Consider the following 1,009,147-nt stretch of genomic DNA (forward strand, 5'->3'; position numbering starts at 1 on the left):
ATCTCTACTAACAATACAAAAATTAGCCGGGCATGGTCGTGTGTGCCTGTAATCCCGGCTACTCAGGAGGCTGAGGTAGGAGAATCACTTGAACCCAGAAGGCGGAGGTGGCAGTGAACCGAGATTGCGCCACTGTACTCCAGCCTGGGTGACAGAGAGAGACTCTGTCTTGGAAAAAAAAAAAAAAAAAGAACATGCTGAGATTGAGGTGCCCATATCACTGTATACGTGTTTTGGTTCCATTTCCCCTCTTATTTCCTATCCAGTTTAGAGAAATATTATCCCAGTATGAAAATTGATAAGGCAATTATAGAATAGAAAAAATTTCCCTACTGTATGTATATCTGTAACTTGGGGAATTTTTTCTCTACCTACAATGTCTCTATTCTGATGATTCTTTCAGTGTAAGCAGCTAAAAAGGTGGTATTTTCCTACTTCTCTGCACCCCTCCCTGGGTGCAGGGAACTGGGGTGGCTTTGCCAGTGGACCACTTAGAAGTGAGGCCATGGCCCGTGAACCTTCCTGCTTCCTTCTTCTTGCCTGAGCCAGGCTGTCCCCAGAGAATATGTGTTCTCCGTTGTCCTTGATACAGTGTAAACTAAGCAAACTGAAGTCCTGGCTGTGTGGGAGACCTTTACTGGACCAGCCCTGCTGGTGACAGTGTAGGGAAGTCCATATAATCCCGGGGTCAGTATTAGAAAGCTCATTTACCTGGAGACACAGACCACCCTCTCCAGAGGGGGTAAGTGATGCAAGCATAGGACACAGGAGGTGGGGGAAGCTGGTTGCTCATCAGACGGAAGGATTCACCGGATACATTGAGTGAATTAAAGCAAAAGTGAAGTCAGGACAAGACCTGAGGATGTCTCCATTTCTGGCTGCTTACACCGTACTGCAGCTATGGCTAGCAAGAGCCTATGGAGTACAAATACTGTGCACGGACCTTCAGCACGCTCCCACACAAAAGACTTCCCCACTAAAAGCCAGCATGGCTGGCTCTGGAGCTGGTTTCCACATGAGGTTTTCTTTCCCCATCAGGGGATCTTGCAGTTATCATAACCCTCCCTTTCCCTTTTCTTACACTGCATACCACTGAGGTAACGCCCCTCAAGCAATTTCTTTTTTACGTGTACAAACACATCCTCTCCAATCCTCTTCGTCCTTGCCTGTTCTCCAGATCTTCTCCATTTACCACAGGAAAATCTCTCTTCTTCCTTCTTTCCCACTCATGAATTCTGACATGAGCCCCAAACCACTCTTAGACTGACAACCGTAAGAGGTGTGCACATGACATCTCAAGTGAAAGGCAAAGGAAGACTTACACTTTGTAGTAAAATTAGACACTACAAGTAACCAGTGTCGTCAGCCTCTTAAAGTCCTTGAAAATGCCCAGAAGTTACTTTAAGCAATTCTGCAAAAGTCTCATTCAATGTTTTTCTCAACTACTAATATGCCAGCTAGAAACTCAAACAAAAATATCACCCTACATATTACATTACTAGAGCATGTTTGACTATTTTTAATACAAACATACCAGGCTTCAGTTGTGGTATGGGGATAAGAGACATGAGAGAGCTGCGCTGGGTCTTTGGTTGCCATTGAAGCATTATCCAGCAAGCATGCCCCGAAATCCAAAGAACCAACTGAAAAACACCTGCAAACAACTCACTGCCAAGTTGCACATGTTTTGGGATCCTTTGAGAATTCCTCAAGATGTTCAATGGCTGGAGTTGAAAAGTGGAGATGTGCAAATTGATCATTTGGAAGAATGTTGAATCTCTTCTCAAAAAATGCTGATTTATTGAATTCTGTCAAATAATTTCTAAAAGTTTGGGTACCCATCCTGGAGGAGTCCTCCTTTTTTTTTTTTTTTTTTTTTGAAACAGAGTCTTGCTCTGCCTCCCAGGCTGGAGTGCAGTGGCATGATTTCAGTTCACTGCAACCTCTGCCTCCCAGGTTCAAGCGATTCTCTTGCCTCAGCCTCGCAAGTAGCTGGGACTACAGGTGCGTGCCACCATGCCCGGCTAATTTTTTTGTATTTTTAGTAGAGACAGAGTTTTGCCATGTTGGCCAGGCTGGTCTCGAACTCCTGACGTCAGGTGTTCCACCCACCTCGGCCTCCCAAAGTGCTGGAATTACAGGCATGAACCACTGCACCCAGCCCTCGGCTTTCCTTTTTAAGTCAGGGGCCAGGCCACATCCATCAGGCCCTCTGCAGGCCTGTTCTTCCATATCCATAGTCAGAGGAGTGGAATGGTAAATCCGCAACCATGGTTACTGCACACAATGAGTCCTTTTGTTGTCACACCTGTCATGCAACATGCAACAGGGCTCGAGACACAGCATGGAGTACAAAACAGAATTTTAAAGGAAAACTTACAATGTAAAAGTGAGTAGTAGAAAGCCTAAGGGCCAGTCTCATGCTTTTCCTAGGAGAGGCATATGAAAGCCAAGACATCCTGCAAAATTTGTCATGGGGTGCATGTTTCATTTTTAAAGGTCACATATTGAAGCATACTTGTGTAGGGGAACAGTGGACCGTATGCGTGCTAGGCTGTCTGGCTTTCATATGCCAGTGGGTTTAGATGTTTACAGGAGTTATGTGAAAGAGCCAAGTATCTGACACCTGCAAACCTTGGAATCACAGAAGGCTGAGTTCAGAAAGAGACCCCCTTATGTAGAAAAGGCCTCCTGCCAGGTCCCATCAGAAGCTGAATTTGGGTGCAGCCCCTCCTGCTGGGAAAAGCAGAGGTCTTTGATCCCAAAGAGGCAACTGTCCAGGCCACCAAGAATGAGTTCCCAGGGACATTTCTAGGTAATCATGCCTTTTGCACCAGAGTGGGACTCTGAAAGTTGTCAACAATGTGTCTGCATATCAATCTAATTGTTTGCCAGGCCCCGTGACTCCTCGTTTTTCAAAGTTACCTTTGAAAACCTGCTTTTTGAAAACCACTGTACCTGTCCTCCATCTTCCTGGCCACTGCCCTCCCTCGTGTGCCCATTATCTCTTGCTTGGTCTACTGCACCCTCTCCTAACAGTTCTTCCTGCCTCTATTCTCTCCTAAGGAAGCCTATTTTGCACACCAGAGTAAGCATAACACTCCTGAAGTACAAGCCTGGCCTTGCTCCTGGTATCGCTCAGAATAGGTTAGGCTGTGCTGCAGGAACAGGCAAATCCAACATTACCGTGGCTTAAAACAACAAAGGTTAATTTCTCACTCTCACTGCTTGTCCATTGTCTGGCAGCTGGGGATTCAGCTCCACATCATTATTGTCCTTACTCTAAGACCCAGGGTGATGGACTAACCACTCTCTGAAACATTGCCGAAGATGTAGAAGAGAGAAAAGAGAGCCCTGGAGGGTCTCACACTGATAAATAATGTTTGCCTGGAAGTGGAAGATGTCACTGCTGCTCACAGTTCATTGGTCAGAACTTGTTCATGGCCCCACTCACACGTGTCCAGGAAACAGAATCCTATCATGTACCCAGAAGATATGGACCCAGAAATATTCAGCAAACAGCATTTATGACTATTGTATTACTTCTTTGCTTAAAAAAGCAAGCAAGCAAACCAACTGATAGCTTCCCATGTTTTCCAAAATAAAGTCAAAATTCAAATGCCATCCCTTCCATGAAGCCACCTACAATTTCCCATTGGAACCAACCTCTTCTTAACTCCATACTTTTATAATTGCCCAATCTGTGCTGTTTATGGTACTTAACACAATTTATCTTCCTTTAAAATAAATAATATTTATAATTTAGTCACAAGGCTAAACAGAACTTAAAAGATCATCCAGCTCTTAAATCTTCCATATCTTGCCAAGTCTTCCGCAATCTCTTTAGAAATCCACAATTTGTGGGGAACGCCCTGCCTCTCAGGTAGTTCATTCTACTCTTCCAAACCTGAACAGTACTGGTGATTTAAAAAGCAAAAATGATAACACATTTTAAACCCTTCATCATATGAAGCTAGCACCTACATGCCCCATTTCCAAACAAGGAAACTGAGACACTATCAGCAGAATAAGAAATTTTATCTTAAGTAGCAAAGAAATTAGCAAAGAAAAGTTCCATTTTAGTTTATCTCACTGTGTTGCTCAGAAGCTTCTCTGCTTCTGGACTGTGATGTAGATAATCACCTAAGAGACTGCGAGGGATGGAAAGACACCAAGGCAACCACCCTGCCTTGTTTTCCAAAAAATGCAAGGGTGCCTTTTGCACAGCTGTGCTGAGTGGAAGTGTTTAGACAGAAGGCTGTGTGGTCCTGAACAGATGTGATGGTGCCGTGACTCACGGTTGGACTGTCAACCTGAACTGCTGGGAACACCCTACATCATGATCTGGGTGGCCCCTGAGCAGAGCAGTAGAGGCAACCTGCAAAGGAGTCTCCCTCATTATCAAGCAAACCCAAGAACAAAAGATTACCAAGCATGCTATGTGGCATTACTGACTTCTGACAGCAAATAACACCACCTCCGTCCAGAAGTGTCCTTAGAATTTTCTGATGCCTTCTTTAGTCATCCTGTGAACAGCTTTTAAAAGGAACACAGAATTTTTTTTTTTTTTTTTTGTGACAGAGTCTTGCTCTGTTGCCCAGGCTGGAGTGCAGTGGCGCCATCTGGACTCACTGCAACCTCTACCTCCTAGGTTCAAGAGATTCTCCTGCCTCAGCTTCCCAAGTAACTGGGACTACAGGTGTGTGCCACCACACCCAGATAAGTTTTTGTATTTTTGGTAGAGACGGGGTTTCTCCATGTTTGCCCAGGCTGGTCTCGAACTTCCTAAGTTCAAGTGATCCTCCTACCTCCGCATCTCAAAGTTCTGGGATTACAGGCATGAGCCACCACACCCGGCCAGAACACAGACTTTAGAATCATTGACACTCACTCACTATGTGACCCTGGAGAATTCACCTCAATGTCATGACAAGTGTAAAATGGAGCAAATGACACTTTCTCAAATTGAATAAGAATCAAGTAGTAGACAAAAAGTGTCCTGCCATGGCCTGGCTCAATAAATCATAGTTCCTTCTAGTCTTTCTTTTAGCCTAGACCTTGACCTGGAACTTGCACATTAAAGGCCCCAGTCCATCTCTCCCTGAGGTGTCCTCTTCTCTACTGGGTGAGGAGTCCACAGGGCCCAGGGAACATATTCACCCAGAGTCATGTTCAGCTTCTAGACCATCCTCTACAACCCAGGATTCCAGAATTCCCTGACCACATTTCCTCGAATCCACTCTTAGGGCTTTGCTTCTCCAGTCTGTCTTGCAGAGGACAAAACATGATTTTAGCGTGTGCACACTTAGGTCAAGGGGCAGCTGTGTGCCGGGTGTAGGGATGGGCAAGGGTGGGGACTGGGTTGTGGATGGATCTTGGGAGTGAGGCTGGAGCTCACATGCATGTCTGTGAGGTCATTACAAAGCAGAAGCAATTAGGAGTGGGGAAAGAAGCGGGCAAGCTATAGGCCAGGGCCTCATTTTATATACTTGCCTTGAACTTCACAATCATTAGGGGAAAACTTACTCCCTCTCTTGTATTTGTAATCCTAGTCTAATCTAATACATGATTCTAAAGATACAGCACTCCTTTCCTTCTTTTGACTAAATAATATTCCATTGTAGATGTACATCAGAATTTATTTATTCATTTGTTGATGGACATTTGGTTTTCTCCATCTTTTGACTATTGTGAATAATCCTGCTGTTAACATTGATGACGAATTAACTGTTGGAGTCCCTATTTTCAGCTTTTTGGGATATACACTTAGGAGTGGAATTGCTAGGTCATATGGTTATCCTGTTTAACTGTTTTTAAGGAGCCACCTAACTGTTTTCTGCATGGCTGAAAAATTTTACATTCCCACCAGCAATATATATATATATATATATTTTTTTTTTTTTTTTTTTTTTTTGAGATGGAGTCTCTCTCTGTCACTCAGGCTGGAGTGCAGTGGTGCATTCTCAGCTCACTGCAACCTGTGTCTCCCGGGTTCAAGTGATTATCACGCCTCAGCCTCCCGAGTAGCTGGGATTATAGGCATGTACCACCATGCCCAGCTAATTTTTGTATTTTTTAGTAGACATGGGGTTTCACCATGTTGGCCTGGCTGGTCTCGAACTCCTAACCTTAGGTGATTCACCCCCCTCGGCCTCCCAAAGTGCTGGGATTACAGGCATGAGCCAAGGTGCCTGGCCTCCACCAGAAATACATGAGGTTTTATTTTCTCCATATCCTTGCCAACACTTGCTGTTTTCTGGGTTGTTCGTTTTATTTTGTTTTTTATTATAGGCATTGTAGTGAGTGGGAAGTGGTACCACATTATGGTTTTGATTTGCATTTCTCTAGTGACTAATGATGTTGAGCATCTTTTCATGTGCTTGTTGCCCATTTGTGTATTGTCCATGGAGTAATTTCAGGGACAACTTTTAATGAGGTAACTGACATTCTAGTGAAAATGAGAAAGAAGTAAGGCCAAGAATAGCTTAAAACTACTACTAGTTCCCAGAGTACTACGTGTGTCCCTAACAGAGCACCCATCTTGCTTCTAGCCTGTCTTCTTGAGACCCGGGAGGCAAGCTCCACACCAGGAGAATCACTCCTGGCATCTCCACAACTTAGAGCTTGGACCCACAATATACCACTCACTACCCACAAGCTCCTGCACACTCCTCCCTCCCCATGCACCCACACTCACATAAACACACCCCATTCACATTTTCAGTCCCAGGATTACATAGCAGCTGGGACTTGGATTCCCTTTATGGAGATGTCCCAACTCTTGGCCTGCAGTATGGCCCAGGACCCCAGCAAAACTATTACATGGGAGTATACATTGCACACTCCCCAAAGTTTAGAATGCTCTGGGTTAAGGAAGTGAGGGGCAGACACACCTCATTCAGGTGGGCTGCTCCAGGCTCAGCTCTGCTCCTTCAGTCCTCCAAACATCACTTCCAGTACAGAGAAAGGAGCCATAGAGAAAAAAATGATCAATGCCACTCCTCTATTCATTTACCATATGGGGAAACTGAAACTCAAGGAATGAAACACTTGCTCACGGGTGCAGCCTGACACAGGCCTAGAGCTCAGGTCCTCAGCTTCCCAGATTTTGCTCCTGGAGCACAACAAGTGCTTAGCTTAGACATCCCTACACCAACACCACCAATTCAGGCCATGATTTGAGTCAAGATCAATTTATTATCGGCCTTGATTGTCTCATACAAAATGAGGCAGACAATAACTGCTCTTCCTTTCCCCCAGAAGAACTAATGACATATATATATATATATATATATATATATATATATATATATATGCTTTGAGCTCACTGGAAGGCAATAGCTATATAAATATATGTGTATGTTTGTACTTACACTTCTTTTCTTCATGACCTAGTTGAGGTGGAGAAAGATTTTGGGGATAGGTGAAAATGGCACATACTAATTCTACTCGTTTCTCTCTGCATGGTCTAGTCGAATGTTCCCAGGTAAAATGAGTGCCTTTAACTCTAAAAAGGGAGGAAGAGTCTGTGGGCAGGTGCATTTAAAGCCCCCAAGGCATAAGTCCATGGTTACTAGTTTACATTTGGGACTTTTGTTGTGAAAGTGACTTCTCGGGACAAGCAACCTGGTGGCCTGCCAAGACACCCCGGGACTGGCACGCAGGGTTCAGTGTTCAAGGACAGGCAGGTCTCTCAGGAGCTGGGATGAGACCTTGAACAGGTGACTCCCTTGTTCTGGGCCTCAGTTTTCCTATCAGTAAAATGAGGGAGCTTGGCTGAATGATCAGATTGCAATTTTTTAAACATCAAAATCCTTCTTAAAAATAAAATCTTATGTTGATCCCCAATGTATAAAAGCAGATAAAAATGAAACTGCTCTAACTGAAGGGCCGCTCCCCTTCCCACCTCGAGCCAGTTGTTCAGCCTCCAGCTCACTGGTGTGAAACTCTCCTAATTAAAATAATCTGTGGTTCTATATAATGAGATTAACCTGTTAGATCTAGAAAAAAATAAGAGGCTAAGTAGGGTAGCCAGATTGCAGGGGCAGGAGCCTTGGAGATGGGAGAGGGCTAGGTGGGGAGAAGGTGGAAAAGGTGTTTGTACTGATGGAGCTCTTAGCAGCCTGGTCTTTCACCTCAAATTCCCAAAGAAGAAACTGAGGCCAGACTGTTAAGATATGAACTTTGTAATTTTTTGACCCAGGAAGTTTTGAGAATCATAATAAGGAAATGATTATAGAGTGCTTTGAGCTCTTCAAAGACAAGTGGTATTTAAAATACAAGGTATTATTACCTCCATAGAGCTCTCTTTTGATTAGCACTGTGCTTGAAAATGTGGGCAGGCCACTTTTATTTTTCAAAACTCAGGTGTTTAAAAAAATATTCACACGTACGATCCCTATACTCAACTCTTATAAGCTAATTGTCAGCTTCCTTGTCACTGGATAATTTTAATGTTCAAAGAGGTATTATACTCACTTTATTAGCTAAATTGTCCGTGCCCCTGATAAAGACATTGATCCCTCCAGCTCACACTCTCTTGCCATTATTTGAAGGATGGTTAAATTTGAAATATTATATTTGAAATTTTAAGTGAAAATACCAAATATCATTCGACAGAGGTGCTAGGCAGGAACTGATCTCTAAAAGACCCTAAATAAATCAGGGCAGCCCTGGGTTAGTTGGTTTCTTGATACAGGGTTGGGTGTTGAAACTCAGAAGTCAACCGAAAACAATTTCAAACAATTTCAGGGTGTTTTTTATAACTGAGCTGCTCCAGCACTCAGCCTGCCCTGGGAGAGCAAAGTCAGAACTCAGAGTCAGAAGATGGGATTCGAGTCCCAGTTCTATTGCACATGGACTGGTCGACCTTAAAGAATTCTTTCACTTCTCTGGTCCTAGGTTTTCTCCTAGTAAATTGGGATCATTTCCTTGCCCTGCCTATTTCACAGGTCTCCTCTGAGGATCAAAAGCGAGTGATACAGAAAGCCGTGTGTGACTTTGTATGAATGGAGGCTAAGACTACATGCTCTGAATGGAATCAGACAGACCTGGGTTCAAATTTCGATACTGCTACTTAATAGCAGTGTACGTTGCTTATTTGCTCTGAATCATAGGTTCCTTATCAGGGATATGAGGTTATTAATAGTATTTTTCTCACCAGGATTTAGAGCACTGGCCCCTCCTAAAGGCTCAGTGGGTGTTGCCATTTATTAAAAAGCTGCAACAGTCCATGTGCCCAATAAGTTACTGTTGTTTTTTCATAGTTCTGCTTTCTGTGCACAACAGAGCTAAAGATAACCATGCATCTATTGTCTCTGAACTGCCTGACTACTCTTACTAGAACTAAAGAAAAAAGGAAATACACTGTGGCCCGGAATGGGGCTCCAGAGAAATCCAAAATGAGCTGTGGTCTAAAAGCGACTTCTCTCCAAGCCTATTTTTAACTGGCTGTGAACTTCTCTAATACGCAAAAAGTGATGCTGGGCTCTCTGAATAGCTTTGCTGACGAGCTGCTGCCTGCTTCTGCTACTATGTGAATTTATGGAGTCCTGGTCTCACACTTCATTAAGGAAATATACGATGGTGCTGAGACAGGGGGCCAGACACCAATAACTCGCGCCCCAATCTCCCAGTTATAAATCTTAGTGCCTCACTCACTGACAGAAGAGGAGTAACTGAAGAGATATTATCACCTGCTCCTTTGTCATGGGCTCTCCTTTTTAAGTTGTTTGCAACAGACAACTTTATTAAGAGACCACCGAACAAAAGTCCTGGCCAAAAGCAGACTCCCAAATTTGTTAGGAATATTTTCAGTTGCAGGTAACAGTAAAAGTGAACCACAGCGGCTTAAACACACTGAAATTTATTTTTTTCACATAAGATATTCAGAGACAGATTATTGCTGGTGCTAGTTCAGAAGCACAATACACTTGCTCCAACCCTATTCAGTGCAAACCCTCTGCACTTTTTCCTCATGATTATATCCTGGCTGCAGAAGCTCCAGTCATCATATATACAATCCAGTGAACAGAAAAAAAGAAAGAAAAACAGTGGTATCCATGTCAGGGAATTAAAATGTTACTCAGGATTCATCCCTGCAGTGGTTTTACCTTTTTACATAATTGGCTAGAATTGGGTCAAATGGCCATCCTTGTTTTGAAGGTGATTAGGAATAAGAAGTTTGGAAATGAGCATTAGATCAACCAAGAGTGTCTGCTATGCCTTCCAATAAAGGCCAACTGACTGAAGGAACAAAAGTGAGTGATTATGTAATGACTAAAGAAACAGATGAATGAATGCTTGACACAGAGTTCTACTCTTTGACTCAGCTCACATGCCATTTTTTTCTAATCCCCTATCCATCATACATCCCCTTGCTAGCCCACTAATACAGTCCCATAGTGCCATTAATCCTCCTATAATTGACTTCCTACTCACTTGTCTATCTTCTTGATTAGTGTTTAAGTCCCTTGATGGCAAACCACGTGTCTCATTCATAACTGTATTCTCTGCACCTAGCACAGTGCCTACAATATACTTGTTATAACACAGTGCCTGTTAACCTATAAATAACTGTTGCTATATTTGTTTAATAAGCTCTCAAGAAGAATTCTAAAAAATGTGACTTATTACCCAGCACACATATGTAAAGCTTTTCAAGTCCCTCTTTTGAGTTGGTCCATCTAAAAGACTAGAGCCAAAGTTGTTTAGGTGACATACCCAATTAAATATGAAAACATATTATTGTGATTTCTCTAAGGTAACCAAAAGAATTCACAAAAATCATTTTTATTTTGTTCAGTCTAATATATTACAGATTAATTTTCAACAAGTTAAATCTGTTACTGATTCTGAAGTCTTTGACCTAAAACAATAATAGTAAAACAAGGATTGATGTTAAATTAAAAAATCATAGGAAAAACATTATGGGTTGGGTGTTGGAGAAAATAGGGTACTCAGCGATAGGATAAGGAGGGGTCTTTAAACTGGTGATTGACTCACCTGCCTGTTTACCTTGCAATGGTTCTGATTGCCTGCCTGCAATTTCCTACTGACTCCATCTCCAAGCCTCAGGTTAGTGCCTTCTTTATGTTGGCTTTGGAAGATAAGTAGGGTTTGGACATGCATGCATATGATAGAAAGGGTGTCAGAAAAGTCAAGACATCAGGAAGGCCTAGAACCAGAGTGGTTATCTGGGATTAGAGTACATGAGATTAGAGGGTGTGTGAAAGATGAGCTAGTGTTGGGAAATCAGTTAAATAATGAACAAGGGCCTTAAACTTGGGGCTATTGCTCATAGCATGAGCAATAGGAGGCCATTTTTTTGTGGAGTATCACATGAACCAGGCTGCATTTTATAAATTTCCATCTGGTGAAACTCATGAGTATGGAATGGAGAGATGAAAATATGAAAGATGAGGATCTTTTAAAAGGCTACTGCAATTGGCTGGGCTCATGCCTATGGTCTCAGCACTTTGGGAGGCAGAGGCAGGTGGATCACATGAGGCCAGGAGTTGGAGACCAGCCTGGGAAATATGGCGAAACCCCGTCTCTACTAAAAATACAAAAACTAGCTAGGCATGGTGGCATGTTCCTGCAATCCCAGCTACTCTGGAGGTGGAGGCAAGAGAATCTCTTGAACCCAGGAGGCAGAGGTTGCAGTGAGCCGAGATCGCACCACTGCACTCCAACCTGGACAACAAAGCTAGACTCGGTCAAAAACAAACAAACAAACAAACAAAAAAGCCAGTCAAGAAATGAAGCAGACCTGGACTAATGAACTAAGGTAGTGGTAGCATGAATGTGGCTAGGGAGTCTAATGAAGGGCACACTGTGATGTTAAAATCAGATACACAGATAGTCACTCCACCAGGTAAGCAAACCAGAACAGCTGAAGTGCTGGCCTAGGGAGGAACGTCTAGAAAAAGTGGTTAAGAGCATAATTAATCTCAATCGTGGCCTCAAGATCATCTTGAAGCAGACTCTAACTGAACTTTTATTTCCCCTCATAAAAAAGAAGCGAGGCCATCTTGTTCTCACAGAGATGATTCCCTGTTGTAGTAATAGAACCAGTTATAATAAGAAGAACGAACTGATCTGCAGGGATGAATAACAGACGTTTGATACAGTCCACCCCTTGTACCAGAGCAGTTCCCCTTGACGTCACACAACTCTGTGGAGAGACTGGCAGTCTCTTGTTCACACTGCGCACCACTCACCTCCGACCACAGGCCTGCCTTATTAACACTGATGCAAGGCTGGGTCAGCATTCCTGAACACGAATGCACAAACTAGAAGGGATTTAACACCCTGTGGAGTAGACTTCTAATGATTGGGAAACAGAAATCAGGAGATAAGCTCCTTCTCTTTTCTCTCCCCTATCTCTATTAATGGGTGATCATTAGATGTGATTTTAAGGCTGCTTAGAGATATAGTTCCATTGATTGAGTAATCAGTATTATTTAACAATGATCAGCTCGATAACCATTTTTATATTGACTCTCCCTCCGTTCCTGTTTTGTTCACTCCTGTTGTCTGGGATGGGATTCCCAAATAATATAAAATGACATAATTCCTCTACCTTAGCTTTGACTTCTGGGAAACCCAGGCTTAAATAAAGGACAACAGAAAAGGTACCATTCACAAAGTACACTAGAGGGATGGTGAAGGATATTCACTGCAGGATTGACTGTAGTGTGAGGAAAAAAAAGAGAGGAGAAGATCAGCTAAGCATCAAATAATTCAATGACTGTAAATGCATGCAATGAAATACCATTCAACTGTTAAAAACAAATAAGTATGGCTGTGTGTGCAAGGTAGTTTGAGCAAGAATGCAAAGAGTATATCAAGGTGATCCTACTTGTTTAAATAAAATAAAGATATGTACTTTATTTATGTATTTATTTATTTGAGATAGAGTTTCACTCTTATTGCCCAGGCTGGAGTGCAATAGCATGGTCATGGCTCACCACAACCTCCGCCTCCCCAGTTCAAGTGATTCTCCTGCCTCAGCCTCCCAAGTAGCTGGGATTACAGGCATGCACCACCACAGCCAGCTAATTTTTGTATTTTTAGTAGAGACAGGGTTTCACCATGTTGGTCAGGATGGTCTTGAACTCCTGACCTCAGGTGATCCTCCTGCCTCTCTTTCCTAAAGTGCTGGGATTACAGGCACGAGCCACCGCGCCCAGCCAGGATATGTACTTTAAACAAATGCCACACCTGTGTGTATCTCTTCCAACTATGAGTGACCATGTGATAAAATTTGACCACTAGAATGTAAACAGAAGGTTGTGTAGCGTCTCCTGATAACATTGCTTAAAAGATAATGTGTGTACTCCTTTGACAGTTTTGTTATCCTGATATCTGGAATGCTACACATTACCACTGGAACTATAGTCACCATCTTGGATAATGAGTGTAAGGTCCACACTTCAGGGAAGACGGAGAGACAAGACTGACAGGAGACTGGTTTTGTTTGTTTGTTTGTTTGTTGAGATGGAGTTTCACTCTTGTTGCCCAGGCTGGAGTGCAATGGCGCAATCTTGGCTCACTGCAACGTCCGCCTCCCCGGTTCAAGCGATTCTCCTGCCTCAGCCTCCTGAGTAGCTGGGATTACAGGCATGCGTCACCACTCCCTGCTAATTTTGTGTTTTTAGTAGAGACTAAAATGTTGGCCAGGCTGGTCTCGAACTGCCGACCTCAGGTGATCCACCCGCCTCGGCCTCCCAAGGTGCTGGGACTACAGGCATGAGCCACTGCGCTCGGCCAGGAGACTGGTTCTTAAGCAATTTGTAAGATAGGACACCACATCAACTTTGGATTACTTTTCCCTGGATATTTTTAAGTAGAAAAATGTTTCTATCCTGTTCAAGCATCTTTATTTGCAGTCTTTGTGATTTGTAGCCAATTTCATACTAACTGTTACAAATGTACCTTTAAGAAAAAGAACTAGGGGAAAAGAGAAACTCTTTTCTCTTTTCTCTATCAGTTTTATACTATTTTTTAAATATTTAAATATTAAATCACGATTGTTATTTTATTTATTTATTTTTCAATTAACAGGGCTTTGAACTTGATTGAAAATTGAATACAGACTGGGAAGGCCAAGCGAATGAATTTGAAGATGACGCTAAGGTCTCTGGTACGAGTGACTAAGACTATACAGTGACCATCCCAGAAGCTGTGTTCTGAGGATGAACAGGCTTGGAAGAAAATACATGGTCACCTTTATGATTACAGTTTCCAAAGCTTCACTTTCTGTGATAGGCAGAATAATAGTGCCCATAGAGTCCCATGTTCTCAATCCCCCACCTTGTGGGTACATTACCTTAAATAGCAAAAGAGTCTTTGCAGATGTGACTCAGTAGAGGATCTTGAGGTGGGGAGACTCTTCTTGATTGGGCCTAGTGTAATCATAAGGGTTCTTATAAGAGGAAGGGAGGCAGAAGGTCAGCATCGGAAACAAAAGTGTGACAATAGAAGCCAAGGTCTGAGTAATGTGGGGCCAGAAGCCAAGAAATGGGGGCAGTCCCTAGAAGCTCAAGGCAAGTAGATTCTACCCTAGAGCCTCCAGAAGGAACACAGTCTTGCCTACCCAATTTAGACTTCTGGCCTCCTGGACTATATGATAATACGTGTTTGTTTGTTTGTTTGAGATGGAGTGTCACTTTTTTTGCCCAGGCTGGAGTGCAATGGCACAATCTCAGCTCACTGCAACCTCCACCTCCTGGGTTCAAGCGATTCTCCTGCCTCAGCCTCCCAAGTAGCTGGGATTACAGATGCGTGCCACCACGCCTGGCTAATTTTGTATTTTGGATTTTTAGTAGAGACGGGGGTTTCCCTGTGTTGGCCAGGCTGGTCTCAAACTCCTAAACTCGGGTGATCCACCTGCCTCGGCCTCCCAAAGTGTGGGGATTACAGGCGTGAGCCACCATGCCCAGCTGCATTTGTTGTTTTAAGCCACAAAATTTGTGGTAGTTTGTCACAGCAGCAATAGGATACAAATACACCTTAAAACAAGGATTTCAAATAATCCTAAAACAAGGATTTCCCTTCAGCTTGGTGGGTTCTGTCAAAAAGAATTTCCTGTAAGGACTACTTACTTCTTTCTTGCAGCAGAATCTGAATATTCCTTGTCTTTTTTTCCTAAATTCTGGGCACTTTCTTGGTGCTCAAACTGGGTTATGGGTATACACATTCCATGGATCCTTCTGCAGACTCCAGAATGCCACCTCCAGAGCTCCCCATCCAGCATCAGCAGTCCACACAAATACATCTTAAGAACAATTTCACGTGCTTCACATTACCAAGCCACTGCTCTGGCAATCAAAAAACAACAAAAAAAGGCCGATTCTGGTGGCTCATGCCTGTAATCTCAGCACTTTGGGAGGCTGAGGAGGGTGGATCACTTGAGGTCAGGAGTTCAAGACTGGCCCGGCCAACATGGTGAAATTCTGTCTGTGCTGAAAAATACAAAAATTAGCCAGGCGTGGTCGTGGCTGCCTGTGGTCCCAGCTACTTAGGAGGTTGAGGCACGAGAATCGCTTAAACCTGGGAGAGGGAGGTTGTGGTGAGCTGAGATCACATCACTGCACTCCAGCCTGGGCAACAGAGTGAGACTCTGTCTCAAAAACTAAACAAAACAAAATAACTCCAGGTTATTATGGATTTGTATTTTTAAATCAAGGTAAGGATTAATAGGGGAAAAAACCATGCCATCCTTGACAATAAAATTACGTTTTGATAACACAGGTTTCCCTTAAAGTGACACCCAAATGAAAGACAGAGTGTGTACGTTGTTTATTTAGGATATGAGTGTGTGTATATCTCCCTCCCAAGGGTTTTATAAAGACTAAATGAGATCGTGGATGTGAAACTCATATAACATAAAATTAACTGTATTAATGCAAACAACTTTAGTTGCATTTAGTACATTCACAGTATTGGGCAACCAACACTTCTATCTAGTTCCAAACATTTTCAAGACCCCAAAAGAAAACCCCAGACCCATCAAAATTTATACCCCGTCTCTCCTCCCCACAGTCCCTGTTAACTACCAATCTGCTTTCTAGTGGGTTTACTTGTCTAGTCTAGGTATATCATTTAAATGGAACCAAACAAAGCATGACCTTTTATGTCGGGCTTATTTTATTTAGCATAATCTGTTCATGGTTAATCCATGTCATATTGTGTATCAACACTTTATTGCTTTTTATGGCTGAATAGTACTCAGTTGCACGTACATGCCACAGTTTGTTTATTCGTTCATCCATCGATAGACTTTTGGGTTGTTTCTACTTTTTTTGTTGTTTTGTTTTTTGTTTTTTTGAGATGGAGTTTCACTTTTGCTGCCCAGACTGGAGTGCAGTGGTGCGGTCTCGGCTCACTACAACCTCTGCCTCCCAGGTTCAAGTGATTCTTCTGCCTCAGTCTCCTAATTAGCTGCGATTACAGGCGCCCGCCACCACGCCCAGCTAATTTTTGTATTTTTAGTGGAGACAGGGTTTCACCGTATTGGCCAGGCTGGTCTCGAACTGCTGAGCTCAGGTCATCAGCCCACCTCAGTCTCCCAAAGTGCTGGGATTACAGGCATGAGCCACTGCGCCCAGCCTGCTTCTACTTTTTTACTATTGTGAATAGTGTGAGTGCTAGCATATTCTTAAGGTGTGTTAGAGAAGAAAAAAACAGTAGATCACTGATTCCCATATCAGACTAATGATCAGGAATATCTAGAAACCTTTAAAGGTAAATAGGTTCTGGAACCCAACCGCAGATAAACTGACTAAAACCCAGACAGTGAGACCCTAGCATTCAAGCTTCCTGGGAGGTGGTGATACACACCAAAGTCTGAGGACAACAATTATTAAAATGCATGAACAAAAATGATCATTATTTTATGTGATATTATCTATGCAGGCAACTACCTTATATCGTATAATTTCCAAGTTAACACAAATAGCCCTGGTTCTTAATGATGAATGCCCAGAATCCCTTTAATAGGAGCCTTTCACCCCAAAAGAATGACAAGTCTTAGAGGGTAAATCTTTTGGGAGAGAGTCAATAATAAAAATTAATGTAGAGGTATAAATAACTAATATCAAATGAAAGCAGGCTTAGAGAGGGGGCTTAGACAAGATGAGATGAGGTGAGAAGGACATTTGGTTTCTGACAAACACTGAGAAGAGATAATTGGTGAGTTCGATAATGCTCACTTCCTCAGGCCTGGCGTTGCCCAGGAATACATACATATTGCACCAGGTGAAGGGCACAAGTGTTCAGAGAGCAAGGGTCTTGTCTAGAGAAAGCAGCCTGCATTCCAAATCATGAATTCATTTGCCTCTCTGCAGGCACTGGCTCCAGGGTTCACATATATGTGAAAGATGACTAGACATCAGGAATGACTACTGTAGGTTCACCAGTTAGTCTTTTCCAAATATGTGTCTTCTCTCTGCATCTTGAGTGGGATAGTCTTTCTTTTACATGACCAACATTTTTTTTTTTTAAGAGCTCATATTGGAGCTTTTACTCTTTGCTCATCTACAGATGGGGAGAAGTCATTCCAGACTTGGTATACGTCCATAGATGGGATAAAGAATCCTCCTAGGTTCTTCTGATAGTCCCTTGTTTCTGTTAGAGCTCTTCTGTGGTGTCTTTGCTAGAGCGGTGGTATGTCTGTGTGCTATGTATCTGTGGAGTGCATATACCTTTCCCTGGTCCAATATCTGCTAGAAGGAGTCATTTGTCTAGGGTGGGCACTGTGGTATGTTGAGGTAGAAACTCCTGCTCCCATTCCCTCATCATCTCTTCATGAAGAAGGGGAAATATTTGTTGTTCAACTAACATGATCTACACTTTTTCACGGACCAGCGTTTAAGTCCCAGTTTTAAACTAGATGTCTTTTCTTTTTGTCAATGTCTTAACAGAGAAAGGTCAAGAGTGGCCAGTAATTCATAGTGTGACCAGGGCCCCTGGATCAGATAATCACAATCCCTTTTGGCAGGACTTGAATTGCCTTTTAATTCAGTGTTACTCTCTGAGAGAGACAGAAAAAAAAATGAAGTTGAGATCAATGCGCCAATAGCCAAGCAGCTCTGAACCCAGTGTTCTTTCAACAAAAGGAAGCACAAAGATTACAGCTATGCTTTGTCCAAGTGAATGGATAAATTCTCACTCATCCTCTTAGAGGAAAATTGGTAACAAATGCTCCTTTCCAAGCCAGTTTTTTAAGACCCCAAGCCAGCTTTGGACCACGGCTTCAGTAGATGTTTGTGTGTGGATTTAGGATGATCCACTCTTAGCTGTCACTTGCTACAGTGTTGCTCTCCTCCCTGTCTTCGCTCAGTGTGTAGAACGGCAAGTTAACTACGATACTACCTCCACCTCTGTCCTGCATCCCCACAGCCTCAGCTTTAGACTACCGCGGCTCACCAGACTGATGCCAGAATCCGGTGGGAAGGAAAGCCTGGGAACCCTCTCTGTGATGCTAATTTGGGCAAAGAACTCCCCCACTCCTGCTGTAAGGTAGGTCACCTGCCCATCACCTACTCCACTTTCTGCTCCTCCTCAGAGCGGCAGGAAAGAAAGAGGTCGTGGCCCTCCTCAGCTAGTTCTAGCTAAAGAGATCAGAAACGCCTTTGGAAGCTGAGGGGCGGTGAAAAAAAAAAAAAGGCCAAGCTCTTTTCTTTGGAAGGATCCTCAGAGGAAATGCAGCTTGACGCTTGACATGGGAGTGTGGAGCAGTAATAAAGAGATGAAAGGTGAAATGATCAGTCCGGTCTTCAACTACATGCTTCATCTCTAGATCCAGTTCCCTCCAGTGGCAACCCAGCACTGTCTTTTTTTCTCCCCCTCATTTCTCTTTTTTTCCCTGAAACACATCTTAGAAAGAGAAAGACTTTCTAATGAGGCAAGACAAGCAGGACATTGGCCCCTAGCGCCAATTTTAGCAAAGGCAGTTGAAAGCATCCTAGTTAGTCAATGAATGCTACCTGCAGGGCCCATCTGCTTGCCTTTTGAAATGTTTGACCCTTGCTTTGAAACTTTTTAAAAATATAACCAAGTATTCTCTTTATCAAAAGGACTCTCTCTGGCAGAGGTAAGGGATTGAACTGTCTAAATATTCCAAAGCCAAGCTTGCTTTAGGCAAAGGAAGGCAACATTTCTTTCTTTCTTTCTTTCTTTTTTTAATTATACGTTAAGTTCTAAGGTACATGTGCACAACCTGCAGGTTTGTTACATAGGTGTACATGTGCCATGTTGGTTTGCTGCACCCATTAACTTGTCATTTACATTCGGTATTTCTCTTAATGCTATCCCTCCCCCGGCCCCCCACCCCACGACAGGCCCCCCTGTGTTCCCCGCCCTGTGTCCCAGTGTTCTCATTGTTCAGTTTCCACCTATGAGTGAGAACACGCGGTGTTTGGTTTTCTGTCCTTGTGATAGTTTGCTCAGAATGATGGTTTCCAGCTTCATCCATGTCCCTGCAAAGGACATGAACTCATCTTTTTTTATGGCTGCATAGTATTCCATGGTATATATGTGCCACATTTTCTTAATCTAGTCTGTCATTGATGGACATTTGGTTTGGTTACAAGTTTTTGCTATTGTGAATAGTGCCACAATGAACATATGTGTGCGTGTGTCTTTATAGTAGCATGATTTATAATCCTTCAGGTATATACCCAGCAATGGGATCACTGGGTCAAATGGTATTTCCAGTTCTAGATCATTGAGGAATTGCCACACTGTCTTCCACAATGGTTGAACTAGTTTACACTCCCACCAACAGTGTAAAAGCATTCCTATTTCTCCACATCCTCCTCAGCATCTGTTGTTTCCTGACTTTTTAATGATCACCATTCTAACTGGTGTGAGATGGTGTCTCATTGTGGTTTTGATTTGCATTTCTCTGCACCACTGATGATGAGCATTTTTTCATGTGTCTGACGGCTGCATAAATGTCTTCTTTTGAGAAGTGTCTGTTCATATCCTTTGCCCACTTTTTGATGAGGTTGTTTGTTTTTTTCTTGTAAATTTGTTTAAGTTCTTTGTAGATTCTGGATATTAGCCCTTTGTCAGATGGGTAGATTGCAAAAATTTTCTCCCATTCTGTAGAGGGAGAATGTTGCCTCTAGAGCATGGGACTAGAGGTCCCATGTAGGTTGCCTGTTCATTCAGGACATAGGCACGGGCAAGGACTTCATGACTAAAACACCAAAAGGAAGGCAACATTTTTTACATTTACAAGATGTCATAGCATTGACTTCATTCATTGTTTACTTCCTGAATTCATGATATGGTCAAAGTTAGGGGGGCATGAGTAGTGTGGCAGGATGGGTAGAGAAACAGATAAATTAGGTAAGGTCCAGTCCTTTAAGAGTTTAGTCTAGATTGCAGAGAGCCGCCCACATTCAAATAACTTTAATGAAACATAGAAAGTGAATACTGTAGCCCTCATCAGGGGTCAGGCTGAAGAAGTGGGGGTAAAAAAGCATTACTATTGGAATCATTTTAGCAGGTTTTCAAGATATTCTGAATTCCCCTTATGAGCTTTGTTTGGACACAAAACTCATGATTATACTAGGTCACAGACACTATGTCCTAGTCATACAACTGTGACCAAAAAAGACATGGTCAATGTCACTATGGAACTTACACGGGACTTGATGGAAGTAGACCATAGCCAAACAATTAGGCAACTAAATATACAGTTACAAGTAGAAAAATAAAATTTTGGGCTGGGAGTGGTGGCTTATGCCTGTAATCCCAGCACTTTGGGAGGCCGAGGCAGGCGGATCACCTGAGGTCAGGAGCTCAAGACAGGCCTGGCCAACATGGCGAAACTCTGTCTCTACTAAAAATACAAAAATTAGCCCGGCATGGTGGCATGCACCTGTAGTCTCAGCTACTGGGGAGGCTGAGGCAGGAGAATTGCTTGAACCTAGGAAGCAGAGGTTGCAGTGAGCTGAGATCGCGCCACTGCACTCCAGACTGGGTGAAAGAGCGAGACTCTTTCTCAAAAAAAAAAATAAAATGATTTTGGAGAGTCTAAGGGGAAGAGGAGGAATTGTTTCCAGCTTAGGTGTGGTGGGAAGATATCAAAGAAGATTTTATAGATAAAGAACCATTTGTGCTCAATGTTGAAAGTTGCATATGATTTGGATATTGAGTGGCAGTAGGGGAAGGGGATTCCATTTGAAGAGCACAGCGTGAACAAGGGCAACAAAGCAGGAAAGGGCAGGAGACGCACTCTGTTGTGAAGTCATGGCAGAGCCACTGAACTTTTCTGGGCAGTGGAATTATTAGCTACATATTTTAAAAAAGATTTGTTTAGCAGCGTTGCAGGAAGGAAGGAGGGAGGAAGAGAGAGAAGGAAGGTGGACCTTTGGGCAGCTACCAAAATATAAAATGGAAGAAGAGCAGTCAGTGGCAGAGGGGATGGCAAGAAGGAAGTGGATAGAGGAGGCATTGCTGGTTTGTAATCCTGAGAATTTGGCAATAACTAGATGACAGAGGGCAGAGTAAAGGGATGGGTGAGAAAGGGGAGAATAAAAGATAATTCCAATGTGTCTACCCTGGGAATACAGAAGTAGAGATCTTCGTGATAGTGGGGATGAGACAGGGGCTGGATTTATAGAGAAATTTCTTTTGGAAATCCCAGCATATTTACCCAGATACTAAGAATGAGGACGTTCACTTTCTAGTCACCCCTTCTCGTTTTCTATCTCTTCTTCTCCCATCCCTACCCTCTATGCTTAACAATCTATAGTAGTAGATTATAAATTACCACAATTTGGCCAGGCACGGTGGCTCACGCCTGTAATCCCAGCACTTTGTGAGGCCGAGGCTGGTGGATCATGAGGTCAGGAGATTCAGACTATCCTGGCCAACATGGTGAAACCCCATCTCTGCTAAAATCCAAAAAAAATTAGCTGGATGTGGTGGCGGGCGCCTGTAATCCCAGCTACTCTGGAGGCTAAGGCAGGGGAATCGCTTGAACCTGGCAGGAAGAGGTTGCAGTGAGTTGAGATCATGCCACTGCACTCCAGCCTGCCGACAGAGCAAGATTCTGTCTCAAAAAAAAAAAAAAAAAAAAAAAATTACCACAATTTTTGAGAAGTTAGAAAACTTCTCCCAGACTATCATCAGCAAATTCATTTCCATCAAGAGGTCCGGTTAGCAGTGGAAAGGGACTCTGGTAACATTAGACAGCCAACACACAGCCAAGCACCTTTCAACATTGCTACCCTACCATTTACCAGCTATGACCTTGGGCAAGTCATTCTGCCTCCCTAAGCTTCACATTCCTCATTTGGAAGAAATTAGGGTTAGGGAAACCTACTCCATCTACCTCAACAGAGTGCCAAATGCTTCAGAAAGAATCCAGATGAGAGGTCATGAGCTTCTGCCAGAACAAAGACAGTGGTGATCAAAGGAGAGAGTGATAAGCTCTCAAAGGCAGCCAAGTGGAGAGGAATGCCGACAATGGGATTAGGCCAAGGAAAAAGGGTTGGAAGATAAGTAAATGACACACAAATGAGTAAACGAGCATCTACGTGCTTTCTCATTGTGCATCAAAAGCAGATTTTGAGATTAGAACTTAGATCTTTAAAAACCTCTGTTTGGGCCGGGTGTGGTGGCTCACGCCTGTAATCCCAGCACTTTGGGAGGCCAAGGCAGGTGGATCATCTGAGGTCAGGAGTTTGAGACCAGCCTGGCCAACATGGTGAAATCCCATCTCTACTAAAAACAAAATTTAGCTGTGCGTTGTGGCGGGTGCCTGCAATCCCAGCTACTCCGAAGGTTGAGGCAGGAGAATCGCTTGAATCCGGGAGGCAGAGGTTACAGTGAGCCAAGATTGTGCCATTGCACTTCAGCCTGGGAGATAAGAGCAAAACTCTGTCTCGAAAACAGACAGACAAACAAACAACAAAGACAAAACAAAACAAACAAACAAACAAAAAACACTCTTGTTTGAAAGGGAGAGAGAAAGGGAGGGAGAAAGATTGTCATTACTTGCCAGAGTTGGCTCTCTGCCTCCCAACATCTACTCTCTGCTTCAGTTAACCATACTGGGTTTTGGCTGGGCACAAACCGTGTCAGCTAAAAGACTGGATTTCCTAGCTTTTGCAGTTTGGCGGGTGTATGTGACCAAGGCATGTTTAGTGAGAAATCAGCAGATACATGTGTGACTTTCAGAAACTGTTCTTAGGGAGAGACCTTCTCTTCTCTTCATCCTTTCATCTACTCCGACTGCAGATTGAATGGTTGAAGCTCCAGGAGCTATTTTTGTCCTCGAGGTGGCCTTGCAAATAGAAGTCACACAGTAGAACAATAAGAAAGAAGGAACATGGGTCTGCAGTTGATGGAACTGCAGCTACCTTCCTCAGGTTGCTTATCTCAGATGTCTTTTCGGCCATTGTATTACATGTTTATTATTGCTCTGAGAAATTACCACAAACTTAGTGGCTTAAAACAATAAAATTATTTTTTTTGTCTTGCAGTTCTATAGTACAGAATCCTGACAGGGATCTTACTGGGCTAAGATTCATGTATCCACAGGATGCATTCCTTTCTGGAGGCTATAGGGGAAAATATGTTTCCTTATTTTTTCCAGCTTCTAAAAACTGCCCACATTCTCAAATTATGGCCTTCTTCTTCTGTCTTCAAAGCTAACAACACAGACCCGATCTTTCTCACGCTACCATCACGGTCTCTCTTCAGATTCTCTCTTTCACTTTTAAGGACACTTGAGTTTACACTGGTCCCACCTAGAAAATTCAGGATAATCTCCTTAGGTTAAAGTCAGTTTATTAACAACCTTAATTCCATCTTCATCCTTATTTCCCCTTTGCCATGTAACATAACATTTTCGCAGGTTCTGGGGATTAGGGCTTACCTGTGAGGTCACAGTGGTAGAGAACTCTACCTCTATCTTGTCCAAGCCGTTATTTTTCAGGTCTTTGTTGCTCACAGCTGAACCTAATTCTAGCTAGTTCAATAAGGCATTCCTATAGCAGGCATTTGCTGCATATCTGCTGTTCTATCATGGTGATGCTTGTTGTGATCTGATAACAGTGGACTGTTCTGACACCCACAATTGTCCCTAGGCTGTGAGACCCCACTTTGTACAGCACCGGCCACATGTCCACTGTCTACAGTAAACTGATCCATTCACTGCCATAGGAGCAGAAAGAGACTGTCTACCTATAAACTAACCACATCTCCTGCTCCCCAATTCCCTCCAGACTTGCCTCAGCACAGAGAAGGCCCAGAGCTGGAAAGGACTTAACTAAATCCTATAGCAAGTTCACGGCATTGCCAGGATGGGAATCCAGGCCTCTGAATACCACTCCTGCATATCTTTCTTCCTTAAGCCATTATGGGCTTTTCAAGGAAGAATGTATTAAACATACTCTCACAGCTGCACGGCCCCAGGAACCCCAGTCACAAACTTTGGTATAGGCCAAAAACCATGTTTACCTTTGTCACAATGATTCTAATAATACCAAATGTTTAAAGCATCAGCTGGATTTTCTATATTCTCGTTCCAGCTCTGAAATCTGCATAGTAAAGTTATCTGGTGTGTGGACTACTGGTTTTCCTGCATCTTTCAGCCTAGGACTCTATTTCTCATATTTCTTAAATGAGGACCTTTTAAGGCTTCATAGTACTTATAGTAACATAGATATAAGGGGACAAAATTAAGGCCTCAGGGTGGGGAGTTTATGCATTCTAGTGCTATCTCTGACTTTGCCCTCATCTTGCTCAGTGTTAGCATTTCCATCTTAAAAATGGGGCAACAGCAAGTGTACCTCAAAATAATTGCAAGGAACAGCTAATAAAACACATTACCGCTATGCAAATTGTCATCTAACTACTAGTAATAAAACATTGAGCAACTAGGAATTTCACTTGTCCCAATCTTGCTTTGGCTGTGAGTCAGAGTGAAAGTAAGGGGAACTAGAACCAGCCCAGGCCACGAAGCCAGGAGGAAGATGCCTGATGGGGCAGCCAACCTAGTACAGAAGTGTGTTGGAGAGTTAATGGGCTGGTAAGACCTTGGCAAACCCCTCTGCCGAAACCTCTTGCTTTGATTTTCCTTCAAGATCTGATTTCCCAAGCTCTCTTTGACAACTGTTTCTGAGTTACACACCTCAGATAGTTGGAAAGGCCTCCTTAAGCAATTTTGTTTTTTGAGACAGAGTTTCACTCTTGTTGCCCAGGCTGGAGTGCAATGGCGCGATTTCAGCCCACTGCAACATTTGCCTCCCGGGTTCAAGTGATTCTCTTGCCTCAGCCCCCCGAGTAGCTAGGGTTACAGGCATGCGTCACCACACCCAGCTAATTTTTTTGTATTTTTAGTAGAGACGGGGTTTCACCATGTTGGTCAGGCTGGTCTTGAACTCCCGACCTCAGGTGATCCACCTGCCTTGGCCTCCCAAAGTGCTGGGATTACAGGCATGAGCCACCACGCCTGGCCTCAATTTAAGTCAGTTTGCTTTGGCTCTGTCTTCAGTGAAAATGGAAATATTCTATTCATACACACGCCAGCCTACCCCAACGCCTCCATACTCCCACCCATACAGGAATCACCTTTCTTATGTCTAATTTCCAGTATTAGATGTTCCATAGCTTTTCCCAATGCTCAATGCATTTCTTCATAAATGTAGTGTTTGTCATTGTTGCTGTTTTCATCTAAGAGTTTTATAGTAAGTTAAAATGCTAGAGTCAGAATTTTAAAGCTGAATAAAATCTTTGAGATCATTCTCCAAACATCTAGATCTTGTACCTGAGAAGACTGAGGCTCCAATATATCTGGTCTTGTTAGGTTACAGAGCTATGGTGTTAAGACAAAGAACAGTAAACAAGACCTAAGGAATTTTGATAATAATGTATTACTGAATAATACTGAACTTATGCTAATTTCTAATTTTTCATTCTCCACATAATATCACCTGATATTTGTATGGTACACTGATATTTATTTTGAGCATAAGCAGTCATCCTGCTTCTTGTATAATAGCTGTTTACTGTTCTTCTGTCAGATACATCATTTTTCCTCAATTAAGCATAATCCTTCACATTCACATCAACTTCCCTAACTGAAGGGGTCATACTGAATTCTAATTCTACCTCATTTCATCTAACATTTAAGAAGCAGCTCCTCCAAACCAGGCATTATCACATAAATACCTCATTTGAACCTCAAAACAGCTTTATGTTGAGGATATTATTATCTTTATCTTAGAGATGAAATAAAATGAGGCACAGGGCAGCTAAGCAGCCAACCCAAGATTGTTCACCTGCTGAGATCTAAGTCTTCTGTGCTCAAGACAGCATATTACCTATCATGTAGTATCAGCTATCCACTAATTTTCTTACAGCAGTAAGTCAAGGAATGATACTCCTTTTCCAATATCCCCACCATGGATGTAAATACTAAGTGGACTAATTAGCCCCACCATGGATGTAAATACTAAGTAGAATAATTAGCCCCATCGTGGGTGTAAATACTAAGTATAATAATTAGCCCCACCACGGATGTAAATATTATGTAGAAAAATTAGCTCTAACATGAATGCAAATATTAGACTCTGGACTCTGTTGCCCAGACTGTAGTGCAGTGGTGCAATCTCGGCTCACTGCAACCTCTGCTTCCCGGGTTCAAGCAATTCTCCCTGCCTCAGCCTCCCAAGTAGCTGAGATTACAGGCACCTGCCACCATGCCCAGCTAATTTTTGTATTTTTTTAGTAGAGGCAGGATTTTGCCATGTCGGCCAGGCTGGTCTTAAACTCCTGACCTCAGGTGATCTTCCCACCTTGGCCTCCCAAAGTGCTGGAATTACAGGCGTGAGCCACTGTGCTCGGCCAGAATGTAATATACTCTTCAAGTTGAAAGTGAATGATAATTTCAGTGCTCCCCAAAATGTAGGTTAATGAGAAGAAAGTATGAAATTTCCTTTCTATATATGGCCACAGATAGGTAAGCAAAGCAGAAAATGATGAGGGTAAATGGTAGAGCACGCCCAGAGTCTGAATAAAGAGGTTGTCATTTCTAATAGGGATCAGGAAGCTTGTCTTGGAAAAGTGACATGCCACCCAGGTTTCTATGGTTGGTAGGATTCAAAAAGGAAGATGTTGGGGGAGAGGCATTTGAGCCAGAGGTTAAAAGCAGAGACCCAGAAGGAGGAAGAGTTTAGGGAAAGGGGTAAAATGAGAAATACTCGCAGGAACTGGGAACAATTAACTGGAAAAAAAGATAAACCTGGGTTTCCATGTGTCTGAAGGGTGGTCAAATTAAAGGTAGATGAGTCTTGCTCTGTGAAGTTAAGATTCCAAAAGGTCAGTTCATTGGGCCTAAAGCCATGGAGTCAGTTAGTGGCAAAGAACCAAGACCATGGCAAAGAACTAGGTACATCTTTGCTAGCAACTAGACCTGCTCAATAATAGCAAAGGCTTTCCCTTGGAGAGCTGAGGAACTCATCAGGGAAAATATCAAGGTAGAGGCCAGGAGACCCTGAGCCCCATGAGCTGGGTTATAAAAGGTATTTCTGCACTCTGTGGGATGGGCTTAGATAAACTTTAAGGGCTCTACCATTTCTGAATTTTTTATTTTATTTTATTTTATTTATTTATTTGATACAGGGTCTTGCTCTGTCACCCAGACTGGAGTGCAGTGGTGCAATCTCTGCTCACTGAAACCTCCACCTACTAGGCTCAAGTGATCGATCCTCCTGCCACAGCCTCCTGAGTGGCTGGAACCACAGGCACAAGCCACCATGGCCAGCTAATTTTTGTATTTTTTTGTAGAGTCAGGGTTTAACCATGTTGCCCAGGCTGGTCTTGAACTCCTGAGCTCAGGTGATCTGCCTGCCTTGGCCTCCCAAAGCACTGGGATTACAGGTTTGATTCACCACACCTGGCCCCATTTCTGAATTTCTTTTTTTTATTTTTTATTTTTTATTTGAGACAGAGTCCCACTCTGTCACCAGGCTGGAGTACAGTGGCGTGATCTCGGCTCACTGCAACCTCCACCTCCCAGGTTCAAGCGATTCTCCTGCCTCAGCCTCCCGAGTAGCTGGTACTACAGGTGCGTGCCACCATGCCCAGTTAATTTTTTGTATTTTTAGTAGAGACAGTGTTTCACCATGTTGGCTAGGATGGTCTCGATCTCCTGACCTTGTGATCCACCCACCTCAGCCTCCCAAAGTGCTGGGATTACAGGTGTGAGCCACCACACCTGGCCCCGTTTCTGAATTTCTAACATTCCAAAAGTTGAAGGAGGCAGATTGTGGCTCCACCCAAGAAGGAACCTTTCAAACCTGTGAGGGAGACTGGGGCTCTTGGAGGACTGGGGCTCTATGCCAAGGATGCTCAGCCTCTGTGTGGAGAGGAGAATTTTCAAGGCATCTTCCAACCCTGAGATTTCAGTGATTTCTGTTAAACTAGACCTGGGAAGGGTGTTTTTGTAACTTATATTTTTTTATCCCCTGAAACATTCTTCAGAAAAAACCTTATCTTCCTTCCAATATTTCATTAGCGTTCAATTTCCTACATTTCTCTGATTGTTGCCCTCCAGGTAAATTTTGTGCTAAATATACGTGACCTGGCTAGTGCCTTGGTTGTATTTTTTTTTATTTGTTTGTTTGTTTTGAGACAAAGTCGCCCAGGCTGGAGTGCAGTGGCGTGATCTTGGCTCACTGCAACTTCCACCTCCCAGGTTCAAGCGATTCTCCTGCCTCAGCCTCTGGAATAGACGGGATCACAGGTGCATACCACCACACCCAGCTAATTTTGTATTTTTAGTAGAGACGGGGTTTTGCCATGTTGGCCAGGCTGGTATCAACCTCCTGACCTCAGGTGATCCACCTGCCTTGGCCTCCCAAAGCGCTGGGATCACAGGCGTGAGCCACCTCACACAGCTGCCTTGGTTGTATTTGGATTGAATGTACTCTGTGCTTATGTCTATTCAGTGCTCCAAACAGGGCTAAGTGTTTAAATAATCACACATAATCACTCACATTCTTGGAGTTTTATTATAGCCTTATTACATATCCATGTTTAATAGTTTAGTAATTATTTAATAATTGTGTAAGCCTATGATATAGATAGTAGCATCGCCACTTGGAGAATGAGGAGGGCAGGGATACAGTGAGCCCAAGGCTGGCTCCAGTGTGCCTCACACCCCACCATCAGCCTCCCAGGGTGACTTGGCACTGCAGCATTGCCACAGTTTTCTAAGGAAGAATCTAAGACACCCAACAGGCAGAGGATTGGGGCTAAGATTATAGAGTCTATGTGTAACAAGGCCATATCAGCTTTGAATATGTGTCTACAAAATCTTTATTTTTAAAAACCACCTTTAGCCACCCCAAGTCACTCATCTAGAAAGGCCTGGAAGACACAAAATGACTTGCCTATGTTCCTCATGATGCTCACCAAGTCCCCAATATGTCACTCTGAGAACTACAATAGATTTCTTACTATTAATAAAAAGTCAAAATATGAAAACCAAAATTCATTTCTCAAGAATATTATTACTTCTATACGGCTGTATGCTCCCCACCTGCAGATCACACTTTGCTGGATTATTAAATATTGACATCATCTTCCCAAGCACCTACTTTATAATCCTTTGTCCTTCAAATGAATACTGGGTAAGATTCTCCAGTAAAAATGATAAGGAAGTTACATTACCATTAAAGCAACTAAAAATCAAAACAAACTAATTCTACCTTTCTAGTTGCTTCTCTGAGATTTCCCAGGCTTCTGTGTTTCTGTGACATGGCTTACCTCCGTGCCCTAAAAATACCCCAAATTTCCCACTTACAAGCCTCTATTCACATCAATCTCTCAGCCTGGAATGCCCCCTCTCCCCATTCCCTGTTCGTCAAAGCCTTACTCATATTTTAAGGACCAGTTCACATGTCGCCCTGTATGAAGCCTTTCCTAATCCCCCCCAGTTGGGATTAATCTCTTCTTTCTCCAGCCCTCATTTCATTATGTCTTGTTAAATGGATTTTTTTTAATTACTTGCCTTTCTCCTACACTAGACTGTGACTTCTTGAAGACCCAAATCAGGTGGAATTCACATGGACCAGGTGCAGAGGCTCACAGTATGCACTTGACATATGTTTATTGAACGAATAAAATTAACGTCAAATGTCATGACCTATTTTTCCTTGTCTTATCAGACATTCAAAGATATTCAACTTCTCAAGTGTCTTCCTGCTTACAATCTGTACCTCCTTTCCTACAAATATTCCATGAAGGGTGAACAAGCTGCTACTGTTACGAAACATTTGCCAGGGATTTCTAGAAATGGTGCACAGTTTACCTGTTCAATTAAATCATAAGGATTTCCTTTCTTTCTTTCTTTTAATTATAATCCAGAATACTCTTTCTTCTTTTTGTTAAGCACTGAAACAAATGTTCACAAATCAGAAATCACTGAATATCAGAGCCAGAAGAAAAAATCTAGCAATCCAACCCCTCTCCTTTTATTAAGCAACAGGGAAACTGAGTCTTAGAAAGAGGAGGTTACCTGTTCACAGTCAAATAGCAAGTTCCTAGCATGCTGAGACAAGGTTGTGATCTCCTATCTTTCAGGCTGAAGCTCTTTCCAATACTGGTAATTTGTTAAAGGGTTTAACTTCCAAAGCAATGTTTGACCCAACCCTCCACTTCCCACTGTGAATTCTGCTACTTCATTTGAGAACTGCAAATCTCAGCTTTCTGATGCACCCTCAGTCACCTATTGTTCCCAGCCCTCCGTGAGCAGGTCTGGCCAGTCCCAACATCCTGCTGCCCCTTGCTCTTTGCAAGTATCTGATGTGGACAGGGCAGCTTCCAGCCTCCAGAACCATGTTTCTGCTCTTCTGTTACTAGGGAAGATCCAGTAAATTTCAGCTCTTCTTTCGCCATTATTTATTCATTAAAACAAACTTATGAGGTACGTAGCTGTATTGTCCCCATGTCCCAGAGGTACAAACAGGCTAAGTCACTTGCTCAAAGCCACATGGCTTAAAAGTGGCCAACCTGGCAAAATATGTCAGAAGGACTGGAAATGGGAGATGAGCCCAGGTCTTCTGTCCCGAGGTAGCCCCTGCTGTTTACATTCATTCCAGTCTCTCAGCAGGTGACATCACTAGTTTCCAAACTTTTTTTTTTCTCGAGTGCATTTGGGGAAATTAGTTTTTATCCCAGAGAGACACTTCCTGGGGGCAATTAAATATTAGTGGATTGGGTCTTCTGTTTGATAAAATTTTGCCTTCTAAAAATGGCAAACAGAGTCATGACTTTTTTTTTTTTTAAATCACATTTCCTCACTAGAAAAATTCACCTTTGGGGTAGAGTACTCGATGGAGAATTCCAGTGAGAAAGGAAAATTTCTCAAAGAGCGGTGAGCAATCACAAAGAAGAACTTTGAAATAGACAGGACAAGTATTTGGTACCCTCTAGCATTTGTTACTACAAATGCTGGGCCTTGCAGAGATAAGAATTTCCTAACAAATGAGGGTGTTAGTCAGACTTAAGAGGGATTTTGCACTGTCTTTGGGTATAGACATTCACAAAAAAAGTTGTGTTCTGAGATGGGCAAAAAAGCTGAAAGACAGAGTAAGGCATCCTTGCATTGCGGCTATATGTACAAGCTCTTAGAGTGTGGACATTCGTTCTTCAATTGATGAATACTGGCAGCCCTGAGTTGGAAAATTCAGGAGGAAAGGAAGAAAGATGAGGAAAAAGGAAATGAGAGAGCAAAAGTGGGAGGGAGGAAAGAAGGAGAAGAAAATTGCTAAACACTGTTTATCCCCTCACCTCATTAAAAAAAATCACTACTATGAGGTTACATTCTATTTTCCACCCATAACACTAACTCTGGGCTCAAGCGCACAAATACACACATGAAAATAGTTCAGGGAGGAATTAGCATGTAGAATTACCTGGAACAATGTTTAGTGTGTTCGTTTAGCAGTGTGAGTTGCAGCTTATAAAACACCTATGTTATGCTGTGTGTTTGGAGGATTCTTTGCATCCACAGTCACAGCAGTGCTGCACACTCTGCTGACGCCAGGCTCACAGAGAAGGTGGCACTGTGGCATAGAGGGGCAGATTTGGCCCCCTGTGAGCTCAGCTCCAGCCTCCCTGCATCCCAAAGCAGAGGGTATTTTCCCTAGTGGAAGAGATAGAAAGAACAGGTCCTCAGTGGAAAAGAGGAGATGAAACGTGTCAGCAGTAGGAACATCACACTGAGAGACAAGGGGCTGGGCTACAGTCTTGGCCATGCCATCTCTCACATAGTGATCTTAGTTAATCACTCCTTTTCTCAGGAAGATGAAGGGGTGTGGCCAGATGGGGCATGGCCTGAGGTTCTCTTGCAACTCTATTTGTTTTTTGTTTGTTTGTTTTTTTGAGACGATCTTGCTCTATTGCCCAGGCTGGAGTGCAGTGGCACGATCTCGGCTCACTGCAAACTCCGCTTCCTGGGTTCAAGCAATTCTCATGCCTCAGCCTCCCACAAGTAGCTGTGATCACAGGTATGTTCCACCGCATCCGACTACATTTTTTATTTTTAGTAGAGATGGGGTTTCACCATGTCAGCCAGGCTGGTCACGAACTCCTGGCCTCAAGTGATCCTCCCGCCTCGGCCTCCCAAAGTTCTGGGATTACAGGTGTGAGCCACTGTGCCTGGCCTCTAAGTCTAATTTTTAATGGTATTTATAATTTAAGTCACAGATTTCACTGTCTGTTTCCCTCTATAATGTGGCCAGGTTGGGCCAAATGATCTCTAAGTGATCTTTAAGTTGGCTCTAAGCTCTAGAAATCTGTAATTCTATGACTAAATCAAAGCTCACTAAACACATGTAAAAGGAGAGAGGCTGCGGTTCCCCAAAGCGTACAGGATATCAGGTTGCTCCCAATGTGCTAGCTAAGGCTAAGGTATGAGGTTCTCCAGTGCAGGTCACAGGGTAAAGGGGTGAAGCTCTCAGTCACTTGGGTGCAGAGTGGTAGCTTCCCACACCTGAGGCCATTCTATCCCACAACTCCTGCCTTCAGCCCTGCTGTTTCAGCAGCCCTAATCATCAGAAGGTTACATGGGTCCAGGTTGCACAACTCAGGGTCCCTTCTAAGACCTCTGAAGTCACCCACCCCAAATTCTTCCCCATCCATTCCTAGTAAATAGTTTTCCAGAATCTCCCTATAGGTAGCCTGTTTCATCTTTAGGGGACTTTGATGTTAAGAAATATTTTGGGTCGAGGTGTGGGCCCAAGGTATGTCTCCCTGTAACTTTTACCATTCGTCAAATTCTGTCCTCTGAGGCCTCCTGTGACAAGTCTGTCCTCTCTTCACTCTGGAAACCCACCAGGCCTTTGCTGACAACAGGCAAGGCCTTATGAAGTCTTCTTCTGGGTAAGGAAGTCTCTTTTTTCTGATGGCATGGTTTTCAGCTATCTTACTCTCCTGGCCTGTAAATTCTCCACATTGCCAAACACGACATGGGACTTGGGGGATAAGAGATGTAGGTTTGAGTAGTGTGTCCACCAACGGGCTCTATTGCATCAACACAGCTAAATTGAAGTTTTTATCTAGGGTGGATAAAATGTTGAATATGAACTTATAAATAATGAAGGGCTGCGTAAAAGATTGTTATTACTACTACTGCTACTCTATATTGCTACTAAAAATAACAATTACCTCTACTAAATCAAGAACACAATGCAGCTGTCTTCTGAAACTACAGAATAGGAAAGAGAGCTGTCTTTCGCTTCGGCATTGTACTCCTATGCCTTCAGCCTAACACCACTGTAGCTGTTTCAGTAAGCTGTATCTCAGAGTTGGTTCAGCCTGAGCTTACAGGCAACCAAATATTGAAGTTGCAGTTGTATTACACATGCTGCTGTCAGCCTAGGTTTTCCCAGTTCTTGTTATTGTAAAGTTAAGGGATTTACATTTGTCTCTGACATTTCATCGTGTTTGTTTCACCCTGTTCAGATACTTTTGGACTATGATTCAGCCATGAAAAACAGTGCTTTCCAATTTTGGCTTCATGTCAGAATCATCTTTGAAAATTTTCTTAGCATAAATACTCCTCCTAAACCCTAGTCTCAAGACTTTGATTCATTTATTGTAGGGTGGGACTCAGGAAGCCATAACTAAAACAAGCATTTTAGGTGGTTCTTATCAGTGAAAGCATGAGGTTCCATCAGCCTGAATTTGGAAATCCAGGGTATACCACAGCCTACTCTGCTCAGCGTCACCTGAACACTGGATAAACATGGCTTTTCTTTTAGGAAATCGTCTAAAGGGTAAGAAAATATCTACATCAAAGGTCAGGTGAAGACTGTCACAATGTTTGCATTCTGTTAATGTTGTACTTTCACAAGTCATTTGCTTCCTCATTCTCTAAAACAATGTAGATACAACAACCTACAGATGAGCAGGACATAGACACAATGCTCCCATATGCCAGTTTCTTTCCCACCAGGCAGAGTCGTGCCTCCTCATATCAGAAGTGTGCAATCTGGCCAAAAAGAGCATCCAGACTTAGAGTCCAGAGAAATTGACTGAGTAGGCATGTAAGTTGAAACCAATTTACCATTCCCTATTTTACCAACATTTCATCATTTCATTTTACTGAGAAGCCCCAGAGAGGTGCATTTACTTGCCAAGTTCACACGATTTCGTCTAAAGTGATACGGGAAGATTCTTTCTGGACTTGAAGGAGCCCTATGTCTTCCTTACTGACTTTGATGATTCATTCATTCAGCACACACATACAGAGAATTCTCTGTGTACTAGGGAAGCATTATGTGTGGGATGGAGTAGAAAGAAATGAGACATAGTCCTTTTTCCTTTATCTCATTCTTGAAGTCCAGTAAGACAAGACCTATACAAAAATAACTGCCCAAGGTGGGCAAGAATGACTGCCATAAAGTTCAAGAAAAGGAAGAATCACGTTTTCTTCCTTCTAAGGAACAGAGTTCTTTTGATCTTTCAGTTAAAAAAAAAAACAAAACACTAATTTCTCATTAAAAAAATATGCTGCATTAAATCCAAAATTGTGTCCATGTGATCCCTTCAAATGTCATCTCCCTCAGGGTACAGACCCTGCCATTTTTTTAATTATTTCAATAACACTTAGCATAATACAATGCACACCAAGGAACTCACCTCTACCTTCAGTCTAAATCTTTTTATTCTTAAGTCCTGGGCATTAGACAATTTTGTTACTAAAGACCTTTGAAAATGTCTTAGCTCTATGACTACTGAATTTCTTCATATGGATCTATTTTAAAAGACTTTCCCCACATTACTAAGGCTGTGGTCTAGTTCTTATATACCACTTGAACAAGAGCCTTCTTGTTACACAAATCCAGAGATCATTCCTCTAAGCCCCTGACTTGACTCATTGTTCTCACAGCTAGACATTTCTGAAAACAAGATGCCATTTTGTTTCTAGGGTCAGAGCTCAAATCTTTATTGCCTCTGGTGAGATGATATTCTGTTCGCTTTCCTCCATTTAAGTATATAACATACCCTAACGTATGTGCTAATTAATACATCTGTTTGTCTTACAAAGCAGTTGAAAAGCACGTATTTAAACTGTGATTCACATTTTCCCTTTCAGCCCGTCTGCAGATTTTTGTGCATGAGGAGCCTGATTACATTACTATTTTAAAAAGCCAATTAAAAAGTTCACTAAGTAACACTGGTGTGTTTTAGTGCAGGTAGTAGAAGCATAAAGCTCTATGTGGCATTAACAAGCTGAAAGATACAACTGGATTTGATGACAGAATTCATTCCTTCATCTTTCCAAAACAGTCTTCTGGAAAATAACTATGTATCTGTCCCAGAGGCAGGCAGTGGGCACCTAGTCTGCACAGGCACTATTAGGTTACAAAACAGTCAGCCATCTATGGATGCACTCAGAGAGTTCACTGGCAAAGTCTCTATGGCTACTCCTTTAGAAAAAGAAGGGCTGGGTTGGGCATGGTGGCTCATGCCTGTAATCCCAGCACTTTGGGAGGCTGGGATCACGAGGTCAGGAGATCGAGACCATCCTGGCCAACATGGTGAAATCCCGTCTCTACTAAAATACAAAAAATTATCCAGGTGTGGCAGTGTGTGCCTGTAGTCCCAGCTCCTCAGAAAGCTGAGGCAGGGGAATCACTTGAACCTGGGAGGCAGAGATTGCAGTGAGCTGAGATTGTGCCACTGCACTCCAGCCTGGTGACAGAGCAAGACTCCTGACCTGTACGTTTGCCAAGTCTGAAACACATGACCTGAGGTAGGCCAATCCCGTACTTCCTCCCAGGACTTTGATTCTTTAGAAAATGAGGTGCAGATGGAGGAAACATTTGCAGTTAAAGCAGATCAGAGCACTAACACATGGGCCAGACTGTTCCTGATACATGACTTTGACTATAGATCCTGTCTCCTACCCCAGCTCATGCTTTTAGTCTCCTAAGTCAGTTCTAAGATCATCACTTCAATATACAGATGCTCCTTGACTTACAATGGGTTTACGTCCTGATAAACCCATCATAAGTTGAAAATGTCATATGTCAAAAATGCATTTAATACATCAAACCCACCGAACATCTTAGGATAGTCTAGCCTACCTTAAGCACACTGATTACACTGACATCAGCATACAGTTTGGCAAAATCATCTGGCAACACTGCACACCGTAAAGTATGAGTTTCTTTAGCCTCGTGATTGGGTGGCTGAATGGGAGCTGGGGCTGGTTGCCTCTGCTCAGCATCGCAAGTGTATCCTAACACTTTTTACTGAATGTATATCACTTTTGTATCATTTTAAGTCAAAAAATTGTAAGTCAAGCCATAATTAAGTCCCTTTTCACATGAGATAACCACAGTCTGTTCCTGTTGCTTGTGGCCAACAATCCTGATTGGTTCTAAAAAAAGAAGATGATTCCTCTATTAGAAAGCTTGTCTCATGCCTGTAATCCCAGCACTTTGGGAGGCCGAGGTGGGCAGATCACATGAGGTCAGGAGTTTGAGACCAGCCTGGCCAACATGGTAAAACCCTGTCTGTACTCAAAATACAAAAAATAGCCAGGCATGGTGGCGCAGGCCTGTAGTCCCAGCTACTAGGAAGGCTGAGGCAGGCTGGGAGGTGGAGGTTGCAGTCAGCCGAGATCGCACCTCTGCACTCCAGCCTGAGCGACAGAGTGAGACTCCGTCTCTGAAAGAAAAAAAAAAAAAAGACATCCTTTACTCAGTTATGGAGAAACAACTATCTTGATATAACTTTCTAACTACTTGCTGTCTGAAAATGAAACAGGTTGCTGCACACAAGTGATAAATTCCCAGTTGCTTGAAAAGTTTAAATGAAGAAGGAACAACCATTTGACAGGAATGCTCTGGAAGGGATTTCTGGACTTGGCAGGAGAATAGACCAGAATCTAATCAAAAGGTTTAGTAAAAATGCTTTCCAAGTGCTAGAGACCAATGGTCTTTGTCCAGCTACCCTCTCAAATGGCTGTGAATCACTGAAAACTCAGACTAAGCACCAGTGGGATGGGCTGAGATCAGCCTCTGTCTTTGGTCTTCTTGAGACTCAGTTCTTAAATCTAAACCAATTATCTGATTGTGAGAGGCAGCAAGCCCCATTCTCAGTGGTGGGTGACCCATCTCCCCGTAGCCATTTTTGTCCAGTTTTAGATGTTTCCCAATTGGTTCTTTGCATATTGTCAAGCAATACCTTTCTGCATAAAGAGCAAGATATATTTCATTCCTGGGGTTGGAATCTTGAATCAGTTAATCCACAAAGTAGCTAATTTACAGACACATAGTCCCCAAGATAGACCAGACTAGTCCAAGATGATGTATGAGGTAGAAAGAGAGTCCAAAAGACACATTTTCTTATCCAGCTCTAAAGGACTGAAGTCTGTCAATCAACGAATAAAATTACATGGCCATGTAAGGGGCACCTTATTAGTTTCTTTAGCCTTCTGTAAGCCCAACTGCTTCCTTTTAGAGCTGAGAACCCAGAGGCCTAGAAAGACTGTGTGTTGACCGACCTCACACTCTGAGTTGGGCTGTGCACAAGAATGACATCTTGTGATGCTGAGCTCTTCCCAGCTGTCTCCTATCACATTCCCTGTCACCTCCGGCCCCACCTGGCAGGCTGCTATCTTTTCAGCAAAGGCTGAGCGAGGCTCTGCTCGCACCCCCTGTGAGAGGTGTCTGTGATGCTCATGTGTGGGGGGAAGCTCTTACAGCAGTTCCTGCTTATGCCAAAAACACCCCGGGAATAAATAAACGTCCCCGTTCCAACACCTTCTTCTCATACCGAGTATGCACGTGAAAAAAAGAAAAGAAAGAGATTAAAAATAAAACTCACAGAGATAGGAATTCTCTGCTATTGAGAGAAATTCCTTAACACACATTACTCAGGTAATGATTTCTTTGACTCCATGGAAAATTTTTAGAGCTAGAAATAGGGCCTAAGAAAGCAAGTAGTCCAAATCCTTTTATTTACAAGTAGGCAAACTGGACATCAGAGTGAAGTAAGTTTGGTCAACCCAGTGAATTTTTTGCTGAATCAGAACACTGTTTCTTTCACAGGGGCTTTCTTGAGGTGGTGAGGGTTTGCATGAATGACATAGATTAAGTGACTAAAGAATACTAATGCATCATTCTTTTGAATTCCAGTAAAGAAATTGAGCTGCTTTCATTAAAGCCTTTCTTTGAGGTCGCTGGGTAAAAGGTGGGGGCTTAGGCCAGGTATGGTGGCTCATGCCTGTAATCCCAGCACTTTGGGAGGCCGAGGCGGGTGGATCACTTGGGGTCAGGAGTTCAAGACCAGCCTGGCCAACATGGCAAAAACCCGTCTCTACCAAAAATACAAAAATTAGCCAGGCATGGTGGACTACAAACTGGTAGTAGTCCCAGCTACTAGGGAGGCTGAGGCAGGAGAATAGCTTGAATCTGGGAGGCAGAGGTTGCAGTGAGCTGAGATTGCACCACTGCACTCCAGGCTGGGCAACAGAGTGAGACTCCAACTCAAAAATAAAGAAAAAGAAAAAGGAAGGTGGGGGCTTTAGGATCAGCTAACTCTTTTTAGCAATGTGACTTTGGACAAGTTAATCTGTCAGAGCTTTGGTTTATCTGTCTGCAAAAATAGAGAGAATAAAACTAGCTGTCTCTCTAGTTGTTCTGAGGGTTAAAGAAATAACTTTCACAAAGTACCTAGTCCAGTATCTAGTATACCCTGAAGGATCAGTAAAAGTACATTTCCTTTTCTCTCTCCTCCCCACCTCAGTTCTCTCTACCTTGGTATGTGTGAAAGAACTCAAAAGACAAATAAAATAAGAGAATTTTATTCCTCTCATTAAGCCTGTCTGCACAATATGAAAGGCACTTGGCCAAGGATATTCAAGACTTTTGAAGACCATAAATATATTTTGTAAAATATTTTCACATATGAAGGACTGATGAATTTCAAGGGCCAGGCTAACTGAGCAGATCAAATGTTTTTTAAAGTTCTACAAGAGTCTTGAATAAAGCGTTCTTCAATGTTAGGGGAAACAATTGCAACAGACCTCCTTTATTTCGAGAGTCAATAAAAGCAGTAATACTCCCTTGAGAACAAGGATGTGAGCTTTTATGGACTTCCTTGCAAGACTCTTACATTTCAGATTATCCAGTCTCTTAATCAGCCCAGGAGTTCCATTTTTACCATTCTGTCTGGATGCTTTTAGGGACAGGAGTTTCCAGGTTTGTTTTTTGTTTTTGTTTTGTTTTAAAAAAAACTAGGTTTTTAAAAAAGGTATTTTTAAACTTCAGCTACAATATATCTCCTGCTACTTCCAACTTTTGTTTCTACCTCTATACCTCTTGGGTCACAAGGATAAATTTGTTTCTTTTTTTGTGGGTTGCTGTTGGAAGAAGGCCATTACTTTTCTAATATTAGGGCATTAAGCGTTTATACAAGAATATCAAAACACAGGTCATTTCAGTCTTTAAAAATTAACCATGAATCTTGGTTTATGGTGATTACAGCAACAAGTAGGCAATTATATATATAGTATATAATTTACCTGTGGTTGAGTTTTGACTCAACAGAGTTACAAGTTCCCAAACATCATTGGCAAGGGTGAAAGGTCTGAGTTTAGAATCAGTAGGCCTGTGTTAGAGCTTCACCCAGGCTGAGCGATCTGAAGCAAGTATCTGAGCCTAGGTTTCTCATATGTGGAAAGTGGAGATTCAATGGAGCTATAGAGATGGTGGTAAAGAAATTTTTTCTCTTTTTCTTTTTCTTTTCTTTTCTTTTCTTTTTTTTCTTTTTTCTTTTTTTTTTTTTTTTTTTGAGACAGTCTTGCTCTGTCACCCAGGCTGGAGTACAATGGCACAATCTTGGTTCACTGCAAACTCCACCTCCTGGATTCAAGTGATTCTCCTGCCTCAGCTTCCCGAGTAGCTGGGATTACAGGCAACTGCCACCATGCCTGGCTAATTTTTTGTATTTTTTTTAGTAGGGACAGGGTTTCACCATGTTGGCCAGGCTAGTCTCGAACTCCTGACCTTAGGCGATCCATCCGCCTCGGCCTCCCAAAGTGCTGGGATTACAGGCATGAGCACCATGCCCAGCCAAGAAATTTTTTTCTTCCCACCATTCTTCCCACCATGAAATCTGTGAACTTGAATTCATGTGTGTGTGTAGTGGGGAGAATGGGCTCATTAACTGATTTTAGTTTCTGTTTGTGAATGAATAGTTTGAGCCATGTATGTGTCATTTCCCACTGAATGATTTATTCAACTGGAATCTTAATTGGATCTTCCATATTTAAAAATAGATAACATGGAAGGTTGTGTTGACAGCTCCAAGATCGTTTCTAATTCTGTGATACCACGTTTGAAAACCCCTGAAGTTACGCCCTTGGGTGGCTCTAACAACTTTTTATTCCAAATCATAAGAAGCACTGACCCTTGAACAATGCAGGGGTTAGGGGAATCAACCCACCAGGTGGTCAAAAATCCATGCATAGCTTTTTTTTTTTTTCTTCTTTTTGAGGCGGAGTCTCACTCTGTCGCCCAGGGTGGAGTGCAGTGGTGCGATCTCAGCTCACTGCAAGCTCCGCCTCCCGGGTTCACGCCATTCTCCTGCCTCAGCCTCCTGAGCAGCTGGGACTACAGGTGCCCGCCACCATGCCCGGCTAATTTTTTGTATTTTTAGTAGAGATGGGGTTTCACCGTGTTAGCCAGGATGTTCTTGATCTCCTGACCTCTTAATCCCCCCGCCTCGGCCTCCCAAAGTGCTGGGATTACAGGTATGAGCCACCGTGCCTGGCTTTTTTTTTTTTTTTAAGAGATGAAAGTCTTGCTGTGTTGCCCAGGCTGGTCTCGAACTCTTGACCTCAAATGATCCTCCACCTCAGCCTCCCGAGAGCTGGGATTAGAGGCATGAGCCACCATACATGGCTCACGTATAACTTTTGACCTCCCAAAAATTAAGTACTAATAGCCTACTATTGACTAGAACCCTTACCAATAACACAATCAACACATATTTTATGTGTTACATATATTATACTATATTCTTACAAAAAGGTAAGCTAAAAAAAGAAAATATCATTAAGAAAATCATAAGGAAGAGAAAATATATTTACTATGTAGTAAGTGGAAGTGGATCTTAAGGTCTTTTTCCTTGTCGACTTCATTTTAGAGTAGACCAAGAAGGAGGAAAAGGAGAAGGGTCAGTCTTCCTGTCTCAGGGGTGACAGAGGTAGCAGAGGTGAAAGAGGTGGAAGGGGAAGTAGTAGAGGCAGGCATACTTGGTACAATTTTTATTTTTAAAAATCCATGTATGAGGCTAGGTGTGGTCTCACGCCTGTAATCCCAGCACTTTGGGAGGCCGAGGTAAGTGGATCACCTGAGGTTGGGAGTTCGAGAACAGACTGACCAATATGGAGAAACTCCTTCTCTACTAAAAATATAAAATTAGCCGGGCATGGTGGTGCATGCCTGTAATCCCAGCTGCTGGAGAGGCTGAGGCAAGAGAATAGCTTGAACCCCGGAGGCAGAGGTTGCAGTGAGCCGAGATCACACCACTGCACTCCAGCCTGGGCAACAAGAGTGAAACTTCTTCTCAAAAAAAAAAAAAAAAAAAAAAATTCCATGTATGAGTTGACTCATGAAGTTCAAATCTATTGTTCTAGAGTCAATTGTGGTAAACTATAAACTGGACTTAATATATAATGACTATTATGAATAATTTTACAAACTAGATTCATTATTGTCTTTGTTTATTTTGTACTGTTTTAAGAGAATACCTGAAACTGGGTAATTTAGAAAGAAAAGATGTTTATTTAGCTCACAGTTCTGCAGTCTGGAAAGTTTAAAAAGCATTGTATTGGGCCAGGTGTGTTCGTTCATGCCTATAATCCCAATACTTTTGGGAGGCCAAGGCCGGAGGATCGCCCAGGAGTTCAAGCAACATAGGAAGACCCCATCTTGACAAAAAAAAAATTAAAAATTAGTCTGGCATGGTGGCACGTGCATGTAGTCCCAGCTACTTCAGTGGCTGAGGTAGGAAGACTGCTTGAGCCTGGGAAGTCCAGGCTGCAGTGAGCTGTGATCACACAAGACCTTGTGTGAGCTGTGACACAGCAAGACCTTGTCTCAAAAAAAAAAAAAAGCATTGTGCTGGCATTTGCTTGGCTCCTGGTGAGGGCTTTTGTGCTGGGCCCAGATATGATGAATGATCAAAGAGGAGGCAGACACATGCAAAGAGGCAAGACCCAAGACGCTCCTGGCTGTGTAACAACCCACTCTCATGGGAACTAATCCATTCCTGCAAGAATTAATTCAGTGTTGCCAGAGTAAGAACTCAGTCACTACCACACAAGAACAGCACCAAGCCATTTGTGAGGGATTGTTCCCCCATAACCCAAACACCTCCTGCTAAGCCCCACCTCCCAAGACCACCACACTGGGGATCAAATTTCAACACGAGTTTTGGTGGAAGCAAATCAACAGTATCTAAACCATAGCAATTACAAATTCTGAGTATATAGTTACCTCATCTCGACAAAAAGCCTGTATTTCCGCCATGACAACTCTGTCTCTTGGAACCAACCATTAAGTATTTTTTCTCTATGGTGAGCTTGTGTCCACACTCTTATAATGGCCACTTTTATTTCAGACCGCTTTGTAAAGGCCAGGAGGCTTGTTAACTGCCCAAATACCTTCACTAAATTAAAGGGAAGCTTTTTCTTTCCACAGCATGCACTGTTTATTAGTCAGTCTTTGCTATGTAACAAACCAGTCCCAAATGTGGTGGTCTAAAATAGTCATTTATAGTGCACAATTCTCTAGGTCAGTAATTTGGATTGGATTCAGCTGAGTAGTCATTCTGACAAACTCACACTGGGACACCCATGCAGGTATAGTCAATTGGCAGGCTAGCTTGAAGCCAGTTGCTACTGATGGTCAACGATGCCATGTGTCTCCAGCATCTACCAGGCTAGCCTAGGCTTTTTCACGTGGAAGTTGAGATGTATACACAGCCAGAGAAGTTAAGAGCAGTAGCTGCAAGGCTTCTTAAGCCCTATGCTCAGAAGTTGCAAAACATCATTTCTGCCATAGTCTTCCATTGGTGAAAGCAAGTCACAAGGCTGGCCCAAATTCAAAGGGTAGGTGAGCAGACTCCACCTTTTTACGAGGGGAATAGCAAAGTTACATTGTGAAAGTGTGTGCATGAGAATCGGTAAGATTATTGTGGCCATCGTTGAAAATATGCTACTGCCCTGACCAATGACAGTTTTGGCTTAAAGATATTACATTTGATTTTCTTATTCTTTGATATGTAAGGAAGATACAGCATTTGAAAAATATAGTTTGGGCCAGGCGTGGTGGCTCATGCCTGTAATCTCAGCACTTTGGGAGGCCCAGGTGGGTGGATCACCTGAGGTCAGGAGTTCGAGACCAGCCTGGCCAACATGGTGAAACTCCGCCTCTATAAAAAATACAAAAATTAGCCAGGCGTGGTGGCGGGTGCCTGTGATCTCAGCTACTTGGGAGGCTGAGACAGGAGAATCACTTGAACCTGGGAGGTAGAAGTTGCAGTGAGCTGAGATCATGCCACTTCACTCCAGCCTGGGCAACAGAGCGAAATTCTGTCTCAAAAAAAAAAAAAAAAGAAAACAAAAAAAAAAGAAAAATAAAGTTTGGGAATCAAAATATCAAAATAGATACAAGCTGTAGAGAAAGGGAAAATAAATCTGAGTTATTCATTGATCTTTGCTAGTGTAAAGCTTAATCTCCTGCCCACAGCTTACTCATATGTACCCTATGCACTGACTTGGCCTTACTCAACTGAGACTTCTTTTAGGATTCCAGTCTCTCATGTGTCACTGGGAAATGACCCATGAAAGTTCTTTTGCTCGGGGATTCTTAAGTCAGGCCATTACACGGTCAGGCCAGTGAAGTCATCAGAGATGCACGGGTCTTGCTGCTTCCTGGCAATTACACGCTGCCTGAATGAAGTTTGCCGTAGAGAGAAAGTGGCCAGTTTTTATAAAAACCTAAAACAATGAGACAATGCATATACTAATATGGATGTTTTGTAAAGACCGTAGATAGCTCTGATTTCTTAACCTAAATCAATTTGTTTCCCTAAATCCTCTGAGCAGTTTGTAACACAAGTATATTATTCACGTAGTTGTGTTTCACAGCAATAGAAGTATGCGTATATCGTTTTCTATATTCAACCAAGCAGCTTCTGGATGCAGCTCTACACAGGGGACAATAACAGCTGACATACAGCACACACTAAGTGCCAGGCACTCCTAGTGCTTACAGATGTTGACTCATTTAAGCCCATGATAAGCCTATGAGACAGGCACTATTATCCCATGTACATATTTGAAGTTCACAGTGGTTAAGTGACTTGCCGAAAGCCTAAATTGTAAGTGTCAGAGCTGGGACATAAACCCAGGCAGTCAGTTATGTCAGTGCCTGGGTTCTTAACCACTATATTCCACAGTCTCTCGAGGGACATGGGACTTATATATGTGGTGCCTTCCCTGTCTGTGGAGCACAGATGTTCCTGGCTTCACATATGAACGACGAGGTTTTTATAATTACAAATAATCCTTGGAGTCTGATTCAGTCGGTCTAGGGCAGACATTCATAGACTAGTGAAGGATACAGAACATGGAATCAGCCTAAATGCTTATCAGTGGCAGACTGGATAAAGAAAATGTGGTATATATGTACCATGGAATACTATGCAGCCATAAAAAAGAAGGAGATCATGTCCTTTGCAGAAACATGCATGGAGTTGGAGGCCATTATCCTTAGAAAACTAAGACAGAAACAGAAAATCACATACCACATGTTCTCACTTATAAGTAGGGCTAAATAATAAAAACATATGAACACTTAGAGGGAAACAGCAGACACTGAGGCCTACTGGAGGGTGGAGGGTGGGAGGAGGGAGAGAATCAGGAAAAATAATGGGTACTATGCTTAGTACCAGGGTGATGAAATAATCTGTCCAACAAACTCCTGTTACATGAACTGACCTAAGTAACAAACCTACACATGTACCCCTGAACTTAAAATAAAAGTTAGAAAAAAATAAACAGAAGAAAAAAAGTGTAATAAAAAAATTGTTGTTTTTTTTTTTTTTTTGAAACGGAGTTTCGCTTTCGTTGCCTAGGGTGGAGTGTAATGGCGCCATCTTGGCGGCTCACTGCAACCTCCACCTCAGCCTCCCAAAGTGCTGGAATTACAGGCATGACCCACCATGCCCAGCTAAAAATTTTAAAAACCTAAAAATGAAAAAATCTAATAAATGAGTTATAGGAAAAGTGCTATAGGCATTCAGAAGAGAAAAGATATTTCTGTCTGGAGAGGTGGGGATCTACAAAGGCTTCATGGAGAAAGAAAAACCTGACTTGTTCTTGGGCTGTTGAGACAATATATAAATACACAGAGTGATCACCTGTGGTTGAATGAACAACATAGAATGGCCTCTACTCATATCTGTGCAGCAGGATTCACTACTGGACTCTGCACTGTGTTGACCACAGCAAAGCTGTAAAGAGCAAGCCTCTGTTGATGCTTCCTAACTATAACACATTGGAAACTCAACTTAACAATCATTGATATGAATTCCACAGGTACGTGGAAATTATTCATGAACAGTAAAATTGAAAACAAATGCTAGTTGTTTGTATTATGGCTCATTATATGTTCTATAACATCCACAGTTTACAAGGTATAACTATGTACCTAATAGATTATCATTAAAATTTCCACTGAATGTATTAAAAGTTGGTCATTTAATTGGAGCTGGGGATATACATTGAGAATAAAGTGGCACTTGCCTAACTTAGAACTAGCGTGCAAGAAAATTTAATTGTTGACTGTTTGTTGTGACAGTGGGCTCCTTCAGAAACTGGGATTGCTGAGTCTTGTGGGCCCATGCACTAGTGGCTAGGAGACAGGTTAACTGGGGCCAGCTGTGGCTGCAGAATGCATGCGTTCACTTTAGAAGGCAAACGGCTCAGAGAGAAAGCTTTTGGCTTTAAGTTGTTCTAGAAAGAAAACCTTATACTCTAAGAGATTGGATGATGTAAGAACCAAGAAAGAATCAGAATTAGCACTCGGTAAATAAGTATTACTAATTATTATGGTACTTAGACATTATAATATCTGAAACACAACAACTGAAATCCCTGAAAGCCAAATTTGGTTTTATCATCATTTAAGAATTATAGAAGGCTAGGTTTGGAAGGGGCCTTAGAGAGCTCTTAATCTAACCTTATTTTTTTCTAATTTTACAGCAAACAGTTCCTCTGGATCTGAGGAGGCAAGTTGCCCAAGGTAGGATAGTAAGTTGGTCTAAACAGAGATACAACATGTTCTTTTGGTGTTTTATGTTTTTAAAAAACCACTTAAGTATTTTCTACTGATATTGAAACTTGCTTGCTATATTAACCAAATGCAAAGAAATGCTACACAGCTGGTAGAAGAAGAGAGAATAAATGGCATGATGTTTCCATTCTCTTGCTCTTTTGGACCTGCCTCAAACCTTAGGACAAATTATTAGTTATTCACTTAGCAATTGCCTATTGATGCTTACTATAACCAAGGTGATTTCAAAACACTAAATGGCTTTGAAGAACTCTCAATACAGCAACACATTACAGCATTACTATCACTACTTTATGATTACTACTACTACTGCTAATATGAGATATGAAGTATTAGGTACCTGAAGAGACATATAGGAAACTGGAGGAGGGTTACAGTAACAATGGTTCAGCTGGGCGCAATGGCTCATGCCTCTAATCCCATCCCTTTGGGAGGCTGAGGTGGGTGGATCACCTGAGGTCAGGAGTTTGAGACCAGCCTGGCCAACATGGTGAAACCCCATCTCTATTAAAAATACAAAAATTAGCTGGGCGTGGTGGTGGTGCTTGTAATCCCAGCTACTTAGGAGGCTGAGGCAGGAGGATTGCTTGAACTCGGGAGGCGGAGGCTGCAGTGAGCCAAGGTCGCACCACTGCACTCCAGCCTGGGCGACCGAGCTCTCAGAAAAAATAAAAATAAATAAATAAATAAATAAACAAAAACAACAGTTCCACTATCAGGGGAGTCTTCAGGGAGAAGGTGTTGCCTGAACTAGATTTGAAGGACAGTAGGATTTGTATCACAGACATTTTAGGTAGGCCAGGAGAGGTGGATTTCCTAGCAATCAAAGATGGGGAGGTGGAAAAGCGTGAAGTAGGTCCACCAGAACACAGAGGGCAGTAAGGGGAACAGGGAGAGAGAATGCTGGAAAGGATGACTTAGGGATAATATGCCATAGAGGTTATTTATGATTTGTTTTCTTGCTTATGTATTCTCTTCATGATAGAAAACATTTTTAAAATATAAATTTATCTTTATAATCCATAATAGGTAACTCATTCAATAAAACTTGAAAAATATAGAGATTTCAAAACATAATACTTTTTATTACTTAATAACTTGCTCTACTTCTTTCCAGTATTTTTGTCACAGACATGGATATCTAGATTAAAAAAAAAAACTGTTCTAATCATACTTAATTGAGTTTCTCAAACCCATGTTAAATTTTCCATTGGAGATAGGTCCTTTAGGAGAAATTTATGTCCAATTACAGGATTAGTCTCCTAAGAGATAAAAAGGCTCAATGAAAGAGATAAAAAGGAAGCTTTTTGCTAGAAGCTAGTGCAGGAGGGCACTAATCTCTTCCTGTTCTTGCAGAGACAGATTTGTTCAATCATGGGTGATTTTAATCGGTGAGCATGTTCCTTCAGTACTTCCTGATGAGGTGGTGGCTGTCTATTGACCATCAGAGTGGTTTGCCAATCATACACACCATCACTCACTTCCCCATTCTTTTTTTTTTAATTTTATTTATTTATTTTTTTGAGATGGAGTCTCGCTCTGTCTCCCAGGCTGGAGTGCAGTGGTGCGATCTCAGCTCACTGCAACCTCTGCCTCCTGGGTTCAAGCAATTCTCCTGCCTCAGCCTCCCCAGTAGCTGGGACTACAGGCACACACCACCATCCCCAGCTGATTTTTTGTATTTTTAGCAGAGACTTCCCAGGCTCAAGCAATATTCCTACCTCTTTGTATTTTTAGTCTCAACTCCTGACCTTGTGATCCGCCTGCCTAGGTCTCCCAAAGTGCTGGGATTACAGGCGTGAGCCACCACACCCAGCCTCTCATTCTTAAGTTCTTAATTTTGGTTCCATTCTTGGTCCATAGAATATGTCTTAACCCAGTATTTCTCAGACTTTAATATGTGTAGGAATTACCAGGAAATCTGGTTAAAGTGCAGATCCTGATTCAGTAGGTCTAGGGTAGGCTGGAGATTTTGTCTTTTGTCTTCCTTCTTTTCTTTTCTTTCTTTTCTTTTCTTTCCTTTTCTTGCTTTCTTCCGGCGGAGTTTCACTCTTATTCTCCAGGCTGGAGTGCAGTGGCATGATCTCAGCTCACTGCAGCCTCCCTCCACCTCCCCAGCTCAAGCAATTCTCCTGCCTCAGCCTCCCGAGTAGCTAGGATTACAGGTGCCTGCCACCATGCCTGGCTAATTTTTTTGTAGTTTTAGTAGAGATGGGGTTTCACCATGTTGGCCAGGCTGGTCTCGAACTCCTGGCCTCAGGTGATCCACCCACCTCAGCCTCCCAAAGCACTGGGATTACAGGCATGAGCCACCGCGCCCAGACTGATATTTTGTATTTCTAACAAGCTTCCGGGGGATGCTCTTGCTACTGGTCCAGGGACCACGCTTTGAGAAGCAAGGTCTTAGGGTACTTTCTTTTTCAAACCTAATCTGTCTTTCTGTTGCTTTCACACAAGCAAAACAAATTAACTTGTTCACAGCCTTTCTTCTGCAAATCTATATAGATATCCCTTTAATTACTTTTGGCAATTTATCATTGCCGAAAAAGCTAAAACCACAGGAATTTTTATTCCTTTCTAGGTAAACGGTTTTTACCATTTGGATGCTTGGATGCTTAAAGGACTTGTTGCTGTTTTTCTTTACTCCTGATGGGTATAAGTATGAATAGCTTTTCTTTGATTGTGTTTTGAATGCTGTGGACCTTTGGGCTTGCATACTTATGTAAAACTGCAGCTCAGGAGAGTCTCTTTAATTATGCCCTCAACCATTGTTTCCAAACAATTATCCCGCTTTCTTCCTAAGGGGCTTCAATCATTCTCAGGTTGGATCTCTGATGCCTGTCTTACATAGATCATTCTCTCTTTCTATTTAATCTCTTTGTGCTATCCTCTGTAAGCTAGAAGACATTCTCAAGTTTACCCTCTATATTACAGACTAAATTTTCTCAGGTCATTTCTGCTTTTGGTTCTTTTCCCCAAAGTGAAAGTTAATTCTACTATTGCACTTTTATTTTCCTAAAGTACTTTTTTTCATTTTATTCATTTCCCATTTTAGTCTGAAATGTTGCCTGCTGTCTTTTCATGTCGAGCTTTCTTTTTATAATTCATGTTTTTGTTTCAAAAGGCAATGCCTTTAAGCTTTTAGAGAAAGAATGCCAAAGCATTCTTTATTATTTTCTTCTGGTTCCTCCAGCAAATCTTTTCTAGAAGGTTGTTCTCCCTTTGTAGCTTCAGGATGATGTTCTCTTTTCCCTTGTTCTGTAAGTGTAATGGACATTTGTCGTTATTTGCTCATCTCAGCATCTGTATCCCCTCCGCACACACCTTTCTATGTTTGGAGAATATTCCATTTTATGAAGGAAAGCTTGCCTTCCATATAGAAACTGAAAATACGAAAAACTCACTTTCTTTTTTTTTTTTTTTTTTTTGAGACAGAGTCTCGCTCTTTCACCCAGGCTGGACAGCAGTGGCGCGATCTCGGCTCACTGCAAGCTCCGCCTCCCGGGTTCACGCCATTCTCCTGCCTCAGCCCCCCAGAAAAACTCACTTTCTAAGTCTTCCTTGCAATTAGAATGCAGAGAGTAGGCACTGCCAGCCAGATGTGTATGTTCCAGGCATTGACTAACACAAGTGGTTCAAGGAAACAGAGCAGAACTGGCCACGTGCAGTTTCCAGACGCAACATGACAGCTGTTTTACAGGTAGCACCCAGTGTTAGGGATGCTTGTGGTGCAAGTAATGTCCATAACCAGTAGTTGCTTTAAGAGTGTCACCACTGGACTAAATAGTTTCATTTCTGGTATGGAGATTCTGAACCTGTTCTTTCATGTCAAATAGACTCTAGAAACTATTCAATATCTTTTTAGTAAATTATTTGCCACTTAGGTTGTCAGAGTCCAATTCACTACTTAAAACTGAGAATCCTGCCTGACACAATCAATGCATTTTAAATAGACCCCACCGTGGTCTTATTTTCTGCTTACTTTTCTTCAAGTGAGCTATAATCTGCTACTTTGATACAGTAGACCCTTGATTCCACTCTATCTACTTAGGCCCTTGCCAAATCCATCCCCAGAGGAGAGCTGGATGTCATACTCCATTTTTGGCTCAATTCTTGGTGTCCTCAGGCTTTTTCCCTGTGCGTGTCTGTTGGTTGGGGCTGAGATTTTCTAGCTCTGAAAAAGTAGAAATAAATGTCTAATGGTGAACGGGATAGCTAACCAGTACTCTGCTGGATACAGAGCTTGCCCAAAGGCCCAGAGTTTCTTCACTTATAGAATTAGAAGCCACATACATGTGCATACATGAAGATTGACCCCCAGGTGATAAGGCAGGCTAGGAGAGACCAGAGGCAAGAATTGAGCTCACACAAGGCCAGTCCCACTGTTTAGAACAACCATCCTGAGCACAGCTCTGGGCAGCCCATTGCTTGCTCAAGAATCCTCTGAGGACTTAAGTCCATATCCAGGATAGATTGCCTGCTGCTCTGCCATACCCCAGTGCTTTCTCTGTTCCTTTCTTTGAATAATCTCCTCCCTCCTTTGATCCAAATTTTGCCAGTTCTGTTGCCTCCTTCCTCATAAGCTCATCTTTTCTTATTCTCTCCATGCTATGCTCAAACCATAATGAACTATTTTTAATTCTCTTAGTTTACAACAATCTTGAAATATAATTCTGTCTTTGCATGTGCTGTATACTTTGGCTAGAGCACTCCTCATTACCCTACATTTCTTCACCTAGCTAACACTTAATCTTCTTTCAGGTCTCATTTTACCTGTTGCTTCTTTCTGCAAATCTTCTCTGCCCTCCTGCTCCTCAAGACCTGTGTGCACTTCCAATGGGCTTCCATAACACTCTGACTCATCCTTACCTTAACATAGATCACTCTACAGTAACTGAATATATACATATTTGTTTATATTTGGTTTTACTTGTTCATAACCTGAACTAGTGTGTTACACCTTCTTGGCCATTCTTATTATATGTTGTTTGTGGTATTCAGTTATGTACCTGTTTTATAGCAGGTACTTAAAAATAACTGTGAAAGGATAAAGGAACAAAAAGAATTCTACTCCTGTCTGTACACCCACCACATTTTAAAATACAATAAGTATATACTTTATGTGACGTATGTATATGCAGCTTATTAGCCTCTTTTATTCTCGTAGAGTAGGATCCATGACTGCTTCAAGTCAAGTAAGTATCATGTTCAGGAGCTTCTGCATTAACAGGTACTCAAGAAAGTTTATTTGAAGAAGTTCTATGCTATAGGGTAACCAAAATGTCAATCACCCAAATTGAGCGACTTTTGAGAGTAAAAGGCAATGCTATTAATAATTAGCCTAAGAAGGCCATGTGCGGTGGCTCACACCTGTAATCCCAGCACTTTGGGAGGCTGAGGTGGGTGGATCACTGGAGGTTGGGAGTTCGAAACCAGCCTGACCAACATGGAGAAACCCCACCTCTACTAAAAATACAAAATTAGCCAGGCGTGGTGGCGCATGCCTGTAATCCCAGCTACTCGGGAGGCTGAGGCAGGAGAATCACTTGAACCTAGGCGGCAGAGGTTGCGATGAGCCAAGATTGCGTCACTGCATTCCAGCCTGGGCAACAAGAGCGAAACTCCGTCTCAAAACAAATAAACAAATAAATAAATAAATAAATAAATAAAATTAGCCCAAGAAGATAGTCATGATTTAAGATTGTCCAGGGCAACATGGATATACAGTACCCTATTTAGATAGCAACACACCATTGCCAGATCATTAACAGTTGCTTTTTTGATTGTAAGACGGAAGGTGCTGGGCCAGGGGGAGTTTCTTGCATTACATTCACTAAAAGGTCAAACCGAGTATGAAAGATAATCATCTCATAGTCAAATATCAAGCAGTGAGTTAGTGACAGGCATAGATAAACTGCCCAGGATTCTTAATTCTCTTATTCTTCATCCCAATGACTGCTATTTGTCTTTTGATTAAGTGGGATGCATGCAATGGGAGACATCGAAATTTAGATTCTTTTTTGAACTGTAATAATTAGTCATTATAACATAGAAACAAAATCAAATCTGTTTCTTCTTCTTACATCTGCCACAGCAATCAGACATAATCCTTTAATGTAATCAGAGGTAGGAATAAAATGTCAAAGCCTTGTGCTTTAAAGAATTTAATTGGAATTCAGCCATCGCCCCAAAGCAGCAACCACTTGTCTTCCTTTTAAAGAAAAGCTCTCAGAGCATTTAGACATTAGTTCAGTAATCCTCAATTTCAGAGCTTGGTGCTGGAAAGTTATGTATATTCTACTCGGGGAAATTAAGGCTCAGTATATATTGAATTTAGGTCAGTTTGTGGTTTAGTAGATCCATTCTTAATAGGTTGACAAATTAAGGGTCAAATAGACCACAGAAGAACACTGGGGGTTCACTTTGAAAGCAGTGGGTGAAAAGATTGAGTGGGGATAGGAAAAGCAGTGTCAGGAATCATGAACTTCAACCAGAAATTCCATACATTTGCATAGTGTTTACAGTTTGTAACGTACTTTTACATTCATTGTTTTATCTGGTCCATGCCATAAAGATACAGAAGAAGGTGGGACAGGAATGAGGATCTTCATCCTGTAGATGAATGAAAGAAAGAAAGAAAGAAAAGAAAGAAAAGAAAGAGAGAGAAAGAAAGAAAGAAAAGAAAGAGAGAGAGAGAAAGACAGAAAGACAGAAAGAAAGAAAAAAGAAAGAAAGAAAAAGAAAGAAAGAAAAATGAATAAGGCTCAGGGAGAGGAAATGACTTATTCAGGATCATATGTTTATCACAGAGTTGGGACTACAGCCCAAGTCTCTTGCTTCCCAATCTGAGCATCCTCCCTGGGCTCAGTGATGCAGTTGAGGGCTTCATCTCAATCACATCTCCACAGGAAACCTAAAGAAATATGACCAGTCCTACTTGGAACTTATAAATGCCACCCAAACCATTCAAGCTGCTTGTATTTCTGCTCAGGAAATCTTAAAGGGCTTCAATTCTTTCCTGCCTATTATGCCATGTGTCATAGGCAAAGAGAAAGTTTATAATAAACTCATGTGCTGAAAGGAAGCCAGATCTTTTAGCCAGAGCCTTTTCAGTGCCTCAGCTTACAAGTGGTAGCCACCTGGGTGATCTGGAGCTAGAGCAAATCAGGATTGAGAGGTGAGATATTAAGGTAGTATGGTGTTCTGTGAGTTAGCCTGATAAATGAGGGAATACCATGTGCCTTAGTGGGACTTTGTAAGGTTCAAATGGAAGGTGAAAATACTGGAAGCTTTTTGGTTTAAAAAATCATGTATGCCTGGCGGGGTGGCTCACACCTGTAATCCCAACACTTTGGGAGGCTGAGGCCGGCAGATCACCTGAGGTCAATAGTTCGAGACCAGCCTGGCCAACACATAGTGAAACCCCACCTCTACTAAAAAAATACAAAAATTAGCTGGGTGTAGTGGTGCACATCTGTAATCCCAGCTACTTGGGAAGCTGAGGAAGGAGAATCACTTGAACCCAGGAGGTGGAGGTTGCAGTGAGCAACCGGGAGGTGGAGTTTGAGATTGCACCACTGCACTCCAGCCTGTGAGACAGAGAAAAAAAAATCATGTTAGGGCCACAAATATGAATTACTGCCCTACTATTCTCTATAGGTATCTATTTTTATTCCAGTTTGTTTATTTTAGCATTGTGCTAACACTGTATATTCAAACTACATTTGAATTTTCCTTGTGAACATACAGTGGAGTCCACCCTACTGTAAGTGTTGATGATTGAAATAAAATCACGTGGACATTTTTGCTTAAAATTATCCTTGAAAAATACTTAGGATACAATCCCCATTCCTCTAGCTTTGGGACTAATCACAGTTTATTGGTTGAGCACCAGAAGCAGCAACTGGCTTTTAACTGGGGCCATGCTGAATAAAATATAAGTATCTTTATTTATTTTATTATTATCTTTTGAGACACAGTCTCACTCTGTCACCCAGACTGGAGTGCAGTGGCACGATCTCACTGTAACCTCTGCCTCCCGGGTTCAAGTGATTCTCCTATCTCAGCCTCCTGAGTAGCTGGGATTACAGGCACCTGCCACCACGCCCAGCTAATTTTTGTATTTTTAGTAGAGACTGGGTTTTGCCATGTTGGCCTGGCTGGGCTTGAACTCTTGACCTCAAGTGATCCACCTGCCTCAGCCTCCCAAAGTGCTGGGATTACAGGTGTGAGCCACCACCCACCAGCCAAATATGGGTATCTTTAAACAGTAAAATCAACAAGGTAAGAGCACTCCATGAAAAGCAGGTAAAGATGTGAGAACTAGTGTGGGCCAGGAGGTTCAGGTCTTGCATCTCCACTCACAAGAATCCTGGTGGAGAGGATCACCATTTAAATTTAAATTGTTCCCTCTTGGGCCGGGAGCGGTGGCTCACCCCTCTTATCCCAGCTTTTTGGGAGTCTGAGGCAGTTGAATCACTTGTGGTAAGGAGTTTGAAACTAGCGTGGCCAATGTGGTGAAACCCTGTCTGTACTAAAAATACAAAAAAAAAATTAGCCAAGCGTGGCACACGCCTATAATCCTAGCTACTCGGCAGGCTGATGTGGGAGGATCACTTGAACCCGGGAGGCAGAGGTTGCAGTGAGCTGAGATTGTGCCACTGCACTCCAGCCTCCATGACAGAGCAAGACTCTGTTTCATAAATAAAGAAATAAAATTGTTGCCTCTCTTCTCTCCCTACCCATACATTGAATTTTGTGGGTAGAATCAGCCAGACTTGACCAGTGATTGGAATGAGGAGTTAGGGAGAGGGAAGTCAAGAATGACCACAGGTTGTGAGCATCCTCCTCACAAGAAGGCTGGGGTACCATGAATGGAGACAGGGAAGTGGGGAGAAGACAGAGCCCAGGTGAATTCAATTTTGAGCCATGTTGAGTTTGATGATTCTCAAATAAAGACTAGTTAACCTGTAAAAGTCTGCTAATTTTAGTCCACAAACTCAAAAGCAAAAATGTGAAAATTTTCTATAATTGGGAGTACGCAATTAAAATTAAGTTTATTCCACAAAGTAAAAGAAACCTAGTCTCCTTCAATTTGAGGTCTATTCCATCCCTGGGAATGCACTAACACAGACTGTCTTAGCTAGTTGGGTGAATAAAGAGCCAAGGTCTAGAAATACAGGTAAAGATCTAATTAAGTATTTCAAAATAATATTCCACCACAAACCATCTGGCATAGATTGCTGAGAAGATTCAAGGTCAAACAAAAGGGATCGCATTTCCCAAATATGTGCTTGCTTTTTTGTCTTAAAAAAGCTGTATTGTCTGTCTTATTACAGACACACAGGAAAATTTAAAAGTGACACATTTATTGAAAGAAAATTAGAAAATTTAGATAAGCAAAAAGAATAAATAATTCTACCACTTAAAAACAATCACTTTTATAACATTAAGCATACCCTTTCAAATCTTTTAAAAAATTACATCTGTGCTTTTTCTCCCACTTTAAAATATCATGTAACCAAAAGAAATGAAAATATATGTCCACATAAAAATATGTACCTGAATGGTCACAGCAGCTTCATTCATTGAAGCCCCCAAACGGAAATAAGCCAAATGTTCAGCAACTGATGAATGAGTAAAGAGAATATGGTATATCCATATAATTGAATATTATTTGGCCATAAAAAGAAAAAAAATATTAATACATTATGCTCCAACATTAATGAACCTTGAAAACATGGTAAGTGGAATAAATCAGATGCAAAAGTTCACACATTCTATGATTCCATTTACATGAAATGTCCAGGAAAAGCAAATCTTATAGAGACACAAAGTAGATTAGTAGATATTTGGGTCTGAAGATAAGAATAGGCAATGACTATAAATGGGTGCAAGGTTTCGTTTTGGGGTGATGGAACTGCTCTAATATTAGAATGCAGTGACGGTTATGCAATTCCATACATTTACTAAATTTACTAAAAACCACTTCTGCCTAAAGTGAATGAATTTTATGGTATGCAGATTATACCTCAATTAAACTGTGTATATATACATGTATATATAGAAGAGATATATATATATATATAGAATATATGTATATATAAAGATATATATATGTCATGGACTTCTTTCTATTCATCTAAAACTCACCTAATACCTGCCGTGATGCCCAGGGAGTCAGTGAGACTGTGGATTGCAGCCATGAATGAGGCAAAGCACATCCTAAAGCCTATTCCAGGTACGGAGCTCATCAAGAACCGGCAGACCTTCTTCAGCTCCATGCAACTCTCTAAAGGAACTAGTGAGGCCACCACATGAGGCCTTGCTGCATACATCAAACCCTTGGACATTATCCTTTACCTCCTGCTTCTGTTGTGTGAAGACAAAAATGTTCGTGCCATGTTTGTGTTTCCCCAGTGGGTCCTCGGTTGTGTCTCCAGGATCATCGTTGCCTGCCCCATCACCATCAAAGCAGCTTCTCAGCTGCGGTGGTGGATCCAGCCCATCCAGTGGTCCACCTGGGAGATCTCAGCCAAGCTATCTCAACACACTTCTCTGCTTGGAATTGGTATTATGTATTATCTTTGTTTTAGGATGTAGGGTAGGAACTGAATCTATTGTTTTTCTCAACACTGTATTCCCAGGCCTAATAAGGCTAGTAGGTGCAATAATAACCTGTTGTTAGAGCAAAAAAGATGGCATAAACTGTCTCCCTTGTTGTTTGAGCCTCTTTGAAACTTTTCATTGGTAGTGAGCACAAAAAGGATTAAAGCTCTGCCTACCAACATCTCTGCTACAAGAGACTGGCCCCCACTGTGAGAATGCTCTGCCTGATCTCTGAAGATTCACAGGCTTCCAGGCACGATCATATCTCTTCTAAGTCCTGCACTTACCTGAGGTCAAAAGCCGTTAGATTGGTACAGGTGGCCGAGTTGGGATACACCAAAATACATTCAGACAATCCGATCCCGTGATCTGGCAAAATGCAAATAGTGATAACACTATAGCCACTTACTAAAAACTGGGTAAAACTGGGCAGAAACCCAGGGGACAGATACAAATGATTGTTTGTCCATATTGATTTGACTCCTGTAAGCTAATGAAGAAATTAGCTTGTGACATCAAAGACCTAGTACTCAATAAAAAGAGAAAACATTCATTTAGGAAGTCTGATGATACATTCTTTTCATTTTACATTCACTTTCTTCCTTCATTCTACAATGAGATGTGAAGAAGAGAGAGTAAGCAAACCTTTTATAATCTGTTTTATTTTATTTTATTTTATTTTATTTTTTGAGAGGAAGTCTCACTCTGTCCCCCAGGCTGGCATGCAGTGGCACGATCTTGGCTCACTGCAACATCTGCCCACTGGGTTCAAGCGATTCTCCTGCCTCGGCCTCCCGAGTAGCTGGGATTACAGGTGCCCACCACCACACTTGGCTAATTTTTATATTTTAGTAGAGATGGGGTTTCACCTTGTTGGCCAGGCTGGTCTTGACCTCTTGACCTCAAGTGATCTGCCCGCCTCGACCTCCCAAAGTGCTGGAATTACAGGTGTGAGCCACCATGCCCAGTCTATAAACTGTTCTATTATCTTTAGTGTTGCATTCACTAAAAGCCTGCACTACTATTTACCATATTAAGTTTTTAACCGCTTTTCAAAAGGCTGATGCTCATTGGGCCGAGCTAGAGTCACTGTCACCCAGAGGACTTGTTTGTATACGACACTGGTACTATAATCTTGGAAAAGATCTATGTTCAACTATCGAAGAGGATACATAAAATATTAAAACTGTCACTTATGCTTAGTTATTTCTGAAAAAAGACGCCCTTAGGTATCTTTTTAAATTTTGTTTATATAAAGTTGCAAAATAACCATGGCTTTAATTTCATGTCTATTCTAATAGCAGAACGATGTTATCAGAAAATTTATACAATTTATGTATGGTAATCATTAGAAGGCCTAGAAAGTGCATACACAGCACATTGTAACAAATGACCAATATTAGTCCTGTCTCTTCCCCTTGCCCCTCCTGATGCCTGCTCAGAGTCATGGTCTAAAGAAGCATGACCAATCCTCCAGAGAGACAGCATCAATTGTGTTGCTTTTCTGTCTACATTGAGTGAAGGAGTGATTCACTCATTCACTCACTTACTGGATAACATTTGGTTATAAGTGCCAGGTACTGCCTTGGCTGCTGGGCAAGAGAAATGAACAAGACATGAAGACTACTATAAAGATTCCTATATTTGCATGGAGGAGATCAAACACACTGATGAAAAATTCTAATGCATTGGGATAATGAAATGGGTATCTTTTTGAGAAAACAGAGAAGTTATTTTCATATTAATGGAGGGAGTTTGGAAGGAATGGGCAATGGGGTAGAGATTCCATGAGAGGGGGTTGGCTGGACACGTAGAATCTGCAGTTTCAGAGATGGCCCTGGAAAGTCTTTTAGGTTCAAGAGGAGAAAACTAAACGTGCAAAAGCCCAGAGGCAGGAAGTAAAGGAAGTGGTGTGTGTGTGTGTGTGTGTGTGTGTGTGTGTGTGTATGTATGTGTGTGGTGGAGGAAGGGGTGTTGGAGGTACAACTTATAGTTGGAAAAGGCCATCAGGATTTGATCATGAAATGAGGAAGGGGAAGCTGCAGGGTATGAACTTAATTTGGTTGATATTATTGAACCCTATCAGTCCATTATCACACAGCTAATAAAGACATACTCAAGACTGGGAAATTTATAAAGGAAAAAAGTTTAATTGACTCACAGCTCAGCATGGCTGGGAGGCCTCAGGAAACTTACAATCATGGCAGAAGGGGAAGCAAACATGTCCTTCTTCATGTGGCAACAGGAGGCAGAAGAATGTGTGCCCAGTGAAGGGGAAAGACCTTTATAAAACCATCAGACCTCATGAGAACTAACTCACTATCACGAGAACAGGAAGGGGGAAATCGCCCCCATGGTTCAATTATCTCCACCTGGTCCCTCCCGTGACATGTGTGGATAGGAACTGCAATTCAAGATGAGATTTGGGTGGGGACACAGCCAAACCATATCAGGAACGTTTACAAGATTTGTGGTATGACATAGCATACTATGCTTCTGGAATATGAATTTGGTCACTGGGTAGAATGTAACATTAAACTGAAAAACTGGGAGAGTGTTAGAGACCACCAAATCTAAGAACCTGATTGAATAGATAAAGAAACTCAGAATAGAGAGGAAGTGACTTGCCAAAAGGTTGCACAGTAATTTAGGGTAAGGCAAGGACCATAAACATTTCTCTCTCGTGTCCCTCTCCGTGCTAGTTTGTTTGTTTGTTTGTTTTGTGAGACAGAGTCTTGCTCTGTCAACCAGGCTAGAGTGCATTTGGTTGTAAGTGCCAGGTACTGCCTTGGCTGCTGGGGAAGAGAAATGAACAAGACATGAAGACTACTATAAAGAATCCTATATTTACATGGAGGAGATCAAACACACTGATGAAAAATCAGTGATCTTCGCTCACTGGAACCACCACCTCCTGGGTTCAAGTGATACTTGTGCCCCAACCTCCTGAGTAGGTGGGATTATAGACATGTACCACCATGCCTGGCTAATTTTTGTAATTTTAGTAGAGATGAGGTTTCACATGTCGGCCGGGCTGGTCTCAAACTTCCAACCTCAGGTGATCCGCCTGCCTCGGCCTCCCAAAGTACTGGGATTACAGGCATGAGCCACCGCGCCCGGCCCCCATGCTAGTCTTGATTGCTACTTCCAAATGCCTGGGCTCCTCTCGTTGGTCTGCTTGCATTCAGGCCCCATCACTTGAAGTTATCTGAAAGAGAATGCTGAGGACTCCCGAAGGAAAAGGGAAGATATGCAAACAGAGATAAGCAGGGAGAGGTAAGATGTGCTTGGAAAACTACTAGAAGGAGGGTGGAGGGTGGGGGCACATAAAGGCCTGGAAGAAATGAGGCTGAAGGGACAAGTAGGTGCCAAATTATGAAGGTCCGTGCAAACCATACTAGAGGCATTTGGCCTGATAAGTTTTAGGCTCTCAGAGGCAACAGCAGATAGGTATTTACCTTCTATCATCCATGGCCCTCTTATTCTTATTATTTTTCTAATAGCCTCTTCAGAACTTTTCCTCTTGGTCAGCTGTAGGAGATCATAAGTTCCCTACGCTTGAGTGTTCAAACTGAGAGCAGATGGTCACTCAACAGTGGGTGAGCGAGGTGCCAGGTTGCCAGGGATCAGCGTGGAATCTTAGCTTACCTACCCTCAGCTGATAAGAGCTTACTCAGCCTGGGGCCGGGTGCAGTGGCTCACGCCTGTAATCCCAGCACTTTGGGAGGCCGAGGAGGGTGGATCACGAGGTCAGGAGATCGAGACCATCCTGGCTAACCTGGTGAAACCCCGTCTCTACTAAAAATACAAAAAAAAAAAAAAAAAATTAGCCATGCATGGTGGCGAATGCCTGTAGTCCCAGCTATTCAGGAGGCTGAGGCAGGAGAATGGTGTGAACCCAGGAGGTGGAGCTTGAAGTGAGCAGAGATTGTGTCACTGCACTCCAGCCTGGGCGACAGAGCAAGACTCCATCTCAAAAAAAAAAAAAAAAAAAGAGCTTACTCAGCTTTTAACACAGAGCTAGTACTTAAACTCCCTGGGCTTTAGTTTCTTCATGGATAAAGTAAAAAAATAATAATGCCAACCTCAGAAGAGGTCTTGTGAGAGTTAAGTGAAATGTATATGAAAACTCCTTAAAATATTGCCCAGCACGCCAAATAAGGACTGGCATGAGCTACACAAAGGCCATGTGTACAGGACTGTAATGGATGCAAATGAAAGGCAGGACCCAAGCCCAGTTTGCCTAAAAGTCTTTTATGCCATTACTGAACCCATGAAAATGCTGCTGGTAGCCTTTAGGCCACCAGTGTGCTATCCTTGGACCAAATGACCCCACACTACACCTGAAATTCTATGCTTTTTTTAGCCTCTGAATTGGTAAACCAGTATTTTTCTACCACTGAGTGCAAATTCATACAACCTTCCCATTTCATGCAAGCCCCTGCACATAGAAATTTGTAACAGGAGGTTGAGAAAAGTAACAGTACGAAAGAAACCGGAACAGTCAATGGGAATGAGGCTTTTGGTAGGGTTAGCAGTGACGACAACACCGTATGCAGTTCACTAAGCATCCAGATTATGACTTGGGTGGTTATACTCCTGGGAAGTTCCTCATGAGTCAGAATTATCTTTTGTAGTTAACTTTATATGATGTTCATGCTAACACCAAGCTCACCGTGAGCAATTCATAAAAATTTCAAGAGGAGAATCATAGTGATCTTCCCCAACACACCCATACAACAGTTTCAACATAATTAGTAGCATTTCTGGATCCAGCACAGTACTCTTATAATGTATATGATGGAAGAAATGAACAACTCTAATTACACCTTATTAAATCTTAATCCTCATTAGGACCCTATTATTCTTTATAAGTGGGTTACTGAAGGAAAAAAAAAAAGGAAATGCTGGTCAAGTCCCGTTATATTCCATGAAGACTGAGATAATCCATTTTTACTTCATGTAACACTGGAATTCTTTTTATTTATTTATTTATTTATTTATTTATTATTATTATACTTTAGGTTTTATGGTACATGTGCGCAATGTGCAGGTTAGTTACATATGTATACATGTGCCATGCTGGTGCGCTGCACCCACCAACTCGTCATCTAGCATTAGGTATATCTCCCAGTGCTATCCCTCCCTGCTCCCTCCACCCCACAACAGTCCCCAGAGTGTGATGTTCCCCTTCCTGTGTCCATGTGGAATTCTTTTCACACTAAACAGTAGTACTCAGAATGTGAGTATGCTGAAATGTTTGAGTGAGTGGATTGTGTTTTGATAGGATCTGACCTTTTCAAAACCCCAGAAAAAAATCTCTCCAAGAGCCCGTATCTCCCATTTCAAACTATGTTAGTTGCAAAGAGATAAATTCTTTATTATTCTGTGGAATGGGTGGTTATTCTCGACCTTACCTTTCTGTTACTGCCTTCATATATATATATACACACACATATATATACACATATATATATACACATATATATACACACATATATATATACACACATATATATACACACATACATACATACATATGTATGTATGTATGTGTATATATATGTGTGTATATATATATATATTTTTTGACAACAGTCTTGCTCTGTCCCACAGGCTGGAGTGCAGTGGTGCAATCTCGGCTCACTAAAACCTTTGCCTCCCGGGTTCAAGCAATTCTCCTGCCTCGGCTTCCGGAATACCTGGGATTATAGGGGCTCGCCACCACGCCCGGCGCCAATTTTTTGTATTTTTAGTAGAGACGGGGTTTTGCCATGTTGGGCAGGTTGGCTCGAGCTCCTGACCTCAGGTGATTTGCCCGCCTCGGCGTCCCCAAGTGCTGGAATTACAGGTGTAAGCCACCGCGCCCAGCCATGTTCATATTTTTGTATGTGTACATTAGACAGTTGAAGGGAACACAGAGGTTAAGTAGTCTTACCCCTGAAATGTCTGAATTCAAACACTTATTAAGCACAAGGAAGGTGCTTAATAAATCCAATAACATGTGTTTTTACATTATTTCCTTAATTCCTGTTCAAAAGAATCCCACTAAAATCCATCCTCAGAAGAACCAATTTTTGGAGTTTTTATGAATCAGTAGCTCATAGTGTACTCTCAACAGTTAGAATGGAATTAGGTCCTGCTAGAGGTCAGGGCCAGGTATGGAAAGATCAAGGGATTAGTCAGGAGACCTGGATGGGAGGAGGGGAAGACAGGTGCTTGGTCAGTCATTTTGTGTTGGGCGAGTAACGTTTCTTAAGTTTTTGCCTGAAGTGTAAAGGGGGGACTACGCTTTGTCCTATCTAACTCACCTGAAGATGCAATAGCCGGGTGAGAGACTGCTTTCATTATGTGCTAACGTGAGGGATTATTTTAGATATTAATAGGAGAGAAGTGCGAGGAAAGAAGTCTCAGGGTATGGAGTGCTTTCCAGGCCATGGCTGCTGCACGTCATAATCCCCTAACACAGTAAGTGGTGGTTCTCATCGTCGTTCACCCTTACAGATGTCAGAGGGGAAAGAAAAATCCAACTCAAAACTTCCAATAACAGGCTTGTCTGTATTCAAACCAGTTCATCTCGTTCGCAGACTTTTTTGAAGCTATAAGCACAGAGCAAGCTTTCTGGGCGGGGCTCAGAAGTAAACGTTAAACTCCAGGGATTCATTTATTTGAGCATAGGACAGAGGAAGTTGCCCTGAAGCAACTGATTGTCATTCATATTCAGGGCTCACTGTCAACCAGGACCTTCCAGGAACTGGCTCTGGGCCAAGAGCAGTAGAAATCACTGGGTGGTCCGCGCAGCCCGCGGACATCTAACCTGCTTCAAGGCTCAGGGCTAAAAGGGAGCCAGGGCCCTTCCTGGAGGCAGGAACCCAAGTGGGAGGCAGAGCGCCTGGGCCCGCTCCTCGATCTGTTGAGTGACGACCCTGTACAAGTCATTTCTCTTCCGAAAGCTTCAGTTTCCTCACGTGCCAAGCGGACGGGCTGGAAGTTGGTCTTTGCCAGCTCTGACACCTTGTAAGTTTTGAGTCTTGCTGGGAATCCAGGGCGGGGCTCACGAGGAAAATCTTGGAAGGGGTTTTCATGGTTGGATCTCTTCCACTCAAGCTCAGTGCCCTAATTTGACGCCTTAATAGTAGACGCCGGCTTTTCCATTTTCCAGGAGCCCCCCGACGCGGCCGCTTCCTCCTACGTCTCCTTCCTCTTCCTCTAGCAGGGGCAAAGTCTCCACATCTCCCTCTTTCCCTTCCTCCTTTGCAAGCTCCCTGCATTCCCGCATCTCCTCCTCTTCCTCCCAGGAAATGCAATACCCTCAGTGCGCCCACCTTTTGGCAAAGCCACTGCCGGCTGCGGGTTTCCCCTCCCCCGCCAGGCGAGCTCTGCGCGGCGGCTCCGCGGGCACACGCCTTCCCATACCTTACATGGACAAATGCGTGCAGGCAAAGTCAGGAATTCAGGCCCCTGACGTCAGCCTCCAGCGCTCAGGGCACCGCACGGGAGACCAAGGGGAGGGGGTGGGGACGGTGGGGAGGAAGGAGGGGGAAAGGCACCAACCAGCAGCCGCTCCAGCCCTGCCGAAGTTTCACTTTTTGTCTGTGGGTTCGTTCCCGGGTCCCGCGCGAGCTTTCCCGGGATAAGTAGCTTTAGCGATCGGGGGACAGCCGGGCGTTGCAAGGTAAGGGCTGGCTGCACGGCCCGGGGCGCTGGGCGCGGGGCGCGGGGCGCTGGGCGCGGGCGGCGCGCTGGAGAAGGCCAGTGTGGGGCGCGGGGCCGGGCCTGTCCGGGGCTGGGGACAATGGGAGGGGGAGTGCCCGGGCACCTCCTCCTCTGCCTCTGCCTCCGCCTCCAGCAGCCGCCGCCGCCGCCGCCGCCGCCGCCGCCGCCGCCACCGCCGCTGCCCCGGCTGCCTCCTCCCTGAGGTATTGTTGCAAATCCTTCCTTCCCCTCACCCTCCGCCCGCGGGCGCCTCGGGAACCCCCAGCCCTCCCCCGGCGCGAGCGCCTCCGGGGTGGCAGGAGCGCGGGGCGCGCGCCCTGCTCAGGCCTGGCCCGCTGTGCGGAAGTGCCGGCCGCGGCCCAATCACGGGGTGCACGCCATGGGGGAGGGGGACCCAGAGTTTTTCCGAAAGCGTCGACCCCAGGCTAGGCGGGGTTGGAGACTTGCGCGCCCCCTGCCCGGACTTTTCTGGGCGCCCAGGGGGCGGGGCCACGCCCATCCGCTTAGAGCTTTCGCGGAATCACAGTTGTCACAGCGGAAAGGGCCTAGACCCAGTCCTCCAAGTCCTCCCATTTTACAGTTGGGGCAGCTGAGGCCCAGAGAGAAGGAGGGTCGCCCGGAAGTTATTTACTAGAGGCCAAACCATAATTCAAATAGTTGGCTCCGGACTTCAGTTCCCTTTCTCTTAAGCATTTCTCTAGCACCCTGTGTGTGGCAGACACTGTGCTGGGTGTGTTGGACGTTGCCCTCAAGGAACTCAGTTGAACCTAGGAGTCAAACCTGGCCTAGGGTAGAAAATGCTAAGTGCTGGAGGAAAGGCATGGACAAAGTTAAAGGAAGTTCTAGGGAAGGGGTCTGATTTTCTGGTCCCTGGCACGGCCCTTTGGAGAATCCTGCACTGAATGGGGCTTTTGAAGGTTGAGGAGTTTCCTGAAGCCAGCTAGCGGCTTGGAGGAAAACATCTCTTCGAGAGAACCGTGGGCCAGAGAAGACTAAGTAGTGTGGGAAATGGAGATGAAAGTATATATTCTTTAGTTGGAGGGTTGGGGATGGGGGAGGTTGTGACATGAGATGAGCTAATCAGTGGAATTGTGCCTGGGTGCTTGGACAGGGCAGAGTCTTTGGAACCTCGGAGTCGTAGGAGAACTGAAAAATCTCTCTGGCTTCCCTTCCCTTAGAAGGGATCCACTGCTTTCCCTCCCCCAACACAAAACAACTAGCGAGAACTCAGGGTCTTCTCTGGGGCTTTTGCTAGTACCAAACTCACTTAACTGTGTTTCCAGTCCCCTTTCTCTATCCATTCCTTCCCCTTTTTCTAAATGTCTTGCCTTTCCTGTAAAATTCACTCTCACTAAGGTGTTAATGACTTAATGGCTTACCTTTCCCTGCACATGCGCATTTTAAGAAAGCCTAAAGTGAAGAAAGGGAAACTGTGGCTAGGCACCTTTAGAAAGCATCTAGCTCCCTCTTCCATCCTCCCCCTTCCTCAACTCTTACAGATAGAAGAATAGGTAAAGGTCCACAAAGGTGGGTGCTAGACCTAGAGCCTACGGTCAATAATGGTGGACAGTGGGGGGCTAGGACACCCAATACGGTTTTCTCCATTTCGTCACCAGGTTTTCTGCTTGCACAGTTCCTGCCAGCACCAGGGGGCAGTTAAAGGAAAAAGTGTGTGGGCCAGGCATGGTGGCTCACGCCTGTAATCCCAGCACTTTGGGAGGCCGAGGTGGGCGGATTGCCTGAGCAGGAGTTCGAAACCAGCCTGGGCAACATGGCAAAACCCTGTCTCTACTAAAAATACAAAAAATTAGCTGGGCGTGGTGGCGGGGCCTGTAGTCCCAGCTACTTGGGAGGCTGAGGCAGGAGAATCGCTTGAACCCGGGAGGCGGAGGTTGCAGTGAGTCGAGATCACACCACTGCACTCTAGCCTGGGTGACAGAGGGAGACTCCCTCTCAAAAAAACAAAAAACAACAACAAAAAAAGGAGAGTGTGTATTTTTGCATTTAATTTCTGCAATGCAGCCCCCAACCCCAACACTCCAACCTTTATAGTCTAGAATGTAGGCTTCAGAGGGGATTACTTAATCTGAATGGTAGGGATAAAAGCCTGGGGCCTTAGGGTCAGGCAGTCCCCCCAGAGGCAGGCTCTCTGTAAGCAGCGTGGGTCTAGAATTGGTTTTGAGTGTACCCAGAGGGAGGAGAAGCTGAGCTGATGAGTTGATTGCCATGGCTGGGACTTGAGTACGATCTTTCTTGGAGTGACACATTTCTAGTGAAGACACTTCCAGGAAATGATGGACAGGAGAGGAAACTTGGTTATAAAGGGCCTTAAAAATGCCAGGCTAAGGAGTTTGGATATATCTTAAAGTCATCATTTGAGGGTTTTGAGCAGGCTGAGACATGATTTAGAGGGGAGGTACTGGCATTGGGAAGCCTGCTGCCCAATTCCAATGAGAGAGGTAATAATTTGGCCTAAGAACATTATTGGCTGGGCGCGATGGCTCAAGCCTGTAATCCCAGCACTTTGGGAGGCTTGAGGTGGGCGGATCACCTGAGGTCAGGAGTTTAAGGCCAGCCTGGCCAACATTGTGAAACCCTGTCTCTACTAAAAATACAAAAATTAGCTGGGTGTGGTGGCATGTGCCTGTAGTACCAGCTGCTTGGGAGGCTGAGGCAGGAGAATTGCTTGAACCTGGGAGGAGGAGGTTGCAGTGAGCCGAGATTGTACCATTGCACTCCAGCCTGGGTGACAGAGTGAGACTCCATTTCCCCTGCCGTGCCCCCCCAAGAAAAATAATATTATCAATTGGTTCTTGTTCATTTACTTGACATAGGTTACTGAATACCTATTATGTGCCATTGGCAAATATGAAAATTTTATAGCAGATTCCTGTATTTTATTGAGACAAATACATTGTATCGAATCAATTCTAAAACACACTTTTTTCACATTTTAATATCACTGAAATGTGGTTGTCTTATTACAACGTACCATAGTTGTGCAGTTGTTTTTCATCCTAAGTTGGTAACGGCGCATCTTATAGTTGATGGCTTAAATTTGATAAAATTGTTAATCATGTCCTTTATGAATGTACAGTGCTTTGCACTTTATAAAACACTTTCCAATCAGATATTCCATTTGAATCTCAAAGGTCCCCTGAGAATGAGGCCTACTGCTGCTGTCACCTTTATTTTAACCCTTGCCCAAGGTCATATAGCTAATTAGAGATGTGCTCAAAATTACAACCCAGAACTTTTGCTTCTTGGGGACGACATGTGACTTTACCCTGCTGTGGAGCCAGTCTGGGTTAATTGGGAATGGGGCAAGAGTTAGATCGGATTTGATTTCAGAACTATGCTGAAGATGCTGGAATGATGGGGATTTTGTACACGGACAGAGTGTAACTCATGAGAACTGTGTAGCCCCCTTAGCGCAGATATTTGCTGCATTAAACAGAAAAAAGACAGGGAGATAGAAAATGGCAGCTAGCCTGTAAAACCAGGGGTTGGAGCCTGCTTATGGTGAACCAGAAACTGGCTAGGCTCTGAGCGTACAAAGATGAGGTGTACATGGTACCTGCCTTTGAGGAGCACACAAGTGTGTGGTGGGTGTGAGGGGGAGGGAAAAAGGTGGAGTGGGCCATGTCCGTGTATTAAGTGCTTTTACAGGGTAAGTTTTGGCTGCTCTTCACTGAGAAGGCTCACCCTCAGGGAAGCCATTATAGAGAGGGGGGTGTCTGAGCTGAACCTCTAGGAATGAGTAGGAGTTGTCCAGGTAGAAGAAGGACAGGTGAGAGAAGGACCTATTAACAAGATAGTAGCAGATGCAGAAGCAGGGAGAAGCTGCTTTATTCTCCAGGCTGTGTTTTGAAAGGCCAGCCATGAAGAGGACCATGGAAAATGGAGAAAGAAGAGGACCTTTACTTTTTAATAAGTAAGGTTTAAATTAATCTCGATAGGGGCTGTTAAGTGGTTCTGTAGAGATTCACAGGAGAATAAGGCTGGGCAGGGTCTCTAGAGTCGTCTCTGTGGGAGTAGTTATTTGGATGGTAATGCAGGAGGCATAGTACCACTTTTAGTCTGAGTGAACCTGGGACTTTGACCCTGGGCCACGATTAGAGGCTCCAAGCTGAGTATGTTCATTGGTGGGTGAGACTTTTCCTGGAATCTGGCTTTGGAGGGCTGTGCTTTGCTAGAAGAAACTTAGTAGAGGTGAGGAAGGGGAAGATATAATCATGTTGCTGCATGCAGGAAGCTAGTAGTATCTGGGTGAAAATCTGTTGGCTTGAGGGAGCATATGAGGTGGAGAACCTGAGGGCGGAAGGATTTCAAGTGTGTTGTGGAAGTCTGCTGTAGGCTGCCTGGAGGCTTGGAGAAAAAGGCCGGTGCATTCTAAATGTTGGTCACATCAGTGAGATTGGTAGGTGGATAGGTAGCTGTAGGTAGCTGTAGGGATTAATGTTTGGAAGCAGGTAAACCACAGAGTTGAGGCTAGAAAATGTTTACTTTCCTATCATTCTTTTTTAATAGTAATATAATTTTGAAATATTTTCAAATGCTTACCACCTGTTATGTAATTATCATATTAATTCATTAAAGTAGGTTTTTTGATTACCAGTTTCATTTTGCAGATGAGAAAATGAATTTGGTGAAATAAGGTTACACAACTACCAGGAGACATTCAAACTTCCGCCTGATTCTTATAGCCTCTTCACCACTCTTCTGTACCCACACGCATGAAAAGCTCAAATCGACATTGCTTGTCTGTGTTCTTCCCTGGAATTTAACTCAGCCCACATTCATGGGGACCTAGTGGGATCACAATTGAGGATTCACATGGACAAACGGGCTTCTCAGTCCCACACTGGTGCTGTTCTAGCCCCTTTTTCTCTCTTAAGATGCTACCTTGGGTGTCGTCTCTCCCCAAACCTAACTGGAAAGGACTAAGGCTCTCTAGCAAATCATCTGCCTCTTTCAACAGAGCTCCCTTCCCCAGTCCCTTGTTGTGATAAGGATGTGATTTATCCTCGTAGAGAGGCAGTTAGGGTCATAAAGTAACAGAGTGGGGAAGTGACAGTCTTGAACTCAGTCATTACCTTTCATCTTACGGCTCCTGTAACAGTGCTATATGTTCTCTGGTGCTGAACCATATAGCTTCTGCGTCCTCTAGGAAAGCTTTCTGGCTCAGGGCTCTGAGGGAACACCTACAATCCTTCCTATCACCTACCTGAGTCAGGTGGGTCATCTACATTTTGGCCACTCACAGATAAAGGCATTAATAATCTGTTTATTGTGTTGTGAGAGGAGACGGACCCCAGGATGTTCAGTAGCTGTTTGGTGAATGAACAATGTTTATGGACACAAATAAGCATACGTCACCACTTCATCTTACATATTTGTGTGTCTGCCTCCTCTCCACTTTAAAATAAGCTGCTTGAGGATTGCAGTGATGTCTGCTTGTTGATGGCTGTATTCCCAATGCCCAGAAGAATGCCTGACACATGGTAGGCACTCCAGAAATACTTGCTTGATGAAGAGAGGGAGTAAAATAGTTCACTGCAGCCACAGGATAGCAATCATGGGGGAGCGGGACTGTTTTTACTGCCCCAGAACCTTGAGCCGGTTGTTGCTGGCACAGGTGGCATTGGACAGTCCTGCCAGCAGAGTGAAGATTGGGGGACTGGGAGTGTAGAGCTGAGGTTTGTGAGATTAACTATGCTAAGGATAATTGTAGTTGCAACTGCTCTTTCACTTTTCCCTCACACAGACAGGTGGTCTTGAACATTCCTCTGTTTTCTTTTCTTTTGAGACGGAGTATTTTTTTGTTTGTTTGGTTTGTTTGTTTTGAGACGGAGTCACACTTTGTCACCCAGGCTGGAGTGCAGTGGCGCAATCTTGGCTCGCTGCAACCTCCACCCCATGGGTTCAAGTGATTCTCCTGCCTCAGCCTCCCAAGTAGCCGGGATTACAGGTGCCCGCCACCATGCCTGGCTAATTTTTGTATTTCTAATAGAGATGGAGTTTCACTATGTTGGCCAGGCTGGTCTTGAACTCCTGACCTCATGATCCACCTGCCTCTGCCTCCCAAAGTGCTGGGATTACAGGTGTGAGCCACCACACTCAGCCTTGAGATGGATTTTTACTCTTGTTGCCCAGGCTGTAGTGCAATGGCAATATCTTGGCTTACTGCAACCTCCGCCTCCCAGGTTCCAGCGATTCTTCTACCTCAGCCTCCCAAGTAGCTGGGATTACAGGTGCCTGCCGCCACGCCCGGCTAATTTTTGTATTTTTGTGGAGACGGGATTTCACCATGTTGGCCAGGCTGGTCTTGAACTCTTGACCTCAGGTGATCTGCTGGCCTTGGCCTCCCAAAGTGCTGGGATTACAGGAGTGAACCACTGTGCCCAGCCCTCTGTTTTCTTAATCCATGCCTTTTCTTATGCTGTTTTCTCTACCTGGAGTTTCCAGCCTTTTTGTCTCTGCCTGTTGTAAACCTGTGATTCTAGGATCAATATCAAAATCCACCTTGTGCCATGAAGCAATTTCCAGACTCCTTAACCCTTCCAACCCACACGTATCTGTGATCAGATACAACTCAATTTCATGTATTGAGTTCAGTACTTGTGTACAAAGCGATTACTGTATGCCAGGCAGAAATGCTAGATACTGGTTACAAAGAAAACTGAGATAGGCTCTGCCTTCCAGAGTCTTCCTTCTATCATAGGAAAGAAACTGAAAGAGAAGATGCTAAGGCTTCAATAAAGTAATAAGCAAAGGGCTAATGGGAACATGGAGAAAGGAGTGACCAATCATCTAGAAGAACTGGTGAATGCCTATGGAAAAGAAGACATTTGGTTGGATTTTGAGAAGTGAATAGGAGTTTACACGGTGGACAGCAGTGGAAGAGCTTTCTAGCCATAGGGACCTTGGTGTATGTGCACAGGCCTGAGGCCTAAAAGTATTTGAGGAATATAAATGTGTGTTTGGAGATCACTGTGAGAGATGGGGCTGGCTAGGGAGGGTTAGTTGATGAAGAGCTGATGAGCCAAGCTAAGGATGATGGCAGAGGTGGGAGGGAGCAGGAAGGCTTTTATCATAATTTTTTTTTGAGCAAAGGAGGGCCCTGTTGGATCTGTATTTCAAAGAGTTCTGGTGGCAGACTGAGGGCAGGTTAAGACCAGAGGCAGAGTCCCAGCTTAGAAGGCTGTTGAAGTGTTCCAGGACAGGAGAAATGGGCCCGTATCAGGTCAGCAGCGTACGGAGGGAAAAATGGATTCCAGAAACTGTTTGCTGCTAGAATAATATCAGGTAGCTTAATTCCTACTTTTGTCCTTCTGATTGTTTGACAGCTTATCAGTCTTGGCTGGGGAAAAGAATTTTTTAATGTACACCAAAGTTTGTAGTCAACAGGAGAAGCAGCAAGCTACCAGCCAAGCATGGACTGGGGCCTTCTTGGCCAGAGTGAGCTGATCCCTTGGTATACAGATGAGGAAACTGAGGCCCCAGAAAAGGGACAGAGTTGCTCAATCACATGCTTGTCAGCTGAAGTGGAGTTGGGCCACAGCCTTGACTCCCAGGCCAGCCCTGTTTCCAGGTATTTTTCTTTTTTTTTTTTTCTTATCACAAAAGTATATATTTTTATTTCTTTCTTTCTTTCTTTCTTTATTTATTTTAATTATTATTATTATTATACTTTAGGTAAACTATCGCAAGAACAAAAAACCAAACACCGCATATTCTCCAGGTATTTTTCATTCTCGATTTCTGCTGTACCTCACACATTCCTTCCCCACTCCACCCTCCACTAGGGGTTTCTCTGCTTTGGAGAATTTTGGGAGAGGATGTAACTTGGAGATTATCATATCTTAGGCTTGAAACTTGTGCTTCATACTTAGAAAGCAATCAGATTAAAATGGTTCAGTTTGAGTGTGTGTGGTCTGGCGATTTATTTATGTTACTGCCATGGATGGCTGCCACTGATGCTTGTTTGTGAGAACCAAGCTATGCTTCCATGCTAATACCAAGGTTCCTTGCTTTTGACAGCTCCCTGCCCCTGCTCTTTACCGTTCTCCATTAATATTTACTTATTTTTGCTTGCCTAAAGGTTTTTAGGCAATAGTTTTAGATCCATTACAAGGTAGATCCTCTTGTGTTTGCCTCGCCTATCGAACCTGCCCATCACAATATATCTCACAGAAACCATGAGTATTTCATAGCCTTCATAGCACTTTTAATGTAGCAAATGCGTTTTATAATCATTTTTATTAGTTTCTTCCCAATTATAATGCAAGAGACAAGTTGGCTAGATCAGTCTTATCTTGCAGATATTGGTCAAGAGTTCAAGGGTTATAAAACGTTCCTAACTGGGGTGCAGGGCCTTAAGTGGCAGAGTGAGAATCAAACCCCCACTCCAAAACTCCTGTCTTGTTCCTTAACTTTTGCAAATGAGCATAGTTGATGTGAACATCCCTGCAAGCCCTTTACACAGGTGAGAAGTAGTTATTATTACTTCATTAGTACTAATTAGTAGCATTAGCTGACTATATTCGAAGCTTTGGAAGGCAAGACTAAAAATCAGATTTGGGACCGGGGAGTTCAAAGATCTGGGCTTCACCATACTAGATTATTTTGGCAATACCGGTGATTTTTGGTGTAAGGAAAACAAAGACCTGTGTTTGGGCTAACCACAAGCCCTGTGATCTTGAACAAGTTCTGGAACATCCCTGAGCCTAAATTACCTTTCAATGGAGATCCTGTGATATATCACAATGCATTTGTGAGAATCAGGGGCATTTCTGTGACGGCGCTTTGTCAGGGGTAATGCAGTCTGTACATGTGTCCGATGCTGGGTGCCCAGCAGGGCATCTGGCACACAGTGATGACACCTTACTCTGCTTGTGGGGCTCAAGGGATTTAGACCTAGGCAACTCCTAGTTCAAGTCCTCACTGTGCTGTTTAATACAGGGTGCTCCCTGGGTGGTCACAGGCACTATTTGCTTTCTCCATGTATTCATTTTTAGATCTCTTATTAATGAGGTCACCACGGTTGAGTATAGTGTGCCCCCAAAAGTGGGATGAGTGCCACAGACATTCACGGGCATTTCCAGGTTGTGCACTGATTTGTCACCAGTGGATGGCTGTGCAGTGTCCCTTCTTCCACTGCCACCATCCCACCTTCTCTTGGGTTTTGTTTGCACTGTTTGTATCTGTTACCCATGGAGGGTCTGCTTCTACTGTTGTAACTGCTTGTGCTGTGACTTTGCATCATAGCTGGAGATCCCTCTGTAGTTCAAATGGAAAGCTGGTGTTGAAGGTGAAACCAGGTCTTCTTCAGAAACCTGTTTGGGAACCTTTCATGGGCTGGATAAGCATGAGGATCAGGACAGGTCAGGGTCACTGACCTTAATGGAGGATGCTTTGACCTGCCTCCAGCATGCACCCTTCCTGCTAAAGCCATTGTTAGTGTCCCTTAATTACTCAGGCCACCACCCAGCAGCACAACTGTCAACTTGCAGAGGACTTCAGTGGTATCAATAGTGTTCCTTTTTACTCTCATAGGTGTCCTGATTCGGAGGATACATTATATGGTCACCCTACTTATAGGTGAATATTGAGTGAGGTAGTGTAAATAATGTGCATAAGGCTAGGCATAAGGCAAGGACTCAACAAACATCCACTGTTTTTGTTAGAGGAGGTGCTAGGTGCTCAAGAAATGTCTGCTGAGTGGCCAGGAGTGATGGTTCATGCCTGTAGTCCCAGCACTTTGGGAGACTGAGGTGGGTGGATCACGTGAGGTCAGGAGTTCGAGACCAGCCTGGCCAACATGATTTAACCTCGTCTCTACTAAATATACAAAAAAAAAAAAAAAAGTTAGCCGGGTGTGGTGGTGGGCGCCTGTAATCCCAGCTACTCGGGAGGCTGAGGCAGGAGGATTGCTTGAACCCAGGAGGCAGAGGTTGCAGTGAGTCAGGATGGCACCACTGCACTTCAGCCTGGGCAACAGAGCAAGACTCTGTCTCCAAAAAAAAAAAAAAAGACAAAAAAAAGTCTGCTGAATAAACTACATTTGTAGAAGTGGAATTTAAGTCTGTTTGAAGGGTATGTCACGATCGTAAGCACTTACTGTTTATGAGGGTTGATAAAATCATGGTAATGTATATCTATAATATAAGAGAATGCCGTGGGAGGGGCACATGTGAAGGACTGATGGACTTGTGAATTGCTGGATCTTGTTGGAAGTGCTGAGCCTTCAGTTAGACATTGAAGGATGGGAAAGCTTAGACCAGGATGCAGCAGGCAGCTGAATTGCTCTGGCTACTGAGATTTAAGAAATAAGATTGGTTTTCTGTTCATGTGTGTACTTTAGCTGGGTCCCTGAATCTATTATTTTCCATCCAGTGGCCCATCTTGATAACGATCTCTAGCTGTAACCGTGGAAGCCTAATGCTCTACTAAACTCTGTGCCAAGAGGTCGCAGTGGAAATTCATTTCCATTATGCAGAGTCATCTGCACTTGTACTTCCTAGTGAATTTCCACTGAAGGTGGTTCTTGTTTAGTTCAAGGAAGAAAATAACTTCGTTGGCACCTGGAGCTTCTGTCTTGTTTGGTATGAAAACGAATCATTTTCAGGAAGTGCAATAAAGAGTTGCCACCCACAGGGCTGGGTGTGCCCTGACTCATGGGAAAGGCAAACTCTGCCGTGGCCAGGCAGGTAAGTGACACCTTTTCTTAGAATGAGGTGAAAGATAGGTCAGTTTTCCAGTAGGTGGTCATTGCCACCCTGGAAGTCTCTCTTCTTGGTCATAGTTTTACCTGGAGACTATCTAGGGTTCCAGTAGTGACAGCTAGACAGGACCCTAAAGATAACATTCTTCCCATAAATTTGACACATTTGTGTATTCATTTGATTATCATGTGTCAGGTGCATCTGTGAAAGAATTAGTGATATGTTACCCTGGGTTTCGACGATGGAAACATGAATGCAGTGTGGTCTCTGCTTCCAGGAGGTCACATAAATAATCAAGACAGTATGTAGAAGTATATGCAGAAAATATCTGAAGGGACTAGGTGCAGAGCTCACATTGTCATCCCGGTACTTTGGGAGGCCGAGGCAGGAGGATCACTTGAGGCCCGGAGTTCAAGACCATCCTGGGTAATATAGCAAGATCCCGTCTCTAAAAAAATAAAAATAAAAAAATTAGCCAGTGTGGTAGTGCATGCCTATAGTCCTAGCTGCTCAAGAGGCTGAGGCGGGAGGATCCCTTGAGCTCCAGAATTTGAGTTTGCAGTGAGCTATGATCATACCATTGCACTCCAGCTGGGGTTACAGAGTGAGACTCTGTCAGAAAAAAAAAAAAAAAAAAAAAGTCTGATGGCTCTAATTGGATGGTAACTCCCTAGGGACCTGGGGAAACTCAGATAAAGAGATTGTCATTTGATTGGGTATTGGGTAAGTGGGAATTTGTTTGGTGGGATAGAGGATATTTAAGTGGGAGAAATAACATGGATAGAGACATGCAGGTGAGAAAGTGCATGGTGCCTTGAAAAATTAGAGTCATGAAGGTGGACTGCATAGTAGAGAGGCTATGGAGATGGGTTAGGGTCTACACTAAGAGAAACCTTGATTGCTGTACTGAGAAGTTGAGACTGCATTCTGAAAGGAGCATCAAGTAGATCAATGAGATGACTGGATCTGTGCCTTAAGAAAATAATCAGCTATAGTGTGCTAGATGGATTGAAGGCAAGGGTGCTAGAGACAGCAGGAGCTGTCTGAGCTGCTACAACAGCCCAGGCAAATGATAAAGCAAAACTGAATTAGGGTTGAGGCAGTTGATATGAGAGATGACTCACAGAATAGAAGTCACAGAGTCTTCTCATTTTGCATAAGGGGAGATTCAGCCCCTAAGAAAATGACACGTGCAAAGTTCACAGCCCTGGTCCCAGCGTAACACTGAGGTGATCTCATCCTCTGCCCAGTGTCTTAGACGGGTGATGGAACATACGGCTTTTGAGAGAACTGCTTGTCAAGGAAGATCTCCACCCTTTTTTTTATCTTGTAAGGATTCCATGACATCTCTTAATCCTGAATGAGATGAGATTGGCTCTTTCTGGAGTTACTGAATCTCTAATCGCTGGAGATATTCAAGCAGTGGCTGACTGGACTGTTACTGTGAAAGTTCAGGCATTGGTTGAAAACTCCTCTACGAGGTCTTTAAGACCTATCAACCCTGATTTTTTTTTTCTTCTTTCTTCTTCTTTCTTTCTTTTTTTTTTTTAATTTAATTCCTGGGAAAAGAGACTTATAACAATCTTATCTGGGAGTGCTTTATCCATTTGGCTCCTCAGGATTATTTTAGACAAAAGGCAGAGAGAGTTAAAAATGGATGATTGAGCTCTAAGAATGGTGGCCTGTAGTTCATTCAGAGTAGTGATGGAACAACCATTTTGTTGCCAATAAATTAATGCTCACTCATCTGGGAGATGCTGGTAGGCTGGCTCAGCTTGCAGGATCCTGGTCAAAATGGAATCCATCCACATAGCATAATACTTATCTTGCTGTTGCCATTTCTTATAGGGCTTTACTGATAACCATGTGTTTTCCTACAGATTACAGGTAAATCATACCAGTAGTCCTGCGGATGGTTATTATTATTGTCCAAGTTTAATCAGGAGCTTGAGCCTGGGAAAGGTTAAATGATTTGCCCAGAACCCAAGCAAGTTAAACACTGAAGCTGGACTTAAGTTTTCTATTATTGCAATGCCAAATTCTTCCTGTTCCCTGCCTGTGCAGATCTGTAAGTCAGGCTCTAGCTTTTGTTCATATTCATATCCACAGCATCTGCTGCAAATCCTGGGATGTTATAAATAATTTAATGAATGTTTATTGAATGAACATATGAATGAGTGAATGAATGAATAATATATATCAAGTAATAAATGATGACTTGAGTTTTAAGAATAGCTTAAGAAATAAAAAAAACCCACCACCACCTAATTGAGTACCTTCTTGGCACTTTGACTTTTCCTTATAGTGGTTACAATTTTTGCGCCTTGCATTACATGCTTATCACTGAGGGATGTAGTAGAAACTACATGGATGGTTTGGAGAGTTAGAAGGTTTGGATTTAAATTATAGCTCTGCTAATTGTTAGCCATATAATCGTGTACTGGTTACTTAGCCTCTCTGAACCTCCAATTCCTCATCTGTAAAAGAGTGTAATGGTATCTTTTACATAACATGATTGTGGAAGGAATTCTATGGTCAGTCTGGTAAAGCCTCAAAGCCTGCCATGTTGGCCGGGCGCGGTGGCTCACGCCTGTAATCCTAGCACTTTGGGAGGCCGAGGTGGGCAGATCACCTGAGGTCAGGAGCTCGAGACCAACCTGGCCAACAAAGCAAAATGCTGTCTCTACTAAAAATACAAAAATTAGCTGGGCATGGTGGCATGTGCCTTTAGTCCCAGCTACTTGGGGAGCTGAGCTAGTAGAATTGCTTGAACCCAGGAGGCAGAGGTTGCAGTGAGCTGAGATTGTGCCACCACTGTACTCTAGCCTGGGCAATGGAGGGAGACTCCACCACCACCACAAAAAAAAAAAAAAAAAAAAAAGGCCTGCCATGCAGTGCCACTGAAAAATGTTATCTTTGTGTTTTTTTGTTTTGTTTTGTTTTAGGATTCTCTGTCAACCCACTAGCTAATAATGCACTCACTGTCTTTTTCCTTTTATTTCTCCAAATTATGACCTATGGTAGACCCAGCGTTTGCTGACTGGCTAAATAAGTTTTATATTCTTTCAGAGAAGAATTATAGCACAAGAGTCCCAACTATTTCTATGACTTTTCAGATCAGTTGCCAGTCAGCCTCCAGAAAGACTACTGACTTTCACAGTCATTAGCAATATGTGAATCTACTTGTTTCTCTGTGCACTTACCAGGATTTAATTTTATAACTTGCATTTGTCTATGCTAAATTAATATGTAAGAAATATCTTATTATTGTTTTAATTTGAATTTCTTTAATTACTAAAAAAATTTCCCAAGTAGTGGTTTATTGTTTGTGTTTCTCTTTGTATGGATTGTCAAATGACAATATTTAAAAATAGTCTGGGCTGAAGATGCTTGATATAAAAGGGCTAAAAATGTTTAATGTTTGGGTTGCTTAAATTTATTTATTTGTGAATTCATTCATTCTCTCAGTCTTTATTGAGCCACCTACTCCATGCCAGGCACGTGCTGCACATACTATGAAGAAAAAAATAAATGAATAAAGACAGTGACTTCCAACCTCTTCATTTAACATGTGTGATAGTTGAGGTCTAGAAAAGTGAGGTTAATTACCTAGGGCCATACAGCTTGTTCAGTAGCAGAGGCAACTATTTATTTGAACAGTAATGATTTTAAATGTTTTGTGTCTGTAGCCTTTTAAACCATGGCGACATCCTGGAAATTTCAGTATTGTGATGTTAAAGAACATCTCTAAACTGTGTCTATGTTGAAAAATCAGAGTTCTGATTTTTGGTTTAGAAAATATGGTCACCTGGTTCTTCAGTTATAAATATAATTCCTTCCTAGACCTCTCTAATGCTTAAGTCTAAATTCATTCTTAAGTGAATAAACTTAATATTAAAATAGGATCAGGAAATAAATCCCAAGCCAAGCATTTCGGACCAACTGTGAACCTCTTTTGACATGTTTTTGGTAAATGAGAAGAACCGATGACATATTTCCCTATCAAATAAAATAGACGATTTAGATTTAATAAGGCAGTTATCTTCAGGTAATAAAAATTCAACTAACTTGCCATAACTATCTTGTGTAAAGTCAATTAAGAGCCTCATATTTCTCACTTGCTGGGTAAAATTTAATAGAACTTCGGTTAAGCATTTATTGCTTATTTAATTCAAAATTAAGTTAATCACTACAGTTGGTAACAACCACTGAGTATTTAATTAACATTCAGCAAACTATCTTATTAAGTCTAAATTAGATACAGACAAGTCTTGTTTATCCCCATCAGTTTGCAAACACCACCTCCCCCACCTCCCATCCCAAGGGGCCTCTGGTTTTCCTACAGTTTTCCTTTTTTGATTCATCATTTTTATTTTCTTCGAGTTAAGACTTCACTTGGGTGAAAGAGGAGAAGAGGCAGCAGTCCATCATGTTATAGAAACTTTGGGCTTGTAGTATAACTGAGGAACTTTTTCAATCTTTTCTTTTTTCTTCAATCCCATTCTATTAACATTTCATTTTTCAAAAGGTATTGAGCACATTCTCTGTGTGAGGCTTCTTTTAAACCCTGAGGAAGCTATAAAAGAGGTCATTCTGACATATTTGGTTTTATTTTCTCATCCTAGAAATGAGAGGATTGGGTTTAGTTTATCCGTGTAACACATATTATTGGCTTGCAGTGTGTAAGGCACTTAGCTGAGTGTTTGGATACACCTTGATTCAGATAAGGCCCCTGCTCTTAAAAAGAGGACACAGTCCAGTGTGAAAGCTGCAAAGTTCTGCTGTAGGAGCACGAAGCTCCTTTAGAATGCTGTGATTCTGTAAGACAGTATTTCTCAAAGTGTTAAAGCTGTTCTGTTAAGAAAACGGTCCTGTAGCCAAGTAAGTTTGGAAAAGCCCAAGTTAAACAAAATTAAGGACATTTCAGTATTGCGTATCTTTACCATGGGATTTTCTGAGTTTTTAATAAACGAATGCACATCCTGACCTCCCAGAAGGTTTGTTTCCCAAAGTTATTTGATCATAGAACCCCTGCACCCCCCTACTACCCTTTTTACCAGAGCATTTCTTGGGTTCAGCGATGTAATATGCTTTGGGGAAAGCTGCTGTGGGCTGTGGACCCTGGCCACCAGCCTCCCACAGCCCAGAAGGGATACTCAGACATTCACCTTAGTAACTATGACACAGGGTCAGAATTCTACTTTGTCTGAAAGTTGTGCACATAAAGTGGGTGATTTTAGACATAGAGTCTTTTAACTGGAGTGGAGGGTATGTAACCAGGACAGCCTTTCCTCATGGAGGAGCGCTGGGTCTAGTGGGAGGTAGACTGTGTAGGCGGAGAGGCCTGGAGGGTTGCCAGAGAGTCATTGGGAACAGATTAACAGTGAAATTCTGACATGGCCGATTTGGTAGAGACTCTCTAACACATTGATATAACTTAGACCAATTTTTATTATAGCCTGAATATGGAGAGGTAAGAGGCAATGAATTTTTTGGCGCAGAACTTTCTGCCTTCGGCTTTGTTCCAACTGCGTGACTGCTCATCCGCAGAAGTGATTGTTGATTCACGTCTGTAAGATATTCTCATTCTCATGCTTTGTTTGGGGCAGAGCCTCTGCCTTGTGAATCACTCTTATGAGAGGGAGTCTCAGTTTCTTTTTTTTCTTTTTTTTTTTTTGAGAGGGAGTCTCGCTCCATTGCCCAGGCTGGAGTGCAGTGGTATGATTTCGGCTGACTGCAACCTCCGCCTCCCAGGCTCAAGCACTTCCACTGCCTCAGCCTTCTGAGTAGCTGGGATTACAGGCGTGTCCCACCATGCCCGGCTAATTTTTTTATATTTTTAGTAGAGACGGGGTTTCACCACGTTGGCCAGGCTGGTCACGAACTTCCAACCTTGTGATCTGCCTGCCTCGATCTCCCAAAGTGCTGGGATTACAGGTGTGAGCCACCACACCCAGCCGAGGGAGTCTCAGCTTCTTCATGAACAGTGTCATTCTAGTCAGTCTAGTTTCCGTTTACCTTGCCATCTACCACTTCTTCCACCTTACCTTCCCCCCAGCTTCTCTTATTCTGGTGAATCACCTGTGTCTTCATTTTTCATTCTTATTCATCTGAATCATCTTCTTCATCTAAGGCAAGGTACCCTTTTATATCTTCCTGGAAAGACATCTACTTCATTTAAAATAATGCTACCAATTTCCTCCCCTCTGGTAGCAACCAGCAGATGGAACGTGCTAGATGAGGTGGAGGATAATCTACAAATCTGGTCTGCCATATCATGGGAGATTTCATGTAACAGTGAATTCTTTCAGAGCCTCTCAGCAATACCTGCCTTGTTTTTCATATCTGTATGGAAAGGAACACTGGCAAAGAACTGGAAAGACCTGGGTTGTATTTCTCATTCCATTTTGGGCTTGAATTTTTCTGAGTCTGACTCTCAGTTTATCTGTGTATGAAACGTTAGGGTTACGCTGTGTGTACTCTCAGGGCCTTTTAACTAGAAAATATTGAATTTTAATGTTTACTAAGTCAACACAAGCTGCAGTCAACCTGGATTGCTTGATCCTCCATGTATTTTTGAGCCTGGCAGTATGAGGAAACGCCTGCAGTGAGCATAGTTCATGGCCCACACACAGTAGGCATTCCATGAATATTGGTTCTCTTCCATCCTGACTGCTTCTGGATTCATTTTCTTTTTATTGCCTGTTGCTTTTTAGTCACCCAAGCTTATCTCTTTCTTGTCTACACCCTCAATGCTATAAATCTTCCTTTCTCATTCTCCATCTGGATAGCTTTCTCTCCCCTCACCTTTTTCCCTTCTGGCTATGCCTATGGATGCTGTCCACTCTGAAACCTCCCAAAGACAAATGATAGCAATGGAGGCACAGATTGCCGGGTAGTGGTCCTGGCCAGCTACAAATCTTTCCAAGAGACTAGCACCATTTCTTTATGGAATCATATTGTTGTTCCATGCGTGAGACCAAGTCTTATCCTTGAGGATCCCATAATGGAGGTGAGATGCTTTCTTTTTGACACTTAGTGGAAACAACAGTCCATGAGGTATATTATAAATTGGAAAGGAGGGGTTTTTGCTTTCTAGGATTGGGCAATGCACTACTAGGTTCTCAGCATGGATTCTTGAGTATCTAGGAAAACCGGTCATGTGGAAAGCTTCAGCTTATTTTGCAGGCCTTGAAAAGACAGCCTGCGTGTTTCATTTCACTCTCTACCCAAACTGACACTTCAGGGATGAAAATGTCAGCAGGCAGCCAGCAAGTGGCCAACTAGAGGGCATGATGTGGGCTGGTGGTGCAACTCTTCAAGGATGATACGCCAGAGAGGGCAGAGCACAGTTAGGACAGGGCCAAGGATGTCGTTCCGATGTGGAGAGGCCACTGGTAACCTCGGCGAGGTTTGGTTCTTCTCCAGTAGAGATTTTCAGAAGCTAAGAATTCACCTTGAGAGTCCTTTTTGCTTCCTCTTCTTTTGTATTAAACAAACTACTCACCTCTCAGTCTTTGCCTTTAGTCCTTTGGCTGTTCCTAGTTAGATAGGCCCAATTCCAGAAGCATTTGGAAAGCTCCACTCTAAGTATGTAGTGCTTAAGGGCCAGAGCTCTGGAGCTACGCTGCCTGGATTTGCATTCCGGCCCTGCCAAAAATACCTCAACTTGTTGCTCAGTATTTTTAGGCCTCTGTTGCCTCATCCATAAAATAATAATAAGAAAATTACTTATTTCGTTGTGAGGATTAAATGAGTTAATACATACAAAGCCTTTAGAACAGAGCCTGACACGTGATAAGTGCCCATTAAATATTAGCCACTGTTATTATGTGTTACCCTTATTAAGTCACAAAATGGCGATTTGGAAAAGATAATAGAGATTATCTAAATGATTGTGGTTTTTTTTGTTATTGTTGTCTTTTTAAATAAACTTTTAATTTTGGAGTAATTTTAGGTTTATAGAAAAGTAAAAATTGTACAGGGAATTTCCATATACTACTCACCCACTTGTCCTCATTTTTGATGTCTTACATTACTATGGAACATTTGTCAAAACTAAGAAACTGATGTTGGTAACATTACTGTGAACTAAACTCCAAACTATTTAGATTTCACCAGCTTTTCCATTAACTTCCTCTTTCTGTTCCAAGATCTAGTCCAGGATACCCAGTTTAGGATCATTTTAAAACTTTCATCTTCTTTAATATTTATTTACTTATTTTTTTGAGACAAGGTCTTGCTCTATCCCCTAGGCTGGGGTTCCTCACTGGCGTGATCAGAGCTCAGTGCAGCTTTGACCTTCTGGGTTCAAGCAATCCTCCCACCTCAGCCTCTGCGGTAGCTGGGACAACAGGTGCATGCCACCACACCCAGCTAAATTTTTGTATTTTTTGTAGCGACAGGGTCTCGCTGTGTTGCCCAGGCTGGTTTCAAATCCTTGGGCTCAAGCCATCCTCCTGCCTAAGCCTTTCAAACTGCTGGGATTACAGGTGTGAGCCACCGCACCTGGCCCATATTACTTAATATTTAGAGAAGGGTTCCTTATAGAAAAGCCTATTACAGGCCAGGCGTGGTGGCTCACGCCTGTAATCCCAGCACTTTGGGAGGCCGAGGCAGGCAGGTCACCTGAGGTCAGGAGTTTGAGACCAGCCTGGCTAACATGGAGAAAGCCCATCTCTATTTAAAAAAATACAAAAATTAGCTGGGTATGGTGGCTCATGTCTGTAGTCCCAGCTACTCAGGAGGCTAAGGAAGGAAAATCACTTGAACCTGGGAGGCAGAGGTTTCAGTGAACTGAGATTGTGCCATTGCACTCCAGCCTGGGCAACAGAGTGACTCCGTCTCAAAAAAAAAAAAAAAAAAAAAAATCCAACTTGGGCAACAGAGTGATTCCATCTCAAAAAAAAAAGTAAGAAAGAAAAGCATACTACAACCTATAATGTTGTAATCATGTAATCTGGAGCAGCTGTGGACAAAGTCGAGCGGGATGGGACCCACCTTTTTTTCTTTCCCCTGATTTCTCTCCCTGAAGGGCTCCAGCAAAGCAGGGCTTAAAAGTCACTGCATTGAGTCTCCTTGTTCTTAGGGGAAGAGACTGAGGCCCCCAAAAGTGAAGTGACAATGCTGGGAGAAGCTGGAAGCCCAGAGAAGTTCAGAAAAGGATCTTCAGGATGCTTTGATCGTGTCGCTGTTGAATAAATGAGTGAGCAACCATCGGGGACTCCCAAAAATCTGGGTTTGGATCCAGGCTTCTCCACCTTTCCCCTCATTTTTCCTTATCTGTAAAGTGGGTTCAGCGATCAGTAATGTCTCACAGGACTTAACCCTCACAAAATGCCACAGTTTTACCTTGTGAAAGTTAAGCGAACCATGGTGCCCACTTTTAGCACAGCCCGGAACATAGTAGGTTCTCAATCAGTGTTTGAAAAAGAAGCCTTGAAAATCAGAAAATTCTCCCCTTAGAACTTATTTCAAGAAGATTGGGACAAGTTGATGCAAAACAAAGAAGAGTTATTCATGAGGAAATCTGTGACACTCAGGAATGGAACCAGTGTTTGAGTATCTGATAAGCGGGATATACTGTCTGTTTTTATTCTTGGAGGCTTTTATCATACAATACTACATTATGTTACAGTCTGACTTTCACACAAATTGGATCCCAAAACTTCTTACAGGAATTAAAAATACAAACTCGTGGGCAGTATGTGTTTTATAAATTACAGAAAACAGTAGTGTAAAGACATGGCATAGCAAGTGCAGCGAAGCGTGCGCAGGCATTGATACGCGGGGAACGCAGGCATGAGGCAGCAGGGAAGGCACAGCACGCTGGGTGAGGCAGCAGGTGCACAGTTCTGTCTCTGGAGCCTGGAGAGATGGGGGAGGAGGGACATCTCTAGCTGGGAGGCTGGGTGAAGGAGCTGAACCCTGGAGACATAAACACCCTGTATATCTTCCTTATCCTGCCACTTATGGTCTTATTGAAGGGGGCCAACTGACTTCTGGAACCTCATCTCCATTGCTTTCCCTCACTCTTGTCTTTGTTGCAGCACTTTCTCCATTTGGATTACCCTGCCCTGCCATCATTACCTGTTTGAATCCAATTGATCTTCAAGTTCCAGCATATTAATACCACCTCTTCCATGAAGCAAGCCTTGATTTCTGCCCATCCCCCCTAAGCAGGAAATAATCACTTCCTCTTATGGTTACATGGCCCTTTGTCTGTACTGCTTGCATGGCAGTGATCACTTCTTACCTTCTCTTGTAGTTATCAATATGCTTGTCTTATTTTGGGCTTTTTACTTCTTTGAGACCTTCCCGTCTGCCTGGAACTTGGCAAACAGTGAACATTTGTTGGATGGATGGACAAGTTTGACACTGCTGACACTAGACTCAAATTTAGTTTCTTTAGAGTAGAATTTTATTTTATTTTGTATTTTTTGAGGTAGAGTCTCGCTCTGTCGCTCAGCCTGGAGTGCAGTCATGGGTTCTTGGCTCACTGCAACTCCACCTCCCGCGTTCAGGCGATTCTCCTACCTCAGCCTCCCAAGTAGCTGGGATTACAGGTGCCTGCCACCATGCCTGGCTAGTTTTCTTTGTATTTTTAGTAGAGATGGCATTTTGCCATGTTGCCCAGGCTGGTGTGAAACCCCTGACCTCAAGTGAGCCACCTGCCTTGGCCTCCCAAAGTGCTGGGATTACAGGCGTCAGCCACCACACCCCGCCTAGAGTAGAATTTTAACTTGCTTATCTTTACATCTCCCATGCTGGCACTGAGAAGGTGCACATTCATTCATTTCACAATAAAGTTTCAGGCACTATTTCAGCTGTAAACAGTCTATTTGTTGATAGTTAACACAGAGAAAATAGTACGCATTGGGATGTGTTTTTATACTTGTAAGGTTGATCTGGATTTGTTTGTTTGTTTTGATATATAAGGGCCAAGAAAGAAAAGGTTTGCTAATCTACGAGTATTTCTGGTGTAGAATGCAAATGCTCTCTTATTCCTTTAACTGGCTTTATACTAGAAAGAGATCACTGGGCTCAGAAAGGCCCTATTTTTCAGATAATACAGCAGTTCCTTACTGACTTGCCTCAGGAGTAAACTCCCTTTCCAGTTTTTAAAAAGATAGTACCAGGATGCAACAGTACTCATAGTTGGGCTTTTTTGTACATGTTGATATATTTTTTTTAATATAGTGACAGAATGCATACCACTGAGGTGGTAAATGGAAAAAATAAGTGCAGTGGAGTATACTGTCTGTTTCTTGGGGCCTTTTCTATTAATCACAGGAGGAAGCATCAGACACGACCAGATGAGAGAGCCAGCTGACCCAAGTTCATGCCAGATCAAAATTAGAATGGAAAAATTAGGAGGAGTTGATGCTGTTGAATTGAGAAAGCATAAGGTTCTCAGAGTGATAGAGCTGGAAGGATCATAAAGGTCATCTAGTCTAATGGTTCTCAAACTCAAAGGAACATTAGGGTCATCCTGGAGAGTTTAGGGGGCTCCGTCTCAGAGGTTCTGATGCTGTAGATTGGGCGGGACCCCTGAATTTTCATTTCTAAGAAGCTCACAGGTGCTACTAATGTTGAAGATAACCTATGATCTAGTTCAACTTCTGGGATTTCTTGCTTTCTTTCTTTTGTAAAATAAATAAATAAATAAATAAATAAATAAATAAATAAAAGAGTTTTTGAAGACGGGGAAATGAGGCCTGGAAATAGAAAAGATTTGCCTAGAGTCACACACCCTGTCAGGTCAGGTAGAGTCAAAATCAGGCACCCCGACGCACAGACTGCTTCACATTGCCACCAGAGATTGTCCTGGAACAATATTATTTTTAGTTCTACTGCAGAATGATAACTGGATGTTACCCCCTTTGCCTGATCTGGCCACAAACTTGTTTTTCAGGTCTTTCCATTAGGCTCTCTTCAGCTAATTAAAAAAAAAAAAATCAGTTAACCCACATTTATTGACCAATGCTGTGTGTTCACAACTGTATTTAGACTAGTGGTATAGCCTTGCAGTAGTCTGAAAACATTTTCTCATCTGTAAACAAAGACAGTCATACCTCCTAGGACTGCAGGAAGTCACTGAACATATACCTGGCCCTTAGTGTACACATTACTAAAGAGAATAAGATGTGGTCTGCACCCTCTCATGCACCAGTGGCTTCTTGAGCAGTGTGATAGAGAGAGACAGCTGAGATTTAGTGGAAAAACACAAGGCTTAGAATTGGGAGAGCTGGGTTCAAGCCCCAGCTTTGCCACTAAATGGCTGTGTAGTGGCAGCCTGAACAAGTCACCTGCCCTCTCTGAGCTATAATTTGAAATAGACTCAGCTTAAGCAATAGGAAAGCAGTAATGAGCTAGAGGAAGGATAGAAATTGGGAAGAAGTAGAAATCTGCTTAGGAGGTGGCAAGTTTTGGGCTGAGGTGGAATTGATCTGAAGGGGAGGTCTGGTAGAAAGAGCTAGGTAGCATGAGGCTGAGTGTCTGAAAGGGTAGCAGGCCTGGGGGTGGTCCAGTGATGGTTGAATGGGTGGGCCAGCCCAGCGAGGGGATCGCCTGCAATCCAGTAGAGATGCCCTCATTTTCATGGCAGAGTCCCCCCGTGCCAGTAGACAGACCCAGGCCTGGGAAGGAGGGCTGGTTGAAGTGAGATGGATACCAGTCTTGGAGCATGGTTGGAGAATCTGGCCAGCGTGATGGCATCTGTTTTGGATTGGGGCCTTGAGGCACATTTTCAGTTCTGCTCCCTGGACCAGCATAGGAGGATGGCGGACAGTACAGTGATTTGAATGCAGGATTGATCCTGCCACCTTGATTTCTGCCTTTATTTAGTGGCAGAGACACTAGATCAGAAAAGTACTGGATGTGATTGCTGTAGTCTTTCATGATTGATTTAGGAGCTGGGAGAGGCCTGGCTAGGAGTTGGAGGACCCCTGGGAAGATGAAGATTAGGTCTTACATGAGCCTCAGCCCTCTCATCTGTAAAACGGGAGTAATGATGGTGATTATGCTGATCTTACCTATTCTGGCTGGAGTAAGGATTAAAGTACTTGTCTGCAGGAAGGCACTTCATGGTTAAAACATGAAAAGAGAAGTGCACAGTGTTCTTATTACAGGGAAACACCAAAGAGCTGGAAAGGAATGAGGGCTGGAGAGATGGAGCTGCCCTGAGGACTCTGGGAGGTCATCCTGGGGGCAGAACTTTGACAGTTGCTGCCTGAGGTGGGACAGGGATGCTGGGAAGATGTGATGATGTGCACCAGTGTGTCATGTTCAAGACGGTTCTAAGCCCTGGCCAATTCCATACATACTCTTTTCGTTTCTCATCCATAGAGATTTTGGCAAAGGCATACTTGGCAGCATTGATATAGCTGACACTGCAGCACCCTCAGTTTACAGGTGTGAGAAGAGTGAGGCTCCCACAGTCTCACTTGGACAGGTAGTCAGGGCTGTGATGGAGCTCCTGGAGTTTCTAGGTTCTCTGTCACTTGATAGTCAGTGCTGGGAGAGACCTCAGGGATTCAGCCAGTTTCACAGATGGGGAGAGTGAGGCATGTTGGGAAGTCTGGCCTCAGTGGAGGGCACCACATGCCCACAGGGAAGTGTCTTTCCCAGCCCCCTCCTCACGCTTCTCCTCTTTTCTGTCTGGAAGTCCTAGTTCTCCTCCTCACGCTGGGACCCAGTTAGGGTGATTGTCCATGTTTCTTCATTTATCTGTTTTTTTTTCTGTTGCCCAGGGACTACTCTAAGCACCATGCCGGTTGCTGACTGTTTGCTTTTGCAAGATCTTGGAATCTCTGTTTGTACACATCACAACTCAAGAGAATACGTTCTCATTCTCCCAATGTTTGTCTTCTGCCCATTGCATCAAATTGCTCTTCCTTGTTTGCAATTAAACGTCTAGCAATCGTTTACGTTTATGGTTCTCTTAACTTCAGGTCACACTGTTGTTTAGTCAATATGAGAATATTTCAGATGTTCTGCACTTTGCAAAAGGATATTCACAGCCAATGTGTGCAGCAGTGAAGGACACTTGTTGATTCCTTATTTACTGTCTGCTGTTCCAGGGACTGGGGACTAGAGGTGAATAAAGCCTCGTTTGGGCTTTCTAGGATGTTGTGATTGACACAGGAAACAGACGTGAATGCAAAATTGTGGCAGTGGGTGAAGTATTGTAATACTCGTCTCTGTTTATGATATATGGAAGAAGTTTCCTAGTAGCAGGGTGGTTGAGAGAGTCCATCATCATTGCAGATTGGTGCCTCTATGGACATGCAGATATGTTAGGCCAGAGGTGGGGGGTGGGAGAGAGAGGGAGAGAGAGAGTGCAACAAAGAGAGAGAGAGAGTGAGTGAGCAAGAGAGAGGGAGGGAGAGAGACAAAGAGAGAGAGAGAGGTTTTGAAAGCATTGATATGGGGTCTACGTATTCCCCCCGGCCCCCATTCCCTGTTATCATAGAAGCATGCTGCCCTCCAAGGCTTTTGAATTTGCCACCGTGAAGAGCTTGCATGGGATCTTCGGCTGTGGCCTTGCATTGCCCCCTGTCTTCACAGCGGAGCTTCTTTATCTGACCCGTGCATGTGCCTCTGATGAGCAGCCCTTCATCACAGCTCTGCAGCCTCCTTCTAGGCCCCCGCCTTCAGCTCTTCAGTTCATTTCCCGCCTTGTTCCCATTGCCACCTGCGGGCTTGGAGGGCCACCTGACATTCTCTCCTTTGGGTCCCCTGTGACTCCAGAGCTCCTTCCCTTCTGGGGCGCCCACATCTGCGACACACTTGTTTGCCCAGTGCATTTTCTACACTTAGAGTTCCTCTCGTGCTCTCGTATTTCCATTTAAAGCCCTCTCGAGAGGTCTGTCTCCTGCCAGCAGCATTCCTTCTAGTTTACTAGAACTCCATTTCTCATCCTGCCAGGAATCCAGCCGTAGAGTGAGCTTCAGCAAGCCTCTCTGCAGTCTCTTGTCTCCTCCAAAACTGTGGCCTCTGGTTGTGAGAAATGGGCATCCTGAGTCAGTGAGAGCAGTAGTTAGCTTGCAGCAGCTTCCCCTCTCCCCCTGAATGAGCCTTTCTTCCTCTTCCTCCTCTTTCACTCAGCCTCGTCCTGCCTTGGGTCCATTTGACAGATAATGGCACCTTCAGGCCTTGTCTTTTGCATGGCATCTGTGCCTGACTGGTCAGAAATTACTTGTGAAGCAACATAGGGGGTTGTTGGTTGGGTCCACTTTTAGGATGAGGTCAGAAGGGATCGTGAGTGATGCTTGGCCAATAAGAATATATTGATTTGATTTACTAATTAATTTCATTTCCAGACACCAATATATGCATAGCCTTGTTTGAAGAAAATTAAGGAGAACCATTTTGTAAATGGCAGAGTGTAAGACGCTTAACTATCTTCCTGCTCTTGCTGGCACGGGCTTCTGCGCTCCCTGACTCTGCTTTTATTAAAGGTGTCTGGGAAGGCATTTGTCCTTCGGCTTCCCAGCTGCCTCTTGCCTTCTCACTCACTGCCTCCCGTAGCCTGTGGGCAGAATCCCTCACCGTGCCCACCTTGCCCTGCTCTTGTCTGACCTCACCTCCGTTTCCAGGATTTGCTCTGGCTGTTCCCTGCCTGTCATGCTCTGTGCTTGCTACTCTGAGTGTGTCCCTGGTCCCACTCTCTTGCAGCCTCTGTGTCTTAGCACATGCTGCCCTGATGGCCCAAGGGCCCTTCCCCTTTGTTTCTGTCTGGGGAATGTTCTGTCTCCTCTTTCTTGAACCTCCTTATATTCCCTCAAGAAGACTTAAGGCAAAAACAAACCTGAACTTACTATCTGTGGTATTTTTCTGTTATAAGCGTAGGACCTACTCATAGTAACACATTTCAAAAATATGGAACCATATAAAGAAAATGAGCATCATTCATAAATCACTATTTAGACACAAGCATGTTTATGTTTCTAATATTCTTTCTTTAGTGGTGCTTTTCATGATTTTATGTGCATTTGCATTTTACTGACTAAATATTACTATATAAACATTTTCATATCTTGCCACTTCACCTAACAATACAGCATGAGCAGCTTCTCATGGCATTAAGAATTGTTTGTACATGTAATTTTGAATGGCTGTATGCTGTTTCATCTTACGAATATACCATAATTCTAATTTTTCGTCATTATAAATAGCACTGTGATGAACATCCTTCTTAACAAAATTCTTTGTCTGCACCTATGATTATTTTCTAAGGTAGATTATTAGAATGTGAAATGCCTTGCACAAAGGACAATAATTTTTTCACCCTTAGTTTCAGAGAGAACATGTTGTCTCTGGAGAAACATAGAAATATGGAAAAGCATAAAGAAGAAAATAGGCCTGGCGCGGTGGCTCATGCCTGTAATCTCAGCACTTTGGGACAAGGCCGAGGTGGGCGGATCACGAGGTCAGGGATTCAAGACCAGCCTGGCCAATATGGTGAAACCCCGTCTCTACTAAAAATACAAAGATTAGCTGGACTTGGTAGCGCATGCCTGTAATCCAAGCTACTTAGGAGGCTGAGACAGGAGAATTGCTTGAATGTGGGAGGCAGAGGTTGCAGTGAGCTGAGATTGTACCACTGCACTCCAGCCTGGGTGACAAAGTGAAATTCCGTCTCAAAAAAAAAAGAAGAAGAAAATAAAAACCACCTGCAGTCATTTGCAACAGCCAGTGTGAAATTGGCTACATAATTGTATCTGTGTATCTGTCTTTCTACCCTACAGGTTGCCAGACATTTTCTGTAAAGGACTAGGTGGTAAATATTTCAGGCTTTGCAGGCCATACATGGTCTCTGTCTCCTCTTCCTCTTGTTTCCGCTGCTGCTTTAAGATTCTTTTAACTATAGAAAAATTATTTCTCACTAGTAAGCTGTATAAATATCAGTTTGTCATTCTAACTGGTGTGAGATGGTATCTCATTGTGGTTTTGATTTGCATTTCTCTGGTGGCCAGTGATGGTGAGCATTTTTTCATGTGTTTTTTGGCTGCATAAATGTCTTCTTTTGAGAAGTGTCTGTTCATGTCCTTCAATCATGCTGCTATAAAGACACATGCACATGTATGTTTATTGCAGCATTATTCACAATAGCAAAGACTTGGAACCAACCCAAATGTCCAACAATGATAGACTAGATTAAGAAAATGTGGCACATATACACCATGGAATACTATGCAGCCATAAAAAATGATGAGTTCATGTCCTTTGTAGGGACATGGATGAAATTGGAAATCATCATTCTCAGTAAACTATCGCAAGAACAAAAAACCAAACACCACATATTCTCACTCATAGGTGGGAATTGAACAATGAGAACACATGGACACAGGAAGGGGAACATCACACTCTGGGGACTGTTGTGGGGTGGGGGGAGGGGGGAGGGATAGCATTGGGAGATATACCTAATGCTAGATGACGAGTTAGTGGGTGCAGCTCACCAGCATGGCACATGTATACATATGTAACTAACCTGCACATTGTGCACATGTACCATAAAACCTAAAGTATAATAATAATAAAGAAAGAAAGAAAGAAAGAAATAAAGAAAAAAAAAATAAAAAAAAAATATCAGTTTGCCAAGCTGGTTCTAGCCTCAAAAGTGGAGCAATTCTGTACATACTTTGAAAGCAATGTTTAAAAATTTATTTTATTTAATTAATTAAAAAATTAATTGATTCCTTTTTAGAGACAGGGTCACTCTCTGTTGCTCAGGCTGGAGCACAGTGGCATGAGCATAGCTCACTGCAGCCTTGGAAATCCTGGGCTCAATCAATTCTCCTGCCTCAGCCTCTTAAGTAGCTGGGACTACAGGTGCACGCCACTGCACCTGGCCACGTACATACTATTTTGTAATTGTCCTCTTCCACAATTTAACTACTTCATCAGCATCCTCATAGTTTTCTGTTTTAAGCAACCCAGATATAATTACTGGCTTTCTGCTGGGATGCCCACAGCACTTTGGCTAGGTCTCTGATATAGAATTTAAGGCATATTTTATTGCGAGTATTTGCTGAGATGTCTCTTTCTTAAGTCTAACTCCTCTTGCATCTTTCCAGTCTCAGCACATTTCCTGAGTGGTGCTTAATAGGTGCTCAGCAAATCTGTGTGGAACGATTGCCTTAGGCTGCAAGTTTATCCCTTCACAATGCCTACATTTAGATTGCAACTCCAGGCTTGCTCCTTGGGCCAGCAGCATCACTATCACTTAGCACTTGTTACCAGTGGAGGCTCTCAGCCTCACCCCAGAATCTATGTCTTTAGGTGTTGCTGAAAGTTTGAGAAGCATTACTCTAGAGCTCACCTCTGCTATATTCATCATATACTTATTTATAGTCCTCCCTACCTCATTCTTTTCATTGGTCGGAACTTCCTGTGACTAGACCATGGGTATTCCTTAATTGACTGACACAGTTTGTTTCACATACAGCACCAGCTGCCATCTTGCCTAGTGAGAGCTATGTGGCTGCCATTGCTTTTGGCTGGGAGTGGTTGTGATAGTGGAGGTAACAAATATTTAATTAGCACCTGCTGTGTGCCAAGTCCTGTGCCCAGCTCCTTACACACATTCTTCCAAGGGTGAGACATGGTGGTGTTTGCTGAAGGCAACACAGGGATCTTTAAGTCCAGTGATTCAATTCTTTTAACCAGCTAAAGAATTGAATATATATATAACATATGCACATATATGTACACATATGTGTACATATATAATATATGGTACATATAATATATACATATAATATGTACATATATAGTATATGTACATATAATATGTACATATATAATATATGGTACATATAATATATACACATATGTGTACATATATAATATATGGTACATATATACACATATGTGTACATATATAATATATGGTACATATATACACATATGTGTACATATATAATATATGGTACATATAATATATACACATATGTGTACATATATAATATATAGTACATATAATATATAATAATATATGTAATATAATATATGTACATATAATATACATACACACACATGCTCAGCCCTTACTCCAGTCTGGAATCAAAATCTCTGAGAAATAGACCTGGTCAAGAGTACTTAGAGAAAATTCCCTCAGTGTTTCCATTGCACATCGCTGGTTAAAAACCAATGATCTAGGCCAGCATCCTATTGTACAGATGAGAAAGGTGAGGCCCAAAGAGGTCAATGAGCATCCCAAGGGCACATAAGTTTAATAGCAAGGCCAGACCTAGAGTTTGTACCATCTGCCTGAGGACACACTTCACATCACCTGAGCTGCTTCTGACCTGCAGTGTTGGGGTGGAAGTAGAAGTGGGTGAAGAGGTTGAACTCTTGTCCTCAAATCTCTGAGCCTGATTGGGCAGCTGGGAGTGCAGAAAACAGGCACCAAGTCCTGGAGTATCCTTTCCATTCCCCCTCCACCTTTGCCCACCTTCCTTATGTCCTCTTTGGGGCTATGATTGAAGAGGCTTGAGACATTGAAGAGCATCAATATCTACTGCTCTAAGTGACCCAGGCAGCTGCTGTGACATCTGGTGTCTTCCTTTATCTTTGTAGAGTCATGGACAGCACCTGTAAAGGCAGGTGTGAAAGAAGCTTTGTTCTGATTATTTTTTCACTGTCCCCTCTGTATCGGACATTGTAATGGGAGCCCCGGTCAACTTCTTGCTTCCGGTTGTGCCCAGCCAGTGGCAAACAGAATGAGACGTCAGCTGAAGTTTTTCAAAGACATCCTATGGAAGGGCATACAGACCTCATGTAGAGGCCAAGGGTGTGATTAGCACTGATTACGTGGGAAACCGGAATAGAACTAATGACCATGATAGCTGCCATTTACCCAGTGCTGACTGTGCCGGGAACTGTGCCTGAATCATTTCCCTTAATCCTGTAACAGCCATGGGAGGGGGTGGGAGGGGAGGGGGTGTGCTGGGGAGGTTCTGTGGCCTCCCATAAGTGGCAAGCTGGGATGTGAACCCAGTTCTGCTTGATTTTAAAGTCCGTGACCTTAATTGTCATACTACACTGCTTTCCTAGCTGGCTATGTGCTTATACCTTCTAACCTGCCACTCCTAGGGATTTAAGCGAAAAGCCCATAGAGATAGACTGAACTAGTGTGTAAGGACCTATGGTAGCAGATATCAAAAATGGAGTGGACTGTATCAATTGGTATAAGATTTCCAGTTGCTGGAACTGTTCAGGCAGGGACCATGGTACCTCTTTGTGGGAGACTATCAGATGGAAGATTTGACTGGCCATCGCAATGCCCCTGGGATTCTAATTCACTGGGGCATTGCTTCCAAGATGTGAATTTGTTTGGAAGATTCTGTCATAGAGCAATAAAATGTACTTTGGGTAAAAATCTGTGGATAGGGCATTGGTGAGGCTCTGAAGGATTTGATTTTGCACGGCCTACTTCCAGCACCGAGAGTCCTGCTGCTGTGGTTTCTCAGTGCCTGCCATGTGCCCTGCACTGTTTGGCTCTGGATGGGCCCCAGATGTGAGAACTTTTCCAGCAGGAGCTCCCCATCCAGGAGGGAAGGGAGAGCATGCTCTCACTGAAAGATAAACTATCCAGTGCTGGGGAGTGTGGGGAAAAAGATAAGTGTGCGCCTGGGAAGCTTACACGAAGGATGCATTCAATGAATGAGGAAATTTGTTTTTTAAATATTGGATTTGAACTGGGCTTTGAAGGCTATATGGCATTCCTTTAGGTTGTAGGAAGGTGGCATCCAGTCACCATACTGAGCTGTGTGGTGGGAAAAGCAGGTCGGTCCCTAATGTGAGCCTTGAATAATAAGGAATTGAAGAGTGAGCCTCCTGGGCTTCTTTTTAAAGTGAATAGGGCTCCGGTAAACATTTGTTTTTTTAGGATAGTAGAGAGAGAGCAGGGGTACATTTTGTAATTCAGTAAGCATTTGCATTGAGGCCACTGTGACTGGAGCAAGCTGAGCCCACCTCTATTAATGACTAAGAGTTAGCCTGAAGGAGAGGTAGGTTGGGCAGGGCCTATCAGGGAGAGGGACTGGTTGGTGTAGGTAAAGGGGAAATGCAGTGTCAGTACCTAGGTTTCGAAAGGCTCTAAATGCTGAGATGGTGACAGGGTCTTGGACGTAACAAGAGAGAGCTGTTAAACACAGTCACAGGTACAGTGTGAAATTTTGGAAATCCCTAAAAATGAAGCCCATGGGAGTGCTGCTGTGAACTGTGACACGTTTGCACCTGGTCACTGGCATATCTTCTAGCTCTGATGGTAGAGGAGGAAAGGACTTGAGTCTTAGAGCCAAAGAAGCCTGGTTTTGAAATTGTCCTTTCTGTTAATTTACAGCTCTGTGACCTTGAGAATGTTGTTTCTCCTCCCTGAGTTGCAGACTCTTCATCTGCGAAATCGGGGAGCGGGCGAGGTGGGGGTGGGGGGAATATTCTTACCCTGTAGGGCACAGGTTGCAGGGAAGGAGAGAATATCCACTGAGTCCAGTAAAATGCGAGTCAGGGACATTAATCTTCACTCACCCTTGTTTTATCCAGAGTGGATAACTCTGTTTTCCCCCATATACCCCACAGTTTATAGCGTGGATAACTCTCTTTTCCCCTATATACCCTGGCTGACTTTGTGCCTTTACTCGTGTAATTTCTACCTTCCAGAAAGCTACTTTTTCTTAACATGTTTTAATCATTTCCATTTGTTTGGGTCAAGCCTCTGCATGGTTCCTTGGATACTCTCCCTAGGAATCCCAACGGGCAGCGGCTTCCCTTCTGTCCTTCTCTCATGGTGTGGGTAATTGTTGACCTAATGCTATGTGTTGTGTTTACACCCCTCTCACCTGTCAGCTGCCTGAAGTCAAGGTTCTGGTTCATGTCTCCCTTCTCTGCAGCACTCAGCATGAAGCCTGGCACATAGCAGGTGCCCATAAATGGGTCTTAAATGACTGAGAAAAAGAAGCGATCAGGCTGACAACTGGTATTCCCCTGGCTTTAGAAACCTGAGAGAAGAAAAGCTGGTGTAGGAAAGGAGTGTCAGGCCTGTGGCTTCCTATTTCCTCATTCGGGGCACAGGTTGGGCTTGCCTGGAGCCATAGTTCCTTGAGACTTAACCACCTCAGGCCTAAATCTGCCTTCTTTAATTACCTTCTTTCCAGGGAACAGGAGTCCTTGTTGTCTGCCCAGAGCTGCTAAATATAGCTCCAACCCCCAGGCCTTGGTGTGCTTCTGGGCCACAGCACTGCACAGCCTGAGATGTCTGTTGATTTTGGGGTTTCCTCAGGGATTCTTTACATTTTCAAGTTTTCATAAGGGACTGCTTCTTATTTTGAAGCCAGCAAAGAGACTTGAAGGGCACAGAGTATTGAAAATTTTATAGGAGGATGCTAGGAGAGAGTTAAAGAGCTTGGGTAGAGAAGGGGAAAGAGAAGTTCTTAAAAGAGGGCTAGGTGGCTTAAAAAGACGACCTGGTCATGCATTTAATGATCTTCAAAAGAGTGACATCTTGTAATGGTTTTCCCAGGAAAGCCCCTTCACATTTGACTTTTGTGACCTCTTGGTCCTACTGTTGGCAGTTAATCCTTTCTAGCTTGAAATAACTTTTTTCTGAGTTTTTTTTTTTTTTTAATTTAAAAGGTGCTATAATACATGCTTACAGTAAAAATAAAATAATACGGAAGTGTTTATAATAAAACTAATTTCCTGTCCCATCTCTTCCCAGACCAGTTCCATTACCCATAGTCAACCACTTGTAACTATTTTTTGTTTTTGAGTTTTTTTGGTGGTTACTATCATATTTCTAAATAATATGCTTCTGTCTCTCATGCTTGAGTTACTTGTTTTAGATATGCCTATTAAACTTTATTTTATGATAGGTAAGGACTATTTACTTATATCCAATTGGTCTTTCCCAGTTCTCTTCCCAAGTTTTGACAGTTACATTTCTACTTTTATTCTTTGTTGTTTCCTTTATGTTTACAGAATATGCATAAATCTCAGTCTTTTGCTATATCAACTTTTGAGTTTTGCCTCACTCACTATTTTGTAAGATGAAGATATTAGAATGTCCCTCCACTTTTCCTCTCCACATTTACCCTTCAACTTGTCAATAATGTTTTAGGTTACCTTTTGCATCTCAAGGGTTTATAATGGATACCTGCATATAGGCACATGTATATATTAATGGTTTTATACATATAGCTAAGTCATCTGTGCTCTGTGGTTTGATTGCAAAAGCTGAAAAAAATAATATTTACATTATGATTTCTAGGTAAATATTGCTTAATACAGGGCTAAGTCATGTGCTGTGGTTTCATTTCCTTTTCTGGGGTTCTGAGGTCACCACCTTTAAGCCACTTATAGGAGACTGAACTTTCCCTTAGCATCAAAATCTAATAGATGATTGTAATTTTTTTGTAGTTGTTCAGTCATTCTACATTTTGTTTATTTTATTTCTATAGTAAATAGATAATAAATAAGCTTCTTCTTATAATTTCTTCTCATTTCTTAGAATTTTGGGCTGTATTTTGTTTTTGTTGAGAGAAAAAATTAGCATTTTCTACCATATCTCTTATGTATTCTGTCTTTATTATTGTTCTTTTGTCTGCTTGGAGTCTGTTCTGTGTGTCTTCTTCAAGTTCCAGCAACGTTTTCTCTTATTTTGGACTGGTTTCTCCATATTTGGGCTATAATTTCTTATGCAGTTTCCCCCCCTTCCCTCCCACAAAGTTTCTAATTGCTTCCTTTTATTTAAACCCCTGTGTTTTTATTATGGTTTCAGATATTTCCAGGCTTTCATGGAGGCATTCTTCTGGAGCTCCTGAGTAATGTCATTATCTGTTAGTCATCATTATTAATATTCAGAAGCAGATATGTTATTCAAATATTATTCACCAATTTTTTAATACTAGGCAGTTTTGTTTGCTCTTTCTTTTTTTCTCTACTGAATATTCATAGACATTCTAGTTTATTTTTTAATTCCTATATATTTAATAGCCACTCTCCTATTCCACTGAGTAGATGTACTATTTTTAAAATTTAGCCATTTACATGTTGTTGAATAGGAGTTATTGCCAGTTATTTGCTCTTATAAATAATACTCTTTTGAACATTTTTATACATAAAGCCTTTTCATTAAATTATTTTATATGAATTCTTCGTAGGGGAAGAAAACTGGAAAGGCTGTGTCATCATCATCTTTGAGGACATATGCCAGTGACTACAATTGTGCTAGGTTTTAGTGGGGATCACTTGGCATTTCTTACTTAAGATCCTTTTTTTTCCTTTTGGAAAGGAGCAGTAGGAATTGGGAGAGGAGTACCACCTCTGAATCAGCACATTTAGTTTTCTTGGCAGCTTTTGGAAGATAGTATATATTGAGACTTATTGCAAAGTTGGTACTACCTAGTAGTTCACTGAGTATCACCCTCCTTAAAGGAGTCCCCAGGGGTCAGCCAACACTCCATGACTTAGGCCCATGATGCTCTTGTCACCTAAAATCTTTGTATAACAATTATTTGGCGAAGTGTTATTCAGCATGATCATCTCCATCTGGATCATCACTCTTATTCACTGGAATTGTTTCTCGGTGACTTTGGGAAAAACCAGATTCATTCTTAAAACTCAAAGAGGTATTCCCATTGAGAATATGCTACAAGATCTACAACTGCTTCTACACATGGTATATAAGGAAGGGTTTGAGGAATGGCAGGTTGTTAGAATGAATGGACTGCTGGGAAGAAATACATAGTGATGGGAAGCATGATAATGTATCGAAGATGCAGCATCATCGTTTGTCACCGTGCACCATAGTATTACTCTAAAACTTCATCAGGCTAGCAACATTTACTCTATGGTTATGGATGAGATCTGCGTCACATAATTACACAAAAATGGGATCCTCGTCTTTGAAAAGCTTAACAATTCATAGACAAACACTGATCATACTAAAAGAATGTATACCAGTTGCCCTATGGAAAAGACCTAAGCTTAATGACTCACAGTCTAATTATTTTGGTTAGTGGGTGATAATATATTGGAGGTGATGATGAGACACATACATCCAAAATCTCACAGCTTGGAGAGGATGTGGTCCAACAGTGCTATTTTATTTATCTCTTTATTTGAGACGGGGTCCCACTCTGTCACCCAGGCTGGAATGCACTGGCATGACTGAGGCTCACTGAAGCCTCAACCACTTCGGGCTCAGTTTGTCTTCCCACCTCAGCCTCCTGAGTAGCTGAGACTACAAGCATGTGCCAACATGCCCAGCTAAATTTTGTATTTTTTAATAGTGACAGGGTTTCACCATGTTTCCCAGGCTGGTCTCAAACTCCTGGGCTCAAGTAAGCCTCCTACCTTGGCCTCCCAAAGCGCTGGCATTACAGGCATGAACCACCACACTAGGCCCATAAGGAACAGTTTCTGAGATGTGCGAGAGTGATAGGCAGGCCAGGGCCCTTTCTCAGGATGTAACTGGGGCCACGCTGTGGTTTCTGATATTTGAGGAATTTGGAATTCTGATTTATTTTTGCCTAAGACACCTCATTCTCTGGAATACAAATTCCACGTCTATAAAATGATAGGGTTGCATCTGATGGCCTGGGCTTTGTAAACCCTTCTGTTCTGAGTTCCATAACTCTATGATTCTGGGTTCTGTCCCAAGTCCAAGATGATTTGAAAAGAAGAAAAAAAAAAAAAGACCTTGCTGAATCAGTACCAGCATCACCTGCTTCAGTCTGGCTGGGAAGTAGGTCAGAACTTGGCAGACATGAGAATGTGGTTGGCTCCAACTGTGAGCTCTGCCAGGGTCCTTTGTAGACACCTGCCTTAGAAAGGGTCTGTGAAAGAGGGGGTTGCTGACACTCAGAGGTGGGGAAGGGTTTATTTTTGGCTGTAGATGCTGCAAGCAAAGAGGGGTGATTAATGAGAGAAGGAGCTGTTGGGGGACAGGGAATGAAAGATTGAAAGAAGGAGAGGAGCAGGCACATATTGGGTGCATAACTTGTGTGGAGAAATGGCCAATATTTTTTTTACTCCTCCCACACACACTGTAACGTAGGTGGTAAGTGTCATTCTGTGGATTTTTTTTTTTTTTTTTTTTTTTTTTTTTGAGACGAAGTCTCGCTCTGTCACCCAGGCTGGAGTGCAGTGGCATGATCTTGGCTCACTGTAACCTCTGCCTCCCGGGTTCAAGCAATTCTCCCTGCCTCAGCATCCCGAGTAGCTGGGATTATAGGCATGGACCACCATGCCCGGTCAATTTTTGTATTTTTTAGTAGAGACGGAGTTTCACCGTGTTGGCCAGGCTGGTCTTGAACTCCTGACCTCATGTGATCCGCCCGCCTCGGCCTCCCAGAGTGCTGGGATTACAGGCGTGAGCCACCGTGCCTGGCCCATTCTTTGGATTTTAATTATGAGGAGACTGAGGCTTGGAGATGTTTAGGTACTTGTCCATGGCTAGGCTGCTGGTAAGTGAGGGAGAAGGAGTCAATATGGGGTCTGACTCCACGTCGCCTCTTCTTTTCACGCTCTAACTGTGCCATGCTCTGTTCTAGGCACTGGGGATATAGTGTTGAAGGAGGCAGGCAAAGTCCATGGTCTCATAAGTGCTTGCATTCTAGGAGGCAATACAGACAACAAAGTAAACAGGTGCATATTTCAGAGGGTGACAAGCACTAAGCAACAGAGTATGACAGCAGTAGAAGACAGGAGTGACAGAGTTGCACGTTGTGTTTTGATATCCTAGTCCATAAGATTGTGCACTGAGATGAGCTGATCTGAGGAAACCAACAGCTCTAGAGTAAGATTCTTGAGGTTAGAATTTAGCCCCGGCCATAATGTGAACCAACTGTGTAAGTTGAGCAAGTCACCTCTCCATCATTGTTAAAATGAAGGAAAATAATCCCTGTTCTTCTTATTTCACTAGATGATGAAAGAAGTGAACAAGTTTGATGTGCAACCATTTTTAAAACCCCAGTTGGGGCCAGGCGTGGTGGCTCACGCCTGTAATCCCAGCACTTTGGGGGCCGAGGCAGGTGGATCACCTGAGGACAAGAGTTCGAGACCAGCCTGGCCAACATGGTGAATCCCCATCTCTACTAAAAATACGAAAATTAGCTGGCTGTGGTATTGCATGCCTGTAATCCCAGCCACTTGAGAGGCTGAGATGTGAGAATCACTTGAACCCGGGAGGCCAAGGTCGCAGTGAGCTGAGATCGTGCCACTGCACTCTAGCCTGGGTGACAGAGCGAGACTTTGTCTCAAAACAGAAACAAAAACATAAACAAAAAACCCAGTTGGTTTTAAAAATACAAGGAGCTGTTTTTAGCTGTTTGGTGAACTTTTAAAGGATACCTTCTTATATTTATTTGCTACGCTTTGTGTGCTTGGAGGAAACAACTGTTTCTTCGGTTATTTCCTTATTCTTAGAATGAAGACCCCCTTTGCCATCTTCAGCAGAGTTTGGATTTGATTTGTGGGCATCAGAGGACCATTAAAGTTGTGGAGCTGAGAGCTGGCCTTTAGGTTTTGCCACTGGAAGTGGGTGAGGATGGAATGGAGGGGCAGCAGCCAGTGGTCAGAGAGATGGCTTGTGTAACTGTGGAAACTGCAATCAAATTCAGTCTGACCCCACAGTTTGATTCAACACAGCAGTTAGGTCAGCCAGTGAGCAAACACTCACTGAAGGTCCACTGTGAGCCAGGTGGTGGCTGAGGAGGGGAGGCATAGGAGACATTGAATCAACTCAGCCGTTGCTACGAGCTCACTGTAGCCGAGTGTTCTGGATGCTGGGGAGTCATGTGCTTCTGGACCTCAAGGAGCATCTTTTCCAGTAGTTAATATCTGTTCTGTTCCCAAAAGCATATAAATCAATATTGAGTTTAGTAGGCAAGTTATCCATGCAGACAGAGAGACGATATTTAAATATGTATAACACTGTATTGAAAGAACTCTAGGTCTGCCAGAGGGGAACTTTAGTTGCTGGATCTTGGGGAGGTTCAAGGGTTCCTAGGAGGGGAGTGGGAAAATTGGGGTGGTGTTAGGACAACTGGGAGCCTCAAAACATAAACTGTTTGGCAATGAGTAAGGGAATATTTAAATATTTTAGCAACCTGTGTTGCTATATCTCTGTGTACTGATGCAAGTCAGTTTCTCATGTGGTTATACCACTATCTTATAGCATCTTCAATGTAGTACTTGATGTGCACACAAGGCACAGAGGAGGTAGTGACTGGAAAGGCTTCATGGGGTAGGTGATGCTTGAGTTGGGTTTTGTAAGATGAATAGGAGTTTGGTAAAGAACTTTCTAGGAAGAAGAGAGATCATGGGCAAGAACACCAGTGTGTGAAACAGCACAGGACTTGACTGGACAGTTGAGGGGTTCAGGTCTAAGGGATTTTGTGCTCAGGTAATTGTGAGCACAGTTGTCCCATTAACAGCAGGTAAGAAAGGAGAAAGAGCAGCACATCCATTTCATCTCTCCCACAGGGTAGGGGGAATATCAAGATGAGACCATTTTTATTTTTATTTTAAATAATAGCTGTCACGTGCCAGGTGTTAGGCAGTTAGCAAACATTGTTTCTAATCTGACAGTAACTCCATGAAGTAGGAATTTTCATTCTTCGCTCATTCTACAGGTTAAGAAATCAAGAACTCAGCGTATTTAAGTGACTTGCACAAAGTCACACAATGGCAAGAACAGGGTTTGATCTCAGTCTCATCTGCAAAGTCTGAACGTTCCACTTTTCCACTGTGTGGCCTCTCTCTCCTGGGAATTTGTAGTGAGCGACATCCATGAGAAACAGGGCCCTTTTCTTGCCTAGAAATGTAACTTGTGACAAAAACTGGAGGTATCTGTATCCTCTCCTGCAGAACGAGGACAAGAGTTCTTGCTCCAGGCATCGGCAGTGCTCCGGGAAGACGAGGCCTCGGATCTACTGCTTTCCAGCACCTTCAGCAAGACCATTCTTGGGGAGATGTTTCTGTCCTTCTTTCCTTGCTGCCCCTGAGACTTTGACTTGACTTTTTACTCCTGTGAAACAGCCTCCTGATGGTGATAGAAAGAATAGGCTGGCCACATGGACACTTTGTGTTTATGGTATTGTGACAGGGCTTTCTTAGAGTAAATCAATAATATGTTCCTGGTTGAGATTTGGCCTGTCCTATAACTTGACTTTAGGGAGAGAATGTGCTGATTATGCCAAAGATGGCATGTCGGTTTGTGTGTCTTTCGTGTTTATTACTGTACGTGAAAAACTTGGCGTTCTGGTACCTCCCCTCCCTCAACCATTACAACAAGGAAAACAAAATCCACTGAGAGGCGGCATAGCATGGCAATGGAGAACATGGACTATGAGCTAGATTGCCCAGATTCAGTTCCCAGCTCTGTCACTGTCTAGATCTGTGTCTGTGTCTCAGTTTTCTTATCTGTAAAATGGGAATGATGATAATTGTAGCTACTGTACAAGGTTATTGGAAAGGTTAAATGAGTTAATATTTCTAAAGTATGTAAAAAATTGCCTGGCATACAACAAGTGCCATGTAAGTGTTTGTTAAGTGATGACAACAACAGAGTTTTATAAACTTGCCCTGCTTTCCACTGTTCCTTACAGGACATGATATTTGCACAAGTCTGACCTCTGTTGTGTGTGGTGAGGCACTGAAGGGTGACATGTTCACATGTGTGGTGTGGTGGACACTAGTTTTGATGACTGCTTTGCCATAAGAACTTCTTTGGCTATGGAAAATGTGTGGTTGAGAAACAGCAAGTAGAATGTTCTTTTTTTTTTTTTTTTCTGCTAATAGGATAGAGTTTGGGTTAAATGGCATTTGAGCTGAGTTTATCTATTTTTAAGTTTTTCCTGGAGTTACACTGTGCAACCTATGCATCAGTAGTTTTATCTGGCTAGATTAGTCAGTGGATAGTTTTTAATTTGACTTAAAAAATTGGGGGTCACATAAAGGGAACCAGCAAAAGATTTGGATTCTGATGGACAAGGTTTAAGGTTCAGCTCTGCCACTGACATGTTGTGTTACATGGGCAAGTCCCCACTCACCATCTTTGGTCCTTTATGTACTCTTCTGGTTCTCATTGTTTCTTCCATGATGAAATCAGGGTGCTGAATGGTCAGATGAGCTCACTATTCTCTGTTGGTGAGTGGCCCTCATTCCTGGTCAGTTAGCCATGCACTATTGTGGGAAGATTTTTTATGAAGTATATTGATGATGAATTTAGACAGTAAAAGAATCCAATTGATCATCTTAATTTTTTCCTCTGTACTTAGTAATTGTGCCAATAAGAGGTCCTCATTTTAGCTTTACACCTTTTCTAATTTCCAAGATATTTCTGTGTATCACCAGAAAGCAGAATGGATCCAAATAGTTATTACCACTCAGCTCTTAGAAGTTGTTTGGGCTGGAGAAATGTTTTCATTATTAGGACACTTTCTGGGTCCCCTCTCTAGAGAGGCCACTGAGCCTCAACCATACCATCTTCCAGGCTCACTCCGTCCTGCCCAATCTTTTTACATCTCTACTTTGTAGGCAAGCTCTATCCAGTTCTACAAACCTCAGTGCGATGACTCAGGGAAAACCTAGTTTCTTTTTCCTAGGAAAATCAGGTTGACCACAACTTCTGTACTTCTTGAGGGAAGAAGGGAAGTATAATGATGTTGGAAGTCAAAATATTGACATTAAGATAGTCAAGTGGAGTTTTATTATGTATGTATGCATGTAGACATGATTGAAATTTATATTACAAGCTCATATGACATACATTTATAATAGAGAGGTACCTGTGGATTCTACCTTACTTTTGTTAGTGTTTTCACTGTTTCATGTGAGTTTTACAATGAGCCTATGAGATTTGCAGACTTAAGAGTTATATACCCATCTATGGTAGAAAACACAAGTTCATTCAGAGGAGTAAAGTGGCTTGCTTGAGATCTGTGTGAGTGGTAGTCTTCTGACTAGTGTTTCACAGAGTTGTTTTGACCTAAGAAAATTAGAGGCTGGGCCAGACATGGTAGCTTACGCCTGTAATCCCAGCATTTTGGAAGGCCGAGGCAGGCGGATCACCTGAGATCAGGAGTTCAAGACCAGCCTGGCCAACGTGATGAAACCTCGTCTCTACTAAAAATACAAAAATTAGCTGGGGATGGTGGCTTGTGGCTATAATCCCAGCTACTCAGGAGGCTTAGGCAGGAGAATTGCTTGAACCTGGGAGGTGGAGGTTGCAATAAGCTGAGATTGCAACATTGCACTCCAGCCTGGGCAACAAGAGCGAGACTCTGTCAAAGAAAAGAAAGAAAAAAGACAGAGGCTGACAAAATTTGTGATTTTTGAAGCAACAGAGGAAATTTAGAAGGAATGAAACTTACACCATTAATATTAAGTTATACCAAGGCTCTACTCATAATATAACCCAAGACTAGAAACTTAAAGTACTGTATAGTTGATAAAGAGAACGAAGCCATAGAGAGTTTACTGAATTTCTCAATGAAGTGGCAAGCATCTATCCATCCTTCCATTCATTTTGTCATATTATTAGAAAAAAATACACAGCATGCCAGCTACCATGTTGAGCCTTGATTCATCAAAGTTAAATTAGAATGACATATGGCAGTTTAGCATTTAAAATGTGGCTAGTTCGAACTGAGATGTGCCGTTAAGTATAACACACCAGATTTCAAAGGCTTAGTATAAAAAGTAATGTAAAATATCTTATTAATAAATTATATGATGTCCATTACTTCTTGGAATGATAATATTTTGGATATATTGGGTTAAATTAAAATGAATTTCTCCTATGATTTCTTGCTTTTTAAAAATGTGGCTGCAGGAAATTAGCAATTTCATATGTGGCTTGCATCTTATTCCTTTTGGACAGCACTATTCTAGTTTGTGTCTAGTAGAGGAAGTAAGATTTATACGGACATGCTTTTCTGAAAGCATGCCATCTTGCTTCATTACTCCTCTGCCTTTATATTTGTCTCTACTGCTTCACCTTCTTTTGGCTTCTTAACCCATTCTGGTCTGATGGAAGTTGTTCTTGTCCGGGTCTAGGGGGCTCAGATGTATTCGTTTTTAGCAGTGCTCTTATTTGGCATTGGTGGTGCTGTTTGTGTTGACCACTCCCACTGTCTTTGGATGTTTTGTTATTCCTTTACCTCCCTAGCCTCTCCTCGGGGTTTCTTTGCAGGCTCTTGCTCTCTCTTGTATCCCATAAATACAAGCATTGCAGAGCTTTGTCTCATGACTGCTAGGTGTTTATCTCCAGTTGGGAACTCCTGAACTTCAGGCCCACACTCCTGCATGCCTTTTGGACACTCCAGTTGGAAATCCCAAAGTTGCATGGGGCTCACCGTGTCTTTCGGCATTGTTAGCTTGGTTAGTGACATCGCCCAATCCTGGAAACTGGGACTCATTCCGGATGGCTCCTCTCTGTCCCTCACTCTTGCCTCTGACTGTCCTCAGTCTTACAGAGTCAACCATGGTAACACGTCCTGCCCACTTCCCTCCTCCCTCTACCTTTGGAGCCTGTCCTCCATTCAGGCCCTCAGCATCTCTCTCCTGGAGTGCTTCAGCAGTCTCAGCTGGCCTTCTTTTTCTATTCTTACCCTCATCCATCCTATTCTCTCTTTTCTTCCTGAGTGATATTCCAAAAATGCAAATCTGTTCATGCTATGTCCCTGTTTTTAAAATCCTTCAATGCTTTCCTCATTCAGGGCAAATTAAGAATCCTTTGCATGAATTAAGGGACAGGAATGGAAAGAGGCAGGAAGTGATTTGACCCCTTCCTCTTTCTGTCCTCTTCTCACTAATCTCCAAGATGATCTTGTGCTCTAGGAATATACCTGGGATTCTCTGTAGCTCCCGTGACCTCACACACAGTGTTCCCTTGTCTGAAACAAGGGAACTGCCCGCTCTATCAGTCCTTTCAAGATTTTGCTCTGATACCACCTCTGCCTGGAATACTCCTCTGACCGCTATTGTCTCTGCTTCTTCCGTTTTAGGCCATTTGTTGAACTGGGCTGCATTTCCTTGAGGGCAAGGGTAATTCTTTTCATTTCTGTGTCTTCAAGTTAAAAATAGGTGTGCAAGTGATATTTGTTGAGCAAATAAATGCCGAATAATAAATTGTATAGATAAGACATTGTGGGAGTTGAGATAAAAATTCTAGCCAGGTAGGGATAGGAGCATGGAGGGTTCAAGGAATGGTGACATTTAAGATTGGCCTTCAATTCTGGTAGTATTGGGTGGGACAGTACAGAGGAGACCCCTATGGTCATGGTTATTGTGCCATGTTCTGCAGGACTGAAGGATATTGAATAGGCCCGTTCCCTGCTCAATATCATCAGCACCAGAGTAGAATAAGGATGGGAATCTCAGGAGTCCATTTGGGCTAGTGTCTGTCATTTGCTCCTGAGCTGGGTTATATAACTCAGCAGAGCTTTATTTCCCCAGTACACAGCTGGCATGGCAGGCAGGCACTCCGATCCTTGCTTGTGAGCTGCCTTGGAGGAAGCGAGTGCAGAATGGTTGCCTGCGTTTTCATCTTTACTTCTCCTTCACAGCCGCCTTTCTGTATAGCATAGAGGTGACCTCAGCACCAGAGACAGGAAAGAACACAATGAGTCATCTCAGGCCCTAATGAGGTGCATGAGGGACCCTACTTAAGAGTGAGGGTCAGGTGAGGTCGTACTATGCCTGGGGTGAGTTTTGCCTTGGGGCTCCAGGCGGCACTGGAGCAGAGCTGAGCTAATTTTACCCACAGGAGCTGACTGTGCTGAAGGGCAGGGCTTATGACATTGGCCTTATCATCCTGTGATACCCAGAAAGCTCCCAAGGTGCAACCCTGTTATGTCTGGGCTGTTTTCCCCCCTTCTAGTTAAATACATTTTTCCATTAGGCGTGCATATCGAAAAGCAGGATGCTGAGGTGCAAAGAGCTTTGGATTCGGGTGGAAGGCCACGGAGTTGGATTTGGATCTCACCCCTACCTTTGACCTTGCACAAGTTACATAATTCGAGTCTCAGTTTCCTCATTTGTAAAACCTCATTCGTATACCTGTGTCCTAAGATTGCTTCTAGGTTTACACACTTGGTGAAACGTAGCAAGCGATTGCTATGTGCTAGGCACTGTTCTAGCTGCTTTATTCATATTGTTTCACTTAATCCTCTAAAGAAACCTATGAGGATGGTGTTATTGTTAGCCTGTTTATAAATAGGGAAACAAATGCACAAGGAGCTTAGATAAGTTGCCCCAGGCCACCAGCCAGTGACAGAGCTGAATTCAGGCCAGGGGCTCCAGGGACCACACTCCTAAACACTATACCTTATCGTTTTGAAATGATAGAAGCTTTCCTTGCTATATAGCACAGGCTTAATGTTTTCTAACTACCTGCTATGTATAAGGGCCTGGGCTTGATGCTGGGTAAGAGAGCAGCATAGCTGTTGTGCTGTTCTGAAGACCTGAATCACATTTGCAGATGGAAGCCCTGGGTCAGCTGAAGGGTACGGTGGATAGACTTTGGTATCTGACATTGTAGGCACTGGGTGGAGTGCTCCTCACACGACCTCTCATCTCATCCTCATACCTTCTTCAATAGTCAGGCATCAGCATGCCCATCTTACAGATGAGGTAATAGAGAGGTAGCATCACCTTTTCACATTTACTCGGTAGATAGAGCGACTGGGGCTGTTGGGTCCCATGTTTATGTTGATTCATTTGCATTCCCCATGAACTGTGCAGTGTCTCAGAGCTATTATTGTTGCAGAACTCACCCCTGCCCTTCTGCCCACCACTGACAACCCTAGAGAAACTGGTGTCCATGAAAAACATGGGTCACCAGGTGAGAAAGTCACATCTGCATGGTCAGAGCAGGCACCAGGTGAAGGTAAAAGAAAGGGCTGGGCTTTGTTCCAATTGTTTATTACTGTGTAGCAAATTACCCCCAAACTCAGTGGTATACAACAGTCATTTACTATGCTCATGGATTATGTGGATCAGGAACTTGGACAGAGCAAAGGGGGAATGACGCTTCTGTGCTCCACAATGCCTGGGACCTCAGCTGGAAGACTCGAAGGCTGGGTGCTAGAGGTATATGGTTGCTCACTCACTCACATGACATCTGAGATGTTAACCAGGCCTGTTGGTCAGAATATCTACATGTGGTCTTTCCATGTGGCCTGGACTTCCTCACAGCCTGGTGGCTGCTTCCAAAGGGCAAGCCTTGAGAGGAAGGGAGAGAGGGAGAAAGACAGAGAGCGAGTGAGCACTAGCAGGTGCAGGAAGAAGCTGTAGATGCATCATCTCACCATACTTTATTGGTTGGAGTAGTCCCCAACTTGCTTAAATTCAAGGGGGGAGGCAATAGACTTTACATCTTGGTGGGGTGGCCAAGTTCTGGAAGAGCACGTGGGATGGAAAATTTGCTGGAGCCATTGTTGGAAAATAAAACGGAGGCTCCTTTTGGCCAAAAAGGAGGAACAGACATCTCTGTGGAGCTGCACAGAGGTAGAGCCACCAGGTGTGCAGCAGATGCACCTGTATGGTGCTGAGTATTCACTGGCAAGTCAGGAAAACAAAGGTAAAGCCAGGAATCCTCAGGAAAGGATCAGTAGTTACGCTATAACCATGCTTCATTGTATATGAATTAGCGTTTATATTGTCCATAAACTAGTTTGTGTAACTCTGATTTGCTGATTACATCTACTGCTTATGTAACCTTGGAGTTCTAGGTCTATTTGGATTTTTTTTTTTTTTTTCTGTGAGATGGGGTTTTGCTGTTGCTTAGGCTGGAGTTCAACAGTGTGATCTCGGCTCACCGCAACCTCCCCCTCCCAAGTTGAAGACATTCTCCTGCCTCAGCCTCCTGAGTAGCTGGGACTATAGGTACACACCACCATGCCCAGCTAATTTTTGTATTTTTGGTAGAGACGGGGTTTCACCATGTTGGCCAGGCTGGTCTCAAACTCCTGACCTCAGGTGATCCACCCGCCTTGGCCTCCCAAAGTGCTAGGATTACAGGCGTGAGCCACCGCGCCTGGCCCTATTTGGCTTCTTATACTAAAGTGAGATATTTTTTGTTCCTTCACAGAGGCAAGGGAGAAGCTTTTAGATATAGACAGACATAGGTCTTAGCCAAATAAATAAATAGAAGAATGAGTGATCAGTTAATATATCTATTTTTTTCCCTCCTGCATCTAACAAAGTTCAGGAAAGACATTCTGCATAATTTAACAGGAAAGAGATGCTAAAAAATTATTGAAAAGACTGATGTGGGATGCAGACTACATCTGGAGCTACTGGGTTTAAGAATTTTTTTTAATTTTATTTTTTCTGAGACGGGGTTTCACTCTTGTTGCCCAGGCTGGAGTGCAATGGTGCAATCTCGGCTCACCGCAACGTCTGCCTCCCAGGTTCCAGAGATTCTCCTGTCTCAGCCTCCTGAGTAGCTGAGGTTACAGGCGCATGCCATCATGCCCCACTAATTTTTGTGTTTTTAGTAGAGACGGGGTTTCATCATATTGGTCAGGTTGGTTAGCCACAATCCAGGGATAAGGAAGATGTGATTAGGAAGCTACTGCTGAGGCCTCAGAAACTTCTCTCAACATCTTAATAGTTTGTGATGGGGCACTGGATTGGCATATGGAGTGTCCTTTTGCCCTTCATGATTTCCTGGTATTGCTTGCCAGTAGAAATAGTAGCAGGAAGATTCAGCTTCACTTCCACCTTCCAGATCTCACACAAGGAAATCTTACTGGTGGAACCTAATTTACTAGCTTTGAGGAAGTATGGGGAATGTAATTTTTAAGTCGGCTTCTGTGATGCAGAAAGGCACCCTAGCTGGTGGAAACAGGCTCTGATTGAGCCAGCCAAGAGAATATATCTACCCCCAACTTATCCATTTAAAATCCCCAGGAGTTATTATTCTGAAATACTTAATATTTATAATTAATTATAACACTAATATAATTACACTATGAAATTATGTTTAATATTTGTTTATTTATGTAAAATATATAAACTTAATATAATTAATACCCTGAAAAAACAGGCCAGTTGCCCACTTTCAGTTTCTGAACTGAGTTCTTATTTTTGACAACAGCGGTTGATTTGCAATTTTCCAGTTCAGTTTAATCTCCTCCTGGGAGTCATACCCTAGGACAGTTGTCTTGTTTGCAAAATATGTTCACAAATGTTTATTAAACACTTACTATGGACCTGTCCCTGAGCTGGATTTGGCAATGTGGGGAGAGAGAAGTCAAGGATTCTTCCATTGGGAGCCAATACTGGGAAGGAAAATAAATCAGGCGCACAGTTAGAACAGGGCAAGGAAGATGTTGATCAATGCCCTAAATAGCAGGCTCAGCAAATCCAGGGAAGAGAGATTATTCTGACTGGGCTGAGAAGCAGAGAGTTTTACATAGTCTGTGATCCGGTGATTCTCTTTTGGGGGTAGTACCATCTCATTATGGGGCATTTAAAAATGTGACGGATGCCGGGCATGATGGCTCATGCCTGTAATCCCAGCACTTTGGGTGGCTAAGGCGGGCGGATCACTTGAGGTCAGGAGTTTGAGACCAGCCTGGCCAACATGGCAAAACCCCATCTCTACTAAAAATACAAAAATTAGCCAGGAGTGGTGGCGCATGCCTGTAATCCCAGCTATTCGGGAGGCTGAGGCAGGAGAGTGGCCTGAACCCAAGAACTGGAAGTTGCAGTGAGGTGAGATCATACCACTGCACTCCAGCCTGGGTGACAGAGTGAGATTCCATCTCAATAAGATGAAATAACAGCATAATGGGGTGTTTTCTGTTGTCCCAATGACTGGAGGTCAGGCTGCCATTGGCATGTAGTGGTTGGGGCCAGGGAAGTTAGACGTCCTTTAATACATGAAGACACCACAGATAAATAACTGTCTTTCTCCAAAGGGTCATCTCATTCCTGTTGAAGACTATGAGTGTGCTTGATGATGTGTAGGACGTGGATATTTAGTGTTGGGAGTGGAAGGATAGCAGGTCAAGCAGAGGGGACAAGGTGAGCCAAGAGTTGTTTGAATAAAGCAAAGAATGTATGTTGAGTGGCAATGGGAGAAAGTTTATGGTGGCAACAGAAGATTCGGTCCTGGTTATGGAGAAACTAGAGCTATTAGATAAAGCACTTGGACTTCCCCTGTTGCCACTGGGAAGCCATTTAAGATATTGGAGCAGGTCCTTGAGAGCAGAAACATAGCCTTGTCTTGGCACCATGCACCATGTAAACATCCGTAATGCTTTTTGAATGAAGGAATGCCTCAAACTGTAGTTTACAGGAGTTAGACTAGTGGGTACCTGAGTTTTGCCAGATTTAGGATCCTGTGGTTCTGGGAGGGCTCTGGCAGCCAGCATTTGGACTTTTAGAGAATACATGGAAAGGGCGCAGTGGCCTGCCACACAGATACTGTCTCCACATTGTGGTCAGGCAGCAGCTGTACTTGCTGACACCGAAGAGAGATGTGAAAGAGAGATTCTTGCATGGACTCCTGTGTGAGGCCCATAAGCCGTGAGGCATGTAGGGAGCAGACTGTGTCGTCTGCATCAATGCTCTTGCGTCTTGAGCTTTTAAAAAATTGCCATTCAAACCAGCAATTTGCTGACAAGGTTCACGTGCTTTGACCACGACTGCAGTTGATCCTGGGGAGTGGCTTGCTTGTCTGCCTAGGGATGGCAGCCGCGTGCGTTCCCTTCAGGGCCGCGGTGGCTTTCTGATGTTCAGGTTGGTCCCTTTTCCTTCTTTTTGGATGGGCTTTCGAGGTTGGGAGGGGAAGCTCAGGGAAGGAACTGACTAAACATATGTGAGATGTTTCCTTGTTCGCTGCTCATGAAGGTTTCATTTCTGAAGTCTTTCCTTGGGAGGGAAAAGGTTGTGTGGATGTATGAGGTGACTCTGGAACCCTCATTTTATGGATGAAGAAACTGTGATTCACAGAGGGAGAGTGATTTGTCCAGTGTTATGTGGTGAGCTGGCTGTGGAGCCAGACCTCCTGTACCTTTTATTGCAGGGTTTATTTTATGTATATTTGCTGGCAAAAAGAAGGAAAGAAAAACAATTTATATATTTTTATTTATAATAAAAATATTTATTAAAATATTTATTATAATTATATGATAATTAAATTATAATAAAATATTTATTTATAATAAAAATATAAAATGTATATCATATTATAATTATATATAATTATATTGTAATTAAATTGTATATAATTTTATATATATTATATATAATTATATTGTAATTAAATTATATATAATTTTATATATTATAATTAAATTACATATAATTTTATATATTATAATTAAAGTATATATAATTTTATATATTATAATTAAAGTATATATAATTTTATATATTATAATTAAAGTATATCTAATTTTATATATTATAATTAAATTACATATAATTTTATATATTATAATTACATTATATATAATTTTATATATTATAATTAAATTATAGTACAGCATATTATAATACAATATATTTTCTATTAATATAGTATAGTAAAATATATAATATATAATATAATTTCATTATAATAAAATATAATAAAAATATTAAAAATGTATTTTATATTTACATATATTTAAATATATACGTATAAAATATACGTATATATTTAAATATATATATACATATCAAATATGTATATATATATTTTCTCTTTTTTGTGGAGACAAGATCTCGCTATGTTGCCCAGGCTGGTCTCGAACTCCTGGGCTCAAGCAATCCTTCTGCCTTGGCCTCCCAAAGTGCTGGGATTACAGGCATGAGCCCCTGGCCTTATAGCAGGGTTTCAATTACACCCACTTTGGGGGAAGAGAGAGCGGTGTGCGCAGGCTTTGGTGCCAAAGGCTTGCACATGGTTACTGGCTCAGCCACTTACTATAAAATTTGTAAAATAGGCACCATGAACACATCTGATATTAAGCATTTAAAAAGAGGAGATGTGTGAAAAGTTTTGTTGACTACAAAGAGCTACAGACATCTTCCTTTTTATCTTGATGTGGATGTTCATGCACTGGGAATTGGTGGGGCCATCTTTAGAGACGGGGTGGGCCAGTGAAGACACTACTGACCATACCCCAATCACAAAACACTCCCAAGGGGCTCACTTCCCCACTGTGCAGTAAAGAGATTTTGCGCTCAGATTTGGAGGCACAGCACAAGGCGGGGAAAGCATGAGCAAAGTTTTGAGTCCTGCGGAATTGAGGGTGCACGCTTGCCTGGGGCCAGGGGTTCTTGTAGCAATATAAGGGGAGATGTGGCTAAAAACATAGATTGGGCTCATCCTGGAGGCCTTGAGGCTGGCCTGAGGGTGAGTGGATGCTATCGTTTGTGTTGTTTAGAACACTGGTGAGGAGTCAACTGGGAAAATCTCAATGAAATGCGTCTTTAGGATGTGCCGGGAATCTTGGCAGTAACTCAGGAGGGCAACAGGGAATCTTGCAATTGGAGTAGGGGGGGTGATTCTCAAGTTTTGGACACATTCGAAGTAACTTTTTGCAGTGCTTCAACTTTTTACTTGAGTTTATAATAACAATGACAATATTTTTTATAGTTGTAGAGCTATATGAAATATTTTTACACCTGTTGGCTTCATTGTTCATACAATATCATAGTGAGAGGGAAGGTAGGATTGTTCTTGTTCCTGTTTTATAGACAAGGAAATTGAGGCTCAGAGAGCAGATGGGATTTCTCTGGCCACTTGGCTGGTTGGTGTGGAAGTCAGGAGTGAGGATGCCAAGCTTCACACTTCTTCGTGTGCCAATGACCTGGAGGAGTGTTTTTCTCAAAACTCACATTTCTTTATCCTCCACAGTCTTGGGTGTCACTCTTGGAAGTGTAAGATGGTCATGAGTTTCAAAGATTTCAGAGATAAGCTGTTAAGATTTTCAAAGATGAATTATAGAGAATTTGGGACATAAAATGTGTTTCTTCCAGTAACTCTTGCTTGCTGTCATGTTGTTGGTTCAAATTGAACATGTTGATAAGTGCCAGGGAGGAAAGAAACGAGTTCCTGCTACTTATTGGGCACCTTTTTTGCCCTGAACTCAGTACTGCCTGCTTTTCCATTTGAGGATTTAGAAACATTTATGGATGGAGTGATTGTAATATTGTGCAATTCTGTCAACTAGTTTATTAGCTAATTCTTATAAAAGCCTTAGTAGGTAGATAAACAATATTATTTTCCATTTTACAGATGAGAAAACTGAGGTTTAGAGAGATGAAATAACTTGCTTATAACTTGCTTGAGAGAACACAGATCCTAAATAGATTATAATCTTTTTTTTTTTTCTTTTGGCAGAGTCTTGCTCTGTCATCCAGGCTGGAGTGCAATGGTGCAATCTTGGCTCACTGCAACCTCCGCATCGTTCAAGCGATTCTCCCGCTTCAGCCTCCCAGGTAGCTGGGATTACAGGTGTGCACCACCACGCCTGGCTAATTTTTGTATTTTTAGTAGAGACAGGGTTTCACTATGTTGGCCAGGCTGGTCTTGAACTCCTGACCTCAAGTGAACCACCCGCCTCGGCCTCCCAAAATGCTGGGATTACAGGCCTGAGCCACTGCACCTGCTGTAAGTAGAGTATAATCTAAGTTTTCTAATTTGAAACTTCTTTCTTCCTTGCTGCACCCCATCTACACCATGTATTGCCTGTCCCACTGGAGAAAATGCAGAGCTGCTTGCTAAGGAGGTATATGTCAGATCTTGGAATTTACTGGAATCAGACCTGGAAGGTACTGTGAAGAGCTCAGAAGGCTGGTGGTTTTCAAGCTGTGCTCTTCTGAGCCTGAGAGACTCCAGGAGTCATCTTGAGGGATATAGCATGGAGGGAGGTGAAAAGTGGTGGGAAGTGGAGGAAGGAAGGGGACCGCTAGAGCCAACCTGAGCCGCTCTGCTTTTCCCTACTTTGTAAGCTAAGCATCGTCAAAGCATCCATTTAAAGGAAAAGTTCTGCGGCTACATATAAACGTTAAAAAACCACTGTGTCTACCCTTCCTTTTGCTAACACTGAGAGGCAGAGTGGTTCAGCACAAGGAGACACAAAGTGGCTTAGCACGAGCCACGAGATGTGATGGGTCTGAGACCTCTCAGCCTAGAGCTCCCTTACCCCTGGGCCACTTTGTTAGACACACCTCCTTTAATTCAAATCCCCATTTCAGTGGGACATGGCTTTTTCGTTTTTTCAAGGAAATGTTTAATCTGTCCAGCTACCTGTGAAGATCTTGGCTCTTGGCCCACCTGCTGGAGGTTCAAGGTCCAGCAACCATGGAGTAGCTGCAGGACCTTCAGGATGTCCCGAGCACAAGGTCTTTGACCTGCATTTTGCAACCTGGTTGTGTCTCCCCTTTGGACTCTGGGAACCTTGCTGAGATTGGTACAATATCTGTGGTAAAAAGGTTTGAAATTATAGCCAGTATTGTGTTAGCTTCCTGGTCCAACCTTCACAGACATTGTCTGACTAAATATATATAACTCTTGAGTGTTCACTGTGTACACCGGCTCACAAGAAAGGCAAAGTTCCTGATCCCAAGGATCTAATGGAGAGACAGAAACAAATATAAACTTTTGTCAACTATTTCAGAGACAGTTATTTTTGTTATACAGGATTGTTACGCATGCTAGTTATGTGAAGAGGATTTCATCTCTTAGAAATGAGACGGGGAGAATCTGGGCGATGAGAAAGAAGACAAAAACTGGGGAGTACAGTCTAGAATTGCAAGGGGTTGAGTTTGCAATGTGAAGCAGTTAGTTTTGGCCTGTTGCACTTACTATTTCTGAGATTTGAGCATCTGACTTATCCTTTAAGCTTCTGTTTTCTCATTTGTAATATGGGAGTGAGAGTGCCTAGTTCACAGGGTCATTGCTGGGGTTAAATGAGATAATGTATGTAACCTGCTTAGTATAATACCTAGCACAAAGTAAACACTCATTAAATTTTAGTTGTTATTGTTGTTATTATTTGACAGTGAGGAGTCAAAAGAGCCTATTTTCTTAACCTCATCAATGGTGTAATCAGAGCTTTGCATCTCAAAATAAAGGAACACTCTGCTTTTATTATTTATTTATTTATTTTTCACTCTGCTTTTAGACATAGAATTCAATTGCCTTAGCCTACAACAAACTGGCTTCAGTCTACCTTTCTGAGTTAACTTCTGCTTATTTCTATCCATCTGCTCACTTCTCTCACTAGCAACCTACACGTTTTCTTTTTCTTTTTTTTTTCTTTTCTTTTTGGTTTTTTCTTGAGGTGGAGTCTCGCCCTGTTGCCCAGGCTTGAGTGCACTGGCATAATCTTAGCTGACTGCAACCTCCTCCTGCCAGGTTCGAGCAATTCTCCTGCTTCAGCCTCCCGAGTAGCTGGGATTACAGGCACACACCACCACGCCTGGTTAGTTTTTGTATTTTTAGTAGAGATGGGGTTTCACCATGTTGGCCACGCTGGTCTTGAACTCCTGACCTCAGGCGATCCACCTGCCTCGGCCTCTCAAAGTGCTGGGATTACAGGTGTGAGTCACCGTGCCCCACCCACATTTTCTAAGCTTGATTTTAACTTGCTGGTGTTTGTCATATCTTCTCAGTCATTGCTGGGGTTAAAATCTTTTCTTCTTCTTCTTTTTCTCTTCTTTCTTTTTTTTTTTTTTTTTTTTTAAAGATGGGAATCTCACTATGTTTCCCAGGCTGGTCTTGAAGTCCTGGGCTCAAGAATACTGCCTTGGCCTCCTGAGTAGCTGGGACCGTAGGCATATGCCACTGTGTCTGGCTTAAATATTTCCTTCTGCCTGGAATGCCCTTTGCTCCTTCATCTGTGCCCCCCTGCCCCTTCCTCTTTTAATTCCTAGCCCAAAAGTCTAATCCACCCATTGGGAGGGATTCTGCAGAACTCACAGAGTTTACAACATCTTGTCCTTCAATTGCAGTCAGTCTCTGTCTTGAACTGGATTTGTGAGCTCCTTGAAGTTGTTTGTATCTCACAGCTCTTTGCTGTAACATCCCTGGGGATTCAAGCATACACACATAGTAGATGCTCACACATCTATGCAATACATTACTTTAGTGCCTTTCTCAAATGATCAGCACAGGAAGCAAATGATAAAATGCAAACCAGAAAACAGCCCTCACTGGGCTCTGTGCTTGTCAGCCTTGGGAATGGATTTCTGGCGAAGATCCGGCCCCTCTACAAATGACAGAGATGACTTGGCTCTTTTCAGGAATTGAAGAGAATCCTGACAAGTGGCATATTGGGAAAGGCCTGAAGGAAGCCAGACCAGCTTGCTCTCAGAGCTCCTTGGGTCCCCTGCGGCCCCCAGGTGATCTTCAGCAAGACCTGGTATGTAAATGAGCCTCATCTGCTGGCTCAGCCTGCTGCCCACTGCTAGGGATGCTAGAATTCCAGGGTAAGCTTCTGTGAGCTGGGCTGGGAGGTTTAGTGGGTTGGAGATTACTAGCTTTTTGGTATCTGCAGCTTGAAATACCTTGTGCCCTTGATTAATTCATGCTTGGGAGCATCCTCAGTGCTCTCTGGAAAATAGCTCCTTACTGTATGTTTATTTCCCCACGGGCTTATTTCAGAGAGACTGGAGCCTGTGTTTCTAACAGCTTCTCCAAGGAAAACATCGCAGGCCACGTTTCCGGAACTGAGAATCTCAGGGGGTCTTTGAAACGTCCATCTCTATTACCTCCTTTTGGCCCAGCATTTGCTTTTCGCTGAAAAGGGAGATTTTCTCTTGAGCCTTCCTGTAGACATATGTGACTTGGAGTTTGAAAATCTGACAGCTGCTGCTGAGCTTTGAAGTGCAAGAGTGAGCAGCATATAGACATAACCCCATAGAACATCAAATCATTTTCCTTTAATTCCCAGAGCCTTAATGTTTCTTTGTCTTGCGAATGACCTCACTGCTTTTTGTATTTGTAATGGAATGCACAGTCATTTGTAAGTAATCACACAATAATCCCTTACACTTTTATAATGCCTTACCCTTTTCCATAGGGCTTTCACTCTCATTATCTCATATGATCCTTATAACTGCTGAGATATAAGCAGAGTGCCTATTTTAATCTCCAATTTTCAGGTGTAGAAACTGAGGTTTAGAATAAAGTTAGCCAGAATTAAAACAGTTAGAATGTAGCAGAATTGGAACGGGCGTCTACAGAATTGGAACTCCCAATTCTGGAGTTTCTTTTGCTGCTTATTGCTGGTGTGACCTTGGTTTCTTTTGCTACTTATTGCTGGTGTGACCTTGGGAATATACTTAACCTCTCTGAACCTCAGTTTTCCTATCACTAAATTGGGTATAATACTACCTCCTGTGACAGTTGTTGGAAGGGATTCAATGAGATTGGGAAATCATTTAATAAAAGGTAAAACATGCTAATAATGGGAGGCATCATTGTGCTTACTACATGGGCCTTGAAGGCAAACAGTGCCATCAGAACTGTGAAAGAAAATAACATTTTTTCTCTCTTTTTAGAAAGACACAGGTTTAGAATGGTGCTGTCAGGGATCACAAGCTCCCAGCCCTGTGATTAGCAAATTGACCCTGCTGCCCTGTCTGCTGGCTGCTTTCTTATTCTGAGAATTGTGTTGACAAGCCCCTCTTTTCCTAGAGAGCTCTCTCTTAATGTTGCTTCGAATAGCCTTGTGTCCTGGAGACAGTTTTAGGTCTGGCAGGATCTGAGAACAGGAGTGGGGATCTTGGAATGGGATCTGCATCCCTGAGCTTCATCCACAAAGGGTGGGAATGTGGCTTGGGCTGTGGGGTGGAGGTAGATGAACAGCTGGACTTGCAGATCTATCTTCTGTCGTTTCTCAATAAAGTAGACAAGTCCATCTGATGGGTGTTTAGTAGGGTATGACTTGTGAGTCCACAAGGCCAGCAGTATATATGCTGAATGGACTGCTTAGCAGTAACACACTGGAAAAATCCAAAAAGAATGGATTTCAAGTTGGCAAAAAATGCATTAGAAGTCAGCAGTGTGATGTGGTCAGGAGAACAACCAGAGTGACTGTGGGCTGAGGTCTTGGATAGCTTTGTTTCTATATACGGTCAGCCCTCTGTATCCATGGTTTCTGCATCCATGGATTCAACCAACCAAGGCTCGAAAATATTAAAAAATAAAATAAAATCCAACAATAAAAAAATACAAATAAAAAAACCAATATAATATAACAACTATTCACATAGCATTTGCATTGTTAGGTATTATAAGTAATCTAGAGATTATTTAAAGTATACAGGAGATAGTACATCATTTTATATAAAAGACTTGAGCATCTCTGGATTTCGGTATCTCAGGGGTCCTGGAACCAATTCCCCATGGATACTGAGGGAACGAGTGTACATATTCACCTATGAAAATTCCAAACCAATGAGACAGACATAGGTTGAAATATGGTCCTGAGAGGCAGAACGTGGAGCAAGGGATGGAAGGCCGGGGAGGAGCCAGATTTCAGTTCCGTGTAAGGAAGAACTTTCTGATGGAAAGATGGAATTTGCAGTGGCAGGAGATAATGATCTTTGCTTCACTGGAGACCTCAGGAATACCAATGGGGCAGGCATTGGGCTTAATGGCCTTTATGGCCACTTCTCATTTTGACATCACAGAGCTAGGAGGACGAGAGGCACACGTATGTTGAAGGAACTGAAGGTTCTCTATGTGGATGTGGAAACTGATCTCCAAATGTTTGCAAGATGGAGGGTCCGTTTAAAGTATTTCCTTCTGGTTTTCATATTGATCTCTGTGGCTGTCCCCTTGGTCTTCGGTTTTTAAAGCTTAAGACCATTCCCAGAAGCTCTTTTCCATGGAATAATCTCCTTTCTTTGCTGAAATGCCCCTGTTGGAATGCAGGAAGGGAATCTGAGCTCCTGACAGAATGAAGACCCCCCCCTTTTCGCTCTCCAGACCTAATTTTGACGTCCCACGCCCACCTGCTGAGGAGAGTTGCAATGGCAAGATCTCTGTCCTGAATTCTGGTTCTGGCATGAGTGGAAGGCCCTCTGATTCTGTTTCCTTACCTATTTTAATAGTAACTTATATTTGTGTTTCTTTATTAAATGTACAATAAATAATAAATGTTTGTTTACGTCATGCTTGTTAAGTGTAAAACAATCAAAATGAATGTGTAATGACCCTTTGAATAGACCAAGTAGAAGCTGCTTTTAGAGCACGATTGGACCATTTCTAGATATCTGCCTAATTTGTAAATGAAAAATATGTAAGCTACACAAGGAGCACTGACTCGTCTAAAATCTTAATGACTGACTGATTTGGGCTTGGGGTTTGGGGTTTGGGTCCCTGATCAGAGCTGTTTGTAGCTTGAAGACTTCCTGGGGGTGAGAACAAGCAACCTCTTGGTGCAGTCTAAAGCCAGGAGATGGGTGATGATTTTGAAAAAGGACTTATCTGACCTCCAGAAAGCCTTTACAACCAACAGTAGAACGAGATCACTAAGAAACAGAACTACCGGGAAGCCAAGATGTGGTACTTGGATTCCCATCTCGGAGCACCTCCTATATCCCGACATCTGCATTTCCCCTAGCATCTGATCTCTCTTTCTCCTCCTTTAATTCAGTCTGGAATCATTTTAGATCAGATTCGTTCCTGATTGGCTTCACTGCTCCAACTTAGTCATCACAGAACCTTAGGATTGGAATCCATGTTACAAGTTAAACTGAGCAATTCACCCCCACTTTTCCCGACAACAGTGTTCTCCTGAGAGTCTGGTTTTATTCTGAGTCTTCCAGCCCGGTGTCTGTGCCTATGAAGGACTCATGCCAAACTACATTCTCAGGAGGACTCCCAGACCAAGAGACTGTGGGCTTGGGGGCAAGAGACTTGGGGCTTTTTTTTTCTCTTCTTTTTTTTTTTTTTTTTTTTGTTGAGAAGAAGTTTCACTCTTATCGCCCAGACTGAGATGGAGTTTCACTCTTATTGCCCAGGCTGGAGTGCAATGGCACAGTCATGGCTCACTGCAACCTCCGCCTCCTGAGTTCAAGTGATACTCTTGCCTCAGCCTCCCAAGTAGCTGGGATTACAGGCACACACCACCATGCCTGGCTAATTTTTGTATTTTTAGTAGAGACCGGGTTTCACCATGTTGGCCAGGCTGGTCTTGAACTCCTGACCTCAGGTGATCCTCTTGCCTTGGTCTCCCAAAGTGCTGGGATTACAGGTGTGAGCCACTGTGCCCGGCCGAGAGGAGTTGTTTTAAGACTCACCTGCCATCATAGGAAACTTCGACTAAATTCTTGCAACCTTTTCAGGTGCATCTCCCAAAATATCTCCCCTCCACCAAATTAATGATTTATTTCATAAATTTAGTTGCATTCTGGATGGTCTCATTCTTAAGATGAGCTTAAAGCCTTTCAAACCAGTCACTTCCTTGTTTGGGGTGGAGGAGGTTTTTTCCTGGAATAGGACAGTGTATGGAAGGGTTGAGAATCCACTTCTTTAGCGGTTAATAATTTACTCCGAGTAAGGAATTCTGTCTTAAAGTGGGGCATGTTCTTCAAGTGCCAGAGAAGAGAGAAGGGTGATTTTTCTGACATCCTCCAGCCTGCTTCTCCATATTTGGAAATGTTTACCCACACGACTGATCTATTGGAAGAGAGGGAGGTGACTCAGGGTTTAGGAGAAGCAGGATTTGAATTCTTGTTTCCAGAAACAAAGTCGTCCCCCCACCCTGCCCCCACCCTTCCCCCTTCATTCCTCTGCCCCTTGTTCTGGAAGCTGAGGCGAGAATGTCTCAGTTCTGTTCCCTTCAGGCTTCGAGACCACCGCCTTGCTGTGTCCCGTAGTGGACTGAGGGCCTGCAAGAGGGAGTGAGGGCTAGTGGAGGGCCAGCTGCCTGTGGGGGCTGGACATCGCGTGAGTACATCATTACTGCCATTTCTGCTCACAGACCTGGGGCTTACAGCCTGTGGGCTGGCTCACTTGCATGGTGATGGGACACGTTGCTGGGAGTGCTGGTCACTTTAATTTGGGGGTGTGGACAACTGCTTTCCCAGGGGAGTACTTCTTACAGTGGGATTTCAAGACAAGATCGGCCTGAGGAAAAATTATATTTGTATATTTTTTAAAAAGTAGGTATTTCCTCTCATCTGAGGCCTAACTTGAGTTGGGTAGAAAGACAATTTGGGAGTGTTGTTGTCTGATTATTAAGGCTAAAGCTGGAAGGGATGTTGGGATGTCTGTGTGGGTAGTTTTAGCTTGAAAACAGTTATGGTGGGATTTAAGAGTATGCAAAATGTTGATGTGTAGCATTTGCACAGCATCCACAGTCTGGAATACATTGTGTGCAGGACACTGTGTAGATCTGATGAATTGTCAGAGTTAGAAGAGTCCTGCAGAGTTTTCAGCGCATCTATCTAATTTCACAGTGTGAGAAAATGGGCAGCAGAGACCCAGGCCCTGAAGACAGATGGCTCATTATGGGGGATTAGAACCCAGATCTTCTCTCTCAGTTCATTCTCCTTCCCCTAGACTTAAGCTGCCCCCTCTATTGCAAGATGAGGAAATTGGGAGACGTTAGAACTGTCCACACTTACTAATCTAGTTGGTGGGAAATTGAGGACTACAACCTACTTCTCCCAGTTCAGACCTCTTTCCATTAGGATATATGGGCTCAGTTGCCTGGATTTGTTGTTTTTGTATGAGGCTCTTTTCTTTTCTTTTTCTTCTTTGATTTTTACTTACCTTTCCCTTCTTTTGGTCATGTGAATGTTGTATGAATGCAACCTTCTGCTCTCCTTTGCTCCCTATATCTTTCTCTTTCATGAAAGGGAATGATCACTTGTCCAAAAGGCAGAATGAATAGTGTGGAACTTTATTTCTATCTGTGGAAGTGAAAATTATGCAATTTTCCCTGAGAGAAATTCAGCAAGGCTTCCCATCTGAGCCTCTACCACTATTCTTGAAGCTGTTAGAATTCTGGAATATTATGCCCATTCAAAGGTGAGACCTGATTCTGATTAGATTTTAAACACACACACACACACACACACACACACCACACACACACACTTTTTAAGCCTACCAAAGCAGGACAGAGACCCAGAAGACACCAGCCTATTACGTCACCTCAGATGTTTCACAGCCATCAGGAGTAACTCTTTGTAGTCAGCTCAGTTTCGGATCAACTTTTTTTTTTTCTTTTTTTCTTTTTTAGACAGAGTCTTGCTCAGTTGCCCAGGCTGGCTGGAATGCAACGGCGCGATCTTGGCTCACTGCAACCTCCGCCTCCTGGGTTCAAGCGATTCTCCTGCCTCAGCCTCCCGAGTAACTGGGATTACAGGCATGCACCACCCGGCCCGGCTAATTTTTGTATTTTTAGTAGAGACAGAGTTTCACCATGTTGGCCAGGCTGGTCTCAAACTCTTGACCTCTGGTGATCTGCCTGCCTTGGCCTCCCAAAGTGCTGGGATTACAGGCATGAGCTGCTGCACCTGGCCTCAGATCAACTTGAGGGCCTTATTTTCCAGTGCAGGGAAGATGGTAGAAATATGTTTTGGGGAAGCATTTTGTTACCAGTGTCATTAGGTGGCAGATGTAATAGAGCAGAGGAAGTGCTCTGAGACCTACGTTTGTTGTGGCCAGTTTTGAAGAGAGGGGAAGCAACTCTTTAATCTGCTTTGAAGCAAGTGGGAGGAGGGAAGTTGCACAAGACTCCCAGGAACCTGTACATAATCTGTCTCCTCCTCTGACCAGCTGAGGCTAGGCAGTGACTGTAAGCCCTGCTCATGAGACAGGAGGAGAGAGCCTTGAAGAAGGAAAGCCTGGGGTGTTTTTCTGTGGTGCTGAGGGACAGGGACAGTAAGAGGTTGGCGTTAATAATACCAGTATGAATACTAAGACTCTGAATAAGAACAGCTGACATGCGTTGGTTGCTTAATGGGTGCCAAGCACAGGGCTAAACACTTTACCTAAATTATTGCAGCACTGCCTTTGAGTAGGAACTATTTTTTAAAATATTATTTTTAATTTTGGTGTAATACATGTAACATAAAATTTGCCATCTTGATGGTTTTTAAGAGTACAGTTCAAGCCTGGGCATGGTGGCTCATGCCTGTAATCCCAGCACTTTGAGAGGCTGAGGTGGGCAGATCACTTGAGCCCAGGAATTCAAGACCAGCTTGGCCAACATGGTGAAACCCCACCTCTACTAAAAATACAAAAATTAGCTGGGCCTGGTGGTGTGCACCTGTGGTCCCAGCTACTCAGAAGGCAGGGATGAGAGGATTGCTTGAATCCAGGGAGTGGAGGTTGCAGTGGGTCGAGATTGCCCCACTGCACTTTAACCTGGGTGACAGACTGAGACTCTGTCTCAAAAAAAGAAAAACAAAAGAGCACAGTTCAGCAGTGTTAAATACATTCATATTGCTGTGTAATCAGTCTCCAGGCCTCTTTCATCTTGCATTCTGAAACTTTGTACCTATAAGCAACAGCTACCCATTCTCCTCTCCTCCAGCCTCTGGCATCCTCCATTCTACTTTCTTTCTCTATGAATATGACTACTCTAGGTTCCGTATCTAAGTGGAATCATACCATATTAGTCTTTTTGTGACTGGCTTATTTCGCTAAGCATAATGTCCTCAAGGTTCATCCATGTTGTAGCGTGGGTCAGAATTTCTTCTTTTTAAGGCTGAATAATATTCTGTGGTAATGAATATAGCACATTTTGTCTATCCATTTAGGTACTATATTTTAACCTCCATGTTACAGAAGAACAGCAACCAGAGACTTCAAAGGGTTAATTAAGTAAGTGGTCCAAAGTCACATAGTTAGTAGTGGAAACTAATTTTACGTAAGAATGGCATGTGAACAGGAGTAAGTAGATATTGGATTCTAATTGGCAAGAGTGTGACAAATCAGGGTGATTCTCAACTGGATGGTGACACCTCCTTACACCTTGCTATGGCATTTCAATAAAGCAAGTGTTCCAAAGGGCCGTACACAGCTATGCTTCCTTTCTTTTGTACTGGGCTCTAGGAAGCCCATAGCTAAATTTAAAGCTCACCTCTAGCAAATGGTATGAGACATCCAGCTCTTATTTTTTGTATCCCTTTCTCCTTTCTTTGCTTTATTCCCCCCCCTCCTTACCCATTTTCTCACTTAAATCATGAACTATTAGCATCTGTTGTCAGGTACCTCAGATCATTTCTGGAACAAGGCAGAATATACAGATACGTGGCATGATATCTAATATTTTAGTAATTGTTAGGCATGTGGAATAGTGGGCCAAAACTGGCCATGATTTTTCTGACTTGACTCTGCTCGACTTCTTCTTCTTTTTTTTTTTGATGGAGTCTCACTCTCTTGCCTAGGCTGGAGTGCAGGGTGCGATCTTGGCTCACTGCAACCTCTGCCTCATGGGTTCAAGCAATTCTCCTGCCTCAGCCTCCCGAGTAGCTAGGATTACAGGCACCTGCCACTACACCCCACTAATTTTTGTATTTTTAGTAGAGACGGGGTTTCACCATATTGACCAGGCTCGTTTTCAACTCCCAACCTCAGGTGATCTGCCTGCCTCGGCCTCCCAAAGTGATGGGATTACAGGCATGAGCTACTGCACCCCGCCTAACTCTGCTCTTAATGCAGTGTTTCACCTGGGCAATGCCCTGCTCCTTTCTGAGTCTCACTTTTCTCACCTGAAAGAGGAGGTTGCTGCTGATAACAGTGAACATTTAGGCTGTGCTGAGTTCTCCACTAAACATCCTGTCTCTAACTCTCCCAACACTCCCACAAGGCAGGTGCTATTATCCCCATTTTACTTTTGAGAAAATTAAGGCCTAAAGAAGTGAGAAAGCTTGCTCAAACCCCTATAGCTCTTGTGTATTTGCATTAGTGACCAATGTGTATTTGACTGCAAAGCCCAGGATGTTAGCCACAGTGCAGGGCTACTTTCCTTTTATACAATCTGTCAGGCTTCTTCCATCCGTGGCATATATTCATCTAATTTTATTAAATCTTTATTGAGTTTCCACTTAGGTGCCTTGCAGTGTTCTGGGCATTATCCCAGTACTCGATTTAAAGCAAAGAGTAAGACGCACACAACAACGATCCCTTGGCGCTTACACGCTGCTGCAGGTGTGTGAAGGAGGCAGATAAAGGAACACTTAAATAAGAGGGAATGATAAGTAACCCAAGGGAGGAGTCACAAAGGGCATTCTGACTGTGAGTGAGTGGGGAAGGACTCTGGGAGGTTATGTGTAAGCTGAGATCTGAGTGACAAGGAGGCCGCCTTGTAGAAGTTGGGAGAAGAGCACTGCAGGCAGTGGAGACGGTCAACACAGAGGTCAAGGCCGTGAAGTGGGAAGGAGTTTGTGTTTGAGGAACGGAAGGAGCCTGATGTGCTGGCAGGATGTGGGCTGCAGGGGAAGAAGCACGAGAAAAGAACAGGGACTAGCAGGTGGTGGTAAGTGAGAGACCTGAGCTTCTTAGACCTGAGTCCAGATGTGATGGGTTATGTGTTACAGGCATCTTTCCAGCTGCTGTGGAGGGAATCTGATAGTAAAAGGGAGGCAAGGGTAGAAGCAAGAAGGTTAGGCAGAGACTTTGACCATAATTCAGGCGAGATGTGGTGGTAACTTTGACTACGGCATAGAAGTTGGGCAGGAGAAGTAAGTTCGGGGCATGTTTGGGAGTGATCGTCTATAGGATCTCAAGTGTGATTTCCTTCAGAGAAATGCCAAACTAAATGGGCAGGAATCTGGGAGACTCAGAGGGAAATGAAAATAGGCACCCTGGGGTGTTGCCCAGATAAGCAGCTGGCGTTCCAAGACCAAAGAGTATCTGTTTCTCACCCCCCTCCCATTTAGTTTCTAACCTTGAGCTTTGGGCCAATGCACAGAGGACGGTGGCTTCCTGCCTTTGGCTTCCCAGCGGAGAGCTGTTGGAACGCCCCAAAATAAGCCCTGCAGAATGTGCAGCTTCCTTTGCTCTCCCTGGGTATTTTTGTAAAACATTCTTTCCCACCAAGAATGAGGAACGTTCAGAGTGATGCTGACTTTATGGGCTGTATTTAACATGCTGTTTTTTCATGATGTGTTGTCTGTTCATGCAGAGATTTCTGTCTCCTGTAAACTCCCTGGTAAGGAATCTTCAATCTCCATGTGAGATGGGTCTGGAAGGCTCAGTGGGAGCCCAGAAGAGCTGGGGTTTGAAAGCCTTTCCTTGTCTTGAGGACTGGACTGCAGTCCAAGGGCACCTACCAGCTCTCTTTTTTCATTTACATTTGAATTCACAGTTGCTGGCCTTTGGCAGTTCCCTGTAATTCCTTTTAACAGGCTGGGCTTTCCTGCAGATACTTCATTTTTCAGGTCTTGGAGAAGTTAGGTAGTGGCTGAATCAGGTAGAGAATCCAAAATTCTGACCAAGCCCTGTCCTCTAGCCACCAGGCCAAAGCAACTTAGCTTGTGACCTCATCCTCCTGGGTATCCCGTGGCAATCTTATACTATAATCAGCCTAAGCCCAGAGATGCTCAGAGATCATAAATTAAGTCATCTAAAACTCATTTCTGAGGCTTCTTCATGCACCCCTCTTGCAGTCTGTAGTTACCAGGTTTTCAAAAAATTAGCATAATCTCTTAAAAACAGTGTTTTGTTATTGTTCGTTCGAGTTTCTTCTAAAATTTCTTTTATATTACCTATTCATTGAGTCAGCAAACATTTATTGAGTTCTTACTGTATGCCAGGCATTGTGCTAGGTGCTGGGGATTGATTCAAAGATAATTTGGAGGCGTATGGAAGGGGAGTGGATAATTACAGCACAGTGAGATAAGTGCTATAATAGGGGGATATATAAAGAGCCAGAAATAGCACTATGAATAACATCTTTGAACAAATTGCCTTCTTTTTTCCTTTTGGATTATTCCCTTATGTATATTGCCCAAAGTGGGATTACTGGGTCATTTAAAAGATGAAAACAATTTGGCACAAAAAGATGTAATGACTTGCCTGGGGAATACAGCTCAATTTTCAACAGGGAAAGAAAAAATTGTTGACAAATCCAGATTTAGATCACTTTACCAGGAAGATCGGGCAGTTTTTACACCACCCTTTCAACATGGTGGCTTTTGGGGGTGGGGGGGATTTATTCTAAACATGTTAGGCTGCGTGTAGGAATCACACGTCGTCATATCTAATCTCACAACTTGATTGTTCTCACAAGAACCTAGCTCTATACGTATTATCGTTTCCATTTTACAAATGAAGAAACTGCACCCTTCATAAGAGGAAGTAAGTTGCTCAAAATTCCATAGTTAGTAAGTGTAGAATCCAAGGGTCAAGCACAGTTCCTTTTATTCTTTGACTCTATCCTGTTCTCCATGCTGTGTTTACCAATTGAGGGCACCTGTGCTCTAGCCAGGGCCCAGAATTTAATATGTAATGAGTCACAGAGGCTCTTAAGATGATGGTCAGGCTCTATGAAATAAGTGTAGATTTTGTTACCTCCGAAGTCATAGCCAGGGAACAATGTCCTTCTGTATATTGACCTGAAAGGACCCAGGGGCCCATTATTCCTGATTCTGGCTCAGGTGCTGAAAGGCTATTTGCGTAGCCCTACCATTAAAGCACAGAATCCCAAGTAAAGCTGAAACCACGCCACAGTTTTGCTGTGAAACATTTATTACTTTTCTAGTACTTAACAGTATTAAGTAAAAACTCCTGCCCCTGGTATCCAGGACCTGTCATAAATGGACACCAACATCGGTCCACTGTGGGTCCATGTGGGTCCCTGATGCTCCTGCTTACATATCTTTAAATCAAACACATTTCCCACCAACCCCCAGAAGTATCTTGCACTTTCTCACCCTCATGCCTTAGCACATGCCTTTCCTTTAGCCTGAGATAACCTCTCCAATCTTCATTCATAGAACTCCCAATCCTCCTGTAAACTTCTGCACAGACGCCATCTTGGGAAGGGAATAATCCTTGATCACCACCTGCTCTCCCATCCATTAGAAGTGATCTCTGTGTTCTCTGTTCTGCTAACTCAACCACAGTTAGCTGTGAGGCAATAGAGTACAAATGTATGCTGCTTATGAGCATGGGATCTTGATTCGAATCCCGGCTGTGATACTTCCTCACTGTCAGTTAACTTGCTTGAGCCTGAGTTTTCCCATCTGCCAGATGGGGGTGATAGAAGAGGTGCTCCCCCTGAAAGCCACCATCTTAACAGGAGTAGTATAAAAACGGTCTCATTCTCCCGCCGAAGTCACGGAAATCTGGAATCGTCAACATTTTTCCTTTCCTTTGTTGTCATGACATTTTTTTATGACATCACCTCATGTCACAGTGTGGTATAAAAATTTGCATTGTTACCCGTGCTTCTTCTGTGGCACTTGTCCTCCCTTACTTGATGTCTTATCTCTCCTTCTAGACTGGGAGCTCTTCAAGGGCAGGGAGGGCATTGCATCTTTGAAGGCCTTGACATATGGATAGTACTACAAAGGTTCCTTTAAGGGAAAGGAGGATTCCATACAACCTAAGTGGTGACATCAGCACAGGCTCATTACTAATCCCATGCCCCAGTCACGAGGTTTCAGGCCTGGCCGAGAACTCTGTGAGCTCTGTGATGTAGAGCTTCAGGCACATAGAGTACAAGCTGGATAGGCCTCTGGCTCCTGCTTAAGAGACAGGAGAAAGGCTGGATGGAGCCTCTCTCCAGACCAGCTTCTTCTGATTCAAGGAGTTGGGTGGGACTGGCAGTTCACTGAAGGCAGAGTGGTAGCCCTGCTTGGAACGTGAGACTTTGTTTCTTTCCCGGGCCTTCCAGTGGGTCTGTTATGTTGGTGAGAGTTTCAGACCTAGAGGAAAGGGTCATTGAAGGTATGGGTTAAGAGCAACTCTGAAAGCCACCTGCCCCCCGACTTCTCTGTTAGTGGGGCCACAGGGAGAAGATCCCTTCATAGGTAGCTCCCCTACCCTTGCTATGCTTGGAAACTGACCATGGAAGGGGATTCATTTCTTAAAGGGATAGGGCTACCATTTAACTTTCTACTGTGTCACTTCCCGAAACGCAACACCTATGGCTTAAGATCCAAGTGCTTTAGAACATGAGATACAAGGTCTTCCAGGCTCTGGCTGCAACATTTCTTTCCAGGCTTGTGTCCCACCACATTCCTCTGCATCCTCTGTCACTGGCCTCACCAGATTAGTCACTTTCTCTGAGAACACCCTGAACTCATCCTTCTCAAGGCCTTTGCACATCGTGTTCCCTGGGCCTATTTTTCTCCTTCTCATCCATGGAAATCCTCTTGGGTGTTCAGGCATCGTTTAGAAGTCACATCATCTGCAGAGAACTTTTAGACCCTCAAAAGGACGTTGCGTATACTTGTGCTTTTCTACGCTTTTCATTCTGTCTTGTGTGTTCCAGCGTGTACCCCATTGAGGCTCTTCAACACCCCTAGGCATGTCCAACTCAGCACCTACACCTGCTAGGTCCACACACTGCCTTATCCAAGACAGAAGGTGTTAGCAAACCTCTCTTTGGTGTGCCCCTGAATGCAAAACACGTGACATTCTGTTAACTAACAGTTGTGCCAGAGTGGTTTCCATAGCCCATACTGGGGTTCCCATGATTTGTTTGATCATGAGCCTGGCCATTTGAATTGTTTTTGAATTGGTCTGATATCAGCTAATTAATTGTTAACCCTTCTCAGTTCTGTTTCCCACATACCAGTAGAGGTCTGCTTAGTGCCAGGGTTCTGAGCTTTTTATTTCACTTAAGAATATAGCAGCAAGATAGAATTCAGGAAAGATTTACTTGCTGTTAACATGAACTTTTAAAAAAGTAGTTTGAAATGTAGGCTTTGTTTTTATCCCAAAGCTCCCTGAAATATGAAAATAGCAGGAGTTTTAAAGGTATATTTCCACCTCTAGCAGAAGAACTGTCCATATTATAGTTGTAATTATAAATTAATAAAGCCTGTGTCATGAAACTTGATTTTGAACACCTGTGTTCAAATCCTGGCTTTACCACTTACTAGCCTAGAGATATTGGGTGAGTGTCTAACTTTCCATTCCTCAGTTTCTTTAGTGTTCAACTGGCAAATTTTTCTTATAGGTTGATGGAAAGTTTAAATAAGGTTGTGGATGTGAAACTGGGATTTTATTAGTGTGTGTGTTTCAAAATGTGGATTTGGAGGCCATTTAAAAATAGCATTTCCAAAAAGTTTGCTTTTGAAGCAAAATACTTAGATATATAAATTTTTATGAATTTTTTTCATATGATAAAATAAATAAGTTTACAGTCAGGAGACATACAGTATCTAACAAACTTAGGGAATATGCTTGGCTTACAAGACGTGGTTTTAGTCCACATAAATTAGAATCACAGAACTATAGGCTTTGAGAAATTATAAAAGCCTTGGAAGGGGTGAACGTGAATTAGTGCATATTGTATGCAGGCTTTGTGCCATACGTGCTAGATATGGGATCCCAGGAAATGGTTACATACACCTTGTTGGGTAGATGATATTAACCCTGTTTTGCAGACAGAGAAGCCTGAGCTTTGAGAAGATCCTTTACACAAGTCCGATATCAAAGTCTGGAACTTCAAACTACACTCCTGATGGCTTCTAGAAATCCTTTCCATTTACAGATATGACAAGACTTGCTTTCACATTGTTGATTTTTTTTTTTATCCTCTCTTTCTCTGTCTCTGGGGGCAGCACTTATTCAGGGCCAGATAGAACTGTGAAAATCTGCAGTGTTGATGTCACATAACTTGTTTAATGAATCTAGATTAGCGTCTTGACTTTTCCTGCCAAGAATCTGCTCATAAAGTGTCTTGTTTCGAGCTCCTTTAACTGTACTCATTCATCAGCCTTTACTTATTTTCTTCTCTTTCGGAGAGATACTTGCCATTGCCCATAATGTTTGAGGTCAGGAGTATATTTGAAGAGGGCTTTATATTTTCTTAAAAAAAAAACACAGGTGGAAAATCAAGTTTATTGGCTATTTCATACCATCTTCTTCTGCCATTTATGGGCAACATGTGGAAGAGGTGGCAGGGGGCTGGGAGTTTGGAGTAATGTGTCTCATCTTGAATTTGTCGCTGACCAGGGAAAATACTTAGGGCCAACTCCATCATTCCCTTTTGGGAATTCAGTGTCTTCAGCTGTAAAGAGTTGAGGGCACTGCTAGGTGATTCCTAAGATTTTAAAATTCTGCATGTTTTGTGGTGTCAAAACCATCAATTTCTGGTGAGCTGCGCGGTCCTGCAGCTGTTTCTCTGATACTTTTCAATCTTTAGATTTAATCTAGTCAACAATGTTTAATTTTTTAAAGGGAAGCTTTTATAGATACTTCTGAAATATAATGGGGTGGAGGGGGGATAAATGGATGTTAAAAAATAGAAAACAACCAATTAAATAGTATATAGCATGTAATTCTCCTTGGAAACTTACCACGAAATTGAGAAGCACTTTAACAACTGGTAATTTAAATTGCATTTGAACTCTGCTAATGGTTTGTTTGCATGGGAACTTCAATCATTTCACAGCGGTTCTTTAGCAAAGCTGCTTGTTCTCTTTATGGAAAAGAAGAAAAAATTATTAAAAGAGAAGTTGGCTATGGAAAAGGGAGACCACTTTCATTTGTGCCTGGAGGGAAGCTGGAGAGTGTGAGTGAGAGTCCCTCAGGGCCAAGGGTGGAGAGCTCTTCCTTTCAGTGAAGTTTAAAAATCTGGGAAGTCAGATGCCCTTTGCTGCTGTTGTAGAAACTGTTGTGATTTCTATTTCTCTCTGCAAGGAGAAGCCTTTGGTTTTATGCAGCTTGCGGGTGAGGGTAGGGGCAACCTTTTTGGTTTGTTTTATGAAATTGCATTGTTCACAGGTCTAATGTTGGCTTCCTAACAACGCATTTCTCAGTAAGTTTGAAATTATGCCTCTCTCTCCTTTCAGTGGAAATGACTTTCAGAATTCCAATGTCCTCGAAGACCACTAGGTCTCAGGAAACTCCTTGCTTTTCTGGGCTGATCTTGATTATACTCCATTTTGCCTACTTAATTTCTGTCTGCTGTTGAGATTACTGGGAGAGCGCTGAAACAAGTGTTCGAGGCCTGGATTTGTAAGTCCTGGTTTGGCTCTAGGTGTGACTCATGTGACCAAGCACAAGTCCCTCTGCCCAGTGTGTTTTGTTGTCCTTTGTCAAAGCAAGCAGTCACTTGATCCAGTGGATCAAGTGGCTCCTTAAGCGGTCACCTCCTTACCCAGGCCACCGGGTTCTCTTGTCAGTTGGAAAAGTTGAGGTGGGTCATTTAAAAAATCCCTCCCAACTTTGAACTTTGAATTGTTTTGTACACAAAACAATTGTATGATTGGTTAGGTAATGTTTACAGTGACAACAATGAAATGGGCATGGTAGTTTCTCTGGTATGTGGATTTCTCCTGCATACATGAAAGACAAGTTTTATAACAGCCCTTGCCTTGGGATACTTGTCTGTTGGAATACATACTGTGTAATCATTAGCAAAACAGTAATAGTTTCTAATGAAATAAAACCTGTAATAAGGGCTGTATTAGGCTATTCTAGCATTGCTATAAAGAAATATCTGAGGCTTGGTAATCTATAAGAAAGAAGGTCTAATTGGGTCATGGTTCTGCAGGCTGTATAAGCACGGCACTGGCATCTGCTTGGCTTCTGGGAAGAACTCAGGGAGCTTTTACTCATGGCCAAAGGCAAAGGAGGAGCAGGTGTCTCACATGGCAAAAGCAGGAGCAAGAGAGGGAGTAGGCAGAGGAGTTGCCACACACTTTGAAATGACCAGATATCATGAGAACGCACTCGTGATCACGAGGACAGCACCAAGGGGATGGTGCTAAACCATTCATGAGAAATCCACCCCTACGATCCATTCACCTCCACAGGCCCCACCTCCAACAGCAGGTATTACAACTCAACATGAAATTTAGAGAGGACACATATCCAAATGATATCAAGGACGGCTTACTGGGAAATGTCAAGATTGTTTATCCCTCTGCTGCTCACTGATTCTCACTTTTTAGGCAAGGAAACTAAAGTTCAAAGGACACTAGGTCCTATAGTTAGAAATTTGTCTCCAAACTCATATTTCTTTTCTTTTTTTATTTGGTATAGTTTAGGTTTATCTGTTAATTTTTTTTCTTCCCTACAATGTGAGTATCTAACTGACTTACCTCTTTCACCTCCATTATTAAGATGAAGCTGTTTTCCCAGGAGAACTAGGAGAGCTGAGATGTGAACACTGAGGCATCAGCATTCTCTTTCCCCATCATTCTGAGTCAAATTAGTGAAATAAGAGTGCCAGGATCTGACTAGGAGTTTAGGAGGTATGGAAGTAAACCATGGCCCAGTCAGAGACTTTATAAACCTGGGAATTTCTGAAGCTGGTTAAGACCCTAGAGATACATAAGCAACACCCTTCTGTTTTTCATAGGTGGGAACTTTGAGGCTCAGAGACAGAGCAGAAGACAGAACCTGGTCATCTGATTCCCTGTATTCTGCTTTTTTCATTGTTCCACTGGACGCTCGTCAGAGGGAAGATCTTTCTCCTCAATTGGTGAGTCCCACACATAAAAAGAATACATTTGCCTTTTAAAATCAATGTATATGTTTTAATGAGTTTTAAACATCAGTGTTTTCCACTTAAAGTATGGGCATCGGTGACTAGGATGCATTAAGAATAAGAGAAGAACTGAAATGCCCTTCCTTCTTTCTTGAGTTGCTTTTATGGCAATAGACAATATATAATCATGCTAATAAAATGTGTGGCAAAACAAAGGCAGAGCTCAGCTCTTGGAAGGTGGCAGCATTGAAATTGGAGGAAAATTTGGAGTAACGATGATTTCAGGTTACCAGCAATCGTATTGCCTCCTTCTTTCTCATTTGGCATGGAAGAAAGTGTTCATGAAATGGAAAGACCGAAATGAAAATGTCACTGAACAGTGTTTGGGCATTTACAAGGAAAGAAAGCAATATTATTGAGTGTCTCTTGTTTACCCTTGTGCAAGGTGCTGCTTCTTTTGTGATCTCATTTCATTTTATTTATTTATTTTTTTGAGATGGAGTCTTGCTCTGTTGCCCATTCTGGGGTGCAGTGGTGCAATCTTGGCTCACTGCAACCTCCACCTCCCAGGTTCAAGTGATTCTCCTGCCTCAGCCTCCCTAGCAGCTGGGACTACAGGCACACACCACCATGCCTGGCTAATTTTTGTATTTTCAGTAGAGACGGGGTTTCACGATGATGGCCAGGCTGGTCTCGAACTCCTGACCTCAGGTAATCCACCCGCCTCAGCCTCCCAAATTGCTGGGATTATAGGTGTGAGCCACTGTGCCTGGCCTCATTTTATTTTTATAACAACCCTTTGGGGCAGGGCAGGCTAAATTTGCTTAGGCAAAGGGTGTGAGCCTTTGTTTTAAAGGGCCTGCTGGAGCTCCACCAGGATGTGAGTGCAAATCCTGTTATGTGCTCAGAAAGGAAAATTGTGACCAGGTAAGGTAAACTTTCCCTTGTGTTTTGGCGTACCTCTGTACTTAATGGGTAGAGTAGAACATTATGTTCTAAAAAATCGGGGTGGTAAAAAGAATCAACAGTGTGGAGTACCCTGGGCTCTAAGGAGAGCTGAGGAAATTAGTAAGGGAATTCTGGGTGTGACTTCCACTTAGGATCCTGATTCGATGGTCCCCATTGGCTGAGGCCAATTCATATATGCCCCCAGCATTGGCTTTGTACTGAGTAATTAATACACCTTGACATATTTGTGGTGTAGTTTTCCAAAACAGAGATGATGCCATTGTGGTTGAAAAAAATCTAACTTCATTTAAAAGTGTGACTGAGTTTATAGATGTGTTTTGTCTCTCTGTCTTTTCTTAATCAATGTATCTTAAAAGTACAACTGACTGTGTGCCTATTGATCTATATCACATAAAAGGCTGGAAACCACTGGTTTGATGCTTAAACCTTAGTGTCTGTTAAAATTTGAAACATGGTCTGGAATATATTCGCCCTAGCATACGTTTAAGTATCAAATGAAAAATCTTTGTCGCCCCCTCTATGTCTTGAGTTCTTGCAGTGTTTATAATTAAACTGTGATAAGTATGAAGCTTTGCACTTGGACTTAAAAAAATCAAGTGTGTAATGATAGAAAGGGAGAGATTTCCTTAACAGGAGCAAACTGGAAGAGACTTAGAAGTTTTTGTTGTTCATAAGCTAAATATGAGCCAACAGTGGCTTTTGTTGGGAGTGGCTTCTGAAATGCTGATGCAGTCTTCGCCTGGGTTTAATAGAGTATGGCATCTAGAATGAAGTGGGTGGGTGATTCTGCAAACCTAGAACACCTGGAAACTGGCAAGTCCAGAGGTCATGTGAGCCTCAGGCACAGTTTGAACAGGACTCTAGCTCTGTTTTTCTGCAGCGCTTCTTGCTCTGCCCTTTTTTGTGCCTGGGCTTCATCCTTGGAATGTTTTACCTCATGGGTCATGAGACGGCTGCCTGCTGAAACCCAAACTATAGATATCCCTCTTCCCATTTTGGGGAAAGAGCCTGGTTTGCTATATTCTCATAGGCTTGGCTGACTGTATGTTTCTGAACCAGTCATTGAAGCCAAGAGAATGGGATTATGCTAATATGAGCCAGTATTCTCCTGAAACGAATTTGGACATAGTCCCATCCAAACCTCATGGTACTTACACAGTGCAGAAGAGGTGGCCCCTCAAAGGAATATCTGGGTGCTGTTAGGAGAGGGAGAGAGGACTAGAAGCTCTGTGGGCAACCACAGGCCTTCTGCAAACCTCTTCAGCCCCCTGTCAGAGACCCTCTAGAGAGCCGGGCTTTAGTTCCTACCTCACCTTCTGAAAAGGCATGAGCCAGCTGGACTGTCTACACGAGGATGCTGAGAGGACCAGGAATGATGGCCAACCAAGAACTGTTACGGGAATGAGACCATGGATTCTGCTGCAAGATTCTGGGACACACGTGCTCATGGCCGTCAAGAACATAGAACCTGGGCAGGACAGGGACAGCATTGCTTGTTCATGTGTGTGTCTCCAGAGTCTGCTGGGGTCTCTGGCATGGGATAGGTGCTGTGTGCATTTTCATGGATAGAATAAATCTGAAGGTAGTGAGGGTCTCTTTCCCAGAGGGTGTTCTATCGGGCATTGGCTGGTTCTGTTAGGGAGTATAGGAATTGTAGCACAGATGAAGCCAGACTACATGGTTTAATGAGAATGAAACAAATGACTGGAGAGGCTGGGCATGGTGGCTCACATCTGTAATCCCAGCGCTTTGAGAAGCCACGGCAGGAAGATCGATTGAGGCCAGGATTTTGAGACCAGCCTGGGCAATGTGGCAAGACCCTGTCTCTACAACTAAACAAAGAAAATCCCAAATGACTAGACAGAAAGAGGCTTTTGACTTAAGAAGTTTGTGAGGGCATAAAAAGGCAATGAATATGGTGGGATGCCCTAACAGAAGTCCTGACAAGTATGAGATGTGCAAACCTAGAAAAACAACATCCCTTCACCCTTATTTTTTTGATCTGAGAATTAGGAACAATAATCCTTGCCCTGCCTACCTCTCATGTTTGCTTAGAGCAAGTGCGTTGTTAAATGTCAATCTGTTTTGTAAACTATAAAGTGTGGTTCCTATATGATAGGTTATTACAGTTGTCTTCTTCCTTAAAGACTCATCTTGAATATAAAGAAAAAGACAATGTAAGTTCAGTGCCCAGCACAGCATCGGGAACATTATACATGCTCAGTGTATGTCCTTCCTGCCAGCCTTGCACCTCTTCCTCCTCCGGGTTGGATGGGCACTAACTTGTCCTCAGTCCTGCAGCTAGATCTGCAACTTTGCTTAATGATGCAGGTTAAAATTGAAATAGAATTATGTATTATTATTTTTCACATTCATTTTTGCCTGAGACAGGAGGTGGAGGGTGGTAAATTCAGAAACCCGGGAAGCTCAGTGCTTGAGAGACCCCATAGAAGCTACAGTCTAGCCCATTTGGCTTCTTACTTTGTTAGATAATCACACCTGCTGCTCCAGGCGTGACTAGCCCAGTGGGAGTCAGGAAGGAAATTATTTCCCTCTGTTGATACCAGTTTACAATTGCCGACTGTCGCCAAGGGCTTTCAGTTTTAATATTTCCTCTTTGGTCCTCAGAAGTATCAGGTATTAGTCTCTGCCGGATGCAAAGAATTGGTCACTTCCGTCAGAGGTGAATGTCTTGGCTGTCTGTAATTGCTCAGTCAGGTGCTTTCTGTGCATGTGTGAGCATTTGCTCAGCTAGCTTTTATTGCTTTTATGTTATTTGCTTCAAAAATTACAAGAGGATTTGTCGGGTCTGAGCAGTGACCTATCCAGTCCCCTGAAACTCTATGGTTCTTCATGTAACCCAGGGATGTCTTGTAGAGGTATGTTTGCTGTCCACGAAAGTAAAACGTAGTGATATCTCTTTCTCTCTTTTGCTTCCTTCCTCCTAATTCCACATTCTCCTATTTCTTAGCTTCTGGCACAATGGAGATACCTCTACTCTACATTAGGCATGGCCTTAGGGGATCCGAATTCTCAGGTCTTCCTCAATGAGTTGCTGTGTGGTAGACAGCATCTGAAGTTTGAATGGATAGAGAGACCTTTGTAGATTGTGGCCAAATATTTACACCTGGTTCATAGAGTATGTGTTTGCTGCCCTGATCTCAGTGTTGGTCTGGGTGTTAGTGAACCTCATGATCTTTAGGAAACTATGTGAATTAGGCTTAGTCCCTGACCTTGAGAAGCTTATAGTTAGGGAAAAAGACAAACATATAAGAGAGAAATACACATTAGAAACATATTCTTTTTTTTTTTTTTTTTGAGATGGAGTCTCATTCTGTTGCCAGGCCAGAGTGCAGTGGTGCGATCTTGGCTCACTGCAACCTCTGCCTCCCGGATTCAAGAGATTCTCTTGCCTCAGCTTCCTGAGTAGCTGGGACTACAGGTGCGTGCCACCACGCCCAGCTAATTTTTTTATTTTTAGTAGAGATGGGGTTTCATCATATTGGCCAGAATGGTCTTGATCTCCTGACCTCATGATCCGCCCACCTTGGCCTCCCGAAGTGCTGGTATTACAAGAAACATATTCTTTATGGTACACATTTATTAATCACCAGATATGTTTCAGGCCTTACGCTAACTGCTTGGGAAATTGAGGTAAATTATAGTCTCAGTTCTCATGGGTCGTGGATGAAGGGTTGGGAGAAAGAAAAAAATAGGCCAGGCGTAGTGGCTTACGCCTGTAATCGCAGCACTTTGGGAGGCTGAGGCAGGCAGATCACCTGAGGTCGGGAGTTCAAGACCAGACTGACTAACATGGAGAAGCCTCATCTCTACTAAAAATACAAAATTAGCCGGGCATGGTGGTGCATGCCTCTAATCCCAGCTATTCGGGAGGCTGAGGCAGGAGAATTGCTTGAACCCAGGAGGCGGAGGTTGCAGTGAGCCGAGATCGCACCATTACACTCCAGCCTGGGCAACAACAGCAAAACTCTGTCTCAAAAAAAAAAAAGAAAAGAAAGCATTGATTAATATTATCTCACAGTTTCTGAAATTTGGGAGCAGCTTGGATAGGTGCCACAAGATCTCTCACCACATCTCAGTCCAGGTGTTGCTGGACCTGCAGTCTCACCAGAAGGCTGAACTCCGGGAAGATCTACTTGCTACCAAGCTCATCACATGATGGTTGGCAGGATTTGTTTCCCCATAGATTATTGAGCTGAGGACTTCAGTTTCTTGCCATGTAGGGCTCTCTATAGGGCAGCTCACATGGCAGCTGCCTTCCCTCAAAATGAGTGAGCAAGAGAGAGTCCCTGAGAGGCACATCACAGTCTTTTTATAAGTTCATCCTGGAGGTGACACATTGTTCCCTCTGCCTCATTCTCTTTACGAGAAGCGAGTCGCTAGATCCAGGCCACACTGAAGGGGAGGGGTGAATATGAGCACAAGGTTATTAATACCAGGAGGTGGAGTTACAAGGAACCATCTTAGGGGCTGCTTACCACAGATTCCCCAGGTTTACATGGGTGTGCTAAGGTGGAAGTGGACGTTGCCTGAAGCTATTGAATAAACCCAGCACACCTCTGTGGATCAATTTTACTTGAAGACATTTTTGGGGGAAAACTCCATTTAAAACTCTTAAGAGAAGCACTGATACATAATAGCACAGGATGTAAAATTGGCATGGCTTTTAAGAAGAAAAACACAAGTTTTCAATTCATGCCATGTTCCCTTACCTCTGTATTTTTGCCCTCCTCAACGGTTAGAGCTTTTTTGGTAGAAATGTCTAAAGGTTCTTGCTTGAGCCCTTTGCTGTATGCGTGAGACACCAAGACCTGGAAAGGGCACAGACTCTTCCAGGGCCACAGAGCCAGGAGTAGTCAAGGGAGGAACCATCTGCAGCTCCTCTCCGTGCCCTGCCTTCCACCGCTCCACACAGTCTCTGCTGCATAATGAGTCTGTGCAAGTTTTAGGATGTTTTCTCTTCTTTTCTCAAACTCTCTCCTGTCCCAGAAACAGATTAGGAAAAATAGGTCAAAAATTGGAATCTTGAGCTTTGATTTTGTCCCTTTAGTTAAATTTCAGGGGTCTGCGTCTCCTGGTGGGCCATGTTGTGTCCTGAAAAGTTGCATAAATCAATATTACATGGCTCAGACAGTGTGTCTCTGCAGTTATGAATAACATTTGTTTTAGGAACACAGAGCTGATATACAACATTACTTTGAGACTGACAAGACCAGACATAAAACCTCAGGCAATACCCTCTGTCTGGCAGGGAGTTTCTTTTCCAGAGCATCCTTCTCTCCCCCTGACCAAAGCAGTCCTTTTCAAAATCAAGCTCCGCAGTTTATTTTATAGAAGATGACAGGTTCCCTTAGAGTCCACCTTCGCATAACTAGAAAAATTAATGGAAATTGGAGCCTTAAAATTATGGTCAAGCTTATTAGTGACTTTACAGCCAAAATGAGGAACGCACAGCTTTGGTCACTGAGAATGTGGCTGGCCAGAATGTGAATTCTACTATCTGCTCCATAGTCCCTTTCAACTCTCAGCATTTTTTTTAATACTCATCACTCATCTTATTCTTTTTTTTTTTTTGAGATGGAGTCTCACTTTTGCCCAGGATGGAGTGCAATGTTACAGCTCACTGCAGCCTCTGCCTCCAAGGTTCAAGTGATTCTCCTGCCTTAGCTTCCCAAGTGGCTGGGATTACAGATGCATGCCACCACACCCGGCTATTTTTTTTTTTTTTTTTTTTGTATTTTTAGTAGAGAGGAGTTTTCACCATGTTGGTTAGGCTGGTCTTGAACTCTTGACCTCAAGTGATCCACCCTCCTTGGCCTCCAAAACTGCTGGGATTACAGGTGTGAGCCGCCATGCCTGGGCAACTCTTCTTGTTATTAAAGTGTTTCTTACCAATTATTTCATTTTTATTAAAAGTACATAGTAGGAAACAGAGTTTTAGTTGGACAAGGACAACATGGTAAAGAGGAATTTGGAGTAGGAAAACTATCACGTTAGTCACTGAATCCTACCTAGTTCACTTAGTTTTTTTAACCTGTTTTCACTTCTGCAAGTCATGGAGTGAATAGTGCCTACTTCAAAGAGTCTTTGGTGCTCTCAAAGCAGCGTAATGTCTATAAAGTGCCTATTGAGTGTGGTACTTCTTATGTAGTTGGCACACATTAAATGTTTAGTTTCTGATCACCTTAAGAGTCCATAACTCTTTGCTGGAGATCACCCTTAGTTCTTTTCTTTGTTAGGCCATTATCTCATGTCCTGTTTACACTGTCCCCTTGGATTGGCCTAGACCTGCAGCATTTGTGTATTTGTCACCCCACATTTCATGTTTCCTGAATAATTAATAGCCTCAACATTTCTAATTTTGCATAATGACTCCCAAGGCCTAACTACAAACATCATAATGTGCTCATGTTTTCTGATACCTGGAAATATAGTGGCTCTGGGAACAAAATCTTTATCCACTGTGTTTCATGGGGAAGGCTTATTGGGCATCACCACTGGAAAGTAAGTGTTGATTTTAATCACAAGACTGTCTAGTCCAGAGGGTGAACTCTACTCAGGTGCCATTAGCAACCTCTTCATCTGTAAATGGAAGTGTCTCTGGGACCTGCTCAGCTCTGACCTGCTTTGGGTTCTTTTTGGACTTCTTCAGGATGAGATCACCTCACCCTGGTTCAATGCCAACTGGTTTGAGTTATATCAGTTATTAAAAATGATCTAATATTTTCCTTTTAAATCTGAGGCCCTGGCTCATTCTATGATTAAGCCAGTGATTTATTTATAATATGGTGTGAGATGGCTGCAGCCACTCTATGATGTAATCTAAGAATGACATGAAAACAAAATAGGCTTTTACATAATGAAAGTATTCCTGTAATACGGTTTATAGCAAGGCTTTTTCCCCCCATTGAGAATGGAGATATATTCTTTTTTTTTTTTTTCTTTTTGAGACAGCGTCTTGCTCTGTTGCCCAGGCTGGAGTGCAGTGGTGCAATCTCAGCTCACTGCAACTGAGGATGGAGATATATTCTTTACTTTTCCTTCTACTCCTGTTTAAATCTTTTTTTTACCATTTATTACACTTAAGGCCTTTAAGTCAATTTTTAAAAATCAGCATTTACAACTCCACAAAGTCTCTGGTTACTCTTTTAATCTTGTCATTTTCTTCATTCCCCATCCCCACTGCCACCCTCCATGGCCTCTGTGTGTAGCTGCTGCTCATCCCCTGCTCAGCACTCCTGAGTCCTCACCATTCCTCTGCTTATGCTGTTTCTTCTGCTGGAATGCTCACCCCAATCCTAACTTTTCTTCTGCTAAAGTCATACTTCACTGGTTCCTACAAATAGCATCTTTCTATAGCCTGCTCAAGTGCACATCTTCCTTCAAGCCTCCTGTGCTGCTCCTTCCCCTTGTTAGAAACCCTTTATCTGCACCTCTTATGGAACTTAGTACAATAGCAAACCCCCACCCCTGCTCCAAGGGCTATTCACAGACTGTCAGAGTTAGGGAGGAGAAATGACTTAGAGGAATGGGGTAAGGGGTTTTGATAGTTCCTGGTCTGCTCCTAATAGTGAGACCCGGGCAGTCAGTCATGGCTCATCTTTGTGGTTTTTCTCAGCTAAGGAATGAGTGGTTTGGATTTTATTTCACATGGCCAAATGATGTGTTGGTAGTGGTTCCTTGAGGTGTTGTACTGTGCTGAGAAGGACTCTGAGGCTGCATCCTGACTCAGTTAATGGTCACTTAGGAATTTCGCCATGGGAGTGGAGAGTGAAAGCATACAAGAGGTATCTGGGCTGCTTTTGGACTAGGTGATTTAAATGTCTCTTTTTGTTCTACCTTCTGGATGGTTTGATTTATTGACTTGTAAAGTGTCTTGCCCAAGATCACATAGCCCATTAAGGTTTAGAAGCTGATTCTCTGACACAGAGATGGTTAAAAGCTACATATTTGACTCTCACATTCATACACATAGACTGGCTGTGGGAGATGAAAAGCTAGAATAAGAAGTTCTAGAAGATCCATGACTTATTGAAAACACAAGACTACTCAAATTCTGTATGTCTTTGAGGTTGGGTGAGGTCACCTTTCACCTCCTTGTCTTCTTTGCTTGCTAGGAGTTATGATGTCCGCACTATTCAAATTTATGTCAAAGATGGCAGTTCAAGATCAGGGTCAGAAAGGCAGGTGATCCTGCCAAGGTCTTAAATGGATCAGTCTTACCCCATGAATCCATTAGATCTCCTGTTCCCCTTCTTCCAACTCCAGACAAAATGCTTAGCTCTCTGCAAAAAGCCCAATTGCATGAGCAGTAGGTCAGCTCAACAACCAGGTGATTGAACACTGGGACGAGAATAAAGGAAGAAAAGGAAGAGGGCATTTTAGGATGGCTGAAGTTGCTGGAAACTTGAACCCTAGAGGAATGAAGAAGGAACTGGAAGTGCTTAGTGTAAAGAAGAAATAAAGGGGCAGGAGGAGGAGAGAGCAGAGCAGGCGGTGCTCTCCTGGGTCTCTGCTGTGGAAGGGGTGTGAACTCACTTTTTGGGACCTCTGGAAGAGTTCTGGCAGCAGTGGGTTGGAAGCAAGAGATAGATAGTGTGAGAATGTTGATGTTTTCTCAATGTTTATTGAAAATGTGTAATGTTTTAATATTAAGAGCAAACCAGAGAAGGAATGTGCGTTTCAGGAGGTCGAAGTTCACAATCACTGCAGATGTTTAGGTGGGGTTGATGCAGTTAGGTATTTTCTATTTTAGGTATTTTGTGGCGGGGATAAAATGTTGTACTTGATGACTTTTAAGGTCCTCCCTGTCTTAAGAGTCTAGAATTTGTTTAGACATGTTTTTGTGTACATTTAAATAATTTCCATTTTAAAATGAAGGCTCTTTGGAGTAAAGTGATTGTTCCTTTCTCCATAATCTTGGCACACATAAGTGCTGACTTACCTTGGGCAATCTCTTCTCCACTTAGCATTATTGAAGGAAAGGAGACTAACTGAGGATGTCTTAGAATTTTTTGTACTGAATGTCTTTTTGAAGATGATTTCTATGTTTCTTTTCAGGGTAGTTCCAGGGAAGTCTCTTCTTTAGGCCTCCTCCAACCACCATCCCCTATTGTCAATGATTTGCTGTTTTTATACTACCAGAATGCTTTGTTTATACATCCAATAAAGCATTCATGTCACTTCAGTCCGCCGTATAAGCCAGTTTTCACAATCTTTCTTCTCCTCCAGATTGTAGAATCTCCTTGAGGGCATGAATTATGTCTTTTTCCATAGGAAGTCCCATGTCATCTAGTATAATGGTTTGCAAATAGTAATAATGATGACTCATTAACTTGACTCTTTACTGAGCACCTACTATTTGCTAGACACTATTCCAGGTAATGGGACTAGAACAAATGTTAAAAAAAAAAGACAGAAAAATTAATGAGTAAATATGTAATATTTACATTGTGATCTATTAGGTTGGTGCAAAAGTAATTGCGATTTCTGCCATTACTTTTAATGGCAAAAGCCGCAATTACATTTACACCAACCTAAATATATTAAGAAGAAAAATAATTGAGGTTAAGGCATGAAGAGTAGGGAGGACACAAATGTAAATTCACTGGCCTGAGAAGATCTTGATGGTAAGAGTATATGTGAATGGAGACCTGAATGAAACGAGGTAGCAAGCCAGAGATGTGTGGGTGGGAGGGACTGGAGGAAGAGTGTGTAGAACTGACTGAAAGCAAATGCAAATAACCTGACCTGAAGCATGCTTGGGACATGCCGGAAAAGTGAAGAGGACAGTGTGGCTAGAGTGAAGTGTGTAAAAGTGGTCATGCATGCCAAATAAAAATAGTTGCAACAACCAGTAAGGCATATATCAGAGATATTGTGGGTTCAGTTGCAGACCACCACCGCAATAAAACACATATTGCAGTGAAGCGGGTCACACAAAATTCTTGGTTCCCAGTGTATATAAAATTTATGTTTACACTATACTGTAGTCTTTTAAGTGTGAAATAGCATTATGTCTAAAAATACAGTGTACATACCTTAATTAAAAAATTTATTGCTAAAATATGCTAGCAATTATCTGAACTTTCAGTGAGTCCTGCTTTTGCTGATGAAGGGTCTTGCCATGATGCTAATGGCTACTGACTGATCAGGGTGGTGGTTGGTGAAAGTTGGGGTGGCTGTGGCAATTTCTGAAAGTGAGACAACAATATAGTTTGCCACATTGATTGACTCTGCAGAGAAAGAGTGATATCAAGCTGTATCACTTCTCTGTAGCATGTGATAATGCGTAATATCATTTTACCTCCAAGAAAACTTCTTTCAAAATTGGAGTCAGGCCTCTCAAACTTTGGATCTGCTTTATCCATTAAGTTTATGAAATATTTGATATCCTTTGTTGTCATTCAACGATGTTCACAGCATCTTCACCAGGGGTAGGTTCCATCTCAAGAAACCATTTTCTCTGTTCATCCATAAGAAGCCCCTCCTTATCCGTTCAAGTTTAAACAAAGGATTACAGCAACACAGTTGCATCTTCATTCCACTTCTAATTCTAGTTCTCTTGCTATTTTCACCACATCTTCAGTTATTTCCTCTACTGGTCTTGAACCACTCAAAGTCACCCATGAGGATTGGAATAAATTTCTTCCAATCTCCTGTTAATGCTGATATTTTGACCTTCTCTTATGAATCACAAATGTTCTTAATGGCATCTAGAATGGTGAATCCTTTTTAGAAAGTTTTCAATTTACTTTGTCCGCATTCATCTGAGGAATCACTATCTATGGCAGCTAGAGCCATATGAAATGTATTTTTTTAAATAATCAGACTTGAAAGTTGAAATTACTCCTTGATCCATGGGCTGCAGAATGGGTGTTGTGTTAGCAGACAAGAAAACAACATTAATCTCTTTGTATATCTCCATCAGAGATCTTGTGTGACCAGGTATGAGCAGAAATATTTTGAAAGGAATCTTTTTTTTTCCTCTTTTCTGAGCAGTAGCTAACAGTGGGCTTAAAATATTCTGTAAACTGTGTTGGAAACAGATGTGCTTTCATCCAGGCTTTGTCATTCCATTTACAGAGCACAGGCAGAGTAGATTCAGCATAATTCTTAAGGACCCTAAGATTTTCAGAATGGTAAATGAGCATTTGCTTCGACTTAAAGTCACCAGCCACATTAGCCTCTAACAAGAGAGTTACCCTGTCCTTTGAAGCTTTGAAGCCAGGCATTGATTTCTTTTCTCTGCCTCTGAAGTCCTAGATGGCATCTTCTTTCAATATAAGCCTGTTTCACCTACACTGAAAATCTGTTGTTTAGTATTTACCTTCATCAATGATCTTAGCTAGATCTTCTGGATAACTTGCTGCAGCTTCACCATCAGCACTTACTGCTTTTCCTTGCACTTTTATGTTATGGAGACCTAGTTTTTCCTTAAACCTCAGGAACCAATCTCTGCTAGCTTCAGATTTTTCTTCTGTAGTTTCCTCACTTCTTTTTGCCTTCATAGAATTGAACAGAGTTAGGGCCTTGCTCTGGATTAGGCTTTGACTTAAAGGGAATTTTGTGGCTGGTTTGATCTTCTATCCAGATCACTCAAACTTTCTTCATCTCTGCAATAAGGTTGTTTCACTTTCTTATCATTCATGTGTTCACTGGAATAGCATTTTTAATTTCCTTTACGAACTTTTTTTTTTTTTTTTTGTATGCACATCTTGGCTGTTTGGCACAAGAGGCCTAGCTTTTGGCCTGTCTTGGCTTTTGACATGCCTTCCTCACTAAGCTTAACCATTTCTAGCTTTTGATTAAAGTGAGAGATGTGCTACCCTTCCTTTCACTTGAACACTTCGAGACCCTTGTAGGGTTATTAATTGGTCTAATTTCAGTATTAGTGTGGGAGATGGGAGAGTCCAAGGAGAGACATGGGAATGGCTGGTCAGTGGAGCAGTGAGAGCACACCTATTTATCGATTAAGTTTGCCATCTCATATGGCCATGATTTGTGATACCCCAAAGTAATTATGATAGTCACATCAAATATCACTAATCACAGATCACCATAATACGTATAGTAATAATGAAAAAGTTTGAAATATTGTGATAGTTACCAAAAGGTGACACAGAGCCATGAAGTGAGCACATGCTGTTGGAAAAATTGTACCTAAAGACTTGCTTGATACACAGCTGCCTCCACACGTCTTCCATTTGTAAAAAACACAATATTTGCCAACTACAATAAAGTGAAGTGCAATAAAACAAGATATGCCTTTATTTGTTAAGTACACATTGAAGATGCTCAGGAAAAAATAAATTGCTTTTGTGATTTAAAGAATCCACATAAATCTAACAAAAGAATGACAAAACCTATTTCTGCTTTTCAGCTCTAAGAGATGGGGGCACTGGATCCGGAGCAGGATGGTAGTGGTGGGTAGCTTAGAACAAGTCCGGTTGCCGTGGGGTTTCTCTCCATGGCGGAGGGCTCTCCACTCTGTTTCTCTGCCCCTGCAGCAGGCACACCTGCAGGGATGCTTGGGCCCTGGGTGCAGATGGGCAATCGTATGCCTAATCACCCATTCAGGCACACACTTACTTGTTTTCCACATGCAAATACGGGCTTTTTGCGGATGAATTTAATACAGTTGTTGCTTCCTTATTTTATTTAAAACAAAACAAATGGCCAACCATGTCAGTTGAGGGTAGCAAATAGAAACATGAGTATTACAGTCTTTGCTGTTTGTGTCGATTACACGGCTGAAAGGAATCCCAGGCAAATCAGTCTTTTCTGTGCTCAATTTTAGTTTTACTTTATAACACCTTTTCTTACTATCACTATTGGTTTTAACAAAATTTTTAAAGAGGACTATCACATTCCTTTCTCTTAATCATTTTATCAATATTTCAGGCTCCTTAGTTCTATTTTGTGGTTTCTACCTTTGACATTTTTAGTTTCTGAACTTGGGGCCCATTGTTCAAAAAAAGGCATTATGGAGTCTCCAAAAGCCATTGGCAGGTGGTGTCTGTGACTTCCTTAGCCTGGAAATAAACAAATAAACAAACACAAATTAGAAGTATTTGCCCTATTACTGCACTATTAGTATTGATTGCGCAACATCATGCAAAAAATCACTTTCATTTATCTGGCAGGTCCTATGTAAACACCAATACAGTCAAGAGGGCTTGGATGGGTATTTGCTTTCATTTCTAATGAAATTTCAGGCCTCTAGGATAGGATATCAAAATTGGTAGATCATTTGCAATTTATTTTATCCCAAACACCTCACTTTACAGTCAGAGAAACTGAGGCCCAGAGAGGTAAAATGAGTTGCTCAAGGTCTCAGAGAGCAAGAAGTAGAGATGGGACTTGAGCACCTAGATCTCTGGTATTGCTGTCCTCTAGTTCATGGAGCTGGCAGATGGATACCTCTGTGACCTGGGATGATGGAGAGACCACTGGACCCTTCAGAGGATCTCATCTCAAGGTGGGGTTTATGTGTAAATGATATCTGTGTGTTTCATTTTCCTTTCGTAAACTAATTTAAAAATCCTTTTGGTATCAAATTTTAAGCCAAAAAGTAGTGAGGGGGAACATGGGTAGGAATAGTTTACAGCTTGCCTAACAAGGTTGTTGACTGCATAGGAGTCAGGAGTTTTGGGTAAGAGTGTGTGTGTGTGTGTGTGTGTGTGTGTGTGTCTGTGTGTGTGAGAGAGGGAGAGAGAGACAGATAGAGAGAGGTAAAGAGGAACAAATGAAGAGGGAGAGGTCAGATTGTTTGACAGTAGCAACTTCATAGGCACAGAATTTCTGAGTTAGAAGGAAGTCTAATATGTACTGAATTTGACTGCTTTATTTTGTAGTGAAGGAAACTGATGTGCCTAGAGTAGTTGAGAACCTTACTCAAGGTCATTCCACTGTTATTGAATAGTTAGAATATTAGACCAGCAACATACTTGGGTAGAAACTTTCATATAAAAAAGCATAATCATAGCTATCCAATCATGTTAACTAGTAAGTCTGCTCAGATGGGATAACACATCAACCTTCTTTGGAATTCTTCCCTCAGACATGGTTTTGGTGGGAGGAGCATGGCAAGGGAGGAGCGAGCTCCAAATGCAGGGCTGCTCTGTCCTCAGCGACCTGAGCAGACACACGAGCAGAGATCAGAGACACTCTTAGCGAATGAACCTCCCTATTGGCTATATTAAAGTAATCCTCTGAAAAAGTTCCGTGTGGAGAGCAAGGCCAGTTAGGGAACATTTTGTGGATCTTTTATATGTCCTTAACTATATGATTCTTTTATTTTTAAATGAAAAATGTTAGGATGTTACGGGGTATGTATGCATAGTCTAAAGTGATGATTTTAGAGGTAGCAAGACAATGAGAATGTCCCTACGTGTGAAATGGGCACAATTTTATCAGGGAAGTGTCAATAGAGGGTTAATGTTCCATGTAGCGGCTGCAAGAATGATAAATGGTCGTGGGGATAGCCTGACACTCTAGGAGCAGAAGGTGGTGGGTATGGATAGGACTACTGATATAGCGTGAATCCAGCCTGCTGTTATCTGCACTGGCCTCTCTGCAGCTGTTTGCCCTGAAGTACATGCTGTATGTTTCTCCAGCTGATCCTGCATGACTGGATATAAATGCCTGTCCGCTGTGTGCTGGACAGCCCCAGACACCCTCGGCGGCCTGCTGTGTTTGTGTGAGACATGCTGTGTTAGGGATTTAAGCATCTCCCTGGCTTGTTCCTCATCTTTTTCTCTTCTCCTCCTTCTAATCTCCATTCATCTTTCCCTTTGGGGGAGAAAGTCATCAGAGTTGTTTGAAGGTTCATTTATGTTGATTTGTTTTTATTTTCAAGCTAATTTGTTTCCTGCTTGTATCTGTAACTGATGTACTTCATGTGAGACTGCGTTATAATATACTTGAGTTCTCTTTAGCCCTCTGATTTCTTTTCTTTTTTTCTTTTACTGAAAAATAAAAGATTTCCTTCTCTCTTCAGACCTACAGCTTTCTCATCTACATGGACAACCTATTTTTTAAAGAATCTTCAGAGAGTTACTGACGTTATTATAACTACTACTATATACGTAATTTCAGATGATAGAATTCAAAATTTAACTTGTTTTTCTAGAAACAGTTTATTTTCCCTATAACTTCAAAGAGTAATGGTGGGGAGTAGGACATTCTGAAAATAAGAAGAAACATGCCAAATGAATTTCTGACTTCCAGCTAGGCATATGGAATAAAGGTCTTTATTCCAGTGACCTCTGCTCATTGGAAAACTTTGGGCTGGTAGATTTTGTGATTCTGACGCTGTATGTCCTCGAGTTACAGTGAGTGATGAGGCCAAATCGCAGGGTGGATGGTGTGCTTTTTTTGGGCTAATGGGTGTTAAGGAGGCATGCTGTCCTTTGGCATTAAGACAGATCATTTCCTCAGTTGGGTAATGTTTAAGGAATCCACTAAATCCTTAAATATATGGCACACATAAGGAATGCAGAGCTTTTAGACACTCAGCCTTAACATGGGTTACTTTTTAGCATGGCTAATGGCTAAACTTCATTTCTACTGGGTTTGTTCAACCCATTTCTAACTTATAGGTAAAAGCCTGCTTTTTATCCTCTCTATCCTCATCACCTTTTTAGTTGTGTCTCTGCTTGATTCTTCTTGCATTCAGGTCTATATTGTATTATAAAAAGAAAGAGAGAGACAGAGAGAGAGAGATAAGAAGAAGAAGAAGGAAAAAAAAAACCACACATTGAATGGGAAGGCAGGAGAGTAGAGCTCTGACCCCAGCTCTGTCATAGCCACCTGTGTGACTATTTGCAAGCATTTTCATCCATTCAACAAATACACACCAGGTACCGGAGATACAAAACTGTGAAAGACACGGTTCTTACCCTCACCGCTTACAGTCAGGAGTAGAGAGTTAGGTACACAAATAGAATGTGAAATGACTTCTCCTTTCTGGGTCTTCATTTTACAAATGCAAGAGCCAGAACTGGGCCAGATGATCACCAAAGTCCCTTCTGAGGCTAACATGCCATCATTCATGCAAAATTCATTAAACATCTGATAATCGCTTACCTAAGTGAAAATTAGCAAACATTTCCCCTTTCTCCTTAGTTTGTAGGGGATGATATTGAAGATGAATGAGGCAATGTCTACAAAATGCTTTAACAAGCAAGTTGGAGAAAGAGATTATGTAAGTTTGAGGCATTATTATTAATGAAAAATGAAAACAAGGGCTGATGTTTTCAGAGAGAGAGCAGATGGTTCCTTTGTTTAGAATTTGAGTATAAAAAAGAGAGGAAAAAAAGATACTTGCCATATTGTTTAGGCCCTGAATGTGAGTAACTTTAAAGTGCCAAAACAATCTGGTTAGGAAAGTCCCATAGATTCAAAATAGCTCCTACGGTGATCAAACTATAATTAATATAACAAAAAAAATGACAGTAAGAAAAATACTAATAAGAAATGCCACAGTGACAACTGACACAACCTGACAAAAACTCCTATTTTTGCATCAACTCTAGAAACTCGATTTCTTCTGTTTTCAGGAGTTATACCACACTGTAAAACAAACTAGTGAGAACCGATTTAAAACTGTTTCTACCGTTCCCCCTACCCCTCAGGTTATTTTAGTTTCCCATGACTCATAAAGGAAATCTTCAGGATTCACAAGAAATTGGCAATTCTTTTCCATCTTTGCTGTTGAGTATTGATAGGAAAACAGCATAGTTTGGGGCAATTTAAGTAGAGAACAAACCTCCAGGGGCTTGGGGTGGTGTCTCAGAAGGCCGGATCTGGGAAGGGCCTTTGAAAAGCTTGCACGGAAAGCTGTGAAATAAATGGTTTCTTTCTCTCTTTCTTTACGTTCTAAAATCTCGTGATCTGTTTCTACAATACACAAGCTAATTAATGTTATCCTTTTGGCATGATTCTTGCTGTCCTGGGGTCTACCACTTGCAGGCTATGAGAATGAGGCCATAGGCCACCACGCTGGCAGCACTGAGCAAAAGGTGCTAGACCCTTCTGAATTCAGGTGCTGTGTAACTGGTGCTGTGATTGGACAGAGTGACTAACCTCAGTCTCTCTGGGCATAATTTCTTCACTGTGGAAAGAGAAGGCTATCTAGAAAGTTCATTCTGACACTAATCTGAGTTCAGGTCGACATCTTTTTTTTTAATTAATTATTTTATTTTTAAAATTTTTATTTTTTTGAGACAGAGTCTCGCTCTGTCACACAGGCTGGAGAGTAGAGGCACAATCTCTGCTCACCACAACCTCCACCTCCCGGGTTCAAGCGATTCTCCTGCCTCAGCCTCCTGAGTGCCCGTCACCACGCCCGGCTAATTTTTGTATTTTTAGTAGAGGTGGGGTTTCACCTTGTTGTGCAGGCTGGTCTGGAACTCCTGGCCTTAAGAGATCCACCTGCTTCGGCCTGCCAAAGTGCTGGGATTACAGAAGTGAGCCACTGCACCCGGCCCATATACAATTGTAGGAAGGCTGACAATGGCTTTTAATTTGGGAGCTTTTAAAAGCAAACATGCCTCTTCAAGACAACAGTAACAAAAAATTGACATCGTTGAGGTGGGAACTTCTTTAATGCTACCCGAGCCTCTTGCTGAAATGGTTCTGTGCAGTTGTGCATAGCTAGGAGTGGTAAGCTCATTCACAGACATGGAAGAGGCAGAGTGGGCTTAGGGAGAGGCACCAGTCTGGTGGTCCAACTTGGGTTCTGGGTTCCAGTCCTGCTTCTGCTACTAACCCCATGAGACCTTGGAATACCCATCTCTAAAGTTTCTTTCAGAGCTGAATCACTGTTTGGTCTGTGATTCATCAAAGCAATTAGAAGACTATGCCTCTCCTTCAAGACCAAGACTTTGCTCAGAATACTCCCTAGGGACTTTCTCAGTGTGTGTGTGGCACTTTTCTCTATTAGACACTTTATTCATTCTCCATTGTATTAGAGTCAAAACTGTGATTGTTTGTTGTAGAGGTGCCTTTTCCATGTCATCTCTGATAATCTACCCCTCTCTCCTCTGAGTAACCTATGCTTTTAAAGCACATCTCCTTTGGCTTAATCTCACTGCCTGGTGTCTACTCAGCATTATGTGTTTGTTGTCTGCCCTGAACTGTGAACTCAGCCATGTCCTGCTCATTTCTGAAGCCTCAGCATGTACATTGGTACCTGGTTCATGGTAGATTTTCAATGAATCTGAGTGAATGAATGATGGATGAATGATTTTGTATCTCCTCACTAGGCCATATGTTCCTTAAGGACATGGACCATGTCTAATGGGTGGCTACCTGGTGTCTCATTCTTGGTCCGTTGTTAGTGGTGATTTTTGCCTGCTTCTTTGCACTCATCATTCAAGGCTTGTATTAGGGTAAATTGTTAGCGTAATTCTGCCTTGTTTCCCACCCTGCCCCCCGCTTTTTTTTTTCTTTTGAAACAGAGTCTTGCTCTGTCACCCAGGCTGGAGTGCAGTGGCACAATCTTGGCTCACTGCAACCTCTGCCTCCTGGGTTCAAGCAATTCTCCTGCCTCAGCCTCCCAAGTAGCTGGGATTACAGGCACCCGCCACTACGCCTGACTAATTTTTGTATTTTTCATAGAGACAGGGTTTCATCATGTTGGTCATGCTGGTCTCGAACTTCTGACCTTGTGATCTGCCTGCCTCGGCCTCCCAAAGTGCTGGGATTACAGGCTTGTTTGCTTTTAAACAGTTTGTGGGCTGGGATGGTATTTTCTTATGATTCTGTTCCTCACAGATCCTGGCCCGGAGCCATTAGCAGAGAAGATTCTCAGTAGATGTTTGCTGACCTAAACTTCATTCCACCACCTTTGCCTTCCTTTTGCCTTTTCACCTCCTCTTAGAAGGCACCTTATATGATAATGTCACCTATGCAATAAAGACCACAAAGTAAATTTAATAAAATAGGAAGCATGCTTCCCTCTTTTCCAACCCCACACTTTTTTTTTTTTTTAAGATCAAAATAATGTTGCATTTTTGTGTGCCCTGCTTTTATTTATTTACTTCTTTTGTAGACACGAGGTCTCACTATGTTGCCCAGGCTCTCTCCAACTACTGAGCTCAGTGATCCTCCCACCTCGGCCTCCCAAAGTGCTAGGATTATAGGTGTGAGACAACACACCCAGCCCGGCCCTGCTTTCACAAAAAACAAAATAATGATGAATATACTGTACTACCCTCACTGTTTTCCTTTGTCTGTGAATGCTTCTTATTTTATCAGGAAAAGGAAAAGATTTCCGTTTCTTGAATGTAATTGTTGAAATGTATCTTCAAAGTTTTTTACTTTGTTTTTTGACTGATACCATAACATCGTGTGAAATGATGTGAGGATTTTCTAATGGAGAAATGACTTAGAATATCCCTTGGATGTCCTATCTGCTTTTTAATTGTTTTATCATCCCAGACATGTTTCTCTATTCCTGTCTATTCTTTTATCTATAAAATGAGGTTATTGAACTAGATGCTGTCTACAACTTTTTTTTTCTTTCATTAACATTAAATCTCTGGTACCTGAGAACATTGGGATCAGGCTGATATTTCTAGGTGTCTGTTTCATTGGTCTACCCTTCAAGTGGGAATGATGACCCATAAAATTTCTGTAATTATCAGCCTCAATAACTTTCTAAAGGCTTTAGGAAGCAGATACCCTGCAATTTATCTCACTAATTTGTTTGTGATTAACACTCTCTGCCCCTTCTCATATCCCAAGCTCAGTGTTTTGATATTTAATTACAGGGAATTCTTTCCTCTTCATAGATGATATAGCAATTGTATTTCATTTCTCTTATCTGAAATCTCTGCTGACTTTCCATGTCTTATGAATTTAAATAGTCTAAATAGGGCATGAGATCTTAAATATTCCTTCCAGTTTCTACATTTGCTATTCAGCAACAACATTTTCCCTGGAAAAGGGTGAAAGCCCGTGAGTCCCCCACAGGGCAGGAGCATTGAATACACCCACATTTTCCTACCATCTGCCATAGATGAGACACAAAGTAGGGACTCAGATAATTATTTAACTGAATCAACTGGATTCCTTAATTCTCACAATATTATCCTTCCTACTTTGTAAATAGGGAAATGGAGGCTTAGTCACACAAAATATCTTGTTCGAAGTTACTAATCAATTAAGTAACTTAATAATTTATTGACATCTGAGGCATTTCTCTCATTCTACAGCCTCAGACCAGAAATGATGGGATTTCAGCCTTCTTTACTTAGAGATTGGTGAGCCAAGACCTGGAGAGAGAACTCTGGTTGTCTTAAGTCACCCAGATGAACTATTAATAGAAAAAGAATTCTACTCAGTCAGTAGTTAAAAGCTTGACATGTTTGTGTGGAGACCTGTGTGTGACTGAGTTCAGATCACTCTAATTTCCTGGGCCTCACTTGACCCACCTGTGAAATGGGGTAATGAGCTCTTTTCTGCATGAAGGCAGGTAACTGTCCAGATGACCTCTGGAGAATTCTTCTTACCCTGATATCAAGGGTTCTGTGAGTAGTACAACTCACACCCAAAGTCTTAGTTGCAGGAGACTTTAGTGGAAAAAAAAACAAAACATTGAGGCTATTTTTAGAGCCTTCATCTGGTTATAGACTAGTTGGTAGGAGAGCAATATCTTTGAAAAGTTAGGGAATAGTTTTATACACTGTGTTAAGGATGTTGTCAAAACTAATACTCATGTATGCAAAGACTTTAACATTTATTAATAATTTTTTCTATAGATTGGTGAAATTGGTTTGTAATTTTTGTCATTTCTCTTTTGTGGAAATTGAGCAAAGGTGAGAGATAAAATGATGTGATCAGGCTGGGTGCATTGGCTCATGCCTGTAATCCCAGCATTTTGGGAGGCCAAGGTGGGCGCCTGAGGTCTGGAGTTTGAGACCAGCCTGGTCAACATAGTGAAACCCTGTTTCTACTAAAAATACAGAAATTAGCTGGGCGTGGTGGCACACGCCTGTAATCCTAGCTACTTGGGAGGCTGAAGCAGGAGAATCGCTTGAACCTGGGAGGTGGAGGTTGCAGTGAGCCGAGATTGTGCCATTGCACTCCAGCCTGTGCGACAGAGTGAAACTCCATCTCAGGAAAAAAAAAAAAAAAAGATGTGATCAATATCAATCTAAGGACACTGTAAAGCAGCAGAGGATTGAAGATTTTCCTAAGACTTAGTGAATGTAGAAGAGTTTAAAATATTCTAGCCTAGTGGTTTGCAAACTTGGCCACATATTAAAATCTTCAGAGGAACTTTATGCTACAATGCTCATCTCAATCACAGTGTCTGTGGGTGAGACCCAAGCTCAGTTACATTTTAAAGCTCCTGAGAGTTTAGAACCATTGATCTAATCTTGATTTCATATCAATTTCTCTGATGGTATCTTGCTTGACATCTTACTTACTGGGCTGCATTTTTGTGCTGTGTCTCCCTGACACCCAAGTGAAAACTGCTGGATGACCCCAAAATTCACCCAAACAACATGAATGTAATGGGAACTCTTGAAAAGGCTTACAAGCCTTGAAGTAAATGTTGGGCAAAGGGAGCGAAAGGGTTAGCGTTTTTTGCATTGGGACCTGCCTTCTTTTTATGCTTCTAGGAACGTTTAAAAATGAGAGCAAGGAATATATTTCATTGCTTTAATTGTTCAAGGTCTTTTAAAAGCGTGTGCAATAAAATGCCATTTAAAATAACTGACCTTTATATTTTAATGCTTTTTGGAAGGGAACAATACCTAGTGTTCAGCTGCAGTATAACTTTATATATATATATACAGTCAGCAGAGCTTGTTTTGGAATCAGAGGGCTGAGGGTTTTGCTGCCTTCCCAGATATTTTACCTGTTTCTGTTCCAACATCAAGTTCCATTCAGTTGATGTTTCTTGACCTCATAATGTCTAACCTTTGTATCTTTGTTTTCTCCCTTTCCAAACTTATCCAAGAAGGAGACTTCAAGGCCTGATTCATTAATTTTTCCTTCTGCTGGGAACTCAGGTGTGTGATGGAAGGCAGCACATGTGACCTAATCTATATTTTGACAAGGAAGAAAGCTCCCTGCCCTCCCCTGCACCAGTTTGTTTGGTAATTTTTAATCCCAAAGGCCACTGCTAGTACATTTTTAAAAATTGATGCTAGCTATTACATTGTTAGATAAAGCTCATCTTCCAACTCTAAACTTGCTCTTTCTAAAAGGGAAATAGTACTCAGGTTGCAAACATAGTGAACTGGAATTTCAGAGGCTTGAATTGACCTACAAAACTTGTAACTGTAGCTCTAGTTATACATCCACTGTGGTCTTGGACATGTGAGGTGTTGTCTACCCTCAGGAGTTTTAGAAGAAGAAATTTTATGGAATCGCTTTCCATATTAAGAAATTAAAATAGCCAGGTGCAGTGGATCACAACTGTAATCCCAGCACTTTGGAGGCTGAGGAGGGAGGACAGCTTGAGTCCAGGAGTTTCAGTGGAGTGGTCAACACAGCCGAGACCCCACATCTACAAAAAATTTAAAAATTAACTGGCATGGTGACTCATGCCTATAGTCTCAGCTACTCGGGAGGCTGAGGTGGGAGGATCGCTTGGGCCTGGGACGTCAAGCTGCCGTGAGCTGAGATTCTGCCACTGTATTCTAGCCTGGGTGACAGAGCAAGACTGTCTCAAAAAAAAGAAAGAAAGAAAGAAAAAAGGAAAGAAAATATACAAAATTATTTGTGTAGCTCTGAAATATATATATATGTATATAGTATATATATTATATGAAATAAAATTGCTTGTGCTTAATTTATTTTAAAATCATGTTTGAAAATAGAGCTAATTCTCAGTTACTACATTTTCCCCTCTCCTCTTTCTGATGGTTTTTTTCTTAACTTTTTATTGTAAATGATTTTAAACTTATTTAAAAAGTTGCAAAATAAGCATAGTCCAATATAGCCATATACTTTTACTCAGATTCATCTGTTGTTAACATTTTATCCCACTGGCTTTATCATCCTTCCCCTTCCTCCCTCCCTTCCTCTCTCTCTCTGTCTACACACACACACACACACACACACACATGCTCTCCCCCACCCCATATATATATTTTTTTTTTCCAGAAGTATTTCAGAGTAGGTCACTTATATCATTGCCTCTACCCCTAAGTACAGTGTGTATTTCTTAATAATAAAAAGAATAAGGATAGTCTCATATTCACAGTATGGTAATCAGCTTCTGTACATTTGACACTGATTCAATACTTCAATCTACTGTCTGTACTTCTCCTTTGTCAGGCGGCTCAGTTCTGTCCTTGAAGAAAACTGCTTTTTCCCATTCGGTGTACAGTCCAGCCTAAGGCCAGGTAGTGCATTTAGTTGTCAAGTCTCTTTAGTCTCCTTTGATTTGAAACATTTCCACAGCCTTTCTTTATCTTTTATGGCATTGACACTTTTGTTCTCCCCCTTTACAATTATAGTATTCCTCATTTTGTATTAGTCACTTGTTTCTTCATGTTTTGATTCAATTATGCATTCCCTGAAGGAATATTAACAAAGATGATGTGTCCCTCTCAGGTATCACATCTGGAGTCTTATGTGTCCATCTATCCATCATTGGGGATGTTAATTTTGAGCAACTGATCAAGGCATTGTCCAGTTTCTCCACAGTATAGGTATTCTTTCCTTTGCAATTATTAAGCTATCCAAGGGGAGACACTTTATTCTTGCTCCTTATCAAAATATTACCCTACATTTTTTCCTAAACCAGCATTTACTATGATTGGTGCAAAATTAGGATTCCATGTTACTACTCTCTTCACATCCATCATTCAGCATTCTGCATTCTACTATATGCGGGAGCCCCTTCCTTCTCCTCCCTCCCTCCCGCTCTCTCTTTCTCTTTCTCTCTTTCTTTCTTTTTCTTTCTTCCTTCCTTCCTTCCTTCCTTTCTTTCTTTCTTCCTTTCTCTCTTTCTTTTTCCTTCCTTCCTTCCTTCCTTCCTTCCTTTCCTTCCTTCCCTCCCTCCCTCCCTCCTTTCTTTCTTTTTTCTTTCTTTCTTTCTTTTCTTTCTTTCTTTCTCTTTCTTTCTTTCTTTCCTTTCTTTTTCTTTCTTTCTCTCTCTTTCTTTTTCCTTCCTTCCTTCCTTCCTTTCCTTCCTTCCTTTCCTTCCTTCCTTTCCTTCCTTCCTTTCCTTCCTTCCCTCCCTCCCTCCCTTCTTTCTTTCTTTCTTTTCTTTCTTTCTTTCTTTCTTTCTTTCTTTCTTTCTTTCTTTCTTTCTTTCTTTCTTTCTTTCTTTCTTCCTTTTTTTTCTCTCTCTCTCTTTCTTTCTTTCTCTCTCTCTCTTTCTTTCTCTCTGTCTTCCTCTTTCTTTCTTTCTTTTGGTTATGGTCTTCAAGATTTCTGTTTCAATCTTTCATAATTCATTCTTGCTATATAATTATTTTGGCCCTCAAATTATCCCAGATTTGGTCAGTGGGAGGTGCATCAAGTTGGCTCCTGTGTCCTTGAGACATGTCCCCATCATCTTTGTTGTTGTTAGCAATTGATTAATTGCTGGAATAAAAAGATGTTCTAGATTGGTCTTGTATATTCTCTGTCCCAGCCATGAAGTCAAACGTGTCTTCATTATATCCTCACTCTTTTGACATGGAGAAAGATGTTAGAGACCAATATCTGAGTGCTAGGTGTGCTCATTGCTACTCTGGTGCCTTCACTTGTAGGCTCTTTCAATGACTGGAGCTAGGAAATTTTATATATAAAAATATATATATGTAAACAAAACCTACATGTATATGTATATCTGTAAATATATGGATGCATATACGTATATGTATACACAAATACTACTACTATTAATTTGCTAATACCACTTACTACACAAAACAAATCTGTGAAAAAGAGTTGAGGATTTGCTTATGGTGCTCCTCCTTCAACTTAACCCTGCCGAATACTGAGGGTATATTGTCAAACGCTCTTCAGGGATTACCTGGGTTAGTTCTTTTTTCATGTCTGTTTCCCCTACATCCCAATGGTCATTATGTTCATTTAAAATACAGTTGGGTTAAATGCTTCAGTTTGCTATCAGTTTTAGTTTCCCTCCTTCCCATCCTAGTTCGTTTAATTTTATTTTTTGAATATGTAAAACATTAACATGCTTCCAGAAGCCAAAACTAAACCAGAAGAAGTGCCAGTCTCTCAGATATTTGTTCCATCTTGTTATTCCCCACACCTCTTGGAGGTTTTATTGGTTATCTTTCTGGTATTTCTTTTTAATCCTGATATATATATATCAGATTATAGCATCAGATTGTCTGTGCTTTCCCTCCTCTCATTAAAACCTGTAACGCCCCTTCTTCCCCAAACATGTATATATATATATATATATATGTTTTTATATTTCCTCTTCTTCCTTACACAAAAGATAGCATGTTGTATATCTTCTTTTGCACTCTGATTTTGTAAATTTTTTTCTTTTTTTTTTTTTACGCTCCCTCTCTTGTTTTCTTCTTCTCTCCCTCCCTCCCTTTCCTCCTTCTTCCGTTTTTTTTTTCTCTCTCTCCTGCTCAACCAATTTCCTATGCTTGGACAGTTGGATAGTTTTCTGCAATGAATAATATTATGCATATGTATTTCCATATCATTGGATATATTTTCGGGATATATTCTTAGAAATGGATATGCTGGGTTAAGAGTAAATGTTTTGTGAGGTGCTTTAGTTACCAAATTTCTCTCTGATGGAATGTCCCACTAGCATTCCCAACTACAGAATGTCTGTGAAGCTTATGAATTGTTGCCAATTTGATGGATGAGAAATGGTATCTCAGTATAGTTTTGATTTGCATGTGCCCTATTAGGAGTAAAGCTAAGCATCTTTATGTATTTAATGTCCATATGTATTCACTTTGTGAGTTTTTTGTGAGTTACCTGTTCATGTCTTTTGCCCATTTTTAAATTTTATAATTTTATTTTGGGACAGAGTCTCTCTCTGTTGCCCAGGCTGGAGTGCAGTGGCACGATCTCAACTCACTGCAATCTCCACCTCCCAGGTTCAAGTGATTCCCCTGCCTCAACCTCCCAAGTAGCTGGGATTGCAGGTGCGTGTCACCATACCCAGCTAATTTTTTGTATTTTTCACGGAGATGGGGTTTTGCCATGTTGGCCAGGCTGGTCTCGAACTCCTAACCTCAAGTGATCTGCCCACCTTGGCCTCCCAAAGTGCTGCGATTACAGGTGTGAGCCACTGCGCCCAGCCCTTTTTTTTTTTTAATTGGATTTTTGGTCTTTTTTTCTCAATTAGAAAAGTCTTCGGAAATTAGATATATTGGCCTTTCATCTATGAAGTATATTACACATATCTCTCCCAATTTGTTTATCTTTTGAGTTTGATTACAGTGTTTTTTTTTTTTCTTTTCAGTCATATAAAATTTTTATACTTACAGAGACAAATTTAAGAATCATTTCTTTTATTGCTTCTGGACTTTGTTCGTAGTTAGAGAGCATTTCTTAACACCCATGTTATCTGCATGTTATCTTCCAGTACCTGTATAGTTTCATTTTTCACACTTAGATCTTTAATTCATCTGCAGTTTATTTGTGTGTAACGTAATGAATGGATCTAATTTTACTTTTTTCGAAATGGTTATCTGGTGTCCCAACACCATTTAGTATGAAAATATCTTCTCATACCTCCCGTGTGATTTGAGATTGGTGGTTACTTTTTAACCTACACCATGACTAGGTGTGAAGGAGAATGATGGTAAACAGTGGAACAGGGTAGTTAGAAGAAAATGAGGTCCCAGGTAGATAATGACAGAAACTCGATAAGAACCTACATATTTTTTGACTTCAACATAGAACTCTTTACCTTTTACAAGTCATCCTCTCTGGTCCATTTCTTTTGTCAAAAATTAACATATTTAATAGAGAAGGTGTTTAAAACAAAAGGAGGGTTTAGAGATTATCTGTGCTTTCCCTCCTCTCAGTAAAACCTGTAATGCCCCTTCTTCCCCAAATAAATTATGAGAATGGGGCTGCATAAATTTTTTGTGAGCACATGTGACTATGTTTCCTCTGGTTCCTCGCCGCATGGTGATTACTCTGTGCCCTCTCCTGCAAACTGCCCATGTTTCACTGCTTGTAGGTCAAAGCTGTATTGAGTGAGAAGTGAATCTGGGAAGTTTTGTAAGTAAAGTGCTACCTGAGTCAGTGACTGTGTCTTAATTCACCTTTTTGCTTCCAGGTTCTTGCTCAGGGCCATCTGTGCACATGGTTTTCACTCAACAAGTGCCTCATGAATTTAAATGACTACACATTAAACTAAAACGAGGTCTGCCCACCTATTCTTAAGAAATTAAACTCTACAAATGATGTATTCCAAAACTACAAAAGAGAGTGAAAGCCAAAACAGATGAAGCTGTCCTTATATGGGCAGGAAAAACTCAGTAAGATTTTATCAGTGCAGTAGGTGTTGCATATGGTGAGTTGGAACTGTCTGCCAGTTCCAAGATAGCCTTACTTTATTGTGTGGTCAGTACAGTTTGTATCTAGTCCTCGTCAGGTTAGGCCTGGAACTCCCCAACCCCTGTTAAAAACAGCAAATCAGGGTTTCTGTGGTGGAATGGGGAGGAAACTGGCTTGGATTAATTGATGTATAAGGTAGCCCATGATAAACTCAATGCCACTTTTATACACATCTGGGAGCAAGAGCTTTTGGTTAATTGGCTTGCCTATGTTTTTGCTCTGCCTTGGATGCTACAGAAATGGAATTGTTCGTTAGAGTCGTTGCATGGTGAAGCAAAAATCAGAGCCAAGGTTTTGAAGGACCTAAGGGAGAACATTCTGTGTTCTGCAGGCGTCTTCCTCCTTGGGACACAAACAGCCCCCTGCCTACCACACACAGTGGGTAGGATTCCTTCAATGCCTCTCCTCAGGTGAAAGATGTGGCATGTGGAAATGAATGATCAAAATCACTGGGGCAACTGTATGGGCGCCCTCCTGCAGTGTAACATCCTAACAGGACTTTTGACAGGAATGAATACCTAAATATTTAGACTCCTGGAGGCCTCGTCTGTCTCAACCGTACTTACCAATCACCACAGTGTCTCCTTTCTCTGTGTAGTACTGGATAAATACAGATAGATTCTATGCCCTGACTTACTCCTACCTCATGCAAGGAGGTTATAAAATGTGTGAGTAGCTTACTTAAGTATTATTCCTGCCATGGCTTCTTGACATGCCTTGATGGAGCTACGGAAAGCATCTTGGTTGCTTCAACACAAGGCTGTGAGTCGTTTCATAGGGCAGGGTACTAACTATAGTTTGCTGAGCTTATCCACTGTGTGGATTCATCTTGGGAAAGGAGCAGAGAAGGTACTGAGAATATCACATCTGCTGAAGACTGTGCCGGATGCTTTCTCCAGACATCTCATACAATCTTTTCAACACCCACTCAAGATATAGGAGCTGTTCCATTTCACAGATGAGGAAATGGAGGCTCAGAGACTTTATGTTAGTCTACCAGGTCATAAAGCTAGTGTTCACAGAACTGAGACTCAAAACCATGTCTGTATACCCATGAAATTGGTGCATTTCCTCTATGCCTGACACATGACACATCATACCAAGGCATCACCTTTTCTTGAATCTTGTTCATAGATTCTGGGCAAGCAGCCTCAGTTTGGTCCTATGAAACCTTTCCTGACCTCCTCCACATCCCCGCTACACACACTCTGTGAACATTGTAGTGGTTAGTTGTATACACAGTTGTTTCCAGTGCTGGACTGTGAGTTCTTCTAGATGTCTTCCTATAGTGTTTAATTCATAGCTGGCTTTTCATACGTATGTAATGAAAATTCTGGTTTTCTGCACCATACTGTGTTTCCATGCTGACACTAAAAATCTAGACATGCTTTCTTAGAATTAGGCAACCCATTTACCTTTAAGGATGTACTAACTTTGGTTTTTGCTTTAATATTTGGCCAAAACCTGCTCTTTGAGTTCGACCTCTGCTTTGCCTTTAGGAGGGCAAAGTAGCCAAATGCCTACCTCATTAACATTGTAGGCAACTCTGAAATTTTGCAGGATAATCATTGCATTGATGCGTACATCACACTGGTTACTGTCATACCATATCAGCATAAAAATGTTAGCAATGAATACGTATATTTTTCAAATTTGTTTTTAATAACCAGATATGTACTTTCAAATATAGTGAGCATTTTACTTATAACTTGGAATGAAAAACCTTCTTAAACTACGTTGTATGCTGAGACTCCACCAACTAATTGAAATATAAAGGAATATATTATATTAAGAGTAAGATGCTACAATATTTAATGATGACTGTGAAAGCTAATAATGTATGGGTTAAATAATTAGGAACTTTCAAATAGTTAAAAAAGTAGCGAAATTAGTTGGTAATTAATATAAAAATTAGATTAATTAAATCTTAGCTAATGAATATTAGCTAATTGAGGTTATTAAATCTTAGTTATTACAGTTTGTTAGCTAGAATAACTTCGGGTTGACCAACACATCTTTTTTCAGCTAACAAGCATTTATAATAATTTAAATTGTAATCTAAGTATTATTATAGAGCTAGATTATACAATAATTATAATTGTTCTAGGGTTGTTTGTGGAATGCATTTATAACACCAAACAGAATGAACATTAAGAACCATTTTTAACTTTTAGTTATTTAATTACACTTAAGGCCATCAGTCTTTCAAGAAAAAGCCTATTTAAGATTTTTTTCACATTTTCTGAAGGTAAATTAAAAGTAGAGTGTCTACACTGTCCTCTCAACATTTCCTGATCAGGAAAACCTCTCAAATCACGTATAGCAACATCAATGATAAATGATTTTTAACACAGAGAAATTTCATGTCTACTCTTATATCACAAAAATTCAGACGATGGTAATGAGAGATTTCAGTCTCAGCTTTGGCTTACTATTGATTTTAACATTCAGTCATTTGGCGCTTGGCCCAAGTGGGTAATGGGTGTAAATCTATCAGTGGCTCTTCACACATTTGTGCAGGGAGGTACACATGCATACATGTGGGTGTTTCAAAGTCTAACTGGAATAGGCCTCTCCGATTTATCTCCTATTAATTTGCAGATTGTTTCCATGGTCACCATCCAGAAATTTCCCAGTAATCCTTGAGGAAGTTAGGGAGTGTGATACCATTAGGGAGAGGGAATATGTGGCGTAGAGACATGATGGGCATTAGTTGTCTGAGGTTATGAGGTCATGGTGAAACCTGATCATGTGACCCCATCTCCAGACTAGACTCTATTCCCAGTGCTCCAGATCCCATAGATCTGGATCTTAGTTCTGGTGCTAGAACTGTCCCTGGCGCACATATAGTAAGACTTTAATTTCCATTTTCCCTGTCTTATGAAAAGAGGTGTTGATAAGCTCATTAATTAGCATTCTGCTCATAGCTTTTTTCTGACTGCTAATGACTTCTTGAGGATGGGCATGCTTTGATGAGCTGTGTGGTCCTGGGCAAACCTTGGTGTCCTCTTTTACCCGCACAGTGAGGGTGATGGTCGTGTTACCTTCTGAGGCCACCTTTCAGCTTTGCCATTCTGTCATTTGACAAAGACTGAATAGAGAAATGACAGGATTTAACGACTGTTAAAGTCCAAGCCAGTTTGTATTTGCTGAAAGACACAACCGAGGGAAAGAAACTGACATGTAGTTTAAACAGACTGGTTTTTTGTTGACATGGGAAGTGTGATAATACTTCTTCCTGGTTTATGAGATATGAAATTGGTTGTCTACCTTATCTGTTTCTCACTTTTGTCCTCAGTTCATAGTTTGGTCATGGAATGCAATTTTGAAGACAACTTCAAGTTGTTTTTTTGCTCAGTAATCATAGTAGTATTTACTGTTGTTCACTGGGCACCCAGTCTGTGTACACACATCATTCCTAATCTTAGAAGAAAAACAACGTGCAAGACATGTGTTCTCTTTCTCACTTTGCAAATAAGGAACTGGGGCTCAGAGAGATTAAAAGACTTACTTAAGTTCAATTAGAAAGTGACAGAGCCAGGATTCAAATGTTGGTTTGCCTAACTGCAAAGCCTATATCCACCTTCCACCCAGTGCTGCCACAGCATTAAAGGCTGTAAATTGAATTCCACATACTCCTACTTTCACCTGTACTATTACAGTGATAAGTAAAACCGGCACTGAACCCCACTAACAAGGTGTCTTTGATTTGTGTGCTGATGCTCATGACACTTCTGTGTGGCATCTGCTGACAGGCCCATGGGGCCCAGACGTTCCCACTACAAAGAGCTCATCCTGGACTCCCCAACCAGGGAAAGAGACCTGAAAAGGAACTGGTTTGTGATTAGGGATTATTGTGATGCTTGAAGTGAATGGTCAGTCAGTTCTTCTCATTTATTTGAGTTCTTACTTCCCTTCCCTTTGAACATTTTAGTCAAACTTCTAACAGTGACTTTCAACCCTGGCTGTGCATTAAAATCACTTGGGGAGGTTTTGTTTTGTTTTGTTTTGAGACAGCGTCTCCCTCTGTCATCCAGGCTGGAATGCAGTGCCATGATTATGGTTCACTGTAGCTGCAACCTTCTAGGCTCAATCAACCCTCCTGCTTCAGCCTTCTGAGTAGCTGGGAATACAGGGACATGCCACTATGCCCGGTTAATTTGTATATTTTGTAGAGACAGGGTTTCACTATGTTGCCCAGGCTGGTCTCGAACTCCTGGGCACAAGTGATCCTCCCACCTTGGCCTCCCAAAGTGCTGGAATCATGGAGCTTTTTGTTTGTAACCATGTCAGCCCTCACCTTCCAGAGATCTTGATTTGAATGGGCTAGGTTGGGGTTCTTGCTATTAGCGCTGAAAAAAAGTACTGCAGGGATTCTAAGATTCCTCTAGAGAAGATGATCACTGCATTAGGGGGCAGAAAGTCCACTTTTCATTGTTTTGTTGGTACAGTATACTTTTTTTCTGACTCTATAAACCCTCAATCTTATGATGTTACCATTCAGTTGAAGGGTGGGATTTATTCACTAAGAGCATTTATATTTTTTTGAGTTGTCTTAGGCTGTGGAGAGGGTGTTACAGGAATGGACACAGATGCTGAATTTAGTGGCCCCAGAGAAGGGGAATTAACCACTTTGGACTGGATTATTGGGAGCAACCAAAAGTCAGTGCTGTGGCTTTTGCTGTCTTCCCTTGTAATCTCTTCCCCTCACCAGATTTTCAACACAGAAGGGGTGTATTTTCTAGTTATGGGGTATTCACAATCACATCTAATAATTTTACTCCAGAACATACTATGGCTTGTATACTAGCTTGAATATTTGTAGTCTCTTTGATTTTTGTTTGCTAATTTAATTTACTATTACCTATAAAAGAATGGCTTCCATGGAGATAATCACCATGGCTCTCAGAGTGCATCCAGAGACACTTGCCTTGCTCCTGTGGAAATACACCCAAATTCCCCAGCATGACATTCAGTGTTCACCCCACACCTGACACCAGTCTCTCTCACTCTGATTAAGGCCACTCTTTACCATTCTTGGGCACCGGCCAGATGAACTATACCCTGGCCTGGGATCTGCCCAATCCTGCTGAGACATTAACTCTGTCCTGAAGCTGTTTGTCCTTCCAGCAGCTAGAAATAATCTTTCCTTTCCTAGAACTTCCACGCTGCGTTGAGCAGGAACACTTGTAGAACTTCTCACATTGTACCTCAAGCTATTCTTATTTATGCATGTATATAATTTCTCCCCTTCTACTACTGTAAGCTTCTGCAGGGTGGGGCAGCCTCTTCTTAATTTTGATATCTACTGCTGTGCCAAAAATATTATAGGCATTTCCTAAATTATTTTTCCCCCAATGTATGTGTTACTTTGTTCAATTCAGCAGTTGTCCAAAGCTAATCTCTTGAGCTATTGGTAGCTTTGGTGAACATTTGGAGAGGACTACTGTGATGGCGTAAAATCCGGTGACCTAGTTACGGAATATCCCCTGCAGGCTCAGTGGTAAGGAAGGCTCATGTTTAAACTCAGTGAAAGGAGAGCCTGGCTTATTTATGGTGGCGGTTGTTTACATGTCTTTAAATGACCTTCTTTTTTTTTTTTAATATAAAGGCAATATATTCTCATAGAAAATTTAGAAACTGTAAACAGGGTTAAAGAAGAAAATAAAAATCAACTCTATCACTTTCACCTATTTATTATTCTTATTTTATTTATTTATTTATTTTTGAGGCAGAGTCTCTTTCTGTCACCCAGGCAGTGGCACGATCTCGGCTGACGGCAACCCCTACCTCCCAGGTTCAAGCGATTCTCCTGCCTTAGCCTCCCAAGTAGCTAGGATTACAGGCATGCGCCACCACCAAGCCTGGCTAGTTTTTGTATTTTTAGTAGAGACAGGGTTTCACCATGTTGGCCAGACTGGTCTTGAACTCTTGACCTCAAGTGATCCGCCTGCCTCGGCCTCACAAAGTGCTGGGATTAGAGGCATGAGCCACTGTGCCTGGCCACTTCCACCTATTATTAATGAAACCTGTCCTATTTAACAAGAACGATAATGTGGGGTGTCTTGTGCTTGGAGCTTGGAGAAAGGAATTTGCCTCTGTTTTTTTAATGACTGATGGCAAGGCCAGTATGACCAGTAAGTGGGCTGTTTATTATTATTATTACTATTAATCACCATTGTCACTGAAGCCAAACCAAGATAGAAATTGTCACTATTGCTATAGCCCCAAGAAGGACCTCATGGCTGCATAATGATTAAGCACCTTATATTTACACAATGCTTGGTTGTCATTTTTTAAGGCAACTGTGACTCAACAACTGCTGTTTGAGAACAGCCCCATCCCAGATGAAATCGGAGGAACCGAAGTTTAAAAAGAAAGTGTTTCTGGGCTGGGCGTGGTGGTTCACGCCTGTAATCCTAGCACTTTGGGAGGCCGAGGTGGGCAGATGGTTTGAGGTCAGGAGTTTGAGAGCAGCCTGACCAACTTGGTGAAACCCCGTCTCTACTAAAAATACAAAAAAATTGGCAGGGCATGGTGGTGCATGCCTGTAGTCCCAGCTACTCAGGAGGCTGAGTCAGGAGAATCCTGTAGTCCCAGCTACTCAGGAGGCTGTCAAGAGAATCCCTTGAACCCGGGAGGCGGAGGTTGCAGTGAGCTGAGATAGTGTCACTGCACTCCAGCGTGGGCCACAGAGCGAGACTCCATGTTAAAAAAAAAAAAATGTGTCTGAGCACTAAAGACAATTTGAACAAGGCAGAAAAGTACAAATAGGAAAATAATAATCTTACTGGATTGTTTGTTTTTGAGACAGCGTCTCCCTTTGTCATCCAGGCTGGAATGCAGCAGCACGATTATGGCTCACTGTAGCTGCGAACTTCTGGGCTCAATCAACCCTCCCACCTCAGCCTTCTAAGTAGCTGGGACTATTCTGTAGCGATAATCCTTGCTAAAGTTTTGGAAAATACCTTTTTTAGAGTCTCTCTTTCTCTCTACACACACACACACACACACACACACACAGAGGCAACTTTTATGTGAATGATGGCATTTACAATTTACGTAAATTACTGCAGGTGCTATGATTTATTTTTTTGACTCAGCAATACGCCTTGAAACAATTTTAAGTCAATCAACATGCAGATATTTGTCATCTTCTAAACAGCTATAGATTTTCGCTCAGACTCACAAAGTCTAATTTTTTAAGAAGTGACTGTTACATTTTAAATCATATATAGCTTCATGATGAAAAAAAAGAAAAACAATTCTTGGGACCAGACATGGTGGCTCATGCCTGTAATTCCAGCAGTTTGGGAGACCAAAGTAGGAGAATTGCTTGAGGTCAAAGGTTTGAGACCAGCCTGGGCAACACAGTGAGACCCTGTCTCTACAAAGAAAAAAAAAATTAGCCAGATGTGGTGGCACACATCTGTAGTCCTACCCACTCAGGAAGCTGAGCAGGTGGGAGGATCGCTGGAACCCAGGAGTTTAAGGCTGCAGTGAGCTAGAACGGTGCCATTGCACATCAGCTTGGATCACAGAGTGCAACCCTTTCTCTATAAAACAAAGACAAAAGCACCACAGTTCATTAGATATAATTGAATATTATCTTCATTTCCTACTGTAGTGGTTCTTAGAAAGATTGTTTCTTAAGTTAGAAACTGTTGCCTAAGTATTTAGGATGTGGCAGGCACTGTGCTACGTGCTGGAGTTGACGAAGGCATGGGATTTGGCTCTCTCCCAGGCTGGTGGGAAGAGGACACATCTAGAAGCCAGGGTATACCCCGAAGGGGTTTGAGGCAGCGCAGAGTTGATGATGATGGTCTCCAGCCTGCCTTTCCTTCACAAAAATGAGGAGACTGCATCTCACATTGCCAGCGAGCTGCTTGACTCTACCGATATTCCCTACCAAGCACGTTTATGGGTATTCTTGAAATTCTTAATAATAAAATGGATATTGAAAATAGTGTTTTTTTTTTTTAACAGTGAAAGTGATATGTACTCATGTATAGGTTTTCAATATGCAGGAAACTATAAAATGAAAGGGATTGCACCTGTAATCCCACCCCTTACAGCTAACTACTGTGACATTTTATTTGTAGAAGTCCATTTTGCTATCAGACCCCAAGTTTTAAAATCTTAACTTACCCTCTGTAACCTAGTTCTCAGCTCTACTTTATATAACATTTTTAAAGGATTCAAGATTTAAAATAATCTTATCTCACCCCAAATGCACTTGTATATTTTTGACACCCCCTCATCTCTCTCTCTCATCTCTCTATCTCTTCTCTCTCTCTCACTCTCTCTATCTCAGTTCTCTTTCTCCTCGTCTCTCTCTCCTCTCTCCTCTCTCTCTCTCTCTCTCTGTCTCACACACACACACAAGGGGAAAAAAAATCACTCGAGTTGAGAATCAGTCTCTCATTTTACAGATAGGAAAACTGAAATCTAGAACTTGTCCGAAATAATGTTAAAAAAAAAAAAGTGGTAATCTGTGCTCGAACCCAGGTCTCCTGAATTTTTGTTCAGTGCTTTTTCCATTCTACAGTGATGCCTCCTTACTAGGTCATAGAAACAGTGGCAGAGGGAGAAAAGGAAAAATACGCCAGCTCTAAAGAGTGCAGTTTTTTTTTTTTCTGTGTCCTTTAGCTGAGCTATTTTTGTGACTATTCAGTACATGTACAATGCTGCCTCTTGGAGTGTTCCGGCTAGACTAAGAGGCCATTCACTGCTGACTGAAGCCATGCCATCCCTCCATGGAATCCTCGGCCCGGAAATCAGATGAGAACAAACTATTCCAATATAAAAATCAAATTTCAGAGTCTGAGTGTACACGCAAAAATTACTGGATATCCTGTTGGACTATGTACATAACAATGACACAGTGATTTATGAGGGTGTGATGGGGCAGAGGGTAGCGGGTGATGTTGGAGTTGATTCATCACGTAGGCTCTAATCCATTCACCGGCTCCAATCAGACTTCAACACAAATGCCAAATTATTCATCTTCCCTAAATCCAACCCTATTATTTTCTCTCTCAAAACCTTCAGTTGCTTCCTTTTGCATATGGAAGAGAGCATGGACTCCTCCATCTGGCATTTAAGGCTTTCTATGATCTGTCCTCCCAGACACTGATAGGCTGTGGAGGTACAGTAAGGTAGTTGTTATGAGCCACACCTTGCAGCCAGGCTGCTCCAGCACCAAGCAACACTTTCCCCGGGAGGTTGCTGCACCTCCCTGCTCCTCACTTTCCTCATTTGTGGAATAGGAATAGGGTCATTGTGAGAATTAAATAAGTTAATATTTGTAAAGGGTTTAACAGTGACTAGCTCATAATCCGTCATGTAGAAAGTTTTTTCTTAGCTCATTTAATAAGTACCTTTCTAACCCATCACTGATAGCATTTTTCTTTTGCACCAGACTTCTTTCTAGTCATTGCTGGGAGTGTCCTCTCATTTTCCTGCCTCCCTGTAGCTGTCACTCTCACTCCTAAACTGTTGGTGTTCTCATTTTGGCTTGCCCAAATCTTACTCATTAAGTCCATGTTCAAAAGAATCTTCATTTATTTTGTTCTTCATTCATCCCCTTAACAGACTTTTATGGAGGGTCTACTGTGTGCAAGGTGGATTATGTAGGAAGCCTTCGACAATTCCCAGAGCTAGGTGAGCTCTGTCATGTAGGCCTGTCTTGTACATATCACCTTTGACATTTCTGAGCAGTTTGTGTTGGACATGTTTGATCTCCTCCCCTAGAATATAAGCAGCTGGAGAGTAGGATGCTTATTAGTAGGTGCTTATTAAGCTTTCTTTAAAATGAGTAAGTGCACGTGCTACCTTTTATAGATTTGTTACCTTCTAATGAAGGCAAGAACAATAGGAACAAACATTAGTTGTGTGTGTGTGTGAGAGAGAGAGAGAGACAGAGAGAGAGAGAGAGAAAGAGAGAGAGAGATTTTGAATGGGAATAAGTATGAAGCCATGTCTGAGGGCAAATAACCACTTCCAAATTGAAGAAAGGCGAGGAGAAGACAGGAGTGAGAGGAGAGCTGTAGCAGTCAAAGGAAACGGGATGAGAATAGGTTATTCTCTGAATCATAAAGCATTTGCTCTGATAAATGTTTTTCCTTAAGTGGTATGAAATGTAAAATGAATTGGGTCTTAGTTTTCCTTTTCCTCTTTAGGAGGTTGGAGCTGATTTTTAAAATGAGGTGGGGGAGGGAGGTGGGGTTTGGAGAAAGAAAGTGAAAATTGTTTTCTGAAACTCTCTTTGCCAAATAACTCTCTGGAGAGAAAGTTCAGAGGGTGAGGGCCTGCCAAAGCTGACCAGCAGCACACAGGCCAAATCATTCTTTCGTCATTGTCCTGGTCACTTCCCCACCCCTGTTCTCCACCCCCAAACACCCTTTTCTCTCTCTCTCTCTCTGTGTGTCTCTTTCTCTCTTTCTTTTCTTTCCTTCTTTTTCTTTTTATAACATATGAATATTATAAGTAAGTAGCTGGAGAAAATAAAAAAAGCAAAACAAAACACAAAGTAAGCAGATGATTTCAACCTGCAATTATTTGTCAGGTCATAAAAATGATGTGTCTTAGATTTATTTACCTGATCTCCTTATCTGTTTTCCACTGGAAGCCTTCTGCTCGCATCACCCTTCTTCATTTAGTTCCCCAAACTTCCACCCACTTTCTGACTCAAAGCAGGAGAGAAGAATTGAACAAAACCACTGGATTTGGAGAAGAGAGAAAAGCAGCTTTTAAGAATTGACTTTAGAGGTTTAGCACGAATTAAATTCCTAGTCTTTTCCTTCTGCAGATTTTTCAGCTATTGTTGTTGTTGTTTGTTTTGTTTTGTTTTATGTTTTTTGAGTTTATCGCTAAAGATGCTTTTCCGTGGATGGCACAAAAGTTCAGCTATGGGCATGCGTTTACTGAAGGCCTATATGTGGAGGCATCACATTGGCTGGCCTTGAAGAAATCAAGATAGTGAAAAGAGGACCCCTGTCTGCAAAGAAAGAGCTCACGTTTGTGTGTGTGCTTATGCTGTGGGTGCTACAAGGAGACTGGTGTCTGGGGAAGGGAGGAAGGGTGGTGGTTACAGGTATAGGTAAATAAGTTTTCCAACAGTTAACAATACCTGGAGACAAGCTGCAGAGTGATCAATGCTAGAGTTAGGAGCGCTGTGAGAAGGCAAGGTGTTCTGTTTGTGCCATTGGGGAGGGCTTTGCTGTGGCGGTTGGGGGAAGGATATTGTTTTAGGCTTTGCTAGATGGCTAGGACTTTAACAAATAAGAAAGAAAGAGCTGAGTCTTTAAGACAGAGGGAATAACAGAGACATGAAAATATCTAGAGAGATTGGGAGTGGGAGGCTGAGTCTGGAGGTGAGACATCTGTATCCAATCAGAGAAGTTTCCTATGCCTTCCTGTAATGTTGGAGGCTCTTTTTTTTTTTTTTTTTTTTTTTTTTGGTAATCAGTAAGGAGCTGTCATGGGCTTTGTAAAAGGGCTGTGATAGGATTACTCTGGGGTGTGTGTGTGTGTGTGTGTGTGTGTGTGTGTTTTACTTTATACATTTCAGAGTCTTTTTAGGAACTCTTAGGCAACCTTAACTCTGGGATGTGTGCATTGCCTGCCTTTATATGTCTTTACTTCTCCGTTGCTGCCTGGTTCTGCTCCTTCTCATGCTTCTGTAACAAAGTGCGGCAATGCAGGCTCCTAGAAGGTGATGTGAAATCTCTGAGCAGACCATGTGTGTGTTCTTCCCATCCTTTTTTCCCCTCCCTTTCTCTTCCTCCTCCTCTTTCTATATCACCACCCCCACCAGCAGCAGCAGCGGCAGCACTCCCCTCCCTAAAATAAATAAACCAGTCACTCCAAAGGTTCCAAGCACATTAGTCACATATCCCAGAAGTTTAATACAGAATTATTTTGACAGCGAGAACAAGAAGTGTTTTCTAGTTGAACGCACAGAACTTGCTTATTCCAACTGGGCTTTCTGCCGCACAGACAGATGATACGTTTTTTAGATGGATCGGCCGCACAGCGCAGGAGACTGTCGCTTCCCTTGGATACACAGCAAACTGCTCACTACCAAAAGTGGCTGGGGAGAAGATGTGAAATGAGAGAGAGCGAGCGCGAGAGAGACAGAAAAGAGGAGAGGGGAGGGGAGGGGAGGAGAGGAGAGACGGGGAAGACAGAGAGAGAGAGAGAGAGAAAGGAAATCAAGTTCTTATTGTGTACATAACTTTCTCACTAATAGCTTCCATAAGTCACTGAGAGATTTCTGTGTGTTTATTTATTTATTTGGCTGCTTTGGAGCCATGAATCCTTTTTTAAACCCGGGTTTATGTCTGTTCTAAAAAATGAGGACAGATCGAGTTATTGCCATGCGTGTGGCTCTCCAAGCATTCCAGTTGCATAGCTCTTCCAGAAATATTTCTTGACTCACTTATTTAGCACTTTCTATTGCCGTTACTGAGCAGATTACAGAATCCTCCCGGCCCTTTCACCAAACCCGTCTGGAGCTGATATGGATCTGCTCGTGCCTATCTGTCAGATAGAAAGAGGAATGGGAAGGTGAAGTCCATTGTTACTCATGAAGGATTTTGACCAGTAACCTCAGAAGAGTCAGAAGAAGAGAAAAAGCATGTGCTCTCCTCTTTCCTGCTTTGCTTTTCTGCTTCCAAGTCCCTCCTCCTAGCAGGAAGATCTTTCCTGAGTAGCAGCGTACCTGGGTGTGAGGACCCAGAGTGAGTGTGGTGGAGAGACGTGAAGGGGTCAGTTCCTGGAACGTTCTGTTCCCTCTAGCTCCCATGATCATTGACTTCTTGCCTCTCAAGTCCTTCTAGGGATTTCCAGGCTTTTGAGAGGCTGAGCTGACCTTGCTCACTGCTGCGCAAGCTCTCTGGAGCTTTCTTGTCCTCTTTTGGTTGTTTCTTACTAGCCCCTCATTTCCAGGACTTTTTCTGAGGAATCTCTGTTAGTTCAGGTAATAACTGGCTGTGAAACCTACAATAGTAAGTTCTTTGGATGTCAGTGTTTTCAGATGTTTCTTCTTTGTGGAAACTCTTTATAAATTCCTCACAAAAAGGGATGTCAAATCTCAATATGTAAAATAATCAAAGTGCAGTTAAATGGTGGTGCTGTTGTTAAAAGGTGGAAGATCTAATAGGCCTCTAGCCAGGGCCGATTTATCTCCCCAGAAGAGCTCTGTGCCTCTGTGGACCCACTTAGTAAACCATTGTACTGGAGTTGCTTTAAGGCTCCGTATAGCCTTGATGACTGTGGTCTGCATTCTTTCAGCTTTCTGCCTCTTTTTATATCTTTCAAGCTTGAGAAAGATCCTCCGTAGATCAGGAAGATGTGCCCAGTAAGAGATTTGTCCTTTGCTGGTTTCTTGACATGGGCTTTGATGAAATCCTTTTAGCATGCTCACTTTGGATGATTCTTCTCAAGGGGGATGTCAGCCCCAGGACCCCCCAGACCTCCTTACCTAAGCCCGGGCTTGCATGTCTGGCAACCCAGGGCCAGCACTTGGTTCTTACACTGAGCTGGGTGGTGGTCCTGCCACCATTGCTGCGGCTCTGGGACTATAGCCTCTGCCTTAGGAACACTTATGAGAGGAATCGATGGAATAACAACTATTTTTAAGGATTTTTTTTTTTTGCTGAATTTGCACTGCAAGAGGAAGGTAGAGCACGGGCCATCTCTCCCTCCTCCACTTATATTTATTCTGCACCTACCTGCACATGACATTCTGCTATTCCTCAGAGAAGGTTCTGACCTTTGTGACCACACTTTACATTTTCACATTGCAAGGCAATTTCTAAAGAGCTTTTCCCAGCTAAGATCTCATTTGAGCCTCACAACAACTCTGGGGCAAAGGAGACTGTAAAACAAACAAAAACAAAAACAAAAAAAACAAAAACACAAAACCAAAACAAAAAACAACCCCCAAAAACCTTAGACAAATCTAATTCCACAGTTTAATTAAGCAAGGAACAATTCGTGAATTGGGCAGGCCCCAAACCAGATAATCTGGCACTGCCATTTGGTCGAAGAACATTTGTGGACGGAACAAAGAAGGTGACGGACAGAAAACGCAAGTGAGGTACAGAAACAGCTGGACTGGTTACAGCTTGGTGTTTTCCTTATTTGAATAGGTTTGAACAGTTGGCTGTCTTTGATTGTCTGAAACTCTGTGAATGGTACAAGAGTAGGTTGCATCCTGTTTACACATCCTGTTAGGACGGAGGAGGCAGCTTTAGGCTAAATGTAATTTAACAAGATTCAATGAGATTATACCTGTATGCTCAAGTTCACAGTTAGGTAGAGAAGGATTGTGGGGATTTGAAGCTTAGACTTACTGACTTATGCCATTGTGCCATATCATTCATTCTCCTCGTGGCAGGAATAATGAATGAATATTCTATTAACAGGTACTACCTATTAACTGCTTACATATATTTCAAATGTTACTAAGTAGATACTTTTTACAGGCCTATTTCATCTTCTCAACAACCCTATAAGGTAGAAATTATTATGTCCAGTTTGTTGATGAATGGCTAGAGATATAGAGAAGATAAATAACTTACTCAAGGTTATACTTCACAGAATTGATGGACCTCGAATTTTAATTAAGATTTCTGCCTCCAGGGGTCTGTCAGTATAGGATGTGATCTTTACCCATCCTGAGTCCTAGGAGATAAAAAACATGCTATTGAAATAACAAAGCTGGTTTGTGGGTGATCATATACTATAGTAAATACGACATACTGTTAAGGGTTAATAGGTGGCCGTTTTCTGTGTTTGTTCCTGGAGATCATGTCTTTATGCCGTTCCTTCTACTTCCTTTTTCAATTTTATGTGCTCCATGTTGAAATTATGAGTCCTTAACCCTATTGAACTGTGTGCCATTGGGCAAGTCATTTCTATTTCTGGGGTATTGATTTCCCCCTGTCTCAAAATAAGTATCTTTTCCTGCTCCGATCATTCTATCCTTTTAAGTATTACATGGCTGGTGAATGTTTGTATTGAATTCTCTTTGTACAATTCTTTTCAACAATATTGCTTGGAATTATAAAAACTTAATAATTGTTTGTTTTAAATTGAAATGACAATTGCAGGTTATTCTTGCCTTCAAAAAGATTTTGTTTCTGAAATGTAACTTGTTAAAGTTTGGAAATAAAGCATCACATGAAGAAATAAAGTTACATCAAGAAAGATGCCTAATACATGTTCTGATTGGCTAGCTGGTTGTGCCTTTTTTTGTGTGTGTGTGTGTATCCCTCTATCTCCCAGGCTGGAGTGCAGTGGTGTGATCTCGGCTCACTGCACCCTCCGCCTCCCGGGTTCAAGCGATTCTCCTGCCTCAGGCTTCCCAGTAGCTGGTACTACAGGCGCGTGCCACCAAGCCCTAATTTTTGTATTTTTAGTAGAGATGAGGTTTCACCATGTTGGCCAGGCTGGTCTTGAATTCTTGACCTCAAGTGATCCACCCGCCTTGGCCTCCCAAAGTGCTGGGATTACAGGTGTGAGCCACTGCACCTGGCCGTGCCTTGTTTTTTAGTATCAGTTTTTTTTTTCTTTTCTTTTCTTATCGTTTCTTTTCTTTTCTTTAGGGTATGATTCTATTTATTTGAAGTTCCAGAAAAAGCAAAACTGATCTGTGGTAATAGAAAATCAGAGTATAGCGGTTGTTCACAGGAAAGAGGTGGTATGAGATTGCCTGAGAATAGGCAAAAGAGGACTTTTCAGAGTGACAAAAGTGTTCTGCATCTTTGATAGGAGCATGGATTACTTAGATGCTTTCCTTTTTCTCAACTGACATAAGTTTTTTTTTTCTTTCGAATGCTTGTATAAGAACAACCTTCATCCCCAAACACACAGGCGTGTGTGTGGACACACACACACATACACACACACAATTCTTCAGAAAGAAAGCCTCTTACGTGTGTTAAACTTGCCACTTTTTTCTCAAAATCTGCTTTGTAATTCTTTGGGTGAGCAAAAGAAGAATCTTCCTCTTCTTCCCAAGTTCAGAGTTTGAATCAATTCTTCCTGTCTTTTGCATTTCAGTAAATGTTTCCTAGATGGATTCATCGGTTTTCCAGTAAAGACAAACAGCTCAGAAGCCAGATTACATTCATACCCAAGGCCTGAGTTCTGTGACCCAGGCATCAGAGCTCAGTGCCATATATGGCAAAAAGAGGAGCAGGAGCAGGAGTGGAGGGAGAATGCCAGACATGCAATGCATTCCTAAGAAATGTGCATTCATAACTGGCAAAACAGAACCCTTGCTAGTTTCCATCTTATGCAGAACATGAACTGTGAAGTTTTGAGAAAGAAGCTAATGTTCCAAGCATCTGCCACAGGGAACAGTTTATTTTCCCTTTTCTTTTTGGTCACATGTCGGTTTAATTTGGAGTCAGTGTTTAAGTCAATGCTGGCATGGGATGAAGACTAAGAAATTGTTCTTGCAGTCAGCAGACATGGGTTCTCAGCCCAACTCCACTGCCACCCAGCTGCAAAACTCTCCTTGGCTTGTTTTTATTCAATGGCAAAGTAGCAGGGTTGAATCTGATGATCTTCGAGATTTCTACTATTTCTGTTTTCTTTGGTTCTAATTTTGCCTGAGATTTTCCAGTTCCTGTGGAATTCCCCACTGAAAGCATTTTCTAATTCTTCCAAATACTTTCTGTGGCTTGAACTTAAAAAGACAAAAACAAAAATCCCAGTCTTGAATTTTTCTTTGTGATTTCCTGAAGTATGTTTTGGATACATTATGAATCTTCAACTGATAGATTCTTTCTTGCTCGGGGTAGAGAAGAATGCATTTCCTGCATCTTCATGGTCTTCTTTCACTTGTCCCGCTTATTGTGGGAGAAGAAATGGAGGTATGTTCAACACATAGTTGCAGGGACAGGTGTGCCCTAAGCAAATGCAGACTTTTAATGACCTTGATAGCTGTCTGCTTCTCTCATGCATTGAAGCCTTTTCTGTGGAAGAAGTGGGAGCAGCAGAAGGCAGATTCCACAGCTTCCTCACACCTCAAGATACGGAATTAGGGATGTGAGACTGAGGTGTTGGTTTCCCAGTCAGTAATTGGAAGAGACACTTGGTTGTCACAGATGTTAAGAAGGTTAACAAGAAACAGAATTGTAAAACTCTGGCCCTAAGGTGGACTACGGTCACTTTCACTTTGAGATAAGGCATGATTTTAAATGCTCCTATTGGTCTTTATGGGTTCTGTAGTCTATTTTCAACAGACTAAAATTGTCTTGTTGCAAAAGTTTGCAATTTTCTGCTTCTTTGGGAGAGGGTTCAAACCAAAGTTGACCTCTTCCCTTTCTCTTCTGAAAGCATGACGTTAGTTTCTCAGCTGAAATAAAGGAATGAGGAAGTTTCCTTTGGGTCTTAGGAAAATATTCCAGCATTGGGCTTTAATGGCAGCTGATGTCCCAAACTTGTGCACATTGGCTCCGAGAAGGCCATAGTGGTTTAGGAGGCACCTATAATAGTCCCTTTTATTCATGCTGAGAATGAAGAACCAGGGGCAACACTAAAGAAACCTGTACTTGGCTCTTCCTTGCTGCTTATGGTCCCTTTCCTGGAAGCTGCTATAACACAGTCACCAAGTCCTGGGAGGAAGATTAATTAATCCCCCTGGGAGGGGATTAATTCTTATGATGCAGGGGGATGGCTCCAGAGAGAGTGGAAGCAAAGACATCTGTGTTCTGATGACAGCTGTGCCATGAGTTTGCTCTGTGACTTGGTCAAGATGCTTTGCAATTTGAGGCCTTCATTTCTCCATCTGGCAAGTGGACATGCTAGTGGACCTTGAAGGCCTCTTCTAGTTCTTAAAAGCATGAATTTAATATATTTCCAGATTGTCTGTTTATGTTTCCTATGGCATGTACTTGGTATGTCCGGTGACACTGAGCTCATCAACTTGTAAAAAGACCATTATCTTTTTATCTTCTTTAGTGGCAAACAGAACAAAAACAGAATCATCTTTGTGGATGCCTGCTCACCGTAATATTAGGACCAAATTCTTTTGTGTAACACTCACCTCCTTTCTCAGTCTAGTTCCACCTAACGGTTCTAGTTTTTGGGAAGTGTTTGCTTCCATGTGTGACATTCATCTTTACTTTGAGCTCTCTGTGAGCCTTTTGCTACGGCAGAGGTATGTATGTGTTGAAAGAGAGGAAGCTGTACACGATGACACGGCAGAGTCATTGGGTCAGGAGTGGTGTTGAGAAGAATGAATCAGGATGCTGGGGTTCTGTGATAGACTCTACAAATAGTTTACAAGAAGATTTAGGGACAGTAAGCACATGCATCTTCTGCTTCAGTCAAAAGCATAAATTTTAATGGTTACAAATGCCTGGTGCTATTATGAGAAAACCACAGGAAAGACCATTATATAAACAGTAATAATTTATTGACTATGACTAATCCTTTGGGGAGTATGATATGTGACATAGGCGTATAAGGGCTTTATGTAGACAACCCCTTTAACACCTATTAACTTGTTAGACCGTGCTAATGGGTCCATGAGGGTGGCAGGCTAAGGAATGCTACCCTCTATTTACTAATGAGCAAAGCGATGCTGAAATACAGTGAAGTAGCTGTCCAGTGTCACATGGTGAAGAGATGGCATAACAGAGACTCGTTCAGTGCTTTTATGCCTGCGTCGTGTTTTCTGCCTTTCAAGGCTTCAGCCTACCCAGTAAAGCAGGATAAAAACACACAATAACTGCCCCCACCACCCACAGCCAGAAGATGGTAGAGGATGGGATTGAATTAGTCATGAATCATGTGAACCGTAGTATTTGGTGAATCAGTCTTGGTAATTGGTGGGGTGATATGTCAGTCAGTTTACTTTCACAACTGAATTATCAACTAGGGCACCAAGACGGAAAACAGAATTGAGAATTTCTACTTTCTTATTGTTCATTTGTACGTGCGTACTTTCACTTATTTAAGGCAATGAAGAACTAATAATACCTAATATGGTGCCAGGCCTTGTAGTAGGTGCTGACCTGTAGAAGTGAACCATAAACCGTAAGCCAAGGGCTATAAAATACTTTAAAATTCATGTAGAATCCTCTCTCAATCTTACCCCCCTTTCATTTTTCAGTGTGTTCTCTGATACTTTTGTATTTTTGCCAGGTGATAAGTCCACCTTGACTTGGCTATTTTATATCTTTTTTTTTTTTTGAGATGGAGTTTCACTCTTGTTGCCCAGGCTGGAGTTCAATGGCACGATCTCGGCTCACTGCAACCTCCACCTCCTGGGTTCAAGCGATTCTCATGCCCCAGCCTCCCGAGTAGCTGGGGCTACAGGTGCACGCCACCACACCCAGTTAATTTTTGTATTTTTAGTAGAGATGGGGTTTCACCATGTTGGCCAGACTGGTCTCAAACTCTTGACCTCAGGTGATCCACCTGCCTCGGCCTCCCAAAGTGCTGGGATTACAGGTGTGAGCCACCGTGCCCGGCCGGCTATTTTATATCTTATAGTAAAGGATGGTTGCTCCAAAGGCTATAAACGTCAATGTTTACAGATATATATGAAACTATTTGTAACTTCCTTCAATAGTAACTTTCAAATGCCACTCTTACATGGCTTTATGAAAAGTAAACCCTTGTCTTAAATGTCTGCTTTTTTCTTAGAGTAAGTTTTCTTGTGTTGGCTTTCTTTTCTCTCTTCTCTTTATCAGTGAATTCATTTATTCTAAATTTTTTCCTAATGCAATTTGGAACTTCCTAACTTAACAATGGAAATTGAAAATTGGAGAAGCTCATTCTGTATTCTTTCCTTTTTATTCCATTTTTGATACTGGATTATGTCGGTATAATTGCTCAAATTGTGAGTCATGTAGGAACACGCTATGTGTTTCCGCACATGATATTTAAAACCTATTTATGCTTTCTTAACCACAAAGGGGACCATAAATGTCCTGTCAAATAGTCCCAGACTATAAATTCCTTGAGGTCAAGAGCTGTGTCAAATTTATTTTTGGACCTCTTTCTACTACAGCTCCCAGCCCCTAGCCCAGTGCCAGGTAGCTCTGGCAAATGAGAGTGGGATTGACTTGGATTTCTCTTTCTGACCACTCTCTTGGTGCCTTTATCAACTTGTCCACCCCATTGGGAGGAGGGGCGTGGACCTGTCAAGTGTGATGAATTGGTAGATCATGGAGTTTTCCATCCTCCACTAGAACTTTAGCTGTGTTTAGACTTGAGAATGCTGAGTAACTAATAAAAAACGATTCCAAAGCACTCTGCAGATAGAAAGTGCTTCATGTGTAATAAATAATAATAGCCTCTTAAGATTAGGCACTGCCACACAAAGAAGTGCCAGTCTTGCAGGCCGCAAGAATTCCTGATAGACCTTATGGTTAGAGTGGATTGATTGAGACTGACTCCTGTCACTGTTTTGTAATAAGCAGTTTCACCTCCAAGTTACCACATATTTTCCATTATGGGAAAAGGGTAGTTTCTGAACTGTCTAGGAATTAATCCTTCCAATTATCATTAGGAGTCTGACTGAAGGAACACCATGAAAATTGACAGGCAAGCTTTCTAGGTAAGGCTAATTCAGTGCTTAAATTTAGTTCTAAATCCCGTCCTCTTCTCCAACTGTTATTTCTTTAAAGGAATTGGCAGTCACCTCTATTTTAGTTCTACAGCATGTGGTGGTCTTAAGAGGTGGAAACTGGCACCTTTTCCCAAAGCAGAGAGTGGAATGGCCAGAGCCCCTCCTGACTTTGGGTCATCGCTTTCAGATTAAAACATAACTGTACAGGGTACATTTCCCTTGATTCCCTGTTTCCACAGAGAGGCTTTTCCCCTTTAGGGTTTCATTGATGGGATGACTTCATTTCCTTAGTCCTAGAGTGTGGGTCAATCTGATTCAAATTTGGTGAATAAATGGTGCCTGCCCACCAGGAGCCGTAAACTGTGTTACCCACTTTATTTATTTATTTATTTACAAATAAGGTCTCCCCTCCCTCTGTTGCCCAGCCTGGAGTACAGTGGTGTGATCATAGCTCACCTCAGCCTGGAACTCCTGGGCTCAAGCAATTCTGCAATATCAGCCCCCTGAGTAGCTGGGACGGTGGGCGTGCACCACTGTGCCTGGCTCTCCACCTTATTAAAGCGAGTCAAGAGAAGCATAAACAGTGTTTTGCTATTCTTCTTGGTAACTTTAAATGACTCTTTCTTCTCAGCAATGATGGTCCAGTCTAACTGGGCATCATTCATTTAGTCATTATTTATTGAGCACCTGCTGTATTCCAGGAACTTTTTTTTTTTTTCTTTGAGACGGAGTCTCTGTTGCCCAGGCTGGAGTGCAATGGCACCATCTCAGCTCACTGCAACCTCCACTTCCCACGTTCAAGCGATTCTCCTGCCTCAGCCTCCTGAGTAGCTGGGATTATAGGCACGTGCTGCCACACCTGGCTAATTTTTGTGTTTTTAGTAGACATGGGGTTTCACCATATTGTCCAGGCTGATCTCGAACTCCTGACCTCGTGATCCTCCTGCCTCAGCCTCCCAAAGTGCTGGGATTACAGGCATGAGGTACCGCGCCCAGCCTCCAGGAACTTTTCTAGGTGCTGCTGGTCAGTGAAGAAAACAAAGCCTGCTGAAGTTACCATTTGAAAGACTGAACAGAAGTATGTCTTTAAAAAATGATTTGGCAAAAGTATGCTTTAAATAAATAAACACAGCAAACAAAAAACACAACAGCTCTTTCATTCTGTCCTTTCCTCTATTCTTTCTCTTGTCTCTCATTTTTTTTCCTGTGTATAACCTGACTCCACACCCTTTATTCTCTCACTCTGCTTATCAACACACCCATATTTGCTTCTCAGTCTTTTCTGTGTCTCTTTGTTGTGTCTGCTGTGCTTCATCATGTGGCGATGAAGTAGATGAAGGCTGTTGGTGGCCGGACCCCAACTTCATATTCCTTCCTTAGCTAGTTCCTTGATTGACCTCCAGACATGGAGTGGCAGGTAGGTGCTCTTGTTGTAAGTCACAGAACCTGGAGGAAAGAGTGGTTCGTGGCCCTGGGGCCTCTGGGGGCTGATGTAGTTTGGATATTTGTCCCCATCCAAATCTCATGTTCAATTCTAATCCCCATTGCTGGAGGTGGAGTCTGGTGGGAGGTGTTTGAGTCATAGGGTCGGATCCCTCATGACTTGATGATGTCTTTGTGATAGTGAGTTCTTGTGAAATCCTGTCATTTAAAAGTGTGTGGCAACCCCCACCCTCCAACTCTCTCTCTCTCTCTCTGTCCTCCTCTCCTGCTGTTGCCATGTGAAGTGCCTGCTCCCTTTTGTCTTCTGCCATGATGGGAAGCTTCCCGAACCTCCACAGAAGGAGATGCTGCTATCTTTCCTCTATAGCCTGTAGAACTGTGAGCCAATTCAACAATTCAACCACTTCTTTTCTTTTTTTTTTTTGAGATAGGTCTTACTCTGATGCCCAGGCTGGAGTATAGTGGCATGATCTTAGCTGACTGCAACCTCTGCTTCCTGGGTTCAAGTGATTCTTCTGCCTCAGGCTCCTAAGTGGCTGGGCTTATAGGCACGTACCACCATGCTCAGCTAATTTTTGCATTTTTAGTAGAGATGGGGTTTTGCCACCTTGGCCAGGCTGGTCTCGAACTCCTGACCTTAAGTGATCCACCCACCTCCGCCTCACAACGTGCTGGGATTACAGGCATGAGCCACTTCGCCTGGCCAACCTCTTTTCTTATAAATTACCCAGTCTTGGGTATTTCTTTATAGCAGGGCAAGAATGGTTTAATACAGGGGCCCATCCAGCAGCACTGCATTACCAGGATTCTGCTGAAGAAATGGACGTGGCCCCAAAAGACATAGCCTGGCTGCCAGGTGCCCCAGAGTATTGTCAACTCAAAGGAACATCTCTCAGGAAATATTCCTTGATCCTCTCTTCTCTATTAGTTTTTTAAATGCTCAGTTTTTTAAATATCCCAGAGGAGGTGCTGAGTAAATTTTAGTTTCTTTCCTTTTCTGGAAAGTCTCATGTCTCTTTATCTGAGTTTGACTTAAGAGAACTTAATAATAATTAAGAATAAAGAATAAAACCTGCTAATAATAAGATTTAACAGAACTTTCTGTTTAATTCCATGGTTATTATACCCATTTCTTAATCTCTCTAAGAGACATGGACTGAGTTAAAGTGTGTTTATGAACTGGTGGTCGAGGGTGCATTTCCCTCCTAAGAAAACTCATTCCTTGTTTTGGGATAAGGTTCTTGGAGCTACATTTAACACTCAGTCCTAGATTTTAGTGGCTCAAATGCAGAGACATGACCTCCATATTGACCACACGGTTGATCATGCTGACCACAGATTTCTGCTAAAGCTTGAGGTGCCTGACCATCCCTAGCTATTGCCATTCGCCCTAAACTAGCTGTTTGGGAATGGGGCCAGTGATGACTCTTCAGTAGCGCTAAGGCAGAGCTTGTGGAGGAAAAATCATTTCTTCTCCATTCCCATGATTTAGCCCTCTAACTTCATGCTTTTCTTTTTGCCCTTTTTCTTGTGCAGGATTTTAGCCCCCAGCCTCTCTTTCGATCATGCATGGAAAGCATGATAATTTGCATTTATTACACACGTACTGTGTTCCAGGCACTGGGTAAATTGCTTTCTATTGTTTATTTCATTTAATCCTCAAAGCCAGCCTATGCAGTAGATACTAGTTATCCATGTTGGATGGATGAGGTATGGATGGATTAGAAAGGTTTATGTAACTTACCCAATGTGGCACAACTTGTAATGGCAGGGTCAGACTTAGAAACTAAATCTCTCCGATACTAGCTTTTGATTTTATTTTTACCCTACTCACCCCTGATATTCGTCCCCTGGCCTTTTCTGCTTACCTGGCTTGGAGCAAGTCCTCATCTGCCAAAGACTATGTAGGTGGTTGGAAGGGGTGCTCTGTCCTCACCTCTTCCTTCCCTGGCACCTGCAGCCAGAGACCTCCTGTGTGTGCTATATACTCTTCTGACCTCTCTGATTCTGAATTGACTCTCAAGGCTGAATTGGCTTACACGCACCTTCTAATGGATTCATTGTTTTTCATGGTTTACTTGGTTTATGACAAGCTAGGGACAGCTTGACATTTGCTTTCCCGTCAGTGGTCTGGGGATGTGCACAGAGCTGCTTGTTTCAGATCTCCTCTCGGTGTGTCTCTACACTTAGTGAAGACTATATAACCATGGCTCTATTATAATACAATACGTTATAATAAGATCTAGGGGCATTCTCGAGAACTTGGGAGCAATCTAAGAAAGGAGAGTGAGGTTGGAGAGAGGCGTGTCCTTTGCATCTTCTGGTAGATGATGGTGGAGGCTGTGTAATAACACGCCAAAGCCTAGCCCACTTGAAAGCATCACACTCTCCAGGGAACTGCCTCAGCCTGGGGCACTTATATTATCTATGCTTAGCATTTTTGTATTACTTTACATTTGTGAAGTGCTTTCCCGTGATTTATTAGCTGTTCTTGTTTTTAAGAGCCCCCGGAGGTACACTGATATTCAGGCTTCTGAGAATGTAAATGCACAGGGAACGTTCATCTCATCAGATATTTTTGGATCTGGGTTCAGGACTCTGACCTCCTGGGATGAGGCCATTTGGGGTCACTGCCTTCCATGGATTAGTAGGAGATCAAGTGGACTTAACTTCAGCTCCTAAAGTCTCCAAGGCAGAGCCGTGGAATGACTGCAGCTATTTAAGGAAATGGCGTAGAAGCCGTTATCCAAAGAGCTGGATTCCAGTCTTGACTCTGCTGCCGACCAGCTTCACTGGCCTTGAGTAGTTGCTTTGCCTACCTATGTCTCAGACTCACCCTCTGTAAAACAAAGGTAACCTGTCAAGCCCCTTTAGACCCCCCATTGTATTAAATATAATTCTGTGACTTTGGACTGCTTCTCTGGAACCCCTTGGGTAGCCAATGACGTATATGACAGGGAACATGGGTATAGATATAACCCATTAGGGGACTTGAATTGAGAAGGTGCTCACCTTCCTTTTTCTAGGATTCAAGGACTAACTGACAATGATATGCTTTCAGATTCATTTTAAGAAGCACACAGTCCTCATTCACTATAAAAGTAAGATAGCGAGTGGAGCTGTTAGAGGAAAGTCAGACTGGAGCCAAGACCATCAATTCTGTATCTTCTGGGTGTTGTAGAAAGTAATTAGCAGGCTTGATTATCTCACTGGTTCAACACACATTTTAGGGATGTGATGTAATGTGAGGAAACATTTAGTTGTCAGATTTTAGGGCTGTATCAAATTTATTCTTGCAGGAAAAGTCTAGTTGTCCTGGCAACCTAAAATTGATTTTCTTTTTGCTCTTGTCAGCTGAAACTGGTCCCCTTTGAATCATTCCTCTAATTTAATATAGAGAACTGTGTGTCTCCACCTGGTGACCGAATCATTTTTAATGACAGGTAACTCCAGCAAATGGCTCCTCTTTCCTACCTGAGCCAGAAGCTATAGTTTATTACTACCTTCACCCTGTGTTGTTCTCTTTGTGGTTATTTATTTGTCTGTGGAGTGAGGTGTAGAAGTAAAGTGGCATTCAATTAATTAAGAGTTTAATCAGGCCTGTAGAGCAGTGACGTAATTGGCAGCCAATCAGTGCCTTTCGTTTTCAGTGACCTCCTAGACATGAGTGGGATTCGAATGGGCTCCGGAAGAGGGAGTCCTTTTGTGTGGATGTCTAGCATTTTTGTAACCCGAACAGGATGATGTAATGGCCCAGATGAAAGGAGAAAGCGGAGCTGCATGGCTGCTTTCTGCCTCTGTCAGTCATCTCTATCAAGGGGGTGGGTCATCTATGAAGGATGGAATCGACATCATTAGGGAGAAATTGATGCCCATGACAATTGAAGAGGTTGTGAGAGAGAATTCGCTTTCCTTAAATGGTTGCAAATTTTGTGGACCACACATACCGCATCTCAGGATACAGAAGAGAACTTCTGTTGGGGAACGGCTACCAGTAATTTTGAGGGAACCTAGAAATCAGCAGAAATGCCAGAAAGTGAGGAGACGAGGAAATAGGTAATATCAAAAAAGTCCAGCGCCCATCCCCCACCCCGCCCCCAAACGAAACAGGTATCCGGAGTCTAGAATCTGCTGATTTCATTGTGATTCCAGTTGTCGACGGTCCTATGTAGACAGGTGATTTGTGAGTCTTCGAAAGGAAGTAGTGTTCACCAAGAGCCAGAACAGGGTCTTAACCAGTTCCCGTTTTGTCTGGGTTAACCAACTGGTGGATTAACACGATGACACAGACATAGTGGGGAGAATGTGGGCTTTGGAGTTGGATTGTCTGGATTTAAATCCAGAGTCCTCTGGATTTAAACCCAGAGTCCAGGTCATTGTATACAAATGACCTTAGGCCAGTTGTTTAATTTTTGTGACTCAGCTTCTTCTTCATGTCAGTTCTATCCTGGGGCTAATGATAGGACTGACAAAGGAATTTTTTTTTTTTTTTTTTTAAGAGGGAATCTTGCTGTGTTGCCCAGGCTGGAGTGCAATGGCACAATATCTGCTCACTGCAACCTCTGCCTCCCGGGCTCAAGCGATTCTCCTGCCTCAGCCTCCCGAGTAGCTGAGATTACAGGCGACAAAGGAATTTTTGAAGACAAAATGAAATAATGCATGTGAAGAGCTTAAAACAATTTGCACAAATGAATTATTTAATAAATGTGGTTCTTACTACTGTTTGTAGGAAGACATTTGAATTTAGTAAAGCACATAAAAGTCTTTTACATATGTATGGATAAGACGGAGACATGTAAACTGGATTAGGACATAGTGAATTAATATATAGGTCTGTAAACAAATACACACTTATTAGTGATGTGCGTTAGAAAGAGTATATTTCTTGGTGGCAGAAGCTCCAAAGTCAGGCCGGGTGTGGTGGCTCACACCTGTAATCCCAGCATTTTGGGAGGCTGAGGCGGATGGATCACTTGAGGTCGGGAGTTTGAGAACAGCCTGGCCAACATAGCGAAACCCCGTCTCTAATAAAAATACAAAAATATTAGCCAAGCATGATGGCTCGTGCCTATAATCCCAGCTACTTGGGAGGCTGAGGCAGGAGAATCGCTTGAACCCAGGAGGCGGAGGTTTCAGTGAACCAAGATCACCCTACTGCACTCCAGCCTGGGCAACAGAGGAAGACTCTACCAAAAAAAAAAAAAAAAAAAAAAAAAGCTCCGAAGTCATATTGCAAGGATGAGGACATAGGTAGGGAAGGGGAAAATTTGTGACCATTTTTGCAACTTTCCAAACTCCTTTCCCCTCCCCCATCTTTCTTTCTTCCAAGAAGTTACCATCATTAGCAATTTGCCATGTGTCTAGTTTTTGTCTCACATTTACATACCTGTAAATATATGTTTATTTTTTGCTTTAAAAACCTCAACAGTTATTTGTATAAAATTTAAATTCTTTGTTCTTTCATGAAATATCATGACTACAAACACTGAAATAGTTACTCGGAACTACAGTCACATGTTTTACCTGTATATAATCATTCTTATAGGCAGAGGGATAACTGTAACCTTTTCCCTTCTTCTCACCTTGCCCTTTGGGAGACTTTTCTTCCCTTTTTTTTGTGTGTCTTTCTACCTTGTCCTTCTCCTCCCCTCCTCTCTCCTTGTTTTCCCTTCCCTTATGTTCTGTTTTCTTACCATTCATCCCCTTTTCTCTCTCCTTCCCTCCCTCCCTCCCTTGCGATACTTTCCTACCTTTCATACTTTCTTTATTATATTTTTAGTCTCTTGTCTTTAGCTTAATATGGGGCTCAGCGGCCAGGCATTTACCTGATATTGTGGGTCCTTGAAAAATCAGGTCTTGGACACCTAGTCTCAGCTCTGAATTGTCAGATTCCTGCTGATATACTTTCTTGGACCACTGTTGCTTTGTATTTAATACTGGAGGTTGTGATAACGTTGTCCAGCTTCAGGAGGCCATGGTAGGGCAGGAGGGATGCATGTGTTGTGTAGTTCCTTGTCTGGAATGCAGGGTGACAGGAGGTTGGCTTGTGTGCACATGTTCATCTCCTTGGGCTACTGGAGAGGGAGTCTTTATTTTAGTGGTGTGCCCCTAAGAGCAGTGAGCTCAGAGCCTCTGTCTTGAGACTTGCTGTGTGTTTTCTTGGCCTCCCAATGCTCCTGGCATAAGTGACATCCCTGCTTAGGACCCTACACTCATGATTTCAGGCAACCTTTCTGCCTTCCTTTGGACCCCTCCCTCTCCACCCCATGTTCATATTCTTCAACCCAGGTGCAGTGCCACCCTGCGTGGCTACCTCTGCCAGGCAGCATCCTTCATGCTTAGCTCCAATTCCACCTTCTCAGAAACATCTGACTTCACATTTGGTGTCAGTCTCTCTCCTCCTCCATTTCCCATCACACAGTTTGTACTTTCAGAGATACTTTCATACACCACCTTGTATTCGATGGGTGGTATCTATTTCTGAGTTCTGATCAGAGGGCAGATATCTCTGATCCTCTGGAGGCTAGCTCAGTAGCTGGCATTTATAGGCACTCCGTAACTGTTAAATTGAATTACTGAGGAGGCCTGAGGGGTTGGAAGGTTAAATGCAGTTAACCCAGGGAACTAGAAGGGCCCCTGGGAACTTGGTTTAGGAGCATGGCTTTTCTGAGCAGCTATCAGCTTTTCCCCAGGCTCCTTCTTCATCCTGTCTCTCTAGAGGCACAAGGAGAGGTGGTGTTTGCTTAAGATGCTGGTGGCATTCCTAGTGAAGTTAGGTCAGAATGTGCCATCTCTTCTTTAGCTCTCAACCTCTTAGAGTGTCAACCCTCCTCATATTGGAAAAGCTTAGCTTTTAAAACGGAGAAAGTGGTTTACATGATGACCTCTGAATTTCTGACTGATTATTAATCTTCTTGAAGAAGACTTTGCAGTTGCCCCTGTTACAAGGAAAGCAGACATGCCAAGTTGCTGCATTTGTGAAATTGAATGAAATTCCGGCTTCATTTTATGGCTCTAACCTTTGGGAACAGTCCAGGGTCAGACTGCTCACATGATGTGCTTGATAAATCCACCTCTCAACAGCACTGTTGAGATCTTAACTAGAATTGCTGCTTGCGAAACACCTTTTTCTGACTTGCAGTTCAGATTCTGCATGTACTGCTGAATACTGCTTGTAGTGGCTCATTCAGATAAGAATGCTATATATTAGGTAGAAAGAGGATGTGTGATACTAAAGAAAGAGAAAAAGAGCCAGCCCAGGACGCTTGGGTTCCAGTGCTAAATCTGCAAGAGACATGTTTGACATGGGGCCTTAGTTTTCAGATCTATAAAATGGAGATATTAATCATTATTAGGAAGGGTTGTTATATAAGCCAACTGAATTTACGTAGATGAAGCATCTAGCAGAGCAGCTGACACTCCAACAATAGAGTACCCCAATGAGGTTACGCAGACTTGCTTCTGAACCCGGGCGCCGGTAGCTGCTTGAATTTGGATGATTTACATAACTTCAGTGAGGCTGAGTTTCGAAACCCATTTGAGTCCCAGTTTAAGTGGTTTTAATTTGGGGTTAAATATACCTTGCATACTAATTTGTTAAGATTAGAGAATGTTTATAAAGGCCTAACGTAGTAGTGTTTTTCAACCCCTGACCTGGGGATTGACACTCACCAGCACCCCAAAGAGCCAGCCTCTCTGGAGTGGCAGATATGCTTATTGAAGTGGCCAGCCTCAGAGGCGTTGAGTGACGTTCTCCTGTACCTTAGTTTATCTTCAGAAACCAAACCCCTAGGTAAAGTAGACCCAGTTATGGAGATACTGATTTATTTATTTATTTATTTTTTTGTCGCCCAGGCTGGAGAGTGCAATGTTGCAATCTCGCTCACTGCAACCTCCACCTCCCGGGTTCAAGCGATTCTCTTGCCTCAGCCTCCTGAGTAGCTGGGATTATAGACATGAACCACCATGCCTGACTAATTTTTGTGATTTTAGTAGAGATGGAGTTTTGCCGTGTTGGCCAGGTTGGTCTCCAACTCCTGACCTCAGGTGATTTGACCGCCTTGGCCTCTCAAAGTGCTGGGATTATAGGCGTGAGCCACTGCATCCGGCCGAGATGCTGATTTTAGAAGGATATAAACCATATTGTGCCTAGAGAAGTACAGCCAGTTTGGTGGAGGATGTTTCCAGAGCTTTCATAGGAGGAGCTCTTTTTGTTTTATTTATTTATTTATTTTTTTTTTTGAGATGGAGTCTCGCTCTGTCACCCAGGCTGGAGTGCCGTGGTGCAGTCTCGGCTCACTGCAACCCCCACCTCCTGGGTTCAAGCGATTCTCCTGTCTCAGCCTCCTAAGTAGCTGGGATAACAGGCATGTACCACCACGCCTGGCTAATTTTTGTATTTTAGTAGAGATGGGCTTTCACCATGTTGGTCAGGCTAGTCTCGAACTCCTGACTTTGTGATCCGCCTGCCTCAGCCTCCCAAAGTTGTTGAGAATATAGATGTGAGCCACTGTGTCTGGCCAGGAGGAGCTCTTACAGAGCTGAAAGTATTTACTCAGAGAAAGATGGAGTTAGAAGGGAAGGTTGAGATTGAGAGACAAGTTAGTGTTTATTCAAGGTGGAGGTGCACAGGCCTAATCTAGGACAATGGCAAGTGGATTGGAGAAGAGGGGCTCACGGGAAGGATGGGCAGAAGAAACGGGATGGGACCCAAGAGGCCCAAGGGGGAGGTGGAGGATTCAAGTCAGAGCTTCAGATGCTGGGTCTGGAGACACTTTCTGAATGCCTAGGAGGTAGCTGTGGTGTTTTGCAGGGTAAGAAAGACAGAGGCTTTCTGAAGCTACCATCCTGCTAGATGAAATGAAGGGATGGTCTGGGATGTGTGTGTATGTGTGTATGTGTACCCACATACATGCATGTGTGCATGAGTGTGTATTGGTAACAGAACCAAGGAGATCAGGGACTTACCCAAGACCATACAGCTGGGAAACAGCTTTCATTTGATTACGGTGCTAAGTTTAGTAATGACTGCGAGAGACAAAAACGGGCAAGGGGAGCATGTAGGGAAAGGGCCTCGGCCCCATTTCCTGCCCTCTCAGGCAGGTAGTGAGTAGGAGTTTTAGGTTTCACTGTTTGATAGCATCACCTCCTCTGCTTTCCCAGAAATTATTCCTCGAAGTATGACTCGAATCATTCCTCTGTTGGGAGATGTATCGGTTCAGAGCTGACTTTCTGCTCTGGTTGTTTACTGAAAAATGGTAGCACTGGCAATTCAGAGGGGGCGTAAGCAAGTGAAGAAAAAAAAAAGAACAAACAGGACATGTGAGGTCAGGGGCCCTGGTTGTGAGTCCCAGCCCTGCTTTTAGAGACCCATGTGAATTGGGCGGGTCAATCAACTTCTTAGTGCCTCAGCTTTTTCCTCTGTAAATTAGAAGATAGTGATTTCTGCTTGATAAATTTATTGTGATAGTGCTTTGCAAGTTGCATTGTTGGTCGTAGGATAATAAAGATAAAGGGGTATACAGACTTGGATTCTGTTTCTATATATGTGAAGCATTAGAGAGAAGTGGTAAATTGTTTCTCTCCTGTGGGTTGTGCACATCTCTGATGTTATGGTAATCCCTATATCTTCTCCTTTTGCAGGGTGGGCTGTCTTGGACAGTATGGTTGCTGAATGTAGAATCTACTAACTCCTCTTTTTTATTTCCTGAGACTGGGTCTCACTGTGCTGCTGTCCAGGCTGGAGTGCAGTGGTGTGATCATGGCTCATTGCAGTCTTGAACTCCTGGGCTCAATCCTGAGTAGCTGGGATTACAGGTATGTGCCACCATGCCAGCTAATTAGAAAAGTTTTTCTTTGTTGAGATGGGGTCTCACTATGTTGCCCAGGCTGGCTTTGAATTCCTAAGCTCAAGTGGTCAGCCTGACTCGACCTCCCAAAGTGCTGGGATTACAAGCATGAGCCACTGTTTCTGGCCTCCTTTTTAATATTCTGCCCTGTGCAAAGCACCAGCACCAACAGCCTCCCTCCCACAACCCCCAACAGCTATGCATTAAGTATCACTTTGGTTTGAGGATTTCCTAGCTTGCTGTTTATCCTGGGAGAATTTCTGAGTTTCTTGGTCTTTTGTTTCTTTACCCGAAAGTTGGGGATAGTTCAGCTTTGTCTGCATTGTGGCCACTACCTCCAGAAAGCAATGGGAAGACCCTTTGTAAGCTGTACCAAACTCTTTGTATTTTTGGAGCACATTTTGTCTTTTTCCTCCATTCTTCTAGTGGCTGAGGGACCTCTTTGGTCTTGAAAAGACCCACTTATATGGAGGTGGAAATGGGCTTATAGAGGGAAGTGACTTTCCAAGGGCCTTGGAATGAATTGGCTTCTGAGATCTGTGCCCGTCCTTGTCACAACGTGTCAGATTCCATTATTTAGTGTGGGCCTGATTTGTCCATGCCTGGGACTTTCCCAGAGGAAGTCATACTTTCTGGAAACTCTCTGAGGTCTTGAAGGGGTGGGAGAAGTCTCTTTGACACAAGTGCTGCTGTGGGCATGGAGGCTTCCATTCCTCTCTCCTTGTGTTGAGCAGAGAATTGCTCCTTGGATATTTTAGGTTTGAATGACTCAACATGCTTGTGACCCAGAGGATGCTGTGGTGTGCTTGGCAGCATGCTGGAATTAGTCAGAAGGCAAAACTGCTTGTCCTGACCCCAGAACCCACTTACTCTATGTGGATGAGAAAGTCCTCTCGGATCCTCCATTTCCTAATTCATGGCAACTTCTGGAGAACAGTATTTTCTCTGTTACTGCTTTATGGGGTTTAGTGTGGAAATTAAAGAAGAGAACTTCTTAATTTTTGTAAATAATAATGCAATATTCAGATACTGTTAGTTTCTGACATTTAAAATAGGCATCTCACTTCTGTGTTCCCTCCCCAAGTAAATGTATTGATACTAAAAAAGAAAGCCAGCTAACTTTATGAGGATGGCTGGTAAATGAGCCATTCTGTTTTTGCTTGCTGTCCAAGGCCTCTAATATTAAGCCTGGACCATGTCAAGCATATATGGAGGATATATATTTCAAATATACATTGGGGTATATATTTCAAAATCGAGGACACATTAATAGTAAGAGGAGACCATGTAAGACAAAGCACAAGTTTATTTTTATTTTTATATACTTGTTTATTTTTTATATTTTTGAGATGGGATTTCTCTCTTGTTGCCCAGGCTGGAGTGCAATGGTGCTGTCTTGGCTCACTGCAACCTCCTCCTCCCGGCTTCAAGCAATTCTCCTGTCTCAGCCTCCCAAGTAGCTGGGATTACAGGCACCCATCACCACACCTGGCTAATTTTTGTATTTTTCTTAGAGATGGGGTTTCACCATGTTGGCCAGCCTGGTCTCAAACTCCTGACCTCAAGTGATCCTCCCACCTCAGCCTCCCAAAGTGCTGGGATTACAGGTGTGAGCCACTGCGCCCGGCCAAAGCACAAGTTTAAAAATTGCAAATTTCCACCAGCCTCATATCTCCCTTGGCTTATAATATTCAAGTATTCATGGATACTGGGGCTTGCGATCCCCCGCCCCTTTTGTTAATGCAGCCCATGGAGGCTTCTCATAGAGACATAAACAGTGGGCTCCAGAAGGTCTCTATTTAAGAAACTGAGATCTGGCAACGTCACACATTGAGGAAATGGCAAAATCAAGACTAAAAGCCAGCTCTTTGGATTCTCAATTCCCTGCTCTTTCTGACACATCACTCTTCTCTCCTGTCAGGTGAAGAGAGAAGCCAGATGGTTTGACAAATGGTTCTTGTTGCTGTCAAATCTGCCTTCTTTCTTTGCTCAGACAGACAGTTCTTACCTTCCCTTTTTCGGGGGACTGGCGGAGGTGGGGTGAGGAGAGAGGTAGGAAAGTGGATGAAGGAAAAAAAGAAGCATTTTATTGCTTCATTCTTTATGTAGTAGTGATGGCCAATAAGTTCTTTTTTTCTCTGGCAAGAAGCTAAGTAAAGGCAAGGAGTAATCGTCACCTTGAATTTAGAGCACATAGAGGCCTAGAAATGGCAGGCTGTATTAGGAGACAACATTGATTTCATATATATTCATCTCTGAAAAAACATGTTTAAGATGCCATATCCATAAATACTAATAAGGCTGTCTGATTCCAATTTTCAGGTGAGATTAGCATTTTATTGAGTATTTTATCTGTCAGATTCAATGCTGGATGTACCATCCTCCCAGGCTTATTAGCGTAATTGCTGTGCTTAAGCAACAATAAAAAAATCAGCAGTAAAATAGCATTTAGTGCAGGCAATTTGTTATCAAAAGCTTTTACTTAAGGACAGCTCCAGCCTGCATTTATTAGCAAGTTAGGGTTATAATTTATTTTTATTTTGAAAAACAAAAGTGGGAGAAAGATTTGGCTTTTTTGTTTTGGAAATAATAGAGAAATTAGAAAGCATTGCCTCTTTGGAAAATGGTCCACATCCCTTCTTCCTTTGCCGAAAGCAGGCTGTGATGGGAATAGATTCCACTTGTGAGCGACATTGGCTCAGACAAAAAGTTGCTCTCCTTGGCATTGGAACAAACGGGTAGTAACATCCCTTTATGCTTGTACAGACATTTCCAAAACACTTTCAGATCTCGTTTGTTGCTCAAATCTTACACCAGTCCCATGAGGTCTCCATTCTTAGAAATAGAAAACCAAGTTGAAATGACTTATTCCAGAAGAGGCAGTTGAGTGGCAAAGTGGAGGTGTAAAAACTAGTCTTCCAGCCTCCAGTCACGTCTCAGCATTGCTCCCCTTCACGTCGTTGTCCAGAGCTCCTGGTGGAGCCTTGGCCTTTTCCATATGTCCATGTGCACACACACACATACACACAGATCTGTGCATCTACACCTGTCTGTACACATACGTGCACACCTATGCACACACATCTATGCATACGTACATACTTTTTTTTTTTCCTAAAAGTTAACTATGTACTCTTGCATTTGTTTTTCATTTGATGTCCTGGTTGAAATACTTCTGCCACATGAACTTCTCTTGATGCCAAATAGCCTCTTAAAATCAACCTCTCTCTCTCTCTCTCCACAGCTCCCCCATTTCCCCCGCCCCGCCCCTCTAGCTAGCAACTGTATCAGGAAAGCACTTGTGATTACCATCTGTTAAGGACCCAGAACAAAATAAATGATGTTATAAGTTTTTGTAGGGAAGATAGAGATAAGATTTTAAAATGTGGAGATTGGGAAATCATTTTTCTTCCTTATTTCTTAGGAAATGTATCAGAAATAAATAACATTAAATTGATGCCTTTTAGTGGGTTTTAGGCTTCAATTGTGGGTAATAATTTTCAAATTGAGAATAAAGTTTTGAGTGAAAATGGACAACTGAAGCTTCTAAGCTTTGAGAGAAGTTATTTTAGCATTTTAGATTTTCTTTTCTCAGTAAATTCAAACAAAGATCATACAATCATTGAATCATAGCACGTCTAAAATCCAAGGCTCTGTGCTGGCCACTGTGTGGTTTACAGACTAGCTCAGACATGGCTATGAGCCCCAAGACATGTTTAAACTATTAGAGAGGATACTAACAATACATTAATAATGTTCTTGGTTTTGACTGAATATTCTAGAACAGGAACTCTAGTAGGATTTTTGCTTATGTTACGTCATTGAAATTTAAATTCACTCAATTATTTATTGACTAAATATTGGGCACTTATGTGATGTTCACTGTTGTATTTTACATACATCATCTCATGTAATTTTTATAACAATCATATGAAATATGATCTGAGATAGTAGTCAGTACTGTTATTATTGTTCTCATCATTAGATGAGGAAATTGAGACTAAGTAACTTGTCCAAATCATTCAGCTGGTAAGTGGTAGAACTGCTGTGGTCTCCCTGTAAACACATGTTCTTTTCACGGCACCACTTGGCAAAAAACGAATGAGCAGGTACATAAGTAGACAGATAGTGCTAATGATGATTAGAGAACCTCAGAACTCATGCAGAACCTGGATGTTTAGACAGAAAATGGAACTTGAAATCAGACAGGTGTTCAAACCCTACTATGCTCCTTAGTGTTTGTAAAATCCTCAATTTAAGGACCTCTTAGGATTTGGGTGTCTTCCTATGAATAAAACATTATAAAATCTTTCTCTCAATATCATAATGAGAATAAATTACAAAATGTATGTGAGTGTCTGCAAAGGTACTTAGTTCATGGTGGGAGTTCACCCTATGTTGGAAGTGCCCATAAACATGCAGGGGGTTTTTTTTGAGACAGAGTCTTACCCTGTCGCCCAGGGTGGAGTGCAGTGGCGCGATCTTGGCTCACTGCAACCTTGGCCTCCCGGGTTCAAGTGATTCTCCTTCCTCAGCCTCCCGAGTTGCTGGGACTATAGGCGCGTGCTACCATGCCCGACTAATTTATTTTGTATTTTTAATAGAGACGAGGTTTCACCATGTTGGGCAAGCTGGTCTCGAACTCCTGACTTCAAGCGATCTGACTGCCTTAGCCTCCCAAAGTGCTGGGATTACAGACGTGAGCCACCATGCCCGGTTCAACATGCAGGTTTTTGTACTGTTTAGGGACAGATGCCGAAGCCACATTGCTTGTGTTTTGATCCATCCTACCACATAATATCATGTGACCTTGAACAAACAACTTCACTTCTAGTGCTGTACTTTCTTCATCTGTAAAATGGGCTTACATCATAGGGTCCTTGTGAGGATTAACAAAGTTAGAATGTGTAGAGCATGTAGAACAATGTTTGGCACACAGCATGCCGTGCTTCAGTGGTAGCACTTACTATTCCATTATACTGCAGCCACCGAGAAGGACAGGTACACAGTGAATAGTTTAGGACTGTTCATGTTCCCGACCTCTTCACTCCAAGAGTGTCAACAAGTTTAGTTTAGAACACAGGAGTTGTATTTACACAGCTACTAATGACCTTGGAAACGTTCTTGGCTTCTCTATCCTTGACCTTTGTTTATCTGAAAGAGTAAACTTCAGATGACAGAGTGTGTGGGGAATGGAATGCATCCGCATCCTTGATAAGCTGCCCTGGTGGAATGTTGCCATGTGGCTACTGAGGGTCTATTCACTGGTCAAAGGTGGCCTGCTGGTTGGTATTTTTTCTGTGTCTTCCGGGCAAGTTCTGTCTTTCCTCAGTCTGCACATGCCTGGGTCTGTCCTCAGAGCTCTCTCCCATTTCCCTCTTCTCTAGAAAGCATTGATATAATGGGGCTACCTCTTCCTTGGACTGTTTCTCTAGCATCAGAAGGAGGTGGGTGGGAATTTTGGCATATCACTTTTTGAAAGGTAATACATTCTAACATATGTATTTCACCCACCTTCAAAGAGTAAGAATACACTGAATGATACTTAATTTTAAAGATGTGTTGCTGAGGTGAACTCTAAGATGAACAATTCTTCAGAATCTTACTTGCTTGGGCTTCTTGTCCCAAACAACAATTATCCTTATAAAGCCTGTGTGTGTATGTGTGTGTGTGTTTGTGAAACTTCCTGGAATTGGTAGTGTTGATTTTGAGATGTTTCTTTGGCTTATTCAAAATATAAACAGAAAGGCTAAAGTGTTTTTCATGTCATTAAGAATGTCTTTATAAGAAAGGACATTGGCCGGGCGTGGTGGCTCTCGCCTGTAATCCCAGCACTTTGGGAGGCCAAGGTGGGTGGATCACGAGGTCAGGAGATTGAGACCATCCTGGCTAACACGGTGAAACCCCGTCTCTACTAAAAATAGAAAAAAAAAAAAAAATTAGCCGGGCGTGGTGGCGGGCGCCTGTAGTTCCAGCTACTCGGGAGGCTGAGGTGGCAGAATTGTGTGAACCCAGGAGGCAGAGCTTGCAGTGAGCCGCGATCACACCACTGCACTCCAGCCTGGGCAACAGAGCGAGACTCTGTCTCAAAAAAAAAAAAAAAAGGAAGGACATTAAGATGATACGTTACATTGTGTGGGGGGCTTGTGGCTTTCAAAACACTTAAGTACCCATTTTCTTATGTGTGCTTTATGACATCTCTATGAGGTAGGCAAGGCAGGGTTTATCATTATTTCCCTTTTAGAAATGGTGGATCTGTGGTTCAGAGAAGTGAAATAAGTTTTCTTAAAGCAGTTCTGGATGAACATTTGACTCTAGGGTGCTTTCTGCTCCACCGCCCTGATTTGATTGTAAGGAGGTAATTCTTACCAAGTACTGTCAGATTGTATATAGTTGTAATATATCTTTAAAATGCCCATTTTAATTTTCCTGAAACAGATCAGTTAAAAAGTTAGCTGTGATTTGATACTATCTTGTTTCTCCCAAAGTTGAAACAGCAATGAGTCTCTAGGATCTTCCGTTAAACCAGCATGTGTTTTTCAAAAATCAAATGTCAAAGCATTTCCTGAACCTTGCTTTAATGAACAAGAGAAGTGAAGGTAAAATTCCTTTTTTGTATGAGGTAATTAGGAAACAGGATGTGCAAACTTGCTATATGAATTTAAAGAGGAGCACTTCTACTGATGTACAAACTGGATGGGCATATTACAGAGGGTTTCATGCTGGTAGAAATTTTAAGTGAAATAAGTTCTCATTAAGCATATCAATTATTTTTGGACTGTGTGAAAACTTAATCTGTTTCATGAGTTGGATCTAAGGTGGTCAATATCTCTACACTCCAAAAAACAGAAGCATGACTCAAACATCTAGTTCCGATTGCAGAGTGCCTTTATCTGGAAGACTGGACATGTCATCAGAATACAGAGCAAGAGGGATGGAATATGCTCTTAAGTTTCCTGATGACTTAAGGGTCTGTACTATACTTGCTTGGGAGGTGGGAAGGATTGAATTCTCTTTGGAAAATGCCTTCGAATCTCTTACACACACGGTACCCAATAAGCCTAGTGCTGTATTATTAGCATCATGTACTAGAGTATGGTTTACCTGACATAGGTTTTGGAAATCTATTTCTTTTATTTACACTACATGGTTTCTTAGGTGGCAATTCTCAGTGAATTACCAGCTTCCTGATAGTGTCTTGAAAAACATGCTTTATAAGGAGGCAGAAAGTGTTTCTCTTTTGACAGATGACCTCCTTGACCCCTTGACTTTCCATTTTTGATGGTTTCTTTTGAGGTCTACGTCATCTGGTAATTTTATTGGTGTGATTTATGCCCCCAGTAAAGATCAACTTGTATAGATTCTCCATCTTCATGGAAGTCTATGTACTGTCTCTACTGTGTAATAATTAGCTCCAACTCTACAAACAAGGTTAGAAATGAAATCACCAGCATTACAAGTGAGGCATAACAAGTGGGAGATTCCCTTCTCTGAGTTTGTCTCATACCCTTAATTTTATTTGAGCTGGCATTGACTTATTCTATATGTCTCTTCTGCTAGATTTTGAACTCTGGAGGACTGGTCTCATATCTTATTAATTATAATGGTGGCGCATAGCACATTATAGGTATTTATTACTAAGTGGTTGGGTTTAATATCTTAAGAAGCAGAAAATATGGTTTTTCTTGAGAGAGAGATGGTTTTGGATGTCATTCCTTTAGTATATTCTAAGCCTACCCGCCTGGGGCACTGTAACTATGGCTCCTAATGTGGGGAGCCCACAATCTAGCTGTATCATGTTAGCAAGAGCTCTTTGTATACTGAAACAATAAACTTACCATCTTGATGAATTTTAAATGTAGAATGGCTTAGGCTATAAGGTACTGCCACCTCATTCCACAGTTGAGAATTGTCTAATGCAAAGCTCACTTTTTAAACATGGATAATTGGACAGTCATGAGTGGATCATCGAAGGGATAAGCAAAATATCTGTCAAACTGAGAATTGATATCTATCAAAACATTTGCTATTATTTGGTAGATGGGAGGTTATTTTATTTTTAAGAAGTAGATTGGCTGAATGGATAAGCAAAATGTGGCATAAAATAAAATGGGATATTGTTCAGCAGTGAAAGGAATAAAGTACTGATATGTACTACAACATGGATGAACCTTGAAAATATTATGGCAAAGTGAAAGAAGCCAGTTACAAGGCCGGCCATCATGGCTTATGCTTGTAATCTCAGCACTTTGGGAGACCGAGGTAGGTGAATCACTTGAGGTCAGGAGTTCGAGACCAGCCTGGACAACATGGTGAAACCCCCGTCTCTACTAAAAATACAAAAATTAGTTGGGCGTAGTAGTGTGTGCCTGTAATCCCAGCTACTCGGGATGGTGAGGCAGGAGAATGGCTTGAACCTGGGAGGTGGAGGTTGCAGTGAGCCGAGATCTGCCCTCCAGCCTGGGTAACGGAGCCAAACTCTGTCAAAAAAAAAAAAAAGCCAGTTACGAAAGACCACATACTATATGATTCCATTTATGTGAAAAGCCCACAACAGGCAAATCTATAGAGTCTGTAGAGATAGAAAGTAGTAGTTGCCAGCAGGGTTGGGGTAGAGGATAGGTAGTGATTGCTAATAACTGTGAGTTTCTTTTTGGGATGCTGAAAATGTTCTTTATATGGTGGTGATGATTGCACAATGCTGTGAAATACTAAAAACAGAACCGTAAACTTTAAATGGGTGAATTGTATGTAAATTATATCTCAATAAACCTGTTTTAAAAAGTGGATTTCCCTTTAATCTATTCTGAGGATTGCTTCAGGGATTCAAAATAGTGCATAGTGCCAAGTTTTAAACTCATATTAATTTGTTTTTGGTAAATAAGTCATGCATGCTTAACAATGATGAACACACTTAAGGAAAAAGTGGTAACACAGCTAGAGCCACCAAACTGAAGCAAATATATTTCCACCTAACTTCATGCACAGTTTTTTCTCAGAAGCTTTAAAAATTTATACTTTCTCAAATGTTGATTAATGAGATATCTGATAAGAAATAACAGGGTACTGACAGTCCTGATTGTATAAATAGGTGTTAGGGATTGTGTTCATGGTTTGCTTGTCAGCACAAGAGAAATGTGTGATTATGTTGAATGATGGTTAATTTTCTTATCCACCCATTTTAAAAATAAAGATGTACAGCTAGAAAACAGGTGCCCAGGGAATAAAGACCTGCAGCTTTGATAATGAGCCCCAGAAAGAAACTAGAAGGAACAAGCTCCCGCTTAGGAGTTGCCGTTCCGAGTCCTGGCTAGTGTCTGACTGTAGCCGATGAGCTAGAGAACTGTGGCTGGCTTCTCACAAAGGATTTTTTCATTTACTCTTGTTTTGTGTTTGAGTATAGACAGCTTTTCCCATCCTCCATCAGGGTCATTGTCCCACCTTCTCTGACTCACTTATTGTGTCAACAGAATTAAAAGAGCAGCCGGTGGACGTGTGTAGAGGCTGAAGGAGAGCTGTGTTTCTAGCTTTGTATTTGAACAGTTCGTACACAAACAGTTCTCTTTGATTAAGTATCCGGTGAAACCAATTCACATGAACTCCAATTAAACTTTAATGAACAAGTGGGTGTATTAATATCAGCTGAGTAATGCAGGCAGCACAGATTCCAGTAAGTGACTCACTTCTCTGAGCAGCTCATTCCCCATGCACGGTTAGAGTTACTAGAAAGCTTCCAGCTATATTTGAGTGGATCTGGTCTGGGCCTTGTAATTCTAACAATCCTCTGGGCTTGCTATTCATCTAGTGACAAAACCACAGTCATCCAGACCTCTGTTTTCAGAGCAAAGATTGGAGATGAAGAGTTTTATTCACATTGAGCAATTAGGCTCTTTGTTGAGCAGTGACCATTTGGACTTTTATTTTCCCCATCTTCCTGTTTTTTTTTTTTGTTATTATTTTTTTTAGAGACAGGGTCTCACTCTGTAGCCCAGGCTGGAGTGCAGTGGTGTGATCACAGCTCACTGCAGCCTCAGCCTATTGGGCTCAAGCAATCCTCCCGCCTCAGCCTCCTGAGTAACCTGGAACAACAGGCATGCGCCACTGTGCCCACCTACAAAATTTTTGTAGAGATGGGGTCTTGCTATGTCGCCCAGCTTGGTGTTGAACTCCTAAGCTGAAGTGAGCCTCAGCCTCCCAAAGTGCTGGGATTATAGATATGAGCCCCGTGCCCAGCCTTAATTTTGTTTTTAAGTGAGAATTATTTTTTTCTTAAACCCAGGGGCAGTGTAGGTGAAGGTTAAGGCAGTGAAGATAGAACAGTCAGTTTTGAAATGCACATAGCCTTCCTGAGCCTCACTTTCACCACATCTGCCAGTCTGCCTCAAGTCTTTACGCTTCCCTACACCAGAGGCAGCAAGGTGTGCCTGGAATGATGAATTCCTTTGAGCACAGACCCTGTTCCATCTAGAGACTGATGACTGTACCTATTTCCTAGGAAAGGTTAAGCAAGATTGTGAATATAATGCTCTTCGTTTCATGCCCGGCACATAATAAGTTCCCACTAAATATTTAACTTGGTCCACTGGGAGAAGGATGAGAAGGAGGATTTGGAGATCAATGAGACTTGGCCCTTGACAGTTCAGGAGCTTGGAGTCTTACAGAGATTTGACTTAAAAATGTCTATGTAACTCCAGAGTGATAAAGACAAAAATGCTTGGAAAACGATAAGTGAGGATTCGGGGGATGGAGAAATCCCAGAGGTTGGCCACATCTGAGAAGGCTGGAGGTTAGGGTAGGAAGAGGTAAGGGTTTGGCAAGGTAGTTCTAGGCTGATCGAAGAGTGTGAGCAAAAGCAGAGGCAGGGATGTATCCAGGTATCAGATGGTACACATTTAGTGTGGTTACAGTAGATGATAATTTAGGAGGCTAATTGAAACTGAATTTAGCCTCTGCCTTAGTCACCAAGCCCTTTCCCAGCTCCATTTGCTGTTCTGTCTCTCGTTCTTTCCTACCTATATTGAAATCAGTTGAAAATAATGGAGTCAGACAGAGGCAGATGGCAATAATGTCCAAGTTGTGGAACATTAGCTCATTGGGCTTGCTAACGCAGCACCCATGAATGAAATTTACCCTCTTCCTCTCAGATAGCTCCTGCACTCAATAACTCCCATTTAGGGCACACTGTGCGTAAAGCTCCCAACCATGAAGAGCAGGGAGGATCTGCCTCCTAACAGTCAGGTAACTCACAAAGACTGGAAGGAAGTGACTGGGTTACACATGGCCAGTTTCTTCTCCAAACTCAATAATTGGGTAACTCTCTGCCTCCTCATCTGAGAACAAGGGAGTGGGAGGGAGGCAAACAAGAAAAGAGGAGAAGCAGTGGAGAAAGATGTTCTGCCAGTGCCAGGCTTCTTGCCCCCCACTCTTCCCAAATGTCAACATAGTTCCTTTAGGGGAAAAAAGTGGGAGGCTAGAATGGTAGGACAGGGCCACATTATGGAAGTGAAAAACCAGGGGCAGTTTCCTGAGCGGGGAATGATGTCATTCAGTCTATAATTCAGTCTGGTTAATCTACTTATGCAACACCAATTGAAGGACACACTTAAATAACTCAGCCTTGAGTCAACAAATCTTGTGTAACGCTGCCAAGGTCCATAGTGCAAGAATCAGCCCCCACTTCGGAAATAACAACCATCCCTCAGTGCCAAACTCTGGACATTGCTTGTGAATCTCAGACTCCTTCCCTCCAAGATACTGTTAGAGAATGTTGTAGGGTAAACAAATCCAAGGGGTAAAGACATAAATTCCATAGTACTACAATAGATGGGAGGCTCTTATCAAGTAGATAAATTCTATTTTTGGAATTGTGAATACAGCAGAAAGGATTCTTGGAAATCAGGAATTGAATAGATTGATGGTACAAATGAGAGACTATATGTTGCTTAAAGAAAACAAAGGATTGCCTATCAGGTTTTAAAATGTGAGTCACTAGTTTATATAGTGATTCAAGCTGAACAGCTATCTTGGTTATTAACTAAAATCTTTTCTTTCCACTTCCATTTTATATATGAAGAAACTATTAATACAAAGGTCATTATCAAAGGACACTGGGGCTAGGTTTCATTACCCAGCTTAATCCTTAATTTCATATTGAGCATTTTATATTGAAGTGAAACAATAAGGATATGTTTCTAGAGATTGATGAGACAACTAAATTGGACTTGGTTTTGACATTCAAAGGAATCAGGTAGAGATACTTAGTTGAGCTCACTACTTCATTTTGGCAAAAGACATATGTCATAGAAATTTAGTAGCCATGATGAATTATATATCTTTGAATTGGGAGCCTATGACATATTTTCTCCAACGGGAAGTTTCTTCAGAGCCTATCATTGTTTCAACAATAATTAAAGTCATTTACAGAGGATGTGCTCATCTACTTTTACCTACTGTTATCTTCTTTCCAAGTTAATAAACTGAATATATTGTATAGATTGGTTGATTAGCCTTCCTGAAATGAACATCCTTTGCAAACCTGTTTCTCCAAACCCAAATCCTGCCCAAATTTCCCAATTGCGTTAGCAAGCCCAGTGAGCTCCTGATAGGATCCTAATAGGATCCTCTTCTCTGGAAATCTTCGACAGATCACATTCCTCTTTTCTTGGGAACTGCTTTCTTTTTCCTTGTCCAGAGTGGACACCGCTCTGTTATCCTGGTCACTCTCTGGTCCCCATCCCTTTGTCCACCATGAGCACAGGCTACTCGCCACTGATCCTCCTGGGGGCACTAGCCTGGCTACCCCATTGCTTATTTTACCTTTGCTTCTCTTAAATACCATTGTTGGTGATTGCTCCACACAGCAATCGTTCTCACCTAAGTTTGTGGATAAGACTCACTTAGGGAGGTTTTACCAGAATTCAGCTCATCTCCCTAAATGTTTAGGTCTGGACTAGGGCACACACTTCTCATGAGGCACTTCTCATGAGTACCCCTTCTCAAACTTTACTGGTATCAATTTACTTATGGCCTGCAGTGCATAAAGTGAAAGCTTTCTGAAAAGACATTTAATCCATTGGTATGAGGATGAAAAAGACACACTCAGGGCATGAAAAGAGTGAGAAGGTCACAAAAAGGGTGTGGTCTCAGCTGGAGAGGAAGCTGAACAATCCTATAAAGGAACAAAAGCTCAGCGTCCTGACCATCTGTTTCTTTCTACCTGAGGCCCATTCCCATCATGAGTATATATTCTGCCCAGTGTGGGATCGGTTCTGTTCTAGAAGTTTGCATGAGCGGAGGGAAGCTTAGCCCCCTGAAGCCAGTCATGAGGCTCCATCTTATTCTATAGGCTTCAGCCTTTTTATGAAGACCCAGCTTCTCCTCTTGCCCCAGGCTCTAAGCAGGCCCAGACTTTTCCCATATACACACACTCTCTCTCTAACTTATCTGTCTTACACCTTAATAAGGCAGCAGATTGTATCAGAATCAGTTAACTCTTTATCAAAAAACCCAGAGCAGACAGACGGGTGAACTTGCTCATGGGCTGAACTGGAAGGGAGGCCAGTTTTCCTTCACACAGCCTCGGACTCTCCCTGGGCTTTTTTGTGTGTGCTGTGTGGAGACTATGTTCTAACATTTCAGTCATATCTTCCTTATTTTAAAACTACAGAATTGATCTTACCAACTTACTGGGGAGCACATCGTCAGTAAATTCTAATGGGAAAAACCTGTCTGATCAATGGGACAGGAAAGCGTCACAGCAATACCGGTGAGTCATTCCAAGACCAGGCACATTTGAGCTGTGTTGCTTCTTCGATGCTGACTATAATTCTCCCTGAGCATTACGTCGTCTTAAGCAGCTTTTGAATCTTCATCTCTGATTCCCTTTCTAGGTCAGACTGTGTCTTTTTTTAAATTGTGCCTGGATATCCCCTTAATAGGTTGGACAAGTCCCGTTAGGATAATTGGCTGTATGAATATGTGAAAATAGCAACAGTGAATTTTAAAGTTCTTGAATAGTCTCCCCGTCCCACTGTGAGGTGAGGCATCTGGGGTGGGCTATCTGTTTTTTGATTCTTGGTTCTTGTTTTTAAGAAAATAGGATGTTGGACCTTGGGATGAGAGGGAAGTAAAACAGTTTTGGAACCCTTTTAGAAAGCAAACTAAGACAAAACTCCTTTCTTGAGAAAAATGAACATTGTAAAGAAGACAATAGGGCACCAGGAAGCCTTGAGCCGGGTCTGCCTGTGTCACATTTCGAGTTATGAGCTTCACTGCTCTGCTGTCGCTGGCGATCATCATCAAACCCATTTCTCTGAGCTGTTGAATGGATCAGATAAGTTAATGCCTATGAAAATACTCTGTAAACAGAAAAATACCTTCCTATTTGTTATCTCAACAAAGGGACTTTTATCATCCCTAATATAGAACAGACATTTCTTTTTCAATTATGAAAGTTATATAGACTCTTTTTAAAAAGTTAAATGCACAAAAGTATGATGAAAATTAAAATAACCCTAATAAGTCCATCATCCAGGGACATCATTGTTCTAATTTAAACATTTGGGTAATCTGTTCTCTTTTTTTAAGAAGGGTTGTGTGTGTTTATTTTTTTTCTTTTTTCTTTTTGTGTGTGTGTTTGTGTATATGTATGTATATTTTTATTCTGTTTTCTTTACATAACACTGTATTGTAAACATTCCCAAAATGTAAATTTTAATCATTGCATAATATTGCATTATCTGATATATTCACATGCATTTTGAGATTTTGTGACAAACGATTGTGACTATTGTTTCCATAATTAAGGATTAGCTGCTTACCAAGAAAGGAACTTACTTTAAAACATGGCAGGCACACTTGGCCATTTTTTTTTTTTTTCTTGGCAGTAAAGGAATTTGAAGTATCCAATTTTTTAAATAAATTAATATGTATTGAATTGGAATTTAGCAGTACTTTTAGTTAAGATCTCAGTCAAGGTAAAAAGGTCAGACCTGTAGAGTTATTAATTTGTAGAAAATTCTGACTACAGCAAAACATATTAGCCCAAGTTCTCTTTATTAATATAACATTAGTTACAGAAATACTAAAAAATAGATTGGTTGGTCTCCTGAATGTTCTGCGTTAAATAAGTTGCCTTGTGCCGTCTGGAAGACTTTTTATTTTCTCTTCGTAGAAGGATACAATAGATTTGTTTTGCTCAAAGAGTTCATTTTCTGTTGCTGGGCACATATATAATACTGTAAACACATTTCTGGATATGATGATTTAATGATGAAGAGAGACCTTTGAATATTTTCTTAAATGGAGATTGAAGGAGTAGTAAGCTGTGAGAGGAGATTTTTCTACTGTTTCAGTCCTAAGATTGATCTTTTTTGTCATGGATTTATCCCTTTGACTCTATGCATTTCTGTGTGTCTGCTCAGCATCTTATCTTCTACATTTGCCCTAGTTCCATCCTTTCTTTTGTCCATGCTTGTTTTTCCATACACCTGCCCATCCACCCTCCTGCATCTCTATCCAGTCGTCCGTCTAACCATTTCTGGCGATTCTTACCTCCCTGTTTCATGTACATCTCTCCATTTTTACCTGTCATTTATATTTATCTATTTGCCTATCCATATCTACACCTGCCTGTCTGCTAACTGTCTATCTATAAAGTTAATGGAGATGATTTTGATGAAAACTTATGAATTTCTTTATTGCATTTTACACTGAGGGTTACAGGGGCCAAAGGCCATGTGGACCAGAAAGTGGAAATGACCAGAGCTCGGCCATTTTTGTTTCATTTCAAAATCAGGAGGGAAGGTCAGAACTAACCTGATTATCCTTTCTGTGATGCTAATCAGGATGTTCTTAGTATAATGCCTTTTGGAGAATGTTATTTTAAGGAATGTTTTGCTAAGAATCTGTTGCCAGGACATAGAATGAAGAGCTATTGTATAGCTTCAGAGTAGTTCTGTTTTAAGAAGGATATGATAAATTAAAAATAATTTTCTTGAGGTCAGACTAAGGAAAAGTCAAAGATATACAATTGCCATCTCTCCAAATTTATTGATTTTATCTATTTATATTTATTATTATTATTATTTGAGACAGAGTCTCACTTTGTTACCCAGGCTGGAGTGCAGTGGCACGATCATAATTCACTGCAGCCTCAACGTCCTGGAGTCACTGAAGCCTCTCAAGTACCTTGGACTACAGTTGTGTGCCACAATGCCTAGCTAATTTTTTTTGTACTTTTCTTAAAGACAGTATTTTGCCATGTTGCTCAGGCTGGTGTTGAACTCCCGGGCTCAAACTATCTGCTTGCCTTGGCCTCCCAAAGTGCTGGGATTGTTAAGTGTGAGCCATTGTACCTAGCCCAATTTGCTGACTTAAAAAAAATGAAAAAAAAAACAAAACCCAGAACATGTAACATTCTCAGGGAGTTTAGAGACAACATAATGAAGGCATTTTCAAGGTTTGGGGAGCTGCTTGGAACTTGATTTTGGACAAAATGGAAGGAAAACAACCATCCTTTACTGAAAACCATTTTTCTTCTGATTCTGAGAAAGCTGCTTTGCATTTACTCTCTCATTTGATTCTCCCATCCTTTCTTCAGTGTAATTTCTATTATCCCAATTTATAACTAAGAAACAGAGACTCAGAGAGGCTAAATGATTTGCCTAAGTTTACATGATTAATGAGTGCCACAGTTTTTGTGGAACAGAGACTTGTTTGAATCTAAAACTGTTACTCTTTGCAGTAAACCACAATGAAACGTTAGCTATATATCAGTTCTCCACTTTAAATTTTATGGTAACTCAACCTCTGAAAAGGATCCTGCAAATAGCACAGTTTTCAGTTCTTTTCTTGAGAGAAGGCAGGGCTTTCATATGGACATGATAAAGAAGACAGCTCTTAGGATATGGATATAAGATTGCATTTATGAACTTTACTTTAGTATTTGACAGAATGGGGTTTTCCTCACATGCTGCTGTGTGTTTTTGTTTAACCTAATCTGAGTCTCGTTAGTCAGCTTGATCCAGCAGACAGAAAGGTCTCCTCCACAAGATGCATCTTATAAAGCAAACAAACCAATGAAATGCAATAACTCTCTTCAAACTTTTGTAAGCTCTGGAAAGCCAGAAAAGACAGCTATTGTAATATATTTTGCCAGGCCAGCTGTTATGATCACAAACGATCCTGAAATAGCAATGACTTTTGAAATCACAGCACATTTATTTACTTCTTAACTTTTCCATAGGTTTGAAAGCTTGCTCCCTCCCTTTTTATCATGCTAAACCGTAGTTGCTAACAACATTCTATTCTGGGTGGGAATTAGCTTTGGCATAATTAAGAATGGAGATGGAGGCGGGTAAAAGAGTTTCTGCCATATGACTTGTCTTATATGATTTTATTCTTACTTTTGATCTTTGTTTTATTCTTTAAGCATTTATTAACTGCCTACTACATACTCAACACTGTGCTATGTGGGAAAAATATACTAGAACAAGGGTTGGCCAACTTTTTCTGTAAAGGGACAGATGGTACACAGCTTAGATTTGTGGTCCATAAGGTCTCTGTTGTAGCTCCTCACTCTGCTCTCAGACAATACATGAAACACTCAAGACTCTGCCATAAACAATACATAAATAATTGAGTGTGACTATGTTCCAATAAACTTCTATTCACAAAAACATGCAGTGAGCTGGATTTGGTCTGTGTGCCACAGCTTGCCAGCACCTGTGCTAAAATGTCGCTGAAAATAGAGAACTTTGTTTTGTTCATTGGCTGTGTCACCAGTGCCTAGAGTAGTACCTGGCATGGGATAGGTGACCAGTAAATATTTATTAAATGAATGAACTTATAAATGAATGAATGACTCAGACTCCTTCTCTGATCTCTTCTATTCTTAAAGGGAATACAAAGAACTGTGGGAGGTAAAAGGTACTTTCCTGGAAGAGAGAGTGTGGAGGGTCATGGAATCAGTTGGTATTTGAGCTGGACCCTGAAGGATAGGTAAGTATATGTCACCAGCGATGGTAGGAGAAGCACACTGCAGGTAGGAGAAACATGCAAACAGGATAAGAAGCAGGGCACTTGTGAATAATGAGGAGATCAGATGTTCTATAACAGGAGTTTCCTGACTTGCTTGATCTTCAGAATCACCTGTTATTAAAAATAGGTTCCCAGTACCTTCCCTTGAGATTCTGATTTTGTAAGACAGGGTTGGCCAATGATAATTTACAAAATAAATATTCGAAAAGGCATATGGCTTTGGAAAGTTATACTGGAACCATTTCTGATGGGAAATAAAGCTCTCACTTTTCTTAGAAAAAGGACTAGTATCAACTAGTAATCGCTGGACCTGTAATTACCCTATACCTTCTGTGCCACAGAATGGAGGAAGAGCCCTGGCGGAAATCTACCCTACTTAACTGCCTGTCTTCATATGTCCCCTGTTGATGTTGTAGTAGTACTCCAGCCTTCATGATGGAACAGCATGCAATTTAGTCAGTAAATTGTAGTCATATAAATTATAATAAATGTATCAAATTTGTAGCTACTAGCTTTGTTGCTTTTGAATTTCTGGGTTGGCAAACCGCTCAGAGGGCAAATAGATTTCAATGGCGTAATAGGAAATTTGCATTCTCTTGCTGTACCTCCAATTCAGAGTGTAGTTTAATGCCCAGATTTGTTTGTAGACTAAGATCACTGGAAGGGCTGTATAGTTTAAGACTCTTTTTTAATAATGGGGGGAAATCTGAAGCCTAAAAGGTGGGCAGGGACTTGCTCAAGTTCTGTCACCAAATTATTGGCAGAACCAGGAGTATAAGGCAAATGTTAAGTTACTAAATTTAGTTTTCTTTTCATGGTGTCATGCCACATGTATCAATAAAGTTCCTAATTTACATACTTTCTCTCCCCTTTAAATCTCAGAGCTTTTTGCTCATATACCTCTTCTATACTGCTTACCATAAAGTTATATCTTAATATCTTATCCTGAACGAGTAGCCCACTGTTATCCCAAATAAAGGCTGAGCTCTGTTTCCCTGGAGAGCTTAACGTATTTCCTGGCACTTAGCATGTGTTCAGCAAATAATTGTAGACTTGAAATATCTTGAGCATCTTTTCTTTTCCCATGTGTTTTGACTCAAGTTCCTTTGCAGTTATATTGTCAGAAAAGTCAAGCTCTTCCAGAATTGCTGAAATACAAAGATAATTTCTCTTAAGCTTCCTTAAAAAAGTTGAATTCCCTATTATGGCTGAGACCTTTCTTAACAGCTCTTCTGATAGTTAAATGTCAGTTGCTTCAAAAAAGAAATGTCATTAAATTATCAGGGAAATAAATTACATATTTATTTGGGCTGAAATATTTTAATTGACCACTTAAAATAAAGCTGATAGCAAAAGACTGATACATTTCCTAGCTTGCACATTTCTCTCAATTGCCAGGACTTTTTTTGTTTATATCTCTTAGGAGATTTCATTTTTATTTCTCCAGCATTATGGTTATATATGTGCTTTTGACTCTCCCAGTGGGTGATAAGTTCTTTGAAGTCAAAGTACTTAAAAAAATTAATCTCTACATCCCCACAAAGCCTAGCTCTGTAGGAGCTAAATACTAAATATATTTACTTTAAAAAAATTGTTAGGAAAAGGTCAGTGTTACCTTGATTTCCATGTTATTTTGCAGCCCTCAAGTCAACAACCATTTTACTGAACATCCAGCTTTGTGCCTTTCTGTGAGCTTAACATTGGTAGCAGGTGTGGATTGGGGCATAAAAAAGTAAATAAAACATAGTTATGTTGACATAACCCGTAAGTATAATGTGATATGGAAATCTGAGATAGGTACAAATAACCTGTATTAGAATCTGGAGGCAGGTTAATTCTGACAAGGTGAGTCCAGAGAGGCTCACAAAGTGTTAATATTTGAGATGAGTTTTACTGGGTCTAGGTCTTCTATTTCAGTTATTGGTTTTGAGTTTTCTCAACACAACACACACACAACACACAGATACACACACATACACGCAAAGTGATTTGTTTTCTTTTTATAATCTCTTTGACTATAGACTTAAGAGAACTGCCTTTATGTAAGATTAAAGGAAAAGAGGAGCAGGTTTTATTGTGTTATTTGAAGGTTTCTCGGAGTCTGAAACACACAGTGACCGAAAGTATTTGGGATGGATGATGCCAAGTAGTGTCATGAAACAAAGTACGCTGGCCAGAGAGAGACATATACTGTTCTAAATTAACGGTGTTCTTTTCCAAGGATTTTCTCATTTACCTGTTGTTGTCTTCAATAGTTTAATTACACTAAATATTCTCGTTGGTGCAGGGAGCATAGTATGGTGGAGAAAGTTTCAACTTTGAAGTCAGACAGTTCTGTTTCTGCACCTAACTTTTCACTTATTGTATATGTGACTGAAGGCTGTTGCTTATCCTCTCTAGGGTTGTTTCTTCATCCTTGAAAAATGTTGTTTTTTCTTTTTCTTTTTTTTTTTTTTTGAGACGTAGTCTCACTCTTTCACCTAGGTTAGAGTGCAGTGGCACGATCTCAGCTTACTGCAACCTGTGCCTCCTGAGTTCAAGCGATTCTCCTGCTTCAGCCTCCCAAGTAGCTGGGACTGCAGGCGTGCACCACCACGCCCAACTAATTTATTTTTATTTTTTTTATTTTTAGTAGAGACGGGGTTTCACCATGTTGGTCAGGCTGGGCTTGAACTCCTGACCTCAAATGATCCACCCACCATGCCCTCCCAAAGTGTTGGGATTACAGGTGTGAGCCACCGTGCCTGGCCTGAAAATTGTGATCATGGAAAGTACCTCACAGAATTGTGGGATGAATGGAGCTAATGTTTGCAAAGCTCCTATTTCAGTGTCCAGGATATGTTAGGCCATATGCCTACAGAGTCAGGCACATTTTCTTGAAACACAAAGCCCTTTATCTAGCTTAACCTCTTCCCACTTTAGAGTCGTGGGTGCAGGAAATATTTTGTTTTCCTTTTTACTGTAAGGAAAGTTACAGTGCTAGTGTGTTGTTGAAATGCCATGGTCTGGGCATGTGTTTGGGGAGAGAGATGCAGTGCATGGTGGGGAATGGGAGGTGCTCAAGAGGGCATCCTCTCTGAAAGGGGTGACAGCCGCTTGGCGCTAGGCTAATTATTGCCACGTGGAGATGCATCATTGCCAGATTTTTATGTAAACTCTTCAGTTTTTAAAATGTTGGCAGCTCATTCAAGTATTTTTAAAGCACTATGAGAGATACTTCCTCATGGAAGAAGAAAAATGCAACTTACAATCTTACTCAGTAGCATCAACTTTGGCTCAAAACAACAACAAAGCACGTTGTAAGTCCACACTGCAAATGGCAAACAGAACCCGTCTAAGGACCAGATTTGGCCTGCAGCCCTCAATTTGCATCTTCTGTGCATATTTTTAACTGGTAGAGATAACAGTAAATGATGGCAAACACTTACTGAGTCCTTTGCATGTGCTAGAAACTTTGCCATACTTTGCATATATCATTCAATTCTCACAATAACCCAAAGAGGTGTCTATTACTATTATTATCCCATTTTACAGATGTGAGCATTGAGGCTCAAAGAAATGAAGTATCTTTCTTGAGGTCACACAGATGCAATGTGACAGGTAGGTTTGAAAATCACACATACCAGTGGATCTCAGTCCTGGTGGTATTAAGTTAGAATGATTGGTGCGCCCTTAAAAACAGTGTTGTCTAAGTCCACCCCCAAGCTCATTAAATCAGAATATCTGTGGGTGGGACTCAGACATGGCTGTTTTTTCGAAAGCCTCAAATCAATGATTAGAACTAGCGGTAAGATAGATAAAATTTGTGCCTCCACATCTGGCACTACCTATCTCCTGTACTCTATTTTATTTTATTTTTGAGCATTTATTGTTCTCTGAAAATTATGTGCATCTTTACCTGTTTATGAATTTTCTACTTTTACCACAAGGGGATGTAAGCTCCGTGAGTGGCAGGATTTAGTCTTTTTCAGTTGTTTGTTGTATCTCCACCTAGGTCAGTGCCTGGCACATAATACATGCTCAGTAAGTATTTGCTCGAATGAATAATTGGTTCTTCATCACAGGGAGCTTACACTCTAGTGAGGGAGATAGATAATACATTCTTAGTCCTATGAGATAAGCTCATAACTGGGATGTTCAATATAACTTTATTAACACAGGGAATACAGCTGATTATCTCTTAGACGTTGTTAGGATAAATTGTTTCTACATGTATTGAATGGACTGTGGGGCATTTTTGGTCACCTGCATTACTACACTGGATCCATTCTGTGCTCTGGGGTATAAGTGTGTGTGTGTGTGTCTGTGCGTGTGTGTAACTTGGGGAACAGGTAACACACTCGTATTACCTCTGTTTGGACACAATTTTTTAGTGACAGAGCTAGGAATAACAAGTGGAACCTTCTAAGTTTTGTTGCTTAAATATCAGACCCCCTCAGAATTCAGGACTGATGGTAGAGGATTTATCAGTCTACAGGGAATGCAGATACTCTCTTCTCTTTCTAGGAAAGCCAAATTGTTGGTCATTCTGCCCCCAACATTTACAGAAGTAGTTTCTCAGCTTTATTTATCCAAGATTCTTATGATGGATAATGTTAATATCACAGCACACTATGGGCTGTGATATGCCTGTATCACAGAGAAGGCAGGCTGTGCTGAAGTGAATAAGTGAAAAACTGTCTATAACTCTGCTTCTAGATGCCCCACTTAAGCAAGTAAATGGGAATGTGAGTGACAATATCATAGAGATAACCTTGAAAGAGTGCTAGTTTTTAAACAAAAACAAATCATTTGGAACTTTAGGATTTAAACAGTTACTGGTAATAAATTGCTTGTGACACATCTGAAAATTGATGGATTGTAGTGATAGTGAAAATATTTAACAACTGCTATGGCCCAGGCACTGAACAATCAAAACCAACTCCAGTATAAACAGTGGTGCCATCAAGTACGCGCTGGTTGTCAGCCTTGCTGGTGGAGTCATTGTGTCATGATGAAGCAACTAAGAGCCAGCGCTGAACAAAGTATTGAGAGAAACAAACAAAATCCAGGGTGCTCCCCTTATGCGGAGTAGAGAGTAGATAGAGCCTTTTTCCAGAATGATAAAACTTTGGTCAAGGACTCGGTCTTCCCACTTATTGCTGGGGGCTCCAGGGCAAATCATTTGTTCTTTCTGAGCCTGAGTTGTTTCTTCTTCTTCTCCTTGTTCTTCTTCTCCTTCTCCTCCTTCTCCTTCTCTTTCCCCTTCTTCCTTCTTCCTTTCTCCCTTCTCCCTTCTCCTTTCTCCTTCTCGTCCTCCCTCCTCTCCTTCTCCTTCTTCTTCTTTTTTTTTTTTTGAGATGGAGTCTTACTCTGTTGCCCAGGCTGGAGTGTAGTGGTGCGATCCCTGCTCCTGCATCCTCTGCCTCCCAGGTTCAAGCGATTCTCCTGCCTCAGCCTCCTCAGTATCTGGGATTATAGGCATGCATGACCATGCCCAGCTAATTTTTGTATTTTTAGCAGAGACGGGGTTTCACCATATTGGCCAGGCTAGTCTTGAACGCCTGACCTCAGGTGATCCACCTGCCTTGCCCTCCCAAAGTGCTGGGATTACAGGCAGGAGCCACCACACCTGTTCAGAGCCTGCGTTTCTTCTAATATACAGTGGAGGAGAGTAATTTTTGCGTTACCTACTTTGCAGGCTCCGGAGGCAGATTGAGCACACTTGAAGCCAAGGTTAAAGACGATGGCTATGAGCATGATGACAGTAATTGTTCTTCTCTTGTTGGGGACTGATTGGTGATCCCTGATTTCTCTGTTTAAATGTTGCCAAAAACAAAGGTTGAGAGGTCCTTAGAGAAGAGGCGAGATAAGCGGAGGTAGGACTTGCCTTTCTTCTGTGCTTCTCCAGAATTAGTTGTGTCCTGTGGCATCCACAGACAAAAATTGAGCAATCTCCTTCACAGTTGAGATTGTATAATTCAATAAAATAGCTTTAAATAGCCTTATGCCTGTATAATATTCATGAAAAGTGTCATGAGCGAGGTGGCTTGCTTGTTTTGAAAATGGGCTGATTTTGACAAAGGGGAAAAATCGGGATTCATTTACTGTAAGTTGAAAGTAAGAAACAACAAAGTTGAATATTAGAAGAACTTGGCTATCGCAAAAACCACATACTTTCACATCAGTAAAACATGGAGTTCTGATCTGAGTGAAATGTGAAACTTCTTGCAGACCACAGAGAGTAAAAAGGAGTACTTTTGTTTCATTATTAATACCATTGTCCTTATTTCTTTAAATGAGAATTGATAATACCCATAACAGAATCTTTCACACAGGCCAAAAACAGAAAGAAAGATAAATTAAACAAAACAAACAAACACCCAAAACCTCACCACCACCACCACGACTGCCAACAAAACCCAGTGCTGTGAGGATGCATCACCTTTAAGATCCCTTTAAGTCACTGTGTTCTAGAGAAAGGGGTTCTTTATTTGTTTCTATCAGGATAGAGTGAGTTTTTGTTAAAGTTATCTTTCTTTCTTTTTTTTTTCTTCTTCTGGAAGACTGACGAAGTTGGCCTTTTGGTATATTACAAGAAAGATAACTTTGTCTTCCAATGTCTGCAGTGATATGAGGCAGGTGACTGTGTGTATTGTGTGGTGATCCATGTTCACAAGGAGAGACAGGCCAAGGATGCCTGGTTGATGAGTGCGCTATAGGTGCTTGGGAGTGAGAAGGCAACAAAGCAAAGTGAAGTTAAAAAATAGCTAGCCAGTGGAGTTAAGGGAGAGATGCTCATTCTTTGCCGACACATGAAATAATTGTTGAGGGAGAGATGCTCAATCTTTGCCAACACATTGAAATAATTGTGTTGAAGAGTCTATGAATAGGGGGTCAGTAGATTTGAGTTTTCATCACTTTGGCCACCACCTAATTATAGATGGCCTCCACTATGAAATGTGTGAGTTGAAATAGATTTTTTAAAAATTCATTCTCTGGACTGGCATTTAGAATTTGAGTTTATTCTATCCTTGCTTCTTGGGCAGTTAGGGTGTCAATGGCAATAGGAAGGGGAGCTGAGGCCAGAGTGGTGGGGGTAGATGTTGGGTGGAATGTGTGTGGTTGAGCAGAGCATTATTATTATTGCTATTATTATTTTTTAAAAGAATCCTTATAGTAAAGAGAGCCAACATTGATTGAATATATGTTCCTTGCCAGAACTTGGGCTAAGTGCTTTATTATAAGTTATATTATTTAATTTTCACAGAGACCTGTTGAAGTGTAAGTTTTAGCTTTCTGTTTCACAGCTGTGGAAACTGAGGTGCTGAAAGGATGAAGAACTTCCAAAAAGTCGAAGATGTTAAGCAGCTGTATTAGTCTTCAGATCCTGATATCTTTCTCATGGTTATTCTGATATGCCATATTAAGTTGCAGAATTGAGGCCGGGTGCAGTGGCCCCAATTTTTTTTTTAGTTATTCTTATTTTCTAATTATTTTATATGCTCGCGCTCTCTCTCTCTCTCTCTCTGTGTCTATTGTCAAATCCCAGCACTTTGGGAGGCTGCGGTGGGAGGATCTCTTGATGCCAGGAGTTTGAGACCAGATTGGGCAACATAGTGAAACCCCATTTCTACAAAAAAATGAAATAAAACAATTAGTTGGTCATGATGGTGTACACCTGTAGTCCTAGCTACTCAGGAGGCTGAGGCAGGAACATTGCTTGAGAGTTCAAGGCTGCAGTGAGCTATGATTGTGCCGCTATACTCCAGCTTGGATAATGGAGCGAGACCCTACCTCTAAACATAAAATAAAATAAAATAAGGTAAGATAAAATAAACTTACGGAGTTGGAACATTGCAGGCCATCTATCTGGCTTCCCTGCCCTGAATTCATCGTTCTCTTTGATGTGCTATTGTCCACCATTTCTTTTTTTCTGTTTTGAGACAGAGTCTTGCTGTCACCCAGGCTTGAGTGCAGTGGCCTGATGTTGGCTCACTGCAACCTCCATGTCCCGAATTCAAGTGATTCTCCTGCCTCAGCCTTCTGAGTAGCTGGGATTACAGGCACCCGCTGCCACGCCCGGCTAATTTTTGTATTTTTAGTAGAGACAGAGTTTCACCATATTGGCCAGGCTGGTCTGGAACTCCTGACCTCAGATGATTCTCCTGCCTTGACTTCCCAAAGTGCTGGGATTACAGGTGTGAGCCACCGCACCCGGCCTTTCCAACATTTCTTTAAAGAAACTAAAAATTAATTTGAGTAAGTAACACAAAAATATAGTTTAAACTATAGTATAAAATTCAAAACTATGCAATGACAAGTACATCTTTATTTTATCTCTCTACTTCTCCCACCCAGAGGAAAGTATAAGTTCTTTATATATCCTTTTAGAAATAAACTGGGTATAAATAAGCATGTGTATACACACACACAGAAACACACACACAAACACACACACACGTATATATTTATATTCCAGTGTATATAAATACATTTATATACATGCCATTTATATACACATTTGCATTTCTGTTATTAGCGACTCTAAACACCATTTGAAATTGGCCGTACCCATTTGTAATTCTGTTTTCTGAACTGTCCTTCACTTCCTTTTCTATTGGATTGCTGAATTTTTGCTTATTGATTTATTACAGTTAAGAAAATTAACTTGTAGTCTGTGACAGGAATTGTAATGCTTTACCATTTTGCATTTCTTTTTTAACTTGCAGATTAAAATAAAAAGTTTTATATAGTTAATCCTTTTTTGATTTTATGTTTCTTTGATTTTGTGTGATACTTAGAAATGCCTTCCCTACTTTGTGATATTTAAAAAGAAATTTCCAATTTTTCTTCTAGTTATTTCATCTGCTCTTTCTCAAATCTTTGAACCATTGAAATTTTATTTTGGTAAAAAATGTGAGGTTAGGATATATTTTGATATTTTTCTGGATCTGCAGTTCTAAACACTATTTATTGAGGAGTCCATCTCTTTCACACTGATTTGAAAAGCTACCTTTATTGTATATTAAATTTCTTAATACTTAAATATTTAATACTTAAGAACACCATGGAATACTGTGCAGCCATAAAAAAAGGATGAGTTCATGTCCTTTGTAGGGACATGGATGAACCTGGAAATCATCATTCTCAGCAAACTATCGCAAGGACAAAAAACCAAACACTGCATGTTCTCACTCATAGGTGGGAATTGAACAATGAGAATATTTGGACACAGGAAGGGGAACATCACACACCAGGGCCTGTCGTGGGGTGTGGGGAGTGGGGAGGGATAGCATGAGGAGATATACCTAATGTAAATGATGAGTTGATGGGTGCAGCAAACCAACATGGCACATGTATACATATGTAACAAATCTGCACGTTGTGCACATGTACCCCAGAACTTAAAATATAAAAAAAAAGAAAAAAAAAGAATTTGCATCTATTTTTAGACTTTCTGTTCTATTCATCTGTCACTTCATGTGTCATTATTATGCTTTCAATTATTGTAGCTTTATAATATGTTTTATTATCTGACAAAGATTCCCTATTCTTACTAGTTTCTCTTTTTCAGAAAATCTCTGGCTTTTAATGCTTGTTTTTCATTGAACTTTATAATGAACCTGCCTAGTCCAAAAAATAGTGTTCTGGCTGGGCATGGTGGCTCACGCCTGTAATCCCAGCACTTTGGGTGGCCGAGGTGGGCAGATCACTTGAGGTCAGAAGTTCAAGACCAGCCTGGCCAACATAGTGAAACCCTATCTACTAAGAATACAAAAATAGCCAAGTGTGGTGGCAGGCACCTGTAGTCCCAGCTACTGGGGAGGCTGAGGCAGGAGAATCGCTTGAACTGGGAGGTGGAGGTTGCAGTGAGCCAAGATCCCGCCACTGCACTCCAGCCTGGGTGACAGAGTGAGACTCCGTCTCAAAAAAAAAAAAAAAAAAAAAAAAGGAAAATAAAATAATATAAAAAAGTTCTGTTGATGTATTTATTAGGTTTGCTGGGTTTATTTATTAGCATTACATGCTATACATTGTAAAAGTGTTGATTCTTTTTCTTGGAATACTAATGCCTTTCCATTTGTTGAAACCTTCTTTGATGTTCCCAGGAGCACTGAAATTTTTCTTCAGGTAGACCATGCATGTTTCTAATAAGTTAATTTTTCTAGATATTTTCTGCTTGCTCTAGTTAATGTAATTATTTTCTATTTCATTTAATTATGTGTGTGTGTGCCTGTGTGTTTGGGGTCTGGATTTCAGTACATTGATTTTCTGCTCAGCCACTTTACTGAATTGTCTCATTATTTGAATAATTTTAGATAGATTTTTTTGAGTTTCTAGTTAAGAAAGTATATTATCTGTCAATAATTTATCCTTTCTTTCCAATTTTTACAACACTTATAGCTTTCTTCTTACTGTACTAATACCTCTAGAATAAGAAATATCAAATAACTGTGTTTGAGTAAATGTCCTACTTTTGTGCTGAGTTTAATGGGTATGCTCATAATGTTCCCTGTTACTAGTGACGTTGGCTTTCAATTTGAGAAATGTATTGTGTTGAAAAGTATCCACATTTATTTTGATAGTGTTGTTATTGTTGTTGTTTTAATTGAGGCTGGTTGTTAAATGGTTATCTAGCTTTTTTTTTAAAGAAACTTTGAAAGTAATCATATATTCTAAAAAAATTGTGTATTTTTCTCTTTTGTCCTGTAAATTTGCTGTAATATATGAATAAAATTTTCAAATATGAAATCCTGTTAGTATTCTTGCTAAAATAATTCTCAACTTGGTCATTTTTTCTATATTATGTATTTTTAGTGTTGCTAAATTCTAGAGATCATTAATATATTAATGATCTGTGCTTCAATTTTCACAAGTGGGATTATTTGAAAATTCTGTGTGTGTGTGTGTGTGTGTGTGTGTGTGATCGAGACCATCCTGACCAAAATAGTGAAACCTCGTCTCTAATAAAAATACAAAAATTAGCTGGGCATGGTGTTGTGTGCCTGTAGTCCCACCTACTCGGGATTGCTTGAACCCGGGAGGCAGAGTTTGCAGTGAGTGAGATTGCGCCCTTGACTCCAGCCTGGTGACAGAGCGAGACTCCATCGCAAAACAAACAAACAAACAAACAAACCAGGAAGTTTTTCTTTTTTCTTTATTTTGAAATAGTTTAACAACATTTACATGGGTTATTTCTTTAAAATATGATAGAATTCCCTTGTGAAATTATGTATTGCCTTTTTTGGAGTGAAGAACGTGTTTGCTCTTAAAAATTTTTTACATTTTTTCTGTAGTAATTGGACTAATTAGCTTTTACATCTATTCTGTGATTACCTTTGTTAAATTATAGTTTTTTTAGGGAAGTCACCTATTTCAAATTCATTTGCATGGTGTAAAATAATTTCTCATGATTATTTTCATTTCCTCTGTATTTATAGTTATATTTCACATATTATTTAAAGTTTTATGGATTTCTGCTATATGTATCCATCTTTCTGGCTAATGCATCAGAGTTTAATTTATTATTTATTTAAAAAATAGCTTTTGCATTTATGTATTGGCTCTACCACTTTGTAATTCTTTATTTTCTCTTTAAAATCTTCAATAATACCTTCTACTTTTTCTAGGTTTATTCTGTTGTTTTTCTCATTGTTTGAACTTGACTCTTAATTTCCATATTTTTATTTCTGCTTTTTTATTCATATCAATAAGATATAAATTTTCCTGTAAGAGATGCTTATTTGTATGCCTTAAGTTTTGCTGAAGAGTGTTTTTAATCTTGTTTTTTAGTTATTTGACTGTGCACAGGTTCTTAAAATCCCAGACCCATTAGAATGTAAGCTTTGTAGGGACAGGAACCTTGTCTGTTTATTTATTTTGGGTCTACCATAGTGTCTGTCATATATTTCTTAAGCACTTGCTAATGTGCTTAAGAAATGCTTTTGTATGAATAAATAAATCTCCAGGGAATTATTATGGAATTTGTGGCTGATTCAGTCCTGTAACTCTAGTTCATCTCTGCCTCATTTGGATATTCTCTCTAGGTATCTACTAATGTGTAGGAATAAGAACATATTAGACATGCTTCAAATTACCTTTTTAGGTCATGATATTAATAGATTTATTTTAAAAGTCTACAGAGTTTTTCTCAAATCAAGTATACCTGGGTAAAAATGTCTTTCTAAAGATTAGCCTGGCTGGGCGCGGTGGCTTACGCCTATAATCCCACCACTTTGGGAGGCCGAGGCAGGCAGATCACCTGAGGTCAGGAATTTAAGACCAGCCTGGCCAACATGGTGAAACCCCATCTCTACTAAAAAAATACAGAAAAATTAGCCAGGCATGGTGGCGGGCACCTGTAATCCCAGCTACTCCAGAGGCTGAGGCAGGAGAATCATTTGAACTCAGGAGGCGGAGGTTGCAGTGAGCCGGGATCGTGCCATTGCACTCCAGCCTGGACGACAAGAGTGAAACTCTGTCTTAAAAAAACAAAACAAAACAAAGAAAAGATTAGCCTAATCTATTTCTAGCTACTCGGGAGGTTGAGGCAGGAGGATCACTTGAGCCTAGAAGTTTGAGGTTACGGTGTGCTGTGATCATGCCACTTCACTCCAACCTGGGTGACTGACCAAGACCCTACTGGAAGAAAAAAAAAAAAAAAGAATTGCTCAAGAAAAAATACAGTTGAGTAGGATTAGAATGCTCGCACTGTTGCAATAGCAGAGATCACATGATGCCCATGATGTTTGTGACCTTGGACACTTTAGGCTACATTTTGCACAGAAGCCCAAGTCCAGGATAGAAATGATAACGATGAACCTGCTGTAGTGCAGGGAAATGTGCAGAGCTGGGGGGAAGCCCAAACCCCTACTGATGGCCACTTTTTCTTCTGACCTCTTCCTATGTCTCATTTAAAAACCAGTAGCTTTACTTCAAAAACTCAATTTTCAGATGAGAATGAAAACAAAAATGCAAAGAAGGCAAATGATTCATAAAAGTTGCTGAGTGAATTAGAACTATAATGTGGGACAAACACTCCGCCTTTCTGTCTCTGCAGCTAGTGGTATTTCCAGGTTCCCAGGGAGCCTCCTGTCCCTTGCTCCACTGTGCATTTTTAGATGGACCTGATATTTGGTTACCTCCCTTGGCAGGCCCAACAATCCTTGCTAAGGCACAGACTGTGTATTTGCTGATCCCTGAGGGGAAAGCTGTGATTCAGGCTCTGAAGTCTAAGAATTGCAGACTTAGTTTCTTGTCTCCCGATGAAACTGCTAATCTGGGTGCCAATGGTGTTTCTGCTACATGGACACCTGCCCACACAGCATGATTAGAAATTATAATGATGACGACGATGAGTCTTCCAGGACACCCACGTTCTTTGCAAGATATTTCTGCTAATCGTCTCTACCAGAATCAGTTAGAAAACTTTTTTTTTAAGTTTTTTTTTTTTTTCTCTGTATCTAAGTCAACCAAAAATGCTGGTCTAATTCAGGTATAGATTAAAAGTTTGTCCTCACCATTAATGGTGTGTTATTATTCATGCAGGGCATCCCAGAACCTTGGGCACATGGTGTAATGGAAAGCACGTTGGGCCAGAGAGATGTGGATTCAGGCTTGAGCAGCGCCAAAAATTTTCATTATGGCCTTGGTAAAGGTGCCTTCCCATCTCTGTGACTTTGTGTCCCCTTCTGTTAAATGGACATTCAAATCTTTTGTACCTAATTTATTAGGGCCCTGATAATCAAATGAGCCAATAAGTAAGAAAATGTTTTCTTAACCACACTGTAAATTAAGAAGATTCGTATTGAAATCACTTTTCCATTATTGCTATCTTAGCCTGCTAAAGTTATATTTAGTGTAGTGCAACTAAGCAGGGTTGTGAGAGCTGGGAAGGTAGACTGTTGTATTGGACAGGGTCAGGGCAGATAAAGGGCCAAAATAATGCCTGAAATGCTATATTAACATGCTCTACCTTGAACTGCTGTCTTGAATTGGGGGGAAAAAATGAACCTCTGAGGGGATGGTGCACAGGGAGAAAAGAGAGAATCTCAGGAACTGAAAGTCTCAATGGAGAAGTAAGAGGTGGGAGAAGAATAGGAGGCTAGAGTGAGGGCATGTGATCGTGGAGTACCGATCTGGAGACAAGAGAAGAAAGTAGAAAAATGCCAGCACTGTCTTTGGACCCTGTGTATCTGGAGTGTGGGAGGACAGGCAGACACAAATAGAGAGGCTCTAGGGAAAACAGCATTCTCATAGAAGATCCTTCTCCACAAAAAACCCTCCAAATGTCCTCCAGGAGGGTAGAAGCTGGTTTTAAAGCTCCTTAGGGTCAGGAAGATCCTTCTCTTATTTTTCTTTGCATCGTGCAGTTTAATTTAGCACAGAACTTTGCTCACAGCACTTAAAAAATTATTTTGGGCCTTGCTTTTTAATTTTAGGCCCAAATACCTGAAAAAATGTTCAGGAGGAATTCTGATAAGAAAGAGCTAACTTAGGCAATTCCATTTCTTTTTTTGGTTCACTGTTTCCCCATCTGAAAAGTGTTGGGCTCCATGACGTGGTTTCTATGACACTCAGTACCTTTGTTGAAGAGAAAACATTTTTCTAAAACTAGGATTTCCAAAAAAAAAAAAAAAAAAAAAAAAAAAAGAAAAACAAAACTCATGAATATGTGGATATTTTTGTGATAGTGATGAGGGTTTGGGAATGGAGTAGAATGTTTCCTAAAGTCCTTTTCTTTTAGCAGAAGACTTGAGTTTGTAAACTCGGCTCATATAATTTCAGTTTGCCTGTCTACCTTCCTTCCGTCTACCTACCTACCTACTTACATACGTACCTACTTATATATGGAGAACATGGTGGAATTTAATTTTTCTTATTCGTTTCGACTTTGGTTGGCTTGGTGAATCAAGTAAACTGTGTTGAAGAAAAACTAACTTTTGAGGGAAAAAATTGAAAAAAATTTATGATTCTTTGAAAAGGATTTTTCTCAGGTTAGTTTATATAGTTTCACAGACACTTGAGATAAGGATTAGAAAGTTCAGACACTGAATCTCCACAAACCCCTGTGAATGTGTTAGCTAAGCACCTTTTCTTCTCAGGAACACACACCGGAACAGACTTTCTTTGAGTAAAACAGGGCCAGTATAGTCTTTGAAACATCCAACGGTGGTTTGGGAAGAAGATTCTCTATATAATGCCTGTCCAAATATAGAATAAAAATTTTTAACAATTAGCAAAAATGTGGATTTTTCAGTTATCAATTCCTTATTTGGCACAGTTGGTCTTTCTCATCTTATTCATTCATTCATTTATTTCATTTTATTTATTTACTTTTAAAATTCTTGTTTAATTCACCTTTCTTGCTCCCATTGAGCCTTTTAACTAATCAAATGCATTTGAAATGCTATTAATTTATTATAACAGTAAGACCCAAGACATCACTTTATGTAATATCTTGTATTGTAGTTCATTGTTGTCAGCTCTTTTTCTGATGGGGTTTTGATTTAGCTGGAGGCAGTTTAAGGGTGTTCATCCCCCAATAATGTTTATCTGTTGAAGCTGGTGAGCTAGACTAACAGTACAAAGAGTTCCTGTGTACCCTTCACCCAGCTTTCCCTGATGTTAACATCTTATATAACCAAAGTATGTTTAAGCAAAGAAATGATCATTGGTGTAACATGACTAATGAAATGATATATCTTTTATTTGCGGTTTTCCAGTTTTTCCACTAATGCCTTTTGTTTTTTTGCTAGATCTAGTTTAGGATACTGCTGTGCATTTAGTCATCCTGTCTTTGTCTCCTCCTGACTGGCTATTTCTCAGCCTTTCCCTGTTTTTAGGACCTTGTCACTTTTTTAATGTAATGGTCAGGTATTTTGAAGAATGAATGTCTCGCAATTTGAGTCTGACTGATCCTTTCTCATGATTGGATTGGGGTTTTAGATTTCTGGGAAGACCACCACAGAGGTGAAGTACGCTTCTCATTGCTTCATATCACAGAGTTAATGTGAGTTAATGTGACATTAACTCACAGAGTTAATGTGACGTTAATGTGAGTTATTACTGGTGATGTTAATTGTGATAGTGGCCAGTTTTGTTTTATTTTATGTTTTAATAGAAGACCTGTTGTCCGGGACTATACACACTCCAAAACCTTTGCAAATTGGTGGCAATGATTATTGACTAGTCCTCAAACTACTAACTTCGTGATAATGGAAAGCCGAAACTCCAAAATCACATGGACCTCAAAGTTCAATTAGAAAATTCCGTTAGGACCTGAAGACAATGTTGCGATTTGCTACAGCCTGCCCTGCAGTCTCAACTCTGGGGCCCCCTCAGTGGTGAGCTCAGTCACAGTGCTGCTTTTGTGTATACTTACCCAGTAAACAACCCAGGCATTGGGGCCTGTCTCAGAAGCCACATCTCCAATAGAAAGGAGAACACTTGGGAAAGCAGGAAGGAGTAAGAAATGGAACTCACCCATTCCTGACAACTAATCCTTTTCCTTTCTAAGTATGGCTTAGTGGATGTCAGCCATTCACTGTTCAGGACAGGATAGGGATGAGGAGAGAATTCTTTTCCATTTGACAAGGACATTGAATTTTCCTTATCCATGGATCAAGACTAGAAGGTGTGGAGAGGAAAAGGGCCTCTCATCTCTTTCTTTCAGTAGCTTCATGCACTGATGCATTGTACTTACTGAATGTTTTACCTTCTCTGTGCTCTTCTCAGAGGATGCACAGAGGATTGGGAAGAGGAAGTATTGGTGACTAGATCTAGAAAAAAGAGCTTGTTTTAAGCCACAAAAAGTTTGAGGGTAAAATCTCAAGTCGTGTGTGTGATGACGTCAGTAGAAAAGGTATCCCAGTGGCCAGTGTGAGTAAACTGTCATATTTTCGGTAGTAATCCTTGGTCCTGTTTGATTTTCTTCATCCTCACATATAAGATGGAGCCATTTCTCCCTCTGGCGTTTGCCATCACAGTGTCCTGCAATCTCTTGGTCTTGAGATAGAAGGTTGAGAGAAACACTTGGCAGTACTGGGAGAACTGGGTCAGCCTGTGGGAGTACTTATATCCCAATCAATATTATAGAACTTGGCTCCTTGTCTCCAATAAATGTTTTGCTCTGTTCTCATCCTGGGAGTTGAAGGTTGAGGCGAGGTGGGAGATGTGCTGTATAATATGGCAGCCACTAACCACATGTGGCTGTTGAGCACTTGAAAGGTGGCTAGTGCCACATGTTGAAAAAATAATATTTTGGATATATTTGTAAAATAATTTTTTTCAATGATCCTTTTGAAATGTGGCTACTAGAAAATTTTAAATGGTGTATGTGGCTCCTATGATAATTCTATTGGATGGTGCTGGCTTAGAGCCTGGGAAGAACATGGATCAGAGTCAATTGACCTTGTGTTCTCCCCTGAGTTCTAATAATATTGGCATTAAAAGGAGAAGCTTCAACAGCCATAATTTTCATTTTAAAAAGTCTAATTCAGAAGAATTGGCTCATTTTATATTATTGCTTGGACTGGAGAAAAATCTGACATTTGGTATTTTCATAATTGAGAATATAACTTGCTGACTTAAAAAAAAATCACAACATTTTGTGCTTGGCCTTAGGTACCAGCCTTTGAACTCTTTGAAAATAGGGATTGGGTCTTTTTCTCTTTCTACCATCCTTTTTCCCCCAAAACCACACACTAACACATAGAAGATGGTTAACTGGCATTTGTTGAAAACCAGAATAACTTTAAATAGAGAAAACTTTGTGAAGCTACCTTGTATTTATGGTTGGAAGAGTGAAATACCTTTATAAGGCATCCCGTTTTCTTCAGATAGCCAGCAAAAATGAAGAACATTGATCCAAGTATTTATTTATTTATTGATTTAATTACCATTCTCATCAGGTGTTCCTGTCATCTCAGCTTATGGTAAGGAATCTTTTCAAAATGCTTAACCTCATCACTCTCTAGGTAAAGGGAGACAGAAAAGGATGCTGCTTACATATACGAATCCCCACCTTTGCTCAGATATTATATCTAAGGGCCTAAGGACTGGATAATTCTTATTTTTTCTGTGGCTTGATCCTTTCCAACATTTAATCTATGGAGGATGTGAGGATAATAATGAAAAGGCAAGTTTAAGCTTGGACTGTAGATACTTTTCACTGGGTGATTTTATTTTATTATGCTTCATTGTGAACCAGAGCCTCTGTAAACATATGACTTATAGGCCCTCAGGCTTCTACTGTGTCCCTTTCCCTGATTCGTCCTTCTTCACTGCATGCCCTGGTGTTGGGTGAGGGAGCAGGCTTTATGTGATGTCATTTTCTCAGAGCCCTGAGCTGGGAAATTCAAGAGTCTCCATGATTCCTAGTTAGGCATGGAAGAGACCCTAACTGAACCCTCAGGAACATGTTGGGTTGGTCAGAGGTAGCCCTTATAGAATCTATGATGGCTTAGTTGTTCACTCTTCCTAGAAAAGACCTCTTAAAACAGGCCTTTTGGTTATATACGGCCTGAGTTTTAAGTAATATTTGCAGTGTTGATTCTCTGGTAGAAGAGAATGAAAAGTTGTGAGTGCTCTTGGAAGTGTGCCGGACAGCTGTAGTGATGGGAAAAGTAGTGGCCTTGGAGTTAGACCTGTGTTTAATTCCTGGCTCTGCTATTTTCTAGTTGTATGACTCTATGCAAGTAACTTCTCATCTCTGAGCATTAATTTCTTCACCTGTTCAACATAGACAATGTCTGCCTCACAAAGTTGTGATATGTTAATGTATGTGGGATACCTATCTCAGGACCCAATACTTAGTCTTTATAAAACACTAAATGAATTGGTTTTCTCACATATGTCTTATGGTTTTGCTGGTGATGGACCAATAGTCATCTTCCCCCTTCACTTTAGAGGTGGGGGAAAAGGGCATTAGAGTGATTGTGTGGTAAAATCCACTCTATTTCTAGCTGTGAGAAAAAGAGCAGTGAAAATGTGGTAAGCAATTGCTTCTAAAAAGCTTGGACTAAAAGCGCTTGATGGATTTGTGCTGGCTTCCCGGTAGACTCATCTCTGTACTGCCTGCACAGCACAATTAATCGTTATTACTAGAGAAGGAACAAATAAAGAAAAGAGAGAGAGCAGATATAAAAACATCCTTTCATCTTTCTGAAGACAGTCCCCTTTGTCAGCTCAGTGGAGCTGTACCTGTGAATCACCTTGGGAAAGCACAGTGTGGGTAACTAGAAGGAAGATCTTGTGGCTCATTTTGTACCCACTTCCTGGGCTGGGGAAATATCTAAACTAACCTTTCTTACTTGTCAATATCTACTACCGTTCACCATGCATCTTCACAGATGAGGGCCTCTTTTTCACATCTTCACTCCAAACACATTACTGTGTAGACAGCTACTTATTTTCTGGGAAGAAAACTTTGCCAAGTAGTAGCAGAATAAAGTCGAGGGTAAACAGAGGCCATGGAAAAGCACTACAGTTTGAGTGCGGAGACATGAGTCTGAGCATGAGCAGTGAATAGCTCATGAAACACTCAAGTTGCATTCTCCTTATGTGGAAATAAAATAAGTCATGGTTCTTCTATGCACGTGGCACCTGGCCTTGGGTCCTTATTGCTATGCTGCTAGAGTCTATGAATCAAGATTTGCCAGTTGTGGTCTTGAAGTTTAGTCAGATTAAAAGGGACCTCTGACTTTGAGGGTGAATGCTCCAAGTGGGCATCTTATTCTCCTATGGATTCAGCTTGTTAGGCAGAATGGAAGTGGAGGTCATAGATTTTAGGGTTTTCTCCTGGGATTGAATCCAGCTGAAGCAGGAATGATGCTGGGTGAGCTATATAATGTCTCTGAGCATCAGTTTGTCATTTTCTTACATAGGAATAGAGTTATTGCCAGATTTGGAGATAGTACATATTGCAATGTGGTTGACACAGAATAAGCTTTCAATAAATGATTGGTATTGTTGTTGTTGTTATTGTCTATAACTACAATAATTTCCCTAGCCTTATTTTATAGGGATAGGTTGTGGCAACATGAAATGTTACTTGGGAAACTGAGTTGCACTAGATAGATAGAAACCATGTTTTTTCTATCTATATAATGAACAATGTCATTTAAGAAAGCTTAGAGGCAATTCCACCACTACCATCTTCTTTTTTATTTCCACTCCTATATTGTTTGCCTTCAAGTCTTGGGTAGTTTCTTTTTGCCACATCTCTTGAATGTTTTTTCTTTACTATATTCCATCTATTATTATCATAAGCCCAACGTTCATCACCTCCTGCTCCACTGTTGTTCCTGTCTCCTGGCTCTCCTAGAGCCTTGGTTCTCAAAGTGTCATTCACAGAGCAGCAGCATCACCCGAAATGCGTCATCTCAAGATATACCAAGACCTCCTGAAGCATGAGGCATGTTCACCCCTGTGTTGTAGGACCTCCATATAACTCAGTTAACTACTTCTCTTGCTCAGAGTACATGCTTGGCCAGTGCATGTTTGTTCTGCCTCCAGAATATTTCCTGACTCTGATTGCTATCATTACTTCTTTTGAATCTACCTAAATTCAAGTTACCATCCATTGCCATGACTATGGCAGTAGTCTCTGAAATTGTCTTCTACTTTTATGGTTTCCCCTTGTGGCCTTTTTCCACACCACCTGGAGAGATCTTCTAAAATTGTTGGTCAGATCATATCACACCCTTCCCCTTAAGGCATACGGTGGCTGCTGTAGTATCTGCAGAAGGTCCCTGACTTATGATGGTTTGACTTACAATTTGTCCACTTTACACTGAGTTTATCTGGGTGTAACCAACCCCATAGAAATCGAGGAGCATCTGTAGAAACGTTTGAAAGACCCTTTCATGGCCTGCAAAGCTCTGTGAGATGGCTCTATGTTCTCTCCTTTTTTTTTCTTTCTTTATTTTTTTTGAGATGGAGTCTCGCTCTTGTCTCCCAGGCTGGAGTACAATGGTGTGATCTCGGCTCACTGCAACCTCTGCCTTCTGGGTTCAAGCGATTCTCCTGCCTCAGCCTCCCGAGTAGCTGGGATTACAGGCACCTGCCATCAGGCTCGGGTAATTTTTGTATTTTCAGTAGAGATGGGTTTTCACCATGTTGGCCAGGCTGGTCTCGAACTCCTGACCTCAGGTGATCCACCCGCCTTGGCCTCCCAAAGTGCTGGAATTACAGGCATGAGCCAGTGCGCCTGGCCTCTCTGCTTTTTTCATACCACTCATCACTTTACACAGTAATCTGTAGATACACTGACCTTCCTTTAGCCCTCTGTATAAGCCAAACTTTTTCCCACTTGATCTTTCTCTGATTCTGTGCAAAACTTGAAGTATCTTTCAAGGCTTAGCTCAGATGTTATAGCCTTACCTAGCTCTTCCCCATTCTTTAGCTAAAGTAGCACACATACCCCCGTCCCCATCATTTTTCTGTCATTATCTTGCTTTATAGTCTACACAGCATGTATGGTTCTCTAAAAGAATGATTACCATGCTTTTGTTTTCTTTATGTACATTGCAAACTGTTTTGGTGAGAAATATTTTAGTAATAATAATAATGGTGAAGATTTAGTGAGTGTTTGCTATAGGCTAGGCACTGTGTATGGTAAATTAAATAATTTAATGGATCATTTTATTTGGATTATTTCATTCTATTTAGCTGATTATATATTTATATTTTTTTGTGTTCCTCTCATTTTAGGATATCAGCTTCTTGAGAGCAGGGTCCATGTTTGTTGCATCTATATCTCCGCCTGTAGAAGATTCTCTGGCGTAGGGATTTTTGTGCAGGAAACGTTTATTCAGGAACTGAATGGATCTCAGAAGATTATCATTTGGGAATAGATCTACATGACAAGAAAGAACAAAGAGTCTCTCTCATTCTTTTTCCCAGATATATCCCGGGAGAAAATACCCTCGACTTTTTCTTATCTTTAATCTGAGAAGGAAGCAGTTGTTGGAATCTGATTTAGGATTGGCTCTAGTGGCCCTGTGTGCAGACACAGATCTTGGGATTCATCTGACCATTTGGGGAGAGAGGTTCTTGAGGGGCACCTTGATGATAACGAGTCTTTCTAAAGCTTTAAGTTTGGCGTTTGAGGTGGTTGGAAATACCAGGTCTTCCGACTTTTACGTTCTTTGTGCGCACGCTGGTGATGTGCGTATGTGAACCTTTTATTATTATGGACTCAGCCAGCAGTAACCATGGTGAGTAGACCTATCACACAGCATTTTTCTGAGTCAGTTTAAAATGCTGACAATTAAATATACCGTACTCTTTTAAGCAATCCATCAGTCTCTCTTGTTGTCATGGTGACTGGAGTATATTTAGAAATGTGACAAGTACACTGAGTTCAATTGCACTTTTGCCAAAACATAGTTTTGCAGCTAAAATTGAATTTCCTGATTGAAGATCCAAGTGCTGTTAAGGGGGCATGATCATTTCTATACATTATTCTGGAAGTATAACTTACATTATTCTGTTAAATCCACAGTTACGAGTCTTATCAGGTATTGGTAGTTAAAGTGGTTGTACTTAAAGTTGATGAAATACAGTGAAATAAAAGTGACATGAAGCTTTTTCTATTGAAAATGAAACTGGGCCTTACTAATATAACTAGCTTAATGATTAGTTTCTTTATATATTTATAAAGACATTGTAGGTATGTACATGTTTGTTCTTCAGAATTATATTTCTAATTTAAAATAATGTATCATGGAGATCCTCCCCTCTTTCCTGCTTGTATTCTATTCTTAGTATTGTGAGGGCATTCTTTTTTTTTTGGGTCTGACCTCTGTTTGATAAGCATTCTTACTTTTCCTCAATCTCAATTCTTCTGGATTTTAAATGAAGTAAAGAGACACAATGAACATGACTTTTTGCCCAAACAAAGGAGAAACGAAACTCTTCTCTGTATTCAAGAACGTGGATTAAATTCTTACTTTCTTATCATCCTCTGTCTTGTCAGCATAGTGCTGAGAATGATGTTGTGTATCAACTCATTCGACCACATAAAGTTTAGGAATTAATGTAGTGGCTGGGTCATGATTACAACACTGATTTCATGCCTGGCCAAAGACTGATTCTTCTGCTCTTGAGGTGAGAAAAGCCAGTACTCCTGGATACTTTCGCTTCTCTATTTTTATCTAACTGAATGAGTCTGCAACTGGGATAGATTATGAGTCTCTAATAATATACGGTTAGACTACCATTATCTCTTTCATGAACATTGCCAACAGTGTTTTTTTGGTAAGAGATATCTTAGTTATAATAACAGTTTGTAGGATTTATGGAGTGTTTACTATATGCTAGGCACTGTATATAGTAAGCTCCTTAATGGATCCTTATATTGGATCTACACAGTAATCTTATGAGGTAGTTCCCATTGTATTCTTATTTTACGTTAAAGAAACAGGTTTGGAGAGATACTGTCTTTTGAAGAAGCATATAATTTGAGCAGTAGTGGAGTCTGAATTCTGATACAGGTGCCCTAGTAACCACTGCCTGTTCCATGGAAGGCACATAGTGAGTATTTTTTTTACTGACCAGTGGCCTCTTGTATGGTGACGTCGTACAGATGTTTCAGTGTTTCCAGAGGCTCATGAAAGTAGCAGTTACATAAAGATAGACAAGTAGCAGCATCTGAAAGTAGAGATGAGCTACTCTTTATCTTTCCTAATGGTTTAGAGCCAAAGTAGATTAGTGCTAGGGAGAGAGGGAGCATGAGTCCTATCTAGTTCAGTGGTTTCATCTCTGAACTTCTTTATGCTCTTAAAAATGAGCTTTTCTTTGCGTGCATTATGTATAATGATATCTACCGTATTTAAAAAAGTAGGAAATGAAACTACAATTTTAGTGAAAAATATTTGTATAAAAAATAAATATATTTGTGAAAAAATAGTGACAAAAGTGGGAGCTGGATTCTGCATTTAATTTGTTGTGAAATATTGTTTTGATTGATGTTTATGAAGAAAATCCAGCCTCTCACAGCTATGTATTTGAAAAAGGAAGGATAAAAAGTAATTGTGGATTTTCTTCTTTGATACTATACCAAAACTTGACAGTTTTAACATTACCTAAATTTAGTAGTTTCTTATAGGTTAATTTCAATGTGGAATCTGAAATCATATTAATGAACTTTTTATACCTTATTATATTAAAATCCATTGGTCAAATTTTCACTTTGATTGAGTCTCCTCCTATGATTTTGTAAAATCATGCATTGGTCATTTAGAAAGTTGTTGGTCATTCACTTACTTATTCAGTTTTTGCAAACACTGATACATTTCATTCTATAATATAAAAAGTCATCATTAATATCACTGCTCATTCATCAAAAAAGCATTTGAAATATTAGAAAGGTGTCAAGTGCACAGTAGTAGATGTAAGGTTTTCAAAATTCTGATTTTTACTTGAAAACATGAATTTTATTTTTGGCTACAAATACTGTTAGTTGTTTTCCTTGAAACGATAAGCTCTCTTGCTTTATTTCTGAGAAAATCTCCGGCAAAACCCATATTTAAAGAACCATAGTTTGTCAGTCATTGTTTCAAATAAAAATGATGTTCCATGAAAAAAGCGATTAGTTAGCAGCTGTCAATTTAAACAGTTACACAAAGTGCATTTCTTAGAGACAATCATCATAGTTTGATCTTCAGCAGGTGTTTCATGGTACTTCCCAGAGGTCACACAGAATGCAAAAAAGATGTGTACTCAAGAATATTAAAAATATGTCTACTTTTTGATGGTGCTAACATTTTATGTGATCAGGTTTTTTTAGTAAAACCTAGTCAGACAGTACTCAAGGACTGAGATTTAGTAAGATTGATACTTTTCAATGCATTAAAGAGAGTCTTAAGTGAAACTGGCTCCCTGTCCCGCTTATTGTATGTGTCTTGCAGTGAAATCACTCCCTTGATTCACTTTAAGACTCCAACAGTTTTTTTACCCACTGTTATTTTTGTACCATTAGTGTAAATTTCAACACAGGGAAAATGGCTTCTTAGTGTGATTATGAAAATAATTTTGAACTTGTGGACTCTTGAAAGGTCTAAAGGACTCCTGCACATGTGTGGGTCACACATTAACAGCCACTGATTGAGTCCAGTCCCTTCATTTGACAGGAGAGGAGAGTGGTGGAAAGAATGTGCCTAAGATGACAGCACAAGTTAGTGGTGGAGCTGGGACAAGAACCTAGTTGCTACTTAATTCTTCTTTCTTTTCTTTTGATTTCCTGCTCCAGTTTCAGGAATTTCAAGGTAACTCAAGGAATTCCATATTTCTTTGTCAGAGATGGTGATGACAAATATATATAGTTTGTATATCTGTTATCTGAAATGCTTGGGATCAAAAGTGTTTCAGATATCAGATTTTTCCTAATTTTGGAATATTTTCATTAAACTTACTGGTTAACATTCCTGATCAAAAAATGTGAAACCCAAAATGCTCCAGTGAGCTTTCAGCATCCTGTCTGGCTTAAAAACTTCTGGATTTTGGAGCATTTTGAATTTCGGATTTTGGGTTACGGATACAAAACCTGTATAATTATTGAACTTTTTGGGAATAATTCCATTTTTAAAAAAATGTTAAACCTTTTGCATGTTTTCCCTACTCTCCGCTCACCACTACTATCTCTTCTGCTTTTCAATGGTAACCACTCATGCCTTTTTAAGCAAAACATGTGTTGTATTTGCCAAGACACAGGGCAAGGAAAGTTAAAGGTGCAGTTGACTGTTCATTTTCTGAATAAGCTAGAATTCTAGCTTTGTGGGGAAGGAAGAATCAGTGAGTTTTAGTTGAAGGACCCATGCCATTCTTTACCTAAATTAAAGTAGTTAAAAGCCACAGGAAAGAAAACTGTGCAAGCAATTATCATCCTTTATATCACTATAACTCATCTGACTGGACAAACTGTGTCCTTTGCCCCCCAATTATTCTCTATTAAAGTTTCTTGCTCTCCCTCCCCATCCTTCTCTTCTCTCTTCCTGTCTCCTCCCCTTTCCTTCTGGAAAGAGGTTGCCCAATAAAACTTGCTCTTAACTTTGCTTTTGGTTATGTTGATATTTTATGTGACTTGCTTTCTTCACTAAACAGTAGTCAGTCAGTCTATGAGACTGTATTGAAGAATGCTGAGAAACTCAATAGAAGTGGACTTAGATACTACGTGTTCTTTTAAATATCTCTCTTATGTTATAGAGTAGCTTTTTGGGGAGCTAAGGTTTGCAGGCAATGCTGTGTGTGAACATATATGAGTAAATCTGATAAGCTGTGGAAGGAGGCTTGCAAACTTTCAAATGTATTGTGCTTTCATTTTCAAATTAATTGGATGTTCTTTTGCAAGGTCTTGTTTTTTTCCTAGTTCTCATCCACCATTCAGTTGCCTTCCCCCACCTATGAGCTTTTTGAGTCAAACTTTATTAGCTTTTTTTCCTGATTCTTCTTTCATGTCTTTCTTTCCTATCCCAAAGTATGATTTGATTAGACCTCAGTTTGCCTTGTGAATGAGCTCTTCCTCAATCCTAGGCCTGGCCAGGCATGATGCTTCATGCTTATAATCCCAGCAACATGGTAAAACCTTGTCTCTACAAAAAACACAAAAATTAGTTGGGCGTGGTGGCCCATGCCTGTAGCCCCAGCAACTCAGGAGGCTGAGGTGGGAATATCACTTGAGCCCGAGAGGCAGAGATTGCAGTGAGCTGATATTGTGCTATTGCATTACAGCCTGGGCAACAGAGGGAGATACTGCCTCAAAATAAGTAAGTCAGTTAGTCAGTAAGTAAATAAGTAAGTAAGTAAGTAAATAAATAAATAAATAAGAATCCTAGGCCTTGGTGACTTACTCTTTTTAATTTTTTTTCCCGCAAAATTGATGTGTTTTGTCCTTACTTTCACCAGAAGACCATTTAGTCTTCTTATTCTTTCTTCCTTAGACTTCTATATATGTTTTTTTCTAGCCATTTATATTATCAAATTATATTTATATAATTTGATATATCAAATATCATTTATATTATCAAATTGCATAGTGATAGCTGATTGACCTCTTCAAAATGTCTGTTTTCTGCCTCCTTGTCTCAGCTTCTTGAGGATGGTGCTATCTCATGCTTGGTGTATCATAGGAGCCCCATGGATGTGTTGAATAGATTTTGCTCAGGGGTCTCCTCTTTAGAGAGCATTCTTCACATTTTTATCTGGAGATCTGAGCTTTTATGTATCTCCCACTATTGGGCTGCTAAATCTCCCAAACCCAGAATTGCAATGTCCATCTTTTAATGCAGACTCCCGGCCACTGCCAGGATATCACATGTCTTCTCTGACGGATGGCTATGTAGCCTCCACTTGAACTTTTGCAGCTCTTTGCAAGGCAATTTGTTCTACTGCTGGACAGCTTCATGTTTAATGTTTTTCCTTGTATTACACTAAAACTGGTTTTCCCATTATTTTAATCCCTATATTTCTAGCATTGCATAATTTGAAAAAGTATAATATTGCTTACACATGACATGTCCCCAGACACTCAAAGATAGCTCTAATTCCCCCATCTGCCTCCTTTCCTCCTTCAGACCTTCTCTTGGTACTTACATCCCATAGAAGGCTTTGGATGCTCATCCTCTTGGTGCTTTCCCCATTTCTACATCACTTTCTAGATTTTGGTCCTGACATCCAACTCTGAGGGACTCCCTCAAGGCCACATTTTATCTCTGATGGTACTAGGAGCAGTATGAGTAAATGGTATGTGTATGAGCCTAAAAGCTGAGATATGAATTCTGGTGCTTATTAGATGTGTGAACTTGATTAGGTTACTTAATCTTTCTAAACCTCAGTTTCCCAAGATGCAAAATGAATATAATATTAAATTCCAAGACTTTTTTTTAAAGATTAAAGATATAAAATGCTTAGCTTAGTTACTAAAATATATTATTTTTAGCTTGATCAATTATTTTGTCTTTTATCTATCCAACAACTCCTTTTCTTTTTCACACACGTGCACTTGGTTTTAAAAATTATTTCAAGAGTTCTTCCCACCTCCTTTCCTTCTCTCTTGAAATTTTATAATGTATATACTCTTATAAAAGTTACCATCATGTTTAGATTTCCTTTTAAACTTTTATATCTAGAATTTAACATGAATTTCTTGACAAATTTTTTTCTTCTATGTGAATTTTCTCAGCTGCTGCTTACATTTCTACTCATGTGTTCAGCCTCTGTTAATCTTCCTGTGAAAATTGTGTCTTCATCCTGCCAATGGGTTAATGATGACTGGCTCATTGCATGTCACTTAACTCCTTGCTAAATGCTTCACTTAATCACTCAATAACTTTAAAATCATTTAGTTGTACAATACATTAAAAAAAATTAAATGTTCAATTAATTTCAATTTCATAAACACTTACTAATCCCATCTTATATAACATGCATTAAACTAGGTGTGTGTTATAGTAGTTGCATAGAACATTTTGTTCATTTGCTCATTCATTCATTCATTGAATGTTCTTTTGAGTACATACTAAAGACCAGATGCTAGATAGACTTCGGGTTCGGATTCAGGAAGCTGTGTTAGACAAAGGGCCTCTATTCAAGATGCATGATCAACTAAAAGTGATAAAACAATACGGTAATTTTAGTGATCCAGATATAAAACTAAGCATTATGGTAGTTTTAAGAAAGGCTGCTTCATCAAACCTTTTTTCATCAAGAAGCTTCTTATCGGGGAGACACTAAATGTTGAGTAGGGCCTCAGACTCTACTAGAAAGGTAAGACCCATATTAGGGCTTAGTTATGTTTGATTATAAAGCCATTTTGTGAGAATCAACCTCCAGGCTCCATGTGTTATCTTTGGCTCCCCACCTGCACCCCCACCCTCCCACCCCAGTTGCTTGCATGCCATATTTTTCCTTCTTTTCAATAAGGAAGCCTCAGAATCAACAGAACAACATAAAGATAGGTGTGGTGACATTATAGGCTCACTTTTGGGATGTCATTATTACATTAATTTTTCTATATTTCCAAGTAAGAATAACAATGTAAGTACATAAAAATAATCTCATGATAGTAGAACATATTGCAAAGTATTTCTCTAGTCATCATTTCCTTTACTTCTTGTAGAAAAGCTTAGTGCTTGTGGGTTTCCTTAAATAAGTGTCTTAAGCACTGTATCTGATCTGATAGATATTAGCACAACAATTGGCACTGAGTAATTATATTTGGAGAATTTGGAAGGAATTTTTTCTCTATTGCAAAGTGATCATGCTGTGTTGTCTGCTTTTATTTATATCACAAGACCAGATCTGCCCTTAACTAGATGTCCAGGAAAGAGTTCCTTTACTACTCTGTGCCTTAGCTTTGTCACTTGTCAAACGAGAATACACTAGGAACAGTTTCAATTTTGCCTCACTGAGCTGCAGTGAAGAATAAAATCATTTATCTGTGTGAAAGGACAATGCATACAGATGGTAACAATTGTAAACATTAAACTAAGCTTTTGAGTGACTAGATTGGCTACTTCTGTTAAAGTGAGTTCTGCTTAATTAGTTAATTCTTACTTATTGCCCCAAACTTTCTGAGATAGCTTCATGTTTTTTTCCTCCCTACCCTGAAGTGCCTGCTTGCAAGCACTATATATGCTCAATGAGCATTTGTTAAATGAATTTTTTTAAAAGTATTTACCTTTTTTGCTTTTATTATTATTTTAAATTAACACATAATTGTACATGTTTACGGGGTACAGTGTGATATTTTGATACATGTATACAATGTATAAAGATCAAATGAAGGTATTTAGCATATTCATCACCTCAAACATTTATTATTTCTTTGTGTTTGGAACATTCAAAAGCCACTCTTCTAGCTACTTGAAAATATACAATAAATTGTTGGTAATTATAGTCATTCTATATTGCTGTAGTACACTAGAACTGACTCCTCCAGTGTACTTTTGTATCCATATACCAACCTTTGGCTATCCTCCCCCTCCTGCTACTTTTCTCCACCTCTGGTGATCAGTATTTTACTCTCTATGTGATCAATTTCTTTTAGCTTCCACATATGAGAAAGGACATGTGACAAATAACTTTCTGTTTCTGGCTTATTTCACTTAACATGATGTCCTCCAGACTTATCCATGTTACTATGAATGACAAGATTTCATTCATTTTTTTATGGCTGAATAGTATTACATTGTAAATATATAACACATTTTCTTTGCCTGTTTATCTGTTGATGGATACTTAGATTGATTCCTTATCTTGGCTGTTATAATTAATGCTGCAATAAACATGGGAATGCAGATATCTTTTTGAAATATTGATTTTTTTTCCTTTGGATATATGACCAGTAGTGGGATTGCTGGATCTTAAGATATTTCTTTTTTGTTTGTTTGTTTTTTGAGACGGAGTTTCGCTGTGTCACCAGGCTGGAGTGCAGTGGTGCTATCTTGGCTCACTGCAAGCTCCGCCTCCTGGATTCAAGCGATTCTCCTGCCTCAGCCTCCCAAGTAGCTGGGACTACAGATGCGTGCCACCATGCCCGGCTAATTTTTGTATTTTTAGTAGAGACGGGGTTTCATCATATTGGCCAGGATGGTCTCCTTCTCTTGACCTCGTGATCCGCCCACCTTGGCCTCCCAAAGTGCTGGGATTACAGGCGTGAGCCACCATGCCCAGCTGATATTTCTTATTTTAGTGTTTTGAAGAACCTCTATACTATTTTCTATAATGGCTATACTAACTTACATTCTCACCCACAGTGTATGAATTCTCTTTTCTTTGCATCTTTGCCAGCGTTTCTTATTTTTTTTTTATGTCTCTGATAATAGCTATTCTAACTTGGGTTAGGTGATATCTCATGGTGGTTCCATTTTCTGTATATGGATGTCCAGTTTTCCCAGCACCATTTATTAAAGAGATTGTTCTTGTTTCCTTTGTTGAAAATCAGTTGGCTGTAAATACGTGGATTTATTTTTGGGTTCTCTGTTCTGTCCCATTTGTGTATACGCCTGTTCAAGAACTATCTTGAATAAAAGTGGTAAAAGTGAGCATCTTTGTCTTGTTCCAGAGCTTAAAAGAAACCTTTCAATTTGAACGTGTCCAGTATGTTGATGACTGTGGGTTTATCATGTGAAGTGTTTATTATGCTGAGATAAGGTATGTTTCTTTTATACCTGACTTGAGATATTATATCATGAAGGAATGTTGAACTTTATGAAATGCTTTTTCTGCATCTAATGAGATAATCATGGTTTTTGTACTTTGTTTTGTTGAGGTAATGTATCACGTTTATTGGTTTACCTATGTTAAATTATCCTTGTATCCCTAGGATAAATCCCACTTGATCGTAGTAAATGCTCCTTTAAGTGTATTTGTGGATTCAGTTTGCTAGTATTTTGTTGAGGATTTTTGCACCTATTTTCATCAGAGATCCTGACCTATAATTTTCTTTTTACATATTTGTCCTTGTCTGGTTTTGGTATGAGGGTAAGAATGCATTCATGAAATTCTTTATCTTTGAGATTTATTCTTTTTTATTATGTCTGTCTTTGTTGAATTTCTTCTTCATATTGTGAATTATTTTCCTGATTTAGTAAAATTGTCTATCTGTATTTTCTTGTGTCTCACTGAGTTTCCTTAAGATCATTATTTTGAATTCCTTTTCTGGCATTTTATTGATTTCTTTTTTACTGGAGTCTGAAACTAAAGAGCTACATTCCTTTGGTGGTGTCATATTTTATTGCTTTTTCATGTTTCTTGTGTCAGTGAGTTGATGTCTGTGCATCCAGTGGAACAATTACCTCTTCTATACAAACTTTCTGGAGTGGTTTTCATAAAAAAAGACTTCTGCTTGCAATTAGGGTTGGTGTTACAGTTGGGAGGGGTGTGATGACTTTGTTTCTGAATAGATGCAGTGATATGGTCTCCATGCAGCTTCTAAAGCTACGTTCAATGTCAGCAATAACTGTGGGCACCTCAGTAGCTTAAGTTGTAGAAGTTTGTGGCAGTGGTGGTGGTGGCATAGATTATTAATGTCCTCAGTGTCAAGGGCTTTTGAGTTCCTCCTATTATTTTTTTCATAATGGGGAGATTTAGCCAAGGGGACTGCTCTTCATGTCAGATATGACATGACCTACAAGCAAGTGCAGTGGTGCTGAGTTCTAGGTGCAGGTGCTCGAAGTGGCTGTGGGACCAGAGTCTTATGCCCAGGATCTTGCCAACCTATTGTGACACCTGGGTCTTGGGTTACAGGTTCACTCTCTGTGCTAGGGTTGGATGTAGGCTTCCCATAGAGCCAGGATTTGTGACTCTGAGACACTATTCTGCAAGCTCAGTCCCAGCTGTGAGTGGCTCAACTCCAGGAAAGAAGGAGTGCAGGGAAGTTTGGACCCAGAGAGCAGGATATGCCCTGATTTGGCAACATGAGCCAGTAGGGTTCAGTGGCAACTTGGATCCCAGGGGATGAGACACCATGTTGTAGTGATTCTTGGGACTCAGCAGTACCTTAGACTCTGTAAGACCACATGTAGTAGCAGTACCCCAGAATGGCAACATACAGCTGTTACTTGTGCCCTGAGTGGGAGCAGAGTACAGCACAGTGGTGGCTGTACGCCACAGGAAGAGGGGTATCTTAGCAGCTCTGACACTAAGCAGCTAGACCAGCTCCAGGGAAACAGCGTATTAGAGTTGTTTTCCCTTTAGGCTGGAGTGTCTCAGATCAGCCCAGCCACTGCTCAGTTTTCCAAGGATCAGCCCAGCCACTGCTCAGTTTTCCAAGGATGTGGGTTATCACATCAGCTCAGCTTTGGGATGTACAGCTGCTCAGCTGAGCGATGGCACCAATTCAGCAAGGGACAATATGCCACTTCAGCTCAGGCCTAGGGGACATGACTTTTCTAGGCAGCCCAGGTACCATTTCCCTGGGATGAAGGGTGCTACTTCAGATTAAGTACTGGGGTGTGTGACTGCTCTGAGTGGCCAATGTACTGTTTTCCCAGGAGGCAGGGTACTGCTTCAGCACTGGCCTGAAGGGGAGGGTGAAAGGTAGATGAAGTAACTCTACCTTCACATGGGCCCATGGGGAAGAGCAGAAGAGTTGCTGGCAGCTCGGCTTGGGGATGTTGGGCCACTGGGTTGGGGTGGTTCAATGGTGGCTTAGCCTTAGTGATGGAGTGTCATAGCTATGCACTCCCAAAGCAAGAGACACTCCAGCCAAAGTTCCATTTCCAAGACGGCATAGTGCAGTAGCTGGGCAGGCCACAGAGGGCAGGTCACATTGGTTGCTCTTTTTCTTGGGGAAGCACGGCTATGTGGACTTCAGGCAGGTCCCTCAGCTGGGACTTGGCTTCTGTGAGGACTGCATGAGACTCCATGGGTGAGGTCTGTAGCTGTTCAAGGTGTTGATGGGGCTTGCTGGGATCCTCTTGCTTACCATTCTACCCTAGAGAGAAGTTCCTCCCTGTTCCCAGCAGATCCCAAGTGGGTGATGGGTGGTAAAGACCAGGTGTTTTGTTTCTATTCTCTATGTGGTTATTCTGAGTTTCTTGCTATCCAGGTTTCTGTTACTTCTCTGATGCAGTCTGGTACTGCCTTAGTTATTATTTTTTCTTCTTCTGTTTTTAGTTCATCTTTTTGTTTTTTTCTATATAGCGATGGGGTTTCCCTATGTTGCCCAGGCTGCTCTCAAACTCCAGAGCGCAACAGATCCACTCACCTTGGCCTCCCAGAGTGCTGGGACTACAGGCACGAACCATCGTGCCTGGCCCAGTTATTTTTGTTAAAGTTTAGTTGTTGATTGTTGTTGTGGCTGTCTTTGTGAAAGAGACGAGAGCTAGGGGCTTCTGGTTGGCCATGCTACTGGTGTCACTCTTAAAGTACTTATCTTTAAAAGTCCGGTGCTGGAGATATGTAAGCTACTTATATTTCTGCTCAGAATTCCTAAAGTCTCTCATTTTATTTCTAGATTATACATTCCATTGATAGAGCCCTTATAAATATAACATTAAGAAGTTGAGCATTACCTTTAGGCCAAAGCAATTTACTTTTAAAAAATCTGATTAATTTCAACACAATCAACCAGATGTCAGAAGATTTCAGTGCCTCTGATAGATGCTGACAGGTGAGGAAATTAAAATCAGAGAGGGAAGCAATTAAATCCTGGCAAACATTACTTTAATGAGACAACCAAATCATAAGCTATGGAAGATCTTGTATTCTTGATAAGTATCTTAGGGTGGCATGAGAGTGCACTTTAAATTGTATGTGGTATTTGATGATTGGAGTGCAGGGCAGTCCATATTTGTCTTCTAATTCCTTTGGCCTGATTTAACATTTCAGTTGCTTCTGGAGACAGACTTCTATGTTTAAAACATTGTTTTATTTTAATAAATGTTAGTATAAGTAATCCTTTTACTACTACCTCTGTTGCCACATGAAACTTATGAAAATGACCAAATTATTATTGGCCCTTTCACAGTGGTTTTGGGATAACCATAGTCAAGAACCGTGAAAAGAGAAACACAGAATGTGTATTTTATGCAACTTCTAATAAAAAGATTTGATAATTACAGCACTAAAACCAGAACCCAGTTCCTCCATCCCCATTTCATTATTGTTTTCAATATGATTCCCCCTATTCAGAATGAATATCTGGGACGCCAGGGCAAAAGAGGTGCCAGTTTATTGACTTAGTGGGAGTTTTTATAAGATACTGTCATATTGCTTATTGGTACTAAAGCACTTACAAAATATCAAGTATTTTGAGTTAGCTTTACACTGGTTCAATACCACTTAGAATTTTTGTTCATAACACTAAGATAATCGTCTTAGGGATGGTTACATTTTGTTGTGGGGTGTGGTGGTAAATATAAAGGACACCATGGTTTGTGAAAAACCCATTGCAGCTGATCTCTGCACTTTTCATTTCCATGTCATTCCATTTTCTTCTGCTTTTTCTTTACCCCCTGTCGTTTTTCTTGCTTCTCTCTCTTTATTATCTTACCTTCGTTTACTCCATCCTGTTTTTCTCCAAAATATAGTTGCTTCTGTAAAATTGCTTCTGAGGGTGAGCATATTTTTGAGGGGAGAGAGGATGGATGGTTTGACAAAGGATGCAGACATGTCAAGTTCTGGGTCAGCAGTTAGTTATAAAATACACAGAGGCAGCCAAAGATAACTGGCTTCATTACCAAAAGGCTAGAGTGGGATTTGTCATTTGTCCCAGATGTCTGTATGGAATTATGGAAAACTCCATTGCATTATGAAATACTCAGGAGCTACTCAGGACACATGCCACTCAATCCACGTGAAGAGGGATGGTGAACTTCTTAGCTAGAAAGACTTCAGCTTTCCAATTGCTTAAAATGAAACTAATTGGTGAAGGATTTGTATTAGTCCATTCTCACGCTGCTATAAAGAACTGCCAGAGACCACGTAATTTATAAAGAAAGAGGTTTAATTGACTCACAGTTCCACATTGCTGGGGAGGCCTCAGGAAACTTATAATCATGGTGAAAGGCAAAGGAGGAACAGGCACCTTCTTCACACGGCGGCAGGAAAGAGTGACTGCCAGCAGGAGAAATGCCAGATGCTTATAAAACTATCAGATCTCGTGAGACTCACTCAGTATCATGAGAACAGCATGGGGGAAATTGCCCCCATGATCGGATTACTTTTACCTGGTATCACCCTTGACTCATGGGGTTTACAATTCAAAATGACATTTTCGGTGTGGACACAGTCAAACTGTGTCAGACTCTTCACAAAACCTCACTGGTACAGACTTGCGTATATGGCTTGTGCTTCAACACTTTGCCCAGGGATGTTGCATCTTGAAACTTCCCTGGTGAGATCTGAGAAAGTGTTTATGGTAACACTGCATCAAACACTCCTTTTGCCTTAGCTTAGTAATGTGTCACCTTCTGGTTAGACCACAGATGTGAAGTCTACTCTTTCTCCTTTCACTTGCTAATAAAGCAGAACTTAGAACTAAGTGTGTGTTAGTGCTTCAACAATTGAATTTTCTGTGCTATGCACTCGGTTTCCCTTTCCTGAAGTTATTTAGTTACCCTCTTCAAATAGCAATTGGGAGGCTACATCATGTAGTAGAAGGGTGCTTACTGATTTTGGTATCAAGATACAGTGTTACATTTTTATCTGCTCCATGTTAACCATGTGATCTTTGAAGTTTGATTTCTGTATTTGTAAAATTTGGGTAATAAGGTCTCATTGGAGTTATAAAGGGGATGGTTTGAGACATAATGGTCATTGTGATTTTTCAAGCTATAAAATAAAGTGTGATGTTAAAAGATGATTAATGTGTTCATTTGGTGGTAGATGACAAGTTTCTTGCAGGGCATCTGATCAATCATGCTCTTTTGTTTTTTTTGTTTTTTTTTTAAACTTTTATTTTAAGTTTAGGGGTATAGTTGCAGGATCCATGTTCTTTTCTTAGCCTGTTTTGAGTCCTTTATGTAAACGGGACATTTTATCAAAACTTCCTAAAAGTCTTATATTTATCAATAAATCCATCCATTCTATTAAAACAAATTTGCTTTGTTCTTAGAGTCTGGTGGAAACTCCAACTCTCTGAACCTAGGGCATGATTATAGGCACAAAGTTGAAAATGACGTGTGATTCATTAGCAGGTCTTTCAACTAAAGCAGTATCTGTTTTGCTTTTTAGGGGTCAAGGAAACATTTGATTTTAAAATCTTAAAAGTTTTTGAGCTGTCTCTTGTTAGATGAGGTCGTGTGAGAGTGACATAGATTAATATTTCGGTGTTTTAAAACTAGGAAACATAAGTCAAAGAGATATTATCTTGCCTAATGTGCTTATAATGTAATCTTTTGATCATATAAATGTGGATTTATGGGAAGAAATGTTATCACTGCTCTCTCTAACCATATACATGGAATAATGGAGAGAAATCTTATTTAAAAAGTTTAACTAAGAGCAGCTTTGGCTATGGAGTATATACCATAATCTTCATGTACATATGAAGAAATTGACACTTATGGAGTTTAAATAACTTGCCTAAGGCCATTGGTTAAAGGAAATCTGACTGGTTCGAAATCCTATGTACTTTTCCCATTCCCTCATTTCAATCAAATAGCTGGTTTTATTTCATTTTCTCTCTCCACCAAGCCTTGTGAATTAAGACAATGAGTTGCTGTTTGTTTTTGTCTTTCCCTAGCCTAATAACCTAGGAAGAACTAAAGTAGAAAGGAAGGATTACTGGACCAGCAGGCAGAAACTTTGGCTCCAAATTCATGCCCTGCCAGATACTAAACTGTATAATCTTGGGCAAATTACTTTCCTTTTGTGAACTTCAGTTTCTACTTCTGTAAAATGTGGACAATAATATTCATTTTGTATGGTTTCTGTGAAGTTAATCGTGAGGATGGTGTTAGTTCCCTTCTCATCCTTTCTGTCCCTCTTTGAGCTTCTGTTTCCTCACCTATGAAGTGAGTAGAATCATCCCTTCCTGCTTCTTCATCGGGTTCCTGTGGGGTGAAATGAATGTGACAATGTTTTGTAAAACAAGAAACCATTATGTAGATATGAGGTTATGACTATTAATGAATAAATATGGGTTTGGTGTCTGGAAGTAATTTTTACTTATTTCATTTGCAGATACTAGCATTGCAGTTGGCTGAACCTTGTGTCAACCATCCATTCCAGGAGCCAGCTATCTGAGGTAAGAGAGGAGGCGTGTCTTCATGTTTATGAAATACTAATAGGCATCTGAGCTGGTAATGTTGATTTTAGAAGAAATACAAAGAATAGAAGAAATACAAATGTACTTTATGAGGAAAAGAACTGAAAAATGGTCAAGAGAGTGAGCTGACCTCTCTTTTTATTTTTGTTTTTTTGATTTATTTTTACCCTTTTACTTCATAGCCCTTAAGGTTTAATACCAAAACCAAAAATCTGGGCCACACAGACGATTCAGATTTAATGTGTATGTATTTAAGTGTCCATAAAATGCAATGGAGTAGAATGTGCTTAACCATTATTTTATTGTATCCTCAACTAGTATGTGGCAGGAGGGCTTTTTACCTGGTTTCCTAACCCTTGATTGAGTGCATTTTTCACTACGCTATGCTGCCAGTGTTACCTGGCTCTGAAGGGGCCAAATATTTCTGGCTGGGTCAGTCACTCTCTCTTAGCTGCCAAACAAAATCATCTCAAAAAGCTAGAATCCAAAGCCACAACAGAAAAATCCTAAGAACACAGAAAATTGAGTTAGTCTTTTGAAACCTTGCATCCATTGTATCTGAATGCCACTCTCCTGGTGGAACACTGGGAATGACACCAATCCTTGGCAGAAGAATATCTTTGTCTTGAGTTTGCCAAGAAAATGGAGGCCAATGGAGAAAAAAAATTTAAAGGAAGCATCATAGTTGTAAAATTTACCAGATGTGATTTTTCTCCTGTAGTTAACCTGCTGAATCTGTACCTCATAAAGAGCTCTACTGCGTTTTATGTAATGTTTCAGAACTTAGCCAAAAAGAGGTGAAGTAGTCAATATGTAGAATAGTAACTTTGTAGAAGATTTGATATCGTTATTTAAAGTACTATACACATGTGTTCTGCTGAATATTTTGTTAATTCCTTTGGTATATTAGATCTATGACCTTGAAATGCAACCATGACTTTAGTCGCACAGACCTTTGAGAAGAATAAAATTGGTTGGTATTGCCCCAAATTTGTAGGACTTAGAAAATTTAGAATTGAGAGGATTAATTTCTCAATTCTAATTTAGAATTGAGAGGTGTTAGGTTTACATGATTTTCAAAGCTAATATCATATATATAATATATGATACATATAATATAATATATATAATATAAGATACATATAATATAATATATATAATATATAATATTATATATATAATATAATATGTATAATAAGAACACATGTGCAAACAAGGTGGGTTATGTATGGACTATGAAATTTCTATAATTAAACCAGACATAACAGCCACTGAAGTTATTTAGATTTTCTTCTCATTCCTACAAAAAAAGAACATTGTTCTTTAAAATAATAAATAATAAATAATAAATAATAAATAATAAATAATAAATAATAATAAATTATTTATTTTAAATAATTTATATTATTATATTTATATATTTATATATATATTTATATATATATTTATATTTATATTTATATTTATATTTATATATTATTTATTATAATAATTTATATTAAAAATAATAAATAATAAAAAAAATACTTTTTTATTTAAATAATTTATTTAAATAATTTATTAAATAAATAATAATAAAAAATACTTTTTTATTATTATTTATTTATTTATTTATTTTTCAAGTGGAATATAAGCTAGTTTACCCAGGAAGTTTTCTTTTTATTTATTTACTTATTATTTTACTTTAAGTTCTTGGATACATGTGCAGAACATGCAGGACTGTTACACAAGTATACGTGTGCCGTGGTGGTTGCTGCACCTATCAACCCATCATCCAGGTTTTAAACTCCGCATTCATTACGTGTTTGTCCTAATGCTCTCCCTCCCCGTGCCCTCCACTCCTCAGCAGGCCTCGATGTGTGATGTTCCCCTCCCTGTGTCCATGTGTTCTCGTTCAACTCCCACTTCTGAGTGAGAACACGCCGTGTTTGGAAGCCATCATTCTTTTTAAAAACATTGTTTTTAAAAAAGGTAGTGGCAAAAAATGTAAGAATGGCTCCTGTCCACCTTTTATTTCTTTTCTAGTCCACAAAATAACCCTGCAAAAACTTATTTCTAATGTTTTATTTTTATGGATAAATATATCAGAAAAGAATGTACTGTAGATACCTACTATCATAGTTTTTGACAGCTCTGTGAGGCAGAGATCTAACTTGTGCATTTAGAAACTGCAGTTATCACACTAACCTTCCCTCCAATGCCAATTGTTAAATATTAATAGAATAAGCTTTGAAAAGTAATTAACTGTATCCCCTGTCCCCACAGAAACCCATCTTGAAACGATCAAGGGAGTTTTAAGCAAGCCCTGAAAGGTTACAAAAATTACTCTCAAGAAAGAGGAATTTTCTCTCTTTCTCTTTTCGTTATATTTCGGAGGTGGGGAGTGATAGAGAGTAAATGATAGAAACCTCTCAAGTAACCTTTGGGAGGTGGAGAAGTAAATATTCTGGGAGCAAGCTGTAGAAATTTAAAATAATCTTGTGGCAATAATTGGTATCAGTGGCAGTAATGAAGAAAGAATAACAGTTTCAATAAATAATTAGACTTGACAGTAAATGTGTCAACAGGTACCCACTTAATGAGTGTAATCATTGTTTTCCTCTGCTCTCAACGTTGATCCACTGACTGCGGTGTGTTCTCTGTCCCATTTCCAAACCAAATCTATTTAAAGCTGCACTCCATGGAATCTGAGACAGTATACCCTGTTTACTATTTAGAGCTGATACCTAATGTTTTTTAATAGGCAAGATCTGTACTTGAACGAGAACAGGCTTCTGGCCTCTTGTAGACGGTTGATTATCCCTGTTTTCCACAGGGTGATTCATTAGCAAGGATGAATAATACCCAATTAAATCTCATGGACTTGTCTATATTGCCAGAGTGAATTGTTTATTATAATTTGGTGGAAACAGTCCTAGTCTGCTTTAAATAAAATTAATCAGTTACCGTTTTTTGAAGTGGAGGTAGAGGCAGTAGTTATAAGTGAAATTATCTCTGTAATAACCTGAATAGAATCACATTGTTTTTGGGAGCAAAGCAGTATGTTGTATGTTATGTGCACCAGAAGCCATGAGAATCCTTTTCTAATCTCAGCTGTAATGTCACCTGGCTGTGTCACCTAGGCAAGTCACCTTCCCTCTATGAGGTCTGTTTCATCATCTAATGACAAAGTTGGACCAGTTGATCATGGCATTACTTCTCGTTAAATGTTCTCTTATATATGATTTTATTTCCTAGCTAGTCCCTTCTCTCTCCTGGTGCCATGTTTCCAACATCACAGGACAGTCCTATGACTCTACTGCACAGCCAGTGTGGGAAAGTAGTTATTTTTCTGCTTAGCTTTTGCTTCTTTTACATACCAGACATGCAGTTAATGACTTTTATTATGTATACTGTAAGAATGGGCATTTATACACCGGTAGCGGTAGTCCCTTACTCCAGCAACTTGCAATTCCTTGTTAGGGAAGAAAAGCTGTCTTCCTCCACGTTTCTTTACTCTGTGACATTGTTCCCTGATCTGGGTCTTATGAGAGAATCTGGTAAACTTCCCCCCTATTAAGACTGTTAGGAAGAGGTGGATGCTTCTTCCATTATTTGATTTTTCCAGAGCAAATCATTGGATCTGTAAAGGAGATCAGAATGTCAAAGCCAGAGGGGACTTCACGAAGTAATCTGAACAAATTATTCATTTCACAGATGGAGATTTTAGTGTCTGGGAGGGAATCTGATTTGTCTAAAGTGTTTTTGACTGATCTTGGACTAGAATTCTTCTGACTCCATAGTTGTATCTTTAAGTAGAGAAATCTTTTTCTATAAACTATCCTCTCACTTCCTAGTTCTTAAAAGGCCATTATCTTCCAGGCAAAACCAATTTCATTTTCAGCATGGGGATGTGAGATGTCCTTAAAACATAAATGGACTCCAGGTATCTTCATTAATTTCATGAAGACGTGGCACAGAGTGTTCCGGCTACCTTCTGCTCTCCGTGTTTATTAAAAGACTGTGGATTCCCTTGCAGTTCTTCCTGTAAGAGGTTGTTTGACGCTGACATCATCACTCTCCTCCACCCGCCTCCTGCCCTTTTCTGAACCAGTGAATTATAGGAATCTGAGAATGAGCTCCTGTTTACTGCACATTGTTGGGGAACATTAAAAAAAAGAAGACAGATGAGGGATTTAATAAGCAAGAGGAGAGAAGAATAATAGCTAACACAATGAAGTCTAGTTCAAGGCCCGCAATTCCCAATTGCTGGGCTACACAGCATGAATAGCAGTGTCTCTCACCCTTTCAGACCCTTCTCTCTTATTTCAGACCCTTCTGCCTTATTCTTGTGGGAATGGGCTGGGACTGAGAAACAGCTAGTATAATCATTGCCAAAATGAAACTCACATGTACATGGGGGCTTCCAGGTCTGGAGAAGAATGTAGTAATTGTTACCCAACCGATAGAAGGTACTTAGAGACCACTGGACCTAAGCGCTTACCTTGAACCTCACAGTATAGAGGTTCAAAGAGTAGAAATCAGTTGACTGAGTCTGAGGTTCAAATCCTGGCTCTAATTAATTTGCCATGAGTTTAGTGAATGCCTAACTTTCCTCTGAGCTGCACTTTCTCCATCTGTGAGATGGGAGGAGGAGGGTGGCATAGATGATGTCAAAGGAACCCTCTGATTTTCATGAGTCTCAGATTTGCCCAAGGACCCGTAGCGAATTTGCAGACAAGCCAGGCCTTGAATTCAGAGCCCCTTTTTTCTGGTTTGAGATGGTCATCATTATAAGTTCCACTACCCATACTTTCTAAACAGTATGTTTGCAGCTTTCAGCCTTGTTTTATTAAATCTACTTTTTCTCTTTTATTTGACAGTCCCTTTCTGTCCAGGGACCTGCCTAAAGTAGCAATTCTTTTTTTTTTTTTTTTTTTGAAACGGCGTCTCGCTCTGTCACCCAGGCTGGAATGCAGTGGCACGATCTTGGTTCACTGCAGCCTCCGCCTCCCAGGTTCAAGCAATTCTCCTGTCTCAGCCTCCCAAGTAGCTGGGACTACAGGTGCACACCCCCACGCCCAGCTAATTTTTTTTTTTTAAGTAGAGATGGGGTTTCACCATATTGGTCAGGCTGGTCTCGAACTCCTGTCCTCAGGAGTCCACGCGCCTCGGCCTACCACAGTGCTGGGATTACAGGTGTGAGCCACTGTGCCTGCCCTAAGGTAGTAGTTCTTAATATACGTGTGTGTATGTGTATGCACACGTGCATACACATGATCTTGTGTTTGGGGCAGATGTGAGGATTATGGAATTTTCAGAAACTCAGATGAATTTATGAAATAGTTGGAAAATGCAGAACTTCAGAAAATGCTATCGACAGGTTTAGGACGTTTGTAGATGCTCTGAAGGCCATCCATGAGTTAAGCAAAAGTTTTCATTCTATGTGGGAAGTATGAGATGACATTTGAGAGCATACATTTCCTTTTGCTGTTGGATTTTCCCCGTAGTCACCTATTGTTATACTCTGAGTGTTAGGCTCGTTTTGTAGCATGACTCTTGGCATGTATGTATCTCAAACTAGTGAGTGATATTTTATTATTGAAACTCTTATTCTACTTCATTCATTCACTCATGCATTCGAATTCAGTTTTAATCCAGAATTTGCTAAATGCTAGACATCTCAATACATTATTGTATATAATCCTATGAAACAGAAAATGGGTAAGTGCTCAGAGAGGTTGAGTAATTTGCCCAAAGTTTTACAGCTAATAAATATAAAATCTGGATTTAAATCTGGATTTACTCCAAAATATGTGAATACCTCCAGAGATAACATTGAAGACAAATAGAGACAATGATGCAAGTTCATAAACCATGGAAATTTCTGGTAGAAAATGGTAGATGGGCCCCAGAGGAATACAGAGAATGTGTACTATGGGATTTTAGGAAGGGACAAGATCATACATTATGTATTACTTCATATCATAATTCATTAACTACATGTTTATCTGGCTCCTTAAGAAAGAATAAAAAAAGTTAGATAATCATATGAAACACATTATGCATAACTCAGTTTTTTTCTTGTTCTTCAAACTTCTGTCAGGTTAGTGCTCTCAATATCTTTATTTGGTAAGTGAGATGAGGAGATGAGGAGTAGTTAGGGTCATAGTGCCCTGATCATACTGAGTTTTCAACTAAATTGGAATTTCAGTGCTTTGGGGCATCTATTTTGTTCTCCTTCCCCCGGCCCGCCCCCCATTATATTGAGCATGAGACTTTTAACAGAGATAACTTCTGACTATGCACAGATCAGCACAAATGCAGATGTGAGCAGCTAGAATTTAGATGCTGCCAAGTTGTAATGACTGCCACATGTGTGAAGCTAAAACTTAGCACCTGATGACCCACTGTGAGTGTGTTGTGGGGGGCCAGAAGAGTGAAAGGCAGTGTCAGAGATGGAAGAGGCCTCAGAGTTTGCCAATGGCAGTAACTTCACCTTGCAGATGCAGAAATGGAGGTGGTTAGAAGGGGTAAGACTTATTAAAATTCACACAGCAGGTTAATGTCTCCCTGGGAATAATGGCAAAACAAGAACGAGGCTTTATACCAGCAATCTACAGTAGTATCTACTTTTATATCCTACCTTTCCATTGGCATATACTCATACTGATAGGCTTGACAGGCAGATAAACCTGTATTTGAAGGTCAGCAGGATTAGTTGTGTGGCCTTGGACAAGTTACTTGATTTACTTGGGTCTCAGGTTTGTTGTCTGTAGTAGAAACCATACCCTTTTTTTTTTTTTTTTTTTGAGATGGAGTTTTGCTCTTATTACTCAGGCTGGAGTGCAACGACATGACCTTGACTCACTGCAACCTCCGCCTCCTGGGTTCAAGCGATTCTCCTGCCTCAGCCTCTGTAGTAGCTGGGATTACAGGCATGAGCCACCATGCCCGGCTAATTTTTTGTATTTTTAGTAGAGACGAGGTTTCACCATGTTGGCCAGGCTGGTCTCGAACTCCTGACCTCAGGTGATCCACCTGCCTCGGCCTCCCAAAGTGCTGGGATTACAGGCGTGAGCCACTGTGCATGGCCGAAACCATACCCTTTTAACAGGACTGTACCAGTGTGCTGTTCAATATACAGAAATATTATCACCCATCTGATTAATAATCCTTATCACAGCCCAATGAGACAGGCACAGATGTTCTGCTTTTCAAGATTCTATTTCCTGACTTCATCTTGACAGTTGTAAGGCTCTTGCTTCTCAAAGTGTGGTTTGAGGACCAGAAGCATCAGCATTACCTGGAGTTTGTTAGAAATGCAAATCTCAGATCATACTCTAGAACTTCTGAATGAGAATCTCTATTTTAATAAGATCCCCAGGTAGTTCATATGCTTATTAGTGTTTGAGAAACATTCACTTAGGGCCTCGCCCTATTTCAAGGCTGTTGCCGTGGTGTGCTGACAATGACTGGCATGCTGCCAGCATTCTTGGGGCATGCTGTACCATGCCTTGAGATAGCGGGGTCCGGGGGGCGGGGATGCTGTGAAGTCACTCCTTGGGAATAATGGAAGACTGGGTTGAAGGGATCCAGCAGGCTTTATCTTTTTAACACCCTTCATTTCCTTAAAGTTACTATTCAGAAGGGGTCAAACTGGGATTGGATTCTAAGTCTTTCTGATCCAAAGTCCATGTTCTTTTCATTAAACCACGATGTCTCAGTCAAGAGGAATGCTGGGTTGTGGGTGATAACTGTTCATTCCCTGTAGTGTGAATATTTCCACACTGGCTGCTTTACCCTATTACTCAATTCCTAGAGGGGAAGAATTTTTTTAAAAAAATTTAAAAAGCCTGAGTTGAAAGCCAGGATCCTGCAGCTTAATCAGTTATTTTTGCTTTTTAATGAGGGTGACTATTGTGAAATAAGTAATTATTAATTACTCAAAACTAATGAAATATTTTAGTTTCCTTGCTAAAAAAGCATATGGATGCTAAAAGAAAGCATATGGGTGCTTTTTGGGAAGCATATTGGTGAATGGACAAATTGCAGTGGTGCCAATATGCCTTTGCTGTCTGGCTGGGGCCATCAAAACGTGTGCTGGCATCTGAGTCCTCATGTGTTTAAAGGGATTTTTAAAAATTCCCATTTGATAAGTGCCTGGGGTTGCCTCTGGAGTTACAAAGTGCTGTCTCATCAATCTTTCTGCCATGCTTTCACTCAGACATTACTGGCTGAGTATAAACTCGGTATAAACGTTTGCTGTAAGTAGCTTCTGTGGCTGTTTCTTTCCAGATGCCTCCTATCCTCTGCAGTTGGTTCAATGGGCCTGCCCCACTGATGGCAGGTATTGAGACTCTGTCTATACACCATTTTACCACAGTGGTGAAAGCAGTAGCTGAAAAGGTGGCAGCACTGAGACCTGTTTGCTCCATCAGGGACTCTGTATGAGGCCCTTGGCCAGCTGTTGAATTGCTGCACTGCAAATTTCTTACTTGTAAAACTGGAATGATAATACCAGTGCTCCTGAGCTCACAAGCATGCTGTTCATCCAATTTGCAGTCATGCCCTTTGCTCTTCCTCTCCTTTCCTTTATGCCTCTTCTCCTTTGCTGCATGTTCAGCTGGTCTAGTAAAAAGCTTGATGGATTTGGAGGTGGCTGAAACCATTTTGCTTGCTCTGGGGATTGCACACTTCTCGGCTTGTCGGAGGCAGGCAACATGGCATGTTTTAGAAGATACTTGGCTGAATGTCCACAAACTGTGGCTGTCAGACCAACGTGACTTAATAATCATTTACTCAACACCTACAAGCAAGGTAGCTTGCTAAGAAATTGAAGGAGGGAGCTGGCAGGTCTGTGGAGGTGAGTTTGATTCGAGGCCAGTCAAGACTTGGTGTGATGTGTGAGCTCAGTAATTATACTTTGAGAGAGACAGAATTTGGAGAACTCTTTCCTATTGGAGGTTTCTTATAGAACTAGGGACAAGAGCTGGCTTTGAAAGGTTATTAATTGGACTTTGATAAGATATTACAAGGATTTGAAGAGTAAGTCTCTGGCAGGCAAAAACCAGCTTGTAGCAGGACTCAGAAGCAGATAAATATCAGGCGTGTCTGAAGAACTGGGCATCAATCATAGACATGTGTAGTTGAGAGAAATCACTTCCTTTTGGTGAACCTTAGACTCTGTCTGCAAAATGTGAGCTTTGAACACATCCTTCTTGAGTTCTCAAGAGGCCTCAAGAACTCTAGCTGAAATTCTACAAAGTCTCTTATCACACAGCCAGGTTATCCACTTAGCAAAATCCTGGCACTAGAATAGCAGCAATGGAGCAAGGCCTGGGACCCAGGTGTCCTGTCCCTATTTTATATTCTTACTGTCCACAGAGCATTATGATGAAGATAGGTGGGGTGGACATTATTATTCTAGTTTTTTTTTTTTTTTTTTGGCACAGAGTTTCACACTCTCACCCAAGAGTGCAGTGGCGCCATCTCAGCTCACTGCAAGCTCCGCCTCCTGGGTTCACGCCATTCTCCTGCCCCAGCCTCCTGAGTAGCTGGGACTACAGGCGCCCACCACCAGGCCCGGCCAATTTTTTGTATTTTTAGTAGAGACGGGCTTTCACCATGTTAGCCAGGATGGTCTCGATCTCCTGACCTTGTGATCCGCCGCCTTGGCCTCCCAAAGTGCTGGGATTATAGGCGTGAGCCACCGCGCCCGGCCTAGTATTCTAGTGTTTAATGTATGAAACAGAGGATGTTAACGGAATCTAAGACATAAAACAATAAGAGATTTAACTATCCCAGGTATTGATCACTCCTCCACCACAGAGGGCCAGCTCTTATAAAATGCACCCCGTGCCATTTTGCCTTGCTTTGCTGCCTGAGGAACCAGCACGTACCCCTTCTCCCACACAAGTCATCCCTGTCCGCTCCTTGGCTCTGGAATTCAGCCTTAGCAATGGACTTTGTTTTATAATTAAACTTTATTTTGTATTGCCATCTTTCCATGTGTCCAGCCCCATCTCATCCCTCATACATATTTTAAAGGCTTTGAATTTAAGGATTACTTTCTGCTTCTCTGAGTTTCCTGTAGCTCCTGGCACAGGGCCCCAGACATAGTGCTCAGTAGAGAAGCAAATGACTATGTTCTCCAATAGTTTTTCTCTCTGCCTATTGCTTGTTTCTGAGATGGATATGAGACTTCTAGGCTTAAAGAATTTCCAAACTGGAAAGGAAGTTAAAACCTATCTAGTCCAGCTCCCCCACCCCAGGGAAGAAATGACTTACTTAAATTTGCCTGCATAGTTAGTGGGAGTTCTGCAAATCGTGCCCACATCTCACCAAGCATTGGAGAGATGGTTGGCACTTGAGTATCTTCTTAGGACTCTACAGGCTCTGTCTGGAGTCCTTGTTTCTGTGAAGACCACTAAGAATAAAGGTGATACAGGTGCTGCTGCTGCTGTATTAAACAGATGGAAAGAAGTAGACATTCATTGCACGTCTGTTATGTGACAGGCCTTGTGACAGGTGTTTTCACAAAGTTTAGCTTGGTCAGTCATCAAAAGCTAGAATTCCCATTCCTCCATGAGGGAGACAGATTGTTTCTAAATAGGACATTTAGCAGAAGCCCTTTCCTGTAAGCTCTGAAAGGCACTCGGTAGTGGATAGATGCTTCCCTCCTGGAACACGGGTGTAGGGCTCTGCAGAGTAGCATGCATGACCCTTCTAAGGGATATGGATTGTAGAGACTGTGAAAATAAGCAGAAGTTGTGATCAAAATTGGCGTCGGGGGACCTGTGGTCCCCGAGTGTACCAGAAGACTGAGCTCTTCCACTCTCCTTTCCACACATACATTTGAGTCTTTGGAGAGCTGCAACCTGGCGCCTTGTTCTTGAGTGTCTGTAGCATTGGCTTTTACTTGCACTTATTACATTTTACTCCTGCCTCTTCCCTAGCTAGCCTCGACCTCAATGTGTATTATTTTTCTCCCCCCTTGTCATTTTTTTTTCTATTACTTTTGCTTCTTCCCCTTCCTCCTTCTCCTGAGTTAACCTTGGGTGGCCTCAGATCTTAAGGCTCTGTGATGGCAGAGTCTTCTGTATTGGACTGTGAAGATTCTGGCAGGGAAGACAATACAAAAATCTGTTAAATACACAATAAAAATAGCTTATGATCTACGGGACTTGGTATTAAGCAAGATGATATTAATGAGGTTTGATTGCTGTTCTGAAATGTGGCAGCTGCACACACATATTGGCTGCTTTTCCTCCCCACCTTTGGCAGCTTGTGAGCGGTGTTGCCATGACACTCCTTGGGCTCTGTTTAGATCAGCTATTTTCTGAAGGAGTCGCTGACCCTTCCCCACAATAGAAGCCGTTGATGTGGTCACGTCAGTGCCTCTTCGGGAGCTGTGTGACTGGTGAGCCCCCAGTTGCCACTTGGAAATGGTTGGAAGCTGTAGATCAGGCACAGACATTGAATGTTTAGGAGCAAGAAGGGCTTATGAATATCCCGTACTCTCATTCGATGTGCGAGGCGAGTGAGGCGTGTTGTGTGGAGGTGAGTTGTTCAAGGCCACAGAGTGCATAGAGAGAAGGCTGGGAGAGGAGGTCAGGTCTCGTTTCCCTGCTTGGTGATGTTCCAGCTGTGCGGCACTGAGCCCTGCCTGAGCGTGCTCTTCAGTCCTGAAAGCTGCAGAGGGATGAGCTGGTGACACTGCCACGCCTAGGAGTGGGCAGAGAAGGTGAAGACACGGAGAGTAACTCAGTGCAGAGGCAGGGCCAGGAAAGTGAAGGGGAATAAGAAGCCCAGAGTAAATGGCCAAGGTGCCACTAAGCATATCCACCCACAGAAGCTTTTCTGGGGGAGAATGTTTCTTCTCAGATTTCACAGATGGGTTCCTCGAGAAGTGAGTGCTTAAAGGGGCTGGGAAAGATAATCATAGTGCCGTGTTCTCACTGCTCTGAACCCTTTTCTGACCTCACGTAAGACCTCACCTAAAATTTCCACAAGAGCCGTTCATTGTCAGTACCATGCTTTTTTTGCAGTACTTTATAATGTCAAGTATTTTTCCAATAGTTTATATGTGAAATGTGGTCTCCGCCACAAGATTACAGGGTCCTCGGGAGCAGAAATTGTGACTTAAATGGGCCTTTCTCCTTTTCACTTTTTATTCTTACCCTGCCTTTTAATCAGGCACCTGGAAGAGATCTAAACACAGGATGAGCATCCAGTAAGTTTTTGTTGAGTTGAACTTAGTTGGATTCAGATGACCTCTAAAAAATGTTTACTAATTGCTGGTGAAAATTGGCAGATGATGATTTTGTGGAAAAATGTTCTCACCAAATTAGATTTTGTTAAGAATTCATATGTGTGATTATTTTTCATAAACCCAATACACTGTCTATTATTATCTTCATTTTACAATGAAGAAAAAAAATTCAATTGGCTGCTCAAATTTACCTCTAGGAACAAGTGATGGAGATTTGATTTGCATTTAGATCTTTTGTCTCCAAATATTGTAATGTTACTTCTACTTTCCCCCACTACATACCGAAGAGGTCTTACTTCATTGACAGTGGTTCAGCCTTCTGCTGAGGAGTCTTCAGTCTTTTTATGTTGTAACCTACCTCCTTAAGAGTTTGGGAAAAGAATTACAGGGCCTCAGGTTTAAATGCCGTTATGCTTTGGGTAACACTTTAGCTTATTTGTTTTCAGTAAAGCCAGAAGGAAAACACCACATTTCTGTCTTCTTTAATTTCCTTAATTTGAAATAAGCCTTGAACTAGTTTTTAAGACTCCTTTAACTTTTAACAAATTTAGGCATATATATAATATGAAGAAAAAGGCACTCTGCCCTAAATGAATTGACTAATTAAGCTGGGAACAAAACTAGACCACTTTTTTTTTTTTTTTTTTGGTTTCAAAAAAAGGATGCAGGAATTTTTAAATGCTACAACTAAAACCCAGATTTTGTCTGATATTGATGTTCTGTAGGTTTTCTCAATATTTGCCATATTCATTAGATGATATTCATTATACTTTCCTAACTTTTATAGGATTTAAATGAGGTTTGTTGATAACATTCTACATTCTTTCTGAAAACACACACACACACACACACACACACAAATGTCGAGCAGTCTTCTTTTTTAAATGTATATTCTCAGGAAGAACACCATTGACTAATTTAAATTTCAGTACGGAGGCAAAGCTGATCTGTAGTGAATGTAACATCTTGTTAAATACAGGTTTCGTGCTTCTTTTTTGTACCTTTCCAGGCTTTTAAGGAGGAGAATAATTTGAATAATAATGGCATAATGTCCAGAGGGAAAGTTGAATACGTAAGACAAAGATGCATGTGGGCCTATTTCTGTACTTTGTATGCGTGTCTCTGTGTGGTGGCTTTATGATTTTTAAAATAAAGTTTTCTGTATTTTCAATGTATATAATAACTTTAGAATTACCAAAGAAAAGTTGATATTGAAACTTGGGTTTTTAGTGGGGAGGAATGGATGTTTTATCTTTTCTTTTACAGTTTTAGGCAAAGCGAAACTTTAGAAAATTATATTATTTGAAGTTAGATGGAAACCAAACACTATCCTTATAGTTTCTTTCAGAAGAAACTTTGTCTTAGGAATCTGGGCACTCTTGTAAACTTTCTAAATTTCTTCAGCCGTCATTGATACCCACACTTTGCTTAATTCAATTGAATCAGTTTACAGTGAACAACGTCCCTGGGAACATTAATCAATGAACACACACATGCGCGCGCGCGCACACACACACACAGAGAGAGAGAGAGAGAGGACAAAAAGGAAATAAAAGCATCACTTTGTACCTTCCTCAATTAAAACCTGTCTGCTTTCTTTAGAATTTCAGATGTATGTGTCTGTTTCTTCCAGTAGATTGGGAGCACCCTGAAGACAGAAGAGACATATACATATATATATATTTTTTTTTTTTCCTTTTTTTTTTTAGACAGTCTCGCTCTGTCACTAGGCTAGAGTGCAGTGACGTGCTCTCAGCTCACTGCAACCTCCACCTCCTGGGTTCAAGCAATTCTTCTGCCTCAGCCTCCCGAGTAGCTGGGACTACAGGCGCCCGCCACCACGCCTGGCTAATTTTTGTATTTTTAGTAGAGACAGAGTTTCACCATATTGGCCATGCTGGTCTCGAACTCCTGACCTTGTGATCTACCCACCTCGGCCTCCCAAAGTGCTGGGATTACAGGCGTGAGCCACCGCACCTGGCTAGAAGAGACATTTTATATACGATCATCATAATGATTTTGTGAACTCAGGTGTAGTAAGGTAAAACGCCCTGGTAAAATCACTTACCGGGAGTTTTCAGAATCTGTTTAGAAGTCATTTCATTACTCTTGAAATCCCTCTGCTTTATAGACTTTCTGAGAAATAAGGAAAGTCCATCTGCCTACTTGTCATAGAAATGGGTACTTTAGCAGTAAAATAGCCTGTTTACATACTGGCTCAAACTGTCAATGTAGGAAAAGGTTTCATATATTATAAAATGTTACAGAGCTAGAAAAAATATACACAAGTAATATATAGAGTGCATATATATGTACATATATATGATCTGTTCCTTGTCACAATATTTAACCCAAAGTGCTATTTACAGTAATGAATCAAAATGTCAGTCTTAAAAATATGAAGTGTCGAAGTGTTCCCACGTTGTAGAAAAGTTTGATGTGACAGTTTGTTAATCATATGACTATTCTATCAATGTGTCTCACAATGTCTTTTGCTCAACACTCTCGTAGGCTCCTCACACTTTTTTCATGAATTCCTAGCTTAAGTTACTAACCCAAGGAGCACATTTGAGTTGCGTGTCTCCCACACCTCACACAAAGGCGGCTATGTTTTGCTGTACTTAAAACTGAATGGATTTCACATTATTTTAGAGTGGTTTGATTTTGTGCCTGACACATTTATGGATAGTAGCTAAAAAAATTTCTGTAATTTTGCTGTTTTCACTGCAGAATCATCAAATGAAACTTTAACTTATAGCGCGGATGTTTTGTGTTTCTCCAAGTTAAGTTTCCCAAGATATTAGATGTCCTTATTTGCTAGTGCCCATTCGTTGAACTTGGACAAATTTTTGAATTTTTCTTGGTACATTGATGATCCCAGCTTCTTTTTCCTACTAAAAGAGCAGAGTCTTAGAACATAAATATTATATATATGGAAAAAGGCAACATAGTTTCTTTCGGGAGGATTTTTGGCCATGCTACTCACTAGTTCGTGGATCACACTTAATCTCTGTGCCTCAGTGTCTTCTGGAGAATTTTTAAGGGTGAAATTAGATTAGATCAGTGAATTTTTAAACTTATGCTCTAGAAGCCCTAGGGTTCTGGGTAGAAATGAAGCTCCAGTGATTGAGTGTGGGGTGGGCAGTGAGGACTCTGGGCCCTTCAAACCAAGCAGCTCTGCTATTGGCTTGTTAAAATTTAGAGTTTTATAAACTGTTTCACTTAAATAAAGGTTCTACTGCTTAACCTGCCTACCTATTGGCATCACTGTCTTAAGTGATCTAGAGTCAGTGGCTTATTTCCCACAAGGATTCAGTGGGCAACTGTGGCAATAGATCTTGGCTAACCTACCCACTATGGAAGTTCTTTCCGTGGAAAAGGATTCTCCATCCTTCAATTTGAGATAAGATTTACTAATTGAGACCTCATTTGTTTCTGATTTTAATCTTTGCATCATTTTAGTTTTAATAAACTTACTTTCCAACTTACCAGATTTTCGGGTTGACAAAGACCATTCTTTAGAGAAATGCAGGCAAAGGAAAGTCTAAAAGCTTTGGCTGGAATTTCAACTGCTTCTGGTCAAGGATATGAATTTTACTTCTTAAGGCCAAAGCGTTTCAACCATTCTGGGGAGGTGGGTGGATGTCCACAGCTTGGACTTTTCATTCCATTGCTTTCCATCCTCAAGTCTCTCCCTTCTTCTCCATACACCTGCAACAACCACCACCACCATGGTTCTCTTCGCATGGCCTGTGTATGTCCCCAGACATGGTGGAGCAGAAACGTAAAAAGATGTGATTTACAAACCGAGGTAGAGGCGGCAAGAAGGACAAAAATGATTAAGGGGCATGAGTTAGTGACACGAAGAAAAAGCCTTTATGTATCAACATAAAAAAATCAAATTGAAGAAAATATTTTTCATGGACAGAAAACCTATCCTAAAGACAGGAAAGAAGGTGAATGGCTATTTCACTAGATGCTGAAACATCATTTCCAAAGTTCCTCAGGAATCAAACTATGGTATTAGATTCAACTCTTTTAATAGCTGAAATCTAGAAGGGAGAGAGTGGTTAAGTCTATAGTTTTATGAATGATGCTGAACTCTTTCTCACAATAAAATGCTCTTCTACTAACAAATTTAAAGACTATGAACGCCCAGAAACAGCAGTTGCATGCCAAGTCAGGAATATTCTTTTTTTAAGTCACGTGTCAGCCACTGGGGATGCACCTGGGTTTAGGCTGGAGGTTGGAGAGGGTTCATCCAAAATCCATGTACAAGATATTTATATAAAATTCTGGAGTGATTCCTTGTTCATTCTCTGAAGAAATTGGTGAGATGAGGCAAGCATCCTAAACAAATGTTGAGCTCTAAAAATACAGTTTAAATAAAACAGAAAGCATTCTGAGTATAGTTTTGGCCAAAATAGAATAGTATAATAAATCATTTGGCTGGAGGGTATGACATGAGAATAAACAAAAAAACAGCATGTTTGCTATCTTTTCTGTTTATTTTACTTTTGCATCAACCCCCTTCTGCCTCCTTTTTCTCCTTGCTAGAGTGTGGAAGGATTTTGAATTCAGGGCCTTGTCTGTCTTGTTTTTCAGCTGACTGGAGTCACACCTGACTTATTTATGAGCTCAATAAACATTATGAATGGATGAGCAATTTTGAAAGATAACATATTGAAGGAAAAAAATGACATAAATCTGAAAAGTTCTGACATGGCCACTTCTAAACTCTCTGGGACTTGTACTAAATGCTTATAGATTTAGGTAGCATTCTGAGCATTACCTCACTTATTCCTTTCAACCAGCCTCTGAGGAAGGTACTGTTATTATCACCATTTCACAGAGGAAGAAGTGAGATCCAGAGATGTTACATAATTTGCCCAAAGTTACATAATAATAATATAATAGCTAAAGCCAGGATATGAACTCAGGTAGTCTGGCTCCAGCAGCTTCTCTCTTAACTATGAAGCTATATTGTTTCCACATGGTGATTATAATTATAACTGCCTGTTCTACTTTCCTGTACCTTGTGAGGCTGAGTTGAGGTGTGAAAGGATTAGGGAAGGAGTATATCAACTAGTGAAGGTGAGACAACACGCAAACAACTATAATTTAAAGTAGATAGAAACTTGCAGAGAAAGTTCAGAGAAGAAAAAAGAACTATTATTTCCACCGGGGTGAAGGGCAGGAGTCAAAGAAGGCTTCCTGGGGGAAGTGACTTAGGTTGGCCTTGAATGAGTAGAATTATAGTAAAGGGAGATGCTTTCCAAGTAAACAGAATAAACAGTGGAAGAGGTGCCAATCTGATGCTGTTGAGTTTAGTAGATTCTTTCCAAAAGAGTGTGCGCTGAGAAGTGGGGAGTGGAGAGGGCTTGTGGTGGAAGGAGGTGGAAGCCCTGAGAAGGGATCTGAGTGGGAAGATGCAAGCGTTCCAAAAGCATCTTCACAATCTCTCTGGAGGTCAACCCTGAGCAAAATCTTGCTTTTGTCATGCTTTAGCTCATTATTTTTTGATGCATTGTCCGCAAAGACTAGTCCAAGGAGGTACCACTCCAGAGAGTGGCCACACAAGTCTGGAAAATGCTGCACCCTCTGGTGCTCTCTTAGGTACTGACAGTGCGTGTTAACATGCCCAGTCTTGGAGGAAGTCCCGTGAGACAGCAATCACCTTGCTTTCTTTGACTTAGACCTGGTTTGTTGTTTTACTTTGAGCAAACCCCTGTTAATATCCCTCAGAAGACACACTTCAGGAGCTCTCTTCCAGCCAACCAGCTCGACTAATTTGTGTAAACTTTCCAGCAAGTTTTGTGCTTCTGCTGAACACAGGTCATCTCAGAGTAAAACTTGCTCCATTCTCAGGACAGCCAACAGTCCCCTTTTGAAAGAAGTTAGAGCACGTTTGCCTATAGAAATTGTTATGTGTCAGTTAGAAAGCAAGCTGCATCCCAGTTAACAAACTTGAGGAGCAGCAGCCCCTCTGACAAAGTAAAAGTGAGAAGCAGGAAGTGAAGGAGTCTCAGCTATTGAAATAGTATGTGCCTATGGGTGAGAGTTGCCAACCACAAGAACTCTAGGTGGCTGCCCTGAGAACATATTAGGAGAAACCATGGTTAAATTCGGCACCTGACCTATTAGCTGCAGGGACAGCTCATTATCTTTTTTATTCTTTCACCCTGCATTGGCCCGAAAGGGGAAGAGAGGCAGTAAGTGGACTGTAAAGAGTGCTTCTTCCACGCTGGGCAGGTCATTAGAATTGTCATGTCAAATTCCCTTCCTTAATCCCCTCAACTACCCAACAGAGTCAGGATTATTAATCTCTTCCTCTATATGTGAGGACAGTGAATCCAGAATGGCTTGCTGATGCTGAATAGATCACGTTGTTTTACAACTTGAGCATTTTCCTTGTTCCTTTCCCTATTTGTGTGCTGAACTCATCTGTCTCCAGGTTGTAAATGAGATTCTCCTCTGAAGAGCCTCTGAGCCCCCTGTAACTCTAGTCTTGTATTGCATGATGATACTCTTGTTCTTTAGGTTTATACCTCTTTCTCCCCTTAAGACCTAAAACTCGATCTGGGTTACTCTAGAGCCCACATCCTTACATTGCACTGCTATACCCACATTCCAGCCTTCTCCACTTTAACATATGACTTTATGATAGCTTTTTAGAGCCAGTCCCTCACAAGATACCTCTTTTTCAACCCATTATTTTAGACCTTCTTTGCTTGACATATTTTGAGTTTTCTGGATTCTAGGCTTCCTTATTGTTAGTGTCACTTTCCCCCACTTCTGTTACATGTCTGTTACCTTCTTGCTATTTGCTTAGGTCCTACCTTAACTTTGAAGGAACGCTTTTCAAACCCGGCCTGCATTGGAATTAGGAATCCCACCCTCAGAAGTTATGGTTTAGTAAACCTGAGAGAGTGTGGGAGAATTTGTATTACACTCCCAGATGATCCTGAAACTGCCATTCTGTGGGCTTATGTGTATTAGCACTTCTTTAAAGCATAGTTCAAGACCTCTGTTTTCCAGGATATTTAACTTACTATCTTAGTCCAAAGTCTTTCCTTTTTATTCCTTGCCTCCTTCTCTCTCTCCTCTTTGTCTTTTCTTCTTCTCTTCCTCCCTTCTTTCTCCCACCCTTCTCTCTCTTTCTTCTCATGAAGTCCATATGATATCCTGTCTGAATTACATAACTTTCTTTTTCTTTTTGTGGAGATGGGGTCTCACTATGTTGCCCAGGCTGGTCTTGAATTCCTAGGCTCAAGCAATCCTCCCATTGAAGCCTTCCAAAGTGCTGGGATTACAGTCATGAGCCACCACATCTGGCCTGAATTAGACAACTTCTTATTTATGTGAATCTCAGAGGCTCCATCATCCACTTCTTAAGCCTGGTAAACCCTTTTATTAGATAAGAGAGACAGCTTTGCATAAATGAACAAAAATCTAGATGAAAAGTTCTCAAATCCTGAATCACATCTTGCCATAACCTCTTACTAGCTGTGTGTTCTTGGGCATCTTATGGACTTGAGTTTCCTTGTCTCTAAAATAATTATTCCATTTCCTTGTACCGCAGAAGCTCATAAAAAAGGTCAAATGAGATAGCGGGTGTATAAAGTGCTACACAAATGCAGTGGTGCTAATAGCAAATTATTGTTGATATTTTCTTTGTTTCTGTACAGTTGACTCATTTGCTTTATCATTAATGATGAGGCATGAAAGAAATGCTGCTTGTTTTTAATGAACTATGGAAGAGTAGGTGGAGCTGACAGGATGTTGGGATTTCAGGAAAGCTCTTTTAGGTTTCTGGAAATGATTCTCATACCAATAGTTGTGAGCTTAGGTTGAAGAGCAATGTTATATTTATACTATAATTTTTCTTCAAATAAACTGTGATAAAGATTTTGAATATTACTTTCATATTCTGAACTTCTCATGTACACTTGAAAACAGCCATAAAATAGTAACGGTTGCCATTTATAGGGGTCGTAGGGTGTTGTTATGGTTAAATTTATAAATCCTTAAAATTATGTTTTCTATCACAAAAATGCCTAAAAAGGGCACATCCTCTAGGTTTTTTCCTTCTTTCCTTCTTTCCTTCCCTTTCTTCCCTCCCCTCCCTCCCTCCCTTCCTTCCTTCCTTCATTCCTTCCCTCCCTCTCTTCTCTTTTCTTTTCTTTTCTTTTTTTTCCCTCGCTCTCTTTCTCAGGCTACAGTGCAGTGGCACAATCTCAGCTGACTGCAACCTCCACCTCCCAGGTCCAAGCGATTCTGCTGCCTCAGCCTCCCAAGTAGCTGAGATTACAGGCGCCCTGCCACCACACCAGGATAATTTTTGTATTTTTAGTAGAGACGGGGTTTTGCCATGTTGGCAGGCTGGTCTCGAACTCCTGACCTCAAGTGATCTGCCCATTTGGGCTTCCCAAAGTGTTGGGATTACGGACGTGAGCCACTGTGCCCGGCCCCTCTAGGTTTTCTTAAGAAAACCTATCCATTCCTCAAGTGCTTACTCTGCAAAGCCTAGGTCTGCCACCAAGGAATAAAAATATGGCTAAATGTACTTCCTTTCCTCCCAGAGTTCACCGTTCAATAGGGGACACAAACACATAAATAACTAGCTCTTGCACCAAGCGAAATGTACAGTGCGACAAAGGAGAGGTACAGGTAGTAGGCTGTGGGCCCCACGGAGGGTTTCTGTGGGTGTGAGTATGAAGGAGGGGTTTCCTGAAGGAGGTGGTATTTGAACATTCCTTTTGAAGACTAAAAGGATGCCCGCAAATGAAATTTAGGGTAGAAACATGCCAGATAAAGGCACAGAGTGTTCAATACCCTAGGCATTTCTTAAACTATTTATAGCTGAGCTTATGGGAAAAGAGATACGTAGAAATATGAGAATATCTCCTCCAAAGATTCTATGCTGATATCCTGATCCATCTAACTATGCTTATTTGACTGCCTTTTGTGTTAGTCTTCTTCTTTACTGGATATCCTTTTTGCCACTTTCTTTCTGGAATTTTCTTTCCTGGCCATTAGCCTCTCTCTCCTACACCGTTGCCTCACTCTCACTGCCATACTCCTTTGGACGTCCTCCTTCTCTTGTTTCCTAATACTTTTACATCCCCCTCCATCCTTTACTCCTTAGCTTTTGTTTTTATTTGTAGCATTAAAGATAGCCTCTTTTTATTTCCCTGTAGTGATTAGATCGACGTGTTTACAATATGAACACACTGGTTTTCTCTTCTTCAGGCTCTGAATCATCAAGTTCACAATGCCATGTCTAGTCAGTACTTCTATGTGTATAGTGCCCATTATGGCTGAGTAGAGATAAGGTCACTGGGGAAGAAAATAAGTTGCTAAAATCTGTTGGAATACAATGTCAGCTTCCAGGTTTGTCTGAGGATGCAGTGGAAACCATGTTCTGTGGCCAGCATGTCAGTAGCTTTTGATGATCAGAGCCTTCCATTTTGATACTTTGAAATAATGTAATATAAGTTCACATCAACTGAATCCAGACAATTTCACCATCCACTACATTATTAATTCCAGATGGGAAAATTCATGAGGGCTCAAATTTTGTTTGAGGCCCAACTGTTTTTTAAATTATTATTACAATTATTATCTATTTATTTTATTTATTTTTTTTTTACAACTGATGGGAAGGGAAATTTAACAGCTGTGTGATTAGCAGGGCATGAAATTAAAAATGTTTTGCACAGAATCTAGAGGTTGTTTACTACAGAATTTGTCATCTGAGAATTAAGTGTCATTAAGACTGCCCACAGGATGATCTCTTTCACCATTCTAGCTTTGATTTCCGCACCCGGTTTTTTGCTAAAAGGCCTTTAACCTTTTCTGGAAGTAAAATGCATGTGGATTTATCACGAAGGTAGCATCAGCATTTCAAATGCTAATAGTCAAGCTAAGAACGACACTCTTGTCTCTCACAAAATTACAGTACAATTAGAGGTTCAGCCTCACTGCTCTCAGCAAAGAGTGAGTTCCAATTTGAGGAAATCAGGTAAATTAGAAAAGGATGCAGGCGGATTAGTGGCTTCACTCTTTCCCTCTAAAACTGTAAGATTTTCATATTTCCATCAAGGCAGCTCAGGTCCCTGGAGCATGATGTTTACCCTTACATTTTCTTAGGTGTACGGGCTCTTTACGTCTTTGGTCTCTTTGCAAATGCCCTCCTTCGACTGAGCTCTAGAAAGTACTGTGTCCTGGGCTGAGCGCAGTGGCTCACGCCTGTAATCCCAGCACTTTGGGAGGCCAAGGCAGGTGGATCACGAGGTCAGGAGTTCAAGACCAGCCTGGCCAACATGGTGAAACCCCATCTCTACTAAAAATACAAAAATTAGCCAGGCATGGTGGCGGGCTCCTGTAATCTCAACTACTAGGGAGGCCGAGGCAGAAGAATCGCTTGATCCTGGCGGGTGGAGGTTGCAGTGAGTTGAGAAGGCACCACTACACTCCAGCCTGGATGAAAGAGTGAAACTCCCTCTCAAAAAAAAAAAAAAAAAAGAAAAAGAAAAAAAAAATACTGTGTCCTTGTTCCTTTGGGCAGGATGTTGGCAGTTTTCTGCAGAAGCGTGGTCAAGCACGTTAGCTGGACTGTCTTGGTCGAGGTTTGAAGGCAATGCCATTTGCTTGGGCAAGTTACAGGGACTCTCTGCAGTTCATTTGCCTCATCATTCTACCTAATGAAGGTAATGACAGTACCTACCTCAAGGATTACTTTGGGGATTAAGAGTTATTACCAAAAATGTTTAAGGCCCTGCCCGACTCATTGTTTATGCTCAGTTAATGTTAGCTATCTCCATGCTTTTCAGTCAATATATTGCATTGTGTTTGGAGGTCTTCATATCTAGTTTCATACCTGACACAAACTTGCTTAACTTCTGCCCTGGAATCTTTTTTCTATCCCTGTCTTATCGTCTTTAATAGAGCCTTTCTTGTTTGATATTTATTTATATACTTGCCTTAGTTTGTTTTTTAGACAAATTTTATCTTCATATTTGTTGAATTAAACCAGAGCTTCTACGCTTACAGGGCTTCCTTTTTGGGAGAATGGGGCTGGTGACAATTAATGCAGAAAACTTTTATTGGAGATAGACATGCAAAAACACTCAGAGATAGAGTTGAGGAGTTTGTAGTCATTAGAGGAGAGAGATGTTAGTTTTGGCTGGGATTGGAGTTCAGTGGAGAGAAAATAAAGGAAGACTTTCTGGAGGAGGAGGGATTTGATCTGGAACCTGCACGCTCATTGGAATTGGAATTTGACCTGGCAGAAAAGGGGAAAAGACTTCCCAGGCTAAGTGAAGTTTTGGAGCTGCACATTTTATTTTATTTTTCATATTTGTTTCCTGCTGCCCTCTGGCCACCATTCAGACTGTTTGGAGGCCTGTTATTATAGGTGGGACCCAAGTTCCAGCACCAGTAGATGTGTGAGTGAGGCTTTTATAGTATCCATGTCTTGTATTTAAAATGAACAGAGGAGGAAGCCCTGGAGTCCATTCTAATAAATATATTTCAAAGGGGGCTTTCTTCTTTTGTCTGAGTGAGAGGCAGGCAGAATAGGAATGACAGAGGCAGCAAGTGTTGGATGTCTATAGAGGAATCATAGAGTTCTCTTTAGAGCACTAAACAGAGGGCTAATAAAGGGCTATTGAGCCCTCCTTATGTTTTTTTCCTCTCTCAGATGAGTTTTAACGGTAATAGAAGTGCTTTTTTTTTTTTCTGGTGATGTCTAAATTTTACTTTTCTCTCTTTATCTCTTTCTTTTCCTAGAAGCTAATATTAAAACCACTCTTGTCCTCTGCCATTAAAAATAAATCTGGGTAGGTTTCAGCAAGAGAGTATTTCCTGGAATGCATCGTATTTTGGGCAGTAGAAGTGTATGTTTAAATACTTTTCCTGTAGAAGGTCATTATGACAACAGGGGATGCCACCAGCAACCCTGAAGTACGTGGTGAATGTGTTTCCACACTGTGTCTGTCTTGCCTCTGCTCTCTGCCATGTCAAGCTGATTTTAAGTTTACTGTCACTTTTAGCATGTGACTTGATGAGGCACCATAATGTGGGTGTTGCTGGCCAAACATTACATGTCATGACTGTAGAATCATGAGACTGGAGTTTTAGCCTAGACCTTAGAACACTTACCTGCAAGAGGTAGTTATTCGCAGCAGTTTTTGTGAGACTGGAATTCAGGCACAGGGAACACTTGTTCCTAAGTTGCTGACGTTGCTCAAAACATCTTGGTAATGTCTTTCTTTCTTTTCTTCTTCGTCTTTTTTTTTTTACTCTGTTGAATGTTATCTTTTCTTTTGTTTTTATTAAAGAATCAATTTCCAGCTTTATCAGGATATAATTGATGAAACAAAAGTTATGTATAGTTAAGGTATACAGCATATTTTGATGTACATTACATTGTGAAATGATTACCCTAATCAAGCTAATTAACATAGGCATCACCTCACAGTTACCTTTCTGTGTATGTGGTGAGAACGTTTAAGATTTACTCTATTAGCAAATTTCAAGTGTACAATACAGTATTAACTACAGCCACCACACTGTGTATTAAATCTCCAGAATTATTCATTTGGTATCACTGGATGTCCCTTTGACCAAGAACCAAGATCTCCTCATTCCCCTGGTCCTGGTAGCCATCATTTTACTCTGCTTCTATGTGTTTGACTTCTTTAGTTTGCACATATCAGTGAGGTCACACAGTGTTTGTTTTTCTGTGCCTGGCTTATTTCCTTAAGCAACATTTCCTCCAGATTCATCCATCTTCTCGTAAATGACAGGATTTCCTTCTTTGTTAAGGCTGAATAACATTCCATGTGGTTATACACTGCATTTTCTTTATTCACTCTTCAAATGATGGACATTTAGGTCGATTCCACATCCTGGCTATTGTGAATAACGCAGCAGTGAACATGGGAGTGCAGGTGTCTCCTTGAGACACTGATTTTGCCTTAGAGGGGATTCTGGGGCTGGGCTCTGTGGTGAAGGGCACTCTCTTTCCCTCACCTGGAGGTTATGTCGGCGTGTGCTGGGGGTTGGGCAGGTCATGTTAAGCTGTCCTTCCTGCCTTCCTCAATGTGTTATTTCTTATTTCTATGTTCCACCCAGGTGCTGCACTCTCTCGTCTGAATTCCTTAACGTGTGTGAGGTATTTTGGTGTGTGGCTAGTTGTTTAGATGTTTCTGAGAGGGAATGAGTGCTGGAAACTCCTATTTTGTGATTTGCCAATGTAACCCCATGTTGGAATTATCTTCAGAGATAATGAAGAGCCACCGACAAAATCACAGAATCATGAGATGTGAGAGCGGGGAATCTGTTTAGCTCACATACATGTGAGGAAGCTGAGACCCTGAGACAAACATTGGCCTGTGCTGCAGAGTCTTTCAGTTACACAGGGACAGCATCAGTTCTCATTCCCTTGTTAGCTCTATGCCTGATGTCTTCTCACTGTTTTGCTGCATTATAAAAAACTGATTTTTTTTTTTTTTTGAGACGGAGTCTGGCTCTGTCGCCCAGGCTGGAGTGCAGTGGCGCGATCTCGGCTTACTGCAAGTTCCACCTCCCGGGTTCAAGCCATTCTCCTGCCTCAGCCTCCTCAATAGCTGGGACTACAGGCACCCGCCACGACGCCCAGCTAATTTTTTGTATTTTTAGTAGAGATGGGGTTTCACCATGTTAGCCAGTATGGTCTCGATCTCCTGACCTCATGATCCACCCACCTCGGCCTCCCAAAGTGCTGGGATTACAGGTGTGAGCCACTGTGCCCAGCCAGAAAATTGATTCTTAGTTGAGCTTATGAATAGTTAGAAAAAAGAAAAGAGAGGAGAGAAAGTTCCTCTTAGCATGGCCTATTGTCACAGGGTATGTTTGTAGCAGAGGGAGAACCCAGTCCTTATGGAGTGGGTTATGGCTTCTTCTACATTCCAAGAAACTCTCAAGAAGTAGAAATCACTCTGAGTGTCGAATATTTTAGTTGCCTATTGTCACATCTATTATAAAATAGATCTGGTATAGATAAAAATAGAGTTAAACATACTAGTTAATAGATATATCTGGTGTGGATAAAAATAGAGTTTAGCATACTAGTTAATATATAAATATGATGTCGATAAAAATAGAGTTAAATGTACAAGTTCCTAATTGGATTGTAGAACTTAACATTCAGGAGTAAGGATGCTGTCAAGTCTAAAGCTATGTCCTTGTCCTAGTCAGTTGTTATATTCATGGCAGCCTTTTCTAAAATGTGCTCCATGAAATACTAGGTTCATAAATGGTCAAATCACTGTGGGACTCTGGCTATTATTTCCACCCATTGTGGAGATTCTTGATGCATCCCCAACAAGTTTAACTCCGAGAAGTCCAGCAGGCAAAAGCAATAAGCACAACTTTCTTTTCTCTTATGTTAGATTCAGGTTTTGTCCAATTTATTTTATAATGGAACCATTTTGTGGATGATTTCCCAGACTTGTGTTCTGTAGAACATTCTTTGGATAGCATGATTTTATTGTTAAAATTCTTAAGGTTCACATCTGTCATCTTATAATAATCTTGTGTGAAATATAAAGTCATTTGGGCTAAACCGTAGACCTCCATCTGCCCTCCCTTCCCCACAGGAGAAATTACAGGTTTATTTAAGGATCAAACAGTTTTGAAATGAAATGTTGTTAGGAGAGAGAAATAAAAACCTTTCAGAGCCTAATAATTGCAGAAAGAAGACAGTGTTATACCAGCCAAACCAATTTTGTGAATTAGCACTTTAACTCAGAGAGTTGTTCCTGAAAATAGCTTGTTTTTAAGCAAAACTTTGTTGGCTTCTGGTGGTACACTTTTTCACCATCAAAGGCACAAATATGAGTGATTTTAAACTGTGGCATACTTTTTTTGCATTCAAAACCAAGGCTTGTGGAAGAAACAACACCCTTTTTTAACTTTTCAGAAACAGTTGGCTTGACCATCATGGCTTCTTTTTTTTTTCCTATTTCTTTAGGATATTAGCTTTTTGTTAAGCTGGAAGGCTCCTCAGAGATCTCGTCCAAGCCCACCCTTGACAGATGAAGAAATAGAGGGCCAGAAGGCTTTAGTAATCTTTCCAAGTCTTTTTATTAGTTACTGACAAAATCAGAACTAAAGTCAAGGTCTCTTACTTACCTGTCATTTACCTGTTCAATGCTTCTTTTGTTTGTACACTCTGTTAAAAAGAAAGAGGTTAACTGTTTCTTTTGGTTATAACCGTTATACTACAAACACACACATACACACACACACACAGAGAGAGAGAGAGAGAATGAGAGAGAGAGAGAGAATGAACAGATAAAAGCCATGATTAGGAACCTTTTATGCTCAAGGTGAGAAGAACCTCTATAGGACCTCGAATGTCTTCTTTTCTAAAGAACTTTGTCTACCTCGGGTCAGTCCTTTGATACTATTCACTTTGAAAACTGGTTTACCTTAAAGGAAGAGGTGTGTGTGAAAGAGAGGGTCACCTGCCACATTTTATCTCTCTGTCTTATTTCAGGCAGACAGATTCACTACATCAAGATGGTGTTTACAGTTATCGCCATGAGATGAACTAGCTCATCTCCAAGTGCTTAAGGGGTATTGCCTAGTTATAAATCATCATGTGATTCTCTCTCCTCCCACCCCCATTTACAGCTTCTTTCTTCTCTCTCCACTGCCCATGTCTAAACCTGGGGAACTATCTCACTACATAGACAGAAAAGGAAGGTCAGATCCAAGGTAGATCTTTCTTTCTGCTGGGTTTAACCTAGTGGTAGCAACAAAAACAGTTCTCATGCCTCTGCGTTTCTTGTTTTAGGCAGAAGCATTTGATAGGTTAGGGATCATAGGAAAGGTTTGTTTTTTAAATTCTCCATTAAGAAGATGCTATCTGTGGATAGCATCGTGTGAAGGCAAGTACATTAAGCTTAGTAATGGAAGATACGGGTTCTAAGCTGCACCTCTCTGCCAACTAGTAGTGAGATCCTGGGGAAATCAAACAATCGTTTGGAACCACGTGTGGCCTAATCTTTTCATTTGGACTTTAGGAGTCATGATTCTTGCCTTGTCAACCTCCTGGGATTGTTGTGAGGATTAAATGAGATAATGGATATGAAAAGGCTTTGTAAACTACAAAGCACCTCATACATATGTGTAAGGCATTGTTATTATTGATAATAATAGCAACCACACACTGCTGCCTTTGAGCTAGGTACTGTTTTAAGCGCTTTCCATCTATAAGCTCACTTAATTCTGACAGCAAGTCTAGCGTGCCAATGACCAGTGCTAGGCGCTGTGAATCAGCAGGACTGGCAGCTCACCCTGATTAGCTGGTGATTTCCTGTGTTCTTGGGCATGCCCTTTCCCTTCCCTAGGCCTGAATTTTACTCTTTGTAAAAGAATCACAGACTCAGGTTGGATGGAAGGATTCTTCTGTTCGGTCATTTGTGATTTTGTCAGGCAGTCATTGGCCCCACAGGCTAAGTCACTGATTATTTCTATTTATTTATTTATCTGAGACAGAGTCTCTCTCTGTTGCCCAGGCTGGAGTGCAGTGGCATGATCTCGGCTCACTGCAACCTCCACCTTTCGGATTCAAGCAATTCTCTGCCTCAGCCTCCTGAGTAGCTGGGATTACAGGTGCCTACCTCCACACCCAGCTAATTTTTGTGTTTTTAGTAGAGACAGGGTTTCACCATCTTGGTATGACTGGTCTTGAACTCCTGACCTCTTGATTCACCCGCCTCGGCCTCCCAAAGTGTTGGGATTACAGGCGTGAGTCAGCACACCTGGCCAGTCACTAATTATTAATCAGAGCCCACATTTAACTGAGTACAGTCATTATTTTCATTCTACAGCTATACAGAGAGCTCATGTAAATTCCTGAAGGCTGCACTGCCTACAAGTGGTGGGGCTGGAGTTCATACATTGCTCTTGTGCCCTGGAATGATGGCAGCGAGATAGACGTGGGTAACTCTCTAGCGATCCCAGGTGTGTTATGTTGTCAGCATCGTCATCTAATCAACATCATGATTATCATTGAGCCTTTTAGGTTTTCAGTTGTCGTTATCATTTAACTCCGCAATTAGATTCCCAGCATCTCGACGGTAGGTTTTCTGTACTGCAATGTGTATTGCCAGTGTTTTGTGCAAGATATGATGCAGGCTAGTGTCTCACAGTTTATGCAGTTTGTTTTCCGTCCATCCTTTTGATCCTTTGAGCCTCTCAAGGAAGCCTGGGTTGACATCTGCCCAACCGTGTTGGGCAGAATGGTTTTTTTCATGTTGCCTGACATGGGGCTGGGAAAGCCATTTGAGGAGGTTGCTGTGGCATGAATCTGGACAAGTCTTTCTATAGGGGAAACCTGTTTCAAGCTGTGGCTCTTTCATTTTCTACATGGCATATGGACCCTGATTTTTCTCACGCCTGCGTGACTCTACTGGTGTCTCTTGGCTGTTGCAGCTTTGTTTTGCTTTGCCATTGTTTTATTTTATTTTTTCTGAAGACTTGGTTTTCTTGTGCTCTGCTTATATATAACACAAAATTTGTAGACCATTTGCTTATGGGAAAGAGTCACACCCAAGGAAATTGGGAGAAAATTAATTCTTGGAGCCCAAAGAAACTGACATAAATCTTATACCACAAACATCTTCAATTTCTGACTTTGCCTTCCTTCTCTGTATGGTGCTGTTCCAAGATCTCTTATTGGCACCAGGTTTCATGGAGGGTTACCGGTAACTATTAACCCACTGAATGTACTTATTTTACCATTAACCTGTCATGAATAGCCTGTCCAATCCCCATTAAATGACCCACTATGGGGGTCATTAATTCATTCATTTATATATGAATTATCTACATTCATTTATATATGAATTATCAGATATTATCTACACTGAACCAGGCAAAATTGGGGATACCAAAATGAATTAGACACAGTTCCTGCTTTCAAAAACCTCATACTCTGAAGAGGGGAGATTTGTTAATTCTGTCAAGTAATCTTTGATGCTCACCATGACCAGGTATCAGACACGCCATTGGAACTGTGGACACCTGGCAGGTACAAGCCTATTCATCACAGGGTTTCAGGTCTAGGGAAGAAAAACATCATATTAATAATTTTACAAATAATTATGTAGTTACAGTTGTGATAGGTGCCACAGAGGAAAGACTGAATGTTGTGGGAATATATATATGTATATATACACATATATATGTATATATACATGTATATATATATACACATATATATGTGTATATATACATGTATATATATATACACACATATATGTGTATATATATATATACACACATATATATATTGTTTTTTGAGATGGAGACTTGCTCTTGTTGCCCAGGCTGGAGTGCAGTGGCGTGATCTCAGCTCACCACAACCTCTGCTTCCTGGGTTCAAATGATTCTCCTGCCTCAGCCTCCCAAGCAGCTGGGATTGCAGGTGTGCACCGCGACACCTGGCTAATTATTTTTGTATTTTTAGTAGAGATGGGGTTTCGCCATGTTGGCCAGGCTGGTCTTGAACTCCTGACCTCAAGTGATCCGCCTGTCTCGGCTTCCCAAAGTGCTGGGATTACAGACGTGAGCCACTATGCCTGGCCAGTTGTGGGAATTTTATAAGGGTTTTTTTTTTTCTTTTTTTTTTCTCCCTCTGGCCTAATTTGTGGGGAGAGGTATGTTTCCCCAAAGATGTGGAGTTAGCCTGTTGATGTAGGCATGGGAGAGTGAGCTTAGACAGAGATGCCTCTCATATAAGGTAGAAAGCCTTCTGTGCCCAACCCAAGTGTTGTAGAAGTTGAAAGGGGAAAAAACTTTTTCAAAATTGACTTGACAGCAAAATTCTTCTCAGTGTCTTCTTTTTTGTCCCCCTCTATAAATGGTAGGTTTTCGTAGTATCATGACCCTTTTTAGTAATTATAAATTAATATAAGATAAATTTATGTTTTTCCTTACTACATAGATTTGTTAAAATAATTCACGGTATTTCACATGTTCACATAAGCTCCTTGAATCCAATTAGTAAGAAAAACATTTCATGTCACTGTTAAATAACATGAAAATAAACAACTGGTTAAAAAACAAATCCCAAATACAAAGCGTTGAGCTTCCTACTGGAATCTGAATCTGGGAGTGTCTTGTTGTAAGAAATGTTTTCAGACCTATCATTTTCTTTTTTTTTTTTTTTCTAGACAGACTCTCGTCAGTTCTCTTCTGATTAGTGTTCCCCTGGGCTTTTCTTCCCAAAATAAACTTAAGTGCATTTAAGTTTCTAGGATCTTCTTTACATCCTTTTGAAAATGCAGAGTAAATATTATGTTGGCTTCTTTTTTCTTTTTTTTAAATTTTATTATTAATATACTTTAAGTTTTAGGGTACATGTGCACAACATGCAGGTTTGTTACATATGTATCCATGTGACATGTTAGTGTGCTGCACCCATTAACTCGTCATTTAGCATTAGGTATATCTCCTAATGCTATCCCTCCCCCCTCCCTCAACCCCACAACAGGCCCCAGTGTGTGATGTTCCCCTTCCTGTGTCCATGTGTTCTCATTGTTCAGTTCCCACCTGTGAGTGAGAATATGTGGTGTTTGGTTTTTTGTCCTTGCGATAGTTTGCAGAGAATGATGGTTTCCAGTTTCATCCATGTCCCTACAAAGGACATGAACTCATCCTTTTTTATGGCTGCATAGTATTCCATGGTGTATATGTGCCACATTTTCTCAATCCAGTCTATCACTGTTGGACATTTTGATTGGTTCCAAGTCTTTGCTATTGTGAATAGTGCCACAATAAACATACATGTGTATAAAACTGTTCCTATTTCTCCACATCCTCTCCAGCACCTGTTGTTTCCTGACTTTTTAATGATTGCCATTCTAACTGGTGTGACATGGTATCTCATTGTGGTTTTGATTTGCATTTCTCTGGTGGCCAGTGATGGTGAGCATTTTTTCATGTGTTTTTTGGCTGCATAAATGTCTTCTTTTGAGAAGTGTCTGTTCATATCCTTCTCCCACTTTTTGATGGGGTTGTTTGTTTTTTTCTTGTAAACTTGTTGGAGTTCATTGTAGATTCTGGATATTAGCCCTTTGTCAGATGAGTAGGTTGTGAAACTTTTCTCCCATTTTGTAGATTGCCTGTTCACTCTGATGGTAGTTTCTTTTGCTGTGCAGAAGCTCTTTAGTTTAATTAGATCCCATTTGTCAATTTTGGCTTTTGTTGCCATTGCTTTTGGTGTTTTAGACATGAAGTCCTTGCCCATGCCTATGTCCTGAATGGTATTGCCTAGGTTTTCTTCTAAGGTTTTTATGGTTTTAGGTCTAAGATGTAAGTCTTTAATCCATCTTGAATTAATTTTTGTATAAGGTGTAAGGAAGGGATCCAGTTTCAGCTTTCTACATATGGCTGGCCAGTTTTTTCAGCACCATTTATTAAATAGGGAATCCTTTCCCCATTGCTTGTTTTTCTCAGGTTTGTCAAAGATCAGATACTTGTAGATATGCGGCATTATTTCTGAGGGCTCTGTTCTGTTCCATTGGTCTATATCTCTGTTTTGGTACCAGTACCATGCTGTTTTGGTTACTGTAGCCTTGTAGTATAGTTTGAAGTCAGGTAGCGTGATGCCTCCGGCTTTGTTCTTTTGGCTTAGGATTGACTTGGCGATGCGGGCTCTTTTTTAGTTCCATATGAACTTTAAAGTAGTTTTTTCCAATTCTGTGAAGAAAGTCATTGGTAGCTTGATGGGGATGGCATTGAATCTATAAATTACCTTAGGCAGTATGGCCATTTTCACGATATTGATTCTTCCTACCCATGAGCATGGAATGTTCTTTCATTTGTTTGTATCCTCTTTTATTTCATTGAGCAGTGGTTTGTAGTTCTCCTTGAAGAGGTCTTTCATGTTCCTTGTAAGTTGGATTCCTAGGTATTTTATTCTCTTTGAAGCAATTGTGAATGGGAGTTCACTCATGATTTGGCTGTTTGTCTGTTATTGGTGTATAAGAATGCTTGTGATTTTTGTACATTGGTTTTGTATCCTGAGACTTTGCTGAAGCTGCTTATCAGCTTGAGGAGATTTTGGGCTGAGATGATGGGGTTTTCTAGATATACAATCATGTCATCTGCAAACAGGGACAATTTGACTTCCTCTTTTCCTAAGTGAATACCCTTTATTTCCTTCTGCCTGATTGCCCTGGCCAGAACTTCCAACACTATGTTGAATAGGAGTGGTGAGAGAGGGCATCCCTGTCTTGTGCCCATTTTCAAAGGGAATGCTTCCAGTTTTTGTCCATTCAGTATGATATTGGCTGTGGGTTTGTCATAGATAGCTCTTATTGTTTTGAGATACGTCCCATCAATACCTAATTCATTGAGAGTTTTTAGCATGAAGTGTTGAATTTTGTCAAAGGCCTTTTCTGCATCTATTGAGATAATCATGTGGTTTTTGTCTTCGGTTTTGTTTATATGCTGGATTACATTTATTGATTTGCATATATTGAACCAGCCTTGCATCCCAGGGATGAAGCCCACTTGATCATGGTGGATAAGCTTTTAGATGTGCTGCTGGATTCAGTTTGCCAGTATTTTACTGAGGATTTTTGCATCAATGTTCATCAAGTATATTGGTCTAAAATTCTCTTTTTTTGTTGTGTCTCTGCCAGGCTTTGGTATCAGGATGATGCTGGCCTCATAAAATGAGTTAGGGAGGATTCCCTTTTTTTCTGTTGATTGGAATAGTTTCAGAAGGAATGGTACCAGCTCCTCTTTGTACCTCTGGTAGAATTCGGTTGTGAATCCATCTGGTCCTGGACTTTTTTTGGTCGGTAAGCTATTGATTATTGCCTCAATTTCAGAGCCTTTTATTGGTCTATTCAGAGATTCAACTTCTTCCTGGTTTGGTCTTGGGAGGATGTATATGTCGAGGAATATATCCATTTCTTCTAGATTTTCTGGTTTAGTTTAGTAGAGGTGTATATAGTATTCTCTGATGGTAGTTTGTATTTCTGTGGGATCGGTGGTGATATCTCCTTTATCATTTTTTACTGCGTCTATTTGATTCTTCTCTCTTTTCTTGTTTATTAATCTTGCTAGCAGTCTATGAGTTTTGTTGATCTTTTCAAGAAACCAGCTCCTGGATTCATTAATTTTTTGAAGGGTTTTTTGTGTCTCTATTTCCTTCAGTTCTGCTCTGATCTTAATTATTTCTTGCCTTCTGCTAGCTTTTGAATGTGTTTCTAGTTCTTTTAATTGTGATGTTTGGGTGTCAATTTTAGATCTTTCCTGCTTTCTCTTGTGGGCATTTAGTGCTATAAATTTCCCTCTACACACTGCTTTGAATGTGTCCCAGAGATTCTGGTATGTTGTGTCTTTGTTCTCATTGGTTTCAAATAACATCTTTATTTCTGCCTTCATTTCCTTATTTACCTAGTAGTCATTCAGGAGCAGGTTGTTCAGTTTCCATGTAGTCGAGCAGTTTTGAGTGAGTTTCTTAATCCTGAATTCTAGTTTGATTGCACTGTGGTCTGAGAAACAGTTTGTTATAATTTCTGTTCTTTTACATTTGCTGAGGAGTGCTTTACTTCCAACTATGTGGTCAGTTTTGGAGTAGGTGTGGTGTGGTGCTGAAAAGAATGTATATTCTGTTGATATGGGGTGGAGAGTTCTGTAGATGTCTATTAGGTCCGCTTGGTGCAGAGCTGAGTTCAATTCCTGGGTATCCTTGTTAACTTTCTGTCTTGTCGATCTGTCTAATGTTGACAGTCGGGTGTTAAAGTCTCCCATTATTATTGTGTGGGAGTCTAAGTCTCTTTGTAGGTCACTCAGGACTTGCTTTATGAATCTGCGTGCTCCTGTATTGGGTGCATATATATTTAGGATAGTTAGCTCTTCTTGTTGAATTGATCCCTTTACCATTATGTAATGGCCTTCTTTGTCTCTTTTGATCTTTGTTGTTTTGAAGTCTGTTTTATCCGAGACTAGGATTGCAACCCCTGCCTTTTTTTGTTCTCCTTTTGCTTGGTAGATCTTCCTCCATCCTTTTATTTTGAGCCTGTGTGTGTCTCTGCATGTGAGATGGGTTTCCTGAATACAGCACACTGATGGGTCTTGACTCTTTATCCAATTTGCCAGTCTATGTCTTTTGATTGGAGCATTTAGCCCATTTACATTTAAAGTTAATATTATTATGTGTGAATTTGATCCTGTCATTATGATGTTAGCTGGTTATTTTGCTCGTTAGTTGATGCAGTTTCTTCCTAGCCTTGATGGTCTTTACAATTTGGCATGTTTTTGCTGTGGCTGGTACTGGTTGTTCCTTTCCATGTTTAGTGCTTCCTTCAGGAGCTCTTGTAAGGCAGGCCTGGTGATGACAAAATCTCTCAGCATTTGCTTGTCTGTAAAGTATTTTATTTCTCCTTCACTTATGAAGCTTAGTTTGGCAGGATATGAAATTCTCGGTTGAAAATTCTTTTCTTTAGGAATGTTGAATATTGGTCCCCACTCTCTTCTGGCTCGTAGAGTTTCTGCTGAGAGATCAACTGTTAGTCTGATGGGCTTCCCTTTGTGGGTAACCCGACCTTTCTCTCTGGCTGCCCTTAATGTTTTTTCCTTCATTTCAACTTTGGTGAATCTGACAATTATGTGTCTTGGAGTTGCTCTTCTAGAGGAGTATCTTTGTGGTGTTCTCTGTATTTCCTGAATTTGAATGTTGGCCGGCCTTGCTAGATTGGGGAAGTTCTCCTGGATAATATCCTGCAGTGTTTTCCAACTTGGTTCCATTCTCCCCGTCACTTTCAGGTACACCAATCAGACGTAGATTTGGTCTTTTCACATAGTCCCATATTTCTTGGAGGCTTTGTTCATTTCTTTTTATTCCTTTTTCTCTAAACTTCTCTTCTCGCTTCATTTCATTCATTTCGTCTTCCATCACTGATACCCTTTCTTCCAGTTGATCGCATCGGCTACTGAGGCTTCTGCATTCGTCACATAGCTCTCATGCCTTGGTTGTCTGCTCCATTAGGTCCTTTAAGGACTTCTCTGCATTGGTTATTCTAGTTATCCATTTGTCTAGTTTTTTTTCAAAGCTTTTAACTTCTTTGCCATTGGTTCGAATTTCCTCCTGTAGCTTGGAGTAGTTTGATTGTCTGAAGCCTTCTTCTCTCAACTCGTCAAAGTCATTCTCCGTCCAGCTTTGTTCCATTGCTGGTGAGGAGCTGCGTTCCTTTGAAGGATGAGAGGCACTCTGATTTTTAGAGTTTCCAGTTTTTCTGCTCTGTTTTTTTCCCATCTTTGTGGTTTTATGTACTTTTGGTCTTTGATGATGGTGACATACAGATGGGTTTTTGTTGTGGATGTCCTTTCTCTTTGTTAGTTTTCCTTCTAACAGACAGGACCCTCAGCTGTGGGTCTGTTGGAGTTTGCTAGAGGTCAACTCCAGTCCCTGTTTGTCTGGGTATCAGCAGCGGTGGCTGCAGAACAGTGGATATTGGTGAACCACAAATGCTGCTGCCTGATCATTCCTCTGGAAGTTTTGTCTCAGAGGAGTACCCGGCCATGTGAGGTGTCAGTCCACCCCTACTGGGTGGTGCCTCCCAGTTAGGCTACTCGGGGGTCAGGGACTCACTTGAGGAGGCAGTCTGCCTATACTCAGATCTCAAGCTGCATGCTGGGAGAACCACTACTCTCTTCAAAGCTGTCAGACAGGGACATTTAAGTCTGCAGAGGTTATTGCTGTCTTTTGTTTGTCTGTGCCCTGCCCCCAGAGGTGGAGCCTACAGAGGCAGGCAGGGCTCCCTGAGCTGTGATGGGCTCCACCCAGTTGGAGCTTCCTGGCGGCTTTGTTTACCTAATCAAGCAACTAACTCGGCATTGGCGGGCACCCCTCCCCCAGCCTCGCTGCTGCCTTGCAGTTTGATCTCCGACCTCTGTGCTAGCAATCAGTGAGACTCCGTGGGCGTTGGACCCTCCGAACCAGGTGGGGGATATAATCTCCTGGTGTGCCGTTTTTTAAGCCCATTGGAAAAGCGCAGTATTAGGGTGGGAGTGACCCGATTTTCCAGGTGCCGTCTGTCACCCCTTTCTTTGACTAGGAAAGGGAATTCCCTGACTCCTTGCGCTTCCCGGGTGAGGCAATGCCTCGCCCTGCTTTGGCTGGCGCACGGTGCGCTGCACCCACTGTCCTGCACCTACTGTTTGGCACTCCCCAGTGAGATGAACCCGGTACCTCAGTTGGAAATGCAGAAATCACCCGTCTTCTGGGTCGCTCACCCTGGGAGCTGTAGACCGGAGCTGTTCCTATTTGGCCATCTTGGCTCTTCCCCCCTATGTTCCAGACCTATCATTTTCATTCCACGTGTATTTCTTTGTTTATTGAGTGCCTTGATGTGTTAATTACTTTATTGGATTCCTGGAGGTGAGAAGGGGAAGGGTGTGGGCAGGGCCACTGCTTACAGCTGCTCAAGTTGTGCTTTCCTTGAGGGCAGGCGGGCAAGTGGGGCTGAAGTCCTGCCCTCCCCACTAGCCAGGCCAAGATGAGGACCATTTTCTTTCTTTTTTTTTTCTTTCTAATTTGCACAAAAGAAACTAATGATTAACAGAGATCCTGGTATGGAAACATAAGACACAAGTTTGGTTTTGTCTGAAAGCACTCATAGTTTAGTTGGTGAGGCAGCCATAAGAATAACCAAAAGTAATTATATTGCCAGCCACAATGAAATATATTAACCAGAGATACAAATGACATTCTGAGGGGGCTCGGTGGAAGTAGTTTAACCCTGATAGGGTGGGGAGAATCAATTCTCACAACTTTCGAAGAGACTAGTTGGATGGGCAAGTTTTCTTAATAGCTTTATTGAGACATAATTTAATTAATTAACTCAAAGAGTAGAATTCAGGTATTTTTAGTATATTCATAGAGTTACACAGCCGTCACCAAGATCAATTTTAGAATATGTCCATCACCAAAAAACAAACAAACAAAACCAAAACAACAACAACAACAAAAACACATAGTGGTCATTTCTTATTTCTCCCAAACCTCTTACATCCGGTACTAAGCAACCACGAATCTACTTTATAATCTGTGAAGTTGCCCATTCTGGACATTTTATATAAATGTCCATACATTTATATAAACATCATACAACATCATACAATATGCAGTCTTTTTAGTGTAATGTTTTCAAGATTCATCTATGTTGCAGCATGATAAGTAGGCTTTTGATTGGTGAAGAATAGAAGCAAGTTTACCCCAAAATGATGCATTAGGGAGAGCTAAGAGATTAACCTTTGTAAGAAACCATGGTCTGTGTTTGAAAGGTTGAAAGTAGACTATTGGGTCTGCTGACTAGGGCCTGTGGGGAATGTTACAGGGATTGAAGTTAGAAATATAACTTGGGAGCGGATCGTGGAGATTACGAATGCTTGGACTTTTTCTGAGATGCAAATGTTTTTGAGAGGGGAGTGATATGACTTGAGAAGTGTATTTTTCTCTCCCATAATAAGAAAAATTGATGAAGCTGTAAGGTGACCCAGGTTGGTAGTGGAGAACCAGGTGTGAAATCATAAACAACTCACTCCCAAGTACTTTTCCCTCATATTCCACTGCCTCTTACTTTTTATGTTTGTTAGCTGGAGCAAGTAGAAAAAGCACAGATGATTTGTTTTCTGTTATAATTATTTTTTAAACTACTAGAGGCATGGTGGAAAATTAAACTCGATAGATTATAGTTATAAATGTTGTTCTTTGGGCACTTGCCATGAGGCAGCATTTTCATGGCAAACCCTACTATGTATATTTTTATCATATTATGAGAAAGAGGCCCACTTCTGGGTCACTTGTTTGCCTCTGCAGGACTCTGACCTGTCATTTTAGATATTGAGTCTATCCTTGTTTTGATTTCCTTTGGACTCATGGCCTTGAGTATGTCCCTTGTGTTCATTTGACAGATTCCTGCCAATCAAATGGAAGACAAAGGTATCCCGAGGGTAGTTGGCCTGTGTTTGCATCTCTTGTAGCCAAGAGAAATCCCTCATTGCTTGTTTCTGAGCTACTCATGTCACAGACTTTTGCAAGAGGAAGGATTTTAGAGATTACATGGTTCAAAGGTTATTAAATTAAGGTTTAGTGGTCCATGAACCTCCTGAAATTGTTTGCAAAATTATCTTTAATTGTGTGGAGGTGTATTTTTCTCCCCCATAAAATTCTCAGATGGATTGCATCCTTGTAAGGGGGAAGAATCATTTATCCACCAACAATATTGAACTTTTATTGAGTATTTACACTATGCCTTGTACAAGACTTGTGTTATCTCATTTAGTGTTTACAGCCCATTCTCATGGATTAGGAAATTGAATCATACCGTAGTTCAGTTGACTTGCCCAAAGTCACAGAGCTAGTAGGTGACAGAACCTAGATTCAGACCCTGGACTCTAACCCCAGAACCTATGTCTTCATCCTTCTACATTTTCAACCTTCATGCCTGCTTTGCACTATTCTAGTTTACCTTTTATAGGCTCTGGAGTTGATGGAGTCTCCTTTAATAAATGGGTAGTGGAGGCCCAGAGAGAAGTGAAACATGATTAAGATGGTCCTGTGATTAAAGACACATAGCTGTTAACATGTGACATGAATGCAAACACGCCCAAAGTCAGATTATGAGGCTTTAACACATAATTTCTAAATTTAATTTAAAATGCTTCTTTTTGACCTTTACTTCTGCCATTGATTTTCATCTTTTCTCTTTTCTGCTTCTTATCCCCTTCTCTTCTTTCCTCTTCTGCTCTCCTTTCTTCCTTCTTTTCTTTTCTTTCTTCAGCAACCATTACTGGGCATTTACCTTATTGGAATTATTGGATTAGGTGGAATTATTGGTAATTGTGTGTTTTCATGTTACTAAAATGGACTGTCCAACTCTTCTGTGGCCAACATCTCTTTACCCTAGAAGGTTCTCAAAGGAGTTGCCACACATGAAACAAGGTTGGGGAAAGCAAAGTACCCGAAGCCAGTGCTTTACATTGGTACACAGGAGTAGGTGCCCACTTTCTGATTCAGGGGACTGGATTGTGTCATTCATTGAAATATGAAATAGTGAAGGAAGCTTCAGTTTTATGTTGGTTGGGGGTAGCATGAGAGTTGTTTAAGCTTTTCACTTTTGAGAGCTTTGCAAATGAATTGCCTTATAGTTAAAGCTGGAGATTAGAAGAAAGATCAAGACTAGGGAACTCTTTATTTAAATGTTAATATTTAATTGACAATTATTGTCAATTTAAATTAAATATATATATATATGTATAGAGTCTTGCTCTATTGCCCATGTTCCAGACTCAAGCTATCCTCTCACCTCAGCCTCCAGAGTAGCTGGGACTACAGGTGTGACCCAACACACCCAGCTATTTTTTTTTTTTTAGATTTTGTAGAGACAGGGGTCTTGCTATGTTGCTCAGGCTGGTCTCCAATTCCTGAGCTCAAGTGATCCTCCTGCCTCAGCCTCCCAGTGTGGTGGGATTACAGGCATAAGCCATCACGCTCAGCCAGGGAATATTTGAAGATAGAGAAAAAAGCCCTGCTTTCTCCATTCCTTCTACAGTTTGGCACCCAGTTCATATCCCATTTGCCCAGATACTCCCTTTTAATCTTTCCTAATATAGGCCATAGACATTGGTCTCAGAATTCTTGTAAGTCTACTTTTGTCACTCAATTGTGTGAATTGTGTGTTTGTACAAGTCTCCTGCATTTACTAAATGTAGTGGAAATCATATTTGTCTATAGATCAGTAGACCTGTGCATTGAATCTAGGCTTTGTTATTTGCTATTTGTGTGATTCATCGATTGATTTTCTTTCAGCATCAAATTCTAAGTTAATAAAATGAGATTAATAATGATATCTACCCTGTCTCTCTCACAGAATTGGTGTTCACTTTTTAACTGTGAATAATGGATGTGATGGCTCTTTAAAAAGAGCCTTTTAAAACAAAATGAATACTTTTTTCTATATTTACATGTGTAATTATGATGTTTGTTTGTTTGTTTTTTCCCACTCTCTGGGTTAACTCTAAACTCCTTTGGATTTTAAACTCCTTTGGACACTTTTCTTTTTAACCCTCCTTCATACCTAAAACAGTGCTATGTGTATTGACATTTAAATGTACAGGGCTAATTATGGTTTCGTTTCTTCACTTTGTTGTTGTTGTTGTTCCTTTTGTTACAGAATTTATTTTGAAGATTGTTTTTTCCTGGAAATTAGTGGGATGTTAACGTCTCCTTAAAGAACTCATTCTTTGTCTTTCCTGGTTCCCCCTCTTATCCTCTGTAACCTGTGACCTCCTCCCACCATCTGAGGTGGATGTCTCCTGAAGTTCTTACTCTGTCCCAGCAATGATGACCTTAGTGTGTCTACTGACTCTTAAAACCCCATAGGGACATAGGATCCAACTGCCTCATAGAAAACTAAGGCTGAGAGAGGGTTACTCCTGTATTTGGTTCAAGTCAATCTGGGTGCCGGTTTATAAACAATGCCTATTCAGTGCTCTGCACTAAGGCATACTGGTGTTATGCTTCTATTTTTGCCTTTATTATTTTTAAAGTTTTTTGGGTGAAATTACTGATGTTGATCACATATTAAAAATTTATGAGGAATCTATTTTTGGGTCCCATTCTATTTAATTCTAGCTGAAATTTGCTTCTCTTTTTTATCCTGTTGTGGTACATTTGTTCCTAGACATAATCAGGAATGACACCAGACACAGACTATATTTTGCTGTGTATTAGTGAGAAAATTTAGTATGTTTCTTTTTTCGTGTTGGATGTAGACACTATGGACAATGTTTAATTAATTTTAATTGATTTTTGTTGTTGTTATTATCTTTCTCAATTTTCTCTGCTTTCTTCTTACTTCCTTAGCATGGTATGCCACAGATAGGGAAACATTTCATCTAAAAGATATATACTATATATGGATGTCTTTGCAGTTTCTTCAGTACTTTTAATTACATAAAAATCTTAATAATATTAAAACAATTATGTAAATTTTCAAAAGAATTTCAAAAACAATGAAGAAGACCACTGTTCAGAACCTCAATTTCTGAACCTCTCCTTACTTTTCCTTTTTCCTTTTCAGCCAATCCTTGCTCAACTCTGAATATATTTTGACAATGTTTCAATTATAATATATGCAGAATAATTTACTTCTTTCACTTAACATTATTTTTAAATTTCAATGTTGCTACATATTCCAAATTTCTTTGGAATTCATTATATATTATTATTCTTTTATTTCCACTAGATTTATACTTAAGACAGAATCTCAAGAGTGGGATATTTGGGTCAAATAGCATTTACATTTTGGCTCTTGAAATAACTACCAGCATGTCATTTCCAAAGAGACGTTAATCATTGACACCACCAGCAGCAAATGTTCTCATTCATCAGATCACATTTGTTTTATACGTTCCTCTCCTTAGAAAGAGATAAGTATGGTTTCTTTTGTTTAGTTCTTGCTAATAGAATACCCAACATATTCAAAATGGTACTCCATTGTTTTAATTCACATCCTCTCTGACCATTAGAAATATTTTGCTCCATGTGTCTTTGACGAAGTTTATGTATTGTTTTATGAAGTGTAAGTTCGTGCCCTTGCCCATTTGATCTATTGAGTTTATGCCTTCTTTCTTTATTTGGGATCCAAAATATTTATTAACTCTCTGCCTGACCTATTTGTTCCAAACATTTTTTCCAAGTCTGTTTGCCTTTTTAGTTATGGTAGTGTATGTACGTGCGTGTGTGTGTGTGTGTGTGTGTGTGTATAGATCTATATGCATGTGTACACACTATATATATATGGCTTATAATGGGGACAGAATCACTTAGCACCTGGACAACCCTGATGATCCAGGTATTTACTAAGGGACTCAAACCATCTTCAGTTGTCTAGGTATTCAGAAGAAAAAAATTCAGAAGGCTGGGCGCAGTGGCTCACGCCTGTAATCCCAGCACTTTGGGAGGCTGAGGCGGGCAGATAACGAGGTCAGGAGATCGAGACCATCCTGGCCAACATGCTGAAACCCCGCCTCTACTAAAAATTCAAAAATTAGCCAGGCATGGTGGCACATGCCTGTAATCCCAGTTACTCGGGAGGCTGAGGCAGGAGAATCGCTTGAACCACGGAGTCGGAGGTTGCAGTGAGCTGAGATTGCGTCACTGCACTCCAGCCTGGCGACAGAGCAAGACTTTGTCTAAAAAAATTTCAGAAGTCCCAGAGTCCTTTCCATGATGCATTTGAAGGGCCAGAGAGATAGAGGCAAGCCCTATGTAGTACATCTTGCTGCTGTCCCTCATTTGTTTACCCTATGGTTCAAATGAGATGGTGTTGGAGCAATCGAAGGATACAGACCAGTACCCAGCCTTTCTTGTCAAGACTTTGCCTCTCCTTGGGATGTTCACACACACCTACCCCTATTTTCTTTAGGGAGCTAGTTGCTTACTTATTTTAGACAGTACATCCTTTATGGCCTTGCTGAAATGTACTCCTTGATGGAATCTCCTCTGGTTTCTTACTATCTGTCCACCTCAATTGAGAACTGATTTCTTTCCCCTGAACCGCTCACCTTCCCACAGTGCCTTAGCTGTAGCTTCTTTATTCAATGTTTCACTTTTTACTTTGGACCAGAGATATTTATGAACTTTACTAAATCTCTTTTAAGGCAGATATTTCAGTTCTCTTTGCATTAACACAGGACTTGTTGGATGATTGAGTAAGAGTGTTGCGGGGGGTGAAGAGAGGTTTCAGTTGTTCCTTCCTCGTGACAGAGCTGAGAGGGGAAGGGCCCTTGCTGGTGGTGGATGGACCCTGAGGGTTAATTGGGCTGAATGTGGCCACAAAGTGGAAAGACTTGCTGTGCTTTCTGAACTTACATAAGTTACAAACACTATTAAAATGTCACATACAAATAAATAAAGACAATGAAGACTGTACTTAGGTTCCATACTTGTGGTATGGAAAGCTATCTAAAATAAAATTAGCTGCATATCTCTGCAGATTTCTCTGATTCACTCTACAAAGAAGCAAGTGTTTAATCTAATTCTGCAAATATTTGAGACTCTTTACCAGGCGTTGTGGAACATGCTTTATGACTGGAAAAGATGATAAAGGCATAGTTTCTGCCCTAAGGAGCTGTTTGTGCATCTGTTGGAGGATATAGATATTTTAACAGGAAGGTTCTAACACTAGGTAGGCTGGGTCCTTTCTGATAAAGTCTGCATTAGGAATATGTGAGAAGAAAAGATTAACCTGAGTGCAGGCTCTCGTGAAGTTGCTAGTATACTCTTCTTTCTTTATGCATTTAACCCCAAAATTATCTCTACTGAGATGATTCTTCTTTTGTGTGTCAAATTTTACTTGGCTTCTCCCTCACCCTGACTCCTAGTCCCATCATTTTAATTTTATCATGATTTGAATAATATCACAAGGGAATGAAGAATTTATTCCTTTTTTCAATAGGTGAACAAAAAAAAGTATGAGAAATGATTGATGTGTATTTCAACATTGAGAAAACCCAAGGAATTAGGAAGAAAGTTCTCTGGCATATCAGGAAATAGGAAATGATCTCACCAATTGCTAGAAGTGGTTGCTCAGTCTCTTGGAAAGTGCACCTTCAATAGATAGTACTTAAGTCATAGCATACACACACACACACACACACACACACACAAACACACACACATAATCTCTCTGCCTTATTAGCCATTTATTCTCGACTGTCTTTCAGTAGATGATTTCTTTTACCTTGTTTCTTTCTAAATATTACCTCCACTGGGACCTAATTACAACCCCTCAAAATTCACATTACATTGGAATAGATGTGAGCTCCCAATGTTATCTTTAGGCATTACAGAATATTAGAAACTAACTGTGGTTATCCATCGTGTATGCAGGTATATAAACCTCTTTTGCCCAAATTGTCAGACTGCAGTGAGAAAAGTCAAGGAAATATTTCTTACTAGCTTCTGAATGTTGTATGAATTTTTCCTGAAGAGTGATAATAATGCAAGCTGAGACTTTTTATTTTCAAAAGTAAACATCCAAAGCCAGTTTTCCCCTTCTATTAAACGAACCTTTAACTGAGCTCTGAAATTGTGAGGAAGGACATAATTTGATGCCCACTATTCTGTTCAATAGCCATATTCAGAAGAGAAGTTTAATTCAAACTCCAGCCCATCAAAGCATTTTGCAGGGTTTTCAAAGCAGTTATTGTATTAGAGAGTAATTAAATATTACTGTTTTCAACTTCTTATTTATAATGTATGAAGACATTATAATGACCCCAAAGTTGGTTTGCCTTTAGAAAAATAAGGATACAAAATGCTGTGTAGAAAAGAATATGCTATCTTAAGTCTAGAGACCTGGGTTCTAGTCCCATTTCTGCTTGTGACTTAGTCTGTGGCCTTAGGAAAAGGCTTTTCTTATCATTGAGTCTCATTCTCCTGCCTTTAATGACAAAGAAATTACAAACCTTATATCTGCAAGGCACTTAATAATTTGTCCCCTCTTCTTAACCTTGTACAAGTGAAGTTACAACATTCTATCAAGTTCAGAACATGTAGACTGTAAAGTTGTCACCCATAAATCTATTACCCAGATACAGGTACAATCTATCATGATCATATTTGTGTATTCCTTTCAAGTCTTTAGCTATTAGCATAAATTACCCATCATGCTGTTTATCTCTTGACATCATACATTAAGCATTTTCCATATCACTGCATATTCTTCAATGATTACAATTTTAATAACTTTAATATTTCATTGAGTGATTATGCCATATCTTAATTGTTTCATGATTTTAAAATTTTGCGATGATTAACATTTATGCATAAATATAGCTTACTTCTTCAATAATCTTATATATGATGTCTGAGGGTTGAGATACGTGGGTCAGAGGTTAATTTTTTTTTCTTTTTTGAGGCAGAGTCTCACCCTGTCGCCCATGCTGGAGTGCAGTGGCATGATCTCAGCTCACTGCAACCTCCGCCTCCTGGGTTCAAGCAATTTTCTTGCCCCAGCCTCCCGAGTAGCTGGGATTACAGGTGTGCGCCACCACGCCCGGCTAATTTTTATATTTTTATTAGAGACAGGGTTTCATCATGCTGGTAAGGCTGGTCTTGAACTCCTGACCTTGTAATTCACCTGCCTTGGCCTCCCAAAGTGCTGGGATTACAGGCATGAGCCACCTTGCCCAGCCCAGAGGTGAATATTTTTATGGTTATTTCTATCTATTGATGACTTGTTTTGTGAAAGGAATTTTTTTTTTTTTTAGCTTTAGTAGGAATGTGTGAGTGAGTCAGCATCTCCCCTATCATGCTAGTATTAAATATGTTGGTTTTTTTGGTATTAGCATTTCTCTGGTTATTTGTAAATTTAGATATGTTTCCACATGTCTCATTTCCAGTTTTTTTTTTATTGCCTTTGAAGATGAGTACTTTCCAATCTTTAGGATCCCATTCACAGCAAATCAAAGAGGAAACATTTTAGTGAGAATTGTGCAACTGTGCATGTCTTGTAAAAGGTTCTAGAACATTTTTGACTCACATGAAGGACTGTTTGAATAAGTTGAGACATGCCTTATTCCTAAATGGAAACATAGAGGTTGTTAAGTAGTTGTTTTCCCTACATTTCATGCAATCACAGTTAGTACAACTCTCAGGTCAATTATTCTTGAATTTTAACCAAAAAATTCTAAATTGTCTTGACAATAAACAGGCAAAATAGGTAAAAGAAATCTGCAAAATAAGTGTAATGAGCAACTGGGACCATCCTAGCCAGATGCTGAGGTGCATTTGTAAGGCAACTCTGATTGAAGGAGGAGGTGGTGCTGGAATAGATGGGATGTCACAGCAGTAACAGAACCCACCCAGACATAAGGCAACTGCACGTGGAATTAATTGGCAATAAAAGAACCACCTTGATACATTCCGAAAAGGAAGGATTATTCTCATGGCGCTGGGATAATTGGTCAGCGTTAATGAAAAACTTACATCATGAGTATGCATCACAATAAACCCTGATATAAATTAGTGGTCATGTTAAAAAATAAAACTAGCAAAAGTCTTCAGGCAAAGAAGAAATTTGTTATATCTGTAGTAACTGGAAGCAGTAACTTTTTAAGTTTACACCTGAGGTCCTCAAACTTTTTCTGTAAAGGGCCAAGTAGTAAATATTTTAGGTTTTGTAGGCCAGATGGTCTCTGTCACAGGTCCTCAACTCTTTGTGCTGCAAAAGCATCAATAGACAATATGTAATATGTCTCATATATAAACAAATAGAGAATATGTATGTTTATAAGAAGAATCATAATATTATGAATGTTAATTTCCTGACAAATCCTGTCCCATGGTGAATTTTATGAATCTTTCATTTTTTTGGCAAACTGTTTGAAAAAGCATTTCATGGCTGTTTTAATTTATATTTCCCTGATTATTATTTAAGTTGTGTGTGTGTATGTATGTGTGTGTGTGTTTGGTATATTTGTGTGCCACTGCAGTCTCTTTTTATGTGAATTATAGGTAGGGTTAATTTATCTTACTTATTTCACCTCTCTGTCACCTGATGTCCCAATACCCTGGAGAGCTTTGTGATATCTACACCCCAATACAGACTAATAGGTCACTGTTTTGCTTCAGAACTAGAACTCCTCCTGTGCCTTTGTGCCCAAGGGCCTGGGACTTGACTTTTGGCTCAGTTCTACTTGTCTGCTAACCTGGCTGCTTGACAGTGGATTGAGGATTGAGGGCACTGAGCAGTTTTGGCTGTGCTTGACCTACTGCTTAGTCTCCCTCCATGGTCTCTTAGAAATCTGAGACTGGGCACGGTGGCTCACATCTGTAATCCCAACACTTTGGGAGGCCAAGGTGGGCGGATCACCTGAGGTCAGGAGTTCGAGACCAGCCTGGCCAACGTGGTGAAACGCCATCTGTACTAAAAATACTAAAGTTAGCCAGGTGTGGTGGCAGGAGCCTATAATCCTGGCTACTCAGGAGGCTGAGGCAGGAGAATCACTTGAACCTGGGAGGCAGAGGTTGCAGTGAGCCAAGATCGTGCCACTGTACTCTAGTCTGGGCAACAGAGTGGGACTCCGTCTCAAAAAAAAAAAAAGAAAATAAAAGAAGAAATCTGAGTGAGTTGTTGCCTGAATCTTGTCTGAACCTGCCTATCTCCTCTGGGTCCTGAAATCTAACTGTGGGTGAGATCTGCCTTTGCATTTCTGTTCATCCAGGTGAGCAAACGTGGAGTTTGGCCTCACTCTGTCCAATTGTGTTCCTTCCAAGAGATAAAACAGAGAAAGTGGTAAAGTCACTTGCATAAGCCACTTTCAGATCCTTAGAGGACCCACAGCATGAGATTCTGACTGTTATGATTACGGAGGTAGAAGCGTCATTTTCTTGGAGCTGTGTCTCCGTGTCTTTGGGTGCCACAGTCACAGGCCTGCTCCTGCCCCTCCCTGCAATCTTTCCATTGTTGTGTGTGGTACAGGAACTGAGACAATTATGACAGAGCCGAGCTGGTTTCTCTTCTCTTTTGGACATCATTGTTTGTCACAATTGTGATCACCATTTCTTCCCCTAGATCACAAAATTGTAAAATCACTGCTATATTTACATTTTCTTTTGCTGCCTGAGCTTAAAAAGGTACTATTTATAGCTTTCCTTTAAAATTCCTTTATTAATAGTCTTCCTTCATATGTACATCACTCTGCTGTTTACAAAATGCTCTTCCATTTAGTATTTCACTTGATCAGCATAAACACCTATGGGGTAGGCCAGGCAGGATTGTTGTCTCCATCTTACAGGTGAGGAAATTAAGGCTCAGTGAGGCCTGGAAGGCCCTGGCCTGCAGCCACGGCTGGAGCGGGTGCCAGAACTGGGTTTAGACGTTTTACTAGGTCTCTCTTGCTGTTTTTCTTTCTGTCGTCTATAAAAACTCCTTCTCGTTTATGAGTTTCAAAGATTTTCTTGTCTGACACATAAGGAAATTAGTGGCTTTTCTTGAGAGATCTAAGCATTACTGCATTTGACTGATATTTCTTTTACTATACCTATTGGTCTGAGTACTTTAAGAGAAGCCAGTGTATGTAAATAATCTTCCTTCTTGTCAGACATGGAGGCAGAAATTTTCCAAGAAGAGAGAGACCCTGAAGTCACCGTTTGTTCTCCGCTGTTCTTAACAAGTACTGCAACCACAATTTTGGATTTTTCTCCTCGAGGCTTTCTAGTTGTAGGCTGCCACAGAGTACTTGGGGGTCACAGATTCCTGTTCCCTTTTAAACTGTATCAGGCATGTGTGTTATGTGACCTTTGTGTTCTGACCTTCAGATTTAGGGAACTGAAGATTTAGGAAGTCTTGTTAGGACTTAAATCCAAGTAAATTCCCTCATGAGTACAAAGACTCATCTGTGGAGGTGTGGAATGTTGGAGAGAAAGGGACTTTCATTCATCTAGCCCCCTTGGTTAGAAAACAGGGCTGGTGAGTGATAGAGCTGAGGCTAGCATGCGGAGATCAGACTAGATTCGGCTTTCTGCTGGCTTCCTCCATATCACTGAGTACTTCTGGAGTTGTAGCATGCCTCTTCCCCCTGGACTGGGAGCTCTGAGAGGGACGGCACTGGGTGTGCTCTGTGCACGGCTCTTCTAGAGGTGATCCAAGTGCTTTGCATAGGCACTCAGGATTCATTCGCTTGATGAATTTGAACCTGTCTGTTGTTGATAAAATATCATTATTGCCCATCGGCAAAATTATAAGGATCCTGAGGGAGTTTCAGTCAGGGTTCACTATAGGAAACAAACCACTTTAGATATTTTAAGTGGAAGGTACTTAATACAGGGTGTTTCACAGAAGTAATTAGATGGACTGCATGGAGCAGAATTGGGGCTGTCTCCAGGAATGAATCGTAAAACTACACAAAATTATTCCATTTTCTACAATCAAGAAAGACAAAAATAGTGAAGCCACCATGGGAATTACTGAGTTCAGTGATACGTCACAAAACTTATGAAACAGAGATCAAAAGCCATAGTCAGAATGATGGTAGCTGGACACTGAGACATGAGTCCAGCTACTTACTCTTTTTGTCACGGCTGCTTTCTGACAGCCACCAAGCTGAAGACTCAGTATGAGAATGTGGATGCTGAAAAATCCCATGTCTGCATGACCATTCTTCTAACAGAAAACAGGGCAAACAGCAGAAACATGTCTTCCATCTTACTTTTGCCTTTCAAATATCAAGCCAATTACATATATTTTCGCAGAATTTCTTTTGCAAGCAAACCTTACCTGCAAGACAGCCCGTGCAATATGGGAAGTTTGAGTGTCGATCCACCATATCCACCACATTAAGGGTGATGGTTTTCATATTTCGGGCATGTCTTCCATAAGGCTTTGTGTGTAGTGGATATTAAGTTGGAGCCAGAGCAACAATTACGTTCTATTACATCTCTACTTGTCAGTGTAGTTAATTATATAACAGAATGGACTGCAACAGTTTTACTTTAGGGAATCCCTAAGGGGGAATTCCTATTTATCAGAAAAATGCCATAAGGAGGGAAGACCCTGAGGTGGGAGAGTATTCTAAACTGTTTTGGTTTCAAACATCTTGGAAAGTACTACATGGAGACATGCGATGTTATAACATATCAGTGCTTACCATGTCTGGGGGGAGTTCTGTCTTAAAAAAGCTTGCCAACCTTCTATGCTGTTGCTCCCTCGCTGCACTGTTTTGACCCCACTTTCCTCCTCACCAGCCAAATACAAATTTTGCAATGAGAATTAATGTAAAATGGTTTCTTTATAACAAACTAAATAGACTTATTCTTAAAAGGAAACATAGAGGTTGTTAAACAGTTGTTTTCCCTACATTTCATGCAATCACAGTACAACTCACAGGTCAGTTATTCTTGAATTTTAACCAAAAAATTCTAAATTGTCTTGACAATAAACAGGCAAAACAGGTAAAAGAAATTTCCAAAACAAGCAGAATGAGCAACTGGGACCATCCTGGCCAGATACTGAGGTGCATTTATAAGGCAACCCTGACTGAAAAAGGTGGTGGTGCTGGAATAGATGGGACATCACAGCAGTAACAAAACCCCACCAGACACAAGGCAACTGCATGTGGAATTAATAGGCCATAAAAGAACCACCTTGAAACATTCCGAAACGTTGAGCCTGCATTGAATTCTTCTGACTTCTCCCTCAACTCGGTGTAACCCCTATTTAGAAATGTGAAATAATTGTTAGTAATCCCTTCTACCTTTACACTGTACCCTAGTGAGTGCATTTGGATATATTTTAGACACATTTTTTTTTTCCCGCTCCAAATTAAGAATCAGGTAACACATTGTCCTTCTAGTACTTGTAACTAAGTATATATTATAAAACCACTGATAATCTCGTGTGTGGGGGGTCAGGTGTTAAAGATATAATTGAGGTAAATACTCTGATTTATTTTTATTTTTATTTTAAGAAAAAGTGACATTTTTGCTTCAGAAGAAAGAAGCTCAGTGAATAGGTTAGTTGATAATAGTTTCTGCTAGGTTTCTGCTATATCTTGCTTTTCTCCTGAAGATTCATTTTAGTACCTTCTTTCCTTCTTAAGAGCACATGCTCCTAAAGCAGGGAAGCCCCCAAAGCCTCCTCTACTTCCCATTGCTAATTGTTCTGGCCTCTTATCCACGCTGGTAATGAACTCAAAAGTATGGCAGGGCTTTAGCCATATGGAACTTCTGGGAGAGGACTTGACTGTATTCAGGATTCACTCGGACTAAATGACCAAAACATCATTATCACAGTTTTAAGTAGGTGATTATATGAGTTATCGTCAAAACTGGGACACTTTTGCAAAGGGGCACTGTTAATAATTACACCAGAACAGCAGGTATAAATTGGAGATGTATGGTCATCCTAATTATGCAGAGCCTTCAAGAACAGTGTTTGAAATGTGAATTAAAATGATTCAAAACCAGAGCTTAAGTCTTAATATTTTCATGGGTTTAAGTTTACCTTCTCTTTTATATAATAATCACTTGCTGAGCTTTGATGATGGGATATACTCAGTATTAGGTACTAGGAAAACATAGATAAAGAAGATACCAATTTTGTTTTTTTCTTCACTGACAGTATTGTAATATTTTAGACCAGTGGGTTTCCAGTCTGGCTCATAGCATACGGGGGATTCTAGGGCAATAATGCATTTTATGCTTCCCCCAAATTAAAGTATGTTCTGCCAAAGTATGACGATTTAAATGCCCCATAATGGTTTTATTAATTTGTCTATTTATACTTGGGGTTTTGTTTATGATTTGGCATGAAGAAACCATTTATTTTGCTAAGGAAAACTTTGAAAGCTACTGGTTTGGGACTTAAAAATTTATCTTTAATATTTGGTTATAAAGCTGTAAGGCTACTTTTTAAAAAGGGGAAGAACTACACTGATTAAAGTTGAAACACATAAAGATGTAAACTGAGTGGGAAACAAATAAATTACCTGAAATATATAAAAGTCTGCTGTGTATCAGAGGTTTTGTGATTCTAGAGGGCTTAGGTAGGACCAATAAGTGGTACTTATGGGAATACAGGCTTCAGCTGCAGAAAACTTTCTAGCAGTCATAACTTTCTGCCATGGAGGGGGCTGTCTTGTAAGGTAATGAGTTCCTTGTCATTGGACATGTACAAGTGAACTCACAGATGGTGGGTAAGCTTCATCTTGAGCTCCACATTAGATGACATGTCTTTATTAACAATTTTACACTTCAAGGATGTTAAACTTCTGTATTGGTGAATGTTGGGTCCTTTGCTACTTCCTTAAAAATATCTAAAGTGTGTGTGTGTGTGTGTGTGTGTGTGTGTGTGTGTATTTGTGTTTTATTTCCCCAGAACATTAGCTGAGTTTATTTTTCAAGCGTTTTATTTTATATTTTTACACAGTGGTCAATAATTGATAAAAATACAGAAGCTACTACAACAGTTCTCTCATCAAGAGAAACTTAAAAGGGATAATGTCCACAGATGTGATTCTGAAACTGATTTGAAACAGCCTGGTTCATTTTTACTCTGTTGCCATTGGTTAATGCTTAACCAGATTTTGTCTCTGTTTCAAAATCTTGAAATAAAAGTGGAACAACTTCCAACATGACTTAAGAAAAAGGTCCCCAGTTGGAAATGCTTCCAATTGTTTTGCTATTAAATGTGAAATTGCAAAACTAGCCTCTCTTACATAATTTAAACTAGTGAGAAGCTTGCCTGTTTTTCATACCATTTCAAATACTGAGAAATAATTTCTCTAGGCTCTTGGAATTGGAGTTAAATAAAAATTATATTTCAGAGTATAATGCATGAAGTTGGATTTCTTTGTTTTCTAAAACTGTATCTCATCGTCCTTGAAGGTTGATAATTTATATCTCTGGTGCCACTTTATTTTTCTATTATTTGTGGATTAAAAATTTTAAATTTAGCAATATACTTATATTTTGCTTTAGAATAAAGTTGATTTTTAAAAACTTATTTAGAGACAGGGTCTCATTCTATTGCCCAGGCTGGAGTGCAGTGGCACGATTGTGGCTCACTGTAACCTTGAACCCCTGGTCTCAAGTGATCCTTCCACCTCAGCCTCCCGAATAGCTGGGATTAGAGAGGCGAGCCACCATGCCCAGCTAATGTTTTTTAGAAATTATTATTATTATTTTTTTTCCAGAGACACATCTTGTTATGTTGCCCAGGCTGATCTCGTACTCCAGGCCTCAAGCAATCCAGGGTCTCTTCCCAAAGTGCTAGGATTATATGTGTGAGCCACTGCTCCCAGATGAGCTTTTTCTTAATAGATATTTAAGATGATATGTAATTAGAGAATCAGAGATTAAACTGGAAACTTTACAATAACGATAAAATATTAATTCAATAATAGTAATTTAAATTACAGGCCACGTGTGATGACTTTAATCTCAGCAGTTTGGGAGGCCAAGATGAGAGGACCACTTGAGCCCAGGAGTTCAAGACTAGCCTGGGCAACATAGTGAGACCCTGTCTTTACAAAAAAATTAAAAAATTTGCCAGACATTGTGGCACACCTATAGTCCCGGCTGCTTTGGAGAGGCTCAGGTGGGAGAAATACTTGAGTCTGGGAGTTGCAGGCTTCAGTGAGCCACGATGGTACCACTGCACTACAGCTTGGGCAACAGAGTGAGACCCTGTCTCTAAATAATAATAATGATAATAATAATATAAATAAACAAATAAATAAATTATAATGTCCAAACTCAATTCAAAAGCTCTAAGCTAATTTATAGTAGTTCTGATATAGGATACAAACAACACAGTTGACAGTTTTGTGAACAATATGATGTTCAAAAGGCTGAAGTATAATCGCTAACTCCCCATCTTGTTGCTATGATTACACTTAGCAGATTATGTGGCCTGAATAAACATTGCTTCACAGCCACAAGCAGTGTTATCAGATGTAAATATGTCTTAACATTCATCAATAGTAGACTCATATTCATCAAATAAAAAATTAAGAATTTCTACTTTTTCAAGTTATAACTAAAATTGCTTTTAAAATCTTCCTTATTTTATTGAGAAATCAAAATAAATATTCAATAACAGAAAAATACAAACAGAATCATTAAAAAATTAAGATAATTAGAACATCAATTAGAAAGTGGTAGCAAAATTTCATGGCCTGACTAATGGGCATGACAGACTTGTAAATGGATATCTAAAATGGAGTGTTTACATGTTTTAATACAAGTTTGAACAAGCTGTCAGGGAAACACAGCTAAGTGAGCCGCAGTTAACTTGCAGACTTACACAGTTACTGGTAGGTTTAGAAATAGAAGATGCTAGATAACCATTAAAGAGATTGCTAGGTCTCATTAGAGGTCATATTGGTGATTTTTCCTATCATCACTTTTTCCTCCTGGGTGAGGGGCAAAATCTTTATGAATTAGGCCCTTAGCATCTCACCTTTACAAATCCAGATTTCCCCCTTTAGAAGCAGATTTACTGAACTCAAAGAGGTGCAGGCTATTGTTGCCTCTTTTCTCTTGGCCTTGAACAGAAAAGCAGTCTATTAGAATCAAGGACTTACAAGAAACCTGCTAAAGAGCCCGTTTTTTTTGCCAGCACAGCACACTCCACAGACTAGCCATAACATTATGGATCATAAGAAGTTGTGGGAAGAGATTTTGAAGATCATCATTAGTTGCTTATTATTTTAAATCTGCAGAAACTGAGGTCCAGAGAGAATCCACATTTTCTTGGTTACTTTGCCACGTGGAACAATTGTTATCAACGTGACCTGGAATGCAAGGTTGGAGCCATTTATCTTCTGTGCTAATTTTCAGTGCCATGGTTGTGAACTTTCTTGGCAGAGAAATTGTTTACTTCTATGCCTTATTCCATTGCCTTTTACCTACCCCATCTAGTTATAATCTAGCAATCAATAGAGTTATAAGCTTGTTTAACCAAACTTTCCCACTGCAGATGCTCTTTGGAGACAGAACATTTGGGTTTAAACCCAGCCTCTGATGTGTTCTAGCTGCTCTATTACATTGGATAAGTTTCTTTAGTTTCTCTAAATCTCGGTATTTGAATACTCAAATTAGAAGACGTAAATTATTTCCTAAGATTTCTCCTAGCTGGGGCTCTCTATGACCTTTTAGCTCTTAAGTAGTCTGTCCTCACTATTGTCAACCATGTCTTTTTTTCCTTGATGATAGAAACTGTGGCAAACAAAAGGCCACTTAGTCAGTATTTGTTCCGTCCTTAACCTTCTCTCCTGAGAGTCCTGATCTTTCAGTGCTGTTGTTTCCCTGTCAGGGTTGATTGTTTCCTTTTCGAGTGCCATTCTGAATCTGAAGTGAAAGTGCAGTGTGGAGGCATGTCACTCTTCTGTCTCACTTCTTTTTCTTTTTTTTTTGAGATGGAGTTTCACCCTGTCTCCCAGGTTGGAGTGCAGTGGCGCAATCTCAGCTCACCGCAACCTCTGCCTCCCGGATTCAAGTGATTCTCCTGCCTCAGCCTCCCAAGTAGCTGGGACTACAGGTGTGCACCTCCATGCCTGGCTAATTTTTGTATTTGTAGTTGAGAAGGGGTTTCAACATGTTGGCCATGCTGATCTTGAACTCCTGACCTCAAACGATCTGCCTGCCTCGGCCTCCCGAAGTGCTGGGATTACAGATCTGAGCCACTGGGCCCGGCCCTGTCTAACTTCTTTATCTGAGACAATGTTTACTTGTCTAGACCTGATGCTTCTCTCCCTTGCTGCTTCGTAGTTCATTTGGATCCTGAAATGCTGCTGAGTTTTTCTTGTCACCTGCAGCACTGCCAAGAGCAAGGAGTGCACCATTAGTGTTAATTTATTTTTTTCTGGTTCTCTGTGCAAGGCAGATGGGCGTTTAATGTGCTGATTCCAACCCTACCTTCCCTCATCTACACTCCCTGGTCTCATAGGAGTTAAAACATAGTTTTCTAAGAAACCTTAGCTCCTTGAACTTGTGGACTTGTGGGAGAATCATGGAAACATGAGAGTTAGAGGGAATGGTAGTGGATATCTAATCTTTAGTGTACAGATAGGAAGGGTCACTGAGGTTCAAAGAGGTTAAGAACGAAAGTCATAGACCCAATTAGTGACTGAGCTAGATAGAAACTACGCCCAAGTCCTCTGCATCTAAGTCTAGTGCCTTTTCCAGTTTTTCCAAGTGTCTCTCAGATAGCCTATATAAAGGTTTGGCATTTCTGTAGCGTTGTTCTCTCGTTACCTCTTCTGAGCAATGCCAGCTGTCCATGCAGACAGTGGGGCACTTAGCCAGTGCTGGGCCAAAGCTGTCTGTAAGAAGAAGTTGAGTGAATACATTGACATTTTCAGCCCATGGTGGATCCTGCTTTGCCCTTCCGGCTCTATCTGACCTGATGCTTCAGAGGAAGAGTGAATACATTTGCTGTTCAACTAACAATTGTGTGTAATTTTCAGCCTGCCTTATTCTTCAATGCTGTCTTCCCACGCTTCCATCACATGCCACAGCATATCTGCTTCGCAATTACACTGGTAGGGACTTACCCCGTTTGGAAAAGGTTTGCCTAAATACTTATTTGCTTGTGCATAATACATCTTGATTGATACCTTGTTAATCTCTGAGATCAACCCAAGAATCCTTCCTTCAAGGGGGAGGATAGAAGAGTCAGGGAAACGGGTGACAGAAAAAGAGAAAAAGAGGACTGTGCTTCCTCACTGATGAGCAAAGAGGAGAATTACAGATGATATCAAAACAATGAGGAGAATCACGGATGATATCGAATCTGCTTTACTTGGCGTTGGCTACTTGTAAAGTCAAGATCTTTCATAGACTCATAAAAGCTTGTGAGCAGTGTAGTCATTTGTACCATCTAATTCCATCACTACATTTTTCGAGAAGGACACAAGATTTCAGAGATAATGGAAGTTACACAATAGGCTCATGGCAGAGCTAAGACTAGAAGCTGGTCTGAATTCTGAAGATCAGGCATCTTTTCACTAAATACTGAGATGTGAACAATAATGGAGAGCTGTATAGCCCAGAGGGGGAACCACATTGTACCAGTTTAGTGGATGATTAGGAAAGCAGTTTTGAAATTCCAGGAAGGTACTGACTTTTGTATAAAGAGAACGTTTAAAAAAAAAAAACCTTCAAAGTTATAGGAGAGTGTTATTTAAATTGTAACGGCTTGTTTAAATGAAGAAAATGTTGCTAAGGGACATGAATGCTAAACGTTAGTCTGCCATCAGCTACTTCTGATGTTTAAGTCAAATAGTCCCTCAATTCTGTGGTGTTAATGTATGTCCCTTTTCTAATATCATCCATTTATTCAGTGCACACTGACCAAGAGCTAGGCCTTGAGTTAGTTGCCAGGAAGATATAGGGACTAATACAATGTCATTTAAAGATTAATAGAAATGCTCTAAGTCAATTATTCTCAACCCTTGAATCAGAGTATATACGTAAAGATCCCCATATGAGGTTAGTGTGCAGACTGTTTTGATAAACACTACTCTAAGTTTATTGCACTGGATGTTAGATAATATGATGTAATGGTTGCTTGTTTTTCAGTTTTGGTGATCTATATAAATCTTTTTAGAAGAGTAGCATATTGATTTGGAGGAAAAAAAGGAAAATATGACCAAACACTACTTCTTTCTGTTTTTGTGGATGACAGTGACTTGGCATTCACATGGTATCCTGAGAGAGGCTTAGTAGCTTTGTTAATGTTAATTGTCAGTTTGCCTATGGCACTAAGTTTTCCCACCTATATGGGGTGGGTCCTGGTCATCACATAGCCTTTTGTAGTTATTTGCTTTCTGTTGTGCCTTGATTTTTTTTTTTTTTTCTGTTGACTATTGGCTTCATCGCTTTGTGGTCCTGTGGCTTATCATGATCAGATTTGAGGGTACAGAATAGAGAAAACATTATGGCAAGTAGAATTCAAGAGCTGGAATGGAAATAATAAGAGCAAAAACTACTGTTAAGTGCTGATTTCCTTTGAATTGTGGTGTTTTCCTTTCTTCTCCAAATAGGGAGGTAGTACAGAGTGAAGACCGGAGATTTGGAGTCAAAGATCTGTGTCCCAGCTTCAGCTTTGCTATTTGTTAGCTGTATATCCTTGAGCAAGTTATTCAACCTCTTACAGTCTTACTTTCTTGATTTGCTAGATGTGGGTAATGATAGTGCTACCTCATATGGCAGTCAGGATGACTGTGTGGCCATTGAAAATTTGCTAGACATATAATAAACCTTCAATAAACACTTGTTTATTGTCAGTCTCTAGTCTTCTTAGGACGGCTGGGGGAAAAGACAGAAGAGCAGCAGTGGAGTTGGTAAGTGAAACCTCTTAGGTTCTTCTTAATTGCTTGCATTTGACAATTTCTGAAAGAGCAATGCTGAGGAAGCAGCAGCTCCCCAGCTCCCTTCAGCAGTAGGCATCTTGCTTAGAGGAGGGCCATTGCTCTTGCTTTCCTGTCTGCTGATGGTGGTTGTGTATTCTCAGAGCCTCTCTGGGAATCTTCCCTTTCACTTCTTGCTTTCATGATGATTATGAACTTCGAGTGAAACCTATCTAGCATGAGGGGAAGTAAGAGCAGTGTAAATCTTGGTCCAGCAACACCAGTTCTCACCACTGCTTATCTTTGTGTTTACATGGGTCTCTCTTAGAAGCCAGGAAGCCCCAATGATATGTGCTAGTTCATCTGTTCATTAAACTTGTGAAGTTTCATCAAACCCATTTATCAAAATGAAGGGCTGTAATGAAGATTTGAGAGAAAGAAAGCACTCTAAAATATTAGAGCTGATTGGGACTTTACAGGTATTCATTTTGCAAATGAGTGTCATCTCTTGTTAAAGGTCACACTTGTATAGCTGAGACTAGAACTGGGGCCACAGGGACTCTATGTCTATACTATTGGATTTATCACTTTCCTTGGATCCATCCTACATGATTCAATTTTTAGTACCTGGAGTTTTCACTCTTGTTATCTTCCTATTCAAGGATAAAAGCTCTAGCTTCTTATCTTTATATAAGACCTTTAAAAGGCAGGACTCATGTTATCTTTTAAAACTTTCCCCTAACTATTCTCCCTGAATCCCTCATTTTGGTGCCACTGGTCTGATCCCTGTCCTACAGAAATGCCTTGCTTCATCCCCAAGCTCACAGTATTATTTCTAATCTTTGCCCTGCTTACTCCAGTTTTCTTTTATTTACTCAGCATTCAAAGTCCTGGTTAAGGGCTACCTCTGCCAAGCTAATGCTAGCTTTTCTGACATCCCCCAAGATTTTTCATGTGCTTTCTGTGTTGCTCTCTTTCTCTTTTCACATTTATAAATATTTCTTCCTCAAATAGTCTTTGAGCTCTTTGAGTAAAGAATAAGAATCTGATTCATCTATAGCTCCAGTGCCAGGCCAATAAATTCATTCATTCATTACATTAACAGACATTTTTATTGAATACCTATCATGTGGTAGCCCCTGGAATTATAAAATGATAAATATTTCCACTCTCAAGGATTTGCGAGTTTAGTTTGGGAAACAGGAAAGCAGATGGGCAGAGCACCATGTGATGAATATGTGACAACAGTATGTAGATGATGAATATGTGACAACAGTATGTACAACAGGATTGTACTATAAGGATATATAACTTGAACTGTAGGATATAGTGCAAGATTTGCCTTCAAGGACTAGTAGAAAGTAATGCTTATGATCTAAATTGATGCATAGTACGTTGGAAGTCATTTTTAGACAAGAAGTAGCTTGTTTAAGAGGGAGCAGAGATCAAACCTAGGAAAAAATGGTGAATTTCTATCAGAAAAGTACTGCAAAATGACCTCAGAATAAATAGAAAACTACTACTATTATCATAGAAGTTACTGGCAATATCATTAATGTCTGTTAAAAGAAGATATATTTAGATGACTTTATGCTGAATTTGGATAACCTTTAAAAAACCAGATAATTCCAATGTAGTTATTAAATAACCTAGACAGTAGAGGAGGGTGGAGAAAACTCCCATATCAAAACCTAATCATGATAAGTAAAACAAGCAGAAAAAAATGCTATAAAATGATCTTTATTATGATTATATGTACACAGATTATAAATAAAATAGCCTAGTTAATTCATTAATATATCAAAACACAAGTGTAACAAAGGATTTATTCTAGGCATGCAAAGATGGTTCAATATCTAGACTTTATCAACATATTTCATTACATCATCAAATTAAGGGAGGGAAAAAGAGTTGAATGTGTCAGTGGTTGCTAAAGAGGGCACTGCAGCTGTAACTAGATAGGATTTTATTCCACAAATGCAAAGATAGTTCAATATCTGGAAATCTATCAGCATGCTTCATTACATCACCAAATTAAGGGAAGAAAAAAGAAATGATTGTATCAGTGAATGCTATAGCAGTTCTAGAAAGATATGAGTAACTAAGAAAGAGTAACGTTCATTCATTCACCCATTTCTATGTAACATACTTGTGTAAGGGGCTTCCTGCCTAGGCATTGTGCCGGTATAGTGAGACTACTTGGAGTTTCCAACTTGTTGGGACATGTAGGCAGGTAAATAAATGGCTTTCTTGTGGATTGTTATAAGTATGCAGAAAGTACTAAAGAGCCCAAAAAAAGGAATTCAGCTACTCTTCTTTGGAGGAGTTAGGGAAATGTTCACAGAGTTAGAGACATTTGAGCTGAGACAATATAAAAATATAGGGCTTGGTAGAACGTGAACAGAGGGAAACGGCATTGTTGATGGTGAACACAGCATGAGCAAGGGTTCAGAATCATGAAAACTTATTATAAATCCTGGGAATGGGGTCACTGGGTCACTGCTGACATGCAGAAGAATGGTAAGAGAAGATACTGAGAAGGTCATCTGCAAACAAATGATTGGTCAGAAGATGGGCCTCTCAGGAGGAGCAGCTGGAGGTGCTTCTTCATGGAGGGCAGCATGCGGGTAATTTATGATGCTGGGGATAACTGAAATGACTGTGGAGCCAATGATTTGCATATTGATGCTTACATTTTATTTATACTCTCCCAGAAATTGCCTATTTCTTTATATCTATGCTATATCCAAAAAGCCAAGATTGTACAGTCAGTCAGTAACTTGGGATTACTATGAAAAATGTGAATCTTTGCTTAAGAAAATACTGCATCCTATATTAACCAATTTTTAAATGTTTTATTATAAAATGACTAGATTTATAGAGACCTTCCAAGGATAGTATTTAGCCATTTTAAAAATTATAATTAACATTTATACTACAAATGTGCATAATGCATTAAAAGTTTCAAACCTTTACTTGATCCCTTTTATTTCACACTTGTATTCACTTTAGTCATACTGAAAGCAAACCAGACACTTTTATCACTTTTATCCCAATTTAGTAGAAGACCAAGCCTCAATTAAAAGCAAAAGCAAAACCAAAATTGGTATTTCTCAGCCATGTGAGATGGGTTTGGTTTTGGTATTTAGAAAAAAAAAATCATCTCAAGTTATTCCAAATGTGCAGCTAAATTTAAAAACCATGAGTAAAACAGACATTCATTGGTTGTTTTTCTATATTGGTTTTGTGCTAGGCCTTAATGGTAGTTCATAAATGTGTAAAATATGGTCCCTACGCTTTTAAGGAACTCACAGTTTAGCAAGTATGTATGTGTCTTTGTGTGTGTGTATATATATACATGTATGTATGTGTGTGTGTATATGAATATGTAAAAGGTACAGGGGAAAAAAAAGAAAAGAAAGGCCCTGTAGCCAGCGTGAAAAGCCAGTACCATCACTGGCTTCAATAGCGTGTGTCCTGATTCCCAGTTTAGAGTCTTTGTCATTGATTCATGTTATCCTCGTCTTTTAAGAAAACTGTACATCAAGCTGTTCTTCCAAGCAAGATGGTCATAAAATTGCCATTGACTTTCTACAAGAATAGAGGCTTCTTTTTTTCTCACTTTGCGTAGCACTCTATACTATAAAAAGTACTTTAATGTCATCTCATTGGTTGCCATAAAAATTCTGAGAGTTAAGGAAGACAGAGGTTTATATGTTTGTTTGTTTTTTGAGAGAAGGTCTCCCTCTGTTGCCCAAGCTGGAGTACAGTGGTGCAATCACAGCTTACCACAGCCTCAATCTCCCAGGCTCAAGTGATCCTCTAACCTCAGCCTCTTGAGTAGCTGGAACAACAGGTGTGCACCATTATATCCCACTAATTTTTTAATTTTTTGTAGAGACCGAGTCTCATTCTATTGCCCAGGTTGGTCTCAAACTCCTGGCCTCAAGTGATCCTTCTGCCTTGGCCTCCAAAGTGCTCGGATTAGAGGCGTGAGCCATTGTGCTTGGCTGAGTCCTCTGAGACAGTGAAACTATCTGAGGCTCTAGAGGAGATGCTGTTCAAAGTCATGCCACTTGTTGGTGGTGTGGACTGATGTTAATATCCAGGCAACACTGTTTCCCAGCTCTCCCCTCCACCCTGTCTCTCTATTACTATGCCATGTACTGAGGCCTTTGATTTCTGCGTTCTGATGCTCTTTGTCTTTACAGACATCTGGAGGTAATCGTGTAGCCCTCTTAATTAATTCAGTTCAATTAATAAATTAGTAGTTGGCTTTTGGGCTGGGGGTGCATACAGGGTGCCTTCCGGGTGTCCCTGTGCTGGAGAGCTCTTGCAATCAGGCTTGGAGAGCCCTCCTCGGCAGCAGCCTCTGAGTCTCATCCCCAGCAGGCAGGCTGACTGGAGAGGTGATTGCTTACCCTGACAGAGGAGACATTTCCTCTCTTCAAATATTATATGCAATCTGATCAGAGCAGCATCTGGGCTGGGCTGATTGCTCCCCTCCTAGTTTAAGCGAGCTTTTCATGAAGGTCCAACATGGTATCAGCTCAACATACATGTTGATGGGCATTTCTTTGTTGTGCAGGGCTGACCTTCGCATTACATGTGTTGAATATTCTATCCTCTGGCCCTAAATTCTAATAATTGTCCCAGATGTTGTGGCAACCAATGTGCCCCTCTTCCCCTTTTCCACATACCCCTTGGTGGGGACCAGAGCTGCTCCTGCAGATGGATCATTTAAAAGTGTCCTGCCAGGTATCTGTTAAAACCCTGTTTCCAAAATAAACTTTCAGTGGTTCCTTAATGCCTGAAGAATAAATTTAAACTCAACTGTGGCTGCTGAGCTGTCTGTGCTTTGGTTTCAACCCACCTTTTAGTTCTTTTGCTTGCTACTTTCTGTTATTCGCCCTCCAAGCACACTAAACGTAAATGCTGTGTACTTTTCTGCCTATATAATTTTGCTAACATTTTTCAGGCTCAACCCTACTTAGCACTCAAACCCAGTCTGTATATCACCTCATCAATAAAATCTTGTTAATTCTGCCCCCACCAAGAAGTGAGCCTATCTTTTTCTGCATCTCAGCAACACTTGTTCTTAACCTCACTTAGGTAACTTAGCACTTCATTTAGGCATAACCATTTAATTGGTGAGATAATAAATTTAATAGATTATTAACAAAATTCAAGCTCTTTTCCATCCTCCTACCATAAAAACTCCTTCAAATTAGGAACCATTTCTTATTCATATCTATTTCCCAAGAGTGGCTAGGCACTAAAATAGGTAACTATTGGAAGGGAGATATTCAAGTTTGAGGCAATGTTCTCTTCCTGCTCCTCCTCTTTCTCTTTCTCTCTTTCTCCTTTTCCTCTCCTTCCTCCTCTTCCTCCTCCTCTTTCTACTCATGATTCCTTTGCCTCTTCATTTTTCCTTCTTCCATTTTCTTTCATCCTTCTTTCCGGAGAACTTTATCAAGATTCATTTAGTATGGATTAAGATGAAATAGCAATGAAATGAGGAGTATTGTCTTCGTTTTCATGCTTCTACAAAAACAGTGTTTGTTTCTTTTTCATTGCAGATTCCAACAATGTCTCACCCATCTTGGCTGCCACCCAAAAGCACTGGTGAGCCCCTTGGCCATGTGCCTGCACGGATGGAGACCACCCATTCCTTTGGGAACCCCATCATTTCAGTGTCTACACAACAGCCTCCCAAAAAGTTTGCCCCAGTAGTTGCTCCAAAACCTAAGTACAACCCATACAAACAACCTGGAGGTGAGGGTAAGTGCTGGGATTTCAGAGTTGGTTACTTGGAGTAGGAAAATTCAGTGTTACATAGGTGACTTGTAGTACAAAGTTGTGTCAGAAAAAGGTGGTTTGTGAATTCACGGCGTGGTTGTCATAGGCTACTAAAAGTAAAGGAGCCACCAAAAGTAGTCTAGACCAACCCCCTCTTTTAGGAAAAAGACTTTTTATGGGTTATATGGCTACGGTTACATAGTGAAATAGGGTTAGAGCTCAAACTAGAAATCTGGCCTCTTTAGTCACAGCTCAATGCCTTTCTACTGCATTATCTTCCACTTCCAGCTCATTCTCTTGTAGGGTTTTAGCTAACAGACAGTCATCCCTCCCTCTTGCCATTGGACAAATGTCCGCAAATGCTGCCAAGCAGTAGTCCAATCAGAAACTTATACAAAGTGAACCTAATAAAGGGCAAGGAATTGTTTACCTCCTCTGGCTGTTTTTCTTCCCTTAGGCTGCTGAAGGATAAAGTTATCTAGAGTGTTCTGTGAGATCTGCATTTGTTGAATCTCCCAGACAAATTTGAGTGAAGCCTAGTTTCAGGGGTTTTAATAACAATGCATTCAGTTTACATCAAGTAGAGTTTGAAGGTCTACGTGAGCTCTAGCTCTTATGTGTATGCATACACTCACACACGAAGCCTCAGAGGCAGTATAAATGGTACCACACTCTTTGGTTGAAAAGGTTCCATATTTTTACAATTGAATGTTAGCAGCTTATTCAAACTCAAGGAACAATAACTTAAAAAAAAAAAAACTGAAGAATATTAGACTTCTAGGAGCTGAGAGAGAAGAGGCAGTGAAAGGAGATTTAACTCCCTTTGTTTTCTGTCCCTGTCCCACCATTAAAAAAATTATTAATATCTTACCCCCTCCATGATGTTTCCAGTTGCTTCTTGGATGACATTAATGTTTGTTTTGTCAATATTGCATGCAAGTGTTTCACACTCTGTGATATAGTCCAGTCCTCCTCTTTTCTCTCCTGTCCTCTCCTGCGCCCAGGAAACACTTTACTAGTCTGTTAGTATTTTGGGTCTGATGCCAGAAGCCTAGTTCAGATGTCTAGCTTCTGTAAGGTGAACACCTGGGCTGGGTGGTAGAGAGGATCAGGCTTCAGCATGCATGGCTAAGCTGCAGCTGTGGATCTTTGGGTATCCTTTTCCTCAGAAAGTGCAAGAATGAGCCCCTCAGAAAGCTGCTCTTGAAAAACAATAAATGAAGCCTTTGGTGCTGTACTAATCTCTATAGCACTCCATGATGTTCTATTGCCTTAGAAAGAGACTGCATCTTTGCAGTTAATCAAGCACTTAGTGGAACTGGCTTTCTTTGACTTATCCTTCTTTAGTGATTTCAGGGCTTGGGAATGGGATGAATGGGATCTGGAAGAGAATCTCTCTTCATAGGGATGGGAGGAGCCATATGTTGGCTTCCTCATTTATTTTATTTATTTATTTATTTATTTTTTTGAGACAGAGTTTCACTCTTGTTGCCCAGGCTGGAGTGCAATGGCGTGATCTCGGCTCACTGCAACCTCCGCCTCCAGGGTTCAAGTGATTCTCAGCCTCAGCCTCCCATGTAGCTGGATTACAGGCATGCACTACGATGCTTGGCTAATTTTGTATTTTTGGTAGAGATGGCGTTTCTCCACTTTGGTCAGGCTGGTCTTGAACTCCTGACCTCAGGCGATCTGCCAGCCTCAGCTTCCCGAAGGGCTGGGATTACAGGCGTGAGCCACCGCACCTGGCCCTCATTTATGTTTTCAATGTTTCCCTTTGTCAGCTTACTAGGGGCATTGTTATTTTGTCTCCTAACTTTTGGGTAAAGCTTCAGTGGACCTCCCTCTAATCTGAACAGAATACAGACATGGCCAGTTATAGAGCAGAAGGCAAAGGTGTGAGGAAGTCTTTGTAGGTATGAGAGTTCTTATAGGCCTGAGCATTATGGTGAGGGCAGGTCCTATATTAAGTGGGCTAATAAATGGCATATATGAGATAGGGAGAAGAGAAGCATATAATGGCCTCCCTTTAGACTCCTTTAATGTGAATTTGACATGCCCTTCCTGTACTATGTGTGGTTCACCCACTGTCTTATTCTCTAGGAACACTGAAGTGATTTGTTTGCGTGCTCCGCAGCGCAGTCCTTGGTCCCCTCTCAACATGCCACCCCACACGTTTTTTGTTACCTGAAAATTCTATTTGTGTCACTTTCTCCAAAATGTCTAGGTGCAGCCTGGATCAGAATTAATCGCTCCTTTCCCCGAGTTTCCACGTCTTATTCTTTGACTTATCCAAATTTCTACTACTTTTGTTATTGCTCCTGCTTACATTCTGTCCCATATTGAACATGTAGTATATGCCAGGCTCTATGCTTTCTCATTATTATTTTATTGCCTTCTTATGTAACCCTGCAAAATGTTTTTTTTTTTTTTTCTTATAAAGAAATGGAAGCTTAAAGGAGGTGACATTCTCTATGATTTGCTTGGAGTATGTTTCTGGACTAAGGCTGCTGTCCATATCCAGCATGAGATACTGCCTGTCCTTCTATTCACAGCACATGTGGCAGCAAGCCCTATATTACAGTGATACGTCCCTGCATCCCTTATAAGAATATATATAAGCTTTGCTTCTTCATTGAAGCAACAAGACATGGTTTCTCACTCGTCCTTATGTTCCTCATAGCTCATATTATGCTACTGTGTTTTTAGTAGGAATGATTGCATATGGTCAAATGTATGTCTGTGTGTTCTTATGTATGCATATATATTTGGATGGCTGGCGGATGGCTGGCTGGGTGAGTGCACTGCTCAGTAATGCTTCTCCAAAGCAGTTTGGAATATGGTATAACTCAGTCTTTTGTTTTCTGAAATTTTGGTTCTCTCTTGCATTTCTGCCAATTCTCACTCTTTTTCTCTCTCCCCCTCTCTCTAAATATAATAACCTTTACCTTTTCTGAATATGCAAGAGAAGAAATTTTCCTTTAATATATAAGTTAAAGACAAATCTTGGGAACAGTTTATGGACATTCAGACTTTTTAAAATAGAAGCTACATTTCTGCATCTGCTGTATGAAACAAAGATGTACCCATGTATTTGTTGGAAGTAGATTTGCTTTTCTTTATATTTAATTTAAATGTTATCAGTGCATTCTGTTGCTCTGAACATTTTTGTAACTTACGTCTATTGTGTTTAAGTGTTTACACATTTTAAAAATTTATAACCATTCCGTTTCTTTTTTTCATTTAGAATGTTCTATACTCTCAGTGAAATTCCCAAGATAGTAGGTAGCACAGGTTTTATTTCCGGGATGCATTGGTGATACCAGCTTATGCTCTGTATTGCCTCAGCTCATGCTGTTTTTTGCTTTTAGCATGTACTTGTCCCCCAGTTTCCTGCTTCTACAATCTTTTAATTAATTGCTTAAAAGTTGACCTCCATGAAGCTCAACCACAAATGCAGAAAGTTAGAACTAATAGAAATCACACAATCCATCTTGTTCTGATGTAAATGTGAAAACTGCAGTCTAGAGAGTGTAAGTTATTTGTTCAGAGAAGCACAGCCTGCTCCCAGCCGAGTTGGCACTCAAGTCTTTTCCCTCTAAGTCTCGAGTTACCCAAGCCTTGTACTATATTCTAATGGCAAACTGTTCTTTACTACCCCATACCCTCATGCATTGCATACAATTCTTATGACAATGTGTTTTTTAATAGATTTGCTTGTATGTGCACCTGTCTTCTCTAGCGGAGTCTGAACTTTGAGAGTCAGGGGCTGCCTGACTCATGCCTTTTCCCTCAACAGTACCTAGCAGGATACCTGACACATACTAGGAACTCAATAGTGTTTGCAGAACTGAATTAATTGATAAAGCACAGTAATATAAACCTACTTCTCCAGACACATGTTCTAGGTTCTCAGCTACTTATTAGACACTGTGGTTCTGCAGTTTCAACCCACGTCTTTGCATTACTTTTCCTTCCTATGCCCATTCTTTGAACTTACATTTCTCACCTTGGTGTTACGTCTGTAATCTCTGGAGTTTGCTTTCCCATGTTTTAATTCTGACTGTGAAAGTAGAAAAATACCCACATGTTTTCCACATCAACTTATCTTTCTGGGGTACCCATGTTTATAATTTTCTTTTATAAGATATACTGATAATAACCATTTTCTAAAGGGCTTTGGCACACTGAAAAGTGGGGCATGCTTTTTTTCCCAGTTAGTAGCTCTTTAGATCTCAGGGTCCTTTTATTTTACTTCCATTGTTCTCATTTCTTTTCACTGATTTTGTAACAACTTGTGTTTTCATAGCTAACTTAGAATACCCCTACATTTCCAAATGCTTTCTCTGTGTTCAATGCTTTGTGCTTATGAACTCATACATATTTTTTAATTAAATTTGGTCTTCTAGAGTTTTTTTTTGTTCAGTAGCTTTTGGGGAACAGGTGGTTTTTGCTTACATGGAGAAGTTCTGTAGTGGTGATTTCTGAGATTTCGGTGTGCCCATTGCCCAAGCAGTGTACACTGTAGTCTTTTATCCCTCACATCCTTCCCATCCTTCACCCTGAGTCCCCAAAGTCCATTATATCATTCTTATGCTTTTGCATCCTCGTAGCTTAGCTCCCACTTATAAGTGAGAACATACAATATTTGATTTTCCATTCCTGAGTTATGTTTAGAATAATGGTCTCCAACTCTATCCAAGTTGCTGCAAATGCCATTATTTCATTCCGTTTTATGGCTGAGTAGTATCCCATAGTGTATATATACCACAATTTTTTATCCATTTGTTGGCTGATGGGTATTTAGAAGATATACAGACAATAATCATATGAAAAAATGCTCAACTCACTGTCCGGGAAATGCAAGTTAAAACCACATTGAGATACCACCTTTCTCCTGCAAGAATAGCCATAATTAAAAAAAAATGAATGTTGGCATAGATATGGTGAAAAGGGGACACTTTTACACTGTTGGTGGGAATGTAAACTAGTACAACTGCTATGGAAAACAATACGGAGATTCACTAAAGAACGAAAGTAGACATACCATTTGATACAGCAATCCCACTACTGGGTGTCTACCCAAAGGAAAAGAAATCATTACATGAAAAAGACACCTGTGCACACATGTTTATAGCAGCACAATTCTTAAAGATTTTATAATGTTAACTATTTCATTTTCTGTGAAATTGTTTTGGTGTGTATTTATGATGTTGTTCCATCACTTTCTGTTCTGTGTAACTGGTGACAATAAGATAAGATAATGCAATTTTTCTTCTGGTCTTTAAAATACTAGCCTTTAGTGTTGTTTGTCCTATAATCTGGGTTTTCACTCTGCTCCAGATCAAAAAATAAAAAGATACAACAAACAACAACCACCCCACCCCCAAAAATAAAACAACAACAGCAATTAAACTCAGTCTTAGACTTTGATGGCAGAACAGTATCGTTCTTTTTCTGTTTTTGGTAAATAGCAAAGCAAATGAACTTTCCTACTGTACTAATGTACTTTTTTAAAGATGGTTTTTGAAATTATCTTACTAATACACTCTGGGGATTAGTATTAGGTTGCCTTTAATGGCAAAAACCACGATTACTTTTGCACCAACTTAATAATTCTCTCTCTTTCTCTGTCTCTCTCTCTCTCTCTAATTTGGCTGAATGAAATTTGATAATACTTTTTATCCACCATTAAAATAGATAATCATTTGGAAAGATTTGGAAAGTTCACAAGTTTGTGGAGCTGGAGTTGTCTTGTGGCCTAGAATTCACTTTCTTTAATTTCTGAAATTCTTTTTAAAAAACATTTTTATGTTAGATTTTTGAAAAAACAAATTGGCACGACATGCCAGTTCTCAGTCCTTTTCTTTCTCCCTCTGTCTCTCTAAATGTAATAACCTTTACCTTTTCTGAATATAAAAGAGAAGACATTTTCTTTTAATATATAAATTAAAGACAAATATTGGGAACGGTTTGTGGCCATTCAGACTTTGGGTCTGCATTAGGTACCAATTCAACGTGATCATTTTGGTGGAATCCTTTTATACTGGTATACTCTTTTATAGTTTATTTAGCACTTGCATGTTCATTGTCTTTTCATTTCAGTAGAAAATTCTTACTGTTGCTCTCTGAGGTAGGTAGAACAGATTTTATTGTCATTTTGATGATTTGTAAGTAGTATAAGTGGAAGAGCTTAATAAGGAATCATGTAGCTAGTAAAAAAGCAGAGGGAGACCCTCACACCTAGGGCTCTTACGAATTTTAAATGCTTCCGTTTATTAAAGTGTGGCTAGACAGTCTGATGTCTCCTTTAACTTTATTATTTTATTATTTCATGATTCTTCTTTGAAATTAATTTCAAAATGGTGACCCTTTTTACAAACCAGCTTTGTGTATATTGGCTCACATAGACTTGTCGAGATAGATCAAGATAGGTGAGGTGAATTATATTAAATAGGGATTCTAAGCCTGGATTTTTTTTTTATGACATCTTTCTGTGCTTTCTGCTACCGTGAGGTTATGAATGTATTATTCCATGGAGGGGAAACAGTTATAGATGATTGCTAATCTACCCATGAGTTTGGGGCTGAATTGATCCAGAACCCAGGTTTCCTAAATGCACTCGTTCAGCTGTACCACTGTGGTTTATGGGAACCAGGCAAGTTTGGAGCTTGGTTCCTAGGAACTGATGAGTCCTGGATTACTGATGCTTGGTGGAGAATTAGCCATTAGTGATGTGAAGCCATGTATCCTGGTTAGGCAGGACACATTTGTTTTCTTAGCAGATAACTAACATGTGAGGGAAATGGATGTCCACTTATGGCATTATATTTAAAGGAATAATTTAGACTGGATTTTCCCCATTATTTTTGCTGCGAATGTATGGTCCTCACGGTATGCTTTTCTGTCTCTGGAGTCTTATTGTCCTTTTCCCCATGCAAAGAGAATCTTGCTCTAGCTTTGGAGATACAAATGGGAAACATCTTTTTTGGAGGTTTCAAATGGGAAACATCTTTTTGTAATCCTGACAGTCCTGTTAATTGCAATTAGAGACTGCAGTTGTAACATCTTGGACGTTTGTTATAAGTATGGCAATCCATGAGGATTGCCACAAATTCACGGAAACATCAGGAACTGTAATGAAGCTCGGGTTTGCCTGTCATGCCCCTTTTCTGGATGAGCGTAAGCATCTTGAGCCTCATCCATCACTGCATAGTGCAGTGCATGAGTTTTAATTTTCAGGTCCTCAGGGGCACAAAAGAACAAGCTGTGTATTCATTAAAGGATCGAATATTAATTGTATTAATTTGATCTTTACACTGCATCTTTCAGCAGAGAAATTAACTTGTAATTCTTGGAGTGACATCAGATCTTACCAAATATTCTTAGGCCTTATTGATGCTCAAAAGTGCCAAGATGCAGCCCTGGCTTGATGGTCAGTGCAGTTACCTTCAAGCTTCAGTTTCACCACTTGGCCTTGGGCATGATGCTTTTCTAATCCATATCCTCTTTAATTCATCAAATATTAGCTGGTACTAACCGCCTCACAAGATTGTTTTGAAAGCCAAATATGGTGATAAATGTGAAAATGTTTTTAAACCATAAAATACCTTATAACCCTAAGGAGTTACTATTATATGCTTATTCAGCAGTCATTTACTTAAAACAGATTTTGTGCCAGATACTCTTCTAGGGGCTGAAGTAATGGCAGTGAGTGAAACAGAGACTAGTTCCTGCCCTCTTGGGATGTATTTTCTTGCCATAATAAAAATAACATTATTAATAATAATTAATAGTGGTACATTTGTGAAATAAAATTTATTTAATAAATGCATTTTATAACCTTGTATATAATTACCAATAATTATTCAAAATTATAGAAAATACTTTAATATAGGTTAAGTAACTCTAATCCAAAAAATCTGAAATCTTAAATGTGAAAAAATCTGAAACTTTCTGAGTGCTAACACAATGCTCAAAGGAAATGCTCTCGGGAACATTTTGGATTTCAGAATTGTGGATTAGGATTGCTCAGCTGGTATGCGTAAATATTCCAAAAATCCAAAAAATCTGAAATTTGAAACACTTCGTGTCCCAGATGTTTTGTATATGGGATACTCCGTCTGTACTAATGAATATGTGATAATATAAATATAATAATAATTTAGCATGTTATCTGTAAGTACTGATGTCATTAGTTTCTAATAACAGTGATAGAGATCACAGTGCCTCAACACTATATAAACTGCAAAATTCTAGAACCAGGGTGAATCTTAAAAGTTATCTAATACAACCCCTTTCTTTCCTAGATGAGAATAGTTGAGAATGTATTCACTAATACATTTCAGGGAAGTACAGGTTCTTTGCCCAGGAGTGCTGTAAATAACCAGTGAAAATTCTTGAGTGCAGGCAACAATTTAATCTTCATTTCAGAGACTCAGAGAGGCAGGTGGCTTGTTCAGTATTGCAGATTAGTAAGTGGCGAAGCCAAGCCATGATCCTGGGGATTCCTTCTCTGGTTGCCATAGACACGTTCTGGGGGACTTGTCTAGAAGTTACAGTGATTGAACTAATATACCCTAACAAAGTGGATTAGATGTTTTAGAACAAGGAGAAGTCCGTGTATTGTTGACAGAAATCTCTTTTATTTTGTAACTTGTCAGCTTAATTAACTACTGAAATGAGTTCCTTAATAAGGTGATGGGTGTCTCCTAATTCTCGTATGGTTCAAAAACAATAATTAATGCTGATTTGTGTGGTGAGATACATATTAATCATCTTTATTTTTGAATTATACAAATATACAATACTATTGTCACTCCGTATTTTACATCTGAAGAGAATTTAATTGCTTTTTTGATAATAAAAATATACAGAGAGCCACAAAGAGATATCACCACACATGTATTAGAAAAGCTAAAATAAAAATTTGTACCATATGCTGCTGAGGATGTGGAGAAATTATCTCTCACAATGCTGGTAGGAATATGCAAAATTTTGTAGCCACTATGGAAAACTCTTTGGCGGTATTTTACAAAAGTAAACATGTACTAACCATATGACTCAGCAAATATACCCTTTGGCATTTAATCCAGAGAATCAAAATGTTATGTTCACAAAAAAACCTGTACATGGATGTTCATAGCAACTTTTTTTTTTTATCATAATGACAAAACAGTGGAAACAACCCAAATATCCTTTGATGGGCAAATGTTTCAGTGAAGTCTGGTACAGCCATACAATGGAATAATACCATTCAGCAGTAAAGAAGAATGAAGTATTGTTGGTATATGCAATAACCTGGACATGCTTAATGAAAAAACTGTCTTGAAAGGTTACATGTATTATATGATTTCATTTTAAGACAAAGCTCTAGAGATAAAGGACATATTCATGATTGCTAGGGGACAGAGACGGGTGGGTCGCGGGGGAGGGCAAGTACTGGTCATTCCTTCGAAGAGGATGTAGCAAGAGTCTTTGTGTGGGTGGAACAGTTCTGTACCTCAATTGGAGTGATGGTTACATGAATCTATACATGGGATAAAATTACATAGAACTGTATGCACACACAAATCAATGCAGGCTATAAAATGGTAAAAACTGAGTAAGGCCTAGTTAACAATAAGGTAACAATGTCAGTTTGCTGGATTTTGTGATGTATTACAGCTTTATGAGAGTTACCATTTGGGGAACCTGGGTAAAGTGTACATGGAAACTCTGTACTATTTTTGCAACTTTCTGTGAGTCTATATTTCAAAAAAGTTTAATAATAGTAAAATAAAGGAATGCATGTAGATATCTTAATGTATTCTTCTCTTACTCAAAGTGCTATCTTACATGCCATCTGAATTGCTTGCATGATACTTTGAAAGATCACTGCTATATGTATCCCTGCCAAAATGTATGGCTTAAACCAGTGGTTTTCAAAACTGGCCAGTCATCAGAAAGACTTGGAGAACATTTTTCAAAAGAAAAAAATTAAAGCAAGTCCTAGATCCCATCACAATTTTACACAATCAAAATATCTGGCCGTGGGGCCCAGGAATCTGCATTAAAACAAAGCAAAATAAAAAAGAAAACACAACTCCCCGGGAATTGTGATTGATGCTCAACCAAAGTTTGGGAACCACTCACTTATTTCATTAATTTCAGGGACCAGTGCCTTAATCTCCTTTGAACCTTCTCCAGGTCCTTAGAGTGTACTCTTCCTCCCGTAGTTAATGATGGTAGCTTTTGAAGTCTTAAGCATCTTTATCATGTGAACATTGTACAGATTCAGAGACCTAGAGCATCCTTCATGTTGCTGTTCTTTTCCCTCAGTGCTTTCATCATAGACACCAATCATTTGCATATGTTGTCCCAGGTCATTTTATTTGGGATCCAAAACCAGAAGATTTCAAACAACAAAAAAAATGGATTCTTCGAGAATGCCCAAGCCAAGCTTCTGCATTACAGAGCTCTTGCTATTGTGTTGCTTTGGGTAACAGTGCCTGAAATCTCAGCCAATTTTGGGTCACAGTAGGCCTATGTAAATTATCTAAAAATGGATTCATTATGGACATTATAAAAATAAATCTGACACCTGAGCCTTTGGGCAAATATACCATATAAAGAAATCATACCCTAGAAAAACAGTTGACCTAAAGAACTTAAAAAAAAATCAGTATGGTATTTTTATCATCCTTTCTTAAAATTACTGCATTCAGAGAGACCTCATGGCTGAGGACAGCACCTGGGGCAAGGAGTATAGGTCACAGGGGTGTAGCATCCTGAGCTTTCTAGCAGTTTGCTCTTCCAGCACTCTCCCTTATTATATGTTCTTTACATTGTTCTGTATGTTGCTGTCTTCAAACAGAATAGATGAGTCTACTAGTCAAGATAGACATATAACAGGCACCACATGCGCATAAAAATTGCATTGTGTAAATTTAGTGCCATAATATAATATGAAGGATGTCTTCTACGAGGAACTGGGGAAAGCATCACAGACGAGGACACATCTGATCTGAGTGTTGGAGAATGAGTTAGTTGTTTACCAAGCAGAAAAGGGTGGTGGACAGCATGGCATGCCAAGTAAAGGGAACAGCATGTGCAAAAGCAGAGAATGGCCCCCATCCTGACCCTTGTAATTTTGGCAGCTCTTTGCTGATGTCCTCAGGCAATGCATCTGGGCTCCTGGGAATAGCTTTGCAATGTGAGCAGAGTGACTTCACTATGGGTAGACCTAAATGTTCTAGCATGCTCTGAAACTTATCTCCAGAAATAGCTCCAGGAAGTTAGGTAGCTACAGAGAGGAAGGACCAAGAAATATGATCTTATACCACGGGCAAGAAGTACTTTCCTGGAGGTACTGGCCAGAAGTACTATTGCTATCTCTCTGCACTTGTCTGTTATATTTTAGAATGAAATGTGCCTGTGCATACAGATGCTAAGGCAAGAAAGAAAAAGCAAAAGGCAATTCTCTTTAAATCTCCTGAAATAATTTCAGGCAGCTTTTTTTACCTAGTCAAACACACACGCTTAAGAATGGAGTTGTAAGCTAACTTAATCATTTTTTGTTTTGTTTTGCTCTCTTACTTGTTCACACGTTGGGGTAATCCTGAGAAAACAGGAAGCAATGAAAGAAGGATTTTATTGTGAAATGTTCATTACAACTTGCAATTTTAAAATGTGTTTGTATGAGTGTGCATAAATGTGAATAAATTTTAGAGCACTTTCTCACATAATACCTAGTTTAATCACCAGAATATCCTGCAACGTTGATATAGTTCCTACATTATTATGGTTCCTAAAGACAAATGAAAAATCTGTGATTCAGAGACCATGGTTAGGCTAATAAATGTAGAAGTCACATTTGACCAAATTTTAGTATCTTCCCTTAAGTATTGGTAATGTACAATAAACACTATTTGGTAATAATGAATAATTACAATTACTAAAACAACTTATCTGGCAGAACAGTATCTTAACTATTTGAAAAATATTGTAGTAGATTTATTAGCCTCCATTGCATCTGAAGTCCACTTTGCTTTACTGGTTACCTTACCTTTCTAGCTACTCTGTAAAAAAGTTGTTATCACCCTCAATCTGCCGAGTACAATGTATGTAAAGTGAAATAACTAGCATATTGCAAAGCTGGGAATTGAACCCTTGTCTCCTAAATCCAAGTCTGTAACTGTTCCTCAGCAGTACACTGTATCTCATGTTAATGCCATTATTACTTTTATTAAATGATATAATTTTCCATCATTATTTTCCCAAATTATTACTATTCAGAGTGATTTGAAGGTTGAGATCATCCAAATAATGTGTGAAAATTGCTTAAAAATCAGTCACCTGTGCATGGATATCTATGATGTATACAAATATAAAACAGCCAAAGTAGTCTCAAGAAGTTATTACCAAGTTTCTCAAATAGTGTCTCAAGGAGACATTATTTGACAAGATCTTTGGAATAACCATTTGGAATTTTCCTTAGTTCAGTTGAATTATGTCATCTTGCTTAAACTTTTCAGATATCAGTGGTAGTTTTATTGACATTACAATGGAATTAAAATGACATTTTATTTTATTTTCTACCATTCTATAAAAATGGCATTTTAATTTGTCATTATTTTTATTATTGATCTGTTTATGTTGTAATGACTTGGGTTTTATTAAGTGCATCCTCTGTAAAAATTACCTCCTGGGAAAGAAATCCCCAAGTTCTGTGAGGTGTACCAGAAATACCACTTGAGGTGACAGTAAAGTGTCATGCATGCCACCCAATGTGATTCCTGGTGGACAAGATTTCACTGTTTCATATCTTGACATCTGCATTAAATTCCGTTCTTTTACTGGGGCCTATTCACTTCCATCTTGTGCCATTGTTACTTAACCAGGCTCCATAGTGGACAGGAAAAAGTGAAAACACGTCTTAGCCCTTAAACAGTTTATATTTTCATTAGAAATTCAACATATGAAAATGACCAGTTAACTAACAATGTAAAGCTTTACTGTACAGCTTCTATTTGTGAAGTGACTCTGTGGCTATCTCTATCAGAAGAAAGAGTTGGCTTGGAGCCAAGGTGGTATTGGAAGGTTACAGAGAAGAAAGACTCAGGGAGGCAGTGGTTAAGCATGTAGACTCTGGCATCAGATAGATCTGGGTTTCGAGTTTTGATTTTACCTCTTAATTCTCTGGAAACTTGGACTCACCAGGATAAGTGGCAACCTAAGTTCTTTCTGTTTTAAAATAGAGATAGTTATCCACTAGGCGTGGTGGCTCACGCCTGTAATCCAGCACTTTGGGAGGCCAAGGGTGGATCACCTGAGATCAGGATGAAGACCAGCCTGGCCAACATGGCGAAACCCTGTCTTACTAAAAATACAAAAATTAGCCAGGCGTGGTGGCACACACCTGTAATCCCAGCTACTTGGGAGGCTGAGGCAGGAGAATCACTTGAACACAGGAGGTGGAGGTTGCTGTAAGCCACTGCATTCCAGCCTAGGCGACAGAGTCAGACTCCATCTCAAATAAAGAAATAAATAAAAATAATAAATAAATATATAAATAAATGAAATAGAGATATTTGTATCTTAAAGAGTTGTTTTCAAAGTTAAATGAAGTCATGAGAAAATAATGACAAAATCAGTGGAAGCTGCAATCATTATTGTTGCTATTATTATTGAAATGAAAACATGAACATTAGCTCTGAGGGTTCTATCCATAGTTTTTTAAAAAAAAATTCTGATTATAAAATTTTAATTATAAAATCCCATATAGCTCATGCTGACCATTTAAAAAATAATCTTAGTTGTATCCTTGTTTCTTTTTGTATTTGCTAATAGAGATTTTAGAATTGGCTTGGTGTATGTTTGTCCTTGCTAGAATTATGATTCCGTTTTTGAATTTGCATTACACCTTTGTTAGAAGTAGAATTGCTTTACTTGAACTTTGTCAGTGTGGCAAAAAATGATTCATGTTTATATTATCTCTTTGAAAAGTAGTGTTTTTACTATTGAACTATAAGTACAGTTAAAATGTAAATGAACATTTCAGAAAGAAACTATTGATTTTTATTAATTAAAGAAATTAATTTTCCAAAATGTCAGTTGCTACAGAGAGATTTTAGGGATTATTAACTACACAATCTCAGAAAAATTAATTTAATTAGGGATTTTATTTTGGGTTCCATTCGTTTTCGAGATTCATATTTTGGATTAAGCCAGTCTCCTGAAATTGTATTTAAACTTAGTCTGCGTGTATGTCTTTTTTAGGGAAAGGGTTCACAACACCATCAGACCCTGGAAGAGATTCTTAACTTACCCATTAAGAAAAGTAACATCTCTGTCTAGGGGTCACCAGTCTCTCAAGCCAGTTATATTGTTGCTGCTTAAATAAACAAAACAGGTTTTTATTTCTGCTCTTACCAAATTTACTAGGCTGTGTTCGTAGTGAAAACCGAGTATGTGGTGGTGGTGGGGTTGTAGTAACTACAGTAGAAAGTATAACATGTACACAATTATATCATGATATATGGTTTCTAAACACATTTTATATATGTATATATTTAATTTATTCACACAACAAATATTTGCACATGTTGCCTGAGCTGTGCATATGTAAGGCAGGGCATAGAAATCAATAGGGCATGGGTTCTTTCTGCTGAATTAGATGGTACCCCCTCACCCCCCATTTTACTGTTGAAGAGAGGGAAGCTTGGTGGTGAGGTGACTTGCCCCAGACCGTACAGGTAAAAAGTAGTCCAGAGTAGATTCAGGCATAACTTGTTTGAACCAAATTGTGTTCTTTAGACTGCAACATGCTTTCTGTTCCTTAGCATGTAACTATTACCCATGTATTTTTATTTATTTTTCTTTTATGTGAATTTAAAATGTCATATTTGTTCTGCTTCCATTATTGCAGTCTTGAATGATGATTCATCAGTGCAGTGGCCTATTTTAGTGAACCACAATAGCTTGGGTAGAAAGAAAAAAGATCCAACATACACAGGAATGGAAAACAGCCATCTTTTTATAGCTAAAATTGCAAACATCTGGCAATTACTCTATTCTACCTCCCTTCAAAAAAGAAGAATTATCCCTTCAACTGGAGCCTGCCGCTGTGTTTAGTCAAGGCAGAAAGCAAGCCTTAAGGAGCAATAGGTTTTGATTCAAGGAGGCCATTGCCTAACTTAGTTGGCCAAAGTCTCTTCAGAAAGTACCCCATTTAGTGCTCCCCATAAGCTACTGGGTTATATAATGATAGTAATGGTAATATAGCAATTAATAACTGCAGAAATCCCCTTTTGTTTTTCTGCTGTTTCATTTGTGGTGGCTCTTATGGCAGCTTTTATATTATGAAAGTTACTTATTTTGGTCAATTTTGCCTGTCTCCATCTGCTTAAGCTTCTTGTATTCCTTAACAAAAGATTCAATCACATCGATACAACCAATAATTGCCAACTTGATTTCATTATAAACATGTCCAGTAAAATGCTGAAGGAACAAATAAATTTATTTTTAAAGCCTGGCAGTGATCTTACAGTCAAAAAGTGGTCCACCAAGGTTATGGCTCCTAAGTACCCCACCCTTATTTCTTATTGTGATAATTGTTTGTGAAACTAGTTCTTCCCTCACTGGCCAAAGTCAACACTGTTGGCAGGGGAAGTGAGAACAGCTGGTGGTTCACAATATATGCTGAGAATCAGAACTTCTGCATTTTTCTCATGAGGCTAGTACCAGCTTTTGCTCGGCCTTGACCAATGCATGTACCTTTCTCTTCCCCATTTACCTTTCTCTTCCTCTAGGTCTCCGAAGAGTAGAGGTGGATCTTTCCCTTCCCAGGTTGTGCCAACATTATTACCAATGTTCCCTTTTGTTGTAGAATATTTTGGTCAGTAATCATCAGTAATTGCTAGGTAACAGAAAATCCAAGGTTCAATAGTACGGTTTTCAAAAACAACCTCAAATACTATAAATAGTCTGTTTTCTAGTGTTAGCAGATTATGGTACTTGGAAATCATAAGCATTCAGTGGGGACCTTTGAGCTTACTTTAAATGCCTGCCTTTTGCTTTTATGTCTTTGCTAGAACTGTGTTCAATACCCAAAGACACAGCTTTTTCTTTGATATAATAATTTTTCTAGGCTGTCTTTCCTGCCAGTCTTCCCAAAATCCCAGTGAAGTTTGCAAACACCTCATTAAACTAAATGCAGTTTTGGGAGAGATGAGATTGTGACTAGGGAGTTTTCTGTTTTTTACAAAAAGAATAGAAAAAGAAAAAGAACAGGAACTCCTAACAACCTAAAATGCATGCCTTGTGCAATATAGTTATCCCATGCAGAGCTACATAGTGTAACGATCTCTGGAATCTCAAATGAATGTGCTCCCTTTTCTCTGTCTTCTTCCAGTTGGATAGTTCTGGTCTTCCTCTCTCACGTGCACATCTTCGAACTTGAAGTACTGTGTTACAGCCAGTGTTCTAACCTATATGCTTTTCTCTTTGGTGGCCCTGCTAATACAGAAAAGGTTAGGCTAATGTTCCTTACCGTATTTTTCTTTTTGGTGTCTTCTTGTGTGTGTGTGTGTGTGTGTGTTTAAATTATACTTTAACTTCTAGGATACATGTACAGAATGTGCAGGTTTGTTCTATAGGTATACACATGCCATGGTGGTTTGCTGCACCCATCAACCCGTCATGTACATTAGGTATTCCTCCTAATGCTATCCCTCCCCTAGGCCCCCACCCCCCGACAGGCCACAGTGTGTGATGTACCCCTCCCTGTGTCCATGTGTTCTCATTGTTCAGCTCCCACTTATGAGTGAGAACATGTGGTGTTTGGTTTTCTGTTCCTGTGTTAGTTTGCTGAGAATGATGGTTTCCAGCTTCATCCATGTCCCTGCAAAGGACATGAACTCATTTTTATGGCTGCATAGTATTCCATGGTGTATATGTGCCACATTTTCTTTATCTAGTCTGTCATTGTTGGGCATTTGGGTTGGTTCCAAATCTTTGCTATTGTGAATAGTGCTGCAATAAACATACGTGTACATGTGTCTTTATAGTAGAATGATTTATAATCCTTTGGTTGTATACCCAGTAATGGGATTGCTGGGTCAAATGGTATTTCTTGTTCTAGATCCTTGAGGAATTGCCACACTGTCGTCCACAATGGTCGAACTAATTTACACTCCCACAGTGTAAAAGCATTCTTATTTCTGTACGTCCTCTCCAGCATCTGTTGTTTCCTGACTTTTTAATGATCACCATTCTAACTGGCATGAGATGGTATCTCACTGTGGTTTTGATTTGCGTTGTTCTAATGACCAGTGATGATGAGGTGTTTTTCATATGTTTGTTGGCCACATAAATCTCTTGTTTTGAGAAGTGTCTGTTTATATCCTTCACCCATTTTTTGATGGTGTTGTTTGTTTTTTTCTTGCAAATTTGTTTAAGTTCTTGGTAGAATCTGGATATTAGCCCTTTGTCAGATGGATAGATTGCAAAATTGTTTTCCCATTCTGTAGGTTCCCTGTTCCCTCTGATGGTTTCTTTTGCTGTGCAGAAGCTCTTTAGTTTAATTAGATCCCATTTGTCAATTTTAGCTTTTATTGCCATTGCTTTTGGTGTTTTAGTCATAAAGTCTTTGTCCATTCCTATGTCCTGAATGGTATTGCCTAGGTTTTCTTCTAGGGTTTTTATGGTTTTAGGTCTCACATTTAAGTTTTTAATTCATCTTGAGTTAATTTTTGTATAAGGTGTAAGGAAGGGGTCCAGTTTCAGTTTTCTGCATATGGCTAGCCAGTTTTCCAAACAGCATTTATTAAATAGAGAATCTCTCTCCATTGCTTGTTTTTGTCAGATTTGTCAAAATCAGATGGTTGCAGATGTGCAGTGTTATTTCTGAGGCCTCTGTTCTGTTTCATTGGTCTATATATCTGTTTTGGTACCAGCACTATGCTGTTTTGGTTACTGTAGCCTTGTAGTATAGTTTGAAGTCAGGTAGCGTGATGCCTCCAGCTTTGTTCTTTTTGCTTAGGATTGTTGGTTCTATATGGGCTTTTTTTTGGTTCCATGTGAAATTTAAACTAGTTTTTTCTTCTTCTGTGAAGAATGTCAATGCTAGCTTGATGGGGATAGCATTGAATCTGTAAATTACATTGGGCAGTATGGCCATTTTCATGATATTGATTTTTATCCATGAGCATGGAATGTTTTTCCATTTGTTTGTGTCCTCTCTTATTTCCTTGAGTAGTGGTTTGTAGTTCTCCATGAAAGGGTCATTCACATCCCTTGTAAGTCATATTCCTAGGTATTTTATTTTCTTTATAGCAATTGTGAATGAGAGTTCACTCATGATTTGGCTGTCTGTCTATCATTGGTTTATAGGAATGCTTGTGATTTTTGTACATTGATTTTGTATCCTGAGACTTTGCTGAAGTTGCTTATCAGCTTAAGGAGATTTTGGGTTGAGACGATGGGATTTTCTAAATATACAATCATGTCATCTGCAAACAGAGACAATTTGACTTCCCCTCTTCCTATTTGAATATTCTCTATTTCCTTCTGTTGCCTGATTGCCCTGACCACAACTTCCAATACTATGTTCAATAGGAGTGGTGAGAGAGGGCATCTTGTCTTGTGCTGGTTTTCAAAGGGAAAGCTTCTAGCTTTTGCCCATTTAGTATGATATTGGCTGTGGGTTTGTCATAAATAGCTCTTATTATTTTGAGATATGTTCCATCAATACCTAGTTTATTGAGAGTTTTTAGCATGAGGTGGTGTTGAATTTTGTTGAAGGACTTTTCTGCATCTATTGAGATAATAGTGTGATTTTTGTCATTGGTTCTGTTTATGTGATGTATTGTGTTTATTGATTTGTGTATGTTGAATCAGCCTTGCATCCCAGGGATGCAGCTGACTTTTTTATAGTGGATAAGCTTTTTGATGTTCTGCAGGATTCAGTTTTCCAGTATTTTATTGAGGATTTTCACAATGATGTTCATCAGGGATATTGGCCTGAAATTTTCTTTTTTTGTTGTGTCTCTGCCAGGTTTTGGTAGCAGGATGATGCTGGCCTCATAAAATGAGTTAGGGAGGAGTCCCTCTTTTTCTATTGTTTGGAATAATTTCAGAAGGAACGGTAGCAAGCTCCTCTTTGTACCTCTCTTAGAATTTGGTTGTTAATCTGTCTGGTCCTGGGCCTTTTTTGGTCAATAGGCTATTAATTACTGCCTCAATTTCAGAACTTGTTATTGGTCTATTCAGGGATTTGAATTCTTCCTGGTTTCGTCTTGGGAGAGTGTATGTGTCACAGAATTTATCCATTTCTTCTAGATTTTCTAGTTTATTTGCGTAGAGGTGTTTATGGTATTATCTGTTGGTAGTTTGTATTTCTGTGGGATCATTGGTGATATCCCCTTTATCATTTTTTATTGTGTCTATTTGATTCTTCTCTCTTTTCTTCTTTATTAGCCTGGCTAGTGGTCTATCTATTTTGTTAATCTTTTCAAAACACCAGCTCCTGGATTCATTGATTTTTTTGAAGGGTTTCTCGTGTCTCTATCTCCTCCAGTTCTGCTCTGATCTTGGTTATTTCTTGTCTTCTGCTAGCTTTTGAATTTGTTTGCTCTTGCTTCTCTAGTTCTTTTAATTGCAAAGCTAGGGTGTCGACTTGAGATCTTTCCCGCTTTCTCTTGTGGGTATTTAGTGCTATAATTTCCCCTCTAAACACTGCTTTAGCTGTGTCCCAGAGATTCTGGCATGTTGTGTCTTTATTCTGATTGGTTTCAAAGAACTTATTTGTTTCTGTCTTCATTCTGTTATTTACCCAGTAGTCATTCAGGAGCAGGTTGTTCAGTTTCCGTGCAGTTGTGCGGTTTTGAGTGAGTTTCTGAATCCTGAGTTCTAATTTGATTGCACTGTGGACTGAGAAACTGTTTGTTATGATTTCTGTTCTTTTGCATTTGCTGAGGAGTGTTTTACTTCCAACTATGTTGTCAATTTTAAAGTAAATGTGTTGTGGTTCTTAGAAGAATATATATTCTGTTGATTTGGGATGGAGAGTTCTGTAGATGTCTATTAGGTCTGCTTAGTCTAGAGCTGAGTTGAAGTCCTTGATATCCTTGTTAACCTTCTGTCTCGTTGATCTGTCTAATATTGACAGTGGGGTGTTAAAGTCTCCCACTATTATTATGTAGGAGTCTTAGTCTCTTTGTAGGTCTCTAAGAACTTGCTTTATGGATCTGGGTGCTTCTGTATTGGGTGCATATATATTTAGGGTAGTTAGCCCTTTTTGTTGCGTTGCTCCCCTTACCATAATGTAATGGCCTTCTTTGTCTTTTTTGATCCTGTTGGTTTAATGTCTGTTTTATCAGAGACTAGGATTGCAACCCCCGCTTTTTTTTTGCTTTCCGTTTGCTTGGTAAATATTCCTCCATCCATTTATTTTGAGCCTGTATGTGTCTTTGCATGTGAGATGGGTCTCCCGAATACAGCACACTGATGGGTCTTGACCCTTTATCCAATTTGCCAGTCTGTGTCTTTTAATTGGGGCCTTTAGCCTGCTTACGTTTAAGGTTAATATTGTTATGTGTGAATTTTTTCCTGTCCATGATGCTAGCTGGTTATTTTGCCTGTTAGTTGATGCAGTTTCTTCATGGTGTCAATGGTCTTTACAAAGTGCTATGTTTTTGCAGTGACTAGTACTGTACTGGTTGTTCCTTTCCATGTTTAGTGCTTCCTTCAGGAGCTCTTGTAAGGCAGGCCTTGTGTTGAGAAAGCCTCTCAGCATTTGCTTATATGTAAAGGATTTTATTTCTCCTTCACTTATGAAGCTTAGTTTGACTGGATATGAAATTCTGGGTTGAAAATTCTTTTCTTTAAGAATGTTGAATATTGGCCCCCATTCTCTTCTGGCTTGTAGAGTTTCTGCAGAGAGATCTGCTGTTAGTCTGATGGTGTTCCCTTTGTAGGTAACTCGACCTTTCTCTCTGGCTGCCCTTAACATTTTTTCCTTCATTTCAACTTTGGTGAATCTGACAATTATGTATCTTGGGGTTGCTCTTCTCGAGGAGTATCTTTTTGGTGTTCTCTGTATTTCCTGAATTTGAATGTTGGCCTGTCTTCCTGGGTTGGGGAAGTTCTCCTTTCTTTCAGAGATGCCCTGCCCAGAGAGGAGGAATCTATAGAGGCAGTCTATCTACAGTGGCTTTGTGGCACTGTGGTGGGCTTTGCCCCATTCTAAACTCCTTGGGGCTTTGTTTACACTGTGATGGGAAAACCACCTACTGAAGCCTCAGTAATGGTGGACTCCCCTCCCTTCACCAAGCTGGAGCATCCCGGGTCAACTTCAGACTGCCGTGCTGGCAGCGAGAATCTCAAGCCAGTGGATCTTAGCTTGCTGGGCTCTGTGGGGGTGGGGTCCACTGAGCTAGAACACTTGGCTCCCTGGCTTCAGCCCCCTTTCCAGGGGAGTGAATGATTCTGTCTCGCTGGTGTTCCAGGAACCACTGGGGTATGAAGAAACAAACTCCTGCAGCTAGCTCGGTGTCTGCCCAAACGGCCACCCAGTTTTGTGCTTGAAACCCAGGGCCGTGGTGGTGTAGGCACCCGAGGGAATCTCCTGGTCTGTGGGAAAAGGGTAGTATCTGGGTCAGAGTGCACTGTTCATCATGGCACGGTCCCTCATGGCTTCTCTTGGCTAGGAGAGGGAATTCCCCAACCCCTCATGCTTCCAGTGTGAGGTGATGCTCCACCCTGCTTAGACTCACCCACTGTGGGCTGCATCCGTTGTCTAACTAGTCCCAATGAGATGAGCTGAGTGCTTCAGTTGGAAATGCAGAAATCACCCACCTTCTGAGTTGATCTCTCTGGGAGCTGCAGACTGGAGCTGTTCCTATTTGGCCATCTTCACCCTAAGTCCCATATTTTTCTTTTACTTTGGGACTTGGAATCTACAAATGTTCTGGAATACAGACAGTATTGTATTGCAGGGGACTTTACATGTCTATAGTGGTTCTCTATCCTCTTAACACTGGTAATAATCACCTGGGGAACTTCAAAAAATTTCCAGTCTTGGGGCTCACCCTCAGGTATTGTAATGTAATTGCTCTGGGATGGGCACTATATATATATATATTATATATATATAATATATATATATATTTTTTTTAACGCTATCCATTTTTAGAACTGCTAAGGTAGGCCAATCTCTCACTGATGCTTGAATTCATATAATCACTGTCAAGGTGTTTTTCAGGCTTATATTGAATATTTCTGGTGCAAGAAACTGAAAGAACACTTTCTGTCTTAAAGAAGTTCTGAGTTTTTAAGAGATCAGATTTATTCTTATTTAAATTCTGCTTTCATAACGTGAGATTATCTTTTGGTCTTATAAATTTATAATTTCTAGCCATGGAGCTTAGTTAGTACTTAAAATTGTAACTACCTGCCCTTCAAAAAAACAAAAACAAAACAAGAACAACCTGATCACGTCTTTGTAATTGTGACTCAATCCTCATCAGATAGGACCTTTCTCTTCTTCACTTATGAGTTATAAATCCTGGGGAAAGGAACAATGAGGAACAAGCAGACAAAGAAATAAAATAAGTACTTTCTATAGTGAGGCAGCACTAGAGTTACCTTGTTAACTAGACTGAGAGCTGGAACTCTAAGCTTTTCATCATTATATTGACAATGTGTAACATATGGTTAAGTTACAGAAGAAACATTCCATTATTGTTATTGAATAAGTAATAATTATGAGGTTTATTAAGAGGGTCCAGTTCAATTTATATGTGCAAAACTGATGCCCTTAATTGTAACAATACTTTAGAAATGATAGTGGAAGTAAGTTCCTTTTGCAGAGAAAATGCACCTTAAAATGCCTAGGCACAAATTTAATGAGAGATACATTGTTCTATATCCCAATAAAAACAAAGCCAAAGCCAAAATAATGACCTCAATCTATCTAGAAGGACATGAGGCTTAATAGTAACAGTCCCTGATGCAGTTGGGTCCTCTTAGGCAATCTTAGGCTTGCATTGGCCTTACTATATGGTGGAAGTGAGCGTATGTTTTATTCATCGCATCATCCATGTTACTTTAGATTGAAAGTATTTCCCCATATTTTGGTAAAACCTGCTGCTCCTGAAACCTACCTTTGCTCCTAGTCCTGCCCTTATAAATTGCAAAAAACAAAGCCAATTCATCTTGCTTATATGAGCCCGTCTTCCCTTTCATAATAGAGATATGTCCTTCATTCTGACTCGTCTTCTTTTCTTTAAGCGGAATAGTTCCACTGCAGAGTCTCTTAGTCATTTAATGTAGGACATCCGGAAAGACCTCATTTGTAAGGACCAAGAACTGAAAATATTGCTGTTGAATGCAGAAAGGGAATGGCAAGGTTCTCTCAGAGAATTCCTTTTCCTAAACAAAGGTGCAATTGCCAGGAAGCACCTTCGCATTTTTCTACACCATGTCAGGCTTCCTTATAGCACTGTTATATGTGGCCATATTATGGTTGACGTTAAAAAATGTGTGTATTTTTGAAAGAGCTACTTCCTTTATTTTAAATAGAAAAGAACACAGCATCTCTGAGAGTGGGAAGATCAAAAATAAGTCAAAAACCTTTCTTGTGATTAGATTAACCAGATTGATTAGGACAAATAGGGTTTATCTATAGCTTACTAAGTTATTATTTCCTCAAAATTTAGACTTACTAGGCCTAAAGGAGCATAGAGGTCTTTAGACTTAGTAAGTCTAAATTTTGAGGAAATAAGTTGGAAAAACTAGAGTTCAGAATGAGTAATAGTAAAGGCAAAACTAAGATTATTAAGAAAATTATCAGAATTTCCTACGTGATTTTTTTAACAACTTTCCCTGGCTTATATTGTACATGGGTTTAGGTTATCTTACAGCTCTTTAATTATTTTTTAAAGTAGGATAGCATGTTATCTTCCTTCTCTCTGTCTATATCAAGTGTTTGTTATTTGAGCATTACAGTTAGACACCACCACTATCTGGTTGTACCGTGACTGAAATATCAGTTAATTGGAAAAGTGAACAAAACTCTTTAAACTCAACCTATACAATTAAGATGATGAAGTGGCAGCAATCATTGCACTCTTTTACTTACCTGTGTGATTTGTTATATCATGTGTTTGTTTAGAATGTAAATAATGTGCAGTTAGAGTAATAGATGCAGATGATTGAACATCCTTAGACATCTGGAGAAGCAGCACTGGCAAGATTTTCTCTGAACATTTCTGAAAATCTTTTTGTTGCAACCTGAGAAGGCATAGACATAACTGAAAGCCCAATAGTAAGGCCAAGTTCAGTAAAGCTGAAAATGCTTTACACCATCACTGATGATATTGAGTCTTCCCCACCCAGCTCAACATTGAGATTTTTTTTTTGATATGTAGAATTTATTTGTTCCAGAATTTTTCTTTCAATTCATCGAATCATTACATAATTAACTTTCTTTTTCTTTTGTATTTCTTGGCTCTCAAATAATTTCACTCTTTTTAGAGTGCTACAGCCACAGTTTTCTTAAATACAGGGATTTTTGAGGTATCATATTTTGCTAATGGTAAGTTTATAGTATTCCTAAGCAGCTTATCTCGTGCAGTTTTCTCTATATTGAATATGGTTCAGATGAAAATTAACCTGCGTGAAAGTGTTGTCATCTGGAATGACTGCCTCTTACCCTAGAAAACAGTCAGTCCAAGGTTGAGAACACATCTGAGAAACTGTGCCTATTTTGAGAACTACCAAGAAATTTTTATTCACTGGAACAGCTGCCAGGAAACTTGTTGGTCATAGACCAGTGCCTTAGTTGGGCATTTTTTTCAGAAGTAGAGAAAGGCAAAGCTAGAGTCACCGAGGGACTGGAAGGATGAAGATGTGTAGTTGGAAGCTGGGCACCGTGGAAGACTGAAACACTCTTCAAACATTCTGTTTTCAAGAATAAACCCAACCCTAGGAGCACAAGACAGAGTACAAAGAGCCATGATTTTTAGCTAAGACCTCGCATTTATTTTAAAGTTTGATTTTGTTGTGAATATAATCTCAGAATTATGCAGGGATGGTCCATCAAAAAGGTCTGTCAGAGTCAAGCTGAGTTTATCTTAGCTATGCTGAAAAGTAGGTGGCAGTCAATCAAAATGGCAATTACTGAACAAGACAAGAGTTCACTGGAGGGAAGGGTGAATGGAAAGGACACTCCCTGCATTCTTGAGGCCTATGTAAATCAACACATGACTCTGGGTTAGTTTCCACAATTGTAAAACAATGTGATTGAACAATATTGTTTCTTCACTTCCTTCCTGCTCTAAGATTGTACGAAAGTATGATTCAACTACAGATATTGCATAAAATCGGTTACTCCTAAAGTGCATGGAGTAAAATTGTTCCCATAGAATATCATGAATTTAGTTAGGTTGTGACATGGGTCATAGTCTCCGCAGTCTGCATGCCCTCAGTATATTCCTCTGACAACCCCATGTCCTTTCATTCTAAGCTAATATCCTTACACATTTTTTTCTCTACACCTGAGCAAAATATACATTCATGTTCTTAAGTGCATGCAGTTAAGAGGAAGCTAAACTTAATTTGTTCCTGCTATATGCCGGGTATCTGGTATGTCATCTTCATAGCATTATTTGAAGTTTGGTACTAATATTTCCATTTTTCAAGTGATGAAATTAAGGCTCAGAGAGATAGTAAGTTGCCCAAGGCATCGTGACTTATAAATAATGGATCTTAGATTTGAACACAAATATCTCTAAATCCAAACTTCATGATTTTTCTACTGTATTTCATTTGCTCTCTTCCAAAGTCTATGCAAAAATATTTGTTAAATGTGCATGTACTGAGATACAGATATCTACTATATCTGTATATACAGCGATAGCTATCAAAAGGAGAGACATCATCTAAATCTTTGATAAAGGTATGTCAAAATGGAACCCTGCCAGAAGGACTTCATTTTTAATAGAAATCAGAGTATTAGCTGAAGGCACGAAGTTCTAAGATAAAAATGTAGCTATGAATCAGGGAGGATTCAGAGAGGTCTTTGTGTGTATGCTATAGGTGATCATGTGTGAATTTGGCCTATGGCAAGAAGAATTTTTTTTTTTTTTTTAAGGCTCTTCCAGGTTATCCTTGTGTTGGGGAGGAGGATAGAATAAAGAAATGAATGTCTTGCTGGTTCTTCCAAGTTGTATGAGGATAATATCACCCGGGGATGATATGCTAGATAAAGACCCAGGATCTTTATTACTTTTTTACATTTAGTTTTGTTGTTGCTTAAATTTCTAGTCTGTTTTGATGGCATTAGAACCTTTAAAAGGAACTTGTAACCTTTTCTTTTTACTTTTCCTGAAATGTGTGGATGGGAGGATTGGACAAGAGCCTCAAGGGATGGGAAGAAGAGCTCAGTGTGAACACACATTCATTTATTCATTTAGCAAACATCCATTAAGTGCTTAGGACCTTTAAGGTATTCTGCCAAGAGCTGTGCAGGATAGGAATGAACAAGGGATGACCTTTGCTTTGGCTATGTACACCAGAAAAAGGAGCAGGGGCTGGAGGACTCTTGCCAAGAAGCTATTTAGTGGTTCTCTTAGAGCCTTATCCCTATCTAGGCTGGAGATTAACTCAGAACATTTTTTTAGTCTGTTTATTTACCTCTAAAATTAAAAGAAATATATATTAAGAATAAGGAGGTGGCGTGGAGCTTTTACTGAATGTATTTCAATTGGAGTATTGACCGTTATGGTGATGGATACAGTTGATCCATCACAACCACCATTTCAAAGGAAGGTGGGGAAATCCTTTGTCGCTGTGTGAAAAATAACTTAGGAAATTTTGGTCTGACGGTTGTGAGAGGGTTAAGAAAGTCAATCATTTTGTAACCAGGCACAGCAATCTTGTATGAACCATGTCGGGATGTTGTCTGCATGCCGCCTTTGCTGATCACAGTAATCGGGTCATAAGAAAAAGGGAAGTAATAGAGTGTCTCTTAGCAACCAACCCCAGGAAAAAGAAAATTACTCAAACCCAGCCATCTAGCCAGAGAAGTAGAAAGAAAAAAATATTCTGATAGTCTGCTGAAAGAGCTCAGGGACTAGAGAGAGAGAAAGTGAGAGAAAGAGAGAGAGATAGAAAGTGAGAGAGAGAGAGGAGAAAGGAGAGAGAGAAGGAGGGAGAGAGGGGAAAGGGAGAGAGAGAGGAGAAAATAGGAAGGAGAGAGAGAGACAACGGAGAAGAGAGGCCAGAGAGAAAGAGGAAGGTATGGAGAGGCAGGAGGGAGAGAGAGAGAGAAAGAAAAGAAGGAAGGAAAAAAGCAGAAAGAAGTAAACAAAAAACTGAAACCTTTTATTTCTTTGTTTTCCTTTCTCTTGGTGTTATCTTTTTTTAAAATTTTTATTTCAGAAAGAAAGCAGCAAAGAGTAGGTGAGGACAAAAGAAACCCTGTCTTATAAAACAGGAACTTGATAGTCCACATCGTGAGAGAAAGTGGGGAGGGTGAATGGTAGTATAACTTCATCGTGTCCCGTGTTTCTCATTGTTTCCAGTTGCGATCTGGATTACTGTTCAGAAGTAATAGGAGGATGAAGTCTACAGGTGCTGTGATTAGTGTTCTAAGACCTGTTTTTGAATTCTCTGCTTGTTAATTGTGTAGCAGTCAGTTCTACAGCTCACTGCAGTCTTTATAGTAATGACTTTCGAACTTTGTTTTTTCTGACATAAATAGTGGTAAGAAATACATAGTACATTGACAAGAGCATATGTATGTACATGTCAATGTAATGTATATTGTCAATGTAATATTATGTTAAGTGAAATTTTTATATATAGATATATATATTTTTTCATATATAGGCTCTTTATGTGATGCATACTAATGTTTTCTATTCAATTTCATTACAAAAATTCTTTTGTATACCTGCTAAATTGATTGTGTGATGCTAATGAGTTACTTTCTTCCATTTGAAAACACCAGTCTAGGATCAGCACTTGCCTTACATTTTGATTTTACTAGAGTGGTGCCAGGCAGCAAGTTCAGTCTTCGTGAAGAGTCTTTGGCCAGCACTGTGATGTTCAGAGTAACAGCTATTTAAGCTAAATATTTTCTTGTCATCTGCCAAGTAGATGTATCCTAAGAGTCTGTCCTGCTTTGGAATTTAAGGGGATAAACCTGAGGCAATTCCCCTTGGACTATCTTCAGTTTAGAAAAGTGCCACAGTGTGTTCAAGAAGCACTGGACTGGACTCAGGAGACTTGGTTGCACTTGATGGCATCCTTTTCTCACTCTGAGCCTGGGGTCAATGATGGATTGAATTAGATGATGTCATAAATTCCTTCTGGCTGTATCATCTTGGAATTTATAGCTGGATGGGGCTCCAGACACCATCCTGTCTAATGTCTTTGTTTCCAAAATTTAGTTCTAGAAAAGGAGTGATAGACTTCTTACTTTCTTTAAAGTTCTGTGCTAGGAACAAGTATACATGAAAGATTGAAGCTTAGTACATAACTTCAAACATCGCAGTGTGGTATAGGAGTATACCATGCGCACATATAAACATAATTAGGAGAAAATACATAATTTGTTAAACACTACAGGTAGGGTAGAAGTAAAATATAAAAACTCAGAAAAATGATAATTTAATCTTACTGGGAAGATAATGGCTGAATGCTACACTAGTATGTAAGGAGGAAGGCTTTGCTATGGACTTTGAGGGAAGGAAAATATTGATAATAATAGGATGTTCCAGGTAGAATAAATGTTGTAGGTAATGAAAGAACAGAGTCTTAATTGTCTCCTTCAAGTTTTGTTTTTTGACGTCATTGAACTCACATGGGTTGACTTTTTACCACTAAATATTCCTATTATTTTATAGCTGTTTTTTCTTCCAATTTAACATGACTTTTTAATAATGATCCATTGTCCACATTTAGTGATAAGGTGAGGTTTGATTAAATAGTATTTGTACAGTACTACCTCCTACTAGGAGACACATGTTTATATAAACACAAGGTGTTATATAATTTGTTTCTCTGTTGGGGGGAGGGGGAAAGTAAATAAGGAAATATAAATTAATACCTGTTTTCTTTTCAGGATAAATAATATCTGAATATGTTTCTTTTTCTTTCTTTTTCTTAATGCAGACTTTATTTAGTTTGATTTTACCTTTAGAAATTTATAAACCATGGAAATACCCCACATTTTTGGGGATATTGGAAATAATCTCTGTGATGTCACTTTCTGAATCAGACTAAGGTCTGCTTATTACCTCAGTTCAGGAAATAAGTGTATAAACCAGAATTAATCTGAGGATGTTGTGTTTGTGATGTTGCTTCCATTTTGTGCCTTTCCTTGAAGCTTCAGGCACTTGCACATCTCACTCAACCTTCCTGTTCTCTACAGCTTTCCTGCTGTCCTAAAGAGACAAAAGGCATATGGCTTTCTCCAGCTGCATTTCCTAACCTGTTTCCTTGCCACAGATCACTGCTAAAGCAACATTCCCACCATTTGAACTTCCATTCTTCCTCTGTCCCAAACCTAATATTAACAATAACGGGAGCCAACACAATTCTTCATTATAATATGGTGTTTTACATTCATAGCACACACATTATTTGATCCTCAGAACTCATGGATATGTAAATGGCAAGAGTTACTCCTCCATTGTATAGATTACTAAAATGAGATATCTAGAGGTAATGTCACCTAGTACCACTGAATATAATGTTGTGATACCAATACCAGAATAACAGGGCTCCTGACTTCTGGCCCAAGGGAGATAAGGTGGATCATTTTAAGGTTATGTCTGATATACAGTTGACATTATCAGTTTTAGTAAATTTTATTTTACACGAAGAAACTGAGGCTAAAAGAAATGGAGCTACTAGTGCTTAGGGTGTCAACATCAGAATCAGATCTTTGATTCCCAGATTTAACATTTCCTAGATTCTGTGTTCTAATCATCTCAATGGACAGTGCAGATATTACTTGAGAAACATGTTTGCATTTTGTCAACAACTCCTGTTTATTTTCAATATTTTCTATGTATAAATAATGTTTGTGTAAGCATATATTTACTTAGGACTCGATATCTGTTCAGTACTGTTAATTGCCTTGGGAGAAAACAAAAGCAAAAATGTAAGGCCTGGGATTTCTATGCAAAAGGCTAAAAAGGGCTTTTGGTGAGATTTTAAAAATAGAAAACCAATTACAAAATAATTAGGTGTATAGTGGTAGGCCCAGACTTGAATTTCAGTATGAATTTTGAAAAATAATATATATTTTAAGGCCTACAAGGGCAAAAGTAGATGGGCTTTAAAGTTTGTGTAGGTATAGATTGTCTGTGGGTGAAGGATGGGTAGTGGGGTGGTGAGCAGGCAGAGTGGGGTTGGGGTGTGGGGTGGCACGGCCAGCTTTAATGGAGACAGGTGACTCCGATGGAGGGTAGGACATGAGGTGCATAGAGCAACAGATTTCAGAGGTGCAGTAGGGATGATCCAGAGGATCAGAGAGGAAAAGAGTAAAGACTCTGCCAACCTTTCAGCCTGGAGCCTAGAGCCACAGTGTGAGTTAAAGATGTAAATTCCTTGGAATTAAGAACCATACCTTATTTAGCCATTTATACAGCTGCTTACCATGGTAATAATTAGAAATTAAGATGATGATCTTTTATGTGAGCAACTTTCCTAAATAACACTTGATGCTGCTGATAAATGAGACTTAGGTACAGTGCTTTTTCTGTAGGATTCAGGCCTAAATGGATCTAGGAGGATACTAGAGCTTCCGTTCCAAAGTACGTGCATTTGAATGATATGCTAAGTAATGCCTTGTGTATCCTTCAACAGGAAAAGTTCCTGCTATTAGGATAATTTGATATGCACTTGATGTTTGCTAATATGTTTCAATCAAATAAATCCTTCTTGGATATTTTTGTTCTTTGTGGACTTCAGGTAAGTTTAAAAGTATTCCATACACTTAAATATGTACACAAACGACTTTATAACAAGAAAACAAATTTGTTTAAAAAACAAACCTACAATTCTGTCTCTCTAACACATCAACTCCATTTTCTCTGTACTCTTTTAGTCTTTGCCAATATATGTTTATAGATTTCATAATATGTAACTGAAGATAGACATAATTTTGCATTTTTTTCACTTAATATTACAGAATAAGAATTCCCCACCATCATATTTAGCAAATGGCATTATAGTTCTTGAAGTAAGCATCCCAGAATTTATTGAACTATTGCCATATTACTGGTCGTATGTGTTATTTCACTGCTTTAAGTGTTTTTATGTTAGAGAACATAATGAAGGTCTTCATGGGTATAGCTTTTTGAGAAGCTAGACATGTTGAAGAAATTGGGAGCATGCTATTACTAGCTTCTATGAATTGGTATTTACTATGCTATCCCTTTAATTAAATTCCATTCTGCAGTAAGTGTAATAGCTTTGCTGAAGTACTTGGGGGCCAAAAGGACATTTGTAACTGGTTAAGTTGGAAGATATTTATTTGCATGAGGTGGGTAGGGACAGGATAGACAGGCTATTTTTCTTGGCCACACTCACTGAATTTAAATAGGCAATGGAGATAAATCAGTTGTGGCCCAACTAGACTGCCTGGATATAATATTCTTTTGGACTGGATCATGTCGTTTCATTGTGGTCAGGATGGCTAAGCATGGTGATGGATCATAACTGAGCAAACAGACAGGTTGGTTAGAATGCATGACCAGTCATAGCTGTGTAACTGAGGAACTGATTATATTCCTGTGACTAATGAAAAAGCCCAATCTTAGAGTAACTGTGGTAATTATAATGAGAAAACTAGTAAAACATTTTAAGGTGTTAATTGTGTTTCAGACACTATTCCATGCATTTCATACACACACACACACACACACACACACACACACAAAATCTCATTTAATCCTCATAATATTATGAGGTAGTGCTGTTATTAATATCCATTTTCTGGATGAGGAAACTGAGGCCCCAACCAGTGAAATAACTTGCTTTGAGTCCCATATTAAGTAGTACTACTACCCAGGCAACCAGGCCACAGAGCTTACTTACACGTGTAGTGACTACACTGTTCTTCCCATTTATGAGGTGATTAAACTATGGAGGCAGGCATGGCATACCTGCAGAACAGGACTAAAATCTCATAGGTTTTTGAACTTATTAGGCAGACCTAAGGTTTTTTACACTTCATGAAGCTATAGAACAGAACTAATCTCTTAACCTTAATGTCACTATAACCTAAAAACCACGTGAAGAGAATTACGATGGTGAGCAGAGGTTAGGACACTTATTATAGTTGTTACCTCATTTATTTAGTTCTTTGTTTCTTAGAGAATAAGATTCTGGCACATAGCAGGTTCCCATTAAATACCTATTGATTTAAAGTTTAAAACAAGGAATGAATGGCTAAGTGAATCATTGAATGCATATGTCTATTTCTTGGAGGTCTAATCATGTTTTCAAAACTTTGATTCAACTGTAGTTAGCGCAGAGTATGTATGGTCATTCTGCTAGAGCAAAATCTTAGTGTAGGATTAAAGAACTCTGCAAATTGTTAAAATATGTAGGTACACTAGTTTCAAAATGTATTAGTTTGATTTATTATTGTCATTTTCTGATAAAGAAAGGGAGTAGTCTCCCCTAAAGTTTGGTGATTAAGTCACCAGCCACCTTTTCTATTTTGGTTGTTGTGGTAATTGGTGTTTCCTGGAAATTTTCCCTCTGTTCTATTAATAACGTCAAAGGGGGTTACAGCCATGACTCACTCCAGGAAGTCAACCATCATTCGCTTCCTCAATCTCACCAAACAGTCCCCATGTACAAAATCAACGACTTCTGCAAATGAGTTACTTTACAGTTCTCAAGAAAGTTCTAGAAAATACAGCTTTTGTGTTTCGCTCTGTGCTTCTTGCCTTGGCAGAGAGTAAAACAAACCTTCATGTTTTGCTCCTTGGTAGTCTCGAGATAATTGACCAGTTAGGTAACTAGTGTAGTCTCACTCAAGAGAAATCCCACTTGCTGTCTAACAAAAGTCCCTCGGCACTCAGATTTGCAAAGTTAAACCTGGGGACAGTTCATGAACTCCAGTGCAGTCTATACTTCTTTTATACCTGGCTTTATGTTTCTGTATTCATTATTTTGCTCACTGTTTAATTAAGTAATGAATACTTTAACTTGTTCAACATGTAACTCCATATGTCTTAGCACTGCTGTGTAGTAGACACCATCATAGGCACTGAGGATGCAGTACAGACATGGTAGCTGCCCTTGGGAACCTTCTATCCTAGTTATTGTTCACTATATTACCAAGTTAACCACAGGGAAAACAAGTTCAGAGAATACATAGGCTGTGGGCCTGTCCTAAAGGAATCAATCTGTAACCGACATGTCTAAAGTTGTGCAGGATAGGATTATTCCACTTAATTCTGTAATGTATTTTGTCCTGGAATTCATCTCATCTATGCCCCACCCTCACTCATACACATAAACACGGAGACGGAACTTAACTGCGCATTCTCGTGGTACTTAAAATTTTTTACCTTGGGTTATCAAAATTTTTGTTCATGTCCTAGCTTCTCTGCAAGTTTTTTGGTTAAAACCAGTGTGTGACACATCTCTGGATCAGAAATGTCTTCCTTTCTACCTTTCCCCTTCCCCAACCTTCCTAGTCTCCTAGCACAGTGCCAGATGAATGACAGCTGTTTAATATGTTTGGTAAATGCTAACTGCGTGTGATCTTAGAAAAGTTAGTGAACTTTGCTGATTTTCAGCGTCCTCTTTCATAAAAAAGAGAATAATAACCGTTTCTACTTCCTAGGTTGTTGTCAAGGTTAAGTATTATATTTAAAGGTTTTTTTTAGTAGTGACTAGCACTTAGTAAGCACTTACTGAATGTTATCATTAATAAATGATCTTACTGCTACTTATAAAGCAGTAGCATTTCCTTCTAGGATTTTTTTGTAGTCCTTCATGATTGATAGAGAAGAGACATGCAGTCTAGGATTTCACATCAACTTTTTAAATATAGGAAACCAGATGTAAATATGCTGCTTCAGTTATTTACATCTCACATTCTTGCATGATTGCTGACAAAACATTAAGTATAAATTATGCTACTCTTTCCCTTAGATGTCAATTCGTGGTCACATTAAAGTCACAAGATTTTTCCTGATACTTACTGCTGGTACCAATTTTACCACAGGTTATGTTAATTAGTATCATCACGCAGTGGTGCAGTTTGACCTTTGGGGTTTGATTCCAGTCCTTTGTTTATTCTGACTGTGAATGGAGGAGTCAGGCAGAATGACCTTTACATATCTTTACCTCCTTCTCCCATCTTCTGCTGGCATAGAAAACTTTGCATAAAGAAGGGCAACAGAGCAACTGCAAAATTGCTGTGATTAAAAAGAAAATTGTATTATAATCAGAAATCCAGTGTACTCTCTCTCTCTCTCCCTTAATATGTGTGTGTGTGTGTGTGTGTGTGTGCTTGTATACATCAGATACATGGATTGATTTCTTCTTGTTTATAAAAAATATTCCCTTTTCAAAATGTATTTATACTATGCTATCATTGAATTCTTACATATCAACCCTTTGTGGTTGACACTGCAGAGATGATGAGCTCCATTTTATAAAGATGGGGCAGTTTTACCTCAACAACTAGTGTGTTCTAGATCAAGGACTGATTCCAGATTTTCAAAGTCCTATGGCAGTAATCTTCACCACACTGTGTGTGTATGTGTGCGTATGTGTTTATCAGAATATATTAGAAGATAATTTGCAAGCAGGGATTGGTTACAGTTGAATGTTTACGTATTCTTTTGTAGTGTTGCTTACTTTTTAAATAAAAATAAAACTGCAGTGGATGTGCATTTGTCATCATTTAGAGGCCTTCAGACCCCAATTCTTAGTTTTTTCACAGTTGCCTCTATTTTCTGATTACTAGTCCCTGGAAGGTACAGTGTCAGAGTTGAAAGGATGTTCTCAAATCCCTCTAAAGTTTTCCATTGCAATACTCATTACAGTTTCTTTTTTTCTTTTCTTTCTTTTTTTTTTTTTTTTTTTTTTGAGACAGAGTCTCGCTCTGTCGCCCAGGCTGGAGTACAGTGGTGCGATCTCGGGTCACTGCAAGCTCTGCCTCCCGGGTTCACTCCATCCTCCCACCTCAGCCTCCTGAGTAGCTGGGACTACAGGCGCCTGCCACCACGCCCGGCTAATTTTGTTTTTGTATTTTTAGTAAAGACGGGGTTTCACCGTGTTAGCCAGGATGGTCTCCATCTCCTGACCTCGTGATCTGCCTGCCTTGGCCTCCCAAGTGCTGGGATTAGAGGCGTGAGCCACCGCACCCGGCCACAATACCCATTACAGTTTCTAATTGCGTATGTGTGTAAAAGAACACATAACTTCCTCACAGACTGAGCTGTACACTCTACAGGGGCATCGTTGCATCTTAAGGGTCTAGCCTAATGCCTGGTGGGCACTAGGTGCTTAGCAATAACTATTGAATGAATGAATGAAAAAATGAATAAGTGAATTCAACACAACTTTTATTTATTTGTTTATTTTTATTGTTATACTTTAAGTTCTAGGGTACATGTGCACAACGTGCAGGTTTGTTACATAGGTATACATGTGCCATGTTGGTTTGCTGCACCCATCAACTCGTCATTTACGTTAGGTATTTCTCCTAACGCTATCCCTCCCCCAGCCCCACACCCCCCAAGAGGCCCCGGTGTGTGATGTTCCCCTCCCTGTGTCCATGTGTTCTCATTGTTCAACTCCCACTTATGAGTGAGAACATGAGGTCAGCACAACTTTTAAAATCCAGAATGTCAGTACTAAAAGGAGCCTTTTAAGTATTAGAATTCACTTAACGAAATGTTGCTACGTATTTTCTCTGTTCTCATCACTGACATAGCTGCTTTGGAGCATCTATATCTGATATTTAGATAGTGGATGGCTTATTGCAAACACTTACATTGCTCACGTAGTAACGTAAACCAACAGATTGGTGGCCTGGGCAGCAACATATTTTCTATAATCTGTAGCATGAAGCCAACTGAGGTGTGACCGTGGTATTTCCTGAAGTAGCTTTCTTTTGCTTTTCTGTTTCGATTATTATGTGGCCATGGACTTAGTTCACACCATCACTGTGAAGAATTTTCGAGACTTAAGAATCAAGCTCTGTTTATACATTTTTAACATAAGCCCTTAATTACAGTCACTCCATGGGCCCAGTGATCTTACAGTTACATGTCAGATTGAGGGGTTTCGTCCTGAGAATGTCAGCTGGCTCTGTGAAGAGGAAGAAGAGCAGATATGTGAGTTACCCAGAGGAGTGCTGATTGAGTCCAGGAGTCTTTCTGTTTAAGAACACATTGAAAGAGTTTATGTGTCTATTTGTAAAACCATTTTGGAGATGATAAAAAGCACTCTAAGACATACAATTTTTTTTTTCTGTTTTCAAAGGCAAGATAGAGGCATGTGGACAGGTTGATGAAGGGATCATTGTAATCTTTTCTCTCAGAACTTGATTTTCATTACTTGAACTTTGTCTTCTATGCTTTTGTTACCAACACCTGTACACAAAGGTACACATAATACTTGCAAAAAAGAGAAGAAACTGTTTTCAGACTGGGGCTCTATTAAGTCTTCATTGACTACAATCTGCAACAACAAAAATGACAATTCCTGCTTGCCATTGAAAATAATGCAATTGAAAAGAAAGGGCGGAAGCAAGTTCTTGCCTGCTTAGCTTCAGTTTGATGCCATATTCTAGAGTGAAAACGTATTGGCTTGGTTTTGAGGCCTGACTTCATCACGTGAAGGCTCTGTGGCATGGCAGGGTTATCTTACGCTAATGAACCTCAGTTTCTCCATTTATCAAATAGAGATGGAAAGTATTGGCCTGCATTTATTTCTCCTTCAAATAACATATTGTGTAGAAGTGTATTGTAAGTTGTAAGTACTTAACAAACATGAAGGACTGTTATGATCTCACTTTCTGGGCTAAGGAGAAAATGGTGGGATGAGTTTCGTGTCCCTTTCTTTGTGGTTTTGACGCCAGCAGCTTCCAAACTACTTTTGCTGACGTTTCCTAATTAGCAATGCTGAATCTCGCATTGTGTCAATCCTCCCCATTCCTTAAGATGGAAACAAGTGTTGCAGTTATAGCTATACCATGTGCCTGACAGGAAAGAATTGGGTTGCCATCAGAACCTTAATTTATCAATCTCAGTGGCTTAAAATTTTGAATTTGCAGCTTAATATTATTCATTAACAAAGTATTTTTCATCCCATAGCTTTCCTCCAGGGAACAAAAGGAAATGGTACACACTAGCTCTTCTAACAAGCTCTCATTCAATAAAGGATGGTGTGCCCTTAATTTTGTTAGCATGTGTATAAAGAATGTACTTTTAGTGGAGATGCTTCACTTTGCAAATATAGTGCATAATTTTCAAATACATCTTTGAATCTGCCTCAAACCTGCTCAGAAGCTGTGTTTTTCCTCTCTTCATTCAAATGTTCCAACCCGGAAATTTTCTCTTTACAATTCAGATATTTTTCACTTCTTGGAAAGGGAATAACTAAATAATTTCAATACTTTAAACTACAAGGATGATGTATTTTTGTTCTGCACAGCATTGATATGGTGGAGCTGTATTCTTTTTCTAATAATACAAATAATATAGGGCTGTAAGGGTTTGTATCATTGCATATATATGTTAAGAGGATAAGAGGTATGTATAAAAGTAAATTTTGAGAAATTAGAAGTATGAACCAAAAAGTCTTATACCTTTAGCAATGCCTTTAAATCTTGAACTTGAAAGCAAAAAGTTATGCCCGACTCGTTGATTGTATATTAAATAGGAAAATACATTTGTTATACTTGAACTAGATTGTTCTTAGGATTTTGTGAAAGAAAATATATAAGCATGAATTTATTATAGAAAATAAAAATGACCCTAGAAGAAAACCTAGTCAATACCACTTAGGACATAGGCATGAGCAAAGACTTCATGACTAGAACACCAAAAGCAATGCCAACAAAAGCCAAAATTGACAAATGGGATCCAATTAAACTAAAGAGCTTCTACACAGCAAAAGAAACTATCATCAGAGTGAAGAGGCAACCTACGGAATGGGAGAAAATTTTTGCAATCTATCCATCTGACAAAGGGCTAATATCCAGAATCTACAAAGAACTTAAACAAATATACAAGAAATAAACAAATAACTCCATCAAAAAGTGGGCAAAGGATGTGAACAGGCACTTCTCAGAAGAAGACATTTATACGGCCAACAAACATATGCAAAGAAACCTCATTATCACTGGTCATTAGAGCAATGCAAATCAAAACCACAATGAGATACCATCTCACGCCAGTTAAAATGGTGGTCATTAAAATGTCAGGAAACAACAGATGCTGGAAAGCATGTGGAGAAATAAGAATGCTTTTACTATGTTGGTGAGAGTGTAAATTAGTTCAACCATTGTAGAAGACAGTGTGGCGATTCCTCAAGGATCTACAACCAGAAATACCATTTGACCCAACAATCCCATTACTGGGTGTATACCCAAAGGATTATAAACCATTCTACCATAAAGACACATGCACGCACATATGTTTATTGCAGCACTGTTCACAATAGCAAAGAATTGGAACCAACCCAAATGCCCATCAATGGTAGACTGGATAAAGAAAATGTGGCACATATACACCATGGAATACTATGCAGCCATAAAAAGGATGAGTTCATGTCCTTTGCAGGGACATAGATGAAGCTGGAAACCATCAATCTCAGCAAACTAACACAGGAACAGAAAACCAAACACTGTATGTTCTCACTCATAATTGGGAGTTGAACAATGAGAACACATGGACACAGGGAGGGGAACATCACACACCGGGGCCTCTTGGGCAGTGGGAAACTAGGGAGGGATAGTATTAGGAGAAATACCTAATGTAGATGACAGGCTGATGGATGCAGCAAACCACCGTGGCATATGTATACCTATGTAACAAACCTGCACGTTCTGCACATGTATCCCAGAACTTAAAGTATAATTAAATAAAAAAAGTAAAAAAGACATTGATTCATTCATTTATTTATTCAAGCAATGTTTGGGAACTCATGATGTGCCAGGCACTGTTTTAGGACTAGGAATAAGCAATGACCAAAGTATTTGCTCTCCCGATAGATTATAAACAAATAAATACATAATAGCTCAAGCTGTGAAAGTCACAGGCACACAGAGACACACACATCTCCAACATATGCAGCAAGGTAACGAGATAAAGAATTCCTGGTCATTTGTTGTGATACAGGATAGATGTAATGGTTTCCTATCAGTTTCATCATTTTTAAGGTCTCTCTTCTTAGAATAAATTATTTTATTTGTTTCTTCCATATGCCATTTAACAGGGAGCGGAAGTTTTCTGCCAGTTTTGCACCCACTGTTTTTCTTTTTCAGTAAGAGCTTTCTCATAGTCTGCTTGAAGGCAGTGGTCTTGCCACATGTGTTTTATGCATAATAATTTCAGGAGAGTCTTGTCCACAATGCTTAGTTGATTACGGCTTGTGTGACACCACTTAAAAGACTAGAAACAGCTCTCTTTAGTAAACACACTGGTGTTGTCCATCATTTTAAGTGAGCATGAGATCCCAGCTTCATTTTGCCGCTCCAATCTCACACAGCTTAGAAGAACTAGTGAAAGTAGCAGGTTGTGTTTGACTTTTAGTTTTTCTGAAATGTGTCTCTTTCTGCCACTCTCCAGTCGCCGTGCCAGTCAGGCCCTCAAGGTCAAAACATCATGAAATTGACCATAGATTATCTCAGCCTTTTCTTTTTAAAAGTGTCATTGTAACCTGTTGGTTACTGTGTATGTCATTTAACTTCTCTGTCTTTAGCTTCTGAAGTAACTGGTTTTACATTGCCATGAAAAGGCTTCTGTGGGTTTTTTTTTTGTTTGTTTTTATTTATTTGTAAACAATCTCCTTTTCTAAACTCATTTCCCCAAATTTCCTTAATTTTTCACGGACTGATGAAAATGTTTTGCTCATTCCAGAGCTTGTCAGCTTCTCTTTGTGGCATTGCTTTCTTTGTTGTTCTCCAAGTTCCCACTCAGCTCCTGCTTTCTTCAAAAAAACCCTTTGGTTTCTAACATCTGTGTTTTCAACATGGCAATGGAGTGAGTTGCCCAGGGAATGATTGGACCGTGATTGTTTTCATGGCTTTCTTTTGCCTTTTCTCCATGTCCTTTTTAGCTCTAAGCCTCATTTGTAAGCTTTCTAGAAATGTGGATTCTATTATAGAACTTCTGTTTTTCTCATCTTTGTAGTTGCTTTCTCAAGAGCAGGTGCTGGTGACCACAGGACGAGTGAGAGACGAGATGGTGTCTCTCCTTTAGCATTTGGCTTAATTAAGGAGGTTTTTTGAAGTGTATGGGCTTCAAAAAGTCTGACATGTGAGTTGTGGCCTGCGTGGTCTAACTCTGATTCCTTTGGATAGAGAACCTTAGAAAGCCTTGAGAAAAACCTCAGAGATCATCTATGCAATCAATTCTGGCTTTACCTGGAGGGAGTTTTATAAAACACAAATGCCAGGGCTTCAACTTGAGAGACTCTGATTTCATTGTTTTGCAGTGGGTCTGCACATTGGTAGCTTATAGAAGTTTCCCACATGATTTTGTGAAACCAGGGTTGAGAATCACTTGATTTTACAGGGCGTATATAAGGTCCAAAGCAAAAGTGACTCTTGGCTGCGTGTGTTGGCTCACACCTGTAATCCCAGTACTTTGGGAGGCCGAGGTGGGAGGATCATGAGGTCAGGAGATGGAGACCTGCCTGCCCAACATGGTGAAACCCCGTCTCTACTAAAAATACAAAAATTAGTCAGGCATGGTGGCAGGCACCTGTAATCCCAACTACTCAGGAAGCTGAGGCAGGAGAATTACTTGAATCCAGGAGGCAGAGGTTGCAGTGAGCAGAGATTGCACCATAGCAGTCCAGCCTGGGCGACAGAGTGAGGGTGTCTCAAAAAAAAAAAAAAAAAAAAATTAGCCTGTCATGGTGGCGTGTAATCCCAGCTACTCCAGAGGCTGATGCAGGAGAATCACTTAAAACCCGGGAAGTGGAGGTTGCAGTGAGCCAAGATCGCACCACTGCACTCCAGCCTGGGCGACAGAGCAAGACTCCATCTTAGAAGAAAAAAAAAAAAATTGACTCTCCAGGATTCTATAGCAGTATGGCCATAGAGTAGGGACAAGAACATATGCCTCCTCATTTACCATCAGTGCTATTTCTATTTTGTTTACTACCATTTACCCTCATTTGATTGTGTCAAATTATCTACTGTTGCACTGCAGGGCCAGAGTGGATTCCCAAGCCTGAACCACATAGAAGAGTAGATTGGAGGTTGTTTTCAAACTATTCAACATTATCAGTGGGTTGAATTTGTAAGCTATCAACTCAAAATATAAAGATAATTTTTATAACAGGGTCTACATTGAATTGTAAAAAGAGGGTCATAGGATTTGGATCTTTAGGGCTCTGTAATTCAAAATTTGGGATGTTCATTAGGACTATTTGTGTTATGTTGTAAAACAATTGTACTTGTTGGCAGACGTCTTGGGTTCAAGTTATGATTTTGCATTTATGAGGTTTGGGAAAGTGGACAAACTCCCTTTGAAGTTTTCCTTCACCCTGTCTTTGTAATGGAGATAATATTCTCATTTCCCTGGGTTTTTAGGAAGGTTACCTGAGATGACTCGTGCAAAAGCTAACACATAATAGATAATAATATCTATCTAAATAGATATTATTTAGATATCTAACTATATTTAGATATCTATATTTAGATGAAGATATCTATATTTGGATATCTATCTAAATAAATGTTAATTTATTCTGAAGTATGGTAAGTTTATCTAACATTTACTGTAGCAACCAAGGTGGGGCTAAATATGGGGACCAATCAGAAAGATGATCTCTGTCAGTTTTGCCTAGGACGTTCAGTAGGACTTGGGTAGGAGACTGTGGACTAATCTCACCTACTGAAATTTGTGTGGCCTGTGCTATAAATGAGAGGAACCAAGTAAGCCTGTATATACGGCAAATGGTAGTCCTCTCCCAAACAACATTTGTAAAGAAAATGCATTTTGCACTATTTCTTAGTGTGTCTGAGGCTTTTTATGTTCATAAAAATCTTAGTGAGTTCTTGAAACATGCTTTTCTGAAAAACTTTGGAATTTACCTGGTTTAGAATTAGAATCAGAAATGTGTCTTTTTAAACTGTGTTCTACCTTCTTAAATATTTTGCCTTCTGCAGCAACATGGAGCAACTCTGATACTTTTTCCCCTTGAGGGCCTTTCATAGTCAGAGATTATACTAAGATAGCAAAAACTAGAAAGTGACACACTAGTCAAGGTTGGTTTATTGTGTGTGGTAGGAAATCCAAAAGATGTTGGAAGCAACAACAATAGCTCTGAGGTCCTTGGAACCAGGAGTTTTGAAACTTTTACTTTATTGCATGTCTGTTGACATGATTCCATGAATATTTCTGCTCTTTCTCCCTTATGTATACCAGATCCACTGGGCTGAGTTAAATATAAGATCCCAAGCATGGTCAATTCTTATTAATAGTCCTTGAAGAGGCTCTCTCTTGTTTTTGATTGACTTTCTTTTTCTTTTTTTTTTTTTGCCTCATCCCTTCTCCTTCTTCCACTCTCCCTTCCACCTCATAGAAGCCTAATGGGCTTGGAATAGCACTTATAAATGCATGAATTTTTAGAAATATATACTATTGTTTCCATTTCCACAATAATCATGCCTAACATTTATCAGCCACTTCCCATATGCTAGGCTCTCTTTCAAGTCCTTTAAATGTAATAACTATAATAATCCTCACAACAAACTCTATGAGACAGGGACTGTTATCTAGTGTGTTTTATAGATTAGAAAACTGAGACACAAAGAAAGTAACTTTCCTAAGGTCACATACCTGGTGAGTCAGTAGCTGAGGCAAGATTTAAAATCAGGCAATCTGACTGTACATCTCACCCTTGGCTACTTTGTCCTTGTGCCTTTAGATCATGGTTTTGTGCTATTGATCTGATCTTATTTCTTACCCTTTTTACTACTGTTGTTGCTCAGCATAGTCTTCCCCCCTCAAAAATAAATAACATTTATATTGCTATTATTATTATTATTATTATTTTGAGACAGAGTCTCGTTCTGTCACCCAGGCTGGAGTGCAGTGGCGCAATCTCAGCTCACTGCCACCTCTGCCTCCCAGGTTCAAGCAATTCTCCTGCCTCAGCCTCCTGAGTAGCTGGGATTACAGGCATGCACCACCACACCTGGCTAATTTTTGTATTTTTAGTAGAGACAGGGTTTTACCATGTTGGTCAGGCTGGTCTTCAGCTCCTGACCTCGTGATCCACCCACCTTGGCCTCCCAAAATGCTGGGATTACAGGTGTGAACCACCATGCCCAACCTATATTATGAATTATAATACATAGATAACATGCGTAAATGTTTAATGTCACATATTATTCGTGTGAGTTAGATTTTTAAATTTGATTAGCACTGAGACATTGGTATTAGTTTTTTCTACAGATGAGAAAACAATTACATACTTTTACAAACAATACAAATATGTGTGAAATATATTTAATCACATACATGAATAATGCTCAGTGAGCAGGCATAGAATTGTCAGGACCCTTGCAGTATCTCCAATATATACCCTGCCCACAGATTAGGAACTATTGCTCTACTATTGCTCATCAGTTTAAATAATTATGTTAATTCACATTTATCTATATGATCAGCAGAATCTTTCAAAAATCTATTTACAGGCCTGGTGCGGCGGCTCACGCCTGTAATCCTAGCACTTTGGGAGGCTGAGGCAGGTGGATCATCTGAGGTCAGGAGTTCGAGACCAGCCTGACCAACATGGTGAAACTCCTTCTCTACTAAAAATACAAAAATTAGCTGGGCATGGTGGCAAGTGCCTGTAATCCCAGCTACTTGGGAGGCTGAGGCAGGAGAATTGCTTGAACCTGGGAAGCAGAGGTTGCAGTGAGCCGAGATCACACCACTGCACTCCAGCTTGGGTGACAGAGTGAGACTCTGTCTCAAAAAAAAAAAAATCTATTTACATTGCAGCTCCTTTAGGAGGTTTACTACTTGTAATACTGTAGAGTCTTCCAGAGTATGCATCCATTGTATTTCACTGATTGATTTCGTTAGTGATAAACCTCAAAGTGAGGTAGTCATATACCTCCAACTCTTGGTTCCCACAAATGTACTGTCATGAACATTTTGTATATGTGTTGTTAATGATTGGCAGAAGTTAGCTCAGGATTTGTGGCTATGGGGAGGGTGCTTGATCATAGTGCATTTTAATATTGAGTTTCACTAGGCTGTGCATTTTTTTTTTTTTTAAACATAAAGGCTACACTAGGGTTACTTTCCCCCAGTAAAGCATTAGGATTCTTGTTTTCTTCATGCCATCACCAGCACGGGGTATTGCATGACTTTATATTTTTTGCTAATATGATGGGTATAGAACTACTAATAACTCCTGGTTTCTGCTTCTTTTCCATGCGTAGTAAACAGATTCAGTCTCTCAAAATTACTGGGAAGAAAAGTGATTTGTTTCATAAGTGTTAAGTGTCTATTTCTGGTCATGGCTATCTCTGGGACTGTGGTCATAGAGAGGCATACTGGCTATTCAGCACGATTTTTGAGTGGGAAAAAAAAATCTCTTGAAAATGTGGTGTTGTCAAGGAAGGCCATTTTACTGATGTTACTTAAGGGCCCTTCTTTCATTCCTTCATATTTTTCAATATTTATTATATGGCAATTGCATTGTAGAAACTTTTCTAGGTACTTGGGAACAAAATTGTGAACAAAATAGACATGGCCTGTGGTTTCTCTGGAAACTTTAGTGTGGTCAAGGGGACAGGCATTAATCAAAATACTCAAGCAAACATTTAATTATAAACCATCATGAGTGCTACAAAGGGAAAGGAGAAGAGCTCTGGTATATAATAGGGGTAGATGATCTGTGTATGCTTATTTGATGCAAGTGTCTTTTGGGGATGCTATAAGACAGAAAATATAGAGGATAAGGTAAAATAGTAGGAGGAATATTCAGACAGAGAGAATAATGTGTTCAGGGATCCATAGGCAGGAGGGAATGTGGCATCCTCAAGGGATAGTGAAACCAGAGTTGTTTTGAGGACTTTTATTCATTTGTTCAACATATTTTTATTGAGTGCTTACTATGCTCTAGAATATGACAGTGAACAAGACAGAACACTAGGAGATGTTTGAGATGAGGCTGAAAAAATAGGTAAGGGGCTCACCCTATTTTACACTCATCTCCCTTGGTTTGTTTTTTTGTGTGTTTTCATAGAGAAACAGCCATACGTAACAATCTGGTTTCAGATTCTTTTAACCTTCTGTTTGCCTTTCTCTGAAGGTGCTACAGTTTGTTTGACACCCTCTTCAAGAGGGGCCAGTAGAACTAAGTATAAAATTTTTAAGTCTTCCCATCAAGAAATGTGTTGTTAACATTAATTAAGTTTCCTCACTGTTATCAATGAATATCCCTTCTCTTTCACTAGCTGAGCATTATATTATGTGTTGTTCAAGGGCAGATAGTCTGTGAAGAATTGCTTTAAAAACTGATAGCGTGTGGGCTCTGAGCATGTTGTGCGGCTGACTGACCCCCACCTCCTCTTGTTTTCTTTCTCCCCAGAAAGGCCTCACTTGCTGCATGACAAGTCAGGCTATTGTTTGCTCATTCGATATTGTCAGCTAAGATGCTTCACAATTCCTTAAGAATTTATTATTGTTGTTGTTTTTGTTGAGGGATGATAGAGTCCTCTTCTTCTCATTTAAGTGACGTGTATCGAAAAGGAAAAATGACAAATAAGAAAGGACCTGGGACAATTTCCTCCACTCCTGACTTCCAGACCTTGGAACTTAATGCTTTCCGTTCAGTACTTCTGCCCCCTAACCTTAAAATCTTGAGAGAAGAATGACTGGTGTTGAGAGGATGCTTGTTTACTGGCTTCTGCCTAATTTTTGAGGCATGAAGTGGCCATCTCATATAAAGCAAGTAGTTCACATCCTGGGACCGAGACTACAACCTGGTTTCTCCTTGTCTTGTTTTGATGGAGTTATTCTGTATCCTGTGAAGAATCTCTGTTTTGTCATTTTGTATTCCCTCTTTAAATCTTTTATATCTCTTTCTCATACTATTTTGCCCCTGATGCTGTTTCTTTCTTTATTTTAAGCTTCGGATTCACCTCCTAAGTTGTCAGCCCACATAGCCATACATGACCATGGTTCTTACTGGCGTGAAGAAAGCAGATTGTAGCTGGTTGTTTGAGATGCCTTCTTAGGTGGCCAACTCTCTCAGTTCTTTGGTTATATCTCTTGCTCTTCCTCCTGAATGTTTATGATACTTCCTGGTCATGTCATTTCTCTTTGACTCTTTCTTTCTTCCTTCCTTAGGTTCCAGATTCATACAGGTATGAATCTACTTCCCCATCTTTGCCAACCCTGGCATCATGCCCCTTGATTCCTTGGCTTTTCACAGGCTAGATGCTTAATGGACTCTGGAAGCCTTTATCTCTAGGACGCCTTTATCTCTAGGACTGGGCTTTTTTGTTTGTTTGAGACAGGGTCTCACTCCGATCACCCAGGCTGGAACGTAGACCTGGGGTTTCTAAACACTCTTCACCTTGTGCTCAGCTCCTTGTATGATACCGACCGGATCCTATCCATGGACAATAATGATCTTGAATGTGTTCACAATGCCTGGGGGAATAAGTCCCAATCCAGCCAGGAAATGCTGATCTCCTTCCAACGGGATCTGCTTGTCTCACTTCAGCACCCGTTGCTTCCCTTTACAATCTCTTTGCTGGCCAGGGTTAGACCATGTGCTAATTCTCTGAAAACACACCATACTTTCCTTCCTCTGTGTCTTTGCTTGAATGGTTCTCTCAGTCTAGAATACATTTTAAATATTTCTACTTCCACAAATCTATTCTATAGTATTTATCAAAATAGTACCTTCCCTATTAAGCCTCCTTTATTCTTTAGCTGAAAGTTATTTTGATCCTCCGAGTTCCTGTTACATTTTGTGGGTACTTCTGTTACGCTTCTTAGCATTCTACAGATAAGGAGATGGGACTTTGTTTAAACAGCTCTGGGCCACAAATATAGCATGTAGAACTGTGGAGATTCTAACTCACATTTTAACCTAAAATGCCATACTCTTTTTATCCGATTACATTCTTCTCATTCCATATATGTCTATCTTACATAGTATGATTGAAGGCAGGGTGCTTGAATAAGGTGTAATGTTTTTGAATACTTAGCATATTCTAGGCACTGTGTTACATATTTTGCATTTATTTAATTTGACAGTCATAAAATTTCTGCAAGACAGGTACAGTTACTATTCCCACTTTACGTATGAGGAAGTAAGGTATGGAAAGATTATGTAACTTGTCCAAGGTTAGGCAGCTAGCAGGTGACAGGCAGGACACCAGCTTAGGCAATGTGGCATCACAGCCTATGCTTGTAACTGCCATGCAATGCTGTAGGTAAGCAGGAGCTAACAATGTAAACCTGAAACTACTGGCTTTCTCAGTTGATGGTGTTTGTGAAGTGTGGTCTATGATATTCCTCAGTAACTTTCATCCATGGAAAACCAACATATCTCATTTCTATAGGTTTTAGGATTTAAATATTTGTAAGGACCTTTCTGTTGTAGACTTTAAATTTACTATTTGAGATAAACTGAATGCTAAATCTTTCTTGCTTGGGAAGAATTCAGATATAAAATTGTAATTTGTATTATTGGAAAACAACTCCAGTCTTATGCATTATATGTAAGGATGAGCTATGTATTAGTTCACTTTCACTCTGCTGATAAAGACATACCCGAGACTGGGAAGAAAAAGAGGGTTAATTTGACTTACAATTCCACATGGCTGGGGGAGGCTTCAGAATCATGATGGGAGGTGAAAGGTACATCTTACATGGAGGCAGCAAGAGAAAATGAGGAGGAAGCAAAAGCCGGAACCCCTGATAAACCCATCAGATCTCATGAAACTTATTCACTACCACGAGAACAGTATGGGGGGACCATCCCCATGATTCACATGATCTCCCACGGCATCTCTCCCACAACACGTGGGAATTACGGGAGTATAATTCAAGATGAGATTTGGGTGGGGACACAAAGCCATGACTAGAATAAACCATATCAAGTTACCTGCTTATCTAAAGTTCTAGAAGGTGTTCACAATGTTATTGGAAAGCCGACTTAGTGTAGTGAGCATTTGGAGAAGCATCCTTTATACAAGTGAGATGACATACATTGTTAATACGTGCTTTTATGTTTGTCTTTGCAAGATCTGAGCTAGAATAAAATCATAGCTCTAGGGCCAATTAGAGTGGGAGATAGTTTAATAGATAACACAGGTGCTATTTTGTCAAGTTGCATGGTTTCTGTACAGTTTACAGAGAAAAAATTTTTAGTTGAGAGCCTGATGAAGTCTCAAGACTATTATTAATAGTAATATTTGGGGACTAGCAAAGTGCTAACATAAAAAGCACCAACAAGGATAAAAAAAAAAAAGAAGGTACTGACCAGATTCACTGCCTTCTATTCCCAAAACGATTATTAAAAACTTCATATAAAATAGAATATGCACACACCCAGGAGAATGTGATTTTTTTAAGCTGAAGCCGAGGTTTTACACATCCCTGATAATAGGGTTTAATTAATGTTTGGAATGAATAAAACACACTCAGAAGAAGTGTAGTCATATCCTTAATTTCCTTGATTGGCAAAGTAATTGATATCATGTGTGACATTTGAGTCAGTGCTATTTTATCAGTCACTTGCTCTCTGTGAGACAGAGACTGTGATTGAAAACGGTAGGTATGGGTACTTGATTTTAAAATGAACTTTATCATAATATACTGATTGCAGAATCAGAAGGGCAATGTTGGTGAATATTTTTGGGCAAAAAATGACTGTAACCTATTCTAGATATGGTAAAACCAGCTCTCAGTACTTAACCTATAAAGAGGATATTGGTTTTTTTCAGAATTTTGCAGAGGGTCTTTTTACTTAGGGAACAAAGAGAACTGTAATTGACAAATGTGGTTGTAAACAGGTAAATCTATTTTTGTTCATGGCTCATTCATTCACTTGGCATTTAAAAAAAATTTTATTTATTTGTTTATTTTAGAGACAGGATTTTGCTGTCACCCAGGCTTGAGTGCACTAGTGCAGTCATAGCTTACTGCAAGCTCAAACTTCTGACCTTAAACAATCCTCCTGGCACAGCTTCTCGAGTAGCTGGGACTATTGGTGTGCCCCACCACACCTGGCTAATTTTCTGTTTTTTGTAGCGGTGGGATATTGCTATGTTGCCCGTGTTGGCACTGGGCTCAAAATGATTCTTTGCTTTCGCCTCCCCAACCACTGGGATTACAGGTGTGAGCCAATGGGCCTGACCTCATTTGGTGTTTATTGACACTATATTAGAAACCCTGTACTATGTATAAAGATTATTGGGGGAAACTTCTCAGCTATGCATGTGTGTACATGCATATGTGCTCATTAGATCTTGGTGTAAGTACAGTTTTTCTTCTAGTCGTGGTTTAAAATATCTGAAAGGATGCTATGGGGACACAGCACTTTACACCAACAGTGACCTTATAATTAAGTAGATCTGACTGTAAGATAGAGAGCGATAACGTTATAAAAGAAACACAGGTATGTTACTGTAAGAATGTGATGAACAAATCATTTGATAAAGATATCTGCAGAGGCTTAGTGTGGGAGATGCCTTTTGACTGGACTTGGGCATTTGGTTAACTCTCAATGGGGTTTGGGGTAGGGGAGTCAAGTGAGGACTGGTGTGTGTAGGTATGCCTAAAGGCATGAAAATATTTCCAAGAAGGATTGCATTTCTTTTTGCCACTGATGGCAGAGTCAATCTCGGCTTCTGAGTTTGAGAAGAGTGTGAGCACATCAAGCAAATAAGTCAGCTAAACAAATGGAGCTGAGGCATTAGAAAACGCCTGTCGATTTTTAAGAAAAAGAGCTCAACTCTAAGAGTGCAAGGAAAAATAAATGCATGGAGTGACAGGATAATAGTCTGTAATTACTTTTAAGATCGCTATATTGAGGCTGTGACAGTCACTTAGTTCCTGAGTCTTTTCAGGAAAGGGTAAGAGGTAACTAGCCAGAGCTGGAGTCACTCCTTGTAGAAGCTAGGCAGCTTTGATAGTGACATTAACTCTTCAGAAACTCCATGACTATTATTTGGTATCCAAAGCAGAAATTTATGAAAAAGTCACAGAATTTTACATCTGGAAGATAATCTTTTGAAAATAATTAGAAAGAATTCAGGTTTAGAATATACATGGGTGACAGACAGAGTAGTGAAAACATCTGCAGAATCTGGTCCTGCTCAAAAATGGAGCAGAGTTTCTTAGAATGCACTGACGTCTTCACATTGACCCTGCACAGTACCATCCCTGGGAGATCTGGCAAAGGAGACATTTCAGAAATGTGTGAGTTAGGTGCCATGGCATTAGGATCTTTTCCTACTGTACAACTTCCCATTTTAAAACTCACTATCTTGATGTACAGATAACTAATGTAATTTTCCAAAGTTTCTAGAGAAGATAACAACCTTACTGAGATACTAGGACATCTGGGTGCCAATCTAATTCCAGTTACATCTTACTTTTGAAAGAAAGGAAAATCCATTAAAATTAGAATTTGTCTAGGAAGCATCTCCCTCCCAGGAGCGGAGTACTAGCTCTTCACTATCATTGGTCTAAGCGCTTGAAATGCTCCCATGTTTGGAATCCCATTGTTTATGTGTCAGTTCTCCCAACACTTCCACACCTTAGGGGTATGATTTAAGAGTTAAGGCCAGGCACGTGGCTCACACCTGTAATCCAAGTACTTTGGGAGGTCGAGGGGGGCGGATCACGAGGTCAGGAGATTGAGATCATCCTGGCTAACATGATGAAACCCTGTCTCTACTAAAAAAAAAATATATATATATATATATATATATATATATACACATACATACATATATACGTATATATATGTACATATATATATATATACACACACACATATATATCCTTTGAGGTCACAGGATTGATGCTATACAAATAGTAATGATATTATTAATGATAGAAATGTGAAGCATATTGGTATTAAACTATGAGCTGATATATGGAGCAGCAGATATTGTATTTTTAGTTCATTTCCTTAGGCAAACTCAAATATTGTACTCGCACAGTTACCTCAGGCATTCGCAAGTTAGAGTTCCAGTGCAAACAGCTTGCAGCAAATATGAACCATAGTGGTACTATTAGTTTTGCATCCACTAGGCACATTTTCCAGCTTCTGAAGAGATAATTGAAGGAGAACTTGAATATGGGCTAAATTGTGTATATGGTTAAAAGATTCAGCAGGGATTTAAGCACTTTCAACCCACATGAAACATTAAATATTAGCTGAGACTCACTTGAAGATGGACTTCTTCTTGATTTTGAAGAGTTGTCTGCATTTTTATAAAACTAGATAAGCATAGTGCATTTTAACTAATAAAGGAAGTGAACATAGTTGAGATGCATTATCTTTCTTAGCCTTAGGATACTGGGTGTTACTATTATAATTTTTAAAAATGTATGCTTTTCAATATTTAAACAGTTTATTATGGAAATGTTTAAACATATACAAAGGGACGAGGTTACTATAATGTACCACCAGGAATATATTATCCAGCTTCAGCAATAATTGACTGATAGCCAGTCTTGCTTCACCTATACACCTATTCCTTTCCCTCACCCCAGATTATTTTGAAGATAGTCTCAGATATTATGTCAGTTAGTCACTTCTGCAAATGTTAGTCTTTAGTAGGTATGTCTAAAACATCTCTCAACCATAAATAACATGTCAGGAGAGCTCTTTTGCAAGATGTTTATTGATCTTGCGCCTTTTGCATGAGTATGGGAATGGCTACTGTTTTATGGAAAAGGAGATTAAAGAATGCAGTGTGGGTTTTTTCGTGGCTGATTTCTTTTCTTTCTTTCTTTCTTTCTTTCTTTTTTTCTGGAAGTAGGATTGGTTTGGGGCATGATGTGGGAATGTTATTGGGTAAGGGTTTAAACTCTATGTGGCTTCCGTGGTTTGGAGAGACCCCAGGTTGATCTGATCTATTATAGTTAACAAGTCAGATAAACTAGATTGTATTTGTAATCCTTTTGTACTGAAGCCCAAACAACGGCATTCTTAAATTAGCTGGAATATCACTTAGTATTCTATTTATAGAAGAGTTGTGGTTTTAATTTAAAAAATACTGTAAGTGGAGCTACTGAAATAGGCCCAAGTTTATTATAGCTAATACTTCATTACAGAGACTTCCACCATTACCCAAATCTAAGGAGGGGGTTGTTTGTACACCAAACATAGTAGATGTTTCTGTTTGACTAGATTACCTAGAAAATGGAACCTAGGGTAACAACTTATGTGCTTAATTTGAATGAACATGCCCAGCAAAACAGGAGAGAGGAAAAAAGAAAAGTAAGACAAAAGAGGAGGGAGAGCACACAGAGAGAGGTACATTATCAAGCTGTCCATAGCTTCCTGACAAGAGCAGCTGAGTTCTTGGTATCCCAGCACATCTTCACAAAGGCCTCATAAACTAGCGTGTCTCAGAACAGTTCATTAATAGGAGGGAGGAAGAAGAATTTACATAGCAGTTCCTGATTCTCATCATTCAAAGTACATATTTCCTTTTTAGTATTGACTTTTCCAGGAAACTTGTTTTATTAGTACTCCTACTTTCCAAAATAATTCTCTATGTATGGTTTTATTTTTTAAAATGAAAACTATAGGAAAGAAAATTCTTTGAATTCATTGTCATGGGCACTCATACTCAAAGAGTTGGATATGACAATTCTCAACACCAAACCTAGTTCTGAACCCCAATATCTGATTATTACCAATAGAATCAGATCAAGGGAATACTTATTTTCCTCTTAGCAATCTATGTTGATTATTCATGAGGGGGTTCTTTGTTCTGAGATCAGGAGAATGCCCTAGTTATATGTCCATGTGTGGTCTTAGTCAGTTTCTCATGTTTCTTATGTTCATGTATCTTTTGCTTAAAATTGGAAATGTTTACCTTCAAGGAAATACTGTGGAAGACATGGTTGACAATTTCATAGCAGCAGTTTGATGAAATCATTTTGCACACTGAGTAAATTAGTCAACTATGTAAAAATTTTTTCTGTAGTTTTGTCCACCTTATGATAAAAAATTTTGGAGGAAAACAACAGCTTTATTGATTTACAGACATCTTTCTATTTATCAGTACTAGCATCAGCTTTCTTGGACATGTCCACTTTCCTGTTTTTGAGTCTGAATGGATTCATAAACCTAATCTTGCTGCAATTGGAGTGCAGATATCAAGACTATTGCAGGGGTCTTCTCACACATTATCTGTGTGCCTTGAGAATGGGACCTCTACTTTAGATTCTATTTCATCCATCCTATACAAAGAGATTGAACAAGATAATCACATATTCTCTCTGCTTTGGCCTTTGAAGACTTTAAATGACATAGCTTGGTATTAAATATTTCATCCTGGAGAAGTTGGGACTTGAAAATCAGGCTTTGTCCCTTGCAGAAAACTTGACTGGTTCCAGGCGCAGTTACTGTTGGAACAGAATTCTCTTTAATCTTTTGCGGCCATTATCAACATTGATTTTATTCCTTGTGCAGGGCAGTAGAGTTCCAGCTTCTGTGTTATTACTTTTAAAACATAGTATAATTTTAGGAAACCGTTTTCTTTGTTTCTGAAGGTATATGTATAGGCTATGTTCTTCACATTAGATTTTTATTTTGAAAGAACATGGCAAAGTGTGGAAAACAAGGAACATAGTTAACATGATCAAGATGTCTGAAATTGTGTAATTAGTGATAGCTTCCTTGGATAAACTTGATATGAATAAGTAATATAGAGCAGGAAGTGTCCATGAATGGAGTGGAGTTAGCCTCATGTCAAAGTTTACTGTCCCCCAGCCAGACCTCAGCTTGTAGACTTAGTATTCAATTTGGTTACTCTACTGTGAAAGAGATACTCTCATCTGGAGAAGACCAGCCAAGATAGAGAGAGAGCTAGGCTATGTCTTAGGAGAAACTGTTGAAAGAGATTGTAAGGTGACTTTAAGAAGACGATAATCAGGGATACCAGAGTAAGACTTAGAGGACTCCAGAGGATAGAAATATGCCAGAATACAGAACTTACACAGAGGCAAATTTTCATTCAGTATAGAAAAAGAGTTTCTGACAAAGTGATCTGAAGGTAGAATAGGCTGTCCTGGGGGGTGGTGAGCTCCTTCCCACTGGAGGATTTTCGAGCCTTAGCCTAGTGACCCCTAAGGATATCAAGATGTACAAGGGTCAGTTTGTGGTTTAACAAGGTGACCTTCCCCTCCAACCTAAAGACATTTTTGTTGTCTGGCTAGACATCTTACTTCCCATAGTCTTTTAAAAAATAAAATTAAAAGGTAATAAAGAACTTTTGACAAAGGAAATATAAGCCATGTTCTCATCACCCAATAATGAATATATTGATATGGTTCTTTCAAGTAACTTTTAACCTTTTATAATATATGTATCAAATGCACATATCATAGGTGATGTGTTCAATAATTTTTGCAAGTTGTGCATTTTTGTTCAAAAAACACCCCAATCAAGAAATAGAACCTCACTAGTCACCCAGACTACTTCATCTCCCCATGAAAAACACCATTATGATGTCTAACAGCATAGATCAGTTTTGCTTATTTTTGTATCGTATGTAAAAGGAACCATACAGAATTTATTAAGTATTTTTAATTGTGGTTTTCATTTTTTGACTGAGGCTTAAATAGCTCTCTTTTTATTGTCCACAGATTTTTATATATGCCTGGTCTTGCAAAGTTATTGTAGGCAGCACCTTAATGAGGTTTTAAGGGAATGTTGCTATTCTAACACTGGAAAATTTAGGCTGTTTTCAGTTTTTATCTGTTAAAATCTTCGGGCTTGTAGCTTTCCTATCCCCTCTACACCCATTTCTTCACTCGTATTTCTCACAATATTTCAAATTGATTTCCATATGTGGAATTATTAGATCAAATGGTACAATGAAGTTTTAAAGTTTGATATTTACCAAATTTTAATCCAAAAGTTACCAAATTGTACTTGCATTAGTAATATTTAATAGTGCCTATTTATTCATATGCTTTAAGTTTTAAAAAATGTGCTAATTTTATGAGAGTGACTTTTTTTGAATTATTAATAGAGCAACACTTTTTTTCACGTTTGTAAACTAGTTATAGATTTGGTACATGTAGTCAGTCACTGTGCTAAATTTTCCTTAAGAATTACCTCTCTTTTTTTAAAAACTAACTTTTAAAATAGATGTTATTATTATTATTATTATTATTTTTAAGATGGGGTAACTGAGAAACAGAGATACTAAGTAATGTGGCCAATGAAGTGAAGCTAATTAGTGTCACATTTGGAGTTTACTCAAAATATGATATTCTTCAGTTTGATATTCTACTGCCTCTCATGTTATCTTTTTTAAAAAATATTTTTAAATTGATTGTATATTATTGCATTAGCATATTTAGCCAATTTATATGAGCTTCATATATATATACGTATGTGTGTGTTACCTTCCTGGTAACACACCAAATGGCTCATATAAATTTAGCCAATTTATATGAGCTTTATATATATATATATATGTGTGTGCGTGTGTATATATATGTGTGTGTGTGTGTGTGTGTGTGTGTGTGTGTTACTTCTTTGGGTGTTTATTTTTAATTTTGTTCCAATTTAGAAACATATAAAAGTTTGTTTCAATGTGTTTTTTAAATTATTCAAGTTTTAATCAAACTGAAACTAATTGTGGTCAAAGGTGAGGCTCTACATTGATTTTTAAATAATTTACCTGTTTTTCCAATTTCATTTAATAAATAATCTTTTCTAGCCGAGCATGGTGGGTCACGCCTGTAATTCCAGCACTTTGGGAGGCTGAGGCGGGCAGATCACCTGAGGTCAGGAATTTGTGACCAGCCTGGCCAACATAGTGAAACACTGTCTCTATTAAAAATACAAAATTAGCCGGGCATGGTGAGGAGCATTTGTAATCCTAGCTTCTTGGGAGGCTGAGGCAGGAGAATTGCTTGAACCGGGAGGCAGAGGCTGCAATGAGCTGAGATTGTGCCATTGCACTCCTGCCTGGGAGGCAGAGCAAGACTCTGTCTCCAAAAACAACAACAACAAAAATAAATAATGTTTCCTTCACTGATTAATTTGTGGTGTCTCTTTTACTGTGTACGTATGAACGTGTGGGGTGTGTGTGTATGTTTGTTTTAGACATAGGCTCTCACTCTGTTGCCCATGTAGGAGTGAGTGGCACAATCATAGCTCGCTCTAACCTTGAACTCTTGGGTGCAAGTGATCTTCCTGTCTCAACCTCCAGAGTAACTAGGACTATAGGTGTGTGTCATCATGCCTGACTAATTAAAAAAAAGAAAAGTTTAGAGATGAGGTCCTGCAATGTTGCCCAAGCTGGTCTTCAACTCCTGGCCTCAGGTTGATCCTCAAGTGATTAACCTAGACCTCCCATAGTGCTACAATATATTTGGCAATTACATCTGCGTGCAGGGTTTCTTCATTAATGTTGTCTTATTCCTGTGTAAATAACTTCCACTCCAGTTTCATTTTAGATTTTCTTAGCCATCTTTGCAATGTCTTCAAAAAGAAAGAAGACTTGCAAGAGTCCAATGCTGCATAATATTAATAAACTTAATTTTCTTAAATTTTCTTCTCTGTGGCAGAGACCATCAGCAGTATGATATTTAGTCATGCTAGGATAAGACTTGAGTAGAAATTGTACTAGCTATCCAGCTCTTTTGTTAATTTACTTTTGATGAGACAGAAAACAGTCATTTAACCAGCTTTTGTTCAGTGTCTGTTCAGTACTAGGATCTCCTGAGAAACCCTTGCAACCTTTATGTACTTGGTCCTCATAACATTCACACGAAGTATTCATGGCAGAGCCAGCACTGGCACCTGTGGCTTCTGTGTTGCTTTTTACCTTACATTATACCAATTCATACTAAGAAAATTGAAGTGTGCCCTAATCACAGTCTTTCATTTGTAAGTAGACTCAATACAGTATTGGATTTGGAGTTTTGAAAGAAAGTAAAACCTAATTTCCTTCCCCAAAGCTATTATTATTCTATTTAGATAAACGGAAAAGCAGCTATGTGTTGAGGTTTCTAGCTTTTAATCTACAGTGTTTAATAGGTTTTAAGTTATTTGTTATTGAAATCTTGAAGAAAACACATAAGTTAGATTTCTTGCTTTTATAGCAAAAAGTTTTTTGGAGGGCTTAGGGAGTCAAGTGAACTATTTTAAATACAGTATGACTAAATCTGAAAGGCCTGATATGGTAGCTGCTAGCCCCATGTGACCATTTGAAGTTGAATTTAAATCTGCATTAATTAAAATTAAATAAAACATTTGTAAAAAGTAGTCTCTCAGCCACTAGTCACATTTTGAGTGCTCAGTAGCCATACCTTGCAAGTATTAGGACAGTATGGAACATTCCCACCATTGCAGAAAGTTCTGTTGTGCAGTGTCCATGTAAATGATTCTACAAATGAAAGATTTAGGGGAAGAGGAGAATTAAGTAGTGAGATGTACCTAATTGGTTCTATAAGTTTTAGTACAAAGAACCCTTCCTTTAAAATATTGATATTTGGTGAAACATTCAGATATCATGTTTTAAAATGATTTCATGGACACTAATCAACAGAGCAGCAACATAGATATATCACTGGCTACAAGGATGGATCAATACTTGTTCTACCTGTTTCATAACTTAGAGGATTATAGGGTACTCTACAACACAGCACCTTAAGTATCAGAAAAATAAAGGCTGCAGGTGTTTGAATGAATTGTTGGATGTTCTGTTTTTATAAACACGTGGTCTTCTCATATTTACACCCCTTTTGTTTTGGGATAAATCTCCATTCTGAGTCCCTTAAATGTTAGGGAAGCTTAAGATAAGACCCTTTGGATTCCACACACCAATCTAATTTCAGACTCAATTTGAAGCTGAAAAAGGCTTACTATGGAAAAAAAAAAAAAAAGCCCTAGCCCCAAAACATACACACACAAAACAAAGTAGAACAGAAGGGGATACAATGATCTTTTTATCAAATTAGGATAATAGGATGATGTGGAATTCAGAAGACGGTGTGATACGCTCTGGGTATTTGTAATTTTATGAATATTCCTGACTGAAATTTAAATAAAAATAAAATCAGGAGTATACTTCCCCCTTTAGCAACAGATAGAAGTGACAACTTGTTGAATTCCATTTCTGGATTACTCTGTTTTTATTTTCATCTATTGGCACCTAGGACCTGGTGTTTGGTTTGTAACTATGATGAGTGGGTTGGGGTTAATATGAGAAATTCCACAGTGAGTAAGTCGGAACTATTTGGTGTTATGTCCAAGAAAGCTCACATGTCCTAGTTAAGGCTGTGTGAAGTGAATTGGACCATCCTGATGTGGTGGCCCCAAATAGTGGGCTTAATTCTCTGGTGTGACTGCTTTCACATGTCTTTTCAAGAGCCTAAGTACCATAAAATATTCTCACAAAAGCCTTCATTCCAAAGAATGTGTGTGTCGGCTCATGTCAAGAGCTTTTAGTGTAGAACAATGTGTCGAAAACCACAATCTAATAAACAAACAGATAATCTAGTTCAGTTTTGTCTAAGTAATATAATGTCTTTATCAAACTATTTCCTGCACCTTTAGCTCTATTCAGAAGGAGAAAGTTCTGCGTGGGAATGTGTGTATATTTACTCTTAATAGGAGGCCGTGTAGCTCCTGTGACTGGATGTCTTGTTTTTCTCTTCTGAGTAGCTCTTGTTTTTCATGGTGGGAATTTTCCGTCTTGGTAATTTGGTATTTTACTTGGTTTTCATTGTGAAGTGTGGAAGTGTGTACACCTTAGTTTAAGAAATGTTATTTTATCACCTGCATCTCAGTTATCAAAGGCCAAGTCAGAAAGTTCTCACGTGTTTTTAAGCCTTTCTACCAGACCTTGAACTACCCATTAAGTCAAAGGGGATAGGCTATTTCCATGAAGAAGGTTTAGGGATTCCTGGCAGGGCAGGAGGAAGGGGCAAGATTTGCGAGGATCAGAATCCTAGGTACTCTCCTTAGAGTGCCTGGTGACTACTCATTTGTCATATGGAAAATCTTGGCTCAATAGTTCAGTAGAATATAACTTTGTGGAAATTTCTGAATATTAAAAGCTTCCTTTTCAACATGGCAGTGAGATGGGAGAGTCAGGGTCATTCATTGGGATAGTCCACGTTACTGGTTGCTTTTTGTCTGATCTTGCCTGGAGAATTATTTTTAAGTAATGTGCTTGGAAAGTGCCTACTTACAGTTAGGTTAACTGCCATCTTATGGCATCAGGAGGAGCTTTCTGGCTATGCCTATTAAAGGAAGCTTTAGTCTCTTATTGCCATTAATTGACCCTTGCATTTTGAGTCGTAGAATCATAAACCATCAGTGTCGAGAGAGCTACTAAGCAGTTTCCTTGGATTAATAAAGCTTGTATCTTCTTTATAATATTCATGTCAAGTGGCCTTCTTGCCTCTACTTGAATACTTCCAGTTATTTGGCACTCTCACATCCTCAAACCAGGTAATTTCTATTTAATTTTTGCCCTTAATCTTCAGGGTTTATAAATACCTGTTGATAATACCTTTGTTAATATGGTGCTTTGAAACTCTTCACTTTTTCCCTAAATAAACTTGTAATTTTTCTTTCTATATCATAATGACAGTAGAGGCTCATATTTTTATGCCTTTTAGTCTCAGTTATATTTTTGTCTGAAGAGCTAAATATACTTGAAAAAAGTGGTTTCTGTCATCTCGGAATATATATATATATATATATATATATATATATATATGCTGTGTAAACTCCACCTGTTTGCTAATCATAACATTCATTTTTCTCAATGTGATGGATTTTATCACCACCCCCCCCCCGCCTTTATGGCATTGCTATGTAAATCATTGCAAAAACTGCACTAACATTTTTCATTCTATTTATAAGGTTCAAATAGAACAATTTTCTCTAGGCTTTAGCTCTGGTGTGTGTAATTCTGGTCAGGCTCCTAATCTTTTTGAGGGATAGTTTCCTTATCCATAAAATGGACCTAAGAAAAGCAATCCTGTGGGGACAATATAAAACTAGTTTAGCTGCAATCTTCACTCAGACTTGCTTCCTGAAATTCCTCAACCTAATGTTAAATAGGGTTTTTTTTTTTTTTTTTTAATGTGGTAGCAAGATTATAGTTACAAAAAGAATAGAACAATGTATTAAAAATAGAAGTATCTTAAATAATATGTTTAAACGTTTTTAAAATATGCTGAAATTATAAAGAAATTCTTAGAAAATCATGAGGAACTCTGGAAAATAGGTACCATGAATACCAGAACTTTTGCTCTTGTCTATACTTGTCCTTGCACTGATGTTCCTACTCTGAGTCTAGCACTATGTGCAGACTTCCCTTCTTATGGTATGTTGTGGTGGGCAGAATAACAGCCCTCAAAGTTGTCCACATGTTAATTTCTGGAATATGTGAATATGTTAGGGTACATGCCACAGGGAAATTAATGATGCAGATGGAACTAAGGTTGTTAATCAGCTAACCTAAGATAGTGAAATTATCCTGGAGTATAAGGATGGGCCCAACGCTATCACAAGTGTGATAGCAAATGGAAGAAGAGGACAGAGGAGGTCTTTGAAGTGATGTGATGTGAGAAAAACTTAACGTGTCTTTGCTGGCTTTGAAGATGGAGGTAGGGGCCACAAGCCAAAGAATGAGGAGCAGCTTTGAGAAGCTGGAAAAGACAAAGAAGTGGATTTTCTGGCGAGACTCCAGAAAGGAATGCTGCCCTACCAGCACCTTGATTTTAGTGCACTGATACACATGACTGATTTTTGATTTATAGAACTATAAGATAAATATATTTCTGTTCTTCTAAACAACCAAGCTTGTGGTACTTTGTTGTAGTAACAACAGAAAACTAATACACACAGTATCATGTTAAAATTATCTGTTTATATGTTTTTCTCCTTTCTAGGCAATGAATTCCTCAAGGGTAACAATGCTATCTTTGAAAAATCATTTTAGTCCATTTCCATATGAAAAGAATATGAAATGTCCTGTCAAACACTAGAGCTGGTATTTACTCAGTGTGTATGCACCATACCTGGCACTGCCCTGGGTATTTTGCTTTGAAAATTTTATTTCCTCTCTGTTTAACCCTACTAAATCTTAACTTTCTTATCTGTAATGTGAGTTCATGGACTAGATCAGGTTTGGCAAACTTTTCTGTAAATCTGGTAACTAAATATTTTAGGTTTTATAGGCCATATGGTATTTGTCACAACTATTCATTTCTGCCACTGGAATGCAAAAGCAGCCATAGATAATAAGTAAATGAATGACCTTGGCTATGTTCCAAAAGAACTTTATTTACAAAAACAGGAGATGGTCTGAATTTGGCCATTTGGCTGTTGCTTGCTGACCTATAGACTAGCAGACCTCTTTATCCTGTTCTAATTCCTGTCTAATATGATTATTCTGTCAGTTTATAACATTGCGCCGTTAGTGTCAGTTAAGCCAAGGAAGTGCCAGTAAGACCTGAAGAAGGAACTCAAGTGATTGGATGGGTCTGTTTATAAGAAGAAGCATAATATTGGAGACTCGAGTGCCAGGAGGGGGACTGTCACCATGTCCTTGGCAAATGGATCTGGGACAAATTCTCTTTAGGATGAGACATAAGGAGATCCTTGAATGCCAAGGCTGAGCTCACTGAACTTGAAACTCAGTGAACTGGAACTACTGCTGGAGGAATAAAAGGGAGCAATAAATCCTTTGCACTCCAGAATGAAAGACCTTCTGAGGCAGCTGGCCAAATGAAGCAGGAGGAGGGAACAAGTTCCTCACTCAGCTAAATTATGTCTTTGGGCCGGCCGACCTGGTCTGCTAAAATAACAAGGTGCCTGAACTTCTGCCCAGAACACATCACCAAATTTTGCAATTTGCGACTGTCTTCTATCACATGACTTCCTAATCTGAGGAAGTGAAGAAAGCAGAGTGAACGAAACCCAAGGATTGAATTTTTTATGGAGGGCCTCCTTAGAGACAAAAGTTGATTTTTCAAGAGAACCCTTTATATTGTGAAGTCTGTATTCTAATTCAAAAACTGTTAAGTTCTTGGATGAAGAACATCCAATGTATTTTGGAGGTCTTGTAAACTTTGCTCTTGATCTGGGACTTAACCATTGCAGATGTGGGACTGTGTGTTTATACATCAAAGTGGGTAAAGAAGAGCCCATCCAGAACTAGGCAGACAGAATTGGGATATGTTTGTTTGTCTGATTGCCTGGTTGTGGTGATGGTGGTTATTTTGACTTGGTTATATCATCGCATTTTTGAGGACAAAACTACCCTCTTTGATTGGTATGTTACAATAGCTTGTTTATGTCTTGTAAATTGTTCGAGAACAGTTTGTCCATTAAAGAAAAAAAGTGACCTAGTAATACTCCCCTACTCAGGGGAATGTCGGGTTAATCAGTTGCACAAGGGCTTGATGTGCCAAGTCAGTACTGCCCCGAGGCTCCTCATGCAGTTCCTTTCCAAGATTTTTAAACATTCTGGAGAGAACACAATATTTGTTTATTTGGCTTCTAGGACTTTGTTTTGTTATTGTTTTAGTTATGGTCTCATGCTTTTCTCTTACTCCCTCTCTTTCTTTTATCCCTATCTCTTTGGAACCCTGGTGTCCTAAGAGCCAAGTTAACAGTAAAGCATCTATTCAATAAACACTTAACTATATTTTATATTTGAGCTTCTAAATGTTTGTGAAGAATGTGTTTCTGGGCAAGTCACATAAAGAATAATCTCACAGTAAAAATAACTTATATTTATGTAGGACATTATAGTTTTTATGGCATTTCTAAATTCAGTAAAAGGCGAAAGATTTACCATCTGAAGAAAAACCAGGGTGTCGTATTTTTAAATTTAAATACTTTGGTCTACACAACCCTGGGTAGTATAAAAGGTAAGTGCTGTTGCTCTCATTTACAAACAAAAATATTAAGACTCAAAAGTTTCATGATTTCCCTAAGTTCACACCCATCTAGTAAATGGTTCCAAGTGGACAAAAACTTACACATTTTAATGTCACAGACATTATTTTATATATATATATATAACAAAAACCATATTTTTTAAATATATGTAAGTTACCTAACTGCAGCAGTGATTGCCGAGATCATCCCCATGGTGATGTTCAATTGAGTCTCCCTATTTCAATCTTTCAACCTCTCTTTTCTTCTCTCTCATACACACACACACACACGTATGCACACATAAACCACATACACACACATTTTGAAATTGGTAGTCACTCAGTTTCTCAATCTTCCTTTAAAGACTAATTTATTGGGCTAGGATTTATGGGTGTAGTTGTCAAAAATTCCTGCATATACCCACTCAGGAAATATTTTCCCAAATCCTCTCCATCTCAACTCTGTGAGGCATTGGAAGATGTGCTTTTAGGATAGAATGATGACTCATATATGATGTCTGCCCTCAAGGAGCACACAGTTTAGTGAGGTAAATGTCTCATGAATTTTCCACAAGATCCACCTTGATAAGTGCTCTAAAGTTACTATAGAGGGCTGAAGGTGGGAAGATGTTTTCGTCTGGTGGCAAAGGATAGTAGTGTAGGGTGACATGGTCCTCCAAGAATAGCTTGGGCTCAGATAGTGGAGAGGAAACTCTTAATGGAGACAGAGGTGTTAGCAAAGTCTTGGTGTCCAGGAAGCCAGAGGAAGCATTCTGGCAGATTACCAGGTATGTGGCTTAGCAAAAGTCATTATTCTGAAATATAAAATGTCCAGTTCTGCTGTTTGCAGTAGTAATCTCAAAGGATACATACTTACCAGTACATTCCAGAGTTTGTTGACAAACTTTGACAACAAAGCTTATCAAGTTCCTCTCCATTGCCTCATAAGATGCCCATCCAGTTAGAGGATTCCTCCTTTTCAGAATGAGGTCTTGTCGAATCTTGGGAGGCTCAGAACAGATGTTTACCAAGCTTCCAATAATACTCTCAAACCATAATTCTCTAAAACTTCAGCATAATTGCCATAAAATCAATTGACCATATATTAGAGAGTTTATTTCTGGGCTCTGTATTCTATTCCATTTGTCTCTATGTCTGTCCTTAAGCGAGGACCACACTGTTTTGATCACTGTAGCTTTGTGATAAGCTGTGAAATCAGGAAGTGAGTGTCCTCCAACTTGGTCCTTTTTTCAAGATTGCTTTGGCTATTCAAAGAGAGCCATGATATTTTTAATCTAGCAACAATTGTATCAAATACATTGGAAAAACCTAGGTTAGGAAGAATGTTGACTAGGCTATTTGTTTAGTCTAGATATGAGGTAACTATGCATTAGGTATTTTGGTGGCAAAGGAGATGCAGAGCAGTAAATGAATTAGAAAAATTTGGTGTAATTTAATATAGCTTGTTTGTATTCAGAGTGGGTGGTTAAGACAAAAAGGAAAAGGGTTTTCCGCCTTTGTTATGATGAGGTAAATAGAAAAATAGAGCACACAAGAGGAGGTTAGCAGGTCTGTGGGTTATCCTATCTGAATTCAGATTTGAGCACTGAGCTAAATTCAGATAGAGCACAGAGAACTGAATGATGCTCATTCAGCAATCAGAAATTCAGAGGTGAAATCAATGAGTACCACAATTATTCTGGGTCTTATTTTACTTATAAATGGTATATTTATTTAGAATTGCTTTTTTAATGTAATGCATTTATGGTTACCATGGCACAAGAGCCAGATACTGGGAAGCGGTTGGGGACAGCAGCAAAAATCAAGATCTGGATAAAGGCAGTTTCATGAGGCTTCTGTGCCTTACCTCAGCTAAGAGTAAACAGAGTGCTAGATGGCTGTTGACATGTGTTTTATTTTGAAGTGACTATTATTACTAGGGTCTGAAATCCTTAGCCTTGATCTCTTGGAGCCTAATGTTCCTGTTCTCCAGCTGAGAGAGACTAATTCACCATCTTGTGTTGTAAACACTCACTCATTTTAACTGATTACACCTCCAATGATTCTCAAATCACTAAAATTACTAATTGCTATTCCTTACACATCAAAGAGTGAATCCTGAATAATTAACCCCAAATAAAATTAGATGAATTGGCCCTTTTAATTAGAGTCCCTGCTGCTGTTTGTTCTGAGCTTCCTTTTCTTACTGTTAAGAGACTTTTAGAATGATTAAAACTGTTTAAGACTTAAACAGCCAGTGACCTTTTAATACAATATAAATCCATGAAAGCAATATTTCAGCTAGCAGGTGGTGAAGTAAATTTTTAGAGCAAGTACCTGTCAGCTCCAGTATTCCTTGGGAAAAAAAAAAATACATGCCAAAAAACAACCACCTTGAAATGAAATGAGTGTCTCTATTTGATTATTTTTAAAACATTTATGCATTTGCTAAGCTTCAGACTTGATGAAATAAATGTCAGGGTTGAAGGAGAGTGAGTAATGGTTGGCATCATTTTATATAAATAGTAACAAGAATTTCTTAGTGAGAAGAATTTGAAGTCATTTGTGCATAAAAGATGAATACTGGATAAATCACAGAAGGCCCCTGGCCTCATGTAGCCATCCTTGTCTTTGGGGATTCTCTTGAAGCAAGAGAATGAGCCCCAACATTGGGGAAAAGGAATTTTTATGGGGTTTAGTTGCTGCTGATCATCGAGGTAGGATTACCAGCCTAGCCATGCTGCATTCAGCCTGGATTTTGTTGGAGCTATTTTACATGTTCCTGCTCATCTATTCCAAGTCTCCTAAATAGTAAGAACCTCTTCTCTTCTTCATAGTCTTCTGAATTTGTAGGGGTATAGTGGGTTTTCTCACCATTCCCAAGAACTCTCAGTTTCTCACACTAAGTCTGCCATGTGTTGTGGTAAATGTGTCCTTAGCTAGAAGTTAAGATATTTGGGGTCACAGTGGGTTGCTTGGTGTGGTTCTACACTCTTTGACTATTTCTCTAATTTTTTTCCATGGTGGAAAATGTATTCATCTATAAAAAAATTATTGGACTAGTTCAATGACTTACTTTTTCCTTAAAATTTAAAACATAGATTTTGACTTTTCATTCTGAAATAATTTGAGACCCTAGAGAAAGGTTGAAAATAGTGTAAAGGATTCTCATTTAGTCATCACCCAGTTTTCCCAAGTATTGACATCTTACATAACCATGGTAGAGTTACCAAAGCCAGGTAAACACTGATATAATACTTCCTTCTAATACCTAAACCTTATTTAGATTTCATTGATTGTCCTAGTGATGTCTCTTTTCTGGTCTAGAATTATATCCAGAATCACATATTGCATTTCATTGCCTTGTCACCTTAGTCATCTTTAATTTCAGAGAGAGAGTTGTTCAATCTTTGTTTTTCCAGAAGGTCAATGATTCTTAACCAGCGCTATACACCAGAATCATTGAAGGAGTTTGCAAGGTCCTTGTCTGGGTCCCGACCCCAAAGATTCTGAATTAAGAATTCTAAAGTGAAGTCTGGGTGTATGCAGTGCGAGAAAGTGCCCCAGGAGATTCCGATACACACCACTGGTCAAAAGTCAGATGAGTTTCAACACCTGAGGCATAAGCATTTTGAAATTCTGTCTATGACATGTATCCTTCCCCTTCCCTCATTTCTCTGCTCTTTCTTCATCTCCATCTCTCTTTTATGGGATTAAAAAGAAAATTTAAATGTCTGTTTATACTCTGAGGGATATACATATACTGGGTAAGGCTTATCAACAGAGCTTTTATTAGAGGAGATCAATACAGTACAGGTGGTTGCAATATTTCTGGAGGCTAGGGTGCCCCCATAACCAGGTGGTGACTTAAGGATGAAGACTCTGTTCCTATACTTTGAAGACATACCCTCAGTAAGATAATGTGGAAACAAACAAACAAAAAACCTAGCTAGATGGCTACTTTAAGACAGGTTATTAACTGTCTAGCTGTTGGTATCATGAAGGACCTATGACCCACCAGTATAGTAGTACATTGTTGACCTTATGTCAATATTTGAAAAGTGGCAAAGTTGACCATGGGAAAAGCTCATGTGTTCATTCTCTCAGAGTTCTATTCAATTTAATATATGTAGTTTTGTACCAATAATAATTTATAGCAATAATATCGTTACTATTTACTGAGTATCTCATATGTGTTCTGTATGCTTTATGTAGAGATTATAAAACAGAGAGTCTGCCCTCAAGGAGCTGTTAGTGAGGTAGGGGAAACCAATAGTTATCCAATTAAGCTAACAAAGAGCAGAATATTGGCTGTAATAGAGCTAAAGCAGGAAGGAAGCCTGCATTGTCATTGACAATGAGGATGGTTCCCTCTATAGCCAAAGACAGCAGTGGTGAAATAAATTAAATGCCCTATTTAAAGTGTTTTTATTAGGAAACCATGATCCCTCAGGCACCATCATTGTCTTTGGAGGGGTCGTAAGCTTCTGGCCTCAATGACCACCACAGGGTAATGTCCCAATCCTAAGGGGAAAGGATGTTTTTGGACTATTCTGTCAGCACTCTGATATTTGTTTGCAAGCTTCTTTGTTTTTACTGGTAAATTAAGACTTTTTGTTGTTGTTTTCCTGGGATGTTGCCTCATTTTCTGTCCATCACATGAATTTTTAGATTTTTGTTTCATTTTTAAACCGAGGTAATTTTACTTTTTCTCATTGGAGCTAAAGATATCTCACTAGCTGATAGAAGACTTATGCATTAAGCTCAACTCATTGTCCTGTTTATTTTGACTGCTCATCTTTGGAAGTCAAAAATATATGGTGTGGTTTGTTTTCTGGATAGCGATTACTATGTTTTTGTAAAACAAATGATACTTGGTGGATTCAAAAGTGCTATTTGGTTCTAGTCGATTTGCAGAACTAGACTGTCGTCTTAATTTCATACTATTTGAAATCCATTTAATGTTTTCTACTGAGAAATTGAATTTGTTATCCAACCACTGCGTGATAGAGAATTATAGTATGCTTCTATCTCATGTAATACACTGAGGTGTCTCACATTTGTACAGGGTACTTATTTGTGATTATAAAAGAGGACTTTTAAAGTCTCAGATATATTCTGTATTAGCTAAATATGGAGTGAAACTGTCCAATTTAAAATCAGGGAGACGTCATCTACTTTAAAGATAATTCTTCTTGCTTTTTAATTTGAGAATCTCAAAGAGCATTTCAAGCTAAGTTATTTAGAAAGATGACAGGGACATTAAATTTTGGCTTGAGAACATATACTGATGCATTAAAATTAAACGCTGGGTTTGAGTAGATTCTGCGATTCATTTTAAAGTATCTTATTTTTGGTTTTTTTAAAAAATGCATGCCTATAATTCACTTATTGTATAATAATTAAGCCAAAAGGATAAAAATTTAAAAACAATGCTTAGCATCTCATGAGCTATAGACAACCCCTGTTAACATACCGGCCTATATAAAATTGGGACCATATTATAAGCACTATTCAATAACCTCCCTTGTTTCTTACATGATAAGATATGAAAAGCAGGCAGGGCATGGTGGCTCACGCCTATAATCCCAGCACTTTGGGAGGCTGAGGAGGGCAGATCACGAGATCAGGAGATTGAGACCATCCTGCCTAACACGGTGAAACCCCGTCTCTACTAAAAATACAAAAAATTAGCCAGGCGCAGTGGCTGGTGCCTGTAGTCCCAGCTACTCGGGAGGCTGAGGAAAGAGAATGGCCTGAACCCGGGAGGCGGAGCTTGCAGTGAGCCGAGATCGCACCACTGCACTGCAGCCTGGGCAACAGAGCGAAACTCCGTCTCAAAAACAAACAAACAAAAAAGATATGAAAAGCAATTTTTTATGTTCTTCCCCCAGATATGCCAATACTTACTCCCTTACTAGATTTAAATCTTTCCCCACATATCACCTTGGTGAGGCCATTTTCATTTTTTTTTCTTTAAAATTGCAACACCCACCACCACCCTCACAGTCCCAACCCCCTTCCTTGCCCTACATTTCATCATAGCCCTTCTCACCATTTGATATTCAGTACGTTTGATTTACTTTTTAAGCGTTCTTCTTCTGTTAGAGTATAAGTTCCATGGGGGTTCGTGGAGAAGCACACTTTGTTTGTTCTATTTGTTTGTTTGTTTGTTTTTCCCTGGGGTCTAGAATAATGTATGATATATAGATGGCACTCGATGAATAAATAGATGTAAGATGTAGATCAACATCATTATTTTGGTGACCACACAATTTCCCAGTGTATGATTGCAATTTATTTTTCAACCAGTACCGTGTTAATGAACATTCTGAGTTTTTGCATTACATTGCTTTGTGATGAAGTTTCCTTAACATGCTCCTCTGCATGTTAAGTTACTTCTTTGGTAGGATAATTTATTAAAAGTGATGTTGCTGAATTAAAGTTTATAAATATCTTTAAGGCTTTTGATTCCTCTTGCCAAATTTTCTTGAGAAAAGTTTAGTAGCAGTAGCATATGAGAATGCTGGTTTCCCTCTACTATTATCAATTCTGTGTTTCATCAATATTTTTAATCTTAGTCCTTTCTTTTAAATTAATTTGTTAGCAAATTGAGTATTCTCAAAATTAATAATAATGTTTTCTAGTTAAATAGCAGAAAATACAAATGGAAGAAAAATAGAAAGGTTAATTTTTCTAATGTATGAAAGGAACCTGAAGTTTAAGGATATCTAGCATGATAACTAAAAAATTAATGTTCCTCAGTCAAGGTCACATAGCTTATTTACAGAGGAAGATGTGTCACTGAAGGGAGAGATATTGTGCTATTTTGATGACAATGAGGACAGAGAACATGGAATGGCCAAGCCTTGCCCTGATAATTATCACTCTCTCAGAAGGTTCTCAAAGGAGTTTCACACTGTAGAAACGGGAGCAAAATGAGAATCCAGGTGCTGCTTCATTAATAGCTTCATAAGTGCTTGCTCTCCCTCTGGGACAGAGGTCTGTGATCCCACTGACATAGTGCAGAGGCTTTGGCTCTAGGAATAAGTAGAATTTTTATCCCGTATCTTCCTCACACCACTGTATCTTGGAAGTCAACATACTCAGCGAGCTGCAGCTCCTGAAGACCTGGCTTGACATTCTGATTCTTTGCTTTAGAGTCAAGAAGTACAACATTCCAGCTGGTCTGTCCTGGGAGCCAGATGCTCAGAGGAAGTTTAAGAAGGAGATTTCCTGGGTATTGCTTTCTAAAACTGAGACTTTCACAGTAGTAGCTGGGTCAGTCAAATTAATAACCCCTTCCTTGTCAGAGAGAAGGGCAGAGTGGGACAGGAAAAGAGCTTGAAAAGGTTTCATCTCTAATAGAAATAGCATGTTGAGCAAATCAGTGCAATTGCTTTCATATTGTTAGTTCCAACCAGTGCACTGTAAATAGGTTGAGAAGACCGAGAAGTGATGCATTAAATGGGATGTATCCTCAATTTTTCTCTTGGCCTTTGCCGTAATGCATTTCCTGGTGGTTTTTAAAACCTTACTCAGCTGAACATTTGGAGATGACACATTTTCAGGTACTGAAAATTTCTGTTTTGTGCATATGTGTTATTTAAAAATTATAAATGGGTAAAATAATGACAGGTTAAGAATTTGTATAATGGAGAGTATTTCCCTTCCACTTTCATTCCTCAGTTGCAAAATTTAGCTTCATAGAGGCAACTTGCTGTTATCAATAGTTTGGGACTCCATTTAAAAGATAGTCCGTGATAATACATACATATATGTATATACATTATTAAAGAAATGATAACGTTCTACATGCTGTCCTAGGCCTTGAATGCTTCATTTAAAAATATTTCACCTAAGGTGCTTTCTGGTACAGTTTTCTTGGTGGCACACGTATTTTGATGCAAATTGAAGATGGAGTTGAAGTTGAAATTGTAAGTGAAATCTTCCTTTATTTAGCTTCATAATAAATTGCCTGTAGTCTGTGGAGTGTACATTATAGCTGTGGCGTAATTCCATTGCCTTATGGAGATCATCACTGCTGTTACCTTTGTTTTATCCTCTCACTTTTTCTCTTTAAGGGACCTTGTTCAGGGAGCTTAGTCTCCTCTGAGTGATCAAGTTTAGATTCAGTTGCCCTCTTGTGCATAAGGGAAAAGAAAGCATTGTCATGTATAATGTAGACATTGTACTAATCACTTGCACGTAATGTAGCTCAGTTATGTTCAAAATGTAAATTGAGACCTATTTCTGGGTCACAGTCAATTTAGTGGGTCAGAACCAATTTTTTTTTTTAAATAACAGAACATTTCAATGTGTGTTTTATTTATATAGTAGGTATGGTTTCATGAACCCTTTTTTTCTAGTATACATGTACGTGTACGTATCTAGATAGCAATATTACCACATTATACAAAATATATTTTTTTAATCTAGGTTGTGGTCAAAAATTTCAGTTTCTGTGTTAGCTGCTTTGATCCACAGATTGACACTGTGAAGTAGCTGTGGTTATCCTCATTTCATAGGGGAGGAAAACTGGGTCTGGGACTATAGAATTGCCTTGCCTGAAGTAAAGGGTAGAGCTGGGGTTTGTGTTTTAAGTTTTTGGACTTAAAATTTCGTACTATTTTTCTTTCAAACATATATATTTTTTTCTGTATTAGTTACTATTTTGTTTTTTGTTTTGTTTTTTTTTGTTGTTGTTTGGAGATGGAGTCTTGCTCTGTCACCCATGCTGGAGTGCAGTGGCTCCATCTTGGCTCACTGCAACCTCCGCCTCCTGGTTCAAGCAATTCTCTGCCTCAGCCTGCTGAGTAGCTGGGATTACAGGCGCCCACTACCACGACTGGCTAATTTTTGTATTTTTAGTAGAGACTGGGTTTCACCCTGTTGCCCAGGCTGATCTTGAACTCCTGACCTCCTGATCCACTTGCCTCGACCTCCCAAAGTGCTGGGGTAACAGGCGTGAGCCATGCACCCGGGCAGTAGTTACTATTAATGGAAATGAATAACTGTCTTTACTTGACACTTATGCTTTGCTAACCATGATTTAAAAAGTGTTCACCCTGTGTGTGTGTGTGTGTGTGTGTATGTGTGTATGTGTGTGTATTCTAACCCAGTCTCTTTTGACTTCATAATTTAGAAAGTTAACTTGTGGAGTATCTACATGGTTTTATGTTTACCTTAATAGTTAGATTTTCCTCCAACAACCAAAAATTCTCCCCTCAACAAAGTGGGAGAAGCAATAGCTGCCAGCCAGCAGAAGCTAGAGACATGTCACTGCCAGTGCAGCCCGTGGGTCTATGTCAGCAACACCTGAGAGCATGTTGGAAGTGCAGAATCTCTGGCCCCAGTGTGGACCTGAATCAGAGTCTGCATTTGATCTAGATTCCCTGATGATTGGAACATTGACATTTGAGATGTACGGGTCAAAGACAGCAGGTCATTTATTAAAACATTAGTTAAGGAATTGAATGGGTTTTTATTTTTCAGTCTTGTGACCTACAGTTACTGAGGATGTTCTGGCCCAAACCTGTGACTAGAGATGGGCATATAAAGATAAATCATGAGTGGACTCTACTTGTAAGAAGCTGCAGTTCTAACCGGGAGGGAGTGATCATAACACACAAATACAATCAAGTATTACAGGTGCTCTGATAGAACTGTATATGAGGCACAAAAAGGGCTGCTATCTAAATCCTTGGATGTGTGTGTAGGTTTTATATGGGTATTTAGATGAAGAAGAGCGTGATGCTTTCTTTGTTTTCTTTTTGTACAACAGTAAATGAATCCAAACTTTGTTGATAGTCAGAGTTGAATTGTTCCCATGTATTTTTCTACCACAGTTACCCATAACTAGTAATTTACTTACTTTGCAGGTAAATTCTTGTTATCTTCACCCTCTGATGGGGGCCTTTGTTTCATAAAGGGATAAGCAAGCTCTGCGTTAGGTAGATGCCTTTCGTATCTGACGGACGCAAGTGTTAGGGTAACCACAGTGGGGAATAGCTCAGCTGGTCCTAGCTAACCATCCCTGCTTCTCACTGCCGCATCCTTTTTACCCCTAGACTAAAAGGGAGAGCTTGAGAAAATATGCATAGCTAGGTCCTTCGGAGTTTTTCCTCACTCCCTTTTCGAGTTAACAATATGCCTAACAGGCTGTTTTCTGAAGTAAATTGGCAGAAAGTAGTGTTTGGGAATCAGAGATGGAATACTTGATTTGTCCAACTCCTCATTTAACTGTTTCTTGCTGCTACCTCTTGCACACAGCAAAAACCTTTTGAATATTAGCTGAATGATTTGGGTTCGTATGGAGCAAATCAAGCAAGATACGTCTCAGCATCTCTCCAAGAGAGTGAGAATCCATTTCCTGCTCTGTATTTCACCAGCTATGTAACTTTGAATAAACCATTTTACATGAAAATTGAGGCATAAATATATTTTGTATGTAGGTAGGATTTGGAGGATGAGTGGAGGAGTATGGAGGGACCAGGTCTGAAGGCACGTGTCTATGACCACTCTACTGCTTCTAAAACTGGACATTTCCATTTTAGATTTGATATATCGCTGCCAATTGCCGGATGACATTTTGTTTTGTTTTGTTTAAAAGCTTGCCTGTACGTCTCAGAGTCTGGGAGGTGAGTTGCAATTTCCCTGTAGGTCACAGAATCTGGGAGGCAAGGCAGAGAGGACAGAGCATGCACTAATACGAAGGTCTACAGCTTAGCTGTGCTGGCTGGAAGGTACTGCATTTCATTTCATCCAGGGGCTTTCCTCCAAAAGGATCACCACCTAGGAATCAAAGCCCCATGCTCTTTCATTCTTTCACTGTTTTCAGAAATCTATTAGAATGGAGAAGACCTCCTTCCCCCTTCTTCTACTCATATAAATACAGTTCTTTTCATTTTCCCATTTTTCTTAAACATGATAATTCTGCCTTCTCTCTAAAGCTGAACTTATTTTCACAGCAACTTAGAGGCATTTTCCTTTATTTACTTGTCTATTAAAATGATGAGCTCTAAGTTAGAATTCTCTTAAACTTTTAGTCTGATTTAGGATAATTATTAGCAGTTTTTCATTGAAACCTTCCCAGTTAGTTTATGCCTCTCTCCAAGGGAGCCATTTCCTCTCCTTTTATCAGATTTGTATCTGTTTTTGAGACATTTGCCCGTTCCTCTACATCTTTTGAAAACGTGAGCTCCTCTCTAAGGAATGCAGTAAGGACCCTTTGATGGTTAAGCTTAAAGAACTGAAAACTTTGGTCTGACTTAATAATTGATCTAAATAAAGCAGATAATTATGTGTTTATCACAAGGGCTTTTAAACATCTGCCTTTTCATGCTTAGAATATAGAATCCATCTTTTCAAGTTGTTTCTTAAAAAACCAAAAACATTCCACTTTTCTTTTTTGTTCTTTTTGACCCTCCCAGGATTGTCATCAGCCTGTGCCTCACTATGTCTAAGTTCTATTAGACAAACAGAGTATAGAAGGATATATTTGGAAGGGACAGACAGTTGTACTTTTTAAGACTTATTTGTTGTGACATTTTGGACTTTTCATGTAGCTTCTTTATGACATAGTTTATTGAACCTTTCCAATCTTGTGGGTCTAAAGTAGGAATAACATGTTGTGGTTCTCAAAGTGTGATCTCAGACCCAATCACATCAATCACCCAGGGCCTCTGTTTGATAATATGATCTCCAAGATTTTGTTCAGTTCTGATACTGTCTGATGCTCTGAAAATTTCCCATGATGTAACAGAATCTGATGAAGTATAAGAGGGGACCCAGGATACTTTTATAAAGTGGGTATGAAGAAGACATAGTAATATGGCTTAGCTCTGTGTCCCCACCCAAATTTCGTCTTGAATTGTAATCCCAATGTGTCAAGGGAGGGATCTGGCGGGAGGGGATTGGATCATGGGGGTGGTTCCTCCATGCTGTTCTCGTGATAGTGAGTGTGTTCTCACAAGATCTGATGGTTTAAATGTGTATGGCAGCTCCCCCTTCATGCTCTCTCTTTCCTGCCACTATGTAAGACGTGCTTGCTTCCCCTTCACCTTCTGCCGTGATTGTAAGTTTCCTGAAGCCCTCTAGCTATGCTTCCTGTCAAGGCTGCAGAACTGTGAGTCAATTAAACCTCTTTTTCTTTATAAATTGCCCATTCTCAGGCAGTTATTCATAGCAGTGAGAGAACAGACTCATACAACATAGGTTCAGATTGAACATTTGAACCTGGAAATTAGGTTGTGAACAGCAACCTAAACCTTTTTTGCCTCATTGCCTAAGATCTCATTGTGAGCATTGTTTTCATACATATGACCTTTAAAGGCAGTAAAGAACTTCTTGACAGCTCTTTTTAATTAACAGGTATGAAATATTTTTTCATGCAGTCTGTGGCCAGATGAAAGTTTCTCAGTCCTGGCTGCAGGTTCGAATCTCTTAGGTTTTATAGGTGTCCTGGTGCCTGACCCCCTCACTCCCTGTCTTCTGTCCCCAAGATTCTGATTGGATTGCTGTGAGATGGAATTTGGACATCAGCATTTTCAAATGTGTTTCTTTGGTGATTCTGGTATTTAACCAATGTTTAAAACTACTGAATGGAATGCATACAGGTTTATGGGATTTATAATCGTCATAAGGATATGGACAAATTATTTTCCCAGATTTGTGCACCCAGAGAATAAGAGGAGTAGAAAATTTTCTTTATGATGTAAGTTATTGAACGTTTCTTATCCTGTGGGTCTAAAGTAGTAACAACATGCAGTGGTTATTAAAGTGTGCTGTCAGACCCAAAGGCATCAATCACACAGGGATTTATTAGAAATGAAAATTATTGGAGTTCTCCCCAGACCTACTGAATCAGAATCTCTGGATCCAAGACCCAAAAATCTGTATTTTAATAAGACATTCCAGAGATGTTGATGAACTCTAAAGTTTGAGAACCATCAGCATCGAAGGTTGTTGTATGATTCGGTGGCAGTGTATGAAAATCTTAGCACACTGCCTGGCATGGTGCGAGTCTAGTAAGCAGAGTACTCGAGAGATAGTGCTTGTGATTGCTTAGCAGTCTGAATTTGGCTTGGGGCTAGATCTGACAGTTCTTGGCTTAGCTACACTTTCAATTCTAAGACTGTTATTTATAAGGCAAATAGAGGCAAACTGAACCATTTCAAAGGTGTATCAGAACAACAAAACCTACTCACAGTCATTCTACTGTGCTCACTCTTCCATTCTTATACTTCTATTTCTCAGGGCCTAAACTGTGATGTTTTGATAATATCCAAAAGCAACTCACTTAATGATGGAGACTGCTGCCCTAACCCACAAAGTGTTGAGCAACTAAAATGCAAGGAAAAGCTACTCATCCATAAATAGAAAAGATCTCTTCTCCAACACATCAAAAACATTATTTTTAATAGGAAAATTACAAATAAAGAAAAGGTTAAAAGGTAGAAGTTTCTGTTTCCCCAATACAATTTTTTGCAGACTATTTAAAAATGTTTCATTCCAGGAACCATAAAGCTCTTGGATATATGTGTATAACTTAGATCACAGAGATTAGATTCACTCCCTCAATAACTCTAACAGCAGTGTGCTACTCTTGTTGGTAAGAGATGCTAGGTTTTTCTCAGTATCCCAAAGTCTCATTACTTCTTGCCTGGATTATGTATAGATTTCTAAATTGGGTGTTTCTTATTCATTTCTCCTAATCTGTCCTGCATGGACTTTTAAATTAGTCTTTAGTAAATTGTATTATAACCAAGTGTTTCTCAGAAATCCTTGGTGGATCCCTGCTGCATGCATGATAAAATTCAAACCCTTTTTTTGATGTGCAACATGTAAAAAGCTTAATTTTATCACATATCTAATTTTTATAACCCACTGGCATTATTTTACATTCCTGTGTCCCATGTTTTTCCTATGTCATGACTTGCTTTTTATTCTCTATGCTCTGAACTTTCTGCTCTCCATGCCTACATTCTCCTGTCTCTCTACCAAGGATGGACGTACTTTCTACATCACGTTTCAGGAAAATTATATGATCCACTGAGACTTCCATGATCCTCCACTTTATCTTAGTTTCCAGAGGTTATTCATGCATCTTCATAAATTGCACCTTGTATTATCTTTAGTTTTGTACAATTTTTTTTCCTCCTCTATTTGATTGAAAATGTATTGAGGGCAAGCACCAAGGTGTATAAAATTCAGTAACCCTATCTCCCACCCAAGCTTATTCTTTGCTTTGCTTAATATATTGACCCCTCTAGACTAGCTTTTCTACCATTTCTAAATATCAAGTCCAATACTCTTTCTTCTGAAAGTTAAGACTACTAATTAAGGCTACTAATTAAACTAAGATGGGGAATAATTGCTATACAACACAAAAAATTATGTGTCAAAGCCAATTATAAAGAAGTAAAATGCCAGCAAATATATCATGAGTACTATAACATTGCATCCTTATTAACTTCATGTTGTTTACTTCTTTTCTGTAGGTGACTTTCTTCCACCCCCACCTCCACCTCTAGATGATTCCAGTGCCCTTCCATCTATTTCTGGAAACTTTCCTCCTCCACCGCCTCTTGACGAAGAGGCTTTCAAAGTACAGGTAAGAGCTGAAGTTAAAGTCATGTTTATAAGCCATCCTAGGGAGCTCATGAATTTCATGATTGCTTCTGTGCTGGATAAACATTTATCCAGAGCCTATTGAGAGCTTTACAACTTACGAAGATCTAAGGTACTTTAATGCAACATACCCAACTCAAGCTTCCCAGAGTTCTGCTGGCTTACCCTCTGAAGCCCTCAAAATACTTTTGCCTACTAATTTTGTTTCAGATCCCAAAGCCATTTTTTTTTAGGAATACTATTTGAGAAGGCAACATTTCCTTGTTATTTTGGAGGACATACAGTCATGTCTTTTTATTGCCATGTTCTCTATCTACAAACATTGCATTCAAGTGAGTACGGCTGACATTTTAAGGCTGTAGTTGGTTAATGTGGATCCTTTTGGTCAGCAACATTTTTCTAGCAAAAGCAACATCAAATATCCTTAGGATTTTCTCTTCTGGGTAAGTTCAAGGGTGCACATTATACATATCAATTATATAGAACTCTTGGGTTGCAGAGAGTGGTAATTGCAAAGTAACTCGGGGCTGGAATCAGATGTGACATTAGAAGTGGTTCTCAGACTGTGATCATTGGTAACTGCTGAAAGCTGCCACCATTTAAGCCGAAGAAGTGCCTTATGTCAAGAAGAAAATCTAATAAAGTAATAGAATTATTGTTATAGTTTTAGGTGTGACTATGTTCGTATAGATATATTGAAGAAAAAAACGAGTCTTCTTTGTCTTTCAGAGAAACATTGGAAATATTTGTAGATAAAATGGAATAGTGTCTGGTAATTTTTTTCAAAATAATAAGGGTTGGAAACTACTGAGTGAGAACATGGGTGAAATAGGGTTGGTTATGCTTTGATAACTGTTGGGTGCATGGAAGTTTATTCTGTTATTCAGTCTACCTTTTAAAAAATACCTAATATCATTTGTGGAACATACAATATACTGAATTATTGCTCATTAATTTTATCATTTGTTTTACAGTATTTTTTTTTGTTTTAATTTTTGTAGCTACAAGTAGGTATATGTATTTATGGCATACATGAGATATTTTGATATGGGCATACAGTCTTTTAAACATATACCTTTGTATATGTTTAAAATATCCTATAATAAGAAGTGTAAAAGAGAAAAAGTCTTAGGGAACAACTGCTTAAATGGTTTGTTCTATTATTTGCCTTTCTCCTAAATTTGAGGTTGAAGGAGACAAAGAAAGAAATGATTCATTCACTCAACAAATATTCTGTATTCCTACGTGGGCATTATTCAAGCACTAGGAATGTTATAGCAAAAAAGACAGACACCACTCTGTCCTCAGGGAACGTAAAAGTTAGTGGGACTAGTGGAAATAAACAAGATACATACATTACAAAGTACATTAGAGTGGATAAGTGGGGAAACAGGGAGGAGGTCAAGGCTTACCTACTAGGATGGGCATCATCAATATGGCCCCACTGAGAAGGCGACACTTAAACGAGGGCTTGAAGAAGGAGAGGAGGGAATGAGCTCTAGAGATTTCTTGGGGAGTGTATTTTCATATAGTAGATATTAAGAAGTGGAAAAGGCTTTTGATATTATCTATCATTTGAAATCAGTAAATTGCAGTTGTAACCAGTAAGTACCAATTCAGTTTCTGGAGTCTAGATCTTTTAAGGCTATTGAAAAATATGTGTATTGCAAATATAGGCCATGAATTTCTTGCATTTTATTTTGGTGTATGCTAATAAAATCAACTATCAGATGCCAGTGATGAATGAGAGTCCTATAAAGTTTGCATTTATTTTATGCAACAGATAGAACCCTTGGCAAATAAAACCAATATGAGTGATTTTTCTTAGTTTTAGTCATTTTTTAATAAAATGAAGAAATCCTTAGCTTTGGCTTTAATATACCTTTGGTCTTACTTTGCTGAGGTTGGTTTTTTGCATATTGTTTAATATGTACAATTTTTAAAGTCACTGACTCTGTTTCCTCTCTTAGATTGTTGTAGAAACTATTTTGTTGCATTTTAAATCTTTAGTTCTCACAATGTTATTTGAAGTAGTGACAGAAGACTGGTGATTGAAAACTAGTTACATAGATTATTCTAGTTGTGTGATCTTGAGCAATGCATGCTGAGTCCCAGTTTTCTCTTCATTAGAAACAAAACAAATATATATACCTCTTACAATTAAATGAAATACAGATGGACTTGAAAGTATTAAACTGAAAGGGCTATACAAATATTTTGATGTTATATTAATAATCACTATTAATATGTAAGAAGAATAGTAAGGATTTTCCAGTGGGTTCCATTAAAAAATTCAAACATGGGGCTTTCAAAAGATAATGAAGAGTTGTTTTTGGGTGGACCTTGTTCTGTTAGATGTACTCAAGCCATGGCTTTGTTTTTGAAGAGGAAGGAAATAAACAAAACGCCTGTTGCCATGTTGGCTTATGTTCTCTGTAAAACAGAAGGGAGGAAGATAAAAAATAAAATACAGTTTGCCAAATGGAAAAGGACAAATCTGGTAGGGAGAGGCCTGTTATTTTTGAGATGCTTCGTATGGGAGATTGTTGATACGCTCAAAAGAAAATGAACATGCCCTCCCCTTGTGTAGAAGTGACTCAGATGTGATAGTGGCTTGGCCCTGCTCTGGCCCAGGTTTGTACCACCTATAGAAATGAGCCATGGTATAGCCTAAAGTAGCATGATCACTGGAGAAAATTCTGCACATTTTCCTCTCAGCTATGGTAAAACCTCATGTTGCCAAGTCCAAATTATAGCTGGTAAATGTGTGTTTTTATGTAGAAGACTGTTTATGTTTCCAGCCAGAGTTTCAGGTCAGAGCCAAAAGAACGTCTACTAAGAGTGATTATAAGAGTTGTAAGATTTTGAGAGCAGAAACGGACCTTAGAGATCATTTAGTCCAACTCTGGCGCCAGGCATCTAGTTACAGTCCTTTCAAGTATTTGCTAAATTAATTTCCCTTTTTTTTGGAAATGGGGAAACTGAGACCCAAGAAGGGATGGATCCTCTGGTTTCTGACAGAGGTCTTACTGAATTTGAAAAATCTTGACTCCTGGCCTTGATCTTCTTCCTGCTGTCCCAGATGACCCATGAACTTGGTTTTGCTTTAGTGTTCTATCAGACTGCAAGGCTCTGAGATTCATTGCAGTGGGTTACACGTTTTTATTTGGAAGGACCAGGTGATGCCGGAATTTTGCTTGACTGTGTGAATTTTTGATATATGCTATAAGCTTTTATTTCTTCAAAAAAGGCAAATAAATATTTAGCCTTAAGGATTCTTGGTTTAACAATTCTTGTTTTCATGTGGAAAGATGAAACTTGGAAAACAGGTGAGGGATTTGGTTTGCTTTTCTGTCAGGATCAACATGACCTCCATGCCTGTGATGTTTGTAGTGACACTTCAACAGTCACTTTATTAATTCATTTGTTCTTCATTCATTCAGTGTAAATTGAATGCTTCTTATAAGGAGACATATATGCTAGTGATTATAGCCTTAGAACTTGGCATCATAGGTTTAATGCTCTGAGTATCAGTCTTGGGACAGTCAGTTAGTTTTATTTATTTACTTATTTATTTATTTTGAGACAGAGTCTCACTCTGTCACCCAGGCTGCTGTGCAGTGGCCTGATCTTGGCTCACTGCAACCTACACCTCCCGGGTTCAAGCGATTCTCCTGCCTCAGCCTCCTGAGTAGCTGGGACTACAGGCACCCACCACCACGCCTGGCTAATTTTTTGTATTTTCAGTAGAAACGGGCTTTCACTATATTGGCCAGGTTGGTCTCAAACTCCTGACCTTGTGATCCACCCGCCTTGGCCTCCCAAAGTGCTGGAATTACAGGCATAAGCCACCGCGCCCAGCCAGTTAATTTTATTCTTATTTGACCCTACAGTTGGTAATTTCTTCCTCTTTTCAGCCAGGCCATAGGCAAGTATTAGTATTATATAACATTGCTCAGGGTAGTTACAAAGAAGATACGTGTCTCAGAATTTCGGACTTGGAAGAGAATTAGAGTTAATACATTCAAGTTCCTTTCTATTGTTTGAATCTAGTATAACAAAATGTTTATGGGTAATTATGATAGGTGAGGCAGTGCTGCAGGATAAGGAGATGGATAAGATACAGTACTCAGAATCACATTCGGAAGATGCATATATACAGTCATTTAAGTCGTTTTATGGTAAATTATGCTTTAGTCATCATACGTTGATCAGAAGCATAATCTAAGTCCTAAGTTAGTGGTGGAGAGTGAGGGAAGTGAATTAATTGTGACTGGAGAGAGGTAAGAAGGATTCATAGAAACAATTTAAATTGAACTGAACTTTGATGGCTGGGTGGGACCTTAATTTTCAGATAGAGGAGTGGATTTTTCAGCAATAAAATAAAAGAATTAAAGCACAGAGGAAGGAGAGCTCAAAGTAAGTGTGATAGGCCTTGTGTTTCTAGCTGTGGAACCTACTCTTTGTTCTGAAACCATTGACAATTTATTGTAGGGGCTTGTTATTATTTTAAATATAAGGGTGATATCCCCAGACCTGTTGTTGGATGCCAAGTGATACTGTTAACATAAATTAAGGCAAAACATGTTGCACTTGCAGGAAACCCCATGCAAACACTTCTGAGTTGTCTGGTAGACTTCCTTCAGATCCGTGGGGACTTACCTGCTGACATCTGATGGCTTTGAATTCAGGGGCTCAATGTTTAACTTCCTCTTTTTATGATATCTTTGTTTGTCTTTTCTTGGTGACTTCCAGTTGACAACTTCTAATTCTGCTTCTCTGTTTGTTTCCCAGTCCTGTGGCTTGCTTTTATTTGCCTACTATTCAGTATTTGCATACCTCTGGTTTTCATCTCTCCTTTTCTGTTTGGTCCTGCAAAATGGACAGGCTTGCTAATGTAACTCCAGTCCCTCCTCATTAGAAAACAGAAGGGTTTTGTGCATTGGTGATTACTTCAAATGTTAAACATTTCTCTTTGTTATTGAGTAGAAATGTGTCCCTTTATGATGTCCTCACATTGATTTTCTTTCCCCTTTTAAAAAATGATGCAAAGTCAGAGGAATGATCAGGCCAGGAGAGAGATAGGTGCTATATGTCTCAAGGAGTTGATGAGTAAAGCTACTGAAAGATGTTACTTTTCAAAGGAGTGAGTAAGCACAGAGTAACATGAGCTATGCCCAGAATTAGTGGAAAAGTAGAGAAATCTCTGAAATTGTTTATTTTAAAGTCAGCCTCCAAAAGCTCTTGAGCATCTATTCTTGTGAAAACAATTCAAGTCTCATATATGTGTATGATGAATACTGGCTTATAATCTTTTTTCTTTTTTTTTTGAGACAGAGTCTTGCTGTGTCTCCCAGCCTCTTCCTCCTGGGTTCAAGCGATTCTCCTGTCTCAGCCTACCGCGTAGCTGGGACTTTACAAGCATGCTCCACCATGCCTGGCTAATTTGTTGTATTTTTAGTAGAGATGGGGTTTCGCCACATAGGCCAGTCTGGTCTTGGACTCCTGACCTCGGGTGATCTGCCCACCTCAGCCCCATGAAGTGCTAGGATTACAGGTGTGAGCCACCATGCCCGGCCTCATTTTCCTACTTACTAATTTTATGTGTTTAGTTTAACGATGATAATTTGAAAATCAATTCAAGTTTTAGCAAAACTGGCACTAGAATTTTTTTTTTTTTTTGAGACGGAGTCTCGCTCTGTTGCCCAGGCTGGAGTGCAGTGCTGTGATCTCGGCTCACTGCAAGCTCTACTTCCTGGGTTCATGCCATGCTCCTGCCTTAGCCTCCTGAGTAGCTGGGACTGCAGACGCCCGCCACCATGCTCGGCTAATTTTTTTTATTTTTTTATTTTTAGTAGAGACGGGGTTTCACTGTGTTAGCTGGGATGGTCTCAATCTCCTGCCCTCGTGATCCTCCCGCCTCAGGATTACAGGCGTGAGCCACCGCGCATGGCCGGCACTGGAATTTTTGTCTTGTGATTCCATCTAGGACTATCATGATCTCAGGTATATAACAACAGGATTTTACTTTTAGACATAAAGAACTCAAACCCACAGTATGGCCACGTTCATTCATGAACTCACAGAAACAGGCAGCTGAACTGGCTTTACTGGGTTGGACCACCTTATCATAAAAGTCTGTCTTTCTGCTGCCGGTTACTGTGATAAAGGAGGAGGAGGCTGGGTATGAAAAGAGATCTCGGCTGTGGAGGTTAAGATTAGACGTAGTGGACAGTGTTGCCAAGGCAAAAACAAAATGGTCAGCAAAAGCTTTAATGTATTCTAAAATGCTTGTTTTCTATAGGGTGAGAATACAAGGATAACTTGATCCATGAAAACATACCAAAGAGATGATTGAGATGCTTATTTCTTCCTGGCCCTTTGCCTAGTTCCTTTTGGGTCAGCAAGCCCCAGTTGATTTGTAGCTTGTTTGTGGCCCTGACAGCAACAGTAGCAGCAGCAGCAGCAGCAGGAGCAGCTTGCTTTGCAATTATCTCCTACTTTTATGGTCCACATATGTAGGTCATTGTGTGTTTATGGCTGGGTAGGCTGTTAGGCATGTCACTGGCTCTGGTCATCTTGACTTTCTAGAAGCGAATGTCACAGTTTTCCTGGTTGCTTTTTGCTCTTAATCATCATCAGATTGGTTATTCAGATAAGAAGATGGACATTTTTGTTGTCTGGATTTGTAAAAACCCCGCTGACAGTAGCCGACCTAGAGTCCCGGGGAGTATTCCAATATTTCATTTAGCATTAGGAAACTTTTCATGGAATATCATAGTTTCTCTTCACTTTTTAAGAACTTAAAGAGGTAAAACTTTCCCCTGAGATTGATAGTGGAGTATGTGTATATATACACATACCCACCTACTCATCTATATCAACCTGATTACCACTGCCACCACTACCTTGAAATAATCTGAAATAATCTGTGACACATTTATACCCTCTGCAGTGAAAGATTGGTTAACTGCTGGACAAAAAAAAAAAAAAAAAAAAAAAAAAAAAAGTCTTGTGGGGAATTGATGGTGGTAGTTCTGTTGAATGTAGGGATAACCGATGAGGTTAGCTTTGCCTTAGCTCCTGAGTTTCTGTATAGGGAGTAATATACTACGCTTGCGTATTTCAGAAAATTTCCTTTGCTCAGAGTTAAGTGAAACTATATAGTTGGTTCTTTCTGAGTCAGTGAAAGTTTTATCCCAATTTGTCTATCCCATCAAGAGTCTTAGTGGTTTCTTCAAAGGTGAAATATACTTATTTTTTTTTTATTTTAACTTACAAAAAAGTAGTGGGTCTTTTTCTACTTATAAGAAAGTAATGTCAGCCGGGCATGGTGGCTCACACCTGTAATCCCAGTACTTTGGGAGGCTGAGGCAGGTGGATCACCTGAGGTCAAGGAGTTCGAGACCAGCCTGGCCAACATGATGAAACCCCATTGTTACTAAAAATACAAAAATTTGCTGTGTGTGGTTGTGTGTACCTGAATCCCAGCTACTCCAGAGGCTGATGCAGGAGAATTGCTTGAACCCGGTAGACAGAGGCTGCAGTGAGCTGAGATTGCACCATTGCCCTCCAGCCTGGGTGACAAAAGCAAAACTCTGTCTCAAAGAAACAAACAAACAAAAACAGTGACGTAAACAAATCAGACAATGTAGATTAGGTATTTTCAAATTTATTTCTCTATGAGGGAAAAATTATGATCTGCTTATACGTCCTGCTCCCAATAAACACGCCAAATGATGCTTGAACATTCTTTTCCTCCCTGCTCCATCCCACGTTTTATTAAAATAGTTTGTAGAATATGTTGTAACATTTTTAACTTTATAGCAAATCTCTTTTGAGAATTGTTTCTTGCATTAAATTTTATAACCACATTAGTAATAAACTGTAACTTTTACCTGTTTGCTGTGCTATTTTCTATTTACTATTTTTTTCTTGTATTCATCATCTTGATTCTTTTCTTTTTTGTTCCTTTTTTCTGCCATAGTACTTCATTAAGTAATTTTATGGGAAGGCTACATGCATGATGTATTTCCTGAGTCTTTGTATATCTAAAATGAGTTATTATTGCCTTCATATTTGAGTAAAAACTTGGCTATAAGTAGAATTCTCGGGTCAAATTTGCTTTACTTCAGTATTGTACCAAGATTTGCACACTATCATTTAGTATCATTTAGTATTCAGTGCAGCAGATGAGAAATCTGATGCCAGTCTGATTCTTTTTCCAGTTTAGTAAATTTTTCTTGTTTGGTCTATAGGCTTTATTTGTGGGATTCAGCAATTTTACTAAACTGTGTCTAGACACAGCTCACTTTTTACCTATTCTGCTATTTCTACTCAAGTCAAGGTTTTATCTAAATGAGATTTTCTTCTTTCTTTTCTTTTCCTTTTTTCCTTTCTTTCTTTCTTGAACTCCTGAGCTCAGGTGATCCTCCTGCCTCAACCTCCTAAGTAGCTGGGACTAAAGGGGTGTACCACCATGCCCAACTTATTTATTTATTTATTTATTTTTATTTTTTATTTTTGTAGAGACAGGGTCTTGCTATTTTGGCCAGGCTGATCTTGAACTCCTGGCCTCAAGCAGTTCTCGTGCCCTGATGCCTCTCAATGTTTACAGGTGTGAGCCACTGCTCCCAGTCAAGATTTTCTTATAATATGTTGAAAATATATTTTAATCTTTCATTCACCCTTTTCTTCTTTATGAACTCCTACTATATGGAATTGGATTTCTTCTCTATTCTTCATATTAGTTTTCTTTTTCCAATAGTTCTACTACATGGAGGGATTTCTGTTGCTTACTTCCCTTTTATATTCTCAATTTTTGTGGTGATAGTCTGCTTTTGACTTATAAATGCTCTATAAAACTGAATTTGGGGAGAATATTTGGTAGGAGTGGCTCTGGATATCTGTTGTTCAGGGTAGCTAGCTTGCACTTAAACCTTTATCTTTTATCTGAATTGGGAATATATAATTATTTAAATGCAGGGTGGCCATAGGGTATATACGTTCAGTCTTCAACCATACATGTAATTAGGGGATGCAGGCCAGCAGAAGAATTGCCCTTAGATGCACAGGTCAAGAGCAGACCAGCAAGGTTAATCTGGGTCCTCAAGGCTAATGGCTTGGGGGTTCATAGGCAGGTAGCAAAGCCCCTCCCTTACATGCCATACATGTATGCCAGGTGAGGGCTGCAGGAGCTGTGGCCAGCCCTTATGTGTATTGGTCTCTAGTTGAATTCTCAAGCCCCTTCGATTTCCTCCCTCATTGTGTTTTCATCGGTGACTTTGCTTCTCAATGACACACTGTCACCAGCAGTGCTGGGAATTGTGGCAGAGTCCTTTTTGTTAGAAAGCATAAACTCATTAAATCATTTCACTGCTCTTTTGATTGACTTTCATTAAATACCCCTAACATACATTCTAAAGAGCCTTGCCCCACCCCCTCACCCTTTTTGTTGTGGCAGTTCCTGGTATCCTGCTCAGGTCCTGGTATCTTTTGCTATGTATCTCAAGCTCACTTTGCTGCCCGTGAGGAGTTCGTCACAGAAAACGTGCTCTCTGATAGCATTATCTAAGCCAAAGAAAGCTTCAGAGACAGCACAATGCGATGGTTAACACTGCAAGTGCTCTTCCAGGCTTCCTGGGTTCACATCTGGCTTCCTGCTTACTAGCTGCATGACTGTAGTGTACTGCTCAACCTTTCTGTGGCCCACTTAAATCCTCTGTAAAATGGGTGATTGATTGTTGTGAGGTTTCAAAGACATAATGCACATAAAGAATATTTTATGTAATTGACATGTCCTAAAACTTAGTAAATATTTTCACTGTTGTGATATTTTGGGCTAGCAGGTCTCTGTGCTGGGTTTTGCCACAGTTGTTACTGACATTTGATTTGCACCATGCCTCCCCAGAGTTCACCCGTGATCCCATCCCTTGCTATTATAAGGTTCAGGATTATATATGTATATATATATTTTTTTTTTTTGCAGAAGAAATACTCCCACAAACTTCTTCTGTAAAATGAATGATTGAATTAAATAATCATGTAGATCTCTTACAGCTCTAAAATTCAATGCCTTGGTAATAAAATATCACTTCTTTGTAATTTCATGGTGATTTATAATTTGCAAAATATATTATAACAGCACAAGTATAATTTAACTAATGAAATGAAAATGAGGATCCAAGAGTTGAAGGAACTTGTTTAGATCTCACGATTGTCATGAAAGCAGTTACTTATTTTTAAATAGACAGCAACAAAATCATTCGGTGACTTTTTACAAATGAGAGAATGTAGATACTCTTAAATCCTCAAAAAGCAGCCAGTGTCATCAATAATATATGTTGATGTTTAGTAATCAGGAACCTCCAAGGTAGTTTTCTTTGTAATTCTTTAGTGGAAGATTAGCACATCTTCCATCCTGGCCTCTAGCAGATTTTCTGACAAACCCCTCATAGATTGTATCATATACCTTTTGTCCATGGATTTGGTAAGGAAGCCCTATTGGGCCCACAAATCTTTCAGTTCTTTTATAATTTACATAATCCAATCAACAAGGGCACAGAAACACCTTGTTCTGAAAGAAGGAGTGAAAGGGAGTAGAGGATGCCGACACCAAAAACCTAGGGCACTAACTCATATTTTATCTCTGAATATAGTACTTTGAAACTCTAATGTTTTAGAAAGGTTTTCTGTTCATAGCTGATTTTGCTCGATCCATTCAAAAGTCAAACATTTTTGTACTCTTACTATATAACTTAAAATGTATTATAGCATGGGGTGTTTATACCAATCCTTGAGGGGTTAAGCTATTATTATCATTATTTTATCATTAACTTTTGTGAGTTTGACTTGTACAGGGCCTCCTAGCCTGCAAATTCCAAAATTGACATCTTTTATTTTATTTTCTTTTTTTTTTTTTTGAGACAGGGTCTTGCTCTGTTGCCCAGGCTGGAGTGCAGTGGCATGATCTCCACTCACTGCAGCTTCCACCTCCAGGGTTCAAGCCATTCTCCCGCCTCAGCCTCCTGAGTAGCTGGGATTACAGGCACATGCCACCACACCTGGCTAATTTTTGTATTTTTTTAGTAGAGACAGGGTTTCACCATGTTGGCCAGGCTGGTCTCAAACACCTGACCTCGTGATCTGCCCACCTCGGCCTCCCAAAGTGCTGGGATTACAGGCGTGAGCCACTGCACCCAGCAAACATTGCTTTTTTTAATAAAAGACTTTCATATACTTTATCTCACTTGAACCTTTAGACAACTTCTGCAAAGGGAAAGGTAGGGAGGATTCTCCATCTTGTATCAGTGAAGTCTCTGGGGCTCTGGGGTTAAGCAGCATTCCAGGTTTCCGTGGCATTAACTGTCCCAGGCAGGGATGAAGCTCTCTGTCTGAGACGCGCCAGTCCATTTCTCTCTCCATTGCCATCGCTGCTGTATTGTTACTCTCCCTTTATATTCATTTTTAGTGAAGGAAACAAAACAGCAGTTGTCATTTTCCTTTCCCAGTAGTTTCGTTATTTGCTGTCACCAGTTCTGTTGCAGGTTGCAGGATCCTCTATTGTCTTCAGATTTTAAAAAATGTATCTCTACATATTGGAAGAAAGCACTGTGGTGAAAAATACAGGCAAACTGTGTACAGACCTGTTAAATGGAAATGTTTTCATAATTTTTAGTTAGTTTTATTTGTATTTTACCAATAAAATTGAGTAAAGATGTCAATGTCAATCTTTCTTACTATGGAAATAAGTAAAATTTCTCCAACTAGTGGGAAAAAAGTTTCTGTGGCAGTTTTTTTTAAAGGAATGTAGGATTGATAAAAGAATGAGAGCATTCATATTATAAGAATCATAAGTTTTCTGTTATTTTTTGAAATAAAAATTTGGTTTGTGAGAGCCTTAAAAAATGAATAAATTCCCTTCTTTCCTGATAGTTTCTGTCATTCCCTTGGGGATTAGAGTGTGAATCGATCCTACAGCCACTTCCTCTTTGAACTGTAGATGACACATCAGGATATGATTTGGGGTAGATCAAGCCTTAGAGTCGAATCTCAGTGTCTTTATCCATAGAAGTGGTATGATAGTATGATAATTCCACATGTCCTGTCTTCTGGGCTTTTTGACATTCATAGCATTTCTAAAGAAGTGAAGGATTTATCTTAAAAAATAAAATTTTAATATTTTTTTCATTATTCTTGAGCTTTAATTCTTTCCATTAGAAATTATGTCATCCCCATATTTAGAGCAATGAATAATTGCATAACTTTTAAATTGTGTATTTGATGGTATGGTGTATATTGAAAAGAGAATGAAAACTATCCCCTGAACAGAGATTTACTGATTCAAGCCATCACTTTCTATAATGTATGCACTTCAGAGTGAAGGTTCAGTGTCAGAACTTCATAGTGTCTGGCCAGCTAGAGTTAGGTATTTCATGAAGAGATGATCAAACAATCGAACAGAAAATACAGCAACCAGAAGAGTATTTCACTGTGCACATTCAGAAGACTTCATCATTTTTATTGTCATTTTATATCAAGCCATTTTATAAGTAGAGATGTGTCTAGAGGATTGTTTTCATTTCCTTTTAGCTCATTGAAAGTCATACAGTGTCACTTTAGTAATTCTCTTCTTGCCCAGTGGGGATAGAAACCAGTTTTGGGCCATGGCAACTATATAGAGTATTTTCACAGAGTTACAGATTCATTAAATGAGACCCTCTCTCCTCCCCTTCACACCCACTGTGTTTCTGTCTATAATGAGGATTTAAGCAACAGTCCCAACATGAACTAGCTCATTTCAGTACTAGGGAAATGGCTGTTGCATGGGTTTACCACCTCCTCTGACTCTGCAACAACTGTTCTTTTTCTGACAGCTTCTTCTACCTCTTTCAGGCAGGCATAACTCTTGATGACTTCAACCTCCTATGTTCTTTTTTTTTTTTTTTTTACCCAGCTTGTAAAATTATGGTAAAATACACATAATATAAAATTTACTATCTTCACCGTTTAATGTTCTGTTCAGTAGGAATATGATGAAGTACATTCATATTGTTGCAACTGTCACCAGTATCGATCTTCAGAACTCATTTCATCTTGCAAAACTGAACCTCTATACTGCTTCACCAATAACCCTCCATTCCACTCTCAGCCAGCCCCTGGAAACCACCATTCTGCTCTCTGTCTCTATGATTTTAACTTCACAAGCACACAGTAAAATTGTAATCATATTGTACTTGTCTTTGCAACTGGCTTATTTTACTTAACATAATGTCCTCAAAGTTTATCCATGTTGTAGCATATGTCATGCTACATATATGTCACGTTCTGCTTATCCATTCTTGTTAATAGACATTTGGGTTCTTTCCCCATTTTACCTACTGTGGGAATAATGCTGCTATAAGTATGGGTGTACAAATAACTCTTTTGAACCCTGCTTTCAGTTATTTTGAGTATATTCCCAGAAGTGAATTGCTAGATAACATGGTAGTTCTATTTTTAATATTTTAAGGAACACCCATACCATTTTCCATAGCAGCTGTACTGTTTACATTCCTCACAACAGCACACGAGTTCTGATCTCTCCACGTCCTTGCCGACACTGTTTTTTGTCTTGATAATAGCCATCCTAATGGGTGCGGAGTGGTAGCTCATTGTAGTTTTGATTTGCATTTCTCTAATGATTACTGATTTTGAGCATCTATTCATTTATGTATTAGCCATTTGTATATATATATCTTCTTTGGAGAAGTGTCTATTCAAGTTCTTTATTCATTTTGAATTGGACATTTTTTTCTTTTTGAGTTTTGTAAGTTCTCTATATATTCTGAATATTAATCCCTTATCAGATATGATTTGATAATACTTTCTCCCATTTTGAAGATTGCCTTTTTACTCCGTTGATACGTCTTTTGATATTTTTATGAAATTCAGTTTGTCTCTTGTGTTATTTGTGCCTTTTGTATCATATTAAGACATTCTTTGCCAAATTCAATGTCCTGATGCTTTTGCATACGTTTTATTCTAATCTACAATTTTAGGCGTTACCTTTAGGTCATGGATCCATTTCGAGTTAACTTTTATAATTATGCTAGGAAAGAGTCCACCCTTACTCTTTTGTGTGTGGATATTAAATTTTCCTGGCACCATTTGTTGAAAAGACTGTCCTTCCTGTATTAAATGATCTTGGTGCCCTTGTAGGCAGTTACTTGATATATCTGAGGGTTTATTTCTGGACTTTCTATTATGTGTTATTATGCCAATAGCACACTGTTTTGCTTACTTTAGCTTTGTATTAATTTTTGAAATCAGGAAGTGTCGATCCTCCACCTTTGTTCCTTTTTATTCAGGATTGTTCTGCCTATTTTAGGTCATTTGATATTCCATATGAATTTTAGGATAGGTTTTTCTACTTTTTAAAAAATGTCACTGGGATTTTGATCGGGACTGCATTAAGTCTGGATATCATGTTGGTTAATATTGACATCTTAGTTATACTAAGAGTCTTGCATTCTACGAACATGAGATGTCTACCATTTATTTATGTCTTCTTTAATTCGTTTCTGAAATGTATTCAAGTTTTTCATTGTTCAAGGCTTTTAACTATTTGTTCATGTTAATTTCTAAGTATTTTGTCTTTTATTTTTTGATGCTATTGTATATGGAATGATTTTCTTAATTTCCTTTTTGAATTGTTCATTGTTTGTTGATACAAATGTAAGTGATTTTTGTGTAGTAACTTTATATGCTGTAATTGGCTAAATTCACTATTTAGTTCTAATAGTTTTTGTGTCCAGTCTTTGGGGTTTTCTACCTATAAGATTATGTCATCTACAAGAAGAGATGATTTAATTCTTTCTTTTTAATTTTGACACCTTTATTTTTTTTTTCTTCCCTGATTACTCTGATGAGGACTTCCAGTATTACACTAAATTGTAATGGCAAAAGCTGGTATTCCTAATCTTAGAGGAAAAGCTTTCAGTCTTTTATCATTGAGTATGATTTTCTCTGTGGGTTTCCGTCTGTGACTTTTGCTATGTTGAGATAGTTTTCTTCTATTCCCAGTTTGTTGAATATTTTTCTTATGAAAGGATATTGAATTTTGTCAAATGCTTTTCTGTGTCAATTGAGAAGATAACTTTTTTTCATTCTGTTAATATAATATATAACCTTGATTTAATTTTGTTTGTTGAGTATCCGTTCATTACAATAATAAATTTCACTTGGCCATGATATATAAAACTTCTAATATGCTATTAAATTTGATTTGGGATATTCGATTGAGGATTTTGCATCAATGTTTATTAGGGATATTTTTCTGTAGTTTTCATGTAGTATCTTTGTCTGACTTTGATGTCACAGAATGAGTTAGGAAGTGTTTCCTTCTTTTTAATTTTTTGGAAAAATTTGAGGATAATTGTTGTTAGTTCATGTATCAATGTTTGGTAGAATTTACTAGTGAAGCCATTGGTTCCAGATTTTTTCTTACTCAGATTTGGGATACTGATTCAATCTTCTTAGTATTCATAGCATATTCAGATTTTTTATTTGTGGTTTAGTCTTGATGCATTTTGTGTTTCTTGGAAATTTCCCTGTCATCTGGGTTATCGAATTTATTGCCACACACTTGCTCATAGTACTCTCTTAAATTTTTTTTATTTCTGTAGAATTGTTAGTAATGCCCCTACTTTTATTTTTGTCTTTTGTAGTTTGAGTCTTCTCTCTCTCTGTCTCTCTCTCACTTCATCTAGCTAAAGGTTTGTCAATTTTGTTGATCTTTTTTAAGAACTATTGGATTTTGTTAGTATTCTCTGTTATTTTTCTATTCTCCATTCTACTTATTTCTACTCTTATCTTTATTATTTCTCCCCTTCTGGTAGATTTGGGTATAGTTTTCTTTTCTTTTTTTCCAAGTTTCACAATCTGTAGATTTAGGTTGTTGGTTTGACATCTTTCTTATCTTTAAATTTAATGGTGTATAGCTATAAATTGCCTTGTTAGCACTGTTTTCACTGTTTCCCATACGTTTGGTATGTTTTCTTTCATGTTCATTCATTTTTAAGTATTTTTCTATTTCCTTTGTGATTTCTCCTTTGATCCATTGTTTGTTTAAGAGCATATTATTGGCTGGATGCAGTGGCTCACATCTGTAATCTCAGCACTTTGGGAGGCCGAGGTGGGAGGATCATGAGGACAGGAGTTTAAGACTAGCCTGGCCAACATAGTGAAACCCCATCTCTACTAAAAAATACAAAATATTGGCCGGGCGTGGTGGCTCATGACTGTAATCACAGCACTTTGGGAGGCCGAGGCAGGTGGATCACGAGGTCAGGAGATGGAGACCATCCTGGCTAACATGGTGAAACCCTGTCTCTACTAAAATTACAAAAAGTTAGCCGGGTGTGATGGTGGGTGCCTGTAGTCCCAGCTACTCGGGAGGCTGAGGCAGGAGAATGGTGTGAACCCTGGAGGTGGAGGTTGCAGTGAGCCAAGATCACGCCACTGCACTCCAGCCTGGGCGACAGAGTGAGACTCCATGTCAAAAAAAAAACAAAACACAAAAAACAAAAAACAAAATATTAGCCGGGTGTGGTCACGGGCACCTGTAATCCCAGCTACTCGGGAGGCTGAGGCAGGAGAATCGCTTGAACCCAGGAGGCAGAGGTTGCAGTGAGCTGAGGTCGTGCCATTGCACTCCAGCCTGGGCAACAGTGCAAGACTCCATTAAAAAAAAAAAAAGAGTATATTATTTAATTACTGCAAATTTGTGAATTTTGCAGTTTTACTTATGTCTATTTATTTCTATTTCTATCCTATTGTACTCAGAGAAGATACCTTGTATATATGACATCTACTTTTTCAAATCTATTGACCCTTACTTAGTTTATGGGCTTATTCATGTTCTATCCTGGAACATGTCCCATGTGCACATGAGAAGAAGGTGTATTCAATTGTTGTTCAAGTCTTCTATTTCCTGACTTACCTACCGCTTGGTTGTTCTATCCATTGTTGAAAGTTGGATGTTGAAATCTCTATTATTATACAACTGTCTATTTCTTCCTTCAATTCTGCTGATTTTTGGTTTATATATTTTGATGATCTTTTATTAGGTGTGTATACGTTTATAATTGTTACATATTCTTGCTGTATTGAGCCTTTTATTAATATAACGTTCTTCTTCTCTTTTTTGTCTTTTAGCCTTTTTTGACTTAAAATCGATTTTCTCTGATAGTTTGCTAGTCTGCTTTTTGTGGGTTACGATTTGCATGAAATGGCTTTTTCTATCCTTTCACTTTTAAACTGTTTGTGTCTTTGGATATCAAGTGAGTCTCTTGTAGACAACATATATTTGGGTTATGTGTTTTAATTTATTCTGCCAATCTGTCTTTTGACCAGAGAATTTAATTCATTTACATTTAAAGTAATTATTGATAAGCAGAGAATTACTTCTTATTTTTCTACAGATGCTCTTTAAGTTGTGATGGGGTTATGTCCCACTAAAACTGTCTTAAGTTGAAATAATTGTAAATTTAAAATGCATTTAATATACCTAACATACCAAACATCATGGTTTAGCCTAACCTACTCTAAACATACTCAGGACACTTGCATTAGCAGACAGTTGGAAAAAATCACCTAATATAAAGCTTATTTCATAATAAAGCTTTAATTATCTTATGTAATTTATTGTATGTTCTACTGAAAGTGAAAGACAGAATGGATACTTCAAGTATTGTGTTTAATGAATGTGTATCACTTTTACACCATCATATGGTAAAAAAATTGTAAGTCAAACCATTATAAAATTTATAAGATTATAAAACCATTTATATTTATTTTCTATATGCTTTATAGTTTCTTTGTCCTTTATTTCCTATATAATTGTTTTTTGTGTATTCAGTTGATTTTTTGTAGTAAAATATTTAGATTCCTACCTGATTTTCTTTTGTGTATATTCTGTAGCTATTTTCTTTGTGGTTACAATGGGGGTTACATTTAACATCCTAACATTATAACACTCTAATTTGAAGTCATACCAGCTTGACTTAGATAACATACAAAATTCTGTTCCTTTTTCAGTTGTTGATGTAACAAAATTACATCTTTATGCATTGTGTACACAACAACATAAGCTAATAATTTAATACACTCATTTCTTAAATTGTAGAAAACAAAATTGGGCTTACCAATCAAATTACAATAATATGAGATTTTAAACTTGTAATTTAAAAAAATATTAGTTTCTTATATCATGTAGAAAACAAAAAGCAAAGTCACACATCATGATTACAATGATGTTAACTTTTATAAGTGTATATCTATTTGCCTTTTCTGACATCTGTATTTCTTTGTATGATTTTGAGTTACTCTGTAGTATCATTTCATTTCAACCTACAGGTTTCCTGTTAGCATTTCTTGCAGGAGAAGTCTAACAGTAATAAAGAACTCTCTTATCTCTTTTTTTTTTTTTTTTTTCCACGACTGGCATTTTGATTTTCTTTCTCACTTTTAAAATAAAATTTGGCCAGATGTAGGATTCGTGGTTAATAATTTTTTTTCCTTTTAGCACTTTGAATATATTGGCCCTCTGTTTTCTGGCATCTAAGGCTGCTGTAAGAAAACTGGATAATTTTATCGAGGATCCCTTGTATGTGATGAGTCACCTCTCTTGCAACTTTCAAAATTCTCTGGTTGTCTTTGTCTTTTGACAGTTTAATTATAAGGTGCCTCACTATTTGTCTGTTTGAGTTCATCTTACTTGTACTTTTTTGAGCTTCTTGGATGTTTATACTCTTGGCTGTGATCAAATTTGGGGGAGTTTTTGGTGATTATTTCTTCAAGTATTGTCCCTGCCTTTTCTCTCTGTTTCATCCTTCTGGGAATTCCATGCTGTATACTTTAGTATAGTTGATTGTGTCCCACAGGTATCTTAGGCTCAGTTCACCTGTCTTCAGTCTTTTTTCTTTCTAATTCTTAGACTAATTAATTTACTTTGACTTTTCTTCAAGTTTTCTGATTCTTTCTTTTGCCTATTAAATCTGTTTTTGAGTTCCTCTAGTGAATTTTTTGTTTCAGTTATTGTAATTTCATTTCCACAATTGCTTTTTTTTTCTTTTTCTGTGTTGATATTCCCATTTTACTCATGCATTGTTTTCTTAACTTTCTCCTTGCTTCCTTTCGTTCTTTCAGCGTGTTTAAACAGTAGTTTTAAAGTCTTTGTCAGGTAGATCCTCCATCAGGTATTTTTTAGAGACAGTTTCTGTTGGTTTATATTTTTGTTTTGAATAGACCGTGCTGTCTTGTTTCTTTGTATGTCTTTTGATTTTTTGTTGTTGTTGAAAAGTGCATATTTGAAACTAATAATGTAGAACCCTGGAAATCAGGTTTTTTCTCTTCCCCAAGGTTTACTGTTACTGTTTGTATTTTGTGGGGTTATTGTTGCCGGTCTCTGTGCTAAGTATTAGCTTTTTTTTGTTAACTTGTGGTCTTAAGTATTTTCTGAGCCTGCATGTTTCCCTGGTTATGTGCCATGACTTTCTCATTTCCTCTGTTGTTTTCAAATGCCCTGGTTATCAAGGTCTGTCTCCCAAAATGAGAAAAAGTAAAAAATAATGGAAGAAAAAAAAAAGGACTGGCCTTTTGAGTCCCATGGAAGTCACTTCAGCTGGAGTGAGAAGGACAACACTAATGATAGTTGCCCCTTTTTCTTTATGTGTGTGATTAAAAACAGCAATTAATGTTCAGTGCACAGATCCTTGATATATGGAAGACAGGTCCTTTTTGCCCAGCTTGGATCATGTAAGCTGTATGCAAGCTGCTTCAAGCACATGTGCTCAGATGCCTGCCAAGGATCTAAGAGGTGGGGTATAGGTAGTTGCTATTGTGCTAAGATGTAAACTTTACCTAAATTAACCACAACTTACCATCTAAAGCTTCCCTCCAGAAAGTAGACTCCTTTAATAGACTCTGGACTTCCAAAATAAGTTGTTCATATAGATGGTGACAGTGCAATGGTTGTCTAGGTGGAAAGACAGATTTCTGGTGCCTCTTGCTTTGCCATATTCTCAGAATCCCTTTCACTTCCTTCGATTTTTACTAAGCAGAACTAACTTCCTTGATTCCTCTGCTGTGCCTGCAACTATTCCTTTTCTCCCTTCTTTACCACCCCCTCCTCCTTTCTCCCTGTCTCTAAATTTAGGTGCCCACTCAGAGTTCTCAATTTGACCTTCTGTTTTCTCTCAGTAGATGTCACTACTCTAATAGGATCAACTTTGATTTTTCTTTATCTAATTATTTGAACTGCTTGTGACTTGGTACTGTGTTTTCCTTTGACAAGTTTTGTTTCATTTATCCATGAGATCTTTTCATAGATAACACCTGCCTTTTCACTTTCAATGTATCCCTAATTCTACTCATCATCTTGCTCAAAGGCTTACATTCTGTTAGACATACCATTATATTTTCTAGTCTTGCGAACTAAACTGTGTTCATTGATGATATATCTTGCTTTCTTTGTATATGTATCACCAAGGCTTACAGGATTATTTCAATCTCCTTATTTTCTTGCCCATCATCCTAGTTCATATCTTCTGGGTTACAACCTACTCATTGCCTTCATTCTATCTTTTTCACATTCCAACTGCATATCTATAACCACTTAGTGGTTACAAAAATATTATTTTCTTCCTCTGGCTTTTCCACATTAAATTTCTCCTCTTGGTTTATTTTTCAGAGTACTCTATGACCTACCTCATCCTATGTAACACACTGTATCTCCCACTGTGCTTTTTATACAGTCCTTGCTCTTTTGAGGCTCATATCCTCATTGTCAGCTTCATATGCCAAGCCAATTTTTCTTGTGTCTTTCTCAATACCTGATGAACCCTCGTATCCTCATTTTTAGAAGCCTAACTCTACTGTTTTACTGATTTGTGTCTGACAACTGGATCATCTTGATCTCTCTCTTCTCTGCATCCTCAGTCTTTTGATTGAGTCATGTGATGTGGTGACATGAGCCCAGGGTTTAGGGCTAAGAAGCCCTGCTCTGTTGCTTATCACTGCATTTCCCATCTTTACATGCAAAAATGAGGATATTAATAACAATTTTTAGAAGGTTATTTTGAGGACTAATTAAGATAATGAATGTAGGGTATCCAGCTACTGCTGGTTCAGAGTAAAGGCTACTATGAGTTAGTTAATGCTGTTTGATTTTTTCTGCCACTTAATATATACCCTTTTGTGGGGTAATGTAATCATTGCATGTACATTAATCTTGCCACCAAACTTTATTTTATAAAGCCAGAATCATAAAATAACATGGGAGACTTGTAGAAATTATTTAAAATCACAAATCATAGAGCACCAGATTTGACATGGTCCTAACCCCTCTGCCCTTTCTTGTGATGAGGAAACTGGAGCCTAAATTTGTTAAGTGAACTGTTCATGGTGACACAGTTACTAGGAGAGCTGGCCCTAACCACAATTAGAGTTTTCTGGACTCCCAGGCTTCTGCTCTTTCCATTACCTTCTTGTTCATTTATTTTAGCAACTTCCTGAAGGCAGGATCACAACCCATATTTCTGTATCACCCATAACCTTTATTTTAATTTAATTTTATTTTTTTTGAGATGGAGTCTTGCTCTGTCACCCAGGCTGGAGTGCAGTGGCACGATCCGGCTCACTGCAAGCTCCGCCTCCCGGGTTCACACCATTTTCCTGCCTCAGCCTCCTGAGTAGCTGGGACTACAGGTGCCCGCCACCATGCCTGGCTAATTTTTTTGTATTTTTAGTAGAGACAGTGTTTCACTGTGTTAGTCAGGATGGTCTTGATCTCCTGGCCTTGTGATCCACCCACCTCAGCCTCCCAAAGTGCTGGGATTACAGGCATGAGCCACCACGCCCGGCCCATAACCTTTATTTTATTGCGAGAAGATAGAGTAGCTACTTGATTGATATTTGTGGCTTGATTGATCTATTCTTTCTTCGACTGTGCAATAGGAATTCTCTGGGAAAGGACTATGAAGTCTGTGTACTTATCACCCTTTTGATGCTTTTGGGGCTGTTGTAAGCATGTAAAGGGTTCATTGTGCACTGCTTCTGTATACTGACTCAGGGTGGTGGGGAGAGGAAATGGGAGAGGAAGTTATATACATCTTGAGCAAATCAAGCTTTTCTATTTTTAGTCCTTGCTACTGTTTGGAAAGTACAGCCTCTGTTCATGGCAGTCTGGCATGTGTTTCCTTAGTGCCATTTCGAAAGGGGGAAAAAATAAATATGGGAATTTTTTTTTTGTAGTGAAAATAGTTACTCAGTGAAATCACATAAGTTTCCCGTTTTTCTCTTGATGAAACCTCAAACCCACTAGGCACAGATTCCTCAACCTCAACTATGCATGTGAAAGGCTCATGCAGAACAGGAGACCAGAGTCAGCAAAACCTTGTATAGCAAGATAAGCTGTGGTGCCCCAGAGAAACACGGGTGGGCGGCGGGGGTAGGGAAGGCAGGGAAGGGAATGGTGATGTTCTTTCATATTTAGTGGGGAACTTGGCCAACTACCAGATCGTTGCCCCCTGGAAAAGGCTGAAACCTGAACTAAGATAAAGAGACACATAGCTTTGCTGCTTTTTGCTTAAGCTGTTCCTTTTGCTTCAGTTTCTCTCCTTGGTAAAAGTTTCCCTGAGTGCTTTATAGCTACTCCCCCAAGTCAAATAAATAATTTTTCTTTAATAGTTGTGATGACATTTGGGGGATTTTTCCAATCTAAGTCTATATCATTAGGACACAATAAAGGGCCTTATGCTAGTAAATAAAATGATTTGATCTGTATTTAGATGGATTGCTGTAACATAGTGGTACTCAAGTGATCAGAAATGGTAATGACAGAATGTCTTGGAGTCACCTTCAAGGGTCCTTTGAAGCAGACAAGGACCTTAACCAAGGTGGGGGCCATGACCATGGGGAAGGGGAACAAGAATCAAAAGCAATTTGGAAAGAGGAGGCTTATGGGAAAGAGAAGAGTCCAGGATGCTTTGCAGGATTCTGACTTTCTTCAGGGAGAATACATATCCTTCCTGTCCTAGTATGTGGCAAATAGAAGAATCCTTTGGAAAAAAAATGAGGACTTTGAAGCAAGTGTGATGTGAATGTTACTAGAGGAAATGTTGTTACCAATGAGCAAATATTGCCCTTTGTTAATGAAAGGGACTATACAGTCTCCAGACATACACAGCTCTGCCTAGATAAAATTGTAGCAGTAGGGTGAGAATAATGCATTGCTGTAATTAATGCTAATTTGTGGATATTGCTGTATTGTTGTCATTGTTTTTTAATTGAATATGTATTAAGCTCCAACAGGGTGCTATGAATAATGCCAACTTATAGTTGATTTATGAGAACACTCAGAAGACTTTATTAACACCAATAAATGGAAACTCAGCACTCCTTCGAGGTGGTAAACGTCTTTGCCATTTCTACAAATGAGGAGAAGTGAAGTAGATTGTGTTTTCTCTGTTGGCACTGTAGGTGAGAACACAGAAACTGTCGAATGAGAGAAAAGTATTTTCCTTGTGCCCTGGAATTGGGTTAGAATACATTAGTAAAGAATTCTTTAATGTGTTCAGAGTTGTGGGATTTTAATTAAATTGTTCCAGGTATTGTTAGCACTTGGATTAGCAACTGGCAACCAAATTCTAGGCCAGCAGATTTCAAATTTAGCATGGACAAGAATTGGGGTGAGGCCGATGGGTTTGTTAAATGCCGATTACTAAGCCCTGTCTTCAAAGGTTTAGATTTGGTAAATCTAGGAGGGGGCTTAAGAAAATGTTATGTTCATGGATATCGAAGGTGCTTCTGTCCTCAAAGGTTGCTAGCTTCCTTTCAAAACTCCAGTATTTTCTTATTTTAGGACATATCTTTGGCCACCAAAATCTAGCTTCACCTGAGACCAAGGGCTTTTTATTTAATAGCTGCAAATTCTCCTATAACACACCAAGTATAATCCTGTAATCCTCTTTTATACAGAACATACCACCAGAAAACATGTGCAGAAGACTTACCGTATGCTTAGCATTCTGGTGGACACAAGATTTCTACTACCTTATTTCACCTGGTCTCCAAAATGTCCCTGTGGGGTTGGTATTATTACTCCCTTATTTCATAAGAAGACACTAAAACTGAGAGTATACAACTTGGTCAAACATCACATCCAGTTTAATCCTTTCTATCTTAACCTGGTTAGGCATATATTTTACTTTAAGGTTGAACAACAGGTGGGATTCTTTTTGGCACTGACAGAGTTTGCAGTTGACAGTAGAGCCTGTAAACTTGGCTTAAGTGGACCTATCCTGCAAAGAAAAACATTCACATTGGAACAAGGGAGAGGTGAAAAGGAAAGTTGGAAGTGAGTAATTCAACTTTTCATTATTTTTTTGTCTCATTTCTCCTTCCTTCCTTCCTTCCTTCCTTCCTTCCTTCCTTCCTTCCTTCCTTCCTTCCTTCCTTCCTTCCTACCTTCCTTCCTTCCTTCCTTTCTTTTCTTTCATCTTTCTGTCTTTCTTTCTCTTTTCTTTTCTTTTTTGGAGTCTCACTCTGTCGCCCAGGCTGGAGTGCAATGGCACGATCTCGGCTTACTGCAAACTCCGCCTCCTGGGTTCAAGCGATTTTCCTGTTTCAGCTTCCCAAGTAGCTGGGATTACAGGTGTGTGCCACCATGCCTGGCTAATTTTTTTTTTTTTTGCATCTTTAGTAGAGATGGGGTTTCACCATGTTGGCCAGGCTGGTCTCAAACTTCTGACCTCATGATCCGCCTGCCTCGGCCTCCCAAAGTGCTGGGATTAGAGGCGTGAGCCACTGCACCCAGCCTGTCTCATTTCTTTAATACGAGGTACTGAACTGTCACTGAGTAAATAGTAGACATTTGATTATTATTTGACTCTGAATATTTTTTGAAAAAAGGAACATTTCATAAGAAAGCTTGAAATGAGACATGAGCAGAATTCTGAGGTATAGAAATGATTTTTAAGTTGAGACAAGAATAGTGAAGCTTGAGACGACATTATTCCTTGCCTCCTTTAGACTTTCTTCAGCCTCCACCTAGCAAAGTAAAAGTCTTGTCATAGCAGTCTGTTGCATTGTATCCCCTGGGTCTAAGGCAGAAATGTGTGTGTGCTCCAATAACCCTTGTTTGTTGTGCTGTGGAATCACGTTCATTTCTGATTAAGATGAAATCAGTAGCTTTCTGATATGGTCTCTCACTCACTTTTTATCAATGGCAACCATTTTCGTAAAAATAGGAATTTCTGCTGGGAGTGTTTTAATATAAATTGTCTGTGCACAGCCTGAAATATGTGTGATTCATACCATGTGTTTGTTCCCACATCAACACTAAGTCCCAAGATACAATTACCCCTGCCCACTCTTTCCTTCGTCATGGGGAATGTGTTTATCCTTTAGATATCAGCACCTTGGGTGAGAGCCAAGCTCCTTATATGCCTAGGTTTGCACACCTGCATTATCTGACCACAGCTGACCCTTTGAGTCTGCTCTTACTCTATTTTTACCTTAAAGAACACTCGTGTTTGCCAAGTACACTTGCACATTGCAGTGTTCCTTCTATATCTTTATGCTCATGTTGTAAATATGTTAAATACTTGTTCTCCATTTAAGGCCTTCTCAATTCTGTCGCCATATAGCTCTCTCTGATTTCTCTATTCAGCTACTTTCTCTCTTTCCTCTCTCTCATTTTGCTTTTTTCTCGAATATCTTGTGTGTCTTACCTACATGTAGTCTGCCTTCTAATATGGATATTTGTGGATAAACTAGTTTCTTCAATGCAACTGTAAGCTCTTGGCAGAGAACCACTGATCCATTCTCTTTCCCTCCCTCCCCTTCCTTCTCCCTCTCCCTCCTTTCCTTTCTTTCTTCCCTCCCTGCCCCCCTCCCTCCTTCCTTCCCTCCTTCCTTCCTTCCTTCCTTCCTACCTGCCTCCCTCCCTCCCTCACTCCCTTCTCTCCCTTCCCTCCTTCCTTTCCCTCCCTTCCCTGGTTTCCTCCCTGCCTTCCTCCCTCCCCTCTCTCCCTCCCTCCCTCCCTCCCTTCTCCCTCTTGCCTGAACTTTATGTCAGTGTGTCTTGAATATTTGAAAAATATTTATGGGAAAGTGAATGAAACCTATCCTAAATGGAGAAGTAGATGGCAAAAAGGGGTATTAGAGCTTGGCTTTTCAATTGTAATTGTAGCCATGACCTAATTTTTGGTAATCTAATAGGCCCATATAATCTCTGCTTGGTGTTAGAAGGGAAGACCTTTCACCTTTTGTATTTTCTTCCTAATGTCATGCAAAGTGCTAGAGCTTTGGAGCACATGTTTGATTTCCAAATTCCAATTCTTCCATTTACTGCCTGAGTAACCCTAGAAAGTTCTCTTTTTCTCTCCGATCCTTGGGCTATCCTCTTTTGAAAATAGGAATAATAACATCTACTAATCTCTAGGATTGCTGGAATAGCTTGATGAGATCATATATATGAAAGTGCTTTTCTAAACCTGAGCACTTCTCTGTGATAATGGCAGTGCAGAGGGAGCTATGATTTTTTTTCCCCTTGTTTTCCCAGTAGTGACTATGTCCCAGGCTGTGTGCAGTGGACTGGGTAGCTGCCTAGTAATATTGCTGGCTTGTAGGATATTTCCTGTTTTATATGTTCTTAAGAAGATCAGTTGAAATGTACGAGATGTCGTTTTGGAAAAGATGTTTCACAGTGGGAGGTGTTAAAGTTTTAGTCCTACTTCAGCCCCTTCACTATACAAACTACCTTACCTTTTTGGGAGAATTGTATTATCTTTAAATGAAAATGATGGAATAGCGACATAAATTCCCCTTCTAGTTCTAATATTTTATGAGCCTTATTTCCTTTTTCTATGCTTATCAACTATAATCGATTCTCTTGCAGTTGTTCAAACATCTTTTATCTGCACATCCTCATCAATGGTATTTAACATATAGAATCAGAACCACAAATGTTGAAAGAAAATTCTTGGCCAGACATGTGGCTCACACCTGTAATCCCAGCACTTTGGGAGGTCTAGGCAGGTGGATTGCCTGAGGTCAGGAGTTCGAGACCAGCCTGGCTAACGTGATGAAACCGCATCTAAAAATACAAAATTAGCCGAGTGTGTTGGCACGCACTTGTAATCCTAGCTACTCGGTAGGCTTAGGCAGGAGAATTGCTTGAACCTGGGAGACGGAGGTTGCAATGAGCCGAGGTTGCAGTGAGCACCACTGAGCTCTAGTCTGGGCAACAAGAGCAAAACCAGCCTATAAATAAATAAATAAATAAATAAAGTTCCCACCCTCTGTACGTTTCCATGGCATGACCCTTTGCTTTATATCTCTGAGTACATGATATGGAATATGGGACATGGGAATTGAATACTTTTTTGTGGTTTCCAATTTTGGTAACATTTAAGGGGTCAAAAAAGAGTTCAAGAAAAAAAGACTTGAGAACGATGAGCTAATGTATAAAGTTAACATTACATTTCTAAGTATTTGAATTTTGGGGAATGTAAGAAAGTGGCTTTTGAAATGTATCATGCCTAAGCTTATTAAGCCTGTGTTATCAAAATGAAAAATAAGAAACATGTCTTCCTTGAGGTTTTAAAAAACAAAATCAATAGCAAAATTACCTGACAAGTTCTATTTGATTCATAAATCCACACAATTATTGCACATCTCCTCCAGCCCCTCACCACATATAAAAGTTTTCTTAATGTAAAAGTAAACATTTTCTCCCCTACCTCTAAAAACTTCTGTCTACCAATTTTATTATTTCATGTTATTTTGTTATGCAAAGGATTCCTGGAAAAATATCCATGCTCCTAGATGATCTTATAGATATCTTTATAGGTATTTCAATGTAGAAATTTCAAATATACGTATTTCCCTTTTATGCACAAACACAGAGTTCAGAAAAGACAGTTCATTTAGAGTTTGCTAAACTGTGTGTGTGGACTAACTGGTAAGGTGACGCTCTAGGATGGCACAGCTTGCCTAGATAATCTGTAGCAGTGGTTTTTAAACTATTAATTTCTTAGAATTGCTCCAGGAAATATTACTAAGGAGATGGGTGATAAAGCAGCTCTGTCTGTATATGTTTCATACAATGGGTTTCCGTGTCTGATTTCATTTTACCAGGGGCTCTGCTGCTTAAAAAGGGGGTGCCAAATATCTATTTTACTTATCTTATTGTGGTTATTCTTAGAGTTCTTGTTTTATTGCTGAATAGATAATATATGTATTGTTCCTTATTATTTTCTATGCAAATTGACCTTTATTTTAATTGTAAGGGGTTACTTTAAAAATATATTATTTATATTATTTTTATTTTATAAGGATTGGAATTCAGTAGAAATCATTCAACGAGTAGGTAAATATTGTGAAAAGTGAAGGGTTTTTGTTGCATATTTAGTTTTGCTTTCTTATTTGAATAGAACAGTGAACAGTGAGGCTACTTGTGTATACCCAAGTTCAGATCACTTTAACCATGACCCTGCCCTTACTTGTAAAAGAGTTGGCTTAAACTCGGAGTTGGCCTAACTCTTACGGGTTTAGTCTGATTGCTTTTGAAGAGCAAAGATAGTGACAGGCAAGTTGTCAAATGTCATTATAGATCTATGCAGTATTAGAGATTAAAAAAAGAGAAAAGGACCTGGAAGGTGCATATCCTCATTTTCATAGAGGTAAAACTTGAGTTCCAGAAAGTCAAAGAGACTGCTTGATAATATCAGCGGGACTTGGTCTCGGGTAGGCTGCTTCAGTAGGGCTGATTGTGTGAAACAGAGGCCCCCTGGAGTGGGACTTGGTCTTGTTTAGGCTGCTTCAGTAGGGCTGATTGTGTGAAACAGAGGCCCCCCTGGAGTAGCGTTGAATAATGGAGTTTATCTTAAGGATGGATCTGAATGAGATCTGATATCAGGAAGCTCAGGGTCAGGGCAGTTCTGTGGCTGAACTCTTGCCATCTTTTTTTCTTCTCATTGCTTTTTTCCCTCTCTCCCTTCCTCTTTCCCTCTCCACTCCATTCCTCTGCTTCTCTAGTGTTCGCATGTTCATTGTTTTCCTCCACCCAATGATAGACTTCCTACCTCCTCTTCTATGTTTGGATTGTTAATAATTAACCATGTACATCATCTTTTTGGTTGATCACAGCCATAGCTCATCCCTGTGGCAATTTTTATTTTTTATTTTATTTTTTTTGTTGTTTTTTGAGTTTCACTCTTGTTGCCCAGGCTGGAGTGCAGTGGTAAGATCTTGGCTCACTGCAACTTCTACCTCCCGGGCGGGTTCAAGCAATTCTTCTGCCTTCAGCCTCCCAAGTAGCTGGGATTACAGTTGCCTACCACCATGCCCGGCCAAATTTTGTATTTTTAGTAGAGACGGCGTTTCACCGTGTTGGCCAGGCTGGTCTTGAACTCCTGACCTCAGGTGATCCTCCCGCCTCAGCCTCCCAAGGTGTTGGGATTACATGCATGAGCCACCGTGCCTGGCGGCAGTTTTGTTACATGTTTTTCAGTCCAAACGCCTAAGAGAAGGAGATTTATTTGCCCATCTAATCTCCTTGTCACCGTCCAAAAGTTAGGTTCGCCAGCCTATTTATGGACCTCTGTGGGCCTCAGTGTTCTGAAATGGAGTCACGTGGTGGAAAACATGGCTGTTTTGGCAACAAAGGATGGGGGCAGGACCATTTCCTTTAAAGGAGATTTGGGTTGGCCAAACATTGCTAACGCTGGGTGAGTGTGTTAGGGCTGAAAAGGATGAAGTAATATAAATTGTGAGGAAAAAAAATTCAAGCATTTATCAAGCCTAGCATTTATGTTCTATGTTGAAGTTTGATACGGCTCGGATGTTTTATCCCTCCAAATCATGTCAGAATGTGATCTCCAATGTTGGAAGTGGGGCCTAATGGGAGATACTCGATCACAGAGGTGAATCTCTTAAGGGGGCTTAGTGCCATCCCCTTGGTGATGAGTGAGTTCTTCCTCTGGGTTCACGTGAGATCTGGTTGTTTAGAGAGTGTGGTACCTCTCCCCAAGCCTTGTTCCTCCTCTCGCCATATGACATGGTAGCTCCCTGTTGCCTTCATTCATGATTATAAGCTTCCTGAGGCTCTCATCAGAAACCAACTGGATATTGACACCATGCTTCTTATGTAGCCTGCATAGTCATGAGCCAATTTAACCTCTTTCCTTTATAAATTACCCAGCCTCAGCTAGTGTTTTATAGTGATGCAAAAATGGTGTAATATAACGTTTTTGTGCTTTATCATGAAAAACTCTTGTCTTCTGTTGTTACCTTATTTCTTGTTTATTTAGCGCTGTGTTTTCAGTTGTCAAGCCAGTATTGCACTTCAGATTATGAAAATGTATTCCCCCTTATGAATGCTCTAGTGTTTGCTCCCAAGACAGATTTTGCGACAACTTTTCCCACTGCCTTTAACATGGGGAGAAGATGTCCTTCTCAGATATTAATAAGACTTGAATTTAGGCCTGGTTTTGCATATTAGAAAAGTTGAGTTGTATTTCTGTTAACCATTAGATAAGAAGGATTTTAGGGAAGCGGACTGTTTTTGTTTTTAAATTTGTGTCTCTTCCACATAGTTTTACAAAGAGTATCAAAGAACATAGTGAATTTGATATCTCTAGGCAAAAGTGCAAGTGATATTTTTCAGTAGAATATATATAAACTCCTCAAGGTTGGGTATCATGGCTTTTTTACACTGCATACTACTTAGCATAAACTGTTTTCTAGAGCAGCATGGGAGAAAAGCCATCCATGCAAATCCATCATGAGAGTTATCCTATGAGCATTGGTGTCATGGAAAATTAGACAAAGAGGAGTCAGTTATCAAGTTAGTGGGTTATTTGTAAGTCCTCCTTCCTGGAGAGGGTGTATTTGGGGAGATAGATAGGTAAGGTTTTTAGAAAGGTAAACACTTCAACTGAATGAGTAGGAAAGAGGATACACATCCCAATAGGAATGCATTCATTTTTTCCCTAACTTACAACAGTTCGTATCTCATTCCATAAAATGACATTTCCATTAGATAAAATAGATCGTATTTTCTGCAATTCTCACTACTGAATACTGCCTGTCTCCACTGAACATTACCAGGATCTGTTTGGTGAGGCTGCTCATATTATATAGCATGAGAGATTATATTAAGTAGAAATGTTACTGTCTTCATTTTTATTTTTATCCAAATACCTCTTAGCTATTATTTGGTGTGTCAATTGGTATTTTCATGGCATCATTAACCATATATATGACATAATATATGTTGTTTTTAAGGGAAATAAACTATAAATTCACTCAGTACCCACCCTTACTCCCCCTGCCCCACACACTTAAATGTTCATTGTGTTAGAAATCCACTTAGAAAAGTCATTCTCAAAGTGAGAACACCTCACTTTGAGAATGACTCAGACCAGCACCATCACTGGGGATGTTGGGAACATCCCCATACCAGCACCATCACTAGCACCTACGAACTTAGTAGAAATGTAAGTTCTTGGGCCTCACCCAAGATGTACAGATAAGAAACTGTGGCAGGTACAGCCTGGTAATCTAAGGTTTAATAAGTCCTCCAGGTGGCTCCGTATAGGCTAATGATTGAAAAACACTGATCTAGGATTGTGTTCTTTATAGTTAATTCCTGGCACCCTTACACATGTTCAGATGCATAGAAGCCCCATCTACTGAAACCTCTCAGTAACTTAGTTTTACTTTTGATCAAGTACTTTTTAAAGTCACATACTCAATTGCCTGACTATTAACAGAAGCATTTATTTTGAGACTATTGTCAAAGTAACAATTAAATAACTAGCATTTATTGAATGCTTATTATGTGGATATCACTTGACATGCATGAACCTATTTAATTTTTACAACTGCATGAGGGACCCAGAGAGCTCAGGTGAATTGTTGAAGGTCACAAAGCCAGCAATTGGGAGATCCAGGTATTACAGCCTGACTCCAAAGCTTTCACCAGTATTCTTTTTTTATTAGGGATGCTTTGAGGAAATTACTTAATACAAATGATTACAGACAAATAAATATTGATTGTGTCCCCAGTTTCATCAAAGACAGATGATGGATAAAAGATTGATCTGACTTACAACAAAACGATTACACTTTCAAGAGAAACTAGATAGAAATAGTTTGGATATTTCTCCCCTCCAAATCTCATGTTGAAATTTAATCCCCAATATTGAGATGTGGCCTCGTGGGAGGTGTGTAGGTCCCTCATGAATGGCTTGGTGCCTGTATGAGTCTGTTTTCACACTACTAATAAAGACATCCCCGAATCTGGGAAGAAAAAGAGGTTTAATTGGACTTATAGTTCCACATGGCTGGGGAGGCCTCAGAATCATGGTAGGAGGTGAAAGGCACTTCTTACATGGCGGTGGTAAGAGAAAATGAGGGTGATGCAAAAGCAGAAACCCCTGATAAAACCATCAGATCTCATGAAACTTGTTCACTACCATGAGAACAGTATGGAGGAAACTGCCCCCATGGTTCAAATTATCTCCCCCTTGTTCCTTCCCATACCACGGGGAGTTATGGGAGTACAATTTAAGATGAGATTTGGATAGGGACACAGAGCAAAACTGTATCAGTGACCTCCCCATGGTACTGGTCATACAGAGTGAATTCTCTGTTAGTTCATAGGACAGCTGATTGTTTAAAAGAGTATGGCACCCCTCCTTGCTCTCTCTTCCACTCTCTCTCACCTTATGACACGCTGCCTCCCATTACCTTCCTCCATGAGTAAACGCTTTCTGAGGCCCTCACCAGAAGCAGATGCCAGCTCCATGCTTCCTGTACAGCCTGTGGAACCATGAGCCAAATAAACCTCTTTTCTTTATAAATTACCCAGCTTCAGGTTTTGCATTATAGCAATGCAAAACAGACTAACAAACATAGTGTGTTTTGTTACTTAAAAAGCACACACTTTCAAAATTCCTTTAGTTATCACCATTTTCCCCACTGATATTTGAAAGGAGAGTAATAAACATTACTGACTATAATAGAAAAAAATACAGTGAAATTCCTGTTGTATTATTAAATTTAAATGAAACTACCATTGAAAAGAAAAGTTGTATGTAAACACAATGTAATTTTTGTATTATTAGCCTCTTAGGTTTTACTAAATTAAGATAGTTTTATATTCCTAAGTTATCAGGGAAAGCTTTTCTAATTAATCACAAAAGGAAGCTCAAGCTTGGGTAGGGTCTGGGAACCCCTTTGTTTTCCATATGGGATCAGTGGTAAGACGTTCCTTGAGCTCTGTGAAGCACAATTGAAAAAATAGGATTATGTGGTTACTTTCTCAGGTCTGTAATTGAGCAGTCACATTCAAATTCTGGCTTTTTGAACTCACAAGCTGTAATGTGTCAGTATGGTTGTCTACCTCAGAGATTCTGAAGGTTGTTGAAGATTAGTTCATGGTCATGTATGTTTTGAGTGTGACGCTGGGCATTGGATCTAATTCTAGTATATAAACATCCAAGGGTGGAGACTGTTTCTTAATTAAATAAACCATTCCCCTTGGCCTTTTGTTTCCTTTAATATCCTGGATAAGATTTTCCTATGTAACAGTTTTTACTTGATGATTAAGTTTCTGATTTTCTTTTCATAACACAGGACTTTTCAGTTAGTCCTGCTCCCCTACCTTGAAACCGAAATGAATACTGAACAAATAAATAGTTAACGGGTTAGGCAAGATATGTTTATTTTCATCCCATTTCACAATCATTAAGGCCATAATTAGTTCAGGCAAAGATCATCCACGGACACTAAAACCACTGGGTGGGTGAAAGGTTTTTGACTAGTAGAATACTCACAGTGCCCCAAAGTATCACCTCACAGATTATTTTTAATTTAAAAATGATGCAGTCATGCTTGAAATGGTGAAATCTGGTACACACTACCTTAATCGAGTCATCAAACTCGGCATCACCAAACATGGGCCAAACTGACCCATGAGCTTCTTGATGGGATGCAGCAGAAAGGATGTGGCCTCATGCATGTGATATTCCTGCCTAACTTATTTAATCTGAATCCAATCATCAAGAAAAATCAGATTGGTGGACTTTTTATAAGACACCTGACCAGAATTATTTTTAAAGTGGGCTTTATAAAAATCAAAAATCAGCTAGGAGCCTGTTCTAAATTAAAAGAGAATAAAAAGACATATCATTTTATGATGTGATCCTTGGATTTGGGGTGGAAATTAACAGTAGATAAAAGAACACTACTGGCACCACTAGTGAAATGTGAGTATGGGTGATATTAGATAATACTGTTTCTATGTTAAATTTCTCCAGTGTGATAATGGTTTTGAAAAAATTAGAAATTCTTAGGAGATGCAAACTGAGGTTCATATGGGGGATGTCGGGGGGTGGTTTTGCAACATCTTACAGATGGTTCAATTGCAACAGCAAATCTAATTTATGTAGACAGAAAGCTAGTGTGATGAAATGGTGGCCACTGATGAATCTGGGTGAAGGATGGGTGAGAGGAGTTTATTTTAATAGTTGTTCAACTTCTCTGTGAATTTAAATTTTTTGGATATAAAGAATGAAAAAGTAAATAAATACAAATGAATGCTCTTTCACAACCAATTGCTGGTACTCCTCGTCTATCACCTGTAGTTAGTGGGTTAGTGATAGTTGGCCTAAAATATGACCCATTCAAAATCAGACTCTTGATAATGGCCTAAGTTTATTTCATTCACACGCTGTACATTTTGGTTCTGGGCTGTTTATTGGACTGTCTTTATGTACTTACAGTGGGGGAGTCATCATCCTATAATTCTGCTGGCAGCACTTACTATGTTGTCAAGTCATAATAAGTCCCAACTGTGGTTTGGTGAGCTTTTTATCACATATGTATTTAGATAATGCATAAAAATAAATATAAAAATAACATGTTCAAATGGTTTATTCATGGGATTTTTGTGGTCCTTGGTAAAGGGATGCTGTCACTAGACACCTTTGGTGCCCCACCTCGCATCTTCCGCTCCCACCTTCGTGTACCAGCAGCTGCTACAGCGATCAACTCTGCACAGGTGTGACCTGGTAGCACTTGGCTTCAACTGCAATACCTTTCACTCACTTTCTGTGCCGGGCCTTCTCTGCGTCCTTTTAACTTCTGAGACTTGTGAGACTTATTCACAACCAGGAGAACAGTATGGGAGAAAATGCCCCCATGATTCAATTATCTCCCACACGGTCCTGCCCACAACACATGGGGATTATGTGAACTACAATTCAAGACGAAATTTGGGTGGAGACTCAGCCAAACCATATCTCCTTCCTTCTCTGCTTAACTCTTTCTAGTCCCTCAGTACTGTTTCTCGGAATTGATTCCCAAAATAAATGGCCTACATGCGAGCTTTTCTCGCAGGCATTGTTTTTCTTGGCAGAACACAGACTAAGACGATGTAATCTTTGAAATCTCTCTAGTGATGGTTAAAGAGTGTGGGGATTGTTATAATTACATTAACTACTTTATAAAAGTTTGTGGTGCTAACTAGAAAAAGCATTAGTCAGGAGAATCTTCCTTGTTGCTGGCGTTGAGAAGGTCATTTACCAGTCAGGTAACTAGCACAGCTACAAGGATAGGGAGTTAGGAAGAAGACATGTTGGTAAGTCTATAGGATTCTGTTGCTTTGTTATAGGACTTTGGATCCTGGTATCTATTATAAGGGATTGAGAGTAGCAAGATCCCCTAAATCGAAAGGTAAATGAATATCTACAGATTCGTGGCAGGACTTGGGCAGGACAACAGTTATTTGAACTGAGATATAAAATTGAGACTCAAGAGTGAAAAAAAGGCCTGTTCTAATTCATAATGGGATTGAAATGTCGGAGTAAAGCTACTATAGTATTTGCACAATCTTCCCCCCTCTCACCCCACACTCCCCTATTATCCAGTTTTTGTGCAAAATCACACAGCGTTAGACTGGAACTTGTGATAAATTGCATCAGCCTAATTTGAGAAACTGACAATAGGGAGCAGTCTGAACTTAGAGGGTAGGGAGAATAAGGACCCTGGAAACTAACTGATGTCTTACAAGCACAGACTGGTTGCATATTATAATTACTTGTTTTATTATATAGTTCAGGGTAATTCCGTGACTTGTTGAGTCTCAGTGGTTAGATATTGCAGTGACTTCAGGCATAGGCAGTTGATGTACTTTCTGCTTCAGTAAAGTACAGATGTAGAAGACCTGATTAAATCCTGTCTCTTTACTAATACCCCAAGGGAACACTTAATGAATGATGCTTCCCTCAAGAAGAAGAATAATTAACAATAGCTATATTATTCATATTAATTTATAGTTACTGGTTGCTATAATTAATGCTATTTAGGAAAATCATCATAATTATAGCACTTTACAACTTACAGAGTATTTTCCCATCCATTTTCTTATCTAAATCTTATAACATCACCCTGGCTTAGGTAGAACATGTGATATTCTCTTCATTTTATAGATGAGAAAACTATGGCCCAGGGAAAGATTTAAGCAGACACCACTCACTCTACCACCCTTGCCAATATATTGGACTATCTAAGAGTATGTGGAAATACACTTACCAAATTTATGTCTGCTATAATATTTTATATCTGCACATAAGAGGATCAAGTTTACTCAGTTTTTAGTTGCGTTCCATAACAATAATGTCCTGCCTTTCCTTGTACCAGGACCCCCATTACCCAGAACGTTCACATGAATTTTAAATGTTAAATGGAATTTTTCTTAATAATACCACACTGTTTTATAGTTATTACTGCCCTTTGAGATAAACATGAAATCTCCTCTGATAGAGGGATTAGCACCTTGAAAACATCTGTTTCCAGTATGCAGACTGGCTGGCCTTAAATAGTTTAATCAGACTGGAAATTCAGACTCAGAAAAGTCTAAATTTCAACCAACCTGTCATGTCACTCTTTTTCTATTTTTGGCTATGACAAGAGAGTTGAAGAAAATCTCTCAATTTCACAAGGCTAGCCTTCAAATCTGGGCCGTCCAGCTTGATGATACACACATACTTACCAGTGTGAGCATGTGTGTGCACACACAGATGGACACTGAACCTCTTTGGTTCCCTTTTTATATCAAATTATAGAGTATCCACTGCTTACTGTTGTACTTCTAACTGTGTTTACCCAAAAGATAGTGCTATGAGAAAGGTTACTGCCTGTGTCACAGTCTGTCATTATTCATTGATTTATTTATTCAAAAATACTTACTGAACACTTATTTGGGCTAGATCTTGAAAGAGAGTCCAAGGAAACAGGAACAAAACAGACAAAGCTTCTCATTAAGCTTATATGTTCTAGGGAAGAGACTGAAAATAAACAGAAAAATACACATGGTGATATATATTATTAAAAAATAGATTTAAAAGGGTAGGGGAATAACATGACGTGATGTAGAGGGGTCATAATAATACATCCAGAAGGAGAAAATCATAAGGTGGCTGTTTTAGATAATGTGATAATGTGAAATATATATGTGTGTGTGTGTGTGTGTGTGTGTGTGTGTGTGTACGTGTGTGTATGTGTGTATATATATGTTTGAGACATATATATGTGTATATATATGTGTGTGTGTATATATATATATGTTTGAGACAGCGTCTCGCTCTGTCGTGTAGGCTGGAGTGCAGTGGTACAATCTTGGCTCACTGCAACCTCTGCCTCTAGGGCTCAAGCTATTCTCCTGCCTCAATCTCCCAAGTATCTGGGATTACAGGGGCCTGCCACCACGCCCAGCTAATTTTTGTATTTTTAGTAGAGACGGGTTTCACCATGTTGGCCAGGCTGGTCTTGAACTCCTGGCCTCGGATAATCCACTCGCCTCGGCCTTGAAACCTGCTGGGATTACAGGCATGAGCCACTGCGCCCGGCCTGAAATCCACGTTTAAAGAGGGCTCACAAACAAGGAAGCCAACTGCCTCTTGAAGTAGGTTTGGCTCCAAGGACCTGGGCCACAACTTCATAGACAGTTGATGTTATTGTGCTTGAGAGAGATCAGGCCCACGAAGGATTAACTCAAGCTGACTCTGTTCCCAAAAGAATGACCAAAACACCAGATACCTTTATGTTTCTTTTACACAGATAGTTAAATAAGCTCCAAGACTCAGGTAAGGTGGTTTGGTGTGTAAGCTACTAGGGCATACGGAACTAGTGGTCTTCACAGGCCATTACCCTTTACACTTGCTTCAACATATTCACTAAAATGACAGATTGACTTCAAGGGTTATAAGATTTAGTGCTAGCCTGTCATGGCACCCTACTTGTTGTTCTTACTGAAGATATTCTAGTTTCTTGGTTGGTTAATGCTTTTTCTAAACTCTTGTAGACACTAGATACTCTCTTGATATTTTACGTCCTTAGACAAGTCCAATAAAATTGATGAGATTATTGTAACTTTCCACTATTGTATTGCCATTGAGTCTTGCTGAAGATACACTTTGATCTCTTAATGAAGTTTTAAGAGCTTCTTCCATATTCATATATGATCATTATTAAATTGTCACTTTAAAAGGTTATTTTTTTACTTCACCCTGCCTCCAAATACTAGGGTCATCTCACTTTATACATCCTTGCTTTTAACTCTAGACAGATTCTTTGCTTCTTTTTCCCAAACCTGATTAGAATTCCTGGAAACACCCTGTGTCGATGTTATTGTCCTCTACTCTCCTGTTGATTCTGACTGCAGGTAATACAAGGCTCTGACATAGGAAATCCGGAGATCCTGACTTCATTGTCCATGCTCACTGCCACATGCTTCCTCTGCAGCCCCTTGGCAGAACCCTAAGAGGTCTCTTTGCAGTTCATGTTCTAGGTGCATCCGTTGGGTCTTGCCATCTCTCACACATATGCATACCTAATACCCCTGGACCTGAGACTTCCAAGCACTGTCATGCTCCAATGTCTTCAAGTGCTGATTCCTCTTTCTGGAATGTCAGTGTTCCTTCCCTGCTTCTTGCTACTCTAATAAATATTATTCTAGGCAGTGGTGTCTAAACACCAAGTGCTTGAGCTCTCTTCAGCTGGTTCTGTTCTTTAAGTGCAGGAATGGAGACATTTATTTTCCTTTACTTGTATACTTATTTTAAACAACAACAACAACGACAAAACTGCTAAATAAGTGTGTGACCTGAGAAAAATCATCTTTTATTTTTCAGTTTTCATATCTGTCACAAAGTAACAATTCTATCTCAGCCTACCTCACTGAGATTTTATGAAAGCTTAATTAAAGAAAAAAAGAGGTGCAGAAAAACTTGGACAAAGCCACATTATAACTTGAGAAATCTGAACTTATAGTGATATCAAGGGAAATTTCCTTTTTTAACATGTCTCTGTTGCTTCCAACAGGGAAATCCCGGAGGCAAGACACTTGAGGAGAGGCGCTCCAGCCTGGACGCTGAGATTGACTCCTTGACCAGCATCTTGGCTGACCTTGAGTGCAGCTCCCCCTATAAGCCTCGGCCTCCACAGGTTAGTGCAGCCCACAATCGTCTCCACACAGCTATTCCCAGATATTCTACTCTTATCAGAAAGAACATGCTGCATCTGAGAGCTCTTTTCCCCTTCCTTCCTTCCTTCCTTCCTTCCTTCCTTCCTTCCTTCCTTCCTTCCTTCCTTCCTTCCTTTCTTCCTTCCTTCCTTCCTCTCTTTCTTTCTTTCTCTCTCTTTTTTTTTTGATGGAGTCTTGCTCTGCCGCCCAGGCCGGAGTGCAGTGGCGCAATCTTGTCTCACTGCAACCTCCGCCTCCTGGGTTCAAGCAATTCTCCTGCATCAGCCTCCTGAGTAGCTGGGATTACAGGCGCCTGCCACCACACCTGGCTAATTTTTGTATTTTTAGTACAGACCGGGTTTCACCATGTTGGTCAGGCTGGTCTCGAACTCCTGACCCCGTGATCCGCCTGCCTCAGCCTCCCAAAGTGCTGGGATTATAGGCCTGAGCCACCATGCTTGGCCCTTTTATTCTTTCTTGATCCTCTTAGAGTCGATGATTTAAGTTGCCTTTTTATTTAATATCAACATGTGTTAGTCAACTGGCAGAAATTTCTTAAATCGACTCTTTGAGTACTTTCTTTAAAAATAACACAACTTCATACAAAAATGTTATATAAAAAAGTAAATCTCTTATTCCATTGCCTTGCTCTTCTTACAGCTTTGTCTATATGGATATTTTGTTACATGCTGTTATAGTTTTCACAAATATGACTTAGCTTGGCTATGCAAGTTTAAGGTGAAGGGCTATGTCTTTTGCAAGGAAATTGGTTTTGTTGGATATTAAGGTGATTTTCATTATTATTGTCATTGTTATAAATAATGCTACAAGGGACATATTTGTGTATATTTTCTTTAGGGTTATTTCCTGGCCTCAGATTTCTAGGAGTGGGGTTGCTACATTGATGAATGTGACCACTTTATTTACTTTTATTTCCTAAGGTTGTGAATTGTTTATACTGGTACCACCAGTTAGTTTGAATGTATCAGTTTCTCCTCAAGTTCACTAGAATTTGATGGTTGCAATTAATCTGTGTTTTGTAAGTGCAAATGGTGCCTTGTTAGTTTTTATTTGCTTTTTAATTTTTTTATTTTTGCCTACTTTGGAGCTTGGCTATTTTTCAGCATCTTCACTTAATATCTGCATTCCAGAAGCCGATCTTCCACTGCTAGTGATCATTCCCTGCCTCTCTAAAGTCTTGAAAGCGTTGTGGCAAATCTGTTTCAGGGCTTCCAGTTCCTCAGAAGACAGCCATCAGAACTGTAGTTGCAAATGTTGGACGAGCAGTGTTGTCACTGTGCTGTTTGACTCTTGCGTGACATTTGCTTGACTAAGTGAGAGTGCATAGAGCCTCTGAGCCTCACTCAAATTCTTGAATGGCAGCTTCTGTATTTACAGTGGTTCCTTTCTTACATTAAGAACCAGTCTTCTTTCTCTGCTGTCAGTTATTTCAATACTTAACTGCTCGTAAGGTGGCAGCACTTTCTTCTTCTTCTTCTTTTTTTTCTTTTATGAGATGGAGTCTCTCTCTGTTGCCGAGGCTGGAATGCAGTGGCGCAATCTCAGCTCACTGAAACCTCCACCTCCTGAGTTCAAGCAATTCTCCTGCCTCAGCCTCCCGAGTAGCTGGGATTCCAGGTGCTTGCCACCACGCGCAGCTAATTTTTGTATTTTAGTAGAGATGGAGTTTCACCATGTTGGCCAGGCTTGTCTGGAACTCCTGACCTCAAGCAATCTGCCCGCCTTGGCCTCCCAAAGTACTGGGATTACAGGCGTGAGCCACTGTGCATAGCTGCTGTCTTCTTTAGATACATTCCCTGTACCTTTTTAAACATATAACGGAATTGTTAGCCATGTGGGGATTCATGGCAAAATATACTACCACTTAGCTCTTCCTCACTGACCCTGCTCTTGGCTCTATCCATCCTGTGAGCAGTAAAAATATACTTTGTCCCTGTAAATGTGTACTGAGCTCCTCATCTGTAGAAGGCACTGTGGTCTTTTGGGGGAACCTATGAGGCAGAAAAGTGGATAGTTGAGAGTAAGAGAAATAGGACTCCATTGTAATCTTCTAATAGCCTGTAATGTTATATGTGAGGCTATGGCCCATACTGCAGGAGCACAAAGAAGATAGTGATATATTCTTTTGAAGGTGACGCAGTCTGATAATTCTTATCAAAAGACTTGCATTTTCATCTGGAGGGGTGAGTGGAATTGTATTGTTCGAGACAGCAGCAGGGAATAGCCTGAGCCACAGGGCTGCAAGCACCAAGGCTGCCTTTAGAGATCTGTAAGCAACCAGATGGCTGCAGATGAAGACTTTGAAGGCTTGTAGTAGAATATAGGTCTGGGACCAGCCTGGCCAACATGGTGAAACCCCATCTCTACTAAAAATACAAAAAATAGCTGTGCGTGGTGGCACCCACCTGTAGTCCCAGATATTCGGGAGGCTGAGGCAGGAGAATCGTTTGAACCCGGGAGGCAGAGGTTTCAGTGAGCCAAGATTGCGCCACTGCGCTCCCGTCTGGGGACAGAGGGAGACTCCGTCTCAAAAAAAAAAAAAGAGAGAGAATATAAGTCTGGTAGTTTCCTACAGACAGCGTGTAGACACGTTTAAATGTCAGATTATGATTTTAATCTGTCTTTTGTAGATAATGGGATTATTTGAAGGTTCTCAATCAGGGAAATCTAAAATTAATTCTGAAAAAGGAACATAGGAAGTAAGACCAACTCTAGAATAATGCAGGAGAATGAGCCCAGGTCAGAAAAATGTTCTCCAGCAAGCCACTCTTCATACTTTCTGACCGTTGCTTGATGTTCAGCAATTTTTTTGATTTCACCCAAGCAAATGCCCCAAATCTCATCTCATATCTGAAGACAGGAAGGCCACTGACTTTGCCGCTGGACTCAGCAGTATCATGCCCAAATGCTTTTTTGTGCTCCCTTTCCTTTTTTTTTTTTGTAATGGGTTTTCACTCTGTCGCCCAGGCTGAAGTGCAGTGGCGCGATCTCGGCTCACTGCAACCTCCACCTCCTGGGTTCAAGCCATTCTCCTACCTCCCGAATTTAGGGAGGATAGCAACAGTGTTTCTGGCTGCAGTAAATTTGGCGTAATGACTTTAGCTTACATCTACTTTATAAAAAATCCTCCATGGCACTGCATGGGTTTATGCAATTAAACTACCTTAATATTTGAAACTAAAATTTCTAAACATTTTAAATATGTTTGGCAGGAAGTAGTTTTAGAATAACAGATGTGAAAAGTTCAGACATATTCCCGTAGTGAATTGCAGATAAAATGTGAGCATAGAGTATCAGAGCTTTAGTGGGCCTTCCAGGTCATTTAGCCAAATTTACAGGTGTGTGCCGCCATGCCCGGCTAATCTTTTGTATTTTTAGTAGAGACGGGGTTTCACTATGTTGGCAAGGATGGTCTCAATCTCCTGATCTTGTGACTGACCCACTTCAGCCTCCCAAAGTGCTGGGGTTACAGGCATGAGCCACCGTGCCCCGCCCCTCCCCCCGGCTTTTTTTTTAAACGGAGTTTTCATTTAAATCTTTTTTTCCTCCCCTAAATCCTTATAACCTAATAGACACTGAGGAGATCATGCTTTGAGGTCTATTGTTTAATACAAGCTTCATTCTTGAAGCCTGTGTCTATACATGCCTCTCATAAACCATTGCATTTTAATAGGTTTATTCTGCAGCTACGTTTTGTTTGAGGAATCTTTGTGAGCACACAAATTCATCATCACTGATATTTGGACAGTACTGATTGTGAAGCACTTTCACATATATTCTCACTTGAGTGAGACATAGATATCTCGATTCTGAGATGTGCGTGATGTGCTTCTTTCAGGGTGATGAAACTAAGACTCACGAAGAAGATTAATGGTTTCTCCTTGGCCATATGTTTGAGCACTGTGTGAGCACAACTGGACTTTGAATTTTGGCTTGTGCTTGATTTTAAGTTCTAAACACCAGATTGAGGGTGTCAGGTTTTGTCTTCATTTTTGTAATGATTTTACCATCGATGAAAGCTGGCATCAGTCATCTGAGTGACACTGTCCCTTGAATGTGGCTCTCCCATAAAAAGAAAAACATTCAGAAGGTTAAAAAATTTAATTGTAATAGCCATTAAGTAGAATAAGTTCATAATTATGGTAAAACACTTTTGATGTGCCTGTTCCATTCAGAAATTAAAGGATGATCCATTCTAATTTTTTTTCTATTACCATGATTTAACAAAGCAAGAGTTAATTGAGAGATACATCTCATCCTTTTGAATTATCTTCCCTCTGGTGGAGCTGAATTAGATGTGTTAATATTTATTGGTTAACATAATTATAAGCTGTGAGAACAATAATCACACACTTAAAATATTAAAAGTATGTGCCAAGAGAAGATGATGTCTGTAGTAGACTGTGTTGTGTTATAATTAAAAGGTACTTGAAAACTCCTAGAAATGTAGACCGTTAATGCCCAACATTGATGTTTCTATTTTTGTTCAAAGCAAATTTCAAAACCTATAGAATCACCTGACTACTTAAAATAGGCTAGTAGGTCTGTGATTTCTCATTAGTCAAACATATGTTGTAAGCTTTTTTGAATCCATGTCTCTATCATCTTTGGAAGGCTGCTTTGACTCATGGTCTAGGAAAAATGATATGTATGTGGAATGTTTATATGGTAAGAGGTTCCAAGGAGCTCCATTCTCATAACAAGTCTGAAAAATGTCTGAGCTCTTGAAAATAGGTTTTGCTAAACCATTTTCTTCCTTTTATTCTAGGGAGTATTTTTCACTCCCAAATTTTCTGACTTTAGTTCTGTTCACCTACTAATCCCTATATTGATTTTTGGAAATTTGGCTTAATTCCACATATTCATTGATTCATTGATTCATTCACCTAACATTTGATGAGATCCTCCTCTGGATCAGTCATTGGAGATTTAAAGGTTAGTATCGACAGGTCTTTCCTTTAGAGTGATATTTAATCTTACAGAAGAGATAAGCCCGTAAGTAACCCAAAGGGACACAGAAGAAGGGCTTCAATGTGCTACTTAAATTGTCAAGTAAATCACCATGTGTCAAAATTATTGGGAGATAAAATACAGGAATACCAACATTGTACCTTATACCTTTCAGTGTCAGAGAGGACTGCATAGAGCAGGCAGTATTTGAGCTAACTTGGCTTAAAGTGTCATGGGAAGGGCATGGGATTCAAGGTCCAAGAATAACAAGAGTGAGAAAGTCAAGGAACGTGGAAAGTGAATATTATTTGAAGAATAAGTTTGTCTAATAGGGTATGTAAAGTGTAAATGGGATTACTGCTGAAAAACTCAAACTTACTTAGTAGTACCTAAGTAGCCCTTTTGATGCCCAAGGGCTTTCATAGTTAGAAAGAGAAATTTACGTGGGGACAGCAACAGTGTTACTGGCTGCAGTGATTTTGGGGTAATGACTTTAGCTTACATCTACTTTATAAAAAAATCCTCCATGACACTGCATGGATTTATGCAATCAAACTACATTAGTGTTTGAAACTAAAATTTCTAAACATTTTAAATGTGTTTGTCAGGGAGCAGTTTTAGAAGAACAGATGTGAAAAGTTCAGAGGTGATCCTGGAGTGAATTGCAGACAAAATGTGATCATAGAATATCAGAGCTTTAGTGGGCCTTTTAGGTCACTTAGCCAAACTCTTACTTTGTAGATGGAAAGCTTTTGCCCAGAGAAGGAAAGAACACGCTTAAGGAGGCTCATTTAGAGACAGTTTCAGTGATTCTTTGTATTTTCCCCGAACCATGACACAAAGGCCCAGCTTGATGATAACGACAACCAGGGGAGAGTTTGGCTTCCTTTAGTATCACAATTGGTTTATTCCAAAAAGTCTTTCTTTTATGGCACCTTCTTTAAAATATGTCTCAAACACATAACAAAGAATTAGGCATATCAAAGACATACTTCAAAGGTAAACAGAAAACTTAAGACACTGTAACATCTTTAAGCTAGTATATATCTAAACCCAATCCATTAGGTAGGCATGATTTGTTAGTATAAGTACACCTTGGCCTCTAGAAGCTATGCAGGGGTTGGAACGAAATTCTGTCTATTTCTTAGAAGACAAGAGATCAATCATGAACTTATGATTTTTGTGCTCCTTCTTTTATCAGAGTTAGGGTACAGTATTCATCTTCTAGTTTCTAGTACAGGGCTGTCTTTTTTTCCCCAAGTAAGTTTGGTAGGATTGGAGCTGATGACTAAGTGACTTGGAACACTTTTCAAATAAATTGTCTTACATTAATATTTCATGGTAGCTGGAGATTTAGTAATTTTTGAATCAAGTTGCTTTTGAATTGGTTAAATGGGCTTTCACTATCCTCATTTAGACTAGTGTGATACTGTGAAATAATAAGAAATAATATATAAATATATTTTTCTACTCCAATTTCTGAATCAGTGTTTGTAAATCCTTATAATTTCCTAGGTGATAGGGGTGCTGGTAGCATCTTTTGTTCTAATATTATTTTGTTATTGACCTTGGTTCCTGACTCAGAGCTACTGAATTCCGTGGAATTTCCTGAGTGATGGAAATATCCATTGTTTTGATGAGGCAACTCTTGGTGGGCTCCTGGATTTCGGCTGGTTACCAGAATGACCAAGCAATGATTTGATGCTTGGAACTTTAATCTCCACTTCCCATCCTCTGGGGATGAGAAAGGGGCTAGAGATTGAATGAATAACAAATCATGCCTATGTTTTGAAGTCTCTTTAAAAATCCCTGAAGTACAGAGGGGTTTCAGGTTGTTGAGCACATCTTTATGCCAGGAGGGTGGCATACCCCAACTCTAGGGTAACAGAAGTTCCTGTACCCAGGACCCTTTTGGATCTAGCCCTGTGTACTTCATCATCTGCCTGTCCATCTTTATCCTTTATCATATCCTCTATAATAAACAAGTAAACGTAAGTAAGCATTTCCCTGAGTTTCATGAGCAATTCTAGCATATTATCAAACTTGGGAAGGGGATAATGGCAAACCCCAATTTGAAGTCAAATCAGACAGAAGTCTGGGTAACTGGTGACCACCCCTACTCTGCCCCACCACCGCAGCTTGTGATTAACATATGAAGTGGAAACAGTCTTGTGGTACTTGAACCCTTAACCTGTGGGATCTGCAGTAACTCCAGGTAGATTGTGTCAGAACTGAATTGAGTCATAAGCCACCCATCTGATATCAGAAAATTGGTTAATGTATGAAAAAAAACCCCTCACATTTAGTGCCAGAAGTGAAGTGTTCTGGCCAGGCATGGTAGCTCACACCTGGAATCCCAGCACTTTGGGAGGCTGAGGTGGGTGGATTGCTTGAGGTCAGGAGTTCGAGACTAGCCTGGTAAATATGGTGAAACCCCAGCTCTACTAAAAACAAACAAACAAAACTTAGCTGGGGGTGGTGGCATGCGCCTGTAATCCCAGCAACTCGAGAGGCTGAGGCAGGAGAATTGCTTGAACCCGGGAGACAGAGGTTGCAGTGAGCTGAGATCGTGCCACTGCACTCCAGCCTGGGCAACAGAGCAAAACTCTTGTCTCAATCAGTATCAATCAATCAATCAATAGAAGTGAAGTGTTCTGTGAGTAGCATAGAGAAAAGAGGTGAGTTTTTCTTCTTCAACTAATATGAAAAATTTGGAGATATTTTGAAAATAAGAATATGGTGGGGCATACTTTGATGGCCTTGTCTCCAAGTTTGCCAGTGGGAAGAACACTAGCTTCTTGATTCCCTGAGGTCCCCTCTCTGAAAGGAGCTCCATTTGTGTGAAGCTGTTCACATTACCAGTTTGTGCCTCCTTCTTGTTATTTCAAAAATGGGCAGGGTAACTGTACTCCATTCCCCCTTTTCAAAAGATAGAATAGTGTTCTCAAGCTACAAGAAATAAGATGTTGGCTCAAAGCAACAGCTCACACAGTCATTCCCATTTCATTTTGGGATTGTTAGCTTGTGTCTGGAGTTTGTTTTAAAACTTCAGGCCTTTGAAGGTTGGGGTCTGGTCCTTTCTGAATGCTGTTCATCCTATAAATGATATATTTAATTCCTCACTTTAAAAACTATTCTAACTTCTTAGTCTATTTGGAAACTGAGTACTGAAATGCTGTGTGGTCATATGGACACATCGTTAGCTGCAGTCCCAGCACTCCCACACTGGGTTCCTTTCATAGAGCAATAATGTATGAGGCAACCTGAGAAATTATTTCAGGTATATGTGTGTTGTATTTACAGCTTTTTATAAGAATTCATGTGGTCTGAGGGCTTGGGTGCAGTGTAATCAGGGTGGAGTCTTGTGGTGCCCTGGATCTTCCCTTCTCATGTGTTCTGTGTTCTAGCTTGCAAACGCCATGAGGAGCTGCAGGGGAGATTAATTAGTAATTAAAATGTTTAATGCTTCATATTATTCAATGCAAGCCAAACATGTAGGCTACTGGGAGATGAAAGCTACAACATGCTGATACTGTGTGATGAGACATAGACTGTCCCTGCAGACTAGAGACTTTGCTGTTTCTGGCAAGGCTGCTTGGGACCTGAGATAGGAACTGGGTAATAAATACTCTGTTGAAAAAGAAAATAGGTCTGGATAGTGGCATCTTCCTCCTCCTATATTCTCTTAGGAAAAATTTAGGAGCTTTTCATGATTTGCTGAGAAATAGATTTGTCTGTGTATTGGCATTGTCTGCTTAATAATAACTTTCTTTGAGAGCTGTGGTAAAAGTTGAAACCTTGTAGAAACCTCTGATGTTAAGTGGAATACAGTAAAATAAAATTTGCAAAACACCATTTTAAAAGAGAAAGGGATCTTATTCTTCACAGTGCCCATGTTTTACTTAGAGGATCTGTGTTGTTTTAAATTAGCCTGTACCCGCCAGAAAACTTCAACAGTTAAATAACAATGATTTGGGAGTGGAGGAGTGGTTAGCTGACTCAGAGTTGCATGCCATGACTTTGATGACAGGCAATTAATTTTTAGATGGTATATAATTGCATTTCAATAACATTTATACCTCATCATTTTTTTAGAAGATGATGTGTTTGTGTCATATGTAATGAGCATAATCAACGTTAGCTTTAAATAAATTTTGTTTTGAGTGCCATGAAAATGTAACATTTTCAGAGTGGAAATTTAGCCTAAAAATCTACCTTGCATTGCACCTCTATAAAGCTTTTGCACAAAAATATTCATTTCACTTCTCCCAGTGTAAGAGCTGGCTGTGAATGTATCTTAGCTTCTAGTGGGGATAGGGGAGGGCAGCTGAGCAGATAGCCGCCGAGTGCCATGGGGTGTTCCTTCAGCTAAAGCATGGGAGGGGGTTGTCTTCTGTGGTTCTCTAGCCATGGTGCTTGTGGTAGCCTCTGTGATTTGTTTGTTTGACCTTGATGAGTCCTTGGCTCCGAGATGATTATGTTACATTACACCAAATCACTCAATCCAGCATTGGTTTGAAAAGAAACGAACAAAGCTGCCTGTTGAGTTTCTCTATTTCACAACAGTATCTTAGTGAAAATAATTAGTCCTATGTCTGTGCAGAAGCACACATCACATTTGCAAAATTAAAGAGTGTTCTTGTTAGGACTGGTTTCTCTATTTCTTTCTTCCTCTCCCACTGTTTAAATATCTATTTTGGTAGTAGTGTTAGTATGAAACCCCGTAGTTCCTTTCTTTTCTTTTTTGATTTAAAAAGCAAATAAACAAGAAAACACAAGTCTAGCTATTTTTTTTTAACTCAAGATGACTAGATATAACCATGGCAAATATGTAGGATTGTTGTGTTTTAAGAGAAAAAGCCGTGTCTCAGATAATCTGTAGTCATTGTGTTGTCCATTTTGACATCTACTTCTTTATATACTTTATAGCCAAACTAGAGTATAGTGATAATAAGGACGATCTCTACACAGAAAGTTGGAGGTGGTTAATAACTCATCCTACATATCACAGTTTTTCATGATGAGTAACTGGTTTGCCCTCCACACAAAATATCACATTGGAATGTAACTGCTAAGGTTCTTTTCACACTATGGAAAAATTACCGGTAAAGTTAAACACTGCCTTTCAGTGGATATATTAACTATAAAGACAAAACTATAGTTTGTGTTGCGTAATTTGAACATACATATTTCCTTATGAATCTGTAAGCTGGAACTATTGAAATGAAATATACAAGGCGAGCACGTATTGCTGTTGAGCCAGCAGTTACAGTTTTCGTTTACAAATGAGGACAGAACCATTTGTGCATTTTAGTCTCTCTGCTTTGGGTCCTGCACTCACACCCCAATATGCACCTAAGTTATGGGGTCATGTTGAGGTTCCAGACTACAGAAGGGGATCAAATTATGTTTCATTGTATTGAGTCACAAATATTTCAATGTAAAGTAAAAATTTTGGAAGTTTTACGTAACAGAGTATACTTTATAGGAACAGTAGAAAGGTATAAAATGACTTCAGTTTGAATAACAAAGAAATAATTGTGATAAGTACCAGACTGTGAAGTCCTTGAGGCAAGGTTATCATTTGTTTTCTGGCACATGAGAGGCATACAAATTTATTTTTGCTGAATAAATAAACATTGTCTTCAAATCTTTACATTTCCATTCTAGAAATATGCTAGAAAAGCCAATCTGTAATAGATATAGAGTTAGTGCATGACAAAGTTATAGCTGCTTTGTGATTTTTTTAAAAGAAAGAACATGTATTTGCATTAAGAAAAATAAGTGCGGCTGAAGTGAATTTTTTTTATAAGAGCAACCTAACGGTAACCAATGATTCATCAAAATTTTCAGCTTTACTCTTATATTGCCTTATACCACTTGATGACAAAGTATTTTGTTAAGAAGATGATGTTATCATGGGGTATAATTCAATATTATATCCATTCTGTTACTGTTGAGATAACATAAGAAGGAAATATCAAGTCTTTTTCTATATTCTCCACAGAACTGAAGAAAACAGAGGACCATTATGTTACTATTTCCTAAATAAAGACCAATATGATAAATTCCTTATATTCAGTGACAGGAAAGAAGTTACTTAGCTAATATACTGATATATGCTTCTTTTTTTCAGAAAACAACACCACCAACAAAAACACCTGTATTATTACATGAATTTTTTTTTTTTTTTTTTTTTTTTGATACGGAGTTTCGCTCTTGTTGCCCAGGCTGGAGTGCAATGGCATGATCTCAGCTCACCGCAGCCTCCGCCTCCCAGGTTCAAGAAATTCTCCCGCCTCAGCTCCCTGAGTAGCCGGGATTACAGGCATGTGCCACCATGCCTGGCTAATTTTTGTGTTTTTAGTAGAGACAGGTTTTCTCCATGTTGGTCAGGGTGGCCTCGAACTCCCGACCTCAGGTGATCTGCCCACTTCGGCCTCCCAAAGTGCTGGGATTACAGGCGGGAGCCACTGCACCTGGCCATATTACATGAATTTTTTGTGTTTACTGCCAGGAAGCTCTGCTTCATTTAAAGAAGCCTCTAAGATTCACCTCCTCCTTCCTTTACCAATTTATTTCTGATACCTCTTGACCCAGTATTTGAAATGTGATAAATATATGCCAATTATAAAGCATTTCAAAACTAATTAATTGTCTAAATCTAAGTCATGCTTTTTAAATGGAAATAAACTTTGTGTCCATACACATATATTTGCCTATAAACATCTTAAAAATATATCTAAACTTCGGACAATTTTAAAAAGAGAGTATTGAATTTTAAATGGATTCTTTGCTTATATTGATGGTAAACAATGGGTCCATTAAAGTAGCACATTCTGCTCCTGTAAATAAAATATAAGATTTAAAGTGGGTTAAAAAGATATAATATTTACTTGTTCCTTTTAAGAAACAAGTTGAAGAAACAATAAAGCTTGAAGCCTGTATAGTCAGACGTATGAACCCATAAAGTAAATCATTTGTGAAGTGTCTTGAACTCTTTCTAATTTCATCCTGATGTTGTACTGCTTATATGAAAATGCTGAAAAATGTTACTTCTTAGATACTGCTAGAGGTGCTAAGCTTCTTACCATTCAGGAATCTTCTTCCTGGCTCTCTCCATCACCCAGCCAACATAGAGTTATGTTTTGTTTCCCAAATGGCCAACTTATGTTAACTTGATGCTTACCAAGGTAGTCCAAGCCAGGAAACAATTTTTATAAACAGCATCCTGGATGACTTAATATTCTATGTAATATTAATTTTAGAGCTTTTTCTCCCATCGTCTACTCTAGCATAGCTAAAATTATGATGTTTAACTATGTTGATTCACAGTCACTTGTGAATGAGATCTCCCAACAAGGAAGGAAAGATAGGAAAATCAGAGTGGTCTGTTTGCAGCTGTGCTGGCACATGTTTCCTTGAGTGCCTTCTGAAGGAAGAGTGGATAGAGATGTATCTTTCAGGGCCATTGCCTTTCTAGCATTATTGATCGTATCACATGGGCAAAAGAAAAAGAAACAATAGATTTTATGACAAAAGTTATGTAAAAAAGGGCTGAAATCAGTATTTTGAAAGTGGTGACTAATTAACAGTGGCTTTTTGGAAGTGAGATGGGATTCAAGACAGTGGCCATTGTGTATGTATTTCCAAGAGACATCTGGATGCTCCTTTTTATTTATGATTTTGGCTTATTCACTCATTTATTCCTTTATTCACTGATTACTAATTGAATACAAAGTCTCTGTCGATTTGTTCAAAGATATTAAAGAAGTCCTAAATCCATGGAAAGACATCTTCTGTTGATTAGTTGCAAGATGTAATGTTGTTAAGTGGGATACTCCTCAATTTGATCGATAGATGCAAAGCAATCCCTATCAGAATCTAAGCTGGCTTCTTTGTAAGAATTGACAAACATCCTTAAATTCACGGATGTTCAAGAGACCCAGAATTGCCAAAATAATCTTGAAAAAGATGAGGAAGTTTCCGACACACACTTCCCAGTTTCAAAACTTTCTTTCAAAAGACAGAAATCAAGCAGTGTGTTATTGGCCTAAGATATACATAAAAATCAATGGGGTAGAATTGAGAGTCCAGAAATAAACCATTTTGTTTATGGAGAATTGATTTTCAAAAGGGTGTTGAGACATTCAAACAGGGAAAAAATAGTTTTCTCAACAAATGATGCCGGAACAACCAGATATCTACAAAGAGAAAAGCTGGACTCCCTACCTCATATCGTAAGACACAAATGTAAAGGATAAAACTATACAACTTGTAGAAGAAAATATAGAAGTGAGGTTCATGAAATTGAGTTAGTCAGTAGTTTCTTAAACATGACATCAAAGCACAAACAACTAAAGAAAAAATAGGTGAGTTGGACTTCATCAGAATTAACCAAATTTGTGCTTCAAATGACACCATCAAGAAAGTGAACAAACAATCCATGGAATTTGCAAATCATGTATCTGTTAAGGGGCTTATACCTGAAATATATTAAGATTCTTACAACTCATTAAGAAAAAGACAGCCCAATTAAGTAAGAAACAAAGTATCTGAATAGACATTTCCCCAAGGATATACAAGTGGATAATATGCCTAGGAAAAGATGCTGGACATATTTAGTGATCAAGGAAATGCAAGTCAAAACCACAATGAGATATCACTTCACGCTCACTAAGGTGGCTATAATAAAAAAAGACAAGATGTGTTGGCAATGTGGTAGAGAAATTGAAAACATCACACATTGCTGGTGGATTGTAAAATGGCATAGCCCTTTTGGAAGCAATCTGTCAATTCTTCAAAATTGGTCATAGTTACCACATGACCAAGCAATTATATTCCTATTTATGTATCCAAGGGAATTAAAATATATGACCACACAAAGACCTGTATAGAGATATTCATAGCAACATTATTCATAACAGCCTAAAAGTGGGAACAACCTAAATATCTATCCATTGGTGAATGGATAAACAAAATATGGTGTATCCATATCTATCAGTTGGTGAATGGATAAACAAAATGTGGTATATCCATACAGTTGAATATTACTCAGCCGTAAAAAGGAACAAAGCTCTGAAACGTGCTACAATATGGATGAACCTGGGAAACATTATGCTATACAAAAGAAACCAGACAAAACGACCACAGTTTATGATTCCATTTATATGAATGGGCAAATCCAGAGACCCAGAAACATTAGTGGTTGCCAGTGGCCAGGGGGAGGGGACAATACAGAGTGGCTACTAATGGGTACAGGATTTCTTTTGGAAATGTAATTAAAGTATTCTGGAATTTGCTGCACAATTCTTTGAATATACTAAGAATCACTAAATTGTGCATTTTAAAGGGCATGTTTTATGGTATGTGAATCATGTCTTAACTAAAAAATTTATTTTAAAAGGCTCTGTATTGAATAATTTGCCTAGAATACGCAGATGGCATTGGGAGTGGCCTCCACCCTGAATAAGCTTACAATCTATTGGGGAAAAATGCAATCTAACAGTTATAGTACTTAAGTATACATGGTAAGAAAGAAGCACATGGAGGGTGCTTATTGAACAGGAAAAGGAAGAAATCTACCTGGATGATCACAGAAGCTGTTTGGTGGATAAGGAGTATTTGCAAGAAGAAGAATCCGACTCTCGTGTAGCTTGAGAAAGCAGAATGAAAACCCGTATCTAGGAACTGAGGAAGGCAGTCAGCAATCTAAGGTCAATATTTTACCAAAAGTAATGGCAGCTGAAGTACAACTTAGGCTGCCTGAGAAGAGAGCAAGTTTTCCTTCATTGGAGCATTTGAAATGACACTCTGGTATTTACAAGGTGAATTATTCACACTCTTTAAATCTCAGTGTTCTGAGTTGATAACACATTTCAGAGTTGACATGAGGACCACAAGGAATAATAAGTGTGTGTTTAATGTGAAAATACAATATCTTGTACATAATAAACAGTTATTACTGTTGGTCTCACCACCAACATCATTATCAAATGAATTTTGGCAGTAATTCTGGGAAAGGAATTTAGGCAACAGATGGGAACTGATTTGAATGATGCTAGGATTTCATGGTACTCCCAATGTTGGTTACAGAACTCCAAGAACTCTCATTCTTGGAGTCTTCTGTTTCCTCATATAAAACTTGGAAGGAAGAACAGAAGACCTTCATTCTGTTCCAGGCCCTTAAATTGATTATTTCTGTGCCTAAAGCAAACTGCTCAGCCTCAATCATGACTTTGCACAATTCGCTGTGATACCTGGTATAGATGTTTCATTTGTTAAACTTGTTACTGACAAGAACCTCCAATGACCTTGGAACATGACCTGGCCCCTGTGGGTATCAGTAGAATTTTGGTGAACACTGAGAAGTCTCTGAGTTTCTTTCAATCTGGGCTTCTTTCAGTTGGTTTGCAAACTGTACTTGTGGAATTAGATGATCCCTCATGCCCATTCTAGCTTGAGTTGGTATTATTTTTGCCCCGTATTAAAGACAAACTATATTGATATTTCTTTCTTTGCTTTTGTTATTTCACTATAGAAAATTTTGTTTTACCATTTGGTTGGAGTTGATGATATGCAACCCAATTATATGGATTTGTTATATGCAAACATAAGGAAGTATTGACAAATTTAAAGACCAAGTTCATGTTGTTCGAGATAATTTGAACCCAAATTCATTGTGCTCAGGATAATTTGGAACTAATTTCATAGAGTTTAAGATATACTGTAATAATTAAAATCATGAATTTTGGGACCACACTCCCTTGACTCTAAATATGTGGCCTGGGATGTCACTTAAACTTTTTGTGCCTCAGTTCTTTTATCTCTATAATGAAGATAATTATAGTATCTATCTCCCAGGATTGTAATGAGGACTAAATGAGTTTCCATGTATAAAGCACTTGAAACAGTGTTTGACATATTTAGCACCATATGCATTAGAAGATCTTATTGTTAGCTGCGTGCTTATTCTTAAATTGTCTGAGTTACTGCTTTTATATAAGAAGATTGATTTATAAATTCGGCCCATGATGTCCCATCCAACTCTCTGAAATAGATTATCTACCTCTTTTCAGCTGGGCATCTTACTTATGGTATCTGAGGACATCTCTCTGTTCTTGTGCTTTGCCCAGCCCCTTTGGTTTCTAATGCATGGAGCCAAAAGCTAGAGCTAGAGCCATAATGGTCTTGTCCTACCATCATCTGAAAGACATGTTGATTGCTAGAATGTTTCTGTGTTTAACAAGATAATTCCTCTGATAAGTGAACAACCTTCACTTAAATGCAAAATTTATGACTCATAGATTATTAATTTGTCACAATTTACTAAACCTATCATTGGCCTATTGATGTAAGTTATTCTTGTCACGCTTCACCTACCCAGACACTAAAGCATGTAAAGCAATGGTTAAGTTTATTGTTCATCTGATTGACTTGGAGGGCTTGTTAAATGCCATTACTGGGCTCTACGTTATGTTTTCAATTCAGTAGGGCTAGAGTGAGGCTCAATAATTTGTATTTCAAATGTTGCTCTGGTGTGGACCACACTTTGTGAACCCTTTAAAGCTTCTTGTCAGTCACATGTTTGTAAGCAGCACTGTCTTCCTCCGTTCTCTCATTTCTATAGCTGCACACCCTTAAGGCTTGCTCTAGTGTCAAAAGTGGATGCTAGTTTTATGCCTTTTTTCTAGAGGAGGAAAAACCATAACCTAGAGAAGTATCTTTCCCTGCATACATAGTACATTGACAGAATCTGGAAGATGCCCTTAAAAAAAAAAAAAAGTAAAGATTTGTACCTGCCGTTCTTTCTTTCAAAATTGTAAATTTATTTTTATTGATATTAAATACGCCTGTAATCCCAGCACTTTGGGAAGCCAGGAAGGGTGGATCACCTGAGGTCAGGAGTCCAAGACCAGATTGGCCAACATGGTGAAATCCTCTTTCTACTAAAAATACAAAAATTAGCTGTGCATGGTGGCGGGCACCTGTAATCCCAGCTACTTAGGAGGCTGAGGCAGGAGAATTGCTTGAACTCAGGAGGTGGATGTTGCAGTGAGCCGAGATTGCACCACTGCACTCTAGCCTAGGTGACAAGAGCGAAACTCCATCACACACACAAAAAACAAAAACAAAACAAATAAAAATTGTATAGATTTATGGCGTAGAACATGATGTTTGATATATGTATACATCGTGAAATGGCTAAATCAAACTAATAAAAATATGCATTACCTCACATATTTATTTTTTGTGGTGAGAAAACTTAAAATCTCCCAACAAATTTATAATACACTTGAATCTGCAATTCTTGAAAGAACTATTAGGTTTGGAAAACTAGAATTCCGAATTCAGTTCTGCCATACCTAGAAACATGAGTGTTAACTGTTTGATCTCTCTGAACCTCATTTTCTTTCTCCATGATATTAATACCTTCTCTGCTTATCATATATGATGTTGTGACAAGTAAATGACACATTGTACATTAAAGTGCTTTGTAAACTATAAAGCCCTATACAAAGATTATTTTGCATTCTCATCCCAGTGATCACACACAATATCTTGTTAAACATCATCTGTTTTATGATAGGCACATCCTTCTCTCTCTCAGCTAGGGTAAATATTGACTTTTCTAACTGTTTTCAGGAAGGAAATAGTGCATTGTAAACTACTCGCCTTGTGCACAGAATCCTTTTATTTCCCTCCTGTGATTTTTTTTTTCTTCTCTAGTCTCTTGCTTTTTAAAGTAAACAATTAAAAAGCTAATTATTTAGCCATTTATGCATCTAAACACTTTTGTATATGTGAGATGTGGCCACAAACATAAACATATATTATGAATTTTTCTCATAACATCCTTTTATGCAAGACACCCTACACACCACATGTATTAAGAATGAAGTAAGTGAGTTGCTGTTTTGCCTGAAATGCATTATTTTTTGTTTTTGTTTTTGTTTTTGACATTTGACTTGGAAAAGGGAGTTGAGTTGAGCCAAGAGCAATGGGTCCTCTTCCCAGTTGTGTAACTAGCAGGTTGTGTTAGGTAAGTCAGCTCCTCTCTTGAAGCCTCAGGTACATTTGTACATAGATGGAAATCTAGTCTTTTCTCATGCCTTCCACTCTCAATGTCTGTGTTCTCAGCATTAAAAGGAAGTTTCAGAAGGTGACCTTCACCTTGATGAAGAAGTCCGAACGGAGTATCCCCATTTATCTGTCTCTATTCTGTTAAGATATTTTTCTTTTCTTGCCTCAGGTCTGACTGCTCTTTGCAATTCAGCCTGTTGCAGTGAAGCTCTGACATGTCTTTCCTTCAGGATGTGACTGGTCTTCGCTGGGACTCTTAATTTCTTAGGGCTTACGTTTGTGTTAGTATGATCGGAAATAGAAGAGGCCATGTCCTGCCTTTAATCCCCTGGGATAGAGATGTTGGCGGATTGGGGGATTGAGGGGTGGAGAGGCTTTTATATTTTTAGTGAGTCTTTCCCTTTAGTGATTTTCAGAGCATCTCCCTATTAGTGCACAGTAAGCAGTATTTGTTCTTTTTGCCATGCAACAAATTGCTTAAAAACCAAGCAGCTGAAAACACATATTTTCTCTTTGTTCTTGGTGAGACAGGAATCTGTATATGGCTTAGCTGGCCCATCAACTTCTTGGTCTCTCACAAGGCTGCAATCAAGGTTTTGACTCAGTCTGCACTTGTATCTGAAGGTTCACTGGGAGAACGATCAGCTTCCATGCTTAGGTGGTTTTTAACTTTTTTATACGGTTCGATTTCTTCCAGGCAGTTGCATAAAGTGCTTTAGTTTATATCTGGTTGTTGGCTGGAGTCTATCCTCAGTTACTTGTCATGGGAGCCTCTCCATGTGGCATCTCACTACATCAAAGCATGGAAGCTAAGCAAGCAATAGGTAGAGTTTGATTACAAGATGGAAGCCATAATCACTTGAAACCTAAATGTGGAGGGGACAGCCCATCACACTTACCATAGTCTGTTTGTTTGAAGTAAGTGACTAGGATTAGCCCACACTAAGAAAGAGGGCATTGTACAAGGATGTGAAGCCCAGGAAGTAAGAATACTGGGGAGAATCTTATAAACCTGCCGATCACAAAAGAGAGTGAGGTTAGACTTACTGTCCACAGGGATTTAGTGCAAATATAAGTTTATTTGTAGAATCTGTCAAGTCAGAAAGCAGAGGAGGCATGTGGGGTATCATGAGAAGAATAGAATCTGGAAGGAGTAACAGGTAATGAAAAGTACTAACAGATGTAGGAAGAACTCCAGAATTTAAGAAAGTTATACCTGAATGTGGTTTAGGAGGTCTTTTGATCTAACCGCCTCAATTTCTCAAGGAGTCCAAGGTGTATAGAGGGCCTTACTCAGGCCAGAAGTTGTAGCTGAACAATGAGTTGGAACAAAGTCCACAAACTCCTGACTTAGTACAGATTTTCAGCTTGATATAATGAATATAGCTCTGGATTTAGAGTGAAAAGATACACATGTTCAACTTTTGATTTGCCTCTGAGTGGCTGTGTCACCCTGAGCAAGTGATAAGTAAAGGAAGCTTGATATATGGTTACCTAGTTTATAACATGAAGCTATCATTATCATGTATATTCATTTCTGATGAACATATTAGCTTTTCTTTATGAAAGTTCTTTGTAAGCTATAAAATCCTTTAGAAAAAAAGTATGCTTTGTTTAAATTATTAATGTGTAGGTTGAGGCAAAACAAGCACTCCCTTTTGACAGAAGGGATAAGTACTAGTTCATATAAATACAATTTTATCTCCATCTGTATCTGTATCAGCCATTTATTTCTGCTTGATAAATTATCCCAAAGCTTAGTAATGTCTACTTTACTCACATATCTGCAATTTTGGTAGCACTCCATGAAAATAGCTTAACTCTGCTCTGTGAAATGAGCCCATGTGGCTTCATTTTGGTGCAGAGGATTCACTTTCAAGATGCTTTACTCATGGCTGCCAGGTTGGTGTTAGAAGCGCGACTAGAGTTGTGCATCAGGACCTTGGTTTCTCTTAATGTGAGTTCCTCTACAGGCTAATAGGGCTTTCTTACAGCGTGGTGGATGAATTCCAAGGCCAAGTATCACAAGAGAGAAAGGTAGAAATGCCAGCGTTGTTATGACTTAGTTTTAGAACTTACATAAAGTGTCCTTTCCACTATACACTGTTGATTGAGGTCCACCTGGGCTCAAGGACAGGGGGTTAGACTCCACCTTTTTTGTTGGGGTTGTAGTAAGGCTCCAGACAAGTTTGTGGGCAAGAGACACTGTCGTGACCATCTGTGGACAGTACAGCCTGCCATTATATTGTATTTTATTGCATTGTATCACATTTTACTACATCATATTTTAATGTTTTATGTTGTATTTGTTTCCATTTGTTGAGGACTTAATATCTGCCAGACATGTATATTCTGTATTAAAGCTGACTTAATTCTCACAACGACCCTGTGATGACGTGGTCCTTCTCATTTTCACCAACGTGAAAACCAAGCTACAAAGTTTTGCCTAAGGTTAAACCAGCTCATAAGTGGCAGAGTTCAGGTTCAAAACCAGGCAATCTTGTTCCGGATCCCATACTTTTCACCACTCTGCCAGATTGTTTCTATGTTGTTATTTATTTTTATATCTTAAATAATACTTACGCCATGCTGTTACTAATCACCATTTCCATCCCCGTCTCTGTATCTCAGTTAGAGAAAGTGGGTAGATAAGGACTGGATACCAGACTGGATAGGGAGGAAACATATGCAGGAGTATTATTACCTTTGAGAGAGGTGGGTCTGAGCTCGTCCCTAAGTGCTCCCGGACCAGTTCTAGGAGATCTCAAGAAAAGAAGCAACTTAACATTTCACTAGTTCCATACAGAGTTTATATTGGCCTTAATGATTTTGCCTTTAATTTAATAAGACATATGGGAGTCTACGGAATCTAGGGAAGGCAGCTGAGTAAGTAACGATATTTTTTTAAAAACTTGGAAATAGGGGCCAATATTTGAAGACTAATGAAATTCAGGGGCATCTATTCTTGTTCCACAAAAGTTTAGCTATCTGGTATTCCATCTGGTGATCTATTCAATCATTTAACTCTTCCATATTGGGATGTTTGTCAGAGTCCAGCTTACAAATTGAGGAAATCCACAGTCACTTGTGAGCTAGTTTGTATCAGTTATTAAAATTTACTTATTTATTGATAAACTTCATTGAACCAACAATTGTTAAGCCTCTACTGAATGCAGGACACTGCAGATTACAATCAAAGGGAACACAGTTTATACCCTTTCTCACACCACAAGGGACTTCTACTGTAAGAAAAAGATGTGTAAAGCCATAACAACAAGAATATGTGATAAATATGATAATGAATCTGTGAACAAGGCTGTATGGATGCCTAGTGGAAGGTGCTCCAATATTCTCCTGGAGAGGTCAGAGGAGGCTTTTCAGAGCATTTAAGCATGTATATTACAGGAACTGGAAATGTTCAGCCCAGTTGGAGCTTAGAAAATGTAGGGTAAGTGATAAGCCGGGAAAGGAAGGCACGTAGATATGTTTCTGCAAATGCATTCCCTCCTTCTGTGTTCCTGTCTGCCTTATATACACAATGATAACTCAGTACCAGGCATCTCAGGAAACAAACAACACACATGCGCAATATAAATTCCTCTACAATCCCTCTATTTATCCTCAGTGCAAAACCTCAATTAACTAATAGCTCATCTGAAACTGTCAGGACTAGAAAGTCCCATAACCCCTCAGGATAAAATCACACCAACCATAAGTTACTTAGGCTCTCCAAGGTCAGCCTTCTTTTATCTAGCATCCCTCTTTCTATAAAGCTGCGGGCCTGTCTCTAACAGGGTCATATGGTAAGATTCATGATTTGCAAGGGCTTTACTGCTACAAAACACATTTGCAATACACTGCCTCTTTTTTTTACTTGGCATTTGTGAATTAATTGTTAACCCACCTGATACATAGTGAAATTGTGGCCCAGAAATGTAAAATGACTGTTCTTAATTTTTACAAAAATAAAGCAAAATAATCTAATCCTTAAAGTCGTGTCTTCTTTTGCAAAATCCTAGTACATTTTTAGTACATCAGTTGTGTTCCATAGCTGGGGACTCTGTTCAAGTGGACTTAATAGGAAGTGTGATGTATAAAATGGCTGAGTTTGAGCTGTTCTGGCTGAAATAAGGAGTCTGGGCTCTGGATCGTGGCTGAGCATCTTCTTGCTCACTCCAGAAGCAGCCCTGAGGCTTCTTCATGTCTAGTGTTGTGAAAACCACTCAGCTGAGTGTGCTTATTACCTGTGTCTAACCTTGGAGCACTCAGAAAAGACCTAATGCTTATTTTACTGTCTGAAGTGGAAAGAGAGCCATTGTGTTAATGTGGGACCTCCCCTAGCATTCTCCTTCTGATCCTAGCCTAAATTCCTGTGAATCAAAGCCCAGCCCACGAGACAGTAACAGAGAGAATAAAAGAACAAGAAGATGGTGAAGGCGATATGGTGTGGTAGATGGAGCATGTGAATTCTTATCCTAGTTCTGCTTCTAACTCACTTTTTGATTTTTAGCAGGCAAGCTACTTCACTTCTCTTGTGCCATGGTTTCCATTCATAAACTAGGGAACTGGACTTCTTGTCTCCTCACGGTCTGATTAAAAACATTCCGTGGTGATTCCTTTTCTTGGTAAGACACATAGCTTAATCCACCTCAGGTCCCAAAAGGAGGATCAACCTTAGTGTTTTACGCTCTCTAATATGACCTCTTGTGGTGGAGGTTTTAGAGGTATCTATCATATTGCATGGATTGAGGGAGTTTGACCTGTTGAGCTGGGCGAGTTATCACCATGCAGCACTTCTGCTTACTCTGTTTTTATCCATGCATTGGTTCATTGGATTCAAACATTTCATTAGACTTCCTGCCTTCTTTTGGGGGGATATTTTGAATTTGGGGATAATAAATTTAGAAATCTTTGGGATGAAGAAGAGGAAAGAGAAGGCAGAAAAGGAGGGCCCTGACTATAACATTTATTAGCCACTGTGTCTCTTCCAGAAGAATCAGGATGGACTGGATTTGAATATAAAAGGTAGAAAGAGAGGCAAGGCAGAAACTGGGATAGGCCACAGATGGTAGTGATTGCAGATCCTTTATAAAATGCTGCATGTTTCAACTTTCCTCTGTCCAACACTATCAAGTGAGAAGGATCCTTGGAGGTGTTTGGGTCCAGTCCTCAAGGAAACAAAATTACATCTAGGTAGCAGGAATAGTTTCTAGTGTTCTATACCACGTGGGATAATTATAGTTAGCAATAATGTGTGACGTAGTTTCAAATAACCAGAAGGCAGATAGTTAATGTTTTCAACACAAAGGAAATGATAAATATTTGAGATGATGAATATGCTAATTACCCTGATTTGATCAATATACATTATATGTATGGAATTTCACTGTGTACCACATGAATAGGTATAATTATTATTTTTAGTTTTAAAAAAGCAGTTTCTCATGTAAGCTGGATGTTGCTGGATAGTTTAACAGAAGTCTGTATTGCCTTGTTGTATTTTAATCATTTTATCCTTTTTTTGGCCTGGAAAATATTAAGTTAGGATGGCTGTGCTGGAATACATCATCTCTACCTGTATATTAAAGCTCTGTGTTATTTAAAAATTTTTCTAAGAAACATATAAATTGATGGAGCCTCACTGTGGTGGTTCTACTTTTCTATTTTGTCTGTTTGTTTGTTTGTTTGTTTTTTGGTCTGGTGCCATTGAGCCACTGTCTATAGGAATAAAAGGATATTAGCATGACTGATAGTTCAGTGACCTGTAAGTAGCGATTTTAAAGAAAAATTTTATAGGTCTTTGTTAGTTCCAAATCTGACTACCTGTTAATTCTGCTTTATAGTCATGCTCTGGCTTTACCATGAAGGCTGTAGCATTGTGCTTTATCTCCTTGTCTCCAGAGTACAAGATCTTGGTTAGAGAAAAGAGTGATAAACCCAAAAAATACAAACTCAGTTTACCTGAGACTGAGTAGCACAGAGGCCTCCACTACCACTCATTTCCCTCTTCACACGACAATGGAACTTTTCATTAAAAATAAATTTTATTTACTCATGTATATTCTTATGCTAAACTGATACCCTTTTTCACAATGGATAAAACAACAATAAATGTTTGCAGCCTCGCACATCAATTCTCGAACCCTGTTCTGCAATTTCTGGCAATAAAAGGCCTTGCTTGGTGTGCATTAAAATCTTAGTTCTAAAGTCAATGTCTACTTTCATAGAAAGTAGAGTTTGTGACCTCTGTTACTATATTTTCACCAGCAATTTGCACACTTGTCATGAGGCTTTCTCTTTGTATGGGTCTTAGATAATGCAGTATCTTGACATGGTACTTCTATGGTAAGACAAAGAGGATGCTGTTTTTGTATTAATGCAACCAAAATACTTCAAAGCCAATCTTACAGAATCCCCCTATTGGACATCCCCCATAATTTTTTAATGGAACAAAACCCCTCTGTGAGAAATAACAATTTGTATACGATTTCAAAGGCATAATTCAAACTATAGCAGAATAAGAAAAATAATGCAGGATCTAACAAGGCAACACTTAATGAAAAATCAAGGGCCAGGCGCAGTGGCTCATGCCTGTAATCCAAGCACTTTGGGAGGCCGAGGCGGGTGGATCACAAGGTCAGGAGATCGAGACCATCCCGGCTAACATGGTGAAACCCCATCTCTACTAAAAATACAAAAAATTAGCTGAGTGTGGTGGCATGTGCCTGTAGTCATAGCTGCTGGGGAGGCTGCGGCAGGAGAATTGCTTGAACCTGAGAGGCGGGGGTTGCAGTGAGCCGAGATCACGCCACCGCACTCCAGCCTGGGTGACAGAGCAAGACTCTGTCTCAAAAAAAAAAAAAAAAAAAAAAAAAAAACGAACAAGTCTTTGGATATTAACCACAGTGATCATGCCCTAAGTATGTATTTATTTTAGGTAAATCTTAGTAAAGCAGGAATTAGCTGGTTAGCTGCACTTACTGGCTTTAGGTTGCTGGTTAGTTGACTGGAAAGGCTATTGGGCTAGAGGTGATACGACACATAGATTATGGTGTAAAAAGGTTGCAGGCCTTATTTCTAGAAGGTATTCAATGGTATCTCTGCTGCCTAACCCATAGGGTTATGTTTTAAACGAGATGATATAAATGTGTTATACTACATTTTGAAATGTTAGTTGGTGTCAGTATATCTTTTGGCAAAGAGTCTCCTTATGAACCTCAGGGAGCTTGTTTCTACAGAAGGAGTTTGGTGCATAAGACATTTTCCATAAGAATTATACAAATTTTTATATAAAAAAGTACTGTCCAAACTATTAACTCATGGAGAGAGATCAAATGCTGGTCTTTTAAAAATTAAGCTCTATTAGTCCATTTTCACACCGCTGATAAGGACATACCAGAGACTGGGAAGAAAAGGACATTTAATTGGGCTTACAGTTCCACATGGCTGGGGAGGCCTCAGAGTCACGGTGGGAGGCGAAAGGCACTTCTTACATGGCAGTGGTAAGAGAAAATGAGGACAATGCAAAAGCAGAAACCCCTGATAAAACCATCAGATCTCATGAGACTTATTCACTACCACGAGAACAGTATGGGGGAAACTGCCCCCATGATTCAAATTATCTCCCACTGGGTCTCTCCCTCAACGTGTGGGAATTATGCGGTAAAATTCAAAATGAGATTTGGGTGGGGACAGAGCCAAGCCATATCACAAGCTTAGTGAGAAACCTAGTTGCTTATGTATTATCTATTATTTTCAAATTCCTTTTAATATTTTGGATTCTTATCCAACTGAGAGATATAGGGAACAAATGCTGTAATTATCACCCATCTGTAAAATATGGACCTTCTCATAGGGAACTTACATTTTAGTAGGGAAAATATAACATATACACTAATAGAGATTACAGAGTAGGAGGTCTGTTCTGTAAAAGGAGAATGGAGATGTACAGTTTGGTGTGCATTGTGGGTTGAGGAAGATTGTGGGTTGCGGAAGATGGTGGCAGCTACTGACGAGTCGCTTTCTGCCGTAGAGATCAATTTTCCATTGGTCAACTGTGGACATTCACTAATGTAGGTTGGAGTGATGCTTCAGGAACAGACATGGCATAAACTATTCCAGGAAACCATAAGCAGCTTAGCTTTATCTTCAGAGTAGAGTGTGAAAAGGGAGAGACAAATGGTAAAAACCCAAATTAGAATGATGTGATGCCATCTTGGAGGCCCTTGTAAGTCAAGCAAAGGAGTTTGTGCAAAAAGTTTGAACATTAACAACAACAAACAAACAGAAAACAGAAAAAAGTATTGCATTGTGTCTGTGGGACCTTCTCATCCTTAGGTTTTAATTTTCCCCTCTGTCAAATGAGAGATTTTACTTGATAATCTCCAAAATTGTGACCAGCTCTAATGTTTTATAATTCCCGGAATTATTCCATCTTAACTTCTCCCTGAGAATTATTTACTGATCACATATTTATAGTAGAACTGAAGTGATTTCTACAGTAGCTCTATAGCACTATGTGCTAGAGGCTAGCAACCCAGCATTGGATAAACTCAAGGAATGAAAAATCTAGTGTGTACTGAAGTTGGGAGGGTAGTCATATATCACTGATTTAACTGTCATCTGGAAAACTTTATGGGAACTAAGTAGAGGATGCTGTAAGGACCATTAACTGCTCCTAAGATATGATGAGCAAAGGCTGGAGAATAGGAGTGGGCCTAGGCTACAGATTAGTTTTCTATTATTGCTGTAACAAGATACCACGAAATTGGTGTCTTAAAACATCACAAATTTCTTATCTTACAGTGCTGTAGGTCAGAATTCTAGTCCAGGACTCACTGGGTTAAGATGAAGGTGTCAGCAGAGCTTCGTTCTTTTCTGGAGGCTCTAGTCATAGTCATTACCTTTCCCAGCTTCTAGAGGCTGCCCATATTTCTTGGCTCTCGGACTCTGTCTTTCTAGTGACATTGCATTTCTCTGACCACTCCTTCATAGTCACGTCTGTCTGACCACAGCTGGGAAAGATTCTTTGCTTTTAAGAACTCATGTAATTAGATTAGGCTCACCTGGATAATTCAGGCTAATCTCCCTATCTCAAAATCTTTAACCTTAATCACATCTGCAAAGTCTTTGTAATCAACATGTTCACAAGTTTGAGGAATTAGAATGTGTACATTCTTGGCGGGGTGGGGAGGGCTGTTCTTATGCTTATCAGTCTGTTTTTAAGAAAGTAGATAATTTCACAACGTTAGTGCATGGAGGCTGAGATTGTAAGTGAGAAGAAATGAAGCAGCCAGTCATAAAGTGTGTTTTGTGCTTATGTAAAGAATTCTGAAGTTATTCTGATGGCCACAGAGAGCTATTCAATTCTACCTAGTAGAGGAATATTTAATCTATAATGACGTCAAACAATCGAAGTGAGTAGCTTGTGGTACCCAACCATCCTTCGCATTTTAAACATGGGAAAATGAAGACTATTTTTTGACTCAGTATACTTGGGACACATATTAGTGCCATGTACATATCATTATTTTCTCATTTATTTTTATCATGTGTTTTTCTACCCTTTCCTCCTACTTGTTTTTCCTCTAGCCTGCGAGAATGCCATTCATGATTTATAATGTTTTGGGTAAAAAGTTCAGGTAGATCTACATTGAGCAAAGGTAACTCAGATTTTGAAGACTGAAGCTTGGTAGCAGGGAGGGGGTTACTTAGGACAGAGAGATACCTTGGAATGGCCGCACATTGAGCTCGTGCATGTTCGAGCTGGCATTACCCATGTGAGGAGGTGGATGACCTCTTTATGTATTCAACCTAAGAGCAACACTAGCTTTTCTCTGAGATCCCCACAAAACAGACCTAGGAAATCTAATAAAGGAATTGTCCCTGCTACACTGTGTTTTTAACATAGGAACGGACAGTTAACTTGTGTGTTTGTTCAAGAATGGTTCATAATGCAGAAGATGAACTGGTGAATAGAAGAAGCCTAGTAAATTGGGAGATTCTCTTGATGAAACAGAGAAATTGAGATTTATTATTCAGTCAGTTCCAATTACACTGTTGTGTTGCAGAGGAAAGCAGCTAAACAGGATGTTGGCTGGTAACACCAGCAAAGTGGAATCAACCTCAAAGGAGATGGTGTCAGAGTGGTGTTCAATGCCTGAGCTTCTACCGAGTGAGTCACTTGTGTGAAAATGTCTTGACACAGATAGAACTGAGGTGCCCACACTATATCTGATCACAGAAATGTTAATGCAGAATAGCAAACTGGCTTTTATCTTCAAGGGATTGCAGGCTGGGGGATAAAAGGGGGTGCATTTTTAAAGGTCATCTCTATTACTTATGAGAAAACAATGTATCACATCCCATGCATCTGTGAGACTGCATATCAAGAATCAGAAATAAATACGTTTGAAGGAAAACTGCAAGTTGTTTTTCATGTGTGAATTTGATGCTTTTTTTTTTTAAGAAAAGAAAGTTTCTCTGGAAGAATTTAGCCTCCTGAAAATTTATTTCTTCTGTGTTGTAGTTGATAATATCTACCACCCACTGTGGTGCATGGAGAGGAAAAACCTTTTATCCCCTACTTTATGTGTTATTGATGTGACATAATTTTTCAGAATAGCCACACAATTTCAAATGTGACTTGTTTTCTAACTTGCAAATAGAGCTGACAACAGCGAAATATGTCCTGTAAGCAAACCCCAAAAGAGTATTTTTGAACAAGTTGTAGTTCAATTTATACCAGATTATGGAACACTAGAGATTTACAGTGATGCGTTCTTTGATTTAGATGGAATAGGAGAACCCATAGAGTTGAAACTGTTTGTCTGAAGGTTTGCAGCAGATCAGTGGCTCTGCCAAGCCTGCAACTATCATCACCTGACTCCAAGTTACTCTCTTTCTAGTCCAGCACAGCTGCCTCCCAAGTTTAATAGTCTATGACTCACAATCCAAATCTATGGTGACATATAATATTTTACTTTGATTCCAAATCAACAAGCCAGTTTTAGAAGTGCTTACACTGCTGCATTACTTTTTATACTATTGGGTTCTTCAAGTTGAGTCTTATTTCTAGAACTCCAATAAGAATAACCAGAGGAGTCATTTATTTTGTTATTATGACATATTTATTGAGCACTTATTGGGTGGCAAGCTGTCTTATAGAGGGTGAGGATACAGCTATGAATAAAACTGTGTATTTCTTAAAAGAGTGTATATTACTGTGGGAGAGGCATAATAAACATGTTAGGTCCTATAGAGAAAAATAAAGCAAGATAAAAGTGAAAGAGTGCTTTGGGTTGAGTGGAGTGATAGTTGCTATTCTGCACAAAGTGGTTAAGAAAAGCCTTAAAAGGAAGAGATATTTGAGGAGAGATCTCAAGGAGGTGAGGAAGTGAGCTCTGCAGATGTTTGGGATAAGCATGTTATAGACAGAGGGAAGCACAAGCGTGAAAAGTCTGAGAAGATCATGAGAGAAGATCATGGCTGGTATCTGGCATTTTTAAGAAAGAGTGAAGTAGCCAAGGGTGCCTGAAGCCAAGTGATCCCAAGGAAGTGAGGAAAAATAAGGTTAGGGAGGTAACAGGGGCCCTCATGATCACATAGAACCTCATAGGACTTCTTATTCTTAGTTTAAGTGAGATGGGGAGCATTCGGAGTCACATTATCAGGCTTATGTTAAGGATCACTCAGGCAGCTTTCTGTAGGCTATGTGGTAATCCAAACCAGAAGTGACAACACAAACTAGAAATTACAATCAAACTCAAAATGATAGTTGGTTGGACTTGGTAGGTATAGTTGGTGTTGGGGAGGGGATAAGAAGTAGTGGGATTCTGGATATATTTCAATTGTAGCCTCAACAACTATTGTGAGCAGATCAGATGTGGAATATAAGAGTAATAGAAGAGTCAAGAATGGCTCCTAGGTTTTTAGCCTGAACAAGGAGAAGAGTGGAATTGCTATTTAGTGAGATTTCTGGAGACAGGAAGAATAATTTTGCTTTTGTTTTTGTTGTTTAGAAGAGAAAGGAGAAAGGATGATCAGCAATTTGGCTTTGAATATATTATATTTGAGCTATCTTTTAGAGGTTCAAGTATTGGTTGAGTAGACAGCTGTATATTTGAGTCTGGGGTACAAGGGCAGGCTCTTGACTTGATATAGGTGTAGGTGTAGGTGTCAGCAGATATACATTTAAAGCTTTGAGCCTGGATCATATCACCTAAGGTAATGGAGGAAGCCATGAATATTTTGATGTCATGGAGAAAATAGAGGAACTATTAAAGAATGCTTGGAACAAGAAACACTGAAGTGGGAGGAGATGCAAAGGACAGTGGTGTCCAGAAATGAAGTGAAAAATGTGCTTCAAGAGTGAATGTGTGATCAAGGTATCCACACCATTGGATCAAATGCCATGAGGATTAAAAATTGGACCAATGGATCTAGATATTAGTTGAGGATTGCCTTGATAAGAACAGTTATCATCACTCTTCTGAGCTATTTGCTCACAGTTGCTTTACTTTTTGTCAAAGTCAAGGCCACTCTAAATAATGGTTAAATACAAGGGTTCTGGAGTTGCCCTGTCTGAGGTCAAACCCTAGTTTCATATTTACTAGTTGTTTGAGCTTGGAAAGTTTAATTAACCCTTCTCTGTGCTTCAGTTTTTTGTTTGTTTGTTTGTTTGTTTGTTTACTTTTGAAAGGAAAGAAATGATATGTTTTGTCTCATAGGTTTATTGGGAAGATTGCAAAAATTAAACATATACCATAGTATCTGTCATATAGTAAATTACCAATAATTGTTAGCTCTAGTGATTAAGAATAAAATGATCACTAACATCTACAAAATTACACCTGACTTATATTTCCTTCTTACTCTGAAAATCATACAAACTCTTTCTAGAGTTGTGCTTGAGTCGGTTGCACTATTTTCTGCCTTTTTGTTTTTTTGGTCTGATTTTTTTTCAATCAATTTTTTTTTATCATTACATGAATTAACCTCATTATGATCTAATTACTTCCACTTAGTTCTCCAGATTGTGAATGCTCTGCGAAACCATAGCTTGTTCGTATCTCAGAACCTTATGTAAGGGTTGGCACTTTTGGCACTTCAGGCTTGAAATTAAAATGGTTTCTGAATGCCCTGGTGATTGATTGACATTTCACCTTCAAGGTCATTCCAATACTCAATGTAGAAGTGATAGGGTAAGCTCTTAATTACTGGAATTACCTATAAATAAATAAATGACTTAAATTTCCTAAAATACTGGTTAGTGTCTTATTAATCTATGTTCCCTTTCTCTGTAAATTGTTTCACAGGCATGACCCTCTGTAATTTTCTCACCTTTTAAAGTGATCCTGAGGTATATAATGCAGGATAGTTGACCTTTGGGATTGGTGTTCTTGCCCTATGGTGGATACCTTTGTGAAGTCCTTCCTGCCTTTCTATTTCTGGGACCTAGAACTTAAAATGTGTTCTTGCCCTATGGTGGATACCTTTGTGAAGTCCTTCCTCCCTTTCTATTTCAGGGACCTAGAACTTAAAATGGCCTCTTATGTTGAATTCTTCTCATTCATATTTCTATAAACTCAAATAATGGTGCCTTTAACATCTTCAGACGTGCCTTCATGCACTACAAAAAAAAAGATAGTTTGATATTTGTTTCCTTTATCTTCTTTGAAATGCATGAATAAAGGTAACAATTTACAAACCTGAAAGAAAGCAAAACTGTGTTTATTAGATTCTTGAAAAGCGGTTTTGCAAATCTAAATCAAGCACCGGGCTAGGAGGACTACATTAAGCAACAACACCAGCAATGAGTGGTATATTTTAGGAACTGTGTCCATGGACAGAATGAGATATCATGAGCAAATATCTGTTGCAATTCCTGTGCCAATTCATAAATGGCAACAGCTGATTCTTGCCTTGCTCACATAGTTGTAGTCTGGATGGTAAAAGGTAATATTTTCAACTCCTTGGTTTACTTTGTCAGGAGTAATAAGTTTCTAATAAAGATGCTATATTTATACCTCTCACCCGGCCTCTCTCTATCTGCGTAGTCCATGCCACAAACACTGTTCATTGGCTCACACATTTGTCTGAGTAAGGGTGAGAGACAAGAAGAACATGAGGGAAACTAGAGGTTGTACAAGTAAATTCTATTGTTGCTAATGCCATAATTTATTCCAGATATTATCTAGTCCCCAGAATGTGCATATGAATGTTCTGGTGCTCTCTTTTCTGTACTTGTAATAAACAAGACATCAGAGGACACAAGAGCTGAGAGGGCCCAGTTTCAGTACCTCTTGTTATAAATCATCAAGCAGGTAGAGAGAAGATCCCTGATGTTATCAGTATTTTTGAGCAGAAAGCATGGATGTTATCAGTATTTTTGACCAGAAAGAGAATGGATGTTATCAATGTTTCTGAGCAGAAAGCATGCGTGTTTATACACCTTCTTGTTAACTCCACACAGGCACTCCGACAAAATTGTATCTCTACCTCAACCAGTAAGTTCCTTATCTGTCTCTGAGTTCTTTTGTCCTTTTACAGAAACAGGAGTGTTTCTCTTAAACTAACTGCCTCATTCTGGATAAACTGATATAATAAAAACACCAGAACGAAAACCCATGTATTCATACCATACTTTCCCACCTCACTGTGCTGTACTCTGTTGAGTTCATATCCTCTCTTCTTTTATGCCTCTTCAGTGAGCTCTATAATTTTCCAGCTCTTGGTCGTTTCTCTATTAGTATCATCTACCTGCAATGCCATTCATCACTTCCTACCTGCCCGTCTCACCCTTCATTTTTTACATGAGGAGCTGCCTCCTACCCTGTATGAGTTGCTGTACACGTTTCTTTTGACACTTGTCACGTATATACCCTGTTATGGTTATGGTCAGCTGTGTAGATTCAACTTCCTTGACTAGGCTGGAAAATTGTGAATTGTAGGAGGTGTGTTTGAGTGTGCTTCCGTTTCTGGGATTCCCGTTGTGTCTAACCCTGTGGTACCTGGGATGATTTAGGCAATCAACAAATGTTTGCTGAACAAATGAAAACAAATGGGTAAAAAACTCAAACCTTTAACATTCATTTTTTAAGAAAAATAGTAAATAGCATTACCAGGACTGACAGACCATAGTTAATTTGCCATTTCTACCTCCCACTTGCTGTTCTCAAAAAAAGTGGAATAAAACCACAGATTTGCCAATGGTCAAAAGATGAATCTAAAGGGCAATGATGTTACAACTGATTATTAACTTATTTCATTTCTGCCTACCAAGAAATGTGTATGACTCAGCTTTTGTCCAAGCAGCACTGCTTTTGTTCTATTTTGAATTCATGGTGGAAATGATGAGTTTTTGATAAAGATCTTGACTTTTTTGTATCAAATAGAGGATAGGACGGTATTATAGAGATTAGGTAATGAAATACATGGATTCTAATGCCTGCACTGCCTCTACCTCTGTCTAGCTATATGACCTTGAACATTTCCTTGCTTCTGGCTAGGCCTTAGTCTCCCCAGATGTAACATGAGGAAGCTGATGTAGTTAATTGTCAGTGGCTCTTGCAGCCAAGCATACTAGACTGGAATTCTAGGTGAGATTCAGAGTAATTCCTTGTGATGACATATGACTCAACCTTCAGCTGTTAACTGGTTCACCATCGTGACAACAGGCACCAGATTATTCACACATTTTTGAATATTTGAATTGCATAAGGCTGTTCAATGATGGTGAAAATTGGGTCCTAAATATTCTATCAGATATATATGTAATGTAACCTGTTCAGGATCTCGTGTGAGTGTAAAATGATGTGTGAAATATGCACCAAGCAAGAAACACTTTGAACATTATGATAAGACAGTAATACAGTTTGATTTTTATGAGTGAAAGATGATGGTACTATAAGAGCTCTAGTTATATGAAGCCTTGAACTATAGTATGTCTTAGTCTTTCTAGAAAGGAAAACAATTAAAAATGTTGTTTCTCACTGTTGTATTTCTGTGTTCGTAGAGTCAATAGTTTCACTCAAGGCAGGAAGACAAGACCTGATATTAGCCCCTCTGTCCAAGTCATTCAACACCTTACCCCCTCCAGTTATATTTATATTTATACATATTTTATTATTATTTTACTATGCCAGTACCACAATGGGAAATATGTTTACTTTTAAAAAGGTACCCAGAATCCTCCGATTTCTCATCTGAGAATATAAAAACACTTACCTCACATAAACTCACTTAAGAAAATGTGAATGTAACACTGTTCCCCCAAACCACTTTCTTCTTTGAATGCCAGCTTTTCACATAGCAGCTTTCCTGACCTCCTACTTCCAGGACCTCAGACCCCTCTGTCTGTGGGCTGGCACTTGGAATGTGGCTGTCCACTTGGCAAAGTGGAAAGAGCTTCTGTTCTCACTGTGGCATCTGGGGCCTCAATTCTGGTTCCACCACTCAGCAGCTCTGTGAATGCTGGGAGGATATTTCACTTCTCCAGATCCTAATCTCTTCACTGGTAAGAGAGGAATAATTATATTTACTTTTTGACATGGCTAGAATAATTAGAGAGAATGCATAGAGAGCATCTAACACAGAGACTGACAGGTAGTAGGTGCAGGTTTACTTCCCCTTCTGTAGATGGTCCAGGGTCTCTGACGCGTCTCTGCCTCTTCACTGGTTTATCTCTGTGCTATGCAACCACCAAGGAGTCGTCTATGCACAGATAAAGAGGGGAAAGTGGTGTGCAAGTCATCACTTGGGATTCCATCCGATTCAGTGAGGTCTCAAATCACTACTCAACAACCATTCAGCAGCAATGCGATGTCAATGTCCTTATCTGTTTCTCATGCTACTACTGTTTCATATCTCTTATGTAATGTAGTTTAGGAGAAAGAGTCATGAAGTGGGTTCCAGTAGTCCTGGCTTCCGGTCCTGACTCTCAGATGAACCTACTCATTGACCCATGCCAAGTCATATCCTTCTACATATTTAAAGGACAATCCTATACCTTAGTTCTCTCCAGAGATACATGGATTGTTCAGGCCTATGCACTTATGCTTTGATTTACTGGATATTCAAGTAATGAAGCCTATCTTTTTCTGTGTTTTCTTCTTTTTCTGGAATTCAAAGTCTATGTGTTCTTGCCATTGTCCCTGAAGTAGTAACATTTCTGAGCCTGGCTGATCTAGAACCTCTACAAAGGCTGTCCTTCCTTCTTGATAATAAGTCAGTGCATTTACCTAATATCTGGGAGTTTACAAAGTATCTTCATTTATTCATTAGTATTGAAGTCTCAGTAGTAACTCCTGAAGATGGGGATTCTTACCCACATTTTAGAGATTAGGAAACAGGATGGGAGATGAAAGGATGTTCTCAGGAGTCCCACAGTAGGTGTTACATAGCCTGGATTTCAAGCAGCATCCTTCTCCCAGTCCCAGGTCCTGGCCTGAATGTAAATGTGATTTCCAATCCAAGTTCGAATGTCTGTGCACTCATTAGTCCCTAGACAAATATGGTTTTTCTTGCATGAGAATGAAATTGAACTTTCAAACATTTTCTTAAGCCTGTAGGATCTACATTCTCTTCATTTTCTAATATACTTGTAACTTTAAATTCCTTATTAAGCCCGAAGGATATTTCACTTCATAGTAGAAAATTACCATTGCCATTGGCTTCTGCAAAGCTTGGCAGTGAATTTTTTTTAAAAAATGTGGCCATTGAGAGTGGTCCTCTTGATACTTGAGTGTGTATTGTCCCAAACATTGTCTCAATAGGTAGTTACTGTAGAAGAAAATGCCATAGTTTTAATGGCAGCCTTGAATTTTTCTCCTCTCTCCTTTAATGGAAATCCATTCTATACTTATTAATCCACTGAGCTTGTCAGTATACATCCCTGTCATTTCTCAAAAATGTAAGGAAACAGCATGGTATAGAACAAGCACTGGACTAAAAGTTAGAGGAGCAGATTTTAGATCTTCCTTTTCTACCAATTATTTGGAATGTGGCAAATCACTTTACTTCTGTGAACGTCTAGTTCATGTTTTATAAAACGTTGAACCAGATCATTTCTAAGGTTCTTTTCCACCCTATTTGGTAAATTCTCTAGCATGTTCTACTTCCTACTTGATTAAATTATTCTGCTTCATTTTTTTTAATTTTGCAAGGAAATACTCATTACATATAAGGATAGGAGACTTCACTTATTTCCACAGATATTTATTGAGCACTGACTATGTGAAACATAATTAAAGTGTAATGGACATTTGGAGGAGGGAGACATTCCAGAAGAGGAAACTGTTATGAGTAAAGATAAAGCAGTTTGAAAGTGCACTTTCTAATGAGAACTTGGAGATTCATGGAGAATTTGCAGTGCATGGACGTTTGAGCAGTTAGCGTTAAGGTTGAGAAGAGGGCAGTGTGGACTGAATGTGGAGGCTTCTACAGTGTGTACTATTTATAATCAAGTGTGCATGCGCACACACAGACACAAACACACACACAAACACACACACACTCATCCCTTTTCAGGGTCTCCTGATGACCTGTACTGCCTGTTGCTCTTTTTACCTCAGCCAGCAAAGAGATAAATTGCCAAGATAAAGTAGATCTGAACATTTGAGAAGGAGCTCCATAAAAAAGACAATGAAAATCAAGTGTATCAGCATCTTTGATTCATACAAGGATCATTTTCAGTTGTAACAGTTTATCTCCGTTGTTGGTTGTGACTTCCTGCAGGACGTGACTTTTGATATATTCATTCTTGAACTTCCACCAAGCACAGTTTCACCATAGTTGATGCTCAGTAATAGATCCTTGTTTGTTGGACTGAATTGCTGCCTACTGAAGTCAACCCTAGAAAGGAGAGAAGATAGCTTTTTTACATAGAAAAACTAGGAGGGGTTTTCTTCTTTTGAACGAGCTACCAATAACAAAATAAAACTTCAATGAAAGAATTGACAGCCTGGATCTGTAATCTGCCTGACCTGATAATTGTAAAAACTGATTACTGTGTCAGCCTGCCAGATGGATCTTCTCCTTGAAATGTAACGTGCGGCACTTCTGAATGTGATTCAAGTGCAAGCTTCCTTTTCTCTCCCCTTCATGTTTGTTAGTTTGGGAAAGAAGCAGTTTTATTTGAACTGAACCCACTCATTTCAAGTGTGTTTAATGACAGCAGTATGTGACACATAAAATAAAATCCTACGGCCTCGTTTGATGTTTAATTTCAGACCTTAGTGAAAGGAAATAGGATAAAACAATGTTGTTCAAAGGGAGAAGTTGAAACCAAATAATTTGTTATTACACACTTAGCCATATCTCTCCAGGGAAATTTGGGAAGTCAAATAATGTAAACAGTAATAATAGTAGTACTTGAGATTGGCGAAGTGCCTAGCAGTTTGTAGAGTGGCTTTATGTTCATTATCACATCAAGTCTAGGAGGTTGTCTGGCCAGAAATCATCATCCAGTATTACACACACGGTTGAGTGAGTTACGCTAAATACTACTTCTAACATGGTAGAACTGAGCCTCACTTTTGGTCCTGTTGATTTTGAATGGAATAGTTCCTCTAATTCTCTGTGCTGGCTCACCAACCAAACATGTGTGCAGTACATTGGACCACGTTGTGGAACCAGCCTGTTCCTTAACTTTACTGAAGCATATATATGCTGGCAATATACAAATAAATTCTTATCACAACAGATTTCAGCAGTGAGAAGTATATGGAGTTGAACATAACAGCCCTCCCTCAGTACCCATTCTATTTCTCCCCTGCCATCCCCAACTCTTTTTACAAAGAGTAATCACCATTGTCTTTTTGTTGTGCATCTTTCCAAGTATGTATCTATACATTTATGTATACATTTACGTGTGTGTGTGTGTGTGTGTGTGGTATATTATCTATTTTTTTCAGTTCTTTTCCTCTGGATGTTTTCATGTCAGTAAAAAGGATTTGCCGTACTATTTTTAACTCTGTATAGTGCTCCATAGTGTAAGGGTTCATCACTGAGTCTCTTTTATAGTGGAGAGCTTCAGCTTTTCTTTATTATAAACAATGTTAAGATGAGCTTCCTTGCATATGTGTCTTTGTGTACATGTGAATCCAGAATTGGAATTGCTTGTTTTTTTTTTTTGAGATTTATCAAAATTCAGTGTGGGCCATCATCCCAAATGTTAGAATCCTCATCTTAGCTCATGTTATCGACCTGGGTTTCCGCTTAGTTGCTTGGGGATGTGTTGTTCAGACCAAGCCAGACAGTTCTCTAAACAGACACTTGTGGCCAAGAGAGTAAATGTTGGGGAAGTTATTTTCCATGGCACTGTGGTTTGAATACAGGCACTCACCATGAAAGAAGAGTAGGGTATTCTTGTAACAGTCTTGTTTACTTAAAACAGCCACGACTCTTCGCTGAGATAGAATAAGGTACTTAACGCAATAAAAATATCTACCACAATTTAAAAATGCAAATGTAGCAATGCACTAAAAAATACCTTTAGCTTATTTTTTGTTAAGAAACAAGTGTTTTGCATAATCAGGCTTTAAAAAATATAATTGAATTCTCTATACTGATTCTATGATAGGAAGGTCCAGAGTCAGGTCTACCTTCCATGCCATACTCCTTCTTTCCACCATTCCCAGCTGGTCATATTGAGGGTAATTAGTAGGGGATAATATCTGAAAATGTAGGTATGTAAGAGAATAGAGCTAATCTGCCTAGCTTTTATGATATTACAGATTGCAGAGGAGCATCCTCACGGATAATTCCCAAATCACAGATAATGTGTTGTTGTGCTTTACAAGCAGAGAGACACAAAATAAACTCTCTCCCCTATCCTCTTTTATTTATTTATCTTCCTTCTGTTAATAGATGTAGTCATTTTTTAAAACCATAATATACCAGGATGAGCCAGAATTATGTGTGTCTAAGTTCTTTTAAAATAAAGAAATTGTTTCTTGGGTCTGTTTTAGTTAGGTCCTTTCAGGTTGCAGGAACCAAGATGTGCTTAAAGTTACCTCAGATGACTTTAGATGATGGGAATTTATGGTAATATACAGGGAGAAGGAAGGAAGTCCAAAAACCCATGTCAGCAACTAGACAACCAAGCCTCATGGAGGCTTGGAATATCATTGAGGACACAACAGCAGCTGATTTTGTCATTCCTCGGAAATAAACATCCAGTGTTTCCTTGTCCGGTGGGTCTTCGTTGGACACGGACTTAGCTTTCTTCCATTTTCCTTCTGTTTTCTGTGGCAGCTCCTGTTAGTGATTCTGTTTAGTCTTCTTCTAAACACTAGGATGTTCATTATATGATGTCCTGCTGCCTCATGGCCTCCTCATCCTATGCCGTGTGTCTCTGGCTTTTGCTCCATTCCATCTCTGCTCCCAGCTTTTCTTTTTCTGTATCCTTACATTGAAAAGCCTGAACCAACAGGACCATTATTTTAGCTGGTTCTTCTCCAGTACACATGGAGAAGGAATTCTTCCTCCAACACAGCTCCTGGGTATCTAGTCTGGTTTGGGTTCAATGTCTGATCCAATTAGCTGTGGCCAGAGTGCAGAATTACCTGTTACAAAACTGTGGCAATGTAGTTATTAAAACAAGCAACTTTTTGGGGCTTTTTGCTTAAACAGAGCGGTTGGTGTGGTAGAGACAACATTGTATGTACTTCTCTATCACAGAGAGAAATTTATGAAGTCAAGGCAAACCAAATATCTGAGGCTGGGACTTCACCCCAGATGTTTGCAAGTAAACAAGTTCTGGACCATAGAGATCCGCTCCTCTCACTTTCTGACTGCCTCTTGCTTTGGTCTGTAGACCAATGTTCCACTAGTATTTAGTTTTCATTCTGGTTTTAAAACTGTTCTGTAAAACTATAATTTAAACTTCTGATAAGCAAAACTAACATAGTAATGAGCCCACATGGCACATGTATACATATGTAACTTATCTGCACATTGCGCACATGTACCATAAAACCTAAAGTATAATAATAATAATAATAATAATAATAATAAAAGAAAAAAAAAAAAAGCCCATGGATCCGAAGTCACAGTGGGCGTTGCAAAAAAAAAAAAAAAAAAAGAACTAAGTAGTAAAAAAACAAATAAATAAAAGAAGAAAAAAAAAAAAAAGAAAGCAATTGTGAGATACTATTACACTTTGATAACTTTCAAGAAGCTTTATTCTATTTTTGCCCATTCAAAGCTAACATTTTTAGCAGTTTTAAAACTGAATGGGGTTTTTGTTTTTTCATAAATATGTTTGTCTGATGTATATTATATCTTATTATGGCAAAGAAACTTAAAGTACCAAATAGAATGAAGACATATTTGATATTAAAATAATGAAAAACATTCAATATTTGATAACTTCAGAGAGACTTTGACTAAGCTTCAAGGTTATTTTTATAAACATGTACTACTGGACAATGTATAGAAGTTTCTTAGCTCACAGATTTTCACTTTGGTAGATGTGGACTAATGTGTTTGCCAGAATGTGCACCTCTTGTTTATTTACCGTAAAGAGAGGTGTGGGTAGGAGATTGCACAGTGTCACTTAGGGCTTAGAGGCAGAGGGATTTTGGAATAGCTTTTAGTTTAACCTGCGTGTGAGAAAAGAAGGTTTCATTGTGTTGTTAATAGGAATTTTCATATGATAGGAAAATGGATTAACAAGATTTAACTTTATATTCTCAGTAACTTCCCAACTAACCAGTGTCTTTGATGAGGAAACATTTGAAAATTATACAGTTGTGTTTCTTTTCAATCTTCCCTTGCACTATTATAAGACGATGTAAAAGTGCTTACACTTTGATTGCTGTTCCTAATAACCATGTTAGAATTTCACAGGTGATCTGAAATATCATATCTTGACTTTCATATGTGGGAGCAAGAGTCAGCAAACAACCTTTCTGTGCTTAGAGATGATTTTATACATAAAATAATTTTGTTTTGAAAATGAACATTAATGGGAACTATGTCATATTTTCTGTATCATATTTCATGTTAGCTTTATTAGTTAGCTCTCATTACCTCACCAAATAACTCAGATTAAAAAATATGTATCTTAACTGTGATCAGCCTAAGGACTCTATTCAATGATCAAGTCATAGTCAAATCACAGTCTCATCTCTTAATGTGTTCCTTTGATCCTCCTCCCAACTCTCCCTCCAACATTCATACCAAATCCTTGGATGTTTCTGCTTAGTTCAAAAAGCCATGTTCTCTCACTATGTAAATTATACCAAGAATACCACTAATCATATACGAGAAGCTAACAATCTATGCTTGAGTTGTATCTTTTTTAATATCATGCTTTGGGATATGATGCCAAATTGGATCTCCATTTTGCTTTTAATTAGTCAGCAACACTTATTTAATGCCCACTAAGCTCAGAGCAAGGCTTGGAGGGTGGAGAAGGGGAGAAAGGAGATCGAAAAACAAATACACTATCATTTCCAGAATAGCTTACAGTATCTTTATGCATACAGAAAACAGATAAATGAAAGGATTAAGAAAACTTAAAAGCAAAATCCAAATGAGTGCAAATTGGTCTGATACAAACTGAGCTATATAAATGCAAAGAGGATGCAAATTATAAAAACTTGAAGTGTTTAAAATTGCTATCTTTCTACTTTTATTTTCATAATACTTTGCCATGAGAATTCTTAGATCTCAGAACACCATACCCTTCAGTGAGGAAAGTTTACTGGTTCAATTGTATCATTTAGAGAAACAAACCTAATTCTTAGCATTTTATGGGCTTCTGAGAGATGACGCTGTAAAACTTTGAGTCTCTGTTAAACTTTTCTCATCATTAAAGCTTTTATGTAACCTTGAACAAGTTCCTTAACCTCTCTGCACCTCAACTTCCACATCATTAAAATGGGGATGGTAATAGGACCCATCTCATAGGATTGCTAGGACTATTAAATGTATTATACTCTATTACTTGTATCCTATAAAGTATCTTTCTCACAGTTTAATTTCTTGAAAATTGAAACACATCCTATGATTGATGTGGTAAGAAACCATTGTAACACGTATTAAGTGACCCCAGTTGGTTCTTTGTTAGTAGATTAGTAGAAAAAAAAAAAAAAGATGCAGTCTATAGTCAAAGCCGTGTGTAAAGTGTGTCTAAAGTCCTTAAAACAAAGCCTGTCACACAATTGGTCTTATAGAATGATGCTGTTATCATCATTGCCTGAATACCATATTTGTGGTATGTAAAACATTTGTCTCTAATTTCACTGGCTTCTGTCCTATGAAGCAGATATAGTTCCTGGTCTTTTGAGTAAATAGAACCTAGAAGAATTATCAGATATTACACAACTGCCAAATAATGACTTACATCGAACCAAGAGTTTATTTATTCCTCTTCTCATGCATATCAACACCTGTTTAATCTGATCATGTTTTCAAAAACCCACTAGTTATCTATTTATTTCTAGATATAGCTTTCATCACCTGTATTTGGTGATTTGGTGCTGGCAGAGTCCATACTCATAATACTAAATCTGACTACTGTGATTACAACAGTCTTTCTAAGTTAAACACCACTAATGATGTTGATTAGGGAGAAGGCATTCTTTGTGATCCTATTTGCATGATCTTGGGTAATTCACTTACTGGACCCAATTGTTAGTTGTGAAATGTGAATGTTGAAAGCAGTGAATCTTCCAGCTGCTTGATTTGTAATATCACTATCAATTTACCTACTGAGGAGCTTCATATAAATTGGTCATTTGTAGAAAGTGGTTCAGTGGCTCAGAATCTGGCATAATATTTTATTTTTATGAAATTTCAGTAAACATTATTGAACAACTTGTAGGTTTCAGGCTCCATGATAGGGATGCAAGCATGTAAGACCTCTGTCCAGCAACTGAGAGGTAAAACTACAATAAGAAAGATAGACTAGTAATTCAGATTTATTTTTAAATAATAGCTTTTTGAGATATAATATACTTGCACTTCAATCCACTGACTGTGGTTTTAAAGGAGATGATTAATACATTCACTCAACAGATATTGAGCATCTGATATGTGCCAGAGACTTTCTATGTGCTAGGGTTATGGAGATTGACAATAGTTATACAAAACTGAGCCTGTCACAAAATGTGTATCGACAGACGGTTTTCCATTTGGTGCTATAGACCAGTACTCAGGGTCAGCAGAGGGTACTCTGGAAGCCTATTCAGGGACAAAGCAAACCTAGTCTTGGAAGATCTGAGGAGGTTTCCTATGATCATGTCTGTCTCCTGCCATAACACCCTGAATACATCCAATCTGAGCTAAACTGAGGTCTGACAAACTTGTAGGAGTTTGCGAGGTGAGTGGCTTGGGGAAAGTAGAGAGGAAGAAGTTTTTCTGGAAGAGAAAAGAAAATATGCTGTGGCTTTGAGGTGAATCACACATAATGCACAATAGCTTAGTATTGTGATAACATTTGGGACTGTGTGGGCAGACAGTGGCTGCAGGGCCTGAAGTGTGGAGAGGGGCAACTTATGCTTCAGTAGGGGTGTATATGTCTTATTACGAGGTCACAATGAAGATTGAGGTCAGCTAGAGGATGTGACATTCGGGTTGGGTCACAAAGGATGTACAGGAGTTTTTCAAGGCTGACCACAGTCTAGGCAGAAGAAATTGCAACTGTGAAAGGAAGATTTGCATGAAAGAATGGTGGTTTTGGCTGAGTGAGGAATTTGAAGTATCTGGAAAATGGAGTAAGTGGCACAGAGAAAGAAAACAGCCAAAATAATCATAATAATAATAAATTGGTGAGCGTTCGGAGAACAGCTTACAGTTGGATTCGGTACAATGCAATGACTTTGTATGTTCTGTACCTTGTCCTTGTAGGCAGTTGTTCTGTACCTTGTCCTTGTAGGCAGTTGCAGGCACTAGGGGCAGGAGTTTGGGGGAAGACAGGAGCATTGAAAGTTTGAGGAAAAAATGAGAAGCATGCTTTAGAAAGATAATCTGAACACACTTGAATTGGAGGGGCCCTGGATTGTGAATGAAAACTAGAAGTATGTCATCTGTATTGTGTAGGATAGTGCTTATCTACAAAGAATTTTATGTAGAATTCCCCGTCAGATTAACCCTTTGCAGCAATAGCCAATTATTTCTGATATTAAAAATTATAATTAAATAAAAGATATGGATTGGTAACTAAAGATTTATTGAGAAGTTACTGTATCACTTCCACATATCAATTCACTTGTTTTCCTTAGTAATCCAATGATGTAGCCTGTCATTTCTCCCATTTTTCAGCAGAGGAAATTGTGGTCCAGAAAGGTGTATGTAACTCATCGAGGCACTAAGTGGCAGAGGTCATGTTTCAGCCACGGCCATCTGGCTCCAAAGCCTAAATACATGAATTGGCCACTAAAGGCACAACTGAAAATACTAACAGTCTCTGTGTTAGTGAAGAGGGATATTTGGCAAAAAGTTTTTATTTTGCTTTTTTACAATTCAGTGATTTGTAATTTATTTACAGAGTCATGCAATCATTACCTCAATTTAATTTTAGAACATTTAAAAAGTCCATTCTCATTTGCTTCCCATTCTTACTCCAACCCTAGATAACCTCAAATCTACTTTAGTGGTAATCAGTTTGTATGAATGACAACTTCAGTTTAATGGCTTTTTTTTTTTTTTTTTGAGTAGTCACAGTCTGATAGCCTTAATCACTAATTCAGGAGAATAACATTGTTTGACCATATCATTTCTAACTTCTGCATGCAATTAGTGTACTCTATTCATAATTTGATGCAGAGAAGGGTAAAAGTGACAGGCCTTGTGGCAGTCATTGGTCAGAGGCATATGAGTAAGACTGCCTGAGACCCTACCCTGGAGTTCCGTCTTGCAGGTAAGACACATAGACAAACTATTAAGCAATATTGGAGAAAGAAATTATTGTAGAAATCCTGATGTTTTTGGTGAATGGCTTATGTTAAACTTCTCTCTGCTGGAAGCCATTGAATTGTTTTTAAAAACTTAGTATGTATGAAGCATTTGGAATGCTTGGCATTTTGAGAATAAAATCCACATCAATTTAAAATAAAATAAAACTCCCCATCCAGAATAGAGTAGTAATTGCAAGGCATAAAATAGCCCAGCTGTGGAGTGGCTTAAAGGACAATTGGTCTCAGGCAGAGAGTACCAAATAGGACATGCTACACAAATGACTGTAATGTCTGAATTAGTGTACCTATTGGGTAGCACATATATCTGAAATGGCTTAAAATAAAAATTGCAAATGCACCAGATTTAATCAATCTTAGTATTTCTCTTATGCTCTCAGTCCTTAATTAAAAATAAAATTTGCCTGCCTCATTCTCCTGTGTGCTAGCTAGCAGGATTAACTGGAGTTCTCAACAGGAAAGCAATAGATCTAGTAGACGACATTGTATGGTTGGTGAAAGCCCGGTAGAGATAATTATACAGTCACTCCCACTATATTACCCTTCAAAGAAACTGAGCCTAATATTCTCCTCCTAAGCAATTTAACCAACTTGTAAAAAAAAGTGTAAGATATTATTTAGAGAATGAAATAGCTACTGTATATAATCAGGAGGGAGAATTATAGCAAATTATACTCATTTGATAAGTATGTAAAGAGCTACGCTCAAAGCTTTGTATTGTACCTCCCAAATAATTGTTCAGTTGTGCTAACTGTCCTTAAAAAAGGAGAAGAGATAAAGAACTGCTAAAGAAAAAAAAATCAATCATTATACTTGTTCAAGAAGATTTTCCTTCTGGGCAAAGATTAAGTCTTATTTCATGCTCCATCAGGATCAAGCACACATTTAGCCTTCCCATGTTTAGTAGTGGTGATTTCTTTGCCTTTCTCACATTCATGTTCATGTATAAACATAGACACCAATGTGAAACTAAATGCAATAAAAGTGTGTTTTAAGATCTACCACATGTACATCCTAGCAGGTATAGATAGATGTTATATATCTGTGTTCACTGCACTTACATCCCAATATTTTCAGAAGATAGGACTGTATTTAAATGTTTCCAATGTCTCTTTCTAGGATCACAAAAAAAAGAGCCCCTGAGGTCTTTCTACTTGTTTGAAAAATGAGCTGGTAGGAATATTAGAGCCAATTTCCTTTTGATTTGCTTTATACAAAATGAACAGCCCATTATGTAAACTGTATAAGACTTAAGTGTTTGAGCACTTTCCTTAGAGTTTGTAAGTCTTATGCCCCCACCATCAAAAAGTAAACAAATTAATAATAAAAAGCCAATCTAATTGTTATTATGAGATGTCATACAGTGTATTTGCTAAGAGCAGCTCCTCTAAAGATGTCAGACTGCCTTAGATGGAACACTCTGTATCTCCACTTGCCAGCTGGGTAACATTCAACAGGAAGCTTAATCTCTCCATGCCTCGATTCTTGACTTCAAAATTATTGTAATAATACAATGCCTACTTCATACAGTTGCGGAGACATCAGTTATGCACTGTTCCTCTCACATATGTCATCAATTCTCAGACCGATTCACATGCTTAACATTTCTGACTAATTACTGTTACGTGGTAATCATGACATAGTGGTCATTGTCTGTACATGTACATCAAAATCTGCTGTCTATGGAGATTAGTGACTTGGAAGAAAATCCTGGAGTCAATAGTGGACCCCTTTTTTATTAAGACTCTTGATGGCCCAGAGGTCAGTATTATGAGGAAAACATAGAACTTCCATGATTTTGACTTGAAAAGTAATTCAAAGGGTTGAAATTTAAACTTAAAGACATTTTTGGAATGCTTTCATTTGTTGCACTTATATTTTCCTTTTTATATATGTAGAGGGGTGACATATGATAAAAAAACTATGGATAATTTTAAGCCATTTACTTCAACAAAAATGTAATATATATTCTAATGACAAAGCCCTATGTTATAATTTAAATGGCAGTAATTTTTGTTTCTGGTGTTGTAATAGCTAATGGTGTATTTTATAATCAGTAGCATCTTTGATTTGATGGGGTAGTATAGTAAGAACTCAATAAATGTTAGAGTCCTCATTGGGATTTGAGTAGAGGTTAATGTCGGTAGATACATTATTAGAGTTAAGGGTCCTAAGGCTTTTTAATGTGAGCAGAGTGCAATGAAATAATATTTTGGATTGACCAAAAGTCTAGAGAACCTGATTTGCAACAGTATCATTATGACTTACTGAACTTCATTCAGTAAATATTGCATGAAATTGAGCTGAAATTCATGTCTGCTAAATATGTATACTCTGCCCTTTTCTCTACATTATGAGGATTAAATTGAATGATAGGGGTGTAAGCACTTTGTAAATCCAAGTAAGAATTATTAGTTAGGATAGTTCAGGTAGTGCTGTAGTAACAAATACTATCCAAATCTCCATGCTGAAAACAAGGGTTTATTTCTTACTTATGCTACTTGTTCATCATAGGTCAGAAGGAGTTCTTTGCAGACTAATAGTTGTCATTTCCAACACTTTTGACCTCTATGCCAGAGTAAAAGAGCTCTGAGGGTCCCAAACTGGCAATTCCACACTTTGACCTGGATATAACACATGTCACTTCTTACAGCTCCTTAGCCAGAACTATTCACATGGCTCTACCTAGCCATAGGGTTGCCACAGAGCAGAGAGCTGGAAATATGTGGAGAACAGTGTCAATAACTTTGTAATAGTAATAATGGTTGACAATCATTGTGTGCTTCTTAGTACCAGGCACTGTTGTAAGTGCTTTAGATGGGTAGAGTCCTTCAGTCCTCATCAAGTGGGTATGATCATGATTCCCATCGTACAGATGAGAACCCAAGGTACAAAAGGGTAGACTAACCTGCACAGAAGAGACAGAGCAGGGATTTTGCTTGTGTGACATTGATGTGTGTCTCAAACTATAATGGATTTGAATGCATTTTTTAAAATGTAAAAGGAAGATACAAATATAGTTGAGAATCTTCTGTTCTGAAAAATAAGAGATGAGGTTTGGTGATCCCCAAGCCTCCCTAAAATTTCACCTGGATCAGCCCAAAATGACCTACACTTACAATGACTGCTGTGTTCTTTTGCCGCCTCATCTTCAGAAACCAGGGGCCCTCTCCTGGCCACTGACTTACGTCGTAGCTTAGCAGAGGGGCATTGTCCCAGCGTTTCAGTAGACACTTCCTCCTTTGACTTATTTAACCTTTCTATTTTGGGAGTTTTCTAACATGTAAAAGAACTACTGTGGAGTGGCCACAGTCTGCTCCATTATCAATGATCAATACACAATTACCAATACGTTCTCAATCTTGCTTGATTTCACTTTGCAAGTTAATCTGGCTGCTTGTCAAGCTGAGCTGTGAGTGTGTTCCTTGGGGTTGCGGGGTATAGAGCTCCTAAAACAGGAAGCCAGTGACCAGGGGAGAATCAGAGCGGACATGTGGAGGACAGAATTGAAGGGCTTCAACTGGAAAAGAGGGCGTCTCTAATCAATAGTTTAGACAAGTGTGCAAGTGGAAGATAAATGATATGACAATATTTAATCATTCATAGGACATTCTTGTAACGTAAGGGGGAAAAGGAGAAATATGCTGTTAATAGGGAGCCAAAATTATTACCTTTCTCCCTAGCTCTAACTGTAATCTTGCCTGCTATTGAAGTAGTTAATAAACGAAAGCCTGTGAGCTCTGTTCAATGGGACAGCAACCAGAGCGGCTTCTTTCCAAGCCCTCCTACCAGGCCAAGAAGCAGCTGAGCTGGATAGAAAGCACGCCTTCAGCACCCTAGGTTTCCTCTTCAGTGGCATCCAGAGGACCCTGGGTCACTTCACCTCTCTGTCTCTTTCTGAAAAACGTATATAATAACCGTCTGGGTGACTCACAAATCTATTATAGCATTTAATTAACAAATGTTCCTCAAGTGCTTTGAGCTCCCTGTTTGGATAGATGTGACTGAAATGTAAAATACCTTTCACTGCCTTATTTATTGCTCCAGCGAACACGCTATATGCTGGCACCATTTATCTTCATTTTAATTTTATCTCCCACAAATATAGGCATTAATTTAAATCACATACAGAACATAACAGTTTTTATAGAGGCAAACTTATTCCAGTGTGCTGCATTTTAATATCGCACTTTACCATCTTTTCTCACTTGATTCAAGAATAGTATCTCTTCCTGCCTCAGCATTTAATCTTAGGACAACAGAAACTTTTTTGTGTGTGCATGTTCTTGCTCTCAAACTTTCTCACTGCTTTGCTGCTTGTTGCCTGAAAGTTGGTCTGGCAGTGTGAGCACAGGTGTAAGTAATTCCATTTCTCTTTTGCCAGCTTAATTTCCTGTGTGTGTGTTGTGGGGGCTAAGGGGGGAGTGTAACATGATGGATTTTACAGCTGAAGCTTATACTCATTCATCTTCAGATATCTTTTCTAATAGAAATAAAGACAATAAAAGCGATACCCTCCTCCTGAAATTTACACATTAAAGACCCCTTCAAACTGCTCACTTTTTTTCTGCCTTTTTTTTTTCATTCAGAGGCAAAATTTCCCCCTTTTTTTCATCACTGTTACATTTGTGGCAGATGAGTCTCTTCCCTGAGGGGCATCATGGTAAATGGGCCTGCTGTATTTACAGCTATGAAACATTCCAGTTAGCTGTCACACCCTCAGTGAGGAAGGTTTCCCCATCCTTAATTTGCGGCCTGACAAGCTGTGGCTCTCCTCAATTAAGACTTTCCAAATTGCCTCTGACATGGCAGCGTATTCCCAGAAGTCAGGTCCTGGGAGGCAGTAATAACATGAACACTACTGTATAACAACGTAGTTTTACAAGCCATTTTGTGCTCTTTTCAGAAGCTTTCAGGATGCTTTTTCTCTGAAGTTGTAAATTAAAAAGAAAACAAAACTTATTTTGATTTTTTGTTTTTAGTTTTCCCAGTCTCTGAATGTCTAGGTTTAGGGACATCTGTCATAGTCTTATTTATTTATTTTGCGTCTAGTCTGGATTTAAAATGTACGAATTAATGTTTAAGTTCTCTGTTTTATTCCTGTAACAATCCTACAAGAACAGGTTCCATTATTATGTTCATCTTACAGATGAGGAAACAAGGCCTAGAGAAGTTAAATATTTTTTTCTGAAATGGTACAGCTAGTACGTGGCAGGGCTCAGATTTTGGATTTGGTCCACCTTAACTAAATATGCTTTTGATGTAGCTCTCTTCGGGCTGAATTCTTGACCTCTCATTTGATGCTGACTCTTCTCAAACCCTTAGTCTTTGTGCTACTAGGTAGATTTTATCTGTGGCAAGAACATGGTTACCCTGGAAACCCACTAGCTAGAATGGCAAGCCAATTATAGCACCACCGCTTTTTTTAAATTAAATTAGCGCTGCTGATGACGTGGACTTCTTGATTGAAGCATGCTGAGAAATGGGTTCTCACCAGTTGTTCCTGCCTCTTAGGATCATGTGGGATCATTCTCATCTATTCTATCAAGCCAAACAAGAAAATGCCTCTATGTGATTGACTGGATTTGAGGAATAAAATGCGATGATCTTTTAGGACCCTGAGCTTTCAGTAGTGACTAGAACATGTATGGAAATGTTTGGAAAGAAGCCCTATTGGAGAAGAAGCCTGTCATCTGAATACTTTCCACCCCCGAGCACACAAGGGTCCAATGATTTAAAGCCCTGCTCTTAACTACTGAGGCTAATGTTCCCTATTTTAGTATTTTTTATTTTATTTAAGGCCATTGGTTTAAATCCAGACTTGATTCAGGAAAGGTTGTAGCCCTTTGATATTCTTTGGTCTTTGCACACTTCTAATAGGGCAGGAATTTGCTTTGGTTCAAACCAATTGGTGAATTTCCTTTAAGTACACAGAATTTAAACAATTGAATTGATATAGCCACTGTTGAGCCGAGTGGTACCAGGTTGGAGGAAAGGACATTCATTATATAAGTTAGTGGGTTGTGGGCTCACTCTCTGAGATGGTAAATGGTAGGCTGGTAGAATGTTGAGTAGTTCGTTCTGCATAACACACATGGTGCCAGGCACATTACCTAGTACCTCTATGATTTTCATCAGCTTTATTTTCTATTTTGTAGAGTAGGTAAAGGTAACAAGATGGGCGTGCTCATTTGCGAGGCTGTTCTGTGATGCAGAGTTTTGAGTACAGGATTCCTTATTTGCAGTCCAGTGCTCTTCGCTTTATACCACCAAGTCACCACAGAGTCTCAGGGCCTGTCTTCTGTATTGTAGAAAACAAATCAAGGATTAGCAACACTGAATCTTAATTCTTGAAGTTCTAACAGGAAAATTATGTTAGTCTTGCTACATATCGTAGGCATATTTTGTCCAAAATGATAGTAATCAGGGAGGAGAAGAGGCTGCATCTTACTATGTGCTGATGGGTGACATTTCCATGACTATCTCCATCACCAGTGAGCAGATTTCCAGAAGTCATAGTTTGAAATGATGAAGAGAATTACACATTTTCAGGAAACATTGTACATTCTTTGTTAACTTTTCCACTTGTAAAATAATTTGTTTTCAGACATCCAAGTCCTTTCTCCATGATTTACTGGGTTGGTGACATTAATCAGCGTGGTTATCTTGGAGCCTCATTTCCCCTTGGGTAAAATGGAAGGATAACATTGGCAATCATACGGACGTGTTGTGTAGAAAGGAGTAAGAAGCATTTTGTAAGTGGCAAAGTGGCAATAATCCCCTGTAAGACAGTAGTTGTTTTTAAGATCACCGAGCTCTCAAACACTGGCTTTTTCTGCCTCACACTTTCTAGATTTATAAGACTTAATCTGAAAATATCTTTGATATTCATTATGTATAATTGTAGGGCTTTGGATTTAAAAAATCCTAATTCTGTTATTTCCCTGACAATAACAAACTATTCTCATCTAATTTTCTCTTATGTGAAATAAGACATACACCCTAGTTACTTCCCTGTCTAACATGATTGACAAGTCTGTATGTTATCTGAATTGTGAATATATTTTCCTACGTATAGAAGTACATGTGTGTATTTCTTGAAATCTAATGGTCAATATACACTAACCAGTTATTTCTGGGATTTGGGGAACAGGCTTCTTTCTATACTTCTCTACTTATCTTTAAATTTTCTCTAATGAGCCTACTTTGCTTTTGTTTTACATACAGTAATTAATATGTTTATAAATGTATGTATACTATATATTTTAATAAATTTATAAGTATATGTATGTATATACATATGTTTATATTATGTTTTGCAAGTAAAAAACCTTAGTAATAAATATCTACAAAGGCAAATTAAAAACTATTACATTTTTTCTCCCTCCCTTCCTTTCTACTGTTTCCCTCCTCTCCTGTCTTTGTTTTCCTTCCTTCCTTCCTTCCTTCCTTCTGTCCTTCCCTTCCCTCCTTCCCTCCCTCCCTCCTCCCCTCCCCTCCCCTTCCTTCTTCTCTCTTGCCCTTTCTTTCTCTCTCTCTCTTTTCCTCTCCCCCTTCTGTCTTCCTCTCCCACCTCCATCTCCCTCTCTCTCTCCTCCCTCCCTGCCGCCTTCCTTCTTTCCAGAAAGTCACTAACCAGAATCTTTCACGGAATAAACTGTGAAACCTAGATCTTAAATGTACTACAGTAGAAAAAGAGATGAGATTTTTGAAAGATGATGGCTTGTCCTTGTCTCTGTACTTGAATCTATCTCAAAACAAAGATATAACTATTGTTTTTAATAAAATTTCAATATAGAGTGACCCCCCTTGCCTACTACCCTGAAGAGAGAGAACATTTACACATAAGACTGGTGGTTGCAGTAAACCCCTTTCAAGTGGAGTGGTCATTATGGTCCTTCCTCTTCCTTTCCTTCCCTTCATTCCCTTGCCCTTTCTCCACTTTCCTTCTCTTCCTTTCCTTTTTTCTTTTAAGGTTCATAAAATCTTGATTGGCTTCCTTCCTAGCAGCCAGGAGTTCGGGTCCCTAATAGCTAAAGCTTATATACTTTATTTTCTTCTTTCTCCAGATGGCTGTGGTTATGAATTTTACTCCCCACCCCAGGACTACCCCTGCTATACTGACACTAATTTTCATTCTATAATATTGTCTTCATCAGTCCATGCTATGCTACTAGTTTTAGTTATTATAATATTAATTTAATCCACAATGAAGGTGACAGGTTTTTTTCTGTGTCTTTTAATTTTTAAAGGGGAAATATCTCTCACTTTAAGGAAACTAACTTTAGCAACTCATTCCCTCACTTTTTTTTTCTTTCAACTTGATTTGTTCAACTAAGGAGACCACATTTAGTACTTGCTAGCTGAGACTTCTGTTCTACAATTCTGAGTTAGTTCCTCATCTGTCCGACCCTCTCTCCCCATGGTGCACTGAGTCACAATGTGATCACCAGCTGCATGTGCTGCTATTACACACAACACATTGGCTAGCAGAGGAGCCAGGATTCAGCCTTGGAAGTACTTTCAGGCAAAGGTGCAGACCCTTTCCCCACTCTAAGCATCTTTCAGTAGTTTAGTGTAGCTGGTATTAATGTTATAAATGGTCATCCCTAATCCTGTCTCAGTTCCAGCCCAGATGGAGTTTTGATTTTAGAAAATCATTCAGTGAAATGTATTTCCTGTGCCTGGTAGTCATTGATCACTTACCAAAAAAAAGGGGGTAGTGGGAGACTAAAAATAAACTTATGATAATTCACATACACTTAACCTTTACTGACTAATACCAAAAAGGGAATGAAGCAGGCTCTGCTGACCAGCACTTGCAGATGGATTCCAGGAACGTGGCTAGAGCTGCCAAAGCCATCTCTGAATCCTACCAAAAGCATCCCAGGGGGTTTTACTAAGGGTGGGGAGAGCAGGGAACATGGAGGTGTGTGTGTGAATTTGCTTTAAAACTCTCTTACTCAATACTGAGCAGTGGGAAGAACACCGGGAAAAAAGGTCAGAAAGTGACATTCTAGACCGGGTTCCCAATCTCTATGACACTGGAAAAGTAATGTGCCCTCTTTGGAACTTCAGGTATCATGTGAACAATAAGGGTGTCATATTAAGGTCTTAACATGTTGAAATGTTAAAAACATTCTGTAATTACTTAAATTATTTCAAAACAGAAAGATCATACATGTTCATCATGTTTCTGTGTTAACTGGACAAAACTACACTAAAATTAAAGAGCAATAAAAGCGATCGTGTTAAAATTTTATTTTTAAATATAGTACTTCTAGTAACTGAATATCTAACTTTATTAACAATTCTAAATCTCATTTTTTTTTTTAAACTCCAATGAGGCTGGGCACTGTGGCTCACACCTGTAATCTGAGCTCTTTGGGATGCTGAGGCGGTATGATCCCATGAGCCCAGGAGTTTAAGACCAGCCTGGGCAACATAGTGAAATCCTGTCTCAACAAAAAATTTTTTAAATAGCCAGGATTAGCCAGGCATGATGGCATGCACTTGTTGTGTCAGCTGCTTTGTTGGGGGGTTAGGGGTGTGGGGGGTGGGCTGAGGTAGGAGGCTTGCTCAAGCCCAGGAGGTAGGAGGTCAAGGCTACAGTGAGCCATGATTGCACCACTGCACTCCAGCCTGAGCGACAGAGCAAGACCCTGCCTCTAATTAAATAAGTAAATACACACACACAACACACACATATAAAATAAAATAAAAACCCCAATGTGTTAAGATCTCAGGTTTATACCCTGGCTTATACAAACCATAGTACTACTGTGCAATAACTGAATTGACAAGGTACTAAGACCTATTTTAGCCAGAAAATAACATAATTGTGTTATATTTTCCATGAGAGTAATGCTCTTGAAATTAAGTATTTTCTCAATAGAATTGTTTCTCAATTAAAAAAAAAATACTCAAAACATTTAGTGTTTAATTATAATTATAGGCAGAGAAAATTTATTAAAGATTATCAGTAAGATCAAGAACCTCTGCCTCTTTAATCATGTTTTTCTCTACCTTTTGCTGGTCTCTTCCTGATTTTGGTGACCTCATTGTCTATATGAGTATTAAGACATTTGGGGTAGCTTTTTATGTTGTGTACTTTCTTTCCTCCTCCTTATGAGAATGGCTGACACCTTCTAAAGGATTCAGAAAGTTTCCATCTTATTGAAAGGTCCTTATGAAAATTCACTGGTAGTGTTCTCAGCTTGTACTAGGAAGGCATGTTTCTTCAGAAGCAGTATTTGTTGTATTTAGGGTGGGAATCATTATGTAGCAAGAGTGGTCTACATACTGGTCTTGCAGCAACATCAGCATGCCTTATGAATGGTTTGTTTCCCACCAAAAGTCAAAGATTAGCCTATATGATGGATGATGCCTACAGAAAATAGTGCCAGAAAAACAGAATCAGTAGAAGATATATATTAAGAGATTAATTGGGAAGGAGTAGTTTGCATGATTTTGTGGACTGGCTAAGCAATCTAACATCTACAGGTTAGGCAATTAGGAAGGGCAGGCTGTAACTCTGTGGCATGAGATGAAGCTACCCGCCACAACGAGAATTCCTTCTTCTTTAAGGAATCCTCAGCTCTACTTCCAAGACCTTTCAACTGATTGAATCAGGCTCAACCAGGTGATCTAGTGTACTCTTCATTACTTAAAAATCAACTGATTAGAGGCTTTAATCACATGTACAAAACACCTTCCCAGCCACATCTAGATTGGAGTTTGATTGAATAAATGGAGACTTTAGCCTGAAAAAATTCACACACAAATGGACCATCACAGAGGGGTAGCCTTTTTCTACAGAAGTTAAATCTGTGGTAGAGAAGAAACAGATACCTCAGGGCAAAAAAAAATCCAGGAAGAGCATAAAGGTTCAGGCAGAACCATGAGAATGCCAGCAATGTTGGAGATGGTGACTGGAAGTGATCATAGGCCTAGGGAACAGTAAATGTGGACAAACTGGCATTTTACCTCGGGCACACTTGGACCTGTATAGGCTTCACCAGTCTGCCCTGGAAACAGAAGCACAGTGGGTCAGACAGTCTTTTGTATTAGTTTTAAGTTACAAACAGCAGAGTTGCTTGTTTCTCTTGCATTGTTAACTTGCAATTTGGCACTGTTTATATTCTGCTGGAAGGTTAGAGACATTTGACTAAATACTCTTTTCTCCACATTGCTGTCATTCATTAACGTCCTGGTCCTGGACTTTACTCATTGACCACAGGACAAGTGGCTCAACTCTCTCCTGCCACTACCCAGGCTGTTAGTCCTGTTGGGAGGCTCAGGGCCCAACTTACTCATCTGTAACTCTCATCTCCATTCAGCTGCAGCCTCTACAGCCCCTGGTTATACCCTGGATCTTATCATTGCTTCGCTCTATTTTACCTCCTAAATCGTAAAAATTAAAACCAGCCTCGGAACACAACCCCCCATTCTTCCAGCACTCTCTCTCATTCAGGTAACTCCTATTCTACTTTTCTTCAGCATATTTACCTTCTATTACCTTTCTTTTTCCTCACCAGCCTCTTATATTTCCTTTATCATCCAGCTTACAGTCTGTGGTTCAATACTTCAGCCGACTCTTCCAACATGTGACCTTCTTTCAGTAGGCTTTTTTCAGAGTTTCCCTTTTTGTACTTGCCCTTATGTAAATCTGTGGCACGGTCAGGCCATCTTGCCAACTTTTCAAAGTTATTGCACATCACACTCTGTTGATTTTCTTCCTACCATTCTGAACAATTTCACTTCAGGGCTCTCCTTAGTGGCTCTTCGTCTCCCTCTCCTTGAATGTCATTTTACTTTTTTCTTTTTCTTCCTTTTTTTTTTTTTTGAGATGGACTCTCTTTCTGTCACCCAGGCTGGAGTGCAGTGGCGCAATTTCAGCTCACTGCAACCTCTGCCTCCCAGGTTCAAGCGATTCTCTTGCCTCAGCCTCCCGAGTAGCTGTGTCTACAGGTGTGCACCATGCCTGGCTAATTTTTTTTTCTTTTTTCTTTTTTCTTTTTATTAGAGATGGGGTTTCACCATGTTGGCCAGGCTTGTCTCGAACTCCTGACCTCAACTGATCCACCCATCTCGGCCTCCCAAAGTGCTGGGATTACAGGCATGAGCCACCGTGCCTGGGCTTAAATGTTGTTTTCCTTTGGTGGGGCTTGGGGAGGGGTGTCTTTCCTAGGGCCTGCTCTTGTTCCACTTCCCACATTTGGTTAAGAGAGCCTTTAACTACTATGGCCTCAACTATCAGCTCTATAATATGATATAAATTTTTTTCAGTAAACTTGCTCTTCAGATTCAATTGTTTCTAACTGCTTATCGCTCAGGTGCATTTGGATGTATTGCAGAAATCTCAGCCTCAATGTTTTCAAAATAAACTCATCCACTTCTCTCAGGAATTTTTTCTACTCCAATGTTGTTTCCATATGTGGCGTCACCATCTAACCAGTTTCCTAAGCCAGAAGTTTAGGTATTATTTCTAAGCCCTCTCTTTCCCTTATTATCAATTTTACCTCCTAAATATTTCACAAATCTTTCTACTTCTCCTCATTTCTGCTGCTGGTACGTGATTTCAGATCAGCGTCATCTTTCATGGACCATTGGTGATACCCTCCTAATGGGTTTCCTTGTATCCATTTCCCCACCATCGCCCCAATCTATCAACCAAGGCTTTCCTAAAATGCAAATCTGACTGTATTACTTTCCTGTCTAATATGTTATCTCCTTATTCCTGTAGTATAAGACAGTGATTAGGAAAACAGGCTCTGAAGTCAAATAGAAATGAGTTTGAATCTCATATAACTATGTGATCTTGGACAAAATAACCTATTTTGGTTTGTTTTCCACGTGTGAAATAGGAATAGTCATTGAACTTTTCTTTTTAGATGTTGCATACCTCTCCGGTATACATGAAGAAGATGTGTAGTATCTCATTCCCACCCCGCTTATGCACCATGCTGTAGCCACACACTGCCTTTGCTCTGATCCCCAGAGACATTGAGCCACTACTGGAGAGTCACGTGGTATTGTTTTCAGCCTGGAACATTGTTCACTACCTCAGTCTTTTATTGCCTTGTCTCAACGTAGATGCCATTTCCCTTAAGACATTTTCAGCACACTCCTCTGGTAGAATTTAGTTTAAATGTCCTTGCTGTGTTCTCCTGTGTCTTTCTCCTTGAACTTCCTAATCCCTACACCTTCCACCCTGCAAATGATCATTATCTCACTGCCTCTCCCAAATGATAACCTCTTTCCACCCATTTTAAGTTCCATGAGGACAATGACCATTGACCCGCACCGTCTTGTTAAACTTCTCAGTCTCAGGTGCCAAGAGCTTAGCACAGTGTCTAGCAGAGATCGGACACTCAGTAAATATTTGATGAATGTTTGTAGTGTGACTGTCTCGCCAGAGCACATACGACAAAGTGATCCCATCTTTCCTTCCGTGTCATAAAGTAGAATTTTCTTGCCTCTGTGATTTCTCCCTAGGAACCAGACTGCTTCTAGAGAGCTTCTCCACAAAATCAAATTTATTGGTATTTTACAAGGAGGGAAAGCCCCAGGACAAGTCCCTTCTCTTGACCACAAAGTTCTGTGTTTCTCGTCTTTCCTCTTGATGTCTTGGTTTCAGCAAAGCAACATTTCTATCCCTGCCCCCGGCTCCCCCATAATCCTACAAATGTACTATAGATATGTGTAAGTACTAAATCCCCAATCAAGTACAGCATTTGGCCTTGGGTGGGAGTCAAACAGCAAGCTTATTTTTAACATTACTTGGAAGAAATTTTCTAGGTATATAACTGACAAACATTCATGGAGAGCTACTTCATTTTTCTGTCAAGCTTTTGGGGGATTTTTTTTAATAGTTCTGCACTTTGAAAGAAAGTTCACAATTTTGAAAAGGAAACGTGGCCCTTTTCATTAGCTCCTTTTACCTCATGCTGACTCATGGATGAGAGAGAATTTGTAGGCGGTGAGCTGCAGGAAAAGTAATACTGTCATTTACACTTGTAGGCTGTTATGCTTTCCAGAAAACTTTTTCCGTAGGTTGCGAAAGTGATTAATCTGCTGTTAAAACTGACAAAGAAGGTTCTCTGATAAGAGAAAGAATTAAATGAGGAATTTTTCTTTAAAAAGTAAGGGCCTCTTTCCCATTTTAGATTAGAAAAATAAGTTTAAATGTTTCTTTTAATTTTAGTCGTATGTGTGTGTGTGTGTGTGTGTGTGTGTGTGTGTGTGTGTGTGTGTGTGTGAAGTTGGCCATGACTTAATACAATCTCAAGCCATTTTCTATTTAAATTATGTTTTTTTACTTATTGGCATGGCTTATTCCTCATGCTGTATATCTAAATTATTCATTTCTACATCCTGTTCCCTTGCTTGTCTCTCTCTCTTTTTTTTTTCCTTTCATTTTCTTTATTTGGGTCTTTTCAATATTTTCAACATCATCTTACTTCGGAGGCCCAGATCTCTTCTTTTCTACCAATCTTTTTTGAAACATTAAAACTGGTGAAGATGGCCTGAGTTCTCTCTGTGATATAAATTTATCCCTCCCTGAAAAATTCCATTCATGTGACATTTTTATAACACTTTTTAAAACTTGGATAAAAGTTTTTTCATGCAGTTGAAATGAATTTGAAATGAAACATCACTGCCTAAAGAGTTTAGAAATTTTTTTACTGTTGGTTTTAAGAAATTACTCTAGGATGTCCACTGAAGACTGGCAAGTATTGGTGAAGTTTGATCTTCTCTCAGGGCTTATGTTTCAGATGGCAACTTAAAGGGACAAATAAATAAGTCAATCACACGGCATAATCTAACTTTAATATGATTCTGCAGAGAACCAGTGACTCATTTAGAGAAATCAGAGTCCTCAAAAAGGTGGAAAACATATTAGAACTTATTAAGCTTGTTGCCTTTAGCATGTCAATGCCTTGTTTTTATAAGAAGATTCAATGGGTTTTTAAAATGCACTGTCTTAACCCTCTCCCCTTTGTATTTTTCTACTCTTAAGATGCATCATTTTATGTTGGGATCTATCAGTTTATTTTACTTTTTTTCCCTTCTTCCTCTCCTTATTTTGAAGGCTGACTTCTGAGCTTGAGCCATTTCCTTGGCAACTGAATGAATTCATGGGGAGTATAGTAGAAAAGATTTTCTCACAACTCTGGCAGCACTGCCCCCTAGTAAAAAAGGGAAGAGACAAAGAGAAATGGTCCCTTCTGGAACTGAAGGGACCAGCACAGGGGACTTGGCATTCTTCTTTTAGTCCTAAAGCTTAGACATACATACTGCTTTCGCCCCTGGGCTACAAATCCATGTTTTAAAATTCTGAAGTTGAAAACATCAAAACCATTTACAATGAAAAACCTGCTATTACTGTATATTTATACAGGTATTTCATAAGGGAAAAAGTAGAAAACATGTAAATGTATTTGTTTTGTGTCTGAAGTTCCAAGATTATTTCTGTTTCTTTACTGAATGTGTTTGAAATATATGCAAACACACATGTAAACATACCTGTATATTTATGTATAGATATAAGTCTACATGGAGAGCAGCATTTTTAGATAACACTGTTTTACAGGCTGTGCATCCATCTTTAAGGTGCTATAGCATAAGGTCTATGACTGCATCTTGTAATAAAAGATGGCAGGTTTTCTGGAAAGGGTCTCTTTGGGGTAGGAAGAGGTGTGAAGATCTTTTGCATTCTACTTTTAAAGTAGAACAAGTTAAATTGATACCAGATAAATTAGCTTTATGGAGGTTTGTTTCCATTCTTATAGCAAAATCGAATAACTTTTAAATCAGAGGAAAAAAATATTCTTTTATTGTTTTTATTTTTGTTGTTGAGATTGCCTGTTTTACGTTGAGTGCAGTGTTTTTCAGGTGGAAACATTTTGCTTTGACATTTTTAAGAGGAAAATGTTCTATACGTAATATGAAAGTCTTTTTCTTAACTAAATGCCAGCAACAAAATTTAAACCAAAAAATGTAGTAATGAAACAATGGTAATGAGATATGATTATAGTTTAGTGAGAGAAAAAAGCCCTGCAGGGAACCGTACAAGCACAGTAAATTATGAATTGCTACTAAATAGGCCTCATTAGTCCACTGTGGACCATGTTTAATTGATATTAGAAAGGAATCTAGAAAACTTTGGAAAGTACATGTAAGACAACTTGCTGTTAAACTAATAAAAGTCGTTAGAGTGTCTGTTTCAAAAATTAGTAATTATTAATTGTGTGTGAGGGTCCTCAGGCAGCACCCATTTTACTAAAACATGCTTAGAGAAAAGACATTTCTATGAGAAATGAAACTGCAGAATGCTGAGCAGTGTAATATGTGACAGTTACCTGGGAGTTTCTCCCTTCCTCGTAGGTATTTTTAACAAAATAGTCCTTAACCACTTTTTGTTGTTGTTTTTTGTTTGTTTGTTTGTTTGTTTTAAAGTTGGAGTCTCACTCTGTCGCCAGGCTGGAGTGCAGTGGCACAATCTTGGCTCACTGCAACCTCCACCTCCTGGGTTCCAACAATTCTCCGCCTCAGCCTCCCGAGTAGCTGGGACTACAGGCACGCACCACCACGCCCAGCTAATTTTTGTATTTTTTAGTAGAGACAGGGGTTTCACCGTATTGGCCAGGCTGGTCTCGAACTCCTGACCTCATAATCCTCCTGCCTCTGCCTCCCAAAGTGTTGGGATTACAGGCGTGAGCCACTGCGCTTGCCCCTTAAGTGTTGTTTTAAAGAAAGTTGGCGCTCTACTGAAGACTGGAGCCCAAGAGGACATTTATAGGGATTGTTTATTTTCATGTTGTTACTACACTCCATGGTCTGCAAAACCAGAGTGCCAGATGTTAAATTCTATCAGCATAATGCATCTTTAATTAAATATTATATATGCCATACAATTAATAATGTGGTCTGTTTCCAAAGCTTTATTAAGAAATTACCATAATTTTGTATAATAGGCTAATAAAAAGGCAGTGTACTTTGAAACAGCCTTTCTTAAAGTGGTTGTATGATTTGTATCTGTTGAATTTGGAATTTAGATTAAGAGATTGTGGGCCAGAATTATCTGATGCAATGTACTCAGGACTTTAAATAAGTTGGGAATCTTGTAGGGTCTACTATTACTTGGCTTCCTTTAAAATAAAATAGGTTTCTTATTTGTCGATGAGCTCACTCTTTAAGAGGTTTAGGGAATAATTTACCTACTTGCTTTGTGTCCCCCAACCCTACTTTGTAAAAACCTCAAACAATATAAAACATGATAATTCCAAATATACAGTACATTGGGCTATGATACTTCTTAATGAATGGAAGGTCATGCATCTGGTTCTGTGGTCATCATTGATGTTTTAATTTTCACAATGTGTTAACATGATACTTAAATTCCCCTAGTTGTCCTGTGAAGAAAGAATTTTAAATTCACATTTCACATGTAGACAAACTCTGATATTTAAAAATAATCGTTATCTTTTAAACTGAGATCCTATGTGGATATGGAATAGAGTATACAGCTCTGACAATAGGGCTTCAGTAAAATAACATTGTGCAAGCTGCGTTTTTCAAGACAAAATGTCACCCTCCGCTAAACAGAAGTAATTTGCATCAGAGGTGTGTGTGTCCTTACTCTTAATGAAAAAACGGTCCCCTCTCTTCAGAAAGTATTTGCTATCTCTACAATGTATTATTTTCATCACTGTGTCCCTCCCCTGCCCTTCTTATGCCTTAATATTTGTCCCTTCATTCTATTAAATTAGTTGTCAACTAAAATTAAAGGTAGATGTTATCCTTCACAATCTGTCCTGGTCTAATTTTTCAGTCTTGTTTCGTCTTGTTTACTTTATGGAGTGTAGAGGTGGCTAACAGAACAACTCTGGAGCCACAATGTGTAGATTCAGATACCAACAGTAGCTTATGCTGAAACCTGGGCCAAATTACTTAAGCTCACATACTTCAGTTTCCTTGTCTACAAAATGAGGATAATAATAGGTTCTTCCTCAGTTACATGTAAAGCATTTAAATAAGGACTAGTAGGTCGTATGTACCAGCTGTTATTAAATTCTGCCACATGGTTTGTTCTCCATACGCACCTTAGCCTTTTGTCTGTGTCTCTGTTCACATTGTTTGCTGGAAACAGGATCCACCCTTCTCCTCCAAGGCCAGTGTATGTATGTCCACAAACACACAGCCATCTATGTGTTGTGATTCCACGCGCCTCCAAAGATATGGCTCAGAGAGCCACCCTCTGCTTGCCAGATTGAGCATAGTTCATCTGGAACTTTCATACACTTCTCTGTGTTACTTAGCATTTGCAACTATACTTTATAGTTATTTTCAAGTTTATTTTGCCTCTTTTGCTGGTGTGTGAACTTCTTGAGTCCATGGACTTCCTGTGATACATTTCTCTCTGCTACAAAAAGCTCAGTACCTTGTGCTGAGCTGCTGTGCTTAGTAATAGATAGGGGAGAGGGTGATTTTTTTATATCTATATACATATATGTACATATATGTATTATATATGTACATATATATGTACACATAATTTGATACACTTTTGAGTGTACATGATGTGGTTCCTTATTTTTGCATTAAGCCTATCACTTCCGGGCATTGGCAAAGATCTGAAAATTAAAAGGAACCAAAATAAGAAATACATTTAGTCCATTTAAGCAACATGTGAGTTCCTCTTATTGAGTTTCTTCCCTAATTTAGATCTCAAGTTTTGCAAAAGAATGACAAATTCCTTTATTTAAAGAAAAATGAAAGCAGATCTGTTACCTTCTGTCCTATGAATGCCAATTCTCTATCCTGGATAATTAGATAAATAAGATATTTATAAGCGTATGGTTTATGCACATAGACATGAAGCTCTCAATGCCTGCAGTGATTTTTCTGTCATGCTCATGTGGGTTAAAGCCCAATAGATGTATTTTGAAAACTCGAATGCCAGTATGTCTTTAAAAAGATTATATCCTGAAATAAAGTTTTAACATCCTCTATCCTATGATAAAAGTTATTTTGCATTTTTTTCTTTACCACTGAAAACTTGCGAGGCTCAAAGTAGTTGAATTTTTATATATTGAAGCTACTCATTTGCCATATTTTAAAAACAAATCATAAAACATGGTAATTGGTAATTGCACAAGTTTTATCGGAATATTTTATTACTAGATTTTTAAAATAAAACCTGTAGATTTATTTAAAAAGCATATTTTGAACTAAAGACGTGAAATGTGTAGCTTGTGTAGCTCCATTTGAAAAGATGAAGGTTTTGCTGTTGTTTGCAACAGTTTTGCCTGATTTTTGTTTTCCCCTTTTGCTCTGTTTTTGTAGTTCAGTTTGTTGCAGCATTGTTGTCATGTCTAATTTTTGTTTACATTGCACTGCACAGCACTCTTTCATATACTTAAGTAAGCTTTCTTGTTCTTCACTGCTGAATGACAGCTCATTTATTCTAGGGTGGCAATTGCAGTGTAGCAGACCCAGGTGAGCAATGTAAAAAGTTGAAGCAGATAAAATGTATGATTTCTTTTATAATGGTATTGTGTGCTGTGTTCTCCTCATGTAGATGCTTTTTGTTTACATAGAGAATATCTAGGAACAATCTACATTTTCTTCAAGGTCTTTTAAAACAAATACTCTTTCATTTTTAAAAAAGATATATTCTTGGCCAGGTGCCGTGGCTCATGCCTGTAATCCCAGTATTTTGGGAGGCCGAGGCGGGTGGATCACTTGAGGTCAGGAGTTCACGACCAGCCTGGCCAACATGGTGAAACCCTGTCTCTACTAAAAATACAAAAATTAGCCGGGCATAATGGCACATGTCTGTAATCCCAGGTACTCAGGAGGCTGAGGCAGAGGTTGCAGCGAGCTGAGATCACATCACTGCAATCCATCCTAGACAACACAGCAAGACTGTGTTTAAAAAAATAAAAAGACATAATTGCAAAAGAAGTATTTCACTTCACCCTTTATTATAGGACAGACCACAGTGCAAGCAAGAAGATAAATGGTTAACTGACAACTGACCTCTGATTGGAGAATACTAGAGAGTGGTGAAGACTGTGGCAAGCAGGAGGGCTCACCAACCTCCCAGATTTAACCCAGGCTGCATATAGGAATGCAGACCCAGTGTTGCTAGGTCTCTGGAATTAAGTTATATTTAACTAGCCTGTCATCTCTAAGGCCTTCAATTATGAGGTTCAGCACCACTGGAAAACTGAGTCAGTTTAGTGCTTTATTTCACAAAGGCAAATTGATGGTCCTTTCTGACCCTAAATTCCCAGTTTTACTTAAACTATTTAGACAAATCTAAGAAGTGTGTGAAATAAATACAGTGGAGCTTGAGGATTTTTGTTGTTGATTTTCTGTCCTTTTATATTTCTTCCTTCCCTCTGAGGGTTCACATAGGAGCCTCCACAGCCAGATGATTACTTTCAGATTGGAGGCAAGATTATTTCTTGGAATTTTGGTCTGAGAAAAAATTATTTAGGTCACTTGGACACTTATGTTGTGCTTTCCCACAAAATTGTCTAGCATTTCCTTTAAGACATATACATGTCTACTGCCCAAACGAAATAAATCACCCTTTCTCTTAAAGGATCCAGACTATTAAATACGAAGAACATCAACTAATTTGACTAGCAGAATGTAGGCCTTCAGTGTTAACACAGCCTTTTTCTGTTATTGCATTTATCTGCCTTTGTTCTGAAGCCCCAGTCTAGTACCTTTCTTAATGCAGATCTCTTTGAGCATAATGTTTCCATTAAACCAGCCAGTGGATCTCATTTGCTCCATACATATTCATATTAGGAAGTATTATTGTACAAAGTAAAAGATGCTAGAAAAAGATATGCTGGAACAACACATCTGAAAGTATTTGTTCTGTAGTTTAATGCTCTAGGAGCCTTTTTCCTTCAAACTCTCTATTCCTAGTTAGGGCCTCATCATTTCTTGCCTGGATTATTGCAGTAGCTTCCAGGCTGGCTTCCTTTATGCCCTTCATAAGCATATGGCTGCCAGATTAATATTTTTTTCAACACAACCCTGATCCTGTCATTCTACAGTTGAGTTCCTCACAGTCCACCTGATACAGAGACAGAAGCAATGTGATAATACAAATAATAATGGTACTCACAACAACAATAAATGACTGCTGTTTGATATTTAATCTCTAATATCAATTGTCTTGAGACAACAAGGCTTTTTGAATTCAATATCAGAGGGTTTAACTGTGAGGTACTTGGCATGGGTCTGAATTGCGTGTATATTGTATGAGTGATTGAAAGAAGATTATCTGACACACATGAGAAGCGTGGAGGTGGGAGCTGACATTTTGTTAGAAGTGCATGCCTGGCATTTTGATATACTATTGCACCTCCTCAAACCTTTTTTATCAGAAACAAACTACTTTGTGATGATAGAATAGCATAATAGAGGACAGCGGAAAAATCTTAGTGCTTTTTGTTCTGGTTTTGATTTTGCAACTAAATATGTATGATAAATAGGAAATTACTGCATTGGAGCATATGCATCTGTTAAAGCAGATTGACTACTTGGTTATCATACTATAAACAACATTTTTGAAGAATTTTAAAATTTATAATCTCTGATATAATGTTAATGAAAAAATAAGATACAAAGCCACACATAAAGAGGGTTCACATTTAAGCACCATCACCTATACAAAACACACACGCACACAGTCACACACACATACACACAGTCACACACACACTTACACACAGATACAAGTATACATAGAAATACAAACCATGAAAATAAAATTACCAAAACAGTTGTTATCACTAAAGTTTTGAATGAGTGTTTTTAATTTCTTTATTAACCTTGTTAATACTTCTCATATTTTCTACAATGAGTACCACTGTTTTTGTTTTTGTTTTTGTTTTTTAAATGGAGTCTCACTCTGTCTCCCAGGCTGGAGTGCAGTGGTGCTATCTTAGCTCACTGCAACCTCCACCTCTCGGTTTCAAGCAATTCTCCTGCCTCAGCCTCCTGAGTAGCTGGGATTACAGGTGCCCACCACCCCGCCTGGCTAATTTTTATATTTTTAGTAGAGACAGGGTTTCACTATGTTGGCCAGGCTGATCGTGAACTCCTAACCAGGTCATCTGCCTGCCTCGGCCTCCCAAAGCGCCGGTATTACAGGTGTCAGCCACTGTACCTGGCGTATCATTGTTTTAATGAATACACTGTCCTACATGAGGGCTTGCCTAGCTCTCTCAAAAGTCTAAAAAACAATGAATAATATTATTTTATTTAAACATTATTTAAAAACATGAAAAGAGTGAATACAAAGTTGAACTCTCGTCTTACAATAATAAAAATTCTTCTTGAATAATTCTGTATCCTACTATTCCATGAATTGTATCCATGGAAAAGTGTATGTTTTTCTGATTCATTTATTTATTTGCTTCTAGGTTATTGAATGAAGAAATCTAGGAATAGAATGAATAACTGTATAGATTACACCTCTGATGCCTGGTGTGTGTGTGTGTGTATGTTTCTTTCTTCCCTTGTGATTTTCTCTCCTTTTCTTACCTAATAATGATGTAGCTGATCTGCTTATCATGTTGCTTTATTTCTATAGTGCCAATTGTTGTAGATCCCATGGAGGTGCTCACTCTTGCTCTCTCTCTCTCTCACACACACACACAGATTAAATAGAGAAAATTAAGTAAAGAGAAGAAAATGAGGAATAATTTCGTACTTTAATATATTCATTCGTTCATTGCTCTTTGATAATTTTTTTTCGTTTTTAATTTTATTTTTCCGTAAGTTATTGGGGTATAGGTGGTATTGGGTTACATTAGTAAGTTCTTTAGTGGACATTTGTGAGATCCTGGTGCACCCATCACCTGAGCAGTATATGCTGCACCATATTTGTTGTCTTTTTTCCCGTGCTCCCCTCCCACTCTTCCCCTCAAGTCCCCAAAGTCCATCGTATCATTCTTATGCCTTTGCGCCCTCATAGCTTAGTTCCCACATATCAGTGAGAACATACGATGTTTGGTTTCCCATTCCTGAGTTACTTCACTTAGAATAATACTCTCTAATCTCATCCAGGTCATTGCAAATGCTGTTAATTCATTCATTTTTATGGCTGAGCAGTATTCCACTGTATATATATACACCAGAGTTTCTTTATCCACTCATTGATTGATGGGCATTTGGGTTGGTTCCACGATTTGCTATTGTGAATTGTGCTGCTATAAACATACGTGTGCAAGTATCATTTTCGAATAATGACTTCTTTTCCTCTGGGTAGATACCCAGTAGTGGGATTGCTGGATCAAATGGTAAGTAGAGCTCTATGGTGTTTTGATACTCTTCTGTGACATAGTCTTAGTGCTCCCATGTTCTAAGTGTTATGAAAGGCTGAAGATAGGAATATTAGAACATGGCCTCCTTCCTGAGTTATATAGCTTAGAACAATGGTATTCAAACTTAAGAATGTGTAAGAATTACCTGGGCCATAGCACTTACACATGGAATACCAAGAGGGAGAACAGACTAGGAGAAGATGTTTGAATTCAGCTGCCCAAGTAAAGTATAAAGAATTATTTTTACCCAGAATCTTGAAGGGGAAGGAACTGAGTCACACAGACAAGAGTGTGCCTAAAGCCATTCAGCAGTTCAGAGTGGAATGAAAAGGACCCTGGTTCCCTGCTCTTACGCCAGTGTTCTTTAGCTGGCTAGAACTCAGCTCTCTGTTTAAAAAATGAATGGGTTGCAGTGGAGCGCTGTATTCCAAGTAGAATTTGTAAGACTTCTGGAAATCTAAAAAAATTCTACTGGTTTTCTGCCTGTTTCTCTGTCTATACTTGAATTAACTGAGGCCAAAAAATGGTAACTTTTTACCCAGTAGCTGACAACATTCCTGGTAATTAGAAAGTGATCAGTAAATGCTCGATGACTATCTGAATGATTGCATTTTTCAAAAAGAAATCTGAAGTCTAAATTTTGAGCCAACTAATTATCGTATTTCTTTGTTTTTGGGTGGTTTGGGAAAAATCCAATGTGTTCTCTGAAAGGAAAACATATTTGGAGATATGATTATTTTTTTCTGTAAATAAAGTTACTTTGTTGTAAATATAAATATACATGCTCATTTTATAAAAGAAAATGAAAGGAGAAAAAAGAGCAAAATATCTGTATTGACACCACTCATAATTACCACTCATAATTTTTGTTTTGTTTTTCTTATTCACATATAGGACTTTTATCATGATATATGTATGAATTTATGTCCTGTTATTTTTCTGAAACATGGCATAACGGGATTAAGCATCCTATTACCTATACAGTTCTTGATATTTATAAAGATAAATTATGAAAATAATGTTCGAATGAGAAAGGTTTTTCTGTTTATATGCTGTTCCAAAGAACCTTAGGTATCAGAATTTATCTGAGCCCAAAAACGTCCCTTAGCTACCTTAAGCTACCCAAATTCTTTGAATTCTTTCAATCAAATCCCCTAATTTTATAAAGAGGAAATTGAAACCCAAGAAACAATATAAGTGACTTTGTTTGAACCCAGGAATTTCAGTACTTGTTGTCCTAATTTAAAATTGTGTCCCAAAGAATATTTATCTTTGAATTTGTTGATGTTTGCTCTTTTAAAAAGGAAAGAAGAATAATAAACTAATTCCTCATTTTACCTTTAAAAGGAAGTTTCACTGGAGGAATAAGACCCAAATGAATGAACCCCCATCAGTCATTTGTATCCCCCAGCTGATGAGGATTTCAGCAGTTGTGCTGACACCTTGATCTTGGGCTAGCCACCATCCCCTTGCTCTGCCATGGAGCTTGGTCACCTTGTACCATGGTCAAAATGATGGTGCTCTCTTTCAAAAGCCATCCTCGGATTTCCAGTGAATAGTGTGTAGAAAAGAGAAAACATAATTTTTTAGTACCCCAAATTCTAGGTTATCTACTTCACTGAATGATCTAAAATATCAAGTAGGCGCTTTCAGCAAAGCTTTTAGAAATATAAATAGAAAAAATAGGAAAGATTATTTGTGGGACCATTCAAACTAAGACTGTTGTTGTTCTCGTTATTATTGTTGTTTTTAAAGAACACTGTCCATATATTGCAAGACACGTTGCCAACTGCCCTTCACCTATGGGATTATATAAACGCAATCCTATTTTTTAAATAGTTGTGCAGAAAATCGAGAAGGGAGCTACCTTAACTGTGTATTCAGTTCTTGAGTGACAAAGACAGGCGTGAGAGAGAGAGTCCCTTGCTTCCAAATCACCCCTCCTTTGCCTCACCCTTTTCAGGACAAACCAACTACCAGAAATGAATCTACCCCATGTGGCCACTACAGAATTTATCTGGGCATTTGCTGAACCTGCTCGCAATTTATTTTTATTTCTTCCGATAGACATGGATTTGGCACAGGAGAGCGAATTCTTTTTGAAACAGCAGATGTGCCTGGTACACCCGTTTGCTGTAACCATTTGTGCTGTGGTTGAAAAAAAAATTTTTAAGAGTGCAGAATTGTTGAAGGGGGAGGGTTAAAAAACCAGAGCCATTTTAGTGATTATGCAAAGTTAGAATGTGAGTAATTTTGCTGCAGTTAGTCATTATGTGCTTTCATAGCTTGTTTTACAGGGATAAAGGGATGTGTACAGGTTTGGTGAACAGAGCTCTTATTTGTCCCTAATAGTCACTCTTTATGAAAACATTTTCTACCGTTCCCCTACTCTGTGGCAAAAGTGCTCTCTCCTTGGAAATTATACCTTTCAGTGATCCATTCCTTTTATCCATCTGCAATAAGTGGACAGACAACTCCATTTTGGAGAACAAATATGTTAGAAGAAGAATGTTTTTCTCCTATACAATATATAGTGTAACTGATACACATTCAAATCATCATAATACAGTGATCATTATAAAATGAGAGTGTTTTCTGCAAAGAGGAAAAAAAACTGAGCAAACATCTAGTGACTTTGTTAGGAGCTTAACGTGCTCTAAATATGATGTCCTTCAAATATTTTATTTGAAATAGTTGATAGGTCTTAGCAAATTTTGTTCATGGAATTCTCTGGGAACTGTAACACACCACCTATTCCTTTTTCGCTTTGCTTTCGGTCACCCAAATTTTTTTAGAAATATGTGAACGAGGGTCTGTTTGTTTCCACTGAAGCAAATATAGCCACTTGCTCACACTGGTGGCTTCTTTTACTGAATTCCGTGAATATGTTAGAAACTCTTGTATGAAAATACAGCAACCCAATTTGTCCCTATTGAGCCTAATTTGTGATTTCCATGCACTGCTGCCTGGTGTGTATACACTGAGATCCACTTTTGTTAAAGAACAAAACTGGGTTTGTTACTTTCTTGTAGGCTTATTATTAAGTCTGACCATTCTGGTGTGATGGTAGGAACACTGGTTTCAGACTCTGGAAAACAGAGCTCTAATCCTGACCCTCTGAAGACCTTATCACTTTGGGCAAATCTTTCCTGAGCCTTGTTTCCTTGAGGAAAATGTATAAATGTATGATATTCACATTTCTTACACCCTACAATTATGTGAAGAATATTGTATGTTTCAGTTATGCACAAATAAATTAGTTATTTCTTCTCAAAGAATCCTCTGTTAAAAATTATTCCCCAAATAGCTCTTTTTGGACCCTCGTCTCAAAGTGGTCACATTTTAATTTCTACCACTGATACACAAATTTCAGCAATAAGAAACCCCTGAACGACTTGAAAGTTTCCTGAGAGATGGGATCCCACCCATTTTATTATTTTTTGTCTTTTTATGGCTTCTGAGTAGCAGTAAAAGATAGGAATGTTTGGTTCTATTACAGTAGTTGATTATAGCCAAAAACTAGTGAACCACACTCACCAAATGTCCTGCTACCTACAGCTAAGAAACCCAATGTTTGTAAACTAACTCAGAACTTTTAAAATTAGATTGAACTACAGAACCCTCTATCATACTTAAATCTTCTTAGATGAATGGCTCACAAAACTGATGGGGGATGGAAGTGTGGGCAATTTTGTTAGCCAACTATTTCCGTTATTGTTTTGTTTGATTAAACACTTGTCTCTTGTATGGAATTTGCCAATAATACATTATTGAAAAAACTGATTTCAATAATGTATTATTGAAGAAACTAATTTATTGAATAAAAACATATGGAAGAATCTCTTTGCTAGACCCTAAGGATGGAAAGCCCAAGTTTCTACCCACATGGAGTTTAGAGAGGAAAGGAACACTAAATAAGTAATTGCAAAACAAGGCGTAAGGGTTATCATAAGGATAATGCAATCTATTACAGAGACATTAATGGTGGGCACCTTGTCTAATTTTGGAGGATGCAGATTGGCTTCCTAAAGGAGGCATCATTTCATTTGAAATCTGAAGGATGAGTAACCAGTTAGAAGTTGCTAGGTGGAAGCAGATTGGAAAGTGTTCAAATCAGGGCAACAACAGGATAGCTGGAGTATTGACTCCTGTGTAGAGGAAAGTAAGAGAGGAGGCTAAGAAGATAAACAGTAGTTCTATCAGGAAAGAATTTGGACTTCATGGTAAGAGCAATGAGAACTTTTGAGAGATTTTAATACAGGAAGGCAATGATCATATATGAGTTTTTAAAATTTGATTGTAGAATAGAGTACGTACTAGAGGACAATAAGTGGTCAGTTTCTTTAAAAATACACTTATACGTGTGTGTGTATGTATTTGTTGCAGTAAGCTAGGTCACTAATCATAGTGGACTGGACTAGGGCACCAGTAAGTTAATAGAAATAGAAACATCGACGGTAACTAGTAGAGAGACTTAACAACCTTTACTGTATCAAGAGGAGAAAAAAATTGTGATCACATTTATAACATATAATCACATTGCTAAAATCTTTTAAATATCTGCTAACCTTGAAACATAACTGATTTACATAGTTTTTGTCAATATACATATGCACCATTATCTTACTTTTCTTTATAAACTGTTATTTTGAATTAATGTTTTCTGGCTTTCCAGCTGCATACCATTCCATTAGCTCAATGTTCTAGGATTTTCGCAACCATCCTCTGATTTTTCCTGTAATATAAACAAGTAAAATCACTTATGCGCGTTTTAATAGCTCTTCATTGCAAGTTTGTCCACCAAAAGAATTATTTCAATTTTCAGTGCCACCAGTCATATAAAAATGCACCTGTAATATTCCCACTGGGATTGAGTTTTATTATTTCTTGGCTAATTGGTTGAACTCTCAGTATTTTTCACTAAACCCCTAGCCTGATTGGAGAAAAGTGTCTGGTCCCTTGAGGAGATGCTTCAGCAAACGAGGTCGCTTGTTATGGAAATAGGCTCTTCTCTCACTACATTTCTAGATGATAGAACACACTCAGATTGATTTAACCTTCATCACAATGGCATTTCATCCAGTGCTGGACACATGCATGCTAGGAACTGAGTGTACTGTATGGGTATTTATAATACCCATATTCATTCTAGGAACTAATTATACATGGCTGGGTGTTTACATAAACAGGAGCCTTGGAGACCTCTCAAGTTCAAAACCGATGGCATTCTATCTCATTTGAAAGTCATTGGGGTGGGAGAGGACACTCCTTAAAATACTGGATTTCTTAGTTTTAATTTGATGATATGCTAGCTTTATGAAGATGTGAGTGCAGGCCCTCACCTGGATCGTTGCTTCTCTTTTTAATAGGAACTAGAAAATGAAGATTTTCAAGGTAGCATCTGGGTGCTCCTAATTGACTTGATTTTATGTTTGAGAAAACACCTTGACATACTGACATTGGGGTCTCTAGAAGTCCAGGGAGATGTTTTTCTTCACAGTGTCATATACCCTATCGTAAGTGTTGTGAGGATTAAATGGAAAAGCTTCTGGGACAAAAACTGCTCTCAAGTGCCACACCAGACTATACTGTTTTAACTATTTCTGGCTCTGAAGCTATTAAGAATAACCCATCACTAGCAGAGCACAAGGCTGTGAAATGAATAAGTGCTGATACATTTCAAAGAAGTAAGATATTTATGTGTGCATCTCTCTGGCAAAAACTATCGGGGACTCATTAGGGGTGTGTGTGTGTGTGTGTGTGTGTGTGTGTGTGTGGTGTGTGCTTTATGTGTTCATTGAGGACTAAAAATTAGTATTAGTAGTATATTGGCAGCAATGTTTTGAACTCGATGGCACCAACTAAAATTATGTGATTTTTATTTCGTGCATAATATTTGAGATTATTTTAACTCATCACCAGATTTCAGCTACTATTTATCCTCATTTATAAGGTTACTTTTTTTCTTTAATGTGGAAAATAAAAGAAACATAAAACAGAGAACAAAATTTTCTCTTCACTGCATCACCTAGTGTAAAACTGTAACCTTTTAAAATACATTTAAACCATTTTTAATTTTCTGCTATGCGCCTTCCTTTTTTTGTATGTACATACACATGGACGTTGGAATACCACAATATTTTAGAGTGTGTTTGCTTGGTTTTTAAAATAATGTATATATTTCTGATATATATTATGTTAAATATATATTTATTTTTATACATTTATATATAAGAAATGTATAATATATACTATGCCTATATATTTCTTCCTTTGAGTAAAAAATTAATATGTGGTAGACACTTAGCAAAATAGGAAAAGTATATAGAATACCCAAAAATAACCTCTTTAAAATAACCAATGTTATCAGTTGGTAATAAATCCTTCTAACCATATATGTATGTATATGTATATATGAGATATAGATAGATGCATTACTTATCAACAAGTATAAAACAGTGTTTTCTAACTGAATTTTAAAACAAATAAAAATTTTGATACATATTATTATTTTTATTATATAGTGGTAAAATATACATAATATAAAATTTAACATTCTAACCAATTTTAAGCGTATAATTCACTGGCACTAAGTAGATTTACATTGTTGTGCAACCATCACCACCAGAACCGTATCTACTCAAACTGAAATGACATATCCATTAAACAATAATGCGCTAGCTCTATTCTTCCTTCTCCCTTCCCACGGCAATCACCATTCTACTTTCTAGCTTTATAAATTTGACTCTTCTAGGGGCCTCCTATATTTAGAACCATATGGTATTTGTTTTTTGTTTTTTTTTTTTGTAACTGGCTTGTTTCTTCAAGCTTCAAGCTTAATCTCTTCAAGCTTCATCTATGTTGTAGCATGTGTCAGAATTTTCTTATTACATTGTGTGTGTATATATATACGTATAGATATATAGATAGATATAGATGCGTGTGTGTGTGTGTGTGTGTATATATATATATATATATCACATTTTATTTATCCATTCATCCATCAGTGGCCACTTGAATTGCTTGTTCCTTTGGCTATTGTGAATAATACTGCTATGAACATGTTACCATGATTGTACAAATAGCTGCATTCCTGCTTTTAGTTATTTTAGGTATCTACCCAGAAGTTGAATTGCTAGATGATTATTCTGAAATATTTTTATGGCATTGTTTTAATGGCTGTGTAGTATTCTATTATATGACTATACTGTAATGTATATAAACAATCCTCATGTATTGATTATTTAAGTTTTCCATTATCTTTTAGTTTTATAAAGTACACAATATTAACACGGAGTTTCTTGAAACTAAACGTTTATGCTCTCTGGTCATTTCCATAGGCTAAATTTTAAGAAATAAAACTATGGGTTTAAAAAGTATAAACTTTATTAGGGCTTTTGTTACATATCACAAAATTACACCACTGATTTCCCATAAAAATTTTATAGAAACAAACATTAACTTCGTCCCTAAATCTAAATTATATAATCAGTTTTCCTTCTAAGACAATTGGAGTCACACCATTATGTCACTCATAGCCCCTAACCCCAAATGGGATTTCTTGTTCGGCTTTAGCAACAGTATCTAAAAGTAGTTTTGAACTCTGGTTTTAACTGACAATCACCTGCCCCTTCCCTTTTGAATTTCCAGATTTCACTCTGTTGAGTGGGTTTATCTACAATAACTTGTATTTAAAAAGCCCTAAATGGTTCTGTTGTGCAGTCAGATTTAAGAAGTGCTTTTCTAAATGTGTAGTATTATGATTATACATCGCGCTCCTGGCCAGGTGTAGTGGCTCACGCCTATAATCCCAACATTTTGGGAGGCCAAGGCAGATGGATCACTTGAGGTCAGGAGTTCCAGACCAGCCTGGACAACACAGTGAAAAACCCGTCTTTACTAAAAACACAAAATGAGCCGGTGTGGTGGTAGGTGCCTATAATCCCAGCTATTTGGGAGGCTTCGACAGAAGAATTCCTTGAACACGCGAGGCAGAGGTTGCAGTGAGCTGAGATAGCGCCACTGCACTTCAGCCTGGGTGACAGGGCAAGATTCTATCTCAAATATATATATACACACATACATATATATAGCATTCTTAATCTCAAATATATATATATATATGACATTCTTTTATATATATATATATATATATGACATTCTTAATCTGTTAGGTTGTTTTCCAACTCATGGGGTCATCTATCAAGTGGATAGTGTAGGTGGCCTGGTTGGATGAGGTATGGAGATATGGGTACTTACCCTGAATTATGGCAGATAATTAGCGAGATGACTCGAGAAAGCAAAATTTTAGTTATTCCTCTAGTCATGGTTAGGAGAAAATGATGACGTAATTTTTGTATAGAGCCAAAAGAGGCAGCAAATTAGGGATTTCATTATAACTGAAATAGGTTAGCTGTGTTTGCATTTTTGCTCATTGTACAAATTCAGAAACCAATTACATTTATTTATCCAGCCATTATTTATTAAGTGCCTACCTGATATGGTGAATCCCTAATAATGAGACCAAGCTCTTCTTGGGCAATAAAACTCTGAATATTGCACATTTACTCTTGGAATCACTGGATTTTTGAAAGTCAGAATATCTTCTTTTATAGGTACCTCAACCCCAGTGAAGCTCTTTTTTTTTTCCTGAGTGATATACAAATATTTTTTTTATTTGCAGAGAAAGACTATTTATTAAAAAAAAAAAAAAAGGAGAAGAATAACTTAACATTTCCCCTCCTTTGTTGTTCAGATGAAGAGTCAGTCTAGAGAAGTCATGTGACTTTCCCAGTGTCACTAAATTCTAAACAGTGGTAAAGCTGGCACTTTTTTTCTCAGTCTCCCAAGTTCCAGTGCACAACTCTTCAATTGCATGCTTCCTAGTGATACTTACATTTGCCAGTATCCATAACTTAAACTGGGAATTGTAAAGTGCACCTCATGCACTACAGGTGACCTGCAGAAATTGTTTTATTTCTCTTCCTTGTGTTTGAAAAAATAACAATAATAATAATAATATGGAACACAACTTTAAAGTCAGAAGAGTAATATTGGATTTATATGCCACATGTCAGCAGTGAGCTGGCATGGGATAGCAGCTGCCTTTTTAACAGAGTAAACTCTTCAGTTTTACAGTTCACATCACTTTGTTGTTTCCTAGACACTGGCATTGTCATTTTCTGTTCATTCTCCAATTTATTCAGTTTTTCTTCTAGCAGAGAGATTTTCCAGTGTCTGCATTTTGATCACTTATCTCTTAAAAATAGGAAAACTGCAGATAGACTGATAAAGAATTTTGTTTTTGTTTTTTAACATGTCAACTATTATATTTCACTGTTTTATTACCTGAGAGAGGTGGATGGTTTTTAAAACCCCAAACTATGGAGCCAGGTGACCCAGGCTTGAACTTTTGATCTGCCACCTGCTAGTGATATGTCCTTGGGCAGTTACTTAATCTCTCGTCAATATCTTCTTCTGGAAAATGAGGATTGGTTTCCGTCTCAGGAGTAATTGTGAGGATTATATATAAATTATGTTCAACACAAAACGTTTACACCAAGTAATTTCTATATAAATGTTTGCTAATATTACACATTTTTAGGGTTATCAATAGGTGTTTTAGCTTGTGTTTTCTGCCACACGGATATCCAGACAAAGTAGATAACTGAAAGTGAAAAGCACTTGAGGTATTCTTCAAATAACTAAAATAATTATCACGAAAATATAATTGAAATGGAAATATTCATCATCTTAATCTTCTAGCAAGTCAACCATCCCCCTTTTGATATTTTATATATTCCTTGGCCATATGAAAATATTCTCTAAGGCCTCAACTGTATTGTACAAATGAATTCACATCATGTGTTTTTCATTTAAAATTTACATTTAAATTTTAAGCAGTTTCCCATGTCATGTAGCTGAAATTAAAATGTAATAAAATGATTTTGAATTTCGTGCTGCTGTTTAAATGTTGACCTTTTGCTTCTGTCTATTTTCTCCTTCTGTTACATTAGAAAATTTTCTAAGTAGAAATCATGTTTACTCATCACACTAAATTTTGCCCCAAATATTCTATAACTAAGAACTTTCTGAGTGCAATGAGTGTGACTTTGTCTCATAGTGAATCTAGTAAGCAGCTCAATGCCTGTTACATAGTAGACTTTCAATAAATTTCTATTGAATAAATAATTTGGATTGAATTTCTGGGATTTGTGGTATTGTGTTTACTTGGCAGTAAATTCAGAACGTACTTTGTTTTAGTACATGTTGTTAAATACCGTTTTTAAATGCATTCGTCTCTTTCCTTTCTTAGTAAGTTTATTTAAAAATTGCCCTTTATTTCCAGAGGGGATTTGAGTCAGCATCAAGTAAAACTTACACATATAATATGGCCATAAAAATGAAGACAAGTATCTCAAAGGCTTCTTGGAAAAATAATAGTATCAATACATTCCAAATTAAAATCATTAAACTATTTAGAGGTGGGGGGCACTAATGAGATGACTGTAATTAGGCATGCATTACACATTTTTACAGAATTTCTTGATTGTCAAGTCGATAAGGGAAATAAGATAGTTCATATTTTTGCATGGTCAGTTATAATCTGACCAAAGAAATGCATTTTTCTTGGGATATTAACCTTCATTCATTCATCAAATATTTGTTAAATGCCAGCTTATGGGCTATGATACGATGAAGCATAATGAGGAAGCAGCAGGGAATAAAAAGGACAGTCTCTACTAGTATAGAAGCAGACGTATACACATGTGATATGTACAGGGAGGGAGAAGTAAAGAGCACTCACTGTGCTGGAGGATTCAGGCAAAGTTTCACGGAGGAACCTGACATTCCGCTTGAGATGTAAGAGATTCCTAGGAATCAGCTAGATAATTCAAAGACGATGGAGAAGTGCATTGGTGTAGGTATCATCGCTGAGATGTGAGAGAGCTTGGCAGAATAGACATGAAAGAAGGTCAATGTATCTCAAAGAGAAGTAGAAGAGGTGGATTTGCATCCATCATTCCCCTAACCTGTTAAAGATTTTTGAGCAGGAAAGCAATATGATTAGATTTGCATTTGCAATAAATCACTCTGGCTACCAAATGAAGGACTCTTTGAAGGAGAACAGTCGACACTGGGAGACCAGTTTGGATGTTTTTGGAGAATTCATAATGAAAAATGGTGGAATCGTGGCATGGGATTATAGTAGTGGAAATGGTAAAATGTGGACATATTTGTGAGTTATGGAATTCCCTATTTAGAGAGTAGGATCAACAGGATTTAGTTCTTGAATGGGAAGTAGGCAGAGTCTCAGAAATGATTCCCAGTGTTCTCCTTTGAGCAACAACTGGGTGGATGAGAAAACCAAATGAAAAGCAGATCAGGGTAGATGACGAAATCTGTTTTTAATATATTGAGTCTGAAAAGCATATGAGACATTCAAGCAGACACATGAAATAGACAGTTGAGGATTTGGGCTTAGTATTCAGAATACAGATGAATTCTGGAGACAGAAATTCTAAAGTCTTCATAATATAGAAGGTATATCAAGTTGTGGCCATGGTCCTGGAGACAATAGAGAGACAAAAGCAGAGGTCTGGTGTCAAATAAAGGGAATCATTATTCACCGGCTATTGGGCAATATGTTGGCTATTGTCATTAGTAACAATTTCACAGAAAGATTTAAGAAGCATTTTATTTTTCATAAAACGAAATTCCATTTGATGCAGATAGATAGCTTTCTGGTGAACTAGGTTGATCCAGAGATAAAGATTAAAAAATTTCCAGGGACATTTGGTTAACATTTTACTTCCAATGGTTCTCAACTAGAGAGGAAACCACCTCCTGATGGGGAGTTTGGAAATGAATGGGCACATTTTTATAAACTGCCACAATGACTAGAGGACACTGTTATCATTTAATGGGTAGGGAGCAAAATACATTACTGTCAAACTCAAGAAGACCATAGTACTGTGTTGAGAGACACTGATAAACTCTTGTGCCACATGTTTCTCTGGCTTGCTGATTGTAAAGTTCCGAGCTGACTGTCAAGAACGGTCACAGACCCTCTCTAGATTTTCACCTCTACAGCACTCTCTTTGTCCTGAACCTAGAGGAGATGACGGCCTGCCTCCGCTAATTCCATATTATTTCCCTGTCCTTCGTGACTCCTCTGCAATTACATGGGGACATGTACATAATACCTGTATAAATCAGATCCTTGAGAAGACCTAGTTGGTGTGTGCTGTCATTTTTATTTGAATCCTGACTCTTATGGCTATCTTTTCCACATATCATTGTCTCAAATATAGTTTCCTAGGGATCTTATAATTCCAGATTTAGCTTCTTGTTAAGTTACAAGAAGCTCTTGGATAGAGTGGTATCTTTTTGTTTGGTTGATTTTCGTGTTTTGTTTTGTTCTGGTTTTTTTGGATATTAGTCTTTAAAAGGGCAAACTTGTCATTTACTTTTGTAATTTAAGCAGCCTAGATATTCTTGTCTTGTTGGTGGAAGGGCTTTACCTTTCTGCTTGAAGGTGGTCCCAATAGTACTAAATAGAAACATAGTTTCCTCATTAAGCAATTTATTAAAATATGTATGTTCAAGACATTCCTAAAAAATACTCAGTTAAGACGCCAACATTCTATTACAGAGGACATGGAAAAGGCATTTTGAACCTAGAAAAAATTTAAGGTCAGATTTTTCTTGTCAGTAATGCTAGTCATAAAAAAGTCAGTGTAGATGGGCATTGAATGAAAGAGGGAATAAAGCTTTTCTTTTCTTTGATGACTCAAGATCAGCAGAAACCCAGAGTTCCTATTTTGAACACTTTACAAACCCAACTATAAATGGAGACAGTGACTGAGCAACTGGGCTGATGACAGGCATGCTCTCTGCTGCAGCTGTAAAGTCTGCCCCAAGAAAACAGTTCAAAATTTGCATAGTTTGAAATTGAAAACCAATAACATTCATTAACAAAAAAGAATTAATATAGACCTAACTCCTTAAAAGTAACTTTTTTTTCATAAGTTTCTTCTTTCAGTCTCTTTCTTGGTGAAGACACACACACACACACACACACACACACACTATTTAAACATCCTAAAGTCTTTGAATTAAAGCAACAGGGCACAATTTCAGGAGCCATTGCTTTCTTCTAGGAAATATCTCACTACTAGAGCTCTCTTTGAAGATGAGAAGATTTTTCTCAACTTTATTATGAATTCCATTGTGTACATGTGAGCACTTTTCTGAATATTTTACATATTATAACTATATGTTTGAAAATAGAATATTTAGCTATATATATATATGTTTTTTCCTTTGCAGTTTTACGTGCCTTACATCATGGGAGCTGGAAGGGGTAAAGAATAGGAATTATTTTAAAGCATATTTATGTTCTTCATGGTTCAAGAGAGCTATGCCAACATTCTTCTGGCCCACATATTCAATTAAATACATAGTGAATCTTTTCTACTTACTGGATTATTTGGTGCTTCCAAGCGTTTATTTTTGGCATTTCATTTCGTTTTTGTTTTTGCAGGAATTTTTGAAGTTTTATTATGATTTAACATTTTTATTTTGAAAATCAAGCACATTTTAAAAATTACTCTGCTGCAGCTGTAGTCTGCCCCCAAAAACAGATACTTCAAAATTCACATATTTTGAAAATAAAAATGCAGGTATAGAAATTTACATATACAGATTACTTATTTATCTATGATTTGTTATGTGTATATAAATCTATTTATACAATCATCTATAAATACAGATATGCAAATATTGTTATTTTTTGAGACTTGAATGTCTGTAGCAATCCTTTTTTTATGTGGTATTTTTCCATTAGTCATTTTCTAAGCCTCTTCAACATGTAAAGCTCTGTGAGGTTAATGTGGGGAGAGTGGTGTCCTAGGATGAATAGTGTGTCTCTTCTTGTCCCCCAGTCTGGTAGAGAAGCTGTGCACAATAGATTAGACCAAATAGATTTCTACATTTTCAACCAGAATTAGCTGTGGCCAGGAGATAAGAACAGACAAAGTGCACCCCTGTGTGTCTGCCTTCTCTCTTGGAGCAGGCCCTCCACTTCCCCTTTTGTTTAAGTTAGGATAACATGTTACATTCTTTATGTCACTATTCTTCATGACCAATTGTCACAAAACTTTTCCTCTACGTTACTTCTTTTAGAAGTTTTAGTTTCAGGCCTCTCTCATCTTTAAATCGTTCACCCATTTTTAGTTAATGATGTCAGATAAGGGTCCAATATCATTCTTTTGTATGTGTATTTCTAGTTTCCCTAACATCATCTATTGAAGAAATTGTCCTTACCTATCATCTATTCTTTGCCCCCTCATCAAAAATCAATTGACTGTATACACATGGATATATTTCTGGGCTCTCTGTTCTGTTCTGTTGGTCTGTATATCTTGTTTTTTCATGCCAGTACCATACTGTTTTGATTACTGTAGCTTTGTAATATATTTTGAAATTAGGAATTGTAATGCCTCCGGCTTTGTTCTTGGCTTCAAGATTAATGTGGCTTTTTGTGGTCTTTTGTGATTCCATGTGAATTTTAGAATTGTGTATGTAAAACTTCCTTATGGTATTTAGATAGGGATCTCACTGCATCTATAGATAACTTTGGGTAGGATATACATTCTAACAATATCAAGTCTTTCAACCTATGAACACAGATGTTTATCCATTTGTGTCTTGTATAATTTCTTTCACTGATGTTTAATAGTTTTCAGTATATAATCTTTCTCCTCCTTAGATAACTTTTTCTAAGTTTTTTATGCTACTGTAAGTAGAATTTTTTCCTTTCTTTCCTTTTCTGCTGTTGGTCGGCAGTGCACAGATATACAACTGATTTTTGTGCTCATCTGTGAACACTTTGAAGGAAAGATCATGCCTTATTTGTGTTCTACATAGTAATACATAAATAATAATTAGCAGTTAGTAATACTTTTCATTGATTTATTTTTATTGAGTTTTGTTGGCAGTAATTTTTGCTTTCTTTCTTTCTTTTTTTTCCTATTCTTTTTAGAGCTCCACTTGTTCAACAGCCTCTCCTCCAGTTTCGACCCCAGTCACAGGACACAAGAGAATGGTCATCCCGAACCAACCCCCTCTAACAGCAACCAAAAAGTCTACATTGAAACCACAGCCTGCACCCCAGGCTGGACCCATCCCTGTGGCTCCAATCGGAACACTCAAACCCCAGCCTCAGCCAGTCCCAGCCTCCTACACCACGGCCTCCACTTCTTCAAGGCCTACCTTTAATGTGCAGGTGAAGTCAGCCCAGCCCAGCCCTCATTATATGGCTGCCCCGTCATCAGGACAAATGTATGGCTCAGGGCCCCAGGGCTATAACACTCAGCCAGTTCCCGTCTCTGGGCAGTGTCCACCTCCTTCAACACGGGGAGGCATGGATTATGCCTACATTCCACCACCAGGACTTCAGCCTGAGCCTGGGTATGGGTATGCCCCCAACCAGGGGCGCTATTATGAAGGCTACTATGCAGCAGGGCCAGGCTATGGGGGCAGAAATGACTCTGATCCTGCCTATGGTCAACAAGGTCACCCAAATACCTGGAAACGGGAACCAGGGTACACTCCTCCTGGAGCAGGGAACCAGAACCCTCCTGGGATGTATCCAGTCACTGGTCCCAAGAAGACCTATATCACAGATCCTGTTTCAGCCCCCTGTGCACCACCATTGCAGCCAAAGGTAAGAAACTCAGTAACATAATGAGGAGAATACAGGGGCGCCTATCTTAGTCTGCCTTCCCCAGGAAGCAAAGCCTAAGGCAAAAGTGTGTGTGTTACTTTTATTTCACTAACAAATACAATCCTGGGGAAGGATGAGTGAAGCCAGAGAGGAGAGAGAGACTACTTGGTATGTTACTAATATGGCCACTGTTTAGTATCTAATGGAATTGCTTGCTCAATGTCGAAGAATCATCTTCCAAAGGCCACAGAAACCATAGCATCTGAGGACAAAGTGTTCTGATGGAGAAAGAGAAAATAATTTATTTTTCACATCCTTCCCTATATAGGTTAAAGCTTCCCTCTATTGTGCAGAAACTTCCTCTACACCTTGCATTTGCTTGGACATTAAACAGGTCTGTAGCATCTCAAGCTTCAGCAAGGGTAGCGATCTATAGGTGAGACATGTGGAGGGCAAAACTGAGTGAACTGTTGTCAGGCTGTGGCCCTGTGAAGGCAATTATAACTCCCGCAATGTTGGTACCACAGCAGTTGCTGGGGCAGAACAAGTGGCCAAGGACCCAGGAGATGGGTGAGGCCAAGCAGGTCTAAGATAATGCAAATACCTTGGACAATTTCTCCTTTGAGAAGGGGCTGCAGTATAATGCGGCTTGTTTGTGACCCCTTGTTTATTCATTTTACTAATCCTCCAGAAAGAATCTTATTCTTCAGCCTTTAGCACTATTAAGCAATGTTTAAAAACTCCTTATGAGTGACAGTTACTCCTTATTTGATTAAATTGTCCGTATGTGGACCTTTTAAGTTAACACTCCCTATTACTTCGCCTGAATAGGTAGGGTATAATACTACACATGCCCACTCACCACAACTTGGATTTTTCATTAGTACTGAAACCAACATGATGTTGATTCCTCCCCTTATGACTAGAGGAACCAATGAGAATAACTTGGAACGGGTGAAAATAGAGGAACTGAGCCAGTTTCCAGCCATTTGGGTTGGAAGAGTGCCGTTGCTTCTTTTCAGTTAGAACTGTGAGAAATCAGAAATTTGAGACCCCTCAATTAGCTAGAAGATCAATGGTAGTTTTGGGGGATGAATTGGGTAGAAGTTTGGACTGTATTTTTAAAAATTCTTTCCACATTTTTAACAAGGTTGTCCATTTCAAGACAGATCTATTCACATGTTCAACATTGTATCAAAAATTTCCTTATAGGGTATTTACTAAACTCTTTTTCTTATATGAAAGCTTCTGCCGTATTAATGGTGTCCTATGTGAATTTCACATTCTATAGGGGAATAGAACTCTTCCTGACAGTGGGGACTGTGAAGAGCTGCAGAAATCCTATAGCCTTATGTGTGACCACTATATGAAACTGGCCAGCCATGATCCCTTTCTGATAGATTCCAAATTAGAATTTTAAATGACTTTAAACATTACTCAGTTTCTTAAGTCTCTCTATGAAAAGAAATGTTATTACAGTTTTTTATTTCTTTTTTAAATGAATTTGTCCAAAATAGCCAATCTGGACAGCCTTGCTCTTTGTTAATGTCACAGTATATTTGCACCAGTTCCTGCTGGCCCAGACAAGGGGAGTCTATTTTCAAAACAACCAGTTCAGAGAAACAGATTATTCAACTTAACCACAGTTTTTGTTTTCAACAATTGCAACAGATTTACCCAGGGAAGATTACAGTAAAATAAAATTTTAGGTCAGAACAATTGCTGTCAAGGTTTAAGTTCAAATAAATAGGCAATTTCGGCCTGCCCAAAACAGGGTGACTGAAAGGATGGCTGAGTGATGTTCCTGAAGGAATGACATGGTGTCTGCCTTGTTGGAGATTGTGTTATCCCACATCGGAACCAGACATGAGAGAAAGCAAAACTATGTGTCTTGATGAGACTCACCTGGTGAGGAGTACTGAGCTAGTCTTCAGGTGTTGTTTTCTCACTAAGTCACTGGGTACTCTGGCCAGCCTCTCTTCAGCATTTGGAACACATCCATTGGTGTAGGAAAAAGAATTAGCCCCCACTGCTAGAACTGGATCTAAAGTGCTGGGTCCAGCCACATCCCTAACATTTGGCCTGTCCTCACCAACCGACCCAAGGAGATGGAATGAATTTTTATAAACCACTCATCAGAAAACATGGAACTTTATTTTGCTTCTTATTTGAGCAAGGTAGTTATTCAAGATGATCTATTAGATGATTACAGATTTTGGATATCAGTAGATTTTATGTTATTTTTAAAATTTTTGATATATTTGTTTTTCAACAGTTTCACGTGTTTTCACATCATATTTGGTTGTGCATTTTAAAAATGAAAATCAAACCATGTACTTTTCACTGTGATTATTAAGAGTGGTTAGAGGTTGATATTTAGCCATCTGTCCTGTCTGTGCTTTGGGAAAGGGGGAAGAGGCTGATGAAGCTATGGATAAATTCTGGGCGCATTGTGAGGGCATTGGCTGATGAAAGGGTGGGTTCCTTCACAGTTGGCCTTTGAGCAAAACACTGCTGTAGTCTACTGCACCTGTGCACAGAGGACCTTATTGTCCTTGTATTGACTGTTTGGCTTAATTATGTGACTACGGACACGAGAAATGAGCTCCGAATTCTTATGCCAGTTCTTTCCTTGACATTCCTCTTCCAGTTTGAGGAAAACCTCTAGACTTCTTTATGTCACACTTCAAACCTCAGTAAAGTAGAACATCATCTTTACTAATTAATTAATGATTGCAAAAGGTTTGGAAATTTCCAAAGGCTGAGTAATTGCCAAGTGAAGACTGTTCAGCTTTCCACTGGCTTTCATTTATTTTTAATTTTTTTTAGTCACTGATAGAAAACTTACCCTCATGTCTGAAAACAATTATACTTTATTACATTGAGTGCTTCTGGGGAGTTTGGCTTTTAACCCACTGAGGAAAAAGTTTAAAAGATGAAATAAATAAATCTCCCTTATATTTGAGATGAGCTGCTTTAGTTTTCCTATATCAGGATAGTATAAAAAGAGGAATATGATATAGTAAAAAAGAGGAGAGACAGGATGGGGAAAGGGAGAAAGGAAAGAAAGAATGAAAAGGAAGAAATGAAGAAAGGAAAGAGGCAGAATGAGAACCTGCAAGGCTTAGAGGATCACGATTATACTTATGTTCCCATAATGTGCTGAGCAGTGAAATTGCATGCTACAGTGGGCCACACTGTATTTCCTATACCATCTGAGCTGAGTTCCTTGAAAAATACTGTTATAAATAAGTCTTTATAAGGCGGAAATGTTCTCTTCTCACTGGAAATCCTCTGAAAGATGCAGTGGAATCTCTTCTCTTTGCTGATTTATAAAAGCTAATGTTAGCTACATCTTGCCATGTAGTTCACAGAACTCGTGTCCTGTGCATTTTATATATATATATATATATATAAAAAATATCATTTTATATATATATGATTTTATATATATATAATTTTACATATATAATATATATATATATATATATCTCCCTGTGAGTTGGGATCCATGTTTTCTCCAGTATTTAGATAAGGTGGCTCAGCTTGAAAGTTCCAGAGCCAGGACCTGGAAGCTCGTCACAACTCTCAAGTCTAAAGTGACCAGGCAACTTTAGCCTCCAATTATCATAAAAACTCATCTCCGTCAGCCTCAGCTATTAAAGGGACAGGTATTTGCTACATAATGTGTGAAAGTGCTGGGGCTGTGCATTCCAGGGAAGTTGGAGAATCTTGTCCCAATTAGTGTAGAGGTTATGTGAAATTCTGAAACCATCTACTATTAAAATTTCCTTGGAAAATATTTTAGGAAGATGAGACCTTGGAGGTCAACTAACCATCTTTCAATAAATCTAAAAGTTTTTCTTTTCCAGAATTAGAACAGATTGTTGCTTTTCATTTGGATTTCGAGTTTGGGGCATATTTTATGGGTCAGAGAAGAGTGTAGAGGTAATGAACTGTTGTGGTCAGTGTTGAAGGGACTTTAAGATCTGTAATTTTTGTTAAGATTAAGAAAACAGAGAATGTTCATGCATTACCACTTTGAACATTCCAGTAGTATGAAAATATTTAAATTAATTTTATTTATTTATTTATTTATTTTTTGAGAGGGAGTCCCATTCTGTCGCCCAGGGTGGGGTGCAATGACGTGATCTCGGCTCACTGCAACCTCCGCCTCCCGGGTTCAAGTGATTCTCCTGCCTCAGCCTACCAAGTAGCTGGGATTACAGGCTCCCGCCAGCACGCCTGGCTAACTTTTTATATTTTTAGTAGAGACAGGTTTTCACCATGTTGGCCAGGCTGGTCTCAAACTCCTGACCTCAGGTGATCTACCCATCTCGACGTCCCAAAGTGCTGGGATTACAGGTGTGAGCCACCACGCCCAGCCTGTTTTAATTTTTGAAAAGAGAAAGTTATATACATTGGTTGCACTGTAAAGAATTGTTGGCATTTGGAGAGAGTTATCCATATGGTAATCCCTGTGTTAATTATCTCTCAATTCTAGGATCAGAGAAACAAAACGGAAGAGATGATTAGGGTGGGCAGAGGAATGAATGCAGATAGATCCCTCAAGTCAGTAGCTAACACCAGAATACATGTGAAGATGAGAATGGTAGATATTGCTTGAGGCCAGTGACTGTAATATTAGTAATTCCTCTTTGTACAGACTTTTTAGTTTCCAAAGCACTTTGTGGAGCTCACAAATCCATGATCATTAAGCCCAAGTAGAGGGCATTGTCTTTCCTTTTCTGATGAGGGTTCAAAAGCCCAGTGATGAGAGCCACTCACTTAACGCCATATGTCAAATTCATCAGAGAGCCACAGCTCGAAGTCAGGTCTTCTAAAGATTGTTCCCATGCTTTGACCATGGCAGGTGACTGAATGTTGGCATGCTTTGGACGGCAGGAGCTCCTCATCAGAACCAGTGTACATGGCTCCACTGTGACCCATATTACATGTAGAGATTAAAGTGGGCTTAGGCAGTCATCATGGTCTTTGGATAAAATCAGCAGTTGGAGGGGAAGCATCCATTAAATCCCTGCCCGGCACCCAAGCCTGGTGCCTTGGAGCTATACTTCCCCATCCCCATCACTCACATAAAATTTGTCCCGAGGTTCTTTCTACCTTCACTAAGTACTTACTATGGAGTTCAGTCATCCCCATTTCTCACTTGAACCATTGAAATGGCCTCTTACTACTTAGGGTTTCTTCCCACAGTCATCTCTGTACCCATACATCCTACATGTAATACCAGATTAATCTTTCTATGGTACCTTATCATTAATTGCCTTTTGCAAAAACCTTAACAAGTTCCCAACCAGTTGCAGGATACATTGAAACCCCAAACTGGATTTCTAGTTTTATCTCTCCCCAGTATCCTGGATTCCAGCTGATACGTTACATTTTTAGTTAATTCTCACCTCTATGGCTTTGCTCACCAAGTTCCTTCTTCCCAGTCCTTCCCCAAATAAAATCTACACATCTAAAAGTGACCCATTAAGACCCAGCTACAGTGTTAATTTCTCTCATAAGGTTTTCTCTTCTTCCTAAAAGCTAGTTGTGTGTTATTTCACCCTCTCTTTTAAATGTTTTCACTCTCTTACTGTACTAGAGTCATTTGTGTTCCTGTCTTCTATCAACCTATACCCAAGCATATATTAGACTAAGTTTTAGGAGAATATCCTATGTTTCTAGAAACATATGTATGTGGTAACTATATGCTTAGTTATTTAGCAGAGGTTTATTGAACATTGTGTTCGCTTTGAAGAATTTTGGTAGACACTCAGTAGGGCCCTATTAGTGTTTAAGACATTGTACAGCTCAGGTGCATTTTCCTTTAAGGATGCATTTAACCTGCTAGATGTCATCTCATTTTTAAGACCAGAGAAAAAGAGAGCAGCATCTGTTGTTTCTTGACTTTTTAATAATAGCCATTCTGACTGGCGTGAGAGATGGTATCTCATTGTTTTGATTTGCATTCCTCTAATGATCAGTGATGTTGAGCTTTTTTTCATATGTTTGTTGACCACGTAAATGTCTCATTTTGGGAAGTGTCTGTTCATATACTTTGCCCACTTTTTGATGAGGTTGTTTGTTTTTCTCTTGTAAATTTGTTTAAGTTCCTTGTATATTCTCAATATTAGACCTGTGTCAGATGGGTAGATTGCTAAAATTTTCTCCCATTCTGTAGGTTGCCTATTCACTCTGATGATAGTTTCTTTTGCAAAAGCTCTTTAGTTCAGTTAGATCCCATTTGTCAATTTCGGCTTTTGTTGCAATTGCTTTTGGTGTTTTCATCATGAAGCTGTTGCCCATGCCTGTGTCCTGAATGGTATTGCCTAGGTTTTCTTCTAGGGTTTTTATGCTTGCTTTTGGGTTTTACGTTTAAGTATTTAATCCATCTTGAGTTAACTTTTGTATAAGGTGTAAGGAAGTGGTCCAGTTTTAGTTTTCTGCATACAGTTAGCCAGTTTTTCTAGCACCATTTATTGAATAGGAAATCCTTTCCCCATTGCTTGTTTTTGTCAGGTTTGTCGAAGATCAGATGATTGTAGATGTATGGTGTAATTTCTGAGGTCTCTGTTCTGTTTCATTGGTCTATATGTCTGTTTTAGTATCAGTACCATGTTGTTTTGGTTACTGTAGCCTTGTAGTATAGTTTGAAGTCGGGTAGCATGATGCCTCCAGCTTTGTTCTTTCTGCTTGGGATTGCCTTGGCTATACAGGCTGTTTTTCATTTCTACAGGTTTTTTTCATTTCCATATACATTTTGGCATCAGTTTGTTGATGTCCACAAAATAGGCTGCTGTGATTTGGAGACTACCTTGAATCTTTAGATCAATTTGAAAAGAGCCGATACCTTAACAATACTGGGTTTTTCAATCCATGAAGATGGCCTATCTCTTAATTTATTTATGTCTTCTCTAATTTCTCTCACCTATGTATCATAGTTTTGCATATATTTTGGTAAACTTGTCCTTAAGCACTTCAAATATTGGATGCTATTGTAAATGGTATTTTAAAATTTCTTTATAATCATTTGTTATTGGCATGTAGAAATAACAATAGATTTTTATATACTGCCTTTGTATCCTATAAATTGTTAAATGTAATAGTTGTACTAGCTTCTTTAATAAGACTTCTTAGGCAATTCTACCTGATCATTTTATCTGAAAATTGTTGATGCAATTGTTTATTTCCTTTATGGATAAGCCTATTCATCAACATTTTATGTTTGAAAGATTTGCTCGCTGATTGAAAAAGAAACAGTGTGATACAACTTTAAAGGAAATAAGTTGGAAAAAATAAGAAACCTTTCCTCTCCACTTCCATAGGCTAGCCTATGTAAACCATCAGACATAGAAGCAATTTTCAGAATCATAGGTCGTAACCTCTTACATTTACAGATGAGAAAACTGAGGCTTGAAGAGTTATAATGACTTTCAGAGTTATGTAGTTAGTAAATGACCTCATGTGAATGCAAAATGTAACTCTTCTATTCTGCGATTCTTCTCTACATTGGTTAAGAATAGTTCAAGACAGAGGAGGTCAGAAGTAAGTGACCTTTAAGAGGTGTAATAATAACTATTGTCAGAATGATCTTATTTCCTATCTTTAGAACCCCATCATCAGTTTTGTAAGGCCACTTAATAATAGAAAATGGTTCCGATTCTAGTGCTCCCTATTTTGTCTCACAGCTGCTCCTGTGAAAACACTTGTTCATGGGCTCTGTGTAATTTTGACTCAGTCCATCATCTCTCTATCCTGATTTTAAAAGTTATCATCAGAATGGATGTGCTGGTATACTAAGAAACGTCTGTGAATATTATTTATTTATTTTACTTATCTAATCATTTTCATATATTTGATTGTTTAAAAATACCCCAGGTCTCAAATCCCTTTGGAAAGTTCAGCAAATCATTTTAACAGGTGATTCTGGCAATATGTAATTCTTTGTGTTTACAAAGTGAGAGAACTTCTATTTATCAGTGTTTTTTCTTTGTTTTGTTTTACTTCAGTTCTAAGCAAAGCAGTTATTTTGCTTACTGACATATTGATATATTCCTTTGGGAATCTCATTTCTTTCTTGGCCAGCTACAAACACTCATACTGTCCAATTTCAACAAGAGACTATAGTTATTCTCTTCTTCACCAAACAAAGAAATTTGAACCATTATTGATAAATAATTTCTGGTGAATTAAAGCTTTGAAATGTTTTGCACACAGAGTGTTAAGAAGTGTCTTATAGTGAAAGACACATACTCTTACTACTATAGTATCAAAAGTGCCATTGTCCCACATACAAAGACTTACTTGTTACCTTAGTTCTTTGATTTTCTGGAGTACAGCAACCCCAACTTTTAGAAATACTCTTAACAAATGATACAGTGTTTAATCTGTTTCATATTTGGACTTCAGAAAATGATCTTCAAATAATACAGTTTGGTTTATTTCAGAAGGTTGCTTCCCTAAAATAAAATTTTGAAAATATGAGATAATAACATTTAACGTTTTTTTTCAATCACTTGTAAAATTTACGAAATACTCTCATATAAGAAAAACTCTGTAAGTTGTTCAGAGGCAACTTCTTTAGTATCCTACCAATACTGAATACCTAAGGGAGGGTAAGAACTGATGTCGCCTCACTGCCAGCCCAGTGTTCTTTCCACTCTGTGAAACTTGCCTCCATTTGTAGCTGTCTGTGTTTGTATATATTAGCTCTATTTTGTGTAGAGTTGTCCAAACATAAAATATTTCTTTGGTGCAGAGTTTAGAGACTAAAACTTCTGAGTAGTATTTCTGGGACATAACATATAGTTAACATTATTTGAAACCCAAGATTCAGTCAACATTGCTATTAAGAGTTAAGGAGCTGAAACTGTGCACACCTAAATCTGAATTCAAGATAAGAGGTCCTTTGTTATTCAGTCTTTGTAAGTGTTTGATATATTTATGCCTCCTCAAATATGACACCCTCTTTTTTTAAATTCACATGTAGGGATGATTGTAAAACAAGAAGAATAAGGTATAAGTGTGGTAGTTGTTTTATTTATGGATTTATCAGTTAGCTGTTACTTATTTTTGTGGTTCATAATGCAATTTTAACATGTCTGAATAAGTTTACTATAGATGATATTACTAGGTTTTACCAGAGGAAACCACACTTTTTTATTTTTTTTCTTTTTCTTTGAGACAGAGTGTCACTCTGGTCACCCAGGCCGGAGTGCAGTGGTGCAATCTGGGCTCACTGCAACCTCTGCCTCCTGGGTTCAAGCGATTCTCCTACCTCAGCCTCCCAAGTAGCTGGGATTACAGGCGTCTGCCATCAGGCCCAGCTAATTTTTGTATTTTTGGTAGAGATGGAGTTTTACCATGTTGGCTAGGCTGGTCTCGAACTCCTGACCTCAGGTGATCCAATCACCTTGGCCTCCCAAAGTCCTGGGATTACAGATGTGAGCCACCGTGCCCGGCCAGAAACCATGCTTTTTAATCCTGCTACCCACCCCATCCAAAGCACACAAAATATTAGTTAAGTAAGCTACTAGAAGACAACTGAGGCTGGTGGTCTCTGCAGGGGCAGAAAAATGGGAACTGGAGAGGAGTTCAGGAAGGCAGCCCAGAGAATATGAAGCAGGACCCAGCACACGACAGCCTGTGGTCCGAATGTCACTTGCCACCTGATTTCGTAAATAATGTTTGCTTGAAGTACAGCCACACTCGCTTCATTCCATATTATCAATGGCCGCTCTCACACTACAACAGCAGAGCTGAGAAGATGCAATAGAGACCGTATGGCCTACAGATATTAAAACATTTTCTGTATATCCCTTTACAGAAAAACATTGTTGACTGCTGGTCAAAAATGTGAGAAGAACTTCATGAAATTTAGATTCTTATTAAAAGTTCTTGAACATCCCTGAACTATTTAATATTATTTCTTGTCCAGCAGATCCTGAATCTTAAATTAGAAGTTGTTGTGACAGTAAGTGGAAGTTTTCAGGGAAGGAAGAACAGAATATCAAAATCAAAAATTAACATGCTATATGCAGAATAGATTCTGTATCCCTCCTTTTTTTCCCACTCTGATAAACTCTTATTTAAACTTCAAGATCTATCTCTAGTATTAACTTCTTGGAGAAGTTTGACCATCCTTCCAGTTCCCACATATTATTAGTTTATCTTTCCTCTGAATTTTTTCTCATAGCATTTTTTCATTCATTTACTACAATATGCACCTCATTCAGTGTTTTTATATAATAACATTTTAAAGACCATTTGCATACAATATAATTCACCCATTTAAATACACAATTAAATTATTTTTCGTATATTCACAGTCTATTTTACTGTATTCTTAAATATAGTATATGTGCAATCATTATCACAATCAATTTCTTGACACCAGGAAGAAGAAATCCCATACCAATGAGCAGTGACTTTTCTTTTTCCCCAAACCCTCTAAGTCTAGGTAACCACGAATTTAATATCTGTATCTACAGATTTAACAATTTTGGACATTTGGAATAATACTATATATAGTCTTTTGTTACTGGATTCTTAGTATAATATTTTCAATTTCCATTCATGTTATAGCATATGTGATTGCTGTATTCCTTTTTATTGCTGAATAATATTCCATTGTATGAATATATCACTTTATATTTAAATTTTCATTAATTGATGGACATTTGAGGTTTTTCTATCTTTTGGCTATTATAAATAATGCTTCTATCAATATTTGAGTAGACATATGTTTTCAGTTTTCTTGGGTATACACCTAAAAGTGGGATTGCTGAGTCACATGGTAATTTAATGTTCAACATTTTGAGGAACTGCTGAAATGCTTTCCAGTGGGGCTACCCCATTTTCCATTCCCACCAGCAGCGTATGAGGATCTCATTTTCTCTGCAACCTCCCGCCGCATTTGATTTTATTCATATTATGTGTCTATCTCTCAAATACAAATCCATGTTCTTCAAGAGTAGAAACCATGTCTGTTTCAGTTTTGTTTCTGTATGCCTAACATAGCACATTGCATGTATCAGGCACTCATGAATAAATGAAAGAGTCAGCCGACAAGTGAAATAACATCTACTGAATTGACATGGAACCACGTAGAGTTCCTATTATCAAGAGTTGTTGGGTTGATGGGTGCAGAAAACCACCATGGCGCGTGTATACCTGTGTTAAGAAACCTGCACGTTCTTCACGTGTATCCCGGAACTTAAATTTTTTTAAAAAAGCAATTTTATTCCAAAAAAAAGAGTTGTTTATGTGGGCTTAAATAGCTGTGCTTTTATAAATGTTCTTTTTTTTTAATTTCAGCTTTTATTTTAGATACAGGGGATACGTGTGTGGGATTGCTACATGGGTAATTGGACCCAGGTGGTAAGCATAGTATCCAATAGGTAATTTTTCAGCCCATGCCCTCTCCCTTCCTCCCCATCTGGTAGTCTGTGGTGTCTGTTATTCCCAGGTTTATACCCATGTGTGCTCAGTGTTTAGCTCCCACTCGTAAGTGAGAACATGTGGTATTTGGCTTTCTGTCCCTGCGTCAATTTGCTTAGGATTACGGCCTCTAGCTCCATCTATGTTGCTGCAAAGGACATGATTTCATTTTTTTTTTGACTGCACAGTATTTCATAGTTTATATGTACCACTTTTTTTTAATCTAATCTACCATTTCCAGCTATGTTCTTCATCTTTCTACCATTCACATCCTAGTGTGTGTAACCAATAAATTAGTATTCATTTAGATGCACTCCATTTTTTTTTTTTTTTTTTTTTTTGAGATGGGGTCTCATTCTGTCACCCAGGCTGGATTGCAGTGGTGCAGTCTTGGCTTACTGTAACCTCCACCTCTGGGTTCAAGTGATTCTCCTGCCTCAGCCTCCTGAGTAGCTGGGATTATAGGCATGCACCACCACACCCAGCTAATTTTTGTATTTTTAGTAGAGATGGGGTTTCGCATTGTTAGCCAGGCTGGTCTCAAACTCCTGACCTCAGGTGATCCACCTGCTTTGGCCACCCAAAGTGCTGAGATTACAGGCTGGGATTACACCACTATTTTTTAATGGCATTTTAGCAGTTAACAACTGAATGCTCTAAAGTCAGGGGTGGCATGGGCACAGGTGAAAGATGAAAGTTTTATCTATTTCTGTTTCTATGATGAAATCAATTGGGTTAACAAGAGCATTCTTCTAAGCAGCTAGAGATTCTGTTGGTCTCATCCAGCCATCACCCAGATGACAATACAACCAGTAAAAGGCAGATAATGGTATCTGTTTTTGCAGACTTTGTGTTCACACCAATGTCACTCACCTTAACCTGGACGCTTCTCATCAGCTTGATATTTCCTCACTTTCCTCTTTCTCCCCTTTTCAGGTTATACCTGTGCCTTGAAATGATTTACCCAATACTCTGTATTCTCTTTGTGTTCATTAATAGGCTCATTTTCCAGAACTAATATTGTGGCATCTAAAGGACTTTTTACGTAGCACATGAGCTGCTTACAACATAATTCTGTCTAGTTGGGACATATGTCATTTAGCCACATTGTTTATGGCATTACCACAGCCAAGCATATATTAGTTTCATAGTAATTTCTAGGAAAAAAAATGTAGAGGAAATATGTGGTTTTTGTTATGCTTAAAATGTTACTATATTACTGCATTTTTTTTAAGTTTTGATTTCAATAAATACCTAACATATATTTTCAGATGCCAAAGGACATACAATGATGAACAAAAACTTAGCTCGTCCTCAAAATCAGATATGTATTATTGGTGATGCTGGACTCCACCCACTCATAGATGTTTTTCATTATTGTGAAATATTATTTTTTTGAAAAAGAGAGCTGGGCCAGGCACAGTGGCTCACACCTGTAATCCTAGCACGTTGGGAGACCGAGGCAGGCAGATCATGAGGTTAGGAGTTGGAGACCAGCCTGACCAACATGGTGAAACCCTGTCTCTACTAAAAATACAAAAATTAGCCAGGCGTGGTGGTGCATGCCTGTAATTCCAGCTACCCGGGAGGCTGAGGCAGGGGAATTGCTTGAACCTGAGAGGCGGAGGTTGCAGTGAGCCCAGATGGCACCACTGCACTCCAGCCTGGGTGACAGAGAGAGACTCCATCTCAAAAAAAAAAAAAAAAAAAAAAAGGGAGAGCTAACATCTTCACTTTTTAAGGAAATAGACATTGCCCCCATGATTAGATATGTATGGATGTACTAGATCATTTAAAACAAAAATTACATAAGGGTTTAAAGAGTGGCTCTTAAGTGTAAATGCTAGGAAGCACCCAATTAGTTATTATTTCCTGTATGTGTTGCCTTCATGTACATTGGTTCATATAGCCTCATAAAGTCTATGAAGATACTTTTTTTTTTTTTTTTTTTTTGAAAGAGAGTCTCACTCTGTCTCCCAGGCTGGGGTGCAGTGGTGCAATCTCAGCTCGCTTCAACCTCTGCCTCCCAGGTTCAGGTGATTCTCCTGCCTCAGCCTCCTGAGTAGCTGGGATTACAGGCATGTGCCACCATAACCAGCTAATTTTTGTATTTTTAATAGAGACAGGGTTTCACTATGTTGGCGAGGCAGGTCTCGAACTCCTAACTTCAAGTGACCCACCCGCCTTGGCCCCCCAAAGTGCTGGGATTACAGGCGTGAGCCATCATGCCTGGCTGAAGATACTATAAACATCTTGATTTTTTACTGAGTCAGAAACTGAGAAAGGGAAAAAATTACTTGCCGAAGACTGCATGCCCCAAGTTTATACCCATTATACTACACTGCCTCTTTGTGAAAGTATGTTTAAAAAATTATCGCTGCTGTGCAGCAACTCAACTTTAAGTCTTAAATCTAGTTATCTTTTATCTCAAGCAGGACATATATGTTAAGCTGCTGAGGATGCTCCTTAACATGAGGCCATTGGGCGGGTGTCTGCCAGACAATCCTCCTAGTTGTTTCTCTAATACAGAGCTTCAGATCATCTCTTCCTTTTTCATCTTCTAGCCTGCCCTGGCCAAGTACCTATGAATCAACCAGCAAGGGGTGTAATTGGTGAGCTATAGAGCAGAATTAAGCAGAATATCAAAAATTTTAGCCAATAACATTGAACCTCAAAGAGGAGAGTACGGCTGAGTTCTGATAGATGCAAGACAAGGTGAAGACCTCCTCAGCTCCATTGTTTTGCATCAACACAATATGTCCTAGCGAGAAGGAAAGACGTAGCAAAACTAAAAATGACCCATTTTTCAAGAGCAATGTCTTTTCACCCAAACTTGTGAACTGCTTGCCAAATGTTAGGAGTGACATTGTTTTGTACATTTGCATTAAAAGAAATTATATCACCGTTGAAGAGCTGATCAGCAAAAGGGTATAGGAAAAAGGAAATGTTCAAATAAGCTGTAAAATCCAGCCCATTTATATCTGGAGTTTAGAGGCAGTCTAACAAAATGAATGTTCCATTTACTAATCACATTTGCCATTTATTCAAAACAAACATGGCTTGAGAGAGGATTAAATAAACATCCAAAAACTGTCGTTCTTGAATCCTTTGGATAGAACACTGAGTTGCATTCCTGCAGGAGAAATGCCAAGTGAGTGAGTCTAGTCCAAGTTTGTTTAGAAAGCCATATTTGGGAGAACCATGGAAGTGCGAACCTGATCATGTGAAAAGCCCAGGACTGTTCAGCCTTCTGTGGCAGTTCTGTGAGTTCTAGTACCAGACTATTAATAGGGAGTCAAGTAGAAATATCCTTCCTTCCCCTCCCTCCCTCCTTCCCTTCCCTTCCCTTCCCTTCCCTTCCCTTCCTTCCTTCCTTCCTTCCTTCCTTCCTTCCTTCTCTCTTTCTCTGTTCTTTGGTGTGCTGAGAATAATCTGCAGACAGTGACTCTACAGATAAGGTTGCAAATATTTTCCCTTCCTTCCTTCCTTCCTTCCTTCCTTCCTTCCTTCCTTCCTTCCTTCCTCCTTCTCTTTATTTTTTAACCACATGATTTCTATTTCCTTTAGCAAGATGTTATCATGTGAGGGAAGTCTTAGGTTTCTATATCCCTTTATTCTTTGTGTTAACATTTCCTATTAAAGACAGATGTCTAGTTTTCTATTTTAAGGGTTAACTAATTTCAGTCATAAAAATATCCTAGAAATTAAGACATAACTTTGTCAATAATCTTCTAGGACATAATAGCTACCCCAAAACATTTGTTCAATGATAGGAAATTCATTGATATTTAGACCTTCAGAGATGAAATAAATATGTTGCCTTTGCTTTTTAAAGATGCCATCTTGCCCATTCATAAGAAAACTAAGACCCACGGAATGACTACCCAAGGCCTCACAGTGTAATTAGGACTTAAAAATAAATCCATAAAACCTCTGGTATTGCGATATTTAAGATAATACATTGATAGATACTTTATCACTGTCTTTGATAAAATAACAGTAAAACCATTTTAATGGGACACATTTTTATAACCCTTGTGAATTTGGTCCTCAAAAAAGAACTCATTGAGATGATGAGATAATGCATATTCATCCTCTTTTATAGATGATGAACCATTTCGGAGAAGGCAAGTCAGTTTTCCAATTTTTCGTACTATATAGATCATTGAATCTTTGTCCCTTGTATACAGAATCAACAATATGAAATACGTGGCACTTGAAATCATAGTTTCCAACTTTTCTGCCTATAGAATGCCCATTTCCAGTTGCTTAACATTTAGATTGATAAATATGAAATTCATTAAAGAGGAAACTGAATAAAAGTCCTGGGCTGATATTTAGGTATTAGTATTGCATCCAGGAAGTGTCTGCAGACAGTGACTCCATAGATGATAAGGCTGCACATATTTCAGAAGCCAAATAAATGTTGTGATTAAATGATTCAAGTCTGTTAACCATTTGGTAGTTATGATGTAAATGGCTGTTAAATGGAAAGCATTTGTAAATATGTATGTGCAAAAAGTAACGATTTCTAACAAAACAGAATGGGCCTTACCTATTTTAGTTAATACTCTCAATAATGAGCAGTGAGATTAATTTATAAGTATGTGTGTGTGTGTTAAGATATATTCACATTTTATGAGACCTGAAGCTTTGAAGCTTATCACTTTGGGAATAACTTCTGTATGCAAAAAAGTATTATATTATTTTGGTAGGACTGCTATAACAAAATACAGTCAGCCCTTCATATTCAAGTATCCTGCATTCAGAATTCAACCAACTGCCAATGGAAAGTGTTTCTAAAAAATAGCAAGTAACGATACAATATTAGAAAATACTCAAAATACGATATAACAACTATTTACATAGCATTTACATTGTATTAGGTATTTTAACTAATCTAGAGATGATTTAAACTATGTAAGAGGATATGTGTAGGTTATGTACAAATAGCATATCATATATATAAGGGACTTGAGCATCCATAGATTTTGGCATCTGCATGGAGTCCTAGAACTGATCCCCTTCAGATATGAAGGGACAACTGTACCACAAACTGAGTGACATAAACTACAGATTTTTTTTTCCTCACAATTCTAGAGGCTAGAAGTCTGAGATCAAGGTACTGACAAGGTTGCTTTCCTCTAAGAGCTTTCTCCTTGGATAAAAATGGCCACCTTCTCTCTGTGTCCTCACATGGTCTTCTCTCTGCTTCTCTGTGTCCTAGTCCCTCTTTTTATAAGGACAACTCCAGTCGTATTGGATTAAAGTCCACCCTACTGCTCTCATTTTAACTTAGTGGCCTCTTTAAAGGCCCTTTCTCCAAATATAGTCACAATCTGAGATTCTAGGGGTTAGGACTTCAACATATTAATTTGAAGGGAGACATGACTCAGCTCATAACAATTATGTAGGCAAATGAATATTTATTTTAAATGACAGAGGAAATGCAACATGTTATGAATTAATAAAAGCTATGAAATACCTCAAAAATCACATTAATAAAAGCTATGAAATACCTCAAAAATCACAAAAATCTTGAAAAATAACATTCTTATGAATTAAATTCCTGATTACTTTTTCTTACATTTTGTAGCAGCATATTCATTGATTAACTAACTGTACAACCTAATTTCATAATATTTTCTGCAGAGAGAATACAAAGATAATTTCAGGCTGAGAGTTTATTACTAGCAGACCTGCCTTACAACAGGTCCTTAAGGGAATGATAAGCATGAAAGACTGTTACCTACTTCTACAAGGACACATTTAAGTACATAGCCTGCTAACACTATAAAGCAACTATACCATCAAGTCTACATAAGAACCAGGTAACAACATGATGGCAAGATCAAATGCTTATATATCAGTATTAATCTTGAATTTATGTGGGCTAAATGCCCCACTTAAAAGACACAGAGTGTCAAATTGGATGAAGGAGCAAGGCCCAACTCTATGCTGTTTTCCAGAGTCCCATCTGACATGCAGTGACACCTTTAGGCTCAAAGTAAAGGGATGGAGAAAGATCTATCAAGCAAATGGAAAACAAAATAGAGCAGAGGTTGCTATTGTATTTCAGACAAAACAGACTGTAAACCAACAATGATTCAAAAGGACAAAAAAAGGGCATTACATAATGATAAAGGGTTCAATTCAACAAGAAGACTTAACAGTTCTAAGTACGTATGCACCCAACAAGGGAGCACCCAGATTTATAAAACAAATTATTAGAGAACTACAAAGGGACTAGATAATCACATAATAATAGTGGGAGACTTGAACACTCCACTGACATTTCCAGAGATCACTAAAGCAGAAAACCAACAAAGATATTTGGGACCCAACACTTGACCAAATGGACCTATGAGACATCTACAGAATATTTCACCCAACAACAACAGAATAAACATTCTTCTCATCTGCACATGACACATACTCTAAGATTGACTACACACCCATTCATAAAGCAATTCTCAAAGAATTCAAAATAACTGACATCATACCAACCACATTCTCAGACCACAGTGCAACAAAAATATAAATCAATACTAAGATCTCTCAAAACCATGCAATTACATGGAAATTAAACAACTAGTTCCTGAATGACTTTTGAGTAAAGAATGAAATTAAGGCAGAAATAAAAAAAATTCTTTGTAACTAATGAAAACAGATACAACATACCAGAGAACACAGCTAAAGCAGTATTAAGAAAAATGTTTGTAGAAACAAACACCTACATCTGTAAGTTAGAAAAATCTCAACAACCTAACATCACACCTAGAGGAACTAGAAAAACAAGACCAAACTAATTCCAAAGTTGACAGAAGAAAATTAATAATTAAAATCAGAGCTGAACTGAACAAAATTCTGATATGAAAACCATACAAAAGATCACTAAACCCAAAAGTTGTGTTTTTTTTTGAAAGAATAAATAAGATTGTCAGACTACTAGCTAGATTAATAAAGAACAAACAAAGAGAACCAAATAAACACACACAGAAATGACAAAAGGTACATTACCACCAACCCCACAGCAATACAAAAAACCCTCAGTGACTCTTATGAACAGCACTGTAGATATACATTAGAAAACCTAGAAGAAATGAATAAATTCCTGGAAACATAAAACCTCACAAGATTGAAGCAGGAAGACATTAAAATCCTGAATAGACCAATAATGAGTTCCAAAATTGAATCAGATATAAAAAACCTACCAACCAGTAAAAGTTCTGGATAGACCAGATGGATTCCCAGCTGAATTCTACCAGATGTATAAAGAATTGCTGGTACCAATCGTACTAAATAGTTTCCAAAAATCGAGGAGGAGGGACTCCTCCCTCAATCATTCTATAATGCCAGCATCATTCTGATACCAAAACCTGACAGAGATACAACAACCAAAAGTGAAAACTTCAGGCCAATATTCCTGATGAACGTAGACACTAAAATCTTCAACAAAATACTAGCAAATTGAATCCAGCAGCACATCAAAGAGCTAATTCAATCCAATCAAATAGGCTTTATCCCTGGGTTGCAAAGTTGGTTCACCATACACAAATCAATGAATGTGATTCATCACATAAAAGAACTAAAGACAAAAAACCACATGGTCATCTCAACAGATGCAAAAAAGGGTTTTGATAAAATTCAATATCCCTTCATGTTAAAAACCCTCAACAACTTGAAATTGAAGGAACATACTTCAAAATAATAACCATCTATGTCAAACCCTCAGCCTGCATCATACTGAACAGGCAAAAGCTGGAAGCACTCCCCTTGAGAACTGGAACGAGACAAGGATGCCCACTCCCACCACTCCTATTCAACATAGTACTGGAAATTCTAGAGCTCCAAATAGAAAGAGAGAAAGTCAAACTATTTCTGTTTGCAGATGATGTCATGGTATACCTAGAAAACCACATAGACTCTGCCCAAAAGCTCCTTGATCTGATAAACAACTTCAGCAAAGTTCTAGATAGAAAATCAGTGCACAAAAATCAGTAGCCTTTCTATACACCAATAATGTCCAAACTGAGACCCAAATTAGGAACACAATCCCATTCACAGTAGCCACAGAAAGAATAAAATACCTAGGAATACAGCTAACCAGTGAGGTGAAAGATCTCTATAATGAGGATTATAAAACACAGCTGAAATAAATCAGAGATGAAACAAAGATATGGAAAAACATTTCATGTTCCTGGGTAGGAAAAAAATCAGTATTGTTAAAATTATGGGCAGTCATACTGGCCGAAGCAATTTATAGATTCAATGGTATTCCTGTAAAACTACCAATATTATCTTTCACAGAATTAGGAAAAAAAAAAAAAAAACTATTGTAAAGTTTATATGGAACCACAAAGAGCCCAAATAGGCAAAGCAATGCTAAGCAGAAAGGACAAAGCCAGAGTCATCACAGTACCTGACTTTAAATTAAACTAAACTGCAAGGCTACAGTAACTAAAACTTCATGGTACTGGTACAAAAACAGACACATAAACCAATGAAAGAATTTAGAGAACCTAGTAATCATGCTGCACACCTACAACCATTGATATTCAACATTTGTCAACTCAAGATGCATTAAAGACTTAAACGTAAGACCTAAATCTATAAAAATCTTAGAAGAAAACCTAGGAAATTCTATTCTAGAAATACTATTCTAGGCCTTGGCAAAAATTTCATATGAGGTCTCCAAAAGCAATTGCACCAAAAACAAAAATTGACAAGTGAGACCTAATTAAAGAGCTTCTGCAGCACAGCAAAAGAAACTATCAACAGAGTAAACAGCCTATAGAATGAGAGAAAATATTTGTAAACTATGCATCTGACAAAAGTCTGATATTGAGACTCTATATGGAACTCAAATCAGCAAGCAAAAAAATCCCCATTTAAAAATGGGCAAAGGACATGAACAGACATTTCTAAAAGATGTGCAATTAACCAACAAGCATATGAAAAAATGCTCAACATCAGTAATCATTAGACAAATGCAAATCAAAAACACAATGAGATTCCTTCTGACACAACTCTCAGAATGGCTATTATTAAAAAGCCAAAATTAATAGATATTGGCAAGGTTGTGGTGAAAAGGGAATGCTTGTACACTCCTGTTGGGAATGTAAATTAGTTCAGTCTCACTGTGGAAAGCAGTTCAGGGATTTCTCAAAGAATGTAAACTAGAACTACCATTTGACCTAGCAATCCCATTACTGGGTATATACCTAAAGGAATATAAATTGTTCTATTAAGTTGGTGCAAAAGTAATTCTGCCATTACTTTTAATGGCAGAAACCTAATGGAAAGACAAATGCACTTGTATGTTCATTGCAGCACTATTCAAAATAGCGAAGACATGGGATCAATCTAAATGCCCATGAATAATAGACTGGGTAAAGAAAATGTGGTATGTATGCACCATGGAATACTATGCAGCCATGAAAATAACGAGATCATGTCCTTTGCAGGGACAAGGATGGAGCTGGAGGCCATTATTCTTAGCAAACTAACATGAATGGAAAACCAAATACCACATGTCTTCACTTGTAAGTGGGAGCTAAACACTGAATACACATGGTCACCAAGAGGGGAACAATAGACACTAGGACATACTTGGTGTGGAGGCTAGGAGAGGGCTGAGGGTCGAAAAATCATCTATTGGGTACTGTGTTCACTACCTGGGTGATGAAATAGTTTGTACACCAAACCCCTGGGACACACAACTTAGTGATGTAACAAACCTGCACATGTATCCCCTGAAACAAAAATAAAAGTTGAAAAAGAAAGAAAATAATGTTTATACTTAGAAAAAAAATTATCTTTCTTCTAGCCTGAGTGATAAATGTTTTTTATTATTATAGTTTTTAAAAGTTTGGAAAACTGTCTTTAATCTGCACAACTTTTATTAGTATTGTTGTTTGAAATTTAAGATAATCAAATTTGGGGACACTCCTATTAAGTTTCTTTTATTTGTGAGCTATTACAACACCCTTACTCTTACTGCAGGTTCATAGCTGATGAGTTCTATTTTGTGCAATTAGCATCAAAAAGAAAAATCAAGTCAACAGTGCATTTATAATTGTTTTCAGTGCATTACTAAGCACATTCCTAAAGAGAAAGTATCTCCATTTGCATCATCGAAAACCAAGTAGTACTCCACATGTATACTTTTACACATCTGAGTATTGGTTGAATTTCCAGCAGAGTCAATTTCTGTCTCTATGCATTTTACTCATATTTCTCTCCTCTACCAGTCTAATTTCCATGCTGGGTGTTGTAGGACACATTAATGACATGTGACTTCTGGTCCCACAAATCTGTGTCACAGAGCTAGGACAGTAATGGGCCCAGGGACATTGAAGCATTCCAGGAGCTCATTCCTATACAATGACGACGGGTGATGACTTAAGCACACACCATAGTGACTGCAGACCATGTAAATATATCCCACGACATTCAGCTAAATGTCTCCCTGACTCAACCTTTCTTAACCAGTCTCAAAGGTCACATGATGATTCTAACATTTCCCTACATGAGCGTACACAGAAGACAGAGTGGAAGAACCATAGTGAACATATAGCTTGGGCCCCTCCCAAGACCTTAGTAGGGGCCAGTGTACATGAGGGCCCCTGAAGCTTCATTTCCTTCCTCGTCAATGCATATTTATTTAAAAGTATTTATTTTACTCTGGATACTTCCTCAGAAATAGTTATTCCTTTCCTTTTTTCCCTCCCTCTCTCCTTACCTCTGTCTTTTCCTCAAACATTTATTTAGTGTATACTATATTCCACACCCCATGTTGAAGGATAAGATACATATGCTGATGTCTACAGCACTGGGTAGAAAGTAATGGGTAACCTAAGTGGTTAGAAATAAAATCTACTAGCTATCCTGGTGATTTAAAGGCCACCTTCAGCTGAATGTTCAGGAAAACCTTTATGAGGAAGTAGCATTTGATCTAACCTATAGGACCCATAGGATAGGGCCTGGGGAGACTGGGAGATGGAAAGGCATTCCAGTGTGCTGGTGCTGCACACGGTGGGACTTGTATCACATGTATTCTCTATCTGTAACAGTTAAAGTTTTTTTGGTTACTTGGCCTGGGTAATGGCAAAGCAAATGTACTAAAAGAAACTCTGGTTTTGTGGCTACCTCAGTTCCTTTGGAGAATGTCCTCTCTCAGCTCAAGGCTGAAAACATCCAATCACATTTCTGTTCTGGAACCCCTTAAGCCATTTCTGTGACAACATCTGAAAGAATTAAGCTTTATCCAAGTCACCAGAAAAGGGCTTACGTCAACTGTTTCACTAAGACTCTACGTTTCAATACTAACACTTATGGACAAGTGGAAGGTATTCTTCAGTTGTATTTGGTAGTTCTTTTGTAGCGCCCTTTTTGTCTTCCTCCATTTCTCTCTTGCTAGCCCTCAACTCTACCCCACGTTCGTTTTCATTATCTTTTTTCTCATCCCCCATTTGCTGCTTATTTGTTTATTCTGGTGACTCTTCTCTCTTTCATAGACGACACAGAAGCATGACCTTCTTTCTGAACTTTCCTTGACCCAGAGGGAGAAAAGTCTAACATACTATCTTATTGATGCAATCTGAGGAAAGTTGTTGGCCAGCCGTCACCCAATGTGACCTAGTGACAGAACCAGTAGGGATATCTGAGTGTTCAGTCTTTGAATGATTCTTCCAAGTCATATAGATGTGTTGATTACTTCAATCTTGAACAAGATATGTTGTCACTATCATACTGGGCTGTGAGTACTTGAGAACAGGGAACTGTGTAGTAAAATTCACCACATATGCTGGTAGTACACAGGCATCAACTGGTCTAAACATAACCCACCCAGGTCACCTCCCACGTCACTGCTAAGACACAGTTCTTTACACAGACCATGTAAATGCTGTTGTGTTGATTTTGTCAAGGCTTCTATCACTCTTCTTGCTGTAATTTGAGAAGCAAAAGCATTGATAACCAGTTACTTACATAACTGGTATTGTAAGGCTTACTGGTGGCAGACAGCATTCCTGTGAGCAGTATTAGCACACCTCTCTGATGAGAATGGCTGTGAACTACATTATTTGGAGTAACAATAAGAAAGACTATACAAACCCTGGTCCTCTGTCTACAGTGAATGAACACTCTCATCTTTTCTTCCCACAGTGATTTTTTCCAGATAATGTATTCTAATGGCATGAGTATATTAAAATAAAATCAGATAGGGTGAGGAGGGGCATGCTAACAAAAATAATCTGTCACTGTTGCCAAATGGAGGTAATGCAGTCACAACATTTACAAGTAAAATGGCAGGGATGTAATTGAAAGTACATCTATATATCATTCATATCATTCTTCAAGCTGTTATCACAGTTCCATCTTTGACTGATGCCTCTTCAATATGTTGTATAATGTACTATAGAGTTATTCCTTTTTACTCTTTTGCTCATGGAAATAATTTGAAGGCTTTTAACCTTCTGATCTCATTTTTCACTTTGTTCCAGACATGGCTTACTCTCTCTGCCATGGAACTATCAGATAAAATGCATAATTTGATTAGACCAAAACTGTACTACCATCAGTCTGTCGGTCAACACAAGATATATTTTAAGGGGATCTATACAAAAGTCTGCATGAAAATGTTCCATATAAAGAAGAGTTACATTAACCTTAATAAAAAGAAAATACTGGGAAGCACTTAGTGTCTCAGATTCTGGAATCAAAGCTCTTTCTTTTCGTTTCTTTTCTCAGTGATTCAAATGACCACTCTGATATTTTCTTTGCCAAATTAACTTTAGCATTGGAGGGGAGTTTATATAGTATCTGGTTTAAAGCCATTACTTTTCTCATTTGCTCTGCAGACATTTATTGATCACTTTCTATGTGCCAGGCCCTGTGATAGGAATGGAGGTAGAGAAGACACAATCCCTTGCCCTCAAAGGTTTCAGTGACAGAAGAAATAGATGAAGAGAATGAGGCCTGAAGTCATTTGCTCATGGTCCTACAGGTACAGAACAGGGGTGCCCAACCCCCAGGCCATGGACCTCTACCAGTCCATGACCTGTTAGAACCAGGCTGCACAGCAGGTGGTGAGTGGCGGGCAAGTGGGCGAAGCTTCATCTGTATTTACAGCCACTCCCCATTACTCACATTACCGCCTGAACTTCACCTCCTGTCAGATTGCAGCGGTATTGGATTCTCGTAGGAGCGTGAACCCTATTGTAAACTGCGCATGCGAGGCATCTATTTTGCATACTCCTTATGAGAATCTAATGCCTGATGATCTGTCACTGTCTCCCATCATCCCCAGATGGGACCATCTAGTTTTGGGAAAACAAGCTCAGGGCTCCCACTGATTCCACTAATGGTGAGTTGTATAATTACTTCATTATATATTACAATGTAATAGTAATAGAAATAACATGCACAATAAATGTAAAGTACTTGAATCAACCCGAAACTATCCCCGTGTCCCGATCTATGGAAAAATTGGAGACCACAAAGCTGGTCCCTGATGCCAAAAAGGTTGGGGACCACTGGCATCGAGGATAGAATAGGGACCAGAAATAGATGGTGCAACTGTCCTTCTAGATCTGGTTCTTGTCAACCACTCCATCTTCCTAATGTGGGACATGGCAGAAGAGTTACAACTAGAGTAAAATAATTCTTGTTCTGAGTTGCAAACTTTATAGGCTCCATGTTTAAATTATATTATTAAAATATGTATTTTGTGTTTGATATTAATCTCATAGACATTTAGGAGAAAGATTAGATTTCTGATGCCTCTAGGTGTTCAGAAGTCTCTAACTCACATGCTGCATTGTTTGAAAGGTTCTAGTTTGTGATAGTGCTTCTTGGGCATCAGTGGGGACAGTTTAGAAAGCTTGTCATTGCATCTAGATAAATACTGAGAGTTTGGATATGTTTCTAAGTTCCTTTCATTTGAACTGTGGAGCATAAATCTCACTAGACAGCTTGTTCTCAAGAGGTTACCAGTACGTTTGGTTCTAGTCTGTCCACAAATATTGTGAGAACAGGCTTATTCAGATTATTTTGACATGCTCAGACAAGGCGTTCTGAACCATGTGAGAACTGAACGTGTGTGTGCAAGGGAAATACACACAATGCTACTGAGCCTCTAAGAGGCTCCATTCCTCATGTTTTGAGGAGTGGAAATTGTCTCAAAAAATCAGCATCTCAGCTCTCATTCCTAATGTATCAGAATCTAGAAGTTCTGGTTTTGGAATTTGATATAGTGAGAAATCAGAGGATGTCCTGGGGTGTGGGAGAATGATATGTTCTTTAGTCGAGTTTAAATGAGTTTATTCCTTAACTTAGCACTTCCCCAGTGGCACAATAAGCACTCAGTAAATGTTTATTGAAGTGAATTCCAATTCCTGATTTGAATTTAGTATTGGAGAAATTCCAGTCACTGGGCTGATAAAAAGTGGTGTCAAATTACTGGAAAAAGGACTATGACGAGAAGCTGCTTGCAAGTAATAAACTTTTTGTGTTAGAGTCACCTGTTTTACCCAATGCCTAGCCTAGATCTTTGAAATGGAAATTGAAGGATGGTATTCAGATTAAGAAACAGATCCCTTTTGATATCCCATAAAAGTCACTTTAATTTATGAAAATCCAACCTATGCAATATGGGTATCTTTTTTACAATAGAAGTGATTTATGTGGGCTACTCTTCCCATAGCAAGAGTCTCATTGCCTTACCATATAGCTCTTTTGGAAATTTTTTTTTTTTTAAACTTGAATAGATCAGAATGACTGTAACTGGCCACTGGAGAAAAAGCTCTGACCTCAAGCCAAAGAGCAGTCTGTCTCCATGTCTATACCATGACAGTAATTATTGATAACACAACCGATTATTGTAATCACAACTTCCCATACAGAAATTACTATTTGTATTATTTTCCAAAAAATAAGGCCAAATGCCATAATGTGTTCTTTTAGAAAGAGTAGAACATACTGTTAAAATGATGTGAGTGCACATTCACTCTCATTCTAGTTTATTCTAAACGAGAATCTGAGATGAATGTTCCAAATCTCACCAATCACAAGGGAGGAGGGTACTTTTGCAGTGGATTTTTCTCAGAAGGTTAAATCTAAAGAAGTAATTAAGGCTCCACATTTCTGATTTGCAGGAAACAGTGTTATGCATTTCCCTTGGATGAAAATAAGTAAAGAGGATAAAGGAAGACTCTCAAATTGCAGTCTGTGTGACCTGTTTTTGAATAAATATAATCATATTCCGCAGTCAATTATCTCCAAAGTACAACGTGTTCTCCAGCCAGAGCAAGAGAGTGAGAGGAAGAATGTCAGTTAGAAGTGGTTAGAGAAGAGGACACATGCATAGAAGTGTACATCTTTCTATTGTCCTCTGAAAATTTTTATACGATTTGGGAGGGGGTAGTGGGGAGGATTATACAGTATTTTTATGTGATTTCATAAATATCAAATTGGAGTCATCAGTAAGAGAGACAAGCACAGGTAGGAAAACAAAATGAGGTATGTTATGTTCAGCACAGTAATAAGGCTCCTAATACCAAAGGAAAAACAAGTCAGTAGTTACAACTATTGAATAGTAGTGGTCTAATCAGAGCAGCAGGATGCGTATCCCATTTTATTATGGCTTCGTTATATGTTTTGCAAGACTCTTTGGCTTGCCATTAAAATAATTTTGTGCAGCAGCACTGTGAGGACTCAGAATCCAGGAGCATAACTATTATTTTCTTTTCTTCTTTGTTTTCTTTTTGAGGTGAAGTTGGCAGCAAAGGAAGGTTTCGGATGGACCAAGTACAGAGACAACACTTCTGTTAATTCACATGGGGACTAGGCAGCCTCCCACAATGGCTGTGACATTCAGCCTGTTCTGATAGAAACTCCCTTCTTTCTGTGTAGCCTGGGATTTGAATATGGAGGTCTTTGATCCTTAGCCTCTCCCGTGGCTGGTTACCGGATGGAACAGACCTGATCTTTCATTTCCCAAAGAAGGCCTATTACCATCAGAAGCAAACCGCATCCTTGCTTTTATAGCAGTTGCACTTGATAATTATTGGTGATACTGACATCTGCCCATGCTTACTTCATATTCATGAGCCTGAAGTGGTATTTTTTTTTAAGCTAGCATCCCCAGTTTTGGGGAATAGAGTATTTCCTCCAATGTTAAACCCTGAGGTTTATTTCAGAAAACCAGTAGTCAAGTACCCTTCTTCTCACTGAGCTAAGAAATCCTCATAAATTATTTATTTCCCATTTTAGACATTGGACAGTGACTCAGTGTGCCCTGGAAATATTATCACTGTATTAATTTTCTCATGTGGCTCAGCATAATGTTAGAGAAATGGGTAGTTACAGGTCCAGACACTATAAAGATGGAGCTAAATATTCTTCTAAAAATAGGATGTTTGGTTAACGTTTAGTAGTCAACAACTTTCCTGAAGCCACACACAGTGCCGGACTAAGAAATGGAATAAATGTCCTCATACAGTATTTGGTGAAGTCTCCCTTTAGGATATTAAGCTTTTAATGTTAAAGATTCAGAGTATTTTAGCTTTATCCCTGAGACTTATTATTTGACGTGATGACATCTTTTTTTTTATTTAATTTAATTTTATTATTTATACTTTAAGTTTTAGGGTACGTGTGCACAGTGTGCAGGTTTGTTACATATGTATACATGTGCCATGTTGGGGTGCTGCACCCATTAACTCGTCATTTAGCATTAGGTATATCTCCTAATGCTATCCCTCCCCCCTCCCCCCACCTCACAACAGTCCCCAGAGTGTGATGTTCCCCTTCCTGTGTCCATGTGTTCTCATTGTTCAATTCCCATCTATGAGTGAGAACATGTGGTGTTTGGTTTTTTGTCCTTGCGATAGTTTGCTGAGAATGATGGTTTCCAGTTTCATCCATGTCCGTACAAAGGACATGAACTCTTCATTTTTTATGGCTGCATAGTATTCCATGGTGTATATGTGCCACATTTTCTTAATCCACTCTATCATTGTTGGACATTTGGGTTGGTTCCAAGTCTTTGCTATTGTGAATAGTGCCGCAATAAACATACGTGTGCATGTGTCTTTATAGCAGCATGATTTACAGTCCTTTGGGTATATACCCAGTAATAGGATGGCTGGGTCAAATGGTATTTCTAGTTTTAGATCCCTGAGGAATCGCCACACTGACTTCCACAATGGTTGAACTAGTTTACAGTCCCACCAGCAGTATAAAACTGTTCCTATTTCTCCACATCCTCTCCAGCACCTGTTGTTTCCTGACTTTTTAATGATTGCCATTCTAACTGGTGTGACATGGTATCTCATTGTGGTTTTGATTTGCATTTCTCTGGTGGCTAGTGATGATGAGCATTTTTTCATGTGTTTTTTGGCTGCATAAATGTCTTTTTTTGAGAAGTGTCTGTTCATATCCTTCTCCCACTTTTTGATGGGGTTGTTTGTTTTTTTCTTGTAAACTTGTTGGAGTTCATTGTAGATTCTGGATATTAGCCCTTTGTCAGATGAGTAGGTTGTGAAACTTTTCTCCCATTTTGTAGATTGCCTGTTCACTCTGATGGTAGTTTCTTTTGCTGTGCAGAAGCTCTTTAGTTTAATTAGATCCCTTTTGTCAATTTTGGCTTTTGTTGCCATTGCTTTTGGTGTTTTAGACATGAAGTCTTTGCCCATGCCTATGTCCTGAATGGTACTGCCTAGGTTTTCTTCTAGGGTTTTTATGGTTTTAGGTCTATCTAACATGTAAGTCTTTAATCCATCTTGAATTAATTTTTGTATAAGGTGTAAGGAAGGGATCCAGTTTGAGCTTTCTACATATGGCTGGCCAGTTTTCCCAGCACCATTTATTAAATAAGGAATCCTTTCCCCATTGCTTGTTTTTGTCAGGTTTGTCAAAGATCAGATGGTTGTAGATATGCGGCATTATTTCTGAGGGCTCTGTTCTGTTCCATTGATCTATATCTCTGTTTTGGTACCAGTACCATGCTGTTTTGGTTACTGTAGCCTTGTAGTATAGTTTGAAGTCAGGTAGCGTGATGCCTCCAGCTTTGTTCTTTTGGCTTAGGATTGACTTGGCTATGTGGGCTCTTTTTTGGTTCCATATGAACTTTAAAGTAGTTTTTCCAATTCTGTGAAGAAAGTCATTGGTAGCTTGATGGGGATGGCATTGAATCTATAAATTACCTTGGGCAGTATGGCCATTTTCACGATATTGATTCTTCCATCCATGAGCATGGAATGTTCTTCCATTTGTTTGTATCCTCTTTTATTTCACTGAGCAGTGGTTTGTAGTTCTCCTTGAAGAGGTCCTTCACATCCCATGTAAGTTGGATTCCTAGGTATTTTATTCTCTTTGAAGCAATTGTGAATGGGAGTTCACTCATGATTTGGCTCTCTGTTTGTCTGTTATTGGTGTATAAGAATGCTTGTGATTTTTGTACATTGATTTTATATCCTGAGACTTTGCTGAAGTTGCTTATCAGCTTAAGAAGATTTTGGGCTGAGACAATGGGGTTTTCTAGATATACAATCATGTCATCTGCAAACAGGGACAATTTGACTTCCTCTTTTCCTAATTGAATGCCCTTTATTTCCTTCTCCTGCCTAATTGCCCTGGCCAGAACTTCCAACACTATGTTGAATAGGAGTGGTGAGAGAGGGCATCCCTGTCTTGTGCCAGTTTTCAAAGGGAATGCTTCCAGTTTTTGTCCATTCGGTATGATATTGGCTGTGGGTTTGTCATAGCTAGCTCTTATTATTTTGAGATACATCCCATCAATACCTAATTTATTGAGAGTTTTTAGCATGAAGGATTGTTGAATTTTGTCAAAGGCCTTTTCTGCATCTAGACATCTTTAACTCAAGAGGTCAACAATTGGGATAAAATGCCATGCTTGTGGGTGATGGATGCCATAAAAGTAACTTGATAATCTGTGAGGCGTGGTGGCTCACCCTTGTAATCCCAGCACCTTGGGAGGCCAAGGCAGGCAGATCACCTGAGGTCAGGAGTTTGAGACCAGCCTGAGCAACATAGAGAAACCCTGTCTCTACTAAAAATACAAAATTAGCCAGGTGTGGTGGCACGTCCTGTAATCCCAGCTACTCGGGAAGCTGAGGCAGGAGAATTGCTTGAACCCGGGAGGCAGAGGTTGCAGTAAGCTGAGATCGCGCCATTGCACTCTAGCCTGGGCAACAAGAGCAAAACTCCATCTCAGAAAAAAAAAAAAAAATTAACCTGACAATTGAGTTTTAGTCATAAAAGTGCCAAAATGCTAAAAGAACTTACAGTTTCTGACCACTGAAATATTTTGCTCTAGCCTGGGTATAAGAAGAAGCGAGTCTGAGACTAGGAATGAATGAGAGGAAACTTTTGATTCTTACTACATAGGTTCCTTTTAGAATTATGAATATTTAGAGCTAGAAATTGAATATTCATTATTCTAGCCCAGACATTTTACAGAGGAGAAAGTCAAAGTTTCAGAGATTAAAGTTGTACCCAGGGCCACACAGTTAGGTTGCTGCAAATATTAAGAGAACTTACTTCACTTAATTTGGTGCATTTTTATTCTTCTATTTATAGACGAGTAAAATGTGCTGAGACCAGTGCATTTTAAGCTCCAAGACTGTCACTTCTTCATTTTTCTTAGGCTTTTAGATTCAATTAAATAAGTAATGCACCTAAGGATTCATCAGCTGGGAATACTGTCTCACCACTGAATGACTTAAGAGAGATAATATTGCATTGCTGAAGACATATTATAAAAATCTGAGAATGAGCATGTGTGAAGCTCTCTGATACTCTTACAAGAAATGAAGTATAAGTAGTTGTGGATTCCTTCAAATGAAACAAAATTTTTCTGAACGCCTTTTTAGATACAGTATACACAACCTAGGAGTATAGATATGATGTCTCCTGTCCTGTGCTCAGGCAGGTTAGGATTCTGGCAGACCATGGGACACCCCTGAGCCATCAATTTAAAATGCCCCATATTTCAGTAGCTTCTATGTGCTAGGATTTCTGTTTGGGAGTACAAAAAGCAATCAGATTGTTTTTCTTGAGTTACCTGAAGTCTATTGGGAAGAACCCAGTGGTAACCCAAATAACTATGACACAAGGTAGAAAATAGTACCAAGGTAGATAGAGATAAAATCTTTGGATACTTAAAGGAAGACAGAATTACTCCTGACTGGGAATTTTAGAGGAATTTTCATGAACAAAGATCAGTAACATCATCCAATATCCATGAAATATTTAACTATAAGGCAGTTTTAGTACTGGGAAAGAAAAACTACATCATACCTACCAGTAAGAATCTCATGATCATCATATTTTAATAAAAGATGAAGAGATAAGACTGCTTATTCTGTGTTCCAAAGAAATTCCTGGAGGAGAAGGGATCTGAGCTAGACTTTAATAAATAGAGATGATTTGGATAGAAGAACAATTTAGAGCATCCTGGTTTGAAAGAACAAAAGGATCTAAGGCAGTAGCCCTGGGAATGTACTTCACAAGTTCAGGATCAATGAGTATCCAGTTTAGCTAAAGAAAACGATTCTAGTGAAAGAAGTAAACAAACATTTGGTAGGATGAAATGGTTCCATCTTATGGAGAAGCTTAAATATTGATCCAAGAATTTAGAACACCCTAGTGGACTTCAGGAGAACCTTGTCACTCTGAGCAAAGATAAAAATAAATTGATATGGGAAATGATGTTCCTTTCAGATTAGAGAAACTCCTGAATTAATCTCAAATTTGGAGGCCGCTTAGTATAACAAAAAAGTATATTTTCAATATTGCTGATATGTAATCTAAGAATGGTTCTCTCTTCCTGTCACTGAAATTCATCTATTATTTATTCCAAGCTTTAAAAAAAAGTACTAAAATAAAATTGTGTGATTGAGCATTGCAAAAGAGTGGGTTTTTATAATGTGGAAGCCAAAATTTTTTATCAGAAAAGAAAAGAGAAAAAAGAATCTATGCTGAGAGGAGATGGCCAACTACTACATAGATTTATTAACTCAACAAAAGGGTGAGCAGTTCTTCGAAACCTGGTATTTGTTGGTCATATCTATTACAAGGTAGCTGTGACTTGGTGCAGGGTGCAGACAAGAGAGGGAACAGGAAAAAAGAGATTAGTATAAACTGTGAAATCAGGCAAAGCTAGACTCAAATTTTGTCTCTGTTTTCTAGTAACTATGTGTGACCTTGAATTATTGAAGCTCTCTAAACTTCCACTTTCTTGTTTGCAAAATGGTGCAATGTCATCTACATATAGAATTATAGTAAAGAGTAAATGAGAAATATATGTAAATACCTAGCTGCTTCTGGAAAATAGTATGTACTTAGTTGCTGGTTATTTTTATTATTGTTGTAATTACTATTTCCAGTGATGTGATGCTTATTACCTTCCAAAGCAAGTACTTTTGTATTTGAAAGGTGAAAGCTCTTTCCCATTATTTCTAAACCCTTGTCCTACTTCTCAGTTCTAGAACTTTTTTTTTCCTTAATGGAAGGAAAGAAATAAGGAAGGGTTGGAGAGAGAGAGAGGAAAAGCACCTTTGTTTATATACTTTCTTTAGGTATGTTGAAGACAATACTCACAAAGCTCTTCAGTCGTCTCTCCATTTGGATGGCCATCCTCAGTGCTTAAGCAATTCTTCGTAAATATGATTTTCAGAAGCATCTGAAGCATCTGTATTCAGGGTCCTATCCTCATCCCGTTAAGAAATGTAAGGCTCAAAATCAGATGTTGTTATGTGAAGTGTGGTCTCGTACATGGAGTACAAGGTTAATTTTCATTAGGAGACAAATGCCCAGTAATACCTACAGTGTGGGAACATGGATCCCTTCTCTTTAACATCAGTTTTGCCAGTGCCCTCCTTTGTAACCCAGAGTAGCTTCAGATAAACCTACTGAGCCCTTCTTTTCTTGTTCATAGGAAAATATTTTTAAAGGCATAGTGCGTTTATAAGAAAATTTTTATATGCTTCTTTTACCCTGAGAGGATTGTAAAGTTTGTCATGCCCTGATTGACAACTATCAGTTCAAAAAAAAAAAAAAAACAGAAAATAAATTCCTTAAATAATTTATATCATACAAATGAATGTGTAACTAAGCAAAATTTTCAGGAAAAAAAATGTTTATAATCATTAGGTAAAAGTAGAATTCTGACCTTATCTTTATATTTTAAAGCTTTGCCTAGATATTCCAAGACTTGGCTTTCAGTTTTCCTAAATCTAAACAGAGAAATAGATGAAATCATGTCTAAGATTTCTTCCAATTTTGACATTGTTATATGTCCTTACCTGTAAAATGAAGAAAATATTTTTTCCTTATATCAGGGTTGTTGTTAGGAAGAAATGATATTGTAGATATTGTGTGGCAACCTGCTAGGAACAGAGACTTTCATAGCTTCATTCATTCACCCTAGGGTCCAAGTATCAACGTTTTCTTATTTTTCCTTCAGGATTTATTCCTTAGTCAGGGAGTGACCAAGGATGGTCAGCCAGAACCTCAGTTTGTCACCTGGAGCATAATATGATAAACAGAACCATAAACAAAGTTCTGTTTACTGAGGCAGTCCTGGCTACCAGTGAATGATCAGGAACCCTGTAAGCTAGCCCCTGGAAGAACAATAATGCTGATTTTATCTGTAAAATAATTCTTTGCATACAAAGTACTGTAAACTCAGTTGGTTCTCCCTGCAAATTTTTGAATGATTGTAGGCAGAGTTTTTGTTATCTGTTTTACTAATGATGCAACTGAGGCCCATAGGAGTCAGGTTGCCCATAAAGGCAGGGATGTGCATATAGAGTTACCCAAAGCAAACTGGTATTTTGTGGGGCACAACCTCAAAACCGCTGATATCTTGCTACATTTAAGTACAAAAAGCTCCTATATGCCACAGAATTGGAACATTACCAGATCTTAAATGTTCCTTAGAAATCACCTCAACTGATGCTCCACATTTGGCAGAAAGCCAAAAAGTTTCTCAGCCGGGAACAAAACACAAGTTCCCTTTCTATCACATGGTGCTGAAGCTTAGATGCATAAATCGAACAAATCATCAGGAAGCTATAAAAGGAACAAACAAATACAGTCTCTGGAATCATTGCAACCTCAATACACATCTCATTGCCACTTCCTGGACATTTGTGTCTAGCTAGGTTGCTTTCTCTGCCTGAGCCTTACTGTGAATATGTGCCAAGCAGAGTGTTGCTGTTAATTAAGCTAGATAACATACCAGTGTCTGGCCTAGTTCTTGGCCCATAATATGTATTCAACTAATATTTACTTCTTTTCATCCACTCACCCTTCTTCTTAACAGTTGGAACCCCTGTTTTGAGCTGTTCACTTCTACTCTGGATTTCCCTGCGTAAGCTCACTTGCAGAAGAGAGTGGAGGGGAACACACTGCATTTCCCACCATCCAGCCCCGACCTGGGCCCACCTTGTGCAGGACACTGCTGACTTTGGGATGCCAGCTGTGGTCCTCACACAGGGCTCACTGTATCAGGGGACCTGGCTTGATCCGGTAAAGAGCGTCTGCTGCAGTGCCTGATGGAAAGTGCCCGCTTAATTGGGAGATAGGGCTTCATGAATGGATCTTTCATTAGTTGAAAAAAAAATATTTGCCTGCAAGGACTGTAAACAGAAGACTTGATTCACTTGTTCCTTTTCTCCTGCCCTCTCTTGGGTTTTGTTTGACTTAGCGTGTTTATACCTCAGGACACAGCTGGTACTAATGCCTTTCCAAGGTTAAGAAACCTTTCCCTGCCATTCCCTATGGTCCCCTTTGTGTACTTTCAAGAGATAATAAAGGAGGTGTGGATGTGAGACAGTGAGTGCATTCACATTAGTCCTGGTTATTATGGGGACCTCAGAACAAGCATCACCTCCACCCTGTCTGCATGGATTTAAGAGAGAGCATCTGAGCACCTGAGCTTACCTCAAACACGTTCTTTGAAGAAGAGTCACTGCCGGTCATTTCCATAATGTATCACAGCTGTCCTGACCTGATCCTTCTCTGCTCTATCATGGCTACTTTAGCATATTTTTCTCAAAAAGTGTTCCTCTTTCATAATTAAAGGTGAGGGAAGACTGGATGAAAAAAGCTGTGGGATGTGGTCAGCACATAAGGCCTGTGGTCAAAGATGGGTCTTCAGTTAAATCATTTGGTCTTACTAAGCCTCAGTGTTTTCATTTGTAAATCTGGAATAATCATTAGACCTTTTTCACTCTGCTTGTTGTGAGGTTGAAACATGAGGCTCAAAGAAAAAGTACTTTTTGGACAAGAGAACACTATATAAATAGGAAAATTTTAATTGAACCTTCCTCATATTCCATTAATATGTTGGTGCTCTGTATTATAGTAGTACTTTAGTTGACTTGAGCACACGATGTAGTTGACTTTAGATTAAACTTTCACTAAGTATTACCTAGAAAAAATGAGCTGTCATGTGATTCTACAGTCTTTACAGGCTACATAGGGATGGTGAATTCTTTTCACCACTAGCAAAGGCTCCTAAAGGATCATGCCTTATTCCCACTCCATAGATAAAGACCTTAGGCTCCTGGGAATCCATTGAGCTCACAGAGGTTTACATAATGCCAAATCAGGATGGGAAGTTAGATCCTGCTTAGTGCTCATAACTGGCTTATGAGGTTTCCATTTCAGATAATGAATACTCATCTAGGAGAATTGGTGGGGAACCATGAGCTGTTCGTGTATACGCCTGCACTCACGTCCTATCCAGACACCCAGATATCATCTCTGGCCCACTGCAGTAAGATCTCTGTCTTCTGTTCTGTTGGTCTCCCCTTCATTCATTCCTTCATTTGCTCTCTCTAGTCTTCATACTTCTTGAATCACTTTCAGTATGGTACCCTTATTTTAAATAAATAGTACCCTCATTTGGGTATTTGTTTCCAGTGTTCCTGAGGCTGGGGAATTTCTCCAGAGTTTAATGATGACTCTGGTACTCAAGCACCAAGAAAATTTCCACTTGAGATGGATCTGGCACTGGAGGTTTATTTTTTCCCCTTTCTATTTTATTGTTGGCCAGTTTGGGCCAGCATGTTGCTAGGTTGTATTGGTTTCTTAGCTCTTGTAACCAAGCTAAGATGCACATGTCAAAAAATATTTTTTCTTCCTCTCTAAAAAGGTTTTTCCTCTTTTCTGTAATGCTTCAGGAAGGGAAAAGAGTGTTTGCTTGATTCTAATTCTGGCATATGAAGTGTTTGCTACAAAATGTTTTTATCACTGTGTTATCTTGTCAAAGTGCTATCGTCATTGTCATTTTCAGTTTAATAGCAGGAATGTTCTATTTTCACAAAGGATATTACATATTTTAAGTAAACTCAACAAAGGAAATTTCAAATGCAAAAAAAAAATTGATAGTGAGAAGCTAATTAGTTTTTTTATTTCTCAAAGCCCTACATTTAAAATAGCTTTAAGTTTCCAGTATGTCATGCTCTGACAGTAGCATTTACAGGTAAAGGATGACGCTTAACTAGGATTATGGTTACATTGTAAACACTCAAGCCAAAGAAAAATATATCCTTGGACAAAGGAGTTAAGATGATTTGCCAGAGTGGCCTCCAGGGTTTGGATGACAGCTACATCACTGTGATTTAATGCACCTTTAGTTTCAGGAGTTGTATCCAGACTAGTCCTCATCTCAGCCTCACAAAAGAGGACTGGACTTAACCACAATAGGAATCAGAGCTCCTGCAGTGACACCCAGTCCCTTTCCCTGTGGGAAGTGATAACCGCAGGTGAAACTCTGAGCTAGAGAAATACCATCTTGGTAGTCCTGAAGTGATAGCACTTACATTCTTTTGCCAGGCATCCAAAATCCTTTATTCTTCAAATAGCTGTGAAGGTTTTTTTTATTATTATATAAAGCCTTGCAGTGAGTCATAGAAGAAATGCACTGGGGTCTGAGACAGAGAGAGAGAGATGAAACAACTATAATTCCTGAGTCAACTATGATTCCTGTCTTCAAGAGTCTCATGATTAAGAAATGGAGACAAATGCGGAAATAACTAATTCCAACTTCCTAAGCTAAATGTCATAATGAACAAGGTACCAAGGAAGCACATAGAAGGCTTAGGTAAATTCTTCCTGAGGGAATTCCTCCGTTATAGGTAATAATTATTAAGCTTCCACCTTGTCCTGTTTCTGTGTCTCTATTATTATTTAATATTTACAGCTACAGCTATCTATCTGTCTATCCATCTGTCTGTCTAGAGTTCCTACCTAATGGTGTGTTTCAGATGAGGATAGATTTCTCACTTGAAACAGTCTGTCTGGTGCTTTGCATCCATCCATCCATTCATTCTACAAACTGTTATGCCCTCTATATGGCAAGCATTTTGCTATATCCTTACTACAGAATTCAATTAGGCACTAATATCTATTTTAATTGTGGAGACAAAAACAGCTGAGAAAATGTTATCACTCCATAGATGAGTTAAAGAAAAAAAAACAGGGAGAATTTCTTGAAGGTGATGTCAATATTATCATAAACTCAGGCAGTCCATCCTGAAAATGATTTTTTGTGAGCCGGAATCCCCTGTACTCATCATTTATTCCCTGATTTACTGTGTTTTATTCTGTATCAGATGATGTGCTAGCATAAAGCGGGGATATATCATCTTCTGATTTCATGAGACATTGTTTCTAAACCTCTTTTCTTGGTGATTAGACCTATGCTTGTGCCCTTCAGAGTCAAGGGTTGTGGACACTTGCTCCGCTGCTTGTTTTTTCTGCTATCTTCTGTCCTTTTTGATTGAATTCTAATGGACTTATACCAAGTGCTGTCAGAAGATGAGCATCTACAAATCAGATTGCACAAGGATTTTCACATATATTAAGTATTTGGTTGCAATTTAAAATTGGTTGGCAGAGCAATAGGGCATTTGATTATTAGGATTTCACATTATCTGTGTGACTTGGAAATAGAAAAAAAAGGGACTTATATTATATGTCCAGAAAAAAAGTCCAGCAAACTATAATCCATAGGCAAAATCCAGTGCACTGTGTTTGTAAATAAAGTTTTATTGGAATTCAGTCATGCCCATTTGCTTATATGTTGTCTATATCTGATTTCTGTCTACTTGGTAGCATTGACTAGTTTTGAGAAACCAAATGACCCACAAACTTTGCAATATTTACTGTCTCTTTATTGAAAAGGCTTGACTCGCTATAAAAATGAATTAATCCTGAAGGAGAGGAAAAAAAATTAGTGGCCCTAATCATATTTTTAAATTTATACAACATGCAGTTTTGAAACTCTCAGTCGATGTAGAACAACCAAAAAGGAAAAAAAACCTGGACTAAGATGATAGACAAATTCCCTTTCAACTTCAACCAGTTTGTTCTGAGGATATTGTGTGCTTCAGGAATTTCTGCCATATGCTGGGATATTCAGACATATATAACGCAGTCTGCCTTCCAGGAACCCTTAGTCTGTTAGTGGAGATGGACATAGAAAGCAGCAAATATTCCTTTGTGTAACTCATGCTGTATATGAGATAAGATAATGAGGCAGAGAAGAGTTGGAGAGTAGAGATGGCCTGGCTTTTGGGAATTTTGGAAAGATATCATAAAAGAGTAGAAACTTAAACTATGTTTGAAAGCATGAACTCATGATAGATGGGCAAGGGTAGAAACAAACGTTTTATTTCTAGAAGCTTCAACTCTATCTTGAAATAGTTTGTTGTGTATATTAGTCCGTTTTCACGCTGCTGATAAAGACATACCTGAGACTGGGCAATTTACAAAATAAAGAAGTTTCAATGAACTTAAGGTTCCACATGGCTGGGGAGGCCTCACAGTCATGGCAGAAGGTGAAAAGCACGTCTCACATGGCAACAGACAAGAGAAGAGAGCTTGTGCAGGAAAACTCCCATTTTCAAAACCATGGGATCTCACAAGACTTATTCACTATCATGAGAACAGCACGGGAAAGGCCTTCCCCCATGATTCAGTCACCTCCCACCAAGTCCTTCCCACAACACATGGGAATTAAAGATGAGATTTGGATGGGGACACAGCCAAACCTTATCAGTGTGTTTATAATGGCACCACAGTTTCTAAAGTATTATCCATTATCTTTTTGGTCTTTATAACAGAGGTTGGTTGTAATCATTATCTCCATTTTATTAGTATTTCTTAAAAGGCTTCATCAAAGCAGTTAAATGACTTTTTCAGGGTTTCACTGCTTATAAATGGTAAAAGTTACCTGACCCTACCTCTAACTCTAAAGCCACAGGACTGTCCCCTTAAATCAAACTTTCTGGCCTGAGTCTACAGGTATTCCCCAGAATTTCTAATTGATATGAAATGCAAGAGAAAAGAGGCTTTGCATTTTCCTGCACTGGAGCACCTGCCTTATTCCAGCCATTGCCAAGAAATTGTTTTTGCCACTCACATTGTTGCACATGCTGCCAGTGGAAGTAATAGTGATCTGGACTTCATATGCTTTCACTGAACATGCATATGGCTCTTCTTATTAGACTGTCATAGGGCTCCCTTACTTTCAACTTTCCTTGCAGGTTTCTCTATTTTCTGTCCTCTTTTCCTTTCCTTGTTTCTTATACCAGCCTATAGACCCTCTGTAACCAGTTGAGTTTCTTCATCACATGCTTTTCTCCTTCTCAGGTGGAGTTTTGGCCAGAGGGAGGAGAATCTGTTCAATTAAACAGATTCTGTACAACAGATTCTGTAGAATGCAAAACAGAACCGATTCTGTAAAATGCAAAGGACCCTTTTCTCTTGCATTTCAGATCAATTCTAAATTCTGGGGAATATCTGTAGACTTAGGCCAGAAAGTTTGACTTAAGGGGACAGCCCTGTAGCTTTAGAGTCAGAAGTAGGGTCAGGTAAGTTTTACCGTTTATAAGCAGTGAAACCTTGAACAAGACATTTAACTGCCTTGATGAAGCCTTTTAAGAAATAATAATTAAACATCCCCTGGTATTTGAGAAAAGAGGTATCCCAAATCCCACCATTTACCAGGTCCTATTACTCACAATGCTGGTAACCATAGGTCTCCATCCCTTATGCTCACTCCTCTTACCACGTCCTGTCTAGGAGCTACTTCTACTTTTATGTGCTCAGTCTTCTATCCAGAACCCTACCCCCAAATGTCTAAGCTCCTCACACCTCAGTTCTCTGTCTTGGGCCATGGAACCTCTAACACTGGTTTGGAAGTGTGTGTCTTTTTCCTCAGGCAGCTGGAGCAGAGACTGATTCCACTGCCAATTCTTGCCTCAACAAGAGTGGTCTTGAGACAATAGGTTGAAGCTTTCACTACATGTTCTTTTAGCAAAAAATTATAAAGCATAGAGGTTAAGAGATGGGCTGTAGAATCAGACTACAAAGATTCTGATCATACTGCTTCAATTATAAGCTCTGGATGTTGAGCACCTCTCCTAATCTCCCTGAGCATCATCTGTTGAAAGGAGGCATCAAAGGACTTCCCTCATTGAACTGTTGTAAGGATTAAATGAGCACATGTTAAGTTTCTGGCTGTGTAAGTTTTTGTTATTACTTTTCTTTTGTACTTGAACTTGTCATACCGTGTTTCTATTTTGGGTTCAGAAAATATGGTTAACATAATTATAGGTTTAATAGAAATTTTGGATTAGCCTGTGAACCTAACACACAATTATAGCACTGTTTTTTTAATGAGAGAATGAATTCCTGAGTTCTAAACAGATGAGTTACAAAGAAGCTCTTGGACTGAAGTCATCCGTATATAATAGATGGTCCAGTTGGGAATAGAAGAGTGACTGTGAAAGATAATTGAAAGTCTGCAAAAATATTTTTTACTAAATGCACTGTCTTTTTGAGCTTGCATTCATAGGCACGTCTAACGCACCTGCCCCAATGTAACCAATCAACATCATATACAGCCCTCAGTTACTAAGTTTATGTGGTAAATTTATTTTCCTTCTTGGTTTTTGTTTCTTTGCATTTTGATCTTTTTATGTCTTTGTTTATTAAATAAGAAATTAGAATCTCTGATCAGTAGATTGGCTAGGATCTGCTTATGAGTCTTCGATGCAAAACTGACAACTCCGTAATTGGTTGTGCCATCGTATCTGTCCTCAGGCTTGTCAGTAAAGCTCAGTTAGTGATTTGCCACCACTGGCATTGCTTGGTGGTAGAATGGGGTAAAGGATTATCATGTCAGCATCCCTTGTCCCCGGTGAGCTTAGTCTCAGTGAACACATTTTCTTGTGTGCTTTCTAAAATGCCCATGACCCTTATTTTACACTTAGAAAATAGAAGTCACAAAGATTTCCTGAGGATTATGTGGAGCTAGGAAAAGTACTGTGGTTTATAGTTCTGTGGTTTACACAAAGGGAAATCCAATTGATTTGCACAAATACGCAAAACAAAATATGTTTAAGTGCCATGAAGAGAAACGATGTTCTTTAGGAATTAAGAGGAGGTTCAGAAGGAAAATGGTGTTGACAGGATCTGACCAACTGAGTTTGGACAATCAGTGACCTCAGGGAAAGGAGTGTTAGGAAAGGGACTTTCCTGACGGAGGAAATAACATAAGTAGACAGGGAGGTAGAACACTCTGGAAACTGAATCTTTGTCAAAATGCCTTAAAAATGGTGCATCATTACAAATTTAGCGACATTTCACTTCAAGATTCTTACATACCTTAGGGTGAAAATCAACAAAGCCCTTAAAATGCAGACGATTAACTCTTTTTCTCTGTGTTGTGTGTGCGTGTGTTTGTGTGTACACACATATACTCCACATATCTCCACAAATCAATGACAATACCAAATGGAGCAATTTTCCACAATTTTCTCCAAGTAACTGCATGCTTAAGCACTGCACTCAGCAAAATGTTGTAAGTCCATCAATATTTCTCAGTCTTGCTGAGTTTCTGTGTGACCCCCAATAGCTTACCCAGTCTCTTCCTCTGTAAATAATGATTACAGATTCTACATATGCAAGTACAAGAATCCTTTCACAAATAAATTCCAGGGGACTCCAACCTGCGGTGTCTTTAGTGAGTCAGAAATTAGGAAGATAGCTTCAATTTGGTTATACCCAGCAGGAAGGAAACAATCCTAATCATACTAATACCAATAGAATATTGTAGTCCAGGAGTTTGATGGAGTTCGACCAGCATCCTTTAGAAAGGAAAATTGCATAAATTAAATAATTTATATGGAACAAACATATGTGTAATATGCATGTAAAATAAAATGGCACCAGTTATTAAACAGGTGAATGCATATATATCATAGAGAAGTCAACTATGACCAGAAGATACAAAATGAACTGTTCTTTAGTATCATGTTTTGTTTTGCAATAAAGGGCAGGATATTCTCTCTTCCTTTAGCCTTAACTGATCTGCTTCCATGTTCTAGTCACTTGAACATTGATATGCGTCTAAAATAGGCCCCTGTTCTTCCATTAACTAGAAAATAAAAAAGTGCCCAGAAGAGAAGTTTCCGTTTCTAGCAGCACGTAGAAAAGTGCCACAGTTTGATCAGGTATCAGGGTCAAGATGAGGGAAAGGACATCAGAAAAAAAAGTAGAATTATCCTGTTCACTTCAAGGAAGACACACAGCATAAGGTGGGTTTTAGAAAAGGATTAAGAGAAAATTGGCAGACAGAATTAGGGAGATTGCTTAATCAATATCACAATATAACGATGCTGGGTAGAAGATGCATGGAAGAAGCATGGATTATTTCAATGACTTTTATTTTGAAGATAGTGTGATTATCACCCCTGGGGAGGCTGGAACATTACACTGGGGATTTAGTCACCAGCTGAAGCAGATCTGTGGGTTGAATAGATCACCATGAATGTTGTTTCCAACCTTAAGTTTTCTTAAATTTCAGAGGTTCGATGAGTTCTTCTCCAAGGATCGAGGAGAATATCTACTAGAAATCTACTATAGAATAGAGAGAATTGGTCTATACACAAGTTTATTTAAATTAAATAATCCTGATACCGTTTTGAACTTTTCAGTCAAAACCTACCATACGCAGCTCTTACCAGTGACTTCAGTGCTTCCTTATACAAAGTGCAAGCGGTGCTAATATCACATTTAAAAAACACTTTGGGCTGGGTGTGGTGGCTCACAACTGTAATCCCAGCACTTTGGGAGGCCAAGGTGGGTGGATCACCTGAGGTCAGGAGTTTGAGACCAGCCTGACCAACATGGTGAAACCCCATCTCTACTAATAATACAAAAAAATTAGCCGGGCGTGGTGGTGCATGCCTGTAATCCTAGCTACTCGGGAGGCTGAGACAGGAGAATTGCTTGAACCCAGGAGGTTGCAGTGAGCCAAGATCGTGCCATTCCATTCCAGCCTGGGCAACAAGAGCAAAACTCAGTCTCCAAAAGGAAAAAAAAAAAAGAAATACTTTGATTTTAGAAAGAAGGTCTGTGCCCAAGCGCTCCCAGGTGCTGCCAGGCCTCAGAGGAAGGGTTCTGAAGACAAACCTGACTGCCTCCTTCCACATGCTACGCCTGCAAATATTGGCTGCCTTCAAGCTCACAGCCTGTGACAGCAAGTTGGTTTCATTTCTTAAAGTTGATCTTCAAAGCCGTGAAGCAATCGCAAACTGTTTGAGATCCCAAATCAAAGAACAGATTGTGTAGACTCAGAAAAAGCAAACAAACAATTACATTTAAAAACAAAGTGTTGGAAAAAACTAGCAACAACCTTTCTGCTCACCTGCCAAGGCCTTGTGGCTAAGCTTCTGTTTTTGCCAAATTGTAGCAAATCACATCAGACAGTGTCCTTCTTGTACTACTGACAGGTGACCCATTTCCTGGTGGTTAAATCTGGAGGGATTTGGGAGTTCTTGCTCTTAACATGACTTTCCCACCGACTGGATTTGTGATTGTAAGCAAATCACACTCATTTCCTCCATTTGAAATGCAGGTTCTATGAAGCCTCCTGGCTTGAAGATAGAATAGTGAGTAATACCTAACATTGGCATTGTACAGCATGCCACTGAGGGCTGCACGATAGCTCTGTGAAATAGATGAGGAAACAGGATTAGAGAAGGGACCAGCTCACAATCACAGGACTAGTAAATTATGAAATGAGAATTCAAGCTTTCCAATATCCCTTGTTCTTTCTACTACATGATACCACTTCTAGCTAACCACTCATTCAATAGCTCTTGAAAAGGATATTCTGTTACCTCCTTTGGAGATAATATTTGATCCCTGCTTTCTCACAGGGCTTTCCAAATAGAGTCCTCGTTGGCCCATTTCCATGGAACATTTTGCTGGTCTTTAGGTATTTTATTAATTGCTGAATTGTTTAGGGGTTTTGACTTGTCTAAGGAGACTATATCTGAATTCAATTATTTTTTTCCTCTTTCCCCTCGAGCATGCACATTCTTTGTAATACTGTAGTGATGTATAAGTTTTCAAGAGCTGTCAAGGTATATATATATATATATCTCCAAAAGCAGATAGTACAATACATTTACTACAGTTGTTTCACTTTGATATGGATAAAAAATGTTTAAAAAAGGCAAAGAATTGTGTGAGTGTCATTACAACTTTAATTTCAAAATTTTTGCCCTTATGTTATTTGCTATACTTGGTTTCCTCGACATTATAAATCATTGATCACAGGCTGGTATAAATTTAGCATTACCAGTGGATTCTGCATACTTGATATGCTCTTTTTATTTTGGTTTTGTCAGTTCGCTACTCATGAGTTTATCTTTGAACAACTTCCCATGGCTATAGGATTAGGTCTGTACTCCAGAGCCTGATATCTATGGGCCTTTTTTTCTTAGCCTTTCTAGTCTTTTTTACCCCATATTTCTTCATGATAGCCATAGTTTGTCCAACCTAAACAAAGAGCTAGTCCCCAAGCACACTAACCCATTACTTTCATCCCTCTGCTTTTAATACAATTGTTTCTCTGTAGAGAATGCCTTTAAAAAATATATAAGTTGGCTAAGCTCAAAAACACCGCTTCTATGATAATACTCTTACAGGTTCTTCCATTTGTAAATATGCACACTCATAGTACTCTTACAGCATTGGTCCTCTCATAACATTATGAGAGTAGGTACTGTAAACTGAAAAGTGACACATAAAAATACATAATGGTGCAGCTCAGATATGTGTTATCTTAATATTCCTATTAACCTTAGAACTTCATGACTGTGTTGGGATTACTTGACATATTTGTTTATCAATCAACACAGTGACAATGATGATGAATGAGTAACCAGTGTTTTGTTATTGAAACATTTGAAGAAGTGTTCCATATTTCTGAAGTTATTATTTTAGTTTGGTTTAGTTTAGTTAAGTTTTTACGATGGAGTCTTGCTCTGTTGCCCAGGCTGGAGTACAACAGCGTGATCTCAGCTCACTGCAACCTCTGCCTCCTGGGTTCAAGCAATTCTCCCTGCCTCAGCCTCCCAAGAAGCTGGGATTACAGGCACCTGCCACCATGCCCAGCTAAGTTTTTGTATTTTTAGTAGAGACGGAGTTTCGGCATGTTGACCAGGCTGGTCTCGAACTCCTAACCTCAGGTGATCTGCCCACCTTGGCCTCCTAACTGAAGTTATTTTTTAAATTAAACTAATACATGCGACTGGCTTAACAAACTAATAGGACTAATGAGTCTACAACAAATGACATCCCCTCCATGCTTCTCCTCTCTCCACTGTCAATCCTACTTCACGGAAGACACTCTTGGCTGCTTCTTCCTGGCATTTGCACAGCTTCATGTCTAAAACAGAAATGCATTTCTATCTTTGGAGGCATAAATCTTAGACATTATCTGTGGATTAATAACACAAAAGACACGGATATGCCATCCATATAAATGTTTGACTGTTTAGAGCTTCCTACTCTGGGGAGGATTTACCCATCTTCCTCCAAAATTGAGAAAAGGGACTTTCATTGGACATTATCTTCAAGTCCTTGCAGTGTTCCAGAAGGTGTGACAATCTGGTCCTTTGGCTGGCTTCATCACTGACCTGCTGACCTGCTGTTTTAGGTTGATTATATTTGCCTTTGAGCCAAAAGAGTTACTTGATGATCCTCCAGAGCCCCATTTCCACACAACACTTAGGTTTAAAAGCAGCGAGAATGGAATAAATGAAATAATGATGGAGTGATTTGAAGATTTTTCATGTCTTTCAGGAAACACAGGCTGCTCTTAGTGACCACAGAGCTGGCAGCCTCCCCTGCATCTCAACTTTATGTTTCCAAATATGGTCTAGATGCTTAGTAAGTGTTAAAAAACAATAGTGCATCTTGATGCATTCTTTATGGTATAAAATAACCTGTTAGGTATCAGGGATAATTTTTCTTCAGCATTAGATGGCTGTTTATGTATGATATAGTTCTCTGTGTCCCTGGGACCTAATGATCATTGAATACAGGTGAATAGAATGTTATACAGTAGATGGAACATGATTATCAAAGTCAGGAGACCTAGACTCAGTTGCTTTCTAGCAAGGCAGTCGTTACTTACATGTTACGTCTTTTATCAGAACCTCAGTTTGGATCTATAAAATAGGATTACTCATTTCCACCTTGGAACTGTTTTTATGTAACCATCAAGTAAGCCAGCAAATATAGTTATCTGTGTAGTTAACTAGCTGCTAACAAAGGCATCCAGGGTGGCCTTTAATATATGTTTGGAATATATTTATTCAACAAATGTTTCTTCAATTGTTTTCCAAGTTAGATTTATAAAAAACGAGAGCCTGGCAGGCAGGCAGGCAAGTTGGTAGCTTGGGATGGGATCCACTACAGCACAGAAGTGCAGCCAGAGACTTGCTCCTAACTCCCCACGGATTGCTACAAATCCTTGCTCCAACCCACAGCTTGGCAAGGGATCTTGCTATCAGCCTTCTCTTATGGAACCCATTGTACATATGAATATTTGATTAGCTTATTCCATTTTCATTTTATACTATTAGTTCTCCTTGTGGGGTTAGATCCTATGCACACACACATATACACACACACACAAACACACACACACACACCATTTAAGAATAGGAAACTATTTTGCAATCTTTATGCCCTCTGCTTTTAATTGTTACTGTTCCCAATCCATTTCCCCCTCATTCTTTGTCTCTCATCCAAATGGTTTTCATTTTATGTGTAACAGGAGTGAGCTTATTCTGAACTACATTGGTTAGGTCCTTTAAAGTGTAAGCAAGAGAGAATAAAGTGAATGGAATGGCACAAAGCACAGCTCACATATTTGTTTTTTAGTTTTACATTCTCATTTGCTTTTTAGTTTTACACATATTTATTACCCGTATTTCTCATAGATTTGCTTTTTGGTTTTACATTCTCTCCTTACTTTTGCCTTGGTTCTCCTGATCTGTGAAAATGCTCCTAAGGCCACCAATCACAGGATTGTGACTCCTTCCCCAGTTTTGTTTACCTACAATAATTGCAACAGCATGATACTGTTCAATGTTGGCATATGCAAACAGAAAACCTAAGATTTGGGGAGCCAATTCTTTGCAGAAGGCGCTTCAACCTATCTAAAAGCGAAAACATTTGATAATGTGTACAAGCTTTAAAGTGTGTGTAATATTTGTGTGTTCATTACGTTATTCTCAGGGTCACAAAACTCCTTTCAGGTAAATATTTGTTCCCATTCAATGCATGTAGAAATTAATGTTTAGAGGGGTTGTTAAATAGCTAGTTAAAATCAGAACCAAGAATCAAATTCATTATTTCTGTCTTAAACTTCTCTTTCAACTATTTTAGGCTCCAATAGTAAGCATCATATGACTTCTTGTCATCTCTAGTGTGAAATGGTTTTCCAAAGATCTGTGTGTGTGTGTGTGTGTGTGTGTGTGTGTGTGTGTGTGTGTGTTTTAAATAGGCATTTTACTTTTAAAAGCAAGGTTCACAGTAAAACTGAATAGAAAATACAAGCAACTTCCCATATACCCCCTATCCCCACAAATCCCACAAATGCATATTCTTTCCCACTATCAACATCTCCGACCAGAGCGGCACATTAGTTACAATTGATAAACCTACATTGTCACATCATTGTCACCCAAAGTCCATAGTTTACATTAGCATTCACTCGGTGTTGTAAATTTTATGGGCTTTGATGAATGTGTAACATTTATTTCCCATCATAGAATCATGCGGAATACTTTCACTGTGCCTAAAAATTATTTTTGCTCTGCCTATTCATTACTTTCTCCTCCAACCCCTGGTAACCCCTGAAATTTTTACTGGCTTCATAGTTTTGCCTTATCAGAATGTCTTATAGTTGGGATCCTACAGTATGCAGCCTTTGCACATTGCCATTTTACTGAATAATATACATTCAAGGTTCATCCATGTCTTTTCATGGCTTGATAACTCATTTCTTTCTAATGCTGGATAATATTTTATTATATAGATGTCCACAGTTTATTTATCCATTCACCTACTAAAGGACATCTTAGTTGTTTCCAAGTTTTGGCAATTATGAATAAAGTTGCTATAAACATCCATGTGCTGGTTTCTTTGTAGACATACATTTTCAGTTCATTTGGGTAAATACCAAGGAATGTGATTGCCGGATCGTATGGTAAGAGTATGTTTAGTTTTGTAAAAAACTGCCAAACTGCCTTCCAAAGTATCTGTACCATTTTGCAGTCCCACCTGCAATGAATGTGTGTTCCTGTTGCTACAACATTGTGGCCAGAATTTTATTGTCAGTATCAGTGTTGTCAGACATTTGGATTTTGCCTATGGTAGCAGGCTTATCTGCTTATTTGCCATCTGTATATCTTGTTTGGTGAGATGTCTGTTCAGGTCTTTTGCCCATTTTTAATGGTTGTTTTTCTTACTAAGTTTTGAGAGTTCTTTGGATATTTTCAATAATAATAGTCCTTTCTTAAACGTGTTGTTTGCAAATACTTTCTCCCACTCTGTGGCTTGTCTTCTCATAAAAGCTTGACAAAAATGCATTTTTGACATGCACCCTGCCTCATCTATAGCATATCTTCAAATAGGCTTAAGCGACTAACTTGAGGGAAGCTGATTTATCTTGGAGAATGAACTCCTAACTCATTTTTCTTTCATTCATTTAATAGGCAGCAGACTTGGGGATATAAAAGGAATATTCTGATGTTTAGTTAGTCTTAATTATTTTGCACTCTTAAGTAAAGCTTTTGACTGTTATTGCAGTGCACTTGCACAAACATGAACATTTCAACATCTGCTGTTAGTGTGACCAGAGAGAGAAGAGAAAGGAAAAGAGGGGAGAAATGTTGGCTCAATTCTGTCCTTATGTGAAACAATAAAAATATTTTAAAACTTTCTCTCAGTTATGCAGACATAGTGCTTTTTTATTTTTTCCTAAACTGGAAGCTCCCTAAGGGGAAAGGATGCATCTCATAGAATCTCAAGGTGCTGAGAAGGTAATATGCATTTGAGCAATGTTTCTTGAATTAAACTTGCTAGCCTTATTTATCCTGAAGTGATATAGCATCATTGGGCTGCTTCAAACTACCTTTATCCTAATGGGTTCAACTGGCACAAACAGTTATTAAGATTTGGGAGAGTCAGAGGGCCCATAGATACCATGGACTTTGCTACATCTCAGTTCTTCCATTGCATGCCTTTGGAAATCTTTCCTGCTGGTGAGGTTCTGTGAGTGACTGTGGCCTGATAGAATTTGTTTCATTTCTGTTTGTTTTTATTCTTTAGAAAGGCAGAGTAGAAAAAACAGTTTAATGAGATAACAAATAGAGGAAAATACTTTGGACTTACTGTTTAAATTTAAAGGTTGACTTTATGGTAGCTATTAATATTTCCAACATCTTGTTGAATACCCAAAGCTTAATTATGTAAAGAGCTTCTTATTTCCTCTCTCCTGCCCCTTTTCTTCTCCATCCCCTCGCAAAGCAGGCATAAAAATTAAAGCTATTTAGAGATATGTGAATCAGCATATTGCCTATATCTAATTTATCTTTGTGCAATGCACACATTCGTGAATTTCTCAAAGGCATGTGACTCTCCAGAAATCTTTAAATATGTAAATAATATTTTAAAGCCCCTTAGTGAATAGCAGATACAATGCATTATTCTAGGTGTCTGAGTAATGCGAAGAAAAGATCAAATTCCCTGTTGTACTACCTGTGTCACATGTTCCATTAATAAACATCAGTCAACTTGCAAGAATAGTATGTTATCTGAATTTAATGAACTTCTGAACTGAATGGAATGCATCTAATTGACAAACTGTCATCAAAGAGAACAGAAGACACTACAAAGTCCAAAGGGAAAGAAGAAACAAGTGGGAAGAAGAAAAAAAAAAAAACATAATGAACTGTGGGGGGTGGGATTAAAATCATTGGAAGGCATCTCTGTGTGAATGTGAGCCTGTGCAGTAACCTGCACATGTGTGGATGCCTTGTGGTCTTTCCATGTGAGACATCTTGGATCTGATTAAAGGGCCTTGTGGTGTCTGGCATTTACAGCTTTGTATTTCCCTTAATTGCATATACAGACTCAAGAAAGGGATGGGGGAGTGTCACATAAAAGATAATCCACAGCAAAGATCTCAAGCTGTTAGGTAAATGAGATGTTTCCACAGGAGGGTTTATTTTTGCCTTCAAAATCTCCTGGTACCTGATAAATTAAAGATAAAACTCTTTCAAACAAGTTTTTACTTTTCTTTTCTCCACCCCCCATTTTGTCATATTGAGTGTCAAGTACATTGCTACTTAAAACTCCAACGGGTAGAGTGGCTATTAAATTCAGTATGTATATACATGATATATATTATGCATATTTTCAGAACACATGCTGTGTTACCGTTTTCTGACCCAATGAGAAAAGCTGTAGTAAGGATTTTTTCAGGACTGTAATCGGGCAAATGACCTTGTAAGGCAGTGGTCTCCAACCTTTTTGGCACCAATGACCACTTTTCTGGAAGACAGTTTTTCCACGAACCCAGGGTTGGGGGGTAGGGATGGCTTCAGTATGAAACTCTTCCACCTCAGATTATCGGCATTAGATTCTCATAAGGAGCTTGCAAACTAGGTCCCTTACATGCGCTGTTCACAATAAGGTTCGCACCCCTATGAGAATCTAATGCCACCACCACTGATCTGACAGGAGGCGGAGCTCAGGCTATAATGCTGGCTTGCCTGCCACTCACCTGCTAGGAACAGGCCAAGGACCACTATCAGTCCATAGCCTGGGGATTGGGGACACCTGTTACAGAATTTATACTGTTAAATGTCACTTGATATGCACACTAAACCTGTTACAAACCACATATTGTCACTTGTCATAATTGGACAGAGCTGCAATGAGGTTTTGGTTTTAAGTGCCAACTCACCTCTAAGCTTTTTCAGATCCTTGAGCTAAAAGTGTCCTCTTTCTGAAATCCTATTACCATTTATTGTATATCTTTAATGAAAGTTTTAGTCTTTTCCTTCATATTAATGTTATTCATCGATTTGGCTTAGCACCCCTCTTAGAGATAAAGCTCTGTGAAGGTGTGTTTCTTATTGGTTCATTTTGGTATGCTGCTAAATGTGTAAAACCTAGAAGATATCCCATAGCCTTGTTTGAATAAATAAAGTTACACATGGTATTTCAAGTTCACCTATTTCTTTGACTACCAAAAAACTTCTGGTTTTAATAAAACAACTGTGAAGTTCAAGTCCTGTGTGTTCTAACACTTTGATTTACTCAGTGGCCTGATAGAAACTGTTTTTAAAAATTATATTTACCCTTAGCATTTTCCTGAGTATTGTCTTTAGCTATTGGTGGGGAAGATGGATATATGTGTATGTGTGTGTGTGTCTGTGTGTGTGTGTGTGTGTGTGTGTGAGAGAGAGAGAGAGAGAAGAGATACATGGACCCATTGCCACAATCTTTTAATTATGTGAAACAAAAAATATTTAAATAATGTTGAGGTCGTCCATATCTTCTGTATTATATTCTATGTTACTGATTTTTTTGGATCAAATAGTGATTTTTCATGAGCTAGGTATAAAAATATTACCAGGGACTAAAATTAGGGGAAACTGGGAGTAACTTAGAGTGTAGTTGGTTGTTTTTCTACTGGTGCTACTGGCATTGAAAGCAAGAGAGTTCCTCCCTGTGTGGGGATGGCCTGTACATCGCAGGACCTGAGTGTGCCAAGTCTCCAGCCTTTACACTTTGGTAGCATCTTCCCCACACACCCAGTGTAGTACACCCTCTAGAGGGATCCATTTCTTCAGTGACCACATCTTTGGAGAGCCACTGTCTAGATTTTTAGTGCACAAAAATGGAGTGTGATTAAGGGTTTTCTGAGGATGGTATATTGTTTTATCTTTTCTCTTGCTCCACTCAAATTCAAATTTTGCTGCCATTATGCCCTGTTAGACTTATCATTATAATGAAATTGAATGTTGGTAAATATTTTTGTAAAGTATATGCCCCTTTTCTGTGTTGAATGGGATACAGGCATTCAATACCCCATAATACCCAAAATATCATTAATTTCCAGAAAATGTAAAATTGTCACAAAATCTAAAAACTGGAATATTAGGAAAAAGGAAAGAATGGTTTCCATAAATCACTTTGTTTAACATAGTTTCTATGTGTTTGTCTGAGTAGTTGTTTTATTAGAAAATTGTAATTTCCTCTCTAAACATAGCAAACATATTCCTTCTTCTTCTTTTTTTTTTTTGAGACAGAGTTTTGCTCTTGTTGCCCAGGGTGGAGTGCAGTGGTGCAATCTCGGCTCACTGCAACCTCCACCTTCCAGTTTTAAGTGATTCTCCTGCCTCAGCCTCCTGAGGAGCTGGGATTACAGGCACCTGTCACCACACCAGGCTAATTTTTGTATTTTTTTTAGTAGAGATGGGGTTTCACCATGTTGGCCAGGCTGGTCTCAAACTCCTGACCTCATGATTCGCCTGCCTCAGCCTCCCAAAGTGCTGGGCTTACAGGCATGAGCCACCTCGCCTGGCCAGCTAACGTACTCTTTTGTTCCTAAATACAATTTTAAAAGCACATGTCTTGAGACCAACTTGTCCTTTCCTTTGTAACATCAATCAGTTTTGTTAAAAAAGTAAGTGAGGAACTATAAATTTTGCATTTTAGGAAAATTTTGCATTTAGTATATAATTTTATCTTAGCCTGTGCCTTATCTGGCAGGATCTGATCCATCCTATAATTCTACAATTAGTGTTTTAGTCAGAAATGCAGTCATTTACATTTATCCCTTTGACATTTTGCCATTCTTATTCATTTATCCAGTCATTCAATTTCAGAATACTAACTTTGCCAGATATTAATATCAAGGACTGGCCAATTCATTCATGAGCAGATGAATAACATAAGTGTCCTGACTCAAGGAGCTTGTAAACTAAGAATGGTAATGTTATAAACTATTTATATTTCTCTAGTATTTTACAAATTAACAAGCAAAATTGTGTGGTTCTGTTGGTAGTCAAGAGACCTCAGAAGCTATTCAGTCTTCACCATTTCCTAACTTATGACTTGATCTCATTCTAGCCAGTGACGCTCTACAGTATTATATTTATTATGTCATCCTTAACGGTGTGGAAGTTGAAGGACCAGAAAGATTCACACAGACTTGTCTTTGTTCACAGGAGTAGACCCATGCCTCTAGATTTAAAAGGTTCATCAAGGCAATATAACTTAGTAGAAAGAATAAGAAACTGTAAGTCTGGGGTGGGATCTGGCCTCAGGAATTCTCTGGCTATGTAAACTTAGGTAAGATGCTTAATTTTAAACACAATATATCCTTCTTTGGGAAATAGAATATACCTTACGGATTTCTTTATAACAATTATTTTTCAACAGGAAAGAAGGAAAGAGAAATGCTTGCATGGAGCCATCATTTATTCAACAGTCACTCATCAAATACTTGTTGAATGCTTACTCAGTGCCAATCACTTGTCCACACACTGGAAGTCAGGAGTAAATACAGTCATAAAAATTCCTGCCCTCTGGGTGCTTACATTTCTGGTTGTGTTATACTGCAGGGAGAAAGAGGAGATTTTCAAAGGTAATAGTACTTAATATCATCTGAAATCCTAAAACTTCTGCCTTACTGTCTTCCACCTACCATCCCCACTGGGGAAACCTTACTTTAGAGGAAGCCACTACATAGTGGATATATAATCATGTTTGTATTTTATATCTTTTATCACTGTTTTCTGCACAGAGTAAAACAGTGATAAAAGTTATCACTTTCTTAAGATTTTGAGGTTGCTGTACATTCTCATTTGTGAACAAAACTTTGCTCTGATTACGTAGGATTCATTTAAAATCCATGGAATCTTTTGAAACTGAAGTTAGAAGTTCATTTTATCAACAAGTGAAATAGTCTCAGGCACAAGGTGGAAGGATGTGAGTCCTGAAATCTTTGGTAGGAGTTGGCTGGGCTCAATGGCTCATGCCTGTAATCCCAGCACTTTGGGAGGCTGAGGCAGGCAGATCACGAGGTCAGGAGATCGAGACCATCCTGGCTAACACGGTGAAACCTCGTCTCTACTAAAAATACAAAAAATTAGCCGGGCGTGGTGGTGGGTGCCTGTAGTCCCAGCTACTCGGGAGGCTGAGGCAGGAGAATGGCGTGAACCCCAGAGGCGGAGCTTGCAGTGAGCTGAGATCACGCCACTGCACTCCAGCCTGGGCGACAGAGCGAGACTCCATCTCGAAAAAAAAAAAAAAAATCTTTGGTAGCAGTTTTACATAGATTCCCTTTTGACAGCTCCCACCCCAGCAACTCTGTACCATAGCTATTGGTAAGCACATCTTCCAGATGTGGGAACTGTGGCTTAAAATGCTATAGAGCCGGTTAGTAGAAGAGCTGAAATTAGAACTTAGTATTCTCAACCTCACCATCTAGTGTGCTAATCTTTTTTGTTTTTGTTTTTCCTCCTGGGACAGATACCATTTGTGACCTGTTGACTGAGACTGATTTAGTCCACTGTGTTAAGAGGAAAGTTGTTATAGTTTTTTTTTCTTCCGTATTGTTTTTAATGGCAATGTAAAGCATGTGAATCTGAAAAGAGAGGTTCTGAGAAATTTGTGCAGCTCATTTTTCCAAATGAAAGATAGATTTCTCTTGATGAAGCCTTGATGGTTGGAAATTAAGACAAGAACTGAAAGCAAAACAGCCTACTCAAGGTTAGACAGTGACTCGAGTCATTCCATGCACTTGAACAATATTTAGGATGACCCTATGTAAACTCACATTATCACTTAAAAGCCAGTATAAAAATACGACCCATCTGCTGTGCTAGTCCTGCTGTTGCTTGCCACATTTCTCTGACAAGCTGTTACCTCAGTATATAGAGAGAGTATACATTTTGGAATCCGGAGTTTCAGTTTGAAAAAAAAAAATGGTATCTGGTACATATGGACTAGATTCTGTTCTTCCAAATGTAGATTTGTAACCTCATTTATTCTTAAAGATGATGTGTTAAGTTAGCTTTTTTTCTTGACTCTGAAGATTGAAGCTCTTATAATTTTATGCCTGGACATGAACAATGTACAATAGGAAATCATTTAGTTTACACTCGCCATATGATATGCAAAGTGGGTGTTGGGAGGTGTTTATATCAAACACCGTAACTAAGTTCTAAACCACTCTCTGGAAGCTATGTAACTTTTCAGGTATTAAAGGTTTGGAAGATTCGTAGGTGCAGTATGTATAATTGCTTCCATACAAGTAATTTTTTAGTGCCAAAAAACTCTAATTCCATAATTTCCAGCGGCATTATAACAGCCAAGATGTAATCTTCCTTCTTAATAGGTATTTGAGCAGAAGAGGCAAGATTGAAAGTTAGATCCTCAGGCTTCTCTGATGCATCAATCTGTGGATAAAGCCTTTAGCTAGGAATTACAATCTGGCACAGACGTGCAAGATCACTGAGTCATTTGCTGTTTTTCCGTGGGACAATTACTTATTCTTTTTCTGCAGATTTCCTAGGAAATACTCCAAAGTAAAAAATATCAGGAGCAGCAGTATGTGATCTTCCTTGCTGCTTATTGTTCATACTCTTTATCGCTTCTCAGCTTTTTGGCTAAGACCAAGTGTATATTGTTTATACTGTCTCCATGATTTTCCTGGAAATCCTTTTTGGTGAATATAACCTTGTACATTACTTGAAAATGGGCATTTTAATCATTTTTTTCATTCCACTAATATTTATTGAATGATCATTATTTGTAAGATCTTAGGATACCTGTCAAAGACAAGCATGGGCTCATCAAAATCTTAAACTTGTGTATAGACTAGTAAAGAAGGAGCACCAAACATATAATTTTCAGAAAATTGAGAAGGGAAGTGAGTGGAGAGCCTTTTGAGACTGGACAGAAACAAGAGGACCATGACACTGAAGAGGACATTTTTAATTTCATGTTCACCCTGAGATTGGTAATCGAGAGTCTTATTTACCCAGAGCAAGCCGCATAAATCAAAACCACAATGAGATACCATCTCACACCAGTTAAAATGGCAATCATTAAAAAGTCAGGGCCAGGTGTGATGGCTCACACCTGTAATCCCAGCACTTTGGGAGGCCGAGGCGGGTGGATCACGAAGTCAGGAGATCGAGACCATCCTGACTAACATGATGAAACCCTATCTCTACTAAAAATACAAAAAATTAGCCGGGCGTGGTGGTGGACGCCTGTAGTCCCAGCTACTTGGGAGGCTGAAGCAGGAGAATGGCATGAACCTGGGAGGTGGAGCTTGCAGTGAGCCGAGATTGCACCACTGCACTCCAGCCTGGGCAACAGAGCAAGACTCCATCTCAAAAAAATAAAAATAAAAAATAAAAGTCAGGAAACAACAGGTGATGCAGGTGATGGAGAGGATGTGGAGAAATAGAAACACTTTTATACTGTCGGTGGGAGTTCAACCATTGTGGAAGATAGTGTGGCGATTCCTCAAGGATCTAGAATTAGAAATACCATTTGGCCCAGCCATCCCATTACTGGGTATATACCCAAAGGATTATAAATCATGCTACTATAAAGACACATGCACACGTATGTTTATTGCAGCACTATTCACAATAGCAAAGACTTGGAACCAACCCAAATGTCCATCAATGATAGACTGGATTAAGAAAATGTGGCACATATACACCATGGAATACTAAGCAGCCATAAAAAAGGATGAATTCATGTCCTTTGTAGCAACATGGATGAAGCTGGAAACCATCATTCTGAGCAAACTATCACTAGGACAGAAAACCAAACACCACATGTTCTCACTCATAGATGGGAATTGAACAATGAGAACACTTGGACACAGGGTGGGGAACATCACACACCGGGGCCTGTTGGTGGGTGGGGAGAGGAGGGAGGGATAGCATTAGGAGAAATACCTAATGTAGCTGATGAGTTAATGGGTGCAGCACACCAACATGGCACATGTATACATATGTAACAAACCTGCATGTTATGCATATGTACCCTAGAATGTAAAGTATAATAATAAAAAATAAATTAATTAGTTAATGAAAATAAAAAAGTCACACTATTAAAGTTAGAAGACATGCCCTGAATCTTCCAGTCAAAATTCCTTGTTTACAGATGGGAGAAAGAGTGAGGAAGGGTTTTGCCAATGGTCACATAGATGTCAAATATCATTTACTGAGAAAATCAGCATGAGAACCCAGGTCTCTCTTTTTTTTTTTAATCACTCAAGCCAGTAGTTTTTCCATCCTTTTAGTTCTGTTATTTGTCTCCTCCACTGTTATTCAAGGCTATCTTAGGCCAGAAGCAGAGGTTTGAACTCTTTTCAGATGACAGCATTTTGGAGACTGGGACCTCATGTTGAACTAAACTCACTTCCATGTTGGCACGCACGTTACTTCCTCTACCACTGTATAATTTTGCCATTGGATTAAACTCATGTGGTTGGTGCTAAGGCTTTGACCACAGGCACATTTGAAGATTATACTTATTTTTGGATACAACCTCCTTTGCCTCCAAACTGAAAGGTTGGAAGGATGAAGGGAACAAACTCAAGTCAAGGGATTCCAAATGGTCACATCTTATGACCACAGGCTTTATATTTGGAGCACTACCATGATTAATGTGTCCTCGTTGCCATCCTAAGACTTCCATCATTTTCTTCCATTGTCTTTCTGGCTTCAGCTCTGTTGCTACTTCTGGGCAGTTATAGGTTTCTAACCCAATAGGGCAATTTCAGTTTCCCCCGCATTTTTTACATAAGTTGTCCTTTCTCCACATATTTGTTTATTCAGTTTAACTCTTGCCAGATTGTTCTCTCTACCTTCTAAAATCTTTCCAATTTTGAAAGTCTTAGATCAAGTACTACGCAGCTGAAAATGGCTCTGCCTCTTTTATGGCATTTAATATCTACCTTGGATTATAGTTATTATACCGACCATAGATACTAAAACTTTGAAAAGAATAACAATTTGAATTCCTATGTCCTATCCCCATAGGACCTAGCATTGCCTCTTTCAATTAATAAATGTGTAAGGAATAAATTATTTTGGCATATTATCCCTTGTCTTTTAAAAGTTTCACAGGAGTCCCTTTGCAATCAAGTTAAAGGCTATAAAAATTTAACATGTAGTTGTGTTGGCAGAGTTGTCAGCATTTACTTCAGTTTATCAAACTTCAATATTTATTTAAATTGAAACCAATCAGCCATTTTTTTCTATGCAAATCACAAATCTCATTTATTAATGCCTTCCCCTCCCCCTTTCCCTTACTACATCAATAGGAAGATTACATCTTGACATGATAAAAGGAGACAAGCTTTCGCTAATGTTAAGAGTCTGCTCCATGGCCCCCTTTGCCCAGAAAGTCATGAATTCTGATAATCAAGGGGCAGTTGCCTATGTTTTTTTTTTAAGTTTCTAGTTAATTATTTGCTCTTCCTTATTGCATTTTGAGATGTAACAGTAGAGCAGTTTACCCATTCTCTCCTGAAAACAATGAGTCTGTTTCAGACAAATTACTATACTAGGCCCCTACTCTCCGTGGAGGTGCAGGAGACTCTAGGCCCGGAATGGGTGTAATACCAGAAGTTGCATTTGAATATAATATTGACTAATTAGCCAGAAATGAGAGCTCTAAACATGCTCTTTTTGTGTCATTTACTGCATTTGTGGAGCATCTAATTATAAAGAAAATAAGTATTCTTCATTGGTAGCTAGTAAAGCTGCCACAGAAGGGCAAAAAGACATATAGCAATCATTGTTTAAATAGAAGCGCTTGAAAATTTTCCATTAATTTTCGTGTTTGGATTTTGAATGCTTTCTTGCTCACACTTTAGGTATCAAAATGAACAAGTCTGAACTGAATGCATAAGAATTTAAGCAAGAACTGGGAGGGGTAGAAATGAGGAAGCTATTTGCATTCCTGGAAGACAAAACTCACGTTTATAATTTTTCTTGATACTAAGGCAGTTTGTTTCCCAAATGCTATTTATGGTGAGCTTTTTGTCTTCAAATGTTTGTTGTAAGACTCTTTTTTTTTTTTTTAATCATCCAGTGCAGAAGTTCATGAAAGAAAGTGAAAGTGCACCCATACCCCCATTCATTTTCCAGAGCTTACCCTGTTTGGTACATTATCTTGTTGGCTCGTGTTTTACTTGGTTTTGTTTATGCAACTTTTTCTTATTAATTTGTTGTTGTTGTTGGATGGAGTTAGGAAGGGTTAAAGGACCGGAGTAAAAATGCTATTTATCTTTACCCCTTCTTCACTTTCAGTGTGTGTACGTTGATGGAGGGGGTGGTGGGGATAGAGGGTGATTTTACCTGCTCCATTTTGTTTCTATTTGCTGCTACCAGCTTGCTTCTTAACCCTGGGCAGAGGCTGCCCTGCAGGCAGGAGCAGAATAAGCTGTCTGTGCCCTTCCTCTTCCTATACCTTTGAAGATTGGTGCCTTTCACTGTTCTCCAATCGCTTGTTCTTTCCATAAGCTCGTTCCCTTCTCTCCACTGCTTTGACAACACCTTTTAGAGTTGCTCCTGGAGCTGCTGCCAAGACAATAGCATGTTTTCTCTTTTAAAGGTCTAGACCCTGGGAGGAGAGGAACTGGAGGAATTGAGTCAATATAATATATGAATCACTTTATATTTTACTATCTATAATTTAGTTTTTGAATTCCATTTCCAAGGAAAAAATTGTTTTCTTTTCTTTTTTTTTTTTTCTGTTTCCATTCAGCACTCATGTACTGAGAATCCCTAAGCTATATTAAGTCCCGTTTGGGCCATTAATGTGCGTGCAACATGGTCTGTCTGTTCCAGTAGAGAAAAAAACATATAAATAACTTTCTTATCACTGGTTATATACTTTGAAAGAGTACAAATTAAACAACCTGTGGAAGTTCAAGTAAAAGAAAGCTTATTTCTAGTCACAAGAAGTTAAATGTGAGCTGGGCAGATTCATAATAGAGAAGTACCGTTTTTTTGTTTGTTTGTTTGTTTTAACTCTGAGGGCCCTGTGAGCTTGGTCAATTTACATCATCTCATGAATGACATAGGGCCCTATATGTGGAAACAAACAAACAGCAACAACAACAAACCACTGCAGAGTCATATCAAAGAAAAATGAAGGTGGTATTCATTCACATCAATATTAGGATAAATTATTAAATATTTATAAAACTCTTTGACAGTGTACAGCCTCTATAATTAATCAATGTAGCACTTTCTCAATACTTCCCCATTTTAATCAGTACCAAATCAATAATAATTAGGCTCATGCTTGTCTCTCTGAGACTTTTAAAACATCATGGGTAGGGGGCATTTTCAGGATTCAGGTATCAGCTAAGAGTTCATTTAGCCAGTAGATCATGACCATTCTTCCTCTCCCTGAAGCTATGATTCTGGGTACTGTGGCTCTTCCTGCTCCTCCAGACATAGAGAAAATGGACCAAGTTTCTCTTTCCCCATTTTGAGTGCATGATGGGAAAACTTAGCTTGTCCAGCCAAACTGGAGGAAGGAGAGGCGGGACTTATTGGAGTAACTGAAAAGAGAAAAATTGGAATATGAGCAGTACCAATACTCAGTCTCTTAAGGAAGGGTAGAGTCCCTTTCTTTCTCTCTCTGTAATTTTTTTCTTTTTTGTTTTTTCTTCAAAGAAGATTGAGTAAGATTCTGTCTCTCTAGGAGATGACTGATGAAATATACCCCCTGGGTCATTTGCATCTTACTCCTTTGTAGTGTAGGGAAGAACATTCCAAACCCATTATAAGCACTTACTGTTGTTGGGCATGTCATAACAAACACAATACCTTTCTGGAATATACTGCCGAGCCCTTGGCTTTTTGCTGAATTTGCCTAAAAGCCCTTCTGCCTATTGAGTGGCCACATTCTGAACTAGTTATACTTGGTTTAAGTTTTCACACAGTACACTCTGGGATACTGGGGCTGCAACAATTTAAAAAAGAACGTAGATGGAAGCTTTATATCTCAAAAGCGTCTACCTTTGACTTTCCTAATAATTTTTCCTTCTACTGCTCTTCAACTCAGTGTTTTCCAACTTCATTTTTGTGAACACTAAAAGTAAATTTTTTACCATTTTATGCCTAATTCCTCTTCTTTCTCTCTTCTCTTTTTATTCATAACAGGAATGTCTTAGCTTTCCTTCCTTCTGCAATCTGCCTTGGGTATAGAGTCACGCCTTTAAATCTTTTAGCATACCACAATGTAACTTACATAAGGAAATGTTTAATTTGTGAACCTCAATTGGTTTTGTTAACACTGCTGCACCCAAACTCTAGCTGAATTCACATAATCTCATGCTTTTAGTAAAGGTAACAAAGGAAAACTATTATATAAGTACCTATTTTTCAACAAACGTTGGGCTGGGTTTCTTCTTTACATTTTCTCATTTAATCTTCATAATAACCCTGCTAGATAAGGTTTACCATCTCATTTTGCAATGTGGAATCTGAAGCCCAGAGATATTAAATACCTTGTACGAGAGTAGGTGGCAAAGCTAAACTTTGAACCTAGGCATCTCTGACTTCAAAGTCTATGCTTTTTCCACCTCATAGAAAGACCATCCAGAAGATCAAGTGTTGGAACCTTCTGAGGCTGTGACATATTTATTACTTCAAAGTTTATTATCACAGGACATGCATGCTGCTTTAGCAACTAGAAGTGTGTGAATGAATATTACTATTGTGTTGCATAAGTCCTTGGCAATATTACTTTTTAGGTGCCATTCTAATCCTGGGCTGTTTGGAATAATTGTGATTACGAGGACATAGGAGTAATTCAGAAATTTTTTGAAGAAATTTCTCCACACAGTATTAGCCTTAGTTATGAGTATAATATAAAAGAAGAGGACCAGCCCTGCTGGAAGGTAAATGAAAAGATGGAGGAATTGAGCGATTACATAACAGCTGCTCAGACTTGTGGTACTGATTAGAGTCGTTTGTAGAGATGAAGCAATGTGTCAAGCCAGTGTGGGCTAGGGTATACTGGGAAGGTCTCACAGAGAGAATGAAGTAGGTTGCAGCAAGCCCTGAGGTATAGCAAAATCTGGACAGGTAGCCTGGATCTTCATTTTCATTAGTTGGCTTCCTTACCTGCCCAACAACTAGACCAAACAAACAAACCACGCATACACACAAAGGAAAGAAGTAAATAAAGAATGGTGGGGCTAAGACTGTGAATAGCTCCTAGCAAATTAGAGAAATAGCTTCAAGTATATGCCGTCTGGATGATTTATATTTGTGTATGAAGGACAACATGTCAAGGGGTGTTGGTAGTAATCTGTGCTAAGCTTAGAAGCCAGTATATCGTTGTTCTAGTTCTGTTTCTACTATCGAGTTGTTTTATAGCTTTAGATAAGTCATGTAACCGTTCAGGCCCCAGATGTCCTTCTGGAATTACAGGGATTGAACTGGATGAATAAAACGTTCTATTTCAACCCCAACATTTAATAATTCTAAAGTTCGCAGTGAGCTTTGATTGCTCATTTGCATTACATAGGCATATACTAACCATTTAAATATGCATCAGAAAAGGTATGTTCTTTTTCCTCAGAAATGTTGAAGCCTGACCTTGTTATAGAAAGCACCCGGGAATCATGTATTCAGAATTCCTAATTTTTAGTGTTTTCTTGTACTTTACTGCCCCGACTGCTGCAATCCTCTCTCTTACATTGGAATTCTGTTTTAAGTTTTGGTGATTGGAATCCTCTTTTTGATTTAAGAGAAAGAATCCTAGGGGTGAAAGATTACTATACTGGAAATGAAAGATTACTAGTCTCCAAATGAGAATTGGCTTTGGGCTGTAATAGATAAAAAGATAATATTTTTAAGGGAAAAACATTAGAAAAGAGAAAATGTTTAAAAAAAAAATAGGTAGCAGTCACCACTGTATTCTGGTGGAATTGAATTCTTGAAGATTAGATTTATGTATTCATGGAATAATCTAGATAAAATCCTGCCTTGCACATAGTGGGGGGAAATACTGAAACAGCTACACTGTATTCAGGTGAAGCTACATAGACGTAAATAAAGGGCAGCCAGTGGGTACAAGCTCTCAATTAAGTGTTTTCAATAGTCTACTCCATGTCGCCACATCTTAGGTGATTTAGATAGTTAGAAGACAGGTCATTAGCACTGAAGTTGAGAACACATTTGAACTCCAGAATGGGATTAATGCATCTCCAAAAAACGTGTATTTTCTAACCCTGTGCAAAAATTATATTTGAAAGGATTAAAACAAACAACAGTTTTCTTCGTTCTTTATTATATGTCTTTGTACTTGAAAAAGGTAAAATTCTGCATTACGTTTTAAACAAATCATGCCAGGGTAAAGGGTAAAATCTCCAACATCTAAAGGTCTTTCTTATTCAGAAAATGAAGGCCCCTCTCCTGCATTAAAAACCAATGTGCCCTTATAGATCCTTATACAGAGGGAACAAAATGACATTAGACAGACTCTAAGGTGCCCTCAATTATTCCCATGTGGTGGTATTCATGCCTTTGTGTAATTGCCTCCCACTGAGTGTGGGAAGGACCTATGACTGAATTCTATCCAATAGAAACAACAAAGGTTACATGTAGTCTTTGATGACTTGTGTGTGATTGTGTTACATAAGACTGTAACATTTGTTCTGTGAGGGGACTTTCACCCTTGTAGGCTTTAAAGAAACAGGCCGCCATGTTGTCAGCCGCCACCTGGAGAGGCCCATGTGGTAAAGAGTGAGGGCAGCTAGTAGCTGACAAGAAACTGACACCATCAGTTTAGCAGCCTGCAAGGAACCGACTGTTGACAACAATCATGCAAACTTGAAAGCAGATCCTTCCCCAGTCAATCCTCAGTTGAGACTGCCACCCTAGCCTAGCTTTGCTTGTAGACAATGAGACCCTGAGGCAGAGGACCCATCTAAACCATACCTGCACTTGTGACCCACAGAAACTGTGGGATAATAAATGTATGTTGTTTTACTCTGCCAAGTCTTTATTGTTTTATAGATAGCTAATACAATTATGTTACTTTTAGAGTCTAACATTTTCTTCACCTTTCGTTTTCTACATAATAGTTACTAAGTGAATGTGACTTGTTATCCCCATCCTCAAAATCATTAAGGGTCTTTCATTTAATATTTGATTTATTTGTGGCTTTGTGAAATTCATAAATCTGCTCCTCAGTTTCTGGCATCTCTTCAAGAGAGATGCCCTCTTACTCTACTGTATATGGAAGTTGAATAAGATTGAAACTGATAGAGAAATACTTGTTGAATCAAGTTGAATTACATGAAATGGGCTTCTTTAAAAGCTGTTTTTAAATCTTCCTGTGGCTGTCCTAGAGATGATATAGCAGAACTTCTGCTGGGAAATGGGAGAGGAGGAGGGAAGCATTCCATGAGCTGCTCTGTCATTTGCATGCCAGTGAAATTAAGTTTGAATTTACATTAAGAGGAGTTTTGAAATTTAGGATCCATCTTACCAAATCACAATTCAGCCTAACAAATGTTATGGAAGTACAACAGGAGCCCGGACTGTCCATTGTCATCTAAATGATGGATGTGTTTAAGGTGTTTACATCAGTGCTGTTTCTCCCACCCACCCTAGGTCTGGGTGGTTGCCTGGGATTGTTTACTCGAAGACAGTAGCTTGACGATTTGGAAATGACAGAGGATGCTGATACTAGAAATCAAACTGTAGCCCTGGAATAGCCCAAACATGGTCCCAGAGTGGTCTTGCTTCTGACTTATGTGGAAATGGCCAAATCTTCAACTACATTCTGTAGCTTTTCTTTATTCACCCAGCCAACTGGAAGATGAGTACCTATCTTAGAAATTTCCCAGAAGCAGCACTTCATACTTTCCTTATAACTCTTAAAACATTGCTTTATAGTTTCTGTTTCAATGCCAGCAAAGCCCCTCTTTGAAGACTCAGTTTCCATCATGCTGCTCTGTTACAACACACTTTCTTTGATTCTGAATGAATCAGCAGATGAGGATGCTCAAATGTTAGCATAACAAACCAATCTCTTCTTCTGTTGGGGGACATTACATTTAATGTAGCTTATTTCTATAGGTTAAGCATTTTGTTAAACTATTCCTAAAACACTTCTGAATGGGTCACCAGAAAGAATATGGAGCAATCAATTCTACTGTAACCTAGCCAGGCAAATATTGACTATTTCCTGATACCAGCATATGTTGTATATTTCTGCCTTACTAGTGAGCAGAAAATCTGTGAAGGCTTTTAGGAATTGCCTAAAGACACGCAGTTCACAAATGGCAGGAAGGAGAGTAAATCCTAGTCTTTCTGATTCCAAACTTTATATTTTTTCCATTAAATGAATACAGCATACTTACATACATACATAAGTAATACATACATTCATACATGTATTCAGCTGTGAACATTTTTTGGGCACCCTCAATGGCCCATGTGCTGTCTTGGATGTGATGAGGGATATGTAGATGAATAAGACCTAGATCTTGCCCTTATAGGGAAAAATAAGATTTAAATAGGTTAAATCCTAGTCTTGTGGGAAGATAGAAAACATGCACAAAACGAAAGCCAGACTCAAATGAGTAAAGTTAGATTATAAGTCTGCAGATGTAGGTAGGTAACCTGAGCTTTCCAAGAACTGTCTCCTCACTTGAAGAATGGCAGTTAATAATCTCTGCTTTATAGATTGGTTGAGTGGATTGAATGAGAACACATGGGAAGATGCTGGCATTTAATAGGCAACCCATAATAGAAATGTTAACATGTGCTCCGGGGTATCTTCAGAGGTACTGGGAGAGGAGTCCCTGCCTAAGGAAAAAGCAGTGCTGGGCAGAGGAAGGAATCTGGACTTGGAACTCAGTGGATCTGGTCTCCAGTTACCCAACAAGCCATGTGACTGTGGACCAACTACTAACTGCATAGACACTTTGGATTCCACAATTATAAAATGGACATCATTGGAAAGCCCTCCTCATGAAGTAATTAGAATAGATGCAGATAATAGCACAGGTGTGGTTGAAAATTGTGAACATTCATGGAAAAGTTCACTTGTTTGTTTTTGTTTTACTGTCAAGAATATAATAGGAGCCACTTAATTTATGACTGTGTCCTTTCACTTATTATTAAAATTATGGTATTCCTTTTGCCACTCCTATGGACAACATAGCCAAGCAAATGAGCATTTTAGTCTTTCTCGTCATCCTGTCTTAGTTTGTCAAAACTTTGAATACTCTGTGTGTGTGTGTGTGTGTGTGTGCGTGTGTGTGTGTGTGCGCGTGCACACACGCGCATGTTTAGTTGCTGTTGAAAACATTTGACCACTATGAGGAACTGGTAAATTTGCCTGTGCTCAGGAATGCGTTACGTGGATGCTCTGGTTAGTCACTTTGTACTTTACATCTGACTTTTCTTCCATCAGAGACAAAATTAATAATAAACAATTTTTAAGATTTTGGATAAAAACCTTATTAAAATGCATGGCATATTTTTCTTTTTTCTTATGGGGCTATTCTAAGCATTTGAAACCTTTTGATGACTTAAGGTCATCACCATGACCATCTATTGTTATGCTCTGCTGAAACTCAGTAATTTTTTCCTCATGTCCCCCCAGGCTGTCAGCGGCCATCTCTGCTGTCACTGTGCTGCCTTTCACAGTCTTTCCCACTACCTTCTAATGTTCATTGGTTTTAATCTCCTCTGGTATGAGGAAGAAACAGCAAAATAGTCATTAGAATCATTGGTGAATAGGAGTCAACAAACATTCACTAGTGGCCCAAAGGAGCACTTATCAGAGGAAAAATTGTTGTTTTATTTTGAAAAATTGCTATTTTATGAACCCAGAGCTGCTACTCCCCCTTCTTTTCTTCTCCCTTCTCTTTCTTCATCTTTTTCTTTTCTTTCCAACCTTCACGAAAGCTGGAAATATGGGCTATGACTTCATATGCTCTTACTTACCCTCTGCTGGGATTTTGTTCTGAAATTGTAACAATTAGAGGAGTGTTTCTAAATTGGATCACTTCAGATTGTCTCAGTTCTCTGTGACTTTAAGAACAAGCTGATTTGAAGCCACATACTGTTGGCAGCTTTCATCCATTTATTTGGACTATCAAGCAAGAATGCTCACAATCTTTCATATGAAAGAAGACATCTTTATTTCCAGTTCACACTCTTCATAATAAGAAGAGTATTTGAAATAAAGCCAAAAAGCATAACTTACTTCTCTAACTTCATATTTCAGATGCCTGCAATAGTGGGAGAACATTTTTTTACTACCCCACCTTACCCTCAAATCAGCAGCAGAAAATAACAGTGATGCATTCAGACAGCAAAAAGAGAAAATAATAATTTTATTAAGTTTACAGGAAAGGTCTCAGCTTTCTTAAAAGCCTGTCTTTAGGAAGTAAGTAACTGGAGCTGCACACCCAACAGAGGAAGATGACTTTACTTATCATTTACTTAGAAATTATCTTTGAAAGGATCATTGTGCTGTTGTTAGCAAAAAGGAGCTTCTGTAAATGTCACCTCAAACTTTGAAATTTGGGAAAATCTCATAATGAAACACAAGTTTTATGTTTCATACTCAGGGCTGGAGCACTGAGTATCCTTGCATTCACGAAGACTTTCTGGTACAGAGTAAATGGAGCTGGGAGCATAAGTGAGAATGCAGCTCCAGCTGACAGACCCCCAGCTCTATCTTCCCAGGTGCGTTTCCTTTTTTTCTTTTTTTTTTTTTTTTTTTTTTTTTTGTGAGACAGAGTCTCGCCCTGTCACCAGGCTGGAGTGCAGTGGCACGATCTCTGCTCACTGCAATCACCGCCTCCTGGGTTCAAGTGATTCTTCTGCCTCAGCCTCTCGAGTAGCTGGGACTACAGGTGTGCACCACCACACCCAGCTAATTTTGTATTTTTAGTAGAGATGGGGTTCACCATGTTGGCCAGGATGGTCTCGATCTCTTGACCTCGTGATCCACCCACCTTGGCCTCCCAAAGTGCTGGGATTACAGACGTGAGCCACTGCACCCGGCCGCATTTCCCTTTTGTACACTAGGAGCTACCCAGTGCCAGAAGTCTTTGTTAGGATGCACAGTTCTTTGCTCACTCTGCCTGGGACAGTGGCTCAACATCTCCAGTCCCCTTTGAGTTACCTCCAGAAGGTTCAGGAAGAGCCTTTCCCTCCAAAATGTTCATAGCATTTGATCTACCTTCTCTAAGATAAGCAGCTTTTGTCACATTGTACCTAGGGTAAAGATTTGTAACGCCTTATCTCTATGCCATCTGTATGCTTCCTGCGGACAGGATATGCTTCTAATTTATCAGATTCCCTTAAGAAACTACACCCTGATGCACTTCTCAAAGTATGCTCTTAACTAATATTTATGGGAGGAAAAAAGGAAAGAGAAGGAAAAGGAGGGAGGAAGGAAATCGTGTAATTGCAGAAAGTTTATGTCTGGGACCCTTGTGTAATAATGTTAAATAATACTTTTGACTTTTATGCCATTTTTCTATATACAAAATTCTTTCACATCTATTTTCATCACTATTCTGATATTGTTTGCATGATGTGTAGTATGTATGTTTTTAATGTGTGCGTATATTGTTTGTCTCTCACACATACAGCAGCCCCAACACCGACAAATCCAAATTCTATGAGTACATGGAGTTTGTTGTGTTCACTACTGTATCCCCAGCGCCTTGAACAGCGCCTTTCAAGGAGGAAGAACCTAATTGATGTTTGTTAGAAGAGTGAATGACAATATTGTCTTATTTGATCTTCACCATAATCCCGTGAAGTGAATACCGTATTCATACTGTACCCTACTTTTTTTGCAGATGGCAAAACTGAGGCCTTGAGACCTGCTCAGGTTTGCATAGCTAGTTTTTGGCCATGCCAAGATTTGAATTCAGGTTTTTCTATTTCCTTATTATCTCCTTTTTGTCTTCTGGGAATTTGCTGTATTAATAGCAAAGCAAGAAATGTCACACAAAGAAAAATTGTTTCCAATTTTAAATTCATGATGCATATGCAAGAAATTACTGACTTTTCAATCCAATGGTAACACAGATTGTGTGATTTTTAGGAGGAAGAGCCTTTCTTTTCCATCTCTTGCGTTTATTAGCATATGTGTCAGTGCACATACATCCACACCGTGCAGCTCTCACCTTGTACTTTTCCAGTCTGAATTCCTTTTGTAGGCTGTCCCTGCCCTGACTATCTCAGGTGCCTATCAGGGCTGTGTCTTGGTCAGGCTAAGGCCAAGCAACAGGCACCAGCATTTGTTATGGTTACCTTGGCAAGTGAATGGGGTTTGAGGGAAGCTGGAGAGCAGGCATTTCAGGAGTAGAACTAGGCTGGTTTGTTTTTGTAAAAAGTTGATATTCACCCTAATTGTAGCTCATGTTGGCAAGCGGAGTAAACACCCATGCAAATTACTAAGTTGTACTGAATGTCCAAGGATGTCAATAATCATCTTGAAATCCAAAGAAATATATTTTTTACTGAAATGGAAGCCAGGCACCACATGCAGTTTCTCTCCGTCACTGGAGACAGATTTGGCACATATGTATGAGACAAGGAAGGGCAACTCTTCAGGCCCTAATGCACACAGGAAACTAGGGATGTGTATATCATACTTGGCAGCAAAATAGAGGTGGGGCAGCCATCACTTTCTGTTCTCAAGCACCTCTCTTTTTTCCTGTATTTTAAAACAGGATGACCACAAAGAAGAATAAGGTATACAGTAACATAGGATCCTAAATTAAAGCATGAGGGAAAGCTAGCATTAGTTTTTCATCTAAAGCCCATATGGGTAGGAATGAGTCAGTGCAAAACTGTACAAAGGTGATCTTAAGTCACATGTTATGTTACCGACGCTGTGGCAATGGCTGTGAGTAGCCCAGGAACTCTCCAAGGCCTATTTTTAAATTCACTTAGACCAAGCATAATGAGGTAAAGGGATGTCTATACACATTCTCAAGTTTAGTTCTCTGACCGTGAGTCAGACTGTGGGCCATGGACTTGGGCTTCTCAGTGGTAGCAGGACTCATTTTTTCCCCTTTTCTTTCTCATAAATGACTTAGGAGACGCATTGGAGAGCCATATGTGCTTCTTTTACTGGAATTATCTTTTAAGGAAGTACTGATTTCACCTCCTGTACATGGTTTGCTGAGATGGCCTATTGGGGTTTCCCACCAGTCCACAACTGGAAGTTTCTATTTGCACATTTTGACTGCTAGTTCTATATTTAGTCAAAAGCCTGCCTTTTGCCTGGTTTCTTAGGGAAATAGTCTGTAGGAGTTGCTGTGTCCATTTGCCTTGTTCACTTGGGTATTTATTTGACTGTATACCCTGATTATTTCCTAAATTAACAAAAAGGCACAGGGCCCCAAATGAAGGAAGACCCCTTGTAATTTGTTAAAAAATAAGTTTATGAAAATGTGTGGTCAGGAAATCAGAGTTGTGTTGGGGGGTGGGGAGCATGGTATACGTTTGTGTTTGTATGTTTCTAATTGTCTACACATTTACGGCCTACTGTAACAAAGCCATTGTAAGTGTACAGTGGGAGGGTCAAGAAACCTTATTCTATGGATTCAAAGACATTATGCATACAATTTACACATAGGCACAAAAATATCCCTTCAAAGACCCTCCAATAAGCTATGGTATAGTTGAGGAAACACTAGACTTGAAGTTGGGAAACCGGAGTGTTGTCATTTTAATCTCAGGCTATATCTTTACATGAACAAGAGAACTTTGTGTTATTTTTCATATTCGAACCCTTTGTGCTGAAGATTCTGCAGTCAAACTGCAAGACACATACGCATTGGCTGATCAGAAATGACATAACCATTCTTACTGCACTGAGTTGATATTCAGTCAATAAACAGTCTAATCTCGGTTAAATGTTTGCATATTTTTAGACTTTTAAAAATTTGAAATCAACCTCTCAAGTTCCATTAGACAGTTTTATCACGGATACACCAAGTTCCATGTACAACAGGCTGAGAACCATTAAGCTACAAAATTTCTAAAATTTTCTCCAGGTTCTCAGTTGCTAAATTCTCTCTTGAACATTTTTGGGGATAAAAAACTGGCAGAGAAAAAGAAGAAAGTATACCTTTTTACGTTATGAAACACCTATGTTCACCTTATCCATGGAGTTATGCCAGTGAGTCTAATGCCTATTAAGTTCTTCCATGTTCCAAAGGTCTTTCTGTACTTGAGAACTCATAGGTGAGTCAGGTCCTTCACTGATAACTTATAGCTAAAAACCACTTGGGAGAGGGGCTGTCCAGGTCTTATGTCAAAACGTTGTCACATGCACTGTTAGTGTTAGAAACAGAGCTGTCAGCAAATAGAATCTGTTGTTTCATTTAATTACTTTTCAATATGCCATTACCAGAAATTTTTATGTAAATACATATTTTATTCCCTGAGGCTTGTCAATCTGAGACCAAAATTATACAACACTGAAAAAAAAAAAACAACAAAATTTTCTTTTTACTAGTTCTCTCCCTGTGTTACTGTGTCATCTCTCATGTATGGTATAGGATGATGATGGTGCTCAAACTTAGCCAAAGACTCTTTTGTTGGTATTCAATTTGCAGAATTAATGAAACAAATATTTTAAGATCCCTGATTATGTGCTAAAAGCATATAACTACACTACTGGCTAGTCAGTAATTGGTGCCTCAGAAAAGTTAGGTATTTATTCATTTACCAAATACTTATATGTCAAGCACTGTTCCATGTGCTTTTTTAACCCATGTCATTGTTAAAACAACCCTTTGAAATGTGGGTACTGTGATTATTTCCATTTTGCATTGAGGAAGCTGAGGCACAGAGAAAGTAAGGAACCTGCCCAAGGTCATACTATCAATTGTAGTGATGCAAGACAGCGGGCTCTGAAGTATGTTCTCTCTATGACGCCACTGTGCTCTGAGGGAGTGAGAGGAGGAAATTGTTTGGGGCCCAGTGAATTAATGAACAGGGTATCTGACTAGGATTTGAAGATTAGTAGAATTGACCCCACAGAGAATGTTTGGGAATGGCTGGCTGTTGGTGTTCATAGCTGTGAGCACAGTATGAGCCATAACCTTGGTGTGGAAAATGGTCTCTGTGGTTGAATTGAGAGAAGAGCAAGTGAACTGGTCTGGAAGGTCTGGAATAGGGTGTACACGTAAGTAGAAAATAAGATTGAAAACAAATTTAGTGCCAAAATCTGAGGGACCTTGAGCCCCATGCCAAAGAGTCTGTATACCTTGTCTAATTTGTTTAATTGGGCCACTAGGCAATTACGGGTCCGGGACCCGCATGGCAAGAATGCCTTCCATCCACAGCAGCCCTTGATGTGAGGTCAGAAAGCTAACTGTTAAACTTGCAGTCCTGAGAGAACACCCTCAAATGGATAAACCCAGCTAAGCAAGCTGGACCATTTCCTTGGGAATTATTCACCTCTCCATCAAAGAAGGAAGCTTCCCAAATTCAATCCATTTGCCTTAACGTTGTGTCCCATTGCCACGAATACTGAGTTGTATACATTCTTCCCTAGCTCCCTTGAACAAGCTTCTCTACTTTTCTTAAAGAAAATAATTACCCATTTATGACTTATTTATTATTTATCCCCTTCCTATAAGGGAATGTCCACTCATTGAGATCCTCATTCTTCCTCCATCATGATGATGTAATGATGTAGTCAAGGCACTTCCCTGGCCTAATGTGTATGAGAGCAGGCTTTGAAGTTTGACAGTCTTAAAGCTAGAGGGGTGTCATGCATTGCTCACGTCTCTAACCCTAGATTTCCTCCTCTGTATAATGGTATAACTACCTTTCCTGTGAACATTTTCAGATTTTTAAATATTAATAATTCATATGAAATACTCAGCCCAGAGCTCTGTACAAAATATGTTACTGCATAAATGTAGCCATTGATATTATTCATATTATTAAATATTGAGAATGAATTCTACCAAAGTGCATGGCACTTCCAGTGGCTGATTCTGTTTTATGTAGCCACAGGCCTTTACCAAAGGCAATGGCAATAAAGAGAGGGCACAGCAAGATCTAGACTCCTTTAAACTAAGGTGACCCACTTCAGTTTGTCCCCACAGCTTCTCTTGCAACTCTTACCCTATTAGCTGTTTCTGGGGAGAAATTTAATGGGCATGGATACTGGGTGGATGGACCATACCCCAGTGATACTCCAGAGAGTGAAAAAGAGAAGTTAACACAGGGCGTGTTCCTATGTTTAACTTGCAGTTCTTGTCTTACATTGCCCATCAGAATTATCTGTGGCATATTCTAACCATATTCTTCCTAGGCCTCACCCGTAGAGATACTGAATTAATTGTTCTTGTGGGTAGAGTCACTGTTACGCTTTAAGCTTCCCAAGTGATTCTGATGGGCAGCCGAGACTAAGAATCTATGATTTAGATAGAAGACGGGAAGCCGAGGGAGGCCATGAGAAAGCTCTGATGGTGAGTGTGGGAAGAATCAACATAAAACAAGCACTCAACAAGTGTGCATCTAGTTGAAGCCTTGCTTCTCCTGCATTTCTTATCTCAGTGTGCTATTTAAAAGCAGCAGAAAAAACAAGGAGTGAGGACCTTGATATCAAGGATGTGAAAGCTACTTCTAATCTTCAAACAGATATTAGGCAGGGGCTTTAAGATTTCAACTTGAGAGAAAAGCTAAGGCACCTGGTATGTGTGTGCTCAGGTGAAATATTTGAGCTGACTGAGGACTTCAATGTCAGGCTGTCTGAAAGCACACAATATCAACAGCTTTGCTGTGCTTGTGTATGAGTCTTTAAATGAATATATCTGGTTACAGCTTATCTCTTTTCTCCATGCTCCCTCATTTCCAATTTCCAAGTAATGGAGATCATCTAGTTCAGTTTCAGCTGCTTTATTTTGCAGATGAGCAAACCCAGTGATACCTGTGATCTAGATGGAGGCAGATTTCCTCTCTCCCCCACCCTGGTATACCATAGTCTGTTCTAATGCTGGGATCAAGGATGGAAGTGCTAATTTGGGAGTGTCCCCCACTTTCTTACTAGCTGCTATGGTTTGGCTTTGTCCCTACCCAAACCTCATCTTGAATTGTGATCCCCACGTGTCAAGGGAGGGAGGTGATTGGATCATGTGGGCCCTTCCCCCATGCTGTTCTCTTGATAGTGAGGGAGTTCTTATGAGATCTGAGATTTTTAAGGCAGTTTTCCTTGCTCTTGCTCGCTTCTCTCTCTGCTGCCACCTTGTGAAGAAGGTGCCTGCTTCCCCTTCTGCCATGATTTTAAGTTTCCTGAGGCCTCCCCTGCCATGCAGAACTGCGAGTCAGTTAAACCTCTTTAGAAATTACCCATTCTCAGGGAAGTTTTTTATAGCAGTGTGAAAATGGAGTAATTCACTGACCCTTTCTTACTGACTCATTGGTCTGATTTCTTGACCAAAGCTCTGAATATTCCCATGTCATCCTGGCTAACCAGGTGTCTTATTCTCTCTCTCTTTTTTTTTTTTGAGATGAAGTCTCGCTCTGTCGCCCAGGCTGGAGTGCAGTGGCACGACCTCGGCTCACTGCAACCTCCACCTCTCGGGTCCACGCCATTCTCCTGCCTCAGCCTCACGAGTAGCTGGGACTACAGGTGCCCACTGCCACGCCTGGCTAATTTTTTTGTATTTTTAGTAGAGACGGGATTTCACCATGTTGTCTTATTCTTAACAGTGTCTGAGATGTTTTTTTGAAAACACAATTCTTACCTTAACTGCCCCAGGCACCACTGCAGAAAAACCATGACCTTGCTGAGAGGCACTGCATGCCAAATGAGACTTAGTTTTTCCAAAGTACTTGGGAGAAGAAAAACAATAATCTATATGATGGGCTTTTGGCCTAAACCCATATCCTTTAGATGATGGAATTTGGCACAGCTCATATTCTGGTTTAAAGAAAAATGTTTTGTTATGATGTCATTTGCCTAATTAATAGCAAAAGAGGATTGAATTTTCCCTATGCAATGTCATCTAGCCTTTGAGATTTTAGAGTTAATGACTCAAATCAATTGTCCTGTCTTCTGTGAAACCTTCCTGATGCCTTCAGTTGGATAAATCTACCCTTGGTGTTCATAAGGCATTATACTGATGCCTCTGATGTTATGCAGATATATCCCTTCTTGGCTTTGTTTGTCCATTCAATGAACATTTGTTGAACACCACCCATATGCCAAGATAGTTGGAAGATGGAAGTGTGGTACCCAGAGGATGTGGAAGGGAATCATAGAAGATGAGACTATGAAGGCAGGCCCTTCAAGAACTTTCTAAGTAGTACTCAGGAGTTTGACAAAGAGGAGCTAGAAGAGGTTTGGGAAGTCAGATGAGTAATATAATTAGATTTATATTTTATGAAGGGCAACATCTAAATATGGCCTGTCTATTCAGCAAGCACTTATTAAGTGCCTTTTGCATGGTAGACAACATGCTTGATGCTGAAGATACAAGAAAAAATTTAAAATGGTCCTTGCCCTCAAGGAGCTCACAGTCTATTGAGTTACCTTTCTGATTTTCCCACTAGATTGTGAGCTCCTGGAGGGCAGGCACTTTTGTTCATCTGAAAAAGAGCTTAAATTTCAGTGTTAATCCTAGATTACAATCCTGCCTGTGTTATTTTAACTTTGTTCACATCTGTTAACTGCTCTGAAAATCAGAGCTAATACTGCCTACCTCACCAGGGAAAGATTAAACGAGAAAAGAATGAGATGTGATTGACACAGCAGGAGCTCTGTGTGTGCTATTTCCTCCTCTATCTGTGCCTGGTACGTGGTAAACATTCAGGACACTTCTGCTGCCTGCTTGGCTGCAGAGCCTGTCTGTGCAGCCTCAGTGTTGGGAGGATTTCAGCCTGGGGTGGGCCTGGCACCCAGCTATGGTAGTTAGCAAATCTATCCTCAGCTCAGTCAGTGATGAAATCACTGGCTCTAGGCTGTAAACTAACAGGGCCAGAATTGGGTTCTGGACTCTGAAGCCCAGGCATGCATATTGCAAAAGTCAGAACCAAAGTCATAGGAAAATGATGAAATTTCCTTTCTGGCCAGAATGCTATTATTTCACCAAGGGCAACAAATCTTCTTGGCAGGAAAAGTTGATTTGCTTGTGCTTTGTGTAATCAATTGTATTTGCAAGTGATGGAGTCCTTCTCACAGTGGCTTAGAGGAGGTGTTAACCACTATTCTACTGTCTACTTCCATGAGATCAACTTTTTTAGATTCCACACTTGAGTGAGATCATGCAATATTTATCTTTCTGTGCCTGGCTTATTTCACTCAACATAATGTCCTCCAGGTTTGTTTGACATTTCATTGTTTTCAGAGAATTTTCACAGTTCATTATCTCACTTCACAGTTCCTAATAGTCTCTCTGAGGTCCATATGGTAGGAATTAGTACCCTTTACTATATTTATTGAATCACAAGTGAGCAGAGGAGTGGGTACAGTTGAGACCCACAGAAGTGAAGTGACTTGCCCAAATCCATATAGCTTATTATGCTACCTGTTTGTTAGAGGTTTCCTGTTGTATCAGAAACTAGTGAGATAAATATTAGTAATTTTTGTCCCATTGACACATGATGGTATATCAGGAATTCTGAACTCATTTTTTTTTTTTTTTGGCTCAGTAAGTGACCTTAGAAAATCCAGAATGGGATTTTTAAGTTGAATATCCTTCTCTGACCTGTGAAATCACTGCATCTGTTTCCCTGACTTTATCACAAGGTAACCCAAGATATTGCCAATATTTACATGTGACAAACTCTGAAAGATTTGCATAATGCTCCCAAAGGTCATCATCTTCATACCTGCCTTGTAAAGTGCAGATGGAATTGACCTAGTCTAGAATAAGCAGGCGAGATGCAGACAGATTATGTGACATAGCTAGGTCATGTGACTAGTATGCAGCAGGCTTGGGGCGTAAATCCTGGTCCTCTGGCTCCCGAGTCCAGTGTTCATTACGCTACGTGACATGTCAGTATTGCTGTTTGCTCGGGGTTAGGCTTTTCCTTTGGAGGTTAGAGCTTGATAACTCTAAATTGATAAACTTCTTAGTATGCCACAGTAATGCTAGCAGAAAGTATTTGTTGAAGCAAAAAATATGTTGTTTCAAGGGGTCTGCTCCCTGAAAGATAAGTTTGTTTCTTTATTTGTGGTTTTACATCTAATTTTTCTAATGTTTCAAAAAACATTCTGTGTTCCTTTAATCTACAAGTTGGAATGAAGACGGTGCCCTAATTCTCGTGTTCCCTTTGAGCACAAGCAATAACACATTTTAAAGGATGATAAATAGCTGTGTAAAATGTAGATGGGTTCTATAAATACTTACCAAAATCCGTGTAGTCAGACCCTGGTAGAAGGAGAGAATAGTCAAAGTGTTCTCTCTTTCTACATTCTTCTTCTTCTTTTAGGAGTAGTTTGGTAGTTAAGAATACGGTTGCTAGACCCAGACAGACTCAGACTTGAGTCTCACCCTACCTGTACTACCTGTTAGATTTTAGGGAACTCCTTAAGTTTCATGGGCCTCTATTTGTAGAAGGATGCTAACAATATTATACGTAGTTTTTAGAACATTCATCTAGTATAATCCCTATACATTTTAAGTAGGTAATTGTGGGTTATCTCTCATGACCGTTTTTATCTTCATCTGAGACTGTTTCTTTCTTCCTTTAAGATACTTCTAGCCATATTTTTCCCTAGAGAGACACAGTATCAGCTACTCCTTCCTGTCAGTTTAAGCTACTGTGTCATGACTATTTTGCATTTCTAAGTTTATCCTTACCTTTATCATCAAAGTGCTGACTAATGCAGTATCTGCCACCTTGTGCCTGCTCAGTAAATACAATTTGGGTTAAACTTTATTCATTTTTAGTTAGGAGTGCAATATAATGACATAGCTAAAAGTTTGAAAGTAGAGAAGGGATAACAAACAGGTACGGATAATGCCACTCTTGTAATACTACATGTAGCTGACTGGTGAAGGCCATGGACTATAGAGTCATACTGGAATCCAGGCTTCAATGCCTTGAGAGCCCTACTTAGAAATCTGTGCTGTAATTTCCTTAGCACTGAATGAGGGCAATAAAAGTAACCACTTAATCAAGATGCAGGGTGGATGAAATACATCTGAAGCATTTGGAGTAAGGCCTGGCCCAAAGTTTAGCTGTAATAATAAAAAGGTGGATGGTGACGATGAAGATGATGATGGTTTGTGTGTCCCTTTAGTCATATTGCCATTCACAAATTACTTGAGTAGTCCTACTTCTCCTGTTTGGTTTATTTGTTGCAAGAAACACGTGCATTAGAAGACTGAAGATGATTGCGCCCACTTGAGGAAACCGGACCCAGAGAGGTGAAATGATTTCCTAAATAGCACCCAGAAAGTTTATGATAGAGAGGAACATAGAACTCTAGCAGTCGGGCTGCTCTATTCTTATTTTCTCTATACTTTTCTTGTTGGAAAAGGGCACTGTTGACTCCTACTTACCATCTAACATTGTGGTTCAAGCTACAGAGACAGGAAAGCACATTAAGTTCTTTCAGTCTGGCTTTTATGCTGGCTTTGTGTGACAGTGCCTCATATCCACTGAAACGTAGGTACTTAAGGAGTGGATGGGAAGTACTCCTGGAAACTCACAGCTAAGCTTTTATGTAAAGACAGCACATTAAAAAAACACTTTTCATAACTTTATGGAACCTGCAAAAAAATCTTGGCTTCCTTCATGATGCTTGCCCCTGGAGTGTCAGCATAGCCCTTGCAGAGAAACCCTAGAATACCTGTATTTCTCCACCCTGGCCTTCCTCTGAGCATTGAGTTGTTAGCGTCAAAAAATCACCACAGCCACGTTGATCCTCATTTTCTTCAGCCTCTATAGAGCCTGCTATGCCAGGGTCCTGGGTAATCTGCAGACAGCTGCTGTCATGCAGCCTCATATATGGGTTGACTTTACCAGCAAAGAATTCCCTCACCTTCGAGACATCACTGACATCTTCATGCACAGCACAGACAATGAAACAAACAAAAAAGAACAAAGAGGGACATAAAGGTTGGAGGTCATTTACATTTGCATTTACTTGAAAGGAAACATGCTAACTTGTTGGCTTGACTCACTTTATGTACCTTTTCGGGATTTCACTTGGAATCTTGTTCTTGCTAGATCTCTGGATATGCAAATCCCACCTTTGTCCAAGACCTAGTTCAAATGCCACCTTTTCTTGAGAGTGTCCCTTCATCTCCTGAGCTACAACCATCTCCCCTTTCTCTGTGCTCTGATAGCACATGATTAAAACATTTTACTTCGGATTGATGGACATTTTTGTGTGTCTAATATTTTCTACTATATCTTCTAGAGGGCAAGACCTACTTCTCAATTTCTTTAGCATGGCACTTACTAGGCACTCAGCAAGTGCACTTTGAATAAATGTATTATTTGCAATCATCTCTTCAGGTATATGTAGTTTTTGTGTTAGAAGCTTGCTAGGTTGCATCTTGCAAGAGAAACAATATGATCCTTCACATGTACTTGTTCTTCTCCAAATGACTTTCTATGCAAGAAGAACTGGAGGCTGAGTTCATACATTCAGCATTGTCAGCAGAACTGAGTCTTGAATGACCTGGGTCAGTCACTGCATTAGATGATTTGATTAGAAAAAAGAATAAAGCCAGTTATAACTTGTTTTCTGCCTATTACCCAGGATATTTAGAATGATGGAGATGCAGAAGCATTTAGAGTTTTTGATGATACTCATGGTGGTATCATGAAAATAACACCTTGTGTGTTTATGGCACATAATTACATGAAACTCATTTTATTCTCATTAGAGTGACACCTTGAATCCTGTTCTTTTTGGTCTTAATGTTTAGTGATTAGAACTTGGGAAGCAATTTCTAGAACCAGAATGGTCGGGTACAAATCCTAGCTCCTTCTCATACCAGCTCTGAGAACTTGGGCAGGTAATTTAACTTCATGCTGTCTCAATTTCCTAACCTGTAAAGTGGGGCAGCCAGAGTACTTATTTCATTGTAGTATTTGAGAAGTGGGAGGACATAGTGCATAGTGATTCTATAAATATTACTATTGCAACCACCAGGCTTTGCATAAGGCCCTAAGTCAAGAAAACTTTCACCATTTAACTGAGATGTTTCTCTCTGAAAGGCATGTTATTTGAGAAATAGTTGTTGAGATGAAAGGGGGGAGGCAAGATAGAGGCCAGCTTGATGAGGGCTTTGAACTCAGCCCTATCAACAAGAAGACCATAGGGCTGCATAGACTGAGTAGAAACACTCTTTGTTCGTCGAGGAAAAGGAAACTTGCAAAGGGATGGCACCAGCGCAGCCCGACAGAATTCTCTGTGGGCCACATCTGTTCATGCCAGCTGTTGTCAGTGTGTGTCGACTCGCCGAGAATAACAGCAATGATTTTCACTTTATAGCAACTTCCATCTTGGGATCTCAGAATGCTGCATAAATGTAGATTAGGGCTCCCAAAATTTTTGCCAAGAATGAGCATACTTTACAGAGCATCAAGAATGCGTCACTCTTCTGAGTGAATCTTTAATGGTGCAAAGAGAATTAAACGAATATTGAATTAGACCTTCTTTCCTGATGTGAGCTTCCTTCTTGATTTTACTCCTTATTTTCTAGATGACCTTGAATAACTCAGTTTCCCTCCTTGACGCTCAGTTTTCTTCTTATAAATGAAGGGATTCATGTACTACTAAATGGTCTCCAGTGTCTTTTCTGTTTCTGAAATTCACAGAAGGCAGGGAATCTAAAGTTGCCTCCCACATTTTAGAAAGGCCTAAGTTGTTGTAGAATTGAATATTTTCTTAGCATTTTATTCATGATATGGTAAAAACCCAGCAGAAAATTTTTCAGTTTGGTCACTGGAAAATGACACTGTCCTTTAGCTTCTAATGTGAAAGAATATAGTATTATTTACCTGTTTTTTCCTTTGCCCACCTTTAGGTACAGTGCTATTTATTATTTTATTTTACTATTTTATGATTTAACAATAATTCTCTAGCTTATATCTCAGATTGATAAGAGCAGTTCTACTTCTTTTGATGAGTCAAGTGAATGAATGAAGACATTAAAAATGACCATGTAGGCCGGGCATGGTGGCTCATGCCTGTAATCCCAGCACTTTGGGAGGCAGAGGCGGGTGGATCACCTGAGGTTGGGAGTTGGAGACCATCCTGACCAACATGGAGAAACCCCATCTCTACTAAAAATACAAAATTATCCGGGCATGGTGGCACATGCCTGTAATCCCAGCTACTCAGGAGGCTGAGGCAGGAGAATCACTGAATCCGGGAGGCAGAGGTTGCGGTGAGCCGAGATCTTGCCATTGCACACTGAGCAACAAGAGTGAAACTCCATCTCAAAAAAAAAAAAAAAAACAAAAAAACAAAAAAAAACCCATGTCTCTCAAAGCCTTGTACTCAGACCACCTGCATCAGAATTAGTTGGGGGTACTTGTAATGTTTTTAGTTTCCACCTTTGTACGCAGAGGGACTATATCATTAAAAAATGTTTGTCCCTAAGAAAGGTTCTTTTGATAGTTCAAGACTTTGTAATGTATGTGAAATTCCACTACAAATAAGTGGATGGGTTGTTAAATCTCACTGACAAAAGGCAGATGAGTTGAGAGACTGAGGCACTTTTGTTGCGGTTAAGCATCCCTTTCTGGAATTGATGACTGGATTCAAATCCCAGGTTCTCCACTTATTATCACGGCAATCTTTGTACTCCAGCTTTCTCATTTGTAAATTCAGAATAGAAGCCACCTAATGTGGTTGCACTGGTGATTAAATAAGTTACTCAATATAAAATATTTTGAACACCTACTAAGCACTCAGAATACCTTATTTATACTCTTGTAAATTATACATAAATAAATGCATAAATTAAATACTAATGTATTTCTAACTTTCAGAGTTTGTGGGAATGGATAAAAGATTCCTTCAATATGACTACTATTCTTTTAATCATGGTCAGTGATTGATTAGAAATATTAAATGTTGCTGGTCTTTAGATTCACTGTCAGAGCATGATCTTTCTTCCCCTCGGCTGCAGTGCTGATGAATAACACTGAGTCATTCATATTCTCTCATCCACCTTCCTGCCACATTTGAAAGACATCCATAGCTCATATTTGACAGACTGTGTGTGAACATCTAATACAAATAATCGTGCGCCACTGTCAAATATTAGCACATGCCATGTGTCTTCTTACGTATTACTCACAATGGCTCTCAGATGAAGGCATCTACCCTGCTCCTTTGCCTACTTTCCCAACTCCATTTACAGATGAAGACGCTAAGGGGGGGGAAAAAAACTTGTGAAATGTTATAGAAAACTGGAGGTATAATTTGGCATTTGAACCAGCTTATTCTGCCTCTAAAGCCCACGCTTTCTCCATTGTACCACAATCAATATTTCTGAAAGTAAAAAAGGCCACACTTGTCTCCAACTTCTGGTCTAATTAGCATCATACTTTAATCAGTGAGTTTGACTGTCTTGATTAACCTTTATGATAGACCATGTAAGTTTCATATTTCTAAATGAATATATAGAGATGGCTGTCAATTAGTGGAAAAAGACTAAGCTGGAATCAAAAGACTCATGCCCAACTCTTGGTTCTGCCACTTAATATGGGTATGATTTTGGCTAATCACTTAACAAACCACTAACTTGGTTTATACAAAAAGAAGAAATGATCTCATGCATTGGAAAATATTAAATAATCTAGTGTGTGTGTGTTGCACCCAAGTATCTTTTGACTGTAAAAGCGCATAGAAAGGTGAAGGAATTTTAATCCCATGGTTGATAGAGTAGAATGCCACCTCAGTTCCTCTGAATTCTGTCCCTCATTCAAGTCCTAATTCAAGCTCTTTAAGCACACAGTACTCTCTCTCTCTCTCTTTCTCTCTCTGTCTTTCTGTATCTGTATCATCCATTGATACACTTGAATAATATTTATACATCATAGTATATCTTGAAGGATGATATTAGTTTCTTAATTGGTGTAGGCTGGACCATCTCATTTAACTTATGGCTCATGCCTGTAATCCCAGCACTTTGGGATGCCGAGGCGGGCAGATCACTTGAGGTCAGGAGTTAGAGACCAGCCTGGGCAACACGGTGAAACCCCGTCTCTACTAAAAATACAAAAATTAGCCAGAAATTGCTTGAACCTGGGAGGCATAGGATGCAGTGAGCTGAGATTATGCCACTGCTCTCCAGCCTGCGCAACAGAGAGAGAATCCGTCTAAAACAACAACTCACAAAGTAAATTCTATTTACCCCATTTTATTTTTGAAATAACTAATACGTAGTAAAATTAAGCATCCTGTACTGGATCATACAATTAGTAAGTTGTGGATGTGGGATTTGAACCCAAGTAAGCAGACCCTAGAACCTGTATATCTAAGGCATACTGATTACTATCAACTTCAGTTTTTTGCTTTGTTCTTTTATTTCTCCTTCATATACCTTGATTTCCTGACTGGATTATAAATTCTGTGAACTGGTTGCATCTAACTCATTTTGATGACTGCTTTAATGCCTAATTAATTACTATTATTCGTGGATAATTTAATATAGATTTCATAGGAGGCTATAGTTTGCTACACTGCTCGTGTACTCTAGAAACAAGGACACTTGACTTTTTTCTCTTCTTTGGCTATAAGCTTATCTTCTCACCATGTTGAGATACTTTGATTTGATTTTCACTGGTCAAGCAAAAACACATGTTCCTGTTATTTTCACTTAGGCACTTTGTCTGCCTCCCTGCTGAGGCCCAAAAATTCAGTGTGATCGGTGTGTCTGTCAGAAGGTAGGATTGCTTGCCTAGGGTGGCATTGTTATTGAACAAAACACATGCCCTTTCTTTGCATCCTAAGTGTCTTGGATTGCTGAGCCAGAACCGCTCTGACTCAAATGAAAACCACCTTGTGTTAGGTGAAAGATGGGGAGTTAACCATTTGTTTGCTGGTTTGCATTTCCCACGAAAAACTCAAAAACAGAAATTTACCTCGCCATGGAAAGTGATGTGCCAAGCGTCATATTTGCATATTAAAACCGAAAACTGATTTGCATGTTATTTCAGTGTCTTGTGTCACGTTCAGGCATCTGTCAAGCCCACTAGACAGAAACAGCTTGTACAGTAGGAAAGTGTTTTTGTGCATATCAGACTGAAAATCTAGGTGCCTTATTTTTGTCGGTAACTTGTCCACACTTCGGGCTCTCCAATCTCTCCTAGCTTCATACCTGAAAATACTAAAGAAAAGTCTGGAACCCCATGTTTTATAAAGTATGTTTCCTGTTATTTTCTAAGAGCTATCCATTTTTATAGTATTCTGTTTAGATAATTTTAAAATTATAAAGAGAAAAACTCAAATTACTCATAATATCACAATCCTGACACAAGTCTTGTTAACATTTGGATATATTCACTTCTAGTAGCTGTTTGATAATACTTACATAGGCGAACATATACTGGCACTTTCGCATATATATTTTTATACATTTGTAATTATCAGATGTACTATTTTAATATCTTCTTATTTTTTGGTACTATAATGGCAAGAATTATGACAATCCAAGTATCTAAAATAACAGATTAATAAAATCTTATTTTGAGCAGACAGGGAATTAGAACCAGTCAGGGCTGGAGCCGTGGTAACAGAAACTCTGTGCTGTCTTTTTGATAGTGCTTTATTAAAACTGTAGCTTGTAATTGAGGATAGTTTTTCTATGGGACAATGCATAGAAAGCTGTGCATTGTGATAAAACCTTTTTTTTCCCAATGTTAGAGCAACTCGCCCATTGCATTCTTCCAGGCAACCAAATGGAGATGAAACGTGTGCCTGGAGTCACTGCCAGGCACGTGGGGCACAGCAAAGGCCAAAATACTGTTTTAGTTTGAAAACCCAACCTTGAATAATGGTTCATTCTATTCATCAAACTTTTATGTCATGGGTCTTGCCTAGGTGAAGCCATCCAATGGAAATAATGTCTTGGAACTCTCTTGCCTTTATTATGTCAAATCCCTAATGTATAACATCCATAAAGCCTAATTAATGGGAAAAACTGAGTGTATGTTTTAGCCATAACATTGTGGAAATAGGTTCTTTTAGCTTCACACAAATAGAGATCTTCTCACCCCACCGAGAAAACTCGCTTTCTCCTTTATGGAGGGCCCACATGGAGGTTTAGAGGGAAGGAACCCTGAAATGAGAACTGTGAATAAGGTTGGCAGGAGATCTTTGACCTAGATTCTCCTCGACTCTGAGGATTTGGCGCTTCTGCTCTGCGACTCGCTTTTCTTACTTCTTGCCTACCCGGCAGGATAACATCAGTGGTTGTACCTTGTCTGCTGAAGCCTAAGGGAGGCTGCTCTGCTCTAAATAGCCAAACATGAGCTTTACTTTACTATTTGTCTTTTGGTCCTAAAGGCGAGAATGTACAAGAATTAACAGTTGGAGAGGCAGCAAGGCATACGTTCACCAAATGTCATGAATTTCAAGATTTGTAGCTGAAAAGTACTCAGAGTAATTCCATCCCTTGCTAAAGCAACAATTAATGTGAAATTCGGGTACACTACACTGAAGTCTTTTATCAGCAGATAGGAAAGTGGAGAGTTACTGGAGAGATCTAATTCTGCAAACATTCTACTTCCAAGAAGAAAATTGTCTTTGTTAGTGGTTTCTAAGTTGTCCCTCCTGATAATTATAACTGACATTTATTTGATATTTAATATTTTACAAAGCTTCTTCATATGAATCAGATATTATTATCCTCCAGTTTATATATGAGAAAATCAACAATAGAAAAAGAAATCACTGGAGAACTTAAGTAGTATCTTAGACATCAGGCCTAAGAGCCAGATGCTCCAAGCCCAGGCACTATTATGGCTGCCTTGACACGTGGAGACGGAGAGAGGTGGGTGTGGAGAGACATCACTTTCCCCCAGCTCAGCCTAGATAAAACCCTTGCGTGCAGAGACCAGGGCCCCCTGACCGGACGCCCAGGCCTTTTCCCAGCTGCAGTAACTCTTCTAACAACTCCTCCTGTCTGTAATTCAGAATCATCCATCCTTGGCTATGACTCCAAATTTGGTTTAAGAAAAGGCATTTTATGGGCATCGATGCATGGCATGAGACAGGGAATATGAGGAAGTAGAGGTTTTAAGAAAATCAAGATTTCAAAAGTTGAAGATCAACTGGGATGAGTTTCAAAGCAAGAAATCAAACTTTTAAAGTCAAAATTTCTGGGTCTTCCTCTTTGTGTCCTTAAAATTCATTCTTCAATAAAATGGAACATAAGAATAGAAGAACCAAGAGCATGCTTTTCTAATCCCAAGGAGCTGTGAGGAGTGTTCATTTAGAAGATTTCAGTTAAGATAGTCAGGTATCCACCTTCCACTTCTTTCCTTCTCTGTGGCCATCACTTTTAACCTGAAACAGAAGAGGTATCCAGCAAATCATCTGCCCCTGGCCAGAAGGGGTGCTCCTTCCATTTAAGCAGCGAGATGTTGAGAGTAGAGTATAATTCAGTGAGAGTCAAAAAGTGGAAGCAGCCGCAGGAAACTGCAAACTGCAAACTTGACACAACTAACTAGAGGGGGGAGAAAGAACGAAAATATCAGAAATATATTTTTTCTGGCAGGCTTTCAGCTCTAAAACGGGGCTAATTCTACCTTTTGAAAAGAAGATAATTTCAATGTTTCTTTTTTTTCAAGAACACATAATTGAAGTTATTTTCCCTCTGAGGGAAGGAACCTCTTGTACATCACTACAAATGGACAAGAAAAATGAGCAGCTCTGGTACCCGGAGTGATAGAGTATTCATTATCATGTAATCTTTTCGAATATCTTGGCTGCCTTTTCCCGGTGTTTTATCCGCCTGAGCGGTGCTTTTCTGGTAAGGTTCAGATTTGCTGTAAATTTGAGTTATCTAACACTATGTAACAAAGAGATCAACAGCAGGTAAACACTCAAGAAAGAAAAATGATCATGCCAAGGTCAGCCCCAGAGGAACTCAGGGGGCTGACATTGTGACAGACAGTGGGTATCCATTTTGTAAAATGGATCCTTAGCACACAGGTTAAAGCAGGTAAATTGTAGTAACAAAGATGCAAGATGGTGTGGTGTTTTCCTGGGAGCCATTTGCACCTTAGTGCAGGCTGTTTCCCATGCTTCCTTTTTCCTTTAGAAAGGATGATGGATATTTTTCTTCTCCACTCAGAAAAGGGGCAGTGGGATGATAAGGTGATTAACCTTTGTGTGTTCTTGATTTCATGCCCCAAGTGTAGTGAAAGTTCAGTAGGCTGCAGAAACCCTGTGACCTGCCCATTGCTTACTCAGATTCAGAATGCTGAATGAAGTTCTGGATGTTTCAGGGGATGCTGACGACTGGCCTAAGTCCTCTCATAAATGGAAATCTCTGTCATAATGAGGTTTCCACTTACTCAGTGTGTCTATTTTTATAGACTACAAAGGATCTGTAAATATGAATATCTGTGATTTCACTCTAAAGATTGGTAATGATATGTGCCTTGCATACTATGGGCACAAATGGGCCCAAAAAAATGATAGAGTAGAACCAAAGGAAGCTTTGAAAATAACATGTTACACATAAAGAAACTGAGGCTCAGAAAATGGAAATGATTTGAGCAAAATCACTGGACAACTTAAAGGCAGAACTAAGATTAAAGATATTCTGAATGGTCAGGTCTTCTGTATTTATGGGTTTCTATGTAAATGTATAATCTAATACCATGAAGTGTTATACAAATATGACAGATACTGTTATGTATGTTATTCTTAATCTAGTGGAGTTTCCTTGTTCATCAAGGGTCTTATTCATGTTTATATTTTGCTTCAGAAGCAAGTCTTCATTGTTGCACAGTCCCACCCATAAGGTTTACCAGGGATTTAGACCCAGATTTGGCTGTAAATTTGGCTTCATATTAAATATTTTCTTGAATGACAATCACCTGGGCCCCTAGCAAGAAAAGAGGAATGGCAAAGAAGAACCAGTTTTAGATAACTTTCAGCTGAAAAAAAAAAATCTTTAAGAAAGGAAAATACAGAAGCATAGAAAGAATATAAAGCATTCACTTTCCCATGACTTTCAACGATTAACCTTTGAGCATATTGTATTGCGTAAGGCAGGTCAGCCTGGCCAGTGAGTGACTTATCTCCATGTGGTAGTTCAGGGCCCAGTCTCCATCCTTCCTGTGCCTCACAAGGCCACATCTAACTGCAAGGAGCATGGGAAATGTAGTCTGGCAGTGTGCCCAGCAAGAGGAGGAAATGGATTTTGGTGAGCAGTTAGCAGGCTCTGCCATGCTTCGTAAACATCAGTCCTTTTTAAAGCATAGTAGCCACTAAATTGCTCAGAATGCCACTATATCTGGCTGCATTTTTTTTGAAAGTGTCAATGGCCTTGGTGTTAGAAGATGTTTGCCAATACACTTACTTCAGAAGCATGACTTTAATAAAAACTCAGCTCCCATTTTTAAATCTCCTAATGACTTCCCATTACTTAAAACAGGCTTGGCATTGACCATATCTTACTTCTGTATTCTCATCCTAGTTCTGTTTTTTCCTTTTTTTTTTTGAGACAGAGTCTCGCTCTGTCACCTGGCCTGGAGTGCAATGATGTGATCTTGGCTCACTGCAACCTCCGCCTCCTGGGTTCAAGCAATTCTCCTGCCTCAGCCTCCAGAGTAGCTGGGACTACAGGCACCAGGCACCCGCCACCATGCCTGGCTAACTTTTTGTATTTTTAGTAGAGACGGGATTTCACCATGTAGCCAGGATGGTCTCGATTTCCTGACCTCGTGATCCGCCTCCCTCAGCCTCCCGAAGTGCTGGGATTACAGGCGTGAGCCACCGCACCCAGCCTTTCCTCTTAACAGTTTTTTAGATATACACGTTCCTCCTGGAATGCCTTTAACTTTCTTCCTTCTTTCTTTTCTTCTTCTTCTTTTTCTTTTTTTTTTTTCCGTCTGTTGTACGCAATTTATTCTTCAAGATCAAACTAACAGGTCATCTTTTTTTGGCAGCCTTCTTCCATCTCAGAGCTCTGAATTCATACCTGTGTTTTAGAGCTTAGACTTTATTGTAATTGCCTATTTTCATGTCTCTTTCTTCCCAAACTGTGAGTTGTTAGAGACAGGATCTCTGAATAATTTGTCTTTATACTTACAGTTCTTGGCACTTGGTAATCCCTTAGGAAATTTACGTTAAGACAATTTTGACAGAGTCCTCTAAAATCTGTCGCTCAGTAACTCACCTGTGGATCATACAACATTAATTTGCCTTTAGTAAGAGATTCGGGTATTTCAGAAACAAACATATTAGTGATTAAGATTGATACTTACAAGAATGTCTTTTTCTAAGAGAAAGGTTTGCTTCACAATGTCTTTGTTTTGCTATTTAGCAGCAAACCTCCACTCTGATAAAAGAATAGACTCTTTTCGATTATCTGATAGATAATAGACTCAGACTAAAATCCAAACTGCCGCACAGTAAGAGAGCTAGAAAGTCTTGGAGACAATGATATCAAAACCCTGAGAGGCATTGCAGTGTAGAAGTATGCCCAACTCAGCACACCCCAGTTTCAATGTTCTGCCGTTTTTAAGCAGCGGTACCTCTACAAGGTTGCTCACTTATCTTCTTAGGTCTCTACTTTCTCATCCAGAAATAGGATTACATGTCATACAGGGCTGTTGTGTAGGCATTTGAGATTTCATATCTGTGAAAGTAGGCACCTTGAAAAGGGTCTTGCAAATATGAGGAATTAATATGCTACAGTGAATATGTTGCTGATACAACTCACACTTCTACTTCTGAAGAAACGAGAAACAAAATAACACAAATTATTCCCTTTCAGCACCTCCCACCACAAATATTCAATCGTGCTTTATTACCCATACAATATGCTAGAAGTTGCTTATTAACAAATAAGTTGGACACAGTTGTTCATTTTTCTTAGGAGGTATTGAGCCCTAAACACTATTGAGAGAGCGGTATTACAGTAGGTCTCTGATTATGACAGTGAGAATAGTACTGGATTACTACTTCTAGGCTCGAACACTGAAAGTTTTAAGCTGTCTTCTTTGGTGTGAGAGACAACTCTTAACTGAGGAACGCTGTGTTTCTCCATTATGTATTCCACAGGTGTTAAGTATTCTGCACTGAGTTAGTGACAGCCATGGAGTGGAGGTGGAGGCTGTTCTCTAGCCAAATAAACTTCAGAAATACTGGAAGAAATGATCTCTCAGAATCTTTCATCATAAGAAAAAAAACAAGAATCCATAATTAGCATTAGATAAAAGAGTAGAATCTAACAGAAAATAGCCTTTCCAAGTGTTATTTCAGAAACAGCATAGCAAGCAAATAGAGTATTCAGAGAACAAAAAGAATGATACGTTTTTCTCAAAATCTGTGAAATATTGACAAGGTAAGTACTTTGAAATTAGATTTATACTTGAAATGTAAGTGCTAGGGGTAGAATCTAAATTTCTGGCTTAGATTTATAAAGGACAGGATCGGCCTTCTTGCTGCCTTGTTTATATTGAAAGGGAAACTGATATTAGGTTGAGACAATGATAAATTGTGTCTGTTCTCTGAGGGTCCACCCTAAGACTGAAGACAGGAATTATCAAGTTTTCTCTAAGAGTCGTTTGGCTTAATTAAAACAACTCGCACCATTATTATTAGAGGTAATATTTTGTACTTTTCTGGCACTTTCTATGGGAAGCATTGTTTGGTTGGGGAAAAAATGCTTGGCGCTTGGAGACAGGTGACACCATATTTTGGGCTCAAGGTCTCCCTGTATTGCAAGCCTGGAGAAAAGGTGTAGGTCACTTCCCAACCTCATTTTCAATTCCACTACCTGAACTGTAATAATCCACTCCCTCAGAGGCAGTTTGAGAGATTCAAAGAGATCCTCTTTGTTACAATTGTCTGAAAGTAGTTAAACTCTGTTTATCGTGGAATGTGGGTTATCTCACTTTAATTCTTACAGAGACTGTGAGGTACCACTGGCAAGTCCATTGATAGAAGAGAACCAGAAGTTATGAAAGGTTGATGATCTCACCTAAGGATGCCAAGTGAAGGCCATAGTCAACTCTCTGTTTCTAGCCATAATGATACTGCCATATAATGTATTCCTTTATTTCTGGCCACTAGTATATTAGATAAACTCACCATCTCATTTCAGTCTTGCTGCTCTCCCATTCACGCTCTACTTCAGAGGGAACTTTCTAAATATGATTAGAACACTCTTCTAAAAACACTTATCGTGGTTTCTAATGCCTGAATGTTCCTAATTGAGAACACGCAAATATATTCCCTGTGGTCTGTGAACTTCTTGAAATTGTAAGTAAATTTTGTGTACACTACAGATACCTGTTTTGTTGTTGTTGTTGTTGTTGTTTTGTCAAAAGACAGTTTAACACATTAGATTTTGAGACTTGTCCACGTTCTTACCCAAGGCCTGGAGCCCCTAGCTCACTGAGAAGCCCTAAACATGTCAGCATGGCATGGAAGCAGTAATTAACTGACCCTTCCTATTTTTCTACCTGTCCAGACCGAAATACTGAACCACTTGTAGTTTTTCCCACTCACACCAAACTACGTCTCAACTTTGAAACTGTGCTCCTCTCAGGGTCCTTCACTTGACCTGGGTTGGAAGCTCCAGGATAGCGGGTCATGTCCAGCATATCTTTATCACTTGAAGTCATCATGTTTAAAAATATTTATATTCATGGATTACAAAAGTAGAACTACTTGCTGTACAATAAAGAAACAAATGTAGAAAGTGGAAGTCCCCTAAGATTCCGCCTGCCAGAAAGAATCTCCTTCAACATTTCCGTACCCGGTCTTTATATAGATCTGTAAATAAACTGTAGTTACTCTATCCTATTCTGCAATTGTATTTGTTCTTTGTGAAACATGTCTTGTTCACCTTTGCAGGCTTGTTGCATAGATTTACAATGTATGTATCTGTCATTGTCTATTTAGGTGATTCTTTTGCTGGTTAGTTTACCTTGTTAGTCCTTGTTCCTCCTCTCAAATATGGCTCCTGTGACCAACCTTTGTCATTTAATTTTATTCACTTGTATGAGTACTTCTGCACAATTTTCTGGGAAGCAAGCCACATATATGCAATTTAAGGTTTAACAATATTGGCAACCATTCATCCAATATTCATGTTTATGCAAACACCTATCAATATACTATGCTATATATATTTTTTTTTAATTTTTCTTTTTGTGTGTGTGTGGGGGGGAATAGAATCTCCCTCTGTCATCAAGGTTGGAATGCAGTGGCACGATCTTGACTCAAACTCTACCATCCAGGTTCAAGCGATTTTCATGCCCCAGCCTCCCAAGTAGCTGGGATTACAGGTTTGCATTATCATACCTGGCTAATTTTTGTGTTTTTAGTAGATACGGGGTTTCACAGTTTTGGCCAAGCTGGTCTTGAACTTCTGGCCTCAAGTGATCTGCCAGCCTTGACTTCCCAAGATGCTGGAATTACTGATGTGAGCCACTGCGCCCGACCTGTGCTTTTTATAATTAATCATTTGTGCATGTTTCTTACCCCCCACTAGACTGCAAAACTCTCAAAAACAAAGGTTGTGTGTAATATATCTTCATGTCCCTCCTGGGTTCTTACAGAAGGTACACAGAATAAACCCTGTAAGAATGAGTGGATAAAACAATAAACAAAAGAATAACTGAATAATTCAGTAGCTCCTCTAATCCTCGTGTGACAGGTAATGTTTACAGTTTAGAGGAGGTCCTAAATTTAATCTTTAATGTTTGCTAATAAATAAGTCAGTCAAGGATGAGCTCTTGTCCTGACTTTATCAAAACTAGCCCTCCCTGATTTTTGGGGGGGGGGTCTCAGTTTCCCTGTCTCACAAAGAGGAGATTAGCATAATGGTTCTTCAGATCCAGGCAAGCAACTCAATTTTTTTGTCTGTAACCTGAGCATATGCCATAGTTTACTCATCACTGTCTCATCTCTAATCCAAATTGTTCAACAATGCAATAAAATCTCAGGCTAAGGTTAGTGACCAGCATAAAATGATTTTGGACTTTTCAGCCTTCTGCGTGTCTATACTTCAAATATCTGTATATTTTGGGAAACCAAAAAAAATGAAAATTATTTTAGAGAAAAGGCCAAATAGGTACCAATCAACCTTCTTGACTATGTTTAGAAGACATTTAACGCTTTAGACATCACACAAATGATTAATACCCATCTTGGAGTTGTTGTAGTAAATGTTGGGAATGATAGCATGTGTTCAGGGATTTGTACTTTACAGGATTTTCACATCCAAGAGCTAATTTGGTGTAGTGAAGATAATAGGAGAATGAATATGAAGCTTTAAGTTTTGTTGAACTTACTCTTATAAACATTCTGAAAAGAGAACCTTTTGGCCAACTATTTTAACAATGCATAAATATCAAGGCAAGAGCATTCCCAACCCACATCTCTGCCCATTACGCATGGCAGACATCATCATCAGTTCTAAATTTAAATAATAGCTTTTCTGTTTTTATAACACTTTTATTAAGAATGTTGGGGTGAAATATTAGAAATGGTCAAATTTATAGGCAATGGAAAATGTGATAAATTCCCTTTTAATCACATAGCACAAAGCTACTTTAAATCTAGTATATGGCCTTTATTCCTTTTTTACAAACTTTTTATTCTTCATTGATGATCTCAAGTATTCTGTCAATTGATATTTGATTATCTTACATTGCTATAATTCTGGCTTGCCCACCTATTTATTTTTTAATTATTTTTTTTTATTGCAGTATGTTTTGGGATACATGTGAGCTTTGGTTACATGGATGGGTTCTACAGTGGTGAATTCTGAGATTTTAGTGCACCCATCACCCAAGCAGTGTACACTGTACCCATAAGAGTGAAATGAAGGGGGAATAGACAAAGGCCCCAGTGGCCCTGCATGTCCCATATGGGTACAGGGGATGAGGGATAAAGAAACTATACATTTTATATGGAGTCTTTTATCCCTCACCCCCTGCCCAACCTGGCCGCGCCCAAGCCCCAAAGTCCATCATTTCACTCTGTATGTCTTCACATCCTCATAGCTTTGCTCTCACCCACCCATTTCAACACCAGCCCAGTGTCAATGCTACTGACTTATCATCGCTATTTGAAATCTGGCTGTTTGCAGTGCTGGAAAAATGAAATTACTCAACTTCCTTAACTGGAACAAAAGAACTAGAACCAAAATGTTCGCTTTCTGGACTCCTGTACTCGATAAGATTTATCTCATTTCCTATCTCAAAGTTTATATGTGGTCCCAAAGTACACAACTTCCACAAGCTCTTTATGCTGCTTGACTTTTTTCACCTGAGTGTGAGAAACTTCTACCTGTATGTTTTCTCCCTTTTAGCTGAATAAGGCCTAGCCTGCTCTGCTCCCTCTCTTCAGGAAGTCCATCGCGGGCTATGCGAGAGGTCCCACCTTATGCCCTTATTTTGCTCTTTCTGCAGCTGTTTTTCTTTAATTATTAATGTGCCTGTATCACTCACTTCACTTTAAGGTTCATAAGAAAGAAAGACTCAATTTATTTTTCTCATAAATGTATAACAGCAAATAGTGATTACTTAGCAATTGTTGAACAAAATAGATTCTTCCTATTGTAAACATGGATTTCTAAAGCCTGATAGATGACTCATCTAGATAAGGCAAATGAGTAAAGAGATGTGTCCAAGGTTAGCCACTGAATAAGTGATAAAACTAATTCTAAAACCCAGGTATCCTGACAGCCACGTCCAGTGCTTTTTCCTCTCCAGTGCAATCACTGCTTGTTTAGGCTGACTGCCTTGGTTGATGGTCTAGGTGGCAATTAAAGGACTGTGTGCTTTCTGCCTTTCAGGGTGGCCATACAGGGCAACTGGGGCCTTCGTCAGTTGCCCCTTCATTCCGCCCAGAGGATGAGCTTGAGCACCTGACCAAAAAGATGCTGTATGACATGGAAAATCCACCTGCTGACGAATACTTTGGTGAGTGGGGCCTAGAGCTGACTTCTGAAGTAACTATCTTGCTCTGATTTCCTTCCTTAGTAGTTGGAACTATTATCAGCTCCACTGGTAAAGTATTTGAGTCCAGATGCATGAGAGTTGATATACATCCCCGCACAACTAAGTAATTGTAGGATTTGCATTTGCAAGACTGCCATAAATGTGATGTCTACTTAGCTTATACTAAAATTTCAGTGGTCCTTAGAGTTTCCTTAGATACAAATTTTATTGTTGAGACTTATTTTTTACCAGCCTAGGCAACATGGGGAAACCCTGTCTCCATTAAAAATACAAAAATTAGCTGAGTGTGGTGGCATGTGCCTGTAGTCCCAGCTACTCAGAAGGCTGAGGCTGGAGAATCACCTGAGCCTGGGAGGTCGAGGCTGCAGTGAGCTGTGGCTGCAGTGAGCTGTGATTGTGCCACTGCACTCCAGACTGGACAACAGAGTGAGACCCTGTTTTTTTTGTTTGTTTGTTTTTTGTTTTAAAAAAGAAGACTTATTTTTTGACAACTTATTAGCTTCCCATTAAGCAGAAATAGGATTTCTTTGTATGTTCCCGTTTCTCACTGGTCTAAAGATTCAAGTAAAAAATGTGGAATTGGATATTGTCTAATATCCAGTTTCCAGATTGTAATCTTAATCTTTTTTTCTATCTCAGTTCGAGAAATGATGTTCTCTTTGTAGTTTTAATTTTCCCCTCTTCAAACTTGTTAATAACTAGGAATGGTTAATCCTTCCAGTCCATGAATATAATGCAAATTTATGAATTATATGCCGATTGTGAGGTTTTGTGGACACATAACCTGTCCTCAGTGAGGTTAAAATTGTTCAGGAAGAGGTGAGACAAGCATACAAATAATTACTAGTCTAGGTAGAAAGTGATAAAAGACATGAGAAGGCTTAGGTCAATAGTTGCAAATTTTATTTTATTTTTATTTTATTTTATTTTATTTTTGAGACAGAGTCTTGCTCTGTCACCCAGGCTAGAGTATACTGGCATGATCTTGGCTCACTGCAACTTCCACCTCTGGGTTTTAAGCGATTCTCCTTCCTCAGCCTCCCGAGTAGCTGGGATTACAGGTGCCCACTGCCACACCTGGCTAGTTTTTGTATTTTTAGTAGAGATGAGGTTTTGCCATGTTGGCCAGGCTGGTCTTGAACTCCTGACCTCAGGTGATCCACCCGCCTCAGCCTCCCAAAGTGCTGGGATTACAGGCGTGAGCCACCGCGCCCGGCCAGAAGTTTTAAAAGCTCCATTTATTAGGAGCATCAGGAATACTTTGGTAAAGAATTGGTGGCACTTGAATCTGAGCCCTTTAAACCAGTGCCTTTCACATTTTTTGTGGTAGAAGACCATTTTCCTCCCAATCTGTTGGAGACCAGTATTTTTGTTGAGTCAGTTAAAATTAATTACTAGGGAAATAAAAGTCGCAAAATAAAATGGAAGATGAAATTTTATCCTTATTAGAGTTAACTATTAACGAATTACTCTTTTGAATTTTTATAGTAGTTTCTAAATATTACTCCTTTGTTCCTGTATTTATCTCATCCAGGGTGATAAGCATTTCGTAGACACCCATCCATGGACCACTTTTTGAGTGGCACTGCTTCAAGGACAAATAGAGAAAGGACATTTGGGGAACAGTATTAGTAAAGGCACAAAGATGGGGAAATTGCACAGGATTTTTGCTTCTTCAAATATTTTCTATTTTCGTGTCTTTTTTGCTCCTATATGGGAATATGTAATGACAGGTCAACTGACCACACCAGTCCAAAAACACACAGTAGATGAAGTAGGAGGTATTAGGATATGAAAACCCTGGCTTTTATTTGTGTTCAGGTGGCAGTTTAGCTTAGCTAAAAGAGCACAGAGAGTGGGAATAAAACATCTGGTTGTGGTCTCTTCTCTATCCCTCGCTGGCCAAGCAATACTGGCATGTCACCCATCTGCCTGAGCCCCATTTCCCACCTCAGTATATAAACGGTTGGGGCAAATGTTCTCTAGCATTTCTTTCAACAGTAATAAGTTCAATGTACAAATATCCTTAATCTAAAGTATAACAATAAAGCTAAACATAAATTGATGGAGATTAACAACAGTGCATGGAGAACAGTAAAACAAAACATAGAAAATCCACAGTTTCTAGTTACATCAAAATACACAAAAAGTTTATTAATGCTCTTGTCATTGCCATGTGAGGAGGGTTTATAATGGGGTCTAAAATACATTTTTTAAAAGTGAGAAATAAGGTCTCTGTATTTAGGCCCTATTAAAAAGGAAAAGCTGACTTACCAAGTATATATGCTTCAAATATCATAGCAACAAAACATATTGCCATAAAAAAAATGGAACATAGATGCTAATTGAATGAATGAATATATATTGAACACTCTGGGAAACAGATATAAATTATTACCTTTCCCTTCAAGAATTGTCCAAGCCCTACTACTTAGTAGCTTAGAAAACTTGAACAAGTATTATTCCCTCTAAACCTTCATTTTGTTTTGTTTTATCTGTAATATGGGAATAATAACTAGCTTATACTGTTGTTATAAGAAATGAATGAAATATTTATACAAAGCACTTAGCCAAGTTCTTGGCATGTAGAATATGCTCGATACAATACTCAAGGTTCTCCCATGCTCTTGGGGCTTATACTTTATTTAAGACATAAGATATGCTCATTAAAAATCCATTAATAATGCTCAATTTAAATTTAAGTTCCTGCAACAGTAGAACGTATGTCATTGGTAAATAATCATTGCCAAATGGGAATGAATAACCATTTGAGAATTTGGAGAAATGGCTAACTTTTATTGAGTGCTTATGATACGGCAGCACTATATTTTATTTACATTATAGGAATTAACTCATTTCACTCCTACAGGAAAACATAACCCTGTGAAATAGATACTATTATCATTTTCAGATTTTGAAATTAAGGCACAGAAATATTAATTTGCCTAATGTCAACAGCTAATATATTGCAGAACTGAATTAGAATCCAGATCTGTACATTTAAACACCACACTGTAAAAGATGGGGAAAGCTAGCCAGGCTACATATTTAGAAGAGTGTTTATGGTGGAGATTAGCTTTGGACAGATGGGAAATAAGAGATGAGCATTCTCTTCTAAGTACACAGAATTAACAAAATATAAGTTGAGGCCAGGATTATTTAAAGAAAATTTACGTTATGTAGAAAACAAAAAAAAAAGTGCCTATGATAATATTTAGGCTGCTCTGCTAGGTGGTGGTGGGGGTAGATGTGGGTCTTACCTTTGAAGTTCTTATAGTCTAATAGGATATGTGTACAGAGTTATGATGTTATATTATAAGCACAAGGCAGAAAGTGACAAGTGACTTAATCAATGTTCACCAAGTGTTCTTTGAGAATTCAGAAAAAGGAAAGAGAAAATCAAGAGAGAGGAATGGAAAAGTATTTATGGAATAGTTAGCCTCTGAGTAAGTCTTTAAAATCGTGCTAATTGAGATTTGGAAGTAGGAAGATAGTAGAGAAGTGAAGTCATTTCTCATGAGGGGAGTTTTGACATAACAGGGAATGAAACCATTGTAGTTAAGTCTCCATGTGAGAAGTAGCAAATATTGGGAAATAAGTTTCAAGTAATAGGTTAGGACCAATCTAGGGAAGGCTTTCAACGTCCGGCTAAAGGCTAAGAACGTTATTGTCTATCATGAGTCCTTGCACATTGAGATCACATGCCATGGGAACTGCTCTATGGATAGTGGTTAAAAACATGCACTCCAGAGCCAGGATGCACTTCTTACCAGAAAGATGAAATCAAGAGGCAAAGGACTCGTGAAAAGAACTGTCCTTTATTGTTCCGCGCTTTAAACATTTCTCAAGCACCTTCTTTGTGCCTGCTACTGTGCTGGGTGTTTGGGACACCCAAATGCAGAGGCTCTGCCCTCATGGGGCTCACGGGTTCCTAGGAAGGACAAGAGAGTCACAGATGTCAAGGATTTCAGTGCAGATATCGGCACTGTGTTGGGTGTGACTGAGCTGCTATGTGAGAGTCCATAAGTCTGCCTGAGGATGAGCAGAAAGAATACATAGCAGTGTGTTTGCATCAGCAGGGCCTGACCCAAGAGCAATAGATAAAGTCTTCTTTTGCTTTCTGTCAGAGTTTTACCTTTGGCCTATTCTGGACTGAAAATAGCATTGCCAAGCACTTCCCTTAAATAACTTCTCTTTTTTGCAGGACTGTCCTCTCAGCCCTGCCAAAACTCCATCACCTACTCTTTCTTTACTACTTTGCCTATTTAATGCTGGAATTTTTATTTAAACTGTAGCTGATTTACTGAAGGTAATTAAGTGCTTTCATGTTGTAGATCTCCTGCTAGACTACAAGCTGTACTAGGGAGTGAGAGTGAACAAAATGTAAATAAATGATGTCAACAGAGTAGGTTCCTTTGTGGTCATGTTGCTTTGCTTCCAAGACACTCTTTTTTTTTTTTTTTATAAGTGGAATGATTCATGAATATGTTACTATAGTTATTGTTTCTTTGCGGAGCCCCTCATCACTCTTAACAGTTTTATTTATATTGAATTATAATTATCGTATGCTTAAAAGTATTGAGAGAGGTGCCAGAAGATCACCTCACAGATGACTTAAGTACAAAGGAGAAAAGGAACTCTTATAATGGAGAGGTCTCCTGGAAGCCGTCTTAAACCAAGTAATGAAATTTAACATCCTCAATAATGGGACAGACTGGCATGTGCCAACTGAATGTAGGAAGTCTGCAGCATCATCTAGGCAGTGGTCTTGCTAAAATATTTCAGCTCTATCCAACCATGAGGAAGTAAAAAATGCAGATGATGGGACATGCTTCAAGACACCTGTCCTGAATTCTGCAACACGGTCAATGTTATAAAACACTATTCTAGATTAAAGGAAATTGAAGAGACATGCCATTCAAATGCAAGGCATGTGTCTTGATTGAATTCTGGATGACAAAAAAAGCTGTAAAGGATTGGTAGCAAACTTAGAGAAATTTGAATATGAATGATACATTAGATAATACATCAATGTTAATTTCATGATGATATTAATGGCGTTGTGAATATGTAGGAAAATCTTATTTTTATGAGCTACTTGTTGCAGTATAAGGTGAGGTATGATTATGTCTACAGTTTTGTTTTGAAATAGTGATAGAGTGACAGAAATATAGACAGAGAGACAGAAAGAGAGAGAGGGATGATTGACAGATATATGTAGACAAACAGAGATAGAGATAAATGTGGGGAGGCAGAATCACCTCAGGTTAAAACAGCTAGAGATGCTCTAACTGCAACAACTATAAGGACTCCCCTCCTCTCTAAAAATGTACTGAAGCCTGTCACAAATGAATTACCTTAAGAATCCCTTCTTGGGTGGGTAGAGAGATTGACATTTCTGCACCTTCTCAACTTTCCTGTTTTAATGACTACAGTGGGTCTTTGAAATTTCCCATTATTGTTTTCTTTTTTTCTTGTTTTTTACCAGACATACACACCTTCTATTGCTGGTGAGATGAGGACAATTGTGGTAGTGATGACAAAAGCTGATATTTACCTAGAGCTCCATATGTTTAAAAAACCAAGTCACAGCCACAACGTGACTGGCAGACCTGGCGATGATGTCTTCATTTCATTTTTTGGATGGGGAAATAGAGATTCAGAGAGGCTCAATGAGTTGTTCAAGGTCACATGCTAATAATTTTGGAATTTGGCCTCACTCTTCTGATCTCATGTCTATTATAATACATTACCATTACAGAAAGGTATATAAATGCTGTTCCTGCTGATTGTCAGTAACTGGCTCTTTCTCTCCCATGTCATAACTTTTCCTTATGAAGTTATGATCTTCAAGTGAGAGATGGAGGGACTGCTTCTGCCCAAGATTACACGTTTGTAATCTGGACTTCAATGTCACTGATATGTTTCAACTATCTTAAACATCCTGAATTAACTGCTGTGACATGGCTGAGGTACATACACTAGGAAGACAGTCTACCTAATACCTACCTATCAGCCATTTTGCAGTCTGTAGTTCTTCTCTTGACCTTGGGAGAAGGCAAATCACTAATAGCCACAGTTCTTATTTTTTCAAGTCAGGTTTTTTATAAAATATAACAAGCAGGAACGCTTAACTATCTCACTGTTTTTTGTTTTTTTTTAATGATTTCTTCTGAAAAGGTGATAGTTTTAGTGTTTCCATGCCTTCTTATGTCCATGTTCATTATAACTTGTGATTATTGCATTACAGTATTAGGTAAATGCCACAGATGTTGAACTGTGATAAAGCAGTTGGATGAGTCTATGTCTCTAAAGGGAAGATACAGTCTCTGTACTGTGGGCATTTGCCATCTACTTGGACTTCAGTTTTGGCTATAACAGATTTCCTTACCATGGACATGTGTCTTTCCATTAACACTGGTGTCATTGAGAGGGCCTCTAAACACTGCTCTGTAGAGGAAAGGGAGGAAACATAGTAGAAAGTTGGGGGTAGGAGGAAATTCTTACCCAATTCAATAAACCAGACAGTGGGTGTTTAGCCCAGCTTATCTACAGGAAGCCTTGGTTCAAGTGCTTGCATTTTAGAGCAAATTTTTTTCCTGGACAACTAGAAAAATATGTTGATACTAAAGGAGGCTCTCAGTTCTAGTGATAGATGCTTAAAAAGAACATGGGGTGGCTCATGCCTGTAATCCCAGCACTTTGGGAGGCTGAGGTGGGCAGATCACGAGGTCAAGAGATCAAGACCATCCTGGCCAACATGGTGAAACCCCATCTCTACTAAAAATACAAAAATTAGCTGGGCATGGTGGCACGCACCTGTAGTCCCAGTTACTCAGGAGGCTGAGGCAGGAGAATCACTTGAACCCAGGAGGCAGAGATTACAGTGAGCCGAGATCGTGCCACTGCACTCCAGCCTGGTGACAGAGGGAGACTCCGTCTGAAAAAAGAAAAAAAAAAAAAAGGAACACGGGGCAATGAAGTAGCTGTAAATTATTATAATTTAGAGTAAATTCAGAGCTTATAATAGAAAATGGAAAACTTTTAAATTGAGTATTAAAATGAATAGGAGAGAAAAGTATTATTCTCAGAAAATTGGGGCATCTACAGGGCTAGTTGCCATTTTTAAAGTTTGGTTTTTCAAACAGTTTTAGGTAGCTAAAGAAAAGCAAAGTTGAGTTTTTCTCCGGATAACCTTGAGATAACTCTTTGAAATTGTCCAAGACTTTTCCATGTTGGTTGTTACACCCACAGCCTTAAGTAATACACCTAGAGCCTCTAAGTTTTATGCTTTCCTTCATTTTGTAAGAGAAAGCATGTTTGTATATGAAGCTTTTCATACATGTATGTCTCTGACTATGGCATAATTTTTTCCAAATAATAATATTCTGGCTGAGCAGCCCTTAAGGCTGAAGACAACACTATTGGAAGACAGTATCTCTGGAAATGGATGTTGTAATGCATCTAAGGATGGACTGGAAATATCTGACAGTATATTTTTAAGCATAGAGCTGTAATTATTTTGACATCATTTATATGATATTGTCTTATTCTTTCTTTAAAAAAAAGCAGAAGTATGTGAGCCTTAAAATTATTGAGTGAACTATTTGAAGAATCCTTCAGAGCATTGCCAGGTAAATTCTCTTCTCAGAACTTAGCATTTATCTAAGGAAACTTTTTGTTCATCTCTGAGTATTGTTAGTAGGAGTTGTTGAGAAATTTTGCAGAAAACCAGGAGTTTGTTCCAGTGGAATAGTCTTTCATTTTTCAAAGGACAGCTAGACAAAAGTAGAAGGCATGAGGCAGCAGGGAACTAGCACATGCTAAGCCTTGAGAGAAAAAAAGCATGAACATGAATAAAGTGCTATGATCGATCATTTTATTGGTTATGCCAGCTCATTGTATTTGGTGCCTTGGTATCTTCTCAATTAAGATGAAAATGGAGGGCCAATGAATGTTCATGAATAGAAACAGAACAAAAAAAAAACAATGAGGAGGATGGTCCATTTTCTTTCTGCACTAGTGGAACCAGTTGATAAGTGAGCTTGTCCAGAGGACTTGACTAAGATGCTTAGGAAATTAAAAACCATGATTTGAGGTGCAGTTGAAGGTATGGAGAAAGGAAAACCTAGAGCCCTCATTGCTATTGAGAGACTATCATGTAGAAAAGGAATTTGACTTAATATTTGTGATTCAAAAATTAACAACAAAGGCAAGTGAGGGGAGTCTGGCCAGTTCCCATTCAACGTAATGAAATCACTTTCTTAAGAGACAGAAGAAAGTCTTTGTCAAATTCTGGGTCAGAATCTAATAATCCCTTGTTGGTGAAAATAGTGATAGGTACTCAAGCAACTGATGGATGATTAGATTATACTTCATAAGTGCTGTCCGATTCTGACATTTTGTGACTTAGGCATCTAAACTTGTTTGGAAGTTAGCGTCTTGCATCCAACTTCTAGGTCTACCCCTAGATTATCATTATTATTATTACATGATTTCAACTAACATTTATATAATGCTTTTTAAAGCACTTTTCTACGTGTTATATCACTTGAGCAAGACAGCAGTCCTACAAAATAGACAGTGTGTTTATTTCCATTTGGGATATGAAGAAATGAAAGATTTCAGTGATTAAGGGACTCCCCATTCCCCAGGGCTCTCCACTACCCTCACAAGTCATAAAGCAGGTAAGTAGCAGAATTGCCCTGGAGCGCAGGCCTACAGACTTTAAATTCTTTTCGCTTTTCACCCCATTGTGCTGTTAACACCATGTTGCTGAATTGGTCATGGGCCATAAGATAGTTGAGTTAACATACTTAATGTTTTAGCTTTTTAATCTGTATAAGGAACGATGTGATTGCTTTGTAAAGTGCTTAGAGGATCTCAAATGAGAGGTGTAAACTAATTTGTATTTCATAGTTTGTGTTATTATGTGACAAGAAAATGGTTTCCAAAGTGCTCCTATCAATTACAAACTGGGAAATGACTCCAGGTGGGCAGCTACCTTTAGTGGATCTTTTTTTCACAAATAAATGACCTAATTAATGAAAAACCCCAAAACCACAATGGAAGAAAAATTAGACAATAAGTGGCTTAGAGAGAAGGTTGTATTGATTTGGGGGGAGAAAATGGGTTTCTTGGTTTTGTTTCTCTCCAACTTTTTGTTTAGGGTGTCTTTGAGTTGTGGGAATAGAATGTTTTCTAGTTAATGTGGCATATTAGATATATTTTATTTTGTGGTAGTGACTTCTGGTAATGTTTGTTCAGAGTAGTATATGTTTACAGCACTAAATAAATAATAATCCTGAGCATTTTATGTGTTCTATCTTAGCATACGTTAATTTTTTATTAATTTGGCTAGAGTGTTTGTTTGTTTGTTTGTTTGTTTGTTTTGTGTCAGAGTTTCACTCTTATTGCCCAGGTTGGAGTGCAATGGCTTGATCTCGGTGCACTGCAAACTCCACCTCCAAGGTTCAAGCGATTCTCCTGCCTCAGCCTCCCAGGTAGCTGGGATTACAGGCATATGCCACCATACCAGGCTAATTATTTTTGTATTTTTAGTAGAGACGAGGTTTCTCCATGTTGGTCGGGCTGATCTCAAACTCCTGACCTCAGGTGATCCTCCGGCCTCGGCCTCCCGAAAGTGCTGGGATTACAGGCGTGAGCCACTGCACCCGGCCTGGCTAGTATGTTTTTAAGCATTGATTTGGAATCCCAGACTTAGAGTAAAGAAGAATGTGATCTTAGAAATTATCTAGGAAAATCTTTCATTTTCTAGAAAACTGAATCCCAAATGACTTATCCAAAGCCATGCAACTAGATGTATTTTGAATTCTATGGTCAAAATTTTCTTTCTGAGTAATGGACAGTCTCCGATGGCAGGGCTATTTACAAAGGAGCAGACGTAGGCTGGGCCTGCTACTTTTGTGATCTCAGACCTTAGATCCACCTTATTCAAACATAAGAACACATTGCCCTTAAAAAGAATAAAATAAATAACTTTTAAGGAATTATGTGTATGTATTTTTCAAATACAAAGGAACCAAAGTTTTCTTATACAAAAGAACAAAAGAGATTCCCAATATCTTTTATCTCAGTGTCTTTATCCAATTTACTTGTAATATTTCCCATCTGTTTTCTCCACTAAATGTAAGTCTGCGTGAGGGCAACAATTTATGTTTAGTTCAGTGTTGTATTCCTATCATTCCTGGAGTAATGCCTGGCACATCAGACATGTTTAATAGGTGTTAATGAATTAATGAACTAATAAATGAAAACTGTGAGCAGACATTCACATTTCTGTGACAGGACATGGTGTATAGTAAACTGCAGGGAGGAAATACTTCATTCATTTAAGTTATATTTATTTAGCACCTTATAAAATCATAAAATGTTAGAGCTGGAGGGAATCTTAAGAGACTATCTAGGAAAACCTCTTCATTTTTAGAGATCATGAAAATGAGTGAGATTTTTAGGGTCACAAATTTGTTAGTGACAGAGCCACAGAGTATAACTCAGATTTTCTCATTCCTTTTTTTAAATTCACTTAAGGGCACTGGAGAATATATAAACTAGAGTAAGACATGGCTGCTACGTTTATTGAACTTAAATTTAAATTGGATTAACACCTTTGGACTTGATCTCTTTTGCGTGTATCTACTGTGAAATTTGAAGGTTCAACTGGTCAATGAAGAGAGTACCTGGTTAAGATTTTATTTTTAAGTACTGGGTCACATTTTCTCCACCTGTAGGTTTCATCTATAGTCTTTGGTTCCCAGGACCATTTCGTACCACCACAATTTTCTTCTGTTCTAATCTAATTGGATTGGATGGACAGGGCATCACATTGAAAGAAACATTCTTTTCTTGTGTTTACTTGAGTTGTCCATAGCAACCTGTCCTGAAAGATTGTCCATTTAAAGTAAGCCTCTTCAGGATTGTGAACCACCACCCAGGATTGGTGTTTCATACCATCTTGATACAAACAGCAGACATCCAGTCATTCAGCTGTATTAGGATCACTATCTCTTTATCAGGAGAAAGAAGAGAAAAGTAGAAGAGAGATTTCTACTTCATAATTGAATGTTCTTTGCTTATTAACTGTGGAAGCAAACTTGAAATTCTGGGAGAGAAAGCACTGATGGGGCACACATTGTATGTGGTGCAAAGAAAGTCTCAGTTTGGTACTGGTACCTGAACCTACAAGTGCTAATTATGCATCTTTTGGTATTAACACACAAACACAATTAACTGTGAACTCAGCTCCTTTTCCCTTTCAAACCACCATCATTCCCCCAACCTGTACTTTCCCCACCACTTTCTCTAAAACACACAGATAAGCATCTCTTTACAGACTTTGAAGTGACATTAGGATTGTCAGAAGGCATAATTAATTGACTGTCAGCAAAGCTATTGTTTGAACATCTGTGGAGTTGTACTTGGTAGGCATCTGGTTTTTTTGTTGTTGTTTTGTTTTGTTTGAGACATAGTCTTGCTCCATCGCCCAGGCTGGAATGCAGTGGCATGATCTTGGCTCACTGCAATCTCCACCTCCCGGGTTCAAGCTATGCTCCTTCCTCAGCCTCCCAAGTAGTTGGGACTACAGGCACGTGCTACCACGCCCAGCTAATTTTTGTATTTTTAGTAGAGATGGGTTTTTACCATATTGGTGAGGCTGGTCTTGAACTCTTAACCTCGTGATCTGCCAGCCTTGGCCTCCCGAAGTGCTGGGATTACAGGCGTGAGCCACCGCACCTGGCCCTGTTGTATTTTTAATTGACCAATTCATTCATCTACAAATATTTATTGAGTGCCTACTACTCACCAATTATTGTAGTGTATACTGTGGGAGATAATGGAAATGATATAATGGCCAAGGAGAGAAAGCATTTGTCAAATCCTCTAGGGCCAAGGGTTTTGATAGTGAACAGATTTCACAACTGGCAGTGGAAAATGTATTCTTTTCCATCCGGGTTCAGAGGATTTTGCCACTGTACTTGTGCTTATAAAATGCTGAAATAGTTCATGTGAAGAGGTACAGGCATACTTCTTCCTGGTGTGTGAAGATGAGTGGCAATGCACTGTCTGTGGTTAGAGTTCCCACCAAAAACGGTAAAATACTTAAAAAGAAAAAGCAAAAAATAACCAAGGCAATAAAAAAAAAAAAAAGAAATCACAGAAGCGGGTCCAAGTTAATGACCTTATCCCAATTCTCTTGCTAAGTCTGACTCTGATGTTAGTCATGTTGTATTTAATTCTTCCAGATTTCCTATAGTACTATACAGCTCTGATCTCAGTCCTCACTTGGTTCTAAGGTTTGCCCATCAAACTTTGAGCTTGTATGAGCCTTGAACTTGGCTCTACTCCTATCTGGCAGTGAGCATCATTTGTTAAAATTCAACAAGAGAAAACAGAAACAGTGTACACTAGTGACTTGCTGAAAGAGCCTAAGAAGATACAGTAGGCAGGAGTAATGGAAATGAGTTTTTAACCTCCACTGACTCACCCTTTGTTTCCTAGTCAGCCTTAGGGTCATGGCAAAGTTACAGAGGCATTTAGAAATCATCTCGCTTGAGAGCTTCCCTTTTTTCAGTCATTAGTGAGCATCTTCATAATTTTTTTTTTACCATATATGTAAACTCTCCATAGTATTATTTGCCTAATATTTTTATTTAAATCAATTAACTTTTTATCTGACTTTGTCTTCCTTCATGTCAATAACATCTATAATTTGATTCTGTGGGTTGAAATACTAAGTTGCTTCTTTCCTGTAAAGATATTAAGCTGAATACTATATTTAAATTTTAAAAATATGGCTGGAATTACAGATCGCATCTGTAATCCCAACACTTTGGGAGGCCGAGGCTGGAGAATTGCTTAGTCCAAAAGTTCGAGACCAACCCAGGCAACAGAGTGAGACCCCCATCTCTACAAAAAATGAAAAAAAAATACTAGGTATAGTGATGCACATCTGTGGTTCCAGCTACTCACGAGGCTGAGAAAGGAGGATCAATTAAGCACAGGAGGTCAACGGTGCAGTGAGCCATGACTGCACCACCGCACTCCAGCCTGAGTGACAGAGTAACAGTCTGTCTCAACAAAACAAAACAAAACAAAAAACAAAGTTCATTTCATGCACCAGCTAATGTTTGAAATATTGAGAAATGTGGATATCATTCAACAAGAAGAAAAATTGATAGGATACCATGGTGAAATGGTGTCCTCAAGCTTACCCATTAAGTGTATAAAGCATACTTTTTACTTTTTTCTTTTGCGTGTGGAGTCATCATGTTCTTGTGAAGGATCGTGTTATGTTAGATAGTGTTGTGTTAGATGTTGTTCCAGGCATCCAGCATGAGAGGCATTGCCAGCCTGATACTGTCCCACTGACTCATTGTGACATCTTAGGCCAGTTTCTTTTCCATAGGTCTCATCTCTCATATCACGAGATGAGAACACATGAACTATTGTGATCCTTTTGAACTTAATTCCTTTGCCTCAAACACTTTTCATATATTGTCCTGTCTACACTGTTAAAATGTAGGTGAGTAAGAAAAACAGCTGCCCCATGTAAAATTTCAGTGCTGCTTGCCTCAGAGTTCTGGAGAATTGTAAACAAACCCAATAATTATATTTCCTAGATCTCTTTATGCTCTGCTTCTTACTGTTACCCGTTTCCTGAGGTTTATAAGAGGGTCACTGCCTTGAAAGTAGCTTTCAGTGCCAGGTAATAAAAGTGGAATAGGATGTTGAATATGATGAAGAATATCATGCACTAAGTGTTGGGTACACTAGCAGCGTCACTCTGTTTCAGCATTTTCAGTAATGGTGTTCAGTCATGGTAATTGGCATACCGGCTCAGTAATGGTGTTTACTAATGGTAATTGGCATATGTAAGTGATACTGATATGGGTAACCATCAACGGAGCAATAGTCTAATGTAGATGATACAGCAGTGGTAAAAATGAATAATTCATCTTTTGTCAGATAGCTTAGTAAAGTGAGCGCTAGATTTGGAGTCAGGAAATCCAAGTGTAAGTCATCTTTTCTGGGTGACGTTAGTGACATGTGACATTTGTGCTCTCCTTAGAGTATTTTGTTATACATTCTTGAGAACTCTTCTTTTAGCAGCTTTAAAATGAGTGTTATTTTGCCAGAAAAACTAACATATCCATGGACAAGTTAGAAGTTAAAACCAACTTATTTCAGTTTTCTTGTTTAGATTAGCTCTTCTATAGAACCTCAGAGACTTCCTGAATTTCAGATATTTCACTTATTAAAAGGGTAATTATCCCTATCTATTTTATGTGCATATTGTGGGAATCAAATTAAATAAGTCGGTATGAAAAAGTTTTCTAAACCGTAGCAGAAGACCAAAAATTTAAGAGGTGTTAGTATCTCCACCTAGTGCAGCATCTGGCTTGATCTGTGCCATTTATGATTAGTGTGTAATAATCATTCCTCTAAATTGTTAACGTCAGTGTTTATCTGTTTGAATTAACACTTTGTATTTTCTTATGATGTTCTGTTGTAATTGGAATATCACTGGAGAATACAAAAAGTGTTTTTTAGTCATTGTGTGTGAGAAAGCAACACACCAAGATATACCACAATGTTCTTGTTTGCTGAGCAAACTACTCTTGCTTTTTAATGTGGAATGTAGAAGAACTAATTGAAAAGAGACAAAATGAATTTTGACTCAGATTGAACAGGATGAATCATAACCCACTTTCTCATCTGAGATGTGAAGAAGAAAATGTAAAGGAAACCAACCACCACACAGCTTTACTGTCAGTGTCAGCATAATCAATATAGAGTGTTTTTCAGCAGAATAAAGAATACATTTCTGCAAGGCTGAGAGTTGCAGGTAGTCGGAAACCTAGTTATTTTTGCTTTGTCTATAGTCTGCTAAAATTGTCTAGTTCTGCCTTGGTTAAAGCATTCTAATCAAGAGAGTTTGGGGCCCCTCAGTAATTGCTTCTCAAACCATTCAGAAATGTACATGTGATCTCTACTGAACAGAGGCCAATCAGAGACTGGACCCTCTATTGAACGTCTGGTCCCAGTGTCATTTTGTCAGATGGTCAAGAGCAGGGAGACAGCAAACATACAGAAACCTGGACAGGACTGAATTGCTGCTTCCCTGAAAATAACTTACTTGTGTTTATCGATGTGAATGATTAAACAAAAACACTTTGTCCTATTGGATTCTAGAATTTAGATGCATAATCTACTTAGCTTGTGAATGTAGCTTTAAAAAAAAAAAAGATTTTACACAAATAAAGAGGCGCTATAGCATATCCTAGGAAAAAAACTCTAAAAATTCCTAAGTCAAAATTTATTTCTAATTTTTGTTACTATTGTATTTGATTCATAACTCTTATGATCTTTATTTTCCTCGTGTGTGTTTATATATTTTCTATTTTACTGTAATATTACTAAGATGGGAGAGCACATCTTTCATGTCTTACTCTTCCTCTCTTCTCCAAAAAGAAAAATGAGAAGAGGAGATAGAGCTGGGTGACTTTTTTAAATCTCTTTGTATCACTCCATCAAGAGTTTTGCTTGCAATAGAGGTTCTCTAGCCTGATTTGATCCTAAACCATTCTCACTAATGGTTCTGCTTAAAATAAGACTAGTACATATTGAGCACTTACTATTTAATATGAGTTCTACATGCATTACTTATATCTGTACTATAACTCTAGGCAGTAGATACTGTTCTTTTACAATGAGAAAGCTGAAGCCAAGATAAGTTAAATAATTCTCCCAGAATCTAGTAATTAGAGTTGCAATTTGAACCCAGAACCCAGCTCTTAACCCCTGCATATACCATGCCTGTGACTATAGATTTCAGAAAATGAGCTAACCAAGGCCTGGAGAAAGATTAGGCTCACAGGATCTGTGCTCATTCCATGGCTTTTCTGGTAAATCCTATTCTATTTTTTCCTCTACTTTCCCTGGGGGATGTTTTTAGTATGATTTGATTTTCTCTGATTGAAGGGTCTCACCACAGATAAGGGAGCAATTAGAAATACAGATACACCGTCTCTTTGTTTGCATTGTACCAGATGTCTGCTGGGACAGTGTCCTTGCCCTCCTACATGGGTAGTAGTGCCCAGCTGGGCTGCTTAGTCCAGATAACAAAAGACGATTTCTGACCGTAATTTTGTTGTTGTTGTTGTTAATAACACTTGAAATATGCATCTTTATTCATCCATTCCTTCTTGGACTTGGAACCTGGTTATTATGATTGTAGCAATATTTATGCCCAGAAACTCTCTTCTCCCCACAATTTGCCTCAATCCAGTACTGCTTGCTTTCACACATGTAAATAGTTTTAACTTTTAATGATCCATCCCTATGGCATCTTCTAGTCTAGTGATCTGTAGAAAAGCCAGGCCCAGTCTCATTGCCCACGTGGAAATAAGAGAGAGCAAGGAAAAGGGGACTGATTTTGAAAATAAAGTCACCCTGTTGACATGTCATCAGTCAAAGGAGTTCAGTGCAATAACTAGCAATTGGCTCACTCAGTCGGAAGTTGATGCTATTTTAGGCCGACAGCGGCAGTGTCAATGTATCTGTGAATTTTGCCATTTTATTTCATTAAGATGGTTCAGGAAGTCAGACACTGATTAACTGATTCTTCGACTTAGTTCCCACTCCTAATTTTGGATGTGTGGTGTCTTTAGGAAGCTGCTGTGTCACCTTGATTCTAAACAAAGGTTTTGTTGTGCCTCTAGAGCAATCCGGGACAGTCTACCCTTGTATCTGATTATGCTGGGACCTGCTGTGTTCTACCTCTCTGGTCACAGGTGGTATGGGGATACTTTTGCTTCCGGTTCTCCTCTGGCAGATCAAGCAAATGCAATTCAAGTGCGTGCAGCCCGTTCCCATTCAAAATGTATCCGTCATAATAACAGCATTCTTGCTGACGCATTAGACTCAAGGTGGACTTAATTTGGAGATCACCTAAGAAGACATCTGTGGAAGGAATGGCCTCAGCATTGCAGTCACTTTCGAAGTCAAGAGGTATTCTAGACAGACCACACAGTATGTATAGGTAAGACTAGGAAAATTCTAAGTTTTGTGTTGTTGCTAAGGGCTTGGAATCTTATTTTATTTATAAACATGCTCTAAATAAGAAGGATAAGGATCTCTAGATAGGAAATATATGTTGTTCTTTGTTTCTCCATTTATTCAATAATTATTGAAGGCCTATGATATGCCAAACAATTGTTCCAGGCATTTCCATTAAACATTAGTCCAGAAAATATAGACAGAAGTGCTTACAAATAGCTCAATTACAATATGATATATTGCTGGAGTTAGGTGATATGGGAGGAAAGAAGTTAGAATGGCTTAGTATGAATGGAAAAGTGGAGAAAGATTTTCTGACATAGATGATGTTAAGACTGAATATTAATGGAATTTTTCAGGTAAGCCATGAATTCAAGGGCATTTCAGACAAACAATTCAGTAGGGACAAAGGTATAGAGACCAACACCAAAATAAGTGCAATATGACTGCCAAAGAATATTGGAAGGAGAAATGAGACAAAATGAATGATTAGTGGCCAGATCAAGAGGGCCTCTTATTTCTTACTAAAGAATCTAGAGTCTGTCCTGAAAGTGTGGAAACTCCATGAAGGGTTTCAACAAGGGAACCACAGGATATTGATTAAAGATCACTCCAGGTACTATTGTGGGGAGAGGTGTTCAATGGGACAAGATTTGGGGGATGAAGATCAGTCTGGGTGTCATTTGTACTTGTCTAAGGGGAATAAGGGCTGGAACCAAGGCAGTCATCTTGTGACAATTTAGAGAAGGGTTTCAAAGGGGAGTAAGAGGGATGGGTTGAGACTTATTCCTGGGCCTCTATCTTGGGTGGGTAATGACATCACTAAGTGATGTGAGAAAAAGAGAAGGAGTTCAGTAATGGTGGTGCCATCAGTCCACAGAGATCCTCTCTCTATCAATACTTATTGAGCACTTGCTGTGTGTACACACTGTTCTAGGCATTGGTGCTACAGCAGATGAAAAGCTTCTTTTATGGGGCTTACATTCCAGTGAGAAGAAAATGATGACACATAAATAAAATACATAGCAGGTCAGATAGCAGTATATCCTACTGAGAAAATTATGCAAGAGAAAGGGATAGTGAGTGATACAGTGGTATTGGGGTGGAAGTATATGGTGAACAGTGTGACTGCTATAATTGTGAGGTCTCTATTGTGGGTGAAATCTGGTCTGCCTAATTTTGTTTCTTTTCCATTTTTTGTTTGTTTGATGAATTATTATTTCTTCTAAACAAGGCAAATAAACAGCAATAGCAACATAAACATTTACAAGCACATAGATGTAGGCATAATAGTTTGTGTTGCCAACATAACACATGCCAGGAAAAACAAAAGAAAACAGCAGCTAAAAAAAGTAAATATCAAAAAAGGGAGCTTTCTCAGACACAAATTCTTGTTATTCAAAATGCTGTATAGTTTGAACTAGAAAGTCACAGAATGGGACCTTAGATTTAATCCAAATCTCTTAGTTTAGGCAGAGAAACCTTCAGCCGAGCAAGGAAGTCAGTTACTCAAGGACACACAGGTAGGTCTACAATTTAGGTTTTCTAACTTCATGTCTAAGGATCTTACCCTTATCACCATCCCAGAAAAGCCCAAAGTAGCTTGGGTCTAAATTTCCACTTTGCCACAGTAACCTTGAGCAAGTTTTGCTTCTGTTTGCAACAGTTTGCTCATTTGCAAGGTAGGGATGATTATAAAAGTGTCTGTGAGAGGGGGTTTTGGAGGATCAAATAAGTTAATAATACATACAAATTACTTACAGATGTGGGCTGACACACAGTTAATGTTCAGCAGTACTGAGAGTATTGAAACGTTATGATATAGGCTACTTAGGTTTTGTGTATTTGAACATAAACTTGAGACCAATTTCTGGTGATGACCACAAGTAAGATATTCTGTGTTTTAGTTAAGATGATTTCCAGTTAAGATGTTGAAATATTAAATACTTTTCTTGGGTCACTGAATAATTATAAAATATGTTAAAATAACTTTGATATTTATTTCATTCATAGAAGTTCTAGACAATCCAGTCTAGAGAAGAGTTATGTAAAATTCTACACCAGAAATAGAACCCTACCTAACCTTGAAAGACAGGGACACTTATTCATATATGTATGTCTAACACAAATGGGCCTCATAATTGTTGACAGCCACTTATTAAGCATCGACCATGTGCCAAGCAGCACGCTGAACACTTCACATAGCTGGTCTCACTTAACACTCACAACAGGTAGGCATTAATATCCGGATTTTTCAGATGAGAAAATTGAGTCTTAGGCAGTTCAGTACCTTGTCCAAGGTTATACAGATATCAAGAGCCTAGATCTTCATAAGCCAAGTCTCTGTTCCTGTTTGCTCAGCAAATACCTGTTTTTAATGAGGATGCTTTTCTCAACTAGCTACTATATTCTGCAACCAGTCTGCATTTTACACTGCTATCCTTTCTGCGTCATTCCTAGTACTCATTCATAGAATTATAAGATCATAGATTGTTAAGGCTGGAGGAAACCTGAGGAGTTTCTTGGTTCTCAGCATAAAGACTCAGAATCACCTGGGGGAGCTTTATCACATTCAAAACTACACACCCACACACACCTACCTTGTATTTACAATAAGACTCTGATCTACTGACATAACCCTAGATTCACTGAGAAAATATTATTACTCTGAGAAAATTTGGCTGATGGAGTGTGCCATACCCCACAGGTGATGAGATGACAAAAAAAGTTGACAATTACTGATCTAGTCCAATCTTACATCACAAACATGAAAACAGAATGAGAGAGTGACAATCACTTTCTAAAGATTTTTGAAATGTCACTTATAACATATCTGCAAAAGAACCGGGGTCTTTTGACTTATAATATTAAGTGATTTTCTTGTTTATTCCTTAAAACTGCCTTTGCAGAATGCACTATGTTGTTTGATGGTTCTGGAGTAATACAAAAGAAGAGAGTGATTAATTTGCCTGAGATCCTACAACAAACCAGTTGACCAAGAGATAATAAGCTTATTATATTATGCAGATCTATACCTATTCACTTGGTTTAGTTAAGAAACAGCTCATCAATATGGAATACACATTTTCATAGTAGATTTGTGGGTTGCATAGCTTTTTTGTGTCTGTTTTCAATTTCTGTTCCTTTGATAACTGAACAAATAACAGAGATGGTGAAACCCAGCAGGCGAATTGTCTTCCAGATTTTATGTGATCTCCCTTCTCTAGTGAGTTGGTATGTCTACTAATGACACAGTAGATTATAAGGTTATTTGGTTTAAGTAAATATTTATGCAGAGCCTATGATATGTCCATCTCTGTCTTAGTAAGCTGAATTAGAATTACTATAAGTGTTTTCTGAAAAAAAAAAAAAATGTACCATGAACAAATTTAGAGGTCTCTGCCCCCAAGAAGTCCATAGACCATTATAGGTTAGAGAATTAAAAATATATGATAATCCCTTTTTCCATGTGATAAATGTTTTAAAGGAGCTCTGTACCTATGATTATGAGAGAGAATGTTTGGGACCTCTAAGAAAAACCTCCCTAGGGAGATTAAGAGGTGGTATCTGATGTCTTCATGAAGGAATAAAATGTTTCCAAGTAGAGAAAGAGAAGAAAGATGTTACATACAGAAGAAACAGCATGTACAAAGGTATAGAGGTAGGAAAACATGGTATGTTGGGAACAGAAAGTTGTAACTTCATAACAGAACTTCTCTGTGGCTGAAGCCACATTGAGTTGAGGGACAAGTAATGGAACAAGGAAGGATAGAGAGTCTGGAGTTCAGTGATGAAAGATCTTGTGTGATATGTCATAGAAAGGATGTTTTGGACGTTTACCTGTGCAAAATGGGAAATTGTTGACTATTGTCAAACAATGGGTAACATCAGATTAGTGATTTATGTAAAACTGAAGGGATAACCATTTCTACTGCTGTATACCACTTGGATAACCTTATAAAGCCACTTAATAGGGAATAATGGGGCTGGAAATTTTATGGGAATAGATTTAAAGTGCTTGTGGGATAAGAAACATGATATTGCTCTCTTTTGTTCTCTTTCAGTTCAAAACAGGAAGTGCCTAGGTATGCAGAAATGCAAATCAAGCCAGCTATATTTTTGGTGTGTTTTGTGTGTGTTTAGATTTTCACACATCAGCAATACTGTAAGAACACTATGTGGCCAGGCACAGTGGCTCACGCTTATAATCCCAGCCCTTTGGGAGGCCAAGTTGGGAGGATTGCTTGAGCCCTGGGAGTTCAAGACCAGCCTGGGCAACATAGTAAGATCCTGTCTGTAGAAAAAGTAAAAAAAAAAATGGACGGGCATGATGGCATATGCTGTGGTTCCAGCTAATCTGGACATGGAGGTGGGAGGAGGATCACTTAAGTTCAGGAATTTTTGGTGGCTGCAGTGAGCTGTGATCATGCCGCTGCACTCCAGCTTGGGCAACAGAGCCATACCCTGTCTCCAAAAAAACAAAACTATTATGTGAATAATCCACCAGATTCAACTAAAAAATGGCCATGATATTTTAAAAGTACATATATATACACATATAGATTTAAAGATTACTTTCAACTTTCGAAGAAATTAGTAGATCTTTAGAAAATCATTGTGTGTATGTGCATATGTGCGTTGTTTGTGCTGGTCCCACCTTCAAGGAGAAAATATTTCAAGATCCTGATGCTTACTTAAGAGGTTGTATGTGTTTACCATGGAAAGGACCTTGGAAGTCATCTCCTAATTCTGACTTTATTATTTATTTATTTTGATGAAGCAAATGGTGCCCAGATTGAAACAGGAGTGTAAGCCACAGCCACCAAGTGCCAGTGCCCAGGCTAAAACTTTTCTCCCTTAACTCCGGAAACCTTATTTCCTTTTTGTACCACTTATTTACAGTGTTTGGTAGTTACGAATTGAGTGAATTATCCCAATGTTGGAGATATCTTGGTACTCACTTGTAAGTGGAGAAACACTAATAGGAAAATATTCTGGGAATCTGGTAAGGAAGTATGAGTGAATTTATCATATTTAAACTTTGTTCAAATCACCTTTGTCAAAGGGGGAGGGGCAGGGGATGTGTGGGCAAGATGTAAGAATACATTAAGCCCTTTCTTCCCTTTGTCATTCTCAAACTGGATCGATATGATAGGAGGAGAAATTTTATCAACTAAAAGGGGTTGTGTCAATAAGTGTTTATGATACCTCTAAACTTAGGCCTTAAAACAACATAATCTGTGATCTGACAGCTCTGTAGGTTAGATGTTCAACATGAGTCTCATCTGGCTAAAACCATCATGTTAGCAAAGCTGCATTTCTCTCTGAATGTTCTTTCTACGGGAGAATCCCCCTTGCTTTTTCTGACTTCTAAAGACTGACCACATTCCTTGACTTGTGGCCGGCTTTTGCCATCCTCAAAGCCTGTAACATAGCACCTCTAACCATTTTTTTCATAGTCATTCTGTGTCTGGCCCCAGCTGGGAAAAGTTCTCCAATTGGTAAGGACCTATGTGATTAGATATGACCCACCTGAATAACCTCGCATACTCTTCCTATCTCCAAACCCTTAACTTAATCCTATCTGCAAAGTCCGTTTTGTCATATACAGTAGCATATTCATAGGTTTCAAGCATTTGGACATGGTCATCTTTGGGAGGCATTATGCTGCCTATGACAGTGCTCTTCTGATAAATTTTCAGTGGTCTTCTAGACATAACAATCCTGGTCCTGGGAACATGCATGGCGGGGACCTAAATAAGTCTATTTTTTAAGAGGCCCTACCCTTTACATAGATTCTAATCTTGGGGTAAAGGAAAGTTTGAGATTTCACTCCACCTCTTTTTTTTGGTGCTGGTATTTCCACTGTGGGAAAGATCATTCTGATTTAACAACCACATGAAGCTTCTGGAGTATCTGGGGCATGTTTGCTGATTCCCAAGGAAGCTTGATCTTTTTGATGGGGCACTTAAGCTGGTAAGTTATTAGAAGCTGAGCTATGATTTTCCTTGGCATTGGTCATTTTTGTCTGATCTTTTATGTTTTCTAATTTAATTTTTTTTTTTTTTTTTTTTTTTTTTTTTGAGATGGAGTCTTAATGCGTCCCCCAGGCTGGAGTGCAGTGGTGCGATCTCGGCTCACTGCAACCTCCGCCTCCCAGGTTCAAGCAATTCTGCTGCCTAAGCCTTCAGAATAGCTAAGACTACAGGCATGCACTACCATGCCCGGCTAACTTTTTGTATTTTCAGTAGAGACAGGGTTTCACCATGCTGGCCAGGCTGATCTCGAACTCCTGACTTTGTGATCCACCCACCTCAGCCTCCAAAAGTGCTAGGATTACAGGCATGAGCCACTGCGCTTGGCCTGTCTAATCTTTTATTTAATGCATCCAGGCTCCTCCTTTCTTCCTTCGTGGTTTCCTTTTTCCTACTTCCCTATCTCGTTTTCTTTCCTTCTTTTCATTTACAGAGAAATGGTGTTAGAAATGAATGAGAGGAGTGAGCAAAGAAAGATGAGGGAAAAATAGATGTGTTAAGGAGTATATGGGTAAAGAAGAGAGGCCAGGAGGAAAAGCTGTCCACCCCGACTCCCATCGTAATCTTGCGTAGTCTTTTGTTTCCTAAGAATAGTTAGGTCAGAAGTTCCGGTAGAAACTTTCATGGAATACACAAAAGGGAATTAAGTAAGGAAACTTGTGGCCGATGCTATGGGAAAGGACATGTTTGTCAAAGCAATAGGTTCTTCCTGAGTTAGAGAACAATTATGGTTCCCCGCGGAAATGTTTATCTGACGCAATGAGAACCAAGTCAGACACAATTCAGAAATGAAATGAATAAAATTATTCTAAGATCTAGATGGGAGGAGACATGAGGGATTGTGTTTTGATCGTCTTAAGGGTGCACTTACATTTACATCCCCAAATTCCCTCTTCCATAAACCACTGTGCACTGTACATTGACACGTTAATGCCAACTGTGCCAATTAGATTAACTAATATTGGTCAAAAAATAATATCCTGGCTGGGCATGGTGGCTCACGCCTGTAATCCTAGCGCTTTGGGAGGCCGAGGTGGGTCACGGTGAAACCCTGTCTCTACTAAAAATACAACAATTAGCTGGGCGTGGTGGCGGGCGCCTGTAATCCCAGCTACTTGGGAGGCTGAGGCAGGAGAATCGCTTGAACCCATGAGGCGGAGGTTGCAGTGAGTCAAGATCACACCACTGTATTCCAGCCCTGGCGACAGAGTGAGACTATCACAAAAAAAAAAAAAAAAAAAAAAAGAATATCCTAATGAAGAGAAAAATGACAGAAATTTCTAAGATAACTGTTTCATATTTCTTCATTAAATTAAAATGAAAATACATCTTCTTAGAGTATTGGGGTATAAATTAAATTGAATAATATCAGTGAAAATGCCCTTTCAACTATAAAGTATTAGAGTTGAGAAAGTTCTTTTTGTTTGACTATTCATTCTGTCATTTCACCTTAGTGGTAATTTCTTCTGCTTGGACAATAGAGAAAAGTTGGGCCAGTACCACTTTGGCAATGGGCATCAAAGTCGAAGAATCCCATGTGCAGGTCGAACTCAGTAAAAAAGGGCTGGAACTGGCTGCTCCTGCCCACTTCCTGCCATAGTCAGGCCCATATTTGAACTTTGTTATTTCGGGGGTAATTACCTTGTGTAGTCGTAAATTTTAATCCAAGTCTCATGTGTGACTGTGGATGGGTACAGTCTAAAGGGAACATTTCTTTATTTCTCTGCTGCAGAGTGACTATGTCTATAGTCAAACGTTCTCAACCTATCTTAGGAATCTTACTTTACTTCACCAAAAACGTGTGTGTGTGTGTGTGTGTACACTTATATACCATACATGTACACACTCGTATGCTTTAGTTGAAATACAAAGCCTCTGTAGAAAACAGAAGAATTCTATAATACCCCTGAAAAATAATTTATTTTCTACACGCTGTCTCATAAATCTGTACTAAAATCAATTTTGAAAAATTAAGCTCCCTTTCTCTAACAGGGTACTCTCTCTCTCTCTCTTTATTTGTATTGTTTCATGCACTTTTACAATTATTTCTAGTTTCATTTCCTTTCATGATGACTTTATTCCAAGATAATTCCATTTTTGTTGCCACTGTGCAATCTTTTTGCTTGTTGCTGTTTATGTGTGGTTATTGCTAGTTTAAAGGAAACTCTTGACTTTGCTTGCTCATATCCAAACACTTTACCAAATTCAGTTGTTAACAAACTTTTATATTAGCAACCTTTTCAGGTTCTTCAGTAATTATTAGGCTACTGAAGTGTTTTTGTGGTTGTTTTGTTTTGTTTTACTTCTATTGGAATTCGTGTGGCTGTTTATATTTTGCTAGAAAATTATGCATTTTGTCAAGATTGTCTACTGTTGTTACTATGATATAGGCATATTACTCACTTATACTTTTTAAAATATCTGTCTTATCCATATTCATAGCTTCCTTTTGCTTTGACTGTTTTTCCTTTTTCCTCCTTGGTGGAACGTTCCTAAGAAGTGTGTATACGTGTGTGTGTGGAGTTTGTTTTCTAACTCATTACTTTTAATGTTTGCGTTATTATTTTATATATCCTTCTTTAAGTTTATTTAGTTATTCATTTTTGTAATATCTTACTCTGAATGTTCATTTATTTTTCTCTGTCTCTTCTGTTTACTAATAAAAAGCATTTAAATTTATGAAATGCCTCTCCTTGACTTTATCTGCATCCCATTTGGATATCTTTTAAAATTTATCATAAAGGTTTTATAATTCAGTCATTCTTCCACATAAGAATTATTTAGAAACTTATTTCCAAATTATTTGTATCAAAAAATGTTATTCTGTTTTTTAATTTGAAAGAATTTAAGCCTTGAAATTTATTAGTGACATGTAAATTCCTGACTGAGCGTTATGAAACTTGTTTAGTTCATTGCTGAATTTGGTATTTTGTCAGCTGGGAACACTAAATACCCCCACTTAACTTGATATTTGTGAAGCTCAGAGTAGCATTGGGGTTCCTGTACACTTTGGCAATTGCCCCATGGCTAATTTGGCCAACTTCCAATTCCTCAGGGAGAGACAAAGAGTTGTCTCATTGCCACCTGCTATTCACTAAATGCTTAGGATTCAGTGTCCTAGGGGTGACTGGGAGACATGGGAATGGATTATTGTAACAGCCTGTGGAACCTCCTTCCCTGGGGAATTTTGAGAACAGCAAAGAACCATCTGTCTGGGCTGGTTTTAGGAGCAGCCCTGCCTGAAGGCAGGTGCATGGATTAGATGACCTGTGAAGATTGTCATCCATCCCAGTGACTTCAATGGAAAGGATGCATTTGCTGAATTTGAAGAGAGTCCAGGAGGAACACTAATAGGTTTGGGGAGCATATGGTCAAGAGCCTGAGGGTATTGAGCCCTTCTTGAAATTGGAGACACTCAGTGTCACCCCATGCCCTGAATTCCAGAATGCCATAATCTACACGTGAACCCAGCAGTCATTCACCCTTGAAAATTATATGCAGATGTGGTTCACATTGGAGTATTCACATCTTTGTTGATCATAAGCAGAATTCCTTTTTAACACATAGCTCAACTGATCTATACCCAGAACATACTGTTGACCCTGATTCTTCTGGTTAAGCCGGATCTGCCTGTGTAATACATCATTTACTGACCCACTGAACTTGAGTTTTCTTAGCTTGTTTCTCAGTGGTTGTTCTGTGTTTGTTTCAGGCAATTAAATATCTTGATGCATATTTCAGAAGAGCTCTCCTAATTATATCAACAATAGCTTTATTATGGTTACAAAAGACAAAATGCTAAATGAATTAGCCGGGTTAAGTCACATTTATTGTGATCTAATTCTTACTAATTCTTACTGTATGCAGTGTAATATAAATAAAATAAAAATTTTATTTTACTATTTTTTTTTTTTGAGACGAAGTCTTGCTCTTGTCCCCCAGGCTGGAGTGCAATGGTGCGATCTCAGCTCACTGCAACCTCTGCCTCCTGGGTTCAAGCGATTCTCCTGCCTCAGCCTCCCGAGGAGCTGGGATTACAGGCGCCTGCCACTGTGCCCGGCTAATTTTTTTGTATTTTTATTAGAGACGGAGTTTCACCATGTTGCCAGGCTGGTCTCGAACTCCTGACCTCAGGTGATCCACCTGCCTCAGCCTCCCAAAGTACTGGGATTACAGGCGTGAGCCACTGTGCCCGGCCTGTAATAACATATTTTAAAGTTACAGAGAGGTGTTTGTAACATTCTCTGATGGTAGTTTGTATTTGTGTGGGATCGGTGGTGATATCCCCTTTTCATTTTTTATTGCATCTATTTGATTCTTCTCTCTTTTTTTCTTTATTAGTCTTGCTAGCAGTCTATCAATTTTGTTGATCCTTTCAAAAAACCAGCTCCTGGATTCATTAATTTTTTGAAGGGTTTTTTGTGTCTCTATTTCCTTCAGTTCTGCTCTGATTTTAGTTATTTCTTGCCTTCTGCTAGCTTTTGAATGTGTTTGCTCTTGCTTTTCTAGTTCTTTTAATTGTGATGTTAGGGTGTCAATTTTGGATCTTTCCTGCTTTCTCTTGTGGGCATTTAGTGCTATAAATTTCCCTCTACACACTGCTTTGAATGCATCTCAGAGATTCTGGTATGTTGTGTCTTGGTTCTCGTTGGTTTCAAAGAACATCTTTATTTCTGCCTTCATTTTGTTATGTACCCAGTAGTCATTCAGGAGCAGGTTGTTCAGTTTCCATGTGGTTGAGCGGTTTTGAGTGAGATTCTTAATCCTGAGTTCTAGCTTGATTGCACTGTGATCTGAGAGATAGTTTGTTATAATTTCTGTTCTTTTACATTTGCTAAGGAGAGCTTTACTTCCAAGTATGTGGTCAATTTTGGAATAGGTGTGGTGTGGTGCTGAAAAAAATGTATATTCTGCTGATTTGTGATGGAGACTTCTATGCAAATAAACTAGAAAATCTAGAAGAAATGGATAAATTCCTCGACACATACACTCTCCCAAGACTAAACCAGGAAGAAGTTGAATCTCTGAATAGACCAATAACAGGAGCTGAAATTGTGGCAATAATCAATAGCTTACCAACCAAAAAGAGTCCAGGACCAGATGGATTCACAGCCGAATTCTACCAGAGGTACAAGGAGGAACTGGTACCATTCCTTCTGAAACTATTCCAATCAATAGAAAAAGAGGGAATCCTCTCTAACTCATTTTATGAGGCCAGCATCATCCTGATACCAAAGCCGGCCAGAGACACAACCAAAAAAGAGAATTTTAGACCAATATCCTTGATGAACATTGATGCAAAAATCCTCAATAAAATACTGGCAAACTGAATCCAGCAGCACATCAAAAAGCTCATCCACCATGATCAAGTGGGCTTCATCCCTGGGATGCAAGGCTGGTTCAATATACGCAAATCAATAAATGTAATCTAGCATATAAACAGAACCAAAGACAAAAACCACATGATTATCTCAATAGATGCAGAAAAGGCCTTTGACAAAATTCAACAACGCTTCATGCTAAAAACTCTCAATAAATTAGGTATTGATGGGACGTATCTCAAAATGATAAGAGCTATCTATGACAAACCCAGAGCCAATATCATACTGAATGGACAAAAACTGGAAGCATTCCCTTTGAAAACTGGCACAAGACAGGGGTGCCCTCTCTCACCACTCCTATTCAACATAATGTTGGAAGTTCTGTCCAGGGCAATTAGGTAGGAGAAGGAAATAATGGGTATTCAATTAGGAAAAGAGGAAGTCAAATTGTCCCCTGTTTGCAGACGATGTGATGGTATATCTAGAAAACCCCATTGTCTCAGCCCAAAATCTCCTTAAGCTGATAAGCAACTTCAGCAAAGTCTCAGGATACAAAATCAATCTACAAAAATCACAAGCATTCTTATACACCAACAACAGACAAACAGAGAGCCAAATCATGAGTGAACTCCCATTCACAATTGCTTCAAAGAGAATAAAATACCTAGGAATCCAACTTACAAGGGATGTGAAGGACCTCTTCAAAGAGAACTACAAACCACTGCTCAAGGAAATAAAAGAGAATACAAACAAATGGAAGAACATTCCATGCTCATGGGTAGGAAGAATCAATATCATGAAAATGGCCACACTGCCCAAGGTAATTTACAGATTCAATGCCATCCCCATCAAGCTACCAATGACTTTCTTCACAGAATTGGAAAAAACTACTTTAAAGTTCATATGGAACCAAAAAAGAGCCCGCATCGCCAAGTCAATCCTAAGCCAAAAGAACAAAGCTGGAGGCACCACACTACCTCACTTCAAACTATACTACAAGGCTACAGTAACCAAAACAGCATGGTACTGGTACCAAAACAGAGATATAGATCAATGGAACAGAACAGAGCCCTCAGAAATAACACCGCATATCTATGACTATCTGATCTTTGACAAACCTGAGAAAAACAAGCAATGGGGAAAGGATTCCCTATTTAATAAATGGTGCTGGGAAAACTGGCTAGCCATATGTAGAAAGCTGAAACTGGATCCCTTCCTTACACCTTATACAAAAATCAATTCAAGATGGATTAAAGACTTAAACGTTAGACCTAAAACCATAAAAACCCTAGAAGAAAACCTAGGCATTACCATTCAGGACATAGGCATGGGCAAGGACTTCATGTCTAAAACACCAAAAGCAATGGCAACAAAAGCCAAAATTGACAAATGGGATCTAATTAAACTAAAGAGCTTCTGCACAGCAAAAGAAACTACCATCAGAGTGAACAGGCAACCTACAAAATGGGAGAAAATATTCGCAACCTACTCATCTGACAAAGGGCTAATATCCAGAATCTACAATGAACTCCAACAAATTTACAAGAAAAAAACAAACAACCCCATCAAAAAGTGGGCGAAGGACATGAACAGACACTTCTCAAAAGAAGACATTTATGCAGCCAAAAAACACATGAAAAAATGCTCACCATCACTGGCCATCAGAGAAATGCAAATCAAAACCACAATGAGATACCATCTCACACCAGTTAGAATGGCAATCATTAAAAAATCAGGAAACAACAGGTGCTGGAGAGGATGTGGAGAAATAGGAACACTTTTACACTGTTGGTGGGACTGTAAACTAGTTCAACCATTGTGGAAGTCAGTGTGGTGATTCCTCAGGGATCTAGAACTAGAAATACCATTTGACTCAGCCATCCCATTACTGGATATATACCCAAAGGACTGTAAATCATGCTGCTATAAAGACACATGCACACGTATGTTTATTGTGGCATTATTCACAATAGCAAAGGCTTGGAACCAACCCAAATGTCCAACAATGATAGAGTGGATTAAGAAAATGTGGCACATATACACCATGGAATACTATACAGCCATAAAAAATGATGAGTTCATGTCCTTTGTAGGGACATGGATGAAATTGGAAATCATCATTCTCAGTAAACTATCACAAGAACAAAAAACCAAACACTGCATATTCTCACTCATAGGTGGGAATTGAACAATGAGAACACGTGGACACAGGAAGGGGAACATCACACTCTGGGGAGTGTTGTGGGGTGGGAGGAGGGGGGAGGGATAGCATTGGGAGATATACCTAAAGTATCATAATAATAAATAAAAAAAAAGAAAGTTTTGAAAACTGTGCAAGCAAACAATTTTGAATTTCAAATTCTAAGTTAATATATTGTAGTGTAAAGCAAAATAAAGACATTTTCCGTCATAAAAAAATAATGAAAAAATAAAGTTACAGAGAAAGGGTAATGTCCCCAAAATATTTTCGTGATGATATGTCAACATATGGAGTTTCAAACTAACACTGTGGTAATTGTTGTGTGTCTAAACAAGTGACAACGGGCCTGGGCAGCAAAACTAGACATGGGAGAAGCCAACTGATCCATTGAGCTGTCCCAGCAGAGTTAGCAGAATTATGATTTATGAAAGACCTGTGTGGACAAGGTAGGAACAGAATGGAGGGAGTGAATTAATTAGAAGAATGAGACAGGACTAGCCACAAACTTCTCCTAGAAGTTTAAACTATTTTAAAAATAAGGGTTGTGGCTCATCAAAAAAGTAGTGTTTTCAAAAAACACAGCCCCTTCACTTATATGATATGCACAGTCCAGATAGACTGCAAAACTTAATGTTTAGAAACTAACAACTTTTTAAAAACTTTATTGATCTGATCTGTACTGAGAACAGATTTTCTCTGTGCTTTATAATAAAACATAAAGATCAATCACAAAATAATTTATCAATAAATTTTAAAACAAAAATTTTAAAGTGTATTTAAATATATAAAATTAAGAAAAAATAAGTAAGAATAATATTTGCAATGACTATGATAAGCAAAGGGTTAATAAACGTATGAAAATTTTCATGCAAATACAAATATCCCGACAGAGAAAGACAAGGAATGTAAATAATTCTTAAATAGATAAATACAAATGGATATTTAACTTAAAAAAATTTTATTCACATTAGTATGAAAAGAAAATAAAAATAATTGAAATCTAGTTTTTCACTTATGAAATTAGCAAAGAATTAGGAAAAGAAACTACTGTCATTTGCTGCTGGTAAGAACATAAATTGGCCCAAAACTTTTAGAAAGTTATTTTACAATATTCCTCAAGAACTTTAAACGTCTCATGTCTGTCAATCCAGACAGATAGATGGAGGGATGGATGGATGGATGGATGGATTTATCAGTAATAGATACATAGATGGATAGATAGATACATAGACATCTATAGAGATATGTTTCTATATAAATATATACCTATATTATCCTAAAGAAATATATATTTGAACAAAATCTATTTATGAAAATGTTCACTAACGCAAAACTTATAATGGCAAATAGAAAGGGAATCTGCTGAACAAAACATTATCAATCGCAAATAATGAGATATTGCCAAAACACTATATTTAAAGAACTTAAGTGATTTGGGAAAATATTAACTTGTGTGGACAAATACATTAAATTTGTATATTCAGTATTGCAAAATTTATATAAAAATGGGTAGAAAATCTTTTAAAAAACACCTTAAAATATAAACAGAGTATTTCCCAATAATCAGATTACATGTGATTTTATTTTCCCCCTAATTTTCCTTAATTTTCAAGTTCTGTACAATGAACATGTTATTTTTATAAGTATAAAAAGCTTTTTTATAAAAAGAAATATATAGAACTAATTAGCCAAACAGTAATGTTTCTAAGAACAAGGGAAGAAATTTGTGAATGGAGTGGTGAAGAGATCCTTGGATTGAGAGCTGGGCAATATGGATACTAGCCCTGGCTCTGTCACTAAGCAACAAGGAGACTTATTGAGGTTCTCTCTTCTGGCTCAAAGATTTTATGAGCCAGTAATTTATCAAAGAGCCCGTCCTAGTGTACCTATGGGCCTGTCAACCCTGGTAGACAGGTTAGTAGCCCAGATGAAATTTCCCGTGGATGAATTTTAGAATCCTCTCCATTGATCACCCTTTTTTGTTGTTGTTGTTCTTTTACCCTTCCGGAAGAGAGCTAAGAAACTGCTGATACCATCCCCCTTTCTCACTTGCCCTCAGCTGTGAGATGGAGGCAGCAGATATTCAGTGTGTTCCTTTTGGTCTTAAGTAGTTCTAGACTCAGATACCACTTCAGCACCAGGCTGAGTTTGGGCTGGCTTTGGCTACGGTTTGCCGCTGAATGTATCAGTGATGGACTTTTGAATGTTTAATAGCCTTAGGGAATGTGGCAGTGTCCCCTACATAGAGAACTGTAGATGCTTTAGTCCACCATTTCCAACCCTGTGATTTAGATTGTAATTATAAGCATCACAGGATGCCCTGAGTTGAGAAAAATCTGTGCTGTTTAAATGGTCTCTAAACAGCCTTTCCTTTCTCCTCTTTCTCAGCTCTATTCTGCTTAGGATATGGCTTATGCCACTTAATCAACATGCTATCATATGCTTTCTGCATTCCAGACATATATTGAAATATCTTGGTTGTTGTAGCCATCTTCTCCCACATACATCCCCTTTCTCTCTTCCCCTCTACATTTTTTTCTGTTACTTGTTATTTTTGGTACTGGTGTGCTTTTATTTGAGTAGGATATTGGAATGCAATTGTCTTCTTAGTCCACCATCCCCTGACCTGTCATTATTGAAAAATAAAATTCTGTAGCAAACGAGTCCCCGGAAGTGTTTTTTTTCAAATGATGATGATCGGTCATGTTGTGAATCTGTAGACTCCTTGGCGAAAACAACAATAAACACAGTATTATTTATGGTGGATATGCTAGGTACATCCAAAGCTCTTCGTATGTGTTGCCTTGTATAATTTCCTCGGCAACTCTAATTTAACAGATACTATTGTCCATGTATAGATGAGGTAGTTTATACCCAGATAGGTTATACAAACCTGTAACTAACAGAGCCAAATTTTAAAGGCAGACAATGTAACTGCAGAAACCTTGTTCCTAATTGTTTAATGGAATATGGTTTAGAATTCTGTGTGGAGAATCTTACTCTACCCTAGTGGTAAACTTAAAGCTCTTTAATTTGCTGTGGTTATATTATATGTGTGCAATGGATCCCTATTTTCAAACATAGTCATTTGATAAAGTATGGGCTGCTTTTAATCACAAATGTAAAAAGTCTCTTAGTTGCTACAACCAGCAACTAAGTGTCCTTTAATTCTTAACTTTGAACACTTAATTGGATCCCTGGTGCTACGTATATTTGATTTTTGTTGTGAAAGTTACATTCACTGTATTCCTTTATTTGATATCAGCAAGACATAATTTCTATAAACCAATTAATGATGCACCTTTCAACTCTTACTACGAGAATATTCGCTGGTGTAAATATCGGACTCCTTGTGAAGGATGACTCGCTATCTGATTGGTCTTTACAAAAATACTTCAGGAAATAATGGCTTGCCCCTGCATATACCGATTTGAAGTCTTTCTAATATCAGCCATTACCTGGGATCCACGTGGAGTACATAGACAAATGACCATAGTTTCTACTGTAAAAATGCCTCAAGTTCTTGTACGTGAGATTAGGCAATTAGATAAATGCCTATAGCACAAAATGAATTAACATGATTGCCTGAAAAGAATTAATCTCTGTAATAATTTGAAGGAGGAAGAAGTTATGTATGCTTTGGGGGGTATACAGAAAGGCTTTATAAAGAACCCTATGAAAAAATGGACCACAGTTTTAAACGGGCAATCCACAGAAGGGAAACACTGCAATATTCATTGGAAAAAGAAAAGGAAGGAAGGGAGTGACCAAGAGAAGAAACAAGGAAGGAAAGGACTGAAATCTTGTTTGCCTTCTTGGAGAAGGTAGCATTTGAAATGGGCCTTGGATAATAAGGTGTGATTGTGGTTGGTGGAAATGAGTTGCATCCAGAATGCAGAAATGACTCAAGCAAAGGCATAGAGATTGGAAAACATGGGGCAGGTAGAAAACAAGTCCAGAGTCTTTGCTGCTTCTTAGAAGATGTATAAGGGTTTTATTTTATAGTTTTATAATGGAGCTTTTAATTTCAAGTGATGAGTCAATGTATAATTCCTTAGGAGATAAAATTCCAGGGAAAAAGAGGATGGGTTATAAGATAAATCTAGAAATCTAACTCATAAAAATTAGTTCCCTTCCAGGGAGTTAGTTACTCCAAAAATATCTTTGATAAGCTAGCTCTGCATGGATATAACTGTGTTATCTGTGAGCTGGCTACAGACCAGAATTTGCAATTGTCTGTAGTTGCAGTCTTTGAGTTGCAGTCATTCTATCTCTGTCTACTGCTAAAAGCCAGAGTTTGGAAAGAGCCCTTATGCATGCTTGATAATGATACAATTTGACTGTCAGTAGTGCCATTTTATAATAATCTCTGAAAGTTACTTCCTTGGTCTACTGAATCTCATATTTTGTGAAGTTAAATGACCAATGACTGTCATTCATTGGCCGTGATTGTCTTGAGTTTGTTGATACTAAGGTATTATTTATAATGTGCCTTTTGTTTCTCAAGAACATGTTCACAGAAATCACCAGTAGTGTTATCCATGTGTATGGAAGGCCAGACTGTATCCCCTTATGTACTAACAGACTGTATGGCAAGAAGGGAGCCAGGTTGTCAATATGAGAGCTAATGTTGATATCAACACAGGCATCAGAAAGTCAATTACTCTGTTTCCCTAGTTTACTAAATGGTGCTTTTGCAATAGGGACCGTGTTGCCTAATGGGCTGTGAACTTTAATTTGTTCTAATAGTGCCAATGAGTAAATGGATCTACCTGTGGACTTTAGAGTGTACTTCTAGCATTTTAGGACTGCAAGAAAGTAGTGTGTTTTATCCTCTGATACATTCATATTCTCTATTGGAGCATACCTATCCAAGCCCAATATCCTACATCAATTTTAATAAAGAGAAATTACATTTAATTGTGTCTCTATCCTTTCATATTAATCCATTATGAATATTTTATTCCACAGTGTTAGAAAAATTACATTAACTTATTAGCGAAGAACATTCTTTTATAAGAAGTGCTTTATACTTCAGAACCTCATAACTTACTTTAAATATTTCAGGCACAATAACTGGTAAGAAATGAAAAATAAGCCTGAGCTCATAGGGTAAGGACCATTTAGAAGTCTTTTGTCTTCAGCTTGTGATTGTTCAGTTAAACTTATTTGATGTGCTCAGCAGGTTGTAAAATTCGTATCTTTCTGGAGTGATCCATAAGAGATTACTTCATAGTGAAACACTTAAGTTTGATTCTTATGAGTTGCAAGATGATTTTCCACCAGGAAAAATAAAGAGTATGGGTTCCATCAAAAGTCAGGCATGAATTCTCATCTCTTGATAAAATGTGAAATCTCTTTGCTGATCCTGTGCCTATTCTCAGTTTCCATGACCATGCACAATTATTATTTTTAGCAAATAAGCAAATTTGAGGCAAAAGCATTAATTTGATAAGATATCTGCAAATGCCTTTCTGGAGGAGAAAATAAATAAAAAAAGCATCAGTGTGTTTCACTGGTATGCACCATCCCCCACTTCTCACAAGAAATTAAAACACTAGTTTTTAATATCTTCAGAGAGAAAATGAGTAAAGTAAGCACAGTATTTTCCGAAACATGTTATTTAAACTAAAACCATGACATTTATGAAAAAAAAAAAAGTAGACCCTTCCTTGACACCTTTGGGACCACCGAGGTTCAAAGTTTCCTTTGAACTGTGGGGGGGAAGGGAGATTATGTAATTTAATTTTTAAACTTGTGTCTTTGTATCTATCCTTGTGCTGGTACTCCCCTATCTTGGTTGCTATAGTTTTAGAGCAAATCTTCATATCAGGTGGTCTAAGTTCTCCAACTTTGTTCCTCTTTTCCAAAATTAGTTGAACTATTGTGCATCCTTTATATTTCCATATAAATTTTAGATGTGGCTTGTCAATTTGTACCAATAAAGGATTCTGTTGTACATGTAAATCAAATTAGGGAGAACTGACACTAACAATATTGTCTTTCAATGCATGAACATGGTATATCTCTCCCTTTACTTCATTTTTTTTTTGTTCTCTCAGCAGTGTTTTTAATTATTATTGTAAAGGCCTTGCACATATTATGGAACACACACATATTATGGAACAAATAAATGTAAAAGCTAAATCTATAAAACTTTTCCAAGAAAAGAAAAGAATTCTTACAACCTTAGATAGGCAAATATTTCTTAAAGAGTATACAAAAAAACCCACAAACCATAAAGTTAAAAATGATAAATTTGATTTTATAAAAACTCTAAAACTTGTTTTTTAAAAGACACCATAACAAATGAAATAACAAGTCCCATACAAGGAGAAAATATGTGTAAAGTATGTGTATATGACAAAGATTTTATGCCAGAATATAGAAATAATTATTAAAACTCAAGAAGAAGACAAAGAATGCAATTTAAAAACAAGCAACAGATTTGAAAATAGGCAATAGATTTGAACAGGTACTTCTCTAAGAAAATACACAAATAACCAATAAGCAAATGAAAAATGCTCAATATATTTAGTCATTAAAGAAACAAAATAAAACTCTGTAAGGTACCTCTATACATTGATGAGAGTGGCTAAGACTAACAATACGAAGTATTAGCTAAAAGACAGAGCAGTTGAAATTCTCATACACTGCAGTTGAGGATGTAACATGGTACAGCCACTTTGGAAAACAGTTTGGTAGTGTCTTAAAAATAAAACGTGTTCAACATATGACCCAGCAATTCTCCTCCTTGACATTGACCCAAGTGAAATGAAACCTTTTTTTTACACGAAGGCTTGTACACAAATGTTCATAGCAACTATATTTATAATGGCCAAAAATTGGAAACAACCCAAATGTTCATTAACAGGTGAAAGGACAAATTATGCTATATTTATACAATGAAAGATCACTCATCAGTAATAAATAAATGATCTGCCAATATGCACAAATACATGAAAAAAATCTTAAAAATATGATGCTGAACAAAAGGAACCAGAGCTACCTCCACCCCTAAAAAAGACTGCCTACCTTAGAATTACATATTTACAAAATCCTGGAAAAGACAAAACTAATCTATACTGACACAAAGCAGTCAGTGGTTTGCTGAGGCTGGGAGTGGGGAAAGGATTGATTATAATGGGGACTGACAAAGAGGGAACTTTTTGGGGTGATGGAAATGTTCCAGATCCTGATAATGGAGGCAGTTACAAGGGCTTGTAAATGTACTGAAATTCATCAAAGTGTACACTTAAAATGGTTTTATTTATTGCATTTAGATTATACCTCAACAAAATTGGTTTTAATAAATAAACAAGAAAATGTGTTTTTCACCAATTCGTTTGAAATTCGGCCAAGGCATATCTGAGCTAGGGCTGTCAGCCTTGTATTTGTTGCAAATCATAGCGAGTATGTCCTAATGGATCCTCTACAAGGTCCAGGTTAGGTTTCTCTAAAGGACGGCAAGAACTTGAAACAGTGTGAGTGCAGAGAACAGTGAAACAGTGTGTGTACATACTGCTTTGATTTTTGTGCATTTTTTTGTCCTAATATTTTAAAGTTTGCTTAACCATACCTAATAGAACATTTACCTTCTTTTTCTGAGTGAAATATCTTTATAGAACTTTTCCAAAGCATTCTACATAGATTTTATTTTAAGAAATTAAAACATTTTATTTGTATTAATTTACATAATAATTGGTTAACTCGCATAATTACAATAAGATCATACAGTAGGAGCAGATTTGGGATCAAATGCAGCTGACTCTAATAGCAGGTGTAGCAGGAGGCACACAGCTGAGGGGACATTTGAGACGAAATTGAGGCCGGGTTCCACTTCACATTGTGTCCACCCAGAGGAAGAGAATCCTTAGGCCTGAAAGAGCAAAAGTGTACAGACATACTCAAGAGTAACAGAGTAGCCAGGAACACCAGCCAAGCCATAAACTCCAGTCTGTGTGTGTTAACAGATAAAATTAAGAGGGTAATCTAGGGAGTCTATTGTTAAATGAAGGGCACATTAAGTCTTAACAGTATTCCTATGATCAATCAACCAGCCAATGAAGTGTACAAGCAGAAGTGATTTGTCATGGAATTTCAGAGCCAGAAAGATCCTTAAAAAGGCAGCGTACTCCAACTTCCTCTGAAGTTTGTGTCCTACCTACAGAATTCCCAATCACTCTGCTTGAATGTCTCCAAAGGGGAAAAAATTTAGAAGAGAAGGCAAAGACAATTAATCACAAGATATGCAATGAATAGGCAAGTGGTAAGAGGCCAGTTTTCCCATCCTCATTTACTCTAAATTTGATTCGTAAATTATTGAGCCTCAGATATCTGTTTGCAATCTGGTCTGGTCAGTCTGGTTTGGCATGCGTCTTCTCTCTCTTTAGAGTTTGATGACGTTTTAGGCTGTGAGGGGCATTTGCGTTGTAGTAGAAATTGGATGATGTCAAACTTGCTTTATCACACTTTCTCTGTCAATAATCTTTTTTGGTGAGTTTGATATTCTACTTACAGCTGCTAAAGCTCCTTATAACCATACGCACAAACATACACTTCCATATAGTCATACATACTCACAAACATATATACACAGCCATTTACTTACACACGTGTACACAAAGGCATATATCCACACACTTACATGCACAATGAGAGATGCATAGTAAGAATTTTTCCACCACCCCTAGTTTAACTGGAAGCTGTAGAAAATCTGAACTTTATTATATTGATCTCTGGGATCATCCACAAAATTGCCCAAAATGGGAATGCAGAAGCTGTTTCTTACCTTTCATTTTCTCCACATCCAATGTGTCCTCTTCAACTGTGTATTTTGAAACAACTTTTGAATCTGTTCCCTTCCCCGCAACTGCACTGCCAACTGCTGATATCATTTTTTGCAAACAAGTGTAATGAAAAGAGCATATTCTTTAACATCAAGCAAACTAAGGTGAAAAAATTTTAGCTCTGCATGTATTCATTGTGTGATCTTGGACAAGTTATTTAACTATCCTGAGCCTCCTTGTCTTAATGTGCAGATAGAAGAAGATAATGCGTACCTGATAGGTGGCATAGGAAAAGGTCAAAAACATTATTTTCTACTCCCATTGCTCTCCTTGCCTGAAATATTACAATGGCCAAACAACTGGCCTCCCAACCTCCTTTCCCCTCTTCAGTCTTTCCTCTACATTATAGCTAGAGATTTTGCTAAAATGTATATATGGTCATCCCATTTTTTACTTGAAACTGGTATCTTCCTGCCTATAAAACACATTTTCTGTTTCTTAGTCTCACATAGGAAATCCTTTTTAGTCTGCCTTGGGCCCAGGACTCCAGTCCGATTTACCTGCCCTCTTGGTTTTGAATGTTCCACACAACTCCACTCCTTTCTTTGTTAATTGGCTTTTCCTTTACTTAGAATGCTTTGCCCCTTCCGGCTTCTCTACTCAGGTAAACTGTTCTCCCTATCCTTCATTGAGTCTCCTTTCTCTTTTCTAAAGTTTTTTCGTATCAGCATCCCTCCCCCAATTTGAGCTCATTTTCTAGAAAGAATTAATAGCTTTCTTATATGACTCTCAAGATATTTCTGTGTGGTTCTCTAACAGCCTTCATTTATTTTATATGTAATTATAGACGTCCATTTGTTCTAGGGAAGGCAGGTGTCAGGCCTTACTCATCTTTATATTCCTGGTTTGACATACAGTGCCTGATGTCTAGTAAGCACTTGATATCTGTTTATTTTAATGTTTATGCCCTACATTATCTATCACAAATATTAAAGATTGATAGGTGCTCTGTAAATGTTAAATTGAGTTAATTATTTTCAATCTTACAGGAAGTTACATAAGTCATTCCTGTAGTCACTTGTGAGTTTTTGACAATCCTGTATTAAGAGTTGCACTTAGAATGTGAGTTCCATGAGGGCAACAGCACTTCTGTCTTATTTCTCTGTCTGGTATGTTGGCCCATAATTAACCACTCAGTAAGGCTTTTGTGAAAACAACCTCAATGAGTCTTCTACCTCCAGTCTTTTGAATAGGAATGGATTTAAAGCTGACCCCTAATACATCTTTCAAACTTTAAGTCAGTAAATTTTTTACAAACTTTTTTAAGTTGATAAATCCCTCAGAAATTATTCTGAGGAAGCTGATGGGATAGAAATGAAACAGACTAAGGGGCTCTAGGCAATCACCACTCCCCCTTCATTCTCCTTCCTCTGTTGGTGGGGATCAATAGAGCAGGATCCTCAAAACTGTGGAGTTCTTTGGAGCATACTTTGAAAGCCTCTAATTCTTTTCCATGCTCTAATTTTCAAAAGAAGGAACTGAGGCCCATGGTGGTTAAATGCCCTTTCCAAGGTTACACAGCTATACATGGTAGAGCCGACCCACATCTTCTGACTCTCATCCCATTGCACTTACAACTAGCCTGCATGTTTCCCTTTTCCCATATCGCATGGATAGCATCTTACATGTCTAAGTTTTTTTCTTTAATAATGATCTTCCCTTTTCTTTAAGAGACACCATCACTCACAGTTGTACCACTTGCACCAGGCTAAATTATTCCTCAGTGTTTACCCCTTTCAGATATTCATAGACCATCATTATGGCACTCCCTAGTCACCTGTCAGCCTCCTAATATGTACATATATGGTTTCTTTAATCTTTCTGTACAGCCAGCTTCTCTAGTCCCTTAATCATTTGTACCATTCTCTCCCTAATGCCTATAAGGGAACTGTTTAAATATAGTCCATATGGGAAAAGTAACCTCAACATGTTGTAACAGGGGCAGAAAAACACGCTGAATAGATGAAAGGAACAATCTACAGGTTAATTAGTAGTATGGCCACAAATATGTGCACAGTTTTGTTTCAGAAATAAAGCAAGCTGTATTTGTTGTAACTATCCCTTCTTTGAACTTAACAGAATGCTGATAATGCCAAGCTGTGTTTACAGTCCAAATTTTTGCTAAAGACCTTCAACTTTGCACTCTCCCTGTGTGGTATCTCTTGCCCAAGACAGAACTTCAAATAAAATCACATAGGAGCTGATGCAAGAAACCGTTACTGAGCGTATCCATTTTTATGCAGTTTCTGAGGACTTACATGGTTTCTGGGAGCTCCCTATAAGCCTTAGTAAGGGAAAGCTCTTGACTTATCTCACTAGTTTTTAGGGATTTGGATATGTGTTTACTAAATTTGATAATCTAAATATGGAAACTACATTAGTACAAGAGGAATCACTCAGAAATACTCTACTGGCATAAATAAAACGTTACCTATTGCCCAGTTTTCTCATTTGTTTCATTTTATAGCTTTTATAATGTGTCAATAAGTTTGAGGTCTTGAAGGACTGCCCAGAAACCACCACAGAGTGGATTCTCCTTACCCTCAATCTGCCTTCATCAAAATTTAGTTTGTGTGTTTATCCTATAAAATTTCTATCATAATAAAAACTGAAGACTAGGACGGTCCTTAGAAAAACACTTGATTCGGTGTATTTATTTTATAAAAGGGAGTCACAGAGAGAAAATGTGGCCAGCTCAGGTACATGTCTTCCTAGGCAGTGTTCCATTTCCCAAAACTTTCATTGGTCCAGAAAGTGTACCTTCATTCCCAACCAAATCCTTCCTATAATGCTTTCCATGCCTTTCTTCTGCTGCTCTCTCTGATGATTTCACAGATCTATAAGCTCTTACAGGTAGAAATATAATTTCTTGCTGTGTTCTTATTATAAAGCATTGCCATGCAACTGAGAAGTTATGAGAGCCAGTGAATTTTATTAGAATGGAGTTTTAACTTTTCTACTTTAAAACCCAGTGATTCTGCTCATCTGGAGGTAGCAAAGAAGGATGACTATTTTCTCTCTCACACAAAGTAAGATTGTGAAGGGGCTTATTCTCTGAATGAAAAAGGAGAAGAGAAAAGTAAGAACCTTCTAATGTTTTATTCAAATGTTAACAAAGAAATTTGAGAAGCGTGTTTCCTTAAAATTGACACCATTTTTATCCCAAACATTCTGGTAAGTGATAGCAGATGACTGTGCAAGCTTCTATGGAGAGAGAGAGGAATTTTTGCAGGAGCATAGTCCAGTGGGAAGTATTACCTAAAAGTAATACACTAATCACTTTCAATCTTGCACATTTCCACATACTGTGTGCACACATATGTGTATTAATAACTGTTCCCTAGACGTCACTTCAGCACTCAGAGAGCTTAGTGTTGCTATGCAAGTGCTGGAGATGGAATCAGATGCAGACTACAGTTTAGCAATGAGAATTCTTCAGAGATACAAGAATGGAAATGGCCTTAGGTCCTGCCTCATGGGTCTCCCTCTGAGCTCCAGTGTAACATCAGGTGTCAAGTATTTGTGGCCCCATCTGCCCACTCCACTGAGAATCTAAATGGCATTGCCAGTATTTGTGAGGTACTCATATCTTAAAAATCAATCTACTCAAATCAGTCTTGCATTCTACCTAGTGGATTTTTTCATGGAAATTTTTTAGAATGTCATTGCTGATGGAAGCCCCAGATATATAAGTACATCTGCTCCATTGTACAGGTGATTTTTATTAATATTCATAAGAAAATTTATTTTACAACAGTATATTTTAGAAGAATTCTTTGCATTTTATTTGTATGTGTGTATACTTATATTACTGGCAGGATACACACACATACACACACACATATATATACACACACACACATACATATATACATATACATACATATATATATGAATGTATGTTTGTATCCTGTCAGTAATACTTTGAGGTACCTAGGGCTGAGATGACTATTTCTCTTCCACCTATGGCTCAAATGGGTAAAATAGCTTACTCAAAGTCACTGATCATACATATGGTGCAGCTAGAATCAAAACTCAATTCTTCTATCCACAGATTTACCACTACTTGAGTAGTCTGTGGTGTTTAAAAAAATAATAAACAACAGGCTGGGCACAGTGGCTCACACCTGTAATCCCAGCACTTTGGGAGGCTGAGGCAGGTGGATCACAAGGTCAGGAGTTCGAGATCAGCCTGGCTAACATAATGAAACCCCGTTTCTACTAAAAATACAAAAAATTAACTGGCCATGGTGACGTGCGCCTGTAATCCCAGCTACTCGGGAGGCTGAGGCAGGAGAATCACTTGAACCTGGGAGGCAGAGGTTGCTGTGAGCCAAGATTGTGCCATTGCACTCCAGCTTGGGCAACAAGAGCAAAACTCTGTCTCAAAATAATAATAATAATAAGTAACAAAGCCAAACTGGAAAGTTTCTGTTAAATGAATGTTCTACATAATACCAACATATAAAGCAATCATTTTATACCAGCTATGGTCAAACAGGGACTAGAGCCTTGACTTTTTTTGCCTCAACACAACTCTGCAGAACCCACTCAGTACCCCATGTCCTACTGCCATTCCTTTGGTTTCCAGAACATTGAGATGTGCAAATCCAAAACACCACAGTGTTTCAGAGAGAAATGGCATGACTCTACTGGTTGCAATTGTAATGGAGTTCACCTTGTTCTGGAGTCATACAGAAGCCATATTGTAGACTTAGTGTCCCACGCAATACTCCTAATTACAGTGAAAATCTACTGTTAGGTAGAAGGAGAAATTCCTCACAATCAGGCAACAGCGCCTACTAGTGGGAAGAAACTAATATTTGAGGTAGGGCACCTGGGAGATAGCTTTGTGCATCTTGAAAGAGTGCTATACTGAGAGCCCAAAGGCTGTCAGGTCTCATGTCTCCTGACAGCTTGCTATGACATCTTAATCAAGGAATTGCCTCTCTCTTACCCTTTGTTATTGATTCTGTAAATGAAGAGTTTGGAATGGCTACTTTCTAAATTTTCTACACATCCTATGACCCTTTAAATCCTCTTAACAATGTATTATGGATATTCTGCTACTACACGGTAAAACAGAATCCCGAGTAAGACGAATTGGCTTCCTAAGGAAGTAGTGTCAGGGGAGAATAGCACTATCTTTGGGGCCAGTTCCATTTATGCAGGTAATATGGTATGGTCCAGCTCAAAGATCAGTAGACTGGGCTGAGTTGCAACTCTGCTACCTACTTCTCAAGTCATGTACAAGGTTATTCCTATGTTAACTCATGTGTTAGGAAGATGATAATTGTCTCATTTAGCTTTTAGTTATTATAAGATTCATATGAGACTATAGAAATTATGGAGTTTTATGTGAATCTGCAAATTTATTCTCAGTCTTTATATACCACAATTTTAATTTAGGCTAATTATAATTTTTATTTCCCCCTTTTTGTTCCATATTCTAAATTCATATCTCCCATGGAGGCAGGTACTGTATGGACAAAATCTTTTATTAGTCACATATTGTTTTCATCCATTTTGTGCTGCTATAGCAGAATAACTGAGACTGGGTAATTTATAAAGAACGAAAATTTATTTTATCACGGTTCTAGAAGCTGGTAAGTCCAAGATCAAGGCACCAGCAGGCTTGGTTTTCTGGTGAGGGCTACTCTCTGTTTCCAGGATGGTGCTTTGTGCCACATCCTCACATGGCACACAGTGGAAGAGCAAGCCAGCAGAATGCCGCATGAAGCCTCTTTCACAAAGGGCTTTATCCCGTTCATGAGGGAGAAGCCCGTATGGCCCGATCAACACTTTTTAATAAAATCACAATATCTACTGCTGAATTTTGGAGGGAACCAATTCAAATCATAGCACACATCTTTTCTAAAATGGAAAGGGTAATATAATCATTGGAGAAATACTCATTCCTTTGCATATTGGTTTACTATCCAAGCCAGGTGTGGTGGTTCACGCTTGTAATTCCAGCACTTTGGGAGGCGGAGATGGGTGGATCACCTGAAGTCAGGAGTTTGAGACTAGCCTGGCCAACATGGTGAAACCCCATCTCTACTACAAATATCAAAAAATTAGCCAGGCATGGTGGCACACACCTGTAATCCCAGCTACTCAGGAGGCTGGGGCCAGATAATTGCTTGAACCTGGGAGGTAGAGGTTGCAGCAAGCCAAGATCGCACCACTGCACTCCAACCTGGGCAACAAGTGAGACTCCATCTCAAAAAAAAAAAAAAAAAGTATACTACCCAGAGAATCTCGTCCAGGTTAACGCTCTTTCTTGTCTGCTTTCTTCTTTTGTGAAAGAAGAAGGTAAGAGGGACACTGGAGAAAACCTAATGTTCTTTACAAAATGAGTCATAGTTCTCCATTTGCAAACTGTGGCTCCCATTTATGTCTTGGTGTCAATATGACTGTTACATGTTATGTACATGGATTCCACCTCATTTGCAACATAGTCTTCTGTCTGAGCTCTGTTTGTTGGATCTGATCTAACTTTACATGATCTTAAGTCACACATTGAACTCTTAAGTTCTGTAGGCTGCTAAGCCTTTTTAAGTTTTAGTATTTTCATCGTTAAAATGAGAGTGATTATAACCCTTGCTTTGCTGCCTCCAAATATTATTGAGGGATCAAATGCATTGATAAATAAGATAAAGCACTAAACAAATATAAGGGATGCTTGATGACTTCGCAGAGGGAAGATTATTCTGTTGCTGGCTGCTGAAATACAGTAGCTTTAGAAACACTCCTTTGGGTTCCCTTATTATCAGGTTTGGTCTCAAATAACCAGAATAAATTTGGAGATTTCCTACCACAAAAGCTAAAAGTACCTGGGCGAATTTACCCTTTGAGTGGACCTAAGGGAAATACAGATTCCCATGAGAGAGATCATGGAGCAGGTTCAAACCATAAGTCAAAAATAATTGTTGCAATAGCGGTTCTAATTGTACTAGTAAATATTGATTTTTCTGTTAGCAGATCAATCATGAAATGAATTCTAAATATAGAAGACTGGATAAAAAATTAAGACTGAGAATGTGAAAATGGTCATGTGTAAACATTAACTTAAAGAGAAACCTTGCTTTGGCCAAAAGAAATACTACTGTTTCTGTCAGGAATGTTCTGTGATTTAATCAAGTTTCCTGCCTGGCCAGATAATTTTAGGAATTGCGGACTTTTAAAGTAGTAAGTCAGTTTAGAAAACTGGTTAAGTGGATAGATGTAAAGTCAGACTGCCTAAGCCCCAATTCCAGCTTCAATATTTAACTCTGTGGTTGTGGGCAAGGCACGTAATCTCTTTATGCTGCCTTTTCATCAACTTTTATGGAGATGATGATAGAACCTACATCATAGAGTTGTTGGGGTGATTACATGAGATAATACAATTAAATACTTAACACCTGGCACATAAAAAGTGCTGAATAAATATTGACTATTATCATCACCCCGGGGTCTACAAATTTTTGTAGGATTAGGATTAGGATTGAAATTTCTACCAAAAAATTCCATCAGTAAAATATTGATAAATATAAATCTTAACTAACTGCCTCAGAGACATAGCGACCTCTATTTTCCACTCATTGACTGTCATCTTTAGAGAATAGTCCAAAGCATGTACCTTTCTGTTCTAGTTGTTATGAGCTCTTTATTTTGAAGTTGAACTATATACCTCCTATAGTTTGAAGGAGAAAGAAGTAGGTCTCATGCTGGACACCTTCTAGATGTTACCTTCTCCGAATTTCATAGCCAAGTATTTAAGGCAGTTATGATCATCTCCCTCTTAGAGAAGCCTAGGAAAGGTTACTGCAGTACTTGGCACAAAATGGAAGCTCAGCAAGTGCTTTTGTTGAGAGATTGACAGAATGGCTGGAAAGTGACTCAACTAAGACCACTTATCTAGTGAGTGCATCTACTCAGCTGCTTCTTTTGAAGACAAGGAAATTCGGGCTCAGAAAATTTAGGAAACTTGTCTAGGCTGCCAATAGCTGGTGACAAAGGCAAGAATTGCACATCTGATTTTCTTTACACCATGTTATACCTAACTGTTCAAAAGATACTATGTATTATACTCAAAAATGCAAAACAGGGTTGTTTTTTGTTTTGTTTGTTGTGGTGGTGGTGATGGTATTTTTGTTTTGTTTTTGCTACTTTTCCTGAGAGTGGAAGTTGTTATCAAAAAGTTACTGTCATGACTACTATGTGTATAGATGTTATTAGTTTCATCAAGGTTGGGAATAGGGTATATGTTGCTCAACTTGCTGCCCCTCTCCACCTCATATTAAAGTTCCAGTTTCTTAGAATATAGCTCCTGGGAGATTTGGCACTAGCCATCACTGCATTCTAATACCCCGGGACAAACTGCTGTTGGTGGAACACAGAAGCATACAGTCCTTGTTACAGCAATGGTTCTCAAACTCACATTCCTGACGGGAAGCTAGAGTTGAAGGGTCAACACCCAAGAGCTGCAGTGGAGGACCATCACCTGTCCTGATTTTGCCACCTGTGGTAGATCATGACTTTCACTAAGATCCCCTGAGGCTTATGGGGATGGAGAAGTGATGCTGGACTGGCCCTTCCTCTTTCCCTGCAGGTGTTAATGGGTTCTGCTCCTAAACAATACTGATATGGGTCAGAGTTATGATTGAATTATATACATAGAAACATGTGCTGATTGAGAAAATGGGCTTTACAAGTCAGACCTGGTTCCAGTCTCAGCTCCACTACATTCTGCCTTTGAGACTTTGGCCAGGTGATGGAACCTCAGGTTTCTTCTCTAAAAAGGAGAATAATTGGTTGGTAAGACTAAATGAAAAAATGTATGTGAAGTGCTTAGGACAGTGCTGAGCACAGATAAAAATGCACAATAATTTTCTATTTTTTGTTAGGCTCCTTCACAACACATATATTTACATCAGCGAAACATGCTTGCTTTTGCAACCTTCTGTGGGACTCCCCCTCCTAATTTACCACCTCACCTGAAGGTCTAAGCTAAGCAAATCTCTGTCTATAAATGAATCACATCGTGGTTAGACTTTATAACAACTTCCCCTTACCAAGAGATCACTCAGCCTTCACTTCATCTCATCTGGTTTGCTGCCCAGGCCTTTATCCACTCATTTCTGAACTACTCTCCCTGACAACCTTGGGGTTTTGGCTTGTTGTGTGTGTGTGTGTGTGTGTGTGTGTGTGTGTGTGTGTGTTTTGTTTGTTTTTTGTTTTTTGTTTTTTTTTTACTTTAGCTTAATTTCTCTTTTTGGACTAAGATGTTAAAATGTTTCTTAATGTGACTGTCTCCGAAAGTGTTTTGTGTCTACCACTCATCCTAGTGGCAGTCATTGATCTTTTTCTTGTTGCGAGTGTTTGAGTGTGGGCGTGTGTGAGTGTGTATATGTATTTGTAGAGGGAAAAACAAGAGAGAGGGAAACAGACATTGGAGTCACCTTTCCCCCACTATCCACGTACCTGTTGAACCTGCAAGCCTGTCTATAGAATCAGATATACACAAGCACAGTGACAGAACTACCTGTGTCCTACAGTCCAGCTTTTAAGATATGATAAAAACTCTTCTATTCACAGAGCTAAATGGCAATAACCATACGGGATTGGATATTGCTACATTATGTAAAGACAGAGTCCCAAGAAAATAGTGAGAACTCAGTTTGATGTATGATGTGATATGTGATATCTTACTTTACATGGCTAACAGTTGACATTCTTTGTGGATTCTGTATTGTCTAAGGCTACAGCAGAGCCATATGATAAATTCATCAGCAACCCAAAAGAAGCCTGTTCTATCGGAGTGCTTCCAATTAATATAAGTAAACCACTTTCTCTGGCTCAATGCTACCAAAATATTTTATGAGAAAATTTAGCTGATTCTGCTCATGTATATTTTCAATGGATGGAAAGCCATTGCAAACTTTTCAAACTAAAATATAAAGACAGCATTAGGGAGAATACTCTCTCTGGTGAAAAACAACATGTATTATGATGCCTTAGGAATTTCTTTTTTTCAGCCAACTCGTGGTTGAGCAGTCTGTCCCTAAACTGTTTTGCATGCGGACGAAACCTGTTTGGGCGATACTTGTCAGCTTTTCTTGTGACAAGCAGGACAGAAATAGGCACCCCCTGGAATGCTGAGTTTGACTTGACTCAACATAGAATCACCTGGAGAGTTTAAAAGTTTCTCTCCTGTAATATCCCACCCCCAGACCAACGAAATCAGAATCTGGAGTTGGGAACCAGGTATCAATATATTTTTTTAAGTTTCCCAGGTGATTGCAATATACAGGCAAGATTGAGAGTCACTGGCCTAGAATATAAGCAGTTTAAGAAACAAGTTGTCTATTATTACATGCCTCAATACTACAGAGTCCATGAAATAAAAGCTTTGGTGATAAGAAAATGCCACCATCCTAGAGCCTCCAGTTAACATCATATGGGCCTGTCATATAAAGAATGCAAACTCATTCTGTTATCTTTTTGGGCCTTCAGTGGAAGATAATTTTTAAATCAGCTTAATGGAAACTGTGCTTCAGGAAAATAACTTCAGTAGCCATATGTAGGATAAATTGGAGCAGGTTTTGTTTCTAGGAATATGTTGCCATCATTTCACTACCCTTATATAATCTTATTGATTCAACTTTTAGAACCAAGACTTTTTTCAGAATATATTGAAGAATGTGCTTAATGGGAATGCTGATATATCATACAATTGGCATATAGAGCTTCAGTTCATTATCATATTTAAAGGTACAATATTAATTTTGCTTGTGCTTAAAATGTCTATTATAATTCAAGTAGCAAGGAAGACATGAAGACAAATGTGACCTGGCTTGACATCTGCACATATTTAATACTTTACATTTGATGGTGAATAATGGGAAAGTTTGGGAGTATGTCATCCCCAGTCACCATGCATCAACTCCCAAAATGGCTATGGACAGCTTTGGTCCTGCCTCAAAACAAGCACTGCTTGCAAAAGAGGGTCTGTGGCTTATTTTTATCAGTTGTGTGGTGATAACAGGAAAAACATTTTAAATGAAAAGTTTATTTTGCCATCATGAAGGAAACAAATTCATATTATCAAAAGAGAAAATAAATATGACAACCCAGCCCGGTGCAGTGGTTCATGACTGTAATCCCGGCACTTCAGGAGGCCAAGATTGGAGGGTTGCATGAGCCCAGGAGCTCGAGACCAGCCTGGGAAGCACAGCAAGACCCTATCTGTACAGGAAAAAATTAAAAATTAGCTGGGCTTGGTGGCATATGCCTATAGTCCCAGCTACTGGTGGCAAGGGCTAAGGGAGGAGGATCACTTGAGCCCAGGAGTTCAAGGGTGTAGTGAACCATGATCGCACTACTGCGCTTCAGCCTAGGCGACAGAGTGAGATCCTGTCACAAAAATAAGAAAAAAAAAAAAACTTGAAAACCCATATCACGCTATGCCACTTCCCTTGTTCAACCTGTAGATTTCCCTGGAATGCCACTGTCCACCCATGCCATCCCCAAAAATGACTTGTCAAAATTCTAACTCTTCAGATTAGCTCCATTATTAAGACTTCTGTAAAGCCTTTCTGTTGGTAAGAGGAGGTAAATCAGAGATATCAGAACAATCAGGAAGCTATTGCAATAGCCCTTGAAAGGAAGCGTGATTAGGTAGTAGGCGTGTGGTAGCATTTCTGACACATTGCTGAGGTTGCTATAGATGGGAGAGCAGAGGTGAAGGATAAGAAGAATTGATGGCTGAATCTAGAGTCAGTACAAAGCAATGTATAAAATAAGTAATAATATATAAACACCATTTTTGGTTTTGTTTGGAAATCTTAATTCACTGACAAAGTTCCCCATCAGCTGCCGGCCCTCTGTCATCGGATCTTTTGATTGACTGTGCTCAGCATTGCCAGCAAGCTCTTCACACCAGCCCTGGGTCTGAGCTAATCAGCTGTGTTTCCTTCATGCTCTGATGCCTTGAAGTTTGGTACTATTCTCCTGGTTTCTCTTGTTTAAAAGTGCTGAGATACTTGTCTAAAAGATGGGCCTTAAGATTGTGGTGTGCTTTTAATAATGTGTGGTGTAAGTCCCTCTAGAGGCAAGCATGCACTATGCTTGACTAACTTTCTCTCCATTCTGAATCTCTCCCTAAAGGACATAGTTTGTAAATGTTTGCTCATGTGAAAAGGAAAGATTCGGGTACCTTTTCTGTCCTGCTGATGTGTGGGGCTATTTTTATGTTTTGTTCTTCGCTCTTTTTCTGTACTTGTGATTTAAAGGTGCCAGACTGGTTACCCTCAAGGCTAGTGTCCCCAGTGTATCCCAAGAATAGAAAAAATAATGAGAGGCAGCAAAACTGGCCTATGTCTGAGTCCAGCATATTAGGCTGACCCACTCTGGAGGAATATTCTCCAAAGCATAAAATAGAAGATCGTTCCTTAGGAATACAGTCCACCTGTTTTCATAGCTGAGAAGGCAATTCCGTGTCATGCCATCACGGAGCCACTGCAGTGTTTTGGTATCCAAGCCATAGTCACTCATTCTCTCTGTGAGGGAAAACTAGAATGTCTTTTCCTCTTCCACCCTTACCTTTCAAAATTCCATCCTTGAAGGCTGGGCTCAAATGCTTCTTTCTCCACAAAACCTTTCCTGAGCCCCCTGTGAATGTAGTTTTCCTTCCACATTCCGTAGCACTTTCTTCTAAGACGTGTTACATGCTTTGTCATGTGACTATTGCATGCAGGTTGTCTTGACTGTGAGAGGCACTGACATCCTCGAATTCATTTTTTTTTTTTTTTCGAGACGGAGTCTGGCTCTGCCACCCAGGCTGGAGCGCAGTGGCGCGATCTCTGCTCACTGCAAGCTCCGCCTCCCGGGTTCATGCCATTCTCCTGCCTCAGCCTCCCGAGTAGCTGGGACTACAGGCATCCGCCACCACGCCCGGCTAATTTTTTTTTTTTTTTTGTATTTTTAGTAGAGAAGGGGTTTCACCATGTTAGCCAGGTTGGTCTCGATCTCCTGACCTCGTGATCCGCCCGCCTCGGCCTCCCAAAGTGCTGGGATTACAGGCGTGAGCGAATTCATTTTTGTATATCACACAGAAGCAGAACATAGTCGTGGGCAAGAGTAGATACTTGAGGTTGAATACATGGACCTTTTCAGAGCTTATCTTTTCAGCCTGACCTTTAAGGCTTTGCTCTGGCCCTTCCCTCTAAATCAGTGATTGAAGTTTGCTGCCAGATCCTCATGGGCAGCTATCAAACTCTCCATAAGTCATGTAGGCTCAGGTTCTTGGATTCCAGGTATTACACTTTGGGCATCATAGTCTGAATCAAAATTGCTACTTTTAGCTCCTTAGTAGACTGCCATTACCAATAGTTTAATACTTAATGAGAACTACTTTTGGGGAGGGGGGGAAGTGTGGTCCACAGATACCTGATAGCCCTTCGTGTACTATGTAGTGAATCTGCTTGACATCTAGAAAAGGAAAGAGTAATATAGAAAAAGAATTTTATTGACCTGCCTGCATTTAACAAATGTAAAATGTAAAATTACAGCTTTCACAGGAATCTAATATGCTTTTAATAATCATATGGATTGGTAATCCATTTACTCCTAATCCCTAATTCGTTTTCTGCAATGAAATGTTGTCAAAGGGTGGCATGAAGCTGTTAGAATTTAAGCATAATTTTCAAACGTAGCACAGGTTTTTTTTGTGGTTTTTTTTTTTTCAGAATAATTACAAAAATAGTGCCATATGAAATAGCTTTGTTACTGTTGGCAGGAAAGTCCAAAATGTTATCTCATAATAAAAACAGGTACAAGTTCAGTCTTGGATAAAAACTTTTAAAGTCTGCCACAAACAAATACTATATAAATTTTTTTCATTAAATGTCAAGACTGTGGTATCAAGACTTTGTAATGATATCAACTGTAGTGGTGACAGCTTAGTTTCCAATACTTTAACTCTTTTTCCAGCACTTCATATTTCTTTTTGGTTTGAGATGGAGTCTCGCTCTGTCACCCAGCTGGAGTGCAGTGGCGCCATCTCAGCTCAGTGCACTGCCTCCCAGGTTCAAGCAATTCTCCTGCCTCAGCCTCCTGAGTAGCTGTGGTTACAGGCGCGCACCACTACCCCCAGCTAGTTTTTGTATTTTTCGTAGAGACAGCGTTTCACCATGTTGAGCAGGCTGGTCTTGAACTCCTGACCTCAGGTGATCCGCCCACCTCGGCCTCCCAAAGTGCTGGGATTGCAGGCATGAGCCACAGCACCCAGCCTTCATATTTCTTATTCCTTAGGAAAAAAACTAAGATGTATACTTTGGGTTATATTTAAAGTCACATTCAAATCCCACAACAGGATATAAAGAAATACTTTTCAGGGCCAAATACAACTGGAGAGAATTAGAAATAAATTTACCTTTTTTTCTCTCAAGTTGAAACATCTAGCCCTCCCATGTTTAAGTGTGAAATGGCTGTCAATCCAATGTGACGGAGTGCTGAAAGCGGTCTTCAGTGAGAAGTCTCTCCATAATGCTCCCTAACATCAGATCCATGTTAATCCTGATGCACAGAACTGGGAATAGGTAATATAGCATAGTGGTTAAGAGCATAGATGCTGAAGTTAGACTGCTTAGGCTGGAATTTAGTTAACCATTTGTGTGACTCAGTTTCCTCATCTGTAGAATAGGCGTAACAGTACCTGCATATAGATTGTTGTGAATATGAAATGAGTTAATATATCTAAAGCCCCTAGAAAAAGTCTGACATATGTGAAGCACTACATTTGCTATACCTTATCTATCAAAGTCTACAGCTTCTGGCTAACATTCCCAGTGTTCTATAATTATTAGATAGAATTTTTTTAACTTAGTAGAAACAAAGACTAAGAAGGGAAACTAGATGTGGACGTGACGTCTAGCTCAAGATTCCCATGATGGAGCCAGAGATATGGATGGCGACCAGCATAATGCCTCTCACTGACATAACTATTTGTCTGAATTCATATTTTATTGTTATTATTTAAAGCTTACTGCAAATTTTAAAAACTGAAACCTGATGTCCATATGTAGACCAGATGCCACATTAATCAATTTAAGAACGCTGGAGTTTTGCAGAATACTGCATGAACAACAAGAACCACGGCCCTGAAAGACTCAAAACCCTACAGTATATGAAACTATTGCAGGATGTGTGGATGTTCAAAGGAATAACAGACTTGGAAGCAATGCTTACTGAATTTTGATGTGTTAAAGGGTGTCCAGTCCAAGAGAGAGATAAGGTCTCAGAAGACAGAACTAGAACCATGGGGTAAGCAGTTAGAATGAGGAAGCACTATGGCTCAGTAGGAGAAAGAACCTTTTAGCCATCAAAGCGATCTAGAAATTAAAGGACTGCCTTGTGATCTGCCTGTCACTGAGAGCTGGCTGCAGAGGTTTTACAATCAGGGCTTTTGTAAAAGGAACTAAAATTTGAGTTTGGACCCAATTATCTTATTATATTCTAACTGAATGTGTAGAATCTCCAAGAAGAAAGGCTCTTCTGTACTGTTTTATAGATTGTGCCTTCCACTCCAAACATCCTGAGTCATTTTCCTTTTATACTTGCATGTGAGATGAGAGTCAGAGCACTGACCTCAAAGCCAGCAACCGGGTTCTACTGTTCCTTTCTGCAAGAACTTAGACTATGAGACTCAATCTCCTCAACTGATTAATGTAAAATCCCCTCCATGCCAATCTTGCAGAGGATAGGGGTGGCTGTACTGGTGATCTTGCTGGGGTAATGGGGTAATGGGGTAATAGTACTGGGGTAATGAGGCAGGAGTGGTGGTTCTATTGCCGCTGACGTAATGAACCTGCTTTCTCCTCCACTTTGGCTTTAGCAGGACTGAAGTACTCCTTGGTGTGTTCTTATCAAACCCTTTTTTTTCAGGCCGCTGTGCTCGCTGTGGAGAAAACGTAGTTGGGGAAGGTACAGGATGCACTGCCATGGATCAGGTCTTCCACGTGGATTGTTTTACCTGCATCATCTGCAACAACAAGCTCCGAGGGCAGCCTTTCTATGCTGTGGAAAAGAAAGCATACTGCGAGCCCTGCTACATTGTAAGTTCCAGATTTGTTCCTCAAGCGCTTTGCAAAGATGTCTTCTGTGGCTGAATGCCAGTCACTCCAGATAGAATATAGCCATCAGATCTTTGCTTCTTCCTAGACTTCAAAATGTGTGTGTGTGGGGGGGGTGTGTGTGTGTGTGTGTGTGTGTGTGTGTGTGTGTGTGTATGTGTGTGCGTAAATTAGCATATTGTAATCTTTTTCTACACATCCCCCATTCATATGCGGTCAGAAAGGTGTATTCGCGTGGGACTGCCATTCAGTTAGTGGTCTGCTGGGAAGATCATCAGCCTGTGGCTTTCAAGCATGTATGTACAAGCTAAAATTTTCTTTCTTAAAGCATCAGAAAGCTTTCCAAGTAGCTGAGTCACACCTCTTATAAGATCTCACCCTACATTTGAAGTGCCCAGTATTTTCAAGGAAACTTTACAGAATCTCTGGACTTGTCAGTCCTCTTCCAAAATACTGGGCCCCTTGAGTCAATTTTTATCTACCAAAATGTTTCTTCCCCCTCTTATCCAACAGGTTTTTAATGATGCAAACAGGGGAACTATTTATTATAAAGCACCTTAAAGAGAAATGAACAGTAATGCTGACTGAGCTAATCATTGTTTTCTTTTATTACAGAACACAAAAACTATATTTTAATAATATACCTGGGTAACTAAAAAATTCTCAGTCATGTTACCTTAGCGTTTTACAATGTTACTTAATCTACCTATTAAACTATTGTCTGTTAGAGTAATTTGATGAATGAACACAGACTTTTTTCATCTAATGTAAATTTCTTTGCTATCCTTCAGCATGATTTTAATCTTTGTTTAACACATGTTGATGGGAAAAGTTTGTTTGTTATGTAAACCCACAAAACAGTCAGGGTTTGTCCCTCAGTGCCCAGAGATTTCAATATAAAAGACACCTTGGTTTCTTTACCAAGGTATTGGGAGTCATACTTGGCTTTACAAGGTTCACATTTATTGAAGACATTTTTGGCCTGGTTGGTATTTTCCTATAACTTGGCAGCTCTAACCCATTGTAACCTTGGGATCTGTAGCACAGATCTGAAAGTTCATCAAAATTAAGGCTTTGTAGGATTAAATATGGCTTTGCATCTGTCTTAGGTTCAATTTTATTTCATTTTCTTGCCAAAGGTAACTTAAATACATGTAACATCATTTCTTTCCAAAGGTAACTTAAATACATGTAACATCATTTCTTTCCAAAGGTAACTTAAACGCATGTAGAGACATACAGTGGTAGAGTTGGAAAAAACAATCTTAAAATCATTTGCGTAATTACTCTCTTTAGCAATGAGAATGCCAAGACATATAGAAGAGGAAAGCGACTTCATATGACCTATCGTTAGTGTCAGAACCAAGGCTGCATTCCGTTTTTCACAGTCCACAGTCTTAGATTCTTTGCAGATGCTACATGGTTTTCATTTTCCTAAACATAAAGATAAACAAAGTAATGTACTGTTGATCTGGAAGGAGCAATTATGCATAAGGGAAAGTCTACTAAACAGAAGCTTACCTCTTTAGAATATAAGACTATTTCAAATATCACCCTTTGAAATCTTTATTGAAAAAAGAAAGGCATTACATAATTCCTTGCCTTTTTAAACAGACTAAACCGGGTGTCATTCACAATGGCTTGGCACCACGTCTATGAAATTATTTATTGCCATGAGCCCTAAGGTAGTGATGTTGGCAGAGTGTATAGAGGCACCCAGGGTTGTCCTTACACCAAGTAAACACATACTGCTGTGTTTTTCTATAGCTCCTGTGTCTATTTTTTATCCCTTTTTGACTCCATAGTTGATTTTAGCTACTTTAATGATGCTACTGTGGCAGCCTTCTTCAGTTGTTTTGTTTCAACCCTTGTTAGCTAGAAATCATATAGATAGTATTGGGAAACAATGTAACAGGGTGGGAAGAACATGAATTTGAATTTGGTTCTGTCACTTAGTGCTTCCCTCCTTGGGAAAATTATTTACTCTTTCTAAGTATCAGTTGCCTCGTCTATATAATGGGGACAATGGCAGTTATTTTCCCCAAAGGCTCATGAAGAAGAAATGAGACAATCCTTGTAAAGCCCACTGGGCCTCTTCAGGAAAAGTAGTGGAATAAATGTTATTCTGGGATTAACTTTAATGAAGTTTCTGGACCTGTTTAATATTTCTGAGTGTGGGAACCTTACATGTGCAGTGAAATTCACTGGGCTTTAGGAAATTATTATAACCTTTCAGACATACTCCTCCCATTTTTACATGTTCGCTTGCTTTTCTGAGTGTGTAACAAAACTGGAGAAAGTCTAATCTGACTAAATAATCGGTTTCTGTAGTGTGTGGGCTCAAGTTTCTATCTCCATTCCAGACATAGGATGGGTCTCTGTGATTCTGTAGGATGCCAGCCCCTTCTTCTTTGGTTTGTTGTTACTATACTATGCTTATGACAAGGAAAACTACCTGGGAGATATTTAATCACATACTTGGAAGAACTGGGTGAATTCAAATAATGGAAATTCTAACCATTTTTTTTTTTTTTTACTTCTTTCCCTCATAAGAACATTTATAATCAAGGTTTTTCTTTAATGACATCTATTCGTGGTGACTCTAAAATGTAATTTAATTCTTATCAGAATTCAGTTAAGCTTTACTCAAAGACCCTTGTTCAATATTGATTCGAGTTCAGCACAGCCCTCAAGCCCTCAGATGGATGTATCAGAACTTTAATTTCTTCTGAACTTTTCTGTGTCCAATAAGCTGCATACTAGAAGTGTAAGGAGGTTGAGGAAACTGGGCAAATGAAATAAAACAAGTTTGCTTTGAAGATAGTTTGCATTAAGGAGAATCCTAGAACTCTGCATCTCTCTTGGAACCAAAAGGCCTTAGAACAGGAAGCATTTTCTGTGTGATCCAGCAAAATTGCCTTTGGTTACACTGTTGAAAACTGATGTCTAAAAGGTATTCCATACAAACCAGAGCAAACCTAGCCCTTGGCCATCAGTCAGTGTGCCTGTCTTTTTTTTTTTTTTTTTTTATTGATGGAATGAGAATATTCAAGATAGTGGCTTAATTATTTTTGTATAAGGACCACCATGTTTGATACTCTGAGTTCAGGAATGAGACCAGTCTAATGTAAATTAAATTTACTTCTGCCTAAATTGGTTGTTGATCAACTTAAGATCCTATTAAAATTAAATATTTACATGATTTTGAGGGAAAATGCACCAGTAATGTCTGCAGCTTTGGTTCAGTGATTTTTAATATTTTCCTGTGGTTTATTGAGTTTGTTCTTAATCTTTGTGCTTGAGTAGTTATGATTCAACAGTCTGATTCAGTATAGCATTGTAATTCTCTTTAATCATTTTACATATTTTGTTTTCTATTTTTTATTTATTAACATAATACAAATGTTCATATAGTTTTGTATTGCTAGTGTTCATTTTTAGCTTTTTATCTGTTTAGTTTTACATTTAGATTACACACTTCATTTTAAAACCATTTGCCAGTCAAAAAGTATTGTGTGTTTTGCAATCCTTTAGAATTGTAAACAACATGCCTATAGATAGTTAATAAAAATTTTATTTTTTATTTTGAATTACATCCTTAGCATAAATGCTTTGATTTATATTACCATATCAAATTTAATCTGGCGGACTTTTGCGTTACCTTGCTAGATTTCTTTAGAAATATTTTTCTAATTTACAGAACCATCAACAATAATGAAACTGTATGTTAAAATGCAATCTATCCCCTATGGGAGAAGTTTATTTATATTTTCTGAACTAATTTAATAAGCACATTATGTCATAGTTATTTTAAATTTGTGTAATTATTAGCAAAATCAATGAGATGCTTTTCTTCTTTGGTGATATCTCTCTCGAAAGCCTAGTTTTGGTTATTCTTATAGATTTGAATATGTAAACAGATTAAAATAGAGATCACTAAAACTTTGTTAGGAAGTGATATAAATAGAATGTATTTATCCTAATTCTAGCTCTCCTGGTGTGACCTTGGGTAAATCATTTAGCTTCTGAGTATCAGTGTCCTCATTTATTAAAGGGAGATATTAATTTCTTCCGTGTCTTCACAGATAAGGAATAAGCAGTTGTGATATTTTGTATACATGAAATTATTTACTAATGTAAGTGCTTAATCTGATTAATAGAATTTTTATCATTGCTTTTTTTTCCCTTTAGTATAATGTGATACACTATAGAAACCCTCTAAATCTGGGGCAATTTCTTGGCTGTAGTTGCTATGGAAATACTGAAATAAATAAATGTCATGGAAGGAATATAAGGACACATATTAAAAGAAGAGGTTCATGCTTTGCTTAAGAAGATTTTTATGTAGGTATGAATATGAAGGGCAGCAACAATGCCTCCTGCTTATGTACCCTTCTGCACATAAAGAGACAGCCTTACTCATAAGTATAGTTTTAGAAAAAGAATTGCTGTTTTATTCCTAGCATTACCAAGGAGTCTGGGCCTAGGGACAAAGTGCATCAGAAATTCTCAGCAAAAGTCTGTTTATGAAGTGGCAGCCAAGGATCCTCCCCTAAACCAGTGCTTTTATTCACAGTGGATGGAATCCAGGTCCTAACTCTCCGACAGCAGAAGGTGGTACAGACATTTTTGCTAGAGTTGAAATCCAAATGACTAAAGGGCCTCTGGAAATAGGAGGCCAACTCCACAGGAGGCTAAACACTTTAAGGTACCTGAAACTTGGCGCATTAGTGACCAACCCACTAGCAGCCTTTTGCTCCCTTATGTCATCAAATGGCTACAGTTAGAACATTCTAACTTGTCAGCCTACATGAAGAGGTAGTTTTTGTACCTCTGCAGGAAAGCTGTTCTTTTACATACTCAATTCCTCTTAATAAAATGTTTTAAAAACACTTATGGCCAGTGCTTTATGTGGATGTTGGAAAAGGAAGCAAGAGTTTGGACTAAACCTGAAAAATCCACATGAACTTTCTTCCTTTTTTTCTAATTGCCTACCTCTGCTCTCTCACCTCCAAGGAGTGTTTGTCTGTGCCTCTTGTCTCTCTTTCTCTCTCACACAACACACACACACACACACACACACACACACACACACTTTCTTCTTGATGTTACATCATCATTTCACCAGAACTCTCCCAGGAAGGAGAAAAATGGTTCAAGAAAGAGAAGAATTTGTCAAGCACTCTCTTGGGAGGTTAAGCATGTTACCCACTGGGAATAGTTATCTCTTCCATTCATACAGCCCCTTATATTTTATAATGCTACCGAGCATCTGTTGTTGCATGCTGTCATACCTAGTAGAGCCTTGTGAAATACATAATGGGGAGATTATTAATCTCATTTTACAAATGTGGCTCTGATGTTTTCAAAGTAAATGACAAAACAAAGACTATGAACAGCTTTTATAATTTACACTTTTTTGCTTGGCCCATGCTAACATCCGTGCTAACATTGAGCAACTAATTTTTTTTTTTTTTTTTTTGAGATATGGTCTTGCTCTTGTTGCCCAGGCTGAACTCTAACTCCTGGGCTAAAATGATCTTCCTGCCTCAGCCTCACAAGTAGCTAGGACTACAGGCTTGCACCACCATGCGCAACGTGCAACTTTATGTTCAACTCTTTCTTTTTTTTTTTTTTTTTTTTTCTTTTTTGAGACAGGGTCTCTCTCTGTCACCCAGGCTGGAGTGCAGTGGTATGATCTTGGCTCACTGCAACCTCCACCTCCCGGATTCAAGCAATTCTCGTGCCTTAGCCTCCTGAGTAGCTGGGATTACAGGCGCCCACCACCACGTCTGGCTAATTTTTTTATTTTTTCATAGAGACGGGGTTTAACCATGTTGGCCAGGCTGGTCTCAAACTCCTGACCTCAAGTGAGCCCCTGCCTCGGCCTTCCAAAGTGCTGGGATTACAGGCGTGAGCCATCACACCCGGCCCATGTTAAACTTTCTACGTGAAGATCCTGACAGCCCCCAACTACTCAGATTTAAAATCAGGTATAATTATAGCCTTTTCCCAGAAAATTTTAATTGATAACCACCTGACTCATGCTTTCCAGTATTACAGAACCTGAAATGCTAAACTTCTACTGATGAAAAGCCATAAGCCCTTGTATTTTCTTGAGCATTTGAGGCCTTAAAAGGCAAAAAAAAAAAAAAAAAAAAAAAAGGTTAAAAATATTTATAACAACTGACATTGACATTAACATTTGCTCAGTGCTTTAACTTTTATGAAGCACTTTTCTTTTATCATATTACCCTCTAATGATCCTAGAAAATAGTTACAGTTATTTTTGCCTTCATTTCCAGTCCAAGAAACTGAATCTTAGAAAGTGTCAGCTTGCTTAGTTCCATAGAGTATGAGTGTCAGAGCTAATACTTGACCCTGGCCCTCTGATTCCCAAGTCCGGCTATCTCTACATCTAACAGAAAACACTGGAAATCCCATTTGCTGTTGCTAGGTTACCTTTTTTCTATGATGGTAATTCTTTTTTAAAATCCTAAGTTTTTCATTAATGTACGCCCATTAGAGAAAAATTAGCAAATAGAAGAAGAAAGGTATGTAATTCTCTCATCTCAATATAATAGTTCACATTTTATCATGCACTTCTTTTCTATTATGTTTACCTGTGGGTATGGAAGTGTGTATACAAATGTAACCACACATCTGTATACATGTGGTTACACACACACACACACACACACACAATGAGATCATACCTTAACTATTGGTTAGTACCTTGCTTTTGTTACATAACAGTATATCAAACTTTGCCTTCTATACAGTCCCTTTTAAACATTCTTGAACCACTGAAAAAGAATATATGTCACCTACATATCCTTTCTGAAGGTTGATTCAAGGAAATTTTCCAGAAGACAAATAAAGTAATCAAAATAATATGCGCAGGAGATGCATAGCAAATAAAAGGGTGAAAAGCAATGAAGTAATAAAACTACTGGTAAAAAAAATAAAGGGGCAAAGATGTAGTAGTAAATTTAGACCAAAATAAGATAATATTAATTACCTACTAACTACAATATTCATAGAAGACAAAGTGCCATTCAGTACAAAACTATCAAGCAGTCTGAAGAACATTACTTTTTGATAAATGTCACAGTTCCCAATGAAGAATAGCCCTGAGCTTTCCTTCATTAAATATCATTATATTGAAATGTATAATTTAAAAATACTGATGAAGTAAGAGATAAGAATGGTGAACATATTCTTTATAAAACCTTAACACATTGCTTTTAGTCTTTGACAAATCATAAAAAGGAGTTAAATAATATGATTGATAACTTTAATTTAATCTATGTACATTGATCTATGCAAACAAAGAGTTTCTATCTTCTGTCTAAATCTGCATGGGAGATTTAGAAAAACATTTATCATATCAAAGTCTAATAAGAAATTATAGACAGTTCCTACTGTGGCTGGCAGAATTACATGTAGCCATATAGTAAAACAAGAAATGAATAAATACATAAGCACACTCTTGGGTTGAAGAATCTTAGAAAGTAGTGATGATGCTAACACTGCATAGCAATGAGAAGGGGATGGAGCCAACATAGGATGCCAAGAAATACTAGTCTCATTAATTGCAACAGGAAACAGTGCATATGTATTAACTTAAAAAACTAGAACAGGACAAGAAAATCAACCTTAAAGAAATCCGTTAAAATAAAACATTGTTGATAAGTTGAAAAATACTGGAATGTTTAGATCTTGGGATGATTTTTTGAAAAGAGCAGTGAAATAAACATTTGGTTAAGATAACCAAGAAAGAAACAAAAACTACAGAAAATTAGGAATGAAAAAGACACTCAGCATAGATACAGATGACATTTTAAAATTATTGCACTTAAAATTTTATATGAGAGACTATGTTCTATGCAAATCTAAAATACAGGTGAAAGAAACTTTGAATAAACTCATAAAGACAGATGGAATGTGAAGCTACTACTTGCAAAAGAGCCAGAAAATTTCACTAATCAAAGTTTTCAGATCTCCAAAGAACAAATGATTTCTGTGCTATTTCAACTTTAGGAGCCTAGCAAAAAACGAGAAGCTTACCAAATCATTTTATAAAGCTAGCATGCATGCTCCCAGTAATAATACTTAACCTAGGTTACCCCCAGAAGACAATTCTGTGATAATCTAACTTTCATAAATGCAGAAATCCTAAGTGAAATATTAGCAAATTGAATACCACATAATAAAACATTCCAGTTATTCCATATTCAGTGCTAGAACAATTAGGAATCTTTTAGCATAATTTGCTATATTGATATATCAAAATTTTAAAAAACTAGTAATCTCCATAGATGCTTTTCATTAAAAGGGCATTCAATAAAATTTTTAATGCATTCATATTTAAAAACAAAAACAATGGCAATAATGCAAAATAAGCTCTAAGTAGTATTTACATATTTTGATTTATTATGCAACATTTCTAACATATATAAAGATATAAAGCATAATGACAAAGGTCCATGTACCTGTTATCCAATTTAAGAAATAAAACATTGAAAATTCAGTAGAAATCCCTTGGGTTCTGTTCCATGATCATGTTCCCCCAGAGAAAGCCACTATTCTAAATTTGTTTTTTACCATGTTATGCATTTCTTTAAACAATATGTAGTGTTGTTAGCACATAGTCTTCCTTAATTTTAAATAAATGGCATTATATTATTTGTATTAGTGGGAGACTTTTCCACTCAACATCTTAAGACTGTATGTACATACAGTCATATACAATGATTGATTATTCTTCTAGGGAACCTGAAAAATTTTAAATATTGGAATAACGAAAGTTTAGTAAGCTGACAAAATAAAAATGACAATTTTAGGTTTAGAAGACATAACAGAAAAGTGTCGTCATACAGAAGCAATAAAAAATATAAAATAGCTAGGTAAAACTTTAAAAAGTATAAATGATCTAAGTGAGGAATGCTAAAAACGTTTTGCATGAATAATTAACTCATGAGCAAAATGGGTATTTTGGAGATTGAATATGCTTTGGAAAGCCTCTCTGATTTTAACAGACATTCATATTATCACCCTTTATTATACAACAATGTTTTCTGTGGGGGGATGAATAGTTACTACACTCTCCTTTGCTAGTGGTATTCATTTAGCCCTTTCAACCAAATATCCCCCAGCCCTCTGCTTATCTTAGTTACTGCTCACCACATCCTTGCAGGTTCCAAGGCAGCCCTTACCTGGTAAGGAAAGAGAGGCACAGACCTGTAAGTGGATTGCCCTGAACAACAAAGAGGCCTAGCTGAACATAACCCTTTCTTCCCAGTTCCTGTTCCAAACCGTATTAACTGCTGTTGTCATAGAATTAGAATGCTTTTTAAAGGCCAGTAGGAACCTTAGAAATTCAATAATGCCATTTTATAGCTGAGAAAGCTAAATCCCAAGAAAGCTGAGTGTTTTGCCTGAGGTTATACGATTTATTAACGGCAGAGGTGGGACTAGAAACCATGAGTCTTCATGAGGCCTTCAAAGAACTAGTTTCTTTGGGACTGACATGAAGGGTTTAAACACTTGTGGCTACAGGTCCAGAGAGACATCCCTAGAAAATGCTGGTATTAGTAAGATTTTGGTTGGAGTGTGTAGAAATAGGACAGCATTTGCTTTCACCCTAACCAGAATGAAGGGTCTCAGATTTCCAGGTTAAATGCCTCTGAAACTTTATTCTAGAACCTTCCCACTGCACTAGTTTGTTTAAGTCATGCATGAACTCACCAATCAATGTTTGCCAGAGTTTGGATGAATGTCAGCATCAGGCTACTGTAATAATGGTTTAAGATTATTTAATCCCATTAGTTATACACTTCATTAGGCTGAGTGAATTGTTGGCAGTGGTTCAGTAAACTTCCTCCTTTAGAGATAAAAGGATGGAAAGAAAATAGGAAAGGAGCCTATTCCTCATTTTCTTTCATAGTTATCTTATAATTCTTTTTTTTTTTTTTTTTTTTTTTTTGAGACAGGGCCTTGCTCTGTCACCCAGGCTAGAGTGCAGTGGCACAATCTCGGCTCACTGCAAGCTCCACCTGCCGGGTTCACGCCATTCTCCTGCCTCAGCCTCCCGAGTAGTTGGGACTACGGGTGCCCACCACCACACCCGGCTATTTTTTTTTTTTTTTTTGTATTTTTAGTAGAGACAGAGTTTCACTGTGTTAGCCAGGATGGTCTCGATCTCCTGACCTTGTGATCTGCCTGTCTTGGCCTCCCAAAGTGCTGGGATTACAGGGGTGAGCCACTGCACCGGCCATAATTCTTAATGGATAAAGGAATGATAATTACCCAGCTGTAGCATGGACTCCATGTTAGTACGGTCTCCTAAACTACTCTGCATTCTCAGGAGAAAGAAATGTTTGTAACCTTATATTCTCTATTAGAAGAAAATGGACAGTGGCAGAGAAGAGAGTGTGTGTCTGTGTGATCAGGCCATAAAGTTAACCTTAAAAGTAAACCTGAAAATAAATTCAAAGATTCTAGGTATGAGAGTCTTTCACATAGTGGGATTGGTATGAGGCAGTAAATGATTTTAAAGAAAGAATATAAAATTTAAAGTGAGACCTGGTTCACACTCAGCCAGCTGCTATTCCGCATTCTTCCCTTTACTTTTAGCTTCAGTTTCCCCACACTTAGAATGAAAACAAACAATAAGAGCAAACCAGTTTGTTATATGTTCTCACATCTGACTTTGTAAAACAGTTTGAAAACGTTAGCATGGTCAGCTCCAGGATCATCCCATGCAGGTAATGACTGTTACATTTTTCCCTTCTTTGTAGTTTATTTTTGCCCAGATGGATCTGCATTCATTTGTACTATCTCTTACAATATTGTAGAATTCACTAATACTATTATATTGTAGAATTCACTAATTCTATTATATTGTAGAATCCACAAATTCTATAATGTTGTAGAATCCACTAATTATGTAATATTGTAGAATTCACTAATAATATTGTATAAGTCACTAATAATTCATAAAAGGAATAAATTCATTTGTGATCTTATTTAAAAAAAAAATTTTAAAAGAAAAAAGAGGCCAGGCACAGTAGCTCACGCCTGTAATCCCAGCACATTGGGAGGCCAAGGCGCACAGATCACTTGAGGTCAGGAGTTCGAGACCAGACTGGCTAACATAGTGAAACTCCATCTCTACTAAAAATACAAAAATTAGCTGAATGTGGTGGCACAAGCCTGTAATCCCAGCTACTCAGGAGGCTGAGACAGGAGAATCACTTGAACCCAGGAGGCGGAGGTTGCAGTGAGCTGGGATTTTGCCACTGCACTCCAGCCTGGGCAACAGAGTGAGACTCCATCTCAAAAAAAAAAAAAAAAAAAAAAAAAGAAAGGGAGAAAGAGAAGAAAGAGGCACTTGAATGAAAGTACTGTTTCTTGCCTCACACGGTTATAGGGTGGAATGAGGATTCGGAGAGGACAGGACTGAACAAAAATCAGTGTGGGGGCTTTGAGTAGTAAATAACTGTACCAGGGCTTAGCCCCAGTTAGACACATAAAAAATCTGCAAGGCAGAATTTTGCCTAACTTGAATCACCAAAGGACAACTATAAGTCAGCATTTCAGGCTCTGGAATATTACTTGCATACCTGCTTGGTTTGAGAACTTACGGAGTCTGAGAGATGGCAAGTCATGAGACTCTAGAAGCTTGGTTTTCTCAAAATGTGTCAGCGGTCACCTGCTTTGGGATCACTGTGAACTCCTCATTAAAAGGTAAAGTTCTGGACTCCTCCCCAGAATTTCTGTACAAGGAGACAGGAACTTTGCATCTTTTGCAAGGCTCCTGGGACAGCAGGGAGTTGGGAGGTAAATTTTTATGCACAGTCAAGTTTGAAATCCAATAGTCTGTACTTCCAGTCAAGCTCATGCAAAAATTGGTCCCAAAATATGTTTGCATTCTTATCTCCCATCAGCTCTCCTACACATTCTTTTTACAACACTTGCCCAAGGTGAGGGCTCTTCTCCTGGACATTGATATTGAGGTTTCTCTGTCTATTCCCATGCCATTGGTTGCCTGCCTTCTGCCTTTTCCCATCTCCAGCCTTAAAATGCTTTCCTGGAACTTAACCAACTAGATGTAACCATTTCTGAACGTGCAAGATTTTCAGTTCCACATCTCTCATAGGATTGATCCTCACCACAACTGGTATTATCAAGTCACTGGCATCCTTGACACACTCCTCTACTGATAGGAACCCCTTGAAGACTGTGCGGGGTACAGGGAGGTCACCCTTTTTTCTTTTTCTTTTTTTTTTTTTTGAGACGGAGTCTCACTCTGTAGCCCAGGCAGGAGTGCAGTGGCGCCATATTGGCTCACTGCAAGCTCCGCCTCCCGGGTTCAGGCCATTCTCCTGCCTCAGCTTCCCGAGTAGCTGGGACTACAGGCGCCCACCACCACACCCAGCTAATTTTTGTATTTTTAGTAGAGATGGGGTTTCACTGTGTTATCCAGGATGATCTCGATCTCCTGACCGCGGGGAGGTCACCTTTAATTCGTCTTTGTCTTTTCTGTAGTGCTTATCGTAATAGGTGAACCTATTGTTGCTCTGATAGTGAGGGGGATTTGGGGGGAACCTGTGTCACTCTAGCACTGTGTCTCCCCGCAGTCATTGACTCACATACCCTTTGCCTGCCCCGTGGTACACCTAGGACCTGAGACTATGTATGTATAAGAAGGAAGGAGAACTTGGCTCTGAGAGACTATGAACAGAGTCATTGCTGAAATGTAAATATCAAAGATTGAAGGGAAAGATGCGAGAGTGAAGCCAGCTGTCTAGCTTCCAGCCGTAGAATGATCATAAGATGATCATAAGAGCTACTGCACTCAAGGTCAAACACACAGACTCGCCTGTGAAAATTGCCAAGGAGTTTGAGTGGAAGTTCTCTGATATTCCAATGACTTTGAATGGGACACGATAATTCCTTCCCACAGCCAGGGCTTACTTAAAATAAGTAAATGAATAAATAAAGTCTACTCCCTGGATCTTTTTTTTGCTCTTGTCCCTGCAGAGTAAGGGGATGCCAGCCAAGGCTGACATCATCATTATAGCAAGACAGGTGCTTTTTTTGAATACTTCACAGTGACAAGGGCCTGGTATTATGTAGGTCTTCAAAGAATATATATATATATATATTTTTAATTCAGTCTCCTACATTTATAGTATGGGGAAATAAGACAAGAGTGAGGAATGCCTTGCTTGGAATATTGCAATTGGATGGCTTCACTGAGGACTATTTAAGCAACCTTAAAATCACAAACACACATCTGTGATGACTTTTTAATTATATCTGTCATTTTGGAAAAGATATTAAACATCTTCCTCAGAAGTTATTTTTACTTTACACACTCTTTAATAATGTTAAAAGATATTTGATGCAATTTATATTAATAAAGCTCGTGGGACGTGTTAGTAAAAATAAAATTGAATCTTCTAAAATATATTCCTTTAAAAATGAATGTCTATAATTTTATGCTAGTTTAAGCAAATAATCTGAATAAATCCTGTTTGTTTAGCATAACACATGTACACATAGTTTCTCCACGAAATGGAACGTGCTAAATGTGTTGGGGCCTCAGGAAAGAACTAGTGGAAGGGGGCATAGGAGGATTTGGGGGGAAAAGGAGGAATCCAAAAAGAAGGTCTTCATTGGAGGAAGAGACCTGTTCCAATGTGTCATACGGTAGATCTCACTTTCTCCTAGTGCCACATAGTCATTCATTTTTCACCTCCAACAGACAAGTGGAGACTGATATTATTCCCTTTTACAATTTAACAAAATCAAAGCTTAGAAAACCAAGAGGTTTGGAAAATAAGGAATTTATGTAGGATTAAAATAGAACTTTGAGCTCCTGGACTCTGAATCTTAGCTTCTACCTTGCACTTAAATAAATTTATGCTAACAGATGTCCTGTCATCAGATAGGATTTTTTTTTTCTTTTTAAAGTCAGCAAGTCTCATTGTTACAGCTCTCTGGTCTGCCCAGTTTGGTTACACCTGTTTTGAGATTCCTTTCCTATACCCTTCCAACTGAAGACACACACTTCCTACTGTACTTCCAGAACTTTCATCTATGTCTTGGTTTAATCTTTTGCCTTTGTTTTAACTGTTTACCATTTCTGCTTTACATTGATAGGTAATCTTACCCCCAGATACATAGACTATGAGCTCCTTAGGAGCAAACTCATTTTTTTTTCCCCTGTTGTTCTTTGTCTCTTTTTTTCCCTATCCACCTCCAACTCTTACTCCACATTTCTGAAAATAGCACCCAAAGCAATACCTCTCACTTTGGGGAGTATTTAGTACATTTTTTAAAAAAATGAATGTATTATACAGTCTGGACCACCATAACAAAAATACAAGGACTGAGTGCCTTAAATAACACAGATTTATTTTCTCATAGATTGAGACTGGAAGTCCGAGATCAGGGTGTTAGCACGGTAGGTTTCTGCTGAGGACTGTCTTCCTGACTTGTAGATAGCCACCTTCTCACTGTGTCCTTACATGGTGTGTGTGGGGAGGGAGCAAGCCCACTAAGTGTCTTTTCTTATAAGGTCACTAGTACCATCATGAGGGCCCCACCCTTATGACCTCATCTAGGCTTAATTACTTCTCAAAGGCCCCATCTACATATACTATCACTCTGGGATTAAGGCTTCAACATATAAATGTATAAAGGGACTCAATTTAGTCCATAGCAATAAATTAGGCCTTTTGACTATAGATCTGTAAGTGCATAATTGGCACTGATTGATGGATTGAAGATCAGAATATCCTATGCTTCTAGTTATATAGAAACTACATGCTTAGTGGTTTTTTTTGTTTGTTTTTTTTTTTTTAGACAGAGTCTCACTCTGTTGCCCAGGCTGAAGTGTAGTGGTGCGATCTTGGCTCACTGCAGCCTCTGCCTCCCAGGTTCAAGCAATTCTCCTGCCTCAGCCTCCTCAGTAGCTGGGACTGCAGGCATGTGCCACCACGCCCAGCTAATTTTTGTATTTTTAGTACAGACAGGGTTTCACCATGTTGGCCCAGATGGTCTGGATCTCCTGACCTCGTGATCTGCCCGCTTCAGCCTCTCAAAGTGCTGGGATTACAGGTGTGAGCCACCACCCCGGCCCATGCTTAGTTATTTAACAGAGGTTTATTGAGCACTGTGTTGGCTTTAAACAATTTTGCTAGACATTCAGTAGGGCCTGATGAGTGTTTCAGACCTCATACAGTTCAGGTGCATTTTCCGTTAAGGATACATTTAACCTGCTAGATGTCATCTCATTTTGAAGACAAGAGAAAAAGAGAGGAAGACTTTTTTTTATAGAAGGTTATTATACATTCCTATGAGATCATTAGGAAATTGGCACAAGTGGCAGGAAGCCAAACTGACCTGAGTCTGGCTGGGCAGTGTCTGCAGGTTACTCCAGCAAAGCTACTGGAATAACGATGTGTTCTCCCATAAAGTGCTTTTTGTCAAAGTCTCTTCTGGAATTAACTCCTCATGCGCAGATCGATAAACCCCACCAACTTGCCAATGCAATTAAGAAGTGACAGGTTAAGCATTACCATTAATTAAGTTCGAAGTAAAAGAAAATGAAGAAGATTGTTTTTGTGAAATTGTGCTGTCAGATTTTTCTCAAGGGTGTTTCTGAGTTCCTATAAAGGGGAATTTAGGAAGGGGAGGAGATGATTGTCTCCACTTCCTTGGGAAAAGTGAGTGTTTAAACACATGTCCACTGAATATTTTTAACTGAAAAGTGAACTATTTGCCAGTTTTAAGGGACATTGAGTGAGCACCTTCTGTCTGCAAAAGACTGTGCTCAGTGCTATGGGGGATACAGCGCAGTGTGAGAGTTGTTCACGCTCTCGTGGAGCCCTGAGGTGAATGAGAAGTATCAGACTTGTGAACAAATATAACAGAAGGCAAAGTAATCTAACTTATCTGTGAGAGATTCCGGCAGTTGTGAGAGCTCAGAGGAAAGGCCATGCCCCATCCTGCAGTGGGGAGAGGAGGGGACCAACATGGAGAAAGACCTCCCAGAGGATGCAGCATTTGAGCAAAGCCTTGAAAGTAGAGTAGGAGTGGATAAGGGGGAAAGAATGAATGAGAACAGTTCCAATCTCTCAACATTTTTTTATGTTGAATTCCATTATAGCTTCTAGGATCAAAGGAAAAGAAATCAGCCTCTTGTTGAGTAAGGATTTGTTGAGCATTCATTATATGTGCATTATTCTGCAGAAAATTTGAGGCTGGGAGAGGTAAAAAATACCTTCAGGATAACAGGTTTTTGGAGAAGTATCAAATAGTCTTAGACTCATTGTCTTCCTCTGATGGCATCTTAATGGAATTCAATACAAAGGCCAAAATTCCTTTGTTTTGAAGCCACAAGAAAACACAGCCAATGGAAAAGCCATGTTAGTGCTGCCTCTCCTATTCTGATAAGGTGGGTACTTAAAAGCTATGAAAGAAGCACTGAGCACTGCTGGACAGTTTGAGTTCATTTGGCTGGTAGAATTCAGTGGAAGTCAATTCTCATGCCATTTAAACTGGAAGAAACTGAAGATTCTCCAACCCAAGCTCCTCTTTTTGCAGATAGTCAACTGAAGCCCTGTAAGACTGTAGTTTTCTAGGTAAAGAAGAGCCATGTGAATTTCCTAAATCACATAACAATCAGTTTATTATTTGATATTTATGGTACATTCACATGGAAGAGAATGATTAGACATTTTCAGGAGAGAATAACGACTCCCAGTTCCCTGAGTTACCATTGGAAGGTATTAAGCAACTTCACTTAATTATGTACCTGTTTTCCAGCTATGTTAATTATACATCCTTTAGCATTTACCACCTGTACCAATCATTTAGCATAATAATACCTTATACTTAAATGCAAGTACCCAGAATACTTTTATAGTTGTTTTTCATTTGATATTCACAACAATCCTACAAGGCAAGTGTTATTTCTAGATTAGATATGAGAGAACTGAGGCATTAGAGAAGGTAGCCCATATAGCCAAGAAACTAAAATAGGGTTCTGACATCCATTTTCTAACTATGCATCTAGGTTTTTTTTTTTTTTTTTTTAACCTCTGCATCTAAGTTGCCTGCCTAAATGGCCTTTAGTCCATTGAAATCCATCCAATAAATATTTACTGAGCATCATCTGTATTTCAAATATTGTAGTGAGCATTGGGGGTATGAAATTGCAGAAGAGAGAATCATCAGTATTTGGGAAACTCACTGTTTGAATGAGATAGAAAGCCAAACAGATAAATGGGAATTATTTTAAGTGCCATAATGGGTCTATGCACTAGTGGTCTTTGGAGATTGGATGGACAGGGTAGCAAAAGATTGAGGGGCTAATTTTGCTGCTGTTTATCTAAGCATGTCAGGGTCCTGTCTTTTCACATAGATTATGAGTGTCTTCGCATGTCTTTTGTCTCTCTGCATTCCCCGAGGCTCCTTGCACAGTCCTCACACTTCACTGGCGTTCTGTTAATATTTGTTGATGATGATACTGGTGATTTTTTCTCTCTGACATCCAGAACACTGGAGAGATTTTCTGTTGGCCCTTGAGTATAATAGATTTTTATTTATACATTTGAATTAGCCTTTTAGAAATCATTCTTAAGTAAAATAGATATCTTTTTAGTGAGATAGTTTCTAAATATGAACTTATTCAGAACAGTAATGATATTCTATTTTAGCCAGCTAATACTCAATGACGATTTGCAATTTAGAGAGTTGTGCTTGTATAGATTGTCCTTTTCTGAAGTGAGTGAATTGTAACTTTAAATAAGGGCTGTTAACACATCAAAATAGTTTTTAATCAGCCTCAAAAATTCCCCTTATTTCCAAGTATCTTATTTTTACTATTTTATTGATGTTTCAAGTGGAATCAAATATTCCAACTGTTTTCCACTGGAAGAAGATGAATTTCAGGTACAATTCAGTAGCAAAGAACACCCATGTTTTCAAAATAATGGAGAAATTTTTGTCTCATATGAAGTTATGATTAAATTTGTGAATTGCACAAGCTTGGAATTCTGCTGCAGGATGCCTGCATTCTGTATTGCTTTATTTTGGTCATATATTACAAATGGAATATTTCCCAGCTCATTTATATACAGTTCCTGGTTGCTGAAATTTTACTGGCAAGCTTTGTGAACTAATTTTACTTCTCAAAGATACTAGGAATAAAGTGAAAATAGGATCTTTTCTCTCATAGGTCTAAAAGATACTTCTTTCCTTTAACCATTACATTCTGGAGGTGTAATTAATCCAACCCTGCTGTAGATACGATCTCATTATAAAGATTCTAGGTAAACGGTCTTTCTAGCAGAAATGATCTTTTTGGTTCAGTCTTGCAGCATTTCCTAAAATTGCTAGTGTATGTAGTAAATAGGGAGGTGAGGAAATTTCCTAAAAATGCCAGTGTACAGAGTGAATTGGTAAGTAAATGAGAAAATCAGGCTTGATTTACCAACCACCCCATGTGCACATACAAACAAACACACACTCACACCAAAGCCAGGAACCCTGCAACAAAGTTCTATTTACCCTGAGGAGATATAAAAATTTATGACTGCCACTAAATTATTTTTTTGAAAAATAATATAGAAATTTATAAGCAGACACAACAGCTCTAGTTTATCCACCAAATAACAATATAAATGGGACAAGCAAAGAGAAACTGTAATTTGAAGATTTTTGAGTGTGATACTTATAAAAGTGTGTGTGTTTGTGTGCGTAGAGATGTATTGAATCAGAGAGTAATTTATGGAAAGTGCTGTCAGCATGGTATTTCAAATGCTTCACAATTTGAATTTAAACGAGTCAATGGGATCATTAAGATTATTATGCATCTTTTCCAAAGAGTTTGAATTCAAATGACAACTTAAAAGAAAAAAAAAAAGATATCCTTTAAAAACTAAGGAATGTTAGTGCACTTACAGAAATTCTTGCAGTTTGGAGTAATTTGCCACCTCCCCTTCTGAAAAAGTACCTGATGATAATGTGCTTGAGAGATAGGGGTATTGAAGACATATTCCTTCGGTAAGTAAAACTGAATTGTAAAGTGGATGCTATGGACCATGGATTATTTCATTTAGTACAATTGACAGAAAATCAGGAAGGGACGTGCATCAGTGCGAGGCTGACACACAGATCTGAGGATGACAGAGGCTCACTGAATAGTACACGCAAGGACCCTTTAAACTCATCACATGTGCCATTTGGTTCCCTTTCTATGGGTCGGTCTTGGAATATGGAGGTCTGCTTTCATTTTGTGCCAAGTAACCATGTGAGCAGTTTACAAAAGATACAAACAGAAGGCTGCTTACTCATTTTTCAAAAAGACTTTTTTTTTTTTTTTTTGCAATGGAGTTTGCAAAGTGATTTTGCAGTGGATGAACCATTTTTTTTTTAAATAAGTGTAATTCCAATGATGGGAAATTTACTAGCTCTCAAGGCAGCTTTTCCTTGTGTTGAAATCTCTAAAGGTTAAAAAGTTACTTTTTGGAAAGAAGTCTATTTCCTTACAACATGTTTTCATTGGTCCATAGAGAAGACAGCTAATAAATCTTCCACTTGGCAGCCTTTTAAGTATTTGAAGAAAATTCTCAAGTCCATCTGAATCTTCTGTTTTGGCTAACTTCTAGTTCCTTCATCCATTTCCCACCTAAATTTGAGCCTAACGAACAGATTTCTTCTTTCTTATTTATATGTGTGTGTGTATATATATATATATATATATATATATATATATATATATATATATGAGGAAATGAAGGCACAGAGGGCTTAAGGGAGTTGCCCAAGAACATAGAGCTGGTCGGATGACTGGAATGTAAGGCTGTGTGGCTCTAAACCTTGTCATTTAGACTAGAGCACCTATACGTCAGTTAGCTTCCTGCCACTTCTTGTTTTCTGCCTGGATAGGACTTTATAAAGAGTTTGGAAGAAGGGAGAGTTCTGACGAGGTACAGAAATCAGAACTTCCCCTTCTTCCAAACTGTATACAAATAATCGGTTAATCAGATTAAAGGACTCTTAGTAACATTGAAATCAAACCTTTGTGTTTCCAGGAGCTCTGAGAACAGCAATTTTTTGGAGCATTGCAATCTCTTGAGTATCCAAAATGATTCTGTAGTGATGTCTGTGAGGTCAGAATTGGAGCAGCAAATGGAATTCCTTTAAGGGCTGCCCATCAATGGGCAGCTGATTCCAGTAATGGAGGAGGCACAGTTTGTATCCAAATTCATAAGCACAAGTGGGAGAAATTAGGCTTTGGTAAAGAGGGTGACATTCCCAAAGAAATCATCTGTGGAGCTGGGGAAGGAACTCAAGCTCAGGGCTGCTGTTCTCTACCAGGTTCTCCAGCCAGCTGGACATGCTCCCCAGGTTTATACTCAGTCTGGAATGTTAGTAAAAGTTCACTTCCTCTCCTTGTTTCTCCCTTCTAGTGAAAAAGTTCCTCTTTTCTACCTTCCGGACCTCAAGACCATTGCTCCACACATCCCACCTCAGGGTCCCACCCCGCCGTTCTCATTCTCATTACATTATTTCTGGATCCATGTCTTTGTCAGATGCAGCCCACTGTCCCTTTCAGAAGATGCCAGAAAATTTACATATGTGATCAAGTGTTTCCATCACAACAGCTCTTTCCAGTAATCCCAGTGCTGGGCAGCTGATTCCAGTAATGGAGGAGACACTTTCAGCTGTTAGGCAATGGATCACACTTTCAAAGGAGATTGAGCAATCTCCTCATCAAGTTGTACTTAGAGCACAAATCTGGTGCCAAAAGGCACTACTGGATTCAGACTGACAGCACTGAGGGTTTTGGGTGAAAGGGAAGTTAGACTGGTGCTATGTGTTTTCACTGGGTGGAACTCACCGGGAGAAATAAAGAGGGTTTCCAGTTTATTCATTGTGTAAAGCAGCTATAATAGTATTTATAGGGGTTTTGTGAATGTCAAATAAAATTATATTTGGAACAGTGGCTAGTGCCATAAGTAGGACTTAACCTTTAGTGATATGTACTACGTTAAAAGGAAGTTGGACACATGAGCGATCTCTAGCAATTTGTGACCGGAAGGAAAGAGACTGGATGACCGCTCTTCAGAGATGCTATGGACAGTACTTTTGTCAAGGACTGGGAGTGGAGAAAATGACTTATAGTGGTCTTTCCAACATGAAGTTTGTATTAATCTGTTTTCACACTGTGAGGAAGAAATACCTGATACTGGACAATTATAAAGAAAAGAGGTTTAATTGGCTCACAGTTCCACATGGCTGGGGAGGCCTCAGGAAACTTACAATCATGGTGGAAGGCACCTCTTCACAGGGTGGCAGGAGAGAGAATGAGAGACAAGCAAAAAAGGAAAAGCCCTTTATAAAACTATCACCTCCTGCCCGGGCACGTTGCTCACACCTGTAATCCCAGCACTTTGGGAGGCTGAGGTGGGTGGATCACGAGGTCAGGAGATTGAGACCATCCTGGCTAAGACGGTGAAACCCCATCTCTACTAAAAAAAAAATACAAAAAAATTAGCCGGACATGGTGGCGGGCGCCTGTAGTCCCAGCTACTCAGGAGGCTCAGGCAGGAGAATCACTTGAACCCGGGAGGCGGCCGTTGCAATGAGCTGAGATCACGCCACTGCACTCCAGCCTGGGCGACAGAGCAAGACTCCGTCTCAAAAAACAAAAAAACAAAAACAAAAAAAAAACTATCACCCCCATGATTCACTTACCTTCCACTGTGTTCCTTCTACTTCACGTGGGGATTATGGGAACTACAATTCAAGATGAGATTTGGGTGGGGACACAGCCAAACCATATCACACATGAAACACAGAAAAAGGACTTCTTTGTACATGGATCTTCTGATGTCCTTGTACAAAAGCCCACAGTATATCCTGTCTTCTTGAAAGAGTATCATAGTTATCCATTTTCCTTGGATGGAAATAATGTTGTAATACCAGTTAATACTTTTTTCAACTAAAGGGAATTTGGCTTCATCTCCAGTTGCAAATTCACATCAGGAAATATCAAATCCAAAAATCAAAACTCAGTATCTCGTCACTTTCAGGACCATCCTTGCCACTTGTCTCAGGCATCATGTACCTAGAAGCTGAAAAGCAATGTAAAGAACCTTTGAATTGAAGAGATATTAATTTGAACCCAGATCCTGCTACTTCCTACATTGTGAAAGGGATCAAGTTTCTTTAGTTCTCTAAAGCAAAGGTTTTTCATCTATAAAAGGAGGTTAATAAAAGGGAGTACTTATCATGTTGAATTAATGGGAATATTAAATGAGTTTATGTGGTTTAATTGCCTAGCACAGTACCTGCCTCCTAAGATATGTTTAATAAATGCTAACTGTGACTATAGAGATTTACCCTGAAGATACCTGTCATGTCATGCCTTCTCTGTCAAATAGATCACGAATGCAATTCCTAGCCTCTCTCTCCTCTTATACCCTCCTAGCAATATTCTGTTGCAGATTAACCCAGCCATTTGTCTTTTGCTTGCCAAAACAGCCGAATGTTGCTGGAAAAAAACACAGCCAGGCATAATCATATCATTATAAGTTGTGACCAGCCTTGACCTGGGCCTTGACCCCACCCACAGCCTACATTCTTACACCCTGCTCTCAACTGTTTCAGACATTCTCTACTGTGACTTCTATCTCCCATCCCCACTCCTTCCTTCTCAAGGGATGCCCTGGCCTCATTCTTCATAGTGAAAATGAAAGCTGCCAGAAGAAACTCTTTCAGCTTCTGCTCTCAAATTTGTGCCCATCCTTTCTGTCCCTTAGTGCCTATCAGATTATCAGTTGCCAATTGGTCTCCATGTATCTCTGGTCCCTTTTTCCCCTGTCTTCTGAGTGCCTTGGCTCCATGGATCATCCATTCTTTATCCTACCCAGTTGGATTCTTCTCGTCAGCATCCATTTGTGCCCCAGCTTGGCCCATATTTTCCCTCCATTGACTCCACAGCTCTCTGTAGCTATTGTTTATCCCTTCCTTCACAGCCAAACTCTGGAAAGTTGGATATTAGAAATGCTGCCTCCACACTATTCACAATAGCAGAGACATGGAATCAACTTAAATGCCCATCAGCGACAGACTGGATAAAGAAAATGTAGTACATATACCCCACAGAATACTAAGCAGCCATAAAAAGGAATGAGATCATGTATTCTGCAGGAACATGGATGGAGCTAGGGGCCGTTATCCTTAGCAAAGTAATGCAGGAATAGAAAAATTAATGCTGCTTGTTCTCATTTATAAGTGAGAGCTAAATGATGAGAACACGTGGACACAAATAAGGAAACAACAAGCACTGGGGTCTACTTGAGGGTGGAGGGGGAGAGGAGGGAGAGAAATGAAGATAACTATTGCTATTGGGTACTGGGCTTCATACCTGGGTGGTGAAATAATCTGTACAACAAACCCCCATGACGTGAGTTTGCCTATGTGACAAACCTTCACATGTACCCCTGAACCTAAAATAAAAGTTTTTTTAAAAAAAGAAAAAAAAATCCTGCCTCCATTTTTCTACCAAGTATTCTGCCTGCTACCGGGCCCCTATCCCTTCATAGACTAGCTGAGGACATCAGGGACTTCCATGTTGCCAAAACCGTGAGTCTAATCAGTGTTTACCTAACTTGATATCTCAGTGAACGGTGATCATTCATTCTTACAAAACTGTCCCTCCCAACTTCCTTGGCACCCCAGCCTCCCAATTTTTTTTAAATTTGTCAATGGGTTATTGGGGGTACAGGTGGTGTTTGGTTACATGAGTAAGTTCTTAGTGGTGATTTGTGAGATTTTCGTGCACCCATCACCCAAGCAGTATACACTGCACCATATTTGTAGTCTTTTATCCGTCGTCCCCCTTCCACACTTCCCCCCAAATCCCCAAAGTACGTCGTATCATTCTTATGCCTTTGCGTCCTCGTGGCTTAGCTCCCATATATCAGTGAGAAAATACGATGTTTGATTTTCCATTCCTGAGTTACTTCACTTAGAATAATAATCTCCAATTTCATCCAGGTCACTGTGAATGCCATTAATTCATTCATTTTTATGGCTGAATAGTATTCCATCATATATATATATACCCACACATCCCAGTTTCTTTATCCATTTGTTGATTGATGGGCATTTGGGTTGGTTCCATGATTTTGCAATTGCGAATTGTGCTGCTATAAACATGCTTGTGCAAGTATCTTTTTCGTATAATGACTTCTTTTCCTCTGGGTAGATACCCAGTAGTGGGATTGCTGGATTAAATGGTGGTTCTACTTTTAGTTCATTAAGGAATCTCCACATTGTTTCCATAGGACCAGCCTCCTGATTTTCTATTTACCTATGTCTCAGTTACCTTTGCTGTTTTGTATTCTCCCGGACTCCTAAGTTGTCCAGTCTCTCTGGGATCACTTTCTTTCTCAATTTTCTCTTTAGTCACCCTCATATCCTCCCAAGCTTTTAGATATCATCAGTATGCTGACATATCTCAAATAGGTACCATGATGGTTTTGTTACTATTTTTTATCTTAGCCATTCTGATAGGTGTGTAGTAACTATCTCATTATAGTTTTGACTTGTTTTTCTCAAAGGGCTAATGATATTAAACATCAGTGCGGGCTGGGCCCGGTGGCTCATGCTTGTAATCCTAGCACTTTGGGAGGCTGAGTCAGGTGGATCACTTGAGGTCAGGAGTTCGAAACCAGCGTGGCCAACATGCTGAAACCCTGCCTCTACTAAAAATACAAAAAAAATTACCCAGGCATGGTGGCGGGTGCCTATAATCCCAACTACTTGGGAGGCTGAGGCAGGAGAATTGTTTGAACCTGGGAGACAGAGGTTGCAGTGAGCCAAGAGCACGCCACTGCACTCCAGCCTGGGCAACAGCGTGAGACTCTGTCTCAAAAAAAAAAAAAAAAAAAACCATCAGTGCAGAAGAGGATGTGGAGTGGAGAGACTGCATCAATTATATTTTGCTGATGAGAATATAAGATGGAACAACCATTCTAGAGAAAGTTTTGGGAATTTCTTCTTTTAAAACTAATCCTGCAAATACCATGTGACCCAGCAGTTGCAGTCCTGGGCATTTATCCCAGGGAAATGAAGACTTGTGTTTACTCAAATATTTGTTCATAGCAGCTATATTTGTAAGATTCCCAACCTGGAAACAACCCAGATGTCTTTCAACAGGTGAATGTTTAAACCGTGGCACATTCTTACTCTGGAATACGATTTAGCAATAAAAGGAAGGAGTTGTTGATACATGCAACACCTTGGGTGAATCTCAAAAGAATTATACTGAGTGGGAAGGGCCAACCCCCAAAGGCTGCATACTTCATGATTCTTTATATAACATTCTTGAAATAACACTATATAAATGGAGAACAGATTAGTGTTTATCAGAAGTTAGGGATGAGAGACAAGAAGTCAGGGATTAGGAATTGGGAGTGTGGGGTAACTGTGGTTATAGAAGGACAATAGAAGGGATCATTGTGGTGATGGAACTGCTCTGTATCTTTGCCATGGTGGCAGATACATTAATCTATACAGGCAGTGCAATTACGTAAATCAAATACACACATACCTGCATGAACTTACACATATATACAGACAAGTGGAGAAATCTGAGTAAGATTGATAGACTGTATCAATGTTATATCCTGGCTGTAATATTGTACCATAGTTTTACAAGGTATTATTGTTGGGGGAAACTGGATAAAGGGTACTTAGATCTCTATGTTATTTTTTTCAACTTCGTATGAATCTACAATTATAAGAAAATTTAAAGTTTAATTTATAGAAAAGGCAATTTTAGATTTGAAATAAAACTCCTACATTAACTGAAAAATTAATTAAATATAAATTTAAAATCAAAATTAAAAACCCTTTGACAACTTTAGATCTCTCCTTCTTACACACACACACACACACACACACACACACACACACCCCTAAGCTTTATTGTCTTTGCTCTACTAACAGTTCAGCTCCCTGTAATTCAGTTTCTGTCCCCACCTCTTCACTTACACCACACTTCTGAACATCACCAGTGACCTCTTTGATGTTTAATACACTTAAGACTTTTCACTCCTTATCATTCTTGAGCTCTTGCAGCATTTAAAGATGTTGACACTATCTTTGTTTCATTTGACTTCTATAGCACCATACACTCTGGGTTTTCTTCCTATCGCTATACACAACTTTCTACCCTTTTTAATAGATTTCCTCTCTTCATTCCTTAAATTCACCATTTTTCTTGAGTTCTGCCCTAATCTCTCTTCTTGTCTCAATCTGTACTCCTGAGTTATTTCATCTGCTTCCGTGAGTACAGATATCATCTGTGTGCTGAGAACTCTCTGGCCAAAATCTGCAGCTGGGATCTCTCTGTAAGCTCCAGATATGTATCTATCATTTTAGCCTGCAGTCTTCATAGACAGGCCCACAGGCCCACAAATGCAACAGTTTCAGACAGAACCCAGAGTGTTCCCTTTTAAACCTGCTCCTCTCTGTGTTCCTTTTCCATGAATAGCATTACCTTGTTGCTCCAACCAAAGGCACAGGAGCTGGCCTGTATCCTTCCTCTTCCTTCAGTCTCCCCTCTTATCCACTTATTAACCAATTTCTGACATAATACTTTGGCTTCCTTTATATCTTCTTTCATTTATGAGACAAGTTCCTTCAGTGTTTTCTAGTGACTTTTCATTACTTTGAAGAGACAGTTCATACTCCTCACACTACCATGTAAAGAGCTCTTAGCCACATGCACACACATGCATATCCACTTGTGCACACATACCTAAACACACACCCAAAACAGAGAGATTGTCTCATGCCTGTGGCTGGGTGAACACTTGTCCTTGGTGGAATGTGTACCTTTCCCATCTCCATCCCAATCACCTAGCTAAAAACTCTCCTCCTTCAGGCCTCCATTTAGACATCACTTTTCCCTCAAGTATGTATGATTCTTGTACCTTATCCTCCCCATCATCCAGTAATAGCATCCTCTGCTTTTCCTCATCATAGCATTTAGAAGACTGTATTTAAATTACCTATTTGACACATACCTCAGTAGCTATACATTTTTCCTAAGGGGAGGGTTGATGTCTTGTTTCTCATTGCATCCTACAGTAAGCACCGAGTAAGTGTTTCTTGACTCTGGGGCTGTAATGAGTTGAACAAGGATGACATCACTGACTACAGAACCCTTTGTATAAGCATCAAAGGGGTAGCAGTGGGGTAAATGAACACATCCTGGCTAAATGGTTCCGATTCCTATAACCCTGCAGCACACCCCCCCTCCTCCGGCTCTAAACCTTTTAGTCATTTCCTGTGAATCTTGCCAGCACTCATTTCATTTTTTGTTTTTTCCATTTTCTTCATCTTTCCCACATAGTATAGACCAGAATGAATCAAGGTCTAACTTATGCTGACTGTCCGTGTTGCATCATCAGTCTTTGGGGCCCCTTCTCAGTTTCTGTGGCAGCTCTTGTGCCTGCTGACTCCATCCCTATAGACCTTGCTGGTCCTCCCAGTCTGTGGCCACTAACCTCAGTTATTTTTACTGAATGTGTTACCTCATCCATAGTGAGTCTTTTGTTGTTGTTGGGTTTTTTTTTTAGCAACAATGTATTTTTTAATTAAGGTATGTACATTGTTATTTTAGACATAATGCTATTGCACACTTAATAGACTACCATATAGTGTAAACATAACCTTTACATGCACTGGGAAACCAAAAAAATAAGTGTGAGTCACTTTATTGCAATAGTCACTTTATTGCAATGTTCTGGAACCCTTTTTGTTGTTGTTGTTGAACAGTTATTATAACATGTCTGATTTAGAGGAAAGTACACTGAACTGAAAATCAGGAAAGCTGGGCCTAGGGGGCTGGCCTTGAGCAGTTGACTAAGCCTGTACATTTAATTCAAAAAGATCTACTCAGATTATTCCCTTCATGGGTCTTATACTTTATGACAGTAAGCACTTACCTCGTTCTGTCACATGGTGTGACTAGATTATGCATGTACTATGATTCAAAACATTCACGTAAATAAATCTTCCTAACATACAAGAATTATGTGTCTGTGGTGCTTTCCAGCTTTCGATGTGCTTTCAAACCCATTTTCTCATTTAAACCTCACAAAGTTGGAAACCGGCTCTGTGACTTATTCATGTTTACAGGAATAATCAACATTGATGCCAATAATTTTGATTATATATTTTAAAAATCTCATAAAATTGGTTTTAAAAGAATCATTTATTAGACAAAAAGAGTGAACCTATCAACAGGCAATTCACAGAAGAGAAAATAAAAATAACAAATGAACCAGTGAAATGATGTTCAACTTATTTAAATAAATGCAGTTTAAAATATTATTTTTTCATTCTCAGACCAGCCGGCATTTATAAGTTCGATGCTTGGTATTGGCAAAAGTATGGGAAGCATGTACTCGCATGAGCTTGTGATAGGAGTACAAATTAATACAACCTTTTCAAAACAAAATTTAGCACTATCTTTCAAAATTTTAGGTGTGCACTATTTTTGACCCTGCAACTCGATTTCAGACAGTAGGCATATTTTCATAAAGACACGGTGGTATTCTGTTCCAGAATACACATTGCAACATTTTTATGATAGAATAAAAGGACTAGTAAAATAAAGTATAGCAACTGTATGCAATAATAACATGGAGGCTATCAGAAAAATAAGACAAATCTATATATGCTAATAAAAGACACCTTAAAAACTATTTTAGGAAAAAACAAGGTGCAAAATAGGACATAAAGGATCTGATTTGTGTTTGAAGAAAAATTTCAAACATGAGTGTTTATATGTGAATGTGTGTAATGTGTGTGTGTGTATGTGTGTGTGTGTATACATGCTTATACAGGCATGTATACGCAATATGATACATGCCTGTATAAGTATTACCCAATCTTTTAGTGCTTATCTCTGGAAAAGAGTTTTACTTTTCATTCTGTACCCTTCTACGCCAGTTGAATTTTTAAATAAATAAATGTGTGTGTGTTGTGTATTTTTAAAGTTAACATACAGACTGAGCGCAGTGGCTCACGCCTGTAATCCTAGAACTTTGGGAGGTGGATCACCTGAAGTCAGGAGTTTGAGACCAGCCTGGCCAACATGGTGAAACCCTTGTCTCTACTAAAAATACAAAAATTAGTCAGGTGTGGTGGCGGGCACCTGTAATCCCAGCTACTCGGGAGGCTGAGGCAGGAGAATCGCTTGAACCAGGAGGTGGAGGTTGCAGTGAGCCAAGATCATGCCACTGCACTCCAGCCTGGGTGACAGAGTGAGACTCTGTCTCCAAAAAAAAAAAAAAAAAAAAAAAAAAAGTGTTAGCATACAGCGTAGAATTCAGCTTTTCTTATTCCAGGTAGCGATGGTGTTTTTCACTGCTTTGCCCAACTTAATTGACCCAAGTAGAAAAATCTTCAAAAAAAAAACGCTTTAGGAAAACAGTTTAGACACTTTGGATTTATGTGACTTCTAAAGTCAAAAACGTTAATAATCCTGCTTTGGCAGAAGCCTTGCCCTCGGCCCTAAAACATAATGGACAAGCAGGTGACTTACCTGTGGCTTTTCTTGTATCTTGCAATCTGTCAGCAATCACGAAATGTAGGCCTCAGAGTGGAAGGGCCCCTAGACACCACCCATTGCCTCTCAGGAGCATGATCATTCTGCAGATCAAGGTCCTGCTCTGGGAGAAATGGGTGCACACTCACTCTGCGTTCTGTCCAGCCCTTCTGCCACCTACATTTCTACGCTTTTCCCTTACTGCTAAATAGCTTCCTAAAGGAAAAGTGAATGGTCTTTGTGAATTCAAACCTCATTCTCTTGCTTCCCTATTTAAAACTCTTCAATGAGTCCCTCTTCCCAATGCTCTGTCTCTAGTTGTTCTGTATATAAAAGCTAAACTTCTTCACATGTTTCTGTTTCTCTTGTTTATGCGATCGTTTGTCACTGGCCTTGTGTTGGTGATGTATGTTCTGAATGAATAGGCTCCAGCAATTAAGTGACTGAGATGAAATGCTTTTGTATCTCTCTAGCCTCATTTGTTTTTTTTACCACTGTGATGCAAACACATGGAACTACTGTTTGTTCTCCATTGCACCATGATTAGTCTATCCTTAGTCTTTTGTGTGTGATCTTTCTGTACCTAGAACCCTTGTCTTGGGCTTTTGCCTGGCCAGTACATTGCCATCCTTCAGGTCTCAGCTGATTTTTCACTTCTTCCATGGAGCCCCCTCTGACTTCGCAAGATTGCGTTGTCCTGCTCATATGTCCTGCCCAGAGCATGCTGCATGTCTCGCTTCATAGCACCTGTTATTTTTTTAGTATGGATTTTGGTTTTGTTTGCCTGCACCCCATTCCTTGAGGACAGGGAAAGTTTCTGTCCCCCTGTTGTGTTGAGGACACTATTAAATTCCCTGCCGTTACCTGGTGCTTAACACATAGTAGATGCTCTATTAGTGTTGGAATGGATGAGCTCTAGTGAGTAAGCGCCTAAGACAACACAGACCCTGAGGTCTTCTGAACCCAACCAACTGCGCTGTTTTTGCTGCTATACCAGGCTGTCCTCCTTCCCACTGCCATCCTCCTGGTTCTGTTCTCTCAGCCCAAGCACTGTGTGTAGCCTAATCATGTATATCCTATTCTCAGAGTTTGTAGGACAGGATACGAGTTAACAACTTAACGCCCTTCAAGATTTTGTGTAACAGGGAAAGGAGAGAACACCTGGAATGGTTCCCGCTTGGAGAAATGTTTTTCATCCTTCCTAGTTTCAGCTCCAATCAGATGGATTCAGCCTGTGACAGTCAACATTTATAGCCCTTGGGAGCAGCTCCATACTCACCTCCTTTGCCTGCCTACTGCAAGCTCACTGCCTCCTCCTCAGATTGTGCTGGACATACCAGGTTTGCTGCTGTTGAGAAGCAACATTCCAAATCCTACCTTTCTGTTCAGGTGCCAGTAAAATCTTCACTGGCAGCATTTTAGAAATGCCCCTTCCCTCTTCTCTCAAAGAGCTGCTGTTCAGCTGGCAGGACCAGCTTCTCTGATGCAGAGCAGTTCAGTGCAAACCAACTAAAAGCCTGCAGTCTTTTTGTTTTTTTGGTTTTTTTTCTAGGTGTAAACAAACCTGGTTGATTGTGAGGCAAAGAAAAATAACAAAAACAAGTGAGAATACATTAGATTAATTTTCTGTTTCTTTTTTCCCACTCATTCATAATGTGATTGAAATCAGAAGTAAAGAAAGTAAAATCAGAGTGAGTTCCCTCTGCTCAGTCACCCACCCTGATCACAAGACTTTTGGAATACTGGGAGGCATGGAATTTAAGTAAGTATCAGCTGTATGGAGAGTATGAGGTTAAGACGATGCTGGATTTAGTTTAAAGTCTCCTCACTTTTTAGCGTGAAGGAAGATTTTTATAAAGCAGACTAAAAGAGACAGAATCTTGCAGCTTCCACAGAGGGGAAGAAGACAGGGCCATGCACTGCGAGTCAGTATGCCTCTAGTCCCTCTGGTGGGCACTGCTCCACATCACACGAAGCCCAGCTGTGGTGGCTGTCAGTGTCAGAGGGGCTGTCAGACAGTAGTAGAGGCCCAGAGCAGTTACTTTGTATGTATCAATCTAGAAGGAAGAGATTATGAAGATTCGTCAAGCCTCCCTTTCTCATTTATCCTTTTTTTTTTTTTTTTTTTTTTTGAGATAAAGTCTTGCTTTGTCTCCCAGCCTGGAGTGCAGTGGCACGATCTCTGTTCCTGCAACATATGCCTCCTGAGCTCAAGCGATTCTCCTGCCTCAGCCTCATTGGTAGCTGGGATTATAAACGCCCGCCACCATGCCCAGCTAATTTTTGTATTTTTAGCAGAGATGGGGTTTTGTCATGTTGGACAGACTGGTCTTAAACTCCTGACCTCAGGTGATCCTCCCACCTCAGCCTCCCAAAGTGCTGGGATTACAAGCATGAGCCACCATGCCCGGCCACTTTCTCATTATACTGATAGCAAAATTGAGACCCACATCAGCTATCTAACCTATCATTTCAATGATGTTCTGACGTAAGAGTAAGCCGCCAGCCTGCCCTTTAAGTAAAGCCTACTCATATAGGAGTATATGCGCTTTATTAATTAGCAGAAGGGTATCCAGGCCTTCTTGGAAGCTGTCTTCTCTCTGTATGGGTAAATGGGCAGCTTTTCTAGCCTTCCATCTAATTGGGTTTAATATCAGTGAAAGAATCTTTAAGAAGGTGTGCCCTTAGGTGCTAGGGCCAGTATTATAGGTGGGAACCAGGTACATTAGTCTCTGCGCTTGTGGAACTCATATTCCCATGTTTGTAACGGAGTCTGGCCCTCTTATATGCGGTAAATGAAGTGACTGTATATGTAGTTGCCTTTGCAGGACACAAATCCTTGCCTTAGTTTTCCTCCAGCCAGGACTGCCCCACTGAGACTATTCATATCTCCAACTTAAGGTGCTTTAATAAAGGGCAGAAATCATGACAAGAAAGGACACTTTTCTTCAGGCAATGAATTCAGCCTGATTTTAGAAGCTGTTTTGGAGAGGTCTCTGTAAGCATATTACATTTTATTCCCTGCAATACAATATTTATACATGGATAATTGGTATTGACAGTTGATAGTTACATAGAGGTATATCTCACTGGTTCTCAACTCTAGCAGCATATTAGAATCACCAGGAGAATTTTCTTTTTCAATTCTGATGCCTAAATCTCTGCCCCAGAACAATAAAATCAGAATCTCTAAAAGTGAGGCCCAGACATAGGCAGTTTTATTATTATTTCTAATTGTTTAATAATAAATATTACGTAAGAGTCAGACTTTTAATGGCTCATTTGTAGGGAGGAGAACTTGCCATTTCCCAAAGTATCACCAGCATAAAAGGTGAATTTGTATTTTGTTCTCTAATTTTCTGGCATATTCTGAAACTGCAGTTTAAGTGACTCTCCTACCTCTGTCTTACTCCCAATTTATATTTAGCTGGACTCATATTAGAGGGCAAGAAGGGGCAAATAGAAAAAAAGTGATCTTTTTGAAACCCATTTCCTTGTGTTAGAAAAATGATTTGTTGGAAAAAGCCATTGAGGAGATTTGAGATTCAGCAGAAAAAAGAATTCTATATCACCTAATACAGGCTGAGAATGGCTACCTCGGGGGTCCTTGTGCACCTCACTAAGGAAGGTCTTTGGCAGAGGCAGAGACCATGACAAAGGATTTTTTCTTTATTGGACAAGAGCCAGAAAAAAATGGCCCCAAGATTATGCTCAGCCCTGGGAACCTACAGAAACCATGGAGCAGTAGGACTGGGTAGCTAGCCGTGTTAGAAGTAAATTTGAGGCTGGGTGTGGTGGCTCATGCCTGTAACCCCAGCACTTTGGGATGCCAAGGCAGGAGGATCACGAGGTCAGGAGATCGAGACCAGCCTGGCCAACACAGTGAAACCCCGTCTCTACTAAAATACAAAAATTAGCTGGACGTTGTGGTGTGCGCCTGTAGTCCCAGCTACTCAGGAGGCTGAGGCAGGAGAATTGCTTGAACCCGGGAGGCGGAGGTTGCAGTAAGCTGAGATCACACCACTGTACTGCAGCCTGGCGACAGAGCAAAACTCCGTCTCAAAAACAAAACAAAAACAAAAACAAAAAAAGAAGTAAATTTGATTAATGAAATCTACCTTTATGTTTTTACCCAAAGTGTTATCAGGAAAGATAACGTTAAAAAATACACGTGATTTTCTTAATGTCTTAGTTTGAGCAAGTAATTCTAACTACTCTAGCAAACAAATTTTTAAATCTCAGTGATTTAACACAATGCAAGCTTATTTTTGTCTGATAAAATCCCCCATGTTTAGCCAGTGCATTCCACGTGGGATTCAGAGACTCTGTCTTATTCCATGCAGTGGTTCCACCAGTCCCTAAAGCCTAGAGGTCCTATGCCAGATTCTGTGAATTAAAATTAGAAGGGAGTATTAAGGATCTTCTGGGACAGTGGTCGGATGGTTACAGTTTCCAGACTCATAAATGTAAAATAATGTTCCTTCTACAAATAGTCTATTGGCCGGGGCTCATTCACTTTCATGCAATAACAAAGAATGCTTGGAAATGTGGCCACACTGTATACCCGCAAAAGAAGAGGAATTAGTTTGGTTCAAATTTAGCTAGTCTGTGTCATGCTTTCATCATCCTCATCATCCTCGTCATCCTCATCATCATCATCATCATCGTTGTCATCAGCTAATGTGGATCAGCATACTTTCCTGCAATTTTCCAAATCAAATTTTGTGATTATATATTAACAGTATATAAAATTCATTTCCCCTACATAATATGTATTTTATTCCTATATGTGTTTTCCGCAGTGGTCTGATTTATATCAATGACTAACATATAGATTCAATTTGCACCAACTAGATAATTTAATCTCTTACTCCTCCTTGTTGACAGTTGGTGGGGTGCACCTTATTTTTGAAGAAGAAAATGCTTATTCAGTTATTCAGCCAATCTCAGTTGACAGCCTATCACATGTCAGGCACTGGAGATTCCGTGGTGAGCAAAAACAGACAAGTGGCCTGCTTTCAGGAAGTTTCTATTCTGTTAAGGGAGATGGACAGAGTGTTTTAAAAGAAAGGAATGTTGTCTTAAGATAATTAAAACACAGGAACCTGACCTAGACAGAGATTAAGACAGGCATTCCTAAGGAAGTGATACTTCCCTGAGTTATGAGGAGTGAGTAGGAGTTTAGACATCTCCAGACAGTGCAGCATGCTGATTTGAGGAACTGAAAGAAGGCCAGTGTGGTCAGAGCTCAGAGACTGAGGGAGAAACATGATGCAGGATGAGTTTTGAGAGATAAACCATGAAGGACTTAGGCCTTGCTAAGCATTTTGGCCTTTTTCCCGAAAGTACAGGAAAGCCTAGCCATTTTATTATATTATACCACCCATCCATTACAGGCTTTTCCTGAAAGGTCTTTGGCAATAGGGGAGCTAGGAAGCAACATCATGAGTAAGTGACTGGGGGAACCTTTTCCCTAAGTGTTGTGGTTTCTAGCCACACACCATGTATTCAACATCTCTCCAACTCTCCTCATCGTTTCCCAGAGCTGAAAGTAAGATGAGCATGAAGAAACCATGTTTAGTTAAGAACATGACCGGAAGAGTGAAAGGTATTTCCTGTTCCAAATAGGAGCCCAGTCTGCATTTTCTACTACATGATTGAGTAGAAAGACACATTGGATTTGAACCGTATTTCCTCTGCTAGTCAATTCTATCTTATCTACAACTTTTTGATAATTATTTTGAGAAATAGATCTAGATCACAGCCTTCCGATTCCTAGGCCAAGATACTTTCTATTTTTCTACACAGACCCCATTGCAGCCTCCCTTCTTCAGAATCTTCAAAATATCCTTCTGATTGAACCAGATATCTTATTCTTCATCTCATTTCCTGCCCCCTAAAATGACCTATCTTTCCCTTCTAAAACTTCCACTAACTTTAAAATTGGAGATTAAGGCTTCCATCTCCACAGACTCTGCCCTGACAACAAATTGGTTGGTTTTATTTTCTTCCCAATGAATAGAATAGCCTTTAGAGGGAATTGTCTTCAGCTCTTTTCCCCCTCCTCCTCCTCCTCCTCCTCTTCCTCCTTCTTCTTGCAAATGCAAACACAGCAGGGCTCTATGCAGCTGGTTACTGTAGGTTCTGGTAACTTAACACAGCCGGGGAGGACAGAAGTCAATAGGGTGAGAAGTCTGTTTTTGTCATGGATTTGCTAGAAGCTATTAAAGTGTTCTTCCTAAGTCTGTTACTTCATAGGTTGAGAGAAGTAATGCATCCCACACAAGAGGACTGGGATATGTTTAAAGTAGTAGGAAGGCATTTGCCATTATTCTAGTCCATCCCGCCCATGCTGCCTAATGATTGTTTGCTCCTACAGATCAAAATCTCAGAATCGTCTAGACTTCCAGATACAGAAGAATTGGAGAGATCAAAGCCTTGCATCTGACCCAGATTATTCTATCTCATCTGGCATATCCTACACTCTAGCCATCCTGACCTGCCGTGTGTTCCCCTAAAGCTCCCATCCTTTTCTGACTTTGCTTTTCCTCATTCTTTCCCCTGCATTGAAATGCCTTTCCCACATCTCTATGTCTAAATCTTACATGGCCAATTCCAACGTAATCTAATCTCTGAAGATTCCCTTTGCTCCCCAGTTAGAAGTAGTCATTCCCTGCTCTGCTCACTTTTTGACATATATTAATTTATATACCTATGCATTTATATGTGTATGTATTATATTCCTTATAAGAGAAGCTTTCAAGAGAAGGGTCTATAACTTTTCTTTCTATTTGTGTTTCCCAAAGCTGCTTCTGGTGGGAAAAATGCTTTGAGGTTGAATTAAGCTCACATTGAACTCTATGATGAAAGCATTTGCTTATGAACTTGGACAAGTTTCTTTACAACTCTGAACCTTCTGAATTTTTCACCAGGAGAATGGGAATGAATAAGTAAGAAAACTTACAAGACAGCTCCTGGTGTAGGGCCTGACTCATGTCAGTTTCTCAGGAAGAACACTTTATATCCTTCATACATGTGTATGTCTGTGGTTGACATTGAATGTTTGCATGACATATAAAATATAAGTAGTAATGTAGTAATGACAAATTTGAATACTTAACAGTAGTTTATTTCATCCTATGAAATGGGCAATCTGGCCCATTCTATGTAATAGGGGAGAAAATGGAAACTTAGATTTACCAATTAGTTCAAGTTGGCACAGATATAAGGGGATCTCAGACTTCAACTCAGGCAGTCAGGCAGGGCCTATACTCTTGATATTCCTTTCTTGATACTTTCTCAGTATCAAATTACCACTTAATAGACAATGCCACTCATAAATCTAGCCCACTCTAGGAACAAAATAAGGCCTGTTGAGACGTTCAAAGATGTCTCCCTGATCTTCAAAGATAAATTTTTGTTCTTCCCTAAGCTGCTGTCTCTTCAGTCTCAACATCCTAAGTTCATTTTATCTTTCCTCACAGGTCAGGTTTTCACCTCTAACTGTGTTCATCCTGGTGGCTCTGCCCTGGACATACTGCAGTTCTTTTATATACCTCTTATCGTATGGGGTACAATGGCTTTCGGTACTGCTCAGTGAGGGGAGAGAAATAGATAATGTAGTTTCTGGTGTCAAGGAACACTTTAGAGAGACCTTAATTAATGTAGCCATATGTTGACTTCCTGGAGCACTCATAACAACGTGGGAAGCCCACGCTGGGAAGATGCTGAATAGGAATAAGAGAACAATGCTAAGAGAAGGGAAATTTCACCATCCGTGAAGCCTCTGTTTAGATTTTATGTTTAAACTTTATGAACTCTGTCACTTGCTGGTGAATTTTCTTGCTCAGTATCTTAAAATACAGCTGCAGTGTGGGTTCCACCCTCTTCACTTAAAAGGGTGATTAACTATTTGTGATGAATAATTATTTAATTGCCAGTTCAGCTACATGTGTGTAGTTGTTTTGCTTCTTTCCTCTTCAGTGTGAGCCAAATCTTCTCAATAATAAAAATAATCCAGAATTAGTCAACTGCCTTTTATCATGTTCTCATTCAGCCTGCTGCAGCAAGAACATTCCAATTCTACGTCACCTTTAGCTTAAAAAATAAATAAATAGAAGCTCTCACTCAACCAGTTGATAGTTTTACTCTCACAGCCTCTCCTGTAACTAATAAAGTCTTGACTTCATCTTGAACCTTTCACTCTATCTTTGGATAAAAATTTAATCAGAAAGAATTATTGCTCTTTTAATACCTGTTTAACCTTTACATTCGCGATGGGTACAAAACCACTTAAAATTTAAAGCTCTCTTGTTATGGACTTGTATGCTGACCCACTTTTCCTCAGAGATATTTTTTGCAAGAATTGTTGAAGCTTGACATGGGGATCACTGCAAATGTCTCAGCTTTGCCATTCACTGCTTTCCATTCCTATGTCCTCCTTGCCCTATTAATTATTTTAACAGAGACTTGCTATTTTAAGGAAGCCCTTTATCGTTACTAAATCTTTTTTTTATTGTTAAACTCCTTTTTCTTTCCAGCATAGAAGTATGTCATGTTTTCTGTCTTCAGAATGTGCAAGTGCTTACCTTCTCATAAAGTGTGCCTGTTACCTTAATTTTATAGTCTTTATCAACAAAAAGGTACATAAGTGGGGTTCAGAATGGTGTCTTGCACTTAAGGTTTAACTTAGGTTTTAGTTTCTTCAGACAAGCAACTTATATGTAGAGAGGCAGCATGCTATATGGTGCAATGTTCTTCTTGGTTTTTAATTATAAAAGTGATTTCTTTTCTAGTAAAAAATCAAGTTATGCAGAAATATATAGAGTGAAACTGTTTTCAACTCCTCTCTCTAGAGGAAGCCACTAGCAGTTGGTATATTTCCTTCCAGAATTTGTTGTGTATTATAAACCTATATATGTGCATGTGTATACACACACAATAGTATACACATTGTTCTGCATCTTGCTTCTTTGTTTTCCCTAAGAATGTATGCTTGATATATTTCTAAAAATAATAATGTATATGGGTCTATGTATTTTTAATGATGTCATAGAATTCTATAGGATACATGAACCGTAACTCCCTTAGTCATTTCTCTACTGATTAGTATTTAACATTGTTTCCTTTTTTTTTTTTTTTTGCCATTAAAAGCAAATATCTTTGTGCAATTATCTTCATGAAATGTTGTAGCTTTCTTTTTTTTTTTTTTTTTTTCTTTTGAGACGGAGCCTTGCTCTGTCGTCCAGGCTGGAGTGCAGTGGCGTGATCTCGGCTCACTGCGAGCTCCACCTCCCGGGTTCACACCATTCTCCTTCCTCAGCCTCCCTAGTAGCTGGGACTACAGGCGCCCACCACCACGCCCGGCTAATTTTTTGTATTTTTAGCAGAGATGGGGTTTCAGCGTGTTAGCCAGGATGGTCTCGATCTCCTGACTGCATGATCCACCCACCTTGGCCTCCCAAAGTGCTGGGATTACAGGCGTGAGCCACCACACCCGGCCAAAACTTTCTGCAGGATATATTTTTAAAATGAGTTTGCCAAGTCAAAAGTGTATGTATGTTTCCATTTTGATACCTACTGAAATAGCTCTCCAAAAGTGAACCCAAATTTATTCTTTTCAATGGTATGTAAGAATGCCTGATTCCCCATACTCTCATTAACCTTGAACATGTTCCATCTTTTAAATTTTTGCCAAGAAGTTTGTCTAAAAATGGAATCTCATTGTTTGTATTTGCATTTTTATGGTTTTTGGTGGATTTAGCATCATTTTCTATGCTTAGTAACTGCTTGCCTATTCACATCCTTTATCCAGGTTTTTTGTTTTGTTTTGTTTCTTTTTGGTTTGGTTATTCATGTTTTCCTTATTAGTGTCTTGGTAGTTATATGAGTTTTAACCCTTTGTCAGTGGCTAATTTGGAACTCCTCCACAGATCCCTGGGGGTTTCTTAGAGCAGCTGACTGGCTGGCAGAGCTCTGCATGGCCTTACCTCCCCTTCCTCTTCTCCGAACTCACACACACACTGATCGAACAGAGTAGACCAATTATTATCTGCATTTCATGTTGGGCTTTGTGCTTGAGATTAAACAAAGATTCCCAGGGCTAAACATCTAAAAAACATTGCCATGGAATGAAGAGCCCTAGATTTTGTCATAAAGTCATCTGTCCTAGGCTCTACAATGTAGCATTTTCAAATTGGAAGAGACTTCAGAGATTATTTTATTACCAACACCCATGTAATATAAATTATACAGTTAATACAGGTTGATATACATGCAATACTGACAGAAATCTCTAATGCATTCTATATTCTGTAACAGTAATATGTATTTTATTATTTATAATAGTTTCAACATATATTGAAAACTAGAGGTACATACATCTATAAACAGTGCTCAAGGCGTATTATTTTGGTGCTTATTTATTTATTAGGTATTTGTTACTTTATTTAGTCCATAGATGATGCATTTATCTGAGAACTCCTCTGACTCAAGGCCCAGCAAGAATCTGCTGCCCACAGTTATGAGTAGCTGAACTGGGCCAAGCTTTTAATTCTATAAATAGCGAATCTTTGTAGACACTCAGCTAGTTAGTACCAGAGTGCTACCCAGATCCGTGATGTCTTGACTCTTAGTACAGTGCACTTTTCCCCACTTTGCCATTCTTTGCTGGTGACCTTGGGTAGATCTTCTTAACTGCTCAGAGCTTCAGTTCTTTCTTCTCTCTTTTAATGAGAGTAATAATGCACGCATTGTATCCTGACTAGGATGGAGTTGGATAGATAAAGACTGTTCTTACGGTTTGTGAATAGCATAATATCTTACAGAATTGTGAGGAATTATCCAAGTAGCTATTGCCCCTCATCATGGTGTTAAAAGTAGGATTGCTAGTTTGAATGGTAACTGCAGGAATTCAATGCATTTTGATTTTAACATATTCCCATATCATGTAGACCAGTGTTAATATTTTTAGTATTTTATCTTAGTTCTTTTTTTTCTGAAAGTCTTGATTTTTCCCAGTTTTATTTTTTAGATTTGAAAGAAAAAGAAAAAGGATGTAACTATGACTCTTATGTTTTCAATCTCTCTGAAATATAACAAAGTAATAACTCTAAATGGTCAATGTAGTAGTCTGAGGGCATTCTCTTGAATGCTTATTAGTTCTGTGTTACTTAGGATCCATTCATGGAGCATATTATTTATATTATGTGAGGTTTAACTTTTCATTATAACTCATGGAATCAATGATAGAAATGCAGTTTATTTATTCTGTCAGTCCCAAGTATGTAATATTAAACCAACAAAATTCAGTTTAAGAAACTTGCAATAAGCTACTACTTGGCTCAAAGCAAGGAATTAGGATGGTCAGGTTGAACTTTCTTTATATATAAAGAACTGAGTCTCTGAAAAAGGAAAAAGACTTTCAAATGACACCCAATGAATGTCTTTTTTAAAAATAATAGCTTTAATGGCTGGGCATGGTGGCTCACGCCTGTAATCCCAGCATTTTGTGAGGCCGAGGTGGGTGGATCACCTGAGGTCAGGTATTCTAGACCAGCCTGGCCAACATGGTGAAACCCTGTCTCTACTAAAAATACAAAAATTAGCTGGGTGTGATGGCAGGTGCCTGTAATCTCATCTACTCAGGGGGGCTGAGGCAGGAGAATCACTTGAACCCGGGAGGTGGAGGTTGCAGTGAACTGAGATTGCGCCATTGCACTCCAGCCTGGGGAACAAGAGCGAGACTTCGTCTCAAAAGAAAAAAAAAAAAAGCTTTAAAATATATATTGCATATGGATAAATTTATGTATCATAAAAGTATACTTGGCTAAGTTCTCAAAAGTCAACACACTTTTGTAATCCCCACCCTAAAAAAGAAGGAACATTAGCAGTTAATTGCTTCAGAAGTTTTCTTCATGACAACCTGGTTGTATGCCTTTCTTTTTTACTAAAAGTGATCACTGTCCTGACTTATAATAATACTATATATTAGCTTAAAATACTTTTGTTGCATATGCTTTTTTTTTTTTTTTTTTTTTTTGAGACAGGGTCTCACTCTATTATTCAGGCTAGAGTGCAGTGGCACAATCTCAGCTCATTCCAACCTCCGCCTCCAGGGTTCAAGCAAATCTTGTGACTCAACCACCCAAGTAGCTGGGATTACAGGCATGCACCACCACAGACAGCTATTTTTAAAATTTTTACTAGAGACGGAGTTTTGCCCTGTTGGCCAGGCTGGTCTTGAACTCCTGGCCTCATGTGATCCACCCGCCTTGGCTAGGATTACAGGTGTGAACCACCATGCTCAGCTTGTTGTATATGCTTTTATGCAGTTTTCTTTTGTTCTGTTATGTTCATGAGGTTCTTCTAACATTTTAAATATGGCCATAGTTTATCTTCTTCTAGAAGCTTTAATAATTTTAGGTTTTACTTTTAGGTGTTTTATTGTTTTGAGTTGATTTTTATATAAGGTGATCAAATTTTGAGTAAAGATATTTTTCCCCCCATAGGGATGTCCAATTGTTCCAGCACCATTTGTTGTAATTTAATTAATCTTACGTGGATTGTAAATCAGATGCAAGTTACAGACAATATAAACCATAGGTGGGTCTGTTTCTGGATTCTCTATTCTGTTCCATCAGTCTGTTAATATATGTCTGTCCATTCTCCAGTTCACACACTGTGTGGGCAATTATCATTTTGCAGCAAATCTAGAAATCAGGTAGTATGGTTTGTTCTGCTTTTTCAAAATTGTTTGGCTGTTCTAGTTAGTTCACCTTTGCATATAAATTTTAAAATTCGTTTGTCAGTTTTTACAAAAATCCTTCTGGGGTTTTGATTAGAATTGTTGAATGTAGGTGTAAATCTAGGGAGAAATTACATCTTAACAATAATTATGTCTTCCAGTTCATGAATATACATGTCTGTATTTATTTAGATTGTTAATTTCTTTAATTATTGTTTTATATTTTTCAGTGTAGGAATATTGTACATATTTTGTAAGGTTTATAATGAAGTATTCCATGTTTTGGGGTGCTTTTACAAATGGTGATTTAAAAATATGCAATTTCAAGTATTCATTGGTACTGTATAGATAAGATTGATCTTTGTATATTGCCCATGTGTGCTGTGACTTTGCTAAAATTATTTATTCTAGTAGCTTTTTTTTTATTTGGGGGGAGGTTTAATGAAAAAAATTATGTTTTCAATGTAGTACATCTTTATATATATATATATATATATATATACATATAATGGAATACAATTCAGCCATAAAAAAGAATGGAATCATGTCTTTTGCAGCAACATGGCTAAAACTAGGGGTCATTATCCTAAACGAAATAAATTAGAAATAGAAAGCCAAATACTGCATGTGGTCACTTATAAATTGGAGCTAAACAATGGGAACATATGGACATACAGAGTGAAATAAAGATGGGAGGATGATGAGGGCTGAAAAATTACCTATTGGATACAGTCCAGTACTCACTCTTTGGTTTACGGGTGCACTAAAAGCGCAAATTTCACCACTACACAATATACGCATGTGAGAAATCTGCACTTGTACCCCCAAATATATAAACATTTTAAAAGATTTAAATTACATTTTCTGTGAGTAGAAACAGTTTCATTTCATTATTTGAAGTCACGCCTTTTCTGTTTCTTGCCCAATTGCCCTGGCTAGGGACTTTCAGTTAGTTGTTGAATGGAAGTGGTGAACAGGAACATTTTTGTGCTGTTTCCAATATTAAGAGAAAACATTGAGTCTTTCGCCATTAAGTATAATGTTAGAAGTAAGGTTATTGTAGATGCTCTTTATTAAGCTGAGCAAGTTTCCTTCTTTTCATAGTTTTCTGGGAGGTTTAATCATGAAAGTGTGTTGAATTTTGTCAATTGCCTTTAGACATAAGTTGGTATGATAATAAGACTTTTGTTCTACAGCTGGTTCATATGGTAGATAACACTGGTTAATTTTTAAATGTTGTATCAGCCTTGCATTCCCAAGATAAACCCCACTCGGTTGTGTTGTACTACTCCTTTTGTGTGTTATTGGATTTAATTTGCCAGTAGTTTGTTGAGGATTTTTGCATTTGTGTCATAAGGTATACTAAACTGTGGTTTTCTTTTTTTGGTAATATATTTGACTAGATTTAGTATCAGTGCAAGTGCTGGCCTCATAAAAGGAATTGATGAGTTCCTTCTTCTCTTATATTCTGGAAGAATTTGTATGGAATTGGTATTATTATTTAAATGTTTGGTACAATTTGCCAGTGAAGCCATCTGGGCCTGGAATTTTCTTTGTTAGAAGGCTTTAATGTACAAATTTTATTCTTGTTAATTGACAGTTTGCATCTTTTAGAAAATTGGTCCATTTAATCTCATTTTAATGTCTGTAAGTACTGTGGTATTGTTTCCCTCTCTCATTCATGATATTTATAATTGATGTCTTATTTCTTTTTTTTTCTTGGTAAGTCTGAATAGAATTTATCAATGTTGTGATTTTTTTTTCTCAAAAGAATTAGCTTTTGGTTTCACTGAGATTTTCTCTATTGGTTTTCTGCTCTCAGTTGTATTGACTTCTGCTCTTTATTATTTTACTACTTTTGCTTGGCTTGGGTTAAGTTTGCTCTTCTCTTTCTATTTCCCTAAAGTTAAAGGTTCAGTTGTTGAGTTGAGATCTTTTGTTTTTTCTAATATAAACATTCAATTTCAAAGCACTGCTTAAGTTGCATTCTACAAATTTTGATATAGTGTGTTTTCATTTTCGTTCAAGATTATTTTCTAATTTATCTGGTAATTTTTTTGACTCATGTTTTATTTAGAAATATGTTATTTAATTTTTAAATATTTGGATATTTTTTCTAGGCCTTTCTGTTATTGACTTTTAGTTTATTTCCTTATGGTCTCTGAACATGTTTTGTGTAACTTAAATTCATCTAAATTTGTTGAGGTTTCTTTTATGTGCTAGAAATATGGTATATCTTGGTTAATGCTCTGCACGTTTCAAAAATATGTGTATTCTGCTATTTATTAGGTGAAGTGTTCCATAGCTGTCAATTAGGTTAATTTGGCTAACAGTATTGTACAGGTTCTCTCTATTCTTACTGATTTTCTATCTTCTTTTTCCATAAATTACTTAGAGGGATACTGAAACCTCTGAGCATAATTGTAGATTTGTCTATTTCTCCTTTCACTTGTATGGTTTTTGTTTTAATGTATTTTGAAGCCATACTGTTAAGTGCACGTACATTAGGATTGTTATATCATCTTAACCCCATATTCAGTTCCTTCCTTATTACATAATATGATTCTTTAACTGAAAATATTCTTGTTCTGAATTTTAGATGATATTAATTTAACTTTCTTTTATTAGTTTACAAAGTATTTTTCCAGCCTTTTGTTTTTAGTCTATCAATGTCTATATAATTGAAGTAGCTTGCTTTTAGACAGATACGTCTTTCATTTTATCCAGTTTGACCATCTGTATTTTAATTTGTGTGTTTACACTATTTACATTTGATGTGATTATTGATATAGTTAGATTGAAATTCACCATCAGCTTTTGTTACTTTTCCATCTGTTATATTTTTCTCTTCCTGCCTTTCTTTGAATTGAATGTTTTTCACAATTCCATCTCATTTACACTATTTGTTTATTATTTATACTCTTGATTTTAATGTTAGTATTACCCTTTGATTTGCAATATACACCTTTAATTAACTAGAGTTTACCTTCAAATAGTATTATATCACTGTCTGAGTAGTTTCAGGACCTTACAATTGTTACTCTCAATTTATTTACCATCTTTTCATGTTCTTGTTGTCATTCATTTTACTTATATATATTCTATAAATACACAGCACATTGATACTAATTTTGCTTTAGAATGTTATCTTTTAGAGCAATTAAAAATAATGAAAAAGCTCATTCATTTCTGCTTTTTCGGCACTTTATTTTTCTGTATAAATCCACCTTTGTGTCTGATACTGTATTCCTTCTCCTTGAAGAGCTCCCTTCAATATTTCTTCAATTCTGTCCTGAAACAGTTTTTAATTCTCCTTCATTTGAAAACTATTTTTACCAAGTAGAGAATTGTTGGCCTTTTTCCTTTTATCATTTTTAAGATGTCACTTCATTGTTTTCTCACTTGCATAGTTTCTGACAAGAAGTCTGCTGTCAATTTCTTTCTAGCTTTCAATGCAGTGTGAATTTTTGTTTTCTGACTGGTCTCAAGCTTTTATCCTTTGTCTCTTTTCTAACAGCTTGAAACTATGTTTATTAGGGTTTTTAGTTTTAGTTTTCTGGTTTTAGTTTTAGTGTTTGTATATATCCTGTTTGTCAGTCCCTTAATTTCTTGGCTCTTCTATCTTCAGTTGGTTGTTTATTCTTTAGAAGATAGCCAATATCTCTTCAATTTTTATTTTGTTTTGGTGGTTTGTTGCCTTCATTCTTTTATCTTTTCTCTTTCATGTTCTAACTACATGCAGGCTTAATATTTTTCTATAATTCTTTGATGCTGTGTTCTCTTACTTTTCACTCTTTCTATAATTTCTATTGACCTATCTTTAAGTTTACTAATTCTTTCCCCAGTTGAGTCTACTTATGAGACTATTCAAAGTATTTTTCTTCTCTGTTACTATGATTTTCATTTCTAGCACTTTCATTTTATTTTTGTAAGACAGAATGAGAAATATTCTCATATGACAGTCTCTAGATCTTTGAGATCATGCAAATTTTCTTTGTTTTTCACTAGAGCCTTAAACATTAATCATAGTTATTTTAAATTCCCTATCTCATCAATCCAACATCTGCCTTATTTCTGAGTCTGTTTGTTTGTTGCTTTGTCTCTTGAGAGTGTGTTGTTATTTTTACTTCTTGGTATGCCAGGTAAGTTTTTGTTAAAAGCCAGACATATTATATAGGATAATAAAGATAGGCTAATATATTTCACACCTGTAAATGAACATGCCTTTTCTTTTGTTAGGCCTTTAGTGTGGGGTGTTTGTGTCAGTCTTGTCAGAAGTCGGCCTTGATTTGAATTTTTCGTTGTTGTTGTTGCTGTGATTCCCCTTAGTGCACCACAGATTTCAAATATCTCTAATGTTACTTTCTCTTTGTGGTGAGGAGTGGTTTTCCAAAAGGACTTTCCCAGTATTTGCTCCACCCTCAGATTTAGATCTTCTTTTTGTGCCTGTACCTCAGAGACAGCTTCTTTTTTGTCTGTCTCCCAAATTTTGCACTGTTGGTGGGAATGTAAATTAGTTCAGCCATTGTGGTTGAACTTGATTGCTATTACTTCTTACTTGATGCTTTTGAGGCAGAGGGACATTTTCTGCTGTTACCTTCAGTTTTAGAGAGGCAGTGTTGCTGTGGGTCTCAGAAGCAGGCTGTTTCAGTGATCCTGCCTCTCCCCGGGACTAAAATCACTTCTTATTCTTTTCCCCTACCTATGATGAGTTATCACTGGTGCCCTAAGAGCCACAAGACTCACTGTTATTTTCCTGGGACTGAAGACCTTTATTCCAAAGTGACGATCTGGGAGAAGTATATGGGCAGGGCATTAAGCCTTTCCCAGAGCTGCTGCTGTTCCCCTCCTGAAGCCTGCACCACAACAGATACTTTGTCAGTACTCTTTTTTGCTTTTTATTTTATTCTATTTTACTTTTAAGTTCCGGGATACATGTGCAGAACATGCAGGTTTGTTACACAGGTATATGTGTGCCCTGGTGGTTTGCTGCACCTATCAACCCTTTGTCTAGTTTTAAGCCTCACATACATTAGCTATTTGTCCTGATGGTCTCCCTCCCCTTGCCCCCCATCCCCCAACAGGCTCAGATGTATGTTGTTCTTCTCCCTGTGTCCATGTGTTCTCATTGTTCAACTCGACTTATGAGTGAGAACATGCGGTGTTTGGTTTTCTGTTCCTGTGTTAGTTTGCTGAGGATGATGGCTTCCAGCTTCATCCATGTCCCTGCAAAGGACATGATCTCATTCCTTTTTATGGCTGCATAGTATTCCATGGTGTACATGTACCACATTTTCTTTATCCAGTCTATTATTGATGGACATTTGGTCTTTGCTATTGAAAAATAGGGCTGCAGTAAACATACAGGTACATGTGTCTTTATAGTAGAATGATTTATATTCCTTTGGATATATACTCAGTAATGAGATTATTGGGTCAAATGATATTTCTGGTTCTAGATCCTTGAGGAATCGCCAGACTGTCTTCCACAATGGCTGAACTAATTTACTAATTTACATTCCCAACAACAGTGTAAAAATATTCCTATTTCTCCACAGCCTGGCCAGCATATATTGTTTCTTGACTTTTTAATAATCGCCACTCTGACTGTCATGAGATGGTATCTCATTGTGCATTTATCTAATGATCAGTGTCATTGAGCTTTTTTTCATATGTTTGTTGACTACATAAATGTCTTCTTTTGAGAAGTGTCTGTTCATATCCCTTGCCCACTTTTTGATAAAGTTGTTTGGTTTTTTCTTGTAAATTTGTTAAGTTCCTCTAGATTCTGGATATTAGACGTTTGTCAGATGGATAGATTGCAGAAATTTTCTCCCTTTCTGTAGGTTGCCTGTTCACTCTGATGATAATTTCTTTTGCTGTGGAGAAGCTCTTTAGTTTAATTAGATCTCATTTGTCAATGTTAGCTTTTGTTGCAGTTGCTTTTGGCATTTTCCTCATGAAATCTTTGCCCATGCCTATGTCCTGAATGGTATTGTGTAAGTTTTCTTCTAGGGCTTTTATGGTTTTGGGTTTTACATTTAAATATTTAATCCATCTTGAATTAATTTTTGTGCAAGATGTGAGGAAGGAGTCCAGTTTCAGTTTTCTGCATATGGCTAGCCAGTTTTCCCAGCACCATTTATTAAATAAGGAACCCTTTCCCCATTGCTTGTTTTCGTCAGGTTTGTCGAAGATCAGATGGTTGTAGATGTGTGGTATAAATTCTGAGGCCTCTGCTCTGTTCCGTTGGTCTATCAGTACTCTTATTCTGCCTCAAGTCTTTCATGTGAGCATCTGCTGAGATCTGAGGAGAAGAGTGTAAATTAAATTCCACTTCTATATGCACTGCCCAAAGAGTCTGTGTTTTAATACTACCCTACAACTAGTCTTTTGCAATTGGTTAATAACTGTAGTGTTTTTTTTCTGTTACCAATAGTATGGCATTCAGAGGCATCTGCCTTAGTGTTCTGCAAGTGTTCACATCCTGTCTCTCCTCAGAGGCATCTATCTTTCCTTAGATTTCAGGTTACAGTAGTTTCCCCAACCCCCACTTATCAGTAGTTTTGCTTTCTGCAGTCTCAGTTACCCATGGTCAACCACAGTCCAAAAATAGGTGACTACATTACAATAAAATAGAGAGAGAGAGAGAGAGAGACCACATACATGTAACTTTTATTACAGGATATTGCTATAATTGTTCTACATTATTATTAGTTATTGTTATTAATCTTTTTTGTGTCTAATTTATAAATTAAACTTTATCATAAGTATGTATGTATAGGAAAAAACAGTATGTATACGGGTTAGGTTGTATCCACAGTTTCAGTATCTACTGGTGGTCTTGGAAGGTATCTTCCATGGATAAAAGGACACTACTGTAGTTGGTTGTTCTGCAGCCTCAGTTCTCTATGGATTCAAAACCAGTTGTAGATTTGCACACTGTCTGGCTTGTTTTAAATTATTGTATGGGTGGGAGTAGTGCTCCTTTCATTTTCTCCATTTCATACAGAAGCCATAATTATTTTCAATTCTATATCATTTTTGATTGAATGAAAAATACCATAATTTTTTTGTTCTATTAGTAGACATTTGAATTATTTGTGGTTGGGTTCATGACAACAAGGAATGCTTCTATGAGCACATATATGTCTTTTGGTATACATATATAAAATATTTCTCAAGGGTATAGATGTAGGAATGGAATTGATTAATTGTGGGTGAATACATACAACACACACGCATGTATGAGTTATAGGGTATATATATGTGCATATAATGATTTTGGTAAATTATTGATATAAAAATTTTCAATGAAGTATAACTCATAGAAAAGTGTACCTATCTTACGTTACCACAGGATATCATTTAGACTGTAGCATAAGAGAACTATAGTTATTCACATCCCCAAACATTAACTGAGAACCTGTTATACAGTGGGCATTTAGGAAATGAAAGGTGAAGGAAAAGTTACTGACCTTAGGGGTCTTGAAAGCTAGAATACAATTAAGTGCTGTATATACACACACACACACATGCACACACGCTTAAAGAGTAGGGAGAGAAAAATTATGATTGGGGAAATCAATAAAAGCATATTGGAGAAGACATCATTTAATATTAACCTTTAAGTGTAGCAGTGTAGATAGTGCCTAAGAATTGGATTATAGATCTTAGTCATTATGTTAGGAAAGAAACCTATGGCCTTGTTTTATAGCAATTACTGGGGATATCCAGGTCTTTTGCCCTGGAAGAAATAATCTTAGAACCATTTATTAAAGACAGACCCTTACAGATCATGGGGTCCAAAACTGTCTTGAGGTCAAAAACTTTCTCATCTTATAGATGAGAAAACTGAGGCTTAGGGAAGGGAAGGGACTTGCCTGGGATAAATTTTTGCTAGTAAATGTACTTAATGAGATCTCTCAGTTACACTGAAACGTTTGAGTATTGGAACATTGTGTTTTTGTTGTTTTCTTTTTCTTTAAATCCTTAAAATGTTGTGGATACATAGTAGGTGTATATATTTATGGGGTACATAAGATGTTTTGATACAGACATGCAATGCATAATAATCACATCACGGAGAATGGTGTATCCATCTCCCTTTAAGCATTTGTCATTTGTGTTACAGATAATTAGAATATTGTCTTCATCATTCTTTTATTCCCCACCAAAGTTTTTGTAAGGTAGTAAGAGGATCTTTGTGGAAAGAATTCTTATTCCCTTACGTTCCTCCTGGTCTGTTCCCAGGTCAAGGTTGAGTACGTTTATAGATATTCTGTAAATATGTTTTATTTTCAACATTAAGTGTAGTTCATATAGTGGATGATCTAGGCAATAAGTAATAAAGTAAAATCTGGAGAATTTTGGTTACTTTGCTTTTCCTCTGTGTGTTTCAACTACAAAATTCTTCACTACAATGCTCCCCAATTCCTTTTATTAGTGCTTGCAGTGCCAGTGGGCAAACTGAATTCTTCATGCAACCAAAGAATTCCAAAAACGTATTTCTTGCAGCTAGCATAAACCTCCAATTCCACAATGGTAGCAGTGGTGGATTTTACCCAATGTTTTAATGATGAATGTAATCAGAACATAAAAATATCTAAATGCATACTTTGAAGGAATTTGCAAAAATGACGAGAAGAACTGAAAAAAGCACAATTCAGTTTGTTTCTTTAGCATCTGTGTTTATCTTTCCCCTTCTCTTGTGCATATTGAGGATGTTTTAAAGATTGTATTTTTAAAAGCAAATAAATAGTTTCCAAAATATTCATTGATGGGGTAAATTAGTGTTCTCTTTGTAGATGTAATTATTAAATAATTCAAAGGACTAACCCTAGAATGACATTTTTCCCTTATTCCTGGGTAATTTTTGAGATTTCCCCTCATGCCCAGGAGCTAATTATACTCTCTCACTCTCCCTCTCTCTCTCTCTCTCTTGCTGCAGCTTTCTGTATGTGTGTGTGTGTATTATATCTAAGAAATTTTACTCCAAACATCTAACATTCTGGGTACGGGTTTGATTTGGGGAAAAAAATTACACTTTTTTTTTATCCTTTGGCTTTTCTCTTTAAAAAGTATCAATGAGGGCAGGGAAAGGGAAGGAGAATGGACCCAAACTAATAAAAGGATTGATCAGTGATTATGAACAAAATACAGCTTCTGTATTTCCACTCAGTCAGTATGAAGTTTGCTGTTATTTTCCCCAATTCCTGGAGCCAGTTATTGCAGCAAATTTAGCATTTGGAGCTTATAGACTCATGCTAGACAGACACATATAGAATTTATGAATCGAATTAGAAAAATGGTCTTTGAATAATATAAATTATTCTCCATGTATATTTTTATATATGAATGAACCTATTGGACTCCAGTGAGATTAGCAAATGCCTTAGCTATTTCATTGCAATGACAACCATTTTTCAGTCACTCATGTCCCTCTGGGTTCTTCAGTGATATTATTTGATGTATGCTTTATTCTGTGCCATTTATTCTACTAATATTTTGCATGAATGATCTTATGTAATCATCAGTAATCTGTTAAATCAGTATCATTATTATTCTTGTTTCATTGATATTGAAATATAAAAGTAGGTTATCATAAATTAAAAGGCTATGGGTAGTGATAAAATTTTATTCCAGGTAGTATCTCCAGAATATGAATTCTTAATCACTACTCATGTTTATTCATTCCACATGTCACTGAACGCCTATTATGTCTAGCAAAGTTCTAGATTCTCTTGTAGTTGCATTACTCAGTTATTGGCTAGATAACCCTAAACACTACAGAAAGCCGCACTCTGCCCCCTTGGGATTGCCTGGCTCCATAAGATTATTACCGTTGCTGAGTTTGGGGACCCACTTGAGCAAATCTAGCATATTTAAAAGGAAGCTTTTATTCTGGAGAAGTTTTGTTAACAAAGCATCTATTGGCTGGGCAGAGTGGCTCATAACTATAATCTCAGCACTTGGGGATGCCAAAGTGGGCAGATCACCTGAGGTCAGAAGTTTGAGACCAGCCTGGCCAACATGATGAAACCCTGTTTCTACTAAAAATACAAAAAAATTAGGTGGGTATGGTGGTGCATGCCTGTAATCCCAGCTACTCAGGAGGCTGAGGCAGGAGAATCACTTGAACCGGAGAGACAGAGGTTGCAGTGAGCCGAGATTGTGCCACTGCCCTCCAGCCTGGGCAACAAAGTGAGACTCTGTCTCAAAACACACACGCACACACACACACACACACACACACACACGCGTGCACACACACACACACACGTCTATTTAGCATCTGTCCCAGGCAGTACATCACAATAGCATGTTAATAGATACTAAAGGACCTTTAGTTAGGAGGTCAACTGGTCTACCTCTGTCACTTAGTAGACAAGAAGGTTGCCCTAAAATATACACTAAGGTAGTATGCATTACAAAAAAGCCACAATAAGGACATAGCTTAGGGGAAATTTTATGATCTCTCTTTACCAGTCTCCTTATATGACACTGGTTCAATTCAGAAGTAGAGGTGAAGATAGTTAATATCCTAGGAATAAATGTGAAATCTCCCTTCCCCTTTCCTCACAGTATTATAGTCAATTCTCATATGGAAATAGCCCTCAGTTACAACATTAAGCTTTTCTATTCACTTCTAATAACTGAAATTCCACCCAACTGCCTCCTCACTTGAATTCCATGTACTTTTTTTCCAAATAAATTAAATGACTTTCTCTAAGTCAAATGCTATTAAAAATTCTTGTTGTTCCTCAAACTCTGCTTTCTTGTAGTATCTGGTTTATTGTGACTTGAATGAGACTTATCTGTAAATGGATGTATTTTCCATTCCATGTTGCTCTTGCATACACACACATACACTGAAATTCAGACTTTTCTGCTAGCTCTCAGAAAACAAAAGCAATGTGTGATTCATGTGTCACCCACTGTGGGAAGTTGGATGTTGCACTGCATTTGTCTCTCAGTCTTTAAAGTCAATATGGCAAAGTCATTAGAGGCAGAGCCCAGAAGATATCCCTGCCCATGAGCTGTGGAGATCTGGACAAGTTACTTTACCCAACTCCAAGACTCAGCGAATGCTCTTATCTGTAAAATGGGGACAATGATAATATGTCTTCCTCCCTTTGGGTATTTGATGATTAGATGAGAAAACACGTCAGTCAATTCAGTGCTTCACGCACAATAAAAGCTTAATAAATGCTAGTTATTATTATGTTTAGCCAACATATATTAGCATCTGACACTAAATAAATACTTGTCCAATGGAAATGACCAGAATTTAGTGCCCCTAACACTTCACTGTAGTATTTGCCATATGGATAAGCGATCTTTATTATGCTATTTGGATTTAGTTCCAAAGCTAACCCCACCTCCTTATATTGAAGCCAGCTCCTAGGCCACCTGGATAACTTTTCCGGCATTTCAATGAACACACCAATACAATACAAGCATAATTAGACTTTCTGGATTTTATATCTATTCTCAAGTATATATTGTATAGAGAACCAACATGTTCAAGGACTGTAGAGCCAGTTATAGGTTTGATTTTAAAGCACTTCATCTTAGACTCATTTCCTTTCTGGCTGATGTTAGTTTAAATAATATAAGTCTGGGCTTAAGATTGTATCTCTGAGTGAGACAAAATAATAGATGATTCTATCTCCCTTTAGAAAAAAAAGAAAAAAAAAAAAAGAAGCAGCAGCAGTAATTGACTCTTAGGCTTAGGCAAGAACTCCACAATGGATTTGTTGGGGAAAAAAAAAATGTTTTCCTGCTTGTACGTGTTGGTTTAGATTTTCTGTTGTATGTGTGTTGTGAAAGAAGACTTTGGATAATTATTGCGATTTTCCAAGCAGCTGGTCTTCCAATGGCATTGTTACAGGGTCAGTCTATTTTCCTTTAATCTGACCATAATGTCATAAAATACTGGCTGTTTCCTTGGCAACTGTTCAGGGAAGACTAGCTGTTTTCTCTACCTCAAGCCAATGGTGGACTGCAGGCAGGTTCTCCTGCAAGCCACAGGGAAGCAGATTTCATTACTGGGGTCTTTGTATCAACAAATCACTTATTTCACTGTGATTCTGTTCAGACAAGATCCGAAAGTAAATTTCATAAGAAAAAAATGATTATACATCAAGCTCAGTTGACTTTAAAATTTTTCCTTTACATTGAGTAAAGTTTCTGGCTACTTTTGACCTTTTTTTCAAATGACATTATTGATATGAAATCAGAAACTATAATTGATAAACTACAAACTGCTGTATAGACACTTTTCTACACAATGGTCATTGCTTTTATTCTCTATCTAAGCCTAAATTGTAAGGCTTCCTTCTCTTTTTTTTTTGAGATGGAGTCTCGCTTTGTCGCCCAGGCTGGAGTGCAGTGGCACAATCTTGGCTCGCTCCAAGCTCCACCTCCCGGGTTCACACCATTCTCCTGCCTCAGCCTCCCGAGTAGCTGGGACTACAGGCGCCAACCACCACGCCTGGTTAATTTTTTATATTTTTAGTAGAGACGGGGCTTCACCATGTTAGCCAGGATGGTCTTGATCTCCTGACCTCGTGATCCACCTGCCTTGGCCTCCCAAAGTGCTGGGATTACAGGCGTGAGCCACCACGCCCGGCCTGAATGATTCCTTCTCATCTTCTGGGAGGTTTTTCTGACTTGCTTTCTCAATTCCACTCTCTTAGGCAGAGCTTATACCTCCCTTCATGTATGTTACATGTACATGTATTGAGTCAGTGCATCCTCCTAATGAAACTTTTCCTGAGATCTCTCTTATTTACTTTCTTCCTTTTCTGAAATTCTCTGCTATTTAGATTCAGTGCCAAAGAAATTGACATTTTTATTTACTTGCTGAGGAATAAACAGAACTTGAAAGGATTTAGGAACCCAAGACCACGTTTTATGAAATAACTAATCTTGTCTTCCTAAATACTGTAAAAATCTTATATAATCCCTAATACTTGGCATAGTGCTAAGCACCGAATAGGAATACAAGAAATATTGCAATGATCTGAATTGCTTACAAAATATTGATAACAACTTCTTCATTGGTAAAGAAAAGCTACTTTTGACCTTTTTTTCTTCCTCAAGAGTAAGTAGTGAGAAGCATACAGTACCCAAGAGTTTCTTTGCCTTTTTGATTGTTTCATGGAAACAAGTATTTGTAAATAATTAAGATGGGAAAATTTGGCTCCTTGAAAAGACAGGACTGCTTTCAAATAAATTTGAAATGAACTTATACAGAAGCCATCATGGTTATCAGGGCAATTGGGTCTATTTCCTCATCTCTTCATGATATCTTGTAAAAATGCCCTGTGTTGAGAACACTGGTGATCATAGCGGTGGGGTTGGAGTAGAATCTGGTGCGTTTCTTCCTCTACAGATCTCCTAATAGCACTTGCCCTGTTTTCACGGAGCCTTATCAAAGTTCGATGTAGACTCCAGTGTGTAGTAGTGGGCAGTGACCTACCAGATGACCTCTTTGAACAAGAGCTAGTTTGAGCCAGTGTATAGCTCTGAATCGATGGAAGATCCATTTTCAAATTTCAAAACGGCTGTTAAAACACTTAGTTCTGTATTATAGATACACAAATGGATATAACAAACTGGATGTCTCTTCTGCAGCTGTTTCAATTTGTATGCCATGTTTTCTATCCTTCTTGCTCCTGGCAATTTTCTTTCCTGAAGCATATCACACCTTCTTCCATTTGACAAGCATTTTCACTGCTGCTGCCACTCCCTGCTGCCAAACAAAACCCAGCCCTGTTTGAATTCTTGAGGGCTGTGGGAGGGAGAGGAGTCCTGTTTGAATTTGAAATGGTTTTAACTTCATTTTGTATACAGAACAAAAATGGAAAACCAGATCCTGTGTTTGTCTCAAAACTAAAATTTCAAAACCTAACCTGAGGTGGAGAAACAGATACTACAGGGCAAGGAAATGTCTGGGCTCACTGCAAAGGAATGCAGTAAGGGAACCACCTCCAGACACCTGTTTAAGAGTTTACGTTTTTGTTCTTCCGCACGATTATTATCTTAGTATCTCAACTGGCTATACATGCTTTTAGGAAAGTTGCAGGGATCATATTCTAAGGCGCATCAAATATGTTCAAAGTGCAAGCATGAGCAGAATCTCTCCTCTCTGCTAGTGAGGTCCTGTAGGTCTACAAGTTACTAACTTCAGGCTTACAGAATGTTAGAAGTAACGGGTGCATATCCTGTAATCAATCCCGGTATTGAGCAAACAGGCACAAATGACACCCAGCAAGAAAAATGACTTGCTCAAGACACCACAGCAAGTTCATGGTTTTCTGAACTGAATTCCAAGTTTCATAACTTCTAATTAATCCTCCTTTTTTCCCCAGTACAGCTAATATGCTTTTTGTGAATAATAACATATAATAGGTGTAATCTGTCAGAACTTTTAATAGTTGATAGTATGTATCCTCAGTTTATTGATGTTCAAGCTCTTCTGAGTATTATAACACTTTCTATTGGTATTTTCTCTCTTGAGCTATTCCCTACCTTGAATCTCTCAGACTAGAGATTTCAGAAGATTACGTAGTGTCTGTGACTTCAACTACACATGGATAGTCCGCAAGACTCTGGACTTTCATGGTTCCATGTCAGTTGGACAGGTGTTACTCTAAGGCCCTGCAAAAATATAAAGTAGTTTGAGAATCTCTCTCCTGTTAATCTTCAGTTAAATTCTGAGCTATTTATATGCGAGAGGCAGCTTGGTAGGATGGAAAGAGTTTAGACTTTGTAGTTCTACTGCCCCAGGTTTGTATCCCAGCTTTATTTCCTAACAATGTAGCCTTAGGCAAATTGCTTAACCTCTCCGAGGCTCAGTTTCTTCAAATAAAAAAATGGAATAAGGCTTCCCTTGCAGAGTTGTTAATATTATATTAACATTATATATGTGAAATGCCCAACTCCTTGCAAATACCTAATATATACCAGCTTCCTTCCCAGGCTTTTTCTGGTCAGATCTGTTTTCCACTTAACTTTGGCTGTTGGAAGAGAAGATAATTTATTATGAAGATAATTGTCTGATAATTGTCATGAAAATTCAGTTGATAATTTAATGATTTGTTTACCTTTCTCTCTAAAGAGTTGCAACTCATGGGGGCTGTGTGTGTGTGTGTGTGTGTGTGTTACTTACAATGTTTTTGCCATCTCTTCCTATATGACAGTATTTGATTAGTCAGGTCTTAAAGTGCTAAACACTTTATCCTTTTGTTTTAATTTCAATTTTAGATTTTGGGGGTGCATATGCAGGTTCGTTACGAGGGTATATTGTGTGATGCTGAAGTTTGGGCTTCTATCGATCTTATCATCCACATTGTGAACATAATACCTGACAGGAAATGTCTCAGCCCTTTCTCCCCCTCCTTCCTTCCTTCCTTTTGGACTCCCGAGTGTCTGTTATTCCCATCTTTACGTCCATGTGTACCCAAGTTTTCACTATAAAGAAAAAAAAAACCCTGAATACCTATTGTATGCCTCACTGTAGAGGCTACAGGATTCACACGACAAGGCCCCATACCCTGGGCATTGATAAAAGGAAGGAAAAAATGTAGCTTTCAAAAAAATGAAAATTGACTTTGTTGAAGGGTATTGTAATAGAAACATAAAACTGAGTGAGGAAGGAATGTATTCTAACTACACAGTTAGGGAATACTTTGTGGAGGAGGTGGGTTCTGGATTTTGAAGACTGAGTATGATCTTTGACAGATGGTGTTCGGTGGGAATGAGGAAAAAGAAAGGTGAGCTTCAGCCAGGGATTGGAGGTGGAAAAAATGAACACATGGGTGGCGATGATTCAGGCAGAGGGGCAGGAATGTGAAAGAACTAAGACATAAAAGTAGGAAGATAGTTTAGGACTGGTTTATGAGGGGGTCTTTGAATGGCAAACTCACCTTTGGTGGTCCACGGGAAGGTTTGTTAGAACTGGAGGAGTGTGCCTAAACCTATATGTCAAGCCACTAACTCTGCCAGCCATCAGTTTGAAAACCGAAGCGATTAAGATCTCTGTCCATCTTATCTGAAAGAGAAGCTTTGTGCTCTAACTTGAAGCAGCCTAGAAATTTCAGAAGGTTACATAGTGTCTGTGACTTCAGCTACACATGGATAGTCCACAAGACTCTGGACTTATTTTCACTGTTGTGTAATAGGGTTAGTTTTGTTTTTAGCAGATTCTCCCAAGGAAGTGTGGTAATCACATTTCTCAAACCATTACATTAACTGCTGTTAGCAATAAATTATTGCTTATGTGCTAAAAGTCAAAAAAAGCTTTTCCCCTTTGGAACTTCTTTACTATACTCCTTGATATGTTTTGCTGTCCCACAAACTGGTGTTCGTGTGTGTGTGTGTGTGTGTGTGTGTGTGTTCAATTGAGTCAAGAACAGAGGAGAGGAGACTCAGGCTGAAAATGTCAAATTATTTTGAGTCAAATATTTATACATTTACTTCGGAAGTTATCACTAAAAAACAAAAAGTGTGTGTCTCTTTGTGTCTGTATCTGTGTGAATCTGTGTGCACTCATTGGTATAAAAGGAGGAATACTCTTCTCAAAAGTACACACCAATGTTCTTGTCCAAAAGCCTACTTTCATATATGTGAATGTGAATTCCTACATTCTGTGTGTTTGCTTCTCCTCACTACAGCCTATTTCTAACATATCCCAGCTTAATTTCCTAAATCTGTCCTATCTACATACCACAAAGTGCTTAACTGAGAAATTAACTTCTGTGTTACAGATAAATGGAAGTTAGATTAAAAGGATAATACATTGTCATTTTTAGTGTTCTTAAATAATCCTTTTTATTGCAAATAAATATAGTGTTAACTCCGGTAAGTCCAGACTACTTCACTGAGTTCACCACCGAAATGTTTTCACAAAATCAGCATCATTATACCTTGGCTTTTATGAGAAGTTAGTATAAGAAACCTGTATAGGAAAATGTCTCTGTATTATCTATGAAACTGTTAATAAATATGTTTTCCATCATGTCCATGTCATCTTTTACATATACGAGATGATTTCCTCTTAGAATTCATTCTAAACTTCTTTAACAGAAATTATCTTTTTTTGATTCGTATTCTCCTTTTTGTCCTGGTTACCAGACAGCACAAGTGACCATCATGTTTAGGTTTGTGATACAGTTCTCTCTTCCATTCCTCTCTGTAGCCTCTGATTTTTTTTTTTCAGACTTCAGTTGGAAAAATCCTAATGAATATAACTTTTAGTTACAGGTTGAATTCTTTTGAATGTGTATATTTAAAATAAGTAATGCACATAGTTAAAAAGAAACATGTTTTCAAAACAGTGGTTCTCAATTGTAGCTAAATATTTAGAATTATCTGGATGGTTTTAAAACTCTGATACCCAGGCAGCATCCTAGATCACTCAAATCAGAATATCTGGGTTTGGTCACGGACATCAGTATTTTTTTTTAAAGCTGCCCAATGTCACTCCAATGTTAAGATTCATTGTTTTAGATATTCTTTATTATGATGTTCATCATTTTTACAGAAACACATTTCCAAAAGGATAAATTTCAAAATCACCTGTAAACCTATAATTTATTATGTCACTCTTAACACTTAAAAATAGCTAACCTGCTAACCTTTTTCTTTTGCTTTTTCCTTCTTCTTTTAAACTAAAATTACAATGATATATGTACATATATAGTGAATGTATTCATTTATATATTAGACACAATTTACATATTTATGCTTATATATATGGCATACATGTACATATTACAATATGTGTATTTGTTTTATTCCAAATCTGTTTTATTCTCAGAGACATTTTCCCATATCTTCCCAGATATATTTTCTGAGAACCTGGTTTTTAATGCTTGTAAAACATTAATACTTGTAGTTAGACCATTTTTTTTACTCATTCTTCTATTCTTACATATTAATGTTGCAGACAACATCCTTAAACAACTTTTGTGTGACTAATCCAATTTTTTCCTTGGGAATAAATTATGATCTATTGATTCATTTCTACGTGGGCTGAATTTTGCCCATAAGAATGAAAAATTGCACCCCCTAAGATGCTCTTTGCTCCCTGATGTCTCATTTTTCTCTAGAATACGAAGGAATGGCTGTTTTCTGCTCTTCCTAAAGATTCAGGATGTAATAATATACTGTCACAGGTTTCAGAAGCATGGGACCTTGGCACCAAAAGGACCTTGGCACCAAAAGGGTCTCTACTAGCTAAGTTGTCTTGGAAATGATTGGGTCCACTTCCTCTTCTGATACAGGAAGAATAGGCAGGTCATTAAATGATGATGGGGCTCTTTGAAGTGAAGTGAAGCAATATTGGAGGGTGTAGCATATAAAAACTCTCTTCTTGGATATAGAAAAAATTGAGCTACTTGGGCTAGGAGAAGTGAGCCTGGATTTGGAGGCTTAAGGTTTCAGGAAAGTCTGAGACAAACTTAAGAAGAAATGCATCAAGAGGGTTGGAAGGGACAGACGATTGATGAGAGCACTGAAATTCCAGTGTGATTTGGGTCACCTGTGTGACATGGCATATATTTATGGGATACATGGAAAATAAGGGAGAAACAAGACATCTCTGTCACACTTTGGGGAAGTATATGATTAAGTTCCACACTCCATGGTGGAAAGAATGTCCTGGAGGCCCCCAGTCTTTCTCACTGTGATGCTGTGCTCATTTGATAACCTCATAAACACGTATTTCTGTTCTTAATGCCTTACCCATTCTGATGCACTGATCATTTTTTAGGCCATGTGAACAGGGCAGAGCTTGTCATTATGCCTGGGACATAGTGGGCATTCAGTAGGTGTTTGTTGAATGAAAGAAGCAGGCACAATCACAGCTTTCCCTTCTGGTGATCTGCTTTATGATACAATTTCCAGGAATGCATTGTGTCTAAAATTGGGGACCATATGTACAGGAAATTCTTTCTTATGTCAGTGTGAAATCCCTCCAAAGTAAATCCCCCTTTATGGTTTTTTATTGGTGTTTATTCTTTTTAAATACAGAAAACTGTAAACTTTATATTAGGGCAGGTTTTTTTGTGCAAAAGCCTGGTCATGGGCTAGATGACATTTCTTTTTCTGTAGAGATACTTGGACATTTTACAATTCAATTACTTCCTTCCAAAAGCCATATTTAGAATTCCAGCTAATCTGTGAGCCAGAAAGGAGTGAGCCAGTATAATAATCAAGGTAATGTGGCAAGAAGGTATGAAATTTCTTAGCCTTTCTAGAAGAGATGGGTGAAAATAAATGTTTCCAGGATCAGTAAATAACTTTCCCCTAGTAGCCAGAGAGAAAGCATCTTACTTTGCTCAAGCTGGACCTTTGTCATTTGAAGGATCGCCTCCTAATGCCATCTAAGCTTGAGAGGTTTATACGGCTGCAGCATGGTTTATCTTGCTGTTTTAACATTGTGTCCATTCAAGCTCCATTGTAGACCTTTCTTTTAAAGAGAGTTCACCCCGGGATATTAAATAAAATGGAATTTGGATGGAAAGTTGGCATCCCAGTTCGGAAACAATTTTTATTGGGTACAGACTTGCGGGGAGCAGAAAAAAACAAACACAATGTCTATGTTGTAAATGATAATAAAAAAAGAACAAGTAAAACAAATGAAAATGTTTTGTTTTACTAAGGCTTTTTTGCATTCCCATGACTTCAAAATACTTTTGCATTTTATGGCAATCTATAACTGCTTTAGTATAGACAGACAAAGAACAAATAAAGTTACATAAATCCAGAGAATAACCGAAGAAATATATAGAATTACAGTGGTCAGTTGGTAAAGATTCTATTGGAGGTTTTGGAGGTTTTTGCATAATTTGTATTAGTCCGAAGATATTATGAAATTAATAATAAATTTTAATGTATATACGTTTCTTAATGTCTTCAACTTGCCAATTCTGTTGTTAGTCATAAACTTTTATATTCCTCCCTATGTTTATCTTTCCCATCTCTCTGGCTCGCTTTTGTTGTTACTGTTGCTGATTCTCAAAACCATTAGATCTTAAGTATATTCCACTACCAAAGTCATTACTTTTAAGGAGAAAACGGGAAGTTAGAAGCCATGATTTTACTTATAATAATCCATTTGTCTCATACTTTCATCTCAAAAATATGTATTTAAGTAGAAGGAGAGCGAGAAAAATAACCAAGAGAGTTATATTGTAATTCTGGCTCTACTGTATACTAGCAGTGTGATTTTAAGCTGGTAATTTATCCTCTGTAGCCCCAGCATTGTCTTCTGAAAAGTACATTCGCTCATTTGGGTGGTGTGAGATTTAAGGAAATGACTCCTGGTAGAGTAGAATGAAGTAGAATGTAGACTGCAGTAGCAATAGAATGAAGACGTGAGTATCGATGTTCTAGCACTGGACTGTCCTGTATGATAGTTACCAGCCACATGTGGTTTCTTTAAATTTGAGCTAATTAGAATTAAATTAAGTTAAAAATTTAGCTCCTTAGTCATACGAGCCACATTTCAAATGCTCAAGAATCACTTATGGCTAGTGGCTACCATATTGGACAATGCAGAAGAATATTCCATCATTGCAGATAATCCTGTTGAATAGCACTGACCTAGAATGACAGCTCCGTGTAGGGCACTGGGAATTGCTGTTTGGGGATGGTATCTCCTTGAGTTGGTCTGTGACCTGCTGGGAATAATGCAGTTCTCAAAGAACTCTAACTCTTCTTGAACCGCGTGCAAAATTGTGAACCTGGGATGCATGAGGGAGTGGTTATTTTGTGCTGAATGGTATGTCAGCTACATCACCACAGATGTGAGATCAGCAGACTTGCTTATTCTGAGTGCCGTCAGAATCGTTAAGTACCATATGTCCAGTGTCGTCTTTGGCACATTTATCTGGCTTCATCTGAGTTCCGAAGTGAAATCTCACAGCCGCCTTCATAAATTTAGCCATCAAAGACCAAGGTGATGATGACATACCAAGCTTTAGAATCCTCAAGTAGAGTGGGATATTGGTGCTGGGAATGACGAATGAAGGGACATCTGAGAATCATGCTGCTTTTATGGATTAGCAGAAATTCATCTTACGTGACCAAGAGCAGCTGCATAATGGCTAGAAAACATTTGCCCTTTCTGCTTATGTTTTGGTTATCCCAACACATTCTATGTGCAATGTCTGAGTTTGAAAGTTCTTTTTGAACTATAAAATCATTTACCAAAGTTAGGACTGATTATGAGTATCATCAATGATTGTTTTTAAATGTCATTATGATAAAGTCATAGAATAGTGACCATCTGTGCTGCCTTTGTCTTTGTATAGGTGCAGTAGTCCCAGCATTTCTCTCTATCTCTCTGTGTGTGTGTGTGTGTGTGTGTGTTTGTGTGTGTGTAGGATCACTGGAGTATGGTGGTGAAGAAAGCTGTCACAGCACAGAAGTTCAGAAGGAGGTACTGTGAAGGTCCCAAAGCATTGAGGTTAACTAGTTCTGAAAGCACTGAGGTTAACTAGTCAACTCAATAGTTGGGTGTATATACTGCTAAGGAAGGGTTCAACCCAGGGGGCTTATGCTTTCCCAAGACAGGAAACATGTATCTGAAGTGTGAATCTATTGCTATTATCCTCAGTTTGGCAGGCGACAGGGTTCTGAGAGTGAGAGAGTAATGGAATGTATATGTCTCTGCTCTTGAAGATACCAGGGGCACCTCGAAAACTCCCCTCCCCAGCCTAGGGTCAACACAGCCTTAACCGACTACCTCCTTTGCAAGCCTTTGCCATGGGTACTTAGAAAAAGACATATACACACACATTTCAGCTTATGTTTTTTGTGTTTGTTTGTTTTCCCAGATGCTTAAGATTTAAGGGCAATCTTAAGGGAAATCTCCTCTCCCACCTTGACTGAGGCACAGAGATGTCCTGTTCTCATGCTGTTGATGTTGACAGAAGTAAGACACGTTTTTTTCTCCGTGTGCCACCACACTCAAGCAGAATGTACAAGATATTTTCTGTCTACCAAGGATACCTGGTGACATCATCATACCTAGCCTTTCTTTCCTCTCTCCGCCCCCTCAGTCTCTCACCCTGCCCTCCCATGGGTCTTTATGTGCTACTCTATGTAGAGTACAACTCGTACCGGATAGCCTGTTACTTATTTTGGTTCAGGAGCAGCTGCAGAGTATGAACTGGAGAGGACAGTCTACTTGCAAACATTTGTAGACTCTCCAGTGGACAGGTTACCTCTAAAGAAAGAGAAGCCTATGCTTTCCTACTCACTGAAGTTTTTTACCATTTGCAAGTGGATCCAATATATGTTTGTTTTGGGTGAGGGGCTAACAAAATGCTCTGCGGTTTCTGCAGGTTTCCTTATAGGAGACATCCTGTTATCCTCGTGTCAATTCTTGCCCCATTAGCTTTCAGCAGTAAATAGTTGAGGGTCTCATCTGGAAAGTTCTATTATTAGTACTACGTGGTCAGTACATTTTAAGATAGACATTTTAATAGGCAGAAAACTGTATACAAGGAGAAATGTGCAATGCAGAATAACTATCAAATGATATCTAGATATCTTAGATTGCTACTCTAGGCCATCCATGGTCTTACTCCATGGGTTCCTTTAACTCCCTTCATCCTCCCTTAACATTAGCTGTAGGTTTTCTCATCACTGTCTTTGCTCACCTTGTTTTCTCTGCTTTGAATTCCCTCCCTCAAGCTCCCCACACCAGCACCACCAGCATGTACCCTGTTCTTTAAGACAACTCAAATACCTCTGCCTCAAAAACATATTGCCCTAATTGTCCTGGCTGAAAGTGATAGTCTTCTCTGGACGCCCCCAGTCTCATCTCTGTACCTCTCTATGTCATCCTTAATCACTTTCTGACTCGTGTTGTTACATAGTTGAATGTGCCTTGTCTCTACTACTTGATATTAAACTTCATGATGATGATAAGGTCCTATCTTATCTTCTCCCGTCTCTTCTCTGATCAGGCTTAGGGTAGTTCCTCCCACACTGTACTGTTAAGAGAATACATAGTGAAAAAGTAAATGAATAAATGGCAGAAACCTTATGTGGAATGCTGGTGCAAGCAGTTCCTTTGACTGGGGGCTTTTAAAAAGAGACTGATTGTATAGGAGATCTGAGCAATTTTCATATTAATGGAATGGATTATTAGAGCTGGCATGAACATCAAAAGAATCTAGCCACAACCACCTCTCAGGTCATCTTCATTTTCAGATGGGGAATCTAAGATTTAGATAGGACTGTTCCAGATCACATAGTGAGTGATTAATAGACCTAGGACTCATACCTCATCTGACATCCAACACAGCATGTTCTTTTGAAATAAGGCTAGAATAATAGTGAGACACACATATTAGACACATGATTGTGAGAAGACAGTTTTCCGCCCCACAGCGCATGACCCCATACATTTAAGTCCCTGCCTGTATAAATAGTACAGACAAAATAACAGCAACTTTAGAGGGAAACATGACTATTTCCATCATATTGTGATTCTACACAGCAGAATCAGAAACCTGGGTAAAGAGAAAAGTCTTACTCAGTTTCATTCTTGTTAAAAGACTTAATGACCGGAGTTCAAACTGGCGAAGTCATTGGCAGCATGAAAAGAAGTGGGGTTGAAGCTGGGCAACATTTCCACAACAGGGAGCGGAACAGAGAGACGGAAAATATTGGGAGTCTTGTGCCCCATCAGTAGAAGGAGATGAAGGCCAGAGCCAAATGGTGGGGGCAGGGATCGGGGGAAGATTCCTTTCTCCAGCATGTAACAGCATTATGGGAGTGAATTCAGAGCTTTCTGTGTGTTCTGAGCCAAGTGCCTGCTGGAATGTGGACTGTAAATCTCTCATCGTCCTCTTCACTGACCCACAAGCAACCCCTGCTCCTCCCATCTGCTTCCCGACCACCTGCCTTTCAGTCTTTCTTTATATACGAAGCGTTTTCCATTCTCCTACCTTCCTCTCTGTCTACCTTTGTATGGTACATCTTATCCCTCTTCTAAATATTTCCATCTGACCACATTTTTCCCTAATGAGACAGGCTCACAATAGGATACACTATAACATTTATTCATTTATCTGCTCAGCAAATATTATTGAGCACATACTGTGTCCTAGGCACCACTTTAGTTCTTGAGTGGTCAGCAGTAAAGAAAACAGACAAAAAAATAATACCCTGGTGGAGTTTGCATTCTAGTGGGGACACAATAAACAAAATAATTGGCAAATTATATAGAATATTGGAAGGAAGTATATGCTGGGAGAGAAATAAGCTGGGAGGGAAAAGGGAGTGCTGGGGGAGAAGGAGCTGAGAGTCTCAGTTCCAGAGTTAGGCATCCTGAGCTGGAATTAGAACCCCAGCTGCATGCAGTGGCTCACGCCTGTAATCCCAGCACTTTGGGAGGCCGAGGTGGGCGGATCACCTGAGGTCGCGAGTTTAAGACTACCCTGGCCAACATGGTGAAACCCAGTCTTTACTAAAAATTCCAAAAAAAAAAAAAATTAGCTGGGCATGGTGGCGGGCACCTGTAATCCTAGCTACTTGGGAGGCTGAGGCAGGAGAATTGCTTGAACTCGGGAGGCGGAGGTTTCAGTGAGCAGAGATCACGCCATTGCACTCTAGCCTGGCAACAAGAGCGAAACTCTGCCTCAAAAAAAAAAACAAAAAAAACAAAAAAAACAAACAACTCAGCTGCATCCTTCCCAGTCATGTGACCTGGGCAGGTCAAGAGAACTCCCTGAGCCTCAGTTTTCTCTTCTGTTTATCAAGAGTCATTAGGGAAACTAGTATCTCCTTGGGTTGTTGCAGGGATTCAGTGAGATGACACATGTAACACAATCATTACCTCGGGCCTGTCTCCTATAAATATAGTGATTGTCACGTTTGTTATTTAAACAATATTATATATTGTGTTTTAGGTATTATGTATGTAATATATAGTGTGAATATATGTATATGTTATGTATATAGCATTATCTAACTTAGTGCCTCTAGTATTACATGCTTCTCAAAATATCTATAGTTTTGTCGGTATTTCTTTCTCCTACTAGATTGTGATCTTTCATCGGCAAAGACCACCTCTCGTTTATCTCTATACCCCCCATTGTGCCCAGCACATAGGAGATTTTATGTTTGACTGCTGAATGAGAAGCAAATGGGATACTGTTTTTCTAAGCACGATCATCTTATATTAGCATTCATTTTTGGAACCCTTCTTTAATTCCTGTCATTTTTGTATCACATCTGAAGAAGAGCTATATTCCCTCCACCGCCTCTCCTCACCTGTTAATCACCATACCTTCCAACCTCTTATGGGAATACCAAACTAATGGTCCTTGTCTCAATGACCTGCCTACCCCTTTGTCCCTTCATGGGAGTCTTCTCACAGATCAAGTTACTATGATCTACAAGGCCAGTTCCCATAGCCTCGTTGCACTTACACACAATCTTAACCATCTCTGTCCAGTGGGAGTCACCCACTCACCTCCCAAAACCTCTATGCATGCCCCATACCCCTAGTCATAATACTCTTATACAAATGTTTAACACTTTGCAGTTGAAGACCCAATGTCATACATCTTTTCATTTGATACTTAGAACCACTGTGTGAGGTACAAACTTCAGATATTACCAGTTGCATGTTACTAATAAGGAATCAGAAGCTCAGAGAGGGGAAATGAAATAATCCAAGTATATGTGGCTAAAATTGGCCACGTCGACACCTGAAATCCTATTATCTGGGGCAATATACATACTGGCTTTGAAAAAGTTCACACTTAGCAATTGGATGACCTGAGTCCTCACCCCAGCTTGGCTACTTACTCACCATGTAACCCTGAATAGTGCCTTGAAGCCTCAGGTTTTTTTTACTTCTGTAAAACAGTAACTCTTGCCCTCCCAGACACATGGGATAGTTTGAAGATTAAAAGATATATTGGCTGGGCATGGTGGCTCACATCTATAATCTTAGCACTTTGAGAGACTGAGGCAGGTGGATCACTTCAGTCCAGGAGTTTCAGACCAGCGTGGACAACATGGTGAAGCCCCATCTCATAAAAAAAAAAAAAAGATATATTAAGAAACTTTTGAAAGTATAAATCATCTAAATCATCATGTATAAACATAAGAGATATGAAATAAGCTCTGTGAAAATATAATGGCTGATGGTGTCCCTGTGTGAAAGATAGAAATGGACATTTTATGTAATTTCCATACACACCAAACAAAACAGAAGATCTTTAGAATTTCCAAGCATGAGTGAAGTTTTACATTGATTGCAAAGAATATAGAATGCGGAAACTCATTTTTAATTATTGGAACTTATAGGCTGAAAAAAAGAGTAAGCACTATTTAAAAAAAAAAAAAAAAAAAAAGGCTCGACTAGGCGTGGTGGCTCACGCCTGTAATCCCAGCCCTTTGAGAGGCTGAGGTGGGCAGATCACGAGGTCAGAAGATCAAGACCATCCTGGCTAACACGGTGAAACCTCGTCTCTACTAAAAAAATACAAAAAATTAGCCAGGTGTGGTGGCATGTGCCTGTAGTCCCAGCTACTCGGAGGCTGAGGCAGGAGAATCGCTTGAACCCGGGAGGCAGAGGTTTCAGTGAGCCGAGATCATGCCACTGCACTCCAGCCTGGGTGACAGAGTGAAACTCCGTCTCAAAAAAAAAATGCTTCCCCACCCCCACCCCCCACCAACGAACAAACACACTTGGGAAATAGGGGAGAAGGTTATGTTTTGGGACAACTTTCTATACACTGAGTAAATCCAAGAGGTCTCCACATCTACCCATAAAATTCAGTGATGCTCAGAACTGACATGTCGATTTTTCCTATTACATAGTAAGAAGCTCAGCATTATGGGCCGAGTTTATCGGACACTGCAGAAGTGCATTTACATTGTGTGCTTACCCTGGATTGTTGTTGAGTCCAGCTGACTGTTGCTTCACAAATTAACTGTCCTTTGAGACTTGGAAATATTGAAATTGCATAGAGTTTTTGTGAAATCTCAATCCCGTAGTATTGTGTATATTACAACAGGTGCTCAATAGACTTCTGGATTATTAAATTGAGTAATATTTGTAGCAAAGATCTGTAGGCTGAATTATAAAGGTAATCTGTTGGGGGATGCCAAGATTTCTCTATCATTCTGCTATGTTTGCCAGGGTCTACCAGGAGATGGTGCCTGGTAAGAGTTCCATATTTTAATGTATTCTGATCCAAATCACTGGAGTTGGCAAAGATGGAGAAGGAGGAACTGGGCAGTTCATCCCCAAAGACATGATGACACCACTGTAAGTGTGAAGCCAGCAAGAGTGCAAAGACTGAAAGCAGCGTGGTCATATCTAGACATTTATCTGGAGAGCAAAATCAAGCACTGGGGCTCAAGGGTTCAGTCCCAGCAGTTAGGAGAGAGAGGAATCTCCTAGGAGTAGTTGCCCCAACCACTGCTAGAAAGTCCTGATCCTTTTTGGTCTGAGCCAGCCAGGTCTCAGCCCAGTCCCACTTGCCTCGATTTAAAGTGACATTTTTGGTCTCTAGCTGGGTGCTTCCCCCTCTGTAGCATATAACAAGGATACCGTTTCAAAGCAGGGAGCCTGGAGGACAAGGAGATAACCCTGTGGGCCTGGCCACCCAGGCTCTTTCTTTCCAGTGTTCCATATACACTGCATAGATTGAGTGGACACCCAGGTTAAAGAGATCTCTCAGTACTCTTGGGTTTTTCTTTACCTTAATTTTGAAATTATAATATTTTAGACATAACTTGCACAGGATCACACAGTGAGTCTATGGGAGAACTGGATGAGAACCCAAGTTTTCTGACTTTCAATCAGCTGTCTCTCCCTACATGTACCGTAACATGTGTCATAAAGATGACTGTTGCAGGCCATATGGACTAAGCCCTCCATTTTCTGAGTATGCATTACCACCTCCTTCCCTCAGAACAATTAACAGAGGATCTCATAAAGATGTGCTATATATGTGTCTCACAGATTTTAATGAGGCTTCAGTAGGTGGGAAGGTATAGTATTTATTCTGGGATATTGGAAGGGCAAGTTGGATAGGACCTTAAATTTTCTACATAGATATTTGTGGAGGACAGGCTCTAGGGTGACTTCCAATGACCTCTGCCTCCTGGTGTTTACATCTCTGTGTAATACTTCTCCTTGAGTGCAGGTGAACCTGTAACTTGCTTCTAATCAATAGAAGAAGGCAAAGGTGTTGGGGTGTAACTTACCATGATTACATGTTGTGATATACGAGTCCATCTCAGCAGATAGAGAGACTCTCCTTGACAGCTTGAGGAAAGAAGTGACCATATGGGAGAAGCTCATGAGGCAAGGAGCTGTGAGCAACCTTTAGGAGCTAAGGACAGCTTCCAGCTGACAGCCAACAAAAAGCTAGAATCCTGACCCACACACCCACAGGGAAATGAATTCTGCCAATAATCTGAATGTGCCTGGAAAAGATTCTTCCACAGCCAACCCTCCAGATGAGAATGCTTCTCAGCTGACACTTTGATTGCAGCCTGTAAGACTCTGAGTAGAGGACCCAGCCAAAGTCATGCCTGGGCCCTCAGAAACTGTGAGATAGTAAATGTTTGTTGTTTCATGCCACTGAGATTGTTAGCCAGCAATCAAAACCTAATACAATAATACCTTTTACTGTTTTCTAGACAGCTGCTATTTAGAAAAGCCTCCCACCCAATAAAAGAGTCCCCTTTATAGTTTTCCAAGTAGGTGGTTATCAGGGTTCTGCTTCACCACCTTCAGTGGCAAGGAACTTCCATTTCACAGGGCAGCCATGTGTGTATTACAGAGGCTTGCATGTTGTCAAGTTCAGCTGCAGTCTTCAGCGGGAGCCTAGGACATGCCAGGGATTTCAAGGTAGGCTGGTGAGGGGTTCCTGGTTTTCTTGGTCCTGAACCATCCCAGTGCCATTCTAACAGTTGCAAGTCTGCCTCCTTCATGACAAAAGGACTGGAGGGAAATGCATGTGGCAAGTCGATAACACTGGATCGTTCGCTCCCAGCTTTACCACTTGGCATCAGTGCAAACTTTCACCCAGTTAAATAACTTAATGAGCCCTGCTCTGCGTGCTTGCTTCACAGAGTTGTGACGATCAAGTAAGACAGCATCTATGACAGTGTTCGTTGGCTGTAAGTCAGCAAATGATTGCAAATGATGATTATTATTAAAATAATAGTCATTTGTCAGTAAATATTTGTCAAAGCTGGTCCACACTGAGGGATACAGGCTCTCCAGGGAAACTGCTGATGCAGAGATAAAGAGGAGACCAGCCCCAGTTTGGAATTGCATCACTGATTCTGAATTCCCCATGGTACATTTCAGGTCTTGCTTCAGGAATTTGTTTTTTTGTTTTGTTTGGTAGGAACAAGAAGCCCCTAGAGCCAGTGATGTTGTCATCAAACTTAGCTGCTAATTAGGCACCAAAGCAAACCTATGCCAGTGAGACAGAGTTGAAACTTGAATTCCTTTCTGCAGGTGGAGCATTGGATCCTAGAGGCGGTGTTTACAGCTTGGCTATTTTGATGCTTCTGCATGCAAGAAGGTTTAAGAGAATCTGAGTAAAGCAATTAGCATCCCTCTGTCGCAGGCAAAACTGGTTTGGACATGCTTCTCTCTTCTTGAAGGGCTGTTAGAGCCTTGGCAGTGTATCTGATGAAAGATTTCACTAAGCAAAATGTCTTCACTTACAAATCCAGCCACTTTGCACTCTCAGTCAGCCTCAAATTCATTTATTTTCTTTAGAGTTTTCCTACAACCACGAACCACCAAGAATTAAATTAATCCCCAAGAGCCTGAGCAATTATGAGGATGTTGAATCTATCTATTCAAGGATGTCCCAGCAAGGACTGTTCATTCTTTTAACATAAACTATTTATATGTTTTGATTCTCCTTATTTGGAAGAAAGAAATATGTTTTCATACATGTATTTTTCAGGGTGTGTTTTATATATCTGTTTATATTACACTGTTCACATTACTATTAAAGTATCCCTATTTTATTATAAGTTTATTTTGCCTGCTTTGGGAAGAACAAGACCAAGATCCCATTATTAAAACCAAAATCCTCCACAAACCTTTTCTTTTAAAAACTTAGATTAGGAAATTTTCAGTCAGCCAGCCAACTCTATAGCCTCTGATACTTGGTCCTACAAAGTTTTCTTCCCCTTTCGTCTGAATGTTTACCTTTCTCTGTGCACAATCTATTCTCCTGCCAGCATGATAATACATGCTGCTTTGTTATCAAGTGGTGGGAACATATAGAAGTGTGCTATTGATGCTGCAGTTTGTATCTTTGTTTTCATCAAACTTAGTATTTACCATTTTAGGATTTTTTTGTTTGTTTCTTTTTGGGTTTTTTTTTTTTTTTTTTTTTTTGGTGTGTTTTGTTTGATCTTGGTTTTGGTTTTCCAATCTAGGCCTGAGGTCCAGTGCTAATTTGAATGCTAGTGTGAACTCTCTGAGCCTGGTTCCTTGAGGTTCCATTGGGTGACTATTGCAGTGGTTCAGATGTGGTGCTACCAGCGTTCCCCACCAAGGAAGTTGCCTGCTTTCTCATCTTTGATCCTTTTCACCAACTAACCACAACACACCAGTGAAAATTTTAATTTCTCCATTCAGTTCCTCAGTTTCTGCCACCAGGTGGTGAGTTCCTGCGATACACAGAACCTTTTTGTCTTGTTCAGTACAACCTCAGTGCCTAGCACAAGGCCTTGCAGAAAGCTGACATTCCTTAACTCTTTATTTCCTAAATGAATTAATGTTCTTAGGTTCCATGTCTCGTGGAGCAAATAATGCAATCCTAGATCTTGCCATAGCATCTGGGACACCATGTATGAGGATTTAGGTAATCAGTGAAAATCCATGTCAGTAGCTGCCAATTTACAGATGAATTATGTCCGATGGTTTGGAGATGAATGAGTTTTACAGTTCATAGAGCATGACAAAATTCATCTTAGCCTTCCATTTTATAGATGAGCTAACTGATCTCAGAGAGAGGAACTGCCTCTGAATGTCCTGGGAAGAGCTTGTGGCAGAAGTAACTTCTACCTAGTAGTGTATTTTCCTTACTGCCTGTTGGTATAACAGACCCATATACCAATTATTTGCATCCTTCAATTAACCCACAAGAAGACAAATTTAATCCAGTGTTGGATAAAATAATTATTCACAGGGTCCTAACACTATTAAAGCATAAGCTATGGCCAGGTGCAGTGGCTCACTCCTGTAATCCTAGCATTTTGGAGGCCAAGTGGGGAAGATCACTTGAGGTCAGGAGTTCTAGACTACCCTAGCCAATATGGTGAAACCTGTCTCTACTAAAAATACAAAAAAAAAAAAAAAAATCAGCTGGGCGTGGTGGCAGAGGCCTATAATCCCAGCTACTCAGGAGTTGTAGTCCTAGCATTTTGGGAGGCTGAGGCGGGTGGATCACTTGAGGTCAGGAGTTCTAGACTACCCTGGCCAACATGGTGAAACCCCATCTCTACTAAAAATACAAAAAAAATAAAATAAATCAGCCGGGCGTGATGGCAGATGCCTGTAATCCCAGCTACTCAGGAGGCAGAGGCAGGAGAATCACTTGAACCCAGGAGGTGGAGGTTGCAGTGAGCCAAAATTGCACCATTGCACTCCAGCCTAGGTGACAGAACGAGGCTCCATCTCCAAAAAAAAATAAAAAGAATACGCTGTGAAGCAAGTGAAATACAGGGCAAGACTCATGTTAGGACTGCCACAGAGCAGTCAGTAGTGGCAACAAGAAAGGAACGCCCCTACAATGCGACAAGTCTCTACCTTGATATCAATGGAATTATGAATAGGCAGAGAGGCTGTGCCCATTCTTACCTAACAGGGAAGCTGTCCGTAAATAAAGTAGCAATTCCTGAATCAAGGACAAGCCTTCTGCCTAGTCTTTATATGGAAAGAAACAGTAGTTTCATTTGAAGGGAAACCATTATAATTGTCTCAGATGTGCATCTTGTTCCTGGGTACTTCTTTGTATTTTTGATGAGGAACCAAGGGCTTTATTACAGATTTTGTGAATACCTGTCAGCCAGGATTTAGAACAAATGCATTCAGGCAATTTTGCCTTTTATTTCAGATAAATTTTATATGTTGTTTCTGTCCAGAATTGTAGGGTCATGTTTGGTTTTTCAAAACTGCAGGAAATGTTTATTTTACTTTTCTTTAAAGAAGAAGACAGTAATGAAAAATTTATCTACTGCCAGCCCACTGTTTTTATTTCTCTTTGTGTGAGCTATGACTTCTCCACATCTTGAGCCTTAAACTCTTTGATGTTGTCTTTTTAAGCATAAAATAAAAGATTATTCTCTTTAGTCTGTAGGCTTGGAGGTGGGCAAACATGAAATATTCCTGTGTATTCATGTTTCTATAAGAGTAATTGATGCAGGTTTTGGGGCTGTTGTATTTGCCGTAGCCTTATATAATAAACATTTGGCATTCCATGACTTTTCAGCTTTGTCAACTTTCCAATCCTGTATGGAGTTCCCTCTTATTGTTTCTGTGTGAACAACTTGACAAGAGTGGCATCCGTGGTCAGATTCTTCACTCTATCCCTGCAGGACTCTTCATTATGCTCTGCACACAATAGAGGCTCAATGCATGAATGAATGCATGGATGAGCTGCTTAATTCTATTGGATGCACCACCTAGGTTTTTATAAGACATTTAATTGGTACATGTTTCTTATCACTTTTTAATACTCCATAAATGTTTTGTGTTCTTTGCAGTAGAGTCCAAATAAATAGAAATTAAAATGTTTCCAATTACAGAGTAAATATTTTCAGTATCTGCCCACAAATAACACCGGGTTTATAAGACTTGGTTCCTGGGTTTCATGGGCATGCTTGGTTGACTAATTTTGTGTTCATGTGGCATAAAACTCTAAACTGTCAGAACTACGTGGGCTTTTAGAGGTCACATCTAAATCCTTATCACTTACGGATGAGCAAGCTGACATATTTGCCTCATTTATTGTCAGTGAATGAATTAAAATATTGTGCCTTCATCAAGATATTGTGTGTATGTTCACAACATTGTTTTTCATAAATATGTAGCATTACTCTGTTGTGTGACTGCTCCTAGACTGGCTGGTTCTAGGGATAAAGAAGAGCCAGAGAAGAAATCTGGGCTTCCCAGCACCTTGGGAGGCCGAGGCAGGCAGATCACAAGGTCAGGAGTTCGAGACCAGCCTGGCCAATATGGTGAAACCTGTCTCTACTAAAAATACAAAAATTAGCCAGGTGTGGTGGCCAGCGCCTGTAGTCCTAGCTACTCAGGAGGCTGAGGCAGGAGAATCATTTGAACCTGGGAGGCGGAAGTTGCAGTGAGCCGAGATTGCGCCACTGGACTCCATCCTGGGTGACAGAATGAGACTCCATCTCAAAAAATAATAATAATAATCTGTGCTTCCAGCTTAATTTCTAGTTTTGGTATTCCTACTATCAGGCCCAACCTCTGTCCTTTGTGTTCACGCTAAATTTGGTTTGCATTTGGTCAGAGGATGGGAGAACAATAGTCACCCTCATCAGCAACTGAGAAATTCATTCTGTTCTGCCAACCTTGCTTATAAATCTTGAAATTGCCCCTATTTCAAGTTTGATGGTCAGTGACTAACTATTAAAGCCATTATTTGCTTTTAAAGCCTGAACCTTGCTTTCCAGAATCTTTTCCACCTTTGAGATTATTTTAAATATCATCATTACTTTGAGAAAAGCAAACTTAACAAGGATGCATTAAGAAATATAAAGGTATCATTGCCCAGGAGGCAAGAAGGGGAGGCAGAATGGTAATGAAATGAGAGAGCCCTTGCTTTGGTTTTATAAGATCTGGGTCTGAATCCTGGCAGTGTGTTCTTTCTAACTTTAGGCAATTCAGGAGCCCTAGAAACCTCATCTCTCTATCTAGTGTGGGAAAACGTGAAACAACTTTGGGCCATAGATTGCTCTATGCAAACTCAACATATGCAAACTCATCTTATTAAAAAGGCTATCTCTAGTGGTTCCTATCCCTAGTCTTGTTTGGTTGGGTAGCTTCCAGTTAATAACAGCCTCAAATTCTGGCGAATATTTGTTTAGCACTTCATGGCTTACAAAGTACTTCATTATTTTAACATTGTAGTATTGGTAATAATATCAAACTTTCTGTTATTACAATAAATGTTCCTTTTTTACTTTATTATTCCATTACTTTATTACTGTTTCTCAGATGTACTGTGATCTACATTTTACGGATGAAAAAAAGATTCTAGGAGGATAAGGGATTTTGTCACGAAAGTTAGCTTCTAAATGATGGGGGGATTCATATGCACCTTTCGAAACTCCTAAACCCATGTTATTTTCCCAAAGGCTTTGGTAGTCCTAAACATTTGACATAATCAGAGTCTTATAAAAAGGCATGGCTTATCCAGCCCCTGGTTCCTCGCTGTCTCCTCTACCTCCAAATATTCTAGGAAAAACTTTACTCCCTGAGAATATACAGCTTTAGGATAGGTGCAGCTCCATTTCATACTCTGATTTTCATTCCTCATTTGAAAAGTTGAAACGTAATTTCTTATAAGACTTTAGAAGTTGAAGTCAGGACTGGATAAAGAAAATGTGGCACATATACACCATGGAATACTATGCAGCCATAAAAAAGGATGAGTTCATGTCCTTTGCAGGGACATGGATGAAGCTAGAAGCCATCATCCTCAGCAAACTAACACAGGAACAGAAAACCAAACACCACATGTTCTCACTCATAAGTGAGAGCTGACTAATGAGAACACAAGGACACAGGGAGGGGAACATCACATACCCGGGCCTGTCGTGGGAGTCGGGTGCAAGGGGAAGGAGAGGATTAGGACAAATACCTAATGCATGTGGGTCTTAAAACCTAGATGACGGGTTGATGGATGGAGCAAACCACCATGGCACATGTATACCTATGTAACAAACCTGTACATTCTGCACATGTATCTCAAAAGTAAAATTTTTAAAAATTTTAAAAAGTAAGAAGAAGTTGAAGTCAGGGTATAGGAATCACAATTTGCAGTGATATTTTCCACACTTCTTACCACCTGATGAAAATCACCAAAGAGTATTTCTTCTTTTACCTAACATTCTCTAGGAAAGAGAGAACCCTGACTGCACCTACAAGTAGGGAAAGGCATTTGAGTTACGCAAAGCTGCTTTTAACTCTGAAACTGTCCTACAATGTAGCATATAAACAGGGAAACATTTTATTGGTGTTTTAATAGACTCTTATCTAAATATCTGGAACCTTACTGCAAGGGCTGATTGTTACTCTAGGTAGATTTCAAGGCCCATGGCTCCATTATGTTGTCAACAAGGATAACTGATGTTTATTCTATAGTTAGAGCCCCCAAGGCTTCAGCAAACATTTTGCTCATCACTTGTAGGACTAGCAGTAAATGTGATCATTGCAAGACTGAGCTAACACGTCTGCTAACAGGGTTGTTCATTTGAGTAAACAGCAAGGTGATAAGGTGCAGGGATGGACCATTGGATTGAATCAGACAGGCCCGAGTACAAAAACCAGCTTCACTACTTAAATCTTACATAGCCCATTAAGAGTAAGCTTCACTTTGGGAGGCTGAGGTGGGCAGATTAAGAAGTCAGGAGATCAAGACCATCCTGGCCAACATGGTTAAACCTCATCTCTATTAAAAAAAAAAAAAAAAATTAACTGGGCATGGTGGCGGGTGCCTGTAATCTCAGCTACTTGGGAGGCTGAGGAAGGAGAATCCCTTGAACCAGGGAGTCGGAGGTTGCAGTGAGCCAAGATCGCACCACTGCACTCCAGCCTGGCAACAGAGCCAGACTCCGTCTCAAAAAGAAAAAAGAGTAAGTTGCTTAACTTTTTAAACTTTAGTTTTATTATCCACAAATAATAAATTATAAATTGCTGCTTTACATATACGATATATAAATGCATCAATCCAGTTAATTTGGGGTAAATGGTATTATTCCAGCCTTACCTCCTAGAATAATCAGGAGACACAACGGTGTATCACTAGAAGGAGATAGTTTTGTTTTGGTTTTGTTTTGTTTTTTCAGTACTCTTTTTCCTATTCCTTCTTATTCCAAGAAACACAAGATTTCTTTCTTTCTTTTTCCAGTTATTGATGAGGTCAGGGAGTAATATGTTCCGATCTTTGTTGTATCCTTGTTCCATTTAGAAACCAGTATCTGGGAATTCAACAGAGAATTGGGGGTCACTGGAAGCTATGTTTTACCTACACACAACCACATCTTCCTCTTAGACCTGGAGACTAGATACTGAAAATGCAAAAGGAAGCCATATTGACACTCCCAAGGATAAGGGAAGGCATTACATCATCCTTTGTAATGGTGAATCTTGCACATTTGTAGAGGGCTGGACTTTGGCTTCTACCATACTGTTAGCTCTCTCAACCCCACACAAGGACTTTATTTATTTATTTAGACACAGTCTTGCTCTCTTTCCCGAGCTGGAGTGCAGTGGTGCAATCATGGATCACTGCAGCCTCAACATCCTGGGCTTAAGTGATCCTTCCACCTCAGCCTCTCAAGTAACTAGGAACACAGATATGCGCCACCTCACCTGACTAATTTTTTTTTAAATTTTATATAGATGGAATCTCAGTATGTTGCCCAGCTTGGTTTTGAACTCCTGGCCCCAAGCATTATTATTATCCTCATCTTACACATGAGGAAACTACCAGTGAAGTGGCTTGCCCATCATGTGAAATTACATATGCCAGTACTAGCCTGTTCTGGAATCCAGCAACATTCTTTTCCACCTCCAGCCTTGTTTCTGGCACCCTTTGGCCTCCAAAGCAAGCTGGGGTTCATTTTACATTAAAGGTGGAGCCATCTGATGTGGCGGGCATCCAAAACACTTGGGAAAATGCTGCTCTGTTTAGAACTCGCTTTTCTTCCTCCTGGGTCCCAGTGCAGGAAGTACTGTGTGCTATGTGGGTCATCAGACTGTCCCCGGCCGTGGCAGGAGAATTAGGATAGCACCAGGGCTGTAGTTAACTGTAGGTCCTTCACTAAGACGAGCCAATTGATAGTATGTGTTCATGAGTCCTTGTGAAGTCTTTTCATCAGCCACATGGAAGACCCCTTAGAAAAACAATCTCTCTATAATTTGTATTTTTGGACATAGTGCTTTAGGAAGGTGGATGTCTGAAGGTGGATTGTGTTTGAGACATCTCTCAATGCCGTGGGACAGTGTGGTACAGTGAAAAGAGCTCATCCTGACAACTTAAGACACTAAATTCTATTCCTGCCTCTTCTTGTCTAGTAGGTCACCTGCCCTTTCTGAATTTGTTTTCTTTGTTGTTGTTTTTTTTTTTTTTTTTTTTTTTGAGATGGCATCATGCTCTATTACCAGGCTAGAGTGCAGTGGCATGATCTTGGCTCACTGCAACCTCTGCCTCCTGGGTTCAAGCGATTCTCCTGCCTCAGCCTCCCAAGTAGCTGGGATTACAGGTGCGCACCACCATGCCCAGCTAATTTTTGTATTTATAGTAGAGATGGGGTTTCACCATGTTGGCCAGGATGGTCTCGATCTCGTGACTTTGTGATCCGCCCACCTTGGCCTCCCAAAGTGATGTAATTACAGGCATGAGCCACTGTGCCTGGCCCTGAATTTGTTTTCTTAACTCCCCATTTAGTTGCTTGAAACAGATGACTTAAAATATTCCTTCCTCCTCTGAAGTTATTCTTTAAACTTTTCTATGTAAGAAATTGATTGAGTTGCATTCCTAGGTATTTTATTCTCTGTGTAGCAATTGTGAATGGGAGTTTACTCATGATTTGGCTCTCCTTTTGTCTATTATTGACGTATAGGAATGCTTGTGATTTTTGCACATTGATTTTGTACCCTGAGACTTTGCTGAAGTTACCCATCAGCTTAAGGAGATTTGGGGCTGAGACTATGGGGTTTCTAAATAGACAATCAGGTCATCTGCAAACAGAGACAATTAGACTTCCTCTCTTTCTATTTGAATACCCTTTATTTCTTTCTCTTGCCCAATTGCACTGGCCAGAACTTCCAATACTATGTTGAATAGGAGTGGTGAGAGAGGGCATCCTTGTCTTATGCTGGTTTTCAAAGGGAATGCTTCCAGCTTTTGCCATTCAGTGTGATGTTGGCTGTGGATTTGTCATAAATAGCTCTTATTATTTTGAGATACATTCCATTAATAAGTAGTTTATTGAGAGTTTTTAGTATGAAGAGTGTTGAATTTTACCAAAGGCCTTTTCTGCATCTATTGAGATAATCATGTGGTTTTTGTCATTGGTTCTGTTTATGTAATGGATTACATTTATTGATTTGCATATGTTGAACCAGCCTGTGCATCTCAGGGATGAAGCCAACTTGATTGTGGTGGATAAGCTTTTTGATGTGCTGCTGGATTTGGTTTGCCAGTATTTTATTGAGGATTTTCACATGGATGTTCAATATCAGGGATATTGACATGAAATTATCTTTTTTTGTTGTGTCTCTGCCAGGTTTTGGTATTAGAATGATGCTGGCCTCTTAAAACGAGTTAGGGAGTCCCTCTTTTTCTATTGTTTGGAATAGTTTCAGAAGGAATGGTACCAGCTCCTCTTTGTACCTCTGGTAGAATTCGGCTCTGAATCCGTCTGGTCCTGGGCTGTTTTTGGTTGATAGACTATTAATTACTGCCTCAATTTCAGAACTTGTTATTGATCTATTCAGGGATTCAACTTCTTCCTGGTTTAGTCTTGGAAGGGTGTATATGTCCAAGAATTTATCCATTTCTTCTAGATTTTCTAGTTTATTTCTGTAGAGGTATTTATAGTATTCCCTGATGGTAGTTTTTATTTATGTGGGATCAGTGGTGATATCCCCTTTACTTTTTTTTTTTATTGTGTCTATTTGATTTTTCTGTCTTTTCTTTTTTATTTACCTGGCTAGAAGGCTATCTATTTTGTTAGTCTTTTCAAAAAACCAGCTCCTGGATTCATTGATTTTTTGAAGGGTTTTTCATGTCTCTATCCCCTTCAGTTCTGCTCTGATTTTACTTATTTCTTGTCTTCTGCTAGCTTTTGATTTTTTTTTTTTTTTTTTTTTTTTTTTTTTTTTTCTCTTGCTTCTCTAGTTCTTTTAATTGTGATGTTAGGGTGTCGATTTCAGATCTTTCCCACTTTCTCCTGTGGGCATTTAGTGCTATAAATTTCCCTCTAAACACTGCTTTAGCTGTGTTCCAGAGATTCTGGTACATTATGTCATTGTTCTCATTGGTTTCAAATAACTTATTTATTTCTGCCTTAATTTCATTATTTACCCAGTAGTCATTCAGGAGCAGGTCTTACAGGGATGTGAAGAACCTCTTCAAGGAGAACTACAAACCACTGGTCAAGGAAATAAGAGAGGACACAAACAAATGGAAAAACATTCCATGCTCATGGATAGGAAGAATCAATATTGTGAAAATGGCCATACTGCCTAAAGTAATTTATAGATTCAGTGCTGTCTCCATCAAGCTGCCATTGACTTTCTTCATAGAATTAGAAAAAACTACTTTAAATTTCATGTGGAACCAAAAAAGAACCCATACAGCCAAGACAATCCTAAGCAAAAAGAACAAAGATGGCGGCCTCATGCTACCTGACTTCAAACTATACTACAAGGCTACAATAACCAAAACAGCATGATACGGGTACCAAAACAGATATATATAGACCAATGGAACAGAACAGAGGCCTCAGATGTAATGCCACACATCTACAACCATCTGATCTTTGACAGACCTAACAAAAACAAGCAATGGGGAAAGGATTCCCTATTTAATAAATGGTGTTGGGAAAACTGGCTAGCCATATGCAGAAAACTGAAACTGGACCCTTTCTTTACACCTTATATAAAAATTAACTCAAGATGGATTAAAGACTTAAACGTAAGACCTAAAACCATAAAAATCCTAGAAGAAAACCTAGGCAATATCATTCAGGACATAGGCATGGGCAAAGACTTCATGACTAAAATGCCAAGAGCAATGGCAACAAAAGCCAAAATTGACAAATGGGATCTAAATAAACCAATGAGCTTCTGCACAGCAAAAGAAACTATCATCAGACTGAACATGCAACCTACAGAATGGGAGAAAATTTTTGCAATCTATCCATCTGACAAAGGGCTAATATCTAGAATCTACAAGGAACTTAAACAAATTTCCAAGAAAAAAAAACAACAAACCCATCAAAAAGTGGGCAAAGGATATGAACAGACACTTCTCAAAAGAAGACATTTATGTGGCCAAGAAACATATGTAAAAAAGCTCATCATCACTGGTCATCAGAGAAATGCAAATCAAAACCACAGTGAAATACCATCTCATGCCAGCTAGAATAGCAATCATAAAAAATATCAGGAAACAACAGATGCTGGACAGGATGTGGAGAAATAGGAATGCTTTTACACTGTTGGTGGGAGTGTAAATTAGTTCAACCATTGTGGTAGACAGTGTAGCGATTCCTCAAGGATCTAGAACCAGAAATACCATTTGACCCAGCAATCCCATTACTGTGTATATACCCAAAGGATTATAAATCATTCTACTATAAAGACACATGCACACGTATGTTTATTGCAGCACTGTTCACAGTAGCAAAGACTTGGAACCAACCCAAATGCCCATCAATGATAGACTGGATAAAGAAAATGTGGCACATATACACCATGGAATACTATGCAGCCATAAAAAAGGATGAGTTCATGTCCTTTGCAGGGACATGGATGAAGCTGGAAACCATCATTCTCAGCAAACTAACACAGGAACAGAAAACCAAACACTGCATGTTCTCACTCATAAGTGGGAGTTGAACAATGAGAACACATGGACACAGGGAGGGGAACATCACACACCAGGGCCCGTCAGGGGCTGGGATGCTGGGGGATGGATAACATTAGGAGAAATACCTAATGTAGATGACGGGTTGATGGGTGCAGCAAACCACCATGGCACGTATCCCAGAACTTGAAGTATAATAATAATAATAAAAAAAGAAATTGATTGAAAGAGCTGCAAATTTAATTATTTGAAAAGATTAAGTTGTGAATAGGAGTTATTTAAAGTGGAATAAAAATAGACATACCTTTTCTAATAATGTTTTTTTGTTTGGTTTGTTTCTTTGTGTTTGTTTTTTGTTGTTGTTTTGGTTTGGTTTGGTTTGGTTTGAGACAGAGTCTTGCTCTGTTGCCCAGGGTAAATTGCAATGGCATGAGCAGAGCTCACTGCAGCCTCTAGCTCCTGGATTCAAGTGACCCTCCCACCTCAGCCTCCTGAGTAGCTGAGACAATAAGCACATGCCACCATGCCTGGCTAACTTTTTAAATTTTTAGAAGAGATAGGGTCTTACCTAGGCTGGTCTCAAACTCCTAGTCTCAAGTCATTCTCCTGCCTTAGCCTCCCAAAGTGTTGGGAGGCATGAGCCACTACACCTGGCTTCCATCTCTAAAATTATATATATATATATATATAAGCAAAAGTATTTTTTTTTTTTTTTTTGCACTTAGGGAGTTAAACCTTTTCCTAGCTAGGACATTTATCCATTTTTTTTAATTAAAAAAAATTGTTACATAATAGGTATATGTATTTGTGGAGTACATGAGATATTTTGATACAGGCATGCAATGCATAATAATCACATCAGGGTAAATGGCATATCCACCTTCTCAAGCATTTTTCCTTTGTGTCATAAACAATCCAATTACACTCTTTTAGTTATTTTAAAATGTACAATTAAGTTATTAATGACTATAGTCATCCTGTTGTGCTATCAAATACTAGATCTTTTTTATTCTTTCTAATTTTTTATGCCCACTAACTATCCCCACTTCCCTCCCCCAGCCCTCCCACTACTCTTGCCAGCCTCTGGTAAATATTATTCTACTCATTAGCTCCATGAATTCAATTGTTTAAACTTTTAGCTCCCACAAATAAGTAAGAACATGTGAAGTTTGCATTTCTGTGCCAGGCTTATTTCACTTAACACATTGACCTCCAGTTCCATCCATGTTGCTGCAAGTGACAGGATCTCATTCTTTTTTCTGGCTGAATAGTATTCCATTGTGTATATTTACCCCATTTTCTTTATCCATTCATCTGTTGATAGATGTTTAGATGGCTTCTAAATCCTGGCTATTGTGAACAGTGCTGCAACATGGGATTGTAGATATCTTTTGGATATACTAATTTCCTTTCTTTTGTGTATATTCCTAGTAGTGAGGTTGCTGGATTATATAGAAGCTCTATTTTTAGTTTTCTGAGGCACCTCCAAACTGTTTTCCATAGTAGTTATGCTAATTTACATTCCCACCATCAGTGTACAAGGGTTCCCTTTTCTCCACATCCTCATTTGTTTTTTTCCAGAAGACAGCATTTGGTATTACCTGTCTTTTGGATGAAAGCCATTTTAACTGAGGCAAAATGATATCTGATTGTAGTTTTAATTTGCATATCTCTGATGAGCAATGATGTTAAGCAGCTTTTCATATGCCTATTTGCCATTTGTATGTCTTCTTTTGAGAAATGTCTATTCATATTTTTTGCCTAATTTTACATCAGATTCTTAGATTTTTTTTTCCTATAGAGTGGTTTGAACTCCTTATATATTCTGGTTATTAATCTCTTGTCAAATGGATAGTTTGTAAATATGTTTCCCTTTCACTGGTTTTTGTCTTCACTTTGTTTGTTTCCTTTGCTGTGCAGATTAACTTGATGTGATCCCAGTTATCCATGTTTGCTTTGGTTGCCTGTGTTTGTGGGGTGTTACTCAAGAAATCTTTGCCCAATCCAAGGAACATTCATCTTTGTCAAATGAGCTACAGAATCAATGTTTTTCCTATTTTTATTTATTCATTTTATATTTATTTCTATTTTATATATTCATATAACAATATATTTATTCATAATATCACTTTGAATATCATTTGTTTTCATCTTGCCTTTTTCTCACTTTTCATTGAGGCCTAATTTACATGCAATGAGATACTCAGATCATGAGTCGTCAGTTTTAGGAGATTTGGCAATTGCACATATTACCCAAGAAAGTTCCCTTAAGTTCCCTTATTTCTCTTTCTATTCAAGTCCCATCTGCCACCCTCAGAGGCAATGACTTTCTGATCTCTATCACCAAAAATTATTTCTATATGTTCTTTTAAATCAGATAAGAATCACACCATATTTATTTTTTGTATCTGGATTCTTTCATTTAATGTGCAGTTTTCTGAGATTCATCCATGTTGTTTTATTAGCAGTCTTTATCTTTTTGTTGTTTAGTATGCCACAAATATACCATAATTAATTTACCCACTTTTTCTTTTTTATCATAATCTTGTATAAGGGAAAAACGTGGGAATACATGAACTGAATTTTTGGCTCAAATCCATCTTCTATCAGTTCTAAGGACCTCAGGGTATTTGCCATGAGGGGCCCTGACACCAGCCTGGACTATTAGGAATGGACCTTTGCTTCTCATAGCAGTCATTTATTCCTCCACTTTTTCTACTCGCATCATGTGAAGTGGGAAGGGTACTGGCCTGAGAGGAGACTCGAGTTCAAATGGCAGCTCTGCGCTGGCTTGGCAGTGTAACTGGCCACTTCATCACCAGGACTTAATTTGTTCATCAGTAAAATGTTTGGTTTGGACTGAACAGTCCCTTTTTCATCTCTGACATCCTACGGTCCCTTAAAAATCCCTCCTCTGGGCTGGGCACGGTGGCTCACACTTGTAATCCCAGCACTTTGGGAGGCTGAGGCGGGCGGATCACGAGGTCAGGAGATCGAGACCATCCTGGCTAACACGGTGAAACCCCGTCTCTACTAAAAATACAAAAAATTAGCCACGCGTGGTGGCGGGCGCCCGTAGTCCCAGCTACTCAGGAGGCTGAGGCAGGAGAATGGCGTGAAGCCAGGAGGCGGAGCTTGCAGTGAGCCGAGATCACGCCACTGCACTCCAGCCTGGGCAACAGAGCGAGACTCTGTCTCAAAACAAAAAAAAAAAATCCTTCCTCTGGGTACCTCATCTTTTTCAGTTGCCCCTGCAGTCCCTCTCTTTTGCGTTTCTGTGAGGAAGTATCCAAAGCATTGGATTACTTGAGATAGTATTTCTGGTCCTCTTCCTCTCTCACACTCTACACTTTGCTTTTCTAGAATTGAAGCCTGGAGAAGAAATATTGTCTAAAGAGCTTGCTACAAGAAAATTTTCCTAAAAAGTGTTGGGTCTTAAAATTTCATCTCATTTTCAAGTTCTTAGAATACTGTTAATTTGCAAAGCTGATTATGGATGGCATACTTTATTATGCTTTTTAATCATACTTCAAAACTACACTATGGATTTGTTCTTTCTGTCTTCCTCCCATGCTTAATCATCATTTTTGGTGGTACCTTCTAAACTGTTGACTTATTTTCTTTGTTTCTGATTTGTAGTAGATGTTGTTATAATCTAAGTTTAGGCAGAGATAGTGAAAGTGCTGGCCTGCCTGTATTTCAGCCAGTCGTGGGTTAATATTATTCATATTGCAATGTCTGTTTTACTTTAGGACTCAACGTATTTAATACTTCCTCTCCTCCTCTTTACAATACATAGACGAAAGGCCTTTGAAACATAATTTCTCTCCCTATGGGAAATGCTTTCTATAAATTTTTCATTTTCAATACAAACTTTGCTTCACTTTACAAAACAGTATCTGTCCCTAGCATGAAAAAATACTGGAAGGATATGAACAGTAAAGGAGAATATTTTTCTAGCTTGTGTTAAATCAATAATGTAGTGATTCCAAGGGAATTGAGAGATTCGTGTATTTATTCATATATTAGTCAAAAATTCAAAGTTCTATCTCTAATTAAAAAGGAATTGGAGAAGTATCTACCATTTTTATTGTCCATCTCTTTGGACATATTCTTTGCAGCACAGCGGAGTGGAAGGAGCGTAGACTTACAGAATTAGAAATGCTAAATTTTTAATATTGGCCTGGCTACATTGCCTGGACTTTGGGAAAATCACTTAAGCTCTCTTAGCCTTAGTCTTTTTATCTGTAAACTGGGAATAATAATGCCAGTTTTTCAAGGTTGCATTGAGGATCTTAGGTAATACATACAGCATTCATGGCACATAAAATATGAACCAATGAACGTGCCAATGCAATTACACCTTCGTTAGGAGTTGTCATTTCTGCTACTTCTCATTAGAACATCAGAATTAGTTCCTTCAATCTTTACTGAGGCACAGAGCTTTAAACTCTAACTTTGAAACTTCCAAAATGAAGTGTGATAGGTCTGAGGCCTTGTGAGTTAGAAAATGCAGTTCATACTTCATTTTAGAAGCTCCAAACTTTGTTACCCAATTGAGGTTGGATTCAGGAAATCATAATTTAAAGCCCTGGTGCATGCCATTTTCTAAAGAAGTACCTAGAAGGCCATAATCAGAATGCTTATTAAGTGACCACACTTTGTACTGCATTGCAGATAAATTACCTCTGTGTGGGGAGATGTGTCTTGAGATTCTGCGGTGAAGGCTCAGACAGCCCCGGAGCTGGAAACCTCAGAGCATTTATGCCTCTGTCACTAAAAGATGGGATTATGGGGGCTGGACAGAAAGCTTGAGAGAGATGAAAAGTTCAGTGGGCTTGAGGGAGGATTACTGAATTACAATAATACCCACACTGTAAAGTGAATTTTTACTTGCAAGAGACACATTATTTATCTAGAATTTTAGAATGGGTCTCTTTTCAGGTCGCTGTGTAGATTGCCTGTGATTTGTTCTCCTTGATTGAATGTGAGTGAGTGTGAAGCATATCTAAACAGGTCTCACAGCAAGTTTCTTTCGTAAATCTCCTCTGGTATATATGCTGTGTACCCTTGACAAGGAGAACACTATTAATGGAGACAGTATGCACTGGAACTCAGAGCACTGACGTGGGAATTGAGAGCTCTCAGGTCTGTTGTTTCTGCCAGAGAATGACTCTGTGACCTTGGGACAAGTTGATTCACAAACAAGCTGAAGGAGATCATATCTGTCCTAGACCAAAAGCTTATCTGAGAAAAATGCTACATGACTACAAAGAGGTTATCATAGTTTCTTAGTTCGGATAAGGAAAACACTAATAATTAGTCCAAACTTCTAGGCTTTGTCTTTGTCTTCTAAGCTTGCTTTCCCCTATGATGTCCAATCACTCCCAAACCAGCTAAGGATTCACACTATTAATCTCGACAAAATCAATTCTTTGCATTTGTGCTTTTATTAGGTCAGTCATTAGTCAATGAACACTTATTGCACGCCTACTGTTTGTGCAGACACTGTGCTAGTCAGGAGATGCAAAAGATGAGTCCGTGTTGGTCCCATCTCAAAGAACGCAAAATATGGTGGAGACAAGCATGTATACAAAACCAGAACACTGTATAATGAATACCACAGGAGTATACCCGCAAAAGTTATATGGGTGAAGAAAGAAGGATTAATTAGTTCTGCCTGAGAAGGACTAATTCAGGGAAGGCTTTGGAGAACAGGGCACATATGATCGGAGACTTTACTGGTTCAGTCAGCTATGTAAGTGAGAAGGATAACATGAAGAGAGGTGCCAAGGGGAAGAAAGTATAAGATATGTGTAGAGGCCAGGTGCGGTGGCTCATGCCTGTAATCCCAGCACTTTGGGAGGCCGAGGCGGGTGGATCACTTGAGGTCAGGGGTTCAAGACCAGCCTGGCCAAGATAATGAAACCCCGTCTCTACTAAAAATACAAAAATTAGCCGGGCATGGTGGCGGGCACGTTTAGTCCCACCTACTTGGGAGGCTGAGGCAGGAGAATTGCTTGAACCCAGGAGGCAGAGGTTGCAGTGAGCCAAGATTGCACCACTGCACTCCAGCCTGGTTGACAGAGCAAGACTCCATCTCAAAAAAAAAAAGAAAAGTTACATGTAGAGAACGGTAAGTAATCTTATCTGGCTAGAATATAGGGTACCACAGGGGAATGGCTGAGCATGGGTCAGAGTTGTAAACATCCTTATCATGCCAATGAGTTGGATTTCTCCAGAAGGCATAGAGAGATCTGTTTATAATTTCTAGGTAAGAAAGAGTTTATGAACTTGCCTGTGTCTTAGAAATATGCTCTGGCAGAATAGAAAAGGTGATCAACCAGAGTAGGACAGAGGCCACACACATCTGCCCTCAGGTCAGATACCTATACATTTATTTTGTTTGATAGTCAAATGATTTTAATGTAAACTAGTTGCAAACATTTAAAATTTGGGAAATTTTACATAAAAATCTAGATTTTCCAGCTTCTATTAAGAAGTAGAGTGCACAATATCTGCCTGGCAAGAAACAGTTGTTGCTGAGAAGTGTCTTCCACCTTCAGCTAGAGCATGCAGTCTGACATTTGCTTTTCTGGTTCTTGTATTTGAGTATGAGACTCCTGGAGTAAAGCAAACCCAGGGTCACAAAGATCACTGGTGATGATGTTGCAGTTGTAGTGTCAGGACTGATGAAAACCTAAACTAAGGTGAAAGCCTTGAGGAATGAAGAGGAGGGCAAGGATGGATTTGCTGATTGTTTAGATGTGTCATGGATGAAAGAGATGGAGAAATCAAAGAAGACTCTCAGGTTGTAATTTTAGGTAACTGGGTAGGATTCCCATGTAGTCAGAAACCCAGAAAGAAGAGAAGGCTTTGAGAAGATGACAGTGTATTCAGTGGGGCTTTTTGTGATTCAAGACTTTGGAAAATATTGATTAGACTGCTGAAAAGTACTTGTAGGTCAAGAACCTGGTCAGAAAGTATTGTGCTAAAATAAGATTGTTGTTATGACCCAAGCAGTTGTAAAAATAACTTTTATTGTCTAACTCTCATAGTTTATCTTGAACTCTTAACAGGTTGTCAGGCAAATATCTGTTCTTAAAACCAGAAAAATAAGTCAAGAAATTGGGATATTTGAAATGCCTAGAGTGGGCTTATAACTATAAACGATATTTCACAATGGAAAAGTAGAAACAGTCTTTAGCAGCCAATGTGAAATAACTGGGTAATGTTATTTAATAGAATGCAAATTTGAAATGAGTGATAGCCATTATGGAGAATTTTGCTAGGAAAAAAATAACAAAGTGAATGTAACACATGAAGCAGAGCTGGAACTAGGAAAAAGGAAGTCAGGCTCCTGGGTAACCAAATTAAGGAGACTCCCCCTCTCAGGCACTTGTGGGACCTGACGGTAAGCATCTTCTTAAGTACTGCTCCCATCCTCATCCTAGCCTTGAGTTTTTGCAAAACTATATGTTATAAATGTTTATGATTATATATCACAAACTGTTATTCTCAATTTTATGAAATTCCCTAGATATGATTACAATAATCATTCGAGATTTATGATCTTATCTGATTGTTATGTATGTACCCATTGTGGGGTGATACAGGCAGAATAAGCTCTGAATTTGAGACTTGTGAAAACTATAAGAGCCTCAAGTCTTGTCTTATGAGTCTCCGGGTGGGGCTGAACTGGCTGCAGCTCCAATGAGAGGCAATTGCTTGAGAACTGTTTCCACTGGCATATTGCATGGAATGGGTCCCTCTCTGATGCAGATCCCACTGATATTGATGTCGCACTCTTGCTGATTTTGATGGGCCAGTCAATAGCAGGGCAGCGTGTTAAGATGCTGGAGCAAGGAAGTCATTTGTACTATTTTTCTCACTGCAGTCTTTTCCTTATGGCATGCCATTCTGTCTTAGAAAATGTGAGACCTGAAGTAGACATTCGGCATCATCTAGTCCAATGTCTTTGATGCACAGATGTAAAAACTGAGGCACAGAGGAGGGGAATAACTTTGCTCAAATCAAAAAGTGTATTAAGGATGGGCGCAGTGCCTCACACCTATAATCCCAGCACTTTGGGAGGCCGAGGCAAGCGGATCACGAGATCAAGAGATCAAGACCATCCTGGCCAACATGATGAAACCCCGTCTCTACTAAAAGTACAAAAATTAGCCAGGCACAGTGGTGCACACCTGTAGTCCCAGCTACTCGGGAGGCTGAGGCAGGAGAATCGCTTGAGCCCAGGAGGCGGAGGTTGCAGTGAGCTGAGATCTCACCACTGCACTCCAGTCTGGTGACAGAACGAGACTCCGTCTCAAAAAAAAAAAAAGGTTCAGGGTGTGGCAGCAACTAATAATGATTAAACATTGTTCAATTAAATAATTAAACAATGCTTACTTCTCTCCCACTGAAGGAGGTAGAAGGCACAGCACCACGGTGAGCAAGGCCCAGCTTTCTGCTGTGTTCCTCTGCCATGCTCAGCACGTGGCTGCTGTGGAGTGATGCCAGACGACTGTGCCATTCCAGTGCACTGAGGACAGAGGCACCCTTTTCCTCTGAGGACACATCATTTCACCTTAATCCCTTTGGCCAGAACAAAGTTGCATAGCTGCAAGGACGGCTGGGAAATATATTTATTCTGGGCAGCCATGTACTTAGCTACAATTTGGAAGTTCTAAAGAAAGAAAGGAAGAGAATGGAAACAATTTTCAAGGCCTACCACAGCAAATTGGTGCCATTTCTAGGACTAGTATCCTATTTCCTAACTCCTAGTAGAATGTTTTTTCTATACCGCAGATTTTTAATTCTCATAAAGATGTGATTTTTAATTAAGAAGCCTATAAGAACACTTTGAATATGTACAACTTCATCATTTTATACATCCATACTGGATGCAGTGATTCCCCTTTGCTTAAGATCAATTTTTGTTTTTATTAATCCCTTGATATATAGATAGGAGTCAGGCAGACCGAAGTTTAATTTCTGTCTACCAACCTGTGACTTTGGGTCCATATGAATAAAAAATCTGTGCTTTGATTTTGTTTTTTCCTCTCTAAAATAGTAACAATATGTCATCTTGGGGTTGTTTTAAAAATTAAATGGGATGATATTAATGAAAGAGCCTAGCCCAGTGTTTAGTACTGAATAGGTAGATATCTAATGGTACAGATACCAGTTTCCTTCTTCTTTCTCCTCACTTCCTTAGGTTCCCTCCAACCTGAAGACAACATAAGTTTTTCATAGGTAATTACAAGGAATTTAAATCCTTGACAAAATTATTTTCTGGCTATCCATAGCGGATATGTCTAGATACATACTCTGTTCATCTTAAAAGATGAAGAGGTTCTGACACAATCAGAGAACTTTTTAAAAGTTATGGATGCCTGAGCCCCAGCCCCAAAGATAATGATTGAACAGGCCTAGAGGTTGTTAGTTTTTGAATGAAGTTTTTAGTTTTTATCTGCCTGAGTGAGTCTGATGTGCTATTGTGTTTTACACAGATCAATATGATGGTAGAATGAAGCAGAGAAAACAGGGAAGCTGAGAGGTCACTTAGGCAAGTATTGTGATTATCTAAGTGAGAGATGATAGAATAATATGGTAATAGATGGAATTAAAATATTTAGTGGGCAAAATTAATAGGACTTGATACCTGATGAGATATAGGAAAAATAAATTTAACACATCTTTCAACACTAGCAAAACTGTAGCTCTTGAAATTTATCTGACCTGAACTAATTGGTTTGGGGTAAAGGACAGGAGAAACTGTGATATGTAAAATATATTAACATTTAGAAAATTCTTCTAACATTATTAATATATAGAAAATTCTTAATTATCTGGAATAATGAGCCAAACTCAACAAGATAAAATCTAAGAGGGTCAAGTCAAATTTCATTCTTATCTTTAAAAGTTAGCCATACAAGTACATCATATAAATGTCATTTACTTTGATAGCTGTTTATATTTTTTTAAAAAAAGAAAGGAAACAAGACTTGTAGAGAAGATAGTCTGACCACAAGATCAACAATAATAATAATGTAGGACCACAGAAAAGTAAATGAAATCTTGGACTGCATTCATCTAAAGAGGAGCATGCAGAACAGGGAAGCAGCAGTGCCTGGAGGGCTGAGTTCAGTTCTGGGCCCCACATGTTGAAGGGAACCTGGATAAACTAGAACTTGGGCAGACAAGGGTGCTTGGGAGAGTGAGGTGCCAGAAATTTCTCATAAGGAATGATGGAAGGTATCCCTTTATTCCAATAAAGAGAAGACTAAGGAAAGGCAATGTTTTCAGTGCTCTTTAGGGCTGTTAAATTGAAAAGGCAACAGATATGTCTGGAGAGGACAGAAGTAGGGCCAATGGGGAAGAAGATATTTATGTCAAAATAAGAAAGCTCTAACAATTAGACCTACCAGTGGAATGAACGAACCAAGAGAGGGAGCTGTCCCTGGACATGGTATAAGCAGCCTCATGGACTGGAAAAACACTGACTGACTGAGAATGTTGTAGAGGGAATTTATGGATCAGATTGATTGGGGAAAATAGCCCCTAAGGTTCTCTTCACTCTGACATCACTCTATGATTCTATGTGAAGTTCTAGCTTTTTAACTATTTCTTTGTATAATTAAATAATTTGTCTTTATTGACTGAGAACTAATCATTAAAAAAGCTGCTGTCTTTTCACGTCTAGAGATGATAAGAATAATACTACATGCTTTTGAAGAAAAGGAATTTTATACAAATAATCCCATACCAGTGTATTATGCTTTTGCAGCGATAATCAAGAGCTTGCAAAATTTGAAACCACATTTTCCCCTGTATGGAGGGGGAAAGCCTATTTTGCATCCGTACTTTATGGCTTGGGCATTATTATTGCTTATATGCCCTAGGATTTTTAATAAACCTAACCACCTTCATGAAATTACACTGCATTAATTCCACATGGCCATGTCCAAAGTTTAATATTAATTCATTTATTCAAGTATTTATTCAACAAACAATCCCTACTATATTTCATGTGCTATTGTCAGTGCTAGAAACATCAATTTAAAAATGTTTAAATACTAGTCTTTGAAGAGTTTATAATTAAATATAAAAATGTTGTCTATGTGTCAATTACTATAGCTCCATACCTATTTACTCCAAAACTTAGTATCTGAAAAGAACAATCATTTATTATCTCTTACAGTTTGGTGGGTCAGAAATTTGATAACATCTTGGGCCAGGCGTGGTGGCTTATGCCTGTAATCCCGGCACATTGGGAGGCCAAGGCAGGTAGATCACTTGAGGCCGGGAGTTCCAGACCAGCCTGGCTAACATGGCGAAAACCTGTCTCTACTAAAAATACAAAAATTAGCCACACATGATGGCACGTGCTTGTAGTCCCAGCTCCTCGGGAGGCTGAGGCATGAAAATCACTTGAGCCCAAGAGGCAGAGGTTACAGTGAGCTGAGATCACGCCACTGCACTCCAGTCTGGGGGACAGAGCGAGACTCTGTCTCAAAAAAGACAAAAAGAAAGAAAGAAATTTGATTGCGTCTCAAGTGGGCAGGTTTGGCTTGGGGTCTTTCATGAGGTTTCTGGTGTGAGGTCTCTCAAAGGCTGCTTCTCCTACACCTGGGCCAGGAGTGTTTGAACAGCTAGTCTGGAACAACTTGGGGTCTTCAGGTATCTCCCTCTATCTGCATGTGGTCTCTCCAGCTTTGGGATAACCTAACTTCTTACATGGTAACTGCTATAGTTTGAATGTGTCCTTTAAGTTAATGTGTTGGAAACTTAATTCCCAATGCAACTGTGTTGAGAAGTGGGGTATAATAAGAGATGATTAGGTTATGAGGGCTCTCCCCCTATGAATGGATTGATGCCATTATTTTGGAAGTAGGTTAGTTATTGAGAAAGTAGGATGTTATAAAGTGAATTTGACTCCCTCTTGCTCTCTTGCTGTCATCCTCTCTTGTCCTTCTGCCTTCTGCCCCGGAATAACACAGTATGAAGGCCCTCACCAGATGCTGGCACCATGATCTTGGACTTCCCACCCTCCATCACCATGAACCGAGTAAATTTATGTTGTTTAAAAGTGACACAGTCAGTGGTATTGTATTATAGCAACACAAAGCAAACTAAGATAGCAACTGGGGACTCCAAAGGTATGTATTTCAAGAGAAAACTATATCACATTTTAAGATTAGCATTAGGAGGGCTGGGCATGGTGGCTCACTCCTGTAACCCCAGCACTTTGGGAGGCCAAGGCAGGTGGATCACCTGAGGTCAGCAGTTCGATACCAGCCTGGCCAAATATGGTGAAACCCCATCTCTACTAAAAATACAAAAAAAAATTAGTGAGTGCAGTGGCAGGCACCTGTAATCCCGGCTACTCAGGAGGCTGAGGCAGGAGAATCGCTTGAACCCAGGAGGTGGAGGTTGCAGTGAGCCAAGATTGTGCCAGTGCACTACAGACTGGGCTAAAAGAGGGAGACTCCATCTCAAAAAAAAAAAAAAAAAAAAAAAAAAAGATGAGCATTAGAAGTCAGGCAGCATCACTGCTATGACATTCTCTTGGCCAGGCAGTTGCATAGGTTCTCCCAAGACCTCACCTCTTAACAGTGGTCTGTTAGTATCACATTTGGTGAGATGGGATGTGTTTTGGTGTAGTCATCTTTGAAAATTACAACTTGCCATAGCATATGAACAGATAACACTATACTTGGGTTCTCTGCTCTGGTGCTGTGAAAGAACAGAAGAGGAGAGTGATTAACAAAAGAGGTAACATTCACATATCATGGGCCATATAATTTGATGTATTTAACTTGTTAAGAAAATATGTTCAAGGGCAGGGGCAACAGCAGATGGAAAGGCATGAAAGAACAATGAGCACAAAGTGTTTAAAAGCTTGGGTTGACAGGAACAAAGACTGAGTTGTGGGAGAGGTGACAGGCTAGGTGCCTAGACAGGGGAGGTAGGACAGTATCCTGAAGGGCCTTGAACATCAAGTTAAAACGTTTGGCTTTGGGGAGCAGTCACTGGCTTTAGAGCACAGGCATATAAACTGATTGTCTTTGGTAATCTCTTCCATCTACAATCTTTCTTTCCTTTGATAGTAAACATATCATCTCTGTTAAAGTTTCCTTCCTAGCTTAAACTGAACACAGACTCCAAACCATTGAAGCACTTTTGATTTTTTTCTTTTTTTTCCCCTTTTTTTACTCACCACAAACAACTCTAGAATGGCATGCATTTGAACAAACCAAAAGTGATTTCACTCTTCTAATTTTCAGTGCTTTTTGGCTAAATGCAGAGTGAGAAATTCATACCTTTTTCAAGCAGTGTGGGTTCTTTTTCCCAATTTCTGTCATCCATCTGGTTCTCTGGAGGTCTTGGAATCCAGGAAAGTGTTAGTTCACTGTGCTGAAATCCAAAAAAGACTGCTAAACTGTGAAAGAAAATTTGCATTCCAGAGACACTGAAAGAGTTAGTCCACCACCCTTTTGCAACAGCAAGGAGAAAACATCTGTATTTCCTGCCTCTTTGTCTTTAAGCAGTTATAGAATGGAAAACCCTGTACTCCCTGGCTATGCGTTTCATACCTAGTTAATCTAAATCACTTTTGGCAGGGTAAGGGAGGAATCAAAACATGGAATTATTTTATTTCTAGTGTCAGAAAATATTACAGCCAAGATACTGTTTAAGGGAAGCAAATTACTTCACCGGCTTCCTTTTGAGCTCCTCATGAGGTTTAATTCTCATGAATGGGTCCTAGAGCCGGCATTTGACATACACATCAGCAGTGCTCTCTTCAGAAGGAAACCGCACAGTCACAGCCATGATGTTGGCATGTCTTTATGGCCTTCCTAAGTCATGTGCTGTCTTTTGTCTTCCATTGGCAGAAATACAATTAGAAGGCCTTGTTCTCAACAGAAGCCAAATGATTGCCAAATCTGTTCAACTGATCTCTAGAGAATTGAAGTTAGCTCATGGCCCTCTGGCTGTTCTCTTTGCCACTCCCAGGAGTTACAGGCTTAAAGTTATCCCTTTCTTTTGAAAGAGGATCAAGTTTGGTTCAAAGAAGCTTTTCTGTCATCCCCAGGAGTACAAAGAGAGCCCTTCCATGACCCTAGTTGTTTGGCTCAGACCACTTGTAGCTGACTGTAATTTAGGAAGTCATTGTAATTCATAAAGCCAGCTAGATAATAAACATCTTGGCAGGGTTGAGTTTCAGGCAACTCTGAAGGGAACCAACATGTGAGTGGAATGGTATTGGGAACATTTCTAGTCTCTGCTTGCAGATCTTGATTCTAATGGATGACTCACATTGGTTTAATTCTGATTTGAAATGTGCAGGCAGGCAGTCATTACAGTGTATACACATAGCTGAAAACATCATCGCTTAAGCACGGGTTTTAGACATTCTCCTGGATGAGTTAGTTACCCATGGTAGACAAATACTGTAAGTAAAAAGAGCATTCTCCTAATTTCTATGTTGTGTGATTAACTTCAGATCATTTATATTCCTAGAGAAATATGTAGCACTATTTTTTCTTTAAGAAATATATTCTTGCTGAGGTAGAATAAAGAACACAAAAGTTGTAAGAGGCCTTAGATTTTAGGTTATTTAATGTCATTTAATTTTGTATTCAACCAATACTTATTGATTGCCTGTTACATCTTAAGCGCTGCTGCAGAGGCTGCAAATGCAGTAGTGTCTTGAACAAACTAGTGTGAAGATGAACAATAAGCATGGTAGAAGCATAGTAGCAACTAAATTCATGAAGTGATATCAGATAGTGATAAGGACTATGAAGAAAGCAACAGGGTAAAGAGACAGAGTCTGGCTTTGGAGAGGGGGCTGCTGAAATAGTATGGTGATGGAGGCCATCTGAGGATAGTAATGAAATTTGGGGTATGTCTATGGGAGTAGATGCAGTTGGATGAATCTTTGGAGTACTCCCAAATGATTGTTCATTCATTTACTTACTAAAATATTTACTGAGGTCCTTCTCTGTGCCCCAGGCATTGTTCTGGGAACTGAGGGTGATGCTTTGAACAAGACAAAGAACCATGCCCTATTGAAGCTTCTGTTCAGTCCTCAAATCACTTCATTTTAAGGGACCAAAAGGCCTATTAACTTAATTCCCTTATTTTATAGCTAACGGAATTTAGGCCCAGGGAGGAAATGCTTTGTACAAAACTCACTGCTGGTGGCTGACGTTGGCAAGACTAGAATACAGCCCTTGACTTCCGCTTTATTTCTCCTTGCCACTGAGCCATACAGAGTCTCTGTAAACATCTATGTCAGCAATTCTAGTTTAGTGCTGGGGTTAATTAGCACTGTGACCCAAAGATAAGTCTTTTTCTCTATGAAGGCCTCATGTCTACTTTTAATAAAGGTAACAAAATTGAGGGTTGTTAAGATGGGGCTTCACAGGTGCAGGTACCAGGGGCTTTGTTGGACCTTGATCATGGTTAAGTCAAGAAAATGGACCTTGCCAAGTATAACTGCCGCAAACTAGACAGAGAACTCTATGAGACTTCTCATTGGCTCATAGACTTCTCTGTGCACACTCTAAATGCATGGTATGTAACTACTCCATCACTTGATAGGCGTTCCAGGTATGTAAACTAAATAAGACACGTGGCAAGAAAAATTACTTGTTGAAAACAAAACAACAAAAACAAAATAATCTGTATTTTTCCAAACTCAATATTCAATATTCAAGGGAGTATGGGTACTTGTGTATATATTTTATACTTGTCTACTTCTCTCCAGTAATAAGAATGGTAGAAGTTGGCTCAGTTGATTAGTCAGAGGCTGTTGAACCAAGATATAGGGTCGATCCTTCTGTGTAACAGTAATTCTCTCCAGTGAAAGAGCTTTATAACAATATCTTTATATCTATTTACATTCTTAAAGAGTGCTTCTCCCATTTCTTGTCATATTTAGTTCTCACAATTCTGGAAGATTGTTAAGGCAGAATACTTAGTATCCCATTCTATAGATGAGAAAATTGACACCCATGTAGCTTATGGAATTTTGTTCAAGGTGCTGTGAAATTCCAGCTACTCTGGAAATTCACTGCCTCAGTGAAACTGGTCTAAGTGTCAGTTAATAGCCTCTATTTATAGGTTGCTGATAGTAGGAATTATGAAAGCTGGACCTAAAGCTTCCTAATGTGAGGCTTTGGATAGGATTATCTCCTCCGAGCTCTTAGCCAGAGGGCCCCCATATTTATCAGTGTGCAACAATCTTGTTTTGACAGCGACAAAACCCAAGTAATGTAACATACTCAGCTTAACAATTTTTAATTGGCTATGTAAGTAATTATGTTAATTTTATCATATTCTTATTGTTAAGTGGGCCAGAACACCAGGGAGATGTGTTGGTATTCCAAAAAGGACCTAGTGTGGGGTTGGGAGAAGACCACTGCATAGAAACCATGCCATCTGCATCCTGGACTTCTTCACAAAAGAGTATACCACATTGGGCAAATATACCACAATAAGCAAATCAGCATTCGCAGAATGCAGTGTCCTAGTATGTGAGGTGAGACAGCTGGACAAGATGATTCGGGGAATTTTTCAAGCCCAACCAAACTATGTATTTATGAAAGGCTATGGGAAATCTGCATGCTAAAATTATTAACTGCATTCTGAATAATTGCCTTGATATAGAATAAGGAAGAAAGATATCTGAGAAACTTGTTAATTGGAGGACAGTGTGCAGTAGAAGAATGAGCCCTTCTCTTTGTACTTTAGAAAACACAGGTTCAAATCCTGGCTTCATTTATAGCTGTGTGGCATGTAATGCCGAAAAGAATGCTACCATTCTACCTCCTATACCAGATTGCTCTGGAGATTAGATGGGCTCCTGTTTGTGTACAGTTAGTAAACTTTAAGGATTGTACCAAATCAAAGTATCAGTTAGTATTTTTGGTGTATAAAGGAATATAAATTACTTTTATGAAGAATCAAGAAATGTATGGATTTGGGGTATAATAAGGTTTACATAGAAGAAGAGCTTTTTCACAAAATTCCCAGGAAAGCAGGGGGAAACTCACTTAGAAATCTAGAAGCCCATTTTATATTATGACATTATCCAATTATCCCAGAGTATCATATACACAATTCCTTAGATAATCCATTTGTTAAAAGGACAGATATAAAATATAGGAGAACTAATGGTGAAGGGAAAAAATTATAGAAATATGGTGCTTCAGTTGTGGTAGTTACATTAAATGATCAAAGGATGACAATTTAATTGAATAAATGTGTTAGCCCCTTGAAATTTGTATAGGGAATTTATAAAACTAACATTTATTATATAGTCAGGACTGGGTTCTCGCTTTGATAATATGTGAACTCATTTAAACCTCACAACACTGCAATGTAGACATTTCAGTCTACAGAAACCAAAGGCCAGAAAGGTCAAGAAAATTGCCTAGCTTTTCGAACCCAGATCACCTTTTTCCTAATGTTTCACTAATTCTCTTACTATAATATGGCAGACCTTCTTTGATGTCTGAGTTAATAAATCTTCACATGACATGTTGTAAAGGCAAAAATCTGTCATTTGACTTGTCTCGGAAGGAAAGGAACTCAATTCTTTTCTTTCTCTCACCATAGTCTTAGTCTTCTCTGATGTGTTCATTATGCCCATGGCATGAAGGTCTGACCCACGGTCATCAGCTCTTACTCCCCTTCTCCCTGCCCCACATTTTTCAAGGATCAGAACACATTCAAAAGAAGTGTTTTGGAAGACCTAGCATGCCACATGGGTTATGCATTTTAAAGTAAAATATTACCACTCCGGGCATTAAGGTATAAATAAACTAAATGTTCTATAATTGAGATTTTCTTTTCTGATTTACTAAAGCTCAGATCACAATCCTAACCCTAGTGCTTAAGAATAAAAAACAGGGCATAATTTACTTTGTAAAGAACGTGATTTATAGCTCATGGCAAAATTGAATAGAACGGCCTAATTGCTGTGATCTTTTTGTTCTTTCTGTTGGCTTTTTCCATACGGTTTTAGGGCATATTTCTCCATTTTAAAGCCAGTTTATGTAGTCCAAATACAAACAGAACATTTTATAAGAAAATTGTTTTTCTAAATTTTATTTTAATAGTAACACACAGGTTTTGTCTGTGCTAGTTAAAACATGGATGTTCGGCCTGGCGTGGTGGCTCACGCTTATAATTCCAGCACTTTGGGAGGCCGAGGCGGGTGGATCACCTGAGGTCACGAGTTCAAGACCAGCCTGGCCAACATGGTGAAACCCTGTCTCTGTTAAAATAAAAAATTAGCTGGGTGTGGTGGCATGCGTCTGTAGTCCCAGCTACCCAAGAGGCTGAGGCAGGAGAATCGCTTGAACCTGGGAGGCAGAGGTTGCAGTGAGCCGAGATCGCGCCACTGCACTCCAGCCTAGGTGACAGAGTGAGACTCTGTCTTTAAAAAAAAAAAAAAAAATGGATGTTCATGTCTGGCAATATTGAGTTCCCCTTCATCAGTGCTGCTCAATACACAGATTTCGTTACAATATTCTTCCTGTGAAATGAATTTGTTTCAGTGCAGGCTTATCTGCGACTCCTATCAGAGTATTAGATATTAAAGACTCTTGTTATGGCACAACGTTAATTCCAAAGTGGGTTAAAATAAGTTTTTTTTCAAATACCAAATGCAATCCCAACTAGAATAGATTCTTAGAGTCATAGACCACCACCATACTGCCTGCTCTCTCACCATTCATAAGTAATTACTCTCTTGTCTGCGTTCCCAACATTCATTACTCGTGCCTCAGTGATAGCAATTTGTCATGCCCTTTGCCTCAAATCAGTTATTAATAGTTGTGTCCACCTGTCTCACTGCATTGAGAACCTTTGAGGGCAAGGATGGCATCTTTATCTTCCATCTCTTCCTCTGTACCTGCCAGGCTGCTGAATGCTTTGTTCCACTCTTTAGGCTTTCTGCAATATTAGAGTAAGTGAGGAGGCAGCTCTGCTCTTTAGAGAGGCATATGAGAAGTTTGTTTAAAGAGAGTTTATAAGAAAACTGAGGCAATAGATGCAAAAAGTTATGCTCCAAAAGAATAACAAAAAAAGTTGAAATTATTTTACTGAATTTTCAGTTCTGTGTTTCATAGCTGTCATCTTCAGGGGTAGGGGGGTGTGTCATGATGTCAAAAAAAAGTACAGTTTAGAGATTTGGTGCTATCTATTAAATTGTTTCAAAACTTTTCTTATCTATCAGGAAAACCTTCATCTGTAAAAGAGGAATTTTGATTCTAATTGAAAAATCACAGTCACAGGGGTGGGATGCTATTAAGCTTGAGATTATTATTTTCAGTCTGTTTCAAAACACACATTACATGCAGATACAAATATAGACTTAGATTAAGATATAGGCAAAGGACATTAGAAAGACCAAGGGAAATGTTAATAAAAAGTTCATGTCTCACAGGAAGGCAGAGCTGTTGGAAGGTTATCTAGTATAGGGTCATTAGAACGACCAAGGTAAAATGATATCTTCACCTGCAAAGGAAACCCAAAAGTACTGCCATCATTTGGGAAGCAATCTTGATGACCAGAATCAAGGTAAAGAATAAGTTTTTATTCCATAATTAAGTTAGGCAATAGCAGTATTTTGAGTTCAAATAATGGCACTGGCATTTCAAGAGAAATTGGCTGAGTCATAGCCCTGCTCCTTTACTGTACCACATTGCCATTCTGTTGGGAACACCTACACTTGAGCTGTACTTCCCAATCTTTTTCACATCCCAGTTCATGTGGAAAATGATGGCATTCATTCAGCACACGGAGTAAGTGGATGAGATCTCTCCTGTCCCGAGGCAACCACTGAGGAACTCTGGACACCTCTGGTCCCTCCGAATCCTCCGAAATATGGTGCACCCGGAACCCACTTGAAACACACTGTGTGTTAACCTGCCAGTTGAGAAGTTCTAGACTAGAGAATTGTTTTGCATGGTTAAATAGGAAAAAAAAAAACAAACTTATTTTATATAAAGTAATTACCTGGACTTTATTAATTCATTAACTAACTGATATTTGTGGAGCATTAATTTTATGCAAGCATACTGTTGTAGATGCTTGGGGTCCAACGACGAGTTTTCTCTTGTCCTGTAGGAGTTTAGGAGACAAACTGTCTTAAGATCTTAACATGTTTTCTCCATTTATTTGCATGTAACTTGCAGATAGCAAGCCTGAACGTCTTCTTTCTATTTGAAATACAGTGTGTGTCTACCGATATACAGATTCCATATAATGTGATGTAGCAGAGAGAGTCTCCATTGGACAGAGAATTAGGAGACCTGCATTGTAACTCCCAATCTGTCACTAGCTGTGTTCTCTATCTATACCTTAGTTTCTTGAATCCAGCAGTTGGACTAGAATCATGGTTTTCAGATAGTACAGGTTCCATCCCTTCATGCCCTTCAGCCAGAAGTGATTTTGGGCTCTTTAATATGTGCTTTTTTTGATAAATTGTTTCCCTGAAGAAAGGATTATGGGTGAATGGCCAAGTAAAAGAAGTTGAAAATTTCTGGGCTAGTGTAATCTCTAAAGACTTTTCAAGACTGAATGTCTTGTAACTCTCTCTTTTTTTCTTTCTTTTCTTATCTCAACAAGACCTAAACTATCTAGATCATGAGATGTCACTCCTTATCTTTCCAAGAGTCTTTCCTGTTTCACGATATTGTTTTTGTACCTAAAAAAGGTAAAGAAGAATATAAGATCACATTTTAATTTTATAAAATGAAAATGTTAACATTTCCAAATGGCAGTAATCACTTTATAGTCTTCTGAATCTTCAATTACTTATGTAAATGAAGACTGTATATCTTGATTTTAAATACTCAAAATTGAACACTTACATATACCTATGTAATATGTAAATAATGGTAATATTCTTATTCTTTATCATCTCATTAGTAGTTCATGTTGATGTTACCTATATGCTTAATTTATATTCATACGATTCTTTAGCTCTTCTGCCTGTGAGTTACAAGTTATTTATACAATATCCAAAGATAGAAAAAAATACTACCCCATTGTATCTCTGACTTAAAAACGTTGCATTTGGGAGTTTTCTGTACAAAGTTGATTTGTGATTTAATTTTTAGTTTCACTGAGTTTTTTTGTTTTTAGTCACAACTGTATTGCCAACATTTCAGAAAAGTTTATAAGCTGTGACTTTTAGCAACAGAATTTGCTTTTTTATACTACTCTTGCGTCTTTTCACTTTAACCATACTTTCATTGGAGTAGCCTAAAACTTTTTTTATGGAAAAAAAGTCCTCAAACAGTGCCTGTTGCAAAATGAATAAAATTTGGATTCTTCATTCAGCTTTGGCCAAAGGCCTTCCACAGCTGGTTACCAATTACTTACTGTGTGTCACGGACTTTGCAGTCTCTGGGCAAGGATGCTTACTCTTGTGGATACTGTAGATACGGTGTACAATAGGAACATGAAATATAAGAAGTATAGGGACTTCCTATGCTTTCCCACAGGTGTTGATTGCAAGGACACTTCTTGATAACTAACTGTGTGCAAATCTGTTTCAGAACTTGTTTCCTAGGAAACACAACCTCAGACTATGGCTTCATGGGAGAAGGGAGGAGTGATTGCAGTTTAGTCATAGAGGTTGACATAAACCACTAAATCAAGTACATTGTGTTCAGTGTCATAGGGGAAGCATAATACAATCCTATGGGAGTGGAAGAAGTTACTTACTTTTCTTGGAATACAACAGAAAAAGATTAAGGAAAGATTTTTCAGAAGAGGTGACATTTGAGTTTCACTTTGAAGAATGAGTAGGCATTCTCTAAGCAAAGTAGAGTGTAAGATAGTCTGGGCTTGTAAAAGAATGTTGCTTATTAAAGATGTGGCAGAAAGCTCAGTGTGGCAGCCAGGAGGAGTCCATGGGACAGCGATGGAGCTGGATCAGGAGTCCAGTCACAAAGCACGCTATTGATATTGAAGGTTCATAAGCTGGAAGGTGTTCTTTTCTCTTAAATCCCCAGCTATCAATGCTGGCAACCCTACTAGACAAAAAAAAAAAAAAAAGAAAGAAAGAAAGAAAAAAAGTGATTTGAATAGGCATATTTAGAGCCATCCCTCTTTGACTTATTTGCTTAAAGACTTCCTTTTTTTTCAAAACCGATTTATTTGTCAACCATTTCATGTCATGGGTTCAGATGAATCCAATATTTGTATGAAGTGTGCATCTTTTTGTCTGGCTTTAAAATAATCATCTATAACACAAAAATATCCCTCTGTGATGCTTACAATTTTACCATTAGCAATTTCTAGAATTATCAGTGGAGGTGCATAGTAAAGGTAATATAGTCCAGGTTTCTAGCAAATGAATGCCCCTTTCAAACCTCTGATAAGGGGTTATCCAGTTGTTTTTGTATATTTCTGATAATGTAAACATGTATCTTTTTCTATTGTTGTTAATACTGATTTATCACAGATTAATACAATTACAGAGTTTGAATTAATCATCATTTTTCAAATAAGAAAACTGAGATTGAAGGAATAAATTATTTACCCAATGTCATACAGCAGATTTTGACAAAGCCAGAAGGATAATTCACATTCTTCACCTAGCTACTTTCCTTTTTCATGGCCACATAATGAATTCCTTAGCTCCCTCTCTGCATTATTAGGAGTCAGGTAACTGGGGTACCAGTCCCACCTCTGTGTCTCATGCTCTCCACAACTCAGGTCCAGCACATCCATTCTCAAAGTCTGTCTGCTCACCTGTGGAATGAGAGCCTGGACTAAAGGAACTCCCAGCCCCCTCCTCCCTGACACTGTGAGTTTTTCCTTTCTCGAAGGCTACTAGTAGGCCCCACTGGAGACTGAAAGGGGAAGATTGCAGTAAAAGGCGCAGGCTGGCGAAGGATAACATCATTCACTAGCCTAGGATGCCAATCAACTGCATTCTTGGAACCTTTATTTTCCAATTTGGGGGCATTTTGCAACAGACTGATTTTAATCACATTTTATACTTTTTTTCCTTTGTTGCAGAAATGTTTGTATTACCTGTTCTTTCAATGCAGCATCTGTAGACCACAAGGTCTTTCCATAGGAACTAAGCCTGTTATATTGCTGCTAGTTTTGAGTAAATGAGCTGAATCTTGCAGCCAAGCCTCAGTGCAAACAAAAACATTTTCTGGTCAAACATTTTCTGGTTATTCAACTCCATTACAGGACTGACTAAAAAAAAAAAAAAAAAAAGGTAAAAACCCACAGAGGAGCAAAGCATAAGTCCTGGGAAGACAATTTCCAGCCACATTAGCTCAGATTGTCAGGGTAGAAAATAAACAGGCCCTCATTCTTCAAACCATCATCATCTCCAAACTCTTACCCTGTGCTCTTCTGCTATTTTAATTTCACCACTTCAAAATGGGAAAAACAAATAGGTTAATAGTTTCCATGCGTTTAGACTGTGACAAGAGGCATACGAAGCAATTTCAGAACCTCGGGCAACCACAGCTTTGAGGGAAGGATGATGATGGATTTCCCAATTCATCTTGGGATGGATTCCAGAGTTAAGGGAGTCAGGCCAGCACTGTGTTGCCAGAGTGGGATATAAACAATATTCATTCGTTCATTCTTTTTGTACACATTCATCTCAGGCTTATTTCTATTTCAGACAGTATACTGGGTGCATTATAGGACAGAGAAATACATTCTTAAGACATAGTCTCTGCCCCTAATGAAATTAAAGTCTGGTAGAGGAAATAGACATATGCACAAATAATTTAAATAAAGTGCACACTTAAAGTATTGTAAGCAAACCAAATAAAGTGCTCAGGAGTGGGAGAGAAAGAAGCAATTCATTCCAAGTGGGACCACTGAGGAAGCCTTCACTGGGGAATGGCCTTCTAGCCTGTACCTTGAAAGGTCAAAATGGCAAATTGCGATACATCTAGGCATTAGCCAAGGCACTGAAGTGGCTATGGGAGTTTCACATAGGTTTGAACAAGAGTGAGTGGTCTGAGATGTTATGAGAAGCATAAAGGGGGGTTGGATACCATGTAAAGAATAAGCTCTTTTTACATTGTGAAGCCATTCAGATTTTGTTATCCAGAAAGGTACTTGTATTTGATCACATCTGTTTGGAAAGAAAACTGGAAGTCATTGGAGACAGGGGCAAGGGGAGTATTATAAGAAGAGAGATACAAAGAAGCCAAATCATAGGTCATTGCTATAGGTTAGACATAAGGACACTAGTTACCTACATACAGACACTTCTTGCTTCATAGCCATTTATATATCCTCATGGTAAAAGAGCAGTTACCCCTGAATTTCCACATCCCATTCAGTTCTGCATCTTTCTAATAAGATCCACATCCCAGGTTTATTCCTGATTGTAAACTCAATGAGTTAGTCCAGGTACCTCAGTTGGAATATAGCATTTTACATGTGAAACGTGGTTATTTGCTAAGAGCATGGGATTAAAGGGGAGGATGGAAAGTTAACAGCCGATCTTTCTGAGACCTGATTCACTAACTGGTATCTCTTGTAAGGGGTGCTGTATATTTTTAAAGCTTAGAATATTTTTAAGGCCAGATAAATGAGTTTCTTAATTCACTTTTTCAAACCAGCTCCCTTGTACGTTCAACATTTCTATCAAGAGTTTGCGAACTCTAAACTTGGAGATGGTGTGTAAATCAAAGCTTTAAATGATCGGAAGCCTAATTGATTATGCTGACTTCTGATTTGGGTTCTGCATCCAGCATGCTCTGTCTCAGTCATCTGACAGACTATTCTGTAAAAAGTAGGGGTCTTAGTGATCACACTATGGTCTAAGTGGTCACATTATGTCTTTGATAATGAATCAAGTTTTAGAAGTAATAGTGAAGCATTCCTCAATCAGAGAACCCGAGTGGTGTAGTTCAAGGGTCAGCAAACTATGCCCATGGGTCAAATCCAGCCCATTGTCTGTCTTTTTTGTAAATAAAGTATTACTGGAACACAAGCATGCCCATGTGTTTGCATGCTATGACTGCTTTCCAGCTATAATAGCAAAATTGACTTGTTACAACAAAGCCAGAAATATTTACTATATGGGACTTCAGAGAAAAGTTTGCCATCACCCTTGCTATAGGAAACAAGGAAAGGAACAAGGATAGCCGTCAGAAAACACATGTTCTCAGTTCTGGACTTCCCACGTACTACCTGAATGATGCTAGAAAAGCCACTTGACCCATCTAATTGTGTTTCCTTCTCTCTATAACACACTTCTTTGGCCAGTTTGTTAGCTAATTGGCCAATAACATTTGTTTTATATTTTTAAGGACTGTATTAAAGCTGTAGATGTGATTTGTAAATGGTGATAAATGCCTTCCTTAGAGTAGTGTGATAAGGACCTGAGACAATCTGTTTTGTAAAGAAGCCTGTCATGCAGTATGGACCCCCTTCTGTCCCAGTCTAACGTGGTTTCTGTTTCCTTCCCCAGAACACTCTGGAGCAGTGCAATGTGTGTTCCAAGCCCATCATGGAGCGGATTCTCCGAGCCACCGGAAAGGCCTATCATCCTCACTGTTTCACCTGCGTGATGTGCCACCGCAGCCTGGATGGGATCCCATTCACTGTGGATGCTGGCGGGCTCATTCACTGCATTGAGGACTTCCACAAGTAGGCAACCTACTCTCTCGTCGCCATCCTGGCAGTCCTTTTGGAGTCTGTTCTTACTCCCTGGCATCTGGGCATACATTCTTCTCTTTCAGAACTACAGAATTTCCAGATTTAGTGAGGCCTTTAAAAGAGCTTATTGATCCCTTCCTCCAATGCAGGAATTAATATTAGACAATCCATGCAGTCATCCAGCCTGGTCTCTGTGTCAAGGCTTCCCCAGAGCTTGTCCATTGCATCTCTGGGTAACTCTAATGACAAAAAAGCTGGCTCAGCTATAGTGTGTATGTATTAGAAAGAAACAAGATCCTGGCCTAAATATGAACAAAATCTGTGACATTTGGCATTGTTCAACTTATTTGAGCTCTTCAATTTGGTCTTTAGACCAAACCCTCTCTAAAGCTCTCTCAGCTGTGATGACCCAGAGTTTTCTCAAGAGCTAATCTCTGCATCCCTGCCACTCTACTGATAGGGAGTTATGGTGGACAGACACAGAGAACCATTCAGTTTCTTTTACTAATGCAAGCCTCTCACATATTTAGAGGCAGTTTCATGCCATTGTCAACGTATTGACACCATTCTCTATCCTTTTCTTCCACCTAGGTCTTCTCTTTCTCAAGTTATTTTTTAATAGAATTAATGAATGCAAATTGTGTGTTCTTTTGAGGAGGATTAAAAAATGGTGCCTCAAGATCGAGGCCAGTTATTCATGGGCGCAAAATAATCTGTCCCCGCTACTTCATTTGTCTCATTTTTAGGTCCTTCTTTCCTGTATTACAGCTGGGGTCTTTATGAAAATTAAGAAATTTATACAGTTTTGTATTTTGCTTATTTTTATTTGGCCAGTTTGTTAGTTAATTGGTTGATAACATTTGTTTTATATATATGTTTATATATAAAATAATATATAAATATATTTTTATGTATTTTATATATATATAAATATATTTTTATATATTTATATATATAAATATATTTATTTATATACATGTATATGATTATCATTATTATTATTTAGACAAAGTCTCACTCTTTTGCCCAGGCTGCAGTGCAGTAGTACAGTCTCAGCTCACTGCAACCTCTGCCTCCGGACTCAAGCAATTCTCCTACTTCAGCCTCCCAAGGAGCTGAGACTACAGGCATGCACCACCATGCCCAGCTAATGTTTGTATTTTTGGTAGAGATGGGGTTTCACCATGTTGGCCAGGCTGGTCTCAAACTCCTGTCCTCAAGTGATCTGCCTGCCTCAGCCTCCCAAAGAGCTGGGATTACAGGCATGAGCCACTGTGACCAGCCAACATTTGTTTTATATTTTTAAGAACTGTATTAAACCTATAGATATGATCTGTAAATGGTGGACTCAGGTTTCTATATGTGTTTGCTGGGCAGTGGCTTTGAAGACAGCCTTTGAGGCTATCAAAGAGATGAAGCTTGTATTGCTCACTAGGTTGGGTATGCATTCTATGGCCCCCAAGTGTGAAGTCTTCTGGGTTAATTCTCACCACTGTGTTGGTTGTCAACAACCAGGAAGCACTTACCCCAAGGAGTTTGGAGACCTGAGACTCATATGTTAAGAATGAATGTCCTAACCACTTTCCAAGTAGCAAAGAAAGTGAAAACCTCACCAAAAGACATGAGGTTGAATGAATTAAAAAATCCCAGACGCGGAAATTTGCAACCTGAATTAGACAAGGAAGGACTCACTTTTAAAGGGCAGTCACAGCATAAATTGTACTTCACATTATTGATATTTTTAGCTTGTAATTACACATTGAAAAATCCCTGCATCTATTTAAGGGAAGTGAAAAGATCTCAATGGGGAGTATGTTCTGTCACTGTTTCTCTCCTTTCTTAGACTTACCCTAATCCAAGAAAGACTGATACTTATAATCAGAGCACACATGTTTCTGTGGCTAGAAAAGACTGATACATTACACCCATCAATTAAAACAGGAAATCAATTTTGACAAATGTAAGTTTATATCTATGCCATTTATCTTTCATGTCTAGGGGTAGGGAGCATAATTAGAGACTGGTGACTGATGACATAAGTGTGTGGGTCTGAAAGCTCCCAAGAAGCAGACTTGAGCAACTAAAAGGGGGAAAAGAAATTAAAACCCACAGCTAACCTTCCCCACTAGTTCAATGCATGTTAAAACATAAATTAAAAATAACAATAATGTTGTCTTCATGATTGGCAGGTATGTAGGGAGAGAAGTTTTTTGATCCTTTTGCCATTTCCTAAAGGAAAATCAGAAACTGCTTTACGGAATTCTTATTTATAAGCCTTAAAATTACTAGAATACAAAGCAGCCAAAAGTCCAGCATAGGCTAATCACTGAAAGACCAAAGAGAGGACAGACAAAGGGATATTCCTCCTCCAGACAGTTTTTGGGGCCTTGTTTGTGGTCCTTTTGAATGGGTCTCCTTTTGTGGACCTTTAGAAAATGCATGTTAATTCAGTTCAACTCACGTTTATAAAGAATCGTCTGTGTGCCAATTGCTGCATTAAATGCTGAAAGAGAGAGATGCAAGGAGAGAAATTGTGCGGATATATATAGAGAAGTCACTGTCAGCAAGGAGCTTGCTAGGAGGAGGGCAGAGAAAGTGTGCAGACAGGGAGAAAGGGCTGAACTCCATGAGACAGGCACAGGTAAGGGCTTGCGCCGTCAAAGTCAGATCACCTGGCTCTGTGGTCGGAATAGGCTTTGTGGAAGGAGAATGTCAAGAGTGTTTTAAGTGGGAAACAAGGAGATTCCTGGCAGAGGGAACAACTCAGGCAAAAGCAGAGGCACAGAGTTAGGAAAGGCTTCTCTGTGTTCAGGGAGATTTGCTTTGCTGTAACTAGAGCAGCCCGGGAGTAGAGATTACCTTGAGATACAGGAGACCCATAAGAAGGGATTTACCTCGCCTGCTTAGTCTGCCTTTTATTTATTTGTTTATTTATTTATTTATTTTGAGATGGAGTCTCACTCTTGTCGCCCAGGCTGGAATGCAGTGGCGCAATCTCAGCTCACTGCAACCTCCGCCTCCAGTGTTCAAGCAATTCTCCTGCCTCAGCCTCCCAAGTAGCTTGGATTACAGGCACCCACCACCACGCCTGGCTAATTTTTTTATTGTTAGTACAGACGAGGTTTCACCATGTTGGCCAGGCTGGTCTTGAACTCTTGACCTCAGGTGTTCCACCCGCCTAGGCCTCCCAAAGTGCTGGGATTACAGGCATGAGCCACTGCACCCAGCCTTAGTCTGCGTTTTAAACCAGTGCTTCCCAAACTTTAATGTGCCTATAATCCACAGAGGGATCTTGTTAAACTTTGGATTTTAATTCAGGTCTGGAGTGGGGCCTAAGATTCTGGATTTCTGTCAAGCTCCCAGGTGCGCATGGCCTGCACTTTGTGTAACAGGGTTCTGGAATACTGTTTTTGAGAACTTGTTAATGGACCATCCTCTACATAACCACCTTTGGTCAATGTTGACTCATATCCTCCAGCCTACTGGACGTGCAATCTTTCACAGATGTCATTTCAGATGACCGCTGCAACCACTGCAGTCTTCTGGAAGACTGTCTCCCCAACCCTAACACACACATACACATTTTCTCATTTCACCTAAATGGTTATCTTTAAAGGCCCAACTCAATTACCGTTTCCTGGCAGAAAACTTCTCTGATCTCCACCCCTCCCTTTTCTCATGTTTGGATTTACATCTTAATCTCTGTGTTTTATAGAGTTTTATAAGTCTGCTGTAGATAGCACTTACCACAGTCTGACTGGTATAGTAATATACATATGTGTGTGTGTGTATATACATATGTGTGATTGTGTATATATATGTATAACTTTACAATAATCATCTTGTATCATTTTTGCAATAAGGATTTGTATATATAAATTAATAGAAATACTGCAGAAATATATAGAACTCCTTCTCAGGTCTGTACTGGAAGTCCTTGCTTATTCCTGTATTCCCAGTGAGAAAACCCAGAAAAGCAGATTTCTTTAACTGACTCTTTGCGTGTATGGAGGCTTTATTCCCCTATCTGTGCTTTCTTATCAGGAATATTACCCTCATTCATTTATGTATTTAATCAGCATCCATTTGTTGATTGCCAGAAATGTGCCGGAGTACAAGATGACCAAGATCATCCCTCTCTGAGCCTTGGCTCTGTTGGCTGTGAAGTAGAAATGATAAAAATACTTCCTCATAATGTTGCTGTCAGTAGAAAATAATGTCAAGTGTGTACAGCACTTAACAGGGCTTGGCATTAATAAGCACTCAATAAATGGTAGCTTTAATCATCAAAAGTGTTTTCATCAAATTTATTTTTACAATTATTGTCCACTCAGTGAGCTAAGCCTTGAAATATACCACCTGGGATTGTGAGCCCTCCTCAAATTGCTATCGGAGGAACACTGTAGGGACTATGAGAACCACCTCCTGCCTCTTCGCTTTGGTTTTTCTCATCATGGAAATGAGGCCAATTGGTAGGAAAGAATCATTACTCAGCAAGAATACAGTTTATGTCTTCCCAAAGAGGAAGAACCTTGAGATAGAACATAAAGCCCAACTAATATCTTTTTTTATAGAGAAATATGGCAGATTCATTTCATTAGATATAGCCCAACTTTCTTTTTCTGTAGCAGTCACAATGGTTGTTCCTGGAGACTCAGAGATGGAGGAAAGTGCTATCTTGTGGAAGCTTAGAGTTTAGTGCCCCATAAATATATCCAAATAATTACTACCAAACTGGATAAATTCAATGACAGAATTCTTATCTTAGAGGAGTAAATAATTCTATTTGGGGAAATTGGAGAAGGCTTATGGATACACTAATAAGGAAAACATACTTCTGCCCCCAAAGAGTTTGGGGAAAGGAAATTTTGCAGTTGATCCCAGAAGCCTACTTATTTCACCACTGATGACCCAGATTTAAAAATAATCTGGTAGTCCAAAGCAATTTTTTGCCACTGAATATAAACTTCTTGCATAAAATACCAATTATAACAACTCTGATTACTGCTGCAGTGGTACCATGATCCTTTTAACTTTTCTTTCACAGCAATCAATTGATCTGCTGCTTAATTCATATTTATTTAGATTGCAGCCATACAGATGCTTTTTGGGTGCTGCCAGGAAAATTAATATGTACATATAGAGTATAATGTACGTAGAAATGCTTTGACAACCATAACACGCCCTGCAAAGTGTTAGATTACGATCATTATTTCTTTTTAAGTCTCACTACAAATAGATAAATTTTTAACATCATTTATCTTAAAACCAGTACCATGAAAAAACTGAGTCACAGTCTGTTTTTCTTTTTTTAAATCTCTTCAATTCTTATCCATGTCCATTTCAAATCATATGTCATTTCATACCTTCACAAATACCATCTCCAATTTCCAGAAGATACAGATAGATACATGGCTTATATTTTCAGCAAATTAATCTGTCATAGAAAAAAAAATTGTTAGGTACCATTGATCATATTAAGAAGTACTAAGAAATTAATAAGTATTAAAAGTATTTACCAGCAGCCTCAAAAACATATGCATATGCATATTTATATGTATATGTATGTGTATGTGTGTTAGTATACACTCACCCTTTAACAGTGCTAAAATCCTTTAAAGAATAAAGAATTTGATAGCTCTTTAACTTTTAATTTTTAAGCAAAAGTTTAACACAATAAAATGTAGGAAATGCAGACTTGGCCATTTTAAGTTTTGTGTAACGTATTTTTAAACGTACTAACCTCTGCCCTTTTGAAAAGCTATGTATTTGAGTCTTCTTATGTCAGTTCCTAGAAGTCAAGACATATTTCCAAGAAAGAAGCTCTAAAAGGTGGGAACAAGGCAAAGATACCAACCTCAGAATATTTTTCTAGGACCTAAGGAGTGCATATAAAAGTCTAGAAACAAAAGTCAGAAACAAATAGGGGCTGGACAGGACTTTGTTCTCTCCTCCAGTTAGCCTATCCCAAGCACAGGGTTTGCATTCAGAATCTATCTAAAGGTGAATTTCATACCACTCACCTTTCAGGAAAGAGATGCTAGATGCTCTTCAGGCCCAAGCAATTCACACGCTCACTCTCTCACCTCACCAAATATCACAATATTTACTACCTATTGATGGAAGAACCTCCACAGTCCCTGAGTCTAACTCCCTCACCTTACAGATGCGGAAACAGATATCCTCTCAGTTTCCACCTTTTCCTTTTACCTCGGTGTCCCACTTCAGTGTCGATGCGCAGTATCTAACCAGAACTCTCTCTTCATTTTCAGGAAATTTGCCCCGCGATGTTCTGTGTGCAAGGAGCCTATTATGCCAGCCCCGGGCCAGGAGGAGACTGTCCGTATTGTGGCTTTGGATCGAGATTTCCACGTTCACTGCTACCGATGCGAGGTCTGGTTGACACTCCTGCCCTGCCAGTCTGTGGCAGGCATTGAAAGGCTCATTTGAGCTAGGTTTACGTAGATGTAGCAATTACTAAATCTCAGAATGGCCTTAGTGCCTGTACTCATAGGACTTGGGTTTTAGATTTGACACTAGTATTCCAGGCACATGCTGTTGAATAAATCACTTTACCTCTCGCAGTCTGCTGCCTCACCGGAAGAAAGGACTCCGGTCCTTAACTCCTCCAAATATGGCTGTGAATATAAAATTGTATATTAAAGGACATTGTAAATTGCGAAATACTAAATTAGTGAGAAGTGGTGTTATTGAATCTTTAACTTTGGCTCTGAGGCTTTGGTTAGAACTTCTTGTTCAGAGTCATGGAGATTTATTTATTTGTTAGCATGCACTACTAATTGCTCAGTTTCCTGAACGCCTCTAGAGCTGCAGTATATCTGCATGTTCTTTTCGGTAAAGCCGAACTTCCCGCAGAGTATAACCATTGCTGCTGTTGTGTTCTGGATGCCCCATTAACTTCAATTTCATTCTATGTCAAATGAAGACATGAAATCCATTGACCTCCTTGCCACCGTGGTAGATAGCAGAGGCGAGGTTCATAGCTGTTGTGGCCTTTGAGAGTTTATGCTAAAGTTAGCAAACACACACCTCTTGATGAAGTACTATGTATTTATTTTCCAAAGAAACTACTATTTTCTCCAAAGACAAAGGCCAGCATTTAACAGTTAGATAACACTTTTTAAAATGGACCCTAAGAGGAGCTGTCAACGGTAGTATATTCCTTTACAGTTATGCAGTTCTTTGCATTTTTTTTTTTTGATCCATTATCTTCTTTGCTCCTCTCAACAGCTTGGTAAGGTAGAAAAGGCAGAAGTTATTTTCAGAATGGCAGTTGGCCTGTGTGCATTGAGGCAGACTGTGGCAAAACTATGGGTGGTGGTCAGGAGGCCTGTCCCCCGGACTAGCAGTCTTTGCTCTCCACAATGCTGTCTCCTTTAGAAAGCAAACCACCGCTCCCCACAAACTTTAGGATTTTATTTTCTTACTACAATTGAAGTAAATACACAGAACCCACTGGTGGCCCTACTGCTTGGCAGAAATCAGTCTACCTTTGCTCTAGCCCAGAAATGGCCAAAACATTCCATCCCTGTACCTGTGCATGCATTTTGAGAGATCCTTAAACTAATGGTAAAGGGTAAAAATGCGTCAGTGGTTAGGGACATTCTTATTTTCTCTTGTTGAGTGGGGGCAGCAAACTTCTACACGGGAGCCAAGATGGGTGGCCTCTTCTCTTCTTATACCTGTATTTCATATGAAGTGACCTTAGGAGGATTATATTTCTGTCCATTTATATTTATGTCCCCAATCTCTAATTCAATTACATTCAAGATATACCATGTTATATAGTGGGAGAAAGGATACTGGGGATTAGCAGAATGTAAAGCAGGAAGGATAGTAAGTGGCCACATTATGGAGGCCTTGAATAGAAAGCTCAATCATTTGTTCTCCACATATGTACTTAACATTTTTACTTACGTCGTTTCCATCTGTCTTTACTGTTCTAGGATTGCGGTGGTCTCCTGTCTGAAGGAGATAACCAAGGCTGCTACCCCTTGGATGGGCACATCCTCTGCAAGACCTGCAACTCTGCCCGTATCAGGGTGTTGACCGCCAAGGCGAGCACCGACCTTTAGATTCAGTCACCTGTTCAGCTGGCACTGAGAAGAAAGAACACAAGAAAAAGATAAGAAATACTAGAGGAAAGGCCATCAAACTACGGGATAGTCTCTGTTCTTCATCTGCTATTAACCTTGCCTTAGAAACACATAAATTATGAGATTTTTTTTTAAAGTTGTTACTGAATACACATTTCACATTGAATCATGTAGGATCTTGATGGGCCTTTGTTCCCAAGGACTTCCACATTTTTGCACAAATTATGCTTCATCCCATTCACTTCTGCATTCCTGTAACTTTTAATCCCTATGTTTGTCTCACTTTTCATCTGGTTGAATGGCTTTTTTTAGTGTGGTATTTGCTGTCACATAGTTTTTCCTGGGTGAGTCTGCCAACTCACAGGTGCTTTTAGGCTTGAAATCTCCATCGTATCATTTCCGTTTTGCCTGTGACTGTAAAGAGTAGCCATTCTTTCCCATGTATTGAAGAGTATATTTTTCTCTTGCTTTATACTACTCATGTCCTTGGGGAGGGTAATGCACAATTTTTTTTTTGTTAGGCTGTAAATAATTTAAGCTGTAAATTACATAAGTTAGAACAAGCCCAAATTTAATTTGCAACCATCAGAATTCAGAATCTATAGTGACCAGTGATCAAGGCTAATTGGAAAAGAGTTATCGGCCCATAGCTAATAAGTGGTGACAGACAACCAAGCTTCAATATTTTTCTAAAGAAATTATAGGTGGGATATGCTAGAAAAGGCATTTTGGGGTTGTGTTTAAAAAAAATTATTGTCCCACAATATTACCTTAGGATTTTTCTTTTCCACACTACCTGAACATTATAATACAGACAAACTTGATTTCTTCTAGAAGATAACATTTTCAATACTGTCCCACTTTTCGTCTTAAAAATGTTGTCATGTTTATTCTAATATCCAACACAACTATCAAAATTGCCTTTTTCTCTAGAGGATGAAGGCTGTGAAAAAACAGTTCAAATTCTCTTCTTTTTCTTTTTCATTACCAGGTCCATTTTGCCTGACAATTGCAAATCAGAGCATGCAAAATAAAATTGTGCAGTTTTGTTTGGTTTACTTTCAAAAGAGTAGAAAGCTTGAAAAGATTCTGAAACCACAGTTTAATTATTCTCATAATCCTTCTGCAACTGAAATTACATATTGCAGGAGACATTTTCAAATCATCAATGTGACATTTACACCACACTTTCAAAGACAATCACTGAAAAAAAAAATTGTCTTTATGAGCTAAAAATATGCAGAATCTCTGCCTAGAATCTTTATTCAAACTTTTATTAGCCGGTGAAACACTTGCTTGCCAACTGCCAAGCCATACTTATTAAGTTCGAACATGTTTCACTTAAGGAGAGACACCTAGCTTAGTCATGGCAAGTTGCCATTTTGTAAACTAAGGATTTTGGATTGAGATTTCTTAAACCTTTCTTCAAATCTCCCACAAATATATACTTTTAAATTATGGAGTATTTTAAGTCTACAAAAAGGTATAAATAATAATATAATGAATTCCTATATACCTAATACCCAGTTTAAGACACCAAATATAACAAGTATAATTACATCCTCCAATGTACCCTTTCCTTATTCCACAGATATCTTTTTCATTATTGTGAAGTGATGTTCAGATTTCTAGTTTTTTTTCTAATTTTTATTTTTAACATCAGTACTGAAATAAAAAATTATGGATACATGTTTTGAATTGCAAACTATTCCTCAGGAATTCCAATTAAATTTATTTTACTTGAATAGGAATGATCATAAAAGTGATTCTTTTTTTGTGACTAGAAATTCTTAAGCCGATGGTCACTATAGCTCATCCTTAATGTATGGCTCATTTGCTTTTGTCACTAAACGGTTTTGTGTTAGAACCACCAAAATTATAGCTTTTAAGAGCTTCCTTTGACCACTGTCTTTTTCTTACCCTACTTCTCTTATCTTTGATCGTATATTTCTCATAATGTGAAATATGATGAGATTCACTTAGGGGCAGCATGTTAGTTTTGGGAGGCAATGTCAACTGTGTCTCTGAATTCCTGTCTTCCAAATTGAAGCCAGACCATGCTGATGACCTCAAGTAGCACTGACTATTTGACAATAGGGCTGATAATGTAATCGGCTTGAATTTTGACTTAGTAACTTTTTATGTAATATTTTCGGAGAAATTCTCTTTAGGACAAAGCAAAGAGTCCAATTTATTGAGGGATAGATTGTATCTCTTAAAGTGGTCATATTATTATTAATTTTGCCAAAAGAAGAAGAATTTATTGAATATTTATACTATAAAATGCAGTAACATTCTACTTGCTTATTACATTTAATTCCTTGTGTAACTGAATGTTTACATGTCAAGAGGAAAAGCTGTAAGAAAATGCTGTCACAGACCCATCCCTGTGGCATCGTCAGCATTATACTGCTTGCTTACAATCTTTATTATGCATTCTTATAACATAACCTCAGAGTATCTTTACCAAAGGTTTTTAAAGTAAATCTCTTTTTAAGATAGACTTACTCTTTTATAATAATGGATGTGCACTCATACATATGTAGAAATATTTAGATTTAGAGGCTTTTTTTTTCTTTCACAAGGTATAATAAGGAAAGGATCCTACAATATTTTATTCTAGGGTTTCTTAAATATATGATTTATATTACTGTCTTTTCTACTAATCATTTGATTTAAACAATGCCAAGTCACTCTTTTTTAGTTGCATGAAATTTTGCCTGCAACAGAGAGAAAAAGATTGTATTACTTTAATGATTATAATCATACTGTCTGCTGATATAATATCATAATTGTTGTGGTTTAAATACATAAATAGTAGAAAAATCAGAGTCTATAACAGAAAGTTTGTAAAAATATACTGATTTTGAAAAGTATCAAGAATATCAATATTTGGTAATTCTGTGTAACAAGAGAGACATGGAAAAGGAAAAAAATCCACTATATCATGGGCTCTGCAAAACATATCAAAATAGGATTTCTTAAATTTTTCAATCCCCAGACCATACTGACTCAACATGGAGTCTCACTGGCAAAGAAAATTGCCTTTAAAACTCAAAAATAAGGCCAGGTGTGGTGACTCACACCTGTAATCCCAGCAATTTGGGAGGCTGAGATAGGAGGATTGCCTGAGGCCAGGAGTTTGACACCAGCCTGGGCAACATAGTGAGACCTTGTCTCTATAAAAAAAATAAAATAAAATAAAAACCAAATTAGCCAGACATGGTGGCATGCGCTTGTTTAAAAAAATAAATAAATAAATAATTGACTCAAAAATAAGTCCTGTGTCCCAGCATAAGGCGTCAGGTTGTTAGATGCTGGCATCTCTGCAGCTCAAAGATGTGGGTTCTTTTTCTTGTCATTAACACATTGTTATTTCTGTAGGAGCAACTTCTCTGATCAAAATTACTTTTCTGGGTATGTGCTGATTAAGGGGATGGACTTATCAACACTATAATTGTTCCCTATGAAAGATTCTGCAGAGATGTTTATGGTGAGGTTTAAAGGATATGAAACTCTACATTTAAACGAGTATTTTATATTTGGGTACAGAGGAAGAAAGAGAGGGCTTTTTCCATGGGGCTATAGTAGAGAGTTAGTGGAATATAGACAGGACTCTGAAAACACAACTTCCAACCGTTTTTATAGTTAGTAAAAATCCTATTAATGTGAACCAGCCAGGAATAACAGTGTTATTTCTATTTGATGTGGTTTGGGCTTCTCTTGTCAAATCTGTGTCGGCTGCCCCCTGATCCTTCCATTATCAAGTTTTGAAGGGTGTTGGGGAAATTATGGCAGCTGCTAGGGAGATCAGGGAAACACTGATGTAACCTCAAAGCCTCTCACCATTGCTCTTGGCTTGGAAAGGCTTTATTTTTTCATATACATTTCTAGAAATATTGCTATTCTACCTTAGTATTTCACATTTGTAGTTCAAACAAGCGATTGTCCATCTGTTGCCTAGAGCTATAGTACATGTGTGTTATGAATGAAATATGACAGCATGTTCCATACCCCTGCTTTAGCCATCTGTGGGAAACCAGCAAACTGAAAAAGATACCTCTGCAAAATGTGCCTCAAGTCCATTTCTTGGGATCGCTCGTTTGGTGCACTCTCGTGGGAGACAATCAGAGAACAACATATACTTGTGCCTTATTTTCAAAGAATCTGTTTACACTACTAGGAATATTCCACTGAAGAGTCAATGATGTAAATGATAACCACCAAATCTCAAAAATATACTCACCAAAAAGTAAAAAAGTAAAAAAAAAAAAAAAAAAAAGAAAGAAAGAAAGAGAGAGAGAGAAGTCAACTTTTCATCTTAATATATTCTAGTAGTATTTATTTTTTCCTTGTCTTGGAAGTATCTCATAGGTCTTTAAATGAGTAAAACATTTTTATGCCAGAAGGTGATATAATGGATGTTAGTGTTTTTTATTTGATTTTACAGTAGTTTTAGTCAGATAATGAAGACAGAGACTTCAACTTGATTCTTTGCCACCATTCGGCATATTTTTTAATTGTCTTCATTGTATTTGCTTAATAGTGGTCCAGACAAGTTCAAAACTTGTTCTCAGTGAGGCATTAATATGGTGCAACCATGAATATTTCAGGCCAAGTTATTCACTTGACAGATAACTAGAATGAAACTTTTCTCATGAGGCTGTTGTTTGGTTAGCATAGCCTTATTTCAAACCTTAAAAAGTTACCTGACTGAAGCTACCGTGACTTGGTAAGGATTCTTTCTCTCTTGCTTTCTTCCTCCCTTCCTTTCTCCCTTTCTTTCCTTCTTTCCATCCTACCTATTAGTGTTGCTGTACTTGGATTTTTGGTAAATTATATCAATGCATTATGATTTTAGGGAATTATGATTATATTCATAAGGGGAAGGCTACCAGCAAATATATGTGGCATCCATAAAATCTTCTTTTATAGGGGCATATTTTTTAGGTTGTATTTATTCGTAAAGTGAAATGAGATAATAGAGTCTTTCTGTTTCATTTTAATGAATTTTCATCAGGGACTGAGGTCATAGATTCTTGGAAAATTCATTTGTGACTGATCTAGTTTTCTCAGCTGTATGCAAAGTAATCTTTCAAAGACTAGGTTAAGATTTTTTTTTTTAAGTCCAAAGCAATTTAACCACAAAAAATTATATTTTTAATGATGGCATTTTATTTTATTCCATTGCAGCTTGATAACTTTCCTTATAGCAAAGGAATAACTATTGTATTTTCAGAATTTTAACACAGATTAGCACTTAGCCTGTAAGACTAATAATATATTGTAATAGTTGATACTAAAATATTTTTCAGCAGGTTGGACAGCACCAGTTTTTCTTAGATCACAGACTACAGGCAGAATTTCCCTTCAATCCAGAAAAAAGGACACTAATTCCCTTTTCTATTTAATTTCCCTGGCCGTTGTACAAAAAGTTGTGGACTCTATCTTAGTTACAGCATGCATGTCCCTTATTTTGTGGAGAGCTGTGTGAAAGATGCGTTTTTTTTTCTTTTTTTTTTTTTTTTTTGAGACGGAGTCTCGCTCTGTCGCCCAGGCTGGAGTGCAGTGGCACGATCTCCTCTCACTGCAAGCTCTGCCTCCCAGGTTCACGCCATTCTCCTGTCTCAGCCTCCCGAGTAGCTGGGACTACAGGCGCCCGCCACCATGCCTGGCTAATTTTTTTGTATTTTTAGTAGAGATGGGGTTTCACAGTGTTAGCCAGGATGGCCTCGATCTCCTGACCTCGTGATCCACCCTTCTCGGCCTCCCAAAGTGCTGGGATTACAGGCGTGAGCCACCGCGCCCCACGCGTTTTTTTCTTTAGCTGATTGACAGGTCCCCCTCAAAGTTACAAAAAAAAGTGCCAATTTTTGCTGTTAAATTCTGGTTGTTATTTAACTGACAGAAGTCTCTTAATGCACGAATAAATATCTCTAGCCTTTGTTAAAAATAAAAATTAATATTCTACAAACACCTATATATACTAGAGAGGGGTGACACACTGCAGCTAATTCCTTTATAATACTTTCAGATGATTGCATTAAGCCTTTCATGTTATGTGGCATTGTTAATTTTTCCTAGATACCCATCCACTTAAGGGCCAGAGAAATCCTTATTCATTTAACTCTGGTGGGCATTTACATAACATACCCAAATAAAAATGTTATTAAACAGCCACAATCGCATTCAGTCAACTTGGCACTGAATGTAGCTTCTAAATTCAGTTCTCTACCCTACAAATGGAATGTTCTACCAAGAAAGAGAAGCGTCACCATGTCATCTTGTGTTCTACACCACTATAGAGAGTTACAGTTGCCCCCAAACACGAATGCTATTCCCAAATAAAATAGAATCATGCTTTGGGAGGCCAAGGCGAGCCGATCATGAGGTCAGGAGATCGAGACCATCCTGGCTAACACGGTGAAACCCCGTCTCTACTAAAAAAAATACAAAAAATTAGCCGGGCGTGGTGGCGGGTGCCTGTAGTCCCAGCTACTTGGGAGGCTGAGGCAGGAGAATGGCGTGAACCCGGGAAGCAGAGCTTGCAGTGAGTCGAGATCGCGCCACTGCAGTCCCGCCTGGGCGAAAGAGCGAGACTCCGTCTCAAAAACAAACAAACAAAAAAATAGATTCATGGGCCTTTGAAAGATCTGAGTCTTCTCTGTTATTTTCCTGATGAATTACCATCCCATATCTTCTTAGTCTTGGCCAGTATGTAGTTGTGCTCACATACGTCTATTCTAGCTCTGTAGCTCCACAAAACAAGTCTTAAGTCCAAATCTTTGCCTCTTCATGTCTGATATCACCAACTCATTCAGCTTTTCTTCACTTATTGACATAGTGTCATGTCCTATCACTCTCTGCTGCTTCTTTAAACAGTGGACACAAACATATTTTCTAATTTTCAGTGTACTCAATGAAACTTGGCAGTTCACCATGACTCAGGCTAGGTTGAAAGGCTTTCTTTAGGGTTGAAAGTAAATGAAATTGGAATCACCCAAAGATAATTTCCCCAAAAAACCTCAGACCCAGAAGTGTAAAAGCTACAGAAGGATAGAACTCCCATGTCTACAGACAGTTCTGTTACTTTTTGTTCTGTACTATTTTGGATGTTGCCAAAATCAAATTCATCCTGAAAACAGGAAGCAAGCTAATGCATATGCCATCCATGAGATTCCCACTTCTGGGTCAGTTCATATTCCATTCAACCCTTTCCTTTTATCCTTGTCTTCTTCAGAGTAAGACATTTTTCATCCATATTTTCATATTAAATAGTAACACTTTATAGGTTCTACATAAATATATGGACACTTTACAAGTTATACATAAATATTTGCTGGTTGATTGGTTTTGAGATTCACTTCATTCATTCTGTGCTCAAATATTTGTACCTAGAGACGTTACATGTTAGAAAAAGTGAGCAGCTTCTTTCTCTAATCATTTAGGAGTCCATATTTTTCTTTTCTTTTTGTCATCCCAACATCCTTATCTCTTACTCAGCTCTTCAATTTAATAATTACCAAATAATCACTGTAAGAGAATCAGCCCCTAAGTAACTTTGATTCTGGCCGACTGTAATAAGATCCAACCACTTCAATCTGTACTTACTCAATAGGAAGGAATGTGGCATCAGGAAGAGTCATTCCAGTGACATTAGTAAGACTTTATGGAGGACATATAATTTGATAAGAAATCTTGAGCTGATTCATTGACTTGATTTGGAAGTTGAGAAAAAAGTATTTAAGGCACGACAGGGAAACACGGGCTATACTCAGAGAAGACCCTCTGCATTGGCCAAAATATCATGGTTTCTAGAAATTCCTTCTTAACAGAAAAAAAAAGGCTTCCAAATAATCAGGTTCAATGGGAAGAAAAAGGCATAGAGGAAGACTGAGGAAGTATTTACTTGACTTTCCCATCTCTTTATAATTGGAAGAGAAGATGACCTGCCAAAATATAGCCCAGCATGCACAGTATGAACAGGAAGCAGCCCTCCATGAACTTTATTGTAACAGAAAATGAGCATTCTTATTGATCCACAGCTACATCTTCTATTCTTGCAGCAAGGGTACATGTCCTTTGACCCTCCACAAGAGAACAAGCGGGACATCTCTATTTTCCTATTGAGTCTAAGTCCATTATTAGAAAGGACTTCCCAGCCATCTTTTCTACTTGGTATTAAAATTCCCTTAAAGATTCGTTGCTAAGTGCCAATTTTTTTTATTTATTTTATTTTTTTATTTTTATTTTTTATTTATTTTTTTTTTTTGAGACGGAGTCTTGCTCTGTCGCCCAGGCTGGAGTGCAGTGGCGCAATCTCGCCTCACTGCAAGCTCCGCTCCGCCTCTCGGGTTCACGCCATTATCCTGCCTCAGCCTCCTTAGTGGCCGGGACTACAGACGCCCGCCACCGCGCCCAGCTAATTTTTTTGTATTTTTAGTAGAGACGGGGTTTCACCGTGATCTCGATCTCCTGACCTCCTGATCCGCCCGCCTCGGCCTCCCAAAGTGCCAATTCTGACTCTACTTAAACATCACCCGTGTCAGGGAGCTCATTATTCCTTGAGATCTTACATTTCTTTCAGCACATTTTGTTCCAAGCTACCCATGACTTTAAAACAGAGCCAGCGTTTGGGGTATATGTTCTCTCTGGTGCCACACAAAACCTGTAGTACACGATACAGTGTTGCTTCCCCCCTCCTTTTCCTTCCATACATATTTGTTTTGTTTGGGGCATTGCATTACTTTTTTAAAAAAAGCTTTGATTATACGAATTTTTAAGAATCTCTAAAATTAGTCGGAAGGATGTTCTGAGGGCCAGACATTAGAGTTTATGAGTTTTTTTTGTTGCTGGTTGTACTTTCCTATTTAGAAGACAGACCGTTCTGACAGTTGTTATGTAGCTTCATGCCTTCCCCAGTAACTAACCCATGAACAGTACACCCCTTTTATCTGACTTGTGGATAATGACCTTAAAAATGTTGGAAAATGGGCCGGGTGCGGTGGCTCATGCCTGTAATCCCAGCACTTTGGGAGGCTGAGGCAGGCGGATCACGAGGTCAAGAGATCGAGACCATCCTGGTCAACATGGTGAAACCCCGACTCTACTAAAAAAAAAATACAGAAATTAGCCGGGCATGTTGGCGGGTGCCTGTAGTTCCAGCTACCTGGGAGGCTGAGGCAGGAGATTCACTTGAACATAGGAGGCAGAGGTTGCAGCGAGCAGAGATCGCGCCACTGCACTCCAGCCTGGGCGACAGAGCGAGACTCCGTCTCAAAAAAAAAAAAATGTTGGGAAATATTGGTGTATAATCCCCATGTCTAACAAGGAAGAAGTCAAAAGCAAAAGATAGTGGTACTGCTGAAAACTCATTATTTCCGGTTAGTTCATCTGTGGAAAAGGATATCATTCTCGAGGAGAGGGGTTCTATTATGCTATACTTTTATATGGAAATGTACAAATGCTTTCCTCATTGCTCTGGATGACTATTTAGTTTAAATAATATACCTTTGTCTTGGGGAAGACTGTGATTGTGGCTTCTTCTAACCCAGCTTTGAATGAGAGAGCACTGTAAGTGGAAACTGCCATCAGTCTCCTGGGCAGGACCTGGAGGTAACTTTCTGAGCTGTAAAACAGTAATTCCTAAGAGAGCTTACAAACTGCTTCCACACAGAAAATAGCCCAGGGAGGACGGTTGTTAGTAGCCCTATTCTAGAAGAGAAAGCTGAGGCTCAAGCCATTAAGTGACTTGCCAAAAGCTATGACATAGCTGGGAAGTGGCAGATTTGGGGATATAACCAGGTCTTGCAAGTCCAGTGCTGTCTCCAAGTAGCCACGCTCATGGCTGAGAACACCTTAGAGGACAATATCGACTTCTCACAGACTACCAAGACCCCAGTCATCCAGGGAAATTCAGAGACCAATTGACTGCCAGGTGGCAAATCCACATGTGTACTGCGGTCTTAGAGATCATTTAGAGCTGGCACACATCTGTGTCATCTTCTGGGAAACCTCTAGGTATTCTGTCTGATCAGCACTGTGAGGAAGTTGATGGGAAAAGGCCACTGATAAGAACAAACAACGGGCAGAACGAAGCACATTGCAAAAAATTTCCCCAGAGAGAGTTCGTTTACATTCCATTCACCAAAAACCTCTCTGGAACTGTCAGGTTCAGAATATCAACCAAGATCATATCATTTAGAATTCATTGGCACGCAGAGGTGACTTGATTCCTAAAAGAAGCCTCTCTCCCATGGACCACGATGTACGTTCCACAGAGACAGAAACTGCCGTAGGCTAACGACGCATTTTAGTCTTTCTCTCCATTCACATTTACTGAGAGCACACCAACTGCATGTTGCTGCAACAGGCATTTCCCGTAGAGCCAATCCTTGAGCTAACAATGTCTGTAAACAAATGTTATGGAACTGTTGGCATTTCTGAGATTTGGCCTTTGCCATTTGATAGACTTTGCTTCCCAGGATGCTGTCATTTTGTGATTTATTATAATTACAAGGAATTTGGTACCATGTTGTTTTCAAAAAACCTTCTAGAAAGTCTCCATGTATGCTCTAGAAGTTGCTCTACCTAACAGTTCAGCAAGCAAGTGTTCCTTCTCTTGAGCTGCATCCCTCGGGAAGCTGTACTTTAGGGTGTGCTTTCCACTTTTTATTTCCTCTCATTTCACTCCTTTAGTTGTTTGCTATATCCTAAAATATGTGAAGTGAGAGAAAAAATATCATTTCTTCTCATTAAATCTCCTGCATTAAATCTAAGAATCCTTTAAAATAATCATACCTGATAAGTGTTTTATGCATTTCCCTCCCTGGAGTGTATCATCCATCAAGCCAGTATCATCATCCACCTGCTTATTCCCTGGGACTAATGAGGGCCAAGTTAAATAGCAAATGACTTCTCACCCCTTCCTAGTCCTCACAGCTGAGGAATAAGGGAGACATTAATGGGAGCGGGAGAGTGGTGGCTTTGGTTGAGATGCACATTCACAGACTAGAAAAGTGCCTCACCTCCATGGTGTATATGTGCCACATTTTCTTAATCCAGTCTATCATTGTTGGACATTTGGGTTGGTTCCAAGTCTTTGCTATTGTGAATAGTGCCGCAATAAACATACGTGTGCGTGTGCCTTTATAGCAGCATGATTTATAATCCTTTGGGTATATACCCAGTAATGGGATGGCTGGGTCAAGTGGTATTTCTAGTTCTAGATCCCTGAGGAATCACCACACTGACTTCCACAATGGTTGAACTAGTTTACAGTCCCACCAACAGTGTAAAAGTGTTCCTATTTCTCCACATCCTCTCCAGCACCTGTTGTTTCCTGACTTTTTAATGATTGCCATTCTAACTGGTATGAGATGGTATCTCATTGTGGTTTTGATTTGCATTTCTCTGATGGCCAGTGATGGTGAGCATTTTTTCATGTGTTTTTTGGCTGCATAAATGTCTTCTTTTGAGAAGTGTCTGTTCGATACTATGCAGCCATAAAAAATGATGAGTTCATGTCCTTTGTAGGGTTATGGTTGAAATTGGAAATCATCATTCTCAGTAAACTATCGCAAGGACAAAAAACCAAACACCACATGTCCTCACTCATAGGTGGGAATTGAACAATGAGAACACATGGACACAGGAAGGGGAACATCACACTCTGGGGACTGTTGTGGGGTGGGGGGAGGGGGGAGGGATAACATTAGGAGATATACCTAATGTAAATGACGAGTTAATGGGTGCAGCACACCAGCATGGCACATGTATACATATGTAACTAACCTGCACATTGTGCACATGTACCCTAAAACTTAAAGTATAATAATAATAAAAGAAAAGAAAAAGAAAAAAAAAAGAAAAGTGCCTAACCTCCCTGTGAGGCTTGATGAATATTATGGCCAATGAGTGGAAAATGATTCTTGTCGAATAGACGGAGTATTCCCACCCCAGGAATGGATTAATAGGAGACACAATTTGAGCACTCCTCAGAATTATCTAGTATGCCTGAGTAGAGACTCACATGGTTGGAATCTGTGTTGTCTCATCAGAGGGAATAAAAAGATAATGAGGTGGTAAATGTGAAAAAAGCAGCCTTTTAGAAAAACATTATTTTCAAATACCTTTATAAATCATCTAATTTGTCTTCACATAACATAAAGAAAAAACTAATAAAAATTTTCTTATTTCACTTTACATAATATATTCTCCCATATTGAGGGATCATATAATTGTGTTGTCTTCAAAACACACACACACACACACCTTCCAAGAAAGCTGATCCTTCAAAAAATAAATCTTATTTTTAAGCACTTGGGTTTTCAGGCTAGGAAATTAATAAATCCTATACCTGACCCATTTTTGTTACAGCTAAAAAGGAGAAGAAAAAGCTATTTAAATTTCGTGTGGATCCATTTATCTCTTAAAATATGCCAAAGCAATTTGAGGTGGGGGTGGAAACAGGTATTTATCTCTCATGCGTGATTCTCTCTTTATATTTCTATCTGTTGGGAAAAGGGTAAAGAACTATTCTTGGTCATTATTGATGTATTGTGTTGCCACTTTGTATGGTGCCTCCTGTGCTTTATCCCAAGGCATAGCAGTAATCGTTACTTTCTTGACTCTTTCCTTCATCACAAGAGAGTAAATATGAAGTCTGAATGTCGTTCCTCACCCCCAAATTGTTTAACTCTGCTTCCCAACTAGTTTAAGAAATGCAAAATGGGAAGAGCTAGCTTTTCTTAGATACATTTCTTCCTGTTTTATTCTTTCTTGGGAGACGTTAAGTATAAAAGGGAAAAAGTCAGTTTCTTTTTCTCTCTCTTTCTCTTTGGGTGACAGCAATGCTCACTTAGTAATTATAAACCGGAAATAGGAGAGTAGCTTGGGCAGGTTATGATATATCTGCCCAATGTGTTTCATTCCTTCAAACATAAACTTTGAGAGGAAAAGAGATTTTTATATTTAAATGCCAACGACAGGAATGGCCTCATGTTTTAACTTTTAAATAATAAATGGGGAATTGGTATTTGGGCAGAGTTTGCATTTTACTAATCTTATATACTTTGAGCTTAGTTTTTAGAATTGTGTCAAATACATCAACATATCAGGATTATAGTGCCAAAAATAGTTAAAGTGCCTTGGACCTCCCTCTCTAGGTAGCAAATTGAAACTAGCATGGGACCATGCCATCCTTCTAGCATAATGGAGAAGTCTGAACTGAGGAATATCTTTGATGAAAGACATTTAGGACCCTAGAAACTAAATCTTGTCACCAACACTTTATAGTAAAGTAGTAGCAAAATTATTTTTAAAAGACTTTCTTCCTTTTACTACCCATTTCCTCTCTTGGGAAAGCTGATGAGCAAATTATCCAAGACTCTTTTCTTTATTAAGCAAAGTCAGAATATTTTCCCTCTGAAAATCTGAATTATGCCCTCATTCTTTTTCAAGAAATATCTCAAAGAACAAATAGAATTAAACATGACACTTGATTGTCTGATTATTTGGCATGTATAAAATTATCATGTGGCTTAATGTGCTTAAGTGAAAATTTAAACTTAGACGTGAAACCTTTACAGTTGGATGTAGCGTTGAGCTTTTGCATGTTTTCTGTATAATAAACCACTTTTGTTTTGTTTGTTTTGTCTTTTAACCTACACCTTTATCATTACTCTAACAGATTTAGGGCTTCTCTTTCTCTACAGCTAAGTAAGGGAATATGTGCAATTATGAGACATACAAAAAAGGAAAGGGAAAGGACTTTCTAAGTGGCAAATCTGTGCCATGAAGTAGATGTGACGTGAAGATACAGAGCCTGAGGATAGTAATTTTCCCTGAGCCACGCACACAGGCTTTTATTTCATGCCTTTTCTCTTTCTGTGCCGTCACCTTTGAGAAAAACGATTGCACCTTCTCCAAGTCTGCCTTTTTAACAGCTACAGTTGAGTTGGCAAGACTTCCCCAGCTCTGAATATAGCCATTTGCCGACTCCGGCCTCTTTGCGAGACTGACTCAAATCTGTGATCTTCTGTTCAGCATACACATCAGCAAAGTGAGAAGATGAGCACTAAATATAGGCTCTATTAACTTTACTTTTAGATTTACTGCCTTCAAAAAGTGCCTATTCTGAGCAACATAAACGTTATTCCTTACATATGTATGTACACACGGTACCCAGAGTCGTACTGTGCAGCCTTCAAAAACATACCATCAGAAAGAGTAGGTGCTGAGATAAGGAAACTTTGCCAAATGAAAGAAAGTCACTCACTTCCAATATCCCCTCTCAAGCGGCTACCGTGAAACGGGCTGCAAACACATTCCCTGAGCATCCCTTGCTGATACAGCTTCTTTATATTTATATCCTACTGGATGGTAGCATATTGCTAAGGTTTCCTGTACTCTGCTTCAAGGGAATGTAAGCTTTATGGCATTGAAACATTTAGGAAAAAAAAATGTTTAAGAGAATTAATAGAGACATAGTCTGTATTAGGATGTGTGTCATATGTGTGTTCTATAAACTAAGCATCGGTGGGTTTAGAGTGTTAAAGTGTCAGCACATTCCTTCTCCTTTTGTCTCTCAGGCTAACATGAGAGAAAATAGAAAAGTCTTGGCTGTGGGGATTGGAAGCTCAGGGGGCCAAATGTCCTTGCCAGATCCTTAGAGCATTACTTTGACTCCCAAAAATAGTAGTGTATGTTATTTGATGGCTTTTGTTTCCATAGTTCCATCACTGACAGAACTGTCAATACTGTTGATGGAGCAGCAGCACAGCCTAGAGTGATGCATTCTTACCCAGAGGTGGCAATAGGAGAGGGTCCATGTAAATAGGACGAGGTAGACAGTGCATGATTGTAGGAGAAGGGTTGAAGGGAGGACATGATTCCAAAAAAGATCGTTCTCAATGTGTCGTCTGACTCAACCAGCTGGCAGATTACACTTGCCAAGTCGTTCCCTTTCCTTCTAAGTCAGTTGGCTCCATGTTCACTTGAATATGCCTCTGTTTGGGCAAAGCAAGATACCTCCACTTAACCTTTATCCAAGGAAGCTCTTGGTGTCCTCTTGGTCATAAAGTTGTCTCCTACCTAACCCAGTTTTACCAAATGGAAGTAAAAGGGGACAAACTATGGAAGATGGACTCCATGCCATTGCAGTCAGCCACCATTCTGTTTTCCATATAAGGAGCCCCATTACATAAGCTACGGGTGAGGTTGGAACAGCTATGTTTCATAATTTCAAGAGTGTGACCACCCTGCTCTAGTCATCATCATTGGATGAATCCAGTTGACTCTTTGGCAAAAGAGTGATACTTTTCACTAAAAATGCCTACTCTTCCTGTTGATGTTCCTTTTCTGTTTTTACCTTATCCAATTTCCACACTAGTCATTTTTTTATTTTTTAGAGGATCAGATTTTAGCGCTAGAAAAGAGTTCAAAAATTTCGGTGTCATGTCATAGGGATGTTGGGATATAGAGATTTTTTTTTTCCCTTGGAAACAAATGGACTGGGAAGAAACACAGCATGGCTTTGCTCTGAGTTTCAATCTGATGATTATGACCGTGGAAGATAGTCTTATGTAAAGGTTAAATGGTGTTTACAAGTGGATAGGTAAGGCGGAGATGGTGAGAAGCCGGGTTTTCTCTATGCTAAATGTGTCTACTAAGAGCAGCACTTCCTACTAGCTAAGCACAATCATAGCCCCACCATGATGAGCTGCTAGTCTGAATAACATTCCCTGACTTAGGGAAAGGCACACAAAAACATATAAGGAATATGTCTATTTTCATATGTGTGATACTGACAGAGCCATGGTGTTCCTAAAATATAGGTTTCTCTTTTTTCTTGTATTCTTAGCAAATTGCATTTATTCACTACATTACAAACCATCACTGTGTATCCAAAATAGCACACATAGTTCAGTATGAAAATAAGAGAATAAAATCTGTTATACGCAAGTGATTTAGGTATTTTCTTTTGTGTTTATGCATTATCCGACTATATTAAAACCTGTTTTCTATTTACCTTCTATCAGTTTTCTCTATCAATTATGTTTTTTCAATGCTCTATAAGAATGAATATGGAAATTATATTTCTTTTTTCTGTAAAAGAGTTGCAACTACTTTATTTAGAAATCCAATAAACTTCTTATTACATTTACTTGCCTATGTGTGGAATTCTTTTTGAGTTGGATAGTCTCTGTTTCCTTTTCTTCTAACCCCCTTTACTGTGTGACTCATTTTCTACATCATTTGCTTTCCATATGGTCTTCTGAGAAACGGAATATCTCTCATAGCAAATATGATGCCACAAGAGTATGAAAGCACCCACTCTCTTCCACTGTTAGCACGGAAGAACTTAAGGTCACAGGTGTTCTAAAATTATTTGACCACTCTGTGTCTTGACCTTGCAAAGACGTTTTCATTTTTAAAGCTGGATCCAAGTAAATGGGTCCCTTAGGGTGGGGTTGGGGTTCTCCATTTTCATCACAAACAAGTGGCTGACTTGTTCTTACTTTTATTCCATCTGTATTACACATGCTTTTCAAACACTGAGAATTTCCTCTGTACTAGGCATCTTGAGCAATATAGATATCAATGGCATATAGTTCCTTTCAATGAGTTTATAGTCTAGTTGAGCTGATAGATACAGATACAAATAACTATGGGGAAAGGAAAGGAATAACCACAAACAGGGAAAAGTAACTTAGCGTGTTCCAGACTTTTCACTGTCACTCCATTTTGAATATCCTTGTGATTATCTTACCCTCATTTTATAGATGAAAATTCCAAGAGTGAGGAGAAAAGTTAATAACCCAAGATCAGCATTCATTTGCTGAGACTTTTTTTTTCATTTTTTAAAGTAGCAGTTCTGCAGAAGAACCAAGACTCCTGATACCCAGTCTATTGATCCTTAATAAGAGTGATTAGCACTAGAGCATACATGAAACTCACCCCACCAAAGTCAGAAAAGATTATCTGTTCTCTTTTCTACTTTTCTCTCCAACATGACATTTCTGCCTACTAGTGCTGGGACATCTGAGAACTACAGGTGGGAAGACTCTGTACTAAAGACCACTATTTTAAACTGCCATACACAAGATCAGTCTTTGAACAAACAAATGGTAGGTATATCAATGGGACTTGTGGTACTTGTAATTTCTTACCAGAAAGTTGTAAACAAAAGAATACGTGAGATGTAACCTTGTCTTCTCTTTATTCTTCTACAAAGAAGCTATAAGAGGTAATCTTATCTTCCTTCTCCCTGTATTTCTCAAATTACTCTTTTTTCACTCACCCTTCTGCTCTGTTTTCTAACAGTATACATTCATTTGTTCTATTCAGAGTGTAAGAGCTAGAAGGGCCTTTAGAGATTATTTTACTCTGACTTTGTGAAGAAATACTAAGTCAGAGATATGAAAGGACTTACCCAAAGTCATAAAATATTTTATTGACAGGGCTGGATCTTGAGTCCTGGCCTCCTGACTTTCTGTCCATTGCTGTATACAAATGATTTGAATAATGCTGAAGAGAGTGGAAGAAGCGTTCTATGCATAATTTACATCTCAAGGAAAAAGACATTTCAAATGAAAAAAAAACTGATTTTTTATTGTCCAGATACCCTAATTAAGAGAAATTCTAAATATTATATTGCGGGAAGAGAGCAAGCTGAGAAGGAATGAATATCTGATGCAACAGTAATACTGAGCAAAGACGATGGCAACCATGTAGTCAATTCTAAACAGACTGGAATATGAAACAATTATTTTCTAAGTTGAGGGACTTAAAAAAGTTGAGCTAAAATACTGGACAATAGTGGAATGTAGGCCCAATGACTAGAGTTAAATCTTTGTAAGATTTTTGTAGATTTTGGAGAAGAGTGGTGCTGTTGATTATCTTTACATTTTTAAGTTATGTATATATGTAAATATTTCAATGGCTGCCATCTAAAGAAAACAAATATATAACTGCAGAATCAGTAGAAAGGAGAAATTGAATTGGGGAAGAGCAGAAATGAAAAATTTTTTTTTTTTTTTTTTTTTTTTTTTTGAGACGGAATTTGCCCTTTTCGCCCAGGCTGGAATGCAATGGCGTGATCCCAGCTCACCGTAACTTCCGCCTCCTGGGTTCAAGCGATTCTTCTGCCTCAGCCTCCCAAGTAGCTGAGCTTACAGGCACCTGCCACCACCTCTGGCTAATTTTTATATTTTTAGTAGAGATGGGGTTTCGCCATGTTGAGCAGGCTAGTCTCGAACTCCTGACCACAGGTGATCCGCCCAACTCGGCCCCCCAAAGCGCTGGGATTACAGGCGTGAGCCACTGCACCCAGCCCATAAAAATTCAAAGATCCACCCTCAGAGAAGGATATTTTAATAGCACCTTCTTCAATAACTATTCAAGTAATGAGATAAAAACAAAAAATCACTAAAGATATAGAAGATTTTAACATTATTAAAAGGCTTGATTTTAATGGATATATAAGAATCTCCATACTTACTGGATAAAAAATAATAAGCTTTTAAAATATATACATATATATATAAAGTGCATGTGAGAAATCTACTAAAACTGACCTTCTAGGCCAATTATCTGCAAAATTCAAAGCATCTTTCACACAAATTGAATATTTTCATCATGTCAGCATTTAACTCAAATTAAAAACCATAGGTAATTTAAAAAATTTACATTTGGAAATTTTAAAACATCCCTAAAATGGCTTACTTCAAAATAGAAATCATAATCATAAGAACTGAACAATAATGAAAATTCTATGTAGTAAAACTTGTAGGAGTCAGCTCAAATGGTTCCAAGAGGGAAATGTAAATCCTTAAATGGTTACATTAAAAATAAAGTGAAAATTAATGAGCTACTCATCCAACTCACGTTAGTAAAAGAACAGAATTAAGATTCAAAATATAAGGAGGGCATAATTAAAATATGAAAAAATGAAACTAATGGTATAGAAAACAAGAATATAATAGAATATCAAAATAGAGTCAAATTTTGGCACTTTGAAAAAGTGTTAGAAATTACAAATTTCTGGGAAGGTTTATCAAGAAAAAAAGGCATGAAAAATACTTAACTATAGATAACAGCAGATATGTGAAACATAACAGAATAGCATGAGCAATTTCATGTGATTAATTTGAAAATGTAGATGAAATAAAATTGTTCCTCTTTAAAAATTGTAACCTAACAAAAAATGAGTAAAAAAAAATAGACAACGTGAATAACCCAATAAAATTAAATTGTATTAGTGGTTAAAATATTCCCAATAAATAATTACTTGAAGGGAGCATGAGAATGGCTTTTGGGTTAACATTTTAGGTTGGTAACATTCTGCTTCATGATCTGAGTGCTGGTTATATAATTGTGTTTAGTGTTTGAAAATGTATTGAGCAATACATTTATGATTTGTGCATTTTATTTATGTACTACTTCAGTGGATACAATATTTTCTTTATCAAAAACTACCTAGTATCTTGACTCTAAATGTGAATTCTACTGGCCGTTCGAGTTAGAATTACAATGGAAAAAAAAAAAAGGGAACACTCTCCAACATAATCTATAAGGCAAGTGGCCAATCTTATTAATGAATATATCAATTAAAATCTTATAAACTACTGGAAAACCAAGCACAGCAATGAAGACAAAACGACAACAACAAAGCTCAAATAAGTTGGGTGTAACCCTGAAATAGAAGAGTAGTTGAACATTAGAAAGTCTGTCAACGTGGCCCGGAGCAGTGGCTCACACCTGTAATCCCAGCAGTTTGGGAGGTTGAGGTGGGCAATCACTTGAGGTCAGGAGTTGGAAACCAGCCTGGCCAACATGGTGAAACCCCATATCTACTAAAAAATACAAAAATTAGCCGGGCATGATCGTGGTTGCCTGTAATCCCAGCTACTCGAGAGACTAAGGCAGGGGCATCTCTTGACCCTGAGGGGCAGAGGTTACAGTGAGTGGAACCACATTCACAGAACAAAATAGAGAGGCCTTATGATTGGCTGAGCGTGGTGGCTCATGCCTGTAATCCCAGCACTTTGGGAGGCTGAGGTGGGTGGGTCACTTGAGGTCAGGAGTTCCAGACCAGCCTGGGCAACATGGTGAAACCTCATCTCTACTAAAAATACAAAAATTAGCTGGGCATGGTGGCAGGTGCCTGTAATCCCAGCTACTCGGGAGGCAGAGGCAGGAGAATCACTTGAACCCTGGAGGTGGAGTTTGCAGTAAGCCAAGATTGTGCCATTGCACCCCAGGCTGAGTGACAGAGTGAGACTCTGTTTTTGTTTCTTTCTTTGTTTCCTCACTATCTTTCTTTTATTAATAGAACCCTTCTATTCAACTTTGTACTGAAGACTCTAGTCAGTGCAGCTATATTAAAAATATGAATTTTATATATATATATAAAGACTATAAAAAGCCAAACTGCCACCTATGATATAACTATATAGCAAACTATATAGAAACTCAAAATAATATGTAAAAAATTCACATTTAAAAGTTTATAGCCAGATGTGGTGGCTCACGCCTGTAATCCCAGCACTTTGGGAGTCGGAGGTAAGTGGATCACCTGAGGTCAGGGGTTTGAGAGCAGTCTGGCCAACATGGTGAAACCCCATCTCTACTAAAATAAAAAATTAGCCTGACGTGGTGGTGGGCACCTGTAGTCCCAGCTACTCGGGAGGCTGAGGCAGGAGAATCACTTGAACCCGGGAGGCAGAGGTTGCAGTGAGCGGAGATTGCACCACTGCACTCCAGCCTGGGGGACAACAGTGAGACTCCGTGTCAAAACAAAACAAAACAGTAAAGTTTATCAAGTTTGGTAGATACAACATTAATGCACCAAAAAATTCATTAATAGCAAAAAATATAATGTGCCTCAGAATATCTTTTTAAATGGGCAAGGGTTTAATGAATAAAATCTTAAAACTTTACTGAAAGACATTAAAGAGGATGGAAATAAATGGAAAGATAAAGATGTTCAAAAATAGGAAAATAATATCATAATAATGTAAATTTTTCCTAAATTGATCCATACCTTTAATGAAACTCTAAATTTCACCAAATCTTTTCAGGGACTCTGACAAACTAATTCTAAAGTTTACATGAAAAGCAAATGCAAAATAACACTTTTTTAAGAAAAATGAGGGATTATTTTTTAATCAGGTAAAACTTTCTATAAAGCTATGTTAGTTAACAGAGTGTATTATTTGTACCAAAAAAAAAAAAAAAAAAAAGAAGAAGAAAAGTAGAAATAGATGACAGTTGAGACTCCTTGGAAAAAAAAAATCACCTCTCTATGGTATTACAACTTCATGTGTAACAGGGATGATATTGCAGATCACTGAAATAATTGTTTTTACATGTGGAAAAAAACATCCAATGTCTAACTCAGTATTAAAATATCTTTATGACTTTTATGAATGATTTCTGGGATTTTTGTTTTGTGTTTTTGTTACAGAGTCTTGCTCTGTCACCCAGGCTGGAATCAGTGGCACAATCCCCGCTCACTGCAAGGTCCGCCTCCCGGGTTCAAGAGATTCTCCTGCCTCAGCCTCCCGAGTAGCTGGGATTACAGGCACATGCCACCCACGCCCAGCTAATTTTTGTATTTTTAGTAGAGACAGGGTTTCACCATGTTGTTCAGGCTGGTCTTGAGCTCCTGACTCCTCAAGTGATCCACCCACCTCGGCCTCCCAAAGTACTGGGATTACAGGCGTGAGCCACCGTGCCCAGCAGGTGAATGATTTCTTGAACAAAATACAAACTGTGAAAGCTATAACTAAGAGAATGGACAAATAAGTTTCCATAAAAATTAAGAAACTTGGTAAATCAAAAGATTCATAATAGCTTTAAACTGGGAAAAGCTATTTGCCAGACATAAAATTGACAAAGGATTACTATCCAAAATATATTTTAAAATTCCTAAGAGGTTTCAGTAGAAAAACAGGCACAAGAGTAGGCATTTCATGGAAGAAGAAACACACACGGCCAGTTGACACATGCCAGAACAGTTGAGTTAGTCTTAGGGAATATTACAAATTAAAACTAATGTAATTTATCTTTTTTTTTTTTTTTTTTTGACAGAGTTTCGCTCTGTAGCCAGGCTGGAGTGCAGCGGTGCGATCTCAGCTCACTGCAACCTCTGCCTTCCTGGTTCAAGCAATTCTCCTTCCTCAGCCTCCCGAGTAGCTGGGACTACAGGCACCCGCCACCACGCCCAGCTGATTTTTTTGTATTTTTGTAGTAGAGACAGGGTTTCACTATGTTGGCCAAGATGGTCTCCATCTCCTGACCTCGTGATCTGCCCGCCTCAGCCTCCCAAAGTGCTGGGAGTAAGTTGCCATTTTTTTATACCAACCAAATCAGCAAAAATCTAAAAGTGTGATAATGCCAAGTGTTAGAGAGATATGGAGCAATGAATATTTATACAAATATTGATGGGCTCTAAATTGCTCAAATAATCCTGGAAAATAATTTAGCTATATCAATAAAGATGAAGATGTGCCATCCCTAAGACCAGCAATTCTGCCCTTGTCTTTTTGCCTCAGCAGCATGTACAATAATGTACAGAGCTACACTGTTTATAATGGCAAGAATCTGAAAATAAATACCTATCCAAGAAGAATCAATCAATAAATAGTATATTCCTGCCATAGAATAATGTATAACAGTAAAAATTAATGCACTATAGTTAAATAAATCAATATGGTCAATTTTTAGAAGCATGACATTGAGTGGAAAAAAGTCATAGAAGAATAAACACATACATACCATATCATTGGTAAGAAATTTTAAAACAAGCTAAACTAATTATGTTGTTTAAGGATACATGCACACATATTCTGGAAATACAGGATAAAGTGAAGGAGATGTGATCGGTGAAAGACATTTGGGAACCTTCAGTAGTCTTTATTAATTTTGTTAGTTGCATTATGGGTTCATAAGCATTCATTTTATTATTATACATTATAATACGTGTTATATTTATATCATATATTTTATAATAGTTTACAGAGAAAGAAGGGGAAGAAACGTTCCCTTGGCCCTCCATCTTCCTCTCCAGCACAGTCAAGCACTCAATATAATCTTTTATTTATGTATTTTTTTTTGAGACAGAGTCTTGCTCTGTCACCCCAGCAGCAGTGCAGTGGTGCTATCCTGGCTCACTGCAACCTCCGCCTCCCACACTGAAGCGATTCTCCTGCCTCAGCCTCCCAAGTAGCTGAGATTGCAGGCACATGCCACCACACCCTGCTGATTTTTGTGCTTTTCATAGAGACAGGGTGTTACCATGTTGACCAGGCTGGTCTCGAACTCCTGACCTCAAGTGTTTCACCTGCCTAGGCCTCACAAAGTGTTAGGATTACAGGTGTGATTACCGGCCAGGTGTTCAATATATTCTTAATGACCAGTTTATGTAGGGACAAGGCTGCCTCAAGAGAGGGCTACAGAGAAGCCCAAATACTTCTCAACATTTTTAATACAAAATCCTAGAAGCAGCTCCTTTGATAAATGTAGATGAGGATAAATGGATAAATGGAAAACAAGGACTAGAGAGCAAAGCTCTGTGTGGGCCACATAATTTCAGGAGACTGCCCCTGTCTCTTTCCACACTTCTCTGCCTCTGGCATCTTCCATAAAAACTTTCTTTCATGAAATCTTTACTGCTTTTTTATTGTAAATAATTATTCCCTCATTTGGGTTCCCATTACTATGCAAACTATCGTTCCTTAGTTGCATACATGTCTGCATACCTACGCAACTGTAATGATTCCTCTGGCCAGAAAATTATCTTATTAACCTAAATGCTCCCAAAGTTTCTAGCATATCCTGGATAAGCTAGTTATACTTATCCCAAATAAGTTATTATCCAATGGAATCAAATTGATTCTTCTTCAAGTTCACTCCAGATTCATGTCCAAAGCAAAGCATTCACCTCTTTCTGCCTTGGAAAGTCTGCTTAGGAAGTCAATACATTCTCATGATTTCCCTAGGATGATGTAAAACTAACAGTGGTAGAGAATTCTGCATGAAGTGCCACAAGCAAGATTCCTAAATTCAGATCGGACAGCCTCCTTCCCTCCTAATTCTCTAATAAAGGGGATGAGCACAATAAACAGGAGGAAGAAAAGGAAGAAAAAAGCAAAGACAAGGTAGTCATGTCAACAAAGTCTGCATGTCTGCATGTCACCCAGTGCCCAAATCTCATTTTTATCCTAGATCCCTCTTTCTCATTCCCACATCCTATTCTTTCCTTCCCCTTAATATGGCTGTCTCCCTCACTTGGGCTTGGTCCATAACACCTTAGTCCAGGCTTCTGTTTCTCTAGGAAACCCTTCCAGAGTCTTCACTTATATCCCAGTCTCAGTTCTGTCCTTACTCCCTCATCACCATCTCTAAGCCATCCACCACTGCAGGCAGCCTGGCATTTCCAAGCCACAAATTGGACCCCACTGTCCCCCTGATCCCCTGATCCTAACATTCACTGTCTCTCCTTCACCCCCAAGACATGATCAAAATTCCTCAGCACAACTTTGAAGTCTTCAGGTTATCTTATCTATTCCCACTTCTCCCCAACACACCTGCCATTAAAGTACATACCCTTCTCCAACAGATCTCACATCTCTGGGTAGACTGCTCCTTCCCCTTCCTGTCTGAGAATTATAAAAGAACTCTTGGCACATAATGCCTCCATCCTGGACCCCTGCTGGAAAAGACTTGACCAACCCTAGCATAGCTTCTGGCAACCCAAGGCTGCATCTCTGGGAAGACCTAGCCCACCTTTGAGTTGCTGTCTGAAAAACTTAGTAGTTGTAAAAAGAATTTACTGTATCTTCTAGCCAAGACCTGAGGAGAGGTCCCCGTCTCCCTCTTTCTCAGGGAATTTACTTTGAGGAGCTTGCAATTGTAAATCTTTCCTCTGTTACTTTGAGATGTATGTGTATGTGTCTCCTACAACCCAGGAGTGTCTTTCTCAAGGACCCGAAAGCAAAGCCATTCCTTTCAAAGGTAATCATCAGGAAGGATAGGACCTTGGTCTCTAAATCTCCATGGGAGGATAGACTCCTAACAAGCAGACACAGCTGGCCTCATCACATTTACACTGACCTGCCCTCCAACCCACTTTTTGTAATTGTTTACTTTCCTGACTGCTTGAGCTCACTCCCTGTCCCTACTCTTTCATTCTCCTTCTAAAACATCCAGTTACCTCCACACAATTGGGAACAGAGCTGAGCTTTTTTTCCCTACTGTCAGCGCTTACTGTGTAAGATTTATTTTCACCACTTTAACACGTCCGCCTTTGTTTATCTTTAACAGTGCCGCACTCCAAGACCCAGCCCTCAGGTTACCGCCTCCAGGAAATCTCCTTTCTTTGGCCTCCAGGAGGGTGTTTGCCTCTCCTAAGTGTGCCTATGCAACTTGAAACACACATACAGTAGGAGAGTTATGTGAAACTAAAATTTACTTCCGGTCAAAATTCCATCTAGACTAAAGCCCTAAATGTCGCAAATTGGGTTTTACTTATTCCTGTATGCATGGTTCCAGGTATAGAACAGACCTTGAATAAATGCATATCAAGTGGAGACTTGAATGAATGAGGGAATGAGTGTCTGTGTGTGGGATTGTAAGGGTTAAGAGGCCTCTTTCTAGAGCTGTCCCTGTAAAAAATGGAGACTGAGAGGTGTGGTTGCAGAGCAGGAGCAAGGCAATTACACTTCTCCAGGAGGAGATGAAGACAGACCAGTGTGGACTTGCCCTTTGTTGCCTCTGAGATGTTTTCCACTCCATCTCTACCCTTCCCAAATCTTTGTTAGTTTGTACGCAAGATCTTTTTCCTCCAGGGCTGTGAAGAACTATTTTCTGTTATTTATAGTAATGGGGTGGGGAGAAGTGAGGGTATTCAAATCTTTTCAAACACCAGACAATATTTGCCAACTGAAAGGGCTTCATCTTGGCCATAACCAGATGAAAATGTGTGATGTCAAGCCAACCTAAGCTATCCCATTGTTTTTAAGTGTGACTAAATACTGACTAATATTACTTCCTCTGGCACTTTTCTTTTTTTTTTTTTTTTTTTGACTCAGTACAATGGAAACGTTCCAGGCTGTTGTTATAGTTTGCTGTCTGGACAGAATGACTTCCTGCACATCATAACCACTTATGACGGAGAAAAAATAGAAGGGGTGAGAATCCCAAAATTCCCAAGAGTACCCTTAAGTTTAGCAATGGCTTTTGGCTTGGATTTTTGTTGTTTTTGTTGTTATGTTTTGTTCACAAAAGCAGTAAAGAATACTGAAATCCAAGTTGGAAGGGACCTTGCCAAGGTTGCTCATTGAGGAGCCAACATTTTCGCTGCCATCCTGAGACCTGCAGTGTCGCCACGAAATTCCCTGCCAAGCAGTTCAGACTGGTAAATTCTCTCTTTCTTCAGGAGTTCTGTTCCTTCAAAAACAAGCTCTCACATCTTCGGACTATTAGCACTCTCTTCTGCCTCCCTGCAGACTCTTCTTTTTAGCTCTGCCTTTTGGGAAGCAAGTGGTGTTTGCAGAAAGGAAAGTGATTCAGAGCCGTGTTCCATGCAGACTAGATCACTGGAGACACGATTGGTAGTGACTTTTCTCACAGAGGAAATGAAGAAGTAAGCAGAGCCTAAGCTCTGGGAATGTCTTCAGAGAGTGGAAACAAAGGGTACTGTTTAAAGGTGCATTTGGAAGGTCAGATAAGTCCCTTCTCTCACATCCATGGCAGATGATAGATAACCAAAATTGTCTGATCCAAGCATTTCAGACTGAATGAAGTTCCAGTATGTTCTCCACTCCTTCTAAAGCCAATAAGCCCCTGCTCCATCCAACTCCTAGGTTCAGTCTCTATTAGCTACCACATTAGGCTTTATTTTGAACAGTCAGCACCCTCAGCTTCCCCTCTCTCCCAACCAATCTGGTGGCAGCACAGATCAGCTGTCCCGTGCCACATTCAGAGAAAGCCTGCTATCCCTCTCAAAAAGATTTTGCTCCCATCATTGTTAGAAGCTAGAGCATTCACAAGGAGGCACAGTACCCCTCTGAAAATCAATTAAAGCCCCTTTCGACTGTGGGATATGCTTTTCCCAGGGTGTGAGTCATTTCCATAACTCTGAGTTTCCACCAGTTTTAGGGTCAAAGAAAAAGCCAGCCCCCACAGGGCCTTTCAGCTCCCTGGGAATTTTAAGAAAAAGCATTCATTCCATGGCAGAGATGATTGCCTTCTTTTCAACTGCAATTGGTGGCCCAGAAACCACAGCCATCAAATGCAGAAGCTTTGCTAAATCATCACTATTTCAGCTACTAATTAGGTCTAATGTTCACAGCAGAGGAGTCTGTGTGAGCAATAAACCACTTTTTCAAGTGATGAAACTTCCAAGTAAACACACTTTGATTACCACAAGAAACATTCCCTTGCACAGGTTTTTTCAGCCAATGAATAGAACCCCCCAGACATGGCTCCATAAATGGAGTAGCAGTAGACTGGAACTCTGGATGAGCACAGACACCCTGTCTCAATTAGTCAGTCCCCCGCTCTACCTTTTTGGTTCTGGCAAGATGCCTCCAAGGACCATATATGTGACAAAGTAAATTTTAGTTAACAGCAAATTCGCTGAGTATAACATGAGACGACACTGCCTGGAGACTTGGGCCATCCAGTGAGAAAATCATCTGCTACTTCTAGGGTGTAGGGTCGCCGGTCCTTGGCCCCAGTGTAAGAGAGTAGGTTTAGAGAAAGGGACCATAGTGGCAAGGAAACCTGAGGCACTGTGCTAAATACTTTTTTACATTAGTTTTCTCATAGCAAAAATATTGGCATTGGCTCCAGAACATTCTCAGAAGTGCTCACTTGATGTGCCTTTAATAACCTGATTGATTCTTTTTACGTTGTGTCTATAGACCAAAACATCACATTGTACCCCATAAATATGCACAATTATTATTTGTCAATCAGAAATAAATTAATAAAAAATTATTCAAGGTCTACATTTTCATTGAAGAAAAAATAGAAAATACAAACAAGCAAAAAGAAAGTCTTTCATAAACCTGTTGTCTAAAGTGGGGTTTTCCAACCTTGACACTAGGGACATTTTGGGCTGGATAATGCTTCATTGTGAGGACTATCCTTTGCATTGAGGACATTGAGCAGTATCCCTGGCCTCTACCCACTAGATGTCATTAGCACAGCCTCCCCACATTTGTAACGAGCAAAAGTGTCACCAAAAATTGCCAAATGCCACCTAGGAGCAAGATCACTCTCACTGAAAATCGTTTTAGAGATAACCAGTGACACCATTTTCCTGGCCTTTTTTCCTGCATATACGTATGCATATATGTATGTGTATATATGTGTATATACACATATATCTTTTTTTTTTTTTTGAGACAGAGTTTCGCCTTATCACCCAGGCTGGAGTGCAGTGGTGGGATCTCGCTTGGGTTCCAGCAATTCTCCTGCCTCAACCTCCCAAGTAGCTGGGATTACAGGTGCCCTCCACTATGCCCAGCTAATTTTTTGTATTTTTAGTAGAGACGGGGTTTCACCATGTTGGCCAGGCTGGTCTCAAACTCCTGATCTTGTGATCCTCCTGCCTCTGCCTCCCAAAGTGCTGGGATTACAGACGTGAGCCACCATGCCCAGCCTACACATATATATCTTAAAATGGAGTTGTAGTATATATAGTTTTGTATTTTCATTTTTCACTTAACTGTGTATCGTGAAGATTTTCCCTTAACCGTATCCTGAATATGTTGATACCTGTTCTATAGCATCATCTTAGTGGCTCTGCTGTGCTCCATAGCATGGTTGTACCATGGTTTATTTAACCCTCAGTTTTTGGACATTGAGATTATTTCCAAGGGTAGTAAGGGCATTAAAAAAAATATTGTCTCAATTTTGTCTTCAAAAATGGGAGAAGGTTAGCATACTGCATATGAATAAGGAAACAAATACTTATACTGTTTCCTTTCACTTACAGAGACTATTGCGGTAACAAGAAAGAGAGATGGGAATCTTAAGTCAAGACCTCTTGATTCCTCTGTGCTGTTAATAGGTAAGGGCCTGAATAGAACCTGTTCATGAATCTCAGTTAGGCTAAGGTAGAATTGAAAAGGAGAGCCAGATGAATTTGAAAAATACAAAGTAAGACAAATAGCTTAGGGATGTGTAGCCAAAGAAGAGGCCAAGAATAAGGAATCCTGGAAAAAGAAAGACAGGAGGAGATGGAAAGAGGCTTAGACGTGGGGAGAGGAGTCCCCACTAGGCAAGGTAGTTGTCTGTTGGGATGTTAACCCTTCCATTGCACAAATCTTCAGAAAAAGTTGATCATACTCCTTGCTGTGGCCCAGGTACCTGGAAGAGTAAAGGATATTTGGGGTGGGTTGTATTATGCAGGGTGATACATTGTAAAAAAGGGACAGCAGGGACAGGTACAAAATATGGAGTAGGGATAGAGAATTAAACAGAATTTGGAGGCAGAGGCAAGTAGGAAAACAAGAATCCCCAGAGATATTGGTATTTGGGTCAGAAGGTTTTCACTGCATAAGAAAATTGGCTGATCCAATCTTGTTTAAATATTAAAGGCCAAAAAGATCTCAGTAGAATACAGGACTTTAGAAATATCTAGTCAGCAGACACTTAAATTATGCTTTTGGGGGGCTTTTATAAGCAAAACTACATTGAACACCATTGTAGTTGAATATGTGCACATATCCTTAACTTTTTAAAGGCTAAATAATTAGAAACGAATTGCTAGGTACAAGAAAATTCATGCTCTTAAGGCTTCGGATACATACTGTCACAAATACTAATGAGAAAGTTTTAATAATCGTTTACTGTTTTACCATATAATCAATATGGTAGGACAGTTCTTTTTTCCCCATTATTTCACCTACATTGATATATATTCTTCCTTTCTTACAGGAGAGGTAACTGAGATGTACCTATGTTCACAGAGTGGTATAAATGGAACCACAGCCCAAGGGTTCTATTTATAGAACCTTCTGACTTCAAGTCCTGAGCTCTTCTTTTTTTTTTTTTGAGACAGTGTCTCACCCTGACACCCAGGTTGGAGTGCAGTGGTGCAATCTTGGCTCACTGCAACTTTCATCTTCCAGGTGCAGGCAATTCTTCTGCCTCAGCCTCCACAGTAGCTGGGAATACAGGAGTGCCAACACACCCAGCTAATTTTTGTATTTTTAATAGAGATGGGGTTTCATTATATTGGCCAGGCTGGTCTCAAACTCCTGACCTCGTGATCCGCCTGCCTCGGCCTCCCAAAGTGCTGGGATTACAGGTGTGAGCCACCCCGACCAGCCCTGAACTCTTATCTACCTTGCTACTTCCTTTATCAGAACTGGGATATGAACCTTTAGAAGACTCAACCAGCACTAGTCCTGATCTTTTCACTCTTCTACTTAATCTCAATGCTGCTAGGTTACCTATTTTGCTCTCTCCTGCCTCAGGGCCTTTGCACTTGCTTTTCCCTCTCTCCCCACCCATCTTTTTTTTTTTTTTTTTTTTTTCTTGATAGTCTTGTCTCCCAGGCTGGATTGCAATGGCGTGATCTCAGCTCACTGCAACCTCTGCCTCCTTGGTTCAAGCAATTCTCCTGCCTCAGCCTCCTGAGTAGCTGGGATTACAGGCACGCACCATCATGTCTGGCTAATTTTTTGTATTTTTAGTAGAGATGGGGTTTCACCATGTTGGCCAGGCTGGTCTCAAACTCCTGACCTCAGGTGATCCACCCTCCTCCACCTCCCAAAGTGCTGAGATTACAGGCATGTGCCCGGCCACCCCACCCATCTTTATTTAGGCAACTTCTGCTTATCACTCAGGTTGAACTTAAACAGCAATTCCTTCGTGACTCCTAAATTTTGGGTTATGTGCTACTATCAAGTGCTTCTACAGCACTTTTTACTTCCCTGTTAGAGAACTTATAAACTGTGTTGAAATTCATGTCTAATGATCTGACTTCCCCATTAATTTTTAAGCTACATAGGACAAGACCCATGTTTATAAAACCCAAGATCAGATCTTGCTGAGCAGTGCTTGCCCCTTTAGACTAGAGAGGTTCACTCTAGGTTATTAAAATCCCAGCCACTACTGAGGGTTTTTATAAGCAGCCCATTTCACCCATCCATGTTTCTTTCTTGGCATCTGTAGGCATTTGAGTACATGATATCTGCTGTAGACAAACATGTTTCCTGTTAATGTTAGGAAGAATCTTCCAATATTGAATTATCTGACAATGGAGAAGGCCCCCTATTTACGTTGTAACAGGATCTTCTGTATGTGCTCCTTCATGACACCCGGTCCTCCCAATGTGACTGGGAGGTGCCAGAGGGCAGGAATGAGCCATCCTCCCAACCAGGGCATCTCACACGTGCCAGGTGGTCTCTGAGTGTGTGTGGAGCCAAATTGAACTAAACGACTGTCTTGGCAACATACAACTTTCCAAGACTCAACAACTTGCTTTCAGCCCAGCCAAAGGCTTGCCGCTCTGAGGCAAATGTCACTGTGGTGGAGTTGTCTTAATGAGAAGGCATGCTTGCTTCTCTTCTGGGGGAGTTTCCTAGAGCGATGCTCTTAGAAACTCCTTGGCAGGAATCCTGAGCCAGGCTTGGCATTGACAGCGTCCTCCTGCTGGCATTAACAAGCCTCTTATTTAAATGTAAATGAGCTCTCAGTGCCAGTTTGTGAGCAAAACACATCGCTTGTGTTAAACCAGAGCTGGGAATGCTACAACACACCAAATGTCGGCTTGGTTTCCACTTCCCCACCACATCCGTAGTTCACAGTGTAGCTCTCTTTGCCTCATCTTCTCGATCTGCAGTGTTGGGAGTCCTTAGGCAACAGAGAGAATCTGTGGAGTCTGGGGGCCTATTTGTAGCCTATTTGTAGCTTCAATATGACCTTCAAAAAGTCACTTCAAGGTGCAAGATAATAATAATAATTAGGACATTATAAAACTATTAGCAGTATCACACCAAATCCCAGCCAACAGAGGGGACTTCAAGAAGAGGGTCTGAACCACCTCTCATGGCTTGCTGGCTGTGTCAGTACAACTTTCCCCAGGAGCCTACCTGTGCTGTACATGCTCTGACCCTTGTGCACACTCTCTCTTTTCTTCTAGATCAGTTCTATTTCCACCCAAATACACATCATTTGTTGCCTAACGTCTGGTCCTGCTTAGCTGTTTCTGCACTCAGTTACCGGGTCCCTATTGTTCATATTTTATCCAATTTCTTGTTTTAGCACTTCTCTCTTTATTTCAGATCTTTACGGAATAGACTTGGTGTTCTTCTGATATCTGGATTCTAGCCACCTCTCTCTAAGATACCCTAATAGCTGGCATATTTACAGCACAAATCATGCTAGATGCTACATTGTTTCTGTTTTTACGTGTCTAACTCAGCTGAACTATGTGTGCATCTTAAGGCCCAGGCCAGGTCTTATCTTTGTTGGTAGCCCTAGATCCTAGCCCAAACCCTAATGAATGAAGAAATGAAGAAATAGAGAGAAGATAGAGAATCTCTATTTCCCCATCAAGATCTTGCTACAAGAGGCCAAGTAGGGCACCATTCCATTTCCATCCTTTAGACCGGCTATATGGTTTCTATCAAAGTGTATTAGACAGGGTTCTTCAGAAAAACAAAACCAATAAGATGTATATGTGTGTGCGTATATATATATGTAACATAAATATGATGGGAATTGGCTCACGTGATTATGGAGGCTAAGAAGTTCTACCATCTGCTGTCTGCAAGCTGGAGAACCAGGAGAGCCAGTAACATAACTCAGTCTGAGTCCAAAGGCCCTAGAATCAGGAGTTCTGATGCCCAAGGACAGGAGAAGACAGATGTCCCAGCCTAAGAAGAGAGAGAGAACCCACCTTTCTTCTACCTTTTTTCCTATGCAGGCCCTCAACAGAACAGATGATGCTCAACCATACTGGGGAAGGCAGATCTTTACTCAGTCTTCTAATTCAAAATACCAGTCTCTTCCAGAAACACCCTGCCTTAGTCCTTTGTGTGATGCTATAGCAAAATTCCACAGACTGGGCAATTTTATAAATAACATAAACCTAGTTCTCGCATTTCTTGAGCCTGTGAAGTTTAGGATCTAGGTGCCAGAATCAATCTGTTGAAGGCTGCTGTCTGCTTCTAAGGTGGTTCCTTGAATGCCGCATCCTCTGGACGGGAGAATATTGTGCCCTCACGTGGCAGAAAGCAGAGGGCAAAAAAGGGATGAACTCCTTCTCTCAAACCGTTTCGTAGGAGCACTGAGTGCTCCTCCCATTCATGTAGGTAGAGCCCTTATGGCCGTGCCTCTTAATACTATCATTGGCAACACCTGAATTTTGTAGGGAACTCTTTCAAAACATACCACAGCCTCACGGACACACCCAGAAGTAATGTTTTACAGCTATCTAGGTATTCCTTAGCTCAGTCAAGTTGGCACATATTATAAAATTAACCATTATACCACGTGTTTATTTTGATAAATTCACAGCATAAAAATGATTCAGTTAGCCTGTAGGAGGATGTGTTATAAACATTAAACATGTATTTCAGGGGCCTTCCATGAGAAGCATAAAGGGCTGGATTCAATAAGAGATGCAAAATGATATAAAGGAGTCCCTTGAGTAACAGAAGTAGCTTTTCTTAGGACACTTTGAGTGCAGTAAAAATGCCTTTGTTGTATGGCAGAACACTTTGCTGTCTGAGCTTCTGGGCTGCCTCAGCCCAGTGACTAACGAAAAGGACCTTTTTGATGGTTGAGTTTAGACTAAAATAGTGTAGGCACAACTTCTCATCCCCCTAGCCCCGTCCCCACCAGTGTATCTTCCTGGACTTTGGTTGGTGGCTTGTGCTGGGGAAGATGACTCAGAGTATCAATGGCGTCAGCTGTCCCTGACTGGTCCTTGCTTGTTTGGGACTCCTATGGAGAGAAGGGTTTGAGACTGATAGAATCCGCCAGAATTGTACAAAGCTTTATGAGACTGAGCACAAAGAACAGATGATACAAGGCATGGGGGAGGAAGGAGATGTTTCTCTTTCTTCTTCAGGAAATTAGTGATAGTCTTGCATCCTGCAGACTGGAAACACTGGATGCCTTGACCCCAAACTGGCGTTCCCACAATGCTGGGTGGAGGCAGTAAGATTTCTGCAATTGATTCTATGGAAATCAGCTATGAACAAGAGGAGTAGAGGTAGAAGCAAAAGAACAGACAGATGAGCTGCGGCTTTGGCTGACATTTACCTTTGGGTGGCCACGTGAATCCCCTTTTTGGAATCTCCCAACCATAAATGGGAGACACTGGGGAGGGAGTTAATTACTGGAAACTGAGCTAGTAGAGGGTTGCATTATCAAAATTTCAGTTTATAAAAAAGAAGCTTTCGGATTTGTTTGTGGTAAGTCACAAACTGGTAATGCCTAAGGTATTTTAGTTTTATTTTAATTATTACCCATTTTCAACAAGACAAAAAAGACATGATGGAAAGATCCCCAAGTTCTCTCCCTGAAGTCAGAAAACCTGGTGCTTCCTTCTCACTCAGCATCTAATATATAGTGTGAACTTGAGAACGTTTTTTCCCCTTGCTAACTCAGCTTTCCCATCTGTAAAATGGGACAATTGAACTATGTAAGCCCTAAGACGAATAGAGAAGAGGGGAGTTGAAACCAAATTTTTATTAATACACTTATTTAGCAAATATTAAGTGCCTGCCTCACATCGGGCACTGTGCTAGGCTCTGCAGATGAAAAGGTGAGGAAAAGCAGACATGAGCTTTGCACATATGAAGGTATTAGTCAAGCAGGCGAGATAGCCACTAATTAAGAACAGAAATAGAGAAAAAATTATAACTGTGATAATGCTGTGAAGGTGAAAGAAATGGCTTTTTTTGTGGATTATAAATAGAAAGATTTCAAGAACCCTAAACAATACATATATTTCTTTTCTTTTTTCTTGAGATGGAGTTTTGCTCTTGTTGCCCAGGCTGGAGTGAAATGGCGTGATCTTGGCTCACGGCAACATCTGCCTCCCGGGTTCAAGTGATTCTCCTGCCTCAGCCTCCCGAGTAGCTGAGATTACAGGCGTACACCACCATGCCCTACTAATTTTGTATTTTTAGTAGAGACAGGGTTTCTCCATATTGGTAAGGCTGGTCTTGAACTCCCGACCTCAGGTGATCTGCTGCCTCGGCCTCCCAAAGTGCTGGGATTACAGGCATGAGCCACCGCACCCAGCCGCATATATTTCTTATAGCTCAGTATAGCAAGAATATAGAAAGTGGCATGAAACGGAGACAGAGTGTATGAGTATAAACATGTACTGATGTGTACAGCAAAAGATGAAATTGGGGCAGGGAAAGGTAGGGCCTGATCACACAGAAAGAAAATGGTGTCACATAAGCCAAGAGAGAAGAGAGTTTTAAGAATTAAGCAGTTCAGTAAATACTTGATGGAAAGGACTGTGTTTTGTTTATCTTCTTCATTTATCCCTTTCTGTACCCCAGGCAACTAGAATAGAAACTGGTACACAGTGGGGACTCCATGTATGTTTGTAGAATAAATACATTTTTCTCAACCACACACAAAAAAAGGAAACTTAGAGGGATTAAATGGATTGTACAAGGTCACTGAGACTGTGGGTGGCTAGAGACAAGATTGAAATCCAACTTTAGCATCATACAGCACATTAAAACAAAGCGATTGTGTCGGGCACGGAGGATCAAGCCTATAATCCCAGCACTTTGGGAGGCCAAGGCGAGCAGATCACCTGAGGTCAGGAGTTCGAGATCAACCTGGCCAACATGGTGAAACCCCGTCTCTACTAAAAATACAAAAATGAGCTGGGAGTGGTGGCACACGCCTGTAGTCCCAGCTACTTGGGAAGTTGAGGCAGGAGAATCACTTGAACCTGGGAGGCAGAGGTCGCAGTGAGCGGAGGTTGCAGTGAGCAGAGATTGTGCCACTGCAGTCCAGTCTGGGCGACAGAGCAAGACTCCTTCTCAAAACAAACAGACAAACAAAAAACAAAGTGATTTTTTGACAGCAACCACAGAACGAATTCCTAAGCAACATTTCTACTCTTATAGAGGCACCAAGAAGAAAGGATCACTAGGAAGACAGTGCTTCAAGAGGCCTGCGCATCACACCTGTGCATGTAACAGATACTGCCCTTTCTTTCTCGTGCCTCTTCAACGTATTCACATTATCAGCATTGCCTTGTTCACAGAGACAGAGAAAAGCAAACCTTGCCTGAAACAGCTTCTCTCTCCTGTGGTGTACTTTTTCTCCTCCTAAAAGGATATTGGAGAGCGATGCTGTCTGGGAGGCTGACAGCTGGGCAGTAACCAGATTTACAGCAGCGGTAGGTCAGAGGCTAAGTGGAAACTGTGTAGATGTGAAACATCTGCTTCCTTGAAATATTGTCTTCCTCTGTGAAATGGACATACAAAGTGATCTATCATTCATTGGCTCTCTTCATTTAAGGAGTTTCTGCACTACTTTCTAAGAGCAAAACCTCTGAGCAGGATGCTGCAGACATTTGCCGGGCACTTCTGGGCTGATGGCAGCAGGTCTGGTGAGGGACTTCTGAGTGCTTCTGCAAATTAGAGCAATAGGAGTCTAAGGACCTGCCTCTGAGAGATCTGAGTGCAGCGAGGGCTATGGCTGCCTCATTAGACTTTGGCCTGAGCATTTGAATTACGGAAATGGATTCTACAACAGTGGCATTCATACCTGGGAGAATGCAGTACAGCCTGATACCTGTTTCAGGCATGTGGAACAGCCCATACTTCTTGTACTTTCCAAGATCAGAGAGAAAGCAACCTTGACCTCAGAGCCTAAATATTTGCCCCATAGTCAGTTAATACCTCAGTTGTATTCTTCACTGGCCTTTATGGAACCGTTTAATATTTTATTACCTGTGAATTCCCTCTCTCTCTCTCTCTCTCTCTCTCTCCCTCCCTCCACCCCAAAGAGGGAAGTGGATATCTATGATGTGGGAATGTTGATTCAAAGCTAGATTGAGCTTATCCTAGGATGGGGATCTGTCTGAAGAGGACTAGAAGATCTATGGTGATAGGTCAGCAGGTGATTATTGCAGTGGTGGCCAAAAAACCTGCTAGAAAGGAAGGTTTCTAAGGAAAAAGAAAGAGTGAAGGCCTCTAATAAAGGTCCACAAAAAACGGGGCATGTTGAAAAGAGAGAGTGTCTATTCATCCTCAGAGTGTTGTACCCATTGACGTCTGAACTGCCTGCTGCCTTAACTCATGCCAAAGCTCAGGAAAATGGATGCTTACAAAAAGTCTGAAACCATGATTTCATTACATACTTAGGAGCACCAGGCAGCTCCAATTTGGGGTCCATAGAACATCATCCTATCCAAATGTAAAGAAGGGCTGAACAAAGTAGCTCTGATGCTTTCAGCGTGCAACTATGAGTGGTGTCTGCATGTTTAATAGCTCATATGCAGTGGAATTTGGGATGGTAGCATAGAAGGTTTTGCCTCAGTCCAGAGTCAACAGAAAGAACTCGTAAGTACGAAATGAAATATCCCAAATGATGCACACGTAAGTCACCTCAGGCTTCTCAGAACTAGTTGTAAAGGGCTTTATGGGGATTGTAAGTGTACAAGATTGTTTAGGGACTAAAATCATAGCCCCACATTTACTGCCAGACTAAACTGGTGTATTAGTCTGTTCTTGCACTGCTATAAAGAAATTCCTGAGACTGAGTAATTTGTAAAGAAAAGAGGTTCAATTGGCTCATGGTTCTGCATGCTAGGCAGGAAGCATAGTGTCTTCTGCTTCTGGGGAGGCCGCAGGAAACTTACAGTCATGGTAGGAAGGTGAAGGGAAAGCAGGTGTCTTACATGGTGGGGGCAGGAGGGAGAGAGAGAGGGGGGAGGTGCTACACACTTTTAAATAACCAGATCTCATGGGAACTCTATCATTAGAACAGCACCAAAGAGATGACGCTAACCATTCATGAAGGATCCATCCCCGTAATCCAATCACCTTCCACCAGGCCCCACCTCCAAAATTGGGGATGACAATTGAACATGAGATTTGCATGGGGACACAGATCCAAACCATATCAACTGGTATATAGAAAACATGGGATTTGTTGTTATAATTATTATTAATACTTACAAAATCTTTAGTATAGTACCTAGCATATAATAATTAGTCACCAAATGTTGTGAATATTATAAAAATTTATAATACTGACACATAAACACCATAAATATGTTGATTATTTTGTCTGAAACTGTAAGACATTATTTTCATCTAAGAACTATTTACCATTCTGACTAGTGTGAGATGGTGTCTCATTGTGGTCTTGATTTGCATTAGGTGCCCGTCAATAGCGGATTGGATAAAGAAAATGTGATACCTATATAGCATGGAATACTATGCAGCCATGAAAAAGAATGAAATCATGTCCTCTGCAGCAATGTGGATGCAGCTGGAAGCCATTATCTAAGCAAATTAATGCATAAACAGAAAACCAAATAGCACGTATTCTCATTTATAAGCAGGAGCTAAATATTGAGTACACATGGACATAAAGATGGGAACAATAGGCACTGTGGACTACTAAACGGGTAGGGAGGGAGAGGGGCATGGGCTGAAAAACCTATTGGGTATTATGCTGATGACCTGGGCAATGGGATCATCTGTAAGCCAAACCCCACCATCACAAAATATATCCATGTAACAAACCTGCACATATACCCTCTGAATCCAAAATAAAATTGGAAAAAAAGAACTTTTTACCTTATCTGAACTGTAAAATTTTCATACTTTTTACATTAATATTTTCATACATTTACATATTTTCACATGCATTTATATTTATATACATCTCTACATAGATGTATAATATTTAATATATTATTATATATAGCATACATTTTTATGGTGGTTTTGGCTTGATAACTGTTTTGAGTGATATGTGGGAAATGGAAGGGAAGATAGAAATCTTACTAAACATGTCAAGGTAATATCTCTCATATACTGGGAAGGTTTATACACCAGTTCATTCCTCCAATGTGTCCAGAGAAATCCCTGGATATATGTAGAAAGATTTCTAGGCTGGACACGGTGGTTCATGCCTGTAATCCTAGCACTTTGGGAGGCTGAAGCAGGAGGGTCACTTGGGGTCAAGACTTCAAGACAAGCCTGGGCAACACAGCGTGACCCCATCTCTACAAAAAATAAGAATATTAGCTGGGTGTGGTGGCATGTACCTGTAGTCTCAGCTACTTGGGAGGCTGAGGCAGGAGGATTGCTTGGGCACAGGAGTTTGAGGCTGCAGTAAGCCATGGTTCCTCCACTGCACTATAGCCTGGGTGACAGAGTGACAGCCTTTCTCAAAACAAACAAACAAACAAACAAAAAAAGATTTCTAACATCTTTCTTTCTGTGTACTACATAACACCTAAATCAATCATCAAACAAGAACTAATTGGGCACAGCCACATTACTTAGCTTCTCCAAGCCTCAGTTTCTTCTCCTGCAAAATGAGGATAGTTGTAAAGATTAAACTAAACAGTGTATGTAAATGGTTCTTTGGAAACTATAGATCAATGCAAACGCAAGGCATTGTGACCAGAGTAAGAGAACAGGCTAGGATATTTGTTGATTGTCGTTGGTATTATGGAAATTTGTTGCTTTCTTTCCTATGAGAAGGGTTCTTCCCTTGTCCTGTTCTTATCAGTCTGACTAAGTCACCATTTCAAAGCTGACAATTAAAGCTCCATTTCCTTGCACTTTGTCCTAAAGCAGATGTCCTAGAGCTGGGGACCATAATCGTGAAGCGTGTGATGCATTCTCAGAGTTGGAGAGCAGTGTTTCCAGAGAGTCTGAAGATTAGGCATTTCCTCTTATTTTTCATTATTGTCAGCTTCTTCATGTTTTCCTTGCTAAGTAAGAAAAGGCCTCGGTTTCAGTCTGTCATTGTATGACCCTAAATGAGTCACTTCTATATTGGGTTGTCTCAGGTTCCTCAACTGCAAGTGTCTAGTCTTCCACTCACATGCAGCAGAGCAGCTCCACATTTACTTGCATTACTCAGAGGGTTACTTCACATAAGACTTTATAAAATAAGTTCCATTGTTAATTTCTCTAAACCAGTTGGACTAGATCCTTTCATGTAAAACCTAGATGATCTCTGATACTCTTGGTTTTTACACGTAGATTCCACGATCCCTTCCTGGGAAAGTCATGTAACCAACTATAACATAGAAGCATTAAACATTTTTAGGTAATAGAATTAGGAAATAATGGCTGTGTAAGTATCCATGTGAATTCCTGTCGACAGTTCTCATATCATGTGCTTAGAATGATTTCAATCTGACTGAATCTTGCCAAGAAACTCGTAGCTCTGCTTTCCCTGCAAATATGAAGATGTGTCAACCTCAAAGGGTTGGTTAAACTTTCTGTTTCACTCATGTAAGTCTGGCATTAAATTCATTTAGCTTTGTGGTGCTTACCCATTACCCATTTGGCAGATTTTACTAGCCATGTGACAAAGGCATAGTCCAGCTCAGAGCATGCAGAATTTGGAATAATAAATAATGACCCTCCTATTGGGGCTCACACCCAAGAAACGTCTTATCTTCCAGGGGAAAACCAAAATTAAGACATTGGTGGCCAGGCACAATGGCTCATGCCTGTAATTCTAACACTTTGTTGTGTTGTTTTTTTTCTTTTTTTTAACTTTTATTTTAAGTTCAGAGGTACAAGTACAAGTTTGTTACATCGGTAAATTTGTGTCATGGAGGTTTGTTGTATAGATTATTTCATCAACCAGGTATTAAGCCTAGTACCCATTAGTTATTTTTCCTGATACTCTCCCTCTTCCCACCCTCCACCCTTCAAAAGTCCCCAATGTGTGCTGTTATGTCCCTCTATGTGTCCATGTGTTCTCATCATTTAGTTCCCACTTGTAAGTGAGAACATGTGGTATTTGGTTTTCTGTTCCTGTGTTAGTTTGCTAAAGATAATGGCCTCCAGCTCCTTCCATGTCCCTGCAAAGGACATAATTTTGTTCTTTTCATGGCTGCATAATATTCCATGAAGTATATGTACCAGGTTTTCTTTATCCAGTCTATCATTGATGGGCATTTAGGTTGATTCCATGTCCTTGCTATTGTGAACAGTGCTGCAATGAATATACGCGTGCATGTGTCCTTATAATAAAATAATTTATATTCCTTTGGGTATATACCCAGTAATGGGATTGCTGGGTCAAATGGTATTTCTGTCTTTAGGTCTTTGAGGAATAGCCATACTGCCTTCCACAGTGGCTAAACTAATTTACACGCCCACCAGCAGTGTATAAGTGTTCCTTTTTCTCCACAACCTTGCTGACACCTGTTTTTTGACTCTTTAATAATAGCCATTCTGACTGGTGTGAGATGGTATCTCACTGTGATTTGGATTTGCATTTCTCTGATGATCAGTGATATTGAGCTTTTCTTTAAATTACTGTTGGCCACATGTATGTCCTCTTTTGAAAACTGTCTATTTGTGTCCTTTGTCAACTTTCTTATGCAGTTGTTTAATCTTAACATTTTGAAAGGCTGAGATGGAAGGGTCACTTGAGCCCAGGAGTTTGAGACCAGCTGGCCAACATAGTGAGACCTCATCTCTACAGAAAAAAATTTAAAAATTAGCCAGATGTGGTGGTGCATACCTGTAGTCCAAGCTACTAGAGAGGCTGAGGTAGGAAGATCACTTGAGCCTGGGGAGCAGGCAGTGGGGGGACGTTGTGGGGGGATTGAGGCTGTAGTGAGCTGTGATCGTACCTCTGCACTAGAGCCTGGGCGACACAGCAAGACCTTGTCTCAAAACAAAACAAAAACAAAAACAAAAAACAAACAAGCAACACTGGCAAAGCCAGTACCCCATTGTAAATAATCACAGGGATCTTTCAGATTTTATTTTGCATGAAAAGATGCAGGGGTCCATGAGGCCCAATCTTTGTCTTCAATCTCAACTTCACCAGGAATCTTTCTAACAATCTCCCAGAACACATGGCCTAGGGAGAGATTGCAATGCTATTTCTGTTAATGCAATATGTAGCAGTAATGCTGAAGGAGGAAGGTCAGGATTTTAAAAGTTAGTACATCTGGGCTCACTCTCCTTGGGCAGAGACAAGCCTTTGCAAAAGGACTAGTAACTGTTGGTCTTTCACTCGTGCCACAAAAGGGAAGTGACCACACTCAGAATTGTGGCATTCCAGCTTTGGAAATGACTTAAGAGTTGAAACTGTTCAACTTTTACTGATAGTTGAAATCCCCTCTAAAGCGTCTCCTCCAAATAGGTGCTGAGCCATTGCTTGATTATCTCCAGTGACAGGAAACTTACATCCTGTTGAGCTCTACAATTGAACAGCTCTGTATTTTTTTTTTTTTTTGGATGAGCTATAATTGACTTGTGATTTCCACCCACTAATTCTAGTTACATCCTCTGACACCACACAGAAGTCAGTTCAACAAATCTGCCCACTTCCCCCATGACAACTCTTCTTTGATTTGAACAATGTGAACATTTCCTCTTAGAGAAGAAACTGAATCTTTCATTTACTCCCTACAGTATGCTAGACAGTTTAAACCGTTACCTCCCATCATCCTATTATGATCCTATGGGTTTGGAATTACTCAATGTTCATTAGCCAACTAAGGCTCAGAAAGGTGGAATTCAGCAAGACCACCCAGCTTAGAGGTGCTAGGTCAGGAATTTAGGACCAGCCCTGGAAAGCCCAGGTACCTTCCATCATTTTCTGCTGCTTCCCAGAACAAAGGAGCCTGGAAAGCCTCCTGCACTTAACACCTTTCGGGTGTTGTGAACTTTAACCAGGACTGAAACTGAGCCAGACAATCTTTACTTGTGTCCTCAGCCCTGTGTCCTCAGTCTTCTAAATTGTCACTTTCACCTTTACGTACAAATTAAATATCAAGCCTCTATCCCTTCATACCACAAGAAATCCAATACTTTGGAGGATTTTAGGGAAAGATTACCTCTTCTTCTTGCCAATTGACATTTCACTCTCCAAGCTCCTTCTTCAGCTTCTCACCAGTCACCACTGGCTTCCTTGTCAACTGTTCTGACAAATGTCATCTTTTCACATCTCTTTATTAGGATCATGGAATCAGCACTCCACCTCTGACCTGTTCACTCTCTCTTGCTTCAGTGACACAAAGCTGTTGTGTAGCAGTTTTTATTTAAGATTTGGTTGATGGAAAGGACACAGAATAGGAAACATCTTAAAACTGCAAATCAGCCATAGTGATGTAGTCTGTGGCCATCTACCATTCAAGAGATTCCCTTGCCTTTGGCCTCTTTCCCATAGTCTACTCTTTCTAAACAGAGTTCCTTATCTAATCTTATCACCAAAGCACTTATCCTTTCAACCTTCAAGGGGAAGTAGGAGTCTCTTCATATGCACATATTCTAGAAATCTCTGCCTAAGGAAGAGAGCACTGTGTGTTATTACGCAAAGGAATGCATCTCTTCATTGATTTAGCTCACTCTTCCAGAATGATCCCGGACCCAGCCCTTGCCTAATAACCAAAATGCTGATAAATGTGTTTTTCAAACAAAGGAGCAGCTTTCTCTCGAATAATTCTAACTATTTCTCCTGGCAGAGAAAATATTTGCAGCCAGCATAAAAAAGTAAATAAATAAAAAATAAAGTAAATGGATGAAAGGAAACTTGTTCTTATTAAGAAGATTGTAAGATTATCCATCTTCAGAACAGAAAACTCTAATATTGCAATCAGAAGCTCTTTCTAAAACAGAGCTTTCTGAAACACGGGACTCTCAATGAGTTCAGTCAAAAATCAATACAGGTTGAGTATTTCTTATCTGAAATGCTTGGGACCAGAAGTGTCTCAGATTTTGGACTTCTTGGGATTTTGAAATATTTCATATAGGCAATAAGATATCATGGGGGATAGGATCTAAGTCTAAACACAAAATTCAGTTATGTTTTATATACAACTTATACACATAGCCTGAAGGTAATTTATGTGTGTGTGTGTGTGTGTGTTTTTATATATATATATATGTATGTATATTTAGTGTTGTACATTAAACAAAGTTTTGACTGCATTTTGACTGAGACCCATCACATGAGGTCAGGTGTGGAATTTCTCACTTGTGGCATTATGTCAGCTCTCAAAAACTTTTGGATTTTGGAGCATTTCAGATTTTGGATTTTTGGATTAGGGATGTTCAACCTGGGCTAACCTTAAAACAGAAAACTAAAGAAGACATCTAGGATTAAAGCAAGTAGTCTTGACCATTCACCTTGCCAGAGTCCTAACATGTGAAGTTACCTCCAAAATCTGAAGGTCTATGTAGTGTCAAAAAGGTGTTACCCTTTTCTCCCCTTCCGTAAGAGTCACAGCTGTCACTCCTATAACAAAAGACAAGTTAACAAGAGAAGAAACATAACAAATTTATTTAATCAAAGTTTTATGTGACATGGGAACCTTCAGAAATGAAAGCCTAAAGACCCAGGGAAAACTATTTTTATGCTTAGATTTAATGAAGAATAGACAGCCAGGTAGAAACGTGATTGGACAAAAGGGTATGATCTAATGATAATAGACACGGGGGAGAAACCCAGCACCTATTCAGATTCTTCTTGACCTGTGTGGCTGTCCTTTTCTCTGGTATAGCACAGGGTACCTTATGCATGACAGTCTTTAAGGGAGAAGGGAGAAGCTCAGAGTGTGATCTTTTTAGGTTTTATGGGTGTGTTGGGGAAGAGGAGCTTTAGTTTCTGTAACCCATCCTGGATGAGAAGAATTCTGATTTCTATGCATCACTTTGGGTGGAGAAAAAAGGCAGCATACAAGAAGATGGGAGAAGGTCAGAAAGACCTTGCTTCCAATCTCCTTCAGTTCAAAATACTCAGCATGCCATAATGCCATACTTTGGGGTATTGTGTTCTGAGCCCCGACATCTAGAACTGAGCAGAAAACTTAGTTGCCAAACACTGCTTCAAGGCCTGTGCAGAGGGTTCCAGTTCTGAGCTATGCTGCTGCTCTCCCAGGCAGCAATCTCTTCCTGGCAATATATTCAAGAGACAGTTAAAAAAAATCTCTTCTCCATTTACTGCTTTAGAAACAGAATCCACTGCCTAATTGAGAATCCTTTCTGCCTAATTACTCCATTCCCATTTTTTTTTTGAGCTGCAGAGTTGCTGTGGAATTATGTACTGTATAATTTCATCATTTAGCAATATGTAAATCAGGAGAAGAAAGGAAGACAGAGAGAGAAGCAAGAGAGGAGTGATCATCCCTTTAAATTTCTGATGAGATCGGGTGCGTTCAGGGTGGTATGGCCATAGACATCCCTTTAAATTTCTATGTGAAGAGATGGATGACATTGTTTGGATATATGTCCCCCCTGAATCTCGTGTTGAAGTGTAATCCCCAGTAAGGCCTGGTGGGAGGTGTTTGGAACATGGGGGTGGATCCCTCACAAATGGCTTTGTGCCATCCCCTTGGTGATGAGTGATTTCACACAAGATCTGGTTGTTCAAAAGTGTGTGGCACCACCCACCCTCTCTCTCTTGCTCCCGTTCTGCCATGTAAGACATCTGCTTCCCCTTCGCCTTCTGCAATGAGTAGAACTCCATGAGGCCTCCCCAGAAGCTGAGCAGATGCCGACGCAATGCTTCCTGTACAACCTGCAGAACCATGGGCTAATGAAACCTCTTTTTCTTATAAATTACCCAGCCTCAGGCATTTCCTTATAGCAATACAAGAATGATTTAGTACAATGGGCAATGAGGCATGTGTAGACAAGGGAAGAGCCCAGGTCACCTAGCAAAGCTGGGTTTAAATTCCAGTTCCTCCACTTAAAAAACTACGTTTGCCTTGTTTATTGCCAGCGTCTGTCACACATGAAATCACTTTTAATTCTCCTGGCTGTTCTGCCATATTCTACAGATGAGAAAATGATGGACATGAGCTTATCTTTTCCAGAGTTAAGGGAAACCAAATCTTTTACCTTATGTCCCCTGGAAGCTATCTTTATCTAGGGTTCTAAGGTAGGTCAACCCCTGGGAGCACCTCTCAGGTTTGCCTATAGGTGCTCTTCAGACTCTGGCTGAGTATGTAGGGTGACAAGGACCTGGCCCGTCTCCCAGCCCACTTACTCAGGTAGAGGCATCTCATGGTGAAGGCAGACACCCTTGGGCTCTCACTTTCATTCCTCAAAGGATGGTGGCTCCAATTTCCCAGACTACTGAGAGCATCTTTGCTTTGAATTTGCTCTGAGGGACCTAGGATTGTACTCTTCTTCTCTCTCTGGGAAAAGGGGCCCTTCTTATTCCTTTTACCTGACAAATTTAGGATTTCCCAATTAGGCTTAGGGCTGGTAATGCAAACCTGGCTTCACCCTATCTAAGGCAAAAAGTCAAGTTTTGACTTTTTCCTGTTTCTTCATGAGACACTAAGGTATGACATGGATGCAGGAGAACTGGGAAATTACTTCCTCTTCTGAGCCTTGGATTTTCTACCTCTGTAAAAGTAGTAGGTAAGACCTAGGTACTCTTCCACTTTCTAACATAACATTCTATCCTTCTATGACCAGAGGCCTCAGAGCCCAGTGTTTTGACACAGTTCAACTAATCTCGTATTGGCAGGGAGAAGAATTAAATGACCCAGTGAACCTACCTGCTTATGCCAGCATGGAAGACTTAGCAAGTGCACACCAGAGAATTTTCCTTACAAACACTGTTTCTCATACAGGATAGAGATTTGCCCTACTCGTGGCCAAGACACAGTGAAGTCTAGTGGAAAAGCATAGGGCTTGGGATTACAAGACCTGGAGTAGAATATTGCCTTGGCCAGGTCCAAGCTGTCTGACCCTTGCAATATACCTTACCCCTCTATGCTTCAAGTTTCCTTACCTGTAAAATGAGGATAATAATACCGTCCCCCAAAGGTGGTTGTAGAATCAGGTTAGAAAATTCACTGTAAATTACAGTCTTTAACAAAAACAAAAGATGTTATTGATACTAATTTTAAAAAGGCTTGAGAAACCATTAGGCTAGCTACATACTGAAGAGCCATTATGACAGTGATGGGGCCTTAAATTTACATTTCATTTTAGACTTTCCAAGGGTAACAGAGATATACAGAATAAAATGTTGTGTAGTTAGGAAATACATAACTTTCTTAGATGTAATCTTTCTTACTCCTTAGCTTCAACAAATATTGATTGCCTAGAAGATGGCAAACACCAATTACAGGGTTACTGATATGAACCAGACAGGCAGAATTCCTACCCACAGACTCTTTGTATTCTAGGAGGGGAAGCAGAAAGTAAGCACATAAACAAACACACAAATAATTGTATGTACTTTATTGGTGTTTTAACACATCGAAAATAGGGTGATGTGGGGTTGTTTTATACCCAGGGTGGTCAGTGAAGGCCTCTCTGAGCAGGTGACATTTGAGCTGAAATTTGAATGATGAGAAAAAGGTGCCATGGAAAAATCTGGTCATAGAGCTAATCAGAAATCAACCCAGGCCTAGCATCCAGGACTCAAGACTTCCTCTTGTGTTTCCACTGATTTTTTAATTTTAATTTAATTTAATTATTATTATCATTTTTTGAGACTGAGTCTCACTCTGTCACACAGGCTGGAGTGCAGTGGTGCGATCTCAGCTCACTGCAACCTCTGCCTCCTGGGTTCAAGTGATTCTCGTGCCGGAGCCTCCCAAGTAGCTGGGACTACAGGCACACGCCACTATGCCCGGCTACTTTTTTGTATTTTTAGTGGAGACAGGGTTTCACCACGTTGGCCAGGATGGTCTTGATCTCCCGACCTCAGGTGATCTGCCTGCCTTGGCCTCCCAAATTGCTGAGATTACAGGTGTGAGCCACCGCACTCGGCCCTCCAGTGATTTACTATGTTGGTTTTTCCCCTGAATCCTGAGTCCACATACCTGTCCAGATAACCAGGATTTGCCTGCTTTGGACCCTGATGCTTTTCTCACCAGGGTTTAGAGTGTGTTCTCCTCTCCCACCCTGGGGCCAAGACTCAACTGTCCTTAAGCTCTCATGGCATGTTCATTCAACATAACTCTATCCCAGGCCTTATTATCGTAAGTCTCTGCTGTACATCATAAGTCATCTATACAACTGAGTTCAACAATGATTGAGTTTTGGTCATTTGAAAGGTATCCAAGACAGATACTTTGGGAATTAGGAGCTAACCCCTGCCCATTAGAAGGTCACACAAAGTCTATTTTTAAAGGGTGGAAGATGCTGGTTGTGGTGCCTCACATTTGCGATCCCTGTGCTTTGGAACACCAAAGTGGGAGGATCCCTTGAGGCCAGGTGTTTGAGACTAGCCTGGGTGAGACCCTCTCCTTACAAAAAAATTTTAAAAACTTAGCCATGTGTAGTGGTGCACGCTTGTAGTCTCAGCTACTTGGGAAGCTGATGTGGGAGGATTGCTTCAGCCAGGAGTTTGAGGGTTCAGTGAGCCTATGATCTATGATCACATTGCTGCACTTTAGATCAGGCAACAGAGAAAGACCCTGTCTCTTAAAAAATAAATAAAGGGTAGAAGAGGGAGAATGGAAATATTAAGCGTGCAAATGAATGTTTTTATCCATTCATCCTGAATTTATGGAACACTGATGGTGTATAAGGCATTATATAAGGTGCTACTGGGCTCACAGAAATAAATCAAGCAGAATCTGTGCTCTCAAGAAATTCCTAGTTTGGTGAGAAGGAGAGCCTTAAATATATAGATAATGATAATAGAAAGTAATAGATACCATACGCAGAGAAGTACAAAATAAATATAAGCAGTAGACAGCATTGTTTCCTTGGAGGTGAACCATGGAAGTCTTTTTAGAGGAGTGGCATTTGAGCTGAGCCTTGATGGTGAAGAGGAAAGCTCAATCTAAGTGGAAGGAAAAGCAAGCAGGTCACGAAGGCAGGAAAACAGGAGGGTTTGGTTGAACATATGCATAGGGAGGGGAGTGACCCAGCTCCTGCGGACCCTTGTTTTCTTACCTGCTCTTCTCTGCCTCTGCTCTCAGGCCTGATCCCCACACAGGGTGTCTTTGATTACAGGTACACAGGGCTGTTACTCTTGTTTCTTTGAAGACATAGCTCCCTTATTTTACAAATGGAAATGTCACGTCTGAAAATCACTAGGCTGTGGGTAATGGTGGGGCCTCTTGTAGTGCTTCTTTCAGTCTTAAGAATTAGAATTTCTGCCACGTGATGACTTTTCTCAGCATCTCATTTAAGAAACTTACATGAGCTGTGCTCTCACACCAAACAAATGAGCGGCAGCCAGATGAAAGGGGTCCTGATCTCTCAATTAAGGTCCATCTGAAGATTGGTTCCCATGGTTCTGAAATCCCATCTACCTGGTGGCACCTCTACCTGCTTGTCCCACAGGCATATTAGACTCTACAGACATCCTAAACTGAACTTACCCCTTATCTTCCCCAAACCTGCCTCTTTTCTCATACACATTTTGACTAATTGTTCGTGTAATTAGCAACTAATGCAAGGGTATCAATTCAAGTTACTGCATTCCTATCCTTGGCTCTTCCCAGGTCTCTCACATTCTACAAAAAATTAGTAGCATGGGTACTCCCAGTGTGAGCAATTACTACAGGGTCCAGGAATCCAGGGGTCCTGATGGGCAGCTGGACACTGAGAAAGGAGGGTCTTGGCCCTGCCACTTAATGACTGTGTGGCAATTAATTACTCGTTTTGCTACCTCTTCTGAAAAATGGGCATACGAGACCTTTTTCACAGTGAATGTGGAACTATATATGTGAATGTGCATTAGTAATTAGAAAACGCCATACCAAATCAGGTCATACGAAAAGAGTCTACTGGAAGATTTTATTGTTTGCAACAAGAATGGTATGTACCTGCTACTTATTCATTAAGGAACTCTGAGCAAGCTCCTCCTCCTCTCTTGTCTCTGCCAATGGCAGAGCTGGGGAGTGGGTAGCAGTGGGGGTTATATGAAGATCAAATAAGATAATGTGGAGTATGTATGGGAGTTACAAGAGCTTTCTTCTAGTCACAATTTCCCACTTATGCGTTATGTCATGAATACCCAAGTGCTCCCCTTTCTAAGCCTCAGTTTTAGCATCTGAAAAAGACGCTGCTATTATTACTACTACTAATAAACAAACAAATAAACAAATGCCAGAGAGAAAATCATTAGACCATTTCTAAAGTCCCTTCTGGTAGATAATAGAACAAGTTAAATTTAAAATTTCTAAGAAATTGATCGGCTCGATACAAAATGCCATTCTCAAGTCAAGTCAGAGCCATTCAGTGGTTAATGGATGGTTTGAGCGAATCTGTGCAGGAGATAAACTGTTAGAAGTGCTGCTCCAGCTTCACGTCTTATTCACCTACAAAGGGCAGAGGACAAGATCAAGAGACCTGGTCATGAGCTCTGTCTAACCCTGGGCAAGACTGGGTCTTATTCTTCTCTTCGTCAAACCAAAGGGCATGGACTTAATGTTCTCTGGGGCAGTTTTCCATTTACAAGCCTATGAATCTAACTTCTTTGAGTCTAACTTCTAACAAGTCTTGGGCACAAGGAATCAGGCTGGCCTCCTGCGTGTGCTGAGACGCGCCTGGTTAGAGCAGATGGAGTGTGTCTATCATGGCGGCGGCGTAACCAGTCTGGTCACTTCAGATGTCTCTCCAATTAACACTCATGGCGGCAGCCAACTGCTCAAGCAGCAGAACGGGCTGGTGGAGAAGATGGCGGGGATGCCTGGGCCTGCTGCCACGCCTATTATCTAAGCCTCACCCGAGCAGCGGATGAGTGGAAGGGGCCAGCCCAGCTTCACAGTGTGTGGGAGGTGGGAGGAGTGGGTGAAAATGGGAGGTGAGATGTGTGCAGGGAAATTTCTCTAACTGTAGAGTCCTAGAAAGTTAGAAGTGGAAAATGCTCATTCAAGAATGGCCTCTACTATCTGCTTTGATTTCACTTCCCTCGTCTTCATTCCCGTTGTGCCTGACATGGTTCAGGAGCCCATCACCTTTTTCTCCTTACTTCCGGAGCAATCTCTCTGTCTTCCATTTTTTTTCCCCCTCTCTAAACCATGCCCTGCAAGACAGCCAGACTGAAATTTCTAAAATACAAATGTGAGTATGTTATTCCTTTGCATTGCAATGTGTTCCCATTGCCTTCCGGAAAAAGAAAAAAAAAAAAAAAAACTCAAAATCCCATAGCCTGACATACGCAGACCCCTGGAGACCTGATTTACTTAATCTCTTCCTTTTCCCTTCCCATCCCACAATGTCTAGCCATTGGAGAATTACTTGAAATTCCTCCAATCCACCAAACTCTCTCCATATTCTTCCTTCTGCCTTCCTTCCCTTATTTGTCTGGCAAAGAGGTGCTCAGCTTTTAAAACTCAGAGATGTCGCCTCTTCTGGGAAACACTCCAGGACCACCCTCTCTGTGTTCCCATAATAGCTGAGTAATCGCTACCGGAGCATTTACCACACTACACTCTGAGCTTTTGAGGGATGAGAATGTGTCTAATTTATTTTTTTAGGTATTTGCATCAGAGGCAAAATTGACTTGAAATCGGATACCCTACTGATCCCTAGAGTTAATTTGTCTAGTGTGGATTTGGTGCCATTCCTTGATCTGTGACTTTGATCGCCAGGTCACCAGCAAAGGAAGCACATGGTAAATGGGAGTTGACTGAGTGAAGGAAGCCCCTCATTTTACGGAAGAAAAAACAGACCTGGAAAGAGTAGTGGACTTATCTGAGCCTACATGGAGGGAGAGTCAAAGGAATTCATCTCTTGATTCCTGGTCTGGTGCTCATTCAACTACCTTACATTCTCAAGGGGTTTCAACAAATCCTCCTGTTGTGTAAGAAAGTAGTATTGCCCTCACTGGAAGGTGTGTGTGTGTGTGTGTGTGTGTGTCTACGCGCACGTGTGCACCCAAGGAAGATCCTTAGTTCGATCTGAATTTGCCACATCTCCAAGCTTTTTTGGAATTCCTGGCTTGTGGGCTGGGTGTTGAGAGAGAGGCAGCACAGTCAGGGCAGGCAAGGGTAAAGCAAAACCGTTTAAAACATGCTGGGAAGCTCAGAGGCTTGGCAAGGCTGGGAGGTGTTTAGAGTAAAAACGTACAGCAATTATGAACCACATCTACTGTTTCAGGTATGGATGTTATCTCTGGGTCTCACTCGCAAGGCTACGGCAAAAGGTCCCACAAAGCTTTCATCTCCCAAGCATGTAGAAAATCCCTGCCTGTGTTGTTCTTGGGAGGGAAGGTTTGGTTAGGAGCAATTTTTCCTGAAAAATCAAAACAACTCCTCCTCAGAGTGGGCCCAGCTTCCAGGGGTAGCCTGGGAGCCCGGCATGCTTCCCTGAGCCTGGGTGTGAGTGTAAAGGCTTCTGGAGTCAAGAGGGGCATCTGAAGGTCAAACTCCAGGGAATCCAAACCTCTGAGCCTGATTTACAGCTTGGGCCTTAGGTCTCCTGCCACTCAGCCCACAAGAACCCCCCAATTTCCTTCTCTGCGAGCCAGCACTCTTCAGAGCTGGGAAATGAGATCTAAGGCAGTGGCTTTTTCTGGGCTTATGTATGGATTTTCCCTGAGAGGATGGCAGAAGTGGTTCTTGAAAATGTGGGCAAGAGAGCATCATGGTGACTCAAAAAGCAACAAGCCTGGAACAGAGCTTGGAGATCATCTAGCTAACACTCTTATTCATCTTTTCTTCTTTCTTTCCTTTCTTTTCTAATCTTTTCTCCCCTCCGCCCCCCTCCCCCACTTCCTTTGCCTTTCATTTCTTTTCTTATTGTGGCTTTCAAATAAAATCTTATATAGAAACCCAACATATTCAACTTAAAAATAAAACTGCTCCAGGTGATTTTGGTGGGTAAAGGGTTCTGGTCTCCCTTTCTGAACTTGCCTCTTATAGGACCCCCGTAGAGTCCTGTGAAACCCCTCTTCATATCCCCAGACTCCACAGAGAGCAGTTTGGATACCTCTGGGGGGTCCAATATCCTTATTTTGCACATGGGGTAACTAAGGCCCAGGGAGGAGATGGGATTTATTAGAAGTCAAACAGGGAAATAAGGGAGGAGTTGGGGTTCTGCAGGGACTTTCTTGGCCTTCTAGGCTTCCTTCTGGTAACCTGCATTAGATCCCATGTCAACCCTATGTATGCACAGTCTTGCCCTAGGTTCTGTAGCCAGTGAATGCTGTTTTTATTAGGGAAAACATCAATGGGGATTTAGGAAGCCCTGGGTCAGTAGCTCCAGGAAATGAGCACCAAGCCAGCCTGGCCACTTGCCCCCTTGGCCCTGGTGCCGTGGCTCCTCTCCCTGTACTTGGAATCTGGGCCCAATTCCATTCCTCCTTTTCCTGAGCCTTGCCTTTATAAAATCTCTTGGAAGGGGCCCTACCTCCTTGCTAATGTATACTTGACTTTCTTCTCCTATTCCCCATCCTACCGGGGCCTGGCCTGCCCTGAACCTGGCCCAGGTATGAGAATGTGTACCTGCTCCTAGGCTTCCTGACCCCAAATTACTGCTTGAATCTCTACTCACCTGCCTCCAACCATGCTGACCATGTTCAGCTGGCCCTACCTTTCCTCACACAGACCCTCTTCTGGCTGCCTTCTCCCTTTGCCTGGACTTATGTTCTCATGACAAGGTGCCTGTGTCCACAGGCTTGGGCTTCCTGTAGCCTTTTGGGGAGGCTACGTGGTGGTGGAAAGGATTGACTGACTTAAAAATGTTCCGGGTGGCCAGACACGGTGGCTCACGCCTGTAATCTCAGCACTTTGGGAGGCCGAGGTGGGCAGCTCACGAGGTCAGGAGATCGAGACCATCCTGGCTAACACGGTGAAACCCCGTCTCTACTAAAAATACAAAAAATTAGCCTGGCGTGGTGGTGGGCACCTGTAGTCCCAGCTACTCAGAAGGCTGAGGCAGGAGAATGGCGTGAACCCGGGAGGCGGAGCTTGCAGTGAGCCGAGATCGCGCCACTGCACTCCAGCCTGGGTGACAAAGCGAGACCCCGTCTCAAAAAAAAAAAAAAAAAAAATGTTCTGGGCCAGGCCAGGTGTGGTGGCTCACACCTGTGATCTCAGCCCTTAGAGAGGCTGAGGCAGGTGGATTGCTTGAGCATAGGAGTTCGAGACCAGCCTGGGCAACATAGGGAGACTCTGTGTCTACAAAAAGAAAAAAAGATGTTTTAAATTAGCTGGGCATGGTTGCGCATGTCTGTGGTCTCAGCTACTAAGGAGGCTGAGGTGGGAGGCTGCAGTGAGCTATGATTGCACCACTGCACTCCAGCCTGGGGGAGAGTGAGACCCCTGTCTCAACAAATACAAAAAGTTTTAGGCCCTCCCAACCCCACCCCCACCGCCATCTGGCCAGTGTAGCCACTCTAAATCACACTCTCACAACCTACTCCTTTCACCTGCCCGCTCCTGGATTTCCTGTCAAAATTTTACAGGATTCTGCTCAGCAATGCCCTCTTCTGCCTGACCAGGAGAGCTCTGAGCAAGACACTCATGGACTTACTTGCAGAGACTGCAGCCATCCAGCCAAGCCCAATCATGTCACAGGGATTTCCAATCTTTTCCCTCTCCCTAGATACTACAAGACCCACAAATTCACAAATTCTGTCTGAACCAACTCCAGTCCAAGTTTGTGCCCAGAACCTTCCAAGGAACATCTAATTCTGAGGCCTGATGCCCAGAACCTTCCAAGGAACGTCTAATTCTGAGGCCTGAAATTCCGTGGCTGTTCCTTTTTCTGCCCCAACCCTGCAGCCTTCACCCTGTGGAGAGGGAAGATCCAGCCTATTTCCATTCCCAGAAAGCCCTTCCATGGTCTGCACATATGGGCCCAACAAATGCTAGAATTAGACCCCCCAGCCCACTGCCAGAGGCTGGGGAAGCTGAACTGCTTCCTCCCTGGAAGAGGGTAGAACAAAAGGAGCCTGCACAGTGGCTTCTGTCTGTCCTCGTCCTCCACGACCCCGCGCTACGCCCACACTCACAGCCCTCTTGGAGCTCCCCGCCCCCCCGCCATCCACAGTGCCTCCCCCAAAAGATGGGCCCAGGCCTGGGTGCTTTCTTGCAGCCCTGGACCAGAATCAGCCTGATCTATGGGCCTAGGGTTTTTGCAGCCAAAAAGCCTAAATCTGTAGACCCCAGTCCAGGAAGCCCCAGACCACAGTCAGGGGCCATGGGAGGCTGAGCTATGAGGACAACCAAAACCCACAGTGGGATCTTGAGGGAGCCGGGGCTTCCCTGAAACATAGCTGTGAGTGGTGGCGCGTCCTGGGATGAGTATGGCCAGAGCTGCTGGTGAGGCGGGGGACCTATCTACCCCCACCCCTGGAAAAGGAGTAGTGTGCTCCATATGGGAGTCTAGTCTTGGCTCCAGATCTAGATATTCAGCAACGTTTCTGGCTTAAGGGTACCCTAGAGCCCATATTCCCCAGTGTTGAACTGGAACATATATCATCAAGGGCTGAGGCAGATAGAACAAAATCTGATACAAAGATCGCAGGGGCCCTGAGAGCCTTAGAGTTTGTAACACCTGCTTTACCTCCAGGAAGACAGCCCTTTCTCCAGAGTCTCACCCTGATCGGACCCTATTACAGGCGTTCCCAAATGCCCGCTGGGATCCACGCTGCCCTCAGATGAGGCTGTGGCTGGCTGGGAAGCTGCTCGAGCTGTGCACACAGAGCCTGAGTGAGACTGACGTTGGAGTGCCGCCCAAGAGAGGGTCCTTTGCCATGGGAAGATCCTGGAGATTTGTCCTGGCTGTAACAGTTCCCTGAAAGAGCCCTTGCAGTGCGGAAGCCAGGAAGAGAACTGAGAAGGTCAAGCCTGTCAATCTCACCCTCCAGGCTGGCAGTGCTATTGTTACTAGGTTAGAGATGTTTCTCCTGGAAGCCCCTAGAACCTTCCTGGAGAGTAAGTACTTGGCAGTTGGGGAAGACATCCACCCACCTCTGTCCCAGCCTAGCTTGGAGCTCTACTTCTGACACCCACAGACTGATTTTCTGATCCCACACCCAGTGACCATAAGGCCCAGGAGCTCAGACAGAGGAGATCTGGGCCTTGACATTGTATGGGCTTGAGCAACCCACTTCATCCCTCTCAACCTCAAGCCTCATCTTGAAAATGGGGCGATAACAGCACCTGCCTCACAGGGTTGTTGGTCTTTAGCTAAATGCCAGGAAACTTTCTCAGAAACAGTAAACCTCAGTGCCGATTTTCTGACTCTAATTCTGAAGGTTAAGCCTGGGGAGAGAGTACAGGCTTCACAGAGTCAGCACAACTGTCCTCTGGGTTTTGCAGGGAAGGCCTGGAGAGTCCCCCCGGGTTACTTTTAAAATTTCGTCTATATGATGCATTCTATCCTAGAGAAATGTGCTGGATTTTAACAACTGGGACATGAGGCTGGAGGCCAGAATTTTTCCCCTAGGTCTGCCCCAAAGCTGCTGAGTTAGCTGCTTTGTGATTCAAAGTTCCAGTCCAGAGAAAAATACCAATTCCTTCTCCTCTTTACAACTCACCGTATGATAATAAAAATCTTTCAAAATGTATGAAAACTTACAGTTTCTAAGTCCTTTTCACACCCAGGATCTCCTCCAATCCTCACAACAATCCTACAAGGTTGGCAAGCCAGGATTTTGTCCTCCTTTCACTGGGGAGCAGCCTGTAGCTCGCTCAGGAACCTACAACCCCTTGGCGACAGAGAGGCAGGCCCAGAGTACACATTTCCTACTTGCATCCACTGTTCTTTGTCTCTCTTCTTTCATTTCAAACTGGGACATTGATTTCAAACTTTTGCTACAGTCCTGTCTTTTGCAGTGTGGTTCATCACCTGCATTCAGCATCCGTGATTAGGCTATTCAGAAGTCACTCATGCATGTCCTGGGAGACTGGCCCGGAGGGTGTCTCCCTGCACCCTCTGCACTGAGCAATGCTGTCCAGGGCTCAGGAGGCCCGAGCCTCAACTTAGATAGGAGAACATAAGCAGTGGTCTGGAGCTATGGCATATTTTGGGAATAGGTTCATGAAAGAATTGATAGAGAGGGACTAGAAAGCCACTTTGAAAGAAAGAGTGTTGAGCGTGTGGGAGGGAAATGGGCTCCCTCTTAGTGGTTCTTGGTTTATTTCTTCCATTTTTGCCTCTGTTGTTCTACGATATAGGAAGGAGACTAGAAGAAAAGGGCTCTTACTAGAGGCTTTGTGCCTTTGTTTATGCAACCCAGATACCATAAGAGGCAAGGAACATAACCAAATTGATTTGTAAAACATATTTAATGTTTGAATTTTTATTAAAGTAATACATGTGGTTAAAACAAGCACAGACACAGCACGTGTATGCTCTCCAGGGAGTGGTTTTCTGTTTTCAGATGGGGAAGGTACCATTTTCAGGTAGGATGCCTGAGCAAAGGCTTCAGCTTGGCTTAGATTGACTTCACCCCAAAATCAAATATTCCAGAAGGAACATAACAAAAGGCAACAGTTTTTGGATTCATGCCCTTCCCACCACTTCAGAGGCAATGACTGTCAGCAATTCTTGCTCGAGGTTTTGCTGTGATTATGTCCACAAGTGGAGATTGTTAATATTACTATTAATGGTTATTAATAATATGATTATTATGATTATTAATATTATTTCTTATTTTATTTACTTTACTCAACAGCAAATACATATTGAGCTCCTTCTATGTGCCAAGTCCTATTCTAGGCGCTGAGGAACTTATATTGTCAATTAATCCCTTACTAAAATAGATAAGGATTTAACTCAGTTAAAATAGTTTTCCCTCCAAGTACAGTTATATCCTTAATTTCTTTCTTTCTTTTTTTTTTTTTTTCTAAGATGGAGTCTTACTCTGCTGCCCAGGTTGCAATGGTGTGATCTTGGCTCACTGCAACCTCTGCCTCCCCAGTTCAAGCGATTCTCCTGCCTTAGTCCCCCAAGTAGCTGGGATTACAGGCTTGCACCAACATGCCCGGGTCATTTTTGTATTTTTAGTAGAGACAGGGTTTCGCTATGTTGGCCAGGCAGCTCTTGAACTCCCGACCTTGGGTGATTCACCCGCCTTGGCCTCCCAAAGTGCTAGGATCACGGGCATGAGCCACCACCCCTGGCCTATCTCCTTAATTTTTTTTTTTTTTTTTTTTTTTTTTGAGACAGAGTCTTGCTCTGTCACCCCGGCTGGAGTGCAGTGGCACAATCTTGGCTCACTGCAAGCTCCGCCTCCCAGGTTCATGCCATTCTCCTGCCTCAGCCTCCCAAGTGGCTGGGACTACAGGCACCCACCACCACGCCCGGCTAATTTTTTTGTATTTTTAGTAGAGACGGGGTTTCACTGTTTTAGCCAGGATGGTTTCCATCTCCTGACCTCGTGATCCGCCCGCCTCGGCCTCCCAAAGCTTAATTTCATTTTGAAAGAAGATATTTGAAAAAAATAAGGCAGTTTACTGGGCATGGCAATTATGATAGGAAAAAGAGATTTAGAGAGTCAGACACTGACTGTTTCTTAAAGGCCAGGGACTTTGATTAAAAAAGTGAAAATAATTTTCTGAAATGTCATTAGAGGCCTAAGAGGACTATGCACAGTGAAACACCCTGAAGTGAGTGGTTCTATAGCGCTGAGACACCTCAGGTGTGCTAAACCAAGTGTAGCTGGGGTAGCACAGATACACACAGGCCTCTGACTAGGATGCCCAGGGGCCTGGAGAGGAAGCTGCTCATCTGCAGGACTTACCCTTGGGAGGTTCCTGGGCTGGCAATGCCTGGGAGAAGATAACCCAGGATATAGTCAGGGGTCCTGGATTTGAGACCCAACTCTGGTACTTAATAGTTATTTGTTTCCTTGCCTGCCTAGACTCAGTTTTCTTATTTGTAAGTTGGCAATGAGACTAGCTTTTGTGTGTTGATGTGAGGATGAAATTATATATGGATGTACCAACTGTAAAGTGCTATAAATTGAATGATTATTATTGGAGAGCATGTGCAAAGAACATCTAAATGAGATTTTATTCACTGTGCATTATTAATTTTCCTTTCTAAAAATCAGTGTCTCCTGCCACTAATTTATCATTATAATAATTCTTATTCATTTTAGATAATGAGAGAAATCACAATCATGCTTTCTGGTGGAATGACTCCTTTAGTTAAATAAATCTCCAAGTGCTTAAAGGTGGATTTCCCTCTGGCTTTAAGAGATTGATGGCTTATACTATCTTACAGTTAGTTGAAAAAAGTTCATTGTCTGATTTAGCCTTGGGGAGTATGCTCTCAAACTGTAGTCACAAAATAATTTCACTCTGCTGTATAAGAAGCTCAATTCAAGTAAACCAAATTTATTGAAAACTTCCTCTTGCCAGGAACTATGTTAATGAAGGACCATTCAGAGACGAATGTGACCTTCGCCCTACCATTTAGGAGCTCACTCTGGTGGAACAAGTAGACACACATACAAAATTCAATGCAACATGATGAAGGATCAGTTCTAAAATAGAAGTATTATTTTGTGCCATTGGAAATGGAAGAAAGAAAAAGCTAATTCTGAACTGAGGGTATCTGGGACATACAAGCAGAGAAGGTACAGTCCAAGCTTGTATAATCCATGGCCTGTGGGCCTCATGCAGCCTAGGATGGCTTTGAATCTGGCCCAACACAAATTTATAAACTTTCTTAACACATTATGAGATTTTTTGGTGATTTTTTTTTTTTTTTTTTTTTAGACAATTCTCGCTCTTGTCGTGCCAGGCTGGAGTACAATGGCATGATCTCAGCTCACTGCAACCTCTGCCTCCTGAGTTCAAGCGATTCTCCTGCCTTAGCCTCCCAAGTAGCTGGGATTACAGGCACCCACCACCATGCCCAGCTAATTTTTGTATTTTTAGTAGAGACGGGGGTTTCACCATGTTGGCCAAGCTGGTCTCAAACTCCTGACCTCAGGCGATCCACCTGCCTCAGCCTCCCGAAGTGTTGGAATTACAGGCGTGAGCCCCGACACCCAGCTGGTGATTTTTTTCTTTAAGCTCATCAGCTACTGTTAGTGTTAATGTATTTTATGTGTGGCCCAAGACAATTCTTCTTCTAATGTGGCCCAATGAAGCCAAAAGATTGGACAGCCCTGAAATGGCCTTGAAAACTTACTAGAACTTTGGCAGAATTAGAGAGTGAAGGGCCTGTTGGAGCAATGGAGAGCTTAGAGATTTTGGGGGGAAAAATCTTTTTGGGGGAAAGGCAAGGGTCTGAAGCTTATTGGAAGACAGTCACGGACAAGCGGTCTGGAGCCAGACAAGTGCGGAGGACCCTTGAGAAACAGATGAGGTTTGGTTTTATTCTGTAGACAAAAGTGCCTTTGGAGGTGTCAGAGTAGATCAGATCAGAGCACAGCTTTTGTGAGAAAAGTGTGTCAGTCGTAAGCAAATGTACGGTGCTTTGCTTTCTTTTCCTGCTCCCCAGCAGGCTGGGTTTTAGGAAGGAAAGCCTGAGCAAAAGCTTAGGAAATGGATCTGACTGACTCCTCCCAGAAACCACTCTTGACCTTCTTTTGTAAATACCCAATTACCTGTTCATTTCCCCAATTAACTCATCAGTGAAGTCAAATCGATCATTATTAATTCTAACTTTAATAAACATTTTTTAGTTTACATATATGATGCTCTTCCTCAAATCATAAATAACTGCATGATGTGCGTGAACTTTCCAAAGGTGGTTTAGGTGGAGAAAAAAATGACATTCAGTTAACAAGCTTATCAGAAGCTGAATCATTACAAATGACAGATATTAAAAATGTAATTAGAATATATATTGTCTAGGAAGACATGCCATATTAATTAGGGGTAAAAAGCCTATGTTTCAGCTCTCAGAATATAAAGTTGAAAGGACCCTGGTGGATTAACATCCATAATCATGGGCAGCATCGTAGCATGGTAGGTTAGTACAGCACCGTAGTGTCAGAGCACCCAAGTTAAATCTGGTTCTGTCCCTGTGAGCTATGTGACCCCAGGTAAGTATGTAATCTCACTGAGCTTTAGCTTACCCACCTGTAATAGTTAGATGAAAACAGCATTCTATCTCAGAGTTGCAAAGACTAGGTGAGCTAATATATTAATAAGTAGAACTCTCAGAACAGTGCCTGCTATATGATAGATGCTATGTAAGTATTACCTATCATTATTTACTTTCTTTTTTTTTTTTTTGAGACAGGGTCTTGCTCTGTCACCCAGGCTGGAGTGCAGTGCACAATCACAGCTCACTGCAGCCTCGACCTCCCAGACTTAAGCTATTCTCCCACTGCAGCCTCCTGAGTAGCTAGGACTACAGGTGCATGCTGCCATACTCAGCTAATTTTTGCATTTTTGTAGAGATAGGGTTTTGCCATATTGCCCAGGCTAGTCTCGAATTCCTGTGCTCAAGCAATCCTCCCTCCTCAGCCTCTCCAAGTACTGGGATTACAAGTGTGAGCTACCTTGCCCAGCCAGCTATCATTATTATTATTTATTTTCCCTTCACCTGCTGGGAAGAAGGGAAATCAAATGTGCTTGGGGACTTACTATGTAACACTTTCATCATTATTTCCTCATTTAATTTAATATGCTCACTCTTTACATAGGTTGTTATTATTAACCAGATTATATCTATAAGGAAATTATGAGAAATTAAGTGACCTTGGTGGGGTCACTCAGCCAGAGAGTGGCCCACTGAGACCCAGGATGATCTGGTCCCAAGTTCCCAGCTAGCATAATGAACTCCCTTATATTGAGACTGTTTTAGGCAAGGCTGATTGATCCAGTTTACTATGATCCATTTGACTAGGCATTATGGATTATTAATGATGGGAATAAATATATTTTCTTTTCCTGTTTTATTGGCTCTAATATAAGCAGTGCAAGACACTTCAACAGACTGGAGTGCTGAGTTGCCTGGTGCTCCACAGATTTGATTCATTGTCGGTTCCATTGTAGATAGAGACTGAGACAGACAGGAGACAGCCCAAGAAAACTAGTAACAGCTTCTTGCTGATACTTCATGACCCTAAGGGAAAATGAAGCAGCAACTGAGGTTGAAGAAAATCCACCTGATAGGTTTAGTCAGTGAATGATTACAACCGCTTACACATGGAGAACTGAATAGTCAGAGCCCTTTCCCATATTTACATATTCTCTATTCCTCATAACAACCTGAGATTGCTCAAGCAAGAATCATCACTGGGTTTGACTATTGAAACCAAGAAGGCCTGTAAGTGGCAGAGTGGATTTTGAACTTGGGCCTTTTCTCATTCAATTTTGCTAACTATCATGGTAGAGAAAAGAATGTCAACATAAAAGGCAAAGTAAATAACTCTGACTTTGAGATGAATGTAATGGGTATCCTTTAGATGCTGAGAAGGGTTTTATGGTTCTGTATTAGGACTGTTTGCCTTACTGCGATGTCTTTGCTCCTACAGAAAGGCTTAATTAAGCTCAACCCTTTGGGGTATTAAAAAGAACAAAAGACTTGTCTCAATTTGTATCCATTAAGGCAGGATCCGCTTCCACCTCCAGGAGTAGTTATGTTCTCCAAGGGGATCGGAGTGTGGGTCAGGGTTCAAAATCACTTCACATCTGATGTCAGACCTTGCTGTACCTCTATGCTTCTTTGATCCAAATAGGAAGTAATTCTAGGAACTTCTGACCCGGTATTCTTGTTGGTGATAATTTAAAAGCTTCATTCTTGGCATATTTGTGAGGGGCCCGTCCTGCTGCAGCCGGTCTCCCGAAGGAAGCAGCTGATTGAGTTCTCATCCTGCCTTTGTTTTTCTCTTTCAAGGAAAAATTCTTTGAGAGCTGAGTATGTCTACATCACACTGGCCTCGTGCCTTCCCATTCTAGACCCTAGATAACTGGTGAAAAGCAACGTTCTCTTCGTCAATTGCACGGTCGACTAATAGTGCGGTACTCTTCACCTGGGGAAATTATTTCACACCAGTCTGGTACTTGCCTGGGCTTCCTTGTGACTGAAGTTCGGAAACATTCAGGGGTATAACTTTTCTATCAGTCAAAGCTAAAGTTTCTACTTTTAGGGGAATTCTTTTCTAGCTCTATGTGGGATATTTTCCCCATGTTTATTATTTCCTTAATGGGGACACAAACTTCAACATGGTCAGGGAGAACTCCGATTTGATTACTTGCAGGGTAGGGTAGGAGGGAGTCAAGAGAAGGGGAACTTAGGCTTCATGTGCTGGTTAGAAGGGCACAGCAGGAGAGAGAATCAAGAAGATCTTTGAAGTAGGAGGTGATTTTCCAGTATGCAAGGACAACATCTACATCTGTGACAACAACTCAATGATATGTGGAACATGCTTCTGTTACCAGGGGTCTTTGCTCCCAGAGCTCCCAAGATGGTGGGGGGCTGCTTCCAAGATGGTGGGGGGCTGCTTCCAAGATGGTGGCAAGCCTCATGTTCTCTGACCTGGGGTTCTTGGCCTCACGGATTCCAAAGAATGGAATCTTGGGCCATGCGGTGAGTGTTATAGCTCTATTAGAAGCCGTGGGTCATGGAAGAGAACCATGGAACCCAGTGACTAGTGTTCAGCTCGATTAGGATGAACCCGGACACTTAGCCATGCAGGAACAATGGCAAGCCTTTAGCCCAATCATGAGCAGCAATGGGCGCCTCGCTGGGTCAGGAGCACAGCAGACACCCTGCAGGATCCGGGGGGATGGAAGTCAGCGGTGGGTCTGTGACGGCGGCCAGCATCAGTGGATGGCGAGCGAAAGCTCAGCTTGAGCCGTAACAAACACGGACCAGAAGAGTGCAGTTGCAAGATTTAATAGAGTGAAAACAGAGCTCCCATACAAAGGGAGGGGGCCCAAAGGGGTTGCCGTTGCCGACTCGAATGCCTGGGTTTATATCCTGATCATTTTCTCTTCTGCTGTGCTCTCAGGCGATAGATCATTGGCTATTTCTTTACCTCCTGTTTTTGCCTAATTAGCACTTTAGTGAGCTCTCTTTACTATCTGCTTGGTTGGGTGTGAGCTAAGTTGCAAGCCCCATGCTTAAAGGTGGACACGGTCACCTTCCCAGCTAGGCTTAGGGATTCTTAGTTGGCCTAGGAAATCCGGCTAGTCCTGTCTCTCACTTCTACCAAATGTCCAACAAAGGAAGCCAGTATAGATCCCAGCAGCCTGGCGGATTCTAGAAGCCTTCTTCGGGGACCACTATTTGAGGCTCAAGCTCAGTTACTGTACAGAAAAAGTAAAGGAGGTGGGTCCTAGGGCATTCTTGGGACTCTGAGTTGGCTCACCAACTCCAGCTGCCCACTCTGGGCAGGTGTTACTTAAACCCACATCTAAGTTCAGATCTCTCTTTTTTTCTACCAGATATCTCTCGCTGGTGGCTTTTCAACACTTCCAACACCAGATGTCTATATAAAGCTCTCTTACTTCCAGCCCAACGTCTTCTGATTTTTTGCTGTGTTTGCAATCTCTGCTCACAGCTCCACCTGCTTCACCCACCCTCCCAGGTAGAAACTTGAGGATTATTGCTAATTTCTCCTTCTCTTTTCTCCTGCATACATTCTATTCAATCATTCTGCAGTCTTTGATCTTTCAATTCCCACCACAGCTGCCCTGTCTGATCCCCCATCGGTTTTTGCATGCATCACTTTAGCAGCCTCCTAATAATATCCTTCTCTCCAGTCTCTCTTTTTAACCATCGATTATTCATGGAACTTCTTGAGCCATTTGTCTAAGGCTCAGCTCTGGTAGTTTTATTTATCTTCTGCAAAAATCAGGGTGATTCCCACTGCTGTTTCTTAGCATGTCATTTCCGGCAAACACTGACATTCTCATGGACATTCAAATTACTCCTATGTGTACTTTTCCTGTTCTTTGTTTCTGGTTAGGTTGTTCCATCCTCCTTGAATTCTCTTCTTGCATATCTCTGTCAAAATCTTTTTCAAGGTCCTGCTCAAATTCTACTTCCTTTGTAAATAATATGCATTTATTCAATAAACAACTTACAAATTTTTACTATGCACTCCTAGGCATCAGGCACTATAGTAGGTACTGGCGAGATAGCCATGGATAAGAACGACATTATTGCTCATGGTCTATTGTAGGAGTAGATTCCAAACAAATAGACACATAAATAGATATTAATAGTAAGTTGTGCTATGTGTTTTGAAGATAAAGAACGTGATGTCATGAGATAGAACGATGCAAGTACAAGGAGGAGCAATATAAAGATGAACAGGATTTAGGCAGAGGGCAGGAATGGGGAAACAGGTGTTTGAAGGCCCTGCAGCAAGAAGGAAAGGGCCTTGCAATCCCTAAGGTCAGAATGAACTGTTCTGTCCCCTCTGTGTTCACAAAGGATTCTGTTTTCACAAGGACAGTCTGCTACTTATTTCATTAAACAACTAGTTGGTTCAACAAGTATTTCTGTGTACCTGGTATGTAGGCACTAGAAGTAGTAGCAGGCACTGGATGTAGAGGTGAGCCAAGTGTCCCCATGTACCTCCCAGAAATCCAGTCTCCGTAACTTCAAGGCTTGGCATAGTACTGATGGAATAGGAGGAACCTAGGAAAAATGTGGACCTACGTGTTCAGGAGCATGTGCTTGTGTGATAACAAGATGAAGTGGATTCATATTGGAACACTTATTACAAATGCTCCAAAACAGTCCCTACTCCTTTTCTGCAGGTCCTTCTGAAGACCAAGGAACCTCTCACTGAGCAGCCTGCAGAGGCTGCAGGAGCACACACAGAGTACTCCATTCCATTCCCTTGGATTCTTGGGCACAAACCATCCCCCTGGGATAGCAGACTTTCTTCCAGTTTCAAGTCGTTTGACCATGTTCTAGTCTGAGCTAATTTTGTAAGTCAAATTGCTTAAGAATGAATATGAAATCTTTGACTGAAGCCCAAATATATAAATACCCATCACATTTCCTTCCTCCCCAATTTTGCAATCATCCAAAAAAGCTGTTCATGTTGTCCAGCATAATTAGTTATTTATACACCCTCATGTGGTCCATTGTTCAGAATTAAATTGTCTGGTATACAGAATTTCTCTTGCAAGGCTTGTTTTGCCATTTTACTGCTGTTTGGAAGCTGTTTGTAAATATGTCCTTGTAGAACCTTTGGGGATATGTCTGAGCATATCCAGGATTTGGGGGGCGATATAAGACAATCCATATAAGCAAATATGCCCTGTGCAGGTCTCAGACCACCCCCTGCCTTCTAACACAAAGACTACCAAGAATTATTCATCCTTTCCTTGAAGACCCAGGGGAATTAGAAGGAACACAAAAATAGACACAGAAAGGTAAAAGTGGAAATCATCTTGGAGATCAAGACACTAGATTCTAGTGACTCCATTTTGCATAAGGGGAAGCTGGTCCCCAGAAAAGGGAAATGAAAGGGACTGGTCCACAGCCTCTCGTGGGTTAGTGGCAGGGCCATGCCCAAATCATTGTCAGCTGAGTCCATGATGTTCCTACTAAACCATGAAGTGGACTGGTACAAGACTTCTCCCAGGCATTTTCTGGGCTTGTTATTATTTGCTCCTGAACGACATGGTCCCAGACTGCTACGTTCTCAGTTCTGGTACCTATATATATATTTTTTTTATTTTTATTTATTTATTTTTTTGAGATGTAGTCTCGCTCTGTCGCCTAGGTTGGAGAGTAGTGGCACAATCTCGGCACACTGCAACCTCTGCCTCCCAGGTTCAAGCAGTTCTCCTGCCTCAGCCTCCTGAGAAGCTGGGATTACTGGTACCCACCACCACGCCCAGCTATTTTTTTTGTAGTTTTAGTAGAGACAGAGTTTCACCATGTTGGCCAGGCTGGTCTCGAACTCCTGACCTCAGGTGATTCACCCACCTCGGCCTCCCAAAGTGCTGGGATTACAGGCACGAGCCACCGTGCCTGAACTTATTTTATAGCTCTTTGGTCTCCTCCCAGATGGCTTGGCAGCCGGTGATTATTGATGAGTGTTACCCATCATGCAACAATTCTGCTCTCTTTTCTGTCACGCGGTGGTCAGAGACTCCAGATAGTCCTCCAATTTAATGTAAAATGAGACTTGTTTTTGAGTGAGGGTCTGAAGGACTCTGCTTCATGGGAGACATCCATAAATTTTATGTTCCAGCATATGGTTTATCTTGGTGAATGTTCCATGTGCCCTGGAAAGGAATGAGTATTCTGTTGTTATTGGGCAGAGTGTTCTACAAAGGTCAATTAGATTCAGTGGTTGTTTAGTTACATATCCTTGCTGGGTTTCCATCAACAAATTTTAATTTATAGACTTTGTAACATTAGCTTTGATTGTTCAAAAGCATTTTTAGGGTTGCTTTTTATATAAGAGTACAAGATCCTGAATCTTATTTTAAAATGGGACTTTCTGGGTAACCAGGTTAGGGGGCAGCAGTGCGGATTTTTTGAATGATTGGTCAGATGGTGTGATTCGAAGAATCCAGAAATTCTTCTCTTAATACACATATATGGGCTGTCAGTATGCTAACTTACTACAAAGATCCTACATAAATTCCCCTTGGAATAAGGCCTGTTGTTGTATCTAGGAAATATCAGGTCAGCTAGCCAACATCAGAACATTTAAAACTCATTATCTTTCTGTGTTATTATTCGCAAAGTCCCTAGATTTTCTACAATGAGGCCACATATTAGTGTTGATGAAATTTATTAGATTTTAAATATATTTATGACTTTATATTTTTATTTTAAATTATTAAATATGGAACCATACAGAAAAGATATAACAGATGCCATGTACTCACCACCAGAATTCACAGATGCTAACATTTTGCCATATTTACTTCAGATCTCTTTTTTTCTTAAAAGAAATTAAACGTAACACGCAAAGTAAAAGATTCCACCTTCCATTTCCTTTTTCCTCCCTCCTTCTTTCACTCCCATCCTCAACAGAGGAATCTACTCTCCTGAATTTAGTGGATATCATTCTCATGAATGGTTTTATACTTTCACTCCAAGCAAATGTATCCACAGCAATTTATGACTGAGACTATTTCATGATATTTATTATTTTTTATAGTCAGAGGAAGGAAGACTCATCTGTCATCTTTAGAGGTCCTAGATCCCTTATAATCTCAATTCCTTCCAAATGGATTTTGCTTTAATCCTGGTTTTTATGTTCTTTCTCTGGTGATCTACTTACCCAGTTTTATTTCCTCCTAGCTAACGTCTTGTCTTTATTTTGCCAGAATGGTAGCTTGAACCCTCCTCCTATGAATTGGCCTTTCAGAGGCTGTGGTCTGCTCACCTTAGGCATTACTCACCCCAAATCCCTGTAATCTGGCCCCTAGTTAGTTCAACCCACCTGGCTCCTGCACCTGGATCTGTGAGTGGCCATAGCTGCTCTTGTCAGACCTGACCTGTCTGCCTCAGCATTCCAGCACTAACAAGGAGGTTCAGTGCCCATCCTGCCCTACCTGTCTGTTTAGATCTTCCATGTTTGGAACGCAACCCCGAGAGAGGACACATCCGGGGAAGGCTGAGACAGTGCTGGCGGAGATTGATGAGTGTGAGGATGATGATTTATAATAGGCAACATTCTTGAGTAATATAATCAAAATGGTAAGATCTAAGGTGTAACACACTCAATACATTCAAAAGGTTTCCTTCAACGTAATAGTAGCTGATGTTTATGGAGCACCTACTGTATATTAAGTGCTATGCTAGGTACTTTGTATCTTATTCCTTCTTAAAAATAACTACTTCACAGATGAGAAAGCTGAGGCATACAGAAGCAATGTGCTACTATGAAAATATTATGGGATTTAGAGTAAGGCAAGTTGGGTTCAAACTGGCTCTACTACTTGCAACTTACACAGCCTTGGGCCAGTTTCTTAACTGTCCTAAGCCTGGCACAAAATAAGTGCTCAGTAATGATGACTATTGTTATTGCAGAAGATCTGGGTTCTTGCCCAAGGTTACACAGCTAATGTACAGTAGAACTGGGATTTAAATCCAGATCTGCTTCTCTAAAACTACCCTCTTTTCAGAGACATATGGGTTCTCTCTTAAAGAAGTTGTCATCATGTATGGAAAGAGCACTAACATTAAAATGAGAAGACTTCATCCCTTTCTGCCATTCTCTATCACTTATGTGATGGACAGCCATCAACAAGTCATTTCCTCTCTCTTTTTCCTCAGTTTTCTCTTTTATAACACGAAAGGATGGAATTAGGTAACCTCTAGGTTCTGTTTGTTCCACCCCTGGAATCCTGTCCCCTTGTTCAAAAAACATAACACTAAATTGCCTTTCCAAGTGGAATGACAAAAGGCAATGACATTCATATTTTAAAGAAGGCCAGGATAGGACAGTTGGCACAGCTTCTATCAGCAGTTTGTCCCAAACCCTTAACAACGGAAACCAATTGGATTTCTTTTCTGTTTCCCAACTTGAGCTGGGAAGGGATCCAGGCCATAGAAGGCTTTAGAAGACAACAAAATCAGTTGCCTAAACTCATAGCTCTCTCGGGCAAGTTTCTTTTCTTCTCTCTCTCTCTTCCCTTTCATCCTTCTTTTGTTTTTTTTTTTTTTTTTTAGAGAGGGAAGACTAAAACCAGAAGATGGGTAATTAAAATAACTAAGAGATAGAGAGTTACAGGAAAGGTTTTATTTCAGCTCAAGGTTTCATTTCTTTTTCTTTCTTTTCTCCCCAGTTCTTTCTGATTTCATTTTCTAAAACTACAGTATGTGTATTTGGGGGATCATGAAAGAAGTCCTACACTCCTGCTCAGTGAATTTTAAACTCTTCTACACCATCCTGGGCTACCTGTTTACTGAAGGTAAAGGTAGGAACAACCTTCTTGGAGAAACCTTTGTCCACGTTTGGATCACTTTGGTGGTCCTCTTGGCCTTGGGGTCAAAGAAGCATTCACTTGCTCATCAAGTCTTTATCGAGCTCCTACTATGGATGTCACTGTGGTAAGCCCTGGGACAAGTAAGAAAGGAAAGGCTCCTGTTCCCATCTCTCATGGAGTTTATAGACCAAAGTAAAAGATGAAACACAAGTAAATATACAAATACAACATCTAGGAGGTGCTACAAAGAAGCTATGAAACTACCCTAGCTTCTGCTGCCTCAAATCTGGCCCCAGAGCAAGAGACTGTAGCACATCTGCCCTCCATGTCATCAGAGAGACTCACCTGGCCCTGCTGAGCTCGCCCTGGCTCCCTGGGACACCTGGTCTCCTTGCTTAGCACCCAGTGTGCTTTCTCATCCTGCCCCTGCTCATTCTCTGCCGGCACTATGTTCTCTGAATGCTGGCAAGCTTGCTGTTCTCTAAATCCTCCCTTTCTTTTCCTGCTTTTGGGTCTTTGCTCTTGCTGATCCCTTTATTAGGAACTTCCCTCACCTCTACCTCCACTTGTTCAAATGCTACCAATTCTTCCAGGGTCTGTTCATGCTCCTTTACCCTCACTGCAGCCATCCTGAACCCTTCTCCCCACCTTGGGGAGTATCTGCTTGTTCTTCACTGGTGCTCATGGCATTTGGTTTATTGTGCTAATCAGAGCGCTCATCATCCACTGACTGGTATTACATAGTTACTTGTGTATCTGTCCTAGGCTCTTACCTACTTATCTCCAACCTAAAGGCATGTCTATTATTTCTGCATCTCAAACAGAGGCAGACACAGTTAATGAAAAACAATATTATTGAATAAGTGCTCAGTAATGATGACTATTGTTATGCACTTGAGACTGGAGACCTAGGACAGAGACAGGAGCATATCTGGATTTAAATCCCAGTTCTACTGTATGTTAGCTGTGTAACCCTGGGCAACTTTATTTATTAATAATAAAGTATGTGAACAATCTTATATCACTGTACAAAGAGTGCTCATATATATTATCCAGCTTAATTCCTAGAACAACCCTGTGTGAGAAGAACTACTGAGTGCTGACACTAGTCATAGTGCTAGACTCATAGCTGAATTCAGATTCCAAATTAAGTAGCCTGATTGTAGATATAACCATTCACATGTGAACATTTTTCTTTTTTCCTGGCTCAGCAGTGCCAGTACTGCTCAGTACTGCTTCTTTGAGGTACAATTATGCCCATTTTACAGATGAGAAAACTGAGACCTAGAAAGCTTCAGTAATTTGTCAGTATTGTAAAACTACCTATCTTTGTTATCAGAGAAACATGACTGTGACCAACCTAGGTATATGCAATTTTCCGCAGCCGTGTGAAAGTTTTATGACTCTTTAACATTTCTGGTTGTCTGCTATGCTCGGTGCATTGGGCTGGCTGGACCTTGTATATGTTGGGAAGAAGGAGGACTTACAAAGACTAAGATAGAGTCTTTGCTTCCAAGAGGTAAATAAAAAACAACTAAAATATTCTATCATCCACACCTATTCCCTCTCCCTTCTTTTTTCAGCATGTTACTGGATGCTGCCTCTTTATCCATCTGCCCTGGTGGAGATCTTGAGGTTACAGGAATAGCCAAGAGAGACACAGGCAGAGTTAAGTCCAAAGCAGTCAGCAAAGGTGAGGAGACATAGATGGGTCCAGGTGGTAAGTAGGATTGGCCTTGTTGTTGGAAGCTGGATGTAGATACTGGACTTAGAGATTTTGGTTTCTAGAGAAGACAGCAGCTCTCCATGCCCAGTTTAATGCTGTGGATTAGCGTGGGAGTGGCCCCAGACACACAGGGAGAAAAGGCCAGTGGTCAGAGTGGAGATACTCAGGACACTCCAGGTGTCTGAGGGACCGTAGAGTTATGCCTCTCTATTACTAAGTGGATTTCTGCTCCCCCTTGCAGGCTAAAGCATGAATACTGGACATAGCCCACATCGAGGGTAGAGAACTTGGTTTTGGCTCTCAAGTAGACCACTCATCAGCAGATGACTGTGAGCAAGTCACTTCCTCCCTCCAAGACTCCATTTCTACAGGGATTCCATAAAATGGGCGTAAGAATTTTCACTGTGCTCGTATGGACTGGATTAGGCCATCAAGTGTATTAACACACTTGACTGTGAGCACCAGGTGCAGCCAAGATGCTGATGGGAAAGAAAAGTCTAGGTTTTGCCCCCTGCGTCCTCCCTCGTGACAGGATTATGCTGACGGAGGGCACATCAGATTGACTCACACATACTGAAATGGTCATAGTTATTGAGGTTACCCAGTTTCCAGGCCTGAACTAGTAAACCTAGCAATGAGAATCAGCCAGCATTAGCAAGTTTTCCGTGTGGGAGTGGGGTGGGCGTGGGGACTGGAGGGAGCAGGCGCTGAACCGGGAAAGGAGGAGGATGCTCATCATTGGCTAAAGATCCATGCCTGGAAATTAACGGCGTTAAAGTGAGACTTGCTTCAGGTGCCAACCCGGTAAGGCAAATGGAGAGGCTATCAGGAGACCAGAAGTTTACCTCAGCTATGCACTGAAGCACCACGTGCTCTGGTGCACATCCAGCGCCTCTCCCTGCCTCAGTTTCTCCCTTTGTAAAACAACAGCTTGTAAAGGCCTGGGGATCTTCTCATCCACGGGAGTTTTCTAAGGATGCAGGCGAAAGAGGTAGGAAAAGTCCTCTGTCTCTGTCCTGGGTGTTCGGGATCAAGGCCTTTTGAACCAATTCCGGAATCCGCCACCGGGCGGTGATAGGAGAGAGCCAGAGGATTCGTCAGTAAGTGTGCGTGCGTGACAGAGGGCTTTTAAATAGATCGCTTTGGATCTAGCACGGTAGCACCTGCTTCTAAGCTTCCAACGGCAGCTCGAGCAACGCGATCATTCAAAAGCGGCCGCTTTCCATTCACGTCTATAATTAGCGCGCAGGCTGCAGCTCAGGCTGGAGCTGCAAAGCGGGGCGGCGGCCTTGTGGGCGGGGCCACCGCCCCCCTCGAATTCCACCTTCCCAGCCCTTCCCAGCCAGGAGCCTCCTGCAGACTCCTGCAGCTTCCTCCCCACCCCCGCTGTCTGTCCTCGCCCTGGTCCTGGGCTTCGCTCTCAGCGCTCCAGGATTCCTGGACGACAGGGCCCAATCGTACCCTCACTTTGGGATCACTCCTGTGCAGTAAATAAGCACCTTGAAAGATGCATTCCAGGAGGGCAGCTATATTTAGAGTGGCATCCTCCTCTCCTCCCCGCACGCTCCTGCGTCCCGCCCTCTCCCCTCCCCGCCCCGCTCCCCGATGCCCCTCCCAGCCACCTCTCCCTCTTTGTCGCATTACATAGTAATCTGAGATGCACTGGATGTGCTCCAGGGAACAGAATGTACTTGGCAGAGACGCGGGGCTTGATGTCTGCAAAATGTCGGAAACGCAGCCAAGAGCTGCTAACTGGGTCATTAACCTCCAAAAGCAAAGCGAGGACTGTAAGGCCCGCTCTGCCTCCCTTCATCTCGCCAATAAAAGTGCCTCAGTGTGAGGGGGAAGAAAAAGCCCAAGGTTGGCTGCTTTGATTTCTAGGCACCAAAGGCAGGCCCGTCCTCTCGTCCTGGCCCGGGCCCCAGCCCCTCCGGGCCAGCCCCTGCGCCACATCAGAGTTTACAAGTGGCCTTTGAAAGGCTCAGCAACCCCGCAGGGCCAATGCTTGCGTCTCAGTAAAGAAGTTACCCAGCAGCCCTTCCCTACCGCACAGCCTTGGACACATTTTCTTGGGTCCAGGAGGAGTTAAGGGAGTCGGGGTGAGTAGGGGTGAAAGGAGAAGGTTCCAGGTCCTTCACCTACAGTGAAGGGCTCTGCCGTCTCTCCCCTCCTCTGCTTCTCTCCCCTCCTCTGCTTCTCTCCCTCTTTTTCCTCCCCCTCCTCTTTCTTGTTTCTTGTCTTCTTCCTTTCCCTCTTCCACTTCTTTCTGAGAGCAGGCTTTGAGGTAGGTTCATGAATACATGGCTTGGGTCCAGGAGATTTGCATTCAAGTCGCTCGCAGCTCTGTCACTTGCTATGTGACCTTGGGTGAGTCACTCATTTCTCTGCTTTTAAATTCCCTTCTTCTTAATTGTTCACCACAATAACACCTTCCTGACATACATCACAAAACAGTGAGGCCAAATGAGAAAGTCCTTCCCTGACCCTAGTCTTTCACCCCTCTGAAAGCCCTGAGGTCCAAAGTGCCTCTGGCCTTGTGTGTACTCCTGGAAAATAGGAATATAAGTGGTCTCACCAGAAAGATTCAAACGTTTGAATGTTTTCAAGGGGATAGCCCCTAAAATCCACCCTCTTCACGTTTTCTAGCCCTGTGAGGTTGCCAAACAGACACTTCCCCCTAATGTTCCAACTCACTTCTCCAGTGGCCAGAGAGAGAAAGTGACCGGTACAGAAACCAGAAGAGGTTGTGCATGCAGTTCCTCAAATGAGACTCCCTTCCTTGTTGGAGGGAAGACAGTCAGCCTGGTAAGACTAGCAGCAGCCCACGAGATGTGGGTCTGAGCAGTCTCAACAAAAGTCCAGGATGAGGAGAATGGAGATTCGTGCAGCTATGCTGATAAGAGGAGGAAAGCTCACTCCTGGTGCTGTCTAGGAAATGAGAACCAAGCCCAGCCTGGCATCAGCACCCTTCCTGCCTCATCTCTCGTTGGTCTTACCAGTCCTTCCATGGCAGCCACATCAGATGGACTCTGCCTGGTCACAGTGCTCCATCGATGCCTCCTGCTTTCCTGCCACCTGGGCCTTGGCTGAGGTGTCTTAAACAATTTTTTAAACTCATCAGAATTTGATGGCCTCTATTTGGCCTATCTTTGCCACACATTCAAATCTCTCGCATCCCTCAAAGCCCAGCTTCAATGCCAATTTCTCTATTTAGATGTCACTTCTTTCTCTTTCAGTCTCAATACACCCAGCCAGCCTTGGGTTATGCCATTTCTGTGCTTGCTAGAGCCCTCTTATTCCATAGAGATTTCTCTGTGGATACAAACTCTGCTGTTGATCTCAATACTGATGGCTAAGGTACATCATAATACATCATAAATGCATCCTGATTTGCCATCTCAGTTTATGACTTTGTCTTGGTATAATATAAAATGTACCTTATGGCTAAGGTACATTATAAGGTACATCATAATACATCCTGATTTGCCATCTCAGTTTATGACTTTGTCTTGGTATAATTAGTTATTAATAGGTCTCTCCTTCACCTTGAAGTTTTTGGGTTTGGATGATAAATTATACAGTCACCTTACTGAGGGTCTCTATCCAAGTACATGGTACATTAGTAAGGGCTCAGTAAATGTGGCAAAGTACCTTAAAGGGCATTTAAAGGATCTTTTATACCCAGTTCCCTGGGGCTCTCAGCCCTACCCTTTTCACTCCTTTTCTGGAGGCAGGCTACCATTTGTTCCTCTTCTCTCAAGGACTGCAGAATGACCTGTGACCACTTTCTTTTTGACAGGCCTTTCCAGGATTTCAAAATGCTCTGACCCAACAAGAGAAGTCACTTACCACAATCCTACTCTTTCTTCTCAGCCCCTAAACAGTAGAACAGCCACTGGATATTGGAAATAGGTATCAGACACTAGAGAAGGTCAGAACACAGCTGGTGCGATATATCATTTCCAGCCTCAACTGGACTTTTGGCCTTGCCCAATTTCTTTGTTTGTTTGTTTGTTTGTTTTTGTTTTTGAGATGGAGTCTTGCTCTGTCACCCAGGCTGGAGTGCAGGGGCATGACCTCGGCTCACTGCAACCTCTGCCTCCTGGGTTCAAGTGATTCCCCTGCCTCAGCCTCCCGAGTAGCTGGTACAGGTGCCCACCACCATGCTTGGCTAATTTTTGTATTTTTAGTAGAGATGGGGTTTCACCATGTTGGCCAGGCTGGTCTCGAACTCCTGAGCTCAGGTGATCTGCCTGCCTCGACCTCCTAAAGTGCTGGGATTATAGGCATGAGCCACTGCACCCAGCCAGCCTTGCCCAATTTCTTTGACAGTCCAAGTTTTCAGAATTGCCTCTATTTACACAGTTGCCTTAGGAGAGGATCACAACTTGGAAAGCTTGAAGCTTCTTTATTATAAACTATGTAGTTAACATCCTAGGTTCTGTTCAGAGGTCAGAAAAGATAAGGTCTCTTGCGCTTTTTCATCATAATAAAAAACTTACTCAAAAGTCAGCCTGTTGGGGTGAGTGTTTGTTGACTTTTTAAAGAAGATATCAAGCATTTGGAAATAACAGAGGCAATACGCCCAGCCGTGTGAGTGGAGCTCCAGCTTCAGCATCAGGAAGCCTGGGTCGACGTCTCCTCCTCTGACTCATTGCTTGCTGAAACATGAATCATATGCCCTTTCTCGGCACTGGGTCTCACTTCCTTCATCTCCCCTATAAAATGGGTGTATTTGCCATTTCTACCACACAGGAGGGGGCTGAGGCTTTCAGAGTCCTTGCTAATTACACTCAAAAATATTATTAAAAGTAAAAATAAGCCATAGTGTGTTTTTGACGCTCTGAAGAGGCACACATGGAGGGTATGCGAAGCCATTTTATGACCTTGCTTCGTTTCTGGACATCCCAGTTCACTGAGAACAGCCTCTCAGAAAGTGGGAATGGGCAGGAGAATCCATGTTGAGATGGAGATGCGAATGAGTCTGGTCTGTTTACGTGGGAGCAGGAGACCTTTGAGGAGATCACTCGCCAGCAATCAAGAAGAAGAACATGGAGACTGGGATGGAAACCCAAATAGGACTATTCTGTGGAGGGCTCTGATGCCAAGGCTGGGGTGTTTGGACTCCCTTGAGGGTTGTGGGAGATCAGTGGAGGTGACTGAGCAGGAGCATGGCACGACCCCACAGTGTGTTTCAGTGAGACACTGTTTCAGGGAGGGGCAGAAACAGGAGCTGTCACCTTGTAAGCAAATGGCAGCTTGTAAGCAAATGGCAGCTCCCCTCTGTCTGAGCTTCAGTTTCTCATCTGTTAAATAGATGGGTTAAACAGCAAATTGGTCTAATATGCTGTGATTCTATAGTAAAGAACATGAGGAAACAGCTTGTGCATTTTGGCGTGTGTGTGTGGAGGGTGTGTGTGTTTGGGTCAGGGGAAGAGGTGGGAATGAGGTAACTGCTTTGTTAGACACAAAGCCAAGTCCAGAGAACTTGTTCTTTAGGGAGGAAGCCTGAGCAGCCTCACGATCTCTAGCAGGTCTGAAGAACTTTCTGGGTATCTTTCTTTAGGCCACAGCACAGCACAGCACATCTGCACTTTAGGGCCTGGCCAGCGACCTCTGTCTAGACGTGTCTGCTGTCTACTTCCTAGTTCAGCTGAGAGAGCTAATATTTGAAAAGACTGGCCAGGTGCAGTGGCTCATGCTTGTAATCCCAGCATTTTGAGAGGCCGAGGCTGGCGGATCGCCTGAAGTCAGTAGTTCGAGATCAGCCTGGCCAACATGGCGAAACTCCGAATCTACTAAAAATACAAAAATTACCTGGGTGTAGTTACAGGCACCTGTAATCCCAGCTACTTGGGAGGCTGAGGCAGGAGAATTGCTTGAACTCTGGAGGCGGAGGTTGCAGTGAGCCGAGATCGCACCCTTGCACTCCAGCCTGGGTGACAAGAGTGAAACTCTGTCTCAAAAACAAAACAAGACAAAACAAAACAAAAGACTGTATAGGAGTTTGTGCAAACTAGCTATTTCTCAAGATATTTCAAATCTCTCTGTATCTTCATATTAAATTTCCAGGAAGTTTTATATCAATGAGGACTACATGGCTTGGAGGCCCCAGAACTCTATCTTTGAAGTACAACTTGATAGTACACCTCTGACACTTACCAAGGTTTGCTGTAAGATTGGTACATAGAAAAGCCTTTATTATAATGGTGTTATAAAGATAGCATCTGTTAAGTTGCTTTATATAAAGTTTCAGATGGAAAATTCATCAGTGAACTTATATAGTAAAAAAGAAAATATTAAAAATTTGGGTGGGTCTACTTAGATTTAAGTGTAACTGCATTTGTGCTCTTGTTTTAAAGTTGGGTTTAAAAATACTTGTGCTTTTTATTATAAGCTTCCTCAAATATCTTTTCAAGTAGGTTTATGTAAATAAGTAAGTAAATAAATAAATAAAGGTTCACTTGGACCCAAGTTAGTGCACGAAATGAAGAAATAAATCCACTTACGAATGGTGAACTGACTGAAGCCCTCCTAAGATGTTAGTTCAGGCAAAAGATCCAAATTCCAGAGCATCACAGGAGACAGCAGATTCCGCTGAAACTATTAACTTACTGCTCCTATATATGAGGTGAACTTTTGTGTGAGAAGGATCAGAGAGATTGTGATCATCTCTAAACAGTGCAAAAATCTAATGATGAGCAGGAGGAGAAAATCTAAATAGTTCTGGTAGAGATATAGGGATTAGTAAGTGAGGAGGTTATATGCTGGAGGTTACATTTAGCCTATAAAAACACCGTAATCCAGGTTGATTCTACCAATTACTGTGTGGCCTTGAGATCTACATCTTAGCATTTACTAAATGATAGGGAAGAGCAGTTGAGCTCTTAAGCTTCTTCTAGTGCTCACTTTGTATTTGCCCCAAAGTCAGTCTACACTGGGTGGCTGATCAAACTCCACCTCCACCTTGGAGTCCATAAACCAGCTAAGAAATTGATACCCTCTTCTTCACCCTTAGCCCCACACCACACCCCCACTGCTCATGACTGGAGGCCATATGTCGACTGGAGGGAAGGATGTGACTGGAGGTCTCTGAGACAAGCTCTTCTCTTCCCTCAGGGACATGTCTATTCACTGAAGAATGACATAATAAATGGTCAGCTACCTTTAACCTGCCTTCCATGGATTCCCTGAGGAAAAATTAAATTACTATTCTAATATGCTACAAACGCACAGACTCAGAATATAAAATATGAAATGAATCTGACAGGTTATGTGGTTCAGCTCCTGCACTTGATGGACGGGGAAACTGAGGCTTGAAGAGACTCACCCAAGGAACCTGGCCAAAGACACAGAGACAAGAAGTCTTGGAGCTAGGGCTACAGCCCAGATCTCCACTGCTCCTTGGTGCTCTTTTTTTTTTTTTTTTTGCTACAAGTTGGAGCTCAGTCCCTGGGTTGCAATGGATAAATCTTTTGCTAGGCAACCCAGTTGCTAAGCTTTGCTCACATCATTCTTGAGCTCAAAAACCTTTATGGATTTCAGCTATTCATTCCTAGTATAGTCATCCTTTGGTATCCTTGAGGGATTGGTTCCAGAATCTTCTGAGGATACCAAAATCCAGGGATGCTCAAGTCTCTCATATAAAATGGTGTAGTATTTGCATATAACCTACGCACATCCTCCTATATGCTTTAAATCATTGCTAGATTACTCATAATACTTAATGCAGTGTAAATGCTATGTCAATAGTTGTTATATTGTACTATTTAGGGAAGAATGACAAGAAAATCTCTACATGTTCAGTACAAATGCAACCTTCCATTTATTTTTCCAAATATTTTTCATCGACCCTTGGTTGAATTCATGGATGTGGAACCTATGGATACAAAGGGCCAATTGTACAAGATTCATTTTGTGTCATTATTTGGGCTCTGCCCATGATATTGCTACTACTTTTTTAAAAAAATTATGAATTCCCTTCTGGAAGACGAGGTAGAAAGAAGTAGACAGGTGATCTTGCTAAGCAGGTTTGACATCTCTCACACACACCTATTTTGGCTAACCTTTTCCTGATTTCTCAGCCCTCAGTAGCTCCTCTGTGCACGTGCCCAGATGTCACATTTCTTATTAACTTATTTTCTATTTCTTGAGGATCATTTAGTCACTTTTTTCTCTATAGTAAGCAGAGAAGGTAGAGCTGGAAAATGGGGTCTTCATCAGAGTTTAACTAGACTATGAATAGAATTCTGTAAGGCACGGACCAATGAGCTGTCTTTTAGGTCAGTCCAGAAGGACTCAGATTCACACCAAACTAAGTGGCTGGTGAATGAGGCTCAGATTGTCCTCCCAGTTTCCCACTGCCATCCGCAATCCTGCTCCAAGAGCGCCCTCTGCTGGAATGCAGCAGGAGCCAACATCCTCAGCCATCTTGGAAGTGGGGCCAACTGGAACTCCGAAAGGATGAAAAGTACCTCCGTTTAAATACAAGCTCCAAATAAGACAGATCAAGTCTACAATGTCTTCTTGACTTTTATTTCTCATTCCTTCTACTTCAATTTCTTTGACAACTTTTCTTAAGAGGATCATGATGTGGTGAAAGAATAGAATTTAAAGAGGGGAAATGTAATCCAGTGAAATGGGCATAAAACTAAGAATTCTGCCTTCTTTGAGAGGTTTAATTGCTGGGTTACAAAGAGTAATTTCTTGGAATAACTCAGTTTCTAGTCTCAGATTGTAATTACTCCTTCAGTTAAAAACCTTCTTCCATTCATTGCCTGCTAAATTAAGTCAGCATTCTTTACTTAGCTTTCAAGGTATATTTGTATATGAATTTACAAATTCATAATATGTTACTTAGTTTGTATTTCATTTATCAAAGCTAAGAGTATCTTTACTTTAGAAAACAATTTTACTCTGATCTACTTTTTAGACATTGAAAAGATATTGAAAACTTTAAAAGTATATTTGAATACCAAAGTCATATGTTTCACATTAAAAATCATGCTCAGCACTTAATCTGCTTATAATTTTGAACAAGTGGAAGACCCTGATTAAATAATTAGCTTTTGAATAGAAACAATAATTGATAGGTTGAATTCTATCTTTAGCACTGATGTTAGTCCTAACTTGTTGTTTAGGATTGAGACAAGGTAAAGCGACATAAAAGATTTGGGGGAGTTGATAAAACCTTTAAAGTGTCATTTAGACAAAGGAAGAAACAGTAGCTAGGAATATACCTATTGAGTAAACATAGCAATGTGGTAGATTCTAGTCCTAGACCCCTATTTTACAGCTAGAATTATGCCAAAAAGTTGAAAAGTAAAGCTGGATGAAACCTTAGAGAAGACTCCGCCATCTTATAACTCAGAGGGTGAAATGAGACCCAGAAAGAATAGTCTTCCCAAAGGCTCATGGTCACTTATTATAGGAGCCTCAGTTGGAATTTGAGTCATCCAATTCTCAATCCACTGTTCTTACCACTACCCAACACTACCTTGTTTAACTGTCTTTCTTGCATAAAAAGGGACTTATAGGTGAGAGATTCTATAGTGCCATTGGGAGCTGCTGCCTGAATCTCCATGTAATTTCAAAGAGTTTCCTAACTCAGATCCTGTCTCATTTCACTGTATCCTTAAGAGGCTGAGAAACGGGGCATTCAGATTCTTTCCCCATGCTGACTCTTCATTCTGTTTACACATGGGCCGGCCAGATGCTAGAGAAAAAAAAAAACAAACATTTGCAGCTGTTATCAGGGGTAGGATAGAGCACATGAGGTTCCCAAGTTTGATCCAACATGTCAGAATACACTTGATTTTTCCTCTGGCTTGGAGTTTACTGCCTTCAGCTTCTTCTACAAAGCCTGAATGTTGCCATTTCATGTCGAAACCTGCACTGAGAGATGCCGATGGCTTCTTGAGCTAACTTCAGCCCATCACTGCAGCGGTCTAGATGACCAAGGAAGTGACTGCTTCATTACAGCTTGAGGGGTCCCTCTTTCTTCATCCCCCACTTTCATTTTTTTTTTTTTAAACGAAAAGGCCGGTGGTTCTCCCAAGTAGCCAGAGGCCAGCAGGAGCACTAAGTAAGAGACAGCAAGAAGTGTTCTTAGTGAGAACAACGTGGACTTTGGGGTTATGTAGAACCCAATTTTAATCCTGGCCCAGCCATTGACTGGCAGTTTGATTTTTGAGTTATTTAAGCTGGAACCTTATTTTTCTTGCTTATTTATTGAACTATTAATTGAAAAAGTGATTCTAGTCCTAGACCCCTATTTGACAGCTAGAGAAATGAGACATGAACTGATACTTGCTCAGATAAATAAATTTCTTACTCAGAGGATAATAGTCAATGATTAATAGTTTCCACTGAGACATCACAAATAAGAAATAGATTGAAATTACATTTGAAGGATCTAGGTTAGATATCAAAAACTTCCTTGGAAGGGAGCATCGTGAAACCTCTATTTCTTAGAAACCTTTAAGAATATAATAGTCACACATGTGGAATGAGTTTAAATGAAGCATCACTTACCAGGATAGACGACCTCTCTAGTTTTTCCCCAGTTAAAAAATCCAAGACTTGGGTTCCTTCTTTCAAGAGGAGTAATGTAAAAAGTCTGACCCCTAGTGGTCATCATCTCTGCATCGGACCTAAGGGAAAAAGGCCAAAAAGAATGATAACAACCAGACTTTGTTTTGGAATTAAAAACGAACCTTAGAAATGTGAGAGTCAAATTGTCTAATTCTAAAACAAGGGAACTTAGACCAAATGACTACAGATATTTCCCCAACACCAGCGACTCTGGAGTAAAGCTTGTTATGGAACTCAGGACCTTTTGCTGGTGCTCTGGGTTCAAGATCCAATCTCATCTTCCAGAGTCTCCCACCTGGAATCAGCCCCTTGGTGACATAGAAACAGCAGATATACGCTGATTCGACTTTCAGGGCACAGGATTCAGTCCTCATTCTTTCCTTTTCTTTCATGATGAGGAGCACTTAATTGTTCAGTAGATGCAACTCTCTCTCATGTAACCAACCTAAGTTCTCCATTCCCTTTGTACATTCTGACAGATGCTCATAGCATGCTAAATGCTCATGAATGGTAGGCTGCTTTCTAGTTTCCCGATGCCTTTCTTCTCCCATTAATCAAATTTGGTGCATACAAAGAACCAGCTAATTTTTTCCCCAAACCTGTTTATGCTACTTGTATTAGTAAATGCAATTATATAATTTAAACATTATGCAAACAGATGAAATATAAGTATAAAAATAAAGAGACTGTGTCCATAAAAATTAAATTGATTGCTTTGGAAAGGCTCAAGAGGGAAGAATTGCTGAAAAAATGACCTAAAATTAGTTTGTGGATGAGACAACTGTAGAAGAATAACACAAATATTAAAATCTAGAATAATTCTGCAAGTTTCTAAGGTTTTTATCCACTACAAAGAACAAAAGAAAAGAAAACAAAAACAAAAATACCTGAAACTTCAACTAATAGAGGATGCATGATGGGAGTGGTTTATTCAAGAAAAATGAGATGGAGCTTCAGAAATGGAAAATGCACACTTAAAGAAAGGCCTTGGCTCTACCTACTGGCAAGTGAATGTCTTAAGTTAAAATATAAATAAAATATAAAAATAAATAAATAAAATAAAATACGTATTTTTATGATTCCTAGCTTTAGCCAAAATTTCTGATTAGCTGACACTGAACTGTAATAGGTGGAAGTATTTCTTTAGTATTAAGATTCAGATATCAGAGTGAGACCTAGGAAAACTGGTTTACTTAATATCTCCTGAGTGCTAATCTCCAGAGGATTTGGTCTTTCAAAAATTCCTGTAAGGTCGGTTTTTATTTCCATAAGTCTGCTTTTTGCAGGCACTTTCCACAGATCCTTTTCCCCTTAACAGTAAGTAAGCTTTATCTCTGAACTAGGCCCCAAGAATTCAGCTTTCAAACCCTCTGTTACATTAATGTTTGTTCACTTTAGCAATTCAGTAATAGTCACTCAGGATCTAGAACCAGATCCAATGTTTGATGTCTTAAGATTTCGACAGTGTAGGGCCATATGTGGACACTAGCAATATTACATCTTGCTTTTTCAAAATGTAAAAGCCATAAACATGGACACACCCATTGTTGTAGCCTTGTCTTCTGGGGAATGCATATTATAGAAATAATATGCTGTGCAAAGATGTTCATTGCAGCATTATATGTAATAGCAAATACACTAGAAGCAACTTAAATATTTAGCAACAAGGCAATCATTTTATTGTGATATTTTAGACAAATACACTAGAAGCAACTTAAATATTTAGCAACAAGGTAATCATTTTATTGTGATATTTTGGCCAAGTATCATTTTGTGGTTATTGCTGGTCACTTATGTCGTCATTAAAATGACTCTGTTGGAATGAAGGAAAAAAGTCCAAAAAAATGAGAACAGGCCAGACTTTGTTTTTGGAATTAGAAACGAACCTTGAAAATTTCATAGTCAAATTCTCTAATTCTAAAATATAACTATTATCAATAAGGAAAATTGTTCATGATAGTATTTTAAGTGAAGAAAGAAAAATACAAAATGGAATGAACTTCACGATTACCAACGTTGTAAATAAAGGTATGAAATGTATGAACTGGGAAAGATTTAAGGCTTTACCTTTTGCTAATTTTTCTTTTCTGTTTTATTCTTTCGATGATTGTAAAACCCCACATTATGCAATAATTCACCAGTTTTTCAACACTGGCATCCTGGGAGGCCTTGAGGTGCCTGAGATTTGACTTAAAGTTGGCTAGAACCACAGGATCACCCCTCTAGAGGAGTGAGGATTAGGCAAGAGCTTACTCAATTATAGGTGGACTGGGTTGGAAGGTATCTTTGAGATCATTAAGATGAATTATACCACTTAAAAGCAATTTGATCTTGAATAAGTTACTTGTCTTTGCTAAACCTCAGTTTCCTTATCTGAAAAGTGGCATAATAAAAGTGTCTATGCCTGAGTTTTGTAGTGAGGTTTAAATGATATAAATACAGTAGATGGCGCAGAGTAAGCTCTCAATACATGTTAGTTATTGATATCACAGAAGCCAGTGGTTGAGCCAGGGCCAGAATTCACCTTTTTCAACTTCCTTACTGGGGCTTTTTCTATCGCACTGTGTCATAGATCTTTCATCTTTACCCAGACTAAAATCCTTTGCTTTCGTGAGCACCGGGTAAGAGAAAGCCTATTCCAATAATACTGAAGACACTGTGACTTCACATAACTCTTGTCTATCAGGTGACCAATAGCATACACTGTAGCCAGAACTACCTATTAAAATGGTCAGAGATATCATGAGGAAAGGGTGCCTACTGAACTGAAAGCATGCCTTAAATAAGACAGAGTTGGGCTCAACTTCTACAACAGTGTATGTTGGCTTGAGTTCTTATTCTGCATTTGTTTTTATGAGCCTCAGTTTTCTTATTGGATAAATGAAAATAATTATTCTTATACAGATGAAATATGAGTTGCACATGTAAAATGCAATGCAATTCAAAGTAGTGATTTTTAAAAATTATTTTATTAAAAAAGTTATACTGTATGTTTTATTTGCTAGGCATTATTCCAAGGGATTTATAACAATTAATTCATTGAATGGACTCCTTATAACAATTCTATGAGGCAGGTACTATCATTATTGTTGCTTTACTCAGGGAGGCACAGGAATGTTGAGTAACTTATCCAACATCACCGAAGTGAGTGGTAGAGCTGAGGTTTGAACCTAAACTTTCTGGCCACAGAATCCATGCACAGCCCTCAGGCTGCCTTATTATCACTGAAACAGCTTTGGCCTAAGAGAAACCAAAGTCAAATATAAATCCTAGAATCTGTTCTTCTTTCTTACAAGGTCCCATTCAGTTTAGTTCAGTCCCATCCACGGCAATCTGATTCACTCCAATTCAATTCAGTTTAATTCATTTCAGCTCAAGAAATATTTTTTTGAATGTTTAGTTTGCATCAATAGCCACTGTGTTTGGCATTGTGAGGGAGGAGTAGGACCCAAGAAACTAGCAATTTGATGGGGAAGCATAAGTCACATATAAAAATGATGGTGAAATATGCAGTGGAGAAGGCAGTTTCAAGAAAGAACTTCAAATCTGGAACTGTGAGGATCAGGGTCAGGGTGCTTTATCAAGTTTCTCCTCTCTACTGCTCATTGAATGAAAACTGACCCATTCATGAGGACAGACAGGGTCTCCTGGAACAACAGAGTGTGGGTAGAGGACAAGCTGAAACATGGGTACTGTGGACTCCTGAAAAGCAGAGGATCTTAGACTGGGCTTGTGTCTTCAACGGTGAGACCATTGCCCTCTGTCTAGTTCCAGCCAGAGTGGCTGACAGCCTTTGACTGCCATTTTAAGCTAAGATGAAGCCATTTCAGTGGCCTGGTATATATGATTCTTTGTTCTCCCTCTTTTACTAAGCTTTTCGAGGAAAATCTGCCTATTGATGTGGGATTTTCTGTTTTTTGATTATTAAAGGAGACAGTTTATATACAACACCTTGCACAGGTCCGACCCATAGTTAGTGCATGTAAGGGGACAAATGTTACCCTAAACCTTTGTAATCTGACCACATCCCCAAGTCAAATGGCTCACAAGCCTGACTGTGTATGACAGTCATTTTCCTCTTTTAGGGAGCTCTATATTCCTGTTCCAGGACGAAAACCGGGAAAACCCAGGCAAAGCATCTAAGATCATGCTCTTGCTTGTTTAGTGGCCACACTGCATGGAATTTGAGTATTCCCCATGGGTAAACTGCTCCCTTACACAACACCTTTGACGTTACACTATTAAAAAGGCTTGCATATTAAAATTTGAGGCATGTGTAAATACCTCATAATTAACTGCTGTCTATTTAACCAGACAGCTCTAGCAAGTTAATTTGATGTCTGTTACGAGACTTAATAATTGTCAGTGATTTTTTTTTAAACAATTTACTGGTATAATCATTAACTACTCCTAGATTATCTTGTCAAATTGATAATTAAATGGCTCAAAAATTCATTACAGAGTTAGTATATTAATGGGAATGTAATTAAATAATGTTTGCTTATGTAATCTAGAGTTTATTACCTGTACACTTATTTATTTTTTCTATACTTTATTAAATCTTCCTAGAGGCCTTTTCAAAATTGATAGAAAACAAAGAGTCAATAAATGTCTTATTAGATCCAAATAAGCCACTTAATCGAGATACTGAAATAAATATGGATTCTCCATATATGTGGAGAGGTAGGAGAAATCATTACTATCTCATATAGGAGATATGGGAAAATAAAGTTCCTTTCCTTCCTTGTTCTATTTCCTCCTGCTTCCCTTCTTCCTCCCTTCCTTCCATCTTCCTTCCTTTCTTTCTTCCCCTCTCCTCTCTCTCCTTCTTTCTTTCTCTCCCTTCCACCTTCCATTTCTTTTTTCTCCCTCCCTTCTTCCTTTCCTCTTTTGGGGAAAAAAAAGAAAAGCTCTTTTCTTTATTTCATCAAACATTTAAGTGCCTGCTATGTGCTAGCCATTGTGTAAGATACTGAGGCTATAGAAGGCATGATTTTGGTCTAATGTAGTGAAGGAGAAAGACCTGTAAAAAATTGCAATGCAACATGCTTAATGCAACCCTAGAGGCAAGTACAAAGTGGTAAGGGAACACAGAGGAAGGAACAGCCGTCTGTGCTGGTAGTCAGGGAAGATTTCTCAGAGAAGTTAACCTTTGTGCTTGCCCGAGAATAGGAGGTAGGAGTTTGCCAGGGGAAAAAAGTTAGAGTGGGGCATTCCAGGTAGAGGGAATAGTGTGTACAACAGCCTAGAGACAGAGAACATGAAGCATTCATGAGTGAGATGGAAAGGGATGAATTTTAAACTGCTGAATGTCAAGATCGGAGCCGTGCTTTTCGAAGGATAACCTTGGATGATAGAGTAGGGATTTCAGTAGCTCTCATTTATACAATTATGATGTTCCATGGTTTTCCCTGATATCCTTGAGTTCTCAAGATATGTGTACAAATTGCAGTCTGCCTGGCCCTGCCCTTTTCCACTCACTTGCCTTGTGGTGATCACAATGTGGTCAGGGTTTTGATTTTACAGGTTGTAGTGGATATCAGCGCCTTTGTCACCGTAAAGTTATTCATACTAGTCAGATTACATATTCAAATTTTGAGTTTGATAAATAAGATCACAACATATTTCAACCTGGGTCACCTAAAAATACTAATACTTAGTTTAGTTATTCTCGGGCATGCTGTGATATACCCAGGAGGAACAGAAATCAAACTCAAGGATGTTTGGTTATATGAGCAACTCTGGATAAAATGTAGAAGGGAATGGGCCTTAAATTAACGACTTTGTGAGTTTTCAAGCCCCTGGATAGAATCCAGCCTTTCATAACCTTCTTATCCTTCATGACTACTGAGATATGCAAGAGTCAGTAATAGTATTTTTGTCCCTTTCCAAGTGTCAATCACCATAAAAGTCACTGCCTACCTGGCATTGCTCCTGGCTAGATAGCTGGATGATTTTGGTGAGGAAGAAAAAAAAAAAAGAGATACAAGGTAGAAATAAAACTGCGCTCTAGTATTTAAAATTATCTCGTCTATACTCAGCAAGTAGGAATGTGTTCAGAGTCTCTGGAGACATTTTTTCATGATGCTTGGAAATCAATTTCATATCCTAATGCTATTCTCAAGTTCAGGCTCATGGAAAAATCTGCTTGGAGGGCTCTCCTTGCCCTGGAAATAAGAATGGTACATTTCTGATACCCATGTTCTCTGCCTGTGCCAGGCCTCCTTAAATGATATGAATTGTGACCAGCAATGTTTTAAAATGACCAAAATGATCACATTAGATGATCACATTAGACAAGGTTAGAGGCGATCAAAGTCAATGGCTAAGTAATCCTGAGGGTACAAAATTCTCTAAACTTTGAGCCTGAAAGAACTTAGATGTAAGTGACAAAAGACACTACAAAGTAGCTTTACCTAAAAAAAAAAAAAAAAAAGTATACATTTGTGGAAAGCAGAACTTCAAAACTCCACTCTGGAACCTCTTCTGAAATAGCTGCAGGTTTAACCAGAGGTAATTCACGCTGTCAAAGCTTTAAACTGAGATGATAGATGATATGCTCTTGAGGGCAAATATGGGAGTGAAGGCTGGACATGAATCTGATGACCAGCCACTTACTAAGTTAATAACAGGACAAGTGGCCTTGTTTCTCGGGGCCTTACTTTCCTCATGTATAAAATGGGGATAATAGTCCCAAGCCCACCCATCTCACATCACTGCTTGGAGGAGCAAATGAGACCACGGATGTAACATACCTTATAAATAGGTCATGACGTATTGCACACATGTAAGAAGTTGTATTATGGTTAGAACTAAAAGGCTGTATATATTTCAGAGGCAACTATTCAGATTCAAGGCATGTGGTTAGAGGGAGGTACTGCCTTGTCTATCAGAGCCTGGTTTCCAAGTACTGATCAACAGACTTACAGAATTCTTTTCTCTGAGAGTGGTTGCTCCTCCAGGAACTCCTCCTTGGAGGCAGTTATTGTAGTTGGCTGCTGACCTGTGTGTATCCTCAGTTACTGTGTGAGCTCCGTGAGTGTAGGGACCATGACTATTGTAGCAGCATAGCACAATGGTGAAATGTGCAGGATTTGGGGCCAGGCGACCTGGGCCAGTCCTAGTTCCTGGCTTTTCTGCTTATCCACCGTCTGGCTTTGGGTGAATTATTGAACTTCTTCAAGTCTTAGTTCTCTCATCTCTGATATGAAGATAATAAATATACCTACCTCATAGTGATGTAAAAAAGATTGAATGAGTTGGTATATGTCAAATCTGGAACATAGAAAGTGCTTAAGGAATGCTGGGTATTTATTATTATTTTTATTTGTTACTGTTGTTGTTCCCTTCATATTTCTAGTGCTTAGAACAATGTTATGTTATGAATAACATAACAGTTATTCAACAAACAGATAATGAAAGACTGCAAAAGAAAGTCTGTATCCCAGCAGATACTCACACCAGAATTAATGAATCCTAAGGGTCAGAAAAAAATGGAAAAGGACTGAATCATGTGGGTTGGGTTTGCAAACTTTAAGGCCTATTTTGACATTTTGTCTTTACCAATAACAAAAACACATCTACTATACTGATAATTAACAATATTGGTATAACGAAGAATTCTAAATAATTTTTAAGTCAGTATCTCACTAGATTCCCACACCAACCTTGTGGGGGAAAGTATTCTTATACTATCCACTTTGTAGATAAGGAAATAGAGATTCAGAGAGAGGAAATATCTTGTCTGACCATCACACATCTGGTAAACAGAGGTGCTGAAATTAGAAGTTGGTCTTCTGACTCATTGTTCTTTCCTCTTCCTGGGAATGAACGCAAAGCTAATTCATCCTGGCACTGGGTCTCTGACAGAGGCAGTGGAGGGCATTTTGCGGAAGAGCCTGGTTTGTCTCCCTGACTGCAACAACCAAATTAGGAGTGTAGCTCCTAGATATCTAGATTTCTTACAGTCATTCATTAAGAATCTCTCACCTGTGAGTTTAGCTAAGGCTTTGTGAAGCTCATTTTCAGCTCAGCCTGTACCTTGGTTTTGAATCCTATTTTCCTTGGCATATGAAATGTGCATCACCTTCATTGTGCTGGGTTTTCCCTGGTGAAAGCTTAGCCGATACAACCAGTCCCTGCTCTGAGCGTGGAAACCGGAAGCCCTGAAGGTTTTTCAACCTAGGCTATTTAGGCAAACTAGACATTGCAGTTTAATCACACCGTTGCTCAACTTCATAGATCCTTCAGACTGCCTTCAGAGAAAAACATTTCTCTCAATAATTCAAACCCCTGATAATTTCCTCTGAGAAATTACCAGCAGATTGCAAAAACAGCATAGTTATTCACTACGTGACCTTTTCTTCAGTCCCATTGTCTTGTACCGCTTTGCAGCATTGCATATTTTTGACAATTTTACCTCTAGTACCTCTTGAAATTTAACGTTACTCTGGTTCTCCTACACCTGCATCCTGGCCTTCTCTAAAAACTTTGTAGCTTTTTCCTTATCTACCTTATAACTTTGGACATTTCCCTAAGTCTAAGCCTGTGGTCCTCTGCTTTTTCTTCTCTTCTTTTCTTTCTTTTTCACCTGCTCTGCCAGTGTTGTGCTAGGCACTAGGAAACAAAGACATGTGAAACATCATATCTAACCTCAAGGTTAGATACTGACCAACAAATGCTACCTCATTAGGTATATCTTACTGTTATATTAACTTTATATATGGGCTAAACTTGTCTCCTGTACTTGATTGTAAATTCCCTGAAACAAGGATGGGTGCCACTGGATTCAGAACAGGAATAAGATATTTGAACTCTGACTCAGGTACCTACTGGCTACTGCAGTCTAGTAGAGGGCCAATGGATGTCTGAACAAAGACCTCTAAGTTTAATACACTTTTGTGCTTTGATAGGAGTAGCTGGGACTTGAGTTGAGGGAGAAGTATAGTAAACTGTGAAGGACAGATAAGTCGCTATGAAAGAGATCTTCAAAGATGTCTTAAAAGATGAGTAGGTGCTCCTCATTCAGAGAAGGAAAGGAAGGAGAGTTGAAATCAGAGTACAATTTTGGCTTTTGTTGCCATTGCTTTTGGTGTTTTAGACATGAAGTCCTTGCCCATGCCTATGTCCTGAATGGTATTTTCTAGGTTTTCTTCTGGGGTTTTTATGGTTTTAGGTCTGACATTTAAGTCTTTAATCCATCTTGAATTAATTTTTGTGTAAGGTGTAAGGAAGGGATCCAGTTTCAGCTTTCTACATATGGCTAGCCAGTTTTCCCAGCACCATTTATTAAATAGGGAATCCTTTCCCCATTGCTTGTTTTTGTCAGGTTTCTCAAAGATCAGATAGTTGTAGATATGTGGCATTATTTCTGAGGGCTCTGTTCTGTTCCATTGGTCTATATCTCTGTTTTGGTACCAGTACCATGCTGTTTTGGTTACTGTAGCCTTGTAGTATAGTTTGAAGTCAGGTAGCGTGATGCCTCCAGCTTGTTCTTTTGGCTTAGGATTGACTTGGCAATGCGGGCTCTTTTTTAGTTCCATATGAACTTTAAAGTAGTTTTTTTCCAATTCTGTGAAGAAAGTCATTGGTAGCTTGATGGGGATGGCATTAAATCTATAAATTACCTTGGGCAGTATGGCCATTTTCACGATATTGATTCTTCCTACCCATGAGCATGGAATGTTCTTCCATTTGTTTGTATCCTCTTTTATTTCATTGAGCAGTGGTTTGTAGTTCTCCTTGAAGAGGTCCTTTGCAACCCTTGTAAGTTGGATTCCTAGGTATTTTATTCTCTTTGAAGCAATTGTGAATGGGAGTTCACTCATGATTTGGTTCTCTGTCTGTTATTGGTATATAAGAATGCTTGTGATTTTTGTACATTTATTTTGTATCCTGAGACTTTGCTGAAGTTGCTTATCAGCTTAAGGAGATTTTGGGCTGAGACAGTGGGGTTTTCTAGATATACAATCATGTCATCTGCAAACAGGGACAATTTGACTTCCTCTTTTCCTAATTGAATACCCTTTATTTCTTTCTCCTGCCTGATTGCCCTGGCCAGGACTTCCAACACTATGTTGAATAGGAGTGGTGAGAGAGGGCCTCCCTGTCTTGTGCCAGTTTTCAAAGGGAATGCTTCCGGTTTTTGCCCATTCAGTATGATATTGGCTGTGGGTTTGTCATAGTTAGCTCTTATTATTTTGAGATACGTCCCATCAATACCTAATTTATTGAGAGTTTTTAGCATGAAGGGTTGTTGAATTTTGTCAAAGGCCTTTTCTGCATCTATTGAGATAATCATGTGGTTTTTGTCATTGGTTCTGTTTATATGCTGGGTTACATTTATTGATTTGCACATGTTGAACCAGCCTTGCATCCCAGGGATAAAGCCCACTTGATCATGGTGGATAAGCTTTTAGATGTGCTGCTGGATTCAGTTTGCCAGTATTTTATTGAGGATCTTTGCATAAATGTTCATCAAGGATATTGGTCTAAAATTCTCTTTTTTTGTTGTGTCTGTGCCAGGCTTTGGTATCAGGATGATGCTGGCCTCATAAAATGAATTAGGGAGGATTCCCTCTTTTTCTATTGATCGGAATAGTTTCAGAAGGAATGGTACTGGCTCCTCCTTGTACCTCTGGTAGAATTCGGCTGTGAATCCATCTGGTCCTGGACTTTTTTTGGTTGGTAAGCTATTAATTATTGCCTCAATTTCAGCTCCTGTTATTGGTCTATTCAAAGATTCAACTTCTTCCTGGTTTAGTCTTGGGAGGGTGTATGTGTTGAGGAATTTATCCATTTCTTCTAAATTTTCTAGCTTATTTGCCAAATGGAATCTAATTAAACTAAAGAGCTTCTGCACAGCAAAAGAAACTACCATCAGAATGAACAGGCAACCTACAGAATGGCAGAAAACTTTTGCAATCTACTCGTCTAACAAAGGGCTAATATCCAGAATCTACAATGAACTCTAACAAATTTACAAGAAAAAAACAAACAACCCCATCAACAAGTGGGTGAAGGATATGAACAGACGCTTCTCAAAAGAAGACATTTATGCAGCCAAAAGACACACAAAAAAATGCTCATCATCACTGGCCATCAGAGAAATGCAAATCAAAACCACAATGAGATACCATCTCTCACCGGTTAGAATGGCGATCATTAAAAAGTCAGGAAACAACAGGTGCTGGAGAGGATGTGGAGAAATAGGAACACTTTTACACTGTTGTGGGACTGTGAACTAGTTCAACCATTGTGGAAGTCAGTGTGGTGATTCCTCAGGGATCTAGAACTAGAAATACCATTTGAACCAGCCATCTCATTACTGGGTATATACCCAAAGGATTATAAATCATGCTGCTATAAAGACACATACACATGTATATTTATTGTGGCACTATTCACAATAGCAAAGACTTGGAACCAACCCAAATGTCCAACAGTGATAGACTGGATTAAGAAAATGTGGCACATATACACCATGGAATACTATGCAGCCATAAGAAAGGATGAGTTCATGTCCTTTGTAGGGACAATGATGAAGCTGGAAACCATCATTCTCAGCAAACTATCGCAAGGACAAAAAACCAAACACCACATGTTCTCACTCATAGGTGGGAAATGAACAATGAAAACACACGGACACAGGAAGGGGAACATCACACACCGGGGCCTGTTGTGGGGTGGGGGAGGGGGAAGAGATAGCATTAGGAGATATACTTAATATTAAATGAGTTAATGGATGCAGCACACCAACATGGCACATGAATACATATGTAACTAACCTGCACACTGTGCACATGTACTCTAAAACTTAAAGTATAATAATAATAAAAAAAGAACAACAATAACAACAAAAAAGAAATCGGAGTACAGCTTGTACAAAAGAACCAAGGGAAGAAACTTTAAGTTTCGTTTTCTAAATCTGTGAAGTGGAGGTAAAAATACTTATGTTGCAATGTTGTTGAAAGCATTGGCAATGATGTGTATAAACAGAGCCTGAAAGTTAGTAGATAATCAAGGAATGATCGATAATAACAATAATAACAAACCCCCTTTTCTTACCAATCTTGTTTTTTTTTTTTTTTTTTTTGTAAAAAGATGAGATTGGAATAGAAAATTTTAAAGGCCTTTCCGAATCTCATATCCCAACATGTTGTAAAATCCTCTGGGGATATTTATCAACGGTGCCATCCCTTCTCCCCTGTATATTCCCCTAATGCTGGCCATGCCTCAGCATTGTCTACCTTCCGAGCACACTAAGGGACCATCAATTTTACTGACCAACAAATACTACCTCATTAGGTATATCTTACTGTTACATTAACTTTATATAAGGGCTAATCTTGTCTCCTGTACTTGATTGTAATTTCCCTGAAACAAGGATGGGTGCCACTGGATTCAGAACAGGAATAATATATTTGAACTCTGACTCGGGTACCTACTGGCTACCGCAGCTTGGGTAAATTGATTAACGTCCATTTTTTCATGTATTAAATAGGAAGCACGCTAATGGCCACTTTTAAAAATTATTATGAAATTTAAATGAAATAATTCATACGATGGTACTTTGTAAACTATAAAAAATTGTAAATACAGTAATTTTATATGGCATTTATTTCTATATCTATATTAATGAGGACTCTTTTGATTGCATCTAACAGAAACCCAACACAAAGAAGGCTAAGCAGAAAAGCATATTTGGGGAATATAATTGAATAATTTCAACAAATACCAAGTAAGAAAATCAGAACTATGCTTGTCTTCTCTCAGCTATGGTTCTTCTACGTAGATTTCTTGTTTTTTTCTTTTTCTTTTTTTCCATCTCTTTACTTTGACTCCGTAAATGTCTTTACCAGTTAGGTGAGTTTCTTTATGTAGCACATGGTTGGATTTTTTAAAAAATTATTTATTTATTTATTTTTATTATATTTTAAGTTCTGGGATACATGTGCAGAACATGCAGGTTTGTTATATAGGTATACATGTGCCATGATGGTTTGCTGCACCCATCAGCCCGTCATCTACATTAGTTATTTCTCCTAATGCTATCCCTCCCATAGCCCCCCACCCTCCAACAAGCCCCGGTGTGTGATGTTCCCCTCCCTATGTCCACATGTTCTCATTTCAACTCCCACTTCGAGTTTCAACTCCCACTTCTGATTGAGAACATGCAGTGTTTGGTTTTCTGTTCCTGTGTTAGTTTGCTGAGAATGATGGTATCCAGCTTCATCCATGTCCCTGCAAAGGACATGAGCTCATTCTTTTTTATCATTACATAATATTCCATGGTGTGTATGTGCCACATTTTCTTTATCCAGTCTAACATTGGCAGGCATTTGGGTTGATTCCAACTCTTTGCTTTTGTGAATACTGCTGCAATAAACATACATGTGCATGTGTCTTTATAGTAGAATGATTTATAATCCTTTGAGTACACACCCAGTAATGGGATTTTTGGGTCAAATGTTATTTCTAGTTCTAGATCCTTGAGGAATCGTCACACTTTCTTCCACAATGGTTGAACTAATTTACATTCCCACAAACAGTGTAAAAGCATTCCTATTTCTCCACATCCTGTCCAGCATCTGTTGTTTCCTGATTTTTTAATGATCACCATTCTAACTGGCATGAGATGGTATCTCATCGTGGTTTTGATTTGCATTTCTCTAATGACCAGTGATGACAAGCTTTTCTTCATATGTTTGTTGGCTGCATAAATGTCTTCTTTTGAGAAGTGTCTGTTCATACCCTTTGCCTACTTTTTGATAGGGTTGTTTTTTTCTTGTAAATTTGCTTAAGTTCCTTGTAGATTCTGGATATTAGCCCTTTGTCAGTTGGATAGATTACAAAAATTTTCTCCCATTCTGTAGGTTGCCTGTTCACTCTGATGATAGTTTCTTTTGCTGTGCGGAAGCTCTTTAATTAGATCCCATTTGACAATTTTGGCTTTTGCTGCAATTGCTTTTGGTGATTAAGTCATGAAGTCTTTGCACATGCCTGTGTCCTGAATGGTATTGCCTAGGTTTTCTTCTAGGGTTTTTATGGTCTTAGGTCTTATGTTTAAATCTTTAATCCATCTTGAGTTGATTTTTGTATAAGGTGTAAAGAAGGGGTCCAGTTTCAGTTTTCTGCATATGGCTAGCCAGTTTTCCCATCACCATTTATTAAACAGGGAATCCTTTCCCCATTGTTTGCTTTTGTCAGGTTTGTCAAAGATCAAATGGTTGTAGATGTGTGGTGTTATTTCTGAGGCCTCTGTTCTGTTTCATTGTTCTATATATCTGTTTTAGTACCAGTACCATGCTGCTTTGGTTATTGTAGCCTTGTAGTATAGTTTGAAGTCAGATAGCCTGATGCCTCCAGCTTTGTTCTTTTCGCTTAGGATTGTCTTGGCTACAGGGTCTTTTTTAGTTCCATATGAAATTTAAAGTAGTTTTTTTTTTCTAATTCTGTAAAGAAAGTCAATGGTAGCTTGATAGGAATAGCATTGAATCTATAAATTACTTTGGGTAGTATGGCCATTTTCACAATATTGATTCTTCCTATTCATGAACATAGAATGTTTTTCTATTTGTTTGTGTCCTCTCTTATTTCCTTGAGCAGTGGTTGGTAGTTCTCCTTGAAGAGGTCCTTCACATCCCTTGTAAGTCTTTGGGCATCTCTTTCTGGGTGCCTCTCAGCAGCTGCAGGTTTGTATCATATCCATTGAATAACCTTAATCAAAAGTCTTTTTCCCCCCCAAGTAATTTTGGCAACAATCCAAGAATCAATTCTCCATGTACTGAAATGGGCATGCAACTATCTATAATTCAGTCTCAGTGGCTATTGAAGTTAGATATGCTGATTGGTTAAGCCTGGATCTACTTCACTGCTGGAACTTACATGAAGAAGATAGTTTCTTACTACATGGATTGAGAGTGGGAGGGGTGGTTCCCTAAAGGAAAAGTGTGATGCTGTTGCCAGAATATGAGAAAGTAGATGCTTAAAAGGCTATAACTACAGCATCGCTATAGTAGCCTTATAATTCAAGGCCCCAGGAGCTAAAAGGGCAGCTACTCTTTGTGGATGTGCCATGATGCCCACATTGGGAAAATGCTGTGATGAATCACAGTCCATGTCTTGTGAGGCAAATCAATGCATTCAACAAGAAATCTAAAAGAAGACAAGTTGTGGAAAGTTCCAAAACAGGGATATTCACAGGACATGTATTGGGAGTCCAACCAACGTTTAATTGCTTTGATGTTGATTTCAAACTGGCCTGAAGTTTTCTTATACTGGCATTGGTGAGCATGAGAGTGAGAGGAACAGAGAAAGTTCTGAAACCATATTTTTAAACAAAGTTTTTTAGAATAAAACATTCATTCATTTGAATACCTGTCTAAAAGCGGGAGGGCCTCTGATGAGTTCAGCCCAGGACAAGCTCAGCGCTATGGAGCCAGGCTGCCAAGAGGCAGGAAAGGGCAGAGTCTGCAGCCACAGGAGTGTATTGTTTCCTGCCAGCTGGGGCTGCTTCCTCCCCCCCACCAGTCTCCAGGCAGCCAAGCCTCCACCCTTTGGTGTCTTTTGTGGTGGGCAGGGATGCCACCAGAGCTGGGCCTGAGCATGGACACTGGGATGAGCCCACTTTTCTGGTGAGCTTGTCCCAGTATCCATGCTCCATCCCAGCTCTGGTGGCAGCTGGCTACATTGTTGGCAGTCACTGGATAGAATCTAGCGAGAGACTTGGGAAATGCCAGAAATGGCCCCTGACTCTGTGCCGCTGCTACTTTGGGAAAATGGACTAGGTTGAGGAACTGAAAGGTCTTCCAGCTTTCCTTTCTCCTCCTGTCTGACCTCACCTTCCTCCCTAACTTCTTTCCCCACCAACTTTTTCTCCTTTCTCCTTTTTCTGTTTGCCCCTTCTGATAGGATGAAATTCTCTTCAGGACAGCATTAATATCTTTATTAAAGACAAAGCCCCAGTTAGGGGGCCTTTATCAAGACAAAAAATGCAAATCCTGTCTTTAAACTTTCATTGTAATCGAAGGAGCATCCCCAAGGCAATAAACCCAAGGAAGGCAGTGGTGACCCCAGAGACAGGCACATATGGTGGTTTTGGAAGTTCAGAGGCAGGAGAAGTAACTTCAGCTGGGCGTTCATGAAGTGCTTCCTGGGGTAGGTTTCATTTAAGTTAGATCTTTTCATTTAAGTTAGATCTTAAAAAAACACAAATTAACCTGGCAAAATGAGAGAGGGACGCAGGCACAGCTCCAAGAAGGACTCAAGCTTCATGTGCTAATGTCTACATTGTTTGCTGATTACTATGGTTCCTCACTCAGCGCTTGAATAATTTTAGTTTACACAAACTGTTAATAAACTTGGCTGCCTATAGATACATACAAGACCCAAAACAGCACATTTGACGAGGACGAAGGGGTTACAATAGGCAGGCCTACTAAAAAGAAGACAAGTACAAGGTTGACAACTTGATAAGAAGAGAGGTGATAGAAAACAAAATAAACAGAACCCCTGCCGCGAATCCTCAGTCACTTAAAAATCACAGCAATCCAGATCGAGTGTGGAGTCAAGCGGTGCTTTAAATTTAGAGAGTCCTCTAGAATGTCATCATATATTATATTGCAGTGAAGAAAGTGACAGCCTACAGTGTGCCCCCTTGTGAAAGACTAAATTATTTTCTTTGTGCTTTGTCTTAGAAGATAGACAAATGCATAATCGATTTTACAAAGAGTTCCATCCTAATTGAGTTACAATGGAGTTTGTATTTAAACCATAAACCTTCAGTATTTGGAATGCCGCTCATCAGAGATGAAATAATTTGGTTTGACTTTTAATAAATTCCAAAGTTCTGTGGATCACATTATGTCATACACTCTCATCCAAACTCCTTCTTATCGCGTCTATGGCTCCTCCACTCCTAAGATTTCTTTTGCTTCTTCGTTGACTGAGGCTTTCTGCAACTCCCCTCTGGAGTCTGGCGCATGGAGCCCCTGCTGGTGCTTCTTCTTCTGCATTTCCAATACGCCAGTGAGGGGGCAATGGGAGAAACTCTGAGGCAGGGGCTACTTGGACATGGGTCTTGGCTTCCAACCTAAAAGTTGGAAATTTTAGAAAAGTCCCTTCCCCTCTCTGAGCCCGTTTTCCCATTCAGAAAATAAGAATAATAACCTTATTCGCGGAGCTATTGTGAAAACAAAAGGCATTAATACATGTGAGCATGCTTAGTAAACTGGGCAGTGGTTCCATTCTCAATTCATGCAGAGCAATTACAACTACCCCCTCCCCTAGTTGTCATTTGCATGTGGACCTTTCTCCTTCCCTTGCTTGTTAATTGACTTGAGGCTGTGTTTTCCCCGGTTTTTGTTTTGTTTTTGGTATCTCCCTGAGAAAAGCCTGTTTTGGGCTCTGCAGGTCATGTGTGTTGTGTAACCCTGGAGGAGGGACACTATTCATGTAGCTGATAATGTGAGTAGGGTCCTCCACGGCTCTGTGATGTAGGGGTCCTGGTCATAGGGCCTAGCATGCTGCTGTCTCTGTATGTATTAAACATTAGTGACCCTTTTTCTGTCCTTAATATTTAAGCCTTGTCCTGAGGCATAAAATATTACTGTGTACTGACCCTGAATTGAAAATTTTGCACTGTATTATTCAGCTTCAGGCCTAGCTTTCAATTTCCCATTTCATTTTTGACTGGACTACACTGGTCATCAGCTTGAGAGAATCTTCCCAGCCACAGAAGTCTTCCGGTGAAGAGGGTCTTTAGACTGGCAGGGTTTCAAAGTAAATATAAGTAAAATAATTGGCAAGTCTGATATTTAGGCTTTGGTGTTTTAATCCCCAATTCTTTGAAAATGGGCACATCTCAACAGCCAGGCTTGAAAGTGGTGGTGGGGGAGAAGGAAATCACAGCTTTCTGCAGTATTTCTGCTGCACTCTCCTCTTTCCACTCTAATCATTATAAAGACTTTGTAGCATCTGTGAAATATTGTGGTCTAACTGCTATTTGATTCTTGGTGGGCTTCCGTTTCTTCTTCTGTGTACTGGGACTAATCATATCCACATCCGAGGGTTGCTAAAGAGTGACATGAGATGCTATGTGTATGCCTCCAGGCACAGAGCCAGACCCCTGTTAGGTGCTCACAAAAACAATAGGTAAACCTGAAACCATGGTGACAAACAGCCTGCTTCTCCTCTTCTCTGACAATGTTTGTCTAGATTGGGGAGCTCTGACATAAAACTTTCTGCCTTACAATGAGAGAACAATCTATCTATGTGTAACTTCCACCTATGAGACCTCTGGGCGAGGATGGTGTGTCTTCCCATTTTCTTAGCGTCCTCACTCTGTCCCGTAGTGAGGACAGACAACAGAGAGCTGCTGTGGTCAGCGAGCCGAGGAGCCAGACAAGGCTCTGTGGTTACGTACTTATTTAGTTTCTTATTTATTACTTTTGCAGCTAACATTTTTACAATCATGTTATTTTGTGGTTTATTTGCAAAATGCATTGTGAGCCAAGTTTGCTTCAAATGTGCTCTGAGTCAGAAAATGGTTACATAGGGGACCCAGACAGATGGGAGGGGAGGGCAAAGGGCAGTTGCAAAAACATCATATAATAGATATATCAGTTATTGTTCCTTGCTTTGTAATTAGGCTACTCAAGGTAGATGGAGAAATGGAAACATAATGCATAATAGGCTCATGTGCGGCAGCATGAACAGACTCTTCTGCCTCAGAAGTCAAATGCAAAGGGGCAAGCCTGGGACTTGGGGAAGAGAACCCTGGAGAGAGCTTCACTCCTGCTTAACCACCCATGAGCACCAAAGCAGCTTCTTTGAAAATCTTTGGGAGACGACAGTAGAACTTGGTTAGAGAGGCAAAAGTGACGGATAATGAATAAACCCATAAATACTATTAGAGGGTTTATTATAAATTGTTTTTGAAGATTTTAATAAAAACAAAAACCTAGTTTTCAGAGATGAGCTGAAAGAAGTCCCAAGAGAAGCTTTGCCAGAAGCCACTTTTCCTTTTAACTCTCTGTTCTTCCTTTCTCACCCCCCAGGCAATGGTAGATTCCTAAGAGGATGCCTGTTGTTGGTGAAGCCCATTTTGACTGTGTTCAAGTTTGTTCTTGTATTATTCCATCTGGTGGCTCCCCAAACCACTTTCTTTTTTTACTCTCCTTGTAAATATTTACATAAGAAGGTTCTTGCAAAGGCAGGATCCTATATTGGTGGATTGGCGCTAAGCAGAGTCTTGACGTGTTTTATTCCTTTTACGAACAATTCGGTTAAGTGGATTCTCTCCCAGCTCATTAAAAAATAGCCTTTTATTTTAATAACTCCATCAGAAACTAAATAGCATCAGAGGGAAAAATAAGTTTGCAATGTGCAGCCTCAAGTGGCAATCTCTGAGCCACTGTTAGTGGTTGATGCAAGAACTGGTGATTGTAGTTAATGGCTAAATGCAGTGTGCATTTAAAGGGCTCATCTCCCTAGGCAGAACAAGGATCTGTGGTGTTTTCTGGAACAGCTGAATGCATAAGAGATCAGATAACTGGATCAGGAGATCAAGACTTGGTTCCCAAACTTCAGACTTCAGCTCATCTTGCCTTCCTCCCTGAGGCACTATCTTTGTTTGCTTTCTCTTCGCTGCCCTGCCTCTTAGACAAGTCCATCCTTGCCCACAGCTTTAACTGATACTTCTTTAGAGGGAGCAGTCAAACCTCTCTTTTTAGCTTTACCCTCTCTTTTGAGCCCCAGTTTCTGCATTCCCAGTTTTTCTGCACATTTTAAACAAGATGGCCATCACAACCCAAACCTGACAGGACCAAAGCCAACCTCAACTCCTTCTGAACCTGGTCCCACTCTTGCTCTTGTGAGTGCAACATTCCAGCCCCACCCAAACCAGCTTAATCCCCAAATCTGCCACCTTTGCCCTAACTCTGCATCCCCAAACTAAAGCAGTTGCCAAATGATGTTGATTTTAATACTGCATGAAGACTTGCATTTACATCTGTTTCTGTCCTCACTGTCATTGTCTTAGGCTTCCTTAAGCTCTATACATTTATTCATCCATGTGCTCATTCATTCAACATATGTGTTGATTGGATGCTTCCTGTATACTAGATACCTAGCAGGTGCTGGAAATATAGAAGTGAACAAGACAAAAAGAGAATTTGAACCTGTTCTCACAGGGGAAGATGCACATCAAAAAATTAATGATAAAACTTGTTAAATTTGACCATATAGGAAAGATAAAAGAAGTCACAGGCTTATTTGTCTTCTGATACTACCGAGCCCTGCAGCATGATGTTGCCATGTTCATTTGTCTGACTATGTCATTTTTCTTCTCAAATGCCATCAGTGCCCCTCAATGCTACCTACTTATTTCATACCATTTATGTACTCATTCATTCATCATACATATGTTCTTTTGTTCTCCTTCACACCGTGCTCTTCATTGTCTGCATGCTCTTGCTAATGTGGTTCCTTCTGCCCACAGCACTCTCTTTATACCTCACTGCACCCAGCCATTCGTCACTTAGTTAATTGAAGAGACACCTTGATTAATGCAGATGTCAACACTTCAAGGAAGACATCTCCACTCTTCACTGAAGCCTTTCATAACATGCTCACAAGCTTTTTCTCCATCCTTTCATCCCCTCCATTAGGTAACTGTTCACTCTTCATACTTCCAGGAGAGCATGATAGCATTTGATACCAATTAATCTGTTCTGTGACACTAACCTTGACCTAAACTTGGTGTTTGTAGAAAGTCTTTGAGTTAAAGCCTCTGTTTTCCCTAACACACAGTTTGATTTGACTGACCCCTCTGGCCTTTGTCACTCTGGCGTGGGAGTAGAAACTGTCTCCTTTAAGATACAGTCCACAGAAGCGTCCATTAACTTGGTTTCTTGGTTATTACTGGATTGTGTTAGATTTAAAACATGCAGAAGAGATAGTTTTGATATGACCATTTATTATATGACCCGGAATAAAGGGGCAGTGCTTTATAAAGTTGGGCAGCAGCATCTTCATAAGAAGTATTCCTGTTTTTCCTAGGAACTTCTTAAAAAAGAATAGAAGAGGTAGTATTGTTCTGTGTTTCTTTCCTTTTTTCTTCATCCAATTTACAGATGGGAAGAGGAGGTTTAGAGAATTGCAATTTGTACGTGTTACAGTGAATTAGAAGAGATGATAGGGTTATTAGAAATCAGGCATTACGAAAATAAATTTTGATATTCGATCACTTGCATTTGCATGGCTTCAGTGAAAATTGATTAGTGGTGTTTTGTTCAGTTAGTCTACTGTGTTTTGATTTCTTCATTTAATGCCCTCTCACCTGACCCTTTCAAAAAAATAGACCAGCATTCCTGAGAATGCAGTGTCAGCTGGGGAGGCACAGTGCAGCATCAGAGAGCTGCTGGAAGCTGCTGAGCCACACCTGGCTGCAGCTGGGTTGAAGATGGGTCTGAGTTCTGAGAAAGACTGTACACTCTCCCTATTGGAAAGACAGACTTCATTTCGGGAAATATTCAATAAAAAGTTTTGAGACACAGAGTCCCATTCATGGTGAGAGAGATTGAAGGTAGCTGTTTTCCCTCTTAAGGCTTGGCGCAGTCTGTAAGGATACTATTTAATGTAATCCAGAACTGATTATTTTGTTGATCATGTTTCAAAACCCCTGCCCTTTAAACAAGTTCCCAGAGTAAATTGAATGCAATTGTGGGAAGTTTAACTTTTTAAAGGAAGTCTTGTTATATTTTGAGATTGAGAGAGAGGATGATGGGAGAGGGGACTGGAAACCTGCCCAAGGACTGAAAAATCTATGGGGATGGGAGGAAGGATGAACAGAGAAGAGAAAGACTAGAATTCTGGGTCAGAAACTCTTACTGAATGAGTCATCCCACAGGACAAATAAAACCTCACTCATCACCCTGTCTTCCCTCTCTGTAGCGAGAGAAGCAAACACTGGGGCCCTGGAAAAACATCAGCAACTTCTCGTAGCATCTGTAGGTAGGGAAGGTTTCCAAGCCACTGAGAGGGCTGTGAACGCAGTTACCGGGGCTCCAGCTTTTCTCAGCCAAGTAGGAAGAACCTCTAAATTGACCTTGGAAAAACATACTCAATGAAGGAAAAAAATATGGTAAGCTCTCCCTGTGTATTTGTATTAGAGATTTTTTTTTAAAGAAACAAATACATTGCTTTCCAGTTTTCCATGAAAAGAGTTTGAATACTCTCATGTTCACAGTGGTAAAATCCTTAGAGTGGGATTTGAAAGGCTGTAGACAGGACTGAAGCTTTGCCCCTCTTTAAGAAGCACAAGGTCATCCACATAGCACAACTGTGTTCATATTAAAAAGCCTAAGGGGGAAAGCATTCTTGCCACTCCTTTCAGCAAAGATTGAAATTAGCATTTTTATGAAGAACATAAACTCTATGCGTATCAAAGATGCACTTTTATTACTCTGAAACTGGCTCGAGTAAGCATCCTGCAAACATTTGGCTCTTTCTCTTCCAGGAGGAGGCCAATTAAAACACAGTCTGTCTAACTGCCAGTCCCTACCCACTCTTCAGTGGGGCAACAACAATACCGAGATGGCAGTGTTGGCACCTGCAAAAGTGGCTTTTCAGTTATTGGGCACCTGGAGGGAAAATAATGATTTCTTGGCGCTCATCACAAAAACAAATTTTAAAAAAAACAACAACCACAAAACAAAAAAAACCGAAGGCTTATTTTACTTGTCCCTCCTCCCTCTGAGTATGAATTGCATGGTTCAGACAGACAATTTAACTTGCCACCAATTGTGTCAGCTGTTCTCCCTGTTCTCCCACCTCTGGAGCAATGAGGCTCAAGGGAGAGGGTCAGTTGACTGTGTCTCGGTGGCGCCAGCATGCTTTTACAAGCTGCGATTACCCTCTGGCAGGCAGCCCGTACTGGTGGGCTGCTCTCTGGAGCAGAGACCCACAGCTGTGCAGTTTCCCTGTGGCTACCAACAGACCTGCCATTTGATGTTGTTTCTTCAGGTATTGTCTCATCTGACCAGTGGTTTTTCTATTACAAGAGGCCTCTCTATCGTGGCATGAAGCAGAAAGTGGAAAGGACAGTGTCTGGCTGCTTTTGGAGCCAGAGGCAAAAGGCCAGGATTTACCTCACTCATTTGGATTTACTCATCAGCCAAATGAGTCTTGCTAAAATATTTAGTGTCCATGTACACAATAAACAATTTTGAACTGGATTCAGATTCAAGACTCAATTTCCCTTTCAATGGAAATGACACCAAGCACAGGTACATAAATGATGATCAGTAAACATTTCTTGAGTGAAAGAATTAACATGCCAAGACCTAGGGAGGAAATCTTTTTATAGTGTACCTCTGTCCATTTTCCTCCACTTTTCTGATGTGATGAAATTCAATCTTGTGATTGCTCTACTAATATTACCTCTGACAATGATTCTTCCTGATTTCAAAGAATGGACTGACTTCCTGTGAAAACAGTTAATGCGATATTTGGAGGTTTAACAGTTTTGATGCTTTTGGCTACAAATAAAAGAGTACCTGTCAAAACTAACTCAGACAATGGAGATTTATTAATAAAACTTACAAATGTGATGTCCAGAGATTAGCAGTTCTGGGGGTAGATCAGTAACACATCGATGTCAAGGATTAAGATCAACGTCCCTGGCATTTTCTCTTTCTTTCCATCATGGTTTCAAGATGGCTGCTGCAGTTCTGAACCACATGTCTTCATATAATAATGACTAAAACACAACAGAAGATACTTTCATTTTAAAGACCTAAAAGGTTTCTTCTTATATTGTGTTTCTCATAACCGGGTCACATGCAAAGTAAAAACAAATTGCCATGAGTGACTAGACCCATTGTGTTAGTTTGGTAGGATAGTCATAACAGTATCACAGACTGGGTGGCTCAAACAACAGATTTTTTTTTCTCATGATTCTGGATGCTAGAAGTGCAAGATCAAGATGTCAGTAAGATTGGCTTCTTCTGAGACCTCTCTTCTTTGCTTTTAGATGGCCGCCTTCTCCTTGTGTCTTCACATGGTCTTTCCTCTATGTGTTTCTGTGTCCTAATTTCTTCTTACAAAGACACCTGTCATAATGGATGGTGGCCCATCCTAACAACTTCATTTTAACTTGATTACCTTTTTAAAGACCTTATCTCCAATGATAGTCACGGGGTAATAGGACTCAGGACTTCAACAAGGGGGAGGGAGGGACATAAAATTCACCCCCAATCACCCATCATGACTGATCCTTTGAGATTCAGCATATTACTGCTCTGGTAACACGGGGGCCTGATTAACAAAGACAGAGGAGAGATTCTCACCTATGTCTTTACTTATTCTCATTATTTTGTTCATGTAATAATTGTTGAGATGCCTTCATTTCCCCAAATGTGATGAAAGAGTCCAATATAAGAAATAATTTAGAAAACTGAAGATTATAATAATGATAACCTCTGTTGCTAGATATGTCCCTGGACACATGGCCAGCAGTATCCAGTAAGAGCATATTCTTTTGTAGCAAGTGTGTGTCCAAGAAAGTAAATGGATTTTCTTGATAAATGACACAATAACTTCTCTTAAGGAAGAATAAATATTGGTTTAGAAAAATTCTTGACACCTGATTAGTGGGAAAGTGATTCTTAGAGATCATGGGCTACCAGCAGCCAAAATAACACAAGAAAAGGTTAAACTTATTATTATTATTATTATTATTATTATTATTTTGAGACAGAGTCTCGCTCTGTCTCCTAGGCTGGAGTGCAGTGGCACGATCTCTGCTCACTGCAACCTTCACCTCCTGAGCTCAAGCGATTCTCCTGCCTCAGCCTCCTAAGGAGCTGGGCCCGCCACCCACGCCCAGCTAATTTTTTGTATTTTTAGTACAGATGGGGTTTCACCATGTTGGCCAGGCTGGTCTTGAACTCCTGACCACAGGTGATCTAGCCACCTCGGCCTCCCAAAGTGTAGGGATTACAGGCATGAGCCACCACACCTGGCCTTAAACTTATTTGAATAAACCATGAGCTGAAATTTGGTAGTAGGGGAAAACATGAGAAGTTAGAAAATAGCACAAGGCTTGAAGACCTTGAGTGAAAATTGGACATGGACAATATCCGGTTGTGGGAGAATCAAGTCTTCCTAGAATGAAGAAGTCTGATGTCTCGTTTGAGCATATTTTTGCTGGTGTGATGTAGTACTCTCCTCAGCACCTTCCTTTGATCATCAATAAAACATACTATGTACACACCTATCTCAAGAGGGTAGAGTTTTGGGGAAACCAAGTATGCAATGGCATTGGATATGCCATGAGCATACCTGGCAGATGACCTATAAATGGAACTGATTAAACAAACATGATTTCCAGAAACGCAGATATCTGTGAGCTATAAGCACCCTCTACTCCTACCTCCAAGTAAAAACAGAAATCTGGAGAAGACTGTTTCAGTTTTCACAGGACACTGAAAGGGATGTAAGAATGAGGATGTGTTTGACTTAATCTTATCTACCTTTTATGGGGCAGGATTATCCCAGATTTTATTTAGGTTACATGTATATAGTAACATTTTTAATTATAAGAAACAGTCCAACCTTATATTACATTATGAATGATTTTTTAAATGTTTATCTATGAATTAGTCTATATTTTCCAAGCCTTCAAATTTTATTACATATGACTACTATAATCTTGAAAAAATAGTGCAAACTTTTAAAACATTTTGTTAAAAAATTTTATTTTGACATAGTTTTATTTTGTCTTATTTTATTTTTGTTTTCTATTTTTTTGAGATGGAATCTTATTCTGTCATCCAGGCTGAAGTGCAGTGGCGTGATCTTGGCTTGCTGCAACCTCTGCCTCTTGGGTTCAAGTGATTCTCCTGCCTCAGCCTCCCAAGTAGCTGGGATTACAGGTGCCCACCACCATGCCAGCTAATTTTTTTTTTTCGTATCTTTACTAGAGACAGGGTTTCACCATGTTGGCCAGGCTGGTCTTGAACTCCTGACCTCAGGCGATCCACCTGCCTCGGCCTCCCAAAGTGCTGGGATTACAGGCGTGAGCCACCATGCCCAACCTAATTTTGAGATAATTTTAAATAAACATGCAGGTGTAAGAAACAATACAGAGAGATCTCATATACCCTTTACTCAGTATCTACCCATGGTAGCATCTTGCAAAACTCTAGTACAATATTACATCTGGAGTATTAACTTTGATGCAGTGAAGATACAGAACATTTCACTACCACAAGGAGCCTTTGTGCTGCCCTTTTAGCCACATCCTCACCCCTCTCATGTCATCCCCTACTTACTTCTGGCAACTACCAATCTGTTCTCTATTTTTATAATTTTGTCATTTCAAAAATGCTATATAAATGGAATCATGTTGTATATAACCTTTTGGGATTGGCTTTTCCCACTCAGTGCAATTTCCTGGAAAGTCATCCAGGTAGTAACCATAGATCAATATATTTTTCTTTTTATTGTTGAGTAATATTCTATGATATGGACATGCAAGAATTTGTTTAAACATTCACCTATTGAAAGACGTCTGGGTTGTTTCCAGTTATGGGATATTACAAAGGTGCTTGTTACAGATTGAATCTTGTTCTCCTAAAATATTGAATTCTTAGCCCCCAATACCTCAGAAAGTGACCCTATTTTGAGGTGGGGTCTTTGCCGAGGTACTCAAATTAAAATATAATCATTAATATAGGCCATTATTCGATATCAGTGGTGTCCTTATGAAAAGGTCAAATTTAGAGACAGCCATGTACACTGACAGACTGCCATATGAAAATGAAGTCAGAGATTGGGGCAATGCTTCTTCAAGCCAAGGGACACCAATTTCCAGGAAACCTCCAGAAGTGAGGTGAGAGGCATGGAGCAGATACTCTCTCACAACCCTCAGAAGAAAGCAACCCTGATGATACCTTGGTTTTGGGCATCCAGTCTCCAAAAGTGTGAGACAATAAATATCTGCTGTTTAAGCCACCCTGCAGTACTTTGTTAATGGCAGCACTAGCAAATGAATATAGTGCCATAAACATCTGTGTATAGGAGGTTTTTGTACAGACACAAATCCTCATTTCTTTGGAATAAACAGCCAGGAGTGCAATTACTGGGTCATAGGGTAGCTGCATATTAAGTTAAAAGAAAATAGCCTGTTTTCCAGAATGGCTGTACTTCTTTACATTCCCAGACCAATGTAAAGGATGGCTCAAATTCTTGGCATTCTCACAAAAGGTTGATGTTGTCACTATGTTTTTATTTTAGCCATTCCACTGGATATATATTGGTATCTCATTATGATATTAATTTGCATTTCTCCAATGGCTAATGATGATGGACTTCTTTTCATGAGCTTGTTTGTTTCTACTGTTGAGTTGTGAGGGTTTTTATATATTCTGAATAGCAGTTCTTTCTTACGTATGTACTTTGCTTATATTTTCCCAGTTTATAGCTTGTCTTATCCTCCCATTAATATAGGCGTTTTGTGGATCAAAGTTTTGTAATTTTGATGAAATCTGCTTTATCACTTGTATCTTTTTATGGATCATGCCTTTAGTGTCAATTCTAAGAATTCTTTGCCTAGCTAACAATATTCCAGAGTAATTTCTATATTTATTATAAAATGTTTTTAGCTTTGTAATTTACTTTTGAGTCCATGATTCACTTTGAGTTAATTTTTATATAAAGTGTGAGGATTATGTCACGGTTCACTGTCTACAGAAATCCAATTACTCCAGCATCATTTATTGAAAAAGCTACCTTTTCTCCACTGGATTGTTTTTGTACCTTTGTCAAAAATCAGTTGGGTATATGTGTGTGAGTCTGTTTTTGGGTTCCCTAACCTGTTCCATTGATCTGTGTGTCTATTCCTCCACCAAATACCACACTGTATTGATTAAGCCTTAATATCCGGTAGAGTGATTTCTCCCACTTTCTTCTGCTTTTTTCTCCTGTCAATCTCTGTTTTTATTTTTAAATAAGAATTGATGAATTTTGTTCACTTATATTTAACGTAATTATTGATCTCTTAAGGTTAAGTTTTCCCTTTAATTTTATGGTTTGGGTTTATTCTATTTTTTGTGTTTCTTTGTTTTCTTTTTTTTCTGTCATTCTCTGTGTTACATGAACACTGTTTAGCATTTCATTTTGACTTTTTCTTACCTTTTGGAGTGTTATCTCTTTATACAGCATTTTTGGTGGTTGCTATTAATTTTTCATTATATATACATAGCTTATCACTGTTTACTTGTATCATCATTTCACCAGTTTATTTTTTTATTTTTTATTATTATTGTTTTTTTTTAGAGACAGAGTCTCGCTCTGTCACCCAGGCTGGAGTGCGGTGGTGTGATCTCGGCTCAGTGCAAGCCCTGCCTCCCAGGATCATGCCATTCTCCTGCCTCAGCCTCCCGAGTAGCTGGGACTACAGGTGCCCGCCACCATGCCCGGCTAATTTTTGTATTTTTAGTAGAGGCGGGGTTTCATCGTGGTAGCCAGGATGGTCTCGATCTCCTGACTTCGTGATCTGCCTGCCTCAGCCTCCCAAAGTGCTGGAATTACAGGCGTGAGCATTTTACCAGTTTAAATGAAGTGTATAAACTTTACTTTCTTTTGCATTTCTTATTTATAACATAATATTCTTATAAGATAATATTCTTAAATATTTCCTCTATGTACATTTAACTCCACATTAGACAGTGTTGTAATTTTTTCTTCAATCATCATAGTTAGGAAAACTCAAGATGAAGAGGAAAGTGTATTTTATTTGTTTATAGTTTTGCTTATTATTTACTTTCTTTTTTCTGATGTTCCAAGAGTCTTTAAACACATTTTTCTTTTCGGTTTAGAGAACTTTCTTAGCCATTCTGCTATGATAAGTTTTCTGCTGACAAATTATCTTAATTTTTTTGCATCTGAAAATGTCTTGATTTCCTTTCATTCCTAAATAATATTTTCACTGGCTAATAGAATACCACTTGACAATTTTTTTTTTGTAAAGCACATGGAAAAATGTTATGTCACTTTCTTCTGGCCTTAATGATTTCTGATGAGAAATCCACTGTTGTTTGATTTTTTTTCTTATGCAGGTATCGTTTTACTGTTTCTTCATCACTTTCAATTTTCATTTCTTTTAAGAACTTCGACTATAATGTGTCTTGGTATGAATTTCTTCGTTTTTTTTTTTTTCTCTTTGTGATTCATTCAGCCTTTGGATCTGCAGATTTATGGAAATTTTTTGGCCAAATTTGGGGAGTTTGAGTTATTTCATTAAGTACATTTTCAGCTCTCCAGTTTTCCTCCTTTAATTCTGGCATTTCAATCACACAAATGTTATGTCTTTTGTTATATTTCCACGGGAAGTGAGACTTTGTTCATATTTTTCTTATCCTATTTTTTCTCTGTTGTTCAAACTGAGTAATTTCTACTGTTCTTAAAGTTCACTGATTATTATGTCTCCTTCATCTTGCTGTTGAACCCATCACTGAGTTTTTTATTTCAGTTATTACATTTTTAAGTTCTAATATTTCCTTTTGTCTTTTATAATATTTTATATTTCTTACTGAGAAATATTTATTTGCTAGGATTTTCTGTTATTTTTTTCATTTGTTTCAATTGTGTTAATAATTGTTCACTGAAGCATTTTTATGATAGCTGCTTTACAATATTTGTCAGATAATTCTGATGTCACTGACATCTTAGTGTTGGCTTCTATTGATTGTGTTTTTTTCTTTTCCATTCAGTTCAAGACCTTCCTGGAACTTGGCATGAATGTTTTAAATTGAAATCTGGACATTTTGGGCATTATGTTAAAAAAAACTGGATCTTATTATTAACCTTCTGTTTTAGCTTGTTCTTTCTGACACCACTTCGGTAGGGAAAGAGGAAGACACTGTCTTGTTACCAACTTGGCCTCCATTGACACACAATAGAGTGGGTTCCTCCTTATTGCTGAGTTGAGTTACTTACTGCCCCTACTGGGAGCCTCTGCTGATACCTGCTTAGCTGGAAGAGGCAAGTGCTAGGTTACTGATGTCCACGGGGTTCCCACACGGGATGGTGGTGATGGTGGTGATGGTGGTTATGGTGGTGGCAGTCTCAGGACCATGGGAAATGATGAAAGCCCTAACTCTGTACTAGGTCCTTTTTGATAGGACTCCAGAAGGGAATAAGAGAGTGTTTCATTTCTGCTTAGTGGGTGTGGAAGTCCAGGCTCTCCCTGTGGTTTTGACTGACATTGAGTGGGTGGGAGAAATTGTCCTTGCCCTATAGCGATGAAAGTTTCAGCTTCTAACTTGGCCATCTCAGACACTCCTCCTGCAAGGGGCTCATTACAGCCAGGTGAGGGTGGAATTCTAGGTTCCTCCTTGGCCTTTGCTGGTGTACGTGAAAAGAGGCATAAGTTTTTTTCTGTGAAGTCTGAGTAGAATAGGGTGGTTATTGTCAAAAGTATTTCTGTCTTGCTAGGCTCCCCCTTTTCTGGCCCTTTGGCTAGAGAGCTGACTTTGGTGAGACTTTATTTATTTGTCTGGGCCCATTCAGTGTTTCTGGGTTTCCATCTTCTGCACTGCAAAGTTTGAGTTATGTGAGATGAAAAGAGAACTCACCACTGTGTTGTCTCTTGTATCCTAAGGTCCCTAGACTATCTACCTTCTTCTCTCTGCCTTTCAGACAAGGTGTTTATTTCATGTATGTGCTCAGGGGTTTTAGTTGTGCTTAGCAGGAGAGAGAAGAAAAAAACAACATTGACTCCGTATTATTGTAATAAATGTTTCTAACATCTTATTTTAAAATACTATTAGACATTAAAGAGTTACAAAAATAGTACAAGAAATGTCTGAATATAATGTATCCATAGTGCCCGCAAATAGTTAACATTTTAGCACTTTTGCTTTATATTTATTCATTCATTCATTATTTATTTATTTCTATCTAATCTTATTGAACCCTCTCAGAGTAAGTTGCAAACTCTAAGAACTTCAGTGTGTACGTTCAGCAAACAAGAATAGGCCGGGTGCAGTGGCTCATGCCTGTTATCCCAGCACTTTGGGAGGCTGAGGAGGGAGGATCGCCTGAGGTCAGGAGTTTGAGATCAGCCTGGCCAACGTGGTGAAACCCTGTCTTTACTAAAAATACAAAAATTAGCTGGGCATGGTGGCATGTGCCTGTAAATCAAACTACTCAGGAGATCAAGGCAGGAGAATCGCTTGAACACAGGAGGCGGAGGTTGCAGTGAGCCAAGATCGCATCACTGCACTCCAGCCTGGGTAACAGAGCAAGACTCTGTCTTACAAAAACAAAAACAAAAACAAAAATGAAAAATGAGAATATTCTTTTTTTAAGAATAAAATGCTTTTATTAATCACAACATGCAATTGACGTGGCATCCTATTAGAATTAAACCAAGATTAATACTGGTGGTATGAAATTTACCTTTCTCACCTCCATTCCAAAGGAAAATATTACTTATTAGGGCTTGTCTTAATCTTATGGACTGATTTCAGTAAAAACTATTTTAAATAGTCAATAGCAATTAACATATATTCTCAAACTGTTCTCAGAAGCAGTTAAAAAGGCAACTATAAAATCTGTAATGATAACAACTAGCAGGATTAGGATCGTTCTGTTAAACATTAGGAGCCACATCGCTATTTTAGCTGTTACATCAGTGCACCTTTTCCACTAGTAAGGCAGCTGTTTGCTAGGGGTGCCATGCTGATTAGCAAGTTTCTTCTTAAGTAAAAGACATTTGATTGATCAAGACGCAAGTGAGTTTTCTTTTTCAATTTTGCTGTCTTTTGGAGCAGAAACAAAAACCTTTGTCTTTGATATGTAAGGAGTCAAATATGAAATACAGCTGTTATAATCTTCTAAATCACAGTTAAACAGGTGCACAGAATTATTATAAGTCTTTGAAATATTTCGTTATTAAAATAACAACACTTCTGAATAATTTCTCAAAGTAGCTTTCCATTTTGGTACATGACTTTATAAACATCGCACATTAGATAAGTATTTTAGCAATTTCTTCTATCAACTACACTTTGCCCTCAGTAAGGTTTAGAGTATGATTTCAAACAATTTCTACATGTAAGCATCTTTAAATAAGTTTTGTTTTCACTGAACTGACTTTCTATTTTCACTTATGTGCCTGTGGAAGTTAAATTAAGCATACATACGTACATACATATATATATATATACACACATATATACATACACACACACATATATATATACTGGCATACATAAGTGTATACATGTGTGTTTTCTAAGTAAGTTACTTTTACCATTAGAGTAAAACTGGACACAACAGGGACAACTCTGTGAGAAACAGTGTGGTCTTCCTTGGAAACCCTTCTTTAGGTTGAGGAGGGCAGGTACAGTTTGCTGAAGGATGTGATGAGGCTGTAGTAAGTCTTCTCATCATCTTTTAATTGTTTCCAAGTCTCACCACCACTGCTATGTGCACATCTGCTTCCTCAGCAGCACCGGCCTCTTGAGTAACATCTGTCAGAAATAAATGTTGTTGGTTGAGCCCCCAGTGCTGTCTGCAATCCTTTGATAACTTTCACTCTGTACTTTGTGTCCAATCTTGGTATCAAAGGGACCATCAACAAGCTCAAGAATCTTTCCCTTCGCAGACTGACCAGATAGCAGTCTCTGTGCCTCTACACTCCCTGAGAAATAGATATACACCTTCATTCCAGCCCTTCTCCACTTTCTGACTGCTGGAAACACACCTGCAAAGAACTCTGCCTTCATGGGCCGAGCTGTGACTGCTGCCCTTCGCGTGTGGTCCTACAGCTGTTTGAACATGGTGGTCTTTCCGTCCAGGGACATCTGCCAGCACACCTTATCTACCATGGCCTGGATCATCTGTTGCAGATCATCCACTCCATTCCCAGGCTGCATATCTTCCTGCTGCAGGGATAGGAACAGCCCCATCCTCTTCAGCCTGTTTCCTCAAGAGATTGATATCCTGCGGGCACTCCTCTTCTGCCCAATATGTCTGCAGATACTCTAACATGTTCTTCAATATAAGGAAATAAAATGTCCTCCCATGTCTAATGGGATCAGGTTGACTTTGGTGGGCACCGAAAGCATGACCATTTCCCTATTGGATGTTACTATGGGAATCTGCCTGCCAGTAGGGAGGATGTAGGGCAGTGTGGACTGCGGCCCTGTAAAGTCCTGGAGCCAGCAACTGTATGCAGCCTGGCCTGTGTTGGGAGAGGCCACCTCTGCACACCCAGAACTAGAGAAGGCTGCTGCCCAGAATCCCTGAATTCATCCAAAAAACAAGGATATTCTTTTACATAACCAGGGTACAATCATAATCATGAAATTAACTTGAATGCAATATTATTTAATCTTATAGATATTATTCACATTTCATCAATTGTATCACTTATATCTTTCATAGTAAAAGAAAAAAACACTCAAACATTTTATAGGGAAATATGTCCGCTGATGTAGGACCCTGGGGTTTGCTGTATTATTTCAAAGGGAATTCAATCAATTTGCTGATTCATTCTCATTCTCTCTCTCTTTCTCTCATTCTCTCTCTACCAAACCCACCCTGATTTTTGACCATTATAAGTACTTTATAGTCAACCAGCCTAGAATCTCTCTACCTGTATCTAACTAGATCTCTACCTGTTCCGGTCCTTGTTAGAACAGGAAAACAGTCATGTAAAGCAATGCAGAAATAATAAAGTTTAATATAGAAATTAGAGATTACCTGGGAGAGAAATCAGGAAGGGTATATCCAAAATGTTAGGAAAAAAACCCTGAAACTCTGTAGTGAGTAGTTATAAAATTTATTAGGAAACTGCTGCAATTCTTGATTTTCAGGGAGAGCCCCCAGCTAACTATTTTGATTAGCTGAATAACTTCCTTCTGGTTAGCTATGTGCCTGCCTTGATCTCCCGAGTCCTGCCCTTCAAAATCTCATGTGAGTTGTTCTTATCAGCAAGGTCAAATCTGGAATCATAGAGCAAAGGAGGTTCTGGAGAATCTAGATAGAAGGCTTCCAGTTCAGGCTTCCAAGTTTTTCTGGTGAGTAAGTGGTGCCCTATAGTAGGAGAGAGAATGGACGGAAAAACATCCGGCTGGCCCAGGAAATCTCTTTCTGGAAAATTATTCAAATAGTTAGAAATACATTGCTAAATTCTGTCACTGACCCATGTTAGAGATAATTGGATCTCCCTTTCCCACCAGAATGTTAAATTTGTTTTTTGTTTTTTTTTTTGAGACGGAGTCTTGCTCTGTTGCCCAGGCTGGAGTGCAGTGGCGTGAACTCGGCTCACTGCAAGCTCCGCCTTCTGGGTTCACACCATTCTCCTGCCTCAGCCTCCCAAGTAGCTGGGACTACAGGCACCTGCCACCACGCCCAGCTAATTGTTTTTGAATTTTTTAGTAGAGACAGGTTTTCACCATGTTAGCCAGGATGGTCTCAATCTCCTGACTTCATGATCCGCCCGCCTCGACCTCCCAAAGTTGAATTTGTTTTTGTTATCATCACTTTCCCCAATGGATTCACCCTAAGATACAATCTAAAGAGGGCTTCTCTGTATTATTGATACTTCTTATTTCTATTTAGAAACTCTTGATTTTTTTTATTCCAATTAATTAGTGTTAGTTGAGCTACCATGATTTTTCACGACCTCGATCCTAACCTTGGCTGTAGTTTATTGTTCCATGGAGGACATACTATTCAAGTTGGCCCAATTACAGTGTTTTTCCCCATTTTTTCATTTCTAATGTTTTTCTAATTTTTTTTATTTCTAAAAATAGCTCAATTGTATGATAAGTCTAGAACAAACAAAGACTGCATCAGTCAGTAGAGATTAGGTTATGCTCTGGTAACAAATAACACCAAAATCTCAGTAATTTTTTTTTTGAGGCAGAGTTTGGCTGTACCCCAGGCTGGAGTCCAGTGGTGCAATCACTGCTCACTGCAGTCTTAATCTCCTTGGCCCAAATTATTCTCCCACTTAAGCCTCTCAAGTAGCTGAGAGGCAAGTAGCCTCTACAGGCACATGCCACCCCACCCAGCTAATTTTTTTATTCTTTTCTAAAGACTAGGCTTTGCTGTGTTGTTCAGGTTGGTCTTAAACTCCTGGCCTCAAGTGATCCTACTGGCTTGGTCTGCCAAAGTGTTGGGATTATAGGTGTGAGCCACTGCACCTGACCTACAGTAGTTGTTTTTTTTGTTTTGTTTTGTTTTTGTTTTTTTTTTATGACACAATCTTATTTGCTGCTCATTCAGTTTCTACTGAAGATCTAGGTGTTTCTACAGGACAACTGTATCCCATGTGCTGACTCAGTATTTTAAGTTGCTTAAATATTTTGGTCTCCCCATACAGATACAAGCTTTTATGATTCTCGTGGTAGGGGAAGAGCCAAACTAGAGAATCCTGTATCTTCAATGAAATGTTTCCACTCACATTTCATGGTCAAATCAAGTCAAATGGCCATGTCCAACTTCGGGAGGTGATTAGTGGAATCCTTCATGTACTCAGAAATAGAGAATATCTAGATATTGGTGAACAATTGTAATACTTACCCTAAGGACCCCAAAGTCCTATGGACTTCTGACTGACTATTCAGTTGGAGTTAAATGATTAAGGAAGGTAAGTATGATGCCCCTGTCATCTTAGAACACATGAGTCGGTACTAAGAAAAATGTTTGCTCTCTCTTTCTGCTTTTTCTATTACTTTGATTACTATGCTTGAGAAAGCCTAACAAAAATGATGCTATTCCTTTACATTTTGCTCAGCATTGTAGATGAGCTATTAGTCTTTTATATAATGTCGCCTCTGAGTTAGAAATCTAGTGTTGAAGCTAATAGTAGGGTACTGTTTATGCAGCTTACCATACAGGGTTGCTGGGAACCTCAAGGGAAATAATGGTTACAAAACGGCTGGATGTACTTTAATATATTCAACAAATAGTTTAAGCTGGCTTATTGTTATTTCTTTCATTGAGCTTTCATTAGGAGCATCTCAGGATGACTTTTCAGCTGAAATCAGATTGGCTGATTCTTCAGTGGGCAAAACCCTCTAAACAATCTAAAGGCCTTTCTTATCAGTAGATTCTACTCTCATAAGCATTTATGAGTGTAACAGGATGGAATAGGCCAGGGTAGAAGCTAAGGGTGCTCAGGACTAGTCTGTGATAAAAATGGGGTTCCAATGGAAAAATAAGGCAGCCTATAGTATAAATGTGATCCCGCTGAGGTCTGCTGTGTGATTCTCTTTAATAACAGAGTTGAGAGGTGTTAATGAGCATGACACAGGGCACACAGCCATCGAGTGAATTAGTCATAGCTTGATTCTTTTATGTGCCTCGTCTAATGGCAAACATTACCCAGCAATCACAGCAGTATCACTCAGATGGAGCAGAAGGTGTGGAAGGGAGTAACGAGGCTGCCTAAAAACTGTTTACAGAGCCCTGCACCAATTCACAACAGATAATAGAACTCAGAGCCAGACAGATAATAGGAGTGACAGCCATTTATTGCTAAGAGACTGTCTGAATATTTGTGCATAAAACAGCCCACTCCAAGTTCTTTAATCACATTTCTTGAGAAAGAGTGGCAAAATGGAAAGCCACGTGTCAGGCTACTTCCATTAGTGTGTTCTAAATGAGTATGAAGAGGAATGAGCAGATACGAAGAAAAAGAATACTGAAAAAGAATGCAGATCAGAAACAGCTTCTGGCTGTTTGAATTCCGCAAATTGGGACATCTCCTCCATGTGACTAGGACAGGGTATTGGAAAATAATTTTATCCTAAAGTCATTTGATATTTAGGATTGTTGAAAAATATCTTAGTTTACAATTCTTCTTTGATTCCTAAAAGAGAGAATGGCTCACCCAGACTCCATTTTTTTCTTACTTCATACCTAGACTTCGGCACTTTTTTAGTATTGTGGATAGTGAATGGAAACATGTTGTAAAGGTCTAGAAGATGGAATTCATAGTTTTCCATAAGTATTTTTTTTAAAGACCAACAATCTTATCTTTTTCCAAAACGATCCCAAAAAGATTTAAAAGGAAATTTAATTATATTACAAGGTATCTCCTAATAGAAAATGAAATTTGGAAATGTGGTTTTTCATATTTTTTACTTGGCAACCATGTTCTGCTATGGTGCCACATTTTAAGAGGGACATTAACTAGATGACATGCATTCCAGCTAACATGTCTAAAATGTCACTGGAATATAAAACCATATCATTTTAAAATGTTTGAAGGGCCTAAAGAATTTAACATAAAGAGGATAGAGAGTACATAGCTTGGCAATAGTATTGAAATAGCAAATATCTATTCCTCCTGTGAAAGAAGAATTGTATGTTCTGTAGGACTTAAGGGAGTAAAAAAGAAAGACTAAATTAAAGTTAGAGTAGGTCCCTTCACCTGATTACAGGGAATGATTTGCAGTGTTTAGAGCTGTCCAGAAATTGAATGAGCTGTCTAGAAATTGAATGAACTGTCCAGAGCAGTGAGCTCCTTGTCAGTGGATGTGTTCAAGCAGAAGCTAAGTAACCACTTGCTAGAGATATTTTCAAGAAGAGTTAAGATGGAGAGTTGTCTTAATTGATGTGATATCCACTTGAACCCAGGGTGTCTGTGATATTAGTTATTATTAGACTCCTCAGGGAGGTTCTTGATGCATTGTAACCTGGGGCCCAGGAGATGAGCAAGGATGAATAAATTGAACTTTAAAGGCTATGTTTGAAATATTTTTTCTTATCTTCTGAAGTCAGAAAGATTTCAATGTTTATATTATTATGACTGTAAAAGCAAGATTTATTGTTAAGATAAATAATAAATTATGATTGCTTGAGTTTTTATACAGTTCTTTGTTTTCCCTGAAGTCAATAGTTGCCTTGTTTATTAATTTTTCTTATTTTTAAATACATATAAATAATCAGTTTCCAGATGTTCTGTTTTATAAAATACTCTGCATTATTATTTTATACACAACCAAATGCACTAAGTCATCCATCAAGTGCATGTAGCAATTGGTACCCAACTGTTAGTTATATATCCAACATCCGTTGTCCTTTTTTCTGTTACTAATGGGAGCCGCATACAAGCTTAAGGTAACAATATGTCTAGCTTTAGAAATTCATTTCCTAGCCCTTCTTGCAGCAAATATGTCCATAAGATAGAGCCTTCTAAAGAAGATGTAAATAGCTGTCTATTTGCAGCTATTTCCTATTTACAGCTTCCATCCTACAGTCAGCACTGTAGGGTGACTATAGTTAACAGGGGATTTAGGGACAGGTACTTTCCTGTTAAAGGCATTGACTGTTTCTCCTTATTACCACCACCACCACATCCTCCTCTTCATCCTCCTTCTCCTTGTTTTTCCCCGCCTTTTCAGCTCTGTCTTCTTCCTTCTTGTCTGAATATACTGATTTTAGGTGAGGGATTGAGCAGCCTTTACATCGTATGAGGCAACTGTAAGAATAAAGATACAAGGAGCAGGATTTTAGAGAGAGTAATGGCACAGCAAAAACAGTCCAGCACTTTTAATCTATGGATCTCTGCTTAAATGTGGGAAAATAACTTTTTAATTTAATGACTTTGGTAAGACTTGTAAAATATCCAGCCAAATACAACCCTAACTGATACCAATGACATTTCAAATCAGTGTATTTCTCAATAAATTATGTTGATACATGTGTCTAGCTGTGTGGGAAAACAGAAAGTGAAATCTTTTCTTCTTACACCAAAATTAATTCTGTAGGAACTAATAATATCAATGTAAAAAAATGACAGAAACCATTAAAGTTTTAGAAAAACCTACAACATTTTATCAAATACAATCTTCCATTGTGGAAGGTTTGTCTAAGTATTACTGAAACCACCAAGATAAAATGATCACTAAATATAACCAAATAGCCATTAAAATTTTCTATGCAGATGTCTTAATGAGGCAAGTAATTAATTGGTAAGAAAGTTATGACCACACTAAAGCAGAGAACTAATATCCCTAATATATAAAGAGTTGTTCAATAGCAACAAGGAAAATGTATCGAAGTTAAAGAAAAATTGTCAAAGGAAGCAGACAATTCCAAGAAAAAAGAAAAGCATCTGTGGAAAGCCTCTTCACAAAACAGACTAAATAAATAAAATACAATAAAAAACAAAAATAATTAAAGTACATATAATGAAAGAAGCCAATTAAAATTATAAACAATAACCTCAGAGAGATATAAAAATATAGAATATTCTGGAAATAAGAATATGATGTTTAATATCTTTAAAAACCAAACAAGAAACGAGAACAACTAGAGAATAAAAAAGAGCTTTGGGAGATTAAAAATATGTAATAAAAAGGTCTGAGGAATAGCTGGAATATAGACTTAAGGAAATAACCAGGAAATTAAAATAAAAAAGACAAAGGACATAGTTAATAGAATAAAGAAGAAAATTGAAAGACTAAACCATATCCTCAAAGAGTCAACTCTCAGGAGCTCTGGAAATAAAGACCAGAGTAAACAGTGAAGAAGAAATTACCCAATCAATGATTCAAAAAAAATTCCCAGATCCAAAGGACCTGATTTTTCAGGTTGAAGATGTACATGTCATGGCTATCATAAGAAGCGAAAAAAAGACCAAGAATACTGTGGACAGAGAGAAGTTTTCTAAAAGCTACTAGGAGAGAAGATGCCATATACAAAAAGATCAGAAATAAAAGTTGCACCTCCATCTATTTGTATTTTACTTTAACATTTAATCTGGAAAATATGTTGAAATTAATTAAATATGTTTTCTACTGAAATTGAGTCAAACTATGAGATACCTCTTAGCTATGAGCAACATGACTGCAAGAGGGACTTGGTGCTAGAGGGTAGGTACACTGGCACAATTTTTATTACTGGAAAAACAACTCAAAGCAAGTGAGGTTCATCATTGCCAGTTCGAAGTGCTCTTTCTTTCTTTCTTTCTCTCTCTCGCTCTCTCTCTCTCTTTCTTTCTTTCTTTCTTTTTCCGAGTCTCACTCTGTTACCCAGGTTGGAGTGCAGTGGTGCAATCTTGGCTCACTGAAACCTCCGCCTCCCAGGTTCAAGCGAATCTCCTCCCTCAGCCTCCTGAGTAGCTGGGATTACAGGTGCGTGCCACCATATCTGGCTAATTTTTTATATTTTTAGCAGAGATGGCGTTTCACCAAATTGGTCAGACTGGTCTCAAACTCCTGACCTCGTGATCCACCAGCCTCGGCCTACCAAAGTGGTGGGATTACAGGCATGAGCCGCTACACCCGGCCAGAAGTGCTTTTTAAATTCATATCATTTATGTTTTCCTCTCTCTCTCCCTCCTTCCATGCATTTTTTTCTTTAGCACACATTTTCAAGATTTGACATAGGTAGAAGAATTTCTAAGCTGAGAAGCATCCATTCTATTGCCTTATGTGTCACCTTTACCCTGGGGCTCTCACTGTAATCACTGGCTCCATTAGGTCATCCTCTTTAAATACTCTCTTACTTTCTGTACAGTTCAGAAAATCTTTCCTCGGATTTTTAAATACATCAAACTCTGAGGAAAGCTATAGGAAAATGTTTTTCTTATGAAGTACAATGTAACGTTTTGATCTTCTAGAGTGACCAGTTGTTCCAGTTTGCCAGAGGCGGAGAGGGTTACTGGAACATGAGAATTTCAGCTTTAAAACCAGGGTAGTTCTAGATAAACTGAGATGAGTTGGTCACCCTCGATCTGACTCAAGTAGTTCACTGTCTGAGATAGCTACCCTTCAGTCTCAAAGAATGGCCACAACCTCTCAGGTTCCTGAAACAAAGTTTATCATATCTATAGTTCCTGGAAATATCTTCATGAAGGGACATCTGAACAATTACAATCCAGGAGCTGTCTCCTATATATGTTTATGACTATATCACCAAGTATAAAAAGGCAAGTTTTCTCCTCTGTAGTTCCTCCCCCTTTGCTCCTCTCCCAAGACCCTGATTTCGGTTTCTAGTTTGAGACATGATTTTTCCCCATTGGCTTTACTTTAGATAGATCCTTTCTCTACACATCAGAATTTAACTTTACCCTTGCCAGAGAAAAAAAATTCACATTCATTCATTCATTCATTCATTCATTCCCTCCCTCACTCATGTGTTCAATTAAAAAACATACGAAGTTCTTGCTAAGGGTCAGGCACAATTTTAGGTGCTGGGAATTTGGTGGTTAAAAAAAAGAAAGTGTTCTTGCTGCCATGAAACTTACGTTCTTATGGGAGCAGACCATCAACAAACAAACAAATATGAAAGTAACATAATTTAGATGAGTATTAAATCAAGTGGTGTAATGGGATAAAAAATAATGGGATGTATTTAAAATTGGGCATTAAGGAAAGACCTTTGTAAGGAAATCAAATGTGAGCTGTAGCTTAGAAATATGAGAAGAAGCTAGCTCTGAGAAGGTTTAGGGAAAGGAAGAGTGAGAACTATAAAGTTCCCCAAATGGGAGACAGCTGGACTTGTTTAAGACACAAGGCCAGTATGGCTGGAACATAGGAAACACATATGGTATTATTTGATGTTAGAAAGGCAGAAAAGAACCAGAGCATGCTAGAGTTTTGTGGGTCATGGTAAAGAATTTGTGTAAAGACACTAGATGGTTTTGAAAAAGAGTGATGTAGTCTGAATTACGTTAAAAATATTAATCTTTTTGTTTCAATGGATAAATGGATAAAAAATGTGGTACACATACACAGTGGAATACTATTCAGTTATTAAAAGGAATGAAATCCTATCATTTGCAGCAACATGGATGGAACTGGAGTTCATTTTGTTACGTGATAAGCCAGGCACATAAAGGCTAATATCACATACTCTCACTCATATGTGAGCTAAAAACGTTGATCTTATAGAAGTGGAGAGTGGAATGATGGTTACCAGAGGCTGAGGGGGTGTGGAAGGAAATGAGGAGAGGTTTGTTAATGGGCGCTAAAATGTAATTGGACTGAAGGAACTAGTTCTATTGTTCAGCAGCACTGTAGGGTGACTATAGTTAACAGTAATTTGTTGTGTATTTCTAAGTAGCCAGAAGGGAATATTTGGAATGCTCCCAATACAAAGAAATGATAAATGTTTGAGGTGATGAGTATCCTAATTACCCATATTTGGTCATTACAATTATTATGTATCAATAAAAAACATATATCTCTTTGGCTGTTGTGTGGAAAGGATCATAGGAGGTAAGGGTAAGGGTAGTGAGACCAGTTAGGGAGGTGTTGTGTGGTTGTTCAGTGGAACGTAAGAGCTGGCTTGTTCTAGGGTGGAATCAGTGGAGAAGGAAAGTGGTTGAAGTTGGGACATATTTTGAAGGCGAAGATAACAGGACTCCCTGTTGGATTAAATGGGGTGGTGGTGAGGGAAAGAGAAGTCTCCTTGACTTCTGGTGTGAGTCAAAGGCAGCTGTTGGTGTCTAAATACTATTCATTGATCACAGCACTCATGGCATGCCTATAATAAGAGCTACAGAAAAGAGATCATTCTGAAGTAAGCAAAGCATTTTCCTATGACATTACATATTTCTCCACCATAATATGGACAGTATGCATAGGGGTTAGGAGCAGTGGCTCTGGAGCCACACTGCTTAACTGCGTAATTCCATCCTGCCATATGGTGACTATGGATCTAGGTCAAAATAACTTATTTGCCCTTTTTTTCTTATTAGGAGAATAAGTAATACACACTTCATAGGATTTTGTGAAAATTAAATGAGTTAACACATGAAAAGTACTTAGGAAAATGCCTGGCAAGAAATGATAATTATTATATTTATTACTTTTTTTCTTGGCGGTATAATATTTGATTATGTAAATGTATTAATTTATATAATAGGTCTCCCCACTTTCTTGGATATTTAGATGACTTCTAATGGGCTTTATTAGCTATAGTTATACAATGAACACTCACATATACACATACATACTTACATATTTTTCCATTATTATGATTATTTATTCAGGATAAATTTCTACGGTTTGAATTTGGTGGCTTAAATAATCTAAAAGATGCATGATTTAAGAGTTTTGATACATATTGCCAAATATTATACCCATTTATACTCCCACTAGCTGAGTATTTCCTTACACCATAGCCAAATTTGGATACTATAATAAAAAAGAAAATAACACATTTACAAGTTTGATAGAAAAAATTACATTCTTATTACTTCAGTTGACTTTAAAAATTATGGAATAGACTGAATGTTTTATGCAATAGTTAGCTGTTGGCCAGTTTTCTTTTGGAGTATTTGGATTTTTCTTTTTGATTTGTAGCAGTGTTTACCTGCTATTTTTGCTTCAATTTAGTTTGGTTTATCATTTGGTGGTGGTTGTTGGATTCAATGTGTACATCTTTTACTATATTGCATCTGCCTTCATCCTGATATCATGTAAACATCAACCATATTTTTAAAGGGCTAATTTATTTCAGCGTATGGTGTAAATTTATACCACAGATATTATGATATAAACCTAATATCTAGGTTCTTATTTTTCAAAATAGTTAAGTAATTGTTCCATATCCTTTATTTACTCTTGAATTTTTTGTTCTCCTTTAATTTAAAATGCTTACCCTAAAACATTACTGAGCTATTTCTACAGGAGTTTGTATATAATACGCAGATGGATTCATTTTTAAAAATGGAACACACTCACCTCATTTTTAATGTACAAAATTATTACATGTGTGTGGCTCTGTTTTTGAGTTTTCCTCTCTGTTTCATTTGCCCATCTCTGTATTCCTATACCAGTATCCTATTGTTAGGTAATTGTAGCTCTTTAATTCCATTATGTATGTTCATGTGCATATTTGTATATATTATACATATGTATTTTTTTTTTTTTGAAACAGGATCTCACTCTGTTGCCTAGGCTGGAGTGTGGTGGCATCATCACAGCTCACTGCAGCCACAAATTCCTGGGCTCAAGCAATCCTCCTGCTTCAGCCTCCTGAGTAGCTGGGACTGTAGGCAAGCGCTACCGTGCTCAGGTAATTTTTGTATTTTTGTGGAAATGGGGCCTTGTTTTGTTGCCCAGGCTGGCTTCAAGTGATCCTGCCGCCTTGGTCTCCCAAAGTGTTGGGATTACAGCCGTGAAACACCACATCTGACCTCATTTAATATCTCATGTGTAAGTCCTCTACATTATTCCTCACTTCAAAATGACATTGGAGTTTTAACTAGAATGATGTTAAATGTAAAAATGAATTTTGGAGAATGTTAACAACATGAGACATCAAATCTCCCCAACCAGAGACATGTATTCATTCACTCTTCAAGTTTTGCAATTTTTGAGTTGAAATATTTAAGCAAGAAAGACAAACAACTAAATCACAACAATAAAACAACAACAACAAAACCTTTTTGTCTTGAAGAAATTTTACCCTTTGTCCTAGTCTGTTTGAGTTGCTAACAAAATCCCATAAACTGGGGGCTTACAAATAGCAAACATTTATTTCTGAAGGCTGGGAATTCTAAGATCAAGGTGCTGGCAGATTCAGTGTCTGGTGAGGACCCTTTCTTCATAGGCTGAGCCTTTGCTCACTTCAGGACTGTGTGTTCACTTGGTTGGAAGGGCAAACAAGCTCCCTTGGGTCTCTTTTAAAAGACACTAATTCCATTAATGAGGGCTCCATCTTCATGATCTACTTACCTCCCCAAAGTCTTACCTCTTAATACCATCACTTTGGCAGTTAAGTTTCAACATATAGATTTTGGGGGACACAAACATTCAGACCACTGCAGCTTTGTGTTATTGAAAGATGCTGAAGACAAGATGAGCTCCATGACTCACTTCCTTGACTCAAGATATGGAAGTCATGGAAGTGAGTTTCAAGTCATGGAAATGAGCTCCATGACTCACTTCTTTGACTTCCATGACTCAAGATAAGATGAGCTCCATGACCCTTTCTGAGTGTGAGGATTGGAAATACAGAAACAACAATAATGCATTATATGTGTGTGTTGCTGTTTTACTTATCAAAGTGTTTTTTGAATCTAAATATTACTTAACCTTCTCAGTATCTGTTGGAGGAAGGCAGGCAAACTGCTTAAAGTTCCATTTTATAGAAGAGGAATTTAGCGGGCAGAGTCCAAGTTGCCCAAGACAGCAGAACTAGTTAACGTGGCCTTTGGCTTAAGATTAGGTCTTTTGGATTCTGGAGCTGGCTGCATAATACTCCTTAGCCTAGAGGGTTCTGGTTATGAAGAAAAGGATGGGTATAAATGGAAGAGCCTTAAATATGCAGCGTGCTGCCTCATGGGCCCAGGCCACCCTGATGCAGATACTTGATTCAGGGATGCTTATTTTCTACATTTCCAACCTCCTGCTTTGTCTCTTCCACAGAGGCCAACATTCTCTTTTTTTTCCTTGTCACTTTCCTCCTTTACAGCTTGTTCTTGTGAAAACAACTGATATATCTGTAAATTTCACAGGGATTTTCTTATACTTAAGCTGTTGACAGATCTAAAGTCTAAATCATGACACAAAAATCTGATGCCATAGGCATCAGAGAGCTGAGCTAGAAAGGTGATGTTTTAATCCGGGTGAATTTTTCAGTTTCTAGAGTCATACTATGTAGGAAGGGCTTGCCTGGCCATTGGACAGATTCCATATAGCATATGAATTCACAGAGTTGGAAGAACCTTTATATGCAGTATCCCAAATGCCTCTCTAAAGTCCTTAATTTTAAGGGAAACCTGCTCACTCCATTCTCCCTGGAGCTCCATGTTGATAAATTACCCGAAGGAATTTTATGAATCTACATCTTTTATGTCTGCAGACATGACCCGTCATCTGATGAATATTGAAACAGAATCTCCAGTACAATAGAGGACTTGAGGACATTAGTAGGAGCTTGCTCTGAACCAACACTGGTTTCATCCAGGACTTGAACCTGGCCATTATTTTCTATCTGCTCAGTATATTGACCTGTCAGCACCTTATTTATTTTTTAAGCACATGCTCAATGGCCACCCACTCCAAGAGGTTTGAATGATTTAATACATGAAAAACATTTAACCACACCTAGCTTACATATAGTAAGAACTCAATAAATATTCGCTATTAATAATTTTAAAATGACTTCCGAGTCTTCTAAACAGAGACTGAAATATGAGCTCAGCTTTTCCTGTTAGGTATATTAAAGGCATAACAACATTATTTTTGATTTGCAGTAGTCACCTGAAGCTGTTGTTTCAGAGACAATGATTGTGTTTGGGTACTACTTACTGCTTGGTGTAAACCACGTTCCATGCACCAGTGTTCAGGTAGTTGCACAGAGAAGGAGACAATTAGAGAAAATGACAGTGCCAGTGTCATCCATTAGGCACTGAGTCACAAAGCTTTGAGGTTAACATGAACTTGGAGACTACCTAGCCTCAAATGCTCCTACAGCACTTCCAACCAGTAAGCCCCATGGCTCTGTGTCACTGTCTCCTTAAAATGGCAAAGTAGCCTATACTATCTCTGGATAGCTATGTTAAATCCTCTTAATTTGGAACAAAATGTGACGTGAGGACTTTTACCTAAGATTCCAGTTCTGTTCTCTGATACCACACAGGAAAAGTTTAATCTCTCCTCTTTGAGACTGTTCTTCAAAATTCTTGGGGACCTGCAGTAGCTAAGCACTCTAGAATCTAGTTGTAGAGCTCTGGCTTGTATATTGATTGACTTCAAAGGTCAGTTTGTATAATGTACTCTCCTGATTCATCTTTGGTGACTGAGTATGACTAGAGATTTAGTTTTTTCCCTAGATGGGTTGGCATTACAGTTCTCTCTTGTAGACTGGTATGAGAAGTAATTCCTGATCCTTCTACTTTCCCAAATGCTACCCTTTTAAAGACTCTTTGTGTATGCCAGAGGGTACCATGGTTCAACATTTATATTCTGTTCTTCCTCAAAGTTTTCCTTGCTGTAATTTTGTTTTCTGATACTCACAGCTGTATACTTAGATCTTGCAATTCCTTCTCTTGGGGGTAGTGGGGGATTTATACCATAGGGCTGAGAATCCAGGAATGGATCTTACCATAAGGCCCTTGCCTCTGATTAAATCTGCTTGCCATTTTGTCCGAGTAAAACTTGGTGAAAATAAACATTATAAGTGAATCCGACAGAGAAAACTGATGCTGCTGAAGGGCCAAAAAAGACAAAATGTTTGGATGAATGTGAGCACCAGGTTTTCTTTAATTTCATTTTAATAGTTGCTGTATTTTTGGAAATGGTAATGCATTTATGTGGTTCAAAAATTTAACGTTTATCTGTACACCAAACCCCCATGACACAATTTACCCATATAGTAAACCAGCACATGTACCTCTGAACCTAAAATTAAAGTTAAAAAAAATACAGTGTTAACAGATATACACTAAAAATCTGTTTCCCACCCCTGTTCCTAGTCCCTGTGTGTTTTCTTGCTCACTGTGATTAGGTTTCTAGTGTGTAGTTTTGAAATGACAAGAAATGTAAATGCATATTCTTATTTCCCCCTTTTTACATGATGGATAGTTCTGGCAGAAGCCAGTAGTGTTCACCAATATTCACACTCTTTTCTATCTAATACTTTGTGTGTGGATAAAACTCTTCCTTATGTGATTTTTTCTCTTTTAGCTCTCACTCTCTGGCTGAATGTAGAGGACTCTGAAACCTTAGGCAAGAGGGGAGTTATAAGACACCATAGAACCCTGAATGACTGCATGGAGCAGAACCCTTCGCAAACCTGCTCTTCAGGCCTCCTTTTTGAGACAACTGGAAAAGATTCTTTCTCCTTTTCTGGCAATTACTCCCTCCCTCCAACTCAAATGCCTATTCAGCCTCTAGTATTCAGTATAAGTACGTGTATCACTAGAAATCTAGATCTGAGGATTTAACCTCAGAAGCTTTCTCTGCCTATCCTAACCCATACTGCCCATTTTTAAAAAATTTATTTTTATTTTTAATTTTTGTGGGTTCATAGTAGGTATACTGTTTATGGGATATATGAGATGTTTTGACACAGACATGCAATGTGAAATAAGCAACAACATGGATGGAACTGGAAATCATTATGTTAAGTGAAATAAGCCAGTCACAGAAAGACAAACATCGCATGTTCTCATTTATGGGAGCTAAAAGTCAAAACAATTGAACTGAGGGACATAGAGAGTAGAAGAATGATTACCAGAGGCTGGGAAGAGTAGTAATGGGCTGGGAGGGGTGAGAAGGTGGGACTATTGCTCACTTTTAAACCAATGCCTTATAGCATATTTTAAAGTCTATTTTAGAAGTTTACATCTGTTCTTACTCAGCAGATCATAAACTGCTTGAACTCATAGAAAATGTTTTTTGCTTCTTGTGTCACCTCAGTGCTGAGTAAAGTGTGATACAAAGTGGGGACTCAGTATACCTTAATTAATTGATTCACTGATTTTCTAGCAGAACAGATGAGAGGTGATTGGGGAGCTTGAACAAGCTATCTCCAAATCAGATTCTGAGTCTGAACTTTTGGCCCAATCTAGAACTCTCCAGGAGTGTTTTGAGGTATCTTCCAAGAACATTTTCAAATCAGGAAAAAACTATCATTTTTATTGAGGACTTAGCCAAAGTTGAATATTTACTAATTTAGAAAATTTTGCTGACAGCTTTGATTTTGTTGACTTTCAAGCATTAATAATTCCATAAAAAAGAGAAATTAGCTGGGGATTATGTTCCTTTATTTAAAGAAGTAAACAAAAGTGTTTCTGGGCATGTACATGTGCCTAAGGAGATTCATTTTGCGTTGAGAAGGAAATTGCTATTATATACCATCTTTCTTGAAAAGAGTCATCTAATTTTCTTCTTCCTTTGGGGATATTTTCATTACTTTTAAAAGGCTAATGGTGGAAGAAACTTCTCAACACCGGTCCATATGATGAAATAATTAATTAATTAAATTTATTCAGCAGTAATTGAGCACTTAGTAAACTAAAGGCACTATACAAAACATGATGAAGAATGTAACAGAAAACGGAAGCATATGCAAAATGAAAAGAGTACTGGATAAACAGCAACAACAGCAGTATCAATAGCAGTAGTAATGGTAGCTGCTATTATTCAGCATGTATTAATGCCGGGAACACTAATTATATAATTCCTAACTCTCAAAATAACCCTTCAAAGTAAGTATTTACAAATATACATATTTTTATAGTTAAGAAAATTGGTAAAACTACGAAGTGTGTTTGAATATAGCTGTTTCTCAATCCACATGCAGCTTCCCGACCACTAAACACACTTTCTTGCAGTACAGGGGCTGGGTTCAAGTCTAGATTTTGTCTCTTAATGTTTGTTGATTAATCTTAATGTCAGTTTTCTTAGCTTAACATCTGGATGATGATCATCTTGGCTCTACTTATCACCCAGGAGGATGTTCTAATCAAAGGGCCTAGAGGATGTGAAAGGGTTTGTGCAGAACCCATAACACAATAGTGTGGAAAGTGATAAATGATGCAATACAGGCACAGAGAAGAAGCTAGAGGTGTCCAGAGGGAGAGACACCCCTGTTGGGATATCAGAACAGTAATAAACATTTGTGGATATGGGCTTTTGGGGAGCAGCCATGGCTTCTGCTCTGAAAGAGTGGCTCTCCTCTGGCAGGCAAATACACTCTGACAACTATAATGGAGTTCTAATCGCAAGGCAAAATCTAAACTTGAACTCATGCCCTGTGACTGCAAGAAAGTGTGTGGAGTGGTGGGGGAAAGCTACATATGGATTGAGAAAGAACTGTATTCTAAAGAGCACTGTCCTCACAATCATTACAGTCCCAGTTTTAAAAAAAATGTAGTAATTTCTTCATATGCCTCAGAGGTTCTAAGTCAGGGGTGAGCAAACTTTACCTTCTCGCCTAAGTGTTTGTTTTTGTAAATAAAGTTTTATTGGAATACAGCCAGGCACATTTTTGAATGTATTTTCTATGGCAGACTTGAGTCGTTGCTACAGAGACTGCATGGCCTGCAAAATTTAAAATATTTACAATCTGGTCCTTTAAGAAAATGATTCAAGGGGTCCTACTTTAAATGGAGACAGCAGGCATCAGTTAAATAAAATAATGGTCATGTTAAGTATGTATCTGCATGTGTGTGAGTAGTGAGAGGGGCCAATGGGGTGAGCAATGCGAGTGCCATCGACTTTGTCCACTGTTGATGGAATCTACCTTGTTGGCAGTTAGTCACTAGGAGAAGCAGCACACTGTGATCAGTTGTTCACAAGTTTGGCTGCATATTGGAATCACTTGGACATCTTTTAAAACTCTTCATGCACAGGCTGTACCCCAGAACAATGTAATTAGGATCTCTTCAAATATGATTGGAGATCAGTGATTATTATAGCTTTACAGGTGATTCCAATGTGCAGCTAAAGTTGCAAATCATAATGTAGTGGAAATAACCTTGGCCTGGGTTTCTAAAGTGTACTTCACAGCCCAAGAATTAATACAATTTTACTTTAACTAAATACTGAAATGTATAAATGAGAAATTAGTTGCTATTCATGCTTCTTTTCCTTCTAAAGCAGTATTTTTTACTGTCTTTCTTGGACTGACAAGAAGCCTGGGAGGCTCTAAAGTAATGGGATTATTAATTTGGGTTTTCTTTTTGCTGTAAGAGATTGTACATGCTCCATGCACAATAGATTTCAGAGTTTATGGACACTGGAAGGCATCAAAATTGTATGGAAAAGGAAACAGCCATTGGGCTAGTCCCTTGGGATTTAAGATGTGCTGAGGAAAACACAACAGAACACAATAAAACATCATCTCTGTTTAAATAGAATTTTTAAGCATTATTCTATAGTGCCTAATGGCAGAGAATGGGCAACTCAGTACTTTATCTTATCTCTCCAAGACCTCTTTACTCTTCCTGGATTGAGAATGAGTGGGTCGGCAAAGGTGATTGAGAAGGGTGTGCGAGTAAACAGGGGATTTGCTATTTGCCTTTGTGCTGTGGCTTTTCATTTGATACCATAAAACTAATTGTTTATCCCAGCACAGAATAGGGCTACTAAATCAACGAATGCATTCTGGTTATCTTCAATCAGTAACCAGAATGCATTCACTGATTCCACCGGTGTTTCATGGCCCACCGGCTGGCTATGAGAGCTACAGAGTCTACATTTGGGGTGTGTTTTCTGAAGTCATGATCAAAATCTCAGTATGTTCATTAGGGTTGTGGAAGGATTGTGGAAAACTTAACCCTATTAACTCATTAGCTCCCATTAATATTGATAATTTATTTGACTGGTCTGAGGGAAAGGACATTGGCCTAGTGAATGTAAATAACGCTTAAGAGAAGTGGGTATATTAGACCAAGGAGTAGGATGAGAATGATGCTAGTTGGGGAAGGCAGATGTATTGAGACCCTTTAAGGAGGTCTTGCAAAATTGGATAAGTAAAAATTCTACTCAGTGAAAATGTCTCTTTTCCCCTCCAATTGTAAAAGTAACCCCTGACTTTATATATATATATACAGCACCTGCAGAAATGCAAAGAAATATTTTTTAAAAAGCAAGAAAACTAAAATCATCTCATAATCTTCTCTATTAATGCTTTCTGATCATTTTTTCCATTTATTAATGCAAAGTTCTTTCCCAATAGAAATAAATATACTATTTATATCTAATATTTACCAATAGTGTTATCTTGTGACTCTCAGGTGGTCGACACCCAGGTGCAATAATTCTTTCTTTTTTTGTATTTCCAACTTTTATTTTAAGTTCAGGGGTACATGTGCAGGATGTGCAGGTGTGTTATATAGGTAAATGTGTGCCATGGTGGTTTGCTGCACAGATCATCCCATCACCCAGGTATCAAGCCCAGCATCCACTAACTATTTTTCCTGATCCTTTCCCACCCCTTGCCCTCCGACAGGCCCCAGTGTATGTTGTTCCCCACCATGTGTTCATGTGTTCTCATCATTTAGCTCCCACTTATAAGTGAGAACATAGGTATTTCATTTCCTGTTCCTGCATTAGTTTGCTAAGGATAATGGCCTGCAGCTCCATCTATGTCCCTGTGAAGGACATGATCTTCCTTTTTATGGCTCCATAGTGTATATATACCACACTATATACACACTCCATGGTGTATGTATACCACATTTTCTTTACCCAGTCTATCATTGATGGACATTTAGGTTGATTCCATATCTTTGCTGTTGTGAATAGTGCTCCAGTGAACACGTGTCTTCATAATAGAAAAATTTATATTCCTTTGGGCATATACCCAGTAATGGAATCACTGGGTTGAATGGTATTTCTGTCTTCAGCTATTTGAAGAATCACCACACTATTTTCCACAATGGCTGAGCTAATTTACACTCCTACCAACAGTGTATAAGCATTACTTTTTCTCCACAACCTCACCAGTACCTGCTATTTTTTAGCTTTTTGATAATAGCCATGACTGGTGTGAGGTGGTATCTCCTTGTGGTTTTTGATTTGAATTTAGCTAATAATCTGTGATGTTGAGCTTTTTTTTTCACGTTTGTTGGCTGCATGTATGTCTTCTTTTGAAAAGTGTCTCTTCATGCCTTTTGCCCACTTTTTAATGGGGTTGTTTTTCTCTTGTAAATATGTTTAAGTATCTTGTAGTCTGGATAATAGACCTTTGTCAGATGGATAGATTTCAAAAATTTGTCCCATTCTGTAGGTTGTCTGTTTACTCTGTTGAAAATTTCTTTTGCTGTGCAGAAGCTCTTTAGTTAATTAGATCCCATTTGTCTATTTTTGCTTTCGTTGCATTGCTTTTGGCATCTTCCTCATGAACTCTTTACCCATGCCTATGTCTTGAATGGTATTACTTAGGTTTTCTTCTAGGGGTTTTATAGTTTTGGGTTTTACATTTAAATCTTTAATCCAGCTTGAGGTGATTTTTTGGTATATGGTGTAAGGAAGGGGTCCAGCTTCAATCTTCTGCATATGGCTAGCCAGTTCTCCCAGCACCATTTATTGAATAGGGAATCCTTTCCCCATTGTGTGTTTCTGTCAGCTTTGTTGAAGATCAGATGGTTATAGGTGTGTGGTCTCATTTCTGTGTTTTGTATTCTGTTAGATTGATCTATATGTCTGTTGTTGTCCAGTACCATGTTGTTTTGGTTACTGTAGCCTTGTAGTATTGTTTGAAGTCAGGTAGCCTGATGCCTCCAGCTTTGTTCTTTTTGCTTAGGATAGCCTTGTCTACTCGGCTCTTCTTTTGTTCCATATGAATTTTAAAATAATTTTTCCTAATTCCATGAAGAATGTCAATGGTAGTTTAATGAGAATAGCATTGAATCTATAAATTACTTTGGGTAGGATAGCCATTTTCACAATATTGATTCCTCCTATCTGCATTAGTTCATTTTCATGCTGCTGATACAGACATATTCGAGAATGGACAATTTACAAAAGAAAGAAATTTAATGGAGAACTCATAGTACCATGTGGCTGGGGAAGCCTCACAATCATGGCAGAAGGCAAGGAGAAGCAAGTCAAATCTTACTTAGATGGTGGCAGGCAAAGACAGCTTGTGCGGGGCAACTCCCATTTTTAAAACTATCAGATCTTGTGAGACCCATTCTCTATCATGAGAAGAGCATGGGAAAGACCCGCCCCCATGATTCAATCATCTCCCACTGGGTCCATCCCACAACATGTGGGAATTATGGGAGCTATGAGATGAGATTTGGGTGGGACAAAGAGCCAAACCATATCACTATCCATGAGCATGGGATGTTTTTCCATCTGTTTGTGTCCTCTCTGATTTCTTTGAACAGTTATTTGTAGTTCTCCTTGAAGAGGTCCTTCACTTTCCTTGTTAGCTGTATTCCTAGTTATTTTATTCTTTTTGTAGCAATTGTGAATGGGAGTTCATTTGTGATTTGGCTCTCAGCTTGCCTATTGTTTGTGTATAGGAATACTAGTGATTTTTGCACAGTGATTTTGTATCCTGAGACTTTGTTGAAGTTGTTTATCAGTTTAAAAAGCCTTTGGGCTGAGATGATGGGGTTTTCTAGAGGTAGGATCATGTCATCTGCAAACAAAGTTAATTTAGCTTTCTCTCTTCCTATTTAAATATGCTTTATTTCTTTCTCTTGGCTGATTGCCTTGGCCGGAACTTCCAATACCATGTTGAATAGGAGTACTGAGACAGAGCAACCTTGTGTTGTGCTGGTTTTCAAGGAGAATGCTTCTAGCATTTGCCCATTCAGTATAATATTGGTTGTGGGTTTGTCACATATGACTTTTATTATTTTGAGGTATGTTCCATTAAAACCTAGTTTATTGAGAGTTCTTAAATGAAGGAATGTTGAATTTTATCTAAGGCCTTTTCTGCATTTGTTGAGATAATCATGTGGTTTTTGTCTTTAAGTATTTGATGAATTATGTTTATTAATTTGTGTATGCTGAACCAGTCTTGCATCCCAGGGATGAAGCCTACTTGATAATGGTGGATAAGCTTTTTGATGTGCTGCTGGATTTGGTTTTGCTAGTATTTTGTTTTCAATTTTTCAGAATAGTTTCAGTAGGAATGATACCAGCTCTTCTTTGTACATCTGGTATAATTCAGCTGTGAATCCACCTGGTCCTGGACTTTTTTGGTTGGTAGGCTATTTATTACTGACTCAACTTCAGAACTCATTATTGTTCTATTCAGGGATTCAGTTTCTTTCTGGTTCATTCTTGGAAGGGTGTATATGTCCAGCAATTTATTCATTTCTTCTACATTTTCTATTTTATGTGCATAGGGATGTTTATAATATCCTCTGATAGTTGTTTTTATTTCTCTAGGGTCAGTGGTAATATCCCCCTTATCATTTCTGATTGTGTTTTTTGAATCTTCTCTCTTTTCTTCTTTGTTAGTCTAGCTAGTGGTCTATTTTATTAATTTTTCAAAAAATCAGTTCCTGGATTTGTTGACCTCTTGAAGGGCTTTTCATATCTCTATGAAGGAGATAGAAATATCTTTTGTATTTCTATCTACTTCAGTTCAGCTCTAATCTTGGTTATTTCTTGTCTTCTGCTAGCTTTGGGGTTTGTTTGCTCTTGGTTCACTAGTTCTTTTAGTGATGTTGGGTTGTTAACTTGAGATCTTTCTAGCTTTTTGATGTGGGCATTTGGTGATATAAATTTCCCTCTTTTCACTGCTTTAGCTGAGTCTCAGAGATTCTGGTACTTTGTATCTTTGTTCTCACTGGTTTCAAAAAACCTTCTTGATTTCTACCTTAATTTCATTATTTACCCTAAATTCATTCAGGAGCAGGTTGTTCAATTTCCAGGTAGTTGTATGGTTTTAAGTAAATTTCTTTATCTTGAGTTCTAATTTGATTGTGCTGCGGTCCAGGAGACTGCTTGTTATGATTTCAGTTCTTTTGCATTTGCTGAGGAGTGTTTCACTTTCAATTATGTAATCATTTTTTGAGTAAGCGCTATGTGGCAATAAGAAGAATGTATATTTGGCACAAAGAGTTCTGTAGATATCTATCAGGTCCACCTGATCCAGAGCTGAGTTCAGGTCCTGAAAATCCTTGTTATTTTCTGTCTTGATGACTTGTTTAATATTGTCAGTAGGGTGTTAAAGTATCCCACTATTATTGTGTGGGATTTGAAGTCTCTTTGAAGTTTTCTAAGAACTTGCTTTATGAATCTGGGTGCTCCTGTATTTGGTGCATAAATATTTAGGGTAGTTAGCTCTATGCTACATATATATGAACCCTCTACCCTTATGTATTGCCCTTCTTTGTCTTTTTTTTGATTTTTGTTGATTTAAAGCCTGTTTTGTCAGAAACTAAGATTGCAACCCCTGCTTTTTAATTTTTTCACCCATCCCTTAATTTTGAGCCTGTGGTGTTCTTACCTGTGAAATGGATCTCTTGAAGATAGCACTGCAGTGGGTGTTGGTTCTTTATCCAGCTTGCCACTCTGTCTTTTCACTGGGGGACCATGTCATCTTCTTACATTTAAGATTAGTATTGTTATGTGTGAATTTGATCCTGCCATCATGATGCTAGCTGGTTACTTTGCAGACTTGTTTATGTGGTTGTTTCATAGTATCACTAGTCTGTGTACTTCAGTGTGTTTTTGTAATGGCTGCTAATAGTTTTTCTTTTCCATATTTAGTGTTTCTTTCAGGAGATGTTGTAAGGCAGGTCTAGTGGTAACAAATTGCCTCAGCATTTGCTTGTCTGAACAGGTTCTTATTTATTTCTCCTTCACTTATGAAGCTTAGTTTGGCTGGATATGAAATTCTGGGTTGGTATTTTTTTCCTTTAAGAAAGTTGAATACTGGCCCCCTATCTCTTCTGGCTTGCAGGGTTTCCACTGAAAGGCCTACTGTTAGTCTACTGGGCCCCCATTGTAGGTGACTTGGCCTTTCTCTCTCACTGCCCTTAACGTTTTTTCTTTCATTTTGACCTTGGTGAATGTGATGATGATGTGTCTTGGGGTAATCTTCTCATGGAGTGTTATAATGTATGATATGTTTTGGCTCTGTGTTCCCACCTAAATCTCATTTTGAATTAGAATTCCCACATTTCATGGGAGGGGCCTGGTGCAAGGTGACTGAATCATTGGGGAAATCTTTTCCCTTGCTGTTCTCATGATTGTGAGGGAGTTCTCACAAGATATTGTCATTTGAAAGTGTGTGGCACTTCCCCCTTTGCTTTCTCTTTCTCCTGCTCCACCAGGGGAAGATGTGCCTTGTTTCCCCTTTGCCTTCCACTATGATTGTAGGTTTCCTGAGGAGTCCCAGACATGCTTCCTGTTAAGCCTGGAGAACTGAGTCAACTAAATGCCTTTTCTTCATAAATTACTCAGTCTCAGGTAGTACTTTATAGCAGTGAGAAAATGGAATACTACAGAAAATTCGTACCAAGATAGGGGGGCACTGTTATAAAGATACTTGAAAATGTAAAAAGAGCTTTGGAACTGGTTAGCAAGCAGAAGTTGGAACAGTTTGGAGGGGTCAGAAGAAGATAAGATGACACAGGAAAGTTTGGAACTTCCTTGAGATGTTTTGAATAATTTTTACCAAAATGGTAATAGTGATATGGACAAGAAAGTCCAGGGCGAGGTGTTCTCAGGTGGAGATGAAGAACTTATTGGGAACTGGAGTAAATGTTATTCTTGCTAAGCTTTAGGAAAAGACTAGTGGCATTGTGCCCCTGTTCTAGGGATCTGTGGAACTTTGAACCTGAGAGAGATGATTTAGTGTATCTGGCGGAAGAAATTTCTAAGCAGTAAAACATTCAAGATGTGGCCCGGCTGCTTGTAATTGTGTACAGTTATATGCATTCACAAAGAGATGGTCTGAAATTGAAACATGTTTAAAAGGTAAGCAGAGCATAAAAGTTTGGAAAATTTGCAGCCCAACAATATGGTAGAGAAGAAAAAACCATTTTCTGGAAGAAATTAAAGCTGCTTGCAGAAATTTGCATAAGTAAAGAGGAGCCAAATGTTAATAGCCAAGACAATGGGGTAAATGCCCCCAGTGCATGTCACAGACCTTCATGACAGCCCCTCCCATCCCAGTCCTGGAGGCATAAGAGGAAAAAATGGTTTCATAGGCCAGGCCCAGGGCCCTGCTGCTCTTTGCAGCCTTGAGACATGGTGCCCTGTGTCCCAGCTACTCCTGCTTAAGCCATGGCTAAAAGGGGCCAGGATACAGTTTGGGCCATTGTTTCAGAGGGTGCGAGCCCCCCAAGCCTTGGTGGTTTCTATGTGGTGTTGGGCTTGCAGGCACACAGAAGGTAAGAGTTGAGGTTTGGGAACTTCCACTTAGATTTCAGAGGATTTATGGAAACAAATGAATGTCCAGGCAGAAGTTTACTGTAGGCACAGAGCCCTCATGGAGAGCCTGTACAAAGGCATTACAGGGGGAAATGTGGAGTTGGAGCCCCCACACAGAGTCTCCACTAAGACACTGCCTAGTGGAGCTGTGAGAAGAAGGCTACCATCCTCCAGACCCCAGAATGGTTGATCCAATAATAGCTTGCACCGTGTACCTGGAAAAGCTGCAGGCACTCAATGACAGCCTGTGAAAGCAGCCAAGAGGCCTGTACCCTGTAAAGCCACAGGGGTTGAGAAGCCCAAGGCCTTGGGAACCCATCCCTGGCATCAATGTGGCCTTGATATAAGACATGGAGTCAAAGGAGATTATTTTGGAACTTTAAGATTTAAAGACTGTCCTGCTGGGTTTCAGAATTGCTTGGGGACTGTAGCACCTTTATTTTGGCCAATTCCTTCCATTTGGAATGGGAGTATTTACCCAATAACTGTGCTGCCATTGTATTTTGGAAGTAACTAAGTATGTCCCTTCTGTCTATGAGCCTCTTTTTGATTTTATAGGCTCATAAACAGAAGGGACACACTTTGTCTCAGATGAGACTTTGGATTGTGAACTTTTGAGTTAATGTTGGAATGACTTAAGATATTGGGGGACTGTTGGAAAGGCATGACTGGTTTTGAAATGTGAGAAGGGCATGAGATTTGGGAGGGGCTAGGATGGAATGATATGACTGTGCTCTGTGACCCCATCCAAATCTCATTTCAAATTGTAATCCTCATGTGTTTGGTGAGGGACCAGGTGGGAGGTAATTGAATTATGGGGGTGGACTCCCATCTTGCTATTCTTGTGATAGTGAGTGAGTTCTCATGAGATCTGGTTTTATGAAAGTGTGTGGCACTTCCCCCTTTACGCTCTCTTTCTCCTGCTCTGCCATGGGAAGATGTCCCTTGCTTCCCCTTCACCTTCTGCCATGATAGTAAGTTTCCTGAGGCCCCTAGTCATGCTTTCTATTAAGCCTACAGAACTGTGGTCAATTAAACCTCTTTTCTTCATAAATTGCTCAGTCTCTGGTAGTTCTCTATAGCAGTGTGAAAACGAATTAATATACTGGGTTCTCTGCATTTCCTGAATTTGAATGTTGGCCTGTCTAACTGGGTTGGGGAAGTGCTCCTGGATGATATCCTGAAATATGTTTTCTAAATTGGTTCCATTCTCACTGTCTCTTTCAGGTACCCCAATCAGTTGTAGATTTGGTATCTTTTCATAATCCCATATTTCTTGGAGATTTTGTTCATGCTTTTCATTCTTTTTTTCTAATCTTGTCTGCCTGTCTTATTTCAGAAAGACAGTCTTTGAGCTCTGAGATTCTTTACTCCACTTGGTCTGTTCTGCTTTAATACTTGTGATTGCATTGTGAAATTTTTGTACTGTGTTTTTCAGCTCTATTGGGTCAGTTATTTTCCTCTCTATACTGGCTGTTTTTGCTGTCAGCTTCTGCATTGTTTTATCATGATTCTTAGCTTCTTTGCATTGAGTTACAGCATGTTCCTTTAACTTAGTGAAGTTTGTTTTTATCCATATTCTGAAGCTTACTTCTGTCATTTTAGCTATCTCAGCCTCAGCCCAGTTCTGAACCCTTGCTGGAGAGGTGTTGCAGTCATTTGGAGGAAAGGGGGCACTCTGCCTCTTTGAGTTTTCAGCATTTTTGCACTGATTCTTTCTCATCTTTATGGGCTTATCTACCTTTGATCTATGAGGTTGCTGCCCTTTGGATGGGGTTATTGTGTTTCTTTTTTGTTGTTATTTTTGTTTCTTTGTTTGTTTTTCTTTTAACAGTCTGGCCACTCTTCTCTAGGGCTGCTGCAGTTTGCGGGGGTCTGCTCCAGATCATAGATGCCTCAGTTTTTGCAGTACCTGGAGGTATCACCAGTGAAGGCTCTGAAACAGCAAAGATGGCAGCCTGCCCTTTCCTCTGGGAGTTCCATCCTAGGGGTGTACAGAACTGTTGCTGGCCTGAATATACCTGCATGAGGTGGCTGAAGACTCCAGTTGGTAGGTCTCACCAGTCAGGAGGAACGGGATCAGAGACGCACTTAAAAAAGTAGTCTGGCTGTGTTTTGGTAGAGAAGCTTTGCTGTGTTGGGAGGTCCCTTCAGTCCCCAGTTGGTATGGACTCTCCAAGGCACACAGGCTAGACCAGCTGAGACCTGTAAACAGCAAAGGTGGTGGCCCACCCTGCCCTCCAGGCATTCCATCCCAGGGAGAAATTAGAACTCTGTAGCCAGTAGAACATGGGGAGAGATGGCTGGAGGCCCTGGTTGGGAGGACCTTCCCCGTGAGGAGGAATGGATCAGGGTCCCCTCTAAAGAAGCAGTCTGGCCACACCTAAACAAAACAGCCTAGCCCTGCTGGGGAACCACCTCTGCCCTGATTCGCTTGGACTCTCCAAAGCCTGTAGGCTGCAAAAGCCAAGTCACCCAAACAGCAAAGGTAGTAGCCTGCCCCTCTCCCAGGGCACTCCATCCCAGGGGGAAATCAAAACTCTGTCTATATAATATAGGCAAGGGTGGCTGGAAGCCCTGGCTGGGAGCTCTTGCCCAGTGAGGAGTGGACTGGGGTCTTGTTTTAAAGAAGCAGTGTGGCATGTTCTGGTGAAGCAGCTGTGCTGTGCTGGGGGGTTTCTTCCTTGTCCAGACTGTTTGGACTCTCTAAAGCCTGCAGGCTGGAACAGATGAGCTGTCCAAACAACAATGATGGCGGCCTACACCTCCCCTCTGGGCACTCCGTTCCAGGGAGAGATCAGAGTTCTGCCTATAGAATATAGGCAGATGTGCTGGAGGCTCTGGATGGGAAGTCCTGCCCAGTAATGAGGAATGGATAAAGATCTTTGTTAAGGAAGCAGTCTGGCCACATTTTGGTAAAGCATCTGTGCTGTGTTTGGGGATCCCTTTCTCGTCCAGATCTTTGGACTCTCCAAAGGCTGGCTGAGTTGTCCAAATGACAGAGCCCCCAGGGGCTTCATCCCATCTCAGGCAGGCATTACACTGTTACCAGTGGCTGGTTGGAATTCCAAGCCAGTGGGTTTTATTTTGGGAGGTGCCATGGAAGTGGGGCCTGCAGACTGACGCTGCTTGGTCCCCTGGGTTCAGCCCCCTTCCTAGGGGTATGTACCAACCTCCTGCCTTGCCTGAGATGCTGTCACCTTTCTTGGGGATCCTAGGGCTGGAGTATGTAAAGCTCCTGGGTCTCTGTATGTGCCTGAGCACCGGTTCTTCCTAGACTCCACACAGCTCTGTGTGTTGGACCCAAGGCCCTGGTGGGGTGGGCTCATGAGGGGATATCCTGATCTGAGGGTTGCAAAGATCCACAGGAGAAGTGTGGTTTCCAGGGGTCACACATTCACTCACTGCCTCCCTTGGCTGGGGTGGGGATTCCCTTGGCTCTGTGTTGCTCCTGGGTGGGCCACTGCCCTGCCCTGCTTTTCTCCATTTTCTGTGGGTTGAGTTGCTTCCCTGATCAGTCCCAATGTGAGTCCCTGGATATTTCAGTTGAAGGTGCTGTATTTACTTGCTCCCTTTGTTCCTCTCCCTGAGCGCCACGCAAGTTAACTGCTTCTAATTGGCCATCTTGTCTCCCTCCGTAATAATTCTCAACTGGCTTGTGGATATATCTTCTTAAGGGTGCTGATAAAATGTGAGCAGTATATTGAAGCGAGTTGTGTGTGGTATGATAGTGTATTCACTCTAATGGTTGACATGTCCCCTGAAATAAGGGGAAAAACAAGAAGTAACTTGCTGACACTGAGAGGAAAGAGACATGGAATAATCAAGCATGTGCCTGCTTTCTGGAATATTCTCTAGGGTATAAGAGAATGTTGTCTTTTGAGTATCTAAGAAAGCATTAACTAATCAGTTGACATATCTACAGTGAAAAAAACAATAACTTCATGCTGAACAGTGATCCAGAAAAAGTGCAAAATGGTGGATGATTTTTAAACATTCAGAGATACAGTTCTTCCTCAAAAGAGATGTGTTGTTATTAATAGTGATTTTTTTTCAGAGTTTTTTTTTTAATTTTTAGTCCCTTATTAGTGCATCACCAAAATTTATAGGGTTCACAGTCATTGAACACAAGGTTGAGAATCCCTATTCTAAGGAGTGAGAGAGAGTGTATTAGTTAGCTTGAGCTGCCACAACAAAATGCCACAGATTTGGTGTCTTAACAGACATTTTTTTTCTCACTATTTTGGACACTGAAATTATGATGCCAAGAGGGTTGGTTTCTGATGGGGCCTCTCTTCCTGACTTGACAACTGCCTCCTCCTCACTTTGTCCTCATGTGGTCTTTTCTCTGTGGAGAGAGAGAGAGAGAGTGAGAAAACGAGAGAGAGAGAGAGAGAGAGCGAGCTCTGGTGTCTCTTCCTCTTCTTATAAGGACGTCAGTCCTATCAGATTAGGGAGCCAGCCTTCAGATCTCATTTAACCTTAGATCTCTTTAAAGATCTAAATCCAAATACTGTCACATTGGGGGTTGGATTTTGACATATGAACTTTGGGGCCACACAATTCAGTCTATAACAGGGAGCAAGTGATTTTTGCACATTGTTGGGCAAGTGAGGTTTTTACCAGCCCTGGTATTAGGGAATTTTTTTCTTTCCACATGGACAAGAACATTGAGATGAAAAAATCAAAACCATGTTTTGGGAATGGCAAGTAGGGTTTAAACTTAGCCAGAACATAAGATTTGTGGAGGGAGAGATTTAGAATATTAGTTAGAAAAGACATGTTGAGGCGAAGTTGTAGAGTCTTGGAAAAGCAGGATGGGGATGTATCACTTGATTTGGGAGGACAGCTAAGAGACACTAATGAGTTTTGAGCTGAAGAATAACATGGAATGAAGCTGTGCTATAGACAGGTCACACTGGTGAAGGATGGATTGAAACACGAAGGAGTAAGATGGAGGCAAGGAGCCCAGGTAGGAGGCAACATGGTGTGTTTGTTGAGAGCATTGACTCCACACCCAGGCTGTCTGGGCTTAAACATGACTTGTGCCACTTATACTTATATAGATCAATAACTTTAGAAAAATGTCTTTATTTTTCAGAGCTTTTGATTTTTTGTAAGTAAAATGGGCTGATGAATGTGTTAACAGTATTAGATGAGTCAATATCTGTAGGGTGCTTAGAAAAATACCTTGCATGCAATGCTATGCAACTGGTTTCTTGTGCAGTGAAGGTGGGAAAGCACTAGAGAAAAATTCCAAATCAACACTTTCTTCTTTCCCTGACTCACCTTAAAATATGGGTTTTTCACTTAATAACTTCTGTGGTGTCTACTACATTTGTACCTCAGGCCTACTTTTGTAAACAATTAGATTTTCACTCAGCCTGCCTCACTCTGCCTTTTCTGACCCTGCCAAAAGAAACCAAAATACCCCACCAGTATTCAAAATGCCTACAAGCAATCAATAAATCCTTTGCTTCTAAAAGATGCAGCTGTTCTAAAAGTTTACATCTGGACTAAGTAAGGTATGTAAATAGAAAGTCAGAACTATGCTGAAAATCTCATTTTTCTGCATTCAACTTGAACAACCAGACTGTAATGAACCAAAACACCATAAAGTCTATGTAGAAATATAAATACACGCATGGTGTATTCAAGACAAGCCCACAGGGGCAATATTATTGTGATTAAAATATGGCTAGGTTGAATTTCTTCACTAGGTTTTCAAAGGCATACAAAATTATGTTTTTATGTATCCAATGCTGTATTCCGTGCTGCTTGGTGGATGGTATTTGGACTCAGTTTGAGTTAGTCTATGTTTTGGATGAATTATGCAAAATCCCCAAATCATATGTTTTGTAAACATAAGAAAGGAAGTGATTCCAATGGATGGGAAAAGTTGTTCCAAATTGGAAAAATGGAAAATCAGGGCCAGATGGAAGTGTGTTGGAAGGCTTAAAAGCAATAGCATTGTGAACAGTGAGCATGCATTCCCTCTTATGCCTTGATGTGAAGGAAAAACTTATTACCGATTCCTGGGAACTGACGTAGTGGCCTTTCTTTTTTGTTCCCTCATTATTCATTATTTCATCAAGTATTTACTATTGAGAACTTACGGTGTGCCATGTCCTAGGATTTCTCAGGAAATTCATATTCTGGTGATTATTCATTATTTCATCAAGTATTTACTTTGAGAACTTACTGTGTGCCATGTACTGGGATTTCTCAGGAAACCCATATTCTGGTGAATAACAGGAAGATATAGCTAGAAGGAGCCTTTGGTTATATAATTGTACTCCATGACTTCACAGATGGGGAAATTGAGGCCTAACTCCAGTCAATCATATTGTCAGAAATAGGCTTCAAGTTCCCTGACCACATTCCAGTGCCCTATTTGCCACCCAACATTGGCACTTGTGGGAGACCCTTGGGCATTCCGTAAATTGCTCATTGTGCAAAGGTGGAGAGAACGAATGAAAGGCCAGATAAGCCACTGAAGATGACCAATGGTGTCACAACTATTTCTTCTTTGGGGGACAGGGTCACTTTTGCTGTCCTTCATATAGCATGCATTGCTTATGTGTTCCTTGGTAGTAAGTGGGAGACAAAGAGGAATTAGGATCGTGGTTCTGTCATATCTGAGATCTTCACCCATTATAGCTAACAGATAAGAAAACAAAGAACTTCGTGTGTTAAGAGATCTAGATTCCAATTCCCCCTTTAGCAGTTTTTAGGGTTTGTAATTACCTGCCCTTTCCCTTGCAAGTATCAGGTTTTTAATGGCATGTGCTAATATTTATTAGTGCAGTATCATTGCTGTGATGTAGTAGAGGTACGATGTTGAGCACACTGCACACTGTGTATGGTAAGGCTAATAAATAGTAGTTAGCATGGTCATTTGTCTCTGTAAACAGTAAAACAAATGGTAGTAATGTATTACTACTGTACATTAGTTAGAGTACATCATAGCCCCTGCCCTCCAGTAGGTGAGGCTGACAAATGTATGACTACAGAGCAGATTATAATAGGCATTTTAATAAAAATACCAAGTGTCTTGAAATAAAGGAGCAAGGGAGGCTAATTTAACTTTCTCCTAGTCCCCAGTCATGGTCTATTTCCTATTGAAGATGGAATTGAGTAAGTGTTTTCAATAAAAAAAAAAAAAAAACAAAGTAATTTAGTAGGTTGAAAGTGAGAATTTATTTTAGGCAAAGTGAACAGTTTGGAAAGAGGTTCAATAAAAATTGAGCCTTTGTTTCTACTCTAAAATTGTTAATATGATAATGTCTGCTATCCTGAGCTAAGGGAGCCAGAGAAAATAATACCTTTTTATTGAAATTTAAATTGGTTGAAGGGGGAGAAAGAAATCAGTGTGTGAGATGTGACTTCCACAGCTGAAAACAGGCACCTGGAAATGTGGTTCATTTAGAGGTGCAATGTTTTATGATGTTGCTGCTTCTGAAAAAAAGAGCAGGGAATAAACAGTATAGAACGTCGATGTTATAAAACATTCCATGTAAACTAACATCAATAGAGATGAATATGGCTTTAACAGAATTAATGCCAACCTGTCTCTGTGCTGTCTTTCATTACAGAACAGACAAAAGCAATTCAATAGGCTTTTCCCAAGCAGGCCCACACAATCTTAATTAATGGGTTAACGATTTTAGCAGGAACAACAAAAAGGCAAGGTAATACAAGCCTTTATAAGTGTCTTAGAAGCTGGATTCTAAATTTAAGAAAGATATTTTTATGTAACTGGTTGATATGGTTTGGATGTTTGTCCACCCAAACCTCATGTTGAAATGTAATCTCCAGTGTTGGAGGTGGAGCCTGCTGGGAGGTGTTTGCATCCTGGGGGCAGATCCCTTGTGAATGGCTTGGCGCCATCGCCTGGATAACGAGAGAATTCTCGCTGTAGTCATTCCCATGAGATTCGGTTGTTTATTAGTGTGGCACCTCCCATAGCTCTCTCTCTTACTCTTGCTCTCATCATGTGATATGCTGGCTCCCTATTGCCTTCCGCCATGATTGGAAGCTTCCTGAGGCCTCACCATAAGCAGTTATCAGCATCAGCATCATGCTTCCTGTACAGCCTGCAGAACTGTGAGACAGTCAAACCTCTTTTCTTTACAAATTACTCAGCTTCAGGTATTTCTTTATAGCAACACAAAGACAAACTGGGTCAGGGAGGAGAAACCAGAGGTGTTTCTTCTCTTTTCCTATGCTCTTTTGCCTGAACATTTTGATGTTTTTTGTGCTTCTTGTAACTTGAAAAGGAGTCACAAGATCCGGGATTGAGTCTTGCATTTCATTCTCTAGATGTGGGCAACTTTATTTCACTAACTATTTCAATTTTCCCATCACAAAATAAGGAAATTGTGTAGATGAATATTGGCGTTTCAGAGTAGGTTTGCCAGAATTAGCAAAAGATATAAACAAAAGTAAAAAACAACATCCAGTTAAATTTAAATTCAAGTTTACCTGGGCATCTTGGATTTTTTCTGGCAATACTATACTCCTTTCTCCAATAAGTTTTAAATAGCCTCTGGAATCAAGAATAAAATATCAGCTTCTTTCTTTTTTCTAATTAATCTGCATTAGATAATTCACTTTCCAATTCCTCCAACCATTATTCCCAATTAAGTTTACTAAAAGTAAAATCCAGACAATGATCCTACAGGGGAAGAAGTGAACAGAGTTGCTAAAAGTGTTACTCCAAACTCCCTACCCTGGGGAGTGAACATACTTCTAGGACATGAGGACAACATGCCCTAGAAGTATGAAGAAGAGTTGCTGAAAGTGTTATGCCAGTCACCTACCCTGAGGAGTGGAGTGTACAACCTGTTCTGTGAGTATGAGGAAGGGGTCATGGCAGATCACCATATGTCAAGCTTCTTAACTCATTTAAGCTACCCTTCAATTCTATGAATTAGCTTTCATTATTGTCACTATCCCACTTTACAGGTGAGGAAACTGGGACACAGAAATGAGTTGTCATTTGTCCAAGATCACACAGCCAGTAAAAGACAAAGCCAGCACCTTAACCCAGACTATCTGTCTTCAGTGTCTGTGCCCTGTTACTTATTACTGGAGAAAATATTCAATAAAAAATTAAAAAGGGCTGAGCGTGGCTCACGCCTGTAATCCCAGCACTTTAGAAGGCTGAGGCGGGTGGATTGCTTGAGGTCAGGAGATCTCAAGCTGTTAGAGACCAGCCTGGCCAACATGGAGAAACCCCGTCTCTACTAAAAATACAACAACAACAAAAAATTATCCAGACATGGTGGCAGGTGCCTGTAATCTCAGCTGCTCGGGAGGCTGAGGCAGGAGAATCACTTGAACCTGGGAGGTGGAGGTTGCAGTGACCCGCAATTGCGCCACTGCACTCCAGCCTGGGTGACAGAGCGAGACTCTGTCTTAAAAAAAAAAAAAAAAAAAAATTAAAAGGGACACTGAAAACTGTGTAAGGTTGAAAAGTGAACAAGGCAAGTCTTTCTACCTTACAGGATATGTGGTACCAATACAAATGGCATATGTATGCATGATGTTACATATATTTATACATTTATATTAAGCCTACTTTACATAGATATTAATATCTCTGGAAGTCAAGACAAGCAACATTGTGTGGTAAGTTAGTATTTTCTTCAGTGTCTTCCTCTTTGTATTCCTTACATTGCTGGCTTTTCTCTTTCTGTTGTGACTGTCAGATAAAAACCAATTCAATACATCATTTAGCAAACTGTTGCTGAGTGAATATCACATTCCAAGCACTGTTTTAGGTCCACAAAATACAAATATGTATAGGACAGGGTTCTTTAATAATACGGTTGGTGATTCACTCTGTGGAGGAGTGGTTGAGATGAAGAGAGGAAATATCAGGGAATATTTGGGAAGTGGGGAGGGTAACAGTGCTTGTAACATATTAAAAAGTGTTTTCTAAACAAGGATCTATGTAACATATTAAAAAGTGTTTTCTAAACAAAGATCTTGATTTGAAGCACTCTTGGAAAAAGTGTCTCAACAAGGAAAGTAGCAATTAGAATAATAAAAATAAATAATAATAAGAAGAAACTAATAGAGTTTGAGAAAGAGGGTATATTAGTTAGAATTTAGGTCCAGTTAGGTATAAAATTGACCCAAAGTAACAGTTTTTTATAAAAGATGTGGGAGGTAGAATAAAGCCACCTTGCCGCAAATATATCCACATCCTAATGTTTGGAACCCATAACTATGTTACCTTACATAACAGAAGAGGCTTTGCAGATGTGATTGAGTTAAAGACTATAAGACAAAAAAATTACCATGAACAATTTGAGTGGGCGCCGTGTAATCACAAGAGGCTTTACATGAGAGAGGGAGGAGGCGCAGAGTCAGAAAAGAAGATGTGATGACTGAAGCAGAGGTTGCTGTGATGCAAGGAAGAGGCCGTGACCTAAGGAATGTAGGTGACTTCAACACACTGGAAAAAGCAGGGAAACAGATTCTTCCCTAGGGCCTCCAGAAAGAATGCAGTCCTGCACCTTGAATTTTGGACTTCGGACATCCAAAACTGTATGAAAATAAATTCAAGTTGTTTTAAGCTACTAATACTGTGGTAATTTGTTACAGGAGCAATAGAAAAAATAAAAAATAGAATACACTAGATAAATTATTTCTCTCTCACATATGAATCAAGTGGTAGGTGGTCCTGGGCTGGTTGTGAGAGTTTTGCTCCACCAGTTGGCTATTTATGTGTTATTAATCTCTCCTTTTAAAGACGTCACTTTCATCTGTAGTCCAAATGTCCCACAACTGCGCACATGATTCAGACAGCTGGATAGAAAAAAAAGAAAAGAAAGATAATGTCTCTTTAGGAAATCTCTTTAGGAAATGTATTTCAAAAATCACGCACACCACTTCTCACACATTTTTGACCAGAACTTATCACATGACCATGCCTTAAGTGAGGCTGGGAAATTTAGTCTTTGGGTAGCTTTGTACCAAACTAAAAGCCAGGTTCTCTATTACTACAGAAAAAAAGGAGATTGGCTATTGAGAACAACTAAGCAGAGTCATTATTCCTTTTTTTTTTTTTTAATTTCTTGAGATGGGGTCTCACACTTTCACCCACGCCGGAGTGCAGCAGTGCAATCTTGGCTCGCTGCAACTTCTGCCTCTCAGGCTCAAGAGATCCTCCCACTTCAGCCTCCTGAGTACCTGGGACAACAGGTACATGCCACCATGCCCAGCTAATTTTTGTATTTTTTGTAAAGATGGGATTTTGTCATGTTGCCTGGGTAGGTCTTGAACACCTGAGCTCAAGCAATCTGCCCTCCTCAAAGTGCTGGGATTATAGGTATGAGCCACTGCACCTAGCCTACTCTTCTACTCCTTTTTTTTTTTTTTTTTTTGAGACGGAGTCGCTCTGTCACCCAGGCTGGAGTGCAGTGGTGCAATCTTGGCTCCCTGCAAGCTCCGCCTCCCGGGTTCATGCCATTCTCCTGCATCAGCCTTCCGAGTAGCTGGGACTACAGGCACCCGCCACCATGCCCTAATTTTTTGTATTTTTAGTAGAGATGGGGTTTTGCTGTGTTAGCCAGGATGGTCTTGATCTCCTGACCTCGTGATCCGCCTGCCTTGGCCTCCCAAAGTGCTGGGATTACAGGCGTGAGCCACCGCACCCAGCCTACTCCTCTTAATAAAAGAAAAAAGGTATAGAGTAATTTATGCCATTGATTATTCATGATACCAACAAAGCTTGTAGAGGGCTAAGAGAGACAAAAGATACATGGAAGCATTGTCTGCTAGAGGAAAAGAAATTAACTTTTAAAATATTGATGGTTTAAGTGTAGCTATGTGTCTTAATAACTTAAGAATAACCCCAGGATATTAAAAGTAGAATGCATAACTTCTAAGCAACGAGAAGGAAATTTGATCTATCTAATGAAAGTTGAGAGGAAAAAAGGGGACAAATAGAAGTTATGTAAATAGAAACACAAAATGTGGTAGAAGTAATTTCTAACAAAGGAGGAATTACAATAAATATAAATGAATTATCTCACCAGTCAAAATCAAAAGCAGATCCTTTCAGACTGGATTAAAAACAAGATCCACACTTATGTTATCTGCATAAGCTGCATTTAAACAAAAGCTTACAGAAAGATTAAAAATAAAGACATAAAATGACATCAGACAAATATGATCAGATAGCAAATTAAAATAGCAATTTCAAAATTGGCTCATTAGAAATGGAGATAAGTTATCCGTGTCAAAAATCATAGATTTAATATATTGGCAACATAAACAATATATCAATGTACATTATGTTTTAAATACATAAAGCAAGAATGACAGAACTGTGGTGAAATAAAGGCAAATGAATAGCTGAGTTAGAAAGTCTTTAAAAATTGTTAGTTTAAACAGATAAAAAAGAAAAAGCAAGGACATAAAAGATGTAAACAAGAACATTTAGAAGGAAATCTGGTGCTTTAAATACATCTAAAAGAATAACAATTAAATACATTTTCCACTGAAGAAGCTAAGGTGAAAGCTCTCTACAACAATTACACAACACTGATGAAAGAAATCAAAGATGACACCAACAAATGGAAAAACATTCCATGCTCATTTATAAGAAGAATCAATATTGTTAAAAGAGCTATACTTCCCAAAGCAATTTACAGATTCAATGCTATTTCTATCAAACTATCAATGTCATTTTCCACAGAATTAGAAAAAACTATTCTAAAATTTGTGTGGAACCAAAAAAGAGCCTGAATAGACAAAGCAATCCTAAGCAAAAAGGACAAAGCTGGAGGTATCACACTAACAAACTTCAAACTATATTGCAAGGCTACAGTAAGAAAACAGCATGGTACTAGTATAAAAACAGACACATAGACCAAGGGAACAGGGTTGAGAACCCAGAAATAAAGCCACACACCTACAACTGTATGATATTTGACAAAGTCAACAATAACAAGCAATAAGGAAAGGACTTCTTACTTAATAAATGGTACTGGGATAACTGGCTAGTCATATGTAGAAGATTGAAACTGAACCCCTACCTTTCACCATATACAACAATTAACTCAAGATGGATTAAAGACTTAAATGTAAGACCTCAAACTATAAAAACCTAGAAGCAAACCTAGAAAATATCATTCTGTACATCACCTTGGCAAATAATTTATGACTAAGTCTCCAAAAACAATTGCAACAAAAACAAAAATTGACAAATGTGACCTAATTGAACTAAAGAGCTTCTGCACAGCAAAATAAACCGTCAGTAAACAGACATCATACAGAATGGGAGAAAATATTGGCAAACTATGCATCTGACATATGTCTACTATCTAGAATCTATAAGGAACTTAATCCAGCAAGTAAAAACCAAGTAACCTCATTAAAAATGGGCAGAAGGCATGAATAGACACTTCTCAAAAGAAGACATACATGTGACCAACAAATATATTAAAAAGTACATCACTATTCATTAGAGTGAATCAAAAACTACAATGAGATACCAACTCATACCAGTCAGAATGGCCATTATTAAAAAGTCAAAAAATAACAGATGTTGGAGAAGTTGTAGAGAAAAGGAAACACTTACACACCGTTAGTGGGAATGTAAATTAGTGCATCTAGTGTGGAAAGTGGTTTTGAGATTTCTCAAAGAGCTTAAAACAGAACTACCATTCTACCCAGCAATCCCGTTACTGGGTCTATACCCAGAGGAAAATAAATTGTTCTACCAAAAAGACAAATGCACTTGTATGTTCATTGAAGCACTATTCACAATAGCAAAGACATGGAATCAATCTAGATGCCCATTACTAGTGGATTGGATAAAGAAAATATGGTCCATATACACCGTGGAATATTATGCATTTATGAAAAAGAACAAAATCATGTCCTTTGCAGCAACATGAATGGTCATTATCTTAAGTGAATTAATGAAGGAACAGAAAAACACATACTGCATGTTCTCATTTATACGTGGGAGCTAAACATTGAGTACACACAGACACAAAGATGGGAACAATAAACATGGGGCCCACTACAGAGGGGAGGGTAGAATGGGGCTGGGGTTGAGAAACTACGAGTGTAAAACTAGTACTGTTGGGTACTATGCTCACTACTTGGGTGACAGGATCATTTGTACACCAAATCTCAGTGTCATGCAATTTATACATGTAAGAAACCTGCACATGTACCCCATGAACCTAAAATAAAACAAAAACCCCACTAATGTGTGGAAAAAGTTAAAGGAATAGACACCCATGAAGTTGAGATAAGTTATAGGAGAAAAGGAAGCTATGATTGTCTGCATATGTAAAAATATAAAAAGAGCAACAACATAATACTATCCCAGACAAAGGAAGAATAATAAAATAATAAAGATAATATAAAATTCAAGAAATAAGAAATAATAACACTATATACGTGACAACAGACAAATAAGTTTGAATTCTTTGGAAAGATGAGTAATGTATACAGGTATCTGGTAATACTGATAACAAAAAGTTGAAAATTAGCAAAATATAGAATAAAAAAGGTGGTGTAAATTTAGATGTAATGTACAGATGGATAATTATAGATGTAATGAAGATTATAAAGACAGTAAATACTATTAATGAGATCTATAAACTGATAAAACTAAATGAAACCAAATCATTTTTTAAAAATTCCAGAATCGGCAGAAGAAGAAATAAAAAATTTGAAAGGTCTAAAAATCATAAGATAAACTGAAATAGTATAAAAAAGTCCCCATGCTTACTGCTACTCCTCCGCTGCCAAAGTCCCAGGCCCAAATGGTTTATAAGTGACTTCTGAAAAACAAAACTAAACAAATATTTTAAAAAACAAATAACCCTTTCCTCATACAAGTTGTCCTAGAGAATAGAATAATAGAAAAGGCCAAAGTGCCTTAATCATTCTTTGATACTCATGAAACAGTAATTACTTTTACTTGATAAAAATGTTGTCTATAAGAAATTATAGAACAAATTTATTTATAAATTTGTATGTAAAAATTCTAAGAAAATCATTAGATCACACACTAAAATATTATTTGAGAAAAGAAAAAAAAACATGATGAACACGTATGATTTACCTCAGTAACATAAGGAGGATTTCATATCAGAAACTCTATCGATGTAACAGTATTAATTTACTAAGGAAACAAATCATATGTTTAGCTCAATATAAGTGGAAAAATTATTAAATAAAATTTAATTTCTGTTTATAATACAACTTTTCACAAAATCAGGCATAAATGAGAACCTTATTAACTAGTTAAAGGCTATATATGAACAACTTACAGTAAGTATTTTTTAAAGAAGAAACTTAAAGTATATTTAATATTAGACAAGAAAGCATTATGTCACCACTACTAGTTAACCTAGTACTAGAGGGACATAACCAATATAATAAAACAAGAAATACAATGAGATATCAGTGTTAGAAGATGAAAGAGTTTCAGATGTTTTAATCATTTATGGAAACTAACAGTCTCCTACACTATTTTGTATAGAACTAGTAAGAGTATTTCTGGATAAAATATATGAAAACAATCAACAATATTTTCTACCAGTAGGAAATTAGTAAAATATATCCATCAAGTATAATATACCAGCAAAACTTTAAGATATAAATATATTAACCTAATAAGAAGTCTAAAGATTGTTTTGGAGAAATTACCATGTCTATCAAAAGGCATACAACATCTGAATGAATACAGAGATAAACCATGTTCATGGATGGGGCAACTTAACATTTTAAAGATGTCAAATTTTCCCAAATTAAATAAAAAATGTATAGAATTCCAATCAAAACTTATACAGAGAAACTTAGGTCTGAAATATATTTTGAAAAACAAAAGTCCATAAGTAAATGATAATTTTGGAAGAGCAAAAAGGAATACCTTCCGTACCCTATATTATTATATAACCATAAAAGAAAAAAATAGCCTGCCACATGATCAGACAAGTAACAATGGGATAAAGATCCATAAACAGTTCCATATGGAATATGGTATAAAATTAAGGTGACTATTTTAATTTGCCCATGAAAATTTTACTGCATTTATGCCTATTGGCCTAGCAAAATTAAAAATAATGTCCTCTTTTACTTTTCAGTTTAGAATATATTGTATGATGTCTTCATATATAATCAATTGATATGATAAATCAATGGAGGAAAGATAGGCTTTTTAAAAGCATATAGTATTGGCAAAACTGGCTTGTTAAATGGAGAAAAGTAAAATTTGATAAAATTTTGAATTAAACAGTATGTAAAATGTAAAGGTAATGTAAAAATAAACTGGTGAGAAAATATTGGAAAGTACCTTGGCGACTTTCGGGTGGGGAATGATTTCTGGAACAATACTCCCAAAGTTAAAAGTATAATGGGAAAGAAATGAATGGATCTGATACATAATAATTAGGAATTTCTGTTCATTGAAGGACACTGTAGATAAAGGTAACAGATGGGAGACAGACTGAGGGAAGATAATTACATTTAAAACTGACAAGGGATTAATATCTAGAATAATTAAGCAATTCCTGCAAATCAACAAAGAAAAGAGAGTAATTGGCAAAAATAAATAAATAAATAAAAATAAATAGACAATTCACAGAAGGGTAAACCCAAATTACTTACATGCTCATGAAGACATCCCCAACATCATAAGTAATGAGAGAGCTATAAATTAAAACCACAATGAGACTCATTTTACACCCATCAGATTGGTAAAAATGAGAAAGTCAGATGGTATCATTGTTGGCACAGATGTGAAAAAATGAGAATCCTCATGCACTGCTGGTGGGAGTGGAAACTGGTGAGCCATTCTGGAGGGCAATCTGTTGGAAGTATATATATATATATATATATATATACCTCTTGACCTAGAAATTTCCAGAGGCAAACCTATGCAGGGTCACATGTGACATATACAAGGATATAGCTATCTAGATGAAATAGCATTACAGTTTGGATAGGGAGGTGTTGCTCTATGGAAATATTCAGAAAGAAATGGAGCACAGTGAACCCAGAGCTGGCTCTCTGTAGGCTTATATTCTTTGCTGAATCTTCGGTAAGAAGAAAGCAAAGGTTACTTCCATTCCACCCCAGTCCTAGGGCATTGTCAAGGCCCAGATACACCCTTGTTCCTTGCACTCTCCAAACTTTCATGTCCTGTTGTGAAATTCTCTGGGAAGTTAAATACATGAATGATGTTAGAAATTCAATGGAGCATTTTAAAAAATGAGGGTTACCACAAGATGAGGGCAATGTTTAACTGAAAGGGGAAAATGATACAATATAGGTTTCAGTCATAGCTAAATAACAGAAATCCGTGACATCACTGAGTGCAGACACTTAGAGGCCCCAACAGAAATTTGGAGACCTCTTTAGATCTTTCCTTCTGTGTAGTGAAAAGAAAGCAATTTCATAAGAGAACATGATAGTGAACATTTCTATTGAAAACCACAAAGTTTTTACAATTTTAGCAGAAGTCTAGTTTTGAAGATCAAATCATTAAGAGAGAAGGTACACTTGTTTTTCTGTCATTTACTGAAAGCCAGAAAAATAGGTGAAGCTTGTCTTGATTCAGATGGCACCTTGGAAAGGAGATCATTCTGATATCTTCTTCTCACTCCTAATTTTTTTTTGACTTTTCAAAGAACAACAGAACATTAGAGCTAGAAGTAGCCTCTAAAGTTAAGTAGCACAGCTCCAGTCTGCTATGGAATTCTTCCTACAAACATGCATTTCCTTATATGTAAACCTCAAGAATCTACTGGAACCAGACCATTGATCCATTACTTTAAGATACATTACTCCTTCCTCAAGAGAGTTATGTAAGCTCTTTCTATAGAGGCTATGCCTGGAAAGCTGCCTCCCTGACAACCTAGGGCCAGGTTATAACTCTTGGACCTAGCCTGCCTCCACTAAACTCCAAATTTGGGGGTTACGTTTTTTATGTCATGTTTTCTCTTGAATGGCCTCATTGTGGTAGATGAAAGAAATGAATTTTAATGAAAGTGAATTAATCTTAATTAAAATTAAATAGACTTTTATGACCCCTTAGACATTTAAGAAAACAGCGAAATATTGAACTTCTATCCCCTCTTTAACCATTCTCCTAGTTATTTTGAAGTATTCCCAGAGGTATACATGATGGACAAATAAGCCTCCTCAGTTTTGGTTGCCAAAGTGTTTGTTTCCCTGGTAGTTTCATCACTGTTGCTGCTGGTGGTATTCCCCATGGATGGTGCCAAGAGAGTTATACCAAGGGTTCTGTCTTCTCTTGCTCTCAAAATACCACCGCAGGCCATTGCTTGGCTTCCTGCTGTGGCTAAGGCTCTTGGCATCCCTCAGTGGGAGCACAATGCCATTCTGTCCACCATTAAGAGTACTGCTGTGCTTGACCCCTGATACTGGTGCTACTTCTGCTCATATCTTCTGCAATGGAAAAAACCCCTGTCTCCCAACCTTGTACCATTGTCTGTTACACTGGTCCCACAGTGGTATGATCCCTTACTCTCAAAGTCTTAAAGAAACAATGGGTAAAACATTCCATCCAGGTTGTTTTCTTTCTCCATTATTTGGACACAAGTCCCTAGGGACTGAGCCACGTGATGAGTCAAAGGGTGGTCCTCAGCGTCATTCTTCCTCTATTGCTCAGAGGCACTTTTCAGGCATCTCTGCCTGGGCTTTGGCAGCTATTACTTAGATTGACTTACTTCCCAGGAGGCTCCTCAAGCCTGTTCAGCCCTGGTCGCCCCTCCACAGTCTTCTGGTCTTTCCCTGACTTGTTTCCATTTTAGGCTGAGAGCACCTGCAGCTTGAACCAGGGAGCCTTTGCACTTTATCCTGGATAACATCACAGCTCTAGATTTGGTGAAAGGAAACAGAATCAGGGAACTCTTGAGCCACAGCCATTTTAGGACGTCACTAGGCTCCTCTACTTCCTCTTTCCTTATTGCTCCCAATTCTTTGCTTCCTTCTTGCTAAGTTGGAAGGAACCCACCTCCCCCTAGAAGGAGGATCATTTCATAAGCTGGATTCTCATGTAGCATGGTCATTGCATTCCTTAAACTCACCTCTAGGCCCCAAATGATAAACTAAAAGCTGCTTGAGTTATTCAAGTAACAGGAAAAATATAGTATTGCAACTAAGAATCTGAACTTTGAAATCAGAGAGTCGCAGGTTCAAATCCTGGCTCTTCCCTTTCTGGCTGTATGCTTTGGGCAGATTATTTAACAACTCTAAGCCTCAGTTTTCTTATTTGTAAAATGAGAATAACAATAGCACGTACTTCACAGGACTATTGTGATTAAGTAAGCACTCAATGTGTGGGAGATATTATTGTTTCTAATTAGGGAGCAAAGCAAAACTGCACATGGGACATGGGCAAGGCACTCATGGCTTCCCTTCTCACTCCATGTTGGGAGGTGGAAGCAAGCTTCCTAGTCTTAGCCCTTAACTCAGATGTCAGCAATTTTCTGCCATGTTACCTGGTGATGGGCCCTCTGGTGGCAGGAGAGAATGTAATTTCTTTTTGAGAGACCAGCTTGCCTTTAGATCTGCTTTCAAGTGGAGGTGAAGGGTTGGGGAAAACCCTAGCAGATTCTGAAACTGCCATGCACAAAGGCCTCAGACTCACATGCTGAGCTGTCCCTGTTGCTGCAGAACTGTTTATTTCCTTAGAATGTTGAATGTAAAATATACAAGTAGACACTGTCTTCTCTTGCTCTCAAAATACCACCTCAGGCCATTGCTTGAGCCTCACCCAATAATTTGGATTCTGATATGAAAATCAACTTCCCCACCTCCAGCCTTAGGATGCTTCTGTATTGTTAATGCCAATGTTAGCAGCTTGTTTCTGAATCACTGGGGAGCTCTGTAAACACATGTTGATGGGAATTGACCTATCTTCTTAAGGTTAGGTCCTTAAAAAGCCCTAGGCATTGAACAATGAAAATATCCTCAATTTTAGAAATTAAAAAAAATCTGAAATTATAAAACAAGTATTAAAAAGTCAAAGAAAGATAAACTTTTACCCATAATGACAACCTTAACGTCCTTTTCTGAAGTATCAAGAATAAATTTCTTTTCCAATTTCACCTTTTTTGGTTAATTTTATTTTTCTAGTATCTTACCTTGTGTTTTATCCCTCTTTGGGTCATCCTGATCTGCTAGGTGTATAATAAGCTTTATGTCAGAGGTGAGTAAAATATTGATAACATTTTCTATCTATAAGATGTTTAATATTTTATAGGTTACTTAGGTATCTTTTATGTTTCAAAAATCTCATACCAATCCTGGTTAATCATGGATTTTCAAGAAATACTTTTTGAATGAAGAGGAAGGAGGAAGACGTTGTATCTTCAGATGAACAAATAGAGTCCTGGAGAGGTTGTGTGGATCACTGGGCTAGCAGGGGTCAGAGTTGGCTCACCAACCCAGGTCTTCTGACTGCTTCTTTATATTGTATCTCAGCTGATTGAGGCATACTTGATGATCCCTCATGAAAATGAACTCAATCATGCTTGAAGAAACGTATGCTACACAGTGGAAAGCTAAATAGTTTCTTTAGGCATTGAGATAAATCATCATATAACAACATGTAATCTGCTAAGGCTGAGAGGAACCTTATTTTATGGATGAGGAAACTGAGGTCCATAGGAAGGAAGAGCTACAAGCAGGAGGTTGCGTAGTGGCTCACCAGAAGAGCTGGCAAGGAAACCCTGGTCTTAACCCAAAGACCTGCATGAAGGAGACAGCTGAAACAAGCTAGAGTAAGCCCGGTGCCTGTCACCGTTTGTAACCAGAGACAATGACCACACTGTTCATCCATTGTTTATTCTCCAAATATTTTGTAAAGCAAAGGAGAACACTATGGGATCTGCTAACTATAAGGCCTTTCTACTTTCACCTTGTTTCACAAGGTCACTATTAAATGGGCCTTGTTCAAAAAATAGAAGGAAAACTATATATAGATTGAATCCAAACCGAAAGATGAATCTAAACCACAAAATATTGGCTTGAGCATAGGGCCTCATGGTGCCTGAGTTTTAATAAACATAAAATTCTTTCTTTAGGGAAACAATATGATGGGGATACAGATTAAAGAGTATAGTTTAAAGGGTATTGCAAAGACCCTGAGGCTTGGAATGAGGAGTGTCAGATTGTGGAGACGCTTTCAACACTTCCACTGACTTTCTCTGTGACCTCGTGCAAGAAGTTTCTTTCTTAGCCTCAGTTTTTCCATTCACAAAAATGACAAGGTTGGACTGCATATCATGCAGGCCCTTTATGGGATCTGACCTTCTGTGACATTAAGTGTTCTCTTTATTTTTCATATTTTCACCCCTGATGGAAGAACAATTTGTTGACTTACTAAGAAGCAGACTGTCATAAAAGCCAATCGTCTGCTTAACTCCATTACAATTTTTTGGGCGACAACTACCTTCAGAGACTGGCTTGTATATATTGACAGCATGCCATTCACCACCTCAATTTAGGCACTGCAATGGCACTGGAATTCTATGACACCCACTCTTGAATTGAAGGAGGGCACGGTGACATTGGCATTTCTGCTTGGGGCTAGTGGTTGAATCACTGTTTAAAACTAGTAGTTGGGTTGTGATCCAAAGCTTATTGGAGCCAAAAGTTTCCACAAGGATGTCATTAAGAAAAGTGACTTTTATTCCCAGAGAAGAAAGCTGGGTCTCTCGAGACGATGAGGTCTATGAATAACGAGTGCCATCTACAGCATTTGAGCAATACTCAGTAGTGAGACTAAGACAAATAACTTCATTTTTTTCATGTCTTATTTTTCCATCTAATGATCCAGTATCAATGTTTTGCTGGTGTCTGTGTCTCCTACAATAGTAGGCACAAGGTAGATATTCAGTAAATGCTTGATAAATAAATGAATATATAAAAATTACTCTCTCAAGTTAGTTCATCTCCTCAAAGAATAGTAGAGAGAGAGAGAGAGAGAGAAAAGACCTGCAAGTAAATAAATAAATACAAGGCAAATTGTCAGAAAGAGACAAACTAAGTATCACAGGGACTCTAGAGCTGGAGAGGTTAGATGCAGCATCATGAAAAAGAAAAAAAAAAATGTGGCCTGGTGCGGTGGCTCACGCCTGTAATCCCAGGACTTTGGGAAGCCGAGGTGGGTGGATCACCTGAGGTTAGAACTTTGAGACCAACCTGGCCAACACGGCAAAACCTGTCTCTACTAAAAATACAAAAGTTGGCTGGGCGTGGTGGCAGGCGCCTGTAATCCCAGCTACTCGGGAGGCTGAGGCAGGAGAATCGCTAGAACCTGGGAGGTGGAGGTTGCAGTGAGCTGAGATCACGCCATTGCACTTCAGCCTGGGTGACGAGAGCAAAACTCCATCTCAAAAAAAAAAAAAAAAAAAAAAAAGTGAGCTGAGCTTTGAAGGACAGTTCTGTATTTAATACGTAAGGATGGCAAAGAACAGAAAAAGGATATGAAGGTTAAGAAGAGCATAAGCAAGGGCAAAGGGGAACTATGTTGTACAGCAAAGAGCAATGGCCTAAGTTGCATGAGGCAGGGAAGAAGTTTGAAAAAGGTAGTTGGTGGTCTTCTTGAGGAGAAACTTGAATGACAGAATTTTTGGACTTTTATATAAAATGGATGGCCACTGAATGTTTTTGAGAAAGGGAATGATATGATCAGATCAAAGGATTAGAATTAATTCATTTAAACATATGAGTATAGTATGAAAGGGCCATAACATTAGATTTTATGTCAAAGTGTGGTTTGTTTTTTGACAGTGTAATGCTTATCCTGGGTGAAGAAAATGAACTCTTTCAGCCATCGGAGTATTCATTAATATTCTTGGAAAATCACCAAATAAAACTGCTACCCTAGAAGATCTAATGTGTCCAGCATAAGCTGAGCTGTACCTTTAGAGAGTTTATTTAACTGTGCCCTTCATGGGTTAAGGTCTATTTTTAATCAATGCTCATATATATTTTTAAAAACATTACACTAAGATAAACATCTGGAATGGCAATCATGATATTTCAGTTTTAAGAACACCAAAGGACTGTCCCGAAATGATGACGGTCTAATTGCTAACTGCGTAACACTCTATTGCAAAAATTGCAGTGTATTCATCAAAGTCCAGGTCCAATTTTCTACTTCATCTATACAAGTGAACGACTTCTTTAATTGCTATTCAACAATCATGGAAAAGAAGGTCAAGTCTCAAATTATATATTTCTAAATAGTAAGATCAGGATTTACACATTTTGTGGACAAATATAAGTGGAAAAGATGGCAGCTCTTGGAATTAGATGTCCGGACTTCATTTTGATGCTATCAATTATTAGCAGTTAATCGGAACAGGTTACTTGATCTGTCTAAACTTCAGCTTCTTAATCTATAAAGTGGGAAAATGTCTGTACAGTGCAAAATATCTGTACAGTGCATGGAATAGAAGCTGGTACAGAATAACTATCTGCTAAATGGTAGCTATTTTAATCATTATCATTGTTACTAATATTATATATTTTTCCTTGATTGTATATTTACACTGTAAGAAATTATTTATATTATAACTGGAACAGTGTTGGGCTCTTGGCTATATTTAGATCACAGCAACAAGACCTGCAGTGGAGAGGACAAGCCTGGGGCTGACTGGGTTGGAGGCTGAGGAAGTCTGCCCGCTGCAGAGGCTTGGCCTTTGGGCAGCTATGGTCTACATCCAAAGGTTCAATATACACACCAAGGTCAGGTATGGGCTGGGGCCAGCAAGGGAAGGATAAGTAAGAGGGTGCAAAAGAATAAGGGAAAACTCAGCAGCAGGAAGATGTTATTCAAAGTCAGGAAACAGGCAGGATCCCGAGTGCAGGGCCTCAGTAAGGGGCAACATCTCCTGGAAATGAGTCTGCAAAAGCTCAGCAGACTTCTAAGGTTTTAGTTATGAGACAGGATATTGGGACCAAGAAGTTGGGGGAAACCAAGGAAAAACCCAATCGAATCTTGGTTTGGGCCAATGGTTCTTCCTGTGCACACTGACTGTGTAGGTCAATGACAGCAGGATTTAATTTCAGGGTCCGGAAATCTGGACATCTCTGTTGGTGGAGAGAGATTGTTGGTAAACCCTCTGCTCCACTTACGCACTGAGGTAAGCACAGTCGATGTGAACTCAGAAATCACAGAGACAGTTCAGTAGGGCAGCTAATCAGATCTGCTTCTCATGAGAGTTGCAAAGATCCACCGATTAAGTATGTGGGACAGAGCTAACGGCTATTTCTTTGGGCAGCATCTAGGAAAATTTTTCTGGCTTGAGATACAGGGAATAATTACGCAGAGAATTCTTTAAGTTAAAACCCAGCAGGGAAGTACGGTGAAAGGGGAATGATTCATCTGTCAAACTAGGGAAAATTAAAAGATTGTATAACAGGAACATCACCACGGGGTTTTTAAGGCTTCTCTAAAAGATTTCCTGGATTCTTTTTAAAAAGTTTTAAGATTAAAGATATTTGCATTATACTTTTCCTGTAGTATACGTTTCCTTCTCTGAAAGATTTACTGGATTCTTTTTAAAAAGTTTTAAGATTAAAGATATTTGCATTGTACTTTTCCTGTAGTATACGTTTCCTTCTCTAAAAGATTTACTGGATTCTTTTTAAAAAGTTTTAAGATTAAAGATATTTGCATTATACTTTTCCTATAGTGGAAGTTGCCCAGGGAAGACAATTTTTATTTAATGGCTATTAGTCAGTTCTTTTAACTGCCTTCCCCCATCACCAACTCAGACTACCACCACTAAAAACTGCTTTAAAGAACAACAACAACCACCACCACAAAAAAAACCAAAAAAAAAACAAACAAAACAAAACAAAACAAAAAAAAACATGAGTTCGCACTGAACGCAGAGGGGAAGAGCAAGAACTTTGGAACCAGAAAAGCTTTGTTTAAGGCAATGAAGTATCCTGGAATTGAAGCAGCTTTACTTTTTTTTTGAAAATACAGGTGTAGCTCTTTCTGTCAAGGCCAAGTAGATGGAGAGAAGGATGCTATAAAACTGATGCCAAAGTAAGAGATATACCATATATATTACCAAGACATATACAACAATTTTATTGTAATCTTAAATATATACACGCATAGCTTGGAGATTCTGTTGATTTGCTTCCACACTACTGTCTAAAGCAATATCACACTAAAGTGAATCACATAATTGCTTGGTTTTCCAGTGCATATAAAAGTTATTTCTACACTATACTATAGTCTATTAAGTGTACAATAGCATTATATCAAAAACCCCAATGTACATACCTTAATTAAAAATACTTTATTGCTAAGAAAATGTTAACAATCATCTGAGCCTTAAGTGAGTTGTAATCTTCTTACTGGTGGAGAGTCTTGTCTGTATGTTGATGGCTGATGACTAAATAGGGTGATGATTGCTGAAGGCTGGGAAGGCTGTATCAATTCCTTAAAATAAGACAGCAATAAAGTTTGCCACATCAATTGACTCTTCTTTTCATGAAAGATTTCTCTTTAGCATGTGATGTTGTTTGACAGCATTTTATCCACAGCAGAATTTTCAAAATTGGAGTCAATTATTTGAAACCCTGCTGCTGCTTTATCTTCTAAGTTTATGTAATATTTTAATCCTGTGTTGTCATTTCAACAATGTTCACATCATTTTACCAGGAGTAGATTCCATTTCAAGAAACAACTTTCTTTGCTCCTCCATAAGAAGTAACTCCTCATCTGTTAAAGTTTGATCATGAAATTATGCAATTCAGTTACATCTTCAGGCTCCACTTCTCATTCTAGTTATTTTGCCATTTCCAGCATATTCGCAGGCATTTTCTCCAGTGAAGTCTGGAACCCCTCAGTTATCCATGAGTGTTGAAATAAACTTATTCCAAACTCCTGTTAATATTGGTATTTTGACTTCTTCCCATGAATCACGAATGTTCTTAATGACATCTAGAATAATGAATTCCTTCCAGAAGGTTTTCAATTTACTTTATGGCATCTATAGCCTTACAAAATGTATTTCTTAAGACTAGAAAGTGAACATTATTCCTTGATCCATGGGCTGCAAAATGAATGTACGTTAACAGGCATGAAAACAACATTAACTTCTTGTGTAACTCCATCAGAGCTCTTGGATGCCTAAGTGCATTGTCAATGAGCAGTAATATTTCAAAAGAAATATTTTTTTCTGAGCAGTAGGTCTTAAGAGTAGGTTTAAAATATTTGCTACATCATGCTATAAAAAGATTTGTTATCAATCAGGCTTTTTGTTCTATTTAAAGAGCACAGTCTGAGTAGATTTAGCGTAATTCTTAAGGGTCCCAAAATTCTCAGAAAGGTAAATGGGTATTGACTTAAAACTAAAGTCACCAGATGCATTAACCCTTAAAAAAAGAGTCAGCCTATCCTTTGATGCTTTGAAGCCAGTCATTAATTGCTCCTCTTAGAAAGTCCTAGCTGGCATCTTTTTCCAATAGAAGGCTGTTTTGGTCTACCTTGAAAATCTGGGCTACATGAGGGGGATCATGGTGGATGGGACTCAAGACTAGATTCAGCTCCAGACAGAGCAGCATGAGGAGGCTTGCATTGTGAATTTTAGCTCCAGATTGACTGCAAGAACAAACCAGCAATCTCAAGAGGACCCACAGACCCTCTGAAGGAAGCGAATGCTCCTGTAGGACCTGGGAGACACTCCAAATCCTGTGAGTGCCCCAACTGCAGAAGAGCGAAAGGGAGACCCACCCCTCCAAAACACACACCCCCACTGGAGAAGCTGAAGATCTGTTTGTAGGAGAAGTTTCCAACTTTACCTGGAGCTGAGTCAAGTTAGAGAGCTGAGCGAAATACAGGGGTAGAGGAAACAGCAGAAAGGCCTTGAGAGCTCTTTTGGTCCCCAAGCAGCCCATTCCTGCATGGCACCACAGGGATCCACTGGGAGGGTAGCCAGAGGAGCAGGGAGTAAAACTCCAGAGGGAGAAGGAGTTCTCTAGCTGAACTTTGTAATAATTTGAACAGGGTGAAAAGCCTCCTGGCCACAACTAGGGGAAGGGTGGGAATTGGTTGGGCAGACTTCACAGGCACAGGCAAGGAAGAACTAAAGCCCTTTTCTCTTGCAGCTGGGAGGCGGATAGCCTCAGGCAAGTTTTCAAGCCCCTCTCACCCTCCCCCTGGAAACAGCCTCGGGGCTGTGGGTAGTTGGGGCATAGTGGGAGTGAGACTGGCTCTTCACTTTGCATGGGAGCTGGGTGAGGCCTCCGACTGCTGGCTTTCCCCCACTTTCCTGACGACCTTCATGACTCAGCAGAGGCAGCCATATTCCTCCTAGGTACACAACTCCAGTGACCTGGGAATCTCACCCCCATACCCCACAGCAGCCACAGCAAGACCGGTCCGAGGAGAGTCTGAACTCAGACACACCTAGCCCCACCCCCACCAGATGGTCCTTCCCTATCCACCCAGGTAGCTGAAGACAAAGGGCATGTAATCTTGGGAGTTCTAGGGCCCTGCCCACCACCAGTTCCTCTCCACACTACTGCAGCTGATGCTTTCTGGAAAGCGCCACCTCCTGGCCCAAGACTAACCAGCACAAAAATAGAGCATTAAACCACCAAAGCTAAGGACCCTCACGGAGTCCACTGCACCTTCTGCCACCTCCACCAGAAAAGGTGCTGGTATCCATGACTGAGACCCATAAACAGTTCACATCACAGGACACTGTGCAGACAACCCCCAGTACCAGCCACGCTGGAAATTAAAAAAATCTTTGAACCGAATGACAATAATGACACAACCTATCAAAACCTCTGGGATACAGCAAATTTGGTGCTAAAAGGAAAGTTCATAGCCCTAAATGCCTACATCAAAAAGCCTAAAAGAGCACAAACAGACAATCTAAGGTCACGCCTCAAGGAACTAGATCAACAAGAACAAACTAAACCCAAACTCAGCAGAAGAAAGGAAATAACCAAGGTTAGAGAAGAACTAAATGAAACTGAAACAAACAAACAAACAAATACAAAAGATAAGTGAAACAAAAAGCTGATTCTTTGAAAAGAGAAATAAAATTGATAGACCATTGGCAAGATTAACAGAGAAAAGAAGAGAGAAAATCCAAATAACCTCACTAAGAAACAAAACAGGAGATATTACAGCTGACACCACTGAAATACAGAAGATCATTCAAGGCTACCATGAACACCTTTATGCACATAAACTAGAAAACCTAGAAGAGATGGATAAATTTCTGGGAAAATACAACCTTCCTAGCTTAAGTCAGGAAGAATTAGATAACCTGAACAGATCAATAACAAGCAGCAAGTTTGAAATGGTAATTAAAAAATTACCAGCAAAAAAATTCAGGACCAGACAGATTCAGAGCAGAATTCTACCAGACATCCACAGAATTGGTACCAATCCTTTTGACACTATTCCACAAGACCGAGAAAGAAGGAACCCTTCCTAATGCATTCTATGAAGCCAGCCTCATCCTAATACCAAAACCAGGAAAGGACATAACCAAGAAAGAAAACTACAGACTAATATCCTTAATGAACATAGATGCTAAAACCCTTAACAAAATACTAGCTAACCGATCCAACAACATATCAAAAAGATGATCCACCATTATCAAGTAGGTTACGTAACAGGGATGCAGGGATGGTTTAATATACGCAAGTCAATAAATGTGAAACACCTCATAAACAGAACTGAAAACAAAAATCACATGATCCTCTCAATAGATGCAGAAAAAAGCATTCAGCAAAATCCAGCATTCCTTTATGATTGAAACTCTCAGCAAAATCGGCATACAAGGGACATACCTTAATGTAATAAAAGCCATCTATGACAAACCCATAGCCAGCATAATATTGAATGGGGAAAAGTTGAAAGCATTCCCTCTGAGAACTGGAACAAGAAAAGGATGCCCACTCTCACCACTCCTCTTCAACATAGTACTGGAAGTCCTAGCCAGAGCAATCAGACAAGAGAAAGAAATAAAAGGCCTCCAAATCAGTAAAGAGGAAGTCAAACTGTCACTGTTTGCTGACGATATTTATCATTTACCTTGAAAACCCTAAGGACTTCTCTAGAGAGCTCCTAGAACTGATAAAAGAATTCAGCAAAGTTTCCAGGTTCGAGATTAATGTACACAAATCAGTAGCTCTTCTATACACCAACAGCGACCAAGCAGAGAAATCAAGAACTCAACCCCTTTTACAAGCTGCAAAACAAACAAACAAACAAAAAACCACCTTAGGAATATACATAACAAAGGAGTCAAAAGACTTCTGCAAGGAAAACTACAAAACACTGCTGAAAGAAATCATAGATGACACAAACAAATGGAAACACATTCCATGCTCATGGATGGGTAGAATCAATATTGTGAAAATGACCACACTGCCAAAAGCAATCCACAAATTCAAGCAATCCTCATCAGAATACCAGGATCTTTCTTCGCAGAATTTGAAAAAAACAATTCTAAAATTTATATGGAACCAAAAAAGAGCTCGCATAGCCAAAGCAAGACTAAGCAAAAAGAGCAAATCTGGAGGCATCACACTACCTGATTTCAAACTATACTATAAGGCCATAGTCACCAAAACAGCATGGTACTAGTATAAAAATAGGCACATAGACCAATGGAACAGAATAGGGAACCCAGAAATAAACCCAGTTACTTACAGCCAACTGATCTTCAACAAAGCAAACAAAAACATAAAGTGGGGAAAGGACACCCTTTTCAACAAATGGTGCTGGAATGATTGGCTAGCCACATGTAGGAGAATGAAACTGGATCCTCATCTCTCACCTTATACAAAAATCAACTCAAGATGTATTAAGGACTTAAACCTAAGACCTGAAACTATAAAAATTCTAGAAGATAACATTGGAAAAACTCTTCTAGACATTGCTTTAGGCAAGGATTTCATGACCAAGAACCCAAAAGCAAATGCAATAAAAATGAAAATAAATAGCTGGGACCTAATTAAACTAAAGAGCTTTTGCATGGCAAAAAGAACAGTCAGCAGAGTAAACAGACAACCCACAGAGTGGGAGAAAATCTTTACAATCTATACATCTGCCAAAGGACTACTATCCAGAACTACAATGAACTCAAACAAATCAGTGAGATAAAAACAAACAATGCCATCAATAAGTGGGTTAAGGACATGAATAGACAGTCCTCAAAAGAAGATATACAAATAGCCAACAAACATATGAAAAAATGCTCAACATCACTGATGATCAGGGAAATGCAAATCAAAACTACAATGAGATACCACCTTACTCCTGCAAGAATGGCCATAAGCAAGAAATCAAAAACCAGTAGACATTGGCATGGATGTGGTTAACAGGGAACACTTCTACACTGCTGGTGGGAATGTAAAGTAGCACAGTCACTATGGAAAACAGTGTGGAGATTCCTTAAAGAACTAAAAGTAGAACTACCATTTGATCCAGCAATCCCACTACTGAGTATCTACCAGAGGAAAAGAAGTCATTATTCGAAAAAGATACTTGCACATGCATGTTTGTAGCAGCACAATTCACAATTGCAATATTGTGGAATCAACCCAAATGCCCATCAATCAATGAGTGGATAAAGAAACTATGATATATATGTGTATATATATGCTATGCAGCCATAAAAAGGAATGAATTAATAGCATTTGGATATGTGGGAGCTAAGCTATGAGGACGCAAAGCCATAAGAATGATACAATGGACTTTGGGGACTTGGGGGGAAGAGTGGAAGAGGGGTGAGGGATAAAAGACTACAAATATGGTGCAGTGTATACTGCTTGGGTGATGGGTGCACCAGAATCTCACAAATCACCATTAAAGAACTTACTCATGTAACCAAATACCACCTGTACCCCAATAACTTACAGAAAAAAAAAGAAAATCAGATGTTTAGTGTAGCCAGCTTCATCAATTATCTTAGCTAAATATTCTGAATAACTTGCAGCTTCTACATCAGCACTTGCTGCTTCACCTTGCACTTTTAGGAAGACAGCTTTTTTCTTTAAACCTCATGAACCAACCTATACTAGCTTCTAACTTTTCTTCTGCAGCTTCCTCACCTGTCTTAGCCTTCATAGAATTTAAGACAAAACCAGCCCAATTTTTTCATAGAACTGATGTTTATGGTTTCTTTTGAGGAAACATAGAAATTGACCCTCCCAGTCTTGAAACTTGAGGAAATTATTTTTGTCTTATCTGAGTCTCTTTCTCAGGAAACCAAACATTTGGGCTCCCAGATAGTATCAAGGAATTGAAACTTACCAGATCACTGCATCCGGACAATGAGATGCCAGACCCCGCACCCACCATGATTGCCTAAGTGACCATCCACTTCCTGTTGACCAACTCCTGCTCCTTGCTCCTCCCTAATTTCTGTTTTCCCGTACATGGTTACATTTCTTCTCTGCTATATAAACCCCTAATTTTGTCTGCCAGGAGGACGGATTTGAGACTGATCTCCTATCTTGGCTGCAGTACCCAGTTAAAGCCAATACTCATTGTCTCAGTGATTGGCTTTCTGTGTGGTGAGCAACAGGACCTAGACTGAACCCTGGTGCTTTGGTAACAAAGAGAGCAACAAGACCTAGACTGGACCCTGGTGTTTTGGTAACAGAGTTAGGTCATTGCCCTGGATTAGGCTTCGGCTTAAGGGAATGTTGTAGCTTGTTTGATCTTCTTTACAGATCACTAAAACTTTGTATCTGCAATAAGGCTGTTTTGCTTTCTTAACATTTGTGTATTCATTGAAGTAGCACTTTCAATTTCCATCAAGATTTTTTCCTCTACATTCACAATTTGGCTGTTTGGGGTAAGACGCCCAGCTTTCAGCCTTTTTTGTTGTTGTTGTTTTCAACATTCTTTTCTCACTAAGCTTAATCATTTCTAGCTTTTGATTTAAAATGAGAGACATGCAAATCTTCCTTTTACTTTAACACTTACAAGTCAGTGTAGGATTATTTACTGGACTAATTTCAAAATTGTTATGTCTCAAAGAGGAGAGAGTCCTAAGGAGACAGAGAAGGACAGGAGGATGACCAGTTGGTAGGACAGTCAGAGTATACACATTTGTCAATTAAATTCGTCATTTTATAAGACCATGGTTTGTGGTACCCCAAAACAATTACAATATTAACATCAAAGATCACTGATTATAGGCTAGGCACAGTGGTTTATGTTTGTAATCCCAGCACTGTGAAAGGCTGAGGTGGGATTACAAACATAAGCCACTGCATCTAGCCTGTAATCAATGATCTTTGATATTAATATTGTAACTGTTTTTGGGGTGCCACAAACCATGCTCTTATAAAATGGCAAATTTAAATGGCAAACTCCTCAGGGCTAGGAGTTTGAGACCAGCCTGGACAACATAGTAAGACAACAATGTCTACACACACACACACACACACACACACACACACACACACATGCACACACACCAAAGCCATGTGTGGTGGTACCCATCTGTAGTCCTAGCTACTTGGGAGGCTGAGGTGAGAGGATCACTTGAGCCCAGGGTAGAGGTTATGGTGAGCTATGATTGCATGACTGCACTCCATCCTGGGTGGCAGAGTGAAACCCTGTCTCAAAAAAAAAAGAAAAATCACTGATTATATATAACCATAACAGATAGGATAATAATGATATAATAATAAAAAAAGTTTAAAATAGTTTGAGAATTACAAAAATGTGACACAGAGAAACGAAGTAAGCATGTGCTGGTGGAAAGATGGTGCCAATAGACTTGCTCAATGCAGAGTTGCCACAAACCTTCAGATTGTAAAAAATGCACCATCTGCAAAGTGCAATAAACTGAAGTGCATTAAAATGAGGTGTGTGTGTACAATTTTTCTCTAACTAAACTATCTGTTTGAATAAAATGCTACCTAGTATTTAGTTGTAGAGTTGCTCCTGGCTAAACTAAAAGTTTTGTGTATGAACACTTAGGCTAGAAATATGAGATCCTTTTCTAAGGTCCCCAGGTAGTTAGAAGAGATCTCTTAATGCCCAGTCTAAAAGTACCACTGTCTTTCTTCTAGTGTTATCTCTTATTCCCTCTTCTTTCCAAAGACCTTCTACTGTTCCTAGCTTAGGTATTGATCCTCAGAAGCAGACCCTGAGGCAAAAATCCATGTGAAATTGAATTTTAAGGAAATGTTCCCAAGAATAACTTGTAAAGTAATGGGGAAGTGGAACCAATAGAAAAGGAGGCCAAATCAGAGTATGCTATCAACCAGAGGTCCGCAAGGGCCCACTCAGGCTCTGATTCACAGGGGAGTTTTGGGAAGAGTGTAGGTAGTCCCCAAAATTTGTCCCAACCAAGGTACAGGGGAGCTAGAGCATTTATATTCCTCACTCATCAGTCATTTGTTAAAGGAAACTCTCCATCCTCCTGACCAGAGGGCCGAGTTGTGGATGGGAATATGTAACATATCAGACACTTCTTATTCTCTAACTGTGTAGGCAAACAGTTTCTGGCCATTTGAGAACAGTCCTCCCAACAAAGAGATGGCAGGTGCTAGTTGTCAGGAGTAAAATTCCACCCAAAGCTAGTGTTCATGAAATTGATAATGAGATCCAAGGGAATATGTGTAGAGTCCTGATACTGACCCATAGAGTTCCTTTCCAGGCATAGAGGGTAGAGTATACACCCATTATGATCTGGCTCCAAAACCTCTCTCGCTGCTCTGCTTTTCCCTTACCTTCCAGCCTCCTACCTTTGTAAATGCTGTTTCTTCTGCCTGCAGTGGCCCTCTCTTCCCTGTCCATTTGCTCTTTCTTACTCTGCTTCAATGTCACCTCTTGTATGAGGATCTCTTTCTCTCCCTCCCTCCCTCCCTCCCTCCTTTCCTTCCTTCCTTCCTTCCTTCCTTTCCTCCCTCTTTCTTTGCTGAGAGGGAGTCTTACTCCATTGCCCAGGCTGGAGTGCACAGCAAGATCTTGGGTCACTGCAACCTCTGCCTCCCGGGTCCAAGTGAGTCTCATGCCTCAGTCTCCCAATTAGCTGGGATTACAGGCACGTGCCATCACGCCCAGCTAATTTTTGTATTTTCAGTAGAAATGGGGTTTTGCCATGTTGGCCAGCCTGGTCTTGAACTCCTGACCTCAAGTGATCTACCTACCTCTGCCTCCCAAAGTGTTGGGATTACAGGCATGAGCCACCATGCCCAGCCTATCAGAGGTATTTTTGCTGTTTGTTTTCTCTCCCCCTTATTTGTGTGTGATTCCTACCAGGCAGAGTACAGGACCCAATAAATAGGTCTCAATAAATGTTGAGTAAATGAATGAAAAGAACTTCAAGGCTCCCTGCCAGTCAAAGTAATCAATCTTTCCATGATTACACCATTTTCCTCTTAATCATAATTATTTATACTCATGTACTAATTCTCCTGCCAGTTTACAAGTTCCTTGAGGTCAAGAATCATGTTAGATTCCCCCATGGAAGTGCCTAGTATACATTTTTGAACATGGTAGGGGTTCAGATAATGCTAACTGAAGTGGTTAAAAGAATCTCTCAGTGCAGACAGATGAACAGATTGAATCCATGATACTGCAGCAGGGTGGGGTTTTCAGTTTTTACTCTTGTTCACACCTACTCCTTTGGGACTGTAATGTCTTAGGCTACTAATCAAAATGATGGCTGGTGCTTTGGAAAGCCTCAATACTATGTCACGATTGAAGATGATATACATCCCCAAGTTCATATGACTTTTTTTCCACTGCACATCCAGTACTCTTCAAACTGCATCTTGAACCCACTTCCCCCTGAGGATAATTTTTGAAGTGTAAAAATTAATCGCTCTTGCTTCCCCCTTGAAGCATTGCTAAATTAATGGCTTGACATCACATCTATCATGCTTTCTCTAAGCTCTCTAGGGCCCATTAGGATTGGGGAGTTTCTGGGAACACAGCACAGGCTGAGTGAGAAAATCTTCCTTGGGAATCAGTGAGTGAATCCAAAATTGTTTCATACACAGTGGCATTTGAGGCCCTGGGCTTATGACTGTGTGTTGCCAGCACATGATGTATGCTTCAGCCATGAGGTGCTTGCTCGCGTTTGCATTGGTACACTATTTCTTCAGGTCTAAATCACTAAAGTAGAAAATATTCCTTCTGGGCTGTAACATGAAAGAGAAGATTTTTAGATCGAAAATCATTTTGTAAACCTCCTGCAATTTTATTTTGTCTAGACACAAGGCAATAAAAGGAAGAAAAATAATCAGAGATGGTAATAAGAAGACACGTGCAAGAGGATTTGTTTCTTACAGAGCCCTGATTGCTTTTTTTTTTTTTTTTTACACATTCTGTGGGCTCTTTTCTACAACCCCATCACTTTCTAAAAATTCTTCAGACACTCTTCTCTGTTTGACTGCTCTCCCAGGAGAGAAGTGTTAATAGATGTGGACAAACTTCACATTGAAACGAAAACATCGAATAAAACACCAGAAGTAAATGACTCACTAACAGGAGACAAGAGGGCAATATTCTAATTTTGGAACCATGGTTCATATTTCTATTAGAGTATATATACATATATATACACACACACATATACATATATGTATATGTATGGGTATGTATGTATGTATATGTGTGTATATATATGTATGTGTGTAATATATGTATATGTATGTGTGTATATATGTACATATATGTATGTGTGTATATACATACATATACATATATACACACATATGTATCTATAAGTATATATTGTGTGTATATATATGTTGTATGTACATATACTGTAGGTTGTATATATATTATTTTGAATATTAACATGACGGTATGTATATGTCAGGATTTTTTCTGGACTTCCACCATCTTCCTCTGCATAGTGAGTTAATTGAAGCCAGTTTGGGCTGGGATATCCACTACCTGTAGAGTGAGTTTTGTACTCATAGACTGTCAGCAAGAAAGGGGCCTTGGAGATCATCAATTATGTCCCCAATCACATATCACACTTAGGAAGAGCGAGGTCCCAGTGATGACAAGTAATGCAAATATGTGTTAGAGCTGAAGTGTCAACATAGCACTCTGGGATCTTTTCATCATCCAAAGTTTTGCTCTCCTTAAAGCCATCTCTGACATGTTTATCAATGAATTATTTTCTTTGTACTCAGGAGTGTAATGTTAGGACACAGAAAGTCTCCACAATTGTAGTTTGGCCTCAACTGACACAGTAATAGGCAGAAAGTGAAAATGTTAGTTGGTTTCTATAAAATGGCACCAAACATGCAACCTAATTAATTATCCTTTATTCTTTATATTTATAACTGTGTATCTACCTCTTTGTGGGGCCCACAAAACAAGTCATTGGATCAATGGATTCAGAAAAGTCTAGGCGCTGTTAGGATTAATATAGTCTCCACGAAGAAGGTTGCTAACAGAGAGGTATGCATCATGAAATTGTTTTAAGAAAAATAATTGTTAACGCTGGTTTCTTAAAGCTGATGCTTCCTTAGGAAAGCAGTGGGTTGTCTGTGGGGGTGATTTACCCAGTATGTGACTAACTTACAACAGCTGTATTTAGAATACACACTCAACCTTTATCCCTGAGGCTGAAGGAGAGTTGAATGATCTATGCTTTTGCTGCTCAGGCTGAATTGATGGAATGGACCTCAAAATATATTAAGTATCAGGCATACTTAGAAGCATTGAAAAAGTCCCACATGCACAGATACCAGCAAGCAAGATCGAGCAAATTCTGAGGAATTTTCATTTAGATGGGGTCCTTTCTGTAAGCATATCTAGTTCTGCGCCTCTTAGCACTAGCACTGAGGCTCCAAAGGTCATTAGGGTGTCCCAGGGCAGAGTAGTAGCAGTTCTGGCTCCATTGCTTGCTAGTTCTGTGATATTGGGCAAGTTATTTACCCTCGCAAGCTTCAGTTTCCTGATGTCTAAAATTTAAATAATAATATCTAATTCATAGGATTGTTTTGAGGATTACATGAAGTAGTCCCAAGTTTCCAAGTAAGACAGTAAGAATAACTAATATTTTCCAAGCACTTTCTGTGCCAGACACAGTTCTTAAGTACTTCACAAATATTAACTCAATTAAATCTTAGAAAAAGTCTGTGAGAAGGCCAGGTGCAGTGGCTCATGCCTGTAATCCCAGCACTTTGGGAGGCAGAGGTGGGTGGATCACTAGGTCAGGAGATCAAGACCATCCTGGCTAACACAGTGAAACCCCGTCTCTACTAAAAATACAAAAAACTAACTGGGCGTGGTGGCACGTGCCTGTAGTCCCAGCTACTTGGGAGGCTGAGGCAGGAGAACCACTTGAACCCAAGAGGCGGAGGTTGCAGTGAGCTGAGATCGTGCCACTGCACTCCAGCCTGAGTGACAGAGCAAGACTCCATCTTAAAAAAACAAAAACAAAATGAAAAAAACAAAACAAAAGAAAAGGTCTGTGAGATAGTCAATACTTTTGTTTCAGTTTTACACATGAAAAAACTAAGGCATAGTGAGGTTAAGTAATTTTCTTAAAATCACACAAATAGTAGTTATATAGCTGGGATTCAAACCTTGATAGTCTGGAACCAAAGGTAATATAGATCAAGTAGGTTTCATCCCCAGGATTCAAGGTTGATTCAACACATACAAATCAATAAATGTGATTCTTCACATAATAAAGACAAAAACTGCATGACTGTCTCAACAGATGCAAAAAAGGCTTTCATTAAAATTCAACATTCCTTCATGTTAAAAACTCTTGGCTGGGTGCGGTGGTTCACGCCTGTAAGCCCAGCACTTTGGGAGACCGAAGTGGGTGGATCACCTGAGGTCTGGAGTTTGAGACCAACCTGACCAACCTGGAGAAACCCAGTCTCTACTAAAAATACAAAATTAGCCGGGTGTGGTGGCGCATGCCTGTAATCCCAGCTTTTCAGGAGGCTGAGGCAGGAAAATCACTTGAACCTGGGAGGCAGAAGTTGTGGTGAGCTGAGATCGTGCCATTGCACTCCAGCCTGGGCAACAAGAGCGAAACTCCGTCTCAAAAACAAACAAACAAAGAAACAAACAAAAAACTCAATAAACTAGGTTTTGAAGGAACATACCTCAAAATAATAAGGGCCACCTATGACAAAGCCACAGCCAACATCATACTGAATGGAGAAAAGCTGGAAGCATTCCTCTTGAAAACTGACACAAGACAAGGATGCCCTCTCTCACCACTCCTTTTCAACATAGTATTGGAAGTCTTGGCCAGAGGAATCAGGCAAGAGAAAGAAATAAATGGCATCCAAATTGGAAGAGAGGAAGTAAAACTATCCCAGTTTGTGGAAGACATCATTCTATGTCTAGCAAACCCCATAGTGTTGGTTCAAAAGCTCCTTAAGCCGATAAATAACCAATAAAGTTTCAGGATATAAAATCAAAGTGCAAAAATTGCTAACATTCCTATATACCAACTACAGCCAAGCTGAGAGCCAAATCAGGAAGGCAATCCCATTCACAATTGCCACAAAAAAGAATAAAATACCTAGGAATACAGCTAATCAGGAAGGTAAAATATCTCTACAATGAGAATTATGAAACTGTTCCCAAAGAAATTAGAGATAACACAAACATATGGAAAAATATCCCATGGTCATGGATAGGAAGAATCAATACCATGAAAATGGCCATACTGCCCAAAGCATTGTACGGATTCAACACTACTCCTCTCAAAGTACCCATGACATTCTTCACAGAACTAGAAAAAAACTATTTAAAAATTCATATGGAACTAAAAAAGAGCCTGAATAGCAAAGGCAATCCTAAGCCAAAAGAAAAAAGCCAAAAGCATCACATTACCCAACTTCAAATTATACTATAGGGCTACAGTAACCTGAACAGCATGATACTGGCACGAAAATAGGCACATAGACCAGTGAAACAGAATAGAAAGCCCAGAAATAAGGCCACACATTCACAACGATTTGATCTTTGACACTGCTAACAAAAACAAGCAATGAGGAAAAGACTCCCTGTTCAATAAACGGTGTTTGGAGAACTGGTTAGCCATGTGCAAAAGATTGAAGCTGGACTCCTTCCACCAAATACAAAAATTAACTCAAGATGGCTTAAAGACTTAAATGTAAAACCCCAAACTATAAAACACCCCTAGACAAACTAGGCAATATCATTCTGGACATAGGAATAGGCAAATATTTCATGACAAAAATGCCAAAAGCAATTTCAACAAAAGCAAAAATTGACAAATGAGATCCAAGTAGGCTAAAGAGCTTTTGCACAGCAAAAGAAGCTATTAACAGAGTAAACAGACAATGTACAGAATGTGAGACAATATTTGCAAACATTGCATCTGACAAAGGTCTAATATCCAGCAGCTATAAGGAACTTAAATTTACAAGAAAAAAGCAAACAATCCCATTGAAAACTGGGCAAAATACATGAACAGACACTTTTCAAGAGAAGACATACATGTGACCAACAAGCATATTTAAAAAGCACAATATTACTGATCATTAGAGAAATGCCAATCAAAACCACAATGAGATGCCATCTCATACCAGTCAGACTGGCTATTTATAAAAAGTCAAAAAGTAACAGATGCTAGTGAGGTTGTGGAGAAACAGGAACATTTATACACTGGTGGTGGGAGTGTAAATTAGTTCAATCATTATGGAAAGCAGTGTGGCAATTCCACAAAGAATTAAAAACAGAACTTCCACTTGACCCGGTAATCCCATTACTGGGTATACACCTAGAGGAATATGAATCATTCTACCATAAAGACACATGCCTGTGAATGTTCACTGCAGCACTAGTCACAATAGCAAAGACATGGAATCAACCTAAATGTCCACCAATGACAGATTAGATAAAGAAAATGTGGTACCTATACACCATGTTATACTGTGCAGCCATATAAAAGAACAAGATCATGTCTTTTGCGGGACATGGATGGAGCTGGAGGCTATTATCCTTAGCAAACTAATGCAGGAAGAGAAAGTCAAATACTACGTGTTCTCGCTTATAAGTAGGAGCTAAATGATGAGGACCTGTGAACACAAAGAAAGGAACAACAGATACTGGGGACTACTTGAGGGTAGAGGACTGAGGAGGAAGAGGAGCAGAGAAAATAACTATTGGATACTAGGCTTAATATCTGGGTGATGAAATAATCTGTACAACAAACCCTGGTGACATGAGTTTAACTATATGCCAAACCTGAATATGTATCTCTGAACCTAAAATAAAAGTTTAAAAAAAGAAAATGATAGTTTTTTTGGACTGTTACGAAGAAAGAAAGAACAAAAAATAGCAGAAATATGAATACATACAACGGGCTATCCTTCCCCTCATGAGTTTTATAAATCATAATTGATCATTGAAATAAAAATTCTCTTACCATCTGACATTCAATGATATTTAAAAGTGGAGAAGGAAAATGGACATAAATTAAAGGGAGGTTTCCATGTCTGAAATGTTGATACCAGTAGAATGTGATAAGCCATATAATAAGCCATATATATATGTTATAATATCCCCACCCTAGAAAAAACTACAAAAGCTGTACAAAGAAGTACTCCGAAAAACACTATAAATAAATCAAAATAGAATAATAAGAAATGTTCGTATAACCCACAGGAAGGCAATAAAAGAGTAACAGAGTAACAAGAACCAGATGAAATAGAAAACAAATAATAAAATGGTAGGCTTCAGTACCAACATATCAAAAATTATCTTAAATATAAATGATCTGAATACATCAATCAAAGAAAGAGATTGGTAGAGTGAACAAAAAGGACCCAATGATATACTGATTACAAGAAAATCACTTTAAATTCAATGATATGGGTGGATTGAAAATAAAGGAATAGAAAAAATTTACTATGCAAACTTGAAGCAAAAATGCAGGTGTGGTGTATTAATATCTAATAAAGTGGACTTCAGAGCAAAGAAAATTACTAGAGAAAAAGTTACATTACATAATAATAAAAGGATCAACTTACTAGGAAGATGTAGTAATTCTAAATGTACACACCAAACAACAGAGCCTCAAAATGCATAAATCAAAAACTGATAGAATTGCAAGGAGAAATAGGTAAATCTACAGTTATAATTCAGTACTTCAACATTTCCTTTCAGCAACTGATAGAACTCCTAGAACTCCTAGACAGTAAATCAGAAAATACTTAAAAGATATGAACCACACAATTATTCACCAATAGTATCTACACGACATATGTAAAAACTCCACACAATAGCAGAATAAACTTTTTTTCAAGTGCCCATTTAACATTCGGTTATATATTCCATATTCTGAGCCATAAAATAGACCTCAACACATTTATAAGAACTGAAATCATACAGTGTGTTTTCTCTGACTACAACGAAATCAAACTAGAAATAAATAAAGTCTACAGGAAATTCTTAAAATATGTGGGAATTAAGCAACATACTTCTAAATACTTTACTGGTCAAAAAGGAAATCTCAAAGGACATTTAATACATATAAAAAACCAAATTAAATTGAAACAATAATGTATCAAAATATATGGGATGCATCTAAAGCAGTCCTGAGAGGGAAATTTATAGCAGTAAAAACTTACTCTAAAAAAAAATGTGTTTTGGAGGTCCCCAAGACCACTCCTGTTTTGGTGATTTTATTAGAAGAACTTTTAGGACTTAGAAGTCATTATACTCATGATTGTGGTTTATTATAGTAAAGGGTCCCAAGAAAAATCAGTGAAGAGAAAAGGTGTATGGGTAAAGTTTGGAGAAAATCAGGCACAAGCTTCTAAGAATATTCTTCTAGTGGAGTCACTAGAAGATACACTTAATACACATAAGATGCACTTAATTCTTTCAAGAATAAATTGTGAAGGTGCATGTAAAGTTTTGTCTATTACAGAGACTTGTCTAAGCCTATAAGTTCACAATTTTCATTGTGGGTTGGTTACATAGAGATATAGTATCTGTAGGACTGACTACAGTTGCTGAAGATCCAGGTCCCCAAAGGAAATGAGTTTGTTCATAAATCACATTCCTCATACAAACTATTTAGAAAGCCTGGCATAATATGGCTCAAGGTCCCAAGTGTTTAAAGCATTCCTAGCAGTTAGAACATTCCAAGATCTCAATTCCCAAGAACTGTTTAAGGCCTCACCACAGAATAGGCCTTTCTTGAGAATTGCAAAGTTGGAGCAACTAAGGACAACTGGGTTAACTCTTTCCTGTACACAAGAAAAAAAAATTCAAATCAATAATCTAAATTTCTATCACAAATGATTAGAAAAGAAGCAAAATACATCTGAAGCAAGCATAAGAAAAAATAAGAAAGATTACAGCAGAAATTAATAAAATTTAAAATGAGAAATGATAGACAAAGTTAATGAAAGCAAAAGCTGATTCTTCAAAAAAGTCAGTAAAATCAATAATCTCTAACAATACTAGTAAAAATAAAAAGTGAGATGACATCCCTAATATCAGGAATGAAATAGAGGGTATTATGACAGATGCTGCAGCCATTACATTGCTAATTAGAGAATACTGTGAAAAGCTTTATGTGCTATAAATTCAACAACTAAAAAAATACACAAATTCCTAAAAAATTAGACACCACAGAAACTCAAACAAGTTGAAATAGATAATCTAAGTTGTCTTAGAATCATTACAAAATTGGATTAATAATTTAAAACCTAATAATTAAGAAATCTCAAGGTTGGGCACGGTGGCTCACACCTGTAATCCCAGTGCTTTGAGAGGTCGAGGTGGGAGGATTGCTTGAGATTAGGAGTTTGAGACCAGCTTGGACAACAAGGTGAGACTCCATCTTTACAAAAAATTTGAAAATTAGCTGTGTGTGGTGGCGCACAGCTATTCGGGAGGTTGAAACAGGAGGCTCGCTGAAGCCCAGGAACTCAAGGTTGCAGTGAGTTAAAATTATGCCACTACACTTAATTCTGGGTAACAGAGCTAGACTGTCTCTTAAAAAAAAAGAAGTAAAAAAAATACCATTTTGAGACCAAAATGATTTTACTAAAGAATAATACCAAACATTTAAAGGAGCATTAACACAAATTTAGCACAATCTCTTCCAGAGAATAGAGAGGAAACACTTATTACCTTATTTTATGAGACCAGTAGTACTCTGATACCAATACCAAACAAAGACAGTACAAAGAAAGAAAGTCACAGACTTGTGTCCCTCAGGATTTTAGACATAAACATTTTAAACAAAATATTAACAATCCCTATCTAACAATATTTAAAAAGAATTATAGGTCATGACCAACAGATTTATTTCAGGTATAGAAAAGTGACTTAACATTAAAAAATCAATCAGTGTAATATACCATGTCCAAAAGCTAAAAAAAAAAAAAAGCAATGATGATATCAATTGATTCAGAGAAAATATTTCACAATATCAAACATTTATCAGGATAAAAACATTTAGCAAGTTATAAATAGAAATTACTATGACTTGATATGAACATATACAAAAAACCTATAGCTAATATCATACTTATTGGTCCAAGACTAAATGCTTTCCTCCTAAGACTGAGAACAAGGCAAGGATGTCTTTAATACTACTCTTATTCAATAGAGTACTGGCGCTCTAGCTACTGCAATAAGCTAAGAAAGAAAAAAGGCACACAGATTGGAAAGGAAGGAATAAAACTATAATTTTTTGAAGATGACACGATTATCTTAATAAAAATCCCAAGGAATCTAAAGAAAAAGAATCCTAAAACTAATAAATGAATTCATGTACTTTGCAGGATATGAGATTAAAACACAAAAATTGGACATTGCAGCTGATACTGCAGAAATTCAAAGGATCATTATAGACTGCTATGAGCAACTATATGCCAATAAATTGGAAAACCTAAAAGAAATGGGTAAATTCTTAGACACATACAGCCTACCAAGATTAAGCCATAAAAAAATACAAAACCTGAATAGACCAATAACAAGTAACAGATCAATGCCATAGTAAAAGTCTCCGAGCAAAGGAAACCCTGGGACCCAATTGCTTCACTGCTGAATTCTACCAAATATTTAAAGAAGAACTAATATCAATCTTACTCAAACTATTTCAAAAAATAGAGGATGAGAGAATATTTCCAAACTCATTCAACAAAGCCAGAACCAGACAAAGAACATTACAAAAAAGAACATTACAAAAAAGAAAACTACAGGCCAATATCGCTAATAAACATTGGGCAGAAATTCTTAACATAATACTAGCAAACTGACTTTGACAATACATTAAAAAGATATTTCATCATGACCAAGTGGGATTCAACCCAAGGATGCAAGGATGATCCAAAAAATGCAAAAATAAATCAATGTGATACATCCTATCAACAGAATGAAGTACAACATATGACCATTTCAACTGATGCTGAAAAAGCGTTTGATAGAATTTAACATCCCTTCATGATAAAAACCTTAAAAAAAACTGGCTATAGAAGAAACATACCTCAATACAATAAAAGCCATATACAACAGATCCACAGCTAGTATTATACTAAATGGGGAAAAACTGAAAGCCTTTCATATTAGATCTGGAATAAGACAAGAATGCCCCTTTCCCCAGTTATTCAACATAGCACTGGAAGTCCTAGCTAGAGCAACCAAATGAGAGAAAAAAACAGAAAAGTTATCCAAATTTGAAAGGAAGAAGTCAAATTATCCTTCTTTGCGGATGATACAATCTATCATTTGGAAAAACCTAAAGACTCCACCAAAAAACTATTAGAACTGATAAACAGATTCAGTAAAGTTGCAGAATACAAAAATCCACCTACAAAATTTAGTAGCATTTCTATATGTCAAGAGTGAGCAATCTGAAAAAAGAAATCAGGAAAGTAATCCTATTTACAATAGTTACAAATATAACAAAATACCTAGGAATAAACTTAACCAAAGAAGTGAAAGATCTCTACAATAAAAACTATAAAACATTGATGCAAGAAATTGAAAAGAATACAAAAAGTGGAAAAATATTCTATATTAATGGATTGGAGGCATCAATATTGTTATATTGTTCATACTCCAAAAGCAATCTATAGATTCAGTGCAATCCCTATCAAAATACAAATTACATTCTTCAGAAATAGAAAAAATAATCCTAAAATTTATATGGAACCACAAAATGCCCAGAATAGACAAATCTATCCTAAGCAAAAAGAACAAAACTGAAGAAATCACATTACCTGACCTCAAATTATACTACACAGCTATAGTAATCAAAACGGCATGGTACTGGCATAAAAATAGAAACATAGATCAATGGAACAGGACAGAGAACCCAGAAACAAATTCACACATCTACAGTGAACTGTTTCTCAACAAAGGTATCAAGAACAAACACGGGGGAAAAGACAGTCTCTTAAGTAAGTGGTGGTGGGAAAACTGGATATCCATATGCAGAAGGATGAAGCTAGACCTCTATCTCTTCACATATGCAAAAAAATCAAATCAAAATGGATTGAAGACTTAAATGTAAGACCTCAAGCTATGAAACTACTAAAGGAAAACATTGGGGAAACTCTCTAGGACATTGGTCTGGGCAAAGATTTCTTGAGTAATAACCCATAAGCACAGGCAGCCAAAGCAAAAATGAACATGTGGAATCATATCAAGTTAAAAAGCTTCTGCACAACAAAGGAAACAATCGACAAAAAGACAACCCACAGAATGGGAAAAAATATTTGCAATCTATCTGTCTGACAAAGGATTAATATCCAGAATATAAAAGGAGCTCAAACAACTCAATAGGGAAAAGTCTAATAATCCGATTAGAAAATGGGCAAAAGATCTGAATAGACTTTTCTCAAATGAAGACATACAAGTGGCCAACAGGTATATGAAAAGGTGCTCAATATCATTCATCAGCAGAGAAATGTAATTCAAAACCACAGTGACATATCATCTCACTCCAGTTAAAATGACTTTTATCCAAAAGAGGCAATTGCTGGCAAGAATGTGGAGAAAAAGTAACTGTCGTACACATTTGATAGAACTGTAAATTAGTAGAGCCACTATAGAGAACAGTATGGCGGTTCCTCAGAAAACTAAAAATAAAACTACCAGATGATTCAGCAATCCCACTGCTGGGTAGATATCTAAAGGAAATGAAATCTGTATGTTGAAGAGATAATTGCACTCCCAACTTGCGCTATTCGCAATAGCCAGGATTTGGAATCAACCTAAGTGTCCATCAGCAGATGAATGGATTAAAAAAAGATGGTACATATACACAACAGAGTACTAGTCAGCCATAAAAAAGAACAAGATTCTTGGCTGGATGCAGTGGCTCACGCCTGTAATCCCAGCACTTTGGGAGGCCGAGGTGGGTGGATCACTAGGTTAAGCATTCGAGATCAGCCTGGCCAACATAGTGAAACCCTGTCTCTACTAAAAATATAAAAAATTAGCCAGGCGTGGTGGTGGTCACCTGTAATCCCAGGTACTCAGGAGGTTGAGGCAGGAGAATCACTCAAACCTGGGAGGCGGAGGTTGCTGTGAGCCGAGATTGTGCCACTGCACTCCAGCCCGGATGATAGTGTGAAATTCTGTCTCAAAAAAGAGAAAAAGGAAGGAAGGAAGGAAGGGAGGAAGGAAGGGAGGGAGGGAGGAGAAAGGAAGGAGAGGACAAGTTTCCATCATTTGCAACAACGTGGAGAGAACTGGAGAACGTTATGTTAAGTAAAATAAGCAAGGCACAGAAAGACAAACTTAGCATTTTCCACTCACTTGTGGAAGCTAAACGTTAAAACAATTGGATTCATGAAGATAGAGAGTATGAAGGTTACCAGATGGGCATTTATTCAGAGAAATGAAGACCTATGTTTACACAAAAACCTGTATATGAATATTTATAGATGCTTTATTCATAATAGCCAAAACTGGAAACAATTCAGATGTCACTCAGTGGGTGAATAGCTAAACAAATTGTTACATCTATATAATGAATTACTGCTCAGCAATGAAAAAATCTCTAACTTTCCATGTGTACAACAGCCTGGATAAATCTCAAGAGAATTATGGTGACTGAAGGAAAAAAGCCAATTCCAGAAGTTATATTTTATAATTCCATTTAAACAACTTTCTTTAAAATACATACTTTTAGAAATGGAGAACAGGTTAATGGTTACCAGGGATAAAGGTAGGAGTGGGTGAGACAACAGTGAGGACAGCAAAAAGGGAAACATGGGAGATTCTTTCAGTAATGGAACTGTTCTGTATCTTGACTGTATCAATGTCAAGATCCTGGTTGTGATATTGTACGATAGATAGTTTAAGATCTTACCTTTGGGGGAGACTGGATAAAGGATATGTGGTATTTATTTATATTATTTTTTACAGTTGCATCTAAAGGTATAATGATCTAAAACAAAAATGTTTAATAAAAAAAGAAAAGCCCTTGCAAATACCACGTGACCCAGAAATTTCAGTCTTGGGCATTTAGTCCAGAGAAATGACAACTTACATTCCCACAAAATGTGTACACATGTTCATAGCAACTTTCTTCGTAATAGCCCCAATCTAGAAATAGCCTAGATGTGCTTCAACAGGTAAGTAGTTAAACAAACTGAGGAACATACATACCATGGAATACTACTCCACAATACAAAGGAAAAACAGGCTGGGTGCGGTGGCTCATGCCTGTAATCCCAGCACAACGTCAAGAGATCGAGACCATCCTGGCCAACATGGTGAAACCCTGTCACTACTAAAAACACAAAAATTAGCTGGATGTGGTGGTGCCGCATGCCTGTAGTCCCAGCTACTCGGGAGGCTGAGGCAGGAGAATTGGTTGAACCTGGGAGGTGGAGGTTGCAGTGAGCAGAGATGGCGCCACTGCACTCCAGCCTGGTGACAGAGCGAGACTCCATTTCAAACAAAAAAAAAAGGGAAAAACAATAAGAAATACACACTGCTCGGAAGAATGTCCAGTGAATTCGACTGATAGAACTAATTTTAAGTTACATACTGTATGATTTAATTTATATAATGCTTATGAAATTACAAAATGTTAGAAATGGAGGACAAATAAGTGGTTGCCAGGGAGTCATGATGAAAGAGGTATAGGCAGGAGAGGAGTGAGTATCATTATGAAAGGTCAACACAAGGAACCCTTGGATGAGGGAACTGTTCAGTATCTTGTCTGTGGTGATGGCTATATGAACCTATACATGTAATAAAATTGAATAGAACTAAACACACACACTCATGAATGTGCATAAAAATAAGTATGAGTCCCCTTCTCTGGGGATATTTGATTAAGATTGCCAGTTCGTATCAATGTCAATATCCTGATTGTGCTATGATAGTATAGTTTTGCAAAATGTTACCACTGTAGAAACTGGGTAAGGTTTCCTAAGGATATCTGTATTATTTCTCTCAATTGCATTTGAATCCAAATGATTTCAATAAAAATTTAAATCAAAATAACATATAGTAAGAAAGAGAGAGAAAGAGAACAATAAGACAGTTTTATTAAAAAAATTCTTCGTGGCTACAGCTTGAAATCTAAGATAGCTGAGCATCTAGGTATTCCAGAATCTTACATTATTGAAAAGCAGATATTCCAACCAATCTAAAGTTAGTGGGAGCAAAGGCAATTACCTGAAAAACATGGCATGAGATTAAGTTAGGGCTTTCGAGAAGTGTGAATCTCTGGGTGACCATTGTTTAAACTGGCCTTTGATGGTCCAAGACACAGGCCACAAAGCTGAGGGTTAAGGGGATGAAGGAAGGCCTGTTGATTGAAAATAGAAATTCTCAGATTTGTTTCTGGGTTTAAATATGGTGACTTGGTGAAACTTCTGGCTTTGTTATTTGTCCCAGGAATTGCCTGGAAGCAAAGAAACTAAAAGCCAAAAAAAAAAAAAAAAAAAAAAAGGAATGCCTTAGAAAGAGCTCAGTGAAGGTCCCCAGACCAGGTGCCCAAAGCAGACTCTGGTCACCAGGGCGGAGAATCCTGTTATTCCTGCTCAGCAGAATTGATATATGCGGGGGACCAGCCACCACTATGTGTGGGTGGTTCCAATTTTTCCTTTTCCATGTGGGAACTTAAAGCTAACCCTAAATATTTCTGTTAAATAAGCCAATAAATTTCCTTTTTCCTTAAACAACTTTTAGTTTAATTTAATGTCACTTACCATTAAAGAGATCCTTATAAATACATTGTTCATCCATTTTATACTTAGTTGTGTATGAGTTTTACACACACACACACACACACACATACACACAAAGTAGCATGGCAATCCAGAGGTATTTATCCACACAGTCACAGAGGTGTCCACACACTTGCACAGAGGCATGAACTTACACCTATAAGCATCAGTATGCATCTGTACACACACAGACACACACACATGCAATTGAAAGAGGCAAGCACACAGGTACAGAAAAAGTCATTCACAGTGGTATATGTGTGTGCATACAGAGTAATAGCTCCAGCAAAAACTACCATTATGAGTCATCCTCTGCCTGACACCTTTCGGCATATCATTAGCCTGAGGGTATTCAAAGGCAGAGATGATGCACTTACTGCCAACGATTAGTGAGCAGAGTTACATTTTGTTTGAGCTTCAAAAGATGACATAGGATTATAATATAATGAAGGTTTCTTAGGTTCGAAATCTGCTAATTAGCTTGTGTGTTCACTTCAATGGAGCTTTGGTTCCCACAAATAAAATCAGCACCTAAATCTCTTTAAAGTAGTCTCTGCAGAGCTGGGTTCGGGCAAACTGTAGACTTACAGCGTGGTATCATCTCTCTCCCTCTTGGTATATGCATGGACAATAAAGCTAAGCCTCAGTTAGTTGAGAAGTAGTGATCAGGGAATGTGAAATGTTGGCCATACTGGGCCTTTGTCAGGCTGACTGGATAGTGATGAGGGAGAAAAAAAGGAACATTTAATGTTCTCACTGAACTTGATTCTAAAACATATGGAGGAGTAGGCATAATAAATGGGCTCATCACTTAAGGATTTCCCTTCTTTCATCAATGTCTTGAAGCAATTTAACATTCATACAACATTTGATCTACAGATCATATTCCAGAACTGTCAGTTTTCCCATAGTATGCTTTATAACTGTTATCTCCTGCCCCAGTTTAAGAATCCAATCTAGAGTCATGAATTGCATTTAGGTGTCATGTTTCTTTACTTTCCTCTAATTAGGAACCATATTCAACTGTTCTTTGTTTTTTATATTATTGATAATTTTGAAAAACAAAGCTCAGCTTTTTGACTATTGTTCCTCAATGTGGATTTTTTAAATTTTTTTTGATAAAATGGAAATTACCCCTTTATGGCTAGTATACTCCACAGGTGATATTTTATTTTTCATTGGGCATACATCCAGAGGCACAATATGTCCGTGTGCCCTTTGTTGGTAATGTTAATTTAGATCACTTGGTTGCAAGTGTTCAGTTTCTCCACTTTTTTCTTTTTTCTGTATAAGTAATTTGTAGTGATATGCTTTTAGATTTTGCAAGTATTTTTTATAAAACTACCTTCCTCTACCCAAGATCCATTGGTTGTTTCTTGCCTATCTTTCTCTTTATATCTCTCTATCTATCAATCAATTCGTCCATCCATTCATCCATCCATCCATCATTTATCTATGTAATTTTTATTAGTAGGGACTCATGGATTTTTATTATGTTTAATTGTTTATAATCTACAACAGTTCTCATTAATTTCCTTACTCACATTGTCCCAGATACTAAAGTGGGAGCCCCTTCAAGCATGCTTCTGTGTAGTGTTATATGCTCCCCCAGTTTTTAAGACACTTTCTTACTCTTTGGCACAACAAGATGATGATCTTATCTTGTGCTTTCCCTGCCCCAGTTATTGAATTAGTAGCTATTTCCACAATGAGTACTGGTTTGTTTAGTGGGAATAGCATTTAGAAACTGAGATCTGGGTAGTAGATGTGTTCATTTCTATGTGAGTGCACTGTTTTAAGAACTTTCATAGACAGATCTAGGAAATAGATATCTATATGGAATCAGAAGTTTCTATTTCTCTGAATGCATCCCAACCTTATAGGGTTTTTCCTTGCCTTCTCCCATTCTGTATGTGTATTTCTTCCTTCCAAGAACTCTGGCTTCCAAGGATATCTGTATATTTGCTCTTTTGTTCGGTCCTGTTAACACAGGCACACATAAAGTTATTTCAGTGTTATTACTCTTATGACACTATAAACACAAATCAGTTAAGAGTATTCAAGATTTGTTTGTATTTATTTTTTTTCCCCTTTGGATGAAAGGTATATAGATAAAGTAGAGAACTAAGTTATTTGGATAGTTATCTTTTTTTCCCATTTAGTGTGCTTAAATTTATCTAAAACACTCTTATGTTCATTTTTTTTTTCTGTTTGTACTTGGTTTTAGTGTTTTCTTTCTCATGCTTGTTGATTTAATTTTGTTTTGAATATGTAGATCATTGTGATAATTCTATATGTCAAAACATTACAAAAACAATGTTCTCAGAAAAGTGTCACATTCTCCCTTATTCTTTACACACCCCTGTAGGTGAGCAATTTTATTATTTTTTGGTTTATCCTTTCAATGTTTCTTTTAGGAAAAATGGCTTTTTTTTTTCTTCTTTCTCATGCAAAATATATACAGAAGTAAATGTATGCTTCTATTTTTATTCAAATAGTAGCATGTATGCTACCAATATTCTCTTGTATTTTTACTTTTTATAGTTATTAACATATTTTAGAAATTATATTATTTCTTGTATTCTTACCCTCACTTTTGAATGACAGTTTAATTAAAACTGTTGATTCAAGTTGTGAACTACTTTATTAGTTTTTGGAAGCTACTGGTGCTGATGAGAAGTCGGCCATCAAATAACGGTTGTTATTTGTAGAATCTGGCCTTTCTCTTTGTCCTTGAAGTTTTTCAGATTCATCAAGATGGGCTGCTGTATAGATTTGGTGTAGATTTTTCTTTATTAATTCACGTTGGCATTTGGAGTTTTTTTAATTCTGAGGAATTATTTTCCTTTTTTTTTTTTTTTTTTTTTTTTGTGATGGAGTCTCGCTCTGTCGCCCAGGCTGGAGTGCAGTGGCGCGATCTGCGCTGATTGCAAGCTCTGCCTCCAGGGTTCACGCCATTCTCCTGCCTCAGCCTCTTGAGTAGCTGGGACTACAGATGCCCGCCACCACGCCCGGCTAATTTTTTGTATTTTTAGTAGAGATGGGGTTTCACCGTGTTAGCCAGGCTGGTCTCAAACTCCTGACCTTGTGATCCACCCGCCTCAGCCTCCCAAAGTGCTGGGATTACAGGTGTTAGCCACCGCGCCCGGCCTGGAATTATTTTCTTTTTTAAGTTTGGAAACTCTTTCTGGCACTCATATTAGATGTAGTTAGAGCATCTTAGTTTATTCTCTATGCTTCTTAATCATTCTTTCATGTTTTTATTTCTTTTTCCCTGTGCTGTTCTTTCTTTATGTTCTTTTATTGATCAACTATGCTTATTTATTGATCTTATTGTTATATCCATCTATTCTTGCATTAATTATGCTTTCTAAAATATCTTTGAACCTTTTATGTTATTTCTTCATTTATCACTTTGAGTACCCTAATATTCTTATTTTAAAGTCTGTCAGCCTACCTCTTTTTTTTTTCTTGAGGCAGAGTCTTGCTCTGTCGCCCAGGCTGGAGTGAAGTGGCGCAATCTCGGCTCATTGCAAGCTCCGCCTCCTAGGTTCACGCCATTCTCCTGCCTCAGCCTCACGAGTAGCTGGGACTACAGGCACCTGCCACCATGCCCGGCTAATTTTTGGTATTTTTAGTAGAGACAGGGTTTCATCGTGTTAGCCAGGATGGTCTCAATCTCCTGACCTCGTGATCCGCCCACCTCAGCCTCCCCAGCCTACCCCTTAATATCAGTTTTACAGAGAGCGCGTTCACGCTCTGATTTTTTAATTTTATTTTATTTTTTATTTTTTGAGACGAAGTCTCGGTCTGTTGCCCAGGCTGGAGTGCAGTGGCACGATCTCCGCTCACTGCAACCTCTGCCTCCCGGGTTCAAGTGATTCTCCTGTCTCCGCCTCCCAAGTAGCTGGGATTACAGGCATGCACCACCATGCCCGGCTAATTTTTTGTGTTTTTAGTAGAGATTGGGTTTCACTATGTTGGCCAGGCTGTTCTCAAACTCCTGACCTCAGGCGATCCATCCACCTTGGCCTCCCAAAATGCTAGGATTACAGGCATGAGCCACTGCGCCTGGTGCATGCTCTGATTTTTTGTTTCATTGGTTGTCTTTCCTCACTCTAGACTTCTTTATGAGTTTTAGAATTTGAGTAGATGGGCCCATTTTCAGTCAGCCAAATTATTTTTGTCTCTTTTTTCCTCCCTGGTCAGTATTTTGCATTTCTGTAGGCACTTGAAACTATCTCCCCCTATCCCCAGTTCTGAGTCTGATTTTATAATGGCATTCTGGGGCTTTAGATTTGTGGTGATTTTAGAGAAAGTGGGTTGCCTTGGTCAGTTCCACATCAGGGTGTATTTTTGTAGTCCTACTTCCTTAGTCTTCAGTTCCCATAAACTGTATCTTCAGGGGTAAAATTGGCAACCTTTTAATTTTCTGCTCCCTTTTATGCACAGGGATAACCCCATACATAGCAAATCCCTATCTTCTAGCACTCAGCCTAGTTTTGTTCACCTGTCTTGCATGGAACACTTTTCTTCCATTATTCTATACCTGCCACTTCTGGTTTCTTTCTCTGAAGGCACGCAGGTTCTTTGTTTCAACTCCCCTTCCCAATATATACTTTTTTTCTCTTTATGAATATAACAACATATTTATTTTCTTCAACCCCAATTTTCAGGTGAGGATATTAAAATATTAAGATGAAACGACTTGTCTCAAGCCACATGGTTAATATGTGGAAGGGCTGGGACTTATATCCAGGTATTCTTGGCCTCAGATTTCATATTTTTAGTAGCTCCAAGCAGCCTTCTGGTTGGCTTTTGTTTGTCCATTAAGCATTTTTTTCTAAACATCTAATAGGTTTGGACTTTCTTTTCTAATTTAGACTGTAAAAAAGAGCGCTTTTCCTCTCAAATGCATAATGATATGGTGAAAGGAACACTGGGCTGTAAGTAAAATTACCAGAGTTTGGTTCCTGGCTTGGAAATTAGTTGTCTCTGGCCCTCAGTTTTATCTTCTAAAACGTTAAGTGGTTTGACTTAGATGAGCTCTAAGTTCCCTTGCAGTTCTAATGATCTGCAAGTGCACCTTTAGTATGCTCCATCCTCAGCAAGCTGTATTTTGCTGATTGAATATCATATTTTAAAAATATGTGTATTATCTGTCACTGAGACTGGTTTTTTTTTTACAAAAAAAAATACTCTGTATAAAAACAGAATGGGCTCATCGCCATGAGCAGATGGTTAGTAAGTAGTTTAATGGTTCCATATGGAACACTGTTGTTAAGCCCTGGGCTTAATGGTCTCTCCTTCCCCCTTTTTAAATTCATAGATCATTACTGGGAGTGATAAGATAATGTAACTAAAAAAAAATGCCCAGTAATTTCCAGGAAGATACTAATGGGCCACCTAGGCAAATGTATCACTGTTTATACTGGAAATGACAGATGAATACCCAAACTCTCAAATAAAGAGCTAAATATTGTCATTTATTGAGTCAGATTTGAAAAGAAGTTTTAGCATTATATGCAGAAAAGTGGGCAAACACTTCACAAAAGAATATATGTGTGTGTGTATATATATATATATGTATATAGCCAATAAGCACATGAGAAAGTGCTTATTGAAAATAAAAACCACAATAAGATAAGTTATAAATGGCTAAAATCAAGAAGATGGACAACATTAAATGACAGCGATGATATGGAGCAACTGGAACTTTCCTACATTGCTGTTCTGAGTGTAAAATGGTGCACAACTATGGGAGAGTGTTCCGCAGTTTTTTAAAGTTCAGCAATGATGTACTCCATGGCTGTTCCACTTCTAGGAATTTACTCAAGATGTATGAAAATATAAATCCACAAAAGATTTAAACAGCAATGTTTATGGTATATTATTAATTCAATGTAATATTACTTAGCCATTAAAAATAATGAACTACTTTTACATATAACAACATGGATCCCAAAAACGTCATATTAACTGAATGAAGCCAGATTCAACAAAAATACACACTTTCTGATTCTATTCATTCAAATCCAAGAACAGGCAAAACTAACTATGGGGATAGAAATCAGAAATTTGTTGCCTCTTTAGAAAAGATTGAGTGGAAAAAGACACAAGGAACTTTTTGGGGTGATAAAGATATTCAATATTTTGTTGGGGGAATGATTATATAGGTGTACAAAATTGTCAAAACTCATTGAACTCAACACTTAACAATTTGTGCATTTTACTGTATGTTAATTATACCTAAACTAAAAAGTAACTATAGAGAAATTGATATATTCCACCCTTTCAATCCAGTCAGAGATTGTATTTGTTGATTGGAAATATTCACACTTCACATCTTTTAGGCACATAGTATAGATTAGATTTTTATTAATCTGCTTTGAAATACAATGAGTTCCTTTCTTACCAGATATTTTCTTTTAGTTGGAGAATTGAGAAATTGCACTGTTAGCTTTGCATTTGTACAGAATCCAGTGTATGGTGACTTAAACTTAATGTAGTTTACCTGAAGTATAAAGTCAATGCTTCTTCCAAACAAAGATGATCATGTAGCCGTTTACCAATTATTGTGCTTTGAAGAGCTCTCTTGGTCTCATTAATGTTTCTCCTAAAAACCTTTTCCTTCCTTCCTTCCTTTCTTTCTTTCTTCCTTCTTTTTCTTTCTTTCTTTCTTTCCTTCTTTCTTTCTTTTTTTTTTTTTTAGATGAAATTTTGTTCTTGTCATCTAGGCTGGAATTCAACAGCACTATCTTGGCTCACGGCAACCTCTGCCTCTTGGGTTCAAGTGATTCTCCTGCCTCAGCCTCCCGAGTAGCTGGGACTACAGGTGTGTGCCACCATGCTTGGCTAATTTTTGTATTTTTAGTAGAGACAGGGTTTCACCATGTTGTTCAGGCTGGTCTTGAACTCCTGACCTCAGCTTGTCTGCCGCCTCAGCCTCCCAAAGTGCTGGAATTACAGGTGTGAGCTACTGTGCCTGGCCAAAAACCCTTTTCTTAAAAATGTGTTTCTATAGTTAAAATGTCCTGAAGATGCAGTCTGTATTTCTTATACATCTCCTACTGAATGAGCGAAGGAAGGTAGACCTGGAATTGCCAATGAAATTTCTTACCCATAGCTAGACTGCAGTCTAAATTCTTTTGTCTTATTAAGTACTGTAAGCTCTTTTCTCTTGTCATGAATTCAGAGTTATGAAGAAAAATAATCTTTTGATAATAGATATATTATGCTTTATTATGTAATTAGAAACCCATGGCTCTGAATTCAGGCAGACTTATGTTTAAATACATTGGCTCCACCACACACTAGCTGTGCTACCTTAAACAAGTTTTCAGTGTTTCTGAGTCTATGTCTTTATTTAACTTTGTACAATAATAATGTAACAATAATGTCTACCTCAAAGGTTTTGTGTTATGACTTAAGTAAAGCAATAGTGTGGTGTTTGGCATGGGTAGGTCACCATAACTATCATCGTGTCTTAGTCTGTTTACATTGCTATTGAGGGAATACTTAGGCTGGATAATTTATAAAGAAAAGAGGTTTATTGGGCTCATGGTTCTGCAGATGGTATAAGAAGCATAGTGCTCACATCACATTTGCTTCTGGTGAGGGCCTCAGGAAGCTTCCAATTATGGCAGAAAAGGAAAGGGAGCAGGAATGTCACATAGCAAGGGAGGGAGCAAGAGAAAGAGAGGAGGAAGGTGCCAGCCTCCTTTTAATAGCTAGATCTCATTGGAACTAATACAGTGAGAACTCATTCTTTATGGCAAGTAGGGAGGCAAGCCATTCATGAGGGATCTGCCCACATGAGCCCGACACCTCCCACCAGGTGTTCCCCACCTCCAACATTGGGGAAAAAATTTCAACATGAAATTTAGAAGGGACAAATATCCAAACTATGTCACATCATTAAGCTTCACTGTTACCACTTGCTTACTTGATTGTATCACCCACTAAATTGGAAGCCCCTCAAGAATAGAGACCATGGCTTCTATATCCATATTTTAACCTGCACCCAGAATAGTTTCACAATAAATGCTGAATAAATGATTTTACTTTTTCATTTTTGTGGTGTTTTCTCATTGTTTATGCAATATCAACATATACCACTAATAATTAAAAACAGAAGTATTTTAAACACACACACAAATATGCACACTCATAATTATTTAAACAAGCTTCCTGGTCTTGAAAATATTTTTATTTCTCTTGGCTTTGATTGACACTCTACACTCCCCATATCCCAGTAGTACAACATACAATTACTACAGTGAAAAACTAAATCATTCAATCTTTATTGGCTTTCTGGACGTAAACTCAGTCTTCTAAGCACATGTTTAAGATCTCTTCTATAAGGCCAAAATGTTCAAATATGGAACAGTAAGCATTTTCCGAGGCATTCATCTGACTCGTAACCAAGTACTACCTGTGTTAATGCTTTACTTGTTTGTGGATGCCTTTTCCTGTCATCAAGATAATAAATGCTTTGTACCTGATACTTTTTTGTGCCCTCCCTCCAAATTACAACACCTGATGTGGTTGGATGCACATTGTATAGCTAAATAGATATCGTTGAATGAACGAATAAATGAGAAAATTTATTGCACAATTCTAGTCAGTATATAATGAAGGGCTACATTATATGGCAATGGACAAGACCGTAAGAGCTAGAAAAGATGTTGGAAGTTATCTAGTTCAAACTTCTTTTAAGTTTGGACAGCGAAACAGAAATCATGCTGGATCTTTAAATAGAGGGAGTTTTAATATAGGGAATTTGTCATTTCTGTGACAGAAATGCTGAAAAACCAAACAGAGAATAGTAAGGCAACCCAGAGAACAAAGACCACTCCTCAACTGGAGGGACTGGAGGGAAGTATTGCTTCCAGAGTTCAGAAGCTGGGACTATCCACAGTAGCTGAAGCCATAGAAGAGACATAGCCATTTCTGCAGGCACTGCAAAAATACACAGAAATAGGAAAAGTAAAACACTGACTTGTCTTTCTTTTCTTGAATCTTTTTTCATGCTTTCCTGGAGCCAAACCTACCCAAAAGCTAGAGGGCAAGGGAACCTCATTCCCTTGTAGTGATACAGAGAGGAAAAGGGAAGGGAGAGGATGGATCTGAGAGCAAACTGGGAGTTGACCAGCATAGGTTCCTAAAGAAAGGTGGGTATGGGCTAGGTCTGGAAGGATAAGTTGATTTGAAACTTGGAGGTGCAAGAATGAGGCATTTGGGAAAATGGACCTAAAAGATAAAAAACAAGGAGGTATGAGGTATATTGATGCAGTGTGGGGAGGCCATCCTGGGTTGATTAGGAAGTACATATTGAATAGCACTGGGATTAACTAGGTAAACTGGGTGAGGTCATGATCTGGTATGCTAGTGGAGGAGTGACATGAGAAAATGGTATTGAAGGAAGAATGTTTGGCAGGGGCATGCGGGGTAGATCTGAGTGAGAAGAGACCAGAGGCAGGAAAGCCACAAAGGAATCTACTGAGATAAGTCATACGTGGGCCAGCCAGAGTCTTGTCAAAGTATTGGCAGCAGGTGTAGAGATGAATATTTCTCCTTATAGAAGATGAAGGTAAAGAATTGGTTAAAAATGATGTCGTTTATTTTCAGTCTGGATAATTAGAAGAATAATTGTGATTGAAACGGGCTGGTGACTGAAGACGATAGCAAAATATGAATGGACAAATCAAGGAAAATGAAGATATACCACTGAAGCTTGTTTGAAAAGATAGATGTGGTGATGCAGCTTTGAAGGTCATCAGCAGGCCATGAGAATGAATGAGGAAAAAATGCATGGGGAGAGGGATTGTTGAGAGAGCCAAGGACTAACCTTGGGTAATGTCTTAGAAGAGCCAAGAGGCAGAAGGAGAAAGAGGCACAAGTGAAAGGGACTGAGGAGCAGTCAAAGAGGCAGAAAGATGGGTAGAGTTTCAAGACAGAAAGTGAAAAGGCAAGTCAGGGCAAGATGAGGAGTCAGTATTATGCAGGTAAAGGAAATATGGTTCAATTGGCAAGGTATAGTCACATGATGAACAATCCAAAATTCATGCTTGAATGAAAGAATAGAAGAAAAAAAGTATGGTCACAAGTATTAAATGATACAGAAAAGTTGATAAAAATACAGACCAAGAAAACACCTTACAAGGTTCACTTTGGATCATTAAGTAACAAAGATTACCTCTCTATTCTGAATTTTCCTTAAAATGTAATGATGTATCTCTTTCTATTAAAAAATAAACCAAACATGTGCACATACACTTACTATATCTTCTCTTCCATGATTTCTTTCCTTGTTAAAACTATGTGTCACAATTTATAGCATGTTGCAGTACCTCTATGGTGTTGCATATTTTTTAGGTTCCTTTGGTTATAATTCTGTATTGATGAAACCTTTTTTTTGCAGTGTTATTTAACTGTCTTTGGAGGTTGGAATTTGCCTGGGATTCATCGAGATGTAGCTCAGCTCTGTTTTGCCATCAAAAGAGATTCTAGATGAGGTTAAACTCACTAAGGAAGAGTTGGGGGTTATTTGATAATAAGCCATCTACCTGGCTTCAGCATAGTGGACAACATTGGACTTGTTGTCTGAGGTGGAGCAAGGTATATCTGAGGTCTATCTTGCTGAGATGGAAACTATCAGTGGCTAGTGATAAGAGAGGGACACACAAGGTGAAAACATAAGAGGGTGTGTGTCTTCAACGTGTAAAGATGACCTGGAGGTAAGCATGTGCCCTGGAAAGGCAGCTATTTGAAATGAGAAGACCTGGGTCCTTGCCTGGCTTTGCCATCTCTTGGCTGTATGATTTTGAACAGATCATTCAGTTAACCTCTCTGGGCCTTACATGGCCCTTGGGAAGATTAACCAAATGGAAAAGATGAAAGTGTGGAGCATGCTGCTTGGCTCTATGTAGGTGTTCTTGACTGTTTTTCTTTACTATGCTTTATCTAGGAAGACAAAAACTTAAAAGAATGGTTAGGCATCTTGTCAGAAGCAAGACAACAGTTGGTAAGTCCTATCTCCTAACTCTTGAAGGCTATAGGCAGTCTTCTGGGCTTTATCTGTATACATGCCTGTTAATGGAGTCCCTCACAACTGATGCCAAGTCCAAGTCAAGATTTGTGACATCTTACACTTGAGCAACAGAGACAGGTACTCTCGGGTGTCCTGCCACTCACTCTAATTTGGTTTGACTGATTCTGTTTCAAACTTTACAATTTACCTTGAATTTCTCGAACTCAGAAGGTAAATTCCAGTGGTTAGAACATTTATAAATGCAGCTGCAGCAGCCATAACCTGCAACTGACTCTTTAAAAGGCCAGCAGTTGATTCCAAGCATAGCAGAATATTTGACTGCTGATAATATCCCTGCTACATTTAGGCATGCACACTCAAGAACGTACATGCACACACACACAGAGCAGATATTTACCTGTGTTTGTGCTAAGTCACATGCATAGGAGATTTTGTTTTTTACCTGAAGGAAGAGAAATGGTATTTGGGTGGGGTCAGAGTCTAGGAAAAAGCAGGACAAAAAAAAAGGAGAAGATGGCACGGCTCATTTCTCATATTTTTCCATTGACTGGGATTGAGTGCTATAAATAGTGGGGGCTGTGGGTGGGGGCTGGGTGTGGAAGCTGGCAGGCCTGTTTACAAAATATTTTGTGAGATTCTTGGCACAAGCATAACCACTGGGGCCCAGGTTGACCAAGGGCGACACTGAGTTGGGGAGGTAGGGCTTCTCATTGATGCTGCATGGAAGCCAGCACATCCTTGGGGCCAGAGGCCTGGAAACTTTGACCACTCTGGCATAGGGATTGGGCTGCTAATGATGGGTGGAGCAGCTGTGGTGAGGCTTCTCCTGGAGGGTTTGTGGGCAACAGAGAAGACCTAGCAGAACCCAGAGAAGGAAAGGGAGGTGCAGGGAAGATGCTTTATGCATACTCTATCTGATCGGCTGGTCCTTGGGCCTGTCACGCCATCTACCCAAGGGACCCCAGGAACCACTGGAGCAAGGAAGGGTTAGGTGACTTTAATTTTAATACCAGCTTTGTCATGGACTTACTTTGTTGCCTTGGGCAGATCATCCTTACCTCTCTAGATCTGTTTTCCTATCTGGAAAATGAGGATTTGGGATTGGGTCTCAAAGGTTCCTCCTAGGTCTAACAGAATTAACCTCCCAATTGTATTAATCTGTTGTCAGTTAATCAAACAAAATATTTTCCTAGTGCCTATATCAAGTTTCTACTGCCAAATTCTAGAGATGGAATTATAAGTATATTGTATGTTACCTGTGATGCTTGTCAGGTCCAGGTTCAAAACCAATTTTTGTCATTCACTGGCTGTTAATTTTCTTTACCTCTATGATCTTCAGCTTCTTCATAGGAACACTGAGGATAGTAACACCTCCTGTTAGGGTTATTAAAAACAAAACGGGCCAGGCGTGGTGGCTCACGCCTGTAATCCCAGCACTTTCGGAGGCTGAGGCAGGCGGATCACCAGAGGTCGGGAGTTTGAGATCAGCCTGGCTAATGTGGTGAAACAGCTGGGCGTGGTGGCACATGCCTGCAATTCCAGCTACTCGGAAGGCTGAGGCAGAAGAATCACTTGAACCTGGGAGGTGGAGTTTGCAGTGAGCCAGGATTGCACCTTTGCACTCCAGCCTGGGTGACAGAGTGAGACTCTGTCTCCAAAAAAAAAACAAAAAACAAAACAAAAAAAACAAATGTACCATGCATTGAAGACATAATAGGTGCTCAGTGAATGTTGCCAACCATTATTTTATTATAAATTAGATATTCTAATAATGGACACTATTAACCTATACATAAAAATGTGACTTTATAAAGTACCAATAGAAATACCAATACATATGAGCTTGTCAAGGGGTCTTACTGAATTAAGAAACTTTCTGCTTAATGTATATTCTATCATAAAAATAAGGAGCCATCCTTTGAGAATGCCCTGTTCTTTAGCTGTTTCATTACTCAGGCTTGCCTGAGAATTCCACTCAGCTTGTCATTCCTCATGTTTCTTTTCCTCTGACAAGAAACTGAGAAAGTCCAAGGATATTTTCCACATATGCAACTTAAAGATTTCAACCTAATTAAAGTAACTTGGCTTAATTAGGCTAAATATAACTTCTTTTATTCTGAATCAGTCTCTAGAGAAAGCTATTCATTAACTAAGCTTTCTGTCTCTCTCTATGCATTTCTCTCAGAACTGCCATCTCTCTTCCACCCTCCACTTGGAACACTGTGATGTGGCCTAAACTGATGCTGATCTTGTAAACCTATGTTTTCTGTGTATTATCTAAATACAGCCCATTATCTGATGTCATGCGGAAGAGGAAACTTCCTAAGTCCGCACAGTTGCTACAAATAGTTACACAACACTTGACCTTACCCAAATGTTTCAGGAGAGACTTTGCACCCCCAAAGGAAGCCAACCATATTTTTGTCATTTCTCTTGCCCCAGAAATAGTAGACGCTTGATAAAACATGTTAAATTACAGTAACAGACAATATGTGCACATACTTTACCAAGAATAGTTGCAAACACTTTCTCATATGACGCTTGCAGCAGTCCTCTAAGAAAAATATGATTGTGCTGTTTAACAAATGAGGATACGTAGATTGAGTGATTTTATCCAAGTTACATGAATCATAAACTAGTAAAGCCTTGCCTTGACTCTAAAAACAAAACAAAAGTGAAAAGCAAGTACTGGGCTCTGTTACCAAGTGGGGCATAGGTACATTACGGTCCTATAGATGGGGTGAGGTGAAGGATACTCAATGCCTGAAGGTGTATAAGTCTTTCAAGGAGCTATTCAGCTGTAAGCTATCCCCACAATTCATAGACATGCAATTCACATCTCATAGTATTTGCAAGACATGCAATTCGTATCTCATAGTATTTGAAAACAAAAGGGAAAGATGGCTGTTGGTGGATACACATTTTCATTAATGTTTGGATTCCTCGTGTCTGTGTGTGTGTGCGTGTGTGTGTGTGCATATGTGTGTGTGTGTGTGTGTGTATTATGAAGTTCCAGTAGCTGAATGTTGCAGCTAGACCAATGTTTGCTTCCCTAACAGGAGATGGCTATTGCTGGTCTGGTTCATTCTTTCCTGGGAGAGTCCTAATTAATATATGTTGCTCTCTCAACATGGGCTAATAACTAACTCCTCAGCCTAATCAAGAAGTATTTGAAGCCAATATACTGAGATTACAACTTTCCTTCCAGTTTAAGGATGACATCAGCAGCTTTATAGTGGAAACACTTTAACTTCTCAGGAATAAGTGACCTGATCCATAATGAAAAGTTCAAAGGCACAAATATTGTTACCGTTACGAAATTAATTGAAGATTAAAATCCATTTACACTTGAGGATATGGATGTATTTCATTCATTTTGCTTTCAATAAAATAGGAGTCATAAAATCATGAAATTAAGTGTTCAATCACTGTATTAGTCAGGGTTCTCTAGAGGGACAGGACTAACAGGATAGATGTATATATGAAAGGGAATTTATTAAGGAGTATTGACTCACACCATCACAAAGTGAAGTCCCACAATAGGCCATCTGCAAGCTGAGGAGCAAGGAAGTCAGTCTGAGTCCCAAAACCTCAAAAGCAGGGAAGCTGACAGTGCAGCCTTCAGTCTGTGGCCGAAGGCCTGAGAGCCCCTGGCAAACCACTAGTGTAGGTCAAAGAGTCCAAAAGCTGAAGAACTAGGAGTCTGATGTTCAAGGGCAAGAAGCATCCAGCATGGGAGAAAGGTGGAGGCCAGAAGTCTCAGCCAGTCTAGTCCTTCCACATTCCTCTGCCTGCTTTTATCCTAGCTGTGCTGGCAGCTGATTAGATGGTGCCCACCCAGATTGAGGGTGGGTCCGCTTCTCCCAGTCCACTGATTCAAATTTTTTTTCTTTTTTTTTGAGATAGGGTCTCACTCTCTTTCCCAGGCTCCCAGGCTGCACTGCAGTGGTGCAATCAAAGCTCATTGCAGCCTGGAGCTGCTGGGCTCAAGCAATCCTCCCTCCTCAGCCTCCCCAAAATTCTGAATTCTGGGACTGCAGGCATGTGCCACCACACCCAGCTAATTTTTTTTTTTTTTTTTTGAGACAGAAATTTGCTCTTGTTGCCTAGGCTGGAGTGCAATGTCGCGATCTCGGCTCACCACAACCTCCGCCTCCCGGATTCAAGCGATTCTCCTGCCTCAGCCTCCCGAGTAGTTGGGATTACAGGCATGTGCCACCACGCCCAGCTAATTTTTTGTATTTTTAGTAGACACAGGGTTTCTCCATGTTGGTTAGGCTGGTCGAACTCCTGACCTCAGGTGATCCACCTGCCTCAGCCTCCCAAAGTGCTGGGATTACAGTCGTGAGCCACCACGCCCGGCAACGTATTTCCTTCCTTCCTTCCTTCCTTCCTTCCTTCCTTCCTTCCTTCCTTCTTTCCTTCCTTCTTCCTTCCTCCCTCCCTCCCTTCCTTTCTTTCTTTCGTCTTTCTGTCTCACCCAGGCTGGAGTGCAGTGTCGCAGTCTCGGCTCACTACAACCTCCACCTCCCAGGTTCAAGTGATTCTCCTGCCTCAGCCTCCTGAGTAGCTGGGATTACAGGCACGCACCACCACACCCGGCTAATTTTTTTTGTATTTTTAGTAGAGATGGGGTTTCACCATGTTGGTCAGGCTGGTCTCCAACTCTCCAACTCCTGACCTGGTGATCTGCCTGCCTCAGCCTCCCAGAGTGCTGGGATTACAGGCGTGAGCCACCACACCCGGCCCTGACTCAAATGTTAATCTCCTTTGGCAACACCCTGACAGACACACCCAGGAACAATACTTTGCATCCTTCAATCCAATCAAGTTGACACTCAATATTAACCATCACAATCACTTAATAAGTGATTTGTCTCTTGGCTGGTGTTGAAGTAAAGGTGAGTTTAGACGTTAGCATTTTCGCCTTCATCTTGGCATTCAAGGTCCACTATGATCTGATTCCAAATTATATTTGTTATGTCATCTTTTTATATAAAACTTTCAAATGGAGAAAATGGTCTTTCACAGGTATGCCTTGTGCTTTTCCATCTCTATCTTAAAAAAACAAATTATTGTTTTATCAGTTTGAAACACCTTTCTTCATCTCGACATACACAAAACCTACTCATTCTTTGAGATCAGCTCTAATCACTTGAAGTGGATTTTTTATCCCTCCAGCCAAAAGCCATCTTCCCTCCTCTTCTGAACACTCCCATCATGCCTATTACTTACACCAATCTCTTTCTTTCTTCTGATATTATTTGTATCTTTTCTGCTCATTAAATAGTAGACTCTGGAGAGGGGGCTATATCTGATTCACATTCACTTCAGCTATTGCTGTAGTAGGACCAAATTCTGCTGCAGGAAAACTAGGTGCTGAGCACATCTTCCCTTGGTTTATAGGAAATCCTGCTTACTAAAAATTTTGTATTTTGTTCCTTTTATTTTACCTAGTAGAGAGTAGATTTTAAAGTATGTAACCACTTGTAAATGTTACATTTTATAGTATTTATCATAGCTCCTAGCACATAGCACAAACTAAATATTTGCTGAATGAATTAATGAATGAAACAGCAATGGTGTTAAACCATACGTCTTTCATCTTAATACTCAAGAAGTATTACTATCTGCTTGTATAAAATTTGTGGGCCAGGTGCAGTGGTTCACACCTGTAATCCTAGCACTTTGGGAGGCTGAGGCAGGTGAATCACCAGGTCAGGAGTTTGAGACCAGCCTAACCAACATGGTGAAACCCTGTCTCTACTAAAACTACAAAAAAATTAGCTGGGTATGGTGGCACGCGCCTGTAATCCCAACTACTCGGGAGGCTGAGGCAGGAGAATTGCTTGAACCTGGGAGGTGGAGGTTGCAGTGAGCTGAGATCATGCCGTTGCACTCCAGCCTGGGTGACAGAGCAAGACTCAGTCTCAAAAAAAAAAATGTATATACATATATAATATATATTATATATTATATATATTATACATATTATATATATTTATGTATATATATACATATATATTTATGTATATATATACATATATATTTATGTATATATATTATACATATATAATATATGTATATATTATATATATAATACATATATAATATATGTATATAGTATACATATATTATATATGTATATAGTATACATATATAATATATGTATATAGTATACATATTATATATGTATATAGTATACATATTATATATGTACATATATTAACATATATTATATATGTATATCTATTAACATATATGTGTATATATTAACATATGTAATATATGTATATATATTAACATGTAATATATGTATATATATTAACATATGTAATGTATATATTATACATATATAATATGTATATTATACATATATATTATATATGTGTATATATACATAAAAAATATATAATATATATTATATATGTGTATATATACATAAAATATATATATTATATATGTGTATATATACATAAAATATATATATTATATATGTGTATATACATATATACACACATGAATTTTATAGTTTTTCAGCATATCATGTCTGAAGTTCTCTTGCTATAGAAAATTTACTTCTTCTCCAACAGTTAAGAAAATAAGTCTTTTTGTTGTTGTTGTTGTTGTTGTTGTTGTTTTGAGACAGAGTCTCACTCTGTTGCCCAGGCTGGAGTGCAGTGGTTCGATCTCAGCTCACTGCAAGCTCCGCCTCCCAGGTTCACACCATTCTCCTGCCTCAGCCTCCTGAGTAGCTGGGAATACAGGTGCCCGCTACTGCGCCAGGCTAATTTTTTGTATTTTTATTAGAGACGGGGTTTCACCGTGTTAGCCAGGAAGAAAATAAATTAAAAAAAAATCAAGACAGGTAATACATACTGAAAAAAATGGTGGACTTCTTTAGATACTCATAGGAACACTTTAGTGCTTACAATAAATCAGAGCCATGGTTTAAGGACCCCAGTGCTTATTTTGGCACTACAGAGAAAGATCATAGTCATTCTTTTTTTTTTTTTTTTTTTTAATTTAACTTCTAGGGTAAATGTGCACAACGTGCAGGTTTGTTACATATGTCTACATGTGTCATGTTGGTGTGCTGCACCCATTAACTTGTCATTTAGCATTAGGTATATCTCCTAATGCTTTCCCTCCCCCCTTCCCCCACCCCACGACAGGCCCCACTGTGTGATGTTCCCTTTCCTGTGTCCAAGTGTACTCATTGTTCAATTCCCACCTATGAGTGAGAACATGCAGTGTTTGGTTTTTTGTTCTTGCGATAGTTTGCTGAGAATGATGGTTTCCAGCTTCATCCATGTCCCTACAAAGGACATGAACTCATCATTTTTTATGGCTGCATAGTATTCCATGGTGTATATGTGCCACATTTTCTTAATCCAGTCTGTCACTGATGGACATTTGGGTTGGTTCCAAGTCTTCGCTATTATGAATAGTGCTGCAGTAAACATACATGTGCATGTGCCTTTATAGCAGCATGATTTATAATCCTTTGGGTATATACCCAGTAATGGGATGGCTGGGTCAAATGGTATTTCTAGTTGTAGATCCTTGAGGAATCACCACACTGTCTTGCACAATAGTTGAACTAGTTTTCAGTCCTACCAACAGTGTAAAAATATTCCTATTTCTCCACATCCTCTCCAGCACCTGTTGTTTCCTGACTTTTTAATGATCGCCATTCTAACTGGTGTGAGATGGTATGTCATTGTGGTTTTGATTTGCATTTCTCTGATGGCCAGTGATGATGAGCATTTTTTCATGTGTCTGTTGGCTGCATAAATGTCTTCTTTTGAGAAGTGTCTGTTCATACCCTTCGCCCACTTGTTGATGGGATTGTTTGTTTCTTGTAAATTTGTTTGAGTTTTTTCTAGATTCTGGATATTTGCCCTTTGTCAGATGAGTAGATTGCAAAAATTTTCTCCCATTCTGTAGGTTGCCTGTTTACTCTGATGGTAGTTTCTTTTGCTGTGCAGAAGCTCTTTAGTTTAATTAGATCCCATTTGTCAATTTTGGCTTTTGTTGCCATTGCTTTTGGTGTTTTAGACATGAAGTCCTTGCCCATGCCTATGTCCTGAATGGTATTGCCTGGGTTTTCTTCCAGGGTTTTTATGGTTTTGGGTCTAACATTTAAGTCTTTAATCCATCGTGAATTAATTTTTGTATAAGGTATAAGGAAGGGATCCAGTTTCAGCTTTCTACATATGGCTAGCCAGTTTTCCCAGCACCATTTATTAAATAGGGAATCGTTTCCCCATTTCTTGTTTTTGTCAGGTTTGTCAAAGATCAGAGGGTTGTAGATGTGTGGTATTATTTCTGAGGGCTCTGTTCTGTTCCATTGGTCTGTATCTCTGTTTTGGTACCAATACCATGCTGTTTTGGTTACTGTAGCCTTGTAGTATAGTTTTAAGTCAGGTAGCCTGATGCCTCCAGCTTTGTTCTTTGGTCTTAGGATTGTCTTGGCAATGCAGGATCTTTTTTGGTTCCATATGAACTTTAAAGTAGTTTTTTCCAATTCTGTGAAGAAAGTCATTAGTAGCTTGATGGGGATGGCACTGAATCTATAAATTACCTTGGGCAGTATGGCCATTTTCATGATATTGATTCTTCCTATCCATGAGCATGGAATGTTCTTCCATTTGTTTGTATCCTCTTTTATTTCCTTGAGCAGTGGTTTGTAGTTCTCCTTGAAGAGGTCCTTCACATCCCTTGTAAGTTGGATTCCTAGGTATTTTATTCTCTTTGAAGCAATTGTGAATGGGAGTTCACTCATGATTTGGCTCTCTGTTTGTCTGTTATCGGTGTATAAGAATGCTTGTGATTTTTGCACATTGATTTTGTATCCTGAGACTGCTAAAGTTGCTTATCAGCTTAAGGAGATTTGGGGCTGAGATGATAGGGTTTTCTAAATACACAATCATGTCGTCTGCAAACAGGGACAATTTGACTTCCTCTTTTCCTAATTGAATACCCTTTATTTCTTTCTCCTGCCTGATTGCTCTGGCCAGAACTTCCAACACTAATTCATAGTCATTCTTGACCTTGACCTGAAATGTCGGTGTTACTTCCAAAAATACCATTAACTGTTTATTTCAGTTACTTACAGATGTAATTAAACTTAAAATAAATCATCTGTATCTATATATTTTCACCCCATTTCCTATATCCAATCTACATTCGGAGAGCATTTGTGATCCATGTGTGAGAGGAGGGGAAGAGAGAAATAAAAGACTTTGAAAATTGTCTCAAGTAGTGAAAAAAGGCTTGCACTTGAATTAGGAGGTCAAATTAACGTCAGTTGCTGTGACAATTGAGTAAATAATGTGTCTTTTTCGGACATCAAACTTTTTAAAAAAGCTAGTTATTAGATTAAATTACCAGTGAAGTCACTCCAAGCCCCAATGCTCTTCCTCTCTTTCTCTCCCTCTCTCTCAGATATATGTGTATCTATTGATATCTATCTATCTATCATCTATCTATTTATCTATCATCTATCTATTTAATACCTTTTTACAAAAGGCACAACTAAGGCATTTGATTTAGGATTTTTTTCATCTGTGTTCTTAAGTCCAGTTGAATGATTACAGGACTAACAGTCTATAGCTTGATATCAGGATTTGCCACTGTTACAGAATCAAATGGGAAGCTGTCCATCAAAAAATACTGTGGAATGTTTTCTTAAAAATTTAATAGAATTCATCTGTAGAATCACATGGGATTCATTTAACAGAAACATCTCTGATTATTTTTTCAATCTTCTCTTCTGACTACTGGCTATTCTGGTTTTTCAAGATTCTTCTGGAGTCTATTTTGTAACTTTACTAAGACTAAGACATGTTATCCAATTTGTCTAGATTTTCAAATTTACTGGCATAACTTATAAACAATATTCTCTCTTAACATTTTCAAAACCTGTTACATATTGGTATTTTAGTCTATTTTCCACTGCTTATCGTGGAACATCTGGAACTGGGTTATTTATAAAGAAAATAAATTTATTTCTTACAGCTATGGAGGCTGAGAAGTCCAATGTCAAGGAACCATATCTGGTGAGGCCCTCCTTGCTGGTGGGGACTCTGCAGAGTCCCAAGGCTATACAGAGCATCACATGGTGAGGAGGCTGAGAAAGCTAGTTCATGTCTCTCTTCCTCTTCTTATAAAGCCACCAGTCCCATTATCATGACAATGCACTAACCCATTAATCTATTATTTCATTAATTCATGAATGGATTAATCCTTGATAATCAAATCACCTTTTAAAGTTTCCACCTTTCAATACTGTCACATTGTGAAATAAGTTTCAACATGAGTTTTGGAGAGGACAAACATTTAAACTATAGCAACTGATAATAATATTTTTTATTTTGTTTGTCTTCTTTTTTTTTTTTTACAAGATTTTTCCAGGAGTTTATCTATATAATTAGTCTTTTCAAGGAAGCAGCTATTGGGGTTATTGATTAATCCTAAAATTTATTATTTTATTAATACTTATTTTCAACAGCCATTGGATTTATTTCATTGTTATTTTATATAGTATTTTAAATTGAATTCATATTTAATTTATTTTCAGTATTTCCTGTTTGATAGTAAATGCATTTAAGAACATACGGATTCTTCTGAATATTACTTTAATACAAAGCTACATCCCACAAATTTTGACGTGTAGTATTTTTATTGTCATTTATTTCTAAATGGATTTTGACCACAATTATTATTTAAAATGTTTCAATATTTTCAGGTGGATTGTCATTTTTTGGAGAGGATAGATAATGTTTGTTGTTAATTTCTAACTGTACTGCTTTAAGATCAGAATCTCTGATCTATACGTAATTTGTGCTTCATAGTAGGCTGATAATAGGTCAGTGTTTATAGATATGCAAAGTGTTTGGAAAAAATATATATTGTTAATTAAATTATTCAGATCTGTATTTGCTTTTGATCTACTTAGGATGATGATTATTGAGAAAGATATATGAAAATATTTCATTGTTTTTGCTTTATCATAGTTTTTTATTTAGATATTTTGCATCCATTTTAATTAGGTATATAGAAGGTTAATGACAGCTTTATTCTCTTAATCATATATTTTATCAAGTTAAACAATTCTTTGATATTTAAAAAACTTTTCCCCTTGAGTTCTGCTTTTTATATTAACATTAATACATCTGCTATTTTCAACGTTCACCCTATGTATCTCTTTAATGTTTTCATTTTTATCTTTTCTGGATCTTTCTTTTTTAGTTATATCTTTTATAATAACTTATTGCTAAGCTTTATTCTTTTCTTTAACAAATCTTTGTCTCTGACTTATAATAGGGAAATTTATTCCAAAGTCTTTTGCTTTGATTAATGACATTTTGCAATTGTTTCATGCATTTATGTTTTTAACTTATGACAAGAAGCAGTGTAAAAGAATGTTATTTGCTCTGGCTGGGAAACCCAGTTCTACCATAGTAGATATTTGACCTTGCTTAAATTACATACATTTTCTGTGCCTCAGTTTCTTCATAAATTAAATGAGAATGATTATAATTATGCTCAATTCATTGACTTATTGTAGGGATTAAGGAAATGGTTACATGTAAAATATTTAAAACTTTGCCTGAGAAAGAGTGTGTATGAAGTAAACGTTAGCTATAACTATCATTATGTGGCTTTTTTCTTTCCACTTGTATTTGTTCTCCCCACCCCCTTTCTTCTTCCAGTGGTTTGTAAACAGTGCATTTGAGTTTTATTGTTCTAGCAGTTACTTTGCATATGTGACAGACGCATTTTTGAAATCAACTTTATTGAAATATCATTTGTATATAATACCATGTACCCATTTTAAGTATATATTTTGATGAATAGTGACAAATATATACAACCACTTAATTACCACCACAATTGAGATATAGGACATTTCCATCACAGAGTAATAGCCTGTGTCATTTCCTATACAATGCCCTCCACACCCTCCACCTCTTTCCAATACCCCGTTAGTCATTGATATGCTTTCTGCCACTATGGATTAGATTTATCTTTTCTAGAGTTTCATATAAATAGGAACACTAGCAGGCAGTCTTTTGTAACACATATTAAAAATCATTTTGCCTGTATTATCTGGAGTTACTTAATAGCTCTGTCCTCCCCTAAATAAGAACTTCGGTAGTTTTTCTCTTTCCTCCTCCTCTCTGTTACCTTCTATTTTCAGATGACCTAAGATCCTAGTTATAAATATTTAGAAATTATGCATTGAGTTATTTATTAATCTGTTTTCTACTTCATTTACTCATCACTGTGTCTTGTATCTTCTGTGTTATTTATTTTATCTATTTATTTTTGCTTCCCACATTTTTTTTCAGATATTTTCAAATACATAGATATGTATTTTTTCCTAGAGGGCGTGAAGGGTGGTAACTTTTCTGAATCTTTGCAATATTCACTATGTCCTTATTTTGCTCTCCTATTTGAATGGCATTTTAGATGCTAAATGTAGGATTCTAAGAAGTATTTTCCTCCTTTATTTTCTCCTGATATGTAGTTTTGCCAACAGGAGCTCAGATTTAGCACTAAAGAAGACTAACACACTGGGTCTTTTCACTCACTATTTTTCAGTTCAGCGATATCTATTTCTACTTTGCAGTTTATCAGTGATTTTTTTCAATAATCAAAAATTCAAATGTCAATTCTGGTGGTTCAGTAGTTCTCTAATAGCAATATGCATACAAATCACCTGTGGGTCTTGTTAAAATGCAGATTCAGTTTTAGTCATTTTAGGATGAGGCCTGAGATTCCGTGCTTCTAACAAGCTCCCAGGTGATGGTGATGTTGCTGGTCTGTGGACCACACTTTAAGCATCAAGGCCCTGGCTACTGCATCTTCATGGATTTGATATCCCTTTAAACCATTCTGAAGATATACATTATTTATCTGAAATTTCCTTTTTTTTTTTTGTATCTTCTATTAACTCTGTTTTCTTCAGAGAGTGATACTTGTATTTCTTAGGTCTGTGGCTTCTCGCTTCCGGTATTGATTTTCCTCAATTTGTTTCCTTCTTTTAAAAATGCTTGGTTGTCAGAGTTACCTGTTGCTTATCTATTGCTGTGACTGTGGGTGAGGGGAGGCACGCTGCTCAGAGTACACTGGGAGCAATGTGAGGATTCTACATCTGTCTGTCTGACTTCAGAACTGGCTCTGCTTCTGCTATGGGCAATACCACTGCCACCAAATGCTTATCATAAGCTAAGGGAGAGTGCTGACCAGCACAGCTGATAATGATGATGATCAAAATAACCAAATTAACATTTTTGAGTGCCTACTGCATGCAAGGCCCTGTTCTAAGTGCTAAACATTTATTAACTTGTTTAACAAATGCATCTTGTCAAAGACATGTTTAAAAATCTAAACCATATTAACAGTTCCTCTCTGTTTTTAGTGTTCTCTAAGTTGCTGAAATTGATGAGCACGATTTATCTTTATTCTAATTATTTCTCCTTCTTCTTCACTTCTGTGATTAAACATCAAATGCTAAATATACAGATATTTGCCTAGTTGAAATAGCCCAAATATTCCAGCATAACTAAATAATACCCCCAAACCGAACCCTGTATAGTGGACAATGAATGGAGACAAAGAGCATGAGAGAAGAAGAAAAGAGAGAAGAAATAAAAGAAAGTAAACTCAAGGAGAGAGGGTGAATAAAGAGACAATATAAAAGAAGAAGGAGAAGATTAATGGAGGTAAAACTTGCACGATAAATAATTCAGCTGCATTTTGCTTGGGTTTATGTTTAGACCTTCCTTAAATTCTTTCACATCTCTGCAAATAGGAAGATCAATTGAGTAGCCTTCAACATTCAGACACAGCCCTGGCTGTGGTGACCTTACAGATTTGACCCAGGAGAACAGGAGGAATATTAATTTTGGCTTCTAAACAGGCAGATTTTCATAAATTTATTGGAGAGACATCTTGTTCTGTGTTGTATGGATTGTTTCTGTGAGCTGAATAAAATGGTCTCTTATTTTGTGGGCTCGCAGGGATTTTATTAGCAATATTTATTTAGACACCAAAGAAGAAGCCATTTGAATCTTGGAACCTGGTTTGAATTTGCAGCTAAATGTGATCTTTCATCTCGGGGCTATTTCCTTTCATTTTCAGGATGTGGATAGACAATGGAAAGACAGGTGAAGCCATTGGTATTTTGGGCTCATGCCACTAAATTCCAATATTTCGGGTTCTGGGAAATTTGAAGCTCACACTCTTAAAAATGTTTTCCACTGTTTGTAAAGGCATTTGTTTTGCAAAGGAAACACAGTCCTGATGTTCTGTACTTACAAAAACTGTGTCTTTAGAGTTGACCGCACCTCTACCGGCCTTTCTACTTGTCTTTAATTAGGATTAGATAGTATTATTCTGGATAAAGAAAGCAGCCCAACATAAAAGGGATGGTCAAAGCAGCTCTCGGGACATCGGCCTGGTTTGAATCTATCTATATTTTTAATAAATTGTTCATTTTTCAGTTTGTAACTTGAATCTCACTGAAAAATACAGCCCCCAAACACACGGAGTTTCTACCGTGGGCCTTGCCCTAAGCTCGAACCCTGGGACACAAAGATAATTCCATGAAATTCTTGGGTTCAGGGACCATCAGATGAGTCCTATACAGAGATATTTTTGGAAACAGAGTGCTACAACACATTATATGTGCTGTAACAGGGTAGTGTATGAAGTAAGTGGAAAGGGGGCCTCACTCAGCCTGAGTAAGTGGAGTACTGAACAGACTTTGTGAAGGAGGCAACATTACCCCTGGATCTCACAAAATGAAGAGATGTTCTCCAGTACAATTTTTCTCTCTTCTTCCAACACTCCATAACTGCCCCCTCCTCTTCCTCATTCCACTATGCCTCTGCATGCCTACTTTTAAAGCTTTGTTTCTGAAGAAAAAGGATCTATTCAAAATGCTGAGAATCCCCATTAAATGGCTCTTTAAGAGGTCCCAGGTTGTCAGAACTGCTTCACGTCCTTGAGCTTGGAGATCAACCTGCTATTTATCCAGCTGAAATCCCTCCACCTCCTCACAGACTCCGGCTTGCATCTTAAATTTGGATCATTTGTTCTGACTCACGCAGCTGTTTGAATTATAGCACTCAACTTCACCCAGGTGTAATTGATTTTCTCTTGCTTGCCACTTGTATATTGGCAGCCAATCCCAAAAAGAGGAAGTGTCTTAAATTTAGGCGATTTGAGACATGATAGGTAGTGCTGAGTATCTGTGTGTGTCAATGTTGATGGGGGAGGTGAGAGAACTACATAACTCCCCTTCTTTAGGGTGACAATCCCCTTGCTGTCATCCATCACTGAAGCCTTCCTCCTTGCTCTGGTCGAGGCAGGGAGCAGGCCCATCCATCCTGGAGGAGCAGGATGCACGACCTTAGAAAATGATTGGCATCAGTTTTACAGAGGCGCTCTCAGTTCTGGGGCATCATATCAGTCTTGTGTCATGTGTATTAATTGTAGACTTCCTTACAGAGTCTGGCTCACGACTAGGGTACCAATACAATTCTTCTGGCCCCTGCCTGCTGAGAGAGGGAGATGATAGAGAGGTTGTATGAAGGTGAAACAAGGACTTGATCTTCAGTGGCTGTTGTTTCATTTGTTCTGCGTACCTGCAAGGCTCTAAAATGGAACAGGACATCTTTTACCTTCTAATTGCCAGTCTAGGAGAGGCTGCCTGCTAGGGGCAGATTTGGGTAATGAAGACTGGAAAGATTTCTAATGATGAACAAAGGGAGAGTGGGGGAGTCTTAGACCAGAGCATAGATAATTCATGGCATATTCAAAATTGTGTCTCACTGGCATGTCTCTTCCTTGCCCTTGAGTTCAGAGTATCTCATCTGATATTTATGGAATGTCTCTACAGTGACATGCATGATGCTAGGTATGTGGGACTCATAGCCAAACAAGACAGAGTCCCTGCCCTTCAAGTCCTTAGGATTGATGTATTAGTGTTGTCTCATCAGTCTCCGTTCTTTAAAAATCTCTTGAATTACTCCCGTCTTCTCCATCCTCTCTGGAAAGCTTCACCAACTTCAGACAAAGCTCCTCTCTATACTCTGTACTTAGGTTAGCACTGAACTCTCTAAGTCATGGTCAGATGGGTTTCTCTCCCCTGAATGTCTTGTTCATGAGTCTCTGAGGGCAAAAATAGCATCTTTTCATCTCAGATTCCCCATTGCTCTTGTCAGGAAGTGGGCATTCAGAAGTACATTGAGTGATGAATCTCACAGCTTATGTCTGTCTTTCCCTTCTTCATTCTTCAGTATCCTTCTCAGGCTGGGATAGAAGCAGCTCAGCCAGGGCCTAACGTTATAAAATGTTGTCTGGTGAATGAGACCTTGGGGCAGGAGAGGGGAGTTTGGTCAGGGCCCAGGTCTGTCCCTGATTTGCACTTGGCATAAATCATCTCACTCCTCTTGACCTCTATCAGCCGTATCCATAACGTTTTCTCATGTATACTGTGGGAAGTGGAAACGATAAGACACTGCTAACTGCATTCATGGTCAATCATTGTTTTCATGTGCACATTAATCCTGCAAACAGTTATTAAACACCAGTTGTATAGGAGGCTTCTCCCAGCAGGCTCTGCATACCACACCTCGGTTGCATCAAATGGAATGCTTGCTCTCCACTCAGTATACCTTCCTCCTCCTGTCCTGAGGCTCTTCCGCCTGCTTGGGAGGCCCTAGTGCCACCTTATTGTTACTGTCTTTTCTTTGGTTTTGTTTTCTGAATCCTCAGTTTCTATTCTGGCTTCTCGAGTGTTACCTTCTCTGTGAAGACTTCTCTCACCCCTCTTCTCTACACTTGAGTGGAGCACTTCATCTCTCCTCTGCTGTGGCAGGCCTGTGCTTGTAGAGCAGATATAGATCTGCATGTTTACCTTCCTATTAAATTATGAGCTCTGTAAGAGCTGGATTCCTCATAGTGTCTGATACCAAGAGATTGATCTTTTCTTCCTTCTGACCTGTTCTTCTATAGCAGTGGTGCTCAAACATTTTGGCTTCAGGACTCCTTTGTGTGCTTTAAAATGATTAAGGACTCCAAAGAGCTTTTGCTTATGTTAGTTAGATCTATTCATATTTACTCTATTAGAAATTAAAAGTGTGAAACGTAAAAAATTCATTAGTTCACATATTTTCCAAAAGAAAGTGGTGTTGTTTTACATTCTTGCAAATCTCCTAAGTTTGGCTTAATTGAAGACATAAGTATATTCAATCTGTAATAATATGTTGTTTAGTTGAAGTAGATGAAGAAAATTCTGCCTTATACAGACATATAATGGAAAAAGAGTGAAATATTTTAATAGTGTTTTCAGATAATTGTAGACAGTTCTCTCTCTCTCTCTTTTATGCTACCACATCAAAACTTAACAATTGGGAGTTTCTTTAAGATTAACTGCATTGTGGGATCTGGAACTATATGAATGAACATTTTGTACTCAGTTATATTAAAATTTACTAGTGCATCTTGCATTTTAAATGTGTATTTTCTCCATGCATGGCTTTGTAACACTATGCATTTGGTCATCTGGGAAATATTGGTTCACCGACTTCTACCAATCTTTCAAATGTTGGCACATTTCATTCCAAGACTCAAATTATCACATATTTCAACATCAACACTAATCAAATCAAAAGAGTTTTAAGTATTGGGGAGCTGTTAAGTTCATGGTGGTGGATACACCTTTTCCAACATTCTAATTTTTTATTGAAAGCTTAAATTTTATGATTGGCAAAAGGTATTATTGATTGTGCTCTTGAAATGGCAGCTTCACTTTGTTCATTACTGAAAAAATGTCTGTGAAATACCCAGGTTTAAATACCTATAGTTTGTCTGTCAGTCATTCTTCCAAATAAATATGTTTTATGAAAAAAGCAATTGACTTAGTTTATTTCTCAATTGCACAACTACTTTTTCTTGAGACAACTATTATACTTCAGGAAAGAGCAGAAGCCCTTCGTGCATATTTCTCATTTTGTCATGGAATAGAAAAAGATGTGTACTCATCGTTATAAATTTCATAAAATAAATAATAATTTTAACTGCATCTTTAAAGCAAATTAAAGAGAAATTTACTTTTTCTTTTAACAGTTGTTCATGGCCGTGAAGAATATGGCCTGATTTGGGTTCACTGCCTTAAACATGCTAAGGCCCCAGCAATTTTACCTGCTGTTGTTTTTGCACATCAGTCCAAATGGCAACACAGGAAAAGTGGCAAATAATAGCTTCATATTATTTTGAAAATAATTGGACCTTGTGTCTTCTCTGAAAGGATCTCAGAAACCCCTAGGGATTGTTGAACCACAATTTGAGAACTACAGATGGAAATAATTGGTTTCTGTGTTTTCCCCCCTTTATGTAGTCATCTTTTCTTTACTAAGGGTAAAAAAGGCCTGTTTGTACTAGATCTATACCGAAGGATTTAAGAGGGGAGACAGGATTTTCTATTTGACTTCATTTGTTTCTGCAATCTCATTCTGCCTTCGGTTTAGACATCATCTCCTTTGATTCAGCAGGGGCCAGTGACCTAGTCAGAGGGTCACAGAGCTAAGACTGACCAACTGATCAAGCGCTAGAGGCACAGGGTATAAAGAAAGAAGAAAAGAGAGCCGGGTAAGGAAAGTACTAGAGGAAACAATGTTTGAAGATAAAAAATATGAGGATTAAAGAAGAGGAACTAGGGAGGAGTGAACAAGAAGGGAAACAAATGAAGAAAAACAGGGACAGTAAGAGTAAAGAAAATAAGACTAAAGGAAGGGGGATCCTGTGGTAGGACAGCATGATGTCATCTGCTAGAAAGGCTGTGAATCAAGAGATCTGAGTTCAGCAGGGCCACATCCAGCTTCCATCCTTGCAAGACTCTATATCCTCCATGGGTCTCACATTTTTCCTTCTGCAAAATGAGATGGCTGAGAGGGGAAGAGAGGGTACTGGGGGCAGACAAGAAGGTCCAGGGAATGGGCTTCCAGGAAAGCCCCTGTACTCCCAAAATTGTGAATAAAATCTTCGGTGTTCAGAGGTTTTTTTCCCAGGACAGGGAGTGGGTTGTTCTCATAAATTACTCAAAGGTCTCTTTACCAAGCTGGATGAAGAACCACTGGTTTGGATGGTTTATGATCTTTTGTGGCCCCGAAACTTTATGATTCTTGCATAGAAGTAGAGCCCGCAAGCTGATTCTAAAATAATTTCCAAGCCTTGTAGTTTCACCATCATTGCCTTTGACCCTGAGCAAAATTCAACATGAAGTCTCTGGCCTTATAACAGTTTGTTTTTCCCCATCTAGAAAAAAATAAGTGAAACAACAATCCCTGAGAGTCCTGAACCCTTGTCACCCTGCAGTGTCTGGCAGGTAGAACAGGTGGAAAATCAGAATCTTTGGGAGCCACCCAGCCCAGCTGCTGCCCCAAACAAGCTGCAAGCAAACAGAGACGGCTTTTCCCTGCGTGCTACAGCCGCAGCTCCTCTGGTCTCCGCTTGTTGACTTGGTCCCAGAGAAGGAACAAAGCTGTCCAAGTCCAATGAATGGCCGGCAGTGGAAAACCAGTGTTGCTGTCTGTTGGCAGGCAGGGCGGCCGACACCACACTTGGTCAGCTCCCCACAAGCGGCGCTCCTCTACCCCCACTATGGC

At 39.4% G+C, this 1,009,147-nt stretch overlaps 1 protein-coding gene and 1 pseudogene across 50 annotated transcripts; one reads left to right on the top strand and one right to left on the bottom strand.

The window, feature by feature from the left end:
• The first annotated feature begins 63,287 nt into the window (after nucleotides 1–63,287).
• LPP (LIM domain containing preferred translocation partner in lipoma) lies at nucleotides 63,288–805,267 on the top strand. Of its 50 annotated transcripts, none has more exons than XM_063662523.1 (15): nucleotides 65,027–65,202; nucleotides 120,236–120,354; nucleotides 137,446–137,568; nucleotides 197,843–197,947; nucleotides 215,879–215,979; nucleotides 253,633–253,696; nucleotides 318,491–318,692; nucleotides 396,568–396,680; nucleotides 436,133–436,255; nucleotides 519,659–520,342; nucleotides 616,260–616,386; nucleotides 671,840–672,009; nucleotides 780,798–780,976; nucleotides 787,258–787,378; nucleotides 788,953–805,267. In XM_063662523.1, exons 7-15 carry the CDS (start codon nucleotides 318,500–318,502, stop codon nucleotides 789,079–789,081), a joined length of 1,839 nt encoding a protein of 612 aa, XP_063518593.1. In that variant the 5' UTR covers nucleotides 65,027–65,202; nucleotides 120,236–120,354; nucleotides 137,446–137,568; nucleotides 197,843–197,947; nucleotides 215,879–215,979; nucleotides 253,633–253,696; nucleotides 318,491–318,499; the 3' UTR covers nucleotides 789,082–805,267. The 50 variants fall into 50 exon arrangements, with proteins under 50 accessions (XP_063518586.1, XP_063518583.1, XP_063518610.1 ...); XM_063662535.1 differs by lacking the exons at nucleotides 197,843–197,947; nucleotides 215,879–215,979 and adding exons at nucleotides 309,282–309,365; nucleotides 309,978–310,099; XM_063662514.1 differs by lacking the exons at nucleotides 120,236–120,354; nucleotides 197,843–197,947 and adding exons at nucleotides 309,282–309,365; nucleotides 309,978–310,099.
• Nucleotides 805,268–903,753: 98,486 nt separating this feature from the next.
• On the bottom strand, nucleotides 903,754–904,504 carry LOC129034064 (enolase-phosphatase E1-like; annotated as a pseudogene).
• Nucleotides 904,505–1,009,147: the final 104,643 nt, after the last annotated feature.

The sequence above is a fragment of the Pongo pygmaeus genome, chromosome 2 (genome assembly GCF_028885625.2).
Source record: "Pongo pygmaeus isolate AG05252 chromosome 2, NHGRI_mPonPyg2-v2.0_pri, whole genome shotgun sequence".
In the NCBI taxonomy this organism is placed as follows: Eukaryota; Metazoa; Chordata; class Mammalia; order Primates; family Hominidae; genus Pongo; species Pongo pygmaeus.

What these genes read in the sequence shown, in the direction of transcription:
- LPP (XM_063662516.1), top strand. Translation starts at nt 318,500, where the DNA reads ATGTCTCACCCATCTTGGCTGCCACCCAAAAGCACTGGTGAGCCCCTT. An exon ending in CACCACCATTGCAGCCAAAG is followed by an intron (nt 520,343 to 616,259) that starts GTAAGAAACTCA and finishes TCTGCCTTTCAG; the next exon opens with GGTGGCCATACAGGGCAACT. An exon ending in TTCACTGCTACCGATGCGAG is followed by an intron (nt 787,379 to 788,952) that starts GTCTGGTTGACA and finishes TTACTGTTCTAG; the next exon opens with GATTGCGGTGGTCTCCTGTC.